This window comes from Diorhabda sublineata, chromosome 10, assembly GCF_026230105.1.
Source record: "Diorhabda sublineata isolate icDioSubl1.1 chromosome 10, icDioSubl1.1, whole genome shotgun sequence".
Lineage (NCBI taxonomy): Eukaryota > Metazoa > Arthropoda > Insecta > Coleoptera > Chrysomelidae > Diorhabda > Diorhabda sublineata.
The window spans coordinates 16,130,890-17,250,060 of record NC_079483.1 but is presented as its reverse complement, the minus strand read 5'-3'; the positions used below and the strand labels follow the sequence as shown (position 1 = coordinate 17,250,060).

At 33.1% G+C, this 1,119,171-nt stretch overlaps 24 protein-coding genes, 3 long non-coding RNA genes and 1 other non-coding gene across 80 annotated transcripts; 12 read left to right on the top strand and 16 right to left on the bottom strand.

Annotated features, from left to right (window-relative positions):
- Positions 1 to 3,132: 3,132 nt before the first annotated feature.
- On the bottom strand, positions 3,133 to 3,504 carry LOC130449864 (protein atonal-like). Its single transcript, XM_056787908.1, has one exon. The coding sequence runs from the start codon at positions 3,502 to 3,504 to the stop codon at positions 3,133 to 3,135; it is 372 nt and encodes a 123-aa protein (XP_056643886.1).
- A 113,848-nt stretch (positions 3,505 to 117,352) lies between these two features.
- LOC130449500 (voltage-dependent calcium channel type A subunit alpha-1) lies at positions 117,353 to 222,060 on the top strand. 25 transcript variants are annotated; one of them, XM_056787362.1, is made up of 35 exons: positions 117,353 to 117,678; positions 124,018 to 124,206; positions 125,112 to 125,217; positions 126,793 to 126,932; positions 134,944 to 135,044; positions 144,307 to 144,462; positions 148,467 to 148,690; positions 149,324 to 149,427; positions 157,521 to 157,636; positions 159,818 to 159,979; positions 160,662 to 160,874; positions 160,953 to 161,380; positions 161,436 to 161,845; positions 161,933 to 162,235; positions 164,018 to 164,278; positions 166,925 to 167,068; positions 167,151 to 167,352; positions 167,411 to 167,575; positions 173,274 to 173,384; positions 181,368 to 181,451; positions 181,674 to 181,703; positions 183,827 to 183,871; positions 190,793 to 190,975; positions 191,768 to 191,859; positions 191,939 to 192,089; positions 192,145 to 192,272; positions 192,384 to 192,586; positions 194,210 to 194,421; positions 200,847 to 200,879; positions 213,633 to 213,754; positions 215,195 to 215,352; positions 216,293 to 216,481; positions 219,457 to 219,647; positions 219,911 to 220,143; positions 221,799 to 222,033. In XM_056787362.1, exons 2-35 carry the CDS (start codon positions 124,100 to 124,102, stop codon positions 221,857 to 221,859), a joined length of 5,568 nt encoding a protein of 1,855 aa, XP_056643340.1. In that variant the 5' UTR covers positions 117,353 to 117,678; positions 124,018 to 124,099; the 3' UTR covers positions 221,860 to 222,033. The 25 variants fall into 25 exon arrangements, with proteins under 25 accessions (XP_056643340.1, XP_056643332.1, XP_056643334.1 ...); XM_056787354.1 differs by having other exon boundaries at positions 160,650 to 160,874; XM_056787356.1 differs by lacking the exon at positions 134,944 to 135,044 and adding an exon at positions 130,756 to 130,856 and having other exon boundaries at positions 160,650 to 160,874.
- Positions 222,061 to 223,357: 1,297 nt separating this feature from the next.
- On the bottom strand, positions 223,358 to 232,678 carry LOC130449527 (protein obstructor-E-like). Its single transcript, XM_056787410.1, has 5 exons — positions 232,510 to 232,678; positions 224,781 to 224,975; positions 224,501 to 224,704; positions 223,614 to 223,827; positions 223,358 to 223,492 (listed from the first exon to the last, which is right to left on the bottom strand). Exons 1-5 carry the CDS (start codon positions 232,550 to 232,552, stop codon positions 223,426 to 223,428), a joined length of 723 nt encoding a protein of 240 aa, XP_056643388.1. The 5' UTR covers positions 232,553 to 232,678; the 3' UTR covers positions 223,358 to 223,425.
- A 4,232-nt stretch (positions 232,679 to 236,910) lies between these two features.
- LOC130449863 (cytosol aminopeptidase-like) lies at positions 236,911 to 244,428 on the bottom strand. Its single transcript, XM_056787906.1, has 4 exons — positions 244,388 to 244,428; positions 241,982 to 242,045; positions 239,038 to 239,150; positions 236,911 to 238,276 (listed from the first exon to the last, which is right to left on the bottom strand). Exons 1-4 carry the CDS (start codon positions 244,426 to 244,428, stop codon positions 236,911 to 236,913), a joined length of 1,584 nt encoding a protein of 527 aa, XP_056643884.1.
- A 16,841-nt stretch (positions 244,429 to 261,269) lies between these two features.
- On the top strand, positions 261,270 to 288,156 carry LOC130449669 (protein Malvolio-like). Of its 2 annotated transcripts, none has more exons than XM_056787622.1 (7): positions 261,270 to 261,503; positions 274,704 to 274,893; positions 279,517 to 279,676; positions 281,888 to 282,341; positions 283,712 to 283,774; positions 286,168 to 286,550; positions 287,834 to 288,156. In XM_056787622.1, exons 1-7 carry the CDS (start codon positions 261,387 to 261,389, stop codon positions 288,099 to 288,101), a joined length of 1,635 nt encoding a protein of 544 aa, XP_056643600.1. In that variant the 5' UTR covers positions 261,270 to 261,386; the 3' UTR covers positions 288,102 to 288,156. The 2 variants fall into 2 exon arrangements, with proteins under 2 accessions (XP_056643600.1, XP_056643599.1); XM_056787621.1 differs by lacking the exon at positions 261,270 to 261,503 and adding an exon at positions 270,466 to 270,620 and having other exon boundaries at positions 287,834 to 288,152.
- Positions 288,157 to 310,586: 22,430 nt separating this feature from the next.
- Positions 310,587 to 735,355, top strand: LOC130449932 (fat-like cadherin-related tumor suppressor homolog). 6 transcript variants are annotated; one of them, XM_056788032.1, is made up of 27 exons: positions 310,587 to 310,815; positions 323,357 to 326,738; positions 490,746 to 490,852; positions 526,308 to 526,515; positions 637,015 to 637,076; positions 659,828 to 659,986; positions 663,977 to 664,087; positions 683,045 to 683,197; positions 686,019 to 686,229; positions 687,518 to 688,560; positions 689,743 to 691,003; positions 696,442 to 696,666; positions 700,638 to 700,661; positions 702,509 to 702,631; positions 704,116 to 704,430; positions 705,653 to 706,014; positions 706,619 to 707,111; positions 707,608 to 707,769; positions 708,101 to 708,418; positions 709,258 to 709,800; positions 710,577 to 711,595; positions 711,873 to 712,154; positions 712,314 to 713,711; positions 714,108 to 715,665; positions 719,591 to 719,893; positions 724,809 to 724,997; positions 729,084 to 735,355. In XM_056788032.1, the coding sequence occupies exons 2-27, from the start codon at positions 323,378 to 323,380 to the stop codon at positions 729,221 to 729,223; spliced, it is 14,130 nt and encodes a 4,709-aa protein (XP_056644010.1). In that variant the 5' UTR covers positions 310,587 to 310,815; positions 323,357 to 323,377; the 3' UTR covers positions 729,224 to 735,355. The 6 variants fall into 6 exon arrangements, with proteins under 6 accessions (XP_056644010.1, XP_056644015.1, XP_056644012.1 ...); XM_056788037.1 differs by lacking the exon at positions 729,084 to 735,355 and adding an exon at positions 721,628 to 721,661 and having other exon boundaries at positions 724,809 to 724,898; XM_056788034.1 differs by lacking the exon at positions 663,977 to 664,087.
- On the bottom strand, positions 399,463 to 404,226 carry LOC130449934 (uncharacterized). Of its 2 annotated transcripts, none has more exons than XR_008910511.1 (4): positions 404,028 to 404,226; positions 403,325 to 403,970; positions 400,644 to 402,433; positions 399,463 to 399,624 (listed from the first exon to the last, which is right to left on the bottom strand). It is a non-coding gene; the product is annotated as an uncharacterized LOC130449934 (long non-coding RNA). The 2 variants fall into 2 exon arrangements; XR_008910510.1 differs by lacking the exon at positions 399,463 to 399,624 and adding an exon at positions 399,894 to 400,603.
- A 731-nt stretch (positions 735,356 to 736,086) lies between the features above and the next one.
- On the bottom strand, positions 736,087 to 777,760 carry LOC130449933 (heat shock protein beta-1). Of its 2 annotated transcripts, XM_056788040.1 has the most exons (4): positions 777,374 to 777,731; positions 749,594 to 749,647; positions 743,507 to 743,708; positions 736,087 to 736,775 (listed from the first exon to the last, which is right to left on the bottom strand). In XM_056788040.1, exons 1-4 carry the CDS (start codon positions 777,547 to 777,549, stop codon positions 736,584 to 736,586), a joined length of 624 nt encoding a protein of 207 aa, XP_056644018.1. In that variant the 5' UTR covers positions 777,550 to 777,731; the 3' UTR covers positions 736,087 to 736,583. The 2 variants fall into 2 exon arrangements, with proteins under 2 accessions (XP_056644018.1, XP_056644017.1); XM_056788039.1 differs by lacking the exon at positions 749,594 to 749,647 and having other exon boundaries at positions 777,374 to 777,760.
- Positions 758,558 to 760,423, bottom strand: LOC130449935 (uncharacterized). Its single transcript, XR_008910512.1, has 2 exons — positions 760,230 to 760,423; positions 758,558 to 760,173 (listed from the first exon to the last, which is right to left on the bottom strand). It is a non-coding gene; the product is annotated as an uncharacterized LOC130449935 (long non-coding RNA).
- Positions 777,761 to 786,018: 8,258 nt separating the features above from the next.
- On the top strand, positions 786,019 to 791,900 carry LOC130449996 (endoplasmic reticulum chaperone BiP). The gene is made up of 7 exons (XM_056788157.1): positions 786,019 to 786,240; positions 786,590 to 786,737; positions 787,022 to 787,380; positions 787,438 to 787,949; positions 788,012 to 788,288; positions 788,345 to 788,620; positions 790,614 to 791,900. The coding sequence occupies exons 2-7, from the start codon at positions 786,613 to 786,615 to the stop codon at positions 791,036 to 791,038; spliced, it is 1,974 nt and encodes a 657-aa protein (XP_056644135.1). The 5' UTR covers positions 786,019 to 786,240; positions 786,590 to 786,612; the 3' UTR covers positions 791,039 to 791,900.
- A 2,433-nt stretch (positions 791,901 to 794,333) lies between these two features.
- Positions 794,334 to 803,787, top strand: LOC130449659 (uncharacterized). Its single transcript, XM_056787608.1, has 4 exons — positions 794,334 to 794,514; positions 798,730 to 798,879; positions 800,549 to 800,672; positions 802,994 to 803,787. The coding sequence occupies exons 1-4, from the start codon at positions 794,458 to 794,460 to the stop codon at positions 803,101 to 803,103; spliced, it is 441 nt and encodes a 146-aa protein (XP_056643586.1). The 5' UTR covers positions 794,334 to 794,457; the 3' UTR covers positions 803,104 to 803,787.
- Positions 803,788 to 804,948: 1,161 nt separating this feature from the next.
- Positions 804,949 to 825,299, top strand: LOC130449300 (carboxylesterase 1D-like). 2 transcript variants are annotated; one of them, XM_056787029.1, is made up of 11 exons: positions 804,949 to 805,241; positions 808,790 to 808,936; positions 810,367 to 810,486; positions 811,866 to 812,022; positions 816,593 to 816,778; positions 819,068 to 819,264; positions 819,708 to 819,882; positions 821,000 to 821,169; positions 824,429 to 824,558; positions 824,622 to 824,742; positions 824,891 to 825,299. In XM_056787029.1, the coding sequence occupies exons 1-11, from the start codon at positions 805,170 to 805,172 to the stop codon at positions 825,054 to 825,056; spliced, it is 1,641 nt and encodes a 546-aa protein (XP_056643007.1). In that variant the 5' UTR covers positions 804,949 to 805,169; the 3' UTR covers positions 825,057 to 825,299. The 2 variants fall into 2 exon arrangements, with proteins under 2 accessions (XP_056643007.1, XP_056643008.1); XM_056787030.1 differs by lacking the exon at positions 816,593 to 816,778 and having other exon boundaries at positions 805,104 to 805,241; positions 824,891 to 825,073.
- LOC130449302 (proteasome subunit alpha type-6-like) lies at positions 825,184 to 827,032 on the bottom strand. The gene is made up of 2 exons (XM_056787033.1): positions 826,293 to 827,032; positions 825,184 to 825,687 (listed from the first exon to the last, which is right to left on the bottom strand). The coding sequence occupies exons 1-2, from the start codon at positions 826,693 to 826,695 to the stop codon at positions 825,350 to 825,352; spliced, it is 741 nt and encodes a 246-aa protein (XP_056643011.1). The 5' UTR covers positions 826,696 to 827,032; the 3' UTR covers positions 825,184 to 825,349.
- A 403-nt stretch (positions 827,033 to 827,435) lies between these two features.
- LOC130449301 (WD repeat domain phosphoinositide-interacting protein 4-like) lies at positions 827,436 to 830,912 on the top strand. Its single transcript, XM_056787031.1, has 8 exons — positions 827,436 to 827,664; positions 827,723 to 827,797; positions 827,850 to 828,042; positions 828,262 to 828,442; positions 828,500 to 828,708; positions 829,809 to 829,910; positions 830,274 to 830,389; positions 830,641 to 830,912. Exons 1-8 carry the CDS (start codon positions 827,616 to 827,618, stop codon positions 830,757 to 830,759), a joined length of 1,044 nt encoding a protein of 347 aa, XP_056643009.1. The 5' UTR covers positions 827,436 to 827,615; the 3' UTR covers positions 830,760 to 830,912.
- Positions 830,913 to 831,475: 563 nt separating this feature from the next.
- Positions 831,476 to 832,262, bottom strand: LOC130449298 (small integral membrane protein 20). The gene is made up of 3 exons (XM_056787028.1): positions 832,036 to 832,262; positions 831,919 to 831,975; positions 831,476 to 831,750 (listed from the first exon to the last, which is right to left on the bottom strand). Exons 1-3 carry the CDS (start codon positions 832,148 to 832,150, stop codon positions 831,701 to 831,703), a joined length of 222 nt encoding a protein of 73 aa, XP_056643006.1. The 5' UTR covers positions 832,151 to 832,262; the 3' UTR covers positions 831,476 to 831,700.
- Positions 832,263 to 832,462: 200 nt separating this feature from the next.
- On the top strand, positions 832,463 to 837,913 carry LOC130449297 (probable dolichyl pyrophosphate Glc1Man9GlcNAc2 alpha-1,3-glucosyltransferase). 2 transcript variants are annotated; one of them, XM_056787026.1, is made up of 7 exons: positions 832,463 to 832,784; positions 832,838 to 833,110; positions 834,311 to 834,467; positions 834,524 to 834,760; positions 834,833 to 834,938; positions 835,709 to 835,985; positions 837,450 to 837,913. In XM_056787026.1, exons 1-7 carry the CDS (start codon positions 832,726 to 832,728, stop codon positions 837,883 to 837,885), a joined length of 1,545 nt encoding a protein of 514 aa, XP_056643004.1. In that variant the 5' UTR covers positions 832,463 to 832,725; the 3' UTR covers positions 837,886 to 837,913. The 2 variants fall into 2 exon arrangements, with proteins under 2 accessions (XP_056643004.1, XP_056643005.1); XM_056787027.1 differs by having other exon boundaries at positions 832,500 to 832,784; positions 832,841 to 833,110; positions 837,450 to 837,897.
- A 2,154-nt stretch (positions 837,914 to 840,067) lies between these two features.
- On the bottom strand, positions 840,068 to 846,365 carry LOC130449296 (probable insulin-like peptide 7). The gene is made up of 3 exons (XM_056787025.1): positions 846,265 to 846,365; positions 840,907 to 841,070; positions 840,068 to 840,254 (listed from the first exon to the last, which is right to left on the bottom strand). Exons 1-3 carry the CDS (start codon positions 846,363 to 846,365, stop codon positions 840,073 to 840,075), a joined length of 447 nt encoding a protein of 148 aa, XP_056643003.1. The 3' UTR covers positions 840,068 to 840,072.
- A 10,074-nt stretch (positions 846,366 to 856,439) lies between these two features.
- On the bottom strand, positions 856,440 to 877,454 carry LOC130449862 (uncharacterized). Its single transcript, XM_056787905.1, has 13 exons — positions 877,440 to 877,454; positions 877,266 to 877,389; positions 876,269 to 876,415; positions 874,601 to 874,779; positions 872,814 to 873,020; positions 872,679 to 872,748; positions 871,618 to 871,769; positions 870,838 to 871,044; positions 867,206 to 867,402; positions 865,331 to 865,502; positions 861,760 to 862,019; positions 860,874 to 861,114; positions 856,440 to 856,655 (listed from the first exon to the last, which is right to left on the bottom strand). Exons 1-13 carry the CDS (start codon positions 877,452 to 877,454, stop codon positions 856,440 to 856,442), a joined length of 2,187 nt encoding a protein of 728 aa, XP_056643883.1.
- Positions 877,455 to 878,574: 1,120 nt separating this feature from the next.
- Positions 878,575 to 888,062, top strand: LOC130449814 (RNA-binding protein squid). Of its 11 annotated transcripts, none has more exons than XM_056787840.1 (9): positions 878,575 to 878,664; positions 878,749 to 878,876; positions 879,862 to 879,902; positions 883,107 to 883,381; positions 883,440 to 883,571; positions 884,344 to 884,602; positions 886,328 to 886,399; positions 886,942 to 887,096; positions 887,550 to 888,062. In XM_056787840.1, exons 2-8 carry the CDS (start codon positions 878,758 to 878,760, stop codon positions 887,049 to 887,051), a joined length of 1,008 nt encoding a protein of 335 aa, XP_056643818.1. In that variant the 5' UTR covers positions 878,575 to 878,664; positions 878,749 to 878,757; the 3' UTR covers positions 887,052 to 887,096; positions 887,550 to 888,062. The 11 variants fall into 11 exon arrangements, with proteins under 11 accessions (XP_056643818.1, XP_056643815.1, XP_056643824.1 ...); XM_056787837.1 differs by having other exon boundaries at positions 884,344 to 884,611; positions 887,550 to 888,049; XM_056787849.1 differs by lacking the exon at positions 878,575 to 878,664 and adding an exon at positions 879,459 to 879,523 and having other exon boundaries at positions 878,759 to 878,876; positions 884,344 to 884,611; positions 887,550 to 888,049.
- On the top strand, positions 882,974 to 883,040 carry LOC130450013 (small nucleolar RNA snR61/Z1/Z11). The gene has a single exon (XR_008910526.1). It is a non-coding gene; the product is annotated as a small nucleolar RNA snR61/Z1/Z11 (small nucleolar RNA).
- Positions 888,063 to 888,343: 281 nt separating the features above from the next.
- Positions 888,344 to 909,174, bottom strand: LOC130449813 (ras GTPase-activating protein-binding protein 2). 3 transcript variants are annotated; one of them, XM_056787836.1, is made up of 9 exons: positions 908,967 to 909,174; positions 908,451 to 908,602; positions 900,228 to 900,381; positions 895,641 to 895,858; positions 894,862 to 895,067; positions 894,529 to 894,747; positions 894,158 to 894,469; positions 892,898 to 893,139; positions 888,344 to 892,839 (listed from the first exon to the last, which is right to left on the bottom strand). In XM_056787836.1, the coding sequence occupies exons 2-9, from the start codon at positions 908,546 to 908,548 to the stop codon at positions 892,540 to 892,542; spliced, it is 1,749 nt and encodes a 582-aa protein (XP_056643814.1). In that variant the 5' UTR covers positions 908,549 to 908,602; positions 908,967 to 909,174; the 3' UTR covers positions 888,344 to 892,539. The 3 variants fall into 3 exon arrangements, with proteins under 3 accessions (XP_056643814.1, XP_056643812.1, XP_056643813.1); XM_056787834.1 differs by having other exon boundaries at positions 908,451 to 908,576; positions 908,967 to 909,151; XM_056787835.1 differs by having other exon boundaries at positions 908,451 to 908,567; positions 908,967 to 909,151.
- A 2,293-nt stretch (positions 909,175 to 911,467) lies between these two features.
- LOC130449861 (cadherin-23) lies at positions 911,468 to 943,513 on the bottom strand. Its single transcript, XM_056787904.1, has 24 exons — positions 943,282 to 943,513; positions 942,972 to 943,123; positions 941,747 to 942,053; positions 941,180 to 941,383; positions 940,389 to 940,573; positions 935,789 to 935,986; positions 934,999 to 935,393; positions 934,025 to 934,302; positions 932,445 to 932,758; positions 931,187 to 931,501; positions 930,626 to 930,899; positions 928,449 to 928,717; positions 927,037 to 927,422; positions 925,885 to 926,032; positions 925,031 to 925,288; positions 923,904 to 924,092; positions 923,029 to 923,161; positions 922,164 to 922,321; positions 919,708 to 919,937; positions 917,450 to 917,645; positions 917,256 to 917,392; positions 915,858 to 916,252; positions 915,140 to 915,290; positions 911,468 to 913,772 (listed from the first exon to the last, which is right to left on the bottom strand). The coding sequence occupies exons 1-24, from the start codon at positions 943,511 to 943,513 to the stop codon at positions 913,616 to 913,618; spliced, it is 5,661 nt and encodes a 1,886-aa protein (XP_056643882.1). The 3' UTR covers positions 911,468 to 913,615.
- Positions 943,514 to 948,447: 4,934 nt separating this feature from the next.
- LOC130449860 (uncharacterized) lies at positions 948,448 to 948,792 on the bottom strand. Its single transcript, XM_056787902.1, has one exon. The coding sequence runs from the start codon at positions 948,790 to 948,792 to the stop codon at positions 948,448 to 948,450; it is 345 nt and encodes a 114-aa protein (XP_056643880.1).
- An 18,554-nt stretch (positions 948,793 to 967,346) lies between these two features.
- LOC130449497 (uncharacterized) lies at positions 967,347 to 1,079,918 on the bottom strand. 2 transcript variants are annotated; one of them, XM_056787350.1, is made up of 20 exons: positions 1,079,754 to 1,079,918; positions 1,073,209 to 1,073,482; positions 1,070,930 to 1,071,210; positions 1,068,290 to 1,068,401; positions 1,065,590 to 1,065,782; positions 1,065,358 to 1,065,535; positions 1,063,054 to 1,063,255; positions 1,062,457 to 1,062,755; positions 1,004,653 to 1,004,822; positions 997,545 to 997,784; positions 996,294 to 996,495; positions 985,609 to 985,817; positions 984,124 to 984,315; positions 982,584 to 982,736; positions 981,323 to 981,498; positions 980,278 to 980,480; positions 978,595 to 978,867; positions 978,123 to 978,394; positions 976,726 to 976,875; positions 967,347 to 976,162 (listed from the first exon to the last, which is right to left on the bottom strand). In XM_056787350.1, exons 2-20 carry the CDS (start codon positions 1,073,478 to 1,073,480, stop codon positions 976,025 to 976,027), a joined length of 3,915 nt encoding a protein of 1,304 aa, XP_056643328.1. In that variant the 5' UTR covers positions 1,073,481 to 1,073,482; positions 1,079,754 to 1,079,918; the 3' UTR covers positions 967,347 to 976,024. The 2 variants fall into 2 exon arrangements, with proteins under 2 accessions (XP_056643328.1, XP_056643329.1); XM_056787351.1 differs by lacking the exon at positions 978,595 to 978,867 and having other exon boundaries at positions 1,079,754 to 1,079,875.
- LOC130449498 (uncharacterized) lies at positions 1,047,840 to 1,057,136 on the top strand. Its single transcript, XR_008910447.1, has 3 exons — positions 1,047,840 to 1,048,311; positions 1,050,317 to 1,050,557; positions 1,056,065 to 1,057,136. It is a non-coding gene; the product is annotated as an uncharacterized LOC130449498 (long non-coding RNA).
- Positions 1,079,919 to 1,082,461: 2,543 nt separating the features above from the next.
- On the bottom strand, positions 1,082,462 to 1,086,352 carry LOC130449276 (serine/threonine-protein phosphatase 6 catalytic subunit). Its single transcript, XM_056786991.1, has 5 exons — positions 1,086,109 to 1,086,352; positions 1,085,766 to 1,086,053; positions 1,084,283 to 1,084,437; positions 1,083,838 to 1,083,950; positions 1,082,462 to 1,082,688 (listed from the first exon to the last, which is right to left on the bottom strand). Exons 1-5 carry the CDS (start codon positions 1,086,274 to 1,086,276, stop codon positions 1,082,498 to 1,082,500), a joined length of 915 nt encoding a protein of 304 aa, XP_056642969.1. The 5' UTR covers positions 1,086,277 to 1,086,352; the 3' UTR covers positions 1,082,462 to 1,082,497.
- A 744-nt stretch (positions 1,086,353 to 1,087,096) lies between these two features.
- LOC130449278 (zinc finger RNA-binding protein-like) lies at positions 1,087,097 to 1,113,115 on the top strand. Of its 5 annotated transcripts, none has more exons than XM_056786993.1 (16): positions 1,087,097 to 1,087,184; positions 1,087,512 to 1,087,690; positions 1,090,960 to 1,091,099; positions 1,092,822 to 1,092,891; positions 1,096,516 to 1,096,663; positions 1,097,821 to 1,097,975; positions 1,098,946 to 1,099,235; positions 1,100,028 to 1,100,210; positions 1,101,586 to 1,101,711; positions 1,101,951 to 1,102,237; positions 1,102,411 to 1,102,715; positions 1,108,176 to 1,108,267; positions 1,109,560 to 1,109,655; positions 1,109,920 to 1,110,174; positions 1,111,202 to 1,111,292; positions 1,112,773 to 1,113,115. In XM_056786993.1, exons 1-16 carry the CDS (start codon positions 1,087,135 to 1,087,137, stop codon positions 1,112,811 to 1,112,813), a joined length of 2,508 nt encoding a protein of 835 aa, XP_056642971.1. In that variant the 5' UTR covers positions 1,087,097 to 1,087,134; the 3' UTR covers positions 1,112,814 to 1,113,115. The 5 variants fall into 5 exon arrangements, with proteins under 5 accessions (XP_056642971.1, XP_056642970.1, XP_056642974.1 ...); XM_056786992.1 differs by having other exon boundaries at positions 1,100,022 to 1,100,210; XM_056786997.1 differs by lacking the exon at positions 1,087,097 to 1,087,184 and adding an exon at positions 1,087,312 to 1,087,456 and having other exon boundaries at positions 1,100,022 to 1,100,210; positions 1,112,773 to 1,113,106.
- A 1,500-nt stretch (positions 1,113,116 to 1,114,615) lies between these two features.
- On the bottom strand, positions 1,114,616 to 1,118,279 carry LOC130449624 (protein ILRUN). 2 transcript variants are annotated; one of them, XM_056787569.1, is made up of 6 exons: positions 1,118,021 to 1,118,279; positions 1,117,691 to 1,117,911; positions 1,117,495 to 1,117,614; positions 1,117,097 to 1,117,323; positions 1,116,269 to 1,116,420; positions 1,114,616 to 1,115,595 (listed from the first exon to the last, which is right to left on the bottom strand). In XM_056787569.1, the coding sequence occupies exons 2-6, from the start codon at positions 1,117,882 to 1,117,884 to the stop codon at positions 1,115,554 to 1,115,556; spliced, it is 735 nt and encodes a 244-aa protein (XP_056643547.1). In that variant the 5' UTR covers positions 1,117,885 to 1,117,911; positions 1,118,021 to 1,118,279; the 3' UTR covers positions 1,114,616 to 1,115,553. The 2 variants fall into 2 exon arrangements, with proteins under 2 accessions (XP_056643547.1, XP_056643546.1); XM_056787568.1 differs by having other exon boundaries at positions 1,114,616 to 1,116,420; positions 1,118,021 to 1,118,185.
- Between the last annotated feature and the right edge of the window lie 892 nt (positions 1,118,280 to 1,119,171).

Below are 1,119,171 nucleotides of genomic sequence, written 5' to 3'. Positions count from 1 at the left end.
CAATACACAACGAAATAAACTTACTTTAAACTTAATAATATTTACAAATAGAACTTTATATCAATAAAATCTTACAAAACAATTTATAAAATCACAATAACAATAATCAAAGTTTTTTTTCAAAAGTCCAGGATAACTATCGGGAACAGGAACCATATAAGGACACTCAAAATGCATTCCCTGATTAGGATAATAAAAATTTATGCATTGAGTTTTTGAAAAAATTGTAATATAGAATCAAAATTAAGAAAATTGATGCTTCTTTCAAGGAATAATTTTTATTCTACAAATTTATATATCAATCAATAAACAACAAGATAAACATACTTTAAACTCAATAATATTTACAAATAGAACTTTATATCAATATTATCTTATAAAACAATTTATAAAATTACAGTAACACTAATCAAAGTTTTTTTTCAAAAGTCCAGGATAACTATCGGGAACAGGAACCATATAATGACACTCAAAATGCATTCCCTGATTAGGATAATAAAAATTTATGCATTGAGTTTTTGAAAAAATTGTAATATAGAATCAAAATTAAGAAAATTGATGCTTCTTTCAAGGAATAATTTTTATTCTACAAATTTATATATCAATCAATAAACAACGAAATAAACTTACTTTAAACTTAATAATATTTACAAATAGAACTTTATATCAATAAAATCTTACAAAACAATTTATAAAATCACAATAACAATAATCAAAGTTTTTTTTCAAAAGTCCAGGATAACTATCGGGAACAGGAACCATATAAGGACACTCAAAATGCATTCCCTGATTAGGATAATAAAAATTTATGCATTGAGTTTTTGAAAAAATTGTAATATAGAATCAAAATTAAGAAAATTGATGCTTCTTTCAAGGAATAATTTTTATTCTACAAATTTATACATCAATCAATAAACAACGAAATAAACATACTTTAAACATAATAATATTTACAAATAGAACTTTATATCAATATTATTTTGCAAAACAATTTATAAAATCACAATAACAATAATCAAAGTTTTTTTTCAAAAGTCCAGGATAACTATCGGGAACAGGAACCATATAATGACACTCAAAATGCATTCCCTGATTAGGATAATAGAAATTTATGCATTGAGTTTTTGAAAAAATTGTAATATAGAATCAAAATTAAGAAAATTGATGCTTCTTTCAAGGAATAATTTTTATTCTACAAATTTATATATCAATCAATAAACAACGAAATAAACTTACTTTAAACTTAATAATATTTACAAATAGAACTTTATATCAATAAAATCTTACAAAACAATTTATAAAATCACAATAACAATAATCAAAGTTTTTTTTCAAAAGTCCAGGATAACTATCGGGAACAGGAACCATATAAGGACACTCAAAATGCATTCCCTGATTAGGATAATAAAAATTTATGCATTGAGTTTTTGAAAAAATTGTAATATAGAATCAAAATTAAGAAAATTGATGCTTCTTTCAAGGAATAATTTTTATTCTACAAATTTATATATCAATCAATAAACAACGAAATAAACATACTTTAAACATAATAATATTTACAAATAGAACTTTATATCAATATTATTTTACAAAACAATTTATAAAATCACAATAACAATAATCAAAGTTTTTTTTCAAAAGTCCAGGATAACTATCGGGAACAGGAACCATATAATGACACTCAAAATGCATTCCCTGATTAGGATAATAGAAATTTATGCATTGAGTTTTTGAAAAAATTGTAATATAGAATCAAAATTAAGAAAATTGATGCTTCTTTCAAGGAATAATTTTTATTCTACAAATTTATATATCAATCAATAAACAACGAAATAAACTTACTTTAAACTTAATAATATTTACAAATAGAACTTTATATCAATAAAATCTTACAAAACAATTTATAAAATCACAATAACAATAATCAAAGTTTTTTTTCAAAAGTCCAGGATAACTATCGGGAACAGGAACCATATAAGGACACTCAAAATGCATTCCCTGATTAGGATAATAAAAATTTATGCATTGAGTTTTTGAAAAAATTGTAATATAGAATCAAAATTAAGAAAATTGATGCTTCTTTCAAGGAATAATTTTTATTCTACAAATTTATATATCAATCAATAAACAACGAAATAAACATACTTTAAACATAATAATATTTACAAATAGAACTTTATATCAATATTATTTTACAAAACAATTTATAAAATCACAATAACAATAATCAAAGTTTTTTTTCAAAAGTCCAGGATAACTATCGGGAACAGGAACCATATAATGACACTCAAAATGCATTCCCTGATTAGGATAATAGAAATTTATGCATTGAGTTTTTGAAAAAATTGTAATATAGAATCAAAATTAAGAAAATTGATGCTTCTTTCAAGGAATAATTTTTATTCTACAAATTTATATATCAATCAATAAACAACGAAATAAACTTACTTTAAACTTAATAATATTTACAAATAGAACTTTATATCAATAAAATCTTACAAAACAATTTATAAAATCACAATAACAATAATCAAAGTTTTTTTTCAAAAGTCCAGGATAACTATCGGGAACAGGAACCATATAAGGACACTCAAAATGCATTCCCTGATTAGGATAATAAAAATTTATGCATTGAGTTTTTGAAAAAATTGTAATATAGAATCAAAATTAAGAAAATTGATGCTTCTTTCAAGGAATAATTTTTATTCTACAAATTTATATATCAATCAATAAACAACGAAATAAACATACTTTAAACATAATAATATTTACAAATAGAACTTTATATCAATATTATTTTACAAAACAATTTATAAAATCACAATAACAATAATCAAAGTTTTTTTTCAAAAGTCCAGGATAACTATCGGGAACAGGAACCATATAATGACACTCAAAATGCATTCCCTGATTAGGATAATAGAAATTTATGCATTGAGTTTTTGAAAAAATTGTAATATAGAATCAAAATTAAGAAAATTGATGCTTCTTTCAAGGAATAATTTTTATTCTACAAATTTATATATCAATCAATAAACAACGAAATAAACTTACTTTAAACTTAATAATATTTACAAATAGAACTTTATATCAATATTATCTTACAAAACAATTTATAAAATCACAATAACACTAATCAAAGTTTTCCTTTTCTTTTTTCAAAAGTTCATAAAGCGCCGTGATATAAGTTTGAGCCATCTGCAACGTTTCATATTTAGAGAGCTGTCTGTCTTGTCCCAATTGCGGAAGAAACGTCCTCAATCTATCGAACGCCTGATTCAAATTTTGCATTCTTCTTCTTTCTCTAGCATTCGCAGCCAATCTACGTTTTTTTAAAATCGAAGGAGTAACTGTACGTTTTTGTCTTTCTAAATCGGCGTTAAACAGAAATTTATTCTCGTCAAGATAATTATCGCAACTCGACACCGAACTCCAATCACTAGGAGAACTAGCAGGAACAGGAACCATATAAGGATACTCGAAACTGTCGATGTAAAAATCCATATTTACTGAAAATGGTATGAATTTCTTGTGTGATGTCTCGATCGAGAATAAAATTATTTTAATAATGAACCACTACCTGTTGTTTCTTTTATAGGGCTCGAGTCTCCGAAAAGGGCCCCTACCCTTAGCAAAAGCCCTCATTATTTAAAATTATATTTCCCAGGTATCGGCCAAAATTTTTTTCGGGGTATCTATAGGTAGATATTGTTACATTAGGGAAGTGAAACAAATTTTGATAAATTTATAATGAGCTTTACGGTATTTAGCGGTGAGAACTTAAGTATGTGAGGAAATTTTTTCACGCACGCATACAATTAATTTTTGTTCGTTGTACGAGGCAAGTTGGAATATTCTTATTATTCATCGGTCAGATTCATTATTTGGTAACTTATTGCTGAAAATCGGGGTTTCTAGAACGAGAAGGGGTTGTAATTTTCAAGCTGACAACATTGCAGATGTGATTGTTGTGATGGACAGGACGGATCTCACACAATACATCATGTAATCAATGAAAATTTATCACCTTAGACAAATCACAACTAATTTCATAAAGTTTTTGAACTGCATTGTTTAATTTGGGATATTATTTTAATTATATATATTGTGCAAGATCTGTGCTAATAACTAATAACTATCAATCTTTGTTCGTCATCTGGTATCAATTTAGTTTGAATATAATTCTAAGAGGTTATTTAAAAGGTACTTGGTGTTATATTACAAGAATTCCAACCACAGTCTATCAAAACAGGCATAGTCAAAGTGCTGATCAACTTGATCCAGAAACCTGTACATTACTTTGTGACTGTTGAGGGCTTTTATCCTCAAGAAGCATTGGTTGGTTAATGAATCCTCATCCATGATTTTCACTTTATTTATAATTAGCGAATATTCAGAAAATATAGAATTTATATGCGATATGTTGAGTTTTGATGTCAGAAACATTAAAAAGCTACAGATGTTATTGAATAAAGTAGTGAAGAATATGCTGATTAAAAACGACGTAAAATATTGGGAGTTTTCATACATTCATAACCTGGTGGTTGAACATTCGGGGCTTTAAGCTTATCTTAAAACATTCTGTGGAAAGAAAAGAGTGCTAGACAGTCGGGATTTGAGTCTGCAGCTGAAGATACCTGGGATGGAAACATGGGAGATTAAGGGAGATTAAGAAAATAGTTACCCGTAACTTCGAGTATTTGAAACTAGAGCATATATCAAATTTCGGAGAATATCGTGGGTGCAGAAAGTTACTGGTGATACATTATTATAAGGAATGAAAAAACACAGATAATTATCGATAAAGGTGAAAGAAAATTTTCGTTTTCGTTCTTCAGATAATCATAGAATAAGAAATCGCGAGAAAAGAGGAGAGAGAAAAGACAATAGGAGAATCAAAGAAATTGATATAATAAATAAGTATTTAGAGCGGCAGTTGCCAAAATTCGAATTGCTTAGATTATTGCCAGCCCTCAGAATTAAGACGCTACCTGAAGAATAAAAAAATGATAGAATTGAATAGAGTTATTGCTCTTGATGAATACTGAATACTGAAAAACAAATATTTGATTTGATAATAATAATTTCATCTTTGAAAATTACCAGTGCTCTGCCCTCCCTATATTTAAAATGGTTTCTTTAAACTGTTTAACATGGCTTATACATTGGGGCTGAATTCTAAGCTTAAATTTGGATAATTATGAACTGCATCGCATTATCTACATTCAATTTTGCCATTCTTTATTATTCCATTGGTAAGAAAATTGTCGATAATTCATTATACCAATTTTTAGCATCTGCGAATCTAAAATTATTGTTTTTATCTGTAACATATTAAGACGTCCGAGCTGCTGCTTCTTCGGCACTGGTTTTCGTAGCTCTTCGCTAATATTATACCAAACTTTTTGATGAATAGGCCTCCATTCTCGCGATATAGCTCAATTCCTTGTTAGAATATTACATATAATTCTTAGGAAGCTGTCTTTAATAATACCAAACCTCAAACATTTCTTACCGTTTTGAAGCAACTGACTTATTTCTAGCACCAATATTGAATAATTCTTCACAGAAAAGCCTATCGTCAATATCTCCTTTTTTATGTTTAACAATTAGTATGTTCAGTGCAGAAATATTTCAAATTATAATCACTTGAAATCTCTAAGATGAAATCATTATTTTTGCCTCCTCCATCATGTGCAAATGAATGTATGAGGGCTGTAGTCATTCAACAAGGTAACCGGGGTATCCAGGTAAATATCATTGACAAAATGAGGTGAGGACACCATCTTTTGGACCAACGTCGTACTGTGGCCTCATGAGAAGTCACATCGATAACATTCCCATTAAAAGTCTAAAGAGTCATATAAATTATTACAAATAGACACTCCAGGCTCAAAGCAATACAAAAGATTTATAACCATATCAGCTACGAAGTCTGAGGAACCTCTCGAGATGTCCAGAAACGTCTTTGAACTGGTAGTGTCAAATATGGGCTATGGAATTGATTAGAGAAACTTACTATTTGATCAAGAAGTTCTTGAGTGCAATTGAAATGCACATTTTTCGTTATATTGAACATAGTTTTCCTAGATACGGAATGATGACGGTATATATATATATATATAAGCGCTTTTGTAGTGGGATTGTGGCAAAATTAAACATCAAAGTGTACTAAATCTAATATATTTCCGAGATTTGGAACATTCATCGTCTGGGAATTAATTAGTGAAGCATTAGGGCGTTTTAAACTTTGTTGTTGCTTTAAAAAGAATAAATTCATCGATTGTGAAAATCAATATTCAAATCGACACTTTATTGATTTTTGAAACTGATAATTTATTGTTTTTTAAAAGAAGCAACAAAATTTAGGACGCCCTAATTTTTTAACTTATTAATTCCCAGACGATGAAAACAAAAGTATTCAAAAGCTGGGAAATATATCAGTGAGTACACTTTGGTGTTTAATTTTGCCACAATCCCACTACTTGAACGCTTATAATTTAGCTGGAAAAAACTTCGTTCCAATTTAGTATTTTTGGTGGTTTTCCGAGCACAGACACAAACCCTTATACCATAATTGGAAGGGGGTGTTGATTGCTTACTCATTAAGTATCAAAATGACTTTGTAATATCATTTTACATGATTAAACTGAATTAAACCTAAGTTCTATTAGATAATTTTGAATTTTAGAAGTATTTTCAATTCTCATGTATAAAATTCTAATGAAACTTAATAAACCCAAAGAACTAACGGAAAATTCAATTTTTTGAGTACATAACCTCAAATTTTTCCATATTTTAACGTGATAACAAAATTTTAATCCTGAACTTTCCCTTATCTTTCCAAAAACAAAGTCTTGTAACTGTCTATATTATCATCTGTATTATTCAAGCAAATTAACTCAATTTTTATTTCCATATCCTTATCAGGTAAATCAAGCTAATGTTGGCGAATGCGCCGGGTACTTATTATGTGATGGTTATTTGCTTATATTACGTTTTTGTGACCTGCTTACATTATGTTTTCATAGCGACAATTTCGAAAAAAGCCTTACGGCAAATGAGTGATTTTCAGGAATTCTAAGATTCTGGAAAGTAAGATAATATATAAAACGAGCCTCTAACAGCCGGGGAGAGTAATAAATAATATGATGTCATAGTGAATACAGTGAGACGTTGAAAATTTAACCACATGATAAATTTAAATAAATTATATTATAAATGTTTAGTAATAAGTGTTAGAGAAAGAGAATAGTTTAGTGATTTAGTGTTAGTGAATAGTTGGTGTATATATAATTCACGTAAATAAAATAGGTGATAGGTATAGTGTTTTATGACCTAAAAACTCTTTAAATAAATAAGAAAAAGGTTATAATGATAATCATAATCTAATTATAAACTAACAGTTAAAGATTCAAGATGTTAATTCAAATTTTATAATCCTTTTCAAAATTATAATTAAACACATAAACGCCCTGACGCTTTAATAATTGATTCACACTTCTATCAAAGTGATACCTGTATTTTGATAAGCGTGTAAAAGTCTATTTAGATGTCAACCCTTATAGAAAGTTCTTGTCAGTTAGGTACACCCGTTACGTTGTACCTAAAGGTTACGCATTAACACCTTTTTCATAATTGGTACCTGCAACTATATATTTACAACGTTTTTTTTTTCCAAGTGAGATTATGTTATCAGTTAAGACAGATATGTCGGATTTAATGAGTATGTTTCGAAAAAATGTATTTAATGTTGTATTCCTGTCAATTAATCGTTTAGGAAAATATACCTAATGCATTTTGTTCAAAATTTAACTTAGCAAGGAGAGAGCAAGATGTCTCACAGAATGCTAAAAAATTATTTAGATATCATTTGTGTAAACAATGTGTACATTTTTATGTTCACGTATTGAGGCACAGTAGCCACTTCTGATTTATTTATTCCAACATTAGTGTTTTTGAAAAAATTAATTTTTTATCTGCGTTCCACTCAATTCCGAGGTTTTATTGAACTTCTCGAATGGAGTGGGAGATCGATAGCAAAATAATTTTTCCAAAAACTCGAAAGTTAAAATTGAAATAGAAATGACTACTGATCCACAATACGTGAACAAAGGAATATTCGAAGTATTTGAAGAAAAACGTAATAAGCCCAATGACATGTTACAAACGTCAAATTTTCTTTAAAGCTGTCATAATTTCTTCAAAATTCGATATTTTTCCTAAATAAATCAACAGGTAAATCAAAATTCATTACTGTGTTCAATGCACTTTTATTAACGGTATGATAATGAAAAAAGGCCAAAATAATCACTTTAGCTGTCGGTAATTGACGACCAAACACGTTTGGATTATCAATAAGAAAAATTGGTTCCATCCTACTCATAATTAGGATGGAAAATTGTATGTTTTTGAAATTAATTTTTTTTTAGAGAATCTCGCTTGGAATATTATGAATTTTAAATGATACTTGTACAAAAATTTAATTGTAAGAATACTTAGAAACAGTAGAACAAGTAGTTGAAAGAAAAAAAAATAAATAATAGAGAATTATTAACATCGAGAATGTGGACCATAAAGTAGAACTTTTCCCAGATTTTGGATTTTTCTGAAAAATAAGCGAGCACCACGTTTTCCGTTGGGTTTTTCGCCCTTTTCTGGTGACCACAGCTCGTCCTGTTTTTCGTACCTTGCACGAGATTTATCCGACAACGAATTAAGAACGGCCGCATGAAACTGTCAACTGTCAACATTGCAGTGGCTATAGTCACATTTAAGGAAGTTAAAGTTGTTCAATCCAGAGCGTCCCGAAAGTGTTTTGCAGTACGGAACTGTCACTTTCACTACATGGAACACTCAAAACGCAACTTTCCGTATGCAAATGAATACAGAACGAACAACTTCCAGATGGTGTCGTCTAAAAACATTATTTCAATGGACTTAGTCTTAACAGATGGCGTTCTAATCAATAAGTAGGTTTATTTTCAGGATATTGCTAGTCCTCCGATGAAAGGATGAATAAAATAACTTAATCGTTCGAATAACCTAACCTAACTTAATTTATAAATATAGTTTATAAGAATTAACATAGTCAACAAGAACTAAGAACGATTTCTGATGAAAGGTAATACTCAGCAAACAGTAAAATAAAAAGAAATTGAACTAATTAAATTATAAATATTTAATTTCAATTTTTTTTTCTCTACTAGTTTCTTTTTTAGTTGAGCACATTGAAAATGGTACCATTCCAAGATATAATCACAACCAATACTTACTTTTCTATAATTTCATAATTTTGTAATTCATGCTTTTCAATTACCTACTTTGATTTAGGAATAAAAAAATTATTTCAAATTGAATCAATGATTACAAAAAACCGATTTTATTTTGCACTTCATGAAAAACGATTTTTTTCCATTTGCAAATTATGATTTTGAAGTTGAAATAAAAAAAAATGTCGAAATTATTAATTTACCAAGTGAGGTTGAATTTTAATTTCAAATAACTTTGAAACGAGTAGAGTTTAGAGTATAGAGTGAAAAAAAATAGCCAGTTCATTTGACCCACCCTAAAATTACACTCATTTTTTCACTATAAAAAGTGCATAAGAAAAGTTAACCTCTATCTAATCTAGTCCTAGCCGTACATCATCTCTTCGTTCAAATCTTGAAAATTCAAGTATCTTTTAACAAAATGACAAAAAGAAAGATCCGTATACATCTATTGATAGATAAAGAAAGATTAGAAAACATCCCCGTGTTATGTTACTTGGCAGTACTAAAAAAAATCCCTTAACCAGTTTTTATAGTCACCGATCTAGTTGAAGACAATCTATTACATCTATCATGTAAGGTACACCAATCACATAATAATTATCATTTGATTTATGATCAAAATATCACTACCATGTAATAATGCCACCGAGAGGATTATGGTAAACAGAGGCACCACCTCTTATGATTCATTGTTTGGTGTTAGCCTTAAGCGCCAGACAGCGATGTAAATAGTGTATCTTTATGTTTTAATTTTATGGATATATCGTAACACTTTTATTAAACACACCGACATTTTTACAAGTTTTACTATCGATAGTATCTTCCTGATAGTACGAGATGTGAATTTGTGTATCATCAATAAAAAATGGAGAGCTAGATACGTAGGGGTAAAAGAAGAAATCGGCCTGTGGCCTATATTAACTTTTTTTATTTTAAATGCAACCCCCTGTATATTATTTATTTCTTAGAGTTTTCGGAAACTTCTAGAGATAATTCATGTACATGTCTTATACTTATCTTCTGCACTTTCAGACATTTCAAGTGTTTTCAGATTCTTTTTGACTTTTGAAAAAAAAAAGAAAATTATCTTATTCCACAAATTCTCTACATTTTACTGAATACTTATGTCCCATTTAGTTCTTGATTCTGCGAAAGAAAGTGAGCAAAAGCTATTACAACATGTCTTTTTACTTTTACTTTACAAAAGAGTTTTTTTTTTTATTTTCGTTTGAACCTTATAACCTTAGCATTTTGTTACCTACCTGTGATCAGTGTCAGTACTATTAGTGTTCGAATTTCGTTAACTACAACTACAAAGTTACTTGGTTATCCACGAACACATTCCAAATTTGCAGCCTAAATCCCAAGGAACAAGTAACAAAGTAGAAAAGCAGCCTCCCGAGGTTCCTCATGTAAAACAGATAAAAAGGAAACGGCTAATAAAGTGAGTGAAGGTACGAAATTGGATGTTATACTTGAGTTCAAAGAAAAGCCACATAATTATGGTCGAAAATCTCCATACGATATATCTGGATACCATCTCATGGAAGACGATTTCGATAGGAGAACTATTTTTGTAAACAAATTATGGCAATATTAGATAATACTATGATTTAATTGGAGGATGTTTTGTTTTCTATCGAGAAAATATTTACACTTCACGGTCATGTTAATCGCCATCGAGAATCCTCACTGTATCAAACAAGACCAAATTAATGATTGGGCTAGAATTTTTGGAAATCATATCGCTGGTCACTTTTTCATCAAGTTTAATGGAAATAAATATCTAGAACTACTTCAAAATAATGTGCAAATTTTGATTCTGATCCTGTGAACCTAAAAACTCCTGAGAAAATAAAATGTCCGGCAGTACCTGAACAAAGACGCAGATCGATATAATGGCCAGCACTATCTCCTTATTTGAGACATTTAGACTTATTTCTGTGGTGATATGTCAAAAGTATTGTATAAAAATGTATAAAAAACGAAACCTCTCAACTTCGATAACTCAAAAAGATCAATCACGCTTGATGTTAGATCAGTTAAGCTTGAGATGTTGAGTTACTCTAGAAGACATTTTTATACTAGATCAGCATGTTGCCAAGATGTTTGCGACGATCATTTTGAACATCTCCTATATCAACATCAATATTTCTTTGTCTTTTATTATTATTATGATAGTAAAAAAGAAATTGTAATAAGTAAATTAGAGAACTGATTAATTTCGTAATTTCTGAATACTTGATATACCGTAATTTCCCCAAACCTTCACAAAATTATCAATTTATTGGCAAAATCCACAAAATTTTCAAAAAATTTCTAACATGCTTTTATAAAAAAATTCAATATTTTCAAGACTGTATGATATGTCGATGCCTTTATTGCATCAATCAATGAATAAAACATATATTTCACTTAATAGTTCTATTGTATTCCTTCAGTTCCATACTGTACAGGGTGGAACATCTTTTCTTAAAAATAACACTATAAAAGTTCATAGTATCTACAATTTACAAAAAAACGTAGATATCAACATACAAATACATAAGTTTTCTTAAACTATATTTTTCACTTTTAAGTTTTTCAATCGAAACCACCCTCGTATAATAGTTTCGCTGCTTATATTCCTACATCTCGTCGAAACTTATATCGAGCCGTAACGGTATAGGTGGTAAGGTTGTGCTTAATTTCCAACACGGAGGTCGGAGGTTCCAATTCTCTGTCGATGGAAATTTTTATTAAATAAGCGACTTACTTTTAGTTAAAAATAAACAAATCCACATACTAAAGTTGGTGTAAAATATAACTTCTTTTTCTTTTTTAAACAAAGCGAGATGTGAAAACAAAATCAGTATTTACGAACCAGTTGAAGATACGTAAGGACATTATACATGAATTTTGTTTATAATTTTCTGAAAAATATAAAAATTAAATAATTTACAAGGGGTTGTATTTGATATAAGAAACTTGGTATCGGCCACTGTCACATGATAAACTCTGTATCATTTTTTTAACGTGTCCAAGCGCTTTTCCCAACACATCCTCATTTATACAATAACGAATTTACTCAATTTAACTGGTCCATACCGTATATGCACTTTTTAAGTAAACTAATCACGAGTGTAGTTTTGTGATAAGTTTTACTAGTACTGTAGTTTTTTCTTATCAAAAATGCTGGGAACCATACGTGGCGATGAAGAATATATAAAAAATGATGATAACGACAAAATTTTACAATCAAATAAATAAAATTTCGAATGAGTAATATAGAAAAATTAATTTCCAATTTTTCTACAATCCAAATGTTTCTTAAAAACATTAATCAAGACCACACGGTGGATGAGGACTATCCACAACTCATAAAAAACTACTCACTACTAGAATGAGTCGTTCTTGTTAAAAAAAATTTTAATTGAGGTCTTAATTTGGAAGTGTAGGCATCATTAATCAACTGAGAAGATTTGCTATCATAAATTCACAATTCAGACATTAAAACAAACAGTTTTAGATCATTAACGGAACTAAAAGGGCCTCGTGGTTTAATTGTCAATGCAAATGAAGGGCTAATTTCCAGTGGAGTACTAGTTTTAGTTTCTATTTTAAGAAGTTCAAGACGAGAATTAACACATAGAGCTAATTGATTGATAAATTTCAAAATGGAAAGAATGTGTATAATAAGAATATATTCAATAGAGAAATGTGTGAGTCGGAAAAAGCAGGAACTGAAGTACCGATTTATAGTTGGATAAATGGAATGAGATAGATGCAAAAATAAACACATAATGGAAATAATGAAGTACATATCAATAATCAATAATAATATAACAAATATAAGTGACCAGGAGATTAAATGATGTAGTCTTATAGAAAAAAAAATATCAATAGGAAAATTCACCAGAAAAAGTTTAATGGAATGAATGAAATAACTTGCAGAGACAGAAAACAGGGAAAATAGTTAAGAAAATGCTTGAAAGATATCACCGGAGCCAATTCCGACACTTTCTTCAATATAACACACATTTTCAAGTCGGAAAGGCGAAATAAAAATTGAATATTGAGGAAAAACAATAATTTTGTTTATTTGTATTGAGTTACACTAACTTTCACAGTTACACTGTTTGACTACACGTTTCTATAACAAAGTTATCATCTTCAGATATCAAAATTTATCTTGTGTATTCAATGGGGCAATAAAAGTAAATTTTGGGGTCGGATTTTGTTTGTATCGTATTTGATGTTGTAATTGGATGCTTCTGCCTTTTTTCGAGTGTAGGTGCGCAAGTTATGTTCCAGAAGAACAAATGTTCTACAGATTTTGTTGTTAAAGTAAATTAACTCGTCCTTAATCGACTTTTGAAGCAATTGAAGGCAGCAGCACAGTATCATTTGCATTTGAATGACGACATCAGGCTACAGGCAATTTCGAAAATATGCAATACTATCATAAATTTAAGAGGTACAACGGAATATTTGAAATCGATTTTTCTCTTACTTAAAAATGTCGGAATAATTTAAAATTTTGCACATTTTCTAAGGATATATGATAAATAAAATCCGTACAATTTTCCCTGCTAGAATCAACAAGATTATATCAATCCATGAAATCGATTATTTTCTCCAAAAAACTGGACAATGCTGATGAGATTTTTCCAACTGGTGAATCATAAATCAACGAAAAAGGTTTACGTACATTCAAAATCGAAATTTTGACTTTTGTTTCTATATTTGACATGTTCTTAAATAGAGAGAGTTTTCTGAAATGAATTAATATTGAGGATATTCAGTTTTTTGTTGATATCCAACATACGAATGACGGTAGTATCGACACGTGTAGCAACCTTTTTTTTTTCGGGTAGGACGTGCGCACGTCGCTGGCCAATTCCAATAAAACACGTGAATCCATCGATCAGAAAATTTAACGAAGGGGTGGAAATTTTGAGGTTGACGTTCATAGTAGGTGGTCCCACTTACCGGATTGATAACTGGTTTCGCCACGCCTTTAGGGCAAATTTCTAAATATTGATGCAATACAAGAATAAAATGTTTTTTTTTTCTTATTTATTGTGATTGGATTTGATGCTGGTTATTTCGCAATAAAAACTACCGAAAAAAGGTACGCTGTAATTAAAATTATTCCAAAAATTGTGATTAAGGTTTGATGATTAGACGTCACGCAAGTTTAAACAGAAGCCAAATGATGGATGATTTCTTGGACCACCAGAGATAGTTAAGTATAAAAAATATAATCTATGATTTTTCGAATTCAAAAATTAGCAGGGTTTTACAAGTGAAACAAAGCACTCGTGACATTGGTGAATGTGTGGAAATGCTTGAAATATTGTTTCGAAGATTTTTTAATAAACAAATATTAACGAAAACGTTTATTTTTTCTAGTAATTAGATAAAATTCCGGGTAATCATCTAGATTAGGTTACACCTCTCCGAAGCTCTATTATGACTAAATCTTCAATCTCTTGCATTCACTGGAGCATCAGAAGAGTTACTGGTTACCCTGACAGGAATTGCAATACATAGGATATCAGAGTATATGGAAGAAATGGATCTAAAACTCGAGAAAGAAAAGACTGAAGCTGTATTCATCGTAGGGCACAATTAAACGAAAGTTGAGGTATCTTGGAGCCTGTATATACCAGGGAACTTCTATGGAGAGATATATTTTGAATACCTGCAAAGAAGTTGAGGCATCTGCGATTGCCTTAAGCCGCTTAATGCCGAATCTCAATGATCTTCAGCGACATGCTTAAGAAAATTCTTAGAAAATTATCCATTAGAATATACAGTGTGTTTCGAACAGCTGATTTGATACCTATAGATCTATTAGTGAGAGAAAAAAACTTGACAATAGGTGAAGTAAAGGAGAAAGTGTATAGTTACCAAAGATGATGGGACACAATGACAGACAACGGTAGATAGATCAAAATATTAATATTAATTCCTAATATTAAAATTTAGCTAAATAGAGAACACGGATGTGCAAATTGACTTTATCCTTATTGTCCTGAAGTGGAAGATACTGCTGAACATAAAAAATGAAGTAAAACCTTCTGGTGTTTTCGTTATACTGTATTTTGAGAAGCAAGCAGGGGGGGTTTTAGTGTAGTGGGTAGAAATCCCACATATCCCCGCAATTCCAGCAGCCGTGGTCTGAAGATTTTTCCCTCCAAAAAAAATCCTTGAATATATTCATACGATTACATAAGTAGATGTTCTAGACAGGCACCAGGACGGAAGTGACGTTTACGAGCTTATCGCTACGTCGTAGTATCCTTATCGCCATGGCTTACCGCAGCATCGATTAGGAGGGTACCAGGGCGCAAGTGAAGTATCGAAATACGTGTTACGTACTTATGTGTATTTGTTGATAAGTTCGTAAATAATGTGTCCTATAAAGTTGAGTTGAAATTTTTGGAACTATTGGTGATATTCATACAAGCAGTTTTACTCATATAGACAACGGCTTACAACTTTTCTTCTCTGTTTCATTAGACTTTAAAAGATAGTCTAGTGTTAATTGAATTATGTTGAAATAGGTACTGTACATTCTGGCTGGTGAAAATTGTACCTAGTACATAATTCATGAAAATCGTCCATTATTTAGCTATAGTATAGTAAAAAAATTTTATAAAAAAGCCAATATATTTCGAGACCGGTATATCTAGTATGTTAATAATATAGAGTGCTCCAATTATATTTGACAAGACTTGCCTAATTATGATTGTCATAGACAGGTAGTTGTATGACATATATAATGATTTAGAGTCGGAACTATTTTGAAGCAGGGTATCAAAAGAAAACCGCACAAATTACATAAATCTTGCTAATATTTGTGGATAGATCAAATTAACGAGACCGGAAGAATGTATAGTTCACCTATAATTGTGTAGTTGAAAGATAAGCATTACTAACTACCATTCGAGGGTGTTTTTACCTACCTACCGCCTTTACATTATTTCAGTCGCTGATTCTTTTGGCGACAGGAATATTTGGGGCGAGTATTACGAGTGACGAAATTAAAAGTGATAAAATTACCGAAGTATGGTAGTTTGTATACTTTCCGAAATAGTATTTTCATTTTACTGTTTGTTGCAGAAATATATTAAACAGATATTAATACAAAAGGATAGTACAGAAGGATAAAGGACCAGGAGAATGAAAAAACTGTTCTTCATTACAAAATTAATGCTTGATCAAAATTAGCGTCAACAATTTTGTGTTTATAGTGATATTTGAATATTGATTCCGAATATACTTAAGTATACAATTCCCAACAGTAGAAAATGATTCCTGGATAGGTAATAACGGACGGATTTCAAGAAAGTTAAGCGAGTTTGCCAATTACTCAAATGACCTATCTCTATCATGCTAAATACTTTTCTACTGTATATAATTATTGCAAATAGCTTCAATCCTCTTTCTTCATTTCGTTTTATGATATTTCTTAAGAAAAAGTGACAAATTTGCCAAAACTGATGACGATGTAACAATTCTTTTGTGCTAGATCAATTTATTTATTCAAAAAGTGTCAAAAAACGTAAAAATTTGCATTAACATTAACCGCACATTTCAATAAAAACATAACAGAGAAGAATCATAATTAGATTCCGAGTGACTTTTACTGAAATTTCAATATATTTTGAGAAACTGTCAATTTAGAAGCAATAACAGATGAAGACGTTCCAAGCTATTAAAAATAATTAATGGTAACTACGACTATGTTGTCCAAGGTAACGATTTTGACATTGTTGTTTGAGAAATTGAAACAACAGTCTTAGAAAACTCGTATGTTATTGTCAAAAGTTCTTTGATAATTTTCATATGTTTAGTTGAATTAAGAACTCAAGACATACACGAGACTGATTTTTATAGATTCTGACGGTTGTAGATACTGAAAGAAAGCGTAGGAAACTCTTGAGTCAACGCAGAAAAGTGATTTTCACGAAAAACTTGCAGTAATTATAATGACGCTTTTATAAATTGTACTGTACCGGAGAGCGAGATTCATATGGACCAGCGACGTGGTCTACTCTGATAATAGTCACAACAGATTTAAAGTACGATGCTCTATGAGGTCCATGTAGACCGTTGAAAGATTTTTCCAAAGAAGACCGATCTTCTTCTCTTCACCAGAAGATAAAATATTGGCACGTGTCCAATTATAACAATGGGAGACGAGATTGATCTTCTACTGGATATAATCTTTAATTGAAATTGAAAACCTGGGTGTAACTGTGCAGAGTTCAGCGTTTCGAGTGTGTATCACAGCGCCCTTGGAGTTCTTACTGTATATTTTGACATTATAATACTTTTAATCTATCAAGACAGCATATAGGCTGCATATCCTTAACGGAGTAACCTGGAGTAAGTGGGCATGAGAAAATCTGGTCGCAGATTGAAGGTACGCGTCCTATCATTTTGTGAGCAGTGACAAAATGGCTATTTATATAATGGAGACATAGAGGCATACCATTACTTGGTCAAAGCTGGGCTCTGATTCAATTAAGCACATTTACCTCGATTTAGGAATACTTTATTATCATAGCTGCTTCAAGCTCGAGGCTTCTGCTGGTGTGCTGCAAAAAAGTTTTACAAGAACTGATGAGTAAGTCGCCGAAATCCGATTGGTAAATTTTTTTATCTTTATCTATCTAAAAAAAAACTAATTTTAAAACAGAAGAGACCAAAAATCAAGAACATTTAGATGCATTAATACATCAAAAGTTCTTTTATGTTAGTTATTTTGTTTCGCAGAGAATTGAAATTACAGACAAATTTTTAATTCCTTAAAATGATGTAATGGATTACTTTTTCTAGAGAAAAGACTTTGAAGTAACTTATAGAAGTTAACCAGTAGAAAAATACTATTATTTTATATCAACACAAATCAAAGATGCTAGAAACTATATCATACGATACTGCAAATTACGTAATGAATCTACTACATCTTTTTGTGACTTTGGGGATGTTATCAACCCTCGTACCTATTAAATCAAATCGAATCCTGTACTAATTTACGAACTTTGGATTATTATTTATCTGAGTAATATTGATTATGGTGGTTTATAGCTTTCCAAGTGTTTATTAAATAAGTTTGCAGAACGAAAAAAAAAATTCCAGCACCAACTAAGGAAATAACACAAAATCAAAAAACGGAAAACGTCCCGGTAAAAACGAAAGTGACGAAAAACAATGATGATAAAGGTAGGAACAATAAACAAGATACTTATCTTGAAGAAAACCAATCTACAAGAAAGGAGGCAAATGGAGAAGAAGAACAAACCAAAAAATAAAAAAAAACCTGTATGATCAACAAGAAATTAGCTAAATCATAACACACCGAAGACTAGGATGGTAAGAATGTTGGTGGCAAAGAAAATGATCGATATAAATATGATAATAACACTAAAAAAAGACCTAAAAAGAGATGGAATCCGGAGACACAAGAAGATTTTATGACTGGAAGGCAAAGTCAAAAAACAGAAAAAGAAAGAAACGCCATATATTTAATTAAAGTTTACGTACATACGCTGTATATTAATTTAGATGTTCTGCATATGATGAACATCGAATTAATGTTTCACACGGGGATGGCGCACCCCTTGAAGTATGCAGAATATATAATCAATCCCAAGAGGAATGAAGTTGTTATTGCGTTTTTTGCATTAATGGAATGTTTTATTTGTTAACGCAACTATGTGTGGGCTTCATACTAATCTTTTGATAATTTATTGGTGCATGAACATTTGTTGTTTGGAAACGGTTCAAGTTTTACAATTACAGTAACAAGTTATAATAAAAAAATCTATTATAGCAAAACTATTTCGTATTCTTTTTTCTTTTCATCGTTTCTATCGTAACTTCTTTCTACAAGTATCAAGTCTGCGAAATGAATGCCACTAACGTATGTACATGGACTAACAAAAATTCTAATTCCAGTCCAGTTTCTTTGTGGTCAAAGTTTTTACTTATCTGGCAGGACTATTCCACTTGCAAGGAAACAGAGAGCTACACCATAACACGGTTCAGCTCCTTGCGAGAAAAACCACTTTGGTTCCGGCAGAAACGGGGATTCTTTTTGATTTATAGTCTCTAAGTTTCTGAAATTGTCTGAAGCGAAGTCGAAAGAAGTTTTTTCACTGGCTCCGACATAAGAAAACTTTTCCCTGATCCCCTCTTGCCTGAATCAACGGTAGAAATCGAAAAATATACATGGGATTCTTTTAAAAATATCGTGTAGAAGTTTTTGGGTAATACCAAGAATCCCGAATATAAAACTAATGTCCAAACTCCAAGGGTGCAAGATGGGCTTAAAATTTCCCTTCTCACACTTCCATATTGAATATTTCCCTTAAAATAGGGTGCCTACAGTGAATAAGAAGGTAAAATATTTCACAAGGGTGTACGTGACATATAGAGAGACGTTACCAAGGAAGATGGGATGTCAGTATGTCAACAGACTACGAAGCGTCAAAGAAAAGAAGGAAAAGCTTCAGGATGGACATATAATTCGTCAAAAATATCTCAAGCAGCTATGAAAAATCATTTTGAGATTATGGGTACATTTGAAACTATTAAAACAATTGTTGAGGAAAACGAAAATGTCAAATGATCGTTACTTGGGTACGCAAAATCCGCACTGTATATTGAATGTCGCACTATTAAAATCAACGTTTTGAGATGTCATAATGAATAATTAAACCACATTTCTCAAAGCTCTTGGTCGAATGTTATACAAACAAGTAGGCACAAATTTTGTACATTGATGAGTTAACAACTTCTTGTCCGAATACTTAGTTGTTAGTGTAGTTTCCCGAGGGTTTTAATCCTTCAATTTCAAAGTTCCAAATTCAAACGTACATTTCCAGGCGATATTGTATTAGTTGAATTGTGATTATCCTTCAATTATATTCAAGAAATAATTACTTGAGAGAGAATTGGAGAAACGTTTACAGGGTTCTATCAATTTATTTATCATTTCAACTTTGCTTGTAGAATTGTTTATTTAGTTTAACCCCGTTCGATGGAAAAACGGTTCTAATTTGGATGGAGCATCGACTTTATTCTATTGATGTATAATTTTTGGAATTAGTGGAAAAACTCGAGTGCTTATCGTACCTCATATAAAACTATTTTCAAAATTTACTGAATTTAGGATTTGAATAACCAAACAACTTCAAACCACAAAACATACTACATTCAAATGTAAAGTTATGCATATATTGCGTGATGTAGCTGCAAATCGTACTAATACGACTCCCACCTTTAAGTTACAGTTGAGTTAAATCGTAGTACTACGACTCCCGCCTTTGAGTTAGAGTCCAGATAAATCGCAGTACTACAACTACCGTCTTTGATCTACAATCGAGATATTACGTAGTACTACAACTCTCGCTTTTAAGCTACTGTCAAGATAAACCGTAGTAGTACGACTCCCACCTTTAAATTACAGTCTAGTTAAATCGTAGTACTACGACTCCCGCCTTTAAGTTACAGTAGAGATAAACCGTAGTACTACAACTCTCGCTTTTAAGCTACTGTCAAGATAAACCGTAGTAGTACGACTTCCATCTTTGAGTTACAGTCGAGATGAATCGTAACAACAACTACCGCCTTTTATTATATTATAAAAAAAACTTCGTAGAAACTTCATATACTATCAAAAAGAGATAATATTTCCATAATTTCTTATTTCGACAAAAAAGAAAATAAGCAGATATCCCGGATTTTCCATTATATGAACCTGAAAATTTTCTTTTTATTATTATTATGTTCCAATATCTAATAGAATACATCCGACACCTGTAAATTCAGGATTTAGATGCGGAGAGGTCTTCCTATATTAAATTCCGCTGTAACACATTCAAGCACATATATGTGGTTAATAATAATATTCCACTACTCTCTGGAAAATTCAATTGAACACGTAATGTTATTTGAAAATGAATATTTGACCATCGGTGTCGCCCTTTATTATATCAATGGTATAATCAATTATAGTTTGAATTGAAATATACCACTAATATCATCTGTTTTAATTGATAATCACATTTAAAGCATTCTAATCATATTTCTCGTTGTTTCAAGTGAATCCGCAATCAATTTTGGGAAACTTGAACACCCCAAATCACTTTCAAACTTAAAATAATGACTTATACGTTTTTTATTCTACGTCCATGTCTGTAAACGTCAAAAATCGCACTGTCAACATTCTTTGTAAATGACATTTGACAATTAGATCACATAACCTACGCGCGTTTTGAGAAGAAAACTTCTTGGTTGAATTTTTAATTTACGTAAGACTTTATTTGATTTATTTAAACAAATTTAGTCAATTAAAAAACATAAAAACTTTCAGTATTAGCGAGATATAGGTATTTAGGATTGAAAAAGTGATGCCCCTAAATGTAGGCAGCACATTATGCAATTTCTTTAAAAATAGGACACGATTTCTTAAGTGGCATGCGTAGAAAAAGTATTGTACGTTACACGAGTTGTAATCCCTTTATGCGTAGGGTGTTATGTTATTATAGAATTAGGTTAGAAAATTTCGTGTGCTCCCTTACATAGCCGATAAAAGATTATAACCCTCAACTGATAGGGATTTGGCCAGGTATCAGGTAATAAAAGTGTGTAATAAATAGGCGTGATCGGTTTATACCAATCGATTCAATCTAACATAACTCCCTAGTGTAAACTCGAAAGAACCATTTTCATCTCAACATTTAACTGCTATTCTTTACACACAATCGTGAAGACAATTTTATAGTGTGATACACATTTGTGGATACGTGGACATCGATAGATCTGATTTTTTCGCTCCTAAACTATGTTTGGATATAATTATAAATACTGTTTAAAATTTTTCGCTAAAACAACTTCATTTCTCGATCAATTCACTTTCATATCTGATATCAAGTTGAGTGGACAATGATAAAAGTTTGTAGCTGTAATTAAGAAAAGCACGGACTCGATAATGTCCACTAGGTGCTAAATAGAAAATTCTACCACTATCTAGAGATCTGATAGACGATTAATATTCTTCTTTCTATTGCCACAGTTCTGTACAAGATTCAAGAACATCAGTGACCGTATTCGTAGGTGTTCGAGACGTTTCCTTTGACAGTATATTACCAGGCGTTACTTCTTTTCCAAATACAGCTTCCTAGTTGTTATGAAGTTATGTTGAAGCGCAGGCACACTAAGAATACATGCTTAGTTGGTTCTTATACGGATTGAGCACTCCGAGGAATATTCCTGTTTGAACCCTTGACGATATTCTAGAAACATCTAGGTTAGGTAGTAATTTAACTTTCCGTAGTGGTGGTGGAGGTCGGAATAAGTCGATGGGTCTGTTTTTTCTTAGTAAAAGCATCCCATATCATTTGCCAACAATATAAATATTTTCAAACTGAATGTTGAAATTGAAATTACTAAAACACAGTTGAATCAATTCGATTTAAACAGCTTTTTCATTTACACAAAACGAAAATTCATATTTCATCTATTATACAAATGTTATAATTGTTATTTTGAATTTTCCACTAGATTCAATTATATCGAGTAAAGCTATGCATGCCCGACTGTGATAACGCCGGTCGTAAAGTCAAATTATAATGATTCCGGGGTCGAGAAAGAGTTATGGTATATTTTCCAGCTCTAGCCGAGCAGGTCAGTGTTGTTAAGGGATATAAATTAATTGTTGTTTCGGTTAGATTCTAAATAATCTATGCATAGTCTTGTAATTTATTTATCCTTTGATTAAATTAAATTAAATTGGAGCCAGTCGCTTGTCGTAACACCTTATAAACTAGACAAGTACATAAACGTCATTAACTACTTTGTGCGTGGCCCTACATCTCTTGTTCTTGGATTTGTACCATTTTCCAACAACTTAAATCCCGTGACATCTCTATGGCTTGTTAGTACAATTTACAGTTGTCGTTCTCAATCAAGCCAATCGTCTTAAGTATGAGCGATGTTCCATCAGAAGATCAACTTCTGGTTTAATGTCTCATAACGCCGTAGTCCAAAATAAGAAGCCACATCTTTTTGGCAAGACTCTCGGCTTCTTTATTGGAGGGTACATCCTGGTACCTTGATAGCCACATCAGGGTTACTTTCTTTATGATACCTAGAGCTTCTAGAATTTGTCGACACGCTAGCTTAAACATGAATTCAATAGCCTTCAAGTCTTTCAAAGCTGCTTAGTTATTTACCTAGGTTTGTATCCTTAGCACGTTTGTGTGCTGTAAGCAACTCTACTTGAAAAATAGTGAGTTTCTTAATGATATGGGAGAAGAATTTTGTCCAAAAATGCTTATATCGGCTTCTTGTGATAGCTGCGAGCTATCTGGAGATGAATTTCGAGCTTGCGATTAATCAAAGATTAGATACGAGTTCGGTAATTCAGTACCACTACAGAAGTGCAGAGATTACAACTAAAATTTATATGAGAGCGAAGAAAATCTTCAAATCCTATTATAGAGAATCAACCGAGAATGTGAAATGTAAATTCATGGTTATAAGTATCTTGGTTCAATCATAAACGCTCAAATGGATCCAGACGAGGAAATCAAGATCAGAATTGAAATGACTCCAAAGGTATTTATCAAGCACTCCTCAAACAGAAATCTAAGTCTCCATGTCAGAATAGGATTCATGGTATGTTATATGTGGTCAGTGCTGCTCTAGAAAGTGGAAACTTGGACTTTGGAAGCTCAAATGAATAAAAAAACTTTGAGATGTGGCTCTACAGACGCATCTTGAAGATATAGAATCACCAACGACGAAGTACTAAGACGCATTGGTTGTAAAAGAAAGCTGTTGACAATTATTAAACAGAAATCTAAACTTCCACGTCAGAATAGGATTCGTGGAATGTTATGTGTGGTCAGTGCTGCTCTAGAAAGTGGAAACTTGGACTTCGGAAGCTCAAATGATCAAAAAACTTTGAGACGTGGCTCTACAGACGCATCCTGAAGATAACCTGGGCTGACAGAATCGCCAACGACGAAGTACTAACACGCATTAGTCGCAATTGTGAAGATAAGAAAAAAATCTTACAAAGGACACATGGGGAATGATGCCTTTGTTGTTCAGATAGTCCTTACAATACCTAAAATATTTGGCAATTCAATATTTGATATTTCACAACGAACCTAAATGAGTTACATTTTGATGTAACTTTCCAAATTTCATCAACTTATTCCAACGTTATGATAGTTAAATTTACTTAATTAGGGTAAGAAGTACCGAAGTTTATGATCACGGAGTATCAAGAGGAGGTTCGAGAGGAAATTACAGTTACCCATGCTATTAAACCACACACCTAGTTAAATATATATAATCTTTATAGCTAATAGTTAAAATTCCCTAATCCAGGCACTCTACCAGATGAAAGCGCCATATTATTCATGCTTTTGAGAACAAATAAATTGTCTAGAAGACAAAATTTTAGGTGTGATGTATTGCGAAGTTCATTTACCCGGCCTGGGAAACATAGTAGACCGCTCAAAACAAAATATCAACTTTAAAGCTTCTTTTGTTATAAAACCCAAAAAAAAAAAATGATATACTACAAGATACCATGTGTTTATAAATAAGTGTAACCTTCTAATTCCAATCTTAATCTCATTTATATGATAAATATTGTCTAAAACAACAATTATTTCAAATTCCTCCGTTACTGTCAAAGCTTTTCCGAAATATAACATTTTCTGCTAGATGAAAACTGATCCTCAGTTCATATCTTCAGCCGTTTAGACGTACAAAGACATACTAACGATGTAGAAGTAGATGATTTATCGTTTTATATTATACACTGCTTTCAATATTTTACGAACGACTTGCTGCAAAAGATTTCAGTACTAGACGTTTCCAAAACAAACTTTCTACGGGTTATAACTCAAAATTATATTCGAAATTCATTTATTTTGGTTTTACAGCCAAGCTGCTATCACTGTCCAAGAGTCGGTGGTATCGAGAAACAACTCATCCATTTGTATCTTAATTAGTTACAAAATTAATATTGGAGTCAAATTATAGTACAAACAAATTGAGAAAGTTTATTTCGTAAATCTTTAAGGTGTTTTAAACGCGATATTGTCGGTCAATCTTATGAGACACGCCAAAAGCTTCGATGTGCTCAAATGCAGAATCTATTCACGAAATAAAAATCAAATACCAATTTTCTATCAAGTTTAATGATGCTAGAGCTGAATAACTTCTTATTTCTCTTCATTAGTTACAATACACTCTATGAATCATCATTCTTTCTTGTCTACCAAAGGTATAAAATACACCTGTACGTATCTATTATGTTTATCGCAATTTAAACCAAACCAATCAATAAAATCGAACTCAATGAATAAAGTTACTCAATCTTATTTATCCATAGACGTGCTCGAACAATTATCTCGAAGGGATGCACGCCCCATTTCCCAATGTGTTGGAACTATTCCTTTGAGATACTCAAGCCTTCAGATGAAATAGACAGCAGGTAGATTATCTGCTGTTTCGTAGCTTAGCCTATGACTATGAATCTAACGATGCTAGTCTAGTCTAGTAAGAATTTTGTTCATTAACAACGACCACAGTAGGGATGATAGGATTCCGCCTAGCAAACAATAATGTAGTAATCGTTGAGGCGATTTTTTCTGCCTTTTATAGCCTCGATTCATTCGGAAATAGGGATACTGGGTACTGCCAAAAGCGCCCTCTATATCAATGAAGGATGCTGGATCAATATCTTTGATATCAATAGCCTTAAACTAGGACATGTAGTGCACTTGTAATCAGCTTCCTTTTTGGTTATCGGTAGGACTTTAGTTGATCAGCTGATCTTCTTACCGTTTTTAGTATGAACTCTACTTTATCTATATTTTGTACCTGTAGCCTAGAATCTGGTCGGATTCAAAATACCTTTGAAGATATTTCTTGGAAGCCTTAATATAATGGAAAATACCATCTTTATTTGGTCATTTGTAGTGCTTGAAGCAAGCACTTGATTCTGTTTATTGAACAGATTTTTCCTGCCAAAATTCCGAGCTAGGAATGTGGGATTCTCAAATTTTTTGATCATTATTGCAATATCTCAATTTCGTTGTTGCGGATAAGTTTATTTGGAGACGTTGTGCTGGGGCTAACTCGCTTATTCTCTTTTAGAACCGTGTCCAAGTTCTTTTCTGAAATATCCTGAGATTTTTGGCATACTTTGATAAGTCTGTTGTGTAATCGGACTCCAGTTCTTCATATAGCCACTATAATTAGTTGGATAAATGGTTGATAGCTTTATCTAGTTTTTCTTCTGCCTTTATATTGTAGGGAAATTCCTCTGGGCGTATGGGTTATAGTAAAACGTCTTTTCTCACCGCTACAAATTAATTAACTCTATAATCAATTAAAGACATTAAATTTATTAAAAACTAGATTTATTCCGTTGTTTACCTGAGCTCTAATGGTAATTAGTAAAAATTTTAAGCCTCATTTTGTAATAAAAAATATTTTATGGTTATTTTCAAGCCCGGCGAGGGATTATTGTGAATCATTTGTCAACGAAGTCTTATATAATCCATTTGCCAAGATGTGAAACAGTTTGAACATTTCTCTAATCTTCTCAGAAACATCTCGTAAATATATATATATACAAGTTCTTAGGAGATAAACTGAATTTTATTGTCTTGAACAAGTACACATACGCGGGGAGAATAATATGTTGTTATGGCACATAAATTTGTTTTTATATGTAACTATTGGTAATTATTTAGAATTGGAGCTCCGGGCATCGTTCTAAAACATTTTTCACGCATTTGGGGTTGTTTCTAAGGGTACAAATAGTAAATTTAAGGCGGGGGAGACATGATAAATCCATTAAACCTAACCTAACCTAACCAATTCTAAATAATTACCATCTTGGTTAGGTTAGGTTAGGTTTAATGGATTTATCATGTCTCCCACGCCTTAAATTTACTATTTGTACCCTTAGAAACAACCACAAATGCTTGAAAATTGTTTTGGAACTATTTTTGCCTCCAATTCTAAATAATTACCTAACTAAATGAATTAGTTATTATTTACTACCGTTCAGTAATATTTAATCGGATAAACAACGTTTGTGTCGACCCTAGTTATCTAGCAAAGATTAATTTCAAAGAGGATTAAATAACGCTAAGGATGACCGTAGTGTATTTTTATTCAATTAATAAAAGACCAAGGACAAATTTAATAAACTTTATGTGTATAAAATAGACCAAAGTAATTAATTCCAAATTACTTCGTGTTGCGTATGATTTTTAAATAAGATAACGTTCTCTATATTTCAAGATGCCACGAAATTACAGGATCTAGAGCTAGAAACACTGCGTTTTGATTAAACTTGGTGATGAAGCACGTGTTGGAACTTCTGGATTGATTGGAGAGGATCCAAGATGCACCTATCGAGCGATTGATGCAATTCAAAGTTGAAGAGAACAAGCTAGAATAGTACCAGATGATGATAATACACATAGCGTCACCTAGGGGGGTCTTGATAACTCAACGGATTGGTACCTAGTGAGTTTCAAGCTTTTGGAGCGACGGAACTCTTGGATTAGCTTGGAAATTCCACCACGAGACCGCTTAGTTGATAAAAAATGATCAGGATTATAGTATAGTCGGCCTATAACCCCGAACTTGTCTCGTCAGATTTATTTTCGTTTCAGAGATCACTGTAAGGACAACTTGGAGACTCTGGACAACACGAAACACGTTACGACGAGATCCTTGAAGGATATTGACAGAATATAGACAAATTGTACTATACAGATCAAAGTATTTTTCTAATTAGACCTTCACGTGTATATCAACTGTCTATTATGCTACAGGATGCTAATTACCTATGATATTTATATAAAATTACTTATATTTTTTGAGCTATCCAGTATATTACTATTAAAATCGTACCCCGTATAATAAACACTCGTTTTTTAGTATCTTCCCTTATTACCTTAAATAAATTTGCCTTCTCTAATGAGACTGATGGTCTCCACTCATTTCATAATGCTCGGATAAATCTTTAAAAAGGGGTTTCTCTTTTTGGAACGTGACGTTAAAAAGGAAAAAAATTCGTTATAAGAAATTTTCTCTTTAAGATCATCCTTTCAATAGCTCGTATATCTGCGGCTGTTTTTTTTTATCCTGAGCCTCCGACTCCTTTATCTTGCTCAGTATACAAACTTGAAATGAAACGTCTTGAATGACTTTCAGAAATACGTTGAAAAAATTGTAAAAACACCTATATTGTAAAAAATAGTGAGATGTGTGGCTATTATATAACAAGACTAGTGATATTATGTATATTTATTTACTATCACGCAGATTTCAACTTAAAAATGAGAGAGAATTCGCACGGTGCAAGGTCCGGCTGATAAGGTGGATGGTCTAGCACTGGGGTAATGTATTTAACTAGAAACGTCTTAACAGACAATGCGGCATGAGCTGGTGATGATGAAGAAGCCTTCAGGAAACTGATTAATTGAATATCAAATTTTGATTTACTCATTTTCGCTTTTTTGGCTCTTGGGAAGGTTGGACTCTCCCAGTTCATGGATTGTGCGCTTTCATTAAGGAAAAAAACGAAAATTCGTCACAATCGCACGAATTCTTAGACGACGGTCAGATTAAACAGGATTATTGACGTATTTAACGTGAAAGGACTACACGAACATTTTTTTTAAAGAGGAATGGCTTGGATGGAAGATCCAAAAAGCCTCCGACGGTGCTCGACTTAGTCGTAGCGTTCGATTCTTGTGATTAATTCAAGAAGAGGACATGACAATCTAGATAAAAAGTGGCTTTCTGCAAGGTGGTTTCCTTCGGCTTTGTTGCTTCTAATAAGGAAGCTTAAAGTATCAGTAAAAGGATACATATATACCCAGAAAGCTTCAAAGTAGACGATTAACTGTAAAGAATGAAGACGAAGATATTAAAATAGAGTTTGGAATCGGGAAAGATGTCAAAATACCCAAAAGCAAGTTGTAGGCTATTTGTGTATAGAAGACATGGTAGTAATAAAACCTGTAGCTTGGAAGAACTAACAAAATAACTATTATAGAACCCATAGAGCAACAACTAAAGATGGAGCAACAACTAACACAGTAGAAAAAGTAGCAGAAAAAATAGATAATTTCAACGCTAAAAAAAGAGTTGGAAGAACATATCAAGGACAGGTCCTGGGAAAAACAGAAGCATTTCAGCAAAGGACTAAATATTATGAAACAAAAGATAGGGAATGATAGGGAATGCAGACGTTATAGCCTAAAAATATGTACGTAAAGGGTCACTACATGAAAAGGATGCTAAGAAGCATGTTTTGGTACAATATACACCAAAGCCAATTAGTGCAAAAGAAGAAGGATGATAAGAATAGAGATTCAATTGATATCGCTATTCTTGACGACAATATTGCTACCGTTGATGAAACTGTCAAAATTAAAACTGCAACTTAAATGATCGGGAATGTGAAACCCAAAAATCTTTCTGCAATAATAAGGACTCGGGGAACAACTAGAGATAATCGCCATGTAATATAGGGACTTGACAATTTTGAATTTAGTTTGTAAACGCACCTTTTCACTTAACATCGAACTGGCACTGTCAGTTTATTCATCATGGTGTTAATTCTCGACCTAGCAGACAGGCAGTAACAAGTTTAGTGGAAAAGTTTGAGTCTACATATTCGTTGTGTGATGTTGTCGTGCCAGTGAGACTACGGATTGGATTGGAATCAATTCCACGGCGGTCTCAAGAATTGGGCATCGCCAAGACCACTTTATGATGAATTTTTCGTAAGGATCTTACTTTACATCCATACAAGATCAGGCTCACTCAAGAATTGAAGCCGATGGACAATTCGAAGCGACGTACGTTCTCCGTTTGGGTTCTGGAAAAGATACGCCAAGATAATCAATTATTATCAAAATTATATTCAGTGACGAAGCTCATTTCTGGCTCAATGGGTTTGTCAATAAACAAAATACATGGTATTGGGCGGTTGAAAATCCACATGTGCTTAATGGAAAACCACTTCATCCACAAAAGATAACTGTTTGGTGTCGGCGGCTTCATAGGGCCATATTTTTTCGTCGACGATAGAGGTCGCCACGTTATTGTGAATGTTTATCGTTATCGCGCCATGATTATCGATTATTTTTGGCCCGATTTGGAATATATGGACTAGGACAGCATGTGGTTTCTTCAGGACGGCACGACAAGCCCCATAGCACTCGTTAAAATCGATTTATTGAAGTTTGATGAGCGTGTTATCTCAAGAAATGGACCAGTCGATTGGCCGCCTCGTTCGTGCGATTTAACGCCTCGAGATTTTTTTCTTTGGGACTACGTCAAGTCATTGGTCTATCCTAATAAGCCGACGACGTTGGACAAACTCAAAGCTAACATTGAACGAGAAATAGCAGCCGTTTCGGCCGAAATGTGTGGCCGAGTCATGGAATATTGGGTCCAGCGAATCAACCGCTGCAAACGTGCCCGCGGTGGCCATATGACCGAAGTCGAGTTTCATTCATAAATGGATTGAATGTACTTCAACCCGATAATAAAGTTTTTGAAATATCAAAAATGGTTTTCATTTTATTTTGAAAAAAAAATTGTCATTATTGAAAAACCCCTTATTTACAAAAGTTATGACGTAAAATGAAATCCTGAGCTATCGTTTTGAAGCGGATTAAGAATAGAATGTAAAAATGAAAAATACAACTTTTACTAAAAAAAACTTTTCCAAAATTTTATTTTTAATGTTTAACTACGCTTAAATTGTTTATAAAAACATTAAAATCTGTTTAAATGTTATCAATCTAGAAACTTTATCGTTGCCACAGCTGTTGTTGCTTTTAAATACACCGCATTTTTTCTAAACAGAAATTTATCCTAATTCTAATTCCTATCGAACAAATTTCGTTTTGAAATTCGATAGAATCAAATTAGAAAATTGGAAATCTTGTAAAGAAACGAAGAATGTGATCGCGAACTTATTAAATATTATTAGTGTTTACTTGGGATCCGGAAACGAAGCGCAGATAAAGTATTCTGTATTACCAGAACCAAAAAAGGACGATTCTTTGACGATGTGATTGGAAGCTTCACGAGCAATCATCGAAGCTTGTACAGCATTTAACAAAGTCACAATCATACAGCCTTCATACTGTCCTTATCTAGTTATTTGCGATTTTTGTATTTTTTCTACACTATAAACGCGGTTCAAATAGCTGAAACCACAAATTACAGGACTTTTTCAGGAAATATTTACTCAAATAAGGACTATTATCCTAAAAAAAAACAACCCTCGTATTTAATTTTTCCAATTATTTTATTGTAAAACTTTTGTAGTTTAACGGAGGCTGAAATTATAATTCAATAAAATTTTTCAAACAACCAACTAAATCCTAGACCACCCACCATATTCACCAGATCTGGTCCCACAGCTTCTCCAAACCTCAAAGTTTGATTTGCAGAAGAGAAATTCTCATTTGGGAAAGACAGACGGCAATTAATGTTCTGAAAGGTTAACGCACAAGTGTGTGGACTTGTCTCTAGGTACTATATGTTTTTTTGCTAATCCCAATATGCTTTTTATCGAAATCTTCGCTTCTACGAGTATCGCCAGGTTACAACAACATGTTTACGTTCCGAATTGAATGCCCAAGGTCGAAAATAATTGCTCCCGTAATCAATATAAGCTTTTTGTAGGGTTTAGAATTTTTAATTTCTCTTAAAATATATATAAAAAAAGTTAAAAAAAGACTAGAAGTCAAAACCACAATGGAAAGCTTGATGTCAATGCCATTCGGTTTATAATACGGATTTCGTAATTCAGTATGATTTATGATGTTTAGTATAATGAATCAAACTGTTTAAATTGTTATATTGTAAACTAGACATAAACAAGTATTATTATTAGTATTTTATATTGACGTTATAACAATGTTCTTTTGAACTTAATAAATTAAGTTCGATGTATATTACTAAATGATATCCGTGGGTATTTTCTAAGAAAAAATCTTTTTTTGGAAACTTGACGTTAAAAGTGATTCGCGCTGACACGATAACAAATTGAATTTTATAACAAAGCGTACGTATAAATACTTTAAACACTAGCGAATAATTTAACAATTAGAACAGACTTCTTGGGAAGATAACGAATCTTTTAGGCCATCTTGACATGTATTGTTGCTATTTGAATATCTTGCAGCTGCTGATGTAACAGTGAAATCATCACACAGAATAGAGCAGGAAGATTACGGTCAGCAATCTCATTTTTCCAATACCGTCTCTAATGTACCACACAGCGACCGTTGAGGACCTTCATCCTCCGTGTCGTTTGATCCTCGTCAGATCCTGATTTCGCAAGTAAAGACGCGTTTATTCCAATGCGTTTATTATTAACGTACTTTACAAAAATACAGCATAATACAACATATTTGCGGTCAGTACATGGTTTCCAGCAGTGATAATTTCTCTCTGGCATTTCCACTAATGGTATGATCTACGTCATCGTCCAGTATAGACATCTTGGGCTGTAAATGACGTGGAAACGGTACAGATAAGCTCTAAAACATCCTTATTTGGAGGGTGCCTTTGTAAGGTAGAAATTCAGTTCGCCATGTTTCCTGTTGATCCACTCTTTTGAAAGAATATTCTCGCTTAGTTGTTTGTGTTGTTCCAACGCTGTTGCCATCAATCATCCAGTCTGTTCCCAATATTTTACAGTTGATAACGAAGTAGCTGTCTCATCCAGAGTAGAATGTAGTTCAGCTTCTATATTGGTTGGACTTGGACAAATTTTTTCACATATTCACTGAAAACTTTCACTATTTATGACTGCTAAACGAATTCTAAACAAAATTGCGTCTTCAAATTGTATAGATTTTGATACATTGGTATTTTTAAAGCAACTACCGCCATCTCTAGATCACACCTGGTACTTTTGGGACCTCGTGAAAGACGTTTGAAAAAGTGGATTGAAATACCCTTTTTTAAATTTGTGTAAAAATGTTTTACAGTGTAAGCGACCATTTGTACAAAGTCGATTAAGGTAACATCAGAAACTGTCATCGGTTCTCCATTAATAGCGATCATAAATCATATTTTCTGTACACAGTGTAAGACAGGTTTCGCATTCAAACATCGTTTTTGGAATAAATCTAAACCAACGAATGACTGACACTAATATCGACTACCACCTCTAATTATTCATAATTGTACCTTAAGATACGTCGGACAAAAGCAATTATCTATCAATATATTGTACACAAACTATTAATTTGTAATTTAATCGAAAAGGAAGATAAATTAAAAAATGAAATCAAAGAGAAACCGTAGAAATAATGCAAGGAATTCGATTTTGAATGCGAAAAAGGTAACAATACCACGGACAGCATACATTCTGATGGTTTAAAAAGAAGACTCAATAAGTAGCTCTAACGTTTTTGATAAACCACTTTCTTCTAACATGGACGCTCTAAGTATAACCACCGAACAATCTCTAAAATATATAAAAAAATGGTTGGACGATACGCCGAAATTTGCCGAATTCAGTTCGGCGTGCAATTCCCAAACTTACACCGGCTTAGACGAAATAGATCCCATAACGGCCAAACTAGATCAATTTCCCGATAAAAAAGAAAAACCAACCGTAACAGTATTTCCGAAATCCTTGGAAATTTTTCAAAAGAAAAGAAATCGATCGTTTGCAACCGGGTAAAAGTAAAGGTAACCTCATTACCAACGTACAAAATACCAATAAAACCGACGAAATATTTCCTCTCGGTCCCCTTTCTAAATTAAAAGCCACCAAAAATTAATTAACAGTCAAAACGCACCTAAACTCAAATTATGAACAGTACTAGACAGTTTCGGTAAACACAAATTCGTCGAAGATCAAAAAAAGAAGAATGACCAACGAAGGAAGCGTAAAAAGTGTAAAACGTAAAAATCCAGCGATTACACCTCACGATCTTCTACCTTCCAATACAGGCGACGGTGGAGGCGGTGGAGCAACCCCAAATTTTAGCGCTTGGTTCAAAGCTTTCGAAAATACAACCGGCGCCTAAAAGGAACGAATCCAAAATCGAAGAAAAAGAAGATAAAATCGATTCGAAGAAAATAATCGCAATAACAAGACAAAGAAGAATCAGTACCGGAAGTAGTATATCGAATTGATCGAGTTATAGTCAGGATATGGATTATCCTCGAGTCGGAATGGACGAAAGAAGGAACGTACCCGGTACTGTATCCTTCACCGTTACACAAATCACCATCCGGAGCTTCGCCAATAATGGTATTCATTTATTGACGTATTGGATGCTACTAAACGTATTCCTAGATATTGTAATTATCATACTTCACATATAGAAGGCCGCATAAGTCAAGCAACGGTCATAAGTCTGACAACGCTGTCGAAATAGTTTAAAATTATGGTCGTGCTGATTCAAATGTTCTTTACAAATCACTTACACTTTAAATTTTCTCGGCAAAATTGTTTATAGTTACTAAATGATTCGAAACAATAATTTCCAAAATACATTCTAGATTATGATCCAATTTCTGAATTGTATGTTTTAAATTTGTTCGCTGAGAGGTAAAATAGCTTCAGCATCATCTCACGTACTACTTAAAACTGCTTAAAAAAGGTAAGCACTAAAGATGTTACAAATCCTGAAACAGATACGACACTTTTTGTTTTGTGACATTGTTAACCGTCATTAAGCACGTGGCAGAACCAAACTGAAATCGGCCAACCTTGCACGGGGAAACAAGATTTGAAGTAGTGACATTTCGAGACAGCGGCTATCATTCGTACTAAAGATGTGTCGATTTTTCTAGTGAAAAATCTTCTATATTTGCGGATTTGTGCGAGTTGTGTCAGTATTTCCGTAAGGTAGCGATTATCTATTCTTCTTATCACTTATTTATTTTAGCATTTCCTTCTTCCGAAATATCTTGGAACACTTATTTGATAAGCCGGATTCAGATGGAGAACGTGAAGTTTTTCCAAGCATAAAACAATGTTCACCTTGAAGTTATTCACCCAACAACTTTTCAGATAAAACTTTTCGTCGGTCAATACTCCAGTAAACGTAAAGAAATTCGCATGTATGTGATAAATAGTGGAGACTACGTTCCTTTTTGAAAGAAAACCTCTGATATATGTCTTTATCCGTTTTTCTGAACCATTATAATTTTTGAAAGACGTTATGTATGATGTATGGATGTTCACCGAAAAGCGAAATAGATTATACATCATCTTCTGTGAATGTTTCCAGTTACTACCCACTTGCCAAGTTTCAAATGCGAAATTTCATCCTTGGAAAGGATGTCGAAGAGGATAATGTGGGTTATTAGTATAGGAGGATTGCAAAATCACACGCATATGGTAGTAATTTTGATTTCAATTATGAATGGCTATGATGAGGTTGACGTCAACTACTGACACCGTTTTCGTTGCTAGAATTTCATTGCATCCGTTTTAGCTTGATTGGAATCACAGATTACACTGTTAAATATTTCAAATGAGAATGAAATTATATTACAACAGACAAACTTAAAGCTCTAGAAGGTTAATGAGCCAATGAAAGATCAAAAATGTTTACACTGGTGAACTATACAGTATCCATCAAGCTTTGACTGACTCTCTTTCATCCATATAATCAATCCAATAGTCCAAAACATTCATGACACCTACCAAACTCTCATTGCTCCTGATGTAATAGTATCTCTCATCTGGCTTCCATCGCACACTGGAATTGCTGGAAACGAATGTGTAGATCGCCAAGCCAGAGAAGCCACAAAGAATCATCCTGAAATCCTAGTTCAGCTGGCCAATGATCTGAAAATTAACTTCAAACACCTCAATAAAAAGTACTACAGCATTACATCACATCCACCCATCTATTTCTAGCATTTTCCTGAACTTTTTGAATAGGAGAGAAGCTGTGAAGACTAAGAAGACTTCGCATCAACCACACGAAACTTACGGCTCTTTGATGTCGTCAGAAAGTCGTCCTGTCTGCCGAAGTTGTCAAGTTCCTGTGACTGTTAAGCACCGATTGCAGAGACTGCACAGTTTGATATGAGAACTGCCCGACGGAAATGAGGAAAATCGTGGAGTTTCCAAAAGCTGTATAAGAAAATATAATTAATGTAGACATTGTAATAGATTTTGTAACAGTCCTCTATTTAACTTATGTATCTTATGATTGTTTTTGTGTGCCAATGACCAGCGCTGTCGCTTTATCAGCCAGGTTTCAATAAATGAATGGACTATAACACAAGAGTGAAAATTTTAAGTGTAAGTGAAGAAGGAAAGGAGAAAAGCCAAAGCGTTGGAAAGGTCAAAGATTCCTCAAACAAATTCAGAAGACTAAACTCGAATACAAAAGAGCAAATAAGTTGATAGAATTTTGATACCGAATTTGGTGGAAATTATTTCAACTTCATTATGTCAGTAGAAAAACGTGAAATGAATTTTTTATAGTGTAACGATCTTTGTCGATAAGATAGTGATGTTAAAAAGATATTTTGAACAGCACCATTAGATTGGTCGATGAGCTTTTACTTTTTTTGTATTGCAACTTGAATAGCTCTAAAAAGGCAAAGGAGGGTCGGCAATAAAATTTATCATGTCGTGGCTCTTGAGTAGAAGGGAAGATTTCAACAAAAGCCGAGACTGATAGGTTTCGTTAAACATTTTTTACGTAACGCACATTTCTAATAAAAGCTTGGAAATATTATATGCGTTTATAAAAAAATTTGAAAATATAACAACTAAAAATAGTTTTCTCTTTATTTTCACGTGAATTTTCAATGTAGGGCATACTATGATGGTCTAATTGGACGCTATTATTTCCGTATCAAATCAATTGTGAGCTCAATTAGTATGTTTTCTGAACGAGCTGTAGCTTTTCTTGCAGAACCAGTTCATACCTTTTTGATTCTATTGAAACCTTCAATATTTACGATTGTTTCGCGGTTTTTTCTATACCATTGCTAGAACTGACTCAAATTACTAGCTTTTACCAATTATCGACTCTCGAGGGTCCTTTGGTGTTGCTGCTGATCGAAGGGCTATGTAGGTACATTTGGTTATAGTTTTCATAAATTTATTGAGACAAAAGTTAGTAATTTGCGTCTGGTCTAACAATGATTTAGAAGGGTCCAGATTTTTAATTCAAATCTAAAATTAATTACAAAATAGTTACGATAAACTCTTTCTGACACAAAGTCAGAAATAGCTTTTACGTATTTTATATACGAGGGTGGTTCAAATATAAACGAAATTTTTCTATAAAAAAATTTATTATTAAGTTATACAGCTCAAATTTTTGACAGTTTTACTTTTGTCATCTTCCCGGAAACTTTCGTGCAAGTCTCTCTGCCTCTTTCGATGAACCAAACATATAATAGTCGCATGGCGATAAATCGGGACTAGAAGGAGGGTATTCTAGTATTTCCACGCAGATAAGTTCTTCCACACCTTAAAGGCGCGTCTTTTTTATTCTTACTTCTGCATGAGACGCATGCAAACTTTCCACCGAATGAATATCTCATAAAATTTCAAAGCTTGGCACCTATCTAGCTGACATTTTGCGACTGAGTCGTATTAACGTTAACTAAAAGCTGTTAAACTGTTGGTTAATTAGAGGCTTTCATAATCATTTTACTCATGGAGACAGAGAGAGATTCGATGGATAATTTGGAAGGTTTCTTGGAGTTAGCCCTGATATAGGAGCCACTCCTTTGCAGGGTCATTTTTTTACTCATAACATGTATTCTTGTCATTTGGAAAATAATCGAAATATAGTTCAAACACTTACGTAGTGTATTTTTACTGTTTGAAAGTGACAATTTTTCCGTTCATTATTTTTTATTTGGTATATAGTGAATCCATTTCATATATTTCATGTCATTTTACAATTATTTTTTTCACAATAACTCTAACATTCTTCCAGTAGTTTCACTATAATGAAACTGATGAAAAAAATTGTTTTTTCGTTACTGCAACTGAGTTTAATGTTTTTAATGTCAATAGTATTGATAATTTTTATGGTTATTCTGAAATCTACATTATAACTTTCAAATTAAGTTTCCTTAAACCCCAGCCAACGTTAACTACTTATCTTCATGATTTATAATTGAGGTCAACCGATAAATGTTACAATTTTCCTCGTAAATTTACTCTAACTTAGATATCTGAGCATCGAAGACGTGGAAACCAATTTCTTTGCAATATTCTATAATCTATGAAAAAGCTCCGATATCATTTAGCTACTTTTTGCAGCTGGACTTGTTCCTGAGACTATCAATTTGCTTGCTTTTTAAGAAACTTTCGAAATTACACAGGAAATTATTCCGTCGTCACAATTATTGGATAGATTTATCGAAATTTTACAAGGAAATTGTTTTTAATTTATAGTTGTACGCATTTTTGTATCCTTCTCGTGCGAACAAGAGTTTTTTAATAATGTGATTTTTCCTTTATATATTCAAGTAGTTAACACGAAGACTTACCTCCATAGAATTGGATACCCTGCCATCAATTTGGATTCCGACAAAAACATTCGACAGTGCAACAAGTCCACCGACTCACGCAGAAAATAAATAAAGCCCTGGAAAACAAAGAATACTGCCCTGCTGTGTTCCTTGATATTCAACAGGCTTCTGATTGAGTGTGGCATCAAGGGATGTTATACAAAATTAAATGAACCCTTCCCCCAAACTACTACGCACTTCTGAAATCTTACGTAACCAACAGAACCGTCCATTCAAAAGTTAATGAGGAAAAGTCCGAAAATTTTACTATAGCAGCAGGGGTGCCACAGGGTAGCGTACTAGGCCCACTATTTTACATACTGTATACATCAGATATAACAGAGACACAGTATACAACAACAGGAACTTTTGCTCACGATACAGTCATCCTCTCTACTGATCAAGAACCACAAATAGCAGCAAAAAATGTCCAGGCTCATCTAGACCAATTATACAGGAGTGGTTACAAAAATGGAGTGTCGTCAAGCCTAAATCTAGTACAAATATCATTCAGAGATTCCAATCTAAAATACTCCATCAGCTAGTAGATGCTCCATGGTATGTAACAAATCACTGTACTAGAAGTTATCCAAAAGAGAATCATCAATACCACAATACTATAGCAACCCACCCAAATCCACTAGTAAAGGAGTGGTTAACGCCACAAAACACGAAAAGACTAGAAAAAGTTGCCCAATAGACCTAATATGAGGTACAAGAGGCTGCATCACTGGATGTAGCCCCACCAAGACATTATAGATGTTAGATTATCTAGCACTAGCGAGCTAATTAACCTATAGAATGTAAAAATTATTCTGATTGTTAATAAAAACTCTTGTTAAAAAAAAAAAAAGTAGTTAACATAATGCCAAGGGGAATTGCCAAACGTACATCGGCTGAGAAACTCATTTTGACCTATGTTGGTGCCGTTTAATTATAAAAAATACTTTGTTTGGACTTTTTTGAACTTTTGAAGGTAATTAATAACGATTACATCTCGAAAACCTGGTACACCAAGTCACTTTAGTTTTTTGGAGGATGGTTCCAGAAGTTCCTGGCCCTACAAACAAAACACAACAATTTTGGAAAGAATACTTTCATTTTTCAACGCAATCTGCTTTCAGATCAATAAAATTTTCTCAGAAAAGTTCAATACGTTCGATACTGTTTTAATTATAAGAATCAAGCTTCTCAAAATAGTCATTAACTCCTGACATCACCTCTTGGAGAAAGTTTGACCATTTTTTTAAACAGAAAATAATCCGAGGTGCTAAATTTGGCGAATAGGATGCATGAGATAGTAAATCGAAATTCAATTAATTAATTTTAGTCACTGATGGTGAGCTGGTGTATTGTCTTGACGAAACAACATTTTTTTCTTAACCAAAAGCGGTCGTCTTTGATAATTTTTCGTTTTTTAAGATGAAAAGTATCCGACGCTATGACCTTGCCTGCAGATAGAACGGTCTTTGCCTTTTTGGAGCCGGTTCTCCGTTTTCAGTCCATTGCTTTGAGTATAATCTAGTTCAACTATTAGATTGGTTGGGCTGAGGCCTTCCAAATAAAAGTATTACATCATATATCGACGATAAATTTTTTAAATGTTTACAAATTCACTGAAAAAGTTTATTGATGGCTGCCAAAGAAATATTGAACAACGTAGCGTGTTCAAACTTGTAACATATACTGTATAGATTGTGTACTTTCTAATAGGTCAGTATATGAATATATCTCGCTTCTATTAGTTCTTTTTTCGTTATCTATGCCCTCCTCCAGCTTCTTCGTAGTCTTCCCATTCTCTTTTTTATACCTGATCATACCAGATTAGTTGTTTTTATATATTTTGCTCCCATATTATTCCAATAATCACAGATATACCTTTCATGCTCCGTCAATGAAAGAAACATACAGCTAAAAAGGCAAAAACTTTTTATGGGAAAGTAGATTTTAAAATAATTCAATGGACACGCTACAATTTGGAACTAGGATATTTCAGGTAAACGAAAAGGTAGTCCGAGTACACAATACAACTCGTGACGGATTCACTGAGAATATAACCTGAAGTTTAGTCCCTAATCCATTTTGTAATGTCTTTGTAACTCCTTTAAATTGCATTTTAATATCAGGTCGGTACTAAATCATATACAATAAAGAAAAGAGTTTACAAAATTTGTGGAAGCCGTAATTTGTTAAATTCCATATAAAATAATAATGCACACTTGCAATTAGTTAGGTAAAATAACAGAATAGATACAAAATGTAATATGTTTACTGTTTTTCTTGCGTTTAAAATAGTTTTTACTTAAATTATTTGCGAATATATATTTTACTTTTGTTTTTCATTTCATAATTGAAATCCCGAGTCCGTTGAGAGTTGTCTAATCTTCATGACAACCGCGATCACGAATATATTTTCAACTTTATGGCAGGTATTGAAATCCCGAGTTAGCTTATGCCCAAATCAATCGTTGATTTCATTTCAGGTAGAAAATGTCGATTCACTTCCAATTGTTAGTCGAATTATGTTATTTATTAGGGGTAGTTGGGAATATAATTGTTTATCAATCATCGAGTCAATTATTTTCTGTTCCTTTGATGGAAAATAAAGGCGTACAAGAGTATGAAATACCGCGTTTTACCACGCAGATATATTCAGAAAACAATATAAAGGAGAAAATTACCGTTATTTATGTTGGCTTTGCTGTACCCTATTTTCGATGTTGTGTCAACATATTTTCTACGGCGTGTTTTCAACGTCATTTTCAATCTTCCGGAGTATAGATTACTGGAGAATATTTAAACCGACATAACCATATATGTATATGAATAAAACGCCATTGCTTTATAAACCAAGTTTCATTTTTTTAACGTCTATAATATCGGAAAAACAAAAAGAAAGCCTTGATATTCAAAGTATTTTATGGCTTTAACTCAACGTGTAGCAAGTTTTTTAAGACCTTCGTAAAATCATTCTTTAGGCTCAAATAAATAGTAAGAAAGCAGGGTCAGGACTTAATACTGAAGGTAAGAGATGTTAATAAGCAAGCAGAGAAGGAAGTAAGTCATGATTATAAGAAATGGCAAAAAGAGGAGCAATCTGAAGCATGGAGTAAGCTTCTTCCTTTACTACCAACTGGTTCTAAAAGGCTCTATCCTCAAGCAAATATGAACTAAGAAGAGTTAAGAGAAACGTCCTACAACTCTTGTCGCTTCTGCAAAGAACTATTGTAAACCGCCGACTACTTCATCTGTAAATGCAAGGCTATCCATAGACAAATATTACAATACTTACATTCAAGGCTCTTAAAGCTTGTAGCGGAAAGTTCCATAGCCTTCAGACAAGTGTTTCACTCTGTAAAGTTGTTGCTGACTGATTCTGATAGGTCAATGTGTTTTAACTCAACGTGTAGCAAGTTTTTTAAGACCTTCGTAAAATCATTCTTTAGGCTAAGAGGTAAAAAATTGAATTCACTTTTTCCCAGGCAAAAATTCCGCCGTTGATGTGAATAAATAGTAATAAAGCAGGGTCAGGACTTAATACTGAAAGTAAGAGATGTTAATAAGCAAACAGAGAAGGAAGTAAGTCATGATTTTAAGAAATGGTGAAATGAGGAGCAATCTGAAGCCTTCTGGTTCTAAAATGCTCTATCTTCAAGCAAATATGAACTAAGAAGAGTTAAGACAAACTTCCTACAGCTCTTGTAAACCGCCGACTACTTCATCTGTAAATGCAAGGCTATCCATAGACAAATATTACAATACTTACATTCAAGGCTCTTAAAGCTTGAAGCGGAAAGTTCCATAGCCTTCAGACAAGTGTTTCACTCTGTAAAGTTGTTGTTGACTGATTCTGATAGGTCAAAGTGTTTTAACTCAACGTGTAGCAAGTTTTTTAAGACCTTCGTAAAATCATTCTTTAGGCTCAGGGGTAAAAAATTGAACTCACTTTTTCCCAGGCAAAAATTCCGCCGTTGATGTGAATAAATAGTAATAAAGCAGGGTCAGGACTTAATACTGAAAGTAAGAGATGTTAATAAGCAAACAGAGAAGGAAGTAAGTCATGATTTTGAGAAATGGTAAAATGAGGAGCAATCTGAAGCCTTCTGGTTCTAAAATGCTCTATCTTCAAGCAAATATGAACTAAGAAGAGTTAAGACAAACTTCCTACAACTCTTGTCGTTTCTGCAAAGAACTATTGTAAACCGCCGACTACTTCATCTGTAAATGCAAAGCTATCCATAGACAAATATTACAATACTTTCATTCAAGGCTCTTAAAGCTTGAAGCGGAAAGTTCCATAGCCTTCAGACAAGTGTTTCACTCTGTAAAGTTGTTGCTGACTGATTCTGATAGGTCAATGTGTTTTAACTCAACGTGTAGCTAGTTTTTTAAGACCTTCGTAAAATCATTCTTTAGGCTCAGAGGTAAAAAATTGAATTCACTTTTTCCCAGGCAAAAATTCCGCCGTTGATGTGAATAAATAGTAATAAAGCAGGGTCAGGACTTAATACTGAAAGTAAGAGATGTTAATAAGCAAACAGAGAAGGAAGTAAGTCATGATTTTAAGAAATGGTAAAATGAGGAGCAATCTGAAGCCTTCTGGTTCTAAAATGCTCTATCTTCAAGCAAATATGAACTAAGAAGAGTTAAGAGAAACTTCCTACAACTCTTGTCGTTTCTGCAAAGAACTATTGTAAACCGCCGACCACTTCATCTGTAAATGCAAGGCTATCCATAGACAAATATTACAATACTTACATTCAAGGCTCTTAAAGCTTGAAACGGAAAGTTCCATAGCCTTCAGACAAGTGTTTCACTCTGTAAAGTTGTTGCTGACTGATTCTGATAGGTCAAAGTTTTAGCGGGGTAGATTCACGACCTTTACTCCTATTCTAATCAACCCTTACTCATGTATGAGTCATAGCTAGTAAGAAAATCAAAATCCTTTAAAAAATCTTGTTGTTCTGAATATATTTTTCGTTCAAATAAATTCCCTATAACAAATATAGTTTCTTAATAAAAATAAATCGTTAATCTGGCGTTTCGTAATTTGTTGATATCGCTAATCCCTTAATGTAATTAGAGAGGCCTTATTGCAATCAAAACATCCGTGATGGATATATTTGTTTTCGTTACGGTAGGATTTACAATGTCATACAAATATTGGTAATAATTATTAATTATTAAATTATGTCTGTTGTTTTTAATTAATTAATTGTTAGGAAATTACGACTGCGGTTCTGTGTACACCTACCTTGACATATTTGGAGTTAATACGCCCTCAAATTATTGCGAAATGGGGAAAACAACGATTTGATTTCAATTGTCAAATGATTTTTTTTTTTTTTTAATTTCACATTAAACAACTTTTTTCAAAATATACGTGTTCCAAATCATTCAAACTTTTTGAACGTGTTGTTAGGGCTTAAATAAAGATAATTTTACATGGGCTACGATTAATTTTAATTTTGCCGCACATGTTGTCAAATTTCCTGACAAATTCGAGTTACTCAACTTATTTTCATCATAACTCACTTTATTTTAATGCTAGACTGTTTTATAAAAGCTCATTTTAAAGGTCTGAAAAAGTACTATAAAAATCTTCATCACAATTTTTTATGAAAAATTCATCGTTTTTCCGTAATTTGAGCTCAAATCTCTGCATTAATTTACGAAAAAGAAAATAATTGGCTTTCAATGATTCATAAGTTTCTGAATATTATTTGAAAAATTTAATTTAAACTGACTAATTTCTTGGTTTTTTTATAAGCTTCAATTTTGAAGAGAATAATTTTTTTCAGAAAATGCGTAATTTTCGAGTTTTTCGTGAAAAAATGTTGAAAAACGTGTTTCTTTTTAATTTTCACGAACAACTCACGAATTATCGAGTTAAATAAAAAGCTTCAATCCACATTTTCTTCATAAAATCCAATTCTATCGATTCCCTGTGTTATTTTGAAATTTTTCCACCCCCAAGTAAGGCTGGCATTCGCCCCTGGGGTAGAAGCATACATTGGCACCAAATCAGGTTTGTTATTCGCATCATTTTTGAGCTTCTGTCAAATTTTCAAAGGTCTTTAAAATTGCGAGGTGATTTGCTTGGATCACTGTACTATCTCCCTAAACTTCAATTTTGTTAACGGTTTACAAGTTTTTTCATCCTAAAACCTATCATTTGAGTCTATTAATTGAAGAATGAAATGTTACATAAGGGGGCATAAGAATTTTTGAAGATCGTAGCATAAAAAAGTTTTGGAAGAACTGGTCTGTTCGAAAAAGGAGAAAATGAGATGATGTAGTAGTTGATTTGAGAAATTTTTGAAAGATATAAGTGAAAATATCATTGAAGATCTATTGTCTACATTCATTTTTGATTTTTTCCACAACTTTTAATTCATTACAGGCTTAAATAACTTCAACAAGCTTCTCCATAGAAAATCTTATCTTAGTTCGTCACAATCCAAGGGATGTTACGAGTAGATTTAAAATTTAATTTTCATAAATTTTCACCGGAAATGATTGGCCCGTGTAAGGATATCACTAATTAAATGTCGAATCTATATGAATATCGATACGGGGAAATAATAAGAATAAAAAAAACAGTTACATTGTTATTACAAAGAATTTATACGAGCCGCGCCACCCTATGTTTATCAAGGGATTTAAATTAGAACATATGTCGAACAGATTGACGTTGATGTATTCTAGAAAAAAGGGTCAGATATTCACTTGTCTTGGCGCGAGCTACCTGCCTTTCAGGAATAATGGTGATTGTAACGGGTTTTATAGTTTTCATTCATCTCCAAAGTTGTCTGGTAAAAATAATAAAAATAAAAATTAAAGTCTCTGTCGGGGTTTTTAAGTGACCAACCTTTTGTGTTCAAGTATTCGTTTATCATTAGATGGTATTATTGAATCACCAACTGTGATGATGAATCGCAATTTAAATAATCGAAAAAAAAAAAAATAATGTTGGACCTGTTCGGCTGATGAATTCCGAGCCAAAACAAAATACACTATCCCGTTAATATAATATGTATACATCCTAAAAATGTCAGAAGATCTAATTTCTGATAAAAAGGACCTCCTCGACGAGGAGAAGTAATCTGAGCAGTTGATCGAGCAATTACATCGATGAACACACTGAAAAATTTCGCTTCATTACCTCCAAATACCCTAATAAAAATATTCTATTTTATACCTAGGAGTGTTTTCGGAAGGATGAATTAACGATGGAACATGTGTCGTCACTACCGATTGATGTTATTAGTTTGAAAATTTTTGAGTAAAAGACATCCCTAAATTAAAAGAAATACATTTCACTATGTGAGATCTGGAAATAAAAGAAGGAAACAGCACTATTAGTAGATGCGAGCAGGGCCTCCGAGACAGGGGGACAAAGAGAGCAGATTGCCCAGGGGGGCTTTACAAGAGGTCTCATTTTTTCATCGATACATTTTCTGAGGCCACATACTATAAAAAATATGAGAAATTAGAAGCCAAAATCAACACAACAAAACAGAGAAGATCAATGAGTTTGAAGGTGACTGTAGGTCCATGAGATAAACTTGTAGAGGAATCAAACAACGAACTACAAATCGAATCTCAGTTCAAATTTTGTAAGAGGATTCCAAGAAGCATCCAATGAGAGAAACGTCTTCAAATCCTCTGAGGAACCACTAAAAGAAGGAGCTTTCTATCCAGCTTTTGGCCTTTTCATGGAAATAATCCAAGGGGGCTATGGGGTAGCAATTCAAACTTTAATCGAGCAATTTTGTTCATTGCAATAACTGATATGTGAGCTGGTGCATTGTGCTGATGAAACAACAGTTTCTTCTTATCCAAATACGGCCGTTTTTCCTTGATTTCTTCGCTCAAATGTTGTGATATGTTGGCATAATACTCGCAGTTGATAGTTTTTACTTTTTCAAGATAGTCAATGAAAATTATCCAACGTGCATCACAAAAAATGGAAGCGATGACCTTGCCTACAGCTGGAACGGTCTTTGCCTTCTTTGGCGATGTACAACACTTTTTGAAATGTCTAATATGTCTACTAGCTCTCGCACTTTCAGTCGACGATCATCCAGTACCTCTTTGTGGATTTTCTTCAACAGTCACCTCATTTGGTCAACCACTGCGATGCTGGTCTTCGAAGGTCGTACGGGCTCGTTTAAACCCTGCTATCCAATATTTTACTGATGAAAACAAAGGAGTAGTTTCACCCAGAGTAGAATCTAGTCCAACTTTTATATTGCTTGGACTAATGCCTTTCAAATAAAAGTATGTTTACAAATTCACTGAAAACGTTCACTATTGATAACTGCCAAACAGATACTATACGACTTGGCGTTTTCAAACTTGAAAAACTTCTGGAACCATCCTAGTAAATTAAAAACAAAGGTAGAAAAAACTGAGATAACGTCATTCAAAGTACTTCCATTGAATATAAATATCTCTTTATTGGCTTATAAAATCTCTAGACTTGTGATCCGTTTTCGGGTGAATCCAGGAATGTTGTAGTGAATTTAAACGAATATGGACAAACAGGAAGTTTTTTAGCACTTCTACTTCTCCATGTGCCATCTCCATTTAATAAAGATTGGCGACAATTTCGGCATACTTATTTCGGTCCTGAGTGGTGCGAATTAAAGATGATGTGTTCATACCAGTCCAATCGCGAATGTTTTTCAACCATTCAACGATTTTTCCTTCTATTATTAATTTCGGTATAACACACTTGTTGTTACGGTATATGTGGCCCAGATAAGCACCCTTTCTTCTCTTTATTGTTGTAAGTACAACCATGAATGTTGTCTGCGATCAGATCCACGTTTTCCTTCGATTTTTCCTTCTATTATTAATTTCGGTATAACACACTTGTTGTTACGGTATATGTGGCCCAGATAAGCACCCTTTCTTCTCTTTATTGTTGTAAGTAACTCCCTTTTCTTTCCCATACGTCAAAGCTCTTCATCGTTAGGTATATGTTGAGTCCATGATATTTTTAGTAGTCATATTTCCTAATATGGAATTTATGGAACCGTTGGTGATATTAATACTCACTGCACTGTTTACTACATTGTCGGATGCCCGTTTCGATAACCAAGCTATCGTCTTCAGAGATTGAAGGTAAACTTACTAACCTTCAGTCTCTGAAGATGATATTGGTTATTGAAACATTCGTCATCGACAGTGAAATTTGGATTCACATAAAGCTCCATCAACTCAAAATAAAACTTTTATAGGAATTTATTAATACCCCCTCGTACTTTGTATATTTCCAAATAGGCGAATAGTTGATTACGTAATAACCCAAACGAGACGATAATTTTAAATTATCTAAATTGTTCACCTTCATCCTTTTCCAATCCAATAAGATGATTATATAAACTCTCTAGTCTGGTCTTAACTATTATTTGCTTTTTGGAGCTTCTTATTGAAAATTTTTTGCAACCATTTAACGATCTGTAACCTAGATTAAATTTTTTTAATGATAGTTCTAAGGTTCCGCTCTCATAAACCCCATATTGTCGAAATAACTTCATAAAATTTGATTTATAGTCAATCCATTTCTAATATCCGATCTTGAAGTGAGATTGTTGAAAATTATAGGAATTTTGAAGACGGCTTGTTAACTCCGATAGTGGGAGATTCGACACTGGCTAAATTATCGGGCAACCCTTCGGGTTAAGTCGATCAGAGATTCTGATATACTACATTTAACATCATACTTAAGATAAATATTGACAAAAGGGAAGGACCTGGTATTTTCTGAACCAACTGCCTGATTTACACTCCATTAAAAAAGTATCTCGAAAATTGCGAAAAGATTTTTTCCGTCAGCTGTTAGTGGTAAAAAGTGTGCAAATTTACAAACTAAACTATGAAAATCTCTTACCTCAAATCAATATAAATCAATTTAAATGACATAGTTTCGGATTATTCTTTATTTTATTTCAAAATCAGAATTTCATTACGAAATCAATCAATTACGAATCATTTGAAATCAATGCAATATAGTTATCGCTTACTGTTCATCATTCATATGAAGAGTTTGCAAGACCAGGTGTTCCTTCAAGTATACTTGATACCATTTTTTGCTGGTAAACACAATTATGGGGAGGGAGCAATGATTTGCCTTTCTCGTCACTTGTTTCGCCGATAATTTTTTGATGTTTTTGGTGCTAGAACTTTCGTGGCCTTTATATATTGCTAGTGTCTGTTTAACCTAGATTGAATATTCGTTATGAATACAAAAAATCTGTTGAAGATTATTAAAAATTAGCAGACCCGGCCAGTGATTAGTTTTTTATTGGGAACGTGGCAAGGAAACACCAAAGTGGACTAACTTCAATATATTTTCATCGTCTGGGACTGAAATTATGGTCAAATACAATATAAATAATATGTATAAATGTATAACAATAATGAAATTTTACTTACAATAATTAATTAAGATTGCCGGTGATGTTTTTCATTAATTTTTAATTGGTTAGATTCTGAATGACGTTGAATTTTTATAGGTTCGATAAGGATAAGTTTTAGTGAATGATGATTAATATTGATTGGTAAATTTAGGTTAGATTGTTATGAATATTTATTAGCTAGAATATAAATGACAATAAATTTTATAGGTTAGGTCGTTATAAGTAAAGTTGAAATTTATAGGTTAGGTGAAGTTAGTTGGTTGTTAATGGCGTTGAATTTCATAGAATTTGTTTTTTCAAAATCTAAGAGATAAGCATAAATTTCACTAAGGTTATTTAAATCAGTTTTCTTATTAATGCATCGATCATTTTGGGCAATATATGTTATCTCTAAAAATAACAGTTTTTTGTTATTTTTTTCAGTCATATTGTATTTGACCATAATTTTAGTTCCATACGATGAAAATATATTGAAGTTAGTCCACTCTGGTGTTTCCTTGCCACGTTCCCAATAAAAAACTACTCATAATATACTCTAAATATCTCAAATTGTAATAAATCACAGTTGCTGTTTAATGAAGCGCCAATTGAGGTACAATATTCTTGGTCAATCGGTCCTTTGTTAATACAAATAAATTTGGGTCTTTTTACCCATGAGAGAAGCATGGATTTTCCAAATTTAAGCCGCAAATAGACATTGTTTGGCCTTTGGCCAAGAGAACATGCGAATTTTTGTTGGGTTCTGATAGTAGTTAACATGGTTCCTGTACCTCATTTGTTCAGTATTAATATAAATTCAGTTTTAACTCAACAATGTCTTCCACTTCGTTAATTCTCTATACATATCCATCTCTAAGCCAGATCAGTTCTTTACCATCATATTTATCATATGTTTGGCTTACAAGATATTTTCACTACTTTTCGCTATAAATTCCTTTTTCCCGACCTCTCATATATTCCTTGTTCTTACTTTCATTCTTCCCGAAAATGCTGTAGATCATTTTTCCTTCTTCTTACTCATGTACTGAATCTAATCGATTGAGAAAGGACAATGTCTATCTCCCGTAGCATTTTGTTTTATCATCGCATTATCCAATGCCGTTTTATTTAAATAGCGCCCAAAGCGGTCAAAGATAGCCGCTAAACCGTCAAGTATGACCCTCATGATCTTTGACCTTGAGCCAATATGTAATATCGGAGCAATTGGGACCCAAATTGTTGAACTAAAGCGTAAATTTACGCGGTTATTTGACGCGGATCAACTCACCACTCCTGATGGGTACCATCAGGATCTGTTATCTTATAGTTGTGCTACAAAGTGTCCTTTATACACCCTCCATTAACGTATCGTCTCGGCTAACCTAGTTTTTGTCTTATGACCATAAATGTCTCTGGTTTACTGGTTATTTATAGTTTTTATTGTATACAAGAAGATTTAGTACTTAAGGCAGTTTGTACACTGATCAATACAAATAGGAATCAACCTCATAGTTAAGTGATTCCAAGTGTCCTTTATTTGCGACTAGACACTTATCAATTTTTGTAATCATTCATTATTTTTTTAAGCTCAATGAATAGCTTTTCACAAAGTTGTGAATTGAGTTATTTGACTCGCGATTCTTCACGTTGTTGTTCATGTGAATTGAACTCTACAAGCAATTGTTTTTGTAAGAGTATATATTACAGGTGATAGTCAACTAACACGTATCTATATCGTTCATAATGAACAATATTTAATTAAAAAATGAGCTTCTTATTTAATGATATCAATTTTCAAACAAAAGCATCGTATCTCGCAAATCAAAACTCTACAACATCAAATTTCAAACTTGAATTTATTTATTATTTTATCAAACATAAATATTTTCGATGAAATCAAATTAAAATTGAAAATTATTATCATTTTGTGAGATATAAATCCTCGAATCAAGTGTAGAAAAAGTAAACTAATGAAGATACCGGATACGCAACGGAATCATAATGAGATTGGGTAGATACTTCAGATACAAAAATTTCGAATCATCTAAACATACCCATATCTAAATGAAAAGAGAGTCTGTCAAAAAAATTGACGTCAATAAATTCTGATATACATTTCAGGATTTGAGTGTTAAAATCTTGATGAATTTCTCTTATATACATTCAATGAACTAAATTAGTTCATAAATATTATTATAAATGATTTTTCGTACCTAAAAATTGTTAGCTCTGCCTCTTATGTGAGAGACTGGATTGTTTGTATCAACATCAGATGGAATTCATCACAAATGAAAATAATTCTTTCTCACAAGAAATTGTAGAATTTTTATAAATTTATAGCTTTGTTTGCAGAGAAGTCAGAAATTGTCCTACGATTTTGGCGTTCGTAGAACTAAAATTTCTTAGTGCTGATGAATAGTCAGGCTTTCGCAGGACAAAATTTGCGATTTAGTAGAAAATTTTCACCTCAAGACCTGCGCACTTGGATAATAATTAGAAAGCTTTTGATTGATTTGGAATTCAATTTCATATTTCGATTGAAAATAATGAGTTGAAAATATCTAATATATTTATACTTTCCAGCCAAGTTCTCTTTTAATTATAGACACAGAAATAGCAGAAAAACTAGAACAATCACAATATTTCTTTCACTAAAGTGATGTTTGGTCAATTCAGTGCATATGACTGTAATATTTTTATGATTTGCTGGACATAAATCAGCGTAATACAGAGATGTTGCTGACCGATTTGGCATTGCTCTTATTATGTTCGAGAAGATAGATCAAAAACTCTTATATCGCCAATAACATTAGAAAAATGGGAGTCCTTCTCTAAATTATTTACAGAAACAAAGCCAGAGTTCGAAAACCAAAGACAGGACAATATAAATTTTATCACATCTCCGCTTGGAATTACAATTAAAGAAGTAAAAAACGTTTGTCAGTCATTAAAAAATCGAAAATCTCCAGGTCCGCAACAAGAGTTTATTAAAAATGGCACTGAAAAACTTTTTTCTCAACTGCAATTGCTTTTCCAGAAGTATATAAATAGTGAAGCGCTACCCGAAGAGTGGAAAACATCTTACATGACTACCGTATATAAAAAATGGGGCAGAGAAAACTGCGACAACTACACTTTCACGATCTCCCTGATTCTCTCGTTTCTTATTTTTTCACGTCTTGAGATTCCTGCCGCGTGTCTCCAATAATTCATTTCTGTGGCTTCGAGTATTTTTACTGCTTTTTCTTTTAGCGGCCAGACTTCGCTACTATATGTTGTTATACTTTTTATTATGCTATTTTATATTCGATGTTTGTTTTCCTTGGATATTTGTTTGTGCGATTGCTTTATCTAATCTTCCATCATTAGTGATGATCGTGCCTAGGTATTTGTATTTTGTATAACGACTTTTTGTTGTTCTCCTCCAATACACATATACTCCGTTTTACCCAAAGTTACTTCCAGACCCCATTTCCTGTATTCATCTACTAGCTTTCTTGACCTATATTCTAAGTCTTCTTAGTCCCGTGCCAAGATAATTTGGTCGTCTGCAAAACATACGGTATATAGTGTGGAATCAATTAGTGGAATGTCCATGTTCTTACATTTTCTTTTCCAGTGTGCTAGTGCTATGAAAAACTCGAATAAACTCTCTGATCTATGAAATCAATACAAACTTCGGTAGCGGGTATGTTTTGATCCCTCGAAATGTATGTTTCAACAATGCAAACAAACAACCTGTACATATTTGTGTTAGTAATGAAAATTGGGGTAATCCAATGAACACATTGTTCTTCGATATAAATCAATCCGAATTATAATAGAAACAATTTACTGAATCAACATGAGTTGGAAAGAATAGAACGTCAGTTTGAATATAAAACTCTAAAAGAGGCGGTGGAACACTCCACAACGAAATCGGAAGCAGGTCTCAATTGTTCATAAAAGCTTGAGCGATTAAATTAATAGTTGACTCTAACTTGGATTTTGAATATATGGGGTGGGAAAAATAAAGAAAATCACGGGATTTATCAACTCGTTGAAAAATAATTGGAACCAAAACTGAAAAATTAGTTTCGACTTAATAAATTCCAACAAGGATTTCTTAAGATTCCCACTTTTCTAGCATTTCCCTCCAAATTACACGAAGATTATATTCCTGAATTTTTTTATTTACTCAACATCAATATTGTCAATCAAATTTTGAGAAATCCAAAAATAAATCCAGACCACACATTAAGAAAACTTAAATGGTAGTAAATGTCAAGAATTTCATTATGTTGTACCTGCCTGAATATTTATCAAGGGAGCAAGAAATATTCTTATCTTCCATAGCCTAAACATTAAGTAACTAGTCAGTATAATACATATTGAGGTGAAAAACAAGGTTGAACTGAAAAGTTTCGGTCCTAAATAAGAAACAACACATACCCTAATCTTTTTAACCCTATTGCTTTTTTCGATGCAGTTTTCCCCTATGGAACTCATTGTTTTTCTTGTTTTTTAGTTTCAGGAACATACTGGAGTCGTATTTCATTTTCAGTTATTAGTCGACTCAAACATCCGAGCAAACGCGACATCTAGCGCCGGATAGCTTACGCATGCAGAATTCTTCATAAGACAAACGTCTTCACAATGTCTCACTTATACGATTATCAAATAGAAACTAAACGTCCGACATGGCTGAAATTCTAATACTCAATACATGCGCAAAGATATTTTCTCACTTAAAAGCGCTGATATCTTCAGGTTGAAGTTAGAACCTTTCCCAGCAACACTCGTTGTAGGAACAAGATAGTGGTGTCAGAAATAATGCTGGTCATCATCAATAGGTAGCAGGCAAATATTCAGAAAAATCATGTATATGGTGTATCAAACAGTGAAGTAAATAAATTTCAACCCTACAAGCGATTGAATGACGACGCAGATTTATTTGTTAACATTTGGTTTTTAGATCCATGCTGAAGACAAAAGCCATTATTGTAAACAATCTAGTCTAAACATTTCGAAAGTTCTTTCACAAAAATGTTGGACAATCGTTCTTAGTTTTATAACCACAACTCTTTCTTTGCTCAATCTGAGTTAAAATGTCTTATTTCGTTTGTCCTTCAACCAAGACATTTTCAAGATTAACTTGAATATATCTCATTTGATGAAAAGGAATTAAAGCGTATGATGAACGAAAAGACTTCAGAAAGAAAGCTTCGATATGGATTTTTCAAAAACAATAAATATTCTGCGCTGGTTACTATCAATGAAGGCTGGTATCCTGATATGTGTATCATATCCAATTGTTTCAAACTCCGGAAAATTAAGAGCAAAAACGAACTATTCTGACTTATTGACAAATCTTATAACAGAGTCATTCTGATCAAAAAGCCAAATCCGAAAAAATCAAAATCCATCCTCGAAATTCTCTCTCTACTTAAATATTTCACTTTTTGAATATCCACTTCCAGATACTTTTCACAAAGTGAAAAATAATTTTTGAAATGTATTTTAAATAAAAACATAGTAATTTGATTGATACTAAAAGAAATGGTCTATGAAAATTGATTAATGCAGCATAAAACCACTGAACTAATGGACCATGTCGTTGGCATACGATATCTTAAACAGTTTGAGTAAAATGAACAAGCTGACAAAGTGTTGATCAACAGATCAGTTTACACGAAATTCAGTTCAACAAATAATTCATAGGATCAGTCATCATAATAACTTTAGAAAGACAGATAAAAATTGACATTTCGACTTTTTTTAATCTTTATTGATTTTACTTAGAAATCGTAATTTTGTTCAATCACTTACATTTGATTTTAAGAAAACAAAAACCCAAATTAATTATTTATTTCAATGAAGACAGTATTACATGAATACTGTTAGAATCAATTCGATTCCAAATACATATTCCTAATCGCGTCTTAAAATAATCGAATCAATTTTCTTGGTGTCACATACTATGAAATTAACAATAACATAAGAACACAATAGTACACGAAACTAACTTGGTCCTCAAGTTATTTGAACTTCAATTCGTCACAAAAAAGATCAGTGATAATAAGTTTGGCTGATAGATCTATCCAACTAACAGATCCTGAATTTAGATGCTTAGCTATTCAAAAAGCAAAAACTGAATTGAAAGAAAATAATTATCCGAAAAAACGAAACATTAAAACATTTTTCCTTAACATATGTACAAGGACTTTTCCAACAACCATCGAATTATTTCAATAAAAAGGACATAATACACTATACAAATATTTCACTAAACTAAAACCTAATATTATGTATCCTTGTGGATTGTGACGCTGGGCTGACATCTCAGTATTTAGAAAATAGACTAAATGTTCATCAATACGATAAAAAATAAAACTGCATCAACAAACTATAAAATATCAAGAAAACATAAATATAATTATAAAGATTAAAAAATTCTTGGAACGGAATTTAATACAAGAAAAAGAGAATTCTTAAAAATGGTTCACATTCATAAGAACGAAAAAGCTATAAATGATGAAGACCTAAATAATTCATTTACTATTTGAGTTGTTTAGAAACATTCATCTTGGTCAAAGACAGAAATCAAATCGCAATGTTCCATTCAACTCGGTGGTGAAGCATCATCTCGAGCTACAGTGTGTCTGGATACAATTTTGATCGCACTTCGCTACAGGATGAATTTCGTAAAAGTCGTCCAGAAAAAATCGATGCTGTGCGTGATTGTTATGTGACACTTGACATACTTGAACAATAGTTTCACTCGCATACATCCAATATCAGAAAGATTTGTTCGCGCTGTGGATACCACATAATTTGAAAATCGCTCAAAAAATTTCGTGTCGATCGATGCAATGCAAATTGATCTCAATGGAGAATAGTTTGAAAAACAATATAGTCATATCTAATTATGAATATTTGTTTTTATTTGTCTCATAACAAATAGACAATTTCAAAACCAATTAAGTGTTTTTCGGTATAATGGTATTTGAGAATAATTACCATTTTTTAGAAATTATCTTTAATTATGATGTTTCCTAACTAAAATCGACTTCTATCGGGGTATTTCGTCTAAAATTTATTTGATGAAACAACAAAACTTTTCGCCAACTTAATCCCTCACATAATCAAGAAAAGGTAACCCGCTGCCTTTTATAAAAGAATGACATATTTTAGCGATTTCCGTTGTAGGCGAGAAATATATATTAATGTTTCGAATTGCCATATTAAGTACCCTGTGGGGGACAATTATTACTGTTATAGACCACCCTGAAGCGAATTAGCGGCCAAGGGGTTGATTACAATGCGAAGCTATTATATTGTTCTTGCTCAAAGATTTTTACCCTCAACCCGACCGCTTTGTGGTGAAAAATTTGATATATTTATTGAATTTTTTTTGAAATTAATTCTCTATTCGGTTTGATGCAAAAATTAGGCGCATGGATAGAATAGAGGAAATTATACATAATGGAAGCTGCGGTTAGTAGTTTATTGTGAAAATGCAAGCGTTTTTTATACAGTGAGCACATGAAAGATATGGAATACAAAATAATCTTCGATATTTCTTCTTATTTCATATTTCAACCCTCTCCATTAAATGTACGTGACACACCTTTGAAATAAAAAGGTATTTCGATGACATATCTTTAAATCGCGTCTTGTTTCGGACTAAAATCGGGGGTGTATTGTTTTATGTGCCCCACTCTGTATAAATGAGTATAAGAAAGGTAATTTTTCAGTACAAATTCCTTTCTAGTTGATACCTTGGAACAATAAAAGTAACTTTTACACTTAGCTAGAGAAAATTATAATAACATTGCATAAGTAGCGCCCTCTTACAACAAACAACGTAAACAATCTTTTTTCAGAATTACGAAAAGAAATTTATCGTAATGAATGATGAAAAAGTATCAGAAATATCGCAAAACAACCAAAACTACTATGAATAGAATCAACTACTTTCTATTAGTTGCAAATAATTTATAATATATGCTCGATGTATTAAGCACTTTAGAAAACAATTAGAAACAAAAATACGTTGGAAACTTAAGTGTATCATTGGCTTACTTCACTTTCGAATACATCGTTTTGAAAAGGACTACTGGTATCCACCACACATGGGGTAATTATAACAGCATTTTAACGCACCCTTAAATAATTCCGCTTAGTCATCTTTTGATTAAGATGTCCCTACTTTCTTTTATTCAACGTGTTTTTTGAGTAGTAGAAGAGATCTTTACAACATTTTCTATTCAAAGATATCGACAACAAAAGTGGTGTTAAATAATTAAGATGGAATTTTTGGCAGATCATTACATGGTTGATCTTCGTGTGAGGTGGTTGGTTATGAGAACTTTTTTTTGGAAAGAAATCACAATTCAATACCTGTAAAATATTGTTTCGAATTTTTTCATTTTGTTTATCAAAACATCCATTAGATATTAATCTAGTCAACATTTACTAATGATTAATTTTAAGTTAAGAAAAATGAAGACGTTTAATTATATCTAAGATACGAGAATGGTCCCAGAAAGACCTGGACAAAGGGGGAACAGAGAAAATACTAAAATTTTGCGAAAAAATATATTTGTTTTTCAGCGTAATATCATTTTAGTTCCATACACTTTTCCCAGCGATGTTCAATAAGTTCGAATCGTCAAGTTTTTCAAAATAACCATTAACTGCAGACATACCCTCTTCATTGTTGGAAAATCTTTGACAACCAAGCCATTTTTTCATGTATAGGAAGAGAAAATGATCCGAGGGAACTAATCTGGCGAATATAGTGATTGAGGTAGCAATTCAAACTTTAATTCATTAATTTTGGTCATTGCAATAACAGATGTGTGAGCTGGTGTATTGTCTTGATGAAACAACACTTTCTACTTAGCCATATGCGACCGTTTTTGCTCAATTTGTTTGCTCAAACGTTGCAATAATATTTACCGTGTATAGTTTTTCCTTTTCAATGGAAATTATCCCATGCGCATACCAAAGGACCGACGCCATGACCTTACCTGCAGATGGAACGGTCTTTGCCTTCTTCGGAGCCGGTTGTTTCATTCATTGTTTTGTTTGTTCTTTTGTTTTGTTTGTCAAGTGATGGCTTCACGACGTTTCATCCATGGCTATAAAACTGCGCAAAAATTCGGCTTTATTTTTGTAAAACATTGCCAAACACTTGATGGACACATCTTCACGATGTTATTTTTGTTCCATAGTGAGCAAACGCAGCATCCAAGTTTATCATGTCATTTTTCAGTTAATATGCGATGGACCGCACTTTTTGAAATGTACCTTAGATTTCGCATTTTCAGTAGACGATTCCTCTTTGTGGATTTTCTTCAGCATTTCTGGAGTCCTCTTCTCATTTTGTCGACAACTACGATGCCGGTCTTCGAAGGTCGCACGGGCTCGTTTAAACCCTACTATCCAATATTTTACTGATGAAAACAAAGGTTAAGTTCAGCTTTTATATTGTTTGAGCTGAAGCATTTGAAATAAAAGTATTGTATCACATAACGATGACCAATTTTTACCATTTTGATGGCTTCAAAACGAATACTAAACAACGTCACGTCTTCAAACTTAAAACTTATGCTGTAAAGATTAAATACTTTCTAAAACAGCCACCATCTTTAGATCAAGCCATGTAATTCCGAGACCATTCTCGTATACAGCAGTTTTCCTTAAGTTTTCACTGATGAAATTAGACTAAAATCAATATGAAGTGTGCGCTTGCTTAGTTAATGCTTCACTCTACACTGCTCTGATTTCCGAGACTATTATCCAAGAATGTAGCTCCACATCAATTAAACAACCACCAAATAGTCCTGAACTGACCTCGACCGACTATATTCTCTGTTCACAAACCTGAAGGTTAAGAGGTTAAGTATTTAACAACGACGATGGAATTAAACAGGCGAAGATTTTTACTCTAAACATACATGATATTTTTATAGTGGCACGAAAACTTCACTGTGGTATTCTAAAAAGTTTGTGGAATCGAAGGGGGAATATATTGAAAAATAATCATGGTTTTCTTCATTTATTATGACCTTTCTTTCTATGTTAGACTAAGAACTCATTAGCCGCACTACGTATGTCCAGTTCTATATTTAAAAATGAATGAAGTCAAGAATGGATGCTGATGTTGAAGTTGAAAAGTTAACAGTTAAAAATGAAGATTCAAAATAAATCATATGTATTTCAGAATTCGTTCCCCACATTCTTTGAAAAAAGATAAAAATTATTTTAGGCTAGTTACTAATATTCTTTAAATCAAATTATATTTAATTTGGGGTTATGTGCGACTAAGTGAATTTTGGTTTAAAAAAAATTTTAATAACATACCATTAAAGTCACAAATTATTATATAATTGATTAGCTTGTCACTAATTTCTGTATTTTGTCTTTCTTTACTGTTGTTATGTGTGACATAACGGATAATATATAAAAAAATATAATACACACTAACTAAATAGTGTGGAAAAAGTAAAAAACATTGAATATTTGGGAATAAATGAAGTATCAGAGCTGAGATGATCTACTACAACTACAACTAGTGTAAAATTCAGAGAATTTAGCAATACCCACGCCATGATCGAAATTTTGTCTAAAATTCGTCAGCAAGGAGGTTCTTTTAGTATTTGCCAAATATCTATCGTTTGTTAATTTTTGATTGAATTTTGTGTAGTATTGGTATTTTATTCTAAAAAAAAACATGTATTTGTTCAGAAATATAACGGTTTGCAACCAGAGATTTCTTTTCTGGAACCAAGTGATACGTTGTCATAGTCATGCCAAGTAAAAAATACATAAGCTCCGTAAAAAATCTCCAATAGGTCTCTCAACAAATTTCACACATTCAGTTCTATTTTCTCTTGGATTATTGTCTTTTTAACACGCTTTTATTAGCTTCACCTGCATGTGGGTTTGTAAGTTTGTGAGCTTGTGAGTTTGGTTGTAACTCTCCTGTGGACTGAGAGCAAGTGAATCACTGTTAGTATATCCCACCACTTTAATTGTGTTCGTTTGCCGAGCGGGCTAAAACGTTAATCTCCGGGTTCGACGATCGTTGAATCGGCAACTGCAGCGACTATGAATCTTCTCCCAGAGAAATCGAGGGAAGTTTTCAACACTTTGGTCGACTTATTCAAAACTGAAATGCACCCTAATGTATATTTGTATATTTGAAAAATAAATCAGTTGGCTATAGACCCAAAAAATCTAAAATATTTTCCCGTGAAGAAATTAATAAGTTTCTGTTGCAAGCTCCGGACATACCTGAAATACCTGACAATAGATTGAGTTTGGTAAACATTTTTAAATGCAAAATACAAATGTCAAAACAGAGAATCTTATTTTATGAACAGACATATTGAGATCAATTTATAGTGAAAATGAAAAGTATTATTTCACTAAACAACGTTTTTATCGAAACCGGTATAAGAAATTATAAATTACGAATATAGGGGGTTGATTTCTTTTTGCAGTATAGAAATGAAAAATAAAAAACCCAAGTTGTAGGTACCAAACCTTTTCAAAAATCCCCTGGCTTATCGCAACATATTTAAATTTACCTAATCCAAAACTGGGCATACATTTGGACGCTCTTCGGCCAACTAAAGAAGCGCGGTGGGTGGAAATCCAACACAGTTGCGGAGGGTTACGTGGACGACTCAATAAAGAACAAAATGGATTCCGTAGTGAAAATATTAACGGGAACAAATAGTTCGAGCAAAATCCTACCAGCAATCCAATACGTACTAACATAACTATAGACGATGTTATTTCTTTGAACTCTTAAATGTTTCCAATTCAAGTACCAATAATAATGTAACTTCAAATTAATAATGCTCACAGTTGTACTTTTAATATTACTATTACAAAATAAAAATTGATAGAACTTTTGTCGAATTTTTTCATCTCAAATTTTATTATGTTCTTTCATTTTATCATTCATTGAATAGTTGTAATGTAAAATGTAAAATAGAAATTAATTACATCGTTTTATTACCTGGCTTTTCGAACCTAAGCTTTGGAAAAATATTTTTAACGTTATGAAAAGCAAATTCAACAAGTCATTAACACATAGTTTATTCAACCCTCTGCTCGAGACGTACATTATTAATAACTAGAACTCAAGAAAAAATTTTCCTTTTTGACAATAAATCGAATAAAAATACAAAAAGCTCCTTGCTTCAAAAGCTTGTTTTTTTAGCTTTTTTGAAAATATTCAAAACTATCTGGTTTCCTGAAATAATATCGTTCTTTGACTACTCAAAGTATTTTTCAAATAGACAATTTTTCACTACACTTCCATTTTGTAACTATATATAATGAATATCTATAACTAACATTTTCATCATTATTTTAGTTACTTTGTAATCCTCAGTAATAAGTAAAAGTTCATATTCTTATAATTGGTCGGTGTTAGTATCTTTGAGAACAAAATCTTTTTCAATAAATACACGCTTATCTTAATGGATTTTCTTCAAATAATCATAGATATAAATTTAGTTTAGCGCCAGGAATAGCGTAAAAACCCGTCTACTGTAAATTCGAAACTACTAAATACTTTTAACTTTATGATCTTTGCAACAAATAAATCTAAATAATTGAGAAGCTATAAGCAATTCGCACTTATCTAGACCATTATTTACTATTTTCACACTTTACTACTAGATTTTATCTAAACGGACAAACGCCAAGTTTAATTATGGGCTTACAACCTTAACAACATCTACCTTACGACTTCCAATTTACCTGAGGCGACATTATAATTTGCTTGGTCGCAAATCTAAATCGTTTTATAGTTTTATAGTATAAAATTATTTATTTTTGAAAGCTGGAATAATATATTACGAAATTTGTTAATTTCTAAATTGAATTTTCCGAATTTCAAATATAAATTTGAATCAACATAAGTCTAGCATAGTTTATCTCCCTTTTTAATGGACAAAAAAGGGATGGAATTGAAAACCTACTCATATTTATATCACTATCTTAGCTATTGCTGATTACATAAGATATGCTATTTTCAAAAATATAATTAGAAGATTTTTATCACCTCTAGTTTTTGAGTTTTAGTTATGGAAGTATAAAACAGAAAAAAATTATTTTCTAAGCAAAACGTTACCAATACAAGATTGTTTCATGCAAGATCTCACATTTGCAACATTATAGATTTGATGTCGTTTTATTTCGTGCAAGTTGCAATTCTTGGGAGAAATCTAGTTACTTTTGGCTCAACAGATCAATTGAATTTCGTAAGTCTGGGCAAATTAGACCAAAAAATAAGAGTGAAGCTGTATAAATGCCCATAAAGCCGAAAATCAGTAAAATTATTTAAAATATCATAAAAATAAAATTGTAGATTATAAAATTATTCTACAAAAAAAACTATCAGTATTTTTTTCCAACGAGCCACGATAACGATTCAAAAAGTTGTGAAAGTTATAATGATTGCACGAAAAATACCAAAGCTGCAGAGCAACATCCTCGAACTTTAGCAGCATTTTCATCAATTAAAAATTTATTTGATGAACTTATGACAGTTCCCACCAGTCAACAGAAATTTCTCACAAACCCTCACAAATCTTCTCATATATTGGTGAAACCATTAAATACTACAACTTTTACAACTTTTTGAATCATTATATCTCAGAAACAGTGGCTTGTAGGAAAAAAAGTATTAATACATTTTTTGTAGATAATTTTATGATCTACAATTTTTGTCAAATGAATTTTTGTGATAAAACTCACCGTTTTGCTTTTAATTGCGAAAATCTCAATTTTTTGTCCTTTGACCTTGAATACATTTTTTTTCATACACGATAATGATGGGGAACATCCACCAAATTCCATGTTCAATTGTATTTTAAACAATTTTTTCAGCTTGATGGGAATTTACGTAACTTCGAATGCCTAAATTGACTGGATTATTAGCTTTATTTTCATTGTTAAGCTACGCACAAATTATTAAATGAAATTTGAGGTTAGGATTTTGATTAATACTCTTCTCTGTGACACACATTTTTCAAAAGCAAACTAGCAGAAGTTATAATTATCGCTAGTGATGTACTAACCACTTTTTTCTTGTTTATTTTTACTTAGTTTTGTTATTTTGCACGTTGTCTTGCATCATTTCAAACGGCCTTAAAGTTGATAATCATTTGGCGCTTGGCTGAATATGCTAAAGTTACAGAGGAAGAGGAGAAACGGATGCTTTGAGCTGATTATATTTTTCCATTACCGGGTAGAAAAACGTTGACCTCACAATTTATTTTTGATCTACAAGAATAAGAAGAAATCATTGGATACCATTTAAGGGCTGTACGGCGGAAGGCCCATCAATTCGATGTATTGACTGTTCAAAAAAGATTTTTGGTGTCAGAAAAATGCTGGTGTACCATTCAGAATTAAACTTTCTACGTCTTTTGAAGCACAGCGTTTGAATTTTTTCAGCACTAATCGACAGGAGCTTTTTTTGAGTGATTTTTGTCCTATCACCAAAAGTCGAGCGAACTGCTGTTGGTTCAATTCATGTCAAAAATTGGAGAAAATCATCGAGATTCAATTCCGTTTTTGACCAATATGAATGTTTCAAGTATCTATAAACAACTAAAATAATATTCGTATGACAAAACGTTTTGAGAACGTTCACCGTTCTTAAGTTCTTCCAATTTAAGGAATCACTACAATAAATCGAATATAAAACAAATCGAGTCTCCTGCTGAACCTGATCTGAGTTGTTACCAATCTTTGGTAAGTGTGGAAATTTCGTTTTGTTTTCTTGGTTAATTTTCACTTTATTTTTATATTGTCATATGTTCTGAATACGTTAAATTCAAGTTTTTATGTTAGTCATTACAAAAAAAAAGAGTATTCCATGAAATAAGCAGTAATTTTCTCTATACAACATATGTCGTCAACATTAGCTTCTTCCACCGTTGAGGGTTGCCATCGACTTTTAGGTATAATGAATTTTGGTCGATTTTAAATGTTCGCACGTGTTCAAGACAACAGATGGTTAGAAAAAACTTTCGTAAATATAGATAAAATAAAAATTATTGAATATATCAGTCAGACAGACGTGAAGGTATAATTTTTCATTATTCTTCAATAAAAAATGTTTTGGTTTTATTCAATATCTATACATTTTTCTAGCTATAGTGCTGATCTCATAAAACTAAGAATAAAGACAGAATTTCTCTTATCACTCTACATAATACAAATGTTGTACTGATCGCGAAAGAGATGCCAATATCTTATTTTCATGCCAAAATATAATAGTCTCGACTGTAATTATGATTCTTCTACTCAATCATTTACCGTACACTTCCGGACAACTATTTCCTCCAGAAATTTCTATATCTGCCTATTTTGTATCCCATAAGGTTTTTTTTATAGAAGTTAAATATCCGTAATCTCTGAACTAGCAGCTTTATTCACCGGTCAAATTCCGAATCAGTTCAGGACCGATCGCATGCGCATTTTCAAAATTGTCGCTCTTTTCTCCCCTCCACGAACGATTATAATGAAAGTACGCATGCGATCGGTCCTGAACTGATTCGGAATTTAACTAGGAGTCACCTGGATTAAAAATTTCACAAAAGTTTTTCTTCTGACAGTTGATTTGAAAAACTTTCCCCCAATCGTCATATTCTGTAAAGTAATCGGTATCATTATTAACTTTTTGATTAAATTTTTTTAATTTCTTATTTCTTAAACTCTTTGATATATTAATGCATCTAGATGTTCTTGATTTTAGATATCTTCTGTTTTAAAATTAGTTTTTCTTGATAATTTTTAAAAGATTAATTTATTAATTTTGACGTTTTGACTTTTCTTTAAGTCTTTATCGAAATACTACTTTCAAACGTATGCTGTATAAAGAAGAAACGAAGGATGTCTTCCATCACGTGATCAATACGTCAGCACCAATCATCATACGAATCAAATCGAAATTTCTGTCAACACAGAAGAAATAATCGTTACGACTAAAATTCCAGAAGTCGGCCATTTAAGAATTGGTAATTAGAATATAAACTTATCTTTTGTAATTGTTTATATTTTACTTATATGGTTAACATCAACATATTAAACAAAATTCATTCGATATAAATATCGTTATACAGAGTAAGCTACAAAATACAAAATTAATGTTTTTGTACTACCAAGAACTTAATTTTGTTTTATCTAGAAATATATCTATTCTTGAAAATGCACTATCACAATTTTATCTATATTTTCGAAGAAAGCTTGCTTTTTGCTTAGGTTAGGTTGGCAATATTTGTTCGTTGTCTTCCTTTTTATATTTAAATCCCAAATGTTTCGGTAACACTGATAAAGAAGTACATCAATCAGAAAGAACTTCCTCATTTTTTACTTCGTCATTTACGGTTTTGACAGTTTGACAGTTGACATTTTCTCTAAAAAATACAAAGCCTAGAACTACCTAATCTGTACCTAACCGGCTGAATTATCACTCCATGAAAGTAAAATCATGGAATAACAAGACTCAGACGTGGAGTAAGCTGTTTTCCAGTCATTTTTTGAAAATAACTGTTGGTTAAGTTGTACTTAACCAACAAAGTACTTGATTGATGCAATTCTGAAACTTCTACGAAGATTTACAAATTGTACAAAATTATAAACTCTACTATAGTTACATAATCATTGAAATCTTCCCGTTTCATGGCATTTAAGGTATTATAAAATGTCAAAAGTTTATTCCGTTTGTTGATGATGTGTGATGTTCGTACTTAGTCATGTAAAAATGAATAAAAAGTGAAATTAGCTGTTAAAAGAACTGATTTCAACAATAAATACACGTTCAATCTAATAATTCGCAAGAAATAATACAGTAAACAAAGCTCGCGTCAAATGCAACCTTTGTTTGTATGCAGATTTTTCATAGCATATGATACTTTTCCAGTAGATGAATGAATAGTTAGTTAAAAATAGAATAAATGTCCACTTTGTATAAACTGTCTTTAATGAAAACATCTTAAAACAATAGTTGTATATATACGTATAATTTTTGTTGCATTCTCTATCAATTACAAATTACCGAGGATCAGATTATGGAGAATTCGAGAAACAATTTTCTTGACATTTTTTCTTTCCGTTGAATCAATTTTTCAAAATTATAAATAAAAGATCCAATTCGACAAAATACGTTTAGAGATGTAGATCATTCTTACCTTTCAAAATAAGTATTAGTTCGTTTTACAAAATTTTATATAATGTTTAAGTATAATAAATGAATGGACAAAATGGGGGTAACACTTTGGTGTACTTGGATATCAAGAAACTTCATTTGAAATAAAGTTACAATATTAAATGAAAAAACAGAACAGCGAATAACAATTATGTTTGATGATTTCTCGGTATCGATGTTGTTGTCTGGTCTCAAAAATCAGTTGTTTGGTTGTTTTTGAGTTTTTGGTTCCGGTGTTTGAACGTTCGCTAACCAACTGTTATCGGGGGTTTGCACGGAAGTGTGCCTATTGCCACGCGCCCCATATCCCTCCTACTTAATGACTTTTAGCTGTCCATCACGCTAGTACCTTCAGTGTCTGGCAACGGCTACGATTCTTCTTAGACTTAACAAAAACATATGTCATCGGGTATTGGGTGCTTCTTGATCAGGGTACCTTTCAAATTTTAATTTTCTGACTTCTAAATTTCGCAAGAGAGAAATGATTGATTGTATTCGTCGTGACAGGTATGATGTAATACAATTTTCAATGGAATCTGTTTCTAAATTTATGAGCTTGTTCATTTTTAATTTTTATTAACAGAAAATATTCTCAATTATTCAATTGAATATTTGGGATGAAATATATAATCATCATACCATATTTTGATCGATTCTTCACCAAAAATTACTGGGTTGGAGCTAAAAGTTTTTAAGGTTGTTAATCCATGATTTCTATTTTTCAATATTCTAGTAAGAAAAACAAATCGTCGAAGCTAAAACGCTGACTGCTATGTACATCAAGACTAATTCATTTTATGTACGTTATCCTGTATCATTTGGTATAAGGCACCATAATATCATTGTGACTCAATACATTCGCTAAATTTATTTACCTCCATGTTATGTCGAAAGATTAAACAAGGCGTTGTGAATTCCTAAATCATCTACGGATTATCTCCCACATATATTAATTTGAGGGCATTTTGAGGCCCAAGGAAGAAGTTTTAATATTTCTCGATATATTCATATGCATATTGCCTCTGATAAAGATCTTGAGTTGTAAACATTGGCACCTATACAATAGCTCAGACAGTGCGAAATGGATGGTGCTCAATATAAAATTGGTTGCTACGACTTTTGTATCCTTTTCATTCCTCGCACGAATGTCCAGACCCGTGTTGTCCTACGTGGAGCCCACACCACACAGGTGAACAATTTGATTGCAGAGGCACCACTCGACTTAGAAGCAGTTGAATCAAAAAGTGGTGCTGTAAGCCAAGATCAGCCTCAAAGTCACGGGTCAGTTGACCGATGACAACTGAGTTTGAGAAGCAATTCTTTCCTTCAAAACCACGTGTGTATTTAGTCGTAAATTTCGTATTTTTTGTTTTTAATTTAAACTATGTTTCATTAACAATTTAATAGTAATTTTTTCCTAAAACCTCATTTAAGTTTCTGGATAGATCATTTCAATTTTTTGATGTTGAAATTTTTGCATAAGAATTTTAGAAGGGCTTAGGTGGGTCATGGAAAGAAAAAGATTGGGAAACATTGGTGTAGACAGTACCTAGATTCATAACTTCAGACTACTGTATCCATTCTTGATTCCGTGCTAGTACCATCATTGGTATAAATACCGTTCAGGTCGATTTCTTGTATGTTTTAGAGTTTAGAGGTTAACATGGAAAAAGTCAATTGTGTTCTGTTTACATGAACATTTCTCATTCCGAGGATTCAACCATATTCTACAAACTATTGAGCTGCTATTGCCTCTGACAAAAAAATAATAAATCAGAAGTAGACCAATTCGTCTACGGGACTTGACCTGTGTAGTTTTTCGTGCGCTAGCGACATTGGATTGTCTTGGGCAGGCAAAACTGTACAGATAACTTCTACTGTGAACTGTAGCTTATATGACATACATCAAAGATAGTAAACTTTGGTTACGATACTGTCCTTTTTACTCGTCCTGTGTCTTTTCGTTTCAATTTCAGTCTTTTTGGTGTCATGCCTGATTTCACAGCAACGATCTTAAAACGACAGCCTATCCAAAAATAATAAACAATTTGTCCTGTCTCGATCTCAATTAATTGCATTACTGGCACTCTGGAAATGATAAATAATTATTGAATAACGTTTATAACATTATACGAGGGTGATTCAAATATTAACTGGAATTTTGCAGTGAAAAATTGAATTATTAAGTAACAGAGCTGAAATTTTTCCTAGATATTGACCTACTCTATACACTTTAACTTCTCTATGGAAGCTTTCGGATGCCTTTTTTGTAAAAATCTCTTATTTTGTCAGGTAACCATTCGCGTACGTATTTCGACTCGTAGTCCACCAAGTACCTCTTACGACAGACCAAATAAATGATAGTCGCATGACGACAAATCGGGAATATAAGGAGGGTGTCCCAAAACTAGGTACAGTACACCTTCTTCACTGATAGTGAAGCCGTCGCTTTAACTGGCACGCCTTCATCTTCCTTCCTCCACTCCATAGTCGAACATTTGCTCTCTGGAATATATTGGTGTAACCAAGTCTCGTCTGTGGTGCAATAATTTTTTTTACATACTGCATACATGCAAACTTCCCAGCGTGTGAATTTTTCTCAACATTTTTGGTACCCATCTGGATGAGATTTTGCAGTAACCGAACCGTTTATGATTTATTTCCTTAATACAACCGACGCTGAAGCCTGATTCTTTAGCCATATCGCGTATAATACTGCGTAGGTCACCCACAATGACCTTTTTTCTAGCGCTGACGCTCCCACCGTTCTGGGGCAAGTCTGCAACTATTTCTCGGTCTTTTCGGTATGCGAAACTCCATTTATACAAGTGTGTCTTGAATAGTCTTTCACCCTCGAATTGGTCGAGTAATTTTTGATAAATTTTCGCGGAGTTTACATTATATTTGACATTAATACATCTAAAAAATGAGGTTACGTGGTCCTAGTTGTTTACCACGCTTCATAGCAAATCAGTTTAATATCCAATACAGTCGCTTTTACGACACTAAATTTTTCGCGCGTTTATTCAAAATATATTTGAACCATTCTTGTATTTGAGTCAACTATGTATACTTAAAACGAAATAGGACGATTCATTTAATACAGTACAGTGATCTTCAGTTCATTGTCAACCCGTCTAAGTATATTTGGTCTCGAAGATTTTCGCACAATCCAACGTCATCTCCATACCTCTAAGAACTTGTGTTGTGTTTTTTGTTGAATAGTCTTGATTTGAGATCTGTTTTAATTGAAAATTGGTTGTTAAAATATTAAGTTTTCGGCCTATTTCGTACTTGTTTTTCCCATATATTTTAATACATTTTTCATTCCGATTGCTAATACAACAGCAAAATATAAAAGTTGAATAAATATATGTCATATTAGGTCGTCTTTCGAATTTATACTCGAAATTGAAATATGCCTACTGTTACAACATTTTTTACGTGTTTCATACATTTCAGTCAACGTCACCCGATGTCAACTACTCGAAGACATAGGTTTTAACGGCAATAAAAAATTGTGGGAGTTTTTTTGATTCACCTGGTTGAATAAGTCACCTGCTCAAGGCATTCGGCTCATAAATTTATCCAACAACGAAGATTGTATCTACCGAAAAGACGTACGCAGCTCTTTTGTTGACCTTTCAGAACCGCATCCTCGTATATGCAAATCAACCAATAGAATACACAAAATAGTAGAGAGTGGATGAACGAAAATATATACAGGGGGATACTAGGTGTTTTCTTTTCCATTTATTCCAAATAAATTTGTTGTTAAACAGTCATATTTGTATTAACTTACTTAGTTTATTGCGTCGTTCTATAACCATTGATGAAACCACTAAACACACCCGAAACAAAAGGATAATCAAAAGATTGAACCGGATCCAAAGAAGGCAAAGGCAAAGACAATTCCATTTGCAAGGTCATGGCGTCGGTTTTTTGGGATGCGCGTGGGATAATTTTCATTCATTATCTTGTAAAAGGAAAAACTATCAACGGCGAGTATTGAGCGAAGTAATCAAGCAAAAACGGCCGCATTTGACTAAGAAGAAAGTCTTGTTTCATCAAGACAATGCGACAGTTTCAACATCCTTTATTGCAATAACCAAACTTAATGAATTGAAGTTTGAATTGCTACCTCATGTACCCTATTTGCCAGATTTAGCCCCTCGGATTATTTTTTGTTCTCAGACTTGCACCAATGGCTCGGTTGACCAAAATGTTGGCGGTTAATGAATATTTTGATGAGCTTGACGATTCTTATTATAAAAAGGGAATTGAACTTATTGAACATCTTATGGAAAGTGTATGGAGCTGAAAGGAGATTACTTTGAAAAATAAATATATTCTTCCAAAAAATTTTTGTTTTTTCTTTGTTGTGCCAGGTACTTCTGGAACCATTTCTTAAATGTGAGCATTTCTGGTACTGAATTTATGATTTATGCTATAAATTAAAGGAAAGGTACGATAAAAATCATATTTTTTCGAACAACATCATGTTTTTTCTTTTATTTATAATGTTTGTTCAAAACAAAATTTTCTCCTTCTCCATTAAGTCTCGTAGAATTGAGGGAAATTATGGGTCTAATATTCTCGCTGGAAAAATGGAGCGGATGCCTTTTATTAACCTTTCTGTGAGAAGAAAAGAGTGGGAGAGGTTCGTTGGGATTTTTTTGGATCGGCTGAGGAAATTTTTATGTTTTATGAGTCAATCTAAAACCAAATTCACCGCGATAGACCAATTTTGGGATACGAAAACCAATGTTTAACAAATTCAATTTAGGAAAGTCTTTATTGAAACTGAGGAAAACTATACTGGGCCAAATTCAACTATGAAAAGTCTTTTTTCATTAGAAAAATAATTTCCGACCAAATTTGAATTCAAATTTGAGCTTATGACAACATTCAATTCAAAAAAGTTATGTATAATTGAATTAAGAAAGGCCATTTTTTACCAATTTAGAACAGAATGTTAATTTTTGATAACATTGAAGTTAGAATAGATATATTTGTATCCAAATTAAACTAACAAAAGCCAATTTTTTAACAAAATCAATAACTGTAGTGTCATCTTAAAAAAACAAATGGAATACAATTTTGAAAATTGTCCAGTGCAATGACAAACAGTTTAATTCAGAATAAATTGTGGCATATTATGAGATTAGATCTAGGAAAAACTTTTCTCTGGGGAGATGAATTTCCCCGACTTTTCAAATATAAAAAAGGGTTGCTTGGGACCTTCTAGAAGCCAGCTGGAAACTGGAATCAAAAATTGTTTACGTATTGAGGCACAATATACCTTTTAGTTGTAGTTCGAGGTAATCCCTGATCTAAATCTGATCTTAGACAAAACTTTTATATTTGAGAGATGTCTTCATGACTTTATTTCGGCATTGGGTGAGAAGATCCTTATGAAGGGGAGAAGGAAAGAAAAGGAAAATAGGGCGTCTACGGAAAAATGGATTAGAAGCAAGTAGAGAAGATTTAGAATTAATAAAAACAGAATTACATCAACTTCAAACCTTGTTCCTATAGGGCCTATTGAGCTGTTCATAAATTCTTCACATATTTTGATACAACGGAGAGATTTAACAAAATATGCTTGAGTAGACATTTTAAAGTTTATTTAAGTTTCATTTGTGATACTTCAACAACCACTCACGATTCTAGACAATCAGATGTATTAGTATCTTCGGTTAGGTTAGGTTAGGTTCCAATTACCTCATCTAACCTGAGTTAGAATCTCGGTCTCCTACCGTAAGGATTTAGTCCTTTGGTTTTTTCAATGTTCCTTATTTCGTCTCGCTAATTCAGATCAATCGTAGTTTCGACGTAGTTTCTCGCATCTTCTTTTTTTACTTTTATTGAGATTCTTGCCCGAACTTTGCTCCCATTTTAGAAAACTAAAATAGTAATTAAAGAAAGGATAAATCTCGTTTTATATTCGGTACTTTTCTGATTAAAATATTTTGATGATATCGTTTAACGGATCACCCTCTACCAAATACAAACAAAGCAGAATAGAAGTGATGATTTCGAGTTGATTTATGCACATTTTGTGGGGCAGGTGTTGAGGTGTCATTTTTGGGGATGAAATAAAAGCAAATTTAAATGATGAGAATCTTACTGTAAAAATACCCATTTAAACATAATAAAATCTGCCTCAGTTTCCGGTGTGTGTACCTGCTCAATGGGAGAATTTACTAAATAGTTATTTGATAGGTACTAAATAGATAAAATAAAAAAGAAAGCAATACAAACAAGGTTAGCTTAAATACAAATTTCCTCTTAGTTTAAACTGATTTAAACTGGTGAAAAATCAAGACTTTAATAAAGGCGGAAGGGAAAATGGGAAATAAAGGTGTCGAGGAAAATCTGTGAAAGAATGGAAACAAATGAAGGATTTTCTGAAAAATGATTTACCAAGAATATAAAACCCCAAATAGCGGGACTGTTGGGGCTATCTAAAAAAATACAAATACAAATACAATAAATGTGGGTCATTGAAGGAGAAGTAGGTGAAAAAAGAATTGGTGCACCAAAGGAAGATTATTAGATGCTGTGTTGGAAGATACTGGAAAGGTAGAACCCAATTGGAATGCAAAAGTCCAGAATGGAAACTTGCGGAGAAGAATATTAAAAAAAGTTATTATGAACAATGATGAAATGGAAATTGGGTGTTACACTCCAAGGAGTAAACATCAGCCGAGTGAGCGATAAATGATTTTGGAGATTGGAAAGTTTTTTGTTAAACTTCTGTTCATGAAAGTTCTTGGTCTCACGGTGGAGCAAAAAAGGATATAAGAGATAAGTACTAGACCAAGTATTTGATAAGGGATATAACTCTACTGAAGAAAAGGAAGATTCACCACAACATGATAAAAGTAACCGAAGACCTGAACACCGATGATTACACATATATCAAAATAGAAAATAAACTGAGCAGTACAATACCTGTGACAGCCTCAGCCCGATCTCGTTCAGCATCATAATGGATGAGATTATAAACGAGATAAAGCAAGCTGGAAGAGGATACCGAATGGGAAACAAAGAAATAGTGCACTGATCATTTAAGAAGACGAAGGCTACTGTATAGGTTTGAACAAATAGAGAAAGCTTCTAACATTCAAATATCCCTGAAGAAAACCAAATCTTCTACAGTATCCAGAGTACGGAGAAGATGTAGACTCGCAATATACGATCAGATTGTAGAACAAGTGATGTTATTCAAAAATAAATCTAAAGAATGAAGTGGAACCTCAAGCAACAAAGCCGGTATTATTAATATCAGGGTAATTTGGCGAAATAAATATATGACTACCATGAGCAAAGTCAGAATATACAAGATCTGTGTTAGACCAGTAATGATATACGCGATTCATACCAGAGCGGGACACACTTATTTGACCAGAAGAGAAATTATAAAATAAGGGAGATCCAGGATGTAATGACATGCAAAGATTGCAAAGGAAGTATACATCTCGACCACCAGGACGATTACCTACAAGATTATATGAAAGCTGGTCTTCATCATCCCAGCTGCAGCTAGGCAACCATTGATGCAAACACAGGACTAAGTCCTAACGTACGATGAAGAAGAAGAAGTACTTGACCAACCAGCATACAGCACAATCAAACTAATTTTTCCCATTAATAATTGAATTAACTCAAAGTTAGGTTAGGTTGGTACAAGTAACTTTGATCTAAATTGATCGTAGTTCAGTTGAAAGCCTAAAGCCTGTTGTGTTACCATTCATTTTCCACAATATGGAAACCTTCTCAGTAGTATCACGGATTGATGGGATTCATCATTAACTTTAACAGAACAAACATTATATAGAACGTGAATATTTCAAAGGAAGTTTGACTGATAGGAAACATGGAGAATGAAAAAACTGAAACCAGAAACATCAATAAGTTTCAACTAAGATTCATTTTAAGACAATTTTAAAGAAAATACTTCTTGAATGGTAAACACATTTTTATGTGATGGGTGTATTAAATTTTCGTATATTAACCTACAACCCGATAAAAATTTGATTACTCTAAAATCATATGTATTAAAAATAGCTTCTAGTTTCTTTTCTTTGCTATAAAAGTTAATTTTTCTTAATCTGGTAGTTCTATATGGTATCAGTTTTCATTGCCGTAAATTTAAAGTGTGCAAAGATATTAAGGGGTGGCAGTTTACATCCGTTTTATGCCCCTGTTATATTAAATTGCATTGATAAATGGCTATACCATAAAGTATTTAATTAATAAAGGAAGTCAACCGAAGAAGCCACAAAACAAGTGTATCCGATAGGATGACCGTCCAGTAGAAACGAAATGCATATAATTTTTCAAATATATATGCTATATTAAAAAAATAGAGCCACATTATATTGATATTATGTCGAAATAAATGATCAACAAATCAACTAGATCATTTATCACACTCAATCACTTTAGTTTGTGCCAAGTACTTACTCAAATCGAATTGATAATGACAGTACAGAAAACTAGAAAATAAAAACGAGGTTTTACCACTAAATGAATTTTCAAAGTATATTTTTTCAATATAAAACACAATTAGGTTTTACCAAATGGTTCATTTGTTTTTTCTACTACACTATTCGCTACAACTACACTTCATTTCTCAATCGTTCGCAAAACGCAAAAAATCGCAAAAGAAAAGCAGCAAAAAGTGGGCTTCTCTTAAACTGCAATGGATGTACACCATGATTAAGGACAATAGTATCTAATCTAAAGAACAGAGAGAACTCAAGCAACAGTCGAAGCGACATCTTAGCCAGGTGAAGAGACTGGTGTGTATCTGCAATAAAGGACCATGAAGAATTGTCTAACAACATCAATAACAAAAGAAATTGAATAATAAATTCATAGAAAAAATGTAATTGTGAAATATTGAAAATAAAAATCGAAAATGGCCAAGAAGCCTCGTAATAATTCAACACAACTAATGTTTGTAAAATGAATGAATTTAATGAAAAAAATATAGTCTAGAGATTTTAGATAAGCTGCGGTCGAATTAAAAAAGAAGCTTTGTCGAGATTTAGTGCCGTTACGGTATCAGGTGTCCGCTAAAGACGCCTCTATCATCACCAAAGGTTCTTTATATCGTTCAATAACCAATTTTCAAATTATTGCTAACCTATTATTACTTATCGCTAATCGGTTTAGACCTAAACTAATTATGATCCGTTTAGGTAAACAACAAATTCAACTTGATACTCCTACAGGGTGACTACAAAAACAAATGCATCAAGCCATATAGAACGAACTGGAAATGTTTATAGACAAAATTTACAACGGGAATATATAAATATCCAAAAATGTTATTGAGAAAATTGGTGGATGTTTTTAAACGGTATAAGTTTTGCTGGTTTTCAAATGCATACTACTTATACCTGATTGGGATTCATAACAATTGTTTGAAGGTTTTTTTTAGTGATATTGATTATTAAATCAAAATCAAAGTGGTGTATTCCATTAAACGTTGAAGAAAAATTATTTTTTTTCGATTAAATTGTGATAATTTTCTTTTTATATATCAGGTACAAGGGAACTAGAACTGATCATTTTTCATCTCCTTTCAAATCGAATACCGAGTGTTTCATAGCACAAATAGAGTCTTCGATTAAGTAACTTGAAATTTTAGTTAAAAATTTTCTATCTATATAGTAATATTTACCAAATTATTTCCTTTCCTTTGAATCGTTTTTTGTTGGTGAGTAGATCTGCAATTTTGATTTGACTTTGTAGGTACTTAAACACCCTCAAATCATTCTATAATTTGAAACACTTATTTAAAATTAAAGTATTTTCTGATTCTGATCTTCCTATTCTGATCATTTTAGCCAAAATAATCACTTAAAATAAGCACGATAATTTTCACGTGGAAATAAATACATACTGTCAAGACTTGATATTAGGCCTTCTACAATCGACATTTCTGAAAAGAATCTCCTTTATTTATTTGACGTATTTAAAGTGAAGAATAGTCAAAATAGTTAGCTATGCAACAAGTGCAAAAAGTAAGTGTTTATTGCATACTATATTTTTCTCTACGTTCACGAAAAAAAAAATGGTTTTCTTTAAGCGTATCTACATTATTTTCGGCAACACAGATCGTAGAAATAACCTATTATTCCACTATAACTTATTTCAGAAAGGTATAGAGTAATAAAACCTCATTACGTATGCAAAGGGACTACAGAGTCACCCAACGAATATTTAAAGCACTTAAAAAAGTTAGCATTGATTTCCTTGTAAAATTCTTTCTTTTTAACAAGTGCAGGAAGTACCACCCGGGTTGGGGTCAATTTATGTGTTTAGCCTATTTTTATCCATTCATAAACACTGAAAATAGTGTTCCAAAGGCGTGCCTGGATACGTGATATTAGATTCTTTCCACACACTGTGCATGTTTATTATATGACCTAACCCTTTAGATACTTTGTATCTGGAATGATTTCGAAGTGAACTAAATCTCCATAATTTCCTAGACATACAACAAGAGTTTCTATTCGAATTGACCGCTCTTTGCGACTGGTTCTGCTATTTGTTCTTTGAATAACCACTTATTTGCCATATCCGGGTGTTTCTCGCTCATTAACTCTCCTCGAATTCCACTTTTTATAGAATTAGGGAGTAGTCTGACAAATTACGTCATGTTTAAATTGAGCTGTGTGAATTTTTCTTACGTAACACCCTCTGTAGAATATAGTGAGAGAAATCTAGAAGTTTCTTTGTATAATTTATTTGAGGTAAATCTCGATTCGAACAGACGGAAATAATCATTTTTTTCACTTAATCCTAGTGATGCTTTTGAAGTTATGTCGTTTGTTTTTCATCCCCTTTAACTCGGCTGATTCTTTTACATTATTAACTCATCATTTACTTATTTCTCTATGATTCTATTATTTTAGATTCAAATGTTCGGCATTTATGTGTCCAAACCATATCAACAGTGCCTCTAGTTTTATCTTCAATGTTCTCTAAATGTTACAAATCGTATTTCATCTTAGGAATCTAATTTTCATTCCATTATAGGGACTAATAGGCATCAATACTTTTAGTACATTTCGATTTTTTAATATTTCTTTCTTAACAAAAAATGTTTTCTTCGTTATAATAAATAATTTAATCAGTTTTTCTTTTATTTTGCGCTGTTATAACACTTTGGTATCTGTATATTTTTACTTGTTCAAGTTGTTTTCCCTTTCAGTTTCATTTATACTAGTTTCATATTCATTGCAATGAATTCTATATTTAATATTCATCTTATATTAATAAATATCTAGAACATAGTATTATAGCAAATTATTGATCTTTATTATAAACAATACATAAATGTACCGGAAATAGAAACAATCTGTCGTCCTCTATAACATAAAAGAAAGGACCTGAATACGATTATTTGTTACATTTCCAATTCGAGGACACTATTATCTCCAATCCAATTACGTAGTTACATGTCATATTCATCATGTTCTGCGAAGTATTCTTTTCGTTTTCTAGGAACAACCTGAGCAAGTGTCAGCCACTATGAGAATTCAGGCGTAGAATATCCCTACCTGTCACATCAATTTTATTCCTATTAAAAGGTTACCGAATACTCATTTTCTCTTTCGACTTTAGATTACTTTAGTTTACCTGTGAGGTAACAGAGACCATAACAATAAAAATATGCATAGTATTAAAAATTTTTTCAAACGATTAACTGTATAAAAAAATTTCAATGTTTTTAACTATAATTTATTCATTGAATCATGTATGACTATAATATAAGTTATTATCAATTGTTACAATGCTACGGAGTTTACTTATACGTCATTTTCAAGCATATTACATAATTGACCTTTTTTCTTTGTCTTCGCTGTATATTTGGTGAAACTATTACTATGTCAGACCTTAATAACCTGGATTAGTCTTTATTCTCATGAAGAATAAGACAATTCCTAAGGTGTAGCTGCCTTAAAGGAGGCATTTAAAATCCAAAAAATATTCCTCTGTGTGTTTATAAGAGGTTGATAGTTATAACACAGTGATTAGGTTTACCGCATATTTTCTACCCAGTCTGGGGAGTTTCTTCCTTCAATGGAAGTTTTAGCTTATACGTAATCGTACCAACGGAGCAGTGCCTCTTTGTTTTTATCTTTGACCCATCGCTTAAAGTGATCATAAATCCGCGAGTAAGAGATTCACTTGGGCGCACAACAAACGTTTCTGCTCGAAATGACTTCTCTCTCCTGATGTTCAGAAGGCTCTAATATTAAATTCTACACAGTGCGCACGTTAATTACATGGTATGAGCCTAATCCTTCAGATACTTTGTATCTGGAATGATTCAGAAGTAGACTAAATCTTCATAGTTTCCTAGATACACAACAAGAGTTTCTGCTCGAAATGACTTCTCATTGCAGACGTTCAGAAACTAGCTGTACCATCTGAGCAATGCCTCTTTGTTTTTGTCTTCCCCCCATCGCCTAAAGTACTCCTACATTCGCGAGTAAGAGATTCACTTTGCAAGTTCAAACAGTCAGCATTTGTGTGGTTCCAAGGTTCGTTGGTAATTTCATTGCCACTTATATCCAAGGATCCAGAGAAGCTTCGCCGCACTTTCGACAGCTAGCTCATTGAATGCCTTGTAGCATTCCATAATCAACAATTCTTTAGCAGATCTGCATACTAATTAGTGATTATCACGACGGGCAAGCTGGACCATGGTGCGAGTGATAAGTAGCTTGGTTTGCTAAACAAAAGCATACCTCCTTCTTTGCTTGTTTTCTCAGTCAAGAGAGTCGTGATTGCTTTGGAATGTCTTTAATCGGTTTTGTATTATCTCCTTCCATATTTCTTGATGTTCAGTCTAGCGTAACGATAAGTGAAACGGCTGGTCTGTGACTTGTTCATCAGGCCATTTCATCAACGATCGACCTCTACATTTTTCTCATCACTATAACCCTATTGTCCCTATGTATATTGTCATGTCGTTTTCTAGTTTCGTGTCCAAAATATTGCAACACTTTCTTTATGTATAATTATGATAGGCTGGTGGTTACTTTTAACTATACCGGTATCAACTCATTAGTTCTCTCCACCTTACTAGGTGAAATGTGTGTAATCAACTCCCTCTGCCCTAATAGACTTCTGCTTCGACCAGCTCTTTTTATTTTGATCTATCCGTGTAGTAGGCTGCCCACTATTTTATTCCTCCATTACTGCCTGCTGGGAAGCTTGACATTGAAATTCATCTCGAGTGGATAGTCCGTTGGATTCTGTCAGGAGGTATCATCTTTTCTATCGACCTGTATTTTTCAATTCAATACATGTATATTTTATCCAGTAGTAGTCCTTGGTAATCTTGAAGCGATATACAGTTAACTTTCTGCTTTTTATGCGCTAAACTTCGCTGAAAGTCAAAAACATAACCTCATTTTCCTAGTGTAGCTTGTAGTTGCACATGGTAATTTAATAATTATAAATTAAATAACTCAAAAAATGACTAGACTGTTATAAAGAAAACTAAAATTTGGCATTTTAAAGCAAATAACTTCTCTATTAGTGGATTTCCCTTTTTGAAAAATCCATGACAAAACTTGGTGATTTCCTGATCTAATCAATACTCAAAATATGAAGGTTTTGTTGAATCTCTCTTCAATGAGTTTAACAGTTAGATCTTATAGATTCACCCGGGTATGTTTAAAAAAATTCGTTTGGATCTATATCTTTCATTTCAAGATATGTTCTGGTACAGTAACTGCAGGTATTTCTATTCAAATTGAGGGGTCTCGCCTTCGGTTTGTATATATTTTTCTACAAATTTCATACATAAAAGTAATAATATAATATGTCAGAAATAATTCAAAATTGACCATGACCGTACATTTTTTTATCACCTTTACATGCAAGTACTTTTGAGGTTATGTTTACTAGTGAACCAGCGTCATGGTCGCGTTCATTCTGTGTAATTTCAAATTCGGGGTGCATTATTGATATTTTTGAACGTCTATAACGTGTCATGTTCTCATTCATTTTATGCTTATTTTCAGATACCCAATTTTCTAAGAGTGCGCCTAATCCAACTGATGGTGTTGACCTAATTGCCTAATATTTCTTAACAGCTCTCATTTGAGGCCGCAGCTGTCTCGAATTAGTCGATATAGCAGCCACTTTTATTGTATTAAGCCACAAGTATCTTGTTTCCAGATGGACCTAAGGGAAAGTTTGTTGTCCAAGATGACTTCTACATATCTAGACTGTTCACTGTATCGCATTTTCCTCAGATCCTAGTCTGGTGAAAACTATTAACAAATTTACGTTTAATCAGAAGGAATGTTTGACCATTCAATTACATGGTGTGCTACTCCTATTTTTGTCATTGAATGTGGCAATCCATTTATTAGGTCTAGCGTTAACCAGAGGTGGGTTTTCGCAAAAAACGATAACAATTTATGAATTTTTATTCATTTTGCATCTTTATTATCGGAATATCACTTTTTTACTTGATTGAAATAATTTCTGGTTTCTACAGATTAATCGAAATTGCGTTGAATGTTCAAAAAAGAATCTGAAATCATTCTCGAAATGGGGAACATAGAGTCGTTCATAGCCGTGCCAGATTGTTTTGACTTGGGTCCTATTAAATATTTAATCACTTTTCTGTTCATATTAGCAGTTCATGTAATTAATGTTCAAGGAAAGAATATAATTATTGAGTAGAAAAAATCAAACTATCCTTCCTCAACAAGCTGAGTCTGACAAAATAAAGATGTGTTATGATTAATATTACAGTTTTAATTTTCGAGAAAAACCACCACCCTCTTATATCGGAATGTTACTTAAGTTTGTTTGAAAATGAGAGGCTTAAGTGGTGTTGACTCAAGCATTAATGCTAACGGCGTAGCTAACGCCACCTATTTTCTTCTTCTTCTTATGAGTTATTAAAATATTCTTCATTCCTAACTTATGCATTAAAGCAAACGACGTAGCTACCGCCATCTATCTTCTTCTTATGAGCTATTAAAATATTCTCTATTCCTGACACATTCCTAACCTAACCTAACCTTTTTTTTTTTTGCCCCCAATGTAGGGTGGAAGCTAATGCCGTCCTCACAGCGGGCGGGTGCAATGCTGTGAGTTTGTGTGGGACTCTCACCCACTAAACCACCCTCCTTGTTTACACATCCCTGGGGATTTGCGTGCGCCGGGAGGACAACAAGTTGTCATTACATCAGCGGACCTAACCTAACCTAACCTAACTTAACCTAACTTAACCTAACTTAACCTAACTTAACCTAACTTAACCTAACTTAACCTAACTTAACCTAACATAACCTAAACTAACCTAACCATTTTTGCCGATGGTATTGTGAAATTTCTGTCGCGCTATAAGATATGGCAGTACTCCAATCCTTGAAAGTATTCTGAAATCCATTATAGTGACTGTTTTTTTTTAAACCGTCCTTCTAATAATTCATTTCTTTTAGATAGAGTAAATTCTATATATTCCTTCTACCATTTAACGTGTTGAAGAAGGTTATGGCATGAAAGGAGTTTTAAAGAAAAAAAAAATACACACTATAGTGAAAGAAACAGGTAGTGATTAGAGGTATTCAATAGAGATCCTCATGACCGCTTATTATTGTATCTGAAAGAAGTACATCGATATTATTATGTACTTTAAGTTATGATGAAAATGGGATTTTATTGTATTTTTTGAATGTCTTAGTAATTAGATCCTCGAAGTGTATGTTTATAAGTCATTTTCTGGGCTATACCAGGAAGGGTTATTCACTATTGTACTTTTTCGAAATAATATTGATACGTACCTAAAATAATTATATAGGTATATGGTGAATGGAACCAAGGTAAAAGAAACCGCAACAAGCACGTGTAATGTTCTCGAAAATACTTCAATATTTTTTATACCACAACGTGAATTTTTTTTCCAGCACGAAATTTATTCTCTTAAATATTCAATATTCACTTGCGACATGTTTTCTCGAAACATTTTTTGTTCTACGGTACCATAACAATCAACAACAGGCAATGTTCTAATTAGACTTTAATAACAATATATTTGTGCTTTCAATGAGACAGACCCGGAGTTTAAGATGAAGACGCATTGGGACACCTCTTCGTCTTTACGATTGAACAAAAGTTTTATTCTTAACCAGCGTTTCCTCTCGCGATTTAATATTAATATTTAATATTCTTAGAGTTCTTTCAACCAAATACGTTAAACACTTTATAGATAACACGAAACGATCAGTTGAAGAACAATATATAGCAGAATACCTAACAGGATCATTTTACCATTTAAGGATGGTCCCAGAAGTACTTGGTCTAACATGGAGATGGTGGTGGTACCACTGTATTAAAGAATACACAATCTAAACAGCACGTTTGAAGGCGCTACGTTGTTAAGTATTTGTTTGAGAGCCATCAACTATTAGCCCTACCAACGTGAAAAGCTGAACTTGATTGTACTCTGGATGAGACTGCTGCTCCGTTATAAATGGTAAAATATTGGGTAGCAGAGTTTAAACGAGGCCGTACGATCTGCAAAGACCAGCATCGAAGTGGTCGATCCAATGAGGTGATGACTCCAGAAATGTTTAGGAAATTTCACAAAGCGGTACTAGAAATGATCGTCGATTGGAAGTTCGCGAGCTAGCAGACATAGTAGGCATATTAACTGAAAATTTTACCATGAGAAAGCTGTGCGCAAGATGGGTGCCGTGTTTGCTCACAATGGAACAAAAACTGCGTCGCGAAAATCGAGTGTTTAGCAATGTTTTACAGAAACACAGACGTATTTTTGCACCTTTTTATAACCATGGTCCATCACTTCGTACCCGAAATAAATACATACATACAAAACAATTGACTGAAAAGGGACAACTGGCTTCAAAGATTAGGCTTCAGCATAACCGGCAAACACCGTTTCATCTGCAGGAAAGGTCATGGCGTCGTTTCTCTCATTGATCATCTTGAAAAGGGAAAAATTATCAACGGCGAGTAATATGCAAACGTATTATATATGCATGCAAAATTTAATTCAAATCTGTTTAGCCGTTTACGCGTGATTGAGTAACAAATATCCAAACATCCTTACCAACTCTCGCATTTACAATATTTATATATTAGCAAAAGATAGAACCAAATTGAAAGGAGGAATTACCTCTACACCTAAGATACAATAGGTTACGGATCAGTGAATAAGCCAATCTGCGTTACCATTTGATATTTCATCACTTCCTCATTGTAGCATTGTTGTAATTCAATTGAATATCAGCTGTAAATATTTTTTTTAATTAGTTGTAAATTCATAAATTGATAATAGACACCTTGTAAACAATTTAAAAAAGTTAATAATTTATTAAATAAAGTAGAGCAGTATTCTCATAATAGAAAACAAATCGTTTCCATCTTCTTAATACTGACTGAGAAGCTAAACATCCGGAAGGAGCTGATTAGTTTCCGAAAACTCCTACCACAACATTGATCAGCATAATATATTATCTTGAAATAAAAAATAAAAAACTTTGGTAAACAAAGGCAGACCCCATAATTTGCGCGAAGTGAAAATAAATAAGAATTAATCGTCCATCCTTGGTTTAACGAAATTGTTCAAACTCCAACCAATAAGGTTGAATCCCGTTTGTAGTTTTATTTTGGATAATGAAGTCATCAAATTGTAGGCGGGGACCTATGATTACTTTCCCAGGGGCTAATATCTGATAGTGGAAGAATAAAGCAAATATTGTACAGGATGTGTGAAAATTTAACACAAGATTTTTTTGGTAGTTGTTTTAATACTAACTCACCAGACATCGACTATACAGAGTGAGTCTAAACTATAGAATCCATAGATTGTTTAATATGAGGAATATTGTATTCATATTCATTATATCAGATTAACATTTATTTTGGATAATCTAATGAGGACTAATCTTATTCAGAACACGAAAAAAGTCTGAACATTAAATTTTCTACATATTCATCAAATAAATTGAAATATCTATAAATGAACCAACTTTGAACTTCTTTTGTCAAAAAATTCTGTTACCTACGATTTATTTCATAGATCAAAGTTATGACAGTGAGCAATTATAACGCACCTCCTGATGAATCCGTCGTGTCCCAATAAAAAAGTCCCACGTCCTTGGAAAAGTTAATTAGACACCTGGGTTTTAAACATTAACGTCACTGAGTAAATTGTAACCATGTGGGAATTTACTGATGAAGTGCTCTGCAGTTTTTTACTTTACCGGATGGTCAACGATGTTTTTCGCATGGAAAAAGATCAGTCACCAAGAGCAGTACATTGGTTAGTTAGTCGATTGTCTCATTCCAGGTGATTTCATCGATCTACGTAGAAAATGTCTTGCAAGCAGACTTCACAGCAATTTAACTTGGGTAGCCCAAAAAAAGGGCTTTATTCTTTCTATTCTCGACCAACCAGGGTTGTGCTAGACCTTACTCACCAATTCATGTAAGACTTTTTTATGCTTCAGCACAAGTCTAGAGCACATTAAGTCGGTTGTTATTGCAGCAAGTCAACCATTCTGGAGCCATTCTTCTACCAGATAGCTCCATTATACAGTATGGTTGGCTTGATGTCTCCATTACGCTGTTTTCTGTCAGTTATGTGTGTCTTCCAAGTCCTTATTATATCATTGGTTAGGTTAGGTTAGGCCATTGGTTTACTAATCATCAAATACAGGGTTTTCCTCGTAGTCTCTTTAGCTTTCATTGTTTATTGTGAGTTCCAAAAGACAAGAATATCCTTATTTTAAATTTACTGGCTGGAAAAAGGATGAGCTCACATTTGAATGATTTAAGGAGTGTGAAGTCGGCTATAGTTTTGCAAAAACACAATTTTGAACACATTACTTTCCTCTGCGTCTGTTTGGGACTGATCTTCTAACGTCGTTGCATCAATTTTATCATAGCTTTCATTTTTCAAAAGACCGCCGTCATAATCTTCCTTGGTGACTGTATGGTCTCTCAATTGATGTAGGCATCTCTGAGTCATTTTGCGCAACATTTTATTCAAAATATTTACAAATTTTTACGACCAAAGTCATGGTGAAAATTATTCAAGAGTCGGAAATCAATTTTGCGAATAATTTAAATAAATACGTATTTCATTTATTGATTAGTTTAGCTGTTCATACTCTGATTACCAACAACCAATAGCAGCCACCTGAAAACTTTTCTTATGAATGCTCGCTACGGTAAACAAATCAGTATAGCCGTAACGAAATAATTTTTTCACTGGTAACAAAAGCAACGTTTAAAATTTCAAGTGAAATTTGGAGAAACTGTTGCTGAAACTTATATGTTTAACGTATTTTTGATTGCTTCAAGCGTTTTCAACATGACTTAGAAGCAAAAACTTCTCGAGTTGCCCTTTTAGGTCAAAAATAAATGACGTTTCATACGATTGCGGAAACTCTAGGAATTATTAAACAAGTTGCTGGTTGAACGAACTCCATACTCTGTGAAGTGAATCTTTGATGGCCATTATGTTGTGTCATCAGGTCAAAATTCATAAAAACATCATATCTATTTAATTCCTTTGCGGCATAGAAACCATCCCCTAAATTGTATTTATTTAACCGTCCAATACAATCAACCCTCATTTAATAAACAAATATTTCTTTTCTCATATTATGAATTATGCATTAAATATTAGTTAATCTCGATTTAAACGTTGCGTTCCGCCTTTGATGCATATTAGGTATACTTTTTTGGAATTAAGTTGTTCAAACTAAATCACTTTATAACTGCTGACAAAAGGTCTTTATGATAATTATGACAGAATACATTATTCGAACATCTTAACAGATTTTACCCCAAAAAAAGGGTGGGTGACTATATATTTGAATTGGGACTGTAATATGAAGAATACAACGAAAAATTGTTATTTAGAATAAATAAACTTTCGAGACGTTTAAAAAGATATTAATCATTTTTCGATCCTACAAAAAAAACATCATCGATACTGTGGATAATACGTTTGGTAAACTGTTATTTTGAAATAAATAAACACATTTTTACTTAGTTATTAGATACTCTTAGATTCTCTTAAATCAATATAGAGATTTTTCTCAAACCTCTAGGGGCATTGAAGTGACGAAACAATTTCGTTTAATGTGAATGCCGTCTCATTATATTCCTTGCAATTAAAGGATCTTCCTTTAACTCTCATTGAATGACATAACAGGGATTTTCGTAATCTTCAAAATATCAGACCATAAGTTTCTGCTAAACAATATTCGTCTCCAGAAATAGGAAAGAAAGTCACTGTATACCGTTTTTTAGCGAATGTCAATCAGTCATTAACAGCAAATAATACAAGGAATCTCTTCATATAAAGTTCGTTATTTGAAAATTTCGTATTTTAGTAAATATAAAATTACAACAAACAATTTTTCACTCTTTTAATTTTACAAATTTTGAAATTAAAATCAGGAATTTTGGTTCGAAGGAATTAGTTCCATTCCTATAATTACAGCCAGTGGGCTAGTTACCCTCTACTATTAGTGAAATCAACCGTAACTTATGATAGCGCCTCAAGTGCCGCCCACTCTAAAATAAGTTATAAATTTTGCTGAAAAATATTCGCTTCAATTTATGGCACATATTACGAACGGTTAGAAAGATCAAACAAAAATTAGCAGAGCAGACATTAGGTAGCCATTAAGGGTATCAGCTTTGCGGCATCAGAAAGGGTGTTAATTAATTTAGTGGTCGAGAAGAAAAGTATTCAATAGTTTTAAGTAGTTATATAATGTGTGTTTCAGCGGACGGTGCCGCGTGTATTTAATTTAACTAGAACTAGTCCGAATGCCACGAGAAATAATCTCTCAAATGTACAAAGACTGACTTGATTATGTGGGGGGCCATGGAATCATGCCCTAACAACCATGCCCAACCTAACTGCACAGAAGTGATTATAAATCTCCCACGTCTCCACATAGTACTGGAAAGCATGGCAGAAAAAAACTTCACTTAAAATGTTCAGAGACGAAATCACCAAAGAAAAACCTTTCCTAAATAATGACCAAACCTGGGACATGCTTCAGAATAAAAAGTCAGTGTCGTGTGTAATTTAATCCAGCTTAAATGATAGGATAGTTATTTAAAATAACGTTCTCAATAATTAATAATCAATAATAAACTGATCATCAACGTTGATTGTTGTTATTAATCGTAGTTTCCATAAGTCTGGAACAGATGGCGCCTTAAGCGAATTTCTTTACAGAGATCTGTAAAATTTTGTCCTATGAGGTGTAACCTCATACATGGCGCCACACTTTAATGTGTTATATTTTCCAAAATGGATAAAACCGAATTTCGTGTATTGCTTTTTGGCTTAGGCCAAGATTTGACTTTTCCCGAGGAAAATCATTCGATGAGAAGTGGTTTTCTAAGTTTAAACGAGGCAAAATAAGCACACATAATGAGTCAATAACAAATTACAGATGGAATTAAGCTGAATGATAATAATTTATATTGTGTTATTGAATTAAAATATTTCCAGCACATTATTATTAGTATTGTGATTTAATTTACTACAATTCTTCAGATATTCATATGATCTTCTCAAAACTTGTGCTTTTTAACGGAAAATGTGAGAAATATTAATTCCAAAATCAATTCTACTAAAATTAAATAACATACTCAGTGTATCTAGGAAGAGATAACAAAATTATTTGTGTCACAAATGGAGAGGTTACACTGGACGCCCCAAACAGGATGTCACTGTCGAAAAAATCAATTCTTAATCAATCAAAAACAACGGATTCGTGATTCTGAGCCCCGTTTGAAGCTGTTGAGTCGTAACTAACACGAATTATTGCTTGGTCAAATAACACGGGAAGGAAAATGGCTTTTTAATGTCTTACCGTAATCAAATTGGATTGTCCATGGCGAACCAACTGAAAAGCGTCAAAAGATGTAAAAATCGTCTGGCAAGATTATGGCATCAGTATTTCTAGATGTACATGGTATAATAAACGTAGTGATCGCCAAAAAACGGTACTATTTGAAAAAGAAGAAATTACTTTTTCATCAAGATAATACATCATGTCGTAAATCAACAAAAAACGTTGAGAAAATTACATGAATTGTGCTTAGAACTGCTTCTGAATCCACCGTATTTGCCACATCTGGCCTCCAGCGACTCGTTCCTATACTTGTACCTTAAGAGGATAGCGGGATGCTCGAATATACAAAAATTTTTCTTCGTGGAAGAGGTTATCGTCGACAGTGAAGTTATTTGAAAGCTGAAGTGGTTAATAAAATTGTTGGTGCTTTTAAATATGTTCTGTGAAATCAACTGAAATGATATTTATTTTGATAATGTGTTTTGATGATTATTTGCCTGACATTTCTGATGTAATACCAGAAAACGAACTTTCTAATGAAAAAATGGATTAAAATGGTAAAAAACTAAAACTCGCTTTCTCTTTTCTTACATATAAATTGAAACTATTAACTTACCTGAAGGTAATTTTTTTACAAAAACTTTTTTTAGGCTACTATATTTAAGATATTGAATAGGTATTCATTAAAAAATTAACAAAAAAACTCCATGATTTATACCATGATACTCACAACTGTCGCGTATAAAAGGAGGAAATTATTATACTTTGGAAAAAAACCCTTTAAGGGTTGTTATATCGCTCTTCCGGTGTTCGAATTTATCTCAAAAGAGTGGGCAGATACTCTACCCTTATTTTGAAATATATTACCTATAAAACACGTTTCGTAGTTGTTGATATATAAAAAAAAGTAGATTTACGTAAAATTTAAAGACTTTGAATAATACCTTCGGTTAATTAACACCTCCCAAACGCACTAAAATCTCATAAAAATCAATCAAAAACATAATGGCGCTCATTAATAAAACTCAACCCTTTTATGCTTTATTAGTTTCATGAAATGTATTCCCTGTCTAATTATTAGAATAAGGGCGGTATCTCGTTATACGCCGATTCAGGTAGAAAGTCTTTTATTTGTAGATTTTATAGCAGCAATAAGGCAATTTCAAAATCGATATAATATAGTTTACAGCAATATTGTTTAAAAATAATTGCACTGGAAGCTACATTTTCTAAAACTAAATAAAAAATTTGCACTAAATAATAACTAGAAATTGATATGAAGGTTCCCTGTTTTTTTTCGAACACTTCTCGCAAATAAATGCTTAGGTACCACTCAAAATTGACCTTTACATATGTTACTTCTATGGAACTCTGGGGTATATGCAATAAATAATAAATTTTATTGAATTCATTTCGTCTTGAAAAACCCATACAGTCGACTGTTGTTTAGTTTCGGATTTAGTTGCCTATCACAATCTTATAGACGTCTTCCCATAGAGGAAAGTTTCCAGGGCACAAGCTTGACTCAGGCTTGGCCCCTTTGTCAACTCTGGGGTTTCCTGTATTTTATTGAATTCATTTCGTCTTGAAAAACCCATACAGTCGACTGTTGTTTAGTTTCGGATTTAGTTGCCTATCACAATCTTATAGACGTCTTCCCATAGAGGAAAGTTTCCAGGGCACAAGCTTGACTCAGGCTTGGCCCCTTTGTCAACTCTGGGGTTTCCTGTATTTTATTGAATTCATTTCGTCTTGAAAAACCCATACAGTCGATTGTTGTTTAGTTTCGGATTTAGTTGCCTGTCACAATCTTATAGACGTCTTCCCATAGAGGAAAGTTTCCAGGGTACAAGCTTGGATCAGGCTTGGCCCCTTTGTCAACTCTGGGGTTTTCTGTATTTTATTGAATTCATTTCGTCTTGAAAGACCCATATAGTAGATTGTTGTTTAGTTTCGGATTTAGTTGCCTGTCACAATCTTATAGACGTCGTCCCATAGAGGAAAGTTCCAAGGACACAAGCTTGGCTCAGGCTTGGCCCCTTTGTCAACTCTGGGGTTTTCTGTATTTTATTGAATTCATTTCGTCTTGAAAGACCCATATAGTAGATTGTTGTTTAGTTTCGGATTTAGTTGCCTGTCACAATCTTATAGACGTCGTCCCATAGAGGAAAGTTCCAAGGACACAAGCTTGGCTCAGTTTTGGCCCCTTTGTCAACTCTGGGGTTTTCTGTATTTTATTGAATTCATTTCGTCTTGAAAGACCCATATAGTCGATTGTTGTTTAGTTTCGGATTTAGTTGCCTGTCACAATCTTATAGACGTCGTCCCATAGAGGAAAGTTCCAAGGACACAAGCTTGGCTCAGGCTTGGCCCCTTTGTCAACTCTGGGGTTTTCTGTATTTTATTGAATTCATTTCGTCTTGAAAGACCCATATAGTAGATTGTTGTTTAGTTTCGGATTTAGTTGCCTGTCACAATCTTATAGACGTCGTCCCATAGAGGAAAGTTCCAAGGACACAAGCTTGGCTCAGGCTTGGCCCCTTTGTCAACTCTGGGGTTTTCTGTATTTTATTGAATTCATTTCGTCTTGAAAGACCCATATAGTCGATTGTTGTTTAGTTTCGGATTTAGTTGCCTGTCACAATCTTATAGACGTCGTCCCATAGAGGAAAGTTCCAAGGACACAAGCTTGGCTCAGGCTTGGCCCCTTTGTCAACTCTGGGGTTTTCTGTATTTTATTGAATTCATTTCGTCTTGAAAGACCCATATAGTCGATTGTTGTTTAGTTTCGGATTTAGTTGCCTGTCACAATCTTATAGACGTCTTCCCATAGAGGAAAGTTCCAAGGACACAAGCTTGGCTCAGGCTTGGCCCCTTTGTCAACTCTGGGGTTTTCTGTATTTTATTGAATTCATTTCGTCTTGAAAGACCCATATAGTCGATTGTTGTTTAGTTTCGGATTTAGTTGCCTGTCACAATCTTATAGACGTCTTCCCATAGAGGAAAGTTTCCAGGGCACAAGCTTGGCTCAGGCTTGGCCCCTTTGTCAACTCTGGGGTTTTCTGTATTTTATTGAATTCATTTCGTCTTGAAAGACCCATATAGTAGATTGTTGTTTAGTTTCGGATTTAGTTGCCTGTCACAATCTTATAGACGTCGTCCCATAGAGGAAAGTTCCAAGGACACAAGCTTGGCTCAGGCTTGGCCCCTTTGTCAACTCTGGGGTTTTCTGTATTTTATTGAATTCATTTCGTCTTGAAAGACCCATATAGTAGATTGTTGTTTAGTTTCGGATTTAGTTGCCTGTCACAATCTTATAGACGTCGTCCCATAGAGGAAAGTTCCAAGGACACAAGCTTGGCTCAGGCTTGGCCCCTTTGTCAACTCTGGGGTTTTCTGTATTTTATTGAATTCATTTCGTCTTGAAAGACCCATATAGTCGATTGTTGTTTAGTTTCGGATTTAGTTGCCTGTCACAATCTTATAGACGTCTTCCCATAGAGGAAAGTTTCCAGGGCACAAGCTTGGCTCAGGCTTGGCCCCTTTGTCAACTCTGGGGTTTTCTGTATTTTATTGAATTCATTTCGTCTTGAAAGACCCATATAGTAGATTGTTGTTTAGTTTCGGATTTAGTTGCCTGTCACAATCTTATAGACGTCGTCCCATAGAGGAAAGTTCCAAGGACACAAGCTTGGCTCAGGCTTGGCCCCTTTGTCAACTCTGGGGTTTTCTGTATTTTATTGAATTCATTTCGTCTTGAAAGACCCATATAGTAGATTGTTGTTTAGTTTCGGATTTAGTTGCCTGTCACAATCTTATAGACGTCGTCCCATAGAGGAAAGTTCCAAGGACACAAGCTTGGCTCAGGCTTGGCCCCTTTGTCAACTCTGGGGTTTTCTGTATTTTATTGAATTCATTTCGTCTTGAAAGACCCATATAGTAGATTGTTGTTTAGTTTCGGATTTAGTTGCCTGTCACAATCTTATAGACGTCGTCCCATAGAGGAAAGTTCCAAGGACACAAGCTTGGCTCAGGCTTGGCCCCTTTGTCAACTCTGGGGTTTTCTGTATTTTATTGAATTCATTTCGTCTTGAAAGACCCATATAGTCGATTGTTGTTTAGTTTCGGATTTAGTTGCCTGTCACAATCTTATAGACGTCTTCCCATAGAGGAAAGTTTCCAGGGCACAAGCTTGGCTCAGGCTTGGCCCCTTTGTCAACTCTGGGGTTTTCTGTATTTTATTGAATTCATTTCGTCTTGAAAGACCCATATAGTAGATTGTTGTTTAGTTTCGGATTTAGTTGCCTGTCACAATCTTATAGACGTCGTCCCATAGAGGAAAGTTCCAAGGACACAAGCTTGGCTCAGGCTTGGCCCCTTTGTCAACTCTGGGGTTTTCTGTATTTTATTGAATTCATTTCGTCTTGAAAGACCCATATAGTCGATTGTTGTTTAGTTTCGGATTTAGTTGCCTGTCACAATCTTATAGACGTCTTCCCATAGAGGAAAGTTTCCAGGGCACAAGCTTGGCTCAGGCTTGGCCCCTTTGTCAACTCTGGGGTTTTCTGTATTTTATTGAATTCATTTCGTCTTGAAAGACCCATATAGTAGATTGTTGTTTAGTTTCGGATTTAGTTGCCTGTCACAATCTTATAGACGTCGTCCCATAGAGGAAAGTTCCAAGGACACAAGCTTGGCTCAGGCTTGGCCCCTTTGTCAACTCTGGGGTTTCCTGTATTTTATTGAATTCATTTCGTCTTGAAAAACCCATACAGTCGATTGTTGTTTAGTTTCGGATTTAGTTGCCTGTCACAATCTTATAGACGTCTTCCCATAGAGGAAAGTTTCCAGGGCACAAGCTTGGATCAGGCTTGGCCCCTTTGTCAACTCTGGGGTTTTCTGTATTTTATTGAATTCATTTCGTCTTGAAAGACCCATATAGTAGATTGTTGTTTAGTTTCGGATTTAGTTGCCTGTCACAATCTTATAGACGTCGTCCCATAGAGGAAAGTTCCAAGGACACAAGCTTGGCTCAGGCTTGGCCCCTTTGTCAACTCTGGGGTTTTCTGTATTTTATTGAATTCATTTCGTCTTGAAAGACCCATATAGTAGATTGTTGTTTAGTTTCGGATTTAGTTGCCTGTCACAATCTTATAGACGTCGTCCCATAGAGGAAAGTTCCAAGGACACAAGCTTGGCTCAGGCTTGGCCCCTTTGTCAACTCTGGGGTTTTCTGTATTTTATTGAATTCATTTCGTCTTGAAAGACCCATATAGTCGATTGTTGTTTAGTTTCGGATTTAGTTGCCTGTCACAATCTTATAGACGTCTTCCCATAGAGGAAAGTTTCCAGGGCACAAGCTTGGCTCAGGCTTGGCCCCTTTGTCAACTCTGGGGTTTTCTGTATTTTATTGAATTCATTTCGTCTTGAAAGACCCATATAGTAGATTGTTGTTTAGTTTCGGATTTAGTTGCCTGTCACAATCTTATAGACGTCGTCCCATAGAGGAAAGTTCCAAGGACACAAGCTTGGCTCAGGCTTGGCCCCTTTGTCAACTCTGGGGTTTTCTGTATTTTATTGAATTCATTTCGTCTTGAAAGACCCATATAGTAGATTGTTGTTTAGTTTCGGATTTAGTTGCCTGTCACAATCTTATAGACGTCTTCCCATAGAGGAAAGTTTCCAGGGCACAAGCTTGGCTCAGGCTTGGCCCCTTTGTCAACTCTGGGGTTTTCTGTATTTTATTGAATTCATTTCGTCTTGAAAGACCCATACAGTCGATTGTTGTTTAGTTTCGGATTTAGTTGCCTGTCACAATCTTATAGACGTCTTCCCATAGAGGAAAGTTTCCAGGGCACAAGCTTGGCTCAGGCTTGGCCCCTTTGTCAACTCTGGGGTTTTCTGTATTTTATTGAATTCATTTCGTCTTGAAAGACCCATATAGTAGATTGTTGTTTAGTTTCGGATTTAGTTGCCTGTCACAATCTTATAGACGTCGTCCCATAGAGGAAAGTTCCAAGGACACAAGCTTGGCTCAGGCTTGGCCCCTTTGTCAACTCTGGGGTTTTCTGTATTTTATTGAATTCATTTCGTCTTGAAAGACCCATATAGTAGATTGTTGTTTAGTTTCGGATTTAGTTGCCTGTCACAATCTTATAGACGTCGTCCCATAGAGGAAAGTTCCAAGGACACAAGCTTGGCTCAGGCTTGGCCCCTTTGTCAACTCTGGGGTTTTCTGTATTTTATTGAATTCATTTCGTCTTGAAAGACCCATATAGTCGATTGTTGTTTAGTTTCGGATTTAGTTGCCTGTCACAATCTTATAGACGTCGTCCCATAGAGGAAAGTTCCAAGGACACAAGCTTGGCTCAGTTTTGGCCCCTTTGTCAACTATGGGGTTTCCTGTAAGGGTTTCGAGACACCACAATTGAATTTCGTCAGTAATTCTTAGTACCAATCGACACGAGCTTTATTTTGAGCGATTGTCAAATTATGCGGTATCCAACGCGAACGAATCTTTTGAACAGCAAAATTATCATGTGATATGTATGTAATACAACAATCGATTCTGGACAACTTCCACGAAAGTCCTAGAAAGTCATCCCACAAAAATGGTCACGATTAAAATACTTTACACGATTTTGTTATTATGTTTTCTTGTTTACATCTCAATGTTTTCCTTTAACATAATTTATAAAATATAAATTGATACCTGCCTCTAATCGTTCAGGCTGATAGCTGCAACCTATAATTAAAAGTAATGTAGAAATTAACCATAGATACGTTGTAGAAAATGATGTGATTTCAAATCTTCTAAGCTTCTTACAGATAATGATAGTAAAAGCGAAATAAAAAAATCACAACCTCATTCATATCAAAATTGCGTGATTTTTCTCATCGTGTTGAATTTCTAATCCAGTTTTTCGGTACAATATTTCAAAGCCTCCGGCCTAGTCTGGTGCGAGATATTAAAAAATTAATACTATAACCCCAAACAGTTGTAAATGTTTCAATAATTGCTAAATAGCCCGTGACGATAAAAATAAAATCTAACAGTCGAAAAAAAAACTCATAGAACCTGTCAGGAGGAAATTATAATGCTCACACCTTTTTGTAAATTTGATGAGCCGTGACACCCTTTTATTTAGAATATTCATCGTCCAGTACTCATAATGTCCTCAAATTTGCATATAATTACAGTCTTTAGTATGAAAATCGATTAAATTGATTATAAATTTCAAACAAGTTTCGGTACAGATCTCATAGGAAGCGTGAATAATAAAAAATAAACAGCAAACTGCATCACGGTATATAATACTCATTCTTAGATCTATATGTGTATGAAACTTTCGAAATATTCTGAAAACAATATTAATTAAGTTAAATAATATATTAATTATTACATAGTTGCAGGTATTTCTAACTTCCTTTTATTTAATCCACATGTATCTTCAAAAAAATTGCTGCTCCGTTGAATATAGTCCAAGTCCATTTCCTTCTGATGTCAAACAAAAAATATTGAATTTATTTAAACATGTTAATCGAGAGTACATTCCACACTTAGGGATAATTGAAGACAATAATTTGGTTATAGTTATCGATGAGCATGCGACTGAGTCTTAAGTTTTTTTAATATGATTTAGATGAGGAAGATCACCAGTCGGTAAATGTATTATTCTCCCGATGTGGAGAAAAGGTACGGGTTTGGTGGGGCATCATTTATAGTGTATTCCTCCTGATACATAAGCTACCTTTAGTTTATTTCCCAACTTCTCCACTAGCCAAAAGAAGACAAAGATTATCTCATCTTATTATAGACTTCATTTATTTTTTTCAATTTTTCTAATTTCTTGAAATATTGATATAGGTTATGTAAAATTGGGTACAATTTAACCTAGAAGTTTTATCTCTAACTTTTTTAACAAAATGCCTTCAACTATATTCTCATACAATAACTAAGGTATTCCAATTATCACTTACTCATTTTATAAAATTATTATAAAGAATTACTAAATAATTAATTATTCCACTATGTATATTTGGATGCTTAGGAATTTCTTTACCTCCAAACCTTAGCTATGGAACCTCCAAATGCCTCCAAACAGTGGGAGCTAAATAAAACCATTTCTTGAAAGTCACTGATATATTTTTAACTTACACATTCAATAACAACTAACTTTCCCCCAAAACCAGACGGTGACCATGGTGCGTATGCTTGATAACGTTACAACTGTCTTGATAAGTATTTATACAAAATATTAGGTACTTTGACCTCAATTAATCGTATGTTTATAATTATAAAGTAAATGTTATAGATACAAAATTTGTTATAATTTTAACGTCGCGTTTTTAGTGGTATGTACTTTTTCATCGAGTCGAATTACACGTTTTTGATTTATCGTGACCTACAATTAAACTTACGATTTTCTGGTTCAACAAACGTCTCAATAGTATGAGATGACATTGGAATGGAGGGTTCATCATCATCATCATCGAAAGAGCATTTTTTTCTACCGCATAACAACGCTCCAATGAAAATCGCAAGAATCGTTGAAAATTACTTTGAAGAGATTAAAATTGATGTAATGGATAATCGTTCAGGAGCTCATTGAATATGTTTACAATTTACATCATCAATTTCATAGACTAGTTGAAATATGGAACTCGCTTAATAAAAATGTGATAAAAAATCAGTTTCAAATCATGCCAAAATCAAATCATTTTCGATACAAGCGTTTATTGTTTGAAAAGTAGATTGAACAGCAGTCTCCATTTCTGCCCTCGAAATTCTCTGTTCTATCGATCATGTTATCTCTAGTAGTGGGTCTAATTGCACAAACAAGGTCTTTAATCCGGCCCCAGAGATAGAAATCCAAGACGGTTAAGTCTGGGACACCCGGTACAGAAAGTACCCACCTTCAACTACCATACAATGGTAGATACCCATAACTTTCCTCGGCATTCACGGTGTACTTGATCGATCTAGTGGCCATTCGATAGATCCTTTGTAGATTATCGATTACCCATGAAAATGAGCAAATTATGAAGACGCTCCATCATGTTGTGGAAAAATTGGATCTACATAGAGATTTACATAATTCCCCAGTGTTTGGGTCATTGAATAATCAATAAGGTCCTCTAACAAGTCCAAGTGAATTCGTACCAGCCCAACAAAGAAAGCTTCCCGATAATGTGGTCACCCAGAGGGATTATTTCTGTTGACTCCACCAGTCAATGTGAACGTATTTACATCGGAACAACAAATGTTTCACAGTCATAAATCAATTTCTGAGTAAAATTTTCGCAAACTTGTGTAAACGTCGACTTGGATCACCTCCTTGAATCATTATCGTCCTGTATTTATTATATGTAATGATTTGAAAAAATAGTACTGCGATATTTGTTGTAAATTAATCAGAAATTAATTGAGCGGAAAGTAATTTTTCATTTTTAACATCGTTAAGGGTAATATTTGGCAGTTTCTATTAATGAAAAATCATCCCTAATTCAAGATAAAGTTTCGACTACCGCGCCTACTTTCAAATAAGTTATAAATACACCCAGCAAATAAAGTTAATTATGGGGTAGCTAATATGGACAGACGAAATGCAATTTTTTTGACTTATGGTCATTTTGAAAGCCCAACTTTAAGTCGTGTTGACATAAATTGTGAAATATAGACATCACTTGTATACTGAAGTACGAAAAGTAGCTGTATTTTCAATTTATTCATGAAATGAATTGACTGAAAGCGTAAACGTTACTGTTATTTTTATTGCTGAACATAATTACTTCGTATCGTCGTGACCTTCTAGAAGATTAATTGACTGTTTCATTCAATAGCAATTTTTCAATAGAAATTGCTTCTTTCAAGCTTAAAACGAAATTCCAAATCTTTTTATAAGAATAAATTTTCTTGATAGTTATCATTTCGGGTCTTGATTAACCAATACTCATATTAGCAATTGAAATATTTATCTACCTTCCCAATGCAACGTATACGAGGAAGGATCCAAAAATAAGCATTATTTTCATTTGTTTCTACAATAATACGTTTATCCCCTTCTAGAGACTTTCTCCTGCGAATGCTTCAACGGTTCAAAATATTGAACTCATCTTGATGTAGAATAGGTGTTGTTTTAGGCCTCTTTTCACGCTTGGAAATAAGAAAAAGTTACACGGATAGAGGTCAGATAAGTCTGCTACAAATCAGTACTTTTAGACTAACGTCGTTGTTTAATTATTCGATTTCGAAATTTCGTCGATTCTGAGAGTTGGTACTTACATTGGGGTTTGTCATCGGCCATCCTATAGTCAGCCAGGCTTGGCTGAACTCAATTTTGTTCTAATATCTTATCCATAATAGATATCTCAACATTAATAGTAATAATTTTCTATGAATAAAATTCTTTTATGCATACAAGGCAAGCAACCAGCTTGACTCAGGGTTGCAGAGCAGTTTTGGGTTTATCAAGACAACCAGATATGGTCCAGGCATGCAAACCAAAGTCTGGGCCAATAATGGCTTCCAAGCTGGGGCTAGAATTGTAAATACTTGGTCCAAGTCTGGGCCTACACTGGGCCCATCGTATATGGGTAATTGCATCGTTGATATGCATCTATCGTATATTATCTCCCACCTCGTATATAATTGAAACAAATATTCGAAATCCTAACAGTTGTAGTTCAATTAAATATAGAGTAGTTTCGGAAGATATCAATTATATAACTACAATAGGCTCAATATTTTACACTATTAGACCGCCGAGCTGTGAAGATTGACAAAAATCATTTTTTGATCTTGTCTACTTTTGAATAAAAGCGATTTGCCCCATACGGGGTCTCTCTCAAAACTCAGCGAACACCAACGAATTGAAACGAATCTTTTATAAAAATCATGAGGGAGTTTTGCATTGTTTTTTATGGTATCCAGCAGAAACGGTTAATTTTTTTTATTGTGGCACTGAAATCTGCTTTTATTATTTTTATTTTGCGGTAGCCTTGACTGATTTTGAACTAATGAAATATAGTAATCTTCTGGTGAGACTAATAAGAAAATTATTTTAAAATGACACCTGAATAATAAAATTATTCAGTAAGAAATTGATATTTTTCTCAAATAATTTAAAACGAAGAATATTTTATTCTACACAAATATAATCGAACACATTTTACTTCAATACATTTCGACAGTTCACCTTCTATGTACGTTTCTTTTTCCTATTGATCACTTTTTCCTTCGATATGCTTAGTTTCTCATTTATTAGTGCATCAATGTTGATATACATAAACAAATCTACTTTAAACTAAAGTTTTGAATTAAACAAATAAAAACAAATATTTACTAGCTTTTACCCGCGGCTTCGCTCGCATCGAATCCATTAAATAAGTATCAAAAATCATTATAATAGAAAAGAACTCTGTAGCTCTATTAGAACCTGAGATATAGATCTTTGAATGTGGAAAAATTGCCAAAAACCTACAAAAATCCATAACTCCACATTGAATATCCGCGCCTAGCTCCTCTCCAACTCAACCGATTTAAGTGTTCAAAAACTCAAAAGAAAGAAGGTGTTTCAACGAGTGTTCTTAATCCAAAAAGAACTCTGTAGCTATATTAGAACCTGAGATATAGATCTTTGAATGTGGAAAAATTGCCAAAAACCTACAAAAATCCATAACTCCACATTGAATATCCGCGCCTAGCTCCTCTCCAACTCAACTGATTCAAGTGTTCAAAAACTCAAAAGAAAGAAGGTGTTTCAACGAGTGTTCTTAATCCAAAAAGAACTCTGTAGCTATATTAGAACCTGAGATATAGATCTTTGAATGTGGAAAAATTGCCAAAAACCTACAAAAATCCATAACTCCACATTGAATATCCGCGCCTAGCTCCTCTCCAACTCAACTGATTCAAGTGTTCAAAAACTCAAAAGAGAGAAGGTGTTTCAGCGAGTGTTCTTAAACCAAAACGAAGTCTCTATCTCGAATAGAACCTGAGTATAACTTGAGAATGGTGAAAATTAGATGAAATCCTATTGTTGATGGCTGATCTGTGCATTAATACCTTCCATTGAAAAAAAAATTAAGTAAATCGGTTGGGTAGAACGCCTGAACGGACTCGGAATGGAAATCATCAATTTTTTTTATATATAAGATAATTGGATAAGGCTTCATTGTTTTTTCAAATATACTTCATTAAGATGTGATTGATTGTGTGAACAATTTAATGTTTTGACTGTACTCTAATGGAACGGTGATGACATATCTTGCTTGGAAATGCTTCGTGCGCAACTTTTGTTGGATTTGGATCGTCTTGAAAACCCATAATCTCGATTATTGTTTAATTTCGCCTTCAGGAACACACCTAGTGTGAAATTTTCAAAAAATTGATTTTTTTTTTCATTTTTCGATATGATACCTACCGAAGGCGTCGTTAGTCAAGGTTTGTAACCCCCAAACATCGTTCCATACACCAGGTACTATCTGTATCTTGTATACATTCAAATATGTCTGGCAGGCATTCGTTCTCAATATAATCTGTTGTATTTATATATTTTTCTATTCTAATTGATTTATTTTATGTAATTAAGTTGTATGTAATTTCATACTTGTTACTAGATATTATAGATTTTAGTTTCGATAGAATAGATTGGATAGAACTGAACAGTGATTTTGTTTGTACATACATAAATTCTGTTCAATCAATCAACTTATTTACCTCACGTTTCGATGTTGTTGTGAATTAAATCCCAATAAAAAGTTATTTGGTGGTCGAAATCTTGAACAAAAACATACCAAATCGTTTGAAATTACGGGTATTCACGAAATTAAATAGAACAACATAAAAAATACTAAAATGCGAAATGTACACTGCCAGTCAAATTAATCTAGAACCACAACAAAGCCCTCATTATAACATTAAATAAAATCTGAAATCCTGTTTTTAACCAATTCGTCTCACGAATTTGATGTCGGCACTTTTTTAAAAAGGATTAGGAAAAGGATATTCTACAATGTATAAATATACATACAGGGTAATCTATTGACTTTTCACCTCAATTTCACAAAATTTGAGCTTACCAATTGATATGAATTCGTTTAGTTATTTCTTATCCAATAACTTCCAATACAAGATTATTTTAAGCATAGAAAATTATTTAAAAACCATGATTGAAACTTTTTTATCCATTTCTCATAAGTATCAGGTGATTCGTTAAAATTTATACACTAATCGTTAAGTAAACGTTTCAAGTAAAAGGTTTTTATTCAATCTACGTTTTCTCTTTCGTTCAACATTATCTCTTACGCCCAAAATCAAATAAAGAAACCAAGGAAAATAAACGTAAATATCATCTAAAAGCAAACGAGTTATATAAAAGGTTGTATATATGCAAGTTGAGTATTGATATGATATGATATGTATTGTTCCACTAAATTCCAAATGAAAAACTAACCCCAAGTCAAAAAATGAACAGCACTTGACCATCTACCCTAATATTTCAGATCAATTAATTATGTCTGTGAAATCAGGAGTTTGAGTACGATAAATTTCTTTAACTGAAACATTAAAAGCATCATCCTGTATATAGACATACGGTTTCGTTCTATATATACATATAGTCCGGTCAAATTTTACCAAAAACTAAGAATGAAGCTACATAAATTCTCATCAAACTGAAAATGTGTAAAATTGCTTAAAATACAATTGAAAAGAAAATTGGAATGTTCCCCATCATTTACGTGTATGGAACAAATTTTATTCAAGGTCAAAGGTGAGAAAAATGAGTTTTTCGCGATTATCAGCAAAACGGTGAGTTTTATCATAAAAATACTTTGGACCAAAATTGTAGATCATAAAATTATTTACAAAAAATGAATCAATACTTTTTTTCCTACGAGCCACCGTTTCTGAGATATAACGATTCAAATTTCTAGAAACACATTTTTTTGACCTTTGGCGTTGAATAATTCTTTTCCATACACGGAAATGATGGGGAAAACATTCAAATTCTATGTTCAATTGTACTTTAAACAATTTTATACTGATTTTCAGCTTGACGGGAATTTAGGTAACTTCTAATATCTAAATTGACCGGATTAATATATGAGTTAAGACAATTTGTAGGTCCATTTGTGCATTTTCAGAACGCAATGTCAATTACGGATCGTAGCACGAGAAAAAATTAATAATCTAGAACTAAAATTATACAGTGGTAAATACACGGCGTAGGAAACAAGGAATTATTCAACGTTTCGGTTTCTACTTTGGATTCATTATAAGAGAAAGGATGTTAGGTGGTTATTTGTTCATTAATCTGGAAATTATCCTTAGCGACTGGGCATCTGATGCCAAGACCTCATCTGCCTACTTCTTGGGATTCATAAAGAAATGTGGATACCAATAATTTTATTATATAATTATTGACCTCAAGATGTCGTGTTAATTCAATTTTTTTGTCTCCTCTGGTAACGTTTTTCCCTAGTTATGGATCTACCTTGTAGAATTCTAGCCACAACTGTACTCCACGTTCACCTTTTTTTATTTTGCTTTCGTTTTCGAATTTGTCGCCAATAGCTTGCTCATCGTTTTCTATTTTCTATAATGTTTAATATTGAGAATTCTTTTATGTCTGATTTTGTCAATCCCCCTCATAATATTTTCCAGAGATATTCCATGCATGCTGCTTGGATTTTGCCTTTCTGTTTCCAGGCAAATGTGACAAAGTTAAGCGGTTTTTGATATTCGTGTGTTATAACTAAATTATTTGGTTGTGCTCACAGTTTTTTTGTGTAATATGGGCTCTATTTTTTCTCTTCTCTTGTATCAATAACTGTATCAGTAACTGAAATAACACAGCTTTTAAATACCGTATTCAAATTCCCTGTAAAACATTAGAATGAAATATTTTCAGGAATAAACGTTGTCTATGCTTTATAACTGAACCAGAATTTTTAATGATTAAAAATTAAACGGCAATTAAAGGTAAAAATAAGAGAGAGAAACGGTTTGTTTTGATATTAGGCTTTCGTTTATAATTAGTAGTTTGTATCGTACACCTGCAGAAATTTTGGTAAACGTCGGATTTGGAACCCCTTCGTTAAGTCTGTCTTTTGCACAGTGAAACTTCGTAATTGCGTTAATTGCGTGGGATCAAATTGGAGCAAACTGAATGATGGTTATCACAGTAATTTTGGTGCCATAGAGCACACAATCCATCGCGTGTCTGCCTTTATAAGAGCAGTTAAAACTATATATTTTGAATAACATGGGAAAACATAACCTATTTTTAAGATCTTTTAAAACACGCGCTAGGAAAACAAGAAAAAATCTAATCAATACAACATTATATCATGGAATACTTTGCTTTAACACCTAAGTAATAAAATGTAATAACAAGGAAAAAATACAAACAATATTGGGGCTAAGACGTACTATAGAAAGTAAATTCTAATTATTTATATTTTTGTTCCCAACTAATTTTTACAACGAAGAACATGCTTTTCGACATTGAATGATACATGTTTGGAAAACTTAGACTTCACTGTATTTTATGACATAATCGTCGTTTAGATCAAAGCATTTTTGCATGCGGCGTACCATCTTCTTTATGGTTGCATCGTAGAAGTTTGCCAACACGCCGCGAAGATAGCTTAAAACCTCTTCTCTCAGCTCTTCGACGGTTGTGAAACGCGTCCCACTCAAATGTTCTTAAATTAGGGAAAAGATGGGGGGCCAAGTCTGGTTTGCAAGGAGGATGTGAACCTTCTTCTTTGAATTCTCTCCACCATTAGCGCACATGAATCACACTCATATACTTTTACCCATACACCTCACAGAATTGGAAATAAATATCCACAGGAGGAATCACATGGCGCAATTTGCACCTGGGGTAAGAATCAAATGGAAGCTCCATCTTTCACGACTATCAAGAAAGAATGACACTTTATCTCGTATCTCGGTCTTGTGACCAATCACAGGTATTCAGATCAACTAATTACTCTCAAAATATATTAATAACTAATTTAGAATCTAATTAAGTCGAAATTTAATATCAAATATACTTTGAAATGCACTAATTCGTTGTAAGAGATTCGAAACTGAAAAGCGAAATGAAGCAATCGATTCATCCTACGTATCTCGTTCTTGTGACAAATCTCAGGTATTTTGATCAAAAAATTATTTTCAAAATACATTAATAACTAATTAAGAATGTAATTAAGTCGAAATTTGATATCAAATATACTTTGAAATGCACTAATTCGTTGTAAGAGATTCGAAACTGAAAAGCGAAATGAAGCAATCGATTCAACCTACGTATCTCGTTCTTGTGACAAATCGCAGGTATTTTGATCAAAAAATTATTTTTAAAATACATTAATAACTAATTAAGAATGTAATTAAGTCGAAATTTGATATCAAATATACTTTGAAATGCACTAATTCCTTGTAAGAGATTCGAAACTGAAAAGCGAAATGAAGCAATCGATTCATCCTACGTATCTCGTTCTTGTGACAAATCTCAGGTATTTTGATCAAAAAATTATTTTCAAAATACATTAATAACTAATTAAGAATGTAATTAAGTCGAAATTTGATATCAAATATACTTTGAAATGCACTAATTCGTTGTAAGAGATTCGAAACTGAAAAGCGAAATGAAGCAATCGATTCAACCTACGTATCTCGTTCTTGTGACAAATCGCAGGTATTTTGATCAAAAAATTATTTTTAAAATACATTAATAACTAATTAAGAATGTAATTAAGTCGAAATTTAATATCAAATATACTTTGAAATGCACTAATTCCTTGTAAGAGATTCGAAACTGAAAAGCGAAATGAAGCAATCGATTCATCCTACGTATCTCGTTCTTGTGACAAATCTCAGGTATTTTGATCAAAAAATTATTTTCAAAATACATTAATAACTAATTTAGAATCTAATTAAGTCAAAATTTGATATCAAATATACTTTGAAATGCACTAATTCGTTGTAAGAGATTTGAAGCATTGAAGCAATCGAAGGACGTCTTTACATTAGACAGGAAACATCATTATTATCAAAGTAATAATTTGGTTTAGAAGATCATTATAGAAATAAGGATCTTTATTTATTTCTTATAATACAAGGTTGACAGTTAACCAGTAGCCTTCTTTTATGCATACAATACGAAACTTAGGTATTAATCGAGAATCTGACTGCAACTTATTATATTTTAGTCAAATACGTCTTTAGAGAGAGGTCGAAAATAGTAATTCCATCAATCAGTTCCAAAGAAATAATCGAAATTCTTAGTAATTTCGGCGGCACGCTCTGCCCCACATCAAAATCCCTTCACCACGCCCTATCGGTCAAGAGTTGTGGATTTCGAAAGCCTTCAATTTCTAAAGACGTTAGGTACAAAGAAAAGATTTTGGTTGATCTTGATCAGTATTATTTCTATAACTGGATTGAATCAAAACTCACAGTGGTGGAACACTGGTAGATTATTTTCTCTAACATGTCTAACATAATCGAGGTAAATATGTACAGTTATTTTATTCGAACGAACTTCCCATGCATAAACTAGTTTTTGGCTGATCCTAGCAACAAACTGTAAATAAAAACTTGAAAAATACGAAATATAGCAATGGTGTGAGGTATCTAAATGTATATCCATTCATTAATTGCAAACATCCATTATAATCAAAACATTATTTTTTATATCAAAATAATCTGTTACATAAAAGTACGCATGCGCCAAAGGTTGAAGACTATCAACTGTTTAGTCTGAAGCTTACTCTTTCGGATACGATGTCTACCATGTAAACAAACCAGTCTAGCCGTTGCCTTCGTTTGTATAGGGCTGTGAAATAAAGCAATTGTTGTGAAATTTCACATGAAACTTGGAAAAACTGCAGCCGAGAACAAAAATATGCTCCATGAACAAAATACTGCATCAAAATAGAAATCTACTGGAACAGTTTCCACATGGAAGTTCTAGTAATGTTTGTAATTCAATCTAGACAGGAATATCATCATTAATTATCAGTCAAATTGGCATAAAAGTGATCAAAGTCGAAAGTGTAATGTTTAGAGCTACCATCTAGCTAAAGAAAACCACGCTTTCCTATACGGGGGAAACGAGAAAGCCTATAATTTGACGAGGGAAATGTATGGAGAGTTTTCCAGATATAGCTGAAAGTACAATAGATTTTTCACGGTTGATATGACGTATTGAAATATTTTAATCTCTCATAATTTCCAATATAAATTTGAATTTGAGAGATTGCAAAATATTTCGATATTCTTCTATTCTTACAAGCAGAAACTTTCCCGATAAAATTACTAATTTTTTTTGTGAGTATCCGTATTTTGCAGCTATAATAAAACTCAATACATCTTAAGATCATAATGTAACCTTGAAATTATGAATGGAGGTGCATTGTCGGTCCTAATTGCCTGGGTAATCCTATTACCAATCCCTTGGTCGCCCTAGCCCATGGAGGCTCTCAAAAATTGAAGAATCCCACTGGCATCTTTGGTTTTGGAATAACATTCTTCCATTATATCAAATCCTAGGATTTTCATCTGCGTTTTTTTATTCCTCAGAACCAGTTCAACCGCCTAAAAATAATCTACCAGGGCCTCCTCTTTACTTGACTGTTGTTGACTGAAGTTGTTTCGCTGAGTTGTTTAAGGGATTTGTCTCACATATAAAAGTTTTGCTTCTGCATCCGTACAACTCGTTATGCCTCTTTGTTTACTCCGTTTTTTACGACTTGTAGTCTCCTCAAACTGTGGTTAACTGGCTCTAGCGATCCAGAGCAACTCCATCGTCCTTTCGCCAACAACTAGTTCTTTATACCACCCATTCTTCAGATTCTTTTTGATTGATGAATTTTTCCTAAAAGTTTTTGCTTTGGAAATGAGATATTGGGGTATACTTTTACATCTGTCAGTATAAATGACGCCTAATATAACAGTGGTAAAGACTAAAACCAAACAAAATATATTCTGACAAGATCGGAAAGAAAGTTTGATACTCTGATTCTGAGAGGTAGCATTAATTTAAAATTGGTTAGCTTCAGATGATTTTACAGGCATTTACAAAGCATATCATCTTGTGCAGTGACGCCACTGTTTCACATACATTCGCAAGTTGATTCGATAATTCTCACCTGCTAAAAAAACTGAACATTCTTTTAAATCTAGTTAATATTTTAGACGTTTTATTATAATAATACACTTTAATGACTTCGATTTGCCGATCATAATGTACGCACTTTGTAATTAAGTGACAGTGACAGCTTTAATACTTTATATTTAATATTTTTGATAAGTACTGGGTGTAATATCAATGTTGTTTCAAGAGACAGCACATCTTTATAATTATAGACTTTCACTTTTGTTCTTTTTGTAAACGATATATCTGGATGCTGAATCGATGATTATAAAAAAGGGTGCATTTGTTCTTTTTCAAATTAAAATTAGATTGGGTATCAGTATCTATAAGGAAATTAACAATAGCATATTTTTTGCCATTAACAGCTTTTGCCGAAATAAATCTAAGCTAGTAAATTTCATTTATAAGTATGATATTCTAATTATATTAGCTTATAGTCAAATATAAAAATAAAACGCTTCAATACTTCAAGTAAAATAATAAACTAAAATAAGCACCACAATTTTCACGTGAAAATGAAAATTTTTAACACAAATGTATACTTTTGACGCTTCATATCAAGCCTTTTAGTTTGACATATATACAGAGTGAGTTTTATGTATGGAACGCCTCAATTATGTCGGACATGATACGATTTTTATAAATTTTTGTGCGTAACGGTCTTGTGATACGGCCGGTATTTGTTATTTCACATAAATCACCCTATATATTTTGTGTTTTTAGAGATCCTTAAGAAATACTGATTATTTTTCATATAATATTCACTATAACTAAACGATGTTTCAAATTATTATTGTTCAAGTCACAACGGATCGTTTATATGAAAAATAACGAATTGATATTTTATATAGTGGATAGGCGCAGAAGTCAACAAGAAACGTGTAATATATTTAATAATTTATATCCTAACCGAAATCCCATAACAAGATCTACTGTCATTAATTAGTAAAAAAAGTTCAAAGAAATTGGTTCAGTAAAATATTTATCCATATCAGGGCGTATAAAAACTGCATGAACTGAAAACAAATCATTAGATGTTTGTGTCCTGTTAGAAGACGTTGAACACAAGACAAATATCCACAGAACTTGATATTTCGCAAACATCTGTAATGAAAGTCTTAATAAATTCCATCCATATAAAGTAACGTTGAATCAGGATTTGCCAGATGACAATTTTGATAGACGTGAAGAGTTTGCAAGCCTAATGATCATTTTATATTAATGGAAACGTAAAAACGTAAATCGGTATAATTATTGTAGATGCTGGTCACGTAACAATCCTTGCTAGATGCGTCAATCCCACACGAAATATCTCGAATAACTGAATATATGGACAGGAATAAGAGGCGACAAAATCTTGGTCCCTTTTTTATTGAGGGTAGCTTAAATGGTCCGGCGTATTCAGATTTATTGGAAAATAGTATTATACCTGAGCTTTCTCGGATATTTCCAAATCCAAATAAGTATCCTAAGCAACAATATTTAGCCACAACAAGATGGTGCCCCATCTCACTATGCGTGTGTGGTAAGGCAATACCTAAATAATGTGTTTCGCAGAAGATAGATTGGAAGGCGTGGTTTCATCGAATTGTCCCCGCGATCACCCGACATGAATCCTTTAGACTATTTCCTTTGGAGTCACTTGAAAAACATCGTTTATGAAACAAAACTTGCCAATACTTAGGAATTAAAAGATAGGATTAGCTCAGAGATACCTAAGAAGAATTGAGCAGTCTTGGAAGTTGCAAAATGTATTGCAAAGATTTAAAAATCGCATGGCTGTGATCGCCTTTACTGTTTATTTTCTAAAATTCGTAATTTTTCGACTTCTAACAAGACATAAACGTTTAAAGATTGGTCTTCAGTTGTTGAAGTTTTTCTACACCATGATTTGGATCAATTTTTTACTGCACTAGTTTTTTACTGACACTATTAGCACAAAAAGGATTTCTAAAAACACAAAAATATATAAGGTAATCTATTACAAGACCCTTGCGCACAAAAAAAAAGATAACAGAAGCGTTCTATACATAAAACTCATTCTGTATATGTTCAGAATTAGTTTTAGATAGATTGAAACTGTAATGACATAATATCACAATAATTGAAATTAAAACCTTAAAATGAATTTAAGTTTCCAAGAGAAATGTTCATAGTACCTAAAAGCAACAAAAATTCTCTGTTAAATCTACAAAATTAACGAATCATTGTTTGTAGCAGGTAGCAAATGAAAATAAAACTTTTTATGAACTGAAAATTTCCCAAGAAACTTATAATATATCGTGAATTAATGGTAGGTTGTCCCCACACAGAAACAAAACTTTAGGTAGTGGGCGTTGTCCAGCAAATTGAATTAGGGAACTTGAATTTACATCGTTAGTAGAAAATTACTGAGGTTGTGTATATATAACTATATAACTATACTTGGTAGCGGAAAGATCCGTTTAATTATCGTGGAAAAGATACTGCAATAAAACTGCTCAATGATTTATGTTACAGAACCACAGTCAGGACAAAAAGTGAACATTTTTGCGGATTTATCCTTATTTCAACAATCAAATATGTCCAGTTCAATTTTGTGAGGTATACAGGGTATTTCTATTTTGAACTGACAACGCTCTACCACATAGAGATCTCAAGAAATGATTCATTTTGATATAGGAATACAAACCCTTACGGGGCCTGATTGCTGCTGAGATATAGGGTGCTCAAAATTTTAAAATTTTGCCATAAATCAAGAACGCCTTCAAATTTTTTTTTCAAATTTCGTGACCAATATTTTAACATGAACAAACTTTGGGAAAATTCAACCAGTGGCGCGCTGTCAAAGTTAGTTGTCACTTTGATCCCCCTATTTTCTACGCCAATGCAGCAAATTATTTTTTTTTTTCAAATTTTGTTTTAAATTGAATTCAAATAAATCAATTAATTATTCATTTAATTTTGAATAATGATTAAGCGTAAGTAGTTCAAAACAAATAAAAATTATTCAAAACCTCAATTGTTCAAACTGTTGACCGCTTACTTAACTACACTTATTACACCGTTTGGTCAAGAAAAAACGTGTCTTTGAGAATAAATCTGGATGGAATTGGATGATTTCTGTTGAAGCTTGAATTCTAGCTATTAGATCTCGTTCAGATTCGATAATTGTTTCGTACACTGAGGACTTCATATAGCACCATATAAAAAAATCGAAACAATTTAAGTCAGGTGATCTTGGAGGCCAAAAAGGTCCACCCCGACCGATCCATTTTTCTCTAAAACGTCTGTTTAAAGTAATTTCTTGCCGCTGAAGCAATAATTAATTAATTTGTAAATTACTTACGTGCTTGCAGACTTTTGTTTAGATTCAAATTTCTACAACACCGTTCAATTAGCTCCATAAAAGGTTATTAGTTTCTTAACAAAAAATAATCAGGCAATTTAAAACAAAACTAAAAAAAGAATTTGTTCCAGTGGCGTGGAAAATAGAGGGATAAAACTGCCAACTAAGCCTGACAGCACGTCACTGGTTAAATTTTTCCAAAGTTTGTTTATGTTAAAATATTATTTTATTAAGAAGCATATCGGTCACCAAATCTGAAAAAAAAATTAAAGACGTTGATTTATGGCAAATTTTTGATTTTGATTCAAAATTTTGAACACCCTATATCTCAGCGGCCAGGCCCCGTAAGGGTTCGTAGTTCTATATCAAAATGAATCATTTATTGAGATCTCTCTGTAATAGAGAACACCTTGTATATTATATCACATATTTTATATATTGCCTTCGTCGTACAATGATTCGAACAACAGCTATGATATTTTGAATCTGATTTTCCAATAGCTTGTTGAAAAGTTTAAACACCTGACTTTAGGTAACTCATAAATCATTTATTTCAAAAGAGATTATTGTTATATCAGGAAAAATATTGTCCTCGTAATCGTGCTGGAATTGATAGAAATAGTGAACCTTACGAAAATAGCATATGGAAGTGTTCATACCACCAGGTCATATGAATGCCCAGAAGGAATGGAACCATATGGTTAGGAGAGAAAATTTTGAAAATTTTTTGGTAGGATAAGGAAAACTTTTTATAGGAGAAAGTTTTGTTGGATTTGGTCCTGATATAGGAGTTGCTCCTTTGCTAGACTGGGGTTGTGAAGGTCGCGTGGGATTTTGCTTGCGGCCCTATGTAAAATAGGATGACCAGTGGCCAGAAGAAAGCACAAAGAGAACTCTGGTGTAGGTTGTTCTCGATTTAGGCATATATTTGTTTTGCTTCCTTTTTCTTTGAATAAGGATGGCGGGTACAGCTGAGGTTACATTATTCCCTATTTGTCTAGGGAAACGGTTCCCCGAGTTACAGGGAAACTGCAAAAACCTGCAACGCTGATAATGAATTATATGATTAATGGAACTGAGACTTTATAATACTACCAGATGATACAAAACAAACATTTTAATACACCGTGTTACTTCTAACAACACTGATTATACATACTGGCTACAACGCAAGGTACAACAAGTTCTTTGAGACCTTGAGATTTGAAGATAAAAATTGTCATTTCCTCACGCAAGATTTTCGCCATGAATTTGAGTAAATCATAATGGATGATTTGAGCTCTAAATTTTGGCTTTTCCATTGTTATAACGAGCACCACAACACATATGTATGAAACGCATTCGGATAGAGCCGAGTAGAAATTTTGTTGTTCCAGAACAACCACAAGTACGGGTTGAGATATTTCGATATTACTGTCATTTTCGACGTCCCATGAGATTTGGAAGCCAGTGTAAATACCTGAATACGGTTCCTCACTAGATACGCTCAAAAATGCGATGTGTAGAGTCGAGGGGATCGTTTCTACGATAGAGTTTTGGTATGATATGATTAAACCTTGCCGTATATACTATGATATGTCTAGTTCCAGCTATCATTGTTACTAGAGAAAACGTTTATAAAAAAATTAATTTTTTGTCCTTATTATGGCACTTCCGCCTCTAAAACACAAATCTGTTCCGATGTTTATATTAAAATGTTTAAATTTACAGTCCTCCTTCATTATTTTTTTCCTTAATTACAATTTAATTTTACATTTGGGTAATTCAACTAAATCGAAGGGTTAACTGTTTTAGATAAAATGGATGAAATATCTTATTTGGAAAATTGTAAAATTGGTCTCATTGAGTTGATACATCCCTGCATCGTGATTATTAATGACAAAACCACAAATTTCTCATAATATTTTCATCAAAAGAAACAAATTTTTTGTATAAATTCAAATGACACACTTTTTCAGGGTGGTCTGTCTTCGTAACGATATATTTAATGAAATTATCCGTTTTGGAGGTCAGTTAATGAAAGAGAGCAGCTCCTAATAAGACTCAACAACAGGATTTTAGCACTAAATTTCACGAAATGTCATTTTTTTCTAATAAAACTCCGTTGTCGGCGTTTTTATGAATTCGGAATTCTTTGTCCAGTATTTTTTTCTTCCAATTCTAATAATAAGAAACATGTAAATGTTGGTGGGTAAATACGATCAGTTGAAGGTAATTTCATATTTGTCTATGGTTATTTGAACTCATTTATTTCCCTTAAATGACTCTCCGCTAATAATTTCTATAAAATTCGTGAGAGGTGGTAAATCTTTGATAACTGTTCAATACCAAATAGTCCAGTCACATTAGGGGTTTCACATCGGAAATTATTCAATTATAGTATATAAAAAAAGAAAGGAAATATAAATGGATTTAACATATATTTTTATTCATCATTAAATATGTCAATTGGTTCATTGTTATCATCCTCATTATCGTTCATATTCATCTCCAAACCTTCTTCATCGGGATTACTTGGATATAGTGGAGTGTTGAGGCGAGCTTGTCCATTGCACTGGCCACAAGCTAAAGGACATAGTAGCCTTGATTTTCTGCATCCACAGCGGGACCCAAAACCGTTTTTGCAATTATAAAATATTATGCTGAGTAGTTCGGCTGGTGCTGGAGGTAGTACCGTTCTTATGGGCTCCAGGATATCATTTTCAATCAATAATTGAATATAAATAATCAATAATTAGTACGTAAATAATGAGCATTGTTTTATAATTATAATTTTTTAGGAAGTGATTGACATATAACTCAGGCTTGACTTTGCATAAGCCCATATATATGCTGCGCACTCTTTGCGTTATACTTGAAAAATGGTTAGTTGTATGGAGAAAACGTTCAAATAAAAGTTGTAGAAAATTTCATACTCTACAACTTTTATAATAAACACAAATCTTATTTAAGCAATAGGAACTGAGATATTTGCAAAAAACCAATTTTGATGACCTTTGAACTTCAATATCTTAAGACGCGGACACGATAACAAAGGTGACTTTTGAGACAATATTTAGAACGACAGAATAAAGGTTTATATCAATTTTCAGCTTATTATCTTTCATTCCGAGGTCTTTTTTACCTAATACTGAATACAACTGAATCATGGAAGAAGTAACTCTAAAGAAAAAGTAATAAAAATCGAAAGTTCTTGCATATTATGTTAAAGTTGAAATTTCCACCGAAAATTGAACTTGACGTGATCTAAATCACGTTCTGCCTTAGGATCCTCAATCAGCTGAACGGTGATCTACCTGAACTCGGGTTATAGTTTCCGAAAAGCCCCCTAATATTATACAGACTCGAACAATACAAATGCGCCATCTACATTTGATAAACCGAATATTATATAGATTGAAAACGAGGATTCATTCAAACAGGTAGAGAACTACATTTAGTTCCTAGCATAAATTGAAGATACCTTTAATAGCGTTTTGTTCAATACATTAACTAGTAGAAGAAGAATTCCACAGATGTCTCTAGCAAACGTATTGTAAATATCTTATTCAAACCCATCGAACTCGAACTCATTGCACAAATGGCAAGGGCTAAGAAATTTTCATGTGCTGAATTATATTTTCGTTATTATAAATAATTTAAATATATTCAAATAGTCAGAAAATCTCATTTTGTCGGTCAGAGCCAGAAAATTATTGTGATAGTCCAGTAGAAGCTTTTACCGGACTCATTTTTATTTATTTTCCTTTCCTTTAATGAAAAAAATAATAAAATAGTTAGTCTAAGATAGTGGTCAATTGGTTTCTGTAGTAACCGAGTTTTGTATTATTTAAAACTATAAAATAACTCGACATATTTTGACGTTTATTATAAAATGGATATTCAAAATGATGTATTTGATTTTGAATTAATGGAAGATGAAATTATACCAGATGAAATTGTTAAGGCGGCCACACAAGCAACGTTTGATTTATTACCGTCGAAGTCCCGGACTCGATATGAACAAATATAACAAATTTTTGAAATGTGGAGCTTGGAAAAGAAGATAATAAACATTTGTGAGGATGTGTTATTGGCGTATTTGTCAGAAACGCTGAAATCTTCTTCGTTGTGGACTTTATAATCGATGCCGAAGGCCATGCTACGTACCAGAAGAAATATCGAAATATTTTAAATTAACAGTGTTTACGAAAAAGAATATATCGATAAGTTTTCAGTAGAAGCTTCAGACGAACAATATCTAATGACCAAAATGTTGTTGATTATGGGTAATACTGGTGTATGTCGACGGGAAGAAATCACTAATATATTAATTGACGACATAGAAAACAAACTATGCCTTTGGTTAAAATTTCAAACACCAAAACAAACAAATCAAGACCATTTATTATTAATGGGGAGAAAGAGCTGAATTTGTATAGGAAGTATATAGCGCTACGCCTAACCAACGTCCTCATCGACGTCTCTTTATTAATTACAATAAAGAAAAATGTAATAAACAATCTGTAGGCATACATACAGTAGGAAATGCTACATTTTTGAGATTGCCAAACCCAAAGGAATACACAGGGCATTGTTTTAGACGTAGTTCGGCAACTTGCTAACTAACGAAGGTACTAGCTTAAAACGACATGGTGGTTGGAGTTCTTCTCAATTCACCGAAGGCTACATTGAGGATTCAGTTCAGAATAAAATTGATATAGCTAACAAAATTCAAAAACAAGTAACTCAAACACAGAAATTGTCTCAGAAACTCATTATAATGTAAGCATTTCAAAAAATCTCACGTCAACGAATAATTTTGAAATATTGTCCTTACAGATAAGTAATGCTAATAATTGTACGTTTAATATAACTATTCAAAAATAATGTTTATATTTGTAAACCAAAAATTAACGATTGTTGAAATTAATAAAGAGATTTTGTTATAAAAATGTAGACTGAATAATAATATGCAGTTTATGGTACAACAATGCCCGTTTTAAAAAAAATATTGTACGTAATACGTCCCGAAAGTGGTCTTTTAGTGGACTGCAATTTGCCCACTCGTCCAGTACAAAACCACTTTCGGGACTTGTTACGAAAACTCATTTAAAACTGATAAAAAGACTTTCCTGATTTTACGTCGCTACTATAATGAAAATTTGGAATTTTTAAAAGTTTGTTTGAGAAAAATAACGTAATATTATTAAGTATACAAAGTCAAAGCATGTAAGAACTATTTAAAAAATATAAAAATAATATATAAATAAATTACAAGCATCATATACGATGCCAACTTTAATGTTCTAAAATGTCATCGCACTCAAAAATCGCAACTGTACTTTGGTTTCAAATAACACCACTCCCAAGTTTATAACAGCAGCATATGTGCTAATAATGTGATGAAAATGTCCTCAAAACTTACTTCTCTAATTTTTGTATTTACAAAGCTTCAAATTCCTTACAAATTCAAATGAGTCAAAGTCAATTCAAGTCAAAAAAACAACAAATACTGATATTGATAAACCGGCCCTGAATGAGAATACAAACGCATTGGATCATAGAATGGAGGGTCGAGAGAAGAATTTACCTTTGGTGCAGATAATGGAAAAAGTCTGAGCAAGCATATAAAAGACATGCAGTCACGAAATTTTCTTCTGAACATCAATGATTTAAGAAATATTGTATTCAAGCTGAGTAATTAGGAATTAAACACAGATTTATCATGACTTCAGAGAAGGCGGGCTGTGATTGGTTGCAAACGTTTTTAAGAAGAAATTCCGATATTTCATTGAGGGAATCAGATCAAGGGATAAATAAAGCAGAAGTAAGCTCCTATTTTGAAATGTTCCAGCGGACTCTCAGTGACGATGTCTTAATAAATAGACCTGGACATAAGTATTTATAACATCTACGAGTCCGGGCTGCAATTTAATAATCGACCAACTCATGTTTTGACTAAAAAAGGTTTTAAAGCTGAAGCTACAATCACGGTAATGGATTGTTCGAAAGCTTTCCGCGGATCATGAAAATATAGAGGAAACTCCAGGCTCAGTGATTTATATATCCCAATGAATTGAATGGATGAAATCGCATTTCTTGTCCCGAAAATTGCACAGAGTTTGAGGATATGTATTCTTACTACGATAATAAGCAAAAAAAGAGTTAAAATAACTGAAGGCAAAGTCTTAAAATTAGTAGGGTCATCTCCGCAGAAAATACCCTGCAACCATATTGATTTTGATCCGATTCTACTTTTAAAAAGGACCAAATCACGTGAAAGGAAATATTTCCCATCATTTTATTCTATGTAATAAGCGAAATATATGTGTTAAAATTGTAGCCGATTCCCCGTGTAAAAATAAATTTATTCCGCAATATTCAATTCAGTATCTATAGAACGTGGATTATTCGGCGCCGAGCCCATTCATCGTCGAATCTCCTGCGTCCTCTTTTAGTCCTGCGCTTCCTGCGACGCCCTGCTACAAAATCCTCGTCGACGTCACGCGATTCCTGTCGAAAGCAGGCCGAGGTGCAAAGTGCGCTAAACGGGTGCGGATGTTTTCATGAATGTCGAGTTCGGGGAAAAAATAGCAGGAAATCGATTCTGTAGCCAGAATTTTCGTACTATGTGTAGTTGTTAATATGAAGTGCAAGTTATTGGATCCGTCGTAATGGCTACAAGGCGCAATTCCGGCGTTAAAATTCCTAAAAAGACGTGTACCTCCACATAGGAACACAAAATGGAGGCATGTTTTTATGAACACGCATTGACAGACACGGTAAGATTACCATTTATTACTCGTGAATTATTTCCAATATAAACTTCCACCCTATCAGTCTACTATCCCCCATTACCTTCTATTAGTTCAAATAGTTAAACTAGTAGGTCTGAAAATTGACGGCAAATCATTGATTAAGATGGCCTGTAAATAGGTCGTTAGGGAATAACTGTCCTATGTACAAAACTAACTTTTTTTACTACTAAATATCAGTAGAAGATGTATAGTACCAATTGATTCAATTCACATTATTATAAATCTACTAAAAATATGTTTGTAACATTTTGAAAGCTGTTAAGCAAAATCCATTTTTTTTTCATTCTTCACACCAAAATGTATCGGTATATATAATCATACTTTGATGAATTAATACGTCAAAAATGACAAATTCTAGAATTATGAATGGAATAAGCTAGTAAATCAAAAATATCCCCACCGCCAGTGACTCGAAAAGCAGGTCAGGCCTGCGTGTGGTCGTACATTTGGTATTTTTCTTATGACTGTACTGTTTAGTTTTTGACTTAAGTTTTCGTTATACTATACCATGCAACAATATTTTTTGTAGGTATTATTCAAATATTTCGTTGCTTCGTATTCTGCTGTTTATAATTTTTATTAAACGTTTGTTTGTTTCAATTTTGTTTTGCTTAGCAAAACATACGTTTTCATATGAAGTCGATATTGATTATCATAAACATACGCTCTATTCATTCTCTATTTATCTACTGCTGCTTATGAAGAAAGCCTCTCTTTTATAGAAATTAGAAATTTATATCCAGCTTGCATGAGCGCCGCACATCTCAACTATGAAAGAAACTACACACAAATAAGAAGCTACTAGACAAAGAAAAGATATGATGGAGTTTCCAGTCCGCTATTCAATCGTTACAGAGACAATTTATGACTTTGTTTGTTTCTTAGTTTCTTTTCAGATCTAGGTTCATATCAGATAAGAAAAATTTGTTGATGAAAGAATGGGAATTGTTTACAAATGTGAATTTCAATCAAATCTGTAGAAAAATAAATAATAATAATTTGATATTTATGTTTGATAACTTGCAGCTTGTGGCATGGAGCTTTATAAAAATGAAAAAAGCATTTGGCTTTATTTCGGGTTTAGGTCTTCTCATAATTTATTTCAGATATTTTCAGATAAGCTCAGGCTCAGCACCTACGAATATACTGGATAAAAACAGGAATATTTAAACTGGATCAGGTCTGAATGAATCATCAAGCACACATATAATTTTTCCAGAACCTTCTTCTTTTTCTTCAACGTATTATAGGCCTTAGGCCTGTATTTTCCAACTTGTCATCCTTGAGAACCATCAGAACCAACTTATTAAAGTTGGTGTTTACATTTGTTTCCTTTGGAGTTAATTCTGTTTTCACTACGCACTAAGATTTGGTGGAAACTATGAACATGACGAGATGATTCCCGTGCATTCAACTTTCATCTTTAGTATTAATTTCGACAATGAAATATGGATCTGAATGAACACCCTGATTCCATTCTATATTAATTGACCTTTTACTTTAGTTTTAAATCTTGGAACACTAACTATAACTTCACTGAACTCTCGAATTGTCATTCATTTTTTTGATCAAACATATCAAACACTTTTTGCACATTTCCTGGTATTTTTGAGGTCAAAGGACATATCACTTCAGTTTTAGTTTCAATTGCATTGACACTTTTTTCGATTTGAAAGAAAAATTTATATTAATGCGTCGTTGAAGATCCGTCCAAAAACTGCAAAATGTTCTCGTCTTCTGCTCCATATTTGTTCCAGAGGAGTCTATTAGAACCCATTGTTTGTTTTCTTATTTCTTCATACGATTTCTATTCGTGGGGTCAATTAATAAACACTATCTCTTACGTTCTTAATTTATTTACATACTATACACTACACTAACCTATAATAATTCACTTATCACTAACACTCAACAATAATTCAATCATATTCTTCGATTACTTCCTATTTCGGTATGTTCACTACGTCTATTCATTATAAACTAACAGAAACTTCTTATATATATATATCCTAAAAGAAATTCTCAAAAGTTCTAGAAAATAATAAATAAATCTTTCTAGAACAGAACAGAAACAATGGAAATAAACGTATGCCGAATTTGAGAATTCCATTGAATCCAGGCAGGACCGGTTCCAGGGAGGAAACGCTTTGGTAAAAACACAATTGACATTATGTCGAACATTTTCAAGAATCAATAGATTGTGTACAATTGGTTCTTTTAACGAAGAGATCAGTTTCAAAAGTTTTACTTTACACATAAGCAGAGCGTTGAGTCATGAGATTATTGAAAGCCCTTCTTTGTAAACCATTGCATAGAAAATCGTTCGTGAAGATATTTGAAATTGCGTTTTCGTGTGAGATCATCATTCATTTATATCGAAATGTCTAATCAATTTCTGCTACATCCAAGAGAATATTGGTTTGTGTTTCATATATAATATAATCTAGGAGGTTTATAACCAATAAACTCAAGTAGATTCGTAGTGAGATTGTGGAAACTATGTTTTTTAAGGATGGTATATAATTAAGCACACTCTATAAATTTAACTTTGGTATGAAATATTGATATTTCAATTTATTTCAACAATTGACAAGTTGGTTTAGCAGTTTGAATTGAATCTTCAGACTCCAAGCCTACAACTGAATAGAAATACAGCTCTACATTCGTTAGGCTAGTACAGGCAACCTCGATCTAGATTGTCGTGGTTTACTCGGAGGCCTAAGGCACATTTTGTTATCTATATCTCACTAGATTTTTTGCAGGTATTTGTTCTTTGAGTACTTTCTTCTTATTTTCCATCTCTCTAGCAACAATTTCACAATTCTCTGCTGTGGCAATCTGGAAATGGGTCCTAGCAATATGTTTCTGATAATTTTTCTTTTCCATATTTCCATCGTTTATTTGAATGGGTTTTCTTATAGGTGCTACTGTCATACTTTCATGCTTTCATTGCACCAAAAAGTCTATAATTTGTTGCTTTTCCAGTTCTGATCATGATTAAGAAACTATATTACTGATGAAATATTTACATGTACGAGAGCATCATGTTCTGGATGTCCCAATAAAAAAATTTTCGCTCCATCTGGGATTTCTCTTTTCCCATTCCTTATCAGTATCCCATTGTTGCCGGTCTCATTACTTTTTAACCCACCTCTTATAAGCATTATTCATCTACGACGTGTAGTTTTTGATATAGTGAAACATTTAAATTCGGTTAAATGAAACATTTAATGTAATTCGTATCGTTATAAATTCACCTAATAGCACATAATATGACATATTTATTCACATAATTTATAATGTTACTATCATTGATAATATATTTAATTGAATGCATGTTCGTCATTACCCACGAATCGATGGTGCAGTGCAGACTTTATTAAATTACATTTTGCATATAATTGTAGTAATATCTAGGGCATATCAACGTAATTATTTGATAACTTCCAAAGTATTCACTGCAATTATTTGGATTCTACTAAGGCACAATTGAATTAAGTGTACGGTGTGTCTCAATTTAGATCTCGAATTCAATAATAGAATGAAAAACGGCTAAAATTGTGGTAACGTTGTAAATCTCTCGAATTATATTTTATCGATATTTAATATGATTTTTCACCTTTTTTATATCAAGTCATTTGAATAACTATCAGACTGTTCGCAGTCCAAATTTTTTAATTTTAAAAATCTTTTATTTCTTTCCTTCTTCTTCTCCTTTCTTCGATAATAGCTCTAATGCTCTAATGCTTTAGATTATCACTCCATCTCTTTCGTCTTTCTGTCGCCTGTCATTCGACTTAAACGGTTCCATTATATTTTACGATGATATTGTCACATAATCGTCTTTTCGGTCTTATACTGTTTTTCTCAGGATTCACCTGAAAATTTCCATTTCTGTGGTTTCCTAAACTTGTTTCGTTTTGAGATATCTGGTTCTGTTTCTGATGTATAGGTCATTATAGATCTGATTGGGGTTTGTACCGCGCAAAAACATCCTGCGACCTCTACGACCAGCTCCAATTCCAAAGTACTGAAATTTCATTCTCTGTTGGATTATTTGATTTTCTAGTTCCAATTTGCATGTAAGGGCTCGATTGTTGTCATGAATATGGTTTTTTCGATCGAGAATCATACTCTTTTCCTGTGAGATGAAGGATATTTAATAATTTTCGGAGATCATCTTCAATTTCGGCAAATATCAAAGTATTATTGGCAAAGCACAGAATTTTGATTTCTCTGTCACCCATTTCATAACCTTTCCAATATTATGTTGAATAACATTTCGACTACCATAAATCTTACTAATATGGTTTGAATTACTTGTTTTATAACCAAAACTTCATCGTTAAGCCCATAGAATAATTGAAAAAGTATTTTCTGATGTTATCCAAGTACATATTTTTTCCCGTTATTATCCGTAATCCTTCGTGAATTTTCTTAATTCCATCGGCGTAGAATTGTTCAGTGCAAGAAACTTGTTTGCAACATTGTATTGTCCGATATGTTTCCATCAATAAAGTGTTGTAAAGACCGAAACAAATAATGATAAGATTGTGGAATAGGCATAACGGGCCTATCATAAATCGTATTTGTGAAAGATCCGGACTTCCTTACGAATTTCAGTCAATTTTTGGCGAGTCATGAAAGATGTTTATAGCCTGATGTTGACATAGTGGACCACAACATTCCATTGAAGAAGGCATTAAATACCATCCACAGACAGAAACATTGAAGCCAGGAAAACTGACAGTCACCTAAAAATTCTAGAATGCATAGCATGATATACACAGAGATCCCAGTCGAAGAGGTAATCAATGATCGCAATCATGAGTCAACAAAGATCAGCAATTAGTAAATGTTTTCAGGATTGTTTGAATTCAAAACTTTTTAGAAAGCACATTCCATTATAACCGATATCCAAGCAACCTTGAAGGTCCTGAAAGCTATCGAATGGAGGTGTAAACAAATTCTTAAAGGACTAGCCAACAGAAAAAAGTCCACAAGGGTATACTGAGTAATGGCGAAGTTGATACCCTTGCCAAAAAAGCCCATACTCTGAACCAAAGCCTTAATGTGGCTTCATCAGATTAACTGAACCGATGACTGAATCAAATGAAGTCTGGAGAAACACTCCAAGCTCAAGACAATAAGATTCGTAACTAGATCAGCTGAGTCATAGGAGTGATAGTTCTTTTGAGATGTAACTGCCAGGTCAAATATCAGCTTCAGACAATAGGCGTGGCAGATAACAACAACTTCAGATCCTACAAGCGAATCATGGAAATAACAAAGCATCTACTCGGTGACTACGAATGTGCTTCCCATTTCATAAGTGTCATAATCAACAAATCATTTGGCTTTTTGAATTTCCTTCTGTAATATTGTCAAATGTTAACAAGTATAACATCAACCGTTCGATTAGGTTTCAAAATGTCATAGTATGTAATCCACATCAAACCCACCATTCACAAACGAGCTGTCAAACTGAGCTTTACAAACCTTTGTGTTACTTTAGCAGACTTAGACCACGATCAATTCAATTATTTTACTTAACCCGTTATTAATCTCTTGGTTCATTGCAATTTAACAAAGTATGCAGTTTAATACGGTCAATTAACCTTCTCAAGAACCTAGTTCACAAAAGTTTCCTGTTGCCCAGAACATCACTTAGTCTATTTTGAGGTTTGTCCATAGAAATTAGCCAAGCTTTGGTTTTCATATTAAACAAAATGGATAAGCGTGGTTTCTAATTACCAGGCTTAGCAGAAATAATTGAGTTACTATTGAAATTAACAATTGAAGGTGTTATCTAAGATTTAAACATCGAAAACTAAACGTTAGAGCATATTATAAAAAATAATCTAGGAAAAATTATCGTGTACTGCTGCTGTTAGATGCCACACTTTTGCTATAAACCTTTGTCATGATCGATGACTCTGATATGGCTACCCCTAATTATCACCCTCCTTGGTCATTTGCCACCTGGTTCCAATTTCTTATACTGTGGGTTATTTTATTGGAGATCTGCTTTTTAGCTTGGACACTATTACAGCATTCGGTTTATTTGTCTTCGGAGAATATGCCCTACCTAGTCCCATTTAATTATTATTTATTGAATTCAAAGCATCTGACATTTCTTTACGTTCCTATTATGGCATGTATACACATGCGTTAAGTCACGTAAAGCTCTTTTGGATACAAACCATCACAAAAATAAATCGAACCAAATACAATTTTGCATCAATATATTTCAAATTAAATTATAATAAAATTGATTTTTTAATTATTGTTATTTTGTTGTAGGTTGGCCACCGCGGAAGAGGCTTTGTCGGCTCAGGCGGTGCAGTGGCAGAAGGCGGGGGCCGCCAGAGGAACAGGTGATAGAATGGGAGGTGCCAGCGCAGCTGGATCTGGACAGGGGCCCTCCTCACTTTTTCTTTTTTCAGAGGAAAACCCCATACGCAGATATACGCGCTTCATCATCGAGTGGCCATATCCTTTTAACAAATTGTTTTTTATGTACGAAGGAAGAAAAACTATCCGCTATGAAGGTGAAATAGTAGATAGTTTTTCGTAGATTTCCACATACCTTCAAAAGATCAAGCACTCATCTTTTTTGCTCCTTCTCCACGATTTATGACTATTCACAAAAAAGTGATAATTTTAAATTTATATGAAATGTTATCTGTAACCATATCTAGAAATATATCCATCAACCATGGGGATTTCTGTTAATATGATACCTCATCTATAACGATTGACTTTGGACTATTCCTGACCTCGTAAGAAGGTTTTAACTAACTTTTTGATATGAAGAAATCTGATTAGTTAATACTTTTCACTATTTTCATTAATGCTTAGCTTTCTCTGTGTAGTCACTGGTCCCTGTTCAACAACAGCTGCTTCTTTTTGATATGGATAGTGGTGATTTCTTGAAAATATTATTGGGTTGCGTTTCTTCTGGCTATTCTCTAATTTTGGAGGAAGTTTTAATTTTCTTTAATTTTGGTAGTTTTAATTGAGCTCTTTTCTTAACCCAATTCCTATCAAAAACTTGTACATTTATTCTCCTCTATATTCACTTTTCCATCACTTCCAACATTTTCTTTTCTTAGTCATGTATTAATTAGTACGTTCTATACAGATGTTTTGATGAAATGATGAGGTCATGTCCCGAGCTTTATAAAAGTTATGAAGGTGTTACCAGAGAGAAAACAAATTATAATGACAATTGAACCTTGAACAATGAGAATGTATCCAAGTCAACTTTGCAAGCATTATTTGTTATTAAATAATATAGAATAAACTATAGAGAATATTATTCAGATTGAATGTATAGCTACTGTTAAATTTGAATATAATATTGATAATATTTATTTCCTTAATAATATGTTTACTCCTTTCGAATATGCTGTGCTTCTGACAATCATAGCTAACTGTGTCGTATTAGCATTGGAGGAGCATCTGCCTTTTCACGACAAAACCATGTTGGCCCAAAAACTTGTAAGTTAATCATCAAGTGAATACTATCATCGAATGTGACGAGGAGAATGAATATCTTTTATTAGAAAAGAGGAAGAATACAAAATAAGTCGATTTCGTATTCTTTCCTTTTTTTCTTCTCCTTATTTCTCATTCCACTTCTCCTTCTCTCCTTCTTCCATATATTCATTTACATTTTTCTCATCTTTTTTTCTATTTCATTTTGTTTTGCTTCTTCTTTTCATTTCCCTTTTCATGTTTTTCCTATTCCTGCTCATTCACCTCTACGACAGATTTGAAATTCCCAAAACTCAAACTGTATAAATAAAAATATTCAATTTCTATTTGCTCTTCTTCCTCCTTTTCTTTTTATTATTCTTTTTCCTCTGTTTTTTAGTCTGTTTCTTTTACTTTTTCTTTCTCTTGTTCTTTCCCTTCCTTTCTTTCTTTCCTTCTTTTTTTCTTCTTCGTTTTCTTAATCTGTTTATTTTTATTCTTTTTCTCTTTCTCTATTTTTTCTCTTTCTAATCTTTTTTTCTTTTGCTTAATCTTTTCTCCTCCCGTATCCTTCTTTTGCTTCCTCTTCAATTCCATTTCCTCCTATTTATACTGCTTCGAAAGAAATTGATAATTTTGGAGGATATGATCAAGTTTTGAATCATTCTTCATCCACCTCCACGTAAGATTTGAGATTTACAAAAATGAAACTATATAAATGAAAATATAATCTTCATTTACAATTTTCTCATCTTCTTTTCTATTTCATTTTGTTTTGCTTCTTCTTTTCATTTCCCTTTTCATGTTTTTCCTATTCCTGCTCATTCACCTCTACGACAGATTTGAAATTTCCAAAGCTCAAACTATATAAATAAAAATATTCAATTTCTATTTGCTCTTCTTCCTCATTTTCTTTTTATTATTCTTTTTCCTCTGTTTTTTAGTCTGTTTCTTTTACTTTTTCTTTCTCTTGTTCTTTTCCTTCCTTTCTTTCTTTCTTTCTTTCTTTTTTTCTTCTTCGTTTTCTTAATCTGTTTATTTTTATTCTTTTTCTCTTTCTCTATTTTTTTTCTTTCTAATCTTTTTTTCTTTTGCTTAATCTTTTCTCCTCCCGTATCCTTCTTTTGCTTCCTCTTCAATTCCATTTCCTTCTATTTATACTGCTTCGAAAGAAATTGATATTTTTGAGAATTTTGGAGGATATGATCAAGTTTTGAATCATTTTTCATCCACCTCCACGTAAGATTTGAGATTTACAAAAATGAAGCTATATAAATGAAAATATATAATTTTTAACTGCTCTTCTTTTTCCTTTTCTTCCGATTCTCCTTTTTTTATTCTATTTCTTCTCATTTTCCTTTTTTACTTGGTCTTCTCGTTTTTCTCTTTCTCTTCCTTCTTCTGTTTCTGTTCCTTTTTTTTACTTCAGCTCAATTTCCTTCTATTTATCCTGCTTAGTAAGAAATTGATATTTTTGAAAATATTGGAGGATATGATCAAATTTTGAATCATTCTTTATCCACCTCCACGTCAGATTTGAATATTTCGAAGTTCAAATTATATAAATAAAAAAGTAAAATTCTCCATTGCTCATTTCAGGAGAAAACAGAAAATTATTTCCTCGGTATATTTTGTGTTGAAGCTTCATTAAAAATTCTGGCTTTGGGTTTTGTGCTCCATAGAGGTTCCTATTTAAGGAACGTCTGGAACATCATGGATTTTTTCGTCGTGTTGACTGGGTGAGTTATCGATTTTCTATTATCTTTTCATGTCATAAAAGCGAGACGTACGATTATGGAAAATTTTATATGACGATGATACTTTAATATAATAACGCACACGTGGAAATTTAAAACATGAAACGAATCAGCTTAAGTGAAGGTTAATGAAAAATCTAATTATATATCCAATGTTCTATTGAAATCGCTTCATTATTTTAACGACTTTTTTTCGTGAACTAGGGGGACAAAATATAGTTAGTTGAAGTTGTGAGTCAACTAAAAATACCCGAAAAGATGATAAAACTTTTTTTAAATGAAAAAGACATCATATAAACAACGAGAAACATTTTCATTAATAATCGACGAATCATTAATTAATCAGAAACAAATGCAAGAATAGGATTAAAGAGAAAATGATAGCAAGTAGTGGGTAAAGAATAAACTTTTGAATGAGTTCAGGAAGCTGTATATCAAAATGCAATATCAGCGTATGGAAAGCTAGAAACATATCTACAATAAAACGGAATATAATGAATGATGTGAGGTATTGAGGTTGTTAATGAGGTCAAAGCATTTCATGAGAAAGATTATATTTTATAACTTCTAAAACGTAAATAGAAATTTATACAACATGTGATTGAAAAGGCACATTTTTTCACGAATGGTAATTCCACAAGTGGACATTCTTCTACTGGATTTATATTCATTGTCGCTCAATGCAATATCAGTATTCTAATGGGAAACATCCTCTTAGAAATCGACAGTAATAAACTGGATATCCAATAATATTTAGTATTTACCTACTCACTTTTGAAAGATAATACAAATGGAGAGAATGCGACCAATTGCACCTAATTTGCTAGACACTCCACAGCCATTCAATCAATCGCATGTGATTTGCCAGAGAGACCTTTTTTGTGATTTGGAAGAGGACATTATTCGTGTGAAGGGAGATTTATTAGTTTTCGACCTGATATAAGATATATTCCTCTGCAGAGCTGGATTTGTGGTTGTGTGAACCGCAAAGCAAAAGAAAGAAATAAATAGAAAGGAAGGCTCGAAAACCAAACGGCTCTTCGCAGAACGTGGGTAAACGGTTAGCTGGTACAATTACGGCTATATTACTCCCTATGGCCAGTCATATGACTGGTGAGCTGGTTCATTAGTTTACAAAAAAAACCACAAAAACCTGCAACATCGACAATCGACGAGGTGGGATTACTTAATGGCTATTGGAGTGGTGTCCAAAAACCAAGGTCGTCGCATATTTTGACTTGGAAAACGAAATCTACGCATAGACAGTATTCCAGATTCTTACCTCATCTGCTAGACGTTTTTCCAATAATTTCAGAATGCTGCATCGACAAGAAAAATACTCAGAGACACGCATTCCACTATCCCACAATCCGAGCAAGATCGAAGACGGGTAGGAGACGTATTAGAAAACGTAAATCACTTCGCTTAAACTCAACCAACACCGGATGTACTATCGGATCGGAAGTATGTGTTAATACATTTGCTCCGGAAACTGCCAGAATCTAAAATCTATGAATAGAGCTTCTGGTAGAAAATGAAGATATGTGAATTCAATGACAACCCAAAATTTTTGGTATAGTAACCATTCCACGACCTCCACTGAGTTATTTCCACTTTCTACTTGCTCATTCCATTTAACGTCAGTCTTAGAGTTACTACATTGTCACATTTCGTGAGATTCTCAAACACCTGATTTTCAAGGTAAAGCCCTATTCAAGATTTGTGATTTTATTCGCTTCAGTAGCAGACTGACAAGTCAAAACGTGTTTAAACTTGCTACTACTTGCTCTAACGAATGACAATTACCGTAATTATGAGAATTATTGGAATTTCTCTGTTCTTATCGATCTAAAATCATTCTAATAACCACTCTAATAACAACACAACTCGCTAATTTTCGCAGTATTTTATTCAGGAACTACTCAGAGCTCAGATTACATATCTAGAAATTTTTTAACCTCAAGTTAACAGAATCTCAACCTAAATAAACAAACATCCCGGCTTGAATGCTAAGTTAACATGGCTTCATATTATTCCAAAGTCAACGTCAACTTATATTATGAATACACTTCCATTGATAGCTGTGACATTAACCAAACATATGTAACCAACACAGAAACCCGTCGAGAAAGAGAATCTCAAACATGGGTTTCATTGAAGTTTCCAAAACTAATTTTCGGCTTTGAATGTTCTTCCACAACGTATGTTTGAATATATATATATACGGGATGATCCGTAGGGACCGATATTTTACTAAAATTAAACTTATTAGGGAGTATTATGAACAGAATTCTAATTAAACTAGTCTAGAATAAATAAATAAAGCGCGGTCTAGTATTACTTTGTTTTAAACAAAAAGTATTGCAACTACTTATTTCTATTATCAATGTTGAGAAGGATAAATTGAAAACTTGATGCATTAAATTCGGGAGTTGTGGATGACGTGGAAATAATGCTGTGATATAAAAAAATGTCTTATACGAACCCTCGTTTCTGAGTTAAGTAAATTTTCTAAATTATACAATCGAATATTATGAATTTTTAATGGGTGATTACGTATGTCTATGTAGCAGTTTGACGGAATAAATAATTCTACACTACTATCTGTAGGCCAAGAGCAGCTCAAGTCTAATGATTAACGATCCGTAACTTTCACAGTGACAACCTGTATAATCTAAAGATAACAAAAATCAATTTTTCAATCGATTACCCAATAAAAAGAGACTCCTTGTTCAAATTATATACTTCACTTAAAAATGTTTCATTGTGTTTTAATATTTTCAATAAATAATTACAATTTATGATAATTTTCTTCAGAATGTCTTTTTATTACGAATGGTTTCCTTGGCATGTACAACGATATAAAAATCCACACATCCACTCCTAAATCATCGATTTTATCGACTTAAAAAAAGATTTAGTAGAGTTTTGTTAGAAAATCGATTGACAAATTCATTTTTGTTGTTTAGATCGTACAGGTTGTCCCTGTAAAACTTACGGATTATTAACTATTGGGCACTGACTTTCAGTTAGTAGTGTAGAATGATTTATTCCATCAAAGATACGAATTTAACATACGTAACCACCCATTAAAAATTCATAATGTTCGAATGTATAATTTAGAAAATACACTTAAATATAATTTCTGATTTAGCAACTTAAAATGCCTGTAACTCAGAAAGTCGTAATAGAAATTTTTTCCATGTCACTGCATTATTTTCACGTCTACTCACTCTGTATATTATAATGAAGTTTTAGTTTCCTATGGTTTTTAAAAATCAATTCGAAATAATACCAAGTTGATTATCAAAAAAAAAGTTCAAATTTGATATTTACCCAATAGACCAATCATCGTCCTATGAAATTCTCCATTTTTCTAAAAATATTTTCACTTCAGCTCTTAACCGACCAAAACTAATTATTCTTTTTTCAATACTTATTGGCTCTCTTTCTTTATTAGATGAAGTTGATGATAGTCATTAACATTGCTTATCATAATTTTGAAACATTTGGTTTTTATTTTCAGAAGACAAAAGAAAATAATAATTATTACATCCTAATTAAGGATAATTGCGTTGTTAATTCTCTCTTTTTAAATCTTATATCAAATCAAACATCACGAGTAATGACATACGTCACTTGTCACTTGTCACGATATCAAATTTCAATTATTACATGAAACTTAACATGTTTAATTTATTTCAAGTCAATAGAGATAATGAGAGTTGAGTCAATGAATATTGTAAAAAGAATTGATTCAGATCATGCTTGGGATAACGTAATTTGATTCTTTTCTAACGATAAGGTCGATGACAGTATTTGCTGAAGCGAATGTTGACGTTGATCTGAGGATGCTGAGATCATTCCGCGTTCTGCGGCCGCTCAAATTAGTCTCCAGAATTCCAAGTAAGAAGGATAAAACAAAAGAGCTCCGACATAATTTTGATGTTTAGAATTACACCTGGCCGTAGAACAGACTAGTATTTTTTTTGTCTTTGATTCTTAGAGTTGATTACTTCTACTAGTTTTTAGTATGAGATTAGTCACAAGGGTAACGAATTGAATATGACCTTTTTATGTTTAGTATGTCGTCCATATTTGTTTCATTAATAGTTTGTTTTTTACATTTGCGTTCAAATATCGATTATCTAGATAAATACGTAACAAAATAGACTATAAATGTATATTTGCCATTTAACTACCTCGTTGATCATTAGATGCAAAACTAAGAAAAACTACTGACAAAAAATAGCAGGAAGTAAACAAAGCAAGTGTTTATTGAATGCAACGTTAAATTGCTAGCTTGTTTAGTCCAATAAACACTTTTTCTACGAGATACATACAATATTTTTCCTACGTACATGCAAAAATCGAATATACTATAGAAATGGAAGAAATTGATTTATAAAAGGAGGATTTAATTACACTGATAACAGAGATTGATTTCTTATACATTAATAATTACAATTTATTAAACTATCAGTGGTTTTGTAAAGATTTGCTTCCGTTTTTCATGAATATTTATTTAAATTTTACATCACAAACATAACATTATTTCAAATTATCAGTTTTTCTTTAAAGAATGAGAATATTAAAATACATAGAGAGGAAAATTTTGAAAACTTATATTATATTCCAATGAAATGCTTTTTAAGATTGTTTCTTGCATAATTTTTCAGGGAATTATCTTTTTTCAAAGACAAAACGTAATCTTCCATCATATAAGAATCCCACAAACCCTGATACCTTTACTTTATCAATATTAAATCCTGATGGAAGCCTTCACTTTAATTTTCAAAATTTATCTATTTAAGTGCAGATATAGTGTAACTTGATACTCATATTTGGTCCTAGTATTTGAAATTCAGCGTGAATTAGCACAATTCTCCATAGTTTGGAAATTCTTGAGTAACAACTCAAATTTCACTATACGAAACATCATTATATTAAATTAAATTAAATTCAATGAAATCCGTATCTTAATTTAATTTTAATTTAAACTCCTTAATAGTACTCTGTTTTGAATAATTGCTTATCACATTCTAAACTCGATATTTGATGGTGAAAGTATGATGTTTTCTCTGTCTGCCGATGGCTTCATCATTACATTTTACCGACAACTAGAAAATTTCTCAAAGGCCAAAAATCGTTTTCCCAATGAAGTTGCTTCGATCTACGATCCCATATCTGTTTTTGTACCAATGTCAAAAAATGGTTTATCTCAATTAAGATGGTTATTTTTAAAATAATATCCAATGATGAAACAAAGACTTTAATAGATTTCAGGATATCCATTAGCTTCAGTTTCTTTCGAACCCAGAGATTCTGTAGGGCAATTTACCGATTTTATAAGTGTTAATTATTGTTAGTAAACGAAAGATTTATACACTACTCAGTTTAGAGTTGGTATCATTTACCTATTCCGGTTAGGTTAGGCTACAAAGTATCAGAAAAATAAGGCTCAGTTGGCTAACCAATTGCGAGATCAGCATTATGGCGACAAGGACTGAATTGACTCTTCTATCAATCAACAAAATGTCAGGTGTGTTATTCGTTACCTGTCTATCGATGATAATGATCCAAGTGGACCTAGTAAAGTCTACAGTTTAACATTGTCATTTTTAAGACTTTCCGCGTCTGGAACTTGTAGTACGGTGTGTAGGAATTGAGAAGACCGAACTTGTTGATCAGTTTCTGGTGATTGATGTTGCACCCTTGATTATACTGGCGTAGATAGTCAGTATCAGTTAACACACTACAAGCAAATGTTATATGTTGAAGTATGTTTGTTGACACTTTCTGCATATATACAGATTGTTCGGATCCTTAATCACATTCTTCTTGTAGTTGTTAGTGTTATTAACTTGAATATGTAGCGCCCTCGGTTTCGGAATGATGGTCACGCTAATAAGCCATTTGTTTGAAGCTTTTTAGTCAAGAAGCGGAAAATTAAAGACTACTATATAATACCATCACTTTAACTTCTCGGTATCTAAGACTAAATCAGATTTTTCTCATAAACAGGCTTGGATATAATCTGATGTAGTGCTGAGGCTTCTGATTCATCTAATAGAACTTACTCAATATTATTATCTTTTTATTTGTTGTTTGTTACTATTCTTACACCAATCCTAAAGTTTTCCGTTATTTATATAATTGGGTCTTATTTAGTGATGTTTCATTGTATGTGTTGGCTTATCTGTTTTTTATTATGGTTTCCAGTGAACTTATAATAATACTAAATTAACTTTTACATTCCAAATTCTGCCGATTTCTCTAGTGAGGGCTCTGTTTTTGGTAGTTTCTCAGATTCTTTACGGTAAACCTTAGTTGTCCTCTACTAGGTTAGTTTAATGTTTTTGTCTAATGTTTTAAAGTACTATTTTATTATGTCGTTCTAGGTATTCATTCCTAACTAATTCTGTTATGAATTAAGATGGATAACTTAATAATTTAAGAAAAACTATTCAGTAAAAAAAGATATAACAAGATGTATCAATATAAATAACTTTTATTTTTGCACCTAATGACTTAACAGATTATGTAGAACTAAATGACAGTTAACGGGAATTCGATAAGTTGATAAAAATTAAAGATAACTTTGAATCGTCTGCTGATTTATTTTTCAACTAAAGTCAAAAAACAACCTACAGCTGAGTTTTGTTGGAAAATGGAAAATTAACTAGAAGCTCTCAAGATCATATCCAGAAGCGTTGAAGAGTTGTATTATTTTTCTTTTTGCGAAAACTGTGGGAGAGACTATATGAATTAATTATTTTGCTCAAGTTTACACCAAGTACTTTCAAATAAAGATAAATGTTAGATCTTCCTAAATAATATATCATCATTACTAAGTAATACTGAAAACGCAGCAATAATTTCCGAAATCTTTTAACATAAAAACACTTGAAACATAGTATAACGAAAATTGATTGGTATTATTTGAGAATTTCGTTTTATTACACACAATAAGTTGGACTCTATAGAAAAAATACATAATTGAAATATGATAGATGGAACAAATTGGTAAATGGTATTCTTGGGGTTCGTAATGTTATTCATTGAGGAATCATTTAAGTATCCAATGGAATGGAATGTTCAATCTCCAACAAACATTATTTCTAGCTACAATGAATAATACGAGGGCTATTTTTTTTCAACCTCCGATAGGCTATAAATAGTAGACAAGTTCATATAAAACAATAATTTTACTACCAAAAGATTGGTTACTTTAGAGATTTTTCATATCTGTGGACATCTTTTCAACAACCCTCTTCAAAGAAAGTTGCATCCAAAGTAGCCTAACCGTTCAAATAGGGTACAAAACAGACCATGAAATATCTGGAAATTCCGTAGACAAAGCAGTAATGGTGAATTTGCGGTTTTCGTTTACCATTCTGTCAACTCTGTCATCTGAAAGGATAGATTTGCGTCTTTGGCTCCCTTCATCATGCACTACGGCCATCTTTAAACTTTCGACACCATTCACGCACAACACCATCACTCATAAAGTTTTCCCCATACACACGACTCATTCTCCGATGGATTTCTGCAGTATTATTGCCTTTAGCCTCTAGAAAACGAATCACATTCGGCAATTCACACTTGGTGGGAGCATCAATAATGGTGAACATATTTACGTGGCTGTAGCACAACGCCGACTGACGCCTGAATGTCAACAATAGGAGAGTAGGTCTCTCTTTGTTATGCGTAGCGTCTGCACGAAGCGATCGGAGGTTAAAAAACAAAAACGACCCTCGTAGAAAATATTCCAAAATATGTATAAAGTAAACGTGAATTTGAACAATCAGCTCATATAGTCTTTTCTTCTTTAATATCAATAATAATAATACCGACAGAAAAGATCCAACCTTTTTTATTATCTAAACAATTTGCATTATCACTAGTATTAATATAGTTGGATTAGAACTTAGTTTATAGATTTAGATTGGTAAGGAGAGTAGTGCCATCGCTAGAGGCTAGATTTTTGCAGGTTATTAACGTCGATTCCTCAAGATTACATCGATTTGGATCCCCGCGCGTTGCGGGCTATTCGAGTGCTTAGACCGCTGAAGCTAGTCTCTGGCATTCCTAGTAAGTAGAAATGTAGTCGTGTGTCTTCCTTCTCCTTTATTTTATACTATTCTTACTCTATTTTCTCAATAAATGTGTGGAAAATTAGAAACAAAAAATAGATATTCTTCTTGTACGTCATCAGATAATGTTGTTCTAATAAATATACAGTTGGGAGACTTTTGAAAAATCGAATAGATGCTTTTTGACTTTTTAATACACGCAAGTTTAGACGATAAGGAATAAGGACCAAGTGTTTAAATACAATCTTCTTGATTAATCGTTTGAAAAATTATCTGTTTCATTCCTAACAACGAGACTCGTTTCAACCATTTTGAAAAATCGCACCTTTCCATACGTTCTTTCCATTGATCGAAGCAGTGCTGGAAGTCTTCTTTGGTGAGCGCTTCCATCGACTCAAATCGGGTCTCTTTCAAAGCAGATTTTATCTTTGGAAACAAAAAAAGTCGCACGGTGCCAAATATGGTGAGTACTACGTCCACTAGTAGATGCTCCATGGTATGTAACAAATCACACCATTCACGTGGACCTGGGAGTGCCCACTGTACAAGAAGTTATCTAAGGGAGGATTATCAAATACCACCAAATTATAGAAACCCACTCAAATCCACTACTAGAGGAGTTGTTAAAGCCACGAAACGCGAAAAAACTGAAGAAAAGTTGGCCAATAGACCTAATATGAGGTATAAGAGGTTGCATCACTGGATGTAAGCCTCACCAAGACATTGTAGATGTTAGATTATCTAACACTTGCGAGCAAATCAACCCATAGAATGTAAAAAATATTCTGATTGTCAACACTGAACACTTGTTAGGAATATTTATATATTTCTTTATGATGTCTATGTCTATGTCTAAAATTTAAGTTATGGATGTCTGTTCTATAAGTAGCTCTTGTGTACAAATATTCTGGTAATTTTCTTCTTAAAAAGTCGTGGAAAACTTTAGACTATGTAGCTATCTTCCATTAAATACTAAGCCTGATGTTGCAGATTACTCTTAAACAAGACTTTTTTGAATTCTATGAGTATCACTTTTGTCCATATACTACATCACAGTGAAATAAACTGTGAAAACCCCAAATATTCACATAGCATCTTCTTCATGTAAATATTCAAATACATTCTTGATAGATTAATTTTTATGAAACATACGTTTTATTCAGTTCTTCAGTTATATATTTTTTAAATAGTAATTTGGTGTCGATAATCAAACCCAAATATTTACCGTATTCATTAAAAGTCGCAATTGCATCCGATTGAGAACCTTAATGCCCAAAAATCAATGCAGTATTATTATTTATTTTGTTGCAATTGCTTGTTGAACAGCACTTTTGCTTCTAAATAAACAGAACCATTTATTACTTGCATAATATCATCGCGGTTATTACACATTTTTCACTAATGTACACCTAACCTTAAAATAATCGTACTTTTTTGAGGTTATGTTATTTTTGACATGCGAGTTGACATGAAATTACCGAGTTCGTGTTTTTGGACTAACTCATATCCGACAAATTGTAAAATGTCCGAAACTAAGTGATCATGATCACGTTTTGTCGGTTTTTTGCAATATGTCCAGGCTTTTTATCAATTTGCATTGTGCATTTGACACATATACATGAAGTGTTTGGCTTATATTACCTTTGATAGAAAGTATTGGTCAAGCTATTGAAGAATAAGGCTTAGAACTTGAGAATCATCGAAAGCAATGAAGCTGTTTTATTTTTTTTAAACTACCACGTACGATACTGAAAATAAAGAAGAATATCTATTAAAATTCCACATATTTTGTCTTTTTTTTTTCCAGCTACTTCTAATAATAAATACAATCGCTGTAAAAATATCATTATTCTGTTTGTTAGATACATAGTTTTTTTTTTGGAAAAATCTTGGCTTTTTTGTCTGTCGTCTGTCAGGTTCTATTAAAGCTTGTTTGCTCGAAGTAGATTTTTCTTATATACAGCAATGAGTAATTAGAAAAAGAAATCACACAAACACTGAATTTAAAAAAAATGAATAGTTAGCACAAACTTGAAATCACACAATTCCTGCATTTTATCAATAGATTTTAGTACTGTAATGAATAAATTTTCACACAACATTCATACTTATAACAGAATAATCATATAAATACAAAAACCTGAACGCTTTTGTTGTGATAGAAATTCATAACATACTAAGTAGTAATAATTTTGACTGCTCTTGTCAATGGATAGTCGGTCGCTATTACAAGTCTACAATTAATTTTTTTACACACCCTCAAGTCACTATGAACATTCTAATATGACAGGATTAAAAGATATGAATATGATTTTGTAGAATATTTAGGAAAACATATTTTCCACAACAATTATTTATTCTTTCGTTTTTGTTTGCTTAGTAAATAATTTCGTGAAAAGGAGGTTTTTCACGAATACTTTTATTACTTTGAAAGCTATACCTAAAATTTTTCAATGTAAAAACATTTTTATATTTATCGGTCCATTTGAAAAACATGTTGGCATCCGAAAGAGAGCAGAGACCCGTAACTGTGTCAATTCTAGGCTAGTAACAAAAGGAATTCTCAATAATGTAACTAGGCTTTTACATTCATCAATCGCATTATTGGTGACGAGACGTGAGTTTATGAATGTGACGTCCAAACTGCCCAACAGTCCAGTGAATGACGCTCTTAAAGTGAACCGAAGCCAATTACAGTAGTGTGGTTTGCCATAAACATATTCTTGAGAGAGAATTGGTCATTTTGAGTCATTTACCTCCACCACGATAATGCGCTGTCACTTTCCAGCACGATTGTGGCTAATTAGTTGGCTGAACAAGAAACTAAAGTCATTTTTCACTAGATTTGGCTCTCTGCGACTTTTTCCTCTTTTTCAATGAAGAATTGAATTAGCTGTTAGCATGATTGTATTTGTTCAAAATGAGCGATTATAAAGATTTGTAAATGTTTTGACCTACATGTTGTCATCCTTGATACCAATAATAGCGGTTATTATGAATGATAATAAGTATTCGTCTGTCTGTCAAAAAGATTGGTTCGCGTTGGAAACCGCATCGTTTAAAAACAATTTCGTGCCGTTTGGTGCAAAGATCTACTAAAAAAATCATGCATATGAACCCGAACAAGAAACGACTAAATGGGTTTTTAAAGACGAGCCAAATCCAACAAAATTCGTTCGCGCACAAATCACTTCAAAGCAAATGCGTGGAACGGTCAATTCTGAATGGTTCTTAGACCAATACAAAGTGCTGGCTACAATATTTTGTGACGGACAGTATCCTTTTGACTGACTTTAAGAAATCAAGTACAACCGTGAACGTACTTAGGAAGTTTGTCTGTGTCATTGTAAATTGATGATTTTGCAAACCTTTTATACGAACATCGAGTTTGTTGTTTATTCTAATAAGAGGAAAATATGTCACGCTAGAAGTTATACCATTGAGAAATGCTTCAATCTTCCTCGTTTCCAGCCCATCTACTAATCGGTACCGTTTCCAGACAATGTCGTCTTGTATTCATACAGTTGTTTGGGATTTTATAAGTTCTCTACTAGGTCTATTGGTAGACTTACTTTCTCCAATACGTCTGGCAATTATCATCAAACAAACGTAGTTCGACTGAGCTTTTTTCTTTTACGCACACGATGGTAGTTCAATATTTAAATTACCACTGGATTCATGCACGTATTAAAAGAATTTTTTCTTTGCTGTAAAGGTTGTTGCTTCTCAATTTGCAATTTGGTTAACATGAAGAATGATTAAAAATATTCACAATCGAAGCTTGCGCGAAGTAGGATCAGATGTACTCAGACATAGATAGATGAAGAAATCATCGAAGAGTTGAGGATTGGCAAATTAGGCTGAAAAAAAGCGCTTTTGGATCTTCACGATATATCACGAAATTATGAAACATTTTTACTAAACAACAACTTAACTTAAGGCATATTAGAAAGACTAGACATTGACAAAATGACTTAGTAGAAAAACATTGTATGATATTTTCAATCACATATATCGCTAAAAATATTTCTGAGTCTATGAGTATTCTGTTAAGTATACATTCTATTCCCTATAATTGATATTATTTGATCACGTTGGAATTAATTTGATTTATACATATAATTACAAACATAAATATATACAGTGATGTGAAATATAAGAATTTCGATATCAAATCTTCAACCAACTTATCAACTATTTCACTGGTTTCCCACAGTACTTCACTTCAGTATTTTTTCAAGAAATTTGATCAAAGCTTAAGATAAGATCGTCGGGTTTACTTGTTTAGTTAGATCTTGTTTACTTCTATTCCTCTGGTCACTAGAATGATCAGGACTTTAAAAAAGCGTTGACAGCTTTCGAAGCCACTCCGTACAGCTTTATACAGCCTTAGAGTTTAGAGATTGATTCTATTGCTTTCCAGGTATCGCAGTAGATATAAACATGTTTCTTACTTTGTATTTTCTTTATTATGTGTCCAGTGGAGGTCAAAATTTAGGTTTAGAATCTCCTCTATTCACACTTGCTGCAAAAATCTGAGCTGCCTCTCAGGGAAGTCATCTTCATAGTTATTTTATTACGAATTAAAATTTCTTCTTAAGGAAGGGAGGGATTTGGTATTAGCAAGATGCTTTACGTGCTCAAGTTGAGGTTCAAAATTATTTATACACTAACTCTAACTGTAGAATTAGTTCCTCAGATCCTAGATTCCTAGATCAATACGAGGGGTAACCCAATTTTGTACTAGAAAAACAGTGAAGATCCTCGAACGTGTCTCGATGTACCACACAACAATTTTTTGAGTGAGCCCGATAAGGACCTTATCAGGTAATTCCGCAACCTGGTAAGGTGAAGGTAAGGATAGCCCGACAAGAACTCGATGAGGATGTAACAAATGAAGTCTTGATCTAGTTTACCTTATGTGGTCCCTATCAAAAGTGCCTCATACGATCCTTATCAGGATTACCTTATAACGTTGTGAGCAGAATTCCTTTACGTGGTCCTTATCAGGATTGTCTAGATCAGATTTTCCTTCTGGTTTGTATCTGAGCGAAAGGTTCAAACAATAATAATTCATTTCCAACAGGATTCATCTAATTTGATTCTAGTTTCTACCTCGTCAGGATAATCTATTACGAAAAATTTTTCTTTCTAATAAGGTGATCCTGAGAGGTTCCTTACATGGACATAATCAAGGAAACCTCATAAAAAATATTCTTTTTTCCAGTTTTTCCAGAAAAAATAGTCTTCATCTTAGTAAGATTATTCTTAGAGATTCATCGTTCAAACCTGCTGGAGAAATAATTTATTTCAAAAAGGATTATCCTGATGCACTCCTAGCGTAGACCTCAACAGATTTTTCTCAATAAGGTTAACCTTGATTCACCTGTTATAATCATTATGATGTCAAGGAAAAGAGGAAAAAATTCTAGTCGGGTTAATGGATAATGTTTAAATGAGAAACATTCTGTTCAATATTTTTTTTAATTGTTATTCTAATGATTTTCAGATTAAATTTTGTTTTTATGTAGAATCTAGTCCAATCAAAATGACGCGCAAAATCGTTTCGAAAGTTACTAATTATGGCCCCAGGAGCTCAAATTTTTGATTTACCAGTCGAAATTTTGCCTGGAAAGTCATAAAAACACCTGTGGAATTTCTCTTTTTTGTTTTTCTTTCTTACAGTACTAAAAATTTTAAGAACAGTTTCGAATGGAAATTGCATCTCTTCAACTTATTTATTCAATATAGTGTCATACGTGAGTTTTTGTCAAAGAGAAACAAAATATTAGAATTTGCACAACGCTCTTACTATTTTACATTCTTATACAGAAGAGACTAGTAATTCAATTGAGTAATTTGAGATATGTTTTCTCCCGGATAATCTTTCTAATTTAATAAATTAAAAATTATCATTTTTGTGAACCAGGGACACTTTCCTGTTTTTATACAAGTCTATTTCGATTCTATTGAGTACTTTGCTCAAAGAGTGCAATGGGAATCCAGTGAAACAGTCAAGTTTATCATAATATAACGCTAGGTTTTATTGAAATTCCCTCTGATAGATTGGAAGTAAGTTGATTGAAGAATTTACAATGAAATTCCTATGATTCGCAGAATATTTTCCAATACTTTATAAAACAAATATAAAAGCTAAATTCTCGTAAGGAGCATTGACTTTGTTCCTAATTTATCCAAGTGTATTTGGATAATAAGTTAAGGTATCATTTCTCATAATCTTGTCGTCAATATTGTTTTCAGAGCACCCTGTAAAGAAAAAATAGATAAAAAATTCCTGATTTTGTATCCAAATATACTTGATTAGAAAAATCTAGAACAAGGTTGTATTCAATAAAAAGTTTATTTCTCAGTTCGAAACTGATTTAAGCAACAGTAAACTTCAATTTGCTCGGTATCAGATGGTTCAAATAATTTATAATTGACATATCGAAGTATGTATCTGTCTGTATCAAGCAGAACAAACATTCTCTAAGAAATTTGTTAGGACACAGTCGATCGAACTAGCTAAAGCTGAAACTTATTGTATAACGATTTACTATTAGCCATAAAAGTACCAGATTACATATAAAATGAATTGTAATACAATTAAATGTAAAAATTCAAATCATAATCAACCCAATATAAGCTGTGAATCTTCTACAATTTATAATATCATGATACCACTTTGGTTTATTTAATTCTATGCTCTTGAGTAATTTCGACTTAATTATTCAATTTTATAGTTGTCAAAACTTTTATTTTGAATTTGAATAGCGTGAGGGTAAACTGAAAATGTGATTATTCACTTCCTGATACTCAGTAAAGTTCCTTATTATAGAAGATCGAGTATAATCAGATTTTGAAATGGGAAACATCTTGTATAAAAAGATCTACTATATATCCATCTTCGACCACTCATTATATTACTTTTCAAAGAAGTAAACGGTAATTTTCTGAACTTATTAAACAAAATTATAGTTGACAGCGACGAGGTAAGTCTTCGAACAATTCCAGCCATTCTATCTTTATTTAGATGAGTTTTTATGATGTTTACCACGATTTTTATAAAAATTGGTACATTTCGAAACTTTTTGGAGCCCCATTTCACGTTAGGAATCGAGTGGTAGGCGTTAGGATACACATATTAACTGTCCCACGTACATATGACTTAGTCCTTCTTCAATAAGACAAATTCTTCTAACTAAAAATATTGGGTATGGTATAATTTTATCACAAAATGAGTCCTTTATAACTGATCAACAAGTGTTGAGTGATAGTATCAAAATTGGACAGGTTTTATTATGAACAACAAAAGCAAAGAGATTTTTGTAATTTCACTTATGATATGGTAATTTTTTGACGAAGTAGTTTCTAAAAGAAACTATATACTTTCCACAAGTTTTCACAATATCAAATTCCTTCAGAAATACGTGATTTTATTACATTTGACATCGTCCACCCAAACATATAACTTATTTAAAGATATTTAATTAAGATTCATAGACGGAATCCTGTGCTATTAGGAAATCTAGAATTATCAAAACCATGCATCCTCCAATTTCGTTCAGTTTTGTTAATAATTCATAACGTTATAACACCAAACAATTTGAATGTTAATTTATGCCACTAGCACTGCTCACCACAGAAAACAAAAATTGCTAGAGAAATACTTCATTCGGAAAACTTCTCATTGCTACAACTAAGACATAGTTTATTCCATTTTCGGAAAAAAATCAGAAATACCAAGGTGCTGAATCTGGTGAGTGAGATGTATGAAGAAAGACTCTTTCTTATCACATAATTTCGCGAAGTATACGAGGATGTCCATGGAGTACCTGGGATATTTTCGGAAAAAAAATATTTTTCAACGTGATCTCCTCGTACACTTTTCGCAGTGATGTTTATAATAAGAATCGTCAATCTATGAGATACCAATACAAACTTCAATTGATTTATTTTGGCCATTGCAATAACGGATATGTGAGCTGGTGCGTTGTCTTTATGGAACAACACTTTCTTCTTAGCCAAATGAGGCTGTTTTTGCTCGATTTCTTCGCTCAAACGTTGCAATAAGTTGGCATAATACTTTCCGTTGATAGTTTATTCTGTTTCAAGATAGTCAATAGAAATTATCACACGCGCTTCTCAAAAAAACGACGCAATGACCTTGGCTGAGATCTTTGCTTTATTCAGAGCCGGTTTTCCCTTTTCAGTTCATTGTTTTGATTTTTCGTTTGTATCGGGTTTGGAGCGATAGACCCACGTTTCATTCATGGTTATGAAAAGGTGCAAAAATTCGGTGTTGCCAATCACATCAGAAACATCTTAACGACGCTGTTTTTGTTTTATTGTTTTATTGTCCAAATTTTCAGTTAATATGCGATGTACCGCACTTTTTGAAATGTCTACTATGTCTGCTAAATCACGCACTTTCAGTCGACGATAATCCAGTACCGCTTTGTGGATTTTCCTGAACATTTCTGAAGTCGTCACTTCATTTGGTCGACCACTGCGATGCTGGTCTTTACAGGTCGTACGTTTAAATTCTGCCACTCAATATTTTACTGCTGATAATGAAGAAGCAGTCTAACCTAGGATAGAATCTAGCTCAGCTTCTATATTGCTTGGGCTAATGCCTTTTAAACAAAAGTATTGTAATGGTGTTTACAAATTCAGTTCACTATTGCTGGTTGTCAAACAAATACTAACCTAAGTAGCGTCTTCAAACTTGAAATTTTTGATTCATAGATTGTTCCTTTCTAACACAGTGATATTTTTCAAGTAGCTACCGACTCTAGATCAGTTCAGGTACTTCTATGAACATACTCACTCAGCTCACATATATACAACTTTCATATCACGTAATAATTCTGGAAAAAAAACTGGAAACTTCATGAAATACAATTTTGTTTCCGCCTAAAAACAAATTTGAGTTCCATTTATCTCGTTTTTGTACATTTTCTCAATTTCTACCTTAAAATTGGTCATATAATTTGTGAATACTCTCCAGAAAATTTAAAAAGATAATTTTTAGATCACACCTTATAGTTTAGTGGAGTAAGTAGATATTTTCATTGATTAGAAATAATTAAATAAATAAAAAAAAGCTCACAAATTGAGTAGTTACTCATAAAAACTCACGCTAGTTGATTTGACGAATAAAAATGTCCATATTTGCATAAGTATCAATTCTTCCTTGTTCTAGATCTGATTCAATCTGTTCTTTAGACTATGTATACTTTTTGAATGTGTTTTTCTAGGCCTGCAGGTAGTTTTGAAGTCTATCATCAAGGCTATGGCACCATTACTTCAAATCGGACTTTTGGTATTGTTCGCCATTGTTATTTTTGCCATAATAGGATTGGAGTTCTATTCCGGTGCCTTGCATAAAACTTGTTATAGCCTGTACAACATAGGTAAGTAAAAAATATTCTCTCAAGATATCCCAGTTCATTGTTTCTATTAAATTTATCAATATATTTTACTCTATTAAATATTGTCCATTTTGTATTATATACTTCTAGAAAAACATCCATCACATAGTCCTTGGGTTAGGTAAATATTTATTTACCCCGATTGGACTTTTTCACTATAATATTCAATCAAATTATTGGAATTTATAGTATAATCATCTTGACAACAGATTACTGAAAAAAAAACGAACAAAAATCACGTTAACGTCATCAGTATAGATGAAAAATATTTTTGAATTCATATTCATATTATCTCATCAATATTATAATTATTTTTCTTTGTTTTTTACTTGGCTAGGTCCCTCAATATTTTAAACGAGCTATGTGCTCTTTAACCCGGACATTAATAGACCTTTTAGTTTGTCCAACATATTTCTTATCACAATAATGTACTGCTTACTGCTAGATTCATAAACCAAGTTCAAACCCACTCTGCTGAGAATGCCTTCCAGTACCTCTGTAAAAAAAGTATTGAAACAATTTTCTTTATTTTCCATGATGATTTTCGAAAAAGTTAATTAATCTGCATGAAAATACACAAATAAAACACTATTATTTCTACTTTATGTTCAATAGAATTTGTATAATTTGAATTAATAATTAATATATAATCAAATCTTAATTGCGGTCGATAATATTTGCATGGATTTAGAGGTATAGGAAAAAATTTTGTCAATTACACTAACTACACTGATTTTCTTAGGAAAATAGTTGATTAGTATTATATTTTTCTATTCAAGAATTGTGTATTTTCCACCGTCATTCAACAATATCTCCCTACTAGAAACTTATCCTGAACAAATAACTTTTTTGTCAATATCTAAAAGTAAATAAATTATTCTTATTGACGTGATGCGTGGGGCGAAACCAGTCGTGATGTCTGCCATAACACTCTATGAGAGAATCTTTCCAAGAAGTAGGGCGTCACGACGACGCGTCGTCGAGGCGGCGAAATCTCAATTGACTAATCTCTGCCTACTATTCCAAGATTTTCCCAATGAATTTCTGCCAAAATAAGACGCAATATTTCGGTATACAGTGGATCTCTTTCAACGAAAAGTACAGAGCAGCAATAAAAAGATATTTTTATTAGTTTTATCTCTCTGGAAAAATAACTTGATGAGAGACTAAAGATAGTTTTAAATATACTTCTTCGACTGAATTTGAAACAAAAACAATTCGAATCATATGAAATTATTTCTATACTATGAATCAATAATAATTAAAATAATTTATGGATATTTTGAACAATCGAAGGTAACATTAATAGGCAACACTACATAAAATAAAAGCACTGTCATAGATGGAATCAAGAGATATAAGCTATTTGTCTATTTACCTTTTTGTTCTCAAAGTATTGATTCTGTGATTCAAGGGAACTAAAGCTTCACAGCCCGTTATGACAAGAATCAAGGTCATGTTGTTCACTACCTATGCCGTGTGGTGAAAAAAAAAAAAAAAATTAAACAATATGAGTGTATAGAGCAACGACTGACTTAGTCGCTCGCCAAATTGGGATCCACAAATCTACCAATGGGCTCAGAACCCATTCTTGATGTACTAGTGCTTCTATAACATCGGCTAGCATAACAGGCAGTGCGAAGACAACTGGCAAAGACAAGGTGAGATACAAATAGATAGGCAATCTCATGGACAAATCGCTTATGGATAGAGAATGCAGGCTGTGTCATCTGTGAGTACCCAGCACTCATACGGGCGTGGTTTCAATACTTGAGCAAGCTTTTCAGACTGCTAATTGGCGTCAAAAAGTTCGAGCAAACTTTTCAAAACACATCAGCTTTTGGTCATGTGAAATTCGGCACAACGGGCTTATTAGAAAGCCTATCTATCCTTGATCTTTTCACTATCCTACTATGAACTATGAATATGAATGTATGGATGGTTTATGTTGTATCGTACTATGACTTGTAGTGTGACTTTTCCTCTTTTGTATATTGGTTCGTTTTTACAGAATTTCATAGTTTTTAATCATTGATGCAAAGTCAGAAAGTCAGACTAAACAAATCAAAAAATATTTATTCAGATGCAGAAGTTTGACTATATCTTTGAACCTCTCTATCAACATTAAAAGGAATTGTGATATATTCATAGATACTTTCTAAGAGATAAAAGCCGAATATATTTCACAGAAGAGTTTTGGTGAAGAAAATTAGTATATTTCGTGAAATAGTTCACTTTCTTTATTGTTGTTTCTTGGTTTATTTCTGCAAACATCTGAAACGCAATAGTTCAAAATTATATTTATCAGAGGCACCAGATACCATTAATGTTTTGATGAAATGTTAAAGTCAATCGTACCACTCGTCTTCAATAGCCAACATTAGCTCCTGAAAGGTATCTGGGGAGAGACTTATGGTCCTGATATATACTAAAAACGATCAGAAATTCCACCCCAAACATACCTTCTTTGGAAGACACTCGCTTTTTGAAGCAAGTACTTTCAAATCGTTATCATCATGTTCGGTAAAGTTTTCTGTGTCCATCGCTTTCCATAATATTGTTGTCTTAGTCTTCAGTCCTAATAACAGCAAATTGGAGTCGCTCTTGGCGATTTGGAATCAATACTAGGGTTGTGAGTCCATTCACTCATACTAACACCTGGTATGGTAGATAGGCGTTGTTGTATTTGATTATCAGTTTAAACTTGTGGCTGTTCCAAAGCCGATCTCTCACTGTAAAGCCTCTTGTTTACTACTTGGACTCAGTGGGTGTAGTATAATTTTTACAGACCGTTCACTAAGTTAATAGGCATTATATACAATTTCCCAATGAAACATAGTAACAGAAATTATTAAAAATTTAGAATCAATGTCAATATTATTAGAAATAATTGTATAGTGAAGCTTATGAAATCTACCTCCAATTATATTGATTTGCAAACTGAAACCTGATAGTTGGATTGATTTTTTCATCGCCCTTTTGCCATTTTTTTATCATAAATAAATATCCATGAAATTTTTATTATAATCAATACGAAATACGAAATGCTTGCTGATACATGTATGTAAGTAAAGAACGTAAAGTTTTCATTTGAATTTACTTCAATTTCATGTGGACCACCAGTTCCATAACTACCTAATAATATAAGAAGATACATCACACAAAACCTTTGTTTTGTATTGTATTTTTTCCTTATAAACATCTTGAACTCCATTCAGCAATTGAAATGCCCACCAACGATGAAAACTAAAACAAGTTTTCCATTCTTAAATTTATGTTCCACATTCCATTTTATATAATCTGTTACAGTCTCAATCCTATTATTTAATTTCCAGGTCACTGGAGATCTCTCATTGAATTTGTGCCAAAATTTTTATGTATTATAATGGAAAGCTTGAGAAAAAATTGAGTTTCTCCCAATGATGGTGTGAAATATTAGATTAAATTTTAAATTGGGACACTTAAGCACTGATCAATATGGATATTACTCAATTTTTGACAACCCCATGATACACTGAACAGCAATGCTAAAGATGTAGAGAAATACCTTATGATTAAAGTTGGGGTACAAAATGTTTATCGACATATTGATTTAATTCAATAATTTTTATCAATTGTTACAACAAATCTTTATTGCAAAGAATATAATTGACATATTTGCTTTACATATTGAAATTTACTATGCAAATTCTTAATTTTTGTTACTCCTCCCTGTTTTTACTTTATTTTCTCAAATATTACCACTAGCAATGTTTCATTTTCCTCCATTTTCGATCCCTTCTGTTTCTTGTAGTTTTCTAGTCTCTGAAATTATTTTTCTAGTCTCTATTATAAACATTTTTATACTTATGATGAAAGATCTGGTATTTCATCCAAGTTTTATTAAATGGATCTTCATTATTTTATATCTTGAGGATTGAAAAATACCAGTATCAAAGAAGACTTCAGCTTTAGACAAATTTTAGTTGAATGTGCTTTTTTTTCAGAGGAAATTGTTAAAGAGGGGGATGAAGAAGTACCTTGTAATACTGACAATGAAACTCAAGCAAGACTCCAAGGAAGTAATTGGTGTAGAGATGGTAATTCAGTATGTTTGGAACGTTGGCAGGGACCTAATAATGGTATAACGTCTTTTGATAATATTGGATTCGCCATGTTGACTGTGTTCCAATGTATTACTATGGAAGGATGGACTGCCATATTGTATTGGGTGAGTATTATCCTAGATTGAATAGAAGACAAAATGTTAATGGAGATCTATATTAATCATATCGGTCAGAAATACGAAATACAAATACAAATAATTCTGATGATTTTCAAGGAATTATAACAGAATAGTGTAACGAGAAGTGTGAACAGATAACAGCAGTAAATACTAAATTGACAATGACAAAGAGAATAGAAGATGGAGAAGAAAATATGAAAAGAAGACAGTAAAACAAATTGAGCAGTTACTAAAAATACAGGAGGATAAGTTAATGTTGATGGTATAAAAGGGAATAAGAAAAAAGGTACTATGATATCCGTTTAAAGGAAAAAAACCGTCATTATACGTAGCAAGTAGTAATGAAGGCTTCAAAGAAGTATTCTGTGAAGAAGTATTAGGAATATTTCTAATCCAACTGCGTAATGTCGAACGTTGTGTTACTTACACGAGGAAAAAATTGAAATGTAGAAAAATATAATTGGTTAGCCTGAAACTTATCAAATAAAATCCAGAAAAAAACTATAATAAATGTTCCTAGAGAGCTTCCGGGAATTCATATTTCGCACATTTTTTTTCAATCCAGTTCTTGTCAAAATGGCTTGTAGCCAATGATATAACAATATATTTTTGTTCCAGATGAATGATGCAATTGGTAGTATGTTTAACTGGATCTACTTTGTTCCACTCATTGTTTTGGGGTCATTTTTTATGTTAAATCTAGTTCTTGGTGTTCTCAGTGGGTAAGTATCGTATATTATCATTGATTATTTGAAATAATTCTTGATTGAATCAAATCGAAATCGTAATAATGATAAGACTACAACAAGAGTTGTAGGGAACAAGATTCGGAAACTCTCGAAGAAAAGATGAAGAAGATAATGAAAAAAGAGAAACTTTTTTTATTTTCTTCATCAACAGCATCGAAAAATCATCGCCAGTGCTACAAAACTAAAATTTAGTGGCATTTTATACATAATTGCAACTTGTGTGCAAGATTCTATGAGTATGATTAAAATTATTCTTCAAATACAAGATCAATTGAGAAGAAATATAAAACTAGCATGTAACTTTGGAAAGAAAAGTGGAGTGGCATTGGAGAATTGGAAAATCAAGAAATCAAGAAAAAATTCAATGAAGCTAAGAAGACACGAATAAAGGAAAAGAAAAGGGAAAAGACGTCTGTGCTTAAGCAAGGAAAGTAATGAACATTGATGAAAATAAATGAGAAATAGAGCTTACAAAATAATAGTAAGTTATAGATTGAAACCATATTCTTCAACTTAACTTTTCGTGGAGGGTATTTGCAGCATAGCTATAGCCGTTAAGCGGGCCTCACACTCTTATTCCCGAAGCCTGCGAACTACGATTGTGGATTGTTTGGATTCTGAAAGGGTTTGAGGAACAAAACGTTAACGCATCCACATTCGCGGTAACGAAAAGATTTGCTATCGAATACATATCGAAAAATAAGCTTCGAGTGTAATAAGAATTCGGATCTAGTGTTCAGAGTTAATAATCAAATGATTATGATTGTTAAAATTTTTTCAGTTATTATACTTTTTACTGGACATTAAATGTTCTAACAAAGCTGAAATACGAGGTATGATCAATAGTGAGACTAAAATATCAATTGTCAGATCGACAATTCATTTCCAACGCGTTTGAGATGAAATTAGATTAGATAACGATGAATGGAATGCTCTATACCAGTTATATTCGATAGCCTATAAAGGTTTGTAGAAGTATAGCCTTCAAAACAAAAACATAAACATCTCACGGTCTTTATGACAACTTTAATAGAATGAAATATGAATATACGTGGTTTCGGCGTTGGTTTGATTGAATTGCTTTGTAAGAGATTAATTCACATTATTTATATATATATATATATATATATATATATATATGGAACATCTCAGCAGGCCTATGGCTTGCGCCAATTCGATATCCTACTTCTATAAGTCTTCCTTATATGCATCTAGCCATTTTATACATGGACGCCCTCTTGCTTTTTTGCGCCTTCTTCACTTGTTAAGGCTATTTTCACCCACCTGTTTACGTCCATTATGACTGTGTTTGTTCTCTCACTATACAGGGTGTCCTACGACGAGTTATAACTATCTGTATATATGGCAAAGTACTTATAGTAGAATCATGAAAATTCTACGTTCGGGTTTTCGGATACGATTTTTTAAAGTAAAATATTTTCAAAGATAGCCGACTTCCGGTAGAGCCGGAAGTCAACTATAACTTTGTTATTTCCAAAAGAACACCCTGTATATTAATACATTTTTGAAATCTACGTACAATTATAGTATGCTTTTGTTCGAAAACTTTCTTCGAAAAATACATACTTTTTGAGTTATTAACTTTTCTGTCAAAAATTTGACCGTTGCAGAACCTTATAAATTATTTTTTTACGAAGACACCCTTGTAGATATGAAAATGATTTCTGTTCGGTTGCTTTTAGCAGGGTCACTCATATTTGAATCTATATTGAAACAGTTTTTATTTTATACAGGGTGTGTATACAAAGTGTTTAAAGTTTAACTGCATAAATATCAAATTTCTTTATTTTTTTAAATAGAATCACCTGTTTTTTTCTATTTTAATGCATTCAAAGGTGAAAAATAAAGCAAATTCATGTATACTTTCCTATACCTAAATCTTAACGTTATCCAGATATTAAATGTTTTCTGTAGATTTTTAGAGATACAGGTCAATAACTGGTTTAATTCAATTAACTTTTGCTTCAAATGAACCGAATAGCTTCAAATTGTTGACAATTGATATCTTGCAGCAAATAAAGTACATGTTTTTGTAAAAACTTTCTCACATTCACCATGTATTTAAAGCAAATTTACATGATCTTCGTTATTAAATTGAGAACGAGCCATTTTAACGATTTTCGAAAGTATCAACAATTGACTAATGGCAGTTAAATAAATTACAAAAGTATATATAAAAAATTAAAACTTGTTCAAAATTACAATAATAATTTAAACCTAAAATATCTCGGGAACGATTAAAAGTTGGAATAGGATTAGTAAATACAATTTGATTTGATTTTTTTACAGACCTTGACAGGATAAAGTTAACATTAATATCTTGATAACTTCAAGATTTAGGTATAGGAAAGTATACATGAATTTGCCTTATTTTCTACCTTTGAATGCACTAAAATAGAAAAAACCGGGTGATTCTATTTAAAAAAAATAAAGAAATTTGATATTTATGACGTTGTACTTTGAACACTTTTTATACACTCCCTATATAAAATGAAATATTTTTCAGCATAGATTCAAATACGTTTGATCCTGCTAAAAGCAAACGAATAGAAAACATTTTCATATCTTTAAGGGTATCCTCGTAAAAAGATAGTTTATAAGGATCTGCAGCGGTCAAATTTTTTACAAAAAATCACTCAAAAAATATGCATTTTTCGAAAAAAGTTGTCAGACAAAAGTATACTAAAATTTTACTTATATTTCAAAAATGTATTTCTAGTTGAAAAGATCGTATCCGAAAACCCAAACGTAGAAATTTTCATGATTCTACTATAAGTATTTTGCCATATATATTATAGATAGATTTAACTCGTCGTGGGACACCCTGTATAGCCGATCTCTACCTGACTATATAAACTTTTCATCTCTGTATTCCTTCTTCTTCTCAATTGATCTTGTTCCACTTCCCTCTCCCGCCTGTTTTTCTCTTTCTTGGTAGCAGTACTCAGTAGGAGATTATTTGCTTACTGTTTATATTGGAACAAATCACCATATTTCTTGATCCTACCTCGTAAGCTTCACCTCAATATTGCGATATCACTTCTTATTTATAAATGAGATAAAACCAAAAATTGAAACAAATATAACGTTAAATAGAAATCTCATACTTGATTACTTACAAGTTCTGTGAACCAAAAAAAAGTTGCATTCAAAGCTAATCGACTTATTTCTAACCTAATTTGATTTGTTTAAATAATTTTATGATTCGTGATTTATATTTCTTCGCTAGAGAGTTTTCTAATGAAAGAATCAGAGTGGAAAGGCGAGCCAAATATTTCAGAACTAAATATAAAAATATGGTGAACGAATGTTTCAGCCAGTACATAAACTGGATAACAGAAGCAGGTCAAATAATCGATTTTTAGTACAGCTTCTAGCTTTCGAAATTATTTATCGAGATATGAATTATAAAATGCTACAGTAGATTGCTTTGCGCCTATTAGAAGTTATGTTGATACATAAATTATTAAGAATTCAAAGTTTGTTATGAGGTTTTTCTATTATTTGTCTGAATATATAGTGTCATACTTAAACTACGAGGGATATAATGAATGTACCACTACTACATGACGTCAGATTTAATATATCCTATTTTGAAACTTTAGTTATACTTTTTCGAGTGTGTCTGCGGAAATTGCTCTACATTTTGCAACAATACGTTGTTTTAAAAATTCAATATTGACAGATTCGATGACGTAAGGCTTAAATTTGAAAGAATACTTGAAGTAAAAGCATCGGCCTCCCATCTGCTATAAATCGGGTCTTTCTTGTCGAACACCATCGCGTCTTGTTTTTAACATTCTCAAATAGAAGGAACAAACTCTGCATGGTGTGATGAAAGCGTCTTCCATCTTCAGCAATGATCAGAAAATCTAGACCAGTTTCAAGCTGTTGTCGCGATTCGATCTTCTTTCTGAGTGTCAGTCAAAGCCCGATGAAGAAACTTTACAGCAACCCTTTTCCTGCTCAAATCTTTCGCTATATACAGAGCTCCAAGATAACCCACTTCTCAATGCCAGTTGATCAATTATTACTAGATGGTTTGTGAGCTCAAGACCTCGAATTATCGTCATTTTCGTATGGTATTTCGAATAATGAAACAGTTTAGTTTCAGTAGCATTTTCACCGAGTATTCTCATTATAGAAAATGAAACAAAAACAAGTAAGCACTAGTAAAAAACTCACTGCAGATAAACAGAACAAGCTCTAAATTCTATTTTCATCTAAAGGTCTATTTGCAGTAAGTTTATATTTCAGTCGCCCGAGTTATTGCTTTAATCCATAGTGGACTTGGTCAGCGAACTGTTTCCAGACAATTGGTATGACCCACGCAGCGGTTCGAAGAGTGTGCCAGCGTTATGAGAAGATTGAATCATCTTATAGGCGACCTGGAACAGGCAGAAGGAGATTTAGAACCGCTTATTCTGTCAACACAACACCTTAATACTTAATACTTCGTAAGGTGCGAAGAATGACGAATAATAAGACGAAGATTGCAAGAAAATAACCTGATCTCTAAAACACCTGCGAATGGTCCAAAACTTACTCCAGCTCATCGGCAAGCACCCCCACGTTTTGCACAGGATCATCTGAAGTGGACGCTGGAATAAGGGGATCTGTTCTGTTCTCAGATGAGACCAGAATGTGCCTCCATGGTAATAGCGACCGAAGAAGTGTCCAAGGACCAAGAGAGTAGTTTGCAGATTGTTGTTTTGAAGACAGGAGTGCTTATGGAGACGGTTTCTGCATGATCTGGGGTGCAATTTCTACAGGAGCACCAACCGACTCTGTGTTCAGTCCTAGGAGCGACCGTGTTCAAAGAAGAAGAGGTTTTACAGCTGATAAATATATCTAGGAGATTTTATCAATTCTTGTGGTGTTTTACATCGATTGCCTTGGAGACAAATTCACCCTTATGCAGTCGATCGATTTATTTACATGCAAGCGTATATAATATGACCTAATTCCTACTAAGTTCTGGACGATTTACAAATAAACAAGAAAAAAATATGCATACTATAAATTATATTTTCTGCATTGTGAATTTTATTCCATATCATCTCAAAAATTTTTTTCCTACGTACTTTAAAGTCTAAAATTATCCCTTGAGATATCCCATCTAATTAAAACGTTGTCGATATAGCTGATTTCAAGACACAATCGACATTTCGATACTTGTATACTGTTCAGTATAAAAACGGCTGAATAAGTATGACACGTTCCATTAATTTTGAAGTCGAGAGTTAAAAGATGTAAAACTGCTTACATTAGCAGAAACCCCAATAAGATGTATCACTTGCGAATAATTTTCAATACAAAAGAAAGTCAAAAAAAATTATCTATAAATGTGATTCAAAATTATTTTTTCTCTCCGTTACGGTGTTGAATGCCATTATAGTGGTAGGAACTTGTATCTATCTAAGTGTACGAGGTCTGGCTATTAAATAACGAGACTGGTTATAAAAAAGGGTTTTGTTATAAAAATTATTCAACAATCGGATGCTTCTCTTCAATATACTCCTTTCCCCCCGCCACCTTTCGGGTCCCTTTCAAAGCAAACATTCTTCTAACCTTTCAAGGTAATCTAAACAGACCCGTTGACGCAAGAGCTTTTGATCAGGAGTTAGATTTTTTGGCACCGACTTCGCATAGACTTTTGTCATGTGTAATTCCTCTTTTAAAATTTTTCTTACCGTTTCTTTATCGACGTTTACTGCCTTGGTAATCGTCCAGATGCTCATTCGACAATCTGCACGCACAATTTGGTTGGTTTTGGTCACTGTTTCCGGAGTTGGAACAGTCACAGGGTGACCTGGGCGCTGGTCATCTTCAGTGCTCTCTTGGGCATCACTAAAGGGCTTACATCACTCAAAAACACGCGCATGAGATAGGGAATTGTCCCCATACGTGCATAGACAAGATATCTAGATACCCAACGCACTACTCGTTTTCTACCCCACCCGTCTAGGACGCCCTCTAGGCGAGCAGTCTCATTATTATCGTTTAATTTCTACAAATCTATGTCTCTTATTCGTTCCGTCAACTCTCAATTTATAAAAAAATTGTACCAAAATGACTAATATAACTAGTTTTACTTTTTACGCTATTATTTTCATTACACTGTTTTTACAGTGTAGCTACAAGCTTCCATTTACAGCCGATAACCATTATTTAGAAGGGTTGAAAAGTCTAGACCATTGCTAAACCAACTGCATGGGAAACTATGTGTGAAAATAAGAATTATTATGGAAAAACATGTCTTGTTTTTTTGTTAGGTCGAAATCTTCTATGACAACCCTCGTATATATTAAGTTGAAATTTCTGTTGGTGATATTTCCAGTGAACACACTATTTTCACGACTTATCTTCAGCCTCTGAAGACGATAACTTGGTTATCGAAACGCACGTCAGATAGTGTAGTGAGTGAGTGTTGGTGTAGTGGTGATGTAAACAGTGTGTTCAGTAACCCTCGTATATATTTGATCACGCTACCAACACGAGCTGTTCGACGAATTATAATTGTTTATAAACATGATTCACTTCTTGATAAATAATTTCAATATTTTAGGTAGCATGGCAATTAAGGGTGGTATTTATAAAAAAACGAAAATAACGAATAAAGCTTCAAAACAAATCAATACCCCTTTTGGCATACTCAGTGAATGGTTCAATTATCATATTATCGGTTGAAACAAGCGTGATATATATAAATATAACACACAGTTCGTCTATTTTTATAGGGTTTAATAAACTTTGTTATTGTTATTGAACTCTTAGAGTGTGAGTTCGTCTACAATTTTTGAAAAAAAGAATGTTATCGCAGAATCGCAGAAGCTTGGCACCAAGATCACAAGAAACGGAGAAAACCCCAGATTATTTCGAATTATTGATTATTGATACACAGAGGTCGGCATACGTCGAGCAACGCTCTCGAAAAAGATTAAAACACGGACAGAAATCAAAGTAATAAATGCTTCAACTGATTCGTGTCGCTGGGAGCCTTCTTATTTTTTCAATTTTCGGCTTCTGTTCAGTTTGATTCTCTTAAACGTGTTACCTTTTATGATAATAAAAAAAAATTGTAAGCAGCTTCGTTTGTTTCCATAGAATTCCAGATATCTAGAACTGAATATTCATGAGATATCGCAAAATTGGTTTAATGTCCACTAGATGGCGATACTGTCTTTTTATATTTATTAATTAAATAAAAACAATCATTTATCTGTTAAATTAACATAGTAAAGATGTAAATTTTTTATATTATATGTTTGAAAAAATACTTTTTTCAATACTAACTGTAATAGGCTCCAGGGGTTAATCTCCAAGACCCTCTCTTTGGTGCGCCTCTGGTATTTACTGTGCAAACATCTTATTGACTATTTTTTTATGATTAATCGGTATCGCGTAAGCCAACTAATCGTTCTCTATAAAACTCGTCTTCTTCCTCTTGGCACAATATCGTTGGTGTTTTCTGTGGTTTCCCTGGAGCCTCGTGAACCAGTTCACCAGCCAAATAACCAACGATAGGAAATAATGCAGCCGCAACTGTACCTACCCATTCCCTATTTAAATTTTCAAGCCAAGACAGCAAACACAACCCCACGCAACCTTCACAACCCTAGCCCTGCAGAGGAGCAGCTCCTATATCGGGGCCAATTCCAACAAATCCTTCTTCTATAACAAATTTCCCTTATTTAACGTAAAAAATTTTCCAACGAATATCTTTCTTTCTCTTGGCACGATGAACGAATCGAAAGAAACCTGTATGGATCATCTGAATTGGAGCTAGAGAGCTAGGTGTTATGTTTTCTATGGTAATTTTCTGTTTCATATCTATGATTAATTTTGATAGATGAAATTTCGATTGCTGCTTATCGAGCTATTATTGAGGATCATATGGAAATACATTTTTTTTATTGAGAATATAGAGTACTAGTACCAGTTTTACAATGAATATATTTCAATCAGATTTTGTACGTCTTCATTTATTGTAAATAGTAAGGTAGTTTACGCTAGAAATCTTTAACTGCTTGCTTTTTATCTAGTGAATTTGCCAGAGAACGAGAAAAAGTAGAAAATCGCCAAGAATTTTTAAAATTAAGACGAGCTGCACAGTTAGAAAGAGAATTGAACGGTTACGTTCAATGGATATGTAAAGCAGGTATTTAGCGCTAGATTTATAAATCGAATCGTTCTTTTCGTTGGATGTTTCTTACAAATTTAATTATATTCTTATTTGTAATAATTATAGAAATGAAAACCAAATATTTGTTGTGGTTGAATCAAATTTTCATTTTGATAATCGTGTTATATATTTATTGATTAATATAATTATACAAATTGTCAATTTCGAATCATATTTTCATAAAGACCGAAATAGGTCGAAACGTCAATATTTTTAATTATTTTCAACACTTATTTCCAATTAAAAGAGACCTTAATCATGATGACTCGTCAATAGAAAAAATTTTATCATTTAGTCGATTATCGCTTCTGAAATTTTGTGTCTCTCATTTGAGATTGAGGCTGAAGCATAAAAATTCAGTTTTGAATTTATATAAAGTTGTACAAAGTTGTAAGGACGAACGAATGAAATTTGGAATGTGTACTTCCTCCACCAGGTGGGAGAATTGAGGCAAATATTCGATATTTTATACTGCGTTAGGTACATCGAGAAATTTTTCATTATTTCAACCTCATAGTTGTGACAATGAAAGATGATGAACACACACTTTTCAATGTGTTTGAATCTAGCAATTGTGGTAGCTGGGTATTCACCAACGATGTTGCTTCCTCGTTCATGCTTACTTAATCCTGCACTCTATTATCCATAAAGGACCTTGCTATCCTCCATAAAACATTTTCACTTCTTGCATTTGTTTTTCCAATTTTCAAATTTTTAACTCTCTAAGCCTTATTTTCTGTCATATAACAACCATTTTAGAGACGTTTTCTTTTATTCTTCTTGCATAGATCTCTTTTATTGCATTTTCTTCATTCATTTGATCCAAATGACCGAGCTGCTACTACATTCACTTTTTATGTCACTTTATACCTCCCAGATTGTCGTTTCTCAATAGCCACGTAAATTCAATACTGAATACACTGTTAACACGTCTCCAACACTCACAATTACACTGTCTGACGTACGTTTCGATAACCAAGTTATCGTCTTCAGAGATTGAAGGTGAACTGTCTCTGAAGACGATAACTTGGTTATCGAAACGCGCGTCAGGCAGTGTAATTGTGAGTGTTGGTGTAGTGGTGGTGTATTCAGTATGAATATCGCCAACGGTTCCAGAAATTCCAGCTTAGACGTATCTTCAATACCAAACTCCTCTTCTACTGGGAGCTCCTACTTTATATATACTTTTGCGATGTTCCAGAACATGATAGATCCTCCTTGAATCCTCATTGAAAAAAACCTTGACGGGGCTATTATGTTCAGATTCAATTCTCTCAGTTATGATGAAGTCAAAATACTCAAATGTCTAAAACAGATCCATTTCTGTTCTTAACATCAAATCCACATTATCAACGAATCCAAAAATTTTTAAGGTCATTTTGAATTGTCCCCTATCGACTAGAATGAATATTCCTCATTATGTGTTCGAAAAAAGTCCTTTACACACCAGCGATGTCGTCCTTTATGCCTAGAGCATTGAGATGACGTTTCATATTACAGTGTCAGTCAAAATAAACTGAAGGTAGACAGAAGTCACAACTATGTGTTCTTGAAGGGGGATTTAAACTGTTTAAATAAATGATTAAAGACACACATTCAGCTCACTTGATCGACTGAATTGAATGAATTGAATTGAATGAGCTGTGAGTTGAATCGATGACAACTTTTATATTTATGGAATACTAAAATATGAATGTAGATATAAAGATGATAGAAAAGGCCTCAATTTGTATAATTTTGCCTGTGCGTGGTTCAAAGATACTCATTACCGTATTGCGAGCAAACTTCTCAATAATCTCAAAGTTAAAGCTTTTATGAAAATTCAAGGCACATTAAGTGATATCAATATCGTCCTCGGATACGAAAGGAAATATTACAGAAATCCAAAAATTATTTTTTATATATCACAGTCATAGCATCAATTTTTTCTTTAGTAGTATTTTTGACATATAATCCTTGTGTAGTGTCTCAATGAGTCTCTCTAATGACCATACGCAGTTCTATAACAATTTTCACAAATACTGCAATTGAAGATTTCGATATAATTTTCAAAATTTCAATTTTGGCTCTTATTGCTATAAAACTATTAAACTTTGTAAAGAAACATCTGACAAATCATCTTAAGTACCTTTATTAGAATGTTTTTTGCTTTATTAGAAGAGGTAATATTAGCCGAGGAAAGGACTACAGAAGAAGAAAAGTTACATATAATGGAAGCACGGAGAAGGGCTGCTAGAAAAAAGAAATTGAAGAGTATGGGAAAAAGTAAAAGTACAGATACTGAAGAGGAACAGGAAGAAGATGAAATAGGCGATGATGGTAAGACATGATGTTTTACCTTATCGTTGTCCATTCCTCCTTTTTTTTAATTCTCATTACTGCTCTCCTTAACTTTCTTTGTAATATTGTCATCAGAGTTTAAATGTGTCTGCAATTATTTAAGCGTGTAAGAAACAATTGATGTATTTGGTCGAAAGTTAAATATAAGGATCCTGACGTTCCTTCAATGTCGAAACCAGTACTTCACGAAGAAATGGTAACTCTTCCACCTTCTACAACAAACAATTATCAGTAGAATCAAATATAGTGGGACACAATTATGATAGCAGCGAGTATTTTCTTCAATTCCTTTAAGCTTTCCATATTTTCATTGTTAATACACAATACTAAACTTCCTAGACCTTCCCAGAAATGAGTTTTAAGAAGAAAAATGTAAACAAATCGCCTCCGCGATAAAAACAAACATCAAAGGGTCCGCGAATTCTTCAAATTTTAGAATTCCATTATAATTGGATAGAACCTGCTTCACGACCTTTGTCGTGGACGATCTCTATATGTTTAAAAGATTCTATTATTGTTGTCTGTTGGGATATTAGAGGACAAACAATTTATGAACTAAATCTGCTACTTTAATAAAATTGAATTGGTAAATGAATTTTTTCTATTGTTGTGAATAATTGAAATTCGTTATTCAATTTTGAAGTTGTAGTTTTGTTAGCAGGTTATGGTAAATCTTCTTATTTGAAGTCGAGAGTAAAAGGACAAACTGGCTGTGCAAGATTTTGGAGAGCAGAAAAGAGATTTCGATTCTGCATTCGACACGTGATCAAAACGCAGTGGTTTTACTGGTGTGTGATCGTGTTGGTGTTGTTCAACACAATTTGCGTTGCTGTAGAGTTCCACGGACAACCACAGTGGCTCACAAATTTTTTATGTAAGTTCAATCATACATTTACATTTATTATACATGTTTTTTCAGTTATATATAGAAATTATTTTATTTCTTTTCCAGATTATACCGAATTCATTTTCTTGGGTCTATTTATGACGGAAATGTTCATAAAAATGTATGCCTTGGGACCAAGAATTTATTTCGAGTCAGCCTTCAACCGATTCGATTGTGTAGTGATAACGGGTTCCATTTTCGAAGTTATATGGTCAGAACTGAAAGGTGGTTCGTTCGGGTTATCAGTGCTGAGAGCTCTGAGGCTCCTGAGGATATTTAAAGTGACGAAGTATTGGTCATCGCTGCGCAATCTTGTTATATCGTTGCTCAATTCAATGCGATCGATTATTTCGTTGCTGTTCCTTCTGTTCTTGTTCATTCTCATTTTCGCGTTACTGGGAATGCAGCTTTTCGGAGGACAATTCAACTTCGAATCGGGAACTCCCAATGCCAACTTTAATACGTTTCCTATTGCGTTATTGACTGTGTTCCAGGTAAGTTTTAAAATATTTTCGGGACTAATTTTTTTCTCAAATTATTCTTTTTCAGATATTGACTGGTGAAGACTGGAACGAGGTCATGTATAATGGTATAAACGCTCTTGGCGGTCCGAACGTTGCCATGATTTATTCACTTTATTTCATTGTTCTTATGCTTTTCGGTAACTATACGCTCCTCAACGTTTTTCTTGCTATCGCCGTCGACAACTTGGCGAACGCCCAAGAGTTGACGGCGGCCGAAGAAGAGCAAGCCGAAGAAAATAAAGAGAAGCAAGCTCTGGAACTAGAAAAGGAAATGGAGGCCTTACAAATGGAAGGAGGTCTCAAGATGGATGCAGGCCTTTCTAGTCCCGTCAAATCCAGGAAAAAAGTTGAGGAAAAAGCCGAAGAGGAAGAAATTGTCGGTCCGAAACCTATGCTGCCGTATTCTAGCATGTTTATTCTTTCTTCAACTAATCCGTGAGTTGATTATAAACTATTTATATATATATATATATTATTTCTTCAAAGTATATAATATGAGAGTGTCCGTTTCTCGTTTTTCAGAGTGAGGAGAGGTGCCCATTGGGTAGTTAATCTACGTTATTTCGATTTTTTCATTATGATCGTAATTTGTCTCAGTTCTATTGCACTTGCATGTGAAGATCCCGTGGATGAAAATGCCTTCCGTAACGTTATTCTCGATAAATTCGATTATGCTTTCACCAGCGTTTTCGCCGTGGAAATGTTGCTGAAAGTCATCGATTTAGGCATTATACTCCACCCTGGTTCTTATCTCAGGGAAGTCTGGAATATTATGGATGCTGTAGTCGTTATTTGTGCACTAGTCTCCATGGGCTTTGATTTTGCGTAAGTAATTTCTAAATATAATAACAATCTGTGACAGCTGTTTTTGTTTTTCAATTTAGTTTGTTTCTATAAGTGAGTTGCGTGATAATACGAAGCTGATTCTCGCTAATTGTTAGTTTTTTATGTAAAAAGTAAGCACAAAAGGGCAAACCCTATTAAACTCGAGTAGTTAGAGTCGTGCTTTCTGTGTGGAAATGCCTGTGGATATTGAGCTTGAACTTTGGTAGGTTGTAGTGCTCGTGAAAGACGTGCTTGCACTTCTTCAAAGAAATGAGTATCAATAATTTGAAGTTCTGGATGCCGTAAAAACTGCTCTGGGCGGGATTCTGTTAATATCTCGGAAAAGCATTTGCCGTGGCAGCATCGGTAAAACTGGATAGCCTATCGTCGAATTATTCTCTTCTGTATTGAGCATCTTCAGGGTATGATTAGAAGACGAGCTCCAAATGTGCGAGCAATATTAAAAAGATGGACGAATCTGGGCATTGTAGAGTATTAGAAGAAGTAATAAAGCTTTTTGAACCTGAATGCATCGGTACTACTAAGCCAGCTAATATACTGAGTGAGGGCTACAAACCGTACGATCTTAATTTATTTAGAAGGTTTTGATACCAAACCTTATCAAAACTTCGATATGTCCAGTGTATTCCCCATATTTCTCTATAGCTTCAGTCAATGTGTTAGTGACATAGGCCAGAGGGTTCCCGGATTATCTATGTTTACGGAAACCGTATTGATAGACGCTGATGCTGTTAGCCAACTCAAGATTTGCTGGTTAACGTTTTTCTCCATGACCTTGGTAATGGATTGGACTAAAGAAATCGGATGATAGTTATTTCGAACCGTCGTTTTTTTGGTATGGGTTGAATCCCAACATTTTTCCAATCTGTAGGGAAGAGACCTCTATTCTATGATAGAGAAAAGAGTTTGACTAGCAGGATTGTTAGTACAGCTGCGCAATTTTTCAATACGTGATCCAAGAGACACAGAAGTTTGCTTTTAGCAAAGTTTTTTATTAGATTTTTTTTCTTTTTCCATATAAAAATGTGCTAATATACTGAAAACTGTGTTTATGTCGCACACGATTTGAAATAAGAACTACTGATACTAGAAATGAGTCTTGGGTCATCTAGAGAATGAAAAGGATGCACGTGACTGTGGGGTTTTGGGATGAAGATATGGTTCTTGTTGATATAATGGAACGGAACATATTTGCAATAGAAGACATCCTACGTTGCATTTTATCAACGTTATGAAATACCCGAACGAAGGAGTATGAAATACCTGAACGAAGGAGCACACTTTCATACCAGCAGCAAGAAAAAATTCAAAATTCTATTAGGAAATATTTGATCACCCACTTTGTGGTCGCTACGAATGAAGAGCTTCAAGGCACTCTAAGAACCCACCTCCAAGTATTGGAAAAATGAGATTCCAACGCTAGCAAAAAAATTCCCTGTTACATTCAAATTATTCTTATATTATTTCATCATTAGATAAACCGTTACTAAGACAGAGTATGCGCTGAAAAATACATTCGATTTTCTTTCAATTTGCTAGTATTGCGCTCATGTCCACGATGAATCCATGGCTTTCTCCAATGAGACCTTTGAAGAGTACTTCGTGAGCTTCTTTTATTTTGTCACTCACTAAAGCTTTCAAACCAATTCATTCACAAACACATCTTCATACACCGAATTAAATATTTCTGCTTCAATCTACACTTCACTAAATTGAATGATGAATATTTCATTATCTATTATTTATGTATTTACCTTGCAGAAAGCGTCCAGAAGCTGCCAACTTGTCTACCATCAAATCTCTGCGAGTGTTACGTGTTCTCAGACCATTAAAAACAATTAAAAGAGTGCCGAAACTTAAGGCAGTATTTGACTGCTTAGTGAACTCCTTGAAAAATGTGATAAATATTCTTATAGTGTATATATTGTTCCAATTCATATTTGCTGTGATTGCCGTTCAGTTGTTCAACGGAAAATTTTTCTACTGTACAGATGCTAGTAAATTTACCGCAGTGACCTGCAAGTAAGTATTCCACTTATTGTACAAGCAAATTTAATTACTTAACTGCCTTATGTATACCTGAGAATACACACGGCACTCTTTCCTTTTTTCAATTAATTGTGTTTATGCCTTTACTTTATATGTAAAAAGTATGGATTATATTTAAATCTGTAGTGTATCTTTGACATTTAATTCCTTCGCAATTTTTTTCCAAATCATATTTTTGTAATCGGCGTTTTGGCACTGCTCATTTGCCTTGTTATACAGTAATTGATACTTCTTCAATAAGCTCTTCCTGGTTTATACCCGACATTATTACCAATTTAGTAACAATTGCTGCAAAAACTCAAAAATATTTTCACAAATTCCAACCGACACGCGTTCTGTAGCAGTGAAACGAATAGTCTGCACGATTGGATGCATGATCGGAGTCGTGTAGAACTGGGAATTGGACACGTGTCGGAAAGGTGTTCAAATTCTAGTATCATTTCCCTCTTAGACACTCGTCCGACTGAAAGTCGGATCGGAAGAATGCATGATAAGTGTGTCCCAGCCTTTAGTTTATACATGAAGCCACGTGTTTGCCAAGCAAGCGGGACTTGACTGGACTTGATTTACTTAGCGCGTAACTAATAAGAAATATAAATAAGAAGATGAAATAAAAAAAAATCGTTTCCAAACTAAGTGATTTTTAAAAAAAGTATTCGAAACAAAGTAATTTGTGAGACGAGTTGCGTAATTTTTATCAATAGCTTTTCACAAATCAAGGGCTAACTAACGATTCATAAATTTTGTGCAAGCCGGCCGATATATACCAGAAAAAATATATTTACCATGTATAACCATAAAAAACAAAATTTTCAATGATACACCACGTGTATTTTGAAACGAACGGTCCTGATTAAAAACAATTTAATTTCCTGATATTAATATTGGTGGTCATACTACTAATGGTCGATTTCGAAAGAGAAGTACTTAATATACTATTTACGAGGTTGGTTCCAGAAGCATCTCGCATAAAGCACAACAAAGAAAACAGAAAAGTTTTGGACTAGTATATATTTATTTTCCAACGTTGAATGTTCAATAAGTTTGATACCCTTTTTATAATAAGAATCGTCCAGCTCTTCAAAATAGCTTCAAAATAACTGTCGACTACCGAGTCATTTTTTCAAGCTTCGGAACAGAAAATCATCCAAGGGGGCTAAAACTGGTGAATAGGAAGCATAAAGTAGCAATACAAACTTCAATTTATTAATTTTGGCTATTGTAATAACGGATGTGTGAGCTAGTGCATTGTCTTGATGAAACAGCACTTTCTTTTTAGCCCAATACGTCCGTTTTTGCTTGATTTCTTCGCTCAAACGTTGCAATAAGTTCGCATTATACTTTCTGTTGATCGTTGAATATCTTGAACCGACGCTATGACCTTACTTGCAGATGGAACGGTCTTTGCCTTCTTTGGAGCCGGTTCTCCCTTTTCAGTCCATTGCTGTCCATTGTTTATTCGTTTCGGGTATGAAGACTAGTGTTTCATCCATGGCTGGGAAAAGGCACAAGAACTCGGATTTATTTCTGCCAAACACTCAAAGGAAAGATCTTCACGGCGCTGTCTTTGTTCTATTATTAGCAAAAGCACAGCTTTCTCATGTACAAATTTTCAGTTAATATGTGATACCGCACTTTTTGAAACGTTTATTACGTCTGTTAACTTTCAGTCGACAATCATTCGGTACCGCTTTGCTGATCTTCACAGTTCGTACGACCTCGCTTAAACTCTGCTACTCAATATTTTACTGTTGATAACGAAGAAGTAGTCGTCCAGAATAGAATCTAGTGCAGCTTTTTTATTGGTTGGGCTAATACCTTCCAAATAAAAGTATTGTATCACATAACAATTATTTCCACGTTTCCACAATTAAATGAAAACGTTCACTAGTGATGGCTGCCTAGCAAATAATAAAAAACTTGGCGTCTCTAAACTTGAAACAAATGTTATATAGATTGTGATACTTTGTGATACAGTGGTATTTTTCAAACAACTACCGCCAGGTACTTCTGGGACTATCCTCGTATAGAAAGTTTTAGGCTAAAACTATTACTTATTAATTATTTAACAAAGATAAATGGATAGATTTATCAGATTTGACATTCTCGAATTCAGCTAGATTACGTTCCACCAACATCATTTATCTTATGATAAACCGAAAAACTGAATCCTTAATTTAATTCTCCCTATTTTAGATATCTACTCAGCTTATTAGTTTCTCAGGAATTTTGACGATGGTTCTAATTATTCTCCTTCTTTGTATTTGATTTGGTGAATTCCTTCACCTCAACTTAGAGTTCTACACCTTCTCCAACATTATTTATCTTATGATTTGCCTAGAGAATAAATCTTTCATGTAGTGTTCTCTGACAGCCCTATTTTAGATATCTCCAGAGCTTTTGGATTTGTTACGAAACCTTTCCCAACATTATTCTTCTCATGATTAGCCTAGAGACTGAATCCTGAGCTAGTCTTGGACCCAATTTCAAGCCTCAAAAGTCGTTCACTGACTAACTATAACATCGCATATATCGTCGCAAATTACCTGCTGCTCCTCTAAATATAATCGTTGATTCTTATTTGTTTTGTATTGGAGTCATACAGATATTTGTTTTCAGAGGTCAATATTTTGTATATGAAGAAGACAGCGATGTGCCTAAGGTGCAAAATCGAGAATGGTTGCCTCAGAAGTTTCATTATGATAACGTTCCCATGGCAATGTTAACGCTGTTCGCTGTACAAACCGGGGAAGGATGGCCTCAGTAAGTTGTCATAAACTAAAGATGAAATTCTTGAGAATATTGTCGATCAAGAAAAATCGAAAATTGTATGTTCGTTTTCTAGGATTCTGCAAAACTCTATGGCTGCCACTTACGAGGATCAAGGCCCAATTCAGAATTTCCGAATAGAGATATCCATTTTCTATATTGTATATTTCGTAGTGTTTCCATTCTTCTTTGTAAATATATTCGTGGCCTTGATCATCATCACATTCCAAGAACAGGGTGAAGCAGAACTTCAAAGTGGAGAAATTGACAAGAACCAGGTAATACACGAATTATTCATCCAACAACGAATGAATTTTCTAATTGAGGCAATTCCAGAAATCTTGTATCGATTTCACTATTCAAGCCAGACCACTGGAACGGTATATGCCGAGCAAAAGGAGCAGCTTCAAATACAAAATATGGAGAATTGTTGTTTCAACTCCCTTTGAATATTTTATCATGATGTTAATCGTATTTAACACGCTCTTACTGATGATGAAGGTAAGTTCCGTAAACGATGAAACACACTTTTATTTTTAATGTGATTTTTTGATACCCCAAATTATTGAGAATGTGTCAAAGTTCACCAGAACCTGTTTGTTTGTACCACTACGTCGTGAAATTAACCAGGAAAAAATTAGATTCAAATCAATTCTGTTTGTCAATATTTATTAGTTTTGCTATTAAACATCAATAATTAATAAACTTATATGTTACATAAGGTTTTAATGTGTCTTATTTCATTCTTGTATGCAGGTTTTCCGATACTGTATCATCAAATTTTCTGTATTGTTTTTGTCTTCTTTGTTTTCGTTCTGATTATGGAACGCTTTGATTTGAAGAACGCTTTCATGCTTTCGTTCTTCTCTTCCATTATTTTATTTTATTTACTTGTTTTTTGTTCATGATCCAACACTCATTGTCACACAGCACCGTCTTGTTAATGCGCTCTTGAAAAATGTTTCAATCTTAGAAGTCCTCCTAGAGCTCTAAGCGTTTTGTTTCTCCTCGTCGATTTTCTTTCGATATCCCTGGTTTCATTTACTTCGTTTGCCACTGTTACTTGTAAGTATCAAACTCCTGGACTTTATCAGATCTATATTGGCCTGTCATTACTTTTAATTTGGTCCTTTGTTCATATATTCATTGCCCTTATACTTTCGATTTCTTTTGGAAGAGTAGAAATGTGTTTTTACTAGATCCTTTTTCATTTTAATTATAAGTACCATGTAATATCTATCTCTCACGATCATTTCTAGTAAAAAATTTAACAACACTGTTGAAAGCGGGTTTCCTTGCTTTACACTTCTTTTTGTTTAGAAATTTTCCTTCCATTCTCGGCCCGGCATAAATATTTTCTACTTATTGAATCATATACTTGTTTGAAATCCACTAAGGAAAGGTTCAGGTTTGATTTGTGGTTACCAAGAATGTTTCATAAACTGAAAAATAATTAATTTAGTATTTTTATCGTACATCTGGAATTGGTGTTTTTTTATTTTTTATTTCTGGTGAATTTTGACATTGAGATTTCACTGTAAAAGTCGGCAACCAAAAGACTTTCAGTCTTTAAAGTGGTTTATTTTACAATAATTTTCCAACAAAAACAACACACTGAATGCTTGGAAGCATTGTGCACAACGTAAGCTTGAGGCCGGTAATCAGCATCTTTATGTATTTGTTCTCGTGGTCAACATAATTGTGGTAACTGTTTTTATATGTTCACACCATTTCTTCCTTGAATAATTCAATTTCGAACATAATTTATTTGTGAGTCACTTACAAAAGTAACTGAAATCGCAAGCTGAAACTAAACCATAGTAAAGTAGTACCACAACATGTAAAAAATCATATCGTTGTTGAAAAATATGTGAAGTTATTAAAATAAAAAAAAAATTATTTATCTTGAAGCATAAGAAGGCATGAAAGATGACATTAGTCCGCAGTAGTATCCAAAAACAACATACTAGGAGTCGTAATAATTCCATACGTACGGAATAAATTCGATTTTAACGTGAAAAAAACCTAAAACAGCTCGATTTTTATTCTTGAATTGATAAAGTACAGTTTGAAAATATTATCCCCCTCCAGCACTCCCTCTGAGTTATAAACACCCTCACGAAAATTTTGAACAAGAAAGGGGGTCGTGTACCACCTTGCTGGAAAGGGATTTTAGTTCTCTGTTCAGCAAAATAAATTTGGTGCAATCATAACTAAGAGAATTAATTTTTAAGATGCGAAATTTTGATTATGTTTCTATCACAAAACTTCTTGACAATAACCGACGCGATTTTGGAGTTCTCTTAGGAGTTATTTTGTTAATTTCTTCCGTTATCCTAACTTTTAAATCAGCGATATTGTCTGGTCTATTAAAATATACTTTAGAAATAATCGGGTCAACACGTTATCAAAAAGCTGGACATGTGAAAAATATTGCAAAACCAGGTAGAAATGTTCAATTTACTGATGAGAAAAAATTAGATGTACTTCTAGAAATTGAGGAAAATCCACATAAGACTACTCGACAATGATGTAATTAAATCATCTGTTTTGAGAGTTTTGCATAAAGAAAAATACCACCCTCACAGAGTTCAGTTGGTTCATGAGTTAAATGATGAAAGCAAGAATTAGCTGGCATCATTAACAATAAAATTATTGGCTGTCATTTTTTTGCGGGCTTATTTAATGGTGAAGTTTATCTAGATATTTTATTTAACTTCTATATTACAAAACCTTTTTCCTGATGTTAAACATCGTCAAACGTCAAACTACCAACAAGACAGAACTTTACCACATTTTACACATACTGTTAGAAGTTATTTAAACGAAGTTTTTCCCAATAGGTGGATTGGAAGACGTGGAACGATCGAATGGCCTGTTATATCCCCGATTTAACTCCTCTCGAATAATTCTAATGGAGTTATTTAAAATCTGAAGTATATTTTCCCTCAGTATGATTGCAACAAATTAAAAATAAAACTTTATTTTGCTAAACAAGGGACTGAAATTCCTTTCCAACAAGGTGCCACACGACCCCCTTGTTTATTTAAAAGGGAGTGCTCATAATTCAGGGGGGTGCTGAGGGGGAAATATTTCATTCTGTAAATTGTCAATTTAAGAATAAAAATCGACCTGTTTCAGGATTTTGTTTCACATAGTACATAATAACGCTAAAATTGAATTTATTCCATAAATATGGAGTGCATTTGGTATGTGGTATGAGTTGATATAACCATTAGAGGCATTCGTAAAGTTGTTATTGGTTATCTTATAATGTCTCTTATAATACATTCTGGAATTTAATTCGCTTAAAGCAATACACGTCAGCACACGTCAGTACACGTGGAAGTTACGGATTGTTAACAAGATACATAATCATTAATATTAAAAATTCATGTTGTTTAAATGTATAATTTAGAAAATATACTTGAATTTAAGTTCTGATTTCGCATCTTTTAGGGAATATAACTCAGGAACTAGAGGTCGTATGAGAAATTTTGTTACAGCATTATTTTCACGTTTTCTACTAACTCATCAAGTCTCGGAACACCCTGTATATCGCACCTGGACTATCAAAACTATCTAATGACTCGACTTCTAAAATAGATTAATACATTTTTACTTTATTCCACAAATTATATCATTTTTTGTTTCTTTTCAATACTAATTAGAAACTAAGATGTTTGTTCTCCAGACTCCGATTCAGTTAGGAAAAGAAAATTTGATTTTTTTTAATACATAACTAAATTTCATTGTTTCTGTTCTATTTGTTTCAATTAATGCTTGTGGTTTGCGTTAAACTTGTAATTGACTGATTTTTCTTAATTAAGTGTTCAGAAAATGAAAATTATTTGAGGACGACTTTCTTGTTGAACTGTTTACTCCCACATAGAATCTCCAAGATAGAAATAAAGATTAGTATCATTGAAAAAACATTTAGGATTATTTAGATAAATAGTTAAATCTTAGATCTAGTACCTACAATTGTTTTATACTAGAAAAAAATCCATGGCTATTGTAGATGTAATATCAATATTCGTTCTAAGTAATTATTAAAATCCCGTGACAATATGAATTTGAGAACGATAGAACAGATGAATTACCATCTAGATAATTCAAAATTAATTTTCAATGTTATTACCACCCTTCAGAAAAGTGAGGTTATACACATAAGTTTATATTATCCAGAGAAGAGACATGAATCATCCCAAGAATACGCTCCAACCACTGATCTACATTGACTAAAATTAACAAAGTGTACTCGAATTTATGACGCTGCAGCGAAAAGCAAAGACCTATCTAACATTTTATTTTATAACTGCTCCATAAATAACTCTAATATTTACTCTCTCCACAGTTCTCTGAAGACTATGAATAGACCTTATGGTCAATTCTCAGTGCAAAACATAGAATTTAAATTTCCAAGCATTAAAACAAGTTTTTGGTCAACTCAAGATCGCTTACAAGCTAAACTAGTGATTCGAGCATCTTCAAGGTATGCTTGAGAGCCTCGCTCCAAACTTTGCGAGCAATATTCCATCTCGGCCTGGTAGATGATTAGAAGCTGTTGCTATAGCTTTTTGAACTTAAAGAAGGCTCTGAATTTTTGTGAAGCTACGTGACTATGCTAGGACACCCAACAAGCAAATGCGGTGATGGTGATATTTTATGTCCAGGCAGGACCAAATCCCTAGCTGCAGTGCTAGTTGTAAAAGTAGAAGCCAGAGTCTTTGCTGCATCAAACTCAATCAGAGTATGCCGCCCCAAACCAGAATGTTTTCAAGATCAGTATTGATCTGCTGCCACGGATTTGTGTGTTAGCCGAGTTTATTGATGTGGTTGATTTGCATAGTGACCCCGAGGAACACGTAGAAATTATCTTAAGAGTTTTAGGTGCAGCACTAGAGGGCCTATTTGAAAATATTGAATTAAAAAAGCGAAATTTTTCGAATTTTACTCGATTTACTGGCACTTTTTATACAATCTTCTATTCGGCATAACAAATAACAATATAAGCAAGTTAGATCTGGAGATTTGGAAGGCTGAACAAGTAAACTTCTCCGTCCTAACCACCTATCAGGGTATGTTTGATCTTTAAAACGTCTTACATGAAGTAATGGGCTGGGTAATCATCATGCTGTAGGAACAAATCACGGTTAAGGATGTATTCTTTAAAAGAAGAGGCAATTAGTTTCTTAAAAAGTCCAAATATGATTTTTCACTGCCCAATTATTCATCTGTCTGAAATCTCGCACCACACATTTACAGACCAACGACTTGATGCTGGATCTCCAGTATTTAAACATCGATTTTATAGAAATCGGTTAAGTACACCAGGACTCACAGGATTTTTCCATCACCTCTCGTTTAAAGAGAATGAAAAATTTTCGGAACGTAATTGAACGAATTTTATATTCATCAAATCTATTTACAATCTGTTTCTAAGTGGAACAATAAGTAAATTGTAGGTGAATACAAAAAAAATGACTTATGGGGTAGAGCACTGTGATTTTCCCCCTATAGTTTATGCAACTACCTACCGGTATCAAAAATGAATTTTGAACTTTAATACACCATAAAAAAATGAGAAATAAAATATTGAAAAGACTTCTCAGAAAAAACTGATACTGATACTGTCTTCGTAATTATGTCACCAAGTCTACAATATCAATTATTTATTGGTTGAATTGGATACTCATTTGAAATAATAGCCAAGAAGTATCAGGAATGTATTATATCGATTCTCTACTCAAGATCAGATCTAGCAGAACACCAAATATGAATAAGACATTGGAATTTGCTTAAAAAAACTTTACAAACATTAAGCTAAGATTGCGTAAGGCCATCACTAAAACAATTATTTTTCGTATAATCCACAATTCAAAATAACGTATCCCTATAGGGAGTTTCATTTTTTTCCTTGCTACTGTCTGCCACCTTTTAACGATGTCCAAAGTTAAATAGATTCTCTGTTGAAATAAGTTTACTTCCAAATTTTTTATAGTATGGAAATAGATTGATTAGAGAATTCACTAAAAGTAATCTGAAAGAAGGTTTCAGAAAAATGAACGAATTCGTTTGTCCTGGAATACTTACTTAGAATCGAATATAAATCAATTGTTTTCACATGAATAGTCTATTTAGAGAAAAAAAAAAGTGGCTAGTGCCTGCCATATGCGATTGTTTTATGTGTTAACAGTATGACAAGCAAGGCGAAACCTACACCAGTACATTAAAGTACCTCAACTGGGGATTTACGGGAATGTTCACTGTGGAATGTATCCTGAAGATTCTCGCTTTCGGCGTAAGGGTAAGGACTATAGGAACAACGTTGCCAAATTTTCTATATTTATGACATTCAGTTGTTTGTTTTATACCAAATTAGATAAATTATTTTAATAATTTACTGTATGTCACAGTAATCTAAAATAATTTATTCAAATAGACATGAATTCATATGCTTTAATTCAACTATTGACTTCTATCTTCAGTACCAATTTGATCCTGTTGTGTTGTCCTAAATATATGGTTTGACTACAGACTCAACAGTCTGGTTAAAACATTGAATAACGTGAAAATAGACATGAACGTTAGTAAATTCAGAGGTTTTGAAGAATCCGAAGGCACGTTAAACAAAAAATATAAAAAAATTGGTACTACATTATCATTGGGTTTTCATCTGATAACCTAAAGGATATTAATATTGTCCATTATTTGAAATATTAATTCTAAAATTAGTTCTCCACAAAATCATTCAAACGCGGGCTCATCTCGGCAAATAAAATATAACAAAATAATTTTAGTATCAAATTTTGATTTGAAAATTTGAAAAAAATGTGGTACCATCTGGATACTTCAACGAAATCAAAACCTTTACTGCTTCTAGATATTTCTGTATCGTTTGTCAATAATCAGATATGAGCGATTGCTTAACTTCTCAATTTCAAAATTTTAATCTGAATGCTCCACATGTCGACGTCTCATGGGTTCTCAATGCCTTAGAATCTGAATCTTTTATCTAAGTTTTCGAAAGAAATATATGTAATGAACTCTTCGATGCACAAACCAGGTAATAAAAATCCTAGTAAGAAAAAAAAGGAAATATGTGACATACATTAAAACATAACAGTGTTTCTTCCTAATTCAAATGTGGGTATATGTAAATATCTATCTCTGTGTATAGATAATCATTTTTATAACGATATCTACTTAACAAAAACAGACTTCTGAATGTCTTTAAGATGATGTAGCTTTGTTTGAAATTTGAAGATTCAGATATTAAATTAGATACCCCTTGTAGAAATTCGGGACACTAACTTAACCGATCATTTTATTTTAAAGTCTCAAAAATAATCCAAATGATCTAAAAATCATCGGTAAAAACCATATAGAACAAATTAAAACTAAAAACATTTCATTAAAAATCTGATGTGATACAAACAAGTCAAATAGCTAGTAGTAATTAATAAAATGGCAATTTGAGATTAAATTCATAAAACCTCCAGTAAGTTGTGACGGTTTCTTTGAGCTTCACGTCAGTTTAGAAGCATCGCTTTTCGAGCCACTTCTTCAGTTCACGAAAGAGATGAAAATAACTCGGTGCTAGATCGGGTTTGTATAGTGGGTGTACGAAAATGCCCCATCGAAATTACTGAAGGAATCGTTGAATTTGTTTTGAATAGCGTCGAAAATTCTCACAATATGAATCGGTATCAATTGTTTCTCCAGCCTGCATAAACTCCTCAAATAAGACACATTTTCGCAAAAAACAATCGTCATAATCTTATGGCTGTTGAGATTAAACTCATTCGAATATTATACGTCTCATTGGTAAATTTGTATGCATTTATTCAGTGGACGTTTTGTCATACAGATGTCTCATCACCCGTCACAATGTATTTCAAAAAATATTCTCTGTATCGAAGAAAAATAGTAAATCAAAACATATTCACGTATAGTGATCACGTGATCTGGATTGAAACGTTAAAGCCGAGCTTTTAATTGCGCACTTTTACAGCATCTTGATCATATAAATTATGATTAATTTTGTACAATTATTATTACAAAAATATACAATGTTAAGTTGAAATTTGAAATAGATATTTCGAATTTTCACTTTTTTCAATGATTATATACAGCCTTATTATTTCTTAATTATTAACACTGAATACAGGTATCGAAATATAAACTTTCCATTTTCTACTTCAATAGACGTTTCCACTGGCGTCAACATATATAATAAGGGGCTCAATTTGCACATCAATATCCAAGTACCACTTTTTGGTTTCAACCTATTCTGGACATATTTAATACACTTTTCCCCTCATCAAGTGTATTTCTTTAATAGCTTAATAAAGAATTTTAGCGTCAGAAAATTTAAATCAACAGTCTGCAGTACGATAATACGATATCGTCTCCGTACTAAATCTTATGTAACGGCTTATTCAGCGATGCGGCGCTCGCTCTTCCCACGTGGCTTATTTTGTGGTATATTATGGTGCCATTAATTTGGACCAATAACGATACCACGCCCCGTTTCGCCCGGGATGTTCACGTTATGATCATGCACTGATCATTGTTTTGATTCACTATATTACTTTGATAAATATAATTTAGAACTAAGCGATCTTCAATGCTGAAAACGTTGAAATGTTTGGAAGGAATCTTAGACATTTTCTGAAGAGCGAAAATTCGTTATTCGTAACTTAATTATTTTCGAAGTTCTGGAAAGAAATACTAAAATAGATCACACATCAAACAAAGAATATATTGAATATACAAATTTTGTCGTATTTATTATGAGGAATCTATATTTTATCGTTTATTATTGTACAAATTGTAGAAAAAAATAGTCACTAAGATACAACGAGTTACAAATAAATACAAAGGTTTGAAGAAACTATTTTATCTCATTCTTTCTAATAGTTTTATTATGAAACACTATTTCCCTCAATGCCATTATTAGCACCTTCATTTTCATTAGATTAATAACTATTTGATTTGTTTGTAATAAATTGATATCCACTCTATAATGGGACAAATTATAATATAAATTTCTATTTATTTTAACTTGTTTTTGTAATATGATTATTATTCCGTTTTTTTTTTGAGAATCGAGAAGCATGTTTTTTATTAACACACGGTATATCACTGAACTGTTTTGCCAATAAGTTGATTATTGTTATAATTATTGTATTGTTGAATCGATGTTTTGAGAATGCGTATTATAGATGTTTTGCATGGCTATGTTAGTGTATATTTCATATTATCTTTTAGCACAATGATTAAAAAATTTACTAACATAAATCCTTTCAAAATTGCACAAATTTTTCCAAATACCAAAGTTACAACATTATTTTTATAAATATTAACAGAAAACTGTAATTATTAATATCAATATAAAGTTTTTTTACTTGTATTATTGAGTTGGATGTTTAAATTAGAAAATATACTGAAATTTAAGCTCTGATTCCTCAACTTTAAAGGCCTATAACTCAGAACCGTCTCACAGCATTATTATCACGTCATCTACTGCGAATTTTTCCGGAACACCGAGAAATACGAATCCGTAATAGAATTCCTTCTATGAAGTAAAACTCCGGGTACAAATTATATATTATAATTATTACTAGACTTTTCTCTTGATTAGTTAATGAATAAAAACGATTATTTACCCTCACGTCAATTTTTAGTTAAAATATGTATCAGTCAAGCTATCAACTGACCAGAAAATCGTATTTGAGAGTGAAATCTCAGTTTTGTAGTAGATCGTGTTGAGCAACGCACGGTGATTGAACATTTGCCTTTAACAGCAACGTGAACGCAGTAGACAGTCGTGTGAAGGCGCAAATGGCAGTTCAGCACCTACATTGGTTACCACACACAATTGCTGCCTGAGTTCGACCGGGGAAGTTCAAGTTCTTTGATTAAATACAATCAAATTTTGTATTGAATGTCTGAATGAAGTGTAATGTCTGGTATACTTGGTGATCAGAGAAGCTTCATGTTTCTCCAAAATATTTTTGTTATGATGACATGGTACTAAGTCTTTTTAGCTCGAGTAATTTACTTATCAATTGTAAAACTTCAGTTTACAAGATAGAAAATATGTTTGAAATATTTTTAACTGAAAATATCCTATTTGAAAAACTAACTAGCAACTTGATGGTTGTGCAAGATATGTCTCTAACATTATTGAGAAGAATTAGTTCATCCTTATGAAGTAAAGTACAATAATGACCATGAGTGCTGAATGTATTTAGTAGAATCGAAATGCTATAATTGGAAGCAGATCCTCCTTTGCCTAGTTGTACAAATGGAGAACATACAACAGTTGTTATCAACATTATTGTCATTGGACCATCGTTTGTAGAAGACATTTTGTATGGACTAAATTATTATCCTAACAGTTTAGAGTAGTTTTTGGAAATAACTAAAAAGGGTTTATCAAAACAAATAGATTAGAAGGAGAATGAGAATACATCTAACGATTTATCTTTTTTAGGTTATTTTTTCAACGTATACCAGACAAATTCTGATAATTATAGTGAACTAAGAAATAGAATGTTTCAAATGTCCAATCAGCGAACTCGTTATTTCATATCGGCTTCTGATATCATACTTTATGAAAGAAGATTTCGAATTGACCAACGCAGAGAGACTGAATTAATAAAGGAGCCTTATTTATAAGATTATTCAAGAGCACACTGTATAAGTTATATTTTCTAATTCATATTTCAGGGTTTGAGGGTTTCGATGTAAAATAATATTTTGATAAAGACCAAATTTCAAACTGTTACTGTTATAGAAACAAAATAATTATAAGAAATAAAGTTTGATTAACATTTCATGAAGATGTTCATTGTGCTATTAGAACTGCATGAAACTACAAAACAATTCTTCACACAAGGAGCTGCAAGACACAGCTGCCGATCTGTATAAAAAATTTGAAGACGAATTGAATTCGCCGAGTCTAAATTGTTTCTGGTTCTGCCGACTTTTTTTCTTAAAAAAACAAATATATTGTTAATTTTTTTAATGCTTAGTAGTTTAGATATATATTTTTGAGTTATTTGTAGTACCACGACTCGCCACCTTTGTTGTCCGACATCCTCGCCGTAATGAACATACTTTTTACATTACTCTTCCTCGGTGAAACTCTTTTGAAGTTAATCGCTTATGGTGTTAAGGTAAAACTTTTATATTTTATACCACCTTGTATATAAATAGAGCTATTTACATGTAGTTATCAATAATGAAGGATAAATAGTGACTGTTTGGATTCATATAATCGAGCTCACAGTCACTGGAATCCTTTTTATCCTTCTATCTATCATAATATATCGAAAGCATCGCTTTACTATTTCATGTGTTACAAGTATTGTGATGATTTAATTATCTCATTACTTTTTAGAAATCGGAACTATGAGAAAAGCTCAGAATATTTTATAAAAATATGGAAAATTATTAAACTAAAAAATTTCGCAGCTTCTTTAGAATGCTACTAAATCAATTTTATAAACGATGTACTCATAAATGAAACTTTGTTTTAAAAATAATAATTTGGAAAAGTTATTTTTTTTTCAATTTCAAGGTCCTTCAAATGATAATAATAAAAGCATAGTAGAATGTTAGTAAAAGTGTATAAAGCATGTACTTGAGACTCATAGAAATTTGAATAAAAGAGAAAGTAAAACATAAGCATGACAAGAAACGTAGGATCGAGTTTGAATTATTATATTTTTTTAATAAACAAAGGTCCTCAGTTTGAAGGATAGAAGTCATCACCAATCAAATTTGAAGTACCATCACTCGTGAAGTCACATTTTCGATTCACTCCCTCCAATAATATCTTGATTGCAATTTCTTAAGGTAAAATTGAACTACGGAGCATTCCCAGAAAGGGAAACAAACAATCAAACGAGATCTATTGAAGGTTTCAGCTTGTAAATACAGGAGTCTTGTTGGGGCATTACTGTCTCGATGGACATAAGAAGATGTTAGGTTTAACAGAGGAAGCAGCTTGCAGATTTTGCACCGAAGAAACTTCCAGCCACATTAAATCGATGTTTGAGAGACTAGGGAACTCTAGAGCACTACACCTGGGTGCGTACTAAATAGAGGCTAGAACCATCCTAGACTCCTGAAGTTTCTTAAGAGACCGGGTTTAATATATCAGCTGAAGATACTGAGTATGGGACAAAATAGATCCTAGAACTTGATAATTATACGCAGCAAAGACCCAGGCTAGATTTTATCCTATCTGGACATACAATATCACCACTATCGCTGATTTACCTGCTTGCTATTGAGGCTAGAGCTAAAACAGCTCTTTAGCAATAGCTTCAAATCTTCTACAAGGCCCAGATTAGTCTATCCTTGGAGTATTGCTCGTACAACTGGAACTCGACTTGCAAACGAGAATCTACGACTTTTTTTGACTAATCCTCATTGAGGTCACACAGCTGCTTACTCTTGCACTTAGCTCCCATTTGTGAAGTAGTCCATTTTTTTCCCGGATTATCTACATTGTTGAATAGATTAAGACTCTGTTTTTATACCAGAATGATGTAAACATTTTATTTCTAAATGAAGCCCTGAATACAAATAATATTGTAAGTAGTCGCTTGACAGGTTTAATCATAACCAACCAGTGACCCGCTCCGACTTACATGTCAAATGTTTTGTTTGTTGAAAAATCGTAAATTGACTCTACCATCACGAGGTTTGCGAGTTAAGTTTCGAGACTAATACTATCAAAATTAGTGATTGAACTATTCGGAATTCCCTTCCGCATCGATTCCAGCGATATTTCCAGTCGTTGTAACAATTTTTCGACTGAAGCCTTCGTCACATTGGTATCAGTGTTCTAGATCAATCCAAAATACGTTATATATGAAACGGTTTTCATTCCAAGAAAGACTAGAGTCTCGGAGTGATAGATCTGGAGAATGGAATTGCTGTACTAACAATGGAAGCTTTCCGAAAACTGAAATCTTTTTCACACTCAACTCGCAGTACCAGGGTGGATAGTGTCGATGCAGCATCCAATCGCTATATCTGGGCACACTCTTTTAGCACTTTTGCGAGTTTTTTCAAATCCTTGATAGCAGGGAGAACGAACTTCTTATGGACCACCGCGTGCTTGTTGAAGAAGTTGATGAACACGGGATAAAATCAGTCTGTTGGCTATATAGCTAATATTTAGTTCATCTGCTACCATCCGAACTGTAAACCGAAGATTTTGGTGTACGTGGATTGTCCCAACAAAAATTTTGGAAATTTATTTACAACGCAATCTCCTTTCTGCTCCATACCCTTCTTTCAGCGAATTTGGTGCATAAGGTTGCAATTCAACCTTTAATTCATTGATGTTGGTCATTGCAATAACGGATGTATGAGCTGGTGCATTGTCTTGATGAAACCACACTTTCTTCTTTGCCAAAAGCGGCCGTTCCTGCTTGATTTCTTCGCTTAAACGTTGCAATAAGTTCGCAGAACACTCCCCGATGAGTATCGCACGTGCAATCCAAAAAACCGACGCCATGACCTTTCCTGCAGACGGAACGGTGTTTGCCTTTTTTAGAGGCGTTTCTCTCTTTTCTTTCCGTGGTTATAATTATGGATGTGATGTGATGGACCCGCGTTTAATCCATGGTTAGGCTACATTTCTGATACTTTGCCAAACACTGGATACAAATATCTTCATGACGCTGTTTTTGTTCCATTGTCAGTGATGATCCAGTACCGCTTTTTTGATTTTCTTTAACATTTCTGGAGTCGTCACCTCATTTGATCGAACCACTGCAACGCTGGTTTTCGCAGGTCCGACGGCCTCGTTTAAACCCAATATTTTGCTATTGATAAAGAATACTAAACAATGTGGAGACTTTAAACTTGGAACATATATTACAAGCAACTACCGCCATCTTAAGGTCAGGTAGGCCAGGTACTACCATCCTCGTATTAGGGCACGTACAGGTCCCACATTCTATAACTACACACCTCGATCAATTTTCCTATTCTCGTTTCGGTTTTCAAGCTCTTCTTGACGATTTTATGCTACTAAAATTGTATCATATAGAATCAATCATCAATCTAATAATTGATTCGGAAGAATCTGCTTTTTTGGCTGTGTCAAGAAGTCCAAACTATCCATTACAATACTTGTGACATTGTTCAAATAGATATATAAACAGTTCAGTGTATACTAGTGTCACGTTTCAGCTATCATCCGACAACCACGTATCATAAAATTATCAAATGAAATATTTCACGTTTTAATTTTCCACAGAATTTCTTCAAAGACCCTTGGAATACGTTCGATTTCGTTACCGTAATTGGTAGCATCGTAGACGCAATGGTTGTGGAATTCGGAGTAAGTATATGTTTAAAAGTTGAAATATCTATAAGAAAAAAGTAACATTTTACCACTTAAAACACAATTTTACACAGATTTATCGTCGTCTCATCTGGAAGGTATACAATAAAAGAATTAATTGATTGCAAAATAGCACGAACGGTGCACTTGAGCATATTTGATATTTGCACTTATTAATGTATTTGTAATTATTTTTATTAAATTCTTGTTTCCTTCAAGGAAAGAGCGGCCCAAATGCAGAAGGAGAGGGTAAGGACTATTTCAGTGACCTATTTTTAATAAATTGAATCTGTAGAATAGGTCTCGATTTATTCAATTACAATAATATAAATATCAGTGTCTTAATAATAGATTCATTCGAAACGGTCTTGATTGTTTTTCAAGAAAATATTTATTTGAATAATGGCTCTTATTTGTTCGTTAAAATATTCTAAGAGCTAATGAAAAGGCAGATATTACATGATAAAAGTTTGATCAACAAACTGTAAAAACGTTGAAATACTTGTTCTTATACCTATTGAACTTATTTAATCCCCACCTCTCATCCAATGGACATAAAAGTACATTTTCGAGTAAATGCTCTCGTAAAGTCCTGATGAGAATGTACATTCATGAATTCGAAGGCTCACCAAATTGTTAAATGCACTTCTTTATATCTTATTGCAAATTTCAAAGAAGATTATTTGTTTTTCTTTTTCTTCCTCTTTCAATAGAACCAGGTCCTATTTAATTCTGTATGTTTGGCCCTGTTCCTGGATGTTTTTGAGAAGTTGAACTCCAGCTCTCGTAGCACCTCTTTGGTTATCTGCCTACAAGTCTGCGTGTGCTAGGTCTCTGAGTTTTAGACCCATCTGTCTTCTGGCATTCTTTCTACGTGATCCCTTCAGAATCTTTTTCGTGCCCTGACCCATCTCACTACATCCTGTACGCCCAATTCTTCTCTTATGTCACACTCCTTATTCGGTCCTCGAGGGTGACTCCCATGATGGTTCGCAGTATTTTCATCTCTGTGGCTCTCATTATCCTTTTGGTTGTCTTACACACGTTTTATAGATTCTGGTCTTGCTTTATGAGCTTTGTTTCTCCACATTATATCTCTCAGACAGCCGCTGACTTTTGATGCTTTCATCGCTTGTGTTCGTGCCTTCTCTATCAGGTTTTTTTCACTAGATATATTTACTCCCAGGTAATTGAATCTTGATATCTACTGTATTATTTCTCTATCGACTACCAATTTGCATCTAATAGGATATTTTTGATATTACCATTTATTCCGTCTTGTTGACTGAGATACAGAAATACCATCGTCTGCATAAAACAAAACCTTTATGGAGCGGTGACCCATTCTGTACCCTGCATTGACTTTGTTGACTTCCTCGATAATTTGATCCATTATGATGTTGAATAGGGTTAGGCTAAGACTGTCTCCTTGCCGAACAGAGAGTCCTACCTTAGTTTTAATTATTGTTCTGGTTCCAGTATAAAGTTCTTTGATGACTCGTTGGTACTTATAGTCTTGTTTTTCTCAAGACTCCTAATCTAATCACGTCTTTCAGGCGTATTATATCAAATGCTTTGGTAAAGTCAACAAAACAGACGAACCTGGGTTTATTGAATTCTATCGACTTCTCCACCACTTGACGAACTATGAATATTGCGTCCACTGTTGATCTATTAGACCTAAATTTTTGTTATTCTTCAGAAGTTGGTACCTCCAAGCACTCCACATTTTTTCCAACATCAACATTTATCTGTATCTCTAACTTGGTCCTACCTAAGGAATACGAAAGGATTGAATGTTTTTTTATTTATTCCCACAATTCCACTGGCAGAATTGTTGTCATATTAGTTTTGATTTTTGGTGTTTACTCATTATTAAATAATTTTTAGACTAGTTTGTTGTGATCTTGATCTTGATTTATTTGCAGTCGTCTATTCCGTATTTCAGCCAGGTCTCTCTTCGTTATCAACAAGTATGTTAAAAGAAATATTTTTCTTGAATGATACCAAAGATATTATATGAACGCCATAAATAATTTATTCTTCTCTCCTAAAGATTTCTGATTTCATAAAATCGAATTTGAAAAAAACTTTTATCGACGCGATTATTATTTACATCTAATTTTGTCCACTGTTGGAGCTTGGTAAATAAATTCAAATAAATATTTTCAAAACTACTAAATTCGTTAGGAAAATCTGTTAGTCGAACCTCAGTATCTAGAGCTAGAAGTCGTTTATTATGAAGGATATTAGGCTCAATAGTACATATATATATATATACAAAAAAGGTTAGTTGAAGCATGATTTAGATCTTATTTAAATGGACTTATTACTACATTTTGTATATCTAATCATTGCACTGATTTTTGTAGAAAACGAAACTTGATCTTGATGCTGCTATAGGCAAGTGGATGCAGGTATGTATTTTCTGATTTTGGAAAACTTAACATGGACATAGAAGCTTTACTAGACTGATCATATCACTAAACAAAATTTCAATAAATAAATAAATAATAAAGATGTTATGGTTAGCAGGAACATTTTTATTGTGTTATGTACCGTTATTGGTAATTATTAAAAATTGTACCTATTGAAATAATAGCTGCACCATATTTTATACAGTGCGTCCATAAAGTGAATCGTAAATTCGTTATTAGAAAATACTTCAAACATTCCGATGAACCAATCGTGTAAGGACTGCAAATGAAGCCATAAGAATAATTTTTTTATATGACGAGGGTAAAGCTTAGAAAAACTTAACTTTAAATTGTCCACCAACATTTTCTGAGTTCTATACTGTACGTCAAAAAATCATACATAGCGGTATTAACCTTATGAAAACAATTTCAAGAAAAATCTTGTAATATGACTATATCTGTGTCTATGTATAAAGCACTTATTAGCTCAAAAATAGACCACCCATGGCTCTATTGCAAATGCTACTGCCAAGAAAACTACCTTAAACCCAGTAGAAACCATTAAAAAGTACGATACAGAAGCTTCGATACGAAACTCTCTTCAACAACTCTGAAGAAAATAACTTGGGGTTTCATGTGCACTCTCTAGCAGAATCTAGTCTACTACACCACCTATTCTAATTAGGAAAGATCTTGACTCTAGACTAGATAACTTTCCAGAAAGATCCAAAATCACTGACGACCTAGACGCAGCAGTATACCTGATGGACAACCAAGTACGACCAAAGGCCATATCTCAGGAGCGAATTATATAATTATACAGTAGCTTCAGGGGAGAAAAAGTTTTATCCAAAGAAGCTCTGAGAAATAAACGGAAAGTCCTAATATTTTGCGATTTGATGCGTTACAAAGTCATTGATGACAATTAAGTTGAATCATATCTCACTACCAACAAAATTAGCGGGTTTGACAAAAACCGGAAATCGAATCTTTCAAATATTATCGTGAATGGGCTCGGAATGAAGATATCTAATTACGTACTGAAACCATATGACACAATCAAACCCACTGAACCTGAACTTTCGGAAACTTTCGAATTTCATTTCGTGCAAATGTATAGGAAAATGTGAGGCTGTTTGGGGTTGCAGAAGAACAAAATTTTTGGTGTGTATTTATCTACATGGACATAAGATAACGTTGCTTTAGTCCATATTCTGTTCTTTGACCACGATGATATTTCAATCACACCAGCAGCATTTCCTGTTTTTTGAGAGTCTCCACAACTAAAAAATGAGCTTCTTCAAGTTCTTCTTCTTCCTGCTGTGTATAGGCATAATTGCCTGTTTTTCTTCACGTCATTGCCTCTGCTCAGTCACCTGGGAGGTTGTCACTCCATCTTTTCCTAGGTTTTCCAATGCTTCTTTGTCCTGCTGGTGATTTGTCCCTTGATATTTTCACAATTCGTTCTTCCGTCATGCTGTCAATGTGCTCATTCCATTTTATCTTTCTAGCCAGTACCCAGTCATTGATATTATCTATTCCGCATGTTGAGTAGCTTAGCGATTGTGTTGCCGGTCCCAAGCCCGAGAAAAGGAGGAGGGTTAGTGGAACGGGTTAGCAGCCCATCCACCGTAAAACCGAATGTAGCTCATAGACCCACAAATTTGCCTTCTTCAAGTTAGTGATGAAAAATATAATAAAAGGTGAAGACTCTTAATTTTTAATCTACAACTATCATCTACTCAATAAATTCTACGTGTTTCTATACTCTGAAGAAACATTCAATGAAATTTCAAATAACGCTGAAGAAGGTATCCTAGTTGAAGGAAAACTTGTCAACAATAGACGTTACGCTGATGATACTGTTTTAATAACCAGCTAACTGGTTTGAATTATAGAATTACAGACTAAAGCTTAATATAAAAAAGACTAAACAACAAAATGTATTACAAGGATAAATCGCGTGCAACGTGCAAATACGAGCAAGTATAGCAAAAGCGAGAGCAAAGTTTATGAAACTCAAAAAATTCTTTGCAGTCACGATTTTCTTATTAGGATAGTACGATGTTTGTCGGGTTTATCACAAGATAAGTTGAATCGATTGTGTTACAAAACCCGAGACTCTTGAGCGGATGAACATATCTTTAGAAATAGTCAAAATTATACAAACAAATAAATTAGAATACTTTGATTATGCGAGGCCCTGTAAGGTACGACCTTTGTTTACTAGGTAATTCAAGACTAAATAATGGATTGTAGCGCGGATCAAATTCAGTATCAGTTTAGGACCGAACGCATGCGCACTTTACTTCGTGAATTCGTGAATTTATAATGAATTTGTACGATACTCTATGGACGCTCACAGTAAATCATGTAATGATCTAAAGTATACAAAAAATGCTTGCTTAAATCATAATTTTATGTTCTTATTGAAAGAAACAGAAATTATTTTAATGGCTGAGCATGATAATGCAAGTTTGATGAAGGCTGATTTATCATATTTATTATTTATGCTTATTCGGCTTCTTTGAAATTTTTTGTAAGAATTTCGAAGCATTATTGCATTCATTGGCTTTAAAATTTTAAAATTAGTACTGAAAGGTGCGTTATATTCCCAAATTTAAAAGCTTGCAAGCAGAAATATATCAAAACGAAATTAAATAAAAAATAAGTTTTCCAAATAATGAGAATGCATAAGAATTTGAATTTTATCAATTAGATTCATTAGATTTGAATAGAATTTTATTCACTACTACTTTATTTATTGTTAAAATTCCATTCTATCTATTTGAATGGGTGTGTCACATTTTTTTGCATGAAGGGTATCTAATGGGTGGGTATTCAGGTACGTATTTCCACTATGTGACACGTACACTACACCAAAAATACACATACACATACCTATTTATGTATATAATGAATAATTTCCTATTGGTACTTGAATATATATTATTGAATATAGAAAAAGCAAATCTCCCTAAGAAGAAAAAATATTTGAATCAAATATTACGAAATTAACCAGATACCTACTACATAAAACCTAGAGGTGCAATAATATTTCATTTGGAATCTGTAATGATTCTAGAGGTTGTAGCTATATGAAGATCATGAATTTTTCACTTTATAAATCTTGACTAAAGACATGATAAGACAACGTCTTAATGTACTTTCAATTTTAATTTCATAAGATGATTTTGGCGGGGCTCGATAAGCCTAGTGCGTAAGGTTCATGATCACCTATTGTAATAACTAATATGATACGATAAATAAAGTTTTGTACATCGATAAAATGGAAAATAAGGTTTCTATACGTACAGTAGAGTGTTTGGGAATTCATTTCTCAAAAATAACATTAATTCAAACTTTGAAATTTGAAATAACCCCATGAGTAAAAGTCCATAGGCATTATATCAAGTCCAATCGATGTGACATTTTCTGAAGATCAATTTTAAAGGTCAAATTTCACATACTATAATCAAAAACGTGACTGAAGCTGGTTTTGCTGAAATGATCTGTAGTTATGACCAAAAAAATATTGCAACTCTAGTACCAGATATTTATCTGAACTTACAGTCACTTTTTGTGTTTCGGATTCTTCGCACCTAAATAGTGCCAGTTTTATTTACCTGCCGCTTGAGGTTAAAATGAAATTCATCCGAAAACAAGATTAACGTCGATTAACGCTCAATTGCATAATTTACAAATTTAGCCCCAAACCTACATCACAAATTGAGTTTTGTAGAGATACAATTTCAAATCTATGAGAGAAACATGGTTTAACGAAAATTAATGCACTTGCGATTCGAACTGGTATCCTCACCAACATTTGGTTTACATTCTCCCTTCTTTTTGTTATTCTTAATGACTATTTTAACCGATATTCAAATCAGTCGCTAAGTCACCAAGACTCTCACCAAAGAGGGTGTGGTCCATCTCCAAGAAACGGTCCGTAGTTACTAATTCACGATTGACATACCCTCCAAGTCCACGCATTTATCGAAAGAAATGTAACTTTGTTTCTGAAACACTTTGTATATGCTTGTCCTTACTATAAAAAGTCGTGTTAATGCTTAACATTTTGTGAACGAAAAAAAAATAGAATATATAATCTAATTATAATTTCATGAATGCCCAATTAATTTTACTAATACAGATGTAAAAATTGATGATGATATTCAAGTAACCAATCATATTTTTATTTCCTTTTAGTATCTTTAATTGAATTAGTTAGTTGCTGGAAGAAAATAGATCAATTATATAGCCTAATATAGTTTACACTAAATATAACGTAGATTTGTGATAACTGCTTTCTAATGAGTCATTCTGTAGTTTCATGGCCTCGGAAACAATTGCAGAAATTGACTGTACTCTAATGTACGTAAGTTGAAGCCTGACACGAAAAATTAATTCCATCGTTTTCAAAAAAAACTATGGTTTCATAGACTACTAGTGATTATTTAAATCTTCCAATACAGAGAACTTGGTTTAGAAATTGATGGGAAGTTTTCCGATTTCCATTTACCTTGTTTTAGCATTTTTTTGCGAACTAGTAGATTTTTCAATACTTTATCTTCTACTTTAACTTCGATCTATAGTTTCCTGTCAAAACTTTTTGTAGGCAGAATTATTAGCAGCAAATTTGTTTCTTGGTTCATGGTTCCAGTGCTCTCTTACAGTAATTTAATTCTCACCAAATGTATCTATCGTGATTGCTCATTAGTAATTATCAAGCGTCTATAACTTTCATTTCTTCTTTAATCATGTTATTTCTATCAAACTTATCTACAAAACCCTTCTACCTTTCCCAGTATGATCTAAAGGGTATTAAATTAAATTTTTTCCTTCTCTATATCTGTTGTCTTATTACTAATTCCACTTTTTTATTACCCATTCTCTAACTCTTCCCCTCTATTTATTCTCCTAGGAATGAACCTTGAATACTATACCAATATCATAAATTCAATTTCTTTTGTCGGATACTCATTCTGTCTATAATTCTTCTATAAATACTTTTATATCTGTTGTATTTACACTTATTGTGGCACTTTCGATTATCATCGAGCTAATCAAGCCATCATTCAAGATGTGACTGTCATATTATTATTATTCAATTTAGTTTCAACAAGTACAAGCCGTTTACATAATTAACATCTTCTGCAAACAATCTATAAAACCGCCTACTGAGTCTGGAATTTCTCCAGCCAAATCCTCAGCAGCTACAATGCCTAAATGTTCCTTGTCAGTGACTTCACCTCAACAATAAAGAAATCTGGCAATTTGGCATTATAACTAAGTGCCTTGGTTCGCGCAATTACATGGTGACGTGTGCTGAAGCGACACACTAATCCACTTTGTTCGTCCAAGGTGCCAGCTTCTAACGGTTCAATTGAAGCACAGACTGATGAAGGAAACGACATTCGTCTACCTCCTATTGTGTTTGACATTCGTCAAGGTCATTCTCAAGACCCTACTCCTGAGGGTCATGGTCAAGATCAATTTCCGTTCCCGGAACAGCCAGCAGCCCAACACAAACAACCTTAACAAGAGCAGTCGCTGCCTAAGACGCAGCAGCTGCAAGATACTCCTCTGCTTCATCCCATCCTTACCAAAAAAATCCAGGTTACCTCAGAGGCTTCCTTACATTTATTTCCTTATTACTATTCTTTTAGAACGTTTTTGGTAATTTTAGTATTTGTTGTTCTTTGTTTCTTTCTTCTTATTAAAATATTGTCAAACTGTTGTAGAATACTCATTTATGTCTTTCAACTTTCTGTTGATACTTTTGTATCTGATGCCCGAGTCTATTTGTTCTTCAATGTTTTCTATGTTCTTTATTATGTACGTTATTTTGAGCTCAGCCATCAAATAATATCTAGTTTTGGATTCTATATCCAAAATTTTTATAAATGATCTACTTTTTGATTTCACTTTCATCGTGTATGGTACTCATACTTATTTTATTCTGGTCCTATTGTATTCCAAAGCTAAAAATCGAACGGTGTTAGTTCGGGGGATCTCGAAGGCTGCTTCTACATATTCTCAACAGCTTACTGAGACCTATTTACCTAAAACAATATGTTGTTACTGTTACTTTTTTAATATCCATTTTGTAATTTCATCGATTTATGTACTGAGACGTCTTTCCTTAGATTTATTTATTTAGAATTTGTCATTTTATCATTTCTTCTACTTATTTCAAGGTTATACTTCGTGGAAATTAATTGATCAGAATGTGAGGATATATTCCAATAGCAGTTTCTATTTCCAGGTTCTCTATTGAAAATTCACACAGATAAGTTTCATTTCTGCAATTGTTTCTTCCTAGTATCTTTGATTCAATGTACAAGGTGTTTATGAATTCATGCTACGAAATTCAGTAGGTCATGGAAAATAATGATGGTTCTTTCCTATAACAAAATCTCTTCAGCCCCCCCTCTTCGGTTTATTTTAAAAAATTCAATTTTATAAAAAAAAATCGTATTCAAAATACTAATTATTGCATAATAAACTACCAATTATTGTGTAGAGGAAATACGATTCATTATCAATGTTGGAACTCGTTTCATGAATACGATTCTTCGAATCGTTCATTAGTATGTTTTGAACTACAAGTTTAAGATAACCGTATAACTAGAAATCACAAGGATTCAATTCCAGTGATCCAGGAGCCTATTATTTTATTTCTCCCCCATCAATCCAATAATAGAGCTAATTTGCATCTTAGTATCGCTTAGACTTTCCATCTTCATGTAAATTTGATAATATATAAATAAAAAAACATAATACATAGTCACTGACTTGTTAGAAGGTTATAAAAAAAGAGTCATCATAACTTTGTGGGGAAAACAACTCCTGAATTTTGTCGCATGAATTTAGAAACACTAGATAAACTTTTTCTAAATTATTAATAAATGATTTCAGGAAAATTTCATAAACGTTGGTTTTTTGAGATTATTCCGAGCCGCTAGGTTGATAAAACTACTACGTCAAGGATATACAATAAGAATACTGCTATGGACGTTTGTTCAAAGTTTCAAGGCACTTCCTTATGTTTGTGGACTCATCGCCATGCTCTTCTTCATTTATGCTATCATTGGAATGCAAGTAAGTCTTAATTTATTACTGAGACCACACTTTGTTTATAAAAAAGTTCTTGTTCAAATTTTGGTACAATTGGTCTTTCAAATTAAATAACACAAATAACACAAAGAATAGTTGGGAGAAGCATAGGACGGCGCACAACATCGTGGACAACTAAGAAATCAGTACTTTCTTCAAGATCAACTATTGACAGACCTCCACGTCGTGGCCAGTTGATGACAATAAATTCCAAGGAATCTAAACAAGCCAAACTTGATAACTCATTAAAATCTAACCACTTGATTCAAAACATGAATTGTTTAAAAAATAGAATTTGCTACACCTTGAAATTGAAATAAACCATTTCTGAGAGCCTCTTAAGGTTTCACTATTCTCAAGATAGAGACTTGTTGTATTCTAGTAATAGAAATAGGGTGATGAAGTGTTTGAAAATCGAATTCAACCCCTTTCTCGTCTTATAAAACTTTGAAAGCAGTTTTCCTGCATAAGAATAACGTATTTTCTTTTGAAATGTGTGAAATGTGAAATGGCTTTTTCACAAGAACCATGATTCTGAAAAATTAGGCTATTAGGGTTATTAGTCTTTGGTTTATCCTCTGGTGAATCCGGGAATCAATATAAGATCCAGTTTTTAAATTTCAATCACTTATTTGTCTATATGTGACAATAAATAGTTTCAGAATGGAAATTAAAGAATGAAATTCGATTTATCAACCATAGATCACGATCCATCGAGCTATTTCACATTTCAAACCCCATTTCGCGACCAGCGTAACTATGAATTTGTTGTTTCAGGTTTTCGGCAATATTGAAGTTTCTCCAGAAACATCTATAGATAGACATAACAATTTCCGTAATTTTATTCAAGGACTCATGCTCTTATTCAGGTAAACATTATTCAAAAATATGACCTGACGTTCCAATATTAATTTTTTATTGATTATCAACGGTATATTGAAATTTCAGATGTGCCACGGGTGAAAATTGGCCAAGCATAATGCTGTCGTGTATAAAAGGAAGAAAATGTGATTCGAACTCTGGAAAATCTGGAGAACAGTGCGGTCATAATATAGCTTATGCCTATTTTGTATCGTTTATATTTTTCTGTTCTTTCTTGGTGAGTATTTGAAAGAAAAAAATAAACCAAAAAAATATAAATTCTCGATTTACAGATGTTGAATTTATTCGTCGCTGTAATTATGGACAATTTTGATTATTTGACACGGGATCCTTCCATATTAGGTGCTCATCACTTGGATGAATTCGTTAGAATATGGGCAGAATATGATCCAAACGCCACGTGAGTATTTTCTACGGTAATCTGTTTATTGCTAATACACATGTTCGTTAAATTGGTTATTTAATTCAAATTTTCGTTGTGATTTTTGTGCTTAAAATTATCTATTTTTAGTGGTAAAATTCACTACACTGAAATGTACGATATGCTTAAAAACATGGATCCACCACTGGGCTTTGGAAATAAGTGCCCTAATAGATTAGCATATAAAAAACTGATTAGAATGAACATGCCAGTGGATAACGATGGAAAAGTGAATTTTACTTCGACTTTCTTTGCTCTCGTCAGGGAAAATCTTAGCATCAAAATGAGGACAGGTCAGTAAATTTTTTGTTTCTCTATAATTACATTTCGTTCTTCGTAGCCCACTGTTAGCCTTATTATCTAGAGATCTAGCTACGTCTTTTTGAAGATTTTTTTTGAAAGTTATTTTCGCATCCTTCTTCTTCTTAGCGTGCCGCATCAAGTCCTTCAACCAAGAGGCTTATTTCCTTCCAATTTCTCTACGACCTTCAACTTCACCCATCATAATCAACCGGAGGATATTAAACCAGCTACCACGCATTATGTGTCCCGAAAAAACTATTTTTCTGAATTTAATGTTATCCAGCAACTCAGGCACCGTATTTGCTCTGTTTAGGACTTGAGAAGGTATCTTGAGCATTTCAAACGCCTCTAAGAGATTAATGGTAGATATTTTTAAAGTCCATCTTCGACACTAGATATTTTCGCATCCGGAATTGTTCAGATTCCTTCGTCATCCTTGCTTCTAACTTTGCTCCCTCGTCACCGTCTTCCTTAATAACAAACCTCAAGATATACATAACTTTGTTCTCATTCTAAACTTGTTAATGCTCTTTTCCTTTGTGATATTCTCATGATCATAAAAATGCTGGTTTATTATTTTCTATTTATTTCTCAACCAGTTCTCGTAGAATGAATACTGCATCTATGAAGGATTTGCCTGACCTGAATCCTTGCTGCTCATCTTATAGTGTTCTGATCTAGCTAATTTTGTTGGTGATAATTTTTTAACGAGTTTCATTGTTGTGTCTAGCAAATTTATCTCCCTGTAGTTAGCCTCCTTTTTCCAACAAGACTATAATTGTACCGACAACTGACTGGTGTATTATAATGAATTTTTTGGATATGATTTGGCATGCTGGACACCTTACTTTAGTAGTTCATTATGGACTCCATCCTGTCCTGGAGATTTTTTATTTTTTTCAGGTCATCAGGGCTTGGTCTGCTTCACGAATGGTGACTTCCACGTTATTCCTCATATGCTGGTTTTCTTAGTATCACCTACTCCTTTAAATATCACTATTAGATAGTCTATCCATTTGTCTTTTTGGGTGCAGTAGATGTTTTCCTCCGAATCTTTCGAGATTACTGAGTTAGTCTCTTTTGTAATCAATTCCTATCTGTTGGTGTTCGGAACTCTGAGAAAGCTTCTCGGAACCATGGAGGTTGGATTAGTGTTTTTGTTGTTGGTTACGCATCTTTAGCAACGTTTTCTATGTTCGTTTCTCAACTCTCGTTTATATCTTTCGCTGGAAAAGTATTGATTGTAGAATTTTTTTATTCTAAGGTACAGAAGAAGTAGCAGATATGACTAGTGGGACAGATATTCCAAATATTCATCTACTACTTATTCATTTTTATCATTTACAATGCTTACCAAACTCATCATATTTGTACAGGAATTTCATTGGATAAAATTTCAAAACTTTTAAAAAAATCCTCATAAAAAATATTTTTAAATATGGAAATGCAAACTAAACGACTAATAATGAATGTCATTTGCATAATATCATCCATATTTGATCCATTTTTAGAGAACATTGATGGTTTGTTCAATAAACTGATATGAAATTATTATTCTGTTGAAATCTTTAGAATGGAGAATTGAGATCTCTGTACTTAATTCTATTTTGTAGCTGATGAAATGGACCAGGCTGATGCAGAGTTGAAAGAGACAATCAAAAACATCTGGCCAATACAAGCTAAAAATATGGTAGAACTTCTAGTGCCACCCAACGATCAACTTAACGCCGGTAAATTAACTGTTGGTAAAATATATGCAGGTTTGCTCATTTTAGAAAGTTGGCGGAGCACTAGATTCGGACAAGTGGAGCCTACTGGTATACCGGTAAGATTTTTTTTAATCGATCATAGATAATAATATGTCTACTGACTTACACCTATTATACTCGTTGTGATCCTTGTCGACAAAATGGATGTTTTATGTGTTTGCAGCTACTGTACATAATACTTTAATTGTAGTAACCACATACCTATACAGAGAAATATTGAAATAACTTTTTCAGCATTATTTTCGTAGATTATTTCTTCCCGTAAAGAAAAATGATAATCGAAGATATGAACTTTGAAAATAGATTCAAATAACCTTAGTAAATTCAAAATGATTGACGGTCCTTACAAGTTTGTGCAAGCTTTATTTCGAGAAAATAAGGCTATTTCAATGTTTCAGTAATATTGTGCTATTGGTTATTGTTTTCCTGGACATTCAATTCAAATAAGACCAAACCCTCTGATTGTATAGTGACTGAAGTTTTGTAGCAGCAGTTATTCATGCTGCGTTTATTACAAGTAGTCTCAAATCCTTATATGTTGAGACAAGCAATCTTAAGTTCGAACACGTTTCGGCTTGTATGTCTAGTCTTACAACCAGTCCGGTGATATTCTGTTTATAGTATCTGGATGAAGTCATTCTTATTGTGTTGAAAAAAGTGCCAAAGATGATGATGATAATTTAGTAATTCTGAAGACAATTTACAAGTAATTTAAGCAATTTAAGAATGAAAATAAGTTAGTTGATGACGAAAACTATTTTCGAGTTCAAAAACAGTCTAAATCTACAAAATGTGGACAAGCATGCTTGTGAAAACGGGCAATAACTATTAGAGAATACCGAGTGACCCCCTTTCGTGACTTTTCTGACTCAAAACTGTTTCTAAATTCGCATGGAATTTTTTCCATATCGATTACCGATTGAGGTACCTCCAAAACATGTGATTTAAAGTATCAACCGCTTCTTCAAATGTAGGAAAACGTTAACCTCGCAATTAATTTTTGACTTGAAGTAATAAGAAGAAATCATTGATGGCCAATCAATTCGATTTTTTGACAGTTCCAAGAAGGTTTTTGTTTGAACTGACGTGTGAGAGATCGCATTGTCGTGGTGGAGAATGATTCGTCTTCTCTGATTGGTTTCACTGAATACTTCTGGCAAACAAATTCTAATGTGTCATTGAGAATTGACCGTCCTAGGTTGCTCTAATGAAAAAGTGGTGACATGTGCAGTTATTCCGAATAAACAGGCGACCATTTCCTTCGAAGTGTTTGGTCCGCGGCCAACTTTTGTTGGATTGGCTCGTCTTGAAATACCCATACATTCGATTGTATGATTCTTCATCTGCCATGTTCAAAACACCGCGATTTAATTTTTTCATCCTTTCTTTGCATCAATCGACACGATGCGGTATCCAACGCGAACAAATCGTTTCAACAGTCAAATATTCATATAATATGGAATGTATGCAAGTAGAACTAATTACCAAGTATGCCTCAATCTCGAGGAATGTCACATTACGATCTGTAGCGAAGTGCGATTACGATTGTCAGATTTGACATATTCAAATCAGTGTTGCCATATCTCAAAACTTAAGTAGCAACCCTTGTATTAACATAATCTAATAGTGCCGGCTTCACGGTCTACGTCGATAAACGAGTTGGTAACAATATATAAAGCCGGCTCTAGATAAAATGTAACCAGGATTCATCGAATTATAATTTTTATTGTGACAGAGTGAAGACGTTTGACTTCAACAAGGCAATAAAGCATTGAGGTAAAGACATTTCGCGCGGGTTCATTATGAACAAGCATTAGAATAAATTTAACAGTACATTATTCATCTTTGTACTCCGACTCAGCTTCAACTTTTAACCTCTTGTGACTATACCCAGTATACCCAGTAGGATAATCTACTCAAACAACTTATTTTATAACCACCCCTATGCTATTTTTATTTTTTTAGCTACGAACATCTTCAATACTATATTTTGTATACAGATACTACAATACTTCATAGAATTTGATAGAATGCCATTCTGCATTAGTAATTTCCATCACTCGCCACCAATGAACGCTCATTTCCCTTCGGAATCGACTTGTATATCTACTTAGACTGATACTTCTGGTTCTTTCCGGACACAAGCAATGACTTTGCTGAATTTCTTTCTGTCAATGTTGGAATGAGTACATTGATAAACAAGGTTAATACTTTGGGGTAAAAATTTTGATTCGTGCATTTTTAAAGGTGTACATGAGAGCTCTGAGCCGCGCGATATGATGCCCGAGGCGTAGCATAGTTCAAAGCTCTCCAGTGCAGTTTTATAAATTCACGAATCTTCCGTCTCAAAATAGGTACAGAAAAATCAAATTTTTTGATAACATCTCGAACATGTCAAGAAGATTCACAAAATTCTCGTTATCCTGTTCAGAGTCGAAGGTAAACAAGGAAGAATGAAGTAGATTTGATGTTATTTCTCATAAATATCAGGAAAAGATATTTTCCCATATTTTTTTCTATGGAGTAATTAACCAATCGCACAATAGCTTCAACAAACTAAAAATAAATAGTATAGGATTTAATCGATGTTACATAGTTTATGTTGTAGAAGTACACTGAGCAACACTATTACACTTAAGTAACGTAGTAAAACAGAAATTTGTCACACGTATTTAGGTACCGGCAAAGTGAGTTACACAAAAAAATATTTTTTACAGAATAGTTCCAAATAGGTTTCTTGGATTGCAATATGTTTTTCGTTTAGTAAAAAGTACAACAAACTGACTAAGTTGGAATTTCTGAAACAGTTGGTAATATTCATACTGAACACACTGTTTACACTACCACTATACCTACACTCACAATTACACTGCCTTCAGAGGTTGAAGATGAATTGTCTCTGAAGACGATAACTTGATTATCGAAACGCGCTTTAGACAGTGTAATTGTGAGTGTTGGTGTTGTGATGGTGTAAAAAGTGTGTTCACTACAACAAACTGAGTTTTGTTTTTTGTTGTGATGTTATAACTGAGAAATGAAATGAAAAACAAATAATGAAACTTCCAAATTTGATAATTTTGCTGTTGGTTAAATGATTGGATTGGATAATATTTTATTGATCCTGGTTTGTGTCGATTTATTATCCTTTATGGTGTTTCAAAATTCAAGAAATCATCTTTGTAAAATCTGTATATTCTACGGCTGACTATCAGCCGAGAGCTGCGAACTGAAGTTGCATACATGGCCCACCTGTGTGCGGTCTCCAGTTGCAAACAGGTTGCACAACTCCGATTGCACGATTCCGATTTCTTTATTCTCTATTGGGTTGAAATCGTAACTGTTTTCTATAGTTTTAATGAAACATAATACTTATCATTTATTTAGATAAGTTACTTTATAAGTTACTGTACTTTTCGAGGTCCATTTCACCATAGAGTGTATAAAGCTTGTGTTTACTCACGATTATTGTTAGTCCTGTAATATTGAAAATTCTGGATGCGCAGAAATTTTTTTATTTTATTTAATTTTGATCTGTATATTATTGAAATCCATTTAATTTTTTTTGGAAATAACATTATTATTTTGATAAGAATATATTTACGAGACAATTTATCAAGAATGTCTTTACAGTTTCCAATAGTATCCTAATATATCTTAAATCAATAAGTTAAAACATCACATTAATTCAATCTCGAAATCAAAATTTAGTCACGTAAATTGATAAGGTGAACAAATAGAAAAAAGTAACTTGATTTCATCACGTATAGATAATATTTTTAACAATTGAAACATTTCATACACAAGTGCCGTTTTCTGACTAATCACAAATTTATTTAATCAATTTTAGTATTTTCTTCATAGCAAAAAAATTTAATATTCGATTTCCTACTCTCAAAACTCATTATATTTTCAATTATAACAAAAACTGCGTATGATTGTAAATGTTTTTTCTTGTCGATCTACCACAAACCTTTTTATATTAATTATAACAGAATCAGTATCAATTGTAGCTTTGTGTAGCTGTGAATCAATATTTGTTTGATCATCATTGCTCTGTTAAGTCACACAGAGTGTCTAACAAACAACTAAGAAAAAATTTAATCAATTTTTGACCCAAAATTTCGCTTATTTTCTTACTTTCGGTGGTAATTCATGATCCATTAAAAAATTTGGAAAATATGGCGTAGATTAATTCAATTTTCATATGCAACATCTTGTAGAATTTTCAAATCAAACTTTGAAATTTCAATAATAGATAACCTTAGAAAGAGATTTTTATTTTCAACAAAAGATGGTGATACTAATTTCAATGTAAAATTCAATCAAAAAAAACGATGAACAAAATTAGCTCCGTAGCGTGGGATAAAATCATAAATCCTCTCTCTTTGTAACATCACTATTTTTATCAACTATTTAACCTTCTTTCACACATGACAACAATGTTTTCAATAACTTTGTAACTTTGTAGTTAATTGTTAGAAAAGAATGGTTCCTTTGATTAACATTCAAGTACATCTTTTTCGCAATATACTTTTTGAAACAGTGGCGTAGCTTGGGGTGGACCCTGACCCACAGACTCTCACTTAAAGAGGCCTCGCTAGTCGATAAAGTTGACCTAAAAATCAACAGGATACACTAAATATCACAGAAAAGCAATTGAGATGCATGGAATATTTCTTGCATCAAATTTTCCATAAAAAGCAACAGCAGAAAGCTTTGACAATATTCCAGCAGAACTAACACAGATGAAATGAATAATTGTGATTGATTTTCTCTCTGAACAATAAACTGTAAATGCGCAGTACTATAGTAACCTTCTAAAAACACGGTTAAACCTGTCTAAAGATTAAGACATGTTTATATTCCAATGTGTTCTGATTCTTGTAGTGCGATATTGCTGCAAGACAACACCCAACAACGAAAACACAGGAACACCCTCCTTATAGTCCCGATTTGTCACCACGCGACTATTATTTATTTGGTGTTTTGAAAGAAGCACTGCAATCCAAAAGCAGAAGCGGAATCCTTTGAGCGGGAATAGCTACGTAGTTCCGGTTCCGGTTCATATTTGAACCATCCTCGTATTTATGAGAAGTTTCGACTCATTACATTAACTGAATATGGCGAGACTTATTCTGGAAAGAATATGAAAAACCACTAAACGGTAAACTTGTAACCTTAAATCCCCTGCAGGAGACTCTTCCGCAGGAAGTGGTATTGGGCGCCACCGACTTTTTAACCAACGACGTTAAAAAGAAAAACAAAACAAAAACGAAAAAATAAAAATTAAACAATCTAAAACTATTCCACTGCACGATTATCTATAATATCTCGTCCGACAGGAGCGCCATTCTGGTCAAATTTTGAATTATAATTCGTTGTCTACAAGCGGACAGTTTTTAAGCTAAGCCCCCATATGAGATGGTCCTCCTTACCTCTACCCTCCATACTCGAAAGTTAGAATAAATATATCCGAACTGAGTCATCATCATCTATCAGCCATCTTCCATCCACTGCTGGATATAGGCCTCCTCTACTTTAAACCATCTATCTCTATCTTGAGATGTATGTATCCAATTTCCTGCAATTTTCTTTACATCGTCACTCCATCTTGTTGGCGGCCTGCCTCTACTTCTCTTATCCATTCTTGGCCTCCACTTGGAGTGGTGGCCGAACTGAGTACTGTGCCAAAATACGTGAACAAAGGATTATTCAAAATAAATAAAAATCCAAGTGGGATTCAAAAATGGTGACTAATGCTTTGACCAAAATGCATCAGTGGAGCAAACCAAACAGCAAAATGAAGATATCTGGATAAATAATGAATACCTCTGGAACATAACATGGAGAAGAACTATCAAGAAGAAACTGCAGTGTATTAACTGTCAACTTGTCAACAAAATTGGACGGATGATGACATTGATCCTAATGTTCATATTAGGATGTACTAGAATTATGTAGACTATGCCTATTTGGTTCAGCAACACTCTAGATTAAAGCAGATATAATTTTGAATATTGTTTTATACCAGTACACACGACGCCACTGTTTTCTATCGTGTCATCATCAGCACCTATTATTTATATAATTCTGAAAAATGAACAAACTTCACTTTGCTCAACAATCAAACATCAGAGAGAAAGTGTTTGATTTAATTTTACAAATACTTCAAATAAAATATAAGGTGTGTATGTAGATCATTCAAGAGATATAAAGATTTGCAACATTACGATTTTCAATAATTTGCAAATGCAATAATTCATTAAGAATTTTCAATCGCGCATAAAAACGTTACTTCAAACAAGTGTTTTATTTTAAAATTAATGAAACCTCAGATTGTGTTGATAGAAAATAAGAAATTGGATTCAGGAAACCCGTTTGGTAAAAATCATTATTGCATTCTAGAAAACAAACAGTCACAGCAAATAAGTAGAATACAGAAAAAAAAATAGTACATTATATCTTTATAAATTATTTTCAGGGATTTGGAAACAGTCCTTCAGCCAATACCGCGGTAGTATATCATTTTGGCATATATTTTTTCCTATTCACTTAAATTCTTTTATTGCATTTCAATCAAGGAATACTCATTCATAGTACAGTCCTGCAAGTAGAACTAGCTCATTAGTCGGATAGTGTAATTTTTGATATAAATATAGAAAGTATTTTTGTGTTTTTTAACAAAGATGTTTATCTGAGTTTGTTGGAAATAAACTACAAAAAAAATATATTTAGGAATGATAAACTAGGGGTCAACAAATGAGTTTTCCTACGACCACTTATAAAAAAGATAGATTGCACACTTATTTTTACCTAAGAAAGTAGCTAAATGGACTAAAAAATAACAAAACATACATGTATTGAAATACTTCTTTTTGTTATGTTATATATGGTCTCGAACGATAGAAGAAATACGCGAATACAATATGAATCTTGCTGGGTGCCGAAAGGTAAAAGGCCAAATTTAAGAAGACTGAAGAAGTAGACAATATGATTTTTTGAGGTTATACTAGTGTTTATAATACAAATTGAAAGTTTGTTGTGATTTATGTTCAAATACATACTAGTATCTGCAAAATTATTTAAATTTGAAATTAAGTTCTAATATAGTTACAAAAAATTTATTTTTCTATTGGTTCTTTTCCTGTTCTTTAGTTATAAAATATTTCATAATCATTGTTTTCGTTTTTGTCATCTCTTCTATCACAAAAAAGATTTTTCAACTTTTCAGCACACGTGTTTATATACTTTTCAACACATGTGTGATACTGTTTAATTGATTTTCTTATTTAGAAAATACATTTTTTCGAAAAATTGTTTACGTGGTCGTAGGAAAAATATCGTACAAAACTCGTTGGAAAGTGTATTTCGCACTCGTTACGTTTCCATTCTGCAAATTCGTTATTTAATATAATATTTCACTTCCGATATTGTTTTATGAAACTTCAATGAAAATTCAAATGTCTGATTATATACAGGATGTCCAGTATGAAAGCCGACATAGAGCAGAAGCGTATAGAGGAGCCCAAAATATGGCGGTTGGGGGCAATTCACTTCTATACCAAAATGCATTCATGAAGAGTTATAAAAACTCAAAGTAGTGAAAGAAATGAATTTCTTGTGAATCATTTAACTTAGAAATATCATATTTCTCAAGTAGAAGACAATCTAACTATTCTGGGAGTTAATTAGCGATGACATAACCTCAAAATTTCAAAAAAGTTCTTTCTCAGTTCGTTTGAGAAAAGTTCATTTTCATACAATGGATGATTTTATTCTTATATTTTCCCAACTCTCGAAATTTCCAATAAAACTTTCCAAAGAAAAATTTTTTCAACAATGTTATTTGAAATGTGAAGAGCTGACAATTCTACTAGTAATTAAATTGTTATGATTTTTTTAAGATGAGTGGAAAATTCTTATTTAGCAAACTTCATATTGGAGGATTTCTAACCATGATTTCTCTCACAGAGAAACATTTTCTAAAGAGTAAAACAAACCTCATTAGTAAAAAAATGTAGTTTGAGAGTGAATATCCCGACGTAAAATACATTTCGGATTGAAACTGCTGACTATCTCTACCACCAGAACATCCCTATCAACTTTACACATTTGGAAACAATAAAAGTTGCTGGACGCTAACGATGTAGTATTACTAATAGCAACTGAACTAGAAAACGCAAGAATGGATGTGAAAAATGAAGAAATAGAGTATAAAGAAAAATATAGTGAACAGAATTTGTGAAAATATAATGAGAGTTATCAAATAGTTGAAATGAATCAGCGAAAATCTCATTAAGTAAACTAGGGCAAAGAGATATTGACATAGCGAAAATTACAATAAATAATGAGATACCAGTAACAATATTAATAAATTGAAGTGAATCTTAAATAGTAGGAGAAAGCTATAAAGACAATGAATTGAAAATATGTTTGAGAAAAGAGATGATAATATTAAAAAATAAGGTAGAAATGAATTGGTTTAAACAATATGATGAAGACGGCATTACAAAAAAAATTGTAATCTAGAAGATCAAATAAATAAGAAGAGAAACTCAAAAGAAAATGGACGACCAGATGAGGAGAATAGTCGTGGAAAAAATAGAGGTTAGATACAAGCAATTGAACTGAGAAAAAAACTGAAGGGGATAAGATGACGAATTGACTATCTCAAAATAAATGATTGCTCCTCAAATATCCTATGATAGTTTCAGTTAATGAGTTTACATACAGATATCAACTTTCTGTAACTAAACTACTATAAATATAGATGATAGTAGGAACCAAGTACACTGAAATAAAATATATAAGTTAAATTCTGTTATTTGAAAACCTATTTAGTTATTATCTTTCATTAAATTTGAGAAGGAATAATTCCGTCGCGAGTAGAACAAAGTATCACTTGATACTTTCAATTAAAAATACTTCCAACTGAAGTGCCAGCACTCGACTATGATAAACATTGTAATGATTTGTAGGATTCCACTTAAAATGAGATAATCATCTGGCGTGTTCAAGTTAATGTTTCTCATTTAATTAAGGCTTACCTTTTAAAAGAATTGTCTAAGCTAAGACAGAGATGTCAAAATTATCATCGACTAAAACGACTTTCAACAAATTCAGAAACATCATTTCAATTATCATTCTGATCCACAGTAATATAGATTTTTCGTGTAATCTCTTGCAAATTGCACCTGGTTTAATATCTTTCTCGATTTACTTATTGCTTTCTTCTTCAAATTTATCTCTTAGAATATCTTTATGCATGCGTAAATGCTGTGCAAACAAAGTATTAAAACGTATTCTTACCATTTTGGCATGGCGTAATGTTTTGACCTCAGTAACTCTATTAATATTTCTACGTATTTTCAGCATGATTTATACCTTAAACTAAATGTATATACATGTGTAAAACAATTATTTAAACACATTTTTCCTATTTCATGTTTCCAATTCCTTCCTTTTTGTATAACTGTGAAGCTTATTTGTTGAAAAACAATAATGTTAAAGACGCAGAAGATTGGTGGAAACAAGGATAATTTCCAAAAAATGGTATACATTGACAATTTAAAAATTCACAACAAACATTTTGAAAAACGTTTCAGAGTCAAAACAGAAACAATAAACGTCACCAATACCAATCCATTAGATCGCAATTGAAAATTAATTACGTTGGTTATAGTTAGAGAATGGAACTTGAAAATCAATGAACTTTTGAGCTTATAATTTTTTAAATTGTCATATAAATATTGTTTTTGGATGCAATAGAGAAATTTGAACTTTATGGTAGATACCACATATAAAAATCTATTTGAATCTAGGCATATCCAAAAAATTTTTGTCTTGTGTGATAAGGTATCACATGTCTAGGCTAACGAGGGTCAAGATAGCTCAATCTACTTCTTAAAATCTAATTCTAATCTGTATAAGAAATTCATAAAAGGGCTTGGTTCTTTCAAGAACGATTTTGGTGCCTCTTGAAATATCTAGTACCTGCCCTGATGATTAGAGGGTATTTAATATGGTTACTCACATATTTGGGTAGCCACTTAGTTGAACTGAAAACGAAGCTCCAACTCATCAGGACCAACCTTTTCTCCATTATGCTGTATGCATTTACAGCACCGGTATTCATGAGTTATTGAAAGAAGCTCCGGGCCCAGAAAAATATCAGCCTAATGCAAGCAGTTTACACCGTTTGGTACATAAAGACCCAGTAGATCTACCGAGAGTTGGAACCATTAAAAAAAGAAGAGCTGAGAACTCACCTCAGCGTCCAAATGGAGGATGATAACCTAAATGTCTACGCCAGGTATATTAGATTGAGAAAAGAGCTGGACCACGACCAGAAGTTAAGACAAATCGACTAAAAAGATCAAAGGATGGAGAGAGACAATTTATTAGAGATGCTTTCCATTCGAGGACTAGAAGAATCTCGGGTAGAGACAGCATTAGCAACTGGATTCGTTATTTGATGTCGTTTTTATTCCTAATACGTGGGTTAGGAATTTACCTCTCCAGTGCATAGTACTACACTGAAGAAAAGAACACGATAACCGGATACTTCTACTAAACCCAACAAAAGCGAGCTCCATTGGAAAAGATGGGGTTGGATGGAAGCTCTTTCCAGAATTCAACGTTGAGGTAGGAATGTGAGAGAAGCAGAGATGTGCAACGAAACTATATAAAACCATTGCTACTCCTACTTGATTGTCAGGGTATGTACTATCAATTTGAGAGTGCTCTAAATTCATACTATCTCCTCTGTGGCCTTTTCTTCAAGCTGTGTGCAAACTTATAACATAAATCATTGTTGAAATTAATTTATTGTATCCAAAAACAAGTTTCGTATGTATATATTTTTTGTTGGATGAATTTGATTTGTATGCAAATGATGACAAAGGTGTTTACAATGATTGCAATCGTGGTAATTATAGTCCGCCATAAACTAGTATTCGGCATGCATTTTAGACGTTCCTTTGACCAAAAATTATGATCCTGAACAGTTTGTTTCGAAAATTTTGATGTAAAAACTGCCATTCTATTATGGGATATTTACATTCGATATCACTTTCCTTTCTGTTAACGAATGTTTAAGTAGATTCTTCATAATGCTTTCCTGAGTATAACAAAGGTTTTCAACTATTTTGTCGGCGTGATTAACAAAATTTGGTCAATTTCCTTGTTGTTTAAAGATTTTCCAGCATCATTGTTTTATTTCGAATTAATTATCTTCTTCGTTTGGTAAAGTCTATCCAATTCGGATGTGGGTGCCTACTATGGCTATTCCAACTTTGTTTGCCGCTGGATAGAAGAATTCTGTGGTAGTTAAAGCAAATCATTGCCTGCGGTTTGTAGCCAAGAAGTTCCTCTCTATCCCTGTTATCTATGACTGTATATTTTGCTAAGAATTAGCTGCAGCAAGTTAAATCGATTTTCATTCCTTTTTAAGTGATCCAATTCTCTTTTTTTGTTAATATTGATATCACACATTTTATTGTTAAATTTTATAAGTGCTTCGGAATTGGGAATCACATAATCAAAGCTGCATAAAGGTGAACCCACAAACTAAAACTCGCCGGGATGGAAAGTTTGCTTTTCGTCCCTGGTATCCGGGTCAAAAATGGCCTTTTCTCTCCCGGGAACAACTTTCTATTTGACATAGGTTACTAGTGAAATAATTTGTGCATACAAAATGATACAGGCAATGCAAACACTAGTTTATGTAGGGCAGTAATTACGAACCGAATCATCATTGAATCAGAGTTATTGGAGAGATCTATATGAATCAAAATGACCATGTAAATACAGTTAATTATCATAGAAATATTATTGGGTAGGTATATTTAAACATTAGAACAAATTTTTAGCATATTACATATTCCTATGAAACGATATTTCACCGCATGATCTTCTATATGTAAAGAAGAATTTCGAAATATTATTAGATGATATATAGACAGCTTTTTCTATTTGATATTTTTGCTAGAAATCGAAGGGATATTTTGAATTGTTAAAAAAAGGATATTATCATCATAGTTTTGAAGCGCTTTAAGTAAAAGTTATTTGTACAAAACAGAAAGCATCATTTTTCGACTGCCTGATGGACATGGCTGGGCACCTCGGTGGTGGAGGCAGCAGGGCTGGGTCTTTTAGCTTAGAAGTGGCCCCCCTTATGGGGGGACAAGATCATTCTGACACGCATCTCAATTTACCAGAAGATAGTTCCCTTATTACTCTTGCCAGAAGAAATACCAAGAGGAATCGATCAATTAGGTAAATATACTGTAAATATCTACTACTATAAATAGTATCGGAAAAATCGTGTTACGAAATATGTGTAATCAGTGCATTTGAAAATATTTTCTATATTTTTTGAAATGAACATCAACTTTCTATGGTTTCGAGCTACGATTAACTAGTTTAACTGAATTACCTCTTACTGCTGGGCACCATCAACTGAAACCTACATTTTTGGATGTCCTATAATCGTTAAACTTCTTCAGTATCTATCAATGCTGTACATCCTTCTGTTTTTCTCTACAGGAAAATAACTTCATCTGCTGCTTCTCAATCAAGTACGCATCGATTGATTTATCGTTTTCCTCATTTGAATTGTCTCTTCCTAAGCAGATTTCTTGCCATGGATGTTCATATGAATTTCCTAGAAATGTATCAGTTTGAATTTGGTGACGACTGGCAGGATACAAATAAACAGAGCTCATTCGGTATGAATCTGAAAATAATCATCACTGGTGATGAAAATTGGTCCTGTACAATAACATAATTCGAAAACGATCATAGAGCAAACATGATGAAACAGCACAAACCACATCGAAAGTTAAAAACAACAAAAAAAGCTCACGATGTCAGTTTGGTGGGTTTAAAAAGTTGTTGTGTTTTTTGAGCTACTTTTAATGAACCAAAAGATCTGATCATTCTGATGTTTACTGTCCACAATTAGTGAAACTGGATGAAGTAATCAACTAGTGGGAAACTATTGGAGCTTGGCTGGAAAGTGGTGCCACATCCCTCATACGGTCCTGATCTGGCACCATCAGTTTACCATTTATTCCGAAATTCTTTGAAAGGTTGATGGCACCTGGTTCAGTTTTTTCATTTAATGACCAGAAATTTTATGAGCGCGGATGCATAAAACAGAAAGAAAAATGAAATATTTAATTTTTTACTACAAAATCGAAAATACTTTGTCGCCAATCAATAATATCATCTCATTTTTTAATTCCCCTATTCTGTAGAAGAAAAATTGCACCGATTAATAATTATTTTAACAATTGAACGCAACTAATTATCCTTTCTTTTGTTTCAGGAATAAAAAGGTGAAAAAAAACCCTCTGTTTAGGTGGTATCATATAAATGTATTAGAATAGTTAGGTCAGAAAAATACCTAGTTGTCTAGTTGGGTTATAATTTAAATGTTCATTTCCAGATGCAGATTTTAATATGATAAAAAATAGTCTTAGAAATCGTCCTAAAGGTACAATGAGTAGAATAGTTTCAAATAGATCCTTAGAATCTTCATTTCAAATAACTATTTCATATAATATCACATGGAATTTAATCTTTAAGTAACTCTAGAACTTCAAACAAGATCATTTATTTTAGATGGAAATATAGTAAACTGGATTTTGGATGACCAAGATGTGAGTTATGGGAATTGATTTTTATAATATGACATTAATTTGAATAATTACAAAATTTGCATTTCGATAAAAGCATATATTAGAGATATACTGGATTTTTCATTATAAATTGTACTATTTTACACACAATTTGCACGAAAAATTGTCAAAATAGTACTTTCTGCCGAAAATACACGCATCAATAGTGAAGTTGTGTCCTTTCCTAAATGAACCATCCAATAATCAAAACGTTTTGGTTTTATTTGTAAACTATTGTCCGACACTCAAGAAAGTTCAAACAGATTGGGTTATCGTGATAATCTCAAAGTATTAAAACCAAATATATCCTTATAAAACTATTTATAACAAATGATTATAGGATGAAATATTTTTCCATTGCAACCACTATTTTATTTCGTATTTCCGAGATTTTTAAAGGGTAACTCAAAAATAATGATAATAATAAAGTTTACTTTGTACATTAAATAGAAAAATCTCGATATAGTAGGTATAGTATAGCCCCATGGTTTAAACCCAACGTTCAACAAGTTGTTTGAGACCTTGGTAAAACCATTGCCTGGGATGGATTGCAAAAAGTTGTCGCATTGCAATCTCAACATCTCCTTTGGATTCAAATTTTGCCCTCGCGAATTTTGTCATGGATTCAAATGAAAAGTTATATGATGGTGCAAGTCCGGACTAAATGTTCGATGTGGTAGAAATTCAATACCATTGAGTTTTCCGATATTATTCCGTGTAACTTTCACAGTATGTGGATAAGCATTATCTTGTAAAAGAACCCGCTTTTGTTCACCTAAACCTGGATATTTCCCCGAAAAAACCTCTTACATCAACATCAACTGTAGCTCGACCATTTGAAATAATTTCGAAGTACACTAAATTCTCATAATTCCACCAAGTATTTCCGATCAAATTCATCTTTCTTTGCGAAACGTTCTTCTCGTAATGTTCCGTTATCTAACTAACTAACCTAACACTTATTTTTGAACTGCCAAAAGTAAAAAAACGAGAGACTAACTAACAATTTCCCAAATAATATAATCTCTGTATTTAACAACCATTGTGATACCACAAATATCTAAAAGACACTCAACTGTATCATAAATTGTGGACTGGGATGTCGCTAATAACCTTTGTATTTCCTTTTTGCGAAATCTGCTTAACAAATTCTTTGATTTCGTGGAGTATAAAACAATTTGTTTTATTATATTTAACAGAGCGGTAAATATTGTTACAGATACTGAGTTTTAAGAATGGGAACTTTCCGTGAAAAACTTGATCAATTACTAGAATCATACCCAACGACGAACATTATAAGTGGTTCAGTAATTTATCTTGTCCTATCTAAAAACTCAATTACAAAGGACACTATTTTTGTGTGTCCTTTTGATCGTTACGATCAATTGTGTTGACGAGGGCTCCCCATTTCTATGTTTGTGCTCTTTCGATTTCAATTTCTTCTGTTGCAGTTCTGAAAACATTGTAGAACTTATGTAAAAATTAATTTTCAAAAAGCGGACAGATGATTGAAGACAGTTGTTGAGAAACTGATATAAATATTTCAATACACGCGAGCTATGAACATAGATTATTACCAGGAATCGAGAATTATGAATCATGAATTTTAACGATTCGTCAATTCCCTTCCTTTTAGAATGTACGTTTACTGCGTAATTATATAAGCGAAGGGAAAATAAGATTAGGCAAATAGATCCAATTGAATTTTTATAAATTATTTTAAGTAAAAATTGCGAACAAACAAAAATTTATCATTTTAACTATTTTTAATCCGTAAGTAGAGTTGTTTATTTTATTTTTTTCCCATGGCGCTTCTAAACTGTTGTTATAAAGACACTGATTCAATTTGTGAATACGAAATTGAGCATACGATGTAAATAAGGCACAATATAAGCGCAAGTTTGTTTTTTATCTCACGTATTATCACATTGCAAATATTTTCACAGTATTACTATATTTCTCATCTTTTTGTACTATAACAATGTAAGTTTCCACAATATTGTTATAGATTTATAGCGTTCGTAACAGATAAATCAAAAAATTTAATACCGAAGCTTCAATTTAAAATATATTCTATTATTTCATATAAATTTCTCAAATTTTACACTTTTTAGACCTCTTTTATATGGTTTTGTTGAGAAATTATCCCGATTTTAGGTTTTTAAAATTTCGTTCAAAAGCATAGAATATTTCGAATACTTTCAGTCTTTATCAAAATATGATTTGACCATGACAATGTACTTATTCATAGTAATCAATAGATCACCTTCATCCATGGAAAAATCAATAGAGAAATCTGTTTTAACAATAAAAATTAATTTTTCCTCGGTTTTTACATCTCAAAAATATGTAGCAGCCATCAATCAAATTAATCGTAGTTACATATTTCTATTTAAATTAACATCTTCCCGTTCTATTTAAAAGACTTTCCACAGGTCTTCGTGATTTCTTGAAACGAAAATTACTTTTGTAAAGTTTTTCACAAACCACTCACATAAATTTTCAATGGGATCATATCAGGACTATTTGCCGGCCACGGAGAATTCTCAATATTGTTTTGTCGAAACTATTACTGAATGATGCAGATAGTCTAGAATATTGAGGTAAACCTCAACTTGAACCAATTTTTAATTCATGACAATTTATACTCATCCAAGCCCAAACTTTCACTAAAAATTTTCAGGGCTTGTTACTTCCGTCAAGATATTGCCCTTCAAATCTTGAATTTGACGCAAATACGTCCGTCATTGCGAGACAATTCGTTTCCAAAAGTCCAGATCACCATACACATTTTGGATTGCTTGCACGCATTTGGAAGCAATGCTTTCTTAGTACTTTTGCAAATCCGAAGTATCAATTCGTGTACATGACGTAGAACGGGATACTGGAAAGTTTGTTGCTTATGCAGCACTAGTCGATTCGAAAGGATGTTCTCTTAAGAAGCACTTTGTGCCTTATTCGAAATTTTCTTCCATCTTGTTCCGGTCGCTTCTTCACTATCGGTACGGTACTCGCATTGTGACCCAGATGAGTTGCCAGTCTTCTGATAGATAATCAATCTTCTAATTTGGCAATGCCTGTAGCTTTTTGATGTTAGTTAACTGAGGAGGCATCAAGGACACTTTTACCTCAACTGAACTTAAATTAATTATCTGTCACTGACACTTACAGTGACATAAGATTCTGATTTACGCAGGTAAAATGTGAGGTTATGCAGAAATGTACTTTTCAACATTGAATACACTCCATAACTTAGGAGTTTTATGAATTTTTAGTTTTCCTCAAAATAGCATTTGAGCACATTACCGAAAACCTTTTTACATGTTTTTTCTCTCACAATTGAAGAAAATGGACACATGTTCATACTATTGCTTTGGCTTTTCCAGATATACCTCAAGAGGTATCACTAACATAATTAATCTTCATCTTCTTGAAAATAGCTTGAAATTGATACGTTGCTACTCAAGTTTTGATATTTGGCAACACTGATGTGATTATGTCAAATTTGACATTGCCATCATGCAGTTTGACATTTTTAATGGTAAACTTACTCAGAACGTCATGTCATATGAGTGTTATTTGGGTTTTCTACAGATACTTTGAGGTATCACTAACATAATTAATATTCATCTTTTTGAAAATAACTTGAAATTAGAACGTTGCTACTCAAGTTTTGAGATTTGGGATCACTGATGTGATTATGTCAAATTTGACATTGCCATCATGCAGTTTGACATTTTTAATGGTAAACTTACTCAGAACGTCATGTCATATGAGTGTTATTTGGGTTTTCTACAGATACTTTGAGGTATCACTAACATAATTAATATTCATCTTTTTGAAAATAACTTGAAATTAGAACGTTGCTACTCAAGTTTTGAGATTTGGGATCACTGATGTGATTATGTCAAATTTGACATTGCCATCATGCAGTTTGACATTTTTAATGGTAAACTTACTCAGAACGTCTTGTCATATGAGTGATATTTGGGTTTTCTACAGATACTTTAAACATTCATCTTGTTCATCAGGAAAATGAACATTTTCGTGCGATGATTTTTGACGTGGCTTTAATCAACTCGCTTCGATTTTTCACTACAGGATGAATTTCGTCGTCCAAAATCGGCTGCTGTGGCAGCAAACATCAATATTACAGGATCGCCATACCGTGAGATTTAGGCATATTTTGGCATTCGTTCCAATCGCACTCGCATTATATCAACGTAGAACGGTCAATTCGGAATGGAACATTAACATTTGATCGAAAAATCGCAGAAAACGAATCATTTTCCACCATGACAATGCGAGCTCTTGGACATCTGTTGAAACAAAAACGTTTTGATCAGTCATAACATTGATGGGTCATCCGCCGTAAAGTCCTTGTTTCGCACCCAATGATTTCTTTTTATTCCCTCCAGATCAAAATTAAATTACGAGGTAAAAGTTTTTGTACACCCGAAGACGCGGTTGATGCATTCAAATCACATGTTTTGGAGGTAGTTCAATCGGAATGGAAAATAGGTTCAAACGCATGCAAAAGTCTATTAATTGATATTTGTTTTATTTGTCCATCACAAAATCTCGTACGAGCAAGCACAGTTAATCATGCCAACAGAACTTTTCTATAGTAACGACACAGAAAGGCTACTGGTGGCTGTGAAATTATATTGGGGGATTGATAGCATTGAGGATGACATGTATGGAGAAGAAGTATTATTTAGTTCTCTTAAGACAACATTAGCCTGCGGACAAAAAACGACATGACAAAAAATATGTCAGACAAAATAAATTAACATTGTAGTTGTACAAAAAATGTTGTTTGTATATCGTGTATGGAATCCCTGTTCTAAAACCACATAAAATAACTAATTTCATTATTTCAAGAATCCAAATATTGAAAAAACAATAAACCTAAAAACGACAACTACTTTTTTTGGGTTATAGCCTCAAATATCTTTGACTACATGTATTTTTCTCATGTCCCCATAGTTAATGGGGACAGTAATATGTAATTTCAAGGTAGGGATATAAAAGAGGCTGAAGAAAATTTCTAATTATCATTAATATGAAATAATAGAATTTCTTTGAACTGAGATTTGGTGGACGCATATCTTTCAAACACACAATATTAAAAAAAGGCTTGAGAAAAATCTATTGTTGGATAGCTTATAATAAGGCTATCATCGTCATCCCACCTTCAAATTAACCCAACGTTCTATGTATTATATTTTTATTTGAAACCCGTATTTCCATTTTTTTTTCTTTGTTTACACCATTTATTATTTGATTTCACAATTAATACAATTTTAAACTGGATATTAATAAAAATAAATAGAATAAGGAAGTATCTTTCCACTTTTACTTATAGATGCTCTTTAGTATATTTGCACTTTTAGTTTTTAATACTTTTTGCATGACTTTCATCTGCATGTATAGAATTTTTGGTGATGCATATATTCGTTCAGGACTTGTTCTATAAATGAAATCCCTTTTGCCACTTTATATATATATTTCTACTTTACTACACTTCTATAGAAACATTAGATTTAGTTAGATATTTTAGTTAGAATGTGACGTTTCTACAGGCAATGGAATTTCAGGATATCATCGGAGGGTCTCGGAGACCGTCTTGTGATAGTGGTGGAGAACAGGCTTTATTGCGTCCTGGAAGTTTCATCAATCATCACAGAAGAAGTCCAACTAATCGGTACGTGGAGTTTTTTATTATACCTATATCTCTTCATAGGCAATGGAATTAACATAAAGACAGAATACGAAAACATTTTTCCACTCTACTCTACACACTCTACACTATTTTTTCTTCCCGGACTTGACGAAACTGCTCAGTATTTTAAAAATAATATCAGCAGTTAATTTCGTTTTGGAGGAAGAGAAAGTTCTCATGATAAAAATGGGAGAAGGGAGAAAATTAACATATTTTTTATTCTTTGGGTACTTCTGGATCCATACTACATAGATTATTCCAATGGAGCTGCAGATAAACCTCAATTCAAATCAGTCCAATCCATAATTCCTATCAAAAATCACAAAAAACTGCTGAATATTAGTTGTACGAGGATAATCCCAGAAGTATCTGTGCAAACAAAGAAAACACAAAAATTTTGAAAAAAAAATATACTTATTTTTCAACGTAATTTCCTTTTAGCTCCTTACACGTTTCCCAGAGATGTTCAATAAGTTCGATACCTAAGAATCATCAAGTTCTTCAAAATATTCATCAACTGCCAACATCACTTCTTCATTGTTGGAAAATTTTTGACAATTAAAACATTTTTGTAAGGCTGGGAATAGAGAATACTCCGAGAGGGATAAATCTGGCGAATATGGTGCATAAGATAGCAATTCAAACTTTAATTCATTAATTTTGGACATTGTAAGAACGGATGTGTGATCTGTTGCATTGTCTTGATGAAACAACACTTTCTTCTTAGCCAAATGCGGCCATTTTGGCTTGATTTCTTCACTCAAACATTGTAATATGTTTGCATAATACTTGCCGTTGATAGTTTTTCCTTCTTCAAGATAGTCAATGGAAATTATTCCACGCACATCCCAAAAAATCAACGCCATGACATTGAAATAACGGATGTTTGACCTGGTGCATTGTCTTTATGAAACAACACCAAATGTGGCCGATTTTGCTTGATTTCGTCGCTCAAACGTTGGAATTGAATCAAATAATGATAGTTTTTCCTTTTCCAAGCTAGTCAATGGAAATTGACTGCAAAAAAACCAACGCTATGACCTTGTTTAACGACGGAACGGTCTATGTCTTCTCTGAAGCCGGTTCTCCCTTTCAAGTCCATTGTTTTGATTGTTCTTTTATATTGGTTCGACTTAACGAACATCTAATTTTTTCCATGTTTACAAATTCATTGAAAACGTTCACTATTGATGGGCTGCCAAACGAATTCTAAGCAACGTGGCGTCTTCAAACTGTATGCTGTATAGATTGTGTACTTTCTAATACGGTGGTATTTTTCAAGCAACTACCACCATCTCTTGGTCAAGCCAGGTACTTCTGGGACCATCCTCGTATTTTCTCTTCAACATTGCTCAATGCTTTTCGCGGTCCGATCCAAAATGTATGGAAAAATCTTTGTTTAAACAAATACCAATGTTTTAGGCAAAATTCGCCATCGTACCAAAGAAGTCCGTCACCTCTTAGAAGATATCCTCGTCATTTGCATCATGATATTGGATTTTCCGACACTGTTTCTAACGTAGTGGAAATTGTGAAACAGGAACATCAAATGGCATCTCAAAGGCATCGATTTCCAAGAGGTGAGAAATAATTTATTAACAATTATATTGATCCTTTCCTCGCACAATGTGAACAGTCTAATTTTTGAAAAAAGTTTTCTATTTATTTATTGTTATTTATGAGAAAAGGTTTTCCATAAACTAGAAGACATAAATAATTATAACCTAAACAAATAAACTTTATCAAGTGAAAGTTATAATAATATATTTACATACGTGTGCTTTAAAAAAATCAAATGATTAATAGTTTTTTGTTCAATTTCATTAATGTCGCTGCAACCAAATCATCTGCAGTCAATAACTCTAGTTATGAAATCCCACGTTTTCAATTGGATTTATATGAGGTGAGTTAGGTGGCCAATTCAATCCCCTGATATATATCTTTTTTCACCTAAATCGTTAATTGGGGCAGATAATTGGTGTAATAATTTGTTCGATGTGGATATATTCACAAGATTTGACCTCCATTGACTTTCTTTTGTTGTTGGGAAGAGATTTTTAAAGGCAAGGGCGTTATAGCACTATAACGTAAACGCTTATTTTAACAAATAAGATATCAATCACCAATTATTTGGAAGAGTTTATCAACTATAAAAAAGGTCTTATCTCTTTATTAGGTCGGAAGTTTCTCAAAAATCTTCTGTACAAATAAAAGTAGGAGAAAGGGCTTGGATATTATGAATATTTTAGTTCCTTCAGTCCATTTATTTTGAATCTATTTCAAAGTTATTTGTTTTTTGTATATCTTTGATTACTATTCATTCCTTTAACATTACATAGTTAAAGTAAAATATTATCACATCGGAGATTTTTCTACAAACGTTCTTCAAATACTCATCTCGCAATTAAAAAAAAAAAAAACATTAAATCAAGATACGAAAAGAGCTGCTGACTAATAAGTTTGGTCTTAAATCTGTGACTATCAAGATTTGATGATAACCTCTTTGTTCTGTTTTGAAAGGATCTTGGTCGGCTTCGACGAGTCCAACACGATCCCCGTCACCGTCGGCAGGACGACATAATCCTAAATTTGGCGGGTTTAACTTTTCGAGGAAAATGGATTACGGAACCACCAGTCTATGTCAAAGATCCAGATCGCCTAGTCCTACAAATTCATCATTACCACATCATCAAGGTCCACCGTTTATTGGTGAGATATTCAATGGAAAAAATATTGTGATTTGCAGTATTGTGAACCTCTATGTCTTCTATCTGTGTCTTAGATTTTATAAAAAATACATTAATATGGTATATTGGTAATGTTAAATAATATATTTATATTTCTACATGATATACCATATTAACCAATATCATGGTATTGTGAAAAAGGTGACAAATCAGTTAATGATCAAAGTTTATCCCATCTGAAATAGAAATGTGATAAAATTGAACCAGAAGCTTCGCTGAACTATTTTACAGTTCCTTATATTTTCCCAGCAAAAATCTACAGCTTTCTATACAGTAACATCGAGCGGATTCATTCAAATTCTAATCAATTTAATCATTTTATCAATAAATCTTTCTAGAAACCTATAGAATTATTAGAATTATTTGAAAATCAAGAATTCGTCGAAATTTTTGCGCTGGAGAGTCATAGTACAAAGAAAAACATAGAAGATTCAAGATATGGAAGCAGGGTATTGATTTTTCAATGCGTAGACCAGGGTGGACAAAAGTCGGCGCGTTTTGCTTACTTTATCCGGCCCCGTTGAAAAATCCTGCACGCAATTTATCTAATTTTTTCCATGCGATTTTGTTGAAATCAACAGTTTGAATGTGCATAGTTTCCCGGGTGGGGAACTAAGAACGGATGTCGGTGTCAGAAACAGATTATATTATAGCTTCAGATAAAAGAAAATATAACAAAAGTGGCCCCAATAAATACGAGGAAAATATTTTCAAAACTTTAGATCAACCACCACAAAAATATGATAATGAATAAGCAAGATTTTTGAAAAATTATCCATTTGAGTGGCACTTTATATACAATAATCGAATTCTTCGGCGCATTTCTCACTTCACAAGTTTTAGTCTATCTTCAAACAAGAGATGGGGGAGAGTGGGAACCTTGTTATGAAAAGATTCGGTTCTGCTTTGCCGATTTATGTAAACTAGATGTTGTTTGAAAGCGTTTTTATCCAGCAATACAAAATATATTCACTCTAAGCAATTTAATTAGCACCATGAATGCTAGAGAACATTGTTTCATATATTTTAGGGATCTTTTTTCTGTCCCGAGATATCTTAATGAAATGTGTAAACGGATAGAATTTTTCTTCAAACGTCTAGTAGGCTAATGAAATGAGTCGTGGACAAAAATTCTTTCAAACAACATCAAGTTTATTAAAGCAAAATCGGACTTACAGCCGTTTCTCATAACAAAGTTCCTACTCTCTCCCAGCTCTTATTTAAAGAGATAAACGTTTTGAGATGGAAAATGCGCATAATTTATTGAGGAATTCATGTATAAAGTGCCACTTGATTAGAGAAAAAGCTCCACTCAGCATTCGAGTGTGCGTATGGCCCTGGAGACATTTTGAAAATTTCATTTTGGCCCGCGCTTAAAAGTATTTGCCCATCCCAGGTTATCCACATCAACTAATAAACAAAAATTGATTCATTGCTCCAATAATATGTATTTTTATAATATTCTTCCAACGTTTCGACACAATTTATTTTTATACGAGGGCTGCTACTTGAGTTATGAGACTAATAATATCAAATATTTGTAATTGGACATTTATTTTCAAAATGTTCTTCATGAACATCGATACTGTTGAAATTATTGGTTGCTGTACGGCGGACCCATCAGTTTGATGTCTTGGCTATTCGAAAACGTTTTTGTTTGAACAGATGTACCATTCAGATTTGACCGCTATACGTTGCTGTGATGGAACGGTGGTGACATGTCCGGTGATTTAGAAAAAACAGGCTACCATTTGCTTCGAAATACTTCGAACAACTTTAGTTCGATTTGGCATGTCTTGAAAGACTTATACAGACGATTGTTGACGATGGATTCGTATGCATAGATTCATAATTTATCGCCTTTCCATTCTTATAAACGTCTTTTGAAGCACCGCCATTAAAGTTTTTCAGCATTTTTTAGCACCAATCGACACTAGCTGTCAAATTATGCGTCATCCAACGCGATAAAATATTTTTGACAACCAAATGTATATGCAACGTTGAATGTATGCGAGTATGTCAAATATTGACATATTCACATCAGTGTTGCCATATATCAAAAATTAAGTAATAACTCTCGTAGATGCTTCTATTTTAAGTTATTTTCAAAAAGATGGAGGTTGATAGTGATATAGTGGATCGGAAGACGGCTGTTGGTTTAATCCAGGTCGAAAGTCATAGAAAATCATCGAACGAAAATGTTCAATTCAAATAGATCTCGTATAAAAACTCGTTCTGGGTACGTTCATCATTAAAGATATCTAGCTTTATGTCAGATTTGACATATTCACGTCAGTTTTGCCATATCTGGAAACTTGAATAGCAACTTTCGTATACGTCTAGCATTATATGTTGCTGTTTTGATTTTTTTCTTCTTCTACTATTGTTATTTACATCCAGAGCAGGTCAACTATGGAATACATTATTATTTTAGTGAAAAATTAGGATTGTTAAGAAGGTTGGAATTTATGGAACCGTTGGTGATAGTCATACTGAACACACTGTTTACACTACCACTACACCATCACTCACAATTACACTATTTGGCGTGCCTTTTGGTAATCTGGTTATGCACAGAACGTTCTAATTAATTTTTTTAAAAAATAAATTGTTTCCAAAATAATGATTTGTTTCCATATTTTGACCAAAAACCCTTCCTCCCATCATATTTTTTTCTTTTAGCTTATCTTTTAGTTCTTTATTAAATATGTTCATAGTTCTTAACATATTACATTGATTTCCATATTAAATCTCAATATTACGATATTTATACAAAAGCGAAACTAGTGCAGAACCGCCAAAAAAATATTAGCAAATTGATAAAACCCACAATACCATTTTGTACAAAACTGGTCACCCCTTATAGGTGTTTTGATGTGACAAGAAGGTATACGAAGTAGATTATTTTTCAAAAAAATTCCGATTGATTTATTACAGCTGGTGCTGTGGTAGGTATACCGATGCAGAAGTCTGCAGCTCATCAAGGCAATGTACAACACAGTCATCCGGTTTTGGGCGGTCGGAAGGGTCAAGGAAGAAGACTACCTCCAACACCTTGCAAACCTTCCACGCTACAATTACGACCGGGATCAATAAATTTTCCGAAACTTAATGCATCTCCCACACATGTAAGTCTTGAATATATAAATTACGGCATTAGGGCCAGTCCAATTACTTAATTATTATACGAAATGAAACAAAGTTTTTTATATGAAATATGATATAAAAAAACATTACAAAAGCATATCTGAATCAATACGAGTTGTTCTTGATATTTTTTCACTTATCTCGTATGATATCAGAGAAATATTATTTCCTAGCCCTAAATCCGCCCTTTTTACATGTAGTTATTGTAAAAGTTTATTTTGTGAAGGTGTTCGTTTAATTTCAGCAACATTTTCAATCTCATTCGGCGCACGTAACTCCACATAATCACCCACACACTTTTCCGTTGGATCGAGAACCTCTTAGAGAAATTTCGCCTCCGGAGACAACTAATATTAACAATGTGAATATAAGCATGAATCCTGGTGTTAGAGACTCCAATCAAACACCTCTAAGTTTCGAACAAGCTGTAGCGATGGGAAGGGGCGGCAGAGTGCTACCTAGTCCACTACCAAACGGGTAAATATTTTCATATTCTCAATTGGAAAAGCCCAAAACTTGCTTTAATCATTTTTTATCCAATAACTAAATCAAATTTACAACTAATGAATAAATTAACTGTAAATTATCACTTCACTGCTTTAAATCTAGCTCTCAAGCGTTTCAACAATAGACAACATGCTTTAAATAGGTGTAAAAGTGTAAGATATTCATCTTTATATAGCATAGTTGCCAAGTATACATTTTTCATAGTTGTAGGAAAATTATTCACAATCTATCAACGCCGTATAGTGTATGTCTGGGGATGTCGCATATCTACAAGTCTCAAACTCGCAGGATCGTAAATAACGAAGATACTTATCGAATCTCCAGTAATTCCAAATTTCATCGCACCCCATAGTCGTCGGAGGATTAGGTTTTCAGATAATCTCGATTCTTGATGTTTCGAAACTGGTATATAAGGATCAGTATCACAGTATTCAGCTATGTGAACTATCCGAATAGTTTTTGTTATATATGTAGCGAGGTTACAGTGAAAACTCACTGAAAGACTTTGAGTCTAGAAGCCTACGATTTATAATTCGAATTAAACACAAAACTTTGGATCCCAGCCACACTGGTTCAAGAACCTTAGTAGAATTACTACGGGGAACTAATATCCATTAGACCTATACCTCATGAAGCTACCGGTCTCTAAGCATCTAGAGAAATAAGATGAACCAGATAATTATACACAGAGGATCCAGAAACCAGTCCAAGTTTTGGAAAGAAATTTGTCTTCGAATGTTGTTGTAGCAAACAACCACATCAGAAGAGCGCAATGATTTGGTTCGTGATTTAGATCTTTCTAAAACGAAGGCACAACTACTTGGATCTCGTTTGCTGTAGAGGAAACAAAAATATTTGGAAATTTCTTCGTTTTGGAATAGGCAGTCTATACTTATCGTTTTTTTGTCTAAGCCAAATGATTTACTTTACTGTCATGAGAGTCCAGGTTTACTGGATGAATTTGGTTTTTTCTATATAAAATAAAAATACATAAAGGATAACTTTTGGATTAAATTTCACCTCATATTAACACTCAATACAATATTTTGGTGATCTTTGGTCCCAAGCTAACATGTCTCTATCTCAAATAAGACGTATTTTGACTATTTAATTACCAAACGCCTTCTCCAAACAGTTCCAAGATTGACATATCAATTTCTATTTTTTTTTCAAATCATAAAGTCTATTTATCGAAGAGAAATAGTTAACCAAAAAAATGATCAGTGCGTTATTAGCACGTGAACATCATTATTGTTCAGAGGCACCATAATATACCACAAATAAAAAGTCGCGTGTGCGTATTTATCTGCTGCGTGATATTCTTAAACATGAAGATTGATGAAGACTGAGCGAAAAATAAAATGCAAGAAAATGATGAAAAAACTGTTGATGACGTTATTTCCAAAACGGCAAATATTTCAGGAGTATCTTTTTCAATTATTTGCCGAATACCTAGTGATTACAGATTAATTCAGCTTCAGTCGCTGAAAACCGTTTTCTTCTTCTAGTTTTTTTTTTTCGTTTTGCTCTGTTTATAATCTAAAATATGTATTAACTTTGTACTTTGGTGAAGTTTGAAAAGAGGTTTCTTCGATTGATTTAAATAACTCTGCTTCTCTTTGCAGGTATAAGCCGAAGCCAACTGGATCTGGACATTCTGAATCAGACGAAGATGACTGGTGCTAGCATTTGCTTAATACTCCATGAGAGTATTTACTATTAATCAGTGTTTTTATATAAAAGAGACTTTAACAAATTATTATTATACCTATTATTATTACCATTATTATTATTATTACATTAGGAGTAATCTGTTTTTAAACTTTCTGTGTACAGCTGGGTCACGTTAGATTATTGTAAGGAAATAAGAAATTTTTATAAAACAAATGTGTTTTCATTTTCATATTCAAATGTAGTACCAAAAATTGGGGGTGAATTCCAGGTGTAATGCAGAAACATCCGTCATCTTTTATTTAAAAACAAAAAAAGGTAAAAACAATCAATAGTGTCTATTAATGTACATTATTAACGCTATTGGAAGGAATATACACAAATAAACAATGAACAATGTTGGTTTCACATCCACCATAATCACCAGATTTGCCATACAGCGACTACTGGCTGTTTAGGAATATCAATCAAATGAATAAGTCATTGCTGAAACAGAATCCTATTTGCCTATTTCAAGGCAAAAAGAAATAATTCAGTTTAAATAGTTTCTAGGCTTCCTAATTTTTTTTAATGTATCGCTTATATCTTGTAGGTGTTTCCACCATCTCTTCTTTACCTAATTATTGCCTCAATTCAAGTTTTCTGTGATTTATTGTCTGCATTAAAGGTTTCATTAGATGATTAGTGTGCACTCCCAATATCTTATATAGTCTCTGAATTTTCTATCGAATTATCTTCTGCATAGGTCTCGTTGAAGTTGGTGTTATCAACCGCATAGCTCCATACCGTCCCCACCTAATGTCTCCTCTTTGTAATAATACATAAAAGATATTTTCCTTCAAGTAATCGGTACATTTGTTTTATTTCGAAATCTATTTTGATTTGTAATCGTTGAGGTTAATTTCCAGGTACAGTTCCAAATACTACAGAAGAATCTGGTAAATTGAATTCAACTTTTTCCTGAAATAGTGATAGAACCAAAGAAAAAAGTGGTCTTGGTACAAAAATCGTTACTTATAATTTCGAAAACACAACAATAATCAGTTTTATGACTTTTTATGTCTATTTGGTTTAGTTTTTCATAAAAATGGAATAGGATGAAGAATCTTTTCAGTATAGAAACTCGGAACGCTTAAAAATGTGATTCATCCTTTCCGATTTTGCGACATAACTTTTAATTAACGCTCAATGTAGTGTTCTCTGGGCTGTATAGAGCTTTGTATTACATTTTTAAACTAACTTTGGGTTTTGTAATAGAGTCAATTCCTAATCCGTAGACTGAAAATCATCCATTCTTTTCCAAATTTCTTACTAAGCCCGAAATGGCTGTCTACGGCAAAATGGACGGTAGGTCTCTTATGTAGGTGACTGAAATATAAATACCATACGTTTCTTTAAGGTTGCTTCACTGGTAAAGTGAATGGATCCGGATTTGATGGCTATTCCGGATCGTCCAAAAAGTCAGTTACAAGCATACAGGTAAAATTAATCGAAGGGTGTTAAAAAAAACAAGTTTATTATAAAATTTTATTCAATACGGTTGATACTAAAGTAAAAATATAACATAACGAATTAAATTAACTATTTAGATTTAGATTTCGTAGATTTTGGCGATGAGGGTCCATCTTCGCTTTGGTACCAGTCTTCACTATAAAAAAAAATAATCATCATCATCTGAAGACGTAAAAAGACGTAAAAATCGTAAACGTTTCAATTGACTTTGAGTAATTATTTTGTAAATGTCTATATATGAACCAATGATGACTTACCATCCGGGTACGTTTTCGGGAGCATCGCATCTTTGACTAACGTCATTGTAAACTTCTCCAACTTGACAACCCAAATCTCTGGGTTCGACACCATTTAAACAGACGTAGAATCTTTGGCAATCAGTAGCATGTGGATATTTGGGATGAACTACAAGATTTCCATTAGCGTCCTTTTGACTTTCTTTTGGGCATTGGAAACCATCTTTAAGGATATCTGAGAAACAAAAAAAATTCGTATGTTAGATGATGATTGGTATAAAATTAAAGTCATGGTATTGATATACATTTATTGATAGATTATATAGAAATCGATAGATGTATATATGATAATGAGTCCAATATGACTAGCAAAAAGTACAATCCATAGTTGTAGGAAGGAAAAAATTCTTGCTAGGCTCACTTCTTAAATCTTTCAGATATGCAATCTCCTTCAACTAATTCAAAAAGTATTCTATTTTATTGGAGACCCTTTTCTGTATACCCTAGGCTAATCCACATCGACTTTAGATAATGACATGTGCCTAAAATATTCATTAAGGAACCACCTCCATGAGCACTCCATTCTTCAAAGCAGCCATCTGCAAACCACTCTCTTGGTCTTTGGACACTTGTTTGCTAGCTATCATGGAGGCATATTCTGGTCTCATCTGAGAACAGAACAGATCCTCATTGTTCCAGCATAAAATTCAAATGATCCTTTGCAAAACGCAGACTTGCTTGTCGACTTGAAGTATCGACATTAAACGATTCTCAAACATTGATGTTATAGGTAGTTAACTGATATGGTTTTATTCAGCGTTGATGATTATTAAGTGAATATTCCTGACTCATTATTCCAAGTTTACCAAATTAATTAACGATTTATCATGAAATAGAACAACACCTACTTCCTTGATTCGTACATCCTTTCCTGTCAATAGTTTCAGGCCATACGCAAAGACCAGTGAATTCATCGAAGTATAATCCTGACGTACAAGTCATTTCAGTACTTTCACCTTGAATACAATTGTGGAACTTATTGCATACAGTGGGATCTTCGTGAGCAAAGAATCCATTAAGTCTTGGACAAACTCCCTTGGGTTGAGGAGGTTCTAAAAAGTGAAAAATAACAAAATATTTAAGCTCATACGTTTAATCTACATTTCGTTATAAAAAAGATGTACTCACGTAATTCTTCTCTATCTCCACAATCGACATTGAAGGGTTGATCACATTTATTCCTTTTTCTGATTTCTGGATCGAAAACTAATCCATCGGGACAAAGTTTCGCTTTGGCGATGCCATCTTCACATTCGTAGAATTTATCACATTGAATAGGATCGGGGTATTGACCGTCTTTAGCAGGGCATTTGAATTGAGCATCTGAAACAAATAATAATGTTATTTAAAGGGAAAAATTGGAAAAATCCTTTCCAACATAATATTACTAAAACCGGTTTGTAAAATTTCAATGTGGTTTAAAAAATGGAAGACCTATTATCACTATCGAGGACATTGGTAATTGTTCTCGGTCTAAATCCAAGCAACAAGTTTTCGAAATCTGTTTTCACAGAAATAAAGTATTTTTGCGTCATAGTCTCATAACCAGAGATGAAACGTGGGATCATCACTCACACCCAAAACAAAAGAACAAAGAAAATAAGGGACTGAGAAAACAGAGCCGGCTCCAAAGAAGACAATGGTTTAGTTTCATGGGATAATTTTCATTGACTATTTGGATAAAGGTTTAAAAGCAACAATGAGTTTTATGCGAATTTATTACAACGTTTGAGCGAAGAAATCGAGCAAAACTGTCACATTTGGCTAAAAAAAAGTGTTGTTCTATTAAGAAAATGCACCAGCTCACGCAACAGTTATTGCAATGTCCAAAAACAATGAATTGAAGTTTGAATCACTACCTCATGCACCCTAGTCGCCTGATTTAGCCCCTTCGGATTATTTTCTGTTCCCAGGCTCGGTAGTTAAAATTTTCCAATAATAAGAAGGTGCTGTCGTCAGTGAATTTTAAAAAGGGTGTCGAACTCCTTGAATATCGCTGTAAAAAGTGTATGGAGTTTAAATTTTTATGTTTTCTTTGTTGGGACAGGTACTTCTGAGTACATGTCCGTATAATTGAGATGAGAAATGTTTAAATATGTATATTTGTATTACCAAATGTTCACATAGATGAATAAATAATTTCTCTGTAGATAAAAGCGTTTAGATATAGAAAACTGGTTGAGAATACAATACATAATGTGCTTTCTCTCACTTTTTTACGTAATTTATTATTTAATAGTCAATTCGGTTTCGGTTAACGTTGACTTAACATTTGGAGAAATTATCGAATCTATTTAAAAAAACACATACTAAATTGGGGACGCTTCGAAATAGTTTTTGTTGTATAAAGTTTGAATAATCAAAAGATTGTTTCGAATTTCATCGTATTTGATATTTTATAACATTTCTCTGACATTTAATAACAGGCAACATTCACGGCAAATTAATTATACAATAAATGTTAAATTTAATTTTATGCATGAATTTTCATGTAAGAATCTACTGGGGCGACAAATCTGACATACCTAAGGATATTATGTAACCATAAATTGTTTAGAAGCCATACGCAACGAGTATTGAATGGAAATATATTCATAACCAATTTGAATATTGAATTTTGAAACTTTTGAATTAAAAATTTTATTTATACCCAATTTATTCACAAGATCGAAAAGATATTGTCTCAAAGAAGACCACAAAAAATGGAACTTGACTTTGGTGATAGTAGTAGAAGTAGTTTCCTATTGGATAATATTTTTAAGCAAATTAAAGGTGTGGAGACAATAATTTCAAGTATGGAAAATTTAAAAGAAAACTCATTGTCACTTTGTACGAATGGGAAGAAGATAAACAAGATATATGTCGGCGTATTGAGAAAGATTTTCCGATTGAAAGAAAGTTAGAATCAGGAAGAGAAGCGAAAAAAAAATGCCCAAAAAAGGAAAAGACACGCTTTGGTTGAAGCGGCTCACTGACAACTAGGTTAGTTTGCGAAAATTGGGCAGAAAATTCCAAAACGATAAAAAATATGTGAGCAAAAAATCAAAATATTCTGAAAAGCAACAAATAGAATAAAAATCAAAACTTCGAGTCTCAGTGGCAACGAGTTTTCGCCCTCTAAAAGTTTGGAAATCATTATTGACGATGAATCATATTTTACTTTTGATCCCGATGGGCATTTTGTTTTGTTTGTTTTGACCAGATATGGCAACTGCTCATTGTGCAAAGGAAGTTGTGGGAGATTATGCAGAGTTGAATATTCCGCTCAAAAATAAAAATTGGGTACGGATTTTTCGTCTTAATGCCATCTGTTTAACTCAACGTAAATAATATTTATCAATAATCTTCCAAGTATACCATATTTCAACTTAAATCTCTTGCTACATACTTTTGAAACTTAATTCTAGATCTACATATTTACCAAATACTCAATTTTCTTTTGTAGTATTATCAAACAATACAGGATAAACTTTTTTTCTAGATAATTACAATCTGCTATGTTTTGTGAAACTTTTCCTCATTCCTCTAATGATTTGTGGTCTCGGTCTTTTCTTATTTCTTCATTTGAGGTAAATCTATTTGGCAGATGTACAGTAAAGGGTATGACCCATTATTTCTTCGAATGATACAGCGTTTCCTAGTTCTCCGTGTGACTTGAACTTATCGTACAAATTTGCACGTTAATATCCTAGGTTTTGAAGCATTTGTTGATGTTGACTAGTCTTTTGTAACTTTCTTATAGAATATTTCAATTCATTCTAATGATTGATATCGTTTCAAAAGAATAAAGTATAAGACAACACCATCATCATCTGGAAATATCAAATGTTTCATCTTCTTCTTCATCTGTTTTCATGCCCTCTTCCACCCAATTCAATTTTTTGTGATGTGATGCAAATATTAAGATAGATTAAAAATTTTCTCAACTACCTTTCTTGGAGTATAAGTTTCACGAAGTTACTGTTGTAGAATACTTGTGACAGTAATTCATTAGAATGTATTGAATAAATAAATAATTTAGAAAGTGGTTAATTCAACCCGAAAAACGATTTACGATATACTCGTAATGTTGAACGGTGATATTTGGCCACAAAAAAGTTCTGTTTTGTCCTGACGATGCAAAGGTGCAGTTTTTCTAGTAACAATCCATGAATTAGGTTAAGAATTGCTTTTTCATCCTTCCTATTTTCCAGATTCAATCCTGAGTGACTACTTTTAGTTTTAGGATTTAAAAAAATGGCTTGGCGAAAAGAGATTTAATCACAACGACAATATTAATTACAAAACTTATTTTTTGCTTCCTGGTGAAGAGGCTCCAACCAGTGATATTAGAATCGAAGAATATTACCCTGCAAAGTTTTATCTTGAACTTATTGATCTGAGACAGTATTAAGTGAGATTCTCTTGTTTCCAGTGGTAATTTCTATCAACTGAGAGATCTGGATATAACATGATTCTTGATATTACAAATAGAGAAGCATGATGATGAATAAATAAATAGACAGTGGGGCTTAAAACAAATCAAATTCAATCAAAAATTATGAGACGTGGCTAGTATTTTAGCAATTTACCAAGAAAAAATTCAAATATCTGGAATTATGATAACTAGCAAATACAGAAAAAAAACGATCAGATAAGGAACATTAAGGATGACTAGAAGAGGAATGAAGGATTAATGAACAATACTAGGATCAATCCCGACAGCGTATATAACGATATTAATGATCTGGAAGAAGAGGATTTAGTTCGAATAATAAAGAAGACGAAGAAGAGTATAAAAGGTATAAAATAACATGAGAAGATGAATCGGAACGAAGCGATGGAAAGAAGACCAAAAATAGTTGGTGGTAAAGGAAGAAAAAGGAAATTGTTTTATTAAAAAGGATATAAAAAGTAGATGTATATCCTTTACTTTATGTGCGGCTTTCATGATATGAATGGAGTTTTCATTAGGGCTCAATATAAATGGAGATAAAACTGATGTACCAAGCAAATTGAAAGACTGACCTGACACAAGTCAAAAAGTTACAATGAGCCGATTTATATGCACGTAGATGTATAATGATCAAGTTTTCTAATGGGCTCTGAAGCACAATTTTATATGTTTCTACATATTAATCATTATTTTCTTATAATTATTTATCTAATTTACTAACTATTTTGTAAAAATACATACGTATAAACTATTAGCGATGCTAATGGGAATTCAATCAACCTTAAACTTAGCTAAAACCAATCGATTATGTCCAGATAAAGAAAGTATTAATTTTACATTACATAAATAACTGATATCAACAATACCATTAACAAAAAAGTTACAATTTAATGAAAAAATTATATATCCTCAATTTTCCATACTATGGTTTTTATTATACACCCAGGTGCATAGAATATCATCATAATTTATATATTATAATCAAAATTATAAATGTGTATATGTTATAAACAATAAACAATTTGTTAGAAATTATTTTGTTTGTTTTAAGACCTAACTAACCACTGGTGGTACACGCAGAACAGAGCAGGAACCATTCGTGTATTAACACATTAACCTGTCAAGGTACTTCTCTGTCCTAGCAACAACGTTAGTTCCAAGGACATACCGCATAAAATGATAGACACACCTTCAAATTACAACTAGTCATTCCGAAAACTACAAATATTCAGATATAACAGTTAGTTCTGGGTATTTAAGAAATCAGCAACGTGATATTATCCCAAGGGCAAAAAGAAACAATAGACTTCTTAATATCAGAATAAAATTATATAAAAAAAAATCGATCGCTCAGATGATAATGAGTTATCAAAAAAAGAGATTAGATTATTATTATTATTATGGAATTTGTTTTTAGATTAATCGTTCGATGACTCGAAACTCGTTTTCATGTGACCATAATGTCGTAAAAACTTGAAAACACAGTGATATCAGAATCATATTGATACTTTTTGTCTTACCCACGTATGAAAAGTGAGGTTATTAGTTTACAAGAACCAGTGGAAAAAGAAAAGGTTGTTTACGATATCGTCCACCGTTTGGAGGAATATTTAAAATTGTCTTGTTTGTGAAATTCAATTATATATGAATTTAAAAACAAAATTACAAAAATCGATGCAAATTTCACATGGAAAATAATAAGTTGTATCTAAAGCTTTAGTTTAACTGGTAATGCGTCTCTTAGAACAGTATTCTTCTTTTCAATGCTAGTTTCAACCTCCTCAAGTAGATTATTTAACATGGACTGATCTACGCGCATGAAATCAAAAAGCTAAAAGGATCTTCCACAGCAAGTTCTAGAATAAGGGTTTTACAAGTATTTAATTCACTTCTCTATCGTGTTAATCAAAGTTTTCTTTTCTATAATTTTCGCTTCTTTTGTGGTTTTGCTTCACTTATATGTAAACTTAATAGTCGTGCAACTACCTCCATCGTGATTTTGAAATACGTGTAAATAACCATTAAAAAGGTCATAATGTCATAACTAAACTAGAAAAAATTGTTTAACTTAGACAATAAAAACAATTCTTTAATCATTGTTTGAAATTCCGACATCAAAAGTACTTATTTCACAGTTATCTGCCAATTAACAAATAACTGTAGTTTATATTCTCAATATTGTCATGTATTTTATCAAATACTTTACTAGCTTTGTTTAAGCGTACTAATCAAACTTATTTGTGCTCTATATTTTTATTAGATTTTACTGTTTCATTCATGATGCAAAAAGACAGTAATTTTTTCTAATTGTAAACTACATAATTCAATATTTATTTTTAGGTTGTTATTGTGAACACCAGTTTAATATAAGTTTTGACATGAGAAAGCTGTGCAGCGTTTACTCACAATAGACCAACAACAGCGTGGCGAAGATTTTTCCTTTGAGTGTTTGGCAATGTTTAACAGAAATAACATTTGTTCAATAATCAAAACAGTAGACTCAAAAAGAAGAACCAGCTACAACTAAGGCAAAGATCGTTCCATTTGCAGGCAAGGTCATAGCGTCGCGTTTCTGGAATACGCGTGGGATAATTTTCGTTAACTATCTTGAAAAAGGAAAAATTAGCAACAGCGAGTATTATACGAAGTTATTGCAAAGTTTGAATGAAATAATCAAGCCAAACATTTGTCTAAGAAGAAAGTATTGTTTCATCAAGACAATACACTAGCCCACACATCCGTTATTACAATTAAGTTTGAATTACTATCTATTCGCCAGATTTAGTCCTCTCGGATTATTTTCTATTCCTAGATTTGAAAAATGCCTCGGTGGTCAATAATTTTCCAACCAAGAGGTGATGTCGGCAGTTAATGTCTATTTTGAGGAGCTTGACAATTCTTATTGTAGAAAATTCAATCAAATATCCAAAATAAAAGCAGTAATTTATATCAGTCTAGAATAACTCTTTGCACAACCTGCAGGTTATGAGTCCAATTCAATGACACTAGAGATGTTTATATCAAATTTAATTGGTACTAGAGGAGCATAAAAGTCTTAGGCAAGGAAAAGTCTTGATGGAAATGGACTATGTTGGAATGTTTCCATATTGGAAATTTGGTCGGCTTCTCACAGAAAAATCCGTTGAAATTTCACTCGTTAAAGATCATTGAATGACTGGGCATCAAACCATATAGATTATGATCATTTAGAAAATACTGTATATATAAATTGATTATTCGTATCAAAAACTGTGGTACTTTACTAAAAAGCAATGAAACGGAGGAGAATTTAATAACTAGCGATGGAAATGGATGGAATATGAGAAAGGTAAACGCAAACGAAATGTTGGAAATGACACAAAGAAGTATAAAGTCTTAATGGTGAAGCTATGTGTATTGTATGACTGGACGGGAATTAAATACTTTTAAAATTCTGATATTTAATCGATTCAGAACTATATGGTCAACAATTAGCTGGAAATTCAAAAATCGCACCTGAAATTCATTGATAAATCGTGCAGGACTTTTTTTATGAAAACAACTTGAAAAATAAAAGGAATCTTAACCACAGAAGCTCTACACTGTTGCCATTATAAAAAGATAAAAAGTGATAATTGCGGATTAGTGCTTAAATAACGTTGATTTTTAATAAACAAAAGTTATTTCTTATTTATTGATCTCATACGAGAATCAACTCACCAGAAATTTAATTTTAAGAATCTGTCTAGTGAATTAATGGAACTAAAAGGCTTAAAACTTTTTTTAAAGAAAAAAATCTCTTGTATATTGGTTGAAGGAAATAACTTTTCGATTGAGACTTTCATATTTACCATATACCATTACAAATCAAATTTCAAACCCAAAATGACCAAACCAAATGAAATATATCAAATTGTAGACCATGTGGATTAGTTTCATATTATTTCAACTTATTATATTTCTTCTCAAAGCAATATAATGATTGATAGAAACTACCATAATGTAGTGCAGGTATCAAATTGGTCCTCGGAGCCGGATGATTGTTTGAGCAGCTATAGAACCTAAATACTGAATATGTTTTACATATAAATAATAAATGAGACTATTTTTGACATGAAGTGAATGAGTTTTAAGTATGGAATGCCTGAAACATCTCCAAAACTGCTTGTACGATTTTTATAAAATTTGGTTTCTAATCTTTTTATTATATACCGGTATTTCTATCAATAACAGATCTATCGGGTTTGTTATTTCAAATGTATTTTGAAAAATATTGAATATTATTTATTTTATGTCCACTATACCCAATCATCATAATTTAATAGTTATTGCTACAAGAAGTTCAATGAAAATTAAAGTAAATTTTAAATAAATCTCCATTGTATAACATTTTATAGCATTTGTTAGTTATAATGTACCAATATAATAATAATATATACTTACTAGCTGCAGCAACACAGACACATATAAAAACTAGGAATTTCATCTTGAAAGAATAAAATTAACTTGATGCAAGAAGTAACAAATACTAAAGTTCGAACGAGACTGAAAGTTAACAAACGTTCACATTCGAGGACGTAGAAAGTACGTGTCTGCCACGTTAGTTACTAAAAGAAGTAGCAGTAATAATTTTAACGAAAGGCGCGATGAAGATGGAGAAACATATATATATTATTCATGTACAGGGCTTTCAATAGTCATGTAATATTTGGTGATTTCTTTTTCATTTTTTTCCATTTCTTTATTGCATAACCGAACCCACGACGTCTTGTAATATGAATCACGTATTAGGATATGTCTTAAATATTCATACACAATTAGTAGGAATATTCATACAAAAAAATCGCGGTACTAAGATTTTTGATCATTGTAATGAGATTATTTTTGGGGAGTCGTTTTGGTTTTACAAACATTATGCACTCTACAACTTGTTCTGCTTCCAAAAGAGACTGTGTCCCACTTTCCTAAGCGTTAATACTACTCCTTCAAGTTACTTAAACCTTTTAGCGAAATAACTTACTTGCAGAATCTGCAGTTGTCGTCCTCTGCCATGCCCATCGTTATTTGACAGAACAATGACCTTTCAGAAGAAGGACAAGTTTCATGTCGTTTCTGGTAACCGGTTCTGGTTCTTAGCTGATATGGTTATGTATCTTTTCGATTATCTGAAGCCTGGAATGTTCTTCCTTCTTGTTGGAATGTTCCTAAGACTCCTTTTTATTCTCTGGCCGTTTGTTCAGTTCTTTAGTTCGTTATTTTGTGGCATTTCGTGAAGCCAAAGTAGGTTTCTAGTCCAAGGTATAGGATCGTTGTCCCTCTTTGGCAAGGCTGTGTGTTTCCTCATTCTGGTATCTCCTGTTGACGTGGAAGCCACTTTAGGGTTACTTTTTCCTTGTTAGTTAGTTTCAGAGTTTCTTTACACTAGTTTGGATGTGCACGCAATAGCTTTCAGGACCTTCGAAGCTATCTGGGAGAATTTGTATGTGCTTTTTAGAGAGGTTTCAATTCAAAAATTTCTGAGCACATTTGTTTATTGCTAACAACTCTACCGAAAAACGGTGAGTGATGTTTCTGGAGGTATGGACTTGAACTTTGGTCCAGAACTTTCCAGTCCAGCTTGCGCTAGTTTCGAACCGTCTTTAGTTTGGTCCTTTAGTTTGTCTCGGCTTTATTGGATCTAAAATCGTTAGGCCAACCTGTGGGCGTTTGCTAATCACATAATTTTTCACTGTTCACTTTTAAGTCAAATATTGTAGATATGAAACTTCATCCATGTGTGCTCTAGTGAGAGCTTTCGACTAGTTTTAGTATTTTATCTTAAGTTCAAGAGGAATATTCTGTATTCTCCTAGTTTATTATCCCGCACCAACTTCTCAAAGATTTCTTTGCCTTCCTCAACGAAGCCAGTCGATGAAATCTATATGTTTGTTTCAGAGAGTAATTTTTGGTTCAATTCTCATGCTTTATCCAGCATACGCACATACAGATACACGAATACGAATACCAATATAAAAACCAAACCGTGCAGAGGAAAATATTCCTACATCAGGACCCATTCAAATTAAACCAAACTACACATCAATAATTTTTCATCCAACTAAACATGTACAACGATCTTGTACTGAATCCCAATATGAGGGTTGGAGGGTATGAGATATGAAGGATTTCATTGCAAAGGAAAAGAGTTGAAAAATTGTAGTTTCAAACACTGCAAAGTGTTTGATCTGGCACCTTTGGGTCATCAAAGAAAAGTCAATTTCCATAAGCTAAACTATAACTGATTATAAAATTTACAGAATCAATGATACCAATTGTCCATTACAAGATTTTCTATTGAATTGAACAAACAATATCCTTGCAATAACATTCTTGCTTATGGAGAAGTCTCAAAAAATGAACATTGAGTTACAGCAAGCCAATTTACTCAATTTAACTCCTTCAAATAACCACCTTATAGTCGTAAGCGTATATATTGAGCTCTTAGTTGTTCTTAAGCTGGAATTTCTGAAACCGTTGGTGATATTCATACAGAATACACTATTTACACCACCACTACACCAACACTCACTCACTACACTGTCTAGCCTGTGTTTCGATAACCAAGTTATTGTCTTCAGAGACTGAAGGTACACTGTTTGAAACAGTGTATACTGTATAACTTTTAGTGATTGGTCTTTGTAGTAATTGTAGTAGTAATTAGGACAGCAAAAGGTTTATCAATCTACTTTAACTCATGAGACATTATTAGGCCTATTATTGTTATTATATGCACTGAGTAATTATGAAGTGTTTCAAAAATTATTAAAAAAGAAATAGAAGAGACCTAAAATTAAGAACATTTAGAAGTATAACTATATATACTTTAGAGATGATCGACGCCACTGTTAATAATATCGTCGTATTTGAAGGCCATCTTACTTTATTCTGTGAAAATATAAAATCTTGATTATGTAAATTAGCTATTTTCAAGAACTATCAACATGTTTTCTTGTTCGACGATCAACAACCCTTTTGGGGACTGGAAATTTACACAAAAACAGAAGAATGTGTATAAATAGAGTTTCTTTATAATAAATATGCATAAGAAACTTGGAACAGCATTGGAATGTTTCGAGCGCGACGGTCTGGAGGTAGTTTAACATGAAATGGAGAATCCGAACCTAACATTTTCATATCGTTAAATTTTTACAATATTATAAAATGTTTTGGTAGAACGATTGCATTTTTGCACTTTATAATTGATGAACTCGACGATGATGAAGAAAGTATCAACATTGTCGACGCTGCGATAAAACAAAAAGTTATTCGATCTAGATCTTTCAAATTATTTTTTTTAATTTGTTGCGGTCAAAAGCATGACCGTTTTTGTTATTATCATCATTAAATTCCCTTGCCAATTTCCTCTAATTTTTCTTTTTCTTTCAGTTCACTGTATCACTTTTTGGATTCGACTATTTCTTCATCGGCTTAATCAAAAGCACTATTTCAATGAAATTGCACTTTGTTTGTTATTTGTTTATTTTTGTATATACAAATTCCTTAAACAATTCAAATTTAAAACAAATATCGGAAAAATTTTGGTATTTGTGACTATAGGTAGAAAAACGTCTGTTTAAATGTGACTTGTGAAAGATTTTTAACCCTTTTTTTATTTTAAATCTATAAAATTTTACAATGAGCGAATGGTTTAAAGCAATATAAACTGTCTTGTAGGAGAATCACTCAGTGGCAATTTCCCAAAAAATCCCTACGACACTAAAATCTGTCAGACAATTCACACGAAAGATGCCTTCTAAACCTTCACTTGGAAGGAGGTCTCATTAGAAAACGATTCAATGTGTTGGGATGGGTTTCCAAGCGGTAAGATTATTTTTGGGAAAGATATTTCTTCTTTAACTGACTTAATTTGGAGGTCACAAAAGATGGATACATACCAAGGAGCATTTATAATAATTCTGATTCTTTCTAGAATGGCTATTAACCAGTATAGTTTGCTGAGTTTGAGACCTCCAGGTGTGTGTGCTCCAGGTTAATAGTCGATCCAGATGAATTCAAAGGTATTTTTTGCATTTTTTGTTGCAGAAGGTACCAGTTTAATATTACAGTTGGGCAGGCTCCTCTCCTTTGGGTCCACGGTAAATTATAGGAATCTTCTTGGTTAAAAAACTAGAGCTCAAACCACAATTTAAACTTTAGTTTTATCTCCAGTTTAACTATGTTTTAAAATTGGTTATAAACTAAATAGAACTGGAAAGATCGTGGTCGGGAACGAGTTAGTATATTTCAAGAATATAATAATTTTATTTAGCGCTAAATGTAAAGTAAAGTAAATAAAATACAGTTGATTCAATAAATTTATTTGTTTATAGTTTTATATTTACAATCCATAATTGTAAGTAGCAAGGGACAATACAAGCTCGACAGATACAACAGTTACAACACACTATTATAATCAGTTACAACTAATATATTTTAGGACGAATGCGGGACTTATAAGTTAGTTCAGAAATACCTGATACATTTAGTCAGAGGGATTGTAAAACCTACAGCATATTGAAAAATTATTAAGCTTAAAACGTTTCTATCGGTTGACAGTGACCAGCTGTCTTTTTATTAAGTCATCCCAAATAAAAATTTTAATCGTACATTGTTCATAACAATAACGATCTTCCTTGATAATCCCACTTCCCTACCTAGTTACTTTAGCATACGTCGAGAAAATATTTGGAAAAAGAATTTTTTCCATGTTAATACATGCCATGATTCCAGGATAGGTTTTCAATTATAATGGCTAGATAAACGTCGAGAAAAAAAAATTGTTTTGTAACATTGATTTGTGAAGATTTATTCAATTTTTCGCTGTCCCTCTGACGGACAAGACAATTGATAAAGGAGTTGAATCAAAGTACGTGTAGGTCTACCGGTCATCCGTCCCTTGGTTAAATAGGAGTAAACTTTATGTTCGCTGTGAAAACCTACACCAGTTGTATCGAAGTGAATCCAGTCGACGCAATCTATAAATTCGTTCAGAAACGCTGCCCCCAGACAACTAGATCCGTGTCCCAAGCCTTTATTATCGACATCGTGTGACGGGAAACGAGTCACTTTTTTGATAAAGAATTTCCATAAAGGCAGCCTCCAACATCTGTCACCCGTAATAACGCCCGCTTTACGAACTTGCGACCACATAGTTTGGGAATTCGTAAATACTCCGGATGCTGCTGAACCTAGTGCAGCCCTGACTCCGGGAGTTAAGCTAGCGACATCGATTATCAATCGTGGATGAGACACACCTTGACCGTAAATAAGAGCGTCAGCTAATATAAGTCTTCCTTCGTTATCAGTGTCAGTTATCCTGATAGATTTATTATTAAGACTCATTATTACGTCACCAACTCTCATCGCCATTCCGCTCGGCATGTTTTCACATAGAGGAATAACGGCGTCAATGTTTATTGGAAGACTCAAGGCAGAAGCAGCTCGAATAGCAGCTACTATAGCCGCTGCTCCTGTCATATCAGCTCTGAATCGGCCCATACCTTCGCATTTTTTCAAACACAAACCACCAGCATCGAACGTAATTCCCTTGCCAACCATCAAAATAGGTTTTTGATCAACAGGTGCTCCACAGTATGAAATTTCCAGGAAAACAGGCGGTTCGCAGGATCCTCTAGCTACAGTCAGAAACGCATTCATCCGTTTCAATTCGATCCAATCCTTATCGTGTACCATAACTTTGATACCGCAAGGACACAACTCGTTTACGGCTTCTTGAGCGAAATGCAATGGCGTCATTTGATTGGCTGGCGTGTCCGACAAACGCCTGGCTAAATTCTGAGATTCCGCCTTAAACAAACCTCGTTGGAAACTCTCCGCATCGCAATCGTCGAAAAGCTCCAAAGTTGGTATCACTTGCCAATATTGACGGGATTTGTTCTCCTGATACCGCCATAGAGCTAATGCGGTGCCTTCGGCTGCTTGTTCCGGATGACCTAATCCTTCTACCAGAATTCTCGTAGCGCCTTGTTCTTTCAGGAGCTGAGCACCCATTCCAGCCGCTTCCCGGACAGCCTCCATACCTTCATCGATAGCTTCCAATTCATTGTAACCCAGATTTTCTCTTCCCAATCCAACTACGGCAACGCCCCAGAACTCCTTGTCGACATTGTTGAAAACTTTTGCTTGACCCTTCCGAATATCGCTACCAGCTCTAGAATTAAAACAATTATTATAATAACATACTTGCCTTTAACGCATTTCGCGATTGTTTTGCCACAAAATTTGCGAATTTGAAAATGGATTTGTGAGCAAAAAATTTTTTCTTCGAACTAGTTAAACAAGACCTTTTCTGTGACAGTTGTATTAAAGTTAAAATAAGATGTAAATGAGAAAAAGCATTCATAAATTGGTTGGACACATTCCTACACCTAACATGTTTCGTATTTCTTAAACCAAAATTATTAATATTAACCAAATGTGAAGGAGGAATACTAGAGTTGAAAAAATGGAAAACAATTTTTATTCGAGAAAGAACAGACTGGTAAGAAGAGTAAAAGCTAAAGAAGCCGGGTTTTTTCCTTGAGAAAATTATACCATACTCAAAGAGTACCGTATTGTGGGAATTAGCAAAAAATTGTGAATACTTAACCATTTGGAAATCAAAGAAAAATATAGTTTTCATGCAAAGTGCAGAGTCTGGGAGGTATATATCAACAACTGTCTCACTAAAATAGTTGCTTTTGTACATCACGTTGAAGACGAAATAATATACCTTTTGAACCGAAACAAAATAACCGCCTAATTCACCCCAGGCCCTGCCAATTGAAGTTTCTGGCCACTTTTGTAACGCAAAGTGTATTATAGGGAAAATAAAGAGCAATCACGGCGTAGAGCTTTGAGAAAACTGCGCAAAATATAAGTTCAAGTCATCGAACATCTTTTGAATATAGAAAATTGGTAAAGTAAACTTACTTTTTTAATAATTCGTATAATTTTCCGCCTGAATGATCGTTGAATTTTGATGCCGCTTTTGTAAAGAGGGTCTCGTTGTTCTCTCCCTCGTATACGCCTAGTATTAGCCCTTTCTGTAAAGAATAAAATTATTATTTTATTTTATTCATTTCTATATCAAAATTGGACATATGGTACACCTGTATGTAAATATGAAATTATAATAAAATTCGTTTTATGTAAACTTCAAACTAAAAGAAAAAATTTGAGATTTGACCCAATAGGAAAATTCTCTGAATACCCTAGACACATCATTATGGTATGTATCAAAGTAACGATTCGAGATCAGAATAATTCTATACTTTTTATATTATATTTTAGAAGATTAAGCCGACTTAAGAGATCTAGAGTAGGCTCAGATTATTCAGAAAACATAAACATACGAATGTATCGATCCTAATAGAAGTAAAAATAACAAGCCAGTCAATAATTTCTGGTTAGTTCAAAAAGAAAGCTCACAGAAAATTGGTCCAGAATCCATAAAGAAAATGATGATTTCTTCTCAAATTATGCTTAATCATCTCTCTCACTACTAGTAATTATAAAATGAATACAAATGCGACGGAGGAATCATAAGAAGTAGCTCCAATTTCGAAACAAGACTTGGGAAAGCTGGTAAAAAAAGCTAGGAGGAAAAATTGAAGTGTTGGAGTTCTTGGAATGAAAACATGGATAAATTGAAATGATGTGTGGTGTTTACAGTAGATAAAGACATTGTAGCACCTCTTTCTAATAAGAAAGTAAATTGAAACATTTCAGGTATGGGCTTAGAATACCCTAAAACATAATTATACGAGTGTATCAATCCTGGAAGACAAATCAATCAATGATTTCTACATATTTAAACAAGAATGTGCAAACATATAAGTAGTTCACACAATATTGATCAGAAATTCTAATTGAAAATAATGATTTCTCCTTGAAGTATGCTAAATTACCTCACTCATTACTACCAATCAAATAATGAATACAAATGGAGCAAGGGAATCATAAAAAAAGGCTCTAATTTCTAATGAAGACTTGGAAAGCTAGGAAACAATATTGGAATTAACGCATCCGCAAAGAAAACATCAATAAGTTGAAACCATTGGGACAATGTAGCACCTTTTTCCAATGGAAAGTATATTGGAACATTTTAGATATGGGCTTATAGGAAAATGTTCAAAATACCCTGAAACATGATGATGCGAATGTTGAATCCTAGGAGACAAATCAATCAATGATTTCTGCATATTTCAAAAAGAATTAGCAAACATATATGTAGCTCACACAATATTGGTCGAAAATTCAAAATGAAAACGATAATTTCCTTTCAAAGAGTATGCTTAAATTACTATTAACCATATAATGAATTCAAATGGAGCAAAGTAATCATAAGAAACAGCTGTAATTTCCGATAAAGACTTGGAAAGCTAGGAAACAATATTGGAGTTGGTGAACGAGCAAAGAAAACATCGATAAGTTAAAATTTTTCTATTGGATTTCCTAGTAACGGAGAAAATTGAAACATTCTATACATTTGCTTATAGGGAAATGTTCAAAATACCCTGAAAATATCATAAAAGAACTTAAAATAACAAGCCAGTCAATATTTTCTGCATGTTTCATGAGGAATAAGCAGACATAGATAAAGATATACCAGATATTGGTCCAAAATCATGAAAGAAAATGTAAATTTCCCATCAAAATGTGCTTAATCACCTTTAACATTGCTAATTATTATATAATGAATTTAGAAGAAACAGAAGAATCAGGAAACATTAGATATGCCGACGGCATAGCAAATAACATGAAGAGCTATAAAAATTATGCAAAAAATATACGTCCAAGTGAAGAATATATCAAAAACAAAACATATGCGTATTAGCAAAAGTCAACATCCTTCAGCGCGCCTAACAAAAAAGGTCTAGACATAGATCGGGTAGAAACGAAACCACAGTATAGGTGAAATGGAACCAGGTATCAGAAATACGATCACGGATAGAAAAAACTCGACCTGCGTTTAACAACATGAAGAAACTACCAGCAGATATATTTCTTTATAATTACAACCATGACTAGTCGGATATTTTATATATTTTATGCTTTGTTCTTTGGTGTAGAGGCTTGAACTTCAACCGAGGCTACTTTAAAAATACTGGATTCTCTCGTAATATAGGTATATGGGCGTATTTTGAAAATATCCTGAACGGAGCACATCACCAACATGGAAATTTTGCAGAGATCGGGGAAAAAGAAGGAAGTGTCTTTACGGTTAAAAATAAAACGGAAACTAGAAACAAATACCGCCTTTTACAGTTGATTGTCCAAGACAAAGTGGATAGTAAACGGGGACCAAGGAGAATACTGCATTTATGGTTACGCAACCTACACCAGTGGTTTGGAGTGTCATCTGTTTAGAAATGAAGTAATCAAAATAATAGCCTTGTAAATTAGAACTATCAGAAGCTGGGAAAGAAAATGGTCTTGCAATGAAAACATCGGTAACTCGGTAAAGAAGGAAAATGCAGCAACTCTATTTTGTAAAAATGGAATTGAAAATTTTGAATTTTGACAATATCTAATATACAGAAAAACGCATTCCCAAAAATCGTATGTTACAACTGTAACCGAATGGAGATGCGAATACAAAAAAATAAATATTTTCAAAAAAATTGCAAATTATTTCCATACTACTATCAAAATATGTTCGAAAAAAATATGTTAGTATAATAAAAAATGTGTTTTAAGTTTTTATTTCAAGCTCGAATTTATCTGTCACTGTTGAATAAATTTTGACATTTAAAAAAATTTATTTAAATTATAAAAAAAATTCATTAAATAACATGAAGGAATGTTAATTGATTGTATACTATTTAAATCTATATTGTGTTAACGTGTATGATGGAAAATATTTTCAACTTACTCTTTCTTCGCCGCAGTCATCTGAACAGAACCTCCGACAACTAGGCACACGGCAGATTCTTGGTCTAAATTTGTTAAAATTTCGTAAAATTGCCAAAGGAAACATACTAATTTAGTTCTTATCGACCTAATAACTTTATTCGTTCATGTTTACGAGAAAATTTTGAAAAAAAAATGTTTGTTTATTAGTTACCCTCGTCACCTACATTCATTTTTTTTAATATTAAATAGATTCACATCTGACGTCACATGGAATCAACACAGAATCGATAGAAATCGATTTATCATCATAGATAAAGGAAAGTCTGTCAAAGTAACCGGAAACCACGGTCGTGTCAGAAACTAGTGGATATGACTTATTATTAATATATTATACTTATAAACTACCTCTTTACTTTATATAAATACGAAAAATACACAAATTGTCCAATAACTTCTGATGTATAATGTGTCACCTACCTGAAGAAATCTTCTCGAATGTTTAATATTACATTATGAGTTTACTTAAATGAGATATGTTCAACATGGTAATTTTATAGTATACGTTATTTTCTCCTTTAAGTAATTCAAGGTAATAGCCTAGTTAAGAGGCTTAATAAAATTAAACGATTACATTTAGCATTCTGTTATTTTGACAGGTACATAACCTATAATTAGTTTTTTGACTATCAAAATTATTAAAATCAGGCTTCAAGCGATATATTTATTGGAAATATCGTGGTTTTTAGTCAAAAGTCGGCTATTTTTTTGTGAAATGATCATTTTTAAAGCATTTTTCACATAATTAGTTATAATAGGATGTTTTTATTGAATATAGTCTAATAAAGTTACGGAAAAGATTATAATCCTGGCAAGAAATAAATACTTTGAAATCTATTCAAGTTTTAGGACAATTATTATAAATTATAAGATGAAAAACAATCGGCGAAAATTACAATGTATGTTCAGAATTTCATGCTCTTTGAAAAAATTATGAAACTAGACAAAAACGCACGACAAAATTTTTTGCTAGAGCCGTTAAAAATTAGTTTCATCATCAAAATGGACTTCGGGGCCGTTACCTATTCGGAAAGCGACAGATAAGGGTATAGTGTGTTAAAATTTTCGAGTTTTCTGGTTAAATAGACACATTTTGCTGATCTTTAGCAGTTGAAGTCGTATGCAACCTCTAACATCATAAGAGCACGTCGTATGGATATTTATGACTAGTTTGCTACAAAGCGAGTTCTAGCTGCTCTTGGCATCACTTTTATTCATATATAAATATATACAACTAAATATAAATGTTTCAACATATATAGTTGATGTTCTATACAGTTTTAGCTACATAAATTCTATCATTCTGAAAATTAAAAATTCTTTCCGATGTTTCTTCTTCTATCCATTAGTACTATTTTCCCTCACGATAATCCTTGACGCTTAGGAATAAATCGATTAGAGGGAAGAGGGATTATCAGGATTTTCGTCATTGTCATCCACTAATATTACTTTTTTCGGGCTAGTAGCAGCAATTTCCTCACAGTAAGTGCAGAAGAAGCCCCCCCCCGTACGGCAACCACAGCCACTTCCACAGCCTTTTGTGTATTCCCAAGCCAATTGTAAACCAGTAAAGAGATCAAACAATATTTATATATATGTTACGTCCCAAGCCCGATCTTGTACGGAGTCGAGCTTCGTACAATGAATTTGTACGAAGTCCGTTCTGTACAAGCCATTTTGTACGAAGCCGAGATTGGCGGACTTCGGACAGAGATGATTGTAGGAAGTAGACTCTGTACAACGCTGGTTGTACGGAGTCGGAGCATCGATACTCACTCGGTAATGAGCGCGTTATTCCGAAGTAGTACACACAACCTAACCTAACAATAGATGGTAGCCAACTAGCCGGAGAACATACTTTCAATCACAATAACTACGTTTGTGTTTACTAACACATTAATAGCGCGCTCATTACCGAGTGAGTATCGATGCTCCGACTCCGTACAACCAGCGTTGTACAGAGTCGACTTCGTACAATCATCTCTGTCCGAAGTCCGACAATCTCGGCTTCGTACAAAACGGCTTGTACAGATCGGACTTCGTACAAATTCATTGTACGAAGCTCGACTGCGTACAAGATCGGGCTTGGGACGTAACATATATACTTGCATTCTCTGTCTCTTACACCCCTCCCCCGATTATGCCCCCTCGTGTGTCAGTGAACATAAAGCAACCTCAGGATAGCACCAAGGCTTTTATGTTCGGCATCATGCCAATAAAATGTTTTTGTTGTTTTTATCGAAAACAATTGAGAGTACGTATTGTTATAATATTAGAGGTTGCATACGACTCCAACTGCAGAAGACCAGAGTGACAAATTTGCCCATTTGACAAGCAAAAATTTTGCTATTTTGCGCTATTCACGTACCTGTCGCTTTCCTGTTCGTGAACGCTCCCGCAGACGTCCATCTTGGTTATGTTTTGCCAACTACCTGATCTGCAGACATCTACGTCAACCGTGGTTGTCAAAGAAATAAGCCTTTCGTGTGATTTTTCTAATATTGTGATTTTTTGAAAGTGTATGAAATTATTAACAAACCTTTTAATTTTTGCGACAACACGTTTTTTTTCCAACTTGCAATGGTTTTTAGCTAACTAGGCTTTTCACTAGATGGCGCGATACCGTTTTTTCGTAATTGAACCACTTAGTAGGAAGAAAAGAGACTAACGTATTGATAAAAGGTTTATAGAAACAGCTGAAAAGAAACAGCAATAAACTGTGTTCCTCAAGTAAGTTAAATCTTGCAGCAGTAATTTGAGGTTAGAATGACGTTTTTAATATTATATAATAATCAAAACATTATCTGCTTCAATATTATTATTATTATTTTTAAATAAAAAATTTAATAAACAATATTAAATATATTTAATACGGTCTGTGATTTGGATACGGATTGGTAGCTTCTTTCTGTTCGATATTTTTAGTATGATGGTTATTATACTGTTGATGGTTGGAATCTCTTTCAAAATCTTTGTGCCTTTTATCGAATTTCCCAACATCGTCGACGCCTTTCTTCCCAAACTTATCTTCACTATAACCGTGGTTACGCTTGTTTGATTTTTCGTATGAAGTACGCTTTTTAGCCGAAGCATCATGTGCGTTTTTATATTGATTTCTTTGATTATTCCTGTATCCATCTCCATACAATTTATGTTCTTTCACATATTCATCTTTATGAAAACGGTTGTTGTAACCTCTGGTTTTATGACCTTTTTTGTGACCTTTTTTTTCGCCGAATTTAGCAGACTTGTGACCCTTTTTGCCTTTGTATTGCTTTTGTAATTGGGTTATGTTATCGATATTTCCGCCATGAGTAGCTTTTTCGTTGTTACGGTTAGTGGCTTGAGGGCTACTGTCAAGCTTCTGAACTTCGATTCGTTCTATCGGTTTTATTTTTAGTAAAGGCGTCACCCTCGCTGTAACTAAGAAGAGAATTTTATGAAAATATGTTTTTTTGTTTCGTTTGGAAAACAGTATCGTGATTTTTTGTAATTATAGAGTCGTATTTAAACTTTTCTTTAAATAATTCATCAATATATATACGAACCCGTCCCATTTCAGTCCCATCCACTTAGAAAAATTCGAAATTATTAAACTTTATTTTAAAATACCAAAAAGTAGCTGTTAGTAAAATGTTTTAAACTTTTAATTTTACGTCTAAAATAGGTTTTGGATGAATATTGTCAAATATTTTGAATGATATTTAATATGATGGAAATAGATAGGTCTTGTTGATAATAATTTTTTTATGTACTGCAGACCGATACTACTATGAGTAAAATCACAAAAACTGTGATACTGAAGATTCTAAAAGAACAAATGAGAGTTCTGGTTATCCTACTAGCAAAACAGTTCATCTTTAGGAGCAGAATATACTACTCGAGGATTCAATCAGAAAGAACCCACATTCCTCGCTATAGGCTATTCCTTCGACCGAGTGTAAGACGGAGGTTGGCTTGACAAGATAAAAATCTCTCGTAAAACTCTAAAACTAAGACTCTAAAACGCCGAAAACGAGATAGACCAATGGTGTGGAACAAGAAAAATAGAATTTAATAGTGAGAATAGTTAAAACAGAAACGATACACCGACTCCAGCAGAACATCAAAATCAAGGACCCAGAAATTGGACAAATTATTGTACAAATATTGAATGAACAGCGATGAAAATGAAGAAACAGATTTTTTTTTTTCAAAAAATAAATTAATTTATGTAATGAAAAGTTATGATGAAGTAATACCTACAATATTTAGTGATAAGACCATCATAGCCTAGAAAATTCCCAAGATTTATATATTTGACCAATTTCACAACAGATTTTCACGGAGGTTCAGAAAACGATGTATAAACCAGCCACATCGAGTACCAAGTACTTCGCAGGCCATCGCCGTTATGAAATTCCTATTCAGCGATCTCGAAACCATCTAGAATGTACGGGATGGTTCATTAGTGTGTGGAAGTGCAATAACTTTCTTAAGACACAATATACAAAAAAATAAATAAATAAAAGCTGTTATATTTGCACAGATACACATTTCTAAAATATTTTGAGGTATACTAGTACAGCTTTTGAAGATCGCATACATTATTGTATGGAAGTAAATGGAGGTCATTTTGAACATTTAATAAAATAGTTTTTAGCTCTTTCTTGCTATTAGTTATTTTTGTTTAATTTGTTTATTCAATGTTTACTTGTTAAAAAGGTGAATATTTTCAAATCATAAACTGAAAATACAATTTTCTCAAAAACAGTTAATTTTAGAGTATACATTATGAGACATAATTTGAAGGGATAAAATAGTTTTATAAGGTGGTAAAATAGTATACTTGATGTTCCATTTGAAAAAATGAAGTTTTTGCTAATTGAAATCTCCTGAATTAATCTTAAAAACACTCCGAACCCCAAACGAAACTTCTACTCTGTCCAGACATCTTTTACCTTCGTACTTACCAAACAAGTTATTTCTCACAGTTTATGGGAAAAGAAAAGACAGGGCTAGATGCAGAATTTTACGCTAAAGTCGATGGTAAACAAATATACAGAGTGTCCTATTCAAAAAAACTCTATTTCATGTTGTCACGCTTACGCTGAACACCCTGTATACCTCAAAATATTTTAAAAATATGTATCTGTGCTAATATAACAACTTTTATTTGAAAATTTGTTTTGTATATTTTATCTTAAGTAAGTTATTGCACGTCCACACACTAGAGGACCACCCCGTATACTTGCGTGCATAGAAATCGCCCCACTGTAATTTTTTTCTTCAACCACATATTTTTTGTTCAATTATCCATCTGAAAAAAAAATGCTGTTTGGAAAACAATTTAATATGCTTCAACGTTTGTATAAAGTTAGGAATACTTATTTTGACTTCCTATGTTTAACATAGTGAAATTAATACCTTAGGCAAATCAAGCTTCTTTCTTATTAACATAAATAGGGTTATTGGCAATTGAAAACTTAACACTTGATTTCATAATGATGGTTATGACCTCCTCTTGCCCTAATGACATATCTGATACGATTAGGCATAGATATAATGAAGTTCGTGAGATGTTAAGCAACTCTTCTTCTATAAGCTCTGGAATCGAGTTTGGGGTGAGATTCTATCTCTAATACTTCTTATTAACTAATTCCATAAACGTTCTAACCATAACCCGAAAACCGACTTCTGCAATTCAATCTTGCACGATTCTGTCGCCTTGCATTGTCATTCATGAAGGTGAATTCGTCTCCAATGCAATCGACGTAAGACTCCACATGAATTGCTAAAATCTCCTCGATATATCTATCAGCCGTTAAACCTCTTCTTCCTTGAAAACGGAAGCGTATTCTGATCTCATCTGAGAATAGAAGAGATCCCCATTGTTCCAACATCCAATTCAGATGATCCTGTGCAAAACGCGGACGTGCTTGCCGATGACCTGGAGTAAGTTTTGGAGGAATCGGAGGTGTTTTAGATGTCAGGTTATTTTCCTGCAGTCGTCGTCGTACTATTAAACACTCCTCGCATCTCACAAAGGTGTCGTTGCACTTTAACGGCATAAAGGTGACGGTTTCTTAATGTTGTTGACACAATAAAGCGGTCATCACGAGCAGTTGTAAATCGCCTTCTGCCTGTTCCAGGACCCTTATGAAAGTATCCAGTCTCCTCATAAAGCTGACAAACCCTTCGAACTGCGGCATGGGTCATATCCAATTGTCTATATCAACAGCATGCTGACCAAGTCCATTTTCGATTAAAACTTATTAAATTGTCTTTTAAACAACATTTTTTATCAAATAAATAGTTTAAAAAATTTCATAACAAATTTCTACGGAACTCCAGTAGACGACGTAGATATCGGCCATCCTGGGTAATGGGTACCTTGTAGACATCTGCTGTCGTGGTATTGCGTTCACCGACCTCGAGAACTTCCCGGTAGTAAAATTGAACATATTTCCGACGATTTTTTCAACAATTCGTGATACACTTTCCAAAATTAATTTTCTCCTGCAAAAATTCAAGTTTCATCGTTTCGCTGTTTATTTCCTTCACAATTTACAAATATGATAATTGAAAATTTAATCAAAAAGGGTTTTATCAATAAATTTTCCAATAAGTAATGGCGAATTTAATCTATTTCACTATTGAAAGAAAATAATATTCAAAAATTCATTTTCATACGGAAATTTCACACAATTTTTCATTCAAAACCTACCACTAACAATCCAATTTTGATTGAATTAGAATTCATTTCCCACAAAAATGAAAATCCACTAGAATCTCCGTTCTTTTACGACAATTATATAATTATTCCACTACGATTTCAGAATACACACCTTCTTCTAAAAAGGCGTTACTGCTAAAAAGATCTCCTCCTTGGAAAGAAACATCTTTAATAGTATTATTTAAAGGGGATGAATTTACCAATCGATCAGTTGAACTTGATAATAAAAACACAATTACACCTACGACGGTGATCATTTTATACTAAACTGGTAACAGTCCAATGGTGCCTCTTTTATATCTACTTTCTATAGGAAGTATAACTAGAGAAAAACGGAATTAGTTAAGTGGGAAGTTTTTGCTTGATCGCTTTTATCAGTATCAAATTATTACGGTTTTTTTTGTGACATATCGATTTAGCTTTTTTCGACTTTACATAATTTCTAATAACATTATGACATTGTCGTGGAAATAAGATTGAATCTATTATAATGTGGAAATATCTTATATTATTGATATTTATTGTTGAATCAAATCATGAAAGTCTAATTTATCTTCAGGAGTTGAAACATTGATGAAGTTTTCAGCGCATTTCGTACAAGCATGTATCGGGCTCAGATTTTTGAAGTGAAAACCTCTTTAGCGACGTTGTACACTTTTTTCTAATCGGTAATGTTAAACTCGCCACAGGACACGAGACCTGATAAAAAATTTTCCACGTAATCGTTTCGTTTCGTCGATGAATGTGTTAATTTTATCAGAAACTTATATGGGTATCGATGACATAATTGACATTCCGAATTTCAACTTTGCTGCGAATTTTAGAAGAAATAATCGTCCAGCGGGAGGAGTAGCTATTTATAAAAATATGAACACAGTTCATTATTGCACAAATTATATGGATGTTCAAGTGAAAAACAATAGCATATTTAATGTTACTGTTTCTGATATCGATGATATTTGTATAAGTCGTTGCCACGCTGGTGTTAATCAGTTCATTATTATGGTTACTGTTTACATCTCTCCAGATAAGTCATTGCGTGCTCTACGAGACTTCTTGCACCAAAATTTATTCATTTATTCTCGTGACGCATCTGCATTGCTTCAAAAAAAATTGGAAAAAGCTTCGATTAATTGCCAATGATTTTGAGTGGATAAACTTTGCAGAAGATAAAAATCAACTATTTCTTGAGCTATCATAAACCGATGGTATCAGTTTTAGAGATTAGCGATGATGGTTCTGGTGATAATGATGGTGAAAAAGTCGTCGAAATTATGGATGGAAGTTAATACGATAGCGTAATAAGTAAATATTGTATTTTACCACATAAATGATAGTACTTTTATACTGGTAATTGAAGCAATTCGTGCAAAATTATTCCCTAACCAAAATATCAAAAATGCAAAACGTTAATATTAAAGTTTTCACTTCTGCCGGCACTCCCGGAGTGCAGCCCGTCGTTTTTTTTGAATTTAATATCTGTATAGTTATAGATGTGCCCAAGGGAAAGAAATTTTGGGTATTATTAGGAAAAAAAATTAATCAAATTAACCAACAAGTAGTTTTTCCCATAAAAATTTCATTTAAACTTGATCCTTGTAATATTTTCGTTGTTTCAATTCTTTGATAATACTTTAATATTTATAATCCATGTTAATATTATCTTAATCGTATTTTGACGTATTTGTGTACATTTGTCACATCCTTGAACCTACACGGATCGGAGGGCTGGGAGCTTGTATCTCATAGCTATGATCTTAATGAGAAGTCTCAGCATGGAGCTCAACGAAGTTGTTTCAGGATTGTTTTTTGTGTATAGGTACGGTACCTTCCATTCGTACAGTATTATAATTTTTTTACATAATTTCATTGCTTAACTCTTTCATATTATCAATCCCAGGTGCTTTTGAGTTTCCACTTTTGTTAATGTTTCCTCTAGAGCAGCGTTTCCCAACCTTTTTTGTTCCAAGCTTCACCCAAGCAGTTCTAAAAATCTTATGCCCTTCTATGCAACATATACATATTAAAAAATTCAATTATTCAATTAAGAAATTCAAATGATAGGAAGAAATCACAGTAAGGCGGCGACTAGACTCTACAATAACATTTTTCAATATATTTTATTGAAAAAAAAATAGAAGCAGCGCGTCCGAACAAGATTTAGCTGCTGCTTCAATTGTGTTGCCTGTGGCTAAACGTAAACGACAAATATGTTGCAATAAAAACTAAACTCATTCAAACTTTTGGTCAAGCATTGTCAATGAAAAACTAAAATTCAAATTTGAAATCTAAAGATTTTACTTGGAAACAGAATCTTCTATTTCCCTCAACTCAACGTAAAAAATGATTAAAAACATTAATTTGAAAGAATGTCTAATTTAATAAGAAATCTACGACTAAATACACACTTGGCTGTGAAGATTAGAAATGCTTCTGTGATTCAGTTGACGTGGGTCAACTTACCCGTGACGATTGACACTTATTTGACTCGGGTGATGTTACTGCGAGCTTCTTTTTTGCATAATAGGACTACAAATTATTTACAAGTAGTATCAGCTTACTTTCTTCATAAATTGAAGCTCTCTAACTCAAACGCGAACAACAGCAAAATTTTAAAGCGTCCGGGGGTCCACGCAGTGCCTGTCGTCTGTCATAGGAAAGTTATTTTGGCGACTCCGAAAACCCAGTTGATATTTTGGGCTTCTCGAACGAATTTATAATATTTATTGATCGCAATTATTTGCGAATATGCTTTTTCCCTTTAATTGTTTTGACGACATGCTGTCGCACCTCATTCTAGACATCTCCATAGCTCGTTATGTCTATTCCTAAATATCTAAATTTTAGTACCTGTTGTATTACATGATCATCAATTTCTATTCTGCAGCGTATAGGTTGTCATGTATTTTGTTTTCTCAACATCATATTGTACTGTTTACCTACTGTATTCAACACTAATCTCTGGAGATCATCTTCGGATTCATCGAATAGTACGACATCATCCGCGTAGCAAAGTATTTTAATTTGTTTGTTATCCATCTGGTACCCTTTCCTGATAATCTTCATAATTAAACTTACCTTGGCCAAAACCCCAATTTGACAACTCTGATTCTATTTTCTAGATACGAAATCGATGGGGAATATTTATGGCAAAATCAATTCAAAGTTCTGTATGAACTTCATTACTATTTAGGGCTGATTCACCCGGACTATAATATAAATAAGAATTCCCACCGATCCGCAGTTTAATCAGATATTTTTATCGCACAGTATATAGAATTTTACATATTTTGGACACGACTAATTTAAGTGATTTAATGAATGTGATGAACACGTGTCCGTCATTACTGTTTTCACCTTTAGTTATTCATTGTTCAGTTCGATTCGAATTATAAGAATTCTGTTGTGAAAAAAAAACGTAACGATAAAAAAATTAATTTACTGAATTAAGTACATTCATCCTATCACAACTAAAAATAATTTTATTACAAACATTAACTACTCTTCATCGTCGCTACTATAACTTTCCGATTCTTCATCGCCATCATCGGCACTAGTATAAGATGCTGATTCTTCATTTTCCGCGTTTTCACCATCGTCACTTTCCGCCTCACTTTCACTGGTACCTAGAAAATTTTTCATCAATAACAAATTGTAATGTCATTTTCTCTAATTATTTCATTTTGAATTACACCTTCTATATATATATTAGGTATTTACTTTTAAGAAAGTTTCATAAGTTTAACACGCTTTATATGTATGTATAAGGTCTAACAATTAAAAAACGATGACTGATTCTGTAAAAATCAAAACACCAAGAGCCCTACATCGTTTGGACGCCGTGACGACGTTGCCAGTTACGTACGGTCGCCAAATGGAGTAACCGGAAGCGACCACCTGTCAGTCAGTTCTTCCTGCTCTCGTATGGACGCGTCGTGCATAGAAAAAATCGCGCGAAAAAGAAGAAACCCTAGAAGTTATAGGTCCATCCTTATATATCCGATCGAAGCCAAAGTGCTGTTTTTTCTAAACTATATGAAGATTTAAGAGAATATCCTTCGTTTGATGAATCATTAAGCTTATTTAGAGATGAACACTGTACATTTTATTGACAACGTCGTGAGGTCGCCACAGTCTCCAGACTCCACACAGCGAGCCGACAGTCGTGGCTACGCTTCCAACCGTGGCTGAATCATTAATCGGCCAGATATTTCAATAGGAATTATTTGGATATGAAGCTGGCGGCGTCTTCGGGCATTGTTACCTCCGATAGCACCCTTGTTGCAGATGTTTGGATAACCTCAATCCTTTACGACATCTTTGATTTTGGGGACGCGAAAGAAGTCGTAGATCGATAGATGCATAGAAAAGGGTAGCTGTAATCTTTCTAGAAGCTATAATCTGCGATTTTTTGAAACCATTTTTGCACAGAGCTTCTATCTCATCGCAAAATCTTGAATTTCAATCTGCTTTCCGATTTCGTGGTTGTCCACGTCCAATATCATTCGGAGCGTTAACTTGCCTTTTAGCACTTTACTATGAATTGAAGTTGCTGAAGCGATTCATTTCGCTCAAAATTGGATCACGAACTTTCGCTTCTCCATTTTGGTAGCAATACCTGCACACATGTATAAAACACTTTTTCACTTAAGATTAGATAGATTGTATAAAAGCAAGAACATGTAAAAGAAATTGTGCTGAAGACTGAATTATTTATTGTACTGATTAGATAACGAAAAATGGAGATTCAAAATTTGGAATATTTATATTAAATACAAAAGAAATCATATTTAATTGATAATAAATTCTAAAATCGATGTGGTAAAGTGAATAATCGAAAAAATAGATCGGAATCATTTTTAATCATCAATGAATTCATTACTCACTTGATTGTGGACTACTTTCTTCTTCCTCTTCTTCAGCTTCGGCGTTTGATTCATTATCAGCGTAATGTTCGGACTCTCCTTCCAATTCACCACCGTAATAACTATTTAGGCCACTAAAATGAGGAAAAAAATTGTTCATATTCTTCTAGTCTTCAAATTTCATGACCTAATGACAAATTTTATAAAAAATTTTAGATTCTCTTTGTAGTTTTCCAACCGACAGAAGAAAATCGTATTGATATATGCTGAAAGTTGGTTATAAAATATCTAAAATAAAATCGATTAGTTGGATGTGGTATTTTATTATTCAATAATATAGATTCGATCTTTAATTTGTATCCGAAAACTTGATCTTCCCGATGGCTTTCCGATCATCAGCTATTCTAACATCTTTCACTTTGTCCTATGTCGTTATTTCGTAAATATCACCTGTTGATTCTCTTCTTAGCAGTTCGAAGAAAGCGTTTGGTACATAGTGCATGTGTCATAATATGTCTCAGTCAAGTTTTGAAAATTACTTTTCTATCAATTGACATATGATTAAACAGTTTATTAAGATCTAAATGGCGGCCGAGGTGTAGATAATCAATTTTAAATGAGTATCAGCTGATTTTGAAAATTGGTCAATAGCGATGTATTCAAACGAAAACTCACTCCAAAGATAATACCCTAGATCCTCACCTTTCGGGATCCTCTACAACTTTGTAAGCTTTTTTTGTTTCGTCTCCACTATCTGAAAACAGAATGAAAAGATTGCATGAAAATCTAATCAATCGTATTCAAATAATAGATAATGTTAATACCCTCTTCGCTTTCCACTTCCTGCTTTTCGGATTCGGCTTCCTGTTTTCCACCTTCGGTGTCGACATTCGCTTTATTTAGTTGTCCGTATTCAGAATGAACTTCGAATCCATATTTATCGGCATCCTTTTTATGGTAGCTATCGAAATGTTTGTAACCGTCGTCGCCTTTATCGTTAGACTTTTTCAAAAATCCTTGAATGTTACCATCTGCTCCCGGTGCGTCTCCATATGTATGCAAATAAGCTTCTTTCACTCCTAAAAATAGTTTCCAATCACAATAATTGGTTAAAAAATTTAATGAGCTTTCTATAAATATATTTCAGAAGAACTCAACTCCAGCCCAAAACTTTATATCTATATGGTGAGAAGTTGGAATATGTGAAAGAAGTAAACTTCCTAGGAATGATGCTTGATCAAAAATTAGCAGGGAAAACACATTGAAGAGAAAATGCAAGCAACATGCTCAGGACACTAGCATTCAAAAACTGAGGTGTAGACTACATATATAAATCATTGATAAGATCTAAATTTGACTACCGAGCGATCGTCTACAACTTTGCTAGAAAAATTATTCTACAGTCACTGGAAGTTACTCAGAACACAGCATTCAGCATCTGATTCAGTATTAGTCTGCGCAATTTCCAAGTATCTATGTCTACCTCAGACCCAGAACTTTCTCACCTCAATAAATCAGAAATACCAACAAACTTAATAAAACAAGAATTCCTAAGAACCTAAATAAATACGAAAACTTTTAGAAGATACCCAAAAGTAACCAGAATCTCCTCCATCTCAATATATTATTACAAGATGGGGCACTTGGTTGAAAGCCGCTTTTTTATTGCGAGCATTTTTGTCATCTGAATGATTTAATTTTACAGTTGTCTGACAAATTATTTCAATCCCTTACTGATGTTAAGTGATTATTCGAAAACACAGAAATAAAACAACAACTTTTGCTTATAAAAACCAGTTATAGATTAGCCAATTAGAGGGATCTAAATTGCAATCAATCCGGAGTGTGAAACTAATAAAATAATTTGAGACAGCTTTTCAAAATGTGCAAAACGGGAGGCAAAATTTTCAAAAATTTATATCAACAACAATGAACTGTTCAAACTACCCCTTACAATTGAAAAACTGAGCTTGTAGATTCTTTCTGTAGAGTTTCCTTCATATATCAGAAAAATTTCTTTGATTTTTCTTTTATGAATTCTTATATCGAGACAGGATTTTTTTTAATTTAGATTTTCGAAAAACATTTCATGTTTTATTCTTTCTATAACTAACCAAAACGAAAGCCAAACTTTTTTGCCTATTTTCAACATTTTTGTGCTCATATGTTGAGTTTCTCATTTGTATATTATGAATAATATTTTTAATTATTTTATCGAGTGATAAAAACGTGATAAAAAAGCACTCACCGGGTTTCAAAAGGTCATGTATGGTCTGCGGTCTAACTGCTCTAGCTTCTCTAATCGTACTTTCCACTAAAGCGGTATCATCAGATTGTTCTTGCATCAAATTATCGAAAGGTAAACTATAACTTATCGAGAAGCCGAGTGAGAACGCCACCAATACGAAACTATTCAATTTGAATATGAGAAACATTTCGGAAAAAATTACGAAATTACCACTAAAAAATCGAAGTTGAAACGCGAAATGACAATTTAGTATCAAAATGGAGACTTGAGATTTATTTATAAACCATTTATTGGTCGTTCTAATAGTGGAAAGATTGTATCAGATGCGGTTGTGGGTTACGTAATTATTATAATACTTTTGAATTGGTTTGTGGTTTGGTGCAATGTGATACGCAGATCAATTGCTTGTCTGTGGCGTATCTTGATATTTAAGATCATGAATTTACTATTCTAAATATCCTACTATAATGGCCTTATAAATATTTGAAGTGTCATTCAGAAAACCATGACAAGTTTGAATCAGTTCAAGCGCGCGATTGAGTTTGTAGAGTCCGTCTTAAATATTAATTGAATAACTCATTATCTTCAAAATAAGAAACATAACTTTGAACATTATCAACAAGTCGTAGATTGATTTGTAATTTGAAATTGGAAAAGTACAAAACGTGGACAAGTTTCATCGTCAAATTTCACAAAGAAATACTAAAACTAAACTGAAAGTTTCCATAATCATGATAACGGGCTGTGGATAATTCGTTTTTGATCTATGAGTTTTTGGACTGTAACCTCTATATCCAATTTATTAACCAGTTCAGCAGTATGCAGCTTGTGAGTTTTCAAAAGTGTGCTAAAAATTAAAACATCTTAATACAATTTCTGACATTGAGAATTTTTAAATAGTTCAGGTGAGAAACTGATACTTTGAGTAAAGTTTAAACCGAATGTTGTTTTTGATACAATAGTCAAACTGATTTTTTTATCAGACCTCTTTAGGTGGAAAACAATGGATTTATATAATATCCAAATGAAATTATGACAATGCTGTACAATGTCTATTTTTTTTCAAACGAATTACCATCGTAACTGATTTGGAAATAGTTCTTCTGTAATAAACAGTACTTAATATGGTACCACTGCATATAATTCTAGATCTAAGCGCTTTACAAGAATAGTAGATGAAAAAATTATTGCATAGCAGAATAGTGATAAGGGCCTTGTCATACTACCGGATTGCGAGCGTTTTTAAAACGGAGCGAGCGTGCAACGATCACGCTGCGCACGCGTACCTAATTCGTTGTGGACTCGCAACGAGATCGCTGTGAATAGAAGCGTGGACGCTATTTTCTACTGTCGCGTACAAACGCCTCAATTCAGTCCGTATCGAAACACGAATTTGAGAGGACTCGTATCTTCATGGCATCCTTGGGAGATTCGGGTATTGATACAAAATGAAATTCAAAATCGTTACGTAATATTGGACCAAAAAAGCAAAGAATTTAGTGATCATAATTTAAAAAATGGCATGGGAAAAGGATAAAATCATTACAAAGTTAATGCAAAGTATGGACTAGAAGATGAATAAAGACAAAAAAAGTGGTGAAAATGAACCCGAATACAACTTTTCTTTGTTTCTGGCTGAAGATTTGAAATCAATTCATTTAAACTATAAAATAGGTGCCAAAATGGAGATCATGGAAGTTTTGAAGAAATACAAATACAAGTAACGCTGAATTTAATGACGAACGTCAATGGAAATCGTTGCGTTATCCAAATCTTAAATAATAGGTTACTGATCATATTCGAAATGGTTTTGTTATAATCCAAATTAGTAACTAATTTCCGATAAATACTTGCAAAATATTGTGAGCATATTTTAACCTAGTTTCTTCGATTACTCGTTGGTCTAATAAACAAAATTTCCAATTAAAATAACTTCGATACATGTAAAGTTCTTGCTTTGTTATTTACCAATTTTTTACTTTTATCCATTTGCAATTTCAATATACACTCATAAGCAAAAACACCCCTGCAATCCCAAGTCGTTGGCAAAAAAACTGTAAACGCAATTCTATTTTTCTGAGTAAAATCTTATAACTAACGCTATTAGCTGCAAAATGATATAAAACCTCATTTTTTAGCTTGTTTATAATAATGCTAATTAGAGGTAACTCACCCTTACAAAAAGAGTATCTACTTGACCCAGTTAGCCATCAAACATTAACTGATACATATCCATGTTAACAACAAACAGGAATTCTAGCTGAAAATAGACACAACAAGCGATAAAACTGCTCAAGCATTCATCCTTTTGCGGCAAAACCAGAGTCGGCGAGAAGTAACCAGTGCTCTGAACATGAGTCAGTCTGCTGTTACCAGAGTTTACCGTCTTTACCAAGAGCCTGGTAACTTTCGAAGTCGCGGTTCCAGAAGAAAAAGGTGCACAAACGAAAGAGTTAACCGTTTCATTGAGAAATCGCGACCCCACTGATCTTAAAGTCCAACAAAAGTTGAGAAAAACGCGAGGAGTGGCTGTGAGTGGCCGGACAGTCCAAAAAAAATTACCAAGGCAGCTAATCTCAACAGCTACTGGCCCCAAATTAACCCCAATCTACTATATGCTAGAGAACACGTTAATTGACTGATGAACAATCTATAGAAGAGGAGGTTTGCTACTTGATCCGATTTTTTGTTCACAATATCTTATACTCAGAAGAATACATAGTAAAAATTTATAGCAAAAAATTAATTAATGTAGTTTTGCAAATATGACTCCGGTGTGTCAACGTGCATGTCTTATGTATTTGGTGACACTTTCTGTGACATGAATGGACCATGGTAATATTTCAAAATGGATGAAACCAATTAAGCAACTGGTTACGATTTACATGAAAATTTAGCAGAGAAGAAATGAAAAACCATCAACAATGTTTCGTAGTGGTCTATTTAACCATGAGTATAGTTTTCTCCCAATTCCTCCCCATTTACAACTTAAGAAATTTGCACCTTGACTGTTCATGACGTTAGACTCTATTGATTAAGAGGCATTGAGATTAATACACCTTTCAGTGCGTTAAGAGCGATTTTTAAGCCCTTTACCCACGCCGACTGACATAGTTCAAGAATATGTTATAAATTACACATAAAATGAAACAACAGTTTCGTTTGAAATTTTCAAATTCCACGCAGTCAAAGCTGAAGATAAGAGGAGTGATTAACCTCATGAAAGTATTATTATTCTCAAATATTGAATGATATATAAATGCGAAGGTGAAGGTCGAATGTAATTACAAATATCAACGGAACGTCTACGAAGCCAGCGGATCAAGTTAACTCAATATAATTAAAAATTAACGGACCGACAAAACATTGTAATATAAGTTATTGTAATATAAGTGGAGTTAAAGACGAATAATATATAGTAGTGAGCTTAATAAAAAAAATGTCGCTAACGTGAAATTAAACATTGTCAACTTGATGTCAATGACTCAAATATTTGAAGTAAACTTCAGCGATACGCTGAAATCAAAAAAATTCATTTGATTTGCCCCATTACGAAAAAAGATAATTTTAAATAATATTTTTTTTATTTCAGTGCCTCGATAGAGCTGGTCATTGGCACACAAAAACAATCATAACTTAAAGATAATCGAGTAGAAAATAATGAGAACTATATTCCGACCACATATTACAGGAGATGGAGGGAGAAGATTGAAGAAGAACTGATTGAAAAAAATATAATAAAGTATGTGAAAGCACAAAGACTAAATTGGGCAGGCCATATCATGAGAAGCAAACCTACAGAAATGGTCAGGAGGATAACACAATGGATTCCTCTTTGACCAAGAGGCAGAGGCAGACCAAGAAATACCTGGAGAAACCAAATTAAAGAAGACGGCAGAATCCTAAGAATAGTAGGCTGAAAAACCAAATCCAAAAACAGAAAAAAATGGGACCAACAATAAACTATAACAAAAGAACAAAGGGAAAAATCCACCACCATCCATATCACGATGATGATGATGATGATGACGATTTACTCATAAGTCACGTGCGTCAGACAGGGTAATTGTGAGTGTTGGTGTGAACACTGTATCCAGTGGAGTCTCGCCATCTAACAAAAATAAATATTTAATGACAGTCCCATACGGATTTTCATAAAAATCATCCTAACGACTCATTTATATGATTATCAAACAAAAACTAAATGTCCAAAATGTTAATATTGTAGTGGTTATTAACCTCAAAGGTCAGAAAGATTAATATGAACTGAGTTGAACTGAACGCGAGGAAAAGGTTGATAGATACCAAAATTATGTTCGTAATAATGTTAAGCATTCAAGAATTAGTTATTGTAGCCATTCTTCTGCATGACAGTCCAGCAGCATGAAGTCTTTTTCTAACGGTCCAACTGATTTCGCAGTGAAACCGTAGTAGCTGTCCTATTCCGCAAACTTGTGGATATCAAAAAACGTACATCTCGTTGAGTGGTAACTCTTTTTCGCCCAGACTCTAGTCTTCTAGTGATCAGAGCAGTCTCCAGATAGCGCTGGTACACCCTTTGTAAACCACAAAAACTAGCACCAACAATTCTTGCCACAACAATCGGGTCTAAAGGCATTATGAACCTGTTGAATCACTGCACTCTGCAATCGTTAGGTTTTACACAAAGAATCAACAGTAAACTGGAAAACAGGCAAGGGAAATTTGAATGTTCAATTAGCGCGAAGGCTAATTTTTCATCAAAGTCGTACTCTAATACATCGAATGACAGCTAATGACTGTCAAGTCTCGGAAAAAAGTTTCTTTAACGCCTACTGATCCTTATCAATATTGACGCTAAAATTATTAATCAAATCGTTGAGATAGTTATTATGTTATTTGGTGTGTAATTAAAAACCCAGTGATCTTAAAGATATAGTTCAATTTTCACCCTGTAATACCGATTGGGGTAAGTCTTTATTTACATATAGAGGAGTCGGTATACAATATACAGCATTTTCCTCCAATGAAAACACACAACACAATATTTTGATAGGACGTATATTCTAAATAATGGAGTAGAGTTTTAGCTCTAGAACTATACTTCAACTTCTCAATGGGTGTAGCTTGATTTTTGCTTCATTAAAACTTCTAATAGTCAAAGTTGAAATAAACCAACTGAACCTTCGTATAGAATTAAGTTGATTTATCTACCCCAAGGTTATAATTTCCGAAAATCCTCAACAATGATAATAGTATCGGTAAATAAGCTACAAATTCAATATGCGCCCGCACTATTTTTTGGTATTTGATTAAAATTCCGACAATTTTTGAAAAAATGGACCCGATATAAAATATTAACAATTTGAAGTGTTTTATCTACACACGTAAACTCTTATTAAAAACAAGAGATAAGTTCTGGAAATTGTGCATGTGGTGAGGGAAATTACTTAAGTGTTGACATATTATTTGAATAATATTCAATAAAGTGATGGGACGGTGCTTGTAGTTATGTTTCTCGAATCGTGAGGTTAACGCGTCGGCTGCGAAAACGGTGAACATGGAAAGTGACAAAGAAGAATCTCCTAAAGAACAACCAACGCCGTATTATTACGAGGTTAATGACGTCGATACTTATTTTTCGAACGACAAAATTATTATTCCCGATAATAGTACCGTAAGTATTTAATTTGTTTATATAATAGAAGGTCATGGTAAACGGTTAAAACGAGATTTTGATTGCGTAAGGAACTAGATTTCGACGATACCTTTAAAATTCACTACAATTAATCTGAATATCGCCGCACCGATGCCAAAACCATTCACCATTTGAAAGTGTAATAAAATTAACAATTCAAAATCGTAATATTTGACTTAATCGTGACAATTTTCTCGATAAAACGAATGTCCCAACTTATCATAGCCCGCAGGTCATATTTTGTTCACCAAATATTTCAGAGGGATAATAAGATTGGTAAAAAAAGTCAGTTTATGTTAATTAAAAAAATATTTTATTCATACTGAGAAGAAAACTTTAAAATATTCTTTATAATCTTTTATGTCCACAATAATTGTCAATACAAGTCTAATTATATCTTCAAGAGTGCAAACTGTTTGACTTGACAAAGGTATGTACAGGGTTTTTCACGACGAGTGCTCTGAAAATTTGCTTGTATGGATTTTCTGAAAATAATTCATTTTTTCGAAACGTCCTAATGCCATGGTTTTTAATAAATTTTTGGAATCAACGCAAAATTTCAATATAACTTTATATAAGGGATAGTATGCCTAAATTCCACCATTTTTTGATTATTTCACTTTTTCGAAATTTTTGAACACATGCAGCCCTCCACTAAAAAAATTATATTTCCCATTTTAAGTGCATCAGCTTGATAAAAACTTAATAGACTTCGCAAAAGGGTCAACAGATTTCGCAAAAACATCACGAACATGTACTGTTTCACAATGTTGTTGATGCCTGCTTGCGCACGTTGTGTGTGATGCTTCTGGAAATATTCCAGAGTTACCACAGACACCCTATTCGCAGGATACATCGTCCTGTGACTTCTCTCTTCATTAAAAATCAAAAACGTTGTAAAAAGACGAATTTTGATTCAATTATTTTCAACCAATCAACTATCAACAATGTCGAAGGTGTTGTTGTAGATTTTAGTCAAAGATTTCCAGAATTGCTACAAATCCTGGAATAAATTATCTTTAATCCTATTACTTGTCCTAACTCTAATTGTCTTACCCAATAATAACAATATTTTTAGATCTAAAATGCAAATATTGTAGCTAAAATACTAAATTTTTCATGTGTTTCAATTACAACTTACTAAAAAATTAGTTTCTACACTTTGACTAAATGCATCACAAGGTCACAATCCCACTGCTTGAATCTCTAAATCATTTTCATAAAACAGGCGATAAAATACTTGAAATTAATTGGTTTATTTCTTATTTATTTTTATTACCAAAAAATAAATCAACTTTCCATCGAAATCATCAATTTTCTTTTCTATTCAATTTAAACTGAATAACTATAATTTCCAACCGACGCGACGTCTTATTCATCTTAGCATTAATGACATATATTGGTAGTTTATCCATGAGCTGAATTGTTTAATGATGTTCACGATCATAGAAAATGGAAAGAAAGAGGCTGTAGTAAGAACATTGAGAGATTTTGCCTACATCTTTTCTAATCCTTATTTATGCTCTAAGGTTTTTCCAAATTAAGAAAAACAAGATTTAAATCAGGAGAACTTCACTTGGAATCCGATTTTTCGTTAGCTGGGGAAATGAATCATTTTCGAAAATATATTTTTAGAAGCTTTCGCAATTGAATGCAACGACGAATAATTGTCTAAACGAAATCATTTTATATTTAATGTTATAAACGATTCAGCTTCTAAATCATTCAAATTATTTACGAAGCGAAGTTAATGGAAGAGTAAAAAAGTTAATTGTAAAAACTAAACCATCCAAATAAAATATTTGGTTTTTACATAATCTTTGAGAAATTCCGCAAAATACCCTACCCACCCCTTCATTTTTGTGAAAATGCTTTCTAACAAGCCATTTTGAAAATAGAAAATGGTTGGAGAAAAGCAGATGAGGTTCGACTAATTTTTTCACAACAATTTCGAACGAATGAACTTGCGCTTTAAGGTCGATTTTTTTTAAATTCAACAAAATTTGTCTTTGTTTGTTGGAGAGCCAAGAATTTTTATATGTTTTTATTCACTATTTAGTCTTCTGGATCACCTGAGTATTAGAAGACAATAACTATTCTATAATAACTCCATAACGCAATTGGGAAAAAATGATTTTAGTCTCAACTAGATATATTTTGATTTTGCTCTAAGCTATCAGTTTTTCGTAGTATAATTCCCATATTGAATCTTGAAAAACTAATTTATACTATTCACAAATCTTCTTTATATATTAAAAAAACTGATGATTTCCATTCCGAGTCCGTTCAGGAGCTCTACCCAACCGATTTGCTCAATTTTTTTTCAATGAAAGGTATTGATGCACAGATCAGCCATCAACCATCGGATTTCATCTAATCTTTTCACCATTCTCAAGTTATACTCAAATGCGATTTCCCCCTGTACATTACTTATGGGAGTTTTTCACATACACACGTTCTATCCTCAATATCTCAGGTTCTATTCAAGTTAGAGACTTTGTTTTGGTTTTAGAGCACTCGCCGAAACACCTTATTTCTTTTGAGGTTTTGAACACTTAAATCGGTTGAGTTGGAGAGGAGCTAGGCGCGGACATTCAATGTGGAGTTATGGATTTTTGTAGATTTTTGCAGTTTTTTCTACATTCAAAGATCTATATCTCAGGTTCTAATATAGCTACAGAGTTCGTTTTGGTTTAAGAACACTCGCTGAAACACCTTCTTTCTTTTGAGTTTTCGACTACTTAAATCGGTTGAGTTGGAGAGGAGCTAGACGCGGACATTCAATGTGGAGTTATGGATTTTTGTAAGTTTTTGGCAATTTTTCTACATTCAAAGATCTATATCTCAGGTTCTAATATAGCTACAGAGTTTGTTCTTTTCTATTATAATGATTTCTGATACTTAATGGATTCGATGCGAGCGAAGCCGCAAGTAAAAGCTAGTACTTATCTGATTTTATATATTGTAATTGACTGAATTAAATCAAAATGTGACCTTTTTACGACGCATTGGATTTTTACAAAAGATAGAAATCTCAGTACGATATTTCCGGTAAATAAGGTGGCTATGGTAAGTGTAGAATCTTTCTAGAAGCTAAAAACTGCGTCTTACTCAACTTGTAAAGGCAAAGTGCCAGGGAGCAGCACCCAATTTTTTGGGTGCTGCTGGTCGCATTCTATTGAGCCTTTTGAGAAATCTATGGAGTACTTCAAACAAACTCATTAGGGACTACCGCAATGATATTTTCACATGCCGCTTTCTCATGCAAGTTTTGTTCTTGGATCAATTGAACGTTCATAAGAACTAAAAACAGCGTCACACTCCTCGTGTAGAAGCAAGGGGCATCATTGTGAAGTAGCATCCACTTATTCGCGATATCTGGGCGTATTCTGTCGACTCTTTTTCGAAGTCCATCAAGTTCTTCGCGACAGAAAACTTCACCAAGTGGAAAAAATTCCTTATGGACCACCCCGATGTTGTTGAAAAAGTGGTTTTAGATTTCGGCTTGGCCCTGCTAGCTTTTTTGTTCCTGAAGCATTTGAAATTTGATAATAAAACTTTTTCGTTTATTCTTTATTCATTCTATGTATGTAGCTCATGGGAAACTATTTTTTTTTCATATAATTGCTTGGAATAATCTATTCCACATTACTTCACATCAATTATGTGGTTAAGATAAATTATATGATATAAGTAATCTCAATTATTTGAATCACACTTTGGAATTTACAAAACTATTCCAAATATCAAAATTATAAATTACAACGAATCGTTTTTATTTTTTAAATTTTTAATCCATTGGAATTTAGAGCTTATCTACTCAATTTGATTATTACTATACTTCAACTGAGTCTGTTGGTTTATATGTTTGTTTCCATGTTTACTTGAAATTTTCTTATCAAATTTCCATTAACTTAACTTAATAACTTTTGATAATAATACATAATTCAATAAAAATATTCAATAGTTTCTCTTAAATTAATTGAATCAATAATTAGGCATCAAAGTAAATGACACATGGATCAACAATATACGACATGCCTGATAGCAGACAACATGAATGACCTCAAAAGACTCCTGGACATGGTTGGAATATCCAGTGGGCTTATGGGAATCAATGATCAATGAGGAAAAATGTAAATCATGATCACAAAATTGTACGGAATGGAAGGTTAAACACTGAAAGTGAACACCATGAACGAATTGGAAGCATTTGAGATATAGATCTACCAAAGAATTTTCAGAATTCCATGGACGGCAAGAAAAACTAACGAAAAAATTCTGAGAAGAATAGGAAGAAAACGTGAATTGTTGGAGATGATAAAAAGTAGAAAATCAACATGTCTAGGACATGTGATTCGGAGGGAGATGTAGGAGAAATAGGTGGAGGAAGGTGATTGGACATAAAGAGGATTGGGTCCACCATATCAAAAATTGGATAATGATAAGAACCACAGGAGAACTAATTCATAGCAGCAGAGACAAGATAAAATGGTAAGAAGTTGGATCGCAAACATCCAACAATGGATAACAGAAGAAGATGAAGAAGAACTTTTTATATTAAACTGAATATTTGTTCATTTTTAAATTTTTCTCATCCCATGATAGTATTTTTAATCAAATTAACTAGATTTCACAAAAAGCCAAAAAAGGTTACTCTGAAATTGCTTCGGTAGCTCTTGAAGGTTGGCAGTGAATGAAGAAATCAATTCAATCTAGTCTTTTATTAAAAAATATGTAAGAAATTAAAAGAAAAAAATTTCCAGCGGAAATCTTGGTGAAGAAATGTAAAGGAAAGTTAATCATATAGGAGCTATTTCATGCTAATAATTAGCTAAAAAATCAGTTATTGAGTTAATATATTTTTCAAAAGACCCCACAAAACAACCATTTATTTTTTTTTCCATTCTTCAGGAGCTTGTAAGAGCTCGATATCTAAGGTTAAACAGAAGTGAGTGAACGATATCCAGAACGATTTAGCCAAGGATCAATGAAGAAAAAGGCAAAAAAGATTTACCAAACACTTAATACAGAAGACCATTGGAGTGACCAGTAGGTATTGTACTATTGGTACAAGCCTCCGTGGAGGGTAACAAAAGACAACTATTGGAAAGACTGTAATGGAGAAGAACATCTGCTCTGTTGGAGCTCTGCTTTGACGGAAAAACGACTTAGAATCCTAGGGGGTATCACAATAGATTACCATGAAAAGATAGCCTAATTAGAAATAGAAAAAAAATGGGAAACATAAGACTATTGTACCGGAAGCTAGGTTCCCATATTTCTTACATAAAAAACATTGTTTATTGTTATTTATTCATACATCGCGTACACTATTGTCTATTTTAGAACATAATCTTTATTTTTTCGTCACAGTTTTCTGAAGATGGTGCTCCAGCTTTTTTATTTGTAGTAGAAGAAGTTCCCCACCAATTCGTTAAGAAAGCGTGTGACTCTGCTCCGGCATCATCGTCTCTCTTAAAGCGTTTGCCACCTGAATGTTCTTTTGAGAAGGGGAATGATCGCTAGGGGCTAAATCTGGGGCATAATAGTCCACTCAAATTTCTTCAATAGCTCCTGTGACAAGCACTTCTTCATTCTCAACGTTACTTTTCAATTTATTACAGTTGTGCCACGGGAAGTTTCAGAAATGCGCTGACCAGGTTCATAGTGGATAAACCGGAGTACTGCTCAAATATCGCTCTGACGGCTGCTAAGTGAACACTGAGCGACGTAGAGAATCGTGGACAATCGGGATCGAAAAAGGGAGAATCACTACGCACGGTACTGCTGTCGGATTTAGCCTGGATACTGTAGATTATTAGGAATCGCACTTTTGGTACAATATTCTCGGTTAAATAAGTTTCCCAACTGTGGAAAATAAAGGGTAACATACTCCGGGGTTAACTCGATTTTATATTACCAAGGAAGTGGCAAGGAGGTGTATTTATTTTCTTTCCGCTGCTATCTTCTTCCGAACTCTTTTAAAATTTATAGTTTGTGTTGGACATTGTTACTTATGTCATGTTCTTGTTGATTTCTACCTCATTTATACACCCAATATACGTATAATTTATTATTTTGATTTTATAAGATTATTCAAAGATACCATTCGGTATACTAATACGGATTTTTCTTCGGTAAATTAGTAAGAGTTTCGTCCTCGAAATGTCGATTAAATAAATAAATAACGTGGTCAAATTCTCATTAAAACTTCTATCACGTAATGATAATGTTGTTTAATTGAACGCAATTTTCAAATCACCGTCGATAAATAAAAAAATCCCCCTATATCCTCGAAACATACTTGTTTATTGATAAGTATGCAAGCGAGGCTGATGGTACTGTATTTTACAATATGTTGACATATATAGTTTTTGAAAACAATAAAAACCAACCTTCAACAAGGTTGTGTAACATTATGATTTCGTACTCACGATTTTTACGAAAATATCTGAAATATACGATATATTATCGATTAGGCATTTTTGATAAATGTCAATATTTTTCATAAATATCACACATAGATTAGTTTAATACTTATACACTCAATTTTTATATTTTTAAGCATCTTTATTTTATCAAAAAACTATCAAGTGGATGTCCACTGAGTATAAAACTTTTAGAAATCTATTTTTTTGTCCAATATCAATTGCAGATTATAAAAACTGGTTCGAAACCCTTGCCGACATTTTTGTTTGATCTACCATAGGCGTAGATACCTCATTTTATAAATTTATCATTTTTATCAATGTTACCGGAAATGTATGTAGTTCTTAAAATCACACGGAAATGTGTAAAATAAATTATATTAGACGCATTACCTGAGAAATCTATGCATTGTCTAAATAGCAATCGGAAATTAAAATATTTGAGATATCGATGGGTTTGCGGGGATAGCGGGGCGAAGGTTAGGTTTAGTTTAGGGTCTTTAAAGTCGATTTTGTGATAAACACATTTTAAAAGTTCCTAGATATTTGATTTCCGAAGCTTCAATTAGTAAGATAATAAGAAGATTTATTACAAAAAACATTATTTTTATACATTTCCTAAAACAATATTGGAATTATATACAATTCCTAGGAATTGTGCACATTTCCTAGCACATTTATATATTAAATAGTTTTTGAAACAATATTTTATACATTTCCTAAATAGCTTCGAAATTATATAAATTTCCTAGGATTTGTATTCAATTCCTAGATTTCATACATTTCCGGTAACATAAATACTACTTACAAAAAAATCATTATTATACCTCGTTAACTTGCTACAACTGAATATTAAATTATAAAACTCAAATAGACGAGTCAAATGTACCTGCTTGTAAGAGAGTTTGGTTTAAACAGGGTACCAGACGTGACTGAACGGTTTTTGTACCATATTCGTTTTTTTTTTCTTCTGTAAAACGAAATTTCATAGCAAAAACCTTGAAGGGAAATAAATCCTTCGTAAATAAAACAAAACATTTCAATTCCAAAGTATTTTGATGAATAATCGTCTGAACTGGAGTCATCATTTGATTGAATTATGAAGGGTTGTAAGGATCATCTTCTTCTTTGATAACATGTTCAGCACAGCTTTTCCAATCCTCTTGGCGGTGTGCTGTTAGAACTTTCTTTACGAGTTCAACAACATCTTTACCTAGTTTTGGAGACTGATTTTTTTTCATAATTCTGAGTTTACGTTTGCCCATATTAACTCTATAAGGTTAAATATGTAAAAGTAAGGAGGTAGTCTGAGAAAACTATTACCCTGTTCTTTGCATAGCTTGTCAATATAATAAATGTCCTCTAACTTTAGACCTTCAACAACAGTAAGCAATTTATTGTTTGTTGGGTCTTTCTTACGAGTGCCGCGAGTGGTAGAATGCGTTGTCCAGAACGATTACCGATTATGGTGGAATGTTAGGTGAAAGCTGTTCATTAAACCTCTTTTTAAATAAATTTGCTGTCATATCTTCGTAATAATCAGCTGCACAGTTTTTAATTTTCGTAGCAGATATTAATAAAATATTCCCTTTAGAACATGGCCCATTCAAACAACAATTTACTACATCGTGACTGTCAAGACATGTTTATTCTTGATAAATTATGTGTCTATTAGAACTTGGAAGTCTTTTATCTGACGCAAATAACTTGCGACTCGTTAATGGCTATCCGTTTATTCAGTTGTTTGTGTTTACACTGCTGCTGACAAAACTTGACCCAATGTTTCTAAACTGGCATAATTATATTCTGGATAATTTGTTATCTTTTGCTGTATTATTTCTTCTTATACAAACTATAAATTGTCCTACGTATAAAATCTTGTCAACTGATTTCAGTTTTTCGGTTCTATGAATGATCCCAGCAACCCCTTTAGTTCATTCAAGAATTATTATTATGATTGCATTATCAGATTGCTGAATATTTTCCTTTTTGAATACGTGGCATGGTAGTGGAATTTATACACTGCCTTTGAGCTAGATCAGGATGGGTAGTGATGGGAGGATCCACATGATCAAATATAGAATAAAACAAAACCGAAACATCAAATTATATTTATTTTCATAAAAGTAAAATATATACGTCTAGCATTTTAATAATTGAAAATTGAAATAAAATAACAAAAAATGTAATTGTAAATATAAGGCCAGACATAAGGGAAAGAAATTCATCAAACAAATAAGAGATTACAATAAGGAATGTTATGGTAACCATGTAAATATAATAAACATCTCGTTATTTTTTAAATCTGTTTTTATCTAAAGTGAGTATTTGTACTATACAGAGTGTATTAACGAAATAACTTTCCGGTTTTTCCGTGTCTACGTGTCTCCGTATACCGATTTAACATGCCTCTCTATATGTACCATATTTTTAATTACGTGGTGAGGGAAATCAGTTAAGTGGATAAACATTATTTTTGTTTTATTGTGTAATGTGAGGTGTCGCAGTATCAGTGAAAATAATAGTGTGAATTAAAATAATGTCTACGGATAATAATAAGTGTGAAGATCCTCGGAAGAAAGAACCGTCTTATTTTTATGAAAATACCGACCTCAACACCTATTTTACCAACGCTAAAGTTACAATACCTGATGATGACAGTCACGTAAGACATATATTTTTATCAAAAAAAGTTATACGCTAAAATAAACATAAGTCAAGAAAATATTATTATATTATAAATATTTTCCGGCTGGTGCACCCTCGCGAAAAAATTCTGTTATAATTAAAAGAGGAATTTCTTGCACCTGTTAATATACATTTATGTTTTTAAAGTAGTAAAAATGCTATCAAGGGTAGTTGCTTCTAATTTTTTATATGCTTGTTCAACACAGTTCAATTCATTTTCGCGAGAGAAGGTTTAGTGGTGGGAAAATTTAGTATAAAACAGTTAATAGGTTTTAGTCTACCTTCAGTCTCTGAAGACGATAACATGGTTATCGAAACGCCTGTCAGACAGTTTAATTATGAGTGGTAGTGTAAACAGTGTGTTCAGTATGGCCTTAGGCGTAGTTCATATTATTTTGCTTTCCTTTAAAAGAATTTTTCCAGATCCCTTTTCGTTCTAATTATAAGTATCACATAATTTGCGTAAATTCCTTCCTTCCTTCGACAGCTACTTCAGTCTTAGTATCATTTTTATCAAATGTAGTATTTTCTTAGGTATTCCGAGATTGCTGGGGTCTGGAATAAATGTTTTCTATCATGCTCGAGCTCCATAAAGAGGAATTCCATGTTTAAACCTCCTTGGTCATAGCTATTGTTCTTGGTTACTTTCAGTATGAAAATTTGACTTGTTGACTTCCGTTTCTAAGGCCATCTGGTGCTTGTTATTCGGGGCCAAGTATTTGCCGAATCTATTTCTTATGATTCTACGGCCCTGTGCACCACATCCAGCAGAATGATACCCCGGTAATTCACGTTTTTCCTAGGGAATTTTTTTGTACTAGTATATATACCTGATTGATGATGTTTGATCAAATAATTGTGCAGCCTCAGTTTCGTTCTTGTTAATTGCATCATTTTTATATCAAAATATATGCTTACAAAAGCGGAATTAAAATATCCAACCTCATTTTCAGTGCCATCAAAGGTTATCATTTATTTTCGCAATCAATTCTGGTATTCACAATTCGTCATATGTATTTTAATAAATCTTTTTAAGAAATTTAATAGTAAATATAAAGTCTATAACAATTTCTTAGACCTACAAATTTTAAACACATCTTATCACAAAATGTGGGAAAATCCAGTCTAAAATTTTGTTAAAACTGATTCTGTTTACTAACAGACTATTTAATTAAATTCTTAAGCACTGGAAATGAGTAAATGCCAGGCTAGTTACTGTTTTTATGAATCTAGAAAATTCGAATTCGACATCAGCAGAGAGAATGTTCCAGTCAGTTGTTTGAGAACGGTGCTTGAAGTTTTGAAAATATTTTTCCGAAAATATACGGCACAACTAGCGAGAAGCATTTTTAGTCTGAAATACTTAACACTTGATGATTTCTTCTAAAAGTGACAACTTTGATATTGTTTTTTAAGAGAGATAAATATTTTTCGAATAAGCCCCGTTAAATCGATGAAATTAATAAAATGTGACATAAATGAAAGTAAAGTATCTTATTTATATATTACACATCCAATGTTGTAATACAACTGGTTAAAATCGATGTAGATAAAGAATTTATTCCATTTTTATATATCTAGAATTCAATTTATATTCCATCATTTGAGGTTGATTATGTAAGGAATAATCAAGGCTTTTGCAAGTACAGATTTGCAACTAAATATATAAATTATTCCACACATTGTATCCACTCACCTGCGAAATGAAAAAACAAATTTATCCGAATCATTATGCATCTCGTTTAATTATGACCTACATACATTCAGAATTTTTATATCTACAAACATTAATAATAGTTACTTTATAGTCATAGGTAAACTACAGTTTCATTCACAAGAACAACAACACTGGCAAACTGAATTTTGTAACAAGAAAATACTAATTTTGAAACACTTACCTAACCTTTAAATCAAATGTTAATCAGATCTATTGTTTTTGACTTACATTTCAAACAATTCAGACCATTTGGTTTCATGTTTGTTATATACGAACTGTGATTACGAGTCTAGCACTGCTACAGAAAAAGTACGCATACGCCTAAAATTAAAAACTGTCACCTATTTATCCTAAAAATTACTCTTTGGAATGCGATGTCGGATAAACCGAAAAACGCCAGGGAATTGAAAGGTAAAAATTATAGGGAATGGTCACAATCGAATAAGGACTAGGAAAATATACCTGCAATCGTGCGCATGCGCGAAAAAGTTGATTAAAAATGAAAAACGTACCGGACCTAACCTAACCTAACCTAATCTGACCGAATTGATAGCATCGACGTATTTTCCGATCCCGAAAAAACAATAAAAACAATAGAAATAAATGAAAAGCAATTTTATTCCACAAAAACTTAGTCACTTTCCTCATCCTCTTTCATTGGAGGTCGATCATTCTTTCCAGGATACAAAAATTTTATATCTACAATTTTTGCATCGAATGGACTCGGCGTCTCCAGAGATTTCCACAAAGATGCAGGTCCAAGTTACTTCTGATTCCCCCCTCGATCTTTTTCTTCTCATGTGCCTCCAGCAGCATGTTTCAGGGTCAACAAGGTGCTATTGATGGTTGACTGTAAAGTGCTGGTAGCCTTCACTTTCTAGCGCCGAATATTCTTTCCAGCAGTCAGTATGAATGATAGTCCCGACTGTAACATGCTTCTTTATCAGCTCCATCAATGTTTCGGTACTTCTAGAGTTATCAGGACATATTTCCCATCGGTGGCCGTGGCCGCCACACTCGATCATTCCTAACCCTCGACCATGCGCCCTTTTTGGTATTTTCTTCGTCCGATTTTACATTCGTCAATTTCAACGACGCAACCATCCCTACCAATTTGGCCTTCATCTTCATATGCTCGGAAAAACAATAGGTGATGATTATTCTTTGACGGACGTTAATGTGCAATCGTTCGAACCATCTGCCTTCTGCCGCTGAACCCTTATGGTCGAACGATCTGCCCTTGATTTTTCCGAAACATCTGAAGTGGCCAAAAACGGCACCATCATCATACCATTTAGCAAACTGGTTGTGCTTGCTGCACCATCTACTGACAAGCACAAGATTATTATTAATGGCCCAAATTTTTGCTTGAGCCTCTGTTGGCATAATTATTGCTATTTTGTAAACGGATCCATCTTTTTGGGGGGATCTGTGTCTGGGATGATGTTATTTGTGAATAGTATGAAAGCCTAAAAATAAAAAATTAATCATCAACTGACGAAACATTGGAATATTTAATAACTACTTACATTTTTGAAAGTATTCGTTTTAATTTTAACTCAAAAAACTTAACCACAAAAAATGTTTTAAACTTGCAACCTGCGCACGAAATGACAGCGATTTTCGACCTTGCAGTGTCGCGGGAATTTCAAAAATATCGACGTCACCTGTAAAATTTCGGAGTTTTTCGGAAGTTCAGCCTGCGATGTCTACCGTGTATCCGTACCCTTCGTTTGTATGGGGGCTGTTTTTGTTTCGGGGCTTCGTTGTTGCCGTAAAAATGATGGACACAAAACTAGAACAACGGATTGCTGTGTAATTTCTCATAAAACTTTGAACAAATTGCAACTTAAACAATTTGTTGAAACAAGTGTTTAGCCACGTGTTTTTGAGTGGTTTAAGCGAAAAAAATTTTGAAGATGATTCATGTTCGGGTTGTCCCTCCACGACAAAAAAAAGATGAAAATATCGAAAAAGCCGGTAAACTTGCTAGTAGATTATTATACTATGTCATAAAAGTGTGAAAATGATCCTTACAAGTCCTGTTACATTATCTCCTTATTGTACGTGAGACAGACAGACTAAAAAGTCAAAAAGATCTTGGTCTATGCTTTTCTGTTTTTCTATGATTCACATCAGATCTATAAGCAATTAATTAACTTTCATTTTTGTCTTACTAAAATAAAATATATTGAAATTGAAACTAAAAAACAATTTCAGTACATCTACCACATTACAATTTATGATAATTTTCTTCAAAATGTCTCTTATTCGATGTCTATGATTGGGGGTTAATGAAGTAATCGAAGCATCACTATGAATTATTATTTTGTTTGTTTCCAGAGTAATTTTAGTTTCAAGAAACTATGGGCATTCACAGGTCCCGGATTTTTGATGTCAATAGCTTACTTAGATCCCGGTAATATTGAAAGTGATCTCCAATCTGGAACAATAGGCAATTATAGATTATTATGGGTACTGTTCGGTGCGACAGTTTTAGGATTTTTGATGCAAACTTTGGCAACGAAATTAGGTAAGTGAAAATGTCTACATAGAAATATGTGTAAATCTATAATCCAATGTGACTAAAAAAGTTCTCAAAAAACTTTTTTCTTCTATTTAAATATTCATAGATTATGTTATGAATTATCCTTGTATACTATTTATACTTATAAATGAATTACACTGTATAATAAAACTAGTTTTATGTGTGTACTAAATATTGTCAACAATAATTTACCTTGAAATCGAATCAATGGAAGAATTTATGTTTATTATGAAATGTTATATAATGTACCCCAATTGGTGAGGAGGATTTTTAATAGCATGAAGGTAAAACTGAAAATCATATAAATTGACAGAATTACATGTTTCACAATCAACTTATATTCAACAAATATTATAAATACTATATACAACAGTGGATCTTAATACTCATTTCTTATATTATATCATCGTATCACTTTCAGAAATATTAATAGGACACCTTGTATATTGTTCTATTTCAGTAAAGGTATCTCTCATACTACCAAAACCAAATCATATATTTTTTAGGTTGAGTCACACGGAATCTGCGTAAAATTTTAGTATACTTTTGTCTGAAAACTTTTCTCGAAAAATGCAGGCATATTTTTTAAGTTACTGATTTTTTTGTAATAAATTTGACCATTGCAGACCTGTATAAATTATTTTTTTACGAGAATACCATTAAAGATATAAAAATGGTTTCTGTTTGGTTGCTTTAAGTAAGGTCACAAGTATTTGAATCGATGTTGAAAAATTGTCCATTTTAAACAGGGTGTATATAAAAAGTGTTCAAAGTTTAGCTTCATAAATATTAAATTTCTTAATTTTTTTTTTTTTCTATTTTAATGCATTCAGGAGTAAGAAATAAGGCAAATTCATATATACTTTCATATACCTAAACCTTATCCAGATATTAAATTTTTAGAGATGCCGGTGTGGTCTAAATTTGTCACGGTCAAATTTCTTAGAAAAAAATTAATAACTCAAAAAATATGCATTTTTGGAAGAAATTTTTTAGACAAGTGTATAATGAAATTTTACGTATATTTCAAAAATGTGTTAATATACAAGGTGTTCTATTCAAAATAACAAAGTTACATCTTTGGAAATATTTTGGTTAAAAAGATCGTATCCGAAAATCCAAACGTATAAATTCTCATGATTTTACTATAAGTATTTTACCATATACAGATAGTTTTAACTCGTCGTGGAACACCCTGTATAGGTGGGGAGTTGACGAGTACTCCTAGTCCGGTAAAGAGTTTGCAGCGGATACATAAAACGTACTTAGAAGCCGACAAAACTACGGCTCGAAATAGCCTCATACTTGTGGATCAACAGAAAACACGGTGAAATTAATTTCCACTTTACACAGGCACTCTGTGGACATTTCTGCCAGAAATTGACTTACTTTTGCCACGATGACAAAAGATATACACTTGGAATAAAGAGAACTGATTTTAAATTAATAAAACTTAACAATAATACTCTGAAATATTATTTTGACAACCTGAACTTTTGAAGTAATGCTTAAGCCCAAGCTGCACGACCCCAGGCCCGTGAAGGAATTTCAAGTGGCCCTCGAAGGAATTTCAAGTGGCCCGCGAAGGAATTTCAAGTGGCCCGTGCATGTGTGATTTAAAAATACGCACCAAATTCAAAAATCCCGCACAGTACATCCCGATTCAAACTTTATGACCTCTTTGAAGTTAGCTTGGGGACCGCTTAAGGCTTAAGCTGTTCCAAAGCTTCTTAAAGGTGAAGTAGAAAGATGTATGGTTTTAGTAGGGATTTTGCGAAATTTTCATTAAAAAATATCTTGAAAACCGTGGCTTATTTTGAGATGTAATGAGCATCATTGAAAAGAGCATGTGAAATTTATTTTATGTAAAACGTCCCCTTCACCATCTCTCTGTGTGGCAGTTTCCTGTAAAATAATATTTTTAGAAGTCGCCATCTGAAAGTTGTTTGTTCTGTATTCATTTACATACCGAAAGCTGCGTTCCATGTAGTAAAAGTGACAGTTCCGTACTTCAAAACACTTTCGGGACACTCTAGAATAGACAACTGTAAATGTGACTCTAGCTACTTCAATGTTGACAGTTGACAGTTTCACTTCGATGATTTGGCATAACTCTCTTCCACCACAAATACTAATCAATCAACAAATTCTATCGAAATCACAAACACATCTACAGAGATTCCATCATCAAATTCCATCTGCATCCAATCCAATAAATAGTAATAATTGTCTTGGAGGTACAATCAACATTACTTTTTGCAAATAATTTATAAATTAATATTGACATTGCAAATATCATGAAGTACATTATATTGTTCAATAAATAAAATGTTTTATAATTCTCTTTTATTTATTTTCTTTCCTCAGTGTAATTGAGAAAGTTTTGGATCGTATGTATCGTCTAAAAAATGTTGTGTACTCCACGGCTGAAATACTACTTTGTTGGACTCGTCTGTTACTAATCTCGCTTCGTTCTTTTCGCAATTTTCAGTCTCGTCCAACAAAGTAGCAATTTCAGTCCTTAACTATTTCCATCGCCATCTATTTTTACATTTTACAGTACCTGTTTGATTATTTCATTTATTTTTTACGTACCAAATTGCAATCGGTTCAAACAAATTTTCGTCTTCAAAAATTTTAGATCATTTTACCATAATTGGGCAACGAAATATAAACGCTTGGAATTAAAAATGAGCGTATACTGTTATAATAACTCTAGAAATGAGCCTACTCCAACTAATCTTTTGAAACTGATATCTCGTAATTGTTAAAAAGGCAACTAAAAGGCAAATATTGTATCTACTGTGCATATTCGTAATCAGCGACATTAAAAATAAACTGGATATATTAGATACTGGACTGCTTACCGTTACATCTCTTAAAAATTGAGTCCCTCTTTTACAACCAATCCAAAAGATAGAAATGCCAAAATATATTGATGGGCTTTACTCAATTATAGTAAAAATTCAGAAGCTATGTCAATTTGGGATCTGTTAATCAAACTAATAATAAGCGATCTTATTTGAGGAATGAAATTTTGTTTATTTTTAATCTTTATTTTTATTCTCAGTTTCGTTCTATTCATTCCTTGGAAACTATTTAATTCCCTAAAGGTGACAAAATACAGTGACAGTTTTGTAAGCTCCATTATTCTTTGTGACAAATATTTCTTTAAATCGATTATTTTCGCTCTTGTTTTATCTTGATTTCGATTCTAATAAGTAAGGTACTCAAAGATTCTGTGGAACAACGTTCTGTCAAAAGTTTTCCCTTGTTAATTTCAATCCAATCAGTTTACATTGAAATTCTTATAATCCCTTTTGCGGATTCTTCTATTTCTGCATGGAATCAATGAATTTCCTCAACAAACAGGCTCAAATATCATTTATTTGTGCGTTTAAAATCTTTAAATATACAGTGAATTTTTTTTCAATAGATTTTCATCAGATGTTTGTACATAATTAGGTATTTCCCAATTTGTACCTCATCTTTTTCTATAAATAGCTCACCAAACATTATAATTTTTAACGTGTTAATACCGTGATGCATTCTAGGAATCATTATTATTACCAATAAAGCAAAAATTACTTATAGAATAGAATATATGTTATTAAATTAACGCCACTGCATGTCTAAAACAAGAAATTAAAAGAGGAATCAGTTGGGTCTCAACATAACTGTGTATGAAATTAAAATTATCGGTAAACCTAGCCTCTAGTTTGAGTAAACATACTCAAACTGAAGCTAAAGCAATCATTAGAGCAATAAATGTTAATAGTTCCAAGTTACGAGAGGAAAACATTGATGGATGAAGAAAAACGAATCACTGATGGCAAGAAATAAGAGAATCGTTAAAATTCCAAAAGATAGTTTAACAACAGGGGAAGAGAGCCACGGACGACCTAGAGAAAGCAATAATTTACCAAAAAACTGAGTAGATATTCCTAAACATCAGAATCTAGTGTAGTTAATATACTCAAACTGAAGCTAGAGCAGTAACCACACCAGTTGTATCTTGTCTTGACTTGGTCAACGTGAAACCCCTAAAATAAAAAGAATATCAGGGAAATTATTGTAAATATTTACAGGATAAGCAATGAGAACATTGATGCATGAATAAACACAAATCAATGACTGGATATTAGGTATCAAAAGACAGGAGTAAACATGCTCAACTTGAAGATAGAGCAGATATTGCACCAGTTGATCTTGTTCAATTTGCGACCTTTGAAACAAACTTGTTATCAACAGGAGACGAAAGGCTGGGCAAGGTGATAACTTACCAAATGATTGAGTTAATATTCTTAAACAACACAACAAAAATATTAATCACAGATATGTAAATAGTTCGAAATTAAACGAGAAAACATTGAGACAGTTCGCCAGCAGAAGAAGAGATTCTTCGAAGATACAGAAAAAGCGACAAGCTTCCAGATGACTGAGTAAGAGTAATGTTAGTAATAAAATAATAATAAGAATAATAGAATAGACAGGAATAATAATAAAAAAAGAGAAAATATACTCAGAGTCAAGTGATTCTTTTTTATTTACCCAATAATAATCGCAGCTTTGTCAAATTTCAGGAAATGTACAATCTATTCTTTTCAGGTGTTGTCACAGGTCTGCATCTATCCGAAATGTGCTACAGACAATATAAAAAGTTTCCTCGCTTAATTTTATGGATAATGGTGGAAATTGCAGTTATTGGATCAGATATGCAAGAAGTTATAGGAACTGCTATCGCTCTCTATTTGTTAACAAACAAATTGTAAGTAAAATTATATTTTATAAATCGTCTGTAATAATATTTCCAAGTTATACTTAGAGATCCGTGCAATGTGGCGCCTATTCAGCTCTAGAGTATTGCTATTGTAGAGTTGTCGGCTGAATATCATAAATTTGGTTTTTGTTTTTTCGATTTTTACACCTTGTATCTCTCCCACGTCACCGATTTTGTTTACCAGCAGCATATCTTATTGTTGTTATTAGTTCTCCATTTATTTCGATCCCGAAGTGTGATAATTCTTCAGATGCTTCCTCGATTGGAGTTTAGGGTGGAGAGTAAGGCAGAAAGTTTCCTTCCACTTTGTGTTTCAATCATAAAGGAACTATTAAAGATGGTATATAAATTGAATTGTACTATTGGACGAGAAAGAGAGAGTATCGGTTTACCCCTCTCTATCTCCCTCTACTAAATTCAAAATTTGTTGTTCTCCCCTACTTGAAACTTTGACTCATTTTGATCCAATAAATATAGAGAAATAGGGAGTGGTAAACCTGTGTTCTTTCTCTCTCTGCCAGCAGTTCGGGGCTATTTAAATCAGCTCCCATACCTCCTCTCTATCTTTATTATTTTTTCTATGATTTTGATATGTTCTCTTTTAGTATTTTCTATTCGTGACTTATTTTATCTAATTTTATCTAGTTTTTGTTCTCATTCTATAAATTGTAGATATATTTCGTCTTTTCTGGTTTATTTCATAGAACCTTGGTTTAGTAAGTAGTTTGTTTATTAATTTGAGCAGATCTTTTTCTTGTAGTTCACCATTTTTTCTTTATTAAGTAACTTTATGACATCCATCTCATTGTGGAAGGAAATTTCTACATTTTACTAGTTTGCATGGATGTTCTTTCTCTCTCTGCCAGCAGTTCGGGCCCATTTAAAGAGGCATTGAGGTTTTGAGTAGATCTTTTCCTTTTAGTTCACCAATTTTTTCTTTACAAAGTAACTTCATGTCGCACGTTTATAAGCACCTTCGTTGCCTTCGATGCCTGCGTGACTTTCTATCATTATAAGAATTTGAAAATGTGGGATATGAGTTCATAATTACTATATTATGTTTATAAATGAAAACAATAGTTATTTTATGCAACTAGGGAGTTTCAACAACGAGTTTCGTACAAAATTTTTCCCACTTCAGTGGACTTAAAAAAATTCGACAAAACTTTTATCAATTTTTATTTTGTAATAGCAATATTAAAAGTATAACTGTGAGCATTATTAATTTGTGAAGTGAAGAAGAAGTTACAATACTATTGGTACTTGAATTGGCAACATTTAAGTACTTATTGGATTGCTGGTACGATCTTGAACATTTACAATGTTGCTTGAAGTCGAACTACTGCGAAATCCATTTTGTTTTTTATTGAGTCGTCTTCATAACCCTCTGCAACTGTGTTGGACTTCAACCCATCCAATTTTTGAAAGAGTATTGATAACTACAACTTGGGTTTTGCATTTTCCATTTCTATACTGCAAAAAGAAATGATCTGTTTTGACATTTGTGGGTCGTTGGCTTTTATATTCTTTATAAATATTTACCAAGTTTAATCTACTGTCAGAGATTTCGAATCGACGTTGAACATGAGTTTTTGTATCAGCAACCTGACAACAAACAAATAATATCTATATATACATGAGATAATGATTGTCTGGAGCCAGCAACACTCTTTCTGTGAATCTGTTTATGCCTTTTTAGTACCCCACTCCATAAAAGAATTATATTCCATCGGAGAAACGATGCAAACGAATAAAAACAACTTAATAAAATTCAAGGTGCTATATTTTGAAGTAATAATGATGCAGGTAGTATAATAAATCTCCAACAAACAGCAAACAGTTTTAAAATTTGTTTCGACGTAAAGAGAAAATTTGCAGTGATAATTCCTAGGCTCGGCTAACGAACTCATTAAAAGTGGTGGGATATACTAACAGTGATACGTTACAGAACTTTTTGACCGATTCAGAAATTACATTCTTTGTGAATCCAAATGAATGGAAAAAAACGTGAATATTATAACGGACGTAGAAAAATAATATTTCTTAGCTTTCACGAGACTTATACTATATCTTGAGCTATTTTAATCATTAGAAATCATTTCTTAGTAATACGTATTTCAAGTTAGAAAATCAACTTTCTCATATACTAGTTCTTCCGAATGGAATCTAAGAATTACCATTTTTTTTTTAAATTTTCAGCATTCCCTTGTGGGTCGGTTGTCTGATAACAATTTTCGATACATTTACATTTTTATTTCTTGACAAATACGGCTTACGAAAATTGGAGCTTCTGTTTGGAATTCTAATAGCTATAATGGGAATCAGCTTCGGTTACGAATATATAGTTGCGTCGCCGTCTTCCACGGAAGTAGTTAAAGGTCTCTTCATTCCGAGATGTCAAGATTGCGATTCGGCCGTTCTACTTCAAGCAGTTGGTGTTATTGGTGCGGTCATTATGCCTCACAACTTGTATCTGCATTCAGCTTTGGTGAAAAGTAGGGAAATAGATAGAACGAAACCAGACAAAGTCAGAGAAGCCAATATGTATTATTACATAGAAAGCGCCGTTGCTCTTCTATGTAGTTTGATTATTAATATTTTTGTGGTTTCCGTTTTTGCTTTTGGATTATTCGAAAAAAGGAACGACGACTTGGTAAGAATTTAAAAGATTTGGTTATTATTCGGAAGTGGGGTCCATCTAGCCTATTTTTAATCGTAAAAAAAATTTTTCAGGTTAAGTTCTTCTTCATTCTTCATGCTTTCTTTGTAATGTTACATGAATTTATAATTTTTTTAGCAACCAAAAAAGTATTGAACTTTTGGTTGTTAAAGTTATTGAAAATGTTAATTTCCAGATTTTCTTTAAATCCAGAGAGAGAAATTTTTACTTTCTCATAATATTCAATAATTTGTAAAAATTTGATATTCAATTGTGTTTTTTTTTTTTATTTAAAACGTTAATATTTCGATTGTCTACTTTGCAACTTAAATAAAATAAAAAAAGTTTCAACTTTTTCAAAAGTTTCGATAGATTGTAAAATTTAATCAAAATATGATATTCAATTACTATTTTTTTAAATTGTTCGTTTTTGAAATGAAAAAAATAAATTTCGAGAAAAATTTCAAGTACAGTTTTTAGGCAAAAAATTTGGAATGTTCTGGTTTTTGGGTTTTTTATTCACCAGAATAGTATTGAAATTTGGGTTTTTGAACTTTTTGTTTTAAATGTGTCAAAAAAATGGATAAAATGCAACAAAAATTATTGAAAATTCCATTTTTCAATTTTCAATTTTGAAGAAAATAGAAAAAGTTTCAAGTTTCAATAAATTATGGAAATCATTCACACTATGATATTAGATTGCTATTTTTCTCAAAATACTCGTTTTTGTATGTGAAAAAACTATTGAAATGAGATGTTAATTCGGGCCAACTATTCATACACCAACTGCTGTCCCCCAAGCTCATTTATACTCAAATTTTCATTTGCGCACCCCCCAATTTAGTATCGTCAAGATGCAACATCGTAAACATTAGTTGCATTAATATTTCAAACTATTAATATGATATTTCGGTATGAGTAATCAAAATTTTAAAAAAGGTAATTCAAACTAACAAAAATAATTAGACAAAAATTTAGTAATAATTATATAAAGATCAAAATAATATACGTACCTTATTTTTGCCCCCAAAAAAAGGAATAACAAATGAAAACCGTAGATGAAATCTTCAAAGTAAGAAGTAGTGGTACAAACACAAATAAAAAAAACCCAAATGTACCTCTACCCTTACTTAACATACTCGATAAATCGGAAAAGTTATATTTTTAGGATTTTTTCTTTGCCGAAAAGTTTGGTTTTCAAGCTTAGGTCTCATGTTTGTCTCATATGCCCCAAAATAAACAAAATGAAAACATAATTTTTGAAAATATTGATTTAGGGATGTTTTATGATCAAAAATAGGGGCTCCACTTCCAAGTATTTACCAAGATTTTTGATAGTTATTTTTTAAATACTTTTTTTATAGATTCAACAATGTAGAACAACCAATAATTCTTATTTAATCGATATGGCGATTGAAGAATTTGGGGTGAGAATTTTTTTTACTATGTTAATGTAATTGTTTCACAAGTAATTCGTAATTCATAATTCACTATATCATAGTTTTTCATCTGCTTGGTGCTTATTTATATGGTCTGTAATGATATAAGTGTTAAAAGTAACTTCTCATGTCATCAGATTTTTTTGATGAGTACATTTTTCTGACTGAAAATCAGCAATTTCATATTATAATACAAATCCCAATCTTCTGTTTGAATATTTTGGAAATATTTTCATCACTTCTTCAACATCGACATCAATCTCTATGAATATTAAACAGGACGACTACTCTGAAGCGCTCCTCTCCCATGGATGTTCGAAGCCTTCTTTTAACCATCGTAAAGTTGATGCTTTACTAAATTTTTTCCTGAAAGTGACAGTTTTAGGGGGTCAATCTTCATTGATTACTACGTATATCCGTTGCAATCCAATCCTCTGTTTCAATTCCTCAATGTTTTGTTATTTTAAAACTACATGACGTATAATCAACATTATTCTATATTTAATCTCATAGGAAATGTATTCGCACCCTAAGGGGTAGTTCTATCGAGTAATTTATCATGAATAATCAGTTCTCCATAATTGTCTCTCGTTTTCTTCACTTCTTGATGTTTTCTTCTCTTTTTGGTCTCTCCCTTGCTTTATCTACAACCGGTTATTTGACTAAATTTAAATTTCTGTATTTTTTCGTTATTTCTTCCTCTTCTGTTTTAACTATAGCGATAATTTTCTCAAAATATCTCTTCCCAAAATCCTCAATTTATTTATTGTTTTTTTGTTAGATTCGCTATCTCAACACCATGGATTACCACTGGTTTCTTAACTTATATTCTATGGGTATCTATAAAAATCTCTATATAATATGGGCAGTTTAGACATTCGAAATTATATAAATTTCCGTCAAGCTGAAAGTCAGTAAAATTGTTTAAAATACAATTGAACACGGAATTTGAATGTTCCTCATCATTTCCGTGAATGGAAAAAATTTTATTCTAGGTCAAAGGTCAAAAAAACGAGTTTTTCAGCAAAACGGTGAGTTTTGTCATAAAAATACTTCAGACAAAAATTGTAGATCATTAAATTATCTACAAAAAACGTACCAATACTTTTTTCCTTGCAAGCCACCGTTTCTGAGATATAACGATTCAAAAAGTGTCGTATTTAATGGTTCCACCAATATATTTTCAATAGTAAACTTTTCTTATAACATTGAAATGAACCGAGACTTGTGAGTATTTGTAAAAAATTTCTGTTGACTTGTTATCAATTATCAATTGACGAAGCTGTTGCTAAAGTTTGACGATGTTGTTCTGCAGCTTTGGTATTTTTCGTACAATCATTATAGTTTGAAACATTATAACTTTTTAAATCGTTACATCTCAGAAACGGTGGTTCGTAGGAAAAAAATACTAACACGTTTTTTGTAGATAATTTTATGGTCTACAACTTTTGTCCAAAATATTTTTATGATAAAACTCACCGTTTTGATAATAATCGCGAAAAACTCTTTTTTTTTTAACTTAGACCTTGAATAAAATTTTTTCCATACACCGAAATGATGGGGAACATTCAAATTTTCTTTTCAATTGTATTTTAAACAATTTGACGAGTTGAATATCCTCTTAACCTTAACAGTCTCTAATGTTATAACCTCTTATATAGACTTGAGACTAGTTAAAGAATTCGTATTAATTTTCTTTTATATTAATTTTTCTTGTTGTACTTTGATTCTGGATACAAACCTTGCTCTAACCCTCTACTTTCACTTTCACTTATTAATTTTTATGAATATATCTTTCACTTCTTGATATTAAAGTTTTATCTTAGCTAAAATTTGTGTCTGTTCCGTTATTATGGTTCCTTTCAAACCACTAACTCCATCTAAAGCGATATTAAAAAGGGCTCTCGGTATTTTACCTATTCTCAATCAATTTTTTGTTGGTTCTTTTTCAGTTATTACTTCTACGCTCGATTACTTCAGTGTCGTGTTTATTAACCTTTACTCTCCCAACATCTTTCATATCTTCTAAGTATTCCTAAATTTATACTATGAGAAGATTGTTCAAAATCTAGATCAATTCTGATCAAGGCTATATTTGTAGCTTTTATCAATTATTTATCATAAGATATGGAGTCTTCCCTACTGATCCTTTCTTTTATCTTATCTTGAAACCTATCATTCGAAATTACCGTGAAAATATTATATCCTGCTTTCTTCTTTTTGTTTCCAAGTTCCCAGTTGATTTATTTCGCTCCTGCTGCTTCACATTACATTCCTTTCGAAGGATAAATTACTTCAATCGAATCAGCTAATTTCGAAACGTCATACATCATATAAAATTTATTTATTGTTGATTAATATCTTTAATTATCTATTTTAAGGAAAATTCCGATTACGTAGATGCCGATATTTACAAAGGTGGAATATTTCTTGGTTGCGCTTTTGGTACCGCGGCTATGTATATTTGGGCCGTTGGTATCCTCGCAGCAGGTCAAAGCTCAACTATGACAGGTACATACGCCGGTCAATTCGCAATGGAGGGATTTTTGAATCTCAAATGGCCCAAATGGAAGAGAGTTCTTCTCACTAGATCGATAGCTATGGTTCCAACTTTTTGTACGGCATTCTTTACCAATATGTCGGATCTGACCAGTCTAAATGATTACCTCAACGCCGTCATGAGTTTACAGTTACCTTTCGCTTTGATACCGACCATTGCGTTTACAAGTAACAAGAAACTTATGGGAGAATTCGTTAATGGAGCGTAAGTATTTTTTTCCGATGTTTATGATAACATATTACAGTGAAATGTCTATCCAAATCTGAAATTCGTGGTCATTCTTTATTTTTTACAAACAGAAGAATAAATTGATTCAGTTTTTCTTACCAATATCCGTGTTCGTTTTCTTAAGTAGGTCCAGTACGTTTGAGTTGAGGTTCCTCCTGTCAAAAATAAATTATCATAGTATATATTGACCCCTCAAAGAGCTGTTGAACCTTAACATTGGTGGGTGGATTCTGCGGTCACTCTTCTTGGATGTCCCTATGTGGATATGGGGTACCAGAGCCCCAATCAGGTATCGCAAACAATGTCCGCGTGAAATTTTGAGGACCGTACAAGAGCGAAGACCATGATAATTCCTTTTCCCCCTAGCGCTGGTTTTGAACTACCAGAGACCAAGTAACACCTCCCAAATATCGATTTAAACCGATGTCGAAGCACTGATCGGTGTTTTTGGCAAGACCTGACACAAGCGTCGTAATATCAGGGATGCGGAGAAAAAAAGCAGAACGCCAAGGCCGCCGAGACAACTCTTGGCTTCGACCTTCAACCCTTCTTTACTTAAGACTTCTAATCTGAAGGTCCAGGTGTAGAATCCTAGGTTCTATGCCTATCGAGCAGCGAGTTGACTCCTAAAGTCGTAAAACTGCTCTCGCAGTCTAGCAGGATGCAAAAAAAGTGAAATCGGAGGCAGCTGGACGTCAGTCGAACGGGATAACCAAATAATAAGAACAGCTGCTGGTTTTTATTGATACAGTCTTCATTCGGCATCAGAATCAAGTTTTTCTTTATTCGGCTGGTTTTGAATTATATTCTAATTAGTCAAAAGGCTCAAGACAAAGCGCCTGATCGGCTTCTCAAAGGACATCAGCATTTGGTAATTTCAAGTAGAGCACGAAGGGCCTATCAGAACACCTATGTCTTAACGGGTGTACCACCATGACCTAATGCATAATTTAAACCAATTCTAAAATTGGGAAAAAATCTTCTCGGTGTGCTCTTAAGCATTTTTTGATCATATTCAATTTGTATTGCAGCTTTTCTAGTTTTTTTGAAGTTTTATGCTACCAAAGACTAGCCAAAATCTAGCCACATTACAATGTTCCAAATTTGATATTTTCAATTTAAAGGGTTGCTAAAAGAATGAATTATTTTTGAGATTTTGTGCTCTTATTTGAGTTACTGTAACTCCCCAACTATGCAACTCGATATAGAGTTGCATACTTGGGATAAAAAGTAAAAACAATCCTTTGTTTTTTTTGTAGAATCTTGAACATCCTATCAATCTTCCTGGCTATAATAGTGATATCAATAAACATATTTTTTGTCACGGATAAGCTTCAAGAACTCGATCTACCCTTGTATGGTACAACATTGATATGTTTACTCGCCGTTGGATATTTCATTTTGATAATATACATATCGCTGCATCTGTTTGTCGGAATGTCGGGGATAAATATCAGCGAAAAAAATACTTTAATAGAGAAATATATTATGGTACCTATACGACCTGGAGCTACTACAATAACGTAATTTATTATTAATGTAATTATTTTTATTAATATATGTAAATAAGATTTATTATTAAATTTATTTTATTTATTTTTATCGCACCGTTTCCGAAGAAGATTAAGTGACAACTAAAGTGCCAAAGAAAAACATCAAATCCGTATAATTTTGTTTATATACCCACTAAAACATTTATATTTCCCATATTACATTAATTTTCCTATGAATTTAATAACTATTTATATTCTTATCGACATCTATCAGCGAGGAGTTCAACTAGAGTTCAAGGGAGACAATAAACTGTAATACGTAAATATTTAAAATTGTTACAATACTGGTAGATGTCACTAGTATAACATCTGGTGAAATATTTATGTTGATTAAGACAATAACCTAGCTAATAACTATATTTTGAATGGAATTATACTAAATTTTGAAAGATTTTGCTTTCCAATATAATCGTAGTTAGATCCGTATATATATTTAATTATAGCGTCGTCTACAAATCAAAAGGTGAAGTACCTTACATTCTCAAATGCATTCTGTAAAGACTAATATTAATTACAATGTCTTTCAATAGATGGCAGTACTATGATAATATTTATTATTTTTTTGTATATACCGTGAGGGCAACTAAGTACAGTGTCAAGAAAGAAAAATTATGATAAAAATGGCTCCCAGAAACACGTGGAAATTTTAAGTGACAAGTAAAGTGCCAAAGAAAAACATCAAATCCGTATAATTTTGTTTATATACCCACTAAAACATTTATATTTCCCATATTACATTAATTTTCCTATGAATTTAATAACTATTTATATTCTTATCGACATCTATCAGCGAGGAGTTCAACTAGAGTTCAAGGGAGACAATAAACTGTAATACGTAAATATTTAAAATTGTTACAATACTGGTAGATGTCACTAGTATAACATCTGGTGAAATATTTATGTTGATTAAGACAATAACCTAGCTAATAACTATATTTTGAATGGAATTATACTAAATTTTGAAAGATTTTGCTTTCCAATATAATCGTAGTTAGATCCGTATATATATTTAATTATAGCGTCGTCTACAAATCAAAAGGTGAAGTACCTTACATTCTCAAATGCATTCTGTAAAGACTAATATTAATTACAATGTCTTTCAATAGATGGCAGTACTATGATAATATTTATTATTTTTTTGTATATACCGTGAGGGCAACTAAATACAGTGTCAAGAAAGAAAAATTATGATAAAAATGGCTCCCAGAAACACGTGGAAATTTTAAGTGACAAGTAAAGTGCCAAAGAAAAACATCAAATCCATATAATTTTGTTTATATACCCACTAAAACATTTATATTTCCCATATTACATTAATTTTCCTATGAATTTAATAACTATTTATATTCTTATCGACATCTATCAACGAGGAGTTGAACTAGAGTTCAAGGGAGACAATAAACTGTAATACGTAAATATTTAAAATTGTTACAATACTGGTAGATGTCACTAGTATAACATCTGGTGAAATATTTATGTTGATTAAGACAATAACCTAGCTAATAACTATATTTTGAATGGAATTATACTAAATTTTGAAAGATTTTGCTTTCCAATATAATCGTAGTTAGATCCGTATATATATTTAATTATAGCGTCATCTACAAATCAAAAGGTGAAGTACCTTACATTCTCAAATGCATTCTGTAAAGACTAATATTAATTACAATGTCTTTCAATAGATGGCAGTACTATGATAATATTTATTATTTTTTTGTATATACCGTGAGGGCAACTAAGTACAGTGTCAAGAAAGAAAAATTATGATAAAAATGGCTCCCAGAAACACGTGGAAATTTTAAGTGACAAGTAAAGTGCCAAAGAAAAACATCAAATCCGTATAATTTTGTTTATATACCCACTAAAACATTTATATTTCCCATATTACATTAATTTTCCTATGAATTTAATAACTATTTATATTCTTATCGACATCTATCAACGAGGAGTTGAACTAGAGTTCAAGGGAGACAATAAACTGTAATACGTAAATATTTAAAATTGTTACAATACTGGTAGATGTCACTAGTATAACATCTGGTGAAATATTTATGTTGATTAAGACAATAACCTAGCTAATAACTATATTTTGAATGGAATTATACCAAATTTTGAGAGATTTTGCTTTCCAATATAATCGCAGTTAGATCCGTATATATATTTAAATTTAGCGTCATCTACAAATCAAAAGGTGAAGTACACTACATTCTCAAATGCATTCTGTAAAGACTAATATTAATTACAATGTCTTTCAATAGATGGCAGTACTATGATAATATTTATTATTTTTTTGTATATACCGTGAGGGCAACTAAGTACAGTGTCAAGAAAGAAAAATTATGATAAAAATGGCTCCGAGAAACACGTGGAAATTATCTTCCGAATAGTAGAGGGCGTTTTTGAAAATAAGATATTGAGAAGCGAAATTTTCAAAAATTATTCATTTAAGTGGCACTTTGTATACAATTATCAAAATCTTTAACAAATTCTGCGCATTTTTCATCTGACAAGTTTTAGTATATCAAGTTTTTGAAGAAACTTGATGTTGTTTGGAAGAGCTTTTGTCCAGTCATTCGATCCGGGTATTGGGATGCTTGGAAACGATCGATTTAACAATTCACCCTCCACTTTCTGCACCAACCCAAGAAGAATTTTGGATCTAACATTGAGAAACGAATGTTATTTGTATATACATGTTATATTATGTTCTACAATGTATTTACTCATGTCCCTCGCGCTCTCTTTTTACATGTAAACAATAAAATATTGTCTTTGTCTTAAAGTATCAAAACGCTCCATCTGAACAGACAAACTAAGAGAAAAAGTTAAATAAAATCTGGTAAAAAAATAATTTTAACTAAAAAATACAACAAATGAATGTTTGAAAGAAATAAATTATCCATAACTACATAAAACTCATTCACGCTGTACTTAATAACCACTTGTTCTGTAAATTAGTGTATAATTGAGGGATCTTGAACAATTTAGGTACAGCGAAAAGTGATTTACGTCGTGATAAAAGTATGGCGTGCAACTATTTTCGTGCAACATCCTAAATGATACATAATTTAACGATTTATGTTCACTTTGAATCCTTTATCTCATGAATTGTGTATTTCATTAGTGTTCGGAGTCTAATCCCACCGAGATATAAGTAAAAGTTAATTTTTCTTTATAGAAACGACTTGGAAAATCCTGTCAGGGGACTGTCCGTCATAAAAGAAAACGTGTTTGGTTTGTTGTAACTGAAAATATGTCAGATTTGCGGCAATATATGAGAAACGTGTTACAATTTTTTATTAAAGAAAGTATGTGGAAAGTTTTAATAAATTGTTAGTTTGAAAAGATAAAATAACCGCTAATTGTTTTCGTAATTTCATAGTAGTAATAGTGACAGTGCCATTTTCAAATTATAATTGATAAAATACCTTTTTGAGGTTGTACTAAATCGATTGTTCTGAATAAAAAATAATACGTCTTGAATTTCATTATAGACAAGTGCTAAAGCCTTTGGAAATGGTAAAAACTGGAAAAAAATAGTGTTAGGATGAAACCCTTTGTAAAAGGAGGGAAATATAACATATAATTTGGAAGTTATGGAAATATCTATACACTTTTTCACATAACCTCAAAATTATTGTGAAAAATTCCAATAACCAAGTTTTTGATTCTTTATTTTTATCTTAAAAGAAACTAAGCTCGTGAAAAACTTAGTCTTTTACTTCTTAAATACAGTGTGATCTGTTTTATTTGAAATATTAACTATTTTACCTCATATTCTTTGTTCTAAATGAAATATAACACGTCTTGAATTCTACTAAAGCCTTTGGAAATGGCCAAAAGTGAAAAATAGTGGTAGGATGAAAGCCTTTGGAAAAGAAAGAGAATATAACACACAATTGGTACGTAATAAAAATACCTGCACATTTTTTTTCACATAACCTCAAAATTTATGTGAAAAATTCCAATAACCAAGTTTTTGATTCTTTATTTTTATCTTAAAAGAAACTAAGCTCGTGAAAAACTTAGTCTTTTACTTCTTAAATACAGTGTGATCTGTTTTATTTGAAATATTAACTATTTTACCTCATATTCTTTGTTCTAAATGGAATATAACACGTCTTGAATTCTACTAAAGCCTTTGGAAATGGCCAAAAGTAAAAAATAGTGGTAGGATGAAAGCCTTTGGAAAAGAAAGAGAATATAACACACAATTGGTACGTAATAAAAATACCTGCACATTTTTTTTTCACATAACCTCAAAATTTATGTGAAAAATTCCAATAACCAAGTTTTTGATTCTTTATTTTTATCTTAAAAGAAACTAAGCTCGTGAAAAACTTAGTCTTTTACTTCTTAAATACAGTGTGATCTGTTTTATTTGAAATATTAACTATTTTACCTCATATTCTTTGTTCTAAATGAAATATAACACGTCTTGAATTCTACTAAAGCCTTTGGAAATGGCCAAAAGTGAAAAATAGTGGTAGGATGAAAGCCTTTGGAAAAGAAAGAGAAGATAACACACAATTAGTACGTAATAAAAATACCTGCACATTTTTTTTTCACATAACCTCAAAATTTATGTGAAAAATTCCAATAACCAAGTTTTTGATTCTTTATTTTTATCTTAAAAGAAACTAAGCTCGTGAAAAACTTAGTCTTTTACTTCTTAAATACAGTGTGATCTGTTTTATTTGAAATATTAACTATTTTACCTCATATTCTTTGTTCTAAATGGAATATAACACGTCTTGAATTCTACTAAAGCCTTTGGAAATGGCCAAAAGTAAAAAATAGTGGTAGGATGAAAGCCTTTGGAAAAGAAAGAGAATATAACACACAATTGGTACGTAATAAAAATACCTGCACATTTTTTTTTCACATAACCTCAAAATTTATGTGAAAAATTCCAATAACCAAGTTTTTGATTCTTTATTTTTATCTTAAAAGAAACTAAGCTCGTGAAAAACTTAGTCTTTTACTTCTTAAATACAGTGTGATCTGTTTTATTTGAAATATTAACTATTTTACCTCATATTCTTTGTTCTAATTGAAATATAACACGTCTTGAATTCTACAGACCAAGGCTAAAGCCTTTGGAAATGGCCAAAAGTGAAAAAATAGTGGTAGGATGAAAGCCTACACACAATTTGTACGTAATAAAAATACCTGCACATTTTTCACACATAAACTCAAAATATATGTGAAAAATTCCATTAACCGAGTTTTTAGCTTTTTTATTTTAATCTTAAAAGAAGCGGAATTTGTGAAAAACTTAGATTTTTCTATCGTAAATACACTGTAATCTTTTTTATTCAAAATATTCATTTTTTACCTCATATTATTTATTCTAAACGAAACATAACACGACTCGAATTTCATTACACACCAAGGCTAAAGCCTTTAGAAATTATAAAAAGTAAAAAAATATAGTGGTAGGATGAAACCCTTTGGAAAAGGAAGAAAATATAACATATAACTTGTAAGTGATGAAAATATTTTTCTTTTTACATAATTTTTTGTTTTTATCTTAAAAGAAGCGCAGTTCATGGAAAACTTAGATTTTCCTTCCCAAATACTGTGTGATCTTTTATATTTGAAATATTTATTTTTTTCCTCATATTGATTGTTCTAAATGAAATATAACACGTCTTGAATTTTACAGAGCAAGGCTAAAGTCTTTGGAAATGATGAAAAGTAAAAAAATATAGTGGTAGGATGAAAGCCTTTGGAAAAGAAAGAGAATATAACACACAATTAGTACGTAATAAAAATACCTGCACATTTTTTTTCACATAACCTCAAAATTATTGTGAAAAATTCCAATAACCAAGTTTTTGATTCTTTATTTTTATCTTAAAAGAAACTAAGCTCGTGAAAAACTTAGTCTTTTACTTCTTAAATACAGTGTGATCTGTTTTATTTGAAATATTAACTATTTTACCTCATATTCTTTGTTCTAAATGAAATATAACACGTCTTGAATTCTACTAAAGCCTTTGGAAATGGCCAAAAGTGAAAAATAGTGGTAGGATGAAAGCCTTTGGAAAAGAAAGAGAATATAACACACAATTGGTACGTAATAAAAATACCTGCACATTTTTTTTTCACATAACCTCAAAATTTATGTGAAAAATTCCAATAACCAAGTTTTTGATTCTTTATTTTTATCTTAAAAGAAACTAAGCTCGTGAAAAACTTAGTCTTTTACTTCTTAAATACAGTGTGATCTGTTTTATTTGAAATATTAACTATTTTACCTCATATTCTTTGTTCTAAATGAAATATAACACGTCTTGAATTCTACTAAAGCCTTTGGAAATGGCCAAAAGTGAAAAATAGTGGTAGGATGAAAGCCTTTGGAAAAGAAAGAGAATATAACACACAATTGGTACGTAATAAAAATACCTGCACATTTTTTTTTCACATAACCTCAAAATTTATGTGAAAAATTCCAATAACCAAGTTTTTGATTCTTTATTTTTATCTTAAAAGAAACTAAGCTCGTGAAAAACTTAGTCTTTTACTTCTTAAATACAGTGTGATCTGTTTTATTTGAAATATTAACTATTTTACCTCATATTCTTTGTTCTAAATGAAATATAACACGTCTTGAATTCTACTAAAGCCTTTGGAAATGGCCAAAAGTGAAAAATAGTGGTAGGATGAAAGCCTTTGGAAAAGAAAGAGAATATAACACACAATTGGTACGTAATAAAAATACCTGCACATTTTTTTTTCACATAACCTCAAAATTTATGTGAAAAATTCCAATAACCAAGTTTTTGATTCTTTATTTTTATCTTAAAAGAAACTAAGCTCGTGAAAAACTTAGTCTTTTACTTCTTAAATACAGTGTGATCTGTTTTATTTGAAATATTAACTATTTTACCTCATATTCTTTGTTCTAAATGGAATATAACACGTCTTGAATTCTACTAAAGCCTTTGGAAATGGCCAAAAGTAAAAAATAGTGGTAGGATGAAAGCCTTTGGAAAAGAAAGAGAATATAACACACAATTGGTACGTAATAAAAATACCTGCACATTTTTTTTTCACATAACCTCAAAATTTATGTGAAAAATTCCAATAACCAAGTTTTTGATTCTTTATTTTTATCTTAAAAGAAACTAAGCTCGTGAAAAACTTAGTCTTTTACTTCTTAAATACAGTGTGATCTGTTTTATTTGAAATATTAACTATTTTACCTCATATTCTTTGTTCTAAATGAAATATAACACGTCTTGAATTCTACTAAAGCCTTTGGAAATGGCCAAAAGTGAAAAATAGTGGTAGGATGAAAGCCTTTGGAAAAGAAAGAGAATATAACACACAATTGGTACGTAATAAAAATACCTGCACATTTTTTTTTCCACATAACCTCAAAATTTATGTGAAAAATTCCAATAACCAAGTTTTTGATTCTTTATTTTTATCTTAAAAGAAACTAAGCTCGTGAAAAACTTAGTCTTTTACTTCTTAAATACAGTGTGATCTGTTTTATTTGAAATATTAACTATTTTACCTCATATTCTTTGTTCTAAATGAAATATAACACGTCTTGAATTCTACTAAAGCCTTTGGAAATGGCCAAAAGTGAAAAATAGTGGTAGGATGAAAGCCTTTGGAAAAGAAAGAGAATATAACACACAATTGGTACGTAATAAAAATACCTGCACATTTTTTTTTCACATAACCCCAAAATTTATGTGAAAAATTCCAATAACCAAGTTTTTGGTTTTTTATTTTTACCTAAAAAGTAACGTAATCCGTGAAAACCTTGGTTTTTTCTATCGTAAATACACTGTAATCTTTTTTATTAAAAATATTTGATATACCTGGTGTATATTTCAATATACCAGGTCAAAAGCATTTGGATATGGTAAAAGTGGAAAAAAAATAGTGGTAGAATGAAACCCTTTGGAAAAGTAAGTGAATATAAAATATAACTTGTAGGTGATGGAAATCTACACACACTTTCCTCACATAACCTCAAAATTTTTTGTTTGTTTTTAGTTTAACATTTTTATCGAAATAGCACCCTAATACTGAATCGAAAACTCCCATATAAAGTAGGGTGTCTGTAGGATGTTTGTTGGTTGAAATCCCTACTTTTTGTTTGTGTGAAAAATATTAATAAAGATACACTCAGAAATACATATTACTCAAAACTATATGCTTCAGCTGTGAAACTGGATGCAACAAATTAAAATGTGGCTGCCAAAAACATGGTTTAAAATGCACAAATTTGTGTTTAAATTGTCTTGGTTCTGGAAACTGTTTAAATTTAACAAAAACCTACGAAGAAGTTAATGGTTAAGATGAAATTTTGCATGAAGAACGAATGCGAACTGGAAATAATACGATAAAAGTCGAAATATTCGTCAAATCTAACGATGAAGAAGAGACAGAACCTAATAAATAAATGATAAAAATTCAAAATAAGGTATTTGTAAATATAATCAAGATTTAAATGTATTTATTTATATATTGTGAGATTTTCCATGAAATAAATAAAATTAGAATTTGATATTTCAACTTTTTAACAGGAAAAAGTTGCAGTAGTCATTTTTTTTAAATATAAATCTCTTTAAATATTTTCAACAACCATTTCCGCACGCAATTTTTATTTTTTCGAAATTTAATATGGAATTTCACGTTTTTTGAATAATTGAATTGTGAAACTGGAATAAACAGCCAATAGATATTTTGATGAAAACCGAAATAGGTCAAAACGTTAAATTTTTACCTTAAAATCAATATAAATTATGACGAAACAAATAAATATGTTGATTAAAAAACATTCCTGTGGGTTTGAGACATAAAAGGATAAGTTTTCACTTTTTTAATTTCAGGAAAATAAAAACTTTTTAATAATAAAAATAAATAATCAAAATTTTTCATCGATATAAACCTTTTTCTTCCCTTAAAAACTCATCCCTTTCTCTTCCCGACTTCATATCGCCCGTAAATTAGTTTTCCTTCTATTTTTATTATTTTCTAATGGTTTTCATCATACTATAATTTTTTACAAATTGTTTACAATTTTCGAAGGCTTCTATTCTGGTTTAATATTTGTAATAATGCTTCAAGTGACAGTTTGAGATCTGCATCTATCGAATTTAAATCAATTAGAGTTCCTGCATCAGATCCATCACAAGTTTTGGATCATCAATACAATTTTGGTGATATATTTAACAAAACTGAGAGAATCGGTAGTACCAATCAAGATGTAATGAAAATAATGCTGTAATAGCGCCCAGTGGTAATCAGTTAAACTAAATTGAAAAAAAACATTAAACATCGAAAAGTTCATCCCTTGTAACAAAATCAAGTTTTTTACTTTACCAAAAACATCTTGTACAAAGACGTTCACTTGACAATGATTCCGAGTTGGTTATTCTCAAAATTGAAAAAAAAAAACATCCAACGATTCCTTGATCATAGGGAAGTGAAAAATTATGACGCTTCCTTCTATATTAAAAATTCTTTTGACGTTGACATCAATTATTATCTTTTCTTTTCTTGTCTTTGATTTGGGAACGTTCGAGTGCGTGTATGACACGGTCTATAAGACCGTGATGTATGAACGTCGCTACATTAGTAGTTCTTCTATTCACTATTTTAGAAACTGTTTATATAGGAAACAATCAAAAACTTCTTGGTATTTACTATGGCTAGAGGATTTCATGAGAGTCATATTATCAAACCTATCAACCATTATAAAAATATTGTTATTTCATATTGAAACATCATGTCCGAGTACCAGTAAAGTAAATAATTCAGTAATTTTGTAGTTAGTTTATTGTTGTGGTTTGGTATTCTCAAAATTACTTAAACGTGGATCTGGAAATTGAATTTGAACCACTCTCACATAGTTTTTACATTGATACAATACAAAAAAGAATATAAACTCAAACTAGTCAACAACAAGTTTTGAGCATGCAATTGAGCTATCAGTTCCACTATAAACAGAAATACAGTTAGATCAAGAAGTATCAAATAGATCTTGTAACAAATATTCAGCAAGCAGCTTCGTAGTTAAGACTTATTTAAACATTATTATATTCTTCAGTTAGTTTAAGTATTTTCAGTAAATCCATCGCACTTTTAGTCGAGTGTTGGCTGCGCTTACATACTGTATTCAATAATTATTATCTATTTAGTTTTTTTCAAAAATATATCATTATTTTCAATATAGAAAGGGCGAAAAAATTACTAGAATGCAAATAATTCTACAACCATTAAATAGACAGGTAGATATAGGACATGTACCTATATATGAAATTGTTCTTACTTGTATGGACGTTCTATTAAAGGTTTAATATACAGGGTGTGACATTTAAAAAAATGAGATTTTGGTATTTTCAAAATTCAAAACAAAAAACTTTCCAATGATATAAATAAATAACCAAAATCTTTCTTATTTGAATTTTTCATTGAGATAAACCTTTTTCGACCCTTAAAAACTCAAACCTTTCACTTCCCGAATTCATATCGCCCGTAAATGATTCTTAGGATTATGGACGTTCTATTAAAGGTTTAATATACAGGGTGTGACATTTAAAAAAATGAAATTTTGGTATTTTCAAAATTCAAAACAAAAAACTTTCCAATGATATAAATAAATAACCAAAATCTTTGTTATTTGAATTTTTCATTGAGATAAACCTTTTTCGACCCTTAAAAACTCATCCCTTTCACTTCCCGAATTCATATCGCCCGTAAATGATTCTTAGGATTATGGACGTTCTATTAAAGGTTTAATATACAGGGTGTGACATTTAAAAAAATGAAATTTTGGTATTTTCAAAATTCAAAACAAAAAACTTTCCAATGATATAAATAAATAACGAAAATCTTTCTTATTTGAATTTTTCATTGAAATAAACCTTTTTCGACCCTTAAAAACTCATCCCTTTCACTTCCCGAATTCATATCGCCCGTAAATGATTCTTAGGATTATGGACGTTCTATTAAAGGTTTAATATACAGGGTGTGACATTTAAAAAAATGAGATTTTGGTATTTTCAAAATTCAAAACAAAAAACTTTCCAATGATATAAATAAATAACGAAAATCTTTCTTATTTGAATTTTTCATTGAAATAAACCTTTTTCGACCCTTAAAAACTCATCCCTTTCACTTCCCGAATTCATATCGCCCGTAAATGATTCTTAGGATTATGGACGTTCTATTAAAGGTTTAATATACAGGGTGTGACATTTAAAAAAATGAAATTTTGGTATTTTCAAAATTCAAAACAAAAAACTTTCCAATGATATAAATAAATAACCAAAATCTTTGTTATTTGAATTTTTCATTGAGATAAACCTTTTTCGACCCTTAAAAACTCATCCCTTTCACTTCCCGAATTCATATCGCCCGTAAATGATTCTTAGGATTATGGACGTTCTATTAAAGGTTTAATATACAGGGTGTGACATTTAAAAAAATGAAATTTTGGTATTTTCAAAATTCAAAACAAAAAACTTTCCAATGATATAAATAAATAACGAAAATCTATCTTATTTGAATTTTTCATTGAAATAAACCTTTTTCGACCCTTAAAAACTCATCCCTTTCACTTCCCGAATTCATATCGCCCGTAAATGATTCTTAGGATTATGGACGTTCTATTAAAGGTTTAATATACAGGGTGTGACATTTAAAAAAATGAGATTTTGGTATTTTCAAAATTCAAAACAAAAAACTTTCCAATGATATAAATAAATAACGAAAATCTTTCTTATTTGAATTTTTCATTGAAATAAACCTTTTTCGACCCTTAAAAACTCATCCCTTTCACTTCCCGAATTCATATCGCCCGTAAATGATTCTTAGGATTATGGACGTTCTATTAAAGGTTTAATATACAGGGTGTGACATTTAAAAAAATGAGATTTTGGTATTTTCAAAATTCAAAACAAAAAACTTTCCAATGATATAAATAAATAACGAAAATCTTTCTTATTTGAATTTTTCATTGAAATAAACCTTTTTCGACCCTTAAAAACTCATCCCTTTCACTTCCCGAATTCATATCGCCCGTAAATGATTCTTAGGATTATGGACGTTCTATTAAAGGTTTAATATACAGGGTGTGACATTTAAAAAAATGAGATTTTGGTATTTTCAAAATTCAAAACAAAAAACTTTCCAATGATATAAATAAATAACGAAAATCTTTCTTATTTGAATTTTTCATTGAAATAAACCTTTTTCGACCCTTAAAAACTCATCCCTTTCACTTCCCGAATTCATATCGCCCGTAAATGATTCTTAGGATTATGGACGTTCTATTAAAGGTTTAATATACAGGGTGTGACATTTAAAAAAATGAAATTTTGGTATTTTCAAAATTCAAAACAAAAAACTTTCCAATGATATAAATAAATAACCAAAATCTTTCTTATTTGAATTTTTCATTGAGATAAACCTTTTTCGACCCTTAAAAACTCATCCCTTTCACTTCCCGAATTCATATCGCCCGTAAATGATTCTTAGGATTATGGACGTTCTATTAAAGGTTTAATATACAGGGTGTGACATTTAAAAAAATGAAATTTTGGTATTTTCAAAATTCAAAACAAAAAACTTTCCAATGATATAAATAAATAACCAAAATCTTTGTTATTTGAATTTTTCATTGAGATAAACCTTTTTCGACCCTTAAAAACTCATCCCTTTCACTTCCCGAATTCATATCGCCCGTAAATGATTCTTAGGATTATGGACGTTCTATTAAAGGTTTAATATACAGGGTGTGACATTTAAAAAAATGAGATTTTGGTATTTTCAAAATTCAAAACAAAAAACTTTCCAATGATATAAATAAATAACCAAAATCTTTGTTATTTGAATTTTTCATTGAGATAAACCTTTTTCGACCCTTAAAAACTCATCCCTTTCACTTCCCGAATTCATATCGCCCGTAAATGATTCTTAGGATTATGGACGTTCTATTAAAGGTTTAATATACAGGGTGTGACATTTAAAAAAATGAAATTTTGGTATTTTCAAAATTCAAAACAAAAAACTTTCCAATGATATAAATAAATAACGAAAATCTTTCTTATTTGAATTTTTCATTGAAATAAACCTTTTTCGACCCTTAAAAACTCATCCCTTTCACTTCCCGAATTCATATCGCCCGTAAATGATTCTTAGGATTATGGACGTTCTATTAAAGGTTTAATATACAGGGTGTGACATTTAAAAAAATGAAATTTTGGTATTTTCAAAATTCAAAACAAAAAACTTTCCAATGATATAAATAAATAACCAAAATCTTTGTTATTTGAATTTTTCATTGAGATAAACCTTTTTCGACCCTTAAAAACTCATCCCTTTCACTTCCCGAATTCATATCGCCCGTAAATGATTCTTAGGATTATGGACGTTCTATTAAAGGTTTAATATACAGGGTATGACATTTAAAAAAATGAAATTTTGGTATTTTCAAAATTCAAAACAAAAAACTTTCCAATGATATAAATAAATAACGAAAATCTTTCTTATTTGAATTTTTCATTGAAATAAACCTTTTTCGACCCTTAAAAACTCATCCCTTTCACTTCCCGAATTCATATCGCCCGTAAATGATTCTTAGGATTATGGACGTTCTATTAAAGGTTTAATATACAGGGTGTGACATTTAAAAAAATGAGATTTTGGTATTTTCAAAATTCAAAACAAAAAACTTTCCAATGATATAAATAAATAACCAAAATCTTTCTTATTTGAATTTTTCATTGAGATAAACCTTTTTCGACCCTTAAAAACTCATCCCTTTCACTTCCCGAATTCATATCGCCCGTAAATGATTCTTAGGATTATGGACGTTCTATTAAAGGTTTAATATACAGGGTGTGACATTTAAAAAAATGAAATTTTGGTATTTTCAAAATTCAAAACAAAAAACTTTCCAATGATATAAATAAATAACGAAAATCTTTCTTATTTGAATTTTTCATTGAAATAAACCTTTTTCGACCCTTAAAAACTCATCCCTTTCACTTCCCGAATTCATATCGCCCGTAAATGATTCTTAGGATTATGGACGTTCTATTAAAGGTTTAATATACAGGGTGTGACATTTAAAAAAATGAGATTTTGGTATTTTCAAAATTCAAAACAAAAAACTTTCCAATGATATAAATAAATAACCAAAATCTTTCTTATTTGAATTTTTCATTGAGATAAACCTTTTTCGACCCTTAAAAACTCATCCCTTTCACTTCCCGAATTCATATCGCCCGTAAATGATTCTTAGGATTATGGACGTTCTATTAAAGGTTTAATATACAGGGTGTGACATTTAAAAAAATGAAATTTTGGTATTTTCAAAATTCAAAACAAAAAACTTTCCAATGATATAAATAAATAACGAAAATCTTTCTTATTTGAATTTTTCATTGAAATAAACCTTTTTCGACCCTTAAAAACTCATCCCTTTCACTTCCCGAATTCATATCGCCCGTAAATGATTCTTAGGATTATGGACGTTCTATTAAAGGTTTAATATACAGGGTGTGACATTTAAAAAAATGAGATTTTGGTATTTTCAAAATTCAAAACAAAAAACTTTCCAATGATATAAATAAATAACCAAAATCTTTCTTATTTGAATTTTTCATTGAGATAAACCTTTTTCGACCCTTAAAAACTCATCCCTTTCACTTCCCGAATTCATATCGCCCGTAAATGATTCTTAGGATTATGGACGTTCTATTAAAGGTTTAATATACAGGGTGTGACATTTAAAAAAATGAAATTTTGGTATTTTCAAAATTCAAAACAAAAAACTTTCCAATGATATAAATAAATAACGAAAATCTTTCTTATTTGAATTTTTCATTGAAATAAACCTTTTTCGACCCTTAAAAACTCATCCCTTTCACTTCCCGAATTCATATCGCCCGTAAATGATTCTTAGGATTATGGACGTTCTATTAAAGGTTTAATATACAGGGTGTGACATTTAAAAAAATGAAATTTTGGTATTTTCAAAATTCAAAACAAAAAACTTTCCAATGATATAAATAAATAACCAAAATCTTTGTTATTTGAATTTTTCATTGAAATAAACCTTTTTCGACCCTTAAAAACTCATCCCTTTCACTTCCCGAATTCATATCGCCCGTAAATGATTCTTAGGATTATGGACGTTCTATTAAAGGTTTAATATACAGGGTGTGACAATTAAAGAAATGAGATTTTGCTATTTTCAAACTTCGGAACTCATACAGTAAAAATAGACACCCAGTATGATTCTAGTAAATCACGAAAAATCCAATAAACCAACTTTGTGTTTAAAAATTTATTTTTCAAATGATTCCAGCGAGCTTTTCATTTAGCGGAATTTTCCAAGTATAATGATTTTTCAATAAAAATTCAAATAACCTCAAATATTTCCTAAACCGTGCAGAAATCAAGTAGGTCGGTCTTATGAAAGTTTTTACCACTCACTCAAAAATTGCAATAAAATATAGGGTGTTCCATTTAAAATTCCAAAGTTGATGGCGATATTAAAGAATTAGGACACCCTCTAAAAACCAAAAGTCAATAATCTATAAATTCCTGTAAATTCAAAGAACTTTGGTAGTTAAAGTTTTTTGATAACTCTCGCAGGTTCTGAGAATAGTATTTAGGTCACCTTATGTTTGACACCCTGTACATTCAGGGCTGATCTCGCAGTGATAAGGAAGAAGGGTATTTTTCTGTTATTACAATCAGATCATGAAGACCAATGGGCATTTTTTTGTATTGCAATGTTTTTCTTATTTATTTATGCGATTTCTATTCGTGGGCTGAATTAATAGACATTGTATCTTAGTTAAATACTTTACATCACACACAACTTCAATAATTTACTTAAATTCATCGATTACTTTCTATTTCGGTCTGTTCATTACGACTATTTATTACAAACTAACTAAAATGCGCTATACAAACTCCTTCCTAGGAATTATTCAACAGAAATAATGTAATTAAACCGCCTGCTATCATAAAATGATATAAAAAAACATCAAACGAATTAAGGATATTTCAATCGTACATCAAAGGTTGTCGCTTCCATAATAACCGGACAGAGCCAGCTCAAGGACCCATTTCCTGTCTTGTTATTTTAGCAACACTACAGTTTACGTGTTACGCGATATTAGCAATTCTGTTTTCAATTAACATCGTCTTTCAAACTGATTCAAATTGTCATTGTCGAAGAGTTGCATAACCTCAACAGTCTCATGTTGTAGTATCAAGCTACAGGAGAATTTGGCTATAATCTGGTTAACAGTTTGTATATTGAGGTCCCAATTAAGATCTCTGTTAGAGCAGTACCAAGGTGCATTAACGATGTCACTGAATACGTTATTTTGGAAACGTTGCATCAATTGAATAGTACTTTCACTGGCACAGCCCCAAAGTTGTATGCAATATGTCCAAACTGGTTTCAATATCTGTGTGTGTGTGAACGAAAATGGTTTGAAAGCAAGTCCATCAGCCACAGTTTCAATATTTGATTGTAGAGAAGTAGTTTGTTGTGTGTGGGCAATTTGACGTTCCTTCCTAGACGCCAGTACATCTTTTTATATTTTATACCAAGTTCTTCGCGTTTCCTTCCTACGTGGACTCTTCAGCGAAGTCTAGCTTGAAGTATCATCCCCAAATACTTTGCATTGTTAGTATACAGTGAAGTTGTACATTGTTCTTCCTAACCTCACCTAACCTAAACCTAACCTAACCTAAACCTAACCTAACCTAACCAAAATAGCTTCAAATAATAAAGTTATTTGCGTTTTTATGGTATACTATTCAAGTAAATCAATTTTTTATAACTTTTATTTTCGTTTTTGTTACGAAAGTTGACATTCTCATTAATAACGCCTTTTCATAAACCATAGACAATTAATCTTTTTTTTTTCAGATGAACTGATTTCGAGTAATTAATTCTTATGTGCCCCGCACTGTATCGGTGAACCTGTAATCAATTAATCTGAATGGAGTAATCTACCCGGTTTCGTTTGTTTCCAATGCGTTTAAATACAGAAAACTGCGAGAACGCCGTTTCGATTAAAGTTAACCTAATAAAAATAATGGGTTTCACAATCATTTAACAATTAATATGGTGCCCTCTGTGACCCTTTATGCATACCCCAACTTTCCCGTTTTCAATCCGCTTCACGTCGAGCACAACAAATCGTTTTAGGTCTTTATTTTGAACATAACTATGATGTATTGTTTATGTGAAACAAATGAGTATGTGAAAGGCATTAGAGCTGATTCTGTTACAAGGCGTAACAAATTTGGTATAGACTTTTTAATTGTTTGCTGAGCGCACGCGCGTCCGCCATGTGTAAACGGCGACAATATGAAAGTTTCTGGCAGTTCTTCTGAATATGACCGGGCAACAAGTTGTATCACCTTTGTCACCAATAAAATTAATTAATGGTGCATTATTAGTGCATCCAACGGTAGGAGCTCATAATTGCATTCAATTAAGACGATGGTTAAAATGTCATGGACATCCTCAAGGTGGAAATAAAGCAGAGTTAGTTGAGAGGTTAGAAGTAAAACTGCATTCTTCTGTAAATATTTAAAAGAAATTCCGACCACTGAAATTAATTGCAAATTTTTAGGGTAAAGAACGCAATTCGTAACCGTGTCCCAGTAGATCCAAGTCTAGACAAAGGAAAGTGGCTGAAGCTAGAATAGTCCTTTGTTGAGTTTGTTGTTGAGTTTCCCAATTGTACGGCAAAAATTTCCATCAACAAGTTTGCCAAAATTATTCGATGAAGCTTCTTTCTATCAATATCTGATTTCATCTTGCATAGCAGAGAAAGAAAATTATAATTCTTGTGATGACGATGAAGAAAATGAGTCAAACATTTTAGATTAGAGTAAAGCAAAACCTTTAAAAAGAGGGAAGCTATATATAAGTCAAAAACTAGCTACTCTGTCCAGGTTATGTTAAATTCTGAAAGACTTTATTTACATGTTGAATCCCTTGGAACCGACCATCACCTAGACCACAACGCTTAACCCACAAATCACATTTACTACACTTGGAACAAGTGTTTAAATCATTTTTTACTGTTTTCTTAATACGTTTTTGACGGTATTCCAAGCAAGGTTTTGGGAAAATTTAATTTTCTGAAAACGATTTACTTCGTGTATCACTACGGCAAACTCCATAACAACAATGTTTTTTGCACCCTTTTTTATTGGTAACATTTTTTATTGCAATAAAAATTCTTGTTAATATTTTATTCATAAATATACGTTCATTTTAATTTCACTGTTCTTTATTTTTTCTTATTTTAAATTCTATAGAAAACGTAGTGTGTATGGTATGTTTATTTGTAAAATGCCCGAAAAACATGACGGAATTTAAGACATGCGCAGAAAATATTTTTTAAAGATCTATCGTTGATGTTGATGTATGAATGTTCAATAAAGTTTCTTCTGAAGCATCTTGAAAGCATTAAAACAGTCTTTATTGTTCATCGACACATTGAATAAATGTAATATTTCACAATGCTATACTTTTGAATTTAAAGGCTGCAATGATCTATTCAATTCTGTTAACTTTACGACATTGTAGATGTTGCCTGTGAAGAAACCAAAAAGCAATGCTAATTTTTTATGATTGCAATCACTAGAAGTATGTTTAAATACTCCATAATATGAAATTTTCTACTTTTGGAGTGGAATTTCAGGAATATCAGGCAGTACTAGAAGCAAACCTAACCCTGTAACCTATACAAATATTCATAGAAGGTATAAATACAGTTCAATGATATAATATCTGAGAAAGTATTCGAATTATCCATCTACCACAAAACTTATGACCTCTATATTACTTGTATTGACCTTACTGGAATCCTTATCTCTAAAAAGCAAACTAATTCTATGTGGCGATCTCAATATTGATTATTCCAGTGTGAGTGCTGGTCAAGAATGTTTTCAGTCAACAGCACCAACCAGGATAACTAAGACCAGTTCTAGAACTGTAAACTATGTCGTGTCATCGTATGATCCAGAATCCACCGACTGCACCGTCTTTAATTTAGGTCTCATGAAGCAGTGCTAACAAAATTTTCGGTTAAATACGTATCTTTTCGGAAAAAACTTCAAGAACTATTGTCAAACAACTGATGGAACATGTTCTCTAGTGATGCGAATTCTTTTACCCTGCAAAGCAAAATAAAAGCTGGTCTACTAAAGGTTTACGTATATCTGCAAAGACCATGCGATCTTCATCTCACCTAAAGAAATTCTTCTTCAAAAATTACGTGAAACTAAACAGAAAAATTTATCATGAGACAATAAAACCTGCCAAAGATATTTATTATAATAGGAGACTCGCCAATTTCTCGTAATGTTTCTAAAGAAAGATCCATTGTGAATGATCTAAGAAAGAAGGCTTCTTCATCTCTACTTCACCTGATAACCTCAAATTTACCAAATTATAAAACACCTCCTCAAGGTCCGTTTTCATATCTCCCGGATGCTAATGAGAATTTACACAGTATCTTTTTTATGCTCGTAGTTTTAGTGGAGCTTCGCAGTACAATTAATGACATGATAAATAAATAGTCATCTGGAACTGATGGACTTACATTAAAAATGTTTTCGAGTCTCCCAAACTGCACATTAAATCACCTTACCAAATTAACGTTTCATTTCTAAATGGCACTTTGCCCAATTGCCTCAAGACGGCTATAATTGCACCTCTGCATAAAGGAGGAGATAAAAATCAAGCATCGAATTATCGCCCGATTGCACACATAATACTATCCTGCTGAAAATGGATGGAATAGAAGGATCTGATAGGACACGAGTAATATGATTAATAAAACGGTTTTTAATATATTATCACAAGAGAAGAATGAACTGAACATGGAGAAGTTGTACGGACAGAAAATTGGATACAAAACCGTTCAAGCTCATATTTATGTAATTGAGAAGGCTAGTCTACTGTTAAGAAAACGAAATAATATACATAGATAACTAGGCAATCTAAAGAACAATTATAAAAATAAGAGAGATGATGCCGAAGAGATAATTTTGACCGATCCATACTTGAAGGTAATTCACGGCGTAAAGAGCAGCTCGAAGCGCGGCTCGAATCGCTGATGAAATTACCAACAGTCTATACTCGCAGATTCGCGCCGGACTCACAGTATAGTTCGCGCTCTAATTTTCTCAATCAAAGTTTATTTGTAGCAGGTTTGGACAGTGAAAACACTACAGCAGGTGCTTTACTACTTTGAGCTTTGGTAATTTATAGTTACACCTTAAAGAAAAAACAATTCAAAAGAAGCACAGAAAACAGAAGCACAGCTCCTGGTTGAACAGACTTAACTTTGAAACTCCTGGAGCTTGTCATAAGGCTACCCCTAGACAATCAATTTTATTGTGCAATATTACGAATTATTGACCCTTCAAGGTTAAAATTGAAGATTGCACAATGATTGAAGAAAAGTTTGAGTAGGGTCAGTATTTTTGTCGTAGAGAGAATTGCCATCTTTGTGGTATGTCAAGAGTAAGGAATATCATGATACAAAGAGATGTTTCCACGGGCAAGCAAAGATAATTGAAGAAAAATTCAATTCTTTGAGAACTAACTACAGGAAAGAGCTTAAGAAACATCTCCAGTGGATGAAATCCGGATCTAGTACAGATATATACCAACCTACTTTGGGGTATTATATTAAAATGTTTTTTTTACACGAACAGGAGTCCCCATCGGATACTCAGTCTTCTATACGTAGTCCGGGAGGAGACCGTCGACGTTCTAGTTTGAACAATAATTATACACAGAAAGAAACTGCAGCTTCGTTGTTACAAAATGCATTGTATTCGTCCGTGTTTGCTTCGCGATATTCAGCGAATTTTTTTATTGATATTTTCCAATGGTGTCAGCTAGAAAACTTCCTGAGATGGTCGGTGTATTATTCCTCATTCGTTATCTTCACAAAACATGAATGATGGAGGTGAATATGAAAAGAATTTTCTCAAAACATTGTGTAGATAACAACAAGTCAAAACAATTTTCCTTACTTTTATGGGATCAAAAGGAAAATGCTCTTTGAAATACTCCAAAACGAGTAGCAGTAGTTCGTTTATTATGCAATTCAATTGATCGTTTGGATTCTTAGCGTCTTTCAATCTCATTGTACAATAAAATATATTGTACAATATTATCGTGGGGTCTAGGGACCAGCTTAACCGCATCCAATTATCGTGCTGTTTCAATTTATTCTTATAGTTTTTTCCAGTTAACGTCCCACAATACCACACGAAAACATTCAATAAGTGAGTGTTCCAATTCTTTATTCCACACGGTACTCATTTTGTATGCAAAGTCGTGGTGTCGAAAACACAACCCGCGAATGTGGAGTCTTGCGCTTGAAGGCATTAATCGCGGGACAAAAACCGACAATTTTCGCCGCGAAGAATATGTTAATCGAATATGCACACTTATGCTTCGCACTTGTGTTTAGGTACTGAGTTAAGTTTCCAAATTGTTAAAATAGCGAGTACCAGGCCTCTAAGTGAATCACGAACTATGTATGTTTAGGTTGTCCGCATTAACTTAATAATGTCACGATGTCACTTAAAGAAATACTGATCGCAGATAATTTTGAGCCGTGGTTTGTTTTCATTGAAAACTTCTTCGTAATCTCTCTCAACACATTTCAAATGCCCTTCATTTATAATACAGCAATCGGCTTATCATAACCTTATACTAAATAATTTGTTGGGTTATCCTTTGATAATATAGTAAGTAATATCAACCCTTAAGTAATTAAACTCATTAAAAATGAATTTGTATACAGAACCGTCGCCAATTTCAATAGACCCTGTATGTGAATGAGATTGAATCATATAGTTTTAATAATATTGAAAAATACGAATGATACATAATAAAATTATCAGTTATATTTGTAATAGTTGAATTTAAACGAAAACTTTTATGTAATTTCAACTTTTACACCGTAGTACATATAATTTGAAACCCCTCGTATACAGAAACTATAAAATTATTCCGTTCGAATTACTTAAACGAAAATAATACTTTTGACATACCCCGTACGATGTAATTACCTATTAAAGTTGATATTACAGCATCCCGGCCTCTTTCGAAAGCGAACCTTCTTTTATTTCGGGTGGTTGGACCTTTTCTACCACTCCAGTGCCGTTTCACTCAAGTGCGTTTAATTTTTTATTAGGAGTTACAGGTATGAAAATATTTTTATTAAGAGATGAACTCATATCAGATAAAAGGTAAATAGAGATGCAACAGTAGGTGAGCACGTTTGATAAGAGTACCTTGCCCTGATCGTGCCTTCCACTTAGTACGCCTGTGCTCAAAGCTGTGACTAACCTAACTCACGGCAGCCAAGAACTAGAGTGGTGGAAACCGAAGCTGTAAATAGTATAAACGAACAGTGTGGCGTCGGCATGCGACGAACGATGTCGAATTATTTCGAACGAAACCGGTTCGTTATGTTAAATCATATTATGTAAATAAAGTTTTTATGAAAACTTTTTTTCACTAAAAATTTTTCGTTCGTGAAATTCGCGTGTTTATACTGTATATTAATGTGACTTGTGTGTACACAAAGGGGAATTTATTCGAGCAATGGCCTTTGGTGTTGGTCACAGTTTGTTTCTAAGTGAGTTTTTCAACAGATCCCTTCTAAAACTTGTTTAGATTTTAGCGATAAGGACACTTGAAATGCATTTATTATGAGTAGTAACAGAAACATTCTGTGTACACTTCAATTCATTCACTTATTTTCAAGTTAAATTTTAATCGCGTTATTTATTTATTTATTTAGAACAAAAACTCATGTACATATAAGTCAAATAGTCGTACCTTAAATCAATTATCTCTAATGATTTGTAGTTATTAACATCACATCTGTTTTCTTTAGCAACTATTTAAGAATGCGTGTATAGAATTTGCCTAAAACCAATCTCACTCTCTTGTACATATACCTGAGAGGTTTTCAACAGATGTCATCATGTTGCCAGTCAAAAAACCTTAGTGAATAATTTACGAAACTGATTTGTTAGATACCTACACAGGTATACAATGTAATAACGATGTACTGTGAAGTTAAAAGGTCACTGACCGGTTTTCTTTCACGATAGGGTCTGTAGGTGAAATGATTGACATGATGCCTAGATTAAATTGATGTTATAAGAACCAATTTTATATTTATGGTAATGATTACATGCGTGAAAGTTGACGTATTGGAAAAAGTATCTTTTTATATGCTACGTATATTTTCATATTTGATTGAGAAAAAGTTTTCTTTTATTATTTTAATACTGTATGGTAAACTAAATTCCTAGAAGCCCTCAACTTGCAAAACCATAGGCGTACACTTTTTTATTGTGAAAGGATTTTGAAGTATCTCTAGTGGAAATTAGATTTTTCGTCATTCGTTTGTGGGAGTATTTTTTTTATTGATAAATAAGTTTTATACAAATATTTTAAAGAAAATTATCGTTTTTAGATGTGTTTTGACTAGCAGGTTGGGAAAACCTATTATAGTGTATTATTTGTACAGCCAGGCAAATGTTATGGTAAATATTTGATACTTTTTAGGATCGAGCAGAAAGTCCATAATGAAGATATGACTTGACTATTGAATATTAAAATATTGATTAACTGACGAACTCATCATTACATGTCAATGTTTCGTAGTCATGTATTCTGTGAAAATTGTAGATAAAATATTTTTTGAAATATTATTATGTTGCGCTGTTGAATTTATAATACTTTTCGAAGAGAAATCTTCGTTCCTATCTCGGATGTCTGTGCTCTGGCAACTCGATAGGACACCACTACATAAATGAGGAAAAATGATGGTATTATCATCTTACCTGAAAGCAGAGTGGATAAATCACGTGTCTCTTTTATTGACATTTACGACTCCCTAGATTTTGCGGTTTGCTTATTCCCACAAAACAAGATTTATTATAAAAACGCAACTTGCTTCTATTCGATATTAAATTTTTTTACTAAAAACAAAGTATAATAAGAAACATATGATTTTAATTACAAATTTCTTCCTAAGGCTAGTCCATTTCGTCTGTTTTGTAGTGGCCCCATCGTTTATACTAGCAAAAAGTTCCTCTTTTAAAAAAATTTATTAGTTTCGGGAAAAACTTCGTTTAAACTCAATATTTTACTGTTGATAACGAAGGAGCAGTCTCATCCAGAGTAGAATCTAGTTCAGCTTTCATATTGGTTGGGGTTAAACAATTTTTTTTCCAAATTCACTAAAAACGTTCCCTATTTATCGCTTCCAAACAAATTCTAAACAACGTGGCGTCTTCAAACTGTATACATCGTGTACTATCTTCATCTCTAGGTCAGGCCAGGTACTTCTGTAGTAGATGTAGAAAGAAGAATTGCTTATCATAATAGTTTATTAACCAGGTGTTTCCATAACATCAATAAGATGTTTTCTATAAGGAACTTGTTTTGTACGACCTGTAGTTTCTGCTAATACATAAATAAAAGTGTCCAAAGAACTACTCAATACCGGAAAAAGGTTTATCAACAACATTCTAGAACAGATAAATATTGAGTAAGTAAATCAATGAATCTTTATTACAAATAGATCAACAAGTTTTTATTGGTTTACAATTCCTAGAGGAAGTAAGTGTGTTTTAAATGCTAGCAATTTTCACATTGTAAATACCCAAATCATTAGTTTGTAATGAATGTAGGGACTAATAAGGTTTTAGGGGGAAACGTACTCTAAACTTACACAGTAGCGTTTAACTTGTTTTCGAGCAATATCATTTAATAACATCATTATTGATACTAAACAAATAAATACTGTAGTCTGCACATATTCTGTCATTCCAAACGTTCTTTCTTATTTTTGTCTTCACTGATCCATATCATCCATCAGCTCCTTAAGCTCTCGTCATCTTTTGGCAGTTTCCTCCATGATCTACTTGGTCCTGAAGAACACGTTAATTGTTTTGGTTGGTAAGATTAAAAAATAAAACATTCTTGACATAAAAATAAAATTACTGCTACTAATATAATCAATGCAATTTGCATCATGGTTACCATTAATCAAAATTTCATAAGAAAAAGTAAAAACTGTTTCCAAACCTCAAATTTTATTTTATATGTTGTGGTTGGTTTAAAGGTTGCTGCCTTGCTTTGGAGTCTGATGGGCAGAAAAGAGCACCTAGGCGATGGTGGGCCAAACCCTTGTAGGACCAGGGGAAACAACACTTTACTTGAGCATGGATGAAGAAACATTTCAAAAACTCCTAAGGAAAACAAACTCATTTCTCAATAGCATTTAAAAGGCATCAAACTGATAATGCCGCAAGTGGGAAATTTTGCATGAAATAATCAGCTCAACTTTATCTGCACATGCGTTTCATGCACGTTGTCTTGCATCATGTCAAGCGGTCTTGACATTACCGATTTGGTGCAATTTGTAATTCTAGGAAGAAATGAGTTTACCATCTGCTTTATAAGTTTATACGATTTTCAACACCTTTGAAGGAATAAGGAATAAGCGAAGGGTCATTGGAATTGAGGCAAACATCATTCCAAGGAAACAAAAAAGAAATCCTTCCATTTGGTCGATCTATAAAGCCAAATTTTCGTTGTCTGGGTGGATCCAGGGTCTGGATTTCCAGTTCGCACGTTGCTGTTATTAATTTGTGATCAGATGTTCCGAGTGGTGCATGTACGGTCGCGTTGTATAGATCAGGATTAGAAATAGCTGGGTTAGTTACTGACTGTTAGCAAAATCTTCAGCTTCCCGCCTTCATCGTCAGTTCTATCCAAAATTTTACCCGAATCGGGCGTGTAATTCTTATCCAGGGTATACAAGGTGAACCTTGGATATTGTTGATTTTACCTTGGTTTCTGATAGAGCCAGATGTTAGTGTACAGCGTTTATATTCATGTTAAGATCTACCCAGTATAATTCCGAAAAAGTGAAATATTGAAAACTAAATGTTGGAATTATTTAGTCGAAATTTCTTCATCAAATGTTGTGAACTATATGTCTCTATCTCTTATAGTTTAGAATTTATGAAAATTTTTAAGAGAAGTTTAGTTCTCGGGCCCATATAGTAAATAGAGTGCTCTAGCTTTAGAGACAAGTCTCAACGTGTTTTAAACAAAGTTAGAACTTGCAGCTTCGTAAGTTTCGGACAGTCATAACATTCGAGGCGGTTACAAACAAAAGAAATTGCAGTACAGATTGGCATTTCTAAAACAAGAGCTCTGAGGATCCTACATGAGCTTTGCATTGCAGAAGCAGCGTCGAGTAGTATGCTCTGAGCATCCGACATCCAAAAGAGATTCTATGGATATAAGAACCCGTGCCAAAAAAGCAAAGATCACAAAAAGCACAAAAAAGTGATGGCTACAATATTTTGGGATTATGAGGTACCCTTATGATTGACTTTAAGGAATCAAATATAACCGTTAACGCGCATATTACTCATTAAGGCAGCTGCGTAAAAAAATTATCGAAAAACAGTGCGGAAAAATCATCGGAGGTGTGTGATTGCTTCATGAAAATGCTCCAATCAACTCTGCTCTGTTTTCCAGGGCTACTGCACACCATTGAGGCTTCGATTATATTGAAACACCCACCATATAGCCCTGATCTGGCCTTGTCCGACTATTTTTTGTTTGGAAAAGATGTAGGCCGAGTTACGTGGTGAAAGATTTGATAGCGGCGAAGAAATTATACAGACGGTGTACGAGTATTTTGACTGTAAAGATGTGTATCATAATTTTATAAAAAGGGTTAAAAGCTGAAAGCTGAAAAGTGCATGGAAATAAAGGGAGCTGACTTTTCATTCTATGTTCGCCTCTCTTCCAATAAAATTTGACGGGTTTTTCACATTGTGAAGGAACTATTGATTTATGGGTTTTTAATGGTGGTCAAATTTTCGTTGCGATACCGTGTATATTATGATCTTTTTTTCGTTAAAATTTACACTTCACATTTTCCATGCCGTTTTGACAGTACTAAAGGAAATGAAACAAACGCCACGCGAGAGTTTTATCTTCTTGTGGCTTTGGTATATTACGATGCTCACGGAAGTGTGCTCACATGTCCAAATGAAATTTATAATTCTTTTTACAAAATATGATGTTTTCTATAAACGGAAGTAAACGTTCTATCATAAATACGGCCTTCGTAGTTAAATCTGACAGTTCGTTTGTTGCACGTTTTCAGTTAGTTTATAATGAATTTCGTAAGCAAAATGCGGTATTGCAGTGACTTGAAATAATTACGAGGGTATTTAATTTTAGACATTTTAATCTCAAAACATTTTTTAGAATTATTTCGCCATCAGCAAAACGAGTTCTGCTGTCATTAATTTCAATTTTTTCGAGATATAAGCGGAGATGTAACTTTTATTTTTTCTTCATAGGCGTCTCGCTACTTTAAAATATGAAATTTTCCCTGACATTCAATGTATTTATTCAATTCAATTCAAATAACATCGTATATTTTATATAATTTATTTGCTAACATTTTTCTTAATATCTGACATAAATTCAAATAATTTTAGACAGCCTTTATTTCCTATCTCTTTAGATACCTTATCGTGATGACTTAGAACAAATTCCGGAGTAGAATCCTAACTTTCTGATCCATTTGGAAGCATTGGAACAAGCAATTTAGCAGATAGGTCTGCTGGAGAGAAGTTCGGGTACTGGATAGTATGTTTGGTCTAGATTGTAATGCCTTTTGTTTTAGTCGAATAAAAATTGGTCCAAAAGCAATTACTAACATGAAACTTTGGTTCGGTCCAAATGATTGGTATATCAAATTGCACATCGCTAGTTTCTTGTTCAGTCCAACTTTTCGAACCCAGGATATCTTGACACAGGAAATCCAAAATAGTCTAAAAAGTACTGTTCATTCAGTGATGTACAAAATAATTCTCTACAAACATAACAAAAACTGTTGAAGTTGTAGTAGGTCAAACTAGATATATAAAGAAAGATGTCTTTGTAAAAGCGGGACATTTTTTTTCGTTGCGGTCAGCCGGACAGAAAGTCTCAAAGCGCAATAATCCCGCAGTGGGACTTATAGTCACATTAGGAATGACTCTTGCTTGTGATATAATCAGAGGAAATCAATCTGTAGCTCATCATGCTGAAAAACCCTTTCATAACCGTTCCAAATTCCCAGGCCAGCTGACTTACAATATGACAGTACTACACAACATTCATTCATCTACTATTTTCCTCTTCCTGATTTGTTTGAGAAGAAAAGAAGATTCAACAATAAAAATTTTCAATATTAAACTCGCTAATCTGAACTTAATTAATGTAACCTTAACTGATATCAAGAAAATAGTATTGAAATTCCTTAAATTTTAATATTGTTTGTAGTCTAATATATTATATAATCTGAGATGTCGAGTCAATTGGAAAACAAAATAATGTTTATGTCTTGAAGCCAAAAAACTACAAAAATCGCGAACCTCAGTAATGTCTCAGCTGAACACTTTCATTCACGATACAGAAGTCGGCTTAAGTCAGGCAATGATCTCGAAAAGTTGACAACGCTCTTAAATCTGGCAACGTTACAAAAAAAATATTAAAACGAAGCATGTTCGTGCTTCAGTCAGTTGTGTCTGTGTCATGATAACACGTAATTGTCAAGTAGACGCGTTTTCGATTACGAAACTATGTAATCGAACCAAATAGTTCAATAGTTTAGAACACGTACCAGAAATTTGTATAAACGGGCTCCGTTGCTGACGCGCCACGTTGTGGACGACCGGTGTCTGTAAAAACTCAAGAAGATATGGAAACAGTGGCAAGAGAACTTCAAATATCCGATCTTTCTTTGCGACCAATGCTGAAATGCACGCACTAACGAGTTTAGCGTCCGTGCTTCCTCCACGCACTTCCTCCACGTGTACTGGAACGACCAGAATTCTCACGTCTTCATTGAAGAAGAATTAAACCTGTCTGGGGTGTGAGTGTGGGCAGGTTTCGCGGGTTCGTAATTTTTGAGGGTCACGTGACAGGCACAAGTCACCTGGAAATACTCGAAGAGTTACGTGGGCAAATGGACAGGACGGAACTTCGTTGCATTATGCGTTATGTGTGCGGTAGTACCTCGGTGTTCGTTCTGGATAGACAGACGAGGATTCGTTGAGTGGCCCGCACGGTCATGTGATCTGATACCGTGTGATTTCTTCCTGTGGCGCCTTCGAAGGACGCGATTTTGCAAGAAGACCACGCACCATTCTCGATCTCCGAACTGCAATTGAAGAAGTTGTAAAGATAATTTTGGAACACCCTTTATAACTATGACCGGATTATTTGTCCGCAAACTTGTAGACGCTAAAAGTTAGTTTTCTTTATTACCTTCGGTCATACGTTTCCATGAAATATAAAATATTTTCACCAGAAATGAAACCTCAAAAAAAGCATGGCTCTTGCCTCTTATATATAAATGGATTTGTTGACTAACTAACCTAACTAGAAATACAAACTAATTGAATTGAAATTCCATATTATCGAAGAATTTCTTTTTATTAAACATCCTGCGTTTAAAAAAAAATTCACCTCAACCACATGTTTGGAATATAAAATAATGTTTTAAGATATAGATAACACTTTCTAGGTAAACAACCTAAGCATACATTACATTTTGATGTTTATTCGAGTTGTCATCGAGCTTATTCTCTCAGAAATATCCCGACGGTAATATTAGAATATATTCTTGAGAAGTTTACATGGTTTATTTGTGTCCTTGAACTTGTAACGCTGAATTTACCAACAAGGTTACAGAAAACAGAAATAGAGTATGGACGTTGAAATATTCACTGTAACATACAGTTACTTATTATATTCGCGAATGAATTTAAACCACTGAACTTTTTTGAAATTTCGTTTCGATTTGAAATACTTATATACGGGGTTTTTCATACTAGCTGGAGAAATAAGTCAAATATAGCTTTATTGTTTTCCAAAATATTCTCCATTAACATTAATACACTTTTTCATGAGTTTGAATCAATTGTCGAAGCATTTTTTCCATTCCGATTGAGGTAATTCCAAAACATGTGTTTTTAACGGATCAACCGCTTCTTCGGGTGCAGAAAAACTTTGACATCTTAATTTATTATTGATTTGCGGGAATAAGAAGAAACAATTTGACGCCAAACATCAATTCGACCGTTCAAAAACTGTTTTGTTTGAACTAATGTGTGATAGCTCGCATTGTCTTGGTGGAGAATGGTTCGTCTTCTGCGAGAAATTTCAACGTACCATTCAGAATTCACCGTTCTACGTTTCTCCAATGGAACCGGTGGCGACATGTCCAGTTATTTTGAAAAAAAACAGGCGACCTTTTTCTTCGAGGTGTTTCGTACGCGAACAACTTTTTTTGGATTCAGTTCATTCTATACAATCGATTATTGTTTCGGGTTTATACTGTATGTTTCTGAGGAAACCGGTCATAGGATTTCCCATGTTATCATTTAAACTTCATGTTAACTTCGAGTCGCCTACCTTGGGGGCCAAACCCTTTTCGCTCCGGGGGTATATAAGCACCACGTACATGATTTTGGCAAACGGCCGGTATCTTTCAGAGTAATGTACGTTTTGCAAGTGAGTTTAAAATGCATGTGTAAGCCAGATAACAGTACATATTGTACGGTATGCCAGTAAATTAAAAGCACGTCAGAATATATTTAAATATTAGAAAGACTGAGCCGAAAAGGTGGGCGACCCGAAGTTTAAATCGGAAATCCTTTGGCCGGTTTCCTCAGAAACAAACGGTATGCATAGATCCATGATTTGTAGCCAGTCACGATATTATAGACGTCATCTGAAGCACCGCGATTAAATTTTTTCTGTGCCCCAATCGACACGAGCTTTTTATTATTTATCCAACGGTATCCAACGCGAACTTATCTATTTGACAGCTAAATGTTGATGTAATATTGAATGTATTCAAGTGGAACCAATGTCCAAGTGCACCTCACGGTATGTCACATGACGATTTTGCAACATCAACATCTTCACCGAATGCAACCTGTAGCGAAGTGCGACCACCATTAAATTCGGAAAACCAGCGAAACACGGTAGCTCTAGATGGTGTTTCATAACACTGTCCAATAATGTCAAACTTTATGATGGCAAATGCCATATCACAAAACTCGTAACCATCGTTTTGACGATAAACTCTTCATTGGAGCAAATATTCTGTCCAATTCGAAAATTCGGTTTAATTGTAATTAAATAACTTTAAATGCTGCTCAGAATTATCAATTCGTTGTTTTTGATCGATTGTGAGCTCACACGGCACCCACTTAGAACAGAGCTTTCGCATGCCCCAATATACATTCAAGATCTATCCCACCCTTTCTTTTGATATCTTCATTGCCTTAGCTAAAGTCAATTTATAAATTTGTGCGCTTGTTATGTAAAAATTTATTCGAATTTGTGATATTTATCTCGCTTCCGGACACACCCCGTATATCGTACACTATTAAAAAATCCGACCAGTAGAAATACCTAGAACAACAACAATTAAAAACTGTCATAAATCGAGAAGAATATGAATGATACGAAAATTTAAATCAGCACTATATTTATAGAACAAAAAAATTTTTAATTGATTCGTTGAAATATAGACAGAGACATATATGACGTATTTGTTTCAATTCTCGAATTGTTTTTCGCTTGATTGTGAATTCGTCGGAAACACACGTAAAGTTGTTTTATCAATTGAATTAATCACTGCCTTGACGCTATTTTTATCTACTTTACGTGCATCATAGACAAGTTCAGTCATGTTCTATTGATGACATTTATATCTTCACTAGCTGACCCGGCAAACGTTGTTCTGCCTTATAAATTACATCTACGAAATATTTTTTTAGGTCAATAAAAATAAATAACTCACTATAAGTGTTGTATAGACGGATGGAAGAACGCTTTATTTAGGTTAATCAAGTCTTATTTATTAAAGTAACTGCTGTCCAGACATCAAAAATAAGTATCCAAATTTTTACTTTTAATTGGGCGAGAATATGTCACATAAAGTTGTCCAATAACCACTTTGAAATGAGCCCAATATTCCACATCAGGCTCATACTGGAATGCTTGTCGAAGAAATAAATCTCGAAGAACTTGTTGGCGTTATTGGTCAATTCCTCTACGTCTATTTACTATGAATCTACGCGTTTCTGTTTGTTCTAATTGTCTCTGTTGATTTCGTTCATTTCGAGCCTCTTGTATATATAAAACAGTGACTTAATATTGTATTCGTTTGCGTTTCTGTTTTGATTTCAAACTATTCGCAAAAAATGTTAAATACAATATGTACAGGTACGGTAATGGCCGTTGTTAGTGAGAGGTCACAACGCGTGTTTATTTACATGAGAATAAAAACTAACTTTTCAGTTATTAATTAATAATTAATAGAAAAATCAAAATGATACGTATAACAGTCACTGCTACGATCGATAAAAAAGGAAATTGGAATTATAAATAAAAATTTGTCTCAATAGGATTGCCATCTTGCAATCCTATTACGGATCTGTGAATAAAATAAAAAAACCGCGATGGGGTTGATATAGAAAAGTGAAAAATTCAGAGTTCATATTATAATATTTTTCATTCCAAGTCATGACAAATAAAAATATAAAAACCGCGACACGGGAATTTTATATATTCGATAATTATCTTCAATTGAATGGGGGGCACTGGATGGATCAATCCTATATAAGTAATTTTTAAGTTTCTTTAACCTTTTATTCTTTTCTGAAAAATCTTTGATAATAAATCAATTTCCAGAAACAAAATATACTGATAGAGACCGAAATAGATCAAAACGTCCATTTTTTTTCAAACTAATTTTCTATTAAAAACGTAAAATCATAACGATTTATCAAGAAGTAATTTTTTAAAGATTTATTTAAATACTTTGTGACAATATTTTTGATGTTCTAATTTTCGTGTAAGATGATGCGAAAGTAATGTTGTGACAAAAAAATTCTGACCCCTCGTTTTTGAGTTATAGGCCTTCAAAGTAGCGAAATCAGAACTAAATTTTCTCAATTATACAATCGAAAATTATGAATTTTTAATGGATGATTACGTATTTCCATGAAGTGTGTTTAACAGAATAAATTATTCTACATTACTATCTGAAGGTCAGGGGCGGATCGTGCCTAATGGTTAACGATCCGTAACTTTTACAGGGACAATCTGTACAATCTAAAGATAGCAAAAATAAATTTTTCAATCGTTTTATTAACAAAAAGGTACTCTTTGTTTAACTCGATTAAATTTATTTAGATCGTTGTATACGCCAATGAAACCGTTCGCCATAAAGAGACATTCTGAAGAAAATTATCATTTATTTATTGAATAAACGGGAAGGAAAAATAAAAACAAATATGTAGGAAAATTTAGTTGGTTAGCCAACAACTTTTTGTTTATTGTTTAATGAAATAGTGAATATGATATATTTTCTTACGTGTTAAAAAAGTTTTCATTTATCGCCCCACGTTAGGAATATTTGAGGTTAATTTTATCTTGATAAAAACTACATACACTGACTCTATTGGTTGCAGAAAATCGTGTACTGTGTCAACTGTCATTATGCCTCATGTCAAAAATTACAACGTGTTCTGTGTCAACTGTCACAATGTCTTATGTCACCTGTTATTATATTATGTGCGTCCTGTACTGTACGAGATGTGATTATTCCCAACAATTAATTAAACATAGAATATAGATAATTATAAATCAATTAGTATGCACAACTTTTTTATGAAAGATAATTTAAAAAATTAATTAGATGTACTGTGGTATCCATCCTTGATTAAAGTATTTAATTTTTTTCCCAAAAAGTCTTCAGTAAGATACTTTTAAATTCTTTATATTTATAATACCGTCGTTTACAAGTTAATTATAACTCCATATAAAAAGTTCCAAGTAACTTGAATTTAGAAACTTTTCAAGCATACCAAACGTCCTATTAGACATTTTTTTATTTTTAAAAGGTCGTCTTTATAGTGATATAATCAAACCGTTTCTTAAAATTGATAAAAATTTTTATTTACGATCTGTTTTGTTTATTTTGAAGGAGCAATCATCCAATATAATATATTCCTCGTGTTATCCTTGATACTATTATTTACTGTAATACTGATAAGATATACAGGGTGTACCAATATTCGGTATACACAGATCATGGTATCTAACTGCTTTTATAGTTTATTCTAGATACCAGATGCTTAGGTTAAAAACAGCAAAAAAGAAGTCCAGCGTTTTCTATTCCTTTTAAAGCATGTGATTAAAAATTTTCATAGGTCTTATCTTTGGTTACTACTGCACCTATTCCAACTTTAAATTCTTAACTCCAAGCCATTTCAAGGTTTTACCATAGCGATCTTTGATTTTTTATCTCGAAGATATAATCATGGATCCAATATCCATCTCCAGTTACAGTTCAGGCAATGTGATGTACATAGACATGATCTTTCAATGCCATTCAAATTACATACTTTCCACATTTTCATCTGTTGATGGGGTCGTCCCTACTGCTTCAACTTGTATGTATGGATATACCCTGCGACCCAAAGGATCTGGAGAATGTAGGATAGTTTTATTTGTCTTTTATTTGATACGCATCCAGGTGTAATGCTCTGGAGTTACTTAGTGCTTCATACTTCGAGAGAATGTGGATAGAGGCTTCGTCTTCAGGGGTTTGTTGAGACGACAGTGCCCCCATAAAACTTCTGTTAGTTTTCGTAGATTGTTCTTACTTAGGTTTATACATTCAGCAGATCCTCTCTGATTATAGTTACCCAGGAGACGTTTTTGTTTGTGTTAGCTTCTGTAGGTTGTCCCAATAATTGGTTTTTCTTCTATTTACTTTCTTTCCTAGTACTTTTTCCATTGTTCTATAGCTGATGCCACAGAAGGGTTCCATGCTCCATGATCTGAAACATCTCATTGTATTGTATACTTTTGTTAATTTGTTTGATATTGTAGAATGTTCTTGAAGTAGATATTTAAATACGATGAAGGTATGAAGGTTTTTAAGTTAAGGAGACGCCACTGAACTAAAACATTACCGTCAGGTTCGCGATGTTTTGACTCACAGACAATTTTGATGACCGTGTCATTAACTTTACCTCTTTATTTTTTTATTTCAGGTTTTGTTGCCATGAGCTGAAATGATGAATCGGCGCGCCTTCGTGAACTGCCTACTGGTTATCGCGCTTTCTTATTCGAACTTAAAATCGACTTTCGCCGACGGCGGCAGTGCTAATTTCCAGTTCACTAAACATCATTATAATGTCAGTATTCCCGAAAACAGTATTGCCAAATCGTACGCTACCCAAATTCCAGGTTCCGATCTCATGGGCATACGATTGCAATCGGATACGTTCTACGATATTCGATATAAGATAGTAGAAGGTGATAAAGATAAATTTTTCAAAGCTGAACATAGAATAGTGGGAGATTTTTGTTTTCTTTTCATCAGAATTAAAACTGGAAATAACGACGTACTGAATCGCGAAAGGCGAGATAAATATATTCTGCAAGTACGAGGATACGCCACCCTCCGAGAAGGTAAACAAAAAGTTCAATACACCACTGATACGACGGTCATCGTTACTGTATTAGATACGAACGATTTGAATCCTCTTTTCTATCCAACGGAATATAACGCTACCGTTTACGAGGATACACCGGTGCATCGTAATTTTTTAAAAGTAGTAGCCGAAGATGCCGATTTGGGTAGAAACGGCGAAATTTATTACAGTTTTATCGAAGATACCGACAAATTTATGATACATCCTATCACGGGAGCGATATCGTTGACCCGTTCACTGAGATATAACGAAGGTTCGTACCACGAACTGACCGTTTACGCCCAAGACAGAGGTATATCGACGAAAAGCGGATCGGGAATGTTCAGCAAAGCGAAAGTGAGAATTCGCGTACAAAAAGTTAATTTTCATTCGCCCGAAATAAAAATCAGAAGACATCCGCAGATTGTTGAAAACTCGAACGCGGATATTTACGCTATAGTGAACGTATCGGATAAAGACAGCGGCGTACACGGGGAAATAGCCAGTTTGGAAATAGTCGACGGAGATCCCGATGGACATTTCAGAATTAAACCCACTAAACAACCGGGTGAATATAATATAGAAGTTTTAAAATTGTTAGATCGCGAAACGGCGCCCAACGGATACGTTCTACAATTAAGAGCCGTCGATAAAGGTATACCACCCAAGGAAAGTTATAAATCCGTACCCGTGGTATTAGCTGATTTTAACGACAACGCTCCGGTGTTTAATAAAGAAATTTACGATATAAAAGTATCCGAATCGGCTCCAATAAACACACCGTTAATAAGATTAAAAGTAACAGACGCAGACGAAGGCAAAAACGCCCAAGTATATTTAGAAATCGTAGGAGGTAACGAAGGCGGCGAATTTAGCATTAATTCCGAAACTGGAATGTTGTACACCGCGGTACCGCTAGACGCCGAAAGTAAACAATTTTACAGTCTCACCGTATCCGCCATCGACCAAGGAAACGTAGCGACGCGTAAACAATCGTCCGCCAAAATAAAAATATACGTCGAAGATAAAAACGATAACGATCCCATATTCGAAAAATCGGAAACTGTTGTATGGATAGACGAAAACATGCCAGCCGGAGCTTCAGTTACATCTGTACACGCCAAAGATAAAGATAGAGGAGAAAACGCTTACATCTCTTATCTAATTGCCAATCTTAATAAAGTCCCATTCGAAATCGACCATTTTTCCGGCGTCATTAAAACTACGATGCTGTTAGATTACGAAAGCATGAGACGGGAATACACGCTACGAATCCGAGCTTCCGATTGGGGTTTACCGTACCGACGACAAACCGAGATGCAATTAACTGTTAAAATTAGAGACGTCAACGATAATAGACCGCAATTCGAAAAAATCGATTGCTTTGGACACGTCTCGAGAAATCTACCGATCGGAACCGAAATAATAACTCTATCGGCTATCGATTTCGACGCGGGAAATATAATTAGTTATCGCATCGTATCCGGAAACGAAGACGGTTGTTTTTCCATCGATGCAACCTCGGGAACTATTAGCGTTAGTTGCGATCTGAACCAAATTAAAGTAAACGATAGAGAACTCAACGTAACCGCCACGGATAACACACATTTCGCCGATATAACGAGAATACGTTTCAAATTAATCAACGGTAAGAATAAGATGTTAAAATCGTTTAATAATGACGAAACGGAACAGTTCGATTGCAAGGATACCGGAGTGGCTAGAAAACTAACTGAAATTCTCGCGGATGCGGAAAATAACAATAAGCCTTCGACGCAAGAAGAATTTCCAATGATGCCTACACGTTACGGCCTCAATGTACATTCCCCGGAATTCTTGGATTTTCCCGTAGAAATTAAAGTGAACGAATCGGTTGCTTTAGGTACGACGTTAATCAAGTTACGAGCTCGAGATAGAGATTTGGGTTACAACGGAAAACTGCTCTATGGAATATCCAACGGTGATTTGCGTTCGCAATTTTGTATCGACATGGAAACGGGGGAATTGAAAGTTATAGGGTATTTAGATAGAGAAAGAGACACGGAATATTTTCTAAATATATCAGTATACGATTTGGGGAAACCGCAAAAATCTATTTCTCGTATACTTCCTATAACTGTATTGGATGTTAACGATAATCCTCCCAAATTTGAAAAAACGTTGGCGAGTTTTCGTGTGACTGAGAACGCCTTGAACGGCACGGCTATATTTCGCGTAAACGCCACTGATGCCGATGAAGGCGACAACGCTAAAATCACTTACTCCCTAATAACGGATACGAAAGATTTTTATATAGATCCAACAACGGGAGTACTCATAGTATCTAACGGTTTAGATAGAGAACGGCAGGATTTGTACGAATTAAAAATACGAGCGACAGATGGTGGAGGTAAAGGTCACGATAACCCTCCTCTTTATTCAGACGCTTTAGTGAGAATCACCATCGATGACATCAATGATAATCCTCCTAAATTCAGTTTGCCGAATTACGTGGTTAAAATACGCGAGGATGTACCTAAAGGAACCGTAGTAGCTGTAATTACAGCATCGGATCCGGATTTAGGGCTCGAAGGTGAAGTGCTTTATTCCTTGGAAGACAGTGATAGTGACGAAGCTTTCAGAATAGATAATTTATCGGGTACTATCCGTACGACGAAATTGCTAGATTTCGAGGAAAGACAAGTACATAGTTTAGTGGTATATGCGAAAGATAAAGGAAATCCTTCGTTGTCTTCGGAAGCTAGTGTAACTATAAACGTCGTGGATGTTAATGAAAATATGTACGTTCCGCAGTTTAGTGATTTCGTTTTAGTGGGAAAAGTGACGGAAAATTTACCCGTAGGCAGTTTTGTGATGCAAGTTAATGCGACGGATTCGGATCCGCCCGGAGGGGACAGCACAATAGAGTACTCCATTAGAGGAGGAGATGGAATTGGAATTTTCTCTATAGATAATAAAGGTAACGTTAATTTAATTATTTAAATTATTTTTCAGGTGTTTTCAGGTACTCAATCTATTACAAACAGTACGTACAAAAGAACGTATGGCATCCACGCCAGGTGCCATACACCATTTCCTCAATGAAACGATGATCCGTCTGATCAATACCTGACCCAGGAAACCTCAAGATACCTTCGTAATGTCTTAATAGCATCCTCGTACACGTTTAAGGAAAAACCAACATACTTATGCTAACCCAAGCGAGTCGTTTCTAATCGAAGCGAAGTTTATTCTGTCTCGAAGCAGATCTCGAATGCCTAGATCTCAGCGGAGCTACGCAGCTTCTAGATATTCGGCACCCGCGACCTAGTTTAGTTTTCCGTTTTGTATATAATCTTGTGTATATTGTTTTGGTATTTATGTATATTCCTCGACCCTAAGATGACAAGCGCCCATGAATGCATTGATCACACGAATATTTTAGTATTATCAAAAAATTAAGGAGACAACTCAATTAAAAGTGCTCCGTCACTTTTGTGATTTCTTCACGTATTGCAGCTGTTATACGAGGGGTGTTTGGAAACATATTTGCGCATATTTTGTTTCGTTTCTGACGATGTTTTTGGAAATGGAAAAAGTTTAGTATCGAGCTGTCATTAAATATCTATTTTTGGAAGGCATTATGCCCGCGCAAATGAAGGAGGAGTTATACACTATACGGAGACTCTGCATCATCATTAACTACCGTAAAATTTTGTGTAGCTGATTTCAAACGTGGCTGTACATGCCTGACTGACGACGAGCGTCGACATGGACTAAATCTGCGAAAACCAGTGTTGAAATCATCAAAGGGTACTGCACCATTGTCGGAATAAAGTTAGGTAGATAGAATAGGCTATCGGCATATCAAAATTAGGCATTTGCTATATACCCAAAACGCATTTTCAGAAATTCTGTCGCGGTTTAAGCAAAATGGGTCGGATGTTTGTCAAACATCACAAAACTTTCCTAACAACCTTCGTATCTTTGAGTAATCGAGGTTCGCAACAGTAAACTTTGGAATCCAAGTGAATAAGTCACGTGGCTGTAGATCTGGTTATCTTACAGGCCATTAGAAATCGAAATGTGAAGTCACGTGGGAATTAACAGTGACAGTTGCATCACCCTATTAAAAAATAACGTCCGAGACCCCATGTCGGAACTTTAGGATTGTTCAATGGTTTTTGATGTAATTCTTGTATTTTGTTAGCTACCCGAAAGCGATAATTTCGTTTTTTCACATATCTATTGTGTCAAATAGGTGCCAGTTAGAAGTTATATCACGAGTGCATTTTTATCCCTTATGGTCCAAAAGGAAACTTTTTTAACACCATCTATTATACAATCTGTCCTTGTGGAGGACAATAAGTATTTGGTATGACTGGTTAAAGAAAACGGAGGGGATTGTTCAATTGAATGTAATCTGATATTTTTGGTTAATCAAAACTAAAACTAATTATTCCATAAGTAGGATAGTGAGCACATTAAGATGCACTTTGACACGTTTACTTAATTTTCCACTAAACTTCGGAATCTCTTTCTTTACTGGTTACTTAGATCATGCGCAATTACGTCATTTGGAACATACCACTGGATATTCACCATCATTCGAAACACTTTACTTTGTAATCTTTCCACAATGGCTAAATTTGAGTTGATTGTGGTATCCCATAACTGAATACCATCCAGAATCCCATAACTGGATACCTTATGTCCATATGGACTTGAGCAATTTGCTGTAATTGCGTGATTTAACTGTTAATTCTTGAATGTTACAGGAGGAAAATTTTCTGTTCTTTTTGTGAAGGTTATATGAATTGATTTCTTTTCATTCATTTCATTAGTCAATTTTGCCAAAAGGAATCTTAACATTCATCAAAATCTTCAATGAAATTAATGAAAAAAAATATAAATATATACCACGAATTTCTGAAGGATCAACTTCCATCGATTGGACTGTAAATCTGGAGCAACCCTTTGTTTTACTGAGTTAATTGTGGCTGACCGCTCAATTTTAGGGGTTCTCCCTTCGGTATCACCATAGAATGAATAAACTAATTCTAGCAATTACTGACAACAGTCTTAATTAACCTACAAATTATATCAGCCTCCCTTACTGGACGTTATATCCGATGTCATTAAACTTAAAATGATATCGAGATTAAATTTAATTATTATCGAATCGAAACTTAATGGGGTAGTTTTATTTTTCAAATATTCGAATTGAGATTATTTTATTGTTATTTTGATTGCCCCCTACCACCTACAGGGTACTAGCTTTCTTCTGAAAAAACTAATCTAACAAAGATTGTATTATGTATCTTCCCATCTTGTAATTTGTACTTTTCCGGTGCGTTAGATCTGACACAGGAAACAAATACGATGCCGACTCTGTGGAATTTTTTTTTCACGTTTAGATTTCATTAGCTGTTTTTTTTTAAAATATTTATTCATGAAAATAGTACAAACGGTTAGAAGTTTTCAAAGTAGCACCCTTCCGGATCTACACACTGCTGCCAACGAGTTTTTTCAGTTTTCTCACGCCTCCAGAAACGCTTGAACCGGAATGTTGGATCGAGCCGAGATGTTTCTCCGTCGATTATATTCTAGAAAAGAGAAAAAGTCTTGTAGGGGCCAAAAAGATCCTGGCGGATCGATTTCCCGTTGGCCTTTTGCTTCTCCGACAATACTCGTGGCACCAACTTCGTGGGCACTTTCCTTGTGGCTACATTTTCTGTTATGATCTCAAAAACTTGCTCAATTTATCAGCGTAGCGCGTATCGCTGCTCCAATAATCCCTTCAACGGCCGTATTTTTCCGCGTTCCCAATATCCCTTAGACCGCCTCTCGTTCATACGTTCCAGTTTTACTACTTTTAGAACAGACCCTATATATAACCTCCATCAATCCCTCTCTATGCGAATTTTCCATTGATTGAAATAGTCCTGGAAGTCTTCTTCAGGACATACTCTTCCACAACATCAAAGTATTCAAATTAAATGTAAACTTTACCGTAGAAAATCGCCCTATGCAAAATCCGGCAAATAAAGCGGATGGCTTGATATCGGGATATCTATTGGTAGATATTTCGGCATAGTTCAGATGACTTATCCTTGTCGTAAATCTTGTAAAACTCCTTATATTTCAAGATTTGTTTGTTAACGACTTCCTCTATGACCTTGGTAATGATTGGGATTAAAGCAATCGGACGGTAGTTATTTGGAACCCACTGTTGAACTTCCGCTACATATATCGAAATCACAATTCAAATCCTTCGACTTCTGGAACTCTTTAGTTTGCCTTAAAAAATAAAACGGCCTTATTAGAAACGGATACAGAAAAAGTAAACAGGTTATAAAAAATAAATACAAACATCTCCCAAACTTTAATTCAGATCACCCATTAGAACAGGACCGGCTTGACGATTTATATCAGTGGGCTGGTTCGTAACAATATGAACATAAATTGTATGGTGAATAAACTCAAGAAGAATTACATTAAACCGATCAACAACAAATGATAAAAAAAAGACAATAGATTGTATCAACGGAAAAATACGCGATCCTTCGATTTATATTTTTAGATTGTAATGAAATTAACGAGTGTATTGAAAGCCGAACAAGCTACGCAAATAAATCAACAATAATATCTGTGATTAAATGCCGAATCCTTAGCAGCTTGCTTACTAATTAGTTCATTAATTGACTATGTATTTTTAAGTAGTCGGTGGGACTGGTCGTGACTAGATTGTTTGCTGTATATCATGTTAATACAGCCGAGATTTGATTATTAAAATCGTTTTATTTATTCAGATATTTGTTGTCAACAATATACTGGGTTATCCAAAAATAATACGGGGTATTACCGCTTCAAATATTTAATAAATTTTCATAAAAAAAATTAACTTTTCTGGTATTCTTGGTTAGGTTTTTGTACGAATCGACACGAGCGTTTCTTGAGCGATTGTCAAATTGTACGGTATCCAACGCGAACAAATATTCTTGACAGCCAAATGTTCCTGCAATATTGAATGTATGTGCAAGTGGAAATAATACCCAAGTATGTCCCAATCTCACGGTATTTCACCTGGCGATCTTGTAATATCAGTTTACGCACAGCATTGAAGTTTTTTGGCACAACAGCCGATTTTGGTCGACTTTCACTAAATTAATTGAATTGAATGAGGAAAACCAGTGAATTACAGTGTCTGGAGATGGTGCTTCATCACCAAAAGTCGAAACAAGTCGCACGCTATTTAATTTCCATTTTTTTTTACCAAGATGAATATTTAAAGTATCTGTAAACAACTCAAATAACACTAGTATGACAACACGACAATTTTAGTAATGGTGGTTAGATTAACACCAGTGTTGCCATATCTAAAATCTCAAATGCATGAATCTGCAAATTCGAATTTCAACGCTTCGAAATTCTGGCTTGTTTATTTTTGAACTTTTGTTTATGAATGGGATCCATTCACTTTATAGCTTGTGTTATATTGAGGACGTTATCTGGAAATGATAAGTATGTTTGTAAATATTTCAAGTTTCAATATATGTGCATTCAATTTAAAGTACTTGTTGATATTATTTTACTTTTCATTTATTTTTATTATTCAAAAATGGTCACAGGGGTCGTGTGAGGATATTCCATTTCGCTGGTCTAAAAACATCACTTGAAGCGATAGAAAAATAAATTTGATAATGATAACACAGTTTCACAAATATTTTGCTCTGTTAAACTTAGAGATCTATGGATTTATAAATTTAGAATCCTCTAGAATCGACAACACTGTATGAGAAACGACTTAAAATCTGCAGACTAAAATTACTTAATTAAAATCCCAGGTGTTTCTATGGTTGAAGAACAGTTTATCAGATTTTGATTAACGAATTAGAGGTAAGACATATTCCAATAAACAATTTTTTCCTCGAAATAAAATCTTGTAGATTTTTAACCCCCTTACTCACTTCAGTTGACAACCGTTTTCGTTTATGTTTTTTTTCTACATTCATATTTATTCCACTCATCTGTTATTATAGGGGTTTGTGAGGCCGAAAAAGGATTAAATTTGATCGATATATACGGTAAATACACGAAATTACGTTCCGGTCATATTTCATATAATAAACACCCCACAAAAATTATCGCATCACTAGTATTTTATGATATTTTCAATACTCAATTTTAGTTTTTTGGGACAATCTGTATATGTATCAACTTAATAGATATTTCTGGTCTCTTATCATGGGCAAAAAATATCACAATTTCTTACAAATTTCATCTGTCACTAAAAAATTATAAAAGAAACTAATTTTAAAACAGAAAAGACCTGAAATCAAGAACATTTGAAGCATAAACATATCAAAAGGTCTAAGAAATAAGAAATTAAAGAAGTTAATTATATTTATGTTCGTTAGGGCCACAGTAATACACTTGTATTACTGTGGCCCTAACGAGTGTCTAAGGTACATATGGAATCGCTTAACTACGACGTTGGTTCCCGTTAGGGAACGATCGATTCACAATAAATCTCAACCAAAACAATAACTTGAAGTTAGGTACGTAAATTTATGATTCTTAACAGTCACTTTAATATAAGATAAAAATTAGGTAATCCGAGACGTTAATGTAGCAAAAAAAAGGGACCCATTGTATAACTTAATATATGGTTATCAGATTCTAATGATTTACGCATCAATTTCTTACCAAGTCGAGTGTGAGTGTACAAATTGAATTAAACCAAACGAAACGTCAGTATAAAATTTGCATCTGCTTTCCTAGTTCATTCTATCAATTAATACCAATTGGTAGATGAAGTACGTCCCGATTATGTCCCCTCCGTCGGTGATGTCACTTATATCGCCCCAAATAACGTTTTAATCGCTCGAAGGCAACGACTCTGTAACTTCCAGAACGGTTGTCGATGAATTTATAAAAGTTTCAAAGCAACGTTTCGAATCCGGGATATAATTGAAACGGTAATAACATTTCGAGATTAATTAATGCCTATGTCACTATTATGTTTTCAAAATAGAAACTGTCGTCATTACTGACGGATATTGAGTAGATAGATACGAAGTATGTACGAGGGTTGTCTCAAACTTTCCGACTTTACAATGGAACAAGCCATTTTTTTTCTCATAATCTTCTTTATTTTTTAACAAAAAACCTTTTTAAACCTTTTTCGGTGATGGTTTACCTTTTTTAATCCTGAAATAGGCGTTTGCATATGCGATAACGTCCCCATCTAATGAAAATCTCCCTCCTGCAATTGAAAATTTGAGGTTAGGAAACAGGAATAAGTCGCTGGGGGCTAGATCAGGTGAATGCGGAAGATAATTTCTTTTCCTTCAAATGCGGCCGCTTTCTCTCTTGTTATTTCTTAAATATAGTCGATGAACATAGTAGATCCCAAAGAGAAACGGCCACGATCACTTTTCTGGCCAATGAAGAGCAATACACTATCTTGACCGTTTTTAGCACGTCTAATTCTTCGGGTATATGTAGCAAATACGTTGATTTGATATCCAATAGCCGTTTCTGTCTCTCAATCAGACGTCATACATTACCATTTGGTGACCTTTTTCGATGGAATCCTTGGTTGTGGCAGTTTCTTACGCTTGTTGTCAGCCAAGCTGATACAGCCACGTTTGGATTCTATTGCACTAAATTTTGTAAATGATAGTGCAGCCTCCGTAATTTACACAAAACAATGAATATCTTTGACTACACTTTTTCTGCGACTATTCTATTGTTGGTTTTTACTTTTCATTTTGACAAATATTTGTATACACGCTTCCTTCCACATTTCCTTTACCATCTCTGTAAGGCTAGTGATGTCACGCTCCAAAATTTCCAAATCAATCTAAGTATCACAAGAAAAGAGATAGGAGGGAATTTTTGACAAGTACTGAATGTAAAAAAGTTTGGGCGATAGGCCGTAATCTTCCTTCAATCTTTTGCTTTTGTATTTTCCCAATTTATTTAAAATGCTTTTTAGCGTTGGGGTAAATTCATACACACTGTCTTTTATTTCAGTCTAGAACTCTAGAAAGTAAACAAAGGAACATATTTTAGACTTTTATTATAACCCAACAGGACGGGCTTCGCGGTCCATGTTGTGGACGAGTTCGTAACAATATTAATCCGTTTATCTCCAACGTTCTTTCTTTCCATAGCTTTCTTGGGCACCCCAACTCGCTTTCTTTGTCTATTAATGTCATATGCGGCATTCATAAACGAAAGCGATGTGTCAGATGTAGGCCAAGTAATTAAAAATCTTCCTGTACCAAACCTGGATACAAAAGGGAATAGAATATTTTACCAATTTAAAGAGAAGATTGACGTTTTTGAAAAGTATTTTTTTTTTATACGTCCACTACTTTTAATAATCAGAAGCATTATTTTTGTTGCAGTATAATACCTGATCTTTGTTTATTTTTGTATCTAATAGTCATTAAATTACGCAATTTTTACTTAGTGATAGAAAATACGAAATATTTTTGTTCAAATTTTGAATTTCTGAGAATTGTCCAATGTTAAGGAAACTACGTCAAAGTGAAAATAAACAGTACAAATTGAAAAGGTTGTTTTGAAGACTGACGTATTTTAGATTTTCAGTATTCAATAGTTTTAGAGATAATATTAATAGTTACAATGCAGTATTGTTTATAAGATACGCCTTTATTTGATTCTAAGATATTTATACTTAAAAATGTGATTTAATTATTAAGTTATGTGTCTTGATTAGATTCTAAGCTATTTGTACTCGCAAATACTCAAAGTAACATTAAATCTTATGTTTCCTACGAATAAGTGTTTTTAATCAGTACTCTGCAATTCTCGTCAGTCCTTTGGTAATAAAATTTGAAAAAATGCAAATAATTCAAAACATATTTGAAAAACTTACCGGCCTAGCATAGGATAGTTTATTAATAAGATAAAATATGTATACAAACCAATATTTTGAATACATTATGGTTGAAAATTTGCAAAATAGAACAAAAAGTTGTCCAATTTTTATATATTTACCCATATGTACTTAGATATTCTTCTCATTAACCTATTTTATAATAAATACATTGTCTAAACTTAATCTACTTTTCCGAAATCCTGATTGTTCTTTCCTGAAAACGCTGACGTGTTGCTCTAGTTGCCTTTTTTTCTAGTGGCCCCCTTGCGAATGAGAGGCTGACACATTAATTTTTGTATAATCGTTGGTTGATTTTTTATTTCCCTTTTTATACAGGGAGTTTCTAAATTCATGAGACAAAATTCAGGAGGTGATTGCTCGTATGAAATTGAGATGGGTCTTTCCTATAACAAAATTTCCTTAGCTCATCCCATTTCGATATATCACCCTTGAAAGGTGGTGACTAAAATTGAGTTTTCAGTTGTTTTCTTTTTTCTAAAATTAAAGTAGAGCTAGAAACTTGAGATTCTGTAATTTTCGTGCACTCAAAAAGTTTCCAGCTATACTGAAATTTTAGAAAAAAAAAACAACTGAAAACTCAATTTTAGTCACCACCTTTCAAGGGTGATATATAGGAATGGGATGAGCTGATATAATTTTGTTATAGGAAAGACGCATCTTAAATTCATTTGAGCAATCACCTCTTGAATGTTGTCGCATGAATTTAGAAACACCCTGTGTATGGAGGATATGTAATATGAATTTCATTTTCTTGGAAACTTTCCCATAAAAGTTTAACATTTCTATCTTGTTTTTGAATATAATTTTCTACTGAGAATTTTTTACTTATGAGATGTGTCTAACAGAACTAACAATTGTTTTTTTTTTCAAAATTTTCATCGATTACTAGCAACTTGATTTATAACAATTAATTCCAGTTTTCTTTTAGGGTATTTCTTTAGTCTTGTTTTACTAAAACATAAGTTCAATAAAAGTCACCAGAAATCTGAGTACGTTCGCAGAAATTCCATGTACGCGTCAGTGATAAGTCCCAACAAGTTTCATACAAAGTTTTAACTTGTTTAACATTATTTTCAAAAATTGAAAATTGGTCCAAGTTGTTTCGCTGGTGGTTGAGAATCATTAGAAGATAAGCCACGTGTGGGAGTTCCCATGACGATAATTTCCCCATAAAACAATAAATTTTTATTGCCTCATAGTGAGGTCCAAGAAAGTGAAATCCGGTCAATTATAACGGGCGATACCAAAAAAGTGATGGCTACTATATTTTGGGACGACGAAGGGATCCTTTTGATTGACTTTAAGGAATCAAATTTAAATTTGCACGCAGCATATTATCTGAATTACTAAGGCAGTTGAGTTAAGTTGAGTTGCGATGTCTTCACGACAATGTTCCTATCCACATTGTTCTCCAAAGCTATTGCATACGAACGAGGCTGCCCAGAGATTGAGCACACACCATATAGCCCCGATCTGGCCGCGTTCGATTATTTTTTGATCACAAAGCTGAGGGCCGAGCTGAAGGATAAAGATTTAAGGTAATTTTATACTTTCGCTTACTATTTTTTTAAATCTTTGTTTTTACGGCGGATTTATGAAAAAAAATATGGTAAATATCTCACTTCATATAATTTTATGAGTTTAAATGTGATCATAAACGCACTTCTTCGAATATAATCGTTTTTAAGTTTTTTACAAAACATCAAACGCAATTCATATATTTTTTTATTAATCTATCCAAAAAATATTTTGAAAAAATGTTTGTTTATTCATTTTTTATCTCTAACAGCAACCTTAGTGAGATACCATTTCTTTAATGGTGAAAATTCTCAATTTTTCAAAGTTAAATTGTACACTTGATTAAAATAAGTGATTTTAAGAATGTTTTTGTACATATAACTTTGATGGTTACTTAATAAAAAAGGTACAAAAAGGTACAAAGGATTATGAGTGAGAAAAGTTTAATTTTAAGAGAAGTTGTTATTATTTTTAATTGTAAAAACATGATAAATCAACATTTTTGTATATTTTTTTTTCAATTTGTTCGTTTTTTTGTGTAGATTATGAAAAAAACTATAAAAACTTCATTCGATTATTTGGAACAAAGTTATCAACAATTATACGTGATTGAGTACATTTTCATGAACATTTAAAGCCCTGAAACTAATATAAGTTTTCCTTTTTTTTATTCCCATAATTTTTTTCGTACATCCGCCATAAAAACGAAGATTTTACAAAAAATTCCTCGAAATCGGGTGATTTTTCGATTTTCTAGAGCGGAAAAACGAGGGGACCACGATAGTATAAAATTACCAGATTTAACAACGATAATAAAATTAAAAACGCAGTGTATGAATATTTTACCTTTAAAAATGCATTATATTTTTATAGTGGCACAGGTAATATAATGAAAACTAATAAGTTGTTTTATTTACAACCCTTATTTTTACGTTACGCTAAGAACTCATCGACCTCACTACGTATTTAACAACACTAGCAAAAAATGAAAAATAAAATCATTTTCATTCACTTTGTATAAATATAAATCAACCAACCATTCCTTTATTTAATAATTTATCCAAAAATCTTTTAGATGATGCACTTGAAATCAATAATCAAATTAAATTGTTTGCCAAGTAATGAATTTGCTCCATAATTTAGTCGCGCTCTGTATATAACCATGAAAAGTATCTTATAATGAATTTCGTTAAGAAACGTAGCAATTTCTACCAAATATAAGATTCACGATGCAATGATTCAGAAGAAAAATATTTGTGTTCAACACAGTGGTAAGTAGGTAGTATTTTGGTTATCTCCTTCGGGCGAGTTTTTGATGACAACAAACGCTCCGTTGTTGTACCAGTGCTAGTTTTAGTGCATCTGGCTTCCTTATATGAAAACGCATCTACGTTTCTGACGTGTTTGTTTTGTTCAGCCGACCAAGCAAGTTTTTTTAACGAGTTCCATAAACGTACCCAGACACAGTCACATCGGAGTAGTTTAATAATTTCAGCAGATGTACCAGATATTTTTTTTTTCTTTTCCATAGGTTTTGTGTAAGAAATAATCTAAAAATTTTGTTAATAATAATTTTGTGAATAAAATAGAAAATAAATATAGATAAAGGAATGATTTCATCAAGAATCAAGATATGATTAACAAATTAAAAAATGGTAAATATTTACTTTTTAACCCCCATTACGGAGGGGGTTAAAATTACAGGTGATAGTAGGGTGTGTGTGTCCCACTACGAAGATTGAAATATTGCAAAAATTGGTATTTCAACACTATATATGAAATCTCAGAAATTCTATACAATTGCTCATGGACAGAGTAAAGATTTTTGAAACTGATTTAGTTTACCAATAACAACAGTCATGACGACTTTGTGTGAATTTCTTATACTTGTTCAAGATCGTGAAGTATTCACAAATTTTTTTAGGGGTTGACCGACGAATCCCGTTTCCAGGATGCTCCAGACATCCACTCTTAGCAACCCCATTTCCCACCGAAGTGCGGGGTGAAATAAAACTTTAACTTAACCTAACCTAACCTTCCATAACTTTATTTCTAATGGTGAACGACGGCTGATTTTTTGATATTTGTAAGAGGACATTTACTCCTACCATGCCCTGAAATTTCAACCCCACGCGAAGTGGGGGTTGAAAAGTAAATATTTACCTAAAAAATTATCAACCACGTAATGAATTTGGATTTAGACACATAAGAAAATAAATAATTGAAACTTAAACCCTACTGCGTAAGGTAAGGTTGACCTTAACGTCAGTTTTTTATGAACAAAAAGTCACTTCCTAGTAACTTTCATCATACTTATAACTCGTTAACTCTCTGGGCGGGTCATAAACGATCCCAGCTTACTCAGTTGATTCTTGAAAATATTTTTGAATGTTTTGATCATATATGTGGAGAAAAAGAAGTATATTTCAATTCCAGAAGAAGGAATTTTAGATATTTCATCATCTGAACAAGCGGGAAATCCATGTTTTATAAATTAAAATCATTTTTTTTTTTGGAAATTGTGAAGTTTTTCTAGAGTTAGCTTCTAGTATGTTTGTTCAATTACCAACTAGTTTTTACTATTTTATTTTAATAACTGTTGGAATAAATTTTTTCACTCTTTACATTTTATTTTATTTCGTTAGACATTATTTGACAATCTACAGGGGCCGAGAGAGGAAAATACTCTTCTGGAAAACTATAACCAGAGTAGATCTGCTGAAAATATCAACCTAAGTAAGAACAATCTACGAAAACTAACAGAAGTTTTATCGGGGCACTGTCGCTTCAACAAACACCTGAAGACGCTAGACCTGGCAGATAATACGACGTGCAGATTTTGTTGCACAGAGGACGGACGGAACCTCCATCCATATTCTCTCGAAGTGTGAAACACCAGGAAACTCCAGAGCACTACACCTGGTAGCGTTTGAAAAAGAAGACGAAGATCTCTGGTAATTAAAACCATCCCACATTCTAAACTTTTTAGAAGGAGTCGGATTGATGGATCAGCTGTAAACACTGGCTTTTCTAGTATCGCAGCAAGAAAGGGGGACGCAATGGATCCTTTGGGTCGCTGTGTATACGAGATTCCAAATCTGGGAGTGGATGTGATCGACAAACTTTGTCACAATAAAACGACTAAACGAAGTAGTCGACGTTGAACTATGCCTTATTTTTACGGAATTATAGATATTTCAGCATCTGAAAAAGCGGAAATTTTATAAATCAATATTATTTTTTTTTTTGGAAATTGTGAATAGAGGTTTTCTACAGTTATTTTCTAGTATGTTTGTTCAATTACCAATTCGTTTTAACTATTTTATTTTAATGACTGTTGAAATAAATTTTTTCGGTTTTTATATTTTGTTTTATTTCGTTAGACATTATTTGAGAACCTACAGGGGCCGAGACAGGCAAAAATTTTTCTGGAAAACTATAACCAGAATAGATCTGCTGAATGTATCAACCTAGGTAAGTACAATCTACGAAAACTAATAAGTTTTATCGGGGCACTGTCGCCTCAACAAACTCCTGAAGGCGCTACACCTAGCAGATATACGGTCTGCAGATTTTGTTGTACAGAGAACGGAACCTCTATCCATATTCTCTCCAGAGCACTACACCTGGGAGCTCTGGTAATTGAAGCCATTCCACATTCTAGACTTTTAAAAAGAAGTGGGATTAACAGAGGGAGACCCTATAGGGTCGTAGTGTATATGATGCCCCAATATCCATATACATACAAGGGCATGTAATAAAATACGCCGACGATGTAATTCTTAATAGTGAGGGATCGAAAAAGTCTTGAAGACACTTAAGAACAAATTTTAAAAGATGATTGAGACAGAAAAAGAAAAACTGTATGGAAATTAAGAGAAAATAAAAGTTCACAAACCAGAAACAGTAAATATAAACGACCTGTTTCATAATCAAATTATTGAGAATAAATTTAAACAATTATTATGCGTCTCAGGAGAGAAAAAAATGGACCGTCCAAATATACCTTCTGGTATTAAAGCGAGCGTTTGCTAATAAACTAGATAGAATCAATGCGTGTACGACTTGTCGATGATGCGGGTTTTCTAGTTTTAAGGGGCCCCTTTTTGAGTAACCTATCCACAAGGTTGGTCTTTGACTTCATTCATGCTACAATTAACACAAAGATTGTAACCACCACTTCGTTGTTTTAGAACCCGATGCGTAAATATACAAGCGACGAAGATTTCAGCCAAAAATATTAATATATTAAAAATGGTGTAAGTTTTTCAAAAATTTAGACAATAAGCGATCAAAAAAAAGAAGCACAACAAAGTAAGGGGACCAGAGATAATAATAAATGAGCATTAAATATGAGGAGAATAACTTAAGGCACGGAATATTTAAGATCATGTAAATTTTATTTGTTTTAGCTTTATTTAGTTATTTTCATATTTATTCTTTAGTTTTTACAAGCTTTTGTAACAATTTTTTGACAATAAAGCATTTCTCTATCTCTCTCTATGCCTATTTGCAAAATATTTTAAAAACCAATTAGTCTGATCGTATCTGGATATGCAAATGCTACTTACCTTATGTTTTTATTGCCTATAACACCGACTTGAAACAGCAGCTTCGCTACATTAAAAAGTTTATCTTGATAATACTGTCGTTCTAAGAAAATTGTTGAACAAGAGAGAATTAATGCGAAGCCAGTAAAATTTTTATAGCAAAGTTTTCCGCCTGTTCACAAAGGATCGAATGACTGATGGCAGGTAAACCACAATTTGCATTACACATATATTCAGGTGTCAACATGTATTTGCTACAGAATATTGCGCTGTTGTCACTTTGTGTTAATTATCTTCAAATTAATTATTTGCTGGCATGTGACTCACTGGCAACACAGATGGTAACTACCAGGATATATGAACATTTCTCACAGCTACCTCTTTCTGAATCGTGTTCTTCATCTATCTGCTTCCTCCCAGTCGGCATCATCTGAATCTCCCTTCCTTGTTGCTTCCTCGACATTTTCTCAACAAGATTTTCTGGGTCTTTCCTTCTATCCATGGGACTGGTATCCATCAGTAACTCTTATTATCCAACTGGTCTTTTTTGATCTTCTTATTCCTTTTTATGCTGTGGCTATTAAACTGTATCCAGTAGTGTTAGTCGATGATGGTGCGATTACAATCGATCTTCATTGTGTTTTCTGGAGATAAGGCTGTTAAAGAAAGAGAATTTTTATGTGGTGAATTTTTGGTGTCTTCTGGTGTAGATTCCTTCAAGTGTATGTCTGCTATCTATCGTACAGAGAATTAAATTCTTGAGTTTGAAGAAAGAATAAATTACAGCAAAACAAAATAGTACGACGAACCAAAGCGCTGTTAGGGCAGTTACAGCTGCGGCTGTAATAAACGAGTTCACAAGGTTACAGAACTGCAAAAAATTTGTAACACCGACGAGTATAGGAGACTGGTTCAGGATTTACTTAATGGAGATATAGGAATTATCGTCTAAATAGTAGCGAAGGGGAAATAAGGAAGTTTCCTCTTTAGTTTTGAGGACAAAGATCGTCTATTAGTCGTGAAGGAAGTTTTTAGGAAAAACACTGCTCGATTCAATGGTAATAAATTGGACTGGTAGTCTGTATTGACATGAACGATGGTTTTTTTTCGTTTTTCGAAAAGGTGATTGGGTTGGATGTAGTAGACGTTTCGGTTTTAGATCAGACGCATGTTATGTACTTCTGGAGTACGAATTTTCTTCCGAGCGTTCAATTAAGAATGTTAGTAAATCCCCCTCCCAGATAAACAGCGTTCTTGCAGATCTAGAGACGTTCTCCCTAGAGAATCTGATAGTAATAGAAGTCTTACGCTCTAGATGTTGGGATTGTTGGGTTCTTTCGACCTTTTGGGTAGTTGTACGGACGTTCAGTATTATCCGTGCTTAAATTGCAACTCTTAAATGCAAAAGACCATTTGTAAATCATTCCCGGGGTAGGATCACGTTGAGGATAATATTTAAGTAACTTTTCGTCGGTTTCTTCAATTGTTTTTTCAAGCGAGAATAATTTTCAATTAGTGATCGGAGTTATTTTCTTTTTGTTAGAAATTTACCCCACAACGAAAACATTTATCTTCATATGAGTATTAAAACTAATCTATCTTTCGGATTTATGTAAAATTTTGATGGTTGATATCAGAACTAACTATATAAGTGTTGTCAACCTCTCAAAAATGCTTTTCTGAGTTTGCCAACACATTTACTGATTAAATATCCAACTAGTATATATACACAAACTTATTGAATATTTTGGTTACTTTACCTAGCTTGGTTATTAATACATTTGGATGGTACTTAGTCGATACATAGAACTGGATTTCACTCTAATTCCAACAACATTAATGTTAATTCTATTTGTATATTGTATGTCAATTCAAGTTTCCATTATTCTATTATTTGTATTCCCAACGCAATCGGAATTAGTACGTATCCAAGGCGCTTTAATAGCTTTTGCCAGTGCCAATCTAATAAACAACTTGTATTTAGATTAATAATTATCCTAAAAGGATAAGATAATTAGTGATTGTTCAAACGATTAGCTTATATTGAAAAACAATCTGTATGAATGATAAACTTGAAAGCTATAATCCTATGAATGGTTCCGATAGAATTCTCAATTATAATGCTTTTTGATGTTCAATAATTATCTTATCTATAAACAGTTTCGTTTAGTAGTTTTGGAAAAAAAGTAACGTCATCAATGGTGAAGTGCACGCGCAGGCATGTTCTGTCCCATATGTCATCTATCTTGTGTCTTGTGTCAACTGCCTGTCATAATGTGTCATATCTATCGATCTGTATGTTATCTATGATTCACCATATGTATTCTGTTATTGATATGTTTGGTGTTAGCCATCACGTGTATCATCCATCAAGTTTTCTGTGTCATTTGACATCTGAGGTGATAGAGGTCAAGTTGGAGATCGGTCGGCAACCTTTTGAGAACCAAAAGTTACAATTTACAAAATTTCCCAGTTTTTAAAGAGCCACTAACATTTTTGTTTCAATATTATGGTATTTGATAAGGATTAGGTACATAAATTTGATTTTTGATTTAAAATAGTTTCTTTTCAAATTGAACAACTTCTTACCATGAATTTCTAGTTTCATTTATTTACAAAATTCTACTTAATTGAATTTGTAATTTTAAGTAATTCCTCATTATTTATTCAATTCTTTTCGAAATTCCAATAAAAGCAGTTTAACTCGAAGTATTTTTTTGCTCTCTGTCGAATGAGACCAACTCCGGGTTTCTTTGTTGATCCGTTCTCAAGATATTGATTTTTTTCCGCTATTTGGCAACTATTCGGCCCCACTATGCAAAGCTCAACATTTTGTGGTGAAGAGAAACGTAGAAAATTTTCACATTTACAACATTTACTTTAATGAACAATTACCTGTAAAAAAATAAGCTTGTATTTACGAAAAAAAATCAGGATTGAAAATATAAGTTACATTCCAGTTTGATTAAAAAAGAATTGGAGGTCGGTATTTCAAGGATTCAGTAGTATTTTATCAACGTCATGTTATGTTTTCAGAACAATACGTTTCCTCGGATACGGTTGGCCAATGTTAACCATAACGTGAAATTTTGTCATGCTGTTCGATGGCATTGGTATTGTAAATACTTAATTTATTTAGGTAATCAACAGCAATTCCAATTATCGTATGGTGATTCAAATCGATATGTTTGTTCGAACGCTCTACGCAAAACCAGCGAAATTCAATTCGAACACGTTTCTTTTGGTATATATCGAGAATGTGGGTCGTTATTATAATGAAATCTATTTTTTACACATTGTTTATTTGCTCTGAGCATGGGCAAGATATCTGAATATTTTCGATATAATTTATTTGTTACCAAGTTGCTGACCTCGCGAATATTTCAATAATTATGACTTTTTTCATTTCATACTAAGAAATATTTATCGTGAAGTGTAAGGTTGTTTCCTAGCTTGTAGCGTCTTCTGTGTTCTTCACTTTGAGGACATTCGATTAGTAGATGCTCCACAGTGAGTCTGATTTGACATAAAGGCGCCGTTTCTTTTGCTAGAAAATATAAATGTGTATCCAATTCTTAGACGATTAAGGATTTCTTTCGGTTTCTTTTTATTAATAATTTGTGATCGTTTCCGTCACTATTATAGTATTTGTGCAGTAGCGGTTTGAAACGTGTTTTTTTTCTCGTGCCGAAAACCATGTATGGCGTAAAACGTATCAATTCCTCGTTTAATTAAAAAAAAAACTCAATGGGGACAATTCTCTATCTCGTGTTTTTGAGTAGTGCGCTTTAACGCTCTAGTGATGGTCGAGAGAGCGCTGAAGACTGTTTCAACTCCGGAAAACGTCACCAAAATCAACCAAAGTGTGCGTGCAGATTGTCGACTGAGCATCCGGATAATTGCCGAGGCAGTAAACGCCGATAAAGAAGGAATTACAAAAAATCTGACTCTTTAAAAAAACGTCAACGGGTCTGCTCAGATTTCCTTGAATGGTTAGAAATATCAGTAAAAGATCTGCTTAGAAAGGGACCCGATCTAGTTAATAGAAAAAACGTATGGAAAGGTGTGTGGCGGCTCTTTTTCGTAACCAGTCTCGTTATTTAATAGCCCGTCCTCGTATATGTTTATTTCTATAATTTTCTATCTATTATTACTTTATTTGTAGTAAGGGTTGCTAATTTCACCCCCATATAAGGTAACAGGAATATTGAAAAAATACTCGTAGTATTACAGAATTTTAAATTTCTCGCTTTACGGAAATCTTAGGAAATTAATTAAAAATCAATTTTAGTCACCACATTTTAAGGGTGATATATTGGAAAGTGGTGGGATGAGGTGAAATTTTGTTATAGTAAAGACGCATCTTAATTTCATACGAGCAATCACTAATTAAGAAAAAAAAACATGGAGGAAGGTGCATCAAAAATCCAAACCGAGACTTCGAAGATTTCGCCGAACAGTTGTTTTGTTTGAACAATTTGGAAGACTTGATAATTTTCTGACTCGATAAAGTTGGAAGGAATACTCAATTTTATAATATTTCCATTTAATCAAACTGTCAATATTGATGGAGAATATGAAATAATAGATATTTAATAGATAGATACCACATCAGTCAATGTCGAGGAAGAAATTATTAAATTAAGATACATTTCTTAAATCCAGTGCATCTATCGATACTGATATTTGGGAATTAATTTATGAGGAAACGTTTCTCAATATAAGGTTAGCAACTAAGCACTTTTTACCGATAAAGAGCTTTGTTCTATTTTTTGAATTACTTCTGTTAGTGGTGTACTTTGCCGTTTGTCACAATGACGTGAAACGAACTTTCTCGACAAATTTCACTTCATTATTTTCGTGAAGGAAAGAAAAATGCTGCGGTTCGCAAAGAAATTTTTTTCCTTTATAATGAGCAGCATTCTGGAGTTGATGATGACCAAATCAAAATCATATATTCGTGAGGTTGTGAAGAAGCTACATGTATCACACACAACAATTGAATAACACTTGAAATGTCTTGGATTAGTTAAGAAGCTTGATATTTGGTAACCTACCTCACGAATTGAAAGAAATTCATTTAACACCAAGAATCAACATTTGCGATATGCACCTTAAACGAATTTAAACCGCCCCTTTCTTGAAAAAAATCATCACTGGTGATGAAAAATGAGTTAAGTGCAGAAACATAGCTGGAAAACTATCAAGGAGCAAACACAAACCACATCGAAAGCTAAAAAACAGCAAAAAATCTCATGGTTTAGTTTGGTGGGATTTCAAAGGTTTTGTATTTTTTGAGCCGCTTCAAAGGAACTAAATCAATTCCGATGTTCACTGTCAACAATTATTTAAACTGGATGAAGCAATCAAAGCGAAACGGCCAAAATTACAAATCGTAAAGGTTTAGTGTTCCACCATGATAACTATTGGGGTTTGGCTGGGAAGTGATGCCACATCCCCCATACAGCTCTGATCTGGCACCATCTGATTACCATTTATTTCGAAGTTTTTTAGAATTCTTTGAATGGTCAAACTTTACAAAATGACGATGACCTTCAATCGCACCTGGTACAGTTTTTTGGTGATAAGGACCAGAAATTTTATGAGCGCGGAATTATGAAGCTGAAAAAAAGAAGACAAAAGGTCATTGAGCAACATGGAAAATACATAATTCATTAAAAACTATTCTTTGCTGGAAAAAAGTGAGTTTAAAATCATACTTTGGATACAAGAATTTGACTGGGGCATGTTTGATTATTTCCCTTACAGCCCGGACTTCGCTCCTAGCGATTTTCATCTCTTCTTACACCTAAAATCTTCCAATCAATAATCAATATGAAGAAAATGTTGAAAATACCTTCTATGAAAAAAGCATACAAAAAATATCTGTATACGTTTTTTTATATACTAAACAATATATATACTTTGTTGATATACCTCGTATAATACATTTCTGTGGGATATATTTTCTATTTTAATATACACAAAACTTGTCTGTGATTTGTGACCCGTTTTCGTGTATTTCAATTCTAAATAACTTTAAGGAGATATAGACAAATATTTCCGGAGATACCGAATAATCTATTTAAATCAATCTAAAATCTTTAACTTCACATCCTTATCATTTTGGTGTCATTCGTGTCACTTGTTATCAGGCTAAAAAAAGATAAATATAATTATATAGGCAATAACCGCCTCCAATGGCAACTATATAGTCAATATCGTCTTGATAAGATCAAAGGCGTGTCACTAATTATTTCAATTGGGGTAAATATGGTCTTGTCAATCTGTATATTTACGAGACGTGATCAAAAAGTATGATACATGAATTTTTATTGTGCCATATACAAGGTCTTTATTTTGTAACATAGTTAACTTAAGCCATTTTTGATAATTTCTTGGAGATATGTCATCCGTCCAATTATATTAAATAAATAACCATTACGAATAGTCCGCCCCTGGCTTCAAAAAAAAACTGTAAATATGTTCAACTCACTAATATAATTTTTCTAAAAAACTAAATGAACAGTATGGGAATTGAAAATTAAAAAAAACTGAATGAAATTCAAATTTTTAAGTCCTATAATTCAACAACAAAAGCCTGTATTGGAAAAATACCGTATTTATATTACACCCTCTTGATTTTTTTCTTATTAGGATCCCTTTGGCACAGAAATGTTATGTTAATATATCCTTAGGGATGCAAACGATACATCGATGTTTCTCAAATATCGTTGTCAAAATTATTATCTTCAAATTCTGTGTTAAAACAAATTAATACATTCTAGAACTTTCCAAAACACATTTCACAAAACTTTTTCACACTGTATAAGCTAGGGGTTAATGTATTTGAACTTATGTACCTTTCCAAGCTTTGGTGACTAAATTTTCGACTAACATCTCTTTTATATTTCACGTATTTTTCGGCTTTTGTTTAGATTTAGGTTAACAAAAATGATTGTTAACTTTTAAGATGACATTTGATTAGTGGCGACCTCAAATTTTGTTTACACCGAAGTAAAAAAGCGGAATTTACATTTACAAATAGGATAAACGACATTACAAGGAAAAATAAGAATACCTAATAAAAAAAACGTGAATACTTTTTTTTTCGGAAACGAAACATTCGACGGATGTTTTATCTGTGGCGTACGAACGACGCGGATTTTATTTTGTATGAATTTTTGTCTCCATTTAAACTCTACTATTTCGCTTTTCAAATCTCGCTTCAATAAATCGTTTTATGCGTTTTTGTTTATTTTCCTTTTTAGTACTTCAAGTCCTACGTGAGAAATTATTTTAAATACGAACAATGCACCGAGTTACTTTTATTTCGTGATCGTGCTCATTGACTTCATATTATTTAACGTGTTCCTCATAACTTGAAATGTTTACATGATTGTTCTATATGACAAACAAACCATCAATTTTAATGGTATTACATTACGAGGGTGGTCCCAGAAGTACCTAGCCCAACAAAAACCCAACCGTTTTTATAATAAGAATCGCCAAGCTCCTCAAAATAGCCGACATCATCTCTACATTGTTGTAAATTGACCACATAGCCATTTTTTCAAGTCTGGGAATAGAAAATAATCCGAGGAGGCTTTAATTAATTAATTTTAGTCATTGCATTATCGGATGTGTGAGCTGGTGCATTGTCTTGATGAATCAAAGCTTTCTTCTTAGCCAAAATGGTGCCGTTTTTACTTGATTTCTTCGCTCAAACGTTACACTAAGTCGCATGACATTCACTTTCCTACGATGGAACGGTCTTTAATTTCTTTAGAGCCGTTCCTCCCTTTTCAGTCTATTGTTCTGATTTTTCTGTTGTTTCGGGTGCAAAGTGATGGACCTACGTTTCATACATAGTTATGGCGCAAAAATTCGGCTTTATTTCTGTGAAACATTGTCAAACACTCGATGGAAACACCTTCACTACGCTTTTATTCCATTGTGAGCAAACGCGCCACCCATCTTACGTACAACTTTCTAATATCCACATTTTCAATTAATATGTGATTTACCGCACTTTTTTAAATGCCCACCATGTCTGCTAGCTTGCGCACTTTCACAGTCGACGATTATCCATTACCACTTAGTGGATATCTTCAACATTTCTGTCCTCTTCTCATTTGGTCGACCACTGCGATGCTGGTCTTTCCAGGTCAAACGACCTCGTTTAAACTTTGCTATCCAATATTTTACTTTTGATAACGAAGAAGCATTTTCACCCAGACTTGGTCTAGTTCAGCTTTTATATTGATTGGACCTACGCCTTTCCATTAAAAGTATTGTATCAATTTTTTCCATGTTTACAAATTCACTGAAAACGTTCGCTATGGATGGCTGCCAAACAAATACTAAACAGCATGGCGTCTTGAAACATATGCTGTATAGATTGTGTACAAACAACTACCGCCATCTCTAGTTTAGACCAGGTACTTCAGGGGCCATCCTCGTATGTTAACAAATAAATATTCTTGAATGTTTTGGTGATATACGTAATTAACTTTCCATTTCTGTTACTATTTGCAACCAAGGTATCTTATTCATAAACAGATCATTCGAAATTTCGGCTGTTCAACAATTTCAACCACTTAAGACTCTTGGGTTCCGTATGAAAATTGTATGAGTGAGTCTTTGTCATGATTTTTCCGAAAATAGGACAACTTGAGTATCGAACAGTTATTGGATATTGGTTTTCGAAGGGCATTTAGCCTAGGCATATGAAAGAAGAGTGAGACATTGAATACGATTCTGCATCATCAATTATGACAGTAAAATTTTGGACTGGTGATTTCAAACGTGACTTTGACTGATGAACAATGTTCACGACAGGAAGAGAGCCACACTAAGGTTAGAGAGATAGAAGAGGCTACCAGCATATCAAAAGAAGGCATATGCAATATATTGACTGATATCTGATGGATGTAATTGCACACTTTTGAACCAAAGGTGCATTCTGGAGTGGTTTATATGGTAAATAAACTCTGGACCTACTCCTATACTCCTCAAACTAGAAAACAATCAAAACAGTGGATTGCAAAGTCGCTTTCATCTACTGAAAACGTGATTGCGACCAATAAACTTGACTTCATGTCCATCGACTATCTTCAGAAAGGTGAAACAGTATCAGGTGATTATTAACTATCATTGCTTGTTAAAGTAAAAGAAAAAGTATAAAATGGCGAACGCATTTGAATAAGAAAACAACCAACATCCTTATCCTGAATTATATTTCGAATTTGATGACCACACAACGTATTTACCAGATCTTTAGGCCTCTAGTGATACTCTCCTATTTCTGATCTTTGAAATTTCCCTAAGGAGAGATTTTCATCAAAAGAGAACCTCATCGTCATACGTCAACACCGTTTGCGGAAAAATATGACAATATTTGAATAGATGAATCGACAAATGTTGATCTTAGGCAAACGAGAATCCTATATAGATGGGAAAGTCATAATCAATATCCAAAAAATGTTATAGTTATAGGTTCAATATAAACATCTGGTTCCTCTCCCTGTTCGTGGGTTTCTCTATGATCCAGGTTGATAGATATCACAACTGAGATCACTAGATCTTAATCATTTTATAGAGGTAAGAACTTGAAAACCGGCAGATGAATTATTAACGATGATATATCTATAAATTGGAAGAAACACCCTGTTTACATCATTATCATATACTGTTTTCCCGGATAGGTGAATTTTTCAACGCTAAAAGTTAGTCTCTAATGAAGTAGGGTTAGATCTCACCAGAATCGTTCCATCTATCACACACATATGACTAGTATGTTGAATAGAGACTGTTGGGTAAACTTCCTTTATAAAGAACTTCTGATGGCTCTGCAAGGAATCCTTATACGAGACTACGAGGTTGTCCATAGACAAAGACTACGGTACTCACATTCGTGAAGCCAGAAGACTTAAGCTGGCTAGTCTTTAGGTAATTAGATCAAATTAAAAAGTCCTTTCTATATGAATGGTGAACAGTACATATCAAAGTGTTAGTGAGATAAATTCACGGCCCTTACGCCCTAGCTAATCTAATTTAATCGCAGATTGAATATAAAAACTGCCGAAGAAAATATATATCAAAATATAGAAACAGATAAAATGAAAATATTCATATTTAGGCTTAATCTTAGATATCTGATTTTGCCATTAAACTCCTTTAGTGGTTTCTCACCCATCCATTTATGATCTTTATTCGAGGTCTTTCGAACCTGACGGTTTCCATTCCCTATAGGGTTTCACGCCTGAAAAGTTTTTGAAAAACTTGAAAGCTATTGGAATTTTTTTTTCATTGATTTATTATTATTTATATTATTTTAGCGACGTGAGCTAGTTTGATGTTTAATAAAGTTTGTGTTTTTGTTTCAGGTAACTAACTAGTCATCAAAAAAGTGAATGGAGTATTTATTGAGGTAAATATAGGTGAAATATTCGTTGAAAATGATCTTTCCCATAGATTTTATTTAAGTAGATAAATGTACTAGGCCGTTATTTTTTTTCTCTTTTTTTATCCCTCTTTCTAGTCCCACCTTGTTGATCATCGTTGTTGCAGGTTTTTTGCGGTTTTTTTGTAACCTGCTGAACCGGCTCACGATCGTACAAGTTGTATTCATTTTTGACTTTTTACTAGTTTTTAAAAATTACTCTGAATATTCACCATAACTTCCCTTCCGTTCTCAAAATATCAGTTCGACATCAATCTATTTAAATAGGCAATAATCCAAAGGGGTTGTTTTCCATATACCAAAGTTAAATCATTTGCTATTCTGTTGTAATCAAACAAACTAGTTCAATTACTTGTTCAAATTGATTCAACTGGCTAATACTCTGTGATATTGCGTAGACTTTCATGGAAAAGGTCCATTCTTTCATATCCGTCACATAAATTTTCAAAAGAATGAATCTAATAACACTAGTTTATACAGTTGTCATGCCCCAGTTGAAAGTTGGTGTTTTGTTATTCATTTAGGTACACTCATCCAGAATGTAATTGAAATACATAAAAATGTTTTCTTTTTATATATATTTGAATTAGTTTCTCTTATAATATACACATAGTATTCCCCTAACGTGTTTTTATTCTAAAATCCTTCATCGAAAACCTTTAAATCTTCGTGAAAACGTCCCCTTGTTCATCACTCATACTCCCTAAGTTTTCAGGGAAAAAACTCAATTCCGAGTTCAAAAAATGTATATTCAATGACATGTTTACTCCAATTTAATGAAACAATTTCTTTGTAATTTTCATATTTTATGTTTCCCTAAAAAATTTTTCACAACCATTTTGAATGACTTCCAAGCAGATTTGTAGGACAACAAGATTTCCTGTAATTATTGATTTTATTTAGAAAAAAACCGCAGAAAATTTGAAAAAATTGATTAAATCTTTATTGGAATCGATAGAACCATCAGTATAATTTAATGTTTAAAGATGATTTCATACAAATTTTGGCCGCGGTTCAGCTTTAGATAGCCCATGCTCAAGGTCTAATTTTGGCATATTCTTTCCAACATATCGGCCGGTATTTCACGAATAAATGCTTGAATATTGGCTTCCAGTGCGTCAATCGTTGCTGGTTTATCCCTGTAGACATTACCCTTAACATGGCCTCACAAGAAATAGCCCCACGGACCCCAAACATGATATGAACTGTTCACCGAAGGCAGCTTTCAATTTGGTCAATGTTTCGCGTGGCCGTGGCACAGTTTTGTTGACACCACATGTCAGGCATGTCTAATTCTTCCATTTTGATCAAAAGAAACATCGTAAATCATCACACAGTAGCGCTCGCCATTCACAATAACGTTCCGGCGATCGTCGCTTTTGAAGAAGTCCACGGTCCCGTAATCCACAGCAAACAGTGACTTTTTGGGGATGCATTGGTAGCTCTTGCAATGCTTCTGGCTGGTCTTCACTCCAGATGCGGCAATTTTGCTTGTCGACGTATCCATTCCACCAGAAACGAGCTTCGTCGCTGAACACAATTTTCCAATAAAAAAGTGGATCTTCCTCAAAGTGGAACTTTGTCAGCGCCCATTAACCAAATGTTAGACATTGATAAGAAAAATAATTTTTGCAGGGATTGAAAAAATCGTCTTTATACCTGCAAATGTGCCTTCGATGCACGCTTTCGTTGCTGATATGGTGACCGTTTTAACAGTTTTATCACTTTTGTTTCTATTTGAAGTTAGAATTCTCCTTTATTGTTAAGGAGATGTGTATTGATTGACGTTTTTTGGCTGTGGGGGGTCAGATAGATATCCTTTTATAAGGTTTAGTTACCCCTAATTAGCACTATTGTAAACAAGCATAAAATTAATTACCGATCATAACATATTGTTAAACTGTGAGAGCAAGAAACTTTGGATAATTTTAAAGCTAATACTATTAACTTTGAAAGTTTACTCAGAAAAAAAAACAAATTCATATTCAGCTTTTTTGCTATTGCAGGAGTGTCCCCTAAGTCGATTTTTTCTTCAATTTCTTAGACCTTTTGATATATCAATGCTTCTAAATGTTCTTTATTTTAGGTCTTTCTGTTGTAAAAATAGTTTTTGTTTATAATTTTCAAAAGATTGATAAAAAATTAAGGTTTCGACTAATTTTAAGTGTTTATCAAATATTTCTTATCAATCTTGTGGGAATATCGAATGCAAAAATCCTAATTTAAGATATTGTACATTTATAATAAGGATTTTATTATTTTGGAAATAAAGTTTTCTACTTTAAAACATTTTAACCTTGTCAAAGAATATATTTTGGTATTTCCTAAATAAAGAAACAAAAAAAGGTTTTCCAGTTACAGGGCATAAAACCAGGCACAGGTTTATATATAGAATGGATAATAAAATCCAAAAGTATTCATTTTAGGAAGTAGGTAGTTTAGTTTTATCCAATAATTAACGTGATACCTCCGAAACTTCAAGTGAAATAAAATAACCTTCCAATTATTAACGTATTTTGGTTTTTTTTATAAATACATCGTTACCCTATCCAAAATCCCAAAACTATTTTTTAAAATTGATTCGACTGGTTTAGCGCTTAAGTAATAAAATATTTTTCACTATCATAAATATAAAAAACAAAACTTTACGCAGCCTTAATAGTAGTATTACTTTTGATAGTTTCATTCAGATGAAACTGTTTCTGATACTAAACGAAAGGACTATAATAACGATCTACAATTCCTTTAATCCATAAGATAGTCCATTAGTCCTTATAATTCATTCAAAAACCAATCGAGTAAATTGCAATAAAAGATAAAGTGGCAATAATAAATTTGACGACCGTCGCCGCATTTAAGATATAAAAAAATTTATAGATCGATAACCCTAATTTCACTTCTGCGAGTATTAGAACTTTTTGGAGAAGGAGAAGTTTTTAAATCGTCGTAAAACCATTACGTAAGTTCTCCTGTTTATGGTGTAGTTAAATAAATTATAAATAATCTTGGAGTGAAATGAATTTTCCAAACCATAACACAGAAACTTGTTTATGTTTCGGTTGATTATATCGGGTTTTGCATACTTTTTGACTACAAATTCTCTCAAATTATTATACGTAACATTGCTGTTAATCGGTTGTTTTTAATAAATAAGAGTATCGACTACATAAAAAAATAATTTCAGGATATACAAGTGAAGTTAAAAAAACTGGTTTTTAAATATGTGGACAACTTGATGCTGTACAGTGAAAGATGTTGTTGTCAGGATAAAAAAATAACAACATATAAAAATGAAGATTATTTCCGTCCAATACGTCAATTGAATTAATGCAATTCGCTTTCTATTTTATTGGAAAATTTTTTTGTGATTCTATATAATTAAACTGAATAATTACCCGTGTGAAGTTATCCACTGACTTCTACCACGAATATCCTTTTACAAAATAAACTAAAATTTGCGAAAAAATGTCAGTAGAGGAAACATTCAAATTGGCGACATAATTTTACGACTAAAATTTAAGATTAAATGGATAAAACAATTTTAAACATATTTCACGATTATGAACCGAAGCCCTATTTTTTTCAAATTTCTTTCAACTATTGCAAAAAACAGTTAATAAGGAACCTATTTACAAAAAATTGTGATGTAAGTATTTTTTATAATGCCAAAAAATGTTTTCCGTACTAAATGGTGGATGCTTCAATTGAAGAAACTAAAAAATGGAAATAAAAAAACATTTCTTTCCCAATTCTAATTTTTTCTCATGTTACTTTATCCAAATATAGAAAAAAATGTGGTTAATCTTTTGACCCTTTGTCAATTGGAGTAAAAAGGGTAAATATAACAAACGGCAGAATCTTAATTTGGAAGTAAAACATTCTACGAGAGCCTTTTTTTCAAACCGCCGATCGCTCCGTCCAGACGCTATGCTGCAGAAGAAAGCGGGCATTCGCTTTAGGCGTCTGCGAAGCTCTCGCACTACACACTCCGCCATTGTTGACATTCAAGAGTCAGTCGGCGTTGTGCTACAGCCACGTAAACATGTCCGCCATTATTGATACTCTTGCGAAGTGTGATTCGTTTTCTACAGGCTGAAGGCCATAGTGTTGGAGAAATCCATCGGAGAATGAGTCGTGTGTATGGGGAAAACTTCATGAGTTATGATGTTGTGAGTGATTGGTGTCGAAAGCTTAAATGATGTGCATGATGAAGGAGGCCAAAGACGCAAATATGTCGTTTCAGATGACATTGTTAAACGAGTTGGTAGATTGGTTAAAGAATAACGCAGGTTCACCATTACTACTTATAAAAAAAAACTAATTTTAAAACAGATGAGGCCTAGAATCAAGAACATTTAGATGCATTTTTTTTATTTCTACTATTCTAAAAATTCTGTTCGTTTCCATCAATTTCCAATGATGAAACACATCGCGATCGATAATCGTCTTCACTATAACATCATTGTTATTAGCTTCGAGGTATATGTAGGAGCAGATAATTACGGCGACTAGAAATACCAGAAAAAATTCACAAAACGGACACGAAGTATAATGTATAACTGTAAATTCTGTAACCATATATTTATAACTTTTAACAATATTAACCGTTCGTGGACTGACCGCTGTATGTTTGTCTAAACAAACCTTGTAATGACTAATGGAAAAATTAGTGCAATCAAATATATTTTGGAATTAGTACTACCAGAAGAAGCTGAGTATTGGACAAGAGCTTTGACGAAGTTCCTAAGTTCCCAAGTTAATGAATTTAATGTTTTTTACAAGAAACAACAAAATTTAAGACACTGCAATTCTCAACTAATCAATTCCCTGATGATGGGTAGATAAATATTCGAGAGCTAGGAAATATATCAATTTATTAGAAACAGTACACTGTGGCGTTTAATTTTGCCACAATCCCACTACGAAAATGCTTATTTGTAGTTTTTCTCAATTATCAAAACTTTGGCAGATTCATAATTCATATTATGTCCTTCATGAAAGACATGTGTCGCTAATGAACCCCTATCAGGATAGAATTTGCTATAATTAGTTGTTGGTGTCTTAAGTGTCTTAAATTTTGTTATTTCTTTTAAAAAACATCAAATTCATTAACTCCAAAATTCAATATTCAAATTTACGCTTGATAGAAATAAAAGGCCTATTAGTTCTGCTTGATTTAGAAATCGTTTTTAATTTAGATTGGTTAGACAATTAATGACGTTATTAGCCGTCCCAATAAGCTCGACTAAAACTCAATTTCGTGGGCAACAACAGATCACCAGCATCAATACCAATCTTGAAAACATTTTGGAGTCTGCTGTTTTACAATAAAGGTAATGCACCTCAAGATTTCACTTGTAGGTCGTTGAAATTGGTAGTAAGATGTCCTGTCATAGTTACGTGACCGAAATAACTAAGACACAAAAAAAACTTGGAGCTCTATTTAAGACCAAACAACTATATACTTTGAGCAGCTTGTAGACCTCTACAAGTCCCAGATTTTTACGATTCTTACCAGACCGTTGGTCTGGGGATTGTACTCATACTTGTAAGTGTTACATGAAAATTTGGTCAGTTGTGCAGATATTCTTATTCTCTACCATTACTGGGTAATTAGGATATAAATTGACGTTGTAACCACCCTTGTTGTGGGAAACAACCGCTTCCACTATTAAAGCTTTCACGTCGATTAGAAAAGCTCAACAAGCATTCTAATTTCCATTAACTGTAAACTCGGTCACGGTATACGGAGACCATCTAAGAAAAGATGGGCGTTACTAAGTTAAAATCTCTCAGGCGCTATTCTTTGAACTATCTGTAATTACTGGTAGAAAGGAAGAAAATTCATTCAGTTTGTTTCTTTTGATAATTCGATACTCAACTAGCGAGATCGGCCGGAAAATAATTAGAAGGCTCTCGACTACACTGAGTTATCCAAAGAAATGTCTATTCACTTATAATTTATATTTTCTTCCAATAAAAATGATACTGCCAATTTTGTTGTGACTATTGTGAAAGTTTTCAACACAAGTTTACAATTTTTGAAGTATACAGGGCAATCCCATCTATTTTCAATTTAATCATCTCATATTTTATAAAAGTCGATGATGTAGTTGTTTTTCAAAACATGGTTTCAATCATATAGCCATAACTTTCATAGAGGGAACAAACCCTCAAGACTTGGTGACGGAAATATTGCAGCTAAGCGGAAAAAAGACACGATACATATCCTCTATAACTGTGAAACTCTTATTAACGCTCATTGATTACATTCGAGGCAATCAAGCTCAAAGAATTCTGTAACTCTGGATAGTCTTTATGGGATAGATTGAGGATACTGCAGAGGGATCATCCATGCAATTAGAACTGATAAGTCTTAATATTAGGCCAGTTATATGTATAAGTTTAGTTCAGATTTTGGATACTTTTGTAATTGTATTTTTGAGAAAAGTACACCTTTTGTTGCTCGTATGGTTTTGGCCTTATTGGCATATTTATGTGATTTTAAATAATTCCATATAAAGAAATCTTATGGAGTTTAATGACGTAGTAGTAATTGACGTCTTCCATGGGTTGTATGGCAAGCGGCAACGACTCGTTGAAACCACAAATTGGCCACATCAATATCATCCAATTTCGACAAAATAAACTTTGTTATCAAGCACCAGTAACAGTGAAGCAATTCCTTCATTAGCAAATACAGTTTCTATATTGAACTGGCAGTAGGTACCGCGTGCATATCAACACTAGGTTACCAAATAGACATCACGCACTCTTCGATATTGACATTTGATCGATTTGTTTTTGAACCAGTAGTATTTTCGGCATTTTCAAAGGATCCTGCTCCCGGTTCACAGTTGACGAAGTTAAAACACTATTCCGTCCATATTTTGTATGAAATTTTCGAACTGCGGTCGCCAAACTTTCATTATTTCTGAAATATTGTTCAATAATGAAGACGCGTTGTTATGTCTTGTAACGCTCCATTTTTCACTGAACTTAAACTGTCAGTTGTCAATACTTCAATGCATGAATGGCGGCAAATTTAAATCTTACGTTAATTTTAATTTTGACATCCTCAATTTTCAATGAAAACCTACTTAAAGTAGAAATGAAAATATGCTTGTAGTTAAAACTGTTTGTATTTTGATATTCTGTAACATTTTACTTCTACTTTATTCTCAATTTTTACTTAACATTATCGGATCATTCCTCGGAGAAAAGTATAAATTCTTTCGTGGTTAGAACCGCGACGAATAACAAGACTCCGATTAAGCATTTTGTCGATATCGACATCTTTAATAGCTAATAAACTGACAATTGTAATGAGAAATGTTGACCGGTTTCTATCTTGCTGGATCTCTTCAGAACACCTTCGCAGTATATTTATTATTAATATCTCGGTTTTCATTACAAATTATTGCCCGATTACATACACCTGAAACCCGGTATAATCATTTTAAATCGATCTAAAAACTTCTACTACGTTCACTTATCATATTGGTGTCACTCATGCCACTCAATATCAGGCTCAAAAAAAGTCCCAGCCATCAATGGCAAGTATATAGTCAATATCGTCTTGATAAGATCAAGGGCGTGCCCCTAATTATTTCAATAGGGGTGAATATGGTCGACGTAGGTTAATTGTATGAAGATTATATCAAACTATACATTTACCAGGTATGTTCGTCGACATCCTTCAACTTCAAACTTAGATTCAAATGGGCAAAATATGGAAAAACGAGAGTTTGTGAATGGATCTACCAATTTCAAAATTTTCTCCAGATTTTTGTCGTGTCATAAATCGCTTTTAGGTGACTTGAATGAGGTTCCTCAAAGGGCATATTAAGTATGCAGTTTTTTATTTAAAATTATTTTAAAAGTATTAGAAATCTTATTTCGAACAATTCTTTGTTCACCAAAGGGTGTACTTGAATAAGTTGAACAGTTTTTAGCATGAAACATTTTTCCAAAAAACAAAAAAAAGAGTCTACGAGAAGAGAACAAATTCAAAAAGTGTTGGAATCGAGGTGGTAATAGAAAAAATAAAGACTGTCTAAGACACTAACAATCTAGAGGGCAAGAATATAGTTTCTAGTGTCTAGCACGCTGAGATGTAGTCAAAAGGCTTCAGGAAGCTATGAAGGAGTGAAAAAGAAGTTGTGGAAGCATGGACGTAATCAAAAAAAGGGTCTACGAAGCGGAAACATAGTTTAAAAAGTCTTGAAACTGTACTAATTATGAAAAAACAAAAGGGTAGTAGGTACGTGGTGAAAAAGAGTCCAAGAAACGTAAACTTAATCAAAAGAAGCGTGTAGCAAGCTGAGATGTAGTCAAAAAAGTCTAGGAAGCGACGATAGAGTACAAAAGTGTCTAGGAAATGGATACATATTCAAGAAATGATCTATGATATTAAGTCATAATAAAAAAATAGTATATGAAGAGAGAACATAGGAAAATAATCTAGGAATAGGGTACGAAGTAAGAAAACGAAAAAGGAATCTAGAGAACGAAGATATAGTTAAGAAAAGAGTCTAAGAGGAGAAAATGTAGTAAAAAATATTGTAGATAATAAGATATAACCAAAGAAAGAGTCTAGAAAGTTGGTACTCGATTAAAGATAATTTTGGAAACGTGGAACTAGTCATAAATATTCTTGGAAGCAGAGATGTATTCAAAATAGTCTAGGATATAAGAACCTAGTGAAAAATTAAACTCTAGGAAGTATGAATTTGTACAAAAATAAACTGGGAAACGAGGACCAAGTAAAAAGACAAAAAATGAGTTTAGGCAGCGTGCTCTACGGGGCAAGAACGTAGCATCAGAGCCTTGGCAATTAGGTCGTCGTAAAAAAAATAATGTCTGCGAAACGAAAACGTAATGAAGGAAGGAATCCAGAAAGCGTATTGAAACGTATTGAAAAAGGACCTTAGGTGAGATGGTGTAATTAAAAAAGAGGCTGGAAAGAATATGCGTGTCAAAAGAACAGTCTTGAAAACGAGGAAATAATCAAAAGAGATGTATTCAATAGAGTTTACAAAGGTAAGTCTTCGAAGTATGAAAGTAAACACAAAGAATATAGGTCTATGAAGAGAACGGAGTTAAAGAGACTTGGCAACTGGGTTGTGGTCAAAAAAGATGTTAGCAGAACTAGACGCAGTAAAGCAACGTCTGGAAGACAAGGACGAAGTAATAAAGGATTTTAGATGAGGAGGTGTTGTCAAAAAAGAGGCTAGAAAGCGGCGACGTGTTACAAGAAGAACTAAGAAACGAGTACCTAGTGAAAAAAAGACTCTTGGAAACAGATATGCAGTCGAAAGGGTCTGTGAACTTGGTCAAGAATAATCTAGGAAACGAAGACCTTGTAGAAAGGGGTCTAGAGCGGAAATCAAAAAATGGTTTACATAGTAAGGACCTAGTCAAAAATAAAAAACGGAATCTAGGATACAAGAAAATAGTAAAGAAAAACAAGTCTAGGGCGATTACGTAGTAAACAATAATGTTAGTGCGAATATGTAGTCAAAAATAGGATAGAAACCAGTGCGACATGAAAAGAACGTGAACTTAGCCAAATAAAGAATCTAGGAAACGGAGTCATGGTCAGAAAAGTCTAGAAAATAAGGTTCTTGCATGAAATGGAAAAGAGTTCTTAGTAACTTGGTACATAAAAGTCTTTCTGATTGTCCAAATCGACTTTACTCCCCAGATTTACCATTAATAATCTTCTGGCTCTATACCAAAATATCAAATATACCAAAAGAAAAACGTTTTCACACTATATCTGACATTTAGAAAGCCACGCAAAGAAAAAAGATTTCCAGAACTGGTTCCAATCATGGATCAACGTTAGGAAAAGTTTATTGCTCTATGTTACCTCTATATTTTGCTTCAATTAAAAGTATTCGACGCTCTTTTTGAGAATAGACACCACACCGTACAAACTGTGTTAACTTGTCATTATAGTATATATATGTATATAGCCAGCGAATGAAGTAATTTCCCAGAAAAAAAAATACAGTAATGATGACTATTATTCGAACTAATCTACAAGTAAATTATCTTCTATCTACACGTCCATAACTCAAATTGTTCCCAATATTGAAAATATACGAATGTCTTGAAGCGGGAATCCAAATTAATCGAAGCGCTCATCTTGGCCAATGAACCTAAATGAACCCCGCAACAACAATTCTGTGCAATCACGAGTTATTACAGATAGAAATTACTTCTCATTGATTCAAAAATACAGTTTTATATCAAATAACACCTTAAGATATCGTGAGTTAAACCAAAGAGAAAAAAATATTAATCTGATAGTTTTCAGCACGAACTGATAAATGGAATTTGTCTCGGTATAGAAGGAAAATCCGGAAATTCCGGACTTGAGACACTTATTTTTCGTTTCGTTAGGGTCGGTGACAGTATCTTGTTGAATGCCAAGGAATATTAACTCTAATAGAAATTAATTGAAAATACAAGGAAATAATTTGAGAAAATGCATAAATTTCTTGTGTTTATTTATATATTGGGAATGCGACGCCAATCAAACGTCGTGTATTCTTTTTATTATCTATTCCGAGCTTTCGAATACTTTAATGTTCATCATCGGGAACAGAAATTATGGTCAAAGTATAGGGTGCCTCAAAAGTATTGTTTTTCAACTCTTACCGTCTCAATCTATTCGATATAAAAAAATCCTCATCAAATATGAGCCCTGTAGCTCAACTCTAAGGGGTCTCTATTTTTATGTTAGTTTCCCGTTTGATTAACATCATAAAATTTCCTTTTATAATAAAATCTAATTTACAGATAGTTCGTGCAATTTTTTACAAAAAAAAACCACAAATAAAACACAAATCAGCCATAATTATCAAAATTATACGTCCGTCGTTGCTGAGATATTATAAGCAACTAAAAAATTCAGTCAATAGAAAGTAGTCCCTTGAAAAAGAAATCAGTCTCCACATAACAACCGAACATCTGCCACATTAACTACGGAGGGGTCCGCATTCGCAGGTAAAGACATCATAGAAAAAGGTCATCTTATAGGGGTCCGTCTTCCCAGTTATAATCTCAATAGAAAAATAAGATTATACTTTAAAATCTGTAAATTTTCAAATTTTAAAATCTTCAAAATTTAAAGAGCAAAAACTTAATACTTTTTTCTATTTACAATCTGGGTTCTCTACGCTCTATATCTCGAAAACGCTTGAACGTACAAAAAAAAATTAAGACAAAAGTTGTGGCAAATTTTTTTATCTTTAATTTTCATAATAGGTGTTGAGGTGATTGGAACCATAGAAACGGAGATAATTGCAAAAAAACAATTTTCGTGACCTTTGACCACGAATAACGACGCAGACACGAAATAATATGGGATTTTTGAAACAACCATTGAGAAAATTAGTACATTTTGAATTTGTCAACATTAGAGAAAAAGGAAAACAGCTTTCTAAGTTTAAGCCCAACAATGATTTTTCATCACTGGTATAAATCAAACCCTTGTGTACGAGAAAGGAAATTATGATACCAGAACCATCGAACTATGAAAGTAAATCGGAGTAGAATCCTAATTATGAGGGCTGCTTTTTTTTTTCAACCTCCGATCGCTCCGTGCGCGGGCGTGCGCTGTAGGCGACTGCGAAGCTCCTGTATTACACACTCCGCCATTGTTGACATTCAAGAGTCAGTCGGCGTTGTGCTACAGCCACGTAAACATGTCCGGCATTTTTGATACGTTTTCTACAGGCTGAAGGCCATAGTGTTGGAGAAATCCATCGGAGAATGAGTCGTGTGTATGAGTGATGATGTTGTGAGTGATTGGTGTCGAAAGCTTAAAGATGACCGTAATTATGTGCATGATGAAGGGGACCAAGGATGCAAATCTGTCATTCCAGATGACCTGGTTCAACGAGTTGACAGAAGGGTTAAAGAAAACCGCAGATTCACCATTAATTCTTTGTCTACGGAACTTCCAGGTTTCAAAGTCTGTTTTGTAATCTACTAGAATTCATTGGCTGCTACTATGATTTCTGTGACTTGCAAAGTGACTTTAACTCACCTTGAGAAATATCTTTGTTGATCACAACTAGTTGTAAGCCCACAATTTCTTAAATAAATAAAATTTTAAGCCAAGTATTTTATTTCGTGTGTCATACTATAATAGTTTTTCCGTGAAACACATAACCTAATACATTTCACCAATCACCAAGTGATTTCTAAAAAGAAAATCAAAAAGAGAAAGTGTTTTCAATAATTTTTGAAAGCGACCGTTACATTTCGTGGATAAAAATAAACTAGATATAAATAGCAGCTAATATTTCCGCTCGACTTTCAAGAATTGATTTTACGCTCGAACGAAACACAAAATACCACCTATAGCTCTTAAAGGATTGGTATCTTTGATTGATGGTATTAAATTCATAATATAAATAAACCATATTATTGTAGTTCTCTTATTATTCATATATAAAGTGGAACTATTCTCAAATATCTCCGTTGCTGCCATACTCGACTCACAAATGAATATCTCATGCATGAAACTGTCAGCAACCGACAAACAGACTGTGAATAGGGACTAACCTCGTTTTATATCATGTTCGTACCAACAGAGGGCCGGGAATATTTCATGGGAACTCCTTAACTAACTTAAGATGATAATTTAATTTATCTTAGAAACGATAACTTGTAGCAACTATGTCGAATAAATGGAATCAATTCAATATGTACGGCGAGTAAATAGAGCAAGCCAATTTAATTCGAATATAGTGGCTTCAAATTTTGTGATTAGTATGAATGAATAATTGTAGAAATTTATGCTTCGAACAAAAACTCTAGCAATAGTCAGTGATAGGGATTAACAATTATATAACTACGATTCGGGCGGGTATTTTAAACAGATTTTCCTTCAACCAAAAGCTGCAGAATTTTTAATCAATTATATATTTACCATTTTGCTCAATGACTTTTCGCTATCTTTGTTTCAGCTTCATGATTTCGCGCTCATAAAATTTCTGTTCCTTATCAACAGAAAACTGAACCAGGTGCGATTGAAGGTCATAGTCATTTGTGAAAGTTTGACCACTCAAAGAATTCAGTAAACTTCGAAAGAAATGGTAATCAGATAGTGTCAGATAGATGACAGCTCCAATAGTTTGCCACGAGTTGCCAAAGAGTGTGAAGCCTTGCATTATCATGGTGGAACACTAAACCTTTCCGATTTGACAAGTCTGGCCGTTTTTCTTTGATTGCTTCATCAGAATTGATCGTTTGGTTCCTTGGTGGCAGCTCAAAAAACACAAAACCACCTTTGAAATCCCACCAAATGATTTTTTGTTGTTTTTTAGCTTTCGATATAGTTTGTGCTGTTTAATCGTGTTCGCCCCATTATTGTTTTCGAACTATATTACTGTATGATTATGTATATTACCAGTGATGATTATTTTCAAAAATATCGCAAATGTTGACTATTTGTGGTTAAATGAATTGCTTTCAATTCGTCAGGTACCCAAATATCAAACTTCTTAAGTAACCCAAGACATTTTAAGTTGTTTTCAATTATTGTGTGCGATACACGAAGCCGTTTCGCAATTTCTCGAACAGTTATATGATGAACATTTTCAATTATTTGATTTGATCATCATCAACTTCAGTAGGTCACGAGTTTATGGCGAGCAGTTATCACGAATAGAATCATCCATAAAAGTAATTATTAAAACATGTTTGCAATGTTTGGCCAATGTTTGCAATCCAAGAATACCTTTTGTCGACCTAGAGCCTTCCCTTCCTGTTCTAGATGTGAGTGAAACAACCTTTCACTGTAAAATTCTTTATTTTTATCAAGTGCAGGTGGTACCACCGGAGTTGGGGTGAATTTATGTGTTTAGCCTATTGTTATCCATTCACAAACACTGAAAATAGTGTGCTAAAGGCGTGTCGGTAGGATACTCGTAAAAAGGAAAGCCGAATCTGAAATAGGGCTGGAATTAGGCAGAGGCACTAAAAGAAAGTTAAACGGTACCTATTAAACGCACACAAAATCCCTACACAATATTTCAAGACCTACACTTATGGTTGACACCGAAATTGGGCCGAACTGGACGGAACTCCCAATTTTATTAGTCTATACCTTTCTGAAATAGACTATAGCTACTATGGAAACAAACCTGATTTCCATGAATGATCATCCAAAAGAGAGAATTAGAAAAGCGTATTCAGAATTCCATATAATTTGAATCTTTTCCTGATATGATGTGAAAGAAAAATATTTCAAAAGATTTGTCGATAAGTGAAGAGATACCTACGAACTAAGAGAATAATGAACTTCATATTAAGGAAAAGATCATTTTGAAAAAAATAATCATATTTATTTGAATCTTTGAAAACTATTGTTGACTTTTGAATTAGACCGGAGCGGAATACCGGTTAATTTTTGACTTTGTCGGATGGATTCAGTGATTCGCTTCGATCACTACAATAAACTTAAAGGCATCATTGTGGAATGGAAACGAAAGCTTTCGTTATTAAGATCGTTCCGTCGAAATTATTTAGAGTTTATTAATTTTTTGACAAAAATTAAATGAAAACAAGACACGGATAAAGTATGTAACCCACGGCTTCCCATAGACTTTTAATCTAACGGTTATGAAAATCGTAACCGGTTTTTAAAAGTTGTGCATTTGTCTCTTACTGAAATCAAGTTTTTGATAGAAATCTAATTGAATATTCTCCTCAGCATGGGCGTAGCCCCCCCCCTGAAAGAATAAATAAATTAAATAATTTAATAAACAAAAAATTATACATATTTTTTAAAATATATTTCAAAGCTGTTTGAAAAACTGACATAGTGTTGAGTATATATTAAAATCTCACACCAGAATTGGGTGAAAAGAAGTGTTTGATTAAATCAAATTCTCTGAAGAAAATACTCCTGCTTTTGCTTTAACTTATCTTCATCCTTCAAGCATGCTCAGAATGGCTTCAAAAGATTTCAAAAATGAGTATGAGTTTGGTGATATCCCTGCAGAATTAGATTTGTGGTACGATATGTGGAAGAAAAAGAATTTAGCAGAAGAAGAGTTAAAGGACATTGCAGTGGTTGCACTTTTGGAGGAAGCTAATGTTTTTTTTTTCCTGCAACAAGGCATGTACTACTAATATTAAGTGCTTTCCCACTACTGCTACTGTGGAAAGATCGTTCAGTACCCTACGAAGGATGAAAACCTGGCTCAAGAGTTCAATGGGTGTTGATGGAATCTCTGGGCTAGGTTTGATGAGTATACATCGAAAATTTTTGAAGGAACATCAGAACTACATAGTGAAGAAAGTTTTGGACAAATTTAGTTTAAACCCAAGAAAAATGTTATTACTTCAAGTATAATTAAAATCTCGAAGTTTTGTTTTCATTTGCCTTTTCTTTTTATCCTAAAATTTTACATTTTGATCGACCACGGACCATGATCATGGGTTGCCCCCCTGTTTAAATCCTGGCTACGCCCATGCTCCTCAGCATTAAATCTGGAGAGTCGTTACTCTATGAATATAATAAAAAGTTGAAAAACTAAAGAAGTATGTCCGATATTTTTGTAAAAAGTGCAAAAAGTAGATCAAAAGGATCTTTTCATGATCTCAAAATTTGAAGCTCAACTCATTTTTTTACTTTGATCGATGAGTGTGAAAATAAGTAATTTTTGGTGACATAGTGAGAGACAAATGCTTTATTGTCACAAAATTGTTACAATTCGTAGTCAAAACTAAAAACTAAAAAGCAAACATAAAAATATCTAAATAAATAATAAATATAAATGAAATAAATAAAAAGTTTTTTTCCATTTTTCATTTCTTGCACCTTTTGTTATATTAATGCAGGTAAATGTTCTTGATTTTAAGTGTCTTCTGTTTTAAAATTAGTTTTTTTAATAATTTTTGGAAGACAAAATTTGACGTTTCGACTTTTCTTTAAGTCTTTATGAAAATATTTTGCATTGGCACAAGCCCATTTGTACAAGCGCCTTTTCATGTGTGGAATAGCCTGTTAGGACTTAAATAGAAACCTCAGGACAAAAATCGCAATTTGTGTATTGAGAAATGGATATTGAGTGACATGTTGCAATTCAATGCTTTTCTAAAAATGTGCCTGTGTGAAGGTAACTACGGATTTCTACCACGAATATTTTTTTACAAAATAAATGAAACTATGCGCAAAAAAGTCAATCGATTTCTTATTAACTGTCCTTTGTAATAGTTAAAGAAAATTTGGAAAAAAATTGGAGCTTCGATATTAACGCGTCAGCGCCCATTAACCTTATGAATTTTTTTGACGCTATAAAAAATACATACATCACAATTTTTTGTTAATAGATTCCTTATTGAGTGTCCTTCTCTATAGTCAAATAATATTTGAAAAAAAGTTGGGGCTAAATTTTAATAAAATGTTGTAAAAACAATAAATGGAACAGCTTCATACAAAAAATCATTTTCATCTCAGAATTAACAAACGGAAAATGTTTTGTTGAGATTGATACCAATTCCAAGCAAATGCTTAATTAGGTGTTCAGTTTCCTCGATTAAAAAAATATTAAGCAAACGGTTTCCGCCATCTGGGTATTACATCTTTTATTAATTACTGGGGATGTTTGTAAATAAAACATTCCAGGAATAAATATATTAAAACCCTACAGCTGGTAGCTATTTACAATCTAAAACTCATTGAGAGAGTTTGTAAAATACTCAAAGGGTAAAAAATTAATTTCACAAAAGAAAAGTAACGAAAAATTTATATTTAAAATCTTGATATGAACTTTTCTATTATTCATCAACTTGGGAAAATTTATTATTCTACAATCACTGATGAAATAATTCATTTCTACATAATTGTAATTGAAAATTTATATTTCGACTTTATACTCAATAAAAATTGACCGATAAAGAAGATACAACGTTATTCTTTTGGTATATCGTTCGTTTCCTCATAGGATAACTCCCATAATATCCTCTCAAATAAATCTAGCTCCCTGTAGTGTTCAGTTGTAAATTTCCATAGAAGCTTAAGGCAAAGAGTCAATATCAAAATACGCACTATTGGAAGAGAGAGGAAAAGCATCGGTTTACCATTCTCTATCTCCTCTTTTGCCATTCCCACTACTCCAAACTTCGATATCATGGCGATTGAATCAGAATATAGTAGAGAAATATTGAGTAAGGTACACCCTCTATTAGCTAGTTTGGACTTCTATATAGACAGTTCTTATGAGAAAAATCGTCTCTACGTTACGGTGCTAACAATATTTCTTTTCTTTCTCGTTCGAGACACTTTATTTATACTGCGCATGCTTGAGAATGCGCAGAACTGAGCTGGAACCTTGGAGGATAGAGAAATCGTTCTGTCTTCCTTAGTCGGAACAGCTTCCAGTTATAGAAACTGTCATTTAGGAGTGGTTTGGGTATACTTGAACAACCTCTCTCATATGTCCCTTTGTGCCTTAACGGAAAAGAATTTTCTTATTAGTACATTATCGTTAACTTTGTTCAGATCGTTAAAAACAGATGATTCAGTTATTCTTTAACTAATTTAGTTACCCGAAAATATTATTATAATGAGATCATTATTGTACAACTGAAAACAAAATTTATAAACCTCTTTGTATGTTTCTAAGAAAACCCAAACCTACAAAAATTCCATATCTTCTTATTTCGTATGTATTAGTTTTGGGAACAGTGATTCAATTTTTTGGATAACAACAAATTCATTGAATGTATCATTCCATGAATTTGTTGTTATCTGACTCTCATAGAGGGCGCTAGTTACATGGTTCGTACACATTGGCAGGAATGAATGTGAAACAACTACGCTCGTTAATGCGCGTTACTAGATGATGGTAGTAGGGATTAGTACGGTCCCTCAAGCAGATATACTTGACTACTATTTTTATTGTTTCTACTTTCTACTATTATATACTATTACTCATTATAATAAGGATAAAAATAACTGATTTGAATATTTAATAATCCTCAAATATTCAAATATATTTCCACAATCTCCCATTCTCAGATTCACGTTGCGCAAATCCATTATCTTTTTGAATATCTACAATTGATGTATCATGTTAGAAACACGAGACAAAGCATATCAAACTTCATTAAATGCAAGTGAATCGTGTTCAAACATGTACCTTTGACAATATATGTGTTCGAGACAGAGACAATCATGGGATGATTAAGATCCTGGCAGTAACAATGAATTATATCGATGTCATACATGACCCGGAATGGCATTTAGAGGTATTTGCGGAACGGGAAAAACTCTTCATTTTCTAGATGAATGGTGCCACATCACAGAGACGTGATCCCGTCTGTCAAGACAAGAGATAAATTTGATATTGAATCGGAGAGAGGTTTATTTTTACCGTTCGATACGTGAAAGGACCGTTATTTCTGATTAAATATATTTTTTCAGCAATTTTTCACTACTTTTTGATTTATTAATGTACATGGTGGTACAAATTAGGTTTTTATTGATTGTTAGAGTCGAAAAATAATTAGTTTAATCAATTTTGTTGTTGTACAAAATATAATAAGGAAAAAATAATGATAAATAGTGGAATATTCACATAAAAATTTGTGTGCAAATCAAACATCAGGTGCATTTACAATTTTGAAAAATTCAAAAAAAGATCTGCCAGGTTTTTAAAGCTTGCCCATGCCTATTTCAATAAAACATTTTTTTGATTTTTGTTTCACACAAGAATTGAGTGCAACAAATTCTTCTCAAACATTATTCCGAACTTTCAACCATCAAAATTTCCTTGAAGGACTTTTCATTCGATGACCTCACTAGAAGTGGTGGATCTTGATGAGACAGAGGGTTGATTCAAAGTCAAATCTTATTTGATGGCATCGATTTGATATTGAAATAAGCACCCGTCTCATCAAGATCCACCACTTCTAGTGAGGTCGCCGAAACAAAAGTCCTTCAAGGTATTTTTGAAGGTTAAATGTTGAATATCAAATTCTTCTTGACAGGAATACCTTGCACTTAGAAATCCTCTTTGAATGGATTATTACTGAGATAGTTAGATGAGAATAGGCTCGATGAAATATCAAAACTGGCAGACCAAATAATGAGCTACGAACAAAATAAAAATGGAATCGATCTACCACTTCTAGTGATGTCTTCGAAACAAATATCATTCAAGGAGTTTTTGATGGTTAAATGTTGAATATGGTATACTTTTGGAAGGGAGTCCCTTATTTACAATAAAGTTTTACTCCAATTGGACTTGGGCCAGCCAATTTTATAGGAGTGTCAGGAAATCATCAACAACATTCTTCATCAAACTATTGTGTGATTATTTTGGAACCTACTTTGATTCTGCCGAAGATTTATTTATTATTCTGTTCCATTCGATTTTTTTCTCTTCTATTCCATTAACATTTATCACTGTAATTAAATAATAATATTTTTTTTCTTTTCTCGTTTTTTCTTTACACTCAACATGACTTGTTTGACATTGAACTACAGTTTTTGGAAATTTTGTTTTATTTATACTCTCATCCAAGTACGGTTGAACAATTTCTCTAAAATTCATCATCTCCTGGACGTTGATAAGTTTTCCAACGTATTATGAATGTTTGTAAAAACAGAAATACATTTTATTGTTTGAATTACTTATATTTTATGCGGAAACTTTTAGCTCTGTTATGTTTTCAATCTATTGTATAAAACTACCTGGGTATCCCGAGGGATATCCAATAAATATTTTACGGCAAAATCTGCAGGTGGCCCGAATCTGCGCCTTTACCGATGACAGCTTGAAAATTATAAAGTTTGATTGTTTAAATCGATCAGATGAATTTCTGCTGACATTTTCTAATAAAAGTCAGCATAAATATGGGGGCTATTCAGAAAGTGAGGTGCAAACAACGTTTAAATTCCTAATTTATACAAAATAAACAAAGTTAGGCACTCAGTGATTAAAACGCTGTGCTGCTAGCCAATAATACATTTTTGAAAAATGAGAATAATTGAGTGCAAGTTTGGAATTATAATTCAAATGAATGAAAAATTCTAAAGAATGAATTTTCTGTGGAAATTTTCGTTCACGTCAATTTTGAACAATCTAGACAATTGTTAATTAACAAAATTTTCTCAAACTTTCTTCGTCGTTCTATGCTAGCCTTCGTATCTATATAAAAAACAAGATTGAGTCATGAAAGTTTAAATATTATGAATTATTTTGGAATAGTTTACCATACAGTTCTCTAAAAAGTGGAAAAAAATGTCAAAATATGAAATTTGGCATTTGTTTATGAATATTTAATTAATACATGAAGAAAGACTTATTTTTTTAGTAAATAAATGACTTTTATTGAAATAAAAATAACAATACGATGGTTGTTACTTAAATTTTTAGATAGTCCTATTGTTTTTCAAAATATTCTCCATTAAGATCAATACACTTTTGTATGCGTTGGAATCAAGCATTTTTTTTATTCCGATTGAGGTACCTTCAAAACATGTTGATTTGAACGAATCAACCGCTTCCTAAGGTGTCGAAAAACGTTGACCCCGCATTCCAAAAACGTTTTTCTTTAAACTGATGTGTAAGAGCTCGCATTGTCGTGTGGAGAATGATTCGTCTTCTGGCAAACAAATGCTCGTTTCCTGCGATTGGTTTTCCTGATTTTTTCGAAAACTTCTGGCCAACAAATGCTGGTATACTATTCAGAATTTACCGTTCTACGTTGCTCTAATAAACCGGTGGCGAAATGTCCAGTTATTCCTAAAAAACCGTCGACCATTTGCTTCGAAGTGCTTCTTTTTGACAGCCTTCATAAAATGTATTGGAGGTACCTTAATCGGAATGGAAAAAATGCTTAGACAATTGGCTCAAACGCATGAAAAAATGTATTGATCCTTATGGATAATATTTTAAAAATCAATAAAACAAAACGTAGCGGAATTAACTTTGATTTAAACTCGTAGACTGGACTAAAAGCATAGATACAGATTAGTATATATGTCTATTTCCGTACAACTTCACAAAGTTTGCAGTAATCTGACAATTTAGCTTGTCTGTCTCTATTTCTGCTTTTGATCTTAATCATTTCCTTGAAACGTCTGTCTCTTAGCAAGGTAATTACTAAAACTAGTAACGTATTATATAGTGTCAGATGATTTTGATGTTGTTCAGACTATTGAAAATAGCCAAACAAATCATGTAAAAATATATTAGAATATATTGTTTCCTCATTGTCCGCATAATATACTTCAGTTTCGTGCTAGAAAATCGAATCTATAAGACTGCGTGTCTCCCAATCTCATTAAACTATAGATCCCGCTGAGAAATATGATGGGGCCGAAACTGTATGTTGTGAACGCTCATTAAAACGTCGATATTAAACGCGAGGCTTGATAATTTCCTGTTTTATTCACGAAGATTTGAATGTTTTCAAATTTCGTAACCCACATAGTAGAAAATAAAATTATGCTAGTTGTAGTCATTTAATCAGTTTATCTTTTCTACAATCTTATTAAAACTAACACTAAAACTTTTAAACTGATATCTCTTTCTCAAACTTTGTTCGTAACTATTTAATTAATAATTCTTTAGAATAGAAGTAAGATAATAAAAGTTTTAACCGACCGGATATGCAATATTTCGCATGGAAAGTTACTTATGAAAAACCTATCTGCAAGGTGGACGCCGCGATTGATTAAAAGCTCGCTCGTACTGTAAATTTGTATACCTATGAACCTCTCATAATATTTTTACTAATCTAATAGTCTTCAGACAGCTAAATAAGAGGCATACATTAACGAAAGATTGAAAGAAATATCTGAATACCTACATGCTGCAAATTGTATGGTACTTGAAGAAGAAGAAGATAACATTACATTTATAGCAAGAAGTGAAACAGGACTGATGGAGTTGTTGGAAGACATGGAAGGGAAAGCTAAAGAGGTCTGACTTATAATCAATGAAAGTAAAATGTAGTATATGATCGCTACAGCGGGTAAAACTTTCATCAAAAAAATAACCTTCAAGAGAGAAAGAAGCTTCAAATACATTGGAAATCTGATAGATAACAATACAAATTACTCAACATCCATCAAGGATGAAAGACAAACTTCTTAACTGTACCGGCAAAATGCAGAACTTCAAAATTCTTTTTCGCCCCGACAGGCTGTTTTAAATAATTTGTCTACTGGTTTGAATTCACTATAAGGAAAGGGACGCTGATTGATAATAATACTCGGTGTTGGACTTTTGAGTCTACTCATACTATAAGGATATATTTGTTGCCTTGAAAAAAGTTAAGTGATGTAATGGATAGTGTAAGTTATCACTCGAGAAATATTTTCTACAATTAAGTGGTTAAAAAAGATTTACAGAATTGTCTAAATTCAAAGAATATTGAGTTCCATCCCAGTTCCGAGATTCTCTGTGTTCATTTCATAAAGAGACATTAAAAAAATATGGAATTATTGAAATTGCGCGAAATGAGGGTGTTTAGATCACAACTAGACAATTTTCATGAAAAAAATGATTCTTTTTGAATGCGTGATCATAAACAGTTGTTGGAAATGTGGATGCTGGACAATATTACTGATGAAATGATCGAGTGAATGTTAGTTGCGACAGTACATCTTCAGATTTCGATTCTGATTCGGATTTATAAGAAGAAGTTCCACTTTATACAGCATATGTTTCAAGTTTGAAGACGACAAGTTGTTTAGTGATGGATGAATATGGCTGGGGTAAATTCCCAAATTATTTTGCGTGTAATAATAAAACATATAAGATTGTGAGAAGATTATATCTAAGAGATGTTGGAATATAATTGACGTTAAGAGAACATTTGGAGCGACGTTCTAACGAAACGAACGGTAAGACAAATGAGACAAGAAGTTATTGAAACAGGAGAAACCTCTATAGATGAAATCATCGCAGCAGGGACCAGAAAAAGTTGTTTCTTTTGTAAAAAAATATTCAAAAATAAAATATTTATGGTTGGGGTTCTCAGAAACTGCAATAAATCAATAAAATCTATTATTTTATGATATTTTTACAATTTTTCACCGGAATGTATTATTTTCATATTTTTTATTTGCAGTTTTTACTATATGTGACATTTTTTTGCTGCAGGGTTAAAACTAAACACTGTATACTCAAAAAACTACAACAAGTCATATATTTCTCGTCCAAAAACACTTCAGGATCTTGATAAACTTTTTAAAAAAAAATGTACGCCTAAATAATTTCGACCAAAATTTATTATTTCTCCACCACATCACTCAACTATCTTTGAATAACCGTTAATGCACATATAATTTGATTGTTTCCATGCTAGTTCCAACGCTACACTGATTTCGACATTTGATAAATGGTATTAGATAAATTTCTAACTCAATTTCATTCATTAATTGATCGTATTTTATCTCCAGAGATTATCCGAATATTTGAAGTTGATGAGATATAAATTAACTTGTATATTAAGGTAAAAAGGCTGTAAATCATCTTGAACTCTAATAGTAAGCTGCGAGCTGAATTGAGATTTACTTGAACTCAGAGATGCGGATCGGGTAAATACCCAGTAGGTAGGGTGAATAAAAATTACCCTTTTCCCACTTGGACGGGGGACTTCAAAAAATATCATTCAACGACTTTGCATAACTTTGTAATCAAATTCCTTTATGTGTGATGTTAATCCTAGCCCCAATCGAAAACATATAAATTATTTGTTTCGGAAAAAATGCTGTTTTCAAAATGATAAATTGCCTTCAAGTTACCACAACAATGTTATAAAACCCATCATCAAAATTCAAATCCTGCTAATCGTTTTGAAGTACCAACTTCTAAGATTAGCTGTCTTAATCATTGAAATCCAAAGGATTGTCACTACCAACCAAGTCCCCCATCTGGTCAATAGGTAAAAATACCTTCAACAATCTTTCCTTGTAGGACTGAATCCGTATAGAACTTTTTTAACGTTGATTATGAACAATTCAGTGATATTGACCTGACTTTTTCTGTTCGTCTGCAAAGATTTTTTCTTGTTTAGCTTTTCAACAACTTGCAGAGCTATTAAATTTTGTCTTCGACCCGGGAAAAATGCTACTGAGAATTTTTTAATGTTGAAAATAATTTACAAAAATATGGAAAGCAGAAACATAACGGACGAGGTAGATAAGCAGATCAAGAAAGCAACTAGAATATCGGGATTTTTACGGGACATTATATGGAGAAATAAATATATGAGCATAGAAAGTAAGACGCGAATCTACAAGACCTGTATCAGACCCATACTAACCTATGCCGCAGACACAAGGGCAGACACAACACAAACAAAGAGAAAAATGAGAACAGCAGAGATGAAGATATTACGAACAATAAAGGGTACTCCACACACTCCACGATAGAATACCCAACACAGATACCTTAAGAGAACTGGGAGTACAAGATGTCGTTAGATGGGTAAGAGCAAGACGCCGCCAGTGGAGAGACCATGTAGAACGAATGGCTCCAGAACGGATTACCAAATGGGCCAAAACACAGAAACCAGACATAAGACGCCCAATCGGTAGGCCCCCAAAACGCTGGTACGATAGCTGGACATCGGCGTCACAAGAGGGCAGATGACAGACCTGACAGGACCTCGCCCTACTACAAGAAGAAGAAGAGAAAAAAAATATGGAACAAAAATGAGTGTACTTATTTCTTGATATTTGAATTTGGATAGGAGATTAATTCTTGAACTTTTCAACGACCAAAATTAATCTTTCTATCTCTGACACATATCTTGACATAACGCAGCCAGCAGCTCCCCAATACCTCGTTCTGTTAATGTACAAAAGTGTTTTAATATTTACATTACCGGTCAAAAGATTTTGCCCACCTTATAATCCATTCATTCAATTTCGAACTAATACACTTTCTCTTTCATATTTATACTTCTTCGGTGTTTATGATTGTAGTTTAGTCCCAGTTAGCTCAGTGAGGTGCAAGATTTATATTTTTTGGATCAAAACTTTTCATGTGAAGTATACTTTTGGTCATTGCCCATTTAGACTTTGGACTACTTAAAACCAAGAAACCATGAGTTGAAACTTGTTCTTCAATCTTCAAATTCTAGACAAAAGTAACTGTAATAATTAAAAATACCTCGATGTGTCGTGGACTACAACGAGAAAAAAATATTCATGCAACAGAAGCTTTGGCGATAGAAAACGTTCAGGACGGCCTCCGAAAACCACAATCAAGATGAAAATATTGCATTGATTGGTATACTTGTACAACAATCCACGACAGAAACAGAAATAGCAGTTCAGATGAATCAATCTAGGAATTAGTCTTTGAGTATTCTACAGTGAAAAGTAGATTTAGAGAAGCTTGCCTTTTTTGGAAATGTGGCAGTGAAGAAACCTCTCATAAAAAATATCAAAATGAAATTAGGAGATTGCTAAAGAACATGAAAATTGGACACCTGAAGATTTGGAGAGAATTGAGTGAAAGTTTGAAGTTTTTTGATCTATTGAACAGTGTTTATGTGCAGGTTGAAGGAAGAAAGAACGTTAGGTCAATGTGTGACCCTGATTGTAAAACATGGCGAAGACTCGATGATGGTTTGGGGAATTTTTGGAGGAAGGATCACTGAAGACTTGGTAAAACTTGCTAGTAGTACTTTACGACCTTTTAAACTTTTTTTCAGTTAAGCTAGCCGGACGGAGCCAAATCTGGTGAACATGAGATTTGTGAGAAGGGGCGTTGTCCTGCAAAAACAAAACACCTTTGGATAGCTTTCAGCGTCTTTTCTCTTAAATTTTTTCCCGTAAAGTAGTCGGTAATGTCGAATAGTAATCTCCAATTATTGTTCTAACCTTATCCAAAAAATAAATCATGATTACTCCATGGCAATCCCAAAAAACTGAGGCAAGAACTTTTCCAGCAGATTTTTGGACACGAAAACCTTTCAGGTCTTGGAGAACCAGAGTGTCGACGTTCCATCGATTAATGCTTTGTTTCTGGATCGTAGAGATGTACCCAAGTCTCATTTATAGTAACAATTCGTTTTAAGAAGTCCACATCATTTACAAATCGAGCACAGATCGAACGCGATGATTCTACTCTCGCACGTTTTTGGTCACTAATTTTTCTCATGTCCAAATTGACATGAACTATATAATGAACGCGTTCCTATGAAATATTCAGTGCTTTAGATATCCGCTTTAGCCCAATTCAACGGTCTGAAAAAATCATGTCATGAACTGCATCGATATTTTCGAGGACTGACACAGAAACTGGTCTTCCCGATCGGTCATCATCTTTAATGGAAAATTTCCCTCTTTTGAAGCTTGCCGTTCAATTTTTCGCTGTCGCATACGAAGGACATTCATCACCAAGGGTATTAAGCATATCTTAGGCTAAGTCTAGGCTAACTAGATATCAATACATCCTCGTAATCCAATTTTTTAATACTGCAGCACGTCCAGTAATCCGGCGACATGTTCCCGCCAATGAATCAGTAAATTTTCTTAAAAACCGTTGGCGTTGTCTCAACAGCAGAGCAACTGTTGGCCATGTTTTGAGTACAATACAGTACAACTAAAAAGTGTGATGTGGGAAGACGTACGCTGACTTTAGATAAAATTTATGCAATTTTTAAACGCAAAAAACTGTGGAAAGTTTATTAATACAAATGTAGTTTGATCTTGAATTTCTTCATGCTTTTTCATATCCAGTAATCCGGCATTTTTGCTAAACCGCCCCTACTTATATTAATATAGAAGTAACGAGATTCTACAGTGCTAAAAATAATGATTTGACCCTCACAATCGCCCGACTTCAATCCGTTTTAGTTGTTGTGGGACAAATTGTAGAATGAATTCAGAAAGCAGTCTCCTACTTCCATTTCACATTTTTGGAATATCATGAGAAACTAATGGAACTGAATAGACGAAGATTATTTATCGAAATTGATATAGAGAATGCCAAAAGTGTGCACCGAAATAATAAGAGGGTTACATCGATAATCTAAGTTAAGTTTGCTACAGCAAATCGATGTAAATGAAAATATTTTACGAAAAGTTGGGATCGGTAAAATAAAATGACAAACAACAAAAAGAAACCTTTCAAATTACGCTTTAACAATAATTTCACGAATAAAATATTATTTTCAGGAAATTGGTACAGCTACGGAAATAATATCAAGTTATAATGAAAGTTTCGTTGGAAATTCGAACCCTCTTTCATCGCGTATTTAAACTCACAAATCACGTACCATTAACTAAAAAGGAAATTGAAATTTTTGGTCTCTAATCGAGAAATATTTGGTGAATACAAAAATTAGTATTAGGCGTTGTTATGGTTTTGGAAGAGTTTTAGGGCACTTCATACTATATTGGTATCAGCACGCGATTGTTCATGTTCGGTAACTATCGCGTCGATTTGGGGTAACTTGAAGGCAATTTATCATTTCGAAAATAGCATAAAAAATTTTGTTTACAGTTCAACTATTACTGATATAGTCAGGGGGGGTCAAAATATATGTAACTTTTACTATTTTCCTGGTATTTTGTGTTTGAGGGTGAATTAAGCTTCTCTCCAAACTAGGATATCTAATAACTTCGTACCAAACGAATGCAGAACGATTAAGATCGCCGTTATACAGAGTGTTTCAAAAAAAGGTGATCCCGTCTTTAGGATATATAGAAAACTGAAAATACACATTTTTTACGATTTTGCCGCAACTACTGGCAGCATTGTATTAAAATTTTATACGAATATGTTTTGGAAGCTGATACATCCAATGAATTTGTTTTTATGTATGACTCTCATAGAGGGCGCTAGTTAAACGGTTGTACCAAGTAGTATTGAATATAACTAGTAAAATTTCATTCAATTCGTTGGACTAATTTGGTAGGATAAGGAAGATTTTTGTAAGGAATGTGGTTTGTTTGAGTGGGCCCTGATATAGGAATAGCTCCTCTGCATCATTTAGTTTTAATTGGTAAACAGTGGAGATGATGAGTCCAGGTGGACTGACGTTTTGTTAGATTTTTATACGGGGAGTAAACATTATTTTTCATTTCTTAATTTGGTATGAGTGCCGTACGTAGTTATGAAATATTGATTGTTCCTCTCATAAATCTATTAATTAGTAAGTATTATGTGTATTTTTTTTTGCCATTAGTAAATGGTACCAGCTTCAAGATTAATGGTGCAAAAGATAATAAATATTGTACCGTATATTATATTAGCGGCAATTTAAAAAACTCATTGTTTTTTATGACCAGTTTTACACTATTTACGACTAGCCTTTTAAAATTACAACTGATGTTCGTTTTTTTTTTTGAAATAATTTCGTTCGAAAACAAAACTAATTATTTTTAATAGTTCCGGTATCATAAAAATAATTATCTCATGCAAAATAACTGTTATTTTATGTAAACAAACTAAACTTCATAATCTAGAAAAAATGAATTATCTCGAATTTTTTTTAAAGGAAAGTACCATTAACATAAAATTCCTTCATTTTCATCAATATGAATTTGTATAAGACATAATATAATGCCTCCAATTTTTCAAATATGAAATTTTGATTTATGGTATATCGTTTAATAGGTTTCTTAATCCTCTATTAAAAAATTACAAAAATCCGTTTTAACATATTCAGATTTTTCGATGGTACCCATTCTTTGAATAGTTTTCATGGCAACGTCTTAGTCTGTTTCAAACGTTTCAAAGTTTTATAAATTCAGTTTAACTTTAGTTCGATTGAAAAAATGTTCTGATTACCGGAAATGCATGAAACAACAGTTTTACTAATGATTGGTTGCGAAGGTAAAACCCGAAAATAATAAAAAGTGACTCCATGAGAAATTTCCTGTTCCATCTCGTATATCTCAAGTAATAAGTAATAAAATAAAGAATTAGTTTCATGGTTTTGGTCATAGAAGACAGTAAGAAGTAGCACGAAATATACTGAGTGATGAAATCAAATGAAATGAATTATCTGCTAAGTCTTGATGTCCAATGAGATGACAGAGCTCTGATAGGACTCATGTTGGTGTTTGTAGGTTGCTCTTACTTAGTCTGGTACATTCAGAAGATCTTCTTTGGTTCTAGTTTCCTAGATTGTCCCAGTAACTGGTTTTGCCCCTATCTACCTTTTTTTAATACTTTCTCTATTGATCTCAAGCTGATACCATAAAAGGGTTTAGGTCCTATGAAAAGTTTGTCTGTCCGTACTTTAGCGAGTCTGTTAGCTATTTCGTTTCCCTCCACTCCGGTGTGACTCAGAATCCATTCCAGGGTAAGTTTATTTCCTGAAATTGTTCATTTAGATGGTCCAGACATTCTCAAATGGATGCTTGGCTATTGGACAGAACTAAACTGGACAAAATTGCATGTATTTCTGATTGAAAAATGCTTAGTATATTGATTTAGAGCAATTCGGGTACTATTTGATAGCATTTCTGTTCATTTATCAGGCTTGTCATTCGGTGATTTTCAATTCCTTTTCTGAACGTTCTTAGTAACGTTTTATCCGCCACGCTTTTCAATAATATTTGGAGAGGTGGGAAATTTAGAATCACTTATAACGCAGCTATTAGGCTTGACCTGATGGCCCCGATTGCACAAATACAAGTCAGTTTTTGAAATTTCGAGAAATTGTTTCTCGGTGAGCTCAGAATTATTTCCAAAAGTTGCTTTCAATTTTTAGTATATAATTGAGCCTCTGATTTGTACCAATAACGATGCATTACCGCGTTTCGCCCGGGATGTTCACGTTATGATCATGCACTGATCATTGTTTTGGTTCACTATTTTTCTTCTAGAAATAGACTATATCAATTATAATCAACTCTGTGATACTGACTTTTTTCTGTGTGAGCTAGCTTTGCTTTTCCCAAATCGTATCTGTCTTAATTCTATAGAATTTTAAAATTTTTGAAACACAAGGTGGTTTTTAAACTTAAATTTAGGTTATATTAGTTCCAAATTATCAATAAACCACCATGTATAAATTGTTATAAAGTTGGAAGCTTTCATATTTCATCTTGCATTAAAGTTGTACATTTTCGATTGATTGATTGTGAGCTTGAATTTCATGTATATTGTCAGAAAACTTTTCGAATGAGAAGTTTTTGATACATTTGTTAAATAAATTTTCTTTCTTCCGATATTATACAACTTTACGTAAACTTTCTTAGGTATAAAATAAAATTTTCGAAGTGACTAGCGATGAACAGCAATACATCATAATTTCTGCTGGATCAGTAGTTGTGTTGGAACTCTTCTTTATTTGTTAGTTCTCTATACGGTATGGAACTGAATGCAAGAAACTCACTCACAAAACTGTGACATAAAAGAAATTCTTCTACGACCCCTCGTTTCTGAGTTATAGGCCTTTAAAGTTGCGAATTCAGAACTTATATTCAAGTATATTTTCTAAATTATACATTCGAACATTATGAATTTTTAATAGATGATTACGTATGTCTATGTAGCGTGCTTGACGGAATAAATAATTCTACACTACTATCTGAAGGCCAGGGACGGCTCATGCCCAATGGTTAAAAATCCGCAACTTTTATAAGGACAATTTGTATAATCTAAAAATAATAATAATTCATTTTTCAATCGATTTTTCAACAATAAGGTACTCTTTGTTTAATTCGATCAAATTTATGGTTTAGGAGATATGTAAGTTTATAGATCGTTGTACATGCCAAAAAGCGACATTTTGAAGAAATTATTAATTTAAGAAGTAACTGATGAAGAATGAAGAGAATACTGCACTTCATCCAGTGTTTTTTGGTTAATTTGTTAATTTTTTTGTATTTATAAAATCTTATTTATTGATTTAGTGTCCGGGATTTCTGTCGCCCGGATTTGGCAACCCTGGATACATTCCTTAATATTTTTAATTGTGTGTGGCTAAGTGAAATAACTTCTGCTAGATTTGGCTTGAAGTTTTTAATAGAACTTTTTTGTACCAGGTGGTTAACAAAGAACACCCCTGCTATATTTCAGGAACGGATTATATTACAGCTTCAGTGAAAAAAAATATATATAGGGCGTTTTTGAAAATATTGAATTCAAAAAGCAAAAGTTTCGAAAATTTACTGACTTTTTTTCATCCGAAAATCGAATTTTTTAACAAATTCCAAGCATTTTTAATTTCACAAGGTTAAGTTTTAGTCTTCAGTAGATGGGGGAGAGTGGGAATTTTGTTATGAAGTCCTGTTCTGTTTAGCCGATTTCTATACACTTGATGTTGTTTGAAAGAGTTTTTATTCAGAAATTCTCCTGGGTACTAGAGGAATGACAAAACAAGATTAAAAGTACTACATAGTCCTCTCTAGCTTAAAGATTACCTTTGTTGGACGGTGTTTAGATACAGGGCGTTACAAAGTTTCCTTTAATATGATTAGTCCGATTCCACGGCATCGAATTTCTTAGAATTCCGTGTTTATATAATTTATTTGATGACGTATTCTTTATTTGTCAACTAATTATTCTCTTCAGATTATACTGAATAGTTTCACACATTATTATGTAATTTGTTTTGATATATTTGTTTCAGAAAACACGACTTTTGTTTATTTATTTTCTAGTATGGTTTATTTTTACAAAATTTGAAATTTTACAACGTTAACGATATCTTCTAAATATGTCAACTGTAATAATAAACATAATAAACATACGTGACTTGTTTGAAAAACAATTGTTTCTTGAAGAACAAATTACTCGCTACATTAAATATAAAAAATAATAGAAATCCGCTATGAAAACACTATTTATTGAGAAAATATTTTATACCTATGTTTTAGGGTGATTAAAACAAATAAATCACTGCACTTTTATATTCACATCATCCACAACTTCTTCGTCTTATTTCCAACCTAAATTACCATATTAGCAAGCTAGTTTTTATTTATTGCCAGCAAGTCTTCCCCAGAAGACCAATTCCAGCATTCTTACCATCATTTAGGTTGTCTTCCCTGTTGTTTTCTTCCTTATGTGTTATTCATTTTTGCGTTCTAAACAAATCTTCTGTCATATTATGTCGTGTAGATTTTTGCCTTGTATACTTCTTTATTTCCAGTTTCTGGTGTTGTTTCTGCTGCATTTGTAATGATAGGTAGCTAGCTGTTTGTTTTTTCAAACTATAGTTTCCAGGCATTCCGAATTCGAGCTGCTTCCATTGTTTCTTCTCTTCGTTAAAAACGTTTCCATGACTTTTCGATGCGTCTCCATGGATTTATTAATTAATTAATTAAACACGAAATAGCAAGTTGTATCTTTGTTCCTGCATAAATATGTACATTGTTTTCTCTCAATATTTTATTTAGTTTTAAGTTGATCCTCTATCGGCTTTTTATCTATAGAGGACTATGTGTAATTGTTAATTAAAATTGTTATTTTTTCCTTTTCCTTTGTTAGTCGTTTCTGTTTTCAATCAACGTTCCAGAAAAATTCTAGACGACATTCTACTTTATTACACTCATTGGCGGCTGTGATGTAAAATCTATTGCCCATATAATATCTGGAAAGCTAATAAAAAAAGTTTTTCGTTCACCTTACCAGGCTGATCTTTTCCCATAAAACACATGTGACATATTTGTTGGAAATATGTACAATACGTGAAAGATTTTAATCAACAATATAGGTTATCATGGGAAAAATGGTATACATATAAATCGCCGAATGTTATTTTATTTTCTGTTTCGTTTACTGAAACATGTGCAAGATTTTGTTGTAATAGTAACAGCTTAAAGTTGTTAAAGTCGAGAAGTGAGTTTTCAGCAAAAAAGACTCAAAACTAGAGAAGAAAGTGTAGCCTTATATTTTTATTCACGATCCGTCATTTTAAGTATTACTAGAAAACAACTCCACAATACGATTCTTGGGATGTTATGAATGCTCAGTACTGCTGTAGAAAGTGGAAACTTGGACCTCGAAAGCTCAACTGATGTAAAAACTTGAGTCATTTGAGATGTGGCTGTATAAACGCATCCTGAAGATACCTTGGACTGACAGAATCACCAACGACGAAGTACTAAGACGCATTGGTCGCCAAAGAAAGCTGTTAACAATTATTGAGATAAGAAAATCATCTTACATAGGACACATCTTTCTCAACGACAAATTCTTGCTGCTACAGAACATAATACAGGGCAAAGTAGAGGTTAAGAAAGGCATCGGCAGGAAGAAGAAATCCTGGCTCCTTAACATAAGACAATGAACAAATCTGAGCGTCGCACCTTCAATGAGAAGACGACATGAGAAGAAGAAGAGAATATTCTTAAAATTTCCATGAATGTACATGAGATGATACGAAGTTTTCGTCTTTGGTCTTGGTCTTGGGCAGACCTATTAGAAATTTTGCTTAGTTCAGTTGCTATCGATGGACACATCTCGATAAGGATTGAGGTCAACGATTGTGTTTCCCAGGGATGCATCTTGTCACCTACTCTCTTTTTCCTGTACATCTACTCGACAAAATTGCAAATTCTAACTATAGCTTCTGGTGTCGTCGTTCAAATCAACCGCCCCAATAAACTCAGCTACTACCGAAATCCGAAAAGATCACCACCATCAATACCGATCTTAAGAATAGTCTGGTGTGGGGTTGAAGCAATCTATTAAGATCAATGTAGCAAAGAGCCAGGCTCTTGTCTTTACGAAGAATGCTGGAGCTGTGACTCAGGATTTCGGCCAGTCTGGACATAAAATAAATAAAATTTAGCCAAGGCAGCATCACAAAAACTTGGAGCCCTCTCTAAGATTAGAAAGCTATATATCCCGCAATAGTTTCTAATCCTCTACAAGGACCAGATGCGTTCGTCTTTGGAATACTGTTCGCACATTTGGAGCTCGGCTTCCAAGCATAACCTGAAGATGCTCGACTTAATATAGAAAAGAGTAATTCGACTTGTAAGAGATCCAGAGTAGATCAGAAACTTGTACAGTTTGGAGCATAGACCATTCCTCCAGGATTTGGCTTAATTTCTCATATTATTAGGCAAGAAGAAGAAGAAGTCTTTGGTACATTAGGAATAATTTATGCTATGGTCTATTAGGATTCATTGCTCCAGAAGAATGTCCATGTGAATTTACCCAAGAAGTGCAGACAGATATATCAACAGAAGACATATATGATACTCAGTACATTATTAAAACCTACCTTTTCTAGGGAAGCTTCAAGAAATGATGAGAGAAAACTAAATATAACACAAGTTTACTGAAGCCATGTATAGTAATTCACAGGCAAACATCGATCAAAATACGTTAAAATCTGGATTACCAGGTTTAGAATATAGATTAGAAATATAAACATCAACAGCATCTTCATATTTTGGCTCATGTTTGTCGGTCAGCGCCCATATTAGTATTGCGCAGGTCATGGTTTTGGATTGCCCAATGACCTAAAAATAAATACTACAAAAGTCTATACTTCGGCGGCGGTGGACAAACATTACCAGAATCGACCGGATACTTCATGATGTAGCAGATACTTCGTAAAGTAAATCCTTTTCGAATTGTTTACTTACTGTATATATAAATTTTGACAGAATTGTGACGAGGTTGAATATGAAAAATCCCTGGGGTTTTTTTTGTCTGAATTAATCTATTTTTCATATAGTATCATCTTGTTGGTTTCAACTTACTGTAAATTGGATGTAATTAATGAACTCTGGCATTTTCAAATCGAAAACAGACGTCGCGTTATATAACAAAAGTTGGTGGAATCATAATTGATAGCTTGCCATCAAGGTCGATCTCAAGTAAAACTTCATTCCGTTGTCTAATGACAACGGAGGAATTAATCGTTTTTAATAAATGAAAAAATAAAGAATGCGATAGTTATGGTTTTAGAACAATAATTTATTTCTAACTATTTCAAGGACAATTTCTTAATTTTTTCAGTTCTCAGACAAAAAATGCAAAGAAATATTTTATTAAAAACAAAGCATTTGTTTATTAATCACTACCTGAAAAGGTAGTTTAATTCTTAAACTGTTCAAATTTCTTCTAAGGCTGTGTTTATGTTGGAGATACGATAAACGATAAGAACGACGATACTAGCGAAGCAAAGAAAATGTTTTCGGTATTTTATATGCAGCTGTTTATAATGGAAAGACTTGTTGAGACATACTTGGCAGCCGAGGAACAATAACAGCGACGCTAATTGTTTAGTCTATGTTCTTTGCATCCATTTCAAGTGTGTTATCGATAGTATAGTCAGTGAAATATTTGCAGAACCATAAATAATCACCATAATTTCATCAGCATATTTTCCACATATTTAATTGTTTACAAAAGATGATGAATTCTCCAAATATGTATAGTTCTTCCAATATCAATTGCAGATTATAAAAACCGACAATTTTGTTTGATCTACCATAGGCGTAGATATCTCATTCTTCTTCTTCTTCTTCTTCTTCTTCTTATTCCTGCGTTAAGTCCAATGACTTGTGTTTACTGGGTGATGTTTAATCTTATTCGTGATTCTGATGACCAGCTATCTTGACATCTTTTTTGTGGTCTTCCTCTTGATCTTTTTCCTTCAGGTTTTCCATCTCTTATGATCTTTGCTAGTCTGTGCTCCTCCATTCTCATTACTCGATGATTACAATTTCTTCTTCTCTCTCGTCCCCATCTTACTATATCCTGAATATTACATTGTTGCCGGATATCTTCGTTTCTTACATGGTCTCGTCTAGTCTTTCCTATTATGCGTCTTAATGTTTTCATCTCAGTTGTTCTTAGTGTTTGTTTTGTTTTCTTTGTATCTCTACTTGGAATTTGAAAAAAAAATTATTATACCTCGTTAACTTGTTACAACGGAATATTTAATTATAAAACGTAAATAGACGAGTCAAATGTACCTGCTTGTAAGGGAGTTTGGTTTAAACAGGGTACCAGACGTGAATTGAGCCCTTTTTTACTCTATTCGTTTTTATTCGAAATTTCAAAGCAAAAACCATAAAGGAAAATGAATTCTTTGTAGATAATATAAAAGAAAAAGCACATATCAATTCTAAAGTACCTTTATAAATAATGTTTCTAATGTTTCTGTAAAATTGTATTCTGGATAATCTGCCACCTTTTACTGTATTACTTCTAATGTCGTATTCCTGTTATACTATGAATTGTTCTACGTATAAAATATTGAATAGCTTTATTAACTGATTTCATTGTCCTCATTACCCATAGTCTATAGAACGCCACATTTCTACGTATTTAAAGAAATTAATTAATTGAATGAATCTCACCAAACGACGCCACTGCTTATTGCAGACTGTCTAGCAGGAACATTTCGAGGAAATTGTGTACATACGCATTCCGTCAGCTTCGGTCAATAAAAAGGCATTTATGTTTACGATTCGATATTTTTATTGGTAAACAGTGGAGATGATGAATTTTGACACACATTCATCAAGTCCAAGTGGACAGAATTACAGAATTTATGAAATCTACAATTGATATTACATGAAATATACTTTCTTGTATTTATAGGGTGTTTTTTCATCTGCTGTTTTTACCTTAATTGCATATTGCATATATATTTTCAATAGATTGATTTATTCAATCCCTCTATGGTTTCAGGTGTACCACAAAACAGAAATCGTCGTTATTGTCAAAGCTAATTATTCACTTCTCGGGAAAACGGCATATCATAAAATATTTTGATAATATTGTAAAGTAGCTTTTTTCCGACGAATATAAATATTGTCACTTAAGACGCAGGCGAATGGGACAGTCACATGAGTGGCAAAAAAGGTCTCTACATACGAATTGTATACAACATTTTTCTACTTCCGAAAATTTTATGAAAAACCGGTTGAAACCAAATAAGATTATCTAGTTAGATAAGATTGGGGACGTTAGAAAACATATTGAGAAGGACTGGTATATGAGGGTGGTCCTACAATAAAAAAATCACCAACATTTGGAAAAGTTTTGGTTTATTTTTTAGTATACCCTCTTTTTATCACAAAAAACCCTCTAAACACCATCAAACACTGCTAAAAAAATTAAGATGGGGTTATATTTTTGTTAAAATGTTGATGTCAATTAAATATTTGAACACATTCTGGATATTACAATTCTTGCCAAATACTTGTTCTATATTACTATTAAATTTATTGTCCTGTTAGTTAAAATTTTTGGGCAATCAGTTATTCAGGTGTTTTACAATGAGTTGCGGCATAATTCACTTTTGGTATTTAGATATCTTATACGTAATTATAATTTAGGTCCACACTGTATTCTATTCATCTTCTGATGTTATTTACACGAATCCGATAAACGTAGTATTGCCGCAATACTAAAAACGTTCAAATTTAATCATCCTACAAACATTGAAATCCTGGATTCTAGATTAACAGTATAAATGTCATTTCAGTGGAGAGTTTATAACGAAGGATTTACTAGCTAACATACTCTCTGACCAAACTGTGCCGAGATATAAAATTGGATTTAAAAAAACACTTCAAACGAACATCCGGTTACTTGCGACAACCGACATTATTCGACATTGCTGGTTAGTGTAACTTTAATCTATTTTTTTTTTCTTCGAATAAATAGACAGAAATGTAATATGACTTGTAGTGGATGCACCGAAGTAATTGTCGGAAATTATTAGAAGGAAATTACTCATAATATTACGACACCAGTATAAGATCAAAAAATTTATTATAGTTTCAGAAAGGTATAGAGTAATTAAACCTCATTAGGTATGCAAAAGGACCACAGAGTGATCCAACGAATATTTAAACCACTTTCATAGTTTGGCATTGATTTCATTGTAAAATTCTTTCTTTTTATCAAGTGCAGGTAGTACCACCCGAGTTGGGGTCAATTTATGTGTTTAGCCTATTGTTATCCATTCACAAACACTGAAAATAGTGCCGGTAGGATTCTCGTAAAGAGGAAAGAATGTTATTTTAACAGAATAAAAATTAGGCATTATGTACATATTATTAGATACAATTAATTTTTATTGAACATTATGCAGAAATTAAATAATAAAAAATCATAATATTCTTCGTCATCTGAGGAACTGTCATTTCCTCTTTACATAATTAACAAACATCTATGGCCGACACCGAAATTGAGCCGAACTGGACAGAATTTCCTATTTTATTACTTTATACCTTTCTGAAATAGACTATAAAAAATCGCTTTTAGCAATGATAAAGTAAAAAATACTGATGAGCAAGTTAATGTTACTATTATAAAAGCTTGGGGGGATTTGTATGATATTTTCAACTATCTTTGCGTTTTCTAACCGACAGATCTGAATCTGATTCCCTGTTCGAGATTTAGTTTGAAAATAATAATAAAGGAAGGGGAATACCTACTTAGTGAGTAATTTTCTGTTACAAAAAAAATATGCCAAGAATTACTTTTAACTTTTAAATTTCACGAGTTCTACAAACCCGTTTTTTACTTTTTTCAAACTATGATTTATATTTTACTTTTTAGTGTGACTAAATCTAAAAGCATGTTTCTCAGTGTTTCAAAACTGTATTTTATTGTTTGCTTTTCAGTTCAATGCGCTATTCAAAACCGCCTTTAATATATACAGGTGTGTTGATAATTACATCTCGATTTTGTAAGTTTGGAACTGCGCGCCTACGTAGTTAGTCCACTAGCTCCATCTTATTTATTTTCATGCAAAGGATAAAGCGAATTCAATCAGGATAATCAGATATTTTGATCGAATTATTGCTTTTTCTGTATTTGATAAGTGTGCAAAGTTAAAATTGAATACATTTGTCCAAAAAAAAAAGCAGAATAGAGGCCAAAACACACTTTTGTACCACATCAAAGTAAAATTTTGAAATAACTATACAAATTATCAACTTTTTAGTTCGATATTTAGTCAAAAATAAAATTTTCCTAAATTCTAGTCATTAGTATTGTCAATCTCCAACAGAAATAAAATTTTTCTTCAATTCAGCTTCGCATCAGTCCAAAAATTCGGCATAGTACAGCAGGGTCATAGCTATGCCCTTCTCCAGTTGGTCGAAGTATCTGTGAATGCCAGAAAACGGATATTCGAGAAGGGCAAACGTGGCATCGCTCCCACATCTTTATTATGCTAAATATTCAATGCAGTATATGATCCACACGGTTTTTTCAAAAGCCTGCTGCTCTATGGACCTGGACGTGTGGACCTGGTTCATTGAAAACCGAAGTGCGACTGCGTTGATTTCGCTGTTTGTACATTTTTTTTAAAATCAGCGGACACACCCGCTTCCACACTCGATCCTAGCAAAATATCAGTCATATCAGGCTGAAATTTCGATAGTAGCTGTTCACCAAAATGTAAATAATAAATTGCTTTACTCGCAGCTATTTGCTTTGACGGAAATAAAAGTCAATCAAAATCAAAAGACGAAATTAATGAAATATGGTTAGGTTAGATTAGGGCGAAAGAGGGAACCCAACCAGAAGTAATGTCTTAAGTGTTCGGAAGAAGAGGCGGTGGTTTTAGTTGATAAATTGGTGAATTCAACACTCTGTAGAAAATCATTTTCACCATTCAAAAGCAACTAGTGATGAGTAAGGTGTTAACGTTCTAGTTGTTATTCTCGCTAATGGGATGTTTATTTGAGGATAATTTGGAAGTGCTAATCAATACTTCGATACTGAAATATTGTTACGAACCCGCCTCTGACCTGTTGCCGGCCTTGCCTAGATGTAGTGGAATTCTAAAATTCGACGAAGACGCGCGGGGTATTCGACGCACTTTTTATAAACTGCGGGATCCGTTTGATGTTTGTTTTGTATAAATTTTTATTATAGCAGGGGGTTTATTTATTATTTGTATAAATTCTATTTATTTCTTTGTTTTATTTCTCTATTTTCTAAAAGTTTTGAGAATTCCTTCGGAATATACATAAGGAGTTTGTTTAACGCAGTTTAGGTTATTTTATAATAAATAGTCGTAGTAACTTATTAAATATTTAAGTTAGATAAATGATAGTGATAAGTGAATTATTATAAGTGTAGTGTATAGTGTTTAAATAAATTAAGAACGTAAGAGACAGTGTTTATTAATTCACCCCACGAATAGAAATCGTATGTAAAGAAAACAAAAACAATATAATTCGTTCTAGACGATCGAATGTAATACGTAATTTATATTGATTGAATCATCACATTAATAGTGTTGAATCGTACTTTTATTTTGTCTCGTTTCGACGATATTATAACGAAAATTTGTAGATCTTGAGATGTATATAGTTACGTGTGAAATTCTTAATGCTATCGAGCTATAATTGATAAAACTCGCATCGCAAATTGTAGACAATTTCAAGCATAACTAATTCGGTATTGATTACTAAATCATCTTTCTTATTACAAGGAATTTGTATCTTAACCTTCTCCGATTGTTGAGAAATCCAGTTTTAATTAAAAAATGTCTAGAGCGTGTTTCTTATAGTCTCTTATTCTTTATAATCATTTTTCTCACTTCCTTTGCAACGCTAAACTTCTTTAATAACGAGGAGTTTTGATTGTATGAATATAAATATTTGAAACTAACTTTCCACCCAACAACCAAACTTTTTTAGAGCAGCCTTACCATAGACAATAAGAAGAAAACAATCAAATATATTTTTGTCACTTTTTTACTTTATTATGTACCATATGAAAATTTATTTTCTAATTTATAATCATTAATGTTCGTGTTACAATATCGATCTTATTTTCAGGGAAAACTAATGAAGCTTTCCACTTTTTCGCGATCCCAAAGTCCGTTGGTGCTACAAACAAGACCCTTCTAAATTCCTCTAGTCACTAACGACGTTTATTACGCCATGTTGCCATTTCTAACGATCAAACTCGATTGTTAATTTACATTATTTAGACATCAATCTAAAATAAGTAGATTCGTGTGGAAATTGATATATAGATGGCTTTTTTGGAACAAAATAAGGTTTGTTTCATTTAATAGCTGGTGTATTTGCTGAATATTGAGTTTGGAGTTTCTCAGTGAAACTGCAGTCTTCATGTGTTTTAAATCCTTTCAACTCCGATAAAACTTCAAATTGTGAAAAAGGGAAGACCCAACCCTAAGCTGCATCAAACGGCTTCTTATATAAAAAGTAAAGTAGGCAAGAAAAGCATACAAGGAACAAAACATGAAGCCCGGCAACCCAAAGATTGTAAGCTGCTCATTGATATGATCATCGATGCTGGCTTTCAAATTATCTTTTATCTAAAACAATATAGTCATGATAAAAACCCGACAATAAGCAAATGCAAAAATTGTATACCCACGAGGCTCAAGATACAAGAATTAATCCCCAGGCAGAAATATGCGCCTGACTTTCTCTCGCTTTCGATCAAAGTTTTTGTTATTTTTGAAGCTTGTGGTATAAAATTCAAAGGTCGAGGTTGAATGAGGAGGAAATAGAAGGAGTGGAGAACTGTTTAAATCCAAAAGATCAAAAGAAAGTAAGTTTTGATTCTCAAATTAACTTGCTGAACAAAGTATTATTGATGAGAATTACGTCTGTTTCCATAAATGCTTTCCTATAGGTATTCTTTCTAATCGTTTTATTATTACTACAAAAAGTAGTAGGTTCAATCCAGAAGCTGTCCGATCTAGTGGCTCTTGAGAGTCAACAGCGAAATTTCCGACAGTTTCTGTAAGGAGGTTGAAACCAGGAATGCTAAGCCTTATAGGTTGCAGACAGGTATAATCTAATCTTAGATAATTTATTTCGAGTAATTTCGATTCAAATAAATCCACGGTTGTGGTTATCATATGGCTCACAGCATCGCCCAATTGGAACCAAAATTCGACTGCATCAATGTCATATTTATAACCATATCTTCATCCATCCATCATCCAATTATTTTGCTACCAAAGGGTGCATTTTTCTGAATGTAATTAATTTTGTAAGGTCGCGAACATTTTCTAGAGTCCCAATTCTTTAGACCAAATCTAATTCTTCTCCCAAACTTTGTGACATTGTGTTGTAAATGTGGATGATAAATTATTTATAGTAATTACAAAAAAAATAAACAAAATTTATACTGACTAGATAGTGATAGATGAAGTTTCTGTCTTTGCTGTCTGCTAGATTGATCGTATTGGTGATAACGACCTTACAAGCTACCAGATTTAACGTCGTCGAATTGTTCTTCGAATGAAAAGATCAATTTTTGTTTGTTTATTGGAATAGACCTTAAACCGAAAAAAAATATATAAAAACGTATGGGAAGTAATGAGAAAATGATTGTTACAGTTTCAAAATATACAAATTCCGATGCTGGTAGAATTAAAAAATCAAAAATCTGATATAATATGAATAAAGCTGACAACACAGTCAAAATTTTGTGACCATTGAATTTGCTACTAACGCCGGCATCCTCGAAGAGATACTAAATTCGTTTAAATGTGTTAGCGTTCCCAAAGGACAAGACGGAGGATCCGTTTGTACCATCATGGACATTAATTATGTAGAATCAAGTTCGGCAAATGACTCTGTCGTATCCCCCGACGGTCTTTAAAAACTGGCGGGAATATGGATAGATGAGGTTACAATTTTACTAAATGCTACATTTTCATGCAAATTTCGGGTAAAACGGACCCAGAAACCAGGCGGATTCGTCAAATTGATAATTAATTTTAAGAAAAAAATGATACACAAGGAAAGTAAATTGGTATACCGAGTCGTTACTACATTTTATAGGATTCAAAATGTTTATCCTAATATGTTTAAAGTCTGAATATAAATTTTGATATTGTTAAATCCAATACAAACTAAAATAGTAGCTAGTTACTTTATTTTATAAACACACTGTAGATCCACCAAAACCTATATCATCTGTCTTGATGCTACATATTTCTTAAAGTAATCTCATTTGTGATTCCTCTGCTTCTTATGTTTTCCCAGGGTCTTCAATTGATGATTATTTTCTTTTTATCTGACATTTTGACCATTTCCATTTAAGCTTTGTTTCTCTAGCGTATTTTATCTTTGTTTTATTTCTTATCCACTCGTTTTCTCTCCTATTCATACATTTTATACCCAGAGTTTGTCTTTTAGTTTATCCATGTTTGATTCTTAAGTTTCCATCTTCGACATCTATATGTGAAGAATTATTTGTATACTTTGGTTTCAAGGTACTTTTTATTTCTTAGGATGTATCCTATCTTACCAAATTCTAGTCGATAAAACGTGTTTGTTATTATTGTAGTTTCCGTTTGGATCGTGAATAGATTGTTTTAGATGAGTTTTTCGTTACCGAAAAATTCAAATTTATTTTGTATAACATGTTATTTTATTAATATGAAAACAACCATCTTCCCACAACATTAAACATTATTTGCTTCATTATATATACACCATGTATAATATAGGTCACTGTATTTGTATCAGCAATATAAACGTAGCTGTTTGGTACAATAAAACTCGTTCTATTATTCTTTTTTAAACTAAATTTAGAAATATTTGTGTCGATATTATTAACCAGGTATAAACTTTATTATTTGATGTATATGGATGGGTTATTTCGAGAGTTGAATTGATTTTAATATATTGATGGTAATAATTCATTTGATTACTTCCTACAATTGATATTTGCATAGAATATTGATGAATGTACAGTCAGTCCAATCTAAATATGAACATGCTTTTATTAATTAATCAACAGTTAAAACTAAATTAAACATCGGCCAAAGAAAATTTTAAATAACAGAAACGAAGGCACTATCTTTAAAGGCACATAGCTCAATATCTTTTACAGATATTTCCAGTTTACTGGTTAGTCTATGCAAAATAACGACAGTCGACTTATCACTTACCTTTGAATGCAGTTCCGTTCTGATGTAGGAATCAAAAAATCTTCCATCGTTTTGACTTCAGCTCTTGAGTTGGGGAAGAACTCAAACTCCTTCCCAGGACTCAGGGATGTAACTTCATGCGAAGCTAGCACGAAAAAGCACTATGAGTCTCCACATAAAGATTGATAGTTCTCTTTGGAGTAGAATCAGATAGATTCAGACTTTTTCTGGAGAAGTAATACTTTGGGTCGTAATGATTTGGTTTATCAAATTTCTTCTTGGGTTTGCTTCTTTCTATGAAGATGTGCCAATCCAAGAACCATCTTCCTGTTTAAGCTCGACTAATAAATTGTATGGTACTGTGCTAGGCGGCATTTAGTGTATCTTCCACAGCTTCGCGGAAATTTTTCTTTTGAATTTACGCAGTTCTCTGCGTTATTCCGTACTTGCAGCTCTGTATACTGGTAAGTATAGTGCCACTTTCTTGGAGGTAGATCATTTGTTATCAAGGCATCGGGACTTTCATCTCAAACTGGACTACCAAATCTTCTGGATGTTTCTCATCGACTTGGAGAAGATCGAGATATTGGTTCCAGTTCGCAGAGATTTTTCTCTGTTGGGTGTTTTCAAATTGGAGATGACTTCATCATTTATATTTTAGTTTATAAATTTTCTTGATTTTGAGTGCAAAACCGACTTTTGAAAAGTTTTCTGACCTCTTATAAAAAATTTACTAAAAATTAACGGAAAATCTTGTAATAAATAATGTCTTTTGGATTTCCAAAACATTTGAACTGTAAGTCTAAACAATAAACAGTTCAATTTGAAATTTAATTAATTTAAATTTACGTTTTAAATACCTATTTCTTTTTCTAGAACCGATTTCTATGTTTATTTGAATTGGAATTTAGTTATTTACTTAATTTATTTTTTTAAAACAGCTGATCAAATACTGCTCTGGTATGGCTACAAAATCGTCCTCTTCATATATTTTTGAGATTAGACACCATATCAGTTTCCTTAGAGTTTCAATACCGATAATGAAATATGATATGCGTGGACGTATCTATCATAAATTATTTATTTTCTATTGTCGACACCTACATAATGGCTTCTAGGTCGGAGTCTTGTGGGTGGTAATGTTGACAAATAAATTTTCAATTGTTATATGCCTCCACTAAATTCGATATATCTAGATGGTAGGTAAATGTTTGATCATGGACTTGATATTAAAATCATTTCTTAGATTGGACTGTAAATCATGTATGAAATAGTTTGTGATTAATGATGGGATACAACATATTACATTTGATGCTTATTCAATTTACCTGAACAACTTTTGTGCCCAATAACAAATTATGTAAGTACCGTTGCTGTTATTAATACCGTTTTCAATTCATATATCTACTATTTTGTTGATTATTCTACCTATTTAAATCCGGCAAATGAATTTCTTAAACAAGAATAAGCTACGAAGAACAAATCGTTGGTGAAGAAATACGTATAGATCAAAATGCAGTAAAAAATGCAATTAAACATCAGAAAAATGTTAAAGCACTGTATAATCGCAGAACTATTTAAAAATGGAACTGGAAAGCTGCATTCTTCTCCGGCTGATCTGTTTGCAAAATGCACCAACGATGAAAATATACACAAGAAAAGCCACTAATTAGACAACTACAGAGGCTTGTCTGTAACTAACACCAAAAGTAGAAACGGAATACCAATATAAAAACACTCTCTCAGTGGAAAAGAAATCAAAAAAACAATATCTCTTCATTGGAGAAGAGACCACGGATCTTGTTCTGGTAAATAATGAAACAATAAAAAAATGTGACAGTTGAAGATATTTAGGTGTAAATATTGATAAAGAAGAGACGAATGACGCCGAAATACACTCGAGAATTAACAAGGCAAAACCGATAATAAAAGCATTTGATGGGATTCTATGGAGTACAGAAATAGGCAAAAAAAGGTAAATAAGAATATACGACACCATATAGTACCATAACCACCTTAATAATGGATCAAAAACGTGGCAACTAAAAGAACAAATGAAAAGAAAAATAAAAATTTCTATATATTTTGGGTATATTCTTTCTTTATTTTCGATTATCTTCTTTATATAAGTTTTATCAATAGTGAACATTTTTATTGAATTTGTAAACAAGGAAAAAATTGTTCATCGTTCTGGCTTCAGCTCAACCAATATCAAAGATGAACTAGATTCTAATATGGTTGAGACTTCTCCTTCGTTATCAAAGTAAAATATTGGATAGCAGAGTTTAGACGAGGCTGCACGACCTGCGAAGATCAGCACCGCAGTGGTCGACCAAATGAGGTGACGACTCCAGGAATGTTGTGTGTGTGCCGTTTCATAACCATGGCCAAAGAAAAAAACAATCAAAACAATGTACTGAAGAAAGAGAATCAGCTCCATATGCAGGCAAGGTCATGGCGTCGGTTGTTTAGGATGAGCATGAGGTAATTTGCAGTATCTCTCTTGGGAAGGAAAAACTGCCATTGTTTGAGCCAAGAAATCAAGCTTCTACGACCATCTTCTTCAAGACAATGCACACATCCGTTATTGCGATGGCCTGAATTAATAAACTAGTTTGAATTGCTACCTCATACACCCTATTCGGCAGATTGAGCCCCCTTGGATCATTTTCTGTTCCTAGATCTGAAAAATGCCTCGGTGGTTAAAGCTTTTACTTATTGAATCACTGTGAAAAGTGTATGGAGCTAAAAGGAGATTAGAAAATGAATGAAAAATAGACTTTTTTCCAAAAATTTTGTGTTTTCTTTGTTGCGCCAGATACTTCTGGAATCATCCTCGTATTCCCGGCATCCTTGTTATTAATATTATTTTATAAATTCACAGTGAATCTTTGATGAAATCGGAAATTTGTTTTAAGAACATGAAAATTCATTATTTTCAGCTTAAAATACTTAACTAATTTCATGTTTGTCGTTATTATGTGACTCAATTTTTATTCGCGACGCCTTGACAATTAATATCATCCCCAACATTTATAAACTATAAAAAGTTGTATCGTTTAAAGGATCTCCCTACCATGATGCCCATCGATATCCCGCTGTTAGTTTTTCTTTCTAAATCTTTATAATAATTTAATTATCTCACAAAATTTAAACTACCTAAACATGCACTCAGGACTGTTATAACAAACTATGTTTGAATATGGAATAATAATTAGAGTAATCAAATTCAATTCAAATTGAACACAATATATAAATAATTACATCATCGATTGTTTCTGATATTATTATTATTATATAAGCAGTAAATGGTTGTTTAGTCTGTACTTTTGTATTATAAATACAATATTATGAATAGTACAGTAAGCAAAGGCGAAAAATAGCCTGAAAATTGTTGTGACCCGCTAAAATTTGGCACACAATTTCTTGAAAAGATGCATTTAGACAAAAAAATTGTTTTCTGAAAAAGGCAAAAAAATTCACCACTCAAGAAATTGTAATCGCACTTTAAAGCTACAAATTAAAAAAAAACAATCGATTATTGAGCTGACACCGCTTGATATCGCGATTCAGGTGTTGATCCAGGTTTTTTCTATATTGTTACAAAATATAGTGTTCGAAAAAATGTATTTTTCACTAATTTCCCAAAAACTAATTTTTCAGCCATAGCGATCTCGATCTTTATTTTGAGTTGTTTCTAATTTGCTCTTATTTGTTCCAAAATATTACTCTTACTGGGACCTCAATTTTGAAAAATCATTATTATATGAGTTGTTCTGGTTGCTCTAGGTTGTTCTAGTGTTTTCTAAGATCCTCGAAGCTTCTCCAAATGTTTCTGCAATAGCTGTTTCGAAAGAAATTTGGAGAAAATTCAATTTCCAGCTTTTAACGCATTTTCAAAACATCGATTTTATTGGTACAAAGTAGAAAAAGCTATAACAACTTATAACAAGCGCTTAAATCTTAGAAAAAGCCAGAACAACTCAGAATAACTCATATAATAGTGATTAATTAGTTAAATATTATAAACTTTACCAAAATTCGAAAGAAAAATTTTTAATGGTTTAATAAAATATATTATTCTTTGAATTTTTCTCCAATTTTTTCTAAAAGTTTCGTTCTCGACCATATGTTATTATGGAACAAACTTGAACAAATTTAGAATGAGCTAAAACAGTCTTCAAAATTTTTGTTTCAACTTCTTGGTGGTACAAAATATTTTATTCAAAATTGAAAAAATTGATTTTCTGATTATACTTTGAACACCAAATATTTAAAAAGGTAGAATGTGGAACGAAATTTTCTCAAATTTACTACAAAAATGATCTCTGGACAATTTTTCGAACAATTAAGCGTTGAAAGCCGATTACCACAGTAGAAATAGGTTTTTGGAAAAGGTAAGGAAATATTTGAAATCTGATAAACATTTATTGACCAATTTTTTTATTGAATATACATCGTTAACAATACACATACTATAGTGATAGAAGTGAATCTATTTTCTAAAATATTTCTTTCCTGTTTACGTCATTCGTGAGCTATAGCTCTATATATAGTGCCTCTAACAGATGTCAAACTAAAATGATAAATATCACATTGGAAAATAATGAAATTCAAAGGATTCAGAATGCATTTCATAAACGTTAGTTGTATATAATCAGTAAAGTGCTTTCCGATCTTTCAAAGTGAATTTCAATAAAACTATGATTCTCGAATCCATTAAATTTCCGTTTCCGTTCGCGACAAAAATAATGAGATCGCGCTGCTGTGAATTTTATTCCATTACCGATTTTATGAAAAAAAATTAGCGACATATTGTAATTTTATATTAATTTATAATCTGTTTCGTAATTAGATATGTTTGTATGTTTCTAATAAATTGAATGGTGTTTCAAAACGACGAGGACTCGCGCGTCAGACTGGTATCGGCGAAATCACCTATGGGTCCAGAAACCATCTTTGGTGTAGCTAAAAGTGTTGCTATCGCGACTCTCAACGGTCTACTTTCAAAGCGGGTTCGGCAGAGATAGATAGAGTCACCTCAGACAAGAAAAGACACACCTGGATGGACCTTGTGCGTCTCAGACCAAACAACTGCTCCAACTAAGTATGCGCGAATCCGGACTTTTAATCGGACACGGTCATCTAAGGTGCACCATGGGAATCACGAATGATCCGGATTGCCGTTGGTGCATGGAGGAGGATTAGACCGCAGACTAGGTCATCTGTGAGTGCCCAGCACTCACACGAACGCGGTTTAAATACATCGAAAGGTTCCGGCCTGATCGGCTTCTCAAAGAACATCGAGCTTTGGTAATGTCAAGTGGGGCACCAATATTGAGACTTGTGGAATCATCCACAGCACTGAATAGGATCGATACCATTTAAAACAAGAAGCTTTCCACTCTCACAACTCGTAGATATAAATAACTGGTCACATTCTGCTTAAGAAAGGAATTGCGTCTGGCAGGTAATGAGTTTTAGGGAAACCCGAAGGCTTCAAATAATAATTTGAATCTGATGCAATAAACCTCATGCTGAAAAACAAATTTGAACTAAAAAGTATTATAAATATTCATAAATTTGAGTACTTACATACACGCAACATCTACCATAAGTGTACAGGATATTTCTTCTCCATTTGGTTCTATAATTCGTTTTCTGTTAGTATAGGGAATAAAGGGTTAATTGTACTATTAGAAAGGTACTGAAGAAGAGTTCATATCGGGTAGGGGAAGTATTTTCACCAGATTTTATCGAACGACTAAGAAACATCTGCTGTGTAGTAGCTATTGCAGTTTTGACTATTCCACCGATCCCGATAAATACTATCCTGATGACCTGACCAGGAAAAAGATAATAATTTATGAAATTATCCTATTATCCAGGTCGTACGGCCTCGTTTAAACTCTCCTATCCAATAAATTGTGTACTTTCTATTACAGTGGTACTTTTCAAGCAATAACTACCATCTTTAGGTCAGGCCAGGTACTTCTGGGACCATCCTCGTACCATAATCAATGGATAGTAAAAAGTTTTTTGTTGAAATAAGATTGTTTTACCACTGGATATTTTCGAAAATTGTAAAAATTTTAGGAAAAAATTATATTTGATACAATATACCTCCAAAGGTGGTAATATATTCAAAATAACTTCTTTCAACTGCTATAATCAGATATCTTTTAACTTTATTGAGTAAGTGATTCATTGAACTTTGTGGTATGTAATAGTAATCGGATTGAAAATGAAAATTCGCATTCTTTCAACTCTAAACTTCTTCAAAACTTAACGATAAAATTTTCTATAACACGCCAATCCCATAATCCATATAAAACGCTTCTGATTGGCGATGCCACAAAGCTATACCTCGAACTTTGACGACAAAGAAAACATCCAATATTTTAAGGAAAGTGATAGATATTGTCATCTCCATGAAAAATACATGTAGAATATTTACTTCAATATTGTTAGATGAGGTTTAGGCCGAAGAAAAATTTCCTGCCAAAGTTAGTAGACAAATTTATTTATGGCGCCGCAACGATAAGATATACGATGCTGATATTTCTGTATGGAATAGCTCGATAAATCTAGATAATTACTCCAAAAAAAAAGAACAAATTTCGTGGGAAAAATAATGATATTATTTCTCATTTATCAAAATTTACTTTTGTTTTATAAATAATGCTATTTCTTTAAAGTAGTTGCCGAAAATAGGGCTTCCAACTGATCCACCACATTTCTGTAAACTTCTCCAGAGTCTCACAATGATCTCTTTTTAAGATGTCTTACATCAGAATTCCTTGTCATTGGTAATTCTTTGTAAACTAACGCTTCTAATATCCACCACCCGATATACACTCTTCTTCAGTACCTTTTTAATACTTCCATATACCAACTCAAAATACGATTATAGCGATATACTTAGACGATGGGTTCGTCACAGCAGTCCACAATCATCATCATCGTCATATGTAGTTTCCAGTGAAGCAAATGGCAACTGTCGTTGTTTCAGCAGCTGTGGTAAAATTGTTTCGTCTAATTTTGTTCAAAAAGTTTCGCCATTTCTTTGTGTTTTTGGTTATTTCTGTACCCTCTTTCCATATTAACTTTATCTGTTTCAGTTCTTTCTTGTTAGCTCTTTTCCATGTTCGTGCAAGTCTTTCTCTTCTTTTGCCTGATGTATAATAATTTAAAGCTTATTTGTTGCTTGTTTACGAAGTGCTTGATACGTCCATCTTCTCTTCTTCATTTATGTCTCAAATGTATACAAAATTACACATTGTGCAGTCAGATTTAAACCCGCGACCATTTGACTGCAAGGCTACAACCTTCAACGCAATTCTGTTATAAATACTTGAGCGAATGTTCTTGATTTTAGGTCTCTCCTGTTTTAAAATTAGTTTGTTTTAATAATTCTTCGAAGAAAGATAAAATTTGACTTTTGGACTTACTTTAACTCTTAATCAAAATATGATATTGACACTGACGATTTGCGTATTTATATTAATCAATAGATCACCTGATAATAAAATCAAAATAGATATTTGATCTAGTAAGAAAAATTAATTTTTCCTCAGTCCTTACATCTCAATATGTAGCAGTACTTAATCAATTAAATTATTTGTAGTTTTATCAGAATTTACAAAATAGAACTATCAATTTCACTTCAATTATTTAGGTGTTTTTTTTTCATTTAAAGCTTTTTCGTTTTTATGAATGTGAACCATTTCTGAAAATTCTCTGTCACTTTTTCCGGATTTTCACGGTGGTTTTTAATTAAAAGTAAAATCCTTTGGACACAAATTATACAAAACTAACGTAACGGCTGTCTATATATTTCTTTTGAGACAAAAAAATATTTGTCTTACTAACACGAAATCATTACTTAAACATATCTGACGGTACTTAGGGGCAGTGATTGAAAGCTAATATTGATTTTAAAGCAATTGGGTATTCCATGAATTGACCAGCAATAAAATATATATTGGCATTCGGTATTACGAAAGTTCAACAACTTCCTAGGATATGTTTTGATGAATTATGCACGTAGCTATGAATATTTCGCTTCGTATTGTTATTGATCGGTTTTTTTGAGATACAACTTAAATTCTGGGTTTATTATTTCGAATTTATGTTTATAAAATATCCAAAACTAGCTTCTACCCTCGGCTCAGCTCGCATAGAAGCCATTAAATAAGTATCAGAGATCATTACAATAGAAATGAATCAATATGATTAAAAGCAAGAGTTATACTTTAATCAAATAGAAACCTTACGTATGAAATTTCGTCGGCGCTTGGTCTGCATTTCTACATTCTGAATTCTTATCGCCTGCGATTATTCTGGCGTTTCTATCGCTTTTCTAGCTACCTGCAGCGTAGCTTGTCTTTCTGAACGAACTCGTACCTGAAGAGGAGTTTCAGCTGCTCTCAAAACTTTGTCGCTCTGCTCGCTGTTGTATTCTCATCTCGACGTGAACCGAGGTTTCTTTAATTCGTTTAATTCGTGCAACTTTTGCTGCACAGAGATTTAGCTTCCGAGGCATTTTTAAAGAAGAACAGATTAAGAATTAAAACCAAAGAGTAAGATATAAAATAATTAATAGCATGTAACCACAGAAATGACACCTAACCTCAAAAATTCAAATATTTCTACGACAGTTTCTTTAAGTGGTAGTTGTTCCGACTAAGGAAAACAGAATGGCAACGATTTCTCTATTCTCCGAGGTTCCATCTCCGTTCTGCGCACTCTCAAGCATGCGCAGTATATATAAAGTGCCTCGAACGAGAGAGAAAATGAATATTGTTGGCACCGTAACGTAGGGACATATATCAATCAATTAGATTGGATATTGACGTGACTGTTGATAATACTGTGGAACGGTGTTACAGTAATTAGGGCTGGAGCTCCATTACTGGAAATCTAGATGGCGTTGAGGAAGCTAATTTTTGATTTTTTTGACAAAAAATTGTTTCATACCTGGTAAATAATATTTTTTATACCTCCAAGAATATATGTACAGAGTTACATGATGATCGGTTAAGTAATTTTCACAATTTTACATTCATATTTATATTCCCATAATGAAACTTTTTAATTCATAATTGAATTTCAATTATAAACTGTTGACACAATTGAAGCGAGTAGCTGTCTACTTAATAATTGAAAATAAAAACTCGGTTCGTCTCGAAAAATATCAAATTAATATCAACTTTCGTTTCCTTATTTTTTTTTAAACAAAACATATTTATCGTTGAAATAATTTTTGTTTTTAAGGTCATTAATATAAACTATTACTGGTTATTAACCTCCTTATGTGTAGGTTTCGTTTAGGTCAACTGGAAATTCCAACTAAATTCTATAAAAGTTTTACGTAAATCAAAAGGCTAGTTTATTACGAGATGCATGATAGCACAGTTTTTATGGTAAAGGTCAATGTACAGGATTGTATAATAGAAAAAAAGTAAATATTGATTCCTCCTCAATGTTCTTTGGATTTGAACGACCCGGAATAAGAATCGAATCCAGATCTATTGGTTACGCGCTAGAAGTTTCACCAGCTATCCTCTAGACACGAATCACGTTTATATATCAGTCACCCAGGGGTTCCTACTTAACGTTTACCGAAGAAAAATATAAATATAACAAGCTTTGATTGGCTAAACCTTAATGCAATGATATAAATTGCATGCGAATGTTTTGAAAGACTGTACTTTCGCATGCACTATCGAAGCATTTTTTCCATTCCAATTGAGGCACCTCCAAAAAATATGTGATAAACGTTGACCTCGCAATTATCGTGGATAATCATTCGTCTTCTTAGATATTTTCCTTAATTTTTTCGAGCACTTCTATCAAAAAATTGCGGGTGTTCTATTCAAAATTGAGCTTTCTACGTTTCTCTAATGGAACGGTGTCGAAAAAATAGGCGACAATTTGCTTCGTAGTTCTTCGTGGGAGAATAACTGTTATTGGATTTTGGTCGTCTTGAAATACTTATACAGTCGATTGTTATCGCAATAGACATTGAAGCTATTGAAGCACCGCATTGTTTCTTTGCATCAATCTGGAACTAATGATGATCTTGCAATATCAGTTTAGGTGCAGCATTCAATGGTGTGACCACCATTGAATGAGGAAAACCAGCGAAATACATTGTCTCGAGTTGGCGCTTCATCACCAAAAGTCGAAGCAACTTGATCGGTACACTGCCGTTGATTTATGTTCCATTTTTTGACCATGTTTCAAGTATCTGTAAACAACTCAAATAGCATTCTAAGGATAACAAGTTCTGAGTACTTTCACCATTAAAAATTTCAAACTTTACTATGGTAGTATCAGTTTTAACATATTCATATCACTATACCATATCTTAAACTTAAGTAGTAACCCTCGTAAGGGACCCACCAATAAACACTATCGTCCATCTTACCATACAAAACTATTCCAACATATTAAGAAAATGGGGAAAGAAAAGAATACAGTAAATAGGAGTCTTTTTACTCTTTAGAGTTAAAAAAATCATTTGGACAGTCCCCGGATTGGGAATCAGACACAGATCCATCGAATACAAAACTCAAAGTGTAAAAACGCCAAAACCAGCATCCCACGCTTTTATAATAATCAATTTTTTCATCAATAATTTAATTATTTTGCCAAGATTTTTTATTGCTAAAAGCGTGCCTTCTAGTTATGTGGAGTATAATTTATATAAGATTTGGATAAAGGTCTTAGGCTCTTGCAAGCTGTAAATAAGAAAACTGCTCATAAGACGAGATTAAAACGTTGAAAATCTTTCCACATGTATTATTGGAGAAAAAAAAAGACCATTTCCACGAATTAGTTTCAGAGATAATTATCTGAATCCAATACTAAAACCGTGGGAGAGATGATGTAAAAGAGAGATAGAACAAACTGTTTTTAGACTCGGAAATAATCTGCAGTGTTATTACCGTTCATCAATTTCAAACATTTTCAATTGGCGATGAAGTGGAATTCTGGGTAATAAACTAAACAATTGAGACGAAAGGCAAAATCGAGTGGTTGAGAAATGTTGAACTTCTATAAACTATCTGGAGAATTTGAAATGATTACGAAAATTGTTATTTGGTTTAATCTACTGTAATCATAGGTGAACGTTAATTCCGAGTTACTAATTTTATTAAGCACCATTATATTCCAATGTTAACTTTGTCTATAGAAGGGAAAAGATAATGATAATATTGTATATACAAGTTCATTCAACTACAACCATATTTACGAAGATGCTGATCCTTAATGTGATGTAAAATGTTATTGTAGGTCAGTGTTTCAAACAAATCAATTTTAACAACAAGTACTGCAGAATTTTAATCAATTAAGAGTTTCAGGCTAAGTAAACGATATCAACATTATCACATATACACTAAATAAGTTTAAAGCATTAAAGTATTGTTAGATAAAAGGTCTTGTTTCTTTGTTTGGCCATTTACGTTGTATTATCATGTACGATGGCTGATAACAAACAGAATATATGAATAGTTTTGACCAATAATAATAATTTTTCAAATTCTTCTTTGTTTTATTTTGAAGCAATTCCAGAAACCTTGTCCATTTCCACTGATTCTTTTAACGCTTTCTTCTCCTTGGTAAGTACTTACTTTTTCTTCTTTTTTGCCTTTATTTTGTCATATATCTGGTCAATTCATTGTCTTTTTCGTTGTTAGTTCTTTTGGTCACCTACTCATTCAATTCCCTGGTATTTTTTTATTGTTTTATTCTGATTCTATTCCTTCTTGATTTTTTCTATTATTTCTCTCAAATGTAAATGAAAAATATAAAGACACATCAAAAGATCTACGTAATTATCACGCTTTTAAAAAATTACCAAATTTAATGTAGCAACCAGAGCTGAAAGGAGGTTATGCCAGATTTTTCTGATTATTTTTTGTATGTATTTCGTATACAAAGAAAAAAACATAACAGCTTTGGAAAAAAATCTATTTATTATTCAATATAATATCCTTTTAACTCTATTAACGCGACACCCATCTTGTGCACACTTTTCTCATGTCCAAATGCTCAGTAAATATGCGATGTACCAATGTCTATAATGTCTGCCAGCTCGCACACTTTCAGTCGACGATCATCCAGTTCCCTTTTGGGGATTTTCTTCAACATTTCTGGAGTCGTCACCTCATTTGGTCGACCATCGCGATGCTGGTCCTTGCAGATCCTACGTCTTCGTTTGAACACTACTTTACGTTGATAAAGAATTTGACGCCTGTCAAATGTCATTAAAGTGTGCAAGCAGTATTGGTAGTCCTTTTACGTGGACGTATTCTACTAATTCACGACCCACATTGGCCTATTCAATGAAGCATCTTTTTGACAATTGAATCACTTTCTTTATAATCTCAGTTATTGATTTTAAACACCAGTAAGCTATATAAATAAATATATTTACTTGCTTCACCTCGTATATATTTAAAATTATATAAAATTTACGAATAGCTATTTTGATAGGGTTTCATTGAAGTTTTTATTTTTATTTTTTTAGTAAACCTTTCAGAAATTAACGAGCGAAATATATTAATGTCGAAGGGCATGATGAAAATTTTCAGAGGATTAGTTTGAATCCTATAATTGTAACCATAATCAAAGTTATAACTATAGAATTATTGTCAAATACTTTTAAATTAATAATGCATAACGAAAAACTTCTGAAGACGAAATATAATATTTTCCATGACATTTATTGCCAACGATATCTCTTTTGTTGAGTGCCTGTATCCGAAAAACACTTTTACGAGGTCCCAAATTGTATTCTATCAAGGCATTATTTCCAGAATAGAGGAGAAATAACATGGTGGATGGAACGGCCTTAATAAAACCCACCTAATATTAAGATGACGGAGGTTTCCTTAGGGCGCTTTTACGACCGCCGGCTACTCTCATACTCATTCAATTGATAATAAAATTGACCCAAGTTAATGAATCAGAAATAAACATGGAAGTTGGCCATTGAAACGAAGAAGAACTTGGAAATGAGCCGGAAGTATTTTTAATGTTGCCAACAATTCTTGAACGAAATTTGGTATTTTGTCAAACGAGATAAAAAAAATTGTTGCCTTCCAAATAATATAGTATAATATTGAAAAAGACTTATAGATATATAAAAGGATAGTCCAAGAAGTCCCTGTCCCAACACAAAAATATATTTATCATTCCACATAATCTCTTCTTAGCTTCATACACGTTTCTCAGCATTGTCCATTAAGTTCGATATCCTTTTATGCAGGAAAATATTTGACCATTGAGCTATTGTTTCAAGTCAGGGAACAGAAAATAACCCGAAGAGGCTAAATCTGGCGAAAAGGTAGCAATTCAAACTTTAATTCATGGTATATTGTCTTGATGAAACAACACTTCCTTCTTAGCGAATTTTGGTTGTTTTTGCGCGATTTCTTCGCTCAAACGTCACAATCAAACGTCGTCGAGGATAGTTTTTCCTCTTTTAAGATAGTCAATCAAAATTATCCCATGCGCATTTAAAAAAAAACCGACACCATGACCTTCCCTGCAGATGGAACGGTCTTTGACTTCTTTGCAACCGGTCCTCCCTATTCAGTTCATTGTTTTGAATGTTCTTTTGTTCTGGTGTGAAGTGATGACCCATGTTTCAGCCATGGTTAAGAAACGGCTTCATTTCTGTGAAACACTTGATCGAAACATTACGACGCTGTTTTTGTTCCATTGTGAGCAAACGCAGCACCCATCTTGCGTACAACTTTCTCATGTCCAAATTTTCAGTTAGTATGCGATGTAACGCACTTCTTGAAATGCTTACCATGTCTGCTAGCTCGCGCACTTTTAGTCGACGATCATACAGTACCCCTTTGGGGAATTTCTTCAACATTCCTGGAGTCTTACGGCCTTGTTTAAAAATTGCTACCCAAAATATTTTACTATTGGAAACAGTTTCATCCAGAATAGAATCTAGTTCAGCTTTTATATTAGTTGGACTAACGCCTTTCGAATAAAACTATTCTAGATCGTGAGCACAATAAATGAAATTTTGTTTTTTATTTTCAGGTATGTACGAGAAAAACACATTTTTGAAGCTACTGGCGAAAAATGGAGTAAGTTCAAATTCTGTTTATCAATAAAATTAGATAATAACAAAATTTATTCTGTCATCTATGTTCACGGTATTCAAACCAAAGTTGAGATACATACGTGAGTTGTAGAATAACGATGTGTGATCACGAGTTAATTAAATGCCCTTCGATTTACAGCGACTTTTTATTAATCGAAAAAAATCTTTTACCACACAGTGGTTCTTTAAGTTTTGGTAACAACCGGCAATCGCTGATGGCCTTATCTGAATCTGAATCTTGTGGACAATGACTTCTTCACGGATAAATTCGATTATAAGCGTTTCAAGGTCCCATATCACACCTTTGATCCATTTTGACTTAGGTCCGCCGATTCTTTTTCTGTCCCCAATTTATTTTTGGAATAATTTTGAGAAAAAGCGATAGAGACTCGTTTGGGTATTCTTCTTTTGGAAATAGTAATAGGAATGATTTAATTCTAAAATATATCTGATGTAGGAAAACTTTTTGCCAGCAGGTTTGGGATTGTAGGGATTTTGGTGAGATATCAACTTATTGTGTGTGTATCGATCTACCACGTGAGGGATTAAAAAACTGAAAAAAACGAGAGCAAAAATAATACTTTTTGAGTCAATTGGGTGTGTGTTGTTAAGTTGGGGCGGCTGTATTATCGGCCATTTCGACCGGATTCACCAGGTTACAGGAAAACCAGGAAACCTGCAACACCGACTATGTTGAGAATGCTTTATCGTTATCGTTACGTATCAAGTGTCCACTTCATTTATCTATTTATCAATTTTTTAGCGTAATTATATATTTTTTTTTGATCTATCGTTAATTACATTATAACTTTTTGCATTTTCACAATATCACTTAGAGAAATTTAGGTCATTCTTAATTATTTAAATTATATGTGCTCATGTTCATTATGTAAAAAAAATTTTATCTATGCAAATCGAATGGATAATTTGATTTAAACTGTGCTCATCAACATTGAACTATTTTTTTTTGTTACTATTCTATTTTAACGAATTAATAATAATATAAAATAATTCATAAAAATTACCAATTGAAAGATGCTTCCAAAGTGAATAAAATTTTTCATTATTATCTGTAGTTTCGGTATATTTGATAATCACACAGAACAATCCTAGAAAAACGCCTAAATCGCCTTGTAAATGCGGTCACACTTCTTAAAAATCTGATGTCTTTATGGAACAAAGTAGAACAAACCTAGAACAACTTATAATTACCATTAAAATCTAGAAAAAATGTAAAACAACTCAGAATAACCCATATAATACAGATGAGTAAATGTTAACATTTTTTACTATGAAAAAAACATTTTTTTTTCACTGTCAAAATAATTCACAAAGCAAACATGAAATATCACTCTTTGCACGAGTTATTTTTATAGAGGCAATTATTAATTGATTGTTAAATTATCGGAATAATAATTGGACAACAGAAACTGGAAAAAGTTGAGCAATATTTTGTTGAAAATCCACTTTTGCTATTTAAACTATCTTCTATATATGCTTCTGCTAGGCAGGCAGATTTATGAACTTATTTTTTTCAAGACAACATTCATTTAAAAAGGATAACGTATCGGGACAAAACATCACGTCAAGATTTATTTTCAGACGATGTAAATTTACATTTACATAGTTCAAAAAATTCGTTTTTTCATGGCACATTTGAGAGAATTTTTGCCTCGACCTACAGAATTTATCCACCAGTTTATTATGACCTTATCGAGTCGCAATTCTCATATGCCCTTCCCTTCTGGGGTACGTGTAGCGCGAATATTTAAACTACAAAAATGAGCTGATAGATATTTACTCAGACTGAACAGCATTACTCACGGCAAGGACTTCTTTGAAAGATTAAAAATTCTGACTCTTCATCTTTGTATCCGCATGCCTAATTCGTAAGCACGTTTCTCCAATTTTAGAAAGGTAGTTGCACGGTTATCCATTTAGGAACGACCTTTACCTATCTATTCAACGTTCATAATTAGTTAACGGCTCAATCCTTTACAATGCACAAAAAATGCACAATCATTTGCCATTTGAAATCTAATCTCTCCTCGTATATATTATTAATAATATTTAATACGGAGCATGCTGCGCACTGATTTTATGTTGTTATTGATTTTTAATAAAAATACCTATTTTGGGATTACTGTATAGTCAATCTTCACGTGTACATTTTTGTTATTCATTGTAGTTTTCTGGATTATACTTTGAATTTTATTTTATTTGTGCCTTTCTTTAGTTATTTGTATGAGCTATATGTATTACCTTATTTTGACCATAGCGATCCGAGTAGTATAAATTGTTTGCCATCCTGTTTTACTGAGTATGAAGTTTTAACTAGCTTCAAAAAATTAAATCCGAGCTTGTTATCTGGTCCCCATGGGTTACCAGCCTCTTTATCACGAGACTGTGCATCTGTTCTTGCAAAACCATTGTGTTACCTCTTTAATATCACGTTAAAATGTCATGAATTTCCATTGATAGGGAACACTGGACGAATTTGTCCTATTTTTAAAGAATTATATGGGTCAAATTGACCCATATAGTAATTTGTACCTTTTTTATTAAGTAATCATCAAAGTTGTAAGAACAAAAACATTCATAAAATCATTTATTTTAATCCAGTGTACAATATTAAAAGTTAACTTTGAAAAATTGAAAATTTTCACCATTAGAAAAATGGTATCTTACTAAGGTTGACTGTTACAGAGAATTTTAAGTCATAAAACCATATAAAATCTTCAAGTGAGATATTTCCTATATTTTTTCATATAAATTCTCCGTAAAAACGAAGATTCTTAAAAATATTCATCGAAATCGGATGATTTTTCGATTTTCTAGAGCATTTATGACATTTAAAGTCAGAAAACCATATGAAATCATATCTAAGTGAGATAAAAAATGAATAAACAAGCATTTTCCAATTTTTTTTCCAAAATGTTCGATTTTTTGTGTAGATTAACAAAAAAATTATACGAACTGCGTTTGATGCTTTGTAAAAAAGTTATGAACCATTATTATCGAAGAAGTGCGTTTATGATCACATTTAAAGTCATAAAACTATATGAAATCTCCAGGTGAAATATTTCCGATATTTTTTTTTTTCATAAATCCTCCGTAAAAACGATGATTTAAAAGAAAAATTCATCGAAATCGGATGATTTTTCGATTTTCTAGAGCTAAAAAACGAGGAGACCGCGAAAGTATAAAACGAAAATATAAAATTACCAAAACAAATAAATATTCAAGCAATTTTTAAAAATTTTTAATGGAACACTATAGAACAATACAGAACAACTGCTAAAATCAGCATATTTGGAAAATGCGGTACACAAAATTATTTTTTCAATTTTCTAAGTTTAATTTTCAGCCCTATTCCTTTTTGGAACAAAGCAGAAAAGAAACTAGAACCTTCAGACATCAATGGGGGTCCCATTATATATATTTAAAAAACTATTGCTAATAACTAAGTTGGAATTTCTGAAACCGTTGGTGATATTCATATTGAATATACTGTTTACACCAACACTCACGACTGCACTGTCTGACGCTCGTTTCGATAACCAAGTTATCCTCTTCAGAGACTGAAGGTAAATTGCCTTCCGTCTCTGAAGTTTACCTTAAGTCTCTGAAGACGATAACTTGGTTATCGAAACGCACGTCAAACAGTTTAATTGTAAGTGTTGGTGTAAACAGTGTATTCAGTATTAGAAATAACATCAAAATAACCAAACAAGAACTTGTTTATTGAGAGATATAATTTACAAAATTATAAATATCGTACATTTTAACTAAATTATCATATTTATTTTCAGGATATTCTATTCAGTATATACTTTATATTCTAATTCCAATAAAATCAAGTAAAAATTCTATAATTATGGAAATGTGCAATATGTCGTAATATAATAAACAGATCTTGAAAACCTGTTGAAGATTCGGGTTTTACCTTGTTATATCTTCAAGAAAACACATGCTAACGTCGTATGCTAATTCGCACACATGTGTACGCAGCTGTTCCATTCACGTAGTAAATAATTCAATCAAAACTACATTAACAATAAATATTTTTCCATGTTCAGCTCATTAAAACTACCGCACTGCCGTTGAAGTTGATCTCTCAGAAAAAAATAAGAAACAAAACAAGAATGAGTCAATTAATGATACCAATTAACTGTGATACAATTTTTTTATTCGTTTATTTATGTGATGCGGGCGATTATATTGATACGAGGAGTATTTTTTCATTTTTAAAGTTATTATCAATATATAATTGTTCTATATTTATCGTAAAGATTCACATCCCCCTTAGAAATTGAAGCACGAAAGAGATTTGCTCCAAGCCATTCTTCGTAGTTGGTCTTAAACTGGAACCTCAATCTTTGTGAGGCATATTTGGGGCATTCAGTCAACATGTGAAGTTGTTGCTGTCGTCTGATGAATATTTCCAAAGTTATGTGAATGACAACGGTCGTAGAGCTTCTAAAAACTCTCAGAAATAGAATTGATCGTAAAACGGTTGTCACGCGTTCTTAAATGGCTAACACGTCCGCAAAACGTACCCCTCTTCAGGATTACTTCTTGCGAGGAAAAGCAAGAAATCGCATGTGCTAGGCCACAGAAGTACAGTGGATAATCTAGGCTGTAAATGCCAATGAAGAAACGGTTAGAAAAATTTTACACGAAGAATTAGACATGATAAAAGTCTGGACGAAGTTCGTGCCAAAAAACTCCTGACCAAAAGCTGTTCAATCAACGGGTCTGCTCAGATTTCCTTGAAAGGTTAGAAAAAGATCTGCTTTGAAAGGAACCCGAGTTGATGGAAGCGGTAAAGCAAAAAACGACAGAGCTCCTGAAGGCACTCACCAAAGAAGACCTCCAGCACATCTTCTAACTTATCAGCTACTGATGCTTAGAAACATATTTGTCCTAACTTTTTTCCACGCCCAGGTAAATCGTAGAAAAAGACCTTATTCCAATTTTGTGTTCTACGCGCTGTGAATCAATAATATGTCGATGAAAATTAATGTTTAAAAAACGAAATTAGAAAAAGCACAGACCCCTATCCAACTGTACGCTTCAATTAATTGTTATCTTAAACGTGCTTTGTATCAAAAAATCCTCAGAGATAATCCAAGTATTATATCTTGGTGTACTTCTCGCGAAGATGGTTTTTAAAGTAAAAAAAAAATAACCCGAATAAGGGTGTTATACGAGATACATTTTTAGTCTACAGCTTACGGAGCTTAAATAAGATTTTATTGGATCTATATCTCTTCCAGTTACAACTGACCGAAATGCTTGAGCTGCTTTTATTTTTGATGCTTAAACAAACCGTCCTCAATAAGAGTACACTGTAAAATAATTAATCAATACCACTCAGTAATTTGTAATGAATTAATAGTAATAGATTAATAATAGTTAGATGAAATAAAAGTTTTATTTTTAATCGCTTATAGAGACAAATCTTTTTAATACCCCCCGTTAAGAAATTTTGAAAATTTAAACAAAAATATATCGCTTAGTGGCCAAAATTTTGATTTTAATTTTTACTGTATCGACAGAGCACTCTCAGAACTACCTAATTCCAGAAAATCAGGGACATAACTATCTAGGAAAGCAGTTTCTGCTTCAAGTACGGTACCGAATCGTTCATAAAGATGTATTCTGCTTAATCAAAGAATCATTCTTCGAGTTATGTTAGTAGTAGATTTTTGGTACCTGTACATTCCACAATGTAAAGACGTCTAATGCGTTTAGCTTAGATGACAGTCCACACAACCAAGGAAGTCTGGATGCAACTCTTCACCAGGATGCCAATCTAAATTTGAAACGTTGATTCGTTGGATATGCATAACCGAGTGAATGTTGATTTACGCATGTTTTGTTGTACTATTTTCTCAATTGTAATCTGCAATTGTTGTCCCGGCGTTACATACGTGGGGTTTAATAAACCCCAGTTGCGAAAAACTCTTTGTAAATGAAACCAAATGTAAAGCTGTGCGCGTGTCCGACCCTGTAGCTTCTCAAATATGTATCCGCCCTCTCTTCCGGGTTAAATTTTATGTTAAATGATACTAAAAAGTTAATTAAATCTTTTCTTCGGAAATATCGATCATGTCTTACGAGGAGGAACAGAAAAGGCTCCAGGCACTATGGGCTGAGACAGAAACTAATGATGACGTAGTGGTTTCAGGAAGCGAAAATAACACCGATTCTGAGCAGGATATAACAATGGAAGATCAAACAAATTACTATTGTGATATACAGAGAAAAGAATCAAGATTAGAAACTTTTGAGAAGGATTATTATCTATTTCTAATCAGCAATGTTTTAGTAAATATAACATAAATGGAAATATCAACAAGTCTAAGGGAAAAAATTAAAACGAAGTAATTTAGGATTAGTAATTTAAACAGTTAACTTCCGTTTAATTCCACAATGCATCTGGAAATGAATTTTCTTTTCTATATAAATCACAAAAATTAAAATCCCACCGGGACTCAGTTATTCACAATTATAGAAACGGGAACATTTTATCTTGATAACAGATCACAAACCAGCTTTGTGAATGAATATTAATTCAAATTTACTAAATACCCTTGTCGTTGTTGTAAATCAACATTGTAGTGGTATATATATAACCGTATAAATACCAGAGATTCAAACGCATATATACAATAGATTTATGTTTACAAGCGTAAAGTCATCGATGCATTCATATTTGCGATACGAACATAAAGTGTATGCAGCATCGTTTCCTGTATTTTGACAGCGAACTGATATAAAGCTGCGAAACGAAAACAGGATACCTAACCTCGAACTAAACATACTTCGCTTTAGGTTATAAGATACTTTTCTCATTCAAACGTAGTAAAAAAAAGAAATCTTCACGGTATTTACTATTTATGCAATTCTCTAGAACATCTTAGCTTCGTATCGATGTTAATACGAGGGGCTAAAGTCATAGCAACTATTATTTTTTTCCCAAAGATACAAAACCGGTTATACAGACGAATAGGCAAGGTGTTAATCACATGTTTGGACAATGAATAGCATTTTAAGTTTAAATTACTACAAACAATCAATTTCTATTGAAAACCTATACTGCCAACGATGTAGAAGGCGCCGAATACCATCAGCCTCATCATCTGCTGCATCATGAGTATCACGGGTTCACTGTTGGCACACAACATTAACAACGTCTTCCGTAGTGCAAACCGCCTACATCGTACGAATAAGATCAAAGTCAAAGTAGAATCCTTCTTGTGTCTTCGTGCATGAGCTGGTCGATGACGGTACGCACAACGTCTGTCCATACACTGACCGGTCATCCTTCGGTGATATGTCTTTGCTGAAACTTTCCTACTCAACCGTGTTAATGTACGGTAAGTTAGTGTATGATATACTGTGACATTTATTTCACAGCTCTTCCTACGCTACTCCAAACTATTACAGAACCATCTGTTCTTCTGCATTCACAATGTACCTGCAGAATGTCTAAATGACCCAAATACGTTTTCGATCCGTTCACATATCTACAAGAAAAAAACTTGTTGTTATGACTTGTACTCCTACCCTCGTATACAGTTTAAGCATTTGAAAAAATTCGTCATTCGAAAGAAAAAAGGAATTTTTATAGTTTAGGAATATTTTATCAAGTTGTTTGTTTTCGGATGACTATGATGCAAAGCTGAGGTTAGTATGATGGATTACCGAAAACAAACTACCTTAATAGGTCAGGTATTCAAGGATTTCCCCTCCGAATTCTTTAATTAAGCACCGATTCATTTGAAATTTTGACAGATGATAGGTGTGTATCCAAAAACCGGGATCTACTTGGTGCCGAAGTGTGTGGAAAATTTTTCACCCAAAATAACCCAAGAAAACGAAAAATCAGCAAATTTAAAGCAAAAAAACCGCATTTTTCAATAGTTTTTTACGTATAACTCTGTAATGATGTATTTTATCGAAAAAAGTGTGTGAACCAAAATGAAGCTTATAAAAAACAATGATATTAAGATATATTTTAAAATCTTAATGTTCTACCTGAAGCAAGTTATAGATACTTGAATAGCTTTTGATTTTAGTAATTGAGCATTTAACCTCAAATAACGGGAAAAGGATACATTTTTCAACAAAAAGTCACGGAATACTTTTTAAAGAGCTTAAAAATACCTTTCAAATGACCACTGATAAAAGTAGTTTCGATTGAAATTTCTGTGAGATATAATGTAAAATAGTTAAAGCCAAAAAAAAGTTGCACTAAAATTAATGCCATTCCATTGAAAATCAAAATTAAACTTATTCCTTTTACCAAATACTTTATTTGGATGTTATTTACGACATTTGAAACTTTGACTGATTAGAAATGCATAATTTTGAAAAAAATGAGAATGAAATGATACTTTTTTTTTGATTTTAAAAAAAAATTTTTTTGCTCATTTTTCTCCATAACTATAAGAGATACAATGATAAATAAACAATCAAATTAAAGCATTTCTTATGACGACTATTCTGTTTTTTTCATTTTTTTTGTAGAATAAAAATTGACGGAGTTATAACCAAATAAATCTGTCACTATAGTTCGAGGATTGCTTATCCTCAGCCCTTTGACCTTTTATTAATAAAATGTGGAGGATCTCAAGCCCTTCTAACATACATAGGCTTGTAGTCCTGAAAACTACCTTTAAATTGATTTTTATGGGATGTGATAGCTTTAACTTTAATGGAGTTACATAAAAAATACGAATTTGAAATGTTGTTTGTGAGTAATAGGATATGAAAAAGTTTCAAATTTTGGCGCACCGATTTTTTCAATTAATCTAAATATTTACAATATAAACCCAAAAAAAAACTAAATTACATTGAAATAATGATGAACGCTTACAAATTAGTCGACTCGGTTGTGATTAGACTATGACTTCGAATCCTCTTTTTGAGATAGTCCCATCTATAGGCTCATATCCATTATCCATTAAGTAAAATTGAGCGGTCATAATCCTCGTACGTATAGGGACCAATTCCGAACAAGCATCGAAGTAAATTCCTCATCAAAACCTTTTATAGTTACCACCACAAGGCACTTAATGAAAAGATATTACAGCTGGCGAACCTTTTTCCTTGTTTTCGCGATACATAACGCTAGTTTCATTGGAGAACAGAACCCGTTTCCAATCATTGATGGTTCAATTATGATTTAGTCTTACAATCTCTGAACTCTACTAAGTAAATATTTGTTAGTTATTCTTCTGTTGCTTAACCCTGCTTTACGTAAACGTTTTCTAACCGTTCGAGATGATATATCGATATTTCGAACATCTGATAATTCATATTTAGCAGATTGCTGATGATTCTCCTGTTTCTGAGAACACTTTGTTTCAAAGAATCAACAATTATGTCGCCTCATTATGCTGGAATTATGTCTTCTAAAATAGCATTGAATATCTTTCATTCAGGAGAGTCGATTCCAAATTAACTTCCAGCCATGCATGTAATAAAAGCAATTACGATCAACAGCTTGCTTCTAAACAGAAACTTTAATGCTTTAATCTGCATTTTTAAAGAAAATTTCAACACAGTTTTAGTCTGAAACGAAGTTTAATACGAATTATGTCAAAACAAGATTATGTGATGTTATTGTTAACTTAAATAACAACTGTTACTCTCAAATAAGTTCCATGGCCTAATTGTCCTACAGTGAGTTATCAATAAATGAAGACTATCGAGAAAAATATGAGTGGTGTGTTAATTTTCCAAATTTTATCTATACCAGTTCCATTTTCCCATAGGTAAACGTCGTACTTACTATTCTTACATAAACATCTTCTATTTTATTCCATCAACTGCTTTAATTCTTTTTTGTAGTAACAGAATGTTGTAATCCAATTTAAACAGTCCTTTTATTTGATTTCTGCCCACTACTGATTTGTTCTCCATTATCATGGTCAGTATTTTTTCTGTATTTATTCCCATAAAAGTGATTTACATAGTTTCGCAAATTTCCTCGTTTTCATGTGTGATCATCGTGTCATCTGCATACCAAAGCTTTGACATCCAGTAACTGCTTTAATATTTACTTTACCCATTAAATTGATGTGACAATGATTAAGTAAAAAAACAGTATAATGGATTTACCTTGCTCTAAATTAAGTATGGCTCAGCGATCTACATTCTGCACCCTCTATCACAAAACCATTTCGTTGTAAAAAATAAAATTAGTAAAAGAAAAAACGAGATTTTGGAAAAACTGGGAAAACTCATATTTCGGACCTCGGTCTTTGATTATCTTAAAACATTTGAAATGCTATAATGAAGGTTGGACTATGAGTCAAAATTTTCTGCATTCAACGACGAAATTATCTACTAACTAAAACATTTTTTCGATCGAATACAGAAAACTCACATTCTACTGCGATGGTATTTTTGATTAGGTAAATTAATATTAACGTAAAAAACTTCCTGATTTGAAACTCGGATGTATTTGTTTTAAAACCTTGAGAACTCTTTTTGTAATGAATCTTCTAAAAGTTTTCGAAATTCCCTTAGATGAGATTAGAGGCTTGAGTGCTTAATTTTTTTTTCTTTGTTAAGTCGGCGAATTGATTTTCTAGTTGACTTTTTTCGGTCATGAAAAATGATGGAATTTATTTGAGAAATTACTATAACTTCTTCTACTTGATCAATACTAGTTTTAATAATAAAAGTTCGTATCGATTTACCGGAAATAAATGATAAACATAATATTATACGTTGACAAAATTTTTTTGTAATTCTGTAGCTTTTTTCCAGAAAGTATATACGATGACAGTACTCAGTCGCTGCATGAAATTTAGGACATGGAAAGCTGTCGGTTCGATGTGTGTGAAACCACATCAGAGCAACGCAATCTAAAAGAGTTTCTGCGTTGTTTCGAGACAGTTGAAAGAAAATGGATCCACTAGTACATACCAGTGATCAAGAAATAGTGGACTTTACCTAACCAACGTGTTACCAAGATTATGAGGACTGTCCTATCGGCCAGAAAGTTAAAGGTCATCGTTTTCTGGGATTCACAAGGTGTGTCTACATTACTTTCTGGAGAAAGGCAGATATTTAAGAAACACATTTGAAATTCTATGAGAAACGATACATTTTGGAGGCTCTATTAGTATTACTTTGAGCATTGAATCTCTTTTACGATTGCTAACCTTGTCCACCAGCTTTCTCCGTGCTTGAGAACGGCTACAGTGCGTTTGAAGCTACTCAATCCACCTCAAGACACTGCAGGCGAAATTGACTTACAACAAGAGGAATTCAAGTGAATAATGCCTCTAGAATCTCTGATTATATCGGAGGGATGGATATGGCAAATGACTTACATACGCAGGGAAAATTCGACCGGACACAAAGAAAAACGAAGAATATGATGAGGGCAGCAGAAATGATAAATTTAGTTGACGATATTTGAGAGACCACGTCGACAGAATGATGGAAGATCGATGGGCTAAATGGGTAAAGGATGAAAAACCAACTTCAAGGTGACCCCCCGGCCGACATCTCAAGAGATGGCACGAAAGCTGGAGACTTTTCAAGAGGCTGAATAATAGAAGAAACAAGAGAGGAAGATACAACATTTAAACTTATTGGTTCGATCTTATTTCGCAAATTTCACGAGATATTTAATAATTTACTATAATATATAGTAGAATAAATATTCACTTTGTTTCTGGTTTACGATCCCTCAAGTACTGTAGTATCATGCATTTTCAAATAAATTATGGACACACCGTACTACATTCTTTATCCTTTTAATACGTCGAGGCAATCGATGGAGCAATACCCACTTATTTCCAAAGTAATTACTGAAGTTCTGAAACGAAAGCCTACAAATATATCCCAGTTAAGACCTGTGCGAAACAAAATGTCCGCTTGAAGTATCTTTCTTCCTAACGGTAGCATTAAAATACGGACCATTCTTAGTAGATAAAACAATATTCTTGTTTGTAAAGGGATAAAACGATGCCTATAAACAACATCGTGATTAAAGCTACAATTCAAAGTGGATCCGCAATTACTTTATCTTGGGTTCAGAGTGTCAACCTGTTAACTCGTTTCAGTCAAGGCTAACAGAGAAAGTAAGGAAAACAATTAAGACTTTTTATCGATTGTTGAAAGGGAATTTTCTTGACCAGTACTTCTTTTCTGGTGTTTTGCTTTTAACGGTAATCAGTGAACTGGCTTAAGAAATTTGAACAAAAAAAAGTGTCTAATATCTCTTGGCATCAACACAGTCGTTGTAGGGATTTGGGTATGGATCATTTTCTTATTCTTGAGTTGAATAAAGGCGGGCTCAAATGTTCACAGGCTGAGACATAGATGGCTCTATTAGTTTTAAATTTATATGATTTTCGGTTAGCGATAACATTCAAAAAGTACGTTGTACAGCTGTAGTGCTATTAGTTTGTGAGTAAATAAGCAAAATTGATTAAAAAGAACTTCGTGTGTTATAAAAGCGTCTTTTTTTGGCAAAAAATCCTATTGATTTGACTTGACAAAACCAACCGTCCAGAAGTAGTTTCCTAAGTTTAAACAAGGCGAAATGATCATTGAAGATAATACTCGCAAAGGAAGTTTCCAAGACGTTGTTACCGACGAAAACATCAAAAAAATGGGCAAAATAATTATGCAAAGCAGTGAAGTGAAGCTGATTAAGATGAAGTAGACACCAAAACGATCAAAGGAACTTGTTGGACATATCGTGAATGCTCTGTTCAAATTGCGTGCCCAAAACCAAAAACACCAACGAATTGATGATTCTGGGCAACTTTTAGAGTTAATCAAATGTAATGAGCCCCAATTTTCGAGTCGATATATGACATGGCTTTATCATTTCACACACAAATGAGACGAACCGTTTCCAAAGTGGGATAATATTGATTGACTATCTTAAAAAAGGAAAAACTATAAATAGGGACTGTTAGGTAGCATTATTGGAGCATTTGCAGAAAGAAGTCGCGGGGCAACGGCCACATACGAAGAAGATGAAAATGTTGTTTCATCAAGATAATGCATTTTGTAACAAATTAATAAAAACTGTGGCAAAATTGCATAAATTGTGCTTCGAATTGCTTACGCAACAAGAGGTTGCTCGATGGATAGAAATTCGGCTCTAACAAAAGGTAATCGCCGAAACTGAAACCTATTTTGAGGATAAAAACATTAAATTTTGTAAATTTCCATTTTGAGTGCTTTTTATGAACTCAAAATGCATACCAGTGCTGCTAGTAACAGATTGCAGCAAGCATAACAAAATCAGAGAGAAAGTAAAATGTCGGATGGAATGGGAATTCATATAGAAAATTCTATGAAGCTGTAAAATGCAGGTCTGCAGACCAAAGGTCAAGTTATTTGCACAGGTTCCCTCAATTATTGGTTCTTAAATAAGTTAGCGACAAAGAAATTGGGGTCCATCATCGGCAAAAATTTGTATGAGCGAGAGTAGTGACATAAAAGCAGCAAAAAATTAAGAAGGTGAAAATCAACCTCAGTTGCCAAATCTTAAATCAACGACAAGATAAATACTAAGTTAGAACGAGAAAAAACAATTTAATTAGTAATTAACAAGAATAATTGTGCCATACAATAGTTGTAGACAAAATATACGAGGGTGAATCAAATATAAACGAGACTTTTGGACCTGCGCGCGCAATAGTGATGGAAGAACGTTCCGCTGTTATTGGCTGTTAGGTTGGTTTGTCAGGAGTGGAGGAAGCACGTGACTCATCATCATAGACTCGCTCAGTGTCCATCGTTACGATGTCCGAGCAGGAGGTACCTCCCTCTATTGCGCAACGTTTTGTTATAAAGTTTTTAGCTGCAGAAGGTGTAAAACCGGCCGAAATCTTGAGAAGATTGACTTCACAGTTCGGGGAAAAGACGCTGTCGCGAGCTAGAGTGTTTGCTTGGCATAAACAGTTCGTGGAGGGCCGTGAACGTGTTTAAAATGAGAGCCATGACCGCAGACCCCGCACCAGCATTACAGCGGGCAACATCGTGTTCAATCATCATGTTCGTCAACTTGTTGAAGGTGATAGGCGTCTAACAACTTCGGATATTGCAATTGCGATATGCAAGATTTGCATATCGCCGCAAAAGACGACACCTTCCAATGAGAAAAGTGCTCGCCCCCATACGGCAGCCCTGACAGTACAAAAATTGGAGCAACTGGGCTGGGAGACACTGGAACACCCTCCATACAGTCCAGACCTGTCTCCCTGCGACTTCCATGTCTTTGGTCCTCTCAAGGAAGCTTTGGGAGGGCAAAAATTCCACAGCGATAATGAGGTTGATGTATATGTGCGCAATTGGCTACAAACACGACCTGACTCTTTTTACCTGGAAGGAATTCAAAAATTACCTATACGCTGGGAAAAATGTGTTTCTAAATCAGGAGATTATGTAGAAAAATAAACTATGATTGTTTGTGCGTTTAAAATCAAAATAAATATTTTAAAAAATAAGTCTTGTTTATATTTGATTCACCCTCGTAGTATTCAATTTGCGAATAATGAATGATACTACTCGCTACTCTCGTGATTTAGGAATAATATTCATGAGTAATAGTCTATTACTCGCTATCATCTTTTGCTTTATTGGAAATTCCTTTTGTATATAATTGATAAAGTATATTTCCGGGACCATAAAGAGTTAGTTATTCAAAATACGAATCATTTTGTTACACTAAATTAACCACGTTGCAGTTCAATAACTTTTTTCTGCTATGATTCAACAATGGAACATTAAATTCGTTATGATTAAAAGTATATTTAAGCACATTACACAAAACTCGAAAAGAGAATAGTATATTGTTTAGTCTGTAAAAACTTTTATGACTGACATTTCAAAATTTCATTCCACTATTTTATGTGTCTGCTTCCGTTTTATAGACAGGTGACACACGTACCAATGTTATTTTATAGTGGTTCGTTTTCTACAAGTATTTGGAACACGAATTCCGTTAATTTCGTGACCGTTCCGGGGAAATACCGCGAAATTTTTGAGTAAATGCGACGAATTGAAATTTTATACTAGTCAAGCGTTGATATCCGTTAATTTGGTTAGAATAATACAAAATTTCCATTTATTTATAAAGAGATTTTAGGAATCTAATACCAAAATTTCGAGAGCGATTCGAAGTTACAATAAGTTTCTATAATACGATTTCGTTCTGCAAATGCTTCAATAATGCTACGTAACAGTTCCTGTTTATAGTTTTGCTCTTTTTAAGATAGTCAATCAATATTATCCCACTTTGGAAACGGTTCGTCGCATCTGTTTGTGAAATGATAGAGCCATGTCATATATCGACTCGAAAATTCGGGTTTATTACATTTGATTAACTCTAAAAGTTGCTCAGAATCATCAATTCGTTGGTGTTTTTGGTTTTGGTGTCTTTGGTGTCTACTCTCAATCTCAATCAGCATCACTTCACTGCTTTACATAATTATTTTGCCCACTTTTTTGATGTTTTCGTCGGTAATAACGTCTTGGAAACTTCCTTTGCCAGTGTCATCTTCAATAGTCATTTCGCCTTGTTTAAACTTAGGAAACTACTTCTGAACGGTTGATTTTCCTGGAGCAATAATTTCGTATTCGTAAATTATTTAAAATTGCGAGGTAGTTCAATATTTTCGTAACTTTTCATATTTCTCGTCTCTCAACTGAATGGGCACCGATTCTTCTCATTTTTCCTTTTATCCTCTCAAGGATGTATTTATTATCGATTTACCCTGTCCTGTACCAGTATCATCATTTGATTGTTGCTATTGTTGTCCTATATTTGTTATTTGTTTGTTCCATCCTCTTCTTCTTCTATAGTTCTTGCTTCCCATATTCCTTTTGTTAATCTGTCTCTGTTAAAGTCTTATTCATTTTTTCTTTGATTGTTGTACGTTGCTTCGTATAATTCCATTTCTTATTCTATTCTACCGACTTCTATTCTTTCTCATGTCATTTACTTTACTTTCTTTGATGTCTTCTTCTTATTGTCGTCATTCCGGTTTCAGTGTCCCAAGATATTCAAAAGTTGTGACTTGTTCTATTTTTTCTTTTGGTATTAGTCTTTGTTTCCATTTTTCTCGTATATTATCATTTTTTTGCATTATTCTATGTAAATTTCCATTTGCAATTATTTTATCTCTTCTACACAAGTTTTTGTTGGTGCTTCAATCTTTCAGAATTACTCCGGGCGCTGGCAGGGGTACCCGTTGCCCTTTATGGGTCGCCACGAAAAAATGTTTGATATCTATGTTTTTTGGTTTGGAGAATTGGTTTTTGAGGGTTGCGATGCCGGAACCCTGGTCAGTTTTTTGTTATTAACAATTTAATTGCTTAAACGGCCAAAATTTATTATATACAATAGTTACGAGGTTTTGATGAGACCTAACCTAACCTAACGAATATTTCCGTGTTTGAATTTTGAAAAAATATCAGTATTCAGAAAGAGCTTAGACTGTACCATTGTTTGATCCCTTTTTTCATCATAAACCCTTAAAATCTTTGCCTATTGAGTTGTACTATTTCTTTTACTCTTTTATAGACGCTTCTCGAGATCATCCACAATATGTTTTTTTGGATTGAGTCGAATGCTGCTCTCAGGTCTATGAACGTCTTTCTATTATATTTTTTAGTGTTTCATTAATTTTTTAATCTACTGGTACCGTTGACAACCTTGAGAACATGAATGTTGGCATCTTTAAGAATGGTTCAAACAAATGATGGATCTTTTTCCTCAGAAGGAATGGCTGTTTGAATAAGATTTACAGAATTTGCTAAATTCGAAGAATATTCAGTTCGATCCCGGTTTTGTGAGAAAATAACTGTATTATTTGTGCTCCTTTCAAGGAAAAAGGTTCTAATAACATGAATTTGATAGAATAGCAGAAAATGGTGGAACAACGGTGATTAGATCACCACCATATATTTGCGAACTAAATTCCGATTGCTTACATGCTTTTTTAATTCCGGGTAATTATCCAAACTCTTGAAATATTGTGTATAAAATGTAAGAGCGTTAATCTCATTAAAGTTTTCTTTCAAAATACTGACCGATTGAAGATCTTATCAACATTTGCAAATGCCTGTGCCTGTCAAGGTTCAAAATTGAATGTATTGTTGAAAATTGGGAATTCCATTTCATTCCATTTTGTGAAAGTCTTCAAAACGATTGCTGATTGTTGACGTAAAGCTTTCTGTGACACATTGCGATCGCGGGCCTTATTAATACGACCCCGGGGGCCGGAACCGGCCCGCGGGCCCTTATAACCGATATATGCAATATATTTAAGTATTTCATATGAATAAACTCAAGGTATCAAATAACTGTTTACTAAAAGAAGTGATACGTCTATGGATTATGAACCTAGACTATAAATCTACATTAAAATAGAAACAACTGCGATTTTGTATGATAATTTTTGAGTTTAAGAAAAAATAGGACTATTTGAATGACTCAACAGAAAAATTGTACGATACCCTTCACAACACAAGTCAATTTGTTCGTGTCAGAATCATGAATAACGAACCCATCTATTGATGTTATCCCGTAGGAGATTTTCAATCCTCTTAAAAGCTGCTAAAACGTTAAAAGCCGAAAGGAAATTGTGTGTATCCCTTTATAATTTATTCATGTATACCCGATTTTCCAATGAGAAATGCATTTTCTCTGTTTAGTCGCATCACGACAGTTTTCTTCTATGAATAATCGTTAGTTTATCTTGAGTTTAAATGTTATCGAAATGACGTGAGACAATAAATTCGTCAGTGACTAAAATCTATGAGCGCACTATCAAGAACCAATTAGGAAAAGCAAGAATATATTTGATAAGCATTAACCAATGACATGCCGTCTAAATTTCGTAGCCTGTAATTCCCAAAACGCTGTGATAAACATCTGGCTTTTAGTATTATTAATTAGTTTTCTTCAACACGTCAGCTTTGCTGTGTAGCGAAATTTGTTTCTGTAACTAGACTTTCAGTAGAGAATGTGAGATATTAGTCCATTCGTTTAGTGTGAGAAGATTGAAAGCAATAACAATAAGGTGCCATTGTGTGAATCTCTCTAGAGTAAATATATATATTCTCATTTATCTATTTTTTTACTTTTATGTTGTTTTATATTAACCACCTTGTATCTCTATAAGTCTGTATCTTTTGAAGTACGTAGATAATAAATCCATCTGAGTCTCTTTTTGTTCAGAAGTAGATTTTTCAAATAAAAAGCAGTCTTTCCAAATTTCTAATCTAATCTAATATAATCTTCATGAATCAAATCTATAATAATCGATTCCAAAGGAATCTAAACCGTAGGAATCTAATCCATATGATTTCAATCAATCATAATCAAACCTAAATAGAATCCATATGAATCGAATCTATATGAATCCAATTCATATTAATCGATCTTTAAATAATGTGATCCATATGAATAGAATTAATGATAATCGAACAATATATAAATCTAATCGATATTAATCGAATCCTCAATATATATGAATCTAATCTATATGAATCGATATAAATTGGATTCATTCGAATCGGATTTCCACGAATTAAATCAATAATAATCAATTCCAAAGGAATCTAAGCGGTAGAAATCTAATCCATATGAAATCAATCAATCATAATCAAATCTAAATAGAATCCATATGCATCGAATCTATATGAATCCAATTCATAATAATCGATTTTTAAATAATGTGATCCATATGAATGGAATTAATGATAATCGAACAATATATAAATCTAATCGATATTAATCGAATCCTGAATATATATGAATCTAATCTATATGAATCGATATAAATTGGATTCATTCGAATCGGATTTCTACGAATTAAATCAATAATAATCAATTCCAAAGGAATCTAAGCGGTAGAAATCTAATCCATATGAATTCAATCAATCATAATCAAATCTAAATAGAATCCATATGAATCGAATCTATATGAATCCAATTCATAATAATCGATCTTTAAATAATGTGATCCATATGAATAGAATTAATGATAATCGAACAATATATAAATCTAATCCATATTAATCGAATCCTGAATATATATGAATCTAATCTATATGAATCGATATAAATTAGATTCATTCGAATCGAATTTTTATGAATTAAATCAATAATAATCAATTCCAAAGGAATCTAAGCGGTAGGTATCTAATCCATATGAAATCAATCAATCATAATCAAATCTAAATAGAATCCATATGCATCGAATCTATATGAATCCAATTCATAATAATCGATTTTTAAATAATGTGATCCATATGAATGGAATTAATGATAATCGAACAATATATAAATCTAATCGATATTAATCGAATCCTGAATATATATGAATCTAATCTATATGAATCGATATAAATTGGATTCATTCGAATCGGATTTCTACGAATTAAATCAATAATAATCAATTCCAAAGGAATCTAAGCGGTAGGAATCTAATCCATATGAATTCAATCAATCATAATCAAATCTAAATAGAATCCATATGCATCGAATCCATGTGAATCGAATCTATATGAATACAATTCATAATAATCGATCTTTAAAGAATCTAATCCATATTAATCGAATACTGAATCTATATGCATCGAATTTATATGAATCTTATTAATAATAATCGATTCGCAAGAAATCTAATTCATGAGAATCGATTTCATGTATATATGAATGGGATCTATATAACTCGAATTCATAGGAATCGATTCTGTACGAAGGAACCAGTGAATACACTACGAGAAAAATAAAGACAACCAGAAGACATGGATAATAAACCTTTAGGAATTTAGGTTAAAATGGAAATGTTACTTTTCTTAGATTATAAACTATAACAAACAAGACATGAACTAGATTTTAAGAAATTCTATACAATCTGCAGCGTCATGCGGACAATTTCATATTTTACTCTCTCATCCCACAGGATCAACGGAAATATGTTTCCTGGCCTAATATAATAATACGGAGACACAGAACGTCTCAGGGGTGTATATATATATATATATATATATATATATATATATATATATATATATATATATATATATATATATATATATATATATATATATATATATATATATATATATATATATATATATATATATATATATATATATATATATATATATATATATATATATATATATATACATCTTTGTATCCCTAGTTGGATTTGTGAACAACAAAGAGTTTTCGCGAAATTATTTTCAGTTGGTAACGTGATTCCGAGGCGTTATTAATCACTCCGAGAATTTAGACAGTTCCTGGTTTAAAAAGGAAATTGAACAACTAGAAGTGTTTGTAATTTACGTGTTTTCGCTTTCTAATTTAAATTATTGTATTATTGAAGTTTGCCAATAAATATATTCTTATTCGATGCACATTTAAGATATTAAAATATAATAACAAAGATAAACTTCGTAGTGGAGAGCAAAGTCAGAGAATCAGCAACAAACCCAGACTAAAACTGACACCAACAAGATCAACACAAGGCCTAGATTTATAGAAAAATGCGCAATTTAATAAATATACATTCCAAGCCGTCTTTTCAATGCGAGAGACGTGGATTGTATTAAGCAAACTTGTGAAGTATTATCCTTCAAAATTATCTGCTTACCATGTGATGGAATTTGTCCCGGATTGCCAAAAACCATATTTCTACGTATTTTAATACAAATTTTCAATAACTGTTGGTAAATAGGCTACTTTTATGTCAATACAACCATGCCACTCTTTAATCACAATTTCTGTACATTTATTGTAAGCTTCGGCTGGAATATCCTTAAGCGAACGCCTTCTTATCGCTTCAATGGACTCATAGCTCAAATACGGAAGCGGATTTTTTGGTTTCGAATGTCACAATTGTCGCCTTACAAATCCGGAACTCATTCAGGTATCAAGGCCAAGTAGTAATAGACAGTTTGACGCTTTGGAACGATTTAATAGTAAACAATAGTGATCTATTTAAGCTCATTTTTGGAGCCTTGAATTGTTGGACAGTTCAACATCATATTCTTAAGGTCACGTCGTTTCAACAGTAATGATGAATGTAGAGTATCAGCTGCGTTTCGACCTCCCCTTGGTGTAGATTTTGCAAATTTGTGTTCGGAAGACCAAGACACTCCAAAACAACTTGATTTCGATTTTAAAGGAATCTTATCATATTTTTAGTTACATAAAGTACACTACATTCAATCGAAGACGCCAAATCAGCTGGTATGTGCAAGGAAAGCTACGATAAAAACTTGAATGAATGAAGTACGAAATATGATCTATTGTGTCCCCTTTTCTTCTTGTTATACTAGGGATCCAGGTGTTTGCAGCCATTAAACCCACTCCTCTTATAAAGCTCAGAATGTTTGGATGGCTATATCTGCCAGAGATCTTCGTCTTCACCCAGGTGAGGTGCTCTGGAGTTCGAGAGAATGTGGATAGAGGTTTTGTCCTCGGCGCAATATAATCTGCTACATCTAGAGTCTTCAGGTGTCCATTGAGACAGTTAGTATTCGTAGGTTGCACTTACTTAGGCCGATACAATCATCATCTCTGGTTAGTTTCTCAGAAGAGTCTTGGCATTGTCCCAGTAACTAGTTTTACCCCGATTTACATTTTTTTCCAATACTTTTTCTTTTCTTTTGTGGCTGATACCATAGAAGGGATCAAGCTCTTGGACTTTAGCGAATCTGATAACTAGTTTCTCTCTACTCCGGTGTGTCCCGGAATCCATTACAGGGTAACTTTATTTTTCCTGTCTAGCTTGCTTAAACTGCATTTGCACTTCCAAATTAGTTTTGATTTTATGATACTGGTGCTTAGAGCTTTGAATGTTGTTTGGATATTGGACAGGATGAGGATCTATTTATAGTTCCTGTCTGGATTGAACAAACTTAATCAAGATAGAGCGAAGAGGGGCTGTTAACAACTGAAAAATGTTCAAATGTAAATTATGTAAAAACAATCCATTTGGGAAATTTGAAGTGTTTCAAAGCTATGTTATTGGGTCTTTCAATTTGTTAAGTGATAGCCGAGAAATAGAACATTATTTTGAAAAAAATATTAAACCAACAAATATCAAATACACCTAACCATTGGACCAAAAAAAGTTCTTCTTTCTCCGCTTCACATTAAATTAGAAATTAAAGGCTATGGGCAAAGAAAATTAAGGAATTATATATTTGGAGAGACCTTTTTCACCATTAGACGAAATTGAACACTTTGATTTTATCAACAATTACAACTTAAATAGAAACATTTGTATTCGATCTCAAACCTGTCAATTGACGAAAGAAACTTCAATTGTTTATTATATATCAAAAAAAAATTTAATTATGATTGTTGAAAGTTTAATAATTAAAATTAAAAACCCATTTTCTGAATTCATCTTCCACTTGGATTGCCTGAGGTTTTCATGCTCGAAATTCAATATTTATGTACCTGGAAATAACTTTCGAACTTTGTCGGGTAAACCAAATATTTTGAGAATATAAGTAGCGTATTTCTTGTGTAAACCAGTTAGGTTTTGTCACGAAAATTCTTCTATGTATTTTCGTTTCACAATGGGTGTCTTAGAAAATTCTGTTATTGTTTGAGTGCAAATCAAGAGTTAGACAGTAATTTTTTATCTCGTAACTTGATATTTGACTATTCGGGATGTTTTCCCATAATGTTTATATTCAGTTTCATGAAAATAATTCATTTTTCGATTCAGTTTTCAGTTACACCGGTGAACACTGTTTTAGTCATATTATGAACTTTGTGATAATTTTATTTGTTTCCATGTTTCCAGTTTTTTTGTGACATCTATAAATTCTTTTCTGACCTCATTTACGTGTTTTAGTTTGAATAACTTAATTTAGGCGATTGTATAACGAATTCATTTAACTAACATGTAAATATGTTCTATTAAGCCGGACAGTTTTTGGGTATGTGTGTGGAGAATTAAATTTTACATCTCAGCCTTGGAAATTTACGCAATTAAGTGAAAACCGCTGTTTAGACTATTTTAGTTTTCCTTAGATTGGGCTTAACAAGAATCTAGACATTTGCCTTTTGGTATACCAATGATTTGGACGGAACCAAAAGGTCACGTAAGTGATTTGTTATTTTTCTTTGATTCAAACGAAACGCGTTACAATCAAGTCCAATCACACTGTCCAGTACTTGAATTTGTCATCTGCCAACGTATCAATCCTACATAATGCCGAACTATCTGTGCCAAAGCCTCCAAATCAAGCAGAAAGTCAGGATTCTATTTCTAGTCTGGAATATATTCTTAGTCAAAGGATTTAAATTTGCTAAAAAATCAAACTAAGCGTTTTGGATTTGGATTGAACGACTGGAATTTACTTACTCGTGGTATGATTTCCGACATCGTGACGATGAAGTGAAACCTTGTTGCTTATGGTTCTGACATGGAGAAGACTTATGATAACATGAAGTTCCTTTGTCACAAAATTAAATACATTTTTGGAAAATTTATGGAGATTTTGAAGTCATTGCTGTTTTGCTTGAGTTACAGCTTGATTACACATTTCATTTCATTTTTGTTGGGATAGCAGAGACAGAAAAAGTAACTACACAACGAAAGTATGGCCCAAGCGTGGTTCGCCTCCAGCAGGGCAGAAGTATGTTAAAAATGATCATTTAGTTGCATATAAAGCTCGGCCTGATAAAAATTTCATAAAAGCTATGCCTAAAGATGGCATTCTTATACCTTAAAGAGAAATTTCCCAAACTGAGCGAGGCAAAAATTAAATATGGAATATTTATTGGTCCTAACTAACGAAAGATACAAACTTTGAAAGAAAGCTGAATAATCTGGAAAAAGTCGCCTGCATAAGTTTATGTGAATGTTGTCCAAAATTTCCTAGGAAATCATGAAGCGAAAAATTACAAAGACTCAATCAATGAGCTTATAATTTCATATGACTAAAAATAAATATCCTGCACTCTCATCTGGATTTCTTACCCGAGAATTTGGGTGCTATAGGAGACTTCAAAGAGATCTGCTAGAAGCCAAACATTTACAAAAATCATAGTTATTTATTGTACATTAAGGAATATAGGAAAGTGCGTTTTTCCATTGATATATTATTGTTTGGTGGCCATAGTACATTCATAATTTGATATAAGTTTTGGTGTGACAAAAAAAATTGTGTAGATTGTTTCAGTATGCCAAGTAATATTTATTCAATGTCACATTTAATACAAGGTATTAAAACTCTTCAAAACACCTCAGCCCCACCTAGAATCTGGTTCATTAATACATCTATCGATCGAGAAGTGTCTTTATATGCCTTCGTATAGCAATCTTGACGATTCATTCATTTTAGTGACTCAATTCAATCTCTATAAAGTAACTGTTCTAAAAGATTATAAAGAAAGATCACCTCCATGTTGAGAATGAAATTTGTTCTCGTCTCGACTCTCAACCAAAGATATGTTTAATTCTAAACTAAAAACTAGTTAACAGACCACGTTCTTATCTTCTTCTTTGTGTACGGAATATTTTCTAGTCTTTTTCGTTGCTATTTCTAATCCCATAAAACTACCTGGAATCGAATCAATCCTACTTAGTGTTTACGCCTGAAAACTTTTTAGGGTTTCGAGACAAATTCCTTTGGAAAGAACTTCGTTTAAAACAGATACTTCAACGCGCTCCCTCTCCCACTTGCTAAACCACTACTAACTTCAGAAAGAATTTGTCATAGTCCAGTCAGTCACCGGACGTGGAAGTAGCGAACTTGTCACTGATCTGGAAGAAGCTAATTAAATGTTGAAGCTTTTTATACAGCTCTTACTTGCTTCTTATGACCAATTCCCTTGATCTTTCAATTTTCAAGAGCATTCCAGTACGGGAAAGAAATATAATTGGAAGTCATTATTTGAACAGAGTAGTCCTTATTTTGGTTTATTATATTCTTGCTATTCATAATAAAAAATGTTTTCAGGTGAATTCCTCGGTTTTACAATGTTTTACCGCTGGTTACTGGTTCATAATACAGTGTGTCGTACAAAGTCATCTCAGAATTTTCGTTATTTCGAGGAAATCATATCGGTGTCGTAAAGGATGACGGACTGTACTGTAAAATATCAAACTAGCCTTCATTAAAAGATTTCTGGTTGAAACCCGCAATAATTTATCATGCTGAATCTGTACGATCTCTTTGTTGTTGCGCCTTCCAAGAAACATGGAATGTGGGAATACGGGAATTGAGGTTAAGTATATGTTGTTGGATGGTAATTTATAAGGTTGAAGATTCTACAATAATATTGTCTTATCCTAACGTATCTAAATACATTCTCGTAATTTAATTATTCGACAACGGTTGAACTACAAATATCTACTTAATACGTTTAATTATCAAACAGTATACGTTAATTAAATCATTATTTGAAATAATCGCTCACATATTGAAGAGTTACAGGAAATCGTTGTTCGTTTACTTTGTACCAGGTTGCGATTTAATCATTATAATACGCCGTGTGGAATATATTTTCTTTAAATTACGGTATCACATATTCTGAATAAAATATAATTGAATCTCATTAATTTCGTTATATTCAAAACATCGAGCACATCACTATTATTAACAGTATACATATTGCTGTTCATTAAATATATTGCTTCGTATAAAACCAACAAAATGGCACGTAATTTAAACATGAACTCTCCTTTGTTACTAATGATAAACTTCTCGATCATCAATATTTTCAAAATACATTTTTTATCGTAAATAAGTTATTCTAGCTCATTATTTTGGAATTGCAGTAGACAGAAGTTTTATAGTACGTATGTCTTCCTTGCCATCATAAAATTTGACATTTTTAATGACGAATGTACTCCGGAAGTGTTGTCATACGAGTGCTATTGTTTACAAATAATTGAAACATTCATCTTGGTCAAAAAAATGGAACTACATCAAGAACATGAGTCAACAGCAGTGTGCAGATCAACTAGTTTCGATTTTTGGTGATGAAGCACCATGTTTCGCTGGTGTTCCGAATTCAATCGTGGTCGCACTTCGTTACAGGATGAATTTCGTGAATTTCGTCCAAGATTTATGCAATGAAGCTGAAACTAAACAGCAATCGATTGTATGAGTCTTTCAAGACGAGCCAAATTCAATAAAAGTTGTTCGCGATTGAAGCAAATGGTCTGTTTGTTCGGAATAACTGGACATTAGAGTAACGTAGAACGGTCAATTCTCAATGGTATACTAGTGGAAAATCGACCTGAAAAAACCTCGACAATTAGTTCAAGCGCCCTGTATGTATTGATCTTAGTGGGGAATATTTTGAAAGCCAAATCCAATTATAAATATTTGTGTTTATTGGACTAATCAACCCTCGTACCGCCTGTTTCTGTTTGTGTACAGCTGTGAAATTTTGTTTCCTATTCAGTAAAAATGCTGCCGAAACTCGTTTGTTGTTGAAAACGACTATCAAAGATTCGAAAAACTTGAGAGAATAGATGGTTTGCATGTCGAAAATTTTAAGAAAGACCAAAAAATATTGAAACCTTTGGAAAAACTGTGAAAAGTATTGATGTGTACCGAGAATCCTCCATGTTCTTCATTAATTTCGATTCCCCAAGATTCTTGTTTAATCGTTTATTATGTTGTTGTCTGAATACGAATTGATGGTTTGGTAACATGTTATTCGTTTCGATTATTGACATGATCCTGTTTAGTAGTAATTTTTCTAATAATTTGTTCAGAATAGGGAGAAAGTCGATAGGTCTGCAGAAGATGACGTAGAAGGTTTTCCAGGTTTGGAGATAAGAGTGATTTGGAAAACTTGCCATTGGTAGAAAGTTTCCTAGACGTAGGGGTGCAAAGTTGCACTGAAGATAATGGTTAGCAAAACTATACCTTTCCTAGGAAGTTATTTGACTAATTTTTCTGTGATGAGGTCATGTGTCTATGTATAATTATACACAATTCTATATATGACTGATAATTATCTATATATTTTCTTTCATGACCTCTGTTTATGATTATCTAACACTAATTCACACTTTGTTTAATTATACAGATTGTATGTTTACATAAATTCTTAAACAAAGTATCAAATGATTAACAATATTATGAACGTAATTTTGGTTTCTATCAACCTTGTCCTCACGTTGGTTATACTTAGTTCATATTGGTTTTTTATGACCTTCGGGGTTAATAACCACAACCACATGGAACTTTATTAAGATGGAAGTGGCTTCTAATCATTGTATTAACTTATTTTACCGTTAATAACTTAGATACTGGTGACATCTAGTATGGGACTTCTGTTCCTTGCTTTATTTTTATCTCTCCTGTTTGATGTAATTGTGATGGAAATTGTTGGAAAAATTTTTCTAAATATTTTACGAATTCATCTGCTATTTCCTAGTCTGGCTAGCTCCAAATTTTGTCTAGTTTTCATATTGTGGGAATTGGATTTTTGAAGATATTTCATGTTTCTAGTAGTTTTCCATAACAAATATTCAGATTCAGCAGTGTTGGACAGGTTATACAAGTCACTAAACAGTTTTTTTAATTTACGGAAGGCAGTTTCGTATCGTGTTTTGTCAATTTTATTTTGTATTATACTTCATTTTGGAATTTTGGGAAAGAGATTACGCAAATAAATTGTTAAGATCTAGTAAATTCTAAGTATAACGCACTTATTTCTTTTAGGGAGTGGCTCATAAGGCTAATTAGTCTATGATCTTCACACTTTCTCGTGTTCGATTTTTTTGGGATAGGAATGAAAACTGAAGGTAGTCACTGTTCAGGGTAATGACCAGTATCATATATCTTGTTGAACAGCTTGTGAAGCACTCTAAGGCCAGTAGTTTCAGTATTTCTGATAGTATTTCATCTGGACCAGCTGCTTTATTGTTTTTAGCGACTAGTACAGCCTTTTCTACCTCTTCTTTGGTTATAGAAGGTCCAGTTAGACATTCTTCTGCACTTATTTCACTTATTTCCTCTTGATTTCATTACTTTTCGAGACAATTATTAAAAAAATCGACTTATACTGAATATTTATATTGATTTACCTTCTCAGATCTCGATAATTCTCGAACTGGAAATAAAAATATTGATAGGGAGTTCTAATAGTTATTTATGCAACAAATGAGTGAAATAATACTTTTTTCACGAGTAGGACGGTTGGACAATTCCTACGAGTGAGAAAAAGTTACTTTACTCACGAGTTTCATACAATATAATTTATATAGAATGTACTTTCTGAATCGGTCAAAAAGCGTGAAAAAAAAGACCGTAGCGTTTCATTTTTTCACGCTTTTTGACCGATACAGAAATTACATTCTTTATAAACGCAAATTAATGAAAAATAAAACGGACGGAATATTATAACGAACTTAGAAAAAAGTATGTAAAGTCCTTGTAGAACGATTTTTCAATAACAGAAACATTTTTATTATGACATTTGAATAACAATTAACTCTTGATTAATATTTGATGATAGAAAAAATATACGAGGTCTGGCTATTAAATAACGAGACTGGTTACGAAAAAGGGTTTTATTATAAAAATTTTGCTACTGTCCCCTTCAGTATACTCCTCTTCACACGCCACACACTATTCCATACATTTTTTTCATTGATCGAAGCAGTACTGGAAGTCTTCTTTGGTGAGTGCCTTTAGGAGCTCTGCCGTTTTTTGCTTTACCGCTTCCATCGACTCAAATCGGGTCAATTTCAAAGAAAGTCTTTTTCTTACCTTTCAAGGAAATCTGAACAGATCAGTTGACACAAGAGTTTTTGGTCAGAAGTCAAATTTTTTGGCACCAACACAGGCTTTTGTCATGTGTAATTCCTCGTGTAAAATTTTTCTAACCGTTTCTTTATCGGCACTTACAGCCTCTGCAATCATCCGGATGCTGATTCGATGATCTGCACGCACAATTTGGTTGATTTTGGTCACTGTTTCCGGAGTAGAAACAGTCCCAGGGCGACCTTGGCGCTGGTCATCTTCAGTGCTTTCTCGGCCTTCATTAAAGCGCTTACACCACTCAAAAACACGCGCACGAGATAGAGAATTGTCCCCATAAGCCTCTTGCAACAATTTATAGAATTCAGTCGGAGTTTTTTTTTCATTTTAACGTTGCTCCTGTTTTGAAAAAAGCACGTTCGTTTCAAACTGCTTCTCCACAAATACTATAATAGTGTCGGAAACGTATTTTGGGAGGTGCATAGACAAGATATCTAGATATCCAACGCACTACTAGTTTTTTACCCCTCCTGTCTAGGCGCCCTCTAGGCGCGCAGTCTCGTTATTTAATAGCCAGACCTCGTATCGAATTATGTACAAACCGAGACTCAAATTTATATTTCACATTTCTATTCACAGTCGACGATACACTAAACTGGAACCATAAAGTAAAAAAAGACGATATGCTATATGCCTGGTATAGAACGATCACACCATTTGTTCGCTATTTATTTCACATTAGGGAATCTTGCAGATCGTCTCTATACCTAAAAGGGAAATAATATATAAATAAAATACAAAAACTGTTGATATAAAGATCAAAAATGATTCCTGTGAATATTTTATTACTATAGGACACAAAAAAGAGGAAGTTGATTAGTTTTTAATAATTTATTACTTTATCTGATGATGTTATTTATATCTTTAATTCACAGTTCATTCAAAAATGATTATTCATGGCATTGAATAACAATCAATTTTTTTACGTAGCATAAAAAATCTGTCTGAAGTTCAATAGAGTAATTGTCCTTTAAATAAATCAATTTAAATGTACGTTATTTAATTTAATGATTGTAGTGGGTGTCCCCTACATTGACGTAAGATTTTAATTAAATAGAAAATGCAGTTTTTAGTTTTTTGATTATATTTTTTTTATTGAATTATACAGCACATATCATAGAGTTGTTTATGGGATAATACATCGGACAAATACCCTCCACGGCTTTGCATACACATATGGAATCGTTTTTCGAAATTTTCCATTACCATTCTGCATAGATGTGACTGAATTTCGTTGATGCAACTTTGTACTCGTAGTTATAGGCTTGTTAATGTAGACCTATGCTTTAAACGACCTGGAAATTTCTCATACAGTAATTAAAGTGTTTCATACGCTGTATGACATGTGGCACTGTCTTGTTGACCTCTACAATATCAACCAATTTCGACTAAAACAACTGCGTTATCATGTCGCGAAATCGAGCACTTGTAACAGTCATTGCTTGACCAGCCTCAATTTTCCAAAATGTATGGTCTAAATTTGCTTTCCGCCCAAAATACACATCAAACAATGATGTGTTGTGGATGCATTTGTTTTTCGACAATCATTTGTGGGTTTTCAGAACCTCAAAAGTGGCAATTTTGGCGATTAACAAACCCATTAAGGTGAAAATGTGTTTCGTTGCTTAGGATGATTTTGTTCGAAAAATCAGCACCTGTTTGTTGATCCATTTAACAAATTCTCTTCGCTGTACATGATCACTAGGCTTCAGTTGTTGTGTTAATTGAATTTTGTCAGCATGAAGACTCAGATCTTTAGTGAGTATACACCGTGGAATGTCCACAACGCTAAATTGAGGTTCCTGGATCATCACCGAAACTTTAACGCGCTGATTCGGACGACCAGAATGTTTGGCATCGCCCATGGAATTTTTCATCAATCTCTTCACAGTTAAAACACTATTCCGACTATATATTGTATGAAATTTTTGAACTGTGTCACCGAGGTATCGGTTAACGCTTCATTTTTACTAACAAGAAACTGTCAATTGTCCATTTATGTTTTTTAGAGTTGTATAATTGGAAGCAAATCTAAATCTTGCTTCAATTTAGGAACACCCTTTATATTATTCAATGAAAGAGTGATTCTGGCTATTACGCATGAGGATCATTTTTGCGCTTAGCAAGAATTATGGTGTTTCGTGATGAAAGCCGTTTTTTAAGTATTAGAAGTAACATAGGATAGTTTTTATGAAAAAATAAATTGAAGCCTCGTATATATGCAAGACCCTGACCCTGAACAACATGTTATCCATAGTCCTTTAACAAAATTTCTCTAAAAGTTGAAGAAAATTCAAATAGCATTTGTGTGAGAAAATAATTCCAAAATTGAAGCTACTTTCCAAGGTCATAAAAATGCAAGTTGGAATTTATACTTCTATTGAAGTTTATCTCCGTATTTAACAATGCTTTTTATTCTAAATGTTATATAAAACTCCGGCAGTATACTTAAAGTACGTGAAGGATACTCCATTTAGCAACCAACTGTTTTACGATTCTGAGGATAAGCTTTTAAATGTAGACAGTCATGACTATTTGTACTAAATATGCTAACGTTTTAATAGTTTGTTACACTATAAAATCTGCGAATTTTTAAAGCATATTTGAAGCCTCCTATTTCCAATACCGTGACCTTAAGCAACTTACTGATTATTTTCTTCATTAAATTATCTTTCGAGAACAGTACTTTGATATTTCAGCTCAATATTTCAATTATATGAGCTTCGCAGTTTTCCAAACGAGCAGTACATCAAAAAAGAATCGTGTTTATGAAAAATTGATTATGATTGTAATGAACTAGTTAGTATTCACGTCAATGCTTGTTATACCTGCGAATTTAACGTGAATCAATTATTTTAACGCCATATAAGATAATATTACGTAAGAAAATTTTATTTTAATTTTTTTTCTTTATCATTATCGACCACTTTGAACATTATCTGCACTACTATCTTTTAATTGTAATAGAACCATAATTTGTAAACCCGTTTATAATCATTTCAGTTCATCCGTTACTCAAAATAAGTTTAAATTTTTATATTCAATATTAAAATATTATTATCCAATTCAGATTTATTCAAAAAGTTCCAATTTTTATTTCGTTTTCAACCCACATCATTTATTACCGTAATTTTTAATCCTTTCGAAATAAAAAAGATAAAATAGAAAATATAAATTAAAAAATGATTTTTAATGCTAAATTTGAACCTATAAACTCTACAAAAACAAATATTAGTTTTGGAATTTTGTAAACAGGTGGTAAAACAGGTCCCAAAAGATACCTGGCAGGCGCCCGATGCAATTTACATACCTCTCTACGTCATCCACTGCAGTTTAAGTTTTCCAAATTCACCTCCCTATTTTTCTCACATCATTAGCTTTTAAATAAAGTACGAACACAATATCTCTAACGAAAATGATTTCTCTTCAAATTAAAATACCATATTCGGCATTCCCTTGTATTTTATCATGCCCTTTATAGCCATCCCATTCTAAATTATTCCCTTCATTTTCAGTTTATGACGGTGTACTTCCAAAGAATTGGCAGAAATTTATTCGGAGAATTTACGACTCTACGGCACAAAGAACAATTCACACAATATTTTAAATTAGGAAATCTACTTTTTCATTTGATGGAAAGTAGGAGAATCACAAAATTAATTTGGTTAAAATTTATCCGACCGCTTAGAGTAATTTCAGGTTATGCAATTACAAAAAAAAAAAATAATACAGGTCAATATAGATGGACATAAGTTGGTAGCTATAAAAACGGTCAAGCACCAAACTATTACACACGAGTAGTTCAAGTGGTGCCTGCCGTATGGAGATGCCTTGAACTTCTGTAGGTGTTCGGAAAAGACGTGACTTGGCAGCTGATTCCACAGTTTTGCGTTTCTGTGCGTCTGCGGGCGAACTCGATGCTCATGTGCCACGTCTGCCTGACGAATAGCTCTTGCAAATACTGCTTTAGGAGGTATTACGTTGAACTGCTCGGAAGATCATGTACCGTAGTAGTATTGGTAAAACAGAAGAAAAACAGGGACCTTTCTCCTATACTCTAAGCTGTATAAGAACTCAACCTCAGGGTATTCTTGGAAGCCGAACTCCAAATGTGTGAGTAGTACTCCAAAAATGGTCGAATCTGGGCCTTGTAGACGGTTAGAAGCTGTTGCGGAGTACATAACTTTTTGGTCTTAAATTTTTTGCAAAGCTGCCCCAGTTAATTCGGTCACGTGATTATACCTGGCCAAATTTCTTTCAAAATCAACATCCAACAAGCGAATTTTTGGTGATGATTGTATTTTATATCCAGCCGGGACTTAATTCTGAGCTGCAATGCTAGCCTTCTTTGTGAAGCCTGAGTCTTTTCTGCATTGAACTGAATCAGGTTGCCTCCACCCCATTCTAGAATGTTTTCAAGATTGGTATTGATGGTGGTGATCTGTTCTTGCCTACGAATTTGGGTGTTAGCCGAGTTTATTGGGGCGGCTGATTCGAACGAAAAAACCAGTGGGTTATCGTCGATGACGCTTTAGATCAGATTTGCGGTTTTGTTAAGTGGATCGTTGATGTACAGGAGAAAGAGAGTAGGTGACAAGATGCATCCTTGGGAAACACCAGCGTTGACCTCAAACCTTTCTGAGGTATGTCCAATGATAACGATCGGGATGCTATTACTAGGTATGCCCCATATTTACTTTTTATAGCTGCAACGGATAAATGGCGCGTTCTCCGAAGTAGATTTTCGAGTTTCGGTTAGAAGAAAATTCACAGGAAGCCAAATCTGTGGCGAATATGTTTGGCTGAGCGATTACTCTCGTTGCGTATTTGGTCAAGAAATCATTTGCAATCATTTTACAATTATAGAATCAAAATATTCTTCTCAAACATGTTCGTATAGTCCTTCACAATGTTGCCAGTAAGTAAGTGGGAATTTCTGGAACCGTTGGTGATACACTGTTTACACTAACACTTCACCAACACCCTGATGACGTTAGGTGGGTAACGAAACGAGCATCAGTGTAATTGAGTATGGCTGTAGTGCGGAAGTTCCCAAACTTTTTTCCTCGTATGTCGAAATACTCATTAATAGTTTTAGTTGATACATTTACATCATATTATCAACTCAAAAAATCAGATCTAAGTATGGAAATGCAAGTACACTCCTGTAGAGCTTCCCGTGGACCCCGGAGGATGCACTTGGACCACTTTGGGAATCACTGTACCACTCTGTAGTGGTAGCAGTGGTTTCAGAATGTTACCAGGACTCTGTCTTGAATGATGAACAAATTATTTTTCAGTTTTCTCTCTCTCTAGAAGCGGGGTCACTTTTTTAAAAAGCAGTTATATTATTTTGAGAACGTTCCGAATTTTTAAACAGAAATATTTCAGAATCCTAATTTTCCGTAATTTTTATTGAGGCAAATATAAATTCAAGGTTTTTGTCGTTTATGCTCGATCGTGCTCCGGGAAATTCTCCAAAAATAAGGGGCTCAAGAATTCACTACTCGTGAATATATAATTCCTTAACGTAGAGTCTGGATCAATAATTTTAATCACGCTGTAATTAAAATTAATCGATTTTGTATATAATTAAATTTAAACAATAAAAAATAAACAAATAGTTGATTGCAAATTGGTTAAATTACTTGGATAAAGTTTGTTAATATATGTCGGGATGAGTTAAACTGTTCTAAGTTAGATGGACCGTATATTTATCGATGTAACCGAGTTGAAAATGTTGATTTTGAACTATAACGTACTCCCAACTTAATCTATCACTGAGGAATCTAGTACATAGTATCGGTTTCCCCAAGTGTCATCTATACGCTGCACTGAAGTGATATTAACTAAGTATTGAAACTAATCACAAAAGTTATAGTATGAGATCCCGATATAAAACGACCTCCACCAAGATGTTTATTTGATGAAACGTATTTTATATTCGATTTCATATGTCAATAAATACATTGCATATGGATTTCCTAACAAATTTTAGTCCAGGATATGATTAATTAATAAATAACAAAAAAAAATTCACCGCTTTTATTATTAGACAAATTCCTTACCAATTGAAAGTATAATAATGTTTTTCTTATTTATTTGTAAAATTTCTATTCTGGGAGTGAATTAATTACGTTCCTAATTTATTTAATAACCTTAAACTACACTTAACTAATTTAAATAATTCACTCATCACTATCACTTAACTAACTTTTATAATATATTTAAATATTTCGATTACTTTGCTAATTCGTTCCAATCACTACGACTATTTATTATAAACTGAATTAAACAGCGCTTCACAAACTCCTGATATATCCCAAAAGAATTCTAAAAGTTCTTGAAAATAGAGAAACAACACAAATAAGTAAACAGACCTTCCTAGAAATTATTGAAGAGAACCAAAACTACCTGCTATGATAAAAAGTTATATAAAAAGTAAATATCAAACTCCGCTGAATTTTAGAATTCCTGGTATTTCATTCTTATATCAAAGGTTGCCGCGTTAGTCGAATTTTAGAATTTTATAATAGCTGGACAGGGTCGGCTTGAGGCAAACTTTTTCGTAACAGTATGAAGCCTATGGAATATGGAAACCGGTATAATGTTTATTTTACGTCGAACTGCTGATCATTTTCGGCTTTCCAACTTTTATCATACATTATTCTACTCAATACAATATAAAAGTCTTAAATAGGGCAAACCTGGGGAACATTTGGGGGTTTATCTTTTTTCAGTACACACATGAAAATGGTATATCGGGAGCCACTACCAATATCTGGTTTTCTGACGTAGTGACCAGATGCTGGTAATTGGAATGATTTGTATCAATAAAATCAACCAATATTGAAAGATATATATCCCTGTATAAATATGTGCATCCAACGCTTCACCCCTCACATACTTGCTTTAGATATGGCACACCAGACCAAAACTTTATCTTTAAATTTCTATTTAGATTTATATTCCACGTCTTTGGGACTATTTTCTATGTCATCCGTATAAATCCATCATTGCCTTTAAATTTTGATTGTGATAAGATGAAAAATTTTTCGTCATCTATGATCTCAAGTCTGTTTTTGTGAAGACGTCTTCTTAATGTATGGCAGCATATCGGAATTCAGCGCAACTGGTCTTTAGTATATGTTGGACAATTCTCCGATGTTTATCTCCCATTTTTTTCAATGCACATTTCACCCATCTATTTGACTGGCAATTAGTCCAAGCTAAAGACCGCCCACTTTTTGGAAGATTTGGTATTTGGTATTCATTATTCACGTCCACTTATTGTTTCATAAATAGTGGAAAGTGCAATCTTTAGCTCTCTAAATATATTCGCAATGTCAGTTTTTGACAACCGTCCAACTAAACTGTATAAGATTTCAATTTACATGAGATGACCATACCCTCAAATCGCTCGTGTAGAATGTTCAATGTGATATGAGATGTTGTAACCAAATACTGTTGGTGCTCTTATAATCAAATTCAAGCTGAAGGAAGTTGGTAATCAAATAGCACTCGTCGTTGACGATGATGACCTGGCTAACGTAGTGATAGGGACATTTTTATATAGTATATGGTTTGTTTTAGAAATGTCTTTGATATACAAGACTGAGGTTGGGGTGGTTTCTTTTGAGGTGATATGCTTTCTATCGCGCGTGGAATTAAATTTAAAATTTCTAAAAGAGAATGGAATAAAACAGACCAATATATACATCCCACAAAGATTATCGCCACACTGGTATTTTAGGATATTTTTAATACTTAATTTTAGTTTTTTGGAATAATCTGTATATGTATCAACTTAATAGATATTTCTGGTTTCTTATAATGGGTTAAAAAATATCTTACGAATTTTTTTGAAAGCAAAAATGCTCGAGTAAATCATTTTTTGGAGAATGCATTAAGATCGAGAACTTTCAAAGTAAATTGTGTTATTGTAGAAAAAATTTAGATTTATTTTGTTATTAATGGATGTGCCTCAACGTTTAATAAGACATGTGACGAATGAAGAAGCCGCTAGAATCATCGCGCTCATACAAGATGTACCCTGTCGCCGGGGTAATTGGAGTTCAATAAAACAGCATGTCCAGAGCTGTTCTTCGGTAAGTAACTTCGGAGTAACTTCGGTAGTAGATGATTCTTATTTGAGGTTAAACGCGTTAAGAATTAAGCTGCAAACAGATCTATTGGCTGCTCGTAATGTCCGAATAAGCCTGAAAACAGTTCGAACTAGGTATACGAGACAGAGTGCCAGCTAGAGGTCCACGTCCACCAGAGAACATCGAGTAGCAAGATTGGAATTTGCTCGAGAACACGCAAATTGGAATATTCGAGATTGGTCCAATATTTTACTCACGGGTGAATCAAGATTCCTCAGATAGGCGTGTACCAGTATGTAGGCGACGAGGTGAACGGTTAATTTTTGTCAAACTGAAAGCTTTGGTTTGGGGAGGAATTTCTTTCGAGGATCGCTCGAAGTTAGTACCAGTGATTGAGGGAAGACTAAATGATGACAGGTACATAACCAATATCCTAGAACCCCAAGTAGTGCCCTATATGCCTCATATCGGTGACAACTCTGTACTAATGCACGATAATGCTCGTCCACACGCTGCTAGAGTGGTTCGGCAGTACTTGGAAGAGGTCGAGATACCCACTATGAATTGGTCTGCACGTAGCCCGGACCTTAACCCAATAGAGCATGTGCGGGACCATCTAGGATGAAAATTCGGCAACATCCGGCACCAATAAGAATACTAAATGATCTTCAAAATGTTCTTTTTAACTTATGGGAAAACATGCCGCAAGGATACGTCCAGCACCTGTTTAGAAGCCTTCCAAGACGAATGGAAGCTGTAATTAGAGCGAGGGGTGGCAACACACGCTATTAGAAATACGTGTGTACGATTTTTTTGATATTTTCTTTTGGTTTTGGTAAATGAAACTTTTCATCCTCTGTAGATTAAACTGATATAAAATAAATGTTGCAAAAGGCGTATCTATTGGTGTTTTAATTCGTAGTAATAATAAAATTCGTAAAACAGGCAACACATTCAAAATATTTAAAAAATAATGTGTGATGCGATAATTTTTGTGGATAGTTTAGTACGATGAACACAATTAGATTTTGGGGCGCAAGATGAAAGGTTATAGGAAAATCAAGAAGACCAAAGGTGAACGTGTTAGATTCTTGCTGGACTAACTGGAATAAAGCGCCTAGCCCAAAAATTGACACCAAAAAGTGATTTTATCTGATTGTAATAAACACTTTCTACAGTTTGTTGACAGAAATGATTATTTTTCTATTAAATCAGTGTTTCAACTACTCAAGAGTTGATTCAGAAACACATGACTATTTTTATTGACATTTTCAAAACTGTGAACCGCGTGAAACGTTGCCTGTTCCTAGCAAGAATATCATATTAAGTTATACATAGGAGGAAACAATCTGCTCAAATATTTGGTATTAGAGTTGTTAAGAAAACTATCCTATTTTTTCGCAACATCCAGTATACTAAGCTAAAATATCAGTTATTGCAAACAGTCAGACCATGTTAATGCAATTTGTTAAATTGTATATAAATCGAAATTTTCCTATTGTTCCGTTTGTTTTTTTGTAAATTTTCTAATCCTTATACTCCTTGTATAATAGACTCTTTAATTAGAACCCTCTACATATACATCGCTTCCTAATCTAATTTAGCTTCTGTCTCTTACGATGGATGAATGGTGTACCAAAGACGTTGTACAGTGTCTGCGAGAGACGTATCAGCACATCATTGAATCTCTATACAATACATTCAAAATAAGGTTTTATTGTCAAGGATTAATTTTCATTTTCTCCCAAGTAATATAATATCTTCATTATTTGCCAAATTTTTATGTAATCCCATCAAAAATGTTCATTTATTTCTCAAAATAAAATGACTTAGGTCAAATAAATGTTATATGAAAAATCGATATAACCAAGTCTCATTTTTCATACAGCATAGAAATATAGTTTAGTACGAAATGTCGGGGTCTATTAGTGTTTATTTGCGTTTTACACACATTCTTCATTCGAATGCAAAATTCCTGGCAAAATCGGCGATATTTAACAGATTTTTTGACTCGTTTATTTGATTACCAGAGCAGTGATTAATCAGTATCAAATAGTTTTTATTATGCAGATCTTGATCACGCGACTTCCTCGGTAAATCAAAGATTGTTATTCACTACTCTGCTTTCTGTATAAGTCTCATGGTATGGTTTGTCTTGATTTTAGGTCTCTTTTTCAAGGAAATCACTTTCAAATCGGTATTTTCCAAAATATCACTCGACATTGACAATTTACGGAATATTTTTAACTAATAGCATGCATCACGAACGTCAAAATAAAAATAAAACGAAAATAGGAATGAATCTGTTCTAACAAGAAAAATTAATTCCATCACGATCGTCACATACACTGTTTACACCAACACTTATAATTACACTGTTTGACATGTGTTTCGATAACAAAGTTATCATCTTCAGAGACTGAAGGTAAACCAAAACCTAATTACTTGAATTATCTATTTTATACTAAATTTTTCCACCAATAAACCTTCTCCCGCTAAATTAATTCCAGCGTGGAAACCTCCTTGGTAGGAATCTTCACATTTATTCCTTGACTACTAAACTATAGATAGGGTTGTAAGGAATTTTGAGTTGAGTTCGAAAATGAATATGCCTTCTTCGCATTGAATATGGCCTGTACCATACCCTGGGAAAATAATGAAACTTTTGACTGATTTGATTTTCAAAATGACTCATGAACAGTTTCAATATTTGCCAGGATATGGTACAGGATGATATTTTCATCATTTTCAATGTGAATAAGCCAACGTAGACGAATTCATATTGAAACTACTCTCAAAATATCGGTGCAGTTACATTCCGGCTAATTATTTTCATTGTATTGAATAAAAGATGCCCAATCTCCATTTCCTGGTACTTCGGTGAATCCACTTTCCACTTACCATCGAGAGATACAATAAGGAAAAGAATTTAATTGAGGATGTAGCTGTACTCAACAGTTATGATAATTTAATTGTAAATAAATTAATTAATAGTCATAGGTTTAAGAAATGTCTATGTGAAACTTTCTTCTAAAATCAAAATGGAAAACAAGGAAAATCTCCTCTGATACCTTTCAATCCTGTTAGTCCAAAAGAAGGGTTTTAAATCGGTTTATAAATCCAACAATACATTAAAACCAATGTTGGGCAACCCTAAAGATAAAATACCAAATTTGGAAGTGGTATATATGAAATTAACATGATGATTGTGACCCAAGGTATATTGGGCAGACTAAGAGATCCGTTATTGTCCGGTTTAAAGAGCACACCGGAAAATCGAGTATTGCTGATCACGCTGCCAGTCATAATCATGACATAAATATTAATAATTTAAAATTGTTAAAAAATGTGTCCAATAATAAATTTTTAGATGCATAGCTCAAATATGGACAAAGCACCAATTCCTTACAGCCCTCTCTATAGTTTAGTAGTCAAGGATGTGTGTTATTCTTTAACGCAAAGAGGATGAGATAATTGAAGCAATTCATGAATTGTCACTCATGTATTTTTCATTTTTGTTGTAACATGTATATTTCCCTTCAATTTATAATTTTTTTCAAATTCATCTTGCATCTCAAAATGTATAGCTCACGCTCGTATTTCAACATGTCATATTGAAATAATATCTCAATCAATGTTTATTTGAAAGTTTGTTTTAGATAGACACATACGGTATTCCATTGAAATCAAAAAGGAAATGAATTATTTTTTAATTGATACGGCTTTGAAAACATTTCGCATTTTCCAATTCTCCCGTTTTCGTTTACGTACCGCCCTAATTACCTTTATAAACAAAAAAAAAGGAGATTTTTGAATAATTCTACCGTTTTCCGTACATTCAAAGAGATGGTTTCGTTCACAAGATTTAATTAAAAATGTGTAAGGTCAAATTAATCTAACGTCTGATTATTTCAGAATGTTCAACTATGTAGATGTAAAGTTATTTCACTTCAGAAATGTTTATGTTGAGAACTTTACGACGAAGTAACTTTGAAGATGACGTCCAAAGCGGTTAATAACTCATGTTAATTTTATATAATACATCCAAGAAATAATACAGAATAATAACAAGTTATGAAAACAGTTCGGATTATTTTCTTGTTATTATATCTTGATAGTTTTGATTAAATTTACTATGCTCTAAATAAGGTAATTTTTGGAAAAATATATTAACACCAGCAAAGATGAAACAACTAACGAAAAAAGTAGAGAAGATGAAGATAAGAATAATAAGAAGTAATTATAGAAAAAAACTTAGTTTTTTATCACGAACAAGTGGTAGAATGGACAAGATAAATAGATGAAAGATAAACTAAACTCTTACTCGAAAACGCATAAAGAGTTTTAGGAAAGTCATATTTAGCAACGATTTTTTTCGAGTTCAAATAAATTTGTTTAGGTATTTAATTACGAACAAATGAATGAATGAAAGTAGAGAAAAATCAAAACCAATGACACTAAAAAGTTCATACAGATCTGTAAAAAAGAAAAAGAGAGCAGTTTTGAGCTATTTTGGGCAACGACTTTTATTGAGTTTCAAAAACCTTTTTTGAGTTTTTATTAAGATCAAGTGGACATATAAATTGAATAAATAAATATATGAAAAGTTGAGACTAAAACCACTGACACTCGAAAGGACATAAAGTGTTCTAAAAAAGAAGAAAAATATAGTTTGAAGTCAATTTTTGGGATCGATTCTCTTTGAGTTTAAATAATTTTGTTGGTATCTAATTACGAACAAATGAAGACATAAACTAAATGAATGAATGAAAGTAGAGAAAAATCAAAACCCCTGACACTAAAAAGTTCATACAGTTTTGAGATATTTCGAGCAACGACTTTTATTGAGTTTCAGAAACCTTTTTTGAGTTTTTATTAAGTTCAAGTAGACATAAATTAAATAAATAAATATAAGTTGAGACTAAAACCACTGACACTCGAAAGGACATAAAGTGTTCTAAAAAAAGAAAGTTTGGAGTCGATTTTTGGAATCGATTCTCTTTGAGTTTAAATAATTTTGTTGGTATCTAATTACGAACAAATGAAGACATAAACTAAATGAATGAATGAAAGTAGAGAAAAATCAAAACCCCTGACACTAAAAAGTTCATACAGTTTTGAGATATTTCGAGCAACGACTTTTATTGAGTTTCAGAAACCTTTTTTGAGTTTTTATTAAGTTCAAGTAGACATAAATTAAATAAATAAATATAAGTTGAGACTAAAACCACTGACACTCGAAAGGACATAAAGTGTTCTAAAAAAAGAAAGTTTGGAGTCGATTTTTGGAATCGATTCTCTTCGAATTGAAATGAATTTGTTGCTATTTAATTACGAACTGACACTAAAAAGTTCATACAGATTTGTAAAAAATATTTGTAAAAGAGAGCAGTTTGGAGATATTTTTTTCACACAAATTTATTAGGTTTTTAATACGAAGTGGAGATATAAACTAAATAAATAAATAAATGGAGACTTGAAACTAAAACCTCTGATACTCGAAAGTACATAAAAAGTTCTAAAAAAGAAAAAGCAGTTTTGTATCATTTTGGGCAAAGATTGTTTTCTTATTTGAATAAGTTGGGATAGAGATTGAGTTAAGATTATGAATCAAAGTACCAGTCTGGTACTTTGTACTTTATGTACTTTATGTACTATAATTTTCTTATGTTAAAAATTATATGGAATAATAGATAATAACATAGGAAATTCTGTTGAAATTTAACTACAACAATCGTTTTTATTAGACTTCAATGATGTAATTCGACTATTTTCAATTTTATCTTCCTTATAGTCGTTTTGATTTTTCGGAATCATGCGAATTTCATATCTTGAAAATATTTCTGCGTATGTGAAATCATTTTCGTCTCATTTTTTCTACTGTTTTCCATTTCTTGGATGTAAGATTTTCAAGTTATATGACAAGCGCTGTCATAATAAAATATAAAGTTCATGTTATTTCCAAAGCCGCCGGCATAGATATCCAGAAAAATCCCGAAGCTAAAAAATCGTTTTGAAAATCATACTGAAAATTTTATTATCGAGATACCTCCTGAAAAAAATACAAAAATCGATTGTAACTCGGAAACTCGAAAAAAAGCTAGAACTGAAACAATTTTTGTTCCATCCCTTAGGTGTAAGCAGATGTTGAAACCTGTCCTGCGCCCTTTACTTGGCAGGCTTCCAAGGGCTGATCAAACATAATATCGGTGGGATATTTTCAATTCTGAATGAGATTTTTTTAAAATAAGGCGACCCTGGACACCAAATTTTATTGATTTAAAACTGATAACGGAACCTAGCATCAATACTCTTTGGAATTTATATTTTCAGACAAACATTCAACATATATTGAAGTTAATCATAAAGTATTATTGAGCAGTGTACGGGGAGAATTCAAAAATAACCAAAATTATTTCATATTTTTAACAAAATAACTTTTATCACCGAAATACTCTCCATTACAACTTATTTGTTTCACCGGTACTTCCACGGTTCGAAACATTTTTTTTGTGATCATCTATAGAAATAATTAAGTTCTTTCCTCGTTTCTTCACTATTGTGATAGCGGTGTCCTTCCAAACCTCTTTTCGTGCGTAAAAACAAGAAAATAATTTTCTTGGGTTCAGAAAACGCAAAATATTTGATCGAGCTGACATTTTCATTGATGGGTTGAGGATGACGTCTTCCATTAACTTGACTGAAACTTTGATTCTGGCTCATACCCTTGACTTGTCACTAGTAAAGAAAAAATGGATTAGTTTCAAGCTGTTCTTTTGAAGTACAACATGTTTTAACTAGATCTTATTTCTGATTGTCAATAAGAGCTTGAGAAACAAGGAGCAATAACTTTTATTCTCTGAACAGAGCTCCAAGATAACCCACTACACAGTGACAGTTGATCAATTGTCATTCGACGGTCTATGAGCACAATATATCAAATTTTCGTACATTTGGACAATCGATGGGCTTCGACGACGAGGTTTGACATCAATAGAAATTTTTATACTGTTCAGACTTTAGAGTTTTTCCCATATTTGCAAACTGTTTTCAACATTAGAAGTTCAGCAGTCTATTTATCGAGTAATGCAGCAAGCAATTCTGAAGATTCCAACCATACGAGTTGACGAAACGTCAGGTATCAATATAATAATTTGTTTAATAATATCAATTTAAAATCTTTTAAAACACATCAATTTTGTGAAATCTAATCAGTCATTGGTGTTAAAATAATGATATTGTCTAGAACAAACCCTCGTCCACGTTTATTTAATAAAAAGCACAGTTTATTGACTTACCAAAAAAGGTTAAATAACGGAGCACCCTTAAATTTACATCTAGAGATACTCACAAATCCAACCTTCGTTTCATCAAATAATCCGACCGATATTAGTCTTTCTCTTCTGCCATTGTCATTAATTATACTTTCTCTACTATAAACAACGACCCTGTGGTAACTGATAACGAAAAACAAAGACACACTTTCTATATAGAATTTATATCTAGTGCCATTTCGGACTTTTAGGCCAGTTACTGTTTTTTATTACACGAAACATTCAATTCCGTCCAGAAATGTTCAAAATCACCAAAAAAAAAGTGGAACCACTGATCAAACGCAAGGGATGTTGCTAATACGAACTATGCGTTAGGTTAGGTTAGATTTTTTACCATACGACAGATTCAGTTCCGTCCAGAACCAGAAATGTTCAAAATTGGAATTGACATAACCAACTGTAGAGACTTATAAGATGAGGAAAACTGGCCAGAGCCTTTAAAATAGTGGAATGTCTTCAAAAGGTAATATGGCGAAACAAATATATCAGAAACAAGGCCTGAAACAGCAAAAACGAGCTCTTGGAGACCACGTAGATGAAAATTATCAGGAAAAACACTACTAGACCAAGAAAAAATCGTAAATATCAGACAATCTCCAATTGGAACATGGAGTAGAGGTGAAGTGACCGATGAGAAATGATTTAGAAGAGACGGGCGATGGACCTATCATGAAAGAAAGAAGAAAAAACCTTTCAGGTGATAGAGAAACGAGTTTCCGAACATCGCGGTTCTTTTTGAGTGGAAATGTCAAATTCAACCTACAAAAACCTATATTTTTTCCACCCTAGTTTCATGTGTTCACTTTTCCAGAATATTTCTTGTTTCTTGTTTTCTGTGCTTAGATTTTGATTGAACTGTTGTTAGGGATCTACCCGCTCAAACGGATTTTGTACTAGAGTTCAATATTTTTCTGTTGAAAATCCAAAAAGGACAATAACCGCAAATCTGTTAACCCGATCATAATTTCCTAAAAGCTTTTATGTTTGTTATAAGCAATCCGAAATTCGTTCACATTTATGTTGGTCTTAGACCGTGGCTTCAAATTTGTGCTCATTTTTCAGAATTTCAAAATGTTTATAAAGCATGTGGAAAACTAAGCAAAAGCTCGGTTATTGTGGAATGAACTTCAGCTAACAGTAATATTGTACAAACATCTCATTTCTCTTTATCGTTAACGTTAGTTGTCCAATTAAATACATTTTCAGACGGAAGTTACATTCATTACGTTGTTTGCGTAAACTTCACAGTGTTGCTCATAAATTTCCACGTTTATTTCCAACAAACTGGACCTCATTTTTCCAATTGCAAACTGTCCACTTTTTCGATAACCAAATTAAAAATATTGTGGACATTTTCCCGTTGTTATGGCTGGGCCCCGATTGTGTACAAAGCATGCAGATACCAAAATATACGTAATCAGTGAATTCAGAAGAAAATGTATGATAATATACATTCTACAAAAAAGTTTTATTTTTATTACTTTAGTTTCGTGCGAGATAAATATTTGAAAAATTGAATCAAAAACAAAACTTATATTTTAATTACAAAAAAGGTGTTTTTACTACAAGAGTTACACACAGAAACTTAAAACTGAAAATAACATCTTTAACAGTGTTAGCAATTTCTCGGTTCGTACTTGCGTTAATTTCTAATTTATATCTAAATACTCATGAATTTTACTCATTCAAGAGTGAATCATCAAAAACAAACGTAAGCTAAACGCGAACATTTCCGTGCGATGATTTTCGATGTGAATTAAATCAACTGGTTTTAAATAGATTCAATATTTCATTAACATTTGGTTGGACATGTCGCCACCGCTTCATCATCGCATTTGTTTGTCAGAAGTGTCCGAGAAAATCACAGAATACAAAACATTCTTCAGCACGACAATGCGAGCTCTCCCACATTAGCTCAAACAAAAACATTGTTAAACAGTCAAAACATCGAATTGATTGATGATGATTTGTTTTGATTCAAGCAGATCAAAAATAAATTGCGAGGTCAACGTTTTTCTATACCTGAAGTATCGATTGATGTGTTCAAATCATATGTATTGGAGGTACCTCAATCGGAAGGGAACAATACTTCGACAATTGGTTCAAACGCATGCCTAAGGAGAATATTTTGAAAAACAGTAAAGCTATATACAATTGTTATTATTTGTATATTTATTTGAATTACTTTCCAAAAATACAGATCCCTAATTAGACATTAGACACATTAGATATAATTAACATGATTTGGATAGTAGACTAAGAAAAACTGCAGTTCACTAAAACCAGTTTGACAATAGTATATATTTTAAGTATAAGGACTAGAGTCCAATAGTTATCCAATGATTTTCTTTTAAATCTTCGTTTTTACGGTGGATTAATTATGGGATTAAAAAATGTAAACTTATATTGGTTTCAGGGCTTTAAATGTTCATGAAAATTTACTCATTTAAGTATAATTGTTGATAACTTTTTTCCAAATAATCAAATTAAGTTGTTATACTTTTTTTCATAATTAACAAAAAAAGAAATTTAAAAAGTATTATATAAAAATGGAGAAGCAGACCAAATGTAAACATTTGATCTGAATTTTTAGCCAACCCCCTCAAACCTAACCTAGCCTAATCTAATCTAACCTAACCTAACATAACATAACATAACATAACCTTACCTAACCTAACCTAACCTAACGTAACCAATATAAATATTCATTTTTTTTATTCCAAAACTTTTTTCGATTTTCTAGAGCCAAAAAACGAGGTGACCGGGAAAGTATAAAATTAACGTTTATTATTTTTAATACTGTGTTCTGCTGACGCTATATTAAGTCATTTGATACTGTCTTTTATCGGCCTATAAGTCCGTCCAAACACCGAAATAGTATAAAACATCTATTGGAGAGCAAATCTCTCGACACGTTCACTCCTGTGCGACCCATAAACGAACTGTATTTTGTGATGAAGTGTTTATTACCTCACTCTTCAAACTCCATCGTTGATGCTGTTTCAAACAACCCTATTAAACCTTATCGGAATCGTTATCAAAACCTATATCGAAGTAGAGGGTTTATGAATGAACATGGACAGCCTATTTGTCGCGAAATATGCCAGGCTCTCTTCAAAAATGTATATATTCCCATTTAGGACTTTTATGTGCTCGGATTGGTCTTTTGTAAGCTACAAAATGGAAAATTTTGATTTTTACGATGGTGTTTAAAAGATCGTTTCGGAATCAATGAGATGTTTATTAAATTTTATAGGTTGTTGTTCGACAAAAAGATCGTAAAGTAACACTTTGTAGCTGCAGTTTGTGAATTTAATTTTTCGAATGGTGGACACTTTTCATTTATGTTCAGGAAAATAAAATTCAGTTATTTTAACAAATCATCATAAATTCAGAAAATAAATAAATCAGAAAGATAATATGAACAAAAAAGACCTTAAATCATCAATAATTTGGTACAATTCCTACGAGGGAAGTTGAATAAATCGACTGTTGAATTACTAGGCAACGCTGTTCTTATCAACATCTCAGGCATCTATTATCAGAATTTAAGCAAACTGTATCTTTTAGCTCATATTCAAAACCATTGATAATAGATTTGGTTATTTAAAAGAGAAACTAAATTGAAATAAAAATATCATTAAAACAAAACTTGATAAGTACTTTTGAGGCTCTGCACCATCAAACTATCTGCTAGTACCCAAACAAAACGTATATCGATAATCGGCTTGTTACGTTTATCTTCAAAAGAATTACTACTTCAGGTCATGCGATCCTGTCAACGCGAGCCTTGAATCTCTCTCTATTCCTGTACCAAGCTACGATTTTCTTCAAAAGAATTACTACTTCAGGTCATGCGATCCTGCCAACGGGAGCCTTGTATCTCTCTCCATTCCTGTACCAAGCTACGTTTTTCATCAAAAGAATTACTACTTCAGGTCATGCGATCCTGCCAACGCGAGTCTTGAATCTCTCTCTATTCCTATACCAAGCTATGTTTTTCTTCAAAAGAATTACTACTTCAGGTCATGCGATCCTGTCAACGCGAGCCTTGTATCTCTCTCCATTTCTGTTACTAGGCTACGTTTTTCTTCAAAAGAATTACTACTTCAGGTCATGCGATCCTGTCAACGCGAGCCTTGAATCTCTCTCCATTTCTGTTACTAGGCTACGTTTTTCATCAAAAGAATTACTACTTCAGGTCATGCGATCCTGCCAACGGGAGCCTTGTATCTTTCTCCATTCCTGTACCAAGCTACGTTTTTCTTCAAAAGAATTACTACTTCAGGTCATGCGATCCTGTCAACGCGAGCCTTGTATCTCTCTCCATTCCTGTTACTAGGCTACATTTTTCTTCAAAAGAATTACTACTTCAGGTCATGCGATCCTGTCAACGCGAGCCTTGAATCTCTCTCTATTCCTATACCAAGCTATGTTTTTCTTCAAAAGAATTACTACTTCAGGTTATGCGATCCTGTCAACGCGAGCCTTGTATCTCTCTCCATTCCTGTTACTAGGCTACGTTTTTCATCAAAAGAATTACCACTTCAGGTCATGCGATCCTGCCAACGGGAGCCTTGAATTTCTCTCCATTCCTATACGAAGCTATGTTTTTCTTCAAAAGAATTACTACTTCAGGTCATGCGATCCTGTCAACGCGAGCCTTGTATCTCTCTCCATTCCTGTTACTAGGCTACGTTTTTCTTCAAAAGAATTACTACTTCAGGTCATGCGATCCTGTCAACGCGAGCCTTGTATCTCTCTCCATTCCTGTTACTAGGCTACGTTTTTCTTCAAAAGAATTACTACTTCAGGTCATGCGATCCTGTCAACGCGAGCCTTGTATCTCTCTCCATTCCTGTTACTAGGCTACGTTTTTCTTCAAAAGAATTACTACTTCAGGTCATGCGATCCTGTCAACGCGAGCCTTGTATCTCTCTCCATTCCTGTTACTAGGCTACGTTTTTCTTCAAAAGAATAACTACTTCAGGTCATGCGATCCTGCCAACGCGAGTCTTGAATCTCTCTCTATTCCTATACCAAGCTATGTTTTTCTTCAAAAGAATTACTACTTCAGGTCATGCGATCCTGTCAACGCGAGCCTTGAATCTCTCTCTATTCCTGTACCAAGCTACGTTTTTCTTCAAAAGAATTACTACTTCAGGTTATGCGATCCTGTCAACGCGAGCCTTGTATCTCTCTCCATTCCTGTTACTAGGCTACGTTTTTCATCAAAAGAATTACCACTTCAGGTCATGCGATCCTGCCAACGGGAGCCTTGAATTTCTCTCCATTCCTATACGAAGCTATGTTTTTCTTCAAAAGAATTACTACTTCAGGTCATGCGATCCTGTCAACGCGAGCCTTGTATCTCTCTCCATTCCTGTTACTAGGCTACGTTTTTCTTCAAAAGAATTACTACTTCAGGTCATGCGATCCTGTCAACGCGAGCCTTGTATCTCTCTCCATTCCTGTTACTAGGCTACGTTTTTCTTCAAAAGAATTACTACTTCAGGTCATGCGATCCTGTCAACGCGAGCCTTGTATCTCTCTCCATTCCTGTTACTAGGCTACGTTTTTCTTCAAAAGAATTACTACTTCAGGTCATGCGATCCTGTCAACGCGAGCCTTGTATCTCTCTCCATTCCTGTTACTAGGCTACGTTTTTCTTCAAAAGAATAACTACTTCAGGTCATGCGATCCTGCCAACGCGAGTCTTGAATCTCTCTCTATTCCTATACCAAGCTATGTTTTTCTTCAAAAGAATTACTACTTCAGGTCATGCGATCCTGTCAACGCGAGCCTTGAATCTCTCTCTATTCCTGTACCAAGCTACGTTTTTCTTCAAAAGAATTACTACTTCAGGTTATGCGATCCTGTCAACGCGAGCCTTGTATCTCTCTCCATTCCTGTTACTAGGCTACGTTTTTCATCAAAAGAATTACCACTTCAGGTCATGCGATCCTGCCAACGGGAGCCTTGAATTTCTCTCCATTCCTATACGAAGCTATGTTTTTCTTCAAAAGAATTACTACTTCAGGTCATGCGATCCTGTCAACGCGAGCCTTGAATCTCTCTCTATTCCTGTACCAAGCTACGTTTTTCTTCAAAAGAATTACTACTTCAGGTCATGCGATCCTGCCAACGGGAGCCTTGTATCTTTCTCCATTCCTATACCAAGCTACGTTTTTCTTCAAAAGAATTACTACTTCAGGTCATGCGATCCTGTCAACGCGAGCCTTGAATCTCTCTCTATTCCTGTACCAAGCTACGTTTTTCTTCAAAAGAATTACTACTTCAGGTCATGCGATCCTGCCAACGCGAGTTTGGAATCTCTCTCTATTCCTATACGAAGCTATGTTTTTCTTCAAAAGAATTACTACTTCAGGTCATGCGATCCTGTCAACGCGAGCCTTGTATCTCTCTCCATTCCTGTTACTAGGCTACGTTTTTCTTCAAAAGAATTACTACTTCAGGTCATGCGATCCTGCCAACGGGAGCCTTGAATTTCTCTCCATTCCTATACGAAGCTATGTTTTTCTTCAAAAGAATTACTACTTCAGGTCATGCGATCCTGTCAACGCGAGCCTTGTATCTCTCTCCATTCCTGTTACTAGGCTACGTTTTTCTTCAAAAGAATAACTACTTCAGGTCATGCGATCCTGCCAACGCGAGTCTGGAATCTCTCTCTATTCCTATACGAAGCTATGTTTTTCTTCAAAAGAATTACTACTTCAGGTCATGCGATCATGTCAACGCTAGCCTTGAATTTTTCTCCATTACTGTACCAGATATGCAAGGCTCCCGTTGGCAGGATCGCATGACTTGAAGCAGTAATTCTTGTGAAGCAAAACGTAGCTTGGTACAGGATTGGAGGGAGATTCAAGGCTCGCGTTGGCAGGATTATGGATTCCACCTTTTTTCGTTTTTATGAATTTTCTACAAAATTTTCAGTAGTATTGTATATTTTTTCATGACATCAGAAAGTAGACATCTCAACAAACAAAATAATCACCAAATTTTTTTCTAAAAATTAGGGTTCTTTTTGGATCTTAAGCCAAAATAGGGTAAAAAAATAAATATTCCAAATCAGAAAAATTACAGTGTGTTTAGGACATAAAAAGGTAAGTTCTCACCAAGTTTCGTAAAAATTTTCTCTAAAAAATATAAATAAAAAGCCAAAAAATGTTTTTTCAATTTTTCACATAAATTTTGAGGTTATGTGAAAAAAGTGTAGGAGCAATAGGAGCAATAGTTGTAGATCTTTTGATTACCTACAACTTCATCGTTTAACTTTTTTCTGTAGAACTAAATCCATTTTTTACCGTTATAATCCCACCCTCACCCACTTTCCCAACTCGGATCACCCGTAATTTATCTTTCCCTTCATTCTTTTCATATTCTCTGCCTTTTCTAATAAGTTTCCTGTTACTATAATTTTTTCACTTTTCATTATTTTCGATGGAACATAATGAAAAATTGATACAAAAATAAATAATGAAACAAAGAAAGTAGGAGAATATTTTGTAGATGTTTCTTCTGAAATTAATTTTATTTACACAAAAGCCTCGCTCATTTTTGATTGACCAACGTATTTTCTCAATGCTTAAAATAAATTGAATTTTATGCCTTCATGTTTTGAAAATTCAAATTTCCTTTTAATATTTTCAATTAGGTCATTTTTAATTCATTTGATGTATTTCACAATCAGATTTCTTGTATTTGAATTAACGATAAAATATTTTGACCAAAGACAATTTCTCGAAATGACACAGCTAGTTTTACTTGTTCCATTATTACCAACTATTCACAATTCATTCCAATAATGGGCACTAGGGAAATAAATATACATATTAAAAAGGTATGCCGGTAATTACGACTAAAATCTAATTGTAATTACATCATAAATAATAAGAGAGATTATGTTAACACGTGTTTAAAGTATTAAAAATAAATTTGTACATTAGAATAGCACCTGCTCTCCCGTTCTCTCCACAAATTATGTTCATTGAAATCTTGAGAACTCAACAAACGTTGTGGTTGAGTGTCGGGTCGGCGACCCCCATCATCAGTTCAATCCATAGGTAGTAGAAAACAAACAAAACGTGTAACAGTTTCGATATTGGAGATTAAAATATTTTCAATATTATTAGGAATGGGATTGATTTAAATTGAAATAAAAATTCTTTTCTTTCAATATGTCTGTTGGAAAAATCAAATTTGCCATAAAATTAATCCTAAACTATGATATATATCACTCTCAAATGACTCAAAAAAGTATGTACCGAGTGTGCAACTAAGAACGGCCGCCTGATATATCTCAGAAACGGATTATATAGTTAAATAATTCAAAACAACCCTCTTTAAAGCGGCTCATCATCATCAATTACTTATTTATTATTATCAACTCTAACCTCATTAAGTCGTTGCTATAAATTTGTCTGTGTTTAGTCTCTCTGTCAGAATTTAATTGTTAATTATAACCTTTTCCTATAGTTTAAGATTATTTTTCCACAAAAATAACTCAATAAGTGATGCTAAAATCAGAGACTTGAGACGATTTTTTGGCTCACGACTGTAGTTTTATTCGAAATACCTCAAAGTTTCTATCTCCACAATATTGTTTTCTATAATTAAAATCTAACTTAGAAAACTATCTATACCCAGATGAATCGAATTGTATGTAGAAATATCAATCGACCCTCGTATTAACCGCGGATTCAGCATCCTAAAGCATTTTGTTGATGTTTTTTCCTGAATATTAATGAAACGTTTCGTGTTATCTGATGCTACAGATAAAATATGTGTGTTTTATCAGCGGAAGGTTTGGCCGTGATTTAACCGTAGAGTCAAAATATTTTACAAGAACACCTGGTTTGAATTGCAACATCACGTGGCTCAGGTCTGGTTTGTAGTTAACGGTTTTATTCTAGAGTACAGTATTATCTAGAACTTTATTACCCTGCGATTATTCTTCTTTTCTTTGTTTAACGATGTCGGTTATCCATCATAGTCATGTGAATAGTACGAGGCGTTGTACATTTATTTGAAAATGTTCTTTTAAGTGCGTATTGATGTTGAGGAAAACACTGCAAATTGATGCCATCATTAGAGGAATAGATCTATAATTAATCAAATAGTTTGAACGGCAGACTTGGAAAGGATTGAAGATACATTATAAGCCAAATATCCATTATAATATGCTGATTAATCTACAAATTCAATTCCATAGCTGCACTGGAATACATAATGTCACTAATTTTGAAGAACACGAAAGCAACAAGGAGATGAATTAGTCAAAAACCCTTTGAAAGCGATGTGAAGATTCCATGAGCGAGGTATAAGTCATCCAGAGCAGCTAGAGAATTGGATATACGCTAACGGAAAGAGCTGAAAGATCAGAAAGAAAAAATACGTACTATTAAGATGATGGGAAAAATTCATTCCCTATATGACTGTACACATTTTAAATTAATGTATAACAACATTCATAAACAAAATATAATGTTGAATTGATATCCCCTTTATGTAATTTATTTAACATTTAATTTTAGAAATAATAGACAGATTAATAAATTTTATATATACAAGGTGATAGCTACCGGCCCACCCAAGACGATATCTGAACAGTTTTTGCCTTAATAAAAAAACCAAATATTTTTGTCTAAAAACAACGCATCGCTTTTCTGGTAATGAAACCGTTTTTGCCTTTTTCGGGGTACTTTTGCTCTTTGCAATCCACTTTCTTGACTGTTTTTTTCATTTCAGGAGTGTAGTGGTGATTCTAGGTTTCATCTACAGTTATGAATGTTGCAAAAAATCCGACTAACTTTGATTAAATCTGGGAAATATTCGTATGAATTTGCATTTGGTCTAAAGTTAAAAAATACGACACTAAACGCGCGGATGACTTGCATGCAAAATTCCTCAGACATTATAAGACAAAATCGATCTGCGGATATCCCAATAGCTATTATTTCTCTAAATTCAATCCTAAGGTCGATCAGTACCATTTGGTGAACTCTCCGATGTTACCAATGGGTTCGCAGTTTTGGTTGTTGCGAACGCGGTCGTTTTTAATAAGTCGAAACAGCCCCAGCTGAGTTTAGCTGTCGTAAATGATGGTGCAGGGTGCAGATATGTTCATTTTGTTCTAAATTTGAGCTGTGAACCAATAGAAAGCATGAATTCAACTGAGAAAAATGTAAAAGACCACGATTCATGTATAATACAGCAAGCAGGACGGTGCTCGTGAATATATTAACAAAAATTGGTTACTCGTATACCATTTCTAGAAAAATCTTCTAACGAGTCACTCACGCGATTGTCAAACTCAAAATAAGCGACCAAAATGTTTGAAATTTCAAAGAGAATTTCTCAATACATGCGCAAATATATTTGCTTACTTATATTGATGTGACATCTTCAGGCCGAGGTCGGAAACTTTCTATATAAGAAATTAAATTTTGATATCAAATGAAAATGAAATTTTATTGGAGAGATAAAGTTCTTTGCTCTGTTCGCAATAGTGAATCATTGTTGAAACCAGAGCTATGAATAGGACGAATCCTCCTAGAGTTTGGCACTTTTTGGACAGATTATTTTATGATTTCGCAATGATTTCCTTTTCTAGGTTCCTTAGCAGTTTCACCTTTTTTCTGAGTCGATAAGCACAAGCGAAATTTTGACGAGTAGAAAAAAGCAATCATTCAAGAATTTACTGCTATTCCTGCAGATATGTTATTTCACGATGGGCCCAGTATAGGCCCAGACTTGGGCTAAGTATGTACAACTCTGATCCCATCTTGGAAGCCATTATTGGCCCAGACTTGATGACAGTGTCACTTGCTTGGTTGGCAAGCCTGGACCAGGTCTGGTTGCCTAGATAAACCTAAGACTGGTCTGCACCCCTGAACCAGGTTGGTGGCTTGGAAAAATAGATTTTTAATATATTGTTAATAAAATTGTTATTATATGCACTTTACTAATTAATGTACAAAAAATATTAGTTAAATAATTACACTTATAAAGAAGAGGTACTATTTTTTATTATTTTATTTTGTATTGACTTTTATACATAAAGAATTTTATTCATAAAAAATTATTACTTTTAATGTCTTAATCCTTTATTTAGTTATTCCGGGATCTGCCCGGCCTGGCTGACTAGAGGATGGCCGAGGTCGGATTACCCAGAGTTCAATCAGGCTTGGGACATTATTGTTTTGCCAAGTCTAGGTTCCCAGCGTTGGTCCAAGCTAAGCTCCATCGTTCAAGTCTAGGGGCTCCTACATGGGATATCATTTGACGATAATTATCTCACAAATACTTGAAATGAGTTCCTTATTATCTAAAATAGCTTCAATTTTGTGTACCTAACTTTTATTCTAAAATTATTATTTCTAATGAAATAATATTATCATTGAAAAAATATTGAAATATTAAAGTCTAACTAGCTGATATGGAAAAATTGATAAAAGAACTATTTCAGTAAGATGGTAAAACATTAACGCCCATGTAGATGAAATTGGAAAGAAATAATAATAAATTTTGGAGTACAAATCATTGAAGAAAATGAAAACGAAACGGAATACGATAATTAAATCTGCCAACTGTTATAGTAATTTAATTACAAATGCCGTATTAACACGTTCACTGCCCATTACAAGTTGAGGTTATTGTGCCATCAAAGCAGTGCAACATCGACACGACACAAGCAGACGACATGGAGTTAGTCGGTGAACAATGTCATCAAGTGTTATTGCCTTGTACCAATTATTAAATAGAAGAAAATATAAATGGTTGGTGCATGCTACCAAAACAGATCAGAATGTTTGTTGCTGTTAAGGAACTTGACGAATTCTTAACAAAATTCATATTTTATAACTAGATGTCGAAAGAATTGTTTCTTGAACTCGTTGGAAAAGTCAGGCTCCCAAAAAGATACTAATTTCTGAAAAATTGTGTTATGTTGAAAAAAGATTGTTAATAACTATAAGGTGATTATTCTCAATGATAACAAATGTATTATATTGATTCTATTACCATAACTCACAAAGTACCATTTTTCAAAAGTATCTTCTCAATTATCCTTAAATTCCCATTTTCAAATTCGCATTGTGGGGGCGTTGGTGTGTCATTTTGAAAAGGGCTTTACTTGTAGTCGGCTGCAACTTTAATAGTCCCGTATTTTTATAAAAACCCCTATTGGACGCTATGATGTTGATATAAGAATAATAATTAAATAACTTTTTCATATTTCGAATTTTAGTTTCGACGAGTTGTCGGCTGTATCCAAGCAAAAATTGCTGAAATCGCTTTAACACCAGATAAATAATGAAGAAAAATAATATCAACAAAAGCATTTGGCTAGTATACAACCCAGTGTGTTAGTTATATTTCAGTTAGATATTGAAGACATTTTTTGTTTTGTCTAAAAATATCGCGATTAACCATTAAGTTGGATAATATTGAAAAAGAAGGGATGAAATTACATTTTATTAGAAGATTGTTGGAATGAAGGTAATAAATAAATATTTAGATAATATGGAAGACGAATCAAGTCGCAGAATTTGTTATCATTAAGGATGGACCTCCAAAATTTTATTTTTCTTTATAACTACACTTGTAAAGCGAGTTAGCGAGTTAAATACGTTATTTCTGTCCTGTGTGCTCAGAAAAATCACCTCTATATCTGAAAAACTGCATCATGGTTTAAAAAAGAAATAAAAACTTCCATTCATTCTAGTTATAGAATATATTTTTTCTACGTCCGTTATAATATACATGTTTTTACATTCATTTGCATTTATAGTGGAATGTAACTTCTGAATCGGTCATTTTTTCACGCCTTTGAGCTAAAAATAGTGCCGTAACGTGTCATTTCTTAATGCAATTATAAAATTATTTTATCAAAATAGTGATATTCGTTCAAGAAAATCCGTTTTATGTCTATTTGAAAGGAGTGTAGTATTTTTGTCGAATTTTTTTATGTCTACGGATGGAGAAGAAATTTTGTATGAAACTCGTGAGTAAAGCATCTTTTTTTTCACTCGTAGGAATTGCCTCCGGTTAAATAGTCCTACTCGTGAAAAAAAGTATTACTTCACTCATTTGTTGGATAAATAACTATCTAATTCATTTCAATACAATTTTTATGATATTTAGACATTTAAAATTGATTTGCTCCGTTTTGATGGTATTCGAATGGCTTATTGGTACAAAATTTTAACTTTATACCTACATTTTATTTCCACTAAACTAGATAAAAATAATCGTTTTATGACGCAACTACAGCGTTTTAATAGGCTATTGCGGATGCCCAACACCACAAAATTCATTGCAAACAGCTTGAGTTTATTGGTACCGAGTGCCGCAAAACAGCCAAAAACGAATCATTGGCGCCAGACGATTGATGCCAACCACAAATTAACTCCGGCTGGGCAACCGACTTATACTTACAAAGTAAACTAGGCAGTTAACGTGTTAATAAAATTTTTTCATTCTATTCATGTTAATAGATCCATTAATTCAATAACATTTTATTCTAAAACCATATTTCTGTGAAATTCTGTGCTTTAAACTATCCAATTCCAAGGTCATAGATGTTTGAATAGCAAACACTTCTGCAGGAAATCTCTTAACCAGATCAAACATTTGAATACTTGTATTACATTTGATCGTATCTATTATCATTAGTGTACGAAGATCTTCTAAAGCAATCCCCATTTCGAGATACAATGTTATGTTGTGATTTTATTAGGGATAAGGATCAGTTCATTGTACGACATTGTACAAAATGTCTAAAACAAAACGAATATCACAAATCTATTGTCAATTGTTTTGGTTATTTATTAGAATAGTTCTGACCGAAAATCTAGTTGTAACCATAAATTAAATGGATTGGATTGACAGCCACACCGATCACCTAAATTTAACAAAGACAATTGCACTGGAGGAGGAATGGTGAAAGGATTTAACAGAAAGAAATTGAATAACAACGACTCATATCACAGTATACTAAAAGTCAACTACGACAATTTGAATCTAACGGCACTTGATTGAACTGAACACACGCAAACTGAAGAATCTCATAAAGCACTGAACCGCTGTCGCTGATCAATGGAATATGCCGACGGCGTGATGGTGGAGGGGAGACCTCGGAAATTCTCGGGTTCTCTAGGTTTCTACTTCGTGTCAGATCGGAGGATAGTAAACGCGCTGTTAAATTAAAAATTCTACAACGTAGTTTTAATAAATTGTTTAATCATATTCTTACATTTTTTTACCAAGTGAGATATTTTAATGGCAAAAACGATATGGAAATGGCAATTTTCCAGCTTGTGAAAAGAGCTGTTTCCTGTAGTTCATGTCCTCAAGTTTTTTATTTGTATTTGTTAGCGATCCTCATTCCAGCGTGCCCCGATATATTTTCTTGAATGGGAATTGAAGGGGCAATAATTTATGATTTCAGTTCGAATATTCTTCCATTGAGTGGCCAGCTATTATTATATATTAGTTCCCTCTAAACAATAAGTGTATTGAAACACGTAGATAATTTCCGCTTGATTTGCCGTTCACAAGAATAACATTGCCGACTTCGGGACTCGTTGGCATCTGAGGTAAAACGGGGAATCATTCTGGATTTCATACGTAGAAGTGGTTTTTTCCCGTTTTATCCCGGATGCTGACGTGCCCTGATGTTGGCAATGATATTTTCTTAAACGACAATTCTCTTTGCAATTACGTCTAGTCATTGTTAACAACAGTCATTTTTAACAATAATTAACGGCAATTTCTGGGAACTTTACGGCAAGAGAACGGCTGTTTTTGAGCTTGTCAGAATATATTTTGTTGTTTGCCCGTTAAATAGACAAACTTTTCTTTCTTGATATTCCTTCACAGATTTGTAACGAATGAAATTGACTGTTCTGAATTGCTTCTAGAGCTGTTACTCGGTTCCACTATTCATTTCATTTTCTAATTGCTAGAACTAAGTTTTTACTTTATATAGAATGAATCAATATCACTACCAGAAAGCATCACTTCAAATTTAGTGTCTTCATTCGCAAGCCTTAAATTTATTTAAAATTTTTGTACCGCCAGAATAATTAATACGGAATGATTAGTAAATAATCACAAAACCTGAATTTTCATAATAAATGGCTGTAATTGCATATTTGAATATAATTTTTAATTCAAAATAACTTTACTTTCTAACATTTTTCTAAATTGTAAAAATACTTCTACACTGTAGCAAAAAATTAACATTTTTTGACATACATCGTATACTGCTTTAAAAAATTGATATCTGATTGTCGCATTTTAACTTTTGGACCATACAGAACTTTTAATCAAGAATAACTTTTTTTCATAAAACCGCTAATAAAAAAGTTTTCCATATAGTTCCAACTTAAGTAGACACACTGTATAAATTCAGTTCTCTCTGCTGCAATGGTGAATTTTCAAAATTTAAAATCTTACATTCTTTTTCAGAAACACTTCTACTATATTTCCATAAATAATCATTTTAATTTATACCATTTTTTTTACCGATAATTCATTAACTTTGGAAAAATTAGTGGTGAAAAATGTTTTCTCTTGAAAATCTATTTGTAGAGCGCAATATTTTCGGCAATTTTGATGCTTAGAGCCAAAAATTGAGGATACAATGTGAAAGGATCAAATATTGAATGAACTGTGTTATGTTTTGATTTAATTTTGAAAAGAATCATGGTTTGAATAACATATAAATGCTAACAAATACAAATAAAATAATGTTTTAATTGTTTTTCCGTTCCACGCCCTAAGCATTTTGATATTATTTATCTCACCTTGAAAAACGAACCCCCTTTAAACTATAACCACAAAAACAGTATCTACATGTAGTGGCATTATATTACAAACCAACCAGTGTTGGGATAGAGTTTGAAATTACAGGTCTTCATATTAAGGGGTTAATTAGATTCCATCGAGTCCTTTGAACTCGTGTATGTATGCGTAACTAACATGTTTCTCTCATGCCGATACTGTGACGACGTTAAGCACAACCGTGACGGTACGACGCGGCGGCGGTAGCGGATTTTAATCTATTTTTCAATATTTTCAACCTTGTTTGTGCGTTCGTTCGACCAGAAGTTTTTGTTTTTAGTCTAGTTAAACGCATACACATCACTTTTTATATTCTATTTTCTTTGTTATCCTTAATTTATAGTAAAGGAATTAGAATTAATTCATTTTAAACAGAGGCGGCGTAAGGAGTGGGCCACCGCCAACGACCTCGCTGTACTAAAAGTACACGACGTCATTAGAAAATCTTTGGATACCAATGTCTCCGTAATTACTGTATATTATGCGTTCATATTTTACAGGTCCAGTAAACGCTGAAAAATAATCAAAGATAAATTAAAGCTTATTATGAAGCCTTTATCAGACATAAGATGGGAAAGCGGTGATTGCGATTCCGTTTTAAACGAAATGTTTAGTTTGGAATTTATCGTATGAGTTATTAACGCGTGTCAATACCATAAGCAAATTATGGCAATCTGTACAAGTCCATTTAAGCATTACTCTTGAACATTTGCGTACATTTTGTGATTATGGACAAACTGGATTCGAAAAATGCTTTCTGACACTCGTCAGTTTTTTGAGAAAAGCAGTTATGATTTGCCGAAAGATTTTGAAAATTAAAGAGTAGCCAAAAAGGAAAGGATTTTTGATTATGATGGCAGCGATCAACCTAAAGAGACTGTTAAAAACCGGTATGAAACAGAGTTATTAAACACTATGATTGATTCTGTGAGATTTAGGTCTTTAAATCAACATTTTCAATATTGTGGCTTTCTCTTTTTGAAAATTTTGGTTCTCTATAACTTAAAAAAGTTAAAAAAAATTCCAAAAGATGAAATACTGGAAAACTGTCAGGATTAACACACAGTCCTGCTAGCAGGTGAGAGCAGTAACTTCCAACCTTATGAGTTTTATGAGGAGTTACAAAATATGATCCCAAATTTTCCAATTCTATTAGAGACGTGACACATCTGCTCCAATATATCATAGAAACCGATTTGAAAGAAATTTACCCAAATATTAACATTGTCTTTAGAATTTTTTTAACAATACCTGCAAGTACTGCTTTCGCTGAAAGAAGCTTTCCAAAATTAAAAGTAATTAAAAAAAATTTTTAAGAAATACTATGGATCAATAAAGACTTTCAGCAGTTTTATCGAAGCAGATATAGCATGTAAGATAAATTACGAACCAATCATTAAAGGAGTTCGGTAAAATCAAACGTAGAATCTTTTTTTTTCATTTTTGTTTAATGTTTCAAAGAAGTATAATTAAAAATTGGATTTTTTTGTTAATAAATAAAAAACTGTTTAATTTCAAGTGATTTTTTATTTACCCCTATATTATGTTACGGGCTCAATTTATTTTGTGTTGTAAGAAAGTATACGGTTTCTATAAAATCTACTATTAACCGTAGAGCTTACCTTTAAACAGTCATAAATAAACAGGATCATCTGTTGATTAAAATAATTTTATCAACCACTCTATCTCTTATTTATAGTTCTTCCGATATCAGATGCAGAAGACAGTTATGAGAGGAACAATCAATATTTCATAAATACGCACGGTACTCATACCAAATTAAAAAATTAAAAATAATATTTACTCCGCTAAACATCTAACAAACCGTCAGTCCACGTGGACTGATCATCTCCACTATTTACCAATGAAAACATCGAATCGTAAACATAAAAGCATTTCTGCTGGCCGAAGCTGTATGTATACAATTTCTTCGAAATATACCTGCCAGAAAGTCTGCGATAAGCATTGGCGTGGCTTGGTGAGATTAATTTAATTCATAACTTTCATTATGTAAATAGGAATATGGCGTTCTTTTAAATTATAAGCTAATGAAGAATTGCTAAATTAACTAGAGTGAATAAATTTTCTATTTATCGAGTAGACACGAAAGGGGTTGCTGTGGATCATTCGCACAACCGAAAAACATGTAAAGAAAAACTGAAATCAGTTGATAAAGCTACTCAAGAAGGGGGTTAGAAGTAATACAACAAAAGGTAGCACAAAGTTCTAATAGACGAATGGGGTACAAAAAGAACTCAGTTTACGTCTGGTACCCTGTTTAAACCAAACTCCCTTACAGGCAGGAACATTTTACTCGTCTATTTACGTTTTATAATTCAATATTCAGTTGAAGGTATAATAATAATTCTTTTCTAAGTTCAAAGTAGAATTATAGATAAATATCCCCACCCTAAATATCGCTCATAATTGTCCTCCAGAAGAACCAGGGATCCAGAGTGGTTCTTAGAATTCTTTAAAATTGTCTTCTTGTGGGTTGATTTGATATTTTCAAGATATAATTCGTGGTAACTTCTATTCGTCTCCTAGAGAGAAGAGAATATAGGATGGAGTTATAAAAAATTTGAAAGCTCCTTTTCAAGAGATATTCTTTTATAAATATTATATCAGATCGTCTCGAGCTTACATGAAAATATAGAGCGTCTTAAAAAAGAAAGAAAATCCGTAAAAAGTCATCAACACACATCGAGCTTTCACAAATGGCTTACGGGCGTTAAAAAAATCTCTCACACGCAACGAAAGTCGCGGTTGGGGTGTCTGGCAACAACTTCAAACTTGTTGGTCTATTGTGGTATCACGAGCTATAAGAAATGTGAGTGGTAATGGGTTTCTGTATTTTCAGTTTATTTGGAGAGCGTTTTATTGAAATTCAGCGGCGAAAAATTCCTATTTGTATTCCGACGTATGTTTTGATGTTTGTTTTTGAAAACATCGTGTTCGTGCTCTGAAAGCCACACCAGTATCACATTACTAACAGTTAAAATTATGTTTTCCTTCACAATAACGTTACTGTTTATCCTTTTATCTATCTTGAGGTCCTCAAACAACAAATAAAATTTAATATATCTCTCATATCTGGGTTGTGAATAAGACGTAAATTATATTTTGTATGAAATGTAGAAGCATCACTTTTTTATGTACACACATACAGTTGATCAAATTCACCTCACCCCGCACGTCACCAACAGTAAACAAGAACTAACTTTATATTTTCTATCCTTTTTTACTGGCCATAGAAACACATATCTTCTATTTCCTTCTCATTCGTTTTTCCATTCTTTCCTTCTAAGAACTTTATCAAAAGCTTTCTTAAGATCCATAATGATAGGTAATATTATCCTCTAGATGTCTCTTCTGGTTGTTATATTATGAGGAGGCCTTCTTCTTGGTCTCAATCCGTTTTGAGTTCGATCAATCATCTCCCGCTCTCTTTTCGGAGTAATGTTGTTGTAATAGTGGATGTCTTCGGGTGGTGGTTGTTGTTCTTCGTCATTATTGTTCGTGTTAACCTCTAGTTATGTCTTCGTCCACTTGAGTCTTCCAGAATAATTCGGTGACTTTACTCTTTTGGTTAGGATTGATTTTGGATTCTAGATTTTGCCTGCTTGTGGTGCAACAACTCAGTCTGTTGAAATCCCAGGTATTTGTAGGTTTCTTCGTTTTTGATCGCCTGTAAGACATCTCCGTTGTGCAATTGAACATTTCCGTTCATGACAATGCTTTTCTCGATATGTAGAATCTTGTACTTAGACAATCCAAACTGATATATTTAGAAAGCGATTGATTTGACGCTCATTTGCTGCGTATGATATCGTCCTTGTAGAGAAGATGGGAGATGCTACGGTTGGTGTTTCTGTTAGCTTTAATGTCGAATTCGTACCTTGAATAATTGAGCATGGTAAATAGGAGATTCATCGCAAGACAGAACCACGGAGGACTCAAGGAGTCACCACTACGAATGGGTATCAGTACTGAAGGAAGTTGGAGACATTTGCAGATGTAGGTTTGGTTTGGTATCCTATCATCATTGTTGAAAGAAAGTTTGCAGTAGTTGGACGGACTCTGTAAATGTACAAGACAAGAAGTACACTATCAAATGTTCTCTTGTAATCTACGAATGTAGTGTGTATATTCCGGCGATCTTTCTGTGCTAGCCGAGTCCACAGAAAGTTGTTATTTGCTCCCTTGGTGATACCTTCTGCAATCTTTCTGTTCTTCCGCTAAGATGTAATTTTCTATCAGTGATACAAGCTGTAAGTGAGAAAGCACGTGATAGGTCTGTTCTGAGTGGGATTATCAATCTAGGAGCTCTTTGGGAGCAAATTAGTGGTACCCAGTGATAGAAATGTTATGAAATCTTCTGAGTTCTTTAGGAGATGAGAAAATTGAATGGCTACAGTTTTGAATATAATCAATTCCCGGTGCTTCCCATTTTTTGATTACGTCAGTGATTCCCTTTATTGTGAAATCATCAAACTGTATCGGATCAATACTTAATAGCATCTCCTCGACTGCTATCCAGTCGACGTTTCTCTTCTGGTTTTTGGAAGTCAACCACAATACTTTTCCAACATCCGTTTTGTTTATTATCTTTTTCCCTTTAATTGTTTTTAGTTATATAACGAGATATTTGATTATTTCTTGTTGTTTAAGTGTACTACTTTTTTTATATTTATATTATCTGATGTATATTGAGTATTTACAAGAATATTTCGGCATTTCAAGTTGAACCGTACAAAACAATATATTTCTTTTAATTTTGAATAATGTTTTTTAATCTAGACGCTGACAATGTAACATTTTACACTAACGATGTAGAATTCATTCGATTAACTGTTACGTCATCAACATCGTTAACTAGATCATTACAATATAAATCAACTAGGAAATCTTACTATTACATCGACTGTCAATTGCCTAGTATTCGTTCATTTTAAAAATGAACCTTCTTTTCGTTTTTGATTCTTGATTGTATATCTAATTTAAATATCTCTGTAGCTTCTAATTTTGGAGAATGATATAAATTATATGATAAATGATGATAAAATTCTATAATTATTTAACTCTCCAGTTTTGCATTTTATACTCAAATTATTATTTTGTCTTATTTCCGATTTATATTTGTAACTTCTTCAATGCTAAATTGATTGATCAATAAAAAATTCTTCTTATTCTTTTCACTTTTATAAATATATATTCGGTAACTCTTGTACCTATATCTTTCACTGTCTCTTATCTTTTCTATCTCCCCCAATTTATATATTTTCTTTTCTAAATGTATTCGTGGTGTTTTCAATTTTTGTTTTGGTTGTTTCTTCTTTCTTTCTCATAATAACTAACTTAATCATTCTCATCGATGTTTTCTTTAATTGGTTCATTCAAAATGACTTCGAAGGAAATTAATTGGCCACGCTTTTTGGTTACATCTGGTATTTTGAATGATATTTTGAAAAAATATTGTTACTTCACTCATAAATTTTTCACTGATTCCTGTAACGTTCGTATTGGAAACAAATTTACGATGTAATTTAAGAACTCGATGTAGACAACAATCTTTCTATAACGATTTTACATTTTGAGCCAACTACAACTTCTATTCTATTCCAAATAAACTTAACGTCGAACTATAAAGTACAAAATTCATCAATAAAGTTTGATATAAAATGAGTTGACTGGCGATAGTATATGGGACAATTTTTTCCAATAAAACTCGCGTGCAGTGTAAATTTTAAAAATTTAAAATGACATCGATAGTTTAAACGCATCGCTCGATACGAGGTTTGTTCAAAAAATATTAAGCCTACATTAAAGTATTGAAAATATCTTCTCAAACAATCAAAACAAAGTCAAACCAAAGCACTAAGTCGTACAGCTTCGTCAGCCTTCGTACAGTCCCGATGTAGCTCTCTACGACTTTTAGTTTTTACCTAAGTTGAAAAAACACACACCAATGCCTGAATTAATTAAATTAAATAAATTAAAAATTGAAATTGTAGCTCAAAAAACACCCAGTCGAATGCACTGTAGACAATGTCTAAAACTAACATCCAGAACTGATTCTCACCCAAATTAAAAATTGAAATTGTAGCTCAAAAAACACCCAGTCGAATGCACTGTAGACAATGTCTAAAACTAACATCCGGAACTGATTCTCACCCAAATTAAAAATTGAAATTGTAGCTCAAAAAACACCCAGTCGAATGCACTGTAGACAATGTCTAAAACTAACATCCAGAACTGATTCTCACCCAAATTAAAAATTGAAATTGTAGCTCAAAAAACACCCAGTCGAATGCACTGTAGACAATGTCTAAAACTAACATCCGGAACTGATTCTCACCCAAATTAAAAATTGAAATTGTAGCTCAAAAAACACCCAGTCGAATGCACTGTAGACAATGTCTAAAACTAACATCCAGAACTGATTCTCACCCAAATTAAAAATTGAAATTGTAGCTCAAAAAACACCCAGTCGAATGCACTGTAGACAATGTCTAAAACTAACATCAAGGACTGATTCAGGAAGTGAAAATACTCACTGGATGATAAATACCAATGCGTAGATATGAGAAGAGGTTAGATTAGAGAAACGTATCTGGTACGTTGCATTTTTTTCTCTAATGTCACCGTTATTGTGTAAATATAATCGATTTCAACGTCGTGAACCTAATTTAACCTTATCAAATTTGTAGGGCGGAAAATATACGCCCAGGAGTTAGCGTATGTGAAGTTTCTGGAACAAACAATACATATATATAATATATATACCTGCCAGAAGTTAGTTTCGCAGATATGAGGAATTTCTGTGTTGGTATTTGTTCTACAGGTTTCGGGTGTATTCGAATCATAATGTTTATCACAATATTTATTTTAGAATTAAATTCGTGAATAAACAGCGAAAATTAGGAATCGCTGGAAATTATTTAAATTATCTAAAAAATTGCTACCACTAAATAATGAGATGCCTATTTGGTACTCGGTTCGAGATGTTTCATCAAACTTTTTAATAATCTTTTTATACATCCATATTCTAGTGTAGTAGGGAGGAAAAATTTGGAAAAACAGGACACGAGCGTTTGAATCAACCTTGGAAGAGGAAAAAAAATCAAATAGAACCAGAAGATTTTGACAAAGTTTCCTCATCAGTGAAGAGGAGGACTGATCCATGAAGGTAGACCTTAAAAATTTTGATGTTTTTCACTGTATCCTCCCGAAAAATTACGAAGAAGCTATGAAGAGGAGGGTAAGGAGTTAAACGGCCTCTCAACTAGTTCAACTTCAAAATCATGGAAACGAATAGAGTCCAATTTATATGGAAGAAAAACCACTAATACCTGAAAGTAATATTATCAAGGTACCAAATAGAGAGTTGATCTATCTTTCCCAGACATGTCATCCAGACGTAGCAGTTTGAATTGGATATCTGAGTCCATTCCTGAATAGACTTACCAAAACTTTGTGGTAAGCAGCTAAGAGAATCATTAGGTGCCTTAAAGGAACGTTAACCTATAAGCTGGTAAACGAAACGTCACAACAAAAAAGTCCCAATGTATTGATCAGCAATCATTGTGGAAATCTAATCTTAAGGGCCTCGAAGCAACAGCTTTATATAATCCATCTCCTCTAAGCAGAAATAAATTTGTTAGTTCGGAGAAACTCTGTATAAAAATTCATTTTAGTTCTTTTGTTTTTATATATTTCTTCTAATTCAATTCCAATTTTTATCTATTTCATATTTTGTTTTCTTCTTTATTGTATTGAAATTGGTATTTGATTGGCTTAGTGCTACGAATATGCGGGTTCAGTCTTAGAAAGCGCTAGTTTGAACAATTATTGGAAAAGCAATAAGCTGTTGAATGTCAAATAGAAACTTAGTTCATCAGTTTTTTTTTATAATATATGTTTCATTTGTATGAAACTTTCCACAATATTTTCACAATCAGGAATCGAAAAGGTGATATATTTTGAATGAAAATAATCAGCAAAAGTATTCACAATGTCATCCGGTTGGTAGAGGTACATTTTAATATCTTCATAATGTCTACTATCTCTTTAAATACTATTTTGTGGCTTTAAAGCAAAATTTCTTCAAGTTCTTTGGTTTTACTGTCTTTATTAGACGTTATGATGATTGAACATCATCAGTGCTTGTACGGCCAGGTTTAAAGTCGTCCTTGCTGGTTGATTGTCCTGGAAATGAACCAAAATAATGCATGTAGCGTGCAGGTGGCAATGAGTTGATCACTTTAAACATTTCCAACAAACTATTGATTTTTTTAATTAACGTATCTCGACAACTGAGGTCAATGACAAATGGTATAGTTCTGGTACAATTCTGGTACAATTTCATTATATAGATTAATGTCTCTTAAATGAATGAATTAGGCTTGGTAATTGTTCAGCATTATCAAGACTTTCTTGGAGCGAATTTCCTAACTGGTGGATACGGCGTTTATTGGAATACTATGAACAAATTATTAGTATGCGGTTGATTGTAAGTGGTATTTTCCAGTGCTGACATTTGGGAGGATCATAAGCGGCCATTAAATGTCCACGAGTCAGTCGAGTCTGCCCGATTCGTAGTCTGCGAGCAACAACTGAGCCTCTATGACCGATGGAAGTTAGGTTTCTGAAGTCGATGGACCCTTGAATTTCATGTAGCTTGGTGTTGCAACTTGTCCAATGGTTTGCCCATCGGTCGCGTATGGAACTTGGAGCTTGATCTGAAAGTTCACTTCCATGTATTCCAGCGTTAGACGATATCCAGATTAAAGTAATGACAACGCTAGAGCTTGCAAGGTGGTCAATGGAGTCATAAATATTCTGAATGATAGGGTGTACTGTAAAATGTGGCATATATATGAAAATATGTTTAGATGTAATCTCTATCCTTCAAATCGGTCACTTATTAATCGATATTATAACTAGATTGACTCCAAATAAAAATTGTATTAAATTTGCTCATTGTTTATTTTTTTAGAAGATGTATGAAGCTCTGAAGTCGACAACTAGATATAAAAGTCTTGTAAAAATGTTCACACGTAGAAGATTTTAACATTGTTCGCATTTCCCTTGGGAATGCCGTAACATATTCCTCGCAACACACCTGAATAACGAGGTTAAGGGAAATGTATTATTTAATTTTCTCACAAAATATTTTGAATTGTTTTGTGGGACGTGTGTCGCCTAAAAGATTGTGGTAATTGAGCGGATATTTATGGAAGCTACAGCAAAGGGTTGATTTTAATATAGATCATTGTAAGAAGTCAGTTAGAATCTACATAAAATTACTTTGCAGATTTTGATATTTTTAGAATCATTATAATGTTATGAACAAGTTCGTAAAATGGTTCTGAAGCTGGCCCCGTCCGGCAACTATGGAATTTTAAGAATGCGGCGAATTCGCGCGGCGCTTTTCAGGCATCGTCTTTCACATTTTTAATAAAAGGCTCGTTTGATGTTTATTTGTATATAATTTTTTAGTAGCTGGCAATTTATTTACATTATTTCTCCTAAATAATTTATAGGAAAGTCTATTTATTTATTCCTTTTGTATCTTTTTGCTCTAGAACTTTGTAGAATTTTATTTAGGTATATAAATGATTTGTGTGAACGCAATGAGTGATATTTATAAGTGAGTGTATTGTATAGTGTGTAAATAGATTAAGGACGTAGGAAACAGTGTTTATTGATTCACCCAATGGCAAAGAGACCAAGTGATCTGAAATTGATGGAACTGAAAGCCGAACTAGAGAACCGTGAGTTGGAAACGTCCGGTAAAAAGAGTGAATTGACAGAAAGACTTAGTGACAGATTCGATCCAGAAACTTATCTATTCAAAGACGATTCCTCTTACTTTGATATCATCAGTTTTCGTTACAATGATATCTGTTCTTTTCCAAAACTTAGGGACAACCCAAAAATTGATTTATTTCTCTTATAATTATAACTATATATTGATGCAGATCTTTTTACGTTAACAAACTTTTTTTCAAATATTTCACTCATTATGATAAGCTCATAAGCTGTAGTTGAATTATTTGCTTCTGCTGGATACTAGAAAATCTTAGAAAGGGGTAATATTCGAAAAAAGTTGATATTTGTGCAATAATTACTACAAAATCAAAAACTGTATCATTGTATGATGTTTGTCAATTATCATTAACACTATTCTAACATAATGTTGAAAAAACTATAAGAAAAGTTTTTACTACACCAGGAAGTTCCACCCAGATGGAGCAAGGCTGTTTTACCATCACAATATTGGACAGAATCTCGATTCCAAATCTGTGAGGAAACGGGACTCAATAGATTCGCCATTACAAACACTTGATCTTCAAAACTAAACTTCTTGATTCTTCCATTTTTTTCTTTGTATATTCTATAAGTCAGCTCTATTTGGATAATTCCATCCAGCATTTTTAACATCTACATAAAAAGCGTCTTATCTCTATCCATTGTCCACATACTCATTCCGAGCTTTTCTCCTTTAAAGTTCTCAAATTCATGCTTTATGTATGGGGTTTTCTGTTTCTCTCAAACCGAAACTTTTTTATTCAGAATTTTCATCTCAGTTGCTCCAAGGGTGTTTGTCTTTCTTTCGTTGTCAACTCTAGTTTCTATATCATATATTAATACGAGATTTGTAGGAAAAGTTTCCGACCTCTACTTGGAAATATATTTACGAATACGTTAAGAGATTCTTCCAACCACTTTGGAAGCTTAGTTTCGGGTTAACAACAAGTCGTTGAAAATTTTTTAGAAAATATCAAATATTGATTTGAAAGGCAATAAAATTTGGGCAAACATTCGGGACGCCAAAAAACTGTGACAACCAGCGATATCATCGAAAACTTCCACCAAATGATATTGACCGACTGATGAATTCAGATTAAAGAGATAGAAAAGTTATAGGCGTATCAAACAATGCATTTGTTATATGAAGAGTGAGTAATAATACGCTGGGTGCTGCGTTTGCTTACTTTGAACTAAAAGCGCACTCAAATGAACATTATCCACGACTTATTATCGCAGTTCAAGCGAATGTGTCGATTCATAACTGTAGATGAAATTTGGATCCACGACTACATTCTTGAAACGAAATAACAGTCATTATAGTGGATTGCAAAGGTCGTACCTGCTCCGAAAAAGGTCATCAACAGTGATGACGACCGTTTTTTGGGATAATGATAGGTTTGGGTTCATCGAATATCTTCAAAAAAGTAAAACAACAACAAGAAAGCATCATGGCTTGATGAAGTAAAGGGAGGAATTGCAAAACACCGATCGCATTTGAAGAAAAAGAGAGGACAACGAGATTTTCATCAGAAGAAAATGTTATCACATCTATAAGCTTTAATTTTGAGGAATAATATGGCAACTACGAGGATAGTTTTTCTTTTTTCGAGATACTCAATGAAAATTATTCCACGCGCTTCCCAAAAAACCGACGCCATGAACTTGGCTGCCGATGGAACGACTTTGCCTTCTTTGGAGCCGGCTCTCCCTTCTCAGTCCATTGTTTTGATTGTTATTTTGTTTCGGGTATTATGTGATGGACCCGCGATTCATCCATGGTTATGAAACAGTGCAAAAATTCGTTCAGATATATGGTAAAAAATTGCCATACACTCGATGGAAACGTCTTAATGACGCTGTTTTTGTTCCATTGTCAAAATTTTCAATTAATATGCGATCTACTGCACTTTTTAAAATGCCCAGCTAGTCGACTATCATTCAGTATCGCTTTGTGGATTTTCTTCAACATTTCTGAAGTCGTCACCTCATTTGGTCGACCATTGCGATGCTGGTCTCCTCAGGTCGTAAGACCTCTGCTACTCAATATTTTACTGTTGATATTGACGGAGCAGTCTCACTCAGACTAGAATCTAGTTCAGCTTTTATATTGATTGGGCTTATGCCTTTCAAATAAAAGTATTGTGTCAAATAACGATGACCAATTTTCTCCATGTTTACAAATTCATTGAAAACGTTGATTATTTATGGCTGCCAAACAGATATTAAACAAAATATGATGTATAGATTGTGTACTTTGTGGTATACTACCGCCATCTCTAGGTTAAGATACTTCTGGGACCATCTTCATATTCATATTTGGAAAAGAAATAAAATGTTGTTTCTTCGTTAGGTCGGAAACTCATACTACTCTCGTATAGGTGTAACATGGGATTTATATTTTTGAACTTATTATATTTAATATTTTTGTTAATGTTTTTCCAGTTTTCCGAAGTGCGCCCAATATTTGGTTGAGGTGATTTGTATATCAAACGACAAAACTTATTTTACCTCTTCCTTGATATTGTATTGAATATTAATTTCATCAAAGGAAACATCTTATAACTAAAATTGATGCGCACTACATCATCATCAACTATCTAACCAGTTCCATTGTCTTACTTTATTTTTCCAACCGTTTTATCTTTCGATTACGCTATTCATTATGAAAATAAACAATAGCCTTCTCTTTGTTTTATTATTGTTATCTAATTTTGAATTCTTCTCCCTAGCTGCTTACCTATTTTACTTCCATACCGGCATAAAGAATTTAATATACCCTTTGTTATTTGGAATATTGTTATGGCCTTTTGTTGAAAATCAGCTTTCTGAAATATATAATGATGTGTAGAAAGAACCGCGTGAGAAAAATTACTACGGGCTTTAACCTAATCTCAAAGAAGGATCTGAATGTGTAGCTAATATAGTATTTCAAATTTGGAGCGAGTTTTCTACGGTCGAAAAACAGATTGTGCTACGGATAATATAGGGGCAAATGTTTTTGTTTTATTTGACTTTAACTATATATTTTTTTTAATTATTCACCAAATATTAAAATTATTGTGTTTACAAAAGTGGTTCGAAGAGTGTGCCAGAGTTATGAGGAGTCTGAATCCTTTCATAGGCGAACCGGAACAGGCTGAAGGCGATTTACAACCGCTCGTGTCAACAACATTAATAAATCGTCACCTTGATGACGTTCAAGTGCAACGGTAGCTGCGTGAGGTGCAAGAAATAACTATTAGTCAGTGGACGGTAATTCGAAGACTGCAGGAAAATAACTTGTCACCTAGAACACCTGAGATTTGTCCCAGCACGCCTGCGTTTTGCAAAGGATCATCTAAATTGGACGCTGGATTAAGGGGATTTGTTCTGTTCTCAGATGAGACCAGAAAAGGCCTTCATGGTAGCAATCTAAGAAGAAAAGTGTCCCGAAGACTAAGTCAGTGAATTGCCGCTTGCTGCTTTGAAGAGCGGGGTGCTTGTAGATGTGATTCCTGCATGATCTAGTGTGCAATTTCTATGGGAGCACGAAACAAAGAGGTCTCACGGCTTATGGATATATCGAGATTTTTGCAATTCATGTGTTATCTTACGTCGACACATACTCACATTAAAACATATTAAATTGTCTTTCAAACAGCTTTTTTTTGATCTGGCGAATAATTTAAAAAATATATAGTTGAAGTCAAAAGTTTACAGTGGGCAGATTGCTATGCACGCAAGTTTAGTGGAAGTGTTTTATGATATTTTCGACTTAATTCTATATAAACTTTTATTTTTCTTGATAACTAGACTTTGTCAAAGTGAGTTTATCTTTTTTAAGTGATAATTGATTCAAACTAGTACTGATTATCCATTATTAAGAAGAGGACTCTGGAAGATAATAGGAAAGTTAGGAAACCCATGACGCAATTTGAAGTATACCACATTCAGAATTGAAACATTAAAAATTCATAATGTTCGAATATATAATTTAGAAAATAAACTTGAATATAAGTTTCTTTTTTAAGTAAAATAACAATTTGTATCTATAAAAAACCGTCTATAACGAAAAATGACAGAAAAAAGACGGTAAAGAAAAATGACAGTTGATTTTCGTAAAAGACAATTTCTAAAGATAAAAAATAGTTTGTCCAACCGAAATATACGTATAACAAATTGCCTTTTACATTATCCAAAATCCTTTTCATTTGAAATTCTATTTTTAACTGCTTGTCAGAGAATTTTCTCAGTCGAAATATCTGGAGGGTCATTATTATATAGAAGGAAGTCGTTATGGAAATACATAGGGGTAGATATGCTTTTCAAATATAGATCCACTGAACTGTATATCAAGTTGTCATACCAACTGTATTACAATAAAAACATCTCCAGCTTGAAAGTCGTTCCATTTACTTGATATTATTTGTTCAACTACGACCATAAAACCGAGATGTTTTAATTTAATCTGTATACAGGGTAGATAAATCACGAGATATGATTAATAAAAATATTATAACCTTCTCGAGTCCAGCCCTGACCAAGGTGCAAAGAAATTATCATTTTTCGAAGTTGATACACCCTATTGAGTTGAGACGACTAAGTTTTTGATCACACATTGTAGCTTTTAACGTGTTAACAAAATTCAATTTGAATGTGTTTACTTCGTGTATGCAACAAAGAATGATTTTAATCAATCATGAAAATATTTATGCACTAATCATGTTAAAATTGAATTACAATCATCATTTTGTAATTGCTGGTGTAAATTCATTAATTACTGCACGATATCAAGATAATTATGGAATTAAATTATATAAAAGTGATTATAATTTCCAGCTTACCTATTTTTAACAATTTCACTATTTCGAAAGTTGATACATTGATTAATTTCAATAAAAACATAATTCTGATGGTAAAAAATGAACGACACCAAAAAAACAAATCTGGTTACTCAGGTTTGGTCTCATAAATAAACCAAATATCACCTTCAATTGAAACGAATAATGTTTTCAACTTAATTATGAGTATATTGAAAATGTGAAATTTCTATCAGCGGTAACGTTGCGACTCCAGCTCCGAGCATGTGCGGCAGTTACTCCGACTTAAGTAGAAGACATTTACTCCATTGATGATGTTGAAATCAGATCTGTGATTTGTTGTCTAGATGTAAGAAACTCAAATTAAGTGAAATTTATCGGTAAAACTGTGAGTTCATAGACAAAATGCTATGAATGATATCTTCTGATGATATGGTATTTGTCCAGTAGCGGTTTGAAACGAACGTGCTTTTTCAAAACAGGAGCAACGTTAAATTGAAAAAAAAAAACTCCGACTGAATGCTATAAATTGTTGCAAGAGGCCTATGGGGACAATTTTCTATCTCGTGCGCGTGTTTTTGAGCGGTGTAAGCGCTTTAGTGAGGTCCGAGAGATGACCAGGGTCCAGGTCGCCCTGTGACTGTTTCAACTCCGGAAAGAGCGACCAAAATCTACCAAATTGTGCATGCAGATCGTCGAATGAGCATCCGGATGATTGCAGAGGCTGTAAACGCCGATAAAGAAAAATTTTACACGAGGAACAACACATGACAAAAGTTTGTGCGAAGTTGGTGCCAAAGAATTCAACTCCTGACCAAAAACTCTTGCTCAGATTTCCTTTGAAGGTTAGAAAAAGATCTGCTTTGAAAGGGACCCGATTTAAGTCTATGGAAGCGGTAAAGCAAAAAATGGCAGAGCTCCTAAAAACACTCACCAAAGAAGACGTCCAGCACTGCTTCGATCAATGGAAAAACTTTATGGAAAGGTGTGTGGGGAGGGGAGGGAAGTATATTGAAGGGGAGCATTCGAATGTAGAATAATTTTTATAATAAAACCCTTTTTCGTAACCAGTCTCGTTATTTAATAGCCAGAACTCGTAATAGAACTTTGATCAGTATATTTAACATTATACAATTAAGTATTCAGTTTCAATAACTATACTATTTATCAATTTTTGAAAACGTTCCAAAGCACTTTTTTCTCTATATATCTTAGGTCTTGGTCTTTCATAAACCTTACACTGCTGGGTCTTGACATCGCTCAAATCTTGTACTACTCGATTTTGGTCTTGGTCTTGGTCTTATGGACCTAAAACTGGTCTTGCCGCTTTTGCTAACAAAGAAATTGATATTTTAACACTCATACATTGCAAACAAAACTTGAAAGTTTCATTCCAAAATAACTTTGCTAATATGACAGACGCGAGTGAGATGTTTTAATGCTTTTATTTTTATTATTATTTCTACAAAAAAGTTTTAGTGGCATTTTTGTCGCTTAGTTTTTTGCGATACAGCACTGTTTTGGTTGTATTCGAATAAATGGATTTGGGAAAACGTCAATGTTAAAGTATAAAGTTTTCTGCTATTCTCGAAGTTTTAATATGCGCGTTAAAATATTTTATGTCTTAATAAAGTTTCTAATTCCAGTTTATATGTTTATAAATAATTTAAAATCACTCCCTGTTACTACGAGTCACTAATGATCCGAAGCAGACGACATAATTTCGTTACATAAAAAAATAAGTTTAAATTTCAGATCAAAAGATCAGGTATATGTTCAATGCAGATGTCTGTCTAAATAAATAAAATAAACATTGCTGTGTTGACTCACAAGTCGCTAGCGATAATCTTCCACGTGTTTTCAACTCTATTTTTGTCATTAATAAATATTTAGTTAACTAAAAGAACTGATCCGAATATTTATATAGTTGGTAATACACACTAGTACAATTACGTTTCTCAATTAATATGACACGCCTCTATTAAGTCTGTCAAGTTAGCGGGCTAACATATAAAAAAATGAATTATGACAAGCTCCAAAACTGTCATTTCTATGCCGTGAAATTCGTAGAATGTGACGTTAATTATTCTTAAAAATAATGGTGTAGTCTGCTAACTTAGTTATAAACTGAAATCATAGCCCATCTAGGAGCCCCCAGACTTTAACGACGCGACTTAGCTTGGGCCAAGGCTGGGGAGATAATAGCGTTCAGGAAAATATCATTGGCGACCTCGGGGCTCGTTGGCATCTGTAGTACAACGTGAAGAAGCCATTTCTTACCATTAAATCATTCTGGACTTCATACGTAGATATGTTTTTTACACCAGTTTTGCCCCGGACGCCGACGTGCCACAATGTCGACAATCATATTTTCTTGAACTGCAAACCAAGTGGCAATTATCTATGCAGTTATTTTCAGGAGACCCATATTCTAGGGGGTGGCCCGCTACATCTTCATTCAAGTTAGCAGCCTGGCAAATTTTGGAAATTTCACGGCAAATAACGGCATAAAAACGGCAGTTATGAGCTTGTCAGAATTTTTTATTTTTTTTTGAGTTAGTTTATTGGATAGAATGTACGGAAGGCTAAGGAATAACAAAACTTGTCCCCTGATATAATTAGTGCTCGATTTGTATTCAAATGGTGTGCAGTTTGAAAAATGAGCCGACGTGCAACAGACAAATTTTGAAATGAACTACGTAGTATGATCCATGAGTTCTTAGCCTAACATTGAAAGAGAGGCCATAAATAAAAAAAATGGTAACTATTTTCCAATATATTGTCCCTTTATTTCAACACACTTTTCAGAACGTCTGACTAAAGCTTCTACGCCACTATGAAAATAAAATGTGTATCAAATCAAATATAATGTGTACACTGTCTGTTTGATTTCTTGTCACTGTTAAATTTTCTATCCTTCAACTCAACTATCAGCTTTGCGAACAAAAAATAGTCGAACAGGGCCAGATCATGGCTATATGGTAGATATTCAATTTCTGTGAAGCTACATTCGTTTCTTGGAAAATGAAACAGTGTGAATTGGAGCGTAGTCAAGAAGCGAGTGCACACCTCAATGATTCTCGTCCCAAACAAAACAACGTAGACCAATTCTTAATAGTTGAAAACACAGACCACACAGTGTGGTCTGTGGTTGAAAATGATAGATAGATAAGATTTTTGCGAACGCACTGTAAAAATCTGTAACAGTAAAATCGAAAAAATATTTCGGTTGGTCAGGCAATATCGACTGTTTGTTTGTGCTTGTTCTATTCGAAAAATTGTACGTGTAGATTTTTTTTCATTTCCATGATTTCCAATTTTTTTTTCGGGTACAAAAAATTGGGTTGTGTTATGAGTAAGCTATACGTGTTCTACAGGAAACTTATAACAATTTCGATGAAACATTCCACATTGAATCGTGTGTGAATCCAATCAATTCATTTCAGTTCGAATTCCGATGGATTACAGATTCGTTGTCGACTGAGAGAGTTCACTATGTTTTCAGGATTACCCTTTCGGATGAATATTTGTTGAGAGCCAATTTTAGGTTTGAATTAACGCGAACGGTTTCATTGACAGTTTGTAATTGTTCAATAATTAATTTACAAAAAACTGTTCGTTCGCAACAATTTTATTGAAAATTAAATAATTTTTATAATCAAATTTTCGACAACAAAAACAATAAATAGAAATATTAGTTTTTACATTATAATAAATATTTTTCGTAATTCAATTGCAACAAGTGTTTGAAATATACCTGCGAAAAACACTGGATTATAAAGAAAGTGGCAGAAGACAACATTTCAGACACTGAAATTGACATTAGAAAAGCACCCAGTTTTGACTTAATCCCTGATGGGATGAAGGTTATGCAAGAATTGCTATTACCTAACAAAGTAGCCCAGATTATTATGGTCCCAAATCAAGAGAAAGATCAACATATATCAATGTCTCTCAGACCTATTAGCTTGCTTCTCATCTTTTCTAAAGTAATTGAAAAAATGTCAAAAAAGGACAAACAATGTTTTTAAAAAATTAAAAGTCTTATAATTACATCAATTCGGATTTCAAAATAAGCCTGACACAATAAAACAAGTACACCGGCTAGTCAATAGAATTGATGAAGATTTTAGAGCTAAAACACACGACTCAAAAACCTTCCTGGACATCACACAAGCCTTTGACAAAATATAACACGAAGGATTATACTACACCTCGATCTCAATTCAATACAAGGAATTGTTGTAGGGTCTGCATTTAATCTGTACAGCTGACTTGCCAGTAACTATCGAGACAACATTGGCAATATTTGCTGATGAAATTAGTATATCATCATCCTCTGCTTCGGGGAACCTAGAGATTAACTTAAGAAAGATCCAGGTTTGGATTAAACAATGACGCGTGAAAGTCAGTACATGCTACGTTCTCATTTACTTAGACCGAAGACTAATTATCGAAGCTCCCAGATATATACATGATTGTGCAATCCAGTGACAAATACAACAACATTAAAGTTTTCAACTAAAGGAGCAGTTAAGGGTAGTGTGTTAGAAAATTGAAACTCTCTGAGTTAACTCTGTAGTTAACCTTATATAATCATAAAATATTAGTAAAATATGTCGAATAGTACACTGGTACTATGTCTATGTATGCTATTGTTAGTTATTACAACAGCTTATTGCCTTCGACCAGATTGTTAACTAAACGGAGTTCGAAAAAATAATTGTTGTTCAGATAGTGTGTATACAAAATTTGTACTTACGTGACACATGATGTTCCTACTAGAACTTGACCCTCATAGAAACTTGTTTCCAAAATTAAGCAAAAAAATATTACTCCAACAAATCAACATCCTCCATCCTCGCATCAAGCCATGCGGTTGTGTCCCCGCCACATTCCACCCTTTTAAAACTGCTTGCCTCGAACAGACTGTTCTGCCTGATGATTTTTCCAGTAGACCAGGTCATTAATCCGTGTTATCACTGCGAAATATCTGTTCCATTCACTTTGGAGCACGAGATTCTTCCCTTTTTCCTCATTGAATTATAAAGAAAAACACAGTTTCCGGCTTGGAACGATCAGCTTTACATGCAATCACTTTAAATCCTTATTTTGTTATGGACTTCAGTATGAATGAGCTACAATCTCTAACGCAGCCCCTTGGCATGATCTGGTGTCCAATGCTACCTCCAATGTAGTACAAAACAGAAGGTCGCTCATTCGTTTCACGGGTATGTGTTCGTCCCAATTGTTTTGATATTCGAAGATGGCTCGCAAAGGTTCTATTAAATCATTCCTTCATTCCTTTCGATTGGGGATGGAAAGTGGTGGTACTAGTCTTTCAAATTCCAAAGATCACGTAAGTTACAGCTAACTACTCTTTCAGGAAATATCTAGAACATTAGTTCATTGGTTACCCAATAGATGAAGTCACTCACCATTTCTTTAACAGTTTCCATTATTTTAAGTTATGATAGGCTGACAGATGGCGTGCCACATTGTCCCCGTCTGAATGGAATTTCCTTAAATAATTTTTTTTCTTATATACAGTTCATTAGATGGCATGAACATTGTCTTTTTTTATGAAGTATAAATGTATATTCAGTCTTCATCAGCTGGACTTTTGGTATAGATCTTTTAAGTTTAAGAAAAGTTACCTGTATCAAACTATCGAATGTACAAGAAAATCTTAAATATCAACTTATTAATCAAAGTCCAATGAATTACTTGAGTCAAAATGTCAACATAAGTTTTGTTGACTCGGGTCTTATGTTAACGGTGAATGCAGATTATCCAAGTAAATCGAGATCCGGATAATTAAGCAGGTTCATTTACATTTTGAAAAGGCCTCTGTACACTTTGATTGTTTTACGAAACATTGGAACATTCTTCTTAAGAACTTACAGTTCCATTATATTGAAATCGTTCATTAATTTATTTCAAAGTACGTGGCCACATTTTTCCTGTATAAAGTTGAAATTAGTTGGAAATAATTAGCATATTACCTGTCATATCATAAAAAGTACTTCCTCTGGTAGTTATGCACGTAATATTGTTGATACGTACAGTTATTCTTGTTAATAACTTTCCCTTTTTTTCCTCTTTCTTGTTATTTATGTTGTCGTCAATTTAAACTTCGAAAACTGCATTTGATTTACACCTTAGTTATAGAAAGAAGCGTAGCCTACATCCCCTAAAATAAAACTTTCCCTTCAATACAAAAATCTACATAAAAAAGCCACCGAGGTTTGGAGTCGTAACTCCAAATAACCCAAAAGGATAGTTAGCAAGGTAAACGGCCGGTGGGTGCCCTCTAAAAAGGCCTCTCAGCTTAATATACATGACTCTAACATCTCTAAAAAGTCCAATTAATGTGTTTGTATTATGATCCTAAACCGGGTAGATTCGGAAATATTCGTAGTGCCTCATCTTTCTGTCCCGATGTATTAAAAATGCTCTAGCATCGATTAGAACAATGAATTCTGAACAATGGAGTATTTATGTCAATTTTTTCATTGTAGTGGGTTAAGGGTGAAGCAAAGGCATCAACCCTCGTGAATAAATTTAAGTCGGAATACTGGTAGCATTTCCTATTTACGTGACATAAAGGCTAAAAGATAAACCGAAATAATACACTTTACATTAAAACCATTGCATAAATAAAATCCTGTACCCCTTTCGTTTTTTGCGTTCTGGTTAAACAAAGCGCGAATATCCACATTTTCCCTATTATAGCATGTTTATCCTGTATGTGACCGTATTATGTATGTACGTAAGTTATTAAAAAACATAATTCTGAATATATATTTCTGTTTCAGGTGTTATTCGTACTTTGGCCATGCTTGATATCGAAACGAAAAGTCACTACTGGATAACGGTGTTCGCTCAAGATCATGGTATCATACCTTTGGTGTCTAGTGTTGAGGTAAGTTCGTTTTAAAATATTTTCAACTTCCACTGATGGTGAATTTCAAAAAAATAGACGAAGCAGCTTTGAACATAATCAAATTACTGACTTTGAGTCCACTAGACTCCCCGTTGCAAACATCCAGCTGTTTCTTCCACCACTATTTTTCCGAATTCTGTCACTTCAGGTAACTTCAGAAATTTAGTTAGTCAGTTATTCACGTAGGCAGACTCCACGGCAGTATATTTTCGTTGCACGAAGTGGAAAGGAATCAGACATACTGAAACCAATTTGGAAAAACTATCACGAAATGGTATGATGAAACTGGAAGTGAAAATAGTGATTGAAACATGATGAAAATGTGTATATCCAGAGTGATCATCATTCGGAAAGATGCCAATTAATCCTTACCGATATAAGTGGATTAAAATAGAACTTATAAGGAACATGAATTGTTAGTCTACTTGTCACTCATGTTCTGATAGGAGACTAACCTTATGGAATACTTGAATACGCCATTTCCTGAGAACAGGTTGATTGTTAGATGGACTAATCACAAATTAGCTTCCACAGAACTAGCTCACGTGAATAACTTCAGGTTTTCTTATGCTAGACGGAACGGGAAGGGATACATTTCGAGAGGTGATATCAAAAGAACGATTTACAATTTTATGATGAGCGCTGCGGTTTGACAATGTGGAAGACAGAGAAGTGGGAAAGAAAACGAATCGTACCTTCTCTACAAACTCCTACGTAGCGTACGAAGTCTCTTAGAATCCCTGTCAATATTAGCTTACAAAATTAAGGAGTCAATAGCTATGGGTTGATAACATCTTTCAGGAATTAGTCTCAAAGACTAACTAATGTTTTCTCCTAGAGTAGTGAAAATTTTAATTGTAAACTATGAAGATGATAATTCGACATGTTTAAAATCTATTTAATACTAAAATCGGCTTCCGATATTGACAGATTCTTACCCGATACGAGAGCTTGGTTATATAAGGAATATTTTCCTACTTTCTTCAATTCTCTGGCATCCACTTTGTAGCCTTTTTTGATCTGTTATGTGATTTATGTAAATAGCACCGAGAGAATGAGTTATGTACCTAAAATATGTTTAATGAACAAACAAAACTCATTTTGCAAACAAAACTCATTTTCCTAGTTTCTATATAATAAAAGTTAATGAAAAAGTATGAAGCTTGTCTCAAAATTTCATTAGTTCGTTTCAAAATAAGTAATGCAGTGGTTTTCAGAATAAAACCTTTATACTTACTAATCTAGGTATATTCTAATTATTATAATCGGTTATTAATTGATTTTGATTCATTAAAATAGTAAAATAGTTTGTGATACCAAATAGTAGTTCTTAGTTTTAATAAAAGGAAAAGTTTGCATCAGTCTAGGCTATCGGCTATAGACATTTTTTTCCTAATTTAAAGAATTATTCTTGTTTCTTTAATGACCTTTATTATAGTATCTAAAATAGCTTTATTTGAGTATGCCAGTAGAGAGCTAATATTTTTTGGAAGAGGAAAATTACGATCAATCATATTTATGTATAGATTAGATATAGCCACTTCATTTTTCTTGCACTCCATCGATACGTTGTCGCAATTGCCAAATGCCAAACCATCTTAATTGTCCTTCTTCTATTTCGTTTTGAATTTATTTCAAATTCGAATTTTATCTTATAATGTTATTCCTTAGAAATCTCTCTTCTGTACTTTGAATTTGACTTTTTTGTTTCTGTATGAGTATCCATGTCTCAGATCGATATGTTAATATGGGTGTGGATACTTTTTCTTATATTCCTGTTTTTATTTGTATTGGGATTTCCTTTTTCATTAGAAACGGTGTCTTGACTGCATTGAATAATCTTCCATCTGCTCCAGTCCTTTCGTTTATCTCCAATCTTCCATCTTGTGTTAGTGTCATGCCAAGGTATTGAAGGCTTTTGATCTGCTCTATATTCGATTGTTGTAATTTTATCTTATGTGTCTTCTCTTGTCAGCTTATTATCTTCGACTTAGTTTGTCTGTATTTTTCAATTTGAGTTCAAGGTTTTTTCATCTTCTGCCATTTTAATCAGTTTGGTAACTTACCAAAACAAGATAACCCCCCTAATTTATCTCTGGTCCGTCCAATTGGACACTTTTATCCTACGAAGGTGCACGGGGCCCCCTATTTACTAAAATGAGCTACTTTAATCAAAATTGAATATAAGGAACCCAAAAAACGGCCATTTTACGTTAAGTGTTCAAATTTGAAATTGATTTTACATAGTTAAGTACCTGAAACTTCAAATCATAATTATGTCGCGAGATTGCGGTTTTACTCACAAACAAACAACGAAGCAAAGAAAATAAAAAAAAACTTTTCGTATTCACTACGTGTAAATAAATTAGTCTCTGGACAGTAACCATTCCGTTTACGTGAATACTATAAACTTAATTTTCCTGCATAACTTTCCAGAGTTTTCGGTAGAGTTACAGGATTAAGCAGGTAGCAGAAGTCCATATACCACATAACCTCTAAAACTTTTATCGTCTCTTATAATCTTATTTCAGACACCGTTCTTATTTAGGTTTATACCCGTTGATTCCATTACATTACCAACGTAGTTTTCAAAAGATTATACCGTATAAACTCTCTATTGGTATTAGTACTGATATGTATTTATTTGTTTCGTTTGATCTATACCAGGGTTGTCTCAAAAGTTGTCCTACACCTAACAAAGAATCAAATTTATTTTTCATAATCATTGTAAAATCCATGTTTTACTTCCTCGATCCCATATAGGATTTTACGATGGGCCTAGTATTGTCCCAGATTTGGATCAAGTATGTACAACTCTGGCCTTAGTTTGGAAGCCGTTTTTGGCCCAGACTTGGTGGGAATCTGGGATGATAACTGTGTCCCTCGTTTGGTTTGCAACCCTGGACCAGGCCTGGTTGCTTATAAAAATAGATTTTCTCTATATTGTTAATAAAATTATAGTTTCATGACAAATTAATGCACACTACTACTTTTTTATCTTTTATGCATGAACGAATTTTATTGATAGAAAAATATTACTTTTAATGTCAAGATATCTATTATGGATAAGATATTAGAACAAAATTGAGTTCTGCCAGGCCTGGCTGACTATTGGATGGCCGGGGCTAAGTTAGCCAGACTTCAAACAGGCTTACCATTATCGGTTTGCCAAGTCCGGGTTTCCCAACGTTGACCCAAACTAAGCCCCGTCGTTGAAGTCTGGGGGCTCCTACATGGGATGTGACTGTTCGTCGTGTTATTATTCGGTATATTTTCTTTTTGGTACGTGATCTTGAGATAGTTTTTGTTAATAAATGCAATAAATGAATACATTGATTGTTTGATCGGTAAAAATCCGGTATGTGTGCAAATCGTCTTGATCTTGTTTCATTCTTCTTCAAATTACTTTTAAGATGTGAATCTATTATTAATTTAAGTGATTATAACGTGTGTTTAATTGAATATGGTCTATTATTTCACATATCCCATCATAATAAGTCACTAAAATAACGATTATTTGGAGGCATCCTCATTTGAAACTGCGTCGTACTGTATAGCAAACCGTTGGCCTCGGCGTGGATTTGAATATTTGCATTTCTAGCTACAAATGTTTTTATTACTTTTATAACAGGAAATTTATGTTTTTTCAAGTTTTACGACTAAAGAATGCTACTAAAGTATCGTATTTAAGATTATACCTAAGCTAATTAATTTTTTATGGAATTGTCACTTGTTTTTAATGTACAAAAAATATTTTAAAACATCTGTGTAACGTACACATTTGCATTTGAGATTATAAGATTACTCATTAAAATGTCAAAATGAACCATTGGCTGTAATAATGACTTTCGTTATTCGAAAGCTTAACTTTGAATGAATATTAACACTGAAATAAAAAAGAAGATAAAGCAAGTTAAACGGATACTTGAAGGGTTCTTTTTTACATCTCTTTTATAGCAGCAGTTTCCATAGAATACACATAGTTAGATTCTCATTTTTCAGTCCAGGAAAGTTGAGTCGAAAATCAATCTAACTTAACGTTTATATGTTGAAAATAATTTGTTGCCTCGGTATCTCCACCATGACCTCTAACCGTTGTCGTTCTATAATTCCTTTGCGGATCTTCCTAACTAACGGATCGGACAAGGGCGGATCCAGGGTCTTGACAAAGGGGGGGTCATTAGTATTAGGATGAGTCCTCCCCCAAATTTTTATTTTAAACCTCAATTCCTCACTTTGAAACAAAAAACAAAGTTAATTAATCAGGTTTTAGGGATTGGATCCGCGCTTGGGATTGGATTTAATAACCTGAAAACAATTTATCAAAGGAAAATCTTGAAAAAACGAAACATCTCAAAATTGCAAATGTTCATCCGCTTCCACATCTTGAGTGTCTGCTCAAAGTAAATCTTCCAAGTAAATCTTCCAAGTAAATTTTGAATAGCTTTGGCCAGAGACCTTTCGTGGCAGTCAACTCATTAGATAAATAACGGTTTGCTTTAATTTTCGAAAAATTGAGGAAAAGGAAGAGTAAAAGACTCGATATTAGAGAAAAATTTAGGAAACTGATCATGGGTCGATATGTTTTCGATTAGAGATATAATATTCCTTATGGAAAACAGTTGATGATGATTTCATAATTTCCCCGGACTATATCACGTTAACCAACGGATAGAGAAGATACATAAAGAACAAGAAAAAAATGTATTGAATGTAAAATAAGCAGTTGAATTAGTTATTTAGACTACATACTGTTCGCCTTTTGTGCAAATGATTCACAATCGTTTTTCTCACATTAACTTTTGTTGACTAGAAACTGGGGATGTCCAACTCTAACAGAAGACCGTTCTCCGAAGTATTTTACAATTATCACTATGGATTACTAAAAGAATATTGAAGTGATGACATTTTTCACAATTATCAATTGAAAAATAGCGACTATTGACGAAATTAAATCATGTTGCTTTATTTTGACATAAGTAGCGATGAAATTTGTTTTTATTAAATGTGTCTTTTTATGTGTTATGTGAATTTCTATCTTGAATTCCGTTATTTTCGCTTAAAAGATATACTACGATTAGTAGAAGTGTTTTTAATGAAGTCGAAATGTATAGCGGTACTTCTTCTAACATATTGGAGTTAGTTTGTAAACAAACAGAAAATCTGCTACGTACAAAATCAAAGTATACCTAAGACTGCATACAAGAATTGTATGGATTGGCAGTAAATGCGAAAAACTACTCCTTTTTCTGGAAATTTGTGTGTTGCTGAATTAAATTAGAAGTACAAGTCGTCTTCACTTAAAACTTTCGACTCGATGTTAAGGAATACCCCGAATATTGATGAATGAAGTTGCAATCGCTATCGACCAAAAAACCCCATTGGAAATGTATAAACTTTCCATAATGGTCTCAGATCATCTTTTCTTTCAAAAAATTTGAGTTGGTATAGGAATCCAATAAGTTCTAGAAGAAATGTCAATTATCATTCATATCACTGACGCAACACTAAAATTAATTTAATCAGACAGATTAAAAGTAGAATCCTAAAAATTTTTGATCCAATATTTCATAAAAGAAAACCTTACAATACCTTTTTCAAACTTTTTCATGAAAAGTCATATCTTTTAAAACGAATTCCCTATAACACATCTGACACTGACTTTAACATTGAACCGATATTACCTTCAAACGTATATTCTGGCCTATTTATACATCTTTACCAATCAGTTACTCCTTAACTTTCTGGAATCTCCAAACAACACAAACTTAAGATAGCGTAGAATCAAACTCTTAATATTAAATCTATTTTTACTAAAAGATTGTAGTTTGGTGTAGAGGAGCTTTTATAGTCGACATACCTGTCACCAAAATTAAGACATTCAGATCGTTTACCTTGACAGGGGAATTAAACTTTTTTTAAAATGATCAAATTACAAAACTGGTGAATGTACTATACAAAATGTTGTCATAAATAAATTGGGCACACAAATTGGTGTGTTCATGAAACAGAAAGATCCCCAACTTTGGATCAGCGAGGCTGGTAACATCGTAGTAGTAAAATATTAATTGCAGTTACTGAAGGTTACATCGACTAAACATAAATAACAAGTTGTAATGAGGCAAAATTGTAGACTGTACCATAAAAAGCGATGTAACAAAAATTCTTGAATTTTATTGTCATCAAGAGCGAGAAAATATGCGACATTTCAAATCTATATGTTGATTGTTAGTTGGTTAATTCGACATAAGCAGACAGATACACCGCAGAGAAAGTTGAATGTATGAAAGTATGGTAAACATAAAATTTACTGAACTTTGGAGAAAAGATTTTAAAACAGGATATATATAATGAGAGAGAAAAATGCTTTATTGTGAAAAATTTGTTACAATTTGTAGATAAAAACTAAAAAACAAACATAAAAATAACTAAATAAAGATACAAATAAAATAAAATTTCAATAAACAGAAGTAACAAAATTACAGTTAATAGTAATAGGAAATAATTAGTATATAAGTCGAATGAAAGTCCATATCAAAAATAAACCAGCAAAAATAAGAAAAACATAATGATAAGATATAATAAGTTTCAATATATTAAATTTAGTAAAAATTTAATATCAGATACACCAAATTTATTCAGTTAACTCGTTGGTTCATCATTTGCTTAACGTTGGAATGCCGTAGTTAATAAAACTAATTCAAACTCTCACAACTTCAACGATTTCTCAAGAAAGGGTTGTAAATAGGGTCCTTGAATAAGAATAAGGCACTATTAGCACAAAATTCTTGTTTAGAATATATGGTGAAACAGTGCACTAAAAGCGGCAAGAAATTAAAATAAATGGTAGTCGTAGTAGTAGTAAATATGCTTTATATTAACTTCCTTTTGAATGTTGTTTCGTTGAGTAAGTACGCGACCAGAAGGAAAAACTTTTAGATTAAACTTGAAATTATTTGGAATTTCAAAACTAGATATTAATTTTTAAAGTTGAGACCACGATTTACTATGATAAAATTAAACGTACTAATAACTTTCTACTTATTAAACCTTTTCATATATTATAATTCGTCATGATAAATCTTAATCAAGAGAAATCATTGCTACATCACTTGGTTCATTTAAAGCAGTTTCAAAGATACGGCCCGCGGGCCGCTTCTGGCCCCTGGGCCGTATCAATAAGGCCCGCGATCGCGATGTATCACAGAAAGAAGAATCATGTTTTTTAGAGCCTTTAGAATACATTCGATTCTTCTATGGATGTTTTAAATACTCATACTCTTAAGTCCACGGATGTTTATAAGTAATTTCAAGGGCAGCGCGTGCTTAGACAAGCGAGACTGAAAAACATTATCGCCATCTATTAGCAGCAAACGAGTTATAACAAATCAGTTCATTTTTTTTCTAATTTTCAATCTGATACACCTACGAATTCAAAATTTAATACAAGGTGTCTAAAAAGAGTATCGGGTATGACTGCTCAACGTCTGTATCGTGCGGAATATCGTACACGCCACGCCACGCCAAGTGACGATAGAATTAAGAAATGGATCAGGATGTTCGAGAGTACAGGTGCGACAGTTAAAATTCAAAACTCTGGTCGCCCTCAGTTCGCGATTAAGAAACAATTGAAGAAGTTTCGACCAAATCCATCTTTATCTATCCGAAAGCGAAGCTAAGAGTTAAACATCAAAAAATCGTCCTTACATTAGATTTTAAAGGAAGTGAAGAATACGGACTTTGCTAATTGACTGAATTTTGCGAACGAAATGATGCAGCGATTTAACAACTTTGAAAACATACTGTTCAGCGACGAAGCAAATTTTTACCTGAATGATCATGCTAATAAGCAGAATTGTTGGTACTGGCCAGTCGAGAATCCGAGACGAAAGCATGAACGACCCATGCACAGCCCAAAGGTCGTTGTTTAGGCCGCTATGTTTGCTAAAGGAATTATTGGTTCTCATTTTCATGAAGATCAAGAGGTCGAGCAATCAATGTGAATAGTGATCGTTACTGCGATATGTTGCCAAATTTTTTGGTCCCAGAGTTGCAGGAGTTTGCCTGTTTCAACTCAAGAACGTGGTTCCAGCAAAATGGGGCCACTTACAACTTACAAATAGCTGATACCCTTTCTGGACACCTTGTATATGGCCCTTTGCAAAATTGGGCTTGTTTTCTTCTACTAATTACGAAATATTCAGGCCGTTTCATTCTCAGAAACGCTTAGGGTTGGATTCTTAAAGAGGTCTATCAGATTTTAAGAGGATATTCTCTTTGTAAACCGGCCCAGCTACCAAGGGTAGATGCAGGCAAAGCAGAAAACCTCATCGAGGAACCAGAGAGCACCTCGTCCAGGCGTTTCTAATCCCAGACGAACTACAGCGTTTTCGTTAAGAGTGTGGTAACCCCCTTTTCACTCCAACGGATCTCTTTTTTACGTTCCGGCACTGGTGACACCAGCTTCCCTTGAACACAGGAACGATTTGGTTTGAATTCTATGAAGGGTCAAATAAAAAATTAATACTAAACAAGTAGAACAAACCGACGTTGAAACGAATAGACGGAATGGATAGTTTTTTAAAACGATATATAGAGGTCATCAACAGAACCGTTTTCTTTTGCTTGAAAACCTCCAACTTTCGGACCTCTTGTGATTATTGTCGGTATATTCCGATTTAGTTTGCGGAATTCTCGACTCGGAACGTAGTTTACAAATTTAATTTAAGGTTTGTTTTCTTTAGGTACGTTCATTGGAAGTTTTACGACTACGTATACTACGGAATGCTAACTTAACCATCAATATGCGAATATTTGCAATAACCTTTGTGTAGTCTACCCACAGTATTACATACATAATTCAGTGGCATTCGGTACAAACGTATGTGTATAAACAACAGCTACATTCACCGGCCTATGTGTTTCATAGTTTGTTAGTGATGACAATGGCACTATTCGTAATTGGATTTATGAAACACGCAATCAGAATGTGAAAGTGAATATCCCGATTCTCTCTCGAAGATTTAACTAAAAAATTCTAGACTTCGAGACAAACATAAGTTATTTAATTTTTTATCTGGATATCTCATTATTCTTTTATTGACGACCCACGATTCCGAATGCGACAAGGTGTAGGCTCATTGGATAGATTATAGAGAGATTTATGACTTTCAGACCGATGAAAATTCTAATATTCTCTATATCCAAAAAATTATTGAAATAAAAGTGAGCTCTCGATTATTAAAAATGGGTGTTTTGAAATGTGCACAGTGTCTAATCGGTCGAGATGTACCATTAACTGATGTAAACGTCTACCAATAGTACCAAAAAGTAGCTCAACCCGATTTTTATAACTATTAGAATTTTTTAATATTTTTAATTAATTGAAAAATTCAAACTTCTACCAGTTCCATGAACTCGAATTTACCCAATTTTTTATTGTTTTTGGTAGATTTGTGAAAAAGTAGATTTTGATTTATTTGTTCTAGTTCTGATACTTTTTATTGATTTTCGGTCCACTTTTTAATAAGTAAATTCAAATTTCTTATAGTTTTCGAATTTTTATCTATTCTCATTGTTTTGTCAATTTTCGATTAAATTAAATCAAGTCGAATTTCCGCAATTTATTCCTAATTATGAAACATTTTTATGGTTTGTTGGTTTTTTGATATATTTTTTAATTTATTAACTCGGATTTTATGAATTGATATGAAATGTTTTTCAAATATTTGATATATTTTTAATCTATTTTAATAAATAAAATTGAATTGTTTAATTCGTTTCTAATTATGATATATATTTATATTTTATAGTCTATGGTCCTTTTTTTCCCAATTTTTCCTAATTTTGATAGATTTTCATTGTCTTATTGATTTTTGGTCCATATTTCAACAAATAAATTCGAATTTTTTCAATTGGTTCCTAATTATATAGATTTTGATTGCTTCAGGTTTATTTTTGAAAAAATTAATTCTGATTTTTGCTTTTTTTCTAGTTATCATAAATTTTTATTATTTGATTGATTTTTGGCCCATTCTCGAATTTTCATCTATTTTTATAATTTTATCAATTTTTGATGTATTTCAATAAATAAATTTGAATTTCTTTGGTTTGTTCTTAATTTTGAAACATTTTTATGCTTTGTTTGATTATTGGTCTATTTTTTAATTATTGAACTCGGATTTTTCTCAGTTTGAACTTTTCACGTATATTTATTATTTTAAATTTCTTTAATCTCTGTTTTAAAATTAGTTTTTTCTGATAATTTTTTTAGAGATTGATAAAAAATTGACATTCTTTATCAAAATATCATATTTCGACGTCAAAACGTGAATTTTTTATCAACTTCTAAAAAATCATTGAAAGAAACTAATTTTAAAACAGTTGAGGCCTAAAATCAAGAACATTTAGAAGCATTTATTATTTTATATATTTTTTAATCTATTTTAATGAATTATGAATCTCTTAATTTGTGTTTAATTATGATAACTTTTTTGTTTTTGGTATACTTCTGAAAAAATAAATTACGCCTTATCCAATTTTATCTAATTCTCATACATTTTTATTGTTTTAATGATTTTTAGTTCATTTTTTAATAAATAATTTTATGGTATTCGAATTTCCATCAATTTTTATTATTTTATCGATTTTTTATGTACTGTAATAAATAAATTAGAATTTCTTCAATTTGATTTTACTTGCGAAAAATGTTTATGTTTTTTTTTAAATTTTTGGTCTATATTTTAATTAATGAACTCGGATTTTCTCAGTTTTCAAGTGTTTTGTTAGATTTCTGAACACATTCATCTAATTTTTTCTAATTCTCATATTTTTATTGTTTTATCGATTTTTGTGATAATAATTTAGTATCCAATTTGATACATAACATAAAATAAATAAAGAAGCTTTCAGTTCATACAAAAATTGGTATAATTTGTGGCTTAGTTAAAATTTATTTCTTTTATAACTTTATTTAATAATGTGATAATGGGAAATTTGTTGTAAATCTGAACATTTTTTATTTCAGTTAAAATTTTAGTCAAAGTTGGTATTTCTTTTTAAAAAAACAAACTATGAAGAATGCGTCGAATTATATTTTTAGTTGTATCATTTCTACAATTCCTGGACGATCTTGGCGATAGTTGGAAAAGACAATTATTCCAATTCTTTTCAATTTTAAATACAATTCATCTTTGTCTCTGGTGTATCATCTGATATTTGTTTGTAGACGATTAACGCCTTAAATTAGAGAGCTCGTTTTTTGGGGGGATACTGTTTGTTCACAATTTATACAATATGTGTGTCAAAAGTGCTGTGTAAAACCGGCTGCTATTTGACCAATCAGGAATCTACAGAGTAGCCAACCCAAATTTCAAATCAGTCCTGTTAGTTTTTTATTTTTATTTTTCTATGTATTTGTATTGTGTCCTATGTAATTATAACTATCAGAATAATCTGTCAATTTCAAAAAAAATATTATTTGTCAAAATTAGCTATGTAGAAAAAATGCATACAGATCTTCACCCTTTCTGGACGGATCCATATGACGATATAGCAGATATTTCTCTACGTACGGAGGATACTGTCGAAGTAGAAAAAGAAAATCATGATACGACCAAAGCTAGTTACATAAAATTTATCAAGTCCATAATAAACCAACTTATCATCACTCATCAACTGGCCTGTAAAATGGAAGTGAATTTTCAGAATGCCGTATTCGGTTTAGATACAAAATCCATTCCTAAGAACGTAAAAGATTTCAACTACGACTGGCTTCCGACTGAAGAATCATTATTGGCATTGGAAACGCAAGAAGATAAAATCGAAGATATTTTACCTAAAATTTACACTCAACTTCAAACGATGTCTGTAGGTCTGGAGGTAATATTCCAAAATGAGAATCACACTCAATTCAACAGATTAAAAATATATATTAGATCGGTTCTTTGTGAAATGTATATCGCTATAAAGGATTGTCACTTGCAATTACCCCCCGATGTTTCACGATCGGTTATGCCGAATGAGATTCGAGGTATGGAAGGAAAAGTAGAAATTAAAATTAGAAATTGGATCTTTTTTAGAAATTTCATAGATATTTCCAAATGTATTATTGATGTTTTAAAAATATTTTTAGTTCATATAACTAATATCAATTAAAATCTGTTCTGTTTTATCTTTGTCTTTGATATTATTTGTAATCGCTTTTCGTCTAGAAGATTAAGTGAAATCCTGAGTTAAATAAGGAAGTTTATCACCTAAGTGCAATTGAGATCTATAATAAACTTTTTTTGCGGTGATAACATGATTCCCTACCTGTTAAATGCAAAAACACATTTTTGAATACATAAAGTAAAACTCAAACTTTGTTAAGTAGAAGTATGTACGTTTGTAGATAGAAAGTATTCAAAAATATTTACAATACATATTATAAGAACTGCTAAATGTTCAAAATCTTTGAAATACTATGGAAAAAGTAACGCCATGGAATAGTACAAGTTTTCGTGTTCCAATCCTGTTTAGTTGCCTCTAAACACTTCTCTCCCTACCAACTAGAAATTTTATTCCTCAACTGTTAACATTTCAACTCAAAAATACTAATCTACTACTACTACATTTCCTATTATCGACACCATACATACCATCTACAATAAATATGGATCCTAAGACTTGTAAAACAAACATTCCTTCAAAAAAATTATCGATTTAATTCATTCATACCAACGCCTCCGGAACTAACTCTGAGGTGGCTGCGTAGTCACTCCAAACTCATAAGTTCCTTCCGCTTACCTTCGACATACTGTATGCATACTTCTTCAAAAACCTTTGAATCCGTCAATTAAAACCATTTTCAGTCCAAAACATGTATGACATCGATCAAATTCTCATTGTTCATATTATAACAATTTTTATCATCTAGTGGTAAATTAGAATCATCGGAAACGAATCATCATATCGCCACTCCAAAGAAGCTCGAACAACTATTCAAAAAGTTCAGTCGAGTTGAGCAATATTAAGATAGTGCCAAACAAAATCCATTCCGCTACTTCTCACATCTTCAATCTCTTAAGTAAGAGAGAAGCTGTGGCAATAAAATGTTTCCGTATCAACCTCGAGGGTTACTTATAATTCAATATGGTTTTATTGTTTTCAAAATAATCTCCATTGAGATCAATACACTTCTGCATGCGTTGGAACCAACTTTCGAAGCATTTTTTCCATTTAGAATGTGATTTGAAAGCACCTCTTCAGATCTAGAGAAACGTTGACGTCGCAATTTATTTGTAATCTGCGAGAATAAGAAGAAATCGTTGGGTGAAAAACAAGAATTTTACAGCAGATGTCCCATCAATTTAATGTTTTAACTGTTCAAAAACGTTTTTGTTTGAAGCAAAGTGCGAGAACTCGCATTCTTCTTCTGGGATTGGTTTCCCCGATTTTTTCGAACACTCCTGGCAAAAAATGCTGATATACTATTCAGAATTGATCGTTTGACGTTGCTCTAGTCGACCAGACGAGGTGCTTCGTACGAGGTCAATTTTATTAGGATTTGGCTCGTATAGAAAGACCCATACAGTCCAATGCGAACAAATCTTTTTGACAGCCAAGTGTACATGCGATATTGAATGTATGCGAGTGGAACTACTGCCTCAATCCTCCGATATGCCATAAGACGCATAGCTTCGATGATTTCTGGCCGATTTTGAACGACCTTCACAAAATTAATCCTATAGAGAAGTACGACCACGATTGGATTCGTGAAAACAGCTCCGTGGCCTGAGATGGTGCTTCATCACTCAAAGTCGAAACGAGTTGATCGGTACACTGTTGTTTAATCCACGCCGAAAGTCATAGAAAATAATCCCTCGAAAATATTCGCTATTTAATACCATTTTTTGAGCAAGATGAATGTTGCAAGTGTCTGTAAACAACTCGAATAACACTCGTATGACAACAAGTCAAAATGCAAAACTTTAAGATGGTAATGTCAGATTTGATATTCACATCAGTGTTGCCATATCTCAAAACTTAGTAGAGATCAAGTCTTGGGGTTCCTACTATACCACAAAATATAATCCAATATAATTGAAGTATTGTATTAGTCTTTTATTTTTTCATATGGTTTGTTCCTAAACCAATGACCAGTATAAACTGCAATAGAATAAAAAATAATTTAATATATCTTAACTTCGTTTATGACCTTCACAGTATTTTGGATTTGCATGAGATTTTGGCACACTGTTGTAACATAACTTTCTATGTGTTATTTAAAATGACTTTTTTCATTTTTATCATCTCAACCTCCACAAATTTATGCCCGGTTTTTTCTTATTTAAATAATTGCTAGCTACAAAGCTTCAATTGACGGATAAATGTTTATTGTTGGTTTGAATGTGAACTAGTATTTTATTACTGTATAAAAAATGTATTACTATTTTGAAATTGCTGATGAAATTTTATATAAGGCTGAAAACCTTTGAATTAAATGGGAGGAAATGCTGTGAAAAAAACTTGAAAAGTGTAATGTTCCTTTAAAATTTAAATAAAATTCAATTTATATATATATTATATATATATATATATATATATATATATATATATATATATATATATATATATATATAGGATGCATCCATCAATTCATAAATTAATTAAATTATTAGAGGATTTAGTTTAATTTTATTACTATAAAAACATTCATCAGTTTTTTGCCTTTATTATCATTATAACTTGTTTAAATTACATTCTAATGACTTGAAATTGAGTTTATGTATTGAAGTATTTAAAAAATTTCTTGCATAGTTTTCTTTGGAACCTCTAATTTATTTTTATTCCCATTTTATGTAGTAAACCGACATTTTATGTAGATTAAATTTTCTTTTTGACATTTTTAATTGTGGAATCTTAATTTTCTAGAAATACTATTTACAAACTTAATTTCTTTACATAAAGTAAATGATTGGATACTTTTTTTGTTATAATATATTGTGCTACTTTCTACTCTTTTCTTTAAGTTTCTAATCGTACGGGTAGATTAGAATTTCTTAAAAAAAAACCTCCCATTCACTATATTATGAATCCTAAAGTTAAAAATACCCTGATAATAATCTTACTCCAAATCAATTAACTGTGCATTCCCTTTGTTGATTATCCTTTGTAATTTTATCCATAAAGTTGCCGTCCTCGATAAAATTTATTGAGGAAAATATAAATTATTCAAACTTTCGCATTAAGGGCCAGAAAATGGGATAGAACTTTGTTGCTTTTATGATAAAAGTGATGCTGGGAGTTTGAAAACCACACTAATTACAAAATAAGGTTTTTAATATCTTTACCAAAAAGAACAAATTCATCATTCTCAAATGCCCCTATAGATCATGACAAACTTTTAATTTCGAACAATATTCTCTTGGAATTTTGACAGTACAGTAAGCTAGCAGCTTATCGCCATGTTATTGGTCTGAGCGAGCTACTTCGTTAACACACTAAATGCGTAATACAAATACAATTTCAAACTTCCCTTCCTAAAAAAACGATGCATTCCGGATTCCGGAAAGCTTCCTACCAACCTCATTTGATCCGATGGGGTCGTCAGTCGTTTTTGCTTCTCGCTGTACTTCCATGGGTTCAGTGGAAGTGCCAGGTTATCGTCTCCTTTTCTTTGGGGTATATACTTTACTCCTTCCTCTTTCTGTTTTGTCGTTCTCATTAGGAAACTCAAAGACTGGATGCAGTTGTTAAAGCTGTCTCTACTCGAAATCTTTTTTTCTTACTGCTGATTTTACTAGAATCTGTCAATACTCTAAAATAGATGTAGGCTCTCGTCACCAGCACTTCAAATCTTGTTCTGGTTGCTTATCTATGATTTCTCCTATGTTCTTTTGGTTGGAGTATGTACCAAGGAACGTTCACTTCTTGCTTTAGATGTTCTACTGAGCCTGGAGCTTCTTGTTATGACTTTTGGAAGTCTACAGATGCAAATTGCACGAAGTGGATAAAAATAGTTTTGATGAGGCGAAGTTTGGTCTCCAGCTCCAACTTGAATCGCCAAAGTTGTCTTTGAACGTCAATCTTTGGTCCATTATGATTCCCATCTTCCTGTTCTCTCCTATAATGAAGAAAGCTGATCTTCTACTTCGTCGATTCTGTCCGTGTTTTCCTGAAGTTTCGTCTCCGTAGAGGGCCATCAGGGTGTTGTCCCTCTTGGAAATATCCGTCGTGTAGATGTTGTCGAAAATCGGATACAGAGCCGTGTATTGTGGTAATTTCGTCTGCATTTAGTTGCTCAGCAGCTTTGTCAGGGCTCTGCCTTTGCTCGTTTTAAAAATCTTCGTGTCTGACATGGTGGATTTTGTTTTAATACCGATAAATTCTATACTAATGAGTAGACGAGGGTTCCTACTTAAGTTTTGACAATTGAATGGCGGACATTTTCGTGAGATGATTTTTTATGACTTCTCAATACTTGAGTAGCAACTAGCAACCCTTGTAAATTCAAAAATTTACATTTGAGATTTACCAAAGTATGGAAAGTGATAGATTCCAATCCATTTTTCTATTTTTTTAAATATAGTTTGATGGGTATAAATAACAATCGTTTCTTTTAAATAATCTATTTCCATGGTGCTGAAAAAATCGTGATTAATATGAACATTGAAATTCTGGAACACACATAAATATTACATGTTTTATAGTTTGATATTTAAACGTTCCAAATTTTATAGGTTCACCATATTAGTACATTTTTATTACTTCCGTGAAAGTTTAATGGCTGCACAGTTGAAATATATCATAAAAATGAAATTTTCTTAAGCCAAATAATTAATAAAATGTTCTATTTGAATTGCAGAGTGCAAAATCCAATTCTTGCATCACACATGTTTCTATGTTATTATTGATTCTATTTGATGGTTGAATTGGAAACAGTACTAGAAATATTTATGTGATAAATCCTTTAGGAGGTCAGCCGCATTTTATTTCATAACTTCCCCTAATTCAAATCTTGTTTCTTCCAATGTAGATTTTACTTTAGGTAAAAGATAAAAGTCTCACAGGGCAAGATCAAGTAAATAAGCGGAATACTGTGATGTTCATTTTGGCTAGGAACTTCTTCACAAGCAGGACGAAATTATCCGGTGCATTTTCTTGATGAAATACCCATCACTGTGTAGTTTTGAACTTATTATTTATGAAGTTTAACAAGAACGTGAATGTAGTAATGCTGGTCAATAGTTTGAGCTTAAATAATCCAGCCCAGGTACAAATCGCTATTAATTTCAATATAGTCGAGGGATTTTAGGTTTTTGCTTTCTACTGGTAGTAATTTTTATGGACTATACTGGCTCTTTTTCAATCTATGTATAACTTATTTCACTTGACACTTCTTTTAACCCATTTCTGGTAGTTTTAAAACAATTTGTATGGTTGTTTTCAAATGAAACGCAAACATTTATCAAAATTTAGTTAATTCAAATAAAGCAATTTGTCAAATTCTTAACTCTTATTTCCTAATAAGTTACGCTTCTTTCTCTTACAACTTTTAGAGACTCTCAGGTGTTACAAAAGTCGGCATAAATTTTATAATAAAATAAATTATTAAAAGAAATTACAAAAAGTTTTACTGTGAGTGTTCAAATTGATGCTTATCTTGATCAATGCATTTACGGTAACATTTCTTAACGGAGAGGCAAGTCTTCCAAAGAATGTCAAGCTGTCAGCGAAGGATTTTAAATTCTTCAATTGCAGTTTGGACGTCGCGATCCTTGAAAAGGCCCCACGGGAAGAAATCACAGGAATCCCCGTGTGCCTATCCATTGGATGTTCGCAGGGTTGGATCGTTGTCCATTTGCCCACGTAAATCTTCGAGCATTTCCAGATAACTTGGGACCTCACGCATGGATACCTGCCCACACACACATCTCAGGCAGGTTCAATTCTTCTTTAAGGATTCTGTTCATAACGTTCAACTTAGATGTTGTTTCATCCGATCACAAAGTGCGTGAAGGGTAAACTTGATAGTGGATGCGTTTTAGCATACATCATAAAGAACGATTGATATTTGAAGTTCTCCCGATAGTCACACAGCAGATTTGTTCGGCTGCTTAACTAAAACCAGCGTCGGGAATTTTTCTTGAAATTAATTTAATAAACAAAACTCTTTCTTGAAGCGTGAACTTGTATATCGGTTATTTATTATGAAAACGGTTTACTCGACAACTGTCTGAAGCATGCTTCGTTTTAATCTCTTTCGACGGCGTTGCCATATTTATGAGCATTGCCCGACTTATGACGATTTTTCGAGAGCGTTGCCAGATTTATGAACGCCGACCTCTGTATATTTGAACTTATATTTTAATTTGTTACTTCTTAGACGTTTTTATATAAATTTCGAGATGATTTGAAATTTCAATCGAAGGAAACTTAAAATCAAGACAAATCATTACGAAATAGATAATTTTATTTTAGACAGACTTATACATATTCGAAAAAATGTTACACTCAATAGTTTGTCCCCTCTTTTTATATATTTTACATGTTTTTGAAATTATTTTTTTATCATTCCATGAAGTTATTAAATAAAACTTTGCTTAACATCATTAGTTACACATAAATCCTTTTAAAAAACCATGTTGTCTGACATTGAAATCTTATGAATTAATCATTAAGATAAATAATAATTTTTGCTAGAACTTGTTAGAAACCGTATTATAAAATGACGTAATTCGTATTGTAGTCTCGTATATCAACAAATGATAGTCCAAAACTACTTCTTGAGCGTTACAAAGTTTCCTCCAACATATTCAATCATGTCGGACTTCCAGCATTCTTTTGTACTCTAGTTAGTAGAATCGTGAACATCCCAGAATTATGTAATAAAACGTGCACGTTCATATCATCTCAAGCTCGAAATTTATAACTCAAGACCTGAAACCTTTGTAGACAGTTTCGCTATAAAAAAAAACACGAAATGCGTGCATAAATGACTAACTTTTATTATGTAGGTGGGTATAAGAGCTTTTTGTCTTTATATATAGTTAGCACGACGAAACAATGCTGTTATCTCTTGTCGACGATCAGAAACAATTTATCCGCGTCATCTTACTATTATTTGATCAACAAACAAAGTTACGGCAAGAAATTTTGAAAACAAGGGTGCTTCATAAAGTTACTTTCACTTGAAGGAGGATGAATTTAACGAACTTTACATTTTCATACTTCTAATTTATTTCTCTAAATACTAGGTAGTTACAAGCAATAATTAACTAATATATGTAATTGAAATATCTCTTATAGTGAACACACTATTGACTATTACCACTAAACCGACAATCAAAATAACAGACTTTTCCCAGCTTTCCTTCAAAGATTGTTTCCTTCATTAGCTTCCGTATTTGTGAACCAATAAATATTCAATCTTTCATTTTTGCCTTTCCGAGTTTTGGAAATTCCTCTTTCAGGTATAAGTTATCTTTAGGCAAATTTTCAAATTTTTTCAAGAAAGAACTTTGTCATAACCATGGGCAATCGGTACTGAAGGACATTTGTATCCGTTGTTATATAGCAACACTACTTTTAAGGTAGTTTTTGAGGAGTCGATAAACAATCTCAACTTTGATCTATTCGAAACTCAATAAATTCATCACTACAGAATTGTTATTATAATAGACAATAATTTGCTTTAGAAAAGTGAGAGTAAGTTCTAGTCGTTTAATCTAGACCCCAGAAGCTCAATTTGTTTTTAAACCAATTCAAGTCACGTACTGAATCATTTAAATCACTTTTGAAGTGATGGTTCATAACTTGGGTCATTCTTTTGAGATAATGAGTTGACTAAGAACAAATTCTGGACTAAAAACAGAATCCTGACTTTCTGCTTTGGCACAGGCAGTTCGGCAGGATTGGTCTGTTGGCCGATGATAAGTTTGGGTACTGGACAGTGTGTTTGGAGTTGGTTGTGACGCCTTTTGCTTGAATCAAACAAAAATAAAAATCACTTACACCATTAATTGGTTCCGTCCAAATCATTGGTATACCAAAAGGCAAATGTCTTGATTTTCGTTGAGCGCAATTTAATAGGAGCCTCCCACAACATATATGTGGAACCCAGGATTGATATTGGTGGTCCACAGGAAAACGGAAATATACAGCACAGCACTTTTCAATTAATGACGTAAAGTTAAATCCCCATACTCATAACAACTTCGCGGCATATTTACAAAGTAAAAAACGTTACTTAGTTAAATGCAATCGTTATACAATCGTCTAAATCAATTTATTCAAATAAAAACAAGTAAATGAGGTCAGAAAAGAATATATAGCTGTTACAAACAAACTGGATGTGACTGAAACAAAATTTTTTTGAATGAGAGTACATCAAAACAAATAAAAATCATCACAAAAACAGTGTGAATGTATTATTCTTCAAACCTCAAATATTAATCTGTGATTTCTCAATCAATTTTTTTATTTTTCACAATTCAGTTTCTTAAATATTTTATACAATTACTTTATATCTTCAAAATGAAAAATAACCTCAATTTCTCCAAAATTTCATCGTACTTAATTTAACGCCATTATAATTTCCGATTCTCGAGAAATCTTACTTCAAACAAAACGATCTCAGTTAAATCTTTATATATTTTAAGGATTTACGCTCAACCAATCATCAGGGAAACTTAACGGATGATTTCTTACTATCTGTCTCTTTCAAAAGCGACATGAAATAATATAGAGATTAGTAATTACTGTAAGGAATTTCATTACAAACTTTCTTATACAGGGTAATTCACCTGTATTCATAACTAGTTGGCAAACGCTGACAATTTTCAAAATTTTTTTATTATAGCTTTATTACGACTACCAACTATAGTTAAACAAATAAAAAATACGAATTTTGAATGGAATGCAGTTGATTTGATCGCAGTTTTCAATTTAAAATAAAATATAAGGTCAACTTCGTAAGATGGATCAAGTAACTAGATGTTGCAGTTCTTAAAATATTCCATTTTTTGGGGAAAAAATTTGGCGCAATTCAGAATTGAATCCATTTGATTTAGACAAGCGAAGTTGACAACAGTGATTTAGGATTCTTCTAACTTTATAATAAGTTGCTAAAATATTGAAGGTCACTTTGGCCAAATCAAAACATTCTTTACTTTCAAATAGAAAACCCTGTCAAGCTCCGGGCCAATAAATTTTTTTATATATTTTGTAAACTAACGAATGGACTTTGCAGATTTACTATTTATGTTAAAATTTTTGAGATATATGAATAGTATTCTAAACGCATCACACTGTAGGCAGATTCTATTCAAGTAGATGTGAGGTAAACCCTCATTAATTAAACACTTCAACTAACCTCCAAGTGCAGTTAAGATGAATCCCATGACTTTCTTGGCTAAAAATGACCTTAGCGAGTTTTAAATCATTTCAGACGTTTTATATTTTGTACCTGATTCGATCTTTCAATTTGGAGAGAGTTTGAGGTGAACCCTCATTAACTAAATACTTCAACTAACCTCCAAGTGCAGTTAAGATGAATCCCATGACTTTCTTGGCTACAAATGACCTAAGCGAGCTTTAAATCATTTTAGACGTTTTATATTTTGTACCTGATGCGATCTTTCAATTTGGAGAGAGGTTGAGGTGAACCCTCAGTAACTAAATACTTCAACTAACCTCAAAGTACAATTAAGATTAATTAATTAATGACTTTCTTGGCTGCAAATGACCTTAGCGAGCTTTAAATCATTTCAGACGTTTCATATTTTGTACCTGATTCGATCTTTCAATTTTGAGAGAGTTTGAGGTGAACCGTCATTAACTAAATACTTCAACTAACCTCAAAGTGCAGTTAAGATGAATCCCATGACTTTCTTGGCTACAAATGACCTTAGCGAGTTTTAAATCATTTCAGACGTTTTATATTTTGTACCTGATTCGATCTTTCAATTTTGAGAGAGTTTGAGGTGAACCCTCAGTAACTAAATACTTCAACTAACCTCAAAGTACAATTAAGATTAATTAATTAATGACTTTCTTGGCTGCAAATGACCTTAGCGAGCTTTAAATCATTTCAGACGTTTCATATTTTGTACCTGATTCGATCTTTCAATTTTGAGAGAGTTTGAGGTGAACCGTCATTAACTAAATACTTCAACTAACCTCAAAGTAAAATTAAGATTAATTAATTAATGACTTTCTTGGCTGCAAATGACCTTAGCGAGCTTTAAATCATTTCAGACGTTTCATATTTTGTACCTGATTCGATCTTTCAATTTTGAGAGAGTTTGAGGTGAACCGTCATTAACTAAATACTTCAACTAACCTCCAAGTGCAGTTAAGATGAATCCCATGACTTTCTTGGCTACAAATGACCTTAGCGAGCCTTAAATCATTTCAGACGTTTTATATTTTGTACCTGATTCGATCTTTCAATTTGGAGAGAGTTTGAGGTGAACCCTCATTAACTAAATACTTCAACTAACCTCCAAGTGCAGTTAAGATGAATCCCATGACTTTCTTGGCTACAAATGACCTAAGCGAGCTTTAAATCATTTTAGACGTTTTATATTTTGTACCTGATGCGATCTTTCAATTTGGAGAGAGGTTGAGGTGAACCCTCAGTAACTAAATACTTCAACTAACCTCAAAGTACAATTAAGATTAATTAATTAATGACTTTCTTGGCTGCAAATGACCTTAGCGAGCTTTAAATCATTTCAGACGTTTCATATTTTGTACCTGATTCGATCTTTCAATTTTGAGAGAGTTTGAGGTGAACCGTCATTAACTAAATACTTCAACTAACCTCCAAGTGCAGTTAGGATGAATCCCATGACTTTCTTGGCTACAAATGACCTAAGCGAGCTTTAAATTATTTCAGACGTTTTATATTTTGTACTTGATTCGGTCTGTCAGTCTTGAAAGAGTTTTAGGTGAACCCTCATATACTAAATACTTCAACTAACCCCAAAGTACAGTTAAGATGAATCCCATAACTTCACTGGCTACTCAATATAACCTCTATAGTAAAATTGTTTTTAATCAGATATACCTCATTTCCAAAATTGGTATAAGGCACCTTAATGAATTATTAGTAATAAGAAAAATACATTATTTTTGGTTTACAACTTCAGATCGGTTAGAGATAGGTACATTACACAAATATTAACTGCACAAACTTTTTGAATTGGCCTCCAATGACGAGTCTGAATTATTTCCTGGCTCATACCGATAAACTAACAAAAATAGTCCAACATTGTTCATACTTTTCGTAGATATACAATCATCAATGTTCGACAAATTTGGTGATAATTGAATACTTAGAATGCGCGTAGCGAAGAAAAAAATTCAAATTGCCACCCGGCTTACAAAAACACATGTTATTATACCAAAATGGAATCTTTGGATCATAAATATACAAAGCAGTAATGAACGATTCATAAATTTTAATTATAGTCGGGGGTATTTTGAATCAGGCCATCGTCCCGTTCGAATTTCACTTTATGCCTAGAGGTAATGAGGCACCAGCATATTTCTATTCTATAATAAACCAGCTGCGGATTCAATAAAAACCTTTTCATCGTAAAAGAACAGATGGAAATTATGATGCTCATGATTTCAAAATCCTGAGCGTCGGAATATAATCGATGAGATCTTTCACAAAGGTAATTATAAGTATTAATTATCAATTGAAATCATTGACCTATAAACGCTGGGGACAGTTGCTAAAGGCATTTCGTTTGGACTAATTTGACGGTTGAACTTAATATTCCCCAGAATAATCAAATATAGAATGTTCACTTTGATGTTTTTATTTGAGTGAAATAATTAATTACCGAGAATATCTTGATAAAAAAGTTTCATACAAAATACAATTCAACTCTACAACTGTGGTCACAAAAAACTGGTTTTACTTTTTCAACTCCAAAGACAGGCTACATTTCTCAAGACAAAAGAAGACATAAAAATGGAAATATCAATAAAGTTTTTCGGTATATTATTTGACCACATACTAAGCTGGAACCATCATATTAGAAAACTTGCAACTAGCTAGCAACAAACTACTAACATTGTATCGATGATTCGCGATGTCGAGGATATCGAAAAAAATAATCAACGTTTATTGGACTTTCCGTATCCAGCTCAACTCACTTTTAACTTTGTCAATAGGTTTCTGGGTTATACCTAACTACCATGGTCTCGTTTCTATCAATTACCAAACCAATCGAGCCTTTACAAATGGGGCAAAACAAGTTTTTGTAGATTGCTTTTGCCTTTATTTGTGTTCAAGGGTAGTAGTTTTTTGTAGCATATTTGTGCATGCTCTAATCTTCATCTTCACATATTCCAATTTATCTTTTAATACATCACTTTTTAAAACCATCTTAAGTGAAAAAATCAACTCGCCACACTGTTTTTTGCCTCGCACTCTGATCATTCTTCATTACATATAGTTTGCGGATTGATTTTCAAGTGAATTGCACCAACCCTCTAACGGGGGTAGACGGAGATCCTGGTTTTGTTTGAATTACATTTTTCAAAAATACCCTATACTTCACTTTGATAATAATATTTTCAATAAATCCTGAAAGTTCCATTAATTTATCGTTACCGCTTGATTTTTAATCAATTTTTCATTTGAAAGTATTTCAAATTTTCATTGTAAAAACTTTTAATGATTAAGTCGAAAAGGGGGGGGGTGGACTTGACGTGATCTTGCTTAATTGTTACTGAGCAGTTATCAACGATTTAGTCTATCGCACTAAAGTTTAATACCAATTTTTCAAAAATCCATAGACAAATGAAACGACCCGTCAGCTGATCGTATTTACCCACCGGTCTACCAGACCTACAAGTGTTGAAAGGATTATAATATATGACAACGACCGGATTAACTCAATTTTTGAACAACAATGACTGTGATCCGGGTTAGTTTCCGAACATTCGAATCATAATCGGGTTAATCCTTTAATAGTTTCCGAAAAGTCCTTAAGATAACATATTTCACAAAAAAAACCAAATGATATTTATCGGTCTGGTATTAAACATTCAAACAATCGATTGAAATGAAACTTCTCAAACATTTACTCGTTTGAGTTTATATTAAAAACGCGACATTACTTTCCGGGGTAATTTTATACTTTCGCAGTCCCCTCGTTGTTTGGCTCTAGAATATTGACAAATCATCCGATTTCCATGAATTTTTTTTAAATCTCCGTTTTTAGGGCGGATTTATGAAAAAAAATATGGAAAATATTTTATCTGGAGATTTCATATAGTTTTATGACTTTGAATGTGATCATAAACGCACTTCTTCGCATAAAATCGTTCATAACTTTTTTACAAAGCATCAAAGGTAGTTCGTATAATTTTTTTGATAATTTACACAAAAAACGAACATTTTGGGAAAAAAATTGAAAAATATTTCTTTATTCATTTTTAACCTCTAACAGTAATCCTTAGAATTATTTTCAATTTTTCAAAGTTAACTTTTAATATTGTACAGTTGATTACAATAAGTTATTTTAAAAATGTTTTTGTTTATATAACTTTAATGATTACTTAATAAAAAAGGTACAAACGATTATATGGTTCAATTTTAAGAGAAATTTTTATTATTTTTAATTATAAAAACATGATAAATCAACATTTTTATATAATTTTTTTCAATTTGTTCGTTTTTTTGTGTAGATTATGAAAAATAATAAAATAACTTGATTTGATTATTTGGAAAAAAGTTATCAACAATTATATGTAAATGAGTGCAATATTTAAAACCCTGAAACTAATATAAGTTGTAATTTTTTTAATCCCATAATGTTTTTCGTAAATTCATCGAAATCAGATGATTTTTCGATTTTCTAGTGCCAAAAAACGAGGGGATCGCGAAGGTATAAAATTACCCTTTCCGGTCATCCTGGAATCATAATATTCAGTTAAAAAATGTCTTTAGTTGGCATGTAATTAACTCAAAACTATTACTTCTTATATCATAACCTCAAAATAAATAAGTAACCGGTTTAATAAAACTTCAAATAAAAAAATACGCGATGGTTGGCCCATCAAAAAAGATAGATATTCACTGTACAAATATATTCATTATCCAATGAATCGACCGATGTGTTATAATTAAGGTAAATGTAATAATAACACCGATTCAGGTGTTAAAAATCGAGTGCACATAAATTAATTCACCTGCTATAGGCTATATTTTCGACCCAATCTTAATCGTGCGCGACGTGGTGAAAAAAAACACTGTTAACCACCCACGCTGTTATGTTCAGTTCAGCATATTATGGAGAAAGCTGTTAAACGTCGTGGGCTGACGCGATTGAGAAACGTTCATTCATACTCGCATTAAGAATGGTTTTATTTATTTTTTGTTATTTTCATATCTCAGCTTGTCTTATGTAATATTCATGAGTTTGTGATGAGGAAAATCGTACGGGAGCGGTTTCATTAACGTTAAACACGTTATCAATTTTTTAACAATAGTTATTCACCATATTTTAGTTTGTTTATTAATATAGATTCGATTAACGTGGTGAATCGCGACATTAGCCATTTTTTATATATATTATTCTTCTTATCAATTTTTAATTCTTCCCATTATATATGGGAAACTTGTTTCCAAAAAGTACCAAATGCGCTTGATGATAATTTTCAGGAATCAACTTGTTATTTCTTGGATTTGTCTGATAGCTCAATTTCAAATCTGTTTTCTTCTCAAAGAGTATGTTTAGAAGAGATTTCTCATTTGTGCGAATGGCACATAATTGAAGTCAATTTTACAAAGAAAAACTATTTGTTATTATCACTTGATACGCGTTTTGTTCAAATCAGTTTAAGTTACTGTTAAAATAATAATAAAAAAAAGTTAATCACAATGGGGTTACAAAGAAAACATTATCAGACAATTATTCTTCAATTTCAACTTATTTAATTGCTAGATAAGACGAATGGTTATCTTCTTCTTCTTCTCATGCCGTCTTCTCATTGAAGGTTTGCGACCACGTTTCTAAATGCGTCTCTGTCCCTCGCAACATGAAACAATTCTTCGACGGAGCCAGGATTTCTTCTTCCTGCTGATCCCTTTCTTTCCCTCTTGGTAAGATGTATCCTATGTTTTTCTTATCTTGATAATTGTCAACAGCTTTCTTTTGCGACCAATGCGTCTTAGTACTTCGTCGTTAATGATTCTGTCAGTCCAGGGTATCTTCAGGATGCGTCTATAGATCCACATCTCAAAGTTTTTTGATCATTTGAGCTTGCAAGGTCCAAGTTTCCAGTACACCAGTACTGACCACACATAACATTCTATGAATCCTGTCGCAATTACTGTTTCATTAGTGCCAACAAAATCAACAGTATGTTTTTCTTTAGCTGCTATTATTTTACCCGGTTTCAAGACTGTTGGAACATCAGTTTCGTCGATGTTCCATATTCTAGAAGCTTGGAGTTGATAATTTTCCAGCTTATTATAAAACAAACCGATGTTTGTTTTATTGAATGACGTCGCTCTTTTCAAACTATTCTACTATGCTACCTGTGTGTCATTTAATGTGTTATCTAGCTCCTGTCTTAATCTAGCTTCAATTATACGTACAAAGAGCTTGTATCTAGTAATGAGTAGCGATATCCCTTCATCATTTTTGTAATCTTTATAGTTTTTTGTGGATGGGTGCTTTTCTTGCTATTTTCCACTCATCTGGGTACCCAAAAATAACCGGAATTATTTTTTAAATGCTATATATTTACCCTTCAAAATACTCTCCATTACAAGTAATACATTTGTCCCAGCGACGGTGCTTCCACTCTTTGAACTCATCGTTAGAGATGGCTGCAAGCTCTTGTCTCGTTCTTATCTTGATGTCTTCAATGTTTTCAAATCGCCGTCCTTTCATGACCATTTTCATGCGTGGAGACAAGAAAAAGTCGCACCAAGGCGAGTAAGGTGTGTGGGGCAGTTATTTTTAACCAAAAACTGGCAAACAGTGATGGCTGAGTGTGCAGGTGTGTGGTGGATGGTGGAAGAACCAGTCACCTGTTTGCTGAACCAAGATAGATAGATAGAAAGATATTCCACTGATTTCAGACAGTTGATCAATTGTCTGTCGACGGTCTGTGTGCGCAAGCTCTCGAATTATTTCAACATTTTCATCGATTCGGGCAGTTGATGGACGTCCAGAGCGAGGTTTGTCATCAATCGACATGTCGCCATTTTTAAATCGAAAAAACCACACATACACTTGAGTTTTCCCCATAGCATCATCTTTGTAAGTAGTTTTCAACATTAAAACAGTTTCAGCAGCGAGTTTATCGAGTAGAAAACAAAATTTCACGGTGGCACGTTGTTCACTTAAATTTGCAAAAAAACGAAGCAGCAGTGAAAACAGCTATAGCAAAAACGGTCGCTAGTGACGAACAGAATGTGGCAGGTCAACGGCCCGCGCGGCACTGAACTGGCGACGAGTTGCGCTAGGCAGGCTCTAGCGGCAGAAATCAGTACTACAAAAGCTCCACCAATGGCAATGCTATTCCGGTTTTTATGTCGTCTCATCCCTGGTGATTGACCTATTTTTCGTTTTTCTATCGCCTTCTATCCGCCTTCCATCACCTCACTCTTTTTTATCTCAAGTCGCCCATGTTCCTGTTGTATATCTGTCTTGTCTTTCTGCCCGTTCTTAGTCTCTTTCTGCCTGTTCTTAGTCTCTTTCTGCTTCTATAGTAAAAGAATGCTTAATTTGAATCTTTGTTTTTGTTTTATTGAATATTTTGCAAAGGTTATAACATTTCAAAATCATTTAAAATAGTTTTTCAAAATTATTATTCAAATTTACAATCGGCATAATCAGTTATTCAAGTTAACTACTTTTTTATCTTTCGTTTTCGATTGTTCGCTTTGTTATCATATTATCAATAAACAAAAATGAATAGAGTACGAACATAAAGAACACAAATTTTGTGGATTAAAAGGCATTGTAAATATTATTTTTCGAAGCGCTGTTCGATGGTTTTTCGCATTTTCAAATTAGAATACGTGTTTTGATTCACTACATTTCCAATTTTATGAGAGTATTCCAACCGTTCGGTTCAAATTATTGTTAATAAAAATATGTGTCAAAGTATTTGGAACCTGAATTAATTGAACAATGCTAATAAAAACGAAATTCGATCCGCAAAGCCATTTAAAAATTTATTTTTATAACGAATCAGATATTACACGAAAATTGGTCGAAAAGACGAGGTGAGAACAAAAAAATACGGTGATAAATTTCATCATCTATTTCAACTAATCGGTTACAGAATGTACACCGTTATTTAGATAGATTCACTGAAACTAACCTAACCTAACCTAACCATAAAGAAAAATAAATTTTTCGCAAATAAAACAAAAGAAAAAAACATTTCAGTTCCAAAGTGAAGGGTCGTAAAGAGGGTGATACCACATAATCATCTTCTTATTTGATAACATGTTCAACACAGTTTTTCCAAAGCTCTTGGCGGTGTACTGTTAGGACTTTCTTTACGAGTTCAATAATCTCTTTACTCCTTAAAGAGATGCAACGAAAATCATTATTATACCTCGTTAACTTGCTACAACTGAATATTAAATTATAAAACTCAAATAGACGAGTTAAATGCAACTGCTTGTAAGAGAGTTTGGTTTAAACAGAATACCAGACGTGACTGAACGGTTTTTGTACCCTATTCGTTTTTTTTTCTTCTGGAAAACGAAATTTCATACCAAAATCCTTGAAGGGAAATAAATCCTTCGTAAATAAAACAAAACATTTCAATTCCAAAGTATTTTGATAAATAATGGTCTGAACTAGAGTCATCACTTGATTGAATAATGAAGAGTTGTGTTTTTCCAAACCTCTTGGCGGTGTGCTGTTAGAACTTTCTTCACCCAGTTTTGTGTACATATAGCTTTGGCCAATATAAATACATTTATGTTCACGATTCGATGTTTCCATACAGTGGAGATGATGGAGTCCACTTGGACTGACGGTTTGCTAGATTTTTAGCTGAGTAAACTTTATTTTTCATTTTTTAATTTGGTATGGTTGCCGTGCGTATTTATAAAATATTGATTGTTCTTCGCATAACTGTCTTCTTCAATTGATATTGGAAAAACTATACTTTTTGTTTAGTTTTGTTAAACATTTCATTATAGATTTACACCAGAGCTTGGTAATTATTGAACTTTTTGATCAAAATAGTAATTAAACTTATTGTAGACTTCGTTCATTTGATAACGTACACTAACGGTTAAAAGTTATTTCCCACCCCACAATACATTCATTAAATTGCAATATAATAAACTTTAAGGAATTTCTCTTTCATATTTTCAAGCGAAATTCGAAACGGTGTCATACACACCAGAAACTTTATACTAATGCGTGTTTCTATTTTGTAGGTGAAATTGAAGTACCTACTTATTTGATTATTATCCTTTGACTGTGAATTATTTCTTGGGTGTTTATGATTGTACTTTAGTCCCTGTTAGTCCTTTGAGACGCAAGATTTATACTTTTTTTACCAATGAATCTTATTTTGTAGTCCGTATAGAAATCATTTTCGTTCTCGCAAATTCAGACTCAAAAGTTTTAATATGGGTAAAATCAAGAAACTATAGGTTGAAACTTATTTACTTATTTAGAGACAATTGACCAACTTAACAGACACATAGCCGAAATAATATTTATGTCATAAAATGTTCTATTCATATTTTTTGATTCATTGTAATTAAACTTTGTGTAACTGTAAAAAATCGCCGCTTAGTATATCTAATACTCTTGTTTGTTGAGATCAAAAATTTGAAACCATTGTAGCTTTTCAGTTTGCTACCATAACCGCTTTAGTGAGATCATGTGTGTCCATCGTGAAGTATGAATCTCATACAACGCATTAACATTAATTTTTGTTTGAAGTTGCAAAAAAGTGCAATAATCACAAGGAATTACAAAATTGGTGTTAATACAACAATTTTGTAGACTATTTCAAGGTCAAGGAAAGGTTGAGAGATCCTTCGACCTTAGGCACAGAAAAAAATTTGCAAATATGTTCTGTCAAACTTGCAATTGACTATTCGAGAGCTAAATGGAAAATTTAAAATTTGGTACAAAAGGATATACAAAGTAAAAATTCTGAATAATGGGTTAACGGCTTAATTTCTTATTTCTAATTTTTTGCTTTTGATTTTTTTGTTTTTACGTCATCTCAGACATTGAGATGATCGCGTAGTAACGTTTCTACAATTTTTCCTTCCATGGATATAACGTTGGAAGTATTCAAATTATGTAGTCATTTCATTTAGTTATAATAAAATAATGTACCTCATCTTTGATCACAGCTCGTATATATTATATCAAGAATTTTCACTTTTCATCCTATGAGGGCCATCGCAAATCATTATTTTATATAAAGCAGCTTTTTCCAGTGTATCTTCAAAACATCCAATCCCGTCCAACGCATGTGAAAAATAACTGTCCAAGATATAAAACTACATTTTCCAGGTGATAAAGCTCACACTCTATGAATGTTTTTACCCCGGAAATGATTCTAGGGACCGTCTTTATTGATGCTACAGCATGGATGATACCTTTTAGAGGTGTCATTTTTGTTTGGGCGTTGTCCTTTTTGTTTTTATTTGACAAACATTTTATATTTGCGATGAAAAGAAAATGGAAATTGTAAAAAAATGGGATTCAACAGAATTACTTGATAAGTTAACTTGTAACAGGGTAATAAAACTTCGTGACTCTTGCAAAATTCCAATAAAATCGTTCCAATAGCAACTGATGGATCAAGAAGTATGACAGGGAAAATAGAAGGACAATAACGATTCTTCAGAGCAAAATGTACCACGAAATTATCTTTCACTGCATAATACACCAAGAAGCCTAAAAATTTCCGGCCAAATAGTTGAGGTTATGAATTTGGTAATCAAAATTGTTAATAGCATCAACTCTATCAGTTCCAACAAATGATTGCAAAAATTTTACTTTATGGTGGATCTCACTGCGTACTTAAATGAACTAAATCTAAAATTACAAGGAAAGGGGAACTGAGCTTAGGTTTTGGTAGAATAATTGATTTGTTTTGAAGAAAAACTAATTCTTTTTGTGTAGAAGATACTCAGAACTTAATTTTCAATCTTTAGAGCAATATTGCGATGAAGCCAGTGCAATTGTTGACTAGACTTACTTCGGCACGCTTATGAAAAAAGTTAAAGATTAATTTGCTACTTCAGCATTCATAGTAAATCCTCTCAACACAAATAGTAACGAAATCTACATTTGGAATTGAAACCGAATCTCTAGAAATGCAATTGATCGATTTAAAAAAAAAGGGGAGTGGAACATTTACAGAGTCTAAAAGCAAGTTAGAAACGCTGGAGGTCCAGAAATGTATGTAAGTAACGCAACAAAAGTTGAGAATAGTCTTCAAAATTGCTACAGTGAGGTAAAGAGGGTGGTGATGGCGTTTGGAGTGCTGATTAACTTCAAATCAACATATTCGTGCGTGAATATAAGTAAAAGTAAAGTGAGAAGCCACCTAGCAAATGAAAATTTAGAGTCATATTTGAAATATAAAACAATAAGTAAACAATAATATTATTTACATTGTAAAGTTCGAATTTTTTACTTAAAAACCATGAAAAGCCATGGCTCCCATTGAATGTTTGCACAATTGTTTGTTATTGAAGTACAAATTAGGATTGGGAGTAAATGTTTAATTTTTCTTTTTTTTTTCACTTAAATGATAGATGATTATCTAATAATTCCATATAAATATGTATGTTTATTATCTAATTTATTGTTAAAAACTTTTATTCGTGTGAGTATTATTTATTGTTGGCAACAAAAAATTTCTAGCTGTTTAGAAACTTTGAAATTTAGTTAATTGTAATTTTTGACCCTCCTGACTCAAAAAGGTTGCCTAACCCCTGGTGTAGACGATGAATTCTAATCAACCAAAAAATCGAATATATGCTCAACATCGAGCTATATACCATTTGCTTTCGCTTCCCTTCATTGGTCTTTCATTAGCGATTATACTCTACCGACGTAAATAAATTTGCTCGGAATGAGAGTTTGTAACTCTCAAAGAGAACATAATTTTCAATTTAAATTCTGAGACGGAATCTTATCTAGTACATAGTTTATTAATGAATCATTAAAATATCACGCAACTATACTGCTGGCATCTAGTACATTTCTGTTAGTGCTACGTCAATACACAGAATTTTAGTATAAATGTTTAAAGGGGAACTGGAAAATAATCCCTATCTTAACTTGAATTTCAAAGGTTAAATTCTTTTCTTTTACAACAATATTCAATGCAGAACTAATCGTTTTATAACACATCACCCAATAAGTCGTGCTTGTTCATCAATGTAATCTCCTTGCATATTTTTTTGAGATCAGCAAATAGTCAGAACTCACTGTGGGCTAGATCGGGACTATACGGTGGATGAGGAAGCCATTCGTAGTGTAATTCGCTCAATTTAACCATCGTAACCATCGACTTGTGAGTCGGTGAAACAGTCGTTTTTTCTTCGGCCGTTTTTACTTGATTTGTGCATTCAACCGATCCAACAACTCTTAGTAATATTCGCTATTGATTGTCTCTTCCTTTTGAAGATGAACAATATACCATGCGCATCCCAAATTACTGAAGCCATAACCTTCCCAGTTGACTGTTGTGCCTTTGGACGTTTCGGACGTGGTTCACCGGCTGCAGTCCACTCAGATGACGATCGTTTTGATTCCGGAATGCAGTGATGGACCCATGTTTCATTCATTATTACGTATCGACTCAAAAAAACTTATTTATTACGTGTCAACACGGCCAAACACTACTCTGAATCATTAACACGTTGTTGTTTTTGATCGACTGTGAGTAAACGCGGCACCCACCTCGAAAAAAGCTTTCTCATGGTGAAATTTCGATGCCTAATTGTAAATACACTGCATTCTGATATCTTTAGGACTTCAACTATCTCACACAATTTTAATTTACGATTAGATATAACCAATTAGTAGACTTTTCATGTTGTCTGGAGTACCCAGTCCTTTTGAAGCCATTGCTGAGCTTGTACTGTATCTTTTGAAAGTTGGTACATCATAAACTTCATATGGATTTGATAATAACAGCACCATCTGTGTGTCAATCACACGGCTTATTGAATAATGTTAAATGGAGGGTTTATTACAATTATGTGTACAGAGCTAAATTGGAAACATTTAGTAGATAGAATAATGGAAACCAATATTTTATAGCAAAATAATATAATATATCTAAATCAAGAAAGTATCTGACTACAGTGATTAATGATTAATCATAATGTAACTAGCTTTTGAAAATGTGAACCCAGCCAATACATTTTGTTTAAATATAGTACAAATTTTTTGTTTTCAGTGATCAAGTGTCTAAAAATCTGTTCTGTATGACAACGTTGAAGCAAAACGTTGCATGTTCTTTGTCTTTGTTCTCTGGTTAGATTCATAAACACTCCCGGTCAAAAGTTTTTACACGCTAGCCCTTTGAGCCGCGACAACGTACTGTGATTTATACTTTTTGGACCAAGACATCTTTTTGTGAAGTTTGTATATGAATTGTTTTCGTTCTATCGGTTGAAACTCGTGGATTGATCTCAAGTCTTCATAGTCTAAGTAAAAGTAACCATACCATTGCTGCCGAATTAAAGACGCACTGTGGATTATGACGTGACAAAATATGCATCCAACAGAAAGTTTGGCGATAGAAAACGTTGAAAAACTACAACTACTGAAGATAATCGAATTGTATTGATCAGTAAACGTCATCGACCACTCACGGACAAAGAGATAACAACTCAGATCAATGAATCTAGCGATTTGCATTTGAGTACTACTAGAATGAAAATAAAATTGATGGCAGTGAAAAACCTCATCTAAGACGTTAAGATAAAATTAAGGGGCTGCAGTGGTCGAAGGATCATAAAAATTGGATTCATGAAGAGTGTGAAAGAGTTTTATGGAGTGATGAGTCAAAGTTTGAGATTTTTGGGTCTAAGAGAATAGTGATTGTGCGCAATTCAAAGAAAAAACGAATGTTACATACTATTTCTTTCGCTCTAATATTTTAGTAATGTGGTTTTGGAAATAAACAGTTTCATGAGGTCCGTGCATATTTTCTTTGAGGACAAGAAAAAGTCATGAGCTGATAAATCGGATGAGTACAAGCAAAAACTAATTTAACATTTTTCTTATTCAAATATTTAGTTGTTTGACGTGACTATCAAACATATCCTAGAAGTAGCCTCTGATAGTGGTTTAATTTTTTCGTTTTCAATGTTTGTGATTTAATCGTATATATATCGCGAAAATATCATCAATTGAACTAATTGTATTTTTTGTACTGAAAATTTATTTATTTCTAGGTGTATATCGAAGTTTTAAACGAAAACGACAACGTTCCTTTAAGCGAAGAGGCAGTTTACTATCCAAACATTCCCGAAGAGAGTCCCGAAGGCACCACAGTTCTTCAAATAAGAGCTACGGATAGGGATAAGGACCCTAACCAAAAAATAACATATAAGATCACCTCTGGCAACCCCGAGGGTTTTTTCGTCATCAATTCTAGCGAAGGTAAGATTTCTGTTTTTCTATTACAGAAATTTTTATCAAAGAAAATATTATTTCATCTTGTTTATATATATTATATATTTGTTATACTGTATACGCATATTTTAACGTACTAATTTCAAAAAGTTATTTTAATTTCTGAGAGTTAATGAGAGAACGAGTAAATTTAGCCTTTGGGAGCATTTAATTATGTGTTAATTGATGTAGTCGTTTTACAATTTTCAATTAAAACTTCATCAACTCGTCAATAAAATCAGTAAACTTCTCTTAAATAATTAATGCGGCAAATGTCACATACCTGAATATTTACTAAATCGAATTATGTTCAATTATTATAAAAAGTTGAATTGCGAAATATTGGGGATTATCATCAACACGTTAATGTTTCCCTCAAAGGTAAACTTTTGGTCGGTAAAATTTACTGCTTGGAACTTCGAAAGGTTTCACGCAATAAATATGTTTTGGGGCCACGAACTAATCTACTAGAGAGTTGTTAGGGTGAAGATTGGATTTATGAGAATCTATTCCAATTTTCTACTTCGTTTCCTTAGTTCACCTTCGTGTTGAATATTGATCAATTCATGCACTTATGATTAAAGTTTCTACTACTTTTACATTTAAAATACTTCTGTAATTTTTCTCCCACCCCATAATCCATTTCAAAATCATACATTTCAACAAATTTCTTCTTCATATTGCAAGTACCGGTTGATTTGATCATTATTCTTCACTGTCAATTATTTCTTGGGTGTGTATGATTGTAGTTTAGTCCTAATTAGACCCGTGAAACGCAAAAACGTGTTGTGATTTAAATTTGTGGACCAAGACATCTTTTTGTGAAGTTTGTATACGAATTGTTCCGTTCTCTCATATCCAGAATGCATTAATAATAGTCTTCATAGTCTAGATAAAAGTAAGTTATATATACTAGTGCTCACAACATTGTGTTCAATCCCCATACAGGAAACCCCAATGGGGCTTCCCAAGCCTGGGCCCGTCCTGGGAAGCCTAGCTTAGGCGTACCTGTAGTGGCCCATGCGTGGGCCAGGCTACTTAACTTAGCTTCGGCCATACCAATGATTACCCAAGCACGGCCAAGGCTGGCTATCCCAGCCTTGGCCATTTATTGCCAACCCAAGCTCGGGTCAAGGTTGATTGACCCAACCTTGGCCATTTCAATGATTACCCAAGCTTGGGCCAAGCCTGGATATTCCAGCCTTGGCCATTCGTTGACAATCCAGGCTTGGACCAAGGTTGGGCCAATCCTGGTTAACCCAGCTTTGGTCATTCATTGGGGACCCAAGCTTCGGTTGTTCGGTCACATACGGCGTCGTTCGAGTATTTTCGTCCGTCAGCAGCCATACTTTTTTTCATTATTGGTCTGATCAATCCGATCTCTAGTTTATTCTGTGTATGTGTTTTATTATTACAATCTTACAAGCTTGGCCCAGAGTTCTACATGCTTGGGCCAAGCCTGGACCAAGCTTGGGCTCTTGGAACTTTCCTCTATGGGTCTTCTTAATCTTGAGACCACTGTCTAGTGTACATGACTTAGAGCTCGCAGTTTTACTCTTCTTTTGCTTGCGTTTCCTGAAAATCACACGTTATTATTTATCATTTGTATTGCTTTATCATCTTTCGCTTCTTCTTTACTAGTTATTTTTCACTAGTATCGCTGACCAACCAGGACCGTCACCATCCAGCTATATAAATGATCGTCTCGTTTGGAATAATCTCGATCATTCTTCTCGGCTATAACTGTTGAACTAGACATTGAGCAAATTGTCAAATCACCTGATGTACTTGTAAAACTGGCCGAAATAGGGTAAACAAAAGCTTGTGATGTAATTTTCTGTGTGGTTTGTCGGATTTCAACCTTATTATTTCCAGTTTTATTTTCAAATTGCTTTTCATAGATTGCCTATTTGCTAAAACGATCGCGATTTGTCATGTCAGATGGAGCTAGTAAAAATCATTGTTTCACATGTCGTTAAGTGATGGCGCCAGATTCCAGAATCGTATATATAACTATTAATAATTATAAGAGAATTCTTTAGTTATCAAATAACAACATGTACAAATATTTTTCTGCTAAATTATCTAAACATTTCATTCTTAAAAATAAAACAACTCCCGTATATATTTCATTTGAATCAACAATTTCGTTTTGTGCTTTGAAACATTTTATTACTTCAAAACGTTTTCTCGTTTGTTATTTTGTATTAAGATGCCATCGCATGATGATTATGTCAAAAAAAAACAAATCGATTATCGAAAATAGTGATAAGAGAGACTATAAATTCGAAAGATCCATAAAATTGTGTTGACTTAAGAGGAATTGGCGCGACGATCTTCGATAACGACGGTTCAAATTTAAATATCATGGAAAGTAAGCGAATCATAAATTTTTCACCGATGCCCAGAGACGACACTCTACGATGTCAAGGACTTGTTTTTTAATGCATAAAATTACATTATAAGAAATTCGTAAGCCGATGAAAATTATAATGAACATATTGAAGTTTGTTTTCAACATTTCCCTGAAAGAACAACATCTTCGTTCAACCGTTACCATAAATTCGCATAATACTCGCTATTAATAGATTTTGCTTTCTGAATAAAGTGAATGTCATGACCTTGCTTTCCTTGGAACTGATTTTTCCTTTCCATTACAACTTCTCAATTGTTCTTTTGTCACCTATGCCTTCCTATGGTTATGAAACGGCAAAAATTCCGCTCTGTTGCTTTGAAAGCGTGTTTACTTGAGTTAGAGCAAATGCGCCACCCATTGTGCTCGCAGTTTCACTCAAACGTTGCAGGAATTTTGCGTTATACTAGTCGTTGACAGGTTTCCTTCTTCAAGATTTCTCAAGAACATAGTTAATGAAAATTATCGAAAATATGACACCAGGAGATTGTCTGCACATGAATTGAGCTTCTTTGAAATTAATTCTTCGGTTTAAGCCCATCGTTTTGATAGGAAACATCCGATAAGTTGCAGTGCAGGAATTTCGAGTAATACTAGTCGTTGATAGGTTTCCTTCTTCAAGATTTCTCAAGAACATAGTTAATGAAAATTATCGAAAACATGATACCAGGAGATTATCTGCACATGAATTGAGCTTCTTTGAAATTAATTCTTCGGTTTAAGTCCATCGTTTTGATAGGAAACATCCGATAAGTTGCAGTGCAGGAATTTCGAGTAATACTAGTCGTTGATAGGTTTCCTTCTTAAAGATTTCTCAAGAACATAGTTAATGAAAATTATCGAAAACATGACACCAGGAGATTGTCTGCACATGAATTGAGCTTCTTTGAAATTAATTCTTCGGTTTAAGTCCATCGTTTTGATAGGAAACATCCGATAAGTTGCAGTGCAGGAATTTCGAGTAATACTAGTCGTTGATAAGTTTCCTTCTTCAAGATTTCTCAAGAACATAGTTAATGAAAATTATCGAAAACATGATACCAGGACATTGTCTGCACATGAATTGAGCTTCTTTGAAATTAATTCTTCGGTTTAAGTCCATCGTTTTGATAGGAAACATCCGATAAGTTGCAGTGCAGGAATTTCGAGTAATACTAGTCGTTGATAGGTTTCCTTCTTCAAGATTTCTCAAGAACATAGTTAATGAAAATTATCGAAAACATGATACCAGGAGATTGTCTGCACATGAATTGAGCTTCTTTGAAATTAATTCTTCGGTTTAAGTCCATCGTTTTGATAGGAAACATCCGATAAGTTGCAGTGCAGGAATTTCGAGTAATACTAGTCGTTGATAGGTTTCCTTCTTCAAGATTTCTCAAGAACATAGTTAATGAAAATTATCGAAAACATGATACCAGGACATTGTCTGCACATGAATTGAGCTTCTTTGAAATTAATTCTTCGGTTTAAGTCCATCGTTTTGATAGGAAACATCCGATAAGTTGCAGTGCAGGAATTTCGAGTAATACTAGTCGTTGATAGGTTTCCTTCTTCAAGATTTCTCAAGAACATAGTTAATGAAAATTATCGAAAACATGACACCAGGACATTGTCTGCACATGAATTGAGCTTCTTTGAAATTAATTCTTCGGTTTAAGTCCATCGTTTTGATAGGAAACATCCTATAAGTTGCATTGCAAGAATTTCGCGTTATACTAGTCGTTGATAGGTTTCCTCCTTCAAGATTTCTCAAGAACATAGTTAATGAAAATTATCGAAAACATGACACCAGGAGATTGTCTGCACATGAATTGAGCTTCTTTGAAATTAATTCTTCGGTTTAAGTCCATCGTTTTGATAGGAAACATCCGATAAGTTGCAGTGCAGGAATTTCGAGTAATACTAGTCGTTGATAGGTTTCCTCCTTCAAGATTTCTCAAGAACATAGTTAATGAAAATTATCGAAAACATGATACCAGGACATTGTCTGCACATGAATTGAGCTTCTTTGAAATTAATTCTTCGGTTTAAGTCCATCGTTTTGATAGGAAACATTCGATAAGTTGCAGTGCAGGAATTTCGAGTAATACTAGTCGTTGATAGGTTTCCTCCTTCAAGATTTCTCAAGAACATAGTTAATGAAAATTATCGAAAACATGATACCAGGACATTGTCTGCACATGAATTGAGCTTCTTTGAAATTAATTCTTCGGTTTTGATAGGAAACATCCAACGTCTTTACTGTAAGGTATCGAAGAGTTTTTCTAATAGTATTGAAATAAACAGGTGCTCAATAAGTTGCAAGGTTGCCCCCTCAATCTGTTGTGCTTCAATAAAACTCATCTCGGGCTCCTTACTATAAGAGTTTATTCCTACAAAACACGTTTTATATAAAAGTAAACATCTCTCTCATATTTTCTTTTCTTTCAGACTGCTTTTGTATGAAGATTTTAAAATGGGAATGAATTATAGCTACCGGTAAATTTTAATAAACCATGCTACAAAACAAACAGTTCATTTAACTACAAAAAATCCTATCAAACCTTTCACAGAATGATGAAGTAGTATAAACGCGCAGATTTAATTAAAATAAAAAATTCCCTCGATGTAAATAAAACATTATTTACTTTATTGAACGAAGGGTTGAATTGATTGAAAATGAATAAATTGCATTTTTATGGAATATACTTTTATGCAACTATTTGAGAAAATAATTATTTTTAGAAAAGTTTTCCATCGTGTATCATATTACAATATTAGTTGGCCTGAAAAGTTCGTAGGGTAGATTTTTAGTTAGCTCTAATTTTGACATTTGACAGCTGTCGTATTTTCTGAGTTATAGCATTTTGATTGGATCAAGTTTTATTTGTTTGTAAAAAACAATGAATTTCGCATGCTAATAAAGCATTGCTTTTTGGCAAAACATACTATTGAAGCCAAGGTTTGGCTTGATAATAGTAAAGTGAAACTGGGACCCTAAAGAAATCAAACGAACCTGTTGGAAATATCGTGAATGAATATTTGGGCATAAAAAAGATTTCTTCAAATAGGTGCTGTATCAGCGACCAAAATCAACAAGGAATTGATGATACCGAACAGTATTTGACGCTGTTCAATGGATTCTATCATTCCGAAAGCTGGAGAGACATAAAAGTCGGCTGGTAAGATTATGGCATCAGTATTTTGAGATACTGATATTCATCCATTGTCTGTAAAAAAAAACAATTAATACGTAGTTATTAGTGCGGAAAGACGACTTCACTTGACGAAGAAGGAACTGTAGTTTTGCCTTCGTTAAAAACGATGGGAAATTTGAATAAGTTCCGTCTCGAATAGAGAATTAGATCCCGGGATCTCGAGTCCTGGGATCCCCGACGATTTTATATTTCGAAAACTTCGGGATTGTAATTAACTAATCCCGGGAAAACAATTGACATTTGGCAACCATCTTGGTTTGTTAGCGTATCTATTTATTACGATGTCACTTTCTAAAGCAAGCTTTTATTTAAAAGATAAAAAAGATGGAGCGCCAACTTTAATATGGAGTTATTTTTCAACCACAAAAGATAATAATACCGTACAATGCAGTCTTTTCCAACTATTTTGAAAACGAAGGAGGATCTACCAAAGGATTACACACACATTTGCTCTCAAAACATTTTTTAAAAATAGAAAAAGGAGCAACAACATCCACGGGTAGTGTTAAATAACCATCACTAAAATGAAAAAGTACATTCAGTGGCGGACTATTTCATTAAAAATGACAGTCTTGATGATGTTTTGGCGTAAAAGACTGCAGGAATTCACTTTAAATTTGCTTTTATCTGATATATAAATGTAAATATTTATTCAATATGGATTTTTTGGAATATCTGTCTTCGTATCTTCTAATGAAACTATGTTCTTCTACTATAATGTGATATCCAAAAGAGATTCCAGGGAGTGGTATCGGAAAAGAGAGCCAAAAAAGCAAATGTCTCAAAACACAAAAGAAGTGCAGGCTAGAATAATTTGGGACTTCAAGCAAATCAAATGCAATAATAGCGTATTAGAATTACTTAGAGATTTGCCTCAATACATTATCAAAAAAAGGGGCGGCATAATCAGTCAAGGTGTGCGTTTACTTCTTGACAATGCTTCGCTTCAAGACTATTATACGCGAATGTGTCTTCACAGATATTGAACACCCACCATATAGCCCTTATCTGACCTCGTTTCAGCGATTATGATATTAAAAAAAAACATTTTGACTCTATTATTCTAGTCACATAAAAGCTTTAGTCACGCGTTCTGAAAAGGGTGTGGAAATGGAGGAAAACTAATCAGTTTTTTCCGCACCTCGCTAGGTGTATATTTGTTTGATCAGGAATTAGAACATCAGCCCCGTATATGTACATTTCCAATCTAAACGAATTACAGAATGGTGTCAACCATTATTTATATCGTCAAATAATTTATATGTTAATTATTTTGCAACAACTCCAGGAAATTCAACTAATTTATTGAGAGAAAATTGTGCCAACGTTGTAATAGAATCCTTTGGCGCAGTAAAGACCTCGAGTGGTGTATTTTATTTGCAACAAGTGAGGACCGTTTAAGATAGTATTCAACCAAATCATGTATGGTGAACTCTGGCTCTAAAATTTGTGTTTTAAGGTTATCATCCATTTTATAACGGTTTATTCAGTATAACAGAAAAGATGAGACGCCTCTATGGGTTATTTAGAATTACTTATCTATCCTGTATGTCATCAAACTTCAACACTTTCACCAGCCAAAAAATAATAATATTACCATATTAATATTTTCTTTCCACCACCAAGATAATTTCTTCTCGGCTCTCGTAAAATATAAAATAGGCATGAAAAGCGTATCGGAGAACAAAAATACGAAGCGAAATTGCTGCCAATCACCCCCGTATAATAAAATTTGAGAGACTTCCTTCTATTCCAATTTACTGTGTCATTTTTTTTGTCGACATTTACGATGAATTTGAGGAGCTACCGAAAAATTTAATTTCCAACTCTGTCGTATTTATATACATTAATAACCAGTTGTGCCACGTCAAAGTTGACATTAATTGTTTATAGTATACGTCGTTTTCACGAATCTGGACTTTGGAATATTCTAAGAAATTGTGTACATAGATCACGTAATGAGATATAAACGGTTGGTATGAATACATTAACTCAAGTTTGCTACGTAGAGGGATAGTTTACAGACATTATCTTGCTAAACTAATTTAGGAAGAATGCTTAACAATCAATTAAACCTAAAGAAGAATTATTCCCAAGTGCGGTATATGTTTTGAGAAACAAAAAAACCGTAATTGTTTTGAGGAAAATGATTTCATTCAAGTCGAAGGGAGCAAGAATCTACGGAGCTAGATATCCAGGAGGAAATCAAGAAACTTTGGAACAATTAACGCTTCGGGCAGCAGAGTTCCTGAAATTCCTAGGCGGCCAGTGCCTAATAATTAACACAAATATGGAAACAAGAGAGACTAATTAATAGATGTAGCAGTGCAGTTATTAGTCTGATATATACAAAAGGTCATCAAACTTCGTCTTTTTCATTGTACGTTAGGAATTAGTCCTGTGTTTGCATCAGTGGTTGCCTAGCTGTAGCTGGGATGATGAAGACCAGCTTTCATACCATCTTGTAGTTAATCGTCCTGGTGGTCGAGATGTATTTGGTTTTTCTTCCTTTGCAATCTTTGCCAACCTGTCATCTGACATTCTGTTCACGTGCTCTCTCCATTTCAGTAGTTCTTAAAGGCCGCTTACTCAAGGTGTTCTCTGCTCTGGTCTCTATCGCGTATGTCCTTTAGATTTCCATTACTTGTTATGTTCGCTCCTAGATATTTGAATGACATCTCTTGTTCTACAATCTGATCGTATATTGCTAGTTTACACCTTCTCGGTTCTCTAGATACTTTAAAAGATTTGGTTTTCTTCAGGGATATTTGAATGTTAAAAACTTTCGCTATTTGTTTAAACCTATACAGTAGTCTTCGTCTTCTGAGACTGGTCACCAAACTATTAGTTGAAAATACAGACGATTTTGCATAGAAAATAATATGAAGAATAGTTAAGAAAAGATTGGAAAATTGGGATTCGAATATTATTGCAGAGTATCAAGCGGGGATTCATTCAATGTAGAGATACCACAGACCAAGTGTTTACCATAAAACAACTGTATTATGTAGGAAAATAATATTGTTGTAACATTGTTTTTAAGCCTAAAAAACAGTTAGTAAACCAAAATTTAATGAAGCAATGAAATACCAATCAGGTTAGTAAACAAGACTATGGAGAAATCTTTGAATATTAGAAGTCAGGGGAAAAGAAGTCTACGAGCGAAACTGCGACTCGAACGAAGATAAATACCTGTCAAAATGACAGGGGATGGTGTAATGTTCTGTCCGCATTAATCAGAGAGTGGATGGTTGGAGGGACGAGATTTCTCAAGCGAGTGTGTGCTCTAAGAAGTGGTTTCTCCGTCCTCATCGAAGCAAGAAATACCATTGTAAGTAGAAATATTTTTCCCGACCGGAATCCGTGCAGGTTAAAGGGAAATACCGGTAGCCGTCTTAATATTCAGAATAGAAAAGATGGTTTTCGATGAACCAGCGACCCGTCGACTACGCAGTCTACAGGAAAGACAAGACTCGGAACAGAGTGTATTTAAGCGTTGTTTCACTTTTTTATACGACTCAAAAGCTTTGTAAGTAACTCTAACAGCAAATACCCAGCTTACCAATCCAAGAGGGTAAATAAAATCTGTTCAACTGGCTTCAGAGTATTTGTTATCATCATACTGACCCTTGGAGTGTTTTATTTCCTTCACTGACTCTGCTCGGAGAAAGAGGAGAATATCATAATAAAAACTGGCGCCCCAGGGCTTGAGTTTTTCCGTAAAACTGTTACGTAGCGACGAAAGAGCTATAGCAAGATGAGATAATTTTTGAGAAAGGGTAATTGTTAAATGATAACCAAGTTATAGTAAGTTTCGTCTCAGGTATTTACTTAGCATCTCATGATTATAATATTTGATTAAGGATATGTTGGTTTTTGGTAGAATTCCATAGAAATGTGAAGCAATTGTCTTCTTAAGGCTATTTTCTCAACCATATATGATTCTTTTGTTTACTGAATAGATATTCTAAAGCAGATGATTTATTTAGGTCTGCGGCTGCAAATATAAATAAAATAACGATAAAAAACGCCACATATACAAGATGGCAGCTAAATCGGATAGATGCTATTGATACCCAAGTTTATTGTTAGCTTTCGATCTTTGTTTCCTATCTTGTCTATTTTTTCTGTTTTATTTTACTATTATTGCCACTTTTCGATGAAATAGATTATTGTTTATGAACTGTAGATCAATCATATCTACTTTCACTCTTTCTCTTTACTATTCACTTTGCTTCCACTAGGTTTTAAGTCTCTACCTGAATTGGTTACGTGCTAAGATGGAATTGTGGTTTTTTCTATATATTTAATAAATGTAGAACAAACGGATGGCCTAGCCTCATGAACAATTTTGATTTGTCACCGTTCAGGCTTTCAATTGTTTTCAACACTTTTGGAACATCTTTAAGTGAAAGATGCAAGTTGAAAAATATTTTCATATTTCATATTGTGATGAAATTTCGTTCATATCTGATTTTTTTCCTACCCCATTACAAAACAAGTTCTAACTTTTATAAATTATCGCAAATAAAACTTTTGTTTCCTCTAATTAGACAAATTAACCACATCGTATTTTATTCTGTATCTACTCGAAACGGTGACATTTTTCAAGCTTTTCTCCCCAATAAAAAGAAATGATAGAATCGTAATCTATACTGATCCTCAATTATCCTTTAAAATTTCGTGGATGTCACAAAAGGCGTAATCCTCACAAACTGTTTTAATCCTTGCAGTAACAACCAATTGCTATTCTAATTGAAGTCGCCATTATTAAAGTGTAGAGTTTAACTTAATTTCGAGTTGTGAAATTGACCCTTTTCATTATAAGGGCTTCTAATTTATTTCCTCACCAGGCATGATGCGATCAAAATTTTATCGCTTATGATTTGCTTAGGTCGTGCCCTTTCCATTCAATATAACGTAGTCACGAACAAGGGAATTGGTCGTGAGCCAGTATATCTGGTAGGTGGATCTACTAGATATACAGATTTATTACCTGACTCTCATTTTAATTGTGTTCGGTATCAAATTCGAAAATGATTAAAACCGAATACAAATGATTTAAGGAAATAGTTTATATTTCATCTAATATATTAAAACAAGCAGACACTAAAGTAAGAAAGCGCTTGTTTCAATATTCCCTCTTCAGATCATATGAAAGTGATTCAATTAAGAACAATCCTTGTCCTGGAGTAGCTTTTACGTTCCGACAGAGGTACCTGCTTAATGTTAATCTCACCATACATCTTTCTCTTCATTTGTGCTCTTTTCGCAACTCTGTTTGCGTTCATGTTCTACACATACCCCAATCACCAGATTCTTTGGCCTCTGATTACTTGGGTAATATTAAGCTTGTTACATATTTCTCTTCTCCATGACTTCTTGATCATATTCACGCACTCCATTTTTGTTCGGAGTACTTTCCTCTCCCACACTTCTATTTTTTCAGCACTTTCATTAGTGTCCAGGACTCAAATCCTTACAGTACAGTCGACCTATTCATCGTTTTGTACAATCTTATCTTTGTTGCTTTGTATATTCCGTTCTCTCTCAGGATATCAACTCTTTAGTCTCATCATCTGTATTAGTAATCAGCATTGCTAGATAGTTCCACCACTTTTTTCATAATATTTTTTTCGCCATTCACCCTGAAGCCTCTTAATTTGGATTCCTTTCCCAATCTACTACATACTTTTTCTAATTCCCTTCGATATTGGTCTAATGATACAATATCCTGTGGATATGCTAACATTTGATGCTTCTGGTGATATATTAAATCTGAGACCTGGAACGGAGTCATTCCTTGGTCTGCTTCCGGAATCATTACATGCGAGTTTTGGAGATAGCCTTCCACGTCTATCGAAATAGATAATACTTAACCATGGTTTCGATTGATATTAAAAATCATTCGAGTGAGGCAGAGTTTGACACTAACTGCGGTTATTTTTATTTATTTCATCTACTATTCATTTTCCTTAACTTTTGGACCTTATCAAGTGATTGCAAATTGTCGGAGATGTCGCAATATCTTGATACTCAAAAACGAAGTTTATTACTAATAAACAATTTAAAAATACACTATGTGGCAAGTACAAGAAGAACCGCGAGATTTGCGGAAATTATGAAGGAGAGAGAGCTTACAGCTGTTACTCTTGGAGCGAACTCCAAAGTTGTTGTACTTTGAGAGGAAAGTACGTCATTACTTTCCAGTCAAGGATGTACTATTTTTGTATACTTTTAAATGAAATCCTATCTATTAAAAAATTATGAGATCGTCTGGTAAAATTTTCATGAGATTTTCACTATAGCCTCTATGAACGAACGAGTTTACTGTTTGGAAACTTCAATCTTCTTTAAGGTCGAAAGATATATTGATCGTTCGTCGGGCTTAACTGACTTATTTTCATCTTTAACTTATGTATTGGTATTCAGCCTGTAACAAATCCGCGTTTCGTGAGAAAGCGACTATAGTTGACTGACAACAAACCGGTTCTAACTTGTTTATCTTTGAGTCAATACACCAGAGTTTGAGTTATATTCGTTGAAATAGGTGCAGCATGTATATTTGTTTGTTTAAAAATTAATTTACTATATTTTTTAATCACACCTTGTAAATAAATCATTTTTTTTTCAGTTAAATTGGATTCTTTCGTTCATATACTAATAAAGAGCTGGAAGTATTTTTTTTTCATTTATTTTTCTGAAATATATCCACATATAAAGATATTTTAGTCATTTTTGTCAATAATTTTGCTCTGTATTTTCTGATCATAAATATATAACATTTTATATTATTTGAACTATAAGCGGCAACATTATGAGCATCGGCTGTAATCACCTCTACTTTATGTTCTCTAAAGTTCTATATTTATTATGGGTTTTGTTCTATGTTTATTATAGGATTTCTGTTAGAACTTATTGAAAATTAATCAAGCTTACAGAATTTATCCAATTAGATAAATTACATTAGCTGTTGCCTGCGGTGTATAATCCTCAAAAACAATAACATAAAAATTATTGATATATATTCGTAAACGTGCAACATCATATTGGTAATCGCCGTATTGAAGTGATATTACTCTTAGATAGTTTTGGTTTGGGCAGGTATTATCTGTACCACTTTTCGTAGACTATTCTTTGTAATAGAAGGGAATACTGTAGTAGTATTAATACTTTGTTATTTTTTTACCAACTTGACTGGTTATTCCACGAGTGGTTACATTCTTACCAGAAACCTTCTTCTTCTTTAACGTATTATAAGCCTTAGGCCTGTAGTTTCCAACTTGTCATCCTTGAGATATTGATGTCCATCTTTTTGGAAGTCTTCCTAAAGGTCGTCGTGACCCTGGTTTACCGTCTCGTGCTATCTTTGCTAATTAGTGTATATCCGCATCTGTTTCAGTTCTTTTGTTGTCCGCTCTTGTTTTTATAGCATATATCAATGGGTCTATTGTAGGTTTTGTATATTTTAACTTTTGCCCTTTTGTACATACTGGTATTATTCCAGATAATGTCCCCGGCTGGCTTTGTTTGCTTGTCCTTTTACTTCATTTATTCTGTTCTGGTCTGCGTCGATTTTTGTTCCTAGGTAGTCAAATAACATTACCTGTACATTCTTCTTTTTCCAGTGCCTGCTTCATTCTAATGAAGGTTGGCAATCATCCTTTGGAATCGATCTTCAGTCATGCGTATTAGATTTACGGCATCGCGTACATGAAACCAATCTTGAAGGTTTTTCAACCATGAAAATCTTTTTTTACGCAGGCCGCGTCTGCCTTCTATATTCCCTTCCATGATCAGCTGTAACAAGGTACATTTTTGATTTCTGAAAATGTCGTCAAAGTAGGAAGCTTCTCTTTACAATGGTTAATAGTTCTCGTTCTCTGTTCATTCGTCTTAGCACCTCGTCGTTGGTCATCCGACCGAAACCACCGGACAAAAATAAAAATAATGTACAGTAGCCCCCAACCACCATCATCAAGCCTTTCAATTGTTTGGATTATGGCTATCGCTTCTAGTGCTTCAAAATCCTTTTTTGGTGGATCACTCCTTGTTTTCTTTATAGTTTATCGTTTTTCTTGGCTGCTTTTGTTATTATTTTCCATTCCTTTTGGTTTCGGCATTCTCCCCTTCAGTTCTCTATATTAAGTCTCTCTATTTCGTTTCTCCAAGACTTTCTCGGCCTGCCTCTTCTCCATTGCGTTGTTCTTTTGAACATTTCAGTTGTTTTTTTTTATTACATGCCCAGCTCAGTTGAGCCTTTGTACTTTTATGTATCTCATTATATTTTCCTTCCGCAACTCTTTCTCTATTTCTCCTTTCTCTATTTCTCCTTTTTTCTTTCTCCTGTCTTCTTTCTCCTTTCTCCCTCCTGTATTATATTTGGACCTGTTTTAGTTCTCATTATCTTTCTCGCAGTTTTTTCATGTTCTTTCCTTTGGTTGATTACTGTTGTTTCTATAGCATACGTGATTTCTGGTCTTATTAGGGTTTTGTATCTCAAGAACTAATAATTTTAGGTATAGGGGATGCTTTATAAAAAAGTATGTTGGTAATACGTTTCGATAATCATGTAAAATTCAGGGTGATTTGGAAAAACCGAGAAAATAATGTATTAGTATTTTGATTTACCCTGTATCGAAACAATGAATATTAACGAAATAAATAATGCAAACTATTCAAATGCTTGGGAGGCGACGGATCTTAATTCTTGAATTTATCTTACCTTGTACAGAGTATTGAATATTTTACGATTTTTTTAGAAAATTGATTATAACTTTTCAAATATCCCGTAGAATACATCACAACCATATTCTGAAAAACCTCGTAATATTGTGAATAAGTTTAAAACGTGAAGACTAATGATGGTTATAATCCATTGAATGTTCAAATTGATATCTCAAAAGACGAAGGGTGCACTGATTTGTAATATTGTAGACTCGTAGTATCAACAGCTGACCTATTAATCATACTCTTTAAAAAATTTCATACACTCCCAATCTTCTCTAGTCTCCAACACTTCAAGAGAATGTGGTTCAAGGTTTCGTCTTCTACGTAACAGAATCGACATGCTGCATCTCCTTATAAAGTTAGCGTCTTTAAGTGTCCATCGAGGCGTCAAAAAACTTCTGTTATGTTTGCCGGTCTCGACGTCGTAGATGGCTCCAGTAACTAATTTTTTTTCTTACCTACTTCTTTTTGGACTATCCTGTAGACGATTCCGCAGATAACAAAGCTTGTAATAGAATACTCAAGTTGACATTCAATCTAGTACCGATGATTTCAAAGACTTTAGGTTGAAGTTTCTACTCTCCTCGTATTGTCTTCTTGGAATTGAAAAACAGAGCACTGCTGAAGATGGTTTAATTTTAAATTCAATACCTCAAAGAAGCTTCCACTACAGCTTTCCATATTTCAATAATTGCTTTTTAACGAGCTTTACATAAAATCTTAAAATTTTTTATTTGTTTCGGTATCACGCGGAATATATCTTCATTCTGTTACTGACATCCAGAAGATTATAACGGTAATTTATAGTCATACAATCTGAAAGGTGCTCTTTGATTTATTTTTGCTTCTTTTTACACCCCAGAATGGAAAGAACACATCGTTTTAATAAAAAACTTAACGCTACAGTCGTATATTCACGTAAAATATTTGTTTAAATGCTTGCATTTATTATTGTGAGTGCATATCGTATTATGCACGATCTGAATCATGTTGTATTTCTTTTTATGGATCAAATGTTCATAAACAAATCCTAATTTAATGTTGCAAATCCTTGCTGAACCTCCAGAATGCCAAATCGAATAACATTACAAATCACTAATTTAAATCCCGTTCTCAGGAAGATGGTAACTCAACACCCAAATCCGCCGTTGACAATAATCGCGTTTAGTAGATTAGTCTCGCTCAAAGAGTATGTTTGGAATGTACTGCTTAAGACTTGCAAAACGTGGTTTGAGAAAATCTCTAAAAATCCGTCGTTTAAACGAAATATTATAAAAAATACAGCATCTCTCAACCTCATTTCTCTCTCTTGGTGACGTACGGGGATGATCCCAGAAGTACCTGACCCAATAAAGAAAAGACAAACATTTTGGAAACAACTATAATTATTTTTCAACGGAAGTTCGAAACCTTTTTTATAATAAGAATCGTCAAGGTTTTTATCACCTCTTCACTGTTGGGAAATCTTTGACCACCGAGCCATTCATTCAAGTCTAGGAACAGAAAAAAATCCTAGAGGGCTAAATCTGGTGAATGAATAGCAATTTATTAATTTAGGCCATTCCAGTAACGAATGTGTGAGCTGGTGCATTATCTTGATGAAACAACACTTTATTCTTAGTAAAATGCAGCTGTTTGATTTGATGGTTTTTACTTCTTCAAGACAGTGTCGACCATCTTGCGAACATCTTTCTTATGTCCAAATTTTCAGTTAACAAGCGATGTACCGCACTTTTTGAAATGTCTGTTAGCTCCCGCACTTTCAGTCGACGATTATCCGGTACTGCTTTGTGGACTTTCTGGAGTCGTCACCTCATTTGGTCGACCAATGTGGTGCTGGTCATCGCAAGTCGTGCTGCCTCGTTTAAACTACCAAATATTTAACTGTTGATAAAGAAGGAGCATGATGATGGCTAATTTTTACCAACTTTCATTCAACAATATTGAAACATATGCTGTATAGATTGTGTTCTTTCTAATACTGTATAATATTTTTCAACCATCTCTAGCTCAGGTACTGTTGGTAAAGATCATGAACCTTGATGCTGCTTCCATACTTGTTATGTTTTTAGATACACGAGAGACAATTTAAAACTAGAAAAAGTTTCCAGTATGCTTTTTCTATATTTAAATTTACGCTACAATTGAAAATGTCTCTAGTAAGGTGTAATTTATGGTACATGAAAAAAGTCAAGGCCAATAGAAATTTGTTGACAGCTTGGTAATTTACGAATCGACCACTTTAGTTTTAATCAGCCTTTAATAAGTTTCACACACATAAACTAAATAATATCCAAGATTAGTGGGAAGACGATGTGCCAATAGAGGCACTTTTGAGAATTCTACACTCTTAAAAGAGAAAATCTAAGGTATTTGCTACAGTCCAAAGAGTGAAGACGCACAAATTTTCCAAAAGGAAACAATAAAATGTTTGCAAACCTCATCACCTAAAAAGTTCTTTTTTTCTTTTCTTCAACGTGTTACGACGATAAACATTGTCAAACTTCGGGGAGTTGAGTAAAACAGTTAGGCCTGTTTCATACGTATGTGGTTCCATTCGTTTTTTGATCGCAACGATGCTTCCGTCTTTGCTCGGTACCTAATAATAGAAACAGTACAACACCGGATTCTCACACGAATAGGTTTTATCAGGTTTAAGCTAGTGTTTGTGCAACAGAAGCCAATTGAAACGTTCACACGTGCACGGTTTGTTTCGGTATGGACCCGATAGCTAGTGGATCTAAAAGTAATTCAAGCTAAGTACTCTTATTCTTATGCTAATATATTTCACGGAAAAGCATTTCTTGGCGATTTCAAGAGAAATCCTACAGATTCTGTATTTTCCTCCCCATCTATTTTTGTAACCTCACCGATATTTTGATGAAGTGATTGGATAATCAAGATAATAAGCAATAACATTTATTTAAAATAGATACGCATTTTCGATACATTACATAATTTTTTGCGAAAAAAAAACGTAATATAAACCTTGCGAAAACCGTGTATATGTAACGAAATTTTCTTCGTTTTCGGTTTCTATAGAAAACGAACCGAACCGAATGGAACCGCATACGTATGAAACAAGCCTTGCGGAAAATCGTACTCGACTTGAGTTGTTAGTTTATTCGATGATTTTGTAGAGAAGTGAAATTTTATACAAAATTTTTTTTAATTTTTTTGATATTTTAACGTTCCTTGTTTTCCAAACGGCTCCCGTATCAGTTGAACTTTTCAAATTTCATTATTTTCGCTGATTTGCATGTCTTCAAATGCAAAATTCTTTTATATTGTGAAACAGTCTAGACATTGCTGATTAAGATAGAATTTCCTGTTCTCAAATTTCGCAATGAATATTAAATTAGCTAGTAGCCATGACCCAAGGTGAGATAACACATTAGTTTTTCCCGGTAAAGATTATCTACATTCTAATGTATAAACGTGCCTTTATTGTAGTACTATTCGTTTCGTAAAAACAGAGAAAACTTTTTGCAATGCTAATTTCTAATTTGCTTGGAATGAACTTCGCCTCAGTAAATTTTTAAATAATTGATATTCAATATGATGTAGACAACAATTTTGTTTTCATTTGCTTATAATCCGCGAAACAAGGTTGTAGTCAAGGCCAAGCAGACAATCTCAACATACAAGATTAAAGAAACCTTGTTTTGGAATATACATGGGGGATTGTTAATCGATTTTATGCAGCATCAGACAAAATTAAATACTTTACTGCTCTTCTTTAGCTTAAATTATACGTGAAATACAGAATAACTGACATTTGACATATGGAGTTTTGGTTATCTTCACAGCCGACAGATGTCTGCAAACAGAATGTTATTACACAAACAAATATGGGAACATTGTGGCATTCATAACTGGTATTTTTAACCCAACATTTTATCTTTTTTATAAAGTGGTGATAGTTAATTTTAATTTTTTTCACTTGAAAATTGAATCTTGAGAAATACACGTATAATTTACACTTATTTAAAATCTATACTTTCTACCTTTTTTACAAATCTATCAATAGATTACCTACCTACAGAGGTTGAGGCCACGCTACACCACACCACGTCACGCCACAACACACCACGCCACGCTACACTACGCCATGTGACCTCAATTCACGTGGTACATTCTTATAAAACGAAACTTGACGACGCGCTCATTTTATTTTGTAATATTAAACAGAAAAATTTTCAGTAGCTTCGAGTACGTTATGAAGAGCACTAGTAGTGACCTAGAGTTTTTAGAAAAATGTGCTGCTGTGGTAGTAGTTCTGCAGGGCAAGAGAAAAAGAAGATTTTGGGTCCATAAAATTAATCGTGACGGGCGTCCTAACACGCGTCGTTTACATCTGAGAATTTTGAATTGTCCTACGTGGGATAGCATGGCATGGTGAATGTGTACGCGTACAATTGAATGAAATGAAAAAACATATGCACACATATTCGACACGTGGTATTAGGTGGCATGGCGTGGCGTGTTGCTGGCGGGTTTCGGCATTTAGCTCGCTTGGCTAACGAACGCAATTGAAGTGGTGGGATATACTAACAGTAATAAGCCTCAAAGGAGAGTTATGAACAAACAAATAAACTACCAGCATTTTATGTCAGTGGCGCTTGATCTTTGGTTCCATCTGGTAACAGGCCGGCGTGTCGAGGTAAACCGATGTTTTTTTCTTTTTTTTTTTTTTCATATAGAACAATTTCACTTACATGTGGTTTTCTATATATTTTATATTGATTCTATGATTTACCGATGATGTTCTGTAATAGAAAGACATGACCTGATTACTTCTTCAGTTTCCGAACGGTACAGAACGGCATCCATATCCTAATACTCAGATCATGATGGGTTTAACATGATCATAGTTTGCAAAAATCTTTCATGTATTATACTTTGGCTTCTTCAAAATTAGGAAAGTGTGATGATATTAATCAAGTTGGCAACACTAGTTTGATCCATAATAAACTAGTTTGTATTGTCCCGTATATTTTTTATATAAAATCTAGAAAAATGTTTGAAACATTTTTGATGAAGATTTAGTAAGCGGAATTTAGTTTCCGAACAAGCTTCGTATTTGCTGTCAGATTAACAATGAACGCTTGAGAAATCAACGCGAATCGTTCTTTTGGGTTTACTGTACATGAACTTTGAATTCTTTATAAAGGGAACGATACTTTTCATATCATATCAATATGTTAATTAATGAACAAGTGTAAAGTATACTCAAAAGTATACAAAATACTAATTTTGCCTGTATTGGAAGTTCCATTGTAGATTCATATATAAGTAACATGCCAAGGATTTCAAAAATATCCACTTTATAAAGAAAATCTCTTTATCAAAAAGCAAAAGAATACAAAAGAAAGTTATTTTCTTTTTCGCTAGCAGGAATTTATATTATGGGACACGAAAATAGGTTTTGGCACTTTATATTCATGTGAAACGTAATTTAAATTATGAGGAGTTTGAAAATATTCCCCGGTGATGGTACAAAAAACTTACACAAATGAATAAGTGACATTTTTCTGTGCTAGTCACTGTAAGTTCAATATAATCATGATCTCAAGCATTCAAATTTGTGATTAATCGTTTTCATTACATATTAGGCCAGGTTGAATACCTCCGAATTCTTTAATGCAGCACCGATTTATTTGAAATTTTGACAGATGATAGGTGTGTATCCAAAAACCGAGATTTATATGGTGCCGAAGTGTGTAACCCCCCTCCCCGGGGGTGGAACATTTTTCACCCAAAATAACCCCATAAATAGAAAGATCACCAAAAAATGTCATATAAAGTTTTTTCAACATTAGTTTTTGAATTATTCGCAATTGAAAAGTACGATTTTTCGTCAAAAAATCCGCAATTTAGTTTTTTACGTATAACTCTGTCATGTTGCATTTTATGGAAAAAAGGGTAATGAACAAAAATGAACCTTTTAAAAAAACAAAGAAATTAATATAAATTTTAAGATCTTAATATTCTACCTTAAGCAAGTTATCGATACCTGAATAGCTTTTGTTTTACGTAATTGAGCATTAAACCTCAAATAACGGGAAAATATAATTTTGGAAAAATTGAGAATTACATAGAACTTTTTTTTTAATTTCCAAAAAAATTTTTCTTCCTCAGTTTTTCTCCATAACTATAAAAGATACAAAAACAAATAAACAGTCAAATTAAAGCATTTTTTATGACGATTATTTTGCTTTGTTTATTTTTTTTTTGTAGAATAAAAATTGACGGAGATATAACCAAATTAATCTGTCACTATAGTTCGAGGATTGCTTATCCACAGTCCTTTGACCCTTTATTAATAAAATGTGGAGATCCCCAAGCCCTTCTAACATACATAGGCATTTAGCTATGAAAATTACCTTTAAAATGGTTTTTTGTAGGATCTGATAGCTTCAAAATTAATAAAAAATAAGAAACTTATTTTGTGAATTATAGGATTTGAAAAAGTTTCAAATTTTGGCGCACTGTATTTTTCTGTTGATGCTAAGTTGCCTGTAGGTACATTTGAGAGTACCAACAGATGATATACTTATAATATTGGTAAAGGGGTGGTTCTTAAGGGGTGTCTGGGTGTAGAGAATGAAAAATCACTTGAATACCGAAATAGTTCAAAATCAACACTTCAACATTCAATGCATGTGTGAAACAATATCTACAGAAGGGTGTAGTCAATAAACTCTATCTTGAAGCAGTTTAGTTATGGTGTGATCCAGATCTTTTATATATTCAAACTAAGATGTATTATATTTCGGTAGCTGGTCATTCAAACTGTACCCCCTAGTGCAAAATTTTATTTGTGCCGATATAACAATGGAAATCGTAAACAGAATGTAGTAAAACATTTTCTGTCTTACAGAATTTTCTCTTTTATAACCCTGCCGCCATATTTTTGCAGTAAACGAAGGTTTGCATTCTCCGATTTTATAATACATGTATTGGACCCTTTATACTCTTATTGATTCCATGCTAGTAAAATCGCTCCGGGTCCATACTTCACCTGCTTTTTCATTCTAAACTTAGGAATTACGTTCATTTTTGTTGCCCGAGAGATTTTACGTCGTCGAAGTTGATCGAAAAATTTTCCGTGGCACTTGTGTTTGTTGAAATATATATATATATATATATATATATATATATATATATATATATATATATATATATATATATATATATATATATATATATATATGTCGAAGGTACCTCTGTAATATTTTATTAGAAATAAAACTTTGTTAAGAACATAAATAATATGGAAATAATTTCTTTCAACAAAAACTGTTCAAATTCAAGTTTTATGAGGAAACATAGGGCTTCTATGTTTCCATCTTACGAAGAATAAGAAAAGTCTCCAGGGTAGCATGAAAAAATTTTTTTTTCTTTTGTAAAACTTGATTCAAGTTGCCTTCGAGGGGATAGAACAATCCTCAAATTGTTTGATACCATTTGTCTTTAGCCTAAAAAAAAGGCTTCAGTTTCAGCGATATTCTCTTCATCGACGCAACATTTCTGTCCAGTCGACATAATCCTCAAGTCTTGGAACAGGAAAAAGTCGCTAGGCGTCAGATCTTGACAACACGATGGAGGCCGATGCACTTGAATACTCAAAAAGTAGTAGGTTCATATAACTAACAGAAGAGTTGGAATTCCAGTATTGTGATCTGTTGCTTCATACAAAGGTTCATTCGTTTAACAGAGACAGAGTTTTGCATTCAGAGAGCATCCCATTGAACTCCAAGATACTATAAGGCATTTCTCACGTATGGAACCCATATGTTGAATGACTTGAACTTGGGGCTTCTTGGCAAAGATGAGAACATCGATGGAGAACTTTCCTAGTATGAAGAAGATCGATGATAAACAAATTCTTCAATAGCACCCTAGAAATAACAAAAGAAACGTTGAAATATTCCAGACCGAGACAACAACAAATATTTTGATTGAGGTTCAATTAGTCCAATCTTATTTTTTAAAGGCCGATGTAGAAGATATCTAAGCTTGTCTTGTCAAAAAATTTACTAGAGTTGAGATGGAATTGATCAAACCTCCAAAGACAAACATACAATTGCAATTCTAGTTGCTTTAAAATTGAGAACTAATCATCAGCTCTATCTACTTGTATGAAACATCTTTTGGAGTTATTAACTTCATGGAAAACAATATATAGACACAGATTGACCGATAAATAAAAACTCTTCCTAATTTTTACACTTAGAAATGAGAGTTTGTAGTAAATATACGTGTGTTAAATTCATTTTGTGTACTTGAGAAGCTTAAAGGTGAGTATCGTAGTTTTTGTCTATGGACGGCCTCACACTCACAGTGGAGGTGTTTGGCTATTTCTTTTTAGTCAGTGCAGAGACGATACGAACTGGAGGAGGTTTCTCCGATCTTCTTCAGATGGTTATTCACCGGACAGTGCCCAGTGCACATACAAGTAACTCTTTTTAATATTATCTTTGCTTAATGAACGGGTCTTCGGGTACCAATTGGTAGAGAAAGAAAGAAATAATTGTGAGGACATAGTAAGTTTAAAATTTGTTCCAAGAGGACATAGACAACTATTTTACATAGGGGCCCTGGAACTTTTTCGAAATAATACACGAAAAAAAGATCTAAGAAATGGTTCATAGGATTTTTTCCTTATCATGACAACCTACCGTGTTAAGGGTAACTTTTTATACCAGAGATTTAAGTCTATTTGTTAACACCGACGAATTTAGCACCATGTGGTTTATGATTATACCCGAAAAAAAAAATTATGATGCAAGGGAAATTACTTCTGATATTGAGAAGACCACGACGGTAGTGGTTTCGAAAAAACCTCTTAGTCTTCCAGTCAAGGAATGAACGTTGGGATAAGTGCATCACTAGCTAAGAGCAGTACTTTGAAGGAAACTGATTCTAACACTATTTTTGTATGGAAATAATATTCCGAGTCTTTCAATCACACCTTGTATTAAATGATAATGTAGGTCACCTTTTGTTCAGATTTAGCAATACATGTATAGTAATTATTGACAAAATACTAGTGGGAAACGGATGTTGCCATTATGTAAAAGACATTACGTAGAATAATTTTGATACGTTATGGACACGCAAGTGCCCTTCAATAATAATCTTAATGGTAGTTATAGAGAAATCGTATATATTCAAAATACGAACAAAATGAGGGCTCTAATGTGTTAATCTAATAATTAGGAACCGAGAAGAGATGAAAAAACAGGAAAATGTGTTATATTTTGGAAAGTACATATTATTTTCTCCATTTTGAAAGCTGAAACTTTGTACAAAATAAATTATTTATAGTGCAATGGTAATTTTTTCAAGAGATAATTTGCGAAATTTATATCTCAACGGATTTATGTTCTACTTTTGATATTTAATGGTTGAATAATGCAGTTGTATTTTTTTTATCGTATTTATGACCTCTTAGTCTATTTTCTAAATACTGGGATGTTTGCCCTATATAGACAGCGTCACAATTAGTACAAGGCACTTGATATATAATATCACTTCTTTTGGTTTTGTTATTGAAATAATTCAATAATTGTTTGGAAAGTCCTTGTACATATGGTAAGAAAAAATGTTTTCTGTTTTGTTTTATAATTGATTGTAGATCTAACTATGTATGATGTAAAATAACAAAAAGTATATTTTCAATTCAAAATAAAATGATGCAAAGTCATTTATAAATATCGGTGGCAGATTTGGTGGGTGCAGAGATATGTAAATAATTTAATAAATCTATCATTCAAGCCGCCATCTTACACGTAAATAAATCCGAAGATCTGTTGTTGTTCGACGTCCCACCTTTATCTTTGAGTATTGAGACCATTGGTGGTATGATGACAGCTTTGATTAAACGTAACACCACCATTCCTACCAAACAAACACAAACTTTAACTATCTTTTACGATAAACAACTGGGAGAACTTTCCATGACCAAAGTTAACAATCTATTGGGTAAATCGGAGCTACTGCTCAACGTGGTGTTCCTCAAATTGAACTAACCTTCGATATCGACGCTAAAGGTATCTTGAACGTAACTGCTGTCGAAAAGTTTGTCTCTAGCATACATGAAAACTGGCCTTGGTACTGTTCTCTGTACTTCTCTGTTGTGCGACTGCTGAGTAGGCGGGATTCCAACATCTGGGCACTCTAATGAGCCTTTTTTCCAACTTCCATTATCCCCTGTATCTCCAGTGCAGTCTCGTTGCTTTCAGTTATGAGAGCCGAGTTGTCAACACGCTCGAAGGTGTAGTTATCTACCGTAAACGATCCCGTGTCTGCGTGACATGAGCGTGCAGTTCGTTTTAGCTGTTTTAGACTGAACTCTGCTTGATTGTATTCTTTATTTAATATCCAGACGTCTACTCTGCTTAGCAAATCAACGTCGTCTATATAAGCTACCTTCTGTCTTAAAGAGTTGAGTAGAATTCCTCTTGAGTTGGTTTGCAACCTCCTAAATATTCTTTTCAAGTTCAGGTTGAACAAAATACAATAAACAACATCCTAATGCTTCAGACCTCTTCTGTCGTTGAATCGGCGCGATGTTGTTCAAGCTACCTTCACCTTGCAGTCGGTGTTGCATATGTTCATGACCACCAGTCTTATTAGCTTGTATTAGCTTCTTTTTACGCTGTCTTTGCTCGCCGATATTCTATAAAGAGTTGATTCACTTTTATGATGTATTCGTAGCACTTTTCAAGTATGGTAGCGGATGATGAATATGTGGTATATCGTTGCTCTTGGTGGTCTCCAATTATTCGTTCTGCGTACATCTCCAGCCTTCTAGGCACTATCCTGGCCATTTCGTATATCTGCAAGCATGATTTAGGCAATTGATAAATATAATAACATTATTATAGTGAAATTTCTTCAATATGTGCAAATTTCAAGGTTTGTTCTAGACCTTTGAGAATATGTATTGTCAAATAACGTGTTGAAACGAAATTCTAGTAAATCTCAATGTTGTAAAACATCTGGTTAGAAAACAGCTATTAAAACACGTAATTAATGTTTACTAAAATAATCTCGCGGTTCTAAACTCTACAACCAGACGCCGGTGAATGGTATACAACAGACGAGACGTCGTATCAACAAACTTGAAAATATGCTACCCCCAACTACCGACAAGATTTATAGGATATCTTCAACCCTTTACCATAAACATATACCGCTTCATGTTTCAGTTTGTAGTCTTTTTAAGTGAGTGGAACGTTTTTATAAATAGGATCATCCCCGCGTTGAATTTGGGTTAATTGTTTATTTTTAGAGTAAAATAATATATTTATATGAATCTCTGATCAATAGTTGCTTTAGTAGTTTTATTATTAACCGCGGGAGCTGTTTTTATAGAAAACAATCAAAAATTCACTTTTCTAACACATGCGACTTCCTGTAAATTCCTGATTTATGGTAATTTTACCGATTAGGGGTGAGAAAATTTATGAAATTTTTTTTTTCCACAAAAATGGTCCATTGAAATATTTCCCCGTTTAAAAAAAATAGAATTCGCAGTTATTGAATAATAAACAAATCAGCCAGTAGTTGCAACTTTTAACTTATCCCATTCACGCGCGCAGAATGTTCAGAGACGGAATCCCAAAAATTTACCTCGATACTAAGTTGAAGAAGTAAGTGTGGTTAAAACACCATACGAGAGATGAACAGAAATGCCATCAAATGGTTCGTGGACGGCTCTAAAGCAGCAGACAGAACAGGAATAGGAGTGTACGGGCCCAGAACCAAACACTCTGAAAACCAGGGTAGCACAATTCTAATCATAGTTCTGTTAAAATTTTGTTTATTTGTATAGTCAGTTAATCTGTTATCTTTACTTTCTGTTTTCTAGCTCTCACATTGTCAAAAACACGAAAATAGTTTTATTTTCAACTTGGTTAGGTATGAGCACTTTGTGTAGTAAATTTTAAAACTAATATTAATTGTTCGTCCCATTGCACAAATACTCAGTACGTCAACAATGAAAGCATATTATGTTTGTTGTTTCTGTTTGTGCACCTTTCAGTGAATCCGAAATTACTTTGATTGTACTAACAGCTTTTTCGCTTTGACGTACGCCTTTTGACAAACATGTGCAAACATTTTACTCTATGTGTAGAACAATCATTTTAAAACGAAGCGCTCTTAATCAAATTAATTAGTTCCCCTATATATTTGAAATTCATTTCCGTTATATCGAGCAGTCATCTTGTTAATTTCAGTTTATATAATTTTTAATTTATGCAACTGGATACTTACGAGGATGGTCCCAGAGGTACCTAACTTGATCTAGAGATGGCGGTAGTCGCTTGAAAAGTACCACAAGCACTTTGAAGACGCTACGTTGTTTAATATTTGTTTGGCAGACATCAATAGTCAACGTTTTCAATGAATTTGTAAACATGGAGAAAATTGGTCATCGTTATGTTTTACAATACTTTTATTTAAAAGGAATTAGCACAACCAATATAAAAGCTGCACTAGATTCTACTCTAGATGAGACTACTTCTTCGTTATCAATAGTTAAATATTGAGTAGAAGAGTTTAAACGAGGCCGTACGATCTGCGAATATCAGCATCGCAGTGGTCGACCAAATGAGATGACGACTTCAGAAATGTTCAGGAAAATCCACAAAGCGGTACTGGATGATCGTCGCCTGAAAGTGCGCTGACATAGTAAGCCAAAATTAATGAATAAAAGTTTTATTTGCTACCTCATGCACCTTATTTGCAAGATTCAGCCCTCAGAGCATGACGATATTATAGAAAGGGTATCGAACTTATTGAACATCTTATGGAAAGTGTATGGATCTAAAAAAAGATAACGTTGAAAAATAAATATATTTTTTTCAAAAACTTTTGTGTTTTATTTGTTGGGCCAGGTATTTCTAGGTCCATCCTCGAGAAAAAAATGGATGTATTTATTGCACCAATAATTTTTTACGTAAAAATCGATTCACTCCAATTGTCAAGTTGATTGCTTAAAAGTAGAGGTAGATCGTTGTTGGAAAATTACCATACCTGTATAAAATTCTCCATTGTGATTAGTATGTCCTCAATAGGATTATATAACAGTCAATAGCGCGTTTAATTACTCCACTATTGTTTTCCAACCAACCCATGATTTCAAATTAACCCCATTGCAGAGGCTCCGTTGATGACTCTGTATATTAATAAGGACATTTTAACTTCGAGCTTCTCAAATATTTCAATTAAATTCTCAATCGAATGGACTATTAAATACAGTTTCGTCTTTTATGAAGGAACTTTTTCTCATATCCAACTTTATTTACTTTATTCTGATAACTAAAATTTTGTTAATGAAACTTTCGACTTGGTAACAATTTCTATTGGAAAACTTAGGAATGAACATTGTATGAATCCTTTTGAAAACAAGTTGATTGATATACGAGGACGGTTCTAGAAGTATCTGACCAGCGTCGTACTGGTCGATCAAATGAGGTGTCGACTTCAGAAATGTTGAAGATAATCCACAAAGTGGATGATCATCGACTAAAAATGTGGACATGAGAAAGCTATATTTCATAACCATGGATGAAACGTGGGTCCACCACTTCACACCCGAATCAAAACAATGAACTTAAAATGAAGAATTGGCTCGAAAGAAGGCAAAAACCGTTTCATCTGCAGTTATGGTCAAGGCGTTGATTTTTTCGGATACGCGTGGGACAATTTACATTGACTATCTTGAAAAAGAAAAAACTATCTATGGCTAGTATTATGCGAACTTACTGCAACAATTATGTGAAGAAATCAAGCAAAAACGGCTGCGTTTGGCTAAGAAGAAAGCTTTGATTCGGCGAGACAATGCACCAGCTCACACATCCGTTATTGCAATTGCCAAAATTAATGAATTAAAGTTTAAGTTGCTACCCCATGCACCGTATTTTTTAGATTTAGCCCTATCGGATTATTTTCTGTTCCCAGATTTTAGTTTGCACCTATTGTTCCTCTGTATGCTCTAAACCCTAGTTGTGGTTTCTCTAGTATGTCTTCTAATATATTTTCTATAATTCTTGTATATTTTGAGTGTAATTAGCAATACGTCTTCTTCATAATTATTACAGTTTCTTATACACCTTTTTAAAATTAGTCCAATTATTCCAACTTACCAATTTTCTGCTGCGTCTCGTGTATTATTCTGAATTTCATTGTCATCGTTCTTTCCATTTCTGCTATTTTACCATGTTTATCGTTATTTAGTTTAGTTTTAGTCTATGTATTGTATGTGTTTATACTCATTTCATCTTTTGTAAACAAAAAATATTTGTAATCAATTTATAATTCATTTATAATTCAAATGAAATGAATTTTCTGAAAATTGCAAGAGTATGTTTTCATAGTTTTTTCATCGTTATTGGTAGCCTTTAACCAGTTTTACTTCATTTTATCTTTCTATTCTTTGTATATTATATCATAATCTTCGTCATTTTTATTATTGCTAAGGTATTTCATCTATAATCTTTTTTCTATTCCATTTTCATTTTTATTTCTTCATTCCACTAGAGTGTTATTCATTTTGGTTTGTTATTTACTATTTACTAGAATACAATTATAAAAAGGAAGCTCTAATATTTTAATTCCAATTTTCTAAATTTTGAATATATCATCACTTGTAGTACCGTGTATTTAGCGGACGTGAACGAACTAATCAACAACCTTCTTTGGAAGACGACTCAAAAAACTAGACCTGTAGATATCCTCTGACTCGGGTCATACTCAAATCATCACGGTTGCTTCTGAAAAGATCACGCTCCAACTCTGTCATTGCTTTGTCAATAATGTTGCTTATCATTTCATGTAAAACGATTGTAGCAGTGGAAGAAGTTGAAAAATTACCAGTAACATAAAATAAAAATGATAATAGTCATAATAATTACAAAGGGAAGCATAATTATTGTAATTGAAAATCTTTTGGGTGGACATGGTGGTTGAGTGCAGTCAACAAGCTTATTTGGGCTGGGAATTCTCTTGACCTGGACGGATTCGTCAACATAAACTTTACAAAAATTGCACTTCTCTTATCGGAATTTCAACATACGATAGAAACATTCAATAAAACGAATCTGTTTTGCTAAAATCAATGACTAATGAATGTATGTTTCGTTCTAAAAACTTCTTAATATTCTTACCAATATTGAAATCCTTCGCCCTTTTGAAAATAAATTTTACCTAATCCTATGATGAAATTCAAAATTACGTTACCGATCCTTTATTAATTTTCAACAATCCAACTATGACTGGCGATTTTCTCAATTTCAATTGTGTCTGATTTTCTATTGCTTTGGATAATGCATTTATCAATTTTCCAGCTATTCAGAATTGAATTTTCTTTAACGGAGACGGATATTGGCTGGACTTATATCTTTTGAAAAGTCGTTAATAGTATATATATATATATATATATATATATATATATATATATATATATATATATATATATATATATACACATAATATCAGTGGCGTCTCATTTCAATAATTGAATATAAATAAAAATAAGAAAAAACCGCTCAAACACATCGCTTGCAAGAATTTTTCGTCACTTTGAAATTAAACAGTCGTAAACAAAAAAATCGACTCAAAGACTCTTCTGCAATGGCAATTCACTGGCAAAAAAACAGGAAATTGTTGATTTTTGTTAATTTTATGCTTATTTACGATAGTACTAATTAGGGGCATCTGACCCTTATAAAAGGCTATCTACCTGATCCACCCCTAAACGTTAACCATCAAACATCAACCGATATATATCTCTGTTAGTAACAAACAAGACTTCTACCTGAAAATGGAACATCCACATCAATTCATCTCTCTGTGATCAGGCCTGGTGTTCAACAAGAGCTCAGAAGAAGACTACCTCCTCTTGGTAGCGAAAGAAAAGGACGAATCTACAGAAGACCTTGAAAAAGATTCGTGCTATGTTTCATAAAAGTGAACGTGGCTCTAGGAGCCAGTTACTGCAAGTCTTGGGCTGGTATTTCCACGGTAGCGAAAACCGCGTTGGTTTTTATTGAAACTGGCAGTGGAGCGGGAGGATTAACGGCCAACCAATACATAGAATGAATTTTAGGAGATTACGTTGGACCCCGTGTCAGTTTAATCAACGAAAACTTCATCCTAATGCAGGACAATTCCCGTCCACATTCTACGTACGGCAGCATTTACGGTATGTCAAAATTGTTGTTATGGATTGGTCGGACTTACATTCTATCGAGAATCTGTGGATGAACATAAGAGAAAAGTTTGGGCTACAAATCCTGCGCTCAAGGTATAGCATTGAACAATATCTAGTGAAGAAACTTATTCGATCCATGAGAAAGCTATTGGAAACTGTTATTGATAGGTTAATTTCAAATAAATTATTAGTTTGACGAATTTAAGTTTGTATTTTCTTCACTGTTAATTATAACCTCTTCACCTTGTTTAACATTTCTTTTCGTTTGATATTTTCTCTTTACCAAAAAAAAAACAACTGAATAACAACATAGACCACTCATTATAAAGGCCAATGGTTTTGAGATGCTAAAATCAGACAAAAAGGAAGATATAGATTTTTTGCTTGAGACTTTTGACCGCGTTCTTGCGGCCGATCACACTTTGCGACCCATAAAACCGTCTTGACCTTTTTCGTAACAATTTTCGCCTATTGCGATGGTGTATCCAGATTTCCTCTACAGTTATGAATTGATGCAAAAAATGGGACTGATTTTGCTTAAACTTTGTCAATAAGGCTTTGGAAATGTTCATTCTAAAGCGGACTTCGTCCAAAGTGAGTAAACATGTTGTCCAATACGCGGATAGTATACGTATGCATAATCTTTTAGTCATATCTTTGATACGTCAATAACCTCTTCCATCTCTTTTACCACAATTCGTCGGTGGTCTAGTATCATTTGGTAATTTCGATTATATCGCTGGTAGATTGTTGACATCTTCAGTTTGAGGTTATAAACTTTCTAGACAACCCTCGTAATAATAAAGTTGTTGATAGGTGTTGAAAATAATGTCCTGTATATAAATTTCAGTTTCGCAAATGAAAATATGTACTTCTAGTTAGAATTTTTGGAACTGTTGAGGATATTTATACTGGACATACTATTTACATTCGATAACAAAGTTATCGTCTTCAGAGACTGAAAATAAAATGAAACTGTCTAACTTGAGTTACCTATTTATACTAAATTGTCCTACCAACGAACCTCTTTCCGCGAAAAACAATTCCAGCGTGAAGAAGCTGAAAATTTCATATTCATATTTCAACTAAAAAACAATAGATAGAGCTGCAAGGATTACGTCCTTTGTCCCTATTTAAACTATTCCTAATAACACGAAGAAACAGCTACGGGCAATTGCCTATCACCGTTTATGACTGAACTATTCATGAGTCACTAGAGAAGGTGAATAGTCGAAGTTTTTCCCTAGAGTATGATATAGGAATGAGGATGATATTTTCGCTAAATTTGATACGTAAAAGCAAATATAAAAAATATTGAATAAACTGACTATTTTTAGGTACTTTTTAGTCATAAAATCATTTGAAAGTCGGAGCGATCATGAACAGCAAGTAGAAAAGTTTGTTTATAGTTCATAAAAGTATTGAAATCATCATAGATGTTACGAAAAAGTTCAGATAGGCCTTTAAAATGACGAAATAAATGTTGAATTTTTTGGATAATACTCCATTCAAACGATTCGCGCTTCGCTTCACTGAGGTGTACAATTATCAATTAATCCATATACTCATATAAAAATTCAATCGAAATTCAGATGTGAAAATATCAATTCTTAATATTCTCCCGTTTTACAATCCTGTGTAAAGACGATTGCTACAAAAACTCTGCATTTATTTTCAATTTTCAACTACATTTTTTTTTGATATTCCTACTTTGCTTAGTGCGAGTTTCGTCAGCGTTATATATAAGGGTGCGGAATTAGCATATTTTTATTGGATTATCACCATATTAACTCGATCGATTCGACCTCGAAAAGTGCAATCAGCTAAGGGTCGAAAAACTAAGTAGATGAAACTTTACAAAGAAAAAACTGCTTAGCGTGTCAAGCAGCCATAAAAGTTTTTCAGTGTTTGGTTTTTTATTGATATTCTCTTGTTTTTTGTTCTAATACAAATTGCCGACATATAATTTTCGTAATAAACAATTAACGGCAATTACAATAATACGAAAACAACCGCTAATTTCATTTTCCAAATAATATATTAAATATAGACAATTAAAGCAGGAAAAATGAATTATAAGTCGAATTACATATTCTCGGTTGTAATGACTCAATTTCTTCAAGTTCGGTCTTATTACTCTGGTTTGAAGCATTGTAATTTCTACTTTACTAAATCATCATTTGTCTTAGTAATTTGTTTTTATTTTCATTTCATCGTATATCTCAGATAGTCCAATTTATATGTTTAATCTTTCATTTCCCTATTGATTACTCTCTCTGTACTGTACTCAATCTTCTCAATATACCCTTTTTTAAATGTCCATGCTTGTATCCCGTCCATTATTGTCGAGAAAATATAACATCCGTAGTCTCAGCATTCGAAACTCGACGTTAATGTCTCGGCAACATAGTTTTACAAATGTTGTTTTGGTTTTTTCTTTTTTTCTTTTAATCATTCTAGTCTTCTCGTTTGTTTCTATGATCGATGTTCCTAAATATCGTTCAATTTACGTATTGATTACATTCATACAATGTGTTTGCTCAAATTCGCATCATATAGTCATTATTTTATTATTAATTTGACAAAAATTTTTGCATTGTTGCTGCCCACTCCTTAATCTATCAAACGCTGATGTTCTAGGGTGAACCTGAACTAGCCTCTGAATTGTTTAATTTTTTCAGTCGTATGTTATGTTATGTTCATAGTTAGTTAGTGCTGGGCACTCATTGATGACGTGGTCTAGTTTCTGGGTTGAAAAAATTAAGTTTTCGAAGTTTTTAGATAGCGAAATTAGGTACCATTTTCTGAACACCCTATATGTATTTTTGTCAAGGTTTTCACAGTCTTCGAAAAATGTTAGTGTCCAAATCCCAAAAATATTAGACCTGATTCACTTAAACTTAGACATAATTTTTTTAGTGGACCCGGAAGTTTCAAAAAACCGAAGTTATTTTAGCATTTCGGGAAACCCATACAAGCAAATTTTCAGCACTAGTCACAGTACTTTCCCATATACATATCGATTCAGCTCGTCGTTAAGGACCCTGTATTCCACGAGGGTATGGTTTCATTAATAGAGCTACAACATATTGAAAGGGAACGAACCTTTTGTGTATTTCACTTCAAATTGAAATATGCTCAATTCCAATTTATTATATTCAAAAATTGATTGTAATCATTATAAATACAACGCACCAAATATTTTAAAAGAAACACTGAAGACTAACGATCCATTGCGAACAAAAAGCTTAGTAGATATTAAGTATTTTTTAAAGCCTCATTTTTTTGGAAAATGAGACTATAAACTTTCATCAAGATTGGATGATGGTGAAGCCGAAATTTATTCTTAAAACGTGAGCCAGTAATATCGTGACATTGTCGCTCAGAATTGGAATTACTAAACTTAGTGACTCATTTTCGTAAATAGTTTCATCAAAATTTTAATTTGTGTACCATAATTCTATCGATGATTCGATGTGCAGAAAATATTTATGTCTATTTTGTTTCAGGTAAGTGTTTTCAATTCGAAGAAATATTTGGTGAGTTTCAGAAATTTTATTAGCGTCCTGCCACAATTTCGCAAAATGTAAGGAAACTATTTGAAGAAGTTTCTCGGGAAAAACGTCCTTTATCAAATTTCTTTTCCTGAAAAAAAAACAAATAATTATCTACTTCAGTCTATGGTCCATGCCTCCCATCTGAAAAATGTTCAGGGCTAACAAAAGTCAACTTTCTGTACAATGTTCGATGTTTAGGTTGATTCTCACTAGCATTTATTTCTTCAAAGTTCATATAATTGTTAATTATTTCCATAAACGTCAAAAGAATCATTTTAGTCAGAGATTTTGTATCAAACTACTACTAAATAGTAAATGGGAATTGAATAAATGATTCTTGGTTAAAATAAATGAATATTTCTATAATATTAATTTGTTAACAATCAATATTTCCACAACAGTATGCAAGAAAAATAGAAAAAATTCTTATGAAGATCTACTTCATGTGCTTAACAAAGAATCCTATAAAATGTCTGTGTTCTCCCGTGCTTCTTCCAGGGATATCTTCTCTAACACTCCAGAAGGAAGCGCAGTTGAACAATACGTAGAAAGGAATATCTTCTTGACCTTTGCACCAGCGGTAATCAGCTAATTTCTTTCGAGTTTCATGAAGCCAGTACCTTGGAAAGCTTTCCAAAGAGGGTTTCGGTGTGTCACATGCTGCTACTTCTAACTACTTGTTCAGAAAGCCATCTCCAGATTTTTGTCCATCATACTTTTGATGAAACCATCGGAACAAAAATTCAATGTTATTAATTTTTTCCTTTTTCTTCGCACCGCTGCAGGAGATTCGTGTAAACTTCCCAGCGTGTGAATTTCTGTCTTAGTACTCATCCGGTCGAAATTTTTTGGTAACTAAATTGATTGCTTAATACTTTTTTCGATAAATTTCCGCGGACTTTACAATGTCTTGGGCCAAAAAGCGAGGTCACGCGGTGTTGGCTGCTCTCTACTCTTCCTAACAGACCAGTCTAACATGCAGTGTTACCACTTTCATGACACTTGTCCAAATCTCTGAAGATTTTCTCGACCTGGATGTATAAAGTGGCGTTTGGTGATGTATCCTCGAATTGGAAGAAGTTCAATCTTCTGTTTCAAGTCCACTAGATAGTCGACATCACCCTTGTACGTCAGTCCATAGTTCAGGAGGATTCCTGATTCCTCATCGAAAAGCTTTTGAAATTCTTGTCTATCTCATATTGAATATAATGTATTCGTGGAATATACGGGGTCATTTTTTTGACATCCAAAGGGATTAATTTCTGTTGAAATCTTAGGTAACGTATTCTACTATCATCGAGACTTTGTTGCTTCTCAATGCGAACTATTTAAGTATTAATATATGATTCCAATACCTTTCAAGGAATTGTTGTTTGCTATAGTATAAATTTCGAATAAATTGTCAGATATGAGATATTTTTATATCATATGCTTCTTTCAAACTCACATTTCCATTTCATATTGTTTTACTTTGTATTGCCGGGAGAATGGAATTGTATTTTTCATTATGTTGAACAATATCGCTAATGCAAATAATGGTTTGTAAGATTCTCTCAACATATAGAAATATTCCATTTCAAAGAGATTTCCTCATTTAATTCAAATACCGAAGCTTCCAGCTTAATCCCTGCACATAATTATTTTTCATTTATGTTGAATAAACATATTGCGCTCAGTATTCAGTATTGTAAAAAAACTCATCCGCAACTTAGCTAAGCACGCAGACAAATATCAAGGTAATTTTTCTGCATTACCTTATTTATTTCCTCTAGTAAATTTTAATAAATCTCCCATTCGGTTGGTATTTTCTTCATCATACCTAAAGTAATGCAATATTGTGAAATAGCAGGGGTATAATGCAATAATGAAATCACTTTATTCCACACGTGCAAAAATGAAAAATACAAAACCGGAATCAGTCACATTCTGCATTATCTCTTTTTTATATCAACCTTGTAGAATATATTTTGTACAAGACTCTGCGTCTCATTGTTCTGATCTCAAAAGTGGCTATTTTCTGGTGTTCTTATGCCCCATTTCCTAAGATGTTAGCACTGTACCTTCAAGGTACCATTTGATCGTTTTCTTTCATACCTATAGTCTCTTAAGATGAATATTTGATGGAGCAGGACGTTTCCTAATATCACGAGTTACTAATACTTCTTAGATGAGATGGTGATGGATCTCTTGGATTGTTCTAGACCTGAAGTGTTTCTCCAGTAAGTTACCATTTTATTCAGTTCGTGATTGATGTGGCATCTGATGAAGCCGCAGCAGGGCTCTGATACAAAATAAGTCTTTGCTCCTTTCTAGTCACATCTCTCCACTCCCTCATTGCTTGGTATGGCTTGATAGCGACTTTTTTTGCTAGGTAGCAGTTCTGAAGTTTATTTGTACTATCTTAGACGTGATCTTAACAGTCTCAAGTCCTTTAAGATCGCTTGTCTATCAGAGATAATGTGATTGTGCTTTTTAGAGAGGTTTCTATTCAAACATTCATAAAGAAATATATTTATTGCGAGTAGCTCTACCTAATAAAAATGAATAAGTTACCCAATGGTGTGGAAAGCTTTTATTTTGGCCAAAAAATTTCCAATTTAGCTCCTTGCGTTAAGTTCGCACCATCTGTATACTTAGATATGCATTTCGAGATTGCGGAAGATCTTGATTGATCCATGATTGGCGGTCATTAAATGGAATGTCCGAATTCATTGGTTTGTCACTATTATATTTATTTCTATTCGTTCTCATTGATAATGAGCTTGTAAACGTAATTTTAGAAGTGGGATTTCATATTTTGTGCAGATTTGATATTCATGTACTGCTGGTACGTTTTGAATTTTTTGAAAAACAAGTTATACATTAGATTAATTACATGCGTGAATTATATGCTTTGGATTTGGAGCATAAACCGAAAAAGAAGGTAGATGGATCCGATTTTATGGGGAAAATGATTGAAAGTTGGTTTACCGAATGTAATAGATCTGAATCCACCATTCTTGATGAAATTATTCCGATTTGAAAATTGGTGTACAAAAATAAAAAATTACTTGAAGCAACTCAAAGATATAAGTAAATGGCCGCCTGGTACCAAAATAGACAATGCCTACTCACCTTTAAAACCTTTAAACCTAACACTGCGAGAACCAAGTACTGAGTCTACCAGTGAATATATAGAAAAGGACAATGTGAAGAAAGAATCTATAGGAAACCTATTTAAGGAGTTCCAAACTGTTAAAATACGTTCTGACAAGCTATAGCTGCTTTTAAGTCCCAGGGGATAGAAAGGTCTGATGTAATTATAGAAAAAAATGCGAAAAGGGATGGTTTCTCACATATGGATCCGATGACTCCACATATGGTGGGGCTATCGCGAGTTTCGGATGCGGCAAATGGACGGTATGTATTGGCAAGGCTGAGGGATCCCATAATATTTAAAACAATTAGACTAGGGCACATAAATATCAGCATCAAACTAATGCTAGTATCTATGGACTCCCTAGCGACGTGGATTTCTTGCTTCCACAACGCGTATGGTTCAGCCGAAATTGAAGCAGATAGATCACCATCTATGGTAAACTCGATGTCAGGCCATTTTTCATTGAAATTAGATTGACTACTTTGTTTGGAAAAAAATATTTGAAAAGTTTGTTTTTGGATTAAAACAAATATTTTCGCAAAAATTTAAGTTTAGATTGGTGGTACTTAAAACTCTGCTGCCATATGTGAGTACCTCTCCAAAATTATTCAATTCAATTGATGCATAAATTAACGAGACATGATATATTATATTGAACGTTTTCAATATTCGTGATAGATGATTTTTTTTTCATAAAATTTCGGTGACACAATCGTGCTATAAATTTGCAATTTCTAGTATGTAAAGGGGAAACGTCAAAACCATACATATTAAACACACCCTCATCATATTCAAATAAATCCCGACAAAAAAAATAATAAAATTACGATGATCTAGGTTGAAAAATACGGATTTCTGTTATCATTATGCTGTTCTTGTAAAAGTTGATTGACAAACCACGTCAAGCACAGGATTTGTGTTTTATATTTTTGTTCCGAAATGATACAAACTGATAACGTTCCAGGTTTCAAAAGACGATTTCGATCTCACCCACAAAAACAGCTCACGTAAATTAATTCACTTGTGGATTATGCAGCAAGGGCATGTCAAACAACTGACGTTCGCTCTAGACAGAGCCGTATTTAAAATAATTTGAAATAAGGGAGTAAACGCTTCATACATTCAGACGAAAAACTATGTCAGCCTATGTATAACGAATATGAAAATAAACGAATACAAAATTAATAGTCCAGTGAACAACGGTTTTTACCTCAGATTTCCATCAAGGCGATCGATTTGCTTGAAATGATAACAGTAGATAGTAAATACCTTAAAAAGCATATTTACCCTATGACGAGATCTACTTTTACTCTGGGGGTGAGTACTACCCCAACTTTTTGACTTATTCGTGATTGAAATTTTTAATTTTTATTACAAAAAAAGCATACGTTTAATCGACTTTTTTCCAAATTATTCAAAATCAAAATTTTATCGAAAAAATTGTAAGGAAGTTAAACTTAGCTTTAAGAGAATCAAAATAATGTCTTTTTGGTTCTATACCTAATACAAACCGACTTATGATTTATTAAATGTGGAACTTATTTACTGAACCCAAGATTTTGAAAAATTGAATAAGTTGAAAACGATCAATTTTACGAAAACATTGAATAGAATATTTTTTAAAGAGCTCTAAAAAACCAATCAAAACACACTTTATAAGACTTTGTAATACATAAAATAAGGGAGTTATGACGAAAATAAAATAGAATCCTTTCATATCATAAAAAAACGTCATTTTTACCTTCCCAAATAATATGTTATAAATTTGAAAATAACTTTAATTGAATACAAATAAAAATATCAAGGAGTTGTTTAGATGTTTTAAACAGCTTATTGATCAAGTGAGATATGAGTTCTTTATTAAGTCAATAACTAAAAACATTCCCATGCGTTATTCCTTTGGCTTGGAAATAAAAATATTAATCCTACTGAGTGGGGCTGGAAAAAAAGTTGAAGGTTCATTGCAATCCATTGAAATTCAAAAAAGGCTTGCAAATGATATTTTGAAATTGTAAAAAAGGATGCGATGCATCATATAGCTACCAGAAACAGGACTTTTTTTAAATTTAACTTGCAATGGTTATTCTGATGAAAATTGTCGTCTGAACAGTGCTCCAATAACTGATGAAGAAGAGGACGAAGATGAAAATACAAATAGTGATAATGATGATTGTTGATTTTTATTTATTTTGTACATTAATTAAACACAAAATACAAATTAATTGCATTGAATACATGAGAAAATTATAGTAAAATATTCTTTTCAAACCACAAGCTTCACAATTTTTGAAGATTTTAACTTTTTTTTCTACATGACGGGAAGTTTTTAAGGGATGAAAATATGCAAAATATTCATTTACAAATCAAGCACTACAAAAAATATCAGTTTAACATAAGTAATATTTTTAATTCTATAAATATCATGATCATAAGATTTTTAAGGGTGAAAAATTTCTCTGATAAAGAAATATTTGAGTTGAATACTTCAAATATAAATTAAGAAAGATAAATTACAATAATTATTTTTTTTCTATTTTATCATAAGAGGGCTAGTTTTTAAGGGTTGACATACATTGATTGGGAGTTGAAAAACATAAATAGTATCCTAAAACATTATGCAATCATTATTTCAATCCCACAAATACATTTTAACTTTCTAAATGCTTTAACTCTCTTTTTATTAAGTTTTGAAAATCAGGGCTAGTTTTCACCCCTTACAATAATTTGTACATATTGGCACGGAGTAGATTTTGAAGTGAAAGGTAAATAGTACTTAATTCCAAAATTTCATGCAAATCCATGCGTCTTGATGGAATTTTGAGGTGATACCATATTTTTACCATTGTTTACCGTACTATAAGTCGATGATAATAAGCTGACAGGAGAAGAAACTTAAGATAAAATTAGACCAATTACAAATACAGAAGATTAAAAGGTTTTAATACCTTAGCATGACACTAACACAAAATGGAAAATTGGAGCAAAAGATAAACGAGAGAACTGGAGAAACTGGAAGATTATTCATTTCATCTTTGCAATTAAGACACAGTTTCTAGCCGAAAAGGAAAGACCAAAACAAATGAAAACAGAAATATAAGTAAAAGTATCCACATTTGGATCCGAAATACGAATACTCACAAAAAAGTAAAACACCAAGTACAGAAAATTACTTTTTAACATGTACTTAACTTTTTTTGCTAATCTGATATTTTATCCTTGACGGGCGGCTTTATATACGGGGATCATGTTTGGTAGAGGTACTTGATTAAGCACAAGGTATTCCTCTGTATATTAATCTTCCTTGTTTTAGAAAAATTCCGAAATCCTCATTGTAATTTTCCTATCAAAACTTGGTTGAGTGTTGCACTTGGATGATCGATTCTCACACCTGATTGACGATACTGTTGATGGAACTTGGATCCACCATTACATCTTGAAACGGAAAAATAGTCCAGATAATTCATTCGACATTTGCTTCTTGAAATGATCATAAAAATCGTATATTAGTTTCTTTTTTTTTTTGATATCAAAACGTGGTCTATTTAATTTCGTCGCGTTCGACCTGGAATTGAACTTGGTGCTAGTTATATGCATAGTCAATACTGAGGCCATATTACAAAGTCTATGTCCATTGTCATTGGGACATGTTTTTATGAGTTATCCATAAAATGCATCTTTGTCTTCTGTTTTAGCGTTCTGAAAGCGCGTTTACATTTATATCAGTGTTTTATATGAAATTCTGTCATTTATTTTTTTGTTGTATTGTACTTTTGAACATGAACCCTGTTCGGTTCCTTCCCTGTTTCAAATCTTCTGGTTATAATAACTTCTTTATCAATTTTTCTTTAATCTTGATATCTTAGCTTAATTCCGATCATGTCTCTAACTGTCTGGTTCATTTTTCCTAGTCTTTCCTAGCTTTGTTTTTGAATTCCATGTACCTAGGAATTACCGTAATAATTAAAATTTAATTATAGTCCAGTAGAGTCGATTCTAAAAGCTTCTCTATAAGTACATGCAACTTTTTTGGTTTTGTGTGGGTTTAAAACACGAGAAACAATAATTATTTGAAAAAATGTAAAACTGTTTCACTTGTATTATTTATATCGGTTTCCCGTTACCTTATATTTGATAAAACATTTTCTTTTTCTTTGCACATATTTATTGAGGTGCTCGTCATCTCCTTGACTACCAGCTCATTTGGAAAATAGTCACCTACTCAAAAAAATATATTTTAATTTCCGTCAGATTTGATCTGAATGTTAAAAATTATAATTTCAGTCGTGAAAATGCATTTAGAGATTAATATAATCAATTATGCGTTTATTAATTTGGACTTTTCTTCTAATAAAAGACTATAAAAAACATTCGACTGACAGCACAAAGGGAAAAATTCGATATTTTCTCATGCGAAAACTGTGAAAAACGAGTAAAATAAATTATAAAACAGAAGAAAAACAGTTACAAAGAACGAAACTCTCTGAATTGGCAGAGGACTAAATTTGCATACATATGCGACAAAAACGTCGAGATCAAGGACAATTCATGAAAGCACTCTGCTGTTGAATTCTGAATACCTCATGAAATGTAATCCACGAATTTTAGGCGGGCTCAATTTGATATTAGTTTTAATGGTTAATCTCGGTTTTTAGTCGTTTCATCGAGAAATAGATACTTACAGATAAAACCGCGCGAAATAAAAAAAAATTATTTGCATGAGGACGTTTTATACAGAATTCTGAATTTCATTTCATCAGCTATTCTCCAGCATATTCCACGATGATTTTTCATTAGGGGATCATCTTATAAGAGCCACTTAATGTAAAATCTCGCAAACGGCTAACGCCGATGCATCGAAATTAATATATAAAAGGTTTTACTTGTAGTAATGGATTTTTAACAGGAAAATTCTACTGACATGAAATACCAATAACTATAAAATAAATCTACCAAGCACTTAACAAACGAAAAATACAAGGTTATTAAGAAGTAATGAAATAAATTAGAAGTACAAGTTTAGAATGCATAATTCTAGTATCGTTAACGATAATAATGGATCTGAATTTGTTTTTAGCGAGGTACAGGATGTTAAACTGGGAAAACAATGAAATAGAACAGCTATTTTTTAAGATACTGAGTTTAAAATTGGATAAGAACAACTGCAAAATGTGATAACTCTGCTCTGTACTCCCAACTTCCAGAAACATTACAGTTGAGCAAAAACCAAATCAAATGTCAATAAAGGAACAGCACATTATTATAAGTGTTTAAATTTCACAAATGATCTAACATAAGACTAAAAACAGCTCCCATAAGCAAGTCTAAAGTGAAAACGATACTAATCCGTTCCTTTCTGAGTAGTGGCATAATCCATAAATGAAACATGAATTAAGTCAAGAAGTTTTGCTATCCGACTAGATGAAAACTGCTTATCTTGGTTTTCTACTAGTTCTGTGAAGCCCGATCTAGACTTTTCATGAGGGCTAGCTGAAGGAACGCAAGTGCGAGGGTGTGAGCTGAGCGCTTCTGTCATCTTTAGCTATACAGATATTAGAATCTAAAAAATCGTTAAAAGCGAGTTTTAAAGCTATCTAAGAAAGAAAAAGCTCAAATAAATCCATTTCCGGTATAAACTTTACTGGAATCACGTCGGTTTTATAGCAGATGAACAACTGAATAGATAAATCGAGAGTGTGGATGACTAGTACTCCCGACGCTTTCACAGACCAAGACTCGTGTCGTCGCGGTCATGAAGCATTTATCCGCTCTTCGGAAGCTTCAAATAACACTGAAGCATCACTATAATTTCTAATAATACCGATTTGAAACCATACTATAGTAATTTTATACAGTACAAGTATAGGTAAATTTATTTTCCTCGAATGGAAAATATCATGGATGACCTGATGTGCAAATTTAAATGACTGTCCCTTTTGGGGGAGAGTTCCTACAAATTTCACATAATATTGCCCCAAGAAAAAAACTTTCATTCAACTAAATTTCTTGAAATATATCATAATTAATGACCATTTTTTGTTTGCTTATTGCCACTTCACTGTATAAATAATTGCCTGTACGGATAATAAGTTTTATAGTTATAATTAGTTAGAAATGTCTCAACTCTCAAGGGAATTACTACAATAGTGATTAGGGTTAAGAGTGGTTTGGGTACACTGTACTTCGTCAGTGTCATAAAACAACTTGTGAAAAGGAAGGACACGTCCAAAGTATCATTACTTAACCTTTAATTTGCAAAGAGTAATCTGCCGAAACATCAACACACTGATGGCTATTGTTTATTAAATTCAACTTTGAACTACAATATACAAAATTAGACATGGCAGGGTTGTCCGAATAAACATTTTCATATTCATAGTTTTGTTAAATCTATACACTTACTACGATATCGTAAGCTTCTTAATCCTTTCAAATAATAGTTGCTGCCTTTTTCCTCGAAATAGGCGTTTAAGTATTTATGTCTGATTGAAATGTCTCTCCGGGAAGTGAAATCTTACGGTTAGGAAACAGAAAAAGTCAGTGGGGGCCAAATCTGGTAGATACGTTGGATGGGTAAACAATTTGTGAATTTTAGACATGACGATGATCAAAGTGTGAGATGTTACGTTGTCCTAATGGAAAAAACTTTTTTTACCTTGTTAAATATAGTCCATGAGCTTAATCCTTTCTATATATCTGAGAGTATCAGGTTTTTAATGCTGAGTTACCATTTGTTTAAATATTTGTGAGTTTGCAAGTTTTCTGCGATTTCACAATCTAATTATTTTAGAGTCATGATTAACTCAACTCATAATCGCTGGACCCTACAAGTAAAGCGAATCTAATTCCTAACTTCAGCTCTGCAGAGGAAATAAATCCTATATTCCCATTCTGATGTCTTCTTCAGAAATTACGTGAAACTGTACAGAAAAATGTATCATAAGACAATAAAAACTCTCAAAGATATTTATTATAATGGGAGACTCGCTAATTCTCGTAATGATGATGATACAACGATGTTATCTTGCAAGCCAATAGAATGTGGAGTGCCCCAAGGCTCCGAACTAGGTCCTATTTTGTTTCTTCTGTTTATAAACGACATCAGTGGTGAAATATGTCAATTTGCAGACCATGCTAGTTTCTCTTGGAACAGCCCTGATCTGACGGACCATAGGGCCATATTTAGTTGCCTAATCTCCATTAAATCATGGTGCGATTTTAATTTTCTCTGTCTCAAAGTTTCTAAATCCAAAGTTTTATCATATAAAAATACATTGGTATCTTTGTTATCAAATAACACCAATATTGACGTCGTTGAATCTGCAAAATTTGTAGTGCTTTATCTAAAAAATTAAGTTCCTCCTATTTTGCGCTGATATCAGTTTCCAAAGAACTGAACTTATCCATCTCCTTAACAGTCTATTATGCCCTTATTGAGTTACATTTTCGATATGCCCTTCCCGTCTGAGGTACGTGTGGTGCTTAATTTGAGCGAATCTTCAAACTACAAAATAGAGCTGTTAGATATTTATTCGAACTAAACAGCAGTGCTCAATGCAGGGACTTCCTTCCATATTCATCTTTGAATCCTTTTGCCGAATTCGTAAGTCTGTAAGTCGAATTTCGAGAAGTACTTACGACCTTTACCTACCTACTCCACGTTTTTCACGAATTAGTTAAGGGCTCAATATTTTACAATGCAAAAAAATGCACAATCACTTACCAATTGAAAATCAAATCGATATCATCTTTTTCCGCATTCCGTAATAATTTTAAGGCATATTTACTGGAAAGTGCCTTCTATTCTGTAAACGACTTCTATTCTAATAATAAAGAAATTGTCACTTGTAGTCATTTTTATGTATCAAACTGTATATGCCCTTGGTTTAATCCTTCTCATAATATGTATGACAAGCTATAAATTATTTAGATTCAAATTAGTTAAACTATTGACTAAAACGAAATTGATGGTAACTAAACATAATGGGTGGATGTGTATATCCCAATAGACCCTTTACGGCAAACATTTCTCTTAAATTATTGTCACTCTGGATTTCCTGTGATAAATGATCCATTTGCTGGCCAATTTACTTCCAGTTCATTCGAAATTAGCACAGATTAGTTCGTAAAAAAGTTCAGCTCAACAATTTTGAAAGTTAATTACTGCAGTATTGATTTAAAAAAAATTTATTCGTGTAACAACTATAAATTATATGGAAAGCAAAAGTATGTTTATTTTGATAACATTCCTATAGAATGAGTCAAAATTTCATTTTAACGCTTGGACAAATCTGTGAAAAAAGAATCGAAGAAAACTCTAGTCTTAATCTATGCTTCTTGATCTTGAAAAAGTAGTCGATAATTTTCTATTTCGATTGAAGTACCTCCAAAACATGTGATTTGAACGCATCAACCGCTTCTCCAGGTGTAGAAAAACGTTAAAGAAGCAATTTATTTCTGATCTACGGGACTAAGAAGAAATCATTGTTTACCAAACAAGCACTATACTGCGATGATCCATCAAGTCGATGATTTGCCGTTCCGATAACTCCCTAGTACCTTATTACATCTTTTACCAAAATAAAATTATGTTATCACAAAACGACACATGACTTGAATATATTTATAATAAAGTACTGAAAATGTACTTTGAAAAAGTTTATTACAATTTTTTATGAAAAATTGATCGTTTTTCCGTTATTTGAGCTCAAACCTCTGAATAAATTTACAAAAAAGAAATAGGCTTTCAGAGACTCATAAGTTGCTGAATATTATTTAAAAAATTTAATTTAAACTGACTAATTTCTTTGTTTTTTTATAAGCTTCAAGTTCAATGAGAATAATTTTTTCCAGCAAATGCGTAATTTTCCAGTTTTTCGCGAAAAAATGTTGAAAAACGTTTTTTTTTAATTTTCAATCGCGAATAACTCAGAAATTATTGAGTTGAATAAAAAACTTCATTCCACATTTTCTTCATAAAATTCAATTCTCTATCGATTTGCGGTGTTATTTTCCACCCTCCTCCATACATTGGCACCAAATCGGGTTTGTTATTTGAGCTTCTGTCAAAATTTCAAACTAATCCATGAAGGTCTTTAAAATTGCGAAGTGATTTGCATGGCTCACAGTATTTACTACTTATATAAAATCGATTTATAATCACGTTAAAGATATGCAGGCAGCTTCGTTGTTTTGATGTTAGTAGAATGCAAAAGTCATGACATGAAGGACAAAAAAGGCTCGAGTATAGTGAGTGGACAACGTTGACAGTCTGAAGACAAAGGTGGGTTGGGCAAAATCAAACAAGGTCACTCTTAGTAGCAATGTTTTTTTAATCTAATAAGCATCAATAACTAGAATTATTGACCTCAAAATTGAGTGGAATCACAAAACAATTTTAAAAGAAATTAGTTTCCTTCATATTTCCTTTTTAGCCGCAAGCAGTTGTTTCCTTGTCAGTTTCAGAAATCCTAAACACAAATATTTGTAAATTCAATTGTAAGCTAAATCTTTATCTGTCTCAGTCTCCACTCTAAACCAGATCTTGTAATAGTATACGAGCTCAAAAGGCTAAATTGGGAATTACTTGAGCGTTTAATCTATTATATTTTCAAAAGTAAATGGTAGACAAAACAGAAAGTTTTGTAATGTTTCTTCTTAAGCAGTGAGAGAATCATATACATACTTTTGAAAATGATAAAATAATATTTGCGTGTGTGAGATATTGATCGCTTGAGCGCTCCGTGGTTTCTCTAAAATAAAGTGCATAGTGTTGTCAGATATTCATAAAGGATGATAATGTATCCCTAAATCTACTTCTATTCCAAAGACTTACATTAGATGGTGACTCAAGTTCATAGCAATTTGTTTTAAATGACATAAATATAGTGTACAAAAACTAAACTTTCAAAGTACATCAAACTAAACAATAATGAATTAAAATGAGCTTAAAACAAAAATGAATAAACAATACTTGTATTATTGTGAAAAAAGCGTCCATATCTCGAACATCTAGGGCCCGACGCGACGCTTTAGTTTCATATGCAATGAAATCTTGCACATCTCGTCGAAACTTGTATCGAGCATTAACTGTGTAGCCTTCGCCTTCAAAGAATTGCTGCTAGACCTGACAGAAAACTTTCTTGCGTTGATGATGCTATACGGTTAGATGAAGAAGATTTTGACACAATTAATGTTCTAACAATAACATAAACGAGAACGAAGTGGCTGCTATGCCAGTCATTTATAATTTAAAGGAGTGGATTCAAGATTATTAAGGTTATATCTTTAATTAATACAATTCTATTAATGTATTTTCTGTTTTGTTTATTGTTTAATTTGATTTTTAAGAAAATACTTTGAATTAAAAAAATTGATTTCGGAACCACTGTTTTCATTTCAATAGGTGGTGGGGTATTTCACAAATGTAACCCGCTGGAGGGGCAAATAATGAAATTCATGAAATTCATGTGACGTAATTTATGTACAGGGCAAAACAAAGTTTATTCGGTCTGCTAGTACGATATAAACTAGTAATTCTTTTTAATGGAGGTTTAAGGGTACAATTAATCTGACCTTTCTTCCTCTACCGCTTTGGAATATATATTGAAACTTGAGCATTTCAAAAAAGAACAAAGGGAGAAACTTCCCTTTCATAGTTCAGTTCCTACAAAAAATAGTCGGGTTATTTGATTAATTAGAAAATATGAAATGTCCAAGTTTTTCGCGTATGAATGTTTGAACAACATCTCAGCCACATAAAACTGGCAGTGCCACATAGACAAAACATATGGTTAAAATTTGTTGCCAAAAAATCAGAGTCAACAACAAATTGTTGAACTGAAAACTGGATGACTTTCACAAATCGAAATTTGTGTTTTAATAGTGAATATTAATAGCGCCATCTATTGAAATCTAAATAGAAACTATAATTGAAATCAAAAAGAAATTTCCGAAAATAATATTATCTTAATTAATTAACATTAATTGGTCAGTTGATTCGACTATTTTTAATTGATCCAATTTCGAGTTGATTGGTTAACGGAAACTTAGTTAAATATTGATTTCAAGACTTCTACCATACAAACAAACAGTTCGGTAATGAATTGCTAAATTCAGTCAAAACGGTTCAAGAAAAAAGGAAATACAATAAAAACATCGTCGATATTTTATCCGTTTTCCTTATTTTTTCTAATGTGTAAGTATACAACATAAAATACTTCTACTAACACGAAGTATAGATACCAAAGAGTCCAAACGTAATGTTGGAAGAAAGTATCAATTTAGGGGGCAGAAGTACTCCTTTAAATATTTACGCGGGAAGTCTTATTGTTATTGACACAAATACTGAATTGGCGCAGTCAGTGACAAATTCTATACCGCTCGGACTCCTTGTATCTATACTTCGTCGTTGAAACACCAGATTTGTGCATATAAGGAACAGTTGTTTTCACAATTGTCTAGTCCCGACAGATCAACGCCTTGCATCATAGTATTTTGTCTTTAAATTAAAGTTTTCAATTTCGTAACTCATTTTATGGTTCTATTTTTGTATAAACCCTCTAATTAAAGTCTATTTTGAGTGAATGTGAATTAATAGATAACCTCCCACATCACAAATACAATCTGTTTTGGAAAAGATAGAAGAATGTTGACTGTCGTTAAAAGAATATTTTTATCCGCAATCACTTTATTATAAGATAACATTCAAACGGCTTGGCGCCCTTTAATGTGATATATAAAACTTTATTGTTTCATAAAACACGCCATAAAACATTCAAAATGAATTTTTTTGTTGAGATTAACATCACACTAATAGGCAGACTTTCTTTTTTTAACTGTGACTGGAATTGAACTTTCACCGCAACTTTTGACAGTCTCGCTCCGAATCGTTTCCGATGTTTTCAATTCATTTAATAAAAAATTCTCCACGTAGCTCGATTTGATACGACACGATTTTTCTCCACTATGACGTTTAATGGGCATAAATTCGCCATCAGCACTCTGTACTAAAGTAGGTGAAGAAAGTCTTACGATATGACAAGTAGAGAAATGTTAAATAATTTTTGGATGTGGCGAAAGAAATGTTTTGAAATTTCCGCATTAATTTCTATTTGTTGATCTCAAATTAAATTGTTTAATATTCTTCTACGTTTCGGAACATAATAAAAGCGTAGCCGCTCAAACAGTGAAAAGCTTAATGTACAAAATATGCATAATTACCTACTTTATCTCAAGAGAGTTGCCCATGAACCGAGAAACGGAGCTAAAGAAGTTTAAAGACACCCACGGGAAGTAGAATTATGTATTGATTGTGATAAAAACTTTGTATATTATGTAATGGATCATCACAACACAATATTTTTTTACTAGTTTATATGTTAGGTATAGTTCTTCCAATATCAATTGCAGAAGACAGTTATGCGAGGAACAATCAATATTTCACGGCACACATACCAAATTAAGAAATGAAAAATAATGTTTAATCCCCGTACAAAATTACGGTAAACATCTAACAAACCGTCAGTCCACGTGGACTGAACTGAGTGTTGTAAAGAAAGTTCTAGCAGCACACCGCCACAAGCTTTGGAAAAACTATGTTGAACATGTTACCAAAGAAGAAGATGATGCAACCTTTCATATTATTCATGAAGATACTTTGTAATCGAAATGTTTTTTTCTTTTGTTTTATTTGCGAAGAATTTATTTTCTTTACGGTTTTTGAAATTTGGTTTTACAGAAAAAAAAAACGAATGGGGTACAAAATAGGCTCAGTTCACGTCTGGTATCCTGTTTAAACCAAACTCATTTAAAGCAAGGTACATTTTACTCGTCTATTTATAATTTAATATTCAGTTGTAGCAAGTTAACGAGGTTTAATAATGATTTTTTCCAAGTGGGCCTACAATTAAGTGCATCCGTCTAAATCCATCTAATTTTTAATGATTCGATTGCCTTTTAACGAATATTTTCTCGCTTTAGACATACATATTTCTAAAAGTATTTATAAAATTGATAAATTCATAGAATGAGGTATCTACGCTTATGGTAAATCGAACAAAATCGTCGGCAAGGGTTTTTATAGTCTGCAATTGATATCGGAAGAACTACAACTTCATAGATTTCTTTTTGTACTGTTTGTTTTCCTTGTTATAAGGCTTTATCTTCAAAATTCCACGTTAATCTTGGCTATTGCTTCACTTTCTAACATTTTTTGATCAATATCTGCTCACTTTCTTCCAGCTCAAAACTCTTGTCCTTTCAATAATTAACTTTTTCATTCCCTCGCCTCTTCTTGCGTGTTAGTAAATCAGCCTAATATCGCTCAGCTTAGTGTCTTTGACCTATTTGCCCGAAAAACATGTTTTTCCTTACTTCTTTGGTTGAACTTTACTATTTTTGGTTTTTGCCGTATGGAGTCACGTGAGTAGACGTCTCTTTTTCCAGTTATTTTTTTATTTAAATTATCATCGGCGGTTATAAAGTTTTAAAAATGTCTGTTTTTTATATACAGTAAAAGTTTTGATTAACTGTCACTCGAGCCTCTTGTCTCTTTCTCATTTCCAACTTTCTAATCAAATTCTCGAATTTTCTTTTTTCGTAAAACCAAAATTTACACCCATTCTTCCAATTACCAATCAACACAGTGTTTTCGTAAATACTCCACCCATATCTATGATTCCTTTTGCTATCAGTCTCCAGAATGAAAGAAAACCAAAAGTTGTAGAAGGTGGTATCCCCCATCCCTCAAATAGCCAATAACTTTTGCGCATACGGCGTTAATAGGATGAAATAATAATACAGGGTCATTCATGGGAACCGGATGTTTTTAAAACAATTATAAAAAATTGAATATTTACTTTAAAAAAGTTTTATTGGTACAGAAACACTTGTTGAATAATAGCATTTGTTACTTACTCACTTACGAAGAATTATGTCCGGCAAGTGATGTCAATTTTGGGCAATACATTTGACGAAAACTGGCCTCAATTCTTTGCAGCATGTCTACATCAATCTGGGTGACGTGTCGACGAATTGAGATCTTTAGATCCTCCATATTACGCGGTTTATTTTTGAACACAATATTCGTCACTCATTAACAATATCAAATTTTCATTTTCTTCAAAAATGGTAAGCATCTGTCGCTGCTGAGGATCTTGCTCTTTTAACTGCTGCTCTTGTAAGGATGGAAATTTAGATCTGTATGCAGACCGTACTTGTGCTCATTTGAAGTGTTGCCGAATGCCTCTGAATAGAGCGGCATGGGCTTCTGACAAAAACTTGTGGTCGTTGTGGACCCGGTGGTTTTTTCTTCAATATTGATCCACTTATTCGAAGGTTGTTTACCCATTTCGTTACGAGAAGGGACACTTGCATTACAATGGATATTAAAATGACGGCAGACATCTCTATTTTAACTAACATATGTTGTGAGAGCCGCTCCTCAAAAATATACCGATTTACATATGGAATATATCATTTTTTCTATATAAAAACGTTAGCTCTTGAACTAAATTACCTGGATATCTCCTCACTTATTACAGGGCAATTTGAATGCCAAGCCGTTTTAGTTTGACCTCTCGCATACCAGTGCTGATTGCGTGCTAGATATTAATTTTTTCCTTTCTTTTCGTAAGAATGAAAAAATATATCGAACCAGCTCGAAGAATTTTCTGTGCTCATTATGTTTTTAGATGAAAGGGAATAGTCAGTCATACGGACAACATGAGATTAGACAGGGTTGTTTCAAAATAATATTAAAAAAGATATCGTTGAGGTTGATAGTAAAAGTGGAAAAATCCAATTAGAAATTCAAAAATGTTATTCATTATTATGAAGTATAAACAAAATAGATTATAAACAGTGATTCAAATGTGATCACCGAATTTCTAAAACGGGAGATTTCAATGAAAAAGTAGGTAACAACAACGATGTCTAAACTAAAATAAGAAAAAACCGAAAAGGAGAAAAATATATTAGAATTCTGCCCAAATAAAGGATTGATACTTCAAACACAAAGAGGTGCATAAAATAACCCAGAATAAGAACAATGTATAGTTGATTGCTTTCAGATAAACAACGAAATTTTTAAAAGAGAAAATGCAGCGATAACTACCCGCTGATATACACAATCACTTAGAGAAATCAAAAAAAGGGACAAAACAGAAAAATAATAAATAACAAAATCACATAGTGTGAAAAAAATTTCTAGACATACTAGGGAGTTAGACTTGGTAATGTAGAAAACAGAAATGACGCTGAGAAAATATGGAAATATTCCAAAGAAGAAGCATTAAAGCTGTAGAAAATGTTTTGTGACAACGAAAATTATAAATAAAAATATGAAAAGAACACATTCGTGGTCAGAAAATATAGAAAAAGACAGTTATAACCAAAACGCGAATTAACAACAGCTACACTGATAATGAAAACCTTGTGTTCGTTATGATGCTGAAACTACGGAACAAAAAAAATTAACCTTGAAGAATATAAAAAGCATAAACGTCACTAGTAATGAGAGAGTCTGATCTTGTAAAAAATACAAGACCTTGGTCTTGGTCTAAGCTAAAAGCTTGCAAGCCCAAGCCCAAGACCAAGACCTAGTGTGCAAGACCAAGACCAAGACCAAGACTGAGTTATTCAAGGCCAGCCTGCAAAACTCTTCCTTTTTTTATTAATTCTCTCAAAATGTGTTAACTAATTTAGATAAAAATATGTTTGCTGCTCAAATTATTCCACACAAAATACGATGACCAATCTTTTCCATGTTTACAAATTCACTGAAAAGTTTCAATATTGATTGAAACATCTACTAAACAACGTGGCGTCTTCAAACTTGAAATGTACACTGTATAGATTGTTTACTTTCTAATACAGTGATATTTTTGAAGCAAGTACCGCTATCTCTAGGTCAGGCCAGGTAGTTTCAGGACCATTCTGGTAAATTGTTTGGTCCCAATAGTTGAATTTTTCGTTTTTATCCTTTCTACTATAATAGTTTCAAATTCACTGTTGTCTACATTATTTTGAAAAACTAACACATACATTCAACTTAAATATACGAACATCTTGAAAAAGACATTCTCTATAGTACAGGAAACGAAGGCAAAATATGGTTATCTATAAATATAAAAAATTTTGTAATAAAAATTTGCACACGCTTTCTCGCCACTGCGGAGTTGTTACAGTACGAGAAAACAAACTTTTATAACTTTGTTGTAAATAATCATAGAGACGAACATGACATATAGCTTTATCTAGACCCCCCAAACCCCACAGTAGAACTGGTTTTTATCAGTTCTAAATGAGGTAGAGTCGGGCACCAAAAAAGATTCATTCATCTTGTACCCTAATAATCTTTTGAAACAAACGCTTCGGAATTACAAAAATTTGATTTGCGTAACAAATTTTTGGAGATGAGTAATTTTTTGGCTGTAGTCCAATTACTTTATTTATAGTCGAGTTATCGTAACTTGAAATTTTAGCATTATTTTCAACTTTTGCTGAAGAAATTTGTTCGAATAAAAAAAAAAGGAATCGTAACAATCAATTTTTTCATGTTTCTGGCAAGTTAGAACTTTATACTTGGTATTTTTTTGTTAAAAACATGCTGGAGAATGATCTGGCTCTCTGTAGTTGTAAATATGGCTTAATTAAGACTTTTTTCAATTTTAAGAAGGCACGGGAATATATGAAAACCTTAGTTAAAATAATTATAAAATCATTTCTTCGGTGGCGTTTTCACAAAACTTTGATTGGAAAATAAACTGGAGGTCTTGAGACAAAGAACGTATTTTGGTGCTTGTCTCTACGATGATTTTCAACAAAGTTTTAAAGTTCGTTTGCCCGTATTGCAGTAATCCCGCTGTGTCGAGAAAATGAGAAGGAAATCTTACAATATCTCAATCACGTTGGGAAAAAATTACGAATTGTATGCGAAAAGGGTAGGATACCATTTTTGTATGAAATTAATAAACTTTCTTTCTATAAGAACAGATTTGATTCTAAATGTTGCATAATTTTCTTCTTTTAAATTTAATTTTTTTGACAACAATTTTCTGGTATACAATCTAACATTTTCACCCCAAAACTGTACTACTATAGTAATTATAAATTTAGTCATTAAACATGGAATAGACAAGAGAATCGTTGTGACGGTTTATTTAACTCAAACACTACGTCAAAACCGTGTTTGAATTAGTTAAATTGTAAACTCATTAGAAATACAGTAGATTAAAATTTAATATATCCCTTTGTTGATACTTTTATCAACACCACAAATTCCTTTATATCCATATATAGTTTAACACTACTTAGCTGAAACAACACAAATTACTTCATGCGCATAATTTCGTCAGTATACACACCAACAAGTTGGCTGCAGTGGCGGCTCGTGACTTCTAATGGGATCTATCAAATCTAATAAGCTTTAAAATGGATATATTGAAAAATTCTTGGCCTAATATAAAACCTAACAAAAATTCAATGTCAACCTGCAACGACTCTAGACCTTTCAAAAAAATGTTTCTTCTTGCTGTGTAAACCAGACCTCTACAGCTTTTATTACATTCTCGTTGGAAGAAATTTTACGACCTTTTAAAGTTTTTTTCAGTTAGGAAAGAGATGATAGTCGGACGGAGCCAAATCTGGTGAATAAGGGGGGTGTTCTAGGAATTCAAACCCTAAATCACGAATTTTTTGCATGGCAACATGAGATTTGTGTGCAGAGGCGTTGTCCTGCAAAAACAAAACACCTTTGGATAGCTGTCCGCGTCTTTTCGATGTCGACTAGTACTCTCCAGTTATTGTTCTACCCTTATCCAAAAAATCAATCATGATTACTCCATGGCAATCCCAAAAAACTGAAGCAAGAACTTTTCCATCAGATTTTTGGACACGAAACTTCTTAGGTCTTGAAAAACCAGAGTGTCGCCATTCTATCGATTGTTGCTTTGTTTCTGGATCGTAGAAATGTATCCAAGTCTCATCCATAGTAACAATTCGGTTTAAGAAGTCTACATCGTTTTCAAATCGAGCACTCCCCAGTATTTTCATTTAGACTGTTCTCATTTTCTGTAGTGTCCTACTTGTTTCTGGTGCGTATGTACAGTCGCTTTATATATCTTGATTCTACTTTTGTTATTTAGCTATTTGGTTTTCCAAACTATAGCTCATAGGCATCCCGAAATTCGAGCTGTTTTCTTTGGTTGTTCTCTTCGTTAAAAAGTCTTCCACTCCCAAGGATATAAAATGATTCATTTGTTCGATAATTTTTGAGTCGATTTCCAACTTACATCGTATCAGTTCTTTGGACGTCACTAGATATTTGGTCTTTTCGGTGTTGATGAGCATGCTTAGTTGTTTTGCTTTAGTGTTGAGGAATGCCTTTGGATATTATCTTTGGTACAGACAGTGAGGACAACATCGTCAGCAATAATAGAAACTCTGACCATTTTATCCATTATCAAATTGAATATGAAGGGACTTCGTTAGTCTCCTTGTCTGATTTCTGTGTTTACATTTATATCTTCTGTTGTGGTATGTCTAACTCTGATTTTAGTCTTGAACTGGGTATTAATATCCTGTATTAGGTTAATTAGTCTATACTCTATGACGCATTAAAAAATACATAACTGGTGATTCCTGCAGGACCAGCAAAGGACATGAGAACAACGAATATTTTGTTTGTGGGCGTGAAGCATATGTGTACAGTGTACAGCGAAGATTTTAATCGAAGTGCATTACTAGTTTTCTCAGTTCTTTTTTCGTAAAAAGAAAACTCATACAGCGAAAATCATTAACGGTGTGAATGATGACCAAATTGCCGACTTTTGTTATGTCTACCAGCAGTACAATTCATTTAGACAATCGTGGCGCACTCTCGGTTTTCAGGCGACTCACGTTCTCTCAGCGGCAGCGCATTCACCAGAGAGGAATGCAGGTTATGATGGCTACAAAGAAAAATCGTCCACCGGGTATTGAAGCGAACAGATCTCGAACGACATCTAACTCAGCTCTAGCCGAGCTACGCTACTTCTAGATCCTAGGCACGCGTACAACAGTGAGGGAGAAACATTTTCTCACTTTTCGTACCCTACTTTTTATGTGTCATGTTTCATTTTTTTGTCTTTACGCTTTGTAGCAAATTACTACAAACATGGAATACGTTTTGAACAATATCTGAGGAACTATTCTCGATTGGAAACTTTTTTAAAAATACCAACAAATAGTGATAATAGTAAAAAATTGTTTCACATTATAAAAGAGAATATTTGTGACTGTGTGAAAAATACTTCGTTGTGAACGTAAGGAAGCTATAAAAAGTGGAATATTTCGTAGCATTTTTTCAAATATTACGAAATTTTGTTAATTTGTTCCATATTAAGATTGAGAATTATTTTTACACCCTCTCTGGATCAATAACATTAACATAAACAATGTGTTTTCACTTCCGACCGTTATTTTCAAATGATGACGTTTCTAATGATATAATACCTGCGTCACGTATTAAGACTTAGCACGTTAAATGAATAAAACATTTCGGTATGTCGACCGACGTAAAACATAAAATTAAAGTCTTATCAAATGATATGAAAAAAATTATTATACTTTTATCCAATTTTGTTATACGAAGTATAAAAGAAAACGCAATATCAGAAAAAATAATTATAATGATAGGGTTAATGATGGAAATAAAGGGAGATATTAAAAAAATATTATTATTGGGGAAAAAGTTGAAGCATTACATTCAAAGTGTTGATTGTATCAGTGTCGTAGGCTACGAGGAACAGGTAGTTCGAAATTGATAATATAGTTGGGCCAAACTCTGTCGACAGGGGGATTATAGATTTCGAAGAATGGGTATTTACCTTTGCGGCCATTAAATAGATAATAATGTGTTCAGTACAATAATAATCAAGAAGAAAATAAGACAAGGATTTGTACAACATGGAATCTTCATACTTGAAACATATCCTGTATAGATTTTGTACTTTCTAATACTTTCAATATCTTTCAAGCAACTACCACCAACTCCAGGTCAGGCCAGGTACTTCTGGGACCATAATCGTTAGTTGGCCTTAACTTTTTCGGCAGGGGGATTATAGATTTCAAAGAATCACCGTTGCGGCCATTAAATAATCACCACAATCCCAGGATAATACTACAAACTAATGCAGCTTCTCAAAAGACACTTGATATTGGAATCAAACAACAGAAGTAAAAATGGATAATAATATATCCAGTTCCATAAGAATCAAAAAGAGACTAAGACAAGGATGTGTACAACGCTGCATCTTCAAACTTGAAACATTTGCTGTATAGATTGTGTGCTTTCTAATACTTTGGTATTTTTCAAGCAACTTCCGTCAACTGCAGGTCATGCCAGGTACTTCTGGGAGAGTAATACAAGGATGTGTTTTGTCTCCACTCGTTTAACTTTTATTCGGTGGTGATTTTTCAGAAGACTCCTAAAGACCTGAAGATGGGAGTTAAAGTTAATGGAGTCTGGGATAACAATACTTAATATGGTGATGACACGTTCTCGATGTGTACGTGTCAATTAATGTATGAATTCACGAAAACCCGGCTCAATAATGTACGAATCGAACTAGTCGCTCTGAACGCGGAACCTCTTTCAGCTGATGCTTTAGTTGACCTGGTGCTTTTTCTCCTGAAGGAATATCCATCGGCTGTGGTTGATTATCCACGGGCTATTCTTTTGGAGTTTGAGGTGCTGCTGGTACCCATTGACTTCTTAGGTGGATAGTCACGCCACTGCACAGTGGGGCCTAATTTGAAAAAGCTGGCCACAAATTATAAAAACGTTTCCACTTGGGGATTTGTCTATCATAAATTTTCAACTGTTTGCCAATGAGATAGAATCAATAGGGCCCCAACTGGACGGTTATCCGTAGAATGCCAGTGTGAAACTAGAGTCCGAGGGAAGCAGTGTATTTTTAGGAGAGAAAAGGACCCTAGTTTTCAAGAATGTTTGTTAATTAGACTCTTGCGCAACTTTTTTTCTCGTTTCTGTTAATTAGTCATCAAATTCGTAATCAACGATCACCAAAACCTTGAAAGTGATATGTGACTTTATGAAATATGGGTTGAAATGCAAAGGGGTGGTTGTAGATAGGGAAGGGAAGATGTTTCTGTAAATTTGACATCGAATTCATAAACAGCGAACCCAAAAGCCCCCGAGTGAGAGATTTCAAATCGATAACATGAATTTCTTAGTTTTGGTCAGCTTTTTGAGATTTACCCCCACTGTGCATTGTTTAGTTAGTCATTTTTACTGATCGCGCTTTTCTTAGCAGTTGTTGAGGAAGTTATTCGGGAAAATTTGTTCGCGTAGACTTTTACCTTCCTAAAATAAATATTTAATGGCATCAAACAGAAACTAAGCTTTCAAAATGGTTGAAATTTTACTGAGAATATCTCAACGCATGTGCAAATATATTTACCAACTTACTTATTGCTATGTACTGATATCTTAGGGTTGAGATCAGAAACTTTTCGTACCTTTCACGAACAAAAATCGAAGTATTTAAGCATTTATTTAGAATCGACGGGTCATTCTGTATTTAAGGATAATTTCTCATTCTTGTCTAACTTCAATTTTATCGTTCCAAGAGGATCAAGGGAATAAATTGATTTCTTAATTAAATATATCGAAAGCGTTGAAACAAAGGACAATTTTATTTCCAAAGTGATTTTCATTAAAAAGATTGAATATTCCTTGTACAATTAGAATCAAATTGAACGTTATTCATTAGTTGAAGTTTTAAGTTGTATCATTGCTATAATAAGTAATCATTCAATTACAAAAGAAAATTAATTTCTCAGTTGATCAATTACAATTTAAGAGGAAGTTGTTTAATTTAATTAAATCTCTTATGAACATCAGATTTGGAAACATCTTGAGAACTTTCCAACAACTACGATGTAATATACTTTTATACTACCGGAAGAACTTCAGTGTCTTTTACTAAACATAAACTATATCAAAGTTATTTCCTCCGTGAATCCGGAAATAATGAAAGCGGGTAATTCTGCGTTGCTTGTTTTTCCAAAGGAAAGATGCAGTCGAAAGGAAGAAAATATATATATATCTCAGCTTGTTTCAAGAAAATGTAAATATAGGATGAACTTTGAGAAGCATCTAACTAAAGATTTCAGATGCAACTTGTAGAAGTGGTAGATTTGATACGAAATTTATTCATACATATTCGTGATGCTTAGGAAAAAAAACACAATTTCGTATTGTTGAATTCATTTCATACCCAGCAGTCGAGTTTCTCGTTTTATGAAATGGGAAGTTATCAAACATCGTGTTTTTGCTACTTTTTTTTAAATTGACAATAAGGTGTTTTACTAAAATTGGCATAATGTATATGTATGAGCCTTTTTCCATTTCATTCGACTCAAATTCGTAGTGTTTCTAAAGGTTCATAACTTTTATTTAGTTCGATGTGATATTAAGTATAGACATGTATCGAAGCAACGCTTGGAATTTTTATCAAAATAATGGTTCTGTTCGTCCAACTTACAATGATGTTGATGGTTACGATATATCTGAAAAAAACTTTTGAGCTAATTCCATTTTTTTCTTGACAGATTTGTCAATGCCGTTTTATTGTAACCAAGTCACCTCTTGCATTTCCCAAGTGCATATAGTCCAAATTATGGGATACAAAATCTTCATTCAGATCGGCTACTTTGGATACCATCGGACCACGTTTAATCTACTGTTGATATGATTTAATGAAAGAATCTTGTCTAAAACGCTTTAGAGATTCAACTTATGCTGAAATTAAAGCTAAACGATCATAGCGCAGCCAATTCGACGAAAAGTCTGAAGCACAAATTGATAATGATATTGATTTTCCATTAAAAGTTCTATTTTACAATGAAGCCCATTATTGATTGAATTGGAAGTAAATGTACAGAAAGGTCGCATATTTGCAGAGGATAATTCACAATCTTTTGTCGAAATACTATTATATCCACAGAAAATTACTGTTGAGTGCGCTTTAGGACGTTCAAATTCATCGGTCCACACGTCTTCAGAAACTGTGATAGTCAGGATGTTATTGTCAAGGTCGACGACCTGTCAGTGTAAAGTGTCAAACAAAAAAAATGTCTTTTCTTGTGGATCTTGTCAACGCAGTAGAATAATCACAAAATCCATAAAAAGTCTCTTCAGAAAATGTAGTACTCAGAGTATAATGATTAAAGTTTGCTGTGTCTTTCACATTCTCAGTTATATTTGGTTGATTTTCAGTTGAGAAGAAATTTTGTCCAATCTTTTGGTTACCAGTAGCTTCTGTTCTATAGGATGATGTGGTTGTTTCATGTAAATATGAAGATAATGATGTTGATGGTTGCGATATATCTGAAAAAAACATTTGAGCTAATCTCATTTCTTCCTTAACAGATTTGACAATGTAGCCCTCCGCAACAGATGAAGATCTACAACTTCCATGCCGTTCTATTGTAACCAAGTGACACTGGAGGTCTGAAAACAGTTACCACTATAAAACTCCTAATCTGGAAATTTCAGATATTGGCCAATTAAACGTGGCATTTTTCCAATGGTATTTATGCCATAGCCGATACGTTAATATTAAACGTTTATGTGTTAAGTTAGTGGGTCTCAAATAATTTTTATAATTCTAATTAATAACTCCTCTGTTATTGCAAATAGTCTTGATATATTGGTTCTAGTTTTAACCATAATTACATCAGTTCTTACGTCAAGATCGTCCATAGACATAGGTCTTGGAGAACCAGAGTGTCGCTATTCCATCGATTGTTGCTTTGTTTCTGGATCGTAGAAATGTGACCAAGATTAATCCATAGTAACAATTCGATTAAAATCGACCACAGATCGAACGCGATGCTTCTACACTTGCACGCTTTTGGTCAACATCCAAACATTTGGGGATTCAGTTTGCAACAATTTTTCTCTTGTCTAAACTGACGTGAATTATGTAATGAACGCATTCGTATGAATTATTCAGTGCTTCAGGTATCCATTTTAGCCCAATTCGACGGTCTGATAAAATCATGTCATGTACTGCATCGATATTTTCGGGGACTGATACAGAAACTGGTCTTCCCGATCGGTCATCATCTTGAATGGAAAATTTACCTCTTTTGAAGCTTGCAGTCCAATTTTTCACGGTCGCAGACGAAAGACATTCATCACCAATAGTATTAAGCATATCTTCGTAAATCTGCTTACCTCTTAATTCTTTTAAATACAGATAGTGATGATGTCTCGATACTCCGATTATTAGATTTTCACAATTTCGGTGGACATCTTTTTTGTTTTAATTTATTGCGTTACTCTGGTTCACTTTTTTGACGTCAAACTTTACGCTGATACTTCTACTAAGTTATTGTTCGTTGCCATGGTAACGCAATATTTTGTAGTACTTAGTAAGCTTGATGAGAAAAAAATGTTTACGATCGCTACCTTCTCGTAAAAATAGGGAGGAAAAGAGGAATCGATAATTCAATTTCTGTTCTGAGAGCACTGACGAATCTTTAATAAATACACATGTGTACGTGTCTCTCCAATTTAATGTACCTTTCAAAATTTATTTTTCATAAAAAACTCTCCCCGATTTTCACATAAAATGTACCATTTTACTGAACTCATCAAGGTTTTAATAATGTGGCACTGCATGGCAATATCTTTTGATTAGATATATAAACACTATAAATACATTTATATCGGAAATAAACTATTAAACCATGCTCTTCTCGACTCCAATTAGGTTAAAAAGGAAAGAACGCAATTAGTTTTGAATTTTATCATTTTCATTCTGGAAATTGTATGAAAAAGAACAAAGTTCACACAAATCGGACAGTTAAGGAGAGGTGTGGCTATTAAATAACGAGACTGGTGATAGGAAATGTTTTACTTTGATAATATGTATATTTACTAATTATCACCTTCAATATATACCCCTCCTGTATCCCTATATCGCTCCATACGATTATTTTTTTGTTCGAAACAGTGCAAGAAATATTATTCTGTCAGTTCCTTCAGGACGCGCGCCGCATTTTCTTTCGCAGTTTCAACACACTCAAAGCTTGTTCTTTTTAATGCAGGTTTGACCTTAAAAAAGAAATATAAGTCGCACGGTGTAAAGTCCGGCGAATAATATGGGTAGCCTAACACTGGGATGTTGTACTTGGAACCTGCACATACTTTTCGCATGCCTCACACATTTTTTTCACGTGAATCACCTTCTCGGCTATTTGGAAAACGCCTAAACCATTTAAACATACGTGATAGATTTTCTATAAGTTCTTACCAATTTGGAGGAGATTTGGCCGAAAAAAAAACTGGTCTTAGTCGTAACAAACATCCGGGAAAAATTTGTGATGTTAATTATATATTCATAATGCGATTAAGAGACTTCCGAAACCAAAGGATTCGTGGAGCCATTCATTTTGTTTTTATATTGAGAAAAACTTGATAATTTAGCAACTAAAAAGATATAAAGAAAACTAGTACTAAACATATTGATGTTATTTTAGAGCATCGACCACATTTGGAAGCCATATCGCAAGAAGAATTTGCAAAACATGTGATTTGAACGCATCAACCGCTTTTTCAAATGTGGAAAACATTAGCTCGAAATTTATTTTCGATCTGCGGGAATAAGAAGAAATCATTGGGTGCCAAAGAAGCACTCTACGGCGGTTGACCCATCAATTCTGGCAAACAAATGCTGGTATATTTAATTGCTTTGAAGTGCGAACAACTTTGGTTGGATTTGGCTCTTCTTTTTGCAATATTGTATGTATACGAGTGGAACTGATACCCGGCTTAATCTCACGGTATTCCACATCGATGTTGTCTGGCACCACAGCCGATTTTGAACGACCTTCACAAAATTCATCCCGCGGCGAACTACGACCACGATTGATTTCGGACTTTTTGACCAAAATGAATGTTCCAAGTATCTATAAACAACTCAAATAGCACTCGTATGACAACAAGTTTTGAGTACGTTCTGATGTCGCAATGTCTGATTTGACATATTCACATCAATGTTACCAGATCTTAAAACTTAAGTAGCGACACTCGGAGCTGAGAGATATAAGAGAGTCTCTTCTTAATGTGAGTTAAAAAAATGTTTCAATACTGTAAATTGTGGAATAATTATTTATTGATCAGTGTAAGCTGTTAAAATTTCGAATTCGATCCTCTTTATTCCGTAGAATTACTCGTTTATTTAATTATACCGTTATTTATGTTTAATATTAAATTGCATAGCAAGATCTCCCATCCGGAATAATAAGCCTTTCGAGATATTGTACATGAAGTTCAGTTGAAATACTATTTAATTCAGTATAAGTAGATTACTATTCAACAGCGGCGTTCCGTAAAATCATTCTCCACTTTCGTTGTTGCTTTTGTACATGAATCCGTCTAGAAACAGAATGATTTTCAAAATGATGTGATGTGAATAATTTGTACACTTAAGGACCAGTTCTACCAAGATTTTCGCCAATTCCATATATCATTATCAACATTACGTATTTAAATCAATGGATAACTAAACTCAACTAAAAATGTGATACTTAATATTTTCTAGAATTATATGTCTAGGAAATTTTTCACAAAAATGATGTTATTTCTCATTAGAGGCGATCTTTTACAAAAACGGAACCATTTTCATATTATTTTAACAACATAATTCACAAATTATAACGAATCAGTGTGTGAGCGAAATGTAGCAAATAGAAATTTCTTCCACGTCATCCTCAATGAAATCATTAACTCGTTGTTGACCCTACGATACACATAAACGGTATGCCCATGCGCAGGCACGCGTGATCTCTGTTGCACATTGTGACGTCACGTTGGAATCAAAATGCTGTATATAAAGTTTAGTTTGATTTGCTTAAAGTAATATTTGATGCAAAATCATATTTTTGTTAATAATTCTACAAGTGAATCGACAATAACATAAAATACGTATAATTATTGAAAAAAATTGGAATTTTTTTGGGTTATTTTGTGATTTACGACATTCATTTACCATATTTTGAATTAATTTTATCGTTTCGACCACAGGATCCTATCCACTGTTTCGCCAAGTCTTTTTGTGGAAACCAAAGTATTTAATGCCAGTTTCTATGATATTTGATATCACAAACACAGAAAAACTCAGTAAAAATGTACAAATCCAAGCTAATCTCAATGACTAAGAAAACATTCTGATTCCAGGCTGACGTCATGCCCGAGGTGTGTCAAATTCAGTATACCTGTGTATGTGTATCGTGATAGTCCTCTGATTCCCCGAGAATAGACTGTGTTTCTTCCACGTGACCATTTATTCTTTAACTCAAAACGGGTCAAATAATATGTGATCAACGAAAAAATAACCACTTTTGTAATCAAAATATTTTTTAGATAAAGTTATTTGATTAGTAAGAATGAAACTCTTGACACGTTTTTTTATATTCACCTTCATTATCAACTTCGCCTTTGGAGCTGAAATTTTCAAATGGATTTTCTCAGATATCCACAATTTGTGCATAATAGAAAATACTCTTTCTATTGGAACATTCCTAGCAGGCAAACATAAAATATATTCAATTAAATAGAAGCTGAAGACTGTTGGCGTGAAAGTGTTTGAATACCAACCAACTGGCTTCCGTGGAAACATTTGAATTATTCCATTCTGTTGCTTTTCAATTAATACATCCAGAGATTCTTCAATATCTTCCCATGCGAGGAATATCTTCATTTCTTTGGTAACGAAACAAGTCCACTGATCAAGATATTCTAAGCTTGTTTTATAAAATTCTGTGGCCGTCTTTTTCACAAACTCTTCATCGATACCAGTACCATTATCCTTCAATTTCAACATTAATTGAATGACTACAAATGAAAGAAGCTAATTGGTTTGTTTCTGAATTAAAATGTCTTTTAATTTGCTGATGTCATTTTTAGTTTGCTGATACAGTCTGACCTTCAAGTTTCAACACAGATTGATAAAAACTTGTCATGGAAAAAATAATGTTACACAATTTGGATGTGGGATCTTCAAAAAAGTTTTTTAATAACAGGGGACATCTACTATTCAAATTTTCGCACGGTTTCTGAAAACAGGACAATTTGGCTTTTCGTTTCGTGCACAATTAACCTACACTCACAATTGCATGTTGGTTTCTGAAGAGGAAAAATTAGTTATCGAAACGCGCGTCAGACAGTGTAATTGTAAATGTTGGTGTAGTAATATAAGTAAACAATACGTTTAGTACGAATTACGAATTCCACCAAAGGTCCTTGGAATACCAACGTGAATTTGAAATAATTGGAATAAAACGAAATTGTCTATAAATGATTCTTCAAAACCAAATATAAAATTCAATTTAATTCTGTTTAGAACTCTTATGCAAATATTTTGTATCCTCCAAGGTCTGAGTATGAACTTTTGTACGTTCTATATTTCAAATCGATCAAAGGTCAGAAAAAAGATTTTAGTAGTCTCGAAGTGCCACCGATGTATTTTTATTTGGTACAATTAATGGTGAAAAGTAGGTTAAACTGTTTCAAGAAGTTATGCAAAATAAACTAATAGACGCTTTTAGAAGTTAATGCCGGAAATAAAGAGCTTCGTAAAAAATACGATATTGATCGACTGTCCGTTATTTTAAGCACAGATTCAAATAAAATTCATTTACACTGATAAAACATACAATATCACACGCACCATAAAGCGCAATACCCAAGTAGATTGATCCATTATAAGAAGATTAAAGTTAACAAAAACTGCTAACAAAACATGTGGGAAATGTTTTTCCGGCTTATGCTATAAGTTGTTGCGGTATTATATAAACTGAATGTTAGTGATGCTTATTCATTAACAATTTAGCATTAACATTCTTTATAGTTTTAATTGTCTCATTTTATACTTTTTACAATTTTGCTTTTTCATCAAGAACTTATCCTGCCACCAAAGGTAGTCGTGATTTGATGAAATAGGTATTCTCTGCGATAGTTTTTATTATTTTCTGCTCTATTTCAAAGATAAATTCTTCACCAAAACGAAATGCAGTAGCGGAAAGTTCAATAGCGTTGTTTACGAAAAAAAGAAAAGAATCTATATTGCCATGGGTTATACGAATTCAAAGAGATTATCGTTATCAATTTTACCTAACATTTAAGGGCACTGAAAGGCAAGGAGATTGAAAAAAATGATCAGAAATCTAACGTTGACCTTTATCAATTGAATTGATAAAGGTCCCCATTGCAGTAACTTATGACAACATATGAGGACAATATGTATCATTGGAAACGAGTTTTTTTTATTTTCGATTACTCATTACCGAACAATAAGTTTCCTAAATACCAAAATATCAAAATCAAAGTAATATCTAATTGATTTACACTTTTAATTCCAAGCAATTTTCATATAAGAAAGTGTTCCATTTATAATGCATTTGATTGATACAAAAATTTCAGATACATCATACCATAAAATCAAGAGAAAAATCAAAATTATCTACACGATATAATGGAGGAAAATTGCATGTTAAAGAGATGGGGAGAATCTAGGGAAGACAATAGTATAGATTTGTCTCAATCTTTCTGCTTGATTCTTCTCGAATTGACTTTCATCTGCTCAAATGATATAATATGCTTCTAGATCATATAATTTATTTTCGTGTCTTTATTCTGGTATAAAAGATTTTTAGCTACCAAGACGCGTTATCTTGATAAAGAAGAGAGTCGTTGTTTCACGTTCAGGTCTGTTTCATCACAAATCGATTAACAAATGTTTCGGATCTCCCTGATTTAACAGTTACCCTTGTAATAAGTTATTACCGAACTATGACTATAATCTAAAAAAAAAACAATCACCATGACCTGTATGTTGGACTTTGATTGACGAAATTTTTAGGACGATGTTAATCACTGGTGTTTCATTAAGAGGTCTGATTTTTGTCTTAAGGTCATAGGCGTGGATTGAATTTTTATCGCAAATAACAATTTTGGTAATAATATGCTTGATTGGAATCCTTGTACATTTATTCATATAATAATACAATACAATCCATACAATATTCTATTTTTCTCATGCTACTTGTAAAAAGTCTTCAAAGCTACACCATTTTAACTTTTCGTTGGCCTTGTTGATGAAGATTAAGATACTGCATAGCTTTTCAACACATTTTACACCATTAAAGTTCATAAAAACTCTATTCTCATGGGTTATTTGATAGGTCTCATGACAGATTGATGGTCAACATCTATGGTATATGGATTAGTCATGTTTAATGATTGTACATAATAGATTCTCAAAATATTATGGTACCTTCTTGGAAAGGAACAATTTCTCTAGCAACATCGGCCTCCACAACGACGGTTGTTAGAAAAGTTCTCAAACTCAAGAGGAACAAGACTTTTTCCCATACCAGTTTAATGTTTCAACATAATCTTGCGATGCTTGTCAGTCAATCTTCACGTATCCTAATCCAATCCAATTTTTGTGATCTATGACCCACGCAAGACAATTATGTGTTATCTACTCTGGTTACCATTATCTTCTATAATTTTCATTGGTAGCAGCAATTCTCGGACAAAACGTACAATCGTAAAATGTGTTATAACTTGTATTGGTACATTACGAAACTGACTCAAACACCTCGTATAATGTGTTTTTTAACATGCTAGTACAAGTGTAAGCACTTGAAATTTTATTTGTTTAGGTATGAGAAAACTTTTATCTCTCACTTTTTTAACTCGTTTGAATGTACTTACAGACTTTTCTTATAGCTTATAAAAACACTACAAAGAAATCCCTTTCATAGTAATACGGCATTCAATAAGTCCTGGGCGTAATATATAAAATAATATTGATTTTTCGCTACACAATACGTAGAAATTTTGTTTAGAAGTGACGCGCAAAAAGCAACGTGTAACTCTCTGTCCATGGGAAAAGCACAAAACGTTTCCTGTCATAACTAAGTCGAATTTTTCATTCAACAGACTCTCCCTATTCCTATACAAATCATTACTTTCGCTTGTATTAGATAACCCAGTTTCTTTAATATCTTTAAAAAAGATAACTACAAATATGTTGTATGAAGTTAACCCCTAGTCTAACTACAAATTTTGCAAATAGAATTTGACGTTACATTTTTGTGGAGAGAGTTTTCTCATTCAGTGTTTCCATTAAAAGTTTGAACATGAAGTAAACTTTTCTTTATTAATATAAATAAGGCCATGTACATAGACAGTTGTTATGTTGAATATTCCCGTGGTAGAAATTTGGTTGTCCATTTGATCTCTTCCTAAAAAAGCGAATGCAATTTTGCAGCCGATTGAGATAGATCGGCATGCGAGATCAATCAAATAGTTTGGAATCATTTCTACGCATATAAAAAGAACCGTTTGGATTTCCCTTGGGTTGATTAACCTTTTTGTGTGTGACGAGGTAACTTTAGCATTTTCAAATTTAAAAGAAAAGTATGTTTTACGTTATGTAGGTAGCTAAAAGCTTTTAACTATTCATAAATCATGTATTTTTTAATTTTTTAACCCATTGAACTATTTTATGGAAACGCACACAATAGAGTTAAAAAGTTTTCATAATTTTGTATAAAAATGAAATAATAAACATTTGTTATGATGTTTTATTTTATTTAGTTAGTACAGTTCTCGAAGCAGGTGGATACTTTTGGATACTTTACATCTTGGACGAGTTTATGCACGTTCATCACAAACTTTCGACCTCTGCATTACGCCCTAGATTCTTGTCTTTTCTGACTTATAGAAGTTTTGGTTCTAGAAGGAATCCAAAGCCTTAGTTTTTGGCAAATCACGTCCCAGATTGCAGATTACACTAATTTTGATGTTATCATACAATTTCTTGATCTTCATTCTATATTTTTCCCACACAGTTATAGATTCAAAGATTCCATATAAGTGATATATGCTGCCAAAGCTGCAATGATCTACAGTTCTCGAAGCAGGTGTTACATCTTGGACGAGTTAATGCACGTTCATCACAAACTTTCGACCTCTGCATTACGCCCTAGATTCTTGTCTTTTTTGACTTATAGAAGTTTTGGTTCTGGAAGGAATCCAAAGCCTTAGTTTTTGGCAAATCACGTCCCAGATTGCAGATTACACTAATTTTGATGTTATCATGCAATTTCTTGATCTTCATTCTATATTTTTACCACACAGTTATAGATTCAAAGATTCCATATAAGTGATATATGCTGCCAAAGCTGCAATGATGTACAGTTCTCGAAGCAGGTGTTACATCTTGGACGAGTTAATGCACGTTCATCACAAACTTTCGACCTCTGCATTACGCCCTAGATTCTTGTCTTTTTTGACTTATAGAAGTTTTGGTTCTGGAAGGAATCCAAAGCCTTAGTTTTTGGCAAATCACGTCCCAGATTGCAGATTACACTAATTTTGATGTTATCATGCAATTTCTTGATCTTCATTCTATATTTTTACCACACAGTTATAGATTCAAAGATTCCATATAAGTGATATATGCTGCCAAAGCTGCAATGATGTACAGTTCTCGAAGCAGGTGTTACATCTTGGACGAGTTAATGCACGTTCATCACAAACTTTCGACCTCTGCATTACGCCCTAGATTCTTGTCTTTTTTGACTTATAGAAGTTTTGGTTCTGGAAGGAATCCAAAGCCTTAGTTTTTGGCAAATCACGTCCCAGATTGCAGATTACACTAATTTTGATGTTATCATGCAATTTCTTGATCTTCATTCTATATTTTTACCACACAGTTATAGATTCAAAGATTCCATATAAGTGATATATGCTGCCAAAGCTGCAATGATGTACAGTTCTCGAAGCAGGTGTTACATCTTGGACGAGTTAATGCACGTTCATCACAAACTTTCGACCTCTGCATTACGCCCTAGATTCTTGTCTTTTTTGACTTATAGAAGTTTTGGTTCTGGAAGGAATCCAAAGCCTTAGTTTTTGGCAAATCACGTCCCAGATTGCAGATTACACTAATTTTGATGTTATCATGCAATTTCTTGATCTTCATTCTATATTTTTACCACACAGTTATAGATTCAAAGATTCCATATAAGTGATATATGCTGCCAAAGCTGCAATGATGTACAGTTCTCGAAGCAGGTGTTACATCTTGGACGAGTTAATGCACGTTCATCACAAACTTTCGACCTCTGCATTACGCCCTAGATTCTTGTCTTTTTTGACTTATAGAAGTTTTGGTTCTGGAAGGAATCCAAAGCCTTAGTTTTTGGCAAATCACGTCCCAGATTGCAGATTACACTAATTTTGATGTTATCATGCAATTTCTTGATCTTCATTCTATATTTTTACCACACAGTTATAGATTCAAAGATTCCATATAAGTGATATATGCTGCCAAAGCTGCAATGATGTACAGTTCTCGAAGCAGGTGTTACATCTTGGACGAGTTAATGCACGTTCATCACAAACTTTCGACCTCTGCATTACGCCCTAGATTCTTGTCTTTTTTGACTTATAGAAGTTTTGGTTCTGGAAGGAATCCAAAGCCTTAGTTTTTGGCAAATCACGTCCCAGATTGCAGATTACACTAATTTTGATGTTATCATGCAATTTCTTGATCTTCATTCTATATTTTTACCACACAGTTATAGATTCAAAGATTCCATATAAGTGATATATGCTGCCAAAGCTGCAATGATGTACAGTTCTCGAAGCAGGTGTTACATCTTGGACGAGTTAATGCACGTTCATCACAAACTTTCGACCTCTGCATTACGCCCTAGATTCTTGTCTTTTTTGACTTATAGAAGTTTTGGTTCTGGAAGGAATCCAAAGCCTTAGTTTTTGGCAAATCACGTCCCAGATTGCAGATTACACTAATTTTGATGTTATCATGCAATTTCTTGATCTTCATTCTATATTTTTACCACACAGTTATAGATTCAAAGATTCCATATAAGTGATATATGCTGCCAAAGCTGCAATGATGTACAGTTCTCGAAGCAGGTGTTACATCTTGGACGAGTTAATGCACGTTCATCACAAACTTTCGACCTCTGCATTACGCCCTAGATTCTTGTCTTTTTTGACTTATAGAAGTTTTGGTTCTGGAAGGAATCCAAAGCCTTAGTTTTTGGCAAATCACGTCCCAGATTGCAGATTACACTAATTTTGATGTTATCATGCAATTTCTTGATCTTCATTCTATATTTTTACCACACAGTTATAGATTCAAAGATTCCATATAAGTGATATATGCTGCCAAAGCTGCAATGATGTACAGTTCTCGAAGCAGGTGTTACATCTTGGACGAGTTAATGCACGTTCATCACAAACTTTCGACCTCTGCATTACGCCCTAGATTCTTGTCTTTTTTGACTTATAGAAGTTTTGGTTCTGGAAGGAATCCAAAGCCTTAGTTTTTGGCAAATCACGTCCCAGATTGCAGATTACACTAATTTTGATGTTATCATGCAATTTCTTGATCTTCATTCTATATTTTTACCACACAGTTATAGATTCAAAGATTCCATATAAGTGATATATGCTGCCAAAGCTGCAATGATGTACAGTTCTCGAAGCAGGTGTTACATCTTGGACGAGTTAATGCACGTTCATCACAAACTTTCGACCTCTGCATTACGCCCTAGATTCTTGTCTTTTTTGACTTATAGAAGTTTTGGTTCTGGAAGGAATCCAAAGCCTTAGTTTTTGGCAAATCACGTCCCAGATTGCAGATTACACTAATTTTGATGTTATCATGCAATTTCTTGATCTTCATTCTATATTTTTACCACACAGTTATAGATTCAAAGATTCCATATAAGTGATATATGCTGCCAAAGCTGCAATGATGTACAGTTCTCGAAGCAGGTGTTACATCTTGGACGAGTTAATGCACGTTCATCACAAACTTTCGACCTCTGCATTACGCCCTAGATTCTTGTCTTTTTTGACTTATAGAAGTTTTGGTTCTGGAAGGAATCCAAAGCCTTAGTTTTTGGCAAATCACGTCCCAGATTGCAGATTACACTAATTTTGATGTTATCATGCAATTTCTTGATCTTCATTCTATATTTTTACCACACAGTTATAGATTCAAAGATTCCATATAAGTGATATATGCTGCCAAAGCTGCAATGATGTACAGTTCTCGAAGCAGGTGTTACATCTTGGACGAGTTAATGCACGTTCATCACAAACTTTCGACCTCTGCATTACGCCCTAGATTCTTGTCTTTTTTGACTTATAGAAGTTTTGGTTCTGGAAGGAATCCAAAGCCTTAGTTTTTGGCAAATCACGTCCCAGATTGCAGATTACACTAATTTTGATGTTATCATGCAATTTCTTGATCTTCATTCTATATTTTTACCACACAGTTATAGATTCAAAGATTCCATATAAGTGATATATGCTGCCAAAGCTGCAATGATGTACAGTTCTCGAAGCAGGTGTTACATCTTGGACGAGTTAATGCACGTTCATCACAAACTTTCGACCTCTGCATTACGCCCTAGATTCTTGTCTTTTCTGACTTATAGAAGTTTTGGTTCTAGAAGGAATCCAAAGCCTTAGTTTTTGGCAAATCACGTCCCAGATTGCAGATTACACTAATTTTGATGTTATCATGCAATTTCTTGATCTTCATTCTATATTTTTACCACACAGTTATAGAATCAAAGATTCCATATAAATGATATATGCTGCCAAAGCTGCAATGATGTACAGTTCTCGAAGCAGGTGTTACATCTTGGACGAGTTAATGCACGTTCATCACAAACTTTCGACCTCTGCATTACGCCCTAGATTCTTGTCTTTTTTGACTTATAGAAGTTTTGGTTCTGGAAGGAATCCAAAGCCTTAGTTTTTGGCAAATCACGTCCCAGATTGCAGATTACACTAATTTTGATGTTATCATGCAATTTCTTGATCTTCATTCTATATTTTTACCACACAGTTATAGATTCAAAGATTCCATATAAGTGATATATGCTGCCAAAGCTGCAATGATGTACAGTTCTCGAAGCAGGTGTTACATCTTGGACGAGTTAATGCACGTTCATCACAAACTTTCGACCTCTGCATTACGCCCTAGATTCTTGTCTTTTTTGACTTATAGAAGTTTTGGTTCTGGAAGGAATCCAAAGCCTTAGTTTTTGGCAAATCACGTCCCAGATTGCAGATTACACTAATTTTGATGTTATCATGCAATTTCTTGATCTTCATTCTATATTTTTACCACACAGTTATAGAATCAAAGATTCCATATAAATGATATATGCTGCCAAAGCTGCAATGATGTACAGTTTTCGAAGCAGGTGTTACATCTTGGACGAGTTAATGCACGTTCATCACAAACTTTCGACCTCTGCATTACGCCCTAGATTCTTGTCTTTTCTGACTTATAGAAGTTGTGGATCTAGAAGGAATTCAAAGCCTTAGTTTTTGGCAAATCACATCCCAGATTGCAGATTAATATATTAATATTTTAATAATCGTGACATGTGCATCGATGATAACATATTACTGCTTTATTCTTTTTAGGTACCTAGGAGCACACAGTTACTTTTTTGCTTATGGCGAAGTTAGAAGAATAAATCGCCTTCTCCTAGTGTGCCTGTATATTTTCAGGAAGAAACCGTTTATTTTTAATATCATGTTTTAAGGTATGTGAGACGGGCTTATAGATTGTGTGTACCTCAATGGATGCAGTCCTGGAAAATATATCAAATTAACCAGACTTTATATGGGAAAATATATGTCGCCGCTAACACAAAACAACTATATATAATGCACAAATTACCATAAATAAAGTCTCCATATGTGCTCTAGTAACGTTGTTAATAGTTTAATACGTCTAAATTTAATCTTTAGTTTTCGTTTTTGACCCTTCTGGTAGATATTCGCGTTTGCCGCATTCAACTTACTGATATTTACGGTCGTGTTATTCTTGCCTGGTTTATAATCCACGTACATTCTTTATCGGTTAATTACACTACTAGCACGTGATTTGTATCATCTGTAAAGAGATTATGGAAACTATTCATAATGACCACTGAGAAATGTTTTTGCAACGGTTTCCCTTTCAAATATTTTCTATTGAAATAGGTTCGATTAACCAAAATAAATTCGTGAAAATGATTTTTTAAGAATCAACATTTGCGATATGCACTTTTCTCGCCAACCCAAACCACACCGAAAGCTGAGAAACAACATACAAGCTCATGCTGTGAGTTTTGTGTTTTTGAGCATCAATTCTAATAAAGTAATTAATGAAAAGAGGCCAGAATTGTGAAATTGGAAATATTTAGTGCTCATCCATGATAATGAAAACCCTCATACATCTTTGGCAACTCATAGGAATCTCCCCATAAGCCCTGATCTGGTAACATTTATTTCAAAGTTTGCAGAATTCTTTGAATGGTCAAACTTTCACAAATGACGATGACCTTCGCACCTGGTTCAGTTTTCAGAAGTATTTCTCCTTGCTTATGAAGTTACAGGTGCAGTTTAATATCAGTAAACGTCAGGACTTGACCTAAATAACATGAGAGTCCAAGCTTGGGATGAGGGTTCCACGATGAGTAAGTAGCTTAGAGGAATACAAGCTTCGAGAAAAGAAAATTCACCGTTGGCTCTTTATATACACTAAACTTATGTTTGGTAGATGCAAGCCAAATAATCAGATACTGTGGGTTCTTCCATGTCAACCAAAAAACCTTGATATTGAAATCAACAACTAGATATTGTTCTGAAAAAAAAAATAATAAAGGAGAAATTTATTCTTTCTCCGTTTCTAAATTAGGAGACGAATTAAATGACACAGTATCCAAAGCGAATATTAGTACTATCAGCCATTGATTGTGATTCTTTCTATTTGTAGCCAAATCCCGTCAACCACATATAATCGCGCTTCTCTGAAACAACGAAATTTTTACCGCATAATGTGGTAATCCTGCTCCGTTCGTTTTCTGGTGGAGACTTTCCCAGAAAATGGTAATCGGCCTCAGTTGTATATACGGACGGACGGACTGAGAATCAAGTATCCTTTCCAAAACTACATGATTTATTTCAAAAAAGGGTCAACAAAGTGTGTTAAGACATCGCAATAAATAACTTTTTTTAACCCTATATTATATTTGAGCTGGAATGGGACGCACTTTTTAGCTACTAGATATATTCTAATGTCGTCATAGCCACCCTTTTCGCCGGATACATCGCACTACTACTTCTTTTTCTTCCCCAAAATAAAAACATAGTAGAAAAGACACATTTTAAATCGAATTGTCGAATTTTTTAGAAAAGAAAACGCTGCTCAAAGTATTTATAACTAGAAAGAAATATTTTTTTTTTGTCAAAAATTTAAAAAATACTCTTATTATCATAACATTAGTCCAATCAGTGTTCAATTGAGTTGTAAACTAATTTCTAACAAAATTGCAACTAGTAAATTATTTCAAAATTTAATAACTAACATTAAACTAAGAGAGAGAAATTATTTGTTATAAGTTACAATACTTGTCCAACTTCTACCGCATAGGGTAATGTTTCATTTATTAACTGACTGCTTCTGCTGTTTGTGACATCTTTTATAGAAAATGAGTCGCAGTGGAATATAGGTAATCCGTTTGAGTAACAGGCTTTTCGCAAGATGAATTACTCTCAAAAGAGACTCTTTCCTAACGTATATTTCCGGTTGTTTATTTTTCAAAGTGACAATTTAATATACGAGGGCTATTTTTTGAAAAAAAGTAACAAGATTTAGTTCGAACAACACTTTATTTTGGGATTGTACATAGTTTTTTGTATTATTTGGATAGTTGTACAGTTATTATTTTATAGCATAGAACTAAATTTTGAAAATCCATCTTCAAACAAGTCTCTCGCTTACCTGGACTGACAATAGTTGATAATCCCTTTCGTTGTCGCTTTAATTTCTCATTTCCACTAATTTTTGTTTCAACTACATGTATTGAATTAACATTGATTAAAAAGTTTATCTTGGACATCTCGAAATTTTCTGAGTAATTTTCGAAGTTGATGACGACTTATTGCTTCGGTACTTCTTCGGATTTTCCAGTTGTTTCTGCAGCTACATGTTTCTAGTAGTCATCAAACGGTATCTCACATCTGGAAGGCGATCAATCATTGTTAATATTTCAAAAACACACATCGAAGCTTATACGACTTCTTCATAGATGGATATGACGCCAGTTTGCGCGGAAGGGTATGGTGGCTGGTGGCTGGCGTGTATAGACGTCTACTGGGCATGTAGAACTTTCGACATTTCTTATGTTAATATGACCGCAACGAAATTCGGTGAACCACTTTTTTACCTAGGAAATTTGTACCGTTTAAGTACCAATGTTTTTTTCCACGACAAACGATGTTTAATCAGCATACTAAAATCACTTTATGTCATTTTTTTCCTAAATGTGATCTACTATCAATTAATATCGAATGCAAACTGAAACTCACTAAAATTTGGACTAGAATCAAATGACAGATAGGACGCTCACAAACATTCTTAGAATACCTGGAACATTCTTTAAAGAAACTCGATATTCTTCTAATCCTATTATTAAACGTATCCCTATTTAGTTACGCTCCAAATATTAAGTACTGATTTTTTTGCATTCGTGCTTCAGTAAGCAAACGGATTGAATCAGAATTTAATACTAATTTTTGAACACTTCCTTCGTAATTTTATATACCTTTATACACCTCGAATATTGAAGGGCTTCTCGCCGATTCTGAAATTAACACGTGAGTAAATTTAGTCCTTTAATACTTAATAGAAACCATAAAGCTTTAACATACAGTGGTCTAAATTTTTTCAATTTGAAGATAGTAACTCTGATATTCACTAAAGTTTGTTTTGTATCTACTGCCATTTTCAAACGCACTGCATTTCTAACATCTCCTTAGGATTCAAATTTCTCTGTCCACGCAGGAATATCCACGCTATGGATCTGAGTAAATAGTAATCTAACGGTGCAAAGTTCACAATAAATACCATTAAGTTCGCAGTATGTGGTTTAGTATTGTGTTGTAGGATAACTCGCTCGCGGTTGACTAAACCTGGATATTTCTCCGATAAAACCTCATAGATTCGCACCAAGTGTCTACTGTATACCTCGGCTTGTATAGCTTGACCGTATGGAATGATTTCGAAGTACACCAAACCTTAATAGATCCACCAGACATTCAACAAGACTTTCCGCTTGAATCGATCTCTCTTAACTACGAGCTCTGGTAAATTTACTACTGATTTTCCATGTTGGGGTGTGGAAACAAAAAATCCCTACATTTTCCCACAGCTTACCAAGTAAACTACGCGGTGACTAATCACTTATGGATGGGAATAGCCAGACAAACAATTTACATTGAAAGAAAGCTAGAACCAGACAAAAAAAAGAAGAAGCTTTCGTTGAACTGACTTATGGAAAACTGGGAGTTTGCGAAAAGTAAAAGTAAGCAACATTCTAAATGAACAGAATGTAGTTCAAAGGTCACTAAAATCAGCACCAAGAGAGATTTAAATGCACCAGTACAAATCAAATTTTATCAAGCCTTGAATAGACAGCGGTATAGCTCTTTACAAATTTTCCAGAAACTTTTGAATATTTATAATTTTATTAGGGCTCTAAGTCTAAATTCTAATTTCTAAATATATAATTTGTTATTTAAAGTTGTGCCCCAAATTCTGAAAAGTCTTCTGCTGTATAATCTAGGCATATCCTAAACATTTAACTCAATAATACAAAAAATGTACCAATAAATCGCATACTATTTTTCGAATCAATTTTATTACTCGACCAGTAGTGTAACGTCCCTAAAAGACATTCATCTTCTTTTGTTATCTGGTCCAGATTAGGCTACAAGTTCGATTGCATGTCATTGTTAAGTTGGGTCGGCGAGGTGCTTCCAACCGCAAAATTTTCCGGCGAAACGGAATGAAAACTGATATTACTGACAAAACAAGTAGTACAACTTTCGCTTACACATACCAACTTCGGGTAATAAAGCAAGTTGCGAAAGGAATATTTCACAATGCGGGTGGGCGAGTTTAGTCCAGAAGTCATAGTCATTGTGTGTCCGTTTACTGAATTTATGAACTTTTCGATGTGTTTTATTACTTTAGAAAAGGTCGTTTGACAATGCATTTTTGAAAATGTAGCAAAAACATTCCGGAAAGTTGAGACTAGTCATTTTATTACAAGAAAAACAGATTTGTCCTACGATAACATAAGAAAATAATATGGATAATGACATTATAACAATTTCAATAAAAAAGTATGTATTGGCATACGAAAAATATAGAAAAGAGAAGAAAAACAAAAAAAAATGCTTTAGTTTTATATACGAGGGCCGTTTCTTTCTCAAGTTAATATAAAATAATAATTTTATTTCCAAAAGATTGGTACGCTTTCGTTTACTTTTCGACATAATCATTGAGACATTTGTCATATTTGTGGACAAAATTTTCAATACTCTATTCAAAGAAAGTTGCCGCCAATGAACAAACTTTGAAACTTCAAGAAAATCCGTAGACAAAGCAGTGATGGTGAATCTTCAACCATTTTGTCAACTCGTTGAACCATATCATCTGAAACGACAGATTTGCGTCCTTGGTCCTCTTCATCATGCACATCATTACGGCCATCTTTAAACGTTCGACACCATTCAAGCACCCCCATACACACGACTTAATCTCTGATGGATTTCTGCATCATTATGGCCTTCAGCCTGTTGAAAACGAATCACACAATTCGCAATTCACATGTTTACGTGGCTGTAGCACAACGCCGACTGACTCCTGAATGTCAACAATGGCGGAGTGAATAGTGCGAGAGCTTCGCAGTCGCCTGCTGTGATATAAAAAAAGTTTCTCATAAGACTCTTCGTTTGTGAGTTATAAGCTTTTAAAGTTGCGAAATCAGAACTTACATTTAAGTATATTTTCCAAATTATACATTCGAACATTATGAATTTTTAATGGATGATTACGTATGTCTATGTAGCAGTTTGACGGAATAAATAATTCTACACTACCATCTGAAGGCCAGGGGCGGCTCATGTCCAATTGTTAACAATCCGTACAATCTAAAGATATCAAAATTGAATATTTCCAACTTTATTTAACTCATTAAAATTTATGGTTTAAGAGATGTAGATTCTTAGATTGTTATATATGCCAAGGAAGCCGTTCGCCATAAAGTGACATTCTGAAGAAAATTATCATAAATTGTAATTATTCATTAAAAATACTTACAGGAGGTATTAAAACATTGACATATATTTCTAATTGAACTGCATACTGTCGAACATCGAATAATGTTAAGATTAAGATTAACACCAACCTAAAACTCATTCAGAGATACAAATTCTATGCTTCAAGTTAATGTACTATCCATGTGTGTGGTTTCGTGCACTTTTTCAAAATTTATGGTGATACAATTTCCTAGAGTTTAAACATTCCCCTGCAATTTCATCTAGAACACTTCAAGAAACTTGAGAAAATGTTTTTCCGTCAAATTCTACTGGTAGAAATGCGGTGACTGCGTTTCTCGTTGTGCTCATTCATAATATTTTAAATCTCATGCTTAATAAAATATGTAAATTATTCAATACCCCACATTTAGAATGAATTCAGTGCGGCTCTAGTCTATCCCAATCTATCAACAAATGACCTTAGCGTATTTTAAATCATTTAATGCGTTATATTTTGTGGCTCTGATTCGATCTTCTTTGTCACCGAGAGTTTGGGGTCAATCCTTACACACTATAGGCTTCAAATGTTCAAAAAGAGAAAAATCTAGTAGAAGTAAATCTGGTGACCTTGCCGATCTCTCAATTTAACCTTTTCGATACTCTTCACTCAGTGGAAACACAGTATTATCTAGCCCTAGCAGCATGATGAGGAAGATCACCATTGTATTGAAACTAAAATGTTTTCAGATAACTGTTGAATGATTCATAAGATTTGGAATTTATTCTGGTATGTGCAGCAACAAAAATCAATCCAACTCAAGTCAATTTATTTATAATTCTTCAGATTATATTTATAAATAACACCAAATACTCTAAAATAACAATTGTACCCTGTGTAGTATTCAAGCATTTAGTCATCAGTGACGTTTTTTCTTCGACATTCCACATCTGTGTCAGCATTTCGCTAAAATCAAATAATGGCACGTATCGACCGACTAGTGTCTGCAGCCAGCTCTGTTTATTTCATCAAGAAATCAATTACGCATAAACATTAAATTTGTAGGGCCATTGTGTACCACCCTCTTGCGTTTCGAAACCAATTAACTTTTTTGCCAGCTTTCATTTAATCCATATTAATGCCTACTAATGGTCGGGCAATGAAAATTCATAAAGATACTTCCATTGGAATAGACCGAAAATGAATTTCGAGTTAATAAAGTAGAAACGGTTTGAGTTCCAATTGTAAAAGATTTTAATTCGTTTACTGTATGCGATATAATATATCACGGATGAATCCTGCTGTTTTTGAAACATGTAGAGTCGTAAAAATATTTTATGCGAGAACGGACGTTAAATTCAATTCAAAAAGAATATACATTTGAGAAATGTTAAGTGCAACTTTATGGTACACGGGAGACACAGTCTAAACGCTACATAGTTACTTTCAGTTTTGATATCTCCCTGCATAGCTTCCGCACTTGGAAAAAGTAATGATTTAAAATGGTAATAGGTTTAAAGAGAAAAACTTTCATTTCAAGACACGAGCTTCATTTGGATAAATAGTTTATTTCAAATGATTGAATTTGATTTTCATTGTTGAACCAATTGCTATCATCAATTATCTTCTTTTCTTCTATTGACTCCCTTCCTTAAGTCGTATTTGTAATTTCTCTCCCCCAAACACTATTTTTCATCCCTTCAATATGTCAATGAAGCAAGTGCGTTTTGGAGTCAAAGCCATGGTGGTTCAGACTGTAATTTTATGTCAGAAAAGGTGAATTATAGTAGTGCTTTATCAACTAAGTTATATAATTATTTGCTTCAAATTCAAAACACAACCCAGTCAATCAATCCTTTCCCATAGTTCTTCTCAGCTAGGTCTTTACCATTCGAACGGTACTAAAAGATCGTTCAACAGTAGGCTTGTTGGTTAAGAAAGCACTTAAGATGTGAAGTGCATGCCTTTTGCAAGGAAAAAATATCAGTCTACCCCTAAAGTCTAACCACTTCAATATCCTTTAATTTTTCTCGTTCTAGATCTTCCTTTATCCACAGATTTAATCACTAATCTAATTATGAAAAGATGACACCCGATTCATAAAATTCCATGAGATATTTTGCATTTTTTTCTATATCTTTTAAAATAATTTTGAGCATGTATGAAGAATGAAGATGGGATAAGGCAAAAAAAGGTCAAGATAAGGGATGATTAACAACCGTCTTCAGTATTCAGTCGCAGTCTAAGATGGTGGATTTTTTAAGTAGTTCATTAGAAATATGTTTACGTGATGATATTGAGGATTTCACAAATATGTTTCCTCATCATAATCAAATTATAATTTTAACTTTGTAGAACGTTCACAACAGGTTCCAAAATCTCGGAGTACTTTGCAATCATGACTAAACCTATGATAAAAGTTGGTTTAGTTATTGCAATTGTGAATTTTTATCATAAAATCGAAATCCAATAGAAAGCTGTTCTTGTTCAGAAATATCTGCTGTTTCATACGCCATTACTGCGTAAGATTTTGGTTGTCTTCAATAATTCTTTACCATATAATCTCATTTTGATGTTTTATTGAAGATATCATTTCTCAAATTTAAAACGTCTCCTCCCTTTCTTCTAGTTTCTTCTTCTGGTGTCCAAGGAACGCTTTTACAGCAGCTGTTGAAGTTTTTTGGTAGTTCTGACTTCCTACATTCTTCACTTATTCTTCAATCCACGATAATTTCGATAGACAATAAAATAAAAATAAATTGCCGTAGTTTCTTAATTCTCAATAGTTTTTTTGTTATTATTGAAATAGTTATTCAAGAATTGTCATAAATTCCAGCAACAAAATGTAATAACCTTCGTTTTTTACTTCCAGAGCTAGACCCTTGTTGGGTACGCTCGTGTTATAAAGTAAAAATGAATCTGATTCCCTGTAAATCTTGATTTAAAAACTCGTCGAATACATTGAACACAGAAAAAACAATAATTATTGCTAAAAACTGAAATTGGAGTATAAGTAATTAAAACAACGGGAAAATTAATTTATCTGGGATATAAAACTACTAAAGCACTTGTGAAAAATTGACTTCAACAACTGAAGAAGGAAATAACGTAAAAAGACAACAAATTATATCAGATAAGGAGTATTGGAAGGAATAAACCGACTTTATCCCAGGTATGAATGTGTTTTCGAGATTTACGGCACTTTACGTTCTTCATGAAGACTGAAAGTATTTAGGAGCAATAAAAAGTAAATCCTGAACAGTATTATCAAGGATGAGATTCGAAATAAACTTTTATCCCATTAACAAACCATTTTGTATAAATCCACCAAAGGATATAGATGTCTTCACGATAAGAATCTCCTTCAAATAATCTGTTTTAATGAAAGCAATCAAATACTAGAAGAAAATTGAGGATTAAGTTTTAATTATACGCCGAATAAATTAGATTAAATATATTTGATGGGTTTTGCGAAAAAATTCTATAAAAAACAGATTCATGTATAAATGTAAATGTTCAGAATTTGATGTTTGATCAATAATTTTCATTTAGATAGTTCCAAAAACGCAATTAACAAAAAAGCATTGATCAAAAATACACCATAGCTGAGAAGACTAATATTTTTCATCATTCAGTACTTTTATGAATATACTCCATAATATGGACATTTGAAAACGTATAAAGATATCCAGGGTAATTAAATAGTTATTTAGAAATTCATAGTGTAAAGGAACAGATTGTCGCTGGAGAAAAATGTTTGTACCACTACAACACTCACAACTACCCTCGTAAGTCACTGGTAATAAGCAAAAAACACTGAATTATATTTTTCCTCGGGGTAATTCACTCTTATAAAAGAGTATCTACTTGACCCACTATCACACAATTTACCTCCAGCATCTTTAATTGAAGATTTTTGGGCACTGCTTGAAATAGATGTTTAAGACGTCCAATACCTAATGAGAGATGTTGACAGGAAATTACGCCTAGGTGAGGAGCACGGACCTTCTCTTTTAGTCTAGTTGATTAACTTTGTTAGTTATTAAGCAGTTAATTACGGCAAATGACCAAATGATCTATTGTGCCCCCTTTCTTGGAGAATCCAGTGTTTACAGCTGATACATCAATCCCACTTCTGTCAAAAAGTCTAGAATGCAGGATGGCTTTAATTACCAGAGATCTTCGGCTTCTATTAGATACCCTCCCAGGTGTAGTGCTCTAGAGTTCCTTAGTGTTTCACACTTCGAAAGAATGAGGATAGAGGTTTCGTCCTCTATGCAACAAAACCTGCACGTCTCATTATCTGCTAGGTCTAGCGCCTTCAAGTGTTTGTTGAGGCGACAGTGCATCGATAGAACCCCTGTTAGTATTCATAGATTATTATTAATTAGGTTGAAATATTCGGCAGATTTACTCTGGTTATAGTTTCTCAGAAAAGTCTTTGCCTGTTCCAGCCTCTGTAGATTGTCCCAATAATTGGTCTTGAATCTATATATTTTGAGACTACAAAAATATATGGTTGAATATTTTGTGTTGACTATTGACATATAAGTACGTTAATAATTCCACGCGCGACTGTCGAATATAAACCTTTTTATTGTAAAGCTGTGTAGCAGTAGTAAAGACTGTATTCAATTTTTATAACAAGTCATGGTTTTTGTTCGTTTCAATGCAATAATTGTAATAATAATTAAAAGTTTGTTTTACGTGTCTGGATATGGTAATTAACAAATTACTTGGGGTGTTTCCTTCCATTAAAAAATAAGATTAGTGACACTCCTTTCAGTCTGAAATATAATGATTTCATTTAATGTAGACATGTAACGAGTAACCTCCAACATATTACGTGAAAGAGAAGCAGGTGTATTCTGTCCAATCGACGCAGCAGTGCGTGTGGGGCCATCATGGCGTCTACGTTGAACAATTCTATGATCGAGGAGCAGCAAAATGTTTGAAAAGGCACTTCCTCTTAAAAAATCTACGCATTGAACATCATGGTGATGCTTACAGTCTTTTTTCAACGTAATTTCTAATGGAAATGAACCGAGGAAACATTCCACGCTGGTTCACACGTCTAAAGGGTCACAGAAATTGAACTGGTGCTCATGTACTCAAGTGGAAAACATCTTAAAGGGAAGTGCTTAAACATGGATGACGAATTTTTATACCCATAGAAATAAAGGGAAGAAGGGATCCTTTAGCTTTCGTACCTTTTAATTCGTAGACCTCTCGTATGGTTTATTCATACAGTTAACTTGAAAGAATAACTCGAGAAATGTTTAAACCCTCCTGGATCCGTATACATTCGCTATATATGCAGCAAATTGTGGAAACGCCAGCGTTCTGTCAATTCATTTGGGTGTATTCCTATTACGTTCTATTCCAAAATTGTTTCATAATTTCCTACAATCATCGGTATTATCAAGTTGAAATACACTGCTATCAAAATGCTTTTAAATCGAATCAAAAGCTTTGGAATCGATGCCGCGCCCTCTGAATACGTGCTTTCTATCGAATGCAATGTAGAAATTATGGCTGCGTATATGTCCTTACAATTAAATTCCGTGTGATTATATACCAATCTAATATTGATCAAATTGTTAGAGAACACAATTTATATTATGAAATTATTTCGAAGCACGAGGATATTCGACGTTTAAATAATAATACAATTTACTGTATAAATTGAAATGTCGGCTGATTGCTACGTTAAAAATTATGTTGAATAACAAATTATATATTTGATTTAGATGACATGATAATAAAAACGAAATAGAAATTGATATATTAAGAGATTTTTAACGATTTGTTATTTTTTTATTGATCCAAATATGAGTTCTTTTAGATTTACAGTTTTGGTAATATCTTCACAAAGTGACTTCTCAAGTCTATTTACTATATAATCTGATTAGTATTGCTCTCAAAATTATAGGTTCATATTTGGGTCAGGGACCTTTACGGAAAAATACTTACTGATAAGTCCGTTGTGTCTTGCTTTGAACTACCAAATTTCGGTAACCTCCCGAAAACCAATTAGGCTTGAACCTTCTAACGTCACTAGTAGTCACTACCCTGTCCGCCACTTGTGAGTACTGGGCTGAGAGTTTCCAATCTCTCGTCTTGTTTCGGATTTCCTCTATGAGACGATAGGCTCGAGACAAGATCACACAATGGTTCTATATCATCTAGATTCTTACACTGTTCACACCACCACTACACCAACACTAACAATTACACTGTCTGATGCGTGTTTCGATAACCAAGTTATCGTCTTCAGAGATTAAACTGTTGGTGTAGTGGTGGTGTAAACAGTGTATTCAGTATAGATATCGCCAACGGTTCCAGAAATTTATATTCAATAGCTTCAAATCAGCAAGCTATGTCAAAAGGTATGTTTATTCATAAAAGGAAAATTTTGTAGTTTATCTGTGAAAGAATCTATGCATTACTATGAAGTAGATTTCCCTTATTACCTCAACAACACGCTTTGGCATTAACTCCTCCAGTTTAGCGCACAAATTCTTAACTCCAAGGGTCCAAGTGATGTTGGAATCCACCAAATCCCTTCAAAGGTCTGTGTTAGCTTCTAATTTCTTTTTATCAGTTATTGGAAGTGTTTTCTGTTTGCGTCTACATCAAGACTATGATGACCTATACATCAGAAACAGGGCCAATTCTTGGAGATCATAGAAATGAAGGCGCATTTCGGGTCAACACCACTACAGTGGAACCAACAAGTCGAATGGCAGATGATGCACTGATAAAACTAGCATGAGATTAATTTCCAATTGGAACATGGAGGACCGTAAAACATGTGGAGCGATAATTCAGACCCAGAATTAGGAAAAATATCGAGCAGGCGCTAGACCTATTACGAAATAAAGAACTTGACTCTCCCACACTTATTACCTTAGCTATATATCTACCAGTCAAAGACGTGTGTTCATTAAGATCAATTTACACATTACTCAATAAGTCGTGTGACTAAGGAAAACACATTTTTTTAGCAAAAATCGATTTTATACATCAATGTAATCTCCTTCAAGAGCAAAACAATCATTTCAACGCTTCTCTAACTTCTCGATGACGTGTTTGTTGTAAGATTTGTCTTTTGCTTCAAAATAGGCTCCAGTTTTATCAATTCCTAGTTCATTTGAGCTAAATGTTCTGTACTGAAATCAGCGAATAGCCATTAGTCACTGTGGGCCAGATATGGACTATACGGTATCCGAGGAATCAATTCGAATTGTGATTTAACCATCGTTGCCATCGACTTGTGAATCGGTGTATTGTCTTGGTAAAACAGTGGTTTTTTCTTCGACAATGCTAAAATCCATGAATTGGTTCAGCACCCACCGTATTGGCCAGATATAGCCCCTGCCACTTTTTCTGTTTTCTGACCTCAAAGTTTCATTTATGGGAGAGAGATGTTCATCAGAAGAGATCATTATCTCATAAGTAAATTACTGTTTTGAGAATAAAGACGAGAAAAAAGAAAAAAATGTTGAAAAATATGAATGATGATGATATGGAAAAAAATTTTTGTTTCTTCGTTAGGTCGAAAATTGTCAAACTGCCCTCGTGAAATCCAAATTAGATAAACAGTTTCTCATACTTATCTCAGTATACCGGAATCTTAATCGTTTTTTCCAGGTGCAAATTTTTCAGGAAATGAAAATCTATTTTCTGACTTTGTTCAATTTTTCAAGTATTTCTTTAATAAATGAATATTTTGGACACCAATGTTCTTCGTATAAGGAATATTTTGAGGTTATATCATATTAAAAGGTATATTTCCAGCAAGCTTCATGAAATTTGGATTATACTTGCGAATATTAAACATAGAAAATGAAAGTTTTTATATATTTTTTTATAATAATTTTATCCCTTTCCGCCTTTTAAAAACTACCATAAAATTCCGCTAGTGGTTGACACATTATCAGCTATTAAAGTGCGAAATATAATTTTTCACATTTCAAATCCAAATTTTCCTGGACTATTATAAGATTTTGCGTGGATATACTTTATGTTATTACGTATTCAGTCCAATTTACTCACGTCGTATTGAAAACACAGATAAATCTTTTGATTGTGGAAAGACTGAAAATATTTAACACCAATTATTTTTCTTAAAATACACATAGGTGAAACAAAGAACTTTTTCAGAATTTCGTTACAACTATGAAAACATGTCATTATCGTTTTCTTAGATCATTTATCCCCTACATAAAAAGCGTCCTACATCAAAGTCGGAAGACTTTTTCTTTTCGCATCCTTTAGACTGACTGAATGAGGAAAATATCGAAGCGAGAATAAAAAGTCTGGAATAGAATTCTAAGATTATGGCATGGATCCACCGATAAACCCTTTTCAAGCCGAACAGTTAGTTTTTCGATGACCTTGCACTCTTTTACATAAATTCATCGCGATAGAATTGAAACTTTTTGTAGTAACAGCAGAAACGTTTATCAGAGTGATATATCGCTTCTAAAAAAATAAAGACAAAAAAAATAAAATCACGTTAAAAAGTTTTTGACTGCATTTACTGTAAATTGAGGTAGTTAGCAGAGTCTTCACGTATTCGGCTCCTCCACGTCAGCTCGTTTGTATTCTTACATTGATAGTACAAACTTTATGAGTTGCTGACATTTTCGGAAAGTTTCAGACTTGAAAAATTCAGTCAAAATGTTTTTCATGCCAAACAAATTAGAATGTATCGGGTGAACAACTAGAGAAAAATACTTTACTTTATTGTCACTAGAAAATTTTTAATGATTGAATTTAATCGTAGTAATTATAATGTATATTATATCCTACATCCTAAATTGTTTCATGCCAGTCTTTAGAGTCTATAGTAAGTTGTAGAATTTAGCCACAGAAAGATCTTTCAAGCAGAAATTCCTTTGTCAAACCTCGAATGTTATCAAAAGTTTTTGCCATTTTTATTTCAGATGGTAGCTGATTGAATAACTTTTTAGCACTAAAGATAATGGAATTTTTCACCAGATAAGTAATAGGTACAGTCAAGTAAATGTCCAACTTCTTTCTGCTAATAGGGTAGGTATGCATGGGTCTCTCAGTTGAGTTATGGTGGAAGTGTTTCCGAACCAAACAAACAGATTCTAAAATAGTAAGCAATACGAGAATCGAGCTCTTCAGACACAGATTTAATGGCAAAGAAAGTAGAGGTTAATTTTTTTGTCAAGTTTTCTATATGTTGGAATCATCGGTCCGGTTGGAAGTGGGAAAAATTCACTTTTACAGGTAAACTTTTCGGAAAATATTAATAATTCTATATCGATAACGTGTTTTATACGATTCGTGATTAAATTTTCGTCCTCCTCCTGCTTATCCTTAAGTTGTAACAGGATTTAAGACCCAAAACGTCCTCCAGACGATGCTACAACTTCACCAAATGCCCTCTTCTACTTTCAAAATAGAAAATAGCGTGAAAAAACTCATTTTTGAATTGACATATAAGACATATAAACAAGGATTTTCCAACCAAAGACTTGGACTATTGGTATAAAAAATATATTGAAGGGCACCGTCAATATGTAGCCCAAGAAATTTGAGAATCGTATTAAGTCATCGTTGAGCTTTAGAGCTCCTTTATAGGATAAAACTGAAATGTTTAAACAGAGACCGTTTGTATCAGACCAGGACTTTATAGTTATGAGATCATCGCCCATGGTCGAATGTAGAGGTTGTATATCTGGACCACTCCAGGTTACACTGGTGTCATCCGCGAATAAAGTAAATTGACCATTGATCCGTAGGTTTACGAGATCATTGATGAAAATCAAAAAAAAGAAGTAGACCCAAAACTGAACCCTGAGGCAAACCACTGCTAAATTTACTTGAAACTTTACCATTAGCTCGTACCAATTCATTTCGACGTGCAATGTAAGATACAATCCATTTTAATGGAATACCTCGGATGCCATAATATTCTAATGTTAATCAGAATTTTATGATCAACACAATCGAAGGCTTTAGTGAAATCATAAAAAACCGAAGCCGTATAAAATTTATTGTTAGTGAAGTATATATTTCGTTGAGAACTGAAAACGACTAAGAAAGGCCGTAGGTCATATCTTAGGAACGGTTTATATCAGAGTTTCAGGGGAAAACAAATTATAACAAAAATGGCCTCGAGAACACATAGAAATTATTTTCGAAATTTTAAGTCCAACACTAGAGGGCGTATTTGAAAATATAGAATAAAAGAAGCAGAATTTTATGACATTTACCCAATTAAGAGGCATTTTTATACATTTTTAAACAAATTTTGTGTGTCTATCTCTTTAAATACGCCATCACCAACCTTCAAACCATCATCTAGGCTAATGTAGCAGTACGTGTAAGGGTTAAGGTCAACTATCCACCTTGATACTTCTTCTTCGGTATACATTAAGAAACTGAATGAATATCTAACACCAAAATAATTATACTTCGATTTGCTACGTACGCCAAAATTTCTCTTCGGTTCTAATATATAATTTCTAACTTTATGAAAAAATTCAAACTTTGTGGAATACCTCTTTGGAATTCACTTTAATTCACTGTCATATTTAAATGATAATCGCTCAAAACGATTATGACGGAATTAAAATGTCTACAATTTTCAATACGGAGGCCTAACGACTTCGAATTTAATATTCACTTCTTCTATAAAAAACGAAACGAGGTGGAAACGACCTTTTGCCTATCTGATGAAAATTATAATTTCACGAAACGCGAAATGTAATCGCGATGAAAGGAAATTACGCCATCTATCATTTGACGGTGGTGTAGAGCTGAAAAGAAAATTCCTTAATGACTTCGACGAAAGAGGATCTGCTAGGTTGCATCATTCACTTTGATTAAAACAAATTTTTTTAAAAATTGTTGACTGAACAATTTGTTGTTAAATAAAAGAGTTTCCTCTTCATAATGTGTATACGAACTTACGGAGACCTACTGCACAGATCCGACACTGAAGGATTATTGTTGATGTGTTTATCATTCAACTATAATTTACATTCGAGTTAGAAACTGTCTTTTGAGGTTGTTAAACGGATGGATGGAAGGATCCATTTTCTTTTCCACAATTTCCTCCTTCGAGAGGAACATACAAAAGTGAATCGCCAGTTGATCATGCTCTACTCAATCTCTTTCAGAAGGGTCTTCAATGAGACTTTATCTTCTGAGTATTAGCTCCTATCCGACTAGAATTTTTTCTTACAAGGACCTTATCATATAATTGATCAACCTGGTAAGTTAGAGGTCAAGATAACCTGGCAAGGATATGTTAAGGATGTAACGCAAATTACTAATGAAGTTCTGATCAGGATTACCTAATACGGACGTAATTGCGTTTACCCTACATATTTCTCATTAGATTTTTATTGTGTGTATAGCTTTCGTCAGGATTGCCTCAAATAGTTTCTGGTCAGGTTCTTCTTGATAAGATTATCCTTTATGCATTGTTTTATGGCTGGGATTGACGTAAGTGATCCTGACTTGATTCACTGGTTTGTATGAGAGTATGAGAGGTTCAAACAAGCAAACATTATTTATAAAAATACTTTATTGATCGTAGAAACTCAATATGTGATCCTGAGATATTTCCGGCATGAACAATGATCAAGAAAGCCTGGAGAAAATAATTTTATAATCATTCCAATATTTTATAGGATAAAACATTGAATTATATCATTGAGGTTGTTAAACGGATGGATGGAAGGATCCATTTTCTTGTCCACAATTTTCTTCTTCCAGATGTACACAAAAAAGTGAATCGCCAGTTGATCATGCTCTACTCAATCTCTTTCTGAAAGGTCTTCAATTAGACTCTATCTTCTGAGTGTTAACTCCTATCCGACTAGATTTTTTTCTTACAAGGACCTTATCATATAATTGCGCAACCTCGTAAGGTAGAGGTCAGGATAACCTGGCAAGGATGTAACGCAGATCACTAATGAGGTCCTGATCAGGTGAATTATATGGTCCTCATCAGGATTACCTTATATGGATGTAATCACTATTACCCTACATATTCTTCATTAGATTTTTATTGTACGTATAGTTTTCGTCAGGATTGCCTCAAATAGTTTTCGGTCAGGTCCTTCTTGCTTAAATACTGATCAGATTATTATTAGAGGTTCAAACAATCAAAAATTATTTATAAAAATACTTCATTGATTATAGAAACTCATCATTTGATCCTGAGAGATTTCTCGCATGGACATGATGAGGAAAGCCTGGAAAAAATATTTTATATTCATTCCAATATTTTATAGGATAAAACATTAAATTATCTCATTTCCCTTTAAACTAGTTACCCGTCATATTCACTACTACGCTCTATCACAGTAAATGTGGAATGGCTATTGACTCTTGAAGTGATTTAGTATTCACAGAAGTTTCTGGTCTACTTTACAATCTTCAACGAACGGATATAAGGAGTCTATCATTATCATTCATTCGATAGGTCGTTTTCCTGAAGCATATTCGTAATGAAGTTATTAAGGAAACTTGAGTATATCTATATCTAAGAATATCTAACGTTTCCTTCATTACTCGTTATCTAAAAGACGCTATGTACTCGTATGTTAAGTTATATTGATTAGTACTAGTTTGAAATGAATTCCTAAGTTGAAACTTTCATCAAATCAAATTGAGAACGAAATTTTTGGAGACGTCGGTTGTCAGAATCGATTTTTACCGGATAGTAAATGAATACATGTTTCTGAGAAGCTTAACAAAAGCGTATTTTCTCTAATTGCGTTCAACCTAGTGCCCTTTTTGTCGAGGGTTACAAAAATAAAGAGGAAGAAGTTACATAAATTCCAAAAGCAAATCTAAACGTATAGGCCTATAAGCATTATATCGAATTAAATTAAAGGAAAGGGTTTTTAGTGATACTCTCTCCACGTTATAACTATATACAGAGTGTAGAGGTGAAAACGTATATTTCTGCAGCAATAAAAAATATGCAGTATAAGTTACATAGAAAGGAAAATAAATCAAATCACAACTTTGTAAAAAGCTATTTGTTAAGCAAAAAATCTAAATAAATAAAGTGGTCCAATAATCTGACTACTGCACTCGTTGGATGTCAAAACTATTCAGAACCCCTATCCGTATATATGCTCTCTCAAATAATAATGTTATTGTATACAAAAGCTATAAATAATCATAGTTACATCAATATAAAATAAAAGTTGATACTTTAATAGAACTTCAAGTGTCTAAGGGACATTTGGAATCACTTAACTATGTCGATGGTTCCCATTAGAAGCGGCCAGTGTACAAGAAATGTCATCGAATACAATAGTAACTAGAAGTTATGTAGGTAGATTTATGATTTTTCACAGTCACATTAATATAAGAAAAAAATTAAGTAATCCGAGACGATACGTTAATTGAAGGTAAAATAAGGAACACTTTGTATTGCTTAACTAGATGATCAATGATTTATACTAGGAGTAGTGATATAACTCGCTTGTAAGTATGGATATAACCCCAAAAATGGGGGTTTGGTGATTGATTATTTTGAAAATCATGTAATTGCATTTTCGAAAATAATTTGGGACGTTTAAATCAAACATAACAACATAAGATCGATTGTCTTCTTCGAGAGATCATCTACAAGACATACGTAAAAGTTTATACATATTGACAGTCGCAAAAAGAGACAACGTAACGTGAATAATTGACCGTACTAAAAGTTTAATTTGGTAATTATACACTTTCGCGGTCACCTGGTTTTTTGGCTCTAAAAAATCGAAAAATGGATGGATTTTAATGATCTTGGTCTCAAAATGTTCCATTTTACGACGGATTTATAAAAAAAATTTGTAGAAATAGCTGGAATGAAAATTTCTCATAGTTTTACTGTTTTAAATCATAAAAAAAACGGTTTTGCAAAATAATTCTTTACAAAAAATTATCTCATTATCGGATAAAGTTCTTATATTATTTTGTATTATACATAAATTAATAAACAATTTAAAAAAAAATCCAAAAAGAATGATTTTTTCAGTTTTTATAGCTTAAAATGAAATCGATGAAAAACAATCAATTTTCGTGAATAGTTTCCTACTATATTCTATATTTTATATAATCCGCCGTAAAATGGAACATTTTGAGACCAAGATCATTAAAATCCATCCATTTTTCGATTTTCTACAGCCAACCTAACCTAACCTAACCTAACCAAAAAACCAACCTAAAAAACCTAACCAAAAGGGTAATTATACACTTTCGCGGTCACCTGGTTTTTTGGTTAGGTTAGGTTAGGTTAGGTTGGCTGTAGAAAATCGAAAAATGTGTATAATTACCATAATTACCATAATTTTTTGTAAGGGATTATTTTGCAAAACCGTTTTTTTACGATTTAAAACAGTAAAACTTATTTTTTTTATAAATCCGCCGTAAAATGGAACATTTTGAGACCAAGATCATTAAAATCCATCCATTTTTCGATTTTCTAGGGCCAAAAAACCAGGTGACCGTGAAAGTGTATAATTACCTTTAATTTGATGAGAGCTTTGTTTAATGTGCTGTTTTTAGCGAATTTTTGAGTTGAATTTCTTTCAAGAACGAATCAACAGCTTGAAATCATACGACATTGTATAATATCTAAAATTCCGTGAAACAGAAAGATCACAATGTTTATTTTACTTCCTGAGGCGTACAAATCCGATATTACTGTATTTTGGAAAATGTGTAGTTATAATTTCCGTGACTATTGTTGAGATTTTTATGTTATTCTAAAAATAATTTTCGAAAATCATATCACAATAAACATAGATTATTTTTATAACTTCACAACGACCATAAATTAAGTATTAATGTATGGACAAAATCAGTCAAAACTTTGAATGTCTATGATTAAAGATTAAAAGATTAAAAATATTTTTGTACTAAATATTAAGTTCCATGAAATGCCACTGCCGTGGCACTCTCTCAGCTTTTACAGCGTTGCCTTTATGGTTCACCGTCGTAAAAAAAATAATACCTCGTTTTATTTAAAAGTATTACGATTTTTCGAATAATGATGGATTATTTCTGCAGTATTCATGAAGTAAATGTTTCATTTTTCAGTGTTAATTATTTCCAATGTAAATATTTCGATGGAGAGCGCCGTGTTTTGTCAATTTTCATATTTTTTGGAAAGATATTTTCACAATAATCTTGCAATAGTGTGCAATTTTCATAACTTCACAGCTCACCTGTATATTGGTATTGAACATCTATAAAAATAATAACATACGAGGGTGGTTCAGGTGTGAACCAAAATTTTGGCATAAGAAATTTTATTACAGTGCAATCTCGATATAACAAATCGGGAGGGACTTCCTCGATTTAACAAATTCTTCGTAATCCCCTTGAATTTTCCATAAGGGTCAATGTAAAATATACCTTTACATTACGAACATTTTTTGCGAACAACCTCTTTATAACGAATTTTCAACTATCAAGATGCGATCTCAGCTATTCTCGCGAACATCCAGTGTAACCACGTTTACGACACCGAATTTTTCGCGCGTTTATTAAAAAATTCCGGTTTATATTTGAAACACTCTCGTAGTATCAAAATTGTTACATAAAAAGGAAACCTCATTGCAGTTATATTAAAATCCACGGTTTCCACACGCAATTTGACTAAAACGAATTTGGTCGGTCTTCATTTTGGATTCGATTGTTGGGATTAATAAGAAACGACTTTGGCGTTGCAGATTGGTTTGCATGGTTGAAATGCATTATTCACATTTTCGTAGTATACGTTCTCATGTTCGGAACCGGACCACAATCATAAATTATTTTAAAATATCGAAAGTTCGATAGTACAAAATATGCGGCTTGCAACGATTATATTATGTAAACCGTAGTTTGGATATTTCAACCGATACTTTGGAAATTCAATATTAAATTTATCATGTTGGCTTCGGAAAGGAATTTGTCTCAAAAAATATAACGAAACATGTTTACATTCATATGAATAAAATTAAATACAAAGCCGTAGTTTATTATCTGTTCTAATGAACATCCACTCCATTCCTGCTTAATAGGAACGAATCGATTGGAATTAAAACAATACCTACATCTCGAGTCCACAGAAATTATCTGATCCAAGAAAATGGATGGGCAACTGCTATAATATCCTGGATCTTCAATATAAGTTACTCCGAATAGATTTGTTTAAATTTTTTTCGAATCATCTTCTAGTTGGAGGTGAAAAAAATTGGGAAAACGCTAAAAAAACTTCAAATCAAAGTTGTAGATCTTTAAATTCATCATAGTGGCTAGTGTTTAATTAGAACTACCTTGAAAAATTTTATAATTCCGTTTTTAAATTTGATGTTTGTGAGTGAATCGACAATAATTAATGAATTAATGAAAGTAAGCATTATAATTTCTGTGGCATACTTTTGATGCTTGAGATTAAGGCTTCTATATTTGACACTTAATATAAAAAAAAATCACTCAAAAAATAGCATATAATAAAGCTTTTCCATACCCCAAATATGCAGTCACTTTTTGCTGTGAAAACCACTTCTCTGGTGTTATAATTTAATTTAAATTTAGTTTCTAGTAAAAAACAATCAAAACATTAACTGAATATACGGATCAATTGTACAATCAATCGAAGGTACTGATCCTTTCTTTGGTTAGATGTTCGGCAGGAATCAATAACGAAGCAGACTGATAATATCAAAAATGCGCAAATTGTGTAAAATTGCATACTTATTACCTGATTTATTTTAGTTTGTTAAGAAACATTAATTTTGTTTGTACTGTGACTAGAATAATACAGTATCATCCATACATTTTTAACAATGTAAACCTTGAATCTAATTTATTTTACTGATGTATTGAATGAAAATAGTTTTAGAAAAAATCAGGTATTATTAACCAAATTACTAAATGGGATTTTTTACGTAATAATTGAGAAAGCGATTAAAAGAAATTCCAAATTTTAATCTAAATTGTTAAATGAAAGTTTCTCTGAAATTGAAATTAATAATTTCTTAACAAGTTTGGATTTTTTTGGTGGATGAGAAAATCGCCATTTTCGGTGATATTTCACAAATCTGTAATGATCTTTCCCTAAGTTCTTGCTACCCTAACTTTGTAGTATATCAGCAGTAGCTAAAAACATCTTAGGACCATTTTTGTGTGAAGATCTACAGCTTTTATTGAAAGTTTTTTTCACACACTTTTTCTTGACATTTCGTTTGAATATTGGTTAATTCGTTCGGCACTATTTGACCACTTTAATTGATCTTTACTAATGATTTTGAATTGCGATGGGCTAGTTTAGTTTTCTACCGCTTTTCCACTTCGAGGTCTGGTTATTCAATAATGAAAAAGGGTTTTGGGTGATCGAAATAATGGTAGAAGTCTTCTTTGGTCAGTGCCTTTAGGAGTCCTACCATGTTTTTCGCTTTACCGCTTCGATTGACTCAAATCGGGTCCATTCCAAAGCAGATCTTGTTCTAATCTTTTTAACCTTTCAAAAAAATCTGACCAGACCCGTAGATGCAAGAGTTTTTGGTCAGGAGGCAGATTTTTTGGCACCATCTTCGCACAGACTTCGCATAGTGTAATTACTCGTGTAAAATTTTTCTAACCGTTTCTTTATCGGCCTTTACAGCCTCGGTAATCATCCGGCTGCTCATTCGACGATCTGAATGCACAATTCAGTTGATTTTGGTCACTGTTTCCGGAGTTGAAACAGTCACAGGGCGACCTGGACGCTGGTCATCTTCAGTGCTCCTCGGCCTTCACTAAAGCGTTTACACCAATCAAAAACACGCGAATGAGATATAGAATTATCCCCATAAGCCTCTTGCAATAATTTATAGCATTCAGTCGGAGTTTTTTTTTTTAATTTAACGAGAAATTTAGGATTGATACGTTTTTCGTCACACATGATTCTCGGTACGAGAAAAAAACAAACCGCTACTGCACAAATGCTATAATAGGGACGGAAATGTATTTTGGGAAGTGCATAGACAAGATATCTAGATACGCAACGCACTATTCGTTTTTCACCACACCCGTCTAGGGCGCCCTCTAGGCGTACAGTCTCCTTATCTGATAACCAGACCTCGTATAGAAACGATTAAACTAACTCTGTACTGTTCCCTAATTCACTGTGTCTTCTTCAATTTCACATGTTTTATTTGCTACTACGACTGCTTCAAACTCTTGTTTCCGTATTTCATATTTATCGCACCCTATGTATATTATTTATCCATATTACGTAAATACTGCGTCGTCGATAAACAAATATAGAATGATCAAAAGAAAGTGAAGCAATTGTACTTTTCATAGATTAAGAGACTAATCTTAACAAGTTACGACATGTTTAAATTAAGGCTTAAGAATTTTCACATATGAAAACCGACAATACTTCTGAAACACCCTCGAGGATTGACATTCTGCTCCGACAATACACTGTGCTTAATCTCATAATTCACCATTCACCGCTAAATATTATCAATCGAAAAAATTTGTCGTAAATTAAGTAAAAGTGTGGAGAAATTCTCATATTCTCATAGCGTCTAACGTCGGGTTAAAATAAGTACGTTGATGCTTCAATTTTGTCGATATCGAAGCAAACAAGATTTGTTACTTTGGTAAAGTTTAATCTCAATATTTTTACCCTATTCCACTATAAACACGAAAACTGAATGTGGGTAAAAATTGGTTTAACCTTGTCACAAACTATCGAAAACTGAATGAACTTTGCTTATACAGAGGTGGACATAAGTCAGACAAAATGAATTTATTAGAAGAAAGTGAGTGTTTAAATTGATGCCAATCTTGATCAATGCATCTACGGCAAAGTTTATTATCGCCATTATCGGAGAGGCAGGTCCGGCGAAGAGTTTCAAATTCTTCTTCAATTGCAATTCGGAAATCGGGAACGGTACACGGTCCTCGCGGTCTTGGTCTTGGCCCACAGGAAGAAATCACAGGATGTCAGGTCGTACAACCGTGCGGGCCACTCAACCAATCCTCTTTTGTCTATAATGAACATTAAGATACTCCCGCACACATAAAGCGTAGTGCGTAGAAGCTCCATCCTGTATAAAATGACATTTTTCCACGTAAATGTTCGAGCATTTCCAGATAACTTTAGCCAGTCGCGTGACACCTTAAAAAAATGTGGACCCACGAGACCTTCCGCATGGATACCTGCCCAAACATACACCCCTGACTTATCACCTGTATATTGGGAAAGGAGAATAATTTTAGAAAATATTCATTTTCAAATTTTTCATTACAAACATGAACACATGAGTGAAATTCATACTTTTGACCGCATGGTAGAATTTCAATAAACTCTGATGCTTTTAATAGTAATCGATTGAAACAACTGAATATTTTGTAACTTTTGATGGATATTAAAAAAGTAGAATCAGAGCTATTGGAATTTCACTACACACTGCTATGAAACCTTTCATAAATATTATCAAGGTTTATTATTAATTTCATGAAATCACTGAATGTGGACAGTTGCTTGTTGAAACCATCTTTTTATGAATTATTTTTCGATTGCTAACGTGCATGGAAGCATTTCTAGTTTATCTCTAAACTTTCTACTCTTCATCTACTCTTGGCCTTTATCCACATTCTCCGAGTCGTGGTAGCTTTGACAAACCAATATACGAAATTCACCATTTTGATTTTGACGCGTTGATGGATTCCAATTTTAATAAATAGAGTTTGGTGATAATCTCAGTTCGTTTCATTGCTGTACTGAAATTTACAATTGAATAAAATGTGAATTATATACATACAAACATTCCAGGCAAATTTTTTTATTTGTACTGTTAGATGTTTGTAACTTGAGTGACAATTTGTTTCCAAAAATTTCGTATATTATATGTAGAAGTGAAAATTCATTTTTCTGTTGGTGGAATATCGATTAAAGGTGTAATAAGTGAAAAAGTAATTCGCCGAATTTAATTTTTGACGAAAAAACATTCATAAAATTTTAATTTGATTTTTATGTCAATTCTAAAGAATAGTTTTAAATCTTGGAAAGGATTTTATTAGCTTTGTTGAAGTTCTCGAAAAGCCAGTACCTATTCAATTTCAGTTCTTAATTAATCTTTCCAAGATTTGCAGTAAGTAGGGATTTACATTTTTCAATTTTTTTTCAATTCCGTCAAGATATGAAGAAGGGATATTTTCAACTGACTCTAGAAATAAATTGCTGTTCTCGAAAATGAAAAAAAAAGGAATATAATTGCTAAAATACGAATCTTGACTAGACTTACATAAACGCTTTAGGATCGGGTCAAAAATGACAGAGTAATTTGTTTTCAAACACATAAATCGTTTATTAAGAACAAATTAACGCAAAATGCCAAATTTTATTTTGAATATCGCACTCCTAAATTTATGTATATTGACTATTGCATTTATATAAAAACCTGTAATCAAAATTATTAGATAAAGACCTTAATTTTTAACACGTCTGTACTAGTTTCACCTATATGTTTCTACCTGAATTTTTAACTACAACGGAAATGCAACTATCAATACATCTGTACAGCCCAACTGGCCTTATAGGTCCAAAATTGTAGTTGCGCTACGGCTGCCCTATTTTTGTTCATGACTGCATCACGTCATTTTTTTAATCTTATTTTTTCGAAATCTCTACATGATTTTATACATTTATTCCGTGAACGCCCTCTTTCCCATTTCGTCCCTTCTTCCCTTAATAAGGATCTTTTCACCAAACTATCTTCATCCATTCTGAGTAGACCATTGAGTCCTTTGATCTCTGCATTCGTTTTTCTTTTCCACTCCCAAAATCCTCCTTAGTACCTAGATTTATTTTTTTCAAAATTTAACATTCATTGCCATACAGCATCTTTGGTTGTATCACTGTCTTGTAAATGCGTAATTTGGCGACTCATAAAATATCCTAGGGCTTCAAACGTTTTGTTTCCCTGTCGCTAATATTTTGTTAAGTACCCTGGTGTCACCTTCTGCGTTTGTTACTGTTACTTCCAGGTTATCAAACTCCTCGACTTTATCAAATCCAGACTCCTTGTTTCACTCTGTCGCCACTTTCAATTGAAGTTGAGATTATTCAGATCCCTGCACATATTTTGTTCATTTATCCATATTCTTTTGCTTTCTTTTCAAACATTTTTTCTCGATACTTTTTCGTACCACATCATATAATAATGGGGTTCCTTGCTTTTAACCTTTTTTTGTCTCGTAATTTTCCGATACGCTTCCTTCGACAGCTACTTCATTCTAGATGTGGAAATTTATAAATTAGTTATATCTATATCTACTTATTACTACGAAATGTGGATATTAACCAAGAAAAAGTTACAAATAATGATACTGAGATTGCTCCGAAACATTAAGAACAAGACACGAATAAACCACATAATAATAGAAACGTACAGACAAATATTAAATAAAAAACATGTAAAACAAAACATAAATGGAAGTCAATCGATATGGTTCAGACCAAATCAATAATTCTAATCACAATAGAGGAAAGAAACTACCCTAAATAAAAGATCCAGAGAAAAGGAGAAGAAAAGAAACCCAACCCCATTTCGTATACCCATAAAGGTAAAAGGACGTAAGGATTCAATGAGTAGGTAAAATATTTACAATTTATTACAATTTTATTTCATACAAAAAGTCTTTAAATATGACTTACACGGTATAGGTTCAAAGGAAAACTTATGGTTAAAGGCATTAACGATAACATTACTATAGACAACTGAGCTTTACCTTAAGAAGTTATCGAATACTTCATTTAGTTGTTTTAGAACAACAATTATGGACTACGAAAACTTTTTTTGTTGTTCATTTTGAAACTGAATCAATTATAGTCAAAACCTTACCGAGAACCTGAAAATTACGACGAAAAGTGGCAAAGACAAAAACGTAGTTTTTACTGAATCAATTTTTAATCAGAATCCGCCGGTTTCAATTTTTCTTTGAACGTTTGTACTTCCATTTTATATTTGGCGATATGGATTTGCAATTTGTGTTATAAAGTAGTAATGACACTGAATTTCACTATATTTTGATTGGTTGTGGAGCTGCGTCATTCTGAAACCCATCGTATCATGAATATTATAATTAGATGGAATTTACATAGAATAACCAAATCATGATATGCTTATAAACAAACATGATAGTATCGAAGCCCCACTGAAGAAGAAAGTACTTTATACCAGTGATGAGATATTTGATAATGTTAATCTACTTTTTTCCAAAGCATCGCACCAAAATAAGTCATTTATAGGATGAGCAGAATGAGTTTTCGGTTACTTCCATTGATCTGCACTATTGCGGACATTAATCTTGAGTGCCAGAAACTATTAGCGTGGTGTGGGATAAATCTTGGGGTGTGTCAACTTTTATAGCTTTTTTCACTTGTTCACGCTCTAAATGAAACCGAAATTATCTTTCGTTGAAGACAACGACAACGGTAAGCGGTCTTCCAATTCCAATATACTACTATATGTAATTATATTGGCAATAAATTCAAATATCATTGGTGATTCCATGAAATATATACAAATCTGAACTTGAACCGAATTGAATTTTTGTAGTGCGGTGAAAGAGGAATTGATAAATATTTTCCTACATTTTGTGCACAATTCTCCGAATGGATATAAGGCATGTATTCATTGAAATGATGTACTGAACCGTCTCAAACCAAATATACATCCCTAGAGACACTGTGCTGAAGAGACCTAGAATATCAAAAAAATCGTTTAACTGGTTTTATGTCTGGAAAGTAATGCGTCATATTGCAGAGCGTGTGGATAGGTAGAGAAGGGCGTCTGGAGCGACAGGACGCTTAGATTAGTGCACATTTATCTCGGAGCACGGTCGAGGCTGAAGAAAATGCTATCGGAGACTTATCTAATACTTCAGGATAGCACAAGATGTTCCGGTGTAGCCGGGTAAAGATTGAGGGTACTCGATCATCTGGACAAACTGTTACTGCTAAATTTTACTCCGAAGTGCTTGCGACCAAGATTGAAAAAAGATGGGGCTTTTTAGGTGCTATTTATTTATTTGCCAGGTTTTAACACATGGCGATCTCCAAAAGTATCCCATATTCAACATTTAACCATCAAAGATCCCTTGAACGAATTTTGTTTGGATGACCTTACTAGATGTGGTGAATCTTGATGAGATCCAATATAAAATCGTATTTAAACTAGATTTCATTTTGATTTTGTTCCATAACTTATAATTTGCTTAAGTGCTCAATAAGTGCAAGAGATTCCTATCTAGAAGAATTTTATCTTTTAACTTTTTAACTTTAAAAATTCCTTGAATGACTTTTGTTTTGATGAGCTTTCTACAAACTATGGATCTTAATGAGACAGGTGCTTGTTCCAATATCAAATCGATTTTAAACAAGATTCACCACTTCTAGTAAGGTCTTCGAAAAAAAAAGTCATTCAAAGAATTTTCGATTGTTAGAAGTTGAATGTGAAATTCTTCTTGACAGGAATCTGTTGCACTCAATAAGCACTTAAATCTAAAAACAAAAGGCTCAAAATTATTTTTATTAAAATAGGAATCGGCAAGTTTTGAAGAACTTTTTTTTGAATTTTTCATAAACTTTATTAGGCTGATTTGTGACACGTATTAATATCGAATTTTATAAAAACATAACCGGGTTTGTTGCAGAAAAAAGTTTTGTTGTATCGCGACAATGTTCCTGCTTATTTTTCCTGTATTGGAAAAAACTGAAATTTTAAATCTGGATCCAATTAAAAGTTTCTTCGATAAATTTTTCTGATAGTAGCGAAATAAAAGGTTGTTTACTTGTGATATATAAAAGTTTGGAAAGTTGGAATTTTTATAAATCGGATCTCCACCAATTTTTTAACAAGATATATTAAGGACGTTCTCCATATGGTGCAGACTCAGTATATATTCTTTTCCTTTGAGAATTATCTTCTGTTTAATTTCATTCTCTGCCCGCGTTTCCTGTTATGTAAATTATTAATTATCTCGTTTTCGTTCTAATGGGGGCATCCGACATTGGTCATTCTATCTATTGATGGTTCCATTCTCTTCGTATCTATCTCACTACATAATCTACTACACATATCTTGTATCCTATTTACACACATATCTTCAGTGTTCGTTTTTTCAGCTGCAGCCACTTTATTGACTTCATCTTCTAAGAAGTTTTTTATTACCATTTTGTATCGTTGGAGCTTTGCCATTTTCATGCATTTTCTCTTTTTGGTGGTTATTATCCTGTTTCTTGATCCATTGTCTTCCACGGCTTCCACGAAAAGAAGAAGACTGACACTGTTGTGTTTGTAGACGCTTCGTCAAAGTGATATTAGTAAATTTGTGTACTTAGGTCCTTGGTGTATTCCTCAGGCATTCTACTGTAACTGTTTCTGCTCTCAGTAGTACTGGAAAATTTAATGTTATTTGAAGTTTCTGGTTTCGTACCTTTCGACTTGGTTTAAATTTTTGGTATCAAAATTCAATTAATCTGACACCAATTCATATTTCTATCAATTATAAATAGAATAATAGTAGAGAATCTGAAAATTATTATATTACCATTTCATTTCTGGTCGAGTTAGTTGGCTTGGCATTTATTTCCATTTAGCTTTCCCATTATTCACAATGGGATAATAATAATCTCTCAATCACGAAAACCATTTTCATCAGCGATAAATCATTCAACCACACACAGTCTTTTCCTGTACGCTGTATGAATTCGTGAAATTATAGTTGGTTTTAACTTTTGATGTAATAGTTGGAGCAGACGCTCAAAATACAGTGCCGGGGAATGAGAAAATACAAGAATATTCATTTTTTCTATTTATACATGAAAATTTATGTAAAGTTTACTGGAAAACTTGGAGGACATTCAAAGAGTGTTCGAACTTTTGAGAAATTGTTTGAATTTTCCGGAAAGATCCAGAATTTTACCAGAGATTGTTGGAATTTTCCGGAAAGATTCAGAATATCATGAATTTTCCACGAAATTATCTACACGCACCCTAATTGCTCTCAACCCCCGTATCTTTCACGCGTTTACAGTAGGGGCACACCGTCATAAACCACATTCCCCGATCCTCATTCCAAATTCCAACAGTTACTTTTCTGATAACTTGTTTTGTTGATCGTTCAATCGATACTTTCTGTACTTTATTCGTTGCTTGTCTTTTTTGAATTTAGTTTTCTGAAGACGATAACTTGGTGTTGTAGTGGTTGAATTCACTTTGCGTTGAAGCATTTCTCGACAGCTTTGTATTGAATGGCTTTCATCTGCATCTCCTTCTATTATCAGTAATAGTATTAAAATATTTCCCTCTCAGCACACGTTTCTTTTTAAGAAGAAACATGGTATTAAATATGGTAAATACGGTGGATGTGCACTGATAGAAAAAACGACTATAAACTTGCGATTTATTAAACTGAAATAAGGAGTTGCCAGTTATTAGATCAAGCATGTTTGATATCGAACGACAAATTCTGAAAATACGATCTCTTGAGTGGCTATAAAAGCAGATTGACAAGCCGACAAAGTTTCTGTTCACTTAAACTTCTTCATGTGCCGTAATCGTTCACTCTGATTATGACTATCATTTCTTCATTTACTATTACACGGAATAACTGCCTCGTTCCCAAATTATTGACGAAGACTTTTCAACCACGATGTTATTCGTCAACTTATGCTTCTCCTAACTATTTGCCTTATACAGAAGTTGTCTCGTAAGTAATGTCGGTTTTCATAACTTCTTGAGACTAGTCTCTTAATTCTATGAAGCTTTCCAAGAAATATCCAAACCTAGATAACCGAAAGCAAGTTCTTCTTACAACAAGACAATACTAAACCACATACTGCGAAAATTATCGAATTCCTACCACATCCGTTGACATTTAGTCCTGATCTTGCACCGTCAGATTACTATTTATTCAAAACCATAGCGGAATTATTGAGTGGTAAAAAAATTTGGATCCAAATGTGATATTTAGAACCAAGTGAGAAAATTTCTTGCATTTAAATCCAGATAATGATTTTACATAGGTCTCAAAATGTTTGCTGATTGTTGTGTTTAAACCATGGAATACGATGGGCTATACTTTGATTTTTAAAGTTTTTTTCACGATTTTTTAATAAAGAAAATATTACCAAGTGAGGAATATCGTACTTTATAGAGTTGCCCATCACTTGACGTCGCTTTATAGTGCTGATTGGTTCTAAAGTTTTTTTATGCGTTCAAGAAGCTCGGGCTATTTTAAAAATTGATTTAATGTATTTACCTACCAAGTAAATGATTTCAAACGTTTTTTTTTTCAATAAGATTGCCATCGACAATCATTAATCCTTTTGGTTACGACATTGCTTTCAATTGAATCGATATTCTCGTCCACTACGCGAATGTTGAACAAACTTTCATTTCGGAAAGTTGAAGTATCGATAATGGAAAATGACTTCACTTCAAATGCAAAACCATGTTACAGTATAACTGATGACGATCGAAAATTGATCGCTTCAACACATAATTTATAGGTTATGTAGGTGTAGTAATTCGCATTTCTATGTGTTATACTTGGAAAAGTTTGTAAAAGTTTTTATTTGAATGCGAATTGGAAGTAACATAAAGTTTGAAATAATTTCCTCCTGACTAACATTGCACTTATTCCAACGTTGAATGCCATGACTGGAAAGGATTTCATTCACTCTACAGTGGTCAGAAATAATTTCAACAGGAATCATCCTATAATGTACTACTATAAACTACAGGGTGTCTCATAAGGACCCAACTACTTTAGTTGGGAAAAAATACATTAACTTGTTTTTATTGGTATGAATTGAAAGATAAACGACCAAATTTTTTTCACCACTTTTTGAATCATTATATCTCAGAAACGGCGGCTGTAAGAAAAAAAGTATTAATACGTTTTTTGTAGATAATTTTATGATCTACAATTTTCTTCTACGGTATTTTTGTGATAAAGCTTATCGTTTTGCTGATAATCGCGAAAAACTCATTTTTTTAACGAGAAAGTTAATGGAGAAAGATATTTAGACTTGCCACATCGTTTAGAAAACATGCCCTTAACCTTTCGGCATGACTTCATTCCATATAGATCAAACAAACTCTGATAGATGGATAGGACGTGGAAATTTATTTATTTGGTCACCTAGATCTCCAGATCTAACTTGGATAGATTTCTAATTGTGCGACCGAGTAAAAGATCTCGTTTACACCAATAGATCTACGATAAGAGATGATATAATTGAAGAAATAGGTCAGGCAATTCGCAGTATTTCAATAACTGCTGTTCTATCCACCCCAACGACTGATTTCATTTATATAAAGTAATAGAGGACTTATGGAGTCACTAATTACGTAGTTACTTATCCAAATTGTTAATTGTTACACTTATTACATGTTTTATTCAATAATTTGTACTAATTGTTAGTAATATTGACTTTATATTCATACCACGTCATCTAGCGGCAATAATAAGATTATTATGAGAATAGTTTAAATTACTGCAGGTACGTCAATGGAAGAACTTTCCGTTCAGAATAAATTTTCAATTCCCGTTTGGGTAAACCAGTCAAATAATAAAATTTTTTCGCAGTTTACACATATCTAGTGACATTTAATATTAATTTAGTTTACTTTTAAATACCTTCTTAAACTTCCAATCTTCTTTTTAAATTTTCACCTGTATCTCTGGGCCAGTTTTGTTCAAACATTTTTTCTCTGTAACTTTAATATAATTATAATCCGTTCCTGAGATATGGCTATACGGCTGACGGCCGTTTTTAGTTGCCCACCCGGTACAAGACACTAAACATCAATACCATTCAAACGAAATAGCAATTTATTAGGTCTTTTAGTTCTACAAATCCGAATTTTTTTCTTGCGCTATATCACATCCATCCTACTAACAATTTAATCATCGTGACAGATTTTTTTTTTGGAAACGGCGTCTACTTTATATCATTTTACTTATTCCCAGATCGAATTACAGCCGTGCTACACCTAATTTTGTCGTAGAGGGCGGGCCCGATTCGGTTTCATCCTACAAAAACCTGGACTTTTCTCAAATAACATTTTTTTTTTTAATTCGGCTCGTGATCGAGGTGAGACTACGAAGTTTTATGCAAAGCAAACTTTTTGATACCACAATAACTGAATCGAGGAAAATCCTTAAAGCACCAAAAGACAAGAATCAAAACTTTGAAATTCTTCTAATCCGATTTTCCTTGAACAACAGTTTTATCACTATACGTGATGTCTTTATTTAAGTTTTTCCTGCTAACAAGTTTTATCAAATATTTACTATTTGACATGATGGTATCAAAATTTTTAGGTGCCGTATCGAATTGACGTGATCGCAACCATTTACGAGGGTTGCTACTTAAGTTTTGAAACACTGATATGAATATGTTAAATCTGACATTGACATTTGACATTTTTAATAGAGAACGTACTCCAAACGTGTTGTTATACGAGTGGTATTTGAGTTGTTTACAGATACATTCATCTTGGTCAAAAAATGGAATGAAATCGTGCGCTTATTTTCTACGCCATTCGACTTGGATTAAACCAACAGCAATATGAGGATCAACAACAACAAATCCAACAGAAGTTGTTCGCGCACGAAGCACTTTGAACCAAATGGTCATCTGTTTTTTCGGAATCATTGGACATACAATATAATCAGTCAAACATGCAGATGGAGTACCCGCGACCATTCCTCTTATCGCATGGTTCCTAAGACCATGTGGTATCTATTATATCCTATCTGTCGAACTAAACATGGAAAAATTGTTTGTCGACGGACTTTCTGCTGCTTAACGAGCTAGTTTTCTATGGCACTAGAGCCCACTGCAAGTATTGTCCTTCCTAAATTTTCTATCCCAGTTATGGCTGTCCAGAACTGCCCTCTCACAATTGTGTAACGCTGATTGAGTCTTCTGCGACTTTTTGCAACATTTTCTGAAGTCTTCCAATTAGCCGAAACCCTTCAAAATAGATTCAATGGATTCTTGGTATTCTCTGTAGACTAATTTACACTATATGGTAAATTACGAGAACTATAGTTCTCCAAATTATAATGCAATGAAGAAATGTTCGGATAAGAGACTGTAACAATCACAAAACTAAAAAAAATATCTTAAAATGAGAATATCCAAAAAAATAATAATTTATTTCGCTTATAGAACACCATGTAACTATAAAAAAAGTTTGCAGGCATATAGAAATTCAAACAGAGGAATTTTTGCCATCGAAAACCAAATTAAACAATTTTGCATAGTTGGTTATCTGTTTTATTAACGCCAGACAAAGTTTGACTTAAATAGACGTTAATGAAACAAATAAATTTAAATAATGTTTCCAAATTCTACGCCCGTTAGAAAATAGTCGATACAGCGGAGCATTTTCAAAAGAAAGCAGCTCCCAACTGAGGCAAGGGACGATCGGCTTTGCAACCTAAAGGGAAACGCTCTGTGGCTTCAGAAGAGTCGTTTAAGTGGTTTCAAAATCGGTCAATTCCCTGTGGCTGAGTTGCTTGAGTCCGATACCTCGGTGGAATCGCAGTTAGACAGTACCAAAAATAATTCCACGTCGTAATTTTCTTTGAGTAGTTTTTCACTAATTCTCTTTATGGTTATTTGGTTTTGAAATTCTATTTTCCGATTGATTAGAGAAATTTTTGACAAGATAACTTTCAAATACGGAAAGTTTTCCTACACTGAAAGTCAAGGCAGCGACTCGGGAACCAATTTTAATGGAGTTTAATTGTTTTACCAGTCAATCCTCCATAAGAATTAAAAAATTACTATTAAAAACATAACACCTTGCTGTAATAAATGTGGCTGTTGTGGGATTGTGGCAAAATTTAACACCAAAGTGTACTCACTTTAATATATACCTATGTATTCATCATTAATGAATCGAGAATTGTGGTACCTAAAATTTAATATATTATTAAATTCATGCTATTCAAAATAACATTTGACATAAATTTAAGATACCACGATTCTCCTAAACCTAGGAATATGTATTGAAAAGCGTATACTTTGGTATTGTATTACCACAATCCTACAACATTATTATTTGATGGTGGAGACTTCACTCGACATTATTCTTATTCACCGCTGTACACTTAAAACTTGTATCACGATGGTATCTCATTCAGCGAAGAGGCGGCTATGTAAATAAGCAAAACTGCCATTACTGATACTCTGAACACCTCTAGGAAACAACAAAAACAACTGCATTCTTCTATAGGAACATTCTGAGCTGCAATGCTTCATCGGACAGTTTTCCAAGACCAGAGCTGGATAATTTCGCTGAATTAGTTAAGAACAGTTGGTTCTAACAAACTGTAAACTCTTTAGGAAGTTGCCAGAACCATTTTACCGGTAAGGCGAAGCTATAAAAAGGTTACAGTTCAAATCCCAATGATTTGTTTCCAATCCAATGATATTTTTTGAGGAGGTACATTGGCATGATGATAAACATTTTGCTAAGTTTGTTTTCCCTTTTTTTTCGTTCTAAAATAAAATGTTTTTCAAAAACATAAGTGGTATTGATGTGAGGATAATATTTTGGAACACTATGTATAATCTTACTCATAGTATTAGTTGCATGCTTCTTGGAAAACATTTGCTGTTAGGTATCTCAAATTGAACAAGATAACTTCAGTTCCGGTGAAATATCTCAAGTTTAAAGACATGGAATTATTCAAATATAAGTTGTAAGCGATTAGCTTTTTGTTTCTGATTTGAGTTGCCTCAAAACGTTCACTTTAAATAACAATGCTATGTAAATGAGACGTACAAAATTTCAATAAGCAAAACTCTTCACCGGAATTAGTTTCTCTTTCCTTGAGCAACTTTTGCAATGAAACAAATTAATTGAGTCTCTCTGTCTGATTCATGGTGTTTCCATTCAAAGAGTTCTTTTGTTTCAGGTATCATTACGACGACATCTAGAAAATTGGACAGAGAAGCACAACCAGAACATATTCTCGAGGTAAGTGTAATTTGTACTTAACATAATGATTCGCAATTAGTCTGCATAATTTTCGAGCTAAAGTGAGATTTAATTCATTAATGTAATACCATCTAATGAACTATTAAATGTACAGAACGCTTAATACCGTCGCACTTCATTTGCCGTGTTGTCTTATTGTCAGAATAGTCGAAGTATTAAGAAAATTTTTGAATAACGAAAGATATATATATTTGGAATTCTCTTACGTATACTAAACAGCTGAACAAAAATGCTGTAATTTTTCACTGTTGAATTTCCATCAAAAGAATTATAATTTTAATTATTTTCCTGCAAGGTAGACAACCCAAATAACGAGCTTTTGTAGTTGTGGTTGCCTTTATTCAAACTTCGAAACCGAATTTAGCAGGTAGAATTATGGTGAAAAACTCGTGCGGGTATTCAATTTCCTTTTCTACGTTTCTTGAGTTATAAAAAAGGCTAATCATGGTAAACGAAGCTGTGTTGAAAAGAGCTATACGAAAGCGTTTTTGTTAACTGGATAAAATCTGAGTAGAGGCCATTTTGTATTCTATCTAATTAATTAGAATCCAATTTAAGACATCGTAAATTGTATAACCCAAAAGCAGAAAAACTAGTCACAACATTTTATTTCTTCTAGATACTGTCCAAACAAAAATTAATACGGAAAGAACGGAATTTCTTTTATTACGAAGAACCATATAAACAAACTCCGCTTTGGCTATATATAACACTGTCAGGTTCCAATGCAAACATGAGTCCAACAGTTGATTCGGTTCCGGAAGCTTAAGGGAGCCTCAATTTCATTATTCTATGCCAAAACAGCGTCAACAGATCTGATTTCTGAGGTACAAAGAAGGCATAGTCTTCCTAGAACATTTAGGAAGCACTATTGAGTGTTACGCAGTCTGTGCAATTGTATACTGACTGTTTTTAAGTTTTTATAGTTATCGCAATGAAGTTTTAAACTTTGATCTTGAACTGCATCCTTACAAGCTGAAACTCAAACAAGAATTGAAAGGATGTGACTTTAGAGAAAGGGACGCATTTGCTAATGAAATGTTTAATCGATTTTCCAATTTTCACAATATTCTTTTCTCTGATAAGGCCTATTTTCATATTAAAGAGCAAACTCAAGTAGCTCCTAAAGTGATAGTAGGTCCTTTTTTTTGATAACGCGCTCGCTGTTAATACCGAACTCTATGGAATGTTTTTGGCACCAAAACTTGAATCTTTAAGAATAGTGAATTCTGGACTTGGTTTCAACAAGACAGAGCTAGCAGTCACAAGTCGGAAGTCAAGATTTGACTACTCTAGACTCTTTTTGTGAGGATACCTGCAGCCCAAAGTCTACAGTAAAAATCTAATGATTTCAAGAAGAATTATCGGCAGAAATTACATCACTATTCCTGGAGAAAGTTTTCCATAATTTTCGTCCGTGGTTGGAGGAGTGCCGATATTATTTTTATTATTTTTGACTTTAACTATACCTTTGGTATTTACCAAAACCAAATTTTCAGTAGAGAATAGCCTTTCAGATAATGTAGTTCAACAAGAATGTTACAAAGGGAATAGAAAGTGCTGAGGATCTAATTTGGTGTCATTCAGCTGAGGAATTGAATCAAATTGATAAAATCATGGAGAATGCTTAGAAGAGGCATCTCTTAAGTATAAATTAAAAAAGGAGGACATACTGCACATGTAGAGTTATTATAGTTAAGTTGAAAAAAGGGTTTTCCAATTTCTAATCTGAAAAACTCACAGAACTTGTATTTTTGAATATTCTGGACTTCCAACTACACCATTTATGAAAACTGAAACATAGCATCATGGCAAATTATTGAACCATCATACATTTCTAGGGGATTGAACAATAAATGTGTGGTTTGAACTACGGATAGAAAATATGGACACCAAGACGAAAACAGTTCATTTCTATGTCATTCTTCCATTAAATTGGCAATGAAGAAAATTAGTGATGATAAATATATATATATATATATATATATATATATATATATATATATATATATATATATATATATTGATATTTCATGATTCTTCAATTGAGAACAATCCATACTTTCAATAAATACCGCATGATGGTAGTGAACCTGACTTTCCTGAGTATAAAACTTCAATGGTTTTAGTGTTTTAATCATTAGTAATAGAGTAGAATTGAATAAGCTTCAAAATTTAATCATTTAAACACCCAGAATATTCCTTTATTACAAATCAAAGCAGTGTTTGAACCACCACTACTCTACCATTCCCTGATATTTAACTGTAAATGTGTAACAATCTAACTTCTGTAATTCTAAAAAGGACTTTGGAACGCGGAGCACCACCTTTACGTACCTACTCCACGTTCAGAATTAGTTGAGGGCTCAATACTTTACTATGGAAAAAATGCACAATCACTTGCCAATTAAAATCAAATCGATATCATATTTTCCAGCATTCCGGAATAATTTGAGGGCATATTTAGTGGAAAGTGTCTACTCTGTAAACGACTCATTGTGGTTTTCTTCTGTACTCGTATATTGAAAAAAATGAGAGTATGACATTTACTTTTTCACCATCTCTTTTAATCACACCTCCTATGTGATAATTGAGTTTCTTATAATTAGTTTTCGTCCACCTAACATTTTATTTACGGTAATCAGGCGACGGATAAAAGGACGATGATATCGTACAAATTTTTTCCTTCTTATTTTATGCTTCAGTGGCATATATTTTTCTTGTCAAAGTGATATCCAGAGATTTGCATTTCCATGAATGAATGGAACAGGAAACTTTTTAGAATTATTAAATCAACTCTCACAAATCACCTGGAAAAGCACATGCACAAAAACAAACATTTACAAAGCTGAAAACTCAGATAGACCTATGTCAGTCGTTGTCTGTCGTAGCAAAAGAGGATTAATTCGTACACATAGAATCCTTTCATTTAAATAACTTATTTTAGAGGTAAATCTTACCTAAACCATGCGTATAATATTACGTCAAAGATCGTATTTCGCCCAAAAGTGGTCTGTATCCCAAATTAGCTACAACAAAAGCTTATGGAAATTAGTCGGACCGAAAATGCCAGAACTCAATTACGATCTAATCGATTGATTAACATAAAGGTATGTTTCACCTTTAATGTACTAGATGTCGGAACTTATATAACTATGAATGAAAGAAAAGTGACGGAAGACGTATTTATCACGAATTTTTTTTAACAAAAAAAAATTATCGTGAAGGTTTAAAAAATTAATAATTAATTTTCCTCCTTTAAGTAAAAAGCAAGCACCAGAGAGTGAAACCTTTTACATACGAGTCGCGCCTGTCGTATGCAGATGCCTGTGGATATTGATCTTGAACTTCTGTAGGTTGTACTGCTCGGTAAAGACGTGTCTTGGTAGCTGATTCCATAGAATTGCACTTCTTCAGAAAGGAGTCTCAATAAATTGAAGTTCTTGGGGTCTGCAGGTGAACTCGTTATTCATGAACCACGTCTGCTCGTCGAGTAGGTCTTGCTGAAACTACTCTAGGCGGAATTGTGTTTGACAGCTTGGAAGAGCATTCGCCATGGTAGTATCGATAAAAAAGAGTCAGGTCTGCGACCTTTTTCTATGCTTCAAGCTGTCCAAGTTTCTGGTCAACTCTGGATACCCTATAAGTCGATGTGCTCTCTTGTTTATTGAGTCGAACATCTTCAGGGAGTCGAGGTCCAAATATGCGAGCAATATTGCAAAGATGAACGAATCTGGGCCTTGTAGAGGATTGGAAGTTATTGCGGAGTATATAGGTCTATGATCTCAAAAAGAACTCCAAGCTTTTGTTGAGCTGCCTTGGTTAAATCGGCCACGTGACTATGCCAAGACATATTGCTTCTAACCTCAACACCCAACAAGCGAATTTGCTGAAATGGTGATATTTTATGTCCAGACAGGACCAAATCCTGAGCTGCAGTGCCAGCCTGGGTCTTTCCTGCATTAAACTCAATCAAATTTCTCCTACCCCATTGCAGAATGTTTTCAAGATCGATATTGATGGTGGTGATCTGTTGTCTACGGATTTGGGTAGTATCTGAGTTTATTGGGGTGGTTGATTTGAACGACGATACCAGCGTGCCATCGTCGGCAAACCTATAGATATGTTTTTCAGTTTTATCGAGTAGATCGTTGATGTACAGAAGAAAGAGAGTAAGTGACATGATGCATCCCTGAGAAACACCAGCGTTGACCTTAAACCTTTCTGAGGTGTGTCCATCGTTGGTGACAGACCAGGAGGTTGATCTACGTGTACGGAAGTCGTATTGATGGTATGCTAGATAACTCAGAATTTGCTGGTTAAATACTTTCTTCATGACAAATAAATTGCGAGGACAACTTCTACGATCGGAGAAGTCGGACAATTAGTTCAAACACCTGCAAAAGTGTATTGACCTTAATGAAGAATATTTTATATACTTTATTTGTTTATCTCAAAACTTCAGTAGCAACCCCAGTAAAACCGATAAAATCTTTTTCTTTCATTTAAAAACACTGTTCTAGTAGTTAATTTTATTTCCGCGCCGATTAAGTTATGTATTACAATTAAAAACAAACAAGTTCAGCATCCCATTTACTAAAATAAAAATGGAGGTTAATAATCTCTGCATGAATATATCAACGTGTGGGTGTTTCATAACTTTTTCTCATTGAAACCATTAAAGAAATTCATCTTCCTACTAATTAATATCAATTTAGCTAACAAGATATTAAAATTATTTATTTAATAACGTCGTTAACGAAAGGTGACGAATAACGTGTTCATTAATTATTGCTAATTTACATTTTGCATTTTACTCCTCGGGTTAAGTTATTTTTGCCAGATTATGACACACAAGATTTTCGTTTATATCGATAAAATTCTCCTGACACTTTCATTAAACGTACATAATGAAGCTACTTCAAGTTGCGCCGGTACTGTCGTTTTAATATATAGATGAACTTCATCACGTTTAACCCCTAATTATTATTATATACCGAGTGTACGAACAACTTTAAATCGTATATCATTGTGAAATATAAAGTATTTCCATTCTATTTCTGTAAGTATCAGCGCTGCGATTGCAGCTCCGAGCGTGATCAATGAAAGTCCTGATTATTGATGAACTGGTTCACGCAATTGAAGATAAGCTTAAGCAAAAACGTAACTAGTACTGTTGTTATGGAATTTCTGCAAAACTTTGGATCACCATATCCAGGCAATGTAAACATTGTGTGTTTCAACGAGAAAGGAGAATTCCTCAGCCTGTATTTTTTAGACTATATTCTGACAATATCAACATTTTAAGTTTCAATCAAGTTCTTGATGTTTACAAAATGTATTCTAAAGGAAACTCATCTATTAAAGGATAATAGTGTAGATTTGGACACCAAGTGAGATACAATGCAAGCATATTTGGTCTGCGCACGCCTAGAGGCATTAGACGGAAATGTTGCTTACTTGGTGAATAGCGTTCGTTTTATTTAAGCACCTCAACCACTAAGGATTGTTAATTGAGTACTCATAACTACAATTTTAGTAATCTATGGCTCGTTTGAGCCTAACGATGCAATTCGAAGCCATTAGGACAGCATTTAGGCTTCATACAACTAGTCATTTAACTAAATGGACGCCGGATACAGGAAATGTCTTATGATTTTGTTGAACACCAAATGGCGCCTGCGACTATTGATAATAAGGGCTTGGACACACAATAAAGGAAGGTCGTAAAATACTAAATAATGGATCAACTTGGTACTTAGAATGCTTCAGGATGAATGGCTTCACCGAAGAAGGCTTCTGCGGAGGACATCTCAAAATAAGTGATTTATTTTTACTTGGAAAAATTGTTACCGTCTTCGTAATCGTTGGAATATTGTTGGGCAAACCCAATATGCCTGGACAGCAGAGCTGCCATAACAGCTAAAACGTCTTGTACTCTATGATTGTGCTGAAGTACCAAAAAGTCTTAAAAGTATTGCTGCGTGATGGCTGCAAGTCCAGCTCGTTTGGGTGCCTGGTCACTCGAGCATCTAGGGCAACCACGAGACTGATTCACTTACCAGAATGGAATCAGAAAAACCACCAATAGGGGCTAGATCCCATTCTTTCAGCCAAAATCTCTTTGTAGTCTGCTTGCAAGAAATGGAGAGGGATGCAAGACATACATAAATGGGACCTCTGCCTGCACTGGGGAATAGTGAACGAGGAAACTGCAGACCACGTCATCGGTGAGTGCCCAGCACTCATACGTGCGAGGCAGAATTTGTATAATCCTTATAGTTTCCTTGGTAGTTTGAAGAGTTTAGTTTTAGAAGAATGTGTATAATGGTCTCTCAATAACACAATAATAAATCATTGCTAGTTAAATAATATACTATTATACGATTAAGTGACTATACAAAATCGATACATGCAGCTTCTAAATTATTCCAAGTTAAACCTTGATGACATATAAAAAAAGGTAAAAAAACATCACCACTTCTTAGAGGTGAATGAAATCTGCAATCGCAAAAAACGGAGCGAAACTAATGAACTCCTACGTGAATGATAAATATTATCGTATTCTGCTGTTATAGATTTATCATTCTGAAGTTGATTTGAAAATAAAACAAAATTTTTCCGTTAAAATCAAATCTAGAAGAAAAATATACTTTGATCGCATATCAATTTAATTGCGTTGCTATCGGGTTGTACCGAAAATCCATAAAAGCGTAAATAATACTGTTACAGAGTTTCGAGCTCGTTTTAAAACTTTTTTATTCGGATACTTAGATTATCAAGAGCTGGAAATTGAAAATGATTCGTTTTGTGAAATTTCAATCAACCAGATTCGCACTTTTGATCAATTTAAATTCACGCATCATATGATTTTCGACGATAATCGAATCACTCAATTTTAACAGTTGTAAATATTATTGTTGCATCAAGACGTCGGACAAAAAGAAGGATTTTATTCTCAAAATGTATAAAATAGTTTTCTGGACGACTAAAAAAGAAATTAATAAAAATTAAACTTCAATTTAAAGTTATATAATAGATGGCACAATGAAAATTCCTTTCTTTGGGTGCTCCCTTCTAACGAAGGTTAGCGATAACCCCAACAAAGTCAGTTCTGTCTCTGGCTCTTCTTATCAGTGTCTGAGAGTCTAAACCGGTTCACTCGCGAATATTCTTCAGCCATGAAGCCTGTCGTCTGCCAGGACCACGTTTTCCCTCGATTTTCCCTTCGATCAGAAGTTACAAAAGTCTGTATTTGTTCACCTTAAAGTTCCAATTCTCCGTTCCGTACAATAAAGTTCTGTGTACATAGCATTTCCCCATCCGTTACCGGATTATAAGTTCGAGTGCTCGGGATGTAAACAATTGTCTCATTTTCAGAAAGACATTTCTTGCTTGCTCGATGCTTGATCTTATTTCTACATCTGGGTCTATATCTTTTGTTATCCAACAATTTAAATTTCTCGACATTTTCGATGATGCCACCATTTACGTTTATATACATGGGAGGATGGTTGGTGTTTTGGAGACAATCATGGTTTTGGTCTTCTGATGTTGATGTTAAGGCTTCCTATAATTTTTATGCTATATAAAAGTTCTTAGAGATCCTGTTCACTGTCTGGAATTAAGACCGTGTCATCAGCGTACCTTATATTATTAATAATTGATAATAATTTATCTAACGCTCAGACAAAGACTTCTTCTGAATATATATTGAAGAGTAGAAGAGACAAAACGTGCGTCTCTTTTGATACTGTATGGTTCTGTGTTTATTTTCAATTTTAAGCAATCTGTTTACAAATTTTGCATATTGTCTTTTTTGATGTAATAAAATGATTAATCAAAAAAATTGATAGAATATTAGATTAAATTGCGCGAATCAATTAATTTTCATATTATATTATACAACTTCTGAATTGTACTAATAGATGGCGCCACAAAAAACAATGAATATTCATAATTTCATCAAAACATGGCATTACTAATCTCAAGAAAATGAAACTAATGAAAAATAAAGTATATTGATAGTATTGGTTCCATTTGAATATTTATTTATTTATAAAAAAAATATGATTTTATATATGTGTCGCTCAATTGAAAATAAACTTGTGTGGCGAAATTATCTGAAAAATCATGGATGATATGTATGATTTTCCATCTAAAATAATTTTTTTTCAGAACAATTTATTACTTTTTCAAGCTACTTTTATTAAAAAACCTTTTCTACAGAAATTTAGCAAAATTTTAAACAATTTTTTTCTATTTTCAGACCAAAGGGTTCCCCTTTAAAATATGAAATGTTGTTACACAACTTCTAACTTTATGTTATATAACTCACTTTATACGATCATGAAAAAGCTGCTGTACTTTTTCTATGATGACATCAACTAGATTTTCTTGTATTACAACGTTGCCATCGCCTCAATTATAGATAGTGCTATTTTTCAAAAAAAAAAAATATTAACTGCTAATTAAACCTTGTATATTTTTCACAAATATAAAACGGAAGGAATCTAATCTAGACAGTCACTTAAACAGAGGTTTTCTTAATTGATTCGTGTCAAAATTAAATCGATATCTCAAATGGCTTTGGAAATATAGTATTTTTTATACAACCATGTCAATTTTTTTCAAAATTTCTGGATTTTTGGTAAAATAATCGAAAATACACCTTTATAGCGAAATTATGAGAAAAACCATGAAATATTATTATATATAATTGTCCAAAAAATTCTAAAATTATGTTAGTTTCCGGATCAAATGTATAGTTTTCATGAATTTGCCTCAAATTTTAGGCTACTGGCCGTTGTTACGAATATTTGAAACTCTAGGAATGCATGCTGAATTTAGGCTGCCAAATCCATCGTAAAATATGATATCTGGGAACATTTATGCTATTAATAACTACACCTTGTATGTTAATATCATTTAACATGCTTTTAAATTTGAAAAAAAAAAAGAAAATGACTAATAATTCTATTAATTCATCATAGATACTGTTAATTCCCGTTTAGAGCCGAATTCAAATATATATATGAAACTATATAATTCAAATTTTCCACGTCGTCAAAGTCTGCTTTCCACTTCATAACTTTCTATACATACAGTCTACTTTTAAGAATCATTTCCGCTAGTCGTTTCTACTTCATCATTCCCTTAGGTCTCATTTTTTGCGAGGTTTTCTCCGACCTTTTTTTAACCTATTGTACGATGATATCGCATTCTTTTCTATTCCAATTGATTTTAAATGTTATAATCTCGTAGATTTTTTGTACCGCATGAACTTTAACTTCAAGTTGGTGAGATTCTTGATCTGGAGATGCTACAAAATGCAATATAACCATGGAAGTAGCAATATAACCGTTAATCTTGAACATTTTGGAAAATAACTTAGATACAGGAATCTGGAAATAACGTTCCTGTTTACTTTTATGCCGTAGAAAGATGGTAAACGAATTGAACGACGAGGTTCATCGGATCTCAAAAATTTGTACTCATTTCAGTTGGAGTTATCTTTATTCGAAGATTCATACTACTGAACCTGACGTATTGGTGCAGAATGAATAGATAGCAATTAGCACAGTAGATTCTTAAATGCTATTCAGTATGAACAAACATTGAGATTAGATTGAATGGAATTAGGTCGTGGACAGCAGTGTCGTCTGCGAGCGTAGCGAAGGATGTACTCTATATAATAAGTATAGGAATGAGCCCAAGACACTTCCCTGTGACAAGTCTGACTTGATGGGGTGGTTGACAGAGGTTTCAAGGTTAATTGTTTGGAAATAGCCATCACTTAAGTAGGATTTTAGAGTAATCCTTGGTACTAGATAAGGTCGAATGCTTGCTTCACGTCCAGAAAAGCTGCTTTTTATTATTTAGTTTACAAATCAGTGGCATTGTTGGATGGCAGAGTGTTCAAGACTAAATCCATGACTAAATCCAAAGTGATGTTGTGGTATCAGGTCATTTAGATTTAGTTCAAGTCTCTTCAAGAATATTTTCTCAAATATTTTGGATACAAGTCATAGGAGGCTTAAGAGACGAAAGGTACTAGGTAAATGGGGTGGTTTCCCTTGGTTTTGAGTCTAATCTGAGCGAATTTAAGGGTGATGCGAAAGTAGGTTAATCTTAAAATGCTATTATACATATATCATGATAATCAAGACTATAACTCGAATCCTGGTGCTTTACTTCTTTTAGAGAAAAGGATTTGATTGGTAAAATTATTGAGCATGGCATGTAGAGAAGGTTTAGTTTGATTTCTTTGTTGTTGTATGGAATTTGTTCAGATTCTCTGTAGATATCTGCAAATGTTGTTGCTTTTACTTGATCAGATTTTGCTCAGGTGTCGTTTTTTGTTATTAGCGGAGATAAGTACTTTGTGGGTCTATTGAATTTTTAATTGCTTTCCAAATTGAATGGTCTCTTTAACTTTATTTTATTGTTTTATTTTGAAAATCTCATAGGGTTGTTTCAAGTTGCTGTTGGATATATCTTATTAGGACTACCCCGTGTGTCGCGTCTCTAATGGTACGTGTTTGTTAATCGACTCGAATTACACGTTTTTTAATCAATTGTGTCTTCCTTATCACTTTTTAACGACTTTCTGGTTCAACAAACGTAACATGTTTCGTCTACCTGAACTGTCTAATCCTTTCCTCCGAGTTTAATGTCCGCCTAACCTATCACCTGATCAAACAACAAGGTGTTGGAATTTTTATATTTCTGTTCGTGTTGATTGAAAATTAGGTTTGTTTAGGCCTTCATTCGTAACGTAATAGAAGCACCCTTTAATAATCACTGGTATATTTTTAACTTACACATTTAATAACAACTAATAGTATTGACCATCATCAACACGTCGGTAACACCTATCCTTGACTAATTTATGCTGATTTGGATTTATATATATACAAAATATGTCGTACCTTGACATTATTTAATCAATTCTCATAATTTTGTTATTTATTTTTATCGCGTTTTCTAGCGGTACGTGTTTATTAATCGACTCGAATTACACATTTTTTAATTGTAGTAATTCATTTATCGAGTTTAGACATCTCGAAACGTAGGGGCCCTGGAATTATTTTTCCCATACTCCCAGAGAACAACGGTCAACTTTAGGGGCAACTTAAACGTCGCGTCACGTGAGATTCTTTAGATTAAATATTATTAAAATTTTTATACATTGTACAAGATTCATGCAAAAAACTGTCTTACAATTATTGGTTATATTTATAAGCACAGGAAATTGTAATACTTATTTGGAACATTTACAAGAATTTTCTTCTACGTGATTTGATTTTTACTGCAAAAAATAATGAGGAAGAAAATGATGAATATCATATTAGAGTATTGATTTAACGGTATCTCTGAAGTTACAACCTTTAAATTTCCCATGAACTCATAGAAACGGTTTGTGGTACATTAAAATCAACAACTACGCAAATATAATCGTTTACCTACTTTAAGTGGGTTATGATTGATGTCCTAAAAAAATTATTTGACCTTCGATTATTTGACACGAAAATAATGTGTTTATCGATAAAAAATAATCCCCTATATATTCACCCTTGACTATACCAAATAGTAATTTCATTTTGAGTAATACAGTATTCCGGTAAATGATAAATGTTCATATACAAACAGTCCTCAAGAAAACATTCCCACTTATTACAGGTAGTTTAATGAATTTCAAACATAGCATGGCGGCGATATGATCACGTATGATTGATAGATTCGTATACGTTTTGAGTAGATCAAACAGCGAATGATTGAAGACTGTGTTTGTCAGTTATTTAATTATTGATACCGACAAATTTATATTTACCATGGCGCTTCTCAGAGGGTAACGCAATAGGGTCATTACTTCTGACTCGTCAAAGATCAAATTATTTTCCCTTCAATTTTGTGCTTAGAAAACAGATGAGGTTTAGAAGGGCATGTAACTTACAGTGACTTCAAATTAAAGGAGGGTATAGAAAAGCTTACCACGTCAGAATTTAGAGCTTGTAACCCCTTCATAAGTGTGGTGATACCAATTTATCAGTATAAGGTTCCACCAAGATATCAGAAAAATCAAACTGGGTCTATTTGCATTCAATCTGACTAGCGAATGCAGTGGAAATCAAGTCAGACAGGCATGGGTACTTATCGCTGAAAACAGACAAGTCCTACAAAACATGTTGAGGGATGTCACCAAAGTTAGTCGAGAACATGATTGTCACCAAAACTGAAGCGCCCGATGAATAACTGCATGTGGAAGGCGAAAGACTGGAAAGAATCAAGAGATATGTCTACCTGGTTACAAGCTTTGACTGCTCCGTGGATTACTGTTTAAAAATAATATTGCGAATCAAGAAAACACGTGAATAGTTTCTGAAGATCAAGAAGCCTCTATGTAGCCGCAACCGAGAACATGGTTGCTCAAGTGGAATGTATACCCAAACCTATTTTATGCTTGGATCCTCAACGCATCTTGTGAGCGACGACTAGAAGTCTTCGAGATGTGAGCCTGTCGTAGGATGCTGAGACTTCAAGGATATATCATGTGACCAATTTAGATATACGAAAAGGACGTAGAGATCCTTCACGAAATGAAAAGAAGAAATTTAAAATATCTCAGCTGCATCATAAGAGATCCAAAATATGTGATCATACAGCTCATTATTGAAGAATATCTTGACATTCGTTGAATAGGCTATTTTAAAATCAAGTGAATAAGTCAGAAAAATAGGCAACAAGTACGTTTCTTTCCGTTGGCAAAATTACATATTTAAATCTTTTAATATTGTATAGTTAATCAAAATACAATATGCTAAAGCAATAAAGTGTGCTCAGTAAATGTCCACTTGTCGTTGCAAGTGACAAGCAAAGAAGGCTTCTTTATCAAGTGATTGTAGAAAAAACAGATTTATTACAAAAGATGTTCTCAAGCCCCCGGATGAGTCGTTCTTAAAAGACGGATGAAAGAGAAGTCGGTTCCTACCATTAAGGATTTTCCTTTTTAGTCCAAGTATTGCTGTTCCTCGAAAATTAAATAACAGTTTCCAGATTTGTTCGTTTGTTACGAATTTTTAGTTCGCGAAGTACGAGTTGTTTCCCAGTTTGTTTTTTTTTTATTTGCGTCATCTATTTTACGCTTTGTTTTAGTATGCTCGTTTTGAGATTTATCAATTATTAAAAAGTTTTGTTTTATGGGAAATTATTTTAACGTTTAGTGTTAAATATTTTTATATTTGAAGGGAAGAGAGTGGAGATATGATTAGTCACAAAATCAATATACGTTTTTTTCATAACAAACTTTTGCTAAAAATCAAAATATTTATTCACTTTCTTTAAGTTAATTTACTAAAAGAACAAAAAATAAATACAGAAGCGCTATGGAATGAATCTACGAGAGTTCTCTACCAAAATAGGTTAAAGGAAAAGATAATTATAAACCGAATAAACGAGCTGGAAGATGTAAATGTCAGTTGGGATAAACTAAGGAATAACATCAAGGAAACCGCGGACGAAGCGCTTGGTACCCAGTAAAACGCCATGGTTCTCTCAAGAAATCAAAAACAAGAGCGTAAAATAAAATAATCGTAAGATACACAAGCAAATCTGGCAATTTATCAGAGAAAAGAGACCAACAAACTAATTGTACCTAAACAAATAACAAAGGAAACCTCGAATATCTCACAATACTATACAGTAAAGAGGAAGATGCTATCGAGCGCAACACTCCAGATATAATCACAAATGAGGACTTACTTACAACAACTAACCAAACTGATTAGAAATGTCTTCACATACCACGGAATACCCTGATGAATGGCGAACAAGCATCACCATTCTTATGTTTAAAAAGGGAGACAAAAAATGCCAGAGAATTACATAGGCATAAACCTATTGAGTAGGACATTAAAACTAACAACAAAACAACAACAACGGATACAAAATGAGTGACTGCAATATTACAATCCTATGCTATGCTGACGATGCTGTGCTGGTTGTAGAAAACGAAGACGACCCCCAAAGGCTGCTATTTCGCTTTAATTGCACAGTAAAATCTCTAAATATGACGGTTTCTGCCTCCAAAACAAAAAACCTGACAACATCAAACATACCTCTTAGATGCAACAAAATAATCCAGCAAGAAATGAAATTCAAATATTTGGGTATAGCACTATCCGGATATTGAGACGGAGGTAAGGCAGCAAACAATAAAAGCAGCAAGAGCAGCCGGATGTCTGAACAACACTATATAAAAAAAACAAATACAAAAGTATTGAGGCCAAGTCAAGAACCTACAAAACTGTACCATAATGACGTACACAGCAGAAGCTCGACCTGATACAGAAAAGGCTCCTGGAAACAAGCGAAATGAAAGTCCCACGAAAAATTACTGGAAAAACGCTCCTAGACGAAGTAAGGCAAAAATGCTGAGTGGAAAATATTAACGAATGGATACTAAGCAGAAAGCGCGAATGAGACGAACATATAAGTAGAATGAGGTGTGATAATCTTACCATCAATTGAGGCAATAGACATGCTGCGAAGAATGAACAGACAATCTGCCTAAAATGGAGTAGGAAGCAGAAGAAAAAGAAGTTAATTTACTCGCGAGTATTAGATTAATCTAACATCTATCTTGATGAGATTTACATCCAGACATGTTACCTCTAATACCTCGTACTAGGTCTATTGGTTAATTTTCTGTGTTTCTTGGTCTTAACAATTCAGAATTAGTTGAGGGCTCAATACTTTACAATTCAGAAAAATGCACAATAATTTTCCAATTGAAATCAAATCTATATAATCTTTTCCCGCATGTCGCAATAATTTGAAGGCATAGGTACTGGAAAGTACCTTCTATTCTATAAAGGACTTTTATTAAAATACCAATATTTAATTCGATTTAATACTGTTTTAATGTTGCTAATGATTTTTAATACAAATTATTGCCTATTCTAGTTTGTTTTATTATCTGGTGTTTAATTTTAACTATACTATGTAATGTATATAAAAATTTCGTTATTCATTGCATTCGTTGATTTCTTGTGTATACTTTTATTTTATTTGTGGCTTTATTTAGTTATTTGTATGTTTGTTTTTTAGTTTTTAACAAGCTTTTGTCTACAAATTGTAAAAAAAAGAACACCTAACAGTTTCTTACATCAATTCAATTTTTTTTTGAAAAAATAAAATAATCACAATATCAGTTATTGAGACTTGAATTTCACCATTCATTGAAAGTGCAAATGGCAATTTTCCTCGGTTCATTGCCTCAAAAACAAACAGATTTGATTAACCTTGTTTGAACCTTATAAGGTCATTATGATTTCCAAGGAAATGAGGAAAATTTTAGTCAGGAACCTCTAGTCTAATGAGTTTCCTTCTAATTACAACTTCTTCCAAACATTGGAGTTAACGCATAGTGATTCCACGCACGACTTATTATCCTTTATGTAAAATTCAAACGTCTTTTATTCATTTATACTATTAAAGTCTCAAAAGTATTTTAATGGTTAACAAATAAGTTAATAGGATTAGATATAAATACAATATGTGCTGAAATCTCGGTTCTTTTTGAACCACATTGTATACTGATAGTTGTAGAATTGATACCGATGTAAATAAAACGACCGCAGCCTAAAACTAAGCGGCTAGAAGCTATGGCGAGTGCTCCATTACATAGCAAAATAAACAGATTATGGAAGATTATAAGGGGCCCAAAGGCATTAATGATTTCCATTATTCCCCGGTGAATTAACGCAAGACGCTCGGGGCTTCCTTTCAAATTTAAATCTGACAAGATTAATGTGGTAAATGCACAGATGAATAGAATGTGATGAACTTAATTTTGGCTAAAGAGAAATGTTTTCAGCTTCGTGCCACGAATTCCGTACAACAGATGCGATTGATGTTTTGAGGAATGCATGTTGCAGTACCTTGTTGACGCATTTCATTTATCTTGAGCCAAATATTCTGTTTTATAGTGATTTATAGTGACAATATGTTGTTTGCTTCATAATAATTGAACTTTTTAGGGCAATTCTTTAATTAAAATATCTACATTCAAAAGTTTTGAACCCTTTACAATGAAAAAAGGCTTTTTTATGTGCTTAATTACAAAAAAAAAGGCAAATCGATATCGATATATCACAGTCGTTACTAAATACAGGGTGTTTCAAAAAAAGATGATCCTATCTCTGGGATAGATAGAAAAATGTTTGGGGTTTGCTTAATAAAAAATTTTTCGTATTCACGTTAAGGGCTTGATTATACACATTTTTGCGATTTTGCCGCAATTACTGGCAACATTGTATTGAAATTTCATATAAGAATACGTTTTGGAAGCTGATACGTCCATCGGATTTGGTTTTATGCCGGAATTTAAAATTTTTTATCGAGTAAATGAGACCCCATCGATAAAACGGATACATTTAAAAAATTGAGAGTTAGGGCTTCCGTATCTTTAACTTTTCACAAAAATCCAGTCTAATTAGTAGCCTTAGTATGAAACAAGCAACAGTTTGAGTCTCAGAACCGCAATACAAGATCATCAATAATATACAAATAAACATTTGTACTACATACTGTCGAAGATTCAAGTTCAAAGTTCAAAGAAATAACCTCAGTAGACTCCGGAAGTACGTAGAAGTGCAAGGTACCTACTTCGAACTTTCATTATAGTTTGGCCAACAAAATTTTTTCTGCATTTCAATTTTTTCTTTATGTACGTAATATGATTTTCGACAGCATGTAGTTCAATTAGAAATGTTCTTTATTGTGTTTTAATACCTTCTGTAAGTCTTTTTAATAAATATTTGATATTTATGATAATTTTCTTCAGAATGTCTCTTTATTGCGAACGGTTTTTTTGGCATGTACAACGATCTAAAAATCTACATATGCCCTAAACCATAAATTTTATCGAGTTAAACAAAGAGTACTTTTTTGTTAAAAAATCAATAGAAAAATTCAGTCCCTGTAAAAGTTACGGATTGTTAAACATAGGGCTTGAGCCGCTCCCGGCTGTATAATACAGAAAATATACTTAAATATAAGCTCTGATTTCGCAACTTTTAAGGCTGTATGAAAATTTTTTTTAATATCACAGCATTATCTACTGACGCAGTTTTTGTATCGAGTCCCGGAACACCTTGTATTTTTTAGTTGTCCTGGTTAACCCCTTTAAATTAGAAACTCCGTTGGATACAAAAAATTCTAAATTATTGCTGAATCCTACACGTGATACATGCATAAACAAGTGAATGCATAGGTAATTTTTCCAGTTTTCCAGCTGCGTGGTTTGAATTAATTATACCAATGACGTAGTTAGAATTTATCTACACGTTTCTAATGTAGTAGGGGCAATTATTTATTTTATTATATTTATTTATTAGAAACTTGATTTGATAATAAGATGAAATTGGCGAAAAAACAAATTAATTTTGCACAAAATGACAATAGTTTCAAGAGGACTTTCCTATATGTACTAACTATATATTTTGAGTATTTGAGCAGTACGCTCTGACTGCAATTGAGTCGCTGCTATCAAAAAATAGATGGTGGTACATAGAATTTTCCATTGGAATATGAATTTGTGAAAGTTCTGATCTACTATGATTTCAATTTCGGTTTAAGATAAAGTCTTTCACAAACAACTGTGTTTTACTGTTTATACCGAACTGAAAAGAAGACAGATATCGTTTTATCATGAGGCATTGATTATTTTTGGAAACATTGAGAGAGTCGTATGATCGAAGACGATCCAAGATGCACTAATCAAGAGGTTGAGGCAAATCTTGGTGATGGTTCCGCAGCAAAAAATTCAGCTGTACATGATCAATTATATTGTTTGCCATATTCGTTTAAAAATTCCCAAAAGGCAGAGCGAATAAGAATCTCCTGGGAAACAATAGAAATGTTAAATAATGGTGGACGTCGTTTTCTTTCTAACATAGTGACAGGTGTTGAAACATTATTCTCCTAAATTGATTATAATGTTAATCAATAAGCTTAAAAACATTCATCAGTATTTAAATATAGCGTTTTCTGTAAACAAACAGTCAATATACTATAGTCTAGACTACAAATGAAGCGTGAAGCTTCAATATTTTGCAGAATTACTGTACTCGATATTCTAACATTTGTTTTGGCGAAATTACGTATTTAAATCCGATTTATTTCTCTCAGCAGCCAAATTGTAGATGGTCAAATCAAAGTTGGAACTCGTACAAATATTAGGTTAGCTGGAAAATTCTCTGTTAGTCTCAAAGAAACATGTGTATATTTGACAGCTATCATACTATTGAAAAGAAATTTCGCGTGTTGATAAACGATAATTCTTTGGGTAAAAAAATACTACTGAAGCCAAGGCTTGGTTGATAAAAATTATGCAGACTTTGACCCAGGATAATGAACTATTGAAAAAACTAAAAACAATAACTAATAGATGACTCTCAGCAGTATTTGGAGTTGTTCAAATATCATTTCACATCGGAGTCCAGTAGACAATCAGCCAAGTGGAGTGGATGTGATGAACTGGCTCCGAAGCGTGGATAGACACAAAAGTCGGCTGGCATAGTAATGGCATAAGTATTTAATATTAATCGACTATATAAGTAAGAATAAAATCATAAACAGCGATTATTACGCAGTGTTATTGAAGCATTTGATTGATAAAATTGCGTAAAAGCGGTCCCATTTGAAGAAAAAGAAACTGCTGTTACATCAAGACATTACACAATGGCACAAATCAATGAAATTATAGGCAATGCATGAATTGGGCAACGAATTGCTTCCATTTCCATCGGATTCTCCAGATCTAGCCCCCAGCGACTTTTTTCTGTTCTCAGAACTCAAGGAAATGTTCGCCGCACCGAAATTTTACGCCAATGAACAGGTTCTAATCGAAAATATCGAAAATGAAGCCTATTATGAGGTATAAGACAACTCGAACTTTAAAAATGGTGACCAAAAATCAAATTCTATAAAAAAAGTTTTTTCACCATGATAGTCTACAAACTTTTCAGTCCACTATTGTTACTACTGTTAACTATTGCTTTGATAATTAGTAGAATTAAACCAGGATGTTAAAATAGAACTAACTAGACTGATCCTTTTGTTCTGAGCCTGTTAAATCGACAAATTTGAACCTTTTGAAGGAAACTTACCTAAAACCTACAGTAAAAACCTGAATTCGAATGATTCACATCTCAATATGTTAATCGTGTCGAGCACCGCACGGAAATTAAATACTGGCGTTTAAAAAAATTTACTCCAAAGTAAATTCACTAAGATTGGGTGGATGCCTTAGGGGAATCAACAGTATCATACGACATGGTAAAAAAATATGGTCGTGAGTTAATATATGGTAAGAAATCTTGTACAGATTAACATGAAGGTGACTATAAGACAAATAGTTAAAGGTCTCTCATATCATATGGTACATAATATATTTACTGTCTTAACATGAAAGAATTGTCTGCACGATGGGTACCACGGGTACATACAAGTAAACTTTTTGCAACATTAATAACAATGGGTGAATCATTCGTACATTACCTTGTAGTATGTTGGATTGTGCTTCATTGAAAATAATTTAAACCCCCTTTTTGAGACCATTTAGACCCCGCACAGTCGCTCCTGTAGGACGACTACTTTTTCATCCTTTGTCCCGGAGAAACATAAATTCATAGCGTTACAGGACGATGCATAAACTTAAATCATTTTGTCAAAGAATAGGTGGTACGTATATAGTAGGAAGCTCGTGGTTAAAATAATTCAAACTTAATAAAATTTTAAAATATCAAAACATCTCAAAATTTTGGAAGTAGATAAATATAATAAAGTTCGGTAGGTGAAGGCTGTTCCATCCATGTGATGAAGTTTTCTGGGATTTATAAGGTGTGACTACTTGTAAAAGGACATACTATACTTTCTTAATTCATTGAGGCGATTCGACGTTGAATTAACGAAAAAGACGGCGCCATTTGAGGAAGAAAAAATGCTAAATTGGAATTTGGTACTTGCACAAAAACTAATGTCAACTTAACCAACAAACTTTATCAACAAAAAACAAAGTCGGCTCGTTTTGTATACTCGAATAAATGTAATTACTTCTTTCATTGCATTATTTTAGTTAATATTAGGTTGAATATTACACTTTCTGTACCTAATTGTTAGCACAAATTATACGATACATTTCCTTTCGAAAAATTTTCGAGTTTTAGTCAGCCTACAATTTTGTGACTAACAAAAAATAGAATGATACCTCTTTATTTGCCGTATTCGAATCATTATCATTATCTTCATTATGCTTTCTATATTCCCCGCCAGCTAGTATGTTATACGTTTTTTATTCCCGATGCGCCTTCCTCCTGCGGGTTTTTTTTCGCCGCTTCAAATTCTTCTAACTACATCAATTTGAAATTCGTATTAACGTGAATTTTTTCGGATTTGGAAAAGCTTCAATCGAATGTGAATGCATTCTTTATTTATGTAGTCGATATTGCCCTGGGATTCACGCACAAAGGAAAAAAATATATATAAATTTTAGCTGATTTGTTCAAGTTCGCTGTTTCCAAAATTCGATGTATCATCGGGAACTCGAATGATAAAGAAAGTCATGTATTGAAAGGAACATTTTTTTGTACAGACATTTAGAGATATATCAAAAAGCGCTTCGGTTTCCTGCGTTCATAAACTTACTAGATACTTAGAAATCCGAGAATGCAATATAGTATAGTAGGTCAGATAATTAAATAATTTTTTCCAATCTTGGTCATGCCAAGTGCGGTCTTACATTCCACGGATTCCACTCAATCTATTTCAATCCAATTCCGCGTATACTTCAGCAAACACACGAAAGCGCCTTTCAATACCAGTAATCAAATGAAATACGATTTTTCATGGTAGCCTTGAAGCAATACGTTGAATATTGGGTGATTTGGTATGTTCCTTTCTCACAGGTTAAAGGGGACTTAAAGGAAGGAAGAAATGTGCAACTAATAAGTCTGCTATACAAACTTTTTTCCCCAAAATACGGTTTCCAACAACTATCGTCCGATAGATTTATTTGCAGCCATTGCCAAGTTCATTCAGAATGTCGTTAACCAACAAAACTTTAGATATATTGAGTCTGCTAACATCATCAGCGACTATCGATATTGTTTTCGTAAACATAGATCAACCAAGGATCTCCTGGCCTATATTGCCAATGCATGCCAACCTTCTAAATAAATTGATATCGTATAGTTTGTCGTCCTCACTTATCGACTGGCTTACTAACTTTCTCAGAGACCATTGCATCCGTGTCGCTATCGTTGGACGCACCTCAGAAAGGTTTGAGGTCAACGGTGTCACTTACTCTCTTTCTCCTGTACATCTACGATCTATTAGATCAAACTGCAAACCCAATCTATAGCTTTACCGACGATAGCACACTTGTGTCATTGGTCAAAACAGCTGACATCCAAATCCGTAGGCAGCAACAGATCACCACCATCAATACCAATTTTAAAGTTGGGCAGAAGCAATCTGATTTAGTTAAATGCAGCAAAATACCAAGATACTGTTTTTACAAAGAAGGCTGCAATTTTTGTCCTGTCTGGACATAAAATATCACCAATACCGCAAATTAGCTTGTTAGGTGTTGAGGATAGGAGCAGTATGACCCTCTAGAAAGTCTAGATTCGTTCATTTTTTGAGTATTGCATTCGGATCTAGCCTCCCAAGCCTATTTTGAAGATGCTCGACCAGAAACTTGGACAGCTTAGAGCGTAGAAAAAGTCGCTGACCTGCCTCCGTTTTACCGATACCACCACGCCAGATACTCTTCCGAACTGTACAACATAATTCCACCTAGAGCAGTATCTGCAGAACCTACTCGACAGACGAGCGTGACTACAGAAATTAAAGATCAAAATCAAAGGCATCTCCACGTGGCAGGCACCACCCAAACCACTTGAGTGTAATAGGGTTAGTTATCTGGTGAAAGTCCAGAAAATATGTTCAAGGAGGCGTTTCGGTTAAACAGAAGACAGTTGAGTGAGGCTCAGAAATTGATTGAAAATGATATTACTGGTCAAGAGTGCAACGCAAAAAAGCCTATTGCAAGTGAAGAAAAATTAGCAGTATGTTCTTTATGAGTAGAATCATAGAGTACAGGATCTCTACTGGGTTCAATATGCGGCGGGCCTAAAACTGGACACTATGTTCTAGAGAATAACTTCACTCGATGGCCACTGTGATATAAAGTACTTCGATTAGTTAATTGAAATCGAAGAATTTGAAAAAACCAAATAACGCAACAGTTTTTATACTAAAAAAAAAATAGAAGTGCATGAATTGCATTTAAATTGATTGGGTGTACGAACTTCAATATTTGAGAAAGTGGAAACATTATGGAATTTCATAATGAGATGCTATTGAAATAATAGTTTGACTTTTTGAATTAAACATCTTGAAGTGACGGTTTCTCGGAGAATCGTGGAGAAAGGCACAATCGAATTGAGTGGGTCGTGGATTTTTATATCGACTGCTTTTTATTAAATTTAAAAGAAAAAAGCTGCTCTATCTCACCCGGCATTACGTGATTTAATAAAATTTATATCTGTTATTATCTCTCCACGATTTATTGCTGTTGAGTTTTATCTTTACGCGACACTACACAATAACAATATGATTGTCGGTTTTATTTTTTGTTAATTTATTTTATATTTTCGTTTCAGGTTCTTATCAGTGATAATGGAAGTCCCCCTCTCACGTCTATAACGCGAGTCGTAGTAGGAGTTGAAGACATCAACGACAATGTTCCTGAATTTGAACAAATCTCCTACGAAATTCAGATCCCGGCTGTAAAAAGTGAAACCGATCAACCTCTTTTCCAGGTAATTTCCTATAAAGTTGTAAAAGAACGGTGCACTTTCATTTTTATTGAGATCAATATTGAGATTGGCGTCAAGGTGTCGACCGTATTCCAGAAAATTGCTATTTCAAAGATCATTTTCAAAGGAATCCTTTTTTTTGAAACAATTTGAAATTTATATTGAAAGACGTTTAATTAATTCATAAAAGTTCAGCGTCTGCTGGTGAATATTTAATTTTGTAATTAATTATTGATGTCCAGTGATGGTTTTTATCTTTGAACATACCGGTTGTCCCAAGAAGAATTAGTTTGCTTCATTTCATTCAGGAAACTTATAGATGAACATCGCCCTCACTCAAAATTAGGATGGCCAACGTCTCTAAACTAAATCTATTAAAAAATATTTGACGAGTTTGAGTTAAAAAATCACAGAAACCAATTTTTAATCAAATTGAACCCGGAAAATTAAATTTCAACACAGCTGAGTTAATTTTCACTAATTAAACATGGAAAAGCAAATTTTCTTAAAATTTTTGACCGTATCAAAATAAGATAACCCATTTTTGGTTAAAACGAATTTGTATGAGACCAATTAAAATTCTATTTTCACCAAATTAAACAGAGAATATTTTTAAGCTAACTAAGACTAGAAAAATCAAATATTGACAAAATTTTTCAATAACTTATACTAAAAAGCCTATTTTCATGAAATTTTGCTCAGCAGAGCTAATTTTGATTTAAAACGAATGTTTTAACCAGATTAAATATAGAAAAGCTACTTTCGGAGCAAAATGAATTTTAAAAGACAATTTTTGGTGTAATGTAAAATAAAAAAACACTTTTTCGTCAATTTTTATAAATAAATATAAACCTAAAATCAAATTTTTCCCTATATCAAAATGAGGCAAGCCCATTTTGTAGAAATATTAATTTAGAACGCCAAATTTCAACGAAATACAATTTACTTCTACAAATTAAACTAAAAAATTTAAAGTTTTTCTAAGAAAAACTAATTATTAACAAAAATAAACTCAGATAAGCCTATTTAGACTTAGTTCAACTGAATAGAGTCAATTTAGACTAAATTAAACTCGGAAAGGACCAAATTGAATTCACAAAGCTAAATTTTAACCAAATCGAAATTATAAAAAACATTTTTTCCAAATTATACTTGAAAAATTTTGTGCTCTCAGAATTGTCCTTAGAAAAACCAATCGTTAACAAAGTTTAATCCTTGAAAGTTATATTTGAAACCAGAGAAACAAATGTAAATTAGAAAAAACACTGTTTTCTCAAAATTTTCACAAAATTCTCTTTGGAAAGGCCAATTGTTTGCAAAATTATACTGATATAAGCTAATTTTGCCTCAATCACACTAAATAAATTAATTTAGACCAAATTAAACCTAGAACGGCAAAACTAAAAGTAGAAAAGTCAATTTTGAAGAAAATTTAAGTTCTGAAGCCGTATTTTAATGGAATATGAATTAGGAAAAACACTTTTTCATGAAATTAAACTTTTAGAAGAAAATTACTTTTGAAAAGGCCAACTATTTGCAAAATTGAACTAAAATAACCTAATTTTGACCTAATCAAACTGAATAAACTCAATTTATACAAAATTAAAATCGGAAAGTAAAAACTCAATAAAAAAATTTTTTGTCCAAATAAAAAGTTACAAAATGCTATTTTGGATCAAATTGAATGTAGAAAATCAATTTTTAACAATATAGAAATTAGAGAATCAATAACTTTAAAAATTAGGGTTTTATTTCTAAATTGAAACATAATAATGTTTAATTAAACTCTGAATAGTAAAACTTTACCTAAAAGAACAGATATTTTGACTAAATCAAACTTAGGAAAGCTAGTTTCATATTTAGCCAAGTTAAATAAATTAATCACACAAAAGCAATTTGTGCTCGAACGAGTACAAGTAAAGATAATTATTTTACAAAATTAATATCAGAAATTCCATTTCGTGACTGAATTAAAATCAGCAAATTCAGGTTAAGGTCAAATTCATATTAAAAAATCTAATTAGTAATTTTACGTAAAAAAAATCTTTATTTACCAAATCAAGCTCAGAAAATATAATTTTGGGACAAAATTGAAATTAAAAAATACCATTCTTCACCTAATTAGTAGTGAAACTTGAAAAAGATCATTATTCACCAAATCAAACACAGAAAATCCCATTTTTGACAAAATTAAAATTAGAAATTCCTATTCTTCATTCAATTATACTTGAAAAAAGCTTATTATTTACCAAATTAAGCTCAGGAAACCAATATTTGACCCAATTAAACTATGACAATTAATTTTTCAAAACTTTAAGCTCAAAAAATGAAATTACTATCAAAATTGAACCTTATTTCGAACTGAATGAAAGTCAAATTTGAAATTTTATCCTAGCAATCAGCTCCGAAATGATCAGTGTTGGATTCTTTTGTACCGCACTAGTCTGAAAAAAAAATCCGTCAAAATATAAGGCTGCTTCATTATTTATCGTGTAAAATCGAAATTTTTCTTAGATCCTTCAGTATATATGAAAATTTCTGTATTATCAGATTCATATACCGTCGAAATACCATTCAACGTTAGACCTTACTAAAGCTGGAGAGAAATTAATGGAAAAAAGTCTTATTTACATTTACCTAACTCACCGATACTTATCAATGTCACCGTCTCGTAAAGGAATTTAATTAAATCGCAAACGTCAACGAAAGGTAAAAAGTTTCTCTCTCATCCTTCATGTACAAAAAACTCGTTTAATTAAAAGAACGAAAACATCTTAACTGGACGGGATCAAAATCTTTTTTAGAGAAAAATTATTTTCACCAATACCGTTTGTACAACTTTTCCGAAATGGACTACTCAGAATTTCATGTCGCTTTAAGCTTAGTATCTTGTGGATTCCATTAAATTTTAAATAACGGCAGTATTCATATTATTACTGTTTAATGTCGCGTTAACCATCTGAGGAATATAAACCAAAGATTAGAAAGGTCTTATGTAACTACAACGTAGCACAGTATTTTCATTTTCATTGATAAATTTCCTGAATTCAATTACGACACCATCTAATGATGAAATATTCATAGTCAATCATTTCGATAACAGATTGAACCAACAATGTGATATTTACATTAACAAATTATTAAATCTTCCCCAATTTTTAACCAATATTTGGCCAATTCGCACTAATTTTGGTGGAGGAGTAGTTGGATTAAAAAAAATATTAGATTGTCTCACAAGTATTATCGGTTTTCGTATGTGAAATTTACTAGGCCTCAATTTAAACATGCCGTAACTTGTTTAGACTAGTCTCTTATTCTATGAAAAGTGTAATTGTACAGTCAGCTTACTATTTATTCTAACTCTTGCGTGGGAAGAGCTTTGAAGCCAAAGGAGATATTTAAAATGCAATGTGCAACAATTTTTTGCATCTAAGTCAAATAATTGTCTCAAAGAGATTACTGAACGTTGGGTTTAGACCCGTGATACAAAGTGGACCACCAGGGGTCCACGGGAGACTCCACGGAGGTCTTCGTTGGGCGTAAGAAAAAATGGGGTCCACAACCGTAAGTGTACCAATCGTTTAGGTTTAGACTATAGAAAATGGTTATACTATCTAGTCCTACTTCTAAGATTAAGACTTCCTTTGTGTATAATTATTTAATAAATAAAGTTTACATTGGAAACAGATCCATTTCATGAGACACCCTCTATATAAATGCGAGATACCACATTTTTCGGTCAACAGCTTCGATTTAAATCTTTTCTTTCAAGAATTTCATAAAGAAAAATCTAAAGGATTCAGATTGAGCTAATTTTTTCTTTTTATAACAGAAATAAATGGTAGGGAGTTCATGGTGAATTTTCACCGCAGTTTCAGCAATCGATATCATCAAAATCTCTTATTCTGATATATCATAAATAATCTAAAATGAAGTAATTCTGTTATAAATCAATTCTCAAATCAAATTATTAACAATACGATTTTAATGCAGAAAGACACCCCCTTCAATGAATTTGAAGAGCTCGATGATGCTCCTGGGGATGAGGATATATGGGAGACACATGGTCCTACCGATTATATCGATCTAAACCGGGTATCAAGGGTAAGCTGAACGATACATAATAATTCGTACAAGCATCTTGACACGTCATTAGAAACTTTGTGCTAGAAAAGTTTTCATCAACTAATATCTCATTTTCTAACGGCATGATATTCATTCGAGCTAAAGATGATGCATGATAGTCTGTTGAATCGAAACTTATTGCTCAAATATCTAAAAAAAAGTACATTTTAATTTCACTTATTTCAGTTACAAAATTGATTGTTATCTCATTAATAGTTCTGTTAGGGCAGTTTGGAAGAGTGATGACAACTATAAATTCTCTATTTCAAGTTTCTTAGCGTTGCTTCACTTCACAGACTATAATTCAAGTTTTGAAAAATCAAGAATATATTGGAAAATTTTCTATGTGGAAAGTATGAGAAAAAGTTATTGGGAAAAGCTATTAAGAATTAACATATATATATATCCCCTTTTATAGCGTTATACGCCTTTGGGTTCCTAATCTCCAGGCCTGTCTATCTTGCCAGTCGTCGACTGCTAGGTTCCTTTCGGACATTGCTCTAGTGATTCCTTGTAGCCATGTTCTAGGTGGTCTTCCCCTCTTTCTTTTTTCTTTGGGGGTCCATTCTAATATTATTCTTGGTAGTCGTTCTCTTCCCATTCTCTTAACGTGTCCGTACCAAATCAACTGTTTCTTTTCTATATCTTCTACTAAAGTTCTTTCTACTTTCAATTGTCTTCTTATTTCCTCGTTTCTTATATGTTCCGTTCTAGATATTCTTGCTGCTCTCCTCCAGAAATCCATTTCCACTGCATTTAAGTTATTTTTTTGCTTTTCTGTAAGTTGCCAAACCTCGGAGCTATATGTAATTATTGGTTGTAAAATGGCGTTGTATATTCTCTTTTTTGTTTCTGGTCTAATATTCTTTTGCCACAGCACTGAGTTCAGGGCTCTTATTACTTTTCTTCCTTTGGTTATTCTGTCCCTAATTGTTTCCTCGTTTCGTCCTGTTGTTGTTAGTTTTACACCTAGGTATATGCATTCCTTACAGTTTTTAATTATTTTTCCTTCTAGATCTAAATTCCCAGGTGAATCTTCTGATCCTATACATATGTATTGTGTCTTCTCCGTGCTAACCTGTAGACCCCACTTTTGGTATTCTTCTATAAGTTTTCTAGACATGTACTCCAGATCTTCTTTTTCCTGTGCTACCACTACCTGGTCATCGGCATAGTGCAGTGTATACAAGGTGCTCTCCCCAATAGTTAGTCCCATTCCTTTACATTTTTTTTTCCAAACTCTTAGGGCTTCATCTATGTATATGTTGAACAGAGTTGGGGATAAACAACACCCTTGTCGCAAGCCTTTGGTTGTTTTGAAGCCGTCTGTCACCTTGTTACCTATTTTTATTTTTGCTGTTGTGTCTCTGTATAGTTCTTTTATAGCCTTTATTAGAGTGGTATTTATGCTCGTTCTTTCCAGAACCTCCCATAATTTTGAGACAGGTACTGTGTCATACGCTTTCTTCAAGTCTACCAATAGTAGGTGCACTTCTTGTGATCTTACGGTTCTCTTTTCGATTATTTGTGATAGACAGAAAATACTATCTATCGTCGATCGACCTGCTCTGAAGCCGTTTTGTTCCTCGGACTTGTATGGGTGATATTCTTCACAAATGATCTCCTTTATTATTTTTCCGTATAACCTACTGAGCGTACTAGTCACTGTAATGCCCCTATAATTATTGCAGTCTTCCTTATTTCCTTTCTTGTATATGGACGTGATCCATCCTTCTTTCCACGTTTGCGGTATTGGTTCTCCATTTAGATGTCTATTGATAATTTCTGTTAGGATATTAAACAGCCTATTTGTTCCTGCTTTTATTAATTCTGCAGGTATTCCCTCTGGACCAGGAGCGCGCCCATTTTTAAGTAGTGTTATAGCTTTCTTTGTTTTTTCTACGTTGATTTTTATTGGTTCACCTGTAATCCGTATGTCTTCAGCCGGCATGTTACTATATTCAGATCTCTGTTCTCTGAGTAATGAGCGGTAATAGTCTTGCCATTTATTTGGTGATATGGTGCCTATTGGGATATTTTCTTTTCTGCCAGATCTAACATTATCTATAAATCTCCACGATTCCCTGGATTGGCGTCCTCCTAAATAGGTATCCAATTCCTTGCATTTATTTTCCCAGCTGAGGTTTTTGGCCTCTATCGCAGCGGTTTTAAATTTTGATACAGCTTCACTATATTGTTCCTTATGTTCTGCTTTTTTAGTGCTTAGCCAGGTATGATACAATCGTTGTTTTTGTTCTTTTAAATTTTGCAGTTGTTCAGTCCACCAATAATTTCGTGTTCTCTTTTTCATTTCTTTATATCCTAAGGCTTCTTTGGCTGCTTTGTGTATGCTGTCAATTACTACTTTGGTAAGATTGTCTGTTGGTTCTTGTTCGTACTCCTGTGGGAGGTTTTGGTCCAGTCTTTGTTGGTATAATAATTTTGTGCTCTCGTTCATAAGGCTTTCTATATTATAGTTTGGTATATCTATATCTGTTAAATCTTTACTGTTTTGCAGTTGATTCTTTTGTTTGTTGTCTTTGATTATTGGCATTATTAACTTAGCTTTTATCAGATGATGGTCACTTCCACATTCTGCGGATCGATATACTCTGACATTGTGCACTTTTATCTTCGTTTTTTGTTTCATTATAAGATAGTCGATTATTGATCTTAGATTTCTAGTTATTTGCGTCCATGTATATGTGTGTATTTCCTTATGTTTAAAATACCCATTCATTATTCTTAGTAAGTTATGTTGACAGACATCTATCAACCTGGAGCCATTATCATTCCTGGTATTTTCACCGTAGGGCCCTATTATCTCATGCTTCGTTTCTTTGCCAGTTCTAGCATTTAGGTCTCCCAGTATTATGATTTCTCGATCGTTACCTGTCTGAGATATTAGCTCATTTAGCGTTTCATAATACTTTTCTTTTTCATCTACCCGTGCGTCTTCATTAGGTCCATAAGTAGCAATTATTGTTATTTTGCAGCCTTTTAAATTGACATTAACTTTTATTGTTCTATCGCTTATTGCTTCCCAGCTGGAGACGTTCTTCTTATACTTCTCATGTATAAGGAGCGATATACCCCTTTTTGCATGTTCTTCTTTGTTAACGCCGCTGTATATGTGGATATATTCCCCGAGTGTTTGTGTACCTTGTCCTTTTTTCTTTGTTTCAGAGAGAGCAATAAAGTCCAGTTTATGTTTTTTAATTTCTTGTAAAATGTCATCTACCTTCGTTCTAATTCCCTGTATATTCCATGTTCCACAAATCATAGTCCGTTTTCGTTGCCATTGTCGTTTTCCATTTTGATCATCCATATTCCGAGGCCTAGTTTTCGGATTTTTAGCCAAAAGAAGTTTTTTCCAAGTGATAGGGGGCTGGCCTATCGACTTGACCCTCCTCCTTTACCCGGGCTTGGGACCGGCAGTTGTGTCCAGCGGGCTACTCAATCCACCACACCGAAACACACCAGGCGGAGTTAAGAGAATTAACATTCAGGCCCATATATCGAATTTAGAAATCAGTTGTCAACGGCGATGGTAAACTTGTACCCAAGACTACCAAGAGTTCATTTAATCCTTGCAGGTAAATTGGTCACCAGGTTATTATACAGAAACCAAAAGAAACAAATGGTTCTAACTGAAACTATTTTTATATACGCGTTGTAATTTGACAATTAATTTTTCGACGATATATGTCACCAAAATTAACCTGATTTAAACAGCTTTAAATCGACAGTCCTCTATTTCAATTGGGTTCAAATAAGTCAGCCCGAGATTCCTATTTCGTTCTTTTTTATAATCAGAACTTATTCCTATTGACTTCATATGACCTATAGGTCAAACGCACCTTGTTCACCTTTTCAAAATCAACGAAAATTTTCCTGGGATCCAAACTAAGACCAAACTTTTCATAAATATCGCTTGTTAATAGGTACCAGCATGTTTTAAAGGACTCAGTTGTCTTACTTGGTAGCAAACAAAAAACTATTTTGGAGTATGTGAATAGTAAAAAACTGTTAAAAAATCTTTACGCAGAATGTGAACGATCCATCCATATACAGTATTTCGGATTACGGCAAATTTGTTGCTATAGTTCTACAAGAAATTTTTGAAGGACTTCTTCTTGGATGGATCTTTCCTCCTGGATGTCAGGTGCTCCGTTTCAATAGCCTTGATTTTCAAAGCAGCTTGTTAGGCAACACCTCCATGATATTTCCCAAACAATTAAACTCTTCCTCGTTCACTGTCAATCACTCTCATCGACTTTTTTTACTATGCTCGAAGGTAAAAATAGAAATTAATGAAAGCAAATTAACAAGAAACTGTTTACTCCAAATTTAAGGTATATGTACCGAATAACCATTAACCTATTGTCCCGTACAACTTTACATGTCCTTAGTAGCTACCCTTTTCGAAAAGCAGATAAAGGGATTACCTTGGCGATCAATTTACATCTGTCCATTTTCAGTTTATATTATTATAAGAAATTCACCTTTGACCTATTAGTAGTATCTTGGTACTAAAAAAAATATCCTACGTTTTCGGAATTATCCAAACGCTTGTTCTCTTTCAATTGATCAAACCAACTGTTTGCCAATTATTCTGTTATTTTAAAATTTCATTTTCTTCATAAAATATTTGTTTTACCTTTCCTTATACAAAAAAATCATTATTATAAGATCCGGGGATCTAGCAGCCCAATTCATGTTCCAAAACCTTCCCTTAAATTGATTATTTAGCCATTAAGTAATCAAATAATGTTGAAAACAAGGCGAATATTTAAAGAAAGTTCATCAGTGAATCTTTACAGAATTTGTAAGTATGCAAGTATGTTAACGAGTCTTCAATAAAGATAAGTCTGACCTAACCAAACATTCACTTTTTTGAAAAACTGCCTTCATGTTTATGGATAGTTTAAAGTCAAACCATTATTTGTGTATACCAAATACTGTCGGTTTCTAGAATTAGTTAGTTCTATTTTAATGTTAAAATCAAGAAAATTGTTCAAGCTTTTATATTTGTTGAAATGGACGACAAAAAATATCGACTTCTAGTTGAGAAATCAGGAAAAAGTCAGTTGATTATTATCTTCCATCCAATGGACTGATATTTGTAAGTGGTTTGCACATTTTTGCATCTTGCAGGAAGCTACCTGCAAGATGCGTGCAGCGATTGTTAGATGCCGATCAAAAACTCGCTCGCGTTAAAAATTCAGATTAATAATTGGATATCTTCAAACGTAATCAAAGTGAATATGTAAATGGAACCATTATACCCCAAGAATAAATATACAGACGAAACAATCAAGTCAAGAGACCAAAACCGTTTTTCCGACCACAATATTTTGGTATACTGAAAGTGTGATCTGTATGGATTATATCGAAAAACTAGCTAATATTAAACTGATTTGCTGCCATGTTTTGCTGGATAAAAAACCATTGATGAATAATTTCTGGCACATAGTTGAATGTACGAAGTCATATTGAAGCATGAAAAATTTAGAAATAAATAAAATGATTCTACTTTGTCCCATTCTAAACTAATCTTTTGAAACAATTCTTCGATATTTTTTTGTATTACTTCTTTTCCATTGTACCGTCTTCTTCACCTCAACGCTCTAAGTTTTGGGCAATTCTTCTCACATCCTTAATTTTTGAACATTGTATCCTGCTCTAACCTCTTCTTATTTTAGCCTAGTCTCAAATACCTTATGTTTCCAGTTTCTCACATACTTCATTTATAAACATTATAATCTCTTCTTTCTCTCGACTAGAGCCGAGAACTTGTTTATCCAGTTTTTCACAAACTTCATTTATGAACATTATATTGTGCTTTAATATTTTCCAATCCTAATCATGAGCAGCTTGTTTGTCGTCTTATTCACTAAACCATTTTTCTAGGAAGTCATGGACCACGTCTTACTTTATACCAGATGTTTCAATATGAATAGCATTCAAAGTGAGCACCATTCATAAGATAACAAACGATGTTTCAATTACTTTACTCCTTCTAATTCTCCGGCATTTTCCCTCATTAATTCGTTGTTCTTTCCTCTATATCTCCCTTACATTCCAGTCTCCTATTCTCAGGTTTCTAACTGCCTACGCAATGTATGTTTTCCATCTTAGAGTTGGTTGTCCTCTACGTCTTCTTCTTGGAGGCTTTCACCACACCAGTGCTCTGTTCTCTGGTTTCCTTTTTATTGAGCATTTTTGTCATATTTCTACAGCTCTTATTGTTGTTTACATTGTTTTGGAAGATTCTTTTTTTGTTTTATTTAATCAGAGTTTGTTTCGTGGCTTATGGCTATTTTTGTCTTTATGTCTTTATCTTAAATACGTATCATCCCGGTCTTTCGTCTATGCTAAAAGTTAGGCAGCTATTAATGGATTCCTCTTCCAAAACCAAATTTACAGCATGTGCTCCAATACATTTATATATTCAGTTTTATTCATCTTCATCTTCTTCCAACGTTTTTCTAATATGCTTTTTATCTTCTTTGCCTTATGCAACTTAGTCTACTTCTTAATAAAGAATGCTGCATGTATACACATAGTGCTTCTAAACTTCTACACATCTTCTTCTTCTTCCATTACTTTTTTTAAAGATTGTTTTATAGAATTAGGGAATATAGAAAAAAGAACTGCAAATATTATTATTTATTCAGATGGAATTATTATATTATACAAATACTTTCAACAAACAACAAATTCCAGACTTTATTTTTATATTCCTACCTGATGTACAACATCCTAATCGTCCTTAATTGATAGGTCTCCAATAAAAAATTTCTTTTGAAATACTTTCCATCCAACTTTTTCTATACTGATATTTCTTCATTTATAACCTAAATAAAAACAATCTACGAATATTGACAGGAGTCTTATCGGGGGATTGCCTCCTTAATGTGCTCCCGAAGAAGCTTTAGGTTATCATTTTATTTTCGCAGAATTTTGAAAGGAATATCAAAGATTATTAATTTAATTGAATTCAAAACTGATTCCTTTGCTCTTCTATTGACGTATTTATGAACGAAATTATTTTATCATCACTTCAAATTATATTTCAATATCAAAATGGATCGAGTGGATCAACGTATTGTGATATATTTATATGCTTACGTTCAGGAGACTTAACCTCAATTCAAATTTATTAATTCGAGTAGTTATTATACGATGGGAGAATGAAAGAATGATACAGGAAAAATTTTGTAAAGGTTTTTCCTTGCATCAGGATAACGCGCGCATTAACTGGGCTCTGAGGTTACAACCGCTTTAGCTCGGGCATCCTAGACATTAATTGAGCAATCATCATATTCTCCAGATTTAATACTCGACTATTACCAACTGTTTCTAAAACTAAAAGTACACTTAACGTGGTTCGGTTTTATGTGCAGTAAATTATTGCTACAAAATCAATGTTATATTAAAAAAAGTATTTTTATTGTGAGTGCGTAGTTGTATCTTGATATGAAACGACAAATTATTTGAATTTTTCATTAAAAACATTCTCTCAGCTCATATTCCACTGTACAACATTCATAAATTATTCCAGAATCTCTGCAAAGCAGTTAAGTGAAATTCTCGCGCTAGGTTATAATTAGACATATATTTAACTGCAAACGAGATAACAAATAGTAGAGGAGTCTTCATTGTTGTTTATTGTATAATTATTACCATCTGTTTCAAATATAAGCAAAATCAGCTTAATTAGTATCCATCAAATAAATTCCCGTGCTAATTTGGAATGCTGATTTCATGTAATGCAAGCACTTAAAGGTAAAAAATAAATTTATTAGTCTATAAATGAATGACTTAAACCGTTTTCAAAGTTATAAAATCAGATATTTCAATGAAAATCATATAAAGTTTTATGAATGTTAGAGACATATTCCGCTATTAGTCCAACGTTTAACTACGTCGTGAAACGCGCATTTCTACATTACGCCTTTACCCATCAAGTTATAAACAAACAACCTAACCTCAATTTATTTTATTATTTGACGAAGGACTTCAATGTCATTAACTTGTTCTTATTGTGCCTTGTCGGGCCCCCCTCGAGTTGGCAATTAAAATGCTAAGCTGATCCCTGTTTTCAGTCACTCTAAACAATTTTTCGATGTTATATATGCCTGAGCTTTTCCGGATATTCCTGAACCAGGAGATTCGTTTTCTCCTCTACAATTGCACCAACACTCAAACTGACCGACACGTCCTATTTAGAGATTGAAAGTAAACCAAAATCTCTCCCACACTGGACATTTCACTGTCATTCCGACAGGTACTCATAGTGTTTTGCTTTGCGGTTTCGCGCGTAGTCTCTTTCTTTCCTTCTAAGTTCTATGGGAGATTCCATGAGATCTTCTGTCTTTAGAGATTGAAAGTAAACCAAAATCCGACAGGTACTCATCGTGTTTTGCGTTGCGGTTTCGCGCGTAGTCTCTTTCTTTCCTTCTAAATTCTATGGGGGATTCCATGAGATCTTCTGTCTTTAGAGATTGAAAGTAAACCAAAATCCGACAGGTACTCATCGTGTTTTGCGTTGCGGTTTGTGTGTTTTCACTGCCTCGAGTAAACTCTTTATCGGCAGGAAAATATTTAATCCGAGTGGTTCTTCGCCTTCTTTATGATGTATAATTCGACACTTGCTTATGTAGTACAGAGTTACCGTCTGGTGGAGGTATTCTCTCGTGGGCCATAACCTATTGACTTGACCTAACGATTTATACTAAATATTCCTCACGAATAACGATTCCAGAATGAAAAATTACTTTGTAAGAAATTTCATATTCATTCCTTAACTGCGTGATATATGTAGGTGCATAACTTCAGAAACAATGCAACAAATTGGATAATTCTTTTTTTTTGTATTAGTTACTGCCACGGCAAGGTTTGTATACAAAACGAAAGGAAAAATGTAAAAATCGATCAATTAATTAAAATTTATTCAGACTTTGGTCACATAAACTTTTTAAAAAAAAAGTTATGTGATTGATTGATTATAAAATATAAAAATTCAGAGTAAAATTAATGGATAATTACCCTCAGTGGATCGATTCCATTATCGACACAAAAGAAGTAGTCAATCATCTAATTGAATTCATTGGATTTGCCTGTATTACCACCACACAATTTGAAGTTGGCTCGCTAATGATGTTACGCAATCCAATTCAGCCAAAACTGTGCAACAGAACAAGACTCGCTGTTGAAAAAAACAATAATGTAATTGAAGCCACTGTGATCATAAAAAAGTTCAAAGGCGAATATGTGTTTTTTCCAATAATACCACTACAGTCATCTGGCTTTTCTTTTCGCATTTGCAATGATAATTAATAAATCACAACGCCCAACACTAGAAACTTGTAGAATAAACCTTGAATTGCCATGTTTTTCGCTCAAGTTTTTCTCCATAAGAAAAAACCAAAAATATTGTACATTACATGCAATATATCTTATTATTTTATTTCGACTTTATTTCAATGTATGGTCCTATTTAAAACAGAAGCTATTATCAATTTTGTCATAAAACAAAGTCTTTTGGGAACTCAGTAAATAGGGCGGTTCGAAGTTTTCCGGGTCAGTTAGTAAACTATAGAGTGGGCTGTGGGGGAAAAATCCCTATTTAAACTATTCTCACATTCAACAATCTCAAGCCTTTCAAATGCATCCAACAATTTATAGTTGTTATGTGCTCCTTAAAGCGGACATTAACCGACTTCCTAGTTTGCCCAACATACTTCTTGTCACAATCATTACAGTTAATTTCACAAATACCACTCTATTAATCTGACATTTTATCCCACAAGTATTCAACCGAGATGTACCTGCAATTTGTCTTTTTTTTCTGAATACATAAAATTCTCATTTACTAACTTTTCTCAAAATGATAACTGTCCGTTATTTCTTATTTATCAAGTAAACCTAATAGATTGACATTTTGAATTGAATTCTGAAAAGAAATCATCTACATTTGCCTTTTTCGTATCAAATATAGAGAAAATATCGTCCACATACCTGAACCTTACCCTGGGACAGCGTAATTGTGAGTGTTTGGGTAGTGGTAGTGTGAACAGAATTCATTCACGACATGGGCCGTGAAATCGGTCCTGTCCGATTATAATGGAATTCTAAAATTTGGCGAATTCGCGGCGCCTCTGACGCTTTTTTATAGTGGCGAGTTGTTTATGTTATTTTTCTCAGAACTAATTTCTCGGAAGATCTTTATTTATTTGTTTTGTTTGTTTATTATCTAGATTTTTCAGAATATCTTTTTGGGTATATAAACGAATATGTTTAGCGCAGTTAGTTTAAAATTCATAATGAAAGGACCTATATAGAAAAGTAACCGGTGAATTTAAATAAATAATTAATTAGTTAATTATTATAAGTTAGATAAGTGTAGTGTGAAGTTTTTAAATAAATTAAGTGAGGAAAAGACGGTGTTTATAAATTCATGAAATTGATAGAAAAAGTAGGGGCACTTATCATTCGTCATTAGGAATCTCTTTTTTAATCGTTCTGTAAGTTTCAGATCTTGTAAACAACATAAGAAAGTATATCATTACACTATTTTAGTGTAATAAAACATAAAACTTTCTAAGTGACATAATTAAGCAAAAGCTATCCGATATTCGGGTACTTTCCCCTATAAATATCACCAACGGTTCCAGAAATTCCAACTTAGCTATGAAGATATTCCTAGGAGTTTCATCAAAAATTATTGATACTTTGAACAATACTCCTTCTAAGGAATTGCAACCGATTTCCAAATTCTAACAAACTTTCGTTTCTTTATACTCCAGTTCTAAATAATTCTTGAATCAAGGAATATGAATTAATTAGGTCGGAGCCCTCTTTCACGATTTGAGATTTATCAATTTTTTCACTACATTCTTACCATGTATACATTTGAAAATATACTCATTAAGCGTACTGTACGAGGTCTGGCTATTAAATAACGAGACTGCGCGCCCTAGAGGGTGTAAAAAACGAGCGGTGCGTTGGGTATCTAGATATCTTGTCTATGCACGTCCCAAAACATGTTTCCGTCACTATTTGTGCAGTAGCGGTTTGAAACAAACGTGTTTTTTTCTCACCATGTTTGACGAAAAACAGGAGCAACCTATCAATCTCAAATTTCTCGTTAAATTGAAAAAAACTCCGACTGAGTACTATAAATTCTTGCAAGAGGCCTATGGGGACAATTCTCTATCTAGTGAGCGTGTTTTTGAGTGGTGTAAGCGTTTTAGTGAGGCCCGAGAGAGCACTGAAGATGACCAGCGAACAGGTCGCCCTGTGACTGTTTCAACTCCGGAAACAGTAACCAAAAGCAACCAAATTGTGCGTGCAGATCGCCGATTAAGCTTCCGGACGATTGCCGAGACTGTAAACGCCGATGAAAAATTCACACGAGAAATTACACATGACAAAAGTCTATGCGAAGTTGGTGCCAAAAAATCTTGACTCCTGACCAAAAGCTCTTGCGTCAACGGATCTGCTCAGATTTTCTTGAAAGGCTAGAAAAAGACCTTTTTTAAGTCGATGGAAGTGGTAAAAAAAAGAGCTTGTAAAGGCCCTCGCCGAAGAAGACTTCCAGCACTTCTTCGACCAATGGAAAAAACGTATGGAAAGGTGTGTGGCGAGAGAAGGGGGAGTATATTGAAGGGGAGCATTCGAATGTAGAATAATTTTCATAATAAAACACTTTTTGTAACAATTTTCGTTATTTAATAGCCAGACCAGACCTCGTATGTTTCTATTAACTTTTCACATAAAGAAATACATTTATTTAATGTGTTACTACTTTTTATTCAAATAATCCTCAGTAAATTCGACGCTCTTCGTGTTGAGCAGTAACCATTGTTACTGGCGACGTGATGGCTATTGTGAGCAAACAAGACGGAAAGCTTTTTCATTCTTAAGTTATCATTCAAAATTGAAACCAATAAGCCTTGTAAGATGTCTTAGGCTACCAGAATCTCTCCCATTTCCAATTCAAATAAGTCAATACAATAACGTGAATTTTTTTATTGTTTGACCTCAACTGAACCTCAAGAACGTTTAGCATCTCAAGTTTTACCATTGAAATTGATGGTACAGAGTTTCGTCATGTAAATTTAACGGTAAATGTCGTGGTTTGATTGCAATTAGGCGTATCTGCCATTTTTGTACAAATTCAATTGATCAATATCCCCTATTACAACAGAAGTATCAATTTTGATTCTTTCTAATAATAAATTGGTATTTTTATAAATTTGACCTTATAAATAATGAAAATTGTACTTTCTTTCATTTCTAAATAAACTATATATAGTTACCGACTAGAATTGCGAACTGAATTTATATCCCACAGAGTTTATGAATAAGCTGAAATAATAATTCGACAATTTACTATTGAAACAAGGTAAATATCAACAAATCTCAATTATACAATGGTCGTAAAAAAGTTGATGAATTAGGTCGTCGTGTGAAAATACCAAAAAAGAAGCCTTGATTCTACATACAGGGTATTCCAAAAAAAGGTGATTCATTGGCCTACACTTCAAAAAATGAAAGACAAATTCAACGTCACTTCAATGACCTCATAGCTGACTCCCAATAGTTTAAATTAATGGATTCTTTAGAAAAATGATAGACATTTTGAAACGTACTCTAATTGAGGTCTGTTTTATGTTATTAACCTTTTTATTTAAATTTTCATCTTGTGATTTTCAGTTCAATTAATACATTCACCATTACTTCATACTGGCATCGGTTATTACTTCATAATTTTCAAATCAAAATATTCCGAAAACGATATGCAGTATCGAATTTTATCAAGAGTACATTTTTTGTGTAAAATCAAATGATGTTTAGGTTATGTTGAATAGTACTTGGTACGAACCGTGTCAGACATAAAAATAAATTCATTGGATGCATCAGTTTCCAAAACATATTCGTAAGAATTTTCAATACAATGTTACCAGTAGTTGCGGCAAAATCGTAAAAAATGTGTAAAATAGTTTTAAATTTTCTATCTTATCTAGAGACAGAATCACCTTTTTTTGAAACGCCTTGTATAACGATGCTTCCGAGCCATGCGATCTCAAACAACTAAAATTTTTTGTCGTTCGTCCTTTGCGATGACTATAAATAAATCACAAGGACGGGCATTCAATGTTTGTGGAATTAACTTGGGAGTTGCCCTGTTTCGCACATGGACAACTATAATGTGAAACGTATTAATGGGTGGAAAAGATTATTATCTTCCGTATGTTTACATTTTTATCAGACCTGCATTTATAATTGTACATAAAATACTTAGAATTCGTTAAAATTTGAACCAACAAACAAAGAAACGATTAATTTGGGAGAAAAAATTCATTTCATTCTCGGAGCAGTTTTTGTAAATGAGGAACGAGATTTTTGCCTCGGTTTTTGTGTAATTTCCATCAGAACTCCGTAAACAAGAAAAGTGGAAGTCGGTGTTGAGAACTAGAAGGGTAGAGAAATAAAGAAAAACTTTTCTCTTTATATGTGTTTTATAGATTTGGTAGATAACAACTACTCGAACATAATCTACTAATGGAATGTCTAAACGAGAAAAGGAAAACATAATGCCGTCGAAGAATAATATATTCAGAACGAATGGGAGCAAACCAGCGCCTGATCTAGAAAGCGGCAAATCGGGCGACCGAATCAGAGGGTGGCACACTCCTTTACGGTCGCTTTTTGTTTCAAATATTTAATTTTGTTTACTTATTGTCCTACAAGCAATTTCCTTCCAAATTTTTCGACAATTTTTACTACTGGATCAGATGAATATAGCGGATGAATGTTTTTGCAAAAATCGGAAGATACAGTACAAAATAATTCTTATGAAACGAAACTGATTGCAACAAGTAATGTGTATTGCCTTCTGGAGTTCTAATCGCATCACAAAAACGCCATTGCATACTTCTAATCAAGTCCTACAAGTAATTTTGGTCCAAGTTTTTCCAATCAGAACATCTCTTGCAGTTGTCGAAGGTTAACAAGTATCAAATCTATTGATATTACCTCTTAAAGGTAGTGGTGTACCTTCAAAATATATTTCGATTTATGCCGGACAAAAACTGATAAGAACCAAAATCCAATGAACATTTGTATTCTAGTATTATAACGATAATAAAGTTGTACAGTTGGTATTACTTTTGATTCCTCTTTCATCAAACTAATAGTAAGATTTTGGAATATTGGAATAGAGTTATATTTTGTCGAACCACACTGATTATTTCACTGTTTCAAAGCAACAGGTTACGACAATATTACAGAATCTATTAATCTAATTGATTTATGAATACATGAACTCACCTTTTACTTATGTCCTCTAATAAATTTATTTGTTTTCGTGCTTTCCGCTTAATGTCGAAAATCCAATAATTCTAGCAATGTTTTGCGAAGGGAAACTGAATACTTTCACTTTACGAACAAACTTGTCACAACGCAATTAGATTATTATCCAACCGTTTTCGTATTTAACAATAAAATTGATAAATATTTCAACGTACCAATGAAAATATCAGTCGTATCGAATGGTAAGATCGCTGGAGTTCAACAGAGTTCCATACTAGTCTTCTATACATCATAGAGCTGCGACATCTCCTAGAAATTATTCACTATAGGCGAAAGATATCGCACTCAGTATCTTATCCCATAAAAAATCAAATCTACGAGTACTTGAAATCCCATTCAGAAATCGACAGTTTAAGATTACCGCCTCATACTTTGCGAAGATGAAACGGCCGAAATGTTCGTCAATCTGGACAGGATAAGGATAAAATGCAGTCTAATCAAGTTAAATGGCTCGATTTCATACTTAGAAAACATACATCCGCCCTATAATCGAATATAGAACAACCTGGCAAAAGAGATTAAAGCAAGATACATGATTCTAAATATAGAATACAACCTTAACGTAGAAACCTTTGTTACCCCCTGGTATAACAGACGAAATAGTACCTTTCCTCTAAGCCCAACGGAGGGTTGTGGTACCAGGATCTACCTGTTAATTTATCGTTAACGATTCCCGTACCGTCAAAAGGTGAAATCGGCAGTCCTGGGTGTTTTTGCTTCTTCCCTGTGAGGAAAAAGTCAAAGATAGGGAATAATTCAGCCACAATTATATCCGTCTCTCTATTCGCTTAATATAATTTGTTCCAGCGACTCATTTCCACATTAAAACAACACAGAACCCTAGACTGGCACACGGAATAACACCGTTTAAAACATGTTCTAAACCAAGCATGGAAGTTAGTTACTTCTTGATCTCTGCAGAGCAATTGTGTATTTCCTTGATTACTTCTATTCAATTTTTTCATACCATCATCTAATATGTGGCAGCTCTGCGATGTAAAACTACTCCAAGTGTGGGTACCACAAAGTTTTAATAGGCGATTGAAAATCCATTTTAAGCGCTTAACATTATTTTTTGTTATTTAATCTTTTACATCACGATCTTACTAAAAAATAAATACGATCATTTGAACGCTTGTTTTCGATTTGTGGTGTTACTTTGAAGCGTCCACTTCACTAGCTGATAAAATCATAACAGTAGCCGAAAGCAACTTTCTTCCGTCATTATGGAAGACTCCTTTAGTTTTTATGACACGACTCCTTCTATCATCAACTTCTTCTTCTTCTAATACCCATTAATGGTTGTTTGTGATCACTTCTGACCATTTTATCCCGATACTGGTGGTACGAATTAATTTTCCAGTAGTTCTTATCACTGTCCAATTTTTATTATTGTGGACCCGCGACATCCTCTTTCTGCCAATCCCCTTCTTCCCTATATCTTTACTTCTTTCAAGAGTTGATGCAAATGGTACCTCTCCACATCCATTTCCTTTTCACCTCATAATTTCTTCATGTCAGATGTTTCCAATCTGTTGATGGTGATAACTTCCAGTGTTCAGCCTTCCATACCGTACAATTGCAAGGACCATACGTAGCATTTTGTTAATATTATTCGGAGGTTGAAGTCAAAGTCAGAGTTCGTAAACACATTTTTAAATTTCATTGCTTTTGCTACCTATCATTTGATCTCTATCTCTGATGATGATGACCAGCTTTCACATAAACAAGTTCCCAGATAGTTAAACTTCTTCAACTGTCCAATTGGTTGTCATTCATGTTATCTGCTGTCAGAACTGTATCATCGGCATATCGTAAATTGTTGATTCATTGCCTATTTACTTTGATACCTAATTATTGACCCTCGAGGGTCCCTCGAAGTTTTCCTAATAAAGGTTAAAGAGGAGTAGTTCGTTGTCAACACTGCCACTGATTGGTTCTATTAGACGTTTTCAATTCAGCTCATATCGTTCTAGTTTATGTCCAGTTGCGTCTGTATTTAAACTAGTTTATGGTGTTGAAATCCGTCAAAAGCCATTTCGCAATCTATGCAATACATAACTACATCTTTCCTCTGGTCGTTGGGTTGCAACTAGCGCCACTCTTTTACGGAGATCCGTTCTAAATCCGAATGGGGACGAACCAATAACGCTTTCGCATTTTATAGGAATTCAGAGTATGTCTCATCAAATTAATTAATCTATGGTCTTCGCATCTTGTTTCTTCTGGCTTCTGGCTTCTTCACTTCTCCTTTTCAGTCTATAGAATAATGAGAAAAAAGCTTACATTGTACAGATTATTATTAATGGCGAAATTCTTGCGAGGGAAAAAAATTTAATCCAAAGGAGGTGTTGAAACTGCAAAGTAGCCATATTTTGGAAACCGTAGTAGCCCAATTAAGGGCTTTACCAAGTTCTCAAAGAGCTTGCTAAACGTTGGGAAAACCATGGACTATACTTCGAATGTTAAGACTTTCTTTTTGTGTCATTTAATGGGCAAAATGATGATGGCAATTATAACGATTTTTGGATTTATTTGTAGATCCTTGGTAGCCTTGTTTTCGGTCAATATTAATAACAAAGAAATTTCAGTTTATCTACTTACAAACTTTGAATCTTTATCCAATTTCTCGTATTTTATTGTTTGAACATACCTTTCTAAGATACAAGAATGAATTTATTCGAATGTATAAAATTCAAAACAGAACTCATTTTAATGATCAAAAACTGCATTATACTTCAAAATTAGTACATCATATGCATGGCATCCTCTGTTGTTAACTCGACGTAAAGCTTTTATTGAATTAATTAAAAACAGGGTAGCTTTCACCAATTTTAAATTATTTTTAACGTTCGTTGTGATAACATGCAATCCCGATCAGTTTAATTGTTGAAAAAAAAAGTTTATCTTTACAACTTTCTTCTTCTTCGGTTGTAAGTTGTACATTGTAAGAAAGCACGAATTCCAAAAAGATTCTAATTTCAATGTATGTCTTCATGTCAATCCTTGTCTTTGTTAATGGTTATGGGTGAATCAGGAAACTCGATTTACTTCTTTTGATTCTCAAAAACCTCAAAACTTCATCCAATTTAAAACATGAATCTATTTTTGGTTCTCAATATTCTATATTATCAAAAAAGCCTACTTAAGGCACAATATTCGATTAAAGTAAGCTCTATAGTTGTTTCCACGTGGAAAGTTTTATGTTCAAAAAAATATATACTTTTGAGATTTGATATTGAGCTTATTACATTTGATTCTTGATATACATCATATGATTAGGAGTAATTTCAATTTAAAACAAATTGAAAGAAAATTTATTTCAAACGACATAGCTGACTATCAAATGCCTCGAATTTTGTAAATAAATTGAATAAGTTTGCCTCTTCCCTTACTTCTATTATCCTGATAATTGTTTATGCATCAGATTGAGACTCCGTGTCCTCTTCCACTTCTGGCTTCCGTTCTGTTTCATCCTATTTTTTCTTTGGATCAATCTATTGCCATTTTAGACTTTCTCTTCTCTTTTAATTACTTCTAGTATGAAATTTTTTTGTCTCATTTGTAATTTTCCTATTTCGTCAATTATTAATTGTGAGGTATAATGGTAATGGTGTGAGACGAGGTTTCAGAAAGATAAGGGGATAACATGTCTGAATGCCATGGTGGATATTGCAAATATGAATGATCTGCTTCAACAGTAAAATGGGTACTTTAAAAGTAGTCTCGGAACTTTTCAACGCGAAGAATCATTCGGTAAACGTTATATTTCAGTTATACTATACTTTATTTCAGTTATATTCGTTGCATAAGCAATGTGGTGCTCAAAATCTCTCCATTCTCCATAAGATTGCAATTGCATCAAGACCAGTTCTAGTAGCAACAGTTTAAATCAAGATGGTTTTTTAGAGAAATCTGGACTTACAAGAATAGGACTAGAATTGAGATGTTTCTTAACTGCAGCTTAAGGAGTTCAAGAAATAAATTGACGTTTTGTTCTGCCATGAAGATTAGGGATTTTTTCCAATGCCTGTTACACGAGGGAGGTGGATGGTGCGTCCATGTTCTCTCGCCTTCACTCTCTTCGAGTTAAACGACGAAACGACGTGAAAATAGAATGAATCGAGAGTGTGGATGTCCTGTCACCTCCACTAGCCAAGACTTGTTTCGAGAGCCTATAGGAGGCGCCTCACGAGATTATGGATCAGACATAAGAAGATATGATTCGAAATAACAGATTTTATCGTCACTTTGTGCAAAGACCATTTTTATCGGTAACAAAACTTCATATTTTGAAAGAGGAGGTAAAATTTATGAAAGGCAAGCGAAGTCGTCAACATTATTTCAGTAAAATAATTGTAGTGTTTTCTAAATACAAAATTTATCTTTTATAATGACGGTGTTGACGTGGGCCTTCGGTGAGTTTCTGGGGGTCACGTTTTTATTGGAATACGAATGAATTTTAATGAAAATAACATTCTGCTTGAACGCCCTCCCTGTATTTATGTGTTTTATGAAACGAACTGACCCTGTTTTTTTTTCTATTTACAGGTCTTGGCTTTTGACCGGGATATAGGACAAAATGCTCAATTGAATTACCACATTAAATCGGGAAAAGGACGGACGAAATTCAAAATTGATAACAGCACTGGAATAGTTTATGCGCAAAAAACTCTTCTGGCTGGCGAGGAATATGAATTGAATGTAAGTCATTTTTATTTTACTGGATAGCAGAAACGAAAAGTATCTGGAATTGATATTTCGATTGAAAATCATAGGTACCACTCTTTATTATGTGATAGCATCGATTCAACTGCAGTCAAAGCGTACTACTCAATTTTATCTTAAAATAAAGCTACCGTATAATCATAGTTTTGTTTTGTTTAGAAAAAACTTCCTGTTGAAATAATGCAATTAATATATTATAAAGATGGTTAAATAACAATAAAAGTTTCCAAATATCCAAATATTACTTCCTTTCCAAAAATTTCCTGTCGCTTTTTTTTTGTACAACCGCATCTGTAACCACAGCTAGATCCGACTTTCTCCCTGATTAAACCAATTTTTTGAAATATCTTCAAATGAAGCGTGGATAATTAACAAAATAAGAGAAAAGAAATTGGTTACATGGAAAAGCCAATACTCTAAAGAATGTACATAAAAAGATGGATTGTGGAACAATCATGAAGAAAGGAAAATTTGTTGACTAAAACAATAAGGTACACAAAAGTGAGATGAGTAGGGATATTATGAGACTTGTTATCATGATTATTGACTGTTACGCGGAGTTTAAACATGACTGTAGAAGCATGGATGATCCTCAACAATCAGGACGTCCAAAAGAGCATTCAAATAAGAATACTTGAGAAAAGGTTCATGGTCATTATTTTCTTCAATTGTGATGTCATAGTACAATAAGAACTCGTTTGAATGGGAACAAATATCGAGTCTAATATGATTTCTTCCATTTTTTTTCTTAATCTTAAATTCTCCTAAGTGAACCAGCGACCCTATTATTTTGGATCTTCTGATTCTCCTTCTAAAGTGTCCAGGAAAATTATTTTGGCACAATTAAATATTTTTTCATGAAAATTGTTTAAACTAGATATTTTTCCAGCACGCCGATGAACCATAACATTTTATACACATCAGATGAAACAATTCAAACTGAACTATAGAGATAAACTTATTGGCATTTGCCATGTATTTATGGCACTGATTGTTTTTATGAACTTAAAAATAATTATTTTATATCCATTCAGAAGTTATAAACTGTTGTTATTTAACTAGATATATTTATATCAGATATATGTTGAATTTAATAAAACGCTAATACTGCAGTTGTTTTATTAAATAAATATAAAAATAATATGGTTGTCATTATCGAACAATGATACTTTATATTGCCAAAGCGAATTATTTTCAATGTCCCATTCATTGTTGTGGTTTTTAAATTAGTGCCTCTAGCTTTGTTAATTTTATAATTAACAATATTGAAGAGCCAAACCTATAAAATTCATCAACTAATTTTTAATTATGAATTGTACAATGTAATAAATTCAGTAGCTGCATTAGGAATTTATCAGGAAAATCTTTAGTCGATTTCCAATCCCAAACCCAAAAATATTTCCAAATTCGTATTAATGCGTAAATATCACCAGTCAACAGAGAAAAAAAATTTGTATTAACACAAGAATGAATAGCCAGGGCCGGATTAAGCTAGGGGCTTGGGGGGCTATAGCCCCGGGCCTCAGGTCCAAAAGGACCCCATCATTTGGAAATCATTCTGTATTTTTTAATGTGTTGATGCCACAAATCTAAAGTATTGATACTATTTTGTGAATTTTTCCGGGTTTCCGAATTCCGTAAGGGCGCTCCGTCATTATTTTAGCCCCGGGCCTTATAAAGCTTAATCCGGCCCTGTGAATAGCATATTGTGTTCAAATGGACCTATACAAATACGAGAATATGAAAAAAAAATTGTAACACGCAAAGTTTTAAGTTAAATTTAACTATAGAACCATATTATTTCGTAAAATATTCAATATTAATTAAAAAATAATTTTACTTTTTTTAAATGGTATATATTGACAATATTTATAGTTTACATCTGATAAACATCCCTTACATCTATTAATAACAAAAACATAATCACTTTAAATATCAATTAGCTTTACTTTTTCCTTTTATGAGCGGTTGCACTTTCTCTTTTTAAAAACCAACAGTAATCACCCATCATAGTCGAATCCCATCGTCCTTGATACCAAATTTCCATTGTTCTAATATCTTGGTGGAACCTTTCACCCAACTCATCACTGACTGCTCCCAAATTTTCGGGAATGTAAACAGGGATAATTAAGCTATTGAAAAGTGGTACGTGTTAGGGCTTAATAAATAGTTTTCATCATTGGATGGGTATTTCCATTTTAAAAATAAAGGTCTCGCCCGTGTTACGAATATCTCGTGGGACAATATATTTTTTGTTTCAATTTTAATTCATTTTCCCAATAAATAGACCTCAAATTAATAAGGTCCAATAAGGTCTTGACAACTTTTTTCAAAATAAAATGAAAACCATTTGAGATATTTCAAAAACTTTATTATCGGGTTGAAGTACATTCAAAACATTTATGAATGGAACTCGACTTCGGTCATATGGCCACCGCGGGCACGTTTGCAGCGGTTGATTCGTTGGACCCAATTTTCCATGACTCGGCCACTAATTTCGGCCGAAACGGCTCCTATTTCGCGTTCAATGTTGACATTGAGCTCTTCCAACGTCGTCGGCTTATTAGGATAGACCAATGACTTGACAAAAAATGACCAAATTAACATAAACTCAGCGTTTTTCCACTCTACGTTTGCTGAATCATTTCAGTAAAAAAAAAACATCATAAGTAAAACTTTATTTGAAAAATGAAATTAAAATCATACAAATATGTTTTTTTTTCAAAATTTATTGTTTATTTAGTAAATAATCTTACATATGGATGGATTGTATAATTAAATTATTTTTTGGTTGCAGGTGAAAGTAAGCGACATGGGGGAACCACCAAAGCACAGCGTCTGCAAAGTATTGGTTCGAACTATACCAATTTTAGCCACCTCCCTACATGCCCCAGTCGTCAAACAACCTGCTTCAGTTAAATTAACTGAAGGTGATGAAATAGGATTGTTAGTTGCTTCAATATCGGCCATGGATCCAGATAATGACACATTGTGGTATGACATCGTAGGTTAGTATTTCAAAAACTTCATCTGAAAAGTCAATTTTTACCAAAATAAATTTCCCATCTTATATACAAAAAGGAAACAGTGTTTATTATTATTAATTTATACAGCATTGAAAAGCTTACACTCTACTTACACTACATGGTTTCCATTTTTTTTTTCGACACAATTTTGAAGATGGCGCTCCATTTTTTATATTCCTAATTCACAAAAGTTTCCCGCTAATCTGTTAAGGAAGCGTGCGACCTCTAGACTTCACCATCGCTCTCGAAGCGTTTGCAAACTAAGTGTTCCTTTAGCGTGGGAAACAAATGATAATCGCTGGAAGTTAAATCCCGATTGCGCGAGGGCACTATCCCAATACAGTAAAATTTCTTCTCTGGATTGCTTCGGTCAATGATTCACAATATCTGTCTGAGTTTAAGTCGTTCTAAGTTGCATGAAATCGATTGGAGTACCCCTTGCGATCTTTCCTGCCGATAGATTTTATTTGAATTTCTTTGGTGGATGTCAACCAGAGTGAAGCCACTGACAAGACGGCTGCTTTTGCTTTGTGGGCGATTGATCTCCTGTGACGATAAAGTCCAACAACTTCTCCTTGTCTCCTAGCTCTCGTATTGTTAAAGAAACTCACGACCACAATCAAGACGCTGCTCCTGTATCCATCAGTCAACATCTAGGGTATTGAATGAGCCCTCAACTCGCAATAACCCAACGTTTCTGTTAAAGTTCTTTCAATTGTCTCGCGAGAAGTTTCATGAAGATGTTCAACAATTTTAACGGAGCGTTATTTTCTAATCTTTGAGCTTACTGTTGATCGTGAGGACAATCACATCCGAAACAGACTGTCTTCATCGTGAACTTCCGTGCAATCGTCAACAAAAACCCTGCACCAGTTGCGAACGTGCAAAATGGGCATGCACTTTTCACCATAAACCTTGGTCAGTTGTCGATGAATCTCCATAGACGGTAACTTGCATGGGGAAAGTAAACCTTGCACCTGGAGGAAGCGGCGATTAACACTACCATCTCTGACGGCTGCCAAGCGTAACTAATCGCGAACGGATGGTTCCTAGAGTAGGGGAACTACTGCGCACGACACTGTTATCGAATTTAGCCGTCCTTCGAAGCTGTAGCTGATTGGTAACCTTCCTTTTGGTGCAGCTCTCGTGAAGAAGCTAATTTTTATAATAGACACTTAGGTATTCTATGTAAATTATAAAGCTTTGGGCTCTTTCCATTTTTGCAAATTATCAGTTACATTTTTGTAACGAAATTTTATTTGTATTTCAGATGGAAACGAAAGAAATGATTTCTTCATTGGTAGGGATATCGGAAATATTCTAATAGCTCAACGGTTAGATTACGAAACCCAACACGATTACGTCCTGAACATCAGCGTTACAGATTCAGTCCACACCGTTTATGTCCAATTGAACATAACCATACTTGACATAAACGATAACAGACCAATATTTTCGGAACGTGTTTACAAAGTAGAAATATCGGAAGCAGTTCCGTTATACACGGAAGTACTTAAATTACAAGCCACTGATAAAGACGCTAACGAAAATTTGATATACAGTTTCCATTCCGCCGAAAATATGATATCTTTACGAACCTTTATGCTAAACCAAATGACCGGGATCATATCTTTGGCGGCCAGTTTGGACAGGGAATCTCTTAACGAACATATATTAACAGTTATGGTGAAAGATAGCGGAATACCGGCCAAGAAAAACTTCGCTAGAATTCATATAATTGTACACGATCACAATGATCATACGCCTACGTTTGCTGATAAAATTTTGGTCGGGAAAGTATTTGAATCGTCAGCAGTGGGTAGCGCGGTATTGCGCGCTTACGCTGTCGATCACGATAAAGGCGAAAACGCACGAATATCCTACTCGATTATTTCCGGTAACGTCGGTAACGTATTTAGTATTGACGCTGACTTGGGCACCATTACGATAGCTAGAGAACTAGATCTTACGACGGTTAAAGAATACACGCTGCATATCAAAGCCACCGATCACGGGCAACCGCCTCTGTCGTCGACGGTACCGGCGCATATAATGGTAACGATGGCCGATAACGCGCCGCCTAAATTCGTCGGAAAAGAACTAGCAGCTGAAATATATGAGGATCAACCTTTAGGTAGTTATGTAGCACACCTCGATGTCAGGAGTACGTCTTCTTTACAATTCGAAATATTATCTGGAAACACCGATAATGCCTTTTTGATTAGTCCTAGTACCGGCGTCATAACCACTAACAAGTACTTGGACTATGAGGCTGTGAAGTATTATAATTTATCTGTGATAGCCACTAATATGGTAAGTATAAATATATCGTAGGTCAATATAAAAGTTGGGATTTTAGCTAATATCCCAGGATAATAGGCAGTTGGCTGATGGCGCGTCACGCATGCCTATTCTCCCGAAGTATTAGCTAAATACTGGACAATAGATTATTCGTCGCAAAATAATCAAGCGTTTGTCTATTCTCCTGGTACTTTAGCTAAAATGTCGGATAATAGAATATCTATTGAAAAAGGCCAAGCGTTTATCTGCTGTCCTATACTTTTAGCGAAAGGGCCAATACCGAAGCCAATTTCAATGTTTGTTTTTATTTTTGAGTTCGCCCTGGCACTTTCTTGACTTTCCATATTTTCCTCTTTCTTTCTTTCTCTCTTTCGCTCATTGTTTCCAGATTCAGTCGTGCTGTCGCTTCTGTCGAACATACAGTGTATTGTCCAATTTTGTATATTATTACTCAGTTTAATCGAAACTCAGAAATTTTTTCCAATATTTTATAATGAAAATAGATAATGGATTTCTTCTTATCTTTATTAAATAAAACCGAATTTTTACTATGGAACAGACTTGGGTACATTTCTACGATCCAGAAACAAAGCAACAATCGATAGAATGGCGACACTCTGATTCTTAAGATGTTTCGTGTTCAAAAATCTACTGGAAAAGGTCTTGCTTCAGTTTTTTGGGATTGCCATGGAGTAATCATGATTTATTTTTTTGGATAAGGTTAGAACAATAACTGGAGATTACTATTCGACCACAAAAGTGTTTTGTTTTTGCAGGACAACGCCCCTGCACACAAATCTCATGTTACCATGCAAAAAATTCGTGATTTAGGGTTTGAATTGCTAGGACACCCCCCTTATTTACCAGATTTGGCTACGTCCGACTATTATCTCTTTCCTCAACTGAAAAAAAGTTTAAAAGGTCGTAAATTTTCTTCCAACGAGGAGGTAATAAATGCTGTGGAGGTCTGGTTTGCAGAGCAAGAAGAAACATTTTTTTTGAAAGCTCTAGAGACGTTGCAGGTTCGCTGTAATAAATGTATCCAATTAAGAGGAGAATATGTTGAATTGCAAAAAAAGTTAGAGTTCTTGGAAAGTAGAAAATGAAGATTCTCTAGGGTAAAAATAATGAAATGAATTTAAATTACATATAAAAATTATATTTTTTAGTAATGAATTTCTTTCTCATTTTCAGGCATCAATTTCAGCGACTTGCAGTATAATTATTCATATTCTGGACAAAAACGATAACATACCAGAATTTCTACAATCCAATTATTTCGGGATAATAAGCGAATCCGCACCGATTCAATCATTAATTTTAACAAATAAAAGCGATCCCCTGGTTATCAAAGCTTACGACGCCGATTCCGAAGGTAATTCCTTATTGGAATACACCATCATAGAAAATTTACCAAAAAGATACTTCGAAATCGACGGCAACACCGGCGCTATAAGAGTCATCAAATTGCTAGATCACGAAACTTACGGTAGTTTCACGTTCCACGTACAAGTATCCGACATGGGAACTCCAAAGTTATCATCCGATACAACGGCAAGAGTCGATATAAAAATAATTGACGTTAATGATTCTCCGCCTATTTTCCAGAGCCCTATTTACAACGTTACTTTACTGTTACCGTTATATAAAAACGTAGCAGTCGTACAAGTGAACGCTACTGATCCGGACGGTCCTGAAACGGGCACTTTGAGATACGACATTATCGAAGGGAATAAATTAGGAATATTCAACGTGGATCCGAAAACTGGTCTAATTACTTTGGCTGATCCCGATAATTTAAAATCTTCCCACAGACTCCACGTGAGAGTATCGGACGGGAAATTCTCTAACGTGGCTAAAGTTTATGTTAGAGTAGACGCAAGCGATAATTCCGGATTAGTTTTCCAAAAATCCGTGTATGATGGTACCGTTATAGAAAATTCTACGAAAATACATCACGTTAGCGTCGTCAACGTTCTAGGAACTTCTCTAAACGAACACGTGGAATTCCGTATATTAAATCCTACGGATTTGTTTACCATCGGTCAAACTTCGGGGGTTATTAGAACAACCGGTTTGGAATTCGATAGAGAAAAAAAAGATAATTACGAACTTATAGTAGAAGCGAAAAGCGAAATGCCGCCAAGAGAACGTCCTAGAGTAGCGCACGTCATTGTTAACGTCACTGTTTTAGATATAAATGATAATTGCCCCATGTTCGTTAACTTACCATATTACGCGGTAGTATCTGTCGACGACGAAAAAGGAAGTACGATTACCAAGGTTCATGCCATCGATTTGGATAGTGCGGAAAACGGAGAAGTTAGATACGAACTGATCAAAGGGCATGGAGAATTATTTAAAGTGCAAAGAGATTCCGGGAATATTGAAATTAAACAGAACTTGGAAGGACATAATAAGGAATATGAACTATTGATAGCTGCTTATGATAAAGGTAAGTTGAGTTAAGCTTACGAGGTATCTATATGGCCAGTTATAAATTTTTGCTTCTTAAAAATTTAGTACAAGTTTATGTTCGATTAAATCTAAGGTTAAAATCTTCGAAGCTACCAACAAGACTATTAAAAAACAAACAGGACGGCCACGAAGCTGGAGAAGCGTGGCTCCACGAAATGAGTCTCTGGCTGAGCTTCCCAAACTAGTTGATCTCGTACAGAGATATTCCATGGCCTCCTCGCAGCACAGACCTATTTCCATTTGATTTGTTTCTATAAGAATGGAGTACAAAACTCCAGGTAAAGAACATTCTTCAAAAAATGGTGACATACCCGGCGCGGTGTCCAAGAGTCTTGGAATATCTAAGCGTCAGGTTTCAGGCATAATAATGGCGAAATGGCGGCCATTTACGATATTATATTCAAAAAATAATTTTCCATTTTATTTTCTTGAATTCAAATGAACCTTCCAATAGAACGTGTTTCCGTTTTTTCGTTCTAATTTCGAAAGTGGAAAAATTTATGGCCCACCATATATCGTCTCAAAATAGAATTGGTAAAAGTTTGTTATTCAGTTTTTTCATTGTAAATTATTACCGATTTTAACTTTATTACGAATAGAGGTAAATAAAAACTTTGCTCGAAATCCAAAGCGTGCAACTGAAAAATAGTCGATTCAAATAACACAAAAGGTATGAGAAAAGGTAGAAGAGGCACGATGGAGACACCTCTGTCTCAATATTTCCTTGCTTTTCGACTCATACCATAGCAAAAAGTGTTTTTATCACAAAGATCTATTGATGGGTGACTCTTGGTTTCTGAGTCTCAGTCTAAATACCTTGAACAAGGCGTGTTTCAAAGACGAGCTGAGAAGAGTTAGTAGTATGCTCACTGTCCAATGAATTTCCACCTGAAGAAAATCGAAAGAACTCCCTACAGCCTTGTGGTTTTTTCAAGGAGACAGCAGAGAACCTCCTCTGTGAGTGCGAGGCTGTCCACCGACAAAAGCTCAGCTCTCACTATTCTTCCAATTATCTCAGTTTTTAGCGTTAATTCTTTTATGCCCTGCGATTGCCGTTTAGTGTTATATAAATTGGAAAGCTTATTATAAAATACCGATTATTGAGAATTCCACCGACTGCGACGTAATTGCCGTGATATATTTTCTCAGTAATCAAAGCTTCGATTTAACTGACATTCATTGCCAAATCAGTGATTTCGATGGTGGAAACATTATGAGTGTTGGAATGGTGCGGAAATAGGTTCATGATGAGGATGAATTACATATGATTTTATCCAAAAGTAGACAGAGAGCAGACTGTTCACGATTTCGTCCTTATATGAAGATTATCCCACTGACTCAAGTGTTCTATATAAAACGTTTAAATTATTAGAAGTTGCGTTCACGTTGTGTTCCAAAATATTTACTAAACGATCGGGTGCGATGAGTTTTCTCGAAGGACATAGTAACAAAAGTAGTATTCTACATCTAGGAAAATGAAATTCTAAAATTTCTGCTCAGAAAATTACGTGCGCTCTATTATTGGACAGAAAGAATCGATTTATTGCCTCGCAAAAACACGCTTAATGTAGCTCTATCCTATAAAATTTTCCAAAAGCTGCACTGGGCAAGTAAAAGCAAAGACATGCTGAATGCTAGTCGATAATGTCTACCATATGACATACTTTATCACTTCTTTTGATTGGGTACAATTGAATCATCCCTTATACAGTCCCGATCTAGTGTCGAGCGACTACTAATGATTTCTGAACCTCGTGGGGCACCCTGACGAAGTTAGAACAACAGTAATTCAATGGTTAGTGAATCTAATGGTTCTTTGAATATGAAATGCAAAAGCTGAATAGACGATATGATAGATACCTTAATATTAATGGGAATTTTATAAAGTATGGTCGTTTCAATGAAAAAAATATTACTTTACGTACTTTTATGTTTAAATTACGAAGATATTTATATTTCGTAAAATTTTACGAGACTAAATTACTAGGTTTATCAAAAATCGATAACAGTTCATTTGTTAGTTGTTGATATATATTACTTTTGATACGGAAGAAGACAGTTTTATGATAATTAGCTTTCAGCAGCCTTCCTACGTAGCATTTATCTCAAATTACTCTAACACCTGCGACATGCTTGCTTGGAATATTGTTAATAATACTCATTACTTTGTTGAAATCTGTCACATTCGGGTAATCCTGTTCAGTACCTATTTACTTGTTTATTACAATGGCTGTGAACGTCCCCGATGCGTTTTATTATATAACTAACCCTCCTTTATGAATGTAGGGGAAAAGGGTCAGTTGTATTCAGTCTCTTTTAGTACGAGCTGTATATTTATGCGATTTCTTCCATTTGTAGCATATTCACATTATTATGTGTGTAGAAGGGCACTTTTATGTAAGAACTTTTTGAAGACCCCCGATTGGGACACAAAAGTGGACGAAAGAAAGTTATGTTAAGGAAAATATAAATAAAAAAACATATATCTGAAAAAAATATTTAAAAATAACTCATTATCTTTAGGGATATTCAAAATAAATAATAGCCACAGGGGTAGTTAGCTTCAGGTGTCAGATGAAACCATATTTTTCCAAGCATTTTAACAGTACGTATAGAAATCTGATGTTATTGGAATTTTTCCTATTATGCTCCCCATATTTATATAAAAGGATTTAGGGATCATTGAGCTTTTGATTTGAATTATAAAAAGCGTGTCACCACTTATTTTGATGTTGATGTTGACCGATCTTTTTCTAATTAGAATACATTTTAATCGATTGACAAGTGTCAAAATTTGAAGCAAGTAAAATATGAAACAAAATACGAGGGACGGTTTTTTTTTCAACCTCCGATAGGCTATAAATAAGATACAAGTTCATATAAAACAATAATTTTATTACCAAAATATTGGTTCACGGCATAATCACCGAAGAGATTGAGACATTTGTCATATCTGTTGACAAGCTTTTCAATACCCTCTGTATTCTTACCGTTCAGTAACAATAGAGAACAAACAGACCTTGAAACTTTTGGAAATTCCATAGACAGAGCAGTGATGGTGAATCTGCGGTTTTCATTAATCATTCTGTCAACTCGTTGAACCAGGTCATTTGAAACGACAGATTTGCATCCTTGGCTCTTGACGGGAGCATCAATAATGGCGGACATGTTTACGAGGCTGTAGCACAACGCCGACTGACGCCTGAATGTCAACAATGGCGGAGTGTGTAGTGCGTCTGCACGGAGCGATCGGAGGTTGAAATAAAAACGTCCGTCGTAATCAAAAATATAACAATGATAATTTAGGAGCTGATTATTACGATAATGTGACGTTAATTTATTTTTCTGAATCGAATTAGCTAAAAAATGTTATTTTTAAGTTAAAAATTAAATCCAATTGTGTTGAAATATGTTATTTGGATTTATTTTGTTAAAAAAATCGTTTTTATAAATTATCTGGTGCAAAAATTGGTTTTTTTTTAGTTTACATGAAAATTGACTTTCTCTGTTCGATTTGTTTTTCCAAGTATATAATTAAAAGTGGATATTTCTAATTATAATTCGGTTTAAAAATGGTTTTTCTCATATATATTGTCAAGAAATGTCTCTTCTAATTTTATTTAGATCAATAATTTGCTTTTAAGAGTTTGATTTGGTCAAAATTAAGTTTTTTGTATTTGTTTTGGTAAATAATGAGCTTTTCTTAGTAAGTATGCAGTTAAAAATGTGATTTTTTAAAGATAATTCGATTCATAGATGGTTTTTATCATGTATCTTGTCAAGAATTTTCTTTCCTAATTTTATGTAGATCAATAATTTGCTTTTGTTGATATGATTTGATCAAAATTGATTTTTCTAAGCTTAATTTCGTAAAAATGGGCTTATCTAAGTTAAATTTGATCAAAAATCATCTCTACTCTTTTGATTTGGACAAAAATGTTTATTATAAGCTCTCAATTCTATTTTTGTGTTACCTTATTCTACTTGAGTTAGAAATATACTTTTAAGAGTGAAATCAGCTACAAGTTCACGATTTTGTAAATATTGGATTTCTTCAAGTTCAATTTTGGGAAAAATTGTCTTTTTTAATTTTTAATTAATCAAAACTAGGTTTTCACAACTGATTTTGCTTCTAACGGATATTTATAGCTTTAATTTGGTCCAAAAATGACTTGTTAAATTTAATTTTAATTCTTTTTACTAATTTCTATATGATCGATAATTGGCTTTCATAATTTTTGTTTGACAAATAGTTTGGTTTTTTGAAGACTCTTCGAAGTTTAATTTGTTAACAAATTGGCTTTCCTGATTCATGAGTAGAACTAAGTTAAAATTGTCATTTCAATTAGGACAAAATGGCATTTCAGGTTTCAATTTCACCTAGAGGGCTTCTCTAGCTTTAATTTGCTCCAAAATTGTTTTTACAATGCTAATTTAATCAAAAAAGGATTTTCGAAGTTCAGTTTGTTAAAAATGGGCTCTCCTTATTTTAGTGAACTAAAAAACTTACTTTTATGATTTGAATTTTGTTAAAATTTCAATTTAATTAGGTCAAAATTGGCATTGTAGGATTCAATTTCATCAAAAGGACTTTCTAGCTTTAATTTGATCAAAAAATAGCTTTTCTGATGCTGATTTGGTGAAAACATGATTTTCCTTGTTCAATGTACAAAAAATTGGCTTTGCTTATTCTGGTTAAAATTGGTTTTCCTGAGTTCAATTGTGCGAACAATTGAATTTTCTAAGATTTTTCCAAGTTCAATTGGGTGAAAAACTGTTTTTTCCTATTTTTATTTCGTCCAAAATTGATTTTCTAAAGTTAATGTGACAGCAAATGGGCTTTTCTAATTTAATTTGGGTAAAATATTGGCTTCTGTTATTTCAATTCACTCAGAAACTTGCTTTTGAGAGTTTAGTTTGTTCAAAATTTGTTTTTTTGACTTTTCTTTAGTTTAAGTTGGTTTTCCTAAGAACATCGTCACCAATAATTATATTTTGTTCTTTCAAGTTCAATTCGGTTACAAACGTTAAAAACTGTCTAATTTTCATCCAAAATAGGCTGTTTTAGCTTTAATTTGATAAAAAAATGGCTTTTAATATGGAGGAAAAAATTCTATTCTATTCCGTCAAAATTAGGCTTGTCCAAAATTGATGTTTTTACATGCGTTTCTTAATTTTTTTCAAACTTCCAAAAACAGTTTGAAGTGAATAGAAGGTCGACAACTAACTAATTGCTATTTGAACAACAATTAAATAATCTAATTAATATCAACAAATATCAATGTGTTTTTGCGATCTATTCTGTATAAAAGGGTTTATCTCGGAATGATATGAATAGCATGGGGAATATTTGATTGTAATGATTGTCGGTCTTTTGTTTATTATTGAATCAAACCAAAAATTCTTTTATTTTAGGTATAACGCCATGTCGAACGGATGTTACAGTCCACATCAAAGTGATCGACAGGTCTATGCCGGTCTTCAAAAAGCAATTTTACTCCGAGTCAATTCCAGAAAATGTGGAATTGCATTCTCCACTGTCGATTTCAATCGAAGCCGAATCACCACTGTCTCGCAAATTGATTTATAGCATTGTTAAAGGAAACGATATGGAGCAATTCGCCCTTGATTTCAACACAGGTGAGTTTTAGTTTTAGCGCTTTAAATAGTTTTCCTTGGAGAATTTCCGGAAATCCGACGACGAATCGATGGGAATTTGATGTGAAAATAATGTTTTACTTCAATCCGTAAACATTTTAATGGAATTTCATTGGTATTTTGACTTTTATACAAGACTTTGAACATTTTTGAAATGCTGACAATATTTGGATCGAACGTTTATTAAAGAAAACATACCGATCTAAATAAAGAACGATTTTAACTAGAATTTATTAATAGCAAAGAAAAAGTCAAAAATTTCCTGTTTTAAAGTAATAGTTAGCCCAAAATGACGAATAAAACCATTTCAATTAATAACCTGGAAAAATGTGGTGAATGGTTTACAAAATTAAAAAGTCTAATATATAACATTTCATGTGCAACAACAATATTTCAATATTCATACTGAATACATTGCTTACATCAACACTACACCAACACTCACTCACTACACTATCTGACGCGCGTTTCGATAACCAAGTTATCGTCTTCAGAGACTGAAGGTAAACTGTGTAATTGTGAGTGTTGGTGTAGTGTTGATGTAAACAGTTTATTCAGGGTATTGTATACATAGTATATCCTGAAATTAATATTGTGATCATCCAAAAAGTGAAGACAAGCATATCCCTGAAAATTGTTTTGTGACCTTGTTGCTGTGATAAAGTTTTCCTTTGGGAAGACCTCGACGGATACTATTTCTATGATTAATTAATTTACTAACATTTCCCGTTAAATCGGCCAGTATTTCGATGACACAAGACCTTTTACTAAAGGTCGATAAAAGATCGACGTCATAGAAATAGATGTTGAACTCAAATAGGTATCAATATAACCTCGACAATATTACAAACGTAATATTAAATTTTTGGACAACGTTATTACAAGCTACGAGCTTTGGGAATTTGTAAATGGCCCTGAAACGAAAAGGCAATTTTCCAAACGTCATACGCGTTAAAAGATCTTTTACCGCGTGTTTGAAAGATATTCCGGAAGAGGCGATCGAGAGCTGGAAGACTCAATAGGGCCGATGTATTGAAAATAAGATTTTTATTCACTTCTAATATATCATTAAACTATTGGAGTATTGTTGTGGAAAAGTATTAACAAGGTGATGGTGATGTTTGTAGTAAAACACCATGAATTTATTTTTAAGACCAAATTTTTTGAACTACTGGATATTTCAAAATCAATAGCGAGATTTGAATGCTTTATAATATTTATTGCATTATATATGATACTCCAAATGAAAGAAAAACTCTTTAACACAAAATCTAAAAGTGTCATTGGACAAACATCAAAACAATGTAGAGTTTTTCCAAAACATCGATAAGTGCAATTGTTGTAACAAAAGTTTCAATCCTGTTTATTATACCGGAGGTCAGCTGATAGTGGAGGCACATACACACTTCATTAAATCCCAAAGGTAAAAAACTCACGCCAGTAAGGCTACGTACCATCTTGGTGAAAAATGATATTCTCTGTTTTATCTTCTTCCAACTGAGGAAAGAGTCATAGCCATAAACTATTAAATTGAGATGTGCTAGTAGGTGTGGCTTCACCAAACATTCTATTTAGAAAAGTCTCGTGGTACTTTCACCTTCTGTGCTTAAGATTCGTAAAGTGTTTACAAATCCTTTAGCGTGAAAGATCGGCTTTAGAACGTGGAATAACTGATTAGGATGTAGCTATTGAAACCTCTCAAAAAATCGTTACAGAAATTACTTATTCACGACAATGATATACTTCCCCGGTGAGGGTACGTACCATATTTGTGAAAAATGATATTCTCTGTTTTATCTTCTTCCAAATTATTAAATTGAGAAATGCTAGTCGGTGTGGCTTCACCAAGGAAGAGAGGCACAAAAAACGTCCATCTTCTTCCAAATGAGGAAAGCGTAATAGCTATAAATTATTAAATTGAGAAATGCTAGTCGGTGAGGCACAAAAAATATTCTATTTAGAGAAGTGTTTACAAATCCTTTAGCGTGAAAAATCGATGTAGGCTTTAGAATCTGAAACAATTGATAAGGACGTAACTGTTAAAACCTCCCAAGCAATCGTTACAGAAATTACTTGTTCACGACTAGCTTTCCGAACAGATTTTGTTCAACCAGGCGTGAACATACTCTAGTCCTTCACTCTCAATCATCCCTCAATCTCTCTTTTACAAAGTCAAACTATATATTCAAACTGAAGATACTATCTACTAATATTATAAAATCAAATGGATAATCACAACCATGTAATAAATATTATATTCATTTTGATACCCACGGTGTTACTGAAATTTTAAACTGGTTTTATTGAATTCAATCCATTATATTGATAATATTTTCTTCTTTTATTAAGTTGCAACAATTTACAGTGTACAAATAAAAGCCTTTTTCCCCTTTACCTGGTAGCTATCTTCCCGGACACCATATTTTGTAGCAAAGTTGTGTTCAGCATTGATTAAACATTGTTTTAGCATATTTCGGTCTGAAACAATGTCATCTTCTTCTATTACATAATAAAAGAGGAAAATTAGCAATCCTTGCCCTACCGAATATAAAAAGAGACTGAGAAAATTTTGTTATAGAAAAGACCCATCATTATATTATGATTGCAGTTACCTCAAAAATTTCATCGCATCATTTTAGAAACACCCTGTAAATAAATAACACTCAAGCACTAATAAAGGAACTAACTTTTAAAAATAATTAGATACATAGAATTTAAATGGGTTATAAACATAATTAATATAATGGTGATGAAAACACTTTGGAAACGTCTGGCTACCGTTATGATTTTATAGTTATCTACATGAAAATTCTTCGATAATATTGACAAAACTCTGTAATATTAATCACGATACCTCATACGCCGGTATGCTTAATTGTCGACTCAATTTTGACACGTCTCGCGCATTACGTCACGCTGGAATCATAATGTTTTCTTGGTTCTTAATATTAGGTTTTAGTTTACGTATTCACTGGTTTCTTGGATGTTTTTTCGTGGCTATTATAGAGTTAACCTAATTTACAATTATTTTTTTATTATAAATATAGAAATAAATACTTTGGTTTCCAAAAAAAAATAGACTTGGCGAAGGCGTGGAAAGGATCCTGTGGTCGAGAGGATAAAATTAATTTGAAGTATGGTAAATGAATGTCGTAAATCACAAAATAACACACACAATTCCTATTTTTTTCCAATAATTATACTTGATTTATGTTGTTGTCGATTCACTTGTAGAATTATTAACAAAAACGGTTTCGGTCTGGTTGGAAATATTTAGATAGGATACCCTTTATTTGTTATTAAGAAAAAAATAAAATTTAACCATAATATATCCCAAAACAATATCATTAAATTGAATAATTTAATTATTTTGCTAATCATATTTTAAATAGTCTGTTATTTCACGGAACGGGCAGGAAATTATATTCCTTGTAAACCGCGACATGTCTTTGCATCAAATACTATTTTGGATTCAATATAAAACTTTATAACAGGTATACAGCATACATTATAATTCACATTTTGATTCCAATGTGACGTCACATTGTGCTAGAGAGATCGCGCGTGCCTGCGCATAGGCATACCGGTGTGATAGGATTTTTTTAAATTAGTTCAAAAGACTTGACGTTAGTGAAACAGCAAAAACAAAAAATCTAATGATAAAAAATTGATAATGAAGAAAGTAAAGCTTTCTAAATGAAAATCTCATGTACTTATAGTTTAATGTAGAATTGAATAACTAAAAGAAAATAAAACTAATAATTTTTGCATAATTAAGTATAAAAATTCCTACTCTAGAGTTGTAATTAATTTTATTCGAGGAATAATTGTTAGAAAACATAGAAATGTACTCCGACTTTTCCAATGGGTATTTTCAAAGTAATACAAGTCTGTTTATTTAGTTATTTGCAGTAATATAACCTTACTGACATATTATTAATTTGTTTTCACAGCCCCCGATACTAACACTGGCCCTTGTGAGTATTACATTACAGTTGAAAGTTTTCCCGCAAATGGTCTATAGTTGAAGCAAGATTTTTAAATTAGCTTCAATTATTGATCTAGTATTTTATGCTTGATTAGATAATCTGTTCATATTTTCATTTTTTTTTGTTGCTTGCTTTTGTGTATTTGTTTTTATTGTTGAATTTGTATATTTATCGTAATTTATTTTCATACTGGCTTTTGAGCTCAATAAAATATGTATCTCATAAATTGATTCGATACAAAAATCAACAACCATATTAACTTAAAAGCAATGGGACAAATTTCGAAAAAAAATTTCTTTTTTAACGAAAATAAATACAACTTAATTTTAACAAAATAATGATTATTATTTCAAGTCGATGGGATCAGTATTAACAAACTTACAAAGTTTAGAAGTCTGGATATATTTTATACCGCCAGAGATACGTTCCAAATATGTATTACGTCATCAGCGCCGATTGTGTAGGAGACAATTTGCTACGGGATAAAGTGCTATTTTAACGACAAAGAGTTGATTTGTTGATAAAAATGGAACAGGGGCTTTTTTGTGATTCTTCAGACAACTTCCTCCAAATAGATTCCCTTGCATTAGAAACTTATTTTGCCACAACGATTTTGTGACTGTTAAAATACGCTAGATGAACCAGATGAACAGACAGATCGATATAATGTCATATTTATGGGGAAAAAACAAGATTTTATGTGCACGGAACCTCTAAATTTTAAGATACCAAGTGTTAATTTTTAAATAAATATATTACATTCCATTTGGAGCAAATTCGACTTCGAAAATAATTAAAATGTTTTCTTAACAAATGGCGCTTCGGTCCTTGGCCTCCCGAACAACTGTCCTCCATTCTTCTCGATGTTTTAGTACCATATTTCGTCATAAATATCAACAATACGATGCGATAGGATGTTAAAACAAAACATCGTGGTGCTGATGATGCTGTAGATAATCTCGAAGAAAGTCGATCGGCGCTGGTGACGTAAGCAAGCGATTGATGCGTTGCAAGAAGAAATGAAGGCGGAGTAAAAATTTTACACTTTTAAAAATTTATATCAGCGCTATTATGAGTGCAGTAAATTGCAAAATTTATGTTACGACATGGAATACGAGTCACTGATTTGGATTCAATCCCATAAAATAATATTTTTTTTAAATGCTGAGAGCTGTCGGGTTTTATTTCCAATCGGGACTTTTTACATAAGACAAAATGGTAACAAGAAACGATTTGGTAGAAGATAATCAATTTTTAATGAGAAAATGCCATAATTGTTGATGCTGCTTTAGCTTATCCGGTGAAATTCGATCGGCGCTGGTGACGTAAGTAAGTTATTGATGCGTTGCAGGAAGAAATGAGGGAGGATTAAAAATTTCACACTTTTAAAAATTTACATCAGCGCTGAATCAATTTTACATGAGAAAAGGCCATACTCAACAATAAATGATTTTCGCTTTTCTTGAAAAAAATTGAACAATTTGAAGGTAGATTCGGGTTTGATTAACTTTGTGCAGCATTTTCATTTGAACTAGGTAGAAGCATAATAATCGTTTGTGTCGGATGTTGTGATGAAATTATATGTTAAAGTTTTTGTTTTATGCACACATTCGAATGAGAAACAATGTATAACACACTGCTTTTGCTTCAGCTGACAAACCACCGTAGTAATAAAACTCTTAATTTACATTCTTGATTCTTTTTTAACTACTATTGTGTTTTGATCAGTTTGATGTTTTCAAACTAACATTTTGTTCAACGCCTCATTTTTCGTAACCATTATAAAATTGTAAAATAATTTATGTATTCGATAAAAAAATAATTTATGTTAATAGGTGTAATATCCGTGGTAGATGAACTAGATTATGAACAGCAAGCCCTCTTTGAACTTATTATAAGAGCTACTGATTCTGTATCTGGTGTTCATGCGGAAGTTCCCGTGTCAATTATTCTACTAGGTAAGTAAGATTTTTAATACTTAAATTTAAAGTTATATAAGTTGTATAACGTACCCATTATAAGTCTACTTGGTCTATCTTAATAATATCCATTAATCACGGCAATGATTAATAGATCCATTAATCCCTGCTGTCAGATACTTTCTTCATTTAGCTATTATATTGTTTTGCTACAAAAAATTGGTTTTTAAAAGTTTATCATGTGAAACACTACTAAATATTTTCAATTTAGTTCTTTACACATAAAAAATTTTTCCAGACCAGATTCCAACCCGCGACTTCCAGTTTGAAGGTACGAAGCATTAACATTGAGCTACCACCGACATTGAATGTGTTAGTCGTATAACTGTTTTTTAACGTACCATGGTTTTTGAAACAATTTCTAAATTGAAATAGGTTTTGAAACAAAATAAATTTGAATAAGCAATATTGTGTGATTACATTTCTGTGTTTTAATATTTTATGTGAAATTTTAGCTAAAAAAACAATTAAAAATTAATGTACTGAAGTAAAGTGAAATAAATACCATCCTTTTGTAACATTTGTTAAGCTAATACATAGATTTTTGTGTCGATTATTATAATTTTCTATAACTAATGTATCACTCTCTATCTTCAATATTAACTCTATGAATTTCAAAATTCATTTAAAAGATACAACCCACTACTATGTATACGATTTCATTTACTGTAACCCCAAGGATCTACTATATCCTTTTTTTTTGCTGTGACATTAGAAACGAAGAGGCTCCCAGTTGTAATGCTCTGGAGTTCCGTAGTCTCTCACACTCAAACGAAATAATATGTATAGAAGTTTCGTCCTCTACGTAACAGAATCTGCACGTTGCACTCTCTGCTGAATCTAGCGTCTTCAGGTGTCCATTGATACATTTAACAGATCTTCCTTGGTTATATTTGACTGTCTCAACCTCTACATTGTTCCACTAACTGGTGTCACCCCATTATATCTTCTTTCCCATTGTTGTCTCTATTATTCTGTAGCAGACACCACAAAAGGGTTCAGGTCCTATGGAGATTTTATCCTATTTTAGCAAGTCTTTCAGCTATTTCCTTTTTCTGTAGTTTCTTGTGTCCCGGAATCCATTGGAGGGCTTCCCCAAACCAGTTTGGAAAGTGAATGTAAAACAACTGTTCCAGTGAATTCGAATAGTTATAATGAATAAGAAGTTATTAGAGAGAAGATTGTGAGACGTTGCACACTTCCCTAAAACCTGCCAACTTTATTCGCTTCTTATCGATATTTTTTCTACTTCACTTTTGTAATTGAAAAACATTAGATACTTTATGAATAGCCCTCGTAAAAAATGATTAGTTAAACTAATAATAATCATCAATAATCAATAAAAAAATGATTCTATTTCATTTTCATTCGATTTTTTCAAAATAACTTACAAATAACTTTTTACCATGAATGAATTTACCTCAAACCTTGTTATAAACTTTTAATTCATTGTTTATTTTTAGATGTTAATGATTGTCCACCTGAATTTACTGAAGAAAACTATAACATATCCATATCAGAAGCGGCTCAATTTGGAACGCCTATTTTAACAGTGGCAGCTTTGGATAACGATACCGGTATCAATAAGCAAATAATTTATTCCATACTTAAAGAAGACAACAAAAATCACGAATATTTCTTTATTGACGAAAACGACGGAACTATATATTTAAAACAGTCTTTGGACCACGAAGAATCGAGTCTACATCATTTTGTAGTTGTTGCTACCGATAAGGGCGTTCCAAACCTTTCCAGCACAGCCCATGTGTGGTTGAAAGGTAAGTCTTAATCATCTTGTATCTAAAACAAGTTGAGCATGTCTGTGTTACCTTACGTATATATAGAGTCCTTCTACTGGAAATTAGGTACTGCCATCACTGTGTTTAAAAGTGAAATAAATTAATGCCTTCAACATCTCAATCATCTTATTTTAAAACAAAACCTTAAAATGATCAAGTCTTGGTTGAGTACTCACATAGACAAGCCTTACAGTTTTCTCATTGAAGCTGAAAGCCTTAAAGGGCACTCTAATATGTGAAATTAAAACACATGGGAAAACCTTACAGCTTTCCTAGTAACGTTAAAAGGTACAAGCTTAGGTGTCTGATTCTATTTTCCATTGACACGGGCCTTTAGACACGTATCAGAACTATGAAAAATGGAAAAGATTTTTAGTGCCTTCAACACCTTAACTATTCAATAACCAAATATCCTTCTTTCAAAGTAAGCGTTAGAGGGATCACGTCTGGGTATTCAGAGAGATTCAAACGTATGGGGAAGCTGTACAATTTTCCTATTGACGTTAAAAAGTGCAAGTCTAGGCGTCTGATTAGCTTTTTCAATGACATTGACCTTTGATAGTTTTTGGTACGACAGAATGGGTGTGTTGGGAGGCAAATGTTTAAAAAGGATCACAACTATGAACTTGAAAAATACAAAAATAATTTTGCCTGTAATATCTTGATTATTCGACAAAATGTCCACGTCATTAGGGACTGCCTAGTACCCATATGTGTTCAAACACATGGGCAAGCCTCACAGTTTGCCCAGTCAGGGGTTTGCTCCCAAGGGGTTGAAGCCTAGGAGTCTGACGGGCTTTTTCAAGGGCATAGGCCTCTGGTAGTTTTAAGTGAGTAACGATAAGTATATCAGGCTTATATTCTTGAAGATTCATGACTGTCCACTATGAAAAATAGCGATGTAAATTAGTGTCTTCAACCGAAGATTGATCAAATCTCATTTTTATTTTAAATGGAGCCTTAGATATTTCCTCAAGTTCAAGAAACAAAAACTAAATTCAAAATAGCAGGTTTATTTTAAAATATAAGATATATTATAACATTTCAATCTGTTCTTTTGCTTAATTTGTATGATATCAAATTATTTTTTCCGTTTCCATAATCTGACTCACGATATTTAATTATACGTTGATTATTCATTGTTTTTGATAAATTTAGGATTAATAACGTATTTCTGCTAATAGTAAATTGAATATTTCAGTTCTTGACATGAACGACAATCCACCGAAATTCGAACAGTCGACTTATTCGTGCGGACTATCAGTAAGCGCCAAACGAGATCAATTCGTCACAGTTGTTAGAGCAAGTGACCTAGACGATGTGGATCGTAATAATTTACGTTACTCAATAGTTAACGGTAACGATCATCAAACTTTCTCGATGGAACCAGAAACGGGAATAATAACTCTTACTAACTTGGCAAACTTTGGATCACAACACATCATGCTCCTTAACATATCGGTGTCGGATGGAGTTTACACGAGTTTCGCTAGATTAAAAGTTGAATTGTTACCAGCCAATTTATATCCGCCTCAATTTAGCGACATCATAAGAGATGTGCAGGTATGTTTTTAATTTATTTACACGTTAGAATTTAATGAAAATAGCTTCTAGTAGCTCTATTATTATATTTACGAGAGTTGTCTGAAAAGTTTGGTTAGGTTGAGAAGAAGTTGAGAAATAAGCAATATAGAGCTTTCATTAAATAGAAGAGCAGCTGTACAGAGACTCGGTAGAATAATTTACGATCGTAAAATTTTGGGTAGCCGAATTCAAACATAAACGTATGAGTTTGACCTAAGACGAACGTTCGGGACGACCAAAAACCGGCCATATCATCGAAAAAGTTCACCAAAAGGTTCTGGACGATCAGTTACAAAGGGCGAACCTGCTCCTAATAATGCAAAGACCCAAAATATACAAGTTTACGAAAATTCCTCCAAATGAGTTCATGTTTATACTAGATACTAAATTTGGCATTGATTGAATCATACTTGGTCCTCAATATTAATTGTAAGCTACGACAGAATAGATAAGGCCCCAGTTGCTAGCTAACAGCAGTACACTGAAGATGATTAATTCCAATTTTTTGTAACCTTTTTACTTGCTTTAAGTTATTTATTGCAAAACTTTAACATTTACCAAAAATCTTTTTTTTTTCTCATAGGTTCCGGAAAATAGACTACCAGGCTATCCTGTAACAACTGTCAACGCAACTGACGGCGACATGGGTGAATTTGGAATCGTCACCTATAGCATTCACTCCCCTTTGATGAGTGAATTTTTTATCATCGAAAAGAATTCTGGTAAAATTACAACCAAAGTTAAATTAGATCGAGAAAAACATAAGATGTACGAGATATTAGTCGCCGCAACTGACGGTGGGGGGCTATCAGACTTTATGACAGTCAGAGTAAAAGTTATCGACGAAAACGACAACGCTCCAAAATTTTTATTAAAAGAATACAAAGCTAGCATACATTCCAACTTAACCACCGGTAGTAGTTTCGCAAAAATCAAAGCTATAGACGAAGACGAAGGTGTCAATGCCGAATTATTGTATTCTATATATGAAAAGAAACAATCAGAAGTTGGAAACATTTTCTCTATCAATCATATCACTGGAGAATTATATTTATTGAAAAATGTCCATAACTATGGTGAGTATTGATCTTCCATGTTGTTAGTATTGCATTAACTTAAAATATAACAAGTGGGTTGAAGTTCACATAAAACAAAGCGATACAAGCGAAGAGATGTTATAAAAATGAGTTTTCTTGTACAAAAGTGTACAAAAGTATCAAAAGTTGTCTAGGGCCTCAATAATATTTGTCAATTCCTCTAAGATTTACCCTGATGCTAATGTAGCGCCACCTTTTTTTCCATACATTCACTTCTACCCTCCATTCTTATTGTAACTAAAAATGGAATTGTTGATATTGTTAAAAGAGGTTGTACTCTTCTAAATAAGTTTATTTAAATACAAAAGAAATTATATTAGTGATTAAACTATCAAGATAGATTCAATTGATGTTAATCTTAACAACATGAGAAACTTAAACAGCAGTTTCTTGCTCAAAGTCTGTTATCCAATCTATTTGTGATCATAGGACCAAAATCAAATTCGTTTCTTAATTACAGTCTCATTTTTTTTAGTTGGAAATACATTTCAATTCTTCGTTAGAGCGACAGATCGTGGTCGAACAGAAAAACACGCAGAAGTTCCAGTAAACGTTCTAATCATGGGACCAAAAGATTATCCGCCAATATTCGAAAGAGACGTCGGGAAATTTTTCCTATCTGAAAATTCTGCCACAGGTATTTATTTTTGAGGATTAAATATAAAATATTCTTTCAGTTCAAACCAACAAACGATATGTTTAATGTAATCAAACAGCTATAACAAATTTACATCTGATCATATCGTGGTAAAAATTATATCTTTCATTATCGTTATGAGATTATATTGATATTTAGTGCCCATTTCAAGACTATGTCAATTTAATTTCAATATCAGCTGGCAGGAACAAAGAAATTAATTGGATGACAATATGTCAGGTTTGGGCCTAATTGAAAAAAAAATAATGTTGGTTTCCAGAGAGGGTAAAATGTAGAAGAAATGAAGCTGATCTAAATAAAATTTTTCTAGGTACTGTTATTACAAGATTAAAGATGGTTTCCAATATATCGGTTACTTTCCAAATTATATCTGATTCTGAGGAAGATCCTCAATTCGACATAGACAATCAGGGACAAATCTATTTATCTAAACCACTGAATTTTGAAGCACAAAGTACTCATTTTATAGGAGTTCTAGCATTGACAGATTCTAGTCCACCACTAGTAGCACTTGCCGAAATTATATTACAAGTACAAGATGAAAACGATCATCCACCACAATTCGAAAGTTCTTTATATCATTTAAATTTGGCCGAAAACGTCGAAGAAGGAAGATCCGTTTTACGAGGTAAGAATTATGCTCTCTGGATGATGAATTCTAGTGATATATATACTGTTTACTACCACTGCACTCATAATAGTGTGATTTTTTGGGCCTTTCATAGATCGTCGATTCATATCCGTCTCGAAGGGTCAAAGAATACAATTGTGAGTATAGACATAGTGGTAGTAAATAATGTATTCAGTCTTACTTTGGGCTTATCTGTAGCATTATGAAGTCTGGTTCTGTATAATAATTGTCAGTGATGGTAGATATTGTTGTGGAATTATAATTAAATGTCACTTCCCTTTTATCGGCTTTTTACCAACACATTTTTAATTCATCTACTTCTACTAAGAAATTCTGAAAGCAAAAATGGAGTGAAATGAATAAATTATCTAAGAAACATTAACTCAAATAGAAGCAGTCTATTTTCTTTGAATAATGAAATTGGTATCACTGGTTCTATCAAAGGACATAGATTTTTTTATCCCTTTATATAAAGAAGTTTTGCATTCACTATTTTCTCAAATAGGTTGGTTAAAAACTAAAATTTTCTTATTAATGAGCCCCACTGAGGTTGAAATATACATGTTTCATTTGAAAAACGAAAATATCTCGGATGAATAGCAAAATGAAGTATTTTCTTTTTCTTATCCTTGGCTTCAAGTTTTTATCGGATTCTATTATTACTTAATTCGATATGCCGTCAACAAAAGTTTCAAAAATTATTATATATTATTATAAAAAGTATTATTGAGTACTGAACAATACCCTTGTTTGCTCCACATCATTCTAATTGAATATTTCCATTAATATTCCATATTAATCTTTAATAGTAAAGTGATTTTTTCTCGTAATTTCAGTAATTGCCCATGATGAAGACCAAGGGAACAACGGAGAAGTTCGATATAATTTTTCCCCCGACATAGGAGACACGGCTAACTTATTCGCCATCGACAGTCATACCGGTTGGATAAGCGTTATAGCGAAACTCGATAAAGAACTCAAACCCGAATACAAATTCTATGTTACCGCAATAGATAACGGTACTCCTAAAAATTCTGCGCGGACCACTGTTCTCATACGACTCAAAGATTATAACGACAGTCCTACGAAGTTCAAAGAAAACTTTTATAATACTACGGTGAGCGAAGACGCTTTACCCGGTACTGTTGTAATGATTCTGGAAACTACAGACGCCGACATCGATCTCACAACTCCTGTAGAATATTACATCGTTTCTGGAGATGGTAGTTCGAATTTTGAAATTAAACAATCGGGAGAATTGTACGTCGCAAAGGCTTTGGATAGAGAGAAAGTCAGTTCATATAATTTGGAAGTCATGGTGACAGATGGTTTGTTTACTGACAAAACTAAAATCAAGGTTATAATTGGGGACGTTAATGGTAAGTTATGTAAATGTATATATAGTGTTTTCGTAGTGGGATTGTGGCAAAATTAAACACGAAAGTATACTAACTCTTATATATTCCGAGCTTTCTAATACTTATGTATTCATCGTCTGGAAATAATCAATTCTCAATTAATTGATTCCCTGACAATGCATATATAAATATTCGAAAGTTCGGAATATATTAGAGTTAGTAAACTTTGGTGTTTAATTTTGCCACAATCCTACTACGAAAACACTCATAATCTAGGCTGTTCAATTGGTTAGATTATTCTCCTTTCCTTGTAAGGTAGTCTTTATACTATATGGATACACAAATATCAAATATTCTGGGGTGATGTATGTAATATATAAATGTTTTTGGAACTCTTAAGGACTTAAGTGTTAAAATAACGACTTTTCAATGCAGGCCCAGTATGCAGTATATCTTAAGGGCCGATTAAAAACTAATTTAGACCCGGTTTGGTTATAACCCCGATCCGGCAAACAAACAGTGGAAGGTGGTCAGTGGGCCATTATTTACTCAACATATTTCATGTTTTGGAAACCTACAACTCAGCTGACAAAGTTATCAGTGCTCAATTAATTTCTAGCATCTAATTTTGAGGTTAATTCAACAATTTATTTTTGGTTTAGAATTGTGCGTGGTTCATAATACAAAAAATAATCTATGAATTCCTGAAGTGTGTAACCGATCCAGTAGACACCCCTTTATACCAAAATAGTACTAGAGCTTAAACTGTTATCACACATATTGTATTTTCGTTTCAGATAATCCACCATATTGCCTGAAACATCGCTACAGAGAAATACTATCGGAAGGCATATTCCCAGGCTCTTACGTTTTGACAGTGCTAGCAACAGATATCGACGGTCCCGAACATTCGAAATTGCGATACGTTTTAAGCGGTAACGGTTCCGAAACCTTCTCTTTAGACAAGGAAACTGGTATACTTAAAACTGTCGCTTACTTGGACAGAGAAAAGCAATCGAAATATATGTTGAGTGCTCATATTCACGACAAAGAATACGCTATGTGGGAATGCTCCTCCCAAATAGAACTAACAATATCCGATCTAAACGATAACGCTCCGTTATTCACATTACCATATTATTCTATAACGTTACCGGAAGATGTCGAAATTGGGACGTTGGTAACCAAAATCCACGCTTCCGATGCCGATGTAGGACTGAATAGAAAAGTGAAATATTCATTTTTAGATTCTTTCCACGATCATTACAGAATAGAACCAGATAGTGGTATAGTAACACTGGCTAAACCGTTAGATAGAGAAATTAAAGCATTGTACAATCTGTCTGTACAAGCTACCGATCAAGGCTCTCCCCAATTATCTAGTACGGTATATCTTGTAGTTAACGTACAAGATATCAACGACAATCCTCCGGAATTCGAAAAGAAATATTACTTCGCAACTATACCCGAAATAGATAGCATCGGAACGGAAGTTGCGAGAGTATTGGCAACCTCGAAAGATATCGGTGCTAACGCGGAAGTTTACTACTCAATTATCGGTGGAAACGAACATAAGAAATTTGCTATTCATAATAAAACCGGTGTAATAACTATAGCTGACATTTTGGATTACGAAAAAGCGAAGGATTATTTTTTGACAATTCAAGCTATCGACGGAGGTATTCCACCTTTGAGCAATGTTGCCACGGTAAACATAACTATAATCGATTGTAATGACAACGCGCCTGTTTTTAGTCAAGCGTCTTACAGTGCTAGAATTAGGGAAGATGCTCAAATAGGCGACAAAATATTACAGGTAATTCATTTATTTGAGATATATTTTTAATTTATCAAATTTTTTTTTTTGTTTATAATTTTTGATGCAGTGCTTACTTCATGGAGGTTAGACAGAATGTGAACGATCGTTGTAGGAAATAGTGTCTCTTTTACTTCTCATACATCATTTTGGTTAACGTACGACACCGTCATTAACAAAATTTTCAACAATAATAATTACTAGAGTGATGCTATAATTTTGTATATGAATTTATTGCTGTAAAGTTGTTAATTACTGACAATCACTTGTCTTTTAGATTACAGCCACGGACTTGGACAGTAATGCAAATGGTGAAGTATCATATTCTATAATTAAAGGGAACAATCAAGGACAGTTCGAAATAGATGAAAGATCTGGATATGTTTTTGTAGTTGCCGATTTAGATAGAGAAACCGTTTCTAGTTATGTGCTGGAAATTTTAGCCAAAGACAACGGCGTACCTGTTCTATCAAGACAAACTTTACTAAATATTGAAATATCTGATGCCAATGATAACCCTCCAATATTTTCTAAAGCCAATTACAGTGTTATCGTTCAAGTAAGTTTTTGAAAATCTTTGTTTGGGATATTAAGTATTTTCTGCGCACATTAATGAAACTTTGCATAAATTTTATACCGTTCTCAAATAACTTGACATGTAAATTAACAAGTTCGTCAGTTTGTGGATTTAACAAAATTTTTTTTCTTAAATTTTTAGGAAGATAAACCACTAGGATATTCAATTATCAAATTCGAAGTGACGGACGCCGATACCATTCCCAATACAGTGCCGTACACATTCGATTTTCGCAGCGGAAATGAAGGCAATAGTTTCAGATTAGATCAAGATGGTGTTTTGAGAACAGCTACCAAATTCAATCATAAAATAAGAGACACATACTTATTACAAATTAGAGTTTTCGATAACGGAAGTCCTCCGATGTTTTCAGATACGTGGGTAGTTGTAAAAGTTATAGAAGAATCGCAGTATCCTCCGATAATCACGCCACTCGAAATCAACATTAACAGTTATCTCGATGAATATTCGGGCGGAGTGATCGGTAAAGTTTATGCGAACGATCAAGATCAATACGATACCCTAACATTTGCTCTATCTCCAACGGCGGGAATTTCGTATCCGACTCACGAACTATTTCGAATAAATAAAACGGATGGAACTTTAACGGCATTACCTCGATTGGATGTCGGGGATTATCGTTTAAACGTGACGGTAACCGATGGGAAATTCTCCACGCACGCCATAGTAAAAATTAACATAGAAATTTTATCTGAAAGTATGTTAGAAAACGCGGTCGGTATAAGATTCCGCGATGTCAGACCCGAAACCTTCATATTAAGTCATCGAAAAGGTTTCATCCGAGCCATCAGAAACGCCATGAATTGTAGACTTAAAGACGTTGTTATCATCAGCGTACAACCGTCTAATAACGAAGATCTACTTAGAACAAAACGTTACAGTAACAAAGATCTCGACGTACTTTTCACCGTATACAAACCCGACGAAGGATTCTTCCCTGCTGAAACGATAAAAAAAGCTCTCAGCGATAATCTTCAGGAACTCGAAGAAAGCACCAAGCTGGTAGTGGAAGAAATACTCAGATTCAAGTGCAGCAACAAATATTGTATCTACGGCTCGTGTCAAGATCATTTTGTCTTAGATACCGAGTCAATAGAACCGATTTCAACGGACGTTACGAGTTTCGTTTCGCCCAAACATCACCAGAAACTCGAATGTTTATGCAAAGAAGGATACGGTGGCGAAAAATGCGACGCAATCGTAAACGAATGCGCGAGAGAACCTTGCGATACTTTCAAGTTATGCGTTCCGGATTCTTCTCAAATTGGATATACTTGTCAATGTCCGGAAGGTTACGCTGGGGCGTCGTGCGACGTGGACATTTCTAAATGCCACGAAAATAATTGTTACATTGCCAGGAATCCGATTTCGTTTAGCGGAAAAAGCTACTCTCAATATAGGATCATCAATAAAAAGTCCATAGAAGATAAATTCAGTTTGAGCTTGAGGATAAGAACGGTACAACCTACTGGAAATCTTTTATATGCTGCCGGGAAAATTGACTATAATATTTTGGAGGTGAGTTTCAATATATCATTGTGAGGTTGAAGTACTTTTTTCATCTGTTTTTTTAGCGAGACTTTATTTAATTTATTCTGTTTGTTTAGATGGAATTTCCTAATCAAATTTTCACTTTTAACTAACTTATTGGGCTGAAACTCTCTCACTTTTGCAAATATCCCTTAATTGTGATGATTTTTTCTTACTAAATCACTGTTTACATCACCACTACACCAACACTAGCAATTACACAGTTTACCTTCAGTCTCTGAAGACGATAACTTGGTTATCGAAACGCGCGTCAGAGAGTGTAATTGCGGGTGTTGGTGTAGTGGTGGTGTAAACAGTGTGTTCAGTATGAATGTCACGAACGATTCCAGAAATTCCCACTAAGTTGATTTTCTCTTGTTTCAGATCGTTAACGGTCGAATTCAATTCAGATACGAATTAGGTAGCGGCGAAGGTATAGTTCGAATTCCGAATATATTTATATCCGATGGAAGTTGGCACGAAATCAAACTAGAAAGAGATAGAAACAACGCGAAAATATCCATAGACGGAGATCACAACGCGCAAGGGTCAGCTCCCGGTATCAGCGAGATACTAAATCTTCAAAGCGACGAATTATACCTAGGAGCCGAAGTCCATCAACATCCGACAGTATTAGGTTTCGAAGATATCCAAAAAGGCTTCGTGGGTTGTATGGACGACATAAGGATATCCAGAGTGGCAGTACCTTTACACAAATCCGGTGAAAATTCCGTAGTTGTGTTAAAACGGTTCGCAAACGTCGAATTTAGTTGTGACGCCGCTACCGTACTACTTCCGCCGGGTCCTTGCGGATCACAACCTTGTATGAACGGAGGTACTTGCAAAGAAACTAAAACCGGTTTCGAATGCTCTTGCCATTCTAGATTTACAGGCAGTCTTTGCGAAAGGGATACGGATCCTTGCGCTTCTTCGCCTTGCTTGTATGGCGGTAAATGCATCCCTACAATAACGGGTGATTTCTCGTGCGAATGCGTCTTTATGTTGAGCGGAAAAAGATGCGAATACGGTAAATATTGCTCGCCCAATCCGTGTAAACACGGCGGCGTTTGTGAGGAAGGAGACGAAGGTCCGCTTTGTAAATGTAGATCCTTCACCGGTGAATTCTGCGAATTCGATTTAAATGAATGCGAATCTTCGCCTTGTCAAAACGGCGCCAACTGTATAAACGAAATCGGTTCGTTTCATTGCGTTTGTCCGCCAAACGTTACCGGACCTTATTGCGCGAATTTAATCTACTCTACCTCTCTATCGACTCCGTTTCATAATTTCACCTGGGAAGAACTTATCTACATCGGCATAGGAGCTATATGCGTAATCTTATTAGTCACAATCGTAATAACCTGCAGATGTTACTGTAAACACAAGAAAAAGAGAAACATGAACAACGAAAATCTCAAAGACAACATCGTTCTAAATTCCAATAGAGCTCACGAATTATCGGAATTCAAACGAGGCTCGAAAATTAGTAATTTAGAAGTTAACCAAAGAGAATTACCGGCTTGTCCCCCTCGACCGGTTTCTTATACATCAAGCTCCCAAAACGATCCGATTTACAATTGCAATTCGGCTACTGTTATGTTAAACAACTTAGACACACTAAGGAGCTACGGATCAGCCGGCGACGAATTAGAAAACGTTCCATCGGACTACGTCAGGCCAGATTACGTTAAGAATTTGAACCGAAACACTCCCCCCGGTTGTGTCAGTAACCACTACGATTCCGAAAAGTCGACGTTCGCCGAACAGATGCATTTGGCTTCTTCGTTAAACGATAGATCGAAAATTAAAAAGGGCACCAATATTCCTGATTATATTAGAATCGCTCCGAATAACTGCGATATAACAAATAGATTGTACGGCTGTCGAAGTAACATAAAAAGTAATGGATCCGTTTCCGGTGAAGATCAAAGGAACACAGGAAGTAAGTGCTTAAATATTTATTCTTTTTATTGTACTAAATCGTTATTGGTGTGTGTGCAGTGAACAAAAGAGACATAAATTCTCAATAGCTGTTTGCTGATTTTTATTTCATAAAGTAATACTACCAACCACAGAGGGAGACAAGTTGAAAAATTATTTTCAAACTATTCTGTTTGTGGATACTCATGGATATACAATATAAATGAATATTGTAAATTCTATTTTTTTTAATATTTTGGTGATTGCCGTGCTTCAATTGTAGAATAGAAAAGATAGTGAAGTCACGCTTTAGGTAGCTGGGCAAGTAGCTCATGTAAACAATTCACAGTTAAATCAGAAGAACTCATTTTTATGATTAAATAATATATGGTTAATCATAAAAATGGGTCTTACTGAAACGCTTTAGTTCGCTTAAAACTTACCATTACTATATAATTTTTGATTTAACAACAAAGAGGTAACGGGCGTATTCTCTCAATTTTTTTATCTATATGCTTAGAGTTAGCTGTAGATTTCTTAATATAATGTCTCTCGCGTTGATGATCTTGATACTCAGTATTTTTAACGCGTTATACAGCGTGTTCATAAAGTAACGTAACCACAAACCACCAATTTTCTAGACTTTTCACACAAAACCCAATTTAACTACATTTCACTTGAATAAATTTCAAAATTTTTTTTGTTTTTCATTATAGTTCCCAAAATTTCATCTTTTGTGATAATATATCTTGAAAATATGCCATTTTGAGAAATATTATGAACAAAAACATAAATTTTAAAGTTGATTAGTTCTGAGGTAGCAGAATTAAGAACCTTGAAATGATTTAAATTACGTGCCATTAATAAAATTAAAATTTGCCAGTATTTTATGAAGGATGTCATATTATTAGTTCAGGTTCAGACCGCCAGTCGACGTCAATTTGGTTAGAACAAATAACATTATCCTGATCCATCTTAATATAGCTGATCTGTGAACGAAACTCTCTGAGTGGCATCATGGAAAACCTTGTTACTACTTTTTGCATTACGGTTTAACAAAATTCCATTTCAATTATTTCAACGACTTAAGTTTGGATTTATGTCATTTCAAAAAATATTTTATTCAATTGAAATCGTTACTTTATGACTGTACGACGTTTGAAAGATCAAAGAGTTTGATAGGTTGAGAATGAAGGCTTCAAATAATCCAGAGAGGTTTTTTCGAAGATCGGAGGACATCTTATCCCTAATGCAAAATATATCGACCCGCAATCATTTTACTAGATTCTTTAATAAATTACGCTGAGGCTCGCACTCAGCTTGCAAGTCTTTTATGCTGATTTCTCTTTCATTTTAGCTCGAATAAAAAATTTATAAACATTGAAATTGTAGAAAATTTTATGGCCTATAAAATGGTAAAACTAGATTTCAAAAAAAAATTGTATGCCGATTATTTAGAAAATAGAGCAGAAATTTGAAAACTTGTTTATTAGGAGTTAGAACTTCCAGCGACATATTTCGATGCCTATTTGTCTTTGTATTCTATTTGGTATTACACATCAACATCAAAAAAACTAAATTCATGATTATCACTAGGGAAGCGAATACGTTTAGAAAATCTAGAGTAACATATAATGGAAAACCTATAGAACGGGTAGAAAAATTTAAATATCTAGCAACATGGCTCTATGAGGAATGGTCGTCGGACGGTGAAATAAAATGCAGAATTGAACAAGCTCGAAGTACATTCATAAAATTTAAAAATGTATTTACATGTACCGATTTTGATCTTGATCTTAGGCCGAGACTTGTGCGGTGCTACGTTTGGTCAGTGCTTTTTTATGGGATGGAGATTTGGACCCTTAAGGTGAAAAACATCAACAAATTAAAAGCATTCGAAATGTGGGTATATCGTAGAATCCTGAAGATACCATGGACTGCTAAAGTGAGGAATGAGGATATTCTTAGGCGTATCAATAAAGACCGTGAACTCTTTAACATCGTGAAGAAACGAAAGAGGCCATAAATATTAATTCCTTCAGCTGATAGTCGAGGGCAAGATTGAAGGTAAGAGAGGATTGGGACGGAAGAGGATTTCATGGTTGCGGAACGTGAGGCAGTGGACGAGTATACAAGATATTCAGACATTGATCCATACAGCTAGAGATAGAGAAGCCATGAAAAATGAGGTCGCGAACATCCATTAATGGATAAGCATTAAAAGAAGAAGAAGAAGATTCTATTTATGCCATTTTTTTATTGTTCTATTCCTTACATCTATGTTTTCTTTGGTCTTCCTATTTTTCGGTTTTCATCCATCTTATTACTTTCTTTGGTAATCTCGCTTCTGTCATTCTGTGAAGATGCCCAATTGCTTCCTGTCTATAATCTTCTCATTAGTCACTCTTTCCAATTTTGATATCCTAGATGCTTCCATTTCTGTAGATTCCATTTTCCTTTTCATTTATCTTTTAGACGCCACGTCTTTGATCTATATATTGTTTGCCTATCATTTTCATCAGTCTCTTCTTTATTAAAATTTACGCTCAAATAGCTACAGCTATCAAATTTTTATATCGTCTGCAGAATTTTCCAGAACAAGATCCGTGGTCTCTTTACCAATGCAGAGATATTGTGTGACCCCATTTGTCGTATTCTTCTTTAAGTTTCATCTTCGAATTATAAGGTGTACAAGCAAGTATCGTTGTTAATCTGTATGCCCATTCCTTTGCATCTTCTTTTCCACTGGGAGAATGCTTTTGCCACATATATTTTAAAAAGTGTTGGAGAGATGCAGCATCCTTGTCGCAGATCCTTGTCAATTCTAAATGGCCCTGATACTTTACTACCTATTTTTACACAAGATCTCATATCCCTATATAGATTTTGAATGACTTTTATAAGGTTAAGATATTTATTTATAAGTATAGTAAAAATAATAACATCATTTAAGTATAATATAGAATTATTGATAATAATAAATATATATATATTAAATTCAGTCTCCTCGTACACCATTTTAAATGTTCAAAATTTAACTACATCAACTCTTTTAAAAAGATTTTCTCTATATTTTCTTATGATGTAATCTAATTTTGCTCTTTGCTATTTGACGAATAAATAAACAAATTTCAAAATTTTGTATCAATCCTGGAAAAATTGAAAGTTCAAAAATACTTTTTTTGGAAATAGAGTTTTAGCATCTTATAGTGTGTAGTATCAATTTCGATCTTAAAATCTTTTTGTAAGAGCAAAAATTAAACAGATATCAGCGTGAAAGATTCAAATCTCGAATTACCTTAGCTGTAATTGCAAATATCTTGAAGAATTAAGAAAATGATTTGGGATCAAAATATTCTCAATTAGGGAAATGATATTCAGAAAAAATTGATGTGAGGTTCATTTTTTGATCTTATATTCTCGAATGACAGGACAAATATCACAATAGGATAAAAAAGTGGACTCTGAACAAAAAAGTTTCACACATAAATAGAGGATACAAAACTATTATGTTATTATAAAACCTCAAAAAATCCACAGTTGACTTTTGGTTAGGTTAGGTTAGGTTGGTTTAACAAAATTGGTAGTATACTTAGCTCGTGTTTAAAAATTTTGTAAATTTCATCCAATATTATGCCTTTTGGACCATTAAAATTGTAATTATATACCAACAAAGAAACACTTTTTCGGTTATACTATTTTGGTTTTATTTAAAAAACTTTTTTTGAAATGGCACATGTCACCAAGGATACCTGTGGATAATTATAAATGTAGATGGCGTGAAAACGGCATCTAATACAGAAAAACAACCGATAGAATAGAGGCCACAATTAAAATTATTTAGTCTAAATTTATTCCTCATTATAAAGTTTCTTTTGATCATTTAATAACTTTAATTTGGACTGGTTTGCAAAAATTTCCACGAACTAAGTGTATGCTTTGATTAGGTTATCATTGGGATTGTTCTGATTGGGCGCGACATAGCCAGACATTACCGAACATAACCGAGGTGCCGGGCAGCGAAATTCCTGATTCATCCAGTTTTCACAGTAACGAAAGTAACGAATCCCATTATCATCAACATTCTTCTTCGGTTTCGGGATACCACGTCGATCCACGTAGAGACATTACTACTTTAAATGAAGATAACGAAACCGAATATAATGCTGACAACATATATAGAATGAACCGCATCAGCCCTAATCTTAGCGGTTTAGATAGCGGTAATGAAGAGTATAGATTCACCACAGGTATTCTTTTTTTTGTTTTATTTTTTTGTTAGTTTAACTAAATTTCAATTATAAAAACGAAATTTATTAATTGTTTTTAGATTCCTAATAAAAATCAGCTTTATTACAACAGTTATTACAACAAATAAAACATCAAAATAGTAATTAATCGCATGAGCAAATCGGGTAAAACTCGTTGGCAAACATTTCTGAATTCTAGGACTAGAAAAACAGTTTCTCACTCAAGTTTTAAATGATATGCGTTTTTAAAATCTTCAGAACTCAATTCCTAAATCTACCACAATGAAACCAAATTAAATATCAAGATTATACGGAATATGTCCCTGAGGGACATCAGATTAAAGACTACCTGTTCATACAGCCTTCATGTCTACATGGGGCTTTTCACTGAAGATTATTCTCTGGATATAATTTTGATTGTTGAACCTCTTCTCATATACGAAGCCATCGTGGTGGTCCTCTACGGAGAAAGTACTAGAACACAACTGTCTTATTATCCATGAATATGGGCTCAACAAGGGCTCTTGAAGTCCTATAGGATTTTCCACCGTTGAACCTTACGATAAAATTTTGTTTAAACGGTATACCAGTTACGTATCCTTAAAGAATTACAAGCTGGAGTAACTAGCCATGCTATAATCTTGATTATTATCTTTATTTTCATGAGCGGTTACCAAAAGGCGCCTGTGACTGTTAATCATACGTGGTTGGAGGTATATATTACTCGAAGAAACATTGAACGAATGATTCCAAGTGTTCAATACCGCATAATTGAGCTAGTTGATACCTTGATGGCTCAAGGTATCAAGGTTGACCGGATCAGGACACTCCAAAATAAGTGATGGTTGCAAAGTCCAGCTCGATTGGATGCTTGGTCACTTTGGCAATGACGAGGTTAATTCGCTTTGACTGTTATTACCTAAAACCAGCCGTGCCATATCTCTTAAGATAGTATCCACAGAGATTGATAGAATTAGGCAAGCTCAGGTACACATAAAGTCTTACCAATCAATTGCTCAGCTTAAACAGGTGCGAAGTTCGACTGGTGATTAGTTTTTTAACCAGACAAGGTAGTCTAAGACGAAATCTCCATGCTAAAGGCATCACGGGCGATACGGAATGATGCTGGAGGAGGAAGAAACTGCAGAATCATCTACTTCATAGCTATAAATGGAAAACACACTTTTAAAACGTTACTCTATAATATTGGGCGGCTTGTTGTCTGCAATCCATTCATAACTTGCTGATGTAAAAGAGTTTGGATATGGGAAGGGTATAGTTGCTGCTCTTTTAAAACTTTTTTCTTCGTTACTACTCGGGAACGACTAATATTGACTGAATTTTTGTGTAAGCTTCCAGTATCGTTCTTTCGTTGGTTTTGAACGTTTAGCTCGCGATAATTTGGCAGACCATACACAAAAATTTATATCGGTCATTGCAGCCAACCCTTCTTCCCATCTGTTTGTTGTTTAAGTTTTGTACCATCGACAGGTACTTTTCATTTTTATGGACAACAAGATGATGTCTTGGTGATTACTAAAATATGTACCATCGAGTTCTACCTATTGTTTAAAATTACAAATGTTAGATAATCAAATACTGATATATAAACGGGCTTCTATCACTCATAACCTTGAAATTGATCGTGCATGGGCAGTTTATTAGGATTTTAAAAACATTTAAAATTTTCCTCGAAAATTTTTGTAAATATATTTTTATTATTTTAATTTATAGCGTGGAGAGAAACGTCATTTTAACATTTAGTTCAGTAAGTGGAAAGGGTGATTTTATGTGTGTACCAATTTGTTTTGAAATATACGAATCGACTAACAGCATTATTTAATTTATAAAATTTTTTTATGTATTAAAAATAATTTAATAAACAAGCATGTATGCTTCGATAAATCAGTTTTGAATCGGATAATTATCATTGATTATATTTTATTTTTTCAAAATACGAAAAATTATTTTAAAAACATAAACAAATTAATAAAGGGTAATGTAAGAGGTTCGTTTCAAAAGTATCGAGCTTATCTTCATATCTCCGTGTCACTATCAAGTCTTGAGCAACTCGTGGGTGTACGCGAATCGTCAAGAAAAACACGTCAAATCCGTAGTAAATTCACGTATCATCAAGTATTAAAATTTATTCTGGGAAAGTTAGATCGAAAAATTAACCTCAAATCAATTTTTTGTCAAATTTTGGTAAAACCACACTCAAATTTCGAGTGTGGAATTCCTGATTTTAGTTCTCTCCCAGATTAAAACTACCCCTCAAAGGACACCAGTTAGAAGAGATATAAATATAGAATTGATACTTTTAGAGCAAACCTCGTCATTTAATCGATGTAAAACAAATTGATTCTTAATTTACTGTAGGTTCACGTAACATTTACAAGGTGTAGAAATTTGGTGATATTGATGTTGTAACGTTCTCGGATAAGGTTCGTCGATAACATTGTACAAGTTAAATAATTAATATTCAACACAATTATTACACTAATTACAATTTTATTAACAATCACTCCACTATTCGGATTGCCTTCGATCACTCGCCACTTATCTCCAATATTCAACTATTTATCTAATTTGACCCTCTCTTTTATATATACATTTACGATGTTCCAGAACACGCTAGAACCTTTAATAGTGTCTAGTAATAGCCAACTTCTATTCTATAAACATCTAGAACATAGTTCATAGTGTATTGTGCAAGCCTACCAAAAACTTTTAAAACTGATTGAAAAACGTCGCAGGATATCAGTATGGATATCAGTCAAAGTTTAGTCTGTAAATAAACGATAAACGAATAAATACACAAAAAATTGTGTTTGTATAAATTCTTCAGAGTATATTACTACACTTATATCATTAAAATCCAATAAAAATTAGAGATAGTTTCTAAAAACTTTAAAAAATTCGTTAAAACACATCTAACCTCACTAAACGAAGCTATTTTCTTGTATATAATCATTGATTTTGAGCAGTTTGCATTTGTTTTTAAGATAACTTGTCATATGTGGCTTTAGTGTATGTCTTGTTGTAAAAAAAATATACATTCACCTTTGCCCAGTAATTTTGCACTTTATTACATGTCGCAAATCATTGATTACAATAATTTTAATTTCTTATTACCAATAAAAATATCAACTGTATTCAGATGAAAAACTTTTTAACTAAATTTTGTTTTGAAGATATTCATTTGCCTATCTAATGTTTGTTTTGCCCACTTGATGACTGATTTTGAAAATAGTTTTTTTAATTTTTTCAATATTCAACTTTATCCCACTGATCCCAAACTCAAACATATAAAAAGCTTACACTTCATAGTATTACTTAAGTGCAGTTAATCTTCATTTTTTTAGACATTCCAACCATTTTTTAACAATTCGCTAAATTTCTACACATAAATTCGTCACATGAAACAACATAATGGGATAGAGTCGAGTGTAAAACAATTTGTTGCGTGAAAATACAGAAAAGTCAGTTTTAAAAATGACTTCGATTTATCCAACACTCTGAAGGTGTCTAACAAATGTGTGAACTAAATAAAAGATGTACTTGAATATTATTGGCATGTCCGTAGGCAATAACCCATTTTTTTTATAAATTCATATCTAATTTTTGGTTTATCTTTCTTTCTAACCACCGCAGTGCCTTTGATCATTATTAAACCTAGTGAGTACACACAGTTTATATGCATGTGATAGCTTTTGCACGAATGTGATATAGTTATAATTTGATTATTTGATTTATATAAAAATTAAAATTTAGCACAAAACCGATCATAATACATCACCCAATAAGTCGTGTGACTGACACACAGATGGCGCTGCCATTGTCAAAACCATATGACGTTTATGAAATACCAACGTTCAAAAGACTATGTGTAAAATTTTTTGACATTTCGATGAGTCAGAAAAAAGTGACAGCGATTTTAGTGAAGCTACTTTTGTTATTTTCAAAACAATGGATTCAAAATAATGCTCAGCAATTTGTTATTAGTTTGCTGAATATAATTGTGGTGGTTACTTCAGAAAACATCAAAAAAGTCCACAAATTGGTTATATCTAATTGTAAATTGAAATTGCGCGATTTACCTGAGGCCGTCAAGATATCAGAAGGCAGTGTGTTTACTATTATGCATCAACATTTGACCGTGACAAAGCTTTTTTAAAGTGGGTGCCGCTGTCGATCAAATACAACAACGTGTTGATGATTCAGAGAAATATTTGGCCATTTTTACACCTAAAAAATTAGATTTTTTGCGTCGATATGTAACAATGGACCACCTAGGTAACGTCCAAATGCACGACAGTCAGCTGGGAATGTTATGGTTTCAGTATTTTGGGATGCGCATGGAATATTGTTCATCCAAAAAGGAAACCCAATCAATAGCAAATACTATATAGAATTGTTGGATAGTTTGAATGCAAAAATCAAGAAAAAATCGGCCTCATATGTCGAAGAAAAAACCACTGTTTCATCAAGACAATGCACCGATTCACATATCGATGGCAACGATGGAAAATTGAATGAAATACACTTCGAATTGTTTCTCCATCCACCGTAATTGCAGATCTTGCCCCCAGTGACTACTGGCTATTCGCTAATATCAAAAAAATGTTCGCCGATAAGGAATTCAGCTCAAATGAAGAAGCAATTGCTGAACTGAACTGAAGCCTATTTTGAGGCAAAAGACAAATCCTTCTACGAGCACGGCATCGAGAAACTAGAGAAGCATTGGAATGGTTGTATTGCTCTTGAGGAAATTTAATATCCTTGTCGATATACTCTTTGCTGTGATTTTTTTAGAATGTTTGATATTAACAAACTGATTTTGTATGTTAAAAATTAATCAGTTTTAATTCGAGTCGATATGATGATGATTCAACAAGATCTTTGTTTTTTATAGGCGATAGTTATACACGTCATCCTAATTCATATCTTCCAGCCCACGAATATAACATACCAACAGAAGCCGACGAAAGCCTTCGAAGTCCCGGTGCAGATTCTGATGATGTCGAACCATACGGATTCCCTAGTAATAGAAATAGACGAAAAATCTGTGATGACGATATAGCTTCTGTAATTACCACTTTAGGTAAGTGGGAAAATTCTAATTTGAAAAAATAATGATGTAAAAACTTTGAAAAACCTGTTAAACAATAAATAATTTAATTGATTATATCTAAATAAAGAAAGAAAAAATACTTTAATATAAAGTTTGATTTGATATTTATTTTTCAACGTAATCTTAGTAATTTTGAGTTCCATATACTTTTCCCAGCGATGTTTAATAGGTTTGAATTTCTATTTATAAGAAGAATCATCAATCTCCTCAAAATAACCATTAACTGCCTACATCACCTCTTCATTGTTGGTAAATCTTTGACCACCGAGCCATCTTTACAAGTCTAGGAACATAAAATAATCCGAGGGGCTTAAATCTGGCGAATAGGGTGCATGAGGCAGCAATTCAAACTTTTGTTCGTTAATTTTGGCCATTGGTATATAGGATGTGTAAGCTGGTGCATAATCTTGATGAAACAACACTTTCTTCGCCGCCAAATGCGGCGGCTTTCGCTTTATTTGTTCGCTCAAGCGTTTCAATAAGTTCGTATAATATTCGCCGTGGATAATAATGAAAAAACAGACGCCATGAGCTTGCCTGCAGATGGAACAATTTTTGCCTTCTTTTGAACTGGTTTTCCCTTTCAAGTCCATTGTTTTGATTGTTCTTCTATTTCCTTTCATCCATGGTTACGAAACGGCTGAAAATTTAGCTTTATTTCTGTAAAATATTATCAAACACTCGATGGATACATCTTCACGTCGCCGTTTTTCTTCCATTATGAGCAAACGCGGCATCCATCTTGCATACAACTTTCTCATGTCCAAATTATTAGTTAGTATGTGATATACCGCACCATTTGAAATGCCTACTAAGTCTGCTACCTCGAACACTTTCAGCCGACGTTCATCATCCAGTACCGCTTTGTGGGTTTTCTTCAATTCTTCTTCATATTTTACTAATGATAACGAAGAAGCTGTCTCATCCAGAGTAGAATCTAGTTCAGCTTTTATATTGGTTGGACTGAAGTTTTACAAATAAAAATATTGTATCACATAACGATGACTAATTTTTTCCATGTTTATTGGAACATTCACCGAACACGTTCACTATTGATGGTTGCCTAACAAATACTAAACAACGAGGCGTCTTCAAACTTGAAACGTATGCTGTATAGATTGTGTCCTTCCTAATAAAGCAACTAACGTCATCTCTAGATCAGGGACCATCTTCGTATTTGCTAATCACTTTTAATTACAAAAAACAATAGAGATAAACCTCCGAATATATAAAAGGAAATATAAAGTAACTTTGTAAGTATTAAACTCCGAATTTAGTCACCAATAATATTCTCATTATACTATCCTTGATAACGCTATTCATTATGATGAAGGTGTTCTGGCTCTTCTAAATGTGCCCCCTAATTAACTTTAGAAGGATCTAAGCATTAGCATATTTATTTCTAGGAACATTATGTCATCCATATATTTGATATTATCAAACGTATTAGACATGAACTCTTTACAACTTGTTGCTTTTTTATTGACAAGAAAGCCATGGATTATTGCTTTAAGGCTGATCCACGCTTATTTTTCTAGTGTGTTCAGTAGCTATGGGAATTTTTTACTGATCATATTTTTTTTTATTTGTGGACCAACAAAATATTAGTTTTATCTTTAGCCACTGACAGTTTAGGGAAAGTATTCAACACAAATTGCTTCACGAGGCCTGACGTAGCAAAATATGATCGGACTTCACAATCGGTACATTCTTGACATGTTGTTTTACCTGAAACTCGATCTGTTCGGTTCATTAGTGCTGCTTGTATAGTGAAGTGTGTTGGCTCTACTATCCCTTAAGCAAAGATAACACACCACCTTGCATTTCCGTCTGTAAACCTACCATCTTGTAATTCCCTGTCTCTGGCCAGATATACTTTTCTGAATCAGCAAGAGGTAGAAATAGAAATATATTTCCATTATGAAGGAGGACCACTTTTTAACTTTTTGTAGAGCTGCCCCCCTTAATTCCGTCTGTTAAAACCATTGCTGTTTACCAAAATCTAAAAAATTTTAGTTTTCATTGTAAAATAAATGTACAGAAGCAAACTTTGCTTTGCTATGATTGAAACTTTTGGTTTCTATTGTTATTAATTACTTAATACTCATTTAATAACAAGCCCAAAGAATTTTTTTTGTTGACTTATGTTGGTTTCAAATGTCCTGGTAGTACGTTAATTTTCGACAAGACCTTGTATAAATTTCATTATAAACGTACTACGTTATAATTACCTTTCAATATTATTTACCTTACTAGGTAATTCTTGTTAATTAATGTCGTATCAGTTGCATAATAGGATCAAATTGAATACCTACTTTTCACGTTTGTTGATCGATTATGAATAATTAATACCAGCTTATAATAATTATTGGATAATGAGCCCCTAATGCGATTATTTGGCTTCAATCGAGTTGTGAACTATCAATTTATCAGCTTAACAAACACGGATTGATGGGAATGAAGATGAAAAGCTAAAAAGAAAAACGTGTACAGATAAATATATTAATGTTTGGCGACCTTTTGTTATTAACTTAACTGATTTAGAATTAATCTTTAATCAGCTGTAGTGTTTCCTATTCTGAAAATATTATACTTAGTTTGAAATTAACTAACCTGGATATTAGGGCTTTTCAGAAACTATATCTTCCTACTATTCTTGGATCAAATGGTTCTGGAACCTAACTCAAAACGAGATTATTATCATTCCGATAGTTTTCAAATTTGAAATTTAACCTGCACTTTATTTCGTGCGATAATTTTTTTTCATGTTGTTATATTAATAGTTTGTTTGTGTTTATTGATCTCTAGTTGTATAAGAAATTTCACGGACTGGATAATTATTATTGAGAATTTATCATTATTAAGTTGGAATTTCTGAAACTGTTGGTTTTATTCATACTGAATACACTGTTTACATAATCACTACACCAACACTCAATTACACTATCTGACGCGCGTTTCGATAACCAAGTTATGGTCTTCAGAGACTGAAGGTAAACTGTTTACCTGTTGGTGTTGTGATTATGTAAACACTGTATTCAGCCATTCATTACCAAGTTGAGCCGATAGAACTCATTTTCTTATTTCAATGTTGCGGTAGCGTAAAAAACTGCGAATTATATGAACAAAAAAATATAAAAATCCTCTTCGCTTGCGCATAGGCACTAAAGTTTAACACATTATGAAAAAAATTACATTTTTACTTTCAATTTTTTTGCTGAGATGTATTCGGAATACGAGAATTGTCTAAAAAGTTTCCTACCCCAACCTGAACATGTCAGCATTACTTGAAAAAAATAACCCTAATGCGGCTGCCTGGCTACCGAGGCATACCAAGCAGACAACCTTGTCAAAAGGGGGGAAATTACTACATATTTTGAACCAGATCCCTACTGTGATCTCATGGAATGTCATTTCAGCAAACTGAAGGTAAAGCTGAAGGATTAGATGAAGTCTTAACGGAAAAACACTCCAGGACAATCCAGAAGATTTGTAACCATATCTTCTAAGACATAAGAAACTTCTCGAGATGTCCGGAAACGACCTTAGATTGGTGGTAAGTCTTCTGACAGGTCGCTACCCCGTCAAAGACTACCTTAAGACTATAAGCTTAGTAGAGTCTCTTCTCTGCGAATGGCCTGCCCAATACAGCAAAAGGTTTAGATAAGGAAGTAGGGCAAAAAAACCTTCAGGAAACTAGCCTTATCTGGAAGAAGTTTATGTATTTTGGAGACAGAACAATGGGGTACAAAATATATTTTAAGATATAGGTGCAAAGCGACTCGAAAGCCAAAATGATTACTTAAACATTCTACCAAAATACTAAGACCCAGTTTTCTATAATAGTGTTGTTAACCTCACGGTGATTTAGTTAACTTTTAGCCCTAAGGATAACGATAAACCGAACTAACCGTAAAATTTGTAAAACATTATTTAAGCTTTTATTTACGTTGTTCTACTATTGTTGTGATACTTTATCAAACGATTATTTATTTTCAAGTAACATATTTTCATATTATATAATACGATAATCAATAAATAAATTTACAATTTCAGAAGAGAGACATTCCCTATTGGGTTATGCAAGTAACAGCGACCTCTCGACCAACCTTTGCGAAATAGAAGACTCCGAATGCGAATCTGAACACAAACCTTTGAATAGCTACGTCGGCGGCGTTCAACAAACTTCAGTCTGACAAAAACCCTACACGGGTACGTTACGAAAAACCCGTTTTATTGGATAGTATAAGATGAGTACCACAATGCGACAGGATGACGTTCAATATTATTCGACGTAAATAAATATATATAAATATCGTGATTTAAGGACATTTAGGCAACTAAACCGTATCGGGAATTGAAGAATATACTTAAAAATAATTTATCGTATAGTTGGCATATCACATAGTTCAACAGAGGAATTTTTTTTTGATTAATCTTAGTTCGAATGTATTTATTTCAATCGCATTTAGGTTATTAATTCTATAATAGAAATTCAATTGCCACTGAATCAAATCAGAAACTTAAGCGGTAAGCAGAATGAACGCGAGCGTGATGCGCTCTAGACGTTCATAAATGTCAAAGATAGCTCAACTTGTTCACAAACTGTGGTAACGTACACAATGATTGAGCTTGTACGCGCTCTTGACTTCGAAGTTAACCAACTTTCTACTGATCGTTGGTGAACGTTAAAAACATAACCTCACTTTTCTAGTGTAGTTTGTAGTTGCAGATACAGATGCAGATAGTTGCAGACTGTTCATATAACAGTCGGCTGGATACAAGAACTCTAAAATTTGGTAGAATATAGGGAATCATTTCCCCATTTGAAAATTCGATGCCAAATGCCAAAACTGGTGATCAACTTCCTTATCTAATCGAAAATCAGGTTTTCTTATTGAATGTTTTGTTGAGTCCCGATTCATTCTTCTATATTTAAAAAATTCGTCGTTTATTTTAAATTATGTTTAAGTAAAGTAATTTTAGATATTTCTAATCAAATTGAGGGGTCTCACTCACCACCCATTTAATACAGTAAAGTAAGTATATAATACATTATAAATAAATCAAAATCGTTTAGATTCGCTGGTTCGCAATAAACATAACCTTAAAAGTACATGTATATAAAAAAATCTAAACGGTGATCAAAGATCAATTTTTTGAACATATCGGGGTTTATGTGATCAATTTTTGAACTTATAGAGCAGAGACTTGCCTAAACATTCAATAAGAAAAAATGATTGTCGATTAGATCAGGAAGTTAATCACCAGTTCTTGTAATAGAATTTTTAAATGGGAAAACGATTCCCTATATTCTGCCAAAGTGTGGTAATCATTATATCTGCTGCTACCTTGCTTTTGAAGTCTGATGGACAGGTTGGTTGTAGCACTAAAAGTAACTAGATTACATTACAAAATTGCACTCAATAAAAATGGCACTAAACCGATAATATTGCAAGTACGACATACGACATCTTGTATAAAACAATCAGCTTAACTTCATCTGTCCATGATTTTAATCAAGAGATATTGCGTCTTGCATTGCATTACACTATGTCAAACGGCCTTGACTAACATTCCTTCATATTTTCTTGTGAAATGAAAATAACAAAAAATAGGTACTTTAATGATACCAAACGTGCTTGTAGGTGTCATCATTAGGTATGATCTACTTGATTATCTACTTGGCAGTTGCAAAAATTTCTTTTTAAGGTATAGTAGAAAAAACTATGTACCCACCTCAAGAGGAAAATGCGAAAACATATGTTTCTCATTTGATATGTAAATAGCTATCAATTCGTGTCAAAATGGAATTTCTATTAAAGATTATATTGTGATAGACTTTTCTAAATGTTTCCCTTTTCGTAAAATTCCTCTGTTGAGTGAAAGCTACTTAAAGAAATGTAAATAAAAGGACCTAAATATTTTTGTAATGTTAGTGGAAAATATTTGAAACAAATACAGGGTCCGTGTGTATTTAATCCTATTTAATTTGATTACGCCTTTTATTTGTAGTTTATGGGATTAAATATACCAAACCTTATGTTAATTACCATATTTGGAATTTCGATATTGATGGAACAAATTTAATTTAAATTTCGGTGTAATGGTGTCACAAATCGAAATTCGAATGGTATACAAGTTTTTTTATGTTTCCTTGATAGTATCATCGCCTTTTGCGTTTTAGTTTTTAGAACTTTTTATATATTCATAATTTTAATTAATAGTCATCGGTTTTATTATAAATTGACATGAAAATCTCAAACCCATATTTCTAGATTGAATTAATGCTCCAAAAAATGTAGTATCTTTGTGAAATTTGTTTTATAAAGTTGTAGGTATATTTTGACACTAAATTACTCAAAATTATTGATTAAAAATTGTTTATTACTCACTTAACATTTGAAACTATTGTATAAAAAATTACTTTTAAGTTTTTTTCAAAGTGTTACGCCAATAAGTCATCATTTGAATGTTTTGAAATATATTTTGAAGACAATTTAAACTTATACAATTTATATCGCAATTCAACCAAATTATTATTTATAAATTTAAACAAAATATATTACACTAGGTATTTAATATTCGTTTTGTAGCACATATTGCCTCCCCTTGTTCAAATCATTATATTCACCATAAATGCATATTTATATATAAATTTATTCTTTTTCCCTGCTATTATAAAATAGTATTATAGATTCAAAAATATTTAAACAATATCGAATAGCATCAATTAATACGAAAATACGAAAATTTTCACATTTACATAATTTCTAAGATGTAAGATTCAATCTAGTGGGGGATAGATTTTCCAACTACTATTTTTTGGTATCAATTTTAAAATAATAATTTAATTGAAACGTTTCTTTAGATATTTTTATGTGTATATAGACTCACCCAGTCTTTTATAAAAAAATATCACTTCAATTATCGAAGTATCGAATTCAAAGACATTACAGTTTAGAGACAAAATCTCTCAATATATAATTGTAGAATTTTATTATTCTGCAATTATTATTGGATCAGCTGGCAACGTTGTAAACAGAGTGTTCGTATTATCGCTATAAACGTAGTTTAAAAATCAACAGTATTGCCAAACTTTGGCCAACAAAACGTAAAAGTAAAGGCCCAATTACACCAGTCGAGCCACTCGATTGGTTAGGTTATGATAACCGCGTGTTACCAAAAAATATCGTACAAGCAGGTGGAAACTGATTACACTTAACGAATGGTAAAGACAGTGGCAGTCAGTGTGTAAATCAGTGGTACAGGATCCTGTCGTACCGGACCGAGTGCATGCCTTGACCGAATACTCTGTAAATAAAAATATTTCAAGTTGGAAGCAATGGTTACAGAGGTGACAGTATCATTATATCTCCGATTACAAACATACGTCAAAACTGATGAATAAACTAACTTAGTAAATCAGAAAGAACACGATTCCGCAGTGATACTAAACGTAGATTCTCTATGGATATCCATGGCTGGAGACACTGTGATTAAGGCAATATCGTCGGACATGTATACAGCCTGTAATAATTTATTCCTGTGGACTCTCTCGCGAGCAAATGTCCACTAATTCTCTATTATCTTTGTATCTCTTCTGACGCACTGTAATCTTTTTTACTTCGGTCCTTTGATCTTTCAGCCTTTCTTTTCACGTTTGGTGCCGTACCCTCCGCAGCAAGTTCTATGTACCTGACTATGTCTATGTCCTTGAACAGAAGATGCTAACTTCTTAATTACGTTGCATTCTCCACTGGTTATGTTTTTTTTTCCATTGAGATATATATTTTCCTCGAAATTTTTCTACCAAAGACTTTTTGCTCTATAGCGTTTACCACCGTTCAATCTTTTAACCCATAGGTCAGAACTTCCTAGATAATATGTAAGTTGATCAAGGGACTTCTTGGTTAATATCGTCATTAGTTGTTAGAGCTGAATTTAACTAATTGAAGTTATTAACCTTGTCGAAAGTTGTATCTTTGCAATACTTTATCGGACATAACTCGTCATTTATTAATTTATATTGAGACCTATGGTTATGTTAAATAGAATTTTAAAAACTCTGGTACGAGAAACACTTTTTACCCTGAAACTTTGTGATATTGATTGTTGTAATTACAAGTGTCTTAAAACAGCAATTTCCATGGCTTTGTTGTTTACTATATTTTTATGGTTGATGTCTTTAATTGTTAACAAATGCTATTCCTACAAAATTTATGTGTGATAGTTCTTCCAGGTGTGAAGCATAGTTTAGGTATGACTGTTGTATATTCATTATTCCACGGTTGTTTGATTTATGCAAAGTATTCACGTTTTCATTGTCCAGGTACTAGGTATTTGTAAGTATTACAAAAACTAAGGTAGCTATTTTATACTTTATTTAAAAAAAACGTCAAACAACAATGTTTCAGTTACAGTGTTTTTTTGTCAATACAAACCGATCAATTAGTGAAATATACTGCAGGTGTTCAATCTCGAAAATTTATTGTAATTCGAAACTAACGGTAACCCCAAAACTACATTGAACAATTTTGGAATCTTCTGTTAAAGATAAATACGAAAACCCAAAACTGTACAGTCTCTCGTACCTATCGGACGCTTCTGATGGTACAATGAGTTAGTAAGAGTATCTAAATAAAGATTTTTTTCAATTCACTTCCAAATTGTTCTAATGTTTCAATGAAATTTCTTAAATCTTTCTTTATTTTATTTTCTTGATAAATTGGCCATTATAAGTTTTTACTTATACGTCTCCTAAAGCACTAATTGAAAAGAAAACATAACACAACCTACAAGTACAATCTAAGGATAATTTAAATTAAAATAAACTACTTTTGGCACTCTATACACACACTTATAAATAATTCCACAAATAGGACTGTCCGGAATATATTTGGTTGTTAGTTTGTGATAAGTCTAAGATTTTTTAAAGTTAATATTTGATCTTTAGATTAATATTGATTTTTAAAAAAAATTTTTGATGTACCTGTAGTAAAGTTTATAGAAGAATTTTCCGCATATATAAGTAAGTAAAGAATTTGACTTTTCGTTGTGATGTCTTTGATTGAATCATACATTTACATTTATTTTTGCTTTCTAAATACTAGAGTTGTATTTTATCTAAGACTGGTGGTTAAAAATTTCTTCGTTTAAATAATATGGATAAGGACTCACTTTGTATAAAAATAGTTAATTAAAATACACTTTCGGTATGATATGAATGTTCTAATAAATAATTATGAAAAACAAAATCAAAGTTTCGCTACAGAACTGATTAAAATAGGAAAAATTGTGTTTTGTTCTAAGTATGAATGAAGTAATCTAAAATAATTACATTCATTCCAATATTGATTTTGTTTCTCCTTAGTTTATTTTATTTCTATTTGTGATAATCCGCATTTATTTTCAGTATGTTTTGTGCAGTTTAATTGTTTTTTATTTTACGTTTTGAGAAGTTTTTATCTGAAAAAGACTGTTTTTCATTCCATTATTCAAAAAAGTACTGGTAACAATGTATTATTTTCTATATTGCCTCGTAAAATAAAATCTGACAGAACATACTGAAACATTTTTTAATTATTTTTATATGTAAATAATTCCAGTGAAATATATTCAAATTAAGTATTGGTGAATCTTTTTGTAAATTACTAAAATTTATATATTTTCAAATTGAGTTGTTAAATGACATGTGCCTAATAATTAAATATTAAATTATGGCAGCTCAATTCACAACATAAATTTATACTATTTAGCATTTAGAAACGTTTAATATTTTTTTTCCTGGTAGCTGCAATATCTATTAGATATATGTAGTATTGCCGTGTAAGTTGTCTTGTCTGGGTTGTGTTCCAAACCATCATTTTCTGTTAAAGATTTTTCATCATAAAACTTGGGATAATTGATTTTTATAAGTTGGAATTTCTAGAATAAGTTACTCATACTACAACTATACCAAGACTTACAATTAAATTGTATGGTTTCCATGCGGCTCGAAGGACCAGACAATGTAAAAGTTTTGGTGTAATGGTAGTAGAGTCCTACTTATTCTAGGAACATGAATGAATAAAAATAAGATGGAGTTTTAAGTTTCTAGTACCATTACTCCTCTATTATTTTATCATAACACTTATAATGATGTTATTTGAGCACGACCTCCTCTTACGGGATGTTTTTGGTTCTGTTTCAACTTTTGTTTGTTAACTCATTAATTAAATGAATTTGAATACTCCTTTTTGTATTTGTACCACTCATTGGACTTTTTTACCATTAACTATATAAAATTGCTGTAATTTTTACATAAAATGATCAAATAAACTGATTTTTATATATTTGCTGTTTCATTTATTGGAAATTTTTAAAAATTTCTGCTTCATATCAATTGTGTGAAACATGAAATAGCCAAAATCTCATTCTTTAGAAGACCATATTATTCATGCTTCTCTAGCTTTAATTCAACATAATTATTTTTTTAACCATGATTCAGTAGTTTTGTTATAAAAATGGATTAGACTTATTAGAATAACGTCGCCAAACTTAGTAAAATTTAAGAAATAAAGTACATTTTGATCCTCAAAGATAGCCAAATAATCCCACGCATCCCAGAACACCGAAGCCATGAACTTGCCTGCAAATGGAACAGTCTTTGCCTTCTTTGGAGCCGGTTCTCCCTTTTCAGTCCATTGTTCGTTCATTATTGATAGCTGCCAAACAAATACTTAACAACGTGGCGTCTTCAATCTTTTAATAGTTTAGTATTCGTAGAGTTGGATTATTGAAACCAAATGTGACTTTAATTTATTATTAAATTCACAGTTTGTTAATTAAATTGTTTTTTAAAAGAAAGTTTGTGAATTGATCAATTCTATGATATTGTTTGATTGACGTTTATGTAATTTTTTTCAGAACTACGAGGGTTTTTTTAGGAAAACTAAAAGTTTCGGTATAATCGGTGTTGCCCGCGGGCGATAAAACAGCTAGCGGCGGGCCTGTTCAACATTCATTTCATATTTCAGGCCCATGGTTGTTGTATGTGTTAAAATAATAAACGTTCGAATAAATGTAATATTTTATTAACCAAAAAATCATTACAGTTGCACTTACAGTTGCACAGGCCACAATAATTTTGTACACTTGTCGAATTTATAATAAAAACTAAAATAAATGAGTCGAATATAAGAGATTGAAAATAATTTATTTATAGCCTACGGATAATACAAATTTGTTAAACTACGGGGTGAATTTTTTGTAAGTTATTCGACATCGAACTATTATAAATCTTCATGATAATTCAACGAAAATAGTTTCAGTTAGCATAAATAAAGTTGTTAGTTGTTAAACTGTTTTTGATAATATTGAAATTTCACTTTTTTGCGTAACCAAGCTTTGTGAACAGAAATGGCTAGCTTTGAAGTATATGTCCACCAACATTACAGGAATAAATTATTTAAAAAATTGTCAATGCTTTGAATATATCAATTCTAATTGTCATGACGAATCATTGGGGATGTCAGTAAACATATATCTTCACAGCTCTAGAAATTTCATTTTAATTTAGTGTTGAATTGGAATTAATTTTTCACCAGCAGTGATGGCAGGAAGGGGTGCTTCTACTGTCAGTACGCCATCTTTACTCAACGAACTCTTAATGTGTTCGGGATTTGTACCTTTGGGCAGTAAAAATTCCCTATTGTACTCTCTATAGACGGATTTGGATTCGGTTTTCTCCTCATGTTTAGCGTGAACCTGAAAATCAATAAAAATAATCAGATTGTAATTTGGAATCGTAGTAAATAAATACAAGATGCAGATTAAATTTTTTGGTGCCGCATTAAAGTAATACTCAGAGCTGGAAGGCTATGAAAAATTTAAACAATTGATAAAATTTCTAGTGATTTCAACATAGAAGAACGATGCTTCATCATTGGAACTCTTCAAAGATATTTCTAATTAGATAGGTATCAAGTTCAACTAGAGATTATGATGACTTATTATATTGTCTATCTACTGGTAACTATAGAAAAGCCAAATTATAAGTAAATTATTTACAATCATTAGAAAATTACTAAGTTGTTTTCAGTTCAACTGCAGTATCCGAAGACGAGAACTTAATTACTGAAACGTGCATTAGAGTACTTATGACTTGGTGTAGTGGTAGTGTAATCAGTGTCTTCAGTTTGGTTTCCACAAAGTTAAAGTTTACTTTTATTCGATAGATTAGAGGAGAGGCGATGAAGCACTAACGTTTCGATAAATCCCACTACCTTCCTAGGCGCTGCGTCCTGTTTCAAGAAACATAAGCCAAGGACAGCTTTATAATCGCAAAGCAAGTCCTCATTAGCAGAAACCATTTAGTAATTAAATAAGGAATGACTTAGAATTCCTTTGTCCTTTATCATTCGACAGGATGGCTCGTTGACCTGAATATTTAGTGATTTCTATTCTGAGATTAGCTTTTAGAGTACTAATAAAGAGTTTTTCATCCTGGCAATGGTTTCCGCTTGAAATACTAATGGACAGAAGCCCGTTGATAGGGGTAGTTGGACTGAGAGATCGGCTCCGTCTCGTCCATCTTCAGTTTTTGAGATACAAGGAAAACCATGTCGTTATATAATATAAAATACGAAGGTGTCTTGTATAGTCGCAAATTTTTAGTTCCTGCATCCTCCAGAAATCCTATCTGGTTACCTCACATCTTAAGCATGGGTGTGCCTGCGAGTAGGTCTTATAAAAACTGCTCTAGACGGTATCATACAAGACAGTTCAGAAGAGCATTTGCCGTGGTAGTACCGGTAAAACAGAGTCAGGTCGGTGAATGCTCTACGTCGAATAACTGAAATAGGTGCCCATCAACTACTTCCTTCAGTAAACGACTCCAAATTCGAATTTCTATATCACTGAATGTAGGAGTTTTCGCTGTACCAAATTTGGTCAATCACTTCATTTCATTTGTGTGAAATTTCATCAGGATCAGATGTGGGTGGTGTACTGAAGTCTTGCCATTATTTTGACTCCTTATTTTTTATCTTTATTTTGTTCCATTCCTGGACTTTTCTCAGTTGCATAGTAGGTGGTAGTGGTCAGTACATTATCTTTTCTTTATTGGTTATAAAATATTCCATGATATACTTTTCGTTTTTACTTTTACTAAAATAAATAAATCATTGTTTTAACGTTGAAATTTACTCATATTTTTATTCCTAGCATATGCCAGGTTGATCACGTGCCAAATTGTTTAAATACCTGCTATCTATTCAACGCTAAACTAAAACACAATTTTGTATGCACACTCTCACTAACATATAAGACATTACGAAGTTCATTGTACTGAATATATATACTTTAGATGACATTATGATAAAGTTTAACGCTTCCTTATACATTCTAATGCGAAACACATCTTATCATATTAACTATCGTCAGATTGTTATGTGTGACAAAAGAGAAGACATAAAGTCACAGATACCTCGGAAACATTCGGCCAATTTTGGAGCAGAATTTAAATTCCGTCGAATGTTCCCAACCACGTACGTCTTTCATAATCCAACTTATCACAGCCCAAGGGCCATATTTTCTTCACCAAACACTTCGATGGCCAAGAAGATTGGTAAATGGAAAGTCAGTTTAAGTTAATTAAAAAAAATATTTATACTAAAAAGTTAACTTTAAAATATTCGTAATATATTAATGAGAACATTGTTTAGCAGCAGTATCTTTTATGTCCACATCAATATTTGTAATGGTCTAATTATACAGGGTGGCGGAATAGAGCATGCATTTATTAAGTATAGGCTGAAAAAATAAATACGTGAAGTATTATTGAAATAAAAGATGTGATGATTAGGTAATTGAAGAAAGTTTATTTTTTAAAAAGAACTTCATCTAAATGACGGCACTTCTCTAAACGCGAACGCAGATTTGTGAAAACTCTTGTCAATAAATCTGGTGTGATTGCAGCCATTTATTGGCGGATATTTTCCGTTAGCTAACTTATTTCCCTCGGATTATTCATGTAGACTTTATATTTGAGGTGTCCCCACAAAAATAATCAAGAGGCGTCAAGTCAGGGCTACGTGGGGGGCAAGAGATATCACCTCTTTTGGAAATTAGTCTTGCAGGAAACATCTGGTGTGATTGCTGCCATTTCTTGGCAGATATTTTCCTTTAGCTGACTTATTTCCCTCGGATTATTCATGTAGACTTTATATTTGAGGTGTCCCCACAAAAATAATCAAGAGGCGTCAAGTCAGGGCTACGTGAGGGCCAAGGGATATCACCTCTTTTGGAAATTAGTTTTGCAGGAAACATCTGGTGTGATTGCTGCCATTTCCTGGCAGATATTTTCCTTTAGCTGACTTATTTCCCTCGGATTATTCATGTAGACTTTATATTTGAGGTGTCCCCACAAAAATAATCAAGATACGTCAAGTCTGGCCTACGTTGGAGCCAAGTGATATCACCTCTTTTGGAAATTAGTCTTGCAGGAAACATCTGTCTCACAACCGCCATAGAGTCATTTGATGTGTAACAGATCGCTCCGTCTTGTTGGAACCAAGTTCTCGTATTCGCTATTCTTGATCTCGCAAGTTCTAGAGTCAAATATCCCTCTGATGTTTCGTCCTCGTTCAAAGAAGACCAATAATTCCTTTGCTTGAGATTGCTCATATCGTCACTTTCGGATTATGCAGTGGTATTTGATGTTTCATTTCTGGACTTTTTCGGTCTAATAACGACAATTTTGTCGGTTACGAACCCATTTAAATGAAAATGAGCCTCATCTGAAAAAAGGATGTTGTCAGAAGTGGAAAATCGACTTCAGCAAATGCCTACCTGGCTCCAAAGCCGATATTTTCCTTATAAGGATGCAGTTTAAGATTCAACTTCAAAATTCGATGTAAACTTCGTGGCGACAAGTTTAAAGCTGTTGATCGCTTCCGAGTAGACACATGCGGATTTACTCGTACTGACTCCTTCACCATATCAATATTGTCTGTGCTCCTAGACGTTCTTGGACGACCTTTTACTGGTGGTTTAAACGTGGAACTGGTCTCTTCAACACGCTCAACCCGTAGTTTAATTAAATTTGCACTCGGAGCTTCATTAATGTGTCTTCACCATATTCTAAACGATACAGTCGCTTTGTCAAACATTTTTATTTTGACCATAACCATTGAAAAGTCAGTCTTAATACGGGAGTGTTTTTTCAAGGAAGCATACGAAAAATATTAAACCAAAAACAGTTCAATATGGTTTGAGTTAATTGAAACATATTTTTATTATTCGTTTTCGGTATGACAAGCCCATGGAGTATTTAGTCCGAAAAGTTCAAGAAAAGGAATATAGAATTGAAAAAAAACGTACAAGAACATTGAGGTTTTCATTTAATTGAAGATCCGCAGTTTCGATTATATCTCGTAAGAAGAAACTGCAAGAAATGGTAGAGTTGAAGCTGTAACGGATCTTTCCCAAGTAACGGGTACATCATATGATTTCTAGTAATAGTGATTTCGATTAATTTGTAAGTGAACAAAAGTGAAGTCTTAGCAAAGACGAAAATTTCGAGTCAAACGCGTGGCAATTGCAAAACTTCTCCTGACAAATTTTGCTATATTTGTGGAGAATTTATGGTGAAATCGCAAGCCAGGCTAGTTTCCGAAGATGTGAAAAAAGCCTAATTCAAATATTTTGGTACTTTAATTGGAGACCAAGACAAGCAGTGGGCCCCCCACGCGTGCTGTGTTAGTTGTAGCGTGTTATTGGTGCAGTGGATGAAAGGGGAGAAAAAAAACTTGGAGCATGGAAAGCATTTTCTAATGTAGTGCGGGTATTTTTGGGTAGACGGATCTAACAGTTAGTTAAAGAACTACAAATCTCTTGGTGCTCGAATGTCATTGAAAATTCATTTCCTCCATTCCCGTCTGATATTTTTTCCCGAAATTTTGGGAGCTATCAGTGATGAGCAGGGTTCCTCCAAGATATTAGAACAATGGAAATTCGGTATCAATTAGAATGGGATTCGGCCATGGTGTCAGATTACCGTTGGTTTTTAAAAAGAGAAAGTGCAACCGCTCATAAAAGGAAAAAATAGAGCTAATTGATATTTAAAGTGATTATTTTTTATGTTTTTTTTTATTAATAGATGTGAGGCATGTTTATTAGATGTAAACTACAAATACATACTTTGTAAAAAACGTGACCAAGTTATTTTTAATAATATTCGCTTCAAGAATTTTCTAGACTACCACAGGAGTATTTCAAAATGTAGTAGTAGAATTTAACAGTTGGATAATAACTGCATTCTTCAAGCGAGCATTTAAAAACATATTTACTAAAAAAAATGATATTTATAAATATCTTAATGTTGATTTCGTGTAATTTTGAAGACAGATAGCTATGATGTGCATTATTTTTAACAAGTATTTCACGCGACAATATAAATATCTTTTAATACATATTGTTGGCAGTGAAACATTTATTTTGGTAATAAGAATAAGGTAGGTTAGGTTGCCAAATACCAAGTTTATTTTTAAGCCTTGTATCTATATAACAATGGATGATATTATCACTTATACATGAATGTACTTCTCTTTATGCTGAAAACTTACTTAAATACTTAAAATTGTACCATAATCAATAAATAAATAAAGTGTAGCGATTGGCTAATGTCCCTTAACCTCACGTAAGACCTATTAGTGAGTATTTTCAGGAGAATGAATAGATAAAACGAAACCTATTGAAACATCCCCAGATCTAAAACTTTCGGGCTTCTTTTTATTCGAGTACTTGTTCAATAAGTTTCTTTAGATTAAATGCCGAGTTCTGACCAAGCAAACAAAACAAAGACATCCATATTTCGTGATAAATCCCCAGCATTTCTGCAACTTTCTTATCTTATTTTTGATTAGTTTCAAAATGTGCAGACTTTCGTAAATATCGTATCGAGTCTGTAAAGATAAAAAAATCTCCGTTTTTGTCTGCATTCTCTACAACTGGTTGTCGGCTTCCCTTCTTAGGCAGTGATAACACCTTGCACCTTTGGATCACATTTGCTTTCTGCAGTGTGTGTCGCGAAGATCTTTGCAATTTCTAGGGGCCGGTTTATGCCGTCGTAGGCGTGTCCCCATCTTATCCATAATGTGTTCAATGGGATTCAAGTCTGGACTACGAGCAGGCTAAGCAAATTGCGAGATTTGAACCTTGTCGACTAACGCGGTAACTATCTAAGCAGTGTGTGGTCGTGAGTTATCATGCATAAAAGTTGCGTCGTGTCCAATTATAACCAAGAATGATCTTTTCGAACCTTTGTTAGGTACCTATGCGCCGTAAACGTCCTATTTTTGATAAAGACTAACTCTGTGCAAATTTTAAAAGATATGCTTCTCCATACTATAACTGATCCTTAACCAAATGGAAGTCGCATAGTACCAATGAGAAAAAAATGGTATATGGTGTCAATTTATTAATTTTCCCATATCCTAATATACAATAAGTTTGAGAAAAGACATGTCAAAGTCTCGTCTCGTAGGCAACACTAGTACCTGCTGAACAGGATCTGCCAGAACGTGCGATATCCTTGCGCTTTTAAATTCGCTACACCAGCGAAAAGATGATTGCTCGAGAAGGACTTTCATTACTAAATGTGCGTTGCAATCATTTAAGGCTTGGTTTGATCTTGAAATCATAGTCCCATGTCGTAATATAACATTTTTAAACCAATCAGAACTTACGATAAAGGTGGGGTCACAACCAAGATTCATGTTGTTTAATACCAATGCGCAAAATGGGCCCCGATATAGGCTGACAGAAGACCGTTTTTGCAAAAACCAAGTGAAAACAGCACCTTCCACCAATTTAGTTTTCGCTTTTTTCGTACTTTTACGATTTGAACTGCCCGTCTCACTGTCAAGTAATCTTGACTGCGCGTACCTGGGATTGAAACAGAATTATTTTTTATTCCTGTTGATGGTTGATTTACCAACACCGAACTCGATAGCTAATGTCTGACTGGATTCACCTTTTTTTTAACTTTTAATGAAAAACTACTCGTTTTGTTTTATTTTTGACATGTGTTAACATAAATGCGGTCACAAAGAACGGTTTCAAACTAAAAGTAAGCAATCCACAACTAGTCAAATGCACTGAAAGGGTTTAACAGAATCAAATGTAAGGAACAAATTAGGTGTAGAGTTCCAAGTAAACCAATCCGTATTCAACGTCTAATTTCATTGAACAAACACACATTTATAAACCAGATACAAATATATAACGAAGCAGTTTCTGAGAAATAATTATTAATGGTGGCTTCCGTTACAGACATTCTGAGAAAAATAACTTTATTTTAAATTTAAATTTTTAATTGTTGGCAGATTTCTCGATAAAAATAATAAAAAACATATTTACTAACATATTCAATTTTTTTTTAAATGTATGATGATTGAAACGGAGCGAGATTTGACAATGTGAAGATAGTTACTTACCAAAAGTTTGTTATCAACAGTTTTGACTACGATTTCTTCTGGAGCGTATTGACTGACGTCAAATCTCAATTTAAGGCTCTTTTCGTTACCGTCTTGTTGAATAAGGGGAGAGTTCAAATCGTCATACCATGTCCTTACGTCGCCGCCACCTGGTGATCTGTGAGCCAAATCGGAACCCGTGCTAGTTTGCTGTGTCGTCGAACTAGAAATAAACAAATTATAAAAATAATATAAACGTCCGATTCGAAATAAATTTGACAGAAATTGAATTTTAACATAATCTCAACATAACTGGATTTTCATATTTAAATCTAATGTACGAGGACCGTTTTTTTTTCAACCTCCGATCGCTCCGAGCAGACGCTACGCGGGCATGTGCTGTAGGCGTCTGCGAAGTTCTCGCACTACACACTCCGCCATTGTTGACAATCAGGCGTCAGTCGGCGTTGTGCTACAGCCACATAAACATGTCCGTTATTATTGATACTCCCGCCAAGTGTGATTCGTTTTCTATGGACTGAAGGCCGTAGTGCTGCAGAAGTGTGTATGGGAAAAACTTCATGAGTGATGGTGTTGTAAGTGAATGGTGTCGAAAGTTTAAAGATGAACGTAATGATGTGCATGATGGAGGGGACCAAAGACGCAAATCTGTCGTTCAGATGACCTGTTTCGACGTGTTGAAAGAATTGTTAAAGAAAACCGCTGATTCACCATCACTGCTCTGTCTATGGAATTTCTAAAAGTTTCAAGGTCTGTTTTGCTCTCTATTGTTACTGAAGGGTAAGGCTACAGAGGGTATTGAAAAGCTTGTCATCAGATATGACAACTGTCTCAATCTCTTCGTTGATTATGTCGAAAAGTCTTGATAATAAAATTACTGTTCTATATGAACTTGTCTTTTATGTGAGGTTGAAAAGAAAACGGCCCTCGTGAATAAAATTTACAAGAAAATGTTCCCCATTTTAAGGCAACGATTACTTCAAAGCAGGACATTTTTGGCTTTTTCTTTGCTATCAATTAATTCTAGTTAAAATCGTTCTTTACTCGTCTTTACCTTCAGTTCCCACCAAGGAGGTTTTCCTGCTGGAATTAATATTCGCGAGAAAATTTGTGAGAAAATTTAGTATGAAATGTTTTAGTTTATCTTCAGTATCTGAAGACGATAACTTGGTTATCGAAACGCGCGTCAGAGAGTGTAATTGTGAGTGTTGGTGTAGTGGTGGTTTAAACAGTTTAAATATCACTAACGGTTCCGGAAATTCCAACTTATTCTTAATATGTCAGTTACTTAAATCCAAATGGAGGATACTTGTAGGAAATTGGTGGATTCATTCAGTTTAAATGGCTACAACGGCATTTTTTGAAAAATTTATTTACTTCCATTTTGTAAGCTTCAAATACCACGTCTATGGATTATGATCCTTCGATTTTTATAATAATTTTGTTATGCTAGATTTAAGTCACAAAATACTTTGGCAAACAATCGAAGAAAATAATTTTACTTGGCTTAAAATCCAGACTTGTAAATAACAGAGACGAAAATAACCATTCTTCGAGAAAAAATAGTGAAATGTAAGAAATTCAATATAGTGCCATCACTATGTTTAATTTCCAATTTATTTTCCAGAAAATATATTAAAAGATTGCAGTTTTCGAAGATATTAAATGAAGCACTTTATTGGTCCGTGTGGATATTCCAATCTGTATATTGGTAAAAGAATCATGTTTTGACTTGTAATATAAGATAATAGAAATCGAAATGTCTCTATATTTTTACAGATATATATTTTTCTAAATATAAGCTACTTTTCAACGTCGTAAATCAGTTTTTCAAAATTAGTCATCGTGCATATTCATCATATTTGTCATAAGAACCGGATGCAATTTATAATTTTTTTAAATGTATATATTGAAAACTTGTGGGCAGGAATAATTTGAAGAGTTTCCAAAAAAAAAAACTGAATCTTTGAAAGTAATTTAAATAGATACAATAATAAGAATTTTATTTTCCCGTTAGAATTTTTAACAAAACAGTAATTAATTTCAATAATACAGTCGATCAAATTGATATTAATCTGATATAATAAAACAAACAAAATCTATGGAAAACCTAACATTTGAGTGTAATAAATTTCATCAAAAACTCTTCTTCTCATTTTAGGGCTTGCCCTGTATTCTTGAGTCTCTATCTTGGGATGTCGATGTCCATGATTCACCTTATTTGTTTGGAGGTCTACCTGCTGATTTTCTGGTAGTTGGCTTCTCCTTGAATGCTTGTTTCGCCAGCCGACCGTTCCCCCATTTTGTTGACATGTGCCTTCCACTCTCGTCTTCTTCTTACGTAAAAACTTGAACAGGTAGTGACTATTGAACGACAATAAGTAAGCAGCTAAATATGACAAATATTTGAAGGAAAACGTAACCGATCGAATGGCATGTACACCATTTTTCACTGAGTTCTGGTATGTTTTAGAACTTAAAAACCTTTTATCTCTATAATGCTATCTTCACAGATCCCTTATGGTGACCCTAAGATCACGGGATACTCTTCAAACTTCTTCTCATAAAATGCTGTCATGCATCATGGCTGGTGTGTGTGCTATACTACTCTCCATTATCATTGATGATGGTTCAAACCAAAAGCTAGTTTAATGCTGATCCTTTCAGCAATATCTTCATTAGAAACGACTAACTTTCCTAATATCTAGCTTATCGGATATCTAGCTTTCTTTTTCGTCCGAAATCTTACTTATTGTTTGATGGTAAGCTATGTACACCACTGGGTAACTGTTTCGCTGTCACTAGTTCCCACACGGTAGTGGATTTTACACCAGAAGTTATCTCAATCCGGATTAGTAGTTCTTTGGTATAGAGAAAGAAACTGATACATAACTATGTAACTGTCAAACTTTTATGAACACAGAGTGGAAAATACTTGGATTTGACCTTGGTTTCTGGAGAGCGTCGATAGCTAAAACGAGGGCAACGCAAATTAACTATGTCGGTAATAAGAATCGACAGGATTTCCTTTTTCTTAGTAATAAAAATTAACAGTTTCATCATCATTCAACTTTCATCCATTTTTGTTTACTGTTGGCAACGTTGTCACCAGAAAGTGTTATTAGTTTTAAAATTTGAAGAGAAAATTATGGGTTTCAATGTTTATCAAAAACTACGAGGTCTGGTTATTGAATAACGAGACTGGTTACGCCACACACCTTTCCAAACGCTTTTTCCCTTGATCGAAATAATGCTGGAAGTCTTCTTTGGTGAGGGCGTTTAGGAGATCTGCCGTTTTTTGCTTCACCGCTTCCATCGACTCAAATCGGGTCCCTTTCAAAGCAGATCTTTTTTCTAACCTTTCAAGGAAATCTGAGAAGATCCATTGACACTAGAGCTTTTGGTCAGGAGTCAAATCTTTTGGCACCTACTTCGCATAGACTTTTTTCATGTGTAATTCCTCGAATAAAATTTTTCTTTATCGGCTTTTACAGCCTCGGCAATCATCATCAATCATGAGACCAGCATTTGAAAAAAAAGTTGTGATTTTCAAGGACAGAATGTTACTTTCATTGTTTAGGTAAATTTGATGGAATTTATATTCGATACAATTCATATTAAATAAAAAGTTTGCTTTAAATGTATCAGTAATGTTGAGATTACTTCATAATAAATTGTTAAAAAATGTATCCATATTATTTTGGTATGAAATGAAATAATTACGTGGGAAGGAATTCTACTTATAGAATAAACGAAATAATATTATTTACCAAACATGTTTATGAGGAATTCAGTATTGAGTAAAACTTTTATTTGTATTCACTATATTTTAATAGTCTTAATAAAAATTTTAGTGTTTCACAAATCATCAACATATCTATGTCAATTCCACCACCATAAATAACTTTCTAAACACTTTTTCGCATTTGAAATGATGTTTTTATTTATTTCACTAATAACACAGAAATAAAATTATATTTCGATGTATATATAATCCAATCTGAGATCACTAGTATCTGGACAAGATCAGAAATATCGATAAAGTGTGCATAGAAATCGGCTTTTGACTTTAACTATATTTTTTTTTACAAATTATTGATTGGTTCAAAACTGACACCAGATCAACGGCAGAACCGCCTGCGTTTTGTATAAGATAATCTTAATAAGACATTGGAACAATGAAGATCTGTTCTGTTCTCAGATGAAACCAGAATATGCCTCCATGGTAGCGACCGAAAAAGTGTCCAAAGACCAAGAGAGCGATTTGCAAAATGCTGCTTTGAAGAGCGGAGTACTTATGGAGATGGTTCCTGCATTATCTGCAATTTCTATAGGAGCACGAAAGACCCTGTGCTCATTCGTAGGGGCGATCGTGTTCACGGAAAAAGAAGTTTAACGGCTGATAGATTTTAGCAATTCATGTTGTACCTCACGTCGTTGCCAGGCCACACACCGCCAGAATCGTGCAAGATTACATTGCAGAAGTCGGGTTTCGAGTTATGGAGTGGCCAGCATATAGTCCGGACCTAAATCCAATAGATACCTTTCCGAGATATTCGAGATGATGCCCCAGCGCGATAAACTATATTGAAATGTAAATATATGTAGAAGTCTTCGCTAAGCACAGAAAGTAGGTCTCAGTAATCGGTATCCCAACATATGAATTATCCGTCTCCGTTAATTTGGCAAACGTGTCGATTTCCTCAAAATCGAATCTTCCAGAAGCTTTAGTCTATAAATATATCCGACGACTATAAAGTTTGGAGTAGGTAAAATAGTTAGTTCGATCAATGACAGCTTGAATAGCGGGCATTTAAAATATAAATTAGTTCGTTTAGTAAAGAAATTAGTGTAGTAGAATTTACAACGTGCGTTTAAATGTTAAGTTAAAAGATCAAAATATGTTTCATTTAATTTGTACAATAATCAATTTCTGCTACTAATTTTTTTCCAATTACAGCCCCATAAACTAAAGTTTTTAAAGTCTGGTGATACAGAGATTTTTTATGTTATTAAAATTAACATCTTCATGAATTTGATTTGGTAGGACATTAATTTACGCAGATTTACAAAATTACATGATAATATTCGCTTAATTACTTAAGGAGTCACGTCAAGATGTGAAAATACTAAAGATTTATCATGCATTTTATCATACTTAATGACATCGTATCGAATTAATTATGTTTCTTACTTAATAATTCCGACGTCAACTAGAAGATGTTGCCTACATAATGCAAACACGTTTTGATATATTTGAGTTAAAAAATTTAGAAGGCTTATACATAACACATTTTGTATCAAAGATATTTTAATTTCTAAAGATGCAGATTAAGACGGTAACCTCCAAATATGGTGCGCAAATTATGACCAGCAATTTGATAGAAACGAAAAACCAAAATGATCACCGTTATTTTTGTACTGTTGAATTATATGGTTCAATTGAAAGGAAAAAATGGAATGTTCTGATTTAGGTTAAAGGCTTATTCGGTTGGAAAAATTGTCTTCTTATTATCTATATATTGAAAAAATTCATAAAAATTTAGCGGTCACTCAATGTATACCCTCCTTCAGTTATACAAGACTTTTTTCGTTCATTCCCGATGTTTTTTTTCATATCTCGAGTTATAATTGAGGTAAATTGTCCGCTTTGGTCTAGGAACACTGAAAAAATCAAGCCATTTCTTTTGAAATATAAGATGAGTGAATTGGTTGAGTTTGAGGAAAGTTAAGCGGAGACATCGAACATGATGGCTAATTTTTCAACTTTGCCTCTGTCGTTAGTTTTTTTTTTTTGGTGGTTCCTTAACGAAACTGGGACTTTCTATAAAGCTGATAAATGGAGGTGATATAGGGTGAATCAGTTAAATGATTCTCTGCAATGTATTGTACGTTTATAAGAACTTACAGCTTCCGTCCACCATTCATAAGATGGTTATATATTTTTCTTCCCTTTACCGAAGAAAAATCTCATTTTTATTGGATCAAATTAATTCTATTCGTTTTTATTATCAAATTTACTAGATATATTTCAATTTTTTACAATAATATGGATACATTCCCAAAATCAAATTAATAAGTACCAACCTGGTTGTTGAAGTAGACTTATTACCTCCAGACAGCGTTTCGCATTCGTACGACATGCAAAGATTAAAAGCATTGTTAGATTGGTTATGTTAAAGCTATTGGTCTAATCTATTTTAAAATTATATCATTATAAGTCTAAATCTAAAGATTAAATTACATTTGTTCACAGTTTCAATGTTTCTATTAGGAAATCTAAGAAAACAGCTGATATACGTCAAAATGTCGGCCGTGGGGTAAACATTCAACTTTCTCGTATTAATTTTTCGGTTGTTTGTAATATTTTTCAGTTTTATGGTACTGAAATGACTTCATAGATACTTTTTAGATCTGTTTCAGTGATCAAATGAATACAGCGGAAAACTTTAGATGGAGTTAACCACTTTTAATTAGATGAAAAGAGGTTTAATCACAATCCTGCTCATTTTTCACCAGTTTCCAATATACTTGCTTTCAGACCAAACTTACCGCTTACCTTCACTAACCACAACTCTGTAAAGCCGAGAAAAAACCATCAAAGCAAGTTTTACGAAGACAATTTGGTACTTCTCCAAGTAGCTACTCTTTAAGAAACCATTTCGCAATAAAACTGAAAATAATAAGGTTCAACTCCAACAAATAACTTCACAAACTACTCGGAAACTTACAACAAAAGCATTTGTTTACCCCACGGCAGCCATTTTTGAAATCAAATTATTTTGACAATTCGTTAGATTGCTCAATTGATTAGGGTTACTTCAATGTCATTTTTTCAATTAGAATATCATTGAATCTGTTTAACAAAAAAGCGATTTGGGATAGGTTTAAGGTTGAAGCGTAATTATAAATTACTGCCGACATAACGTGGAGTAAATTCTATTTCGAGCATATATATACAAGGGCTTTTCGGCAATCATGATCGGATTAACTCGATCAGTAAACGGAGTATTCTGAACGAAATCATTTCTGTGAGAAACTGAGCTAAGTATTCCATATGATAAGATCCTTTTTCTATCCTAGTAAATCAATACGTATATTTATTATTATTTTTTTTTTCAATTTTGTCTATTCGTTGCGAATATAGAATGTGAATATTTTAGTATAATCGATTAATTTTATGTAATCCCGTACATAAAAAGTAATATCGAAGCTGCAAGATGGCGACTGAAATTCAAATGGACTCAATAACCTATTGATTATTACACTGAACTACAATTTTTTGTCTTTAACTTTGCCACTACATATGAATCACCCTGTAGATGTTGAAGTATAAACTGGAAAAGCAGCTTAAAGAGAAAATTACAAGTTTAGTAAGTCTGAGGGTGTTGAACGGCTAATCAAAGTTTACCAAATTAGGAGACCGAAAGAAATTTTTTTTAATTCAGTTCGGCGAATGTCCATGAACTAATTTTATCCGCCAACTGAACGCGACGGTTACACCTTGATATACTAAATGACCATATGGTCATTCTGAATCGGTTATTATAATAAATATCGTATTTTAAAAATAAATGATTTTTTTTAACTTTTAATACATTTGCATTCTGGTTATAGTATAAGCAGGATACTGTTCATATCCAAACTAAAATATCAATTATAATGAAATATCAGTCTGCTACATTATTAACGCCTGTCGAAGCATCTAGCCTCGCGCTTGCATAACAAATATCTGGAATTATAGCGCTTATTTTTTTAATGGGTGGCTAAAAAGCTTAATAATTAAAATAGGGTGATAGAGAGAATAGACAAAGAAATGCTTGTTTGTCAAAAAATTATTACAATCTGAAGACAAAAGTTTGTAAAAACTAAAAAAAAACATAAAGATAACTAAATAAAGATACAAATAAAATAAAAATATATAGAAGAAAACCACAATGAGTAACAAAATTATAAGTAATTATAATAAATAATATTTAGTATACAATTCCATAGCAAAAATTAAACCTGTATGCAGCATGTCCGGAATTGAATATTATTATTAGAAGTAGTTTACAGAGTAGAAGGCACTTTTCAGTAAAAATGCCCTCAAATTATTGCGGAATTGCGGAAAAAGATGATATAGATTTGATTTCAATTGGCAAGTGATTGTGCATTTTTTTGCATTGTAAAATATTGAGCCGTTAACTAATTCTGAGTGGATAGTCGTGCAACGATCTTTCTGAAATTGTAGAAGTGATCTTACGAATTAGGCAACCGGTTCAAAAATGAATAACGAAGGAAAATTCAGAATATTTATAAATACATTCATTATAAGGTAGTGGACTAAGTTTGAAAAAGCTTTGAGGTGTTTAATGAGCTCAATATTTAAATAAAAATTTTGTCGCGAGGTTGCGAAACAAACAAAAGTAAAAAAAGAACGTGGAAACGATTGGAAACTAATAAGGTTATTGCTCAAAATGTATGGATGGATGCTCGACTCAATACAGAAAAGAGTAATTGGACTTATCCAGAGTTGACCAAAAACTTGAAGAACTTAGAGCATGGAATAAAAATCGCCGACCCAACTAAATTCTTACATAAAAAAATGCTTTTTCTGAACATAAAATATGACCAACATCGCAATTTCGCTTGTTGGGTGTTGAGATTGGAAGCCGAATTAATTAAGGGAACTTAACAAAAGCTTGGAGCCCTCTTAAACACCAAAAAGCTATATATTTCGCAACAGCTTCTAATTTTCTACAAGACCTAGATTCGTTCATCTTTGGAGTAGGTATTGCTTACACATTTGGAGCTCGGCTCCCAAGGATAATCTGAAGATGCTCGATTCAATACAGAAAAGAGCAATTGGACTTATAGATGATCCAGAGTTGACCAAAAACTTGAAGAACTTAGAGCATGGAATAAAAATCGCCGGCCCGACTAAATTCTTACATGAAAAAAATGCTTTTTCTGGACCTAAATTATGACCAACATCGCAATTTCGCTTGTTGGGTGTTGAGATTGGAAGCCTAATTAATTAAGGCAACTTCACAAAACCTTGGAGCCCTCTTAAACACCAAAAAGTGTGCAACAGCTTCTAATTTTCTGCAAGACCTGGATTCGTTCATCTTTGGAATACTGCTCGCACGTTTGGAGCTCGGCTCCCAAGGATACTCTGAGGATGATGATCCAGAGTTGACCAAAAACTTGAGGAGCTTAGAGCATGGAATAAAGGCTGCCGACCTGACTAGATTCTTACATAAAAAAATGCTATTGAATACAATAAAAAATGATATTGAGGAAGTACCAGCTGCTTTTTGATATCGAAAATCCGAGAGAAACATTTTTCTCAATGATCATACAAGGTTAATGTTTATATTCGACTCAGATGACAATAATAATGTTGATGATGACAATATTATGTCAAAACGCACGACGCAGCGAGCTCACGAGCCATTGTACTTACCTATATATAATAATAATAATAATAATAATAATAATAATAATAATAATAATAATAATAATAATAATAATAGTAATTGTAATTGTTGAGGTAGTGGTAACCGGTGTGTGTTCAAATATGAATGTCAATAATAATTATAGAAACTAATACAATGGTTTTAAAGTCCTATCATATTAAAGAAAGTCAAATTATAGGAGAAATCAAAATATGAGGAAATAAACAGGATGTTGCATATAAAAAGCGTGACGCAGTTTTACTGTGGCATATTGCTACAAATATCGGCATATTTTCTAGTTAAGAACCATGCAGTTGCCTAATAATTTTGTCGATAATTTTTTTAAATCATTTAATCAATAACGACAATTGTCACATTAACAATCCACTCTGTATGTTGTGCAATGTAACGATCTATCTAAATGCATCACGTCTACTTTCGACGGATTAATTCAATTTAATTTCCAATTATTACACTAACTAGTTTTTCGTCCTGAGAATTCGGTTCAGTAAATATTTGACAGTATCTCAATATAAATTTTTACACGTTAGTTAAACGTTTTAAACGAGGTTAAGTATATCGAAAAATTTGAACAGCAGTCGTGGTTGTGACTTAAAATAACATATCGACGTCATTTAAATAGCTTACTGTCCATGGATGTTTAAACATCAATCTTGTTTACAACGTCGCGTCGCTTGTAATCTGTCGAGACGAAGCTGCAACGTGACTTTTGTTCTGCTTAAAAGTAAATACACGCCTACGTCATCTCGAAATAATATCGGTTTGAGAAAAATGATATTTTTCTACACTTTATTCAAATTTAAAACATCTTCCATGTTTGGAAGATCAAATCCCATCAGGATTCGAATAAAAAATTCAAGTTTTCTTAGATCAACTTGTAAATTTCTACTATTTTTGGTAATTATCTAAAAATCATCCCCCATCTCCTATTTGGGGTGGTAGGGGGTCATTGTTTTTAAGTTAAGTTAGGTTAGATTCTACTCAAGAACTCGGCACACCCCTTGATACTTTTTACACCCTATTTTACCATAAAAAAATAGTTATTGGATTTTCAATTTTTTTATATGTATTTTTCCATGATAAAATAATAATTACTTATGGTTACGTCAATTAACAATTGTTCATAATTTTACTGAATATATTTCATATATTTTTCGGCTGGAATATTTTTTTTTTATTTTCAGTACACTTTTCTTTATTACCCCCCACAACGCCAAGTCGATAGGGGGTGGAAGATGATTTTTAGATAATTAACCTATTTTTAATCATATAAAAAAATTTTGTGAAACAAGTTTGTCTAAAACCCTTGTATTTAAAATGTACTGAAAAATCGAATGTTTTGCGTAAATCTTAGTACATTTGGGTTTTAAAAATTATTTAAATAATAGTTATTTTCAATCGCAACAGTTGAAATTATAATAATAGGTAAATATATTATGAACAGAAATAATAATTAAAAATGGTGGTAAAATGACGTCATAAAATTTCAAATCATTCAACAAACTCTTGTTCACTAGTACACGTTATAAAAATAATTCCTATTATCGAAACAAATCAAAATAATTCAAATTTATACAGATTTTATTAATTAATATTCATTTGTAGGTTATATATCGATTCGAGGAAGTTTTGCAGCACGCCTCGTAGTATTATACGCCTATTGGCGTTAACGATAATTTACGATTAAAAAGTGTGAGTCATTACGTAAGAATGGTAGCCGTATTTGGTATCAACAACTAATAAAATGAGTCTTTCATTTGGTTAAATACACGGTATGTAATTTGTCTATTTATAACAATTTCTATTCAGTATAATTGGTATGAATTAAAGCAAAATATGTTGATTAAGATTCAATCTAATTCAAAATCTTAATAATAAATACTAGAAAATTTTCGAGTGGCACTCAAATGTTCCATTTTACAGCTGATCCCTTTGATTCGTTCCTGGCCCCACTTACAATGAAAAACTGGCAAAAATATTTTTATTTTATTACCATTGAGGTTTCCACATTTTTTCCAATCGATGTTTTAGCATCTCGTCAATCTCGTGATAAAGATCGTTAACTAAGTAGGACTACGAAGAAAATTTGTCATTACATAAGTGTCCTTTCAATTTTGAAAACAATCGATAAAACAAAAACACGCTAATTCGGCGATTCCGCCCAAAACATGCCTTCCCTCAATACTAAATCTCAAAATCTTCTGAACCAATTTTCGGATTGGTTCAGAAAATGAAGAGAAACTCTCGATTCCCAAAATCGTCTTTACGCATCCGAATTAAGTGCGCAAACATCAACCCAAAACTTCCACCTGAGACTTTGGGGACACTCTAAACGGAGTACCCACCCCCTCATCCAACTTCATACGTATAAAACATACGTTCGCCACATTATCGAATATAGAGCAAATGTTTTCAATACTTTACCAGAATATACTCTTAAAAAACTCCCAACCTGACCCTAGCAACACTGTTTATGTCAATACAGACCTAACCTCAATCCCTAGCCGTCTAAATGACCTCCAAGCCCGCTATGTGATTGGTACCATCGAATCAAATAACTCAGCTGCCAAAGAAATCTTTCTCATTCCCTGGGTCAACAATATACGGCCCCTCGGCTCAAAACCCAAAAGGAAACTTCTTATCCGCCCCATCGGCTACTAGCAGTACGATGACCTCTCTGAAATCTACCTTAATTTCCTTGAAATTCTTCGACATCCATCAGATAAAACCCTGCCCCCAACACCCACCCCACACACTCTTCGTCGTTCGTCGGTGTCGCAGGTTTTCTGCCCCTGCAATCTGGCGAACCAGTTCTCCAGCCGGGGAGAGTACGATTTCCGTAGCGCCGCGATTTGGCTTAATTAGGCCGAAATAATTCGAAAATGAATAATGAAATTTTTTGATATCTCGCTTCGTTTTCGAGATATCGATATTTAGAGTTATAATCAAACGTTAGTTCGAAATTCCCTTTATTGAACAGATGGCGTTCAATACTTCGTTTCACTTCAAATTCAATATGAATCTTGTAATTTAATAAACAAAAGATTTTTTATTTAATTTTTATATTATTTACACTGATACGTTGAGCCCTTCATAAGATAAAAAACAATAATTATAAAATAAAACTAAAATAATCCACACGCCAATCCAACTATTTGGAGTCAAAGTGCACCACGAGAAGGTTAGGTTAGGATAGGTTAGGATAGGTTAGGTTAGGTTAGGATAGGATAGGTTAGGTTAGGTTAGGTTAGGTTAGGTTAGGTTATGATAGGTTAGGTTAGGTTAGGTTAGGTTAGGATAGGATAGGTTAGGTTAGGTTAGGTTAGGTTAGGTTAGGTTATGATAGGTTAGGTTAGGTTAGAGTAGGTTAGGTTAGGTTAGGTTAGGTTAGGATAGGTTAGGTTAGGTTAGGTTAGGTTAGGATAGGATAGGTTAGGTTAGGTTAGGTTAGGTTAGGTTATGATAGGTTAGGTTAGGTTAGGTTGATATATCTCGATATCTCGAAAACGAAGCGAGATATGGAAAAATTTTATTCTTCATTTACGGCTTATTTTGGGTCGATTTACAAAATGGCATAGTCAAATCTAGGCACCACGGATATCGTACTCGTGCCCTCCAGCCAAATAAGGAATAACGCCGCCGTAGTTGTACCCATCCGTTCCAAAAGATAAAAAAAAACGAAGCGAGAAGAGCCTTTTTTACTTGCCAACTCTCTTTTAGTTTTCTTCTAAATCTCCGCTTTTCCTCCCCCAGTAAAGTTACCAAACACAACCCCAGCCCTGCAGAGGTGCAACTCCTATATCAGGGCCAGCTCCAGCAAACCCTCCTTCTCATCCTACCAAATTGTATCCAACGGATCTCTCTTCCACCTTATCCTCAACAACAATGTCCTTGGTATTTATTATGTTTCGTAAAGTTATATTTGAACTGACTAAGCAAGCGTACATTAAGACACATTTTGCAAATAGTTTATAAATGAAAAATTACTTTTGTTTTATTGTAATAGAATCATAAAATAGTAGTAACTAATTCCAACAAATCAAATTGTATCCAAGCATTTCATAGATCAATAGGTGTAATATTTCAAAAAAAATTGTTTTGTTCCGTAGATAATGGATTTGTTACGCAATCAAAGTGTAGAAATTATCTATTAAATATAAAGTAAATATTTCTATTAGCATGTATGGCAAAATGTATAAAGAATACAGTCCTATCTGTATTTTAAATTTATTCGAAATATATCACATTCCAAATTTTGAAGTTATTTTTACTGATTACATATGTATGAAACAATCTATCGGAATCGTAAAATTTATTACGTAAATATGATACTGTTAACTAACAACAAATACGTTTTGAACTAATTATTCACCAAAGCTGCCGAAAATTGATTATATCAAAAAATCTGCTGTAGCCAAAGTCGTTTTTACCACAATTTATTCACTCAACTTTATTCAATAGCATATTTTTCAGCTAATTATTATGAAATAATAACGTCCTTGCAGTCGTCGATCATTTGGGTATTTAACGTTCAATTATTTATATATCACTTCTTATTTATGAATTTATATTGAATTGTATTATACAGTGTGTCTACTTAAGTTGGAATCATGTGGAAAACTTTTTTATTAGTGGTTTTATGAAACAAACATTCTTGATAAAAAGTTCTGCATGGTCGAAAAGTTAAAATGCAACCATAATATATCAATTTTTGGTAATTATACACTTTCACGATCACCTGGTTTTTTGGCTCTAGAAAATCGAAAAATGGATGGATTTTAATGATCTTGGTCTCAAAATGTTCCATTTTACGGCAGATTTATAAAAAAAATAGTAGAAATAGCTGGAATGAAAATTTCTCATAGTTTTACTGTTTTAAATCGTAAAAAAAACGGTTTTGCAAAATAATCCTTTACAAAAAATTATCTCATTATCAGATACAGTTCTTATATTTTTTTGTATTCTACATAAATTAATAAACAATTTAAAAAAAAATCCAAAAAGAATGATTTTTTCAGTTTTTATAGCTTAAAATGAAATCGATGAAAAACAATCAATTTTCGTGAATAGTTTCGTACTATATTCTTCAATGTTAATAGTTTTTGGACCATTAAAAATCGAAAAGTAGATAAATTTTATAATTTTGGTCTCAAAATGTTCCATTTTACGACGAATTTATGAAAAACACGGGGGTAGTGGCTGAATTTGCGATTTTTAATAGTTTTAAACCTTAAATAGTAGAGTAAAACTTTTTTTTCAGAATATTCATTTTTTTATGTAAATTGCGACAAAAAATATACGAACTTGATTCCACGATGTCAGAAACAGTTACGAAGGATTATATGTAGAAAGTCATTTTTTTGCATTTAAAGTCATGAAACTGTAAAAAATATTTATTTTTTTTAATTTTCGTATTTTTTTTTATAAATCCGCGAAAAATGGAACATTTTGAGACCAAGATCATTAAAATCCATCCATTTTTCGATTTTCTAGAGCCAAAAAAACAGGTGACCGTGAAAGTGTATAATTACCCAATTTTTTAAAGTAGTATACGACGTTTGTCAAAAAATTTCAATTTTGTGCAAGAGTATTTTTATTTTTTACAAATCAGAAAAATGTGGTGTTTGAGACAATTTGGTTCCAACAAGACGGTGCTTCCATCCATAGTACATTAAACGTTAGAGTACTCCTTGAAAATATGTTTAATGGGAAGTTGCTTCGGAGGTATTCAGATATTTGTTGGCCTCGTAGGACTACTGAGTTGATTCCCCTTGACTTTTTTTATGGGGTTACTTAAAACAGCAGGTTTATCTGCGAGAACCATTCATTACGTAAAATGTAAGGTTATTCAAAAACAGTAATAAATAGAAAGGTTAATCATATTTTTAACAGGTGATAAAGATAAATTGTATCGAACCAGAATAATTAAATAATCACAAAATCTGAATTTTCATAATAAATGGCTGTAATTGCATATTTGGATATAAGTTTGATTCAAAAAAACTTTACTGAATCAAATTTTGTGACAAACCTCGTATACTGCTTTAAAAAATTGATATCTGATGGCTGCATTTCAACTTTTTTTCATAAAACCACTAATAAAAAAGTTTTTCATATGGTTCCAGCTTAAGTAGACACACTGTATTAATCGTTACAAATCGCAAATATAAAATGATGATAATTTGAATAATACCACGTGACAGAAAACATGTTTCTATTGGTTACTGCGGTTGTGACGTAGAAAGTAAGCAAATACTAAAACGTCGTCGCCGCCTGTCGCCTGTCAAACGTCATTCTGTTGTTGTAAGTGGAGGTAATTGGTTTTTTAGTGCGATTTGAGTTTTCAAAGACTATTCTAATTGAAATGATGGCCGAAATAGGATTTATCGAAGCAGCAATCTACCTAAAGTAGATACATTCATGGTTGCTACGTTCTTTACTAATAATCAATTATTTACTTCGGCTGAAATACGAGGAGTAAAAGCAGATACGTAAGCACTACTAATTAGAATCTCTTATAGTCATTATCACATTTGTTTTCATGAACCTCATTAAAATCTCGTCGCGAAGATGATAGCTTTGAAGGTTATGTTTTAATTACGTTATTTATGTTACTTTCTACGTCACACTCAGTCATGTGACATTTGGCGCGTCATTCAGGTATTTAAATTTATTTATTTTTTTTATTAACTAATATACCGTTAAAAAAAATTAAAAAATAGTGTGTAATTAAGAATACGATATACTAAACGTAGTTAAAGTATACAAAAGTATTCATGGACCCTACCCCTTCTTTATGCAAATCAAAACTGTTTACCTAAAATAAAATAATGAATTACTGTAACGACTTTCTTCCTGTCAATATGTTTGCAGACCTCACAGGATACCGATGCTAAAATTAGTCTTTATACGTTCATCGGTCTGGAATTTTTTTGAGTACTTCGACGTTCTTTCATAAACAGATGTATTTTTTCCACGTTTCTAATCAAGATAATTAATCGAATGTATTTTATACACAAAATAACAACTTGTAATTTCCAGTACATCGTACAAATATGGCAAGTGACAGACAGATGTTACGTCACCGGAAACTTGAATACATTTTCTGACATTAAATTATAGTAATTTATCGCTTTAATACACTCGTGGGTTATTCTTCTTTAAAATTAAAACGAAAATGAGTGCGTGTTATCTGTTTGACCCATACTAAAAAAAAAAATATGAAATAAAAAGTAATGGATTGAAGAAATGTTGAAAATTACCTATAGTGATAATGCAGCAACTTTGGAAAACGTTTACCGGTCGATAGGAGCGATTTTAAATTAGAAATTAGGAACGATCTGTACGATGTGGAAGTCTCGTTAGTTCTAGTTGTCTGGGTAATTACTTTACAGTCCCCTTCTCCCAGTAAATATTCACGCCATGCCTGTTTTGCGAGGGCCTTGTAGCATTACAGAATTAGTTTGTATTCCGTTATGGTGTAAGTGTAGCTGCACTATCCTGGAGAACACTAATCTGATTATTATCTTATACAGAGAACTGGGCCGCGTTGAATATGACCACAAACTTGGTCTACATAACATATACGTACCTTCTTTACTAGGACAGCCGTTGATGTTGACCTTTCTACACCCTTTGCATCCCTCATTAAAGATATTATACGTTTCAATCATTTTAACAAATGAGGTATATTTGGTCCAAGATTTTTGAATGATTAATAAAACAAAATGAAAGATTGACTTGATACAGATGCGGATTTGATCTCCAAAAGTTGTTACTAGATATGAAAGGTGAATCAATGGTTAGACAAAAAAGCTAATTAATCAAAGTTAATGTAATGGTCATTGTTTTCGATATGGTTTTGTTGCTCGATCCTGCTGCAATTACATCTTATACTGATGAAGACCGAGATCTATGGAAACCGTAAAATACGGATAGATCCAGAAAACTTGAGATAGAAAACAAATCGATAAATCTGGATCCTCAGTCACACTTTCATTTACAAAGGCGATATTGTAATTATTACCAAAAGTTGTTACTGGAACTGAAAGTTGGATGGTTAGCTATGACCCGGAAGAAAAACTACAATGGAAAACCAGTGAATAATTTCATTTTAAAAAGGCTAATGAAACAAAGTCATTTTGTAACTTTTGTACCGACTGTACGTCTGCTATGACAATTTAGAAACTACGAGGTCTGGCTATTAAATAACGAGACTACGCGCCTAGAGGGCGCCCTAGACGGGTGGGGTAAAAAACGAGCGGTGCGTTGGGTATCTACATATCTTGTCTATGCACATGCCAAAACACGTTTCCGACAATATTAAAGTATATGTACAGTAGCGGTTTGAAACGAACGTGTTTTTTTTTTCTCGTGTCGAAAACCATGTGTGACGTAAAACAGAAGCAACTTATTTATCTCAAATTTCTCATTAATTTGAAAAAAAAAACTCCGACTGAGTGCCAATGGGGACAATTCTGTATCTCGTAGTAGTATTTGGCCAGTAAGCGCACTCCAGTGCTCGAACTGCCGCCGTACTCACTAGATTTGGTACCGTGCGACTTGTTGTGCAGAAGAATGTCTAACTGGACTGGACTAACCGGAAGAGGATGTCATAGTTGCGGAACATGAGGCAGTGGACGGGTATACAAGATATTCAGACATTGATCCATACCGCTAGAGATAGAGAAGCCATGAAAAATGTGGTCGCGAACATCCATTAATGGATATGCATTAAAAGAAAAAGAACAAGAAGAAGCGACTTGTTTTTGTTTCCGAAGATAAAATCTGTTTTGAAAAGGACTCGATTTGAGTTGATGGAAGCGGTAAAGCAAGAAACGACAGAGCTCCTATAGGCACTCACCAAAGAAGACTTCCAGCATTATTTCGATCAATGGAAAAAGCGTATGGAAAGGTATGTGGCGAGGGGAGGGGAGTATAATGGAGGGAAGCATTCGAATGTAGGATAATTTTTACATTAAAACCCTTTTTCGTAACCAGTCTCGTTATTCAATAACCAGACCTCGTAGTTTTTGATAAGCGTTGAAAACCATAATTTTCTCGTATTAACCTCGTATTATAAAATGGTACAAAATTGAGTTTTTGAGTTGTTGACGTTGCCGAACTTTCGTCGTCAGTCAAGCTAATATAGCCACATTTGAATTTTATTACCTTTTCAAAAACAAATATTCAATTTTTTCACAATTTTAGAAAAATCTCTACAACGATTCACTATTACGATTGTCAAGAAACTAAGCGTCCAAAATGGCTGAAATCCTCAACTACTGCGCAAGGAAAGAAAATCTTTTTTTTTCAGTTCTCTATTTGAAATAGAATAATTTCTTTATACATAATTATAACATAATTAGTTTAAAAAAATGTTACAGATTCTTTATCGCGATCCAAAAATGTAATATTATAGTTATCGTAGGTATTTTAATGGATTCGGAACGTAGAAAATGGAAGATCCATTAACGGAAGTAGTGCGTGAGCGTAATTTCAATTCAAGTATTTCCATTACGGAGATATTTTCATATCAACCGAACTACTTGAATAGCTTTCATGTTTATTTCCTAGAAAACCATATAAAGTCGAATTATTTCAGAGCATGCGATATAAAAATTCAGACTCATCAATTCGAAAATAGAATGCAAATATTATAGCGAACTGGTTTTTATATGGACGATAATAATCCCTTACATTCAATTACTCTAAAAGCAAAAAAACTATTTCATTCGATAAGTACTTATTTCATAATATTTTCAAAACAAATATACATTCAGTTACATTTTCTTTAGAGATATGTCTATAAAAAAAACCTAAACATCAGTTTCGAAATAATCTTATCACCCAAATAACGTACATCCTCAATGGTTCGGGTAATGTCAGACAGTGATTTTGTGCAGCTAAAGTTGAGCAATGGCCAGACCAGACAAAGCTCGCGAAACTGCTTTTTTATTTGGCTAATTGTTCCTTGGGATACGGGCGGAAATTTTGAAATTTTTCTTCAGTGTGTCTGTATGTATTTGGGGCTAGTATACACTGCGACCCAAAGGATCTATTGTGTCCCTTGCTGCGATACTGGAGACTCAGTGTTTACAGCTTATCCATCAATCCCATCCATGTGGGATAGCTTTAATTTCCAGATATCTTCGTCTTCTATTTCATACGCACCCAGGTGTAGTGCTCTGGAGTTCCTAAGTGTTTCACACTTCGAGAAAATGTAGATAGAGGTGCAACAAAACCTGCACGCCGCATTATCTGCTAGATCAAAAGTCTTCAGTTCTTGTTGAGGTGACAGTGCCCTGATAGAACTTCTGTTAGTATTCGTAAATTGTTCTTACTAGGTTGATACATTCTGGTTATAGTTTCCCAGAAGAGAATAATTTTTTTTGGTCCTATCTACCTCCTTTTTCCATTGCTCTGTAGCTGATACCACAGAAGGGTTCGGGTCCCATAAAGGGACGGCTTATTTCAAGAAAAAATTTCAAATTTTTCGCCTTTATCCCAAGGGACAATTAGCAAAATAGAAAAGCAGTTTCGCGCTCTTGGTCATGTAAAGTAATGATTCTGATCTGTTCAATGTTAACCACACAAAATCAATGTCCGGCAGTACCCGAACCAAATATTCCCAAATTGGGTATAGGACGCATATCGATAGAATGGCCCGCATAATTTCCTGATCTGACGCTATTAGGGGACGATTTGGTGGGAGGAGATCAGAGTAAACGTTACGATGCGTTACAGGCGGGTGAGGGGGGTTATAATAACGCGTCACGCCGATATATTTCCCCCTTGGATGAGTAAAAGGTACGAGATGAACTTATTACTAAATCATCATTGATTAACTCGAGTTAAAGCCTTTTTACTTAATCAATATTAATTGCTATGAGCTTATTGACAAGTGGGGTTGCTCAATGACTCACGAATAACGCACTGCTTACACTACAACTAAGCCAACGCTCACCATTCGTTAACCAAGTTATCGTCCTCGGAGACTGAAGGTAGGTAAACTATATCAATGTATTGTCGCGATATTCTTTCATTTTCATCAATATACTGATCAAAATAAAAATACCACAATTCACTTGCACTAATAAGCAAGAAAATTAATGCTACACGGTCAGCTGATCTGCTTTGCTGCCGGCTGTCATGAATAAGTAGTTTCATTGTCATTTTATTGGCATCACGTACGTAAAATCAAAACACATGTTCATCCAACCGTTTCTTAACATAACAAAACCATTGACGTCGTTGAATCTGTAAAATTTTTAGGGCTTGTTGTGGACAATTCCTTGAAATGGGAGGCACATATTGCCGCCTTATCTAAAAAATTGCACTGAGATCGGTTTCCAAAGAACTGAACTTATCCACTTTCTCAACAGTTTATTATGCCCTTATTGAGTCGCATTTCCTTTAAGCCCTTCCCTTTTAGGGCACGTGTGGTGCGACTCAATCTGAGCGAAACTTCAAATTACAAAAGAGAACTGTTAGATATTTACTCGTACTAAACAGCAGGGCACACTGCAGGAACTTCTTTAAAAGATTAAAAATTCTGACTCTTCCTTCCTCATTCATCTTTGATTCCGTTTGCCTAATTCGTAAGCACAAGTCTTCAATTTCAGAAAGATTGTCGCCACTTAGGAACGACCTTTACCTACCTACTCCACTTTCTGAATTAGTTAAGTGCTCAATATTTTACATTGCAAAAAAATGCACAATCACTTGCCAATTGAAATCAAATCGATATCATCTTTTCCCGCATTCCGCAATAATATGAGGGCATATTTACTGGAAAGTGCCTTCTACTCTGTATCTTTATTTAGTTATTTTTAGTTTTTACAAGCTTTTGTCACAAATTGTAACAATTTTTTGACAATAAAGCTTCTCTCTCTCAAATATTTACAATACAACTAAAATAAATTTTGAAGCAGATGTATCGGCTTAATTAAAAGCAAAATTCAAGATTTATTGGATTAAGGGTGTTCGCCCCACGTTATTCGATTCATTGAGCTGTGGGTTTGTAGAAACGCTTGGGGTTCATTCAAGGACACACGATCTAAAAATTCAATATGAGGGTTAATTTCGATGAAAACGTTTTCTGTAGAAGTCAAGGGAACTGTAAAGGACTAGTATGTTGTAAGAGGAGTTAAATGTCACATGAGTAGTGGAATTTAAAAAAAAATAATAACAATATGAATAATATAATGTACAATGTGGTCAGAGCAGGGAGTTGTCTTACGTTTTTGATGTTTTTTATCAATGCTCAATACTACGTAATCCAAGTATAGAATTCCACCAGGAGAGCTGATGGATATGTAGGACTCCTCCGTAGCCTATCCGCTAAACCGCCATACCAGGCAGACATCCACATTCTTTTGCCTAAGAAATCTGTGTAGGTAGCAACCAGTGGTCACTATTCTGCCTTGCGCAGCATCACTTGGACGATATTATCAGAGTTTATGCTGCCGACAGTTTATTCTACCTTCTATCTCAAACCTCTCCAGTGGTTATAGACTGAGTCGTGTTCACAATACGTACACTCAGGTGTTTGTACTTCATTTTGTGGAGATACCGTCGGAAGTAGCCGTGTCTCGTCAGAAGCTGGATAATGTAGAAGTTCCGATCTCTCTCCGAACTTCCTTTCGGTTTACAGTCAAACGTTTTTTATTAGTCTTCGTATCAATTCAGCTGATTTATCTTCTATACATCGTTCTTGCCACGTCCGTATTGTTCTAATAATGGTTGCTGCATCCTGTCGTGTTATATCTGAGCTGCTTCTTTATGTGCAGGTTGAGCAGTTTGAGCAGGTGTACTAGGGGATCATATTTCTTTATCCACGGAGATTTAACGGAAGGAACCTACCTTAACCTGTTACAGACACAAATAGTCCCTACAATTAATGATGGCGAATTCAATCAGGATATATTTTTCCATCAGAATGGACCTCATCTCGATAAGCCGTTTGAGTTCGAATTTTTTTAAATAATTTGTATGTGAGAAGATGAATTCATGGATTCATTGAATAACCAACAAAATCAGCAGATCTGAATCGTCTAGATTTTCACCCATGAGGTTGTTTTAAATCAAAAGTTGCTGAAAAATGTCAACAACTTCAACCATTTCCTGTAGTAGATCAAAAAACCTGAGAGAGTAGTTGTGGAGGGCAGGGGTTGAAAGGGAAGACATTTTTTTGTATTTTTCATCTTTATCTGAAATAACGGAGATTCCTAGAGGATAGACGCGTTGTTTATAGTCGATTTGAACATTATCAGAACTCATTTCCAATTTATTACGATGGAACACACCTCGTAAATGATATTTTTCAATCGAGTTTGTTTTATTAATGGAACTAACCTTCGTAATATAAAAGACATGAAGGCATTCAGTTCAATGTTAACTTTCGTTTAGTTTAACGTTACTCAATTATGTATATTAGTTGATGATGCAATCATCTACCCACTATCCATTCAAGAAAAAACAATTGCATATTTAATTTAATTAAAAAAAAAAAACAAATTAAAGAATGTCTTTACGCTTCAGGGTCACGATTTTCTGTTGTTTTTGGTGTTTTTTTGGAATTTTTTCTTATATTTTTTAACATATGGTTTTTGCAACTTTTAGATTAGAATCTGTTTCCCAGTCCAGGTACTTTCTGAATGATTTTTTCGACTACTAAAAATTGAAAATGTCATAGAAAACAACCCCACGCTATAATAGTATTATTTATTTTCTCATCAGTACTTTTATTCTCATGCCAAGAATTATGTCATAGTTTTTTGTTTAATTATTGTTAAAAGCAAGTTTTTAGTTTGTATAATTATTATAATTAATAATTATAATAATTATTAATAATAATAATTATAAGTAATTATGTCACTAATTATAAACCTATTATTCTTAATCGATGTAGCAATTAGTTAAAAATGACTTTATGGGACTCATGTAACACGTGCACCCATGCAAACTATTGAAATAGTGAACTGAGTATCCGGTAATTTATTAATTAATTTATTTATTAATATTTGAGAAACTAATCATGAAATCTTTTTTATCTTAGAATACTAATAGAAAACCATAACACAAAAAGAATGTTTAAATATCAACTAATAATCTGTATGGCCCTTTTAAACTTTTTTTCAGTTGAGGAAAGAGATGATAGTCGGATGAAGCCAAATCTTGTGAATAAAGGGAGTGTTCTAGTAATTCAAACTCTAAATCACGAATTTTTTGCATGGCAACATGAGATTTGTGTGCAGGAACGTTGTTCTGCAAAAACAAAACAACTTAGGATAGATTTTCGCGTCTTTTCTCTTTAATTTTTTCCCGTAGAGTGGTCGGTAATGTCAAAAAGTAATCTCCAGTTATTGTTCTACCCTTATCCAAAAAATCAATCATGATTAGTCCATGGCAATCCCAAAAAACTGAAGCAAGAACTTTTCCATCAGATTTTTGGACACTAAACTTCTTAGGTCTTGGAGAACCAGAGTGTCGCCATTCCATCGATTGTTGCTTTGTTTCTGGATGTTTCTAGTCAATACAATTAACTCAATATAACCATTAAAACAACTTTCTGCTCAAATCAGAATGTGTCTCTTTGTGAGCGATGAATTTCTTGGATATTCTGTTGATGCAGTGGTCTCAATTGACGTATCCATATTCGTCCTCGTCTACTGTCATAAAACAACTGTCATACTGTTCCTTCATTCATCACTCTAGTGTTGATTCAATATTTTCCCTACTTATATAGATTAGGGCTGCAATCTGTCTTAAGTTTGAGGTGGAAACATTTTTAGATAACCCTCGTATTTTAGTGGTTTTCCACGTACTTCAACAACAAACTCAAGTCACTAAAACCAATGATTACCAATAATTTAATGTCCACGTTGGAGTTTCAAAGATGAAAATAATAAAATTGCGAGTTCGGTTGATATTCGAGATGAGTCAATTTCTATTTTTGAATTCTGACAACTTTGCGCTGACCGATTCGGGTAAGCAGACTTAAAACTGCAGAATCAACTCGAATAATAATTCACAATGAAATTAACCGAGGTGCCAAAGTAAATAAAATGAAATTATATAATTAAATAGATGATGTCATACGTATTTGGTAGTTTCTATTGTTCGCTTGTCAAATGAGTTAATAGATGACGTTCGATAAAGATTCAAGGTGAAAATATGCAAATTCGACGTTGTGATAAAAGCAAAATTGGTAAATACTATTTATAAACTGTTTCAAAATATCAGTTTCGACTTATATTAATAAATGATTATCGTGAACTTTTTCAAACTATGAAATCATTTCTTATTAACTAGTATTAAACGTTTTGCAGCAGTGAATTTACGAAAATTTACGAAAAATACAAGTTCATGTAAAACAATAATTTTATTACCGAAATATTGAGACTTTTGTCATATCTGTGGACAAGCTTCTCAATACCCTCTTCACAGAAAGTTGCCGCCAATGAAGAGACCTTGAAACTTCTGGAAACTGGATACTTGCTTGCAAGAAGTGGGACTAGTGAAGAAGATGCCGAGGAGTCAGTTAAAATACTACTACCGATGGAATTGTCAAAATTTACTATTGACACAGTAATCAGAGCCAAACATCGGGATATATGGTCAGCAAATATGATTGCACGTTATGTACAACGATTTGGTCACGTATCAAGTATACTATTGGGGTGATTCCTGGACATTGTATTGTTAGTACATAGACATAGGACATAAAACAATTAAAAACTTCATTATGGATTGTAGAAGGTAGTTGGGCAGTTCCCAAATTGTGAAAAATCAAAGATCCTACTGAACCACGACAAATATATGTTACTTGCACTAACCTAACCTAACCTAACATTGGGTCGATTGAATAAAATACTGGAACAATAAAAGTTAGTTACGATAAAGATAAGCAAGGCAAAGTCCCAGATTCGATTCAATTGAAGCAATTTCAATTTTACGAATGCTTTTAATTACCTGATATGAAAAATTAAATATACGTTATATGTGTAAGCGAAAAACGTACTGGACAACTTTGAATCGCGATTTTTAGTAAACTTGACTAGCGTTCTATTGATCAATAAGTAAATGAGACGCAAGTCCCAAAAAACATGCTTGTCATCCTTTATTATATTCGCAAGATCGGTTTGCTAGGAATATTTTTGTGTATCAATAATTCTCTACAGCTTGGCCTTCTAAAAATAAATACGTGGGCAAGATAAACTACGTTATAGTGTCGTTAAGTACCACCTTATTGGGAATACAAAAAAATGTGTTATTGGAATGTTTAATGAATGAATAAAATTAATTTATTCATTTCATTATGCTGTGACTAAAAATGGTTATAGAAGTATTTTTCTAAACCGCCTACCAGAATTATTTCATTTACAATGAGACATATTTATAACTAGATTGTAGATTTTAGATATCCCATTCGAAGTGGTAATTAACAACCGCCAATCATGGGTCAATACAAATCTTCCGCAAGCTTAAAAGGTATCTCTCTAGTACACACACGTTTCGAAGCTAGCGCAAATGGACTGGGCGTTTCTGGAACAAATTCAAGCTCTTTATATCTCTAGGAACATCACTCGCCATTTTTCAGGTTGAGTTGCTAGCAATAAACAAAAAGTGTTTGGATAGAAACTTATTTGAAAAGTATATTCTCTCAGATAGCCTCGAAAGTTTTGAAAACACATCAATAAGTTAACGAAAACAAAATAATATACAAGGAAATGAGGAAGCAGACATCCTTGCCAAAAAAGGAGCAGCGACTCCATACCTTGGACCACAAACCAACTTTGGCTACATCGATAACGAACTGAACGTGGCTAAAGGAACAGGTGGAGTATTACTGGAAAAACACTTTAGGCCTTAGATAATCGAAAAGATTCATGACCATATCAGCTAAGAAGTCTGGAGAACTTTTTGTGATGACCAGAAACGACATGAAACTGGTGGTCGATCTTCTGACAGGTCAGTGCCCCTTCAAATATCACCTTGAGACTATGGGCATGGCAGAGGATGACAACTGCAAGTAAGTGAAGGAAACAGCAGAGCATCTACTCTGCGAATGTCCTGGTCAATTCTCTAAAAGGTTCAAGTACCTTAAAGGAGTAGTACTAACACCTAGGGAAGTTGGACACAAAACCCCCCTAGAAATAGCCTCTTTGGGAGGAATCTACATATTTTGGAAGCAGAATAATGAGATGTGGAGTTTTGTACAAAATATCTTCTAGGTATAGGTGCAGAGTGGCTGTAAAGTCAAAACGACTCGCCGAAACAATCTACAATCTCTATCTAAGTACATCTAACTAAATATTGTAGATTAAAATCTATAATCAGTGAACTTTTAAACAATACGAACGACCTAGTCAATATTTTTGAGTTGTATTTAGGTAATTCAATATTTTTTTCGTAGGGCTCGGTATATTATAAACATGTTTACAGTGAGCTATAGTGATTCAATAAGTAGCAAGTCAAATAATGATAACATTTTTGATAACATTCTTCCCATCCATAAAAATGTTTGTTCAAACCTTGCATTTTAAATTCCTCGGACCTCTATAAATAACCTTAGATAAATATTTGTATCAAATCAGTTCAATTTTATAAACTTATATTTAAAATTATCCGAAAAAAAATTATTTTTGTTTATTTGACCGAGACTACGACTGGCTCCGAATGCAATTCTCTAATTCAAGTAAGAGGTTTTTTGACACTGTATCCTGATTGGATTAATAATGATAATTTTTTTAATACAGACTGAAAATATACAGGTTGTTTCAAAAAAAGTCTATAAGATAATAGAAAACTGAAAAACCCCAAAGCAGAACAGCTAGCGACAGTGCGACATTGTCGCAGAACGAGGAAGAGACCTGAAGAAAGAAAACCGAATAATAAAAACAATCATTAAATATTACTGATTTTTATTTTTTCCCTCATCAATATGTCTTTCAAATGCCTTTAAACTTCGGGGAAACGCCGCAGATCCACAAATAATGCACAAAAAATAATGTAATTCCTGCAGAAAGTTTTTGAGGTATTTTGAGTCTGTCGCAGAAAGACCAAGAACATTCTGCTTTGGGGATGAAAAATGTTTGAGTTTGCTCGGTAAAAAATTTTCGTAACGACATCCGTATTCAAGATAAAGGGCATTGGACACATTTTTTACTATTTTGCCGCAACTACTGGCAACATTGAATTGAATTTTCATACGAATATGTTTTGGAAGCTGAAACATCCAATGAATTTATTTTTATGCCCGATTCTAATAGAGGGCGCTAGTTACAAGGTTCGTACCAAGTAGTATCGAACGTAACTTTTTCAATATTAGATTTATTAAGCAAAATTTCAAGTGAACTTAAACATCATTTAATTTTACACCAAAAAGGTACTTTTGATAAAACTCGATAGTGTGTACCGTTTTCGGAATATTTTGATTTGAAAATTATGAAGTAATAACCGATGCTGGTATAAAGTTTTGATAAAGTTATTTATTATTATTATTATTATCACTAATTAGTAAGCATTACGTGAATTTGAAATTTTTTGTCGCGTAAATAAGACCCCATCGATAAAACGGATACATTTAAAAAAATTGGGACTGAGGACTTTAGTTTCTTGTAACGTTTCACAAAAATCCAGTCTAATCAGTATAGAATGGCGTTACGAAAATTATTTACTGAGCAAAGCCCAAATATTTTCCAGTTTCCTATCTATCCTAGAAACGGCATCACCTTTTTTTAAAACACCCTGTATATTAAGGTGATTCATTTCCGAATAAAATTTTTTTTCGGACTCAAGCAAAATATTAATATAAGTATAGACAGAAAAATGCTTACCGAGTTTTACTATTTAAATTTTTTTTTTCAAATTTTTAATACTTTTTACAATAATGCCAATCAGTCTGATGGACCTCGTGGGGAATTTTTTTCAAAAACAGTGCTTTAACGACTCCTATTGGTGAATCAGTATGAGTTTATTTATATAATCGAAAAATTTCAATTTCATTTATAAGTTTTGAGAAAATTTACACGAATTTTATTTTTTATCAACTGAGAAACTTCAAAATGTTTTTTTTTTAATTTAAATAAATGAATTGTACATTATTTATCGTTTAGTCAATTATTTATTAATTAAAAACGAAGTTTTCATTATAAATATATTATATGTTTCAGTTTTAGAGATAAAAAGTGTTCAATTAACTATAAAAAAGTTTTTTATTCCAATTTTCAACTGATTTATTAATTTTCAAACAATTTTTTATTGCTGTTGTTAAAGAGTTTCGAAACATTTTTTGGAAATTAATAAATTAGTTGAAAATTGAGATAAAAAACCTTTTTTATAGTTAATTGGACACTTTTTATCTCTAAAACTGAAAAATATAATATAGTTATAACGAAAACTTCGCGTTTTGGTTAATACATAATTAACTAAGCGATAAATAATGCACAATTTATTTTTTTAAATGTAGACAAATATACATACACATAAAAAAACATTTTCAAGTTTCTCAGTTGATAAAAAATGAAATTCTTGTAAATTTGTTCAAAAATTATAAATTAAACAGAAATTTTACGATTATAAAATCAAAAACTCTTAAAATCGGCATACATGAAATTTTGATGATATATATCTTTTGAACGATTAATTTAATCGCCAAAAAATAAGATACCATTTTTATAGACCAGTCAATTTGGCACAAAAATTTCTATTACAAACTTATAACAGCCATTTCTTGCAGAGTTATAAAATTCATAAAAGAAAATGATATTTTCGGAAACAATATAAGATACCTTTTTTGTACAGCATCAAATTATCTACAAAATACATTTTTCTGTACGAATTTTTTTCTAATGGACTGAGAAAAAAATAAAAAACTGCGATCTTCCAATTAAAATCAAGTGCTCAAATTTGGTGGGATTGTTTTTAAGTTGTCTATCAACTCATGTTTCCGTGTCGGTATTTTAAAAAATAGTTGACTTCTAAAAATTTGCATTTTAAATGGTAAAACTTTATATTTGAATTGTTAATACTTAAAATTGATATGAACAGCCCAAACTAGATGAGAATTATCATTTTTTCGGAAATGAAATATAAATTGCACACAACAGACACCATTTTCAACATTTTTTGGTATAATATATGATAGGTTGAAGTATTGATGTGATACCGTCAATATATTGATCGTGTGAGGCTCGTGAAGCTCGAAGTACTTGTCCACACACTCGTGTGACATTGTGGAGACCGATCACTAGGCAACATGGACGTTCAAGAAGCAGTTACTACTGCATTGTTCACTTCTCGATTTATTATAACCACTTATTCGTCATAGAAAGATAATAATTGAAACTTCATCCCACTCAAGTCTCTTGATGCACAAAAAACGACTATGATCGGAAGTTTCGCGAGGAGAGGCGAGTTTGCACGAAGTGAAGTTTGTCACTACACTATTTTATTTAATTCAACTTCATGAGGTAGTGCAGACCCTGTGCACTGGAATAAGAGAAGTTCAGGACGATTTTCAACGCCATCTCTGTTACTGGCTCACATCTAAAAGCTTACTTTTTGGTGTTTGCATTCATGCATTGAGAAATAACCAAGATTATTGAATGAACAACGTCCATCTTGCAAAGGTGTTTGACATAGTTTGTTTATTAGTTATTTGCATTTTTGTGCATTTAAAAGTTATTATTTATTGCGAATTGTGCTGTCGAGTTTACTTACTCAAAATGAGTAAACGAGTAAAGGCCTGCTGTGTACCTGGATGCAAGAATAAGCAAGCGAAAAGGTGACAGTAATATTTGCTATTTATCAACGTAAAAATATTTAAATTGAAATCAATTCCATCTACCTATATCTTATATAAACCATTTAATTGTGAAATTTAGATGGTCGGACCTGGTTGTCACCTAAATTGTAAATGAAACCAAAATATTTTACAAAATACTTGATTTAAACAGCATTTACTCAAGTTATTTTCAAATTTCCCGCGAAATTAGCATGGATATGAACCTTAGATCAAATCTTCGATTATAGAAATCTTTTTGTTAGTACGGCGCCAGTCCGAGAGATGTCGCTAGAATGGAAATTTTTATACAGAGTGGCAGATCCATCGAGTACATAATCTTTGAGGTAGTGCAATAGATTATAAGTAAGTGGTCTGCTAAGGTTTTTTTCGGACATCTGTACTCATTCAATTTCGATCGGATGAGTTAAGTACAAATATGCCATCAAAAAGAAATGCGCAGTTTTAAGAGATCGTTAATTTCAATGACTTCTTACAAGATTGTGAGACTCACATTTATGACGTGACAGCCATAAAGAAATTCGCTATTTTTCCAAAAATATTCCATCTATCTAATAAAATAGGAAATTGTGCGCAAACAAAGAAACTATTCAAAGAATTGATGGGATTCTACCGTTCCTAATACGGTTTATAACAACTAATTATTTTCTAAATTTGGTACAAATAATGTAATTCACTTAAAAGAAACATAATATACCATAGAGACGTTGTGGAAAAATATTATGTGTCCCATAAATTTTGTCAGAAAATAAACTTTCTTATACGAACAATTGATAAACGAAAAAATACTAGAAACTGTTTTAATTACATAAATAATAGTTTCTTCTAAATCTAAAATTTAAAAAAACAAGTGTATTAAACTGTAGGTTCAGATCAAGTAGATCTAACCCAATGTTTTCCAACGTGGGGCCCACACTCCACAGGACAATAGTTTAATCCTTTCACTCGGGGTCATTAAAATGCAATGCTAGATTTCGGTGCCAAATTTAACTATTAGCTATAATCTGGCTTCACGAGACCAAAATATCAACTGAGTGTTTGGCGTCGTCAAGACTTCTCTGTGGCAGACAACAGGCTCCGTGGGAAACCACGGACTATCGCTGTAGTACTTCACAGCTTACAGTTGGTGTTAAGTGGTTTGGTTATTGATCGCGAAGACCGGTTGTTGAAATTCAAAGAGGTGGCTCAACTAAACTATTGGTTAGACAATCGTGAAACCCAAATTTAACATAAAAAACTGTTTACGAAACGTTCAAGTGTCGAAGTTCGAGAATAGTTGACGCAGTGGAAGAAACGCATCGACCTGAAATCTATTATTAATTTAAGGGGACTAATTTTGATGCCTGACGTCCAGTGGTTATCAAAGTATATCACAATTGTCTCATTCCATCGAACATTCGATGGTTGAAGATGGAGTGCATTCTTCAAAAAGGCGTCTTGGAAGTCTTCTACAAGTTAACCTCTCAGGATTAATATTTAACATCACCACCTTTGAATTCCGTCCGTTTAAAGATAACTTAAAGAGCCTCATGATAAATTAAACTTCATCTTCTATGAGTTTTGATCTACATTACCGTTAATTGGTTGGTTAAACTTCGGAAAAAAGTTTTTACAGGATTTGCATAACTCAGATTTTGATACATAAATTATATAACGACTTTACCTAACCTTGAATTGCACAAACTTCAATTTCAAAAACAAAAAAGGTTTACAAAATTCAACAAAACTACTATTTATGTCTACTGACATTTTGAAAATTGTTTTTTGTTTCATATAGATTTAATATTTTATCAAAAAACAATTCTAGTTAATTATTGTAAGTAATTTTTAATTTTTTTATACTACATGATACTTTCGAGTACATTTATAGTCACCGATGATGGATACATTGAGAGTTCGGAATATATATTGCCACAACCCCACAACAATAACATTTATAACCTAGTTGGCAAATGCTTCCTTTGTCCATTAAACTGAAAACTAGCTAGACTGAAAACTGCAGATGAAATATTAATGTAGGAACGATATGACAATTATCTAAGCATTATCGAATGATCTAACCTAACCTAAGCTATGAAAACTCAACGACTGAATCAAACCTAACCTCAAATTGGACCTTATTTCAATTTAAAAAAAAATAAATCTACAAAATTCTACATACATACATAATATTTAGGTCTACTGTTTTTTTGATGCATATGAATTTAATATTTTATTAACAAATTAAGATAACTCAATTTTTGGTTAATTAAAGTTAATAATTCATATAAAGTCTGGTATTTTATTGCCACAACCCCACAACAATCACATTTATAACCTATTTGGCAAAGAATTCCTTTGACTATTAAACTGAAAACTATAAATATATTAATAATAATTTAGGAAATACCTATATGATAATTTCTAGCTATCTGAGAATGATTTTGATATCTAGCTAAACAGTTCGCAAAAATCTGTTACTGATTGTTTGTGACTCCTGAGAGAACAAACCTAAAAACGCAGTTTTGGAGCCTTGCAGCTTGGCCTTAACAAGCCTATTTATAAAGGATAATTTGATGGCGTGATTAGAGAGATAAAATAACGAATTTGAAACTGAATTATTTCTTAACATTTACAAATTCTACTTGTACTATTTCCCAAATCTATGTATTTAATAAATTTAAGTCAAAATCGGTAATTGGGGCAGTCATTTTTACATTTTTTGAGGCGTTATACACATCAATATTAAAAAAGTTTCTTTCGGTCTAAATTAAATTTGTAAACTTTCAAAAGAAATTTGTTATGAATTTCTGAAACGCCATGAAGTTGTCATTTTTCCCGGACGTAAAAGCAAAGTAATCAAGTGATGTTTTAGAAGAAAAATATGAAAGTTCTTCACAAATTTTAATGTGGCAATCAACTGTTCTCTAGAGACTATTATCTTTTATGGTGAGAGTTACTCAATAAAAGTTTGAGAAGCACTGTTACAGAACTGGGTATTACGTTAAAAAAAGTACAGACAAAATTCATTTTCGAACCTATAATCATCGCCTAATAAGGCGTAGGTGATAATTATTTTTCAATTATGTATCAATAAATCAAATTCTGGTTTCGCCGTTAAGGAAACTCACTTAACCGCTTTATAATTAAAATTCGTTTTTAATCACGATAATTAACAACATAACCTCAATCTTTTTAAATTCTAATTTGAATGAATCCAAAAATAAAGCAGATTATTTTCTGTTACTTTTATTTGAAATGAATTTGTGAAAATTTTTTCACGTAAGATTTTACGTGCTACTTCAGATTTACAGAAATAAAAATTGTACTATATCTGCATCTGGCATTTAAAAACTATATTTAGAAAGTTAATGACTACATATCTTTACTAGAAATATATTATTAATTACATATGGTATATAAACTATATTCTAGTACTGATTTCGATAAATTTTAAAGTAGCAAACTTACTTTTCTAACAAAAATCAACAAAATATTTAGTTCTTATAGAGGTTTAAATCTTTGTTTGTAAAGAACTTTAAATCAATATTCACTTCACTTCGGTAAATAGCCGATTTATTTTGACAAAAAAAATACAATATTCATTCAAATATTTACCTGGTGGTACTTCTGAAAAAATTATTGGCCTCCCGGCTTGTCAGTTCCGATCTGAATTTGTTCATTTCTTCTTCCATTTTTCTCATCTCGGCGTCGAATCTTTCCCTGATACTGCTAAATTCCGTATCGATAACACTGAAGTCGCCCATTTTGATGGGAATGTTGCGGTTTGCCATTGTGATTTTTTTAAAAAAACTGCACTTACGGTCACTACACGAAAAGCGTTGATCACTCTTTAGTTTGACGGTGCGTTGTTACTTCTGATAAAGCACTAAATTACACTAGCGCTCAGAACCGGGGATGGATGGTTTTAAATAGAATTGTGAGGGGTACAGACAAGTCTTGCGCAACTCTTTTACTCCTCTGCCCACCGCCTCTGCGATCCGCGGATACCGAACAGCGTGTTGACGACAAGCATGTTAGCGACGTTGCCAAAGCTTACCTTATTTCCAAGTTTTCAAGATACACAACAATAGTTCTCATTCATATTAAACTTACTTTAGACTGGTACAAGATTATAAGTTCTTCATCAAGGTGTTTATTAGTTAAACGCCTATTCATACGAACAATTTTGCATATTTTATTTGATAAAAAATCTTATATTTTATCAAATATAAATGCATTTCAATACTGAAATCGGTTTATCACTATTCAATTTATTATCAGAATTCATACATCAAAGAAAGAGAGATTCGTTGGATGATTTTTAGGTAAGATGAGGGAATTTTTTTTGGAGGAAGGTTTGTTGGAGTTGTTCCTGATATAGGAGTTGCTCCTCTGCAGGGCTGAGGTTGTTGTAGTTGCGTGGGGTTGTGGTGGTTACGTGGGGTAGTGCTGTCCTGGCGGAAAGGAGGAAAAGCGAACGAACATTGGCAAGAAGAAGAATAATTCATGGGTCTTTTCTGAAATTAGACAACAATGTAATATAAACGTCGACGTAGATATCTGTGGGTTGTTATATGTATAACTATTTTTGGTATTTTGACATTTTCCTTCTGTCGACGGTTGAGGAAATAAATTTAATTAGAATTGACTAACATAACAAAGTCTTAGAAATCGATATTACCTACGTTTATGTTGTTTTGGCATGTGATTCGTGATACGAAAAATGCGAAATGAGTCAATATTTATGTTTCTATGGAAATTTACAAAATAGAGAGGTAGAAAATGATTCAAAACGCATGAAGCCAAGTTTGTTACTTTTTTTGGATATGAAAATGATCCATTACCTTCCGTGTTCGTTACATGTGTCATTAGAAAAACTCACTTCCAAATCCAAAGAAATATACGAGGGGATTCTCTAAGTTTTAATTTTGACGTTTTAATACAATTAATTTGAGTTATGTGATTTTCGGATAATCCCAATCCATCTAAATGGTTCAATCTTTCGGAATGACCTCGTATATGAAAGCCTATTTATACGAAAAATTCATTCAAATAACAGAAAATCGAAATAGAGATTTATTTCGACATATTAGGCCTAGCTGAAGAAATATACTTCCGATATTAATATTTTTAAAAAGCCAGCTACATCCTAATCGTTATATTCACAAATAGCTGGCAATAATTCATTCCCAAAGTACTGTTGAATTGTATCGAATTTTTCCGGTATATGTTTAACAAGCATATATTTTAAATATACTATAAAATATGAATGTTTCAAAAAATCTAAGGAGTAATTTATAGTTTTACGATAACTTTTATATTTAAAACGCAAGCCGAAAACCTAAGCTGTAAAGAATTAAGAAAAATTCTATATTTGTCATAGTTATTAAAATCCTACACCGCCATCTATGTGACGAATGGATAATTCAACATGCTTGTATTTACAGACGTATCGAATAGATGGCGTAGCAATACCATAAAACTTATTTATTGTAAAATAAAGTTCAATATATATTGCGAAAATGGAATTTTGTAAAAAATTATATTATTTGTATTATTAACATTTTTTCAACTATTATTTCAATATCATTTATCATTTCGGTTAACAACCATAACTAAAAGATTAAGAGAGGTTCGTTGGTTTTTTTGGACGGGTTAAGGAAATTATTCATGTTGAGGAAGGGATTTATTGGGTTCCGCCCTGATATAAGAAATACTCCTCCGCAGGGAACAAAAGGTTAACAGAAACTATTGCATTTATATTCTATTTGTAGTCAAATTAAGGGCGGAGCGTTTGAAAAAACACTTACAGGGTGGTATATACTATAATTTTACTCGATTCATAAGATCATTCGGTTCATTGGCGTGGACCTAAAGGTTTTAAAAGTTCTGCAGGTGAAATATTTCCATGTTTCAACTGATATTACATAATATATTCAATTTGGTAGATGATATGTATATAGTTCAGGTTGTCACGTAGATCGCTAACCATGGGATCTATTGTGTCCCCTTTCCTTGCTTTGACGTGGTGATCCTCGGTGATTAAAGCTGATCTATTATTCCCACTTCTCTCAGAAAGTTTAGAATGTAAGGTGGTTCCAGCTGCCAGAGAACCTCGTCTTCTTTGGCGCATTCTCCCAGGTGTAATGGTTTGGAGCTTCGTAGTTTATTTGACTGCACAATTTTCCTGTTTCAAGCCCTGTAGATTGTTCCAGTAACTGGTTTCATCCCTATCTACCTTTTTTTCCATTGTTTTGTAGCCAAATCTACTAAAGAGTTCATGTCCCATAAAAAGCTTCAGATCGGTATATCCCTGTTGTATCCTTTTCAGAACATTCTGAATGAAGTTTTTTTGCCACGCTTTCCATTACTATATTGGAGAGGTGGAAGATTTAGATCGCCGTGTAAACTCATAGCAAGATCTTTGGGGTATGGTTCCAATTCTTTCCTGCGAAATTTCTGCATACTATCAATGCTTTTATGGCTTTAGTAGTTGTCTCTCATCCATGTTTATTCCACAGGTTTTACTACCTAGTGTAAATTCCAGATTTCCCCTTTCCATTCAATGTACTGTCAATCTGTGGTGGTGTGCTTGAGATTGAATTTATTCTTTCTAATGAAGATAACTAGGTAGATCTTGGTTGGTTTGACATTTGGTCCCACTGATCGACACAACCTTCTTGTATAGTTAAGTTCTCTTTGTACTAGGCCACAGAGTGTATTTTGGAAGATCCTCCTTGCATTCGTCTACTATTAAACTCTACATAAATGGCGATGCAACTCTCCCTTGTGGACATCCTCTGTTTTGCAAAAATAGAAATGGTGTTTTGCCCTACTTCAATTACTGCTGTTCTTGTAGATAGTAGTTGTGGCATCCATCTGGAAGTTGTCCTATCTACTCCTCTCGCATAGAATTCTTTTTTTGACAGCCTCATGTAGAGTACTGTTAAAGGAGCCTAGAAATGCACAAACTACGTTTTCTTTATTTGTCAGAGCATTCTAAATTTTGTTTATTAATCATACCAATGCGTGCAGTCTCTGCAGGTTTGCGTATTGACACGGATGGAGTAGTTTCCCCATCAGAATCTCTATAATGCAGTTATGGATAGTTCTTTTCATCGTTTTAAGTAAAAACTATGTCAGGCTGATTGGTCTGAAGAACTTCGGATGTGTGGTGTGTTCTTCTTCTGGGATGTATGGTATCTTTCTTTTCGTCTTTTGGTATGAAGGTTATAGAGCTCTGTTATATATCCCAGTTCTAAACCATTTCGACTGAGGTGGATCAAGTGTGACAGTAATTCTTTCTGTCTATTTTGGAAAGGTGTTGGGAAGATCCCAACCACTCCTGGCGACTCGAACGGTTGAAAGGTGTTCATAGTTCGTTTTATAATGTCACTGTTGCAAGCGTGCTTACTTCATTGTAAATAACGCGATTATTTTGTACAATAACAGGCGTAGATTTACTTTTTCCATTTCGGCAATGAATCGTTGCATATTTTGAGTCATTACCTCCAACTCAACACCTTTATTTTTAATTACACTATTGATGAAATGAAATTAACTAACACTGAACTCTGAAAACTGTCTTTTCACAAGATGCGAGTTGTACGAACACTTGATAAGGACTAATACGCTCTGTTATATCTTACCATAAGTTAACCATACTTTAGGCTTCTCTCTACGGTTCAAGTACTTCCCTACATTCCATTTCATAGTCATAGCCAAATTTTGTGCATATTTCTTGCCTTTTATATAAGACATTACGTATTAGTAATCGCCACAGTTGTATAAAGTCATTCCACTTCAATTTTATAGTTGATTTATCGATAATTTATGACATCTGAATGTCTATTAGATTATATAAAATTTTTTGTTTAATGGTGAATGTGGTTTGACGAAACAGTAATTATTTTAAGTAGATAACACGCTACGTTGATTATATTGTTAATTTCTGGCAATTTTATGATGTGATCTGTCAAAATTTCACACAAATCTGAAAGATAGATTGATACCATTTTCGTTGTAAATATGGATTTTAGTTTTAATCAAACATTATTTGTTAATTGAAAAAACAAATGAAAAGACCGAGAAAAAGTTTTTTCCACGCATGGAATGGATCTTTATAAAAAGTAATCTAACGGTGCAAGGTCTGGACTACATACTGGATGTGGTAGGAGTTTAATACCACCAAGTGCTCTGATCTCATTCCGCGTAACAATCCGGTCTTGTTGTAATAGAACTAAACCTGGATGAAACCTCATCAATTCGTATATACATCTCGGTATTGATAGCTCGACCATCTGGAACGATTTCAAATACAATAAACCTTTGGAAGCTTACCAGATACATAACAAAACTTTCAGCTCGAATCAATCTCTGTTTGCAGCAGGTTATGGTAATTGTTCTTTATCGAACTGTCGATTTTCCATTATTTGGGATGGTTAGATAAATCCATATTTGATGGCAAGTAATAATGCGTCTAATAAAACGATAATCTTTTGGCAGGACCAGAAACCTCTACTCAAAGTTTGCTTGAAACTCAGTTAATTCGTGTGGAACTATTCGACAATTTTTAAATTCCTTTCGCTAATCAACTGTTTTTTTTTCCTTAAATTTCACATATTTTGAATGTTTGTCGTACCAATTCCCATATTTACATATTTATCGTACTCTATACAGTACAGTCAAGCAAACCAACTCGCAATTTTAAAGACCTTCATGGACTAGTTTGAAATTTTGACAGAAGCTAAAAAATTATACAATAACAAACCTGATTTGGTGCCAATGTATGCTTCTACTCCAGGAGTGAATGCCACCCTTTCTCGGGGGGTGGAAATTTCAAAATAACACCAGGAATCGATAGAGAATTAAATTTTATGAAGAAAATGTGGGATGAAGTTTTTTATTTAACTCAATAATTTTTGAGATATTCACGATTGAAAATTAAAAAAAAACACGTTTTTCAACATTTTTTCACGAAAAACTTGAAAATTACGCATTTTCTGGGAAAAATTATTCTTATCAAAATTTAAGCTTATAAAGAAACAAAGAAATTAGTCAGTTTAAATTTAATTTTTTCTTTTTTGTAAATTTATGAAGGGGTTTGAGCTCAAATAACGGAAGAACGATCAATTTTTCATAAAAAATTGTAATATACATTTTTAAAGTACTTTTTCAGACCTTTAAAATGAGCTTTCATAAAACTGTCTAGAATGAAAATTAAACGAGTTATTATGAAAATAAGTTAAGTAACTCGAATTTGAAAAAAAATGTCGGTAAATTTGACACCACGCGCGGCAACATTAAAATTAATCGTAGTCCATGCAAAATTATCTTTGTTTAAGCCCTAACAACAACGTTCCAAAAGTTTAATTGGTTTGGAACACGGATATTTTGAAAAAAGTTGTTTTTTTTTCGATTTTATAAAAAAACGTTATTTTTTCAAAATATATCAAAAACTATTGGATCAATGAAAGAACTTTTTTGTAAATAAAATTTAGCATTTATTTTACTGAACATTTTGCTTTTTTTAAATCTCACGTAACTTGAAAATTAAACGAGATAAAAGCGTTTAAAGATTTCAATGCTAAGGGAGAGTCTTTTTTACTATTTAACATCAAAATTCTTTGAAAAAAAGTGCCTAGAAAGGTTGCAACTATCATGGTTTTGTAGCTTATGAAATTCCCTACAAAATGATGTATGAATGGATGCAAAAAGCTTAAAGGGAAGCCGATATATTATTAAAAAAATGCTCTAAATGAACATATCAAAAGAGTTTATTTGCAAATCCAAATTTGGCTGAGTAACAAAACTCTCAATTTCACTGATTGGGGATGGACAAAAATGAATTGCACCTTGGTAGCAAACAAAATGACGGATCCTCCTGGACCAGATGAGCTAATTAAAATGATATTTCGCTGCTCAATCAATTTCGTTTCTCAACTACTCTAGTATTGAAAATTAATGAACTATACATCTTTTAATCAAACACGCGGTATATTTTTTCTGTATTTTATTGCTCACGAGACATTCTGTACTTGCTGTTTGTTTTTTAGTGTGAATAAACGCTATCGATTCAACACAAATAAATAAATCAAATACTAAATAAACTTTTGCTTACAATAAAAACGTTTGTTATGATTTTGGGTCAGCAAAATTTATAAAGTTTGACCTTGACTGCTGGCCACTCGTTTTGGTAACCTCGATATGAATCAAATACCTGCATGAAGAAACAAAATAATTGTTCAACATTCGATAAATATTTCTAATTACTTTTTGTTAAAAATTAATTTGTGGATTTTATCTTCGTTATGCCACTGGTATTTTTTATGTACAAGTTTATTGATATTTACTACACATTTCATGAGATCGTGATAAAAAGTATTGAAAAATACAAGGTATTTATAAATTCATGCGACAAAATTCGGGAGGTGATAGCTCGTATTAAATTAAGTCAGTCTACCCCTTTCCCAACCCTTACCCTTGAAAAGTGGTGACTAAAATCGAGACTAAAGCCAAGCAACCACTTCCTGAATTAAGTTTCATAGATTTAGAAACACCCGAGATGCACTAAAATAAGATTTTGATGTGAAAACTATTTGTAAGACACTCTAAATTGGGTCAAATGTTCATGATAATAAGAATAACGATGATAATGAAAATAAAAAATATTGTTTACTAGAAAAAGTGTGGCGGAAGAAAACAAATTTAGCATTTAAAATTGAAATAGTATATTACATAACGAGTTTGGAAAGTCATACATTTCGCACTAGTTACAGTTTTGCACGAGCCGCGTAACGAAACGGGTGTGAAATACACTTTCCCACGAGTTGTGTACACTATTTTTCCTACGACCACGTAAAAAATTCTTCAAAAAAACTTATTTTTCAAATAAGAAAGTCGATTAAACAATAACACACATGTGTTGAAAAATATATAAACACGAGTGCTGAAAAGTTAAAAAACCCTACAAAATATCCATTAAATTTTCATTTAACTACTTTATACATTACCCGGTAATAGTAATAACACTCAATTTTAACGTTTAAATTATCTTGCAGACACTAGTATTATGTATTTGAACACAAATCACAACAAACTTTCAAATTTTATTGTAAACACTAATATAACCTCAAAAAATCATATTGTCTACTTCTTCAGTCTTTTTAAATTTGGCCTTTTGCCTTTCGGCACCCAGCCAAATTCATATTGTATTCGCGTATTCCCTCAATTGTTCTATACCATATATTATAACACAAGAAAAAGAAGCATTCCAATGCATGTATGTTTTCTTATTTTTTAGTAAATGTGTGAAATAAGCTACTTTCAAAAATGGGTGTGCAATCTATCATTTTCATAAGTGGTCGAAGGAAAAATACGTATTTTGATTATACTTTAAATCTAAAAAACTTATAGAATAACTGTTCTTAAAGAATGAAAGTTCATTAAATTATCTGCAAAAATGATCTTTTGCCTTTTTTGTGTACAATCACTTGTTTTCTCACAAAACGCAATTGAAAGCCTTCTTATTACCCGCCACTGCAAAAAAATCTAAATTCGAAAATTTTCCCAGTTGATTTAGTCTATTGAATAAAAAAATGAAAGATATTCAAATTTATATTTTATTTTGAAATTTTTCCAATATCAGAACCAGACCCAAAATGTCTCTCTCCCCACTTGAACAGCATCCCAACGAACCTCTCCCCTTGGGACCCCCCAAAAGCATCTTGCTCAACATGTAATTTTATAAAATAAAAATATGCTTCGTCCATCAACAACAATATAATGTTTTAGTTACTATACAATACAGGGCATACCGATTACCAATAGACTGAGAATTGCATCAGAAATCTATTATTTTTTCCTTTACTTCTAGCGTACGCCAATGACTCGTTGCTACTTCGCATAGAGTCTAAAAAAGTTGATAATCTACCAAATATGATCGAACACCTGGAAAGCTCTAGAACTATCACCATCAAATAGAAATTATTTTTAATCCGTAATGTAAATTTACGTGAATGCTGTTAATATTTAATCAATTATACTGTTTACAAAATATTAATGATTCATTTCAGTTCCACTAAAACAATATGTTTGTCCCGATTGAATATATTTCAAATTCAAATATACGCGCCAATCGTAATATCCATTGGAGTTATCAACAGCCTACGTTGCATCAGCCTTTGTTAAAAAAAGACACGTACAACTCTAGAAAAGTATGATCTAGAACACTTTCTATTTCTAAAATTCTATGTTGGACCAATGACGATACGCCAACGAAAGGAAGTTAAACCAATAAACGATTGCCTCGTTAGGAGGGTAACCAATGAGATGGCAACACGAATGTTAGTATACCCTATATTTCTGACATAATCGACAAGTCAACTCAGTTTGTCAAAGAAGTTACTAGAAGAAGCTAGGGAAAGATAATTAAAAGTGAAAAAGTGAATTAAATTAGCAACTCATATTTGAATTTATTATACGTAAGTTTTAATTATTGTTTTACGTTAATTGTTACAAAATAAAATATAATTAAATCATTTTTCTCAAAAATTCGCCGGTGTTCTAGAACAATATTTCTTCAGGCAATATTTGTACATTTTGAAGCTTTCGTATTGAATTATTAAAAATGAATTAAAGTTTAGTGATATTTTATCTACCTATGAAATATCTGCCCTCAATTTTCGATTAATTTTCTGTTATTTAAAGTGACGTGTCGTTGTACAGTTACTATATAGCGGTAAACAGCACGCCCATCACAAAGGAATGTTGTAACTAAATACATATTGACCGTTTACTAAAATTAGTTCAAATATTCTCTATTAATTGCAGAAGTGTGTGGATAAACGCTCAAAATGAGGTTATACCTAAGTTTTGGTGTGCTCCTGCTCTTAGCCAGCGTTTTGGCTAAAGAGGACAAAAAGGAAAAAGAGGATGTTGGGACTGTTATTGGAATAGATTTAGGAACTACATATTCTTGGTAAGTTTAAACAATTTTTTTATGTTAATATTGTTGAATTAAAAATTAATAGAGTTATAGTAAAAGATGGATTTGTTGAAATATTTTTCATTAGAAAAAAATTCATTCAAAGTACTTTTCAATTGATAAATTTTATGTAATGACTGAAATTTTTTATGACTAATTGATTTCAATGCTTTTTATTAGCTTATTTAATCATTAAACGTGGTTTTGATATGTAATCTTACAATATATTTAGCAACAAATAGTACTAACCTCAAATTTATCTCCATATTTTTTTATAGTGTTGGTGTTTATAAAAATGGTAGGGTAGAAATTATTGCCAATGATCAGGGTAACAGAATCACACCTTCATATGTAGCATTCACAGCTGATGGTGAGCGTCTTATTGGTGATGCTGCCAAGAATCAGCTGACAACAAACCCTGAAAATACCGTATTCGATGCCAAACGTCTTATCGGTCGTGATTTCTCAGATGCTACCGTCCAACACGATTTGAAACTTTTCCCATTCAAAGTAATTGAGAAAAATCAAAAACCACACATTGAAGTAGCAACTAGCCAAGGGAACAAAATATTTGCCCCAGAAGAAATTTCCGCTATGGTCTTGGGTAAAATGAAGGAAACAGCTGAAGCATATTTAGGTAAGTTAATTAGATTTTACTTATTTTTTTTTTGTACTAAATTGATATTTTATCCAGGTAAAAAAGTCACTCATGCTGTAGTCACTGTACCAGCTTACTTTAACGATGCTCAACGTCAAGCCACTAAAGATGCTGGAACCATTGCTGGTCTTGTTGTTATGAGAATCATAAATGAACCTACAGCTGCTGCTATTGCTTACGGTTTGGACAAGAAGGATGGAGAAAAGAATGTCTTGGTCTTTGATTTGGGTGGTGGTACTTTTGATGTCTCACTTTTGACCATTGATAATGGAGTTTTTGAAGTAGTTGCCACCAATGGTGACACTCATTTGGGAGGTGAAGATTTCGATCAGAGAGTCATGGATTACTTCATCAAATTGTACAAGAAAAAGAAGGGCAAGGATATCAGGAAAGACAACAGAGCTGTGCAGAAACTTAGAAGGGAAGTTGAAAAGGCTAAGAGAGCTCTATCTTCAAACCATCAAGTTAGAATTGAAATTGAATCATTCTTTGATGGTGACGATTTCTCTGAATCCCTCACTAGAGCCAAATTCGAAGAATTGAACATGGTTAGTTAACCAACTCAATTATTATAAACTCTTTATTTACATTTATTATCCATATATTGTAGGATCTTTTCCGTTCTACAATGAAACCAGTTCAAAAAGTATTAGAAGATGCTGATATGAACAAAAAAGACGTCGATGAAATTGTACTTGTTGGAGGTTCAACTCGTATTCCCAAAGTGCAACAACTCGTTAAAGAATTCTTTAACGGCAAAGAACCATCAAGAGGTATCAACCCTGATGAAGCCGTAGCTTATGGGGCAGCAGTACAAGCTGGTGTATTATCGGGTGAACAAGACACTGACGCAATTGTACTGTTGGACGTCAATCCTTTAACCATGGGTAAGTTATTAAAACTTTTTTTTATGTAAAAATACTTATTGAATTTTCAATTTCAGGTATTGAAACTGTTGGAGGTGTGATGACCAAACTTATCCCACGTAATACCGTCATTCCCACTAAGAAATCACAAATATTCTCAACAGCTTCTGATAGTCAACACACCGTTACAATTCAAGTATATGAAGGAGAACGTCCCATGACCAAGGATAATCACTTGTTGGGTAAATTTGATCTGACAGGCATTCCACCAGCTCCTAGAGGTGTACCACAAATTGAAGTTACTTTCGAAATTGACGCTAATGGTATTTTACAAGTATCTGCTGAAGACAAAGGTAAGTTCCTTTAATTATATTAAAATAGTGGAAACAACTTTTGAATCCTACATCACTCCTACTTTGGGCGTCATCTTAATGATACCTTCTGCCGGGAGTACTAGATTACAGATAATTCTTTGGAGCGACTTGAAGCATTTGAAACTTGTCACATACTGAAAGTTTCTTGGATTCATCATGTCAAGGATGTAAAGATTCTTGAGCTCTATCAAGAAACAGGGGCTTGTTGGATGTTATCATCAGTGGAAAATTTGGTGAAACAACAACTGATTTCATAAGACAAGCTGTGAAGAGAATAGTTTTTGTTAAACTGATATGGCATCAAAAAGAACCTCCACTGATTAAAATATTGTACACAAATAAAAGAAAATTTTTTTACAATTGGGATCTTTTAAGTATAAATTATTAAAATGTGATAAATTAGGATGAAACATAAAATGGATTAATGAGGAGTATCTTTCAAAAATTAATATAGAAGACAATATCTGGAACAACTCTGAAAAAGAATAGACAAAAGGAAGAATAGAAGACACAAGAAGAATATAAGAAAATAATAAGTGGGCTAAGGATTGAAGGAATTTCAGATTAAAATTATAAAGTAGGAATTCTTTGAAGAGACCAGGAGGCTGTAAAAGAAGGAAACAAACGTTATTAAATATAAATACGATAGACCAATTACAATGAAAAAGAACAACGAAAATTAACAAACTTGAACAGAATAGTAACGGAATTAAATGGGAGATTTTATCAACATATGTACAAGGACTTTCCCAACAACTATTGAATTATTTCAATAAATATGATATTAGTATAAGCCATAGAGGACATGATACAATATCGAAATATTCTACTCAACTAAATTCTAAAACACGCAAAAATAAAAGATGTTTATTATATATCAAGTACCTTGTAAATATAGTGACACATATAGGAAACGCATCACAGTGTATAGAAAATAGATTAAAAGGTCATCAATACGATAAAAAATACAACTATATTAACGAACCAGGAGATATCAAAAAACAGTCAACTATAAAAATGTTAACATTTTGGAATGGAATCAAATACAAGAAAGAAAGAATGGTGGGTAGGAAGCAGGAAATTCTTTGAAGATAATAAAGATGTGCAGAATGATAAATAACCAAGAACAGGAGGCTGTAGAAGAAGAAACGAACATTACTAAATATAAAAAGATCATCATGAAATTAATCTACATTGAATGGTTCCGTTTGATTCTTAGAGGGTTACTGTTTCTTGTTCACAAGTTAGCACCATCAGTGAGTGGTGACTTGAAGTGTACAGCTGTCCAAATTGAATCCAAATAATGTTCCAGTAATGTAAAAGACCGATACAAGAAAATATAAGAGCTTCATTGATGCTGTATTATTATTTTTGTTTGGAATGAAAGATATAATTTCCTTGAAATCAAAAATTTTTGAAAGCTGGGGTTAGTGGTGAATCACAGCGATAACTGTACAGCTCTAAAATATAAGGTGCTTATTTATTTATAAAAAAATTAACAGTAGAGAACGAATTACTGGAAATTTGTCATAATAGGAAAATATTCACAATAGTAATTACTTGGTAACAAAACCCACTAAATAAAAAGCAAAATTTGATACATTTTGGAGACCTCATTTCACGCTAACTCCGTTAGTGGAATATTTAAGATCACAACAGCCCTTATTGCCTTGAATTATGACTCCTCGTTAATTTTATTCATATTTTTTTGTATTTATTGGCATTTTTATAGGTTGAGATCAAATAATTCTTAATATGACTCCATGTTACTTTTATATCTTTCAAAAATTATTAAAAAAAAATAGTAATTTTGATACAGAAGAGACCTAAATTCCAGAACGTTTGGAGCCATTGATAATTCCTAATTTTATTAATATTGTTTTTGTATTTATTGACATTTTCATAGTTGAATACTATTGAAGTTATTTTTATAGGTATTGAAAATATTTACAAAAAAATTATTTTGTTATAGGAACTGGAAATAGGGAAAAGATCGTCATCACCAACGATCAAAACAGACTAACCCCCGACGATATAGACCGTATGATAAGAGACGCCGAGAAATTCGCCGATGAAGACAAAAAATTGAAGGAACGAGTAGAGGCTAGGAACGATTTGGAAAGTTACGCTTATTCGTTGAAGAATCAAATTAACGACAAAGAAAAATTGGGAGCCAAATTATCCGAAGACGAGAAAACTAAAATGGAAGAAGCCATCGACGAGAAAATTAAATGGTTAGAAGAGAACCAAGATACCGAAGCCGAAGATTACAAGAAACAAAAGAAAGAATTGGAAGACATAGTGCAACCGATCATCGCCAAGTTATACCAAGGCGCCGGCGGGGCACCGCCGCCGACCAGCGACGATGACGATGATTTGAATAAAGATGAATTGTGAGCAGATTTGTAGGCCAAAAAGACTGAAAAAACTTGTGTGGTTGTAGACGCGAGAAAGAGATCGAATGTTAGTGTTATTTGGGTGATATTTAATTCTTTTTTCTGTTTTTTGTATTTCTGCGTGTAATAGGAATTTTGTAAATTAATTCGTCTAAGGCGAAACGTCTTTATTTATTTTTGTCAAATATGGTAGTACGATTTGTGATATTTTTTTTATTATTCTTTTTTAAACAAAAATAAATTGTACAACTATATTTGAATCATTCCAATTTCCTGTAATTTTTCAATAAAATTACTTGAAAATATTTTCGTCTTATTGGGGGGATATCCCTATACATAGTGGCTCAAGTTCAATGGGTCTAAGAGTAATAGTAAAACGAGAAATTTCTTTGGGAGGAATGTGTTCATCAAAAGAGGTTAAAGGGACATACAGGATGACCCAAATGAGAGGAAATATAGAAAGTTAAATTTAATGGAACTATTTCTAACGGCGAGGTCAACTCTCCTTAAGGTTAGGTTAGAAAACTTAAAATTGGACAAACATATTGATAATGTTACAAAAACTTTAAGGGGGATACTTTTCAAATTTAATTACCTCCAATATCCTGGACAAAAGTTACCTCAATACCATTTACTACTCTCTTGTAGAATCTAGATTCCAATATAGCAGTGGTTCCCAAACTATGTGTCGCGACGAAGAAAATTCAACATATCTCTTGATATATGATTTAATCTAATTTCTAAGGGGGCATCTATTAATTACGTAAGCTCAGAATGGGGTCGAAGGGGTTGAATCTCACCAAATCTCATAAACCAAGGGGGGGATTATCGAAAATCGCACATCAACTTCAAAGAATAAAAAATATTACAGATTTAAAGAAAAATTTACCGGGTAAAATAAATCTCTTGGCTATTAAAATCATTCAGTTTGAGATTAACATAGAAAATGATAATAGATGTTGCTAAGACATGTCGCATTTATTTCGCTTCGTGTGTAAACCTACAAAAGCACATATTAGCGCTTGATACGTTTCGACGAGAAACTGTAGTCAGGAATCAAACAATGCGTGTAGTCAAGCGTCGTTTGTTCGAAATTTCCCGCGACTCTTCCAGTATTATCAGAAATCCCAGATGACAATTGTTGCAATTTTGCCCAAGTTTACAATCAAATTTCGGATATTTGTAGATGGATTTTCCAGAAGGAAAAAATCACTCCATTTGTGGGACTATGATCTGAAACTACTGAATTAATATTTTTCCTATTAGCATGTTACCAAAAATTAAAAAGTGGGTGGGCAAAGTCACCGCCATGATTTGCCCCCACCCCATCATTTTCCTATGTTTATAGGTTCATGTTCCCCGTGCGGGAAATTTTACACTCTGGCATGTTGGAAGGACTAGGATTGAAGAGAATTTCGTCTCGAATTCTCGACTGGCCAGTACCGACAATTCTGCTTATTAACATGACCATTCAGATGAAAATTTGTTTCTTTGCTGAACAGTATGTTTTGTTGGTTAAATCGCTGCCTCATTTCGTTCGCAAAATTCAGTCGATTAGCATAGTCCGTATCCTTCACGTACCCTGATTCATTTCCTAATGCTATCGTCACTTGGCGCGGCGTGGCGTGTACGATATTCCGCACGATACAGACGTTGAACAGTCACTATTGAATCACCGTTACGATAATACGCTCGTACGCAAAATGCGCGATGCGTCCCCGAGTACTGTTCCATCGTGACTAAAACTCCACAAAATGGAGGACGCCACGAACCCCTCTCCGTTCTGTTTCGAATGTGGCGCGAAAACAAATACCCGATACTCTTTTTGGACACCTTGTAGCATTCATTAAAAATTGTTCTGGAACTAAATTGCTTTTTTAAAGTATATTTAGTTTACAAAATTTTTTTATTTCAAAATAGCATTATGAAGGATTTCATGTTGTTTGATGTTTTTATCTAAATCTGTAAAAAATAGTAAGTTATATAGTTATAATTTCTGTTATTGAATCAAAAAAATTGAAAAGCTAATTACGTCTTCACCAAGGCCCCGAAGACCAGTACCGCACCAAGGTTTCTAAAATAATAGAAAGTTTGTGACATGCGCATGCTTTTGTAAACAAACGATCAGCTCCTAGAACACCATCTACGTCATTATGTTTATATTTTTATGTCGAACAGAACCTCACTAACATTATGTTCGAGTTATGAGGATGTGTGTTATCTCTTGCTGATACAAACGAATATATTTCTAACTAACGAATTTATTTAGAAAGATGCTAGCGTTGTTGCCGTTCTCACAGCTGTGAAGAACCTGTGACGTCACTTGTCTACTGCGCATCTTGTTATTGCCACAACCCTATTATTCTAGTAACCTTGTACCGCACTACGTCGGCGTCAAATGCGCAGTCAACCGCCTAAGAAAAATTATATGTCTGCTACGCATGCGCGTAAGTCCCGGAATTTCGCGAAAATACAGAGACGTTTAGTTGTTATTCAGTGGAAGCAACATGGCGGATTTTCGATGCCAATGCCCTCGATGGTAGGAAGTAGAACTAATCTATTTTCGCGGTTCATTTAAATTTAAAACAAAAAATATCTACGTCTAAACAAATACATTTATACGGAAACAAAAATCGACGAAAACTTTGTGGGCTATTGTCAACTTTAAATATACATCTATACACCGGTCACTGCTTCAGACAATCTTCGGCAACAACTTTAGTAAATGCAGGAGGGGACATATTAACCTTAAAACGCCATGGAGGATGGCAATCTAGTACCGTGGCAGGAAGATAGGTCGAAGAGTCTATTAAAAATAAAATTAAAGTTGCTAATAAAATCCTCAACTCCATCGAAACATTATTAGAACCCTTTACAGAAATGGAGACAGAAAATACACCGTATATGAACGATCTACCTTCAACATCTAAAATTAACATGATCCGGGTTCAACTATACAAAATTGTAAAATGTCACAATCAACTAAAAGTTTAAATAACATTATTTAACAGTTAAGAGGCTACTTTAGTATTACTTTGGTTTTACTAATCATAAAAATAAACAATGAGTTCCGTTACTTTTAATCTTTCAATTTGTGCAGTTATAGAAAACGTATAGTGTGCAACATGTGGGAAAAGTACTTTTCCGCAATCAAAAAAGTTTAAGTGGAACTCAGAAATTGTTTTATTTCAACTGTACAGCCCTCGTATGTAGAGAAATTTGAAAATCGCAGCATCCAGAACAACAGGGATGTGATACAACTCATCGAAAGGCGCCAGGATGTCCAGCGACTTTTCGTCTCGTCTGGAATTGGCTTCGCTGCGCATCGTACAAATTGATGAAAAGTGTACGCGTTTTGTGTGAAACATGCGGTGATTTGTACAACTTTTAACAATTAATTTAGTAATAATTGTTGGCAATATGGAGAAAAATAAACGAATCAAATTATTTTGGTTCGTAGTGATGTTTTTTAATTTTGTAAGTACGATTACTTTGTATATAAAATAAAGAAAATCGTTATTATTTATCATTTCAACGTAACAACAAATAAAAAGGTAATTATTTAGTTTAGGTTGCATTCGCCCGATTTCCTTGAAATTTTAGTATGTTGTCAGGGCCGGATTAAGATCTATAAGGCCCTGGGCTAAAATAATGACGGGGCCCCCTTGAGGAATTCGAATACCCGGAAAAATTCACAAAATAGTATCAATACGTTAGATTTGTGGTATCAACACATCAAAAAATACTGAATGATTTCCAAATGATGGGGCCCTATTGGACCTGGGGCTATAGGCCCCCCAAGCCCCTAGCTTAATCCGGCCCTGTATGTTGTGTAGAAAAATTCTTTATTTTCTTAGACCTTTTGATATATAAATGCATCTAAATGTTCTTGATTTAAAGTCTCTTCTGTTTTAAAATAAGTTTTTTTCATAATTTTGAAAAGAAAGATTCATTTTGACGTTTCGACTTTTCTTTAAGTCTTTTCATCGATTTCTTTGTTTACATTTGTTTGTTATTGTGTGCTTGTATGATTTGCTTAGTCAATAATTTAGAAATAAGATCAATATTCGATCTGTTGAAATATTGAAGCGACTATGATCACACAATATCAATTTTTGGAGCTCGCTGATGATCGTGAAAAATTAATCGATTTTTTAATTGATCAAAAAGTGCTAAGAGGTAAAATAATATCTACAGTGTGTAGTTCATTGCTTTCTATAAATCGCGAATCTTTATCTTTCCGTTGTATCTATAGAGAGTACATCGAAAGCAACGGGGACACAGAGTTCGCGCTAAAGGTGCGTCTCCATTGAACAAATAATGGGGAATCAAGTTTGTCAAACACGTTGATTGAAGTGCAGTTTAAACAAACATTTTCACCAAACAATTGCGCTTCGGAATGAAACATTAGTCAGTTAGGTTTTGTCGAAGAATGGGTGATTTGAACCGCCGCCGCCGTCTGGCCTGCATTGCAGCAGCTTATATTTTAATGGAAGAACCTTGTGCTCGTCGATGGTGAGAGACATTTGTTTTTACGGCGTTATGAATATAGTGGTCATGATTTCCGAAATGATAAATAGTAATTTACACACCCAATTCAAAATTTGATATGAACCGTAGAGGTTAGTCAATTTTGAAACCACATAGCGAACTAAACTGTGTCAACGGCGAATCTCTGAACTAGTCATTATATTCGCTTATGTCGTCCTCTTCCTCATTTTCAATTTCATTGCCAAGCGTTTCTCATATTTCTCCATTTCATATTAAAATAATAAATTATCGATCTTGTTTTTTAAAACACAAAGTCTCTTTGGATTTTTTATTTTCCTTAATCTAATAGCTACGTTTTCGCCATAAACCGATTGTTCACCTCTCTCTTTGTCCGTTCCCTCATAGCCCTCTTTCATTATCATGTCAGCTTCTTCTGAAGCTGACACGGACTGATACTACACTGGAAAACGTTTCCCGGGGTGTTGATTCGTCAGCCAAAAAATTAAAATAAGTTAATCACAAACCAAAGCTTCTTTTTTTCTGTGGCCCCCATCCCGGACTTACAATTTGTTGCTAGTAACTTTTTCTCTCGCTTATATTGCACTAGAATCTCGGCGACATTATTTACACCGAAATCATTAGGGTCCCAAGATAAAGGTTTACCTTCGTAAACGTTAATTAACCTTGTCAAATTCTCCCGGCTCCAAAACTCTTTACTCATTTTGCGGAAAAACCACGCTTTTCCACTGAATGTTTTCAATAAAAAAAATACAAATAATTATGTTTATATCCAAAAATTACGCCGGAAAACCACTTCAAAATACTGTCACTAACAAACAATGTTCGATCTAGGACGGGAACATTCTGTGTGTTGGTATTAGCGTCCACACCAAAAACACCGACGAACGTTGTTTGTCAAACGAAAAAGTTGGTCGAAATTTTCGACAAATATTTAGCAAACAATGTTTGTCCAGTGGGGACGGGACTTAACGGGAACATACTTCCATGGAATGCATATTGACATTAAACACGCGTGCAGAATAATCGCCGTATGTTTTGTATCACCGACCACCAAATCAGGCCGAATTGATGGAAGATTTCAATGTTTCATCGGCTACCGCAGTTGATTGGAGTTCATATTGTTTATATAATTTTTTGTGTTCGTTTTGGGTAAACCAAACGTCAAGAAGCAGATGGATGAAGCGCATTTTGGTAAAAGAGAACGTGGGTGTTTGGAGGAATAGATCCGGTGACTAAGGAGTGCTTTATTCAGACTAGGAATGGGTATCGATGGTTCGATGTTATCAAAACACCGATGGTTTTTCAATCGATGATTTTCTTTCGATATTTCGCAGTTATCGATGGTTTTAAATAAACATCGATGTTTTGGTAATTTCAATAATTCCTAGTTGTTGAAAAGCTACTTCATTTAATAAATTTCAAATTATCCAATTATTTCATTATTTGAATCCCCTACCATGAATAAAGAAGGTTGTGAAACACGGGTGTAGGTTTTGAGTGAGGTTCAGGTATTGTTATTATTCATATTCATTCCCTTCCATTTTTCCGTTAGTCTGTTACAGTTACGGATGTCGTTTGTGTGAAATCTGTGTCGTTAACGCTTTTAAATTTCAAATATTAATCAAAATGGGTCCTAAAAGTGAAATATGGCGCCATTTCGATAAGAAATCGTCATTGCGGATGCATCATTAAAACGAGTGGACATACATCCACTTGCAGCATAAACATACTAATATTAGACTAGGTAAATCTTCTAGTTCCGGTAAGCCTCTACAATCTGTGGACTCTATAGCAAAAACCAAATATTTGAAAAGGTCGTTTTCAGCGTCAACGTCTGCTGTTAAAGTACGTATCAGTAATATTGATAGTAGTGATGATGTTGACGATTCCCTGCTAGTCCAGACTTCCTCAAAATCAACCATCCAATAGTTCAAAATAGATGAAACTTTTAATAAAATAATGTCATACAAACAAGGCGTAAATAACGCAGGCCATTGTTTACATGATCTGTGTCGATGCAGATCCTATATCAAGCTTAAGAGATTTCGAAGATTGTTCAAAATGGTCGCACCTCTATATGTAGTTCCGACCCGAAAAACAATAAGAACTGCTGTTAATTGATTTTTACCTATCAGTTATTACGCAAAATCAGTTAATGTCCAAACAGAAAAATCAGTTAATTCACAACGTTTCTTTCATATTTTCATGAAAATATGACTCAAAACATCGATGATTTTCTTCCGATGATTATCAACCATCGATGTTTTGTCCACCGATACTCATCCCTAATTCAGACTGTTACGAATAGATCCGCAAAAGTTTTGCAAGAAATTATTAGGGGACGCATTGCTCCTGGCACCACGATTTTTTCCTATTGTTGGCGAGGGTGTAGAGGTCTTTCAAGAGAACGGTGGATGCACCTAACAGTGAACCACCGGTAGAATTTTATACATCCTTTAACCAACGCTCATACTCAAAATATTGAGCGACTTTGGCGATATATTCGTGATAACATACCTCGTTATCGAAGAACTAGATATGATTATCGTCAGTATTTTTAGGAATTTCTATTTAAAAGACATTATTCACTCTCAAATAGAATTGAAGCATTTATTGAAGAAATATCACGAATGTATCCAATAGAAATTGATGATTATTTGTACGTGTAAATAGATGATTATTGTTAGATTTGTGTCATTACATTAGTCGTAACTAATTGTATTTAATGATTGTGAGAATTGGGGGCTGGGGAAAGGTGTTAAAAGATAGTTTAAATTTCTAACAGTACAACTCTGCTCAATTCTTAATTATGGGTTCGTTATCTACGTTTGTGAGCTTATTATACTTTATTTTTTTTATTTGTACTGTTGGGCTCAAACTCTGACTATTTTGTAATAATATTTCTCTTATATAACCCAATTTTTTAATCATTTGGATTTTAGATCAGTTTCATTAGCCTCTGGGTATTCTATTATATGTTTCGTTTGTACACACTTAAGTGTCTTATGTTTCGTTAACTTGTTTTTTGTATTTTCATTGTTAATTTTGCTAGTGGCTCTTCTTTATTTTATATCATTGAGTACGTTTCATAGGATTATTAAATATATCGAAAATTATAGGTACCAGTTAATTTCACCTCATTGGAAAAATTATCGTTGAAGTCTTTATTTGAATTTTTAGATTTTCGGAGTAACCGGTGTAATAATATGTAGTTTCAAAATTAAACACTCTGATGACGAAGAAGTTCAAATCGGATTCTTCAAACTATCAATGCTATTTGCAGCATGCAATCTAATACTTAGTGTTTTACTTTTAATTGCAGTTCTAAAGGTACGTAAAATAAACAATTTTTAAGTCGATACGCAAATTCTTTATTAGTTTTATTTATAAAAGTGTGTATATTCGTTGACTATGAAGTTTAAACGGATATTGGTACTTGCATGGTAATATTTTATCCATTTTCTATTAAATACCCCATTTAAAACTTTCGTTACTCTAAGCCAGAGGTATCAAACTCAATTTTTCAGAGGGCCATATATTAAATTTTCAATTAGTAGGTGGGCCAGATTGAAAATTAAAAAAAAATGAACTGAATTATTGAAACATAGTATATTCCAGTCCAGTTTATATTCAGTTCAGTACCTGTCAATGGAACGCATTTTTATAGTTCTTCAGATATTTCAAAGTTACTGTTAATGCCTCGTATAAAAACAGCAAGTTGAGCTGTATCCGTGCTCTCGTCAACAGCCAGTGAAAAGTTTGTAAACTCCTTAATTTTCTCCTTCAGTTGAAGAACCAAATTTTGAGATAAATCATTTATTCTTGAAGCAACAGTACTATCTCTAGAGCGAAATATTTTGAATTATTGACTTTTGAGATGGAAACTTTCAACATACAGTCTTTAATAAAATCACCATCAGTGAAAGGTTTTGATCTTTTCGCGATTTCTAATGCAATAATAAAACATCGATTTTTGACCTTTAAGTTTAGATTTTAAAGATGACAATGTGTCGATTCTTTTTTCAGTCGAATTCAGTATTCAGTATTTTACCTTTCCATTCTATGAGAAAATATGCAATTTCCCAATTAGACTGAAAAACTCTGCACCTTCTATCAACTTTATAGTGACATTATGCCAAAATTGTAACAATTATGGAACTCGATACAACAATTATGGATATCGCACGCGCACGACACAAACAAATGCACAATCTTCACAATCACTACTTCCCAGTACAATTATAATCCTTCTCCAACCGTATCGCTTCGATTACTCGACTCAACTGATTCACGTCGTACCGTCGCACTCGTTTTATATGGTTAAGGAATATTCTAGTCTAGATTCTAGCGAAGGCATACAAACCCTTCATGGGATCTGAATCCTCTTATGGAAAAAGCATTGGAAAAGATTGGAATTATTGGGACAACCTACAGGGACTGAGACAGGCAAAGACTCTTCTGGAAAACTATAACCAGAGTAGATCTGCTGAATGTGTCAACCCAAGTAAGAGTAATCTACAAATACTAACAGGAGTTCTATCTGAGAACTATTGCCTCAACAAACACCCGAAGACGCTAGACCTAACAGATATACGGGGCCTGAAGATTTTGTTGCACAGAGGACGAAATCTCTATCCACATTTTCTCGAAGTGTGAAGCACTAAGGAACCCCAGAGATCTACACCTGGGTGCGTATGGAATAGAAGACGAAGATCTCTAGTAATTAAAGCCATCCTACATTCTAGACTTTTTAAAAGGAGTGTGATTGATGGATCAGCTGTAATCAGAGGGTTTTCCAGTATCGTAGCAAGAAAGGGGGATAAAATAGATGCTTTGGTCGAGATCCCAAATCCATACATACATAGTAGAAGTTTAATTTACTATATGATTAACTGGTGTAATATATTTCTGATAGTTTTAACAAGTAAAGTTTTTTCTTGACTAGCTACTTGGTACATTTTTAAATCTGTAATAAGTAAATCAAGGCATTTGTTTGTAGAAGGACCAAAAATATGCATTCCTCTATGCTTTATTGATATTCATAAGTCTTTTTGCGGCTACAATGCATATAGAAAGTCACACAAGCCATAATTACACATATTTGATTATATTTGTCGTTTTTGGTAAGTATATTTATATTATTTTACAAATTTTTTTAAAAATTGAGCAAATATTGTATCATCAAATGATACCGCAATTCGTCAGATACAGAAAAAGTCATTAAACTGGATTTTTCCAATATGAAGAGTGTTTTGGGACTTGAAGCTAAAAATTCGGGATTGTAGGCTTTTAAAGTTACGAAATCAGAACTTATATTCAAGTATATTTTCTAAATTATACATTCGAAGATGATGAATCTTTAATGGATGATAACGTAACTGTAAATTTACAAATTTATGATAGTTTTCTTCAGAATTTCTCTTTATGGCAAATGATTTCCTTAGAATGTATAACGATCTAAAAATCTACATATCTCCTAAACCATAAATTTTATCGAGTTAAACAAAGAGTTAAGTTCTGTTAAAAAATCGATTTAAAGATTCGTTTTTGCTATCTTTAGATTGTACAGGTTGTCCCTGTAAATGTTACGGATTGTTAACCAATGGGTATGTGCCGCCCCCCTTTTTGAATGTATAATTTAAGAAATATACTCAAATATAAGTTCTGATTTCACAACTTTAATGGCATATAACTCAGAAATGAGGGGTTGAATGAGAATTTTTTTCATGTCACAGCATTATCTACTTAGTCCCGAATTTTTTGCCTGCATAAAACCGATTTAACAGTCAATTGATTTTTGTGTATCAGAAATATAGAAAACTAATTAAAGTCTGTTTCTTATTGTCTGACAGCACCGTTCATCTAAGGAATTTATTTACTATTTAATTTTATACCCGATCTGATATATAAAAGTAATATAAATGTAAATTCGGTTAGTTAAAACAAGTAACTGACCTTCATACATTTGTAGAGTACGTGCAGTCAAAACAATAAATTATTTTTGAAATAATCTTGTAACTCAACTATTCTGATATTACATTAATTATCTTGAGAATTTGGCGCAGCTCAATTCTTGGGAAACATATTAACCAACCATTTATCAATTCATTCTCCAGATAATTACTTTCTGATTTTCGAAATGTCGATAATAACATTTCCAAAAAAACATTACAATAGGGTCCTACTAGGAATTGTCCTAATGACTACTTAGAAGTTTTGCAGGTATATACGGTGAAACTTGATCTCGCCCAAATTTGTTTTGCTTAGAGTCGCTTACGTTCCATGCTGTTGTACATCAAATGCCGGCTGCTACTGTTAGAAATATAGTTTCGACATGTTCCAATATGACAGAAGTTAGTGTTTACAGGCTTCTAAAAGAGAAAAAAATGGAAATATTTCTCCACCTAAAAAGTCAACTGGAAGAAAACCATTTGACCTTTATGAACATATGCAAAATATAATAAGGCGAAAAGTACATGAATTATCTTTTAAAAAAGTGATCCCAGCCCTTGACATAATTCTAATAATGGTGAAGGAGGGCGACAACGAAGAAATAATATGTTGGAGACGCCAGTAAATTTATTATCTAGATGAGACATGGTTCAATGAAGGACATTCAGTGAAAAAAATATGGCAGGACAAAAGTATTCAAACCAGTCGTCAAGCTTTCATAGAAGGTTCATCTACTGGACCGAAAACTCCTATCGGTAAAGGTCGCCGACTAATAATAACGCGTATTGGATGCAATCAAGGGTTCGTTGAAGGTGGTTTACTGGAGTTTCAGTCAACATAGACCAAAGACTATCATGAAGAAATGATTGTAGATGTTTTTGAAGAGTATTTTCGTTATGGACAATGCCACTTATCATTCGCGATTAACAGAAAACCGTCCATCTAATTCTTGGAGAAAAGCTGATATTAGAAACTGGTTAATCGTCAAAGATTATTGTAATGTTGACCGAATCTAATTAAATAAGCAAAATGAACTAATATCGTAATCGTATCGTTTAGCTGGCATTGTTCAGTTTTATTAACATATTGTATTTTGAGCTGAAACAGGGTTGTACAGATAACCAATACAGGAATCTACTTGTTTTGCATTAGAATTTTAGTATTTACTTGTAAAATTCTTAGGATCACTCTGTAAGAGATAATTTTCTATTTGAATATTTGACGAGGCTAGTGTGTTGCCACACACATTAAGAAACAAACTATAATAATATTTCTTAGACCTTTTGATATGTTTATGTTTCTAAATGTTTTCCATTTTAGGTCTCTTCTGTTTGAAAATTTTCTTCAAGTCTTTATCAAAATATTTTGATAAAGACTTTAAGTCTAAACGTCCATTTTTATATATATTTTAAATATTATTAAAAAATAAGAAGAAACCAAAAATCAAGAATATTTAGAAGCACAAATTAATAATATTTATATATATTTTCAGCATTCATATGTTTCATATGGTTTACAACTTACGCTGCATATCAATTTTGGTTAAAAGAAACCGCTACTGAAGGTAGTTCCCAATGTTCCACTCCAATTGATGAAGTTTAAAGAAATATCACTGTACAGGAGATTCCTGATTACGTTATTTTTTAGTTCATTTGTAATGGCAAATAAAACACTAAACTTTCTTCTTATTCACCTTTACTACATCGTTAAACTATAAACCAATAAGTAGTGGACTGTATTTACTGTTTAACTAAATTGTACATTGGAACTAAAACATTTATACACTCTTGCTAATTGACATCAACCAAAATACATAATATATAAATATATTATAAGATAGTAACGCAATAATAATCACACGCACACTACCAAGGCCAAAAAGCAAGTGTTACATTTCTTTTTCTATTTATCTTGCGGCCCAGCGTTAACCGTCTAGACAAGCAAAAAAAGGTCTAAAAATAGAAATCACAGTACAGCTTGTTGCCACGGTAACAACATTCAGTATATGCGGCGAACAGATTAATAACAAGAAAGAAATATACATATATACGAGGTGCGTTCACAGCAATCACTAATACCATCGATGTACCAATTATAAGTGAAGTAACCATATAATCATATATATTCTCTTCGGTATAAAATCATACTCCATTTTGCAAGCTATGTTGAGGCATTTTTATTTATTTCAAATGGTATAGAACTCCCGCTTTTTTCATAAGTTTACGCATATGTTAATTATAAATATGTAAATGTAAACTTTTTTTACTAAACTATTTATTGTAAATACATTAGTCTTTTATTATTTATTATACCTCGGATAATAAACTAGTACTTCGTAACGGTAATTGCAGTTCTTTGGCAACCGTAGATTTGACCAAAAATTCCTCTACAATCTTGTACCCGTTATGATGAAACAAGACATAACAATATTACATAAATTCCATAGGAAATTAATAATTTCATGTTACAACCCAATTTTTTTTAATTAGAAGATAAACTTTGAGGTTATGTCGAGTGTAAATCAGAATTACCAGTACAAATTGCAAATGTATTAAGCAGTTCTACGCGCCCACGGTAGGAGCTGCGATGGTTGCCCCCCTGAAGAGCTGCGTGTCCCCTCCGTATTGGAAATAATGAATGAATAATCCTCCAAAATTGATAAAAGGCATTGTTTTTAAGCAACAAGCTCTCGAAATCTGTTATAAAATTTTTTCGAACAATTATCAATGTGCTTGGGTTATTACCAGGGCCGGATTGAGATTTATACGGCCCGGTGATAAAATAATGACAGTGCCCCCTTAAGGACTTCGGAAGCCCGGAAAAACAAGAGTAATAAAGAGAGAGGCGTTTCCAATGAATTAATTATACCAAATATTTCCTGTACAAATAATTATTATATATATTATCTCAAAAGTATTTATGATAACTCTCCCGTGAATTACACGTTTAAAAACTAATTAAATTTTCGTATTTGAATGCTTATTTGTTTCCTTTTGTTTACAAAAGTTATATGGAATCAATTTTTTTTGTATAAAAACTATATCAATACTTTTTATTTGTGGTATCAACACATCAAAAAATACAGAATGTTATCCAAATGATGGGGCTCTTTTGAACCCGAGGACCGGGGCTATAGCCCCCCAAGCCCCTAGCTTAATCCTGCCCTGGTTATTACTACTGAAAATAAATTTTGTTGATGAAGTTATTGAAACATTTGCTAAATATATAAAACTTCGGATAAAAATTGGAAATACCATTTCAAAATTCTTCACATGGAAAGAAAAGCTTCAATTCTAGCGATATCGGAACGAGAACTTTTTGAAAGCTCGTAGAGAAATGCTAATTTAGTCAACTTTACATACATGGTCGCTCGCGGTGTGCCTAACTATTCCACTGCGTCATTTAGTTTATAAAACTCGATAAGCAATATAAAATAAGAGTATTTTTATTTTAAAAACTTTTACAACTATTGAAACCACTGTTTGTTGTTTTGATGCCCCTTTTAATTGCCTTGAATTATTATTATCATCAAACGTATACCTACGTATTATTTTTAATATTTGTAAATAAGTTCATTATGTTTAGGTAAGTTAATCATATTCTCTAGATAACTATCCTGAAATGATACAAATGTATACAAAAGGATTTTCGATTTAATCGAACACATAATGGTTTCATATGTAATAATCATTGTTAGTATCGTAGTTTTTAATTGTCTGCATCAAGAAGTTACTTTAAAGGTATGTATAATTTGTATATTTTAACAAAAATATAATAAAAACATTTTTTTCGGTTTACGTTTTATTCAAAATATCAAATTACGTAACCACAAAAATATTACAATTATTTCAACTTTGGCTGTTTATATTCGTGGGGAGTGCAGGAGTCCGACAATTTTTATTATTGCTTAAGATTATGAAAAGTGTCAGAGGGTTTGTTCCAGATTATCACCAATAACCACTGATTTATTACATTTTTCAAAATGACTTCTTACTATACGAGGTGTGATCAAATAATACTATAAATTAATCTTGAACGACATTTCAACATTCTTTTGCTCACAAAATGTTAAAATCTGTATATTGTAACCTAAAAGGTCACATTTTGGGCTCCGACTAAGCTCATCATGTTAATGTTCGTTGAAAGATTTTGATGTGGAATATTTACAGACATTTTGTATGCTTCCAAGTACCACTCAGTTTTTTAATCTAAACTGAGGAAAGTATAGAAATAGGTTGAGGAATCTTTAGGAATACTTAGGAATAAAATACAATGATTTATATTTGAAATTATAAAAATAAAAACAGGTTAAAAAAAGTTACCCGCAAAACTTCGTTTACAAGAAATAATGAAATAAATTTTACAAAAAAATTGATAAGAGTTAATCTGACCTTTAACAACACATGAGACTCCCTACTTGTCAGGAGAATAGAAACAGGACCACACCCGTGGAATGCTGTCAGGAACCGAAGAAGTTCATTCAGTCAATCGTCCCGGACTAGGTAGTTCTAAGAGTCAAAGTTTGACGTTAAACCCCAATAAAGGTCCTATGTCCAAAACTAGGTCCCTTCCTTTTTAACGAAAGGAACTTTATCTACTTCTTGGATGTCAATTAACAAATTAATATTCCAGAATTTTTGAAATCGGCGAAAGGCTCTTTTAGGCCGGCTAAATCAAAAATCTGTGAAGAAATTGATCTTAACGCTACCACGGTCGCTGATCAGAAGGAACAAGGTAACTACCTTTCCAATCGTCAAATTCTCAGTAGGAAATATCAAGACTTCCGCAAATATAGAATTTGGAGCCAAATTTAAAAATTTATAATCAAATCCATAATGAGAAGTTCCACATCGGTTGACAGTCAAAAGGAAAATATTAATGAAGTTAGCAGCAGACTTCTTGAGCAAAATCGGGTCACACGTCATGACGACAATCTAGCCAGGTGCAACAATAGCTCAATTTCAAAAACACCAGCAACAAATTCACTCATCAAATCAACTTTTCAACGGACTGAACAGACTGCACGAATAACTCAATTCGTGAACAGTTAATTAGATGTGGCTCTAACCTTCTAACTGCTTGCCTCCTTTAGACCAAGACTTAACCTCAAAAGAAAATAAACCAAACATTCAATTTGTTTATATAAAAATAGTTCAACAAAAGGACTAAATAAACTGTGCTAAATAACTTAAATTCCAGGAATCCAGTATGTCACCAACAAGTACATACAAAACTACAAAAGAGGTTGAAATATTTCTACTCAAAGATTATATGTCAAAATATTTACAAAAAGAAGTTGGTAGGTTTATATCGTATAATGTTTACAACAACAAAAGTAACGCAAGCAGTGAAAACGTTACAATATGGTTAAAAGGTAGTAACTTTGAAGTTTACGAGGGTGGTTCAAATATAAACCGGAATTTTGCCATAAAATTTTTTATTATGAAGTATTTTATATAGTCTCCGTCACACTCTATATACTTTTTCCACCTCTCTTTAAGCTCTCTTTTCACCATTTGAATTTCTTTCGAATCGCAGCCCGAAAAATGCCTCTTCCAATGATCCAAATAAATAATAGTCGCAAAGCAACAAATCCCAACCCAAATCGTCCAAAGTTTTCATCGTAAGCCGAGCTCTATGCGATCTGTTGTTGTCTTGCAGCAATATCGCAAAACTGACTGGAATATCGTGTATCATATCGTAATTTTTGAGTATAACGAGAAAAATATCCCGGTTTCAATGTAAAATATATAGATCTCCCCCGAAATTACTATTTACGAGGTAATATTCTCCACCGACTCCACCTTTCGCACCGCTAGATAAAGAAAAGCGTTTACAGCAATAAAAGAGATGGTACCGAGTCGTACCGCCGTCTTCATCGTAGCGAGAAGCCAACCAATGCATAAAGTTGTGAGTAGAAGTCACAACCAGAATACGCGCAGGCCCAGCGGATTGGAAAAAGGGATATACCGGTATCTTTCTTAATATTTGGACAAGAACAGGCAGTTTTCGAAGTACCAGCAGCTCGTCCACCACGCAGTCTACAGCGAAGACAAAGCCCGGAGCAGATTTTAAATAAAAGAAATTGTGTTCAACATATTACGGACGCATTAGACAACAAGTGTTACAGAAACTGAGCTCCCCTGCACGTGTTGACCGCGTCTAAACTTGCGCCCGGCCTGATCTGCAGACAGGTTTAACCGTGTTTTTAGGTTACTATAATACTGCACGTTCACAGTGTTCAGTGAGAAAATCCACCGCAATCACTCCCTCCTTTCATGTCCTAAAACACGGTACACAAAACCTTCTCCGCTGACAGCATGATGTAAAGGCTACAAGGTATGCTATTGCGCACCAGCTGGGAAGCAGCCAATGAGAATTCGCTCCCAAAATGAGCCCTCGGGAAGAACATACCTTGTAGCCTTTACATCATGGTTGACAGTGTAACCTTCGCTTTATCCTTCACGCGCCTTTACACTCCAGAATATGATGGTGTACCCTAGTCTCATCTGTGATGAATATTCGGTGCAATACATTTTTACTTTCCTGTTCATACCCCTGCAAAATACTTTCTAGTCAAAATTCATGAGTCTTGGCACCCATCTAGCTAAAATTTTGCGGCATGAGTTATTTGCTTATCCTGTTTACGCTGATGCGAAGTATCCATTCTTCAGCCATATCGCGGACAGTACAGTCGATATCCCAAAATGAGTTTTCCACGGCGCTGACGATCTCATCGGTAAAACTTTGGGGCAACGCGCATATGGCAAATTTGCCACGACCTCGCGGTTATTTTCGATAAATTTTTGGGGATTTAACATTATCTTTGACCAAAAAACTGATACCTAACAGACACTGATACATCCTTCCCGCTCATGGCTATAAGTACTAAAATGCGAGGTTACGCGGTCCCGGTTGTTGTCTAGGTTTTGTAACAGACCAATCTAATATCCATTTGATCCACCCTAGTACAAGTGGTATGAGGAATTTACAAGCAGATAAGAGTCAGTTAATGAATTTAACCTCAAAAACAGATGTCCAAAAATGTCCAAAAAGTGGCAAAACTTGTTAGTTCAAACTGATGATTGGGGTACTCGAACTTTTGCGAAATTATGTAAAGAAACAACTAAAAAAAGGACAGTGGATGGAGAAATACAAGTAATATAATCGGACTATATTATTTTATTCCATTTAGTACTATATATATTTAATTTTATGCAAACTCAATAATTTTATTCAATTTAATAACAAAATAATAATAAATTTTATGTTTTCTCTATATTTTTAGTCGATACGTACTCCAAAAACATTGGTTAAAACATCAAGTGGATGGATTCTTGGGAAAGAGACAAGAACTGTGGATTTGGGAAAACCTTACATTTCATTTTCAGGAATTCCCTATGGAGAACCACCAGTAGGAGATTTGAGATTTAGGGTCAGTAAATTATTTTTCAAGTTAAATCTTGGAATAATAAATACAGTATGAAGTAAAAATATCCTAGCGAAACTGGCTAAAAAACGCATTATATGCAATATTCATTCAAATCTATTGTACAATATTGTGTCTAAACCAATTCAAAGAAATTTCACCTGTATTTGGGTTTGTTTGCGAGCTTGTTTGTCTGTAACTTTTCTTTGTGGCTTATTACTGTTAGTATATCCCACCACATTAATTGCGTTCGTTAGCCGAGAGGGCTAAGACGTCTACCACGGGATTCGCCGGTCGTGGGTTTTTTTTTCGGCAAATTTTCTCTTTACATCGAAACAAATTTTAAAACTGTTGGAGATTTACAATTCGAATGACTAGAACTTTCATTTTTGATAATAAATCAAACAAAAAAACGGAAAATAAATATAGTTTGGAAAACTAGAAATACGATTTTAAAGCACATCAAATTAAATAGTTGAAAATAATTTTTAAAATAAGTTTAAAACAATAATAAATGAAAAAAAAATTAGTGTTATTGTAAAAAAAGCGTGGGGCGCTTAGTTCCATATTTCTCGCACATCGCTCGACGCTTTTTTCACAATAATATCAGTATTATTTGACGTTTCTACCTGTTCTACATTATCAAAATATTACTTGACAAACCCGAGCCATAATCAAGTTTCGCGAACAATGCCTGCGGTAAATCTGACGAATTTCCAAGAACCTTCAAGATCAGAACCCTCTTCCCTCGAGGGCTCTAACCAAACAGTACTACTACCACCAAAGCATTGGTTTTAACCGATGGCGAAGCTTCGGACAAGGCGTGGTTCAAATGCCACAACATCAGTGATGCGGAGAAAAAAGCCAAGGCTGCCGAGAGGGTTTAGGGTTTAACGGCTTCGAATCTTGAAGTTATCTCGACAACCAACTCTCTACCATCTAGGGCTTCCAATCCAAAGGTTCAGGTAAAGCCAGGTAAGAGACAAAGAGCCCCTGGTTCTACGAACAACGAGTTGGCTTCAAAAGTCTTAAAACTGCAACTCGCAGTAGGGCCCGTCGAAAGCTACACGAAATCGAATCTGCAGCGGGGGACAACCCGTTACCGGCTCCAGAAAAAACAGCTGATGGGGGCATCATGAGTCTCCATAAATGTCGAGTAATATTTTGAAAAATAACCGCAACAGGTCAAAACGTTACCTGTCTCTGAAAAAAGGTCTTAGATAAGAAATCTACCTATACATCTGCACATATAAGGTAAGGTTGCGTAATTTTTGTTTTAGTTCGTTGGAAGCTGATTAAATTGACAGTTTCCTTGCTTTAAACATTTTCGTTGCTGCTCCACATTATCACTTAATTTTACAACGAAAAGAGTTAATTTGGTGTTAAGTTACAATAGGCGTACGATGTATTTTCATTGAATAAACTATTTTTTGAAGGCTCCAGTTCCAGTTAAACCTTGGAATGGTATCAAAAATGTGACAGAAAAAGGAAATTCTTGTGTACAGTTAACATTCGGAGACGAAGACTGTTTGAATCTAAATATATATGTTCCGCAGGTAATGAAAACCTAACCTAACCATAAATCTTTGACAATGATTGTTCCAAAATTATCTTTACAAATTCAAAAATTCATAACTTCGAAAATAAACAAGATATTTATATTCTGTCTTTTGCATGTATTACTGCAACTAATAAAGTTTTTTTAGTACACTCCAGCATGCGCACCATTGGTGGCCACAAGCACTTCCAGTCTGTAATCAATTTCAAGCCAGGTACGCTGTAACATATCGCCTGTGATTGTACTAAAAGCTTGTGTAAAGCGGCGTTTCATGTCCGATGTCCGGTAAACAATATCCTTTGAATAACCCTACAAGAAGAAGACGATGGGCTTATGTCCGGAGACCTTAGTGGCCATGGAATTGAGCCATTCCGTCCATTCCATCGGTTGGGAAAAGTTTCGTTGAGGTGTTCCCGAACTGCTGTCAACTAGTGTGGTGGTGCACCATCCTGTTGGAAGTAAACAATCGGCTGTAATTCGTCCAACTGAAGAAAGAACAAAGTTTTCAAGCATATCCATGTACACGCAGCCAGCAACTGTGGTTTCTCTGAAGAAGAAAGGACCAATAATTTTGTTGTCCATAAGTCCACACCACACATTAACCTTTGGGCTGTCTCGTTGAAGCTCGACTACTGCATGTGGGGTTTCAGAACCCCAAATTCGTATTACGAATTTGGGTTGTTGCGGTTTATTGTACCAGACACATGGAACGTGACCTCATCACTGAAACACACCTTTTTCAAGAAATCTTCATCATGGTCAATACGTTGTAACATGTCTACGGCAAATTCCACACGTTTTGGTCGATCTGTTGGTAACGGTGCCTGCAGCAACTGTACCTTATAGGCATCCAGATGCAACTGTTTATGAAGAACCCTGTGGATTGTGGTTGTAGGCATTTGGAGTTGCCTTGAAGCCTGACGAATTGAAGTTTTCGAATTGTGCTGGAATGTTTGCCGTATTCGCTCCACATTTTCTGGACTTGTGCAGGGTCGTCCGGCTCTACTTTCATGCAATACTGATCCGGTACTCATGAAGCTTGTGCGCCATACACGAATGGAGGGTCTGGATGGTGGATCTCTTTGGAATTTTGTCCAAGTTCCGTTGAATCTGTGTATCTGATTTCGTCTCTATCAACCATGACACGCATTGAGCGTTTCTGTTGTGGTGTCTACATCTTCACTTATAACTGTTCACCCAATTGCAAAAAAAACCTTATTTGTTTAAGTAATACATGCAAAAGACAGAATATAAATATCTTGTTTATGTTCGAAGTTATGAATTTTTGAAGTTGTAAAGACAACACCCTCTATAAATATAGCTGCTGATGATTCGATATTTTTGTCCATCAGTTTATATTATTCACAAATATTTTAGTTAGATGAAACCGAAATTGGACGATTACCTGTAATAGTATACATCCATGGCGGATTTTTCATGTGTGGTGACGCTGGATACAAATTACAAGCGCCTGATTATTTCCTCGAAGAAGACGTCATATTCGTTTCGATTAACTACAGAGTAGATATTTTTGGTAATAGTTATCTAGAAATCTAGGTTATAAACAGCTGATAAGTTATGTAACAAAGTCAATATTTTGCCAACAATTATATTTTTATAAAAAATACAAAAATCACTAACACTAAGAAAAAATATTTATTAATGTACAATGAATAGCTACGATTTTCGTGACTTTTTGGCTTCTGGTAGGTACCTTTAAGTCTCTAGCAGTAATATACTAGCATTCCTGGACTTTTTGTCCCTTGATATCGCTTTTTGCTTGATTGTTCGTCATTCACAACACCCAAATTCTCGGAAAAGAATTCCAGATAAGAGTGCAGGATATGTATTTTTAGACAAATTACATCCCAAAACTTTGTAAATTTTAAGCTCATTGATTGAGTCTTTGTAATTTTCCGCTTTATGGTTTCTCAGGAAATTTTGGACAACATTTCTGTCTAATTATTGCCTCGCAGAGTTTGGGAAATTCCTCTCTCAGGTATAAGAATTCACTGCCATCATTAGGCATAGTTTTCACAAACTTTTCCATCAGGTTGAACTTTACATGCAACGGTGGTGAAAGGATATCGTTTGGGTTCACTAAAGGATCATTTTTAACATTCTTCTGCACTGGAGTAAGTGATCCACGCTTGGGCCAATACTTATCTCTGCGGTCCCATTCGAAAATGAAACAACAACATTGAAATCTCCACAAATTTTCCAAATATGTTCACTGTATTTAATTTTTTCAAGAAGGAACTTTATGTTCTAATAAATCTCTTTCATGCCAGAACCATTGGCAACCAGCACTGAAGGACATTTGTTGTATAGCAACACTGCTTTAAAGCTAAATTTCGAGGAGTCAATGAACAATCGCTAGGGACTTGGATCTACAGGAATTTTATTACGTGTAAGCATCATTTCGCTCGGCAGTTTTCGAATGTACAAGTGAAGAAAGAAGTTTTTTGAAAAGTTACTTTTAAGTTTGCGGTTAAGGCTAGTGGCCTTCACAGGCTTATACGTTTGTATTAGAAACTTTTTTTAAAACTACAGCTTCTTATTAAATTGAGAAGTATAGAAACGACAAGTAGTTGTAGAAAAACTATAGAATGAATTTGTTATTTTCTAAATTAGACTTTTGGTAATTATACACTTTCACGGTCACCTGGTTTTTTGGCTCTAGAAAATCGAAAAATGGATGGATTTTAATGATCTTGGTCTCAAAATTTATAAAAAAGATTAGTAGAAATAGCTGGAATGAAAATTTCTCATAGTTTTACTGTTTTAAATCGTAAAAAAAAACGGTTTTACAAAATAATCCTTTACAAAAAATTATCTCATTATCAGATAAAGTTCTTATATATTTTTTTGTATTCTACATAAATTAATAAACAATTTAAAAAAAAATCCAAAAAGAATGATTTTTTCAGTTTTTATAGCTTAAAATGAAATCGATGAAAAACAATCAATTTTCGTGAATAGTTTCGTACTATATTCTTCAATGTTAATAGTTTTTGGACCATTAAAAATCGAAAAATTTTATAATTTTGGTCTCAAAATGTTCCATTTTACGACGAATTTATGAAAAACACGGGGGTAGTGGCTGAATTTGCGGTTTTTAATAGTTTTAAACCTTAAACCTTAAATAGTAGTAAATTAACTTTTTTGAAATCTTTTTTTTTTAAAATATTCATTTTTTTATGTAAATTGCGAAAAAAAATATACGAACTTGATTCTACGACGTCAGAAACAGTTACGAAGTATTATAGGTAGAAAGTCATTTTTTTGCATTTAAAGTCATGAAACTGTGAAAAATATTCATTTTTTTCAATTTTCGTATATTTTTTTATAAATCCGCGAAAAATGGAACATTTTGAGACCAAGATCATTAAAATCCATCCATTTTTCGATTTTCTAGAGCCAAACTAACCTAACCTAACCTAACCAAAAAACCAGGTGACCGCGAAAGTGTATAATTACCATAATTTTTTGCAAAACCGTTTTTTTTACGATTTAAAACAGTAAAACTATGAGAAATTTTCATTCCAGCTATTTCTACTAATTTTTTTTATAAATCCGCCGTAAAATGGAACATTTTGAGACCAAGATCATTAAAATCCATCCATTTTTCGATTTTCTAGAGCCAAAAAACCAGGTGACCGCGAAAGTGTATAATTACCATAATTTTTTGCAAAACCGTTTTTTTTACGATTTAAAACAGTAAAACTATGAGAAATTTTCATTCCAGCTGTTTCTACTAATTTTTTTATAAATTCGCCGTAAAATGGAACATTTTGAGACCAAGATCATTAAAATCCATCCATTTTTCGATTTTCTAGAGCCAAACTAACCTAACCTAACCAAAAAACCAGGTGACCGCGAAAGTGTATAATTACCATAATTTTTTGCAAAACCGTTTTTTTTACGATTTAAAACAGTAAAACTATGAGAAATTTTCATTCCAGCTATTTCTACTAATTTTTTTTATAAATCCGCCGTAAAATGGAACATTTTGAGACCAAGATCATTAAAATCCATCCATTTTTCGATTTTCTAGAGCCAAAAAACCAGGTGACCGCGAAAGTGTATAATTACCATAATTTTTTGCAAAACCGTTTTTTTACGATTTAAAACAGTCAAACTATGAGAAATTTTCATTCCAGCTATTTCTACTAATTTTTTTTATAAATCCGCCGTAAAATGGAACATTTTGAGACCAAGATCATTAAAATCCATCCATTTTTCGATTTTCTAGAGCCAAACTAACCTAACCTAACCTAACCAAAAAACCAGGTGACCGCGAAAGTGTATAATTACCATAATTTTTTGCAAAACCGTTTTTTTTACGATTTAAAACAGTAAAACTATGAGAAATTTTCATTCCAGCTATTTCTACTAATTTTTTTTATAAATCCGCCGTAAAATGGAACATTTTGAGACCAAGATCATTAAAATCCATCCATTTTTCGATTTTCTAGAGCCAAAAAACCAGGTGACCGCGAAAGTGTATAATTACCATAATTTTTTGCAAAACCGTTTTTTTTACGATTTAAAACAGTAAAACTATGAGAAATTTTCATTCCAGCTGTTTCTACTAATTTTTTTATAAATTCGCCGTAAAATGGAACATTTTGAGACCAAGATCATTAAAATCCATCCATTTTTCGATTTTCTAGAGCCAAACTAACCTAACCTAACCAAAAAACCAGGTGACCGCGAAAGTGTATAATTACCATAATTTTTTGCAAAACCGTTTTTTTTACGATTTAAAACAGTAAAACTATGAGAAATTTTCATTCCAGCTATTTCTACTAATTTTTTTTATAAATCCGCCGTAAAATGGAACATTTTGAGACCAAGATCATTAAAATCCATCCATTTTTCGATTTTCTAGAGCCAAAAAACCAGGTGACCGCGAAAGTGTATAATTACCATAATTTTTTGCAAAACCGTTTTTTTACGATTTAAAACAGTCAAACTATGAGAAATTTTCATTCCAGCTATTTCTACTAATTTTTTTTATAAATCCGCCGTAAAATGGAACATTTTGAGACCAAGATCATTAAAATCCATCCATTTTTCGATTTTCTAGAGCCAAACTAACCTAACCTAACCTAACCAAAAAACCAGGTGACCGCGAAAGTGTATAATTACCATAATTTTTTGCAAAACCGTTTTTTTTACGATTTAAAACAGTAAAACTATGAGAAATTTTCATTCCAGCTATTTCTACTAATTTTTTTTATAAATCCGCCGTAAAATGGAACATTTTGAGACCAAGATCATTAAAATCCATCCATTTTTCGATTTTCTAGAGCCAAAAAACCAGGTGACCGCGAAAGTGTATAATTACCATAATTTTTTGCAAAACCGTTTTTTTACGATTTAAAACAGTCAAACTATGAGAAATTTTCATTCCAGCTATTTCTACTAATTTTTTTTATAAATCCGCCGTAAAATGGAACATTTTGAGACCAAGATCATTAAAATCCATCCATTTTTCGATTTTCTAGAGCCAAACTAACCTAACCTAACCTAACCAAAAAACCAGGTGACCGCGAAAGTGTATAATTACCATAATTTTTTGCAAAACCGTTTTTTTTACGATTTAAAACAGTAAAACTATGAGAAATTTTCATTCCAGCTATTTCTACTAATTTTTTTTATAAATCCGCCGTAAAATGGAACATTTTGAGACCAAGATCATTAAAATCCATCCATTTTTCGATTTTCTAGAGCCAAAAAACCAGGTGACCGCGAAAGTGTATAATTACCATAATTTTTTGCAAAACCGTTTTTTTACGATTTAAAACAGTCAAACTATGAGAAATTTTCATTCCAGCTATTTCTACTAATTTTTTTTATAAATCCGCCGTAAAATGGAACATTTTGAGACCAAGATCATTAAAATCCATCCATTTTTCGATTTTCTAGAGCCAAAAAACCAGGTGACCGCGAAAGTGTATAATTACCATAATTTTTAATAAATCAATATTAATTACGTTATTTCTTAGAAAGTTATCCATCTAGTAATAATTCAATATTGTTATTGTCATTCTTAAATTCATTTATTATAAAACAACAAGTGTTTTAAACTGTTTAAGGCTTTTTGTCCACTGAAGATGAGTTAGCTTACGGTAATTGGGGTCTTAAAGATCAAATTCTAGCTCTAGAATGGGTAAAAGAAAATATTGAAAATTTCGGCGGTAACAAATTTAATATAACTCTAATGGGACAAAGTGCTGGTAGTGCGAGTGTACATTACTTGTTACAAACTCCCAAAGCAAAAGGTGAGTAATAAAAGTACAATTTCATCTGACGTGTGAATCATGAAAATCCTCATGTTTGTTCAAAATAAGGTCTCAAAATTTGTTTATTTCTCTAAATATTTACCAAAGATTTTGATACATTAATCATCTGCCCGTTTCTATCTATCTGCTTCATAGTTTATAGTCCACTAGGTTTTTTTAATTAACTTGTAGTGATTTCGCGTTTAAAAATTACGGAAAGTCTGTAACTGATTTTGATTAATTTAAATTACGGGATTGCCACAGCATAATTTTCTTTTTTTAAAACTTAATAAAACATACAAAAGTATCGCAAAGGGACAAATCGTGATATCGAGCAGGCCACTGATTTAGATTCTTGGAAATATTCCCCCAAATAAATAATCGATGACCTTGTAGTATGTGCCATCTTGTTGGAACCAAATGTCCTTTCAAATAAGCGTGGCACATACTTAAATACACTGACACTTCGTTTACCTCATAGAAAAATTGCAGTTGAGGACACACACAAATAGAAATGAGCTTCATCGCTAAAAAAACTAGCGTCTTTAAGAACGAAATCCAGAAGAACTTCACACGCGTTACTCCGAGAATTATAGTCACGTTTTGACAGTTCTTTCGCAATCACCATGTTGTATGGAAGGAAATGTGGGTCTTGATGGGAGACAGATCCGTCGGGAAGTCCAAGGTTACAGTTCTTTGTTTTGTCTCACTTACAATAATTGAATTTCAGAGAACACACAGAACATCCGCTGGAAAAATATCGGCAAACGCACCCTCCCCACTTTTATAACGCGTGATACCGACTGAACTTTCCTTGGACAAAAATTTATAGACATCAACTGACTTAAAAAAAGTTTTGTTCTGTTGCCATCACTGCACTAGCACAAAAGGTTTAAATCTTTTCAGTTTTCACACTATCACACTATTGGTGCAGCAGCTTCGTGGTTGTGAAGCTTCATACTTTCTTGCCAAATGCTGCCATGCTTGTTTTGGAATCTTTGCAGGAGTTCAGTATTGCTTGAGCTTGTACAGCCTCAAAGTTTTATGCCGTATAATTATCCTTACAGCCTCTAAGACTTGATTGTTTATTATTAACTTATTTCTAATTCATAGTGTCTACGTTCCATCGTAGCTTCGCAACTAAGTTCATCTATAACATGCGGTTGTTGGCATATGGAATAATATGATTATTAATAACCAAAGTCATCTTTTTATTGGTAAAAATAACATACAATGGTTTATTTTTATAAAGCTTTTCGTCCAAACATTGACCTGATCTAGCGCTTCATTAATCTCTTGCTAAGTTTTCAATATCGTCTTCATTTCTGACTATTGTAGTTTCTTCTGTTACTCATATATCAAAGATGTCTAGGAGATACAGTAGTGTACCTAGAACACTTCCGTGTGGTACACCAGCTAGTTATTTAAGCTCATGTTCACAAGACTTGGCAAACATTACATACTTAGTTCTGCTGAAATAGTAAATATTTGGTTGGTCTGAAATGAGAAGCTTTGTATCAATATTAAACTGATATGCTTCAGTTTCTTGTGTTTCTTGGAGGTAATGGAGAAAACGAGTTTTTGATCTTGCTGATTTGTTGCTACTTGGCTATTACGAAAGTTGCTACTCAAGTTATGAAATAATCAAATTAAAACTTTCAAATTCAAAATTATTCTCCTCCAGGTGTAGAAAAAAGTTGACCACGCAATTTATTTGTAACTTGCGGAAATAAGATGTTTTGACTGTTCAAAAACTTTGTGTACAATTCAGAATTGACCGTTCTACTTTGCTCTAATGGAACGGTTGTGACATGTCCAATTATTTCGAAAAAACAGGCGATCATTTACATCAGGATTTCTTTACACCAATCGACACCTGCTTTTTTTAGCGATTGTCAAATTATGTGATATCCAACGCGAACAAATCTTTTTAAAAGCCAAATGTTCATGTGGAATTAATGCCTCAATCTCACTGCAACTTTTTGGACCAAGATAAATGTTTCAAATATCTGTAAACAACTCAAATAGCACTCGACAACACGTTCGGAATACGTTCACTATTAAAAATGTCAAATGTCAATGTCAGATTTGACATATTCAGATCACTGCTGCCATATCTCAAAACTTAAGTACCAACCCCGTCGACTCCTTATTTAGTAATCTGCGTTATGAATTTTCAAATGTTTTTATGAACATTTTCAAAATTGGGAAATGTGAATCTCGATCTTTCAACCTCGATAACAAATCAAGTTTCAAAAATGTGATCTTCGATAGATATTTTTGTTGTAGGTCTTTTTCATAGGGCTATAATGCTGAGTGGAACCACTCTGAACAGTTGGTCGTTTACTAGATCTCCAAGAAGTTCGGCTTTCCTTATAGGCAGCCTAGTAAGTGTCGATACAGAAAATTCCACGGCGCTTTTAAAGCAACTTAGAGAAATTGAACCTCACACTTTGAGCATTCTGTCAATGGTTTTAAATATATTGGTAAGAAAATATTTTATTGAAAAGAATCGGCTTTTCCAACTCCGGTTTTAATTAATATCTTTTTATCGAATCAACGAGAAAATTCGGGGTTTGGATTTTCAGAACGAGCATTGGAAATCCTTTAGATTCATATATTTTTTTTTTAATTTTTCCGAATATTTGGTTGCTACCTTGATGGAGCTTATGCCGAGACCCTTTGACTCGGGCACGAAAAACCGACACGGGAGCTTGAGCAGGCAAGGCACACTGAGGCGAGGCGACATCTACCCATGACACCTCGCACTCGGCATATCTCGTGGTGTTTCGCAGAGAATGTACAGCTGCCAAAAGCATCGTGTTATATATTCGTTGACAAGATCTTTACTTATAATACACGAAGAAACGCCACCATAACTTACGTAATGTTTCGGGAGGTCACAGTAAAAAAATAATATTCATTTCAGCTGATATTTATTCATGATTGGAAAGAGGGTTTTCTTTTTTCTCCCTCAAGGGAACCTCCACATGACGGAGCTATAGTACTCGGTTACAATCACGAAAATTTAGAAAATGGAGATTTCAACAATATACCGATATTGATGGGATTTGTTTCACAAGAAGCCATTAACTTTTACCCAGGTAACACATAAAGTTTCATATTCATATGAAGAATACACACCATCACTTTGATTAGATTATAGTCTAGCCACTGGTAATCACCAATATCGATTCACTTTACTTATATTTTCGAAAGTATGGAAACGAATTCCGGTACTGGCCAATACTAATATCGATTCACTTCTTATCATGAAATTCTGCAAGCAAATGAGTAACGTTTATCCTTGACATTAGTTCATGCAAAATTGCAAGAACATAAGTCATAAATCGTATTAATTTGCACGTCTGAACGAGCTTGCGGTCGTGACGGCGGCCAGTGCAGAAACGACAATTCTCGACGCGTTGTACTGAATGTAGAATATGTAAGTTTTTACAAGTAACAGTCGCCTAGCTGCCTATATTGATAGAACTCAAGCCAACATTTTAGTTCTTCACCACCATTTTTTGTCACACCCAACGCAGACCCGTCTCAAGTCTCCCGTGGACCTCTGGTGGTCCATCTGGACCACTTTGAGAATCACGGATCTGAATCAAAACAACGGGATACCCTTTATATTGTCAAATATCAAAAAATATTTATAATCTACGTATAGTTACATGGGAAATACTTATATATGACTATACGTCAACCAGCGGGGATTTTTTATCAGAAACTTCGTTTAGTTTGGTTATAATACAAAATTCATACTTTGCAACTTCGTTTCTATACGACGAATATACCTTTATCATCATCACTTTGGTAACTCGACTACGAGACACGTATAGTACCTTAAAGATCGGCCTCTTTGGCGAGACCTCTTTCCTTTTGTCTCTAAGATGGCGATCTTTGAATGTAGTTTTTGAAGTATACGCTTTCAAAATTGTGACGTGCTTTTCCAAGCATAAAAGTGGTAAAATCTTAGGGTATCGCATTGACAAGAAATGTTTTAATACGATCGAACCAATTAGGTAAGACATGTAACCTCATTGAAGCTTTCCAATTTTCAAACGTCTAACTTATACAAAATAACGCGGTTCATACACACCTCGTAGATATATTTCTACAATAAATATATGTTTCAATAAAGACTCTCTCAAAATAGAATGATTATAAACTAAGAGTTAAACCAATATTACATATATGTTTCATTATTTGTAGCATTCAACGTATTTCGCCCATATCTTCTCCAGTACGACTTATTTAAAGAAAGACTGATACCTGGCAGTATGAACGTGGATTCTTTAAAAAAGAAACAAGTGGCAGATGAAATTAAGCAAAAATGTTTTGGTGACAGCCTCGTTGTTTCCAGTACCACAGATTTGATTCAGGTAATACATAGAAAAACGTTTCTCGATCTGATTCTTAAAGGCAGAGATGCCCAACCGCGGCCTGACTTGGAAAGTTTTGCGGCCCGTGAGATTAAACAAATATAGAGTAGATATTAACTTGAGATTTTCAATCAGCTTGCTTTAAACTATCATTGTTCCAAGTTTCAGAAAAACTAACCGAAGCCTCTACTCTTATTGTACCCTTTGAACAGAACACTTAGACACTTCGGGGGTAGTTTTTACGAGGTTTCGTGTTCATGGAGACTTAATCAGCTCTCTCTTACAGCAAATTGTATTGTTGGGAGGTTTGGGGTTTCGTGTCCTTTCAGATAATCAGCATAATTCAAACTATCAATGTGCCAAGATTCAGATCAAATACCTGAAGCTCCTCCTCCTCCTATGGTACCCTTGGACTTTTCAGGGGTTTCGTGTCCGTTGAGACTTTTAATCAGCTTGCTTCAAACTATCATTGTTCCAAGTTTCAGAAAAAACTAACCGAAGTCTCTCCTCTTATTGTACCCTTTGAAAAGAGCAATTGGACACTTCAGGGGTAGTTTTTACGAGGTTAGGGGTTTTTCAGGTTTAGTGTTCATAGAGACTTTTAATCTGCTCTCTCTTACAGCAAATTGTATTGTTGGGAGGTTTGAGGTTTCGTGCCCATTGAGATAATCGATGCTTCAAGCTATCAATGTGCCAAGATTCAGATCAAATACCTGAAGCTCCTCCTCCTCCTATGGTACCCTTGGACTTTTCAGGGGTTTCGTGTCCGTTGAGACTTTTAATCAGCTTGCTTCAAACTATCAATGTGATAAGATTCAGATCAACTACCTAAAGCCCCTCCTCTTATGGTACCCTTGGACTTTTCAGGGGTATTTTTGGGGGTTTCGTGTCCGTTGAGACTTTTAATCAGCTTGCTTTAAACTATCATTGTTCCAAGTTTCAGAAAAAACTAACCGAAGTCTCTCCTCTTATTGTACCCTTTGAAAAGAGCAATTGGACACTTCAGGGGTAGTTTTTACGAGGTTAGGGGTTTTTCAGGTTTAGTGTTCATAGAGACTTTTAATCTGCTCTCTCTTACAGCAAATTGTATTGTTGGGAGGTTTGAGGTTTCGTGCCCATTGAGATAATCGATGCTTCAAGCTATCAATGTGCCAAGATTCAGATCAAATACCTGAAGCTCCTCCTCCTCCTATGGTACCCTTGGACTTTTCAGGGGTTTCGTGTCCGTTGAGACTTTTAATCAGCTTGCTTCAAACTATCAATGTGACAAGATTCAGATCAACTACCTAAAGCCCCTCCTCTTATGGTACCCTTGGACTTTTCAGGGGTATTTTTGGGGGTTTCGTGTCCGTTGAGACTTTTAATCAGCTTGCTTTAAACTATCATTGTTCCAAGTTTCAGAAAAAACTAACCGAAGTCTCTCCTCTTATTGTACCCTTTGAAAAGAGCAATTGGACACTTCAGGGGTAGTTTTTACGAGGTTAGGGGTTTTTCAGGTTTAGTGTTCATAGAGACTTTTAATCTGCTCTCTCTTACAGCAAATTGTATTGTTGGGAGGTTTGAGGTTTCGTGCCCATTGAGATAATCGATGCTTCAAGCTATCAATGTGCCAAGATTCAGATCAAATACCTGAAGCTCCTCCTCCTCCTCCTATGGTACCCTTGGACTTTTCAGGGGTTTCGTGTCCGTTGAGACTTTTAATCAGCTTGCTTCAAACTATTAATGTGTCAAGTTTCAGGATAACTGGCAAAGCTTCCTTTCTTATGGTACGCTTGGACTTTTCAGGGATAATTTTGGGGGTAAAGGGGAGTTGGGGTTTCGTGATTATTGATAGTTTTATTCAGCTAGCTTTGAACTATCATTGTGCCAAGTTTCAGAACAATTGGACACTTCAGGAGTATTTTTTACGGGGGTAGAGGGTTTTGTGTTCATGGAGACTTTTAATCCGCTCTCTCCAACCATCATTGTGCCAAATTTCAGAACAATTGGACAAAAACAATTCCCTTCCTTCTATGGCAGCTTCGGGGGTAGTTTTGACGGGGGGATTGAAGTTACGAGTCCGTGGAAATTTTTAATCAGTTTACTTCGAACTATCCATGTGCCAAAGTAACAGAAAAAATAGCAAAGTCCCAATTTCCACAAGGATTGAGTGGGGTCCTTTATTAATTTACAAATGCAATTACAATTTTGTGAATAAACGCGAAAAAGGGAAGAAATCTTTATGATGAAGTATATGAAATGAAGCGCACCGAGCTAAGAAGCGAAAGATTAATAAAAATCAAACAATCCTGGTTAGGTTGATAATCTTTGGGTACAGTTTGGATATATTATCTCTAATATCTATCATTTTTATTATAATTCTCTTTTTCATCCAATACATTGAAATTTTCAATGTAAAACAAATATCATCATAGTTAATTTTACATTTCAAATTTCTCCACTAAAGTTAGCGAGACAAACAAGTTTAAGGTTAAATACTGAAAAACTAGAAATTATCGTCTTATAAGACTGAAGGTAAACTGAAACCTAATGACTTGACTTACCTGTTACGTACTAAATTTGCCACCAATAAACCTTCTCCCGCGAAAATTAATTCCAACGGGAATCTTCCTTGACTACTAAACTATACTGAGCCAGTAAGGAATTTGTCCTTTGTCCTTATTTAAGCATTTCTTACATTTAGCAATTTCAATTCTACCAATTTATTGTTGGATACATTTTTCAACAATTTAACATTATTAATATTTATGTCATGATTATGACAATCACCACTCAAATTTGGTATTTTAACCTTGACCCAACAATTGTTGTATTTATAAAGCAATTTAAAACCCACTCTGTTAAATATTCCTTCCAATCCTGTTGTATGAACAGGATTTAAAGGTACAAGAGAAAATTTTTCTTGTTATTGAAAAGGGTGGTTTTACATAGAGATTTTTAATTCTATGACGGTTAATTAACCTATTTACAATTCTTTCATCATAAGCGTTGAGTACAGCTACATCCTTTATAAAGGTCCTTTCCTTATTGTACCTCTCGATGTTAATTGGAAATTAAATTAAATGATGTACCAGTGGTACTGGTTATTAGTTTACCTTCAGTCTCTGAAGACGATAACTTGGTTATCGAAACGCACGTCAGACAGTATAATTGTGAGTGTAAACAGTGTGTTCAGTATGAATATCACCAACGGTTCCAGAAATTTCAACTTTAGAAATGAAGTTATCAAAGTTTGTATACTATGTCAAAACTTTTTCAGTTTATAACCGAAGATCAATTTACTCGACCAATAATGGAATCAGCTCGAATAATGGCAAATTTTACTAGACTCTATTTATACAGATTTTCTTATATGGGCGAAGAAAATGTAACTGACGGTACAGGTATCGGTTAGTATCACATCGCAGCAAACTTTCAAGTTTTTTGCAGACATACTGTATTATTGTTTTTAGGAGTGGGTCATGGGGACGATTTGAATTATTTGTTTTATTACGGTTATACAAATCAATCTACTGGAGATATTTTGACAAGACAAAAATTTGTGAAACTCTGCTCAAATTTTGCCAAAACCTCGTAAGTATCGAAAAATTTCAGATTCAGATATAATCGGTTGTATTGGGATGTCTGGCAGAGGCGTGGATTAGAAAAGTTTACCTACTAGCAAAAATATGAACTGAAGTCGGTAGGTCATTTATATATTACTATGATTTAAAATTTTTAGGTACCCAAACTTAGAAGATGTATCTTGGCCTATATTTACTGAAAATGGTACTTATTTAGATATAGGGAAAAATTTAACACTTCGGAATGATTTAGACAGCTACAGATTCCATTGGTGGAGCTACTTATATAACACATATGGACAGCGGCCGTTCAATACTTATTAAAAACATAGAGAACATCATTAAGTATTAAGCAATTGTGCATAACTATATTTTTCTGTTGGTGAAAGTAGAAAATTTAGATTTTTTGTAAGCGTCTCAAAACACAATTTAAAAATTTTAGGAAGTAAAGTTTAACTCAAAAAAATGGTTTTATTAAATTGCGGAAAAAGATTACATTGTTTTATAGACATCTTCTGTATTGTATTTTTTCAAATTTACTTAATAATAAACGTTATATTTGAAAAAGATTTATTAATTAATATTAACCACTCCATGACATCTATTTACAAGATTACCTAATCCCTTTCAGCAATAGCAGTCAAATGAAAATCAATTTCTTGTTCAGTTAATTTTCTGAACTTCGGTTCGCCTTTAGTTACAACACCAACTTCCACTTCGGTTGGCTTAAAATCAACTGAAAGAACACTTGACAAACAACTTATGGCAAGTTGAATAACTTCATCTTTTTGTAAATCTTGTTTCTTTTTTAGTTTCTTTTCTAAATAGCTGTTGGCCTCAGTTTGTTTGGATCCAACACTAACAGCTCTATATCCACAATAATAACCAGCTGGGTCTGCTTTGTAAACACAAGGGCCCATTTCTTGATCATATCCAATGAGAAGCATGGAACAACCTGATAATATGTAAATTAATTCATCTATTTATACAGCAGAAAACCAATGAAATATTGAAACATTTGAAAATATCAAAAACACCAAAAAAGCTTCATAGACAAAGCAATAGAGAAAATTAGCAGACAAATGATGACAAGATTGACTTGACAAAGAAAAACAACAAATCAAAATGTAATTAAAAAATTCTAGAAGAAAAACTGGAATACAACAAAAATATAGAATAAATATGTATAAAACCTCCTAATCAATGGGAATAACAGTAACTAACAAAAATGAAGAAGGAAGTATAGCTAATTCAAAGAACAAAAATTGAGAAACTGAATTATAGTTAATAGATATAAAGGCCCAAAGAATACTAGAATAATTATAAATGAGATAAACTAAAAATACTTAGACAAATAAAATCAAAATAGACCAAGGAAATATAGGGAACTGGAAAAAAAAATTCTGAAATTGAAAACAAGAAAAAATTACAAAACTAACCATAATCAACTGAAAACTATCAAGAAAACAAATCATAGAAACTAGTTGAAATCCACTTCGTCAGTAAATTTATCGCACTTTGTAAACAGAATAATGAAAATTATAAATGACAAATTCTTACCTAGTGGTCTCATTTCGGCATTTTGGGTATAGACTTGAGATATATCTGAGACTCTTCTACAAAGTGCATCAATTGGCATCTCGTAGCCGTATTTATATTTAAACTGGGCAGCTTCATATCTAGCCCTTTGCACTTGAGATTTGCTGTCCGCAATCATACCAGTCATAACGCAACCTGTGTGCTCAGTAAGTTGAAATAAATGAGTAATGGTACCAGGATCGATTAATTTATCAGGAATTTTTCTTTGGGTCACACATGCTGCAGCGTCAACTCCTCGAACTGCTACTGAAGTTGGACCGGCTTGGTTAATCGCTTTAAAGGCATATTCAACCTGGTAAAGGCGTCCTTCCGGTGAAAAAATTGTTATATGTCGATCAAAACCAGCACTACTTCCTCTAGACATATTTTTTAATTAGAATTCAAATAGAAATGAAATTGAATACAAAACAGATATGTAGAATGAGTTTCAACTTTTAATATTTTGTGGAAACACTGGACACTTCGTTTGTCACTACATGTCAAATTTCTGACAGGCGCTGTTGTTTTTCATTCCTATTCAGAAAAATAATTATCCTATTTATTTAACCAATAATCAAAACGATATATTTAAAGAAATGGATTAGTAAATTTGTAAATTACAGTTTTTGTAATAATCTTTATTTTCTTCCTTTGACTGTAAATTTTAGTTGATCATCACGCCGTACAAAAATATAGAACGTGGCTCTTGTCATTTGTCATTAATCACAAAGTCCTAAACGAAAATTGCAAATTAGTTACCAAAGCCCAATTCATTTAAACATAAGAATAGTATTTTCAGTTTTTTACAACATTGTACAACATTCTTAAAATTCTTTTTCGTCTTATAAAATATATATTAGCTTTGTTCGCAGGTCAAATTACGAATCAGTTTAGGGACTGATCGCATGCACACTTTCAAAATTGTCGTTCGTGGGCGTGTGAGTTATCGACCCGCCAACGACAATTTGAAAGTGAAAGTTTTCAATTTTTCCATTTAAACAAACAAGGAAATATGTTTGCTTTGGAAAATGAAGGTTTTTCTCACATTTTCCAAATATTTTTGGTTACAAATTAATATTTAAAAAAAATCTGACTACCCGCCTATGGCGGACATTTGAATTGTCCATAGCTATCTTCTCGTTGATTCTCTCACTCTAATTGCTTCTTACCATAATATTTTCTTTGTCCTAAAATGTTAAAATCAAAACAATTTTTTGACATTTACTAGTGGTTACATTTCATACAATTCCCATCGATATTTACGTATATTTATTGTTTAGTGCGTTTTAGTTATTTATTTCAAACATGAGTGATGACAGAAAGATATTGAGTGTAAAATTCAATCAAGATCATGGTAACAAGTTAATTTATCAAATTCATTAAATTTTTATGTATTTTTTGAATATTTTTAGAATGCTTCACGTGTTCTATGGAAAGTGGAGTTAGAATTTATAATGTAGAACCTTTAGTAGAAAAAGCACATTTCGGTAATTATTTCTTTTTCAAAAAGCTTCATATTCTACTATTCTATTTTTTTAGATATTGAGACGGTGGGAAGTATTTCTCAGTGTGAAATGTTGTTTCGTACAAATATTCTAGCTATGGTCGCTGGAGGATTGCGTCCAAAATTTTTTGACAATGATCTTAGAATATATGATGACGTTAAGAAAAAATTTGTGCTGGATATTTACTTCCCTTCAGCAATAAAAGCTGTACGGATGACAAATAACAGGTAAGTCCATCACAATTATAAACTTATGAATAATGTAATTTTAAACCATTTTAATTTTTGATGTAGATTTTTAGATCCCATAAAATATATTCATTATTTGCAAAAAATAATCTTTTTTTAAATATCTTAATAAAATCCACGTTTTTATTTGAAAATATAATCATTAAATTATATTTTCTGTAAATAAAACCAAATTTACTTGATTGGTAATTTTTTTAGAATTGTAGTTGCTTGTTTAACACAAATACACGTGTTCTCATTTCCTACTCCAACAGAACGATTATTCACATTAGAAACAAGAGAAAACTTGAGAGGTTTGTGTGAAATTACTCCATTAATATCGGGTGAACAACAGATACTAGTATTTCCAGGACACAAAATAGGAAGTGTCCAGTTAGTTGTGAGTAAAAATAGAATCCTGTTACACCTGTTTTCATAATATTTTATGTACTTTCAGGATTTGTCTTGTAATGAAATTGGGGTATCTAGTGCTCCAGTATGGATTCAAGCTCATAAAAGCGAAATTGGCTGTTTAGCTCTAAATCAACAAGGTACTCTATTAGCAACGGCTTCTCAACAAGGCACCCTCATAAGAGTATGGGATACTATATCTAAACATTTATTGGTTGAACTTAGACGTGGATCTGACCCTGCTACAATTCAATGGTGAGGTCAATTTATTATATGTACTCATATAAATATTGGAAAAGTTTATATACAAGGTGGTCCAGAATGATATACATTTATTTTTAAAGTTCATAGTACATAAACAAATAAGGGTATTTCTTTTTGTTTTTACAGTGAAATACTGGAATAATTTCATGTTTAAATACATTTTTAAACAAAATCAATGAATATATAATATGAATAAACTTCAGTTTCTATTACTAGCGTTGCTGCTCAATTTTTCTACTTGAAATTTTATTTATTTTGATTAAAAAATACTTTTTGCTACTGGATAAAATCTGGAAATTTGTTAGAATGCATATATACAGCTCTGTAAATGAATTAAAACTTTAAATGAAACCTTACGTTTGCCTAACCTAACCTAATCTTGCCTACAATGTTCTGAAATCTTTACAATAATCTGGAAATCTCCTTAATGACTTGGAAGTTTCAAAAATGAACTGTAATTATTCGTGATATATCTCCTAGTACTTTCAAGAGGAGTTTTGTGTATAAATCCAAATAAAGACCAACCAATAGTGTTTTAGTACGATATCTCAACAGTGGTTGGCCTTGAGCTTTATTAATTGTGATATTATCTACTAATTTGAATAAAAATTGTAGTCTTTAAACTTAAAATTGCAGTTCAGAAGGAAACAGTGGTCTTCTGAAGGTAAATACTTCGTATACTCTGTCCGCATTGTTTGCACACTTTATTGTAAATAAGCAATTGACTTTCAAAACCATGACAGATCATTCTTTGTATATCCACACCAATAGAAGATAGATCTAAGCATAAAATAGTTTGGAATCTCCCACAATGATCTTTAAAGCTCTGGAATCTTCTACAATGATCAGGAATTATCTGGAATGATCAAACAGAATCTGGAAAGTTCCACAATAATCTGGAATACCCCACATTGATACCGGGGGTTTAATTTAATGATAGTTTAATGACTTTTAAACTGTATTTAACACACAGTGCAATTTAAAAAACAGAATTAAGCCAGAGTTAAAATTTAAACCACTGTTAACCTTACAGTGTAAGTGACTATAAAGTAATTTGTTTCTAAATTCTAAAAAAATATTATTTGTTTCAGTATAAACTTTAGCAGAGACTCTGAGTATCTATGTTGTTCGAGTGATAAAGGTACAGTGCATATATTTGCTGTCAAGAAAACTACTTTGAATAGAAGGATGAGGTAAGTTACATCATTTTAAATATGTGTGTTCATATTGGTTGCTATTTTCTTGTCAAATATTAGTTTGAATTTTATAAATCTGTTGCTTATTGTTTAGTTACGTTCTCTAGTAGCAGATTTTTAGATCAGGATGTACCACTTGAGCAACTGGTCATTTGTTGGATTAATCTTCAACGGGACGATAAATAAAATAAATGTAAAAAGTGACAATTATCTCAGTTTTCATAATGATTTTGTGTTTTTTTCGTGAATCATCCATTTTTTTTGTATGCTTTTTTGATTTGGCAGAATTTGGTACCATTCTGTTATTTAAAGTTTCCTAAAACTAGTGCCAGCGATGTTGAAATTGTGTCATTTTTACAGTTTAGCTAGTGGTATATTAGGAAAATATGGAGAATCACAATGGGCTTTGACTAATTTTACAGTTCCACCAGAATCTGCATGTATCTGTGCATTTGGTCCTGGTAATACAATATACGGTAAGTTTTGATATTTTAGTTTAATCAAATACAATGTACCGGGTGGGCAACTAAGAACGGTAGTCAGCCATATCTCACAACAGATTATATTACAGCCCCAAGAAACACGTGGGAGTTATTTTCAGAATTTTAGTTCTACCACTACAGAGTATATGAAAATATAAAATTGAAGAAGCAAATTTTTTTAGAATTTACTCAATTAAGTGGCATTTTTATATTATATGTAAATATTTCCATTTTTTTTGTTTCAGCAATTTGTCTAGATGGAACTTTTCACAAATATAAATTCACCGATGAAGGCAATTGTAGCCGGGAAGCTTTTGATATTTTTCTAGATGTAGGCGACGATGACGAAGAAGATTTTATGTAACGATTTTTTTGTAAATAGTGTAAAATATTGTGGTTAAGAATAATATCAGTGATATTAGTTTGCAGGATAATTATCAGTGGATGATGCTGTGTAATACAAATTATTTTTATAATAAATGTATTAAATTTTAAATAAAATATAAACTAATTTGACTACTATTTTTTCAACTAAATATGAAGCCTATGGCAAGTTTCTTTTATTATTAAAAATATAAACAAAAATACTACTCTCTAATAACTAATTCAGTAGTAAAAACATTGATTTTATAGTTAACTACATAGATAAATATATATACAGGGTGTACCATAATAAGCTAAGTTGACTTAAAATTCAATCCTGTAGAGCTAGTTTTACCTATAGATAAAAGTAAAATAACTCTATTGATGTACCATGTATAGGATCTATTTCATGGAAGGGGGGTTGAACGTAGGGCTAACAACCCACCTCGTAAAAACCCAATTGTTACAAATTCTCAACAAAAGAAAGTATGATATTGCTTATCCTAATTTTTTCAAGTGGGTTAGAATGAGAAACGTTAAGAAAACTGCAGTGTACTCGTCCTTTTAAAAAGAAATTAAAAGTATAGAGTGTCATGAAGAAGGTTTTCTATGATAAAGTCAAGATTCTAGTCCAATAATAACTCTTACGTTTGACCAAGTTGAAAGGATTCTAACTGGGCGCAGGATGAAAAATACTTTGTGCTCATACCTTGAAACTTGAATATACTTATATATTTTTTCTTTCAGTTGGTTCTCATTACATAATATTCAAAAAATACAGATTCACCCATGATGGACAAGATTCATTATAGTGAACACCCATTGTAATCACTGTTTTGTAAATGTCCAAATATAGTATATAAAACCAGAATTGCTTAAAAATAAATATATATTATTTTTAATAATACAACTAGACTATATACAATCGAAAAGCACTATTTATTATTGACTAGATTTTTTTCTGTCAAATGGATCACTCCACACTTTCATATCTGTAACCAAAAATATGATTTAATCGCTTTTTCAATATGTGAAGAAATAAGTTGAACTACAATAATGAATAGGTGAGAAGATTATTTTAATCCATTTATAATTTTTGAAACTATGAAATATGAAACATTTATATTCAAATTGAGTTTGAATAACTTAAAATTACTTACTGCCCGGTTGAATGTCTTCTTGTCGTATTCCCTGCCTTGCATTCTCTTGGATTTTTTCTGAAATGAAGAGTGTCGCAGATTAAATATTATTTTATTCATATACTTAGCTAACTCAACTATATTTATCAGGATTGGTCATGGGATCAATTATAATTGGATATATTGCTAGACCTATAGTTCCTACAAGACCACTAATTAAAGCTACATATCGCCACCCTACTAAAAGTGCCATTATTTATTTAAATATTGTATAAATTAAAATTATTTTAGTTTATAGGAATTAAATGAGGTTATGTGTCGAATAGATGACATCTGCTCTTTTTGGGTTCTTGGACTCTACTCCAGTGAACAAGTTATCCAAGTTTTAGATCAACAATTATTTTTTATGATATAACGGAAAGTTATATTATTAATAGTTATGAAAATAACTTTAACAGGTGCGCTTTTTTACTTAGGGTGCATTTCACTAAGCACTCACGACAATCCCGTTCATGACCACGATCTTCCCGTTCCATTTAGTCGAAAGCGTTATTATCTTAAACCCAAGTAGATGGCTTGCGAGGCGTTTTAAGCATTGAGATATTTGGTGATGCGTCATCAGAATGCTTTAAAAGTACTTATAATATCCTATACCGCATTAAATAGTAAGATAAATTCTCATAGTTGAAATCTGTGTTGATTGAGCTTTGAATACGCTTAGTGGAATGCATTCATAGTTCTATGGTTGAAATATATTCTTCTTAACCTCCAAATCCCAATTTTGAATAAATAAAAAAAATTTAAACCGAATGAAAATCGTATGGAATTATGATTTTTACGACAACGCTATTAACATCTTGCTTAAAACTACTATTAATTCCAGCTTAGTAAGTTATTATTATTCCTTATCCTATTTAAATTCAATATCCTCATTATTTAGTAGGTCTACAGATTTTGAGGTTCACAGGAACTGGCTGGCCATAACTTTTAGTTTACCAGTTAAAAAATGGTATTTTGAAGATACTTCGCAATGGACATTAGACTATCCACCACTTTTTGCTTGGTTTGAATACGTGTTATCATATGTTGCATACCTATTCGATCCTAAAATGTTGAATGTTAATCATATAAATTATTCTTCCGAGAAAACTGTCTTATTCCAAAGATTATCGGTCATTTTCACAGATTTGGTTTATACTTTAGGTGTTCACATGTAAGTAAATATTATTAATATTAATTTTTATTTAGTTAGAAAATTGTAGTTGTTTATCTACATCTTACAAGTAGTAATGAGTTCTACAAAATATACGGGACAAACTACATTTTTAGACTTTTAATTAGAATAAAATACAGTTTTATTATTACCAGGAAAGAGATTAATCAAGTAAGTGGTATCTATATAGATTTTTAGCATCTGTACTTATTAATTTTTTAATTATGTGTATTGTAATATTTTTCTTATTTATTTTAAGTAATCCTAAGGGATGGGTGAATTGATACAAACATTCTCTTACTTTATTTATTTACATACTTACTCTAGACACTATTTAAAATAACGACTCATTATTCATAATAATTAACTGTTCATTATTTATATAATTTATTTAAATTCACCATTTACTATTAACTGTTTACTATAACATTCAACTATATACTGATTACTTGCTACTCAACAGGCAAGTATTTATACAAGTATTTATACCAAAAAGAATTTCTGTAATTCTTTAATTCAGTATAATTCTTTGCATATCCATATTCAAATACTGGCTTTATGTAGTACAAACTTCATTGATCTGCAACACATGCCCCAATAAAATTAACACCGAATTTGTTTTTTATTTTTAATGAAAGACTTTTGGGTTTGTTAGTGAAATATGAATATGTATTATTTATGTATAAATCTGCTGAAATGCTATATTCTAATATCATTTTATCCAAGTGCGCACTTTAACTCTAAGAATTAAGACTTTAAAATCTATAACTTTGATTGGTGAAAATGTGTAAGTGGCACAATATTTGATTTCTGGAGCATTAAGAAGGTTCCAATGGATAAAAAGAAATCAAATAAAAAACAGGTAAGACTGTGGGCGTAAAGTCATCTATAAGCTACATAAAATTAATTCTAGAATTTACATGACCATCTCTTAGAATCATTCAAATATGGACCAATACCAGAAATGAGATTCCAAGTTTGCCTAGAAGCTGTTGAGTTTTAATTGATGACAGAGGAGAGAATATGTGCTATTGAAATAGACTTTTTCAGTGTTTCTTGGATTATTTTCCAAACTCTCTTTTTAACACATCTTTCTTTCATACAATAGTGGTTGAAATTAAATGCTACTCCAATTTCATATTTGTGAAGTTTCAATTTCACTTCCTTGTAATACTTTTAAGATTAATATAATTATTTTAGGTGCTGTTCTTCTTTAAAAAAAGGTTGGGGTAAAGAAGTAGTACTACCGATACTTCTTATTACAAATTGTGGTCTTTTAATGGTAGATCACATACATTTTCAATACAACGGAATCATGTATGGTATATTACTTATATCTGTTGCTTATATGTTTCAGGTAATATAAATTAAAAATATTAATTTATCTTCAATTGAAATCTTTGTTTTTTTTAGGAAAAATATCTTCAATCAGCTTTTTGGTTTAGTTTATTGTTAAATATGAAGCATATTTATTTATATGTCGCTCCTGCTTATTTTATTTATTTACTAAGGAACTATTGTTTGAAAGGACCCCTTATCCTTCATAATATATTAACAAAAACTACAATGAAACATTTTACGTTGTTAGGATCTGTGGTAATGGGCGTATTTCTTATCACATATTTTCCATTTTATGACCAACTTCCACAGGTAATATCTAGTTTTTACAATTTTTTGATGTCAAATATTTCGAGGTATTTACAAAAAAAAATAATTTTTTAGATTTTGTCTAGATTATTTCCTTTTAAAAGAGGTCTTTGCCATGCTTATTGGGCACCTAATTTCTGGGCAATTTACAACACTGTGGATAAAATTGGATTTTTCTTAGGTGAGTAATGATAGTTTTCATAAAAGTATATATCCCAATTTTTTCAAAATAATTTTTATCGATAGGATTTAATGTAATGGATACTGAGAGAGGGGTTTGAGTAGTTTTAATAATTCTTATCGTAATGTATTTCCAATAATTCATTTCATTTGATCAAATAAGTATGTTTTAATTCATACCACTATTTTAGAAAATAGAAAGAGATTTAAAAAAATATATATACAATAAGGAGTTGGAAGCAAAATTTAAATTGAATGGGTATAGCATTAAATTCGCATGACAATTTTTGAAGATACTTTGGATCTCCCAGACCAAATAATCTGTTGCAAACTATAGTTGTGGTGTTAAATGTGCTGGGGTTGAATGAGGTCCAGTCCAGGAGATCTGAGCATGCTTATTATATATTGAAGATGTTGAAGAGGCAAAGTAAATAACAGATCTTTGCCTTGGCGCTTGAAGTTGTAAAAATTGGCCATTCCACCGTTCTGAAGACTTCTTTTATCCAATTATGTCACATGGGATCTTTATGCCATTTGTACTTGAAAGAAACTGTCTCCAATCAACACATAGCTGTAGCACAATAGAATTTTCTAGCAATGGTTAATTTAATAGAAAGTTTGACCAAAAATTTGAAACTGTTTCAAGTAATTCTTGATAGATAAATAAACTGCATATCCTATTCTATTCCGTTTTTTAATCATTTTTATAACTATGACATAAACGAATATATTTCAACATATACTCACCTTTTGTATACATTATTTTTGCAGTTTCTAGATTTACCAATGAGATACTAACAACCGATACAGCTTCGATGACAGGAGGACTTGTGCAAGAATTTTCACATTCATTATTGCCCAACATTACGCCCACCATCACAATGATACTCACCGCTTTATTTATGTTACCTCCAATGATTAAATTGTTTTTACTAGATAAACATCCGACACATTTTTTAAGATGTATGGTGATATGTGCAATGACATCTTTTGTATTTGGATGGCATGTACACGAAAAGGCTATATTGATGGTGATAATACCATTAAGGTGAGTTACGAGAAATTATCGAAAATTAGGTTAAAGATTTCTTCTTTGCATCATAAGTAAATGATCCTTCTATTCAGGTCAAGCTGACTGGTATTATTTGCAATTTTCTTTTTCCCATAGTACGTTTTTTTCAATAATTACATCTATGGAAATAATAAATGAAGTCAGTCACTTCTTGTTGTAGCATTTCTGTTGTTTCAAATGTTTCTGATTCCCAGTTGATAAATATTACAATGTCTTCGTATATTGTTTTGTTTTTGACATATCTTGGGACATTTTTTAAGTCTATTTAGGCAAAAAATCTTTTCTTTTCTTATTTGTTTTATAGGAAATATTGATATTGTGCACTAGTTCCGTTTCTAAATATACTTTGATAATTTTATTTCCTATAGTCTTTTATATAGATACAATTTATGAATGTTTCCATTTTGAGATGTTTCCTCTTATTTTTTATTCTTTTAAAAATATGTAACATCAATTTTCTCCTTCCTCTCCTTTATTTTTTATAATCTTGTCCTGGTGATTGGAGGAAAATACAAGCTTTCACATTTGATTTTTATTCATATTTATGCTAGGAAGATTAACCATGTTATACCAGGACTTATTCAAAATAGCTTTTACCATTCACCATTTTTTAGTTTTTGTATTGCTTCTTCTATTTTTGCCATTCCTATATATCTTCTTCTGTTAGTTGTTTTTTTTTGTCATCTATTTTTTCATTTAGTACACTTGAAACCATATTTTGGTTTGTCTTTATTCCAAAATTGTTTTTATTTATTAAAAGTAATTGAATCACTTATCAAAAAAAGTTGTAGGGACTACACAGGTAGCCCTTTGGAACTGCAAATTGTTTTCAAACACTCATATTATATTTTTAAATAGAACAAACATTGACCACCACTATAGTTGACAAAAAACTTTTCTAAAGTTATCGGGAACAGTATTATCAATTTTTATTTGATTGAAGTTTTAAGTACATAAGTGAACAATATACAAAATGCATGTATTTACTTTTGATTTTTATTTATATTTATACTTGGAATATCAACCACGTTATAACAGGGCTGTCTTTTCAATTTTTTCAAAATAGTTTTAAGTGTTTCACCATATATATATATCTAGTCTAGAAAATATCTAGTTTTCAGCCAACAAATAAAAAGAAATTGTCTCAATAACAGTCAAATCATAATATAAACAGCTTATAAAAATACATCATTTAAATGAACAGGCCCGACATCATGGTCTATGTTGGTAAGCGAGTTCGATACAATATTATAAACAAACCAAAACAACATTTTGCAATTGTGAAAATATTCAAAAATGCGAAGAGGCAACTTGAAACTTCGAGACGAAGAAAAATCAACTTTTTTCGTATACAGTGTTTAATTTGATGTCTATTAAGACAAAATTGATTAGACATTTCTCTTAATTGTTTTGTAACTAATTTTATAATTTTTTTTTCAGCATTCTTTCCATCTTGAATCCTACAGATGCCAAGATATTTCTAATATTATCAACAGTAGGTCACTATTCTCTATTTCCCCTGCTATTTCCTCCTTCCCTGTTGCTTATCAAAGTACTTCTACTCCTTCTTTTCACCTTGTACTCCTTCCATAGTATACCGAAATTGTACGTCACAATACCTTCGATAAAATGCAAATTGGCTTTTCTTAACCTATGGGAAATTTGTTATCTATTAGGATTAGTTCTTGTATTTCTATACGAAAATGTAATACACTTTTTCTTAGGTTTGAATAGCAAATATCCGTTTCTACCTTTGATGATTACATCTGTTTATTGTGCTATAGGAGTTATGTATTGTTGGATTTATTACTACATTCACTTTTTAAAATGTGATGAAGAACAAAGTGCTGTGAATAGATTTAAGAAACAAGAATAATTAAATTTTCATGTTGCATTTGTTATTTTAATTTTTTGAGACTGAAACTGATATTTTAACTCAGGAATTTAAAGACTAGTTCTTAATGTGGGACGATTATTTAACTTAAAACATATAAAAAATGAAAGCACGACTCAACAAAAAATTTTTGCGATAGTTATAGAAAAAATATTAATTTTCAAATTTTTTTATAAATTTCAATTATTTATAATACATTTAAAAATACCAAGAGATCAGAGTAGGGTGTCTTCAGATGGCACTCGAGTGATAAACAATCTAGAAAATGTTAAAATATCATCACGAAGTTGTAAATATGATGCTAATACATTTCGTTTTATATGTGGTCAATTTATAAAAGTTCTATATATAAAATATGAACTAAAGACATCTCACGTTCCCTGTGAAGCCTACGAAGCATATTTTCACTGTCCTGTTTGGAATCAAGACAAGCTAAATGCTCCACATGTTGCTTGTAGCTATTGTAAAAGGTGTTTGGAAGGTGAGCAATTTGTAATTTATCGTTAAATCGAATCTTATAAACAAATTAATTTTTATTTCTTCATTTTAGGTTAGTATCGAGGTGAGAAAAGGTATGTGAAATTTGCAAAACTGAAAGACCACATCCAAGAGTTCTACTTTTGTATTGTAAATCCATATAAAAGATCTTGAATCTTCTTCTGCTCCAATTACACATCACCTGACACGACCAGTACTTGAGCCACCGAAAAAGTAACTCATCTCATAGTCCTAATTCTTATTTTTACCTAAACCGGAACCACCAAAACACCATCTTATAACTGCAGAAGATTTTAACGACTTGATAGGAGAAATGATTTGTCGAAAAATAAAATAAATGAAAATAAACTGATTTATTACCTGTAGACACTTGAGGGGTGAGAAAAAGAATCACGGAGAATAGGAGCTGGACCCAGGAAGCACTCGAGGTAGCTTTACAACAAATACCCGAAGGGAAATCAGTCAAAAGCGTCTCCATATTGTATAAAATACCACGAACAGCACTTCGTGACAGACTAAAAAGTCAAAACACATCAAATCCTTGGATGGGCAGACCATCGGTATTCAGCGAGGAAGAGGAAACAGTATTTACAAAACACATTCTTGAACTAGCGAAAACATTTTAAGGAATTACTATTACATACGATGTAGCTGAAGATTTAAAAATAAAGCACAACTTTAATCGAGAGACTAAAGACTGGGTAGCGGGGTTTCGGCGAAGGAACCCTGAAATATCGTTGCTGAAGCCATCAGCAACAAGTTTCAGCAGGGTAACTGAATTTAATAAAAATGACGTCGATTTCTTCTTCAAAAATCTAGTCACTGTTATGAAACAACATAATTTCTGTGCCTGCAGAATTTTCAATATGGACGAGACTGGAAAATCATCGGCCCAGAAACTTGGTTCCATTTTAGGGCCCAAAGACTAAAAACAGGTTCTCTTTGAGAGACGAGTGTGTGCTGGGGCCATATATCGATGCTCACAAATGGATGGTCTAATGAGGATCTTTTTCTTGAATGGTTGAATCATTTCAGCACATTTGTTAAGCCCAGTGAAGACGAACCAGTGCGGCTAGTGCTTGATAATCATAGAACTTGGACTCATATAATTTTTGTGGAGAAAATCATATTGATATGATTTCAATTCCTCCTCCTATCGACTACAGCCATTCGGTGTATCTTTTTTTAGTCCATTAAAGAATGAAACAATTGTTTTTGAAAATAACAAAAGTAGTTTCACTTAAATGGCTGTCACTTTTTCCTGACTAATTGAAATGACAAGAAATTTTACACGTAATATTTTGAAAGTTGGGGTAATTCATAAACGTCATATGGATTTGACAATGGCAGCGCCATCTGTGTGTGAGTCATACGACTTATTCAGTGATGTACTATGTTGATCCATGACAACACGTGTTCGCAGCGATTATAACACATGGACTAAAGAAATCACGACTGAATGTGTAATGTCACAGCGCGATCCATCAATTAGTGATTGTGATTAAGTGATATATAACCTTTAGTTGTATATATACTAATTGTGGCCGAATATTTCTTCATGGGGAGGAGTTTCCACTTGGGGTCTTAAAATAACGATTTAACTGTTTAATATTCAGTATAAGTGGTAAATAAAACACAAGCGTTTCAATAATTTTTCGATGAAACTCTTTATTACTTTCTTACGTATGTTGTGTATCGTTTATTGGTGGGACAGTATTCAGCATATTCTTCCCAAGTGCAACCAGTTGATTTACAACATTCGTGCGTTATAGACGAACCAGATCTTCGGCGTACATTTCTTCGGAAACGTAGGATTTTGTAGGCTTCGGTCCTCGTCTGCCATGGGAATTTCACTGAAAGAAAAATTGCGACTATGACACATTGTCTGTAACTGTAACTGTAACCCGAGTTCAGATAGATCACTGATTAAGGATCTCAACCCAGAACGAGATTTACATCACAGTTTACGAACGTCACGTTCAATTTTCGGCGAAAATTTCAAATTTAAAACATTACATACAAGAAATTTTGATTTTTATTACTTTTTTTTATTTTGCACCAAAGTTTGAAACTGATTTTTTTGCTGAAATGTCGAAAGTATAAAAGCCGCAAAACCTATCAAAGACGCTGCTCATGAGAATTAATACTAGACAGCTATTTTAGGGGGAATAAATAATTTTCAAAGTTCAAAAAACCATAGACAAATGAAACAACCAACTCGATCAATTTCCGATCAACAATGAACGTGATCGAGGTTAGTTTGCGAACAATCAAATCATGATCGGGTTAACCCGATCACAGTTTCCAAAAAGTCTGTTATTTAGTGTACGAGATTGAAGTACTTGAAAGAGTTTCAATAAAATATTGAATTTAGTGCAAAACTAATAAACACTGGGTTAGAGCGTTTTTCAACTAAGAGTATAGACTTGAAAAGAAAATATTCAGCAGTTTGTTTGAACGAAATTCACTTAAAAACAGTCAAGTACTAATGATTGGTCCACTTACTTTCATATTCATTATTACGTTCTATAAAGTTGAAACTAGGATCTCTCCTTCTTGTTATCCTGTAGATATCTTTTTCACAAGCCCAATACAGATGCTTTACAAGAGTGTCTCTACATCTAGAAAATTTCTCTTGATGCCAAGCATTTGTCCAGTCAGAATGAGTTCTGAAAAGATGTGTTGAAATTAAAACTATTTTTTTGATATCTACATTTTTATTATCACTGGCCGATAAGATTTTTATTTATTCAGCCCTAACTCGTACCACTTTTCAATAGCTTAATTATCCCTGTTTACATTAGCAGGTATGTAATTTTATAAAGGGACGGTTAGTGTCGGTAAATTTTAAGGCCGAAAAATGTTTTGTTCCATTGTGAGCGAACGCGGCACTTTCAGTCAAAGATCATACAGACCGCTTGGTGAATTTTCTTCAACATTTCTGGAGTCTTCACCTCAATTGGTCGACCACTGCGATGCAGGTCCTTGCAGGTCGTACGGCCTCGTTTAAACTCTGCTACCCAATATTTTACTGTTGATAACGAAGGAGCAGTCTCACCCAGAGTAGAACCTAGTTCAGCTGGTTGGGCTGGACGTAACGATGAACAATTTTTTCCATTTTTACCTCATTTGGTCGATCACTGCGATGCAGGTCGTACGGCCTCGTTTAAACTCTGCTACCCAATATTTTACTCTTAAAAACGAAGGAGCAATTTCACCCAGAGTAGAATCTAGTTCAGCTGGTTGGGCTGGACGTAACGATGAACAATTTTTTCCATTTTTACCTCATTTGGTCGATCACTGCGAAGTAGGTCGTACGGCCTCGTTTAAACTCTGCTACCCAATATTTTACTCTTAAAAACGAAGGAGCAATTTCACCCAGAGTAGAATCTAGTTCAGCTGGTTGGGCTGGACGTAACGATGAACAATTTTTTCCATTTTTACCTCATTTGGTCGATCACTGCGATGTAGGTCGTACGGCCTTGTTTAAACTCTGCTACCCAATATTTTACTCTTAAAAACGAAGGAGCAATTTCACCCAGAGTAGAATCTAGTTCAGCTGGTTGGGCTGGACGTAACGATGAACAATTTTTTCCATTTTTACCTCATTTGGTCGATCACTGCGATGTAGGTCGTACGGCCTTGTTTAAACTCTGCTACCCAATATTTTACTCTTAAAAACGAAGGAGCAATTTCACCCAGAGTAGAATCTAGTTCAGCTGGTTGGGCTGGACGTAACGATGAACAATTTTTTCCATTTTTACCTCATTTGGTCGATCACTGTGATGCAGGTCGTACGGCCTCGTTTAAACTCTGCTACCCAATATTTTACTCTTAAAAACGAAGGAGCAATTTCACCCAGAGTAGAATCTAGTTCAGCTGGTTGGGCTGGACGTAACGATGAACAATTTTTTCCATTTTTACCTCATTTGGTCGATCACTGCGATGTAGGTCGTACGGCCTTGTTTAAACTCTGCTACCCAATATTTTAGTCTTAAAAACGAAGGAGCAATTTCACCCAAAGTAGAATCTAGTTCAGCTGGTTGGGCTGGACGTAACGATGAACAATTTTTTCCATTTTTACCTCATTTGGTCGATCACAGCGATTCAGGTCCTTGCAGGTTGTACGGCCTCGTTTAAACTCTGCTACCCAATATTTTACTCTTAAAAACGAAGGAGCAATTTCACCCAGAGTAGAATCTAGTTCAGCTGGTTGGGCTGGACGTAACGATGAACAATTTTTTCCATTTTTACCTCATTTGGTCGATCACTGCAATGCAGGTCGTATGGCCTCGTTTAAACTCTGCTACCCAATATTTTACTCTTAAAAACGAAGGAGCAATTTCACCCAGAGTAGAATCTAGTTCAGCTGGTTGGGCTGGACGTATCGATGAACAATTTTTTCCATTTTTACCTCATTTGGTCGATCACTGCGATGTAGGTCGTACGGCCTTGTTTAAACTCTGCTACCCAATATTTTAGTCTTAAAAACGAAGGAGCAATTTCACCCAAAGTAGAATCTAGTTCAGCTGGTTGGGCTGGACGTAACGATGAACAATTTTTTCCATTTTACCTCATTTGGTCGATCACTGCAATGCAGGTCGTATGGCCTCGTTTAAACTCTGCTACCCAATATTTTACTCTTAAAAACGAAGGAGCAATTTCACCCAGAGTAGAATCTAGTTCAGCTGGTTGGGCTGGACGTAACGATGAACAATTTTTTCCATTTTTACCTCATTTGGTCGATCACTGCGATGTAGGTCGTACGGCCTTGTTTAAACTCTGCTACCCAATATTTTAGTCTTAAAAACGAAGGAGCAATTTCACCCAAAGTAGAATCTAGTTCAGCTGGTTGGGCTGGACGTAACGATGAACAATTTTTTCCATTTTTACCTCATTTGGTCGATCACAGCGATTCAGGTCCTTGCAGGTGGTACGGCCTCGTTTAAACTCTGCTACCCAATATTTTACTCTTAAAAACGAAGGAGCAATTTCACCCAAAGTAGAATCTAGTTCAGCTGGTTGGGCTGGACGTAACGATGAACAATTTTTTCCATTTTTACCTCATTTAGTCGATCACAGCGATTCAGGTCCTTGCAGGTCGTACGGCCTCGTTTAAACTCTGCTACCCAATATTTTACTCTTAAAAACGAAGGAGCAATTTCACCCAGAGTAGAATCTAGTTCAGCTGGTTGGGCTGGACGTAACGATGAACAATTTTTTCCATTTTTACCTCATTTGGTCGATCACTGCGAAGTAGGTCGTACGGCCTCGTTTAAACTCTGCTACCCAATATTTTACTCTTAAAAACGAAGGAGCAATTTCACCCAGAGTAGAATCTAGTTCAGCTGGTTGGGCTGGACGTAACGATGAACAATTTTTTCCATTTTTACCTCATTTGGTCGATCACAGCGATTCAGGTCCTTGCAGGTGGTACGGCCTCGTTTAAACTCTGCTACCCAATATTTTACTCTTAAAAACGAAGGAGCAATTTCACCCAAAGTAGAATCTAGTTCAGCTGGTTGGGCTGGACGTAACGATGAACAATTTTTTCCATTTTTACCTCATTTAGTCGATCACAGCGATTCAGGTCCTTGCAGGTCGTACGGCCTCGTTTAAACTCTGCTACCCAATATTTTACTCTTAAAAACGAAGGAGCAATTTCACCCAGAGTAGAATCTAGTTCAGCTGGTTGGGCTGGACGTAACGATGAACAATTTTTTCCATTTTTACCTCATTTGGTCGATCACTGCAATGCAGGTCGTATGGCCTCGTTTAAACTCTGCTACCCAATATTTTACTCTTAAAAACGAAGGAGCAATTTCACCCAGAGTAGAATCTAGTTCAGCTGGTTGGGCTGGACGTAACGATGAACAATTTTTTCCATTTTTACCTCATTTGGTCGATCACTGCGATGTAGGTCGTACGGCCTCGTTTAAACTCTGCTACCCAATATTTTAGTCTTAAAAACGAAGGAGCAATTTCACCCAAAGTAGAATCTAGTTCAGCTGGTTGGGCTGGACGTAACGATGAACAATTTTTTCCATTTTTACCTCATTTGGTCGATCACAGCGATTCAGGTCCTTGCAGGTGGTACGGCCTCGTTTAAACTCTGCTACCCAATATTTTACTCTTAAAAACGAAGGAGCAATTTCACCCAAAGTAGAATCTAGTTCAGCTGGTTGGGCTGGACGTAACGATGAACAATTTTTTCCATTTTTACCTCATTTAGTCGATCACAGCGATTCAGGTCCTTGCAGGTCGTACGGCCTCGTTTAAACTCTGCTACCCAATATTTTACTCTTAAAAACGAAGGAGCAATTTCACCCAGAGTAGAATCTAGTTCAGCTGGTTGGGCTGGACGTAACGATGAACAATTTTTTCTATTTTTACCTCATTTGGTCGATCACTGCGATGTAGGTCGTACGGCCTTGTTTAAACTCTGCTACCCAATATTTTAGTCTTAAAAACGAAGGAGCAATTTCACCCAAAGTAGAATCTAGTTCAGCTGGTTGGGCTGGACGTAACGATGAACAATTTTTTCCATTTTTACCTCATTTGGTCGATCACAGCGATTCAGGTCCTTGCAGGTGGTACGGCCTCGTTTAAACTCTGCTACCCAATATTTTACTCTTAAAAACGAAGGAGCAATTTCACCCAAAGTAGAATCTAGTTCAGCTGGTTGGGCTGGACGTAACGATGAACAATTTTTTCCATTTTTACCTCATTTAGTCGATCACAGCGATTCAGGTCCTTGCAGGTCGTACGGCCTCGTTTAAACTCTGCTACCCAATATTTTACTCTTAAAAACGAAGGAGCAATTTCACCCAGAGTAGAATCTAGTTCAGCTGGTTGGGCTGGACGTAACGATGAACAATTTTTTCCATTTTTACCTCATTTGGTCGATCACTGCAATGCAGGTCGTATGGCCTCGTTTAAACTCTGCTACCCAATATTTTACTCTTAAAAACGAAGGAGCAATTTCACCCAGAGTAGAATCTAGTTCAGCTGGTTGGGCTGGACGTAACGATGAACAATTTTTTCCATTTTTACCTCATTTGGTCGATCACTGCGATGTAGGTCGTACGGCCTCGTTTAAACTCTGCTACCCAATATTTTAGTCTTAAAAACGAAGGAGCAATTTCACCCAAAGTAGAATCTAGTTCAGCTGGTGTTTTCTGTATAGACTGTGTACTTTCTAATACTGTGGTATTTTTCAAGCAACTACCGTCATCTCTAGCTCAAGCCAGGTACTTCTGGGACCATCCACGTACACTAAGCATAACTCTGCATAGTAAAAAAAAACATTAAAGCTACATTTCTGGGAGAAAGTTATGTACTTTTTCAATTACCAACTCTTTATGAAGCAATTTAAAACTAAAAATAATAAGGTCTGTAATCCATCAAATAAATTCACTAACCACACAGAAACTTCCGGCAAAAACAATTTTTAAATGGGCATCATATGATTTTGACAATTCGTTAGATTTAACTAAGTTGGCATTTCTGGAACCGTTGGCGATATTCGAACTGAACACACTGTTTACACCAACACTCACGATTACTCTCTGACGTGCGTTTCGATAACCAAGTTATCGTCTTCAGAGACTGAAGGTAAACTCTTCAGTCTCTAAACAGTTTACCTTTAGTACCTGAAGGCGATAACTTGGTTATCTAAACGCCCGTCAGAGAGTAATCGTGAGTGTTGGTGTAAACAGTGTGTTCACAATAATTCGTCAGATTTCTCAATAAAGTAAAAAAAATGGATGGTGACATACTACTTTTTTCGTTAATTTGATAATTGAGTGTATAATTTGTTTTGCTAGTCTAAAAATATTAAAATGAAGAAATATAAATTTTAACCTTTGCCTAAAAACGGCTTCAAGATCATTTTCTAAAGCTGCACCATCTGTGACGTCTATGAAAACACATATGGCGGCGATTGTTGAGACGCGTAGCCACATCAGAACTACGTGATTCACCTTGAAGCGAAATTGTTTTCACATAAGGTCTAGCTGGAAATACAAAAATTCCAATATCAGTTATTTAAACGCCAATGTTAGTTAAATTATTTATTTGGCTTTGCCAGGCCCGTTAATAAAAAAAATAGAATACAGTACACCTAATAAAATATAAAAAACGAACATTACACGTCGTATTTCAAAAAAATAAAATGTCATAGTTAGTGTCAAAGAACTTTTAGTTTAACTTTTCAGATATTCATTCTACAGATATTTCGAAAAAATGAGAATATATAGGCAGGGCCGAGCCGTGCAAGGGGTGCACGGCACTCGGGCGGCGGCACTATCACGGGGCGGCAAAATGCAAAATAACAAAACTCCATCATGCAAAAAATGCTTCTATTAATTTTCCCAATCTAAAATGTAAACAGTAGGTGCGTTATACATACACCTCAAAATCGGCATTGAATTATCCAATTACTCCTATCTCCAATAAGATCTAGACACATTTGAATATTTTCCCGGCGTAGGTAGGTACTTTTCTATCCGACTAGATTAGAAATTAACCTCATATCCCGCCTCACTAATAAAATTTCGACTAGGGACGCTAATAGGGCGGCATATTTTGTGCGGGCGGCGGATACCCTAGGCTCGGCCCTGTACATATATAGTATTACTTTTATGTAGAAATCGTTTGATATTTGACGAGTTCAATGGCGGCGCAAGACCCAAACTTAATGTGGGCAAGGTACATTTCGCGAGGCCCTCCGATGGTCCAAAAAGAAGGGAATATAAAATAAAAAATCACTTGAAATTAAACAGTTTTTTATTCATTAACAAAAAAATCTAATTTTTACTTGTACTTATTTGGAACATTAAACAAAAATGAAAAAAAAAGAAATAATTGAAGAAACAGAAAATTTCTACTTTTGATTTTTCATAATTCCTTAATGATTCACATATAAAACTGCTAAAGCAGAAAGTTTTTCCAGACCCATTGTATGTATTAACTAATTTTTGTATTTTATTTATGTATATGTATGAATTGTAATGACAATGTTAATATTTGGGTAAATTTCTTTCAAATCGTTCTCATCGTTCAAAATTCTAAGAAGCGTATCGTAACTCAAAGCCGCGCGCTGCTTTTATCTTGGATGTTATTTAAATTCTGACGTGTTTTTTCAAAGTTTTCTTGTTAATATTTTTTTCCAAGATATTCTTCCTTTAATTCCAAACACTGTTCAAAACGTCTGACCAAAGCTTTTTCTTCTTTTTATCATGCCGTCTTCTCCTTGAAGGTTGGCGACAACGTTTTTAATCTCGCAACATGAAACAACTTTCCGACGATGAGATTTGTCCATTCTCTTATGTTACGAAGCCAGGATTTCTTCTTCCTGTCGATGCCTTTCTTTCCCTCCACTTTGCTCTGCTTTATGTTCTGTAGCGGTAGGTATTTGTCGTTGCGTAAGATGTTAAGATGTTTTCTATCTTAATAATTGTCGACAGTGTTCTCTCGCGACCAATGCGTCTTAGCACTACGTCGTCGGTGATGCTTCTATGGCACTATAAAAGTATGATGCATCTTTAAAATCATAATGTTCGTACTCCGCATTTTTAATCCCATCATCGCTGTTACGTCTTTTACCTCTACTGATTTTGCCGCGCCTTTTTACGATAATATTTTGACGTAAACGTCTTGGTAAGTCAGATGCTGCGTTCACGGTTGTATTTGATTCCTGATTCCTAAGGATACCCTGGCTGTCCCAAAATATTGTAGCTACAACTTTCTTGTTAGTTTTCGTGAACTTTGTTTTTTTTGGTACGAGCTCTCTTTTCATTTGCCTTAACTCACTTAATGGACTGGACCATAGTTTCATCACCCCGTACAATTGATCACACTTTCTTGGTCCTCGTTTCTTGGACTCTAAAAATCGCTCACAACATTCTACTCGACGCTACTTTTTGTCATATTTAAATGCATTTAAAAACCTGTTTTGATAATGCCGGTCCGGATTTGAATTTTTTTTTCTTTTCTTTTTCTGGAGTAGTCACCGTCACAGGCACGTGGGTCATATTTCAATGATTTTCGTCTCCACTTGAAAATGATGGACACAAGACATCTATTCTGTTTTCGACTCTTCTTTGTGTTAATCCTTCTTTGGTTAAAAATTTTATAAGTATAATACACTATTTGAAAGATTTTTCATAACAACTTGACTGAGTATTCGCTCGATCTCTACTATAATGAAATGTATCGAAACAGCAAGTTGAAACTTTGTGTAAAACTTGTCGAAACATGCATAAAGATTTTTGCGAACGCACTCTAATCTGTATACGAGGCCAAGAACTCGTGGACCTCACATGGAGTCTTGTTAGTTTTCAAATCATTCCAAATAAGACCCACTATCGTGCTCATAACCAAGAAGATTTCGTTCGGTAACAAGCTTCGACATGTTTGTTATTGTGTATCATTCGTCTACAGTTCTGAGGCAGTTTCATCATAAAGATTTTGATCTTATTATTCAATATATTTATCATTGGAGGGAATTACAACAATTTTTCTTCATGCCTCGGTCGAAAGTACGTTCTTTCGTTCCCGGTAGCAGGGACGAAAGTTCAACATTTATTCCCTGTAGAAAGTCCTCCATAACAACGAGAGGAAAAAATGTCTCATGCGTATTTATTCTGTTGCTATGACAAATTGTCAATTGCTGTCATTAGTATTGCTACCTCTAACAACAAATAATTATTAATATCATAAAAAGTGAAATTAAGAACGTACTTTCGACCGGCTATGAAGAAAAATCGTATACACAACACGGGCCGAAAGTTAAAATCTCGATCCTGCTCATCATGACGAGCAGGGCCGAAAATCTTTCGTCCCTTGTGGTGTAATATACTATTTCGATACCATCTTCATAGTACGATTTTTATATCTTCAAATAGGTTCTAGTTTCTCCTCTCTATTCATCTGCGCAGAGTTTTTGTACAGATAGGTTTGAGAACAAGAAAAAGTCACCGGATGGTAGATCTGGAGGATACGGTAGATGTGGAAGCAATTCCAAGCCGAATTGAAGCAATTTTGACATAGTTTTCATTGATTTGTGACACGATGCATTGTCTTAATGAAACAGCACTTGGTTTTTCAAATATGGCCGTTTATCCTGATTAAAGACGCTCCAAAAACGCTACGTAATAATCGTTGTTTATGATTTTTCCTTTTTTAAAATAGTCGATGAATATTATACTATGAGTATCCCAAAATATTGACGCCATAACCTTGCCAGCCGAATTTTGCGGCTTTTCGCGCTTTGGAGTCGTTTCATTACGTGCGATTGGACTCCAGTGTGGAATGATAGAGCCGCGTTGCATTCATTGTTACATATTGACGCGAACATTTGGGTTTATTACGATTGATGAATAGCTCCACCACTGCTGACAATTATCTATTCGTTGTTGCTTTTGATTTATTGTGAGCTCACTTAGAACACAGTATCGCATATCCAAATATTCATTCACGATATGCCTAACACGTTCCTTTGATAACTTTAGGGTCAGCTATATCAATCAGTTTTACTTTACAGTTTCAATTCCAATACTCCGATTCCAATATTCCAATATTCCAATTCCAATATTCCAATTCCAATATTCCAATTCCAATATTCCAATTCCAATATTCCAATTCCAATATTCCAATTTCAATATTCCAATTCCAATATTCCAATTCCAATATTCCAATTCCAATATTCCAATTCCAATATTCCAATTCCAATATTCCAATTCCAATATTCCAATTCCAATATTCCAATTCCAATATTCCAATTCCAATTCCAATATTCCAATTCCAATATTCCAATTCCAATATTCCAATTCCAATATTCCAATTCCAATTCCAATATTCCAATTCCAATATTCCAATTCCAATATTCCAATTCCAATATTCCAATTCCAATATTCCAATTCCAATTCCAATATTCCAATTCCAATTCCAATATTCCAATTCCAATTCCAATATTCCAATTCCAATTCCAATATTCCAATTCCAATATTCCAATTCCAATATTCCAATTCCAATATTCCAATTCCAATTCCAATATTCCAATTCCAATATTCCAATTCCAATTCCAATATTCCAATTCCAATATTCCAATTCCAATATTCCAATTCCAATATTCCAATTCCAATATTCCAATTCCAATATTCCAATTCCAATTCCAATATTCCAATTCCAATTCCAATATTCCAATTCCAATTCCAATATTCCAATTCCAATATTCCAATTCCAATATTCCAATTCCAATATTCCAATTCCAATATTCCAATTTCAATATTCCAATTCCAATATTCCAATTCCAATATTCCAATTCCAATATTCCAATTCCAATATTCCAATTCCAATATTCCAATTCCAATATTCCAATTCCAATATTCCAATTCCAATATTCCAATTCCAATTCCAATATTCCAATTCCAATATTCCAATTCCAATATTCCAATTCCAATATTCCAATTCCAATATTCCAATTCCAATATTCCAATTCCAATATTCCAATTCCAATATTCCAATTCCAATATTCCAATTCCAATATTCCAATTCCAATATTCCAATTCCAATATTCCAATTCCAATATTCCAATTCCAATATTCCAATTCCAATATTCCAATTCCAATATTCCAATTCCAATATTCCAATTCCAATATTCCAATTCCAATATTCCAATTCCAATATTCCAATTCCAATATTCCAATTCCAATATTCCAATTCCAATATTCCAATTCCAATATTCCAATTCCAATATTCCAATTCCAATATTCCAATTCCAATATTCCAATTCCAATATTCCAATTCCAATATTCCAATTCCAATATTCCAATTCCAATATTCCAATTCCAATATTCCAATTCCAATATTCCAATTCCAATATTCCAATTCCAATATTCCAATTCCAATATTCCAATTCCAATATTCCAATTCCAATATTCCAATTCCAATATTCCAATTCCAATATTCCAATTCCAATATTCCAATTCCAATATTCCAATTCCAATATTCCAATTCCAATATTCCAATTCCAATATTCCAATTCCAATATTCCAATTCCAATATTCCAATTCCAATATTCCAATTCCAATTCCAATATTCCAATTCCAATATTCCAATTCCAATATTCCAATTCCAATATTCCAATTCCAATATTCCAATTCCAATATTCCAATTCCAATATTCCAATTCCAATATTCCAATTCCAATATTCCAATTCCAATATTCCAATTCCAATATTCCAATTCCAATATTCCAATTCCAATATTCCAATTCCAATTCCAATATTCCAATTCCAATATTCCAATTCCAATATTCCAATTCCAATATTCCAATTCCAATTCCAATATTCCAATTTCCAATTCCAATATTCCAATTCCAATATTCCAATTCCAATATTCCAATTCCAATATTCCAATTCCAATATTCCAATTCCAATATTCCAATTCCAATATTCCAATTCCAATATTCCAATTCCAATATTCCAATTCCAATATTCCAATTCCAATATTCCAATTCCAATATTCCAATTCCAATATTCCAATTCCAATATTCCAATTCCAATATTCCAATTCCAATATTCCAATTCCAATATTCCAATTCCAATATTCCAATTCCAATATTCCAATTCCAATATTCCAATTCCAATATTCCAATTCCAATATTCCAATTCCAATATTCCAATTCCAATATTCCAATTCCAATATTCCAATTCCAATATTCCAATTCCAATATTCCAATTCCAATATTCCAATTCCAATATTCCAATTCCAATATTCCAATTCCAATATTCCAATTCCAATATTCCAATTCCAATATTCCAATTCCAATATTCCAATTCCAATATTCCAATTCCAATATTCCAATTCCAATTCCAATTCCAATATTCCAATTCCAATATTCCAATTCCAATATTCCAATTCCAATATTCCAATTCCAATATTCCAATTCCAATATTCCAATTCCAATATTCCAATTCCAATATTCCAATTCCAATATTCCAATTCCAATATTCCAATTCCAATATTCCAATTCCAATATTCCAATTCCAATTCCAATATTCCAATTCCAATATTCCAATTCCAATATTCCAATTCCAATATTCCAATTCCAATATTCCAATATTCCAATATTCCAATTCCAATATTCCAATTCCAATATTCCAATTCCAATATTCCAATTCCAATATTCCAATTCCAATATTCCAATTCCAATATTCCAATTCCAATATTCCAATTCCAATATTCCAATTCCAATATTCCAATTCCAATATTCCAATTCCAATATTCCAATTCCAATATTCCAATTCCAATATTCCAATTCCAATATTCCAATTCCAATATTCCAATTCCAATATTCCAATTCCAATATTCCAATTCCAATATTCCAATTCCAATATTCCAATTCCAATATTCCAATTCCAATATTCCAATTCCAATATTCCAATTCCAATATTCCAATTCCAATATTCCAATTCCAATATTCCAATTCCAATATTCCAATTCCAATATTCCAATTCCAATATTCCAATTCCAATATTCCAATTCCAATATTCCAATTCCAATATTCCAATTCCAATATTCCAATTCCAATATTCCAATTCCAATATTCCAATTCCAATATTCCAATTCCAATATTCCAATATTCCAATTCCAATATTCCAATTCCAATATTCCAATTCCAATATTCCAATTCCAATATTCCAATTCCAATATTCCAATTCCAATATTCCAATTCCAATTCCAATATTCCAATTCCAATATTCCAATTCCAATATTCCAATTCCAATATTCCAATTCCAATATTCCAATTCCAATATTCCAATTCCAATTCCAATATTCCAATTCCAATATTCCAATTCCAATATTCCAATTCCAATATTCCAATTCCAATATTCCAATTCCAATATTCCAATTCCAATATTCCAATTCCAATTCCAATATTCCAATTCCAATATTCCAATTCCAATATTCCAATTCCAATATTCCAATTCCAATATTCCAATTCCAATATTCCAATTCCAATATTCCAATTCCAATATTCCAATTCCAATATTCCAATTCCAATATTCCAATTCCAATATTCCAATTCCAATATTCCAATTCCAATATTCCAATTCCAATATTCCAATTCCAATTCCAATATTCCAATTCCAATATTCCAATTCCAATATTCCAATTCCAATATTCCAATTCCAATATTCCAATTCCAATATTCCAATTCCAATATTCCAATTCCAATATTCCAATTCCAATATTCCAATTCCAATATTCCAATTCCAATATTCCAATTCCAATATTCCAATTCCAATATTCCAATTCCAATATTCCAATTCCAATATTCCAATTCCAATATTCCAATTCCAATATTCCAATTCCAATATTCCAATTCCAATATTCCAATTCCAATATTCCAATTCCAATATTCCAATTCCAATATTCCAATTCCAATATTCCAATTCCAATATTCCAATTCCAATATTCCAATATGCCTCTGAAGACGGCAGATTCCTTTGGTTTTTTTCTTCTTTTAACACATTTTTGCTTTTTCGAGTAAAGATAAAATTACTGTGTCCCACACAGTTACTTTTAAAACTACTTTCCTATGATCTACAATACTTAGAGTACTCTAATTTTAGATTTCAAAAATAAAAATTTCGATTTATTACACTATTTGGCGGAAAAGCTATAAACGTATTTATTATGAAAATTCGTTTCTAATAATCAAATTATTGGTCCAAGCAGTAGAAAAGTTCAACTAAAATATAAAAAACTTTATTATTACCTATTCGATATGAATATTTTGTAAATCCACTCGAAAGCTAGTGTTTATCTTCAAGAACTTTCACTATTTTCCACCGAAAAGATTTCCAATTATTACTTATAGAGTGTTAGATATAAACTAACTGTTTTTCTTGAACGGAAAAACCGAAAAGAAAATTGCGCATGTTCTTCGTCTTTCTTCCAGTATTACTCCTAATAAATTGAATGGTAAACAGTGATACAATTGACTCCATAAATTTTTCCAAGAGGTCCCTTTTACGACAACACTAGACATATTTAATTAGGTAGTTTATTGCCAGACCACAAATTTATCTTTTCTCCTAAGAGTGTTGCTATCTCCGATAACATCCCACATTCAACAAGTCGCCTATAAGGATACCAGAACGTTATTATTGGAATAGTTTGAAATATGTAGGACACGTGACGTGATTCTGAATCGCATAAATGCATAAATTTCAGCAGAAACAAACTATTGGTTTATAGAAAATGAATTACGAGCGTCACTTTTTAAGTTAGAACCGTTCGTAGTTGTTTAATTATGACAGTGGGCGGACATGGACCTCCTAATAGACCCTTTAATTCCATTTTCTTCATGGCATTTATGCGCGGAATTCGCTACATCTTCCCTCTAGTTTGTTCCGAGTGCGGTAGCAATTCTAGAAGCTCTTCTTTTGAACCTCAGGAACCAATTATGCTCTATTTAAAACTATCAAATGTCCACGTAAAAGCTACTCAGTCACCTTGCATTGCATTTTCATTTGTTAGTTGGCTTCTTCTTCTTTACTTTTAATTATATTCACGCACGAATATGTCGATCAGGAGGTAGTCAGCACTCCAAATACCAGCTTCTTCACCTCACTATCAATCTGAAAGACTATTCCATGCGTCGAATGTAAAAGCCTCAATTCAAGGTATTTCTTTCACAGCTATCCATTCTTATTGCGTTACGTACATACATTTCTGGACCTCCAAGTCTTCTAACTTGCTTCTCAACACTGTAAATTTTCCACTCCAAAAAGCTTCAATTTTTAAATCGATCAATTGTATTTCTAGAGATCCAGCTTCAATTCTAAATGGCACAATGTAGATTTCGTTACTATTTGTGTTGAGAGCATTTACTATGAATGCTAGAGTGGTTTTTTTGGTTTTGAGTTACTTAAATCTATCAGAAAATTCATCTTCAAATTTTTTTTATAAGTGTGCTGAACAAATTCCTGTCATAAGTCACACTGGTTTCATCGCGATATTACTTTTAAAATTGAAAGTAATTTACCACTCTGAATATCTTCTGCAATAAGAATTGATTTTTCTTCATTACAAAACGGTTCTTCTACCACAGACTGCGTTTTCCTTTTTGGTGACACCTTTTTGGTGACATCCACCATAAACTCATCTATTTGTCGCTCTTCAATGCCTTTTTCATTTAGTAATGAATATTTTTCTTTTAAGCGCAAAGCAAAACGTTTCAACACCATACCTTACGAAGTTCCTATGGTCACCTTCCAGCTACATCATCAGACCCTGGTTACCATCTAGTATCAAAGTACTGGTCAAGACGAATCAAATGAAATAAAACTCGATGGGGTTGCGTCGTTTAATTCTAGCTCTATCATCAGATCAGCTCTATGTACATGCAATGCAAAATTTCAGCACAATCGGGAACTGGTACATCAAATTTAACTTGCGAGATTTGATTAGAGCAGAGAACTAAGCGGATTTTAAGAACTACTGAAATGTGAACTCTGAGATCGATAGTAGGACATACATTATTTGATCACAAGAGAAATGATAAAATAAGGGAGATATGTGACATCCAGGATGTAGTGGGATGGACGAAAAATCGAAGAAGGGAATGGAGAGACCACGTGAACAGAATGTCAGATGACTGGTTGGCAAAGATTGCAAAGGAAAAAAAACCGAATACATCTCGACCACCAGGACGATTACCTAAAAGATGGTATGAAAGCTGGTCTTCATCATCCCAGCTGCAGCTAGGCAACCATCGATTCAAACACAGAACTAATTCCTAACGTACAATGAAGAAGAAGGCAGACAACGGGACATACTTACTTTTTCCATTATAATAACTTTTCAAATATTGTATTTAAGACCATTTTTTTGTACGAATCTTACATACCATTGTCTAACATGATTGTTCGCAATCATTTTTTCGTTGCGCACACTGCCAATTTTTGATTAATAAAATTCCAATTCCGTGCTTACATTATTTTATTGATGTAAGTGTGTAAACAATTAGAACGGGTTATACTTTTCGGTGGCATATATGATATCTAAAGCTTTCATAAACGCTCTGTAATCGACTTCATCTCTCATACCTCTCTCGAAAGTGAAGCATTTGCAAATAGTGTCGAACTCGTTTCTGGATATCAATCTATCCATTCCTCTAAGGGTGAGTGCTTTTAAGAACGCCGTTTGTGATACAGTTCCGCAATTGGATTTATCAAAGTCCTGAAAAGTCAGAAATTGATTATATAAATATTTGTCATACTACGTTAACAGATCAAATATTTGCTTTGAAAAATGTTGTTAGTCCGGTGAAGTAAGGTCAAAAACTTAACCTAACATCAACTCTTTCTCATGCGGAATATTATGTCCCTAATCGAGAATATATCGACCAACGATCTCTTCTTAAATTCTCTAATAAATTCCGTTGGAGCTTGCAAGTACAGCTTTACGTTGATAATTCTTTCATTCACAACGTAAAAAAACGTCGACGACACCTGAAAATTACCACCAATATCAATGGTGGTAATAAAGCAGTCCTACAAAAAACTGAGATACCTATGCCACACGAAAATAAGTTTCGTTGAACAGAAAAAGCACGTCGGACCTGTACATTGCTACAGGTGTCGAGGATTTCACCACGGACAAAGCACGTGCGACTTGGAGTTGCGCGGGAGCATACATGGCGGCGAACTGAAGGGGGTGCCCGAAAAACCTGGAGAAGATAGAAACAGCTAGTCAGTCAGTCACGAAAAGCAAACAACTAAGAGGAAGTTAAGTGGTAGCTGCTAAGAAAACGCCAGCTCCAGTAGGACAAGGAAGTCTGAGCTATTGAGTATCCTGCAGAAAATACAGGATACTCAATGTTTAATGTAGAGGAGGCAAATGGCATTTGAAACCTCTACACGTGCGTAAATGCATTTCAATCACCTCACAAAAAAAAACAAAGGTTAAGTTAGGTTATTAAAAAATGACTACCCACAAGAGGACACCCCCCAACACGGTAACTCCGCATTTCATAAGCAAATGCCGAGTTATACATTGGAGACAGTTTTAAAGAAGGCGAAGGACCATTTGGATTATATCTCTTCTTGAAGAAGGGGTTTACCCAAGTTAGCGAAAACATACACATATTAAGACGTCCAGACAACCAAAATAACAAGGGTGTATAGCCAACAGGCTAACTGTAGATAAGACCTCCCAAATCTCTCACACAATTCAGGGAAGAGGAAAGATTCTACGCGTGAAAGTATGACGCGAACGAAGATACCTGTCGAAATGAGAGGGGGTGGTGGAATGTCCTTTGCATCCACACATGGATTTATCCGGGAGTGGATGCTTAGAGGGACGGGCTTTCTTAAGAGGGCGTGATTTATATCAAATCAAAATGCAATTTTTTGGTAATTATTTAGATTAGGTTACAACCCTCTGATTTCGTTACAATTTTAGTACGTTAAATTACGCTGCACAAGAATTTAATATATATTAGGCAATAGTCACCACATCGCCCCAGATTACCTTTCGCTCATCAAACATTGTTTGTCCAGCACCTACTTTATATTCGAAGGAAATTACTACCGGCAATTCAAAGGTGCTCTTATGGAATCACATCTGTCTTCCGTTATTTCCCCCTCCGACCCAGTTGTTGGCTACGATATGTTGATGACACTTTTGTCATTTGGTCCCATGGAAGAGATACTTTACATTCCTTCCTGCTCCATCTGAATGGCGTACATCCTTGTATACAGTTTACGATGGAGGTGGACGAGAAGTTATCTCTACCGTTCCTTGGCGTCATAATCAGAAATACTTTCTCCACGCGGTTTCTCTCGCTCCTTCTATCGCAAACCAACTTACACCAATCGTTTCCTTAATGCTCAATCCCACCATCATCCGGTCCAACTTAACTCTGTCATTGATACACTCGTATCACGATTTACGAATCCAGTCTACCATCTGTAATCAATTTTTTGAGCAAGCAAACATTGATTCGGAATGGTTACAACAATTCCGAAATTTCTAGGAGCATCTACTGGTTTGAAAGATCAAATGAGGGTATCCCTTCCTTACATCAAACGTGTAACCGACAAAATTTGCAGAATCTTCAGTCCCCACGGTATTCGCACAATCTTCAAACCCATTCAAAAACTCTCCCACCTAATCAGATCTGTCAAAGACAAAATATCCAATGACCACCATCGAGTGTATGAAATCCCCTGCTCAGATTGGCCCCGTTCCTATATTGGCCAGACAAATCGACGTACTTCCATCAGAGCCAAGGAACACTTGTTGTCTGTCACCAATTCAGATATTTCCTCAACCCCTGCCCAACATCGTGTCCATACCTGACAAACAATAGAACCAAAACTATCGCCCCACTCCGCTCCTTCAAGTCCAGGATTATTCGAGAAGCTCTCGAAATAGAAAAACGTCACAATATACAAGGGGCCCGTTCTTTTGTTTTTCATTCACATAGTTAGCAACAGAATAGTTTCTGACCATTAAGTCAGAGCCTCGCTGTAGATATTTAATTTCTCATTGTCTTGAGCGAACTTTCATTTATAAAACGAAGATTTTCCTCCAATAATAACTACATTTGAACCCGATAAAGACGTCCACAATAACCTTATTGTTGAAAGTTTCCGAAAAGCAGTAGGCGGCGTTCACAAAACCCAAAGAGATAATTGAACGTCCTCTTATTGCTCGGATTGCTTCCACTCTCTTATTAAAAGTTACGACCCCAAAGAAAACAAAATAAAGGTTTTCAAGTACGCGTTTGTGTATCGACGAGGTTCATTTATAAAAATCGGAATAAACAATGCGTCACTAATTGGTCCATAAAAAACCCATAATGTTAAAATTATCGTACCATGTGTCATAGACTAATAAATATATATAACACCACTCATAACATAACACATAGGCTGAGGATCGGTTATTTGCACCACATATACACTACCGATCAAAAGTTTTTGCCCACCCCATAATCCATAATCATTAAATTATACACTTTAACAACTTTCATATTGACAAGACGTAAGAAAATGTTGTGACACGTTGGATCTGTAAACGTGATCGACGACTCACGGACCCAGAGCTCAACGAATCTGAAGATCCGCCTTTGAGTGCCTGTGCGCAGAACGGATGTTAAATCCCGATTGTTAAACACCGCTATGGCTCGGCGATGGTTTGGGAATGTTTTGGAGGAAGAGTGACTGGAAACCTGGTAAAAATTGAAGGAATTTTGAATAAAGAAAGCCATAAAAAATATTGAAGGACTAAGCAGCAGAAAATTTATCATCTGAAGCATCCTCGAGACTGTGCAAAAAAAGTAATGAAGTCAGTAAGCAGTGCTCCACTTTCACTAATTATTTCCCCACTCCTTATGGGACCCAACCTCATTTCTTAAGATCACTTAATCATATATTTAGTCTATTTCAGAAAGGTATAGAGTAATAAAATTGTGAATTCCGTCCTGTTCCGCTCAATTTCGGTGTAGGTCTTGAAATATTGTATAGAGATTACTTAAGTAGATTATACAGTTACGTTTTGCGTTTATCAGGTACCGTTTAACCTTCTATTAGTGCCTCTGCCTAATTCCAACCCTATTTCAGATTCGGCTTTCATTTTTACGAGTATCCTAATGCCAAACTATGAGAGTGGCTTAAATATTCGTTGAGTCACTCTGTGGTCCCTTTGCATACCTAATGAGGTTTTATTACTGTATATCTTTCTGAAATAAACTTTAAGTGATTCAAAGAGTCCCTTATCACAGTAGCGTGCCATTATCAATTGCTTATTTATTACTACGATCTCTAACCTCATTAATGGTTTATATTTCGTATTTATGTCAGTTTTATAGATTGTAAACTTTAACCCCATTAACGTATTATCTTCAATCATTTATTTTAATTTTATATTAACGTCACTATAAACGACCATAAACCTCATCTACTGAATTTATGATGATTTATAGTTATTATTGTATACGATAAGATTTAGTATTTAAGGTAGTTTGTAAACTGATACTGGGTTCTTAATAGTTTGATATTCGTCGAGTATACTTGTCAGATTATTGGAAAAAAAAGGAATTTGCTTAATAAATTGTTATTTTTAACAAAGTTTTGAGTTGAATAACTCACTTTATATTTTTGGAATATCTTGTGAAACGAAGGGAACCAAATAGAGGACGATTAAGTTGGAATTTTTAGAACCGTTGGTGATTCATACTGAATACACTGTTACACCACCACTACACTGAGTAACGCGCGTTTCTATAACCAAGTTATCGTCTTCAGGGACTGAAGGTAAATTCTTTAGTCACTGAAGACGATAACTTGGTTATAGAAACGCGCGTCACACAGTGTAGTGGTGGTGTAAACAGTGTATTCACAGGACGATTATTTGTCGAAAATCGTTTAAATAAATTACAAACATATTTACCGACAACACAGAAGACAAATTCATTTGTAGATCGGGTTTTTTGGCCAATTTCTGTAGAGCCACGGATACTTTGATCCTTTCGTCGAAGTTGAGGAAATTCTTTTCGCAATCTCTGGTGGGTACGTGTTGGATGGGTACGATTAGAGGAGCCCTTTCTAAGCATTGTTGCGTAAAAGATTCTTCGACGGTATCAGAAAAACGTTTATAATCGACGCAGCCCTTCCTCGTCGGAGAAGCAAATCTGCAACATTTATTTATCGATATATTAGAAGATCATAACAACTTTCCGGAACTGGAGGCTCAAGTTTTTTTTTTCTTTTAGAATAAATTTCAAGCATTTACACTAGAAACATACATTTTCAAAAATCTTACGTGAGATTGGGGAGGGGGTTGAGCCAAATCTCACGAAATTTCAATAGAGGGGGGGGGGTAATAATGTCTAAAAACGCCTCACGTAATTAATGGACGCCCCCAATGACAAACGAATAATTAAACACGTAAATATATTTAAATTATTATATGTTTATATGTGTAAATTCAAATTTTCACTCCTAATCTCCAGCCTCCTCGCCGAACAGACCCGAGTCGCTTGCGTCCTGGTGTCCTATGGGATTAAGATCACCTAAAGTGCCGATCTAACATCTTTTGATTTAGGAACTGCCTTGCGAAGACACTTGAAATGTGCATGTAGACAAAAAGACCGACCGGTTTTACGTTTTTTTCGAAGGGGGTCTTATTCAATAGGTCTATCGGTATTAGTTAGGAAAGTAGTTGAAAATGAAGGTGTAAGATAGCGGTTCTCAACTGGAAGCAGTAATTGATGAACTAATGTCAATAACGCAAAGACTCACAACGATTTATTACGATGATGAATGAAATTACTCACACGTCCATCAAAGTTTCAACTTCGTTTTCAGTCAATTCGAAACGACACACCGACAAACCTCTTCGGAAATCTTCTCTACTGATAACTAAAGAATTCGAACGATCGAAGTCTCGAAGAAACTCCATAACTCTTATTCGTTCTCTCACCACTTTTCCTTTAATCTTCGCCATGATTAAGACAATATCCTTTTCTTGTCTCGTTGGTTTCTTCTTCGGATGCTCGGCATTTACTTTATTTCGGTCTTCTAGGAATTTAATATACTACAACACAAGATGTATCAATATAACTGATTTATTTATTAGTTATTAGAAAGTGGATGATCGTTAGGACCTTAATTACAATATCCAACGAAACTTATTATAGTCTATTCGTTTAGCCGACGAAACTAATTACCTGACATAAAACAATTAACAATAAATCAATATATAATGTTTCTAGAAGAAGAATATAGTCAAGTGACTATTTTGACGTTTGAAAAGACCGAATCCTCTTATACCATTTTTTTGTCGATCTTCTTAAATGAACTAATACGTTTCATTACAACAATTTATCAACTTTTTATATTCAAAATTATGATTGAAATTTTTTGTTTTACAATTTTAAAATAGCTTCTAAATGCCAGAGATCCTTTTTTGAGTTTAACGTTTAAAACTTAACTGTACAATAGTCTGCTTTTTTTACTGTACTATTTTTTAAAGTAGTGTATGTGTGTGCGATTTTATGATAAATAAATTATAATTATTTCAGTTTATTTCTAAATTTTTTAATGTTTGATTATCAAGGGATCGTTGCCGCACCAGCAGTGAGCGGTGGAGTGGTGGAGGGCGTCTGTAGTGGCCCTACCTCTACTTCTGGTATGTAGTTTCTTCATCAATAAGGCTGACAATTCAATGATTCAATGATTTAATCAGAAGATTTGTGAATACGTAAATGAAAACCCAGTAAGAAGAAGACCACAGGGAGGATCATGCTGCACTTCGTCTTCCTGAGAAGATTTGATGGCGATGAACGGGTAGTAACCTACTAATATGATCATCCGTATTAGAAAGAAGAAGATTTGTTGTCACCAACACTACTTGTGTTATAGCAGAATCATTTGTGAATACTACGCAATCGAAAGCATTCCTTGTACTATTAGTCCGGTCAATTTAGACATTCAAAGTTACATAAATTTACAACGAGCTGAAAATTGGTTAAATCGTTCAAAATATAATTACAAATAAAATTTGAAAGTTCCCTATATTTTTTATTTAATGCCAAAGGTCAAAAACAATAATTTTTTCGCGATTATTAGCTGTAAATTTTAGCATAAATATACCCAAATCAAAAATTGTAGATCATAAAAAATTCATTCATTAATACTTTTTTCATAAGAGCCACCGCTTCTGAGATATAACGATTCAAAAAGTTTTCTAATTTGACCGGACTATATTATAATAAATTATTGCATCTTTCATACAAATATTAATTTGAAAATTAGTGTTTCTTCTACGTTTCATCGCTCAATATAAGTTTATCTTTTCATATACAGATTCAAATTAAAATTGAACATATCGTTTGCATAAAATAATCCAAAGGAAAAGCATTAATTTATTGTCAAATTATACTACCATAGGATTAAGTTAGAATCCCTGCATGCTATCCTTATCGAATAATTCTCTCTAGTTTTCCTGCATTTCTTATTCCTTCTTCGCCAATAGAACCTCCCTTGTGTACTCCATAGTTGCTGATCAGTTTTAGATCGTCATCAACGTCCAAGACATGAACTCTTCTAGCTTTCGAAGCACAGTAACAGAAATTGCGCACAGCTCAACACCGCCTGAACTATATAGACAATCAGGATCCCCATAGGCTGAGAACTCTCCATGTTCCAGCAGAGCCAATGTTCAATGCCCAATTTTCGTAAATTCTCTGATGTATATCAAAGATATTTCACCGGTCAATTCTGCATCGCATTCAATAGGAACAGATTATTCTTAGCGCACCCCTCTACGTTGCACGATTTTTTTTACACATCTCCCCAGTCCTCTATAACATAGAGCATCACGTGAACTCATCTACAGCTGTTCCTTAGTTTTCCTGCATCCGGCATTAACCTAGAAAGCCCCGCTACACTCGTCGCCGTTTTTGTGACACCATTGAGTCAATCGTCGCTTAGGTTATTTCTCTATGCGTTGATCTATAACGAGAGTATGGAGGGAGTGCAAAAACTATCTCTGAGTAATTGTACTACTATTTAGGACTTATGCCAATGACATGTGTTGATGACAAGACTTGCCAAGCTTAACCCAACCTCCATATCGTAACATATGCAGCTTCAACAATACCTCAAACGCTAGATAGAAGTGTAAAATGAAGAATTATCCAAAGCTCAGGTACTAGGACCGAAGTCTGAGCTGCACTAAACCTCCCCATTGCTCCCCAGTCTTATAGATCAAGAATCGATCACATATATAATAATTTATAAAACGTTTGAGATACTCTGGTAGACGCAATATTGAAGCGCTTCCATTATTTTTGATCAGTAGGCTGAAATAAATTTTTTTTATGGTTTTGATAGTAGAATTGTTGCCTACCGAGATATTATTTTATCCCTTCGTAACATTGCTTGTTGTATTAACTATGGTAATCGCGATTTAGTACAGTGAACCAAGCAAATCACCTCGCAATTTTAAAGACTTTCACGGATTAGTTTGAAATTTGGACAGAAGCTCAAACATGACGCAAATAACAAACCTGATTTGGTACCAATGTATGCTTCTACCCCAGTGGTGAATGCCACTGACTTTCCGTATGATTTTTCACAAAATCGTCTAGTATCAAAATTAAACAAGATATAAGCGTTTAAAGTATTGATTTCAATGCTAAGGGAGAGTATTTTTTACTATTTAACATCAAAATTCTCTGAAGAAAGGGGCCTAGAAGGACTGCAACTCTCATAGTTTTGTAGCTTATGAAATTCCCTACAAAATGATGTATGGATGAATGCAAAAAGCTGTTTGGAGAGGAACCAACGAGACGTACTAACAAGCACTATTATTAGAAGCAAAAATAACTATTTATGATGATAAACCTTTAGAAAAAAAGGTACATAGAGGAAAAACCAGTTTCTGGAACAATCTACATTGAGACATGCAAAGCTTCTCCTGGAAAACTTTAACCAAAGAACAATTTACGATTGCTAACATGAGCCTTGTCGGGGAATTATCGTCTCAATGGATACCTTAGAGTCTAGGTTTAGCTGAGAGTGAAACGTGCAGATTCTGTTACCTCTATTGACATTCTCGCGAAATGTGGAGAACTATGAATCTCCAGAGCATCACACCCGAGAGCGTATGAAATAGAAGACGAAGATCTCTGTCACCTAGAGCCATTCCACATCTAATACGAGTGAGGGTAATAGATCAGTTATAAATACTGAGTAACCTCAGGACCAGCAAGAAAATAAAACACGATACATCCTCTGGGTATATGATACACATACATTCATGATTAACCTTATTTTCATTGCTTCGCGTGCTAAACGAATAGTTTTACAACTGTTCGAATTGATTATTGTTCCATAAATTACCAGAGGTTCAACAGGTCGAGATTCTACATCTTTCAAAAACCAGAAATAATTGAATCCCATGTCGTTACGATATCGCTCTTCCAAAGCGAATAATTCGTCGTCGGACAAAAGGATACCATTCGAATGGAGTGCTTGTCTCATTTGAGATCTACTCACGTGACCGTTGTTATGCCTGAAAAAGGGGAAAAGTTATTTAGCCCTACAAGTTTTATTTTTACAAGCTCGGTGTGGCCATCGTCGACCTGCCGGTACCAAGTTAAGTCTAGAAGTTTGTCGTGGGAAGGCATATTGTGGATAGTCCAACAGCGACAAATCTCCAAATCCTCCTCGGGGTTTCTAGTCGATTGTTTATAAAAATTTATGTACCTCCCCTCTGGCTACTTATCCCAGAAAAGTATGTTGACCCCTGACTTGTTTCTGGACACCCCTCAGCGCTAGTTGTCATGATGAAAACGAGTGTTTTGAATTATGTTTTACGAGAAATTTATAAAACATAAAGTAAAAATTTCAATAAAATGTAAGTTTTTCAAATTAATACTTTAAACAGGTAAACATTCTTTTTGATGGTGCTGGAATGAACCGGGATGAGGGAGGATGAGGGACAAGTCTTGGATGTTACTTGCGAATAGTCGCTCTATAATATATTGAAATGTTTTTCTTCATTTAAACGATTTTTTCACACGGGTGAATTTATACTCAATTAATTTATTTATACGCTAGCACTAAGTACACTAAACTATTTACTATCCGCTAAATTTTCACTAACTTATATAATTTATCCACATTCCCCGGATGTTCATCAACACACACACATACCCACATGTGCGCGCGCGCGTGAGGAATCCCGTTTCGATAATCCTCCACCTCCGGATAAATCCGCAGATGGATACGAAGAAGAACATTCCGCCACCCCCTGTGATTTAGACAGGTCCTCATCCTTGTTCGCGTCGCAGTTTCGCGCCTAGACTCCTTCCTCTTCCCCGAGTTCTATGGGAGATTTTGGAGGTCTTATCTTTTTGTTAAGAGTTAGTTTGTTGACTATATACTCTCATCTTCTTGGTTGTCTGGACGTCTTAAGGTGTGTGTTATCGCTGCCGCAGGAAACGCTTCTTGCGTAAGAAAATATCATCTGGTGGATTTGGCATCCTCACTGATAAACAAGCGGGTATTTATATAAAAAGATTTCTCGATAAGTCGGTTCTAGAATGTAGACGAACAAGAAGGCCTTCCTAGAAATTGATTCTATGAAAACAATATAAACAAATCGCCACCGCATACATGTAAATAGATGCTCTTTTTAGAACTCGCGCATCTGTTCCTGGAAAGTCCCCGGCGCATCTACCGAATTTTAGATTCTAGTAACATAGTCGAAGAGGACAGTCTTCTTGGTCCATGTCGTGGACGAGTTCATAATAATATTCTATTTAGAATAAGATTTTTTCCTGTGTAATTACAAATAGTAGAAGGATCTAAATATTTTAGATCAATTTCATATATTTAAAATCCCCTTTCGCCAAATGTTTTTCTCAGTATTTTCTAATTTTATCTCCCAAAAAATCAATTATATATGATGTAAAATGTTATTCGGCTTATTACGTTTTTCTTCAAACATTTTGAACTCAACTTTGTAGCTGTAGAGTTGCGGAAAAAATAACAGAAATTACCTAAGGAGGAATGAGTAGGTAGAATAGAATTGAATAAAAAAGAACTAAGATAAAAAAATGAATTCATATTTCTTCTAAAATATAAACAAACAGAAATCTGTTATATTTTATTAGTTCTGTGCGTGTGACTACTGTGCCACAATACGTGAACGAAGGAATAATTTTTTCGCGGATCTAGGCATGTTACAAAGAATATATTTCAATTGCATACTTATCGAAATCTCTGAAAACTGGTTTTAACAATATTCGTCTGTGTACGATTTTTTGTTTAACTTTATCAACTGCGTCTTCACATAAGTCTCTACTTCTTGTATTAACTGATTGCCAATTCTTGCCACCTAATCTTGGTAAATCACGAACAGCTTGCGGAGGCGGATCAACTACTAACGAAGGCATTTTTTCCAAACCCTAAAACAATTAACTGGAAAATATAATCAACTAATAATCAAATTTGACCTTGGTTATCAACCTAAAAACAAATAATTAAAATTCGTACTATATAGTTTTTAGTATAGGCTAAAAAAATAAGATTAGATAATTAAATTAAGTCTATTTTTTAAAAATAACATTATCTAAATGACGACCCTCTCGAAGACGGCACTCCTCTAAACACGAACGCAGATTTGTAAAAACTCTGGTGTGATTGGTGCCATTTCCAGGCGGATATTTTCCTTTAGCTGACTTATTTCCCTCGGATTATTCATGTAGACTTTATATTTGAGGTGTCCCCACAAAAATAATCAAGAGGCGTCAAGTCAGGGCTACGTGGGGGGCAAGAGATATCACCTCTTTTGGAAATTAGTCTTGCAGGAAACATCTGGTGTGATTGCTGCCATTTCTTGGCAGATATTTTCCTTTAGCTGACTTATTTCCCTCGGATTATTCATGTAGACTTTATATTTGAGGTGTCCCCACAAAAATAATCAAGAGGCGTCAAGTCAGGGCTACGTGGGGGGCAAGAGATATCACCTCTTTTGGAAATTAGTCTTGCAGGAAACATCTGGTGTGATTGCTGCCATTTCCTGGCAGATATTTTCCTTTAGCTGACTTATTTCCTTCGGATTATTCATGTAGACTTTATATTTGAGGTGTCCTCACAAAAATAATCAAGAGGCGTCAAGTCAGGGCTACGTGGGGGGCAAGAGATATCACCTCTTTTGGAAATTAGTCTTGCAGGAAACATCTGGTGTGATTGCTGCCATTTCCTGGCAGATATTTTCCTTTAGCTGACTTATTTCCTTCGGATTATTCATGTAGACTTTATATTTGCGGTGTCCCCACAAAAATAATCAAGAGGCGTCAAGTCAGGGCTACGTGGGGGGCAAGAGATATCACCTTTTTTGGAAATTAGTCTTGCAGGAAACATCTGGTGTGATTGCTGCCTTTTCCTGGCGGATATTTTCCGTTAGCTGACTAATGTCGCTCGGATTGTTCATGTAGACTTTATATTTGCGGTGTCCCCACAAAAATAATCAAGATGCGTCAAGTCAGGGCTACGTGGGGGCCAAGGGATATCATCTCTTTTGGAAATTAGTCTAGCAGGAAACATCTGTCTCACAGCCGTCATGGAGTCATTTAATGGGTAACAGGTCGTATTGGACGCGAACATCAATATTCAGAATGAAAACCGATAAAGTCTAGAGCTGGTGCACCACAAGGTAGTGTTCAGGGTCTACTTTATCTCCTATAAACCTCTGATATACCAGTAACATAAGAAACTAGATACAGCTTATACTCTAAACGGTGTGGAGATTATTACAGTTAATCAGTAATATGATCTTGGAGTTATAGTGACCGATAACCTGAAATGGGATGTGCATATTAACCAAATAGTCAAGAAAGCCGATTCCTTCACTTATATAGTACAAAAAGCTTTTAAGGATCACTCAGTTGAGATGATAAGACTTCTTTACAAAACGTATATAAGACCAAAGCTTGAATTTGCGCATTCCGTGTGGAATCCATATTTTGGGAAGGATATTAAGCTTTTAGAACGAGTTTATGCTAGAAGAACGCCTACTCTCAGAGAACGTCGCCTTAGAGGAGAGACAGTGACTGCTGCAAATACAAATATTTTCAAACCCAGACCTGATGCTGGACACTCAGCTACCAACAATCAAATTGTGCACTACTTTTAGTAGTGTGAACAGTATTCTGATTTAAATTTATAAAACAATAGTTTCATCGGTTTTTTAACCGCCTACTATTGTCAAACAATAATAATAAAAATTTATGAGGAAGCAAGGCTTCACAAGGCTTTTCAGCTGCTGGGCATACGTGAAATAATGAGAAGGTTCGAAAGAGTCAAACCTCTTGAGCTAGTATAGCAGTGAAAAAGTAGAGCTCAGTGCGTGGTGGTAATGTAATAATCTGAACTCAACAAAATTGAAAAACCCATAAAAATATCAAACAGATTATTAATGAATTTCTTGTCTTGTAACAATCTTTCATTTTCAATCAATACGAAGATTTAGTATTTGCTGTTTATCAAGAAATAGGTTTAAAAGAATTTTATGAAATTCCTGGTATATAATCATAATAATGGACCTCGTTGTATCTGACACTATAACAGAGTATTACCTTAACCAATATACCTTTTTGTACCTGCCATTGTCAAATAAGGGGACAACTTATTGAAGGAAGAATATCCCATCAAACTGTTTCTGAGAAACAGTATAGAAAAGAAAATAATTCTGCTTTTCTGACACATAAATATTGAGTATATTGTCAAGATGTTAAACATTTTAACAACATTGTAAAATATGCAGAATACCTCTACATTTATTACTTCGATAAAATTATTGAAACCGGCTCGTGTTCAGGTCAAAGAACGGAAGCAGTATTTTCGTAAATTTTTGGCGTTCATCCCTGCTGGTAGTCGACGAATGCTACCCAATTCTGTTGGTAACCACAGCATATAACGGAAACGTGACTAACCACCACGAAGTCGACATATACCAGCAGCAGTTCAAAATCCGGAACAACAAACTGACGATAACCAACGCACCAGCTCGACCACTCCAGTAGCATCTAGAACTTTGACGTTTAAAGCCACAAGTTCGTTTCGTACAACGTTATTAAGTCTGGTTTTCGTTATTCACACGTACATATATATACAGACGCACGCACACGTATACAAACACAATTTCTTGAGTTGATCACTGGAAAAAAGATAATCCTTCCGCACCTGACTGACCGATACCTGACCTAGGAAATTCCAAATAACCTTCTTAATGTCCAAATACCATACAATTGGATTAATCCTCCCCATTATACCTGACTTGGTGAAAAACCAAAACCTTCTACCTAAGAAGCGATAAAATCTCGACAAACACCGAGATCTAAGCAAAGCTGTGTTGTTTCTAGAGAGTTAGCTCGCGCGTCCCAGTTTAATATATAGTTTTTTTCGATATATTATAGTAAGTTTAAGTTTTAAGTCATCGAAATTTGTTTATTATGCTACCTCTCCAATACCTTCGACACTAAGACTAGCGCCTATAGTTGCTACGATTGTCGGCACGCGAAACCAACTCTCATTCGCTGTTCAGGGGGGAAATTAAATTAGATAAAGTGTAATATTTCCATTCGTCAACCTCTAGATTTAGCATTAATGTTTAAACCACCGACAGTTATAGCTAAGTGAGGTTATGTCTACTATTTTCTTTTTTATTGAAATCTGATGAAAAATGTGTGGAAAAAGCAAATATTTTTCAATATTATCACACATTTTCACACGTGTTCGAAAACATTCCTGCACCCTGTTGACATTTTGTGTTTTATGAAGATAAAAACAGTGTGAAAAGCATCATTTACGTATGTTGTCTTAAGAAAACTATTACTTACTTTAACCGTGAAAACGTGGTCGATGTCGTCTTCAAAAGTTTTCCAGCACACTCTATTCGGATCGCATGGATCTCGATATTGATTAGTTACTGCTTCTACATCGGGAAGTGACAAAAAAAATCTCTGTTTACCAGCTAATACCAAAGCGTCCAAACCTCGATGGAATTGGGAATTTGTTATTCTACCGCAGTTTAATGGATCAAAATCCTAAAAAATTAACTTACAATATATTGATCCAGAAATTTTGGTTACAAGAACTAGCCCACCAAAGAGGAATTCAAGAGAAAACAATATAACAGGTGAATGAACTAGCAAACGATAGTAACGAGTGGAATAATTGGATAAAAGGAGATTGAAAACCAAAATCGCAATATTCTGACGCTCGAAATGGCAAAAAGAGTTCTAGAGAAGAAGAAAAAGAAGAAGAAAAAAGAAGAAGAAGAATGTTGCACGTTTTATGCATTTTGTGCATTACTTTATTTTTATGTGGAAATAAAGACTTTGAAAAATTGTTTAGCACATATCAATGGGAAATTTTGGGACTTTATTTCTACCGTTGTACCCAAAATTTAGCTTCGTCGGAATGTTGGTCATTTGATCACTATAATTGGGTCTAATTTCATTGAAAAATTTTAGAATAAAGAGTTCATGAACTATTTGATTATCAATTGACTAAGTAGTAAACAATTTTTGCTTAGCGATATTATTATAATATCCAAAGGAAAAAGTAGAAACCAAAGAATATCAACTTTTTATGATGAGTTAATATGAAAATTATACCTTAAAAAATTCGCAGACTCTCAACCGGTTTTTCAGAACGTGATCTTGTAAATTGGACATCGTGGTTAAGATGTGTTCAATTTTTTTGGGATCGTTCAATACTGGATGAAATATATTCTGTTTACCAAAAATTCTTGCAGCCATAATTTTACCTTTGAAAAATAATGAGAAATAATATTTAGGAATCAAGAGTATAAAACGACGACGGTTCAAATATAATCGAGTCTAACGTTCTGCCATATTAATTTATTATCGAAAATTCTTTATAAAAATTTCTAGGCCATTCCTCTCACTAGTTACATATTTTTGCCAATTCTCTGAAAGCTCTTTGGGCGTGAGACGCATGGTATGATGTCGTGCGTTATCCTGGAGAAAAATCACAATTCCCAATGGAATGCTCCTCCGTTCCGAGCGATAGCGGGGTATTTTCAGGAAATTTTCAGTACACATTATCTTTCCCGCGGACCTGGTTGTCTTCCCTTTCACGGGCGCCGCTTCCTCCACTTTTTAGATGACTCCTTGCATTTGAAAATACTTAATACAGGTAGACATTTCTCCGAACAAATTCCCTTGATAAAACGATAATCTATCCACACCTGACTGACTGATACCTGACCCAGGAAATTCCAAGTAACCTTCTTAATGTCCAAATAGCATACAATTAAATTAATCCTTCTCAATATACCTGATTTTGTTAAAAACCAAAACCTTCTACCCACTCTTTGTTTCATTTTCAGTACACATCATCTTTACCGCGGATCTGGTTGTGTTCCCTTTCACGGGCGCCGCTTCCTCCACTCTTTAGACGACTCCTTGCTTTCGGGAGGGTAATAGTGTAGCCATATTTCGTCTGTAGTGAAAATTCGCGTTGGAAAAATCGTTTTGCGTCAATAAACAGCGACAAACTTCCATCCGTATGAATTTTTCTCGAAATTCAACAGTTTTGGAACCCATCGCGCCTTTATTTTGGGAGTTGCAGAGCAAGGCTCTCGATCAGTAAAAAGCGAAAGTACCTAGTTGTTAATGTTATTTATTATCTCAAAATTTGAAAAAAGATTTACCTATTTCCGGCCGTGGTAATTTTGGTAATTCGGCGTTAATCACCCTTCCTGGAAAGAGACTCATCACATCCTAGAATAACAGGAATTCATAGAGATACGTATTTTACTTTTCCCCGTGGTATGTTTTTGACTTACCCCGCAAATATCTAAAATACCGTGCGCGTTTAAATAATTAACAATTTCATTAATCGATGATATAAAAGCATAGTAATTGACGGTGTAACAATCTTTCATATATTTCTTGACTAAAAGATTGAAATCGTCGGCGGAAAGGAGTATTTCTAAGTAAGCTAAAATCCTGGCGAAATGAGCAATGGTCACGGTACCATTATTTTTAGATACCTGAAAAATTAGGTAATATTTCTACATCTATTCAATACAATACAGTGCAAAGTAGCATCTTTGCACCTTTACTCACAGATCTTCACTATGAACCAAACAAAAATTGATGAAATTGTTTTACCCACATAGCCATTTTCTTTTCCGATAAATTTGTCACATTCAGCACGATTCTAATTAACAAATTCACTTAGTACGTTGACCAAACTTTCCATCTGCTGAATCCTATATTTTTTTTGAAAATTTGCCATCATCAATCTCGCTCGTTCGTTATAAAGTTAAACGAAATAAATTCGTCACTAAATAACTTATTCGCTACTTTTTAAAAACTATTTATTAACAAAAATATGAGTAAATAAAGTGGTTTCATTAATCTGCCTACTGTACTTGTTGGATGTAAAGACTATTGAAAACACACTATGCGTGTATATGCTGTCTTAAATACTAAGCCTATTATATACAAAAGCTATAATAAATGATATTTATGGTCGTTAGATTCACATCAAAAATAAGGGTAAGTAATTTTGTAAGTTGATTTGATACCCTCGACTTGATTGTCGTTTCGTTTCCACTCATTAAAACAGCGAATCATATGATTGAAATAACGTGAATCTCGCCGATCTAAGCACGTCATTTATGAAATTTCAATCAATCAATTATATCTTCTAAATTGGTCATAAAAGGTTAGTTGGTTTTATTATTTCATCAGCATTAAAAAAAAAGTAGCAACTTTCGCAAAGTTAATCGAACTTCAAGTGTTTAAGGGACTTATGGAATCGCTTAGCTACGACGTCGGTTCCCGTCATGGGACGGTCGGTTCACGATAAATATTAACGAATACAAGAGTAAGTAGAAATTTGAATGGTAGAATTATGATTCTTCACAGTTACATTAATATAAGACAAAAATTAGATAATCCGAGACGATACGTACATGGAGCTTAAAATAAGAGACATACTGTATAACTTAATATATGATTAACAGATCTTAAATGGTTCCCATAAGGAATGGGGGGGGGGGTAATTAATGTTTTGAATACAAACCAACCCTTGGACACGTTGGTTTGTATTTAAAAATTATACATGGTTTGTCATGTGGTTATTTATTTTTTCGATTTCGATTTCGAAAAAAGGAAAATTTTTTATACTACGAATTTGTTACATTACCCCAAATGTCTAATGATGTACAAAATAACAAAAAAACTGTCAATGTAGATGATGTTCAATATGTTCGCAACGAATATCATGGCTCAACCCCAATCTAACTCTTTCTCAAGTATCATGGGTGTCATTTACTAACTTCAATATATATTTGAATTTGATTATATGTAATGAATATTTGAAATGTTCTGTTTTATTCTCTCATCAGAGTTTAAAGTCAAATTTAAGAACCTGAAGCGAACCAAGGGCCCATTGGCCGAATTAGCTACAGGCTCCGAGCTGGCTTAATACAGCACTGGATGAACCGTGAGAAGTAAGTGCTAGAAACACTTGGAATATTAAGTTTTCATTTTTCAAATTTCAAGACTTAAAATGGAGTTTCGGAAAGCTTGACACTGATTTTTCGTCGAAAATAATACTTACTAATTCGTAATCTTGAAAATATGGTCTGAAAATTATCTTTTTCAAGTTAACCAGTGAAGCAATTTTGGTTAACAAAACGCTTAGACGTCTTTCTTCGCTTATACTCAATCGATTTGTGTGCAATGGATTTTCCCATTCTAATCCTGTTACCAGAGGGGCGTTGCTACTAAATTGCGGTACTAAAAATACATAATTTTCTTTAATTTCTCATTTCTTAGACCTTTTGACATGTCTATGTTTCTAAATGTTCTTGATTTTAGGTCTCTTTTGATTTAAAATTAGTTTTTTTTTTATAATTTTTTAAAGACGGATGAAAATTAACGTTCCGACTTAATATATTAACACATAAATAAACTGATTCATAAATATTAAGCTCAGCCAATCTAAGTTGAACTTGCTTTCAAGCCATTTTCTTTCACACACACACAAGCTCCGCCAAATGGCCGACGATAGGCAATAATGCAGCTGCAGTTGTACCACCCCGGCTTTCAATTACCCGCTTTCCTATTGAAAATAAACAAAAAGAAACAGAAATCAATTTAAAAACAAAAAAAAAATTCAAAATATATACCCAAACTGGAAAGAACTGTTTTTTTAGGTTTGAGCTTTCCTTTCTTCTTCTTCTAGCCACGTTTGGTTTGCTCTTTTTTTGGCCATGAGCAGCACGATTACAAACCTATCACCACAACTCCAGCCCTGCAGACGGTTCGAAGCTAGCGTAGGGAGCTGGACTAGGTATTTCTAGACCAAAATGCGCTCTTCATGCCTCTGGAAAAGTCACTATTTTTCATGCAGAGTTGTTAGCAATAAACAACTCAAACTACAATAAACAAGCGCTAGCTAACAAAAAGAAACTAACCCTAATGCTGCTACCAGATCACCAGGGTATACCAGGCAATGAGGAAGCAGACAACCTTGCCAAAAAGGAACGTCTTCACATTTTGCACCACAATGAACTGATCAAATGGCTAAAGATGGAGTCTTACACTGAAGGCCTTAAAACATCCAAAAGATTCATAATCATATCAGCTAAGTCTGAAGAACGTCTTCTAAGGGTCAGAAACGATATTAAACTGCCCAGTCTCCCACCCAAATTTTCTCAACGAAACTCTCTCTTTCTTAAAAAATTAGTACCGGTTATTATTTTCAAAAAATTGATGATTTTTTTACATTTTTCGAATCCCTTTATTTTCAAAAAATATCTAAAATTTCATAACGAAATTCGAAATAATGAGAAAGTTATAATAGTCCGCGTTTTTGGGGCTCAAAAGCAGTTTACTTTGTGCGTTTTATTTGATTTGTTGTATTTTACCATAATTTACCATAAAATTGTAAAAAAAAAAACTGAAAAAGTACGTTAATTTTACATATTTTTTCAACAGCCGCCATTTTGTTTTTTTTTAAATTTTTTTTTTATTCAAAGGTATTAAATTAGCATATAGGCTACCTCTCAACTTTATTATCAAAAAATAAGAAACAAAAAGTTTTATATGGAATTTTTCACCCTTACAACTAGTCTCCCAATATTAAATTAATTTCAACACTTATATTTTTGGGACACTCTGTAGAATACAGGGGCGTAACTAACAGTTCGATGACCCATGATACATACGTGAAGTAACAAATAATTATTTTAAAAAGCTTAAATGGGTTAAATTTATACTCAACCACTATTGTGTATAACTTCGCATAACTGGGTATAATATATCCTTCCATCTGGAACCCGAAAATAATCAGCTAGTTCAGCAACTTCTTGTTCCGATAAACCAATTGTGGCTCTTAATTGTCCATTTATGACAGAAATAAATTGTGATTCTAAAAAATATTTTTATTATCTAAATTTATGTCTATAATGTTACTTTATTTAAAAGTTGTTTCAATTACTGAACGAAATATTTACTTTCCTATTACTCCTAATATATAGGCAACTAAGAAATATTTACTTTCCTATTATATATCCTTCCATAATATATAGGCAACCTATTACTCCTAATATATAGGCAACTAATAATACATAACGTAAGTTTATGAATTCTGAATTTTAAATAATGAAAACAGTCAATTTTCTAATGTTCTTATAAAAAGAAGATTTTTTATCAAAAATTCTCATTATCATCCAGCCCATTTATTTTAAATTATTGAAATAGTGAATTAATGTAAAGTTTATAAGAGAGCGTGGTGTAATGTTGATTGCCTACATTACAATTCATTTAAAAGAACTCTTTAGCTGAAACTAATCGTTTTTATATGACATTAAGGGTACATTCCACTAAGCGTTAACGCAGTCTGAAATACGCTTTTGGGCGTACGCGAAAACGTTTACTAACGTTCCCAACCTTGTCAAGAGGTGGCTGAAAGTGAGCTTTGAAATAATTAGCGGTATTTTCAAAACTCCAGCAAAGCAAATTGCAACCATATCGTTATTTAATGTAGTTTGGGATATTATAAGTACGTTTGAAGCATTCTTGTGACGCACCATCAAATATTCTACTATTTGTTGATATTTATCTCAACGCTCAAAACGCTTCGTAAGCCATTCCACTTGGATTTACGATTATAACTCTCTGGACTAAGTGGAGCGGGAAAGATCGTGGTTTTGAATATATTTGTCGAGAGTGCTTAGTGGAATACACAATAAATAAAAATTTAATCAGTTTTTTTGTACCTGAAATCAAACTGTTTTTGTGAGGGTCTAGTGGTTGAAAATATTCGAATAAATTTATGCCCATACGAAAAACTGCAGCTCTTATTTTGTTGCAAGTACGCCATACGTCCCCTAATTTAATTTCCTAAAAATATCAAATTAAATTTCACAGAAAAAAAAGTCAATACTTCTTACCCTGGTATGAGGCATTTTGATACAATATTGAAAAAAATTTAACAAAATAAATTACCCTCCTCCAACTAAAAATTCATAATCTGACAATTTATGTACCTCCGCAATGAAATGTGTCAAAAAAAAGGGGATATAGCTTATAGGGAAAGTCTAATCCAATCTACAATATAAACTAATCCTTCAATAAATGTTTATTTCATGTAAAAAAATTTTCGTTTTCAAACGATTAATACTTTTTGAACACTCCACGACATCTATTGGATGATAATAATAGCTTTTCCAGATTACTGTTCGTTTTAAATTTATAGTATAAAATTCGGTACGTGTACGTATTACTTTTCTGATCCTTAATTGAATATAAAGAATTCTAGAGAAATAGTAGAATTTGACAACGGTAAATAATTCAGCCTGTGTATATAAGTAATTAAAAACAAATAAAGTATATTCCCATTAACATATCAAGTGAAATACAATAAACTTACTTGACCTTGGACTTTAGCATAGTCGGGTCAACAAAACTTGAAATTTCCTTAATTGTTTAAGGGAATCTTATAATTTCAGATTATATGAATTTATTAAAAATATTCTCCTAAATTTCAAAATAATCCGCTAATAATTTTTAATTAATGTTACAAAGCGCAATTGCTTTATAAAGCAGAGTCTGCTTAAAGTATCTTTAATAATATCATAGTTTTACTAAAACTTTAGTATTTTAAACAGATCCATCATAACTTTTTCATAAATAATTTGTTTTCCACAGATTGACTGTTTTCTTCCAAAAATGGTTGATTTCTCTCATCTTAGTATTGATAAGTAAAGTAAAATTATCAAGAATCAAGATTATAAATATATTACTAAATCCAAAAATCTTTATTTCGATGCGCCACTGTTTAGATAACAGATCAATGATCTTCTTCGTCGGTAAAAAAGATATTCATATTATCAAGCGAAAATCTACGAACAACGCTAAGACTAAAAGCCATATTTCTATCTCATTTTATAACATATATTAGTAAGTTGCCAACGTCACGCCGTTTTGTGTTTACTCTTTGGGAGAAGCCATTTATGGTATTATGCGCATTAAAAAGTGGATCGGCTTGGAAACAGCGAGCTTCGATTGGCTACATTTACCGGTTATGACGTGGAGGGGAGTAGCATAACGATTTTCTACGCGTATTTGCTTGCCGGCGTCGGCCTTCCGTTCTCTTCTCTTCTTGTCATAGTGAAGGTAGGACGTGGTGTGTTCATTACTTGTAGTTTAAATAGAGTTAAGTTATTTATATTAGATTTCTAAATATCTGTTGAAAAACAGGCAGTTCCGATGGAGAACGGTGAAGATTTTTCTAAAGATGTGTCTGCTGAAGCTCAGCAAAACGGTTCAGGAGATGCACAACCAACTGACAGTGGAAGTGCAGATACGCCCGGTCGAGATGACGATAGGTAAGAAAAAAATTCATGTAAATATAAACATCATTTTTAAGTTTTCGTAGCGTTTTATCGTAAACTTGTTACAATAGAAGCTTTTCCGATGTACGATGTATTTTCCTTTCTATGTATCTAAGCATAATTTTTGGAATCCATATTTAATCTGTAAACATCTTGGATATATAAATTTGTTTGTACTATTAAATAATTTAATTTGTATATTTAGATCATAAGAATAAAGAATTTCGCTGTATTTTATTTTGATGTAATCTATTTTTATGATTAATTGGAAAATAAATTTGTGAAGCTCAGGCCAGAGTTTAGAAGAAAATGGCGGATGACGCTCTTTGTTTTTGGCGCGTTATTCAATTCCAGTTGTATTTTTTTGTCACTTTGAAGAACTTTCCGTTTGAACGAGCATAAGATTATTCAATTTTCAGCTTTAAATCAACTTAAAACTTGAATTTCGGCGATCAAAATCTTAAAAAAACTTGTAACTAAAGTCATTTAAAAGATTCATAAATCGGGAGCGGTGGTAGGATGCCAGGTTTTAGGATATTATTCATATCCAATTTAAACATGGTTCCTTTTCTCCAGGTGGCTGAGTCAGCTAAGTGGAAGATGGAATATCTTGGAGGACGTTGGAGCACTTTGGACCCATGGTATTTATCCTTGGGCACATTCTTCTGCCAACACTTAGTAAACTCAACGTTAATTTTTTAGTTTGGACAAAGTCAAATTCGATTTGAAATGATTAAATAACTTAAAAAGTTTGACTTAGATTTTTTCAATGATCTATTTTCTTTGTTTCTTTTTAACATAACTTTCAGATTACTTTGAGATTGCTGTTCCATTTGATTGAACTAGGTTCATTGCAGTTACCAAATATTCAATTTTGCATTAAATTTAAACGTAATTATTAAAGCAAAATTAAAATCTTGCAACAAATTAGGAATTCATTTTGGAATTCACCCTATTAAAGTCCCTTTTTTATTTTCAGAAAATTGTTTGTTGGTGGCATGAGTTGGGAAACTACAGATAGTAAGTTAATATTCATTTTAATTCAACAAATGTCATAAATTAGTTGAAAACAGCAATCAACTATTCTTTTTAATGGTGGGAGAGATTTTGTTTGTTTGACTTCACTCCCGGCATCTTTCTAATTTCATTATATAAACTAATTTACATTATTTTTAAATTAAAGATATTAGGATTATATTAAATTATTTTTTAGTTTAAAAATTATTTAAAAACCGGTCTATTTTCTTTTCATTTTTTGTTGTGTTCCTCATATGTAAAAAAATAAGAAATTATTTTAAAAATCAAATATAGTATAGTTTTGATCTTCGATGTTTCAAAATATGGGCGGCTTAAATTTTTTTTATAATTTTTCCTATACTTTTACAAATAAACAATGTCCATAAATCTGATTCAGAGGCCACACAACCTTCAAAATAAGTGATTTTTTTTTAATAGTCATTTACGAGTGTAAAAAGTGATATTTTTGGTAGGGATAAAAAGCTTGTGAAGTGAATGGAGCAAATTCAATAATTTCATGAACAAAATTTCAACATAAACGTTATACAGTGTTTTTTGTGTAACTACCCTATTTTGATAACAAAATAGGCGAATTTGGGATGGCATTTAACTTCAAAATGCATTTTAATATTCATATAATCACAAAACTGTTGACAAATATTTTTAACACATTTCTATGTAAACAATCACTTTTAACACTGCTTACTGTCATTAAAAGTAGCCCTTCTAATGGCAGTTGTACAAAAAGTATTTTTTAAGTTGAGGAATAAGATTTTTACTTTTAGCATTTGAAAGAAATTTTTTCTTGTACTCCCCAGTTTTATGCATTATTTTTTCCTGGAGCAATGACCACACAAAATTTTCTTTTGGTCTTCCTCAATTTTTTTCCCAATATTTTGTTGAAGCTACTTCCTTTATGGCCTAGTATTTGCTTATGATTTATAAAATTTATTTAGAGTCCTTATGATCACTTCAACCACAATTATATTATGTACTTGAAATAGTTCCTGTTTTTTTTCTTATTTTCTATCCATAGTGGCACATAAGCCCTTGATTTTTTTTATTCATATATTACATATTTTTATTCCAATTTTTTTTTGAAGCAATTTTTAGGCATACGAGCTACTGCATTGTTTTTTTTGTTATTGGCTTCCAGTTTCTATAAAATTATATTCCAGTACCTGAGATAACTTTATTGAAAATAAATTGTATTCATAACTGCTTCAAAATGATTTGTATATATTTCATTTTCATTGTCATTTTGTTCCAATGATCATCGTTTTCTTTGAGTTCTCGCAGCTATTTCTGTTTTTGATTGCTGTTTCAATTAGTTGTTCCTTGTAACTCTTGATATCTTCCCTAATCTTCTTTATGTTCTTACAGAGTCCAGTGTTATTCTATATGTTTCATATTACTTGATATTGATGAGTTTATTGAGTAATTCTTTGGACAGTTTCTTCTGCTGTTTATGAACTCCTACTTTGCACAGTTCTGGAAAGTTTTTATCTATTTTGTGCTATCCCCATGTTCCTTCAGCCCATAACTTTTATTTTATTAGTTATAATGAAGTAATATTTCATTTTTTATAGTTCCATTTGAAGGTGCCATATACATTTTTTGTTGTGGTTTTTCTTGAAGAATATATTTGCGATGAACATTTTATTGTAAGGAACGAGCATTTTCGTCACCAAATCAAAGTTCCCTATAACCAGTTTTTGATTATGTCTCTTTCCCACCTTGATGTCATTAATTAGATTCTTGAAATTGCTGTTGTTATAATCTATTGCTTAGCTGATTTCACTGTAAAATACCTCATATATGTGTTAATTGGGGCGTAAGATTGTATGAATTGTATAGTGATAGCCCTTTTTGCTTTTGGGAGATTTGTAACCTATTTTTGTCATATTGCTTTCCTTCCATTCATGTAAATTTATTAATCTTACATCTGTCATCACATTTTGTATATAGATAAAAATTTTTGTTTTTTCATATTTAATATTTTGTATGCGATATTTGGAAGCACTTTTCATTTATCAATTTAAATATTCCAGCTTGCTTCTTATTTTTGTCAACAGAAATTTGACCTCAATATTGGCAAAATTGTGTTTTGTATCTAATTTCAATTCAAAATTCGCAATTTGTAGTCTGCCTCGAATTACTTTCTTTTAATATATTACTTAATATTCTTTAAATATCTTACTCAAATAATTTGGTTTGATTGTGTCGATCTCACTTTAAATATAGATATATCTGGTAAAATATTGTTTTCATGATACTGTGAATTTAATATATTTGATGCTTTCTTTAGAAGTGATTTGAAATGTAAAAAATTATTTCCCTACAGGTCAAAAACATGATTTATTATAAACACAACTAGCAATATCAATACTAAATTTAGAAATTGTTCCCTATAAGTTTCACAATTTTTTGGAAGGTATCCTTCTGCCTAGTTGGGAGTTGAAAGGCCAAGTAAACAATTTGGGTCATTGTCATTGAAAAGACCTATAGTAATATATTGGTTTATGTTATTAATGCTTTTCTTCCATATTTGCCAAAATAGAGTTTTTGTGTTTTATTCTTTTTTCCACAAGATCTCTATATAATCGGAAATTTCATTTTTCCAATGTTTTCACCCTGTGAAGTTTACTTTTCCGAGACTTTTTTTACAAGTTTCTGCTTTGATTGTTGTAAGCAAATTTGTAGTTACCATTCAAATACACAGTTCACCAATGGTCAACCTAAGTACTATATACACAAATACATATAACAAACCTATCCTGACTTCAGGTGCATAAAACTTTTTACATTTCCATTTATTAATGAATAACTTCTCAATAACGTGCTGCAAATTTATACTTTGATTCTTAGTTCAAACCTTGTCGTTGGTTAAAACTCTATTGTATACTAATTGTTATAAATCGATCCTATATGTATGTCTACAATTTGTAATATTTTTTGGGGTCTGTTAATTTTTCCAGAAGTGTTTCTATTAAATATTATCAGCTGTCGTAAAACTTGTCATACTGGTTTTCTGTATCCACGATATGTAAAATGCATTTAAATTTGATTATACTTTATCATGATGATCAATATGTCAGTTCTGCTACTGAGTAGCTTTGAAGATAATCCCATTACTGATGTTTTTGTAAAATCTCAATAGTTCTTTCCATGTTTTTCAAAATGTTTAATTGGTGGTGTCATTTTCAGAGGAACTACGTGAACATTTTGGTCAATATGGTGAAATAGACAGTATAAATGTTAAAACAGACCCGAATACAGGCAGATCAAGAGGTTTTGCATTTATTGTATTTACCACAACAGAAGCCATTGACAAAGTAGTAGCTGCAGGCGATCATATAATTAATGGAAAAAAAGTAGATCCTAAGAAAGCCAAAGCGAGACACGGTAAAATATTTGTAGGAGGTTTAACGAACGAACTCACTGATGATGACATTAAAAACTATTTTGCACAGTTTGGATCGGTAAGTTTAATGATAAATGTCGATTTATTCGGTGAGTTTACTTGAGATTTATTTTCAGATAATTGAAGTAGAAATGCCATTTGACAAACAGAAGAACCAAAGGAAAGGATTCTGTTTTATTACGTTTGAATCTGAACAGGTTGTGAATGAACTCTTGAAATCTCCAAAACAGACCATTAAAGACAAAGAGGTGAGGCATAATTCATAATTACAATTTTATCCCTAACGCCACGCTCGTTTAGGTAATTATACCTCTTCAGAGTGCCAGAATAATATAAAAATAGGGTAAATCATTTTTAAAGTCCCTCTAGGAAACAGGTAAACAGTTCTCAGTACATTTGCCTGTGCCGAAAGTTGTGGATACAAAATTTTAAAACGAATTGTTTGTAATTATAATTTATTCCAAATTTTGATACTCCAACTTGTGAGCTTTGATTGGCTTTTAAAATAACCTTAAATTGATATTCAAATTATATTTTTACAAATAAATAGGTATACTTTATATTAGGATTCTCGTTACCTCGTTAGAAAGTATCATTTATTGGCTTTAATATAGAAGCTATTTGTCTATGACAAATCCTTTTTCTCTATTTGTTCTTCAAGTTGAATAAAAATTTGTTATTTTTTGAAATAGTTTTGAATTTCAAAAAGCGATCAAACAATATCTTCTGAGCTCTCCTCCATGCTTTTCTGTTCAGATTAATTGAACATAAACACCAAGAAAATAAACAAAAAGTGATTGAATTTGGTAATTGCTTCCACGTGCTCATATGCCTAGGATACTTGTTTTTCATTGGCTAGGCGCTGGAACGCGAGGGTTGAACATTAAAATTAAGCATCTTCCAACGCCAACTGAACGCGAGCGTGGACATTTTGTAGTACAAGGGTAAAATGAACAATTTTATAAATGATTGAAAAATTTTGAGAAAATTTAACCAAAAATTACAAATATTTTGTTTTAGGTTGATGTTAAAAAAGCAACACCTAAACCTGACCAGATGGGAGGACCCATGATGATGAGCCGTGGTATGCGAGGCGGTCGTGGCGGCCCAATGAGAGGCGGACGCGGAGGTAGAGGCGGTGGATATGGTAACCAAAATTGGAATCAAGCTTACAGTGGATACGGTTACGGCCAAGGTTATGGTTACGACGGATACGGTCAAGGCTATGACTATTACGGAGGTGGCTACGGTGGTTACGGAAATTACGACTACAACTACGGTAACTACGGTAAATACTCGTACAGGACACAGTAACATTTTTTCAGCCGAGATGTATTCTAATCTCGAGCGGTGCCTTGTAAGCTCTGTGTATATGTCAATGAATATCTGTATTCGAGGGTTGGCTGTAGAAAATTAATTTCCAACCATTTTCTATCGATTTTCTTTTACCTTATTTATATATACTGTCTATGTTCTGCTAACTGAAAAAATCGTGCAGTCAAGTTTAATTGTGTAATCTTTTTAATTTTTTATTTTCAGTAGAACTTGGAATGGTTTATATTTTATTATTTATTAATTTTCTACAGCCAGCCCTCCGTTTCCTAGTTTTATACAACAAATGGTCACAGATAACAAGTGTGATATTCACATAGGTTGTTTTGTGTCCACGAAGTTCATCTTTATTTTTTAAATATATTTAAGGACATATTTACACTAAGTCAACAGTTGTTCTGTTCCTATACATGATTATATGTTGACCTTATATACATAAATATATAATAGTACGGAAGAAATACATTGTGAAATATCTAGAGCTTGAAATAAAGCATTTGTTGAAATTCTACATTCCCTCAAATTAATTTTTTTTCTGTTTTTCTTCCTCCACCTACCTACGAAATATTAGTTTGAAAATTGTCTTTCGGTGCCAATTATATCTGATGAACTTTTATTGATTTTAATGGTTCATCTAATTACAATAAGCACATATTTTTTTATTCTAACAGGTTGACTTAGCAAAAAATTATTTTTACATTTGTTGCTCCATCAAAATTGACATAATCTCGAATTGTTTCACGAAATTGTTATTTCGTTTGAGCTCAATTTGCTGATTGTCTAAACTTTGATTGACAATGAATCTTTATGTTCTGGAAAAAGTTACTTGGTCGTTGTATGTAAATTTATTAATTTTAGGTTGAAATTCTCATTTTATTTATAAATTATATAGATTTCTATTCTAAATAGAAGACTAAACAAAACAGAAAAGGTTAAATTATCTAGGTTCCATAATTAATTGTATTCTAAGGAATTTGTACAAAATCAATATCCAGATGCATTATTTTGTTTACAGTTCTCATTCATTTTACGTTCCTTTTTTCTTTATTTGTACATTAGGTATTTTTCGATATAGCTCTTTGCAGGACATAATTGAAGCAGAAGGTAACAAGTTTGTTCAGCTCGTCAGTACTGTTGTGCATGTATGACATAACTTCTTTATTGACCAATGTGCTTTTCTTTCAATTGATCTTCTTGCCATCTAATACTTCCATACATCTATTTTATTCGATTTATACTTTCTCACATTTAAATGACGAATTAATGATCGAATTTCTTGACAAGTTGCGAGATTTTAAATTAATTTGGGTCATAAAACAAGCGCACAACCAAAGTTCGAAAATTATGTCGTTTTGGTTGATATTAGTGGCTCCTGCGTATACATGGAATTAATGCTGCTCTGCATTACAAGAATACGTACTTTATAACATCGTTTTGTAATCACATTTCATGTTGGTAAAACACTTTCCATTGTTTTATTTATATAAAAAATGTTGGATATTGAGTGTTCTAATTGACCTTTTGATAAGAATATAATTAGAACAGGTATGCAATTGATTATGGGACATAATCTATAATAATAAGCTATATATTAGCCACGTTCTGAACAACCTTTCCAAAGGTTATTTTTTTTGATTAACATTGATAAAATTTGTTCTATACCTGTATGCAGACCAGGGATATGGTTATGATGGAGGATATGGTAGCGGTGGTGGTGGACGTAACGTTAATACACGCGGAAAAGGTACTTGTGGTGATGTTCTAGACTTAATTTTATGTTATTCTTTTGGAAATGTAACGAGCTTTAGATTTTTATTTATTTTCTCTAAAAATTAACTTGTACTGTAGATTTCTCGAACAAGGTACAATCAATTTTCATTTTCTGGCAAAACTGTTTGAATTTTCAAGGATGTTATCAATGGCAACCGGTCCTTGTCGAGATTTCAGTCATTCCAAGTTATACTATATATAGTATCTAATAGTCTTGCAGTTCACTCGTAACCTGCGTTTTTGAAAAATTTGGAACATTTCCACAATACACATTAAGAATAGTTGCGTCTCCCTCTAAAGTGTTTAAAAAAACCGCCGCAACATTTTCGATTGCAGCTCTCGCATCAAAAAAGTGAATAATATAATTACAAAAAAAAAACAAAAAAAATGCAATAATGCTGTTGGAAGAATGGTGAAACAACGCAGGTGGCGAAAACGAAATGTTTTAGAGTTGAAAAAAAATTAGTGAGTAGGTTGCTATAATATTAAAATTTTTATACTGCTCTTCCTTTTCAGGTGGAGCTGGTGGTGGATACCAAGGAAGTGGTGGTGGTAGTGGCGGCGCTGGTAAACCGCAAAGGGGAGGTGGACAACGCAACCAAAGGTTCCAACCCTATCAGAAGTGATAGGATAATAAATACTAGGATAGTTTTGTGATTTAACATTTTCCGGTAAGTTTAAAAAATTTATATTGACGTACGTGGGAAAATTTGTGAATTATAGAAATTACTAATTTTTTACTTATTTATCCCTAACGCCACGCTCGTTTAGGTAATTATACCTATTCAGAGTGCCAGAATAATATAAAAATAGGGTAAATCATTATAATTAAGTCCCTCTAGGAAACAGGTGAAAAGTTCTTAGTACATTTGCTTGTGCCGAAAGTTGTGGATACATAAGATTTCCAAAACACTTCACATAACATCTGTTAATCTGTATACTTAATATTAATTCCGATAACAATACATTGATAAAATGAGGATGGATCTAAGTAACTAAGTGAACCTTTGTTTCTACATTTTATATACAGATTGATCAAAAACTATAACACAAATTTTCCATAAGTTGTAACAACTATATGAAACTGGAACTAAAATATAACTTATAACTATAAATTGTTTCAGGTTTTAATAAATCATCTCATTTACAGCCCAATTTTCCAATCATTCCATTTCATCGCGGCGCTTGGAAAATACCGACAACGTACAAAAAAATATGTTTGAGTTCAACATAAAATGTCGAGATTTTATTCACTTTTGTTTCTCATCTCTTTTGATATTTGATTAGGAAATGTTCAAATTAGAAAAAAAATTGTCTTCGATATTGAATAATAATTACGGAGTCAGTCCGATTTTCTTTTTGTATTGTATTTTGATTTTATTATTTAAATCTAGTATGATGTAAACATAGGCTTAGGTTTATGTAATTTGTATGAGTGGCGGAGGCGTTGTGTACTTCCATTGTATGACAAAATTTAATAAATGGTAAATTTTGTGTAAATATTTTTTCACTTTTTTTTTTCTAATGCTGTGTACCTGTTTTTTTATTTTATATATTTAAATATATTTTGAATATAATTGACAACATTCATTTGTTTACTTGAATCAAATAAAGCAATGGTTACACTAACTTAGAAATTGTTTTACTATCACCATTCCGAAAGTAATTTTTTTTACTGTGTTTATATAAGAGGACGGTTAGAATAGTGACTTCAAAGGCTGGCAACACTTGTTACAGTGATTATGTTGTAGTTATCACATTAACTGTCAAAATTTGACAAATTGATTAGTTTTAATAATACTAGAAAGAAAACTTCGTTGTGGAAAAACTCGAAAAAAAAAACAGTAACAAGCTACGTAAGTTTCGATGTTAAGAGCTTCGCCCCAAAAGACTGACTGCAATGAAGAAAAAAAAAACATTTATTTTGTGAAAATCGATTTAATAAAAGTTGAAAATAAAATTAACATAAGTCTTAAAATGTTACAAAAGGAGAGGATTCAGACAAGCAAACACAATTCATCTCGTAAAAAATTGTATTTCTCACTATTTTACTACATTTTTTATTTTTCAATATTTAATTTTACAGTTTTTAATTATACCCTTGAAATGAGTGAAAATGAAACTAGTTTTTGATAATGCGAATTAAAGGGTATATAATTGAATTATTATCTACAATACAGTGTGGTTTAAATAAAATGGAAGCAACTTTACACGAAAATTGAAAGTGACGCTAGATTCAAATTATGATTAAATTGTTGACTATGTAAAAGGAAGAATTACTATACAGGTGGTCTCACACACTATGAATATTGCTGAAACAAATTCTCAATCCAACTTTGACACTTGCTATCAGCTATGTATTTGAAGTTACTTATGTCATAGTGGATATTATTTATTTAGTCCCGTTTTTTTAAATCACCGTGACCGGATATAGTGTTAAGTCAGCATTACTACAACCTGTACGTTAACGTAATGCAAGATCTGTCTGAAAGTAAATAAAATGCAGATGTTTTTTGTTATTACTAAATTTTTATCAAAATTAAGTATAGACGATTTCAGGGGTGGTGTATGACTGGATTTTCTGTAATATTCTCATAACATCAACTTTTTGGAGGTTATAAAATCATTTTATGTCAAAAAGTATTTTGCCTACTATGAAATTAGTCTAATCCAACAAAAACAGTTGCCTCCAATTTAAATGATTCCCACTATATTTATGCATATTTGCAAGTTATATGGAATTATTTTTAAAGAAAAATGTTATCAAATGTACCTTCTCGAAATAAGGCACGATAATCTAAAAACACAGTAAATGCTGCAAATACATGGAATTTTCAGAAGCGACGCCAATTTTTATTTAACTATTTGTAGTATCTGTACAAAACCCATTTGATTGCAACAATAACCTTTTCGCATTACACACGCTTTAATTACTATATTGTGTCCAGGTTAACTTGATCAGTATGATGAATTACATTTCTGTTGAAAATCCTCTTTAAAAAAAAAACAATTTTCAGACAAAGCAACTGTTAACAAATGTCATAAATACTAATACTAAACAACACAAATCGAAAGTAGCGAATTATTCTCTAAATTTATTAGAGAATGGATCAAAGTGTATCATTACATTAAATTCCACAAAAATTGATTTTTGAAAAAAAAACAGTGGCTAGTATACTCAATGACTAAATCAAAATAGTTCAAGAAACTAACACAAACTTGATTTTGCATACTTGTCTTGATTTAAATTAAGCTTGAAAGACAATTGCTGTTATTAACGGATTGCTCCATGCACAGAAAAATTTATTTATCTTGAAAAAATTCGTAAAAAAATTTTAAGCCATTGATTAGAAAAATATTACATTTTAAGTGGTACCTAAATCTTTCTAAATTAACAGGTTTTTTGGTTCACCATAGAACAACTAGAATATTTGGAAAATCTTATCAAAATACTGCCTCATGTAAAATTGCAGTTGCTTTTTCTGTACAGATTTAAAGAAAAAAAGAAACTAACTTGCGCCTTGAATATTTCAGAAAAAGTAAAAAGACTATTCCAAAATCCAGGTAAAATGAAATACTCGTACTCGAAAACAAATTTCAACATGTAAAAAAAGCACATAATTAGTTTCCATTAGTCATTTTATCAATAGTTGTACATAAATACTACTTGCTGTATATAAAATAACAGGTATGTAAATACAAAGTAATGACCTGTGGGCCAATGAGCTGTCAAAATATGTTTACTTCTAAATAATCACTAGTAAAAAATTATCTGTGCCTCACTGTGTCAAACCAGGTGTTAGAAATAATGTAATTAACAAATAAGAAATATTTGTCTATTCATGAAAAATCCATCTATTTGTCCATAATCTATAAATTCACCTGCAACTAGTTTCACTACAGCAACAGTCAACTGATTCCAAAAATTTTATTATTAATGAATGAATGATGAATTACTAATTTTGTTTGATAGAGGAATGCTGTGTAGCTTTATGACTATCAGCTGCCAACAAAATGAAAACTCGACCAATATTGTATAAAGGATCTGAAGTAAAAAAATTCCGTACTTCTGGATGAAGAAAAAGAAATATCTGAATCTTAAAACAAAGTCATTGAAATATTTCATTTTTTTATCCCCAACCTATTTATGTAAAACTATATTTTTAGTTATGATACCATCAAGATTAAACATACATATCATCTTATTTTGATCTACTTTGCATGTTGATACTAGGATAATGCCTAAAATTAATACTTTAGTTAGCAAGATAAACAAGATGTGGTCTCATTGATTTTCAGAAAAAAATTCAATAAGTTTTAGTTATTTTATTTTCATTCTAGTAGTCTTACATTTAGAATGTCGATTCTGGGAAGTAAACCCCTGTTAAAAATGTTTCTTCTAATAGTAGCAATCCACAATAATCCATTGGAAAATTTATCCAGTGCTCGAATTTGATTCTGTTGACAACAATGAGCTAATGTACTGGCAAGTATTGGTTCAAAATAATATGTTCAACACTTTTATGGATTTTTCAACTCAGTCGCGTTAAGAAACTTTAAGATGACCTACCATTAGGTCTTGGTCGACAATAATGTTCACATAAGAGGTATTTGAGTTAAATGCAGTTGAAAAGCAATTAGTTTAATTTACTGGTTCAAAACAATGTTTTTATCACCCCTTCAACTAAATCAGGTTGAAAAAAATTATGCTAATGTACTGGTGAGTTTCAGTCAGAAATGGTGCATCATTATTGGGGATCATTGATGTAAATGCAGTTGAAAAACGATGAGTTAATGTACTGATAAAAAACAATTAAGAAATGTTAAGCTAATGTACTGGTGAGTTCCAGTCAGTAATAATGTATCAACATGAGAGGTCTTTGAACTTTAGGCAGTTGATAAACACTGAGTTAATGTACAGGTACAGAGTAATGTGTTGACATTTTGCCAGTATTAGAATTTAATTCAATCCTTAAATTTAAATTAGTCGAGAAATACTAGTCAAATGCTACAACTTATTCAGAATGTTTGATAAAAAAAAACTTTCCTATATTGTATTTTTACATTAAATCTATGGTTAGTTAGGGAAATTTCCCAAAGATATGGCAATTTAATAAAGTGTTAAGCCTATTGGTGGACCTAGTATGTTTGTTCCCTTTGCATGTTTTGGTGATTATTAAAACATAATATTGGAATGTTGGGAACAATAAAACAAGATGGAAGTCAGAGATTAAAAAAATAGGAAGACTTGGCAAAATAGCCGAACCCTGTCAAGAATTGTATTGACTGGGTGCAAATGAAAATTATTATTGTAAACTGATGAAATCGTAAAAATTACAATCCAGAGTGTCTTCCAATGATCAAGGGATTTATTGAAATATCTATTTTATGTTGAAAATAATTTTCCATGAGAAGATACTTCATTGCAGATGTTTAAAAAATCTACATATTTCAACTAAATAGTATTGAATGAAATCTATTTGTACATAATTTTTGAAAATAATTAAATAAAAACACGTCCACTTGTCAGTTTGTACTGATTAAAGCCCAGGTCTCTCCAAAATGGTATAGTTCATAATTTCTCTATCACAACTTGTATTATGTAATACAGGATTAATACCAAAAATTAAACAGCTCTACAAAGACATAATTCAAATAACGAGAGTTTTCAGTCTAATCTGTAAAGGTACACAATATTTCCAATTATTGTAAATGACAGAACTAACAACTGGCATATTATACCATTCTAAAATGGTATCTTGATACCAATTCTCATTAAATTATAATACAAACACAGCCAATAAGTACAATCTGAGAAAAGAAAAATAATTATAAATAACTACCAAGAGAGAGAGAGAGAAAAAGGAAGAATGGCTTTTAGAATGGTTAACAAGGCGCAGATAAAACTGATTGAAGTAAATATATTTTTCAGCAAATTGTTCACAATTGGCACTAACGTTTCAAGTAACGGCTCCGATTTTTTTTTTAATATAATTCTCACTGTACACGCCCGTAAACTTTTTTTCTTACACACAAACTAGAGCAACTCGCGGCGACAACGTAGGCGCATGCGCAATATCTGTCACTCCGTCACAGACACTGAAACAAATGCGGTTAGCGACGGTTGTAGGTGTTTTGTCCTCGATTTGGAGGTCCGCCCCCTGAATTTCTGTTGTTGTAGGTATTGGTCCTGTTATTAGGACCTTGTGGGCCACCTACCCCGCCGTTGCTGTTTCTGTTCGGTCCTCCCGGACCTCCCATACCGCGTCTCTGACCACTGTTGTCCCCACGACCGCTCCTCTGGTCCCTGTTATCCATCGGGCGGCCGCCTCCATAAGAAGTACGATCCTTAGTTTTCTTCTCTTCAACGTTCAAAATTATGGAGTTTTTGTCCTCCTTTGAATAATAGATCGGCTAAAAATATTCATTTATCTAAATGAAAATTTTTACTAAGCCAAAATTTGGTTCTTACCTTTGCCTTTAAGCAATTTTCAACGCCTTGTTGAGTTTCGTAAGTAATGAAACCATAATTTGGTGGCGCTCTAGCACCAGGCCCTACTTTAGATGGTTTACTGTGAACTCTCAAATCCAAAATCTCACCAAATTCACTAAATATCTCACGAAGTTCTTCTTCTGTTGCAGTATGTGGTAAATTGCCCAAAAACAGTTGGTTGACATCATTGAAATTTTGACTTTGAGATCGTCTTCTATCATCTAAAATTTTAAATTAAAAATCATTTTAATCATTTCAAATTTTTTTACAATATATAACACAAACTTAGAATCAGCTGAAATAGACGGATTAGTTGCAGAGTATTGAAGATACTGAAAAAAAATAGATACATGAAAAAGAGAGCAGAAGACCCGAGAATGGAGGTAAATATGAAAAAAAGTATAAACATAGAGAGATAAACACTGAAACAGTGAACAGAATAAGAATAGTCAATTAAATATACTATGCCTTGGAAGAAATTCATAAGGATGGTAGTAAATCAGAAAAGAAAACACGGGGAAGACTTAATAATGAAATGACAAAGAATATGTGACCACTTTCGAATACCTGGGAGTCATTTTCAGAGAGGATGGAATATATACAGAAAGAGCAAACAGTAAGAAAAGCAAATTAAATACACTATGCTTTAAATAAGAAAATATTCTGGAATAAGGAAAAGGGCAAGACAAAAAATGGAAGTATATAACTCAATAACAGTATCTACATTAATATATGAAAATGAAACCTACTAACAGAAAGACACATAGTAGAATAATAGTGGCAGAGTTGAATCAACTGAGTAGCAGGAAAAACGATGAAGGACAGTATATTGAAATTTACATTGGTAGATTGGAATTAAGCTGGAAAGCGATTTTACAACGACTTTGAGATATTTCTGACAATATTTTCCAATACAGTACATCAAAAACCAAAGATGAGAGAAGACAACTCGTCTTGCACTATTTACAAAATAGAAGAGTGGAAATTTTAACATCGGCTTCTTAAGCTAGTGTCTGATTCTTTCAATTTTTGCCCTGCATACCAATAAAAAAAACAGTAATAATAATTATATAACATTGTTAAGGAAAAATCACCAGGAAAAATGGATAAAGTAAACCACATTCTTATATCAGTTACATTGCTGGAAAGATCAGCGACACAAATTGATTTAATCACAATACAATTGATTGTAACCTAATATTTATGAGTCTATTGTGTATAAACACTTTCTGCTCTTACCAAAATTGGCGTCATCGTTTCCACTCCTACCTCCAACAGTATTTCCTCTTCCTGAATCTTGTCTATTAGACATCCTTTGAGGCGGCTGATTCGGTCTCTGGTTGCCGCTAGTTGCATTGTTGCGATTAGTGACGCTGTTTGCATTAGCAGTGCGGGAACCAGTACCCTGGTACCCTATGTTAGCTTGCGGCGAAGCAGGACGAACCATGGATTGCGATCCTTGAGCAGTTGCAGTTTGAGATGGCGGTGAAACGTACGGCGAATTAGAACCAGATTTCAGAAGGTTCGCGTAAGTTTTTGGTTCGTTGGAAGCTATAAAAAATAAGGACTCAGGCAATTATCTCAACACCTAAATATAGTTAAATTATTACCAGATTCAGTAACATTAACGTCCTGTTCCTGTTCATTTTCCTGTGGTTCAGAGTAACTATTATCCAATGGTTCTTCGACCAATTCCTCCATGGGTGGCTGAGGCTCCTCAATGGGAGGTTGTTGGATAATTGGAGCTTGCACAATACCCTGTTGCATTGCTGGAAGTTGAGTAGCAATTGGTTGAGTTTGAGGAACAGTAACCAGGGAAGGAACAGGTCCTGAAACATACAAAATAATAAGGTATAAGTTTTACATTTTTGGTTACACAAAAAGTTTTATGAATTTATTAAGAAAGTTCAATTAAGTATGAACCAAAAGAAAAAATATTTTACCTTGCATGACGTTCATTTCTTCAGGATGAATAGATCCATTGACAGTCGGTGGTACTGGAGGATTGATTACATGCGGCGGTGGTGGCTGTTGATTATGATGGATTGGTACAGCAGGAATAGCAGCTGGTATTTGCGCGGCATTAGGATTGTAGTAAGGAGCAATTGCTGGTTGATTGATAGCAGCTTGATGTTCCACAATTGGTTGTCTAATACCAAATAAATATAAATATAGAATCCCAAACACAAAAAATTGATATTATATGACTGCCTATCTACAGTATGTCCCCTTATCACCAGGGGATTAAATGTAAAATAATAATAAACTATTCCTATTGACAATTTAAATTATAAGGCATTTGGTGTAAATTTTATAGAACAGTTACTATAGTAAATAGTCAGGTTGATATGAAAAAAATTAGATAAAAATACTATTTCAAATTCAAAGGGATGAGTGCCTGATGCAAAGGATTAGTAGATATTAAAAGCTGATACAAATGCTGGGATTGATTGATTAGTGCATGAAATAACAATCAAGTTTCATATAGAGCAAAAGTGGAAACAGTATAAATGATTAGAAAATTCGGTAGAATAAGGGTGTTTAGGTGTCAGTGAATAAGGACATACTTTAGTAGAACTGCTCAAAATGTTACTAGTTAAGAAACCCTAAAAAATAATTTGTTTTTCAAAAGATTCCTCTTTGAACTACAAAAATTAGGATCTATTTAAATTTTTTTGCCTTCCATTTGCTACGGTTAACGTAAATTTTTGGAAAGACTTACCCAGTCGAAACTTCCTCATCAGGTTCAGAATGGACACCATCATCGCATTCTTCGTCAGAGATAATTTCGTCCTGGTAGCGGAATATGTCATTATGGACATAAAACTTCTTAGGGGATTGTGCTGCCAAGACAAACGTCTGAGTGAAACGACGCATCGGTTGACCAGCATTAGACAGTTCTCCAGTCACTTGAACTACTACGCCATTACCAAGTGTAGCCTAAACATTTTTCATTATATAATGAAAAAATTATGAACGATGATTTATTATTAATTTCTAGCAACAAATGAAACCTGCTGTGAATCTATCTAATCCAAATTACTATATAACTATTGCAAATAGAAAACAAAAAATAAGTTTTATTTACCAGAATATATAAAGTATGGGAAAAAATTTTGCGCACCAATGTTATTGGACTGAGTTGAGATTTTGATTATATGGATAATTATAAATAAGAGTTTTAAAATAAACGAATAATTATTATAGAATATCAAAATTATTCCGTATGAATAAGCCGACACCAACCTAACCTCAAAATATTCATTTTAAATAGATTTACATTTATAACCATGAATCTGCAAAACGTAATTTCAATGAGTTGTTAAGATATAGAAATGTGTTAAGAAATCAATATATAAAGTTTTTCCAGGTTTTTCTTAACCTATTTATATTTTCTATCAAACTAAGAATGAGTGTGTCATATTCATTTATGACAAACATCATTTTGTTTGGTTTAAAATGTAAGTTTTCTTACGATATATATAAATGAATATATTTTTCTTTACATGACTTTGAGCGATAGAACTAAAATATGTTTTGAAAAAGAAAAAAATACATGTTATTAATGTACAAATACACAAGGTCTGTGAAACCCAGAAAAATTAAGAATCTATTAATATTTTATTGCACATATTCAAAACCTATTGAATTTTTCAAATAGATAACAATTATATTCTACATTGATAACGGTTATCAGAAAAGAAAAAAAAGCAGTAAAATTTTGCAACTAATCACGAAATTAAATGTATACAGTATTAAAAACAATTTTTCAGAACATAGGAATCTCGATGTAAAACCTTGAACTAACCGAGTGAATTTCAATACTGTCCCTATGGGATTCTCTTCCCACTTAACCAGAATATGGTGGGATTGTGTTTGTGATAATATGTCTTTCGATTCAAAACCAAAATTATTTTTTTATAAAAACTTATTGTTTATGGTTTCAGCATCCCTGATCACCAGATTTAACAACAATTAAATTTTGATTTAGTGTTACTAAAAAAATATTGCCACAGCTTTGACTCTTGAAGAATTTGAAAAACAGCTGCGAGATACAAGGTGTAGCAACCAAGTTCCAGTAATATAAGGTTTGTTCCAATCTGCTAGACAGGACCGTTCCTGAAACGATCATTGAAACGTTTAAATATTTTCAATGCAATCTCCAGCTATGCACGGTTCTTGAACAGTACTTGCTATCAACCAAGTATCGAAAATACCGTCCCGGAACACATAATCTCTATTGCGAGGATCATCACCGAGCTAAGGTTGCAACGAACCTATAGTGTTAACTCGGGAACTGGCAACACTGTATTTGTAAAAAACCCTCGAAAATCTTTCACAAATTACAGTTGGTGTATGAAGACAAGTGTATGCCAAAAACAAGCGGTATCGTTGATCATAAATGTGGTCCTGCCTGCAAACAGTGATTCGTCAGTTCTATGTTACTTTTTTGGAAAATCTGTTGAAGCGGTTTTTCCTTGTACGACCCAATCACTAGTACTAAAATTCCTCATCGATTGTGTCACAGCTTTTGCATTACAACAATGCTGCCTTTAGTCCAGATATTGTCCTCTGCGACTTTATTTATTATCAAGGATGCTGTGACTCACTGGAGCAACGTTAGGATCATTATGTGAAGTGAAATTAAGATACAATTTTGTGTGTCTTTATTGGCCTGTATTTTTGTATTGATTGCCACATCTGACAATATTGGATAATGTTCAACTGATTATTTTAACCTTTCTTACAACGAAATTTTTTGTTTTTTTTTTTCTATTTGTTTAATAAGAAGATTCTAGTGAGACCTAGTGAGTTGGAATACGTCAAGGACGAACTTTTCATCCCGGCGAAAGAAAAGTAGGGCATATTTTCTCCATAGATGCGTAACGACGTATTATTTTTTTGTCCGGGTCAAATATTAAAATGAGTACACTGGTTCAAAGTTTTTTCGATGAGGACAAGTTAAAACTTGCCATTACCGGCTGATTTGTTTACCATCTTCAACTTTGAATGTAGTTTGGTCCCGCAAAAACCTAACCTAATCAAAACATATTTTTGTGAAGTTCGTATACGAAGTATTTTCGTTCTCGCAAACTGAGACATGTAAGTTTCAAAATGGGTAAAAGCAAGAAACTATGGGTTGAAAATTTACATTTATATTAAGTCTTTGTAGACTAGGATAAAGTAACCGTACCATAACGGCCGAATTAAAAATATCCCGACACACTGTGGATTACAATGTGGAAAAATAAACATCCATCAGAAGCTTTGGCAAGACGCAAGAACGTGTTGTGACATGTTGGATCAGTAAACGTGATCGACGACACGAGTCCCGAATTCAGATCAACTAATATTGTGATCTGCCTTTGAGTGCTTGTGCGCAGGTCAAAGGAAGAACGGATATTAGATCAATGTGTAATCTCAACTCTAAAACACGGCGGAGGTTCGGTGATGGTTTGAGGATGTTTTGGAGGAAGGGTGACTGGAGACTTGAATTGAATTGAAGGGATTTTGAAGAAAGCTACAAAAAAATATTAAAGAAAAATGTAATACGTTTAAGACTGCGCCTGATCGGACGAAAATTTCTCTTCCAGTTTGACAACGATACCAAGCTAGCTCTGCAAAGAGTATTTGAAGGAATTGGGAATGAAATATTTACTGAATGTAGTGATTTGGTTATCACAGTCGCCCGATCTCAAACTGATTGAGTTGTGGGATAAATTGGACAGAGGAGTCATAAAGCAGTGTTCAACTTCCACTTCAAATTCTTGGAATGTCCTGAAAAACGATTAGAACCAAATAAGTGACGATTATTTATCGAAATTGTTACAGAGAATGCCAAAATTTTTCATACATTTGAGAGTGTCGATCTAATGATTAATTTTATCTTCTACCAACAACTGAATAACAATTTTAAACATCAAATTTTTTTTGGAATCGCGCACCAAACCGATGAAAATAATTTCTGAATAATTTCGCGACATTCTTAAAATGATCGGTCGGGACAAACCTTATCGCAAAATATTTTGGAATAGCGTATGTACAGTTATCTAATATTATAACCTTGTAATAAATAAGTTTGATACCATCTTTACATATCTGTTGATAATAAAAATGTAAACATGAAATTCGTACATTACTGTGAAATCATATGTTATTCAATCATCAAATCCACGATAACGGTCAAAACAATTAAGATTAGTTCTGCCCATTTATATATCCCTAGTTTTAAAAACAAATTTTTGTTCAACTTCCCGTATGCATCCATGGAACTTTCACCTTGAAAGAGAACATATATTCAAGAATGGATTTTTACCTGCGTTTTAAACGAGGAGTCTGAAAACGGGGCGTTTCTAAGGAAGATGTGAATGCTACCTTTTAGTAATCAGTTTTAAGATCTGTTATTTATAATCTGTGTTAACGAAAAAATAATACTTACAGAAGAAAAATAACAAAAGTTTTCACAAAATTAATTCTAATTCACTGGTTTTGTTTGGGTAAATATTACCTGGAAGTCCTACCAACTTATTGAATTGAGGGGATGTTTAAAAGATAATCTTCATTACACTTGATGTATACAATAGAGGGCAAATTTCGTCTCCTTAAAGTTATCAACTTGTAAAAGATCGTTACTCATCGACAGAAAAAACAGTAACTGGCAGAGCATTTCTTGGAATGCGTTCATAGTCGAATAAAAAGGTTTCGACCTTTTTACCCTACCCCAGTTGTTGTTACTTTTTACTGTTGAACATAGAAGAAATCGCCTTTAGACGTGCCAAGGAAAAATTGTGTTTAATCAGGAATTATTCACGGTTCTGTTTCTACTAAATGTATTTTGTCATTAGATCATTCCTGCTAGCGACCAAAACCAACCATTCCTTCATTTGTGCAGCAAACAAACTGTCAAACCTTCATATTGAAGATCTACAACTGGATTATATTGACCAAAGAAATCGAAATGGTTCGACAAAAGTACCCAATAAATCGGCTGGTTTGACCACCAATTGGTTGTTAAACCAAAAGTGACTAGAACCAAAACATATATGGCACTAAATCAACAAGGAACTTATCAACTGAGCTTTATTTTGTACTGCGCTGCACGTTGTCTTGCTGCAAGTAAAGTGGCGAAAATATGACTTTCCGATACATACTAAATTGAAATTTTGGAAACCCTTTGTGGTCCAGTCAAGTTGCTGAAGACGATAACTTGGTTATCGAAACGTCCGTCAGACGGCGGAAATGTGAGGGTTGGTGTAGTGGTAGTGCAAACAGTGTGTCTTTAACTTGATAGAAAAAAATTTTTGCTCACCTGAGAATCAACCTGAGTAATCTTAGCATGACAATCTCGAAAGTTAAGTTGTTGAATTTTCTGGTGAATTTGTTTTTGGCCGATGACAGGGCTGCTCTCGCGATTTGGAGGATCTAATCCTCCATGAATGAACGAAGATTGATGATTGTAAAATCTGGAAAAAAATAAGTGGGTATATAAAAATGTATTTCTAATGACAAAACGAAAAAACAATTTTTAATTTAATTGAATTTCTTAAATAATTCTATTAATGTTACTAAAAATATTCATGAAATCTAAAGATATGTCGAAATTTTTATAATTGCTAAATATTTTCGCAAAAAACCCTTTTATCTACCTAGATGTGATGAGAGCAATGGCTGATTTACAGATTTGCAGTCTCTACTGACCTTTGAAATTCTATACCTCATTTCACAATTATTTACATTAAATAATTTAGAGAATGATGGGTATGTTTAACATTAAGGGGGTAATCCGGTCTAGAAATTTGAGAAAAAAATCGATTTTTTTGCAAATTTTCAAAGCTTAGACCTTTAAGAATATGCCCTTGAACGGATTTTTAAAAATTCGCATTATTTCCAGAAATACAGTAAATTTTGTGACGTAGCGTCTAAGCCGGCCGTCTAATAGTTTTGTTCTTGGAAGCTGCATTGCAGAAATAGTTCAGGAAGTGTACACTAAAACTTCCTTTGTAGCAGAGCCAGCGCTAGTGTCGCTGTTCTTAGCAGCAGTGCAAGACAGAACTAAATTGTTTTCCATTATTGTTAATACTACAAGGCCCGAATCACATCAAATAACCTCAAATACAACAATCAACAAATGCTTTTTTAGCTAAAACGGTAGGGAATTATGTTAAAAAAAAATGACGTCCTTTAATGATTTTTCGAAAAACAAATACCATATATTTTGTTTTAGAACAGTTAATGGCGTTTAAAAGGCATTGCAGTCCATTCAAGTCGTTACACAGTACAACTGTATCGTATCTATACTTTTATCTACTCTTCTCAATATAAGAATGTTTAAGTTTAAGAAATTTTCTATTTTCGGAAAGTCGGAAGTAGTGTGGTGCTAAATCTGGCGAATAGGACGGACGTGGACAAGCAGAAATATATTCAACTCGCAAATTAATAGCGATTAGTGACGCGTTGTTATGATGAAAAAGGACGGACGTTTTCAAGATTTTTTTCTTCGTACAGTTTCGCTAATTATTATTTGTTTTTCAAGTAGAGATACTCACTTCCACTTTTAATTGGTTCATACTATTTCTAAACAGTTATTATACTCAATAATTATATTCAAAAAATATAATGTATATATAGAAACCAACTGGTAAACTAAAAAAAAAATTATCAACTTGTTTATCGAACAAAGGGTATGAGTAAGTTATTCAAAATATCTAATAGAATGATATTATCTTATCTTTATTGACTGCGGATAAGTAAATGAGTAATAGATAGAGAAATAGGCGATATGCTGGACGGAATTAAAAACTATCGGAAATTAAATTGATTAAATTTTCGATTTCAGCGCATTGCTACAGTGTGTAACAAAAACTTGACCAGTCTAATATAACTATGTAAATATTTTGAAATGTGTTTTTAAATGTTCTTAATTTTAGGTCTAGGTAATTTTAAATCGACAAATCTTTGTTTTCCCCGCAACCCTTTTACTTTAAATGAGTCCTTCTGAGTCATTGAGTCACAGTAGCCAAAAACTATATGTAACTTTTTTTAGAACTTTTTATGAGCTTCATTTTTCATTTGATCAGATGTGTTTCAATTTTTTGTGTAATATATTATTTAATTAAATGCTGCATTCCTTTTTGTATCGTTCATACACTGAAATTTTTATATTATAATAGCAATAAAATATTTTTTAATATGAAATTGAGTAGAAGTTTTAATAAATAATAAAAAATAAGTTAAAGGTTATATAATAGTCATAGCACAATGTATAAAAAATGACTAATCGTGTATTAATACTGCATTCAAACTTTTTATTGTTAAAATGGTTATGATAACATGTAGACGTTAATGTGAAATATTTACGATTCTGTTAAAAAATTCAACTAACAGGTGTCCACCGTAAAGGTATACTAATTTGTTTGTTTATAATTTTTGATTAAATGAAAGTTAATGGATCTCATTTTGAGCACATTTTTCATTACATTACACGCCGTATTCCATGAACTTAATCACGAATATTTTGTTTGAATTGCTCCAGCGTTTCTGGTTTGTTTGCATAAACCTTGCTTTTCATATATCCCTACAAAAAGTAGTCCGGAGCAGTCAAATCAGGCGACCGTGGAGGCCAATCAACATCAGCATTTCTTGAAATAACTTGTTATGGAAAGAGGTCTCTCAGTAATTTCATTGTAATCTCGGCTGTATGCGATGTGACACCGTCTTGTTGATATCACATGTTAATCAATCCCAAAGCATGCAGTTGTGGCGTTAAAGTTTTCAATCATTGCACATCAGACTGTCACTTTTAATGGATGCAAATGTGACTGATGAATAATTTGAGGGTTTTCCATTGCCCAGAACCGACTATCCTCTTTATTCACATATCCATTCAAATGGAAATGTGCCTCGTCACTCATTATGATTTTTTCATGAAAATCGGGGTTGTCATGGGCGAGCTGTAACATCCAATTGCATATGTAAGGCGGCGTAAATGGTCTTCTGGAGAAGCTCTTGTATCAACTGAATCTTAAATGGAAACAAAACCAAATCCTTGTGCAAAATTGTTCTTTGAAGACCAAGCTCCTGACCACGGCGTCGAATTGAGGTTGATGGATTGTTTTAAACACTTTCTTGAGCAACAGTCTCTTCGAAATAATTCACTACACGATAAAGAGTGCGTCTTGTTGGCACGTTGTTTCTCCCAAAAATTTCACATAACTTTCTCATCGTCATAGTAATCGATGAGTGATTTAACGATTAAAACACGTTGGTTTACAGAATATTTTTCCATAATGAATTTTCCACGTCTCTACTTTAAGATGGCCAAATATGAACAACACTAATGTTTACCAAAATTGCGGTAAAACAAATTACAGCGAACACCTTGTATAACACCATTAATTGTAGAGTGATTGATATTGTGGTATGAGGTCTTATATGCCAATCAGATTGTACGTTTTCCATGTAAAAAATTTATAAAAAGAATGGGATATGGAAGAAGAGAATCGTTTTATAAAACAAAAATTGAAATGCAAAAAAAACAAACATCAAGTTTTTGACTGATTCAAAATCACAATTTAGAAAAATAAACTGCCTCATCGTTAACGCTATGGGTATGCTATCAAAATTTTTTAAATGAAGCTTGAACGAAAGAAACAGTTTCCATAATCATAAAGAGAAAATTCTAAATTAAAGTTAGACTTACTAAAAGAAATATCAAACCCAGTATTTGATTTATATGCTTCATTTTCTAATATATAGTGTTGGAACTTCAAGAATTTGGTACAAGTATTTTACTTTGGTATAAACTAGAAGACAATCTGATTGCGTTTAATACAGCAAAAGCTCAGGCTGCTATTTTTACAAGGAAGGCTGACACTGCAGCTCAGGATTTGGATATAAAGATAACCAAAACTATCGCTTGTTATTTATTGAGGTTAGGAGCAGTATTCATGTGGCAGAAGTAGCTAAGGCAGGCTTGAAAATACTTTGAGTCCCCTTTAAGACCAAAATAAAAGTTATATACATTTATTGTTATCTAGAACTACTGGAATACTCTGAAATCGTTCTAAAAGAGAATATGCAAGGGTCTTGGATTAGCTATTGAAGGAGCGAATGATTAAAGTGAATAGAAGAAATTAGAATTTATGAGAACCACAAAATTTCGAGTTGAAATTTATAAATTTTCATTTCTACCATGACAAAAAGAAAAGTATACACAAAAATTTTGGAACATTCACTTTGAAATAATAAGTTTGGAAAGAATAGTTTATAAAATTTATACAATACGAGATTTGGCTATTAAATAACGAATCTGATTACGAAAAAGGGTTTCATTATAAAAATTATTCGAATGCTCCCCTTTCCTTGTCGCACATCTTTCCATTTGTTTTTTCCATTGATCGAATATGTGCTGGAAGTCTTCTTTGGTGAGTGCCTTTAGGAGCTCTGCTGTTTCCTCTACAGTTTCCATCGACTCAATGTGAAAGCAGATATTTTTCCAACCTTCCTAGGAAATCTAAGCAGACCCGTTGACGCCAGAGCTTTTGGTCAGGAGTCAGATTTTTTGGCACCAACTTTTGACATGTGTAGTTCATCGTGTAAAATTTTTCTAACCGTTTCTTTATCGGCGTTTACAGCCTCGGCAATCATCCAGCCTCATTCGATGATCTGCACGCACAATTTTGTTGATTTTGGTCACTCATTCCGGAGTTGAAACATTCAAAGGCGACCTAGGCTCTGGCCATCCTCAGTGCCCTCTCGGTCCTCACTAAAGCGGTTACACTAATCAAAAACACGCGCACGAGATAGAGAATTGTCCCCATAAGACTTATGCAACAATTTACAGCACTCTGTTGGGAGTTTTTTCAATTTAACGAGAAATTTGAGATTGATACGTCGCCTCTGTTTTGCGTCACGAGAAAGAAACACGTTCGTTTTAAACCGGTACTGCACAAATATTATAATAGTGACAGAAACGAGTTTTGGGACATGCATAAACAAGATATTTTGCCGGGCGCCCTCTAGGTGCGCAGTCTCGTTATTTAATAGTCAGACCTGGTATATGATGAATATGATGATTAATATTCGTTATTTATGATTAGATAGAATAGAAAGTATTTCAAATTTTAGCACTCAAATTATACATACTAGTCATGACACACTTATCGTAATAGATTTCCAAATAAAGTAATGAGATAAATCCTTTTAAAATGAGTTTGTTTTTCAAACAAATATGGTAATTGAGTTTTCCGAGCAAAATACCAGATTAATGGAATTCAAATGATTAAAAAAAGATTCCTAAAATAAAAGTGGTAATTTTCAGAAAACATTTTAACAACTCGAGGAGTTTGTATGTTTAAATGAGCAAGATAATTCAAGTGTTTCTAAATTCATGTTACAAATTTCAGGAGATAATTGCTCTTATGAAATTAAGATGGGTCTTTCCTATAACAAATTTTTTTTAATCCACCCTTTTCCGAGATATCACCCTTAAAAGGCGCTTACTAAAACTGAATTTTAATTTTTTTTAAATTTCAATAAAGCCAAAGAACTAACTACGGGTATTTTCTGTTCCTGTTCCTGTTACATTTTACGGGGGTGAAATTAGCAACTGATGAAGTTTTATAGAATAAAATTATAACTTAAAATCCTCGTTCTATTTGAAAATTTTTTTAATTTTAAATTTTTTTTCACAAAACCAATAACTGCAAAGAAAAATAAACACCATAATTCAGTAGAAAACAGTAAAGATATAAAATATAATAAAATTAATAATGAATGCTCCAAAGTAAGGGTTGCTAATTCGACCCCCGTAACAGGAATATTGAAAAAATACCTGTAGTTAGTTTTCTGCATTGCACCTAAAACAACCACCTTTTAAGGGTGATATCTCGGAAAGGAGTAGGCTACGGAAATTTTCTTGTAGGAAAGACCCATTTTAATTACATACTAATAATCAATTAATTCTCAAAATGTTTCGAAAATAATATAATCTACATAAATTTATTATTACGAAAAGTGTGCTAACAAGATATTGCATACTGAACGAAGGTAGTGATCTAATGTATAGAAGAAAATCTACAACTCCCTTAACAAAACCTTTAAATAATCAATCTTATGATCTAAAAAGAATGGGACACAATCTGAACTAAATTTGAATCACTAGTCCACATTATATTCCAAATCCACACAATCTAAGAGAATTCAAGTTGCAATAAATACCTTACAATATATATACCACTCAATGGAAATAGAAATCCATTGTTTAATAAGTATACAAAGTACAGCATGGATGGAATGCCTAATTTTTTTAACTAACAAGAGATTTCGAGTATACTGGTAAGTTTATGGTTGGGTTTGTTTATGTTAATAATATTGTGTTCACTTAAGTGGACTGTAAATGACACTGATTGCTCATACTTAAATTTTAATTATAACATAACAAGAATAATAAAAAGGTACAAAAATTGCTAGTACATGTTCACACATTTACATATTAAAAACTAATGTTCCCGGAGTTAACGAGAACCGTCAACTCGACTCTTGCCACACTTTGGCATTCAGTTTCGTCAAAATTTATCTGCACTAAGAAAATGTTAAGAAGATATTTTGGTATAGGGAATTTCAGTGCTATATGAAGACACTAGTTTTGTACAAGCAGTGGCAAAGCTAGGAATGTGCGAAGTGAAAATGCAGACTTTATGACCAATGATATAAGCTCATTTAATCATTCATTTTATGCACTAAAAAGAATGGAGTTGTAAGTTAAACTGTTATAGTTACAATCAGAGGATTCAAAGACTACAATCATAGGAACCAAATGGATGCTGATGCAACTTTACCCGCATCTAGGTACATTAGTACATCTCTGTGTACTATCTGCAAAAGTTACACTCAATTCCAGGAAAGTGTTATGTTAGTAGGATGGATTTCATTTTCTATTGAAAAGTTACTTTTTTGCAGATGAAACATTTTGCACATGGGAATTTTCCTATTAGTTTCACCATTATTATTGTTGTTGTATTTAATGAAAAATATTTAGGATTAATTCTTATTTGTTTGTAAAACTTATAAAAATACGACTGAACCAACATTCAGAAAGTTGAATCAAGAACTTGGACAGTTGCTTAGAATTTCAAATATAACTGTCCATTATTCATAAAAGATTAAAAAATTATATCAAGTTAAGAACTTAATTAAATGCTAAAAAAATTTTTTTCTCCAATAAATGTACTGATATATGAAATTATTAAGTTTTCTTACATGAATTTATTATTAAGAAAATACAAATTGATTTTAATCTTCCGATCTTAGTTCATTCTTATTTTAATCTGTGAAACTCCACCTAAGGAGACAATTGATTACCGAGAATAACTATTAGTAAACAATCCCAACCCATCTCCCCATCTCAACGAATTATTGGGAAAATTAGGGAATTAAGCGGCCTACAAAAAAGGTCTGATTTCAAATAACAAATAATTAAATAATAGACATAATTACATCAAAAATATTAACAGTGCTTCTGACTACATTGAAATCAGTTGTCAACGCTTTCATTCAAATCATACTATAACTATAATATACTATATATATATATATACTATATATATATATATATATATATATATATATATATATATATATATATATATATATATATACTATATATACTATAACTATAAGTTTTTCTCAATAAATTTGGCAAGTGAAAATGAGAAAATCATAAATAATATGTTGTTTTATGTTTTTGAGACATTTTTTTGTAGAAAACTATAAAATATTGTGAAAATCATCAATGTATTATTTTAGGTTTATCTTTAACTGTGAATAACTTTTGACCAAGTTGAAAGGGAAAAATTATTTCAGTCCTTTTTTGTAGGCTGTTCAATTTCCTACAAAATGCTTTAAAAAAAATGGATGGGAAAATGGGAAATCAAAAATCACAATGCGGTACTTCTAAATATTGGTATTAAGAGCTCGAACTTTACCAGAATTTTTTTTTCGTCATCTTGGAAGATATTTTCGTAGTACCTAAAAATGTTTTTGACCCACCCTAACCCCTATACATGCAATTGAGGAGCATCAAAACATGCATTTAGTTTTACTTAATCTATTTTACATATATCAATTTTTGCAAAAGAAAAACAAATAAAGACATTTTAAATCTCTAATATGATTTGAAATATGTTCTTAGTACATGTGTTTTGAAAATTATCACATATAGTTCATTTTAACTATTCGTGAGTTAGAACTATTCGTATACAACCCTCAATTGAGATTATTAATTCTATCAATAAATCAAATTATTTGTCAATATTTATATTAAAAAATGTGACATGTCTGGTAGAACATACCAAAAAAATATCATTTACAATGTAAGTATATTGACTCTGTATATTATTATAATTAAAGCAAACTAATATACATGTAATAAAATGTAGACATTGAAAAATTCTTTCTTCTGACTCTACTAAATGTATCTAAAAATCTTTTCAATTATTTTAAAAAGGCACTACACTTATAAGCTATAACTTACCTGTGAAGATGGGTGGGTGCCTTGTTCAGCAATGTGTAGTACTGCCTCACGAATTCTCTTCCTACACTTTGGGGTGATGGGGGAGCCTCCATTACCATTCCTAACGATTTACTGGGACTAAAAATGCTGTCGAATAAACAATAATCTGCAAACTATTACAAAAATATCGCAGATGTTAACGTTTCATGTTCGTAGATACATATTAATTTTAAATATTAATCAAATCGATTGTTTAACAAGAAAAATGAATTTGAAGTTAGCAAATAACAAAGAAATTTTCGTAAATCAACATGAGGTATATAAATGGCATGCACATTAAACAAAAAGTGTGTAGTACCGAAATCTTTGATACAAAACAAATATCTACCGTACTTAATGCTCCAAGCGGAATATTATTAATTCCGAAAAGTATTTTTGATATTTATCTCGATCACGATTGGACATTCCTGTCCATGTCGAAATAAAAACCGGCGTGGAATAGTCTACAACCCGTTAGTAAAAAATTCATTTGCTTACCTTTGCAGATTGCACAAGTAGACAGAAAAAATACTACAGCAAAATTACTTTGATATAAAGAAATTTGGGCTTATTTTTATAAAAAATGTACTGTTTTCAGACTACGCCACAGAAGCAAAGTACACGGGTGTAAACTTCATAAAATTGGCAAGTAGAGAGTGGAGTTGGTAGTCGGGTATGGTTGGTTTCTATTTTATCCGCATAGAATTCAGCGCCATCCAAGGCCGTATCGGAATCTAGAACTCAAAGTATTTCCGGTTTGTGGCACACGGGTAGCGGAAACATGATAGAAAACGAGGGAATTTTGAATATTCGCGGGATATTCATAAGTTCATTTTCTCTATTTTATTAACTTTCTATTTACACAGAAGTCTCACCTAGTAGATTTTCATAAATTGTGTAATAGTTTAATTCAATTTAGATAATAAACTAAATAAAATCTTGGGTGTAGTATATTTACAAAATGTATTATTGGTTGCATACCATTTGTAAATGTAATAAAAATTTATAAAAGCACTTAAAGACTATTATGTATAAATATTGCTGCTTATTCGAAATACCTACTCTATCTAGTATTCCTTTGAAATTATTTTGAGAAACAAACACAAGGAATCGTCTCCCGAAAGGGAAAAATCAAACACAACGTACTAATCTGTAAATTTTCTATTGTCTCGTAAACACTCGACTTTAGTTCTCAACGTGACAGATGTCTTATAATTCACATTTTATTTAATGTCATTACGTTATATCATGACGATATCTGTTTTAAGGAGAATTTAGTTGTAGTTACGTTAATTTCTTTTAAACATGTATAATTGGTTGCATATAATTTGTTATTTTACACTGTGAGTAATAGATAAATGTGTATATGTCATATTTATCTTTGAGATATTTGAGTTGGATTTCATTAATGTAGTGTTAAGTATCTTTTGATAGATATATCTAGAAAGTAATATTAGTTTCAACTTGTCAGGGACAATGTTACATTAACGTGAAGCGTCCGTGTATGTGTATTGAAAATATTTTTTTTCCATCCTATATTGTAAACAACGCTTTCTGACACTGTTTTGAGGGCCGTAAGTAACAATAAGCAAAAAGTATGGAGAGTAGAGGTAAGGAAGAATAATAGAGGAACTTTTTCAAAGAAAATATCAATATTCAAATTCATTCAAAAATAAAATATATAACTGCTAAATTACTATCATTTCCACTTGCTATACTAGCGCTATTTTGGCGAGTCTTCGTATTATAATTTGCTGTTGACAGCTGGATACTTTTTCAACTAATCCCCATACAAGACGGTTCTCCTTACCACTACCCTTCATAGCAAAAAGTTATTGAGTGTTATTGACGACTTACCATTTTTGGGTTGTAGTCAAGTCACCACTTTTCTTCAGAACTAATTTCTAAGAAGGTCTTTTTATTGATTTATTTGTTTGTTTATTTTCTAGAATTTTTGAGAAATTCGTTTTGGTTATATAAAGGAGTTTGTATAGCGGAGTTAGTTAGTTTATAATGAATAGTCATAGTGAATGGAACAAAATAGAAAACCCCCAGTGAATTCAAATAAATTATATAAGTTAAGAATGAGTGAATAATTAATAATTGTATAAATTAATTGAATTTACTGTTGGTGTTGAAAAATTAAATAAGTGAGAGACAGTTATTAATTCACCCCCTCCGAAAGAAATAGTATAAATAAATATTAAAAACTTAAATATTTAAATGAAATTTTTATTTCTGAATTGTGTTTATTTTTTACATAGTTGTTTTATCACTCTGTCGTTCTAATCTTAATTTTTTATTCGTTATAAAATAATTTTTTTCTACCACATTGCGTTAAGTACGTACTTTAGACACACATTCGAGTACGTAAAACGCACTAGGGCATAAAGAAACATGTTTTTCAGCAGTAGAGTGTGAAGAAAAACATTATTAAAGTTTCCGTAGTGTAGTTGCTAGAGTACAAGGCTCACATGCGAGAGGTCCCAGGTTCAAGTCGCCCTATTTTCATGTGTTGCAACTGCACAAAGTGCACCTTTAATACTAGTATTGTTACTAATTGAATTCCTCTGTTTTTTTTTGTTAATTTGTCTTTAATCTTTAATAAAATGCTTAAAATATTAATGAATATATAACATATTTTATAAGAAATCGATAAAAGCGTTATAGTTTCTTCTAACGATGAAATAAACTTACTTTACACACTAGTGCATAAAAAAATGTATTTTTTACATTATTTTATTTATTTATTTCATATTTTACACTCTTGTTACATAAATAACTATTATATACCACGCATAAGGTAAAACGGATATTGCCATATACAACAATCATCCTGGTCCACCAACCTTTTGTTGATTGCTCTTTCTTTCACTTTGAACTCAATGCTTAAACTTTTGTATATTGATATTATTCACTGTGTTATGTCTTGGCACCAGCTCGATGGAGTAAAAGCGAACTGGTCGCTTTGGTTTGGCAACAAAATCAAAGAAACGGACTACATTCATAAATCTATATTTATTGCACATAAAGAGTGAAAATATATAAAAAAAAAACATACACAATAAGTACTTAAAGAAAATCGTTGTTACTTTAATATTATTTCTTAATAAGAATAGTACAAATTCTAGTTAATTCAGGGAATAAAATGGTTTAAAAATAATGTATAGACCCTCTAAATTGAATTCTCCCTTTTGCATAAACCTTGTGACTACATCACTCAATAATTCGAGTGACTTACACACAGATGGCGCTGCAATTATCTAATTCATATGACGCATTTGAAGTACCAACTTTCAAAAAACTTTATGTGAAGTTTCATGACATTTCGATCAGTTAGAAAAAAGCAATAGCCATTTAAATGAAGCTACTTTTGTTATACGGACTCTGCTCCGTCGAAAAGAACCATTGGTTATTAGTTTGCTGAATTTGAACGTGGTCGTACAGACGTCGATAATGGTGAACGTTCTGGTCGTCCAATTGAAGTAGTTACTCCAGAAAAATTGCTCATAACTAATCGTAAATTGAAATTGGGTGAGATAGCTGAGGTCGTGAAGATATCAGAAGGCAGTGTGTTTACAATTTTGTATGAACATATAACCATGAGAAGGCTGTTTTCAAAGTGGGTGTCGCGTTGACTCACAGTCGATCAAAAACCACAACGTGTCGATGATTGAGAGCAGTGTTTGGCCATGTTTACACGTAATAAATCATATTTTTTGCTTCGATATGTGACCAGGGATAAAACATGGATCCATCAGTTCACTCCTGAATCAAACCGATCATCATCCGAGTGGACTGCAGCCGGTGAACCACGTCCAAAGGTCCAACAGTCCGCTGTGAAAGTTATGCCTTCAGTATTTTGGGATGCACATGGAATATTGTTTATCGACTATCTCCAAAAGAAAGAGACGATCAATAGCGAATACTGCATAGAATTGTTGAATCGTTTGAATATAAAAATCAAGGAAACACGGCCTCATATGTCGAAGAAAAAACCACTGTTTCGTTAAGACAATCCATCGATTCACAAGTTATGGTTAAATTGAACGGATTACACTTCGAATTGATTCATCATCCAGCGTATAGTCCAGATCTGGACTCCAGTGACTACCTGGCTATTCGCTGATCTCAAAAAATGCTCGTCGGTGAGAAATTCAGCTCAAATGAAGAAGTAATTGATAAAACTGAGGCAAAAGACAAATCTTTCTATAAGCACGGCATCGAGAAGTTAGAGACGCGTTGGAATGATTGTATTGCCCTTGAAGGAGATTACGTTAATGAATAAAATCGATTTTTGGTAAAAAAATGTGTTTTTCTTTGGACTTTACACAGCCCCATAGGATAAAGTCAAGAATTGTGGGGTTGTATGGAGTAGTTGTTCAATTTACTGGTTCAAAGCATTAAATTGCCAATTATTCCATCAATCCATAAACTACACCAGTTAACGACATAAAACGCGCGCCAGAATAGAGCCGCCTGCGTTCGGCGCGCGGAAATCGAGGCTTGTCGCCACGCGCTGCAACATTTAGAAAGAGCTTAATCGCGATAAGTGCCAAGAGCCGGACCTGCACTAATATCGAAAAATAACAATTTGTAGAGTAAAATTCAAAGAACAAGTACGATTTTTCAATTTTAAAAAATGTTCAGTTGGTCAAAAGTTATTAACATCGAAAGTTAGTAAAAATCATCGATTTTTCGATTTTTAAAAAATCTATAAATTTTCAAATATGCATTTTACGGAAAAATTACAAGAGACCTTATCTTCTTAAATTGGGCCATATTTGCATAAAAGAAATTGTCGGACCGAACAAACTATTTGTTAATAATTCGTTTAACCAATTGCAATCTAAACAAAACAGTTTTTCGCAAAAACTCCGGGCGTATTTGGATTCAGCGGCTCAATCTTCAAATCTATTTACTACTAACAATAGTTTTTCATTTCTAAATTTGGAGGTATTTGCACTTAAAGCTGATCAGAACCTAGTTAATAATTATCCTTACATACATAATAACTATTATATTTGCATTTATAATTTGTATTACATTATGGCAAAATGAACTTTTCTTTAAGCAGATTCGTCTGATATTTCTGATAACGGCGAAACTCGATTTCCTTTGAAATAATTATTAATTTTCAAATTGAATCATAACTCAGTTGTTTCTAATTTTCTAGAAGCAGGCACCGGTAATGTTTGATAAAGGTTTTGATGTCTCTCTTGGGTATCTTGTATTTGATCGGTTGTTGGTAGTGAGTCTTCATAACAGATGACATTTTCATCTAGTGAATCATGTTCCGATTGACTACAAAAATGAAAAAAAAAAAAAAAATAAAAATCAATTGTAAATAACCCATTTTACATAACAGGCTAAGTGACGATATTGAAAATAGTACAGGTAAAATAGGATTAAACCCGAAATTAAATTGGGCGCATCCGATTTTCTAGATTCTCAGAGGTTTTCGGTTACTGAAAAAAACTAGCAGCTCTTGACAAAATTACGGGCACAGGTTTTCGAAATTTTGAAAACGCGAATAACTCGAAAACTAAGAGTAATGGGGAAAAAATGCCTAAACAAAAAATGTAGAGTACAAAATTTTCTATAAAAAAGGTCTCAAGTCATTTTTTCGTTGGAGCCACTATTTCTGAGTAAATCTCCCTCAACGCCGTTCCTGGCGCAAATGGGAACTGCTCCAACTCTTGGAAAACTACTTCGTTTTCCAAAAATCCAAATGCGTCATGATGGTTGAGATCTTTATTTTCTATTATTATATTATTTACTTATAAAAAACGCGCTTATGAACACTATTTTAGTTTTCGATTGATTATTTCAATATTCACAGACTTCTCAATAGTTCTTTCATAAAAATCGAATTACATGTGGTTTTCGAGTTATTAGCGATTCAAAATATTTTTGAGCGTTCAAACCCATTTTATAATGGAAATTTTGAGGTTAGCAACAAATTGAAACCTTTTTTGTACAGAATGTTGTGCTCTACACTTTTGTCCCGGCAGTTTGTGTCGAAATCCTCATAATTTTCGAGTTATCCGCAATTCAAAATGTTTTTGAGTACATGAACCCATTTTACGGTGAACATTTTGAGGTTAGGAAAGAATGTTTACAGATCAATTTGTACAGAATTCTGCGCTCTACATTTTTTACTGCAGTCCTTTTTTTCAAATTGCTCCTAGTTTTATTTATTTTAAGGTTAGGAACAAATACCTGGGATACTTTTTTGTAGAGAATTTTGTACTCTACAATTTTTGTTATGGCAATTTTTTTCGAATTCCTCATAGTTTTCGACTTATTTCCAAATTTATTTGAGTTTCGCGTCCCAAAATTTTCGAAAACTGTGCCCGTAATTTTGTTAAAAGTTGCTAGGCTTATTCAATAGCCCAAAACCTATACCAATTTCGAAAATCAAAGCCGCCCAATTTAATTTAAGGCTTTAGCTCAAAATCGCCTAATTTGCTTGTACTATAATTGTGGTTATTCCAGCAGATAATGAACTAAAGAGCATTTTTTCCAAATAAATATTTCTTGCAAATTAGATACAACAAATAAAATTTTATCTTTGGTAAAAGCATCTTGAAATTTCACATAAATTGAAGATTCTGGGTAGCGTTCGAAGTGTTGATTCTAGATTGTACATAATCATAGTTTTTTCTCACCTTATGTCGTCAATGTTTTTAAACCATTCATTTTCGTAAGCTTTCAACCAAATTGGATTGCTTCCTTCTAAACTATGTTTATTGGTGTTGGGAACTCTTCCGCTAAGGATGCCGCCCAGTACACGTCCTTCGAGTTCGGAATCGGCACTCACTAAAAATAGTATCTGTCTTTTATGCTACTGTAGTAAGATTGAAGATACTTTACGAGTGGTTTAAGTCAGTTAAGGACGAGGGATGGTCAGGATGTCCTTCGACTTTAAAAACAAATGAAAATGTGCAAAATATGGATAAACTTGTTTACCATAACAGGCGATAGGGACACCAGAAAGTTTCGGAAATGATACGCGGAAAAAAAACCCCGAAAATATGTCAACAGCTGTTTCCATGATCAGGAAATCTCGCTAAAAGTCTTCCTAGGTGTTTATACCCACTTCTCTCTCTAGATTTGGTACCATGCGACTTCTAGCTAGAAGGGGAAAGTCTTGATACCAAACCAAAAATTGAGAAGGCCATACCAAAGTGTATGGGGAGGAAGGTTGTGGTGCCACATTGGCACACAGTATCCTGCATTGGAAATATCTGATTGGTTTTGTATGAATTTAACTAGTAGAAAAAGTTTGGTTACAAACATTAATAGAAAAAACAATCAATTAATGCGGCGATTTAAGGCTGCAATCCACGAAGATTTTGATGAAAAAGTGATGTCAAATTTACTTACCAAAAGCAGTAGCTGTAGCAGCCTTCAATTTCCTATGGTATATTTGTCTTTGATTGATGCACAAGGCCAAGCAAAGCAACAGTAGAAGTGTCAAAAATAGACAAGAAACCGATAACCAGAACGTAGTATTAGCGTTTTGTAGTTGAGATTTTAGTGCCAGTGTACCACCCGGTTGGGTATCTAATACGTTGAAATCTTTGAAGAGACTATCCAATTTTTCCGTATTTTGATCTACCAATTTCAAAACTTCGTCTACTTCTAATATAGAATTATCTTTTCTATCTACCAGATGCAGATACAGATCGGTTCTGGTTTTATCTATGCTACCGTCGAGGTTCGCGTGTATTCGAAATTCGTCTATGTTTACTATTGCTCCGGTAACGTTGCCCAAAATCCTGAAATACATTTGTATAGTTAGTATTAGTATTTTATAATAGACATAGTGGTGCCGAGAACGATTATGTTAATCGTAAAATCTAGAAACATCTTTATTTCAAAGTGAAACTATAATGAAGTATATTGTGTAGTTAACAAATATCTATTAATTGATAATGAACGTATTCTCTGGAATCTAACAAGACCAGAAAGTCTATAACCAACTTTTATTGGGATATTGATCTAGGGGTGTGAGGGAGTCAGCGTTTTAGGGTCAAACCAGTTCGGCGCAGATATTTTGAAGACTGAGTAGTCTAAGATCATACAGATACATAGATTTTGACTGAGATAATGGTGAAACTTCTAGCTAACCTCAAAACGATTTGAAGACACTATACTTTCAAAAAAATGGGCTGTAGATACTCCCGACTCAGCAGACGGCCATGTTCAGTGTACAGCCATGTCTACAGGGATAAACCAGCAATGATTGACGCACTGGAAGCCAATATTGAAGCATTTATTCGTGAAATACCGATCGATATGTTGGAGAGAGTGTGCCAAAATTGGTTCTTGTGCATGGGCTATCTAAAGCGGAGCCGCGGCCAACATTTGCATGAAATTATCTTCAAACATTGAATTATACTGATCGTTCTATCGATTCCAATAAAGATTTCATCAATTTTTTCAAAATTTTTCATGTTTTTTATAATTTAATGATGAAAACCAGATAAGTTATTTCAGAAAGTGAAAGTATGAACAAAAAATGGGACAGTGTAATCACTAGATGCTTGAGACTCAGCAAACGGCATCAAAAATCAGATATTATGATTCCTAGTACCATAAACATGTGGCAACAACGCGACTAGTTGAGAATGTGTACATGAAAGTACCTAACCTAATAAGAAATCATAAAAATGTCAGTTAATCCACATATAATGAAAGTAAGATAATTAAATTGTGGTGTGAAGCGCTTCAATATTATCTAGCTGAAATGATTAATGTTATTTGCAATGAAATACTTACTCTCTGAATGTTTCGATGCGGTTTCTTATTTCTGGAGGATTTTGGCGAAGTACGAAACGTACTCTTTGATCTTCTCTTAATAAATAAATAAAAACGCGCGCAGTGTCTAGTAAACCTCCAGTATCATTCGCCAGTACCTACAAAATTTTGAATATGGAATAATCTTTTGGTTTGCGAAATACTGGAAAATCTACCATAAAATCGAAATATCCTTTCATTCCTCTTTGAGGATCGAAGTTTAATTGTATCGCTCCCGTTTCCTTCTCGACCAAAAACGGAGCTCTCTCCAAATTATCCAATCCCTCAGTTAATGTCATTTGCGTATTTCCCACCAAATAATAAGAAATTTTACTATTACTACCTTCGTCTGCATCTTCTGCCTTAACGAACCTAAAAAGAAAGTTTCGGCTTAGTAGAAAATATCATCGATGTTTGCCTTCGATGTTTTTTTCATTTAGTGAACATCGATGGTTGATAATCATCGGAAGAAAATCATCGATGTTTTGAAACATCGATGTTTTCCTAAAAGAACAAAAAAGGAATAAAAAAATACAATTAAACGTTGTAAATTAACTGATTTTTCCGTTTGGAACTTAACTGATTTTGCGTAATAGCTGATAGATAAATACACGTTTTTGTTTCTCTAAAATTCATTGGTAAATGAATCCTGAAACTAATTTTTAAAATGTAAAACAATTTATCAATTAATATTGAGAGGATAAAAATTTTGAAATAAAAATATTGGGTATTAAATTTCCCAAAATCTGTTATCTAGTTCACGCGGAAAAATAAGTTTCGCAGCCATATTCTCTGAGAGAGTTCAAAATCAGACATGCTTGGGGAATTTAAGTATAACGAAAATTCCTCGGGCATTGATTTATCTATCGATTGTTTCTTTTCTTGCCGTACGTTCTGAATTCACTCAAAAGGTACAACGGTCTTCCTTCTTTATTCATGGGAGAAGATTCAAATAATTGAATAATTATTCTTGAACTGTAGTAACTTTTCAACAACTAAGATTTATTGAAATTACCAAAACATCGATGTTTATTTAAAACCATCGATAACTGCAAAACATCGAAAGAAAATCATCGATTGAAAAAACATCGATGTTTCCGTGAAACCATCGATACCCATCCCTAAGAAAATACCATATATACAAATTCATTACAAAAATGATATGGTGGTTGAAATAAATAAACTAGAGACACAACACAAATAAATTTTACCATCGAAGTGTGGGGTGTTATCTATGTTTTCATCTTTTACAAATATCAAACATATTAATTGATATAGTGGATATCGTAATTTTCTGTTTTCCATATTTTATCAACCGTTTTGTTATTTAATAGGTTCTTACTCTACTCATTATACAACTAACAATACTCTTTATTGTTATGCTGGTTACATATCTCGTACCTATCGTATAATAAGTTTGTAATAATTCCATTTATGTTGGGTAGTTTTAATTATTACTTTGCTTGAATTTTTGTCTAATAATGTTTTCCAAAGGTCACTGGTTTTGATGATTTTTGACAATTGTGTTGATATATAATCACGGACGAGGGCGCCACCACATTTTACTAGCACAGAGCCGCAATTAAACCGAGTAACATATTTCAACAAAACTTATATTAAATTTGAGTTGCGATCAAATATATGTAATACTCCGTAAGTGGAAGCGTAGCCCATGAAGTGAGACAACCAATAACTGCTTCTAACTGGTTCTTTTCATTTGAAGCGTCGTATGCAAGCGTCGTGTCTGTAATGTCGAGTGGAGAAGGGTAAGTCAACCCCCTTTGATTATTGTAAGGAATTTTGTATTCGCATTCACGATCATGCGCACCATGAACTCTTTCGAATGTATTGCCTCACATATCCAAGATTCAATATTTCCGTTTGAAAACTTTGATGCATCCAAGGAGCCGTTTTTGTGTTACATTCAGCGTTTTGAGACCCGTTTAATAGTTGAAAATGTCACTAATCCAACTGACCAAGCCCAGATGATTAATGTCGCTGTCGGATCAACCAATTTCAAATGCGTTTTTGGGCCCAGATGAGCCAATCATAAATCAGTCGATAAAGAGACTTGGCAATTTGGCTTTGGTTCGCGCCATTACATGGTGAAGCTAGATGTGTTGAACCGACACATTAATCAACTTTGTTCCTTCAAAGTACTTATTCCTAGCGGTTCAACTGAAAACACAGACTGATAAAAGAAACGACAATCGCCCACCTCCAATTGTTATTCGTCAAGGTCGTCCACAAAACCCTAATCTTGAGAGTCATGGTCCAGTTCAACTGCCGTTCCAACAGTAGCCAGCAATCCAACCTTAGACTACGATGCAGGAACCTAATCTAACCTAACCTAACTAAAAAAAATGGTATCTGCAGTTTAAACCGACGTTTGAGGTTTAAACTACACTTGCTGGGCCTTAGATGAAATACTCACATGAATTTCGTTCCGAAACTTGTAGCAGTACTGACTCCACCAGTGAAAACTCTGTGAATAAATCTAGGTGCATTATCGTTTACGTCCAAAACTTTGACAACAACTTTAAGCTGCGTATCATCATCGGAGTCGAAAAAACTTTGATTCTTCGGACTTTTGTTGCATTCTTCTGTTGCTTTTATCAATAAAATATACGTATCTTTTTCTTCTCTATCCAATTTCCTTGTCAGCTTGGAATTATATTAAACAATAAATATTTTTCATAATTTTTTGATAATGACTTGCAAAAATTATTAATTTAACTATAATATTTATAAGGGCCGAGAATATGTAAGAATTACAAAAATACGATTACTTGGATACAAGTATACGAGGTGTGGTTATTAAGTACCGAGATTAGCACTACTACAAAAAAAGTACACGTGCAGAAGGTTAGCGACTGCCAGATGTTTAGCCTGAAGCTCACTTCGAATGCGATGTCTACCGTGTTTACAAGCAAACCAGTGCATCCGTGACTTTCTTTTGTATAGGGGATGTTTTTTGTTTTGCCACAAAAATGATCGAAGTAAAAATAGAGCAATTATTTCACATAAAAATTGGTAAAACTGCAAATGAAACTTATAATTTATTAAAACAAGTGTATGGCAATGAATGTTTAGCGCGTCTCTGTGTTTTTTAGTAGTTTAAGCGTTTTGAAGATGATCGAGAAGATATTGAAGATGATTCACGTTCTTCACGCTCTTCCACGTCAAAAACGGATGAAAATATCCAAAAAATCGGTAATACTAGTCGATCTGACCGTCGGCTAAGTATTTGTAAGATTGCTGAATAGAATTATTGCGATTGGTAAATTTTACATGGAAATTTTAACATGCGTAAAATGTGTTCAAAGCTGATGCCGAACATCCTCATATTTGAACAACTAGACGCAAAAATATTTGTATTGAATGCTATCGAAAATGTCTCAAACTCTCTGAAGCTGTTAAGGATGCGAGTCTTGAAGAAACTAACGGAAAATTACTTCTTGCACTGTTTCAAATAATGGAATATTTGCCTGGAGCGATGACGAGATAGATATTGAAGGTGATAATAAATAAATATACATAATATCGCAATAATCGCCACACCTCGTAACAGTAAGTAAAATAAGGATATTATAGAGATTCAAAATGGCTTCGGAATGCCTGAACAAGTTAAATGAACTAGGCAATAAGAATAAAGTTGCCCTCTAATGGTTAGGGTACACACTACGAGGATGGTCTCAGAAGTACCAGCTTCCAGTACCAGAAGTGATCTCTTTTTAACTCCAAACACTTTTCAAAGCTATGTTCAATAAATCCGATACCCTTCTTATAATAAGAATCGTCAAGCTTCTCAAAATAGTCATTAACTACCTAAATCACTTCTTCATTGTAGGAAAATCTTTGACCACTGAGCCATATTTTCAAGTCTGGGAACAGAAAATAATCCGAGCGGCTTAAATCTAGCGAATAGGGTGCATGAGGTAGCAATTCAAACTTCAATTCATTAATTTTGCCCATTGCACTAATGGATGTGTGAGTTGGTGCATGATCTTGATGAAACAACACATTCTTTTTAGCCAAATGCGGCCGTTATTGCTTGATTTCTTTACTAAAACGTTGTGATAATTTCGCATAATACTCGCCGTTGATAGTTTTTCCATTTCAAGATAGTCAATTGAAATTATCCCATGCGCATACCAGAAAACCGAGGTCATGATCTTGCCTGCAGATGGAACGGTCTTTGCCTTCTTTGGAGCCGGTTCTTCCTTTTCAGTCAATTGCTTTGATTGTTCTTCTGTTTCGGCTGTGAAGTGATGAACCCACGTTTCATCTATCGTTATGAATCGGTGCTAAAAGTCGAGCCAGTACAGTCTTGATTATTTTCTTCAACATTTCTGAAGTCGTTACCTCATTTGGTCGACCACTGCGATGCAAGTCGTACGGCCTCGTTTAAACTCTGCTACAAAATATTTTACTGTTCTAGGTCAGCCCAGGTACTTCTAGGACCATCCTCGTGGAGTGGAGACAAAATTGTTAAAGTAAGGGAGAGTAGGATCTGAATTCTTCTCTGGAATTTTGCATAGGACAATAAAGAAAATTCTAAAAAATAGGTAGATAGGAAAAAAATTGTTACTGAAAGAACCTACAGATAGGTTACGATACACTTAGGAGCATAACCACAGAAGATTTATTGCATTCATAACATACACTCCTGAAGACAAGGGTTTAGTAGAAGATTGTGCAACGTCGAGGACTTATCCTTTACAAACTCTTGAAGAGTGAGAAATTCCAAAACTCCAAGGTACTACATCACGGGACGTATGAAATAGAACATGAAAATCTTTTGTTTGAACTTTTAGAAAAGAGTAAACGTCGATCTTTCCTAGGGCAACAGCAAGTCGCAGTTCAAATGACAGTCTAAACTATACATACCATCAGGGTGTGATCTATTGGATTAATATGAAACATTTTGTCTTCGTTCCCACCAATTATGTAATAACAAACCGGTCTTGATGGTCCGTCGTATTCAAATTCATCTCTGTCCACAGTATCTGGCAATTTCCTGATTTCTACTTCTGGCGATACATTTTCTAAAAAAAAAAAACAGCGAATAAATTATAATTAGTGAGAATAATGAGAAAACACAAAGTTATAATTTTACCATTAGAGTCAAGAGTCAAGAAAAGACCTTCGAAGCTTCAAAATCCAGATTCGTATATCTCGAAGAATAAACTAGTTGGTCAAGACTTTGTGTAGTCTTTTGGTACCATTAGTATCCGTACATTCATACTGAATCCGCTGTTTATTGCTACCGCTGAACCAACACTCATAATTACACTGTCTGACGCGCGTTTCGATGACCAAGGTGTCATCCTCAGATACCGAACGTAAACTATTTATTGAAAGCTGTAGTTGTAGCAGTAAACAATGCATTCAGTACGCCTAAATTATATCAGAAATAGCTTGCATGATTTGAATATAAAGATACAATCTTATAATTCCTAAATTGTTTCATGAAAAATTCATTGGAATGTGTGATTTAGTTAAATGACATCCCTGATAACCAAGCATGAATTCTTTACACCATTTCTAATGGAGTGCCTCAAAAAACATTGTTCATAAAATATTTAGTAATGAAAAAAGGAGAAATGGGTGATTCATTCGAAACTAAAAACTTTAATATATTACCAGATAAAAAAATGATGTGAAAACGGTATATGTATCACCAAAAATGTTTTGGATTCCTTCCTGAGCGCCTCATTATAACTTTAATTGATCAGACAATGTGTTATCTTACCTGTGAAGTTAACATGGTATTCATCTATCATAAATTGAGGTTGATAATTATTTATATCGCTGACGTACACTGTTAAATCTAACTCGGAGCTTAACGGCGTCGGAACTCCCAAATCATAAGCTTCTATCCTGATCTAAAATGAAAATTTTGTAATAATGTTGATTCTCAAAACGGAATGGTAGACAGAACAAGGTCTCAGTGTTATGTTAAAAAACAAAATCCGGAAATTCCAGACAGAGACGGAGATACAACAGAAGAAGTAATAGATACGAAACAAGCAGCGAATGTAGCAGTTTTTGAAGAGAAAATTAATAAAAATAAAACCAAAACAATAAAGTCTCATGGCTTATACTATAGAGATAAGTGTGATAAAGAAAAAGGCCGAAATAGAAAGAAAAAATTATGGGGTACTTTTATGTAATCAAAAAAAGAAAATGACGTTGGTAGAAAAAAAATCGTAGATAAAAGAATTAGATCAACTGGTGGGAGAATAGAAATGTTGAAAATAATGATATAAGTAACAGTAAGATGGCAAGGACATATATTGAGAACTGGACTGGAAGCTGGGATAAGTTAAGAAGTGTACACAGGATGGGAGTGGAAGAGGAAGACCGAGGTCGAGATGGTTAGGTTAGGAATGAAGTGAAGATTGGCTTGGAAAGAAAAGGAGCGAGACACCGGAAACAAATGGCTATGGATAGACAGAATTGGAAAGGTTTGGTAAACAAGCTAAAGACGTTATGTGAAAGGGGAAAGAACGACTAAGCACCACATAAATACCACTGCTTTTTATGACAATAGCCAAGGAATTTCTGTCTAATTATGCCGATTCAAAATATGTTTTGGAAGAGATAAATTTTTAGACATGTACTTACGTCATAAATTTTTTGTTTTTTCCTATCGAACGGTAATCTAAGTTCCAATATACCAGAAATCGGTTGTAATTCGAAAAATTTCCAGTGACCAGCCGGGTCGGTTTTTAATTTATATCTAACGGCACCATTCGATCCGATGTCTTCATCGGTTGCTAATATTTGTATCAGTGCACTACCAACAGTTGCATTCTGTAAAATACGTGATATTATACACGTTTTTGCCTATACTTTGTTTTATTTCTTTAAAGTTATTATGATTTTCATCGGTTTTTCAAAACATGCGAAAAATAACAACCGATTTACTTCACCTAACAAAACTGTTTGGTCTAAAATATCAAACTACGACTCGGAAGAGATCTGAACCAATTAACGGAACAAAAACATTTTTCACTGTTAAAATGGTCGATGGAATTATTGGTTACATCAACTGGTATTGAATGGTATTCAGAACATGTCTGTGAAAACCAATACTTGCTTCAAATTCTAACGTATAGAAACAGAATGTTGTCGTCCAAGAAAAGGCCTATTTAGATTACTAGTTACAAACAGTTGATATCTTAGTTTTGCAATTACAAGGAGTGTTTGACTGACTAGTTTCGACGTTATGGCGTCTCTTCAGAGTGGCGTAACGACCTCTCTTTCGTAGTCTCTAATCCGAACGCCGGTGTTGCTCATTGATTCATGTAGTTGAACATTCCTCAGTAGACGTTTCCTGGCGACATCTTCACTTCCAACTGCTAACCGTGAGTCAAGTAGATCTCTAGCCGTAGACGGCGATATGTGAATTAAATTAATAGGTGATATCTGAGGCATGCTCAGTAATTAAAAAACATAACATCTTTTACACCTCTTATTTCGAATTTCATGATTCGGCTTGCAGTTTCTCAAAGGAGAAAACAACTACTTTCCTGGCTAATACCACGAAGAATATTGAATTACATCTCCACTGAAGAATGTGATGAGCTACAGCTCAATTTGTATCGTAATAATGTAAGTAATTTTACTAAATATTGTATGTATATGGATATTCAAAAAATCGATTAGCAATATTGACTAGGCCATTGAAACTATACGTGGGATCGAATTTTTGACTATGAAATATATTGAAAGATTTTGGAATTACTTACCTCTGGCACTTTTAAAGTGGAATTTGGCGGAGGACTGATAAACACCGGCGGATGATCATTATAATCGGTAACACATATACGCACTGCTTCTTCAACTGAAAGACTAGGTATTCCCATATCTTGCGCTTTCAAGACAAGGGTATAATTTCCGTGTCTTCCTCGCAAAGAAGTAGTCGTTCTTATATCCACCGACCATTCGCTGATTGTTTGCAATTCGAAAAGATTATGTAGATTTCCATCGACGATGTCAATAATCACCTAAAACAAATCAGTTTGTTTACTTTTCGACTTAATCACCGAAGAGATGGAGACGTTTGTCATATCTGTGGAGGACAAGATTTTCAACACCATCTTCAAGGAAAGTTGCCGCTAATGAACAGACCTTGAAACTTCTGGAAATTCCGTAGACAAAACGGTAATGGTGAATCTGCGGTTTTCCAATCTATCAACTCATTGAACCGGGTCATCTGAAACGACTGATTTGCGTCCTTGGCCTCCTTCATCATGTACATCATTACTGCCATCTTTAAACTTTCGACACCATTCACTCACAACACCATCATTCACGAAGTTTTTCCCTTACACGCGATTCATTCTCCGATGGATCTCTGCAGCACTATGGCCTTCGGCCTGTAGAGAAAGAATCACAATTCACCCTATGCGGTAGTATCAATAATGGCAGACATGTTTACGTGGCTGTAGCACAACGCCGACTGACGCCTGAATCTCAACAAAGGCGGAGCGAGAGCTTCGCGGTCTTCTACCGTCTTATTCTGTCCGCGTAGCGTTGAAAAAAATATCGACCCTTGTAGTTTCTATATACTATTGGGAATATACCAAAAAGTTATAAATACCTGTCCATTTCCGGTATCAGGATCATCTGCATCCGAGGCATGAAGTCTTGTGATCGGTTGTCCGGGCTCATGGAATTCAGTTATATTGATGCAATATTCCGGTACGTGTAATACAGGGATGTTATCGTTGACATCTTTTATAGTAATACTAAAATATAACTTCCATTGATGTATGATATATATAGGATGTCCCGTAAAAGGACCGTCACAGAGCAGAGATGTATAGAGACTCTGAAGCTGAACTCTTCAACTTAAAAATACCAAAATTGTCACATTCCATTAGACTGTTAAGGGCATTAAGTAATTGTGAGTAGAAGGTGGTCTAACCATTCTATTAGGGGTGATCTAACTTTTAAATATCACAGTTTTTTACCTGTAAGGTGATTTTAAAAAAAATATTTTCATGCTTAATACATAATTTGATTCTATAACTTTTTACTAATTATTAGATTAATTGAATTGCAAATTGTCAAATTTGATTTATAGCCAACTTTTTTGTAACTTTCCAATTTTAGGGAATATTTTTTTGAAAATGACAAAGTTTTATGAAAATTTATAAGATTTAAAAAAGTTCTAGGATTTAGTCATGCATGCTATTATCAGAAAACTGTTTTAAATCGACAGATAAAAATCTTCTATGCAATTTTAAGGTTAGGTTATCCCGAATTAACCTTGCAGATTGGTTCGAGCGCCTCCTATTCACCATTACTTTATGCCTTCAACAGCCTCATGTTATGTACCAAATTTGGTATGTTTAAGTTGAAGGGTTGTACTAAGGAAACTAATTTTTTTCGAAATTTTTGACATACTTTGACCCATTGAGGCTTATCTGTTGTTAATTTTAACTCCAAACTGTACTATTTTGGACGTTTTTTTCGATATTTTTCGTTATTTTTTTTAATTTATCCTACGAAGATAGGATCCTTATAAAAGAGAGGTTATGTTAAAAATTCTTTAGAAAAACTTAATCATACTCCTGGCTTTTTACGCCAAACTGTGAATGGTACAATAAAAAACACGTTTTTTAATCATTTTTTGAAAAGCTAAATAAAATACTAAATAAACTGGCAGTACTAATTGCAACTACTAAGTACAATTCTACTAAAATTTGAAATAACAACGAAAAAGAATTTGGAATTTTCTTACACTCACTTGATTTGTTTAAAAGCATTTCTACTTTCTCCACTATTAAAACCATATTGATAATTATCCCAACCTTCTATTATCAATAGATAAGTAGGTTTCTCCTCTCTATCCAATTTTTCCGACACTCTTAAAACACCCGTTTCACTATCTAAACTGAATTTTCCCTGTGAGGATAATCTGTCCAACAGATAAGTTATCTTAGCGTATTCACCGGAATCCGCATCAGTGGCCTCGACTTTCGTTATTTCCGTACCAACGTGGATATCTTCGGGAATAATAAGAGTTGAAGGTTCCGGTGAAAAAGAAGGACTGTTGTCGTTTTCGTCTAAAATTTGTATAAACAGTTCGACTCTACTCGAACGAGGAGGAAATCCACTATCGGTAGCTTTAACCTACAAAAACAATCAAATATTTTAATAGTTGTAATAAATGGTGTTCTTAACGCCGTTTAAGATGAAAGTCGTTGAGAATTATACACATTTTTTATGATTTTGCCGAAACTTCTGGCAACACTGTAATGAAATTCTATATAAATATATTTTGGAAGTTGATTCTCACATAGAGAAGTTGAGATGGAATGGAATCGTTGTAACGCCTTAGTCAGACTTGAAATCAACGCTGAAAAGCGGAGAAAATGGAAGGCCACCTCCGCCGACTTGGACTATAGGCGTTTTAGCAACAATTCTACAGGTTCATCGGCCAAAAAAGCACTCAAAGTCGCACCTAGAAGTGCAGAGACAAAAATATTTCTGAGCCGAAGACAAAGCTACCATCTTTTAGAACAGATTACAAACTGTCTCTACTCCACCTGACACCCCATTTTCCTTAAGGAACTTTCTGATGAAACCGATTTTGTAGCCCGGAGCACCCACAAAATAACCAACCAAGTCGGCTTGTCTAGTTGGGACAGGCATTGGAAAACCTGCCTGGGACAGCCTTCCCCCAGCTCTGAGGCCTATTTAGCGCCTGTTTGGCATATTCATACTTTCCTCGATGCTGGATATCCTCCAACACAGTTCTCATTCCTAAATTTTTAAAGACAATACCAAGCGTGAGAATTATGTGTATTTCCAAATAGATAAAAACAAATAAAAATGTCGGCGTACTTGCGCATTTTTTACCGTTAGCAATCAGTAAATAGAAAATTTCCATAAAAAATAAAAGTAGGAAAAAATCTATAATTTCATTTATAATAATTTTGACCTCATTATTTCTTGACAATTCTCATAATAATTTGGAAGCACTCGATTTTGCAGAGACCTTAGATTATGTTTGCGTTTGTTGTAGCTTCTCTTGAACAAAAATTTGCTCCATGTTTTAGAGTTGAGAAACTGTTTTTTCACGGACTCTCATCGGTCTCCCCTGAAGGTTTCGAAGGTAAAAAACTTAATTTCTAAACATTATATATAATCTATTACCGTTAAATTGATCCATTCATAAACCTCGTGATCGATTTTATTTGCTACGACCATATCTCCGTCGGCTGTATTTAGATGAAATAAATTAACCAAATTCCGAGGTCCTTCTAATAGATAAGTGATCGTACGATTTTTATCAACATCGTCGGCAGCGACTGCTCCAATCGGTGTACCATGTTTACTATTTTCCGTAACAATGAATTTATAAAAAGATTTTCTGAATTTGGGCACATTGTCATTGACGTCTTCAATACTAATTTGTATCGAGCCTAAATAAACAGTAATTATTAGTATGACATAATTCTAAGCCGCCATCTCTATGCTATAGGTATCACAGATATTCAGAAGATGCTGAAGAAGCTCTTAATTAAGCATCCCTTCATTTTAGAGAGTTCAGAGACAGAAAATTGATTAAAAATAAACAAATTAGGATACACTAAATAACTTTCTGGTCAATTCTGATCCTAGGATTTCAACACTGAAACCAAACTTGTCTTTCAAACATTCTATTACAAAGAACTATTCTCTCACACGCAATTGTTGCTAAAGATGAATTGCTTGAAAAAAATGACTTTAATGATGATTTTCTGATGAAGTTTGGAGTACCCGAATTATTTGACGAAACCACTACTGTTGATACTATGAAATTTAACTGAAGGTTAATTTTTTTTAATGAGAATAGCAAGAATAGAGAGAATATGATGAAAACTCCAATTTTTGAATAAGAAAATTTATTATTCCACGTCCATAGAATCACCACTACGAATCATTGTGTGGAGATTCAGTTGGTGAATGATATTAATTATTATTACTTATAGAATGAGATTGAATTAGCCCTTAAGTTGGATATTAGATATCTCGGGTTAACATGGAGACAACACCTTCAAGGAGTGAGTTATAAAGCACGAATTGTTTTATACAACTGCTGCAGAATGGTCGGAGGAACATGAGGCTTAAAGTTCCCCGAAAACGATGAAGTGGATGTATAAATCCGTTGTGTGATCTATAATTAGCTAGGTAGCTTTCATATGAAGGCCAAGAACAAAGACCAAAGTTGGAGAAACAGCACTAGATAAGTTGCAAAGGGCCTTGCGAAACAGGCGCTACAAGATTATGTCTCACGACAGCATTACAATTCATTCTAGAATCGCCCTTTTTGAAAACCTTTACAGTGAAGCAAAAAAATGGGCTATAAAGGCATACAAAGAACGGAATATGAAGCCCGACGACCTGACTTGGCAACTCAGCCTAACCTATAGATATGATGACGGATGCCGTATCTTCCGAATTAGTTACCGAAAACTAGAAAATCATAAGTCGATAGTAATAGACAAATGCAGAAATTGCGTTCCCACAAGGCTCATTACTCTACACTGATGGCTCGAAATAAGAAATGGACAAGTAGGGGCAGGAATATAAGGCCCAGTATCCAAGTTCACTATCCCCACGGACTCAAAGCTTTCCTTTTTCCAAGCAGAAATATAATTTATTCTTACATGCGCAGCTAGTTACCTAAGACGCTTTTCAAGTTCTTAACTCTTAAAAAAGTCAGTCAAAGCTAATATAGGACTGCATTCAACTCATTGAGAGTAGACCTGAACACACCACTTGACGAAGAAAGGCAGGACAAAAAGTCATCAGATTATAAAAAAGTGGGCAAAGGAGAAGACATCATAAAAATGGAATAAGACCACAGGTTTTAAGCAATCGAAGAAATTTCTTTCTTATACTACCAACTGATCTTAAAAGTTACTGGTATTGCTCCCTAGACACTGTCCGATGAACTACCTTATGAAGAACATTGCTTTGTCGTTTTTTCAAGGAACCAAACGAAATCTCCTATTTAAACAATAAAGTTACCAAAATGTGGGTACTTGGCCACACCAGAATGTATGGCAATGACCAAACTGATAGCTTGACGAAAAAAGGCAAGACCAAAAGCCATCAAGTCATAAAAAAGTGGGCAAATACATCAGAAACATGGAGCCCATGTCTTGAACAATCGAAGAGATTCATTTCTATTTCAACCAACTGGTTTTGAAAGGCATTTTAGTTAAACAAAGATGAACTAAGGAAAGTTACCGGTTTTGGACTGTCCGGCGAACTACAATCGCTTAAAAATTGTAAACATTCTACTTTTTAATACTCCCTTCCTATGAAATATTGGTTATAGTTACCAAACGCTATTTGTTGTCCAGTTTCCGTGTTAATATCTTCGACTGTAACTCCTAGCTGGAATTGTTCAACAATTTCTCTATCCAATAATTTTGCTATGGATAGTATACCGGTATACAAATCTAAATTGAAAGATCCGGCGCAATCATAATCGTCGTATTTCAACAAACTTCCTTTTTCGTTTTTAGCCAAACAAGATTTCTCGTCAATTTTGTAAACAAGTCTAGCATTAATATCCGGATCAGAGGCTGTTATATTCGCAATTACTTTTCCCACCTAAAATTGATTAACATTTTTTCCGTCAATAACGATGTTTATAGAAACATAGTTCACACTACCACTCATAATTACACTGTCTGACACGCGTTTCGATAACCAAGTTACCGTCTTCAGAGACTGAAGTTAAAATAGTTTATTCAGTCTCTGGAGACGACAACTTGGTTATCGAAACGCGCGTCACACAGAGTAATTATGAGTGTTGGTGTAATGGTAGTATAAATAGTGTGTTCAGTATGAATATTACAAACGATTCAAGAAATTCCAGCTTCCCAATCAAAACTTACCTGTAAATTTTCATGAATCGAAATTGGTTCAAGATTCGATATAACAGGTGCTTTATTATTGACGTCGATAATATTGATGTTAACATCGGCGGTATTTTGTAACTGTTTATCACCAGGTGCGCCATCTATTGCGAGTACTTTCAAAGAATAAAACGTTTTACGTGGTTGAGTTAAATCGGGATCCAAAGAAGCGCCTCTTGCAACTCTGATTACACCAGTTTCAGCATCTATTGTGAATTTATCAGACGCTCCTGTTTGAATTCGATAAACGACTTGATTGTTTGGAGAAGAACCGTCAAAATCTTGCGCTTTTACCTAAAAATATTTCAATCATAGTTAGATCATACAAAAAAAAATATTGAGGAACTGGACCAGAACGGGAATGTCCAAAGAAGTTGACGTTGTAATATCGGCTGAAAACTGTCACCATTGTAATAGGTGTGGATTTTTGTAACTCAATTTTGGAGAGAGAGACCATAGACTCAGTCACATTTGAACAATTTATGAACATCCAGCAAGAGGAAGAAGAAGAAGACATGGCTGTTGAAGAAGACTTTCAAGAGTATGAATCTAATTAAAATATCTAAAGAAGTCAAAACAGTAGTTAACCGAATAATCAGAACTTGACAGGTATTTTTTGTTTTTGCTTAAATTATCCTAAAATTCATGACAGTTAGTGGAATAGGCCTACAGCGAAAATTACGATAAAAAAGCGCCAAGTACACTACCTCATAGGTGGTGTGTGGAAATGTGTACATATCATGTATAATGTGTCTCTTTGAATAGCGTTATCTCAGGATTGGTAACTCTTAGAAAAAAAATATGCAATCATTTTTGTAGAGAATTTTAAGATCTACAGCTTTGGTTTGAAATTTTTTTTTATTAAACCTACCGTTTTCGAGAAAAATCCAAAAAACCTCAAATTTTGACCATTGACCCCGAATAAATTTCCTAGCACATATAGGATCCATGGGAATTTTTAAAACTTTCATGGTAATGGTAAACTTTCCGAGAATTTCTGTTATTTCAAGTCTATATTGATCAGACTACAAGGGTCAGCTGATATTTGAAAGAAATAACAATAAGATGAGTACCCAAGTAAGGTGTGAATTTACAAAACATTCATAAGACCTATTCTTAAGAAGGAACAAGCAGAAGTAGATTTAGTAATAAAACTAGAAATATTATGGTAATAATAGGGTAAAAAATTATCTAGTTTATTAGCCAAATAGAGTGTTTAAACTTACAGAAGTCATACCTGAATGATCGAAGTCCCGCTTGGTGAAGTTTCAACAATCGATTTATTATAATACTCGTTTTCAAATATGGGTACGTGATCGTTGACATCTTCGACATAAATCGAAAGCGGTACCTGACTAAATAGACTCGGCGTACCCAAATCTCTAGCTCGTACACTGAGGAATATTATACAAACGCTTTTTGAAGATGAATCCTGTATACTTTCAAAATCTATTGGATACTTTACTTCGATTACACCGGTGGTTCGGTCTATTGTGAAATTGCTAGCCAATTCACCCAGAAGTTCGTACTCGATCTCACTGTTTTTGGTACCTTGAGATAGATAAGGGATTAAAAACGTAAGTTAGATTTATAAACTCTTTAGTTTGCGCCCGCGCTGACGCATTCGTTGGCGTTTATGTTCGATTTCATATTGGTTGGAACGCGAACGCGGACGTTTGTAATATGTTTATTTTTGGTTTATGTTGAACGCGAACGAGGGCGCCAACGTTGGTGCGAGCGTTAAAAAATTATAAATTGCTGAATGCAATAAAGTTTCCCACAAGTTAGGTTGTGAAGAAGAAAGACTGCAGCTTTGGTAACTGGATTCAACGATTCAAGTTTAAATGGTAGAATATGTTCTTATAAAAACGTGCTTACTTCGACGTAAGCAATTAAAGTCATTAAGATAGAGAATCTTCAATAAATAAGTGTCACAAAAGAGGTTGCACTATTTTAGAACATACAAAATGATTTCATAGGAGCTTGGCTTGATACTGACCGCATAATAAAACGGTGGCATTTGCTATGACAAAGCATCTTCAAATCCTGCTATACAGTATTCAGAAACGGTATTTTCGCAAAATTCCGAGGGTTACAGTGACCCTTTAAGTCTTGCACTGTCACACTGTTAGCATGAACTAAATTTTTAACATCTTTCGTGAAGTGTTGAATGAATGCAATTACATTCTTTAGAGTCTTTTGGTTGCCATTGTTGTTGAATTTATAGGTGTTAGGTTAGGTTAGGTTAAATTAAGTTAGGTTATGTTATGTTATGTTATGTTAAGTTAGAAAAATAATAAAATTTTGCACACCAATAGAACTTCATAAATAGTTCGACAACTTTTATTAAATGTTTATAATATACTTGATATAACACCTAGAAAAATCATGTCTGCTACGCATGCGCATAACTCCCGGAATTTACGAATTTACCGAAACGTTTCAGTGTTTTGTAGATTATTTAAAATTGTTTTATAGTCGACTATGAATTCCGCAGTGTGGTAACAAGATGAAAAAGATCGATCTGCCTCGATTTTTTGAAAAATTTAATCGAAGATTGGTAAACCAGAACGAGATTCGTCCTGTATGCTTTGAACGAAAAGGAGCAAATGAATTCTGATATGGATATTAGTTTAGGCACTACACAATTTTCGACGAGACTGCGCTGCATTTTTTTTGTTGGAAGTAAAAAACAAAACAGAGACTGAGAGTATAAGAAGCTATGAGAGACCTGGAGATATCAATAAAAATATATTAATAGTAATATTATTGATATCGTGTTTTATATATAATGAAATGAAATGAATGAAAATCTACCATTTAAATCTGCATCTAGGGCTTCAACTTTCAAATTTTGTTCAAATTCTAGTTTATTCTCCATCAAACGAGCCTCATATTTACTTTGAGTAAAAAGAGGGGCATTATCATTGACGTCTTCGATATTTATTATCAATTGGACGGAATTTCGATTTCCAAAACCCATATCATCTCTAGCTTCTACTGTTAGATAATGTCTGGAGATCTTCTCTCTATCCCAATTCGGACCTCCTTCTATTTTTACAGTTATTACGCCTGTGGTTGGATGCAGATTCAACCTGAAATCCAAAATCAATATATGAGTAGAAAATTTTAATTTTCTGGTATACTAAGTGCGGCAGAGCAGCTTGATTGGTTGAATTCGATGCCTTGGAGAAGGCTGGGATACAAAATTCTTGTGCCCATTCCAATAATGATACTTAAATTTTGAGATAGACAAACAAAAACAAATATTTATAATTTGATATAACAGCAGAGATGAAAATGCTACGCGGGATAGCCGGAAAAACCCTACCGGACAGGGAAAGAAGTGAGAACATCAGAAGATTGTGCAAAATAGATGACGTCAACGAATGGGTTCTATCAAGAAAGAAAGAATGGAATGAGCACATAAGTCGTATGGATAAGAACAGACTGGTCAAGATAGCACGCCATAAATCCCCATTGGACCAAAGGAGTACCGGTCAACCTTGAAGCAGAATAGGAGGCAAAGATGTCGAAGATAAAACAGGCGACTACGTCTAATACACTCAAGAAGAAGAAGAAGTATTTATGAGTTGAAGAATGTGGATTTAGGTTGGTTATCAGTAATTACCGATAGTCTATGTGTCCAACTTCTATTCTTTGCGCGTTATCTGATTTTCACGAATCCCTTTCGGCCGAAATAAAGATGGTAGAGGGCCGAACCTAGCCAGAGGTTACCCAATAACTATGTTTTATTGAACAAAATTAAATAAATGAAACTTGAAACTTACATATGATCTATACTTCCAGCTAGGTTAGTGTATCTGATTCCTTTGGTTCCGAATTTGCCGGAATCATCGTCGAAAGCTTGTATCCAAGCTACAGTAGTACCGATTTCGCAATTTTCTGGTACCGAAACTTCATAAACACTTTTCGAAAATTCCGGGTAATTATCATTCCTATCCAACAAATTGACTATAACGGCAACCTCGCTGTATTTCGGGTTGCGTTTCATTATTTCCTTGGCGCCTAATGTTAAGTTGAACCTCTTGGAATTTTCATAATCGAGCAAACTGCTATTCTTTACTCTAATCATAAAAGTAGCTTCATTCACGACTTTACTAGGAGTTACATCAAACGCATCGACATCACTTTTCACGTATAAATAAAATGTTCCATTAACTCCCTAAAATAAAAGTTTTCAAATGAAGTTAAAATACTCGAATGCGCTTGGTCAATTAGTATGGTAAATAATCAAAGTACTAAATTCTGTACCCTAGAATAAAATATATTTTCTATCTCGGTATCCAATAGAAACAATGAAAGTAGTTACCCATGCATGCCCAATACAACTAATAATAGCAGTCAAGTATATCTGCTTGAAGCACCGTACTAATCCCTACTACCATCATCTAGTAACGCGCATTTACAGGCGTGGCTATTCCACATTCATTTCTGTATTTGCCAAAGTGTATTTATTATAATAATAATAATAATAATAATAATAATATTTTATTAGGTTAACGTAAATAACCTTTCTACAAGCCAAGGTTGAATAAAAAAATTTAATATTTTTCCTACCTGATCGTAATCATAAACTTCGGGTGAAGCGTTTCCCAAAAAAGTTAACGGCGTATTTATTGGCGAATTTTCGGCTATTTCGCATTTGTAATAACTATTTTTAAATGTTGGTTTTTCATCGTTTACATCTGTTATCATTACAGTCATTTCAGTAATAGTAATTGGGACAGGAATTATGCTGCTACCGATTTCTTTTGCCTGCAAAATAATTCTTCAACTTAAGCTATGTTTTCCAAAATATTTAATAGACAAAACTTAATTTGTGAGTAGTTTATTAGTTTTTTTGGTAATTATACACCTGTTTTTTTGGCTCTAGAAAATCGAAAAATGGATGGATTTTAATGATCTTGGTCTCAAAATGTTCTATTTTACAGTGGATTTATAAAAAAAAATACGAAAATTAAAAAAAATAAATATTTTTTACAGTTTCATGACTTTAAATGCAAAAATGACTTTCTACATATAATCCTTCGTAACTGTTTCTGACGTCGTGGAATCAAGTTCGTATATTTTTTTTCGCAATTTACATAAAAAAATGAATATTTTGAAAAAAAAAGTTTTACTCTACTATTTAAGGTTTAAAACTATTAAAAACCGCAAATTCAGCCACTACCCCCGTGTTTTTCATAAATTCGTCGTAAAATGGAACATTTTGAGACCAAAATTATAAAATTTATCTACTTTTCGATTTTTAATGGTCCAAAAACTATTAACATTGAAGAATATAGTACGAAACTATTCACGAAAATTGATTGTTTTTCATCGATTTCATTTTAAGCTATAAAAACTGAAAAAATCATTCTTTTTGGATTTTTTTTTAAATTGTTTATTAATTTATGTAGAATACAAAAAAATATAAGAACTTTATATGATAATGAGATAATTTTTTGTAAAGGATTATTTTGCAAAACCGTTTTTTTTACGATTTAAAACAGTAAAACTATGAGAAATTTTCATTCCAGCTATTTCTACTATTTTTTTTATAAATCTGCCGTAAAATGGAACATTTTGAGACCAAGATCATTAAAATCCATCCATTTTTCGATTTTCTAGAGCCAAAAAACCAGGTGACCATGAACGTGTATAATTACCAGTTTTTTTTTAAACGAAACGTTAATTTTTTCTAACGGATGAAATGCGTTTAATTGGTATGGTGTCAAAAAAATGGGTTTGTATTATTAACAAAATATGGTATTATGAAAAATTAATACTAGCATGAATTCCCACGAATACTAGAGCAGTATGACAACGTCGGAAGATTCAGCCAGAATTTCCATGGCCGATATCGTTGGGGTGCGAGGAGTCCACAAGAAAAGTATCAGCATCATCTAAGATTTTCCATAATCATCAAATGTTTAATATTATATAAAATATTGAACAAAAATTGATAGAAAAAAATTATTGGTAATTTTATACTTTCGCGGTCCACTCGTTTTTTGGCTCTAGAAAATCGAAAAATAGTCCGATTTCGATGAATTTTTTTAAAAAATCTTCGTTTTTATGGCGAATTTACGAAAAAAATGGATGAATAAAGAAAATGAAAACTTATAGTGGTTTCAGGGCATTAAATGTTCATGAAAATGCACGTAAAATGCAAATAATCAAATAATCAAATTTGTTATATTTTTTTCTACATAAAAAACGAACAATTTGAAAAAAAATTATACAAAAACTTTGATTTATCATGTTTTTAATATTAAAAATAATAAAAATTCCTCTTAAAATTGACCTTTTTTTACATTTTGTACCTTTTTTATTAAGTAATCATTAAAGTTCTATAAACAAAACAAGAATCACTTATTGTAATCAAGTGTACAACTTAATTTTGAAAAATTGGAAATTTTCACAATTAAAAAAAGGTATCTTACTAAGGTTGATTGTTAAAAAGAATTGGGAGTTTGGCCAGGGGCGAGGTGGGGCGTTTGAAAAGCAGACCAAATGTAAACATTTGTTATGAATTTTTAGCGCCCTCTAGCCTAACCTAATCTAACCAATATAAGTTTTAATTTTTTCTATTCTCAGATTTTTTTTCATAAATCCGCCGTAAAAACGAAAATCATCGAAATCCGGGACCGGGAAAGTATACAATTATAAATTATTTTTTCTAAGAATAGCATTTTTACTATTAGGTTCAAAATAATTGAAAAATTTCCCACAAAAAAGCCTTTTACTTTAAGAATGGTTTGGTTAGGTTAGGTTAAGTTGGGTTAGGTTAGGTTAGGTTAGGTTGGGTTAGGTTAAGTTAGGTTATACAACATTTTTAACGTTAGGTTATGTTTTTATTTATACAATAATTTTAAATTTTTTATCTATACAGTAATTTAAAGCATTTTGTTTTATACTCACTTTCATTTATATGCAGTGCTTTTCAGATAAAAGTATCCACCTTTAATAACTTTTGTAATTCTGGTATTTAGAAAATATCCAAAAACACGTCAATTTATGTTGGAAGGGGCAAGCATTATGGCTTATTTAAACTTACTGGAAAAGCCACCCCCTCACCCCTAGCAGCATCCCCTTTATTTTTTTAAATTACTTTTCATATTTTTTATGTAAAATTTGGATACTCCTCTTTGAGCTGATTTCAAAAATGTATAATACTTGTAGGTTAAAGTGGTTAGTTTATGAGATAAACAATTTTTCTTTTAAGAGCACAAATTTTACTAATTATTTACTTTCACCTTATTTGCCTGTACTAAAATGGGTTGTACAACAGTTCAAACTCTTTAATCTTTTTAACTGTGCTATTTATTCTACTTAAAAAATCCAAACAACAAAAAACTCTACTTTTTATTAAAGTTTGACATTGTCAACTAGAATTTGTAGTCACTATTGATAGTGTAATTTGATACATTATTTATTTTGTTTCTCTGAAATGGTTTACTCTTTGCAAGAAAGAATTGAAATTGTAGGTTTATACTACCAAAATAATAATTGTGCAAGAGCTGCTGCTAGAATATTTAACAAATTACATGACGGAAGACATGCAACTCATAAGAATGTAATTCAACTGATGGAGAAATTTACCACTACAGGGTCTGTTTGCAATAAAGTGCATAAGCGAGAGGGACTCGTAAATAACGAAGCAATCCAAGTGGCAATTTTAGGGCAAGTCAGCTTAGAGGCTCAACAACCCCAATCGTTGTCAACAATAAGTAGAGCGATCGGTGTTTCATCTAAAACAGTTTTCCGAGTTCTACATAAATTCAAGTACCACCCATACAAAGTTAAGTTGGTGCACGAGTTGAATGAAGATGATTTTGATCGTCGTCTAGAGTTTTGAGAATCAATGACGCAAATTATCAATAACAATCCACAATATTTGCTTTTCTGATGAATGCTCGTGGTCATTAAATGGCTTAGTAAGTAGGCATAATTGTAGATATTGGGCTGAAAGTGATCCACATATTATGCGTGAATTCCATACACAACATCCCCAAAAGTTGAACGTTTGGTGTGGTATCCTAAGTGACCACATTGTCGGACCTTTCTTCATCAACGGAAATTTAAATGGTGAATCATATCTTGAGTTACTCAGGGAAGGGGTTGACCCACGTATTACAACAATAATAGAAAATGATGATAACTTTTCCGAAGATTTACTGGTATTTCAACAAGACGGAGCTCCCCCACACTATGCTATGCCTGTCCGACAATTTTTAAACGAAACATTCCCCGCTCGTTGGATAGGTAGAAGGGGGCAGATGATGGAGTGGCCACCTAGGTCACCGGATTTAACACCCCTAGACTTCTTTTTATGGGGGTATTTAAAAACAAAAGTTTATGCTACCCAACCAGAATCTCTGGATGATTTACGAGAAAGGATAGAAAATGAATGTCGACAATTAAATCCAGCCGTATTAAGCAATGTCAGAGAGGCATTTCAAAATAGATTATACCATTGTATGGAAGTGAATGGTTCTCATTTTGAACACTTATTGTAACTTCATAATAAATAGCACAGTTAAAAATATTAAAGAGTTTGAACTGTTGTACAACCGATTTTAGTACAGGCAAATAAGGTGAAAGTAAATAATAAGTAAATTTTTGTGCTCTTAAAAGAAAAATTGTTTATCTCATAAACTAACCACTTTAACCTACTATTTTTTTACATTTTTGAAATCAGCTCAAAGAGGAGTATCCAAATTTTACATAAAAAATATGAAAAGTAATTTAAAAAAATAAAGGGGATGCTGCTAGGGGTGAGGGGGTGGCTTTTCCAGTAAGTTTAAATAAGCCATAATGCTTGCCCCTTCCAACATAAATTGACGTGTTTTTGGATTTTTTCTAAATACCAGTATTACAAAAGTTATTAAAGGTGGATACTTTTATCTGAAAAGCACTGTATATAAATTTTATATATACAAGTTTTTAGGTTTTTAAAAATTATATACAGTAGTAATTTTAAGCATGTGTTAATTGCTTAAAAGTTATACTTCAACAATATAAATGATTGATGAATCGTTTTTTTCTGTGAAATAACAATAAAAATATATATAAATTAGTACATTAGAAAAACATTTTTACCACATTCAGTGAGAATACTAAAGAGTAATAATATTATTTATTGATACTAATCGATTAATAGATTATATCTTACTGTGATTTGTAAAATGTATGTTCCAGATTCCCCAGGTAGAGCTTCGCGATCCAAAATACCTGTTGTAAAAATTACGCCTGTACTTCTTTCAATAGAAAAAAAATCGCTCATTTTATTCAAACCGTTTGAATGTAAATAGTATTCGATTGAATTGTTAACCCCACGGTCTCCGTCGACAGCTACCACTGAAAAAGATATATTATGATATGCAATAGGATTTTCAGTAATTAATTTTGTAGTTAGTACTAATTTGAAAGTTTCATAGGTATCTTCGAAACACCCAGAAGTTAGTAAATGGACAGAACATAGAGATACAGATATTTCTTTAATTCTTCTTCCAATATTGTTAAGTCTCAGAACAATAGAAAAAGCACTGGAAAAGAAGGTAGATAGAAGCAAAACCAATTATGGGGATCAGGCAGGCAAAGACTCTTCTGGACGTATCAATCTAAGTAAGAACAATCTACGAGTTCTAACAGGAGTTCTGTCGCCCCAAGAAACACCTGATGATGCTAGACCTGGCAGATAATACGACGTGCAGATTTTGTTTCACAGAGCACTACACCTGGGAAGGTATGTAATAGAACCCATCCCACATTCTAGACTTTTTAAAAGGAGTGGGAATGATGGATCAGCTGTAAACTCTGGGTTCTCCAGTATCGCAGCAAGAAAGGGGGATAAAATAGATCCTTTGGTTCGTAGTGTATACGAGACCCCAAATCCATACGAATATACGTAAATTGCCAAGTTTCAAAGAATCATTTACTTATATCAAGTACATCAAATCTTACCTCTAGAAACTGATGTTCCAATTGGGCTGTTCTCTTCTACTTTAACGAAAGGCGTTATTCTAACAAATTCAGGTGGTTGATCTTCAACATCCTCAACTTTAATCAGAATAGCCGCAGTGCCAGTGTTCACTCTTCCTTCTTTTGCTCTATCAACTGCCAATACTTTGAGTTGATGTACGGTTTGTCTCTCATAATCCAGTGAACCTAAAACAAATTTATCAATAAAAATTAAAAGAATATTCAAAATCAGCACAATCCCCGAGACTCCACTTTGCTCAATGAAATGATTGCAACGCTACATTATGCTTAATCAAAAAATCTTTTGTGCTCTTTTTCTCAAATAAAGATTATGAAGAAATTGATGTGTGAAATGCCATATAAAAGAATGGGATGTCGATGGAAAACATGACATCAAAAAATAAATATCAGGATAACGCTAAATGTATGATAAAGGAGCTCAATTTCTTATCTCTATTTCCAGAAGTTAGAATAACCTCACAAGAAAGACGAATTTATAAGACAGATACGCGAATGGTGAATGAAAATTATCAACTTGACCCAACTTACCTATCAAACGTAGAACAGCTCTTTCACCTACAGTGTTGATGGCGAATAAGTCTTGATCTTCATCTACGGTTTCCAAAAAATAGATAACTTGTCCGTAAGCACCTTCATCGGCGTCACTAGCTTCTAGAGTTGTGATTGTACTGGGTTTGAGGTCTTCAGGTACTGTGATCGTTGGTTGGTAACTCTTAAAAACTGGTGTATTGTCGTTAACATCTTCTACCAATAATAGTAGCCCTTGGGTTACATAATTACCGTAACCAAGATGTCCATCCGTAACAGTTAGTACTAGAGAATATTCATCTTGAATCTAAAAATGTACAACTGAACATACAATTCTCTAATCGAAACTAAAAATATTTGGTTAAATACTTATATAAAGTAGGAGAGCCCGAGGGGGGATTTCGGGATTTACTTAAGCGCGACAGATTAATATACAGAGGGGTGCCTTGTTCTTCTTTAAGTACTTCCTCCAAATAAGAGCCCCATATGTAAGGATCAAGGATAAAAGATCAGATTAGTAAAAGAAAATTGGTCATCAGAATTATTTGAGCGCGAGGAATAGACACGAAAAAGTGTCTATCCCGCTAATTTGACAATTTGAGAGTGACGCCTCAACGCGTTTCTATTCCTCTCTCATTCTTTCTCTATCTATTACTCTCTCACTCCGTTGCCACTCTGGTTTCTATTGTCATGACGTCATCACAGTTGATGACAGAGACTCGTTAGCTGCAGCTACAGGCAACTTTTTCGCAGGTCAACTTAGAATCGATTCCAAATCAATTGGTAACCAATTTAGGAACGCTGTAATGCACATGCTTGATTACTAAACCTATTCAAGATGCTGATTTAGGGATCTCCCAGATACTTACATTCATGTTGCTAGTATAGTTGTTCCAATATCAATTGCAGAATATGAGGTACAATCAATATTTCATAAATACGCACAGCACTCATGCCAAATTAAGAAAATAATGTTTACTCCTCGTATAAAATTCGGTAAACATCTAACACTTCAGTCCACGTGGACTCATCATCTCCACTGTTTACCAATGAAAACATCGAATCGTGAACATAAATGTATTTATATTGGCCGAAGCCGAGGGTTTTACTACCATAGTTATAATATCAGATTGTTTACGTTTTAATTTATTTAAGGCCGCCTATTTCGACAAACCCCGTATTATTATATCTAAAGGTAAAATTATAAAATGATATTTACACTCACTTCTCTATCAAGTTCTTTATTTAAGTATATGTTAGCTTCAGTAGGTGTTATATTTTCTATACGAATTACATCGCTTCCTGGAAATCGGCTAACTCCAAATTTTATATAATCATTGTCTTCATCAAAACCTTGTATTTTATAAATTAATGAACCTGTAATTCAAATACAAAAAAATTAGTTAAAATAAAAGAAAATATTTTAACCTTCAGCTAGACAACCTCATCAACGTTGTTGTTTATTGTGCTGCCTAACAATTATTTTCTATTAGTAGGTATTTTCAAGGTTGGTTAAATAAGTAACCAGCTCTTACCTACAGGTGTTTCGGCTCCTTCCCTCAGTCTTATAACAATTTCAGTTTGGCCGTCTGTTAAAAACTTAGGTGGTTTATTGCATTGTACAAAACTTACACTAGTAAATAACAACAAAATAAATACTAAATTAGATAATTTACACAAACGCGACGTATTCACCAATTTGAATTTTATTTTCACAAAATGCCCGTTGAAAGTCCTTAAGAAGTTTTTGAATAATTTGAGGTGCATCTTCGTTTTATTATCGATGATTATTCTAATTAATGTACTCTTGAACACATTTTTTCACCGTTCCTTCGATCTCTGAAATAATAAGAAATCTAATTATTCAAACAACCAGATAGTCCAGTCATTTTAGGTAAATTTAGGCAAGAATTTCGGAAAATCGAGATACCCAGCTATAAAGTCGTTTAAACTTGTTCATTTGACATTCTAAAACTCCTCTCAAAACTCACGTATAATTCGATATGAGCAACTTTAAAAATCGGGGGTCAAAAGTCAAAAAAATCGATTTTTTGCACATTTTTTGCAAATAACTCGTGTCCTATGGGTTTTAAGCTATTTGTATTCATTATCAATATTGTAGAGCATTAAATTCTCTACAACTTTTGTTTAAAAATTTTTTTCATACGGTGAATCGTTTCTGAGATATAGGGCAGAGCGCGCGCGGTTGCAATCCCGGTTGAAATGAACTGGTTGTCCCGATCAAAATAATAATAATTTGGATGAATTTGCAGCAGCATTTGAAGAAGAAAACTGTCCAGTTCAGTGGGAAGACTACGACGATGTAGAAGAAGAAAATTGAAAATAGATCTCATTGTCCTTATAATTATTTTTTATTTATTTACGAATAATTACTATAAATAAGATTTAAATTATAATATGATTAAAATTTTTCTCTCTACGAGTTTTAAACTACACGGTAAGTGCTATTAAATGAATTTATACTTAATTGGAAATAAATAATTAAGCAAAAAATATTTATATATAATGTAACTACACCACCACTACACCAACGCGAACAATTAAACTGTCTGACGCGAGTTTCGATAACCAAGTTTTCGTCTTCAGAGACTGAAGGTAAACTAAACAGTAACCTTTAGTCTTGGTTATAGGAAACACGCGTCAGACAGGGTAATTATGAGTGTTAATGTAGTGGTGGTGTAAACAGTGTGTTCACTATGAATATCGCCAACGGTTCCAGAAATTCCGACTTATATTAATTTGTTCGTGTTAGTACAGTTCGTCCCAATGTATTTTACTATTCATTCATTAACGTAAACTAAATGAATTTAACATTAATGATTGATAATTTGGGTTGAATAACTATAATATCAAAACTGCAATCACATAAGTGTAAAGTTATGGTCAATGACCGTCGCAACGATTCGATACACTTCACAAATTTTCACATCCTCCATGACGATCTGCAGGGAATTATAACTATACAATATTTTTTCATTACTGACTACTAAGATAACTTCATTAACTCTGATATCATTATATCCTTTACTTTGCTTTTCATATAATAATGAAATAGAACCCTAAATTATATCCCTAATAAAAACCTTAATAATAATAATAATATTAAATTATAAAATGTAAGTAGACGAGTAAAATGTACCTGCCTGTAAGGAAGTTTGGTTTAAGCATGGTACCAGACGTTAACTGAGTCCTTTTTGTAACCCATTCGACTGTTAGAACCTTGGGTTGTCTTTTATCTGACGCAAATAATTTTGTCGCCATCACTTCTAATGTTTCAGCCCTGTTCTTATATAAATTGTCCTTTGTATAAAATCTTGAGTAGCTTTGTCAAATGATTTCAGTTTTTCTTCACATGTTTTTCGGTCCTCGAATGATCCGCAGCAAACCCTTTCGTGAGTACTCGATAAATGGAAAATTGGAACACCCATATTTCTATTTATTTACAGAAATTTATTAATTAAACGAATCCCACCATGCCATGCCACTGCTTATCGCAGATTATCTAGCAAGCATATTGTGTACATACACCTTCCCACAGCTTCGGCCAATAGAAATGCATTATCACCTTCAATATGTACCCTTCCTTTATCCCTATAAATTCCATTGTTCGAATCAGATCAGGAAGTCTGTTTCTGCCAGTTCATTCAAGACGCGCGCTGCTTTTTCTTTCACGGCTCCGACTTACTCTAATTTTGTTCCTTTTAATGAGATTAAATCGAGATTTGAATCGTTCTACGTTATTACCTCTTCTAATAAGTTTGATAATTTTCAAAATTTCATCATTTGTAATGATACGACAAACCAAAACTGATAGATTATAACAACACCAGACACTATCTTAGTAATCTAACAAGAGGAATTTTTTGTAAAAATATTTGACGCATCTGATACGTGACACAAATTCGCTTGAACCAAATTACCATGTAATCCGTATTTCCGGGAAAGTTAATGAGTTTTTCCAGTAAACGAAACTTTTAAGTTCGATTCAACCTGCCAAAAATATTCTCGGAATTGTTTCACTTGTTCAATCGTCTGACATGCAATTTAATATGTTCTGCAGTCGATTTACTATATCCAGTATTGCAAGAACATAGACAATATTCAATTATACTTCTAAGTCACGAGATGTATTATGCGAAACAATTTGGGTAATTTCTAGCGGTTTGTGTCTTTCTTTTTCCGTGATTTGCTTGTAACTTCTCTCTTTTAGCTGCTAGTGTCTTTCCTCAATTACCAAAAAAAATAAATCTTCCAAATTCATAGGGTAGCACGACTTTTGTTGGTGATAATTGCCTCCACACCTGAATTATTGTGGAGCTAGAGCTTGGGTTCTATTCCGTGAAAATTAGATCGAATTTGGTGGGTTTGTTTTCAATGTAGTGAAAGAAGAAATACAAAATAATACTGTGAGCTGTCAAATGTAGAGGATGAACGTTTAATTCAAATAAAATTCAAATAAAATATTTCACCACTATTTCTAAGACGGCGGAAAGTGTAGAAAAAGAAGTAGTGGAACTAAAATAAGGGATAGTTTTCCCAGTCTAACTAAGAACGCAATTTTCCAGATGGAAATTACAGTAATTCACTACAAAGAAGCATAATTATTATCTTTAGAATTTCTAAGAGGTAAGGTCACGATGATCTTGGTACCACACCACAAGGGCGATAAGAGCAACGAAAATACAAAAGAAAATAACCTAATAAACTGCGTGGATGTCATTCGTTAGATCGAAGCCCTTCTGCGAAGTTACAGCCACCATCTGAAGCAACCTCGAGGAATGGAATTAGTACATACAACTCTAGGTTGTCGTAGAGATCAAAGACATGTGAAACAGTTAATTTTATTTTATTATTCATCAAAATTCGCGTCAAACCTGATATGGAAATAATTATTATCTTTAGAGATTCTAAGGGACGCTGTAAGGCCATAAAAAAGTCACGATGATCTTGGTACCACACCACAAGGTCCATAAGAGCAACGAAAATACGGAAAAAATAACCTAATAAACTGCGTGGATGTCATTCGTTAGATCGGAGCCCTTCTGCGAAGTTACAGCCACCATCTGAAGCAACCTCGAGGAATGGAATTAGTACATACAACTCTAGGTTGTCGTAGAGATCAAAGACATGTGAAACAGTTAATTTTATTTTATTATTCATCAAAATTCGCGTCAAACCTGATATGGAAATAATTATTATCTTTAGAGATTCTAAGGGACGCTGTAAGGCCATAAAAAAGTCACGATGATCTTGGTACCACACCACAAGGTCCATAAGAGCAACGAAAATACGGAAAAAATAACCTAATAAACTGCGTGGATGTCATTCGTTAGATCGGAGCCCTTCTGCGAAGTTACAGCCACCATCTGAAGCAACCTCGAGGAATGGAATTAGTACATACAACTCTAGGTTGTCGTAGAGATCAAAGACATGTGAAACAGTTAATTTTATTTTATTATTCATCAAAATTCGCGTCAAACCTGATATGGAAATAATTATTATCTTTAGAGATTCTAAGGGACGCTGTAAGGCCATAAAAAAGTCACGATGATCTTGGTACCACACCACAAGGTCCATAAGAGCAACGAAAATATGGAAAAAATAACCTAATAAACTGCGTGGATGTCATTCGTTAGATCGGAGCCCTTCTGCGAAGCTACAGCCACCATCTGAAGCAACCTCGAGGAATGGACTTAGTACATACAACTCTAGGTTGTCGTAGAGATCAAAGACATGTGAAACAGTGAATGTTATTTTATTATTCATCAATATTCGCGACAAACCTGATATAAGTAGAGATAGAAGAAAATATTGTGAATCTGTTACCAGATATCAGAGGATGAAACTGCAGAGCACATTTTTTATTCTTAATATAGTTTAACGAACGTAAGTATAGTAATGTTACTGCTGAGAAACTATATGAAAGGTTCAGCAAATCGTTAATTTCTTATGCTTATTGCTTAAAAAGTTTTCTAGAGCACGAATCCCCCTAAAAAATACTCTTGATTTGTTCGAAGTTACTCTGTAAGGAGGAGAATTGGTTACATCTAGTTTTTTATAAGACAATGATAATTCAAAGAAAGCTGTTAAGTCTTAAGAAGCACAAAGATTAAAAGCCACATCCTACTATCGAAACTAACTTAAAAAAGTGATCCTGTAAGGTCCGTAAGTAATTCTGTGATCTACACACGTTAAAAAGTCTGCACATTCACGGTACTTGACACTTTTCAGTATAATAGAAAAGAGACTCCACCAGTAAGAAAACAGTCCTTTTCGGCAAAAGTGGAAAGCGAGCAAATTCATTCGTCAAGATATTTGACATTTTCACGTCACACTGCAGATATAATGAAGCCAAAATGAATTATTAAGAAACTCCAATAAATGCATTAATTCGTCAATTTCCACGAACAAACAGGAGCCTATGTGTATAAACGATGCAAACAACTGTACTTGTGGACCTATTAAATGACTTCAACGTTTTTCTTTAAGCTCCTAAAATACAGCACTAAAGCTGTTTAATGAAAGCTTGGGAGTTAGGTAGAATAAACATTCGTCGATCACCGGAAGGTACAATAAGCTAATTCGTACTCCAAATTACCCTTAAAAACCCATGTTTCTCACACAGCAGTTATATAATATTTGGTAATTCTTCTTCTACTTCTTGGAGATCAGCCGATCTGTTAATTCTGAAGCTGCCTCTGCATCTTTTCCTGAGAGGTGGATTGCCAACTATCTTTCCACCTTTTAGGTGGTCTCCCGGGAGGCCTTGAGCCGGGCGAGTTATTTTCTAGGACTATTCTCGGAAGTCTGTTCTCGTCCATCCGTCTTACATGGTTGTACCACTGCCTCTTACGTTGTCTTCCCCATCTCACAATGTCTTTTATCCCGCATTCTCTTTGATATCTGTATTTCTTACTCTGTCTCTTCTTGTTTTCCTCTTTCATTTTTAATTTGGTAATTAAACTTTCTTTAAGATCATCCCTAATTAATTCCCCGGAATGTTTGAATTGCTTTCTACTTACCATTACTTAATGCCCGCAACAAATCAAATTTGGTATTTTTAAGTTGAAGGGTTGTAAGACCCTATAACTCATCAGGGATGGAACTTGGTATAGAGGTAAATTGCCCCCAATCGTCATATTTTGAACCTCTGCTAATTGTCGGTTCTTATACGAGACACCCCGTATACTATATTTGAATTTCAATATCTACGTGCTCATTTTGTTTACCACTTACTTGAGCTTTCATCCAATTTGTATACTAAGTTTTTCTCATAAAACTTGTGAATCGAACTTTGATGATTAATTGCGAACATTTTCAAAAATATTTTTAAAAATAAAAATCAAAACGGTAGATCCTGTTTTTACCTGGAATTCTTTCAAGTAAATGCTCTTTATAATAAGACTAATTTCGGATATATAATTATACAGGGTGTTCCTTGTATATATTATAAATAATTTTTGTTATTATGTATTTTTTAGTACGTATTATAAACCAAATCTATTAAGACATCCTGTACTATACATCTTAGATATATTGAGATAATAGTAGGTTAATGTTCAACTTTATAATGACTCTACTTTTCATATTTTAAATTCATTAACAATTAGAATCATTATCGTTTAAATCTTGTCTTCATATTCATAAGAAAAAACTTGTTTCATGCACCATATATTGCACTTAAAACTTTTTTTTGAGAAAGTAATAACAAGCGCATTGTTAATAAAACAAAAACTATGTGCACTTTTATTTGTAGATTTATTTCTACGTATATAAATTATTTTGTGACTTACATAAACCATGTCATTTTAATTTGACTGGGAAAGTGAATAAAAATTTATGGTACGATTATGTGGCACACAAATTAGAGTAATTTTCACTCTGATTGATCGGTATTGGTTTTATACTAGTACACGAATCGGAAAATACAGTGTCATCCCAAAAGTTCGCACTTTATATGAAGCTTGTAGTACGGTAAATATAATATGCGCCTTCAAGAAGTCTTGCACTGTTAATTGGATGCATTGGATGAAATTTTTATATAATTGTTTTGCCAAAAAAAAGGTGTCGAATGATGCATTAGATGCTGATCCCACAACTAGCGTACGTAAAATGTCACTACAATTTAACGTATCAACCATAACTATCCATAGGATTCTCTAGGAGTAACTTCTTTACCCCTTTCACATCCAGGAAGTGTATGCCATTGAAGTAAAGGATTATCTGGCAAGACTGGTGTTCTTTCGTTGGGGTCTAGAAAAACAACTAGTTAATAATACATTTGTTGGAAAAATAATGTTTACTTTTGTTGGAAAAATAATGTTTACTGATGAAGCTGCTTTCACACGAGACGGTTTTAAAGATTTACATTTGTGGAAGGGTGCAAATCTTCACGGTACAATTCAAATAAAGAATCAATATCGATGTGTGAGCAGGAATAGTGGGTAATAATTTGGTAGGCTCATATTTTTTATAACAACCTGAATGGTCAGTAATACTTGAAATTTCTATGTGATATTCCTCTAATCATTGGCAGATGCAAGTGGTTCATGCACGATGAACCCTTCCACACTTCCTAAATAATGTAAAAAATCATTTAAATAACATTTTACCTAATAGCTGGATTGGTTGAGGAGGTCCATTTATATGGTCACCACGTTGTCCTGAATTAATTACAATGGATTCATTTCTTGACGATATTTTAGAAGCTTGGTGTATGCAACACCGGTAAACACAAGGAACGAAATGATCGATAGAATAAACTTCCAAACGCTACGAGGCAATGTGAAAGGGGAGCATCAAAAGTTTAATGAATGATGACCATTCTAAAATATTAGATTTTATGTTGATTTTATTGGATTATTTAATGAAAATGTAAGTAAAAAATGAAAATAGCTGGGACGTGCAACCTATGAGAAGGACGGGTTATGGATGGCCTCTAAGTTTCCTGCACACTTCATCGAGACACTCGCGTTTCCCTACTTTGGAAATAAAGATGTTCATCCCCTTTTCCATTGTTGCTGATAGTATTTATACCATTTATTATTTAATTTTGTCAAAAATATATCGAAATGTTTTTTGCTTTTTACTTTAAATGAATCAAAACCGATCTATATTATTTCACAGTTCTAGAAATTATAATTTCTTGTTAAACTAGGAGTATTTTAATTTCTTGAGTGAATTACAATATAATTACTTGATAACTGTGATTTACTAATGACTGATTAATCAAATTGTGCCATTGGAAGATAGAGAAAGAGTTGTCTATGTAAATTAGACGAACGGAGTATACCGACCGTTTAAATAAAAATAAGGCAACAAACGGTAAAGTATTAAGTATGTAAAAATTTAATTTGCGCTCAAATTATTATGGAAATCGAATGATACAAAAAGTCGGGCAAACGAACCAATTAATTCTATATTTCAATATACGAGTATTACGAACTAACAAAGCAACGACACATTTTTTTCATCATAATCATTTTTATTCTTCATTATACATAGTCTCATTTTAAGTCTAGCGCTGCTCTAACCTTTTTAGCCCTTGCAAATAGGAGCTGCCGTCTTTTTCCTTAAAATAGTCATATATGTATACGATAAGGTCCTCATAGCTGTGAGCTGATGCGTTGTCAAGATGAAACAACACTTTTTAGTAGCCAAATGTAGCCATTTTGCATATTTTCTTCACTCAAACGTTTCAATAAGTTCGCATGATATCCACCGTTGATATTTTTTCCTTTTTCAAGATATTCAATGAAAATTATCACTTGCATCCCAAAAAACCGACGCCATGACCTTGTCTGCATATGGAACAGTCATTGCCTTCTTTGAATCCGGTTCTTCCTTTTCAGTCCATTGTTCTGACTGTTCTTTTGTTTTAGGTTTGAAGTGATGAACCCACGGTTCATCCATGGATATGAACACATTACATGGACATACATAATCATCCATTAAAGATTTATAATTTTCGAATGTAGAATTTAGAAATAATACTTCTGATTTCTCAATTTTAAAGGCCTATAACTCAGAAACTAAGAGTCGCATGAGAAATTTTTCTTTGTCATAACATTATTTTCACGTCATCAACTCACTCCCGAATTTTTTGCATCAAGTCCCGGAATATCCTGTATAATCAAAAGTAAAAATTCAAATATTATTAATACCCAATTTTTAAAGTAATGTGCTTCATATTTTGGCTTGTCACTTAATATCTATTCCAAATTTCACGTTTATATTGCATATTTTTGTACTGATATTTGTGTAAAATTATTTATAATTTATATTATTTATCTGCTGTATGCAGCCGCAAATTATTTCTCAAGTGCGAGGTAAGGCCCTGTTACACGCTGAGCTTCGGCGTTTTCAACTGTGGTCACGTGCTCTATGCGTGAATATGTTTTGGTTTACTATTTTTCTTCGATAAATAGACGATAAATGGATATTTTATGCCTAACTTTCGAATAATCCTGTTTAATCGATTATTATACTAATTTCAATACCTTGGTTTTATGAGGAATGATTGATTTTTCAGAGGTAACGAAACGTGAAATTATGTAAACCGGATAATAATAATAATAATTTCTATCTATGTGAACTCGTAACTGAATAGGAAGAAAGAATTAGAAAACTGAAAAAATACCAACCATAACAATTAGAGAAAGTAGGGATATCCGTATAACTATTTCGTTATTTTCTTAATGATTACGTTTATTAACAATTGTTTATATTAAATAATATTTGCTTAGATACGTAACTTTTATGAAATTATATAAAAAATTATTATAATTTATTCTGTCACCAAATTTTAAACAAAAATATAGAAATATCACTATTCTTGTATATTAGCAAAGGACATCAAATAATGAAAGTTTCGAGGAGAGAAAATTCGTAGCCATGTCAAAGGAATACGATGATTTTGCTGAGGAAAGTTGAGAAAAATGTTCTTTTTATTTGTCAAAATACTTCCGTATCTGGTCGGCATAGAATTATAATAAACACATTCTGTGGCATTTTCTAGTTCACAGAATCCATTCATCCAGATCAAAGATGTCGAAATTAAGTACTTCTGGCTTTAGTAATTATTGGATTGGGTGATCTTCGGTACGCTTTTTGAACTAGATGTAATTAAACACTTTCTCTTAATAATAAAAACATATTTCGATAACCTAATATAACCCAACCTAACAAGATATTGGATCCGTTCCTCAAACTACTTAACAACATCAATAGACAGTTCCCAATACGAAAGTAAATAAAAGTTGAATGAAAAAAACGTTGAGAACAAATATTTTTGACTTTATACTTATTGCATTTCTGTTTTTTCCCTCTTCAACCAAGCCTAAAAATTAGCCCTCGAAAATGAAATTTTAATTCATAAATTAATAACAAAAGAAGTACTACATCTGGGATCTCGATAAGTGGATTCTAAAACCTCGAAAACGCTAAACTAACGTGCAAAATATAATATTCAGATTTTTTATTTCCGAAATAATTCTGCTTCACAGATACGAGACCTATTCCATCTGTTGGATCTAAATCAGTCATAGAATTTCTAAATTTTTTCCATAGTAAGCTAAAAGCAGTTCTTGTCTTTATATAGAGATTTAAGAAACTGTATAATGATGCCCAGTTTCATATTATTGTTGGACGGATAATTTTGTCACGAGCTACTTATGAATACTGGACTATATTTTTCTTTTCGGGTTCTATATGTGCTCCCTAGGGTCAATTTGCTCTTACCCAATGCTCTTGTTTAGTTATACTGTCCCAAATACATATAAAACCATTTTTTTGACCGAGAAGAATGTTCCCCATTTTCAAATTGACACAAATTTGTCACTTATAGTCATAGCATTTTATTTTTCCTAGCGAAATTCCTCATCCAACTTCAGCGTTTTTATTTCCATGATGTAATAGAATCCATTTTAAACAACGTTTTGAGCTGTTAAGGTAATACCGTTTTCTTCGGAAAAATAACGTCGTAGCTCTTTTTTTCTCTATTAAAACTCTATTTTGAGTGCGAAGAAAGCATTTTTCCTTCCATCTTGATTCTAACAATTATTAAGCTTGCTTAGATTGATTTAAATCTCTTCATCGTGGAGAAAACATTCTGGTTCATTGGGTCGATGTCTTAAGATATATATAAGACACTGAAAAGTCAAGTGAGCGTTGCACTGGACGTTGAACACATCTTGTATTTAGATACCGTGGGCAAGAAGAATAAACTTACCCTATAATGGATTCCGAAACACAGCGGAGCGAACCCGAAACCTTCTATGGTATTAGCTATAAAACAATGGAAAAATCACTGGAAAAGAAGATAGATAGGAGCAAAACTAATTATTGGGACAACCAGCAGGGACTGTAACAGGTAAAGACTCTGCTGAAAGTATCAACCTAAGTAATCTATAAAGTCCTATCAAGGCACTGTCGCCTCAACAAACACCTGTAAATGCTAGACCTAGCAGATAATACGGCGTGCAGATTTTGTTGTACAGAAGACGAAATCTCTATCCTCATTCTCTCAAAGTGTGAAACACTAAGAAACTCCAGAGCACTACACCTGGGTGCGTATGAAATAGAAAACGAAGATCTCTAATAATTAAAGCCATACCACATTCTAGACTTTTAAAGTGGAATTGATGGATCAGCTGTAAACACAGGGTTCTCCAGTATCGCAGCAAGAAAGGGGGATACAATAGATCCTTTGGGTCGCAGTGTATACGAGACCCCAAACCCATACATACATACATCTAGGTACTGTCATTAAGTGCGATTTTAATTTTTTTAACCCCGCAAAAAACAGTCAAATTCAAAATTAAAACTTTTCCATAATCTTAAATGTTCCATACACAATTTGGTGTCCAAGCTTCCTCATTTTTATCCAAAAGCATCCCGATATACTCTGATTTAAATTTTCTTTAATTTTCAACCACATATTCTCCGCTTATCCAATGCGGTCCATATGTACGGAATAAATTCAATTTTAGTGTTATGTACTATGTGAAAAAACCTGAAACACCCCCTCGAAAATTTTAAATAAGAAACGGGGTCGTGTGGCACCTTGTTGGAAAAGGATTTTAGTCCTCTGTTCAGCAGTTTTTTAAAGTTGGTTCTATCATAACTGAGAACATTAATTTTTGAGATGTAACATTTTGATAATGTCTCTTTTTACGTAGAATAAAAATGATAATGTAGCATAATATTTAGAATGTATTTCTATATCTCGTACGTGTTTCAATGTGAAGATCCGGATTTTATTACCAAAATTGTTATTAGTCATCATTGAAAATGTCACGACAATGTAGATGAGAGTTGAAATAAGATGATTTCAGTCCTGGATTCAATGCTTGGATAAGTACACTGCTAACCGAGGGCAGTTCTTCGAAAGAGGTTAATTCAAATTTTATATCACTGTTTTATAGAAAATTTTACTGTATTTTGTATCACTCCTCGTATATTATATGATAATAATTAAATATTGATAAAACTAAACTAACTTTTGTTTTAAAATTGATATTGAATATTCAATTGTTTTGTTTCGAATTTTTTCGACCCTCTATAAAATCTGTAAGGTCTGAGGGACCGCCTCTTTATGAATACATTTCGTACAGTTATTGTAGGAGTTCATAGCCCGTGGAAAGTACTTCCTCGAATAATGACACCGACAATCGGCATGAAAGCCATTGACATTGGTCTAGTTTCTGATGGAAAATTAAATGGTGTGTCAACAAAAGTTGTATTTTTTGTTAAACTTTAGTTTTAAAAAACCCCATAGTTTAAATGTTTGGTTAGATACATTCTTCTTCTATCGAATAATGCGAGGAAGACATTCATAACTTCCAGATTGTTGAAGTAATAAAATGGCCATGGAAGTGTCTAAGAAAATTTTGGGAATTTCAACCAGAGCATTGAAATTATATGAAGAAAATATTTTTCCAATAGTAACTAACACACGTAGAATTTCCCACGAATCGAAAATACAATTATCTTTGTATAAATCATATTTTAATACTTTTATATCGACATTTTCTATAAGTGGTAGCTGTTCAGACTAAGGAAGACAGAATGATAACGATTTCTCCATCCTCCGAGGTTTCAGCTCGGTTCTGCGCATACGCAACCTGAACGATGTATCTAGAACGAAAGAGAAAATAGTATATTGGCGGTACCTTAATAGTGGCACCCATTTAAACTGTATGTATAGAAATATTACATACAGTAGAAACTCGATTATCCGGCCCTCAGTTACACCGTATTCGCGATTCTCCGGACTATCAACTGCGACCAATTAGATAATTGAGTAATATTGAGTTAGACAATGGAATTTTTGCAAGCACGAACAAGTCGGAACTGGCATTACGTCGCCCGCACCCCAAGAGATCGCAGACCCGCGCAAATCTAAAATCAACCGAACTTAAAAATATAAAAAACACAAATATTATTCACAAACAAAAAGCAAGCTACAAAGAGGGAGCTATCAAATACAAAGACATACAATTTATCCATTTTTCATTTGTTTTGGAGCGACAGAATAGTCCGTTGCAGACTGTATCATCTTCATCCTCACTGATGTCTGTTTCTGATTGATCATGGACGGTACTAAACTTCTCGCAATTGTAGTAGACTCTTTTTGTATCCGTTCTTGCTAACTTTCATTTTTCAAAATTCTATTTCGGGTGTTGTGTTCCAGACGCTATATTTAGATTTGCGTTTTCGTTTTTGGCTCGTATCAGTAGCAATTGGTAGCAAGATGCTACAAGTAACCCATTCGTTTTTCTATCTATTTCTTTTTGTAATTTTTTTATTTTGTATACCAGATGGTCCCGCTACCTGCGAATTATTATCTCTATTCTAATTTACGTTTCCGTTGCTTTCCTCTTCAGTCAATTTCTCGGTATCATTCGGTTCTTCGATATTTTGATTATTCTCAAAGTTGGTGGTTTCTGTAGGCTCAAACATCCAATCCGGAAAAAGATCTTTATTAAGTTTTAGCAAACTCATTTTCAGCATTGTTCATAGTTTTTGGTAGACATCTAATGCGTGTACCCTGTGGGTACAGTGAGGTGGTAGACAAGATAAGACAATGTCTTTACTTTTTGCATAAACCTGGGCCTCTACCAACACCAACACCAACAAGACTTTTTCGGTTTCTGTAGATTTCACAGCTCCACCAAAAAATTTAAACCACTTTAAAAACATTTCGGAAGTTGTCCATCCGTTCACCTGAGCAAAACCAATTGAACCAGGAGGAGAATCGTTAATTAAATCCTTATCCATGTCCGAGGATACATTCAGAACACGTTCGGAATTAGAAACATAGTATTTTGAATCCTGAACATGTTCTGTCACGAGAATTCATGCGCAGTTTGAAATTGTACGTTCGCGTTGCTAATAAAACAAGTTCAAGATTCAAAATACTATGTTTCCGAACGTGTTCTGAATGTATCCTCGGACATGGATAAGGATTTAAAATCTGGCGCATGTACCATTCATCTTCATCCTCTAACCGATTTGTTACGTCTTATGATTTAGTTTCTACTATTATTTAAAATTTAGTCCTGATACATTTCGATTATTATTTCTATTGAATAGACTGACAAAGCGATTTCCGTTATATTTCAGTCAGAGACTACGAATGAATAAAATTTATTTATTACAATCTAATTAAATAAAATAGCCATACTGTATTTGGAATAACTATGTCCGTGTATATTTTTCTCTCGAGGAAGTCGACAACTATTCAAATAATTTTTAAAGAAATTACGACAGGAAATATCCGAACAGAGGAAGCTGAAGACTTCGATCCGGAAGAATTCAAATATTGTCTCAAGTTTTTGTTCCTTAATTTATTTTCGTTTTTATTAATTTCAAGTTGTTTACTAGGGTTTCATACAAGCGTGGGACTTTCTTCGTTTCGGTTTTCCGACATTTAGGAAACCAGTTTAGATGACACCGTTGTATGTATGTAACGGAAACTGAACTAGATTTTGGAGCTCTATAAAAAGCTTAAAATTTAATTTAATAATGTTGTCATATGGTCCTCATTAAAATTGTCAGGCTTAAGGCGGGCAGGGAAACGGAAACAACAATCAAAATTATTATATTTCTCATAATTTCTTAACATGAAACAAAATTTATCATTTAATTTAAAACAAAATAAATTTCAAGTAAATAATATTAGAATTCGGAATATACAACATTTTCAAAGTGTTACTTGTTTGAATTGAAAAACCAAAATGGTGTTTCCTTCTTTTTTTAAACATTTTTTGTTAATGCAATAATACATCACAAAACAGCCAATTTCTATCCACTTTTATAAGTATAACACACAATTTTTTGGAACCCGTTTATCAAAAAATAATGGAAAGAAAATCAAAGCTCCAACTTATTTAATTCTTAAAATAACCGTCATACCTCAAAAGGGTTTAACATATCATTTAACATACCAAGGCTACATAACTATCAATTAATGTAATTGAGAGTTGGAAACTTCTTAGGCTAGCCTTAACCTTCAAAAGATATGTGTATAAATTTAACAGCTGTAGTTTGTGAGTTTAAAGCAGCCTTTGTTAGTTTGAAAAAATGGTTAGAAAGGCATTTAATGTGTTAATAAAACAATACTTTTCTAACAAAAAAATACCATAAAATCAAGGCTTGACTTGAAAAATATTATTTGCACTTTATCCGATGCAAATGCTTGATAATTTTGAACGTGAACGATGCCCGATAACGACTCTACAAAGAGGTTGCCACCGACGAAAGCATAAAAAAATCCACAAAATAATTTCGGATAACCTTAAAGTGAAACTGATTGGCAAAGCTATGACTCTGAAGATATCAAAAAAACGTGTTGGTCTGATCGTGAATAGATATTTAGGTATGCTCTGTTTAAAATTTTATATCATAATAAACCCAAATTTTGTCAATAGATAAGTCGGCTGGAAAGGTGATTGTATCAGAATTTTGAGATACACAAGGTATAATATTCATAAACTATCTTAAAAAGGGAAAACTATAAACTAAAGAAGTGTTAGGCTTCGAATTGCTTCCGCATCTACCGTACTCTCCAGATCTGGCCCCCGTTGACTTTTCTTTTTCTCAGACCTCAGAAGGATGCTCCCTGGAGAGAAATTTTGCACCAACGAAGAAGTTATCCCCGAAATAAAAAAATCGTACTACAAAGCTATTATCAACTTTTTATATGACCGCTAAAATCGATGAATCGCCCTCAATAATAGAATCAAATTCTGTGTAAAAAATTTTTTTCTGTATTAGTCTTTTTCCGTCCAGTTAATTAATTAAAATAATGACTATAATTTTCACGTGAAAATAAAAACGTTTTGCAGACTTGATATTAGACTTTTTACGTTTGACACTTTATTTATATCATAAGTTTATAATTAATTTTATGTAGATACCTCTCTTTTCAACTAAATTTAATTAATCTCCTTGTGACTACAAAAGATAGTTATTTGTATGCCAAGGATTGAAAGTGCTTAGTATTTCAGCCGCGGCGTACACAACATTTTTTAGACGACGCATCAGATCCAAATCTTTTAAGGTTATGCAAAATCATCGAATTGAAACTGTCAACTGTCAACATGGAAGTGAATAGAGTCACATTTAAATGTTTCTACTTCAGAACGTCCCGAAAGTGTTTTGCAGTACGGAACTGTCACTTTCACTACATGGAACACTCAAAACGCAACTTTCCGTGTGTAAATGAATACAGAACGAACAACTTACAGATGACGTCGTCTAAAAAATATTTTACAATAAAAAATAATAGCATACAATGAAGCTTTCTCAATTTTGAATATGAAAAATGTTGTCAGGTTATTCTCAAACATTTTCGAATACCATTTCTAAGAAGAGTCTCTAGCCGGAGACTTCAATGTTTCAACCATGAGGGATTACAAATAGTGCGTTAATCACCAGCATGTTCACGACCTCGGTCTTTCCCTTTCCATTTAATCCAGAGCTTTATACTAAACCTGATGGAATTGATTGGGAATTATTTTGAGCGTTGGGATAAATAATAACAAATGGCTAAATATAAAATATGAAGAAAAGCTTTAAGAGTTTACAATTTGTAAATCTTTGAATTTTTGAGTGTTTTTTTGCAGCTCTAGAATGCTTCAAAGTATTTGTAATATCCCTTAGCGTATCAAATAATGAGATAAATTCTCATGGTCAGTAATGGATTTAACCCTATGCACGTGAGGCCCGGGCTAGGGCGGCATGATTTGAAGGGCAACAAAATTTTTGAAATGAAAAATTTTAGAGACAAAAAAAGTAAAGACAGTCACAAGACGTTAATTTATTAAAAGATAGCCTTTATCGAATGATATTCTTTATTTTTTATTCATTACTGAGATTCATATGCTTATAAAGCTTTTGAAAATTACTAAATAATTTCGAAAATTGTTTTTAACTTTAAATAAGAATACTGTAGATATGAAGATGTCAGAATATGCATTAATAAGATAAATAATTTTTCATTTTCACATCGTGGAGTAAACCACGAACCTATTTGGTCTATGATATGTGGATCCACGTTTCGTCTATGGTGCAAAAATTGTCTATATTGATGTTAAAGAGCGTCAAGTACTTCTGGAAGCCCAAAAACCTAGTAAATTCCACAAATTTCGATAAAATTGCATCTTGGAGTAGTGTTCAAGCTATTACAATTTTTTCATAGAGGTTTTCAGCAAAGTTACTGCAACCAAACCAAGGGGCGGAAGAAAATATAGCGCCTAGGGGCGCCAAAATGCTAAATCCAACCCTGATCATAGTTGTAATCTTCACTGCTTCGAATTTTGAATATTAAACTAATTCTTCCAACGCTCACATCGACCCACCTCTTGACATAGGTCGTGAGTGTTGGTGAAGACGTTCTAAGATCGAAGTCGTCCTGGACTGCACAAAAAAGTATTTCATATTGTGTAAATTCAACGCGTGAAACGCACCAAAAGTGCCCATTTTAAAAAGTAGGAATATTTCGAATAGCATCCCTAATTTCGGAAATTAAATTGAAACGGCATGGTTTCGAACTTATACTTATAATAAATAAGAGCAACAATAAATAATTCTTAGTCTAGAAACTAGATAGGTACACATATAATTATTATATCCATTTATTGAATAAATTATACCATTTAAATCTATCACATCTGTTTCCGCTGATTGGAAATCAATATTTTGTTTTCACGCTTGATGAGTTGATTTTACTTTCTCAGAAGAAATCGATCTCATATACTGGATCATATTTACTTATCTATGTCACCACTGTAATCTTTATAATAGATAATAACTATTTATTATTGTAAGAAAATCAACAAACAACATTTCATAGAAAGAAAGAGTTTGTAGAGTAAACCGTAATTGGAGCAAACTATACAGAGTGTGCTAAGGAAAACAGCCAAACCCGATATTTTACAATATATATTAGATTTTAAGGAATTTTTTTACAGTTCAGACATTTATCATGTCAATCTCATCCCTTGTGCTTATACCTTATTTTAAATAGAAAATATATATAGAAAATTATCACAATAGGGCAATAATATACAAAACGTGGTATGACATTTGTGTAAATTCATTTAATATTGTTTACGCAAAAAGATTAGTCTATACAAAATTATTGAAACGGAAAATATATTGGGCAAATTAGAAGATATGTTGATGTCCGGCTTAAGGAGCATCAGATCAAAAACTCACATCCGTTATTGAAATTGCTAAAATGAATGAATTGAAATTTAAATTGCTACCTCATACACCCTATTCGCCAGATTTAGCAGCCTTGGAATATTTTCCGTTCCCAGACTCGATAGTTGAAGGTTTTCTAAAAAAGAAGAGGTGATATCGGAAGTTAATGGCTATTTTGAGGATCTTGACGATTATAAAAATGATATCGAACTTTTGAACATCGCTGCGAAAAGTTTATGGAGCCAAACGGAGATTAAGTTGAAAAATTTTTTTGTTTTCTTTATTGGGCTAGGTAGGCTTATTTCTGATATTAATTGAATTTATTTCTTGTCTACAAGTTTTTGCGTATATTTTTTGTCACTAAAATTTCTTGAGCTCGTAGATTAATATTCATATTTTTTTATTTAATTTTATCTTTTTGGCATTTCGCTCCTTAGTAGGAGTACCATCAAAAGAAATACATATAATTTTTACAAAAACTTTATAAAACACGAACCAAAAGTTATAGTTAAAATTATTTTGAAAACTAATAGCAAATAATGTCACATTATACGTCAGTGAAATTATAATGAATTTCTCCAAGTTTCAATTATTTTGTTTATCATTAACTGTTACTAATTAATCATTTATATATTTAGTTTACTCACGTGGAATATCAGTTATATTTTCAAAATAATCGTTCACCAATTCAAAACCGAACAATCAGTTTTTGTTACGCACGGTTTTTGAAAACTCATTCAGAACTTTATAGAGTAAATTAGACGCGCAATACTTCGTTATGGTACCGAGGTTTTAACTGTTAAACCCTCGTAAGCCGCTCGACGCAAATTGAACAAATAGTAAGCGAAGTAATGAGAGAAAAGTTAAAGCTAAAAAACGGCAGAGAGGGAAAGTTAACGGTTTTTATATGTACATATGCACGAACAGCTCCGCCTAATCAGGATATAAAATAAATTCTTAGCACGTGCTGAAATCAGTAAAGTACATTTTCAAAAAAAAAAAACACTTCTCAGTTCATTTTATAACTCGAAATTAGGATCGCAATCCAAATATTTTTTAATGTAATTAAACCACGTCGACCCAATTAAGTACAAATTTGAAATTGTGTTTAATTGAACACGCAAAAGTCGTGGTGGAAAACTAGATTATTTTTGATCTTATATTACTAGGCGGACCGTTATCTGTTACTTATAGTCCTTTCGTTTATCTACGACTAGTCATTGTTGACTAAAAATCACCTATCACTTGAGTATCAGTATTGGGACTTTTCTTTTGTGCAGCTAAACCTCCTTGTTTATCAATGTTTTCAATATTTCAGTCACAAACCCTGTTATTGGGTGATGGAGCCCTCAATCCCTGGGCGGAAGCTTATCGGATTCCCATATGATGTTGAGAGAAGTTGAATTTTCAGTGTCCAGTAGTGAATTGGGTGAGGTAGTGAACAAGGGCTTTAAGTAATTCTATTTGGGTTGCTAATTTTACCCCTGTATAATGTAATAGGAATATTGAAAAAATACCCTTAGTTAGTCCCATGCCAGTACACAAAAATAACAAAATTTCATGCTCTTAGCTTTATTGATATATTAGAGAAAAGATAGAATAGAATAGAAACTCAAGTCACCACCTTTTAAGGAAGATATCTCGGAAAGGGGCGGATTAAAAATTTTTTGTTAAAAGAAAGACCCATTATAATTTCACACGAGCAATCACCTCCTGGATTTTTTCGCATGAATTTAATAATATCCTGTATATAAGAAGGACTTTTAACATTCTTTTAGTTTAGTTAATTAACAATTTACTTCATCTTAAAATTATAAACAACAGTTTGTGGAATCAAAACTTTATTTTAAGGTTCAAGGTTCTTTTTTTAAAAATTCAAAAATGCTGGATTAGGTTAACGTAACGTCCTGTTTCCCTCGGGTCCCAACGTTCCAAAGTTTCCAAACTTCCGTTAGTGGTTTGCTGAATATTTTAGCTCTCGCAGTAACCAACGTAGTTGCCTCGGATACCGTAGGATAAACCCACTGCACCGGTATATTTCAGTTTCGTTCCTCTTTGTGTTATTTCCTCTTAGTGCTGTAAGAACCACGAGCTCGAATTTTGTTTCCACTAATTCATTGCCATGTTCTTTTAGTCATGCGTTAATTTGAGTCGAAACTAGTCTTGCTAATCCTAGTGCTTCGCCATAGATCGACGTTAGTTTTCCAGCAACATCATCAGTAGTACCTCGGTTGATAAATTGAGACGTAAATAGCTCTAAGATCTTTCCAAATTTTGCCTAGTCGCACATATCAAAAGACGATCACATAAATAGTCGCTTATAATGTAAATCAAATAATCAGAAATTCCCATCCCCTAAGCACTGTCACAATGTTTGTCCATTACGCGAGATAAATGCATTTTTCTAGTACCGTGCGCAAAGTACGTATTTTAGACAAGCTTTCGAGTGCGTAAAACTTCACTTTACACATTAGTGTACAAAAAAATCTACTTTGAGCAGTAGTGGATGAAGGCAATTATTATCAAGTGACTAGAGTACAAGGCTCACATGCGGAAGGTCCCAGGCTCAAGTCGCGCTCATTCCAATTTTATTTTTTACTTACTTACGAACTAGTGTGTAGAGAAACATATTTCACGGACTACTTTGTGAGGAAAATTACCATTAAATTGTATTTTTATAAAATTTTCGCTAATAGAAAAAATATTGTATGCAATTCGTGGGTAAAGTTGCTTTTCTTCGACTCGATGGGATTTTTTGATAGATAAACACTAGATAAATAACTATTTTAACGTCAAAAGTCATCATTATGCATTTAAAGAGTTTCCTGTCCAAAAATGCTTCTGATTTGGCACCAGCGATACCCTTGGGACCAGAAGCTTTCCTTAATTTGAGACTCTGAGTATTTTCTCTCAATTTGATTGTTGAAAAAATTGTAATCCTCTTTGATACACCATTCTTAATAAGATTAATATTTGGTTAGGTTAATTTACATTTACATTCTCATCCCATGTCACTGACCACCTCAAAACCCCAATTTTTAATCAGTTGACGATAGAATAGACCCTAAAAAAATCCTGTTACAGGTTCAAAGCAAAGAAATAAAAAAAAATGAACTACATGATATTTTAATTTTACTTTGGTGATTCTTCCTGTATTAGTTTTGAGAGGTTCACGAAAATTTATTATTAATCTGACGCATCTAATGATAAATTATAGGAAATAGTTTATGAATCTAAACAAATAATAACTAATAATTCATCCCTCGTACGAAATCAGTTATCGCGACACGGAAGCAATTGAGGATATTGACATTACATAATAATGACTTACTATCTTCAATGTTTTAATAAGTAGTATTAGTCATTTTATTTAAATGAAGAGTAATTCATAGTGAAAAACAGCCGGGCATGATACCTGTCTGTGTGCATTTCGTTTTCAGCTATCGTAACTTTACCACTAGACTGTTTCCATGCTTACACGGACACCTGGAATTGATAATCAAGGGGAGGCCGTCAAGCGTGACGTTTTCACGCTACCACGAATGGTATCCAATGCCCTTATTAACTCATTGTGTCAATAAAAGAATACTACAAAAATCGAGTATTTCGAGCTGATATAAATTGCCAATCCATAAGTTTTCGATGAAATACAAAATATTTATGATTTATCTAAAATAACATCAGCTTCTCCAATATTATCCACGGAACTATTTCCAATCACCATAAAAATCTTTTAAATGTATTTATACTGTGTCCCCGGATAGGTGACGGATGAAAATATCTCGATTCAAATTTTTATTTTTTAAGGTTTAAGTATTAAGATAATTCAGTTTTAAAAAAAAATCAGTATGCCTCAGGAATGTTCCAAAAAACCAATGAAATGACAAACATGAAATAAAAGTCGTCTATAATCAATCTCTAGGCGCATATACCAAATTTCGAAATCATTTGTTAACTATAATTTAAAATTTTTGTTATAATGAAAAACTTAAACTTGGAACTTAGCAGATTATTAGGGGAACTCGGAATAATGGGAGCCCCCAGCTAATTCGTTAGCCTTCGACTATATTTTGAATTTTGAATGGGCTGCTATCTGTTCGTTAGTAGTGAACACTTGTAAATCTCAGAAAGTACCGTTTCATGAAAGGTTCGTGCCGGTTTTGAGTGTGAATTTTGTAAATTCCAAAGGTCTGTACGATTCGGAAAGCTTCGGAAAACGCAAATCGTATTTTTGGGGTTATGATAGCCACTAAAATAAGTTATGGGAGCCGGCCACCATTAACCGATTTACGTAATTATGTTTTGTGATGGGCTCAACATATTTTCAAATGCCTAGACTTTACAAGAGGACCACCAATAAAAATTCCGAGAATCTTACGGCTGCTACCGCTGCTATAAGAAATGGTCAGTCCGTCCGGGAGGTATCTCGAAGTTTTAACATACCAAGGAGCACCATACAAAAAAGTATCTAATTTTGAAGAACAAGAACTTGCAAAACACGTGATGAAGTTATTTCATGGACTTTCAAGACAAGAAGTCATGAAATGTACAATGACTATGCAGACAGAAACAATTTAAGACGCTGTTTTTAACAAAGATAAGAAAACCGCAGGTGATGAATGTCTCCGTGACTTTTTGAAACGCAATTCAACTATTGCACTGAGGAAACCTGAGGCTACTAGTGATAATAGAATAACACCCTCCAACAAAGAACAAGTGTCTTTATTGTTTGAGAATTTGGATCAGTTTTAACCAAATATTAATTCATGGCACAAAGAATTTATAATTTGGACAACTGTCGTTTCTACCGTACTTAAACCTGAAAACATACTCGCTAAGAAGGGATTAAAGCAAGTTGGTTTTGCGACAAGCTGGGAACGGGGGAGAAACATAACTGTAATTTGTGCATTCAGTACGTCGGGGATTTATGTTCCCCCAATGTTTATTTATGGCAAAAAAACGATTTAAGTCTCTTCTTCAGAAAGGAGGTCCTCCAGGGGCAGTATATTGCTATTCAGATAAAGGCTGAATAACGGAGGAACTTTTCATTTTTTATATTTAAAACAGTTTCAAGAAACTGTTAAAGCAACTATGGAAGGTCCAGTGTTACTTATCATGGACAACCATGCTACACACCGCACTCTGGAAGCCTCCATTAGACGTTACATTTTATTCTCAGCTCAAATCAGCATTTAATGCAGAGTGTAATAGATATTTGAAAAATCATGCACATAAAAAGATAACCCCCTTTGAAATAGCGTGCGAAACAGCAAAAATAGGCAAATCTCCAAAAGTCTTTAAATTTAGGAAGTAGAAACGGCTCTCCGAGTATTTAAAATACGAACCTAGTACTTTTTCTTGTTTCTTGCTAAAGATCTGTTCAAAGCGTCCTAGTTTTATCACAGTTGCTTGTTCTAGATCATTTGTTTCCTTATATGTGTCGAATCGTCGTTTTAGTGTCTAATCTAATCTTTGGTACGTTATAGATCCCATTTCTTCATTTATCCTATGTCATACGTGGCACGTTGACCGACGCTGACCCAGAACGGGGAATGGGTAGTTAACAGATACACTTCTCAATAAATAGATGGCCCTAGTAGTCTCAAAGTAATTTAACCGTTTCGTTTTTCCTTCAGTTCCTCTACACATGATTTATATGTTATAAGTTCACGACAAACCAATCTAAAATCTACATATAAAGAAAAAGGAAAATTTTTGTTTTTGTTATCTCCTTTTCAACTTTTCCGTTTCTCATATTTTTTTAACTATTAATAGTTATTGGTTTCTTCTAACTTCACACCGCTTTATTATTCATAATTTCTCACAACAGGAAAAATATAAAGAAATGTGTTAATCAAATAAAACACAATTTGAATTCAATGATATTTATTTCTGTCTTTGGTTTCAGATTAAAACAAAACATCGAAAACCCTAAAAACTATATAATATACAATAAATTTTTAGTTTATAGAATTGATACAGTGAGTCAAATTCAAACTGGGCAATACAATATTTTCAATTCCTTAGTATATACAACTAGTCATAATATTTTGCTACAAAACTTACCTACCAACTGAAACAATATTTTTTATAACTAAATACATAGAGAGACCTGCCATATCATAGAATTATTCAAGAAAAATCTATTAAAAGGTGCTGGTTCGTATTGATATACAACTATAGAGTTATAAATAATAAATAAATGTGTTTAATAATTTTTCTAGCTAATCAGGTTCACTGTTAGTATTAAAGATTTGACGGATGAAATATTTCTAATTTCTTGTAAAATTGCTAAAGAACCATATATTTAATTTTTTCACAATTCTTCATCGTTAAGGTGCACACATATATACCTTCTCATTTATTCTATCCTGAAACTTATTCAACTTCAATTAAATCCTAAGACGTGGAAGGTGATTTGTTCTTCTCCAAATGTTTCCACTAGAGTCACCTTACAGATTTAATGAAGATGGAAACCAGAAAAATGGTAAAAGGATTTACATTGTTTTAAAATAATTCATTTTCTTTTTCATCTATAAGTTTTAATTTTCAGTTGTATCAATCAGTAGGATATGAATTTTCCGTTAGTGAAATTTTGAACTTTGAAAGTTTTCAAACCAGGAAGGACTAGAAAAGTAGAGTGATCGAGTTGACGAGTCTTTTTTTTGTCACCACCGCCAAATTCCTCCTCGTACAATGTGTCAAATAGAAAGAATAGATAGAAATACATATATAACCTCAAATAATTGATATAAAAAACGAGTTGGGATAAAGAAGAAAAGCAATCGTAGATACAGTACCAAGGAATGAACACCCTAATATACAGGACACTAATTTTTCCTTGTCTTTTTAATTAAATTGCTAATAGTCCTCCTACTAAGTATATACAAACTGGGAATCTAATTACACTAAGCTAATGTTTGAATATATTGCTAGTTTTTGTAATTTTTACTTTGAATGTTTGATTTACACGTACCTTACAAAAAATAACATTAGTTCCTATCTGAGGCAAAAATTTAGAATGTTAGTAATTTTCATAATGTATTATTATGTATTTCTCTTTAAGTAAGTGAAATTTGATTATTCATATTATTTCATCAAGTTTAATCTTAATTAGAAGGGTATTGCAGAGAATATTCTGTCAGCTACAGTTAATAAAGCCTAGAAGAAAATATTGTGCACCCACTCTTACATCTAAATGGAATGACATGTGGTGCAAAAAGTGCTAAAGTCAATAGGTAAGTATACTAGGAACAAACAATATTAAAAACTATATAAAAATAATGAATAAAAGTACAAAAAGTTTTACTTTATAGTCGTGCAACAGCTTAAGCAATTATTTAATGTACCACCTCTTAATACATTAAAAAATCATAGATTTATGTACAGGGCGGTCAAACTAACATAACTTAAAACAAAATGAGACATGTTTTTATTGCTTTTACACAGGTAATTTGTTTCAATCGCTAAACAAATAAAATGAACTGGAAGTTATTAGAAATAATGAAATAACCAATTATGGGATATATGGAAGAACTCTAGTTAAATGGGGAAAAGATTTCATAACTGAAAACAGAAATACAATAAGTTCCTCATCTCAAAAAAATACTCTTAGGAAAGTAAACCCTACTTATATTATGAAATTCTTTTCTATACTAATAAGTCTTCATTAGCAAGGACAACGATGACTCTGCCATTCACACTGTGCTGACTCATTGCTCTCCTACTATATAATAATTCCAACATACTCACAAATTCTTTCTGACTAATCTCACAATAAATTCACGAAAGAAGAGTTAATGACTTAGAGGGAAAACTCAAAACTCTTTGTTTGAATAATTTTTTTAATTGAACATATTATCACTTACTACCTGAGATTTATACTGACCGCACTGTTTACACTACCACTACACCAACACTCACAATTACACTGTCTAATGCGCGTTTCGATAACCCAGTTATCGTCGTCAGAGACTGGAAGTAAACTGAAGGTAAACAGTTTACCTTTAGTCTCTGAGGACGATAACTTGGTTATTAAAACGCGCGTCAGACAATGTAATTGTGAAAGTTGGTGTAGTGGTAGTGCAAACAGTGTGTTCAGAATGAATACCATTCAATGTCATTCATTGTATTTAACCCTTTTTGCACCATTTTATTAAAATATTTCTTGCTAAACGTTAAATGTGTGCTATTATAACAGGATGTTTATTTTCAATATATATATTTTTTCTTTAATTCCAATAACAGTGCTAACAAGTTTTGACAGAACTAAGACATTCTGCTTAACTGTACTTATGACTAGGTAAGCGCATATTATTCATACTTAACCTTACACACCATGTATCGATATTTTACTACTTTGTTAACTATTTATATATAAATAACTTATTTGGCATGTTTGCGAATATTATAAATATAGTTAAGAAAAACTAAATGCTTTTAAAGTACATCAAACTAAAAAGTTACTTTTCGTACATCATAAAATAATCCTTATTCATTATTGTTTCAAGCTAAATTTAACAATTATTTTTAACTTTTTAGTTTGATGTGCTTTAAAAGCATGTTTTATAGTTGTTTTAAACTTTATTTTTCACTTTTTAGTTTCACAGTCTCGCTATTTATATACCTACATCTTCTCGAAACTTATATCGAGCCGTAACGGTGTAATTGGTAAGGTTGTCGAAGTGCTTGATTTCCAACACGGAGATCAGAAGTTAGAATCCCCTGTCGAACGAAATTTTTATTAAATGTCACTTGCTATTAATCCAAGGGAGAATTACAAACAAACAAATCCACTTACAGGTGAAGCTAATATAGGGCGTGTTAATAAAAAAGTAATTATTATAAATACTTAAGGATACAATAATTAGAAAGCCAGAATAAGTTAGTTTGAGCTAGATACCTTTTTTGTTGTGATATCTTCAATTCGATACATATGTCTAAAGAATTTTGTCATAACGGCCTAAGTTACAAGTTGAGTATGTTATATTACCTAACCAACCTAAAAGATTATAGACCGACCGATATTTCAGTCTGAATTATTAGATATTGAAGCAGAAGTACTTTGGATAACTCTATTAAGGTCAATGTTATACTTACCTAGACTTGAGCACGATATTATTGCAACTATTGCAACTCTAGTCATTTGAGAAAGCCATGAAGAAGCTAGTGAATAATCGCAAAAATCTACAGATCACATTAATACTTGGACTAAAATATGGTTGCCAATTTAAATGAAAACAAATTTGCTCAAGTTTATTTATAAAGGATACCAAATTCCTTATACAAATTCTGCAAATTATGGGAATGATAGTCGTTAAAGAATCTACTGGAGAGTCCAAGTTAAAAAGTAACACACAATTGAAATGTGTATATAATTATGTAATCTTTAGAATAATTTGAGCTATTCTGTATGTTATCGAAGTAATTATGAAGGAGCTACTAAAAAATTGATGTTATCCTGTATGCTGCAATCATATTTTGATCAAACCGATATTTGAACAAATCGGAAGTATAAATCTAATAATCTCATTTTTCAAAAATAATATATGTTTTCCAACAATGGTAGTTAATTGAAATATGAATGAAGATGTTCGGTATCAAAACATTCATAAAATTCAATTTAAATACACAAAATTTCAACTGATTTTTCGCTGCTCTTATATAATTTCAACATTTCCATCGTTCTTAAACGGTCGACAATCTTAATTATCATATCAAAATGTGAAAACGTTGAACACTCCTCTTCATATCTTGAAAAATCGACGTCCATCTTTTCCGTATTGATTTTTGATTGAATATATTTGAACTGGTAAAGAAATTCTTATCTAATTTTATTAAAAAGCAGAAATAAAACATTGCTAAAAACAAAAAGTCTATTATGGATATTGGTGGATTGAAAAGCTCGTAGGCTGCATAAAGATATTGCTACTGGTATTGAATCCATTTTATTTTCAGATAGCTCTAACTTACTGTATCACTCAATAAGTCGGGTGACTGACACACAGATGGCGCTGACATTGATCAAATCCATATAACGTTTACGAAGTACCAGCTTTCAAAAGACTAAGTATACAATTTCATGACATTTCGATTTGTCAGAAAAAGTGACAGCCATTTAAATAAAGCTACTTTTGTTATTTTCAAAACAATTTCGCGTGTTAATTTATCATTGCTTCTTGATAAAAAAATACTGTATAAGTTTTAAAAGAGTTATACGGACTTGTCTCGATCGGAAAGAACCATTTGTTATTAGTTTGCTGAATTTAAACGTGGTCGTACACACACCGATGATGGTGAACGTTATGGTCGTCCTATTGAAGTGGTAATTTCATAAATGTAAATTTTTTTTAGATTTATTTTAGATCTTTTTTTACTTTACGTTTTTTCAGCTCCACTAAGGACCAGCATTGATATCCGACATCGAATTTAGTCTCACTATAATTTTAGTGATAGTTTATAGATGTATGGAAAACGTGATTCAAATGGAAGAAATGGGGATATAAGTCAGACTGTCGTTTCCTTATTTTTGATACATTCGGTATGAATATTATGCACCTATCTATCTCTATAAGAACAAGTTCACTTAATAGGAGCTCAAGTTCTCGTACTTCTATTTAATAATAGTTCTAAAAAACTATATCAAGTTTTTATAGTGTACGTTTTTATTTCTAGTGCTGTTCTTTACATTGTTTCCAACATTTTACTAATAAATCAACAGAGTAATCTTGGAATAGTTAAACGTTTTGCATTTTTTGTTTTTTTTTATTTTGATTAAGTTCAACTTCCTCATGTCTGGAATTCACTCTACAATAAGACTAGTATAATTATTCCTAATAAACAAAATCATATATTTAAGAATTCAACATTAACAAAATAGATTCTTAACCATAAATTTTATTTAATCACATTCGACGCAGGGAAACTATAAAATATCAAGAAATTTGAAAAGTTTTGAAAATAACTTCTATGGGATAATAAAAGAAACATTTCTTTGTAACTTTCATATATGATATTTCCAGAGTATTTCAGTAGAAATTGATAAAAAATAATTTCAACTTCGTAAATAATGTGCTGCTTCATATAGTCTTTGAAATAAAAACTTTAAAAGGGGTGACATATTTGTGTCTTGATAGATTCTCTTCTTTCCCTTGTAATTTGCCCTTTAGTATATGATTAATAAATATTTTGGAGTGTCCTTAAGTAAGTTGAAATGTCCTGGGTTCAGGTAACAGACACGAATGTATTACATCAACTTTTTTAGGTTGCAAGAGGAATGTTGCTCGTGGATTACTTCCACCTTGGTAAAACAGAGTATTATTATAATCTTCAGGATCAACTGCATGGAAAAATTCGTGAAAAAAAGTTTACACAATACAAAAATCATGTTTTATCAAAATAATGTGAATAATCTTATTAAAAATCAATTCAAACTGTTTACCAGATTTGGCTGTTGATTGTTCTCACATCTTGAGGATGAAATTTCAAAGAACAATTGTATTAATGTTCAGGGAAAGAATATATTGAATAAAATACTTTTTAAATCATAAAATCGTGATTTCATGTCTTTCAATTGAAATCTAACAATAAAAAAATTAATTACAACACCTAAATGTGTTTTTGATGACGGATATCAACCAAAAAAGAAGTACAGATTTATTGGTTCATATGTTTCATGTTCATGAAGCGAATGAAGGGGGCCTCATGTCAAAAAACAATCAACATTATCAACCATACAAGTGATGTAGTCTAACAGTGCTAAAGTATTTCAAGAATTAAAATTTTTTACAAGGCAAGAACAAGAATTAAGTATATAATAGGGTGGTCATAAAAATTAAATTTTTTGCGACGCCCTCTGATTCCCAAAAAAGATAATTATACCGAAAAATTAACTAAGGTCGTATGGAGGCACATGTTATTTTGTTCCACTGTTTTATCATTAAAAAGGAGGTTATTGGGGGCGTCGTAAAAAATTTAATTTTTAACGACCACCATAGTATATAAATTTGAGAACCAGTCATTCAAAATACTATGTTTCGTAAAGACAAATGTTATCTTCAACAGATCAATTTTTGTTTCTCCCAAATATTGAACTATCTGTAAGGATGTGCTATTGGTCTTTGAAATAATGAAAAAGTTAATAGAAAATTGTTTCTTGTGTACAATTTTTTAAATACAACGCATGAAAAATTGTAAACATGAGAATTGACTTCAGATTCAAAGTCTGATTCTGATGCTGAGTTGAATCAAATAGAGAATGTTGAAAGACCAAAATCAAGTGAAGAAACTGAAGATTATGGGCAGAGATTCTGAGACCTCCAAAAATTATACCTTGTTCACTGAATTAGTATATATAGTTAATTTACACTAAAGACAAGACTTATTTACAAATATGATACTGCTCTGAAAAGATTTATGGACTGAAATAGACTGCCGTCCACCGAAAATGTTATTTTCAATTTTCACATCATACATATCTATAATTGAGTATTGTCTAAATTTTTATACAGCAATCGAAAGACATCTTGAGCTGATTAATGTCAAAACATCTTACGCCAGCAGTAGATTCAGTTCTTATTGATAATTGATGGCTACCTGCGAAGTTGATATAATTTAGCATAAAAAAAGTCCCACGATTTTTATTTCAAAACTTTTCGAATATAACAATATATAATATATCGTAGATATGTAAATAATCTTTTTCTCCTCTCCTCTTCCGTCTTATTAAAAGCGTCGGAAATGTAAATAATAAAAAATTCAATTCCGTGACTTAAAAATTGAAATGCAGTCTCTATATAGTTACGTAATTAATAGCAGCACGATTAATTACACTAAATATGAAGCAGTCTTTAAAAAATGTGTTTTACATATCCACAATAACAGACACTAAACTTTTTTTAGGATAAACTTACTAAACGTCACTATTATTTATGGAGAGTAGAGAGAAGGAGGAGTATCTCTTATGGGAGAAAAGTTGAGAAGAAAGTGTCCATATGCGTTCAGTTCAAACTACTTCCAGAATGGCGCTGGTGTAGACAAAGATTATTGTATGAATGTAGCAATTGCAGATGAATTGCTGAGTTAAAAAATTTAATATCAATTTTGACTCGAGAAGTTCATTATTGAAAATATCAAGGATTTGCGTAGTACAAAATAATGTAGTGAATATAATCTAAATGAAATTTACTCTGATGCTAATATGGGGCAACCTATATTTATTCTTCTTTTATTTGTAACTTGACCTTTGCTTTTATGATCACAGAGTTATATAATATCCCGAAACTGTTTTAGAGGGACATTGTAGTATTGTAGAGCATTGTAGGGGAAATTTGAACTGCTGGAAACGTAAGATCTTACAAAATATTTTGGCCCTGTTTGCGAGAACGGCGCTTTGAAGATCCGAAGGAATGCTTAGCAAAGATAGTCGATGGCAAGCTAGATTTGGTGGCTACGACACGTGGAGAAGATGCCTTCTGATCAATATCCACGTAGAGTCATGTATAGAGTTGAAGCGGACCTGACATGATAATTAGGAGTATTTTAGGGGAAATTTGAACTGCTCGGAGCGTAAGATCCTACGAAATATTTTTGGTCCTGTTTGCGAGAACAGTACGTTGAAGATCCGGAGGAACTTGGAGCTGAGAGGGACGATGACGAACCAGATTTGGTGGCGTGCATCCGGAGAATGTGTCTGAGATAGCTAGGACACGTGGAGAATATGCCTTCTGATCGAGATATGTATGGAGTTCCTGGAGGACGGCGACTGAGAGGAAGGCCACGCATTCGCTGGTTGGAGGACGTTGAGGCAGATCTGATGCAGCTAACGATTCGACGCTGGAAGCACCATACTCAGGACAGAAAGGATTTTAGGAAGGATTTTAAAAACCAGTTTCTTTGCAAATGAGATTCGACATGCTCTATTAAAAAAAAATTAATTTTTGTGTTATAAATGGTGTATCTATAGAATAAAAGGAGAAATTAATAAACATATACAGGACTTTTATCATATCTTAAAATATTTGTTTATATTAAATTATTACATTTATCAACTGAAACCGTTTGAAACTTGATATTTTCAAAAATTTTATAGAATTTCAGTGGTTTAATTATTGTTTTGAAAGTTCTAGCCCAGAATTCATGAATCAATTTTTACTACCACTAAATCATATTTTGAATTGGAAAAATTGATTGAAATCTATATGGTACAGTAATGATTTCCATTTTTTGTTGGTATAATTTAGTGACGTTTTTTGCAAGTATATCGTAAAAACAGTATATCACAAATATTAAAATGTTACAAAAATACCAATACTTTTAATTGAAATAAATAAGTAATAGAGGAAGACACCAATATGGCGTGTAATGACAATCAATTCAATAATTAACAATATCAAAACTTTCAATTAAAAGCACTGACAATAAAAAAACGATAATATAATATTTGTTTTAATAATAAACAATGATATAACGAAGCTTGATAAAACAGATATTGATCTTATATTTTAAAATGCTTTCTTATAATTAAAAAAATTGTACTACTAGGGTTTTTCAATTCTCCGCATTGCTTTTTGGACAGTCTTCATTAGATTTGACCCTTGAAACTACAATACACACGGGACCCCTTACTATTCGCAGTAAATCTATTACTTCACTAGTAGTCATATGCTCTATGCTCTCATCATTTACCTACAAAAAAAAATATATCACCAAAATTAAACAAATTTCAGTATTATGAGAATTATCTGTAATTCAATTGCTATACACCTGTATAAGTAAATTATTTGAAGCTATTATATATCGGGTATACCACGACGAGGGGAGTCGAATGTATATTGAGAATAGTTCATAGTTGAATTTCGATCAATAGGATTGTTGCCCTCATAGACCTTCTGATAGATCCGTAGTACCCCAATTGAAAGCCGATGTACTTTAAAAATAGGTACAATGGATTCAAACTTTCGATGTCACTATTTTTCCAAGAAAGTCTAGCGATAATTCAACTATCTAGTATAATAATAAGAATTATTCAGTTGGAAATAAACCAGTACCTAACATAATGTTTTTAAATAGTGGAAATTTTCAGTTAAAAGCAAATAGATGTAATAAAAGCATGGTTAATAGACAAACAAGACAATTACCATACCTTCGTTCCTTGCTAAGTTTGATTTTTATATTTATCATTTTTTGGTAGTGGATAAGTTTCTTCACTAAAGTGGATATCAATAACTTTTTGAAATATAATAGAATACCTTAATTAGACGATCACCCGGTTTTAGTCTTCCGTCTCTAGCAGCTACACTATCGGCATGAACTGCGCTTACGTATGTTACACCAGCGGCTCCTTGTAAGCTAAATCCTAATCTGCTATTCCAACCTCGATTCAGTTCAATCGCAAGGACCTTTAAAACAAACCCAATACATAAGGAGTTATAGAGATGTATGTAAAGTGAAACATTAAAAAATTGGTACAAACAGGCAACACATCACTCAATAAGTCGTGTGACTAACTAAGGAAAACAATGTAATCTCCTTTATGAACAATACAATCATTCCAACGCTTCTCTAACTTCTCGATGCCGTGCTTGTACAAGGATTTGTCTTTTGCATCAAAATAGACTTCAGGTTGAGCTTAATTTCGCATTTTTTTGAGATCAGGGAATAGCCAGTAGCCACTAGGGACTAGATATGGACTATACGATGGATTCGTACTGTATTTGGTGTCTTTCGTCGAATGGTATCCAATCACGAAAAATGGATTTCAAACTTACTGATGGTAGAGCGAATTGTACGTTCGTTAGGACGATTATATGGACCATAAGTAGCTCTAAGCACCCGATACACATTTCTCGTAGAATGCCGATTTTCGACATGAAGCTGAACAATTTGTAGAAATTGTACCAGGCTTTCCATTATGAAATGTCAAACACTTCTGTTGAATCGAACCATACGCGATTTTCAATTAAACCCCTCTAACTTCAAGATATTTGGAAATGATTTACAAAAACCTTGTGGTATTAACTGCGACTCCCTCTTATTGTCGGTCCAGTGGAGCTTTTTCGACATTGCCCCATTTTCGAAAGCTCGTGCTTGCGAACCACCCCTAAAGTCGGGCGCAAGATTTTCAACATTTTTCTGCTGCAACTGCATAAATTAGGCCCATAAATGTATTTTAATGATTTTAGAAATTATCGATAAATTAATACTGGCATTGAAAGGGTTAAAAATAAATCTATGGACGATTCTTCAAGACAAGTGAGTTGGTTAGGAGATATTCATTTTATAATACACTGTACTCCTCCAATAAAAAATTATTAGTTATTTTTATTAATATTAATAAACACGATTAATGAATAAATGAAAGAAAGGAAATAACTGAAGAAAATTTTAAAATGCGACCTAACCGCTAGGTCATCACGATCTTTTATAATATATTATAACTAAACGTTTTAATAAAATACTTTCACGCCATCTGTAAGAGAAATGTACAAACTTTGTTACTACAGTAGTTTGATAATAAAATAAGCAGGTGAAATTTTAAGTCAACATGTTAATCGGTAGTTAAATATAGAGTGTTTTAAAAAAGAATGATTTCACATCTACCAATCTCATTTATACAAGTTTCTAAATCTCATAAACTTCAACTTACTTCATATTCTTCCTTCATTGGTAGTTGCTGAGCAATAAGATTAGATTTAGCATCCCTTTCTTCCTTTTTTCTTCTCCTTATAGTACCATCATCAACTTTACTGACAGGCTTGGTAGGAGGTTGTTCTACTGTTGGTTCGGGATTAATTTGAGGATGCGCTGATTGATAGGCCGGATGTTTGTAACTAAAATTCGAAGTAGTAGTAGTCGGAATATGTGGCATACTAACAGGTTCTTGGCCTTCCGAATCTGATGTTTTTACATCTTCATTACCTGATAATTATATGAAAAAGAGTTAGGATGTCTCAACTAGGTTTGGATAAATGTATTTAAAAAAAGTATTGAATTATGCAGTTGTTTTTGTGAAGAATAGCGCAGTTAAACCTTCCCTCTCTTCAGTTAATTCAAATAGAGCTTGGAGAATATTGTCGCACATATGCTAAAGAAAAAAGTCGAAAGGAAGAAATACTTACATAAATTATATTTTAAATTGGGTGCATCCAGAACTTCGGCATCTAAATTATTCAATTCGTAGGCGTTGTGAGCCAATGAAAAATTAAATCGGGGTTTGCGACAAGCCACCGGGGTTTGATTTGGATTATACAGTTCCAACGAACTCGGTCTATTTGGTCGATCTCCTTCGTCCGATTCCATCGAGAAGAGTGAATTAAAAGCGTCCTCGTCGAAAGGCCTAGGACATTTCTGGATGATGCCTTCATGAAACTGCTCGTGATAAATTTCGTAGTCTAAATTAGAATAAATAAAATTGCCATAAATTCAATCGATAATCAATAATAAGGTGTTCAAATTCGTAAATCTTTGAAATCGTAAACTACAGATACGACATGTAATTTTATACCCATCTGACCTTTATTGAAATGTTTTTCCTTAGAGAGCTAGCGCAGGTTTATAGTAAACAATTTATTGTTGCATGCTTACACAATGTATCAAGTTATAGGTAGTGTTTATTTTTAGAGCCGTGGTTAAAATTCAGATTCAACAGTGTCATCTGTAAAAAGCGATAGCCCTCTTAGGAGAAATTTTCAAGGTAAATTGGTTTCGTTATACAGAAAATCTTTATGTAAATTGAAATCATTCACAAGTAACAGTACAAGACGTTTCAATATGGGGGCTGAGTATCCGAAAGGTAGTTTTTGATGGTAAATAAAAGTTATTAAGTCCAATGTTATGTAATAACTGTCACTTACCCTCCAAAACAACCGTGTATTCAAATGGGATGGGTGGGCAGTAACAGAAAATTAATTAATATTTATTTTATTCATATCCAAAAAAATACAACTTCAAAACATGTTCGATTTCTACTTAGAGAAAAATTTAATAATAAAAAAGCCATTTCTTGTTATTTTTCTTCATGTTTTCATAACTATTTTCTTATCTATTTCTTCAAGCCTAATTCAATTTCTTTTCTTTTACAGCTTACGTTTATAATGTATAACTAGCACCATCTAGCGGAAACCACCACAGTGGATTCCATCTAATTTCTTTGAGATTTCTTCCGAATAAGGGTAGATTTTTCGAAAAAATAGTGAATAAAATAATAATCAACAACGTTTTCTTCATTTGTATGAATTTAGTCTTCGATTTTCCTACCTTCTTATTCTTATTCACGGTTGATACATTATCCATGGCCTCCTATATGATTGTTGTAGTTTTCTTCAGAATAGACACTCATTTCATTCACTTCTACACAGGAATCGATCTTCTTTTCTTTGTAGTAACTTCATCTTTTGTATCTTCTTCTGGTCCAATTCTCAGACCTCTACACAAACTGACGATATGTTTTTACTCTCAACTAGTTTTCGTTTAAATTGTCAAGTTTTCCTTTGAAATGATTCCTTCTTCGCTGTCCCACATTTTATTCTTGCATGTACCTTTTTTTGTCAAAGAGCACTGGTCGAGTCTTCTCTATTTTTATAATGTAACCTATTTATTACCATAGATTGATTCCAATATTACCACTCCCTCTTGAAGATGCAACAACAACTATGTAATACTTCCATATATCGATCGAAAGAAAAGAAAAAAAGACTAAAATATGCAAGTTTTAAATCATATATAAGAGGGGAGGTTTAACGCGATTTTAAACGTGTCACAGTAGATGTTGGTGAAATAATATTGACAAACTATTAGAATACCTTGTGGATGAGAGGTAGAGTAGTCACCGTGTTGGGTATGATCATTATTTGAGACGTAATCGCCTTGGGAAGCGTCTGACGCGAATTGATGTCGACGCAGACGTCGTGGTGAAGAATTCGGCGAAAGTGACCGATTGTATATATCGGTGTTCATACACAATTTACGGCCGGCTAGATCGTTAAGCATATCCATAGCCTCTTGTCTAAAAAATATAAAAAAAATATTATTGTACATTTTCGATTCAATACTAAACTCAACTATACAATCATTTTTAATTTTTGAGATGTATTGCTAAATCAAATAAAAGACACACTTTTTATTGATATACAAAATACCAAGTGAGTAGAATTAGCATGAACAAAACCCTCAATAAATTAAAAAGTTTTGCATGTGTTGACCCATAAACTTCACCCATGAGACCATTCTCAGGCTACCTGCTATCTTAGGAAAGTACAGATGATACAAAGCACAGAGCGTGGTCCTCTCTGATCAAGTAGATATTATTGGTAAATATTCTTAGTGAAATGGATCTGCTACCCTAACTTTTAAAAATACATTAATTAATAGTGCTGGCACCAAATACCAACAACCACTTCCCCAGATGTATGGAAATGAGCTTGAATATGAATTATCAAAAGCGCGACATATAATCTGACAAATCCGTATGAAGCTTAATAACTTAGGCAAGAATAACGAGGCATTTTTGGTTTGGGTTACCGGTTCAAGAAAAATGAAGGGAAACTAGGAGGCCAATATACTTATAGAAAAACCAGCATACAAGCCCTTTTTGGCTCGAGATTACTGCATCTACATCGAGGGGTTTTAGGAGAAAGGATGTTCTAAAAGAGAATTCCAGAGCAGGTCTGTTGTGGACATAATAGATCATAGAGATTGCAGTATACCGTTACGCTCATATATCTATTTAAATGTAGAATAATACATAAAATAGCTATAAAATTATTAAAGATAATACATTTAATATAAGTAAAAGAATGATCCATTTCTGTTGTTGGTACAAAAATAACAAAGTCAACTGAATGTTACCTTAAATGGGCTTTACGAGAAAAAGATGTTCTGGGTGTTGTTTCCGTTGGTGAAAGTGTAGCAACAGGCGTTTGAGCAGAATCTCTATAAAGGCGCAACTTGACGATTTCAGGACACTGTCTTAAAAACTGAACTGCATGCTCGTGCGACATTGGACATATTTCCACATCGTTTACCTAAAAGAAGTTATATTAATTACATATACATATAAGTGGTATCCAGTACGGTTAATCACAAACATTTTCATTTCTAAACGAGAAAATTCCAACAAATGAAAAATCACACGTGTAGATTAGATTTATTAGTGTTATTCAAGAGTTAGAACGGTGGCACCTACTCTTCACAACCATTTCGTTTGAAAGAATAGTTAATAAAATTATGTATCTTGATGTTTAGAACTGCTCATCAAAAATAATAAATTGGGGTAACATTGGAAAGAAAATGAACACTTGTCAACATAATATGCGTCTTGATTCCGCTTCTAATTTAAGATTCAGTAGGATTAAATCACGAGATTTGAATATATCTTGTATAATTAATTATTTTCGTACAAAAAAATGTATAGAGTCCAGAAGAATAATTGTAGCGAAGGAAGAGAATTTCTGGTCCTTTCTTTTTATTTCGGGTATGTTTTTACTAGTCCTAAACTTATTTTAAATTCCTCCCTCGACAACTACTTTTTGTTTGTTTCCATTTCTCATATTATTTACAGATTTAAAGAGCGGGATGATCTCCATTAAATGGAATTCAGATTAAACACTGTATTGCTTATTTCTTAATTTGAAAATTTCAAGGCTTTAAAAATAGAAGTGTGATTGTATTGAGACAGGTTTAAAAAAAAGCTGGAAACTTAAACAATGATAAGAAAAATTTTCCAAAAACTTCAACTAGTGCTAAAGCTGGAGAAAGAAAACAAAGACGTATATAGAAGAAGAATCAAATGTATCTAGAATTTATAGGATAAATAATTTGAAATGGAATTGGGCATCTAACAAAAGAAGTGATGACTGATTAATGACCTAAATCGTTTCCAGATACTGGGAGATAACAACCTTAATCCTGTGGTGGTATAATTAATACCGATGATGATTTCTATATAGATGTATAGGAATCTAAATAAAAGAAATAGAGCAAATTTAATATATAAAAGAAGATAATGAATAGATAAAACTAGAGAATTTAAGGAGAAGATATTAAAAAAAATGTAAAGCAGATGATTTGAGTAATTCAATGAAAAGATAAAATATAAAAGAGAACTTACTGCTATTATTTTATCACCAGCTCTAATTCGTCCATCAGTAAGTGCTGGTTCTCTAACCAACGCTCTAACATAATGCCCCAAAGCACTATCATCTTCTTTGCGAAGTGTGAATCCTAGAGATCCTTGAATTTTTTTAAGCGTAATTTCAAATTCCTGGTAAAAGGTAAACATTTCATTAAAAACATACACAAATGTCTAATTTTTTTGATCGTATTCTTATTAAGAAAGAATCAGCAGAAATTCTGGTTAATTATTGTAATGATCGATGATAATATCATTAAATTTGAACATGAATATTGTTACACCCTTTAGAAAAAGGGATAACGTTTCTCGGTCTATATGCCCGGATAGGCGGTGAATTAAATTTCTTTAGTAAATATAGTAACGATCATTTTCATTAAATAGTTTGAGTAGAAAATTTCAGGTTAGAGATGCTGAAAGGCCAAGCACGCTATTCAATTGAAATTTTAGACAAAGAAAGACTAATGGAGGGCCGTTTTTTTTCAACCTCCGATCGCTCCGTTCAGACGCTACGCGGGCATGCGCTGTAGGTGACTGCGAAGCTCTCGCACTGCGCCATTGTTGACATTCAGGCGTCAGTCGGCGTTGTGCTATAGCCACGTAAACATGTCCGCCATTATTGATGCTCCGAAGTGTGATTCGTTTTCTACAGTACGGAGAATGAGTCGTGTGTATGAGAAAAACTTCATGAGTGATGGTGTTGTGCGTTAATGGTGTCGAAAGTTTAAAGATGGCCGTAGTGATTATGAAGGAGGCCAAAGACGCAAATTGATTTATATGAACTTGTCCTTTATTTATAGCGTATCGGAGATTAAAAAAAACCGGCCTCGTAATATTGGACTCTGCGCTTAATAAGTATTTGTTACCAAAATTAGACAGGCACCTTTTTCTTGTAGAGTAGACTTATTGAATTTGTTAACAATGGTACAGAGTGTTGCTTAGGATTGTGAGAACAGAAGTGATGAAAAAGTACCAGAATTATCGTTTCACAGGTAAAAAAAAACTTAAATTATACAGTTCACATTTAATTGCCTATATTTTAAGATTATAATTCATATTTTTCTAAATATTCTCTGTCCTTATAATGTAAATACTATAGGCATAGGTAACTCGGTGATAATTTCCATTGGTAATAAGAAATTTTTTTACGCTGATGACGATGATAACATCAATGATTCAGATAGTCTATATTATTTTTCAGATTTCCCAAATCTGAAAACATGAGATCGTGATGGAAAACGATAACTGGACAACAGATAATGGTGGGTTATGTTCAAAGCATTGAAGCAATGTTTATTTCCATAAAATTGTTTCAATTTCAAAAATATTCAATTATAATTTGTAAACGTTTCGAAATTGAAATGTTCTAATTAACTTTTTATATTTATTCTCAATTCTGACCATTTTTAAATGATTTTTATGGGTACCTTTGGATGTTTTCTTTAATAAAGTGTTTTTTTTTTGGTTGTGTTGTTTAAAAATAGGTTGCCTTTACTGAGTCATTCAATATGACACTTACCCCATGATAATATTCATCCTCTGGAGTAGTATAAGAATTGGAAGGCAAGTTAAGACTGTTAGGAGGTTCTCGTCTAGGAGGAGGTGGAGGAACTTCTGATATAGGACTGACACAGTTTAATACATCTGGAGGAGGTCTACATATTTTTAAATCTACTTGATTTGGAGCAGTTCGGAGGACTTCCAGGGCTTCCTAGAATAATTTAAGTGTACAATTTCAAATCTAAAATAAACGTTAATATTATTATTGTTTAAAGCAAAGACTGAATAACATTCTTCTCAAAAAGTAACAAAGCAGCAGCTTCTTCTCGATCTGGAGTCTGAATCTGAGGATGACAAAAGGTTTATTATGTTGCAACTACCAACAAAAAAAAAAGAAAAAGAAGTAAAACAAATGAGTATTTACGAAAAAGAGTGAATTTTGGAGAGTTTAAGTTATCTGGTGAAATCCCAGAAAATATGTTCAAGGAGGCATTTCGGTTAAACAGAAGACAGTTTAGTGAAACTCATAAATTAATTGAAAAGGATATTGTTGGTCAAGAGTGCAACGCATTCTTTTGTTATGTTTTCCCACAAATCATCCTTCAGTTTTGCTCTCATATAATCTTCATGAGTAGAATCAGAGAGTACAGGAAAGGATCTCACAATTTCGATTAATTTTTCCATTTTCAGTCAGTTAAGAGAAAAACTGTTTGGTAATGGAAGGTTTATTTAAAAGTAGCTACCCACGACCCACTAAACTGTGTTGCAAGTACAACTCGGTACCACGTGAACCAGGTTGGGTCGGAGATGGCCGTGGGATGGGTTCAATATGCGCCACTCCATTTGAAACAACGTTCTACAAAATAATCCAGGCGTGTGTTGTGCGTGGGCCGAGTTCAATTTGCGACGGGCCTTACTATTAAAAAACGTGGACATGGATCTGGACCTCGCGTGGGCTGGTCTGGCCCTCGCGTGTGCTCTGCGTGGTCTGGGTTCAATATGCGGCGAGCAAACAAGCAGACGAGCTGTTTTAAGTGGACCCTTCGCCTCTTATACCATCCACTGTGTCTCACTCACTAAAACTCAAACGCAAGTTCACTAGTGCAAATGCTTCGTCCACCTGATGTTTGAGATTTAATTTTTGGACCACTTTGGTTTCCATACGTCTATCATAAAATAACACCCTGCACGTATGAGCGCGATGTTTTGTCTAATTCGATGTTTTTAATGACGATGATACTGTCATGTAGATATGTATGTGTTTGAATCGAGCACTATGGGCGCAGCGGGAGCTTATCAGGAGTAAACCGAAAAAATAAAAGTCCTGCCGCCCAGAGTCTACGCCCTAAGCCTGGGCACCGCCCTATTTACGGCACTGTATATATGATTTAATAATATATTATGACAAAAAAAAAAAGAATTTCTTGGTAAAATACAAAAGAAAAGATGAGAAGCACCTGAATTTTCATATTTTACAGAAATACATTTATTTACTTGAACTTACGTAATTAGTGAGTCCGGTAAGCGTAATTCCATTGGCTTCTAGTAATAAATCCCCAACGTTTAATAGGCCACAAGCCGATGCGGGTTGATGAGGAAACAGTCTTTTAATTCTAATTAAACCTGGCCAGGAACCTGTACTGTCTATGCCACCAGTTACACTGAGACCAAGACCTCTCGAACCTTTTGTTAATTTCACGACAAAGGTACTTTCTGAAAATAAAAATTAATAATAGAGGTCGAGAAAAAATTCATTCGAGAATGTATTTGTCCACATAGGCGTACTTCGGTTGTAGCGTAAACGACAATCGATTTTAAGCTTCCAGAAAGGGGCTCCAAAGAGATTTAGCAAAATAGGAGGATAAATGCATTTTGTACCTTTTCATCGAAAGTTTTCAATTTAAATTTGGTTTGTTAAGCGTGCTTTCAATTTTGGAATAAAATTGGTAATTTACGTAACGGAACTAGAATTTGAATCTTATGTTCAGATATAACAGAGAGTAACTTATGGTCCAAGTTTAGGTGCTCACTAATGGTCTATATGATGTAATTTAATAGGATCCTTGTAGAAATAAAGTCTCGGGAGGATGAAGACTTATTTCCGTAATTTTGAACATAAATTTTAACACATCGCATGGTACGTAGCTGGGACCTTTCAATTTCGCCTCAATTCCAGAAAATAATTTTCGACTAATGTCACATTTAAGTTCTCTTAAGAATTTCTAATTCACCGGTGGTTTCCGTAAAATTTGTATTAAAATCAAGGGAAGACTACTAATGAAAAGGAAAGTTGAATCTTGGTTTAAAATAGGTATCAAAAGATAAGGACAGTGGCGTTCGGTTTAGTTTTTGGGAAGCTTCTAAATCAATCTTTTCGTTTCTACTGCAAATACGTTAAGAATAATTTAAGACGATTTCACAGAAAATTTTGATTCGTCGATATTCGAGATAATTCGAAAAATGTCATTTTAGAGGTTCTTCTAAATTCAAAATATTTCATTTGTATGCTAAAATCAATTTATACTGATATAAAAATGCAGGTTTTTCAGTTTGGTATATTTTGGAAGTTAAATAAATTGATATCAATGAGCGAACTATGGAAATTATTCATCATTCACTTCATATTTGAGACACATTCTAAATTTAGTTTAATATATTCCATATAAAAATCCAACAGAGTAATATCTGGTGATTTAACAGACCATTCAATAGAACCTTTGACGCCAATTTACACTCGTCTATTTAGGAGTTGGTTTGAACTCAAAACTTATCGGTAATACAGCGTTTTTGATAATTATTTGTGATAAGGATACAGATAATTGGTAGTACCAATGGAAATGTCTACAAACACGCAAGGTTTTAAATTTATAATAATAAAAATAGTTTTAGAAATGAAGTTTGCAAGTTTTTTTTTCAATTGAATTTCTTTGTAATCCCTTAATTAGATTCAATGTACCAACCATTGTACATTTGAAACCTAATTCGAATAAAATCTCATACATATTATTTATTTGACAAAAAATCGTTAGAAAATGAATAACATCAAGTTAATTTAATTAAAAATACAGAATAACAAAATTGCACATGTCCCAGTCAGATTAGAACCCGCGACCATTTGACTACAATGCGACGATTCAATCATACAAGGTTAACGCATTTTTGTTAAAAATCGTTAAAAAATTGAAAAAATCCGGTCAATTTAATTAAAAACGCGATTATAGAATGACAAAATTGCACATGTTCCAATCAAATTAGAACCCGCGACCATTTGACTACAATGCGACGATCTAATCATACAAGATAAACGCATTTTTGTTATAAATCGTTAAAAAATTGAAAAAATCGAGTCATTTTTGTTAAAAATCATTAAAACATTAAGAAAATCGAAAAAAATTGCACATGTTCCAATCAGATTAGAGCCCGCGACCATTTGACTACAATGCGACAATCTAATCATACAAGTGTAAACGCATCTTTGTTATAAATCGTTAAAACATTCAAAAAATCGAGTCACTTTATTAAAAATTCGATTATATAATAACAAAATTGCAAATAAATGAATGAATTGCTAAAATTTGACAGTCAATGAAAATTAAAATCGTTCAAATGCTATTAACATAATCGATTTCTTTCATCGTATCATTCTCTTAATATAAATCCCTATCATGTTAGTAACGCCATCTTCTGACGAAATTATAAATATTCTTTTAACGCCATCTATTAGAAAAATTTAAAAGTTTGTTTTAAAAGTTCTATAACATTCTGTTTCATATGATTATTGGGTGGTTTCCCTTGGGAAATGCCAAAAATCCTTTGTATTCTCAAAAGTTTGATCAGAAGATGATGAGTAGAAAATTCTATTTGAACAGACAGACCAACTAACACATAATAAGTTAAATAAAAGGTGGTAATTGAAACAATAGCCACGATAATTTTAATACCACTCGGTAATGGTAAGGTTAGGTTCGGTTAGGTTATGTTAGGTTAGGTACCACTTGGTACTGGTTTTGCAACGGTTACGACAATTTATCACCTCACCAATTTTATGAACGAATTAATATAATTAAAATATTTTCCGAAATAAATTAAATCCAAATTTAATTTTAATTCAATTTCCTTTTCTCATGCATAATTGTTTCAAGTAAATTATACGGAAAAAATCTACTCGTAAACTTTTCACAAAAGTAAATGGAAAATCATGAATATTAACTAGAATACTGAAAATGTTTATCCTTTAGGGAGTCCTTCACTGCATTTCTATATTAATTCCAGACCGTGGAACGTTTTCTAATGGGATTTGTTAGATGGGAATGTGCTTGAGGTAACCCAAGGGTTTGATCGATATTGTCTTGAGGTAGTGTAATGTACTCGCTTACCTGCTGTGAGTTTCGACACACCCACACACACGCACAAGCACGATAGAAATACAGGCGATTACGATCTAGTTTTCATAGAGAATTTATTTCATGAACTTAGCAACTAAAATCCAAGATCGTAAAGTGGAAAAGTTTATTATGGGTAATAAAAATCACGACTATAGATATTTTCTGATGATTCTGATGGTTGGAATAGTTGTAATATGCGTTTTAAATAGACTTTCCTTTAAGGCTAGAGTTCAGTACTCACAATATATATCTTCGGGAATAGTTCAGCAATGTTGCAAGACCTGTCACTTTATATATAAGCTAATTTACAGGTATAAAGCTAACAGCGGGGGATATCATAAAAATTAGACATTACTTTTAGATTTTAAATTTGCCAAAAATCATTATTCATCAATATTATCTCCTTCAAGAACAATAATTTCAACGCTTCTCTAACTTTTCGATGCCGTGTTTGTAGGAGGATTTGTCTTTTGCCTCAAAATAGACTTCAGTTTGAGCCATTGTATCTTAATTTGAGCTGAATTTTTTGTCGGTGAGCATGTTTTTGAGATCTGCAAATAGCCAGTAGTCACTGGGTACCAGATCTGGACTATACGGTGGATGTGAAAGCAATTCGAAGTTTTATTCGTTCAATTTAACCATTGTTGCCATCGACTGGTGAATCGGTGCACTGTCTTGGTCTTGGTCTTTGCCGTTTTTGCTCCATTTTTGCATTCAAACGATCCAACAACTCTATGTAATATTCGCTATTACATATCTCCCTTTTAGAGATAGTCGATGAACAATATTCCATGCGCATCCCAAAATACTGAAGCCATAACCTTCCCAGCTGACCGTTGTGCCTTTGGAAGCTTCGGACGTGGTTCATCGACTACAGTCTACTCAAATGATGATCGTTTTGATTCAGGAGATAAGTGATGTATCCAAACTCAGATCTGAATCATTAACACGTTGTTGTTTTTGATCGACTGTGAGTGTAAACGCGGCAACCACTTTAACTTGAGTTTCGGAGACTTCAAAAGTCTGCCAGAGGAATACCGGGATAAAATGGAGATTTTTAAACATAGAACGAAGCATAAAATACATATAATACCGTTACGATCTCGTCTGCTGACTCGTCCACTTATATAGACCGTGAAGTCGGTCTTGTTCCAATATGTTGTAGAAGCTAAATTTGGTGGATGCTTTGTATGTACATTACGATTTTTTGTGATATATTTACATTTTTTTGTGACTATAATATAGAGACGATTTCTAAGAGGGACTTTTTGTTTTTTTCCGGCAAACTAGAGATTTATAGGAATCGAAGTTTCTAGAATGTGATGTATAATATATAAAACGAGGCTCTAGCGGCCGCAGGAGTCAGTAAACAATTTAACGGCAAGCAAACACAAAAGTTAACTCAGGAGTGCATTTTAAAAAATAAAACGGTAAATGTATAAATCAATATCAGTGAATATCTCAGCGTTAGGGAATAGTTAAGAGTAAATAAGTTACATCGTGTAAATAAATTCCTGTTTAAACAAATAAAAACAACTTTACATTAGTTCAGAATTTGGATAATAAAAATAGTTATGTAAAAATGGCTAAGAATTTAGGTGACCTGTAAGTGATGGAGCTAAAAGCAGAATTAGAAAGCCACGAGTTGGAACGTCCGGTAAGCAGAATTAATCAGTAGAAAGACTGAAAGTGGCGGCTTTGATTCAGAAACATTTCTATTCAAAGACAAGATTTACACCTTCGACCATGAGGTCCATATTTCGACTTTGAAGAACGATATTTTTAGTAAAATGAACGAGAACATTTCGAGTATGAATATCCTTAGAAGCTTTAATGTAAAATCCCCTTTTCGGGGAAACAGAAACGAAAATAAAAGGACTTTTATGAGCCCCATTCCATATCAATTTATAATGATTGTTTAATGACGTATTGTGCGTTCGTAGTAATGAAATGTGGTCGAGCGATACGTATCCGACGCCATAGAAATACAGTAATTTGAAAATTGCCAAATAACTGGCTATATGACTCGTTGGGATGCCCGTTCATTGGGGCAATTACAAGATTGAATCACTAATTAGACTGGGAAACTACTCGTTAAACAGTTCCTACGTAGTTGGATGATAAGACAAGCTCATGCACACATAGATGGGTCTTTTATTCAATTTCTAAATTTTTTTGTGTTTCAGAAGGATTCCACGAATAAATAAAACCCTCGAGTTGAACTTATATATTTTGAGTAATAGTTATAGTTTACGCGAAACAGAATCGAAGCTTCGAAATCAGATATCTCAGAGAAATCTAGAAACCTAAACATTTTCTCATTCAACCCCGTACCTACTACACCCTTTCAAAAAAAGATATGTTGTCTCTTCTCTTTCATTATGTATTTAGAGATCCTTGTAAAACTCCCTTTTTTGTCATCCAGAGATGATATTTTTAATTCGTAATGTAAACGCTTTTTTCCTTTTTGAAATCCATTATTCACACTACATTCTCCGTGTATAATACGGCCGTAGCCGTCGGCATTGCCTATTATTGCGACGCGATGCTTTGTCGTCGACGAGGAAATGAATCTCATACCCTTTACTTTTACGATTTTAACGACATACATTACTCAAAGCTATTACAGTCTTATATAATACAGTTGGAACATAAATCGTCTTCTAGTTATTATATAACGGACAACCGATTTGACGAAACTTTGAAAATGACGTTGAAAGTTTACGTCAGATTATACAAATTTGCGAAGTTGCATTGCATGGTCGGATTAAAAATAATAAGATTACGAGAGGATTCAGTTTCAAACTATCTAAACCAGCACCAGCGTTGATAATGTAGAGAAGAGCCGATGCCTGAACATTGTAATTGTCAAACCGTGCGCAAAAATTGATGAAAAGATTCTTGAAAACCACCGCATAATTGGTAAGGAGACACATATGTCGCAGGAATTTCAAAACGGTGTCCATCAGGTTTAACAGATTCATTCTTATCTGGACATTCTCAGCCACTTGGAGAGAACCAACACGTGAATTACTGGCGCTTGATATAGAGCACAGTTGTCACAAGTGTTGGATAATCTGAAGACGCCTTTTAAGAGATTGTAAACTCCTTTCAGCGAACTTATTTATGGCAGGATTCTCTCTCTTTGCTCGATTCCTCAGTCATGAGTATCGTGACCTCTTTGGCAAGTCTCGTCCATATTTCTAGATCTTTAGCCACGTGTAATGATACGTGAACGGGATAGTCTGTGACTTGTTTGATTTGAGCACACTCTCATAGGTGATCGAGCGCTACATACAATAGGATTCTAAGCAAACTCCTGTAGCACCACATTTTAAATGAATATATTCGAGCTCCTTAGCTCGAGTGCCCACGAACCGTATGAAAAGATAAAGATCAGATTCAAGTTGGTGTTTTTGGTTATGTACGAACTTTTCCATATTTTATCAAGTTTCAGAATCGCACTCTGGCTAAGGCTATTCTTGTTTGAACTTCGTCTACTCGTCCAACCAAGTTGCAACTTTTCGCAATCGCCAAGCTGATGGGTCTTGTTCATCCCCAATTATTAGTTTTGTTTTGGTTCCGCATTCCCGTTCTATTCTGTTACAACTTCCTCCACCATTGTAGCAAACATGAACGTGTCATCAGTATTGCGTAAGTTACTTACTCCCATTCAATTGGCGAGTTCCTCATTACAGTTTCTCCAATAGATGTTAAACAGTGTAGGTGACACTATTGTGGGTGGTAGTCTCGTCGACTCGTCATATGTTCTATTTTGTCTACATCGGTAATTTCCATGCTAATATTATGTGCGAGTTTTATGGAATCTCCCTCGTTTTCTTACAATAGGTCAAAAATCATTCGCTCTCAAGTGGCATTGTCCGAAACTGAAGGATAGTCGTGAATATATTTCATAGAAGAGAGATGGTTTATTTGCGAAAGAGGAAACATTACAATAAATACAGAATTTCAATCACTTATACATGGCGTCTATGGATACAAGAAAGAAAAGTTACCAACAAAAGGACCTGCAAATCGATATGCAATCTCTCCCGGTTCCACTAAGGCTGATCACATCCTCGTCGCTAACTTGCAATTTACGAGGACATTATGCGATGAGAAAAGATGTTAGTTGCCCGCGTATACACAATTTTATGTATTTTACAAAAAGTTAACTGACGTATTTCATATACTGATACAGAGTGAATGCGATCCTGGACAGTCCTGTTGAATTATTTCTATAATTTGATTACAGATTTTAGGAAAATTGTGTATAATATTCCCAGTTAATACAAAACCTAAAGTGGGAACCATAACTATTAAATCCAGATGCTGGGGTTGTTTTAAAGCCATAATAATTAAGGATAATGCTCCAGGGAGCAAGGAATCTTCAGCGTAAACCTAAATACCCAAAGACAAACAAAGTGCCAGAGCGTTCCGCCTCGCCGATTGACGTCAATGAGAGAAATTACTTATTCATGTATTTATTTATTATAATTTTCAGGTTATAAATCGTTTCTAGCGAAAACTGAATCAATTGTCATATTTGGTTTGTGGTATATCTTTGCAAACTAAGTGAATACTTTATTTTTATAACACTTAATAGTTTTATTTCAAAAAATTATAAACACTACGTGGAATATCTTACTCGTTAATATCCTGTTCTTGAGAAAGATGACATTTGACATAAAGGGAAACGTTGAGAACTGTAGGAGAAAGTGGTGTGTCAAAGCGTTTATATACTGCGTCCCCTTTTCTTGCTGCGATACTGGAGAACCCATTATTTACAGCTAATCCATCAATCCCTAGCTGCAATAGAACAGCGGAGACGGAAGTACTAGACATCCACACTCTCGATTTAATCAGTTGTCGGTTACGAATACTATAAAATGGACGTGATTCAAGTCACTACGTATAATATCTTACTAAAAAAAGAAAGTCAAAACAGAAAAAGTGCTGGAAACACTCTCTGTGTGCAACTAGTGATTAACTAAACATCAATGGTTGAGGGTATTGTGAACTGACGAAACAGCATAGTTTGAAGAACTGATTTCGTTTCTTCACAAGGGTTTCTGAGAGCAGTTGATCATTTAAACCTTATACTTCGTTATAGTAGCAATTGGAGGTGTCCCACGACGAATTAAAACTATCTGTATATCGCAAAATACTTATAGTAAAATCATGAAAATTTCTACGTTTCGACTTGCGGTTTTACCGAAAAATGTCAACGCGTTACAAATATCGGAGGCAATTTCCAATGATCAATCTTCGTACTACAATTATAAATAACCGTTCATCACAATTAAATAATAAGGCACAATCGATTTACAATAATTATTCAATTGTTATTATCAACTATTATAATTAGTTTAAATAATTGCGATGTTTTTTATTTAATGGAAATAATGAATGGGCGTAGAAAAAGTATAGTACGTTACTCGTTCTCAATTTAATAACGAAGATTATGTAAATTTGCTTTTAATACATGGTGAATGTGACATGTGATCCAGTTAGACCACGACAAAACTGGCATACTGTTAAAAGAATCCTCAACAATTTGAAGCTATACGGTTCATTTGAAGCCAAAGTTAATCTAATTAAACCAGTTATTGACCTGGTATAGGAAAGTATACATAAATTTGCCTTATTTTTTACCCCTGGATGCATTAAAATAGAAAAAACCGGGTGGTTCTATTTAAAAAAATAAAGAAATTTGATATTCATGAAGTTAAACTTTGAACACTTTTTATACAAACCCTGTATAGAATGTAAAATTTCTCAACATAGATTCAAATACGTCTGACCTTGCTAAAATCCACCTGAACAGAAACCATTTTCATATCTTCAAGGGATTCCAATTAAAAAAATAGTTTATAAGGATCCGCAATGGATTTATAAAAAAATTAATAACTCAAAAAGTATGCATTTTTCGAAAAAAGTTTTTATTTAGAAGTATATTTAAATTTTACGTAGATTTCAAAAATGTATAAATATACAGGGTGTTCCAATCAAAATAACAAAGTTACAGTCGAATTAACGAACCTAATCCAAACGTAGAAATTTTCATGATTTTACTATAAGTTTTTTGCCATATACAAATAGTTTTAACTTGAGGGGGGACAAGGTGTATAGTATAATTGATTTTTTTTTTAAATTTGAATTACTTAACATACTAAATTGTCCTGGTGAATTTGCAGATGCCAAAAAATTATTTGAATTTCGACTGTATTAAAATTTATATCGGTAGGGGAGATTATCCTGTTAGTTATCTATAGAAAAAAATTAATTTGCAAAAATTTGGGATGATAAATATCTTTTAGTTATATTAAATATATCTTACTCTATGCGCAATTTATCAAGCACTTCTCCTTATCTCTAAGAAAATGTAGGTTAATGCGGTATTACTGGGAGAATCCGTTAATCTCTTTAGTTTACAGCAAAAAATGCGTAATTCCATGTATATAATAGATAAACACCGACGTTTTCTTTTTAAATCTAATATTGTTGAGCCGTTTTTTCCTAAAAGGGAGTTTGCGAGGATTAGGGAAGGATGTTTAAACAACTTTTATCCACTTTTACGACTAGTATATTATGAAAACGCCTTTCTAAATTATATCACAACTGATCTTTATCCATAATAAATTACCTTCTCTGTCGGTGACTGATATTGATTAACTAAACGGAATGGGAAAAAAAGAAGGAAAGGGGAGAGTGTATAAACCACCAATTTTTTGTTGCCTTTAGTATATTGATTGATCATCTTACATTCATTTGCCAATACAAAATGTTTTGCATGTAAAAAAAATCCCATTTATAATTTACACAAATAGATTTTTGAATATAAATATGGAAGATGCAACATTTCTCTCTGGAATTAGAACAGCTATAAAAATATAAGTTTGGATCAAACTTTATACAGGGTGTGTCAAAAAAAGTTGATCCGTCTCTGGGATTAATAGAAAATAGAAAAATATTTAAAGTATGCACAGTAAAAATTTTCTCAACGCCATCCGTATTTGAGATATACGGCGTTGAAGAAAAAAAATTATATATTTTGGAAGAAGATACATCAAATGAATTTGTTTTTATCTCCGACTCTCATAGAGGGGGCTAGTTACACGGTTCGAACCAAGTAGTATTCAACACAAACTTAAACATCATTTAATTTTATACCAAAAAGGTACTCTTGATAAAACTTGATTTTTATTTGAAATATATGAAGTAATAACCGATAAAGTAATGATAAATATATTGATTAAACAAGATGAAAATTAAAAAAAAGGTTAATAACATAAAATAGAAATCAATTAGAGTAGTTGTTCAAGATGTCCTACTGTGTAACCCTAAGAATTAAGATCGCATAAGCGAAGAGGCCAATGAATCGGAACTTCTTCACCTCTACCAATCCATCGATTCGGAAAATTGTTACTCAATCGTTTACGTCACCTTCTACTAAAATTTTAGAGGTGGCAGACTGCATTTTTAACCTTCAACTGCTACCAACAGGGTCTCCGAGACCTAGCCAGGTACAGATTTTACAATTGTAGGAATAATAATTGTAGGGTGACTGTGTTTCCATGTATTCTAGGTGTCAGTGTCAGATTGAAAGGTGTAGTTAGTCCTTGTCTCAGCTTTTTATTAGTATTGCACCGACGTTTCCTTCTCACTTACAAAAAGTTCAAAAAAATTGAATAACATATGATTTATCAGGCAATTATTTTACTGATGGAGATTTGGATGAGATTTTGTATGATGAAGATACGCAAGATACTTGTAAGTTATACTACTTAGAATAAAAACTTACCCGGTGTAATGAAAGGGTAGCAAGCGTGAGGTTCCAGATGATGATGACATTGAAGTGAATCTTGATCTAAACTGGTGAGATTCGGAGGGTATTCTTCTTCTGGTGATCGTTCTGAACCATAACCTTGATCGCAAATTGTTTGAGTATCTGAAAATTTCCAGTGCAAAGGGGCGCCGTCACCTAAAGGTGGAATCCTATCAACCTGTAGCAAAAATTGTTTACTTTAAAATAAAAAATTCTTGTCAATTACAATATAGAAACGTCTAGCAAGTTGAACAAGACATATTGTAGAAGGATACCACTGTTTCTAGATTTCCAATAAGCGTTTCAAATATGGTAGATAATCTAAGAGAACAAAAAATTTAGAAAACTTATAGCAATAACTATGAAGAATCAAAAGCAAATACATAAACCAACAAATAAAACTGAAGACTTCCTTTAAGGATTAAGACTCACTATCTGCAACAGCATTAAATAAATGAAAAAGAATAAATAAAAATAAAACAAAAATTCAGGTATCGCAAGCAGATCAAAAAGACATTAATAAAAATGATTATAAATTTGAAGTCTCTCAGAACTTCTATTATCTAGAAATTATGATTAACAGTAATGAAAAAAAAGGGGGTAGGGGATAAAATATTAGCAACTAATAGAACAAATAAGATGTTGAAAAGCAAAATATTAAATACGAAGACCAAAATGAATACATACAAAACAATGATATAATCGATATTAATGTACAGCGCAAAAACAATTACAAAGCAAAAAATAAAAGTCGTTAGTAGAAATAAATATAATGAGAACAATATTAGGAGAAGATATAGTTGAAAGATATAAAAAACCAAAGGATTTAATGGATAGAGCATCTTTGGAGAGCAGACAAAAACCTAATAGCTTTGTCGATACTAAAGTGTAATTCAGAAAGTAGAAGACCAAGGGAAAGACCCGGATCAAATTGGTTAAAAAAGTAGAGAAAGACTTGAGTAAAATTGGATTCAAGGGATGGGAAGAAAAAACCAAGCACAGGACCGCATATAAAATCAGTCACAGAGTTCAAGTGACAATTGGAGAGGAATAAATACACAATGGAAGAGGAAGAGTTGTGTAGGATAGGAAACAAGGGGTAGAAAGGGAAGACCAAGAATGGATGAAAAGAAAATTTTTCCAAGCTTTTTGCGGTAACATCCATTTTAGAGTAGAAATGAAAGAATATGTACAGATTGATAAAATATTATAACCGTATATCATTACCGCATCTAAGTGATGCTTCCCATCATGGTTGTTGTTGCATGTACCATTCTTATCTCTATCATCCAAATAACTGGGTAAGCTGCTGCATATCTTTCCTTCGGGGTGTCTATTACCTTTCCCTATACTTCCCGAACCGCCACCGCCATTGCAAATACTGCCGCTTGACTGGGAACGCCGTCCCAACCCTTTAGCTGAATGACGGCTGACGTTCGCCCCCATATTCACGTCGTCATCCACCACCTGGAAGAAAAAAAAACAGATTAGAACATGTTATTAAGAGCGAAGTATATGTGTTATCGTCTTAATGAATGTTTGAAGCATGAAATGTATATTAAAATTTATTTTGAATATACAGAATGTCGCAGTGTAAATGATTGATTTATATACTTATAAAGTTTTTAAATTAACTAGACAAGAACCATCTTGTTATATAAATTCATGGTTATGTAAATGGGTGAGGTAAATCAACAAAATGGTTAATATTGGACAAACGAAAATGCCATACTCAGGGCATAAAAAAGTCTTTGTGAAGAAATTTACAAAATTTTGCATTCTTTAATTTACCAAATGTGGAAAAATAGAAAATTCAACCTCTACGATGTTAGTTTACTATTCATATTGGAATGTATAATATAGATTCCGATGGTAAATGAAGTGCGTAAAATGTATCAAATTACAGAATTTCTACTATTCACCTTTTAAATAAATTCGAAATTAAATATGTCGAAAATGAATGCCGTTGTTCAAAGGAGAAAACAACTACTTTCCTGGCTAATGCCTCGACGAATATTGAATTACAGCTCCTCTGAAAAGCGTGATATCAATCGACCCTTTTGTCGATATTAACATCCCCAATGGCTCACAATTACAAAAAGAGGTTGTAACCCCTGACTAGTTTCGACGTTATTACGTCTCGTTAGAGTGGTATAACAACCCTCGTTCGGGTTTGAGACCCAAACTGAAGACAACGTCAAAGAGAATCGCTATTCGGTACATGTAGTTAAACATTTTCCAGCGAACACTAAATGGCGCCATCCTCACTTCCAACTGCGAACTACTGGTCAGGTAGAAATCTAGCGGAGTCGCCGATAATATACATGTTGGTGAGAAGTATTACCATTTTTATTTTATAAGTACTAAAAGATATTTATATAAGTAGAACAATTGAATGTTTAACTTCACCTTCTACAATTATACCAGGTGATGATACCACTATACATCAGAAACAAGAAAGATAAGACTCCATCCAAGGAACGCGCTTCCATGAAAGCAAAAGCCATTTTTCTTGCCAATAGGGTCAAGGCTACTGTGTGGGATTCCAGAGGTGTAATAACTGGGTAATATTATGCTAATTTGCTGACAGGTTTCTATACTGAACACTAGCGTTTCCCGTCGCGTCTTCTCCCGCGATATTGCCAGTTCAATTTAATATTATTAGATTATTCATAACAGTTTACATAACACGAAAAGTTCAATTAAAGAACATGTATGTATGTGTGCATAATTATACGATAACGACGTGAAAAATGCGTTTGAATTTATTGGAATGTCAATCGGAAATCCGAAACAATGTATTCAATCCATTTGAACCGGCTATTGACAGTGGCACCATCTATAGAAAATCGGCGTATTTTTCGAAGCATAGAACACTCAGAAACATTCCTGGGCTCATGTACAGCTTAGCTAAAGATCATCACATGTTCACATGCAAAGTTTACGATTCTATGAAGGACATATAACTCACTGACATACTTCTTCTTTTTCTGTCAATCTTATGATATTTGACTTTTTGAAAGTTATCAATTCTCGATTATTTCTATGGTTTTTTGTATATAGATCTATATCTGTGATATATTTTTGTTTTGTTTGTATGTTTTGATAGTTGTGAAACGCTATTTAAATTTAAATTGATACGTTCGAAAGCAGTTCATTGATGTTGCAAATCTCACAATTCGAACGGGTAATTGTCGAGATAATTGAATTAAAATTGGATTGAAAATAATTGAAATTCGTTTAAAACGTGAGAAATTTATTATAAAATGGTGCCACTATCATTCCATTGAATTTCATATATTGTTGAGAATGTCTTCACTAAGTGGATGGCATTGTTCATCAATTTCTTGTCTGAGAGTCTGATTCCGATGCATCGGTGTTGGATTTATGTTTCTAAGAATGATGGGTACGCAAATTTTCGACAGATGGCTCAACTGTCAGTCTAATTGTGGGAAAATGATATTTTCCATCCTTGTTGTGCACGCAGACAGTCAAAATGGTGATTCCAGGACTCGAGGGGAGTCGAAATGTAGCCAGGACGGTGAAAGGATCGAACAAAACCATGTGACGTGATAACGAATATTATACTGTAGATGAATAAATGTATTTATAAACATTGTAGAGTAATTAATTTCATACATTGCCGTGGCAGTTCATGACGATTTGTATTGATACGAAAACAGCGAACGAATTTACACCCACTATTCTTTTTCGAAACAACCAGCCAGACAGACTCAACAACTTTGCTAAATATAATCATATGATCAAATGCATAGTTTACGATTCTATAAAGTACATACAGACAAACATTCTTCTTTATGTTTTTAAATCGTCTTGATTTTAGGTCTCTTCTGAATTGAAATTAGTTGAATTTTAAGACAAAGACTGAAAGTAGTCGAAACGACAAAATTTTTAACTGTCTTACAAGTCTACTGATTTTAATTCAGAAGAGACTTAAGATCAAGACTATATGGGAACATCAACATATCAGAAGGTCTAAGGAATAAGTAATTGAAGAAATTTCATTCTGTTTTATTTATATATAAACATTTTGTTGAACCTCATATTTTCATCACACAAAATAGAATCTATTTTTAAGTAGTCCAATAAACTAGTACATAGATAATTGTTTTTTGTAATATACATTATTGGTTGTTATTGTTAGGAACTCGTGTAGTGACGTAGATCGTGAGGCCGGTTCTGTTCGATCATGTTGATAGAATCCAAAGATTGTCGGATAAGGATTTTTATAGATTTAATTTCTAGGAAGGCCTGTTTGCGCCTGTTTATTTGCAAATAAGTCAGGGATAGACAAGTAAACGGCGTGTTTATATAAATTAGTATGTTAAGAGTTAGATGAGGGTTAGTAATAAGTCTTAGGACATAGTTTAGTGAATTTAGAGTATGTATAAGTAAAAAACATAGTGTATGAAGAATTTAAGTACGTAAGAAGATAGACCGTGTGTTCCTGATTTTGCTTGGTTGTTTTACTTTCCCTTTTCTGTACTATAAAATACAACAGCTTTCATAATATGAAATTTTTTTGAAATCATTAGCTATCCAACCAAATTTGGTACCTGAGCTTTAGCTAAAATAACCATTGCAAGTATTATATGTGCCCATTCACCAATAGGTAAAAGGTTTTACTGTATTTATATCCCTGTCATACTCGTACACAATAGTTTATCATTCTTTTTTTCTTTTCTAAACATGTGGTACATTTTTTATAGTAAAATCTTCTGGTAAGTGAATTTTTTTACTATTAAACTATAATGACTAAAATTTCTTTTGAAGGAATTAATATGATTAAAACCTTTAATCTTTCGTCTCTGATGCCTTTTTTTATGAAATTCATGTTTTCTTTTTTGATCTGCAAGATCTTTTCCTGTCGTTTCTTTTTATATTTATTCAACCTTTCCTTTGGTAATAACATGTAATGAATTTAATGCGTTAGGCATGTTAGACATTATTATTGTTTTCTTTACATTTTACCCTCATTTTATAGCTGTATGCAGATGTATGAAGATTAGTCTCATCTTTCAACTTTCTGCTTCTTCTTCGTTGAACGCTATAAATATTTATGAGCCTCAACAAATAATAAGTTCTGTTCAATCACAATATCCAATGGATTGAAATATTGAATATTACTTAAAGTTTGAAGCATTCATGAGAAGAAAGACTTTTCATGACAATTTCGATTCTACCATTCTTCTTTCTTTTCTTTATCGATTTATTAATAATTCTTTGATTATATTTGCCATTATCTGATTCAAAATACATTATGGATGTAAAAGTTCATCTTCTGATTTGGATTTTTGGCAAATAAAAAAATATTTAGAAAATTGCGACAATCCCTATTCTTTGCCTGCGCCCGTCACCGTTATTTCGAATAAATTAATTATTTTGGAATTTATTAAGTTCATTTAATCAAAAACGTTCATAAACACTCCGTACAGAATTCATAGAGGAGAAAAAGAATCCGATTAAAAAGTATTATTTCATAAGATCTTATTATGCTTTGTTAACAAACTAAATGAATGGATCAGTTTTCAGATTTGTATATACGGGGGCCTTTTTTTTCAATCTCAGATGTGCTGTAGGCGACTGCGAAGCTCTCACACTACACATTCCGCTATTGTTGACATTAAGGCGTCAGTCGGCGTTGTGCTAAAGCCACGTAAACATGCCCGCCATTATTGATGCTACCGCATAGGGTGAATTGTGATTCGTTTTCTACAGGCTGAAGGCCATGGTGCTGCAGAAATCCATCGGAGAATCGTGTGTACAGGGAAAACTTCATGAGTGATGGTGTTGTGGGTAAATGGTGTCGAAATTTTAAAGATGGCCGTAATGATGTGTATTATGAAGGGGGCCAAGGATGCAAATCAGTCGTTTCAGAGGACCTGGTTCAAGAATGGTTGAAGAAAACCGCTCAAGGTCTGTTCATTGGTGGCAACTTTCTATGAAGAGGGTTTTGAAAAGCTTGTCCACAGATATGACAATTGTCTCAATCTCTTCGGTGATTATGTCAAAAAGTAACTAATCTTTTGGTATTAAAATTATTGTTTTATATGAACTTGTCTTTTATTTATAGCCTATCGGAGATTGAAAAAAACCGGCCCTCGTAACACAGTTTTAATAATTTTAATTGTCCAAAGTCTACAATTGCATATGAATAAATATTATGAGATCCACAGCTATCTCGTTAGATTCGTCTAATGTAATAATACTAGATCAAATTAAATTTCATAAATGGAAACCGACAGTGATATTATGCATAAATTGCTGTTTTTGAACATGCATGTGAATTACAAAGGAAGGAGAAATGTTATAAATCAAATACCAGACTTGCTAGTAGGAAAATGAGTTTCATCTTGATGTTAGATTATAATATACATGTATATTTACGGTGTGTATGCAAAATTAAATCTATTTGTCGAGACAGAAATTCCTTATCAGCACATTCATTTCAGTAAAAAAAAACTATTACATAGTAAAGTTTTTATGACGAAATTGTTTGTAAAAAAAAATAATTGTGACTTGATACATCTAAAAGCTATAAGAATACATATTAAAAGGTAATCCAACAATAATGATTGATAGGGAATAATACAGCCGCAGCTGTAGCTGTACTTATTTACAAGAAGGAATTTATTGTACTCTCCAAAAGCTGTTTGGTTCCTTGAGGGACTTTTTCGCTTTTATTATTTTCTGTTCTTAATTTGTCATGCAGTGGTAGGCGGGCCAACACAAAACGAATTTAAGAGGATTAACATATCCTCAAAACCACTAAAAACCACAGCTGCAGAGGTAAATCTCTATCCCTATCCCATTAAGAAATAAACCATAACTCTATCTCTCTTTTTCCATAAAACACGGTGTTAATTGACACACTTTAACACTTTATTCAACATTTCTTCGTTTCGGTAATAAAGGAAACAACCATGGAGAAACACCTAGTTGTGTACGAACTAGTATAGTCCACCAAATATGTAAATGTGTTTACAATCGGGAGGATTATAAACATATTTCACCAAAACTTGTTTGTATAAGATGTGAAAACTCCTGTGTATGCTATGCAGAAGACATTATTGCTATTCGTTATAGTATGGCTGTCATGCTTAAGAAATGAACATTTCACGGACACTAATGATGCGAATATTAAATATAGACGTAATTTATCATTTGGTTGACTGCGATGCCGGTCTTCGCAGGTCGTACGGCCTCGTTTACACTCTGCTATTAAATATTTTATGTCTACTCCAGCCTAAACAGCCATCCCTCCATTACCATTTCGATTGTGTGTGTGATCGTAATATTTCAATCAACAAATTGCAGTATTACGACTTCAGGGAAACACCTCTCGCACGGTTCAAATCATACATTACCAACAGAAGTTAGCTTGTAAGGGTTGATACAACGATGTCTTCTTGCAAGCCCAAAGAGAATGAGGAGTGTCCCAAGGCTCAGTACTAGACCCTATATTGTTTCTTTTGCTTATAAACGACATCGCCAATCTAGACATTAGTGGTAAAATATATCTATTTGCAGATGACAGTTATTTTTCTTGGAACAACCCTGATCTCACACAACACTTCATAGGACCATATCAACCTTAAATCATGGTGCGATTCTAATTTTCTCTGTCTCAACGCTTCTAAAATCATATAAAAATACATTGCAGCCTTTTTTATTAAATAACACCACCATTGACGTCGTCGAAACTGTAAAATTCTTGGGGCTTGTTGTGGAGAATTCCTTGAACTGAGAGTTACATATTATCTAAAACATTAAGTTCCTTTTGAGCTGGGATCAGTTTCCATTATGCACTTATTGAGTCGCACCTCCGATATGCCCTTCCCTTCTGAGGTACATGTGTTGAGACTCAATTTGAGCGAATCTTCAAACTACAAAAGAGAACTGTTAGATATTTACTCGGACTAAACAACAGGACTCACTGCAGGGACTTCTTTAAAAGATTATCTTCCCTCTTTATTCATCTTTGAATCCGCTTCTCCAATTTCAGAAAGATCGTTGCAAGGCTATCCGCGGAGGAACGCGGACCTTTACCTATCTACTCCACGTTTAGAATTAGTTAAATTAATATTTTACAATTTTTGTTATAATTTTGTTACTCATTGTGGTAGATTGAAATTTTATTTTATTGTTTTTTATCTTCATTTAGTTATTTTCATGTTTTTTTTTCTAGTTTTTACAATCTTGTGTCTACAAATTGTAACATTTATTTGACAATAAATAAATAAAATACGAAAACGTTGTTTCTGTGTGTAAATATCTCAAGGTTTTTCTTTCCAAAGTAATTGTGTTTATTTACCTGGTGGGCATCTTCGGCGTCTGTCGGCTGCTTTCTGGGCGGCGTATAAGAATAGGAGAGACGTCGGACGAGTTTTAGAAGATCGTTGGCGTCTCCGCCAGATTCGCAGACTGCAGATGCTCCGCCGGTAGCTTTTTCCCGCTGTGCAGAATGTTCTCGTATCAAATGCCCTGAAACAAATTATAAATACGTCATTTATTTTCATAACGATAATTGGTTAGCATTTCAAAATGAAACGTAAAATAAAAACTCATTATAATAGCTATTTATGATATGTTGGGTTAAGATAAAGTAATACATAAAACGTACAAGGTTCATTTGAAAAAAATGTAAAAACACATCTTTTGACGTAAGTCATAAAAATAAAACGATAAATTTGTGAAAGTTATGGCGCCCAATAACTTGTAAATTAATTAAACAGTCTATTGAACCGAAACTATTCCTTATATGAATGGTTCAAACTGTGTCCCGTAGACCTGCGGAGTTATACGAATCATTTATTGTCTAATAAAGAATCTAGGGGGTAAGATCAAATGATCTATGTGGCCTCTTCACCTTCCTTTAAACTATTTATCCAGAAAATTCCGATCAATAAGTTTGTGTTGGAACCGAATATTGGAGTATAGATTTTTCCTATTATTTAGATTCGAAAATGTTACCATCAAGTCCGGAAGCACTGCTATACGAAGATGGTCCCAGCAACATTCGTTTTTTGGGATCATTGGATATGCTTTGTCTTAACAGAAAACGTTGTTGAAATTTTAGACAGTATCGAAGATGGAGATGCAGAAGAATTAGAATAACAACAGAATCTTATCATCGACAACTCCGATAGCTGTGAGGAAAGTGATGACACAGAAACACCAGAAGATGTATATGAAGTAGTAGAACAATTATTTCTTTGATCAAACAAGGTAAAACCAAGCTTTTTTGTTTTATCTATGACAAGGCTGCTCAACCTTTTGAAGAGTCGGGCCAAACGGTGGATTCAGTTGTATTTATTTTTTACATAATTAAGATCTCAAAAAACCTTTTTGCATACATATTTTGATCCAAAACTACTTAAAAACTGTAACGCCAGGTCAGTTTTTGCTGGAAATTCTCCTTTTTGTACCAATTTCCAGAAATCTGCAAAATCTTCTGAAGAATTTTGTGCTTTCGAAGATGATTTGTTAGTAAAAAGGTTTTTCAAAGTATCATGATTTTGCAGTTCAACAAGTTCTAATTGAATATTGGCAGGATAAGTAACTTATTACGAAAGGATTTTTAAAAATTTGTACGTTTTGTTTTTTACTCTCGAAATCTTGATAAGCATTTAATTTTAGATTGGTATGTAGAGTAATTAACAGAAACAATATTGAGATCCTCTTTCAAATGAAACTCGGTAATTTGAGATTCACAATATTGAGCTAATTCGTAATGTCAACAAGAAATGCAAGATCACTCAACCAGGATGTATTCTTCAGTAAATCAACTTCGAATGGTAAATCCCCTTTCTGCTCTAAAAATTGCGACACCTGTTCTCACAAATTGAAGAAGTGTTTCAACATGCTGCCCCTTGAAAGCCATTGCACAGCACAATACAGTTGTAACTCTCCATATTATCCGATTTCTTCTTCAAATAATAGCCTGAATTGCGTTTGTTAAGAGCTTTTGCACGTATGTAATTTATGCAGCGCACTACTGGATCCATAATGTGCGCTGCGGGATTTTTGAATTTGGCGCGTATTTTTAAACCACACTTGCGCGAGTCACAGTGTGGTCCGCGGGCTTGGGGTTGAGCAACCTGGATCTATGATTTTTAAAATGGAATAATTAGTATTTTGTTGCTAACAAATTAAATAAGTTTCATAAATAATGTCCATTTCCAATATTCCCTTTGTTTATTAAATAACCATATAAAACAAAGCCTTAATATTCGAAGTATTGCCCATCGTATTCACTGGTTTTAACCCAACGTTTAGCAAGCTCAATAAGACATTCGTAAAATCATTCTTTGGGCTTAGATGCTGAAAATGTTCGCACTCCATTCTGAACATCTTCTTTAGAGATTGCTAGATGTGATAGCAGTTCAATACCGTCAAGTACTCCGATCTGACTCCTCGTAACTTTCGCAATATGAGGTTTAGCATTGTCTTTTTGTGAATAAGATAATCCGCTTTCGGTTAATTATACCCGGTTATTTCTTCAAAAGATCCTCATATATTCGCATATGTTGCCCACTATTCAGGGTGTTCGGATCTTGACACAAAAAATTGGTGAGTGAGTGAAAATAATGCTTTAACATAAAGATATTTCTCATACGACGCTTATTTCTGAGTTATAGGCCATTTCTGGTGGACATTCCAATGGAACTCTTCTACTTATCAGGAAAAATGTTCCACAGTATGCAGTTCAGTTAAAAATGTTTGATTGTGTTTCAATACCTCTTTAGATTCATAATTCTTATAATGTCCTTCACGGTAGACATTTGTCGCTGATGGACACCTGTCAGGATATAATTTATCCGCTTGGTAAGTGACCTCTTCGACTGACCAATGTACTTCTTGTCACAATTTAAATAAGGAATTTCATATTTCAAATTTCATCGATCTTTATCCTTTTAATGGAAATTTTTTAATAGTACCTCGCAAATAAGATGTCTCTCGAATTTGTATGATAATAAAGTTTCTGATTAATGTATATTTCTTCCATTTCCTATTTCCTCCAAAATAAGATCATTTAACAATGTATGAGGGAGAAAAAAGTTTTAGACACCCAAACAACGAGACAAGAAATTACATCAATAGAAATGACAACAATTTTCTAAAATGTCGCTAATAAACATTAAGGTAGGAATGATGATATAATTTGAAAAAACTGCATTATTTGCTAATTTAAATGGGATTAAGGCATTAAGGTTATATTATGGGATTTCTTATCCATTATGCTTTGCGTTATTCATACAATCGATTCGAACTACAGAGAATAAATAATACATTCAAGTCAATTTCACATATAACGTAACTAAATATAATTAAATTTCTACTGAAGACACTGTTCACACTCAGCACTCACAATTATACTGTCTGACGCGCGTTTCGATAACCAAGTTATCGTTTTCAGAGACTGATGGTAAACTAAAACTTATTAATTTGTTTTAACAATTTATACTAAATTTCTTCCACCAATGAACCTTCTCCCGCGAAAAGAATTCAAATCTATTCTGAATTGAAACGTAATATAGCAAATATTTCTTGTTTTTCCTTTTGTTTTGAAACACGATAGTTTCACGAAAAGTTTCTTAAACCGATGATGGTTAATTAAAGTCGCATTTTTAGGTTATGTACGTGCCGTTTATATTTGGTTCCAAGAAGTTCTTTGAACGGAAAAAGTTATATCTCCTTTATATTAAAACTATAATAATTAATTAATGACACGTTCCTTAAACTATTCGGTTCAACAATCTAATTTTGTTGTGTTGAAATATTCCTTCCTGTCATCATAACTCCCGTTGATGCACTTTGTGGCAAATCCGGAGCACTACCACACGTTCTAAACACTTTATTAGCTATTTCTGTCCTGTGTTCTTACCCTTCAGCGTCTTTTGATGACTTCCAACCACTATGTTTCTTTAGTGTGATTAAGTCTCCCCCAGGTTCAAATGAAATTATAACAGACTTAATTCAAAATTAATTACCTGTATATGAGTTAGCATCTTCTACTTGCAAGAAAATTAGCTACTGTTTCGGGAACCTTATAAAACTGGTTTTTACCCACAACCTGATTGATACATTTTCCATTGTGATATGCATAAAACAGCAGCGATGCTTTTCTGGACGAAGGACTGTGTACATTCGGTAAAATTTAACATATTTTTTAGTAACTACGAGTTCAAATCTCCTGTTTAGATCGTTCTTTGTTTCCTAAAGTTTCACAATTTACAACGTTCCCGAAACTGCAATATCATCTAATTTTACGTGGCGATTTCACAAATTCGACAAGCTCCTGCAATCCCAAATACAACAACAACTTTGACCATTACATAAACTTCATTACTTAGAGAACCTAATTTGTGTACTCGTAAAAATCGCAGCTCAGACTTGTATAAAATTACAAAATATCTGCGCACACAACCGAAAACGAAAAGTATCTGCAAGCTCGCAGTAAAAAAAGTTTTAATTAAAAAATGAAAATAATGGTTTAATATCTGTTTGACGTATATGGAATAATACAAAAAAATTAGTAACAATAATACTAATATCGTTTTACATAGATTTTTATCCACTAATTTTGATAATATCCAATTTTTAATGTTGTGGCCACGTCGCAAGAAATGCCAGTCAGTACTTTTGCCTTGTTTAACGAAACATTTTGACATGGACTCTAAACAACATTGTTACATTGGGTTGGCAGTGGTCCATTGACCGAAATAATCATCTCATGATGAGCAGTTTCAACATTTCTGTTGTCCTTTTATTATTGCGATATTCATACTGTGATGTTAGACAATCAATTTTACTGCGCAATATTACGAATTGCGCAATATTATTGACCGTTTAAGGTTAATATTGAAGATTGCACAATGATTGAACAAAAGTTTGTCTGAGTTTAATTTTTATTGCACCATATTTTTCCATTGCATTGTAAGGGGGCAGTATTGCGCAATTTTTCATATCGAGGAGTGCACGCGCGCTTGCATAATGGCGGAAAAAGAGAATGAAAAAGTTAAGAAAAGAGAGTTTATCGTCGAATGTACCCAATTGTACAGAGAATTGCCATCTTTGTGGAATGTCAATAGTTAGGAATATCAGGACCGTGTCTAAATACAAAGAGATGTTTCCACGGGTAGGCAAAGATGATGTGAAGAAAAAATTCAATTCTTTGAGAACTAACTACCGGAAAGAGCTTAAGAAACATCCCCAGCCGATGAAATCCGGATCTAAAACAGACAACGTAATACCAATCTACTTTGTGGTATTATAATTGCGCAGCAGTTCGTCTATTGTGTAATTTAATTGGTACTTTGGATACTTAGCGCCTTTTAATCTTATTGTACAATAAAATATATTGTACAATATTGACTGGAGTATTGAAACAACACTTATACACTGAAGAATTCTTCTTCAAAATACGCAATTTTTAAATTATTTTGTACCTAATACCAAAAATGCACTCATTCTTAGAAAAAATACTTTTTTCTATCAATTTTTGTTCAATATTTTATATAATATTCAACATTTTGGAAAATCTTAGATGTTACTGATGGTTTTTCGTTTTGTCTTAATGATAATAATTATTCAAAAGTTCGCATGTATGCCCATCTCTAGGACTCAAATTTTCTTGTGCGCCCTTCGAACGATCTTTCGGATTCGACGCAGGTAGTGTGCGCTAGATGCACGAAATATTTTTTCTAAATATGCCTATGCCTACCCTTTCAACGGACCCTTTTTGATACATTGAGACGGTTCTCCTTACCACACAAAAATATCAGGTACAAATGTAATCTATAAATTAGAGCTATTTTATTTATTCTTATTGTAAACTAGAGTTTAATCCACAGTTTAATCTCCAGCTTTATCCTAAAATTGTACCCAGGTGCTCTAATTTGGCGATAACAAGACCGTAGTAAAAATATTATATTCGACTTGTGCGACATGTATTCAGGTATCTAAGTCTAGTCCAACTCGATCTGATTAGTAATTTTATGTCGGATGCCAGCATTACTTTTTGCAATCAATTTCACGTAAGATTTACTTCAGAATGAATTTATAAATGAGGATTTTTAAACAACCAAAAATTTAATATTCATTAATCACATCTATTTGTTGTTTGTTTGTTGTTCTGAAGACGCATAAACCTACATTAATCACATTGAAGAATAGTTTAAAAACCATGAGCTAAACAGTCTATTATGCTCTTTGCACAATTTGAGCGAATCTTCAAACTACAAAATCAAAAGATTAAAATTTCTGACTCTTCCTTCCTTATTCTAATTTGAATCCGTTTGCCTAATTCTCCAATTTCAGAAAGATCGTCTCCACTTAGGAACGACCATTACCTACCAACTCCACGTTCAGAATTAGTTGAGGGCTCAATATTTAACAATGCAAAAAAATGCACAATCACTTGCCAATTGAAATCAAATCTATATCATCTTTTCCCGCATTCCGCAATAATTTGAGGGGATATTTACTGGCAATTGCCTTCTACTCTGTAAACTACTTATAATAATACTATTTAATTCCGGACATGCTGTATAGTGGTTTAATTGTTGCTTACACTTATATACGACTTATATACTAATTATTACCTATAATTTTGTTACTTGTGTATCTTTATTTAATTGAGCATCTAATTAAATTGTTATAAAATCTTACTTTGGTAGCTTAACATCACAAAAACACATCAAATTCATTTGATGTTGATCCACTAAAACATTGAACTTTTTGTTTTTATAACTGACACAACTAAACCCGAACCTATCTAAAGTAGACCGCAGACCGGTAAACTCGATGAATGCGTATATTTACGAGGTCTGTGAATAATATTAGGAAGAATGTTTATTATAATGAATACCAAGAATGTTCACGATAAAACACTTAAAAATCGACCGAGACGCGAGGCTCGAACTGAGATGAAAGTGCATTGTGTGTTTTCGTGGGTGTGGGCGATAGTACTATTAGTTCTTGAAACGTTACACATGCAAGGTGAAAGAATGTATAGGGTGGTAAGACAAAAACCATAATGCAAAGTTGCCCTATACTGATACTATAAAACAATAATAAATTCAATAATATATCGTATTTATTCATCTACACTACATGAAACTGAATTTTTAATTATTTTGTTTCAATACATCAATTAAATAAATTAATTTCACCTTTTAGATTGTTGCAAAATTTATTGATGATTCTGTTCAAGACTAGACCTCCGTATCCTAATCCAAGGAAGGTTTTCACGTCAGATTTCCATCATAACACATCGATTTGCTTAAAATATCAATAGTAAATATCTTAAAAAGTAAAGTTTATTCCAGTGCTCCGTAAACATTTTTGTGTCAAGGTACACCTAGGAAAAGGTAAACCACAAACAAAAAAAAAAAACATTTTTAAGTAATATTAATCAACATTTATTTATAAATCATCGAAACAATATTTATTATTAATCAGTTTAAATTGTGAAACAAGTATTTTTCTATAGTTCTTCCAGTATCAATTGCAAAAGAAAATTATACAAGGAAGAATCAATATTTCATAAATACTAATACCAAATTAAGAGATGAAAAATAATGTTTACTCCCCGCATAAAATTCGGCAAACATCTAACAAACCGTCAGTCCACGTAGCCTCATCATCTCCACTATTTACCTATACAAACATCGAATCGTGAACATAAATGTATTTATATTGGCCGAAGCTTGTAGAAAGTCTGCGATAAGCAGTGGCGTGGCTTGGTGAGATTCATTTAATCCAAAAATTTCTTTAAATAAATAGAAATATGACTTTTTTTAGACCATAGGAGAATGGAGACAATGAAATTGCACAGTGTAATGAGAATAAAGACGGCTATGAATTTAATAATAAAGATTTAGATATATAAACGTGTCATGATTGAGAGTTCGTGTCTCAGGAAGGTGTAAACACTCAAAGAATTAAAGCTTCACGTCGACTAATGCGTGTATTTCGTTGGCGTAATTTAAGAAGGGTATCATACCACGACCAAGTAGTTAAGTATCTATGGCGACTTTTGGGATTGGAATATATAAGTTTTAAGAATGTCTAGATAGAATTGTGGACGTGTGTAAACTGTGAGATGGTAAATAAAAAAATACAATTTTTTAGGTTAGGTTTTGTTAGATTAAGTTAGGTTAAGCACACAATGAGAAGAAAACCAATTGAAATGATCAAAAGAATAACGCAATGGATCCCATTGTGGCCAAGGAGAAGGGACAGGCCGAGAAAAACTTGGAGAAACGAAATAGAGGAGGACATAAGAGCACTCGATATAGAAAACTGGAAAGAAAAATGCCGGAAGCGAAAAGATTGGAAAATAATATCAAAAGCAGCCAAAACAATCGACAAACTACAAAGAAAATATAAATTAGATAACGAGGAGTGTTCCATCTCACAAAAAAGGATTTAAAGCGCAAAAGGCCCACTTGGGATTGAAGGCTTGATAATGATGATGAGGCTCGTTCTAAGTGTCGTTTCAAACTTTCTGAGTGATTTTAAACAATTTCTTGTCGAACTATACATTATTTATGCGATTGTTTTCGTTTCAATACAATTTTTCTTCCAATTACAGCTGTAGAATCACTTTTTAGTAACTCTGACCTTTTTCTTTTCCTCAATGAATACTTTTATATTTGGATACAATCTAAACTTTATTCATTTCCGTCACCGGTATGATACGGAAGCCTTTCCTTGTATTATTGATACTGCACAAAGTTTCATTCATTCACAAACATGTAATGAAAGTCATCACTCAGCCACGTATTTGCCAGATTGGCTTCCTGTGACTTTTTTCTCTCTTCAAAACTCAAAAATTCGCTCTAGCGAACGCGCCACGAGTCCTTTGGATCCAAAGAAGTAATTCGCTTAAAATACTGAAGGTCATCACACCTTATAGCCAGTTGGATGAAACGTTTTCAAGCTTGTAGTTACTCGAAGGAAACCTTCTTCGAAGGCGATGAAAAAGATTTGTATTAATATTAATGCGTATACATTTTTTTTTGCTTCGTTCGCGTCAAATTTGATCACATCTATTTTTAGACTACGATATTCAAAAGAGATATGTACTACAAACAAACGAAATGTCTATTTATTCATATATTTCGAAAATTTGCTTTGATGCCAATAATCTACTTGCACTTTATTTACCGTATATTCAGAATATTGCATGTCTAGGAAGATCGATAAATGGAAATCAGAACAGGAAATCGGCAAACCAAAATCATTCACGGTATAGACGAGTGATACAGATTCTGAATTTTGATAGTAAATTCAATTGTATAAATTTACTCGGACATGAAATGGTTATTAATGAATTATAAGAGTAATTTTGCCATATACATAACGCAAGTAACTTGCATTATTCTTTTACATCCTCATTTTGTAATTAACGACCATCCAAGAAACAAAAGCTGTCCTCAGGTTATTGTATATCCAAGCCCTATCTTGGTAAAGTTTGCCGATATATAAAAGCTATTCTTGGAGGCGGGTTTGTGGGAACTACTTTACTTGCTAAGCTGTATGAAATGTACGGATTTTTTTGTCACCTACTACACTACAATATTTTTCTTCTAAATTTCCTCAGTAAGGTCTTCTTTCAACAGACAAAGCGGAATGAGCTGGTGTCTTGTCTTAGTGGTCTGTAGTGTCTTGATCCACTCAATTCGCTCTGAGGGAAGGCATGGTAGGGGAAAACAAGTCGAGGGAAGCAATCGCAGTGGTCATTTTGAGCATTACGGGAGGTTATTATAAAAGAAATTATAAACAATACGGAGTATTGTAAATCTTATCTCGTCAGACTCGTCAGAAAATAAGACGTTGCGCCATTGGGGTAAAAGACAATTCCGATGCTTTCGGCCCATTGGCGACGTTCAGCTCTATGTCGAGGTAGAAGTCTAGGTACCCTTAAAGGTCTTCTTGCCCTGAGATTTAAAGAATGTAACCTCCTTCTTATGGTATTTCTCGAAATTACTCTTCGGTAGGTATACAAAAAATAACTTCGAAGGGCTGTTACCGTTATTCTTCGGTTTCTTCGAGTGAAATCAGCCATATACTGATCTTCCCTCTCTGAAGTCACTCTTATCGAAGTTCGCGGCATATTTAAACGCCTAGCAATCTCATGATTTGAGAAACCCTCTTGGTGTAGGCGACAATTCTTGCTCCATCAAATTGAGAAATCAGATTTCCTCGCATCTTAAACAAACTTCAACGAATACTTTCTATACACACTACGTTTTTGGCTTGTTTGAGATAATTATAAAATTGTAGTGAGTATTGAATCGTCACAATTTTTAGACGGCTAATTTATTACTATTTATTATACTTTGGTCGGACAGCCTCCCGTAATTCATATTTACTGTGGCGCTGCAGTCACACCACGTAAACGCGATAAACATTCACTACCACAGCGTTTCTCAAAGTGTGCTCCGCGGAGCCCTGGGGCCATCAAAAATTCCTTAAAAAGGGGGGAAATTTTATTTAAGGTGGTTATGCCAACTGTCGCCGCCCCACAACAGCCTGATAGCGTTGTGAAGAGACGAATACAGAAGAATTACCTCAAGAAATAGTTACTGATATTGTTAATCATCTTAGAAACATGGGAAGCTCGGTAACGCAGTACTTTCCTAATTAATTGGGTACCAATCTGGAAAAGTATTTATGGGTTAAAAATCCTTTTATTATAAATGAAAAGCCTCCAACTTTATGCTTTCAAGAATACGAGAAACTTATAGAATTGACTTCCGATTCTTCACTAAAACTAAAGTTGGAGAATCAACCAGTAGCAGAGTTTTGACCTTTGGTCTTTAAAGAGGAGTATCTAGAGTTGACAGAAAAAGCTATTTTCGTCCTTTTACCATTTGTAAGCAGATACCTTTGCGAAACGGAATTTTCTTCATATATTTTCACCAAAAGCAAGTACCGAACCAGATATTAGGTTACAGCTATTTTCAACAAAGCCAAATATTAAAGAAATAAAATGAAATATGCATTTCTTGTTTCTTGTTTTTATTATTTTAATTTTTCTCCTACTTATTTTTACATTTCTTCAACTAAATACCATATGGGGCTCCGTCATGTTTGATCAGACTATGGGGCTCCGCTATCAAAAAAATTTGAGAAACTCTGCACTACCACACACTTCTCTTAATAGATTATACGTTTTAGAAGCAGTTTTCTCCAAGTTATGCATGAATTTGTTTCTCTCCTTCACTGTTTCTTTTAAGGTCATATTTTGGACTCCCCTTTACGCTTTTGCTCTGTGTGAGTTTTCACGCCCTTATACCCCGAATATCCAACAACGTTTATGAGGTCTTCACATTAACTTCAGGAATATTCTACAGTATAAGGAGGGATTATTCGAAACTTTTATAACGCCTTTATCGTATTATCGTTGGCTAATCATAACTAAGAGCAAAAAAAGGGGATGATGGATGAACTAATTACATATTAAGTTTAATATTTTTTTGTTAATCTGTCAAGAAATACGTGAGAAAATTTAGCAAACATAAATCTCTATTACAGTTGACTTAATAAACATTTTAAAGAAAATGATACTTACGATAATAGCCAACACAAACGGCACAGGGCATTACCTGAAACAAATAATAAGAATACTGTTAAAGAAGGTGACACAAATAGTTATTTATGCAACAAGTGAGTAAAGTAATACTTTTTTTCACGAATAGGACGTTTTTACCGCCAATTCCGAGTGAAAAAAAAGTTACTTTACTCAAGAGTTTCATACAAAAATGTTTCTACGTCCGTTGACTTAAAAAAATTCTACAAAACTTTTATCAATTTTTATTTTGTAATAGTAATATTAAAAATACAACTGTGAGCATTATTAATTTGAAATGAAGAAGAAGTTACATTACTATTGGTACTTGCATTGGCAACAATTAACGAGTTCAAGGAAATAACATCGTCTATAGTTGTATTAGTACAAAGATGTGGACTTCTGGAGATAGATAAGATATTGTAGTTTAATCAAAAATTTACACATTCATATCATTGTGCTTCAGTGACGTTCCAATGGTTAACCATCCCATCAAAGTGATGAATTTGTCAGTCATCAGCGGCAAATGCACTGGACGTCTGCACGTCGTAAGAGGAATAATGAGGCAAGATGAGTACAAAGAAGTATTACAAAATCGGTTGATTCCACAGCTCAGAGAATAGTTTCCATTCATGCATGATGGAGCTCCCCGCCACACTGCTCGGTCTGTCAAAGCTTTCTTGGCAGAAGAAAATATCCCTCTGTGGGATTGGCCGGATAATAGTCCCGATATGAATCCAATTGAAAATGTGTGAGAGCTAATGAAAAGAGGAGTAGCTAGGGATGTGATTACCAACAAACCCAGCTTTTAGAAAAGATTATTCATGTGTGGAATCATCATCCTCAAATACAGTCTTGCATCGATAGCATGCCACGCAGAATGAAAGTTTTAATAGCTGCTAAATGTGGCTCAACTAAATATTGAGAGTGAAAGCTGAAAAATCAGTTTGTCGTCAAATATAACACTAGGTGTGGGTTATGAATTTTAGATCAATGTTCCCATTCGAATTCAAGATAAAATGAAGGCACATAAATTCTGATGTAGTGAACATCATACCTTCAACAAAGCTAATTGTAAAAAATGTAAGATATGTAATGAATAATGTGTGTATTTGTATATGCGTATTCTTTTTTTACGGCCTGGTACCTATTTACGAGAAAATGAAATCATTGTACAATTTAGTCTTTAATAAAATCAGGATGCTCTTCCAGTAAACATTTAAAATGAGGTCCCTTATCTCAACACTTGAATAATTTTTCTTAAAACGTTTTTTACATGGACTAGAATCAATATAGTTTTCAATTTCATCAGTTGTGTCTGTGCTATATTACTACTATAGTCCATACAAAAGCAGTAATGTAAAAAAATGGGAAGAGATCACAAACCACAATAAACAACAATTAACGACACTACCTAGAAAAACAACGACATCAAAACACAAGCCAGCTGATTTCAAATCTCTAAAACGTTACGATGACTGCAGGTGTTCGACGTTTTGAACTTTGACTACAGTACCACCAATAAGAGCAGTCCACGTTAACGATTGTTCATGTCATATATATTTTGATAATAGTATCATATGAAAATGAATTTTTGAACATAATTTTCGTTCAATGCGTCACTCAAATAACTTAACTTCGCTTTGTACATTTTTAAAATGTTCATTGATGATTCTGTATTATTTGAAATTTTGAACACAATAAGGTAATTTTATGCTTTCTCGTTTTTTGGCTCTAGAAAATCGAAAAATCATCCGATTTCGATGAATTTTTTTTAAATATTCGTTTTTACCGCGGATTTGCGCAAACAATTATGGGAATATAAAAAATTAAAACTTATATTGGTTTCAGTGCTTTAAATGTTCATGAAAATGCACTCATTCACGTATATCTTTTTTCCAAATAATCAAATGAAGAAATTATACAAAAATGTTGATTTATCATGTTTTTACATTTAAAAATAATAACAATTTCTCTTAAAATTAATTTTTTAGAGCTAAAAAACGAGGGTATCACTAAAGTATAAAAATAATTCTGGTTATAACTTAAATAAACTTACAGTTCAACTATTTAAACTTCTAACCAAATTGAAATATTAAATAATGAGTACATAATTACATACTTAATAATGCATTCTATGTAAAATTTATCAGTGTGATCAGTCTGTTTCGTTATTGACGTCTGCAATAGCATTCAGCCAAACCAACTCGAACGTATCAGTAACTTCATGTTGGTTGTGGAAACGCAAAGATAAAAAGCTTGATATCAAGCCTCAAAAGTATGTATTTGTGCACAAAATATTTATTTTCATTTGGAAATTACAGTACCTATTATAATTTATTACACACAAAATTTTTCGTAGTACACGAGCTTCACTCATATCTTTTAATTTGATCAACGATTCTTAATAACTAAAAAAATTATTCATAAAGAATTTTTTTAATAAAATTATACATTTCAACCAATAATGGCCGCTCAAAACAAAAAAAGTTGGAAAGATCTTTTTTATTTGTGTTCATATGTTCAAATTCATTTCAATTGAAATTGTTACAATAATAACGGATATTCATTTTAGTTGTTTCTATTATAAAAAATCCCTTTGTGCAAAATTTATAACCGAGGTCAATACAATACCATGAAAAAATTTCACTTTACGTTTTAATGAAATGCAAATAATCCTTCGACTATTGTACAATTAACTTTCTACTTCATTATAAAACGTAAGAATTTGGTAGGCCATGGTTGTTTCTTATTATACATATACCTAATATACAGGTGTTAATTAGAAAACGTACCACCCTCATATTTCTACCCCTTTTATGAATTTAATAATATGCAACGCCACGACACACTTATTTTTAGCTTACTACCTAAAACATAGATAATTATTTTTCAATGTAATCTTGTTTTAAATCCTTTTTTATAATAAGAATCGTCAAGCTTTTTCTCAAGTCTGGGAATAGAAAATAATCCGAGGGTGCTAAATCCGGCGATTATGGTGCATAAGGTAAAAATTCATACTTGATTCATTAATTTTGGCCATTGCAATACCGGATAAGCGAGCTCTTGATGAAACAACACTTTCTTCTTAGCCAAATGCGTTGCAATAAGTTCACATAATACTTGCTATTGATAGTTTTTCCTTTTTTAAGATTATTTTCAAAATTATCCCGCGCGGATCCCATAAAACCGACGCCACGATCTTGCCAGCAGTTGGAACTGTCTTTGCCTTCTTTGGAATCGGTTCTCCTTTTTGGTCGATTGTTTTGATTGTTATTTTGTTTCAGTTGTGAAGTCATGGACCCAAGTTTAATCCATGGTTATAAAACGGCGCTTTATTTCTGTGGAACATTGCCAAACACTCGATGTTTTTGTTCCATTGTGAGCAAACTCGACACCCATCTGTGCACAGCTTTCTCAGGTCCAAGGTAATTGCCTCCAAGGTACAATTGGAGGCAATAGTGGAATGTCAAACTGTTTGTAAAAGGAAATTCGGAAAATAAACTATAACAACAGAAAGAAGGATTATCCAGCTATCAAATACCATAAGGATTATAGTGAAATCTAGGAATTGTGTTATATACATGGCTTATAAGTTAAATAAATAGAAATAAATAAACCAGTTACGATAACAACCCAACCAGGAGGCAGCTACGCACTAGCTGCTAAGAAAACGCAAGCTCCAGCATGGCAAGGAACGCCCGTATGCTGCAGAATGTACAGACACTAACATCAACAGGTAAAGTAAAACAGGTTAAGTTAAAAAAATATTGTAGGTTTATAGAAACAACCAACAAGAGGACACCGCCCGACACTCTGCAGTTCTTAAGCAAGTGCCGAGTTATACATTGGCAGCATCTGTGAAGAAGGCGAAAGATCACTTGGAGTAGATATTTCCTTGCTGAAGAAGGTTGGAAAGGGTTTATCCGAGGCAGTGAAAACACCACACACGTTAAGACGTGTATATACAAGAGTATATAACCAACAGACTTCCCATAATCTCCTGTCTATGCGCGAAAATGCGATGCTAACGAGGATAAGGTCCTGTTGAAATGATAGGGGGTGGTGAAATGTACTTGACGGACATATAAAAGAAGTTGCATAATCAAATTATACGTGTCCACCTTTATTTGGCATAATCACATTTTATTCACATTCAAACTGTTCTACCTAGCAGATTTGTGTACAATTTTAACAGATGAAAACTGAACCATAAAAGAAACTAATGAAATAATTATCATAGTGAAAGTTAAAGTTCAGTATTCTATCAAAGAAATAAAAACAGACAACGTACAAAAGTTGCACCCCGGAATGTTACATGAAAGTGCCTAAACTTATCATTACATCATAAAAAACGTCAGTATCCTAAATAAAAATAAAAACTTTGTTTTGTATGATGTAGAGATTTGCCAACGTTGATACCCGTTCGAAAAGCTTCCGTTTGATAACAAATATATTATTAAATTTCAACAGAGGCATAACTGAAATCCACACAGATAATAATCTGGATGGAAACGTCTACAGCCATTATTAAAACAATATTGGTTTACATAATATCGTATCGTAAATGCTTATATCTACTGTATCAGTTTTATTAGCTGAATCCATAATGTGGAAAGATGAAAATCGCTTAATATCAGTCGGAATTATGTCGGTAACGTGATACTTTATAAGTTTAACTTCGAAATTAGAAGTTATGAGAGATTAGGGGTAATATGTAAATACCTGAATCTCGTTCCTGTATCTTTAACTTTATACACTCGTGGTTAAAAATAACGCACCACCCCGATTTCTCAAAATATTTTTTTGTTTAATAAATTTAAATGAATATCGCTATTGTTTAACTTCTTTTCAATTATTTTGACGCAATAATAAGAAATGTGTAGTAATTTTGAATGATTTTTAATGTGTAAAAAAATAAAAGTAAAAACATTGCAATAAAACCAAATTTTTTTAATAATAAAACTTGCATTCTGTATTTCCGCCTCTGATTGTAATTGTTGCTCTAATTCCGCTTAATCAAGCTCATTTAAATTTTGAGAAGATGGATTTCGATGACGAATGCGGCGTTTTAAAATGTCCCAAACATGCTCGATAGGATTCATATCTGGACTTCTTGGTGGATAGTCCAGGGTATGAATCCATACTTCGTTTAGGTAATTCAGAACATCTGCCGCAACGTGTCTGGTCTAGCATTATCATGCATTAAACGAAAATCATCACCAATAAATGGTCCAAACGGAACGACGTGATTTTCAAGAATGTCAGTTATTTATCTTGTTGCGTTAACGGCGGGTCTAAGAATAGACACTAATTCTGTGCGGTCATCAAAACAAATTCCTCCCCAAAACATGATAGATCCTCCTTGGAACGGCTCCCTGGGAATGATACAAGACTGCGCAAATCTTTCTCCTCGCCGTTATCAAATTTGATTACGTCCATCTGGACCTCTCAGACTGATTCTTGTCTCAGCAGTAAATAAAACTTGGCACCATTTTTCTAAATTCCAATCTAAATGTTGCCTTGCAAATCCAGCAACACGATGCTACCTGGTTAGCAAAAGTGCCTGGAGAGCTATTCTGCTGTGTAGACCAGCATTCTGAAGGTGTCGTCTTGTATGATCTATCAGAGATATTTGCATTCCGGACTTCTCGTAAAAGACTGTTGAGCTCGACACTTGTCATTGACCGATTTCTTATTGAATTTAATTGCCAAAAACGGTCATCTCGAGGAGTTAAAACTGAAGGACGTCCTTATCCTGACCTCCTACAATATGAACCGGTCTCTTAAAATCTTTGTATCAATCTACCAATGGTTGTGTGATGTACGCCAAACAGATTTGCCACTTCACGATAACTTTGTCTCTGTCCGACCAACTCGGCTATTTTTTCAGCTTCGCGCTTACTTAACTGCCTAACTCCATCCATTTTTTGTTTAACTAATCTCAAATTTAACACACCTTGATTGACTTAAATTAATGCTGGCCACAAGTTGGTACAACAATGGAATAAAAGAAAATAATTTAACTTTTTGTGAAAGAAAAAAAAAGAAACTCAAAAGATTAAAATTTTAGGTTTTGATATTGAAATAAAGGGTGGTGCGTTATATTTATGGCCACGAGTTTATATATACTCAGAAATAAAAAAAAAGAGATTCGTTGGTCTAAGTTTGGTAGGATAAGGAAGATTTTTGTAAGGAATGTGGTTTGTTTGAGTAGGTCCTGATATAGGAATAGCTCCTCTGCTGGGGTTGTGGTGGTTTCGTTGGGTTGTGTTTGCCGAACTATTTCTAGCGGGAGATTTTGGCCGAATGAAAACGAAATGAAGTTTGCAAGCAAAAACGGCCCTTCTCGTTTTTTTTATAATTTTTTGGTGTCTTATTGTTTTGTTTTTTTTTGGTTTTTTGGAATTTTGTGTTTTTTTTGTTTATTTTAAATTTAATTTGGGGTGGGCGGTTACAGCTGCAGATGTATTATTCCCTATTTCGGCCATTTGGCTGACGAACCGGTTCACCAGGTTACAGGAAAACCTGCAACACCGAGGATCTACTGAAAAATATTAATTTACAAAAATCGAAAGTCATTTTTTGTTGTTCTTTCAGAATTTTGTTTGATGCGTTTCTTCTAGTCTTCGGCAGTAACTTTGGAACTGCATTTTATCAACGAAATAATTTATTGTAAATGAAATTTGTATTTCTTGTATTCAACATGTATATCAGTGCAGTAGCTGATGATGATGCTGATTTCAAGTCATTAGTTATAACTACTACTATTGGTTAATCAAATTTTCGAGTTGACTCGAGACAAAATATGCCATGCCTTTTATAAACCGAATACGTTCACTTCTTTGTTCTATTTTGAAAATTTGATTATTAATCGAATTCAATTAAAATCATTCCATTAGAAAACAAATTAGTGACGTTAATTATCCATGGAAATTATACGAGTATAATTAGTATATACGCATCACTGCTCTAGAATACGTTCAGAAATAAAACTTGAAGTAAATATTGAGCTATGGTGTTTTCTTCCATATTTGGCGACCCAAATAAAAAGTGGTGGTGTAGCGAGTGATTTATGAAAGATATAAACACTTAATAGAAATACGAGGGTCACTTTACACGTCAACAATGACACATTAAGTCAGAGAATAATGTATTGCCCACATTAGTAATATTTGATTATGTCATATATCATTTCTAAATAGATGGATAATAAAGAAAGATCCGTGCAGTTGGCCACCCAGATCTGACTTGGATAATATGAAAACATCCTTCTGACGTCCATGGTACATACCCAAAACTATCTTAACCGAAACCATCAGCAAACGATAGGTTTTGAAATGGCGTCGACAAGATTGCGTGGTACATTAATGTTGGCTAACACGAAGCAAAAAAAGACCATGACAGTTATAATCGACGAAGGTTATGAGTTCTTGGTGCTGAATACAAGCACCAGAAACATTGTCAGAGATATATGTAAAATACAATCCAGAGTTCTAGGATTCTTAGAAAGCTCAAATACCATACTCATCATATGTTGACTTCTACCACAGAATAGGCTTTTTGACCAAGTCCAGGAGCATATTTCTATATTTTCAGAGCAAAGCTGTGATTGCAGTTTCTTGAATAAGAATGTGTACTCCACCAGTTGGTTGCTTCAGTTGTAACTGACATTTCAAGAGATGTTAAACTATCATCTGAGCATGGTGTTGGAAAGTATGGTACTCAATTTAAGCAAGAGTTGTACTTTTCTCCGTTTATCGTTAAAATGTTTTCATATTTAATGAATTGCTGTGGTTGCAGTTTCTTGAATAAGAAAGGAAGATCCAGTTCGCCACCTAGAACTGACTTTGGGGGATGTATTCTAACGGATGATATTGTGTACTCCACCAGTTGGTTGCTTCAGTTGTAACTGACATTTCAAGAGATGTTAAACTATCATTTGAGCATGGTGTTAGAAAGTATGGTACTCAATTTAGCAAGAGTTGTACTTTTCTCCGTTTATCGTTAAAATGTTTTCATATTTAATGAATTGCTGTGGTTGCAGTTTCTTGAATAAGAAAGGAAGATCCAGTTCGCCACCTAGAACTGACTTTGAGGGATGTATTCTAACGGATGATATTGTGTACTCCACCAGTTGGTTGCTTCAGTTGTAACTGACATTTCAAGAGATGTTAAACTATCATTTGAGCATGGTGTTAGAAAGTATGGTACTCAATTTAGCAAGAGTTGTACTTTTCTCCGTTTTTCGTTAAAATGTTTTCATATTTAATGAATTGCTGTGGTTGCACTTGCTTGAATAAGAAAGGAAGATCCAGTTCGCCACCCAGAAGTGACTTTGGGGGATGTATTCTAACGGATGATATTGTGTACTCCACCAGTTGGTTGCTTCAGTTGGAACTGACATTTCAAGAGATGTTAAACTATCATTTGAGCATGGTGTTAGAAAGTATGGTACTCAATTTAAGCAAGAGTTGTACTTTTCTCCATTTTTCGTTAAAATGTTTTCATATTTAATGAATTGTTTTTTTATTTGCTCCGTTATCTCAGAGAAATTGAATACAATTAGTTATATATGACACTAATTACATCAGTGATCGGTTAGTAATTCAAGTTTACATAATGTCTAGAATTGCCATAAGACGTCTCTATGAAACATTATTAAGCAAAAATACAAAATTTTTGGAGGTTATTACAGGTTTCCGAATTTTTTTCAACGCTATACTTTGGAACAATACAGAACAATCCTAGAACAACCCAGAACAACCGCTAAAATCGCGTTACTTTGCAAATGCGGTCGCGACTGGAAAAACCTATTTCAAGATGTTAAAATAAAATTAAGAGGTTTAAGTGGTCTAATGAACATAAAAATTGGATGCATGAAGACTGGGAGACAATTTTATGGAGAGATGAGTCGAATTTAGAAGTTCTCGGGTCTAAGTGAAGAGTGTTTGTGTGCAGATTAAAGTAAAAACAGATTTTATATCCACTTGTAATTACGATTAAAAAATACGGCTGAGGTTCGGGGATGGTTTGAGAGTGTTTTGGAGGAAATACGACTGGAAACTTGGTAAAATTTGACGGGATTTTTAAGACAGAAGGATATAAGAGAAAATTAGTAAGCGTTTCAGCTCCTGATCGGCGGTAAATTTATCATCCAACTTTTCTAGAAACAGTACCGAGTATTAGGTTGAATTTATACTGAAAGTAATGATTTGGCCATCACAACCCGATTGAGCGATACAAATTGAACAGGGGAGTCAGAAACCAGTGTCTTACTTCCACTTCACATCTTTGAAAAAAGAATGGAACCAAAGTGACGAGGATTATTTATCGAAATTGTTACAGGGAAAGACATAATTGTACACTGAAATAATAAAAGCAAAAGGGGTTACATCCACCGAAATTTCACTATTACCATATTTTTATTTATGTTCTTTAAAATATCAAAATCAATCGTTTTGTTTTTATTGTGTAGCATGTTAACCATAACGTTGGCAAAAATTTTTGATCGGTAGTATAAATGAAATATTTGTAAAATTTTCTCTATAAAAAATCGAAACATAAACATGTTAGTTGTCTGATTATTTTTCTCACTTTATGCGAATATCTACTGAAAAGTTTGTTCATGTTCGTTGCTCTTCTTTTCGCTGTAATTGTCGCATTATCGCCGCAGATAATCTGCATAAAATCACGTATTCAAAACGGGGCTGATTATCTCGGAAAGATTTCTAATTATAAATTTTTCTTTTTGGACGTACACAATTGTTAGTACATCCGGAGATTAGGTCGATATTGGTAAATCCTTAATGCGGATTTTCGTTTTGTCATCTGGAGAAAATGGATGACGGAGAAAAGTCTATTGTTTACGCGGATACAAAAGATTTTCGATGTTTTTTTCACTGTATTCGAACAAAGAATTCCGAACGTGAAAGCTTTAGCTCTATTCAACCATTGAATATTTTTTTATTTGGCAAGATTTCCCTCGAAGTTTAATTTAGTTTATTGTCACAATTTTTAACGGTCAAGGTTTGAACTAATATAGACAGTAATAATTTTAAACAGAATTTACAAAAATTTTGGAAAAAAATATATTTATTTTTCAACTCGCTTCATGCACTTTTCCAAGCGATGTTCAATGATGAAAAATCTTGACCATCAAGTCTCTGGAAACAGAAAATAATCCGAGGCGGCTAAATCTGGCGAATAGGAGGCATGAAGCAGCAATTCAAACTTTAATTCATTAATATTGGCCAGTGCAATAATCCAGTACCGCTTTGTAGATTTTCTTTGACATTTCTGTGGTAGTCACCTAATTTGGTCGGCCACTGCGATGCTGGTCTTCGCAGGTTTATGTAGGTAGGTATTATGTACTTGGACTACCTTTTCGTTTACCTGAAATATGTTATTTACATAACAAATTTTGAAGAATTTTGGTATAGGAGAAGCAAAACCTACTCGTACTTCTTTGGAAGGAAACAGAAATTACATATTAAGAAATTATAATGTATTTGCATCAGTTTAAATTCATTATTAAGTATGATATCATATAACAATATCCAATAGTCTTGGAGCTAAATCAATTTTTATATTTTGCCATCCTGTACCCCAGAAAAGAGCAACAACATAACAACCACAAATATTGACAACAACAATAAAAGAACTTATTTTGAACTAATATTCTAAGTGTAAGCAACTTTTTCATAAAATATTTTCTTCGTGATTACTTTCGACAACGTTGAGTGAAGGTTAATTTATAGTAAGATCCCGTTATAATTGTCAAAAATAAACTCCATGAGAGTTTTGTTTGCGGAGAGTCACTTTTACTTCACGAAACAAAATTATAATTCCATGAAACGGACAAAGAAACGAATTACACTTCTAACTCGGAAGAATCAAATTAAAAATAAGTTTTCCTACGCTATTAATGAACTCGCAAAGGCTGGCAAACAAATTTTCATGCCGACGTAATATTCTTCGGTTGTTTCTGTTCGTAATAAATTTCAAGCGATAATGTTTCTCGTGATGTTTTTTAAAGCTCGATATGAAAATTTTAATGATTAAAAACTGGAAAATTTTCAATTTGAATCTCGTAAAGATCGAGATTAAAATAGATAACTTTTTCTCAAATGAAAATAAGTTTTCCAGTAGATTATAAGACTAGGAAAAAGTAATAAGAGGCACCGGAAAATGAATTCATTAAATTTATTAAGCTTTTCATCACAATAAAAAAACACTGAAACGTTTGACTTTCAAATAAATTCTTATATTTTTCATCCAACTTTGAGTTATATTCTATATTCAGGGTTGAAAGATATGACTTTTCATACCTACAATTTAATATTCTAAATCTATTTCAACTATAGTATATCACTCAATTAGAACTGATTAGAACGTCTCTTGCCTCATGAAACACGCTTGCTAAAGAGGAACTAGCCAGGAAAATGTATTAAACACTTCTTAATTAGAAATAGTAGATAACTACCAAATAAAACCCTTTTTTTCTTACATAAACCAAATTATCTATTTGCATTGTATTCGTAATTCATCAAATTGATCTACAACAAAAAGTGACTTGTATAGTAGTTCTATTCTCACTTGAAGAAGCGAAAAATCTGCCTTCAGTGACGTTCCATTGTTGAAATAACTCGATTTCATCATAATAGACAATAATTGATCATCTGAAGGCGTGAGGCTTTGAAACGGAAGACCTGCCGACCTCGATCTATCAATTGCTCCAGTAGATTCAATACCCTTCACGAAAAATGCTTCCACTTCGTTGAAGTTTGTTTTGTTGATTGCCTCAATAGTTGGATAAAGCAGATTGATTATCTGAAGGCGTGAGGCTTTGAAACGGAAGACCTGCCGGCCTCGATCTATCAATTGCTCCAGTAGATTCAATACCCTTCACGAGAAATGCTTCCACGTCGTTGAAGTTTGTTTTGCTGATTGTCTCAATAGTTGGATAAAGCAGATTGATCATCTGAAGGCGTGAGGCTTTGAAACGGAAGACCTGCCGGCCTCGATCTATCAATTGCTCCAGTAGATTCAATACCCTTCACGAAAAATGCTTCCACTTCGTTGAAGTTTGTTTTGTTGATTGCCTCAATAGTTGGATAAAGCAGATTGATCATCTGAAGGCGTGAGGCTTTGAAACGGAAGACCTGCCGGCCTCGATCTATCAATTGCTCCAGTAGATTCAATACCCTTCACGAGAAATGCTTCCACGTCGTTGAAGTTTGTTTTGTTGATTGCCTCAATAGTTGGATAAAGCAGATTGATCATCTGAAGGCGTGAGGCTTTGAAACGGAAGACCTGCCGGCCTCGATCTATCAATTGCTCCAGTAGATTCAATACCCTTCACGAAAAATGCTTCCACTTCGTTGAAGTTTGTTTTGTTGATTGCCTCAATAGTTGGATAAAGCAGATTGATCATCTGAAGGCGTGAGGCTTTGAAACGGAAGACCTGCCGGCCTCGATCTATCAATTGCTCCAGTAGATTCAATACCCTTCACGAAAAATGCTTCCACTTCGTTGAAGTTTGTTTTGTTGATTGCCTCAATAGTTGGATAAAGCAGATTGATCATCTGAAGGCGTGAGGCTTTGAAACGGAAGACCTGCCGGCCTCGATCTATCAATTGCTCCAGTAGATTCAATACCCTTCACGAAAAATGCTTCCACTTCATTGAAGTTTGTTTTGTTGATTGCCTCAATAGTTGGATAAAGCAGATTGATCATCTGAAGGCGTGAGGCTTTGAAACGGAAGACCTGCCGGCCTCGATCTATCAATTGCTCCAGTAGATTCAATACCCTTCACGAGAAATGCTTCCACGTCGTTGAAGTTTGTTTAGTTGATTGCCTCAATAGTTGGATAAAGCAGATTGATTATCTGAAGGCGTGATGCTTTGAAACGGAAGACCTGCCGGCCTCGATCTATCAATTGCTCCAGTAGATTCAATACCCTTCACGAGAAATGCTTCCACGTCGTTGAAGTTTGTTTAGTTGATTGCCTCAATAGTTGGATAAAGCAGATTGATTATCTGAAGGCGTGAGGCTTTGAAACGGAAGACCTGCCGGCCTCGATCTATCAATTGCTCCAGTAGATTCAATACCCTTCACGAGAAATGCTTCCACGTCGTTGAAGTTTGTTTAGTTGATTGCCTCAATAGTTGGATAAAGCAGATTGATTATCTGAAGGCGTGAGGCTTTGAAACGGAAGACCTGCCGGCCTCGATCTATCAATTGCTCCAGTAGATTCAATACCCTTCACGAGAAATGCTTCCACGTCGTTGAAGTTTGTTTTGTTGATTGCCTCAATAGTTGGATAAAGCAGATTGATTATCTGAAGGCGTGAGGCTTTGAAACGGAAGACCTGCCGGCCTCGATCTATCAATTGCTCCAGTAGATTCAATACCCTTCACGAGAAATGCTTCCACGTCGTTGAAGTTTGTTTTGCTGATTGTCTCAATAGTTGGATAAAGCAGATTGATCATCTGAAGGCGTGAGGCTTTGAAACGGAAGACCTGCCGACCTCGATCTATCAATTGCTCCAGTAGATTCAATACCCTTCACGAAAAATGCTTCCACTTCGTTGAAGTTTGTTTTGTTGATTGCCTCAATAGTTGGATAAAGCAGATTGATTATCTGAAGGCGTGAGGCTTTGAAACGGAAGACCTGCCGGCCTCGATCTATCAATTGCTCCAGTAGATTCAATACCCTTCACGAGAAATGCTTCCACGTCGTTGAAGTTTGTTTTGCTGATTGTCTCAATAGTTGGATAAAGCAGATTGATCATCTGAAGGCGTGAGGCTTTGAAACGGAAGACCTGCCGGCCTCGATCTATCAATTGCTCCAGTAGATTCAATACCCTTCACGAAAAATGCTTCCACTTCGTTGAAGTTTGTTTTGTTGATTGCCTCAATAGTTGGATAAAGCAGATTGATCATCTGAAGGCGTGAGGCTTTGAAACGGAAGACCTGCCGGCCTCGATCTATCAATTGCTCCAGTAGATTCAATACCCTTCACGAGAAATGCTTCCACGTCGTTGAAGTTTGTTTTGTTGATTGCCTCAATAGTTGGATAAAGCAGATTGATCATCTGAAGGCGTGAGGCTTTGAAACGGAAGACCTGCCGGCCTCGATCTATCAATTGCTCCAGTAGATTCAATACCCTTCACGAAAAATGCTTCCACTTCGTTGAAGTTTGTTTTGTTGATTGCCTCAATAGTTGGATAAAGCAGATTGATCATCTGAAGGCGTGAGGCTTTGAAACGGAAGACCTGCCGGCCTCGATCTATCAATTGCTCCAGTAGATTCAATACCCTTCACGAAAAATGCTTCCACTTCGTTGAAGTTTGTTTTGTTGATTGCCTCAATAGTTGGATAAAGCAGATTGATCATCTGAAGGCGTGAGGCTTTGAAACGGAAGACCTGCCGGCCTCGATCTATCAATTGCTCCAGTAGATTCAATACCCTTCACGAAAAATGCTTCCACTTCATTGAAGTTTGTTTTGTTGATTGCCTCAATAGTTGGATAAAGCAGATTGATCATCTGAAGGCGTGAGGCTTTGAAACGGAAGACCTGCCGGCCTCGATCTATCAATTGCTCCAGTAGATTCAATACCCTTCACGAGAAATGCTTCCACGTCGTTGAAGTTTGTTTAGTTGATTGCCTCAATAGTTGGATAAAGCAGATTGATTATCTGAAGGCGTGATGCTTTGAAACGGAAGACCTGCCGGCCTCGATCTATCAATTGCTCCAGTAGATTCAATACCCTTCACGAGAAATGCTTCCACGTCGTTGAAGTTTGTTTAGTTGATTGCCTCAATAGTTGGATAAAGCAGATTGATTATCTGAAGGCGTGAGGCTTTGAAACGGAAGACCTGCCGGCCTCGATCTATCAATTGCTCCAGTAGATTCAATACCCTTCACGAGAAATGCTTCCACGTCGTTGAAGTTTGTTTAGTTGATTGCCTCAATAGTTGGATAAAGCAGATTGATTATCTGAAGGCGTGAGGCTTTGAAACGGAAGACCTGCCGGCCTCGATCTATCAATTGCTCCAGTAGATTCAATACCCTTCACGAGAAATGCTTCCACGTCGTTGAAGTTTGTTTTGTTGATTGCCTCAATAATTGGATAAAGCAGATTGATTATCTGAAGGCGTGAGGCTTTGAAACGGAAGACCTGCCGGCCTCGATCTATCAATTGCTCCAGTAGATTCAATACCCTTCACGAAAAATGCTTCCACGTCGTTGAAGTTTGTTTTGCTGATTGTCTCAATAGTTGGATAAAGCAGATTGATCATCTGAAGGCGTGAGGCTTTGAAACGGAAGACCTGCCGGCCTCGATCTATCAATTGCTCCAGTAGATTCAATACCCTTCACGAAAAATGCTTCCACTTCGTTGAAGTTTGTTTTGTTGATTGCCTCAATAGTTGGATAAAGCAGATTGATCATCTGAAGGCGTGAGGCTTTGAAACGGAAGACCTGCCGGCCTCGATCTATCAATTGCTCCAGTAGATTCAATACCCTTCACGAAAAATGCTTCCACTTCATTGAAGTTTGTTTTGTTGATTGCCTCAATAGTTGGATAAAGCAGATTGATCATCTGAAGGCGTGAGGCTTTGAAACGGAAGACCTGCCGGCCTCGATCTATCAATTGCTCCAGTAGATTCAATACCCTTCACGAAAAATGCTTCCACTTCGTTGAAGTTTGTTTTTTTGATTGCCTCAATAGTTGGATAAAGCAGATTGATCATCTGAAGGCGTGAGGCTTTGAAACGGAAGACCTGCCGGCCTCGATCTATCAATTGCTCCAGTAGATTCAATACCCTTCACGAAAAATGCTTCCACTTCGTTGAAGTTTGTTTTTTTGATTGCCTCAATAGTTGGATAAAGCAGATTGATCATCTGAAGGCGTGAGGCTTTGAAACGGAAGACCTGCCGGCCTCGATCTATCAATTGCTCCAGTAGATTCAATACCCTTCACGAGAAATGCTTCCACGTCGTTGAAGTTTGTTTAGTTGATTGCCTCAATAGTTGGATAAAGCAGATTGATTATCTGAAGGCGTGAGGCTTTGAAACGGAAGACCTGCCGGCCTCGATCTATCAATTGCTCCAGTAGATTCAATACCCTTCACGAGAAATGCTTCCACGTCGTTGAAGTTTGTTTAGTTGATTGCCTCAATAGTTGGATAAAGCAGATTGATTATCTGAAGGCGTGAGGCTTTGAAACGGAAGACCTGCCGGCCTCGATCTATCAATTGCTCCAGTAGATTCAATACCCTTCACGAGAAATGCTTCCACGTCGTTGAAGTTTGTTTTGCTGATTGTCTCAATAGTTGGATAAAGCAGATTGATCATCTGAAGGCGTGAGGCTTTGAAACGGAAGACCTGCCGGCCTCGATCTATCAATTGCTCCAGTAGATTCAATACCCTTCACGAGAAATGCTTCCACGTCGTTGAAGTTTGTTTAGTTGATTGCCTCAATAGTTGGATAAAGCAGATTGATTATCTAAAGGCGTGAGGCTTTGAAACGGAAGACCTGCCGGCCTCGATCTATCAATTGCTCCAGTAGATTCAATACCCTTCACGAGAAATGCTTCCACGTCGTTGAAGTTTGTTTAGTTGATTGCCTCAATAGTTGGATAAAGCAGATTGATTATCTGAAGGCGTGAGGCTTTGAAACGGAAGACCTGCCGGCCTCGATCTATCAATTGCTCCAGTAGATTCAATACCCTTCACGAGAAATGCTTCCACTTCGTTGAAGTTTGTTTTTTTGATTGCCTCAATAGTTGGATAAAGCAGATTGATCATCTGAAGGCGTGAGGCTTTGAAACGGAAGACCTGCCGGCCTCGATCTATCAATTGCTCCAGTAGATTCAATACCCTTCACGAAAAATGCTTCCACTTCGTTGAAGTTTGTTTTTTTGATTGCCTCAATAGTTGGATAAAGCAGATTGATCATCTGAAGGCGTGAGGCTTTGAAACGGAAGACCTGCCGGCCTCGATCTATCAATTGCTCCAGTAGATTCAATACCCTTCACGAAAAATGCTTCCACTTCGTTGAAGTTTGTTTTTTTGATTGCCTCAATAGTTGGATAAAGCAGATTGATCATCTGAAGGCGTGAGGCTTTGAAACGGAAGACCTGCCGGCCTCGATCTATCAATTGCTCCAGTAGATTCAATACCCTTCACGAAAAATGCTTCCACTTCGTTGAAGTTTGTTTTTTTGATTGCCTCAATAATTGGATAAAGCAGATTGATCATCTGAAGGCGTGAGGCTTTGAAACGGAAGACCTGCCGGCCTCGATCTATCAATTGCTCCAGTAGATTCAATACCCTTCACGAAAAATGCTTCCACTTCGTTGAAGTTTGTTTTGTTGATTGCCTCAATAGTTGGATAAAGCAGATTGATCATCTGAAGGCGTGAGGCTTTGAAACGGAAGACCTGCCGGCCTCGATCTATCAATTGCTCCAGTAGATTCAATACCCTTCACGAAAAATGCTTCCACTTCGTTGAAGTTTGTTTTTTTGATTGCCTCAATAGTTGGATAAAGCAGATTGATCATCTGAAGGCGTGAGGCTTTGAAACGGAAGACCTGCCGGCCTCGATCTATCAATTGCTCCAGTAGATTCAATACCCTTCACGAAAAATGCTTCCACTTCGTTGAAGTTTGTTTTTTTGATTGCCTCAATAGTTGGATAAAGCAGATTGATCATCTGAAGGCGTGAGGCTTTGAAACGGAAGACCTGCCGGCCTCGATCTATCAATTGCTCCAGTAGATTCAATACCCTTCACGAAAAATGCTTCCACTTCGTTGAAGTTTGTTTTTTTGATTGCCTCAATAATTGGATAAAGCAGATTGATCATCTGAAGGCGTGAGGCTTTGAAACGGAAGACCTGCCGGCCTCGATCTATCAATTGCTCCAGTAGATTCAATACCCTTCACGAAAAATGCTTCCACTTCGTTGAAGTTTGTTTTGTTGATTGCCTCAATAGTTGGATAAAGCAGATTGATCATCTGAAGGCGTGAGGCTTTGAAACGGAAGACCTGCCGGCCTCGATCTATCAATTGCTCCAGTAGATTCAATACCCTTCACGAAAAATGCTTCCACTTCGTTGAAGTTTGTTTTTTTGATTGCCTCAATAATTGGATAAAGCAGATTGATCATCTGAAGGCGTGAGGCTTTGAAACGGAAGACCTGCCGGCCTCGATCTATCAATTGCTCCAGTAGATTCAATACCCTTCACGAAAAATGCTTCCACTTCGTTGAAGTTTGTTTTGTTGATTGCCTCAATAGTTGGATAAAGCAGATTGATCATCTGAAGGCGTGAGGCTTTGAAACGGAAGACCTGCCGGCCTCGATCTATCAATTGCTCCAGTAGATTCAATACCCTTCACGAAAAATGCTTCCACTTCGTTGAAGTTTGTTTTGTTGATTGCCTCAATAGTTGGATAAAGCAGATTGATCATCTGAAGGCGTGAGGCTTTGAAACGGAAGACCTGCCGGCCTCGATCTATCAATTGCTCCAGTAGATTCAATACCCTTCACGAAAAATGCTTCCACTTCGTTGAAGTTTGTTTTTTTGATTGCCTCAATAGTTGGATAAAGCAGATTGATCATCTGAAGGCGTGAGGCTTTGAAACGGAAGACCTGCCGGCCTCGATCTATCAATTGCTCCAGTAGATTCAATACCCTTCACGAAAAATGCTTCCACTTCGTTGAAGTTTGTTTTTTTGATTGCCTCAATAGTTGGATAAAGCAGATTGATCATCTGAAGGCGTGAGGCTTTGAAACGGAAGACCTGCCGGCCTCGATCTATCAATTGCTCCAGTAGATTCAATACCCTTCACGAAAAATGCTTCCACTTCGTTGAAGTTTGTTTTTTTGATTGCCTCAATAATTGGATAAAGCAGATTGATCATCTGAAGGCGTGAGGCTTTGAAACGGAAGACCTGCCGGCCTCGATCTATCAATTGCTCCAGTAGATTCAATACCCTTCACGAAAAATGCTTCCACTTCGTTGAAGTTTGTTTTGTTGATTGCCTCAATAGTTGGATAAAGCAGATTGATCATCTGAAGGCGTGAGGCTTTGAAACGGAAGACCTGCCGGCCTCGATCTATCAATTGCTCCAGTAGATTCAATACCCTTCACGAAAAATGCTTCCACTTCGTTGAAGTTTGTTTTTTTGATTGCCTCAATAGTTGGATAAAGCAGATTGATCATCTGAAGGCGTGAGGCTTTGAAACGGAAGACCTGCCGGCCTCGATCTATCAATTGCTCCAGTAGATTCAATACCCTTCACGAAAAATGCTTCCACTTCGTTGAAGTTTGTTTTTTTGATTGCCTCAATAGTTGGATAAAGCAGATTGATCATCTGAAGGCGTGAGGCTTTGAAACGGAAGACCTGCCGGCCTCGATCTATCAATTGCTCCAGTAGATTCAATACCCTTCACGAAAAATGCTTCCACTTCGTTGAAGTTTGTTTTTTTGATTGCCTCAATAATTGGATAAAGCAGATTGATCATCTGAAGGCGTGAGGCTTTGAAACGGAAGACCTGCCGGCCTCGATCTATCAATTGCTCCAGTAGATTCAATACCCTTCACGAAAAATGCTTCCACTTCGTTGAAGTTTGTTTTGTTGATTGCCTCAATAGTTGGATAAAGCAGATTGATCATCTGAAGGCGTGAGGCTTTGAAACGGAAGACCTGCCGGCCTCGATCTATCAATTGCTCCAGTAGATTCAATACCCTTCACGAAAAATGCTTCCACTTCGTTGAAGTTTGTTTTTTTGATTGCCTCAATAGTTGGATAAAGCAGATTGATCATCTGAAGGCGTGAGGCTTTGAAACGGAAGACCTGCCGGCCTCGATCTATCAATTGCTCCAGTAGATTCAATACCCTTCACGAAAAATGCTTCCACTTCGTTGAAGTTTGTTTTTTTGATTGCCTCAATAGTTGGATAAAGCAGATTGATCATCTGAAGGCGTGAGGCTTTGAAACGGAAGACCTGCCGTCCTCGATCTATCAATTGCTCCAGTAGATTCAATACCCTTCACGAGAAATGCTTCCACTTCGTTGAAGTTTGTTTTGTAGAGGTATAATTATAGCCGTCTTCAAGCGACACAGAAGAGCGCGTTTTTCCGACTCTTATAACCTTCTTCGATGGAGACTGCCAACTTAACACCACTACCAGCAATAAGTATTTTGCTCAAAATATATCTAAGTCGATTTACAACGGATATTTATGTAACAAATTTCCAAACACACAATTTTTGAAAACTAAAATTTCTTAAGAAATCAAGTAGTATTCAACCAAGCAGGGCTTGACTCTAAAACATAATTTGAATCGTTTCACTTATCCAGGACACAGTAAACATGTAAATGATATTCTACGCAATTTTTGCATGTCATTCTAAAATTAATCAAAACCCTTTAGTCATTCAATTTAACGAAGCTATGATCCAGTCAATAGACCGTATTTTTCAATAGCAGATAAATTAAAATCTTCCCTAACGTAGATACGTGCATGGTTATCCCGGCGACTCCCGGGACGACCCAGCATCAGGTCCATATCTGCGTTCCGCCAACTCTGGGGAATAAAAACCACAAACGGCTAGACGGATTTCATGAAGAACTTTTACAACTATAGCTGCCAACGATACGCCTAGTAAATTTTGGCGATAAATAAGTCGCTGCTTTGCTTTTCAGTTAAAATATATCTGGAACATTTCGATATTGTGGAATACTTTAAATTAAAGGAGATGAAAGGAGAGAACAAATGAGAAAACAGTTCATTTTGAGCCTTGTCACCGATTATTTATTATCTAATCAGAGAAATCCTCTGGATAAGATCCGAGAATTTAGTCATGAGCTGCCTAATCTGCGGTCTTTCATCGACTTCTGCCTAGCAAGTGAATCCTGAATTTGATAGCACATTTCTTGCGTATTCTTTCGAAGAAACTGTTTTAGTGGTGCCCATTTTTGTTGTAAATCAATAGAAACGATCCAATTACCATTTGTAGCAATCCAAATGTCTACCATTTGCACGTTGATCATACCTTACCGGCGTACCGTAGTTCGAACGGTCCAAAAAGTGCTGAGTTTGTATGAAAAACCGTCTCTTCCCTGAAGATTGTGAACTTGCTGGGTTAAACCCATACCAAAAAAAGGAAAAACGACGGTTCCAAACAAGTCCGATTGGTTTATTTCTAACCATTGGCAAATCCCTGAGTCTGCTAATATCCCCATCGACCATCAATACGGCTGTCGTGAGTATAGACCAACCGGGGATCTCCTGGTCTACGTTACCAACGTATGGACTGAAGCTATAGAGAGATATGAAGAATCCAGAGCAATCGCACTGAATATATCGAAGACTTTTGACAGGGTTTGGCATGCCAAATTTCTAAATAGATTAAGATAGTACGGTTTGTCGCCCTTACTCTTCAATTGGCTGAGCAGGTCTCTCTATGGACAAGCCTCAGAGAGGTTTGAGGTCAACGCTAGGTTTCCCCAGGGATGCATATTGTCACCTACTCTCTTTTTCCTGTACATCAACGATCTACCCAGGTGGCTGTTTTTACAAATAAAACTGACATTACAGCTCAGTATTTGGTCTTGTTTGGACATAAAATATCACCATCACCGCAAATTCGCTTGTTGGGTGTTCAGGTTGGGAGTAATATTTTTTTGCATAGTCACTTGGCCGAATTAAAAAAGGCAGCTTTAAAAAAACTTAGGCCCTTTTTGAGACCAAACAGTTTCTAATCATCTACAAGGCTCAGATTCGTCCATCCGGTTCCCAAGCATCCCCTAGGATGCTCGACTCGATAAAGAAGAGAACAAATCGACCCAGAATTGATCATATCCAATTATAAAGAGAAAATCTTAGTTTGTATTTTCAAACAAATAACGCTAAACCTCTCGTGTTAGTAACTCTCCGTCACTGAGTACTAACTTTATTTTGGGTTTACCTCCTGGGTCATAAAACTAAAGCCATCTTTCAGTATAAAATAAACTATGTCAAAGTCTGGCAACGTTGTTCAAATATATTTCATAGCATAAGAAGATGTATAGTGAAAATTAATGAAAGTTTCTTCTTAATATTTCACTATAAGAGTCACGTGCTGAATTTCTGACTTCAGGGGAATTTAATTTTTCTATAGTACATAACAGGCTTGTAACTTCTCACTGTGTCTAAACTTCAAACATTGCCATCTATGAAATTATGAAAAGTTGCATTTTCAGCAGGGATTAGAGACGAGGGAATATACATATATATCTAGAAATATCCTTTTGCTTGTTTTGCCGTAATGTCTCCTTGTTTCTGTATCCTGGACTTGATCTAACGCGAATTTATCTTTTCTTATACGTCCTATGAGGCTCAGCTCGAATAACAACAGCGAATGGCTGCAAATAAATTGTTATCATTTAAGTAGGCGCCGCATTAATCTTGTGTTGAACTGGTTATGCCTCCTTTGAGTGAAACTGTATGAATTGAGAATGTTAAATGAGGATGCCTCCAATTGGATTTCTCGTTACAAATATGAGGAATAGCTAGACGCATTATTTATCGTTATCTGACATTTCATCACTCTGATATTGTGAAAATAATATCCAAATTTGCAAGAATACACTTTTCAGTCTATAGACCAATAAACTACTTTTGTTTGAAATCGATTAATAAATGACTAATGCAGCTGCTTCATGGCTATCTATTACGCTCTATGCGGCTGTTAGAAGAAACCTTGGTCAGCACAAAATTGGTCTTTCAAGACCAGCCACATCCAACAAAAGTGGTTTGTGCACGACGCACTTCGAAGAAAATGGTTGACACGTTCAGCAGATCTATTCTGGTTATAGTTTCCTAGAAGAGTGTCTGCCTTTGTAGGTTGTCCCAATAATTGATTTTACTTCTATCTATCTGCTTTTCCAGTGCTTTTTCTATTGTTCTGTAGCTGATACCACAAGAGGGTTCGGGTTCGGTTCTGGCTTATGGAAAAATTTGACACCTGGAATATGAAGGAGCCTAAACTGGATGGTACATAATATATACCTATATAAATCACGACTACACAAGAAAGAATCGATTCCTATCTATGATATTTTTTGAAATCTCATACGTATGTAAATAAACCGCAAGCTCGAGATTCTGATCCAATGCATTATCATTAAGTTAGAGATACATCTTCATCAAAATGTCATCGAAAGTTTCACGAATTGAGCTACGACCGATATTCCTCGGAGGTGATTTACCGGATACTTCTTTCGAATCATCCACTCTTATTGGTACAATCCAAAACCAAACTCGTAATTAATGTATGTTGAAATACGTAATTTACTCTCTACCTAAAATTTGACAATTGTTTTAATACAATAGAACAATTTAATTGTCGTTTAAACAAACAATAAGATTATTAATTAAATGACCAGCTTTCGTGAACGCAAACGGCATTGTAATTGTTGATACATTCATACTAATTGAAGAAGTTGAGAATTGGAATATGGGAAACGTTTCTATGAATAGATCTTCATATTTACCTTCAGTTTTAAAAGAATAATAAAGTTAAATAAAAAGTTAATAATAATATTCATTGTGCCTTTATATATATATATATATGTAATATATGAACAAGAAAGCCAGTGATTCTGTATAAAAGAATCTAAAATGAAATACTTAGAAGACAAACACAGTTGACCTGCACCGAAATGATTATAATACAATTGTTATAATATTATTTTTACTTCATTATTCATTGATGTGTACAGTGTCCTCAATGTCCCTACCGCTTGTAACTTTTGCAAACAGCGCCAAATGTCAATTTGATTTTGACATTTGTGAAATAAACAAACGCAGAGCACATATGACAATCCATAAATCGATTTACTTCACAAGAACACCAACACACAACACCCATGAATTTCGTTCCCTTCCGATACCAACTGGAGAAACACTGCGACGTTTGGCCCCTCACTGGGACAACACAAAATCTCGCTAACACTTAGCCGGCTCCGGAGCAACTGTCCAACTGAGATTATCGCTACTTTTACCCAAGATATCGAAGAGGAGTCCGGAATATCGACCAGACGACGTGCCACTTAATCAGGTACTAGCCTGCGGTCCTTACGCATAACTTTGGTGGAAGATTTGAGAATGAACCCTGAGGAATTGCAGACAGTAAATCAGTTGTTAGTTGTTGGCCACCATCCTGGATCTCAACGAAAAGGTGGACGATTTTTCTTCGGAAATTATTATGAGCGGTGAGGATTATTTCCATCTTAGAGATTACGTGAATTTACTGGAGCACCGACAATTCATGTATCACCCAAGAAAACCATATCACCCGCCCGCCTGATATGTTGTTTACGCTGGAGGAGTCATCGGGCCATTTCTTAGAACTCCTCCGGCCAAACGACTGTGGATACGAGGTGTGGCTATTATAGTATTTGTGCAGTAGCGGTTTGAAACGAATGTGTTTTTTCTTGTGCTGTGAAAAAAAACTCAGACTGATTGCTATAAATTGTTGCAAGAGGTCTATGGGGACAATTCTCTATCTCGTGCGCGTGTTTTTGAGTGGTGTAACCGCTTTAGTGAGGGCCGAGAGAGCACTGAAAATGACCAGCGCCCAAGTCGCCCTGTAACTGTCACAACTCCGGAAACAGTGACCAAAATCAACCAAATTGTGAGTGCAGATCGACGAAAAAGCATCCAGATGATTGCCGACACTATAAACGCCAATAAACGATTAGAAATATCTGACTTCTGACTAAAAGCTCTTGCGTCAAGAGGTCTGCTCAGAAGATAAAACCCTTTTTCGTAACTAGTCTCGTTATTTAATAGCCAGACGTCGTAAGATGTGCTACGCATCGTAGTTGAATGAATTGGCACTGAAGAATATGTGGTATTAACAAAACGATCCAATGGCTCACACTGCTCGAGCCACAACAACCGATATTTTGAAGGTAACTCTCGTTTTGGTGATTTGCACTGGATGACCAGATCACATTATTTAACCATTCCTCTTTTTTTGAAGTCCTGGGTCAACAAGTAATCAAGGAGAATATTCTCCATGAATGCAAGAGACGAAAGTTTACAGTAGATAACTACACCTTCGAAGATTCTGGCAACTCATATCTGAAAACAACGAGACTGCACTGAAAATACAGGGGAGAATGAATGCTGGAAACAAGGTTTATTATAGTGCCTAGAAGATGCAACTCAGCAGGCGCACAAAAGGGAGAATCTACTAAGGCCAGTTGTCCTGTATCCTTTTGAAACCTGCGCAATGACTGTTAGAGACGAACTGAGACTCAACTCGTGGGAGAGAAAAGTACTTCTGCGGCGCATCTATGGCCTAATCCACAGCCAAGGAGAATAGCGCATCCGTACTAATGCTAAGATTTACGCCCTGTATGGAGAGCTCAGCCTGGTAGCAGGGATCAAGAGGTCAAGACTAAGAGCTTGGTCATGTCGCTCGAATGCCGAAGGGTCAAACTTACATATCGGCAAAAGCAGGAAGCTCGAAGACTACCAGGACAGGATTTAAAACTGGGGAGGAGTTCGAAACTGAGGGAGAAAAGAATGGTTATCTATGCTTTTGAGATAAAAGGCGAGATGCTTAGCTCAACAGTTATGATCTGTAAGATTGTTGAAGCGATAAAAGTATTAATTCCAGCTCTGCACGTTATGTAAGGATTGATATAAAATTTTTTTCCGGATTATCAGAAGCAAAAGTTATATACATAGTTCTCTCTGGTTCATAAATTAGATTTTCGCCAATGAAAGATTTCCATCGTTACTGCTTCGTAATAAAGTAAGTTGGAACAGTGGAACTGCTATAATTTTTAGAAAATAGCGAAGCTGAAAACTACAAAAAGTTAATTGAGGATATGCTAAAACACTCTGAGGCCATGGTTTTCAGGATGGCATTAAAAGTGCATATTCATTTAAATAAATTTGAAAACAACATATTCAGAAGAACAAGGAGAACGTTTCCATCAGGACATCGGACAATATGCGATTATTATCAAGTAATGCCATGCATTACCATATAGAATTGAATAATAAAATTTAAAAATCCCGAATTGTACACAGGACATTCGTTCCGAAGATTATCTGCAACCAGTTGCCGAAGATTATATAGATGACAACATAACCAATAAAATAAGAAGAAGAAATCAGATTTCAAACGAAATTAACAAACATTATACTAGCTCTAATTACAATGAAAAACCTTGCACTAGCTCTAGTGCCAGTCCAAGTCCCATGATTTTCAATCAGACTCAGATGACTGACAAAGTTATCCCTGGCATGAATTTTAACAATTGTAATGTAACTATTAATAATTATTATGTATTAATTAAGTAAATAAACATAAATTAATTTATTGTGTATTAATAACGTTACCATTAATAAAAAATAATGTTCATTTGAAATATATTTTGGATTATTTCAATAACTTTTTGTTTCCATCAAAATTAAAACCACAGTTTTTGAAAAATATTGTTCTATCGGTCTCTAAATACAAAACAAACTTTTTCATATATCTTTTTATCATCTAATTACTACCTAAAAGATGTTAAAATAAAAATCAAATTTTGTGTTGACACGTGTAATTGTTAAACTGTAAAAAGTGGCACGTTAAATCAATGAAAATTTCAACCTATTAAATTAAATTAAAAATTATAATAAATGTTAGTTGACTAGTTAATGAAAAAACTTTTTAGCGCCGTTTGTTAATTTATCATTCTTTGTACCTTCCAACCAAACCATAACTGTAATTGTTCGGTAGTCTGAGCTTAGAATATGTCGGGATTGGCCTTGAACTTACCAGGTATTCCGAAAGGAAGTTGCGTAATTCAGAGGATCGGTGCTTTATGATGTATCATGTTCTTCCGGTAAACATTGTTTACGGTTGGAAGTTAATAATAATTTATAATTTAACGTATGAGAGTCGCATTGCTGTTGGGGCGTTGAGGGTTTCATAACGGCAAAGATAAGAAGAAATTACAACTACAGTTTCAATTACTTATATATAAATTAAATAGCACGAATATTATGTTATAATGAAAGGCAATTTTTCTCAAGCGAGTTGAGAAATTATACGATAATTATATTTATTATCTATTAAGCTTTGATTATACACGTGCTTGTTTGAGTAAAATAATTACGGGGGTTAATAAAAAAATACTCACGCCTTTCGCTATGCAACTTTATTAGACTAATATACTAAGATACATTAATCTATGTTCTTAGCCTAATATATAAAGGTCATATATGAAAAAAACTATTATTTTTGTTTAATTTATTCTCCCTTCATTTCCACATACTTTTCAGAACGTCTCACTATAAAAAAGTCATCAGAAATGAGATAATTTGTAAAGAGTGTGGTTAGGTTAGGTTAGGTTATGTTAGATCAATAATTGCATCGCGATTGCTTGTAAACTCGAATAATTTATACTGTGGAATCATTCTGAATTCACTTTTGTGAATGAATTGCTACAAATTTATATGAAAATATATCATACAAATACCATTTATTCGACAAATGTAAACAAAGACTACTTAGTTTTGCAAAAATTCCTTGATAGGATAAACCTGAGAAATATGGCATGAAAAGAAATCAGTATATTGATTCAATTTTCAACATAAAAAACTAGGTGAAGATATGATTTCCATGCCCAACATTTTCAAGGTCTTCGGAGCTGTAAGGGCACCAAAATGTAATTCATCTTAGGAGCTTGTTTAATTTCTTCGTCCCCCCCAGGTTTCCGAACAAAAAAAAAGTCGGAAGGGGCCAGATCATGACTGTAAAGTGGATGTTCAATCTCTGTGAAGCCATATATGTGTACAGTAGTCTTGGAAAGCGAATCTGTGTGGACTGGAGTACTGATATCAAGTAAGCGCTCACCTCGGCTGATTTTGGCGCGCCTAATTTTCCGCGATGTATTCGATTCCTTAACTTTTTTGTTGCATTTCGTGGCATTTGCTTTTTTGGAACGTGATCTACACTCCATGGAATCTCTTTTGGATGTCAGATCATAGTCAACAAAGTTTCATCACCCATTATAATTTATCGAATTACACTCTAAAAATCGCTCACAACTTCTCGAAGTTGCTTTTGAACAGGCACCCATTTAGCGCTAATTTTTGTCATATGTAAATGTATCCTTGCAATATTTGTTTTGGAAATGCATTGTTTTTATTTGAACGCCGGTCACGTTTTCTGGAGACCTCCCGCACGTGGGTCTAATGATTCTTGTTCCCAACGAGACAATTTAGATTAGATTTTCAATTGAATTATTGAAAATGATGGAGACAAGAAACCTGAACAGCCCCCATTTAGTTTTACATTTGTATTGGTGTTTATCCTTCCTTGGAATAGTGTAGTCTCCAAAAGGAAATTGATATAGATACTGTTGACTAAACTCTAGTGAAAATTGCCACGAGTCATCACCATACCAAGGTTGAGGTAATCCAATTCCTTGGCATGAAGAAACAGAGAGAAGCCTCAAGAGGATTATTTTTTCGGTCGGTGAGGTGAGTTTTTATGTTGAGGTGTACGTTAATTTGTATACAAAATGTATCAGAAATCCAAGGATGTTGTTGAAGACGTTAGCTAGTTACACGGTTATAATTCAAGTTAGATGTAAACTGCTGATTGATCTTGGGATTAGAATGTATAGTTAACACAATGCCGCGGAAAGGTAATTGGTAAAAAATGTAAAATTTCAAGTATTAATGCGTAATAAGTTGTTTTTAATGAACGCCCGCGAAATGGATTTAAAGCACTGAAGTGATAATCTATAGTTTGATTATTCTTTAGGATTGAAGCGTCCAATAAAACGTGAACGCGATTAATTTATATTTCATGCTTGCTTAGAGAAAAATTTGAGCCAGTCATCCTATAAAAACTCTTAAATTATTCCATCTCTTCCTGGTCAAAGAGAATTGTGGGCAAAAGACAATTTTTTTAATTGGTAAAATAATTTTTGGAACGCATCATTAACATCTTATATTACATTTTTTTTGAGTTTTGGATAAGTTTTTTCTTTCATTTTTTCACAATGTGGCATTATGAAATACCTACAACTCTAAATTTTCACCCTTTTCCCAATAAACTAAAAAATTTGGGCAAAACTTTTATTTTTATTTTGTCATACTTTCATTGTCGATTATAAGTACATCCCTACAAAGTTATAGTAAGTTTGTTATTTTAATTGAACTAAAAAAATACTTCCTAGATATAATTTATATGGAATGGTGAATGTGGCAGAATTCTTTGTTATTTTATAGTTTTACTGTTTTTTTTTGCTCATCGTCTTAAGAATAGAACTACTCCAATAACGTTGAATTAAAATTTTTTTGAAAAAACACTTTTGTTTTAGAATTATTGAAAAGCACACTCTTATACATAATTTCTTTTTCAAAAGAATTACATGAAAATCGAATCCAGGTCGAAGAAAGGTATCTTAATCATTAAGTGTAATATTTTTTCTTCCAGGTCAGTGGTTCCCGGACTAATATATGAAATACTAAATAATAATTCGAAAACGATCCGTTAAAGAGAAAATTTAATGAGTAATTTGATACCTAACCTCAAAATTTCCTCTTATCTGATCGATTTTACACCGCATTGCATCCTATACATTTTAATGAGATAAACACCTGGTATGTGTTGCTGAACGTATTCGGATGTATTACTTTTTCACAATTTCCTAATTACTTCAACGGATGTTATCCTTCATTCCAAATTATCTCACGAATTATAATGTACACTCGTGTATGCGGTCTGAATAACGTGTATTTCTTTCTTTGTTTCTCCTTTGTAAGCTCATAGTTTCGTATTGAATTGGCAGAAATAGCATTTACAACACATAGAGTCTGCATGACCCAAAAACTTTTCCAATAACAGCAGCGGCAATGGCTTAGATTAACATGAATGATTTAACACACACCAGAATAGCACTGTCGGTCGAAAAAAGGGACTAGAAATACTCTAGGAATTATTCTGAATAATTTAAAACGCTGAAATGTTGTTTTTGTACTTTATTTGAATATTAAAATGAAAATTATTAAAACGGCAATTTTAAATCACGCCCTTATTCAAGTTAAAATGATTTGTAGTCCATTTTTTAGCATACGAAGTAAATTAACTTGAATGAAAGCAATAAAAATAGGGTTTATCTTCATAATACTTACGTCCTGGGAAAAAATACGGTCGATATATGGTTTGTAATTAGTAAATCGGAGTAAATAATTTAATTTATTGATATACCATAGGTTTCTGTTGCCCAAACACGACCTTAAACCTGATAGAAGAATTTTACTAGTTAAGTTAGAAAGCCTCGACAAACGAATGGACCAATTGCATAGCATGTTGAACAAAGATTTGCCATTTGAAATGATAATTAACGACCGCCAATCGTGGGTCAACAAAAATATTCCGCAAGATCTGGTACACAAACGGTTCAAAGCTAGTGCAAGGAGCTGGACACCAAAATGCAAGTTCTCCATAACTCTAGGAACATCACTCGCCATTTTTCAAGTAGAGTTGCTAGTAATAAATAAATGTACTCACGAGTGTTTGTATAGAAACCCTTCTAATAAGCACTTAAGACATTTTCTCAGATAGATAGATGGATAAGCTATTGAGTACACATCCAAACTAGTGTGGGAGTGTAACCAAACTCTAAAAACACTATCTAACATAAACAAAGTAACCCTAATGTGGCTTCCAGGCCACCAGGATATACAAGAAGATCAGGAAGTAGACAGCCTTGTCAAAAAAGGGGCAACGACTCCATAGCCCTACTATGGCCCCACGAGATGCCAAATCAATAATGATGATGACTGAACGAATGGCTAAAGAATCAAATGCCAGATGAAGCACTCCAGGCTTAAGACAATCCAAATTATTCTTAACCTTATCAGCTAAAAAGTCTGAAGAACTTTTCGTGTTGACCAGAAGCTGGTGATCGATCTTCTGACAGGTCACTGCTTCGTCAAATACCACCTCAAGACGATGGGCATGACAGAGGACGACTGCAGATTCTGCAAGCAATCCATGGAATCAGCAGAGCATCTACTTTGCAAATGTCCTGCTCAATTCGCTAAAAGATTTAAGTACCTTGGAGGAGTAGTACTAACATCTAGGGAAGTGAGACACAAGAACCCCAGCAAATAGCCTCTTTTGCAGAACAATAAGATGTAGAAATGTCTTCTAGGCGTAGGTGCGAGTGGCTGTAAAGCCAAAACGACTCCCCAAAGCAATCTAACCTCTTATTATTTTATCAAATAAAAGTGCCTATGTTGTTGAAATAAAAAACGGAGTATTATTTGCGAAATATCCCCGTTTTACTCCTTTCCCCAACTAGTAGTTTCTCCAATTTCCGTCATATCAGCATATTTTGAAACTACTTTGCGAATAATATACGTTGTTTGATAATAAAATTATCAAAAACCTATAAGTGACTATTGAAGTATCGACTTTTTTGCTTTATCTGTTCCCAAATAACTAGTTTGATTTGTAAATACATATACATATTATAATTCTTATTTCTTATAAAAATAAATCAATCAAAGATAGTTCGATCAAGTTTTTAATATAAAATTTATTTTGTAATCTTGTATAACAAAAAATAGGGTATTTTGATATTCCCAAAAAAAAGGCAAACAAGATTGTCAAAGAGTGCAGTTTAAACAACTTTTCCAAGGGCAACATCCTCTCAATAACACGTTGTATCAATGCAGTCTTCACAAATCGTATTTTACTGGATATTTAAATGTAATATAATATTTGGCGAAACATTTCAGTCACGATATTTTCAAGACTGTGTTTAATTGTAAGTATTCAAGTGAAATACGAAATTATTAAATGTTGAACAAATTGAATACTAAATAAATACCTGCTTCGCAGCTCTTCGCGTTTACAATGCCCCAGATAAAAATCCACCACCTTTTTACACAGAACAAAAAATTCAAACAATAAAAACAGATCACCTGCACGCACTTATCGAAAACGAATATTTGATTACGTTAAAAACAAACGGCACAACGAAAAGAACATGTCTGTTCAGTCTTTAATGGGCTCTCAGGTCGGTGGTTTACGAACGTAAACGGAATGAATCGGATTCCTCCTGCATGACAAGTGCAACTGAGAGACTGCCGACTGGTCTGCTTTGCTGGAAATGCTAGCTGGTGGAAGAAATGTCGCGATTAACGTGCCATTGCCGGTGATCGTTTGCAAGGTTGCCGATGTGAAGACAAAAAAGTATCCTATAAAAAAGTGGCCTTGCACCCCAACAATTCCTTCAATCAGGTTGAATGGAACGAATGACAGGGACAAACGGTTACCCGGTTAAACATCTTATAGATATAAAGGTAGGCGGATATTATTTAAGTTGTCAATTGTTATATAATTATCTTAGTATACAGAATTAGTAATTCTTATGATTAAATTGAAATTGGAAAAAAAAATTTGTAAAAACGAGTTTTTATTTATATTTATTGTGAAGAATGGACTAAACGTTCGCCATAAACTTCAATGCCGTCTTCGTACACTTGAATAACTTTATCTATCTAACAAATAAGAATAATGTTATAGACGTTTCGTCCTATTTTGGTCTTTATCAATATATCACTCAAATTTATCAATAAAAATCTGTTTTAAATACAAAAAATACCGTCCATCAAATAAATTATTCATCGTTGCATTAACATTTATAAAATGGAACTATAAATTCTACTCAAATTATTCAGGTCTTTTTTATCTTTGGCAGCTTTGAAGAATTTTTGCATTTCTATAACTGAACATAAATTTTTTTGATATTTCAAAGTGTGTTAATGCAGTTTTATTTTATCGTATTGGTGACCTATTAATCTATTTTCTAAATACTGAGATGTCTGTTCCATATAAACAGCGTAACAATGTACTCTGTAATGATGCTGTTGTTTTTATTATTAGTACGATAAGTAGACTGTATTTTTTATATTTTCAAACGCTTCGTTGACTATGGATATTTGTTTCGTTTTTATTAGATATTAAAGAGCATTGATTGATGTTAACTAGACGTTCAAAGGATTCTCACTGGTCGCATCGGCTAGAGAAATTGAGAGAGAAAGAAAGAAAGTGATTCGTTGGGTATATTTTGATTGGGATGCGGAATTTTTTTATAGAGAGGAAGGTTCATTGGAATTGGCCCTGGTATAGGAGCTACTCCTTTGCAGGGCTGGGGTTGTGGTGAAAGATTTGTGTTTGCGCTAATCCAAACTAAAAAAAGAAAATTAAAAACGGACAACCAAACTTGGCTCAAAGAAGACGAAAAGAAAGCTCCAGCTCAATAAAACAGTTCTTTACAGTTTGAGGATATATTTTGTGATTTTTTGTTTGTTTTTCTATTTTTTTTTTGTTTATTTCTAATTGGGGGGCTGGCAGATACAGCTGCGGCTGCATTATTCCCTATCTTCGGCCATTTGGCTGACGAACCGGTTTATCAGGTTACAGGAAAACCGCAGAAAACCAGCAACAGTCGCATCAGCTCTAATATCGAGCTTTTTATATATCAATAGTGAGAGGGGAGGGATAACAAATCGCTGTTCGGCATACAATATTCCGTATATAAAATACAAGATAAATCCGTTTTCAAAAGAGAACAACTTCCAAGAAAATCAAGTAAAATCTACAAGTAACGATAAAGTGAAATCTACAAGTAATAATATAGAGGAGAGTGCCCAAAACCGGACCCCTGTTTTGTTTTTGAATTAAAAAAAATTTATCTTTTACTCTAAAAAAATCTAATTCAAAATTAGTACAAATAAAATTGTCAATCGGTAAAGGACACATTTGATACACGCTCATCATAGAAAGTCATTGGAAATCTTCGCTGTTACCACCGTTGCTATTCCATCAGTACCCGGGAGTAGATTGCTGATTCGTCCAAGTAACCATTTGAGTGGGGGTTGATTATCTTCCTTTGTGATAAGCTCCTTGATATTTCCGATTTTGCCAAATATTTCCAATCCAAAATTTACGTGAAATTTGAGGTTTATTTTTTCCACAACTTTATAAAGATAAGATTAATACGTCATTCCGTACGAGGATTATCCATTATTTATTATGCAGCAGATTTTTTAGCTCGAGGAAAACGCCATTGCGTTCCAAGCCGACGTATTCGTCATAGAAAAACAGGAATTTGAATCTGATTAGATAGCAGAGCTGCTATATGAGCCATAATGGCCGAACTGGTGTGCTCTAGGCTTGTGCTGGCTGTAAACACCTAACATGAAACAACTGTATTTAAATTCATAATCCACATCTATTATAGCTTAAGTTCTGCCATTTTTAGCGTGATACTATTGCGACAGATACAATTGAGTCTTTTTTCAGGAAAGCATCCGATATATATGGTAATCTGGCAACAGCCGCTTAACTTGCCGGAGGTACAAGATCAAGAGGCGAGGTCGGCGGTGACGATAGTGGGAACGGCAACGAGCTACGGCGGCGACAAAACAGACCGGCGCCGAATTCAACGCAAGCGTAACATCGCGAAATTTATACCGTAGTTGATGACGATGCAACAAAGACGAAGAATGGATTCGGGAGACTAGGATTGCAAATAATTTGAAAGGTAACTATTGCTACCACAGACAGATATCCGTCGGTGTATTTGAATACTTGTCAAAAGGTCTCAATAGCTCGCTAAGTATTGACGTCATACATTTCTGTAATGCAATAAACAGCTAGAGGTATTTAGAGACATAAAATGGGAATCTAATACTTTTAGCTTTTATTATTACCAATGAGAAATTTCTTTGTCTTCCAAAAGAATATTTTTCTTCCGAGGCAGTTAGGGAAAGTTAGTTCCACTTTACGCATGCTAGAGACCTTCAAAGTCCAGCTCTCAACACAAAGTAGGGTAGTCGAAACATAGCATTGTGTTATTCTCTTAGGTTAAGGTCATTACTTGTGAGAAGCGACTTTAATTTAAAAAACGCGCTCGTGGCTATCTCTAATCTTGTCTTAATTTCCTCATCCGGGTCCCACTCGTCATTCAGCCATCTTATTGTACCTTCTCCAAAAAGTTCCTCCACTTCTTTATTAGTTCTTCTCCAGCTCTCTTCTGTATATACTCCTCCGTAGATTCCTCTTAGTATCTTCCTCTCCCATCTTTCCAACATGGTTTCATCTGCTTTTTTTAATATCCATGTCTCACATGTATATGTTGCGGTGGGTCTTACTACCGTTTTATATATTCTTATTTTTGTTTTTCTTCACAGGTATTTTGACTTCCTAAGTGATCTAATATTTACGAATTTTTGTATTCCTTCAGTTATTCTGGTATTCACTTCTAATTCTTCTACTCCCTTGTCTTCTATTATATACTACTCCTAGGTACACAACGTTGGAATCTCTTTCGAAATTGTACTCTATGTGTCTGGTTGTCCTAAAGGACAAGTAATCTTCTGTTTCTCTCCGATGATAATATATTTTGTCTTCTCTTGATTTATTTCTAGTCCAAAATTTTTGGCTTCCTCTTCCAATTTTATTACTGGCTTCTTTAAGTGCTTCTTGGATTTTGCTATTGCTATTGAAGCTGACATCATGAATAAAATAGAAGTTCAAGATTAAAGATACTGCATATAACAGTAATGAAAAATTACTCAGGCAGCTGACTAATGATTGAGAATGCCTAAAAAGAAAGATCAGTTATTTTAGGCATATAATGCGAGGTGCCAAATATCACATCCCTCGCCTGATCATTCAGGAAAAAGTTGAGGAAGGAAGATGGATAGGACGCAAAAAGCCATCGTGGCTAAGAAGTATAAGAAATTGGATTGAACTGGAAATAGAACAACTATTCCGAGTAGTGATAGATACCAATTCAAGCAAAAGGATATAGGTAGGCACGGCACCTGAAGAAGAAGAAGAGGAAGTTGTTCTAACAACCCCGCTTAACAAAAGCTATCATGGAAAAATCCAGGTAATACGGCGAAGAATGGATCGAGTGATGGTTTGAAATGAAACTAGGCGGGCCGTGTGGACAGAAGAACAGGCAATTGGTGGACCAAAAGAATTATAGTGTGGAGACCGAGAGAAGATGCCTTTAGAAGTAGAGTAGGCCCACCGAAACCGAAGCTACAGCACACGCTTGAAGACAGGCACTTCAACTGAAGAAGACGACGAAGAGGAAGTTGTTTTAACAACCCCGTGATGAAACTCTGACCTTAACAAAAGCTTTCATGAAAAAATCCAGGTAATACGGCGAAGAATGGATCGAGTGATGGTTTGAAATGAAACTAGGCGGGCCGTGTGGCCAGAAGAACAGGCAATTGGTGGACCAAAAGAATTATAGTGTGGAGACCGAGAGAAGATGCCTTTAGAAGTAGAGTAGGCCCACCGAAACCGAAGCTACAGCATACGCTTGAAGACAGGCACTTCAACTGAAGAAGACGAAGAAGAGGAAGTTGTTTTAACAACCCCGTGATGAAACTCTGACCTTAACAAAAGCTTTCATGAAAAAATCCAGGTAATACGGCGAAGAATGGATCGAGTGATGGTTTGAAATGAAACTAGGCGGGCCGTGTGGACAGAAGAACAGGCAATTGGTGGACCAAAAGAATTATAGTGTGGAGACCGAGAGAAGATGCCTTTAGAAGTAGAGTAGGCCCACCGAAACCGAAGCTACAGCACACGCTTGAAGACAGGCACTTCAACTGAAGAAGACGAAGAAGAGGAAGTTGTTTTAACAACCCCGTGATGAAACTCTGACCTTAACAAAAGCTTTCATGAAAAAATCCAGGTAATACGGCGAAGAATGGATCGAGTGATGGTTTGAAATGAAACTAGGCGGGCCGTGTGGCCAGAAGAACAGGCAATTGGTGGACCAAAAGAATTATAGTGTGGAGACCGAGAGAAGATGCCTTTAGAAGTAGAGTAGGCCCACCGAAACCGAAGCTACAGCACACGCTTGAAGACAGGCACTTCAACTGAAGAAGACGAAGAAGAGGAAGTTGTTTTAACAACCCCGTGATGAACTCTGACCTTAACAAAAGCTTTCATGAAAAAATCCAGGTAATACGGCGAAGAATGGATCGAGTGATGGTTTGAAATGAAACTAGGCGGGCCGTGTGGCCAGAAGAACAGGCAATTGGTGGACCAAAAGAATTATAGTGTGGAGACCGAGAGAAGATGCCTTTAGAAGTAGAGTAGGCCCACCGAAACCGAAGCTACAGCACACGCTTGAAGACAGGCACTTCAACTGAAGAAGACGAAGAAGAGGAAGTTGTTTTAACAACCCCGTGATGAAACTCTGACCTTAACAAAAGCTTTCATGAAAAAATCCAGGTAATACGGCGAAGAATGGATCGAGTGATGGTTTGAAATGAAACTAGGCGGGCCGTGTGGCCAGAAGAACAGGCAATTGGTGGACCAAAAGAATTATAGTGTGGAGACCGAGAGAAGATGCCTTTAGAAGTAGAGTAGGCCCACCGAAACCGAAGCTACAGCATACGCTTGAAGACAGGCACTTCAACTGAAGAAGACGAAGAAGAGGAAGTTGTTTTAACAACCCCGTGATGAACTCTGACCTTAACAAAAGCTTTCATGAAAAAATCCAGGTAATACGGCGAAGAATGGATCGAGTGATGGTTTGAAATGAAACTAGGCGGGCCGTGTGGCCAGAAGAACAGGCAATTGGTGGACCAAAAGAATTATAGTGTGGAGACCGAGAGAAGATGCCTTTAGAAGTAGAGTAGGACCACCGAAACCGAAGCTACAGCATACGCTTGAAGACAGGCACTTCAACTGAAGAAGACGAAGAAGAGGAAGTTGTTTTAACAACCCCGTGATGAACTCTGACCTTAACAAAAGCTTTCATGAAAAAATCCAGGTAATACGGCGAAGAATGGATCGAGTGATGGTTTGAAATGAAACTAGGCGGGCCGTGTGGCCAGAAGAACAGGCAATTGGTGGACCAAAAGAATTATAGTGTGGAGACCGAGAGAAGATGCCTTTAGAAGTAGAGTAGGCCCACCGAAACCGAAGCTACAGCACACGCTTGAAGACAGGCACTTCAACTGAAGAAGACGACGAAGAGGAAGTTGTTTTAACAACCCCGTGATGAAACTCTGACCTTAACAAAAGCTTTCATGAAAAAATCCAGGTAATACGGCGAAGAATGGATCGAGTGATGGTTTGAAATGAAACTAGGCGGGCCGTGTGGCCAGAAGAACAGGCAATTGGTGGACCAAAAGAATTATAGTGTGGAGACCGAGAGAAGATGCCTTTAGAAGTAGAGTACACCCACATAAACGCTGGTCTGATGATACCAAGAGAATAGTTTTCCGGTTATATGACCGTGCACGTGTACGCGACTGACTGTTGGATGGTGATGATAATTTATGGGGGTTATTCCATGTGATGGATTTAAAAAATCGAATTTCTTTCATAAATTGCTTTCTTAACATGTCTAGAATACGGTAGTAAAGTGATTTTTGAAAATTCGAAGTCGTTTTAAAGATACAGCAGGTAGAAGAAAGCGCTGAGTTGGCAGTAAATATATATAAATTTTTTTAAAAAATTTTTTGTTCTCAAATTTAGACATTCAAAATGGCGGCCGTCCCTGAATCAATGCGAAACTGAAATAAAGAAAATTGTGTGGATAAAACTGAGCAAAAACAAGAAAAATATGTGAAGTTTAGCGTAATTGATCCATTATCTCGGAATAAATTTAAAAACAACTTCAAATATTCCTGGAAAAGGAAGCGCATCAGCATTCAAGACATTTAGTAATGACAAAAGCGTGGGATAAAAATACGCCGAAAGGAATACAAATACAATGTTTCTTAATTACTTTCATAGAACTTTCCTGAAAAGGCATAATGCTTGAATATATATTCAAAAAGTAATTGGAAATGATATCCTGAAATTCGTAGAGTACAATATGACCTTTTTTTATCAAAACCTCACAGAGAAGAGTAAAACTGTTTGTTAATAAATTATAGTTTTAAAAAAACTACAAAAACGCTTTTATAGAAGAAAGAAATGAAAAGCATAAAATAATTCTTCTCATAGATTCAAATAACAATTCATGTCATTAAATATAAAAAATATTTAAGTGAAAATATGCACAAGGGTATAGAATTCTTCACAGTCGATGAGTGGAATTTTATGAAATTTTATAAAATTAATTCAATTTTAATATGAGGTATATTTGGTTTACATTGTTGGGTTTAATATTTTAATTTAATTGCAATATTGATTTAAATCTTAAATCTACAAAATCTCACTACTATTAATTCCCTTAATTTCTTATTTCTCAGACCTTTTGATATGTTTATGTATCTAAATGTTCTTGATTTTAGGTCTCTTCTGTTTCAAAATTAGTTTTTTTGATAATTTTTAAAAGATAGATAAAAATTGACGTTTCAACTTTTCTTTGAGTCTTTATCAAATTGTCAGTATTTTGATAAAGACTTCAAGAAAAGTCGAAACGTCAAAATTAATCTTTCTTTTAAAAATTATCAAGAAAAACTAATTTTGATACATAAGAGACCTAAAATCAAGAATATTTAGATATATTAATAAATTAATTTCTATATCACATTATAAGTGACTGTTTGAGCGGCAATACCTTCAAATGGCATAGTTTTTCGAAAATGAACGCTGCAGTAGCTGTTAATATAATAGCGGAATATTCTAGAATGTTAGGAGATTTCTTACAACCACAACATCTTTTTGACTCAGTAGTCACTTCTAACATTCGAGTTTTTGAAGAAATTAATTTTTTATCAATCTCCCACTCCATTTGAAGGATTCGTTAAAATTCCAATCCACGAAGATAAAAAGCCAAAACAAAAAGATTGTGGTGATTCACATTTTGAAGAAGTATAACGAGTACGAATCAATAGGAAAATGGAGAGCAATGAAAAAAATGAAGCAACGACTGGCACAGATGGAAATTACTAAAGAAGAAACGAATAGAATAGAACAGATTCCTGTTTGGTTATATTTTAGAAAAGTATAAATGCAATTGTTTATATATTAGAGCATAAGTTCTTTTTTATTGAAATTTATTCTACCTACTCATTTTTTTCTTTAGTTTTCCATCAATGTTTTCGGTTATTTCTTTTGCAGTTCTATAGCTTCCAGGTTGGATTTTCAACCACACTCAAAGGACTCAACCGGTACATCACAAACAAATAAATTCAACTTGACTACAACAACTGGGAATTCAGTTGAGGGCTGCAACCATCACGGATTTCCATAAATGAGTCCCAGTCATCTTCAATATATAGAAATCTTAGTTGTTTTTAATTTATAAAAAAGGCCATTCCTTGTTATATTTTCATTGTTTTTTTTAATCTTTCTTTATATAGTATTGTGTAACCATACATATTTTTTAGTCACGTAAGAAATTGAATTATTTTACATTAAGACATCACTCGCGAGGCTGGTCTAGTACAGTGAACGGTCTCATTTTAATTAGTTATGTAAATAGTTTTCTTATCTTATCTCATCGATCAGATTTTTATGATTTCATTATATTTTTCTCAACATACCGTATATTATATGGAAGTATTTAACACTTCTATTAATTATTATCATTTTTTTATACCTTAGTATTGGTAATATTTAATGTATGGTAATGGGAGTACGTTCCTATTATAAATATTTTTATAAGATCTATATAATTTTATTATCAATAGATTAACATTAACATAACCTCAAATTTCTTGTTGCTAATCACCATAATCTTGTTGTTTTGGCTTCTTATCTTCAAAGACTCGAGTTTTATCGAATTCTTCGAATGGAATTGGAGGTCGATAACAAATTAATTACTGAGTTACAATACATGAACAAAGGAATGTTCAAAATGGGATGTTACATCGCTCAGAGGAGATATTCCATGGCCTCTCCTCATCCAGAACTATGTCTATCACTTTTTTACGAGGCTTTCTTAAAAGTCAGGGTCAGCGGCAAGTTTGCGGATACTTATATGATATTTTAAAAATATATTTTCCCATTTTATACTTAACTAAAACCTTGTTTTAATACAAAGTCTTTTCCTTGTTTCATGGTTAATTCAATGCTGCAAAAATCTACGTTCTGATAGGTTGAAAATTACAAGAAAAAAATAATATAATAATAATTCAAATAGAACTGAACTTCAGCGGCAACTTTATTAAGATCGAATAGTGAACGATAAATAAACTTGTTTTGACATCAATTCCGAGTTTAAATTTGGTCATTGAACATAATTTACTCAGTATCTATATCCCGGTCGCATTCTGCACCGATATGAGTCGGGAGAGATCTAATATAAAAGGAGAAAAGCTGTTTATTTGAGCTCGACTAATATTGACTTTTGGGGTGTATTTGATTTCTGGCGTTTAACCAGAAATGTTTTACATTTATTTTGTTGAGGTCGGCATGGTAATGAACAAAGAGGATTCTTAACAATCCCTAATAATTTCTCACATATTTGGTAACTTTCTTGATTTTTCAAGAAAATTCAAAAATCTTCTCACAATTTAAATGGTTTTTCACACACACAAGGAATTTGATCATAGTACAAAGTTTCTCAATATTTGGCGACAATTGAAAATTTCGTAACTTCCTTATCACTTTCTGGAAAATACTAATATTTTTGCAAATACACAGGGTGCATCAAAAATAATGTCGATTTTCATATCGTAACTGAGATAAGATATTATTGGAAACAAAATTTTGAAGCGGCCGTGGAAGCTAGGAAAAGATGTTAAATTGAAAGAGAAGACACGGTTGATGAGCTATCAGCACAGCGTTGGATTAATGTTTTAATAATGGAGATTTGACGCTTGTCGTCGTTGAAGATTGTTCCTGCTTAGTGTCACACGAATTAACTGAGATTCAAGCGAAACTTCGAACAGTTTCTTGACCTACCAAAAGATAATCGTTTTATTAGACGAATTGTTACTTGCAATGAAAAATGGTTAGTGGATAGATAAAGGTTAATTACCAGAACCCGTCGTGTGGAAAGATTCGTGAAAATATGAAGATGTAATGTACATTAAAAATCTAGATGATCGAGCTTATAATAGTTTTCAAGAATTTTATCAATTCTATAGTAGTTTGTGTGAGTTACTGGTTTTTTCTCAAATATTTGGTGGCCTTCTGGATCTTTTTTGAAGATTCAAGCATTTCCTTAATAGTGTAACGAACTCATCTCCGCCCTGGAGCTGGTCCTGCTTGGATATAGTGGAATTCTGAAATTCGGTCTTTGATGAAGTACCCGGAATTCGTTTGATCTTTGTTTTTATAGGTTTCCTTTGAATAATTTCTAGGAAGGTTTGTTTATTTGTTTCGTTTCTTTACGTTCGAAGTTTGGAGGATTCTATTTGTGGTATATCAATACGTTTATGTAGGGCAGTTTAGTTAAGTTTATAATAAATAGTCGTAGTGAATAGATGGAATTATAAAGTAATCGAAGAGTTTAAATAAATTATTTAACTCAGTTAAGTGACAGTGATAAGTGAATTATTATAAGTTAAAAAAGTTTTTGGAAATTCTAATTGTTCCAAGGAAATTTGATCGAAAAAATCAAGAAGTTTCCATCATTTTTTGAATAATTTTCAAATTCAACCAAGTACATGGTAATTTCTGAAAATTTCTAATAGTTTCTAAAATAATTTTGAAATTTGGTGGATTTTTTTCACAATTTAACCATTTTCTGGAGTTGTTTTTGGAAATGTCTAGTAGTTTTCCAAATATTCAGTGACGCTTTGATTTTTTTTGAAATAGTTTTGCAAATATTTGATGACATTCATACCTTTTGAAAATTTCGAGCATTTTTTCAAATATTTGGTGGATATTTCTAGAAAATTCAAACAGTTTTTTAATGGTTTTTGGAAATTTCTAATAGTTTTCCAAATATTTGGTGACGTTCTGAATCTATCTGGAAATTATTATTAGATTTTCTAATATTTGATGGAGTTCCTAATCATTTTAATAAATTCCAGGATTTCCTGATATTTTCTGAAAATTTCTACGAATATTTGGTGACGTTCTGGAATATTTGAGCACTCCTTCAATAGTTTTTGGAAATTTCTATAGTTTTGCATATATTTAGTGACGTTCTGGATCTATCTGAAAATTATTAATAGTTTTACAAATATTTGAAAGCGTTCATAATCTTTTTAATAAATTCTTTAATACTTTCTGAATATTCCGAATATTTCTGCGAATATTTGGTGACGTCCTGGATATTTCTGGAATATTCAAACAGTTCTTTAATAGTTTTTGGAACTTTCTAATAGTTCTGCATATATTTGATGACAATCTTTCATTTTTTAAAGAGTTTTCCAAATTTTAACCGAACTCAATTCAGTTTCTGGAAATTTCTAGTAGTTTTCCAAATATCTGGTGACGTTCAGGATCTATCTGGAATAATCAAGCAGTTATTTAACGATTTTTGAGAATTTCTAATAGTTTTGCATGTATTTTCTATTATTTCCATATTTCGCTAATATTTTCTGAATATTCCGAATATTCATGCGAATATTTGGTGACGTCCTGGATATTTCTGGAATATTAAAGCAGTTCTTCAATAGTTTTTGGAACTTTCTACTAGTTCTGCATATATTTGGTGACAATCTTTCATTTTTTTAAAGAGTTTTCCAAATTTTAACCGAACTCAATTCAGTTTCTGGAAATTTCTAGTAGTTTTCCAAATATCTGGTGACGTTCAGGATCTATCTGGAATAATCAAGCAGTTATTTAACGATTTTTGAGAATTTCTAATAGTTTTGCATGTATTTTCTATTATTTCCATATTTCGCTAATATTTTCTGAATATTCCGAATATTCATGCGAATATTTGGTGACGTCCTGGATATTTCTGGAATATTCAAACAGTTCTTTAATAGTTTTTGGAACTTTCTACTAGTTCTGCATATATTTGATGACAATCTTTCATTTTTTAAAGAGTTTTCCAAATTTTAACCGAACTCAATTCAGTTTCTGGAAATTTCTAGTAGTTTTCCAAATATCTGGTGACGTTCAGGATCTATCTGGAATAATCAAGCAGTTATTTAACGATTTTTGAGAATTTCTAATAGTTTTGCATGTATTTTCTATTATTTCCATATTTCGCTAATATTTTCTGAATATTCCGAATATTCATGCGAATATTTGGTGACGTCCTGGATATTTCTGGAATATTCAAGCAGTTCTTTAATAGTTTTTGGAACTTTCTACTAGTTCTGCATATATTTGATGACAATCTTTCATTTTTTAAAGAGTTTTCCAAATTTTAACCGAACTCAATTCAGTTTCTGGAAATTTCTAGTAGTTTTCCAAATATCTGGTGACGTTCAGGATCTATCTGGAATAATCAAGCAGTTATTTAATGATTTTTGAGAATTTCTAATAGTTTTGCATGTATTTTCTATTATTTCCATATTTCGCTAATATTTTCTGAATATTCCGAATATTCATGCGAATATTTGGTGACGTCCTGGATATTTCTGGAATATTCAAACAGTTCTTTAATAGTTTTTGGAACTTTCTACTAGTTCTGCATATATTTGATGACAATCTTTCATTTTTTAAAGAGTTTTCCAAATTTTAACCGAACTCAATTCAGTTTCTGGAAATTTCTAGTAGTTTTCCAAATATCTGGTGACGTTCAGGATCTATCTGGAATAATCAAGCAGTTATTTAACGATTTTTGAGAATTTCTAATAGTTTTGCATGTATTTTCTATTATTTCCATATTTCGCTAATATTTTCTGAATATTCCGAATATTCATGCGAATATTTGGTGACGTCCTGGATATTTTTGGAATATTCAAGCAGTTCTTTAATAGTTTTTGGAACTTTCTACTAGTTCTGCATATATTTGATGACAATCTTTCATTTTTTAAAGAGTTTTCCAAATTTTAACCGAACTCAATTCAGTTTCTGGAAATTTCTAGTAGTTTTCCAAATATCTGGTGACGTTCAGGATCTATCTGGAATAATCAAGCAGTTATTTAACGATTTTTGAGAATTTCTAATAGTTTTGCATGTATTTTCTATTATTTCCATATTTCGCTAATATTTTCTGAATATTCCGAATATTCATGCGAATATTTGGTGACGTCCTGGATATTTCTGGAATATTCAAACAGTTCTTTAATAGTTTTTGGAACTTTCTAATAGTTCTGCATATATTTGATGACAATCTTTCATTTTTTAAAGAGTTTTCCAAATTTTAACCGAACTCAATTCAGTTTCTGGAAATTTCTAGTAGTTTTCCGAATATCTGGTGACGTTCAGGATCTATCTGGAATAATCAAGCAGTTATTTAACGATTTTTGAGAATTTCTAATAGTTTTGCATGTATTTTCTATTATTTCCATATTTCGCTAATATTTTCTGAATATTCCGAATATTCATGCGAATATTTGGTGACGTCCTGGATATTTCTGGAATATTAAAGCAGTTCTTCAATAGTTTTTGGAACTTTCTACTAGTTCTGCATATATTTGGTGACAATCTTTCATTTTTTTAAAGAGTTTTCCAAATTTTAACCGAACTCAATTCAGTTTCTGGAAATTTCTAGTAGTTTTCCAAATATCTAGTGACGTTCAGGATCTATCTGGAATAATCAAGCAGTTATTTAACGATTTTTGAGAATTTCTAATAGTTTTGCATGTATTTTCTATTATTTCCATATTTCGCTAATATTTTCTGAATATTCCGAATATTCATGCGAATATTTGGTGACGTCCTGGATATTTCTGGAATATTCAAGCAGTTCTTTAATAGTTTTTGGAACTTTCTACTAGTTCTGCATATATTTGGTGACAATCTTTCATTTTTTAGAGTTTTCCAAATTTTAACCGAACTCAATTCAGTTTCTGGAAATTTCTAGTAGTTTTCCAAATATCTGGTGACGTTCAGGATCTATCTGGAATAATCAAGCAGTTATTTAACGATTTTTGAGAATTTCTAATAGTTTTGCATGTATTTTCTATTATTTCCATATTTCGCTAATATTTTCTGAATATTCCGAATATTCATGCGAATATTTGGTGACGTTATGGATCTTTCTGGTGAATTCAACACTTTATTAAACAATTGTCTCAAAGTTTTGATGACATTCTGGATAAATATCAAGTTTCATAGCTAACGACAATATAACATTCCAAAATTTAGTTGTGGAGCGTTTGCTGTGTGCTATAATAGGTTATTTGATATGAAAGAAACATGTAAATCACGTTCTAAAACAGGAAAAATGTAGTTATTAGATTTTTTAATGAAAATTATCAATGAATATACCCGTCAATAATGACAATTTCATATTATAGAAGCGGAATGAATTATTTTAATGAGTCATTACATCATTAAAATACTTTATTATAATGATATCTATTAAATTATTATTTATAATAATTCACACCCCTCCGCCACTGTAGATCGACTTTTAATTTTTTTATGAACCGACAATGAGGCTTTCTAGTTTCATTTTTAGTTTTCCATAGTTAAAAATGTATCATTCTTACCTTTTTTATATTTATGTGTTTCATCACTTGAAGAGCTCGACTCTTGTCTTTTCTGGGTTTTTCTTCGTATTTTATATCTCCCGCGAAGTCGTTTATCATTCGCTCCATTCGACGATAACGACGGCGCGATTTTTCTACGACTTTCAATCACATTTTCGCGAGTTTCACTTTTACTGTCAATTTCGCAACAATTGTTATTTTTATCAACGAAATAATTGGGATTCCGCACAAACAAATTTTTAAACAAAAAAACGTCGCTGTAGGAATGGAATAACCCCGACGACTCGTGGATCGGTTTTCTGCAAAAAATTTTTATATACAGCGTAATTCTATTTGTATTTAACACCATTAAAATTTTGAGCATGAAGTTTTGAAACATTCCCAAAAGTTGACCCAACTAAGAAAACTATGTTTAAAAGAAATTCACCTCTTAAGTAAAATTAGTTATATTAAAAATTTACCACAACTTTAATTATATATTTAGTTTATAATTATAGAAAAAATAGAAGTTTTCATTTGAAATTTCCTTCTTTGCTATCAAAAGTCTGTATAAAAAATATTAGTATGAAAGAAAACCACAACAAAAAGAAGACGTACCTTTCTTTTTCCGACGACTCCATGCCTTTGAACGTTTGTGGTCGATCGGAAGCAGCATATTTTCTATGTTTTCCTGGAAGTGAGGTCGTAGAATGGCTGGTTTGTCTGATATATTTTTTATCGGATGAACGTATCCTTGGCTCTCTCGAATCCTTTTTGATCCCCAACGACGGAGATTGCTCGGTTAAAGATAAAAGGGCCGCTGGAAAAAAGTGTAAATTTGAAAATATCGAAGTGATACGATTCTTTCGAGAAATCATTTACCATAACAGAAAAAATTGGACAATAAAATATTCAGACAGAATTATAGTGCAGAATGTCATACTTTATAGAAAAACAAACAGTAATTTAGGAAATTAGAAAAAGGCAAATGATTACGTTTAAGGACCTGAAGGAGACTCAGGATGAACCTAGAATAAAAAACGAAATAATCCGAATAATAGTGAATATCAATAAGCGAGGACATTGCAAGGAGGCAGAGGATAAAGTTTAAGGACGAGAAGAGAATTCAGGATGACGAAGAGGCTTAGAAATACTAATGTGGATGACCCTGAGTCCCTCAGAAATAGTTAATGGTGATCAAACCTAGATGAAGGAACCAAACGGTCCAAAGAAAGTTAATGATTCAGTTTAAGGACGCGGAGAGAGTTCAGGATGACGCAGAGGCTTAGAAATACTAAGGTAGATGCTCCTGAGTCCCTCAGAAATAGTTAATGGTGATCAAACCTAGATGAAGGAACCAAACGGTCCAAAGAAAGTTAATGATTCAGTTTAAGGACGCGTAGAGAGTTCAGGATGACGCAGAGGCTTAGAAATACTAATGTAGATGATCCTGAGTCCCTCAGAAATAGTTAATGGTGATCAAACCTAGATGAAGGAACCAAACGGTCCAAAGAAAGTTAATGATTCAGTTTAAGGACGCGGAGAGAGTTCAGGATGACGCAGAGGCTTAGAAATACTAATGTAGATGCTCCTGAGTCCCTCAGAAATAGTTAATGGTGATCAAACCTAGATGAAGGAACCAAACGGTCCAAAGAAAGTTAATGATTCAGTTTAAGGACGCGTAGAGAGTTCAGGATGACGCAGAGGCTTAGAAATACTAATGTAGATGATCCTGAGTCCCTCAGAAATAGTTAATGGTGATCAAACCTAGATGAAGGAACCAAACGGTCCAAAGAAAGTTAATGATTCAGTTTAAGGACGCGGAGACAGTTCAGGATGACGCAGAGGCTTAGAAATACTAATGTAGATGATCCTGAGTCCCTCAGAAATAGTTAATGGTGATCAAACCTAGATGAAGGAACCAAACGGTCCAAAGAAAGTTAATGATTCAGTTTAAGGACGCGGAGAGAGTTCAGGATGACGCAGAGGCTTAGAAATACTAATGTAGATGCTCCTGAGTCCCTCAGAAATAGTTACTGGTGATCAAACCTAGATGAAGGAACCAAACGGTCCAAAGAAAGTTAATGATTCAGTTTAAGGACGCGTAGAGAGTTCAGGATGACGCAGAGGCTTAGAAATACTAATGTAGATGATCCTGAGTCCCTCAGAAATAGTTAATGGTGATCAAACCTAGATGAAGGAACCAAACGGTCCAAAGAAAGTTAATGATTCAGTTTAAGGACGCGAAGAGAGTTCAGGAATAGTTACTAGCGATCAAATCTAGATGAAGAAACAAAACGGTCCAAAAATAAATGCATATTAATAAGCCAGAAATAAATGATTCAGCTTAAGGACGTGAAAAGAATTCAGGATGACGAAGAGGCTTGGAAATTCTAATGTGGGTGCCACTGATTTTCTCAAAAAAAGTAATTGGCCATCAAAGCTGGATGAAGAAATGGTTCAAAGAGAAATGAATATCAATAAGTTAGTTGGATTATAAAGAGAATGTACATAAAAAGATGACTATGAAATGTTAGAGTACATACCATCGAAACGTAGAAAAAATAATTGATTACGGAGACGAGGAAGATGAAAGAAGAAGAAGTACATTTTATTAGTTAAATATCCTCTCTAGTTAAAACCCGTTAGTAGATGACTTGGTGGATTTCAAAGTATTTGACACAGAAAATTGTTGACTGTTTGCTGTATCAATACTGTTGGTAGAGAAGCGAAAACTGAAGATAGATACTTCAAACATAAAGGTAACCTAGCTCCTCGACAACAACTACCAAGGGACACGACTTAAGGGAATGCAGCACTTTGAATTAGTTATTGAAGGGCTTAATATGAAAGCAAAGACTTCTACTGATTATAATCTTTAGTTTTTACATTTGCTGTCGGATTTTACCACCAAATACTTACCAGGTTCATTAGATTCCTTAGTTTCCACTGCGGATTCCAACGGCCATGATCCAGTATTACCATCTCTACGTCTTCTTCGGCGCCTTCTGCAATCTTGGAAACTCTCTTTAGGAATTATTAAGGTTCCTGCGCTACTCGTTCTTGTCGTATATTTTTGTTTGTGCAAGAGCTCCGACAACTATCAAAAAACAATTCGATTAATAATATTTATTATCTTTCTCTTCGAGCTCACCTCTATATTTTTTGTACTATCATCCACAGAAACTGCTTCTATAGTGTGTATTATTCCACTTCTATTAGATTTTTTATTTTTTTCAGATTTATTCTGTTCTTTCGATTGAATCTGCTCGTTTGGAATGTTTGGAGTGATAAAATTTCTGTACCCGTCTAATTCAGCTCTCTTTACACTCTCTTCACTATTGTATCTGTAATCAGAGCGAAGATAGATTACAAGGAAGATTTAGAAATTTAAGAAATTGAGATTCAAACACTAAGATCATTATAGAGAATAAATATTTAAGAAAATCGATCAAAGTTATATGAAGGGAAAAAGAAAGAGTATTTAACATAAAATGAAATATATATTTATTAACACATTTGACTGTGTCTAAATTTAACACTATAGTGGGTATTATAGGTCATAAGTGAATAGTGATTATAATCGTATTCCTTCAATCATATCTGCACCTCTGGTCCACAATATTGCAATCAAATTACTCACAATTGTAGAGCTATTGCTTAAAGAGTTGCGCCAATGAAAACGGCAGAATTTATGGAGAAAATGAAATTTCTTTTAAAGGAATAAATATGAGAAATTGTAAAATTATGTCTACAGTAGGTAGGTCGGTAGGTAGACACTTCCTGATCCGTGTAACGTGTAACACAACGTCTCAGCTACAATCCGAAATAAACCTGAAGCGGTAATCCGAAATAATCCTGAAGCGGTAATCCGAAATAATCCTGAAGCGGTAATCCGAAATAATCCTGAAGCGGCAATCCCATATAAACCTGAAGCGGCAATCCGAAATAAACCTGAAGCGGTAATCCGAAATAATCCTGAGCGGCACTCCGAAATAAAACTGAAGCGGCACTCCGAAATAATCCTGAAGTGGCAATCCAAAATATACCTGAAGCGGTAATCCGAAATAATCCTAAAGCGGTAATCCGAAATAATCCTGAAGCGGCAATCCCATATAAACCTGAAGCGGCAATCCGAAATAAACCTGAAGCGGTAATCCGAAATAATCCTGAGCGGCACTCCGAAATAAAACTGAAGCGGCACTCCGAAATAATCCTGAAGTGGCAATCCAAAATATACCTGAAGCGGTAATCCGAAATAATCCTGAAGCGGCAATCCGATATAAACCTGAAGCGGCAATCCGAAATAAACCTGAAGCGGTAATCCGAAATAAACCTGACTTAGTCATGTAATTAGGTCAAACAATTGAGAAAACGGGGGTTTGAGGAAGGGTCTTCATCTGCGATATCGGCATTCTGATGTGCCTTGCAAGTGTGGAACATTCGATTCCAAAAATAAAAGGTGAAGTACAATCTTTGCTCTTAACCTCAGGACTAAAAGTAATGGTTTAGTTTTGAGTCTTTTTTAAAAAATTCAAACAATGTCTTAAAAATTGCATCAATATCAGAACAATTTAAGCAATTTCTTAATAGTCACGGAAAATTCTACTAGTTTTTCAACAACTTAGTGACGTTCTGGATCTTTCCGGAAATCATTTCTTGAAAAATTGGAAAAAAATCTCAAAAGATTGATGACTCTTTGAATATTTTCCAAGCATCCAACAATTTCTGGAGTGTTTTAGTACCGTGTCTAAAATTTGCTGACATTCTAGATTGTTTTCCGATATTTTTCGAAAATGTTTCAATATTTTTTGGAAATTACTCGGTATTGGTATTTTTTCGTTATCTGTATTTTTCGGTATCTGTATTTTTTCAGAAAATGCTAGCAATTTCTTAATAGTTTTGGAAAATGCTAGTAATTTCTCATAACTTTGGTGACAATTGAGATATTTCTGTTGAATTTAAACAATTGATCAGAAAATACTCAAAAGATTGATTCCGTCGATTCTAAATGTTTTAGTTACGTTTTGTATCTGCCCAATAAATTCAATAAATTCTTGGAAAATTTAATGAAAAACTCTCAAAAGTTTGATCATGTTTTGGATCAATATAAAAAAACGAGTGATTCTTTGGTAGCTGTTGGAAAATTCTAACAATTTCTTGAACATATATGATGTTCTTGATCTTTCTGGAAAATTACGCCAATTTCTAGAAAAATTTAACAAAACTCTCAAAAGTTTGCCAAGCAATTTTCCAGCAGGTAGGATTTTCTCAAAATATCTGGAGGCATTCTGTACCTTCCTGGAAAATTAAAAAAAACTACTCAATTATTTTTGGAGAGCTTTTAAAGTTTTTTTAAGCAGGAAAAAACTCTCAAAAGGTCAATCACATTTTGGATAATCATCAAAAATCAACCAAAATCTTGATTTTCTGGAAAGTTTTGTGAAGTTCTAGATCTTTCTGGAAAATTAAAGCAATTTCGATGACGATTTTGGAACGGTGGTTAATAAAATTCATATTTTTTCAATAGTACATAGAATTTTTACGGAATGAGATCCCACAACTTTTACCCTAATGAATGAATCTGATAAGGAGATCTATTTTCATAGCTAGATCTCAAGAATTCCAATAGCATTGATTCTTTTGTTAGATGATGTTTTCTATGCAACCCCGGGACATATAACTAACGAAATGGTATAGAGAATAAGGTTTTAGTGTAACTTTGCAAAAAAGAATACTTAAAATGCCTACAAAATACTGTAGACTATAGCAAAATGATCAAATCATATATTCAATTAATAATTTTTTGATTATGCGTTTGAAGTTAGTATAAACGAACAAAATAAAAACTCACTTTAGTTTCCTTCTGAATAGATCGTCGCTTCTTGATCTCCTGTGCCTAGTTTGTTCCCCAACTTTAACTGTCGTTTGACTCTTTTCTACATTTTTTGTCAAGGATATATTACCTGCAATAGATATAAGAGTTTATAGTTTAAAGTTAATATGGAATTTTTTTAATATCTACTCCTCTATAATATAGGAATTCTGAAGGTATATAAGATTAGTAAAAATCAAATTTCTTTGCTTTTTCTACCACATAGAGTCCTGTTCCTAATCATTATAAGTTTTAAGTCCTCTTCTACTTCTTGCAGATGTGAGGCTTTTTTGCTTTCATTTATCTCGTGGTATCCACTGCAGCCCTGAAGGAATCATTTCACGCTCTTCTTCATATACAGCCGAGCCATTATATTCTTTGCCTTTTTATTCATTCCACTATATCTTCATCGTTCATTTTGGTCAGTATATCATAGTTCATATCATCTGCATAAGCTGTTATTTGGTACCAGCTCTTTCTCAAATTTTGATCCCAAAGAAGTTTCCTTCAGAACAACAATCAATTCTGTCGAAGACCTTTGGAAGATTACAGCTACAAAGAATAAACTCTAGGTCCTATCTATATCTACAATGAGGATTAAAATTTTGCAATATTTCTGGTATATGAAGATATGAATAGAGAAGCTACACCGGATATTAACATGAACAAAAAGATACCCAATTGGTTACGAAGGCCGTGGAAGATCGAAATCCAGAAAGATTATTAATAACATAAGTCTAAGGTACACTGACAAAAGAGATCAGCGTAGTCCAGCGGGCTATAGAAAGATCAAAAAGAGGGAAATTGGTAAGTGAAATAGCGTACAAAAATAACAGATTTTAAAAGATCCTAACGAATATTGGAACGATGACTAAGACAGAAAGCTCAGAGACAAAGTGGTCAAATCACTTGAAAAGCTCAAAAATATATGTCCAGTTTCTATTTTGCACATTATTGGAAAATAATAAAGATGATAAGGTCTATGGATACTTGGTAACAACGAGGGTTATTCAGAAAGTTATGTTTCCACTTAAAATTCAATTGACAAAACATTACTTAGTAGTCCTGGTTTTCATCGATTAATAAACCCTTGATATATACCTTCTCATCTTTAAGTCCTGTATGTTTCTGGGAGTTAACTTCTTGCCGTGATATTTCTCTTAAGAAAGATTAGATTTTATTTAACTCTTGAATTATTTTGAATATTTCTTGACACAAGATTCATTATTATTCAAATTAGAAGCTATATTTTCTTTGTCACTTTGACTTTTTAGCTTCGGCCATTTAGATACAAAATAGAATGAAGAGTAGTAGTGAAGTTGGTTTTTTTATACACCTCCCGAACCTGACCTGAGATTGGTTTTTCCTTTTGAGGAAATTCCGCACTAAAGTTTAACCTAAGATCACCATCATTCAATAATCCTGCCTTCGCTAATCATTCTTTATGTCTCCAGTATATTTTTCTACAGCTATCGTTTTACATTCATCCGAAAACAATCTTTATTCAAGTTCAAGTGCCCGATCACGATAAGCACGACCAAGTTACGTTTGACGATGTGTGGGGATTCATTGTCGACTATAAGCGGGTAGCTGTTGGACTTTATCTCTAGTCAAGCGTCGATTTTACAAAATTATGGATATAAAAAGCAGTCGCTCAAATCAGATCGTCCATTGAAGCTCCCAAACTCAAAGAGAAAAGACTCCTTTTAGTTGATCGACTTCAATGAAAGGTAAATATTGGTAGGGGTAAGTGTCAAATATCAAAAAATTAGCCGTCGTTCATCGTTAGAAAAAAAGTTATGGAGGGTTAGGTTATGTTAGGTTAGGTTAGGTTAGGTTAGGTTAGGTTAGGTTATGTTAGATTAGGTTAGGTTAAAGTTTTATTTCATCCCCCACTTCGGAGGGGATTGGGGTTGCTGAGAGTTTTGTTTCGTCTATTTCAACAACTTGTCCAACTCCCCAACCTACGTGGATCCATCACTTCGCAGGCAAAACAAAAGAACAATCAAAGCAATGGACTGAAATGGGAGAACCCAGAAAGGCAAGGTCATGGCGTTGGTTTTTTGGGATGTTAGTAGGATAATTTTCATTGACTCTCTTAAAAAAGGAAAAACTATTGATGGCGAGTATTTTGCGAACGTATTGCAACGTTTGAGCGAAGAAAACAAGCATTTGGCTAAAAAGTAAGAGTTGTTTCATCTAGACAATGCACCAGCCCACACATCGGTTATTGCAATGGCCAAAATTAATGAATTAAAGTTTGAACTGCTACCTCATGCACCCTATTCGACAGATTTAGCCACCTCGGATTATTTTCTACTCCCAGACTTGAAAAAATGGCTCGGTGGTCAAAGATAAAAAGGAGATTTCGAACTTATTGAACATGCCGGGAAAAGTGGAGATTATGTTGAAAAATAAATATATTTGTTTCTAATTTTTTTTTCTTTTGTTGGGTCAGGCACTTCTGGGACCATCCTCGTAAGGTGTGGTACGTAAAAATTAAGGTTATGAGACATACCTTCAAATTATATCAAATTTTGTTTTTTACACATTGTGTCAATTTTTTGCACGCAATTTTATTTTTTACGAGTTTCAATGCACAAAACAAGTCTTTCTTACCTCGTTTTTCGTATAATAAGTCGCTTTTCGACTTTTCCAATCGATTCCTTGCAGTAACCTCGGTTTTTTTTCTTTTTTGTTCGTGTTCGTTTTCCTGGAAAATAGAATTCTCTACCGCATTGAAAGTTTTCTGGTCGTTTATATCGCTATTTTCTTTAAAACCCTCACTGTTAACCGAATTATTGCTTCTTTGCGTGAGCTGTTTCCTGTCTTGGGAATTTATGGAGACCTTCGAAGATGCTTTTTTCATAAGGGAAGTCGGTGGACCAAATGAGTCGCTTCTACGTTATATAAAAAAAAAAGGGAAAAAGAAAACACTGTTTTAGATTGGAAATATTTTATGCAATGATTCAAATTAGAAGTTGGGTAATGGATTAGGGAACATTAATAAGGTTTTTTTTTTATTTTTAAGACAAAAGTCGATGATTCACTATTGCACGCGTCAACTAGGATGAGATAAAATCGAGCATTTCAAACGCGTTAATTAAATTGAATTATAAATAATTAACTTTGTATATTTATATTTGTTATTGAAAAAACAATGGTGAAAATATGCCGTAATGTAAAGACATCATCTGAGTTGATAAATGAAGCTGAATATTTCATTATTTGCAGGCAAAATATGATTAAAAGTTTCATGGATTATTGTTTTAAAGAATCTCAAGAATAGTTGTTAACAAAACTCAAAAAATTTTATCTTTTAGAGTCACTAATAACATTCAATATTTTTTTTATTATAAAAATTAAGTGTTTTATCTATAAATATTTGTTAAATTAAGTTTATGATCGAGATCTGTTTAAGGTAATTTTTAAGGTATGTAATATTGTAATTAAGTCCTATAATTTCCGGTATTGTTCCGAGTGGTCGATTTGATTCTGCGATTAGGTGTTTTATAGTCAATTTGCTATTGCAATTGCTACATTTTGGTTCAGGTTTTTCCATCAAATAAGTAGCTATGGGTCAGTTACATATAGCCTAGACGGAGACGCCTTAGAAAAACTTCATCTCTGCGATTTTTCTGTATTATTGACCATGATTTTAGTGAGTCAACGTTTAATATTGGAAAAGAGTATGTCCGGGACATTAAGAATATAACTGTAGGATATATTATTTAATTCAATAGGATATTTGACAGTGGTATAATAGTTATTTATGATACAAGTGCGTGAAGTGATACTTTTACGCACGTGTGTCATACAATACTTTATTTTTCCTTAATTATATATTACATATCGTCGGCTTAAGTAACACCTCGCAACCCACAAATAGAAAATTTTACAGAAGAGGCTAAAAAGGATATAAAATTTATTCTGAAAAAGACATTAAGTAAATTCCATAGTTGAACCGAAATAATTTGTTTAAAACAGAATTATAAACATATATTTGTGACAAAATTTCACAAAATAATATAATTATCTAACATATAAACTGATTTTAGTTACTCAAAGTAATATTTAGTAAAATTTGAACAATCGTCACTGGTAAACACTGTTTTTTTCACATTACCTTTGTGATGGTTTTTATTTGATTTGATGTACACGCTTTCAAAAAAAAATTATTATTTTGTAACATGCAGTTTTTTGTGACAGCTTTTCTGATCTCATTTATATATGTGTTTTTGTTTAAATAACTTAAATTAGGTATGTATGGATTTGGGGTCTCGTATACACTGCAAACCAAAGGATCCATTGCGTCCCCCTTTCGTACATGATACTGGAGAACCCTGAGTTTACAACTTATCCATCAATGCCACTCCTTTTAAAAAGTCTAGAATGTGGGATGGCTTTAATTACTAGAGATCTTCGTCTTCCACTTCATACGCATCAAGGTGTAGTGCTCTGGAATTCCTTAGTGTTTCACACTTCGAGAAAATGTGGACAGAAGTTTCGTCCTCTTTGCAACAAAATCTGCACGCCGCATTATCCGCTAAGTCTAGCGTCTTCAGGTGTTTGTTGAGTGCGCTAATAGAACTCCTGTTAGTATTCCTAGATTGTTCTTACTCAATTAATACATTCAGCAGATCTATTCTGGTTATAGTTTCCCAGAAAAGTGTTTGCTTGCCTCGGCCCCTGTAAGTTATCCCAATAATTGGGATAACGATTGCATATAACTAAATTACGTTTGATACATCGTAAATATGCCGAGAAAATGTTCTAATAACCCGGACAGTTTTTGTTATGTGTACTGAGAATTAACTATCACATGTCAGGGTGGAAAATTTACGCTATTAATTGAAAAGTTCTATTTAGACAAATAATTTATCAATATTATTTTTTACCTGGATCTTATCAAATTCCTTCTTCTCTTTACAGATTTAGTGCTACCATTATCCTCATTCAATTTCAAATCTGAACCATATATACTGGTTGTTGTTGTACCGTTGTCTTTAGCTTCCACGAGCAAATTCCCTTTGTAATCATAAAGCTTAATAATGGGCATTGTGATATTAGGTGAAGATTTTGAAGTGGATAGCTCCCAATTCCAATGTTTAGGTTTTCGGAGCTGAAGTTTTATAATTTCAGGAATGTGACTCGCAGTCGCGGTGGCCATATCTAGAAAGGAAAAGAATGGAATTGAGTTTTAAATTTAAATATTTGTTGTAAGCCGATTGGGATTGCCTCCAATACCTTAAACGCATTACTTTTTATGGCTTCAATGTATTCAAAACAAGTTCCTTGAAGAGATGTTTCGAATTTCGAAAAGAGATAATTGTCACAGCCAAATCTGGTGCATATTGTGCATAATCGATGACCGTCGTATCGTGCGGAGCATTATTCACGTTTTGTCTGCCTCCACACCCATTTGTTTCTAAAGGACATTGCAGTATTTCTAAAACAAATGTTCTAAGGATCCTACATCATTACTTCAAGGAACGTGAACGCAGCATATTACTATGCTTTCCAAGGCTGCTCTACACGAATGTGGCTTCACAGAGAATGAACACCCACCATATAGCCCTGATCTGGCTCTGTCAGCCTATTTTTTGTTCGCAAAACTGAAGACCGAGTTAAGAGGTAAAAGATTCATCAGCGACGATGAAATTCAACAGACAGTGTAAGAACATTTTAACTCTAAAGATGCAAAGGGAGAATATATTGAAAAAGAATCAAAGTTTGTTTTATTTATGTCCTTTCTTCCTTTATTAAGATGTGAACTCATGGACTGCATCATGTATATAATAATAGAAGTGCGAGTTATGAGATTCTCCAGAAATAATTGAGATATATCAAAGTAATTGCTTCTTTGACATTCTTGTGAAAGAGAATTTTATAACTTGCGAATTTTCATTTTTTTTTATTTATAATTTATATTTATGATTACTCAAATTGGTTCATTAGTACTCTTGTACTAAAAACACCTTTTTTGTAATTAAAATATAAGTTTTCTCTTTAAAAACGAATTTCAATTTTTCAAATATTCATCTGGCGCAGTCAGTAGGATTCGCGAAGTCGTGAAAATACTGTTACAGTTAAATTTCGGAACCTCAACGTTTCAATGTTTTATCGGGAATTTAAAGATTTTACCCATGTGAGGACTTTACGTCACCTTTTGTCAACTTCCAGCTACCGATTCTTTGGAGAAACAGAAACTCGAAGAAGAAACTGGTATCTACAACCATCGATACTCTGATGATGGTGAGCGTTATGACAATGCAATTAAACCTTGCAGAAATAAAACTCAAAGATCTATACGAAATTAACAGAATTGTCAAACAGTTAAAACCCATTGAGGAGAAGAATGTTAATTACAAAATACTAACCATATCGACAATTTCGACAATTATTTTATTTGCAATAATATTAGCTTACTACTTATCAAAAAGAAGACGTAGCAATACGAAATCCACCAAAGAAAAGGAATTAGATTTAGAAAATAATTCCATTGGTTTTTTGTTAATTAACTATTGAAGATGATATATTCTGTTTTATTTTATGTCTAGCTCTTGTAGGAAAAACACCTTTTTTGCAATTAAAATATAAGTTTTCTCTTTAAAAACGAATTTCAATTTTTCAAATATTCATCTGGCGCAGTCAGTAGCATTCGCGAAGTCGTGAAAATACTGTAAATTCGATATTGTCGTTAAACAGAATAAGATTAAAAGTATTGTAAAAAAAGAAGAGTAAGAAAATGTTTTTTTTTGTTTAAATGCTAGTAAATATATTACGGTAACAGAGTTATTATTTTTTTTATACCCAAATCTAGTAAATCCTATAAAAATCTGAAAATAGAAAAAAAAGATCGCGGCAGTTACGAGCTGAGAATTTGTAAACACCTATAAAATATAATATGACACCTTACTTAGAATTCTTCACTTTTTGTTAACCGTTCGAAATGTTATTTTCAGTTTTAGTTTCTGTCTAGCTCTTGTAGTAAAAACACCTTTTTTGCAATTAAAATTTAAGTTTTCTCTTTAAAAACGAATTTCAATTTTTCAAATATTCATCTGGCGCAGTCAGTAGCATTCGCGAAGTCGTGAAAATACTGTAAATTCGATATTGCCGTTAAACAGAATAAGATTAAAAGTATTGTAAAACAAGAAGAGTAAGAAAATGTTTTTGTTGTTTAACTGCTAGTAAATATATTACGGTAACAGAGTTATTATTTTTTTTATACCCAAATCTAGTAAATCCTATAAAAATCTGAAAATAGAAAAAAAAGATCGCGGCAGTTACGAGCTGAGAATTTGCTAACACCTATAAAATATAATATGACACCTTACTTAGAATTCTTCACTTTTTGTTAACTGTTCGAGATGTTATTTTCAGTTTTAGTTTCTGTCTAGCTCTTGTAGTAAAAACATCTTTTTTGCAATTAAAATATAAGTTTTCTCTTTAAAAACGAATTTCAATTTTTCAAATATTCATCTGGCGCAGTCAGTAGGAATCGCGAAGTCGTGAAAATACTGTAAATTCGATATTGTCGTTAAACAGAATAAGATTAAAAGTATTGTAAAAAAAGAAGAGTAAGAAAATGTTTTTGTTGTTTAAATGCTAGTAAATATATTACGGTAACAGACTTATTATTTTTTTTATACCCAAATCTAGTAAATCCTATAAAAATCTGAAAATAGAAAAAAAAGATCGCGGCAGTTACGAGCTGAGAATTTGCTAACACCTATAAAATATAATATGACACCTTACTTAGAATTCTTCACTTTTTGTTAACCGTTCGAGATGTTATTTTCAGTTTTAGTTTCTGTCTAGCTCTTGTAGTAAAAACACCTTTTTTGCAATTAAAATTTAAGTTTTCTCTTTAAAAACGAATTTCAATTTTTCAAATATTCATATGGCGCAGTCAGTAGCATTCGCGAAGTCGTGAAAATACTGTAAATTCGATATTGCCGTTAAACAGAATAAGATTAAAAGTATTGTAAAACAAGAAGAGTAAGAAAATGTTTTTGTTGTTTAACTGCTAGTAAATATATTACGGTAACAGAGTTATTATTTTTTTTATACCCAAATCTAGTAAATCCTATAAAAATCTGAAAATAGAAAAAAAAGATCGCGGCAGTTACGAGCTGAGAATTTGCTAACACCTATAAAATATAATATGACACCTTACTTAGAATTCTTCACTTTTTGTTAACTGTTCGAGATGTTATTTTCAGTTTTAGTTTCTGTCTAGCTCTTGTAGTAAAAACATCTTTTTTGCAATTAAAATATAAGTTTTCTCTTTAAAAACGAATTTCAATTTTTCAAATATTCATCTGGCGCAGTCAGTAGGAATCGCGAAGTCGTGAAAATACTGTAAATTCGATATTGTCGTTAAACAGAATAAGATTAAAAGTATTGTAAAAAAAGAAGAGTAAGAAAATGTTTTTGTTGTTTAAATGCTAGTAAATATATTACGGTAACAGACTTATTATTTTTTTTATACCCAAATCTAGTAAATCCTATAAAAATCTGAAAATAGAAAAAAAAGATCGCGGCAGTTACGAGCTGAGAATTTGCTAACACCTATAAAATATAATATGACACCTTACTTAGAATTCTTCACTTTTTGTTAACCGTTCGAGATGTTATTTTCAGTTTTAGTTTCTGTCTAGCTCTTGTAGTAAAAACACCTTTTTTGCAATTAAAATTTAAGTTTTCTCTTTAAAAACGAATTTCAATTTTTCAAATATTCATATGGCGCAGTCAGTAGCATTCGCGAAGTCGTGAAAATACTGTAAATTCGATATTGCCGTTAAACAGAATAAGATTAAAAGTATTGTAAAAAAAGAAGAGTAAGACAATGTTTTTGTTGTTTAAATGCTAGTAAATATATTACGGTAACAGACTTATTATTTTTTTTATACCCAAATCTAGTAAATCCTATAAAAATCTGAAAATAGAAAAAAAAGATCGCGGCAGTTACGAGCTGAGAATTTGCTAACACCTATAAAATATAATATGACACCTTACTTAGAATTGTTCACTTTTTGTTAACTGTTCGAGATGTTATTTTCAGTTTCTGTCTAGCTCTTGTAGTAAAAACACCTTTTTTGTAATCTAGATTTATTCTTATGATTTTATGCAACGAATTTTAGAATGACCTACTGACATTGACGATAATCATTATTATGTGTTTATAAATACTGAAAAATATATTAGTATCTATAATTTTAAATAAATGATTAATTTTTTTTTGAAATACTTAACGAAATTTTCATATGAACGCTTATGATATCTATTATTTACATCTTGTCGTAGGAGCACAGAATTTTTGCCAAAAATATTTCACTTTGTTTACAGTATGTTCATACGTAATATCCCTGTTTATATATAACGCTACGCTCTGTTAAACAAGGGTAATACGAATCACGATTACAGATTGATTAACTAGTACATAAGAAACATTTCAAAAAATAAAAAGTTGAATCATTTATGTTAACGCTATTAAGTATAAGTAAAAAATGATTGTATAGTTTGAAGGCATCAAAAAATAGCATAAACAACAATTAACTTACAATATATATACTTTGGTCTACGTCTTAAGCTAAAATATTATACGAGAGCTAGTCAAAAAGTCTATTCTAATGTCTGCATGCGTGGCTTCTCAATCGGCGTTCAATTATCTCAATGAGAAACATGTTAGATGGAATATTCCCTCTGGAAATGGTGAATTCTATGTAAAACTCGTCGAAACTAACGTTTGAAATGGAGATAAGTATAAACGTTAGTTTAGTTAGTTACTTTCTCAATAGCTTTTAAATAGTATGTGATCTAGTGCGGTACGAAATTAGTTTTAACAACAAAACTGAGTTTTTATATATATAATACTGTAAAGTTTCTCATGTAAGCTTCGTGGACAAAATTGAGCTACTAACACAGTAACTTCACTATCACCCAAATCGTCTAGTATTGTTTGCTATATATCTTCAATAATTAAATTAATTACTCTACGGAGAAGTCCAGGGTATTGTAGTGCTTTCTGTGTCTAGTTACAGATAATTTTTTCTTGTAGAATATCTAGAATGGTTCAGTGGTTATCCAATGAATGGAGGTTTTGCAGGTTTGCTGCGGTTTCTTTGATAAACTCGTTCAACGGCCAAATGGGCGACGTTATCAAAAAATGTAACCGCAGTTATACCCATCCATCCGTCTACTCTAAAAATCACCCAACAACGCTATGTTGGTACATAGCAAGCACAGACACGAAGCGGACACTATCCCAATAAAATTATTTCCAATCCCCAAACATTGACAGCCCACGAATTCAGCAAATTTAAAAATAGTGTTGGACAGATGTTTTTGATAAATCGTTTTATCGAATGAGCCAACTGTTTAAAATTCAAGAAAGATATTTTGAAAAATATACAGGGTGTTACGTAATAGCATTCTAATTTCTTGGGAAATGATTCTATAGGTAAATATAAGGAAAAAAGTTGGTATAACAAAACTTTCGCCCGAATTCCTAATCCACCAATAATAGGAAGCCATATTGAATGTCTCGGGTCTGAAATTTTCATGCAAATTTGTTTGGTCTATACGTATTTTGGCCTGAAAAATTGAACAAAACAGGTTTCAGATCTATAACTGTAATATTTTTTACGTTAACTGAAGTAAAATACAAAATACACTTTTTTACGTTTGGACTGAAATAACTTCGTTAAATGCCCAATAAATGTATTAAACTTTCAAATAAACTTTACAGAAAATTTAATTTTGAAGAGAATGATGTTTACAACCTCATTAAAAAGTGAATGCAAGTTGAAAATATCTTTATTTTACTGAATGAAAATCAAAACAAAAATGAGCAAATTGTGTGTTCAGAATTGAATTTTCTGTAAGTTTTATTTGAAAGTTTAATGCATTTATCGGGCATTTGAGAAGTTATTTTACTCCAAACGTAAAGAAAGTGTATTTTGGAAATGAGTTTTTTGTATTTTACGTCAGTTAACGTAGAAACTATTACAGTTATAGATGTATTCAATTTTTCAGGTCAAAATATGTATAGACCAAACAAATTTGCTGACAATTTCAGACCCGAGACATTCAATACGGCTTCCTATTATTGTGTTATACCCCGAAACACCCCATATAATAAAATTTTACAAAATAATCGCTTAGTGTTGGATTATCCAAAGATGTTTAAATGGATCTTGTGTGTCAAGGAATCTAAAAGTCGGTTAGGGACTCACAAACTTTGTTATATAATGTTCACGATATAAATACATATAGACACAGCACTAAAAATTTCGTATGTAAAAAGAAAATCCTTTTTAAATTGAATTAAGCTATTTAATTTAAATAATCAAACAATTGAAACTTATTGAAGTGTATTTCATAAAGAGTCTGTAAGTACCCTTTCAACTATTAAAACGAGAAGATAAAAACTTACTACTGTCTTTGAAAACACTTGAACACAAGCCAAACTCGTAATTAATCTATTGTGATAAACTGCATGCCAATAATATTGTTCCAATTTTCCGCTTTAAGTAGACAAAAACCGCTCGCGCGAACAACCGCTTCGAACTGTTCCTATTTCAACTAATATTAACTGTTTCACTGAATCTAACAAGTTTCTAACACAATTTTGTGATATTTGGCAGCTTACACTGCACCTGTATGCGAGTGGATGTTTTCAAATATTTTTATTTTTACTTTCTGGCTCAGTCATAGACGTACGCGATTTATTGGTTAGAGTAATTTTGACCAGCCACGCTCAAATTTTACAATTTTTTATAAAAAATTCACCCAACGGCTAAACTGTATACCTAAGTAAATAAAAAACTAAAATATGATTTTACAATATAAAAATAAAACATAATAAACAAGGGTTTATTTAATTTAGTTTTTTTTATATTTTTCTGAGGAATGAATTGCTTTTAACAAATTTTTGTTTTCCTATATATTTTCGTAGCATTCCATACAGGTTGCATTTAAATTATTTTGCGAAGAAATGCTTATTACCTTTGGTGATCATTGTCCTTCGTAGGCAACCGTGAAAAATTGGACTGCAAACGAGGTAAATTTTCCATTGAAGATGATGACCGATCGGGAAGGCCAGTTTCTGTGCCAGTCCCCGAAAATATCGATGCAGTTCATGACATGATTCTATCAGACCGTCGAATTGAGCTAAAACGAATATCTAAAGCACTGAATATTTCAAAGCAACGCGTTCATCATATAGTTCACGTCATTGTCACGGAAAAAAGAAAAATTGCTGCAAAATGGATCTCCAAATGTTTGAATTTTGACCAAAAGCGTGCAAGGGTAGAAGCATGGATGAGACTTGGGTACATTTCTACGATCCAGAAACAAAGCAACAATCGATGGAGTGACGACACTCTGGTTCTCCAAGACCTAAGAAGTTTCGTGACCAAAAATCTTCTGGAAAAGTTCTTGTCTCAGTTTTTTGAGATTGCCATGGATAAAGCATGATTGATGTTTTGGATAAGAGTAGAACAATAACTGGAGATCACTCTTCGACATTACTGACCACTCTATGGGAAAAAATTATAGAGGAAAGCTATCCAAAGGTGTTTTGTTTTTGCAGGACAACGCCCCTGCACACCAATCTCGTGTTGCCGTGCAAAAAATTCGTGATTTAGGGTTTGAATTGCTAGAACACCCCCCCTTATTCACCAGATTTGACTCCGTCCGACTATCATCTCTTTCCTCGACTGAAAAAAAGTTTAAAATGTCGTAAATGTTCTTCCAGCGAGAAGGTAACAAAAGCTGTGGACGTTTGGTTTGCAGAGCAAGAAGAAACATTTTTTTTGAAAGGTCTAGAGACGTTGCAGGTTCGCTGTAATAAATGTATCCAATTAAGAGGAGAATATGTTGAGTAATAAAATATTTTGACATTGAAATTTTGTTTGTCTTAGAATTTTTCAATATATCCTCGTATATTTCACTGGGATCAATATCATTACTTTCTTTATTAAATGTATATTTTGATTTTAAATCATCATTAAGTACGCGCTTTCGTCGTTTTGCCGCCATGATAATAATAAGGTCCTGCTCATGCGACACCTCCCGATATCATAAGGAATTATCAGGGTTGCCAATTCTAATTTTATTATTTTTGTTTCAATATTTTCTAATCTAAAAACAGTACTTTTCGTGTACTGGTTTTGTTTAATGACTAACCCGATTGCAAACTAGTTTCAATGTGCGGCTCCCCGCCGTTATACGTTGCCGAGATTACCAAACCGTTGCAAGTTCAACTGGTTTGCAATATTTGTTTCAAAACAGTTGCATCATGGGCAGCCGGCCCTCTTGTGGGTCCACTTCTACTGATTCTCATCTCAATCGAAGCAACTTAGACCAATTTTTATTTGAGAATGTTGGACATAAGTCACTGTAAACAGCTCCCATTTTTCACACCAACAATTCATTATTTTATCCATTTCAGTTGTTTAGATGAGTAAAATTCGCCGGCTTCTTGTTTAGCATGTTGCACTTTGTTCTTTGTAATTTGTACTATAGGTCTCATTACCAATTGTCCTCTCTTTCCTCATTTCAGTCCATTATTGTCCATATTTCTATTTGGAGAACCATTACGTTCTTTATACATTTTTTATACTATCTCTTTTGCTATTAACTGTAATATCTAATCTGTCCTCCATTCCTATTTATGCTATTTCTTTTTTTTTTTTTCTCAATAATAGTTTGGTTCAATTATTGTTATTTCAAGTTTTTTAATCTTTTTTTTATAAATGTATCGTTTTCAGGTATCTATATTAGCAAGTCGAAAATTATAATTTGACTAAAAATAGAGAGAAATTCAATTTGAGGCATTTTTCAAAATAGACTGAAATGTCGAGTCGTTCGAGTTCTACTATAATAAAATGAAGCAAAACAAGTTGCAACGTTGTGTAAAGCTTGTTAAAACTTGTCACTGACGCGTACATAAATATTTTTGAGAACACGCTTTATCTACTAAATGAGGTAAAGAACTGATGGATTGCACTATGTATATTCAACGTCGACAAAAAATTATGGATCGACAAAAGGGTTAAAAAATTTCATTTCAACTTGTAATTGGTTGATTCTCTAAAATTTTAGATAATGTTCAGTTCAGAAGTGAAAAAAACAAAACTATTAAAAACATATTTAAAATATATTTAAAATTAATCTTTATAAAAAGTACGGTGTGACATTTCTACTAGGTATAACTCTTTCTGAATCCGGTACGGCATGAAACAATTTCGCTTCTCCCTTGTCTGGCGTGGTGAATTCCAAAATACTTGCTATGTTTCCGCAGCGATAACAATAATTCGGTGCTGACCATACTGTTACCAGTTTATCATCAAACATGTATTTATAACCTAAAAAAATATTTAACTAAACAACGGTTATCTTATAAAAAAAAAATAACAATCAGGTATTCTAATTATATGTCGGTTTTTCATTATGGAGTCTGAGAGCAAACAGGATCCACATAGTACTGGAAAACGTGGCGGAAAAAGCATCACTCGGAATGTTCAAAGACGGAATCACTGAAGGAAAACTGTCCTTGAAAAATGATCAAACCTGGGACATGCTTCAAAAGGAAAACTCCTATAAATTATCCCTTATGACAAAAAAATGAAAAATTATTTACAAGATTTCTACAATGTTATACTTTTACGTCCTTTGAAAATTATGTTAAAATTTTTTAATTACACTGGAAATTTGTTGAATTGAAATGGAAAATTAGATTGTTTTTAGTTTTTTTGTCATATCTCAGTTAATTTTCAAAGAAATTAGTCACTCAAAACGAAATTTTATAAGTTTATAAACGTTTCAAATTTCTTTAACCCTCTATTTTTTAAAGGACAACATGTAAAGGATTCCAAAATGATATCAGTTATACGTTAGGGTATGATTAGTATTATTTCAGAATTACAAAAAATTTAAAAAAAGAAAAATACTTGTTAAAAAAAATACTTACTTTTTGTTCCATATCAGTTTTAATGTATATCTTATTTATTTTTAGAAATTTTGAAAAAAAGAAATTTTTAAAAATTTCAAACATTTTTTCGAAAAATTAGGCATTCTAAATCGTTCAAAATTTTTATTAGTAAGTAAACAAAGTAAATCATCACTGCATTACATCTTTATTGCAATTTAGGTACTATTGCTAACGGTGAAATTGAGTTTTTTTTACAATAAAAATATAAATCAATTTTCTTTCGGCTATAAATTTCTTAGTTTTTATGTTAGAGAGTTCCATTAACTCTCATTTTGAATCTTGTTAAAAATACTTTGAAAAATATTATATGCAATTACCACAAAAATTGACCGTTTTTACGTTAAATTAAGAAACATTTTCTTTCGATGAAAATATTCAACTTTCAATAAATCATAACTGGGTTTGTATATGCCTTTAGCAAATTAAAAAAAAAATACAAATCTCTTTATTATTTCATAAGCTTCATTTTTAATTCTCACACTTTTTCTGATGTAATCAAAATTTATTGTTAAACAATATCTACCTTCATGTACTAACTGATGAGCCCTGCAAATTAATGTTAAGGCATTTATTTTCATAAAATCATGAGTAACTTTGGCTCCAAATAAGTAACCTGCACCTCTGGGGCTTGTCGACCTAAAATATAAATTTGTATTATTGAGATTGCTTCAAAAAAAAGAAAGAAATTATTAGTAAGTAGCGAATAGTTGAAGCATTTTGATAGGTAGATAATTCAAACAAAAAGTCTAAGGTTTAAGAAATAAGAAATTTATAATAGATACTTTTGACTTTAATTATATATTTTTTTTCAAATTATTCATCAATTTAAAAAAATATGCTGACAATTTAATATGAGTATAAATTTATGAAAACTTATTTTTACTTCCTATGTTTAACATAGTGAAATTAATGCATTAAGCAATATAAGCTTCTTTATTAATAATATATATTCAATATAGTAGATTTACCAGTTATCTATTTCCTCTGGATCTGACCATACTAAATCACAGAATGCTCCTTTATGAGGTATTTCTTGATTCCTTTCCAAAATTCTAATTTGATCTAAAGTTTTAATATCTGGACTTAATCCACCATGTACACACAATATTTTTTCATCTATAATCTACAAAATATGAATTAAGACAAAAATTCTACCTCTAGGATACTTAATAATTATTAGATATAAATTAATAGTATAGAAAAGTAAATGCAATATATTTACCCAAATGTCAGAAACAATTTAATTTTTAGAAATCTTGTCAAAAAATTGACATTTTGATTTAATCAAATTATATTATTTTTTAATTCTAGTGTATAGTTATCATGAAAAAGCAAAAAATGCATTTTTTTTAAAAAGTCTCGCAAATTAAACCTATTTGGCTTCTGTCGTTTCTCTGAAGAAGGATACACAAACACTGGTATGCTGACTTATTGGCTTCAAATTTGACATGTCACGCACATGAAGTCACGCTGGAATCAGAATGTTTTCTTGGCCATTCAAATTACATTAAAGTTATATATATTTATCGGATGATATTTCTTTGTACTTATCGGCTTAGTCAGTATTCAAGACTATTGTAGAATTGTCAAACTGTTACTTTTATAAGATTGAACTTTCTATTATAAAATCATAATGCTATGGTGGGGAAGATTGGTTTTCCATTAATGCATAAAAAATATAAAACACAAATATGGTATCAAACTGTATGAACTATGCAAGTCCGATAGTCTGGTTATGAAAATAAAAGATTTACAGCAGAAAATCTGAGAAAATTAACAGTAGTTAGGAAATTCCAAAATATTTTTGGCAGCAAAATGGTCCTGTTACATGCAAATGGAAAAGCAAATGAGATGATCTTAGCATTTCAAACAGGCATGCTGTTGAAATGGAAAAATTTCTATGAATCCAAATATAATTCGAGATTACAATAATGAAATATCTGGCATTAACATTTCAGATCAAAATCTTTCCTATGTCTGAGAAACACTATTAGATGACCCAAAAGGTTTAAAAATTTTTCAAAAAGTAACTTCTAAAATAAAACTACCAGCTCTCGGTGTGGAGGATGGTCTTCTATTTTTTTATTTGTTTTTCAATAAATGTTTTGTTAATGCATGTAAGCATTGATTTTTGTACTTTCCCCAATACTTTGATATACTAAGAATTTAATTGTAATTACACAAAATTACACAGTACTAGATAACTCATAGTTGAAGTCCAAGAAAAGAACACAATCTACGAGTTTCCCATAATTTGCAGTCAACGTGTTAACTCTTAAAGATATAAGTACAAACTGATGGAATAAAGCACTAATTTTGGTAATAAACATGAAGAATACAATGAAAATAAAAAAAAAAACTTTTAAAACTTTTGTATAAATTTGATGAAATCAGTTTTTATTCTATTATCAACAATTATTTTATATCAGTTTAATTATTTTAAAAACTTACTGCAGCAATAGTTAGTAGATCAAAAACTCCACAACAATATTTCCAAGCATTAACATTTCCATACTTAGTCATGCACTCATCATAAAAACCATAAACTTGTGTAATCTGCCTACTTTCATGATTGCCTCTTAACAAAGTTATTTTATTTGGATATTTAGCTTTGAGTGTAAGAAGTCTTGTAAATGTTTCCAGGCTGTAGTAGCCTCTATCAACAAAATCGCCTAGAAAAATGTAATTTGTATCAGGAACTTGTCCACCTTTCCGAAATAACTTTTCGAGATCATAAAACTGGAAGAAAAAAAAAACATTAAATATCAAAACACCCAGAAAATTTTCTTCTAACCTGTCCATGTATATCTCCACAAACGGTAACAGGAGTGGATACGGGTTGAACATTTGATTCTTCTAATAAAATACTGCACACGATATCACATAACTTTTTTAAGTCGTTTTCTGGTAAATACTTGCACTGTTTTGCAATTTCTATCCAATTATCAAGTTCAGAAGACATTGTTGCTTCTGGTTCTGGTTATATTAACTGTCACTTACAAAAACTATTGCATTGACGGTTACTTGTTATAAATGTCATTTAAGAAATTTGACATTAGGCGCGCTCTAAATATAAAAAGAAGAGCTCTCTCATTGTAAATATACGGTATCAGTATATTTTAATCTGAATATGTGAAAGAAATTGCTACTTTCTTGTTTGTTATTTTTAGTTATATGTGTATGTTATATGTATACTGCATTTACTATCATTTATATAAAAATAGCTTGATTCATTGGTCTAATAATAATCTATTTCGCTTTATTTTCTCTAGTCATCCTAGAAATAGGCAAGAGTGTTCTTTTAGGGAGTCAGAACCTCTGAATTCCTATAATAGGATTTTTTTCATAATGTTCAATATTATGCTATTACGTACTCAGTTAGAGTTCGGGAAAGTATACATTACAACACAAGGCTGGAAAGGTTATTTTATCGAACTGAAATAGAGCTCCCAAACAATGTATATCGAAGCAAAATATAATAAAGTTACTTATAAAAATTTATGGTAATACTACTATTTAAAATATGGTATATAGAGTGCGATTTATTTTTAATTAAGTAAAAATAATGGTATGAAATAAAATATGTTGTTAAAGAACTGATATAGTAATTTTAGGATTTATAACAATAGGTATACCATTTTTTCGACCTTGTAACATAAATAATTATTGGAATTACAAAATGAATAGTCATATCTCCCTTTTATGCGAGTTCATAAAAATCGAAAACTATTTCTGAAAATGTCCGTTCTATGTTAAAATCTGTCATCTGTCAATTTGATATCAGTTGTCATTTAAAAAAGTGTCAATCGTGATTGCAAAAATGGCTACAAATAATTATTTCGGTTTTACCCACGGTGGAACACAATATACGTAAGTAAAAATGATTTCCTAACTTTATTGTGTAGTTTCTACCAATAAATACTCTTTTATAGCTCATAAATGGTCAAGTAAATATGAGCGTTTATTTGTTTGGTTCGGTTACCGGCGTCCTTGATTTCCGAATATCCGGCATCTTAGTTTAAGTTTCGCGATCAATATCGGCACGACCGTGGTCATCTACCATCGAGGTTTTCTATTTTTTGATGCTGTAAAACTTTAAAAAAGTTAATATTAACCTCTGCATACTTCAAATTTATCTAAGAGTATGCGCTAATCGTAATATTATATACATGGTTTAATCAAAACGATGTTTTATAGGGCAGCTGCTACGGGTGCTGCATATCAAACGGGACAGGCTGGATATGCTGTAGCAACCCCTGCTAGTGCCGCTGCTACGTACGGAACTAGGGCTGGCTACGAAACACCTTACCAAGCTCAACAAGCAGCATATGCAACTGTCGGAACTGCTGGAGCTGCGTCTTACGATTATGGTTACGGTAATTTTTTTTGTTTTTTCGTAATTTTATGTTTGTTATTAATATTATGTTCTAAAAATATTGGATTTCTGGATGTCACTTGAGGGTGTAGTTTTTTGAAAATACAAGTGAGTAATACTACCTTCAGATTGTATTGTTAGAGGTGGGTTTATGCAATCATTATTATGAAAGGGTCTTGTTTAATAACAATTTTATTTGGTTAAAGTGAATTTATTTATAAGAAAATACTTTATATTAAGAATATAATGAATGGATTTCACACAATACAAGTTGAAACAGAGGATAGATTAGAAAATATTTACAAATATTAATAAAGGTGTTAAAATAATGGAACTTGTAACATTGTTACCCACTATGCCTAAATTTGGCTTTCTGTGAAAAATGAATAAATTTCCAAAACTTATCAGCGTTCACCTACCTACTCATTTTTATCACTGGTTTATCATTTACAATCCAACCCTCAACTTATTTTTTTTTATTTAAAGGAGTTAAAATCATTTATTTATGTTAATTATAACCAAACCAATAATCATTATGAAAAACTAAAACTTATGTATATATGATCAAAATTATATATCTGCTGGGCTATAAAAAGTACTCTTTGTTTGGACTCCGGATAAGATTTATGATCTATCACATATTGTGCTTTTGAAATTCCATATATTTGTTTTGCCTTCATTACTTTTGTGGTTCTTGGTAAATTCTTTGCTATTACAGAGGTTGATATATGATTCCCATGTACCTCTAATTATAATTAATAATTTAGAAACTTTTGAACTCTCTATGGAGACAAAATACAATATAAATACTTACAAGGACTTCTGCACTAAAATTTTGAGAGCTCTTAAAAGAATTATTTGACCATAAATATGGTAATCTTAATTAGCTTTTATAAGAATATTCAAAAATAAACACTATGCTTTTTATGAACATCTGAAATTATAATATGAATTCAAAACTAGACAGGACAATTAGATGTATATAATTAACTGGCCAAAGGTTTATTCTTGATATTTGTAAATACAAAGTCAACTACCACGTTTTTTAAATATAATTATATAGAAAACCACATAAGTTAGAGGTTACTTCGTGGTGAATATCACAAAAAGGATGAATGTATAATGCGCCAGATTGAAAATCCTTTCCCATATCCAAGTATACACAGGAATAAAGGATTTTGAATCCTGAACATATTTTATTAGCTCCTCGGAACACAGAATTTCAAACTGCACATGAATCTGATGAGAGAACAGGATATCTACCACGAACAAAGATAATCATTTGGTTTCATATAGATCTTTTCTATGATTGATTAGAAGACTCTATTAATGATAGCTACCCATCATAAACTAGTGCTTGCATTGTTAGGTTTTTTGTAGGCAAATACTAAAACACTTTTATTCTAGACTTCAAATGATTTTGTAAGACTCCAAATAAATAATTTTCATTTTACCACAATTTCTCAGAAGTTATTAACATTTTTTATGAGCTATTCTGTTGGATATGGACCTATAGGTTGGTCTTGGGAATGTCCTGATGAGACTTCTCCAGTGAGAAGGTCTCATGCACTTTATTTGAGATCAATTGATCAGCTTCGTTTCAGTCTTCTGTTGTTTGGTTCTTGGATTAGTGGCTGTAGTATTTCTTGTATTGCTAGAATACGAAGGTTTTGATGGATCAATTTGTTTGTGACATACCATGGTGCATTGACTAGTGATCGAAGGACTTAAAATGTTTCAGCATAGCAACAAAATAGCTTAGATCTTTTATCACTTTTTCTGTTGTCTTTGAATATGGTGAATAGTGAAAATAAACCAATATATAAACATTTGGGGCATAATTGAAGAAATCATGAATTTTCACATTTTATTTACTTATAAAAATACTTTTTTATATATTTAGTAGAAATCCATATAATAAATTATAGATAACAAATTATACATATGAAACTAATGCCAGGTTAATTTAAAGCAATCAAGCGGTAATTTACAACATCCAAATAATCGTGTTTGGAACGATAATCATGCATTAGAAAAAATGGTAAATATTCTCTTGACAAAAGAATGTTTTTAGACATAAAACTGAGGATCTGCACCTGAACATAATCCTCTGGGGCGGCCTCTCCGAACCTATGCGGCAATATAAAAGTATTTGTTTTAGATGCATCTACTTCCCTTTAATATCTCATACATCTTTTAAATAATTTTGTAAATTAGATGAGTTCTTGAATACATTAATTTAATCAGCGATAAAAGGCAAGGGTGTAAGACTTGAGCTTGATTTTCTTTTTTCAAGGACTTTCAAAATTCTTTCCATTTCTTTCGGTTTGTGGTAGTTACTCATGTAGTTTCTTCCCTCTATTCTCAGTAACTTTGTTGATTTTGTCCATCCAGATCTCTTATGATATTCCTCTATTTCTTGCTCTTACTGTTTTGGCTTTAGTATTCTTCTTGTAATCCTTTCCTCTCTCACCCTTTTCACATGCTGTAACCATCTTAGATTTTCAACTATGTATTGTTCTGCAGGTTTTGTATTTAATATTTGCCTGTATGAGAAATTACCAGATTTTTATATGGAAACTGATAACATTATGGAAAATTTTATTGATGGATTGTGCTAACTATGAAACGGTGAATGACCATGGGTTGGGTATAGCAGTTTTTGCTGAAATGAAAATGCGTGTCCGAACAGTAGTTTATGATGGGCTATAATTGTAGTCATCCACAAGAGTCTTTGGAAACACTTCTACACACATTTATTTGATTTTAATGTGAGTTTTAAATTTATAGATGGTACATTTTTTACCAGACAGAGAACCTATGTAACCTTATATTAATTTGGCTATTTTTTCATATCCCAATATTCCCTTTATTTCCATAACCAAAAAGATAAAAGTATCCCAATATACCAAAAGCAGATTATTGAAGGTAATTTGAAAAATGCACACAGGAGAGAGAATACATCTATCACTTAAAAACAGGTTTTATATGAAATATGTATAGAACATGGATTAACTATTACTAGAAAAAAAACTCATCACTAACACCTCATTGTATTTGAATATCAACCATTAACTAGGGATAAGTTTTTGTTATTTTAAATTTTGAGTATATTTGCTTAATTTTCGGTTTTTAATTTTTTTAAAGTATCCTTTGTCGCCCTGCTAATTTTCATTTTCTTTTGACAAACAACTTTTCAAATACAAATAGTATTTTGTAGAAGGTTGATTGTTGAAGTGATTGTTTTTACTATAAAAAATTGTTGATCAGGTCAAACAGCAGCAGCAGGTTATACTACAGGATATGATCAAAGTGCGGCTGTAGCTGTAGCAGCCGCTGCAAAACCTACCACATACGCAACAACTTACAATACTCAGAGGACTACACAACCACAACAAGTTCAAGTGTCAGTAAGTATTTTCAATGATGTAATTTTTTGTCTTAGATCAATCTACATTTTTTAAGTTTGAAGCATCATTTTGATATAGAAATGATAACTAGAGGGCTATTTTTTCATTTCTAAGGGGATATAAAGAAAAGATGGGTGAGTATATAGGAAACATTTATCAATTATCAAAAGTAATGTATATCATTGTTGATATTATTACCCTTCCTACTATGTAATTTCGAATGGTATTGCGGGTTGAGGACTCAAAGTAAAACTGTCCAAAATTTTTTTAAAATGCCAACGTTTCGATCTTTTATTTGATCTCTATCAAGCTTTCAACAATCGAGTTACCTCTGTGCTATATGTGTTGTCGACAGTTTTGATATATATAATATAGGTTATTTCGATGTCATATCAGTGAACATGTTTTGTAATAAATTGTTGCTGCTAATGATTGGTGGTGGGTGTAACAGTTTCTATGAGCTCCAAAGTCTGTTTGGAAGTGTCCTCCAAGTCACTGTATTATTTCCGGAAAAAGATAAAGGCACCTATTTAGATTGCAGGAGCCGCTGGGTAGACGAGCCCTGTTAGGATCGTGGATCAGAACTCAATGAATAGTTACCATAAACTTATAATTGTTGAGGGTTCCTTTCAATTTGGTGAGCATTACCACTACAGCAACACTCACAATTACACTTGGTTATCAAAATGTGTAATTGTGAATGTTGGTGTAGTGGTAATGTAAACAGTTCAGTATGTTTTAATTGTTATTTTAATTCAGGTGTATCATATTGAACTTAAGTCTAATTACCACAAATAATTTATTTTAAAAAATTCTCTTCTATCAGTATTATAACAGTGAACAAATTCTTAACGGTGCAGCCATTCGAGGAGTTTTGAGGTCGTTAGTCAACATCTGACAATTTACTTATGGTGATTCCCCTATTTCTCTTAATTGTTTGATCAACTCATTAAACAATATCTTATGTTGAGACAAACTTGCTTCCTTGATCCCCTTCAGCTGCAATCAATTCCTGCTGTACTGTTCTCTTATGCCTGCAAGAAACAAATATCAGTTCGCAATTCACACTTGTTGTCAAAATCAATAGCAACAGCAGTTTACGTTTATTTAATTGGAAATGATTTGTTTGATTCTGAAATGACGGAGGAGATGCACTATGTACTATGTGTAGCCAATCGGAAACTGAACAAAAGCCCTCAAATTTATTTTTACCTAATATGAATAGGAAAACTAATAGCAAATTCAAAATACTTTTTAAATGTAGGTTCATCTATAAATCTATTTAAAATAATTTATATATTTTGCTCAATCAATCAATCAATTTTGCTCAATACAAAATGTTTTTCTTTCACAAAATCTACTAGAAGAATGAATTGTTTATAATACAGTGTTTGATTGGGAAAACAGACAATGCGTTTAATCTATTTCTCTCTTCTTCATCCTGTAGAAATAATATTAATCCTGAGATAATTTCGAAATCATTTACAGTTTTCAAACTTTCTGTGGAAAAAACAATTGTATCATCTTTAATAATTTTATCATTAGTTAAAATGGTTTGTAATAAATACTATTTAAGAATGGGTTTTTCAATTTCCTCATGGAAATCCATTTAAGGTATTGAAACTTTGTGAAAGAATAACGTTTTAGCGTTAAACTATGACAGCAGCTACAAAATCTGCTCAGAATAAGATAAATTTCCAAGCTAATTCTGCTGGTTATCAGACTGCAACGTACGTTCAACCTGTAACGCAGACAACTGTAGCCGCAGCTCAGCCCACTACTCAAGCAAAAGGTAAGAATTGTTTTATTTTAATATAGTTATTTATTTTTGATAGATTTTTTTGTTTATTTATAATGTAGAGTGTGTAAAATCTGTATTTAAAAACTTTTTCTGTACGTTTACTTGAAGGATTTCAGAGGAAAATAATTTTAAAAGTACGAGATGGCGCTTGCCTCCTTAAAATCTAAAAATATTTTCTACTGTCTTCTTTTGGATACTTTAGTAGTAAAATTTCGTATTACAAGTCTTTACAACAATTAGTTTTTGAGATACAGCACTTTGCATTATTATCTAGCTATTGAGATTCAATCAAATTTAATGTAGTAGATGTGATAGAAAAAAATGAGCAAGTTAATACCAAGTAAAATTGATAATTGTAGCATGTGATTTTGATATTACTTATTACAATGTTATTCATGTATATATTGTTGTAGTATGAAGACTTTTAATCCAAATCTTCTATATCTGGAACAACTATTATTTTCACAACAAATACAAAGATGTACCAGGAAGTTCATTCAATGAACAAAATTCTATTTATATTAGTAACTCAAGTTACCACATTAAAAGAGAGATAAATTTATCTCTTCTTCAAAGTGGAACCAAAGTTATCGTACTGATAATAATTTTTCAATTTTATTGAAAATGAAAGAAAGTGCAAATACCAAAGTTTTTCATATTAACATGTATGTAGTTGTATTTCTCCAAACACCTGACAGAAAGCTTGACCAATACACAAGTTGTGTTTCTCCAAAAAATACACACAGTATTGTTCAAGCAAAAATATATGCAATTTAAAAATGTGGTGAGTTCAAATTAAGAAGGAATCAAACAGGAGATTATCTTCTTCTACGATATCCAAGCAGCTATTAAAGCTCAATATGGTAGTGTAAGAAGTGAACTTTTAAGCTCATCTTGCACCCTTGAGCTTTAGGTGCTGCCAGCATGCGTTGTACAATAGTTTTATATTGCGAATCCTTGGTATTGCTCAAACACTACTGCACTACATTTTTGAAAAAATTCCGTGCTTCTTTTTCGAAATCTCCTATTGAGTCAGGAAAGAGGGGATCAGATAAAGTTTGATTTGATTTTACAAACTGCTTAATTAGCCCCAATTTAATATGAGCAAGTGACCATAAAACCTTTTCTGGTGAAACCCAAGTGGATTTTCTCGCTAGGAGTTAAACTTTGTCGTGGTGGACAGTCAGTTGTTGTCCAGTGTAGAGAATATTGTATAACTTTGTCCCAACAATATTGTTAGTATTTTAAAATTTCCACAAACCATCCATTTATATTCTTGATATTTGATTTTCTCAAGAATAGTAGCTAAGTCATTGTAGTTTTCTTCTGTATGAGTGTCTCGATGTCTGTACCAGATGATGAAAGGATTTTTTAAGCCTTGTACCTAGCTGCATCTTTTGAAAGACCAAAGTCTTTAACTAGGTCATAGATCTCAAGATCCTCGTCAACTCAAAAATCTGAACTAGATTAGTTCTGGGTAGCCAACGTTTCTGAGTCCTCTGCATCATTAAGCTTAAAAAATAAAATAAAATTATAACTAAATAAGAATTTTCCACAAAATAAAATTTATAAAATTTAGTATTGTAAAAAAATTGATGAGAAGGAATTTTTTTTGTCAGAAAATGTATAAACCTTTTTTTTTTTACTTGCAGACCTGTAGAATTTATAGTGACATTCTATTGAAAATTTCATTGATTGGTTGGAATTAAGTTTGCTAGCAATTTTACATTGATATATATATCTATGTTTACAAAATTGTGAAAGTCTCCTAAAGACATTAAACATCTCATTGTAATATTAGGTATTATTAGTTACATTGCACTAATGTTTTTTTTTAATTCACTTGCATGGATTAAACTTGTGGTATTTCATCAATAATTGTTGTTAAAATTTATAAATATATATCTGCTTTTAAGTGACACTTATGTACTTTGCTATCCGACAAAAATAACTGAAACCTCTTGAATAAAATAACTGGCTTTAAAATAATTTATAAATTTTGTAGATTATAAGATATTGAATCTAGTGAAATAGTTTTAGATATTTTTGTCAAATAGTATATTTGATTTTTGTTATTAACTTTATGAACGTTGATGAAATTAGCAGGGTGGCAAGATTCAGAACTAATATTCGTCTAAGTTATTTAGAAATAGGTTGAAAGACTCACAATTTGCATGTTTCGCTTAAATTGGTTAGATATTTGGTGCATATGAACAAATATAAAAAAACATTTGTTGTAATTACATTTATTTTAAAAACATTTTTAGTTTATATCGTTCCTTCACATTTTTTATAAAATATATTAACAATTTATGTTTTCTCAATAGAAAACTATTGAAAAGTATAATTATTTTTTACTTAAAACCTCATCTAAATGAAATATGGTTTTGATTTGGGTATTATTAAATGCTATTTTTTCATTTTTGAATTTTTGGTTCCGCTTTTAACGTGTTATTTGTCGAGCTCTTATCAACGACCGGAGTAATCAATTGAAAACGCCTTGTAGATTCTGCTTTGTTTTTCAAATGCTTTCCTTATTGTAGATATATGCTTATAGAATGTTATCTGTGCACCTTACAGTAATTAATTACCTTAAAATACTGATATCTACATGAAAAAGCCCATTTTTCAACAATAAAAAGAAAACTGCAAGAGTAGATGGCGATGACATAGTCAAATCCATATGACGTTTATGAAGTAACAAATTTCAAAAGACTATGTGTGAAATTTCATGACATTCGATTATTCTGAAAAAAGTGACAGCCATTCAAGTGAAGCTAATTTTAATATTTTAAAAACAATTTCGTTTGTTAATTAATTTAGCATTGCTTCTTGATGAAAAAAATATTGTACAAGATCAGCAATGGCTTCAAAAGTGTTATCCGGTCTCTGCTCCATCGAAAAGAACCATTTGTTATTGAACGACTATCTGCTAAAATATTTTTTTATCTAGGAAAAACCAGAGTAATAAGGTTATTAAATAATGGTTGCAAAAGAAGTGTTCTCAGAAAGAGACCGAAAAGGCTATTTCGATCACCTTTTCATTTGTTTTGAATCTTTTCCTCAATAGAGGAAGTTGTAGATTAGACATTATTTCTAACAAAAATCATCGTTTTCCCATATTTTTCTAATTGTGGAATTATTTAATTGAAAACAAAATTTGTTCGAATTTTTCATCAATTTTTGTGATGATTTGTTTTGATTTTAGGTTTTTTTTTCATAAAAATCAGTCTGAAATTACATGTAAAAATTATCATAGAAAAAAGACCTTAAATGAAGACGAATCTCCATAAAAAACATAAAAAGGTCTAAAAAGAAAATTTTATATTAATTTGAATACACAAAAAGGGCGAAGCCTACAAATCGAATTAGATTTTTATAAATTTTCCAGAGAATCATTGTAATGTCTACATTTTTTTTACAAAAAACTTTCGAAAAATGTTTTTAGATTTGGATATGTATTATTTTAAATTATAAGGTTGTAAGATTTCATATTTAGTAGTACATTCAATCCCTCCTTAACACAATCACTATCTATTGCAAATTTTATATTTCTTTGTAGAAGAATTTTCATGCAATAACATCACAATTAATCAAACATTTCAATTTTTATAGCCACAATGTATGTAGCACAAGTTGGAGGTCAACAGAAACCTGCTGGATGGCAAAACTTTCGAAAACCTGGAGCTGGTGCAAAGATAGTCCGGACGAAAGCACCACCCAAACCGCAACAATTGCATTATTGCGAGGTTTGCAAAATTAGGTAAAAAACAAACTATTTTTTCCAATTTTAGAGAATTTATTTATATTTTATTTAGTGCATTACGTTGAACTATTCATTACTTAATGGATTATTTATCTTGAATACCAAAGAATAGAAAGGTCTGGTAATTAATAACACAAAATTTTAAAAATGTTACTTTATTAGTTGTGATGATTTATTGATATGGACCTGGAAATAAAAAAAATTTCCTCACATATAATCCGATAAGAAATCCTTCTACGTCTAATAAGAGAGATATGGTTAGATAGAGGGTCATCGGAACTTATAACTTGATCCTAAAGGAATTGAATTTGTGATCTAGCTGACTACCATTGGACAAAATTTGATCAAATTTACTGAAATTCGGTCAATTTACGGTGATAAAGATACATGAATTCACAATTTTACAATTGGTTAAGAATATCAGGAATTTTGTCTATGATTAAGTAACAGGACTTTATATTTCTCATATATTATCTTTAGACTTGCTCTCCACAGATATCTACTAGTTTTTTTAATAGTTTCTTCGTGCTTTATTGTTGATGTAATCAGTACAGTGTCGTCGGTAAGGATTACGATCGAGAGATCACTGCTCCATCCTTTAAAACAATTCAAAATCATTGCACATGTATAAAGCATTGGTAATTTGAAACTTTGATAACTGCTGTCGAGATGGTATAAAAGTTTGTTATAACACATATATTCAGAATATATTTTCGACATCCTCTGCCTTTCACAAACCCTGCTTGTTCAACAGTTACTTTTTGTGGTGATTAACGTATTTGTTTCACTAAGAACTAAAACTAAAAAAGTTTATAATAAGTCACTATTGAAAGTTGCTGTTATAAAATTTTTTAGATCCCTTCGCTCGGAAACAGGCAAATTTTCCACGTTTCTGTACCATTTTTCTTAAATGCTCTACTCCGATTCAACGTGGCATCATATTATATAGCCTATAGACTTCCTAGACTTCTTCAATGACTATGCTAGCACTAAAATAGCGTTTCCCTTGAATCAGTGTCCCTGAGATTATTTCATTCAACTAAATAAACTCTTCAGCTTTATAAAATATAAGATAATATAAGTATATGTAGTTTATATGTATCAAAAACTTTTATTAATTTGAATGTTATAAATGTAATTGATATTTTTTTCAGTTGTGCCGGTCCACAAACATATCAGGAACATTTATTAGGCCAAAAACACAAGAAACGTGAATCAGCTTTGAAAATGGCTGCTTCTGTGGCGGTAACTAGTCAAAACAGATCTGGAAACTCTCTAAGGTGCCAGCTATGTGATGTCACTTGCACAGGTAATTTATGTTTGCAAAAAAAACTACTACCGCACTAAATGGTATAATATTTAGGAATAAAATAACAAGAAAAATTTATTAATAATGCTATTAAAAAAATGTAATGAAGAACATGTTGGAGTTGTGGAAAAAATTATGTATATAGATCGTTTTTTTTTCAACCTCTAAAGAGCTTTAATCAAAAGATAAGATCGTATAAATCAATAAATTTGGTTTTTACGATTAATTTTCAACTTGATCACAAGAAAGATTGATACTGCTACTACTATTGGGATTACGGCCTTCAAAGAACCTTGACCTTGTCCACCACTTTCCTTTGGTTATCACGGTCCAATGTTCGACGTCTCCACCCCCTCATATCTAGCTCTGGAAGATCCTCTTCGACATCATCCTTCTACTGGCGTACCTCTCGCTCCTCAGACATACGCTTCAAATGGCCTAGCTATCTAAGTTTGGCCCCCTTGATTTCTGTCACCCAGCTGGTGTCTTCATAGAGCCGCGCACACTGGTCCATATATTCAGAAAGATTAATACATGTAGTTTTCCAGTGCCCACATGTTCAGTTCTGGGATAGGTGGGTGCTAAGTCAGGATTGTATGATGGATGATTCAGAGCTCAAGAAGCCATTCAGTTGTTTTACAGTTGGCAGTAGCACTATACTAATTTCTGTACGTGAACAAAGACGGAATGTGTAGGGCGAAAGCTGTGCAGTGGCCTACAGTGCTTCCTCATTTCCTACTGTTTGCGTAGCATCTATACTGAGCGATTGGAGTTGAATAGTTGGTTTTGGTTAATTGAAAACAAATTTTTCTTTTAATAACATTGAGACTAGATATATTTTAATTTGAGGTGCATTTATGCCTCAATTTCTCTTGGAACTCTGATAAAACCTTGATTAGGGAATTAGGCATAATTTTCACTAACTACAAAGTATCTGTATTTATATTATATTAATATTCTTTTTTATTAGGTAATGATGCATATGCAGCTCACATTCGTGGTGCCAAGCATCAAAAAGTGGTACTCCTCCACACTAAATTAGGCAAACCAATACCACCTCAAGAGCCGGAAGTTATGGGTAGTGCTAAAAAATCTGTAGCCAGCGATCCAAAAATCAATTTTGTACAAGGAAGTGGTTTGGGTACAGCGGCCACGGGCAATGGCGATCCCAACAATAAAGATGATGACGACACCCCAGAAGCCGACGTACAACCTGTTGGTCAAGATTATATTGAAGAAATTAAAACAGATGATGGAAAAGTGAGTTCGTAACATTTGAGAATTTTCATCAAATTTCTATTTATATTCAAGTTTAAAAATGATGATAGTGTAATTTTATGTAAATAACAGGATTTGTTAGTATTTATAAATTTTGGCTTTCCACTTTTTGCAATGAGTTATCACAGAAACGAAAAGTCCTTCATTTTTTAGGAAATTCACTGTAACAAATTTCTTGTTTATTTTCTACTTCTTTAGTTATTAATAAGTATTTATAATTTAGTCATTTTGTTTCCTGAGTTACTATAATAACTGGTAGTCTTTTCAATAAAGCAAAAAACTCGTTCGTTTTTATATTTTTTAATTTACTTTGTTTCAAATCATTAACATCACTGTAATCCTCAAACCTCAAATAGACAAAACAAATTTAGATAAACAGTTAACTAAGCTTTTACATTTCCCATGTAGGTGAAATTGTGAAAGCTCAATTTTCTTACAATGATTATGATTGCTCTCATCAATTCAAATGCACTCGTAAGTTTTCCTCCAAATTTGACCAAATCATACAGATACAGTTGTAGAAAAAAAAACATGAAAGGAAGCAAATTTTTCCTTCTTGAGTCAGTCATAAATGACATATAGTGTTTAGTTAGAATTTTTAACCTTTAAAAAATGTAAATAGCAAAAGTAAAGTACTGAGTGCAATATTTTATTATCCAAATTTTTTACACTAAAAAAGCAAAAAAACTACTCGTCAGGTTGTGGTTGTTCAAACTTTTTAATCATAATTTTGTTGCTCTTTCAACTTTTCTGTTTAACATTTTATAGTTACAGGTTATAAGTTTCAACTGTAAATTATGCGAGTGTAGATTTAGTGATCCAAACGCAAAGGAGATGCATATGAAAGGTAGAAGACATAGGTTGCAATATAAAAAGAAAGTCGATCCTAATCTAGTTGTGGATGTCAAACCGTCGCTCAGACAAAGGAAAATGCAAGAAGAAAAGATGAGAAGAGCCGTAAGTTTTTCTATTTTTGTTTTCAACATCGAACTTCCCATTTAGCTTGCAGTGTTAGGATAGGTTAATAGGTTTGTCGATATGAGGAATTTTGTTAAAAATGTATTATCATCTCTAAATTGTTTTTACTTCATTAACTTGTTTTTATATTTTTTATTGTGTTATCTCTGTTGTTGATGATAGCAAGAAACACAGGAAGCTTGGAAAAACCACAAAACAGCTAATAATAGCAGCAGAAGAGATATGCCTACACTTCAATAATGACAAAACAAAGTTTATGAAAATAGAATAAATGTGGAAGCAAGACAAAAAACAATTTCAAAGTACATAAACATGGTGGGATGTTAATAGAATTCGAGAAAGAAGAAAATTTCGTGTATTTGGGTGTATTACTAGATAATAAATGACAAGAAGAAAAAGGAAATTCGCTTCATTTATATTATTTTTATGCAAATTTTTTCTATCAAATTGATGGTTACACAAATTAAAGGGACTACAACAGTAGTTAAGATCCAAATAATATAAATAAATGCCTTATTGTCTCCGTTTTACTTTTATGAAATCTATAGTGTCCAAAGTTTAATTTTTGGTCTTTTCTGGCTCTAGGCTTGGCCACATCCACTATCGCCCTCTACTTCCTACGATCTTGTGCTTCTATTTCCCATCTTTAATCCTCGGTCACCCAATATTTCTTATTAATCCATATTCTTCTCATCTAACTACATATTCATTACAGCAATATAAAATTTTAGTATTCAATTCTATATATTCATTCCAATCTATTTGTTAGTAGAAATATTATCTTGTCTGCAGAATTCGAAAGATAGATAGTTTTAATTACCACTACTTTACATCAATAATTTTAAACGTGAAACAAACTTCAGATGATGGAAAGTCGGAGAAAAACTACTATAAAAGTTTTTGATTTGAAAACGTTGCATTCCTATACCTAAATATCTGTACCCCATCATTTCATACATACTTTAATTCTAGTTCTAAATCTTTGTGTAGTACCCATTCACTTTTTGTTTTGTTTTTTTCATTAATAAAACCAAATGAAGAAAAGTTAGGCTTAGATTTTCTCATTTTTCTTTTATGGTTAAAAAATAAGCTCGCGTACACCAAAATTTATGGAAACCACTCTACAGTTTTCTCAAATAATTCCATTGCTGTACTAATCAATATCTATGTGGTGTTTGAAACTTTTCTTATTGAATAGGTGGGATATTTAATTTCCAAATCTTTTATTTTCTCTTCTCAAACTTGATGAAAATTCCCCATTTTCATCCATGTGCTCACTCCATCATCATGGGGATTACCTAATTTAAAATAATAAATTGATGTTTTATGAGGTTAATATAATTCTTTACTTCAGGCAATTCGCGAAGAATACTGGGCTAGAAGAAATGAAGATGGTTATTGGGATAGACGGTATGAGGAAGAATATATGGGTATGGGTCCGTTTCACAGAGGCAGGCCATTTCCTGGTGGGCCACCTCCAGTAAGTTTGTTTAATTTATTTGTATTATGAATGAGACACATCTAAATCTAATTCTTGTTTTTAGGTTTCTTCTGATTGAAAATGGGTTCTTAAAACATATAAAAAATAAGCTTATTTTGGTCAAATGTCTATGTTTAAAAACTAATTTTTCAATTAGAAGAGACCTGAAAAGAAGACGAGTTAGCATCAAAAAATATATTAAATAAATTAAAGAAATCTATATTGTTTTTATTTAATAGTTTTTCGGTGGTATGCCGCGTCGAACAGAATCAAGTGATGACAAACATGTAATGGCTCGTCATGCTGAAATATATCCTAAAGAGGACGAGCTACAATCTATACAAAATATTGTATCCAATACAGAGAAAGCTCTCAAGATTGTTTCTGACAAAATAGCAGATGCCAAAAATCAAGGAAAAAAAGTTGACGCTGCCACCGCAGCTGCAGCCGCCGCCGCCGCCAAGGCTGAAAATGAAAGCAAACAATCAGAAGCACCGCAAAAAGAAGACGGACGAGACAATCAGTTGTTAGTAGATTTTGATTTACAACCTGTATAAAAATACATATTGAATTAATGAGATATTTTTTTAAGTTATTGTGATGCAAATATTGACGATATCCTAATTATAACATTCTTCTGCTCATTTCAGTAGAAAAACTTTCTATGAACAAGTTCCAACAGATTTTTTTGTATTTTAGGTTCACTTTCAACCAGGGAGATAACACGAGAATATTGAAGGGTGTGATGCGAGTTGGACATCTTTCTAAAGGATTAATACTTCGTGGAGAAACTAATGTACATCTGGTAGTCCTTTGTGCTGACAAACCAACTTTAACTCTACTTAAAAAAGTAGTCGAACTTCTTCCATCGGCTTTGAAACAGATATCACCCGAAGAAGCTTATAGGGTGTCAATTAATGCTCCAGAAGCTGGTTTAAACGTAGCCGGAAAGGACGGGAACGTTTTGGTACAATTTACTAGTCCGGTGGTTCGAGAGCAGCCAGGTAATGGAAGAGAAATGTTAAGTATAGTGGAACGCGCGAGGGTGTACAGTATTGTGCAGGGTTTAAGCTGATTAAAGCTGAAAAAAGGATATGTTGAAGTAATCGTGAAATATTAAATTTTTGTAATCTGTTTTCATTTTAATATTTGCACATTTATTGGCTATATAAGTATATAGATTTTTGTGGAATTTTTTGATCATTGGAAAAAATTTAGATAACATCATTTTGTCATACTATATTAGTGTTTCGAGCGCATTCATATGCTTTCCTTCTCATTATGTGACCCATTTTCAATATTATAATGAATTCCAGTATCTATGATGGATACAGGACAGTCACGCCCTCGCTGTTTCATAAGTGTTTTATTCTATTGGTGCACCAAAGTTTCTTCTTCTTCCAAATAGAATCTGGACTGTTTCTGCTAGACCTAGTCTCATTTTATGTGTGTGAGTGAGAAGTTGTAACATGTTTGGAATAAAATCTAGATATTACCTAGATACTCTACCATTAAAGGGTTCTACTTACCCATACCAACAGAAAAATGAACGTTTTTGTGATTTTTTTCTTGCATATGTATTGTGGAATGTATAAAAATATTCTTTTACGTTTTTGAAAGGGCACCTTGTAGTAGCACAAGTAATTTTTTACTGCGTCATTGTAGCATCCAATAAAGTTTCTTTGTATCCACAAAAATTATCAATAAGTATTAGGTTCATAAAAATACGTTTTTTTTATTAAACTAGACTTAAATTTAAAAACAAATCCTTTATTTTGTTGTCCATAATTAGTGTGTAAATATAAAGTTTTTTGTTCCATTTAAATAGAAAATTCTGATTACAAAAATTTATTTTTGGTACATCAAAAATTGGTTAGAAACAATATATGGAGTTTGTAGAGCAATTATTGTTATTTTAGAGATTTGTGGCACTATATCTTTATATCAGCTTAGAACTTTAATTCATAGAATTTTGCTATACTTTTTATTGAAATCAGATAACTTTAAATATCGTTCTTACTAATATAATTTTTCTTTCTCTTACACCATTATTTGTCACATTTGTCTTTGTACTTTCTTTCTTAACTGTATAATTAATTTTTTTGTTATTTCATATAAGATAACTAAAGGTGAATAGACGTTTTAATGTTGTAATTATGTCAAATATTTGTGAATAACAGTTTTTTTAATTCTTCTCTAACCAGTTTTTGATAGATATTTATGGCAGTTCTTATTTGGAAACTAGGTAATATACATTTCGAAATAAATTTACAATTATCTATAATTACGAATATATTTAAACTTTATATTATAAAATTCGGGTGAAATTATGAATCATAATTGTTCAGTGTCCATTCCTTTAGTGACTTTTCAGTTTTTAGGTATCCATTACAACCCTTCAAAAATTTATTTTATGTGAGTTATTCAGTTTATTTTCTTGTTATTGACTAACTTGGCTATCTATAATAATATAATCTCAGTCTGCCCTTTTATCTTTAGTAGCACGATTTCAAAGAATTAGGTATAAAATAAGAGAACCATAGATGGTAAAATGTTGAATACCTAACAAATAAATATAATAGGCTGGATATGGTTACTTCTTTATTTTAAAAAATCACGAAACAAAAAATATTATCAGAGGTACATTCAAACTTTTATTTTACTGGCTTTTAAAAACGAGAACTGGAAAGTAGCCTCCACTATTCCCAGCATATCTGTCTCTATATCGACAATAGTAGTACGAATATTGCTTTTCCTGTGATGGCTGGTCGCTTAAACTAAATATTTACAGTAAAACTACAGGAAAAAATACCACAGGACTAAATCTGGCGATTGCCCGTTGCGTAGTTTGAGGAAGTGTTCTCGCAGGAAATTCATTGAACTTCTTACCATGTGAGCCGTGTCTCCATCTGATTGACACCACACTTTCCCTGCTTTCATTCTTTTCATAAATTCATAATTATCCGAGATTGCCCTTTGGTTCTCAATGTGCCAATAGTGCCAATTATTACAAACCAAACATACACGCATTCTGCTTACAGAGGCTGCTCTTGCTCTGACAAAATAATGCGAGCCTCAAATGAGGAAGTAACGACGCTTCTTGTATAATATTGCTGATATGGATTTTTCATACTCCTTCTAATTAAAATTGGCTTATATATTATGCGAAACCAATACCATTCGAAAGTGCGATTAACAAGGATAATGAATGCAAAGTAAAGGAATTTTTGGTTTGGTTGATTAAATTCTATATAAATTCTATATATTCAAGTCTATTTTGCTGTATTTGTGATCTTTGAGTATTTTTAATGAAAAAGCCTCAGGTGTAAGCCTTACATCATTTGAAATTAATACTTGTGTTGTATATTTCATTAGAGAAAACTTAATTTGCACGAGTTCCATTTGTCAAATAGTGTCTATATCTTATAATTTAAGGGGAATGAAAAGTAATGTGCTAGAGAACAAGAGAAAACTAAATGTTGTTGCTCTTAAAAGGAATTGAGTATAAAGTCACTAGCAATCGACGAGTTTGAATCAGAAAAGATATAAACAGAGATAAAGAGTGTATGTGTGTAGTTTTAAAATTTTGGTAACTGTAACTTATACATCCAATAAGGAAAATCGTCTATTATTATGTAAACTTGTAAAACTTATATGATCTGACGACATTCAAATTTTCACAAATGTTTTATAATGAGAGTATTCAACTGCCACTGAAAAAAGGACAGACGTTACCTTCCTCCATCTTCTCATATATTTGTCTCTGTGCTACTATGAGTACTGTACATTCCACATCCAACCTTTCTAAATGCTTAATACTAATAGAATTACGTAGTAATTACTTTTTAGATATAATCCTAATATAAAGATTGGTGTATAATTTATTTCGTCTGTATATATCTACCTAGTTAATTTATTATTTAATTATTTTGAACTAATTTCGGAACATTTTTTTCAGATATTTTTTCATTCAACAGTGTCCCATATATCTTTTCTAAGGAAATAATAGAAATGTACAATTAATTGGAAAAACAGCAAACTCTTATTGCAAAACACCATAAGTCAATTCATTTATTGACACAAGATTAACAAAAATCAAGTTTATAACTTTTTTTCTTTACGTTTGCAGCTTTCATAACCAATCTGATTATTGTAGGCTTTTCAAACATAATCAAAGCAATTTTTAACACTAAATATCACTCCAGTTTCTTCAGTAGAATTTAATATACAATAGAAAAATGTTCAATTCCTAACATGTAGAGATGTTATAATTTTCCTTTAACCCTCATTATCTGTACACACTTTCATATTTATGTACCACAATATCAAATTTTCCCAGTCCCAAAATACATTACTTCCGTTTTTTTTAAGTTCTACTTATTTGATCCTAAACTTGTCTACCTTTGCGGGTGTAAGGCGTCTGTGGAGTTAAGCTACGATGTCGAATCACTTCTCTAAAGTGTCTTCTATTATTTTCTATCAATTACTTTCCTCTAAGGCAGGAATCTCTCTACACTACGGCCCGCGACAGCTTAAGACTAATGTCATCAAACTGGCCCGCGACAGACGATGTTACTACTGTGATGGAAGAGAATGGAAACAAAATGATAATTACTCAGTTTCATCAATTTGCAAGATAAAACTTTGGTGGCGCAGAAAACTGAACTAAAGTATCTAAGCTGTAACTAACAAATAACAAACAAATACGAAATTTATCCTAACAAATAAAACAAAAATAAAAAATAAAAGAACTAATGAGAGTTATGGAAAACGTTTTCTCACAAACAGAAAATAACCCACGAGTAAATTTATGCAAATTCCTAAAATGTAATTTCGGAAAACCAACAAAGATGAATTTTAATATTTGTTCTTGAACATATCACTGCTCTGTAAATCAATAATTTCCATTTGGAGTTCGGTAACCAGGTTTTAAATGTCACACTCAAAAGGATTTAGAAAAATCTTAATTTCATTTCCCATTACATCGAAGGCTGAGAAACAGGTATTGAAATTTGTATTTGAAGCACTGAAGTTTCAACTGCAAAATCGACGGGAAATTCAGTCTTTATTTTATACGTAATTGCTATTGAAATAGTATTATTTTCTGCCTGAACGATTTGATATTGTATAAATCAGGGAGAAGATGATTTTCTTCTTGCAACCTCAAATTCAGTTCGTTCATATGATTTATCAACTCAACATAAAATGCTAAAGCCATTCACGATTTCCTAAATCGGCGCAAGGGCGATGTTTCTCAATAAAAAAAATTTCGATCTCTGTTTGAAGTTCAAAAAAGCGCTTAAGAACTTTTCCGCAACTAAGCCAACGTATGGCAGTGTGATATGGCAAGTCATCTTATTCAATAAACTTGCGGAGTTGTCGATTATTTAGACTTGTGGATCTGATTAAGTTAACAACTGAAAATACTGGATTTAGAACTTCAGACAAATCCAAACATTTTCCGCACAAGGACTTTTCATGAATGATACAATGTAAGACTACCACCATTTTCTACACAAGTGCGACAACTCCTTTATTTTTACAACAGATATTTTTTCCTCCATTGGTGGTGATACATTTCAAGTTTTTCCACCGAAAGTTCATTTTATTAATGGCATTTTCAACTCCCTCCATGTCGGAGTTAATGAATATTTTCAGTGTCTACATGTCCATTTCTCAATTAACGTTCTAAATTTCCTTTGAACTATCCCTTACTTTCCCATCAAATTCAACATTTTTGTTTACTTTCTAACTTCAATTTTTCATCCCCCCTTGACTATGTAAACAACAAGTCTCTTTACATTAATAAATAATTTTGATGTTTCACATCTTGGAATTTTAAAAGTGAAACAAAACAAACTAAATTTATATTGTATGAATACTCGCTGTTTGGTAATTCATTGTACATTTCGGAAATGCGTTGAAAATTTATAATAACTGTTTACTTCCGGTATATTTTTAAATGTTTATGATACAGCTTAAACCTTGAAGATAAAGTGATAAATATTGGACAAGTTGCAGTAATCAGAAGAGTTTATATTATTTTGAATATGTTAAAGACGTTTCTACTCCCAGATTTTATACGATTTGATACGTTGTTACTATGTTAATAAAATTTTTTCGACTACAATTCGAAATTAAGTTGAGAATGGATATACACGATATTCCTAAACCATTTTGGCAGTATAGTAATAATGTATAAAAGATGGAGGAAATGAATATCAATCTTGGGGTAGAAACATTTTTTTAGAATTAACGTTCGTTATACATTCCAGTCCAATACTTATGTAACAATAACTGTACTGTGTCACATACCGAAGAAGCAATTTTAGGTGGTGTGGGACTTAAGGATTTTTGACCAACCGGCTCATTGTCGCCGTAACTCCGTTTTAATATGGGGCAATAACTTCATTGTGGCGATAATGAGCTAGCGATGGTCAAACACCCTTTTTCTTGATGTCTAGAAGCTGCGAGCGGTGGGTTCGACCGGGATGTTCTCTCACGCGGCAAGTGTCTCCAGGCGCTGGCAGCCCTCAGACATACCAAATGGTTTCAGGTTTGTGTTTTCCTCTCACACCGTTGTCTTTCACGAAATCATTTGATTTTATTTTAAATATGGTCAAGTGAAATATAAAAAAAATTTATATCCGATTAAAAGAATTGAAAAGCTTAAAGTATCAGTGTGCCTTGAACTATTTTTAATATATAAAAAGTTGATGTGCTAAACGAACTGTTTAATAACTCTCCACCATTACTCACAATTACCCCGTCTGGTTCTTCAAGGCGGATGTAAACTAGTAATCTATGAAAGGCTTGAAGGACCATACTGTGTAGTTCAAGTGTTGGTGTAGTGTCTTCAGTATCAATATTAACAAAAATTCCATAAACTCCAACTTTGTTGACGATTTGAGACGTAGATTTTGTCTATTTATAATTTATAAACCGGAAGATGATTGAAAATTTTTTAATCTGCCAAAAATTTCTTATATGGTGACTAGTAGAAAATATTTACTGATAACAATATATCGAAAGTTGATGTACCACCGACACTCATAATTACACTGTTAATATCTGTGTACTAGAACATTTTTATACTTGAAATTCGCATCTACTGGTTCGTGTGGACTGTTTATCTAGTAGAATAATGAAATGTCTTGATTGATCGAATGTAATCCTTGATGTTTCTAACTTTACACAACAACAATAACAATATATTTGAAGTTGCTTTGTTTAATTTACAATAGGGTACTTGCATGGTTTAAATAATTTTGGATAGTTTATATATAACTTTTATTATAATTTTTTTAGTTAGTCTAAACATTTCTGTAAAGCCGTCATATTGCGTGACGTCGTCAATAGTTATTAATAGTAATATAAAAACGTTTTATAAATATGTATACTATCATCGTTTTCCACAGATGTGGTAGGAAAAATCCTTTTTCCACATTAATACCATAGATATTGTTTAAACAACATAAATAATATCATCCTCGTTCCAAACGGTTTTTGATTTTAAATAATAAAAAAAAATCATCAAAATTGGAGTTCTGAGGAGCTCCGAAAAGACAACTTTATTAACACGATTATTTACTAGCAGTGAATAGTTTATTAACATTACTTCTCTTAGTTTTAACATCAATACCTTAGTTCCTGATTTCACAAAAAAATTCTATAATGATTATCTTCAGTTAGTAAGAATACTAAATGCGAAAGATTTTAATTTTGAATCTACTGTTTCTCATTTTCATATTTATTTCTCGCACTTTACTATCTATATTTTTATCAGTTTTTAATATCAATATGCCAAATGTGTGATGTTGAAAAAACTAACAAATTTTATATTTTTAGGCTAGAGCTTTGGGCCTCCATTCATGTGTGATCATTATACGTATTTTAAGAGATTTGTGTGAAAGAGTTCCTACATGGGCCCCTCTATCCTCATGGGTAAGTAAATATAATTTAAAAAATATGTGTGGTTTCATTACATACCTTTATACTGTAAAACTTTCATAGATTGTATGTTTTTAAATCATTGAAATTTTACTTTTGAAGTAAAATGAATATAGAATGCAACATACAAGTTTTAATTATTCACGACATAAAATTTCGGTATTTTATGATTTTAAATGTTAAGCGACAATTAATTTACTTTTTGAAATCATACATCTAAAATATGACAATTGTAATGTGAATTTATTACCATTACAGGCGATGGAATTGTTGACTGAAAAGGTAATTTCTTCGGTACCAGGACAGACTCATCTTTCACCAGGTGATGCTCTACGCCGTGTTATGGAAGCCGTTGCCAGCGGTATTCTTTTACCCGGAGGTCCAGGACTTGCAGATCCATGCGAAAAAGATTCACCGGATGCTTGCGCTGCACTATCTGCACAACATCGTGAAGATCTTACTTGTTCTGCTCAACACGCTCTTCGATTAATCGCATTTAGACAAATTCATAAGGTAATTTCGTCAAAATTGTGCGAAAATAACATAAATATATTTGGTATTACATTCCAAACACTTCACAGTATTGAATTGTTTTCTAATAAGAAGTGTAGACAATAATTCATATATTCCATATTGATAAAATGTGAATTGGAAGTATCATGAACATAAGGGCTAAAATAGAGAAGTCTGTTAAATTTTATTTAACACTAGATATAGGTCTTCGTCAACCATAAACCTGGAAGGTATTTGAGCAGGTATATCCTTATTCTATCTATTTCATGTGCGATTTAAAAATACAGTGAATTATTTGATTAAAAACAAGGCAATAACAAAGTTTGCATTCATATCCTTTTTGGAAGGTTTTTTACTCAGAATTATTTCCATCTGTTCTGTTAAGGCCTTCCTAAATGCCAGGAATGTTGACTAATTTTCAGTGTTTATTTATGGGAAGCGTCAGACTAAATCTGGTGAATAAAGCAGATCTGGAAAGGACTTCAAGTGGTTACAGTGTCTCAAAAAAGCACATCACATCATCATGGTTAGTTTTATCCCACTTTGTTTTGCAAAAATCTGTATACTTCTCGCACATCTGTTTCTGGGGTCAAAGGACGTTCCAACTGTTCCTTGATCTTAACAGGCTCAAAGTTAAAGAATTGCCCAAGGTTCATGTTTCACAACAAACAATGTAAACCCTATCTCATTAAAGCAGCTGTAGTAGCATAATGACAAGCCTAGATGAGTTCAATCTTAATACTGCTTGTCTCAACACATAAGAGTATGAAAAAACATACTAGTTGAAATATATGCAGTATAGGAAATTCCTGCTATAAAGTCATTTTTTATCGTACCTCGTACGTGAGATTATGTTTAAAGGAGCCAACCGAACCGTTTGAGTACCACAGCTGTAAGTTACAAGACCTATAAAGAATATGTTTATTTTATATGAATGTTTATTTAAAAAGTGACGAGTGTTTCCGCAACGCGGAATAATAGAAAATTCTGTATATTTCATGTTAATAAAATATTTTAATAATTATAGGTATTGGGAATGGAACCTTTACCACCGCCAAATACTTTCAAAGATAGATTTGGACGTAAACGTCGTGCCGAAGAACAAGAAGGAATGGAAGGTGAGATATAATTTATATTATGTTGGTTATTTCCTAAAAATCGAGCATTGGATAGATTTAATTTAAATTTGCTAGAACGAGCCTGAATTGTGTTTGACAAATCTATCTGTAGTGAGTCGTTCTTGTAATATTTTCTCTAGTTCTACAATTTCACAAAAAAACTCGGAGAATTGTGCTTGTTTTTTAATTATTATTGAATTCGCCACTATCATTACACCAAGACTCACAATTTCTCGGTCTGTAGCGCGTTTCGATAACCAAGACTGGTAAACCAGTTTACCTTCAGTCTGTGAAGACGATAACTTTGTTATCAAAACGCGAAACAAATCGAGTAATTGTCAGTGTCATGAATATCACCAATGGTTCCAAAAATTTCAACTTAATAATTTTTGGTTGTCCTTTGTCAATTATTCGTCTCATTTACATAACTTCTTCCTGGTTAATCATAGCAGAGGCTTTCACTTAACAATTTAAACTTTTCGTAATTCCCGAGTTCGCAAATTTACCTGTAGTGTTATCGCCGATAATTTTTTTTAAATCAAACATTCCTGACAGATTTCATAACATAAACTGTCTGCTGATTCTAATGATCAATTGCTGCAATGATTGAACTTCAATAGCTAACATAAACTGCAGATAATAATCTATGTTAACTTTTTCGTTTTATATTTCGATTGATTTAGGCGTTTCCAACAATTTCTTTGTCTTTTGGAATATTTTATTTGTGTGTTTATATATGTATCTGAATATTTAGAAAATCAGTTTACTTAAAGTGACCTTACAGTAAAAAGTTGGAAATTCTATCTTTTAGGGTACAACTCTTCTATAACCTTGATCTTGGGATATGTGCTAGGGGGTTATAACATATATACGAAAATTTAGGCGCGTCGCGACGAGGCACTGCATGAAACAGATAAAAAAAGAGTACATATTGTGTGTTTATTCCTGGGTATAATTACATATATACAATAGGACTAGTTGAGGTGTAACATGTCGATGGAAAGAGAGTTAATTCTATTTTAGGTTAGGTTAGTTTTGTACCCCCTAGACCGACAGCAATAGTGAGCTTAAGTTATAAAAGCATAATATCGTACAATATTAAAAATTGAAAATGCGAAGCAAGAAGCATGAGAGCCCTATATAAATATACATGACAAATTCTTCCACAGTTCATCTACCATATTTATGTTTTTCATGTGGACCATTTTTTAATTGAACTTGTCTGCAAAATCACCAGTATTTATGTAGACTCTACATACCCTAAACAATCCCTGTGTTATGTTTTGGCTGGAAATGGTTACTTTCAATTATTGTTCCTCCACTGCATTGTTGCAAATATTACCTTAAATAGGCTCAAGAAAAAGAGAATCGAATTTCAGGAAAAAAATAGAAACTAGATTAAATTTTGTGGGTATCTATGATTGTTCTGATAATTCCACTCTGTTAAACCTTTTTATTGATTTATATGAATTTGTTTCAGTTGATGGCGGAAAAGTTATCAAGACAGAATCCACAGAATGAAATAACATGAATTAGATATTTTTTACGATTGAAGTATTTTAATTTGAAATATAGATAGATTTAAATGGTCTGTATAACGATTTTCTCATTAGAAATATCAAGGCTAGTTCAAGTGATGACGCACTCATGAAAATTAATATGATGAGTTAATTTTATATTCATTTTGTTTCAATTTAATTTTTGTAAGGAATTCAATAAAATTAACCTGCCTTCTGCTTGACACTTACTTCAAGCAAATGTCAATGAAAATAATGTTTCTGTTTGTATTATTCTTGAATAATTAAAAGTTTATCCAAAATAAATAATTTGTTTTCTTTTCCTCTGTACTAAAATACTTCGTATCTTATTAATTCTACCAATTGTTGTAGAAAACCCAATAAAAATATAAAAAATACGCCTTTGTCTTGAGGAAAACCTACACACTGTTAAATCAGGCGATGTTTTATATGATGTAAATCTAGCATTCAGAGGTTTTTTCAATTACTCTTGATGATAACTGCCTCTCTAAATTAAGTGCTAAATTTGAAGATGGTTTTGTCATAAAATTCCATATACCACTATTGAAGTCAATCCGCCAGTCATTGAAAAGACCTTTAGTTACCCATGGCCAATTTGGAGAAAATCCCCATCTTTATTGATTTGTAAAGTTTTTTATATAAAACATGTTCTTACCATGGTACTACAAGTTAATATGCAGCAGTCAGTTGTGAGAAATTAATAGACAAAGCTGATCTCATTCATAATTTTTTGTTAAAAATCCTTCTATAAGACAATTTGATGAGGTAAGTACAGAAGTAATTATTATAACACATACTGTACATTTTATAAAAATCGACTTAGGCTAGGCGCATAAATACAACATTCCATCGACTCCACTCAGGTCGAAATCGATGAGCGTCAACGATTTCACCTCGTCGAAGAAAATAAAAATTGGACGCATGAAAAGTAGAAGAGCGTTTTACAGAGTGATGAGTATTTTACGTCTAAAAGAGGAGTGGGCGCAGGTGAAAGGATCAAAGGAAGAATGAATGTTAGATGCATTTGTAATCCCAACTCTAAAACACGTCGGAGGCTCGGTTATGGTTTGGGGATATTTTGGAGGAAGGGCAACTGGGGACCTGGTAAAAATTGAAGAAATAATGTTTTAGAATATATTACGTTCTGACCAACGCATGATTGGCAGAAAGTTTATCTTCCAGCATGATAACGAGCCCAAGCTTTACAGGTTGTGTATAGCGGAAACTATTGAGTGGGCAAAAACTTTGAGCGATAGTGTATGTTGATTTTAATTTAACAATGAAATTTTCTCAACAAACCAAGAATTATCTATTTTATAGACGGTTCTGTAGGCATAAATATGAATCAAATTAACAAAAATAACGCAAAGGTAAAAAATTTTGTTGGTAATTTTCATTTTTAACTCTAATAATTTTGTTGTGTTTATGTTATCAGGGCAATAAAACCAGAATACGATCTAGTTTTGTTGTTTTATAAATAAAAAGTGTTTTTGGAAATTTTAGTCGAAATAATAAAATAATAGTGCTTCAGTTCCTTCCTTCCCTACACCTTATTTCCTTTTTTCTTCATTACCTTTGATTCATGTCCTGACCAAGCACATACACTGAATAAAGCTACTCTTGCCTATTTCATCATTTTTCTTTTTTGACAAGTCAGTTGATGATATTTCCAGATTCAGCTAAAAAAATATTTAATTCCAGTGAAGACTTGTGAAGCTTAGTGGTTTTGATTTAGATCGACTGTGTCAATTCAAACTTCCTAGGAGAAATAATGGGAACAAAAAATTTTGAATTTTAGAGTTTAATGAAGCTTTTGAAACTGTCATAAAAATCGAATGTTTAAAACTAATTAGGATAATTTGTAACATTAGTTTCATAAAATGTGTGTTGTAACTATGGAATATGGTAATATAGAGTGTCCTGAAAATTTTTAAAAATAATATTGATATTACTTATCGGAAGACCAAAATATAATAAATACTTGGACAGAGAAAGAACCAAAAAAGAAAAATTTAACTTGAGCTAGGGAAAAAAACAGTCACAGCTAATTAAGATTCTAAATAATATACAGGAATAGAATAAGTAGCTCATGAGTTTTCTAACTCAAAGAAAACAATTGTAGAGGTTTAAATAATAGAGGCATACCTAATTTACTATATGATTCATAAAGTGTAACAAATGCCATATACGGACTATTTCTTACTTTAGAAAAACATTCTTATAACAAACTCTATCCACAGTAAGTATTTTGAAATAATTTTCTAATTTCTAGTTTTCTAATATATGGCACAATGTATCTCAAAGCAATTGCTATTTTTATAAAAAAGCAATTAACTATATAATATTTGGATTGAAAAACAACAGCAACCTTACCTAAAATATCAAAATACAAGTTTATCAATACTCATCAGGACACCCTATATAAATTGATAATAACACTAATTTTGGTAAGTACACACATGATATTGTAGAAATAATATACACTTAGTAATATTTTTAAAATATTTATCGAAATAAAGAAAACCCAAAAGAAAAATCATATTTGATTGCCATTTTACATAAGTTACATATTTTAAAAAATTAATCTATTTTCTAGTTATACATTGTATCACTCATCATTCAACAAACTTTTATTCCTTCACAAAATATGTTTTTTTATTATTCATATCATAAAATGCACTCCCTTTCAACAGTGGCACTGATTAAGTAATCTAAGGCAGGTACTAGAGCATCGATGAATCTTTCCCGTCTGGTGGTGCAACGTCCTAAGTAAAAAAAAATTTTTAGCAGTTTTCATAAAGTGGTTATTTTCTCTTAAACAAAATCACTCAAAATACAAGCTTGATAAAGTATATTTCATTTACAATCGACCAGTCACCTGGTGTCTGTCAAATCTATCACTACTGCATCTGACATGTTTATAGGTACAGTTGAGTTGAGCTCTGAATCGAACCTACATGGTACGCTTTTCCAAATATTTATAACTAAAAAAGGGCTGTGGCATTTTTTATACAGTGGTTATTTTCTCTTAAACAAAATCTCTCAAAATAAAAAATTTATCATTTTTTTTTATTGGGGCACTCAAACTAGTATCTATAATCGACCAGTCATCCAGTCAATGTCGAATACATCACTACTGCATCTGACATGTTTCTAGGTACAGTCGAGTTGTTCTGTGAATCGATTCTACATGGTACGTTTTTCCAAAAAGTTGCATAAACTAGAGAAGGGCCTTGGCAGTACTTTGTAATCCAATAAATTCGATAATTTGACAACACCTTGCAAAATGTTTTTTTTATTACCTCATGTCGACTGTATTTTTAATTTTTTATCTGTACTAGAACAGTACCATGTGAAAAAGTAGTTATGAATCCACATCACTTATAACTATCAAATTTTTTTGTGGTATGTAAATATGTACAATAAATAAAATCTCACTTGATTATTTCCTATATGAATCTGATGAGGAGAAAATGGATTATAGGTATTTGCGGAAGGTGGTGGCGATCCTAATTCATTAAAATGAGAGAGTTGATTCGTCAAAGCGATGGTACCTTCTTCTACAACAGTCACTATCACCCACATATGATCTGTAAAAAGATTTAATGCATTAATAACCAAATTGTCAAATGTTCTAATTGAAAAAAAGCACCCTAATAAACAGATTTATTCTTAATTTTAAGATGAGGCAAAAGCTTTGTCAAGATTGTTTTTAATAACCAAATGCTCTTGTAAAGGCACCTATTTGGAAAAATTCTTTTCATTTACCAAATGTTCTGGTAAAATTATAAATGGTGTAAAAAATTCCATATGATATCTTTGTGATGTCTACTATGTCTCTGAATTTCAGTTTGCTGTTATCTATAATGATTTTTAAGAGATGGTTTTTTCTGGTATAACCACCTCTTTTAGATATACTGATCAATAAGAATCATCAACACTTTTACGGGCTGTTTTAATCTCTGTATACTAGACAATGATATTGATTTTCTTTGGGAACAGTCATCGTAGTACTTTCCAAGCAAAATCTTTGCCATAACGGTATTTTTGATCTTCCAAATTCTAACAAAGAACCCATTGGAGAGAAAAAGCTCACATTTCAAAAAATAGTATTCCAAAGAAAAAATATAAAAATTATTTGTGGTGACATCTATCCTATAGACTAGGAAATTTTTTGGTCAATAGGTAACTTTTCATAAATATCAATGTAGTGCATTTATTATATAATAAAGAATAATCTAAACTAATTAACAACACTTTACTCACCACCAAAATAGGATCCTTTCGGTGTACACAGTCTCCATTTGCTTTGGTAGATTCCAGGTATTGGTGGACTAACCATATCTACAGAAAGACGAACTCCTTCACCTGGATCTAATGCAGGAACTGGAACTGTTTCACCTCCTAAATTCCATCCATCAGAACATTGTGCATAGCATTTTGGAGGCCATTTTTCTGTTCCACTGTTAAATATGTGCCAAGTTTTTTTAAATCTAAAAATATATATTGATGAGTTACTACAATCATTTGTCCATTAACTTTGAAATAAGATTGGAGTAGAAGACATTGTAAATTTTAATTATTGTATCACTAGTTTGACATTAAATTTACTCCTATATTAAAATTTACTTTTATCCTAATCAAATAACATCTATTTAAATTACCTAACATTAGGTTCTATGTTCTCATTTTCATTTGCTACTGGATCAGAAACCATTTTCATAGATGGAAGAGGATTAGGAGACTCAAAATCGAGGTAAGAACATACAGCTGCTTGCAGATTCCTTAAAAATAGAGAATATATAAAGTAGTGAAGTAAATAATTCTTCATATGTACAGATCATAATCAAAATTATTTACCAATTATTCATGTCTAAGAAAAAAACGGCCGTAGAGTAGTTGAGTTGACTACCAAGCAGTTTTTGTAACTGTTGAACCAATTCCTCTTTATCTGTGGTACCCATGCAACTAAACTGTTGAAGAAAAGATTGTTCTATATCTATATTTCCACTCCCTGGTACTGGTCCTTCAGATGTAGCATTATCTACATCCATTTTTAAAAATTATTGCAGTTATGATCCCTAAAATGATACAAATATCGACAATGACCTCGCAATTTCTATTCACAATGTGGAAAATTATTAACCTTCACAAAATCTATGGACTTCTTATTAACGGTATGATACTTACAGGAAACCGTAATCACAAAACCACAACTCTCGTCGCTTATGTATAATTATTATTTTTTCAAATCATAAATTCATTACACCATTTTTCCAAAAATTTTCATTATAATGATATAAACGTCACAGCAATTTTAAGCCAATAGAAATAAAAAAAATAAATAATTGCACCGTCAGGGCTGCCAATATCACTAACGTTTGACACTAATACTGCTGTTTTCGCGGTTATATGAATTGCCAAACTGCAAACGGGTATTGAAGGTGACAACATTGAATATATAAAAAAATAAAACTGCATTACGAGGCAAAGTCATATTATAATATTCTAATATGACAATGTAAAAATCTGATTCATGGCATGGCATATACAAAGTGTATCAGTCAAATGGTATGGAAGAAATTTGGTTAGTTGTAAACCAAAAGGAAATAGATTTGTAGCTTGCAAGTAATAGAAATGGCTTCAAATCACGATAAATTGCATCTTGCACTGCTGGTCGTATTGCGTCATGTAAACGGTTTTTTATAAAGGGTGGACTTGTATTAGTAACTTATTTTATCTTCAGATGATTCTGGAAAATTAAGAATGTCTTAATTTGTTGCTGAAAATCGGCGATATGAAATTATTCAGTAACGGGAAATTCATAGAATAATCATTTCTGACATAATAATGGGAATTTAACCAAAAAATTTCAGAGTTTTTTTTACTTTTTTATCATATTTTGATAAAGTTCTAGTATTAATGCTAACGATTACTTCCAATTTATCCATAGTAAAATCATACAAGACTTGCCGATACTCCTGGCAGCGATTCTTAAAGCACTTTCATTTGGATATGGTAATCTAGTTCTTCGATAACCAAAGGGGGTGGTGACTCTGTGGATAAAGTCAATAAATACTAAATTGAACAATCATTTCAAATCTTGTTTTGGCAAAATTATAACACTAAAAGTTTGACGGATCAAATGAATTGTTTGTTACCTGTAAAATTGGTTTTGATAGAAAATTATTAACAATACGTATATCAGCAGTTGAACAATCTAACGAATTGTCAGCTGCCGTTGGGCAAACAAATGCTTTATAAATATAAATAAACAATACATCCCATTTTGACGAATTCGAAGGACTTCATAATAGTGTCTCTTTGTGGAAATGTTTACC

Excerpts from the sequence above, each read along its gene's own strand:
- LOC130449864 (XM_056787908.1), bottom strand. The coding sequence starts at position 3,504 with ATGGATTTTTACATCGACAGTTTCGAGTATCCTTATATGGTTCCTGTT.
- LOC130449500 (XM_056787354.1), top strand. The coding sequence starts at position 124,100 with ATGGGAGGTGCCAGCGCAGCTGGATCTGGACAGGGGCCCTCCTCACTT. Across the intron at positions 148,691-149,323 it reads GGACTGCCATATTGTATTGG|ATGAATGATGCAATTGGTAG; the intron begins GTGAGTATTATC and ends TTTTTGTTCCAG. Across the intron at positions 173,385-181,367 it reads TTCTCGCTTTCGGCGTAAGG|AATTTCTTCAAAGACCCTTG; the intron begins GTAAGGACTATA and ends AATTTTCCACAG.
- LOC130449527 (XM_056787410.1), bottom strand. The coding sequence starts at position 232,552 with ATGAAATTCCTAGTTTTTATATGTGTCTGTGTTGCTGCAGCTA. Across the intron at positions 224,976-232,509 it reads TGTCTGTGTTGCTGCAGCTA|ATGCTCAATTCAAATGCCCT; the intron begins GTAAGTATATAT and ends TATTTGTTTCAG. Across the intron at positions 224,705-224,780 it reads TGGAGATAGAGAAGAATTAC|AACCTCCTCAACCCAAGGGA; the intron begins GTGAGTACATCT and ends TTCACTTTTTAG.
- LOC130449863 (XM_056787906.1), bottom strand. The coding sequence starts at position 244,428 with ATGGACGTCTGCGGGAGCGTTCACGAACAGGAAAGCGACAG. Across the intron at positions 242,046-244,387 it reads CACGAACAGGAAAGCGACAG|ACCAAGAATCTGCCGTGTGC; the intron begins GTACGTGAATAG and ends TAACAAATTTAG. Across the intron at positions 238,277-239,037 it reads TTATACGAATTATTAAAAAA|AGCTGGTAGCGATATTCGGA; the intron begins GTAAGTTTACTT and ends TTTTAATTCTAG.
- LOC130449669 (XM_056787621.1), top strand. The coding sequence starts at position 270,495 with ATGTCTACGGATAATAATAAGTGTGAAGATCCTCGGAAGAAAGAACCG. Across the intron at positions 282,342-283,711 it reads AAAAAAGGAACGACGACTTG|ATTCAACAATGTAGAACAAC; the intron begins GTAAGAATTTAA and ends CTTTTTTTATAG. Across the intron at positions 283,775-286,167 it reads TGGCGATTGAAGAATTTGGG|GAAAATTCCGATTACGTAGA; the intron begins GTGAGAATTTTT and ends ATCTATTTTAAG.
- LOC130449932 (XM_056788032.1), top strand. The coding sequence starts at position 323,378 with ATGATGAATCGGCGCGCCTTCGTGAACTGCCTACTGGTTATCGCGCTT. Across the intron at positions 686,230-687,517 it reads ATTGTGGTATGACATCGTAG|ATGGAAACGAAAGAAATGAT; the intron begins GTTAGTATTTCA and ends TTTGTATTTCAG. Across the intron at positions 709,801-710,576 it reads TATAATTGGGGACGTTAATG|ATAATCCACCATATTGCCTG; the intron begins GTAAGTTATGTA and ends TTTTCGTTTCAG.
- LOC130449933 (XM_056788040.1), bottom strand. The coding sequence starts at position 777,549 with ATGGCAAACCGCAACATTCCCATCAAAATGGGCGACTTCAGTGTTATC. Across the intron at positions 749,648-777,373 it reads TTTTTCAGAAGTACCACCAG|GTCGTACGAATGCGAAACGC; the intron begins GTAAATATTTGA and ends TAATCTTTGCAT. Across the intron at positions 743,709-749,593 it reads AAGTCTACTTCAACAACCAG|TTCGACGACACAGCAAACTA; the intron begins GTTGGTACTTAT and ends GTTTATTTCTAG.
- LOC130449996 (XM_056788157.1), top strand. The coding sequence starts at position 786,613 with ATGAGGTTATACCTAAGTTTTGGTGTGCTCCTGCTCTTAGCCAGCGTT. Across the intron at positions 786,738-787,021 it reads TTAGGAACTACATATTCTTG|TGTTGGTGTTTATAAAAATG; the intron begins GTAAGTTTAAAC and ends ATTTTTTTATAG. Across the intron at positions 788,621-790,613 it reads AGTATCTGCTGAAGACAAAG|GAACTGGAAATAGGGAAAAG; the intron begins GTAAGTTCCTTT and ends ATTTTGTTATAG.
- LOC130449659 (XM_056787608.1), top strand. The coding sequence starts at position 794,458 with ATGGAGAAAAATAAACGAATCAAATTATTTTGGTTCGTAGTGATGTTT. Across the intron at positions 798,880-800,548 it reads TTTTAATTGCAGTTCTAAAG|AAGGACCAAAAATATGCATT; the intron begins GTACGTAAAATA and ends ATTTGTTTGTAG. Across the intron at positions 800,673-802,993 it reads GATTATATTTGTCGTTTTTG|CATTCATATGTTTCATATGG; the intron begins GTAAGTATATTT and ends ATATATTTTCAG.
- LOC130449300 (XM_056787029.1), top strand. The coding sequence starts at position 805,170 with ATGGTTTCATATGTAATAATCATTGTTAGTATCGTAGTTTTTAATTGT. Across the intron at positions 810,487-811,865 it reads TAAATATATATGTTCCGCAG|TTAGATGAAACCGAAATTGG; the intron begins GTAATGAAAACC and ends CAAATATTTTAG. Across the intron at positions 819,883-820,999 it reads AGCCATTAACTTTTACCCAG|CATTCAACGTATTTCGCCCA; the intron begins GTAACACATAAA and ends CATTATTTGTAG.
- LOC130449302 (XM_056787033.1), bottom strand. The coding sequence starts at position 826,695 with ATGTCTAGAGGAAGTAGTGCTGGTTTTGATCGACATATAACAATTTTT. Across the intron at positions 825,688-826,292 it reads TGCCGAAATGAGACCACTAG|GTTGTTCCATGCTTCTCATT; the intron begins GTAAGAATTTGT and ends ACATATTATCAG.
- LOC130449301 (XM_056787031.1), top strand. The coding sequence starts at position 827,616 with ATGAGTGATGACAGAAAGATATTGAGTGTAAAATTCAATCAAGATCAT. Across the intron at positions 827,798-827,849 it reads AGTAGAAAAAGCACATTTCG|ATATTGAGACGGTGGGAAGT; the intron begins GTAATTATTTCT and ends CTATTTTTTTAG. Across the intron at positions 830,390-830,640 it reads TCCTGGTAATACAATATACG|CAATTTGTCTAGATGGAACT; the intron begins GTAAGTTTTGAT and ends TTTTTGTTTCAG.
- LOC130449298 (XM_056787028.1), bottom strand. The coding sequence starts at position 832,150 with ATGGCACTTTTAGTAGGGTGGCGATATGTAGCTTTAATTAGTGGTCTT. Across the intron at positions 831,976-832,035 it reads GACCAATCCTGATAAATATA|AAAAAATCCAAGAGAATGCA; the intron begins GTTGAGTTAGCT and ends TCTTCATTTCAG. Across the intron at positions 831,751-831,918 it reads AGAAGACATTCAACCGGGCA|ATATGAAAGTGTGGAGTGAT; the intron begins GTAAGTAATTTT and ends TTTTGGTTACAG.
- LOC130449297 (XM_056787026.1), top strand. The coding sequence starts at position 832,726 with ATGATTTTTACGACAACGCTATTAACATCTTGCTTAAAACTACTATTA. Across the intron at positions 832,785-832,837 it reads CTACTATTAATTCCAGCTTA|TAGGTCTACAGATTTTGAGG; the intron begins GTAAGTTATTAT and ends CTCATTATTTAG. Across the intron at positions 834,939-835,708 it reads TAAAATTGGATTTTTCTTAG|TTTCTAGATTTACCAATGAG; the intron begins GTGAGTAATGAT and ends TTATTTTTGCAG.
- LOC130449296 (XM_056787025.1), bottom strand. The coding sequence starts at position 846,365 with ATGTGGCTACGCGTCTCAACAATCGCCGCCATATGTGTTTTCATAGAC. Across the intron at positions 841,071-846,264 it reads GAAGCCGTTTTTAGGCAAAG|AACTCATTCTGACTGGACAA; the intron begins GTTAAAATTTAT and ends ACATCTTTTCAG. Across the intron at positions 840,255-840,906 it reads ACGTAATAATGAATATGAAA|TGAAATTCCCATGGCAGACG; the intron begins GTAAGTGGACCA and ends TTTTTCTTTCAG.
- LOC130449862 (XM_056787905.1), bottom strand. Across the intron at positions 876,416-877,265 it reads CAAAAACAGTTTGATTTCAG|AATCACAATTTATTTCTGTC; the intron begins GTACAAAAAAAC and ends AATATTTTTTAG. Across the intron at positions 871,770-872,678 it reads ATTACCACGGCCGGAAATAG|GTAAAATTATGGCTGCAAGA; the intron begins GTAAATCTTTTT and ends TATTTTTCAAAG.
- LOC130449814 (XM_056787837.1), top strand. The coding sequence starts at position 878,758 with ATGGAGAACGGTGAAGATTTTTCTAAAGATGTGTCTGCTGAAGCTCAG. Across the intron at positions 883,572-884,343 it reads AGACCATTAAAGACAAAGAG|GTTGATGTTAAAAAAGCAAC; the intron begins GTGAGGCATAAT and ends ATTTTGTTTTAG. Across the intron at positions 884,612-886,327 it reads CTACAACTACGGTAACTACG|ACCAGGGATATGGTTATGAT; the intron begins GTAAATACTCGT and ends ACCTGTATGCAG.
- LOC130449813 (XM_056787836.1), bottom strand. The coding sequence starts at position 908,548 with ATGGTAATGGAGGCTCCCCCATCACCCCAAAGTGTAGGAAGAGAATTC. Across the intron at positions 895,859-900,227 it reads TTACTCAGGTTGATTCTCAG|GCTACACTTGGTAATGGCGT; the intron begins GTGAGCAAAAAT and ends AAAAATGTTTAG. Across the intron at positions 892,840-892,897 it reads AAAATTGCTTAAAGGCAAAG|CCGATCTATTATTCAAAGGA; the intron begins GTAAGAACCAAA and ends GAATATTTTTAG.
- LOC130449861 (XM_056787904.1), bottom strand. The coding sequence starts at position 943,513 with ATGCACCTCAAATTATTCAAAAACTTCTTAAGGACTTTCAACGGGCAT. Across the intron at positions 940,574-941,179 it reads TGGAACATCAGTTTCTAGAG|TGGTAGCTGTCGACGGAGAC; the intron begins GTAAGATTTGAT and ends TATCTTTTTCAG. Across the intron at positions 922,322-923,028 it reads ATACCATGTTAACTTCACAG|AAAATGTATCGCCAGAAGTA; the intron begins GTAAGATAACAC and ends TTTTTTTTTTAG.
- LOC130449860 (XM_056787902.1), bottom strand. The coding sequence starts at position 948,792 with ATGGTAAGTAGAAAGCAATTCAAACATTCCGGGGAATTAATTAGGGAT.
- LOC130449497 (XM_056787350.1), bottom strand. The coding sequence starts at position 1,073,480 with ATGGCCACCGCGACTGCGAGTCACATTCCTGAAATTATAAAACTTCAG. Across the intron at positions 1,068,402-1,070,929 it reads CTTATTATACGAAAAACGAG|GTAATATATCCTTGACAAAA; the intron begins GTAAGAAAGACT and ends TATCTATTGCAG. Across the intron at positions 984,316-985,608 it reads TTACCGGACTCACTAATTAC|GAAGCCCTGGAAGTCCTCCG; the intron begins GTAAGTTCAAGT and ends AAATTATTCTAG.
- LOC130449276 (XM_056786991.1), bottom strand. The coding sequence starts at position 1,086,276 with ATGTCTTCTGAACTTGATAATTGGATAGAAATTGCAAAACAGTGCAAG. Across the intron at positions 1,083,951-1,084,282 it reads CCAGAGGAAATAGATAACTG|GTCGACAAGCCCCAGAGGTG; the intron begins GTAAATCTACTA and ends TTTATATTTTAG. Across the intron at positions 1,082,689-1,083,837 it reads TCATCAGTTAGTACATGAAG|GTTATAAATACATGTTTGAT; the intron begins GTAGATATTGTT and ends ATATTTTTTTAG.
- LOC130449278 (XM_056786992.1), top strand. The coding sequence starts at position 1,087,135 with ATGGCTACAAATAATTATTTCGGTTTTACCCACGGTGGAACACAATAT. Across the intron at positions 1,101,712-1,101,950 it reads TTCCTGGTGGGCCACCTCCA|TTTTTCGGTGGTATGCCGCG; the intron begins GTAAGTTTGTTT and ends TTTATTTAATAG. Across the intron at positions 1,102,238-1,102,410 it reads GACGGACGAGACAATCAGTT|GTTCACTTTCAACCAGGGAG; the intron begins GTTAGTAGATTT and ends TTTGTATTTTAG.
- LOC130449624 (XM_056787568.1), bottom strand. The coding sequence starts at position 1,117,884 with ATGGATGTAGATAATGCTACATCTGAAGGACCAGTACCAGGGAGTGGA. Across the intron at positions 1,117,615-1,117,690 it reads TTCTTAGACATGAATAATTG|GAATCTGCAAGCAGCTGTAT; the intron begins GTAAATAATTTT and ends TCTATTTTTAAG. Across the intron at positions 1,117,324-1,117,494 it reads AACATAGAACCTAATGTTAG|ATTTAAAAAAACTTGGCACA; the intron begins GTAATTTAAATA and ends ATATATTTTTAG.